This window comes from Lepus europaeus, chromosome 3 (assembly GCF_033115175.1).
Source record: "Lepus europaeus isolate LE1 chromosome 3, mLepTim1.pri, whole genome shotgun sequence".
Classification (NCBI taxonomy): domain Eukaryota; kingdom Metazoa; phylum Chordata; class Mammalia; order Lagomorpha; family Leporidae; genus Lepus; species Lepus europaeus.
Genome location: NC_084829.1, coordinates 21,579,693 through 22,733,125, shown reverse-complemented (window position 1 = coordinate 22,733,125; position 1,153,433 = coordinate 21,579,693). Strand labels below are relative to the sequence as shown.

At 43.0% G+C, this 1,153,433-nt stretch overlaps 3 protein-coding genes and 1 pseudogene across 5 annotated transcripts; 3 read left to right on the top strand and 1 right to left on the bottom strand.

Annotated features, from left to right (window-relative positions):
- Positions 1 to 95,937: 95,937 nt before the first annotated feature.
- LOC133755014 (uncharacterized) lies at positions 95,938 to 97,563 on the bottom strand. The gene is made up of 2 exons (XM_062185339.1): positions 97,499 to 97,563; positions 95,938 to 97,318 (listed from the first exon to the last, which is right to left on the bottom strand). The coding sequence occupies exon 2, from the start codon at positions 97,224 to 97,226 to the stop codon at positions 96,759 to 96,761; it is 468 nt and encodes a 155-aa protein (XP_062041323.1). The 5' UTR covers positions 97,227 to 97,318; positions 97,499 to 97,563; the 3' UTR covers positions 95,938 to 96,758.
- Positions 97,564 to 98,925: 1,362 nt separating this feature from the next.
- E2F3 (E2F transcription factor 3) lies at positions 98,926 to 180,703 on the top strand. Of its 3 annotated transcripts, none has more exons than XM_062185333.1 (7): positions 98,926 to 99,026; positions 170,269 to 170,380; positions 171,413 to 171,614; positions 172,863 to 173,021; positions 176,441 to 176,555; positions 178,362 to 178,497; positions 179,595 to 180,703. In XM_062185333.1, the coding sequence occupies exons 1-7, from the start codon at positions 99,009 to 99,011 to the stop codon at positions 179,855 to 179,857; spliced, it is 1,005 nt and encodes a 334-aa protein (XP_062041317.1). In that variant the 5' UTR covers positions 98,926 to 99,008; the 3' UTR covers positions 179,858 to 180,703. The 3 variants fall into 3 exon arrangements, with proteins under 3 accessions (XP_062041317.1, XP_062041305.1, XP_062041310.1); XM_062185321.1 differs by having other exon boundaries at positions 171,395 to 171,614; XM_062185326.1 differs by lacking the exon at positions 98,926 to 99,026 and adding an exon at positions 169,334 to 169,357 and having other exon boundaries at positions 171,395 to 171,614.
- Positions 180,704 to 229,632: 48,929 nt separating this feature from the next.
- On the top strand, positions 229,633 to 966,757 carry CDKAL1 (CDK5 regulatory subunit associated protein 1 like 1). Its single transcript, XM_062185315.1, has 15 exons — positions 229,633 to 229,742; positions 248,325 to 248,494; positions 249,937 to 250,049; positions 336,186 to 336,270; positions 435,466 to 435,562; positions 455,981 to 456,029; positions 476,564 to 476,684; positions 559,310 to 559,413; positions 670,360 to 670,526; positions 709,854 to 709,999; positions 770,779 to 770,959; positions 812,358 to 812,420; positions 915,609 to 915,692; positions 918,743 to 918,907; positions 961,268 to 966,757. Exons 2-15 carry the CDS (start codon positions 248,325 to 248,327, stop codon positions 961,436 to 961,438), a joined length of 1,716 nt encoding a protein of 571 aa, XP_062041299.1. The 5' UTR covers positions 229,633 to 229,742; the 3' UTR covers positions 961,439 to 966,757.
- Positions 965,823 to 980,923, top strand: LOC133756436 (histone H1.0-like; annotated as a pseudogene).
- The last annotated feature ends 172,510 nt before the right edge of the window (positions 980,924 to 1,153,433 follow it).

Genomic DNA, 1,153,433 nt, shown 5'->3' with positions numbered 1-1,153,433 from the left:
GTTAGCATCGCCGCGATCCCAATGGAGCCCTGGAGCCAAACTGCACCAAGGAGTGGACTTCTCTTTAGACAACAGGCAGCCTTTTTAAAATTTATTTTTTTAGAAAGCTTTTATTTAATGAATACAAATTTCATAGGTACAGCTTTAGGAATATAGCGGTTCTTCCCCCCATACCCACACTTCCCCCAACTCCCATCCCACCTCCTACTCCCTCTCTCATCCATTCTTTCATTAAGATTCATTTTTTTTTTTGACAGGCAGAGTGGACAGTGAGAGAGAGAGACAGAGAGAAAGGTCTTCCTTTTTGCCGTTGGGTCACCCTCCAATGGCCGCTGCGGCCGGCGCATCTCGCTGATCCAAAGCCAGGAGCCAGGTGCTTCTCCTGGTCTCCCATGCAGGTGTAGGGCCCAAACACTTGGGCCATCCTCCACTGCACTCCTGGGCCATAGCAGAGAGCTGGCCTGGAAGAGGGGCAACCGGGATAGAATCCGGCGCCCCAACCGGGACTAGAACCCAGTGTGCTGGCGCCACAAGGCGGATGATTAGCCTGTTAAGCCACAGTGCCAGTATAAGATTCATTTTCAATTATCTTTATATACAAAGACCAACTCTATACTAAGATTTTAATAATTTTCACCCACAAAGACACACAAAGTATAAAGTACTGTTTGAGGACAAGTTTTACTGTTAATTGTGATAGTACAACTCATCAAGGACAGATGTCCTACATGGGGAGTAGGTGCACAGTGACCCCTGTTGTTGATTTAACAATTGACACTCTTATTTATGATGTCAGTGATCACCCGAGACTCTTGTCATGAGCTGCCAAGGCCATGGAAGCCTCTTGAGTCCACAAACTCAAGTATTTAGACAGGGCCATAAGCAAAGTGGAAGGTCTCTCCTCCCTTCAGGGAAAAGTATATCCTTCTCTTTTTTTGACAGGCAGATTTAGACAGTGAGAGAGAGAGAGACAGTCAGAGAGAAAGGTCTTCCTTTCCATTGGTTCACCCCCCAAATGGCCACTATGGCTGGAGCTACGCCAATCCAAAGCCAGGAGCCAGGTGCTTCCTCCTGGTCTCCCATGCAGGTGCAGGGCCCAAGCATTTGGGCCATCCTTCACTGCCTTCCCAGGCCACAGCAGAGAGCTGGACTGGAAGAGGAGCAACTGGGACAAGAACCTGGGGTCCTGGCACCGCAGGCGGAGGATTAGCCAAGTGAGCCACAGCACCGGCTAAGTACATCCTTCTTTGATGACCACTTCTTTCTGCTGGAGTATCACCTACCAAGGTCCTTCATGTAGGACATTTTTTGCCACAGTATCTTGGCTTTCCATCCTGAAATGCTCTCATGAGCATTTTTCTGGGCAAGGGAGAGCTGTGGCTCACAACTACTAGGGGTGGGCACACCAGGCTTGGTAAAGGGAACCTGGACAGGGAAGCAATGCTTTCTTCAAACAACACACACACACACACACACACTACACAGAAGTACACACACAGCAGATGCTCCTGACTATGCTCCTGAATCTGCTCCAAAGAAAAAGTTTTGACTCCTTACCACTCCAGTAGGGGAGAAAGTTCACCACTTTAAATGAGAAACCCATATAAGCAAATAGTAGACACTATGTTCAAACAGTTAACATTTCAAAATGTTAGAAAAGTTAAGCTGATTAGATAAAAAGCATCATCATCCAGATGGAAATCAAGAATTTAAAGCACACTGATAAATCTCTATGAATAAAGAAAGAGTTGCAAAACTGAACTTGCATTTTATAAGTACATGCAAAAAAATAGTGGTACTAGCTCATTATCAGACCCAATATACCCTGGGAGCTTAATAAAAGTCTGTTTGAACGAAACTAAAGTTAATATCTCCCATCCAAACATCATACACCAGATGTTAACATTTTAAGTTTTTATAAAAATACTTTAAAAGTCCAACAAAATAAGCAAATCAAGTGTGGGAGTAACGGTTTTCACAGATCAACCACCAGCCCCCTACCACTCCCAATCAAATTCTCCCCCCAAGGATTCCATAAGGATCTCTTCACAGTCACATAGCACTCCAGCTTAGAGGATCTAAGTCATGAAGATAAAAACCACCTGACTATCCTGAAATTGATGCTTCCCAAACATATGATACCAGCTCCTTTAAGTGAACTATCAACATGCTCTTATGGGATGAATTGTAATGTCCACACTTTCATATATTGAAGTCCTCATCCCCAGTGACTCAGAATTTTTTTAATTTTATTTAAGTTATATGAGTTTTATATATTTCATATAAACAAATTTAAGAACATAGTGGGACTTCCCCCGCAACTCTCTCTCCCACCCACACTCCAACCCTTTCTCCTCCTCCCTCTCAGATTCCCATTTGTAATTTTTACATATGCTTAATGATTATATAGTTAACCCTACTCTAAGTAAAGGAGTTCAACAAATAGTATGAAGAGAAAAGAATAAAACATTGTTCCTCAATGGAAGAGACTAGAGCTATAAACAATCATCTATTCCCAAAATGTCTATTTCACTCCAATACATTGACCTTACTTGGAAATAGGGTCTTCAGAGAGGTAATCACGTTAAAATGAGGTCACTAGGCTAGGCCCTTGTCCAGTATGACCAGTGACGTCATAATTAGGGGAGGAAACAGGCCTTTGGTTAAGACACCACATCCCACAGGGCAGCGTCTAGGTGTCACTCCCACATCCAGCTCTCAACCTCTGACTGCAACTTCCTACCACTGCCACTCGGAGAGATGATGTGATTGGGTCCCTGCCACCCATGTGGGAGACCTAGATTCTGTTCCTCGCTCCCGACCTTTCCCCAATCCAATCCCAGCCACTCAGGCAACTGGGGAGTCAACAAGCAGATGGTGAGCTCCCTGTCTGTCTCTCAAATAAGTACTTTTTAAAAAGGTGGGGGGCGGGTGGGATTTGGATACAGAGACGTACAAAGGACAATGTGAAGACAGTGGGAGCAGGGTGTCATCTACAAACACAGGACAGGGTCCTAAACAGACCTTTCTATTGCAACCCTCTGCAAGAACCAATCCTGCCTACAGGTTGAGTTTGGACCTCCAGCCCACAGAATTGTGAGACAATGAATCTCTGTTCTTTAAGCCACACAGCCCATGGCACTCGGCTGTGGCAGAGCCAGAAAATGAGTGCCAAGTTCCATGCTTGGAGGAACACTCAGGGAGGCCAGCCTATCTGACAAAGTAAGACTTGCTGTCTCCCTATTTGATTTCAAAGTGCAATAAGTGGTCATTATTTAACAATAAATCGTTTATGAACAAGAGCCTGAGATCACCAGAACACTATGGAAAGAAAAATGGTAGGTAGAAACAGAATTATAATTTGAAATATCAGTGCTCTATGTGAAAACTCAGAAGGATCCAGACTTAATGAAGAAAAGTATGGAGCTGTTTAGTATAATGGATTAGGCAAAAATAACAGACATGTGGGATCTCAGAAGGAATATATTTTTCCAGTGAATAGGGGTCATCGAAAATATCAATCAAATAAGACACAAAAAGTTTCTTTATATGAAGACAAAGAGAAAAGAGATTCTGCTACCATAGTTCCAAAGTATAAAATGAATGCAACTTAAAACAAATATCGGGGACAGTGCTATGGCATAAGAGACAAGCCACTGCTTGCAGTGCCGGCATCCCTTACAGGTACCGGTTCAAGTCCCAGCTGCTCCACTTCCAATCCATCTCCCTGTTAATGGTCTAGGAAAGTAGTGGAAGATGACCCAAGTGCTTGGAATCCTTCACCCACGTGAGAGACCTGGAAGAAGCTCCTGGCTTCAGATCGGCCCAACTCCGGCCATTGCGACCATTTGGGGAATGAATCAGTGGATGGGAGATCTCACTCTCTGTCTCTTTCTCTCTCTGTAACTCTGCCTTTCATATAAATAAATAAATATTTAGGAAAACAAAAAATAATATCAGAATCTATTAAATTCTTAGACTAATCTGTTCAAGAGTAACCTATATCAGAGGGGAACTCTACACCTAATCTCAATATATTATTTGTAAAAATTATTTATTTGAAAGAGACAGAACCACTAAATTCTTAAAACTATATTTATACTATATAATACACAAGTATGATCAATATATACAGTTGTAAACAAAGCTTACACATAATTATGTAAGCAAATGCATCAAGATAATTGTGCTTGTCTTTGAGCTGTGGAATTTAACCATGATTTTTTCTTATTTTGTGAATTTTCTTTAGTAAAAGGCAAAAGATTTATATGATCTGAAGAGAAACCAGAATATTATTTTGTGAATTTTCTAAAGAATCTGCTTTTTAAAAAGAAAGACTGGCACTGTGAGGAATTGGGAAAAAGGAGAACTAATAAGACAAACAAATAAACAAAGCAGGAAAAAAAACTGTGAAGTAAATAACAGGAAGTTTTTCTGACCTTTAATAATTTAACTGACACTTGGTAGTTGTTCATATTCATGGGTGCAGTGTGACATGTTAATACATGCATAAAGTGTACTCGTCAGATCAGCATGATTAGTATACCCAGCTCCTCAGTTATTTCATGTACTGGGACTAGTTAAAACTCTATTACCTATTTTGAAATATGGAATTACTTGTTACCAACCACAGTTATCAACTGTGCTATAGAGCATTAGATATTATGCCTCCTGGGGCCAGCTTCATGGCTCAGCAGGTTAACCCACTGCCTGCAAAGCCAGCACCTCTTAAGGGCACTGGTTCAAGTCCCAACTGCCCCATTTCCAATGCAACTCTCAGCTAATGCACCTGGGAAGGCAATGGAATATGGCCCAAGTGTTTGGGGCCCTGCACCCACATGGGAGACCTGGAAAAATCTCCTGGCTCTGGCCTGGCCCAGCCCTAGCCATTGTGATCATTTGGGGAGTGAACCACCAGATGAAAGATTTCTCTCTCTCTCTAACTTTGTCTTTCAAATAAAATCTCTTAAATGAAAAAGCTATTCTTCCCACCTGACTGCAGCCCTGTATGCATTAACCACCCTGCTGTATTTCCCCTCCCCTGCACACTCCCCAGGTCTGGTAACTGCTGTTTGATTCTCTACTTTGAGATCACCATTCTAGTTTTCATATGTAAATGAGGACACACAGTATTTGCCCTCCTGTCCAAAATTAAATGGATGAATTTGTGAAAATATAAAACCTGAGGTCAGCGCTATGCTGCAGTGGGTTAAGCCACTGCCTGCAGCTCTGGCATCCCATATGGGCAATGTTTCAAGTCCCTGTTGCTCCACTTCTAATCCAGCTCCCTGCTAATGCACCTGGAAAAGCAGTGGAGGATGGCAGAAGTACTTGGCCCCTGCACCCATACAGAAGACTCAGAAGAAACTGGGCTCCTGGCTTCAGCATGACCCAGACCTAGAAATTGTGGCCATTTGGGGAGTGAACCAGTGGAAGGAAGATCTCTCTCCTTCTCCCTCTCCCTCTCCCTCCCCCTCCCCCTTTCCCTCTCCCTCTGCTTCTCTGTAATCTGCCTTTCATGTAAATAAATAAATCTTCAAAAAATAAATAAAAACAGAAATTTATCAAATTACCATTTGTCATTAAATCTGCTTAATATTCTGCAGAAAACTCAATCATTTAAAATAAAATCAGACAGGCCAGCCGTGGCTCACTAGGCTAATCCTCCGCCTGTGGCGCCAGCACACCGGGTTCTAGTCCCGGTCGGGGCGCCAGATTCTGTCCCGGTTGCCCCTCTTCCAGGCCAGCTCTCTGCTGTGGCCCGGGAAGGCAGTGGAGGATGGCCCAAGTGCTTGGGCCCTGCACCCGCATGGGAGACCAGGAGAAGCACCTGGCTCCTGGCTTCAGATCAGCATGGTGCGCCAGCCACAGCGGCCATTGGGGGATGAACCAACAGAAAAAGAAGACCTTTCTTTCTGTCTTTCTCTCTCACTGTCTACTCTGCCTGTCAAAAAAATAAATAAATAAATAAATAAAATCAGACAAATACAGAAGGAAAAATAAAAATTATATTTTACAAAACATTATAAATTCATTTCATTAAAGAAGCAGGTGATAGAGAAGATTCATTGAATTGTCACATAAAGTGACAGACTGTAAAAACAGCCAGTGAAGCCGGCGCCATGGCTCAACAGGCTAATCCTCCGCCTAGCGGCACCAGCACACCAGGTTCTAGTCCCAGTCAGGGCACTGGATTCTATCCCGGTTGCCCCTCTTCCAGGCCAGCTCTCTGCTACGGCCCGGGAGTGCAGTGGAGGATGACCCAAGTCCTTGGGCCCTGCACCCCATGGGAGACCAGAATAGGTACCTGGCTCCTGCCTTCGGATCAGTGCGGTGCGCTGGCCATAACGCACCGGCCACGGCGGCCTTGGAGGGTGAACCAACGGCAAAGGAAGACCTTTCTCTCCGTCTCTCTCTCTCTCACTGTCCACTCTGCCTGTCAAAAATAAAAACAAAAACAAAAAACAACAACAACAACAAAGAAAAACAGCCAATGGGGGCCAGCACTGTGGTGGAGCAGGTAAAGCCACCGCCTATAGTGCTGGCATCCCATATGGGCACCGGTTCATGTCCTGGCTGCTCCACTCCCAATCCAGCTCTCTGCTATGGCCTGGGAAAGCAGCACAAGATGGCGCATGCTCTGTGCACCTGCATGGGAGACCCAGCAGAGGCTCCTGGCTCCTCGCTTTGTATCGGCACAGCTCCAGCCATTGTGGCCAATTGGGGAGTGAACCAGAGGATGGAAGACTGATCTCTCTTTCTCTCTCTCTCTCTCTCTCTCTCTCTCTCTCTGCCTCTCCTTCTCTCTCTGTGTAACTCTTTCAAATAAATAAATAAATCTTAAAAAAAAAAAAAACAAATGAAATGAAGTCAGTACTTGTTCTAGAAACCAGCAAACTATAACCAAAAGGAATACAAATAAGGAAAGGAGCCACTATTTAATTAATATTATTAGGATCAGTATATGTCAATATCAAGAATTATGTAAATTACTACCTTATATCATAAAATGAAATCTACCTTAAGAGCTAGAAGCTATCAAAGATTATTACAGCCATGGTGGATTGATAATCACAGTTGGTAATCAAAGATAAGATATAAAAAGAGACAAATAAGGAGCATAAGAAAATACAGTCAGACAATACACAGGTTTACTATTAAGGGAACTCAAAATGTAAATAAGCCTGGAATTCACCTTTTAAATTAGCTTGTCAACATCAATTAAAATGAAGACTAGACCCAAAAAATCCTTGCACAGACGGAGCCAGTTCAGCCTTATCAGTCACATTAACCTTGCTTGACTTGCTAACAGAAGCCAAACTTAATTGGATACTTGTATCAAAGAAAAGCAGAATTCAAGATCAGCCAATCAGATACAGCCAATAAAACTGTATAACTGTGGCCCGGAAGTGCAGTGGAGGATGGCCCAAGTCCTTGGGCCCTTCACCCTCATGGGAGACCAGGAGAAGCACCTGGCTCCTGGCTTCGGATCAGCGTGGTACGCCGGCCACAGTGCGCCGGCCCAGTGGCCATTGAGGGGTGAACCAACAGAAAAGGAAGACCTTTCTCTCTCTCTCTCTCTCACTGTCCATTCTGCCTGTCAAAAAAAAAAAAAAACTGTATAACTAGGGACATTGCAGCAGGATAGATGAAATAAGACAACTTTATAACTGTAACCGACCAAGTCCTTTCCTTGCACAACTTCTGAAATTCCAGGAACGTGTGTCCTTGTGTTTCTTCAAGGGAGCCTGATGCCTTTCATTGGTTGCTCCCATTATGTGAACTACTATTTGCTCAAATAAACATTATGATATGAACAGGATTTGCCTCCTCAAACATTTGTAGACATTTCCACCCCCAAAGTCTTAAATTAACAGGAAATGGATAATTGTTAGTGATTGATGGATTAAAGGTGGAGGCTTGATCCAATTGTGGCATCTGATGGTGAGGGCCTTTAGGAAGTGATTGGATTGGGTAGGATAGAGCTCATGATCTCACCATGGTATGTTCTCCCTGTCTGTACTTCCTGGGTTGCCATGGGATCCTATCTCCACATGTGCTCTGCCATGGCCAGCCATGGTCAGACGTCAGAGGTTGCCCAATCTTTTTTTTTTTTTTTAATATTTTTAAAAATTTATTTGACAGAGTTATAGACAGTGAAGGAGAGAGAGACAGAGAGAAAGGTCTTCCTTCCATTGGTTCACCCTCCTAATGGCCAATCCGAAGCCAGGAGCCAGGTGTTTCTCCTGGTCTCCCATGCGGGTGCAGGGACCAAGCACTTGGGCCATCCTCCACTGCCTTCCCGGGCCACAGCAGAGAGCTGGACTGGAAGAGGAGCAACTGGAACTAGAACCCGGTGCCCATATGGGATGCTGGTGCCGCAGGCGGAGGATTAACCAAGTGAGCCATGGTGCCAGCCTCCAGGTTGCCCAATCTTAGACTATAAACCTACAAAACTATGAGCCAAACTAAATCTGCTTTCTTCCCCAGCAGTTCTTCTGAGGTATTTCCATTTTTCAGTTAAAGAAATGAAAGGCTGACTAGTACATAAGCCCTTTACAATTCTATTATGTTTCAATTTACCTTTTAACAAACTAAAATCAATTTATGCTATAAAGATTCAGTATATTGGGACTGTACACCGATAAGTGTGCTAACAATAGCTGGTAAGCTTTGAAGTGGTTATGCCTTCCCAGAAAGCAATCTGACAACATCTGAAAGCATTGCAAAATGCTTTTTCGTGTTGTCATGTTGTTAGTTTCATTTCCCCAAAACTCTAAATTTTTCAAAAAATGTATGCAAAAATGTTCATGGCAGCACTTAAACAGCGAGAGATCAGAAGCAGCCCAAACGCTCAAGAGTGAGTGCTTAAGCGCCACACCAGGTGGAGCGCTCACCCACCCCTCCCTGCCCTGTCCAAGGACTGACAACACTGCTCACCCCTTAACCCACTAGAGAAAACTATGACTTCTTCCTTTACCCTATTCCAGCCCTTGCCCATCTATTAGTTTCCCAACCAGTCTCTGCCTCCAATGCCATTCTCCTCCAACTCATTGTCCATGATGCTGCCAGAGTGCTAACTCTGAAACCTGAATCTACTCAAAATCCTACAATGCCCAAAGCTTTCCAGAGTTACTCAGAAAAATAAAATCCAAACAGGAAGGCATCCAAAACTCTCCAAGATAAGACCTTACCCACCAGCTGTCTTGAACCACCTGGCCTGTTTTCAGTTGAGAGTCTACCATGCTGAACACAGCCCCAATGCCTTCCTCCCGGGCCCTCCCTCATCCTCCTGACAAATGCTCATCATCTAACCTGAACTCAGACGTCACATTCTCATGAATCCTTCCTAATATAACAGGGTAGGAAGGCAGGCACTCAGGTATGCAAACATACAGGATTTTATTTATATTCTCTCTATTATATTATTCCTGCTAATGAGAGGGACAGTGACGTGGGACATTCAGGTGTGCCAATTAAAAGTAATTGAGTCTCTTGAGGCTTAAACCTGTTCCTTTCAGGAAGATAGGGAAGGTTCTTACTCCGTGTAAGACTGAGTTCCATTGCTTCAGAAGACAATTTCTTCCCCTACAAAGGACTCTAGTGCACCCTTGGGGCTTTCCAGGATGCAAAGAAATCTGTGATTGTGGTAAGGTGATGTGCTTCCTCTTGGTCTCGGCCCCTTTAACAGCCCTGCACTGGCATTTCTGGGGCTTCGGGATGCTGTCTCTGCCCTGTGCTAGCTGTGGGCACCTCTTGCACTCTCTCAGACCTGTATGTTTGGACCCATCTTCTGCTGATGCTGTTCTTACTCCACCCATGTCATATTGGATGTGATGATTTGCTCTCCAAATAATGCCCAGAGAACCGTGAAACTTGCCCCGATTCATGTCTGCTGTAAAACCACTTGGACCTTCCCACACAGTTCCCCAGCCCTGGAGAGGGCCCCCCAAACGCTGATGTGAATCAAGATCACCCGGGGATCCAGTTCAACTGCACACATGACCTGACAGTCTGCTTCGCAATGAAGCTGCACTGGGCAACCTCAGCCAGGTGGGTCAATGACCATTTGTTGAGAAGCAAAGCCGATCCATCCTCCTCTCGCACTAGGTTGTATGCGTGTTCTCTCCTGCACCTCCACTCACTTTCCTGGGACGGTAACAGCAGCCAAGGTGCAGAGGAAGAAACATGAACAGGGGGTTGGGGGGTGCAACAGAAATGCTTCGCCCATATTATCTCAATTACACAGACCACCGCCACCTTTTCCTCTCCTGCTAGAACCACCACTGCCCCTTTGGGACCCCTTAAAGATCATACAAATTGTATTCATTGCCCCTGTATTTGATTATATGTGTTTCTCCTAACTATACTATAATTTTCTGGAAAGCATTGAGCGGAATTCCTAAACTGGTGGCGACAGGCCGCATATGGCCCCACAGATGTTTTGTTTTACCCTCACAGTGTTTTTTAAATATATGAATTGCTTGCCAAATGTAAAGCGCTGATTCTCAGCTCCAACCACACATTAGAACCACCTGGAAGACATTCCAAACAATGTCAGCGTCTGAGCCCCACCCCCTGAGCGATTCGGCTTTAATCTGTCCCGGAAGGGCCCTAGACATCAGTATTTGTTTTCAATAAACTGTGTTTTAAAACAGCGATCTACAGAACTCCTGCAAAGACACTGCACAGTGCTCCTACCCACCCCACACCCAGGTTCCCCTCCCACTAACATCTAACATTACTCTGGTACATACATCGCAACTAATGAGCCAGTGTGGATATGGCATTACTAACAACAGTCTTGCTTTATTCAGACTTCTTAAGGTTTTTCTGTGTGTTTTTTTCTGTCCCAGGACCCCATGTGACCTGGTCTCCTGCGGCTCCTCCTGGCTATCAGTTTCTCTGGCTTACCTGGGTTTGGGGAAGCTTGGTCCTAAGGAGTCCTGCTCAGGGATTTGTTTGCTGTTTCGCTTGGAATTCGACGGGCACAGGCATCCATTGTTTGCGTGAGGGGATGTTGTTGTGGTTTCTTTGTTGTTTTTTCTTTAAGATCCCTTGGTTTGGGACCCGCATTGTGACATAGTAGGGAAAGCGGCCAGCTGCCTAGGGCCCTGGAATCCCAAAGGGGTACAGGTTCCTCTCCAGCTGCCACACTTCGGATCCAGCTCCCTGCTGATGCCCCGTGAAAGCAGCGGAAGATGGAAGTCATTGGGCCCCTGCCAACCACGTGGGAGACCTGGAAGAAGCTCCTGGCTTTGGATAGGTCCAACTCTGGCCTATCCAAAGGGACAGAAACAGAAAGATTGTCCATCCACTTGTTCACTCTCCAAATGGCTCCAACAGACCGGGCTGTGCTTGTCCAAAGCCAGGAGCCAGGAGTTTCTTCTGAGTCTCCCACGTGGATACAGAGGCCCAAGCACTTGGGCCATCCTCCACTACTTTCCCTGGGCATTAGCAAGGAGCTGGATCAGAAGTGGAGCAGCTAGGACTTGAACCAGTGACCACATGGGATGCCGGCACTGCAGGTGGCAGCTTTGCCCATTATGCCACATAATATAGCTGCATAGCATTTTGCATAGCATCTTGGATAGTACTTGAAACAAAGAAAGCACTTGATAAATATTTATTAAGCAAATATACAAATGAATGGGTTTATTTATTTGAAAGGCAAAGTTACAAAGAGAGGGAGAGACAGAAAGAGATAGAGCTTCTATTTGATGGTTCACTCCCCAGATGGTGGCTACAACCAGGGCTGGGTCAGGCTAAAGCCAGGAGCCAGGCACTCAATCTGAGTCTCCAACGTGGGTGGGAAGGCCCAAGCACTTGGGCCATTTTTCACTGTTTTCCCAGGCACATTAGCAAGGAGCTGAATTGGAAGTGGAGCAGCCAGTCTTTGAATAATACCCACTAGGGTGCCAGTGTCACAGGCTTAACCAGCTGTGCCACAATGAATGTCCCAGAATGAATGGGTTTATAAAGGAATGAATATGTAGTTACTGAAAATGCCAGATTTGTGGGCTATATGATCAGGCTAAAATATTGGGACAAATACCATAGAGTGACTTAATAGACATCCATTCTAACTCACTTTTTGTATAATAGAGGGCTGCAAGCTTGGAACTACATTTCCCAGGCTCCCATGCAGCTGGGCTTCCTCACCCAGGGAACTCCGAGGGAGGTGAGAAACCACACCAGGAGGAAGCCCTGTGTGGTGAAAAGGGTTTTTGCAACAAGCACAGTGATGGAGCCTTTTCGTTATTCTAAGACCAGCAATGTCTTGCCTGCTGTAGAGGCAGTGGCTGGGTTCTGGGGCCCAGGGACAGCCCTGCACTGAGCAGACCATTCCTGCTGCACGGTTCTGGGAAGTCGTCCCTTGAAGCATTGACTCGCCTAGTCTGTTCTTTCAACCTTCCCAGCAGTTTTTCTGTAGATTGACAAGATGGATTCTAATACTTCCCTGTACTTGCGGTGAGCAATGTAATAACTGGGCAGAAGCTGTTAGTTGCCTGCCTAATATCAACTCAGTTCTGCAGTTCTATACCTGGGAAGAGTCAATATCTCATGCTTTTAAAACACAGGCTCTAGTTCCATAGTTCCTTGGGGCAAACAGTGGCCAAGGAGAGGAAATGCAAGATTTTGGACAGAGCTACTGGGAAACCTCCTTTAAGAACTCAGCTCAAGGGGCCAATGCTATGGTGTAGCAGGTTAAGCCACCATATGCAGCACCAGCATCCCATATGGACCCTGGTTCGAGTCCTGGCTGCTCCACTTCCTATTCTGCTCTCTGCTATGGCCCAGGAAAGCAGCAGAGATGGCCCAAGTGTTTGGGTCCTGCACTCACATGGAAGACTGGGATGAGTCTCCTGGCTCCTGGATTCAGCCTGGCCCAATCCTGGCCATTGAGGCCATTTGAGAGTGAACCAGCAGATGGATGATCTCTCTCTCTCTCTCTCTCTCTCTCTCTCTCTAATTCTGACTTTCAAATAAGTAAATAAATAAATCTTTAAAGGGGGGGGTCTGCTCAGCCAGCAAATGCTCATTCCACCTCCTCTTCCAGCTCAGATGTGATGTTTGTGGCTTTAAAGATGTCTTGTAAAGATGGACGGTCTTGTAAAGATGTCTGGTAAAGATGGCAGAGAAGAAAAACCAGGAGACCAGCCACTGATGTCCTGGTGGCACCATTTTACTAGTCCTTGGTACCTTTGTACTTCTGGCCACGTGAGAAAAAGAATAAGATTATTTTGTTTTACCTACTATCATTTAGTGTGTGGGGGGAGGTCAGTTCTTAAGAATTTAAAGCAGTCCTTTTGTATAAAAATGATTTATTTATTATTTATTTGAAAGGCAGAGTTAGAGACAAAGACAGAGACACAGAGAGAAGGAGACAGAGAGAGAAATACAGAGACAGAGAGAGATCTTCCATCTGCTGGTTCATTCCCCAAATGGCCACAACAGCCACAGCTGGGCCAGGCTGAAGCCAGGAGCCCAGAACTCCATCCTAGTCTTCTATGTGGGTGATAGGGGCCCACTTGGACCATCTTCTGCTGCTTTCTCAGGTGCTGGGAGCCAAATCAGAAGTGGAGCATCTGGGACTCAAAGCAGCTCTCTGATATGGGATACTGGCATCTCAGGTGGTGGTTTAACCCACTACACCACAACACCAGCCCCATAAAGCAGTCTTTTAATAACATACATATATATGTAGCAGCTCCAGCAAAAAGGGGCACCAGCAATGCTGGCTGGCTTTTTCCCTGCCCAGTATCAGCTCCTCTGAGCCATCAGAAGTATCTTCCTGCACCTTCATAGCTGATTGAAGGTCTCTGGCCTGCCCAGGCTAGGAAAGTGAGTGGTATCCCTACTATCAGACAAAGAGAGTTTAAATCAGCCCCTTTGTGTCCTCACCAATCCAGATAGTGCCCTTGGGACAGACTGGGGAAGGGAAATTGATCAAGATTCTGATTCCTGGCACATGAAAGAGTTATCTGTACCCCCATGTTCATTGCAGCACAATTCACAATAACTAAATATGGAATCAACCCAGATGTCCATCAACTGCTGACTGGATGAAGAAATTATGGCATATATACATGATGGAGTACTACTCAGCTGTACAAAAAAACGAAATCCTGTCTTTTGCAACAAAATGGATACAACTGGAAATTATCATACTTAGTGAAATAAGCCAGTCCCAAAAAGACAGATATCATATGTTCTCCCTGATCTGAGGTAACTAATAGAGTTCCTGAAATGTAATATATTGGAGTCAAATGGGCATTTTGAAATTTGATGATTGTTTACAGCCTTTCTCTCTTCTGTTAAGGAACAGTGGTTTTTTTTCTTTGTACTATTTGTTGAACAGTTTTCCTTAGAGTAGGGTTAACTTTATGATAATTAAGTAAACTGAAAGTAGATCTTTGTAAAAATTAAGAGTGGGAATGTGAGAGGGAGGAGGAAGAAGGGTTGGAGCATGTGTGGGCAGGAGGGAGAGGTTGGTGGAAAGTATCACTACACTCTTAAATCTGTATATATGAAATACATGAAACTTGTATAACTTAAATTTTAAAAAATAAAATAAATTCTTTATGTAGTTAAAAATTCTGACTTCCAAATGTTAGTGAAAATGGAATTAAAGCACAGGTTTGTTTTTGTGCAAAAAAAAGTTGCAGTTTTTGATAATGTATGTTTTCCATCAATGTTCAAGACCTCCTGTACATTGCATCCTAAATATTTATTGAGTGTCTACTGTAGGCCATGCATTGTCTAGGTACTAGGGGCAGCAGTGAGTGAAAGAACAGATGCCTGCCTTTATAGGGCTGGCACAGAGCCTCTCATTGTAAATTACGAGTTGCATTCAGAATCAGCAAAGTGGAAGTGATTTCAGAGGGAAATGGGGATGGAATCTGCCCCCGAGCTCAGCGAGTGAAGGTACAGCTACCTAAACAGAGCTCTGTACCGTTCGTGGTGTGGGTTCACTCCCAGGCCCTGCTAATCTGCATTCCTCACTGGGGTCCCAGCTGCACCCAGGGCTCACCCCTCACCCTGTCCCTTGTTACTCTGTACATACAGCTAGGAGCTTTACCCTCACACTCAGGATAGAAAAGAGGGAGCTGAGGGGGCACTGAGCTCAGAGAAGGGGAGTTTAGTCAAATATGAGGGTACTTCTGAAAGTTCATGAAAAATGGAATTGAAAGATAAGGGGTTTGGGGTGCACACAAAATTTGAAATCTATACATTGAAATCTAAGGTCTTTTAAAAGTTCATGAAAAATACGTGTTGTGAAACAACTATGCATTGTTTTAAAAAGTTTTTGCCACAAAATTCACCTATCTTTTAGGTCCATTTTCCATGAACTTTTTGAAGCCCATATTTATAAAATCTTGATTTTTCTTTTTTAGGGATAGAAGTCTGGCAGACTGTGTACACTGATAACAACAACTCTTTGTGCATTCATTCATTTTATATGAATATGAACTATAGCAACATGCTAGGCACTTGATCTTACTCGGTTTATAAAGAAACCCTAGGAGAGAGGTACTATGATCTTCACACTACAAATGACGATACTGGTGTTTGGAGAAGGGAACTATCCTGATTGGTTGCCATAAGAAATCAAACTAGGCTCAAATAATGCTATAACTACATTCTTTCTACTTCGTTAAAGACATCCTGTCCTAGATAACACTGCTAGTCTTTCCCCTACCAACCTTGCACATTCAAAACCCATCCATAGCAGTCACCCACAAACACTGTTGCTAAAGGAACCCATCCAGCTTGGAGGAGGGCCTGGAAGCTGCATAAATATAGGAATTCTGCACTTTTCAGTAAATCTCCCTAAAGAGCATATTCAGCCAAAAGAAATACTTGATGGTACAATAAGAATATTTGCCTTCAGGGCTGGCATTGGGGCATGCTGGCATCGTGGCATGCTGGCATCCCATATGGACCACAGTTCGAGTCCCAGCTGCTCCACTTCCAATCCAGCTCTCTGCTAGTGGCCTGGGAAAGCAGCAGAGGATGGCCCAAGTGTTTGGGCCTCTGTACCCACGTGGGAGATGCAGAAGAAGCTCCTGGCTTCTGGTTTCAAATAGACTCAGCTCCAGCCATTGCAGCCATTTGGAGAATGAACCAGCAGATGGAAGGTCTCTCTCTCTCTCTCTCTCTCTCTCACTCTTCCTTTCAAATAAATAAAATAACTCTTTTTAAAAAAAAAAAGAATATTTGCCTTCACATATTCTGTCATTTTCATGGCCTATTCTTTCTGTAGAGTGGGGCTTGGTGCCAATTACTTACTTTCCTAAAGAGAGAAAGACCTCTTGCCATGTTCACCTGCTCAGTCCGATGTCTCAGTGATCTTCAGCAATACCCACCAGTTCATGAAGATGCATAGGTGAGGGGAAATTGGAGAACAGCATTGGTCAGATTGGTTTTTTTCCAGACCACCAGGTTCTCTTAGAACTAGCGTGAGGAGGAAGAGTTGTGCGTCATGTGGTCAGAAGGGGTGTAGACTGGTCAGCAACTGTTCACCTCCCCAGGCTGAGGCAACAGACTCCCCTGGAGACACAACACTTCACACCCACACTTGCCACACTGGTGGTGCGTCTTTGGTGTGTACGTTTGCTTCCTTAGTATGAAGAAGGCTGACTTTTCATCTATGTCTCTGTGTCAAAACTCTTTGAGTGTGGGTGGCAAAAGACATGAAAACTAATTCAAACCGGCTTATGCCAAGAGGGGGAAAAAAAGAAATCTATTGGCTTATATAATTGAAAAAGTTCAGGGCTAGTGACAGATTGATCCAGCCTGGATTTGGCAGCATTAATACTTTCAGAATTCCGTTTTTCTCCATATTAGCTCTGCCACTGACAGTATGGGCTTTATTTTTGGCACTGTGGTCTGGCATCTGGCTTATCCCATCCTTTGTGTGAGTAATCTGGAACTTCCCACTTACATCCTGGGTTCATTCTGATTGGAGGAAACTGAGTAACTGGTTACCTGTCAATCACTGGTTAAATTCAGAGTGGTGATTGGGTCCCTTAGATCTTTCCTGGAGCTGGGGGTGGAGTGAATGGTCAACAATCAAAACTGCACATGGTCCTACAGTATCCCCACTCCCTAATCCTGTGCCTGGCACATAGTAGGAGCTCTTCTTGAGGAACCGCTGCCTGGTGCAGGCCTGGGTTTGGAGCAGTGCTCTGCATGAGTGATGCCCATCCTGGCTTTCTCCTCCCTGGGGCTCCTCCCCTCTGTGTTTCTGACACAGCCTGGTAACCTGTACTTGATTTGGGGTGACATCCTCTGTTTCATACATGTCTTCTATTTTCCAGTCACGCTTTGTCTATCTGCCTTCAACAAGGTCAGTCGCTTGGGAAGACAAGTCCACGGTTTCCTTCCTCCCTGGTCTGCAGGCTCAACTGGACCTGCACTGTGGTGGTACGATTCGAGAAGGTCTGGGAGCATTGTACCCTAGGATGAAAGACAGGAAGTCAAGGAATGCCACTTCTGAAATCTTATCCATCAGATCCCCCATCCCCTGGCCTCTTTCCAAGCAGTCCATGACCTCTTTTCCACAGTTTATCTGCCTGGTATCTGGGAATAAATCTAGTGGCCATTCAGCATGGCAGCAGTGAGTGTCTAAACAGTTACAGCTGCCCTGGGAAATTTTCCATCTCACAGGATTTTACCAATTGACCCAGGGAGCAGTGTGCCCTTGAAACAATAAATCAATAGCTGAACCCTGTAGCACATCAATGAGAAGATGCACTAACTTCCAGACTGCTATGATCCCAAAAGAGCTTGGCATTGGCCGAACCTTTTATTATAAAATTTATATACCAAGTTAGCATAAGAAAATACTAGCAACCCTGTTTTCCAACAATAATAATACATTTCTCTTATCCTGATTAAATCAATGTCCTCATTTCTTTACTGTTTTTAAAATTTTACTGAAGTTAAACAAGTTTAATGTATTCCATATATATAGATTTAGGAACATAGCGATACTTCCCACCCAACCTTCCCTCCTGCCCACGCTCCAACCCTTCTTCCTCCTCCCTCTCACATTCCCACTCAAGTTTTACAAAGATCTATTTTCAGTTTACATAATGATCATATAGTTAATGCCACACTAAGTAAAAAATTTCAACAAATAGTATTTAAAAAAAAAAGAAACACAGTTCCTCAACAGAAAAGACAAGAGCTGTAGACAATCATCAAATCTGAAAATATCTATTTCACTCCAATGCATTGCCTTTCAGGTACTCTGTTAGTTACGTCGCACTAGCAATGCCCTCATTTTTTAAAAATTGCATTTTAGATAAAAGGAACTGAACTTGATAAGAAAAAGTGTGCTCCGCAAGATTAAGTATACAATTTCCTATTCACATAATCCATATGCTTTTTGAAAAACATTGAAATTTAAGCCATTAAATTTAGATGTGTATTCGAGTTCAGGCTTCATAGATAAACCTTGGGGTAGCTAATAAACCTTTGATTTCCTATGCATTCCAAATACGGACTGTAAAAAGAGAATGGGAAAGTATTCGCTCCAAAGAGGGGACTTGGGCTCCTGAGACTTTGTCTTGGGATACTGCTTCATTATACTGCAGTTTGAGGAAAGTGAAAGTGAAACTCAGCATGGCTTACCATCAGAGGGGTAGCCCAGCTCGTGCACTGCATTTCTTCACGGCATTTGGTAATCCTCATCTTCATGATCTGTATAACAACAAGGAGAGTTGAGTAGGCGACTCAATGACTCCATTTTACAGATAAAGAAATTGAGGCACAAAATAATTGCATTTCTCAAAGTCACGTATGTCGGAGATAAAGCTGGGAATGCAATCCAATCCCTTAATTATCAGTTAGTCCAGACCTTCACCAACTCATATTTTCAGAAGCTAAGACACACCCAGCTTGCTTATTAATCTTTATTCTCCATGTTGTTATCCTCTCTGTCTTCCTTAAAATCTTGTTCTTGTTTTCTTCCCACATGTCAATTCTCCTCCTGACATCTGAGGTTTTTTTTTTTTCCAATCTTACTTACCTCTCAGTATAAATCGATTTCCTGTTTGCACTCCTGAAGCTCATGAATTCATTCATTTCACCAGCGAAAAGACATGAGCCCCCATCCTTGAAGCATAGATTATAATGCAGTCAAGTTGTTAAATGGAGCACAAAATGTTACACAATCAAAATGCAAAGCATACAGGTACCCAGGTTTTATGCTCTCTACCATTGATTTCCAGGAAGCATGTGTCTGCCTGTCCCTGATGTTACTCTAAATTTGACAAATTTATCTTTGTTCAACCAGTGTTAAATAACTATCCATTTCCCAGGAGAATAACTTGCCTTAGTTGGTATAGGAAAATGTCTTTCCATGCTTCATCATGGATAGGTGGCGGAAAAGTGGAAGCCCTGGTTTTTAAAGACGCTTATGACAAGCACCAAGTGACATGTTTAGAATGCTTCCTATGGCTGGCACTCGTTTTCATGTTCTTTCTTGGTCATTCCTTTTGTTCTTTAACACAGTGTAGCTTCCAAAATTGGAATCTTTTATTTAGCGGTGATTGCCTTGTACAATGCTGAGTCTTCTACGTACTCTCTCTGTGATCAAAAGTGTATTGTTGAAAATTAAATAGAGACAATAAGGAATTAATATTTGATGAGGCCTTTGATAGGCGGGGGAGACGTGTTAGGTGACAGCATGAGCTTCAGAAAGATGAGGAATCAGAATTCAGTTCTTGCACCCTGGGCAAGTTACATGGTACCTGGCCTGTCCCCTTATCTATAAAACAGTGCTAATGATACCCTCTTCCCAACGTACCTATGAAGCGGAAATGAGAAGCTGTATGCAAAGTGCTTCTTGTACTCAAGAATAGCAACTGTTTGGTGGTATATTTACAAAAATAAACACATCACATGAAGATGGAGTAAGACTCCACTCACTGAAATTGGGGTAGAAGAGCAAGCACAGCACTAAACTTTGCAAAGCATGGAAATAGAAATACATGATGACCTTACAAAGAGGGAACTAGGCACACAGCCTCTGCTGTTCTGAACCATGAGGGCCTTCACTTGCTGTGAAAAGGGTATGCAGGAGCCCAGGGCAGTCCTCATTGATACCACAGACCTGAGACTTTACCACTGGACATCCCTGGGGTCCATGCAGGCCCTGGGCCCAGCTTGGGAGATTTTGGGTTGCCACACACCACTGCATTGCCCTGGAGACCGAGCCCAGCTGGTGCTGCACTCTTGCCCACCCAGGATCTTGCAACCTGGAGCCATCTTGAGACTATGAAGCAGCTGCTCCCAGCCACTGAACAGACCCAGCCCTGGGAGCCAGCCAGGAGGCTCTGTCCATCCTCCCATGGCCCCAGGAACAACCTGGCAGCACAGCCTGAGTGGCTCAGCCTACAGAGAGCCCCAGGGAACCCCCGAGTAGCTCTGCCCATCCTCCTGCTGCCCTGAAAGCATTTGGGTAGCCCCACTCACATACCCTCAGCCCCAGGAAACAGCTGGGCAGAGCTTCCAGCGCACATCAGCCCCCAGAGACCCCAGGAAGTTACCCACACAACTTTCAGACACCGACAGGCACCCCACCCTGCTTCTGGAACACTGTACCATGTCCACCTGGGCCCACAAGGGTGACTCCACACTCACAGAACCAGCAGAAGCTGATAGGAGCCCCAACCTGCAGCCAGACACACACCACACACAGAACTGCCAGTGAGTCTGCTCTCTAAGGGAACTGTATCCCAACTGACAATGCAACCCCCAACTCCTGCAGCCTAAGTCCCTGAGACACCAGCAGACCTTGCCAACACTGATTATAGCTGAAAACGCTACTTTCATTAAAGTGCCCAGCAGCAGTCAGAGCTCATGTGCATATCCAACACTCTAGGACACATCACCAGCACAAAGTCTTTGACTGTGAAAGCCACCTCTATTTGTCAGTTTTTCATCACTGTAGCAAAATACTTGAGAAAGATAACTTTATAAAGAGAAAAGGTTTAGTGAGCTCATGGTGGGCAGTGGATGACAAGTAGGAGTATAAAAAGAAGGATCACGTTGTGAACCAGGGAGCAGAGAGAGGGAATGGATCCAACCAAGGCTTTTATAACTAAACCTCTAATAAAAATCACCTTCCAATTGCATATCCCCAGTGATCTAAGGACTTCTCACTTAGTCTACCCTCTAAATGCCACAGTTGGATTCAGTTTCCATTCTCTTAGTACCATTAATTCATAACCTTGGGAGCATGAGCTGGGGAGCCACCTCCTATTCTAACGGTAGTCCCATGCTATCAAGTTGACAGAAGTAACTGATCTTCCAGATGCATAAAAGCCAAGGGAGGAGCACAGGAAGAAAAAACAAGCGAACAGGATTCCTCCAAAGGAACAGAATCACTCTCTAGTGACAGAACACAAAGAAATAGAAATCAATGCATTGCCTGTGGGATAATTAAAAATAATGACTTTGAAGGAACTTAAAGAAGCATTAGAGATTATAGACAGACAATTCAACATCAAGGGCGGGGAGAAATCCATGATATGAATGAGAAAGGAAGATAGAGGTCTTAAAGATAAACTAATCAGAGGGAATGGAGTTGTGGTGTAGCAGGTTAAGCCACCACCTGCAGCACTGGCATCCCATATGAGCACCAGCTCGAGTCCCAGCTGCTCTACTTCAGATCCAGCTCCCTGCTAATGTGCCTGGGAAAGCAGCAGAAGATGGCCCAAATGTTTGGGCTCTTATACTCATGTGGGGGACCTGGAAGAGTCACCTGGCTTCAGCCTAGCCCAGTCCCAGCCGTTGCAGCTACTAGGGGAGTGAATCAGTGGACGGAAGACCTCCCCCTGCCCGCCCCGTCTCTCCCCCTCTCTCTGTAACTCTGTCTTTCAAATAAATAAAGTAAATCTTTAAAAAAAGAACTAGTCAGAAATGTTGAAACTAAAGAAGCTATAAATTAAATTCAAAATACTATTGAGGGTGAGCGTTGTGGCACAGTGGGTTAAGTCACCATTTGGGACATCCACATTCCATATCAGAATGCCAGGTTGAATCCTGACTGCTCCACTTTCTTCTTCTTTTTTTTAAAGATTTATTTTATTTATTTGAAAGACAGAGTTACAGAGAGAGGTAGAGGCAGAGAGAGTCTTCCATCCACTGGTTCACTCCCCAGATGGCCACAATGGCTGGAGCTGTACCGATCCAAAGCCAGGAACCAGGAATTTCTTCTGGGTCTCCCACACAGGTGCAGGGGCCCAAGGACTTGGGCCATCTTCCACTGCTTTCCCAGGCCATATCAGAGAGCTGGATCAGAAGTGGAGCAGCCAGATCTCAAACCAGCACCCATATGAGATGCCGGCACTGCCACAGTGAAGAAAGAATTTAAAGAATGCTTTCAAGACTTACAGGAAGTCCTTAAACAAGCAAACATTTGCATTATGGGTGTTCTTGAAGGAGACAAAACCAAATATGCATTAAAAAAAAATAATTACTGAAAGCTTTAAATCTTGAGAAAGATGCAGACCTCCAGCACCTGGAAACCCAAAGAAGCCTTAATAGATTTTACCAAAAAATATCCTCTCTGTGGCATATTATACTCAAGCTGTTAAAAATACAGGAAAAGAGGGAATTCTAAAAACAGCAAGATAAAAGCATCAAATCACTTATAAGATTTCTCAGCTGAAACCTTATGGGCCAGGAGAGAATGAAACATTCCAAATTCTGGAAAAAAAAAAAAAAGCCTGCCAAGAATACGATAACCAGCAAAACTACCTGTCATAAGTGAAGGAGAATTAAAGACTTTCCACAACAAGCAGAAATAGAAAGAATTCATTATCACCAGACGGACACCACAAGAAATGCTTAAGGAAGTCCCTACGTTGAAGACAAAGGATAACTACTATCATGAAAATGCATGAAAGTACAAATCTCAATGCTAGGGAAGATACAAAAAAGAGGAGAAGAAAAATATGGTTATCATTTTATTTTTTTACTTTTTTCTGGATTGATTTGCTACATACTTAGTTAAAGGTTTTTCACCTGTGTTAATCAGAACTATTCAGAGATATCTTCCACCCACTGGTTCACTCTCCAGATGGCTGCAAAGCTGGGGCTGCACCAGACAGAAGCCAGGAGCTTCTTCTGAGTCTCCCACATGAGTACAGGGGCCTAAGTACTTGGGCCATCCTCCAGTGCTTTCTCAGGCACATTAGTAGGGAGCTGGAGCAGAAGTAGAACAGCCAGGACTCGAACTGGTGCCTGAATGGGATGCCAGAGTCACAGACAGTGACTTAACCCACTATACCACAACTCTGGCCCCATTCACTGAGTTTTGACATGGTGATGATGGCCTCATAAAATGAATTTGAAAGCATTTGATCATTCCCTATTTTCTGAAAGAACATTATTGTGTTACTATTTCTTCTTTAAATGTTTAATAGAATTCACCAGTGAAACTAAGCATTTAGTTATCTCTGGGAGAAAATTTTAAAAATAAATTTAATTTCTTACACATGTATGAGGACATTCAAAACTTTTTATTCTTTTCATGTTAATTTTTTGAATTTGTGGTTTTGGAGAAATATGTACATTTAACATGAATTGACAAAACATGGGACATATTTTTAAAAGATTTTTTGTTTATTTGAGAGGTAGAGTTACAGACAGAAAGAGGGAGAGACAGAGAAAAAGTTCTTCCATCCATTCATTCACTCTCCACATGGCCGCAACAGCTGGAGCTAGACTGATCTGAAGCCAGGAGCCAGGAGCCAGGAGCTCCTTCTGGGTCTCCCATGTGGGTACCAGGTCCCAAGCACTTAGGTCATCTTCCACTGCTTTCCCAGGCCATTAGCAGAGAGCTGGATCAGAAGTGGAGCAGCCAGAACACCAACCAGCACCCATATGGGATGACAGCACCACAGGTAGAGGCTTAGCCTACTACAGGCCCTGGGGCATAATATTTTTTAACATCCTTTGACACAAATGAAAATAGAGTCACTTTGTGATCCAGCAATCTCACTATTTGTGTACGTAGCTGAAGGAAATGAAACAATCTGTCAAATAGACACTGCATCTCCTGGTTATTGCAGCATTATATAAAATAACAGATATAGAGCCAACTTACCTGTCCATCAGCAGATGAATGGATAAAGGAAATATAGCATAGATACAGAATGGAATACTCCCCAACCTTAAGAACGTTGAAATCTTGTCAGGTGCAGCAACCTGGATGAACCTAAAGGATGTTGTGTCCAGTGAAATAAGCCAGGCACAGAAAGACAAATACTGCATGATCTCACTCCTATTTGCAGTCTAAAGAAGTTCATCTCCTAGAAGCTGAGGCTACAATAATGGTCACCAGAAGGGAGGGGAGGCAGAGGGTTCAATGTCACAGTTAGATAGGAGGAAAAAGCTCCGATGATCCCCTGCACACCAGGATGACTACAGGAAACAAAAACATTTTGCATACTTCACAGTAGCTAGAAGGGGTGATATTTTTTATAAATATGTATTTATTAATTTGAAAGGCAGAGGCAGAGAGAGAGAAAGAAAAAAGTTTTCCATCCAATGCTTCACTCCCCAAATGGCTGCAATGGCCAGAGCTGTGCCAATCTGGAGCCAGGAGCCAGGAGCTTCTCCCAGGTCTCCCACATGGGTGCAGGGGCCCATCTTCTACTGCTTTCCCAGGCCACAGCAGAGAGCTGGATCGGAAGTGGAGCAGCCGGGACTTGAACCTCGCCCATATGGGATGCCAACATTGCAGGGGGCTGCTTTACCCACTACACCACAGCACCAGCCCCAACGGGAGGATTTTTAAGGTTCTCACACAAATAAACGATAAAATAAATATTAGAGGTGGTAGATATGCTTACTACTCTAATTTGATCACCACACGATGCATACATGTACCCAAGCGTCATACATATATCCAAGTGTCATATTATACTCCATATATATGTATAATTATATCAATCACAAAATAATTATAAAACCATTATATGTGTGCCATAAATATGTACAATTTTTGTCATTTAAAAATATATAAATAAGTGTTTATGGAAGATGGAAGCACTGAAAGCAACTTATCCTTAATGATTGTGGATAACCTAAACTCTGCACCCTGTTCTGTATGTTTCACGCACATATTGGTTTCTATCAAGCATAAGGCGGTGAGATATTATAATTTGAATGAGTACAGACAGTCCAGCTCTCTGACCTACTTGCCGTGGAGCTTTATGCATCCATAAGTAATGAGAGAATTGATTTTCCATCTTCACAAAGATGAAGTAGAGTTCTTTCTACTTCCTCTAAAGGCAGGGGTACCCCTTGAAGGCTAGACAGCCATGCTTCTTACCTTTTCTGTTTTTTAGTTTTTAAATTTTTATTTATTTATTTATTTATTTCAAGAGACAGAGGGAGGGAGATTTCCTGTCCAGTGGTTCACCCCCAAAATGCCCTCAAGAGCCAGGCTGGGCCAAGCCAAAGCAGGGAGCTGAGAACTTAGTCTGGGGCTCCCCTTGGGGTGGCAAAGAATCAAACACTTGAGCTGTCTGTCACCTGCCGCTTCTAAGAGTGCACATTAGCAAGAAGCTGGAATCAACAGTGGAGCTGGGACTCGAACTCAGACACTCTGATATGTGTTAAAGGAATCCCAAGTGGCATCTTAATCGCTGCCTCAAATGCCCACCCCATCTTACCTTACAAATTAAAACAGGAAATCTCTGTAGATGTGATGGAATTAAATTGAGCTATTTGTACAAATAGTCTAATTTGAAACTCCAGGCAAGTTAAAGCCAAAAAAAATCCCTTACTAAAATTTCAACTATCACTGGAGCTTATTACACATCCTTTGACACCACTGTAGCCATAAAATGGCTGAGTCACAAGGGCTTGGATGTAACCCAAACAGTTTCTCTTCCACCTCCTTTTCTGTCTGGTACACTCTACAAGCAAGCAGGAAAACCCCGTGTCCCATCTGTACTTCTTTACAGCTAACAAGGCAGCTGGAAGTACCATGAATGTGGCTTTATTCATGAGCCCCTGAATACTTCCCTCTGGCTCACTCAGCTACAGGTGTAGAGAGCTCCGCAGATCCCGTGTGTGTTGGATCACTGGTGTTCAAAATGTAGATGCATTCATCAGCATTTGCACTTCCTGTGTGTATGGGGCCAAAGCCATGGTGTTTTATCAAGTGGGGATCAGTTAGCTGCAGTCAGACCAATAACTACCTATGGGCCACTTATCCCCCTCACCACCAACTGGCCTACCTGTGGACAGAGTACCATCACAGCACCAGCACCAGCACTGAAAGTCAGCCAACTGGATTCCTTAATGTTGGGGGAAGTGGTCAATCCTACTAAAGGAAGACCCTCACACAATGATTATTGGGAAAAAAATAATGCTCACTGTGTTTGGGGAAGAAGGTAGGAAGGGTGAGCGTCTAGCTTGAAGCAGGAATCAGAGAAATGAGCATGAAGCAATGCTGGTTGGCTGTTAGTGGAATAGCTTTATTTTTAATCACACAATGTACTTTATGTGCACGAGGGCCAAAACAGTCAACTAGTACCTATTAAATGATAATTCTGATGGCCATATGGAGTTGGATGTGGTTGGAAGTACATTCACCGTGTCTCTAGTGCACCCTCTTTGGAGGCCCAACTTAAGTGCCACAGGTTCTGAAAGCCCACCAATGCAAGAAGATTCTCTCTCTCTCCTCTGTACCAGGGTTCTACATACTGTCTACCACCGTGGTGTTGACCTGTGTAAAGCCAGAAGTCTCTTTATTGAGGACAAAAAGTCCTGTGGAGTCTAATACAGAAATTGGACATCAGAAGAAGGGTTGTGCTAGACAGAATGAATGGCAGCCCGAAGAACCCTATGGGGCACCACAGAACAGTTTGGAAATGGTTTGTCTGTATCATTTATTTGGTAATCAATTATATATTGTCTTGTATTTCCTCCAGGTTCTTATAGATTTGCTAACTAGATTACAAATTTCTGAAGGGCAAAGATCCAAATGGAACACAACAGAAACAGCAAGAGCTGGGATTCAGGAGTTGGAGAGGCTAGGTAGGCCTGGCACTGTCACCAACCAGACATTAGATTGATATCTGCCACTCGGTGTGCTGAGCTTGTGAAGGCTAAACTAGACAGGAGGAAAGAAATGTACCAGACTTGGCACCAATGCTGTGGCATAGCAGGTAAAGCCACTCCCTGTAGTACAGGATCCCACATGCAGGCCGGTTCAAATCCCAGCTGCTCCTCTTCTGATCCAGCTCTCTGCTATGGCCTGGGAAAGTGGTAGAAGATGGCCCTAGTGCTTGGGCCCTTGCAGTCGCATAGGAGATCTGAAGAAGCTCCTGGCTCCTGGCTTTGGATCGGCCCAGATCCAGCCATTGTTGGCCATTCCAAGAGATTGAAGAACTCTCTTTCTCTTCGGCTCTCTCTAACTATCCTTTCAAATAAATAAATAATTTTCTTTAAAAGAAAAGAAATGTACCAGGCTTTCCCATTTCCCATGGCAGTCCTGGTTTACACTGCCACAGAGCCACATTCTCAAAAGTCCCCCAAGCTGGCTGCTCTGTTGTAGGATCATATATATATATATATATATATATATATATATATACATACATATATACATATATATACATATACATATATGGCCCTGTTTGATTCATGATGTTCTGAGTGTATGCATCCCAACCACTCACTCCACCCTAGGATCTAGCACAGACAAAAGGACATAACAAGAACTTAGTGTATGAGGATATTTGAAAAAGCTCATGGACAAATAGAGTTAGAAAATAAGTTTAGGGACCAGTGTTTTGATGCAACAAGATTAAAACACTTGTGACACTGGCCTCCCATATCAGAGCACCAGTCCGAGTCTCGGCTGCCCCTGTGAGATGCAGCTCCTGTTAATGTGCCTGATAAGGCATCAGAAGATGACAGAAGTGCTTGGGCCACTGCCACCCACAGAAGAGACCCAGGTGGAGCTCCAGGCTCCAGGTTTCAGCTTGGCCCAGACCTGACTGCTGTGGCTATTTACAGATGGATGATCTCTCTCTCTCCCCCTTTCTCTCTCTCTCTCTCTCTCTCTCTCTCTCTCTGTGTGTGTGTGTGTGTGTGTGTGTCTCTGTCTCTCTCTTCTCTCACTCTTTCTCCCTCCATCTCCCTCCCTCCCTCCCTCTCTCTCTCTTCCCCTCTTTCCCTCTCTGTGTCTCTGTCTCTCACTCTGCCTTTAAAATAAATATTTTTTTAAAAGTTAATTTGGTACAAAAATTTTGAAATCTATGTGTAGCTTATATTTGATCAAGGATCTAAAACCAATTCCTGGAGCAAGGACAGTCTATTCAATAAATGGTGCTGGGAAAACTGGATTTCCACGTGCAGAAGCATGAAGCAAGACCCCTACCTTACACCTTACACAAAAATCCACTCAGCATGGATTAAAGACCTAAATCTACGACCTGACACCATAAAATTAGAGAACATTGGAGAAACCCTGCAAGGTATTGGCACCGGCAAAGACTTCCTGGAAAAGACCCTAGAGGCGCAGGCAGTCAAAGCCAAAATTAACTATTGGGATTGCATCAAATTGAGAAGTTTCTGTACTGCAAAAGAAACAGTCAGGAGAGTGAAGAGGCAACCAACAGAATGGGAAAAAATAGTTGCAAACTATGCTACAGATAAAGGATTAATAACCATAATCTACAAAGAGATCAAGAAACTCCACAACAACAAAACAAACAACCCATTTAAGAGATGGGCCAAGGACCTCAATAGACATTTTTCAAAAGAAGAAATCCAAATGGCCAACAGGCACATGAAAAGATCACTAGTAATCAGGGAAATGCAAATCAAAACCACAATGAGGTTTCACCTCACCCCGGTTAGAATGGCTCACATTCAGAAATCTACCAACAACAGATGCTGGCAAGGATGTAGGAAAAAAGGGACCCTAATGCACTGTTGGTGGGAATGTAAACTGGTAAAGCCACTATGGAAGTCTGTATGGAGATTCCTCAGAAACCTGAATATAACCCTACCATACAACCCAGCCATCCCACTCCTAGGAATTTACCCAAAGGAAATTAAATTGGCAAACAAAAAAGCAGTCTGCACCTTAATGTTTGTTGCAGCTCAATTCACAATAGCTAAGACCTGGAATCAACCTAAATGCCCATCAACAGTAGACTGGATAAAGAAATTATGGGATATGTACTCTACAGAATACTATGCAGCAGTGAACAACAATGAAATCCGGTCATTTGCAACAAAATGGAGGAACCTGAAAAACATTATGCTGAGTGAAATAAGGCAGTCCCAAAGGGACAAATATCATATGTTCTCCATGATCGGTGACAACTAACCAAACACCAAAAAGGAAATCTGTTGAAGTGAAATGGACACTATGAGAAACGGTGACTTGATCAGCCCTTGCCCTGACTGTTGATGAACAACTTAATACTTTATCCCTCCTAGTATTTTTTTTGTTTGTTCTACTTAATACTATCGGTTGAATTCTGTAATTGATACACAGTTATTCTTAAGTGTTGAAACTTAACTGAAAAGTGATCCCTGATAAATATGAGAGGGAATAAGAGAGGGAAGAGATGTACAATTTGGGGCATGCTCAAGCTGACTTGCCCCAAATGGTAGAGTTAGAAACATACCAGGGGATTTCAATTCAATCCCATCAAGGTGGCATGTACCAACGCCATCTTACTAGTCCAAGTGATCAACTTCTGTTCAAAATTGATCATAATGATAGGACTAAGAGTCAAAGGGATCACACAAACAAGACTAGTGTCTGCTAATACTAACTGATAGAATCAAAAATGGAGAGAAGGATCCAACATGGGAAGTGGGATACACAGCAGACTCATAGAATGGCAGATGTCCTAAACAGCACTCTGGCCTCAGAATCAGCCCTTAGGCATTCGGATCCGGCTGAAAAGCCCATGAGAGTATTTCAGGCATGGAAAGCCAAGACACTCTGGAAAAAAAAAATGACCTAAATGAAAGATCTCCATGAGTGAGATCCCAGTGGAAAGAACAGGTCATCAAAGAAGGAGGTACCTTTCTCTGAAGGGAGGAGAGAACTTCCACTTTGACTATGACCTTGTCTAAATAGGATCAGAGTCAGTGAACTCAAAAGGCTTCCATAGCCTTGGCAACTCATGACAAGAGCCTAAGGTGATTACTGATGCCATAAACAAGAGTGTCAATTTGTTAAGTCAACAACAGGAGTCACTGAGCACTTACTCCTCATGTAGGATCTCTGTCCTTAATGTGCTGTACATTATGATTTAATGCTATAACTAGTACTCAAACAGTATTTTTCACTTTGTGTTGCTATGTGGGTGCAAACTGTTGAAATCTTTACTTAATATATACTAAACTGATCTTCTGTATATAAAGAGAATTGAAAATGAATCTTGATGTGAATGGATGGGGAGAGGGAGCGGGAAAGGGGAGGGTTGCAGGTGGGAGGGAAGTTATGGGGGGGGGGAGCCATTGTAATCCATAAGCTGTACTTTGGAAATTTATATTCATTAAATAAAAGTTAAAAAAATTTTTTTTAAAAAAGTTAATTTGGTACAAAAATTTTGAAATCTATGTGTAGCTTTTCCATAATATGCATCCTCCACGAACTTTCTGAAGAGCCCCCGTATATTAAGTTAATTCAGGAGAAAACAGTGATTACTCTAAAGGAGCCAAAGCTCAGCAGGAGAGACAATGCGCACAGATGAAGCCTGTTGAAAATGATTGCCCAAAAGAGTATGGTGGGGCTGGAAGGGTAAATTGCAAGACACATGAGAAGGGCCACAGGAAGAACCCATCCATGCTCACTGAACCACAGGCGTTTTTCCTTCTCATCAGAGCACATTTCAGAGCCAAAGAATGAGGCTGGATGAGGAAGCGTCAGACACTTGGCAGAACCGCCTCGTGGATCACATGATTGGTGCCATGGAGTTGTAAGGAGGTGAGCATCAGCAGCAGAGTTGAATGTCTGGCTGGTTGGCAGCACCCTATCGAATGAGGCAGTCGGCAACGATCCAGGTAGGCAGTCAGTGTCAGCAAGGTCCGTACGTGAATGAACCAAAGGCGGGTGGGTACTACAGAGGGAAAGGCAGGCAATGAGGCCTAGGGACTCCAGGCAGCCTCCAGGCAGCCTCCATCCCTTAAGAGAAGGGGTCCTGAGCCCAAAACAGGGCACAGGGTTTAGGCAGGGATGCTCTGAAAGCAGGGAGAATGTGGATGCTAAAATTTGGCCTCATTTGACTACAGGGAGTGCTGGGATCTCAGTGGTGGGTGAGCACCAAAAGAATGAGCTGAAAATTGGCAATGACCAAGCAAGGGGGATTAATTTGGTGTTTGGCCCAGCCCGGAGGAGAGGAGCCAGCTGTCCAAACCACCCTGCTGTGGGCTGGTGCCAATGTCCAGATCTGCCAGCAGGAGCCCAATCCGTGTCTCCTGTCAAGCAGAAGCCACATACAACTGCCAGGGTGAATCCCAGGCGCTACAGTGGGTCACTGGGCCTGGCAACTCCAACACTGAGGCTGACAACAGGGGCTGAGAGTCAGGTCACATCTTTGAGAGCAAAGCCGAATTTGAGTCATGAATCAGAGTTTGACTGAGAATGGTTTCTGAGTTAAAGAGCCCAACAGGGAGAAACTAGGAGAAAAAAAGTGAAACATGGAGGATCAGGACACACAAGATACCTCTCAGAGGGGGCTGGCGCTGTCAGCCTCTGCCTGCAGAGCCCGCATCCATCTGGGCACTGCTCCACCTCCGATCCAGCTCTCCGCTGTGGCCTGGGAAAGCAGTGGAGGACTGCTCAAGTACTTGGGCCACTGCACCCACATGGGAGACCTGGAAGAAGCTCCTGGTTCCTGGCTTTGGCTTGGCCCAGCCCTGGCCATTGAGACCATTTGGGGAGTGAACCAGCAGATGGAAGATTCTCTCTCTCTCTCTCTCTCCCCTTCTCTCTCTGCATTTTTGTCTTTCAAATAAATAAATAAATCTTTTTTAAACTTTCTAGAGCAATTTCATAGCCAAGGGTAACTTCATATAGAGTTGGTGGCTATGTATGTAGCCCCATCATGGGGCAACACACACATGCTTGAGCCATGTAAAGGGGGGGCTGACAGGGTGCATGGTAATAACACACAGCCATTTCCAAGTAGGGGTCATGCATGCAGCCACACAGGAGGAGAGGTTCATGATTCTGGAAGAGGCTGGTCAGCTGAACACAAGACCCCCATCTGGGAACTGGAGTGAACAGGTCCAGGCCCTGGAAGGAGGAAGTACACAAGACCCCAGGCTGGGTGTAAATGGAGTCAGGTGTTGCAGATCTTCAGTTCCAAGGGCAAAAACCAGGAGCCAGGTAAACAGGATGCACACATGTGAGGGTGAGATGGGGAGCTGGGGGCTTGTTGAACCTGCCCCAGATATACCTGACTCCAGCCAGGGGCAGCAGGACTTTGCAACAGTGTCATTTCCTCCCCACTGTGGACTAATGGGGATTTTCATCTCCTACTGGTACAACTGGTTTCCTGGGAGTGACACTAGTGAGCTAATGTCTCTGAGCTGTGGGCTGAGGATAACATGGACTTGGCAAGGTTGTTGTAAAGAGTAGATGATGTAATGTGTAGGAAGTACCCAGCCCAGTGCCTGGCACCTCATGGGTGCTGCATAAACAGAGCTATTACTATCATTAAGGCAAAATCCAAAACACACAGACAGGGAGCGGGGGCAGGGCTCGAGGCCATGATACAGCTAGGCTGGCCCAGTCACCACAGGAAGGGAATGGCACAGAGCCTGGTGTTTCAAGCTGGGTGGTGCTGAGATTGTCGTGGACTTGGTCTGATGGAAAAAGATCAAGTTCAGAGAGGGATCAGAAGTGAGGTACTGACTTTCTGGTCTGTTTCCAGGAGCACTGAGCATACAGGCGGGGCCCACGTGGTATTCAGGGAACCCACTAGCCATTACACTGACAACAATGGACCCTGTCATTGAAAAAAAAAACCCGCAAATCCTACCATTATATGTTCATTAATTTGAATTAATATCATCAGCTCTCTGTATTGGGGCGAGGGGGAGGTGAGATTCGAGGTGTGTAAATTCAACCAACTATGCACTGAATATATTAAAAGAAAAAATGCACCTGTATTGAACATGCACAGAGTTTTTCCTTGTTATTATTCTCTAAACAGTAGAGTATAACCACTACTTGCAAGGGATTTCCATTACATTGGGTATTATAAGTAATCCAGTGATGGTTATAGTATGCAGAAGGATACGAAAATATCACACTATTTTATAGAAGAGACTTGGGCATCTGTATTTGTGAGAACTCTTGAAACCAACCCACTGTGTACCGAGGATGACTTTTATTCCTCTCCCCAAGGACTGCAGGATGTGGAACACGTTGAGCAGTTCCTGTGCTCAGGCTCTGATGCACTGAGCTGCCTGCAACTTGCTGGGAGGACTCAGGGAGCACGGATCTTCTCCGACACAGGGCAGTCAGCACAAGAGGTGAGGAAGCATCTGTAGGACTATGAAGACGTGGAAAGGAATTGGGGAGAGAAGGATGCTCACATATGTTCCTGCTCCTCTTCCTGCTGATGTTGAGGTTTTAGGGGGCCTAGTTTACACACCAGCTCTCTGTGGTCAGAAAGCGCTGAGCAGCACAGGCACTGGGTGGCTGGGTATAGGGATGATGGCCTAGAGAAGCAGGAGAGGGATACGGTCCATAGTTTCCTGTCTTTGGGGCCCAAACTTCCAATGGAAACTCCTTCCTCCAGCTCCAGACTTCTCCTGTAAGTTCTGGTAATAGAACTGCACGAGGCAGCTTTCAATCAAGGTGCCAATGTGACACTGGAAACCTGTGTGTGTTGGCTCACAAAGGTAGGTTTTTGATTTGTGTTGGCCAATGGGATAGCCATAGTCATGGGTGGCTCCTGAGCCCTTGGACTGAGGCTAGTCCAGGCTGAGATGTGCCACAAATGTAAAATACACGTTGGCTTTCTTTTTTTTTAAATAATTATTTTATTTATTTGAAAGACAGAGTTACAGAGAGAGGTAGAGCCAGAGAGAGAGGTCTTCCATTCTACTGGCTCACTCCCCCGATGGCTGCAGTGGCCAGAGCTGAGGTGATCCAAACCCCGGAGCCAGAAGCTTCCTCCAGGTCTCCCACGTGAGTGCAGGGGCCCAAGCACTTGGGCCATCTTCCACAGCTTTCCCAGGCCATAGCAGAGAGCTGGATTGAAAGAAGAGCAGCCAGGACTTGAACCGGCACCCATATGGGATGGCAGCACTGTAGGTCGGGCTTTAATAAACCACTATGCCACAGAGCCAGCCCCGCACATTGGCTTTCAAAGACTCATTCCAGAAAGAAAAAAATAAGAATGTCAAATGTCCCTTTAATAATACTGTATATTAACTACAGGTTGAATAACCATATGTGGGATATGTTGGGCTAAATAAAATCTGGAAGTACTTCAAAAATTTGTGGAAAGTGGAATTAAAACATTAGTCGAGTTCCATATTTACTTTTTTCATAACATGCATTTTTACATTTCAAATTTTTCAAAGATTAGATTTAAAAATATTTTGCACGAAATAAACATCATTTAAGTCCATCTTCCATGAACTTTTTGAAGTACCCTTGTATGTTATTGAAATTTTTTTCTTGTTTAATGTAACTACTAAATTTTTTTTTTAGTTCCATATGTGACTCACTTACATTTCGATTTGATGGCACTGCTTTAGACAAATTGATGCATTCCTTTTGCCCAAGGAGCTCGGCTCCTGAAAGTCTGGCCACTCCCACTGTAATCTATCAACCCAGTGGGTACCTGACCTTTGGCCAGTCACAAAAGAGCTCATCTGATGGTTCCAGGCAGCCAAAGATAGCTGGGCAGTCCCTTTATCCCTGGTGCTGGGAGCCTTCGGGGGAAGTGCTGACTCCTCTTATTAGACACGTAGGCAGCTGATACTCTCTCCTAGTTCCTCTCTTCTCACTACATGAGAAAATTCTGGGAAACAGAATCATCCTCATTTCTTTATCTTTTTAACAAATCATCATGCATCATCTACTGTGCACCGGCATGGAAGAGAAGCGCGAACAAGGCAGCCATCTTGTTCTGCCGGCTAATAGCAGCTGGGGAGGCCGCTGCTCCTTGTCTCTCGAGCAACTTATCAGCCTGGAGCGCTCTCCTCTCTCAGTTCTCCCATGTCCCTGGCCTCTCCTCCAACTCCTTAGCTGGTAACCAACTACCCTGTCTTTAAATATGGGAGGGCCCACAGTCTCCAGTCCTCATCGTCTTTTCATCGTCATGCATTCCTGGAGGTATCTTCTCATTCCAAAAGCTGCAAGGACAACCAAAGGCCTCACCCCAATCTCCCTTAAGACCCCAGACTCCAGCTCCCTCTTCATTTCCACTCAGCTGTCTAGTAGGCACAGCCAACAGAAGAAATTTAGTCCAAAGCTACCTCTTAGGTTTTCCTTCAAAACCTGCTCCAAATTGGTATACTGAAGCACCATGCTTCTAGTTGTTTAAGTAGAAAAAAATCTTGGAATCATCCCTGTTTCTTCTCTCTCTCACATCCCACTGCCAATCTGACAGCAAATTCTACAGCTCCACTGCAAAATGCTTCCAGCCTCTGATCATTTCCCACCTCCACTCTTACCTTGGCTCTAGCCACTGCGCCTCATGGAGCAGACTATTGCAATAGTTGCCTACATGTCTCCCTGCCCCATCCTCGCCTTCCTGCATGGTCTATTCCAAGATAACAGGCAGGGGTGAACCCAGAAACAGGTACGTTAGAGCATATCACTCCTTTGCCTGGAACACTCCAACACTTTCACCTCTCTAAGTGAAGTCTAGAGTAGTTACTGAGTCCACCAGACCAACCTCACTATTGCCAGGCCCAGTACGGCCACGCTGGCCTCCCTCACCTCCTCAGACACGCCAGCTATGCTGCTCCCCACTCAGAGCCTTTGAGCTTCCTGTTCAAACTACCTAGAAAAATTCTCCCTCCAGGTTTCTGTGTGATTTGCTTCCGTACTTCTTGCAGGCCTCCCCTGACCACCTCTTACAAGGCAGCACCATGCACCATGCCCTTTTATCCCCTCGTCCTGCCTGGTTTTTCCTCCTGGGGCTCATCTCCACCTGACATGTTGTGTAATCACTTGTGGGTTGATTGTCACCTCCTATTAGAACGTGAGTTCCATGACAATAGGGATTACATCTTTTTGTTTATTGCTGACTACTAACATTTGGTAAAGTGCCTGGCATGTTCTAAGTGATTAATAAATGTTTGTTGATGGGTTGGCGTTATGACACAGTGGGTTAAGCTACCGCCTGCAGCACCAGCATCCCATATGGGCACCGGGTTGAGTCTTGGCTGCTTCACTTCTGACCCAGCTCCTTGCTAGTGGCCTGGGAAAGCAGCAGAGGATGGCTCAAGTGCTTGGGTCCCTGTATCCACGTGGCAGATCAGGAGGAAGCTCCTGGCTCCTGGCTTTAGTCTGATCCAAGCCCAGTCACTGTGGTCATTTGGGGAGTGAACCACAGGACGAAAGGTCTCTCTGACTCTGTCTCTCCCTTTCTCTATGCAATTCTGCCTTTCAAATAAATAAACAAATCTTTAAAAATAAATAAATAGACAAAATAAATACTTGTTGAATGCATGGAAGCAAAAAAAAAAAATAGCCTTCCTTCTTGAAGACGGGAGGCAGATAGTAAATAAGTAAAAGAAGAAACATGTAATTGTGAATTGTGACAAATGCCTTAAGGAAGCTATCAGGCACAGTAATGGGGATCTACTTCAAGTAAGTTTTCCAGGTGTGGCCGGCACTGTGGCACAGCAGGTTAAAGCCCTGGCCTGAAGCACTGGGAAAGCAGTAGAAGATGGCCCAAGTCCCTGAGCCCCTGCACCCGCATGGGAGACCCAGAAGAACCTCCTGGCTCCTGGCTTCGGATCGGTACAGCTCTGGCCGTTGTGGCCATCCGGGAATAAACCAGCAGATGGAAGACCTCTCTCTGACTCTACCTCTCTCTGTAACTCTGTCTTTCAAATAAATAAAATAAAATAAATGTTTTTTTGACAGGCAGAGTGGACAGTGAGAGAGAGACAGAGAGAAAGGTCTTCCTTTTTGCCGTTGGTTCACCCTCCATTGGCCGCCGCGGTAGCGCACTGCGGCCGGCGCACCGTGCTGATCCGATGGCAGGAGCCAGGTGCTTCTCCTGGTCTCCCATGGGGTGCAGGGCCCAAGCACTTGGGCCATCCTCCACTGCACTCCCTGGCCACAGCAGAGAGCTGGCCTGGAAGAGGGGCAACCGGGACAGGATCGGTGCCCCGACCGGGACTAGAACCCGGTGTGCCGGCGCTGCAAGGCAGAGGATTAGCCTAGTGAGCCACGGCGCCGGCCAAAATAAATCTTAAAAAAAAATTTCCAGGTGTTCAAAGAGGACCTTCTAAAAGAAAAGACTAGTTTGAGATATTTTTAAAATTTTCTACAGTTTTGCTGTCTTTTCACTTTCCTGATATGTCCTTTGAAGCACAAAGGTTTTCTTTTTGTTTTTTAGTTTATTTATTTGACAGGTAGAGTTATAGACAGTGAGAGAGAGAGAGACAGAGAGAAAGGTCTTCCTTCCATTTGGTTCATCCCCCAAATGGCCGCTACAGCTGGAACTGCACCGATCCAAAGCCAGGAGCCAGGTGCTTCCTCCTGGTCTCCCATGCTGGTGCAGGGCCCAAGCACTTGGGCCATCCTCCACTGCCTTCCTGGGCCACAGCAGAGAGCTGGACTGGAAGAGGAGCAACTGAGACTAGAACCCGGTGCCCATGTGGGATGCCGGCGCCGCAGGCGGAGGATTAAGCAAGCGAGCCACGGCGCCGGCCCTAGTTTGAGATTTTAAGATAGGGGCAGCCCTGCAAATTGTGGGCTAGCATGATTCTGGGAGGGAAAAAGAGCACATTGCAAAATCCTGAAGCAGAGATGAGTTTGACATCTTCAAAGACTTGAAAGAAGACCCACAGAAAGTGTGCAAAATGACACATGGTGTTGAAGAGCTCTTCAGAGGCCACATTGCAAAGGGCTGGGCATGGGGGAAGTGAGTGGATTCCAGATTTGACCCACAATTTTGACCAAGGCATGATCTGTTAGTAGTAGTGGTGTCCAGAGGTAGAGCTAGGATGTCTGGACCATTTGTTTACATTTCTGCATAGTTCCTGAGGAGTGGAAGGGCCTTCATAAGCGCCGTACAAACGGATCCTCTGCAGGAGGGCTTGCACGATGCCATTGCCCATGCAAAACACAGCAGCATTTCAGCTCTTCTGGCGCAAGCCCTCAGCTGCTCAAGTTCCTGTGTGCATGGGTCCCTCTTTCACGAGCCAGCCTGATGGCTCACCACCACAAAATATCACATATGGCATTTCTAGTCCAGCAACGTGGTCTCTATCCTCTATCCTCATTGCTGCCCCTGGGCCTTTGCCTATGCTGTTTCCCTGCAAACACACACTTGCCCTGCATTTCACTCACCTCCAAAACCCAACCCGAATTCTAAGGAAGCTGTGAGATCAGTTTATTCTCCTGGGCCATTACTTACAATTTACTTTATTATGTGGTAGATTAAGTAATGGTGGACCCCCCCCCCCAAAAAAAAAAAAAAGATTTCCACATCCTCATCTCTGGAATTTATAAAAGTGACTTTATATGGCAAAAAATGGCTTTGTATATGTGACTAAATTAAGTATTTTGTGAGGGGAGATTATACTGGATTATCTGGGTGGATCCTGGATGCAATTATTTGCATCCATATAAGAGGCAGGCAGAGAGGGAGAAGGCAGTGTGGCCACTGAGGCAGAGGTCAGCTCAACGTGGCCACAGCCAAAGATACCACCAACCAGCAGATGCTGGAAGTGGTGAGGAACGGATTCTTCCCCAAAGCCCCCAGAGAGGATGAGTGTGGCCCAGTCAGCTCCTGCATTTTGGCCCAGCGATAATGATTTTGAATTTCCAACTCCCAGAACTGGGAGAGAATAAATTGCTGTGGCTTTAAGCTTGCAGGTTCGTGGTAATTTGTGGCAACAGCCGAGGACGCTAATCTAGTTACCTTGCTCTGCCCCTCAGTGCCTTGTCACCACGCAAAATCCACATTCCCTCTTGGTTGGTTTCCTGGGTATTTCCCATTCTCTTACTGTTCGTAATGTTACACCACTCACACTGACCACATACTGGCTTCACTGGCTTGTGGTGGCATTTCAGTCCTCCTGTTCTCCTTATCTTGAAGGCACGTGATCAAGCCTGCTAGAGTCCAGGCAAACAAGCTCTTGGCAGCAATATCCAGGATACAGCAGCATGGGCTGGTCCAGGAGCCCTGGAGACCAGCTGGGAGGCTGGCTCACAGGTCCTGAAGCAGCGAGGTGATGGGGGCGTGGTTTCAGCTGGTTAGGTTGTGTTGTTGCGTGAACTTTGACACTCCTGGGCAGCTGAAATTGCCATAATTAAAGGCAGACAAGAGTCTCCAGGCATTGTTGCCCCAGGGCTGTAGGGATCTGAAAGGTAAGGAAAGAACAGACAAGGCTTCACGGGTGAATGGTCCTGGAAAATGGGAAAAATAGAAACATCACGTTCTTAGCAAGTCACTGGAGAAAGAAAACAGGTGTCCTATTTACAGGGGAAAAATTAGAAAGCAGTGCTAGTTTTAGAAATAAAATTTTGAGGGTTGGCGCTGTGGCACAGTGGGTTAAGCTACCACCTGCGATGCCGGCATCCCATATGAAGGCTATGGTTCAAGTCCCAGCTGCTCCACTTCTGATCCAGCTCCTTACTAATGCACCTGGGAAAGCAGCAGAAAATGTCTCAAGTGCTACAGCCCCTGCCACACACACAGGAGACCCAGATGGATGTCCAGGTTCCTGGCTTCAGCCTGGCCCAGCCCCAGTCATTGCAGCCACTTGGGGAGTGAATCAGTGGATGGAAGTCTCTTTCTCTCTCTGTCTCTCCATCTCTCTCTGCCTTTTACATAAATAAGCAAACCCTTAAAAAGAAGAGAAATAAAATTATGAATTATTTATTTATATATTTAATTATATATATTTAATTACATATTCTACTCACATGTTCAGTGAGTAGAAGCAGCCACCAGAAGCTCACCTCCTCCTAGTGAAGCTCCCTCCAGCCCCACTCCTATGTCTGGTGCTTCCAGAATCCCCTGGTCACGCCTTTATCAGAGAAGTGCTCACTCCATATCATGAGTACACAAGTCTGCTGTTCTGTCTTCCCTGACAGGCTGTGAGCTCCTAAGAGATGACGTCATGCTGCATGGCACTACCGAGCACTTGGTAGATGGTCATTAATAAATTTTAAGTGGGGCCGGCGCTGTGGCTTAACAGGCTAATCCTCTGCCTTGTGGCGCCGGCACACCAGGTTCTAGTCCCGGTTGGGGTGCCGGATTCTGTCCCGGTTGCCCCTCTTCCAGGCCAGCTCTCTGCTGTGGCCCGGGAAGGCAGTGGAGGATGGCCCAAGTCCTTGGGCCCTGCACCCGCATGGGAGACCAGGAGAAGCACCTGGCTCCTGGCTTCGGATCAGCGAGATGTGCCGGCCACAGCGGCCATTGGAGGGTGACCCAACAGCAAAAAGGAAGACCTTTCTCTGTGTCTCTCTCACTGTCCACTCTGCCTGTCAAAAAAAAAAAAAAAAAATTAAGTGAACTAATGAATGGGGTTGAGCTCACACAAGGCTGAAGATGATGATCTTGGAGTTCACTTTCATTGGTAAGAGTTGAAGCCATGACAAATAGCACAACTGAAAGGGATGACAGCTTGATCTGTCATCAAGCAAGTCGCACAGTAATTGGATAAAGTTCTCGCTAAGTACATTTTTAAACTTTGACCTAATACTCAGGTGTCAGGGATCCTGATAACTGAATAAGGAAGACAAGAAGTCTGGGATTGTCATTTACCCAGGGCTGTCATGAAACGAAAAGTGATTTTTCATTTGCCAGTCAGTTCAAGGTTCACTCACCCTTATCAATGTTGTCACGCAACATTCTAGCAAGCATCAGTCAGAGACATAAAGGTATTCTGCATGTGACAAGGCTGACTTTGGGGGGCTTGTAACTATGTTTTGGATCTCTGTAAAGAAATCTGGTTATGTGGGAAACTCTAAAGGGAATATATTTTTCTTGTGGATATCGTTACTACCAGAGTGGGCATTTGGCACATCAGTTAAGACACCTCTTGGGACATCCGCATCCCATACTGGAGTGCCTGGATTCAAGTCTCAGCTCTGGGGCTGGCACTGTGGCAGAGTGGGTAAAGCAGCCACCTGCAGTGCCGGCACCCCATATGGGCGCCAGTTTGAATCCTGGCTGCTCTACTTCCAATCCAGCTCTCTGCTATGGCCTGGGAAAGCAGTAGAAGATGGCCCAACCCTTGGGCCCCAGCACCCACATGGGAGACCCAGAAGTAGCTCCTGGCTCCTGGCTTCAGATCAGCGCAGCTCTGGCCTTTGTGGCCAGTTGGGGAGTGAACCAACGCATGGAAAACCTTTCTCTCTCTTTACCTCTCCTTCTCTCTCTGTGTAACTCTGACTTTCAAATAAAATAAATAAATCTTTAAAAAAAAAAAAAGTCCTTGATCTGCTTGTGATTCCAGCTTCCTGCTAGTGCACACCATGGAAGGCAGCAGGTATTGTTCTATTTACAGGGAAGAAAATTAGGAAGCAATGATGGCTTTAGAAATAAAATTATGAATTCTTTATTTGGTGTGTTGATGGCACAAGTCCTTGGGTCCTTGCTACCCATGTGTGAGATCTGGACTGAGATCTGGTCCGCTAGCCCAACTCCAGCTATCTTGGGTATTTGGAGGGTAAACCAACAAATCTCTTTCTCTCTCTCTCTCTCTCTCCCTCTCTCTCTCTCTGTGTGTGTGTGTGTTTCTTTCTCTGCCTTTCAAATAAAATTAAATAATAAAAATTTTCTAAAGCTTCCAAAGGTCCAGTGCATTGCAAGCACTGCATTAGCGTTTGCACACTTATGTTCCCAGCTGGGGCAGTTTTATATCTCCTATGGGCCTCATGGTAGGAGGGTCAAATTCTCCTGAATGCAAAAAGAGATAGATACTAATCCTGGCTGTTTTAGACACTGCTCTTAGCCTCATAGCCTTGACCTTAATTGAATTTCCCTGGGAATTTTATGATATATTGATTGAACCTAATTGAGTCAAGGACCTCTGTTATCTGTCTTAGCAGTTTCTACACAGAGCTAGCTATTCAATTCAAACAACATTTACTAAGCTACTAATAAGTACAAAGCCCTGTGCTGGGCCTGTGTTAAACACAAAGATAAATAAGACCTGGTCCTTTGTTCTGCAGCAGTCCACGGTCTGGAACAGTGTGCATTCATAAATATGCTCTAACACAGGAAAAGCAAGATTAAAAACTCTGGAAAAAATGTGAAGAGCCACCAATTTTCACACAAAGTCACCCACTAATGACTGCATTACAATGGTTGAGCTCTTGATTACTGTTTTAAAGTAGTAATGACTCAATCCAAAGGTTTTAGAGGACTTGTTCTTTAAGCAGAGTGTAGGGAATATTGGCTCACCTGGCGTGATGCACCTCAGTCATTTCCTCCATATCTAATACAGACACATTCTTGTGCCAACCATCACTTGTTCCTACACTTCTGGAGTCTCTGTGTGTACACAGAAGATTAGGGATCATCTTCTAGGGAAATGCAGAAATATTTTTAGGATGATCCTGGGGGACTTTTGTTTCTTTAGTTGCATTCTCACATTCTCATTACTTGATTTCAAATTCCAACAGTACAGTTCCATGTTGCCCTGAGTGCTAGTTAGCTTTTCATGACTTTGTAAGAACTGAGAGCAGCTACTGAGGCAGCAAGCAGATTTATTTAGGTTTATGATTTTGGAGGTTCACAGTCCGGGAGAGGGTGGCCTTATTGGTTTAGGCATCTGGTGATGCTGAAGGATGCCAAAGAGAGGAAATACTCGTGGAGAAAGGATGAGATGGCGAGCCAGGAAGCAGAGAGACACAGCAACCATGCTCAGTTACACAGCCAACCCTTCCCTGAGACATCCCTCCAGGAGCAAGCCCCCAGGAACCTGAAACTTCTCCAAGCACACCTCCCAGATACCATAATTTGATCAAGCCCACCCCTTAATCCACCACCCACTAACATCAATCCATTGCCCACTAACACTGAGACTCTGGAGTTTAAAGAGCTGCATGAGTCTGGGGAGGCAAATCCTGTCCAATCCGTAACACTCCGACTTTCGGCCGCTAAGTTTCAGCACTCCTCTCCATAGGATTCTCCTAGCACTTCAACAGACACAGTGTGGTGCTGAGTTAACATTCTTCCTGGTCTTTCCCACGACTTCACGGAGAGGAATGTTCTTATGTGTCTCTGCTATTGCCAAGGCTCTAAACCAGACAATTAAGAGATGGATGATACCAAATTTTCAAAAAGATATCTCTCTACCCTATCTTTTAAGAAACTCAGACTCAAGGAAAATCACAACTATTTCTTTGTATCATTTTACATAATCCTATCATACAACTTCAATGTAGATGGTGCTAGATTTAAATGTGTGCATGTGTAAATATGTATCTGTGGAGGATTAGGTTCCTGAACCAATAACAGATACCAAAATCTGTGGATGTTCAAATCCTTTATATAAAATAGCAACTTTTTTAAAAGTTGTATTTATTTATTTGAAAGAGTTAGAGAGAGAGGAAGGGACAGAGAGATCTTCCATCCACTAGTTCACCCCTGAGATGGCCAAAGTAGTCAGGACTGGGCCAGGCCAAAGCCAAGGGCCAGGAGCTTCTTCCAGATCTCCCACATGGGTAGCAGGAGCCCAGGCACTTGGGCCAATCTCGGCTGCTTTTTGCAGGCCATTAGCAGAGAGCTGGTTTGGAAGTTGAACAGTCAGGACACCCATATGGGATGCAGCATAGCAGGCAGTAGCTTTACCCACTGAGCCACTACGCCATCCCCAGTGGCATCATTTTTGCATAAAACCTACAGAATCCTCCCATAGACTTTAAACCCTTGAGATCACTTATAATACCTAATACAATGCCAATGTAAACAGCTGATATACTTTATTGCTTAAGGAATAAGGATAAGAAAAGAAATCTATACGTATTCAAGACAAATGCCACTTTTTTCCCAAATAATTTTTATCTGCAGCCAGTTGAATCCATGGAGGAAAAACCCACAGAAGGGAAGACTATGTGTGCATGTGTGTGTGTGCGTGTATGTGTATCCTAATGCCTATGTACACAATGTATGTGTGTGTGAAACTGTAATCTAAGTGCACGTGGGTGTGGGTGTGTCCTAATGCCTATGTACGCAACATATGTGTGTGAATTTATATTTTCAGTATATGTGTGTCCTAATGCCTATGTACACAAGTGTGTGTGAACTTGTAATTTTAGTGTGTGTGCATGTGTGTGTGTCCCAGTGCCCACGTATACAATGTATGTGTGCGTGAACTTGTAATTCCAGTGTGTGTGTGCATGTGTGTGTGTCCCAATGCCTTTGTACACAGTGTATGTGTGCGTGAACTTGTAATTCCAGTGTGTGTGTGTCCCAATGTCTATGTACACAGTGTATGTGTGCGTGAACTTGTAATTCCAGTGTGTGTGTGTCCCAGTGCCCATGTATACAATGTATGTGTACGTGAACTTGTAATTCCAGTGTGTGTGTGTGCATGTGTCTATGTCCCAATGCCTTTGTACACAGTGTATGTGTGCGTGAACTTGTAATTTCAGACTATTGGTATTTTCAGAAACAGCACCTGCAATGACAGAAGACTCCACACAGGCAGTGCTTTGACTGTATCACACGGACTTCGAGACTCCACCTGTACACGTGACTGATTTAGGAGATAATCATCATGCTTTTCCCCATGTACCAGCTTGCAGACATGACCCGACCTAAATCTTTATTGCTTTTATGGGATGAATGACCACATCCGCCCTTCTGAACTGTCAAGGTCGTCCTGCAGAACAACTAGAATGATGCTGGTAGGAAAGGGAATATTACTGTCGTACCTGCAAATTCTCTTCCAGATCTCTGGGCCCTTTGCTGTCTACAGACCACCAGGCAATGCAGCCACTGAGCATATTGAAGGTAGAATTCTTTATATGTTTCCATCAAAATTACTTATTCTCTTAGGCTCTAAAAACATCTAAAACCAGAGCTATCTCATTCAACAAATTCCAGAGCACCACCTGCCACTTATTTATTCAATACGTGTTTTATTAAATATCCCTGTGCACTAAGCACAAGAATAGACCTTGGAAATGCCAAGACGAATAACTCACAGGCCCTGCCTATAAAAGGCTTGGAATCAAACAGGAAAAAAAAAAAAACAATATGAGGGACCTTCAAAAAGTTCATGAAAAAATGTGTATTACAAAGAAAAGCTATGCATGGATTTCAGAAGTTTTTGTGCCAAAATGAACTTATCTTTTAATCTGATTTTTTTCCGAGAACTTTTTGAAGCACCCTCATAAATAAGTTGCAATGAAAGTTTATAGAAGTTACATATGGCCATATATGGAGAACAAACAAGCAAGAGGAGGGAGTGGAAGGATTTAGTAGTGGGCAAGGAGTGCGGTAGTCTTTGCTGATTGCCTCCTTAACGATCATTCTTTCCCTTCCCCACACACTGCCTCCCACCGATAGACTTGATAGTCAAATACTCCCTTTCTCGCCCTTGCTAGGAAGTAAGCATCTATATGTCATGGTTGTGTTCAGTGAGACTTAAATTTGCTGAGAGGCTAATGGAAATACTAAAACTGAGTTTAAAAGTGCTTACGGTAAATGTAATTTTCTTTTTTTTTTTTTAAGATTTATTTTATTTATCTGAAAGAGTTACAGAGAGAGGTAGAGCAAGAGAGAGAGAGAGGTCTTCCATCTGCTGGTTCACTCCCAGATGACCACAATGCCCAGAGATGAGCTGATCCGAAGCCAGGAGCCAGGAGCTTCTACCGGCTTCTGGGTCTCCCATGTGGTTGCAGGGGCCCAAGGATATGGGCTATCTTATTTTTATTTTTTTTAAGATTTATTTATGTATTTGAAAGTAAGAGTTACACAGAGAAAAAAGGAGAGAGGAGAGACAGAGAGAGAGAGGTCTTCCATCTGCTGGTTCACTCCCCAATTGGCCACAATGGCCAGAGCTGCGCCGATCCAAAATCAGGAGCCAGGAGTGTCTTCCAAGTCTCCCATGTGGGTGCAGGAGCCCAAGGACTTGGGCTATCTTCTTCTGCTTTCCCAGGCCATAGCAGAGAACTGGATCAGAAGTGGAGCAGCCGGGACTCGAACCAGTGCCCATAAGGGATGCCGGCACTGTAGATTGGGACTTTAAACCACTGTGCCACAGCTCTGAACCCAATGTAATTTTCAAAGGTGTCCACTGCAGTGTCTTCCACCCTACTTGGTCTTCTTACAGTGCTATCTAAAACTCTATCAAGTTATGTATTCAATGTTCTCTTTCCACTTTCCTTGATCCTGGAGTGAGCTTTACAATCGTCTTATCCTGCCGAGTACAGGGTGACACTCGGTGACATTTAAGACTAGATGCTAAAAATACAACACATTTCCACCTTGTTCTCTCAGGACACTTGCTTCTGGAAGCCAGCAGCCATACTGTGAGGAAGCCCAGACTGGCCCATGCCGAGAGACCACATGGAGAGGATATTTCAGACAGCAACAGTCAGCATTAACCACCAACATCTGAGCGAGGACGTCTCTCAGTGACTGCAGCCCTCAGCCTTCAGAGCTTCCGAGCTAAGACCCCAGAGCAGGAACAATCTCTCCCCACTAAGCACTGCACCAGTTCCTGGGCCGCTGCCCCAATTCCTGGGCATAATCACCATGAGCTTTGGGATGATCGCTTCACGGCTGCAGAAACTAGAATATGGATACGGCTGGCGTTGCCTTTTCTCTCTTCTTGAGCCTGGATTCCAGAAGTGGGGTAGGCTAGAAGGGGGGAACATTTTACAACTGCAAAGTGAAAGCGTGATGTTGGCTTTGACATTGTGGAGTTACTGAACCAGCACCCTCAATTGCCAATCTCCAGACGTCTTGGAATGTGGAAAGAATAAACCAGCTGCTGTTTGTTTCAGCCACAGTGCCCAGACGATCTGTTACTTCCAGTTAGAAGCACCCAACCCACACAAGTGACCCCTATAGGGAAGATTTGGTGGATTGTGAGAAATAGCATTTGATTTAAAAAGGTTAATAACTGTGCATCAGAATAACAGCTGTGGCCTAGTCCCCTAAGAAGTCTGGCCATACGATCACAAGAAGAATGAAATTGTAGCCAGAGGAATCCTAAAGGCAAACCTTACAGACTGTGAGGAAATACCTAGTAGAGCCAGAAAGAGTAAAAACTGGAGAGAGTAACCTCAGCTGTCATTATTGCAGCTCAATCCTCCCATGGCTCTTTCTGTCTTCAACAAGTCTCAAGAGTTTGCTTCAAAATGTTAAAAGTCGGTATTTTTATATTTATTTATTTTTCATGGGCACACAACCTGCGCAATTGTGTATGGCCCCATGTTCAGGGGGATGCCAGCATTGATTTAATCCTCTGCCATTGCTGACTTGAAACTAATAATTTTTTAACAAAAGGTCACATGTTTTCATCTTGCACTGAGTCTCTCAAACAATGTCATCAGTGTGACCTATAAATCAGTTCCCACTCATGTGTGGTGCTTAGAACAACTTAGGTTTTGATAATCACTGAATCTTTGTCTTAAGGGTACTATATTTTGGGACCGGTGCTGTGGTGTAGCAGGTAAAGCCGCCACCTGCAGTGCCAGCATCCCATATGGGCGTCAGGTTCAGTCCCGGCTGCTCCACTTCCAATCCAGCTCTCTGCTATGGCCTGGGAAAGCAGTAGAGGATGGCCCAAGTCCTTGGGCTCCTGAACCCATGTGGGAGACCCAGAAGTAGCTCCTGGCTCCTGGCTTCGGATCGGCGTAGCTCCAGCTGTTATAGCCATCTGGAGAGTGAACCAGCAGGTGGAATACCTCTCTCTCTCTCTCTCTCTCTGTCTCTCTCTCTCTCTCTATGCCTCTCCTTCTCTCTGTGTGTAACTCTGACTTTCAAATAAATAAATAAATCTTAAAAGTGGGGGTACTATATTTTTTCTGATTTTTAAAACTAATTCACATAGCTCTTAGGCGCCTTGAATTTATTCAGGGTTTTTATGCCAACCAGCATGACCATTGTTGTTGGAGGCCCACGTTCTTCTGGTTTAAGTAACTAAGCCCACATGTCACATACATGTATTCTCAGCTGGCTATTGAGACCCTGGTCTCTTCTAGCTGGGAAATTCTCCAGCCCTATGTAATCCTGAACTGGATTATTGTAAACCCGCTTAGACTCCTCCAGATCATTACTAAAACCCTGCCACTCGGCCGGCGCTGCGGCTCACTAGGCTAATCCTCCGCCTTGTGGCGCCGGCACACCGGGTTCTAGTCCCGGTCGGGGCACCGATCCTGTCCCGGTTGCCCCTCTTCCAGGCCAGCTCTCTGCTGTGGTCAGGGAGTGCAGTGGAGGATGGCCCAAGTACTTGGGCCCTGCACCCCATGGGAGACCAGGATAAGTACCTGGCTCCTGCCATCGGATCAGCGCTGTGCGCCGGCCGCAGCGCGCTACCGCGGCAGCCATTGGAGGGTGAACCAACGGCAAAAGGAAGACCTTTCTCTCTGTCTCTCTCTCACTGTCCACTCTGCCTGTCAAAAAAAAAAAAAAAAAACCTGCCACTCAAGCCCTTGTATCCCCTGCACTTGGCATCACCATGGTCAAATGCATTAGACAACCTGGGAATCTGTTCCAAAGAACTATGCACCCTATCACCATGATGACTTGCCAGCTTACCAGCTCATCTTGGTTATCAGCTGAAAGATTACTTCCACAATAGTTGTGGCTTCTCTCACCCATCTAAGAACTACAATCACATCTAGAGGATAAGCTTTAGGTTAATCTGTGGACCCCCGTCCTGGGGCAAAGTGTGGCTGTGAGGTCTCCTTTTAAAATGCAGCTGACCGTGGGACTCCAAATCCCACTAAGTTGGCAGGTACTAATACCATCTTACTAGTTTAAGTTCATAACTGATCATAAAGATAGGATTAAGTGTCAAAGGGATCACATAAATAAGACCAAGTGTCTGCTATAAAAAAAGAATTAAAAAGGAGAGAACATCCAACATGGAAAGCAGGCCACACAGTAGACTCATAGAATGAAAAATGCCCTAAACAGCACTCTGGCCTCAGAATCAGCCCTTAAGGCTTCCTGGTGTGGCTGAAAAGCCCATGAGAGCATTTCAAGCATGGAAAGCCAAGACACTGTGGCAAAAAATGTCCTACATGAAATACCTTGGTGGGTGATACCCCAGCAGAAAGAAGTGGTCATCAAAGAAGGAAGTACTTTTCACTGAAGGGAGGAGAGAACTTCCACTTTGATTACGGCTTTGTCTAAATAAAGTCGGAGTTTGTGAACTCAAGAGGCTTCCATAGCCTTGGCAGCTCATGACAAGAGCATTGGGTGATCACTGACGACATCAATAAGGGTGTCAATTGTTAAATCAACAACAGGTGTCACTGTGCACTTGCTCCCCATGTTGGACATCTGTCCTTAATGTGTTGTACTATGAAAACTAATGGTAAAACTAGTCTTCAAACAGTACTTTATACTTTATGTGTCTGTGTGGGTGCAAACTGTTAAAATCTTTACTTAGTATAGAATTGATCTATATCTATATATATATAAAGATAATTAAAAATTAAACTTAATGAAGAATGGGATGGGAGATGTAGTAGGAAGTAGGATGGTTTAGGGGTGGGAGGGCTGGTATCGGGGGAAGAACCTCCATAATCCAAAAGTTGTACTTACGAAATTTATACTTATTAAATAAAAACTTTCTATAAAAAATGCATCTGACTAGGGCTGGTCTGTGGCATAGTAGGTAAAGACACTTCCTGCAGTGTGGGCATCCCACATGGGCACCAGTTCAAGTCGTGGCTACTCCACTTCCAATCCAGCTTTCTGCTATGGCCTGGAAATCAGTAGAAGATGGGCCAAGTGCTTGGCTCCCTGCACTCATGTAGGAGACCAGGAAGAAGCTCCTGGCTCCTGGGTCCTGGCTTCAGATTGGCCCAGCTCAGGCCATTGTGGCTATTTGGGGAATGAGCCAGCAAATGGAAGCTTGTGCTCGCTCTCTCTCTCTCTCTCTCTCTCTCTGCACCTCTACCTTTCAAATAAATAAATAAATCTTTTTTAAAAATGCAACTGACTAAAGGGGATCCTTTATAGACAAAATAATCTTGGCTGCAAACTCCTGACAGCTCATCTCTGGTTGTCCAGAAGACTTTAGCATGTCTCTTTGAGCACATGGGTAGCTAAAACAGTCAAGCAAATGAAAGTTCATCAGTTACCACTGATATGGATGAACAACACAGCCTTTCTATCTCCCTTCTGCATTCCACTTAACCAGAACCTAGAACTTCACCCATTGCTCCCCGTAAATACTACCTGATTGGCTGCAGAAAGACTCTAGTAATTTACACTTCTGCCAATCCAAATAACTTGCCAAATTAAGTGGGGAAAAATGATCCCCATGCTACTTCCTTAATTTCTGGCGATTTTTGCAACTTTTTAAAAATTGAAATATATCTCAGAAGTGCCTATACAATTGATTCTGAATACAGGGTGAAGTGGGAAGCCCAGACTTCAAGACCACAGACTCTCAGGAGGCCAAGCCAGCATATCCAGCATCCCCCAGGGCTGTTTTTCACAGATAATGTCAATCCTGGTTCTCAGTGGTAGTCTCTTGCCTTGCATGACGCATGAACTTGTTGGTGAGTAGATCTGTCCACAGTTACACAGACTTTCATGGCATGGTATGATAGCTTCCTTGAGGCTAGGGAAAATTACCCAGAACTTGAAAGGACTATTGCTTCTAATTCCAGCAAGACCAAATTCAGCGCCGTCATTGTTCCTTTCCTGTTGCAGGTCACCCAGGACAACCCGTCCTAGGTCAGACTGGATAGCATGATGCAGGTCTACTAGAGTCTGTGCCAGGTCTGGAAGATGCCCCTTGTAACTGTCAGGAAAGGCCAGGCACTGTTGATGTAACAAACACTCCCAAGTGTCGACAAAGTTTTTCATGCTTATATTATTGTCCATCCTGGTTTGTGGGATGGAACTCCAGATAATAGAGTCTCATCCTCAGGAAGAGGGCCATTCACTAACGTGCCAAACCATGCACTTGCTAATGAAGACCATAATGTGAAAGTGCCCTATGTTACCTCACTCATATTCTTCTGGCCAAACCATCCTATGACTGCCCCTAACTTCAAAGGGAAGGACATGGCATTCTACACATATCTGAAGGAGCAGACCAAGCCACCACATGGAAGGGTCCAGAAGTAACAAGTATGAACAGCATAAGCAGAAGGTGGGGTGAACTGGTGGGTAGGGTGCTAGAATGGAGGATATTGATGAGTACTCCCATCTTACACACCCACCATGATGCAACCTTTATTCACACACAAATGCACACACACACACTCACAGTGTGCCAGACACATGTGTCAGCTTGAGTTTCAATTACTGCATAATGTTTTGTGTACACAAAAACATGCACACACATAGAGCCGGCACCGAGTTGAAATCTTTTGTTGATTCTCAAAAAGAACTTGGTAATAATCACTTTCATCTTGAAAAATCCAGAATAAGGGGCCTAAAAAGTTTCACAGTTAAACTCGTCATAGGCAAGAGGATAAAATGAATTAATGGTATATGTATATCTTGTTATTCTTTTAAACTAAACAAACTATGTGTTTTTATCTATAAAGACATTTCTGTTGTAAGCCCCCAAAATCAATGTAAGCTAATTAAAACCAGATAAAACAAATAGGAACCTAGTAACTCAAGTTACCCCTAAATAGTACCCTAATAATCCAGTAACCCCTAAAGCCTCAAGAAAGGCAGACGCCAGGGAAATTCTAAGGATCCCTTTTGGCCCTGACAATGGAAGATGCTACTCCAAGCGCTATACACCAGTAAATGTCTGCATCAAGGTTCTGGTTCCAGGAGAGTTTCTGATCTCCCAGGATCAATTAGATGTGTATGCCAGCTTTATATTGCTTAGGCATGAGGAGGTAGAGGAGAGGGGGGTGGGATTCTCCTATTCACAGACATCCAAAAATCACAAGGACTGAAGACGGCATAGTGATCCAAAAGAATGGACTTATCAGAACAAAATTGGTAGTTTATGATATGCACTAATGTTTTGCTCTTGTTTTTGTTTTTGTTTTTGACAGGCAGAGTTAGACAGTGAGAGAGAGAGAGAGAGAGAGAAAAAGGTCTTCTTTCCATTGGTTCACCTCCCAAAGGAGCCAGGCACGTTCCTCCTGGTCTCCCATGTGGATGCAGGGCCCAAGCACTTGGGCCATCCTCCACTGCCTTCCTGGGCCACAGCAGAGAGCTGGACTGGAAGAGGAGCAACCGGGACAGAACCGGCGCCCCAACTGTGACTAGAACCCAGGGTACCGGCGCCTCAGGCAGAGGATTAGCCCAGTGAGCCACAGCTCCGGCCTCCACTAATGTTTTTAAAATAGAAAAAATAAGTATAAATATACAGAAAGAAAATTTAAAAAATATATTTATACCACAGTTTATATTTTGGTATATACCGTTCCAGATATTTCTCTAATCATATCTAATTTTTTTTCCTTGCCAATGAATTATGTTGCATGTCCTACATTATAATTTTCCTTTTATCACTAAGAAATAGTTTGCAAAAGTTCTATATAAAGAGGAGTAGGATCAGGAAGTAATTCACAATCAGAAACACAAATACAGCCAAAAATAGTGACCAGTAGCATAGTCAATGGTAGTGTTAGAATTTTGCATTCATTATCTCTAAGTTTGTTTCCCTGCCTATGAGCAACTACTACCAGTATTTCTGAATTTTCATCTCTCTGTCCTTGTATCTTCCCACCTACACACACACCTACCCATCATCTAGCTGATTACCTCCTTTACCAGTGATGAGATGCTCGGTGTTGTGCAGTTAACAAACAATCCTGATGAATCAGTAGCTCAATAAGTGTATTCCTCCAACCTAGTTCACATTGATGCAGGTAGGGAAGATTCTGCACCTCCACATAGTTGGGATCCAGGATAAAGTGGACACTATGTCAACCCACCAGAGGGACAGCACAGGGCAAAGTGCACCCTGGCCTTAAAGTCTCACCCAGAAGTGATACACCATTTTACTCCCTCTCACAACTGATTGGCCAAAGCAAGTCTCATGCCCAACCTAGCTGCAAACCAGCATTCCTGCCAGTCAATCCTTTCATGTCCCTAGAAGAAATAATACATTTGCAAATGGTCTGCATGATACTTTGTTTGATGTTTGAATTTATAAACAATTTAGTAGTAGAAATTGGGTTGGAATGGAGAGTAAATTCTTTCCCGATTGAAAAATCTTTTAAGAGGATCAAATGATTTAACCATAGTAGAGTTTGCATCATAAACCATTTCCACTTGTACCTCAAACTCTATTTCATTCCTCTCCCTAATCCTCTGTTCGTGATGTCAAACAAACCAGAAGGAGATGGACAGCTGGTGCTGTAACATAAAGAGAGGACAATGTTGTGATATGTTAGTCCAGTGGTAATCATTCTACGTGATCTCAAACAAAACCTGAAGAGCTCATTTAATATCAGTTAAATAACTTTTTTTAACTTTTATTTAATGAAAATAAATTTCCAAAGTACAGCTTATGGATTACAATGGCTTCCCCTCATAACTTCCCTCCCACCCGCAACCCTCCCCTTTCCCGCTCCCTCTCCCCTTCCATTCACATCAAGATTCATTTTCAATTCTCTTTTATACAGAAGGTCAGTTTAGCACATATCAAGCAAAGATTTCAACAGTTTGCCCCCACATAGCAACACAAAGTGAAAAAATACTGTTGGAGTACTAGTTATAGCATTAAATAACAGTGTACAGCACATTAAAGACAGAGATCCTACATGATATTTTTTAAAAATTGATTAATTTTCTATGCAATTTCCAATTTAACACCAGGTGTTTTTTTTTTTCATTTTCAATTATCTTTATATACTGAAGATCGACTCAATATATACTAAGATTTCATCAGTTTGCACCCACACAGAAACACAAAGTATAAAAATACTGTTTTAGTACTAGTTACAGCATCACTTCACATTAGACAACACATTAAGGACAGATCCCACATGAGATGTAAGTACACAGTGACTCCTGTTGTTGACTTAACAATTTGACACTCTTGTTTATGGCGTTGGTAATCTCCCTAGGCTCTAGTCATGAGTTGCCAAGGCTATGGAAGCCTTTAGGGTTCGCCGACTTTGATCTTATTCTGATAGGGTCATAGTCAAAGTGGAAGTTCTCTCCTCCCTTCACTTTTAAAAGTGTCTTGGAGGATCAAATATTAGCATTGGAGCACTAGGAAATGTCAAGAAAGTAACACCATTAAGATGTCACTCTGGCAATATTTTATTTCAAATGTTGCCTAATGAATATGACTGATAAAATGTTTCCAGTCTCTTTGAAAAAGTTATATATTATATAGATCGTGGGGAAAGTGCATCCATAGGCGCTCTCTGGCATGTTCAAGGTATGTTGATCCGTTAAGTTTGTTGATAGGTTCTGAGGGACCTTGGTCTTGGGGCGAGAACAATGGGAAAAGTCATCAGAAGGCACCTGACCAAAGGACAAGTTGTGTATTTTGCAGAGGCAAAGTCTGCACCCATACATTCTGGGTCTCCTGGAGGCTGAGAAGAAGGCAACAGCAGCCTGCTGAGTCCTATTGGAAGATTGGGCAGAGTTTCCAGGGGTGACCTCTGGTGAGAATAGAAATGAAGGCGCATTTAAAACCAACCCCATCAATTCACTGGTAAACAAACAGCAAGGTGCAGGAAGAGTATGTGGTAGAGAGGGCAGGACTCCAGGGATGAGTTTGCAACCCTCCAAATGGGAAGCTGGGGCAGCAGTGGGCATAGCAGAGAACTCCCCAAGACCAGGAAACAGCACTGGGATATGGGCTGGGAAGGAGTTTTGCATGTGGGATACCAAAGGAGGACACTTCTGAGAAAACAGCCATACAGGGTCCAGTGCTGTGGCACAGCAGGTTAAGCCATGGGCTGTAGTACCAGCATCCTATATGGGCACCGGTTCAACTCCCGGCTGCTCCACTTCTGATCCAGCTCCCTGCTAATGTGCCTGGGAAAACAGCCATACAGACCTACTGAGAAACAACAGCTTATAGCAGAGACTCTTCGTTGGGAGCTGCAGAAGGGGGTTCAGATTTGTTTTTTGTTCGCTGAACACATTACAGCAAAACTGGGATATGGCAAGCACACACTCTCTTGGCAGTTGCAGACTACCTGAGCTGAGAGAAGTTTCCTAAGATTCAGGGGAAGGGCTAAGAAATGGAACACAGAAAGGGAAATAAGCCATTCCTAGAAAGACTGCAAATTCTGCTGCTGTCCATCCCTTCTTCTGTAGTCCAGAGACTATACTTTTTTTTTTTTGACAGATAGAGTTAGACAGACAGAGAAAGAGATAGATAGAGAGAGAGAGAGAGGTCTTCCTTCTGTTGGTTCACTCCCCAAATGGCCACTATGGCCAGTGCTGTGCCCATCCAAAGCCAGGAGCAAGGTGCTTTCTCCTGGTCTCCTATGTGGGTGCAGGGCCCCATGCACTTGAGCCATCCTCCACTGCCTTCCCGGGCCACAGCAGAGAGCTGGACTGGAAGAGGAGCAACCGGGACTAGAACCCGGTACCCATATGGGATGCCGGTGCTACAGGCGGAGGATTAACCAAGTGAGCCACGGCGCCATCCCAGAGACTATACTTTTGGTGACACTGCTATGATCTGAATGTTTGTGTTGCTCTTGACAACTTCATATATGGAAATACTAACCCCCAACTTCACACTTTTAGGAGGTGCAGCCTTTGTGGTCATTAGGTTTTTGAGGACACAGTCTCATGAATCAGATTAGTTCCTATATAACAGAGGACTAAGAGAGAACCCTCATTTCTTCTACCACATTGGGGCATGGCTAGAAGGTGCCATATATGGGGGCTGGCATTGTGGATGCCTGCAATGTTGGTATCTCATATGGGTACTGATTTGGGTCCAGCTGCTCCACTTCCAATCCAGCTCCCTGATAATGCACCTGGGAAAGAAGCAGAGGATGGCCAAGTGCTTAGGCCCCTGCCACCTACATGGGAGACTCAGAAGAAGCGCTACTCCTGGTTTAGTTCTTGTCCAGCCCTGGACGTTGCAGCTATTTGGAGAGTGAAGCAGCAGATGGAAGATTCTCTCTCTCTCTCTCTCTCTTTCTGTCCTTCCTTCTCTAATTCTACTGTTCAAATATATAAATTTTTTTTAATTTCCATATATGAACCAGAAAATTCTCACCAGACACCAAATCTGTCAGCGTTTTGATTCTGGACTGCCCAGCCCCCATAAATGCAAGAAATAAATTTCTAATATTTCTAATTCACCTACTTCATGGTACTTTGTTATAGAAATTGGCATCAGCTACATATAAATATTTTCCTATTTAAAAAAATAAGTGGTGAGCATTTGGCTTAGTGGTTAACGTGGCGCTTGGGGCACACGTATCCTGTAGGACAGTGCTTGGTACAAGTCCCCTGGTTCAAGCTCCGCTTCTCAGCTTCCTGCTAATGTGCATCCTGGGAGGCAGCAGGTGATGGCTTAAGTACTTGGGCCCCTGTCACTCATGAAGGAGAGCTGGACTGGATTCTGAGCTCCTGGCTTTGACCTGGCCCTGCTCTGGCTATTGCAGGCATTTGGGGAATGAACCAGTGGATGGAAGTCTTTCTTTCTGTCTGTCCTTCTGCCTTGCAAGTAAAGTAAAAACAGATAATTTTCTAAACATTTTTAAAAAGTAATATATGCAAATTGTAGAAATCTGAGGAAAAGCAGGAAAATATAAACAAAAAGTGTTTTTAAAATTCATTCATTTATTTGAAACGCAGAGCGACAGGGTGAGAGAGGAAGAGGCAGGGGGGGAAAGAGAGAGAGAGAGAGATCCTCCATCTGCTGTTCCCTCCACAAATGTCTGCCAACAGCCAGGTCTGTGCCTGGCTGAAGCCAAGAGCCAGGAACTCCATTGTGGTCTCTTACCTGTAGCACAGACCCAAGTACTGGGACCATCTTCTGTTGCTTTCCCAGGTACATTAGCAGGAAGCTGGATCAGCAGTAGAGCAGTTGGTATCCAAATAGGTGCTCTAATACAGAATGCTGGTATTACAAGTGATGGCTTAATCCAGTACCACAATGCCAGCCCCCCTGGCATTATCCATAATTTCATTGTCTGGTGATAGTAACTGTTAATATTTGATATATTTCATTATTGTTCTTGTCTATACAAGCTTGAATAATTTTGACTTTTTAAACATTTGTAGATTGTATTATATACAATGTGGACATACATTTACCATCTTAAGTTAAAATATGAACATTTTTATATGTATTAAAAATTTTAACCCCATTTTAATGGTTTTATATCATCTTAGTAGAATGTCAACATTAATGTATTCATTTTACTATTGTTACTCATTATTTATTTATAATATTTCCTTATTATAAATTATAATGAAATATATTTTATTATAAAGCTGCCCAAATTTTGAATTATTTGATTAAGATAAACTCCTAGAAGGATAAAAAGACATAAATGTTGTCACCTGAAACATGACCTAAATGTTTTTCACATTCCTCTCATGGACAACTTCAGTTTATTGTGTCCCCTGGGCATTGTGGTTCAGCTGGTTAAGCCATTGTCTGCGATGCCAGAATCCCAATGATACACTCACCAGTTCAATCCCAGCTGCTCCACTTCTGATCCAACTTCTTGCTAATGTGCCTGGGAAGGCAGTAGAAGATGGCCCATGTGCTTGGGCCCCTGCCACTCACATGGGAGATCTGGATGGAGTTCCAGGCTCCTAGCTTTGGACTGGCCCAGTTGTGGCCTTTGTGGCCTTTGGGGAGTGAACCAATATGGTTCCGTGTCTCTCCCTCTCTCTCTGAAATTTTGCTGCTCCAAGCCACGATATAAACACTCTGACCATCCCAACGCTACAATGCAGTAAGGAGTCCAAATCACAGGGAAGCCACATGAGGCATTCCAGAGGGCAAACCTAGTCTACATGTCACCCAGTCCGTGTGTAAAACTTGTGAGTGAACAAGTCTCCAAAAAGTTCCTGCCCCAACCATGGAGTCACCTGATGATCCGAGGCTTATCTCCCGAGGTACTGCTGTGATGAGCGGAGCTGAGCCATCCTCACTACACTCTGTCCAAGTTATGTGCAGAATAATATGGTTTCTGTAAGCCCCATTTCAGAGCAATTTTTCTTGCAGCAACAGGGACTGGAACAAATAATTTAAGGTTCTTAATATAACTTGTCAAATTGTTGTCCAAGCAGCTTATAGCCATTTGGCCTCCCACCTACAGGATAGGAGAGCTCCCATTTCATTGTACTTGATAGTCACTGACTCATTATTTCAGAGTGCATGTTTTAATGTTTATAAATTTTATTATGGAAAAGGAATATTCAACAAAATGAAAGAACAGTAGACGTATACCCAACACCCAGCCCCAATATTTCCTGCTTTTTGTTTTTTAGTATTTTTACTTATTTTATTTGAAAAGCAGAGTGACAGAGAAGGAGGGAGAGTTGGAGAAAGAGAGAGAGAGAGTGATTGATCTTCCATCCGCTGGTTCACTCCCCAAATGGCTGCAACAGTGAGGGCCAACAGAACCCATACACCAAGAATTTCATCTAGTCTCCCACATGGGTGGCAGGAACCCAAGCACTTGTGTCATCTCCACTGCCTTCCCAGCAGGAAGCTGGATGGAAAATGCAGCCAGGACTTGAATCAGTGCTCCGATATGATATGCAGGCATCTCCAGCAAAGGCTCAAACCACTGAGCCACAACATCCCTTCTACTTCTTACTCCCATCTTTCCTATCAGAAGAACAAACAAACAAGCATTAATAAACAACAACAGTGGAGTAGAGAGATAATTACTACATATTAAATTGCTACAACGAGCCTGGCGCTATTCTAAGCACATCACACAAGTAACTCCTTTAGGCTTCAGAGGGACCTGAGAGGTGAATAAAATCCAGTCTCAACATCCCATTTTACAGATGAGGAAACGGAGGTATAAGAAACTAAGTATCTTGCCCAATTACACACAAGTAGCTAGTAAGTGAAAGGGATGCAAACTGAACTCAGCAGACTGGCTCCTGAGCCTGCGTTGACAGTCATTCTTCCCCATCACCATGCAGGGAGACCTGTGTCTGTGGCTGTGTTGTGTCCAAGCAAATCAGTTTGTGTGGTGCATTGAACTGATTCCCTGGTTTAACGTTGCCCAACTTTGGGGGAGATATTTGAAAGCTGGAGATAAAATATCACACTGTTTGATCAAGTGGCTCATGAAGAAGTGTTGCTGGTAGACAGGCAGAGCCTTGTGAAGAAAAAGCCAGCCCAGGGGCCAGTGATGTGGCCCAACAGGTTAAGCCACCACTTGCAACATCAGCATCCCATATCAGAGCACTAGGTTAAGTCCTGGCTGCTCTGCTTCCAATCTAGGTCTCTGCTAATGCACCTGGGAAGGCGCAGAAGATGGTTCAAGTCCCTGGGCCCCTACCCTCCATGTGGGAGACTGAGATGGAGTTCCAGGCTCCTGGTTTTGACCTGGCTCAGACCTGGCAGTTGAGTGAAACAGAAGACGCAAGATCTCTCTCTCTCTCGCCCTGTGTGTGTGTGTGTGTGTGTGACTCTTTCAAATAAATAAATAAATCTTATAAAGAAAAAACATCTTTTTAAAAAGCATCCTTCAGGGGCCAGCACTGTGGTGTAGTAGGCTAAGCCTCTGCCTGCAGTACCAGCATCCCATATGGGTGCTTGTTCTCGTCCAGACTGCTCCACTTCTGATCCAGTTCTCTGCTTTGGCCTGGAAAGGCACTGGAAGATGGCCACTGCAGGCTTGTGCCCCTGCAGCCACGTAGGAGACCCAGAAGAAGCTCCTGGTTCCTGGCTTCAGATCGGCACAGCTCCGGCCATTGTGGTCATTTGAGGAGTGACCAGTGGATGGAAGACCTTTCACTCTGTCTCTTCCTCTCTCTCTCTCTCTCTCTCTCTCTCTCTGTAACTCTACCTCTCAAATAAACAAATAAAATATTTTTTAAAAGCCATGCTAGAAAAGAACTATAACCCAATAAGATCAACATTTCTGTTTGATAAGGGATAAGATCTCGGCCGGCGCCGCGGCTCACTTGGCTAATCCTCCACCTGTGGCGCTGGCACACCAGGTTCTAGTCCCGGTTGGGTGTCAGGTTCTGTCCCGATTGCTCCTCTTCCAGTCCAGCTCTGCTGTGTCCTGGGAAGGCAGTGGAGGATGGCCCAAGTCCTTGGGCCCTGCACCCCATGGGAGACCAGGAGGAAGCACCTGGTTCCTGGCTTCAGATCGGCGCAAGCGCTAGCCATAGTGGCCATTTGGGGGGTGAACCAATGGAAAGGAAGACCTTTCTCTCTCTCACTGTCTAGCTCTGCCTGTCAAAAAAGAAAGAAAGAAAAAAAAAAAGGGGGATAAGATCTCATTCACATTAAAAGCAAGAAATACAACATCTGGGAGCTGGCGCTGTGGCGTAGTGGGCAAAGCCACCACCTGCAGTGCCGCCATCCCATATGGGTGCCAGTTCGAGTCCCGGCTGCTCCACTTCCGACCTAGCTCTTTGCTATGGCCTGGGAAAGCAGCAGAAGATGGCCCAAGTCCTTGGGCTCCTGCACCCATGTGGAAGACCTGGAGGAAGCTCCTGGCTCCTGGCTTCAGATTGGTGCAGCTCCAGCTATTGCAACCATCTGGGGAGTGAACCAGCAGATAAAAGATCTCTCTCGATCTCTCTCTCTCTCTCCCTCCCTCTCTCTCTCCTTCTCTCTCTGAGTAACTCTGACTTTCAAGTAAAATAAATAAATCTTTTTTAAATAAAAGAAAAAGAAATAACAACATCTGGATTAGTGTGGAGGAAGGAAACTTCCTCATAGTTAATTCCCGAGGAAATTAAAAAAAAAAAAAAAAAAGGCAAAGCCAGCCCTCCAAATACTTCACCAGCAGCAAGCAGACAGGATGGGAACATGCTCCAACTCTAGCAACCTCAACGAGGTGGTCTGGGAAGAAAGCAGAATCCCAAAGCCAGCAGGGCAATCTCTCATCAGGGCTGCCCAACCCCATCTCCTCCTGAGAGCCATGAAATCCTACACACTCTCATCAGCGCTCCAAATCTGCAAAGAGCATCTGTGTGGTTATCCTTATCTTTTCTGCTCTCTGATTGCAATGAAGAGAAGTGGCTGCTGGGGAGAAACAGTCAACTGGAATAACAGGGCTACCCTCTTAATTGGAGAAGGGAGGCAAAGCCTGCAGAAAGGGGCCCAGCAGGGGGACAGAGCTCTGAGGTTTCTAACACAGAGGCCTTAGTTCCAGCAGAGCCCCCTACCATGTCCACTGGGTGCAAAACAACAGGAAATCCCGTGCCCACACATGACAAGTCGGCCTCAGAGAAGGTGGGATGGCAGTCACGAAGTCACCCACACTCCATCAGAGCCAACGGGGGGTTCACAGAGCTGCCCGAACTTGAGCAAGATGAAAAGAATCAGCCCTGGCAAGAAGAAGGCAATGGTGCCTGCAGGGCTGGAGGGGTGGAGTGGAGGTGGAAGGAATGAAACCTAACAAAAGACAAACACACCGCAGCCCACAGGACAATTTAACTCAAAGCAAAGGAGGAATCGCCCTTACCAGCATCCCAAGGACCAGGCAGAGCCAGCCAGGTGATCGGGGCTTTCAGAACAGGCCTGCCCTGGGGAGGAGGCTTTGAAGAAGATAGAGAACAAGAGAAGATCCACAGGAGATTTCTTGCCATTCCTTTGTGTTTCCAGGGAGTGAGTCAGCTCCAGTACTTGGACCCTTGGTGAGCCCTTAGCTTTGTGAGCACCACGATGTGTAAGTCTCTAGGTTCTTTCATGTATTAACTCACTTAATCCTATTAGAAGGTACAATTATCTTCCCATTTACAGATAAGAAGCCTTGCCCAAGAGCCCACAACTCTTGCTCCAGGTCTATCCTCTAATTCGTTACACTGCCTAGCTCTCCTTTGCTCAAAAACAGAGATAATCGGTCCCTGGAGCCAGGGGACCCCATTTGACTTACCCAGTGGTTGGGAGAGCTGACACAGATTCCCCAGCCAGAAGCTAAGAGTTCTTGATTTTCCCCACTCCTAACCCCAGAGAGTAGCTGAGGAGGAGGAAGGCAGCTACCACCCAGTTAGACTTTCTTTTGCTAACAAACATTACTTTACACATAAATAACACATTGAAATTAATCTGATCTCTCTTAAGTGTTAAGATCTTTCTCTTAGGTAAATGAAAATCCCTTCACCAACAGGTTTAGCTTCCCAGGCTGTAGACTACACCCATACATAAAACACCCACACAGGCACACACAGCTCACAGCAGTGTTTTAACACAGACATAATTATGACTCACAAATAGGCATGGCTGGAGCATAAAGCAGTCGACTTGGAGTTACATAAGCACAGATGACATCCATTTTCTGCTGGGGCAGTAGGAACGTGAGGCCCTGTGCACTGGAGATTAAATTAACAGACGGCAGAAGAAGCCATTTATTGTAATGAATTCCTGGAGGTGGAGATCTGTCTTAGAATCATTAGGCCACTGTGGAAAGTATATTAACCCCAATTAACAAGAAACCCAGTGTTGCTTCCAGAAAGGAGCTTGGCCGGCAAACCTATGTCTCTAGAAGCTTTCTCCCTAAACTTCACATCTGCTGTTCTAGAGTTGATTGCCCTTCAAGAATCCCATTGCACCCGGACCTAATGATGGGTTTTGGTAACTCTAAGACCTCAATTATACCCAATTCCTCAAATCAAAACTAAGAAAGACAGAAGTCAGGCCCTTCACCCCCAAAGTGTAGGGGAGACATGAAAAGCCTATGGGCAGCAAAAATGGCCCAAACGCTATATCCTCATCACAATGGATCCCTGTCTGTCTTACTAGATGCTTGATCATCCTATAACATTGTCTATGTGTAAGTAAGTGTGTGGCAATGCCTAAAAATAGAAGAGATAGTTGATTCGGATCCTATCTCAAATGAGCTATTTATAAATATTTTATTATCTATTATTGTCATCATCACCATCACTGTTTTCTCTCTGGCACATCCACCTGTTGGTATATAGAAGGTGTTAATTAGGCCAGCACTGTGGTGTAGTAGGTTAAGCCACCACCTGCAGTGCAGGCATCCCATATGGGCGCCAGTTCAAGACCCGGCTGCTCTACTTCCTGTCCAGCTCTCTGCTGTGGCCTGAGAAATCAGTAGAAGATGCCCCAAGTGTTTAGGCCCCTGCACCCATGTGGGAGACCTGGAAGAAGCTCCTATCTACTGGCTTCAGATCGGCACAGCTCCAGCCGTTGTGGCCAATTGGGGAGTGAACCAGAGGATGATGGGAGACTTTCTCTCTCTCTCTCTCTCTCTCCCTGTCTCTGCCTCTCCTTCTCTTTGTATGTAAATCTGACTTTCAAATAAATCTTAAAAAAAAAAAGAAAGGTATTAATTTTACCGGTAAGAAGTTCCAACGGCCTCAAATGGAGAACAATGACCAAAAGAGAAAGCCATACTGGCAGAGATGCAGGAATGCAGGCTGGATGATCTCATGTCTCAAAAGACTCTGGAGGGGGGCTGGCATTGTGGCGTAGTAAGCTAAGCTTTGTGGCGCCAACATCCCATATGGGCATTGGTTCTAGTCCCGGCTGCTCCTCTTCTGATCCAGCTCTCTGCTATGGCCTGGGAAAGCAGTAGAAGATGGCCCAAGTACTTGGGCCCCTGCACCCACGTGGGAGACCATGAAGAAGCTCCTGGTGCTTCTCACTGATCACCAGGAGCTTCTTCTCGGTGAATGAGATCCCAGCAGAAAGAATGGGCCATCAAAGAAGGAGGCACCTTTCTCTGAAGGGAGGAAGGAACCTCCACTGTGATATGGCCTTGTCTAAATAAGATCAGAGTTGGTGAACTCAGGAGGCCTCCATAGCCTTGACAGCTCATGGCAAGAGCCTCAGGTAATTACTAACGTCATAAATAAGAATGTCAATTATTAAGTCAACAATGGGAGTCACTGTGCACCTGCTCCTCACGTAGGATCTCTGTCCTTAATGTGTTGTACTATGAGAATTAATGGTAAAACTACTAGTCGAACAGTACTCTATATCTTGTGCAGTTGTGTGGGTGCAGTCTGTTGAAATCTTTACTTAGTATATACTAAGTTGATCATCTGTATATAAAGATAATTGAAAATTAATCTTGATGAAGAGTGGGATGGGAGAGGGAGTGGGAGATGGGATGGTTGCAGGTGGGAGGGAGGTTATGGGGGGGAAAAGCCTCTATAATCCAAAAGTTGTACTTTGTAAATTTATATTTATTAAATAAAAAAATTAAAAATTAAAAAAAAAAGAAGCTCCTGGCTACTGTCTTCAGATCAGCACAGCTCTGACCATTGCAGCCATTTAGGGAGTGAACCAGTGGATGGAAGACCTCCCTGTCTATCTGTAACTCTACCTCTCAAATAAATAAATAAAAATCTTAAAAAAAAAAAGACTCTGGGGGCCATTCCTGAGGTACTCCTGGGTGTTAAGATTCAATTTAGAGCAAGTTAGTAAGGACTACTACTCTTAAGAAAACTCAGAAAGGGGCCAGCACTGTGGCTCACTTGGTTAATCCTCCACCTGTGGCACTGGCATCCCTAATGGGCACTGGGTTCTGGTCCCAGTTGCTCCTCTTCCAGTCCAGCTCCCTGCTGTGGCCCGGGAAGGCGGTGGAGGATGGCCCAAGTGCTTGGGTTCCTGCACCTGCATGGGAGACCGGGAGGAAGCACCTGGCTCCTGGCTTCGGATCAGTGTAGCGCCAGACATAGTGGTCGTTTTGGGGGTGAACCAACAGAAGGAAGACCTTTCTCTCTGTCTCTCCCTCTCACTGTCTAACTCTACCTGTCAAATAAATAAATAAAAATAAAAATACTCAGGCAGTGCATCATAGGTTCCAGCTCTGTCTTCTAAGTGCTTTTGTATACTCTCTTTGGAAAAAAAAAAAATCAGAAAAACAGTTCTCACAGTTCTCCAACTAGATCTCTCTCTTCCTTTAGTCTAGGCTTATGTTTTTTGATTACTTGTGAAATAATTTCACCTCAATGTTCCAGCATCCCAGGTGAACTTTTCCTGCTTTTCTTTATTCTGCAAATCCCTCCCCCCAACTGGATACAACATTATTTAGGAATCACCCAAATTGGAAACCGGTGAGTTGCTTTTGGTAACTCCTTCACACCCAATCTCTGAGACTTCATACTTTCAGCTCCTGAACATTTCCAAGTCCATCATCACCTTGTCTGCAGCGCAAGGTCCAACCATGTCCTCTCTTTCCTCTACCATAACTGTGGACTCCGATTGTTGTCTTCCCATCTTCCTACCTCACTGAAATCCATCCTTCACACCTCGTCAGTGTCATCTGTATGCACAGCTCACCACCCAGGCTCTTGCCTACTTTATCTCTGTTAGATGTTGAACTCCTTGAGGACCTGCTGGGACGTCTTCCATTTGCTGATCCACTCATGCAAGAGATTGATGTATGAACTGCATCAGTGGCTTCCTCATCCATTAGCTCCAGTCGGGTTGAAGGAGCACTAGCGGGACAGAGAGAATCAGGTCAGTGTATTTATTCCCCAGGTCCCTCCTGGCTATGCTGCCGTCCACTGGTTATGATCTCTTCAGCCATGTGCTGTCAGGAAGCATCTCCACACAGCTCACTTGGTGCTGCTAAATCTCCTTCCATGTTCTAGTAGCTGTGTCCCCTGCCATGCTTTGAATGTCTCCCCCATCCCTGAAACTCATGCTGAAATCTCCAAATTCATATGTCATTGGTATTTGCAGGTGGAGCCTTTGGGATTAGACAAGGTCATCAAGGGTGGATGGGGGCCCATAATAGAGCTGGTAGCTGGCTACGAAAAGGAAACACCACTTCTCGGCCTTTTGGCTAAGATCAAGTGAAGAAAAGGAAGACAGACCTGAGCTAACTCACACTTGCTCTGTTCTCATAATGTGGTACCTTCTGCCGTGCACAATGCAGCAGGAAGATTCTCACTAGATGCCTGCCCCTCTGTCTTGGACTTCTCAGTCCCCAGAACTGTGAGCTAAGTGATACTTCATTCTTTATAAGTTACCCAGTCTGTGGTATTCAGTTGTAGCAGCAGAAAATGGACAAAGACATCTCCATCTAATTCAGGCTTAGAGTTGATGATAGATTCTCACTATTATTAGCCTTAGGAGTCTGTCTGTCCCATATGATTGCCCTAAACTCTCTACATTCTCTTCAAATTTCCCAGTTTGAAGTGTCTTCTGTTTTCTGTGGGGATTCCAACTGATATTGGGACAGAGATGTCTTCTTATTTATCTCGATAGCCTCACAAGCCCCATAGTGCTTGGCATAGAATAGGTGCTCAATAATAGCTGTGTCACTGTACCAAAATTTGCTGAATCGTATCCAACTCTGCTGGGATACCAGAAAGTAATGGGAATTACTGACCTAATTGAACTTGCGTTTAAGAGGAGATAGAAGGAAATGCTTCCAAAAGCAAAGATGAGAGATTAATTTCAGTGAGGGAGGGGTGCTTGTAATCAATTAAGGTTATAGAAAAGAAGGAATAGTCTGAAACTTCCTGGTGCATTAAAGAGGAAAGGAAGTTGGCCTTTGGAAGATGAAGTTGGTCTGTGGAATGTGAGAAGGGTTGGAACAGTCTGTATGAGAGATGAGATACAGAAGATACAGAAAAAAAAGAACTGTCAATGACCACAGTAAGCTGAGGGATGACAGGATTTGTTTGATTTGTGCAAGGTTCTAGTGTACCAAGGCAGCAATCCTCCGACTTGGACATGGGAACAGAATTCCAACAGACATTGGGTAGGCACTCCTGAGTGCCATGCAATGCTCTAGGACAGTAAAGAATGACATACAATTTCTAGCCTCAAAAAGCTGACAGTAGAGAGGAAGTGCATAAACTGATTTCAAAGCCACTTAGCAATGTACTATGAGAACAGTATGTGGGGAGCACTGACAAACGTAAGAAGAATGGTCCGACTCAGCCCAGAGGAGAAAATGAAAGGCTTCCTGAGTAGCTGAGCTCTCAAGGGTGTCCCAGAAGAGTCAGCCAGATGGAGGAGGTCAGCCTCGAGTTGGGATAAACTCTAATGAGCAGTGGAGAAGGTGAAGGCGTGAAAAGCACAGGACACATCTATCTAACACCACACCTGAGATACAAACACTGCAGTCAGCTTGGAAAATTCTGCTATGGCCGTTGTGAGGTTTTAATTATAAAATATAACATTAACATATGCTTAAAAATGATTTATAGTAACATACAAAGAAGGTGTTCTCAAAATAAAAATAAAAAGTCTACTCCACCCCACTACCTACCTCCCTCTTTTCCTTAGAAGTAAACCCCACTAATTGACAGGCAGTTTTCCAGATTTTCTTCTATGCGTGATGGGAGAATATTTGTGTATATTAATCACTATGATTTTTATCTCCAATATTTCTCATTTGTATTTTTGGTGGTTTTTACAAAATAATTATTGTGTACATTCTAACTCTACTAGTCATACTCTCACCACTGCACACTCATACCATTAAGACAGTAGGTGTTGGGCAGAGCCATTGGAAGGATCAAGGTGACACATAACCAAAGCTTTTGGTTCTGAAAACCTATGCTTTGGGGAAAACAAAAGTATTCTCAGTTTCAAAATCTTGATATTATGCACCAAAATCAAAGTTCTGTCATGAACAGAAGTTTGGAAATAGAATGGATGAAGAACCCAACCTCCTTGCCTCAGAGACTAGATAGAAAGTGGAATGGTGGACAGGATGTGACAGGACATGGGAGGGAGGACCATAGGACTCAGGATGAGGGTCAGAACTGGCTGGAATAGGGCAGAAGATTGCCATCGTCCTCCCTCCAAGCATCAGAGATCCACTGGGGGACCAAGGCAAGGTCCACAGAAGGACCAGCAGCCATTTGAATGAGCAGAACTAAGGAACGTCTTCGCTGTTCTTCTGGTTGCCCTCTGATGAGGGTTTCAGATGAGAGCCATTGGTTACCTAGCACAGCTGGTGCTTGTTTATTATTCCTGGGTAATTTAACAGGCCTCTAAGATGGAAAAGGGGTCCAGGATATAGGAAAGGGGGTGTAGGAAAGCAAGCCCCAGAATCCACTTTAGGTAGACTTCAGAAGCCCAGCTTGAAACCTGCCCACAGCCTGGACAGAGGAGACCACAGCCTAAAACACATTTGTACACAGGTGCGGGTGGTTAACACTCATTGGATCATAGTATCTAGACTATTCTGTAATGTTATATTTTTTAACTTCCAGCACCAGCAACAATGAGGCTGAAGTAAGCTCCCCCAAAATATTTGTTAAATGAATAAACAATGTACTTCAGATGGGTGACTATTCATTCTAGAACTTACAGACTTCCATTTTTTTGTTGGTTGCACAGTATCCCATCACATGATATAATCTATTTAACGTATTTTTTTTTTTAATTTTTGACAGGCAGAGTGGACAGTAGAGGGAGACAGAGAGAAAGGTCTTCCTTTTTGCCGTTGGTTCACCCTCCAATGGCCGCCGCAGCTGGCGCGCTGCGGCCGGCGCACCGCGCTGATCCGAAGCCAGGAGCCAGGTGCTTCTCCTGGTCTCCCATGGGGTGCAGGGCCCAAGGACTTGGGCCATCCTCCACTGCACTCCCTGGCCACAGCAGAGAGCTGGCCTGGAAGAGGGGCAACCAGGACAGGATCAGTGCCCCGACCGGGACTAGAACCCGGTGTGCCGGCGCCACAAGGTGGAGGATTAGCCTACTGAGCCACGGCGCCAGCCGATATAATCTATTTATTTCTCTACTAGTGGACACCTCAGAAAGGATATTTCTTTCTAATTATTTTGTAATTTGAAAGAGAGAGGGGCAGGTACATAGACAAAGAGAGGTATCCCATCCACTTGTTCACTCTCCAAATACCTACAACATCCAGGGCTGGGCCAAGTCAAAGCTGAGACCAAGGAACTTAGTCACTTACACTTAGTGTGTGCATTAGCAGGATGGTGGAATTTGGAGTGGAGCCAGGACTCAAATCAAGCACTTTGATATGGAATGTGGGTGCCCCAAGTGGTGTTGTAACCTCTACACTGAATGCTTGCCACAAGCAAGTACATTTCTGAAAATTAAATATAAAGTCCAATAACTGAACCAAAGCAAATGGACACTTTGATAGATACAGGCAAATTGCAGTGCATAGAGAACATACCGGTTTATGTTACCGGCCAAGGTAAATGATAATGATAGCTAACATTGAGGGAGAGTTCATTGTACCCAAGGCACCTTCCCAAGTGCTCTGCAGGTTTATTCATTTCTGAGAACAGTCCTTTAAAATAGGTATTTTTGTCTCCATTTTACATATTTAGAAAAGAAAACCTAGAAAAGTCAATCAACTTGACCAAAATCATGGATTAGTAAATTAGACTCTTGAGCCTGTCCTTAATTTGGTGGCTCTCTAAGGGGGCGGTACCTTCTCCCCAACACCTTCACCAATAATAAGGGGGTTGTGTACCTTTGTCTATCTCTCAGGAGATATTGTGGATGAGCACATTGTATGAGCTCTACAGTGGATGTCAAGGATAAAAGATTAGAAAGTTGACTCCATGTGGCTGATCCCAGTTTCCATATTATTATTACTAAGTGAAAAATTCCGATGCTCTTACTGATAAGAGTATTAGGGATATGAGTTGCAGACAACAGAATCCACTCATGCTACTTTCAACAGCAAATGATGTATTGTTGATATCTAAGCTTATAGAACTTCCAAGAAGGCTTAAGCAATTTGCATGACCATATAGCCAACATCAACACCATCAGGAGAAACACAGCTACACTAGGACCCTAATGTCAAAACACCTTTCAGTTGCTACTGAGAACAATGGGCTCCAGTTATGTCATCATCATAGCTGCCCTGGGAAAATGACAGTCTCCCCCACAGTTCTCTTTCCCCCCAGGGGCTGCCAATCATACTGTTCATTCCACCTTCCAAGTTTCTGGTGGGAGCTACTTGCAAATGAGTCAGCAAAATGTAGTTTGAATTTTCTCATCTCTCAAATACAATCCTGTAGGGTTTACAGTGAGTTACACACAATTAGCAGATTCTACTATAAGCAAATGCATCCTTTTTTGTTCCCTAAGAACTAAAAAAAAAATATATACAAAAAAAAACATACTGCCTTCTATGAATGCAAAAAAAAAAAATGTGGTATATACAAACTTTTATTGTTTCTGAATTGGCTGTCTTGCAATCTGTCCTAAAGTTTAGGAAGGGCTCAGCTATAAGTGAGAATTAAGTGGCTCTAGCTGTGAGGAAAATGAAGATCAGAACTGGAAACCAGGAAAGATTTAACATTCCCAAGCCACCATCCCATTGATAGTTGGCCACTTGTCAATTCAGATGTAGCAGTGGAGGACATCAGTGGCATGGTCCACCCAGCCTTGACCTTCCCAAGAAATGCATCCCCCCAACTACTCCCATCCACATACACCTGTAGAAGTGACCTTATTCACTTATGCTCTTTAGCATGATTTTTTGTAACATTTTAAAATTTTTATCTGAAAGAAAGAGTGACTGAGAGAGAGAGAGAGACAGAGAGAGAGAGTTCATTCACTGGTTCACTCCTCAAATGGCCACAACATCCTGGGCTGGGCCAGGCTAAAGTCAGAAGTCTAGAGCTCCATCTGGATCTCCCACATGGATGGTGGGCCATCTCTGGCTGTCTTCACAGGCAGCTTAGCAGGGAGCTGGATCAGAAGTGCAGTATCCAGAACGCAAACAAGTCTTCGCATGCGATGCCAGTATGGTAGGCGCCAACTTAATCCATTGTTCAACAATGTGGGCCCCACTCCTTCTAATTCTGACATGAGTGCACATCCTGGCCAAATGTGACCACACTGACCTGGGGGTCAGCAGCTGATCCAAGCTAAGCCAAGTGCTCTCACTGGTAGTTTTAAAAGTTTCACTAGGTAGTGGAACTCATCAGTGGCCCTGTCATTTGCCATCAGGAGGAAGCCAGTCTGCAGCAAAAGAGAAATAAAACCATTGAATGAAGGAAGCCAAGGTTATGGAGTCATCACTGAGGCCCAGCTGCATTGCATCCCATCTAATTAAGGTTAAGACACCATCAATTAAAAGGTGCATCAGGGCTCTGGGTGTGGCATAGTAGGTTAATCCTCTACCTGAGGCACCAGAATCCCATATGGGTGTCGGTTCTAGTTCCAGCTGCTCCTCTTCTGATCCAACTCTTTGCTATAGCCTGGGAAAGCAGTAAAAGATGACCCAAGTGCTTGGGCCCCTGCACTCGTGTGGGAGGTCCAGAAGAAGTGCCTGGCTCCTGCCTCCTGGCTTCGAATCAGAGCTCCTGGCTTTAGATCGGCTCAGCTCTGGCTGTTGCGGCCATTTGGGGAGTGAACCAGCAGTTGGAAGACCTTTCTCTCTGTCTCTTCCTCTCACTGTCTGTAACTGTACTTCTCAAATAAATAAATAAATATTTTTAAAAGGTGTATCATTAGTCTGTGTATATCTTTTGTGTATAATATACTTGCAATAAAACTATAAAATGCCATCAATTCTATTTCATACACACTGAAAAGTAATTTAATGCAAATTTTAAAATCAATGAAATAAAGCAGTTGTTCAACTTCTCCTTGCAGTCTAAGCAAATTCAAGTTGGCTTACTGTGACTTACAATTACAAGAATAACTAATATATTATGGACTTACATATGTGACTATGATGCAGAGAAAAGTTCCAACCTGGGAATAGTAAAAAGTGAAAAAGACAGTAAGTGCTTCTCAAGGGAAAAAAATATTTCATGAAAGAATTATAAAGGGTATAAATCACCCTGAATGTAATTATGACTACCAGTGACCTCATTTTGCTCCAGTATTACTTAGGAGCACTCTAGTGACACATTCCTAGGTAAAGAACGAATGACAGTAGAGATAGTTTCAAGCAAGTCAAGATAGTTTTCCATGAGCTGGTGTTGTGGCATATCGAGAATAGCTGCCACTGCGGGTTGCCGGTTTGACTCCCCACTGCTCCATTTCTAATCCAGCTTCCTGCTAATGCACCTGGGAAAGAAACAGAGGATGGCCCAAGTACTTGGGCTCCTGCACCCATGTGGGAGACCATAAAGAAGCTCCTGGCTCCTGCTTCTGCCTGGCCCAGCCCTGGCCATTGTGGCCATTTGGGGAGTGAACCAGCGGATGGAAGATATCTCCTTCTCTCTCTTTCTCTCTAACTCTGAACTTCAAATAAATAAATAAATATTTTTCTTTAAAAAGAAATTTTCCTGACATTATCAACGATACAAAATATTGAGTTTTGGCTACTATACATGGGCATCTTCTCAAGAATAGTAAAGTCCTTAGGATCCATAGTCCTAATATAATTAAACTATAACAATTAGTAGCAATGAAAGGGTGATCCAAGCCAAAGTGAGCTTTGAAACTCTACAGATAAACTAAATTTTCTTTTGTTTTTTGGGTTTTTTTGTTTGTTTGTTTTTTGTTTTGTTTTGTTTTGTTTTGCCAGGCAGAGTTAGACAGTGAGAGTTATAGACAGTGAGAGAGAGACAGAGAGAGAGGTCTTCCTTCCATTGGTTCACTCCCCTAATGGCCGCTACAGCCAGCACTGCACCAATCCGAAGCCAAGAGCCAGGTGCTTCCTCCTCGTCTCCCATGCGGGTGCAGGGAACCAAGCACTTGGGCCATCCTCCACTGCCCTCCTGGACCACAGCAGAGAGCTGGACTGGAAGAGGAATGGCCGGACTAGACCTTGGGGTGCCAGCGCCGCAGGCAGAGGATTATTAGTCAAGTGAGCCTCGGCACTGGCCCTAACTTTTCTTTGGTAGCAAAATGTTTGGAAAACCAAGATTCACCTTTATCAGAGAAAGTATGAGAGGGATCACTCTGAAATGCCACAGACGTTTAGCAAGCGTCAAAGATGTTAGTCCCACCAGCACAGAGTGTAGGGAGCTGAATGAGAATTCGTTCTGCAGGTACCACTGTCCCCCAGTCACTTTTGCTTTAAATTTGGCTTGTGGTCTTGCTTCACAGTAACATGAGCTGTGAACTCACACAGTCTGCCAGATGGCAGTGGGAAGCCCGTTAGTTATGCACCACACATCCTGATCAAAACTGCAAAGAAATTATGCTCAGATTGAGGAGAGATGCTCAAGAGTAAAGCACTGATTAGAATGTTCTGCATTTCCACAGAAAATCTCACATAATCATTGTCCATAAATAAACTCATTCTTATGATCTGGGGACCCAAATCTGGGAACTGTTCCAGAGGGAGTCCTCTCACAGCGTGGGTCACAGCCTGCGCGTTCCCAGGGTATTTATTAAGGGACGTCATGGAGCTGATGCTCTTTCAAGGTTATCTAGAAAAGTCTGCAAACCAGAGTGTAAGCTAATACAATAAATGCTGTGCCTTTCACAGGGAGTCTGTTCTTTAACAGAAACTGGGGAGGAAGTGGAAGAACTCAGTTACAAGAGAAGCTCATTAGAGTCTTTTCTGGAGATTCAGCTTGATGAAAATAAATGGGAAATGCAGAAAATAGATACCACCGATGAGGGGGTTCCTAAGTCGTACTTTGAGGGGGTGGAAGGGCCCCAAGTATATAAAATATAAAATGAACTGCTTGTGGAGTTTACAATCTTGCAAATAAAGTGTAAGATTGTGTTTGTTGCCCAACGGAACCATGAACTTGTATTGAAATCCTGCATTACCACTTTTCTGCTAAAAAGAAGACATTGCTATAAGCACTTGTTCCAATGAATTCTCCGGAGAAAAGATCTTTGTTTTGGTTGCTGTCAGGGAGCCAACCACTGTGAACATGTCCATGGAGGCAGGTCCCAGCTGCGTTTCAAATTGTCTTTTTGACAAGAAGCAAATGAATGAATATTTCTAGTCCTCGGTTTCCCCATCTATAAAATGAGACTGAAAATGTCTGTCCTTTCCCACCCACTGCGATGCCGCAAAGAAAAATGAGTCAGATGGAGACACTTCAAAGGGAAAAACTCTGTCTCTGATGAAGAGAAGAAAAAATTCTTTCTGCCCTACCCGCAAATTTCCCGAGAAAGCTAGACTAACTCAACAGACATTCGCTGAGTGTCTATTATAACTCTAACAACTCTTAGAATCCTACAGCAGCTCCAAGGGACATTCAGAAGATCACAAGCATGCAACTGCAGCGACAGAGGTAGAGAAAATAGTTCTGGGGTCTAAGGGGAACCTCGCCCTCTGGGTGTGAGGGATGCCTGTGGACCACTCCCTGCCCTCCTGCAACATCCAGTCCAGCACCAGGCACAGCCCTACTGTGGACACTTCCAAGGCTAGCTCTGCACCAGAATCTGCCAGAGATCGTACCAAGGACACCAGACGCACAGTGCCTCTCCCCAGCTCCCGTGCATTGGAGTTTCTGGCAAGGGGCATGGCTGGTATACATCACTCAGTGAGGTTCCAGTGCGTCCCCTGGGGCCTTGCAGCTTCTCCTCTGCCCTTGCCTTTGTTGAGCAAGATTTTGTTTGAGCAGAGAATTTAACATCTAAACAAAACAAAACAAAAACAAAAACAAGATCTTTGATTTTGAAAAGCCATAGGTCTGATGGGTCTCCTCACAGACAAGAAATTAGAAATTCGTTCATTTTTTTTGTACGTTCATTCAGCCAATATTTACTGTATGCCTTCTGTGGTCCTCAGGTCTCAGCAGTGAAAAGATCAAAGTCTCATCTCTTAGGAAGTGATCACCTAGAAAAACTGGACATCCAGCCCCCCTTCCCCCACTTTCTTTTTGTAAAGGTTTCACTCTTCAATGGAACCAGATGTGTTTGTGATAATTGCACGCATTCCTTCTTCCCTCCTCCAACCCCTTTCTGCCACCTTTTTCCCCCCAGAAAGCCATTCCTATTTATTCACAGATTCTAACGCTCGTTCATCTGAAGCATATTAGTCCATGCATATTTCTGCCCTGGGTTCCGAAACCCAGCACGTCTGTGTAACACGTGCTTGCCCCCCTTGCTTCGCGGTCTTCTGTTTTATATTCAGGATGACATGTCGGAAATCTGTCTTGGAGCAGGATGTTTACACGTGCATCCCTTGGGCAGATAGGCTCCAATGGGCAACACAGACATAATCAATCAATCAGCAAATATTTATGGAGACATTCCTGAAAGTAGGGAAAAATACCTCCATTCTCAAGAGGCAAACCTCTGGTGGGGAATATACTCCTTTTAGCAATCTGAGTAGTAGAGAAAGAAGAAAGGATTTGTAAATGTGATGGGTGAATTATCTCCCAAACAGAGACTCTCAGAGCTGTCAGCTCTCACATTAGGTTCTTGCTTTGTTTTGGTTTGGTTTTGGTGCCATCCGTGAACAGGACTAGGAGGCCCCTGGAGGGGCACACTCTTCACTGCTCTCGTGGCTACCTTGACGCTGCTGGAAGGCTGAAAATAAGGTCAACTGTCAACTCTAGGTAAAGTGGATAAAGGGGAAGCGGACCCTCTGAGCATCCTTCTCTCCTACTCCCTCCACTCCTTTCTCAGCTGTGCTTTCACATCCTCAGCGCCTCTTCAGGGTCCACTGTCACCTTTCCGCCCCCAGAGTGAGGATGTAGTGTTCATACCCGTCCCCCACCTCCTCCCATTAACAGGGTAGATACAGTTGCTCTTGGGTTGGTGAGACTTCCTTGCTCCCTGCTCCAGGTCAGAAGGAAAGATGATTCTCCTAGACACAGAAGGCCCATTGTCCAGGTCTACAGACCTCCATCAACCCTCCAAGTTCCTATAGCTATGCTTTCTTTGCCACCAATGTAGCCTCTCCGATCTAGACTCTCCAATATTGCTGTTAAATTTTAGCAAACCAAGCAAATCAATTGGCCAATGGGCAAAGAGTCATAAAGAACTTAAGCATCTCTCTAACTCTCTGGAATCATCTAGGAATTACTTCAACTTCTACAGAGAAGGTCCTGACATTTATTCTCTAGCCTAAAGAAATGATTCCAAGGCAAAGGGTTTTAGGCCAGGTTAGGAAGGGTGGGAGATATAGTAGAACCACAGGGAGCTTCAGCTCACACAACCAGATATTCTCAACACCAGAAAACACGATCTTCTTGCAAACCCTCTTATACTTGCTCTTATATATTCTTTCAGTAGCATTCATGCTTTATACATTTTCTGCCATAGTTCAAGTTGAAAGATTTTTCTACAACTATAATCCAGGAGTGTGTCTATATTTTTCCAATAAGATGACCTCAGAATTTATAATTAAATGTTGGAGGAAATAACGATAGAGAATAAGTATTGACTATTTGTTACAAAACTTTTTAAACTTTTATTTCAGAGGGAAAAGAAGAGAGAAAGACACACAGAGAGACACACAGAGAGAAAGAAGAGCTCCCAACTGCTGGTTCACTCCCCAAATGCCCACAATGGCCAGAGTTGGGCTGGCCAAAGCTGGGAGCTGGAAACTCAATCCGGGTCTCCCACATGTGGGTGGCAGGGACTAAACCACTTGAGCCATCACCACTGCTTCCCAGGGTCCACAGTGGCAGGAAACTGGAGACAGGAGCTGGAGCCAAGAATTAAGCACAAGGTAGTCCAACATGGGATACAGGCATCTTACTTCTAGGTTGGTACCTGCTCCACCTTTAAACTCTTACATCATCATCAAGTAACTGAAAGACAAAAAATATATTTCTGGATTGTGATAGGAACTCTTTGTTTTTGATTAATTATGTTATAAACCTATAACATTATCCTGAACCAAAAAGATATGGTATTTAAAAACTAAGTTATTAGCAGAGGCAATTATCTTTGTAGACTGTGTTGTGTAGGAATTTACCTGGTGTATCAGTATCCTACAAAGTATCAGAAACTGGATGGCTTAATACAGTGGATACTTATTGTCTCACAGTTCTGGAGATGTCTGAACCCAACTGTTGGAAGGGCTACACTTCCCACAAATGAGGTCACATAGTGAGGTCCTAGGATTTATGATTTCAAAATGCATTTTTTGGAGGGGACAAAATTCAACCCATAACATCTGGGATCTGCAGTTTTATTTGAAAATGACTTGGGAACAAAACTTATCTCTGGAGAAGCTGGGTACTCAGTCTAACCAGTGTTCCATTTTCAGAGCTGTGTCACCTGTAGGTCACAGGGCCCCAGTTAGGGAATAGGAGCTATGAAAGGAGCATTGAGTCAAGAGTCTGCACACTGGAGGCAGAGATTCAGCTCTGGCAACTGTGACTTTGGGCTGGGCATTGAATGTCATTACACTTCTGTATTAGAGGATAAAAATGCTTTATAATCTATAAAGCATTCACAAAATAAGCTATCACATTTAGTAAACCAAACCCAGTACTTTTAAAGCATTAACACAGGTGGAAATGCTTAGGAGTTGAAGTGTTCTGGATTTCACATTTGTTTTCAGATTTGGGAACACTTGCACGTACAAAGGATTTTCAAATGGTTCGCAGAAATGCACATTATCTTTTAATTCAATTTCCTTGAACTTTTTGTAGGTAAGGTGTGAAATTTTCCACTTACAGCTTCAGGTCAGTGCACAAGATGTTTTGGACTTTGGTGCGTTTCTGACTTCAGCTGTTCAGACTCCTCCATCTGTGTCCCTCCCGGAACACTTGTCATTTCTCTCAGGCTTCCGGGTGCCGGGAACGGCAGGGAGGCGATGTTAGCAGCACTTCTGCATCCCCTTATCCCACCTCTTTCATTTCCTTCCTCTGGCTTTGCACTATTCCCATTTGCTCCTCTTCTACTTCTCTTCTTGTCGCTCTTATAGCTTCTTCTTTCCCTACCCCCAGCCCCCAGTAGGTTCCTAGGAGGCTGCTGACCACAAACAGAGAGTAGCTCACAGCTGCCGCAGTGCCCCACGGCTCCCTGTGTGGTCCTCACCCCAGACCCACCTGTGATTTCCAAGAGTGGTGACAGATGGTTCCGTGTCTCCTGATGGGGTGAGCTCAGGTGTGTGTTCGGCATCTCAACAGCCTGCTGCATTAGGTTTTCCCCAAAGATGAGGGAACCTGCTCAGCAGATCGTACCAGCAACGCAAAATTTTCAATGAACAACCCCAGGGTTACTCTGATTCAGAGGAACCGGAGTAGGAATCAGAGTAGCTCGATGAACGCTGTGTCCCTTCCTTGGAGACACTATTCAGAGACCCTCTACCACAGGGTCCCAGCAGAACTGAGCCACAGTTGCAAACTGCTTTTTGGGTGTTTCCTCCTCTCTGTTTTCTCACCTCTGCTTTCTGATGTCATCTCCCTCAAAGCCACCTGCACCAAGGACCTATCTCAGGCTCTGGAACCGAAACTAAGACAACATCTAACGAGATTTAGCTCCAGAAAACTTTAGCTATGAATCATTTTGTTTGAAATAACAGAAACCTCACTCATACTAGCTTAAGTAAAAAGAGGGTACTTACTGACTCTTCTCGGTGAAAAGCACAAAATGGCTCATTTCAAATACACCTGGACCTGGGGCTCTAATTATATTACTAAGACTTGGGTTGTCTTCCTTCTCTCACTTCCCATTTTCCTGTGTTGACTTTGGTCTCAGGACCTTCGGTCTCCAAATGGTACCCTCTAGGTGATTTAGTTCTGAATATAATATAACAAATTCCTCTTTCCCTGTAGGCAAAGAAAAAAGTCCTGGATTGAATTTCACTGACTTGGGTTAGTCCACATGCCCACACTTGGCATTAGGCTCTACCACCATATTTGTATGCACACGTGTGTGTGTGTGCACACGTGTGCTGTGGCACAATAGGAATAGTGAGTTCTTGGAGGGTTAAATTTTTTCACTTTTCCTCCTGAATGTCTCATCAGCTTCAGGCAGAATGAAACTAAGGTCAGCTCTAGGCAAACTCAGAATAAAGAGGAAGACAGTCCTTCAAGTTTTCAAGCGTCAAAGCCAAGGGCCTAGAAAAATCTGGCCAGTCTGGATCACAGACTGAGGCTAGAAGAGTGGACAGAGGGGTTCAGTCTCAACAAAAGCATTGAGATAGGGTTCATTCCTGGCAGTGGAGAACAGAGGTCAAGCTAGGAAAAGCAGCAGGTTCTGTCTGTCTCTCTATCTTCCTATTGTCTTCAAAAAATGTGGGAAAATGGAATGAAAAGATAATGAAGTCCCTGTGTGTGTGTGTGTATGTATGTGTGTGTGGAGGGTGGGTTGGGGTTGCACACACACACACACTTCTAAAAGTTCATCAAAAATTGAATTAAAAAATAAGTTGATTTTTGTGCAAAAATTCTGAGATTCATACACACAAAAATCTTCAAAAATTATGAAAAATGTGTATTATGAACAAACTGCATGGATTTCAAAATTTTTTTCATCAAAATGAACCTAACATTTTTTTTTTTTTTTTGACAGGCAGAGTGGATCGTGAGAGAGAGACAGAGAGAAAAGTCTTCCTTTTTGCCGTTGGTTCACCCTCCAATGGCTGCTGCGGCCGGCGTATCGCGCTGATCTGAAGCCAGGAGCCAGGTGCTTCTCCTGGTCTCCCATGCGGGTGCAGGGCCCAAGCACTTGGGCCATCCTCCACTGCACTCCTGGGCCATAGCAGAGAGCTGGCCTGGATGAGGGGCAACTGGGATAGAATCCGGCGCCCCAACTGGGACTAGAACCCTGTGTGCCGGTGCCGCAAGGCAGAGGATTAGCCTGTTAAGCCACGGCGCCGGCCATGAACCTAACTTTTAATTTAATTTTTCCATGAACATTTTCAAGTCCCCTAGTATACTAATACTAGTATAATCTAGTATCCACAGCAATTTATTTATCCAACATTTACTATGTGCTAAGCACCAAAAAACCAAGTTACTTACTGAATACAAATCTACTTTCAAGATGTTTGCAGTTTAGTGAATGTGAGAGAGAAATAAAAAATAGTAAGAAGTCAATAAAGTATTATGTAAATTTGCATGCTGTGAAGGAGAGAAGGACATGCTTTTGGTGGCCTGGACAATCTGGCCTAATTCACTAGCCTGAAGATGGTCATGGGCAACATGAAAAAAATGTGCATGGCTGTGTTCCAGTAAAACTTTATTAATGAAGGGGCCAGTACTGTGGTGCAGCAGGTTAATGCCCTGGCCTGAAGCGCCAGCATCCCATATGGGTGCTGGTTCGATACCCAGCTACTCCACTTCCAATCCAGCTCTCTGCTATGGCCTGGGAAAGCAGTAGAAGATGGCCCAGATCCTTGGGTTCCTGCACCCATGTGGCAGACCTGGAGGAGGCTCCTGGCTCCTGGCTTCGGATCAGCGCAGCTCTGACCATTGTGGCCATCTGGGGAGTGAACCAGCGATGGAAGACCTCTCTCTCTCTCTCTCTCTCTCTCTCTGCCTCTCCTCTCTCTGTGTAACTCTGACTTTCAAATAAATAAATCTTTAAAAAAAAAACTTTATTAATGGAAACCAAACTTTGAATCTTATTTAATTTTTTACCTGTTTTGGGATGTGATATTCTCCTTTTCATTTTTTTTTAATTATTCAAACAATGGAAAAAGTACAAGAATCATTCTTTTTTTTTATTTTATTTTATTTTTTTATTTTTTGACAGGCAGAGTGGATAGTGAGAGAGAGAGACAGAGAGAAAGGTCTTCCTTTTTGCTGTTGGTTCACCCTCCAATGGCCGCTGTGGCCGGCGCATCTCGCTGATCCAAAGCCAGGAGCCAGGTGCTTCTCCTGGTCTCCCATGCGGGTGCAGGGCCCAAGCACTTGGGCCATCCTCCACTGCCTTCCCAGGCCATAGCAGAGAGCTGGCCTGGAAGAGGGGCAACTGGGATAGAATCCGGCACCCCAACCGGGACTAGAACCCGGTGTGCTGGCGCCGCAAGGCGGAGGATTAGCCTATTAAGCCACGGCGCTGGCCAAGAATCATTCTTAGATTGTAAGCTGTACACACACACATACACACACACACAAAAACCAGTAAGCCAGATTTTGCCCAGTTTGCTCCTTCCTGACCTAGGTTTGAGCCAAAGTTCCTACTCCTCCTCCATATTCTCCACATTGTAGCCCAAAATATCCTTGTGAGACCAAATCATATGGTGCTACCCATCTGTGTAGAACTTCTCATCGCCCTCAGGACAAGATCTAAAAGTTTCCGTAGTGTTTAGGAACTTCTTTGGGATCCCCTGCTAATCATCATCATTTCCTTCATGGCCTTGCAGTGCAAGTTCCCTGCTCTCGTCTCATATTCCTGCTAATAATTCCTATTCATCCTTCCATCATTTCTTCTTCCAAGAAGCCTTCCTAGACTTCCCCTGAAGCCTGGAGGTAGGTATCCTACAGTGCTTTGATACCACCATGTGTCACAGCACTTATACACACCACATACCATAATATATAATTATATCCCTATAATCCCTTGTTTGCTAGCCTATATTTTTCAACTTGATGAAGGCATGCTTCCGTCATCAACTTTTCACTTACATCTACTGTTTCTGGGTTGAAGTCTGGCATAAAGTAGATGATCAATCAATATTTATTGAATAAATGAATAATGGGGGGGTAGCTTGAGGAGGTGTCAGAGAGGAGTGTTCCCACAGCTGAATCCTTAAATTTGTCACTGTAACAGGGGAGTGGTGGCCTTTACGGGTGGAAGGACAGCTGTGCCAGGCATGACAGTGGGAAGAACTCCAAGCACTTTGGTATGGCTGGAGTCATGGTGCCTGTTGGAAAATGATGTGAAATGTGGCTAGAGAGATAATTCCCCAGGTAACAAGGAGCTCCATTCAGAAAGATAAAGTTCATTGGATTTACATTTTAGAAAGCGTCTTGGGGCCACTGTTGTGGCATACCATGTTAAGTCACCAGTTACGCTGGCAGTCCCATATGAGTGCTGGTTCAAGTCTCTGATGCTCCATTTCTGATCCAGCTCCCTGCTAATACCCTTGGAAAGCAGTGAAAGACGACCCCTGCTACCATGTGGGAGACTTGGACAGAGTTCCAGGGTCCTGGTCTCAGCCTGGCCCAGCCACAGGTATTGTGGCCATTTGGGGAGTGAACCAGGAGATGGAAGATCTCTCTCTAATCTTGTCTTTCTGCCTTTTAAATAAATAAATACATATGTTTTGGTAAAACAAACCAAAAAAAGATGGATCTCATTGTCTTTGTGGATAATATATATCCAATTAAAATTTCTTGAATAAAGTAGAAAGGATCATTTTAGCTGTGTAGTTAATTGGACTTTGATGCCAACTTCACATTAGGAGATAAAATTGGAGTCTTTGGCATTGGTCCATATAAGAAATAAGGGAATATTAGTGGATGGTGCTGGTCATAATCCTGAAAGACACAATCCCAAATGCCACAATTTCAAATATTGAAATCCCAAAAGATCAAAATCTCTAAATTTTCAAAGACTTGAAAATCAAAATCCTGAAAGATTTCCAAATGGGAAAACCCTGAAGCTGAAATCCTCAAAACCACAATTCTTATTGGAAAACAAAAAAGTGCTATATAGGATGGACAGAAGGCAAATTCTGGGGCAGGAATTGTGCAATTTTGGTTATTATTGGTGTTGCAAAAATAGAAAACTTCTAACTGCAATGCTTGACAAAGCACCAGACTTTCAAACAGATAGTAAATATGCACAAAATCTGTAGACAACAACCACTCCCCAAATACAAGGGAACCAAATGCTTTGAAGATCATAGAATTGAAAACATAAATGAAAAATACAAGAAATCTCCCCTGCCAAATTATTCAATCCTGTGTTACTTTTCCCCTTCACACGTAGCACCATACTTGCTTTCAAAAAGTGCCTTTCATCAGAGAATACAAAGAATTTGGCAAGCTCAGTGAGCTTCGGAACCAAAGACACTTGCTGATACAGAGGTGCCTCCAGGGTTCCAAAACACATTAAATAGTCAACCATTCTTGGTTAGGGATTTGTCTGTCAAAGAATACAGACTTCTTATACTTACCACTAAATGTAACATAGAAAAACCAACACATGCATCACTTGGCTAAGGAATGGCACTTTCAAAACTGTTATCAACTACAAATCATGCCCCTGTTGGATCTTAAGCTTCTAGAATTTACTTAATCATTTGTGTATAAGTGATTGGAAAAAGCAAAGCACTTTATAAATGCTTATTTGAATATTTGATGGACCGGGAGCAAAAACATGGATCTCAGGCCGGCACAGCGGCTCAATAGGCTAATCCTCCGCCTGCAGCGTTGACACCCCAGGTTTTAGTCCCGGTCAAGGTGCCAGATTCTGTCTTGGCTGTTCCTCTTCCAGTCCAGCTCTCTGCTGTGGCTCGGGAGTGCAGTGGAGGATGGCCCAAGTGCTGGGCCCTGCACCTGCATGGGAGACCAGGAGGAAGCACCTGGCTCCTGGCTTCAGATCAGCGCGGTGCGCCGCCGCAGTGGCCATTGGGGGGTGAACCAATAGAAAAAGGACCTTTCTCTCTGTCTCTCTCTCTCACTGTCCACTCTGCCTGTAAAAAAAGAAAGAAAGAAAGAAAGAAAGAAAGAAAGAAAGAAAGAAAGAAAGAAAGAAAGAAAGAAAGAAAGAAAGAGAAAAAAAAAAAAAAACCATGGATCTCAATTGACTCCCCAAACCGTAATAACAGATTGGGAAAGAAGTGTGATCAAAGCTTCTAAAAGTGAATTTCAAGGTGTTACCAATAAAGTTGGTTTTTTCCATTCAGCTCAATGCTTTGGTGGAAAATTCAGATGAGTGAATTGGCCATGTGATAGAGCCATAACCGAAAATTTCAGTTTAGAAATGCGTCATTTGTCTGCATTGGCGTTTCTTCAGCTGATGAAATTCCAGGAGCTTTTAATGAATTAAAGCATTTTCCTGAAGAAGTCAGTGAAGTTACTGACCGGTTCAAAAATACTTAAGTGCATAGTAGGAAAATAAGACACAATGATGTTGCTGTTCCATCACCAGTATTGTTTCCTCCATAGTTATGGTCTATATATATACATATATATATGGTCTATATATATACATATATAGGTGTTTCTGCACCTAAAACAACAAAGTATCATGCCTTAGAAGATTCAAAAATTTATTAGGGAACTCTCATAGAAGAATTTCCTTTTTTTAAAAAAGAAAAAGAGGATTTATTTATTTATATGAAAGGTAGAGTTACAGAGAGAGAGGTCTTCCATCTGCTAGTCCACTCCCCAAATACCCACAACACCAAGGCTGGGCCAGGACAAAGCCAGGAGCCAGGAATTCCATCTGAGCCTCCCACATGAGTGTCAGGGGCCCAAGTACTTGGACCATTCTCCCCTCTTTCCCAGGTGCATTAGCACGGAGCTGGATTAGAAGCAGAGCTACCAAGACTCTTTAGCTTTTTCCGCCATTATGAATATTTTAAATTGTCAGCACACTGTGCTATGTATTTCATCTTTGCATCATTTCATCTCCAATGCTGGAGGAACAAGTTGTATAAAGGCTTTTAGAGAGTTCTAAACCATTTCATGCATTTTTCGTAAATTAGTTTCTAGGGGCCGGCGCTGTTGCAGAGTGGGTAAAGGCGTCACCTGCAGTGCCGGCATCCCATATGGGTGCCGGGTTCAAAACCTAGCTGCTCCACTTCCAGTCCAACTTTCTGCTATGGCCTGGAAAAGCAGTAGAAGATGGCCCAGGTCCTTGGAACCCTGAACCCGCATAGGAGACCTGGAAGAGGCTCCTGGCTCCTGGCTTCAGATTGGCGCAGTTCCAGCCATTGCGGCCAATTGGGGAGTGAACCAGCGGATGGAAGGCCTCTCTCCCTCTCTCTCTCTCTCTGCCTCTCCTTCTCTCTCTGAGTAACTCTGACTTTAAAATAAACAAATAAATCTTTAAGAAAAAATTAGTTTCTGTGACAGCGTATTACCAAAATGCTGACCATGTGTCAGTATTGTGGATGTTCACTGAAACAGTGAAATTTTCTCAGTAGATGAAGAGATGTCCTTTGGTGACAGGTAAAATTTCCCAAGATGTCAGGTCTTTGGTGACTCACGGCACTGTTTGATGGATGTGGTTAGTAAATGTGGTCTGAACTTCATAGTAGTTCAGATGACAGTAGTTTTAATGATGTGTTCACACAATCACCGACCCTAGGGATATACACTTGTACACATTTCACTTTGACCTACTTCCTTATAAATATAGTTCATCTGGCCATAACTGTTATACTCAAGTGACTGTTGTTAGAATGCCTGAGTATTTATGTCGCAAAACTATAGGGGCCAGCGCTGTGGCACAGCAGGTTAAAACTCCGGCCTGTAGTGCCCAAACCCCATATGGGTGCCAGTTTGAGTCCTTGCTGCTCTACTTCCGATCCAGTTCTCTGCTATGGCCTGGGAAAGCAGTAGAAGATGGCCCAAGTCCTTGAGCCCCTACACCTGCGTTGTGGGAAAATTAGGCACATGTGGCAATTCAAAGATGGTGCCCAAAGGAAGTAAGATGGGCAGTACCCAAAGTCATTTACCACCAAAGCTGATTGGCCACACAGCATCAGGGGAGGTGACGACAACTGATGAGTGTACAGACATATGGCTGGTCCTGTAAAAAGTCACCCTGTAAAATGACCTTTTAAGTAATTGGTTGGTCCTTAAGCCCTGCCCCAGTAATCATGTGGTCTTGCGCTTTAAAAGGCTTTGCTATGCACACAATAAACCGAGTTCTTGCTTGCTTGACTTGACTCCCCACTGCGTCTGACTGTCTCCCGGATCGGGAGGCTGGGGAACGGGAGAGCGGCGCACTTACCTTTCTTCAGACCCAGTCCATCCTCGTTCGGGTGGACTAAGACCCTGCACTGCGTGGAAGATCTGGACAAATCTCCTGGCTTCTGGCTTCAGATCAACTCAGCTCTGACGATTGTGGTCACTTGGGGAGTGAACCAGGGGGTGGAAGACCTTTCTCTCTCTCTGGCTCTACCTCTCTCTATAATTCTGCCCTTCAAATAAATAAAATAAATCCTTAAAAAAAAAAAAACTATATATGTTGGGGGCCTGCACTGTGGCATAGTAGAGTAGGCTAAGCTTCAATGTGCGGTGCCAGCATCCCATTTGGGTACCAGTTTGTGTCCCAGCTGCTCCTCTTCTGATCCAGCTCTCTGTTTATGGCCTGGGAAGGCAGTGCAAAATGGCCCAAGTCCTTGGGCCCCTGAACCCGTATGGGAGACCCGGAAGAAGCTCCTGGCTCCTGACTGGACCAGCTCCAGCCATTGCAGCCATTTGTGGGAATGAACAAGCGAACGGAAGACTTTCTCTCTGTCTCTCCGTCTCTCTGTAACTCTGCCTCTCAAATAAATTAGATAGATAGGGGGAGAGAGAGAGAGAGAGAGAGAGAGAGAGAGAGAGAGAGAGAGAGAGAGAACTGTTCAGCCTAGGGATTAAGACAACTGTGTCCCGCATCCAAGGACCTGGATTCAATGCCTGGCTCCAGCTTCTTCCTGTCTAGATCCTGGGAGGCAGCAGTGGTGGCTCAGATGATCGGATTCCTGCCAGCCATGTGGGAAATCTGAATTGAGTTCAGGCTTCTGGCTTCAGGCCTCACCGAGCTCTGGCAGCTTCAGGGATTTAGGGAGTGAACCAGTAGATGCAAGCACTCTTTCTCTCTCTCTCTCCTTCTCTCTTTCTCAAATAAATAAATAAATAAATAATTTTGAAATGTATGCTATTATTGTCTACTTTATTATATAAAGTGGCCTATGAAGTAGCCTATTTTTATATTTCTGAAATAAATCTCCTTTAAAAAGTGTAAATAAAAATTATTTTCCACAACTTTGCAACTATATTTTCAAGATTTTGATCATTTGCAAATTCAGACTTTAAGGATTTCAACATTTAGGATTATGACCCAAATCTGGTAGAAGAAACATAGTGGAAGTGAGGATTTGAAATTAAGAAGAAAGAAAGAAAGAAAGAAAGAAAGAAAGAAAGAAAGAAAGAAAGAAAGATCATCTCAGATAAGAAACAGAATTAGAAGCAGCCACAGCCTGTTAATAAATGCTACACAGTATACTAGCCCATAAACAAAAATTTAAATTTAAATTAACTAAAATTAAATTGAACTTTAAAATTCAGTTTGTTGGTCACACTAGCTATAATTAATGTGTTCATTCGAACATATACCCAATGGCTGCCATATTGAATGCTCTAGGATCAGAAAACACTTCTTTTTTTTTTTTTTTCCTTGACAGGCAGAGTTAGAGAGAGACAGAGAGAAAGGTCTTCCTTTTCTGTTGGTTCACCCCCCAAATAGCTGCTACAGCTGGCACGTTGTGCCTATCCGAAGCCAGGAGCCAGGTGCTTCTCCTGGTCTCCCATGCAGGTGCAGGGCCCAGCACTTGGGCCATCCTCCACTGTACTCCCGGGCCACAGCAGAGAGCTGGACCAGAGGATGAGCAACCGGGACAGAATCCGGCGCCCCAACTGGGACTAAAACCCGGGGTGCTGGTGCTGCAGGCGGAGGATTAGCCTAGTGAGCCGTGGTGCCGGCCAAGAAACTATTAAGAAGCTATTAAGAATTTCTGTTAAGGACAATGAAAAACTGGATTAGATAGTGGTGATAGGTTACATAATACTGTGAGTGTATTTCATGGTACACTTAACAAAGATTAAAATGACACATGTGATGTGTATTTTACTACAGTAAAAAAGTTCCAGGAAAAAATGTATAGAACTGAAAGAAGACAAGTTTGAAATGAGATGCTAAAGGTGATGCAGAAGAAATGAAGCCATCAAGGAGATCCAGAAAGTCAGAGGTAGAAGGGGAACCAAGAGGCAGTGCTGTCAAGGAAACCAAGGTGGAAAAGAAAAGGCAATTTTCTACCCACAGGCCTGTTTTATGACATGCTTCCAGCAATGTTCCCTACATAAAACGTACGAGAAAGAGGTACAAGGAGATTATCACATATGAAAAGCTAGTGTCTGTTCCTCTGCTCCCTCCTATCCCAAATCCCTTTCTAATCATTTAATAATTGCCAACGCAAATAGGGACCTTGACTGCCCTTCTCTTCTTCAGCTCCCTTTTGCAAGCTCTCTGTGAGAAGCTGGAAAGAAAACAGCTCCTAACTTTCCTTTCCCTAAATGCTTGAGGAATGTCTGCCTCTGTGACACTGTTTCAATGGCAGTCACAAATCGCAGGTGCAAAACAGATATTTAATAGGAGGGGGCAGGTTAAGTTGAAGATGGCCTGAAGCAGAGCTGTTCTTCCATCTCTTCTTAACCCATGTGAAGATAGAAGGGCACCTGGATAGCAAAACTCAAACCCCATGCATCATGTTTACAAGAGAACAGAGTAATGCCATGAGTCCCAAAGTTCAAGTGAATGGGGGACTAAGCACCAACTTCCCTGAGAGCCGTGTGTTATCAGCAATGAATAAGAAAGGAAGAGGCAGGTTACGCCTGTTTTAGCTATGAACATGGAACCCCAACAACCATCAGATCATCCCTGGGACACCAAGGGGCTGGCATGAACTTGCCTCTAATATTGAACAAGATTTGTTCTCAGTAGCTATGAGAACTGGGGACCATGATAGGAAGGTCTGAAGAGCTGAGCAGTTTAGCCCTACTCCATCGCAAAAGGGATCCCTAGTCCTCCCTGGAAGACAGGGTCCCGGGGCAGACATTTGGCTCAGTGGTTAAGACACTTGGGACATCTGCATCCATATCATCTGAGGGCTGGGACCAGCTCCACTCTCTGTTCCAGATTTCTGGTAATGCAGACCCCAGGAGGCAGTGGTGATGGCTCAAGTAGTTGAGTCTCTGCTACTCACATGGCAAACCCAAGCTGAGTTCCCATCTCCATGTTTGTACTGGTCCAGCCCTGGGTGTTGCAGGCATTTGGGGAGTGAACTAGTAGATGGAAGATCTTTATCTCTCTGATTTTCAGGAACAAAGCAAAAGGGAAAGACCAGCTCCCTCACTGAGGAGAAACTGCTGGGAATGGAATAAAAATGGATCAGGACCAAGATAAAAGAGAAAAAAAGAGGAAGGAATCATGTAGGGGGTGGCAGAAGCTCAATGAGAAGTCTCAAATCAAGTCTCTGGATTCCTGGGGGGGAAAAAATAGAAGCTGGAGCTCTGCGAAGTTACACAAGGTTTTCTGAAGACCTGCTCTAAAAGTGCAAAAAAACTAACTTCACAGAAGCAAGCAACAGATAAGTGTTGAGGACAACGACTGTACAAGAGCATTGGAAGGCTGAAGTCACAGAAGGAAGGACAGGCAGGCATGAGCTGCCTCAGATTTGCCAGAGAACTCAAATCTGAGAGTGACACAGGCTATGGACCCAGCAGCAAATGGGCACATACAGAAAGAGCCATGTGGAACTGTACCATGGGTGTGCAACCTACCAGGGACAGATGGTTGGGCTCCATGTTGGTTTGAATGAGTATCCTGGGGCTATTTAACACATGACCACAAACTCAGTGGTTTCAAACGGAGATGTTCTGCAGGACAGAAGTCCCAGATCAAGAAGCCTGCAGAGTTGGTTGATTCTGGGGGTGGGGGCTCTAAGGCGGGCTTTGTCGCAGGCTCCTCTCCTACTTCCTGGTGGCCGCCAGCAGTTGTTGGTGTTCCTCAGTGCCTAGATGCATCACATTGATCTGTACCTCCACCCTCACATGGTCTTTTCCTGTATCCCCTCTTCTAAAAGCACTTGCCAGTGGATTTAGGGCCCACCCTAATCCAGAATGATACCTTCTTGAGATCTGGACCCAATTATTTTGCAAAGACCCTTTTTCTTTTTTCTTTTTTTTCTTTTATTTATTTATTTATTTATTTTATTTTTGACAGGCAGAGTGGACAGTGAGAGAGAGACAGAGAGAAAGGTCTTCCTTTTTGCCGTTGGTTCACCCTCCAATGGCCGCCGCGGTAGCGCGCTGCGGCCGGCGCACCACGCTGATCCGATGGCAGGAGCCGGGTGCTTCTCCTGGTCTCCCATGGGGTGCAGGGCCCAAGCACTTGGGCCATCCTCCACTGCACTCCCTGGCCACAGCAGAGAGCTGGCCTGGAAGAGGGGCAACCGGGACAGGATCGGTGCCCCGACCGGGACTAGAACCCGGTGTGCCGGCGCCGCAAGGCGGAGGATTAGCCTAGTGAGCCGCGGCGCCGGCCACAAAGACCCTTTTTCTAAATAAGAGCCAATTCATGGGTTTTGGTGAACGCATCTGCAGGGGAAGCACCTCTCGGCCCACTACATTCTTCAAGATAAACTGACTGGGGTGAATGAGCAACCATAGATTAAAAAGGACCTCCTTGTAACAGACATATCAATTTTTTTTTTCCCCATGGGCCAGACTAAACTATAGTCCCTAGACAAGTGTACTTGGATGACGAAACTTTAAAGAAACACAAGGAAGTGAAAGCTATAAAAACGCCAGACTAATGGTAACTTTTGGTGGGAGGCGTGGGGCTTGTGACAAGCTTTTCAGGGGCACAGGCAAGAGTCTATGCTTGTAAGCATGTTTGCCTTATAGTTCATTACATCCTCCATTTTTTGGTTTTATCTGTATTTTATGTTACAATAAAAATGCATTTCAAAAAGGCAAGGAAACACATACCTTTGAGATCCCTTTCTTTTTTCTATCCAGTGCTTTTTGTCTGAATCACAGAGAAAGAACTTTAGTGAGATAGGCAATCTGCAATCACAGAAGAGTGGCAGCTCTGCTAAGAATGATAATGTTGGCTGCTTAAAAGTTACCACATACGAGGGGTTTTCTAGGCCATAGTTCCCAAGGAAGCCAACATAAACGCAGAGATGACCAGGTCAGGGATGCCTGGGTGGCAGCGTTTCTTAGAGTGTGTGCTCTGATCACCTGCATGAGTGCTAGCCTGCTTGTCCTGCCAGTTTCTGGATCCCAATCAGAGACTTGAATCCAGAGATGTATTTGGCAACAATGCCCCATGCCAGATGTTTATCCTAGACTTATTTAAAAATACATACCCTCTATCCAAATAGTACCTTCCTGGTCAAAGAGCTGAAGACAAGAAACTCTACACTGGGATCTACACCACTATCTATAATAACCGTAATGGTCAGTTTTCTAGAATAAGCACTTAGAAATTTCGTTATTAGTGTTTGATGTGGTAATGGCTTAAGGACATGCTCTTCTTTCTTCCAGAGTGGGAAGATAAAAAACAGAGAATGTTTGTGGTCGACTAACAAAAGTACAATATAAAAGCCTTAACACTAAACTAGTCTTCTCTACACCCTAAATTTTTTTTTTTTTTGACAGGCAGAGTGGATAGTGAGAGAGAGATAGAGAGAAAGGTCTTCCTTTTTGCCATTGATTCACCCTCCAATGACCACTGTGGCCAGCGCATCGTGCTGATCCGAAGCCAGGAGCCAGGTGCTTCTCCTGGTCTCCCATGCAGGTGCAGGGTCCAAGGACTTGGGCCATCCTCCACTGCCTTCCCGGGCCATAGCAGAGAGCTGGCCTGGAAGAGGAGCAACTGGGATAGAATCCGGCGCTCCAACCGGGACTAGAACCCGGTGTGCTGGCGCCGCAAGGTGGAGGATTAGCCTGTTAAGCCACGGCGCCGGCCTCTACACCCTAAAATTTAAAACTATATATTCTGATATGGCAATCAGGTTTGGCTGAACTAAATGTGAAAGGCACAATTTAGACTCCTGATATTGCAAAGACTTTTTTTTTTAATATTTATTTATTTGAAAGTCGGAGTTACACACAGAGAGAAGGAGAGGCAGAGAGAGGTCTTCCATCTACTGGTTCACTCCCCAACTGGCCGCAACGAATGGAGCTGCGTGGAGCAGAAACCAGGAGCCAGGAGCTTCTTCTGGGTCTCCCTTGCGGGTGCAAGGGCCCAAGGACTTGGACCATTTTCTACTGCTTTCCCAGGCCACAGCAGAGAGCTGGGTCAGAAGTGGAGCATCTGGGACTTGAACCGGCGCCCGCTAAGCCACAGCGCCGGCCCCAACAAAGACTTCCTTAATGACCTAAATTGATCATTCTTCCATCTAAAGATTTAATAGAGAATTCCCAGTTTTATGGGATAATATTTTTTCTTGGGAATAATTTACGTACAACCTATGGATGCTGGCAAAATTGTATTTTTAGATTAAATGACTTTTATATACTTATTTTTAAGATTTATTTTATTTATTTGAAATGCAGAGTTACAGAGAGATAAAGGGAAGATAGAGAACTTCCATCTGCTGGTTTACTTGCCAGTTGGCTGCAATAGCCGGGGCTAGACCTGGCTGAAGCAAGGGGCCAGGAGCTTCTTCCAGGTCTCCAATGTGGGTGTATGGACTTAGGCCATCTTCTACTGCTTTGCTAGATGCATAAGCAGGGAGCTGGATTGGAAACAGAACAGCTGGGACACCATCCAGCCCCCATACAGGATGCCGGCGTCACAGGTAGCAGCTTAGTTAGTTATGCCACAACCAGAAAGTGAAGACTTTTTTTAAAAATTTTTTAAATTTTTTATTTTTTTGACAGGCAGAGTTAGACAGTGAGAGAGAGAGACAGAGAGAAAGGTCTTCCTTTTTCCATTGGTTCACCCCCCAAGTGGCCGCTACAGCCAGCATGTTGCAGCCAGCACGCTGCATGGATCCGAAGCCAGGAGCCAGGTGCTTCTCCTGGTCTCCCACGTGGGTGCAGAGCCCAAGCACTTGGGCCATCCTCCACTGCCCTCCCGGGCCACAGTAGAGAACTGGCCTGGAAGAGGAGCAACTGGGACAGAATCCGGCACCCCAACCAGGACTAGAACCCGGTGTGCCAGCGCCTGAGGTGGAGGATTAGCCTATTAAGTAAAGACTATTAAAGAGGATTGTAATGTCACACTGTATATATGCTCAGTACTCGCATGTACACACATGTATACATGTGTATGCCTGTGTATAGCACCCGTGTGCATGAACAGGAGCAGGCAGGACGAGAAGAGACTGGAGGATTAGAAAGCACCCACCAAGGCATTTAGGTACGGGGCGGAGTCTCGCTGCAACAAAGAGTAGTAACCGAAAGAAGTCCAAAGGCATCCAGCTGACTTCAGCCCCAGTCTCTAGAGCTCAAAGGCATTACCTGGAAGGACTTGTGGAATGCAGAACCTCGGACCCCACTTCAAAGGATCCCAAGCCCTTGAGTGGAGGCAGAGCTCCGGGATCTGCACTTTCAAAAGCTCCTTGGGTGAATCTGCATCTTCTGGCCAGCAAGCCACGCTTTGGGACATCACCCACAGGACTTGAGAGGCCAGGTGACAGTATTGCTGTCCAGTGGAGTACGTGTGTATGTGCACGAATGGTGAGTTACAAGGCGTGAAGGCTCAGGAAAACAAGCAGTTTCCTAGGCTGTCATATAAGTTATCATAAACTGGGTGGCTTAAGACAATAAAAATTTATTCTTTCCAGTTTTGGAGGCCAGAAGTCCAAAACCAAGGTGTGGGCCGGACCATGCTCCCTCCCAGAGGCTCTGGAAAGGTTCTGTTTCTTGTCCCCTCCAGATTCTAGTGGCATTCCTGGCTTGTGGCTGGTCACTCCAATCTCTGTCTCCATCTTCTCTGGGTGACCCTTATAAAGAAGATCCTGGACACTAGATTTAGGGCCCATTCCCCAATAATCCAGAATGGCCTTATCTCAAAAGCCTTAGTTTAGTTACACTTGTAATGACCCCATTTCTCTCCGCCCCTCCCCCCCAACAAGCTCACAATGACAGGTTACAGAGGCTAGGGTATAAACCTATCTTTTGGGGCCACCATTCAAACAACCACACAGGCCACTTCCAGGACAAGTGGCTGCCTTGGGCTACTGTCAGAGCAAGGGAAGGTAGGGGTGGGAACTGGTGGAACGAGGAGTCTGTGAGTCTAGTGCTAGATGGACACATCTTCAAGGCAAGCTGAGGAGGGCTCTGCCTTAGGAACCAGCCAGAAGCTGACATGAGAGAGGAGCAGGTTGGAGCAGGGTGAGCAGCATCTGACTTTATGTCGGTATTCTGATTTTGAGACAGATTAGATACTCCCTACTAACCAGGACGCCATTGCAGTCCTAGTTTGGGACAAAACCAAGCTGCCCCAGCAAGTAGGCATCCAGAGGCTCTAGGAAGATTAAAGGCTGGGAGTCAGACTGGACTCCAAGGGCCTGCAAAACATGATCACACAAATAGAATAGAATCATCAATCGTTGCTCTGTATTAAGCACCCTTGTACTTTATCTGTTACTGCCTCTTTTTTTTTTTTTTTTTTTTTTTTGGCAGCCAGAGTAGACAGTGAGAGGGAGAGACAGAAAAAAGGTCTTCCTTCCATTGGTTCACCCCCCAAACGGCCACTATGTCCAGCGCTACACCGATCCGAAGCCAGGAACCAGGTGCTTCCTCCTGGTCTCCCATGGAGGTGCAGGGCCCAAGCACTTGGGCCATCCTCCACTGTACTCCCAGGCCACAGCAGAGAGCTAGACTGGAAGAGGAGCAACTGGGACAGAATCCAGCACCCCAACCAGGACTAGAACCCAGTGTGCTGGCGCTGCAGGCGGAGGATTAGCCTATTGAGCCACAGTGCCGGCCTTATCTGTTACTGCCTCTTTTCATCACAGCCTTGCAGTATAGATGGATTCCTTTTTAACATATGAGGAAGCTGTTTAATGATTAAAACTATAAAGCTAGTCAGAGGTAGAACAGAATTTGAACCCAGCTCCCGCTGACTCCAAAACTCATTTTCTTTTTACTAAAACATGCTGCCTCTCCACAAATGAATAGACTACCTCGGGTTTTAGCCTCTTCTTTCCAATACCTCTTCTCCCTGAACGCTCCCTCCACTTCCTGATCCTAGGGTTCAACAGACATAAACATGTCAAAACATCTGTTTCTTTACGTGAAAAAAATATAACTTGCTAAGGTGAATGATAAATATCTCAAAGCTTTCTGAGCGAGGGTCACAGGTGTGGATCTGGGTGATGAACGTTTGCTTTCCCGTGGCTGCATTTATCCTGCTACAATCACTTCCTGGGAGCCCAAGCCCAGACTCTGTGCCCAGTCCCAGTCCCAGGCTTCTCTCATGGTTAAATGCAGGCCCATAATGACTGTGCACGTGGTACCAGCCCTCCCCCACAACCCCACGATGTAGGCTCCCAGTGCAAATCTGCAGAGGGTGACATCCAAGAAACCACAGTGCTAGTTTCCTCCATGGTGACCCACAGTGGGAAACAACACTGACGGAGTAAGATCAAAGAAGTTGCTACTACACTATCTCCGGCTCACCCAGGAATTGATGGGCTTTAAATACCACCTAACATGCCCCCCAAAGACAGTATCAGCCTATCAGCATCAAGCAATGTTTGGGTTCTGGGCCACAGAACCTCAACAAGCTTGAATGAAAGACAAAAATATTTCTGAGACTGGTGCAAGGTTTACCAGTACTTCTAACTCATGCGGTTTCAGAAAAGGCAACAGATCTGAGGTATTTAAGGAATCCTGTTGGGTGCTTCGGGGGGCTCTGAGCACATGAATTTTGGGGAAAAATTAATTTATGAAAGTCTGGTGAATGGGCTCAAGGTATTGCCATCCTCATCACCTAGCAGTGACAGGAATGTAGATAAGGACACAGACACCTTTCCCTACATTCCTGTAGGGGGTCTCTTTTCTGCAAAAAAAAAAAAAAAAAAAAAAAGTCTCACGGAGCAGTTTTTAATTTTAAGGCCTGTGAAGAGCTGCACCAATCCAGAAGTCCACTCGACAACAATATGTCATAATATTTTTTGACGACAATTTCGAGTTTACTCGAAATTAAAAAAAAAAAAAAGGGTCTTCTGAAATCTTCCGGCGTCGGTCTGGGCGGCCCGGAGTTTGCTTTCCCGGGGCGAACTTGCCAGCAAACCCGGGCTGCGCGGGCCGGCGCGGGCGCAGCTCGCGAGATCACCACGTCATCCTGGAAGCGAGCGCCTTCCTGGGATTACTGCCCGCGGATTGCACAGTTCTAGGCTAGCCCTGACGAACTGCCCTGCGTGCTTCTGGGCCGCACAGTGTCGGCTGGCCTCCATCCAGTAACTCCGCGGTACTTGATGTCCCTTGCCCAAGAGTGCGTTTCCACCGAAACCCACCCCGGGCCGATAATGCAGCTAGCAGGAAAGCTCTGGAGCGGGAACGAAGTGGAGCCCGCCACGGCCGTGAGCCGAACCTCCTGCCCCCACGATCCGTGTGCCGGTCAGCCTCGGCTGTCGGGGCCGCGTGGGCTGGATCTCAGGACGCGAGAGCGCCCCGAGTTAAAGGGCTCAGCTTCCACCTGCCAGGCGCACATCTGGGGAGGATCTCCTGTACGCAGTTGCTCATCCGCTGCCCGGACCAGCCAAAGAGCTGTTCCCCAAAGTGTCCCCGTGGTCACCTTGACAGTTTGCAAAAGCGAAACCTGCGCTCTCGGCTAGATTGACACCCAGCGCGCAGAGATCTGAGTGCCTGCCCGGGTCAGGGGAGCCAACCCCGCGGGCGGCCGGGGCCGGGGCGGGGCCCGAGGCAGGCGTGGTCAGCCGTGGGAGAGCAGCGAAGGTGTTGCTCCACCCTCCAAGAAAAAAAAAAAACCTGCCCTGACCCAAACCAATCAAACAGGCTTATGCAAATAGGACCCCTGTCGCCCCGGTAACCACGATGCCCGACAGCCAATGGAAAGCAGTCCATCGCGGCCCTGCTCCGCGATTGGGACTGAAGGGAGGCGACGGAGGCCCAATGGGCTGTGGGAACGGTCCTCGGCGGGTTGAGGGGCGGGGATATGCAAATATGGTTTGAAAAGCCGGCGGGAAATCCGAGTTTCGCGGGAGGACCTTGGCGCGTAAACCGTATCCCTTCATTCATTGTCAGCGGCAGCTTCCTGGAGCCATTTTTCAGCTGCCGGCCGCAGCACCCGGGCTGCCGCCGCCGCCTCGCAATCCGTTGCATCGGCCGCCCCCGACGCCTCCATCCGTCCTCGGGGCCTGATATCCGTGCGGCCGGGACCCTCCTCTCTCCAGAGCCCCGATTATTTTTGGCCCCTGGGGCCCGTGCGGTGCGGAAAAATAAAAAAGAAAAAAGAGAGAGAGGAGAGAGACTTGGAAACTCCGGCTGCAAATAATAAAGACATTGAAAGCAATACATTCATATAGCGTAACACTCAAAAAAGAGAGCAGGAGCGAGAGATGAGAAAGGGGATCCAGCCCGCCCTGGAGCAGTACCTGGTGACCGCCGGGGGTGGGGAGGGGGCGGCTGTCGTCGCCGCCGCCGCCGCCGCCGCCATGGACAAAAGGGCACTGCTAGCCAGCCCGGGCTTCGCCGCCGCCGCCGCCGCCGCCGCCCCGGGCGCGTACATCCAGATCCTCACCACGAACACTTCCACCTCCTCCTGCTCCTCCTCCCTGCAGAGCGGCGCCGTGGCCGCCGGCCCCCTCCTCCCCAGCGCCCCCGGCGCGGAGCCGACGGCCGGCAGCCTCCTCTACACCACGCCGCACGGACCCTCCAGCAGAGCCGGGCTGCTGCAGCAGGCGCCAGCGCCGGGACGCGGCGGCAGCGGCGGCGGCGGCGGCCCTCCGGTAACTGCCCCCCCCCCGGCCCGGCCCCGGCGGGAGGGCGCGCGCGCTGGGTGGGTCGGTGGGTGCGTGCGTGCGGGCGGGTGGGCGAGAGCGCCGGGCCGGGCCGCGTGGGCCTGCGGGGCTGCCCTTGTCCGGGGGCTCATTGTTGGGACTTGCGCGTCCCGCCTCGAGCGCCGGGGGGCCGCCTCCGTGCGACCCGCGGCGAACACTCGCAAACTTTTCACGCCCCCCCACACCCTGCTTCCCCTGCACTTTTCCCTGGCCCCCCCACCCCACGCACTCTCCCCTCCCCTCCAACTCTAAGCTTCCTCTTTCTCGGGCGTAGGAAGGGGTCACGCCCCGGATGGAGAAGGGGGTGTGGGGGAGGGAGCAGGGGGGGACCCCGGGGGTGCAGACCGGGCGGCCGTGGTGGTGGGTGCTCGCGCCCCCTCGCCGGCGTGGGCGGCCGGGGGGTTCCCGCGGCGCGATCGCGCAGCGCAGGGGGGGCCCGGCCGAGCTGCGCTTGACACATTTTGGGATCTGTAACTCCGGGCAACAAAGGGGCTGGGGGAAGACAGAGGGGGGCTGGGGCCCGGGCTGGGGGTGGGGGGCGCAAAGCCGCTGCGGGCTGGGGCGTGGGCTGCCCGGGCCGGGGGCTCGCCGGCTGGTGCACGGCCTGGGCGCGTCCTGGCGGCGCCCGCGTGGCCCGAGCGCCCGGGCCTTCCTCGCCGGGCCCCGGGCCTGCCCTTGACCCGCCTCTCCCCTGGCCCCTGCCGCCTCCGCCCTGGCCCCCTCCCCGCCCCCCGGCAGCGGCGGCGGCGGCGGAGGGCGGGGGCAGCCGGGTGCCGTCCCGCCGCCCGGGTCTGTCCCCCTCTCCCCGGGACCCGCCGGTGACGTTTCGCACACGTGCGCGGAGGACGCGCCTGTGACTGGGGAGGCGGCGGCGGCGGGAGGGGGCGCTGGAGGGGCAGAGGGGGCACCCACTTCCTCCTGCTCGCCGGCTCCCTGGCCTGGGACGGTCCCGGCGCCCTCGCACCCGCCCCCGGCACCGCCGCCTCCCGCCGCTCTCCCCACCCCCGCCGGCGCCCGCCCTCGCCCGGCGCCGCCGGTCTGCTCGGCCCTCCGGGCCCCCTCTGCAGCCGGCCCCCGCCTCCCCGGAGCCAGGCTGGTTTCGGAAATGCCCTTACAGCAGCAGGTTAGTGACCGGGACGGTCGGGGCCGCCGCCGCGGGCACCGGGCACCGGGCACCGGGCGGGGCTGGGCCGAGGCCGCGCGGGGTTTTGGAGTGGGAACGGGGGGTTGGGTGCTGGAGGGAAATGAGTAAGCAAGAAAAATCTAACTAAGTCAGTGCCCCGGCCTCGGGCTCCGCGAGCCCCGGGGCGGCAGGGTGCGCCCCGGGGTGGGGGTGGGGGGTGGGCACGGTGCGGGCGGGCTGCTCCGCGGTGGGGGCGGCTGGATGGGGTCCTCGCCCCGGGGGGCCGAGCGGAGCCCTGCCTCGCGTCCGCCGTCCCCGGTGCTGGAGGGGGAGGGGGCGGGTCAGAGGGTAGGGTGTCTGCGGGGTGCTCGGGCCACCCGCCACCCCCTCCCTTTGTCCCCGTCATTTATAAAGCGCCTTTGAGGGATGATTTAGGTCAGTATGCGGCTTCTCTTTTTGTTGGTACCAGAAAGAAGCGTGGCCCGGAGGTCTCCCCCTTCTCTCCCTTTTCTCTCTCCCTCCCCTGCCTCCATGCCTGCTGCTGGCGTTCACCCTCGTGGCGAGGCTAGAACCGGACCCGACTCCGCTGGATAAAGGCTTGCCCGCTGATAGCCGGCGTGGAGCTCCTCTTGTCTCAGCCCCCAGTGGGCTCGTTTTCTGGAGGATCAAGATTTTGCAGGGCTCTTCCACAGAGTCTGCCTCTAGGCAGCACCTTGGGACGTGGCACGCGTTCGGGAATGATCAAGGTTTTTCTTTGCCTGCTGTTCCGATGTCTCCTCTGGTTGGATCTTAACTGCTTTTCCAGCCCTGGAGATACTCGCTGGGGATGGGAGATGCGGTCTGTCAAAGGAGCTCATCGCTTTTTTTTTTTTTTTTTTTTTAGTGACTAGGGTCTGCCAGCAGGGGGGAAAGAGAGTCTACAAGGCTAGCTTTCCACGTCCTGGTGTGCTGGGTTCTCATCGTCGCTAGAATATTGCATGCTTTTATGAGCACTAAATAACTCCTACTGACTTGACCTAAACGTGCTTGGACGTATTTACGCATATTTCCCCCCTACACAGCCTTGTTACGGTATCAGTAAACCCAACCTGAAACAACCAGCCATTGACATACTTTTGGAGTAGATTCACGTTTATGGGCTGGGGTAATTTTGATCAAGGGAGACCACCAAATGGCTGGGTTTTTGTTTTTGTTTTTAAAATCTTACAGTGCCTGTTGGACCGGGTCTCCGAGGCTTGTCTAGCCAAATTTATATGTAGTTCATTGTATTTTTGTATTTAAAGTATCAAAGATTGCCTTCACCACCTTCCAAGTTATTCTAAAACTTTATCTTCCTTGCCATGAGATTATTCCAGGAATATATATCCTTTCGAATGTGTGCACTCCCAAAATTGTTTCCATCAGAGGAATATAAATGTTGCTTGTGTACATATTCAGAAGCATTTTCATAGAGGATTGCCATGTGTGCTGAATCACTGGTTAGTCTGTGCTTTTAAGAGCTGATTCTTGGGGAAGGGGTAGGATATGTATCTAGTCAATGCACACGAAGTTCTAAGCACCGAATGTGAAGTTTGACTTTTTTCCTTGTCAAAATTGTGTAACTTCCCAAGTCTTGGCATATCGATGGTAGTGTTTCCCTAAGCAGGAACGATGGGATGGGCGTAGCTGATAGTGGTTGGCTCAGCAAAGATAAGGTCGCTTGGAACCCAAGAAGTTGAGAATTCTTCAGGTGGCCAGAGTTGCAGACCCAACTAGTGCTGATTCCAAATTCTGTCTCCAGAACATCTAAGAACGTAACTAGCAGCAAATTCTTCACCTTTTCCTTATCGGAGAGAAAGACATGAGTGCTGCTCTACTACTAGCTCTGTTGCCTCCGTCACCGACAACACGTGTGATCTTTGCCAAATACTTAATCTCTCAAAACTGCTTCCTCTGCCGTGTATTAGTGACGGTACCAGGCCTGTCCTTGAGGTTCTAAAGGCGCACGCATGAGAATGCATGTGAACTCCAGCACAGGGCCTGGCAAGTGGTAGATGTAAATTAGAGAAATGGTGGAAGACCACTTGTACACGGCCTCTGTACTCACATACGTAAAGCAGAATGGTTGCAAGTTTGCAAAGGTGCTACTGTTTAAGTCGTTATTTACATCTAAGTCATTTGGCTTTCTACATATATAAAACTTGGCCATCATAGCAATGGATAAAATAGACTTTCTAGTAAGACGTGTGCTCGAGTTGTTACGAGTTGAGACCCGTGCATCCTCACCCTGTGGCCTCAGTTCCACGCTTCCCGTGATTCCAGGGACCTGACAGCTCTTGGGTACAGTTCGTGCTCAAACTCAACCTTCGCCGTGTCAGAGACATCCACGGGGAGGAACTCAGTTTTAGATGTGAGCTGTTGGAAATGAAAAGATTCCCAAGAAACCATGGTCACAGTGCTATTCACTGGAGCAGGCAGGACTTCGTCATTTTTCCGCCTCTTCCTTCTCTAGAAAGGAGGTGAAATTATTTCATTCTTCGAGAAGAATTTGGGATCTATTCGTGCCAGAGGCAATGGCCTGTCACATCTCATTCAATGTACTCCAGTCGGAGCAGCCTGCTGGTTACGCTTTGGGAAAGAGCTCTTGCTGCCTAAGATTGTCATCGAAGAATGGCCGAGCCGTAGGTGCTGCTACAGCGGGGTCTCTCTTCCTGTGCAAGCAAAGAGGAAGAAAAGCGCTGGGTTGCCGTGCCTCTGTGCTCAGTCATCTTGCTTCTGCTGAGATACATGCTTGATGCCAAGTTTAAGCTAAGAGGGAATTTTTAGTGACTATATGCCCCAAAATGGAAGCTTTCATATACTGCGGTGCCCAGGCCTGGGTGTTAAAATAGCGCCACCACGCCAATCATCCTCTGAAACAAAGCACCCTCAACGAAGCACCAGGAGCTAAAACACCCGAGCTGGAGAACAGGGAAGGGTTTTGTTTTGTTTTGTTTTGTTTTGTTTTGTTTTCCTATAAATTGCCACCTTGTATAATCCTTGGAAGAGCAGTTTCTGAGATTAATGTGCTGGTGAAGCTAATTTGAAAACAGAAAATAATACTCTCAGCTTAGAGCTGAATAAATAACACCTGCAGATTGAAAGGCTGGGGTGGGGGAGCTTCTGTTGTCAGAGATGAGAGGAAGTTTTTCTTTCAACTCTTGTGGCGTCATCACCACCCCCCACCCCCCAAGACAGACCATCGCACCTATACCCTCTTTCCCAGAGACCTGTATTCATTTGGCAAATAGCTTCAGACAGTTGTTAGTTTTAGAGCTGGTTTTCTAACCTGGCTTGCCTTACAAATATTCCATTTGTATGACCAGTCAATATCCACTTTCACGCTGGTCATTTCCCATTCCCTTTTAAGTAGCTGCTAACATTTTTAACTAGGAAGAGGGAGCTTTGGCTGCCTGGGCTCAGGGTATCCCGTCTTCCATAGATCCCCCTGAAAGCATTCCAGATAGTACCAGGTGAGGAAGGTAAGAGTCCAAGTCTTAGCAGATTTCTCTGTTTTGTTTTATAAAGAGGGGGACCTCCCTGAATTCTTTGAGGTACTAGCTGTGTAGCTTAGTGCATACTTCCATGCTTGTTAACAGTTTAAAAATAGTGTCTCAGGGAATGTATTTACAATTGCTAAAAAGCATTTTTTTTTTTTCTGCTAATCATTTTGCATGGGACTAAGAAGAGAAGATAACTGGAAAGCAGCAAATATAGGAAACCACTAATGGTATCTCCTTCCTCCTACTCTGATCCTCTCCTTGGCTTCAAAGTGACTCAGAAAATGTATCTCACACAAAGAAAGTGACACGACAGAAGGCACAAAAAAGCAACAGCTGAGACATGGGGGACCCGAGCCTTGCAGAGTGGGGACAGGGACCAGTAGAGAGGAGAACCCAGGTAGCCTTTGCTTCAGGGAGGGGGGTACTGGTTTCTGTTCTTACGTTGGCTTCAAACACTGTGCCTTAAAAGCCATGTGTTTTTAGAACTCAGAAGAACAGGAAAGTTAGAAGAATGCATTCTGTCTCCCTCTGACCTTCACTGGGAATCAGTTTTGTGACCAGCCCAATTATCTACAGGATAACTTTGAAGAGTAACAAACCCCACTGGGTGCCAGGTGTACCCTAAGCCCCCTTGTAGCTTGCCTTGCTGGAGAACCTGAGCAATGCAGGCCTGGCGTTGCTTTGTAAACTAAGTTAGGGTTTATGTCAGCGAGACTTGATGGCTGGTGGAACAGGGAGAAGATAAAAGCAATAAAAGAATAGTTGACTCTTAGCTGCTTCTTCCTGGCGATGTAGCCAGACTGGGACCATATGTAGTATAGTGTCCAGGCCACATCCTTACAACCTGGCAGTTGCCAAAAACTAAATTTGAGCTTAGCATTGGTAGTGACTGTTGGGATCCTAACGTTTGAGGGCTGTAAAGCGGGGTCCTCATCTACCCGATCCCCTTCATTTTGCAGGTGAGGAAATAAAGCACAGTGCAGTTAAACTGCTTGGGCAAGGTCACAAGCTCGCTGGGCAAAGCCAGAATTGAAACTGGAAACTCTGGAATTCTTAGAAGAAGCCTCATTCGCCAAAAGAAGGTTACCTGTGTCTCCTGTGCCCCGGATGGAGAAACTGGGACATGTAGAAGACATAAGTGGAAGAAATGACTGAAAGTTTCGATGTTTGCCAATTTGAGTGTTTTCTGTGGCTGTGACATTTCTCATGCCCAAGAAATGTATACTTTACAGGTCTAGAACCTAAAAGCATTTTTTTGAACAACTTTCTTGGGGAGAGGGGTGTGGTGCAACTCTGGTGTTTGAGTTTGGTGCTTTGTCCTGGGCCACCCACATCCTGAGACCCTCCCCACCCCCACCCTTGTTTCCAGCAGTCCCGGAGCCCCTGCACAGAACAAGGTGCTCTTCTTCCTCTGTGGTTAGCTCCAGGAGGATGTCAGGTTTAACACAGCAGTGGGCCAGTTACCTCTTCCAGGGAAAGTCATCCTGAAGCCACCATCAATTTCCTTAAAATGCCTTCTTTTACTTGTGGAATTGAGAAAGCTTAAAAATAGAATCGCTGCAAGGCCCGAAGCCTGAAAGTGAAACACAATCCAGCATGGCTGCAGTTCCCCGACTCGGTAGCAGCGGGAACACATGGCCTGTCTGTGCCCCACAGACCATAAAGGGCCCCGTCTACATGCTGTGAGCACTGAGCGCTGGCTGGCGGGGACACGTGGCCTGTCTGTGGTCCACAGACCATAAAGGGCCCCGTCTACATGCTAACTGTGAGCACTGAGCGCTGGCTGGCGGGGACACGTGGCCTGTCTGTGGTCCACAGACCATAAAGGGCGCCGTCTACATGCTAACTGTGAGCACTGAGCCCTGGCTGGCGGGGACACGTGGCCTGTCTGTGGTCCACAGACCATAAAGGGCCCCGTCTACATGCTAACTGTGAGCACTGAGCGCTGGTTGGCGGGGACACGTGGCCTGTCTGTGGTCCACAGACCATAAAGGGCCCCGTCTACATGCTAACTGTGAGCACTGAGCCCTGGCTGGCGGGGACACGTGGCCTGTCTGTGGTCCACAGACCATAAAGGGCCCCGTCTACATGCTAACTGTGAGCACTGAGCGCTGGCTGGCGGGGACACGTGGCCTGTCTGTGGTCCACAGACCATAAAGGGCCCCGTCTACATGCTAACTGTGAGCACTGAGCCCTGGCTGGCGGGGACACGTGGCCTGTCTGTGGTCCACAGACCATAAAGGGCACCGTCTACATGCTGTGTGAGCATTGAGCGCTGGCTGGCGGGGACACGTGGCCTGTCTGTGGTCCACAGACCATAAAGGGCCCCGTCTACATGCTAACTGTGAGCACTGAGCGCTGGCTGGCGGGGACACGTGGCCTGTCTGTGGTCCACAGACCATAAAGGGCCCCGTCTACATGCTAACTGTGAGCACTGAGCGCTGGCTGGCGGGGACACGTGGCCTGTCTGTGGTCCACAGACCATAAAGGGCACCGTCTACATGCTGTGCGAGCATTGAGCGCTGGCTGGAGAGAGCATAGCCACCACTGGAGGAGTTTTGGTGGGTGAGGACCATCTTAGGAGTGGAGACCTGCCCTTGGCCTTCCCAGCCAGCTCTTGCCAGGCTGCCTTGGAGAGCGTTTTGTTGCTTCCAGCATGCTCTTGACTGTTGAGAAGTACTTCTCTGCGCTTCAGTTTCCTGATCCTAAAATGTGATGGTCTGGACTCAGGGCCTTGGGTAGTGAACTTGGGGCCTATAGATTCTCTCTTCCTCTGCCTGCCCACCATTCTGGATGCTTTGGGGCTCCAGGTCTATTTGAGGGCACGTCCCAAAATTTGTTGAAAAATGGAATTAAAGGATGTTTCTTTTTGGTGCCAAAAATCTTGAAATCCATGCATAGTTTCCTTTTTTAAATGTTTTTTAGATTTATCTTATTTATTTCAAAGGCAGAATTACAGAGAGGGAGAGAGATCTTCCACCCGCTGGTTCACTCCCTAAATGGCCACAATGGTAGGGCTGGGCCAGGCTGAAGCCAGGAGCCTGGAGCTTCTTTTGGGTCTCCTACATGGGAGCAGGGGTCCAAGCACTAGGGCCATCTTCTCCTGCTTTCCCAGGTGCATTAGCAGGGAGCTGAATCAGAAAGTGGGGCAGCTGGGACTTGAACTGGTGCCCATATGGAATGCCAGTGCTACAGGCAGTGTCTTAACACATTATACCGTGGTGCCAACCCCACACAGTTTATTCTTATATAAATTTTCCATGAATTTGTTGATGACCCTCCCCTCCTTGTCTAATGAGAACAGAGTCCCTGAGGCCCACCCTGCCTCTCTGAGTCCTCCTGTGACGGGCAGCCCCCTAGAGAGGCTCCTGTGTACATAACTGGCACTGGCCACTGCAGGGCAAAGTCACACATCACGCAGTGAGAGGCCGAGTGGCAAAGCCTGCAGCCAGAGGGCCTTGGTTCTTATTTTACCTGCACTTAACTGGCTCTGTGACTTTTTTTCCCCCAATTATCTTTATTTGAAAGGCAGAGAGAGAGAGAGAGAGAGAGAGAGAGATCGGTCTTCCATCTGCTGGTTCCCTCCCCAAATGCCCATAACAGTCAAGACTGAGTCAGACTGAAACTAGGAGCCTAGAACTCAATCTGGGTCACCCATGTGGGTGGCGGGGACCCACGTGCTGGAGTTGTATTCTGTTGACTCCCAAGGTGTGCCTCAGCAGGACGCTGGGTCGGAAGTGAGCTGGGACTGCCAACGAGGCGGTCTGCTGTGGGGTTTGGGCGTTGCAAGCAGCAGCATCAGTGCTTCAGCAACACCTGCCCCGCCGTGTGCCCTGTGTGTCTTCATCTTCTTGTCTGAGAGATTGGGAAGTAGTAGTTGCAGGTCGCGGGTGCTCATGGAGGCCCAAGGTTCAATGAGTTCCTGGCTGTCAAGCTGGCCCAGTGCCTGGCACACGGGGAGGTTTGTGTGAGGGTTCAGTAGGTGCCCCCCTAGGCTTGCTTGCCTTTCTCCTCCCTGACTGTCCTTTTGTGATGTGTCTTTTTAACCGGGTCTTAGTGTGCATTTCAGCCCCGTTGTGTGTCTTCAAAATGCTGGGGTCAGGGAGGAGTGAACCACGGGCAGCGTTCGCCTGATGCAGTCCTTGGGGTCTAGGGTCTTTGTAGCCCTTTATAAGCAGTCCATTGAATTGAGAGGAAGAGCAGAATAAGTGAATGAAACCTTTATTTCTGTCATTAAATCTGTTAGTAGATGGCACTATGAACATGAATTGCACTATTAACATAATTTCACTTCCGCTGGATGGCAAAAATCAGGGTGTCAAAGCTCCTGGACCCTGGCAGACTTGGGGGCTCGCCAGCGTGTGCATATGGGGTGGGAGCTGGGAGCCTGGGGGTCTTGTTCTGCAGAGGAGGCCGAACCTGCCTCGGGCCCCTCTCTCCCCTTTTCTCAGTCTCAGCCCGCTCATTTCACGTTAGATTTGTTCCTGCCTTCACCCCTCGCCCTTAGAAGGACCTGGACTTGCAGCCTTCGGGGGCTGCTTCCAGGACTTAGCCAATCAGTTACAGCCTTGTCCCCAGCATGCAAGGTCGGATGAAATCGTGCCTTTCCCGCTCGCACGTGCCACAGCGGTGTTTCCGGTGGCTGTAGGTCTCCCTCGACGGCATGTGCTTGTGGGATTTCTGCCAATATCTTGACTCTGGCTGCTGCCCTTCTCACCGGCCCTCGAGGCCTGCATCAAGGGTAGCCCTCCTGCGCAGAGCCCCGTGATGTCCCTGGGGGGCTCGCGTCCCCTAGTGCTCCACCCTCCCTTGAGCTTCCCACCCTAGCGCAGCGTGGGCGACCTTATGTCCTCGACTTCTCCACTCATGCTCTCTGAGAATGCAGTCTGGCCTCCATGTGGGCCCAGTGATGCCTTTGACATCGCAGATTCTCAACTATTTGGACTGCGGTGTTTCATTAGACACCGCCCCCCAGTGTCCTTGGCGCCCCAGTAGGGGCACTGGGATGCAAGAAAACGGGAGGTGGAGCCACCTACAAGCAAGACCACACAGGAGTCAGGAAACAAGACTCATGTGGTCCTCAGGTGCACGGGGTCAGCCAGAAGGCCTAGAGGAGCAGGTGAGTCACTGGACCCCACTTGTGCATCTCCCTGGGTGCTTTTAGGAAAACTGATGGCTGACACATACACACACCCGTAAACCAGTTAGACTCAGGGGTTTGTCCTTAACATGTCCCACGTGAGTTTGGTGTGTGCTTTCCGTTGGAACTCCCAGGCTAGATGGAGAGGGAAGAACGGACGCTGTTTCTGACACAGAAGCCAAAGGTAGGGGGAGAAAGGACATAAGCTAGCACAGGGAGAGGCTGGTTGGACTGGAGTCAGTCTTGGGGAATGATGGGGCCCCACACTGGGCATATTAGCAAAATTGGTCTAGAGGAGGGGTTGCCTTCCTAGGAGGGCTGGGGGTGGGCACTGTGCTTGCACCATGAATCTAGCAGTCAGGAGCGGGCCTCGGAACCTGCCCCAGGCGGCGGCGGCCAGAGGGGACGGCAGGCCCTGTGTGTTACCAGGCCTGCAACCTTCTCAAAACGCCAGAGATCTACCAGTTTAAAAATGTTGGCTCAATTAAAAAGGAAAATGTGCAGGCCAAACAAAATAGGTCTCTAGGCCAGATTTGGCTTAAGGGCTGCCACTCAGCAGTCTCTGGTCTATGGGATAATAATAGCTAATGTTTATCGAGTGCCCGCATGTATCGAGGGCACTAAACTAAGTGCTTTACTCACATTAGCACATTATCCACAGAACAACCTATGAAGTGGTTATTATCATCCTCGTTCTGCACCGGAGAAAACAGAAAGCCAGGGGTTAAGGGACTGGCCCAGGGCCCCGCTAATAACTGGGGCAACCGAAATTAAACCCAAGGAGCTTGGCTCCACAGTCTCAGCTTATTTCCAGTTTTTATCCTCTGTGTCTCTGGTGCTGTGTGAAGTACGTTGTAGGAACCCAAGATACTGTCAGTCAGAAATAATCCGGTGTTTCCCACGTTCATCTGATGATAAGAATTACCTGTTGGAGATGTAACTTGCCGGGCTGCGTTCTTCCCCTCCTTAATCAGAGAAGCCCCCAGACCTTGGGATTTTCTGAAATGTCTGGGAGGCCCTGTTGCGGGCACCTGAGCACAGGTGAAGGCAGGAGTGCTCTGTAGACTCCACGTGCGTGCACTGTGTGCAGCTCGGCTCTCTCCTGGTTGACAAGAACAGGCATAGGAACCCCAGGGACAGGGCCTTAGCGTGAGGATTCCCAGGTCATTAGCAGGGCGAGCCATCCAAAGCTGGGTTACCCAAAACCCAAAAGGTTGAAACAAGAAGGGACTTCCAAGTGGCTAACAATCTATACTCGGGAGCCGGGGAGTGCACCCGTGCCCTGCCTTGGAAGAGGAAGGCTGTCCATTCTGCTGGGTTTGAGCCTGCCTGGAGCAGGCAGCCAAGGGGACATAGGGCCAGGCCTGTGAATGGGAGGTGAACGAGGGCACAGCTTCGGGAGTGTGGATGTTACAGAGCAGGTGTGGCTGGAAGCAGGGCAGTGGCAGTGGTGGTGAGAGGAGGCAGGATTGACGTGAAAGGCGGGTCAAGGCCTTTGACTCCTGGGGCTGGAAGAATGCTTCACTCAGGTGTGCGCTGTCAGGTAGCATGGGTGGCGTGGTCGTGAGTGACCCCCCCACCCCGCCCTCCAGATCCAGAGGGGCTACGACTGAGCCCTGGAAATGGGACTCCGCTTAGAGGTTTCCATCTAGAGGAACCATAGCAGGCCAAGAGCTAGTCACCCTGGCTTAGAGGAGGAAAAAAAATATGGTGGTGCCACAGAAACCCTTCATCATTTTCACTTCTGCCTCTGTAATATGAAAACGAGACGAATTCATCAGTTGATTTTGGGGGATCGATACTGTCAGGGCTCCCAGAGACGAGCCATCAGAGGTTATTTATTACCCGCTTTCCTGGGGCTGTGCCTGTCCCCTGGCTGCTGTGAGACAGCATGGGGTTTGCAGCCTCTCAAAGCAGAGCTGGCTGGACAGAGCTGTACATAAAGAAAAGTCGCCTCATGGTGTCCCAGACCAGGATGGTTCCCTTTATCATTATTTCCTATGCTCTCTCTGATTTTAACAATTAAAATAGGCTGGCGCCACGGCTCAATAGGCTAATCCTCTGCCTGCGGCGCCGGCACACTGGGTTCTAGTCCCGGTCAGGGTGCCGGATTCTGTCCCAGTTGCTCCTCTTCCAGTCCAGCTCTCTGCTGTGGCCTGGGAAGGCAGTGGAGGATGGCCCAAGTGCTTGGGCCCTGCACCCGCATGGGAGACCAGGAGAAGCATCTGGCTCCTGGCTTCGGATCAGCACAGTGCACCAGCCACAGCGTGCTGGCCACAGTGGCCATTGAGGGGGTGAACCAACGGAAAAACGAAGACCTTTCTGTCTCACTGTCCACTCTGCCTTTCAAAAAAATAAAAATAAAAAAGAATTTCTTTTCTTAAGCACTATCTCTGGTGTTAAACTTTAAAAAGGAGAGTCAGCCTCTGGAGGGAAGAGCTATGTGAATTGTGAGTTCCTTTCTCGTTGATCCTTAAAGATGCGCTTTGTGTTCCAGCCTGCTGACTGGGTTGCTGTGTTGGGTAGCAGGACTCAGGAGTGTCACACTAACAGTGTGGTGGTCTCCAGCCTTCTGTGGTGCTGTTTTCCTTGTCACGGTCTCAGACGCCTGGAATTCTGGGAGTAGTCTCTAGATGGCAAGCTGTGCAGCCCTGGAGCCCCGGCACACGGTGGTGGGCTACAGAGAGGGTCTGGGACTTGGTGATCTGGCTCCAGGAACAGGCACTGCGGTTCACCAGCCTGTGACCTTTTACCAATGTCTTCTGTGAGCTGTGGTTCCCTAAAATAGTGATCCTGAGTCCCTCACTGGTTGGAAGGATTAAATGAGATTGTGTGTCGTCCCCTCCGCACACCCCCCCCCCCCCCGCCCCAAGCTGCACCTCACAGTAGGAAGTGTTGATCTCTCAGTACTTTTTAACCCCCTTTGGGGAAGACAAAGAGTTCATGGAAGAATGAAATTAAAAAGTAAGTTTGTTTTGGTGCAAACATTTCTGAAATCCATACATAGTTTTTTTTTCATGATACACATGCTAACATTTCAGTGAACTTTCCAAAGACTCTTGGTCTGCATGGGTTTCACAAAGTTTTTGCACCAAAATTACCTTTTAATTCTATTTTCCACAAACGTTGCAAGTCCCCTCCTATTGGACACTTACTGAACATTCGCTGTTTGCAGAGTGCAGTTCCTGTATGCTGGCGATTTCACAGATGACCATGATGTCTTTCTGGCCTTCCGGGAGTTCATCAGGAGACAGGGAGATGAAACTGTTCTTCAATAAGATAGAAACCAGGGTCGGGCATTGTGACACAACAGGTTATGCTGTGCGTGGGCCCCCTACCCTGGGTTTGAGGCCCACCTCTCCCAATCCAGCTTCCTCCTAGTGCATACCCTGGGAGGCAGCAGGGTGGCGACAGTAGTTACACCCTTGCCACCCATGTGGGAGATGCAGATGGCATTCCGGACTCCTGGCTTTGTTCTGGGACAGTCCTTGCTCTTGCTGGCACATGGGGAGTGGACCAGCAGATGGAAGATAACTCACTTTCTCTCTCTCTTGCTCTAAAAAATACATTTTTTTAAAAAAAAGAAGTTAATGAAGACTGAGAATATAGCAATGATCCAAGCCTGTGGGGAAGATGGTGGAGGCTGTGGGAAGTTTATTTTTTTTGGAGTGAGGGCACCCACTTAGATGGCAGTGCTGCCCCCCAGTTACAATAACCAAAATTGCCTCCAGACACTGCCAGGTGTCATCTAGGGACAAAAAAATCACCCATTTCCCACATTGAGAACCACTGAACAAGGCTGTGAAGACAGGAAAGAAATAGGGAATCATACATGCATCTTCTATACATAGCATATACAGAAATTGTAATAGGCTAAAAATTTTAGAAGCAAATGGTTTCCCATGACTGGATTTTAGCTTTGGAGTGCCTAGCTGTCCTGTTTAGGAGCTGTGATTCACTGCTGGGTAGATGGTGCGGGACACACGTGCTCTGAGCCGCCCACAGAGGCCGCGCCTGTTGTATGAGCAGCCTCTGTGACTTGGAGAAGAAAGGATCAAAGTCTGCAGTTCAGGAATTTGTGCATGTATCATTGACTCAGCTGGGTCATTAAGAGAGCCCTTCTGCTCAGAATCAACTTCTCAGCTTGGTTTTAGTTCTTTTGAAACCTTACTTATGACAGAGAGGGAAAGCGAGCCTCTGCACTCCGTTCTGCCGCTCCACGCCCCAGTTGCCCTCCATGGCCAGGGCTGGGTGGAGCCGAGACTGATGCCTGGGTCCAGGAACACAATCCAGGTCTCCCCTGTGGGTGACAGGCACTCTGCCTCTCCGTGTCTGCCTGAACAGGAAGTGGAAAGTCAGGAGCTGGAAACTGGACCCAGGGACGCCAGTATGGGCTGCAGACCCTTAACCGCTAGCTTTGGCCGTATACTCTGGCCTCAGTTTGTGGTAATCTCAGTTCGCCGCTTCACAGTTCAATGATTCGGGCACATCACCTGCCCTTTCAGTGAGTAAACTACCTCTGAGCAGAGATATCCCTGAAGAGTACGGCTTCAGCCTTGGCCACGTGCTGCCTGATGTGGACTGAACAGGACTTGGGTCCCCCAATTCATGCGGAGGTTTAAACCCCACAGTCTTATGTTGTCACTGAATGGATAAATGCCGTTGGCTGATGGATTGCTGCGAGGCTTGATCCAGTTACGGCGTCTGAAGGCGACACCTTTGGGAAGTGATTGGTTTGATTAAGTTGGGGTAGAGCCCCCATGATAGAATCACGATGGCTTCATAAAGGGAGGCCACCTAGAGGGTAGAGGAAGAGTGTGTAGAGGAACACTCACAAAAATTTTTGATGTAATTAAATAAACTTTAAAGCCTAATCAAGAAATAGATGATATCCGATGTCATTGTTTTCATGATGATGTGCTGAACAAAAGCCCAAAGCGGTTTGCCTTGCTAACCTCCACCAGACACCAGACTAGTGGAGCCCCTTGATCTTGAACTGTGAACCTCCAAACCGTAAGCTAAACCTTTCCTTCCCAAGCAGTTGCAGGTAAAGTGATGAAAAGCTGACCAGCACACTGCCCTGTCATTGCCCCTTCAGGGTGGTTCAGCAGCAGTCTTCCTTTGCTTGCTCCTGCATCTCCCTACTGGCCATGGGTCCAGCCATGGGGTGCATTGATTCATTTGACTTATTTAACATATGTGTACTGAGCATCTCGTACATGCCAGCCACCATCCTCAGGGCTAGCCTGTTAGGTAAAATTCCCTGCCTTGTGTCCTAATAGGTGATGATTTTGCCAGGTAATAAATAGCCTTTTCTTTTCTTGGATGGATTCTGATCTGCCTTTATTTATTTATTTATTTTTTTAAGAACACTTTTTTTTTTTTTTTTTTTTTTTTGACATGCAGAGTGGATAGTGAGGGAGAGAGAGACAGAGAGAAAGGTCTTCCTTTTTGCCATTGGTTCACCCTCCAATGACCGCTGTGGCCAGCGCATCTCGCTGATCCAAAGCCAGGAGCCAGGTACTTCCCCTGGTCTCCCATGCGGGTTCAGGGCCCAAGCACTTGGGCCATCCTCCACTGCCTTCCCGGGCCACAGCAGAGAGCTGGCCTGGAAGAGGGGCAACCGGGATAGAATCCGGCGCCCCAACCGGGACTAGAACCCGGTGTGCCTGCGCCGCAAGGCGGAGGATTAGCCTGTTAAGCCACGGCACCAGCCAGAACACTTTTTTTTTAAGTACTTAAATGTGTGGCCTTGGACCGGCAGCATCACTTGGGAACATGTTAGAAGTGCAGGTTTGGGGTTGAACTCCAGACGGACTGAATGGAAACTCTGCAGGTGTGTGGCCAGCGGTGTGTGGCTTAGCAAGCCCCCGGACCATTGCACTGCGCACATTTTGAGACCTGGCATTTGGGAAAAGAAAGGCCTTATTTGGGCTCTGGTGTTGCTCACATCGTGTAATTCTCACATCACCAGAGTTCGCAGGAGACAGGTGTATCAAGACAGGCTAGACTTGCTGCACCCTCAGCTTTGGCCCCAGGGCCTGGTCATGCCTCCCTTACTGGGGGATGGGGCGTGAGAGGGTAGCAGGGGTCTCAGTGAATGAACTTTGTGGCCGGCGCCACGGCTCAATAGGCTAATCCTCCGCCTGTGGCGCCAGCACATTGGGTTCTAGTCCCTGTCGGGGCGCCGGATTCTGTCCCGGTTGCCCCTCTTCCAGGCCAGCTCTCTGCTGTGGTCCAGGAGTGCAGTGGAGGATGGTCCAAGTGCTTGGGCCCTGCACTCCATGGGAGACCAGGATAAGCACCTGGCTCCTGCCATCAGATCAGCGCGGCGCGCCGGCTGCGACAGCCATTGGAGGGTGAACCAACGGCAAAAGGAAGACATTTCTCTCTGTCTCTCTCTCTCTCACTATCCACTCTGCCTGTCAAAAAAAAAAGAATGAACTTTGTGAGCCTGCCTTGGGCTTTTCATCACCCGGTGAGCCAACAAGCTGTTCCCCAGCTCTTTTATCCAAAGACCTCTGACTTGTTCATTTGACAGTTTATTTTCTCCTTTTAATCTTTTCTCTTCATCGTCCTCTTACCTAGCACCACTAAAAATCTCCATAATCAAATTGCCAGCCAGTCACTCAAGGCTTGTCTGGAAATGAAATGATGGTTCTCCTCCTGTGCCTGCTGTTTGGATGTTGAAAGATGTTCTGAGGAGGAAACAGAAAGACAGCATGGGAGAGCACCCAGCCCAGCCAGAGTGGCCACTTGATGGACATTGGTGCATTCTCCCCCTCCCCACATCCTGTTCATCCTGAAAACCAGCAGGGCCATGAACTAGTCCCCACAGGTGTTGGTGTCGAAAACCTCAGGTTCTGCACCATTTGAATGAGTAGGAATATTCACTATATACATTACAACAAAAATCATAAAACTGGAAGTCTTGATTACAGTTTTTCAATTTTTAAAATGTAATTAAAGACTTTTAAAAATATTTTTACCTGATTTTTTTTCTTGATGATGAGTTAATTTAAAAAAAAAAAATCAAGTCAGATTGGCACAAATACTTGACTAGCTCCAAACTGGGTCTGCTGATAAGTAATGTGTCTGACAGCAATCATTTAATTTGCAAACACTAATTAATTATTGCCATGTTAATAGGCATGTTTGGTAATTCCTTTAGAAAAAAAAAAAGACAGCCTTGAAAATGCATGCAGAACATATAAAAGGCTCTATTATGCTATTGTGGGCCAGGTTTGTCTTGGTGGCTAGATTCTAAAAACGGCTGTGGCCATTGGTGGGCATTTTCTGGCCCTTTCTGTCCACCTTTGGCCCAGATGCCGTCTGGTGTCAGTGACAGTTTTAGGTTCACCATTTGTGGTTGATTATAATGCAGAGGTTGGGAAAGCCACGCTGCTTTCTTGCTTTACAGTGGAAGGATCAGCTTCTCCCGGTCCTTGACTTTTTTTTTTTTTTTAAGATTTATTTGCAGAGTTACAGAGAGGCAGAGGCGGACAGAGAAATCTTCCATCCGCGGGTTCACTCCCCAAATGGCTGCAACAGCCAGAGCTGAGCCAAACTGAAGCCAGGATTTTCTGGGTCTCCCTTGCAGGTGCAGGGGCCCAAGGACTTGGGCCATCTTCCACTGCTTTCCCAGGCCATAGCAGAAAGCTGGATCAGACGTGGAGCAGCTGGGACTCAAACCATTGCTCATATGGGATGCTGGTGCTGCAGATGGCAGCTTAACCCGCTACACCACAGCACCGGCCTCAGCCTTGATTTTTTTTTTTTTTTAAGATTTTATTTATTTATTAAAGAGATAGAGTTGCAGACTCTATCTCTGAGAAAGGGAGAGAGAGAAAGGTCTTCCATCTGCTGGTTCACTCCCCACATGGCCACAATGGCCAGAACTGGGCTGATCCAAAGCCTGGAGCCAGGAGCTGCTTCTGGGTCTCCCATGTGGGTGCAGGAGCCTGGTTTCCCAGGCCAGAGCAGAGAGCTGCATGAGAAGCAGCCGAACACAAGCCAGTGCCCATAAGTGCTCGCCTCCTCCGGGGGTCTGGCATGACCCAGCTATGGCCCTCCTTTCCAAAGCCAGCTCTGGCAGCTGAGCTGGGCACATCCTGCCCTGACTTGTGCAGTAAAAGAAATTGAAGAGGCAGTGCTGTCTCTGTGGGTGAGTTTCATGACTGTTTGTCAGCAGCACCTAGAGAGACACATGCGACAGTAACAGGCGTCCAGTGGCTGCACTCTTCCGAGTCTTGCTTTTTGTTTTCTGCTTAATAGAAGGATCTACTGTGAAAATGGCCAGCCGCTGGCCGCTCAGGGGAGTCAGGTAGAGTCTGCAGCCATTTCTGCAGCTTAGAGAGGTCTGTGTAGGAATTAAGGTAGCCCTGACTTTGCGGGATCAGGCCTGCAGAGGTAGTGCTCTGGAGGACTGCCTCGTGTTGTTCATCTGAGATCCGGAGGCTGATAAACTGTGGGCTGAGAAATGCAAGTGCCAAGTGGACAGCTTTAGGGCTTAGGATCGCCTGTGTTCCCGGTCAGATTCTTTGCTGAGACAGAATGTAGGAGTTGAGTGACATTATTAGTGACTTCCAGCTGTGAGCTCTCTGGCTGCCTAAGGAGCACAGGGCACCAGTGCCCAGTTCCATGATGCTGGTGGAAACACTGACTTTGTGGCCTCCTTTTTTTTTTTTTTTTTAAGAAAACACTTTTTAGTCCATACTTATGAATGTATATATAAGTGGAGCAAACCTTAAAATACCCTCTCCGTTCCCTCCTAGTCCTGCTTCCTTCCCGAAGCAAACCACAATAACAGCTTGGCCTCTCCCGTTTATATCCATTCGCAAGCATGTATTTTATATAAAAGTACAAATGATTTAAAAATACAGGGGAAGTACGGATTGTGGCTTGCAGGTTTTGCTGAGCTAGGTGCAGACGAATGTCCATCTCAGTAAGTACTGATGTTCATTATTTGCAGGAGCTGTGATGACCCTGGTACATACTCCAGAGTGTGAGTGGTTATCCCCACTTGGTGGCCATGGCCATCCCTGTTCTTTCTAATGATAACTCTTGAATTATAAGCAGTGCTACACTGAATATCTGCATATTTTTTGTGCATGTATTTTTTTTGCATCCTAATACACATAACCAAAATACTGATAGATGGGGCCCCGCATAGTGAATAAAAGCCAGCATCCCATGTGGGTGCTGGTCCGAGTTCCAGCTGTTCCACTTCCAATCCAGCTCCCTGCTAATGGCCTGGGAAATGCATCGGAACATGGCCCAAGGGCTTGGGCCCCTGCACCCATGTGGGAGACCCAGATGAAGCTTTTGGCGTCTGCCTGGCCCAGCCCTGGCCATCTGGGGAGTTATGCAGTGGACGGAAAAATCTCTCTCCTTTTCCCTCTCCCTCTTCCTCCTTCCACCCCATGCTAGATGCTCTCTCCTTATTTTTATTTTGTAGTTCCTTAGTTACTACTCCTGCTACCGCTACCACTACTATTACTGCTACTGGCTAACATTGATAAAATTTACTAATCTAAACTTTAACATCTAACTTTAACAAGTGGTTGTGATTATTACCCAGTTTTATAGACAATGAGGGAGAAAGATTAGTAAATCTAAGTGTCTGCCTGATTTGCATTTCTCTGAATTGCCTCCATATATATATGATATATATATATATATATATGATTGCTTTTGTTTATAAGGGTATTTATGGTTTTCTTGTTGGATTATCAGAATTTTGAATGGATTAGTGCTGTTGGGGTTTCTCCAGTGTATGCGTTGGTGTTGTAAATATTTTTTTCCAGTCTGTCATTCTTCTACTTTTATCTAGGATCTATTTCTCTCTACAGAAGATTTATCCATTTTACATACATATAAATACACATATGTAAATATATGTCTGGATATAAAATCAGAGTCTTGTCAGTTTACAGATTTAGTGGCTTGCTTTGGGAAGGCCTTTCCAAATTATAAGTGTTCTCCCATATTTTCTTCTTTTGGCTTCATAATTTTATTGTTTTGATCTTTAACCTTTTTGGAAGGGAATGTGTGTATATGTTAAAGGTCAGCTTTTATGTCTTTCCCCAAATGGACAGCTGGATATACTAGTGCCATTTATTGAATGGCTTAGACTTTCCTTGTGAATTGACAGTGCCTCTTTTATCATATCAAAGAGTGTGTGTGTGTATGTGTTTGTGTGTGTGTGTATACAAGCACGCATGCCTGTGCTGGTCTGTATCTGGACCTTTTGCTCTGCTCCATTGACCTTGCTCTCTTTCTAAGGAAATCGTATACGGCTGCAATGCAACAGCTTTATGGTGTATTTTGCTATAAACAGGAAATCTGCCCCTTCTCATCCGATACTTGTGTTTTTAGACTGAGGCTCCTCTCCATCCCTACTGAGAGTGTAGACTAATAAGAAGGATAGCAGCTGTCTGCACTGAGGAGTTTTCTGCACTGGGAATGGCAGTAGGAATTTTACATTCATTATTTTGTCCAGTACAGTGGCCCTGGAGGAGAGGTGCCAGTATTCTCTCTGTCAATGATGAAAAAGACCCTCCGTGCTTAGGCAGTTTGTCCAAGGTGTCACGTCTGGACTCTGGAGGAACCCGAATTCCAGAGCAAGTCCAGGTGATGGTTGAAGCTGCCCTTAACCTTGACACTATTCACACACATGGAGCCTCCCCACCTGTTTCTCCGTGCGCGGCAGGTAGTCAGTGGCATCTACAGAGTGCAGTGTTTGCTCTGTGAAGGCCAAGGTCTCTCCTAAGCGTTTACCCAGCAGGACAGCGAGAGTTGGAAAATGTGGCTTTGCAAAGGCTGTCTGTTCAGAGCAAGGACATGAGTCCAGATGAGGCTCCAGTGTACAGTGTGAGAGGGATGAGAAATTGTTCATCAGGTGCCCTGTGTGATGCCAGCCACTGTCTCCTTCCCCAGCTCTGCCTGAGGGGGTTGGAGTAGGAAGGGACAGGGCAGAATAGTGGGAGAAGCATACCCGCAGCCCTGGGAGTAGTTGCCTTTCGGAGGGAAGTGCAGCAGGTGCGAGCTCACTAGCCGAGAAGCTGCAGGAGACTGGCAGTTTAAGCCGGGTGCTGCTGTGTGTCGGAGGCCGTCCCTCCCGCTCAGGTGGGTGCCTCTGCAGGCTCTCAGGGGTGAACGTGAGGAACTTGACTTTCTTCGGAGTACATCGAAGCTGCCTCCCCAGCCGAAGTCCCGCTGAGCCCTCACTGGGAACCCAGGGAAAGGAATACCATTTATTAGTAATCACGTATTGATTTTATGAGCCTGTGACACTGGGTCCTTTTGAAATTATAATTCAAAATATCTTAACAGAATTGCCATGCAAAAATGCTGCCCTAGAATAGAAATGATTAGATCATGAGCTTAATTAGTTGGCTGTTGGAGAGAATTCAAGTTTGCATTCCTGGTGCAAGTGCAGGGGATCTACATAGGCCTTCATAGAAATGTCATTTTTTCTGTGTCTGTTGGTCCTCATTACTGGATCTCACAGGGCACAAAGAAGGCACCTCATCAGAGACTTTCCATTTTGACTGTGGGACTATGCCTAGCTTCCCGTCCAGGTGGAAAGGTAAATGAATAATAGCTGTGCTGTTTATTTAACATCCACTGCCCCAGCCTTGTTCGTCTGTGTTGTGGTTGAAACACACCCTCCATTGCCCCTCCCTCCCCAGCCGCTCCTTGGTGCTGCCCTTCTCACCACCCACTAGCCGCCCCCAGGACTCAGCCACCAGCAGGCCCTCCGGGGCCGCACTGGTGGTGACCACTGGTGCCTGCAGCCCAGAGGTCTCGACATGGCCTAATCTGGCCTGGTTTTCCCTCGTGCTCAGGGCTTAGACCTGAACTTTTCCCTCCTCTGTTAGCAGTTTTCTCTACATTTCCTTTAAAACAGGCTTCCACTCCTTCCTTCCGAACCCCTCCAACACAGCTGCCCTGGCATCCTGGCTTTTTCCATTCTTGACAAATGATCTGTGCACTGTAACTGTAGCTCCGCGGTGCTGATATCTGGTGAAATTAGACCTAGAATCTAAATGTGGCTTCATGAAACTATGGGTAAGACATTTTTCTTGTTGTGTAGTCTGGTCTGTCGGCCCCCAGAACCACCCAGCAGTAGCTTCTCCACCGTGATGTTGGGTTATGTGTGTGTAAAGTGGTTTAGTTTATCATAAACGGTTCTGTACAAGGCACAGCATTGGCTGACACTTGCATCTCTATGAGACCCGTTCACCACTGCGCCTGTGTGCCTTCCTTACGCATATAGAGCTGGCTTCCACCTAATTGCATTTCTTAATCGTGCGATGGGACTCCCGAACCCTCCCTGTGTCTGCTCCTGCACCTGCCTTCTCCCCTCCTGCGGCTTTGTAACCCGAAGGGGAAGCGTCCCATTTGTGCTGTGTTGACCGGAGTTACCCAGACGCTTTGTGTGTTTGGCCCTTTTTCTCTTAGAAGTTCCAAACAATAATTTGGTCCCAAAACAACGACTGCAAAATATAGGGCCCCGACAGATGTGAGTGCCGGAGGCGGCCCGGACTGCGCAAGGATTGCTTGGGTCATGTACTGAGGGACCCGTGGGGGAAATGGCAGGGTTTGCTGTGTGGTCTGGATGGTGAGATCACTCCTTTCACATCCGGGCTCCACTCATTAAGTTCCCCTCCCACTGGGACCTTCCGAGACTCCCTGTGGCCACTGAATTGTTGGGGACTCCAGGGGACTTTTTGCCACATTGGATGGCACTAACCTTGCTGCCATGCATTCGGCAATTGAGAAATTGCTGAACATTGCTGCTCGCTGGGTGCCAGGACTTTGGTCCCTGCCGTCTGTCCGTCCGCCCGCTCGCTGTTTGAGATGCTGAAATGTGGCATCTAAGTTACAGGCGAGGAAGTGGAATGAAGGTCAGAACATTGGGTTATGTTTCCCCCAAGGTGAGGAAAGTGGTTAAGGGTTTGGACTTTGGAGTTATTTGGCTTTTAAAAATCTCACAAGCTGTGGGAGCTCAGACAAGTTATTTCACTTTTGTAGACCCAAGTTTCTTCATCCCTGACAGGGGCACTGAGTGACCTAGCTGTCGGGATTGACAGGGGGCCTGGATGAGACATTTGTCCGGACCACAGAGTGGGTCAGAAAGGTCAGCCGGTCCTCTCTGTGGTGAGCAAGCTGGGCAGGTGGGGCAGGTGGGGCTGGTAGCAGGCCTCTGCACTGAATCTCATCAGCACACAACTTCTGAAAGTGAGTCAGAGGCATCTTGATGTAGGTAGACCCCATTTGTTCTATTTTAATTACACTGTAAGTATATTCAGGACAGTGTTGATGGGTATGGATCCTGTACAATTTTTTTTTCTTTTTGTTATTCTTAGCTACCATGCAATGATTTTTTTTTTAATTTTATTTTAATTTCTGGATCTCTGCCAGCGTTGATCCAGTTTCTCCTAGACCAGTGGTTCTCAGCAGGGGCAGTTCTGCCTCCCAGGTGACATGTGGCAATGTCCGCAGACATTGTGGGCTTGTTTACTGGGGGTGGGAGGTGCGCCGGCATCCAGTGGGTAGAAGCCAGGAGTGTTGCGGAACGCCCTGTAATACACAGGACAGCCCCAGGTGTTGGTGCTGCCAAGGCTGAGCAGCCCCACTGCTGGGCGACCCTGCCTGTGTTGCAGGTGGCTTGTCTCCCCTCATTGCAGTGTCGTACACTCGTAAGTCTTCTCCAAGCGTATTTGCCTTCGGACGTGTCTTAGTTTCCATGTGAGCCGTCACCAAAGTTCTGAAAATCTAGGACCATTTCTCAGATTGTAAGGGAAGATGGGGAAGAAGCAATTTCCGTTTTCCTGAAGTTTGAGGTATTTAAAGTTTGGAGATTCAATCAGAAGATTTTCTCAACAGTTTCTTCATTTTTGTGGTTTTTTTTTTTTTCTCAGTATCATAACCTGCAGTCACGTTTTAGTTTCTGTAAGCACTAATACAAATGAAGTGTGCTCTTACTATATTTTTAGCTGGTATTCTTAAAATTAAAAAAAAAAAAGCATGACTTTTTGTGTGTGTGTACATATTGATTCCTCAAGGAATTTTAATATTTGTTTTTAAACTGTTTTGCTTCTTTTGAATTGAACTGCCTCATTGTTAGAATGAACCATCAATTCTAACATGAATCCTCCCAGTTAAAATAGTTACCTGTTGTAACCAGTCATGCTCTGAGCATTCTGATGTGGTTAACTAATGTTAAACCAGGATGGTTTATTTTGAATGGAAGTTCTACTTTAAAATTCTAATTTTGCTAACTTTTCCTTTCTGAAATATTAAGATGGGTAGGGTTGCCAGATAAAATAGAGAATGCCAGCTTAATTTGAATTTCAGATAAACAACAAACACTTTTTTAGTATAAATAAGTACCATGTAATATTTGAGATACACTTTTTTAATTAATTTATTTATTTGTAAAGCAGAGTCAGAGAGAGGCAGAGAGAGAGAGAGATCTTCCATCCACTGATTGACTCCCCAAATGGCTGCAATGACTAGAACTAGGCCAGGCCAAACCTGGGAGCCTGGAACTCCATCCAGGTCTCCCACTTGTGTGAAAGGGGTCCATGTACTTTTTTTTTTTTTTTTTTTTAAGATTTATTTATTTATTTGAAAGTCAGAGTTACACAGAGAGAGGAGAGGCAGGGAGAGAGAGAGAGAGGTCTTCCATCTGATGGTTCATTTCCCAATTGGCCTCAACGGCCAGAGCTACGCCAATCCAAAGCTAGGAGCCAGGAGCTTCTTCCAGGTCTCCCACAGGTGCAGGGGCCCAAAGACTTTGGCCATCTTCCCCTGCTTTCTCAGGCCATAGCAGAGAGCTGGATGGGCAGTGGAGCAGCCAGATCTCGAACCGGAGCCCATATAGAATGCCAGCGCATTAACCTGCTAAGCCACAGCGCCAGCCCCAAGGGGTCTATGTACTTGAAGGGCCATCCTCTGCTGCCTTCCTGGGTGTACCAACAGGGAACTGGATCAGAAGTAGAACATCCAGGCTTGGAAATGCTGCTCCTGTGGGATGCTGCCAGCAACACATGCAGCTGCTGAACCCACTATACCACAACACCAGCCCTGAGATATATTTATTGTTTGAAAAAACTGTCTGGGGCCACTGTTGGGCACAGTCGGTTAATCCTCTGCCTACAGTGCCGATATCCCATATGGGCACCGGTTCCCATCCCAGCTGCTCCTCTTCCAATCCAGCTCTCTGCTATGGCCTGGGAAAGCAGTAGAAGATGGCCCAAGTCCTTGGGCCCCTGCACCCTCGTGGAAGACCCAGAAGAAGCTCCTGGCTCCTGGCTTCAGATCGGCACAGCTCTGGCCATTGCAGCCATTTGGGGAGTGAACCAGCAGAAGCAAGACCTTTCTCTCTGTCTCTCCCTCTCACTGTCTGTAACTCTGCCTCTCAAATAAATAAATAAAACTTTTTTTTTTTTATTTGACAGGTAGAGATATAGACAGAGAGAGAGACAGAGAGAAAGGTCTTTCTTCCTTCCGCTGGCTCACTCCCCAAATGGCCGCTATGGCTTTTTGCACTGCACCAATCTGAAGGCAGGAGCCAGGTGCTTCCTCCTGGTCTCCCATGTGGGTGCAGGAGCCCAAACACTTGGGCCATCCTCCACTGCCTTCCCGGGCCACAGCAGAGAGCTGGCCTGGAAGAGGAGCAACCAGGATAGAATCCGGTGCCCATATGGGATGCCGATGCGCAGGTGGAGGATTAACCAAGTGAGCCACGACGCCGGCCCTAAACCCTTTTTAAAAAAGAAAAAATTGCCTTAAATTTTAACTGTTCTTTATTTTTGTCTTTTTAAATTATTTGTTTATTTATATGGAGGGGAGAGAGAGACAGAGAAAGAGATCACCCATATACTGGTTTACTTTCCAAATGTCTGCAAGAGACAGAACTGGGCCAGGACAAAGCCAGGTGCCAGGAACTCAATCCAAGATTCCCACTTGGGTGATAGGGACCCAACTACTTGAGCTGTCACCTGCCACCTCTCAGAGTGCACATTAGCAGGAAGCTGGCGTCAGGAACTGGAGCTGAGCATCACGCCTAGGCTCCTGGTAAGGGATGTGGGCGTCCCATGAGTGTCTTAACTATTAGGCCAGGTGGCTGCCCCTTGTTTGTTGTATCTACCGACCTTAAAGAATAGGACTCAGGGTAATTGGAAAATACCAAGAAATACCACTCAGGTCTGACATCTCCCTAGGTAACTTTATTTTGATGGTGTTGCTTTTCAAAACTGTTTAAGTAAAAAAAAAAAATCTGAGATAAGCATTCGCCATGAAGAATGATGTAAATTTCTGAGTTTGTGTGGTTTTTTTTTTTTTTTTAAGATTTATTTTATTTATTTGAAAGTCAGAGTTACGGAGAGAGGGGCAGGGGGAGGACTTCCATCCGATGGTTCACTGCCCAGTTGGTTGCAATGGCTGGAGCTGCGCCAATCCGAATGCTGGAGCCAGGAGCTTCTTCCAGGTCTCCCACGCGGGTACAGGGGCCGAAGGACTTGGGCTGTCTTCTACTGCTTTCTCAGGCCACAGCAGTGAGCGGATTGGAAGAGGAGCAGCCAGGTCTCGAACAGGCGCCCATATGGGATGCTGGCATTTCAGGCTGGGGCTTTAACCCGCTGCGCCACAGCACTGGCCCCTGAGTGTGGTTTTTAAGACCTGCTCTGTAATCACATCTGGTTCTCACAGTATAGCTTGAGTTGTAACCCATGTGACGTCCAGGAGGGACACTTGGGTGAGAGAGCCTCCTTTGGGGCTGCCTCGAGGGGTTCCCTAGAACTTAAATATTGGAGGTAAGTACAGTCTCTAGCCACTCTGTGCCATTTGCAAATGGTAGAATTGCTTGAGCTCTGAGGACCACTTAAGATACGTTGAACAGGTTGGCTATGAAAGAATTATGTGCACTTGGGAAAGCAGCAAAAAAGCACCACCCAATTTCTCACGCCACACACAGTTCCCAAGAAATGGTCTTTCCCAAGATTGCCTGATGACACCTGTGTGTCCCTTTTGGAGGGAAAGGAACTGTCGCAGGATGCCAACATCTTTGTATTTTTGTGGTGTCAAGATGGGCCCAAGGCCTGGCATTTGGCACAGTGGTTAAGAGCTGCTGGGGATGCCCCGCATCCCATATCAGGTGCCTGTGTTCAAGTCCCAGCTCCACTCCTGATTCCAGCTTTCTCTGAATATGCACCCTTGGGAGGCAGCAATTGATGGCTCAACTACTCAAGTCCCTGCCGCCCATGTGGGAAACCTGGCTGGAGTTCCAGGCTCCTGGCTTTAGCCTGCCCAGCCCTGGCTGTTGCAGGCCTTTGAGAAGTGAACAAGCAGATAGAAGATCTTTCTCTGCCTTTCAAATAAATAATTTTTTAAAAGTCTGAAAAAACAGATGGGTACATTGCAGCATCTCACTGCCCCGGGTGACCCTAAAGATGTTTTTGCCCCAGAGGAGGAGCCAGCTGTATCAGGGCTGCTTACTGTGCTTGCCCCTGGCTGCACATCAGATCCCCAGGCCCACCTCCATTTTCAGCCTGTGCCCCCTGAGCTCCCGGATCTTGCCTCAGGTCCATACAGCACTACTATTTGCTTTCCCCCTTGGACCTTCTCTGGTGTGACCACCATATGTACTACATCCTGCAAGGCAAGGCAGTCACCCCCTCGACCAAGTGCGAGCAGAAACCAGTGGGTGAGTGATCCCACCACAGCGCTGGGCAGCCTCTCTAGATGCTCCTTGGGAGGCTTAAGCAGAATTAAGCCCCTGCCTCCTACAGCCATGACCTTGTACACACATTGAAGACTACATCTGCTTCCTGGAACACTTCCAAATAAACCACCTGCACCCGGGCCACGCCTTTGGAAATATCTACTTAGATGCCTGTTGTATTAGTTTGACAGAGCTACCATAAGAACCACAGACTGGGATGCTTAAGCATCCTCAGTTCTGGAAACCGAAGTCCAAGATCAAGGTATGGACAGGGTTGCTTTGCTCTGAGGCGTCTCCTTGGCTTTCAGATGGCTGTCGCTCTGTGCACACCAGCCCTGGTGTGTCTTCCTTTTCTTAAAAGGACACTGGTCAGATTGGTCTCATTTCAACATAATCTCTGGTCTCTTCTCTCTCTCTCTCTCTCTCTCTGTTAAAGGCTTATTTATTTATTTATTTATTTGACAGGCAAAGTGATAGGGAAAGACAGAGAGAGAGAGAGAGGTCTTCCATCCGCTGGTTCACTCCCCAGATGGCCGCAACGGCCAGAGCTGGACCTTAATCACTTCTTTAAGAGCCCTCTGAATTACGCCACACTCTGAGGTACTGGGGCTTAGGGCTTCAGCATAGGAGGGGTGAGGGTAGGGGTCCAGTTCAGCCCACAGACTTCCTGTGAAGAAGGACACTTCTCTGTTCAGTCGAAAATTCACCTACTTGAGGGCCTTGGGGAGGCTGGTCTGGGAAGCTGGAGCAGGAAGTCACACCCGTTATCCATCTTCAAGTCTGTTGGGCGGCCTCTGTGTGTTCACTCCCACCCAGTGCTTTCTGGAGAAGACACAGGGAGAGGGAGCTTCGTCTGGGCGGGACATGACCACTGGACCGTGTTGGCACAGAGCCGGTGGGTCGCTTGGAGATGAGCCGTGTGGCACAGACTCTTGGGAGTTTAGGGGAGGCATGCTACTTCTGGCAGGGCTGAGTTTCTTATCGGGAGAGGCGTGGTTGGATTAGATGATGGATGGAAATTTTCGCCCTGGAATTCTCTGATTGACAGATCCGTGTGGTCTGGAGCGTGTGAAAACGTGGATGACAGAGGGAAGTGGGGAGGTTGCAGGAGAAAGGATCGGGGCCACTGCTGAGGACTGGAAGAGGCCTGAGGGTGCGGGTGAGAGAATGCTGAACAAGTGTGTAAGGAACAGAAAAGTGAACACGTTCCAGCAAGGAGCCCGTGGTACAACAGTGTGTGAGGGAGACTGTTGGGCAGGGACAAGGCAGGGGGGAGAGCAGCACTTATGGTACCAGGTAAGAAAGGTCTGTGCCGAGCTTCTTCCTCTCAGGACCTTTGCACCTGCTGTCCCCACTGCCGGGCGCACCCTGATCCCACCTCTTCCTGAGTGTCCCTGGTACTGCAACTCAGCTGTCATTTTAGAGAAGCTCCTGCTACATCCTGTCTACCAGTCACTGTATTTCCTCGGTGCTCATCATCTGCTGCCTGGAATGTTGCCTGGCACTCACTACCTCTGGGTATTTGCTGAATGAATGAAGAATCTGATGGTAGCAAATTAAGCCTCCGCCTGCTGTGCCGGCATCCCATATGGTTGCCAGTTGGAGTCCTGGCTGCTCCACTTCTGATCCAGCTCCCTCCTAATGGCCTCGAAAGCAGCCAAAAATGGCCCAAGTGCTTGGGTCCATGCCCTCACTTGGAAGACCCAGAGGAAGCTCCTGGTTCCTGACTTTGGTCTGGCCCTGCCTTGACCATTGCAGCCATCAGTGGATGGAAGATCTCTCTGTCTTTCCCTCACTCTTTCTGTACCTCTGCCTTTCAAATAAATAAATCTTAAGAAGAAGAAGAACTTGAAGTAGGCTGGCAGCAGGTTGCCTAGCTGAGTTTTGAGAGTTCAGAGGGCCACTTGAGGCTGCCTTGGCCTCTTTCTAATGGTTTTGTAAAAATTCAGACTCTTGTCTTTTGATTCAATTCAGTTCACACATTTGCTAAGCACCTATTTGTACCATGCATTGTGCTAATTAGATCTCAGGAATCAAAATAAATCATTTTTTCTTTTTTTTTTTTTTTTTTTTGAGATTTATTTATTTGAAAGGCAGCCACGGCTGGGCCAGGCCAAAGCCAGGAGCCAGGAACTCCATCCTGGTCTCCCATGTGGGTGCAAGTGCCCAAGCACTTGGACCATCTTCCATTGCCTTCCCAGGCACATTAGCAGGAGGGAGCCGAATCGGAAGCAGAGCAACTTGGATTGAAACCAGCGCTCCAGTGTGGGATGGCAACATTCCCAGCTGTGGCTTAATATGTCCAAAAATATTTTGGGTTTTAAAATTTTTTATTGTCATCAGATGTGTTTTAATGGAAGTGTTTCCCTTGTAATCCTGTATTTTTTGTTTTTTTTGGTTTTTTTTTAGGTATATAAAAAACATCAAGGGGCAGGCGTGGTGGCATAGTGTGTAAGACATTGCTTGGCACTTCTGTATCCCATATCAGAGTGCCTGCTTTGAGTCCTCGTTCTGCTTCTGATTCAGCTTTCTACTGTTGCACACCCTGGAGGCAGCGGGTGATGGCTCAGGTAGTTGGACCCCTGCCACCCACTTGGGAGACCCAAATGGGAGTTCCAGGCTCCTGGCTTTGGGCTGGCCCTGCCCTGGCTGTTGTGGGCAATTGGGGAGTGAACCAGCAGATGGGAGATCCCTGTGTCTTTGTCTCTCTCTGTGTGTCTCTCTGTCTCTTAGTCTCTGATTCTGACTCTGCCTTTCAAATAAATAAATCAATAAAACTTTCAAAAAATCCATCCAAGAAGAGGTTCATAAGCCTTTACCAGCAGACCATGGAGTCTGTGTCACAACACATAAAAAAACATAGGTTAAGAGCTCTGATGGAATTATTTCAAAAGAGAAGTCCCATTGCTTCATCTTAAGTTGTGTTGCTGAAGCCCTCTGTCAGAAGTGTTCCCATCCAGGGCTCATTGGACCCATTGTGAGAGGCTGTGTTTTCACCGTGTGGTTGGAAGAGGTAGGTGTTCCCCGTAAGAGGATATTGTGAGCGTTGATGATGGAGCAGAAAAATCTTAGGACAGCTGGTCAAAACAAGCCTGCCCCTGCCTTGTGGGAGGGACCGCTCTCCAAACGATTGCTGGCTTAAGACCTTAATTAAAAACAGCCTAAATTGACTTGTGGCAAGAATTTATTAAAGGAAAATAACCGTGAGCAAATGCACGCTGTGGTCTGGGGCAAGCAGCACCCCCCGTGAGGGTCAGAGCTTGCATTCTGAAGAACGTTGGTGCGGAGGAGTGGGGAGACCTCGGGCTGGTTCCTCGGCAGTCCGCGACCTCTACACTCAGGAGGCGGTTTGATCTCTGCAATCCAAGACCCTCTGCAGTCAGACACACTGATTGGTGGTGTAATTGGATGAAAGCCGTGATACCGAGGTGTCGGAAAAATGTGCAGACCCTCCAGTCACTTCTCTCCTTGGCCACTGGCATCTCAGACCCACTGCCCTCGGCCGAAGGCATCGGTGGATTTCTCATTGCTGCCGAAGCGCTCTGCTTCCCTCTTTCAGGAAACCATACAGGGAAGCATCGGTTTCCCCCGGAGCGCCCGGATGACGTGTGATGGTTGTACAGCAGAGCTGTGCTTCTTTGTTTCATTTAGGACCGGGTAGTCCACTACCTCCCTGCAGCTTTATAATGCCGGTGTCATCCGGCTATGCAGGAGCCCTAGGGGGACTGCACCAGCCAAGCTGCTGCTCTGGAAATAAGCAAAGGCGCAAGCGTAGGGGAGCCTGGCAGATGGAGAGGGGGTGGGGAGCTCAGGGAGTGAGCGGCCGGGCACTGGGGAGGAGGGCACAGGAACACTTGGCTCCAGCCCTGGGTGCTCTGCACGGTGCCCAATTGCAGATGGGTGCGGCTGGCGCTGGACAAGTGAGGTCCTGCTGGGTTGTTTCGGAATATTTCATAGTGACTTTGATCGCTTCTTCCCGGCAGCAACAGCTCTTTGAAGCAGCTTGGTGGTGTCTCCATTTTACAGAGTAAGAGCTTGAGGCCTTAGGTTGCTTATAACATGCCCAGACTTGTGGGAAACATGTGTATTGCTTGGTCTCTACATTTGATAGAGATAGCACAAGGAAAGTCAGTTAAAGACAGAGAGAGAGGGAACAATAACCCTTACTAAAATTCGTTGACTGGCCGAGCACCATAATTAAAGGGAGATAGGAAAGAGGAATGGGCTCCTTTCATTCTTTTTTTTTATTATTTATTTATTTTTTTTTTTTTTTGACAGGCAGAGTGGACAGTGAGAGAGAGAGACAGAGAGAAAGGTCTTCCTTTGCCGTTGGTTCACCCTCCAATGGCCACCGCAGCTGGTGCGCTGCAGCCGGCGCACCGCGCTGATCCGATGGCAGGAGCCAGGTGCCTATCCTGGTCTCCCATGGGGTGCAGGGCCCAAGCACCTGAGCCATCCTCCACTGCACTCCCTAGCCACAGCAGAGAGCTGGGCTGGAAGAGGGGCAACCGGGACAGAATCCGGTGCCCCGACCGGGACTAGGACCCGGTGTGCCGGCGCCGCAAGGCGGAGGATTAGCCTAGTGAGCCGCGGCGCCGGCCCCTCCTTTCGTTCTTAACAATAATAACCGTTATTATGATTATTTTTGTGACTACTCATTCTTTCCATCCCAATTGCTTACTTCCTTTTTTTTTTTCCCCCAATTGCTTTTTTGTCCATCCCACTCTCCCCTAGGGAAAGAGAACTTTTCCAAGCTAAGATCTAAATAATCATCTTTATGAGAGAAGAGTGTTCAGTCTTCCTCTTAGTACCTGTGTCGTGGAATGGAGGCTAGATTCTCTTCCTGTGTCTCCTTCTAGTAGATGCATTCCCATGGGAGTTCTCTTTTCCCCTCCTCCCTTAAAATGAGCGGCAGGAGTAGGAAGCAGAGAGAGGGAACACGGCACCTCCGTGTGACCGAAGCCCTTGGACTCCAGTAAGGTTGTGCTACAGGCTTTTAGGGAAGCATGGTGACCATTCAGTCCACTTAGGGAGTGGGAAGGACTCTCATTCCTTTTAACATATCAAAGTCAGTTTTCCCAGGTAGGATAGAGGAGGCTCCCAGACCTACCCCACGTGGAATGTTCGAATATCAGTCATTCGCAACAGCAGGTGATGGGTAATTTGAACAAAATGTGATAGCTTTTGAAATGGCATCCATTTAACAGTCATTTTTTGTGTCTTGATCCAGGGCAAGTTGTTTTTATTCTGGCTTCTAATACTCTTGGTCTGTCTGGAAAGCATAAAAATGGGCTGATGCAAACCAAGTTTGGAAAGGGAACGAAGCAACCTACAGAAACATGAGCTCGTTCTTTTTAAAAAACGCTGGTCCTGTAGTGTTCACGGTCTGCTTTCTGGCCTCAGCTGGGCAGAAGTTGGCCACCTGCGTTTGAAAACGCTGTTTTCATTTAGTTAAAAAGAGTAGGGAAGGCTTTGACTCACAGAAGCTTCTAAGACCCGGAGGAGGAAGAAAAGCAAAGCGACACTTTCCACCCCGAGTCCACGTGAACCGGAAAAACTCAGCCGCTGTGTTTCATAATCAGCCTGATATTGAAGGGACCCGAGAGATTCTGTTCTCTCCCTTTGCTGGTCGGGAAACCGGGTCCTGGAGCCATGCCTTGCCCCAGGCCAGGGCGAGCCCGCGCGGAGCAGCCCTGGTGACAGCCACCTTACCTCCCACGCAGTCTGCGAGCCGCACTCAGTTGTAAGATTTATTTAACGACATGTGTGACTCTAGGACTATTTGCGATGGTGAATACCACAGATTTGACTGGGTAACGTGATATTTTTTATTTGCTTTAAGTTAACTTTAGCCTGTAGCATGGTGCCTTGGAAAGGGCAGTAAACTTGGATCTGGAAGACTTGGGTTCAAGTTTCAGTTTCGACATTAGCTTTGCTCCAGCGAACCTGAGGGCCCCCTTTTCTTAATCCATGAGACGGGATTGATAACGCTCACCCAATTTACACACCAGTGAGGAGTGATTGTGAGTGATGCATGATAAAGTGCTGTGCTTGGGTAAGGGTGTTGGTGTCCTGTCTTTGTCCTTGTGTTTTGGATACTCTGATTTGCATAATCTTTCACATTCGCTCGCTCCCTAACAAACTCTGTTTTTCTCCCTTTGGAACTTCTTCATGTTAGGAATTATAGTTCTGTTTATCTGGGCTTTGTCTCAAGCTGCATAGACTTAAACATTCCCTCCAGTGCCATTTGTCCCTTGCCATATTCGACATGTGTGATACTTTATTCAGTATTCAGTAAAAGCTGCGTCCTCTGAGACCATAGCACCCTTCAGCAAATGCTCAAATGTTTATTGTGAGGATCCTAGCACATCTCTGCTGGACCTGTAGGATTGAGGGTGGTTTATGATACAGTCACCATGGTCAGACAGCCCAACCAGGCTCAGCGTGGGTGGCACAGGTTGGAAGGGAATTTGGTAATTACACTTTCGTTCTTCTATGAAAATAACCAATCTGGGCGATTTGGGCACCAGAGTGACTTTTTAGGCATGAATTATCTGGTTAAGTTAGCCAGATAATTGCCAGCTGTCTCCTTTGCTCTCTGCACCGTAGACCCCGGCCTGAATAATTGTCTTCTGTTTACTCATGCAAGCAAGTTGCTGGTTTTCATTTTCAAACAAAAACTGACTGCAGAGTAGAACGGTATTTTAATTGAGCTATTTCTGTTACTGGTTCAGAGATCCCCCACCCCTTGCCAAAGGAGTTACCCAGATCCGAACCCTGTGATGGGGTTGACCTGGGGGACCCCCATACTGATGGGGGGAAGACTTTAAATATGTTGAGAGGGATCTGGAAGTAGATGTGAGGTTTTGTGAAACCTCAGAAAACTTACTTCAAATTCTGACCAAACGTTTTCTTTACTAATTTTCCTGCTAAATGGAAACTCCAGCTGTATAAATAATGATTTTTGTTTGAAAATATTTCTTCCCTTGTTTTTAGAATCATTGGGGGAATTAAGTTACAAATAAGTAACTGAATCTCAGGATGCAGAATCCACCCTTTAGCACAGGTTGATGAAGGGGAGGGGGGGAGAGAGACACTCAGATATTTGTTTTTTTCTGAGCGTTTATTAATTTATTTGCCTATTCATCTTAGGTCTTATTTTAATACTGCGGTTCTTTCTTAAAGTATTCTGATTACAAGTGCAGTGTTATGTGCCCCCCTATAACTGTCTTTCCCCCATCATTTTACCTGTAAGAAAGAGAAAAAGAGGAGGCTGGCATTGTGGTGCAGTGGGTTAAGCCGCTGCTTGCAACACCGGCATCCCGTTTCCGCCTGCTGTTTCGAAGTCCTGCTGCTCTTTTCCAACCCAACTCTGTGCTAATGCACCTGGGAAAGCTGTGAAAGATGACTCAAGACCCGGATGGAGTTCTTGGCCCCAGGCTTTGGCCTGGTCCAGCCCTAGTTGTTGCAGCCATTTGGGGAGTGAACCAACAAATGCATTGCTCTCTCCCTCTCTCTCCTCCTCCTCCTCCTCTCCCCTCTCCCCACCCCTTTGTTGGCCTGCCTTTCAAATCAGTTAACCTCACAGACCTATGTTATTTAAGCATATATGGTGGAAATGCTTAAACTTAACAACCAGTATTAGTCCTTGCTTTCTGCAGATTTAGGTGTGTAACTCTAGCAGGGAAGGCGGTGGCTCATCAGCCAGCCAGGCACTGTCCCCTGCACTGTCCTGCGGTGGAAACTCTGTATCAGTGAAGAAATCGCCCACGGTGGTGAACAATTGTTTCATTGCATATTTTGAATTCATTTTTTTTAAGGGAGTTTTTTTAATGTATATTTTTCACTCCACAAATACTTAATGTGTGCATATTTTCTGATAAGTGCCAGCCATACTACTGAAGAAATCATGCTTATTTAACTCTGTTACTCAGAAAAAATTTTAATAATTTAGGGTACCGGGATGAACATCATCATTCTTTGAGCATTTTTCCAGAATGTTCCAAAGGAAACAAATGGCTATGGTGAATTTTTACTTTAGCTCCATTCCTACTTCCATTCAAGGCAGTTGTTGCTACAGAAATCCATCCATCAGTCCAAACAGGGAAGAAGGAAATTCATCCCTGAGTGAGGGAGAGTGAGGGAGTGAGGCTGGGTCCCTTCTCCAGGCTTCTTGGTGCGAGGCCAGTAATACCAGTAGAAAAAGGTCATTTTTCTTACTTAGGGTTTGGTCCGCTCCCTGCAACCAGGAGAGAAACTGAAGTTTTCTCTCCATGATGACCCTGAGTGTTGCTGGTTACCGTCTCTGTGAAAACCCACTAGGAATGACCGGTTCTCCCTTGGAAGGGGAGGTCTCGTGCTGGCGCTGGCCGTGCAGTGTTCGCCTCCTGCCGAGACGCTGCCTTTCAGACTGAACTGAAGCTGCTTGTGCCAGGAGTTCCCTTCAGTGCTGTGTTGGGTGGGGAGAGCGCAGATGGTCAGGGGCGTGGAGGGGAGTGGTCAGAGGGAGGGGTGGGAAGACCCCTCGTCAGCCCCGGAAGGACGATGGTGGATCTGCAGGGGTGGGGGAGTCCTGGAGAAACCCCTGTTTGCTTTGTCTTATTGAGGTGAAACAGACGGAAAGATACAATTTGCCGTTTTCATCATTTTTAGGTGCAGAACGCAGTAGCACTGGGCGCACTTACAGCGTTGTCCACCCTCCATGCTCCATGTCCAGTGCTGCTTCACCACCTCCAGCAGAAGCACTGGACCCATACATACTGCCCACCCCCCTCCCCACTCACCTCTGCTCTCGGTCCTGCCTGCCTCTGAACTTGACTGCTCCAGGCGGTCATGTAAGTAGACTCAGAAACCATTTGTCCTTCTGGGTCTGGCTCGTCACACACAGCCCAGCATCTCCTAGTTCCATCCATGGTAGCATGTATCAGAATCCCATTTTTTTTTTAACTGCATACTATTTTTTTTTTAAGATTTATTTATTTATTTGAAAGAGTTACACAGAGAGAGAAGGAGAGGCAGAGAGAGAGATTTTCCACCACTGGTTCACTCCTCAATTGGTTCATTCCCCAGATGGCTGCAACGGCAGGAGCTGAGCCCATCCGGAGCCAGGAGCTTCTTCTGGGTCTCCCACACAGGTGCAGGGGCCCAAGGACTTGGGTCATCCTCCACTGCTCTCCCAGGCCATAGCAGAGAGCTGGATCAGAAGAGGAGCAGCCAGGACTGGAACCGGCGCCCATATGGGATGCCAGCACAGCAGGCTGCAGCTTTAGCCGCTACGCCATAGAGCCAGCCCTACTATTCTGTTGTGTGTATCGTCCATACCCGTTTTGTGTTTCATGCCTTGCTGGTGGACACTTGGGTTGTCCCTTCGGATCGGCTGTTGTGAATGATGCTACAGTGCATGTCGGTGTATGTGCGTCATTTGAGTTCTGCTTCAGCTCCTGTGTGTCCTTGAAGTGGTGTTGCCTGGTAAGTGGTAATTCTCTGGTAGCCTGTTGAGGCACCGCCAAACTGTTTCCCTCGGTTGCAGCACCATTTTATGCTCCCAGCAGCGATCCGCAGCAGGGCGGGAGCGCCCTAGTTTTGACCCCTTCAGAATTTGCTAACGAGGCCTCATCCCCACTCCTCCCTGGCTGTCCTGTAACGGCTCCTGCCCTCTGGCAAGTCGCCCTGCCCTCCGTACTGGGGTAGGCTGGAGAAAGGAGCGGATCTGTTCTGCCGCTGACCTGGTTGGCTGTGCCAGAGTGTGGATGAGGTGCCGGAGGGCTCCCTCTGCCAGGGCTGGGGGACTGGACTGCTCTGGGTCCGGGAGCCCCAGGGTGGAGCGCGCTCACCCTGCCTCCTCCACAAAGCAGCCTGTCATGGTGGAGTCTTTTCATTCCCTCAGTAACCATCGTCTTAATAGCTGCGGCTTCGTCTAAATGAAAAATTCATCTTGTGCTGCTCACCCAAAGGAGAGGCGCCTCACGTGTCAGATATGATTTCACCAATTATCTTGGCAAGTTCGAGCACTTTTGATTCCTTACTGTGGTATAGAATAACGTGTGACTTTCTGTATGTTACATTCAGCATGCAATACCTTTTTATCAGTATGTAGCAAGAAGAAAGGAAGCGAAGTTAGAACGACTGGAAACACTTTTAATCCCTTCCATTGGCTATGGAGTTGTGTGTGTATTTATATCTGCAGGCAGGTCTTCACATTGACCAACAGAGGCCGTGGACATTTCTGTCTCTAAGAGTCATTTGTATAAAGGTATCTCAAGTCCATTCTGCTTGTTTAACCTTTGAGCCATTTGTGTTCAGCAGGTGGCTCCTGGGTACCATTATCTTCTCTTGGCAGATAAGGAGACTAAAGCTGAGCCTGCCCAGGATTGGCTGTCAGGGAGCAGTGGGAGGAGCCCTGGGGACCACGGCTTCTCTCTGCAGGGCTGCCCTTCCTGGCTCCTCATTCTTTTTCTCCACATGGAATGACTGTGTTGGGTCCGTCCATAATTATTCTCCTTGCCAACTTGTAACTTCCCCTTAGCTCTCTCTTTACAAAATATACCCTTTCATGATCTGAAATCCCCCAGTTCGGGATTCTGAATAACATTTTTTGAAAGCTGTAGTTCTTCAGATACTATCTCAGCCTGTGTGAATTCTGGTAGCCTGATTGCTTTTAGGAACTGTTGGACAGTCAGTTGTGTGTGCTATATTGTGTGTCTTCCATCAAATTAAACGTTAATTATCTTGTTTTATTTCTTTTACTTAAATGCCCTATCAAGTATTTTATCACTGGTTAGCTTTTCAAGTACTACAACATTCTTCCCAGCTAGATAGTAAGCATTTTAGAGGCAAAGAAAAGTTATCCATCCACATCCCTGCACTGTAGATACACCACATATATTTATGATAAGATATGGTGTTTTTAAGCAAGGAGTTTTGTTTGGTTGGTTGGTTGGTTTTTTTTAGATGTATGTGTTTATTTGAAAAAGTTACGAAGAGAGGGATCTGGTTCACTCCCCAGATGGCCGCAACAGCTAGCGCTGGGCCATGGGGAGCCAGGAGCTTCATCCAGGTCTCCCATGTGGGTAGCAGAGGGTCAAACACTTTGGCCATCTTCAGCTGCTTTTCCTAGGCCATTAGCAGGAAGCTGGATTGAAAGTACAGCAGGTGGGACACGAACTGGCACCGGTATCACAGGTGGCAGCGGCTTTATCCACTGCACCACAACTCCAGCCCCAAGGAGCTTTTTAATATTCACTCCTTGTGATTCATAAAACTCAGTCGGTGGGATAAACTTCATTCATGCCCTTGACAGTTGCATTTTTCAATGTAGCCCCATAGTTGACACCTTAGGCAAAAATCTGTCTGCCTTTTAATTCATTCCTTAAGAAAACAAGAACACCTAGGAACTAGCGTGATCCGTAGTGGGCCCTCAAGCAAGTGTTGGTTGCCATCTCCACCCAGAATCGGGTGGTGGATCCGTTTCTCTCTCTCCCATGGTGTGTGTGTGTGTATGTACGCATGTGCGTGTCGTCACAGCTGTATCCCAACTGGAAGGAAATGCAGGACCAGAGTGTGCCTCCTGCCTTTGCAGTTTGGTACAACTTGCTCAAGTCTTCACCTGGAAGCAGAATCCTTGGAAATGGAATGTCAGGTCAAAAACAAACATAGCAAATCAGAGAAAACACATTTCTGTCTTCGTTCTAGTTAAGATTTTCATTATGAAGTCTAGGAAATTGAGGAGGCCTTGGGGAGGGGGCAGGTGGGTGTGGTGGGGCTGGGGTGTGGACCTGTGCGCAGTGGTCACATCGGGAACAGCCACTGTGCCTGTTTATGCTGTGGCCTGGCATAGCTCCTGGCACAACGGCGAATGCTCGGTGCCTGCCTTTAGAACCGAGCTGCCCTGGACTTGCCTTTCGTCACACCCTGGGACACATTGTGTATCTGCTGGGTCTCTTGGCGCCTCCTTGCTCAGGGAGGAGCAGGGAGCAAGGTTGCTCCTTTGGTCTAAGAATATCCGGAAGTGCATCACCCTTCTTTCCCAGAATTGCAAAGCTTTAGGAAAATTAGAATGAGAATTGAGGACCCCCTGCTGATACCCAAACCCATAGATGCTCAGGTCCCTTAGGTAAAGTCCAGTGGTGTCTGCATAGGCCCTCGGGCATCCTCTCTGGGTGACGTGTAATACCTAATACAACCTAAATGCGCTGGAACTAGTTACACTGTGGTGCTTAGGAATAACGTACATGCTCAGAACAGATGCACTTCTTTTCCTCCTAATATTTTCCATCTGTGCTTGGTTTGGACCCAGGGATGCAAGGGTATGGAGCCTGATTGTATTTCCTCCATTTCCTAAGCTGTGCGGGTTTGTTTGTTTGTTTGTTTTTATGTGATTTGCACAGATGCATCTTAGCATCAGCCTCCCTCTACATTTGTTCAGAGAATGGTTGTACGTCTTGCTATCAATAGAACCTTCGAGCCAAGGAGTATATTTTCAACAACAGTTGTTATAAAATGGATTTCAGAAGGAATTGGGTTCAGATCTCCACTTTGCCACTTTCCAGCTAGCAGTGTTTCTGGTCTGTGAGTTAGAAGTTGAGGGAAGAGGGGCCACTGCTGTGGCTCAGAGGGTTAAGGCCATAGCCTGCAGCACTGACATCCCACCTGGGCACCAGTTCGAGTCCCAGTGCTCCACTTCCGATCCAGCTCTCTGCTAATGTTCCTGAAAAACAGCAGAGGATGGCCCAAGTGCTTGAGCCCCTGCACCCATGTGGGAGATCTAGATGAAGCTCCTGGCCCCTGACTTCAGATCAGCCCAGCTCTGGCCATTGTGGCTATTTGGGGAGTGAACCAGCAGAGAGAAGACCTCTCTACCTCTCTATAACTCTTTCAAATAAATAGAATAAACCATCGTCTGACCTTCAGCGGAGGGCCTGTACGTTGTAGCTGCAGTTGACTTCACGGAAGGCGTGACGCGTGCCTGCTTGGCACCCAGGGACGTTGTGTATGACGCTGGCAGGTGGCACATATGGTTCTGGACTGGGAAATGGGATGTGAGATTTGTAACCCACCCTGTGTGTTACTCTTGATGGACAGCTCAACATTTACAGGAAGTGTAAAAGTTAAAAAGTAAAATCAAGCCTTAATTTAAAAAAAGAAAAAAGAGGGAGCTGCCTGAAATGTCACTCTTTCACTGCATCTTTTTGAAGGACTCCAGCCACCTGCATGATGGTTATTTTCACTCTTTCTGGGGTAACATCAGGATACGGTGGAGTAAGGTGAATACATTCGCTTGCATGTTTCAGGGATAGGTCCTCAGAGCACGGAGGAGGGCGGGGCCTCCGCACTGTGCTGTCCAGTGTTGTGCCAGAAAGGGGAATGGCTGGCTGGGGCTGCTGGAGGAGGTAGAAGAGGGACACTGCCTCTCTGCTGAGGGTTCCTGCCCAACAGGCTCAGCTAGGCAGTGCTGCATTGTCGGTGGTACAGGGGAGACACACACACACACACACACCAGTGCTGCCGCTCTGTTACTGTGTTACCAGACTCCCAGCCCCCACGCCCCAGTGCAGTCTGCTGAGGCCTGTGTGTCTGAGACTGTACCAGGTCCAGACCCACAGCCATCAGCTGAGACTCTTTTTTTTTCCCACTTTGTCCTGCATGGCAGTGATTGGCACTGATCTAGCCTCCAAGGGTTAGGACTAGGAACTACTTTTTAAATTATATTATCTTTTGTAGAGACTGGTGTATAACCAAAAGTTTAAAATCTAATGGATTCATTTAAAGTTATTTTTTTTATTCATGGTGAACAGTCACCCAGGGTCATTGCCATAATTTATTGTTGCCAATAAACTGGGTTTTCAACTGACAGAATAAGTCATCAGAAGTAAGCAACTTGGAGCTCCAGTTTGTGAGCGCTGGAAAAGGCTTTTGTGGAGAGGTTTGGAGATAGAGGCCCAGAGAGGGCAAGGGATTTGCCCAAGGTCACACAGTGAGTTGTGGCCACAATAGAGCCGCGGACACTCGTGATTCTGTCACCCCGTGCTTTGAGTTTTTCCGTGACACAATGGGTAGGATTTTACTCCCATTCATGAGAAGTTTTCACTTATCCAGCCCTGTTGTCTTTCTCCAGGTAGAAACTGAACAAGGGCTGTTGGAAAGCTAATTTGTGGTAGGCTCTTTTTGGTTCGGTTGTCATGAGTACTGTCAATGCACAGCCTAGAAACCTCTCCAGAGAAAGGCTAATCACCTCTCCAAGGAGGGCCGGCGGGGTCTGGCACGCTGCCTGGCTTACAGTGTCCTCCAACTCCTGGACACTCCCCGGATCCACGCCAGGAGATCCCAGCTGCCTTGTTTCCTGGCCGTGTTAGGTGGTAGACAGGCCTGCAAATGTTAACACTGAACCTCGTCCCGTGCCTGGAGTACGTGAAGTGTGTTGGTCTGTTTTACATAAATTTTCTCAAGCAAAAGATGCGTTTATGATGGGCTATCTTAGAGACAGTGCGAAAACTGGCATCGTTGCATACAGTCTAGAGGCACTGGAAATCCCGGGTGACTCTACTTACTGGAATAATCCATATGGTGGATTTCTACAGAATCCAAATAGATGGAAGAGCTGGAGGTGTGGAGGAGGGGCGGGTTGTCTTCCTGGTCCGATCTGGGGAATTCTGTATCCCTGAAGTCTATAATTAGGTGCTTGTGTTGATTGTTTATTTATTAAGACAAAGCTGGAGCGGGGGAGGTACCACACAGTAAAGAAACATTCTATGGCGAACATCTGAGCTTCCCTTAAAAGCATGGGCTGCAAAGAAATACAAATTCATTGGCTTAATTGGAAGAGCTTATTTATAGAAATGGAGTGATCAGTAAAACGACAAGCCTGGCTTCTCTCATCTTCAGAGGCCCGCTTTAGTCAGTGCTGTTCGCAGGAGCCCTTGCCTGTGGAGTGGACTTTGCCGTCCGATCTCTGGTCCACTGGAGGTCAGTTCCTTTGGCATAGCCATGTCACTCTACTCATGTTTATTAAGTTCGTTTGTTCATTTGTCCGTCTGTTCTTCCTTTTATTCTTTGGCTTTTGGATTATTCCGAAGACATAAAGAAAAAAACTGCACACTGAAGTATTGTTCTTCCTAGGTATAGTCCCATAATTTAAGTTCAGTAACGTCCGTAAGAAAATACAGTTCAAAAGACTGTGCTGCCCCCATCCTCCCTGACCTCCTTTGCCAGTTATAGGTCACCATTTCCGTGAGATTATTGGAAATTTCTTCTGTGGTTTACACAAATTCAAAATATTAAAAATATTTTCGTCTTTTCTCAGAAGCAATAACTAGAGGTCTGGTTGTTTTTATCTTGAGTGATAACACTGCTGTGAGCTTCTCATGTCCGTGCACACAGAGCTGCCTTGTCCTTTTCAGAGCTGTGTAGTACTCCATACACTGCATGTCTCACCACTGTGCGTCCTTTTTAACATTACATTTATTTACTTGAAAGGTAGAGTTACAGACACTTGAGAGGGAGAGACAGAGAGAAAGGTCTTCCATCCACTGGTTCACTCCCCAAGGCCACAACGACAAGAGCTGCTCCGATCTGGAGCCAGGAGCCAGGAGCTTCTTCCAGGTCTCGCATGCAGATACAGGGGCCCAAGCACTTGGGCCATCCTCCACTGCTTTCCCTGGCCATAGAGGAGCAGCCGGGACTTGAACCAGCACCCATATGGGATGCACCACAGGCAGAGGCCTGGCCACAGCGCTGGCCCGCAGTTGTGAGTCTTAAACTTGCCTTGTGAGTAGAGTCTTTGATTCTTTCACTGCTGTGTTGTTACAGAGTTGTGGGGACTAACCTTGTTTGAGTATTGCTCTGACTGTGAGCGGATGTGTCTGTTGAGTAGTTTCCTATAAGGAGGATGGAGGTTTTGGCCAGCAGATACGTGCATATGTGCTTGTGATAGAGTCCATTACCTTTCCTATGAATTCCTTCATTTTGCGTGCTTACCAAACAACTCCTGAGAGCTTCCGCAACAGAGTGGGTTATCAAACGTGGATGTTGCCAGCTTCATATGCAGCGTATACTATTACATCAGTGTGGTCCAGCTTTGCATACCTGTTAAAACATTTAGCCAGTCAATTTATTTGAGAGACAGAAAGACACCAAGCTCTCACCCACTGGGTCACTACAAATAATGCCCAACAGCCAGGGCTAGACCGGGCTGGAGCGGGAACCCAGGTACGCTCTGCAGTTCACTCCAGGTGACTCACGTGGGTGACAGGGACTCCGCTACTTGAGACATAACTTTCTGCCTTCTAGGGTATATATTACAGGAAGCTGGAGTTGGGAATGGGGCTGGCACTTGAACCCAGATACTTCAATACGGGATGTCAGCATCTCAAGCGGCAAAGTAACTAGTAGGCCAAATACAGACCCCTGTTTACTTTTTCTGAAAGCATGGAGTTGGGCATGTTTTCATATGTGTAACAGGCATTTGTTTTTCTTCTCCTCCTCTCCCTGCTCTCTTTTTTCTTGCAAATTATGTGTTCCTGTAGTTTATTTACTCTTCTACTATGTTGGTCTTTTTCTTGTTGATTTGTAACCGCTCTTTATGTAATAGGGAGATTAGCTGTAACTCTGTGATCTGATCTCCAATAGTTTTCTGTTGCATTTTCTTTAGTCTTTGCTTGAGGTTTTTGTTTGCCTCATGCAGAGTGAATATTAATGTATAATTTTAATGTTTTCTACATTCCATAAAAGTTTTACACATTTTTAAATTAACATGTATAAGGGTACTTTAGAAAGTTTGTGGCAAATAGAACTAAAAGTTTATTTTGTTCAAAATTTTGAAATCCATGTATACAGGGATTTTCAAAAAGCTAATGTAAAATATATATTATTAAAAAACTATGCATGGATTTAAAAAATTGCATGAAAATAAACTTTCATTTAAGATTTATGTATTTGAAAGACAGAGTGACAAAGAGTAAGAGATAGAGAAAAAGATTTTCCATCTACTAGTTCACTCCCCAAATGGCTGTGACAGTGATGGCTGGACCACGCCAAAGCCAGGAGCCAGCAACTCCTTCTGAGTCTCTCTTGTTGATGACCAAGCTCCAAGCACTTGGGCCATCTTCCCCTGCTTCCCTAGGCACATTGGCAGTGGATTGGGGGTGGAGCAGTCAGGACCTGAACCAGAACTCCAGTGTGGGATGCTGGCATTGCAGCCTGGGACTTAACCTGCTGCACCACAACAGTGTACCCTAAGCTTATCTTTTCATTCCATGTTCTAAGAATTTTTTGAAGTACCCTTCTAATAATTGTGCGTATTGATGGGTTACAGTGTGATATTTCTATAGCGTGTGATGATCAAATCACAGTGGTTTCCATTTCCACTCTAGATTCAGAGCTTTTGACTCTTCTACTTCTTCATAAAATATATGATGGGGAGGGTGTTCGGAGCGAGGTTTTTTTTTTTTAAGATTTTATTTATTTATTTATTTATTGAGACAGTTACAGACAGAGAGAGAGACAGAAAGATCCTCCATCCCTGGTTCACTCCCCAGATGGCCACAACAGCCAGAGCTGGGCCGATCGAAGTCAGGAGCTTCTTCTGGGTCCCAAGCATTTGGGCCGTCTTCCACTGCTTTTCCAGGCCACAAGCAGACAGCTGGATTAGTGGAGGAGCAGCCAGGACACAGACTGGCACCCATATGGGATACTGGCGCTGCAGGCGGAGGCTTAGCCTACCACGCCATGGCGCCGGCCCCTGGTGTGACTTTGAAGAGCTGCCTTGGACCCTTGCATCCCATATCAGAGTGCCCGGGTTTAAGTAAGTCCCAGCCCTGCTTCCAGTTCCAGCTTCCTGCTCAAGCGGATCCTGGAAGGCAGCAGGTGATGGCCAAAGCAGTTGGGTTCCTGCTGCCCATATAGAAGATACAGATGGCTATCCAGTCTCCTGGCTTTGGCCTGGCCCAGTCCCAGCTGTTGTAGGCATTTGTGTAGTGAACCAGCAGATAGGTATCTAGCTGACACTCTCTCTCTCTCTCCCCCTCCCTCCTTCCTTCCCTCCCTCTCTCTTATTGTAACCCATAGTCACCCTACTGTGCTGTGGAACACTAGAACTTGTTCCTTCATCTGCTTTGGTATCCTTTATCAACCTTGCTTTACCTCCCTCCCCTAGCCTCCTCAAATAATAAGTATTCCACATTCAGGCCAACCTTATCATCTCCTTTGATAGAAATGTAATGAATGAGCTCATGTTAATTTTTAAAAGTATGTATCTTATTTTATTTGAAAGGCAGAGAGACAGAGATGTCCCATCTATTGGTTCATTTCCCAAATAACCACAACAGCCAGGGTTGGGCCAGATGGAAGCCCGGAGCCAAGGTCTCAATCTGGGTCTCTCATGTGGGTGACAGGCACCCAACTACTTGAACCATCACCTGATGCCTCTCAAGGTACACATTAGCAGGAAGTGGATTAGAATTGGAGCTGGGACTTGAACCTAGGCACTCTGATATGGGAAGCTGGTGCCCAAAGCTCTGCCTTAACCACTGAGTAAAACTCCCACTCCAATCATTTTTTATTATTGTTGTTTTTAGCTTCCACCATGAAAGAGAACATACGTGGTATTTGTCTTTCTGTGCCTAGCTTATTTCACTTAACATAATGCCTTCCAGTCCCATGCATTTTGTTGGGAATAGCAGGATTTCTTTTGCTTCATGGTGATTAATATTTTATTGTGTGAGTAGGTACCACATTTGCTTGACCCATTCACCTCAAGGGCTGCCTCAGTTGATTCAAGATCTTGGCCATTGTGAAAATAGTGCTGTGATCAGCATGGGAATGCAGCATCTCTTTGATAGGCTGATTTCATTTCCTTTGGATATATACCCAGAAGTAGACTAGCGGAATCATATGATAGGTCTGTTTTTAGTGTTTTTTTCTTTTTCAGATTTATTTATTTGAAAGGCAAAACTACAGAGAGACAGATACACATAGAAGAGAGATCTGTCTTCTGCTAATTAAATGGCCACAACAGCCAGAGCGAGGAGCCAAGCACTCCATCCGGTTTCCCATATGGGTGTCAGGGGTCCAAGTACTTAAGCAGTCTTCTGCTACCTTCCCAGGTGCATTGGCAGGGAGCTGGATTGGAAGTGGAGCAGCCAGGATTCATACAGGCACTCCAGTATAAGATGCTGTTGCAAGCCATGGCTTATCCCACTGTGTCACAACACTGGCCTCCTATTTTTAGTTTTTTTCTAAGGAACCTCTGTTTTCTCTCTGATAGCTGTGTTAATTGACATTCCCTACAACAGTGTGTAAGACTTTATTTTTTTTCCGCATCTTCATGAGAATTCTTTGTTTTGTTTTAGTTTGTTTTGTCTGCTAATGACCATTCTAATTGGTATGAGATGATACCTCATTGTGGCTTTTTTTGCATTTCCCCAATGGCTAATACCATTAAGCATTTTCTTCTATGTATTTGTTAGCCATTTATATTGCTTTTTTTTTTTGACAAATGTCTATTCAGATACGTGTTCATTTTTGAGTTGTGTTGTGTGTTTTTTTGTTAAGATTTTAGTTTCTTATATATTCTTATATATTTCTTATATATCTTTATAGATTTCTTATATATTCTTACATATTTTGTCAGATTAATAGTTTGTAAATGCTTTCTGCTATTAGTTGATTATCTCATCACTCTTGTTTCTGTTGCTGTACAAAGCCTCCTGAGTTGTGTAATCCTGTTCGTCTATTTTTGGTTTTGATGCCAGTGCTCTTGGGGTCTTCCATAAAAGCATTGCGTGTACTGATGTCATCATGTGTTTCCCCAAAGGCTGATTTTTAGGTAGCATATTTTCTCCATTCTTTTTTTTTAAAAAAAGATTTATTTATTTATTTGAAAGAGTTAGAGCAAAAGAGAGGGAGACAGAGAGAAAGAAAGATCCTCCATCCACTGGTTCATTCACCAGATGGCTACAACAGTGCTGGGTCAGGTGGAAACCAAGAGCCAGGGGCTTCTTCCAGGTCTCCCACATGGATGCAGGGGTCCAGGCATTTAGGTCATCCTCCACTGCTTTCCCAGTAGCATTAACAGGGAGCTAGATCGGAAGTGGCACAGCCGGAACTCAAACCGGTGCCCATATGGGATGCTGGCATCACAGTAGCTTTACCTGACATGCCATAACATTGGCCCCTCCATTCTTTCTTTTGTAGTTTCTGGATTTTGAGAAAGTATCTTCCAGGGCCAGCATTGTGGTGTGGTGTATAAAGCCACTGCCTGTGGTGCCAGCATCCCAAATGGGTGCCAATTTGGGTCCCAGTTTTGTACCACTTCTGACCCAGCTCCCTGCTAATGCACCTGGGAAACCAGCAGAGGATAGCCCTAGTGTCTTGTTTCACTCAGGGTATTTGTCTTTTTATCACAAATCCTGAAGCTGCATGGAATCTTTTTTTTTTTTTGAAAGGGCGGAAGGCAGGGGAGTCTTCCATCTGCTGGTTCTCTCCCCAAATGGCTGTAACACTGGGACTGGGCCAGGCCAAAATGAGGAACCCAGGAGCTGGATATGAAGTGGAGCAGTCAGTAACCAAACAGGCACTTGTATTAGATACTGGTGTTGCAGGCAGTGGCTTAACCCTCTTTACCGCAATGCTGGCCTATAGAAACATTTCTTAATACCCAGGATCATTCTTTTGTGTGCCCTTAGAGCAGGGATTCACAGATTTATTTTTATTTATTTATTTGTTTATTTTTGAGAGGCAGAAAGAGAGGGAGAGAGGTCGTCCATCTGCTGGTTCACTACCCAAATGGCCACAACAGTTGGATCTGGGCCAGTCAAAGCCAGGAGCTTCTTCCAGGTCTCCCCTGTGGGTGCAGGGACCCAAGCACTTGGGCCATGTTCTGCTGCTTTCCCAGATACATTAGCAGGGAGCTGGATGGGAAGTGGAGCAGCCAAGACTTAAACCGTTGTCCATATGGGATGCTGGCAACACAGGTGGAGGCCCAACCACAGCACTGGCCCCAGGTTGTGTTTTTTTTTTAAGGCAGAGTTACAGGGCAGTCAGCCAGGGCTGGGCCAGGCTGAAGCCAGGAGCCAGGAGTTTCTTCTGGGTCTCCCAGGTAATGTGTAGGGGCCCAAGCATTTGGGTCATCCTCCGCTGCTTTCCCAGGAGCATTAGCAGGGAACTGGATTGGAAGTGGAACAGCCGGGACAGGAACTGGCACCCACAGGGGATGCTGGCACTGCAGGTGGCACCTTTACCCAGCCTTGGTTCACAGATTCTTATCCTCACATTAGCAGGAACAGCAGAACCCCAGGGCACCTGTTGGAAATGCGAAGGCACCCATCGTATATATAGAACCACACCCCATGTGGTGGGACCCAACAGCCTGAATTGAACAAACTTTCCAGGTGGTTCTGAGTATGCTCAAGCTTGAGAGCCATGACCTTAGAAAGAAAGTACTCGTGTATTTAATTTCCTAATGGCAAATTGGAACCTATGGCACTGTCTTGCGGGTGGATGGGTTTGGTCCTTATTTCTTGACGTGTGAAACGGTGAAAAGAAGCAGGCAACGACACTGTCAGCTCTTTGACAGTGGTATTCTTAGAGTAGGAAGCCTCTCTGGGTTTTTTCCCAGAAGTCACAGAGATAATCTCACCAGTGCTTTGGGCAGGTGCATCTTACATCCAAAATTCCACCGACTGGATCAGTACTTCTCTTTGTCATATAACTAAAAACCAGCAAAACTGGTTTGTATAAAATGCTAGGAAGTTTGGAGCACGAACACTTGTCTTCCCCCTACAAAAGCATCATTGTTCCTCGTCTTCCCCTGCTCCTCTGCCTTTAAAAACCATTTGATACCAAAGCAGAATATGCATTTACCGTAGTGACAGTTAGATACAGCATACTGGTCTACATTTGGCACTTCAAGGCAGAGCTCCCATTAACAGCGGTAACCTCTGAACCTAATTGCCAACTGGGATTCAGCTTATAGCAGTGGTTTAAAAAACTTTTTGGGACATTGGAATGCTCTGGATAGCATTGAAAAAATCCTGCTCCCCACGCCACCCGTGTAACTAAGTCCCTATCTCAGGTGGCATCCAAGGATGTGGATTATTTTTTGCAAGTTTCCCAGTAGAGTCCAATGCGTATCCAGCGTTGAGAATCAGGACATGTGCACTTGTTTCAGGGCAATCTTGGTTGTTGGAGCCGGGACCTGGCATGACCCATAAGGAAGTGGTCCCGAATGCCAGTACAATCAGAACACGACGGGGGTAGTTTAAATTGCACATTGCCTGAGACTGAAATCAGCTCCTTTTGGGATGAGTTGTTTGTTCTTTGAAGAACCGAGCTGTAGAATGTGTCCCCCGTTCCATCCTCTGCATTTCATTGTAATAATCTCGCTGATTGATTTTATTGGCTGCCAGCAAAGTGGCGTCCCGAGCCAGGACATCACAACTGGACTGTCCTGTTTGGCTCTGTCTTGATGCAATTAGTGGATTGATCTGAACCCTCTTTGGAGACTGCAACTTGTCTTCAAGCTCTGGGCCTTTTGGTCCCTCGGAGACCGCTCTGCCCACAGCAGCAGTGAATGCTGTTTCCTTGTAGGGGTCTCTGCTTTTACTGATTGGCTCTGCCGCACCATTTTCTGCATGGCGAGTCGTAGTTGGCGGGAGACGAGGATTGAGCACGAAGCTTTCCAAGCATCCTAAAGAGTCAGGGCACCACTCATCCTCAAGGGAACGTGTTTTCCCGCAGCCCTGGGGTGAGGGCATCCCAAACGCCCTGCCAAGTGTGGCGATCCGGTAGGGACAGAAGGAAACTCTCATCCTTTTACAACCCCAGGCAATCCAGAACCAAACCCTCGAGAACGCAGGGAACAGCCTGGTGGAGTGAGGCCGAGGCCAAGTGCGAGCCCTGAAGGCGCCAGGGAAAGAGTGGTGGGGTGGCAGCATCACCCCACGTCACACAGCAAGGGATTCCCGGCATTCTTCAGTTTTGCTCGGGATTCAGCATTCTTCAGTTTTGCTCGGGATTCCGTCATGGTTTGCAAGGTTTTTCTTCCTTCCTTCGTGTGCTTCGTTACAATCTAGGGAAAGTCACTGTTGAAGTTCATGTTGGCCAGGTCCCGGTGCATCTGGGCTGGAGGCAGTTGGTATACGTCGGCTACACCGAGCATCGCAGGAACTCTCCTCTGTTGGTGTGGGAGGGTCAGACACCCACAGGTGGGCCCTCACCTGGTACCATTGAGGGAACTGAGGCCCAGGGAACATCTATAACTTGACCAAGGTTTCTTGCCGTTCCGCCAGTCTCTCTCTAAAAAGGTTTTCTTTTTTTTTTTTTTTTTACATTATATCTTGCAAACTGACCAGAAGGGTTACACACCCATAGACTGGAAATAGACTGATTTTAATATCTGTTCTTGTCATTTCTTACTTCATTCACCTTTATAGATCACTCTGAGATCATCATCATAAAAGAGCATTCTCCTAAATTGGAGTATGATTCAAAATACTCCCATCTTTCTTCCTTTTTATGAAATGACTGCCCCCACACACACATTCATATTTTAGTGAGCGATGCAATGTGCAATACAAATAGATTAAATAAAAAAAAAAATTGTGAGTCTACTAGTTGAGAAAAGTACCAAAATAATTAACTATATGTTTAGTGAAACTAAATTACTAAACTAAATCTCTTTCACTGATTTGTAGATTGTGAAGTACGTTTATCACCCAGATGGGTCCAAGGGGTCTTGAAGTTTGCAGTAGCATGCACGATGTAAAAACTGCATGGCGTTCCAAACTCCACACCAAAATAACCTTAATCTTTTAATTCCATTTTCCCATGAGCTCTTTGAAGTCCCCTTGTCCTTGTTGTCCTTTTTGGATGTCCAGGGAGTTCTTTTGCATTTGTGATCGTTAACGGCAAGCAGTTAACACTGACCACAGTAGGAATGCCTAGATGAGTCCAAGCGTCAGATTCTGTGTGGAAGTCTCTGAAGTCCGCCTGGGGTCACTCATGGAGAGAGCAGAGCATCTCGGGTTTGTGATCCTCACTCACTCTCCCCACAGGTGAGACTTCCAGGATGCAGCCCAGGGACGGACCTCAGTGGCAGGCTCTGACACAGACGGGCTTCGAGATGAAGGGTTTTCCTGTGCAGCCCCCTGGCCAACACTGGCAAATGCTGCTGTCCAGGGAGAAACTGTTTTCCACGTGTCAGGTTCAACCAGAATTCTTTGTGAGATGTTTGGTTCTATCTTTAGTCTCCCAGTTAGTAGATTTCTGTTCAAGTACGGTCTTGTACCCAGAATTGCTGTGAGATATATATGGGCTAGAAGTAGTGCGGAGATAACCAAGCTGGAAAGTATACTCTTGTAAAAAGGAGACAAATTGACAGTGGCCACTTACTACACCTGCCGCTATTACCTCTGCTCATGTTCACTCCTCAGGAGCTCAATTTCTGTTCAAATAAATTGTTGTTTTTCCTGTAAGCATTGATCTGCTGAGTAGAGCCAGGGTCCTTGATAAACATTCTAGGGTGTTATTGATTTTATCATTAGTAAAGGTTAGCATTAGCATCATCTCTTCCTATATAATGCATTAGCATTTTTTTCAAAACTCACTTAAACCACATTTTTCTTTGTGTACATACTCATTGGCTTTATTATTATCATCAAATTTGTATATTTCCAAAGCTATCTGATCACCACTATTCCAGCCTGCATTTTCATAATACTTTCTCTTAGTATGTTTCAAGGTGTTTTTTTTTTAAGTGCATTTGCAAAATGAACATGATTGTCTATGTACTCATTAGCAATCACTGCCAGAGGTAGCTCATTATAAAGTAGGGATAAAAGTGGAGATCTTCCGAACCAAATCCTCTATCAAGATTTGCCCACATTAGTGTGGGAGTTCAAGTCCACGTCAGAACCTGGGGAGTCATAAAATCCCAGAATGTGAGCGGAGGAATGGGACCCCTCCCAAGAGTTGTGCCTTCTCTGCTTTCGTGGTTGTATGGTTTGGCCCAGTGGATCTCAAAAGGTTCGATCCATGCTGTGTGTTCCCCACAAGGGAGCTTCAAGTCCTCGGTCAGGTGGTACCTACAGCCTAAGTAAGGGGCCCTTGCCTGCTCTACCTCTCACCCAGCCGGCTCCTCGCTCCCTGTGCCCATACCACGTCTGTCTTTCCTCTGCCTCAGAAAAAACAGCTTGCTAGTGGGTCTCACTGTGAGTGGCGCTCGATCGGTTTCTAGTCTTTGTTGTTGCTGTTAAAAAAGTTGAATTTTCACCTTCGAGCCAATGCATATCCCTTCTGTGTCACTGTACTCAATTTCCCAGGATTCTGTTCTATCCTTTATGAGTGAGGCCCACTGGTAAAACTCCATCAAGACAAAGGGGCTGCAATTCTGCGGACGGGGCACTTTTAGTCATCCGTTTCCTGGAAATGGTTGCAAGGATGCTCCTCTGGAAGTTACTGGGGAAAATAGGATAAGGGAGGCTTGTCCGTCACCTACCCCAGCCAGGTGTTCTAGGATGATGCTGCCTCCCCACACGCACAGCAGTTGTATAATCCTGCATTTACCTACCTCGCTGGGGATCATGGGAGACGAGCTTTGTCTGAGATCTTCCGCGATGCTTTGCCCTTAAGTGATATGGCCAGGGAGCACTTCACTGAGAAGAAGAGCAGGAGGAAGGAAATCTCAGGGATTATCAGAAGAGACTCCTTCTTCCCGGAACAGTGTTGCCAGCTCTGCAAGTACTTCTGCCGTGAGATGGAGACTATTCTGAAATTCCCGTTACCAGTTAATTACGTTAAATCTCACGTTCGCCAGTGCCCAGCAAACGTGGGAGTTAATGTTACTGTGTCTACATTGATTTTTTTTTTTTTTTTAAGAAATTTTCATCCTAACAAGAAATTCTTACTGGATCCTGTGTTCCTTACTAATCACTATGAAACTACAAGGAAGACATTGGATATATTTCCGTTTTCTTTCTGGAAATTTGCAGGCTACCCAACTGTAGGGAAGCAGAGAGCTGATATGTAGAAAATGTTTGGTTCCCCTGAAGTCTGGAGGCTCCCCCTTCTCCCTTCTTCCCTGCCAGCTGCACACCACATCCATCATGTCACCGAGCTCTGTTCTTTGTTGGTCTTCACGGGAGCTTCCCAGCCCCTGTCTGCTGGAAGCCCCTGTCGTCTCATGGCCTGGTTTGCAGCCCTCTTCTGCACACCTTGATTTCTGGGTCTTCCACTTTGTTATCATCTCTCTGGTCCCTAGGCTTTTGCTCCTATGTATTTCCTTTCTTCTTCTTTTTTTTTTTTTTTTCAGATTTATTATTTATTTGAAAGGCAGAGTTACAGAGGCAGCAAGAAAGAGAGAGAGAGAGAGAGAGAGAGAGAGAGAGAGAGAGAGAGAGATGTCATCCCTATACTGGTTCACTCCCCAGATGGCTGCAATGGCCGGAGCTGAGCTGATCCGAAGCCAGGAGCCAGGAGCTTCTTCCAGGTCTCTCATACAGGTGCAGGGGCCCAAAGATTTGGGCCATCTTCTACTGCTTTCCCAGGCCATAGCAGGGAGCTAGATGGGAAGTGGAGCAGCCGGGACTCAAACCAGCGCCCATAGGGGATGCTGGCACTGCGTGCAGCGGCTTTACCCACTACGCCACACACCAGCCCCCCCCCCATGTATTTTCAACAGTGGCTGCTTTGCTTTGACACGAGGCCACACTGTACATCCAGTTCTGGGTTGCTTATTTTTCTCGCCAGGTGCAGCCAAGCTGTACCTCAGCCCCAGTATTCTGCAGCCACAGGGTGCTCTATAGTATGAATGCATAACACAGGATGCTCTGTGTAACCATTCTCTTATTAATAGACAATAGTCACTTAGGTTGTTTTCAGCTTCTCCCTATGAAATATAATACTGTAATAAACATCCTGCACGTGCCTCTTTGTGCACTTTTTAAAAAGTATTTTTGTAGGATAAACTGATTCCCAGAAGTACAGTTCTAGAGTCAGAATGTCCTTCATGTCCAGTTGTTGGTAGCCTGCCAGATAACCCTCCTGAGCAGTTACACTGGGTCAGGTGCCGACTTAGAATTCCAGCTCGCTTTTTATTTTGTTCTAATATTTCAGATAACAAAGAGGGGAAAGAACAGCACCCTTGTGGCTTCAGCAACGTCACTGAAGCTGTCTTGTTTCCCTCCCCAGTTACACCCCTCTCCCCCTGCAGTTCCCTGCCCTGCTCGTACTCCTCTCTACATAAGCTTCATATGTACTCGTCCAATGCATACTTATTACCTTAATGCTATATAAAGTTTTTGCTGTCTTAAAGTTTTACCAAAGGATGCTGTATACATTGTGTGGTTTTCTTTGATACTCTGAGTGGTTCATCTGTGTTGCTGATTGTAGCCTGGTGCTCATACCTATTGTGAATTCAGCTACAATAAACATGGGGGTCTGCATTAATTTTTTTTAAAGATTTTTTTATTTGACAGGTAGAGTTACAGACAATGAGAGAGAGAGAGAGACAGAGAAAAAGGTCTTCCTTCTGTTGGTTCACTCCCCAAATGGCCACTACAGCCGGAGCTGTGCTGATCCAAAGCCAGGAGTCAGGTGCTTTCTCCTGGTCTCCCATGAGGGTGCAATGGCCCAAGCACTTGGGCCATCCTCCACTGCCTTCCCGGGCCACAGCAGAGAGCTGGACTGGAAGAGGAGCATCCGGGACTAGAACCTAGCACCCATATGGGATGCTGGCGCCGCAGGCAAAGGATTAACCTAGTGTGCCACCGCGCCAGCCCCCAGCATTAATTTTAACAGTTTTTCCGCTGTTATAATCACTGTATGAGCTGCACATTTCATCTTTTATTATAAAGATTTATTTATTTGAAAGTGAAAGTTACAGAGAGAAGAGAGGCAGAGAGAGAGAGGTCCTCCATCCAATGGTTCACTCCCCAGTTGGCCACAACGGCCGGAGCTGCACTGATCCAAAGCCAGGAGCCAGGAGCTTCTTCCAGGTCTCCCTCGTGGGTGCAGGGGCCCAAGTTCCATCTTCTACTGCTTTCCCAGGCCATAGCAGAGCGCTGGATTGGAAGTGGAGCAGCCAGGTCTAACCGGCGCCCATATGGGATGCCGGTGCTTCAGGCCAGGGCTTTAACCCATTGCCCCACAGCGCCAGCCCTTGCACATTTCTTTTTTTTTTTTTTTAATGGGCAGAGTTAGACAGCGAGAGAGAGAGACAGAGAAAAGGTCTTCCTTCTGTTGGTTCTGTTGCTTCACCCCCCAAATGGCTACTACGGTCGGCGCGCTGCGCCGATCCGAAGCCAGGAGCCAGGCACTTCCTCCTGGTCTCCCATGCGGGTGCAGGGCCCAAGCACTTGGGCCATCCTTTTTTTTCCACTGCCTTCCTGGGCCACAGCAGAGAGCTGGACTGGAAGAAAAGCAACTGGGACAGAACCGGTGCCCCAACCGGGACCAGAACCCGCAGTGCCGTCACCACAGGCAGAGGATTAGCCTAGTGAGCTGCGGCGCCGGCCATCCACATTTCATTTTAATCAAGCAGTCTTTCTCATGCAGTCAGGCATTTTCTTTGTCTTTTGCTCCCTTCATAAAGTCTGGAGTTGAATTTTCTATGTAGTGTGAGGGAGGGATCCAATTTTATTTTCTCAGTTAACAGTTTATCAAATAATTCATCCTTTGCATTGATTGTCAGTGCCCCATTTGCAGTCTATGACATTTCCATAAATGTGCAGATTATTTCTGGTATTTATTATAGTTTTATAATTAAAGATTGATGCAGCAAGTCTCTCTACCTTGTTTTTTGTTTTTTGTTTTTTTTTAGGATTTATTTATTTATTTGAAAGGTAGAGTTACAGAGAGGCAGAGGCAGAGAGAGAGAGAGAGAGGTCTTCCATTACTGGTTCACTCCCCAGATACCTGCAGTGGCTGGAGCTTTGCCGATCCGAAGCCAAGAGCCAGGAGCTTCTTCCAGGTCTCCCACGCGGGAGCAGGGGCCCAAGGAATTGGGCCATCTTCTACTGCTTTCCCAGGCCATAGCAGAGAGCTGGATCGGAAGAGGAGCAGCCAGGACTCGAACCAGAGCACATTGGGAATGCCGATGCTGCAGGCCAGGGTTTTAACCTACTGCGCCACAGAACCAGCCCCTATACAGCTTTACAGTTACAAACTTCCTCCTCCCTCTCTTATTCCCACTTTTATTTTTACTGAGATCTATTTTCAATTGACTTGATATACATATGATTAACTGTATGTTGAGTAAAGAGTTCAACAAATAGCATGAAGAAAAAAAAAAAAGAGAAAAACAAACAAAAAAAAACCTGTTCCTAGACAGTCAAGACAAGGGCAGCTCAAGTCATCCCTTCTCAAATCGTCAACTTCACTTCTACAGATTTCGCTTTAGGTGCTGTGTTAGTTCTCACAGATCAGGGAGAACCCATGGTATTTGTCCCTTTGGCTTATTTCACTATGTATGATGTTTTCCAGATTCATTCATTTTGTTGCAAATGACCAGATTTCAATTTTTTTTTAACTGCTGTGTAATATTCCATAGTGAACATACCCATAATTTCTTTATCCAGTCTTTGGTTGATGAGCATTTAGGTTGATTCCATATCTTAGCTGTTGAGAACTGAGATGCATAGTTACCAGTTCTGATGCTCTTTAACTCCTTTGTGTAGATCCATGTTTCCGTCTGGCATCTTTTCTTTCTGTTCAAACGACTTCCTTTCATATTTATTCTAGAGCAGGTGTGGTGGTTAAAAATTCCTTCAGCTTTTCTATCTCTTGAGAACCTTTCCATTTTGCCTTTGGAATTTGAAAGATATTTTTGCTGGGTATGGAATTCAAGTTCGTCAGGTTTGGCCTTTTCTTTCAATACTTGTAAAGATGTTGCTTCTCTGTCTCCTGGCTACATTGTTACACATTATTAATCTATCATTATTTTTGTTTCCTTGTTCATAGCATATCTATTTTTTCCCTTTTTAAGAAAAGATTTATTTATTTGAAAGTCAGAGTTACAGAGAGAAAGGTCTTCCATCCACTGGTTTACTCCCCCAAGTGACTGCAATGGCCAGGATAAAGCTAGGCTGAAGCTAGGAGCCAGGAGCTTCTTCTGAGTCTCCCACAAGGATGCTGAGGCCCAAGCACCTGGGCCATCTTTCACTGCTTTTCCTGGCCATTAACAGAGAGTTATGCCTTGGTATAGATTTCTTTATATTTGTAATTTTGGAGATTCTTCTTATGTTCTTATTCGCTTCTAACATTTCTTGTGTTGTTTCTTTGTTGGCTTCAAAGGACTGATATTCCTCCTCACGATGGGTTGTACTTTCATGAATCCTTAGAAGCTTAGTGGTCTTTGGCCAGCTGCTATTCTTTGTTGGGTACACTTTTGTATTTGTGTAACTATTCTTGGGCTTTGTTCAAAGATGCAGTGCAGTTTCTTAGAGAGTTTTGTCTTTTAGGTCTTGCTTTGTTAGGTGAAATGAGAGTGGTATTTATTCCAGGGCTAGTTTTACCTCACCAACGAGACAACACCTTTCTGAGTACACTGTGGCTTGTGAATTAAGCGGTTTTTTGCAATTGGGCTGGTAGGAAGGAACAGGCATCATTCCTGGCCTTGGTTAGTTTCCTCACACACTCAGTACTTGGTATTCTACCGCATGTTCTAGAATGACCTGCAGATTTCTGGGATTCTCCAAATAGTTCTCTCCTTTCTGGTTCTCTGTCTTCTTGACTCAAGGTGTTTGCCAGGCTCCTACAGGGTTCCTCCTTACAGCGCTGCAACCTGGAAACTCCCGGCTCCCAAAGACAGGAGTGGTGTTAGCCATTAAAAAAAAAAAAAAAAAAAAAAAAAAAAAAGTTGAATGAGCAAGAAAACAGCACTTGATGGCCTTCCAGTCATTTGTATGAATTGAATATCCCTGATATGGTTTCAAACTAGCCGATGTCCACTTCCTATCTTTTGAATTTTTTTTTATTTATTTTTTTGTTTTTTTGACAGGCAGAGTGGACAGTGAGAGAGAGAGAGAGAGAGAAAGGTCTTCCTTTGCCGTTGGTTCACCCTCCAATGGCCGCCGTGGCCAGCGCGCTGCAACCGGCGCACCGCACTGATGCGATGGCAGGAGCCAGGTGCTTCTCCTGGTCTCCCATGGGGTGCAGGGCCCAAGCACTTGGGCCATCCTCCACTGCACTCCCTGGCCATAGCAGAGAGCTGGCCTGGAAGAGGGGCAACCGGGACAGAATCCGGTGCCCCGACGGGGACTAGAACCCGGTGTGCCGGCGCCGCAGGCGGAGGATTAGCCTAGTGAGCCACAGCACCGGCTATCTTTTGAAATTTTTTAAAGCAACATTTTACCTACTTTAAGAGGAAATGCATCAATTAGTTCTTAGGTTCATTAGTTTTCCAAAAATATTCTTCGTGGAACCCATTTATCATGCTTCTGCACCAGGGGCTCATTTGTGAAACTGCACCTGGACCAAGTGCCCTGCCTTTGGAGCCGGAATGGTATTTAAGCTGCTGCTCTTTGGTTGAGAGTGAGGGTGCTAGTGGTGTGCTGCCAGCTGTTACAGTGAGAACATCCTGAAGTACGCCTCTGTGAACTGGCTGCTATAGATTCATAAGTAATCCTGATGTGTCCATGGTAACTCGGGGAAAAGTTTGCTAGGGGAAGGTATTTTGGTACTAGTAATAAAACACTTGAATAGCTGCTCTCTGGAACAGACCTGTCAAACCCACAGTGAGAAATGGTTTATAGCTGTTCATTGCACCTGTAAACTCTCCTTTTAGCTATGAGTGGTTAAGGACATGAAAAGGAGTATCATCATTGTTTTCTGTGGACGGGATGAGTTCCAGCTATTCAGATTTTATTTTAGTGCATGTTTCTGTTCCTCAAATAAAGGACATAGCCTGACAGACTTGAAGTTCTATTACCCAAAAACATGATTGGCTTTCTTCATAAAATTCTAGTAGTTGGTATAAGCAATATATATGTCCTTTAATAAAAAATACAAGTCGATTGCAGGAGACTAATAGTTTATCCCAAGAGTTCACAGACTGGCCTAAAGGCCAACTCTGACCCGCTGCCTATTTTGCAAATAAAGTTTTGTGGAAACACAGCCAAGCCCGTTCATGTGTGTCTTCTCTGGGCTGCTCTCTCGCTGTGCTGGCAGACTTGCATAGCCGTGTTAGCTGTGTCTCACAAGGATCCAACAGTCACCACCTGATTTTTAACAGAAAGTGGTGATCGACCCCTAGTTCCTCCCATTGGTACCAAAGCAAGATTTTTTTTTTTTTTTTTTTTTTTTTGACAAGCAGAGTGGACAGTGAGAGAGAGAGACAAAGAGAAAGGTCTTCCTTTTCCGTTGGTTTACCCCCCAATGGCTGCTGCAGCCAGCACACCTCGCTGATCCGAAGCCAGGAGCCAGGTGCTTCTCCTGGTCTCCCATGCGGGTGCAGGGCCCAAGTACTTGGGCCATCCTCCACTGCCTTCCCGGGCCGCAGCAGAGAGCTGGACCGGAAGAGGAGCAACCGGGACTAGAACCTGGTATGCCGGCGCCGCAGGTGGAGGATTAGCCTATTGAGCTGCGGCACCGGCCAAGATAAAAATATTAAGACCAAAAAATTGGGGCTAAGCACGGAAAGTAGAGATAAACTCAGTGATACTCCCTTGGAGACTGGAATACAGTATTGCCAGGAGCTATCTGAGTAATGGTTATGGCTCAGCTTTATAACTGCCCATCACTGGACATACTCTGAATACTTTTGCCAGCACCAAACTGGAAACTCAGACATCCTAAAAGGAGAATGCTTAACATTCCATTTTATGGACACTATCTACATACTCAAGGTCAGCAATAGTTTTACAGAAACAATACATTATACATTTGATAACGATGAATACATTTGAAATCCTCTTCTAAGTTAGCAGTTTAATTGCACTGTTTTCCCTGCAAGGTCTGTGAAAGCATATAAAATGCTGACTTCACAGGGAATAATAAAGCTTCAGTATTGTATGGGGCACTGGGACTCTGGACCGCTCTGATGTAGAATGACTCACAGACACAAAGAGTCATTATAGCGTTTCCTAGTGGTAACAGTATTACTCATTTGCTGCTTTTCCGTTTGAGTAATATTAGGTCAATTTAATGTATTGATCAGGTCCTTCTCTTAAGCTTCTTATCCCTTGATTCTTAATTTGATATAGAATTGATGAGTAACAGTTTTCAGAGATATTTGCTTTTTAAAATGGAGTGTAGACTTAGGGAAGCCCTTATTCCTTGCAAAAGAAACCACCACCTCTTAGGTGAGTTCATTTACTAATAGAAGATTCCTGGCACAGAGCTTTACACAGAGTGGGAAGGCAGCTGGACTGATAAATGAGAATTAAATATGCAGGGACATTAACTTAGAAAAAAAATAATAAAGGAGAGGACAGGTGCTTAGCACAGCCATCAAGTGGCTACATGGGGTGCTCACATCCTTGGGTTAAAATGCCAGCTCTGCTCCTGATTCCAGCTTCCTGCTAATGTGCCCCCCGGGAGGCAGCAGGTGGTGGCTTAAATAGTCAAGTCCCTGTCACCTGTGTAGGAGACCTGGACTGAGCTCCCTGCTCGCTGCTGTAGCCTGGCCCTGGCTGCTTCAGGCATATGAGGAGTGAATCAGCAGATGAGATACTCATATTCATTCATTCATCCTCTCTCTCTCTCTATCTCTTTCTCCTTGTGCATTCCAAATAAATGAAATTAATTAGAAAGAGAAAGACGGAAATGGTTCTGTTTGGAAAGGCAGGTTAACATACATACCTACCCTTGAGACTCCATGAAAATAATAGTGAGCCTTTTTTTTCTTAATCATAGAAAAGGAGACTTGGTATTCTGTATAGTTGGCTTTTCATTACTATAATCAAATACCCGACTCAGGCTGCTTGTGAAGGGAAGAGAAGGTTATAAAGTGTGGTACCTGCCTTGGCTCAGTCCTGGTAAGGACCTCATGGTCCCCCCATCTCGCAGTTTCTGTCTTACTGTTTCTCTGCCTTTAAGATAAAGAAGCTTTTTAAAAAATCACGCAGCATCAAAAGAATGAGAATCAGATCGGCTGTGGGTTTCTCAGCATCAATGCTAGATATAAAAACCGATCACGCAGATGCCTGCGGAATTCTCAGAACAGCTGGTTTCAGCCTTGGGTTCTGTGCTTAGCCACACTATCAAGTGTGAAGGGGAAATGCATGTTTCCAGATATCTAAGAACTCTTCATCTTGCTTCCTACTGTTGGGATATGTTCCAGCAAGGCAATTGTGAACATGGATTGAGGAAACTGACTCTGCCAGCGAGAGGAGCCACTTCTGACTAATTCAAACAGAAAGGGACAGTATTGAAAGGATCTCAGATAACTCACAGAATTGTCAGGAAAACGAGAGAAGCAGGCCTGGGGAACAGGCAGGAACAAGGAAGCATCAGCAGCTAGAACCACAGTGGGAGCCAGCAACGCCGGTCCCTGCTGCAGCTGCCGCCCCGGGCTCTACGGCCATCACCAGGGTCTAGCACCGCCTGTCACCGCAGGCACCAAGGCCACGTTGCTTTCTAAAAGCTGCTTCACTGCTCCGTGTCTCTGTGGGAGCAATTCTGGATTCAGGGTCCACGCTGCCTGTGCGCTTGTCCCAGTCTAGGTTCCTGGAAAGCTGAACAAGACAATTGTGTGTCTTTAGCTTCTGGAGGAGATGGGGTTGCCTACCACAAAGCCTGGTAAACTGGGGAACTTTCTGAGCACAAGAAGGTTCAGCCGCTGGGCAGGCAGACAGTGGCAGGCGTCCTCCTCGGATCAGCGCTGCACACCACACGTGCAGCAGGACGAGGGCACAGTTGGCTGAGGGTCTGGGAGGCTGGAGGAGCTGAAGGTCTCTGGGGAAAATGGGCACTGGAGAGAATGTGCGATAGGGTGGAGGAAGACGGACAGGCCAACGAGCCTGCAGGACGGTTGGAAACCCGGAGAACAAGCTTTACAAGAAGCCAGTGTGGTCTCGGGGTGTTGTTCAGCTCTGTAAGGTCATGATATGCAGCGCTGGTTTTTGTTTAGCCAAATACAATGATGTAACTGTTGGGGCGAGCTAGATACGGTACCACGGAAAGACGTCAGTGTGTAATAAAGAAATAGCTGAGTAAGCATGTTACTTAGAGATACAAGAGTGACACCACGGGACATAGTGAAATTGCTTTCTCCAGGAAGGTAGGCAATAGAAGTTCTCCTTGAGCATTTCATTTTTTATTATTATTTATTTCAGTGGCAGAGAGAAAGACAGAGTTCCTGTCTGCTGGTGAATTCCCCAAGTGCCTGCCATGGCTGGGGCTAAGCAAGGGTCAAGGCCAGGAAATTGTCCTGGTCTTCCACGTGGGTGGTGGAGACCCACGTGCTCGAGTCATCACCTGGATCTGCGTTAGCAAGAAGGTGGACTCAGGAGCCTGGGCTGGGATTTGAACCCAGGTACTCTAGTTCTGGGTATGGGCGTCTTAACTGCTAGGCTTAAAGGCTGATCCTCTAGTGGATTTTTAAAAACTATAGCTTTTAGTTGTTTTTAAACTCTCAAATTCTTAAAATAAGTGTGTGCAAGTCTAGAAACACAGGTTGTGTTCCAAAGGTTGTGAATCAGTCAATTTGAAAAACATTGATGTATTCATTTTTTTTATAAAAGATTTATTTATTTACTTGAAAGAGTTACACGAGAGAGAAGGAGAGGCAGAGAGAGAGAGAGAGAGATGTCTTCCATCCACTGGTTCACTCCCCAGTTGGCCACAATGGCTGATCCAAAGCCAGGAGCCAGGAGCCCCCTCAGGGTCTCCCATGCGGGAGCAGGGGCCCAAGGACTTGGGCCATCTCCTGCTGCTTTCCCAGGCCACAGCAGAGAGCTGGATTGGAAGTGGAGCAGCCGGGACTCAAACCAGCGCCCATATGGGATGCTGGCATTGCAGGCAGCGGCTTTACCCGCTACTCCACCATGCTGGCCCCTATTCATTGATAGATTCCCAGATTATTCTACAAATATGAGTTATTATCAAAATATTCTACATGATTTGAAGAATCAAAAGGGCAAAGAGCTGTGTTTGGGTTCCATTGCAGTAATCTGAGGAAAGAGCTGGCGGGGATTTTTTTAAATTGGACTTTTTGCATGCCCACTCTGCTCACCTGTTAATCTTCCCAGACAGTTGGGTTTCTCATGACTTCTGCCCTATGAGCTCACGGGATGCCCCGGTCTCCTTAGATTCTCACCTCTTGCTTTAAAAAAAAAAAAGGCTGAAAGAGTACTTCCCTTTAGGAAGCCACCTCCAGTGTGTGGTCGTCAGCGTGACACAGCAGTTGGAGGAGCCGGCCCCTTCTTCACCCTCAGCCCTTGAACTTCTGTTCCTGCTTGGACAGCCCTCCCTCCCAGATCCCTCCACCCTCTGCAGGACAAAGGCATTCTCCCACTCCAGATCTCTGCCCTCCTCTCCATCCCCTCCTTCCTGGGGCCCTCTGTGCCCTGCCATGGTCCCACGGCAAGCTGTGTGTGTATAACGCACACTCTGCACACTGTGTTGCCGTTATAGTTACATGCCTGTGCAGGGCTTGGTACACAGCAAGCGCTTAATAAATACTTGAGTGGATTAAAAGGTGATCAGCCAGACTGAGCTACTATGTAGTCACAGCTGGAAACTTGGTGTTCCTCCCTTAAAATCCTGATGCCCCAATTCACGGACCCAAAGCGATGTTCAGCTGTGGTCTGGCCTCCTTTGGGTGATTCCAGTGCTGTTCTCAACCTGGTTCTCATTCTTTTCATTTTATTATTTTCCTTCTTCTTCTGTGTCATCTTTGGCTTTGATATAAAAAAAATAATAATGGCAATAGACCTTTCCCTGGCTCTCCCAATCTCCCATTACCCAGAGGAGAGTGGGTGTTAGCGTTCAGTGTGGTAGCATGCAGCTGGCCATGGGACGTGAGGGCGTCACTTCCCTTCCCACCATGACTGGGATGCCCTTTCTGTTAGCGTATCCCATTTCCATAACGGCACACACAAGACTGAAAAATAAACCACCAGATTTCTTTTGTTTAACCCCACATGGAAATGAATTTTGCTTTTCTTGTTATGCAAGTAACCCACGCTCACTTTAAAATGGTTTTGGAATATAAAAAGGAAAGAAGAGGAGAGTAAAACCCCATAAGCCTACCACCAAAGCTGAATGCATTTAAACTTTGATGTGTGGTACGTATCCTTAGATACTTGCTTTCTGTGCATGTGATTTCCCCACAAGAATGCAGTTTTACTATTCACACCTGCTTTTTTTAAACCTACATATGTAGATATACACCATTAGTAATTGTATAACATTCTATTACATAAATGTACAATATCTTTCTGAAATTTTTTTGTGGGAGGAGGTAGGGACCCAAGTACTTGGGCCATCATCTGCTGCTTTTGTTTTGTTTTGTTTTGTTTTCCAAAAGATTTATTTATTTGAAAGTCAGAGTTACAGAGAAAGAGAGAGAGACAGAAACAGAGAACTTCCATCTGCTGGTTCACCCCTCAGATAGCCACAACAGCCAGGGCTAGGCCAGGCCTAAGCCAGGAGCCAGGAGCTATGAGCTTCTTCCAGGTTTCCTATGTGAGTAGCAGGAGCCCAGGCATGTGAGCCATCTGCTTTTCCCAAGCTTAGTAGGGAGATGGATTGGAAGTAGAAAAGCCAGGACACAAACTAGTACCCATATGGGATGCCAGCATTGTAGGTGGCAGCTTTACCCACTATGCCATAATGCCAGCCCCTGAATTTTCTTTTTGAGGTTGGTCATTTATGTTGGAGAAAATACAAATATTCGAGGAACTGGCTGTACTATTTTTAATAGACAAACCCTAGACTAGACAACATAAATGTTCAGATGTTCTCCAGAATTGCTAGTTTGAGTGGTATAAATTTATATGTAGACATAACACTTTAAAAAAAAAAAAAGATTTACTTATTTGTTTGAAAGGCAGAGTGAAAGAGAGAGATCTTCCATCCACTGGTTCACTCCCCGAGTGGCTGCTCAGTCAGGACCTGGAGCTACATCCAGGTCTACATGATTGGATGTGGAGGAGCTGGGACTTGAACTTGGCACTTCAGTATGGGATGTGGGCATTTCAGGCAGAGGCTTGATCCACTGTACTCCAATACCACCTGCTTCGCATTTAATTTTACTTCCCAGAGATAACCACTGTTAACTTTTAGTAGAGAGCTTTCCAACTTCTTCCCTCTGTGGATATATGGAAAAACTCTAGTGAAGTCTATAGTTTTAGCTTCTTACTCCTTTGAAATCACATTATTCCTATCTTTCTGCAACTTCTATTTTATCCCTTAAATTTGCTGAAAAGCTTGTAGAGATTAAACTCAGCACAGATGAGTATATGGGGGAGAGTGTGCGTGTGCTCGTATGCACATTCCGTGCACGTAGGCAATGTGAGAGCTTGGTGATTTACCTCCCGAGGGACTTAGAGAATTTATTCCTTGGTTCATTCAAAACAAATAAGTCTATCTGAGTAAGTGCATGCCATGTGCAAGGCTCCAGGGAACCTAAGCTGCTTAAGGCCTGAGCTTATGGTCCAGGGAGGGAACCTGGAGCTTGTATTTGTTATGATGATAAAATCAGGCAACAGCAGCCCAGAGGTTGCTTCGGAGGCAAAGAAAGATCATCTCAGGAAGTCCAGGAAGTCGTGGCCACTGACAGATGATTTGACCAGACCCGGGTTTGAAGCCTGGTATCTGTCACTTGTGGGCTGAGACCTCAGTAGGTCCTTGACTTCCCTGCCTCAGTTTACACCGGTGAAGTAGTCCCTCCCCCACACTGTTGTTATGGATGTTTGTTGAGAAAATTATTACAGTAGAGTGGTGACTGTCCCTTAGTAGGTATGTGGGGGAAGTAAATAAATCATGGCATATGTATTACTACAGTATTATACAGCTGTTAAAATAAGGTCATTCTATATATACTGATAGGGAGGGATCACATGTTGTTTGCTACTATTTGTATAAAAACTTTTTTAAAAGATTTATTTATTTGAAACAGTTACACAGAGAGAGGAGAGGCAGAGAGAGAGAGACAGAGGTCCTCCATCCGCTGATTGACTCCCCAGTTGGCTGCAACGGCCAGAGCTGCACTGATCCAAAGCCAGGAGCCAGGAGCTTCCTCAGGGTCTCCCATGCAGGTGCAGGGGCCCAAGGACTTGGGCCATCTTCTGCTGCTTCCCCAGGCCATAGCAAAGAGCTGGATCAAAGTAGAGCAACCGAGTCTCCAACTGGCGCCCATATGGGATACCGGTGCTTCAGGCTAGGACATTAAGCCGCTGCGCCACAGCGCTGGCCCCTGTATAAACAATTTTTTAAAAAGTATAGCAATGGATATCTCTGAGGGGTCTTATAATCATCCATGGAAAATGCACATTAAGGAAAAACTGTTCAGGGGACAGCATTGTGGCATAGCACCTACCATGCCAGCATCCCATATTGTTGCCAGTTCAATACTCAGCTGCTGCACCCCGACCCAGATCTTTGCTATGGCCTGGGAAAAGCAGCAGAAGATGGGCCAAGTGCTTGGGTCCCTGCTACCCAAGTGGGAGACCTGGATGAAGCTCCTGGTTCCTGGCTTCACCCTGGTGCATCCCTGGCCATTGCAGCACTCTGGGGTGTGAACTAGCTGATGAAAGATCTCCCTCTCTGTCTCTCCCCATCTCTGTAACTCTGACTTTCAAACAAATTAAAAAAAAAAAAATCACACATGGATTTCAAAAATGTTTACATCAAAATAAACATCGGGGCAGGCGTTGTGGCAAGCCAGTCAATTATGAATTGTATTTTTCCATGAATTTTTTGAAGAACCCTTGTGTCTGTGCACCTGTATTTTAATAGACTATCTGGGAGGCTATCCAAGTAACTAGAAATAGGGTGTAAGTTCTCAAAGGGGCTAGGGATCAAAAGTGGGAGAAAGGTTCTTTCTTTCCATGCCTTTCAATGTGTGTTGAAATTATACCATGTGCATTTGTTATCTAAAGAGTTTTTTAAAGTTATGAATAAAAATCTTGAGCTTATCACAAAGAAAGGCAGTATCAGTGTAATGTAGTTTTTCAAATATTTGTATGTGCAGTTTCTGTGAAATGGGATAGGCAAGCACTTACCGGCTCTGGGGCCTTGGGAGAGTTACTTAAGAGCTTTAGCTCTGTCTCCTCCTGCAGCGTAGGAGGTAACCATAACAGCTACCTGCAGAGTTGTGAACTGACATGATATGTGGTCAGGTGGGGAGCAGTTAACATGGCACACATGGTACAGGGCGCTTCATAAAGTTCATGGAAGAATGGGGCTAAAAGACAGGTTTATTTTGATGCAAGAGAAGTTGGGAAGTCCATGCATGTAAGGGGTCTGAAGAAGTTCAAGGAAAATGCACCACATCTTCCATGGGGCTCAGGTTCTACAGTCAGCATAGCCTTGTTGATGCTAAAATTGCCCTTGAAAAGTCCTGCAGGTAGCAGTGCGCTCTACTTGCTGTGTCCATGTGTCCACGTGTCCAGCCTTTCCTCTGCTGGGACCCAGTGGCCAGCCCCTCTGTTGAGTACCAAATAGACTGGTTGTTTCTCAAGTAGAGACCATGAAACAGGAAGGTCTGCCTACAAACCTTCCATGAATATTGAAGGAAAAACCAACTCCGCTTCTCCTCAGCTCAGCGCTGTGACCCAAGGTTGCAGGAAGTGCGCTGGCAGTCAGCTCGGACATTGTCTACCTGGAAATAGCCTCGGTCCCCCAGGCCAAGGGCTCAGTCTGCTCTGACAGAGGTTGCAAATGTAGAGGTGCTTATGGCGAGGGGACGTGGAGCTACTGTGCCCTTCTGTCACCTCCTGGAACCCAGTCTTTGTTTTTTGGGGGGAGGTTCATTACGCAGACACAACTGATTGAATCAGCTTGGCCTCCAGTCCCCCTCCTTCTTCCCAGAGGTTAGGGGGCGGGGTGAAAGTCTTAACCTTCTCCTATGACCAGCCTCTTCCTGATGCTACCTGCATGCGGCCAGGGCCAGCTGTCAGACTGCTCATTAACATATAAAAGAAGATGCTTGTCAGGGTGGATAGTAAGCTCTTGGGCGCTGACATCCCACATCAGAGTACCTAGGTTTGAGTGGTCTGAGTCCCAGCACTGTCTGATTCCGCTTTGTGCTAATGAGCACCCTGGGAGGCAGCAGGAGATGGCTCAAGTACTTGGGTCCCAGCTGCCTACATGGGAGACCCGGATTGGGTTCCTGACTCCTGGCTTCAGCCTGGCCATGGTTGAAGTCCTTTGAGGAATGAGCCAGAGCATGAGATATCTGTGTCTGTCTTAGTCTGTCTACCTTTCAAATAAATGAAATTTCTTAAAAGGCATTTATCACTTTGAAGATTCCAAGAATGTTAGAAATTAGCTGTGTGCCAGGAAAGCGGACCAACCAAATAGATACTTCACAGTATCATGGCTTCTATCCAGCAAGATGCTCACACTATGAGCAAACAAAAACAGATTTTCATCTGCCCTGGTGCCCAGCCAGGGTAGGACAGAGCAGGCAGAGGTCACCTACACTATTTAAACTCTGCCATCCAGTTTTTTGTTCTGCCAAGTGCATGTGCTTGGATTTGCTGAGTTAAGCATCACCATAGAGCTGCTCCATCATATCTCTCTGTATTCTTAGCCCTTCCCCCTAAGAGATGCCAGTGACTGTACTCGTGTTCAGATCTGAGGGCTACAGGTGCCATGCCCTGAGCAGTGGAGGAGACCACCAGAGGCATCCACTGGAAAGGGGAAATGGGCCATCTCCCCCAGTCCCTTGCCCCCTCTTCCACTGCAGCAGGTGGCTGGTGACCTGGTGCGTGTGTGCTCTGTTAGTGCAGCCAATGAGAAGTCTGTGTTCTGCCCTCTGGGAAGAGCTTCTGGGGTACCCTTCTCACACAGCTTGTTTGTTCCCAGTGTAGTTGAGGGGCCTAGTGCTGAACTCCCTGAGAGGCTGAAACCACAGAGGCCTTTGCTTTCTAGACTTGACGGTGCTGTGGCAGTAAAGATACCTTTGAGATGTAGTTGTCTGTCCAGTGTTTAGACTTGATCACCTTAACGTCTGGTGCTTAGCATCCAGAGTCACACGTGGAGACTTGATCCTGAATACTTAGATCTCCATCTGTTAGCAACAGAACTCGGTCCAGCTTCAGCACCCATAAGATTTGCCTGGAAGTAGCCAAGAGCAGCATCCAGACTACTGCCCTGCAGATAATTCCTGACTCAGAGTCCATCCTCAGCTGGCCAGGAGTTCTGGGTCTCAAACTCTTTTCCAATATCACCTTCTGTTCACTTTAGGTTGGGCAGAGAGTGCGAGGGGTCTTCAGACAGTTCGTGGGAAACACATGTTATGATAAGACCATGCATGAATTTCAATGTTGGTACCAAAATAAACTTGTCTTTTAATTCCATTTTTCCATGAATTTTTGAACTGCCTGTGCACAGCTCTATGTCCTGGGTTGCTTTCCACAAACAGAACACAGGCCTCTGTAGCAAAGCTGTTGGCTTCTAGGTAGACCAGCCTCAAATGAAGCTTGTCTCAGTAGTAGCACCCTGGCGGCCCCAAGAAGTGACTGAGGCACGTGTCAGCAGGCCTGCCAGCCTCCTGTTGCACCACAGCCCACCTCGGCTCAGCTGCTGTGTGTCACAGTGCAAGCCATGGATTAAAAATGTAAGGAAAAAGAAACAGGGAGCATGCATTTAGCTAGCAGGTAGGATACCGACATCTGGCTACCTGGTGAGATTCCCAGTTCCAGCTCCTGACTCTGGCTTTCTACTGATGCAGACCCTGGGAGGCAGTGGGAGGGCTTCAAGTAATTGCTTTCTTGGCACTCACGTAGAGGACCTGGATTGACCTTGGGGACCCCATCCCTGCCCCCAGCCATTGAGGGCATTTGGGAAGTGAACCAGTGGATAGGAGCACTCTCTTGCTCGCTCTGCCTCTCACATAAGTTTTTGAAAAGTAATAGGTGGGGGGGAGGCCAGCGCTGTGGCGCAGTGGGTTAACGCCCTGGCCTGGGGTGCCGGCATCCCATATGAGCACCAGTTCAAGACCCAGCTGCTCCACTTCCTATCTAGCTCTCTGCTATGGCCTAGGAAAACAGTAGAGGATGGCCCAAGTCCTTGGGCCCCTGCACCCGCGTGGGAGACCCGGAAGAAGCTCCTGGCTCCTGGCTCCGGATTAGCACTGCTCTGGCCATTGTAGCCAATTGAGGAGTGAACCAGTGGATGGAAGACTCTCTCTGCCTCTCCTTTCTCTGTGTAACTCTGACTTTCAAATAAATAAATAAAATCTTAAAAAAAAAAAAGTAATAGGTGGGGTATCATTGTAATACTATTATATTTATTTATTCATATTTTATAAAGCTTAAATACTATACCCAATTTGGGTACCACATCTTTGAAATCCAGTGTGTAGTTTACACGTATAGCACATGTCCATTCATATGAGCTGGTGACCAGTGGCTGCTGAAGTAGACAGTATGGGTTTAGTTGCTAACTTTCAGAGTGGCTGATGTCTGTCATCCTCTGATAAGTTATGACATGTGTTTCTGCATCACGGGGGAGGTGTTCTGAGATGGCAGATCTCATTAGAACAGTCTGCCCCCAAATGAGCCTAAATACACAGCGCCATGCTGAGCGTCTGGTTGGAACCACTTCTGTCTAAACACTCATCATATCCACGTACTCAACAAGTATTTAAACATCTGTCTCCAGTGTGAGACTCCAAGCCCATGGATGGTAGGGACCCTTGCCCATCTTCTGCCTTCTGTTCCCTAAGAGCAGTGCTCCGTACATGGAAGACATTACATGGATATGTTTAATGTGAAATGAGATTCCACTAAACGCTTTGGTGAGGACTTCTCCTTCACCAAGTTTGATGACACAGGTGAGCGTTGTGACGCAGTGAGTTAGGCTGCCACTGGGGACATCTGCATCCCATGTTGGAGCGCCAGTTCAAGTCCCCGCTACTCTGCTTCCAATACAGCTTCCTACAAATACACCTGGGAAGGCAGTGGATGATGGCCCTAGTGCTTATATCCCTGCCACCTTTGTGGGCGACCAGGATGGAGTTCCTGGCTTACACATGACCCAGCCCTGGCTGTTAGGGGCATTTGAAGAGTGAACCAGCATATGGAAGGTTTCTCTCTGTGTGTTAATCTCTCTTTCAGAGTACATAAGTCTTTAAAAAAAAAAAAAAAAAAAGGTTGAAGCCTAAGATTGTACATTTGCAACATTTGTTATTCTGATAGAAGATCATTAGTGGTCCACAGCTAGTTGTTGCTACTCAATGCCTCTTTCTTTCGTTGACTTTGAGAGAGATTGAATACCTACAGAAATTCAGCCCTGTACTAAGTGCTGGGTGTACAAAGATAAATGGGAAACAGTCCCCATTTGCAGCAGATAGGTATAAAATAACTCCTGCAATAATACCCAGCAGGTGTATGATTTCCCCAACATGGAAGGGGGTCCAGCCCAGGGCAGAATCGATGGACAGGAAGGTTTGCCGGGGAGAATGGGTTAAAGTTCCCCAGTGCCTGTGATTTGTCTTAGCGCCTAGCCTCGTGCCCAGCTCATACATAGAATACAGGGTGGCTGGACTTGTCTGTGCGTGTGACAGCACAGCCAACAGAGCCAGCCTGTGGGCTGGGGGCGTGTGAGGGTGACGAGAAGCCAAACGGGGTGGAGCAGAGCGCAGGCTTGAGCCCGTGGCTTTCAGCCGGACATAGCTCAGCAGCCTCGTCTCCCGGTGCCTGAACGTGTGGGCAGTGACAAACCCCATGCCCTCTGTTGTTACAGGCCAAGCGAAGGCTGGAGCTCGGAGAAAGTGGGCATCAGTACCTCTCCGATGGTTTAAAAACCCCCAAGGGCAAAGGAAGAGCTGCACTACGAAGTCCAGATAGCCCAAAAAGTAAGGATTCTTCCTCCTCTTTCCTTATTCCTGGTGTGGGGCTCCTGACTCTCAAAGCTTGTGGCTGGAAGTGTGCCGCAGTGTGAATAATTTTGGCATGTCTGTTTCGTTTTCATTTCTTGCTGTGCCTGTCCGAAAGCTAAAGTCTGCAGACAGTCGGCAAAAGGCCACATAGACTCACCCCACACCTCAATACAGACCTAGAGAACCTGCTTGAACTGAGCAAGGTTTTGTTTTTTCATCTCAGAATACGAACCTGGGGCATCACTCTCTAATCAGATTTAATTTGAACTTCCCTTAGTGGACAGGACCGCAGGGCCTGAGGCTAACTGGTATAGACGGGCTATGCCAGAGTCACTAATGTCAGGGCTGCCCCCACTCTCCAGCCCAGCACATGCTGGCGGAAGAACGGATTGAGCCCTTGCCACCGAATGCTGCTGTCTTTTCTATTAGGAGAGAGGAAAAGTCAGTTAGAAATAGCCAAGTGGCCCCTTTGTGGATTTGCATTGAATGCAAAGCCTACAGGACACTGATCCCCTCCCCACAGTCTATGAAGCAGATAGTCCATTCGTTACACGTAACGCTCAGTTGAAAGATTGACCCGTGCACCTGTAACACAGAGCAAGTACAGCCTTCGTGAAGGAAGCTTCCCTTAGAACATGGAGAGGATTGCTGGAAAGCTTTCTCCAGGCATTCTGCATCCAAAGGCAGTTGTACTTGACAAACGTGTGAGCTGCTCCAGGAGGCCCAGAAAGCTGCAGGGGGAACTCTGCACAGGTGCAAAGGAAGGTGCCTTCAGCCGACCCCGGAGTTTTGGTGGCTCCTTCCTGCTCTGGTGGAGCGAGTGCTCATGGCTTTCTCCAGCTTGGTGAAAAGTGGCGGCGGCGGCAGCTTTGCTTCCGATACTAATGCTCGGGCTGCGGGGGCAGAGGGGCTGGCTGCGCTGCAAAGCAACCCTTCATTTCTTTACCTTCCCCCTGTCCCCCACCCGCTCGGTTTTTGTTTTTCTTTAAGCTCCAAAATCTCCCTCAGAAAAAACGCGGTATGACACGTCCCTTGGTCTGCTCACCAAGAAGTTCATTCAGCTGCTGAGCCAGTCGCCCGACGGGGTCTTGGACTTGAACAAGGCGGCCGAGGTGCTCAAGGTGCAGAAGAGAAGGATCTATGACATCACCAACGTCCTGGAAGGCATCCACCTCATCAAGAAAAAGTCCAAAAACAACGTGCAATGGATGTGAGTAGAGCCTGTGCCCTGGCCTGGGTCCTGACCACCTCGATTTCTCCCCGTGCCACCTGTCACGTTCTCGCCTGCACGCCATTTCTTGACCTGTCTCTCTCTCTCTCTCTGCTGTTTCTGTTTGCACTCCTCCCTCGTAACCGGATGTCCCATGTTGTTTCACAAAGAGACTTCCTGTTTATATGCTGTCAGAGAGAAGGGGATTTATAGGTGATGAGCATTAAGCAAGGGGATGTGTGGATTAAACCGGCCCCCAGGGCTGTGAACTGGAGGGCTGTTCATCTGTTCCATTGATGTTCCGAGTGGGCTCACCTGGTGATATGACAGATGCTCATGTGTGTGTCCTTGGCTTGTCTCTAATAGGAATTTAGAAAAATTAACCGCATGTGTCCAGGCACAATCACATAGCAACTTTGTGCACCATTCTGATAGCAGATTAACTACTTTCTATGTCAATTAAGGCAAGACTTAAATGCCTCGGTTTCCGTACTGCAGGGGTGATGGCACTCGTTACCTGTGTTCCCACCAGCGTGATTAAATGTCTCATAATGTCATTTGTGAATGACGAACCTGAAGCGCTGGTATTTGATGAGGGCAGTATTGAAGCAGGTTAGAAGGAATGGCTCTGGTAGGGGGTGGCTTTGAAACAACACTGACTCTTACATGATAAGATGGGTGGGTAGCCTTTTTTGTACCTTTTGGAATTTGGTGACAGTTCGGACACCCGCTGTGGGATATGGTTTAGAAAAACCTGTAGGGTACTGTTCTTTGTTCTTGCATTTGTCACACGCATCTGTTTGCTTTGCTTCCTCTTCTTTGCAGTTGTTGGTATACAACCCTCAGACATCACCGCGTCTCATGCTTTTTGGATGCTGTTGTTTGCATTTTGAGCCATTCCATCTTTTCTATCTCTGTCTTTTCGTCATCCCCCTCCCCCCAGGAGGCACGTGGTAGAGTGTGGTGGGGGGTGGCTGCCTTCTTTTGCCCTGTGTCTTCAAGCCTTCTGAACACTCAAATAGTCCTCTATGGCAGGAAGGAACCCTGAAAACAGCAGTACTTTTTCACCTGTTTCCTATAGTGTGAAAAGTACAGGACTGTGTTTATGGCAGGATAAATATCTAATTTTAACACTGGGCTAACAAGCGGTGTGACCTCCTGTGTCACAAGAGAGGACATTGATCTAGAGGACCCACCCTCCCTCCCCAACCCTCCCACGAGTAGACGTGTCTGTGTTTGGGTTTCCAGGGGCTGCAGTCTGTCTGAGGACGGGGGCATGCTGGCCCAGTGCCAAGGCCTGTCCAAAGAAGTGACCGAGCTCAGTCAGGAAGAGAAGAAATTAGATGAACTGATCCAAAGCTGCACCTTGGACCTCAAACTGTTAACCGAGGATTCAGAGAATCAAAGATATCCTTTGTGCCACCGGTTCACTGGGGTTGGTGCCTTGTAGACCATCTCCGGAGTTGACAGCCTGGTTGATCCATGAGCTAGATGTTTATGCTGGTTTTCCTGCAATGGTGCACGCACGTGTGTGTGTGTGTATGTGTGTGTGTAAACCCACATAGCTTTCCCATTTAGCTTTGCCTGAGTATTTGTGGTAAGACAATGAATGGAGTGGATCCTGTCATCATCTGTTTTGATGGCCAGTTGATTGTGTGTGATTCCGACATCCAGCTAAGCCACAGTATGAGGTCACTATTAAAAGACAGGGAAGGTGTCAGTATTAATATTAATGATAACACTAAGCAGATTCCTCTTTGGCTTCCCAGATTTTGGGTGGGTGTTAGCTGTCACTGTTGGGGTTCTCACATTCTATTTTCATCAGACATTGTAGCAATTGGAACTGGTTAAATATATCTGATTGGGCTACCATTGAAGTGTTTGAACAAGTATAGACAAACTATGCTATTCAAGTACGTTATGCTGATTCCCAAAACTCCAAAGCCTGATTTCAGAGGCACCCCAAGACCTGAGAAGCCTCAACTCATCCGTTCATCTACAAACATTAGACCTCAGGAATAAAACACAGGGAAATCAACCCTTATTCTCAACTTGCTGATAGCCTGTTGGCCTTCTCAGGAGAAGTTTCTCATCTCACTGCAGACAAAACTAGAGGACAATTGCGTCATTATGTCAGCAAGAAGATTGGCCAATATCCTCAGTTACCAGCAGAAGACACAAACATTTCAAGTTGTCCCCTCTCTAATTTCCGCTCTAAACTTCTGATGATTGCACACTTACCTTGGTGGAAAAAATAGAATGCATCCTCCCCAGACTCGTCTCCTGCTTCATCTCTAGCAACCCTCCCCTGAAGAGTACAGGGACATTCATCTCCCACTGCAGGTAGTTTTTTAAACCTGCAACTGTTCATTTCCTGTTGACCAAAGGTTTGACCTTGTCAGCTGGTAATTAGTGGGATGAGAAGAGGTGTGATGACTTGGCTCCCTGGTGGCCACCAGAGTGAATTTTCAGGGGGAAGAAACCAACCTGTCAGCCGTGTTCATTCATTGTTGAGTTGGGAACCCCATTGTGGAGGAGATGTGTGCTTGCTTACACACGATTGGCAGCTCCCCAAACATGGGGCTCACGGCTCTGTCACCTATATTAGCTTGTTCTGAGGCCTTTGTTGCAGAAAATGAAAGGTACTTTGCAGGGGACTGCTAACCCAAGAAGCAAATTCGGGAGGGAGCCACCAAAGAAGCACTTTTAAGTTTGCTAAATTAGAAAATATGTTTGCACCATTTCTTTCAATTTCCCATTCAGTTCCCAATTGGGTACAGCTTGTTCACAAACGTGTTGAAATTTCCCTTCCTGCAGCATGTTGAGTAATTGTACATGAGTTTTTATTTTAATATGTCCTTGTCACATAGCTTTATGACAATGGGCTATCGCATAAGTACCTGGTTATCAGTCTTCCAAAGTGTTCTCAGTAAAACTTCGGTCCAGTCTTCCATAAAGGCACCAGCTGGCTTTTTTGATGGGGGGAGTGGTGACCCAAATCACAGAATCCAGCAAGAGTAATTGCTGTCAAGGCCAACACTGTTCTCTGAACTTTTGCGATTTGAAGAACATGGTCTGGATACCCCCTGGGTGTACATGCAGATTTTTTTGTGGATGTGTTTTTTTTTGTTTTTTTTTTTTCCTGGGAAGCAGATTCATAGCTTCTGTCAGTCTCTGTTAAGAAGCCACTGTTCTCAGGGACATCTTACCTCTAGGTTCTCCAAGCTTTTTTTCTGTATTAAACTTGTTAGACCACAGATATTACTAACTATTTTCTATTACCTGAAGAAATGCCTTCATTGATTTATTTTTATGAAAGTCAGAGGAGAGAGAGAGAGAGAGAGATCTTCCATTTGCTGATTTATTCCTTCTAATGGCTGCATTGGCCAGGTCAAAGCAAGGAGCCTGGAATTCCATCTAGGTCTCCCATGCTGTAGCAGGAGCCCAAGCACTTGGGCCATCTGCTGCTACTTTCCCAGGCACTTTAGCAGGGAGTTGAATTGGAAGCAGAATAACCAAGACTTGAACTGACACTCCCATATGGGATGCCAGTGTGACTTAACCCGCTGTGCCACAATGCCTGCTCCTCTTCCAATTGTTTTTTTTTTTTTTTTCCGGGGAGGGGGGAGTCTGATGTATGTTTTAGCTTTATTGCCTTTTTAATTTTTTTTTTTTACTTTTTTTAGTTTTTAACAGATTCAATCTAGTTCATAGATACAATTCTAAGAATATAATGATATTCCCTCTTGCCCTCCTTCATTGATTTTTCATTTGCTGTTTTATCCTCCACATTTTTGTGCCTTCATATTTTAAAAACAACTGGCTAAAGACTTTGTACATTAATTCTTGTTACTCCATGTTCCTTATATAAGAAAATTTTGTGACCAGTTTTCTCTTGGTACCAGCTAAGAGTTTTGTCTCCCTAGGCAAACTCACATGAATACCTTTGTCATAGAATGAATACCATATTCTTTCATGATTATCTTTTTAGGTTTGGCTGCCAGGCCACTTAATTGTTCTGTGCTCAAAATGACTACCAGATGTATTGAAATAGTATTCCGTTCTCTGTTCCTAACTCAGTGTTGCCCAGATTCATTCAGGTTGCAGAACACCTGGACACTGCTTTCTTCCCTGTGAACACGGAAATGCTGGCTGAGTTACTAATGTCGCACAGAGTTTAATTTTTCTAACAGAAGTCATGACACTCTTATCTGTAGGCAATATGTAATCAAAACCAGCCCAGGTGCACTTAAGACTGCACGCTGCCTGCCTGAGCTGCGTTCTGAGTTCTTCCACTAATATATTTGCTACTTATTCATTCATCTGGTGGCTGCTAACACTTGCTAATAACAGATAAAAGTAACTGGAGGCTTAGAAAAATTATGATGAGTAGAGCTTAAGTTTTTTTTTTTTTCCCTAAATCGGAATCTGCCATCATTCAATTTGAGTGACAGAATACATCATTAAGAGACCATGCCGTACCTGTGTTGCAAAGGCACCTGCTTCCAAGTTCCCTGGCCCGAATGGATTTCGCTTTGCATCTGATAGTTTATCATAACTCCAGTGTACTGGTGTTTATTTTAATGTTGCAAATAGCCATAAATTCCATAGAAATGTACAGAACAAAGAGGTGCCCTCTTTTGGTTGTTTAGAATATCACTCAGAAAAGAGGCTCCTTGGGGAACCCTCGTATATTGGGAGATCCAGAAGGGAGGACATACAGAAGCCGCGACATACCTGGAGTGTTTCCTCTGCCTCTCTCTTGCTCTTTTCCTGATGGGTACATCTGAGGCAATCAGGTGGAAGATTTCCTTAACGCGCAACACGTTAGCTTACGTTACATATCAAGATATTCGAAAAATTAGTGGCCTTAAAGACCAAACTGTTATAGTCGTGAAAGCCCCTCCAGAAACAAGACTTGAAGTGCCTGACTCCATGGAGGTAAGGACACAGCGCCGTCGTGCCTCTGAGAGCGCTCTCTGGAATGCCTGACGTTGGGAAATAATAATCGACTCCGGTTAATTTCAGAGCCCGTCCCCATTTGTTTTACTTATCCCTAAAGGTAAAAACATTTCAACCATTTGATGCCTTCTGAGTGTGCAAGAAGTCCAATTTTAGCCTAGCAGGGTATTCGGATCTAGGTGTAAGGATACCCTCTCTTGTATTTGCTTTTTCCTAAGTGCTTCTTACACATTTGGACCCCTTCAGGAAATTTTATGTTGATGACCCTGTGTCTATGGTCCCCAGCAGGACTAGAGATACAAAGGCATCTCCCAAGTTACGTTGACACATTTTAGAAATTATTTTTTTTTATCACTGCTAATGTTTACTTACATCAGACTTTGGTTTCATGGTTAGCCTAGGATATCATAAGAAAAGAAGATTGTTTTTGTGATTGCTTTCAGATATTGCTTGATGATGTAGGTCTAGTAGACTGTGACTCTTAAGAGAAACAACTATAGTAAAAAGAAAATGGTGAAGACTTGCTTTTTTTTTAAAGATTTTATTTATTTATTTGAGAGGTAGAGTTACAGAGAGTGAGAGGGAGAGACAGAGAATGGTCTTCCTTCCATTGGTTCACTCCCCAAATGGCCACAACAGCTGGAGCTGGGCTGATCAGGAGCCAAGAGCAAGCTGCTTCTTCCTGGTCTCCCATGTGGGTGCAGGGGCCCAAGCACCTGGGTCATCTTCCACTGCTTTCCCAGGCCATAGCAGAGAGCTGGATTAGAAGTGGAGCAGCTGGGACTAGAACCGGTGTCCATATGGGAAGCAGGCACCACAGGCAGAGGATTACCTCCATGGTGCTGTCCCCGAAGACTTGCTTTAAAAGGATGAAATGTGGCCAGCGCCGCGGCTCACTAGGCTAATCCTCCACCTACGGCGCCAGCACACCAGGTTCTGGTCCCGGTTGGGGCGCCGGATTCTGTCCCGGTTGCCCCTCTTCCAGGCCAGCTCTCTGCTGTGGCCCAGGAGTGCAGTGGAGGATGGCCCAAGTGCTTGGGCCCTGCACCCCATGGGAGACCAGGATAAACACCTGGCTCCTGCCATTGGATCAGCGCGGTGTGCCGGCCGCATCACGCTGGCCATCGCGGCCATTGGAGGGTGAACCAACGGCAAAGGAAGACCTTTCTCTCTCTCTCTCTCTCTCTCTCTCTCTCTCACTGTCCACTCTGCCTGTCAAAAAAAAAAAAAAATTAAGAATCCGTGCCATAAAGTTGCACTGTGCATCTGCAACACTCAGGGCCTTTTTAGTAATTTGCAGAAAAAGTGTATCTGATGAGCACAGTAGGCCTCTCTCACAGTGTTGTGTTCACAGACTGCTCTCCCCTCCTCCAAACAAAACTGTCTCGCTGGGGCAAACTTTTTTTTTTTAACTACCAGATAGTAAATATTTTTGGCTTTATGCACCGTATAGTCTGTGTGGACTATTCTAGGACACATTGAATTCTGTCCTTGTAATATGAAAACAGCCCAGGGCAACACATGAACCCCAGGCAGGGGTGAGGCTCGATTCCAATAGAACTCTATTTACAAAGCTGGTGGTAGACTGGGTTTGGCCCTCAGGCTGTATTGTCTCTGGCTGCCCTCCACCCCAAACCCCCACCCCTCAACATGTGCCTGGAGGATGATAGGCATTGATGGAAGTAGACTACTGAAGAAGCAGCCAAGTGAACTTGACCTATTTTTAGGTGAAAAGTATTAGGGCAATGCACTTTTGGGTTGAAATTCTCCCGCTTCTGTTCCTAGAGCCTACAGATACACTTGGCAAGTACCCAAGGACCCATTGAGGTTTACTTGTGTTCAGAAGAGACTGAAACACACAGTCCCGTGAAAACGAACAACCAAGACCACAATGGGAATATCCCCAAACCCACTTCCAAAGGTAAAAATCCCACCTTTGTCTTCTGGAAACTGTGGAAAACAAAGGACACAAGAGGGGTCTTGTATTAGGGCACAAGTCTAGGCAAGACAGCACTCACTGTTACGAAGGTAACATTTTTTTTAGAAGGCACTTGGACTGGTTGACAGAGTAAAAGTATGATCTTGGACAGATGGCTCCCCCACAGCTCCTGGAGCCCCTTCTGGCTTTTGCTTTCAGTAGAAGTCATTTGCTCCCTCCCAGCATTCAGAATCCCAGCCGAAGAGCGAGGGAAGCTGCGAACCCTCTTGGAGGTACCTCGGCCCCCCGTGGGCCCACACACGTTCGAGTGACACCACAGAGATCCTGAGAGATGGAAAGGAGAAGCCATCTGGGGAGAATTTTTGTTTTTTCTCCCAATGTGAGCAGGAGAGGGATGGCGGGAAACCCCCCAGAAAATCAAATCCATCTCTGCTTCCCCCTGCCCCGGCGCAAATGCAGCTCTGTGCAGTGGGTTATCTTTTTTTGTTTGATTTTGGTTTTTTCAGTTTCCATTTGGGGATATGTGTTAAAATGTTTCCCTATTCTCTCCCAAGACAGCAGCAAAAATAGGAATGATTTAAGTGAATAGTTCTGATTTAATATCGAACCGAAATACAGCGCCTGAACTGATGAAAACGAAAGGCCATCTTTGCTCACCACAGAAATTCAAAGTAGATCCTCTGTGTATTTTTAGAGTTATCTTTAATAACCTGGTGCTTAAGAAGGATAAAATTAAAACTGGTGCCTTTCTCCTAGGCCACCTCTTCTACATGTTCAAATACACGTAGACATCCGTATTGTAACACAGAGCCACATAGTGAGGACTGCTCTGCACACCTGCTAGCCACTCCTCTCTGGAGACACCTGACAGCAGGTGTTTTTTAAGAGAGAAATGGATTGAGAAAGGGGACTGGTCACTGTTGAGTGCCCGTTGGCATCACCGTGACCTGTAGTGATGCTGCCTCCCTGTTCTTGCCGGAAGGCTTTTACAACGGCCTCGCGGACATCCTTCCAGAAAAATCCGTCTGCTTGTCTCCTAACTTGCTTTCTTTTGTTTCCACCGATGTTTTTCCTTTCAGACTTGGCTTCAACCAACTCAGGACATAGCGACTGCTCCATTTCTATGGCGAACCTTTCTCCTCTGGCCTCCCCAGCCAACCTCTTACAGCAGACTGAGGACCAAATCCCTTCCAACCTGGAAGGGCCCTTCGTGAACTTGCTGCCGCCCCTGCTGCAGGAGGACTACCTGCTGAGCCTCGGGGAGGACGAGGGCATCAGCGACCTCTTCGACGCTTACGATTTGGAGAAGCTCCCGCTGGTGGAGGATTTTATGTGTAGTTGATTGTGTTCCGTGTGGATTCTCCTTACAAACCGCTATTTTTTTATCACGGACCCAGAACATCTGTCATGCAGTGTTGTCCCCTCCTACCTTTCTCCTCCAAGAGAGTATCATGAAGTAAACTACAAACTTCAGAACAAAGCTGACGTTTTGATGAAAAAAAAAAATTTTTTTTTTTTAAATTGTCTAAACGCACAGTTGCAGGCTCCCCTGGGAAAGCTCTGCCTTGCCCCAGGCTCCAAAAATCTCCTGGATGAGTCAGCAAGTGAGAAAATGTGCAATCAGGTGTCTCTCACCCGTCCCCTCCCTCCCGCCTCCGTGCCCTCGCCCGCGGACTGGCTTGCTGTGCCTGACGGATGGGCTGTGGGGTGGGCTCTGGCCACCCGGCCCACTCCAACACAGCCATCTCCCTTAACAGCATTTCAAGCCGTGCCTTCTCCGCGGAATGCATGTCTTTGGGGGCTGCTAATACAGAACGGAACTACAGCAAAGGCAAACTTGAAGTCATGCAAAAGTCTGAAATGGATTTCTTAAGCTCTTCTTAGGAATATTTAAATTACTGTCGTAATTCAGATTAAGCTATGGACCGCGTGTCCCGCTCGGAGGTCGAGGGAACCTCCACAGCCTCTCAGATGAAGAACCTGTTTCCCAGGACTCGTACAGAAGACTGGTAGAGTTCTGCCACTCGCAGCTGTTGTGGATTTTCCTGTCTCCATTATCCACTCCCATCCCAGCGGTGTTTGTGAGTTTCCCTTGATTTGTAGCAATTACTTACTTAGGAGTTCTTTGTGAATTGTTTTAGACGTTCTATTTTTTTTTTTTTTTTTTTTTTTTTGGTGGTGTTTGGTTTTTTTTTTTTTTTTTTTTTTGGTTTTTTTGTTTGTTTGTTTTTTTCTTTCTAATTTTTTTAGTGGCCATTTAAGCATTCCTGTGGCGCCCATCACCATTTGAATTGTTTACTTTGAAGCGGTTTTTTGCAAATTCCTATTAGTGAGCAGGGCATGTAAACCCCTGGGAGGGGAGCTTGAGCCTGCTGGCACGGCTGGTTCCTGGGGAGGGAAGACAAGGGCAGATGGGCAGGCAGTCCCCAGGAGCAGCAAGGCCTGAACCCCCTCCATCCTCGGGCTGCCCGGGCCCCGGTGGCCGGGGAAAGGGCTCTCTTAACGCCACACTCAGGGAGACACTTCTCAGGTTGGGGTCAGATGGAGAGGCCTCCAGGGAGAAACTGTCCCCATGTGTACGTGGCATTCTACCAGCGGCACCTCCATACGTAGCCAGTAAGGACAGGGAGCTCCCTCCACGCCGTGTCCGGCCGGAACCCATTACCCTTCCCCCTCTCCAAAGGGGTGAGGCTGGCACCGGGGCCGTCCAGGGAGGTAGAAGGAGAAGGGACAGGATGCCAGGGCATTTCCCACCTTACTCTTCAGGGATGGTGTCCCAAGCCGAGGCCTCGTGTCAGCTGTACGTCCTACCAGTCACGCCCAAGAATGGCACGCCCATTGGCAGGTGGCGATGGCCATCTCCCCCTGGGAATGTGGCACAGTTACCTCAAACCCATTCCTTGGATGCTAAGGGCTGCGGGATGGGGGAGTTGAATGGAGATGCCGTGTGCCTGGCCCAGGGCTGGGGCGGCAACACGGCACCCAATAGCACTTGACTCAGCTGTGTTTGATCGATTGCAGATAGCCCTTAGGGAAACCAGAAAACCAAGAAAGCCACAAGAGCCCCCGGCCAGTTTACTCTGGGTAGATTTCCACAATATGCAAAGTGGTGGTGGCGTCGGGACAGATGACACCAGCACTTTAAACTCTGTGTGTGGGTGTGCGTGGGTGTGTGTTTGGGAAGAAAATAATAAAGGTGCAGACGATCTTCCTGTGTCTCTTCCTCAGCCTCCGTCCCCAGCCTCCTCCCCTCACACACCCTGGACTTGGTACAGAATATCCGTGTGGTCCGAGATGAAGCATGGGGTGGAGGAGGGAGGGGGAGCTTTGTGTTAAGTGCCTACTGGAAATGCACTGTGGGGTTTTTTCCTGTATGGGAAACCATTTCTGCCAAGCTTTTCCCCATGTCCCATATTTATCTCATCTGGTTAGCTGCCTCGGCTTCCAGCTTTGTGTGATTTCTCTTTGCCAGCTGCACAAAGCGGATTTTATTTTATTTTTTTCCCAAAGTCTAAAGACTGAGCTCACCTGGCAAGGTTGTCGTGTGTTTGGTTGAATTTCTCGTTGAGCCTTTGCGTGATGTTAACGCCGTATTTATTGTTTCAAAGATGAAAGGAATACTAATAATAAGTCTTAAAAGTTCCTCCATGCATAACATTTTTCCAGTTAATGGGCTTAACTGGTAGATATTAATTAGCTACCCATACTGTATTCAGTTTTCCATTAGTCATGTTCTTTTTGACATAGTATCTGGCACACAAAGTGGGTTAGTACTACAGTATTTGTGTTACTTTAAGTACTAAGTATGCAGGTTTCCTGGTACCATTGAGTTGCTGCTATTAAAGCTCACACATGAAATGGCTATAAGTTACAAGTGTGCGAATTATGACTGCGTGAGCCTTAGTAAAGAAAACGTCTCCAGGGCGACACGTGAGCTGTCAAACAGTGTTAGGTGTGTGTTTATCTGTACAGAGTTGTGCATAGCTCTTGTCTTATTTAAGTTGATATGTAGTCTACTCACGCGTTCTTTCTTTACCGATTTTGTACAAAAATAGCAATTGATTTGTAAACACTGCCAGAATATTTTCTAGCTGGTTTGTAATTTTTTAAGAGTGTTACTTTGTTATTGTTTTGTTGTTGTTATTATTGTTGTTGTGGTTCTCGTTTTTGTTTTTGTTGTACTTGTAGATCTGTAAATAAAAATTGCAGTATTTAAAGCTTTAGCTTTCAGGAAAAAGAAAGTAAGAACTCAGTGTGTGCATGACAACGTGTGGGTATGAGAAGAGGGATTTGAGGACAGACGGCTTGTGGAGTACGTCGGGTGGCAACTGTCAGGGTGTTGGAATTGCTTTTCCTGTGGGGTACATGATTTTGTAAAAAGGAAGTAATTCTCCCAAAACTGGGAGTAGGCAAACTACTAATCAGTTTAGCTTTGTGTTGTATGCTAGTTTAAAAAATAAAAAAAAAGGAAGTATGTAATATAATGTAAAAAAACAAACAAAAAAAAGCTTTTATGATGGATTTTGTAAATAGTTTGTTACAGGATGACCTGTTCTCCAGCTGTGATCTTACCACTTCAAATGGTTGTAATTTGAATAAATTTTGTATGGTAAAGGATCAATAAATGATTTTTTTAAGAGTTCAGACTTGTGGATGGATTTTCTTAGTATTATCCTCATGTTCCTCCCTTCCTTTCATTTTTGAACATGTTCCCTAGCAAGTTAAGGAGGGAACCGTGGAACAGAAGCTCAGCGTTTGGGCCTCTGGGAGTGTTGGACTGGTGTTTGTTGAGCACCCAGGTGCAGTCTGCACCCGGGGAAGCAGAACTTGTCTCCTGCTGAGGCCACTCTCAGGCATCCATAGAGGGTTTCACGCTGAGACAGGGACCTCAAGTCAAGTTTTCCTCCTTCTGAGGAATATAAAACCAATAAATTTTAGTCCTCAATTCTGGTAGTGCTCTCTCATGGTCTAGAGTCTATTTCTCATAACACCACCTGTGAGCAGATTATGAATTTTTGCCTGCCATGTGACACTTAATTCTGAGCTTATCATCCAAAACTCCCAAAGTACCATATACGGTACACACACAAAAGCAACACAGAAGGCTGCGAAATACGCGTAAATTCAGGAAGCATTCTTTGGCACCCCTGTCCTGCTCACTCGGGAGAGAGCTCACTGCCCATTTTTCTTGTTACCCTGGCAGTCTAATTGTTTTCTAGCATGTGTAACTGTAAAACCACATGCGGCATGGGCACGCGTCTTTTGACATGAATCGTACCGTATATGCTGACCTGCAGCTTTTTCATTTTACTAAGTGTACTTCTGATGTCTTTCCACTCTAAGACTTGCAGATCATCATCACACTTCCAGAGCTGCATAGCACTCCAGGGATTAAACATTTACTTAATCCTTTACTTACTCCCAATAATTTCCTGTTTGGGAGATATTTGTGTTTGCCTTCCCATAAAAGCTAACACAGGAGGTTTACAGAATGCTTAATAATAAGCCACGTACTTTTTTTTATTGATGTAATACAGTGAATGAATGACGTGTGGTACATTCACAGTATTGTGCAGACAGCACTTGGGGTTCCACATTTTTACCCAGCACTGAAGGAAAACTTGTGCCCATGAGGCAGTCACTCCCTTTTCCCCCTGACTTGTGCCCCTGCTTTCTGTCCCCATGAATTTGCCTGTTCTGGATATTTATAGATGTGGAATCATACTATATGTGGTCTGTTGTGTTTGGCTTCTTTCACATCACATATTTTTAAGGTGCATCTGTGTTGCGGCGTGCGTCACTACATCAATCCTTTGTATGTCCCACTAGTATGCCATTGTATGAATGTGTACCATGTTTTGTTCATCCATTTGTCAGCTGATGAATGTTCGGGCTCCCGGCTATTGGAATTTCAGGCACTACTTTAAGTGTTTGACATGAGTGCTCTGTGTTTTTTTCCATGCTTGCTTTATGACCTCATGTATCTATTATCTCTCTCCCCCTCTAGAGTGTATGTTCAGTGAGGAGAGGCGCTTTGTAGTGTTCACTGTTGTGCCCTCGGTTTCTAGAATAAATAGTATCTGGCACATAAATAGGCACCAAGTAAATATTTGAGTGAAATATTCCTTATTTTGCAGGTGAGTAGTCTGAGGTTTAAAAAATATATATTTAGAAATAAAGAATGCCCAAAAGCAATACCCTGTGATGTGGTGAGCTGGGGTTTTCCTTATCTTGTACTTGACTTTGTTTATTTGATTGATTGATTGTTTTACATGTTTGCATTGCCTCTTTAGTTCTGTGTCAATTTCCTGTTCACCCAGGGTTTGAGAGCCTGATTATCATCATCTCTCATAGCTGCTCTCCTAGCCAGGGGCATGCATATTTGGCCAGCAGATGGTCAAGCTTATAATCAAGCCAGTGATGAAAGCTGAACAAAACAGCACAGACATGTGCCTTCTTGCAGGCAAGTCTACTGATGGGGGTTTGGGAGGGGATGGAGAGGGTTGGCAGTTGAGAAATGCACGCAAGATGAATTTGAATCAATTACATAGGACTGTATCCTTTAAAAGGTGACCTATGGATCAAGTTGAGTAAATATTTCATAATGCAGAACCTTACTGAAGTATTTCGGAATGGGCTGTACACTGAGAAATGTTTAGAAATTGATCTCAGAAATACTAGATAGAGAGAAAATAAAATTATTGCAGAAAAGGTCATGGTATTCGCTCATTGAGTAGCCATGAAGTTAAACAGTGGTTCATTTAGTCAGTTGTTCAGTCATTCTTTGAATGAACATAAAGTGATTACTGCAAGAGGACTTCAAAAGTTCATGGAAAATGGTTAATTTTTATGCATTTCATAAAATCTTATTAGAAAGGCAGAGTGATGGATCTTCCTTCTGCTGGTTCACTCCACAAATGCCCTCAACAGCCAGGGCAGGACCAGGGTGAAGCCAGGAGCTTGGAACTCCATCCAGGTCTCCCATGTGGGTGACAGGGACCCAAGTACTTGAGCCATCTGCTGCTTTCCCAGGATGCGCAGCATTAGGAAGCTACATCAGAAGTAAAATATCCAAGGCTTGAATCAGGCACTCTGAAGTAGGATGTGGGGGGTTCCAAGCCATGAGAACCACTGGGTATTCAAATGCCTATCCCAGTGGAAAAATCTTGCAACAATATATACAAGAAGTCTTCAGAACATTCATAGAAAATGAACATTCTGGAAAAACTGCATTGATTTCAATTTTTTGCACCAAAATAGATTTAACTTTTCCTTCCATTTTCCCATGAACTATTTGCAGTCTCCTCAAATATGGCAGACACTGTTCTAGATGATGATTTTCACAGTTTAAAAAAGCACACTTTCCATCAACGAGAGGAGATGTACAGTCTCATGAAGGAGAAACATGGTTTAGCCAGGGGAATCAAATATGGAGGGCAGATCTTGAATAAGCCATTTTTCTTTTTGAAGCTGTTTTTGGAAGACATGGAAGACAGATGGTTCTAGGCCAAGAGGGGAGGGAGGGGGAGAGAAGATGTGGCCTTGCTTTGGAGAGCTTCACAAAGCAGCAGAGATTCTGTTCTAGGGTGATTTGGGGTGGTGCCCAGGCCTCCTGAATGCAAGAATGCTTGAAGACAAGACTACCTGGGCAAGCACGACTCAGATACACCAGTGAGTCCATTTCTGCAGAGTTCCCCTTTAGATCTAGACTACAACCCTGATGTGAAGAGACATGACAAGATAGAACTGTTAGAACAGGACATTTGATGCAGCAATCATGATGCCAATTGGGATGCCCACAGCCCAAATCAGTGCCTGCTTTGAGTCTTGGCTTCTGCAATTTCAATTCCAGTTTCTTCCCAATGTGCATTCTGGGGAGACAGCAGATGACGGCTCAATGAGTCCGGTCCCTGCCACCTGCATGGGAAACCCGGATTGAGTTCCAGGCTCCAGATTTTGGCCTGGCTCCATCCTGACCTTAGCAGGCAAATGAGGAGTGAACCAGGGGATTGAAGATCTTTGTCTCTCTGCCTTTCAAGTGAAAAATTTTAAACTACAGGTCATACATCAGAATATGAAAGGGGATTCCTGCATTGATGTAGAATTAGCCTGCAGTCAATCAGAAATTAAAGAAGTAAGATAACAGCAGGAAGCTGCAGTGTTCCATGGAATACAAAGAGCAAGTCTTTCATCATGCCCTTCCATCTGGACCTGGAAGATGGAAAGACAATTAAAAGAACTGGTTAAAGTAGTCAACTTCCTACAACAGTAGATGTTACTATTATGCTTTCTGTGCATATGAAGAACACTCTCAAATAGTTCTGAAGGTGCTGGGGTGTCTAGGGAGTGCTTTGGGAAACAGAAGAGACAGAGTTGTCCTGTGTTAGCAGGCACTCGGCAACGTGAGAAATTGCAGCTTTGTTTCTACTAGGATGTTTGAGGGCTTGGGCATGTTCCATGTCAACAGCGTAGATAGAGCTAGTGCCTAGGTGAATGTCGGGATGTAGCTTCCTACCGGAACTTCAGGGGCTGACTTCACACAAAAGAGGAACACAGAAACACAGGAATTAAAGCCCTGGGAATTGAGATAAGCCAACAAAACAAGAACATGAATCAAGGTCAAGTTTTTCAACCCAGACAAAATCACTCAACTGATAATGATCATGGAACTATCTGAGTTGGAAGGCACTGTGCATTCAACAAGGAGCAAGCTGTTTTCATCGTGTGACAATTCAGTTATCTATCCTTTTCTTACAAGGAAATGGTTTTCAGCTCCTACTCCAATGTTGTTTCTACTGTTTCTAAAGCCTCTTGGTTCCCTACTCAGATATGCATGCCAGAAGGCTGCCTCTGCCTAGTCTTAGCCCCGGAAGCATAGCCTGGCTGTCATGGCTAATTCATCATTTGGAAGGGACATGAGTCTCTGGACCATCCCTGTCCATAATACACCAGCACTGTCATTCCTGCCACTCTTACACACCGTGTTTCATAGCTGCATGGTGGCCGTTATTCTCAGCCTACGTGCACAACAATGAATCAGTGAGATGGAAACTGTTAGGAAGCCTAAGTTTGGAGGATTTCTCAGTGTTTCTTTGTCCTTAATATAGTATTTGATGAAAATGGGTTTGCTTTATTTAAATACAGGAAGAATGGAATTGGCAGCAGTTTCTAAAAAGGATGTTCCATTTCCTCCAAGAAGGAGTGCTCTTCCTGTGTAGACCATTTTCAGCTCAGAAAGTTCCTAAGCCAGTTTCTCTGTGTAATCAAAGTCGGGGCATTTGCCTTGGCTGAAGCCTGAATGATACTCTATATCTCATCCCTGAATAGTTCATAGTGTCGGAGCATGCTCTAGAGTTTGCAACCTATTTCCATATGCCTGTCTCTTCATCTAAAGCCATTCATAACTGATGACAACAGCTGCAGAATAACTAATCAATCTGAAAATGACAGAACAGTGTGTAGGCAGCACTGTAAATGGAGGACGAAAAGCATTTAGAGTTGAGCCATACCCTAGAGACCCAATGAGCAAAACAGAGCACTGCTGTGACAAGAGACCTGAAATAATGACTTCAGTGAATCAAAACCATGCAAATAAAGTGAGAAAAGTGAAATGAGCAGGAATGGGGAGAGAGAAATGCTGGGGGGTGAAATGAGAGAGAGGGAGAAGTGACCCAACATTTCAAACGCAAGATGAGCTAAATCCTGACCTCGGTAAGAAACCAAAGAGTGTTCCTTTAGGAGAGACCATTGACTTGGAGCTTGGAGGTTTGTTAAGGGAGTAGAGGGGCTAAGGAAAAAGGCAGGCATAGTGATATAATGAAGGAAAACGGAAGGTAGGAAATTACAGAAGCAATTCTACAGCTGTTCCCAGAAAGAAAGCAAGGCAGCAAGTAGTTGCCAAAATTACTTCTGGTGCAGGAAAAAAAAAGTTGAATGGGTCTTCTGCCTCCAGCAGTATGGCAGATTATACAGCCAGGAAATCCTCCTGTCACAAAGCATCAAGGTTCAACAGAAAACATAATTTTATTTTGTTGCTGAGATTGCAGAAATTCCTAAAGGGCCAAAAGAACAATGAACATTGAGCTAAAAGGAAAGATTGAGATGCACAGACATGGGGAAGACAGGTACACCTAAGGATGGCCACCAGATTCACCGCCAGTATTGCTGCTGGAACTGAGAAATAGCTTGAGGGTAACAGAGTTTTGCAGAATGGATTCTAAGGCACCCAGATTAAGCCAGAGAAATTGGAAGACTCCAGTGCTCCCAAGTCATCCTCCTTCAGGCCTTCCACAAAAACAAACACAAACACTGTCCAGATAAGGTATCTCCAATGTAGCATCAGACTGGATCAACACATTCGAGCTTACAATCAAAGATCATCAAATACACAAGGAAAAAAATCGTTAGAGCAGAAGCAGCAAATATCAGACTTAGGCTTCAAAGAACTCAAGCAATGGAAATACGAGATGCAGAATTTCAAGTGGGTATGTATTAAATGATTAAATAAAAAAATAATAACAGTTATAATTTGTTTGATGGCTTAGAAAAAATGAATTAAAGCCACAATTATTAAAAAAATAGAACTGATGACTAAATCAGATTATATGTGGGTAAAGAACTAATACCGTGGAAGATAGTAAATCTGACAAATTCATCAAGAATATAGCAGAGAGAAAAAAGATGAAAAATCCATAAAGAGATGTTAAAAGATATAGAACAAGGATTTGAATTCTTTTTCCTGTAAAAAGTCATGTAATAAATATTTTAGGCATTGTGGACCATAAGTTTCTCAACTCTGCCTCTGAAAGAGATTACAGATCTTGTGTAAATAAATGATCATGGCTGTATTTCAATAAACATTTATTGATGAATGCTAAAATTTCATTTTCATGTAATTTTTACTTGTCATGAAGTAATATTCTTGAAATTTTGTTCAACAATTGAAAAGTACATAAATTATTTTTCAGCTCATGGGTCATCCAAAAGCAGAGAGAAGGTAGTTTGTAGTCCCATCTGTAAAGAGGGCAGAAGTTATCACTCCCATCCCCAGTCTGACAATCAACAGCTCTACTTGGAGCATCAAAGAAGAGAGGCCCAGGATGAACCACTGGCTGACCACCGGAGAGACAAGTGAGCACAAAGAATCACAGCGTATCCAGAGCAGAAATTGCCACTGGAACCAGAAACCGGCAGGACAGTCTAAAAGTGATCGACACCTTGGGAGAAAATCTGGGGACCCAGTCTTTGGGGGAACCCTCACATTTTTCTGAGTCTTCCCTTCAGGAGCCCCAGTGGGTTCTCATAGTGAAGATTTGAGAGAAATTCTCTCATGATCCTGACAGGGGCAGGGAAGAGGAACAGCATTTTTTTCTCCTTAACAAAAGCTTGTCCTCCAGGAAAATTATTTTACCAAAGCCTAACCAATATAGATTTTGCCTAACTTAACTGATATAGGGGAAAGGAAATACCCAAATTCAGCCCCTTCTAACCCTCCCTCCTATCCCATCTAAGGGATGGTGTTAAAAAAAAAAAAAAAAAAGATTGGAAGTTTGTGAAAGTCGCAGTAAAATACTGAGATCTAATCAAAGGGTTGGACAATGCTTCTTCCTCCTCCCCATACCTTAACACCACATCAGTAGGGCTGTGGATAACAACAGGGGGTTAACTAAAAGACTGCAAGCCTCAGATCCAATTTTAAAAAGGAGTCTCTAGGAAATTCAAAGACAACAGAGGAGACAAAAACAAGTACACCAGAGGAAATAAGGAAATTCTAGCCTTTGACACCATAGTCAGATAAGCAGTAAATACAGCGTAACTGTTAGCTAGATAAACGTAAAACCTCCCACTAGAAGCCCATCTTTCTCAGTTCTTTTTAGCCAATAAATATCTGGTTTCAAACCAAAACTGTTAAGGCACGCTGGAAGATAAAAGCAACAACAAAATTTGAAGAGAAAGCAGGCATCAAAAACCAGATTCGGGGGCTGGCTTTGTGGCCACCGTAAGAGTTCTGATGGGAGCCCCAGCTTTTCCACACTTTCAAACCAGCTTCCTGCTAATGCTCCTGGGAGGCAGCAGATGATGACCCAAATGCTTAGGTTCCTGCCTCCCTCATGGGAAACCTGAATGGAGTTTCTGGCTGCTGGCTTTGACCTGGCCCAGCCTTGGCTGTTGGAAGCACTGGGGGAGTGAACTAGCAGATGGAATATTGTGTGTGTGTGTGTCTGTCACTGTACCTTTCAAACAAACAAACAAACAAACAAACCAGACTTGGACACAGTACAGGTTTCACAATTATGAGACTGAGAATGTAAACTAACTGCTTGATATGCTAAGGGACTTAATGGAAAAAAGCAAATTTTATGCAAGAACAGATGGGCAATGTAAGAAGACAGATTAAAAACTTCAAGAAAAAATCTAAAGGAAATGCTGGAAATTGAAAGCATAGTAATCAAAATGAAAGAGATCTTTCATGGGCTTATCAATAGACAGAGCATGTCTGAGTCATTACATTTATCAATGGCGTTGAAGATATACCAATACATAGAAACTTACCAAACTGAAAAGCCACAGAGAAAAGCGAATCAATAAAAGGAACAGAATATCCTGTAATAGCAGGCCTGTGACAAAAGCTCTAACAGACTCTTCATGGGAATACCAGAAGGACAGGAAAGAAATAATGGGACAAAAGTAACCTTTGAAGAAAACTGGCTGCAACTTTCCTAAAGGTAGTGAAACAAACCAAACTATGAAACACCGAGGATGGGAAATATCAAAGGACCTACACCCAGGCTTATTATTTCCAAACTGCAGAAATTCAGAGAGAAAAACCTTAGAAGTGAGGGAGGTGAGAATGCCTTAATTATGGAGAATCAAGGATAAGGAAACCTTGCAAGCAATAAGAGAATTGAGTGCAATATTTGAAGTTTGGAAGGAAAAAAAAATACCAAGTGAGAATTCTATATGTAGGAAAAATTATCATTAAAAAATGAAAGCAAAATAAAGACTTTCTCAAAAAAATTAACACTGAAGGAATTTGTTGCCAGTATATCTGCCTTGCCAGAAATTTTAAGTTCTTAAAGTAGAAGGAAAACGATTTAGGTCAGGAACTTAGTAGAAAGAAAGGAAGAACGTTTGAGAAAGAATAAATCAAGGCTAATTAATATATTGTTCTAGTCACAATTGATTGGATGGATTACACTTTGTACAAAATAATGATGGTAAAGTATGTTGGATGATTACAGCTTATAACTAAGTACAAGGAATGAAGCAATGCTATACGATATGTGATCAAGGATTTAGGATATTCTATTACCACTTGTGAAATACAACAGTGTTATTTAAAAGTGAACTTAGATTAGTTGTAAATGTACCAAATTCTATGGCAATCACCAAAACTATTTTTTAAAAAAGAAATATAATTGACATGCCATGACAAGAGGAAAACAAAGTGATACAAAACGCCCATTTAAAATCAGAGAAGAGAGATGAAAAGTGGAAAAGAAAAAAAAAAAAGAGCAAGGACAACAATTACAAATATTGTTAATCCAGCTATATCAACAATCTTTTTAAATGTCAGTGTTCTAAATACACCAATTAAAATAAACCATCAGAGTGGATTGAAAATCAGGAACCAACTATATGCTGTTTATAAGAAATCCTCCTTAGATGTGTAAAAAGACTATGGGTAACATCACGATAGTGAAAAACTAAAAGCTTTTCACTCTAATATCAGAAAACAATAGGTTGTCCACACTTGCCACTTCTATTGGGTACAATACTAGTAGTTCTAGCCAGAGTAACTAGATAAGAAAAAGAAATAGAAGACATCCAAGTCAGAAGGGAAGAAGTAAAATTATCTCTGTACAACAAAAGCAGGCAAGATCTCATATGTAGAAAACTCTTAAGACTCCAAACACACAGAAAAAATTTACCTAAGAATCATTTGTCATTCTGTACTCTATCGATTAATTATCTGAAAATGAAATTGAGAAAATCCCATTTACAATAGTATGAAAAGGAATGAAATATTTAGTAATAAACTTAACTAAGGATATGAAAGACTTGTTAACTAAAAAAAAAAAGTCTTGGACAAAGCATTGATGAAGGAATGAAGATACAAATAAATGAAAACACATCCTATGTTTATAGATTGGAAGATTTAATATTTTTTTAAAGATTTATTTATTTATTTGAAAGAGTTACACAGAGAGGGAGAGAGAGAGAGAGAGAGAGAGAGGTATCTTCCATCCGCTGGTTCACTCCCCAATTGGCCACAATGGCCGGAGCTGAGCCAATCCAAATCAAGGAGCCAGGAACTTCTTCCAGGTTTGCCACACAGGTGCAGGGGCCCAAACATTTGGGCCCTCTTCCACCACTTTCCTGGGCCACAGCAGAGAGCTGGATTGGAAGTGGAGCAACCGGGACTCAAACCAGGGCCCATCCCATATGGGATGCTGGCACTGCAGGCGGCAGCTACCCACCATGCCACAGCACCGGCTTTGGTAGATTTAATATTGTTAAAATCTCCAAAACAGCCTACAGATTCAATGCAATTCTTACTTTAAAAAAAATTCCCAATGGCCTTTTTTGACAAAAACAAAAAAAGCAACCCTAAAGTTCATTTGGAACACAAAGGGCTCCCAGTAATCAAAACACTCTTGAGAAAGAAGAATAAATTAGAGTCATCACACTTGCTGAATTCGATATATATTACAAAGCTACAGTAATTAAAACATTGCTGGAATAAGACAGATACATAGGCCAATGGAAGAGAATAGAGAGCCTGGAAATAAACCCATACAGATACAGTCACCTAATCTTTGATAAGAATGCCAAAAATACATGATGGGAAAAGGATTGTTTTTCAGTAGATTGTGCTGGCTGGGAAAATTGTGTATCCACATACAAAACAATGAAATCAGACCCTCATCTTATACCACACACAAAAATCAACTCAGGATGGATTATAGTCTTAAGGATAAGACCTGAAACTAAAACTCTTAGAAGAAAACAGAGGAAAAGCTTAACTTGTTTTAGCAATAATTTCTTGGATGTGATACCGAAAGCACCAGCAACAAAAGCCAAAATATACAAGTGGGAACTACATCAAACTAAAAAGATTCTTCAGAGCAAAGAAAACAACGGACAGGATGAAAGGACAGCCTACAAAATGTGAGAAAATATTTGCAAATCACATGTCTGATGGGTTCATTTCCTTCAACTCAACAGCAAATACATAAAGTGTGGGTGTGTGCAAGCACATACACACACACATGAAAAACAAAAACTACCAAATACTTGAACAGATTTTTTTTTTAAACTTTTGACAGGCAGAGTGGACAGTAGAGAGAGAGACAGAAAGAAAGGTCTTCCTTTTGCCATTGGTTCACCTTCCAATGGCCGCCGCGGTAGGCGCGCTGCAGCCGGCGCACCGCGCTGATCCGATGGCAGGAGCCAGGTGCTTCTCCTGGTCTCCCATGGGGTGCAGGGCCCAAGCACTTGGGCCATCCTCCACTGCACTCCCTGGCCACAGCAGAGAGCTGGCCTGGAAGAGGGGCAACCGGGACAGGATCGGTGCCCCGACCGGGACTAGAACCCGGTGTGCCGGTGCCGCAAGGCGGAGGATTAGCCTAGTGAGCCGCGGTGCCGGCCTTGAACAGATTTTTTACAAAGATTTATTTATTCAAAAGGCAGAGTGACAGAGAGAGAGGAAGGGACAGAAAGGGACTCTTCCATCGATTGGTTCACTCCCCAAGTGCCAGGACTGGACCAGGCCAAAACCAGGAGCCAGGAACTCCATCCAGGTCTCTCATTTGGGGGACAGAAACCCAATCACTTGGGCCATCATTTGTCGCTTTCCCAGGTGTGTTTCAGGGAGCTGGACTGGAAGCAGAACCAGCACTCCTATATGGGATGCCTACTTCACAAGCATTTCTTTAAAGAAGACATACAAACGTACAACAGAAATATGAAAAGATGCTCAACATCACTAATCATCAGGAAAACACAAATTGAAAGTGAAGGGCCGGAGTAACTATGTTTCGAAAAAGTGCCTCCATTCCGGGAGGCAGGCGGGACTTCCCATAAAAGCAGGCTCACACTGGGGAAACGGAAAGTTACAATGGAACAGCTTGCTAGCGTTCACCATACAAGGAAACCCCCGTGGTTTGACCCAATCAGGAACAACCACGTTGGATCAGGAAGTACTAGAGGTGACCCCAGCCAATCCACTGTTACCCCACACCCCTCGATGACGTAACCCGGCTTTAAAAGAGGCCCCCAAGCACGGCTCGGAGCCTTCCTGTGCCCTCCGCTGCGCGGTTGAGTAGACGGGGTCCCTGCTGCAGCTTGTACTTCCGGTGTGTTCAAGTCCCTGGCGGCGTTTGGGGATCCGACGATCTGGGCACAACAAAAGTACTATTAAACATCCCTGCATTCCTGCTAGGATAACTTTCTTTTTTTGTTTTTTTAAAGATAGCAATTGTTGACAAGGATATGAAAAACTGAAACATTTGAATACTATTGATGGAGATGTAAAATAGTACATTGCTATGGAAAACAGTATGGCGCTTCCTCAAAAACTTAAAAAATAGAACTACCAACAATCCCTTTTCTAGACGTTTATCTAAAAGAATTGAAAACAGGAACCCAAAGAGATGTTTATATTCCTGTGTTCATTGGAGCTTTTTTCAAAATATCTAAGATGCAGAACAACCTAAATCCCATCAATGAATGAATAAATGAAGAAAATGTGGTATATTCTACAAGGAATATTATTCAGTCTTTGAAAAGAAGGAAATCCTGCCAAACATGACAACATAGATGAGCCTTGGAAACATGATACTAATGAAATAAGCTAGTAACAGAAGAAAAAAAATGCATGATTCTACTTATATGTTTATCTACAATCATCAAACACATAGAAGCAAGATATACAATAGTGGTTGCCAAAAAGTTAGAGAAGCTGTATTAATTTCAGACAAAGCTTACTACAGGGCAAGTGACATCCTTAGGGATAAGGATTGACATTGTGTAATGATAAAGGATCAGTTCTTCAAAAGAATCTAATATAATCATTGATGTGTATGCTCCTATCAACACAGAAGCAAAAATGTATAGAATGTTAAGAAGAAATAGATGAATCCACTATCATAGTTGAAGACTTCAATACCCTTTTATTAATAATGATCAGCTCCATTGGGCAGAAAATTGGTAAGGACATAGTTGATATGACCAGCACCACCAATCTACTAGATCTGATTGATGTCTCTAGAATACATCATACAGAAGCAACAGAATATACTTTCTTCTTAAGCTGAAGGGAACATTCAGCAAGATACATCACTTTTTAAATTTTGTCTGTTTGAGAGGCAGATAGACAAATGAACAGAGAGAGAGTCAGAGAAAGTTCCCATGCACTGGATCACTCCTCAAATGCCCACAATGGCCAGGCCTAGGCTGAAGCCAGAGCCAGGAGTCAGGAGCCAGGAGCCAGGAGCCAGTCTTACAAACTAGGTCTCCCACCTGAGTAGCAGGAACCCAATTACTTTATTCTTTATTTTTTTAAAGGATTTATTTATTTATTTGAAAGTCAGAGTTACACAGAGAGAAGAGAGGCAGAGAGAGAGAAAGAGAGAGGTTTTCCATCCACTTGTTCACTCCCCAGTTGGCCGCAATGGGTGGAGCTTGGATGATTCATAGCCAGGAGGAGGTTCTTCCAGGTCTCCCATGTGAGTACAGGGGCCCAAGGACTTGGGCCATCTTCTACTGCTTTCCCAGGCCATAGCAGAGTGCTGGATCGAAAGTGGAGCAGCTGGGACTTGAACCGGCACACATATTGGATGCCGGCACCACAGGCAGCGGCTTTACCCGCTACGCCACAGTGCTGGGCCCCCTAATTACTTTAACCATCATCACCTTTGCTTCCCAGGTTTTACATTGGCAGGAAGGTGGAGTCAGGAGCTAGAGCCAGGTACTGAGATGTGTGACATGGGAATCTTAAATGCTAGGCTAAACACCTGCTCTTAAAGCTCTTTCTTTCTTCCTCCCTCCCTCCCTCCTTTTCTTTCTTTCTTTTTAAGATGCATTTATTTATTTGAAAGTCAGAGCTACAGACAGAGAGGGAGAGAGATCTTCCATCTGTTGGTACACTCAACAGAGGCTGCAAAACCCCGGGCTGGGCCAGGCCAAAGCAAGGAGCTTCTCACAGGTCTCCCACATGGGTGGCAGCGGCCCAGATATTTGGCCATTAAAGGGAGCTGAATCAGAAGTAGAACAATCTGGGCCGGCGCCGCGGCTCAATAGGCTAATCCTCCGCCTTGCGGCGCCGGCACACCGGGTTCTAGTCCCGGTCGGGGCACCGATCCTGTCCCGGTTGCCCCTCTTCCAGGCCAGCTCTCTGCTGTGGCCCGGGAAGGCAGTGGAGGATGGCCCAAGTGCTTGGGCCCTGCACCCCATGGGAGACCAGGAGAAGCACCTGGCTCCTGCCATCGGATCAGCGCGGTGCGCCGGCCGCAGCGCGCTACCGCGGCGGCCATTGGAGGGTGAACCAACGGCAAAAGGAAGACCTTTCTCTCTGTCTCTCTCTCACTGTCCACTCTGCCTGTCAAAAAAAAAAAAAAAAAAAGAAGTAGAACAATCTGGACTCGAACTCGCACCCATATGGAATGCTGGAACTGCAGGTGCTAGCTTTACCTGCTACCTAACAACACCAACCCTAGACCACTTTCTTGACCACACAACACTCATTAATGGGTTTCAAATAATAGAAATTACAAAATGTATGCTTTTGGACCACAAGTGAGTTAAACCAGAAATCAATGACAGAAAAAATACTTGAAAAATCAACAAATATTTGGAGATTAAGTAATATACTTTCAAATAAATAAATAAATCTTAAAAAAAAAAAAAACTGAGAGAATACTTCAAACTCATTCTATGAGGCCAGAATTACACTATTACCAAAACTAAACAGAGATATTACAAGAATGAAAAAGTACAGACAAATATCTTTCATGAATATACATTCAAAAATTCTCAACAAAATCTCAGCAAATCAAATGCAAAAATCTATAAAAATCATTATACCGAATGGTCAAATGGCATTTATTCCAGGTATTACAAAGCTGGTGCCATATTCAAAAATTAATTATTCTAATCCATCACATCAAGTCTAAAGAAAAACCACATGTTCATTTCAATAGATGCAGAAAGAACATTCACAAACTCTAACTCTTATTCATTATGAAAACCCCAGCATATTAGAAATAGGAGAGAACTTCCTCAACCTGATAAAGAATGTTGACAGAAACCTGAGAGCTAGCATCATAGTTCATGAGAAACTAGATGCTTGCCCCTTCAAGTCAAGAACAAGCTAAGGATATTTTCTTTCACCAATCCTTTTCAACAGAATACTTAAAATCCAAATGCAATAGGACAAAAAAAGTAAATAAAAGGTCTACTGATCAAAAAGGAAGAATTAAAAACTATGTAGATGACATGATTTTCTATATTTAAAAAAAATCCCAAGGAATCAACAACCAGAAACTCCAAACACTGATAAGTGATTACAACAAAGTTGCAAGAAATCCTCCACCTTGCGGCTCCGGCACCCCGGGGTTCTAGTCCCGGTTCGGGCGCCGGATTCTGTCCCGGTTTCCCCTCTTCCAGGCCAGCTCTCTGCTGTGGCCTGGGAGTGCAGTGGAGGATGGCCCAAGTGCTTGGGCCCTGCACCCCATGGGAGACCAGGAGAAGCACCTGGCTCCCGCCTTCGGATCAGCGCGGTGCGCCGGCCGCGGCAGCCATTGGAGGGTGAACCAACGGCAAAGGAAAACCTTTCTCTCTGTCTCTCTCTCACTACCCACTCTGCCTGTCAAAACAAACAAACAAACAAACAAACAAAAAAAAACCCAACAAAGTTGCAAGATACAAAGTTAGTATAGGACACCTGTTGTTTTCCCATATCCTAGCAATGAACAATTAGAATCTGAAATGAAAAGCATAATACCATTAATGTTGATACAAAAAGAGGGAAATACTTGCATATAAACTTAGCAAATCATGAGGATTAGTATAAATCTGATGAGGAAATCCAAGATCTATATAGAGGGGAATTATTCCGTGTTCACCTGCATGGGAGACCAGGAGAAGCACCTGGCTCCTGGCTTCGGATCAGCACAATGCGCTGGCTGCAGCGGCCATTGGAGGGTGAACCAATGGCAAAAAGGAAGACCTTTCTCTCTGTCTCTCTCTCACTATCCACTCTGCCTGTCAAAAAAAAAAAAAAAAAAAAACAAAGTTGAAGTCCTGATTTGAAGACTTAAGCTACAACGATCAAGAGAAAACGGCATCCGTGGGAAAATAGATCTATGGAACAGAGTCCAGAAATAGACCAATGTAACTACTGAAAACTGATCCATGATAAAGGAGAAAGTGCAATTCAATGGAGAAGGGGTATTTTCAAAACCCCCCTGGGGGGCTGGTATTCTGACGTAGCTGCAATGCCGATGTCCCATCTGGGTACTCATTTGTGTCCCAGCCGCTCCACTTCTGATTCACCTCCCTGCTAATGGCCTGGGAAAGCAGCAGAACATGGCCCAAGTGCTTGAGGCCCTGCCACCCATGTGGGAGACCTGGAAGAAGCTCCTGGCTCCTGGCTCCTGGCTTCAGCCTGGCTCATCACTGGCCATTGCAGTCACCTGCCAATGGAAGCATCCTCTCTCTCTCTCTTCCTCTCTGTAACTCTGACTTTCAAATAAGTAAATACTTTTTTTAAATTTGCTAGAATGACTAGATAATCCACACAAAAAAAAAGGAAAAGAAATTTAGACAGTTTTACATTTTTCACAAAAAAAGGACCACAATTGTAAATATAAAATGCAAATTTATAGGCCAGCGCCGTGGCTCAACAGGCTAATCCTCCGCCTAGCGGCGCCGGCACAACAGGTTCTAGTCCCGGTTGCCCCTCTTCCAGGCCAGCTCTCTGCTGTGGCCAGGGAGTGCAGTGGAGGATGGCCCAAGTGCTTGGGCCCTGCACCCCATGGGAGACTAGGATAAGCACCTGGCTCCTGCCATCAGATCAGTGCAGTGCACCGGCCACAGCGTGCCGGCCGCAGCAGCCATTGGAGGGTGAACCAACGGCAAAAGGAAGACCTTTCTCTCTGTCTCTCTCTCTCGTTGTCCACTCTGCCTGTCAAAAATTTTTTAAAAAAATGCAAATTTATAAAATTTTCAGAAAACACATGGAAGAAAATCTAGGACCCCTCAAGTCTAGTAATAACTTATGAAAATATAAAATCAAAATACTGTTTTATGAAAAAAGTTGCTAAGTTGGATATAGTTTAATACAAGAGTATTGGTGCCTTGAGTTCATATCATACCATTTATTAAGCACCACAGTTTACATTTATGTTCCATCTAATCTATTTACATGTAAAATTATTACATAATTAAATTTTTTTCTTAACACTAGGCCCCCAAATGCCAGAAAGATGCAAGCAAAGGGTTGACAATTGCTTTGACAATCAACGGGTCTTTAGAGGACCAAACATGATGTTTCCTTACTCAAAGCAACCCTAAAATAATTATGGAGGAGACCTAAATTCCCTTATAGAAGAATAACACATTATAGGTTGCAGTAATCTCTTTTTTGCTGTGCACTACAATAAAGGCTTCTGATCAAGAACTCTAGAGAATGAGTTCAATTAAGAGAAAGAAAAAGCTTTAAGAGCCCCTCTTTAAAAGCCAGAAATTAGGTCAGCGCCGCGGCTCACTGGGCTAATCCTCCGCCTTGCGGCGCCGGCACACAGGGTTCTAGTCCTGGTTCGGGCGCCGGATTCTGTCCCGGTTGCCCCTCTTCCAGGCCAGCTCTCTGCTGTGGCCAGGGAGTGCAGTGGAGGATGGCCCAAGTCCTTGGGCCCTGCACCCCATGGGAGACCAGGAGAAGCACCTGGCTCCTGCCATCAGATCAGCGCAGTGCGCCAGCCGCGGCAGCCATTGGAGGGTGAACGAACAGCAAAGGAAGACCTTTCTCTCTGTCTCTCTCTCTCTCACTGTCCACTCTACCTGTCAAAAAAATTAAAAAAAAAAAAAAAAAGCCAGAAATTAATCCAGAAGCTGAAAACTTAGAAGAGAAGCAAGGGAATAGACTTTTTTGTTGTTGTTGTTTTGCACCAGCACCACTGAGTGCGTTGCTTAGTTCTTTGAGAGGCTGATGTGTGCAGATGTGTCGGGAACTGCCCTTGCTAACACCTGCAGTCGCTGGTCCAGCTGTGTTCTGTTACCTTCTCCCAAGAGAGAGAAGTTCGTACAGGTGTTAGCGGGGCAGACTGGGAAGAGAAGGGGGAGGAGAAATAGCAAAAGGAGCAAACACTGCTGGTACTGTGCTGTGTGTCCTGCTCCGTCCTTGTTAATTCAAGAAAATATTAGGGCTAAATTCTAGAGTAGGAAAGTCCTTTCTAGGCCATTTTGTTGACTGGTTACTTCTCAGCTCTCCAAATTTCACTGTCTACTTTGCGTCATCTTTGCTCCTGGCTCTGCCAGGTGCTACGAGCTTCACTTGGATGCACATGGCCTGCACTGACACCACGCCTGCAAACCCATATTTCTTCCTGCCATCAAGTGCCAGCATTTGGCCTCCTAGACATTACTCTTTCAATTCTAGCTCTCATAGCATGTGTTTAATGGAAGAGCAGAGACAATATAATAATATTCTTATTAAATCTTCTGTTGAAATAGCTGTTCAACTTTGTTTAAGACCTTTATGCCTCTGCTGTTTTTTCCTGTTTGTTTTACTTTGGGGGGAAATGTCATGTAATCGGTATATACTTTTGACACTTTAATTTTTTAACTCCTTAAAAATTACAAAGGTTTTCTCTTTGGTGAAATTGCAATATTTTTCCTCTCCGATTTCTTGGCATTACTGAAATAGATAGCATTAACCTTTTAATGAAATTCTATGTCACTGGTGGAGACTTCTGTTCTAGGACTACTGTGTTGTTTTGTTTGTTTGTTTGTTTGTTTGTTTTTTTGAACCAGGGCAAGGAGGTGATGTGATAATAAAAAAGAAAATGGAGATTGGGCTCTGGCCTCTTCCTATTTTGTCACATGACCAGGCAAAGTCACCACACTCGAGGACTGGCTGCAGGACACTATATGAAGACTGAACTCTTAGAGGTGAGCCTCAGGGAGAAGTCCTTATTGCTTCAATGACCAAAAATATAGTGGTTGTAGTGTACCCTCCCACACTTAATTATATAGAGGTATCATTAAGGAGGTTTTCCAGATTGTTCAGAAAATTTCCAATGCCAGCTACGTTTGTTTAACAGACTCATTGTGCAGACCCCTTCTCTCGGTTTTGTGTTTGCTCTCAGCTCCTTTTCTTAATTTTGCCTCACTGTTACGCTCCACCAACCACCAGAACAAAGGCCACTTTTAGAAGTCAACATTTTTGAAGATCTGAGAGAAAGAGCGTATGTTTTAAAATGGTAAAAGAAGAGCAATTTACACTGGTAAAAAAAAAATAAATGGCTAGAGGTGTTTTGACAACATATTGCAGCATTGAGCACTTGACTCATTATGCTTTGAATGGTAGGAGATTGATGCTATGTGCTGAGTTTCTCTTAAAACTATAAACAGGAACACAGGAATGGAAGGGATGTGGGAATTATATGATGACTTTCAAAAAATATAAATTACTCATTTCAGAATCATTAAAAAATGTTAGTTTTAGCTCTATGAAAAGTTGGTTAAGAATTTTGACAAATGCTTTCTCATTAACTCACACTGTTCCCATAAATGGATGTTAAATAAAACTTAAATCAAGTTAGTGAGGGCAATTAAGAAATAAAAACTGAAGGACTGGTGCTGTGGAGCAGTGAGTTAAGCGGACACTTGCAACACTGGCATCCCATCTGGAAGTGCTGGTTCGAGCCCTGTCAACTCCACTTCCCATCTAGCTTCCTATTGATGTACCTGGGAAGGCAGTGGATGATGGCCCAAGTGCTTGGACCTCTGCCACCCACATGGGAGACCCAAATGGAGTTCCTTGCTACTAGCTTCAGTCTAGCCCAGCCCCAGCTGTTATGGCCATTTGGGAAATAAACCAGTGGATGGAAGATTCTTTCTCTGTCTCTCCCTCTCTGTTGCTCTGCCATTCCAATAAACAAATAAATCTTTTAAAATATTTGTTTTAAAGATAATATGTAGATAGGAATGAGATTGGTATACAAAATGCATCTGTAAGTTACTGCTCACTTGCTAGAAAAGAAGCCCTAATTAGATTTCAACATTTCTGGAATTCATATGATGAGAGAAACATGAACCATGATGTGATTCAGGGTTCATGGGCTAAAACAAACAGAGCTCAGGCCAAGGCCTGATATTCTTGTTTCTGAAATCTCCAAATCACAATTTCTCTAAAGATCTCTATAGAGAGAACACTGTTTAAAGGCAATGTCCAATTCCACAGATGTTTATTGAGTATCTGGGAAACTTAATTTTATGTGTTAACTTCACTGGTTCATGGTGGTCAGATATGCGGTTGAACATTATTATGGATGTTTCTATAAGGATCCTTTTGGATGAGATTAACACTTAAATCTGTAGATTTTGAATAAAGCAGATTGCTCTGCAATATGTGAATGAGACTCACAATCAGATGAAGGCCCAAGTTAAAGCAAAGACTGACTTTGGAGCAGGAGGGAATTCTGCAAGCGGTGACATCAGCTCTTCCTTAGGTCTCCAGTCTGCCAGCTCACCCTGAAGATTGTGTACTTGCTGCCCCCATAATCACATGCATCAGTTCCTTAAGTGAATCTCTTTATAGAACACACACACACACACACACTTACACTGATTAATACATCTAAATACCAGAAACCTACTCAGTGTCTGTGGTTCCTCCATTATCAGACCATAGGGTCACAGGGGAGTCCCTACCTGCCCCTCATTTTCCAGACTCAGCTGGCTGCACACAGTCCCATCCCCAGAAACTGGAACTGAGCTAAGAGAAACTCGTGTCTGTCTTGAATATCAGGAGCGTTGTTTAGCCATCATCTTCCAAGCAAACTGATGAGCAGGGAAAGCCATGGCAGTTAGAAAAGAAGGAAGCCAGGAGCTGAGAGAAACAGATGAGAGAGAGAGGATCAGTGTATTCTCTTGCTTCCCAAGGCAGCCGCATGCTGGCCCTGGAATTCTCCTCACAACAAGTCCTTCACTATTTAATTGGGCTTGAGTTTGTTTCCATTACCTGCAACCAACAGATCCTAACTAATGAAATGGAGTGTGTCAATCTGCCAGCCACCAGGGAGTCAGCGATAAAAAAAAAGAGCTGCATTTCCCATCCTGCCACCCTCTCAGCCTCCATCCATGAAAACAGGGTCCCTTTCTAAAAGGAGCTTCAGCACCCAAGGGAGGGGTGGGGGCTCACTTGTGAGCAGATGAAGCCCATACAGTAGAGCAAGTGGGAAAATTAGTTTACCAGATTTGGAAACAAAAACCAGGATGCCCAGTTAAGTTTGAATTTCAGGTAAACGGTGAATGATATTTGGAGCATAAATGTGTCCCAAATATTGAGATATACTGTATACAGGTGTTAGAGAAGTGGACTTCAAACAAACTCTGGCATCTGATAAGTCTTATTTAGTTATTTTTTCTTAGTTAATCATTTTCTGGAGAAAGCAAAGCATGAGTTTTTTTTAAGATATATTTTTATTTAATGTTTTTAAAGGCAGAGTTACCAAGAAAGAGAGAAGAAGAAAGAGACCTTCCATCTTCTGGTTCACTCCCCAATGGCTGGAGCTGGGCTGATCTGAAGCCAGGAACCAGGAGCTTCTTCCAGGCCTCCCATGCGGGTGCAGGGCCCCAAGTACTTGGACCATCCTTTACTGCTTTCACAGATGCATTAGAAGGGAGCTGGATTGGAAGTGGAGCAGCTGGGTCTGGAACCAGCACCCATATGGGATACTGGAGTTGCAGGGGGTGGCTTTACCCACCATGCCACAATGCTGGCCCCAGAGCTTGAGTTTTAAAGGATATGTATGAGTTTGGCAGGAAGAATATTTGAGTGAGAAATAGAAAGTGATGGCGAAAGCACAAAAGCCCAACACGGTAGTGTGTGTGTGTGTGTGTGTGTGTGTGTGTTGAGAACTCCGGCATTTTTGTGTCACTAACATTCACAAGTGCCAGGCAATTAAGTTTAAAAGTATCAGTAACTGTTTTGGGAGTGAGATGGCATGGCAATCACAAACAATGCTTTCTTTTTCTATGCATACACCTGTTGGAATGTCAAAAAAAGATATCTTAAATGTGATCATTCATAACGATACTAGAAAGCTAGAAGGCTTACAAAGCAAATAAAAGATTTGAAGAATCCCTGGAAATAGAACATTTATAGGATCAGATTCTCAGAGAAACAAGATAAATTGTAGCCAGAACACAAATGGGAGAAATTTGCTTGAGTGCCATTTCAAGAATAGATTTTTTTTCTAAGGAAGCCTCCAGTTCATTGACAACAAATACAGAGAGAGAGAGAGAGAGAGAGAGAGCCTGAATAAATCATTTAGGCAGGTATCAAAACCTCTGATAAGGGAATGGGTATTTTGCCATTTTGCCTAGTGGTTAAAATCCTTGCTTCTTACGTTGGAGTATCTGGGTTTGATTCCTTTTTTTTTTTTTGACAGGCAAAGTTAGACAGTGAGAGAGAGAGAGAGAGACAGAGAGAAAAAGGTTTTCCTTTTTCTGTTGGTTCACCCCCCACCAAAATGGCTGCTACAGCTGGCATGCTGTGGCCAGCACACCACGCTGATCAAAAGCCAGGAGCCAGGTGCTTCCTCCTGATCTCCCATGTGGGTGCAGGGCCCAAGCACTTGGGCCATCCTCCACTGCACTCCCGGGCCACAGCAAAGAGCTGGACTGGAAGAGGGACAACTGGGACAGAATCCGGCGCCCCAACCAGGACTAGAACCTGGGGTGCCGGAGCTGTGGGTGGAGGATTAGCCTAGTGAGCCGCGGCGCCGCTGATTCCTGACTCTGGCTACTAATGCACACACGCAGGCAGCAGTGCTGGCTTAAGTAATTGGGCTTCTGCCACCCATGTGGGAGACCTGGATTGAGTTCCTTGCTTCTGGCTTTGGCCTGGCCCAGCCCCAGCTGTTGTGGGCATTTGGGTAGTGAACTAGTGGCTGAGAGGTCTCTCTCTGTCTCTCAAGAAAAAATACCTGACATGGAAGTTCAGGATCTCTTGGATGCCCCTCCCTTCCCCTTCCCCACATGCCAGACCAGAGTTTGCTCCCAGGATAAAATCCTGATGATATTTGGTTTTCTAAACATGGCAAAGGAAGGTTAGGCTTAGATTTAGAATTATCATAAATATTTCTGTCAGAGACTAAATCAAGGAAGAACTGGAGGTAACTCTAGGCTTTGGCCAAGACTGTAGAATGTAAAATATTCCAAGCTAAAGTCGTGAGGCCGGCTCTCTGATTAGAGCTGTGTTTCACAAGAAAACTGGAGGGCCCCAGGTGAGAGTAAAACACCTTCACAACTCTAACAAGCATGTCTCTCTGCTTATATATGAGGGTCCTTCAACAAGCCCAGGTAAGGGAATAAAAATAATATATTTTGCTGCAAAATATTTTAAAATCCATGCATAATTTTTTCATTGTTTGCTTTTTTCATGAAATTTTTAAGGAATTCTCATATGCATAGATTTTGATTATTTTGCATCAAAATATTTTTATTTTATTATTTGAAATATTGAATAAAATATTGAAATATTTTATTATTTGAAAATTATTAGTGTATATATATATTATTTATTTGAAAGGCAAAGTTACAGAGATAGGAAAAACAGAGAGACAGAGAGACAGAGAGAGAGAGACAGAGAGAGAGAGAGACCAGACAGATCTTCCATCAATTTGTTCACTCCCCGAATGGCTGCAATGGTCAGGGCTGGGCCAGGCTGAAGCTAAGAGCCTGGAACTCTATCTGGGTCTCCCCAGGGTAGGGGCCCAAGTACTTGGGCCATCTTCCACTGCTTTCTCAGGCACATTAGTAGGGAGCCAGATCATAAGTGGAGCAGCCAGAGCTCAAACTGGCACTCCTACGGGATGCTGGTATCATAGGTGACAGCTTAACCTGCTACACAACACCAGGCTCTAAACTTATCTTTTAATTCCATTTTCCACCAACCTTTTTTTTTAAGATTTTATTTATTTATTTAAATGACAGACTTACAGAGAGAGAGTGAGAGAGATCTTCCATCCACTGGTTCAATCCCCAGATGGCTGCAAGGGCCAGGGCTGGGTCAAGCCGAACTGGGAGCCAGCAGTTTTGTTCCTGGTCTCCCAGTATCAGAAGTAGAGCAGCTGGACATGAACTGGCACCTTATGGGGTGCCAGCATCACAGGTGGCAGGTTGCCTACTACACCACCACGCCGGCCCCAATTTTCCAGATTTTGAAGTACCCTTTTATGTGTGTGTATGCGTATATTAGATGGATATATATATATATATACACACACACATATACAACAAATCTTCAAAAAGTTCATGGAAAATACCATACCATGGGGGGAAAAACACCATGCATGAATTCAAAAAGTTGTTTGTACCATAATAAACTTATCTTTGAATTCTCTTTTTCTACGAACTTTTCGAGCTAACTGTGTGTGGTCATTCTCCGTTGATACATATTCCTTTATAAAAACAAAAGTTTTTAAAGAAGACAAAGCTGAGGTTTTGCAAAATAAGAAAGAGGTCTGATTTTCATTAGTGTCTCAGTCCATTTTCTGTTTTGTAATCAAATACCGGAGACTGAGTCATTTAAAAAGAAACGTTGGTTCAGCTCAGAGTTCTGGAAGCTGGGAGGGGCAAGGTCAAGGTGCTGCATCTGGTGAGCCTTCTCGCTGACAGGAACTCTCTAGAGTCTCAAGGCAGCACAGGGCATCGCATGCTGAGAGTAGTGCTTGCAAGAGACAGAGCCAACATCCAAGGGCCCTCGTGACCTAATCACCTCACTGGGTCCCACCTGTTCCTAACACTTAGCATTTCACAAGGGGATTAACTTTCAACTTGAGGGTTTTTTTTTTTTCCTAAAGCTATATTTATTTTATTTTTAACTTTTATTTAATAAATATAAATTTCCAAAGTACAACTTTTGAATTATAGCAGCTTTTCCCCCCATAACCTCGCTCCCACTCACAACCATCCCATCTCCCACTCCCTCTCCCATCCCATTCACATCAAGATTCATTTTCAATTATCTTTATATACAGAAGATCAATTTAGTATATACTAAGTAAAGATTTCAATAGTTTGCACCCACACAGAAACACAAAGTATAAAGTACTGTTTGAGTACTAGTTATACCGTTAATTCACATAGTACAACACACGAAGGACAGAGATCCTACATGGGGAGTAAGTGCACAGTGACTCCTGTTGTTGATTTAACAATTGACACTCTTATTTATGATGTCAGTAATCACCCGAGGCTCTTGTCATGAGCTGCCAAGGCTATGGAAGCTTCTTGAGTTCACCAACTCCGATCTTATTTCGACAAGGCCATAGTCAAAGTGGAAGTTTCAGAGAAAGGTACCTCCTTCTTTGATGGCCCGTTCTTTCTGCTGGGATCTCACTCACAGAGATCTTTCATTTAGATTTTTTTTTTTTCTTTTTGCCAGAGTGTCTTGGCTTTCCATACCTGAAATACTCTCATGGGCTTTTTAGCCAGATCCGAATGCCTTAAGGGCTGATTCTGAGGCCAGAGTGCTGTTTAGGACATCTGCCATTCTATGAGTCTGCTGTGTATGCCCTAAAGCTTTATTTATTTATTTAAGAGGCTGAGTCACAGACAGAGAAAGGGAGAGATAGAAAGGTCTTGCATCCGCTGGTTCACTCCCCAGTCGGCCACAATGGCCAATCCACAGCCAGGAGCAAGGAGCATCTTCCAGGTCTCACATGCCGGTGCAGGGGCCCAAGTACTTGGGTCGTGTTATACTGCTTTACCAGGCCATAGTAGAGAGCTGGATTGGAAGAGAAGCATCCAGGACTCCAACCAGCACCCATATGGGATGCTGGCACCACAGGTGGCGACTTTTCCCACTACACCACAGTGCCAGCCCCTAAAGTGATTTAAATTTAAAAAAAGATTTTCCATATAATTCATTTTCTCCTGTCAGTGATAATCTGAGAAATTAAAAATAAAATGTGATTATATTTAAAGTATACACAACTTAAATTGTCTGTCTTAAAATATGTAAAGTAGATGAAAAATTAGAAAGTAAGATCATTTTTCATATTAGCTTTTGAAAAACTTCACTTCTAAAATATGTGAAGTTATTTATTAATGTTAAATGACAATTTACGATTAAAAGTGAAAGAATATTGGCCGGCGCCGTGGCTCAACAGGCTAATCCTCCGCCTTGCGGCGCCGGCACACCGGGTTCTAGTCCCGGTCGGGGCACCGATCCTGTCCCGGTTGCCCCTCTTCCAGGCCAGCTCTCTGCCGTGGCCAGGGAGTGCAGTGGAGGATGGCCCAAGTCCTTGGGCCCTGCACCCCACGGGAGACCAGGATAAGCACCTGGCTCCTGCCATCGGATCAGCGCGGTGCGCCGGCCGCAGCGCGCCTACCGCGGCGGCCATTGGAGGGTGAACCAACGGCAAAAGGAAGACCTTTCTCTCTGTCTCTCTCTCTCACTGTCCACTCTGCCTGTCAAAAAAAAAAAAAAGTGAAAGAATATTGATTTTTTTCAAGTTATCTTTAAAAGTTGAAATTTAAATTTCATACCTTAATTGGTGGTTAGTACTTTTTAAATAAAATAGTACTGAACACTATTCACAAATTTACTTTTTGTTGCTCTTATTCTTGCCCCTGGAAGAGTTAGCATCATGCTATATGCCTACGATGTTTAGATTCACATGTCAAATTTAAGAGTAATATGAATTATTGAAAATTGCAAGATTCCATTCAGCTCTCATATACAATAGTTTCCAATACCGAGCTCATTTAAAAGTACCTCCAGATCCAGAAAGACAAACAAGAAAATGGGTGTTTAACCCTCTTCAGGAATAATGCTTCATTATGCAAGAATCTAATGCATTCATCTTGAGAGGAAGAATTTGTCAGGATAATTAATTTGTATTTTCTCTTTCCTCAGTGTTTCTGCCTCTCAAGTCCTCCCTGCTGAAGCAATATTCATTTCTGACATTGATGGGCACAAACCTTGATGGTGTTCGGACAGAATTGTCTCCTTTTGTTTCAAGGTCATGGTCGTGAGACAAGGAAACGTGTTTCCCTGGGACTTTCACAGTGTTAGTCTGAGAGTAGATGTTCAGGGATGTCAACTCTGCTGTTGCCGGACTGACTGCTACATCCCGAGTGAAAAGGCGCCTATGTGTTCTTTGATCATTTATTTTTATGCAGCATCCTAAGAGTGTGGCTGCCCCTGTATTTCTCTTCCGCCCATGATGCAGCTCTCACCTGCAATCATCAGAAACAGTTCCCTGTGATCAAAACTTGAACCCAGTGACAGGTGACCAGAGAATCTCATTTCGATGGAAGAAGATGCTGTTTCATCTAAACACACAAATATGAACAAGGAAGAGAAACAACCAACAAAGCAATAGCCACTCAACGTCTGATGAGAACCAACCCTATAAAAGGAAGGCGCCAAGTGCAAGCAATTAGAGAACTGATGTGAATACACAGTGTTAATGAGAAGAGAGGCAGGCAGCAGGCAGATCCACAGACACTGCCAGCCAAGGTAAGGGCCCCAGGGAGGTTTTCAACAGGGGAGTGTCTTTAGCACATGTGTGTTGTAGAGAGGTCACTGACTACAGTGTGAACACAGTTTTGGGGAGAATAAGATTAGAGGCAGGAAACCATTTAGGAATCTTTTTAACAATCAAGATAGAAACTGATGGAGACCTGAACCAAGACAATGAGCATAGGAATAAAGAAAACCATCTGGGGTTGGCACTGTGGTGTAGCTGGTTAAGCCACCATCTGTGGCGCCAGCATGCCTTATGGGCACTGGCTCAAGTCCTGGCTGCTCCATTTCTGATCCAGCTCCCTGTTAATGCACCTGAAAAAAGAGGTGGAAGATGGCCTGGATGCTTGGGCTGCTGCACCCACATGGAAGACCTGGAAGAAGTTCCTGGCTCCTGGCTTTGGCCTGGTGCAGTCCCAGCCATTGCAGCCTTTTGGGGAGAGAATCAGCAGATGGAAAATCTTTCTTTGTCTGCCTCTCCTTCTCTTTGTGTAACTCTGCTTTTCAAATAAAATACATAAATCCTTTTTAAAAAGTAAAATCATCTGAAAGTATTTAGTAAATATAGCATTTAGAGTGTAATGATGAGTTGCCTAGCATGTAGATGCAAGTTAGGATGGCAGCACCCCATAGCAAAGTTCCTGGGTTCAATTCCAGGCCATGGCTCCTGACTCCAGCTCCCTGCTACTGTGGACCCTGGGAGGCAGTGGTGATGCCTCAAATAATTAGGTTCCTGCCACCCATGTGGGAGACTTGGATTGAGTCCTGACTCCTGGCTTCAACCCCAGTCCAGCCTTGGCTATTGTGGACTTTTGGGAAGTGATCCAGTAGATGGGAACTAACTTGCTCTCTCCCTGTCTTATATCTTTGACTCTGAAATAAAGACAAATAAATTAAAAAAAATTTAGAAAACAATGTAATGATGGGGGCTGGCACTGTGGCACAGCGGGTTAAAGCCATGGCCTAAAGTGCAGGCATCCCATATGGGTGCTGGTTCTAGTCCTGGCAGTTCCACTTCCGATCTGGCTCTTTGCTGTGGCCTGGGAAAACAGTGGAAGGTGGCCCAAGTCCTTGGGCCCCTGCACCCACATGGGAGAACCAGAAGAAGCTCCTGGCTCTTGGCTTCAGATCGGCACAGTTCCGGCCATTGCAGACATCTGGGGAGTGAACCAGCGGATGGAAGACCTCTCTCTCTGTCTCTACCTCTCTCTGTAACTCTGTCTTTCAAATAAATAAAATAAATTTTTGAAAAAAAAAAAAAGAAAGCAAGGAAATGATGGACTAGATGGGAAGAGTGAAGAATAAAATCAATCCAGGATAGTGCCTAGGTTTCTGCTATTTGGATCATCCGGATTGTTGTCTTAGTAAGTGATTTTTTAAACCAGGAAGAGAAGTAGATTTCATTAATATTAAAATAAAAGATAATGTAATAATCTCCCCCCTGCCTCTCCTCTCTCTGTGTAACTCTTTCAAATAAATAGATAAATCTTAAAAAAACAAACAAACAAAAAACAATGTTTACTGCCATGGTGGCATGGTGGCATGGCTGGCATGGTGACATAGTAGATTGAGCTGCCACCTGCAATGCTGGTACCCTGTATGGACACTAGTTTGAGTCCTGGCTTCTCCACTTCCGATCCAGCTTCCTGCTAATGTGCCTGGGAAATCAGTGGAAGATGGTCCAAGTGCTTGGACTCCTGCACCCACACGGGAGACCCAGAAGAAGCTCTGATTCCTGGCTTTGTCCTGGCCCAGCCTCAGCCATTGTGGTCATCTAAGGAGTGATATTCTCTCTGTAACTCTGTCTTCAAGTAAATTAAAACAAAGACATAAAAGACTTTGGAAAAAATTTAAAAATGAAAATAACATCAACTAACCATAATAATGGGTGACTGTTATTTATTTATTTATTTTTTATAAATGCAAGCACAGTGGCAGGAAACATTGTTTCCTTTTTTTTTTTTTAAGATTTATTTATTTAAAAGAGTTACACAGAAAGAGGAGAGGCAGAGAGAGAGAGAGAAGTCTTCCATCTGCTGGTTCACTTCCCAATTGGCCGCAACAGCCAGAGCTGTGCCAATCCGAAGCCAGGAGCTTCTTCCGGGTCTCCCACGCGGGTACAGGGCCCCAAGGAACTGGGCCATCCTCTACGCTTTCCCAGGCCATAGGAGAGAGCTAGATAGGAAGTGGAGCAGCTGGGTCTCGAAACAGTGCCCAAATGGGATGCCAGCGCCTCAGGCCATGGCGTTAACCCACTGCACCACAGCGCTGGCCCCTCTTTTTTTTTTTTTTTTTTTTAAAGATTTATTTATTTATTTGAAGGTCAGAGTTACACAGAGAGAGAAGGAGCGGCAGAGAGAAGTCTTCCATCCGCTGGTTCACTCTCCAGTTGGCTGCAACTGCTGGAGCTGCTCTGATCCGAAGCCAGGAGCCAGGAGCTTCTTCCAGGTCTCCCATCTGGGTGCAGGGACCCAAGGACTTGAGCCATCTTCTACTGCTTTCTCAGGCCATAGCAGAGAGCTGGATCGGAAGTGGAGCAGGCAGGACCCAAACCAGCACCCATGTGGGATGCCTACCTGCTAGGCCACAGCGCCGGCCCCAATAATGGATGCCTCTTACGGAGTTTCTATGTTGTGCTATCTCTGATTGCATTTTATGCTTTAGAAGATCTATTTCTAGGACTCCACTTAATGCTATAAGCATTCTGAGAAACAGACACTAATGTTAGTTCTTTTCGACAGATGAGGCAAGTAGGATGTAGTAAGGTGGAGTAATTTCCCCAAACTCACATACAACACCCTGAATAAATAATGTGATCATCATAGCAAATAGTTTTATTAGAATTATTCCTTATAGTGTGTGCTTCAATCTATTGCTGCATTAGCAACATACCCCACAACCTACTGTCTAAAAACAACAGTAAGCTTTTACCCTCTCCTACAGTGCCTGTGGATCACAACTTTGGGAGCAGCTTAGGTAGGTGCTTCTGGCTTGAGAGTCTCAGGAAGTGGCAGCGAAGGTGTCAGCCAGAGGGGACTTCTCTGGAGGCTTGTCTGGGGCTGTGGGTTCATGACAATCTGACTCACTCTCATGTTGGCCAAGTCGGTGCTGCATGCTAGCAGGGGACTTCAGTTCCTCTCCATGTGGACTTCTTCAGAGGATCATTGGATGCTCTCATGACATGGACGGGGATTTTCCAGGAGCAAGTGATCTAAGAGAGAGAAAGGTAGAAGCCACATGTGTTTATGACCTAGCCTCAGAAGTCACACCTTGTCCCTTCCTTGGTATCCTGCTGGTGACACAGGTTAGCTGCATTCGACACGGGAGGGGAATACGCAAAGATGAGGGTCATTGGGGTTATCTTGGATACTGGCTGCCATAAGTCCTTTCATCTGGCTACGTGGCATCAAGCCACAGTTCCTTTCAACAGTCCAGCTCTCAGCTCTGCTGACTTAACCTACAGTTAGATTTTCAGAGACAGCCATGCACTCCACATGCTTTAGGCAATTCTCTATAAATATTGTAACTGTCAACCAAGCTTTAGTCAGTGCTGAGCATCAGGACATTTGACACTGTAATTCCTGACAAGCTCCCAAAGGACAACACATATCACTTGTAGATTATGGGTAGAGAAGGGGCTGACGTTGTGGCATAGCAGAACAAGCTGCTGCCTGCTGTGCTGGCATCCTGTGTGGGCACTGGTTTGAGCCCTGGCTGCTCTGCTTTCAATCCAGCTTCCTACTGATGGCCTGAGACAGCAGTGGAGGATGGCCCAAGTGCTTGGGCCCTTGCCCTAATGTGGGAGACCTGGAACAAACTCCTGGCTCCTGGCTTTTGAGGCCTTTTGGCTATTGAGGCCTTTTGGGAAGTGACCCAGCAGACAGAAGATCTTTCTGTCTCTGCCTTTCAAATACATAAATGTGTTTTTCTGCTTTTTTTTTTTTTAATAAAGATAGAGAAGACCCAGCATAGCGGATCTCTGCCATCTACTAAACCTCATCTCGGGCTACTCTCTCCTCATTTATATATTCCTGTCTCCCTGGCTCTTTTTCCTACCTCTGAGATTTGAAATATGCAGTGTTCCCTGCCTGGAATGGCTTCCCTGGCTTCCATACACTCTTCCTCTGCTTTTGCGTCTTCTTATTCTAGACTTCTGCTTTGCCGTCACCACCTTAGAGAGACTCTCCCTGCCCTCTTGGGACTCATGTGTAGCAATGACCTCTCATAATTGGGGGCCTCAAGCAATGTCGTGTTGAGCGACACATGAAGAATAGGTTCCAATCAGGACCCTCCTGGGGAAGAAAAGGCACCATTTGTCATTTTTGTTACAAATAATACTAACACAATTATTGCTATCATTTATCAGTTCTCCGATACAGTTGTAACTTTGTCTTCATCTCCGTCAAGAATTTGCTTGCATCAAAACCTTAGTGAATAAAAGGGACTGTCAAAGGAAGAAAATAATCTGACCATCCTGTTGCCCAAAGCACTTTCCTGACGTGGGGACAGTTTATGCAGTGTTGTGCTGGTCAGTGTTTTCCAATTAGGTCTTTGTGTTAAGGCAGCTAGGTAGATATTAGCCTATGTGTGTAAGAGGGACCGGAGAAAACGAGAAGTTGTAAAGAGAATAAATTTATGTGCAATGGAACGAAGAAACCAGTCCAGAGAGCAGGACCAGCCTCTTGTCTGTCTCCTCCGGCCCGAGGTGTCCTTGCCTGTCCGTTATCAAAAGGAATTCACTGAATTGGGGGAGTGATACAGCTGGTCGTCCTGCACCGAAGGAGTCATCCGCTTCTCCAATAGATAAGAGCCCTGATGCTCAGTATTGTCCAGAGGAGTTTGCTTAGGGGAATTCCACATCCAAAAATCCCCCACCCAGACTTTCCCAGAAGAGGGAGGAGGGAAGAAGAAACAGGGGACCCATACTCATGTCCGTAAAAACCCCAGTCTGGATGCAGACTGGGCTCTCAGTCCTTTCCTGAGACATTTGCCTCCATTTCTTTTCTTTTTTCTTTTTTTTTTAAAGATTGAATTATTTATTTGAAAGTCAGAGTTACACAGAGAGATTGAGAGAGAGAGAGACGTCTTCCATCCATTGGTTCACTCCCCAATAGGCTGCAATGGCCGGAGCTGCATTGATCTGAAGTCAGAAGCCAGGAGCTTCCTCTGGGTCTTCCCATGTGGGTGCAGGGGCCCAAGGACTTGGGCTGTCCTCCACTGCTTTTCCAGGCCACAGCAGAGAGCTGGATCGGAAGTGGAGCAGCTGGGACTCCAATTGGCACACATACGGGATGCCGGCACCCCAGGTGGTGGCTTTACCCGCTACAACACAGTGCCGGCCCCTCCAACCATTTCTTTCTTTCTTTTTTTTTTTTCTTTCTTTTTTTTGACAGAGTGAGAGAGAGAGAGAGAGAGAAAGGTCTTCCTTTTACCGTTGATTTACCCTCCAATGGCCACTGCAGCCGGCGCACTGCACTGATCCAAAGCCAGGAGCCAGGTGCTTCTCCTGGTCTCCCATGGGGTGCAGGGCCCAAGGACTTGGGCCATCCTCCACCGCCTTCCCAGGCCACAGCAGAGAGCTGGCCTGGAAGAGGGGCAACCGGGATAGAATCCAGTGCCCCGACCAGGACTAGAACCCCGTGTGCCGGTGCCGCAGGCGGAGGATTAGCCTAGTGAGCCGCGGCGCCGTCCTCCAACCATTTCTATTTCTTCACTTTTTCCAATAAACTATGCTAAACTCTCCTTCTCGTCTGCTCATTCATTGGCTACATTCTCCTCGATGGAACAAGTTCCTGGGGTTCGAATGAGTGTTAACATTTGGGGGGTGATGGAGCTGATTTGTGGAGCTATCAACTTCTGTGGTGGAAATGCTCCATCCTACCATCACTAATTTTGCCCTACCACCATGATGTCTCTGAACACGGAGCTGGGAAGAGATGTCAACAATAGGACCATCAGCAGTGCATACCCTGATCTGCCTTCAGCACCAACTCCATCTGTTCTTTCCTTTGTTCTCACAGATGTACCCATCTTCCAGCTCTTACCAGTTAAGATTTGCATATCCAAACCTTACTCAGCTCTCAGAAAAGTGAAGAGCTTTCATGGGGCCAGCGTTGTGGCACAGTTGGGTCAAACCTACCTGTGACACCAGCGTTCCGTATCAGAGCACTTGTTCCAGTTCTAGCTGCTCCACTTCAGATCCAGCTCCCTGCTATTCTGCCTAGGAAAACAGCAAAACATAGGTCAGGCACTTGGTCCCCTGCCACCCGTGGGAGAGACTCGGATGGAGATCTTGGCTCCTGGGTTTGACCTAGCTTCTGGGTTTGGTCTGGCTTAGCTCCAGCCATTTTGACCATTTGAGGAGATATCGCTTTCTCTCTCTTTACCTTCAAATAAATAAAATAAATCTTTTTTAAGAGAAAAAGAAAAGCAGCCTTCTGTTAGCAAGATTCACTCTCCCTTGAAGATATTTTGATAGCAGAATGAACTTGATTTTGCACATCAAAGTATTTTGTCAAAACTCATGTATTAGGTCACAAGAGGAATTAAAGAAAATGTCATTTTCCATCTCCTTACAGATTCAGTGTTTCATTTATAGTCCTTGCAACTGTCACTTGCAATATTATTATCCCATTTTTCTCATCAAGAAACCAAAGTCCAGGGAGTTTAAGTGATTTCTCCAAATTAATTGAATTAGGAAGTGGTGTAAATAGGATTAGAAGATAGGGCCATTGGTTCCAAATTTGGGCTTTTAAGCTTCATCCTGCAATTTTTGAGCCTGTGAACCCATGTTATGGCATAGAGACCTGAAGGGGAAGCACTGATACAGGTGTTTCTCAATCAACCACACAGCCTTCGCAGGATGTGGCTGGAGAATTGCAAAATTAACACTATAATGGAATAAAGGGAGCAGGTTGTAAATATAGAAATTCAGAAAACTTCTCTTTGTTTCTACTGCACACTAAACACAGAGCCAGGTAGAGAGGTGGATACAAATCTAAGGACTTAAGGCTTTTTCACCTTTTGTGGAAAAGCAATGGATAAGTCATTTTAAAGTTAGTCTCCAGGGAGCCAACCCAAGGAGTAACCGCTAAACTCTTCAAAAATTAGATGGTCCCCTCAGGTGGTATCTCTAGAAGATCAGCCAGTTTCAGGGACCAGCATCCATTTACCCTTTTTTTAGAAACAATATCATTTTGCTCTGGGAAACTGTGCCTCCCTAGCTTTTAGTCTGGAAGCTTTAGATTGTGTCATTTTATGTCCTTCTGCAAAGATTTCATATTGGGTAGATTTTACAGTATGTGACTCATATCTCAACTAAGATTTTGTTTTGAAAAAAAAATGAAGAGTTCATGTGACCTAGTATGGCTAATTAGAATGTTCCATTCTCCTGACTACATAAATGCATTGTGTAACCCAATAAAGCAAATAAAAAGAAATTAGGCTGCTGGGATTGTTGGAAGGCACACTTTAAAACTCCTTTTATTGAGTTGAATTTGGGAAGATGATGCCTCAAGCAGTCATCTTGCTACCCCATGGAGCTGGAGAATAACACCCATCTTCCCAAGGCAAGAAATTGAGATGCAATTTCCTGATGACCTCTTGCTTGACCTTTCTCGCACTACAGCTTTGACTGCAGCAAGCTTTTCAGTTGCATAAGCCAACAACTCATCATATTTGTATGTATGTGTGCACACCAATTTGGATTATGTTTGCTGTTATTTGCAGCAAAAAGAAATTCTAAATAATGGAGAAATTCATACCAGAATTAGGGTGGAAGACACTGAATTACAGAATCAAATAAGTTAAGGATAATGTCGAGGAGACTTGGGACTTGTAGAAACTGCCATGCCTGCCTCTCACGTCAGAGTGCTGGTTTGAGTCCTGGCTGCTCCACTTCCAATCCAGCTCCTTGCTGATGTGTCTGGGAAGGCAGCTGAAGATGGCCCAAGTGCTTGAGCCCCTACCACCCATGTGGAAGACCAGGATGGAGTTCTGAGCTCCTGGCTTCATCCTGATCCAGACCCAGATGTTGTGGCCATCTAGGTATGGACCAGTAGTTGAAAGCTCTCTCTCTCTCTTTTTCTCTCTCTCTCTCTCTGACTCACCTTCTCTCCTGTTGTTCTGCCTTTCAAATACATGATTTTTTTTTTTTTTAAGAAGTAAGACTCCTCTGCCTCAGGCTGCAAGTTGTTAACTCTTAACCCTTTCTTTCTTTTTTATTTTTTTTAAGATTTTTAAAATGTATTTATTTGAGAGGTAGAGTCACAGACAGCGAGAGGGAGAGACAGAGAGAAAGGTCTTCCATCTGCTGGTTCACTCCCCATATGACCACAATGGCCAGAGCTGGGCCGATCCAAAGCCAGGAGCCAGGAGCTTCTTCTGCGTCTTGCATGCAGACAGAGGATTAACCTACTGCATCATAGCACCAGCCCCAACTCTTAACCCTTTCTATGACTACCTTGTGTTTCATTGTAGGACTTAGATCATGTGTTGACAAAGGATGGAATGACAGAGAGCTGTCAGAATTCTAGAGTGACTGTTTCTTGTGGCCTATGTTATAGCACCCCAAAAGGAGGGCTTGAGTCGAAAGTGACTCATCTGAATCTCATAGGTAGCACCAGTATTTTAAAAACACAATCCCAGAGTCCCCATACAAACCACCTTCTTCAATACACTTTTTTAAAAAAGATGTATTTATTTGAGAGGTAGAGTTATAGACAGAGAGAGGGAGAGACAGAGAAAGGTCTTTCATCCACTGGTTCACTCCCCAAATGGCTGCAACAGCCGGAGCTGAGCTGGAAGCTTCTTCCAGGTCTCCCAGGCAGGTGCAGGGGTCCAAGGAAGGACCTGGGCCATCTTCTACTGCTTTTCCATGCCAAAAGCAGAGAGATGAATTGGAAGAGGAGCAGCCGGGACACGAACCGTCACCCATATGGGATGCCAGCGCTGTATTTGGAGGCTTAGCATACTACTCCATAATGCTGGCTGCTCAATGCACGTCTAATGGACAAAGTGGGCAATCTCCATTTGCAAAAAAATGTGACTGGAATGCGAGCCTGAGCGGATGAGCCTCACCCACCTGTCTGGGAGCGTCATTTTGAGTCATCTCAAGACGGATGGGGAGATGAAGGCCAGAAAGCAAAAGATGAGGAAAGAATGGCTGAGCAGTGGAGTCTGCTGCTAGGAACAGCAGCCCTCAGGGCCAGTTCTAGACTCAACTAGTTGTCTGGCTTCGGTTATTAGCCCAGAGATTGCATGCGAGAAAGATTTCACTAACACTCATTTGGCAAAAGAAGGCTGGTGGTTATTTCACCTCTAATGCTCTTGTCTCACCATTGGTGCTAAGGAGGTGTAGCCAGGAGGGAAAAACTTCCTCCCTGATTTCCACCTTAAATGTGCCCATCGGCAGAAAAGGGACCATTTTAGCTGATTAAGACGCTGATTAACCTTGCTCAGGCAAGGTTGGAAACCTTGTAACTCCTGTCAGCTGTGTAATATGTGTATTCCATACAGAGGATCACTCTATGTTTTTTCTATTCTCCCCTCTGCAAAGAAGGGCTGATGGCTGCCAGATAACAAAACCAGAAGATGTGATGCATGCCTGTATCATTGTTATTCCTGATTTTGTTCTCCTGGTACTTTGACACAGAGTAGACAGTGTTGTGTCTATTTGGGATATGCTACTTATAAAAATGGATTTTTTGTATGTGTGTGGGGGAGAGAGGAGGGCTGCCTATAAAAGAGAGAAAGGGAGCAAATGCTATTAAGCAGAGAAAGCATCATTTGGCAATGCAGATCATACAAAATCTAGGTCAGTGTAATGAGAGCTCTGTGGCGAAATTGTGTTAGAGTCGTCTGCACTCTACAGAAACGGTCAGCTATGACTAAGCCTGTTGAGCTGCTGAACCCCAGCCACTGCCTGGGGTTTGCCCAGGAAGAGAATGGCTTCGGCTGGAAAGCTGGGGTGGATCTGGAATGTACTGTCTGTGGAGGCTGTTTGCTAAATGCACTGCTGACAGTGGGGAGCAAGGTCTCTCTGTAGAGTAGATCTGACGGTTGCACTTCCATTGCTGCCACAAGTGTGACGACCAGTAGGTTTGACTATGACTATATGGGCAATTTATTTCCATCTTGACCACTATCTTTTGGGTGTATTGGTGTGTGTGTGTGTGTGTTTATTGAGTTAGGCTTTGCTGGATGACTTGGAGTCATTTAGAGAACATAGACATGTGTTTCCATGGAGTAACTAGACAGAATCAAAATATACACATCGTTTCAACCCTTTCAAGTGTTCACTTGTGTCCTTTTATTTATCAAACCTTTCCTTATCTCTAATTGCTGTCAATTGCTGATCCATTTTCTGTCCCAATTGTTACATCTTTTCCAGAATGTAATGTAAATGGAATCCACACACAGTAAGGAGCCATTTCATGCTGTAGAATACATTTGAGATTCACCCATGTTGTGTGTAAGTTCATTTGTTTTTTGTGCTGAGTGTATTTCATGTATGTGTGTGCCAAAGTTTATCTGTTTAATAGCTAAAGGACACTGTACAGATCTGTTTTTATTCTGATATTTAAAGTGAATTTTATTAACATTTTTTGATTTCTACAAAAATTCTTCTATAATATTAATTTTCCTACAATTTTGCATTTCTTTTGATTTGCTTGCCTCATCTACCTTGTTTTTCTTTCTTTTCTTTTTTTTATTTGAAAGTCAGAGTTACACAGAGAGAGAAGGAGAGGCAGAGAGAGAGAGAGAGAGAGAGGTCTTCCATTCCGCTGGTTCACAATACGAAACAAATTAGAGCTAACCTCAAAAAAGGAAATGAATATGAATATTCAAATTTGTACCTTCAGAGAACCAAGAATCAAGAAAGTAGCCTGACCTTTAAAGGATCAGGATCAGCATTTCTGCTCATTTTCTTCTCTGCTTCTTTCTGACCACTTCTTTCTTCTCTCAGTTTCTCTCACTTGAACTGCTCTTTCTTCTTCCAGAGTCTCCCGGAATCTCCTTCATATACAGTTCTTTTATTAAACAACATACTGGGTATTGAATATACAATGTAATGATACTGGAATCTCTTAGTCTCAAGTTCCAACTCATGGGGAAAGAGCTCTGATTGGCCCAATTTGGTGAGGCGTATACTCTAGACTGATAACCATGGTCAGAAGGACATGGCCACATTTTAAAAAATGGCATTTGGGCACTGACAGCTCTTACCACGTGCTCAGCCAGAATCCTATCACTAAGAGGGATTGGATATGCTGAGGGGGCTGGCCAGGTTGGATGGACTCATGAAATTCACTACAGTGAACAGGAGAGTACCAGGTTCTGGTTAACTGCTCGTAGTCACATCCTGCCAGCTGAGGCTGAGGTAGCCTGTGCCCACCTGAACCACGTGGAACTAGAGTAGGTTGTTTCGGAAAAAGAAAAACAATGACTGTCAGACATAGTTGTTAAATGACAGATAAGGAATCAGCAACTTCCTGGTAATTAATTAGAATGTATTTATTCTAAGTTTAATATGTGTAGGGCCAGGCAATGTGCTGAACTCATCTTTACTCAGTGGGTTTTCATTGCCTGATTTGAAGTTTTTTGTTTTTTTTAAAGAACATAGAATATTAAAAATGTCCACATTCATTGACAAATAGCCAACTTTTTTTCAAAATAAAATATAAATGACTTTAGATGATCTGGATTAACCACACCATTGTTTCCCACCAATTAGCCGAGAAAGTCAATAATCAATTAAATACACTTACATGCCATTTATTTAATAATACATCATAATTCTGTAAAAACAAATCAACTTTTGCTCGAGGCAAGTTCATTTAGGATATGAATTCTGCCCATGTTTATACATAACACAATTAAATACATGCTTTGAAATAAATGCCGTGACAATTCACTGGGTACCTTTTCACTCAACTTTTTTCTGCTTTTTTTTTTTTTTAACCAATCATTTGTTGAGAAAATATGAGAACATACACACACAATAAAACACAAAGTCTTGTTTCCTTTATTTTGTCTTGGCTTGCTTTTGCTTTTTCATCTCTGCATTTACTCTCCTATAGAATGGACAAATCCAAAGAGGGTCTTCAAGAGCTTTAGAATAAACAAACAAACAAAGAAACCCAAAGGGAATACTTCCCTCTGTGCTAATTCTCACCACCTACTCTCAAAGAGATTTGCTCTTGGTGAAGTAAATCTGAATGCCTCCTACAGATTTACCACTGGTAAAAAAATATTTGGAAAGAAGCCAGTGAGAAATGTAGCTAATAGAGAGCACGGAGTGAGTGCATTTTTTTCTCCCAAACAAAAACCGCGATTGCCCCATGGTTAAAAGGAAAGATGAAAAAAGAAGATAAAAGACTTTTCTTTCCACATCTTCCTCACAGTGACCACATTCTGATATTTGCTAGTGAAATATATTCTCTGTATAAAATTTAACTGACTATTGACAGTCACTGCTCAAGTCTTATAGAAAGCACTGGTTTTTTTATTTTATATTAAAAATTTTGGGCCAGCGCCATGGCTCACTTGGCTAATCCTCTGCCTGCGGCACCGGCACCCTGGGTTCTATTCCCGGTTGGGGCGCCGGGTACTAGTCCTGATTGCTCCTTTTCCAGTCCAGCTCTCTGTTGTGGCCCTGGAGGGCAGAGGAGGATGGCCCAAGTGCTTGGGTCCCTGCACCCGCATGGGAGACCGGGAGGAAGTACCCGGCTCCTGGCTTCGGATTGGTGCAGTGCCGGCCGTGGCGGGCATTAGGGGAGTGAACCAACGGAAGGAAGACCTTTCTCTTTGTCTCTCTCTCACTGTCTATAACTCTCTGTCTCTCTCTAACTGGCAAAAAAAAAAAAAATTGTGTTTATTTTCATTTTATTTGTAAGGCAGAGAGAGAAGTATCTTTCATCCACTGGTTCACTCCCCAAAGGCCTGCTACAACTGGGCCTGGGCCAAATTGAAACCAGGAGCCTAGAACTCAGTCTGGATCTCCCAGGTGGGTGACAAGAACCCACATACTTGAGACATCACCTGTTGCCTCCCAGGAAGCTGGAATTGGAAGCAGAGTGGGAGTTGAACCTAAGTACTCCAACATGGGATATGGGTGTCCCAAGCTGTAACTTAACTGCTGTGTCACACGCCCAATCCCCAGTTTTGAATTGAATTTTTAAAAATGTATTTATTTGTCTGATGGGGAAGTGGCGAGAGGGTGAGAAGGGAGGGAGGGAGTGAGGCACACAGACACACACACACAGGGAGAGAGAAAGAGAGAGGGAGGGATCCCATTTGCTGTTTCACTCCCCTGAAATAGCCTTCTGGGATGGAAGCCCGGAACTCAGGCCATATGACCAACATGGATGGCAGACACTCAATTACTTGAGCCTTCGCTGGTGTCTCTAACGGTCTCTATTAGCAGCAAGCTGGGATCAGGTGCCAAAACTGGGATTCAAACCCAGATACTCTGATTTAGCATGTGGGTATCTTAACTGCTAAGCTAAATACATATGTTTGATGCCATCTCCCTCATCTCAATATTGTAGAGTGCCACAAGTCTCACTCTTTGATACTCTAAACTGTTTATTCTCACTCCATAGGTAATCTTATCTAGTCTCTTGGCTTTATATATTATCTACATGCCAATGACTTCCAAATTTATATCTTTTGCCCAAATTGCTCACCTAAACTTCATAATCATAAACCTGAGTGCCTGGTTAATGATCCAGCTGAATAACTAATAGATAATTTGACCCGCTTAAAATTGAGCTCCTAAAGCAATAATACACAGTAGCAATGAGCATGCCTGGTGCCCATATTGTTTCTAAATATCATTTTGTACTAATAGGAACCGGGAGTCCCTGGAGAATGCCAAGGATGGGGCAGACAAAATGCAAAATGAGCCTGAAACTTCTTGTGGTTCTAGAAAACAAGGAAGTTTTAAAAAATATTTTATGTAATATAATGTTAAAAGAATTCAGAAGCTAACCTAAAAGCCAATGGTCAAATCTGGAATAATTTGAACAAAAAATAATGCTAGTAATGGATTATAAACCATACAGTAAATGAACATCCACGGCTGCATACTAATATAAATAATTGAATAGATAATTGAGAACGGAAAATTCATTCAACAAAATAAGGAGGAGTGATGTAAATGGAAAACTACCATTTGGCAAACACCACAGTAATAATTGTTGCGTAAAAGTATCATTAAGAGATGCTAAAATTAGTGGGCAATGATGTGCTATGAAACAAGATACTTATATATTCTCAAAGTATTTTCCCACAAGACACTTACTAATAACAAAAGCAAAGCAGTCATTTCACAGTGGAGAAACCAGGTGTTGCAGAGGCATCATCACTAATGAGCTGTTTCTGTCTCTCCTGATACAATGGGCTGATACAGGCCCAGCATCCCTTTTGTAGTATTCTTGCCCAAAACATTTAACTTGAATTTAGCTGTGCTGGAACATTAGACAAACTCAAAGACTCAAATAGAAGCCTGCTTTACAAAATAACTGACTGTTACTCTTCAAAAATGTCAAGTTCATGGTCGACAAAGAATGAAAACTGTCCTAGTTTGGGACTGTTTGATAATCTCATGTCAATGTTCATTTCATGGTGTTGATCATTGTACTCCAGTTACACAAGATGTTAGCATCTGGGGATACTACGTGAAGGTGATTCATGAATTAAATGTTTTTGCAACTTGTGAAAAGTCCAAAAGTATTTCAAAGCGGCAAATTAAAGGAGCTGGCGCTGTGACGCCGGGTTAAAGCCCCAGGCTGCAGTGCTGACATCCCATATGGGCATTAGTTCGAATCCAGGCTGCTCCACTTCAAATCCAGCTCTCTGCTATGGCTTGGGAAAGCAGTAGAAGATGGCCCAATTCCTTGGGCTCCTGCACCCACATGGGAGACCCAGAGGAAGCTCTTGGCTCCTGGCTTCAAATCAGCGCAGCTCCGGCTGCTGCAGCCAATTGGGGAATGAACCATTGGATGGAAGACCTCTCTCTCTCTCTCTGTCTCTCTCTCTGTTTCTCTCCTAACCTCTCCTCTCTCTGTGTAACTCTGACTTTCAAATAAATAGATAGATCTTTAAAAAAAGAAGACTATATCTTAAAAAAGAGAAAACTTAAAAAAAAAAAAAAACCCTAAACCCCGCAAATTCATGATCTTTCTCATTCCTTTCTTGTTCCTCAGCTGCTCATCTTTTTCATTTCCATTGATGACGATTTCATTCTTGTACAGGCCCAGAACTTTAAAGTCCTCATTTATTTACTTACTTATTTTTCTCTTATGCCCCCAATCCAACAGACAGGAAGTTCTATCAGCTGTATCTTCAAATATGGCCGTACTCAAACTACTTCTCTTCGCCTCTCCATCTCTGCCCTGGCTTGGATCACTGTCAGTAGTGGCTTGGAAAATTGCAGTGCTTTCCAACTGACCTCCTTGGCCCATTCCTCTTCTTAGATCGCTCTGGTGGCCCTCATTTTTTTTCAGAGTAAAAGCCAAAGTTCCAATTGTGGCCTGCTGGACTTTGGATTTGAACTCCTCTCTTATCTGAACAATCCAATTTTCCTGCTGTTTCTCAGACATGCAGGTCATGCTTCTCCCTTAGGGCTTTACCTGCTATGCCACACAACACCTGCCCCAAGCCCTGACTCTTTGTACTATTTAACCTGCTGTGGGTTTTTTTGGCCGTCAGTATCAGCTTTGAACATACTGTATAAGCTTTATATCATATTCAGTATGTTTTGTCTGGCTCTACCTGCTAACATATAAACTCTTAAAAGGGTAGCAATCTTGGTCTATCTTGTTTCCTGAGCATTTAGAACAATCCTTGGTATAATGTACATATGTCATAAATATATTAAGATACAACTCTGTAGCTTTGTAATTTATTTATTTAAATATTTATTTATTTATTGAATGTCAGAGTTACACAGAGAGAAGGAGAGGCAGAGAGAGAGAGAGAGAGAGAGAGAGAGAGAGAGGTCTTCCATCTGATGGTTCACTCCCCAATTGGCTGCAACAGCCAGAGCTGCGCCGATCTGAAGCCAGCAGCTGCTTCTGGGTCTCCCAGGTGGGTGCAGGGGCCCAAGAACTTGGGCCATTTTCTACTTCTTTCCTAGGCCACAGCAGAGAGCTGGATTGGAAGTGGAGCAGCCAGGTCTTGAACCGGCACCCATATGGGATGGCGGCACTTCAGACCAGGGCGTTAACCCGCTGCGCCACAGTGCCGGCCCCATCGCAGCTTTGTAATTTATAGAGTCATATATTACTGAAGGACAGAGAAAACATCATGTGTCTGTTTCCCACAGATACTTACAAGCAATCAAGGAGTTAGATAGCACATGCAAATTATTATTTTTTAATCATCAAGAGAATACGTGGGGGCCAGTGTTGTGGCATAGTGGGTAAAGCCACTGTCTGTGACACGGAGATCACATATGGGCACCAGAATGAGTCTCAGCTGCTTCACTTCCAATCCAGCTCCTTGCTCATCACATGGGAAAGCATCGTGCTTGGGCCCTTGCCACCCATGTAGGAGACGGGGAAGGTCCTGGCTCCTGGCTTCAGACCAGATGAGCACTGGCTATTGTGGCCATCTGGGGATTGAACTTGTAATGAAGGTCTCCATGTTTCTGTTTCTGTCTCTCTACCCCCACCATAACTCTTTCAAATAAATGAAGTAAATTTTTTTAAGAAGAGAGAATATGTAGGGGCAGGTGTTTGGTCTAATGGCTAAGACATTGGTTAGGATACTATGTCCCATATTGGAGTTCTTGGGTTTGATACCTGGCTCTGCTCCTGACTCTAGCTTCTTGCTAATGTGCATCCTAGGAGCCAGCAGGTCATGGCTCAAGTAATTGGGTCCCTGGCACCCATATGCAAGGACTGAATAAGCTCTTAGATCCTGGCTCCCACTCAGGCTGCTGAGGGCATTTGGAGAGAACTAGTAGATGGGAACTCTCTGTCAGGAAAAAAATTTTAATTTTAATTTTAATTTTAATTAATTAATTAATTAATTAATTTTTTGACAGGCAGAGTTAGAGAGAGAGAGAGAAAAAGGTCCTCCCTTTCTGTTGGTTCACCCCCTAAATGGCCGCCACGGCTGGCGTGCTGCGCCGATCCAAAGCCAGGAGCCAGGTGCGTCTTCCTGGTCTCCCATGCAGGTGCAGGGCCGAAACACTTGGGCCATCCTCCATTGATTTTATTTATCTCTTTGAGAGATAGAGTTACAGACAGAGAGAAGGAGAGGCACAGAGAAAGTTCTTTCATCTGCTGGTTCACACCCCAAATGGCCGCAATGGCTAGAGCTACGCTGATCTGAAGCCTGGAGCCAGGAGCCAGGAGCTTCTTCCTGGTCTCCCAAGTGGGTACAGGAACCCAAGTACTTGGGCCATATTCTGCTTTCTGGATGGGAAGAGAAGCAGGTAGGACTCGAACTAGCACCCATGTGGGATGCCGTGCTTAGCTCCACAGTGCCAGCCCCTCCCCCCCTTTTTTTAAAGAAGAGAATATGTAGCAATAAGAAATTTGGGATTTTTTTTCATTTGGAGGTGACATAAATCCATTTTAATTATCTTAAGAAAAAAGGGAGGACTTCTTCATAAAACTGCTCAGAATAAAGCTGGCTCCACACATGCTGAAAGTAAGAGCTTCAGTTGTGTTTAGAGCTCACTGACTACCCCTTTCGTTGCTCAACTGTGCTTTCCTCTGAAATCGTTCTGGTCTCAGGCAGGTTCTGCACATGGTAGCCTGGAAGCTTCAGCCCCACATTCTGGCAGTTGATGGAGAGCCCAGAATTCATGCTGGCCTTGTTTGAGTTACATGCCCTGCAACAGGGGGCTGTGGTGTTCCCATTGCTCTGGCCTGGGCCAGGGGCCCTTGTATAGCTCCCAGACACTTGTCCTGAGAGTGTAAGCATGAAAAGATAAAATTCATTATAGAATTGACTCAAACCTATTGGTGTAAATTGATGGAATAGGAGAGCTGATGTTACAAGTATAGCACTCTGACCCCTAGTGGTTAGATTACATGGAGAAAAGTCAGTATCAGTCCCAAGACAACCGGAGGCTAATTTACAGGAGCTCCCCCTTATCTACAGGGGACACCTTTTCAGACTCCCACTGGATGCCTGAACCATCAATAGCATTGACCCCTATACAGTTATATACTATTTTTCTAAACATATATAATTATTATAGTATTTAATTTATAAATCAGGCAAGAAACAAATTAACAATAACATAACAAAATATAATAATGATAGCAATGGACTCTAACAAAAGCTGTCTAAAACTTATAGATTATTTACTTTTGGAGTTTCCCATTTAATATTTTTGGACTGTGGTTGATTGTGGATAACTGAAACCTCGGAAAACAGAATTGGGATTAGGAGGGACTACTGCATTTTACTTCATGTTTTTCATTCCATATGTTTACCAAGACACTATCATATGCAAGGTTATGAGCCAGGCAGTAGGATCACAAGCGAGAAGACAGCTCAGGGACAACACAGTTTTATTGAGCTGGAGGAGGACAGCAGGAGGCCGTTAGGATTCTTATGGGTATGAGCAAGCAGAGAAAAGGAGGATATTTTAATTAGAAGAAATTGTGCTAGGAAAGGTATTTGCAAAATATAAAGTTCTTGACCCAAATCACTGTGAAACCCAAAGTTGGGCATAAAGTCGCGATTTCTGAGTCCTGTTGGTGGCCTATTGTCTCCACATTTTTTTTTTTTTTAAGTGGAAATGTTCTTCCTGCAAGCAGAATACCAAATACCAGTGTCTTGAGTCAAGAATAATAAAGTGAAGCAATAGGTAAAACAACCAATTTAGGATCGGTATACTCCATAAACGCTGTTTTCCTCCACGCTGCCTCAGCATTCCAAAATTACGTAAAAACAAAAACCTCAAATTACTTGCTTGATGTCGCATGATCTATGTTACATTTAATCTACTAAATGTTCTTTCCTATTAAAGAGCCACTTTCCCCAAAGGTTAAGGAAGCTACTAGGTTCTTTGGGAATCAGAAAGAACGGGATGCAAGCGCAACTTCGCCTAAGTATTTAAAACTCCCTGTTCCCTCTTTTGTAAACGCTTAGTAATAGTAATAATAAATAAATTGTGAGGTAATGTTTATGTAAAGCGATTAGCAGAGTGACTGACAATAAGAGTTACGTAAAAGAACTATGAAGAGATTCTAGAATCCAAACACCTATGAATGTATTTTGTCTGCAATCCAAGAAACTTATTAATCGAGTTAAACCGGAACTCGGCGCGTTCAGCAATGACGCAATTTGACCTCTCCGGGACACCGTCGCCGAGCATGCGTAAATAAACGTGGCGGGACGTGTGTGTCATGGCGCGCTCCATGTAAAGTCCGTAGTTTCCGCAGAGTGTTGATTTGCTTCTCGTTTGGGGTGCTTGTTAATTCCTGACTGCAAGGTAAGACTGCCGGGTACATCCGAGTAGGGCAGAGTGGAGTCTGAGGCCCTTTAATGGCGAACCTTTATTTCTGTATTTTCCTTCTTGGGCGATTTGCTTATTTGTTTCGCAGTTAGAAGGGAACTCGCCAGCTGGGATGGGGGACTGGGAGGCAGATTGCGCTGCCGGCAGTGAGGAAGAGGTCTTTGACCTCAGATGTTAGGAGATCTCTTCTTAGTGGTTAGATTTAACTTCATTGTGCTCCCACTTTCTACGCTAGTGACTCTGTGGGAAGGGATAAGGGCTTCAGTCATCCAACTTTCACAGAGATATCTTATTAAGAATTTAAACCGAGGTTGGCCAGAGAAGCAGCTGTTCTGCTCTTTCACTTTTTGTTCTCCTGTACTTCGGGACTCTTTCGGATTCTCGGGGTAACACGTGTCTTTGGGTGGACGGTGATCCGGGTGCCTGTCCCGGTGCCTGTTACTGTTTTGTAGGAGCTGGTTACATGCATTGCGCTGACGCGTTGTAGTGTTGGGTAGCACCTATTACTAGGGTCAGAGGCTGGATCACCGCTTGGCAGATCGCGGCACACCTGTCTGTTAGCAGTCAGCAGCGGTGGTGTGGAACTTCGTTAACCCTACCCTATAAAGCCGTCTCTGAAGTCTGATTCCTTTTAGGTAGTTTTAAGTCCCTGGTTTTGTAAACTTGCTGGGTGCTTGTTTTTTATAATCAGTTTTTATTTTCTAGACTCATCTTTCAAGAGGACGTGAGACTAATTGCTGATAATCAAGGCACTGATTTTAAACCTTTTGAGTGGCATATACAAATTAGAATGTGAAGAAAGATAGCTTAATTTCTTGGCAAATTTACCAACATCATTTCATGGAGACACTATGATTTTCATACCACTAAATCTAAGACATATTTTCTTTTTTTTAAAGATTTATTTATTTATTTGAAAGAGTTACACAGAGCGAGGAGAGGCTGAGAGAGGTCTTCCACCCGCTGGTTCACTCCCCAGTTGGCCACAACGGCCGGAGCTGTGCTGATCTGAAGCCAGGAGCTTCCCCTGGGTCTCCCACGTGGGTGCAGGGGCCCAAGGACTTGGGCCATCTTCTGCTTTCCCAGGCCATAGCAGAGCTAGATGGGAAATGGAGCAGGTGGGACTCAAATCGGCGCACATATGGGATGACGGCACCGCAGGCGGTGGCTTTACTCGCTATGCCACAGTGCTGCCCCTTACATATTTTCATTTATATTGCTTAACCTTTCATTTTCATTTAGCAGCACTGATTGTGTCTACTTTCTGAATATGCACCCCCCACCTTTTTTGGGGAGACTTCTGTGACCCCGATTTTCTCTGCTGGCTGCTTCTTAGTTTCCATTATAGGTTGTTCTCCTGGGCAGTTAAATTTGGAGTTCTTTATGCCTTATTTTGTATTTTGTCTTCTTTTTTTTTTTTTCTTGAAATGCCTCCTTTTGATTACAGTATATTGAGAACAGTATGTTCTGCTTATTCAAACTTATGCCTTCCCCCTTCATTTTGTTTCCAGTTAGAAGTGGGGTATTCTGTCTTCTAACTGGTCTCATTCTCCCTGGGTAATGGTGATGTAAATCACATGCTATTAATTTTTTTTAAATTTATTTTTAGTTTTTATTTTTTTAACAGGCAGAGTGGACAGTGAGAGAGAGAGACAGAGAGAAAGGTCTTCCTTTTCCATTGGTTCACCCTCCAATGGCCTCTGTGGCCAGCGCGCTGTGGCCGGCGCACCGCGCTGATCCAAAGCCAGGAGCCAGGTGCTTCTCCTGGTCTCCCATGCGGGTGCAGGGCCCAAGGACCTAGGTCATTCTCCACTGCCCTCCTGGGCCATAGCAAAGAGCTGGCCTCGAAGAGGGGCAACCGGGACAGAATCCGGCACCCCCACCGGGACTAGAACCCGGTGTGCCAGTGCCGCAAGGCAGAGGATTAGCCTATTGAGCTACGGCGGCACCGGCGCTATTAATTTTTTTAAAGATAAATATTTTATTTGAGAGGTAGAGTTATAGACAGTGAACAGGACAAACAGAGAGAGGTCTTCCATTGGCTGGTTCACTCCCCAGATGGCTGCAACGGCAGGAGCTGCGCTGATCCGAAGCCAGGAGCCAGGAGCTTCTTCCAGGTCTCCCATGTGGGTGCAGGGGCCCAAGGACTTGGGCCATCTTTACTGCTTTCCCAAGCCATGGCAGAGGATTGGAAGTGGAACACTTAGGACTAGAACTGGTGCCCACATAGGATGCCGGTGCCGCAGGCAGAGAATAACTGGCCCCAACCACATGCTATTAATAATGTCATTATCTTTCTTTTTATACCATTCACATGGGTGTGAAGTAATATACCAGGTATGGTTTGGATGTCCTTGCTGGATTTTCCTGTGCTTGTCAGCCATTTGCATATCTTCCTTGGAGATTTGTCTATTCAAGTCCTTTGCACATATTTAAAGTTTTAACTTATTTGAAAGGGAGACCCCTCTATCTTTACTCCCACTTACTGGTTGATTCCTCAATTGATGGCAACACCTAGGGCTGAGCCAGACGGAAGCCAGGAGCTGGGAACTCTATCTGGGTCTTCCATGTGGGTATCAGGGTCCCAAGTACTTGAGCTGTCATCTGTTGCTTGCCAGGGCATTCATTAGCAGGAAGCTGGAGTTTGGAGTGGAGGTGAGGTGTTCTGATAAGGGATGAGGGTGTCCCAAGTGGTGTCTTCACTGCTGCACCAAATACTTACCCTGCCCATATTTTAAATGGCATTACTTGTCTTTATTTTTGAATTGTGTTCTTTATATATTCTGATATTCAACAATAGCCAGATGCATGATTTACCAGTGTTTTCTTCTTCTTTTAAAGATTTATTTATTTACTTATTTGAAAGGCAGAGTTACAGAGATGAGGAGAAAGAGAGAGAGAGATCTTCCATCTGTTGGCTCACTCTCCAAATGACCGCAATGAATGGGCCTGGGCCTGGCTGAAGGATCCAGGAACTCCATCCAGGTCTCCCAAATGGATGGCAGGGGTCCAAGCACTGGACCATCTTCCGCTGCCTTCTCAGGCACAATAGCAGGAACTGGATCAGCAGTGGAACAGCCAGGCCTTGAACCAGAGCACTTATGAAATGGTGGCGTTGCAGGCAAGCAGCTTAACCCATTGCACTGGCCTCCTATACCGGCCTATGCTGGCCTCCACTATTTTTTTTTTCTGTTGTATGGCTTTTCATTTCTTTTTTTTTTCCTTTTTTTTGACAGGCAGAGTTAGACATTGAGAGAGAGACAGAGAGAAAGGTCTTCCTTCCATTGATTCACCCCCCAAATGGTCATCACGGCCGGCGCGCTGTGCCAATCAGGAGCCAGGTATCAGGTGCTTCCTCCTGGTCTCCCATGCGGGTACAGGGACCCAAGCACTTGGGCCATCCTCCACTGCCTTCCCAGGCCACAGCAGAGAGCTGGACTGGAAGAGGAGCAACCAGGACAGAATCCAGTGCCCCAACTGGGACTAGAACCCGGGGTGCCGGCGCCGCAGGTGGAGGATTAGCTGAGTGAGCTGCAGTGCAGGCCTTTTCATTTTTTAGATGGTGTCCTTGAGATATAAAGTTTTATTGTGTTGTATTTTGTTTGAAAGGCAGAGTTACAGAAAGGTAGAAGCAGAAAGACAGAAGTCTTCCATCTGCTGGTTCACCCCCTAAATGGCCGCAACAGCCAGAGTTGGGCCAATCCGAAGCCAGGAGCTTCCTCTGGGTCTCCAATGTGGGTTCAGGGGCTCAAGGACCTGGGCCATCTTCCTCTGCTTTCCCAGGCCATAGCTGAGAGCTAGATCAGAAGTGGAGCAGCAGGGACTCCAACCTGTGCCCATCTGGGATGCTGGCACTGCAGGCAGCAGCTTTACCAGCTATGCCATAGCGTCAGCCCCTGAGGTATAACTTTTAATTTTGATAAAGTCTCGTGTATTTTTTGTTTGTTGCTTTGGCTCTTGGTGTCATCACTAAGAAACTAGTGCTTATTCTAATGTTGTGAAGATTTATGGCCATAATTTCTTCTGAGTTTCATAATGTTCTTGAATTTAGGTCTTGTGGTGTGTGAGTGAGTTTCAACTTCATTCTTTGCAAGTGGCTGTCCTGTTGTACTGGATCACTTGTTAAAGAGACCAGTGTTTCCCCCATTGATTATCTTGGTATTTTGATAAAGATCAGCTGACCAGGTAATTTTTTTTGACATGCATTCTAGATGATTTTTTTGTAAGACTAACTTTAGGACGATGATCCTTAAGCTTTAATGCAAAACAGTCTTGTTAAAGATTGTGGACTTTACTCAGATACCTGATTCAGTACATCTGGAGTGGAGGCCCAAGAATTTTCCTAAGAAGTTCCTATGATGCTGCATCTATTGTTCTAGGAACCACACCGTGGAAACCACTAATCCAGAACATTGGTTTGCAGCTGTAGCCACATGCATGAAAATTACTGCAAAGGACTCCATTCCCAGAGATTGATTTAGCTGGCCTGGTGCTCAGTTGTTCTTAATTTTCAAAAGCTCCTCAGGTGAACAGAGTGAACACACAAGACTGAGAGCCTGTGCTGTGGTTCTTAGTTAGGGATGTTCAGTGAAATTATCTGGGTGGTTTTTAAATTAATCCCTGAGTTCTACTCTTTGAGGTTCTGATTCAGAATTGAACCTGAGTATGTGATATTATAAAGCCTCCCTAATTCAGCTTGGTAACTGCTTCTCTAGGGTTTTGCATCTTCTATTCTTCGATCATTTCCTGTATTTCCTCTTTCATTGGCTGTTTTTATTTCCACTACTCTACCTTTGAGAAAAAAAACTTTAAAAAATTTATTGAGACACACAGAGAGATCTCCTGTTCTCTGACTCATTCCTCAGATGCTCACAATGATTGGGGCATGGGGGAGGGGGGGAATTCGATCCAGTTTCTCAGGTGGGAGGTAGGAATGCACTTGCCTCCCAAGGTGTGCATTAGCAGGAATCAGGAGATGGAGTTGGGAGTGTGCCCCAGGAACTCCAATGTGTAACACAGATGTGTGTCTTAACCTGCATCTTAACTGCTAAGTCAAATGTCTGTCCTGGGAAAACGATTTTTTATCTAATCCTGTTGTTCTCTTTAGCTGGTTTTCCTTTTATTCTCAAATTATCATTTCCATATTAGTTATTTTAAGATCTTTGCAGGGTTAACAGTTGCTTTCACTAGTTTGTTCAAAGTGAAAACTTATTAACAGTGATGAGTGAGGTTGTTTAGGTGCTTATGATATACATCTAGGTTTAGGAACCTCTTATCTCCTCTGTCTCCCTAGAGTGGATTTCTGGAAATGAAGCTATTGGGTCAAAGAATGTACATGTTTTAAAATTTGATATGCCTAGGTTGCCCTACAGAGTGGGTACACAGTTTTACCATGCTTTCAGCCAACAGTACAGTTTTGGCTAGCCTTTTTTATCAGTGAGATAGATGAGAAACAACTCACTGTTTCAATACTTGTTGTGAGTGTAGTTGACCATTTGTTCATATCTTCATTGGCTATTTGTCTTTCTTAAGTGAATTAATTTCCTATTTTTTCTTTGCCTATTGTTTCCTGGGATGTGTTTCCTTCATGTCACAGTGGATGCTTGCACTGTTTGTGCTTTGTTAGTGAGGCACAGCCATAGTGGAAAGAGTATTCTTGGTATTGACAGGAGGCCTAGGTCCTAGTTCTAGTTCTAGAAATGTTAAGATCCAGTGCTGGTGCTGTGGCACAGCAGGTTAAATCCCCAGCCTATAGCACTGGCATCCCATGTGGGCGCCTGTTTGAGTCCTGGCTGCTCTACTTCCATCCAGCTCCCTGCTAATGCATCTGGGAAAGCACTGGAAGATGGCTGAAGTCCTTGGGTCCCTGCACCCATGTGGGAGAACTGGAAGAAGCTCCTGCTTTGGATTAGCCCAGTTCTGGCCGTTCTGGCCATTTGGGGGAGTGAACCAGTGGATAGAAGGCCTCTCCCTCTCTGTTTCTACCTCTCTCTGTAACTCTATTTCAAATGAATAAAATCAATCTTTTTAAAAAAATGTTCAAATCCTTTAGCTTCTCTGGTCTTAAGTTTTGCAACATGAGCTTGGCAGTATTCCCTACTTGCCCAACCCAGTGATGATATAATTTGTGGAGTGGGCCTAATTCCTCTTCTTCCATTTTGTTTCCCTACAGTGGGTCCATGCACAGTTGTATATGGGATATAAAAATTTAAAAAATGCAGCTTTCGATATGTCATTCAATTAGTCATAATCCTTTTTTAGTAACACTAGTTACTAATTTCTTTAGTAACATTCAGAGGCAGGGCCTTGTCTTAGCCTTTCTCACTTACCTTAATTATTTTATAGGATGATAGTGATGGAAGAAACTCTGTGGAGTTTCTTAGGCATCAGCTAAAACTGGCCAACCAATATAAGAGTTTCTTTGTTGGAGCAAGCATTGTGGCGTAGCAGGTAAAGCTACCACCTCCAATACCTGCATCCTATATGGGTGCTGGTTCATGTCCTGGCTGCTCCACTTCTGATCCAGATCCCTGCTAATGGCCTGGGGAAAGCAGTAGAAGATGGCCCAAGTTATTGGGCTTCTGGTGTCCACATGGGAGATCTGAAAGAAGCTCCTGGTTTTGGTCTGGCCTAGCCCTGACTGTTATGGCCATCTGGGAGTGAACCAGTAGAAGAATCTATCTCTCTCTGTCTCTCCCTCTATCTCTGTAACTCTCTTTAAAATAGATAAATAAACCTTTAAAAAAATTTCTCTATGTTACAGAAACCTTAGCTAAATTCAACTTAAATATGCATTGTATTCATTCATTTAGTCAATAAATACTGTATGCCTGCTCTATGTGCTAGGCATTGATAGGGGTATTAGGCACTGATGAAAAGAGAAGCTATCCTTGTGCTTATAAAGCTTATGTTGTAATGAGAATCTCACACACATATAATGTGTGTATACCGTGTAAGGTAGGTAAATGCTATGACAATGAAGTATAATGCAGGGTTGTGGGTGGCTTAGTGAAAGCATGTGAGGAGGCTTGGGCAGTGTGGTTAGGAAAGGCCCTTCTGAAGAGGTATCGTTGGTGTAGCTAGGTGGACAGCAAGCCCTGTAAATATCTTGGTGGATAATATGCCACTTGGGAATAGCAAGTGTAAGAATCCCTAAAGGAGAAGCTAGTATGGCAACCTCAGACATCTGAAATCGGAGTTGATTTGGGACAGCTGGGACAGAGTAGGACGTGGCAGAGGGATTAGCTGGGTCTGTATCTTGTTGGACTGTGCAGTCCATAGTAAAGTAATAATAATAAAAAAGTGATTTGAGAACCTGTAGTGTGCTAAGCATAGCTCCAGGCACCTGGGCTAAAGCAGTGAACGAAGCACACGGGAACCTTAACCCTTACAGAATGTATATTCTAGTAGAAAGAGTAAAAACAAAAGGAAAGAATACATAGGCAAGTGTTTAAGCAGGGATGGGGGACAGGAAATGAAATGACACTGCTGGATCAAAGGATGTGTGTGTGGGAGGGGGGAGGTTGAGGTGGCTTCACTGGTGACATTTGAGCAAAATCCTGAAGGGCACGGGTGAGTGAGTCATTCAGGGCTCTTGAGAAGAGCGTTCCAGTCAAGACTATGGCCATGAAGTGGGTGTGTGCGAGGTGAACAAGCGAGGAAGCCTGTGTGACTGAGTGCGGAGAAGAGGATGCTGGGAAATGGGGTCAGAGAGGCAACAGAAGGCTGATCGTGAACATCCTTGCGGATCTTTGTAGTGTATTGGCTTTTTTTTTTTTTTTTTTTAAGGTTTTATTTAATTATTTGAAAGGTAGAGTTACAGAGAGGGAGAGACCAAGATCTTCCATCTGCTGATTCACTCCCCAAATGGCCACCTAGAGCTGGGTTGATCTGAAACCAGGAGTTTCTTCTGGGCCTCCCATGTGGGTGCAGGGGCCCAAGCACTTGGGCCATCTCCCACTGCTTTCCCAGGCCATAAGCAGAGAGCTGGATGGGAAGAGGAGAAGCTGGAACGCAAACTGGCGCCCATATGGGATGCTGACACTACAGGCAGAGGCTTAGCCTACTGCTCCACAGTGCTGCCCTCAGTGTAGTGGCTTTTACTCTAGGATGGAATACCACTGAAAAGGGCTGACCGGAAGCTTCTGATGAGCTTGGGTTTTTAAGGGTCCCTGGTTTCTGTGCTGAAAATGTTCTTGGGGAATTGAAGAAGTAGGGAAAGTAGGCACTGCAGTCATCCAGGGAAAAGTAGCAACAATACAGACAAGGCACTGGCACTTGTGAGTAGTGGGCTAAACCTCTGCCTGCAGCTCCGGCATCCCTTATGGATGCTGGTTTGTGTTCCAGCTGCTCCTCTTCTGATCCAGCTCTCTGCTATGGCCTGGGAAAGAGTGGAGGATGACCCAAGTGCTTGGGCCTCTGCATCCACGTGGGAGACCTGGAAGAAGCTCCTGGCTTCGGATCGGCACAGCTCCTTCCTTCCAGCTGGTGGAAGACCTTTTTCTCTGTCTCTCCCTTTCTCTCTCTGTAACTCTATCAAATAAATAAATAAATCTTAAAAAATTATGGATAAGATGTTGATTTGGAGCAAGAATGTAATAGTGATTGTAGGTGCAAATAGATTCTGGAAGGGAAATCCAACAGGATTTTGTTGCTGGATTGGATTTAGGTTGAAGGAAGGAGAAGTCGGGAATGATTCTAGGATTTTTGGTGTGAGCAGGTAGAAGATTGGAACTGATTTTAAATGAAATTGGGGAAAGTTGTGAGAGGCTTTGATGAAGTGGGGAAAGCATTAGTGGTTCTGTTTCTGACTTTTAAAGTTGAGACTAATTATTAGATATTCTAGCAGGGGCGTCCTCCGGGCAGTTGGACTTCTGAGACTGAAGTTCAAGGGAGGAGGGTGGCTGGTTATATGAGCACAGTGTTGATATTTCAAGGTTCTGGGACTGGATGAGATCACATAAGGAGTGCCTGTAACTGGAGAGGAGGAAAGTCCCTGTAACAGAGCCAGGGGGACATCTCAGTGCAGAGAGTCTGGGTGAGGAGGCAGGACATAGGAGACGAGAGCACTGGCTCCTATAGAAGGAGGAGAGCTAAGAGTGTATGGTGTCCTAGAAGCTGGGGAAGAACATGCCTCAAGGAGGGCATGGTCTATAGTTTTCCAACTCAACAGTGACTCAACAGTGACTGAGAACTGAAGGTATATAGCGTTGGAAGTCACTGAAATCAGGACAATTTTGGTGGAGTAATGGGGGTGAAAGCCTGGTTCAGAAGAGAAAGGGAGTGGGAAATTGGAGACATTAAGTACAGACAGCTTTTGCAGGGAGTTTCTCTTTAAAGAAGAGAAATGTGGTAGAGATAAGAGGAGGAAGGGGGATCAAAAGAGATTTTTGCTTTTGTGTTATTATGTTTTTAATGGGTACGTACGGTGTGTATGAGGTACAGTGGGGATGTTTCTGTACAGTGTGTAATGATTAAAGTGGCCATTAACATTTCTATCACCTCAAATATTTGTCATTTCTTTGTGTTGATAACTTTCAGAATCCTCTCTTCTGGTTATTTAAACAATGTACCATAAATTGTTAACCAGTCACCCTGCTGTGCTATAAAACACTAGAACTTACTCCTCCCATATAACTGGATTTCAATATCCATCCTCTTGCTATCCTCCTTCCTAGCCTCTGGTGACTTTTGTTCCACTATATACGTCTATGAGAGCAACCTTTTAAGTTTCCAAATATGAGTGAGGAAATGTGATATTGTCTTTTTTTCACCCTGCTTATTTCACTTCACAACCCGCAGTTCCATCCATGTCACTGCAGATGACAGGATTTCATTCTTCTTTATGTCTGAATAATAATCCACTGTACATAGCACATTTTCTTTTCTTTTTTTTTTTTTGACAGGCAGAGTGGACAGTGAGAGAGAGAGACAGAGAGAAAGGTCTTCCTTTTGCCGTTGGTTCACCCTCCAATGGCCGCCGCGGTAGGCGCGCTGCAGCCAGCGCACTGCGTTGATCCGATGGCAGGAGCCAGGTGCTTCTCCTGGTCTCCCATGGGGTGCAGGGCCCAAGGACTTGGGCCATCCTCCACTGCACTCCCTGGCCACAGCAGAGAGCTGGCCTGGAAGAGGGGCAACCGGGACAGGATCGGTGCCCCGACCGGGACTAGAACCCGGTGTGCCGGCGCCGCAAGGCGGAGGATTAGCCTATTGAGCCGCGGCGCCGGCCTACATAGCACATTTTCTATATCCCTCATCAGTTCATGGCTACCTAGGTTGAGTCCATATCTTGTCAGTTGTGAATTGTGCTCTGATAAACATGGAGGTACAGATGTCTCTTCAACAGACTGATTTCATTTTTTTGGATATACACCCAGTAGTGTGATTGCTGGTTCATATGGGAATTCTATTTCTGCTTTATTGAGGAACCTCTATTCTGTGCTCTACAATGGCTGTACTAATTTACATCTCCATCAACAAGGTGTGAGATTTCTTCTTCCTCTGTGTCCTGCAGAATTTGTTGTTTTTTGTCTTTTTGTCAATAGCCATCTTAACAAGGGTAAGGTGATTGATTTTGATTTGCATTTCTCTGATGGTTAATGATGTTTGAGCAAGTTTTCATATGCTTGTCAGTCATTTCTATGTTTTCTTGTTGATCATTTGTATGTTAAAAGTGATTCCAGGCTGGCGCTGTGGCTCAATAGGCTAATCTTCTGCCTGCGGCGCTGGCACACTGGGTTCTAGTCCCAGTCGCTCCTCTTCCTGTCCAGCTCTCTGCTATGGCCCGGGAGTGCAGTGGAGAATAGCCCACGTGCTTGGGCCCTGCACCCGCTTGGGAGACCAGGAAGAAGCATCTGGCTCCTGGCTTCGGATCAGCGTGGTGCGCCGGCTGCAGCGCGCCGGCCGCAGCGGCCATTAGGGTGTGAACCAATGGAAAAGGAAGACCTTTCTCTCTGTCTCTCTCTCTCACTGTCCACTCTGCCTGCCAAAAAAAGAAAAAAAAGAAAAAAAAAAAAAGTGATTCCAGATCACTTTTTAAAAATATTTATTTGAAAGGCAGAATGATGGGGGTGGTGGTGGGGGGTGGGGTTGAGACAGAGAAAGAAAGAGATCTGCCACCTGCTGGTTTACTCCCTAATTGTTGGGCCTGGGTCAGGAGCTGGGAACTTCATCCAGGTCTCCCATGAGGGTGGCAGGGGTCAAGCACTTGGGCCGTCCTCTGCTGCTTTTCCAGGCACATCAGCTGTGGGAGCTGGACTGGAAACAAGCAGTCAAGACTCCAGCCGCCACTCTGACATGAGATGCCAATGTCATAGGCAGTGGCTTAACCTTCCGCTTCCCAATCTCAGCCCCTATTGAGGTCATTTTAAAAATATTCTTGTGCTGTTATTTGAATTCCGAGTATATTCACTCTATCAGTCTCTTGTTGGATGAATAATTTGCAGGTATTTTCTCCCTTTTGTCAGTTGTCTTCATTATGTTGAATGTGTTTTATCCTTTTTTTGTGCATCTGTGTGTAAAATTTATTTATTTGAATGGCAGAGTGACAGGGAGAGACAGAGAAAGTTCTTCTGTACACTGGTTCACTCCCCCAGGGCCAGGCTAGAGCCACGAGCCTGGAACTCTTATCTGGGTCTCCCATATGGATGGCAAGGGCCCAACTATCCATCATCCACAGCCTTCCCAAGCACAGTAGGAGGAAGCTGGAATGGAAGTGGAGTAGCTGGGATTGGAACCGGTACTCTGCTATAGGATGTGATTATCACAAGCGGTGGCTTAACCCACTGCTCCACAACAGCAATCCTGTTTTTGCCTTTTCAATGGAAGATACAGTGTATTTATTTCCAGACGGTAATGATTCAGCAGAGAGGCAGGCAGTTAGTGATGATGAAGGAAAAAGGATTGTTGCTAGAATTTTGTGCTTGGTTGGTCAGGAGAAGGGCTGCTGCTGGTGAGGTGGACGGTTCATTCATTAGTAACTGATTGGAAGGCAAAGCATGTGGGCAAAGAACCATTTCCTAGAGGAAAAAGGAATTTATCTGTGCAGAATGTGGGAGGGTATTTGGAGGTCTGCATCATTCAGGCCTTTTGTTTTAAGTCCTATCATTGCTCAGGAGGGGAAGATCTATGAGAAGTGGATTTCCAGAAAATTCCCAAGATAAATGAGTTTCAAATTTTAATCCATTTCTTTGTAGTCTTTAATAATGCGCACTGTGAATCTCTGAGGAGGCAGGATTTCCCAGGTTTTTCTTTGACTAAAGAAGGATTTTTAAAAAATTGATAGCTAATATTTTAAATAAAACAATCGATTTGGGAGAAACTAACCTGGTTCATTTCAGCTTCCTTAGATTGTCGAGTTGGCTGGGGCTCTTGTATGTTAGAGCTGCCCTAATCAGCTCTTACTAATTGAGCTACAGAGGGAATTTACTGGCTCAATGACTGGACAGAACAGGGCTTCAGGTGTTGGTTGGACCCAGATGCTCAAAAAATGTCAGTCTGGTGCTTTATCTTTCCAGCTCTTACTGGGCTTCATTCCTTAAGTAGGCAGGCAAGGTAGTTGCTAGTGTCCCCAACTTGGCAGTCGTTTAATTTAGCCACTTCAGAGAAAAGAGAAGCCATCTCTTCCATTAGCTCGGGCATAGAAGTCCTCCCAGTGATTCTGATGGGCGGGCTTGTCACAACTGACCCTGAATGTACCTGTGGCCAAGAGCATGGGTTATTGTGTTAGACTTGGGTTCTCTGTCTCATTCCTTTTTTTTTTTCCCCCTCTTAAAAAAGATTTATTTATTTATTTGAAAGGCAGAGATGGAGAGAGAGAGAGCGAGCGAGCGAGGGGGATGGGGAAAGAGAGAGGCAGGCAGACAGATACATTTTATCTGTTGGCTTACTCTCCAAATGGTGGCGAAGGCCCGGCTGGGGCAGGCTGAAGCCAGGAGCTTCTTCCAGGTTTTCCATATGGATGCAGGGGCTCAAGCACTTGGACCATCCTCTGCTGCATTCCCAGGTGCATTAGCAGGGAGCTGGATCAGAAGTAGAGCAGCCAGGACTCAACCTGGTGCCACAGGCGGCGACTTTACCTGCTACGCCACAGCATTGGCCCATCTGTGTCCCATTGCTGTGACTAGCAAAGGGGAGGCCTGAGATTAACAAGCCCAACATGATTACCTGGTATACATACTATTGACAATTTGGGCATTTATTGATTGACATTTGGAGATCTCCCATCCTCTGTTTCAATCCCCAAATGGCAGCAGTGGCTGGGGCTGGGCCAGGCTGAAGCCAGGAGCCAGGAACTTCTTTCTGGTCTCCCACATAGGTAAAGGGGTCTAAGCACTGGGCCATCCTCTTCTGCTTGCTCGGGCACATTAGCAGCGTATTTCTAACCTTTTATTAGCACAATATAAAGCTAGCTGAGATGTGAATACAGATTTGTCTGATTCACAGTGTGTAGTTTGTCATAGTTGTAAAGAATATACTACATGATAAAAATAAGCCTGGTTGGAAGTCACGGTGTTAATTGAATGATGTAAATGGAAAGATTCAGCAAATGAAGAGGAGGAAAATTCATCAGAAAAGTGTGTGGTTGCCTGAAAGAATACAAGGTCTTAATATTGTGGTTCAGGTGATTCAGATGAGAAAGAGTGGTCATGAAGAAGGCAGTAGAGTATGGCACAGGGTGTGCGCTTGGACTCATCAGCATTGCATCCTTGTTTTCCTTTTTGGGCAAATTCCCTTCTCTGTGTTTCTGTTAGCTCATCTTTACAGAGAGGATGATAATACCGCCTACCTCATACCATTGTTGTGAGTGGTTGGTGAGATGACCCTGTAGAGGGCAGGCTTCATTTCTGGAGATTCTGTTAGTAGTAGTACATCTCCAAGTGTATGAGATTCATTTTCCTTTTCCAGGTAGTGTTTTCTGTAATATTTTGTTTTAACATGATTATAGATTCACTTGCCTCCGTGAAAATTATTATTAAGTTGTACACTTTACCTAGGTTTCCTCGTGGTAGCATCTTGCAGAACTGTACATCAGAGAATCACAGGCAGGATGCTGACATTGATGTAGCCATGATACTGAAGATTTCAAAGGATCCTAGATGTTGTCCTTTTACAGTCACACCCACTCTCCTTCCACTTCATCCTCACTCCCTGCCAACCACTCTCCCGTTCTTCCTTTCCTTAACTTTGTTTTCTCAGGTATATTGTATAAATGGGACCACATTGTATGTGACCTCTTGGGGTTGAGTTTATTCACCCAGCATCATTCTCTGGAGATTGTTCCAGGTTATGGCATTCATTTTTATGGCCAAGCAATATTGTAGGGTATGACTGTACCATGTTGTGTTTAACCTTTTACCCTTTTAAGGCCATCTGGGTTGTTTACAGATTTTGGCTACAAAGAAAGCTGCTCTAAACATGTTTTTGTGCAGGTTTTCATGTGAATGTAAGCCTTTATTTCTCTTGAATGACACTCAGGAGTATACTTGCTGGATTCCATGAGTAGCTTTTTAAAGGAAATTCCAAGTTCTCTTCCCAGGTGCCTGTACCATTTTATTTTCCTACCTGGACTGCAGGAATGATTCAGTTTCTTTGCCTCTTTGCCAGCGTTTGGTGTTTCACTAATATTTTTTATTTTGTCCTTTTACGAAAATGAGTTGGGCCCATTGTGTGGGTCTGTTTCTGGATTCTGTGATCTGTGTTTCCATTTCCCGACATTACCACAGTCTGGATTACTATAGTTGTCTAATAAGTCTTAAAATCAGGCAGACCAGGGACTGGTGTTGAGTAGTGGGTTAAGCTGTTTACTTCCTACTCAGCTCCCTGCTAATGCTCCTGGGAAAACAGCAGAGTATAGCCTAAGTACCTGGGTCCCTGCCACCCACTTGGGAGATCTGGATAGTTTCTGGCTCCTGGCTTCAGCCTGGCTTAGCCCCAGCTGTTGCGGCCATTTGGGGAGTTAACGAATGAATAGAGGATCTCTTTCCTGATACTCTCTCTCTCTACCTTTCAAATAAACAGATTTTTTTTTTTTTTAAGATTTGTTTATTTATTTGAAAGGCAGAGTTAGAGGGAGAGATACAGAGAGATGTCTTCCATCTGCTTGTTTACTCTCTACAATGGCCACAATGGCTGGAGTCTGGACAATCTAAAGCCAAGAGTCAGGAGCTTCATCTGAGTCTCCCATGTGGGTGCAGGGGCCCAAGCACTTGGGCTGTCTCCCACTGCTTTCCCAGTCGAGAGCTGGATCACAAGAGGAGCAGCTTGTAGCTTGTACATGAACCAGTGCTGACGCCGCAGGTGGAGTCTTAACCTACTATGCCACAGTGCCAGCCCCCAAGGATAAATATTTTAAAAAAATTGGGCAGGCCAATTCCAATTCCTCCTACTCAATTCTTTTTCTTTTCAAAAAAATTCATGGAAAATGGAGTAAAAACATAAGTGTAAGGATTGGCCTTTGACATGGTGATTAAGTTGCTGATTGGGATGCCTTCATCCCTATTGGATTGTCTGGATTTGAGTCCCAGCTTTGCTACTGATTTCAGCTCCCTACTAATGCACACCATGGGAGGCAGAAGGTCATGGCTCAAGTACTTGGTTCCTTGCTACATGTGGGAAACCATTATTGAGTTCCTGGATCCTGGGTTATTCTGTTTAGTCCAGCCCCCACCATAACGGGCATTTGGGGAGTGAACCAGTGGATGGGAGCTCAATCTATGCATCTTACTGCCTCTCAAATGATTAAATAAGCAGAATTTTTAAAGTTTATTGTGGGGCAGATTTTCTTTGAAATACATGCATAGTACTTTCATAGTATACATTTCGATGAACAGATTTTTTAAAAAAGATTTTTTTGAAAGATGTAATGAGAGTGAGAGAACTTCTATCCACTGGTTCACTCCTGAAATTGCCTCAGTGGTTGAGGTTGCCCAGGTGAAAGCCAGGAGCTAGGAACTCTATTTGGGTTTCTCACATGGGTGGCGGGAACTCAAGTAACCGGGCCATCTTCCTCTGTTTTCTCAGACACATCAGCAGGGAGCTGGATCAGAAGCAGAGTAGCTGGCACTCCAGTGAGGACTCCAGTGGGCACTCCAGTGTGGGATGTGGGTATCCCAAGTGACCACTTAACCCTGTGTGCAACAGTGCCTGCCCCATCCGTGAGCTTTTTGAAGGCCCTCACGTGAATGAATTTCAAACTATGTTGCACTCTAGGTGAGCTTTTGGCACAGTGGTTAAGATGCTGCTTGGGATACCTGCATCCCATATCAGAGTGCTTGATTTGAGTCCCATCTCTGCTTCTAGTTCCAGCTTTCTGTTAATGTACACTCCAGAAGGCAGCAGGTGATGGCTCAAGTATCTGTGTCAGTGCTACCAGCATCAGAGACCCAGATTGAGGACTGGGCTCCTGGATTCAGTCTGGCCTGCCCCTGGCTGTTGCAGGGAGTAATCCAGTGGAAGATGTCTCTTTGTCTCTGTCCACATTTCAAATAAAATAAAAATAGAAATTTTTTTTGAACTGAAAATGAACTCATTTTTAAATTCCATGTTCTCATAAACTTTTTGAAATACTCATATTACCAATCTTTTTTACCTTTCCATGTAAGTTTTAGAACAGTCTTGTTTATATCTATAAAAAGAAATCTCACTAGGATTTTAATGGGAATTGTTTTAGACTTGTGTATAGGATTGGTCTCCACTGAACACAGCAAGACAAGTTGGTTAGTGAGTTGGTTTGAATGTTTAGGGTCCCTTCTTGCCTTGGCTGTGTTGGGGTACCTCATTATGGAGGAGGGGCCAAAGCTCCCTACTTGGCTTTTGTGGCTTGCTTGGGGTGACACTGCAGTTTTCGGTCTGTTTGTGTGTGGCTGGAATAGAATGGTTACTCTCTATAAGTTTTCTGTCATGCTAGGCAGCCTCTTTTTTTTTTTTTTTCTTCTAATTTTTGATGAGAAAGCAAACTTGCTGGAAGCTTTTCTTGTCTGTATCTGTTGGCATTTCTGGATTGCTGGCTTCTTCATCTATGAGTTTGGGATGTGAGTCCCAAGGATCCTAGCCAGTCTGCCGTCTTCTCTCCAGTTTTCAAGATGGTCTTATCTTTGCTTTATGTATAATGCCCCAAGTTTTAGTTGAGCTTTACAGGAGGGATATAGAAGAGTGCGTCTACTTCCCTGAAAGCTATGTTTGAATTAAAAAATTTTTTTTAAATAATTTTGAATATTCAGGAGAGTTGAATAGGATAATGATTACCAATGTATGTATTTTCTATGTTTGAGTTGTAAATGTTTTCCCATATGTGTTAATACATTTTTCTGAAGTGTTTTAATGTATGTTATAGACATAATCACTTTTCATCTGTAAATATTCAACATGTATCTTTAAAAATAAAAGTAAAATTTTTCAGGGCCAATGTCATGGCATAGTGTATTAAGCTGCTGCCCATAATGCTGGCATCCCATACGAGCGCCTGTTCAAGTCCCAGCTGCTGCACTCTGTTCAGCTCTCTGCACATGGAAAAGCAGCAGAAGATGGCTCAGGTGCTTGGGCCTCGGCCACCCTAATGGGAGACCCAGATGGAGTTCTACGTTCCTGACTTCAGCCTGGCACAACCCTGGTCATTGCAGCCATTTGGGGAGTGACCAGTGGATTAAAGATCTCTTTCTCTCTCTGTCTCCTTCCCTCTCTCTCTGTGACTCTGCCTTTCAAATAAACAAATGAATTTTTAAATATAAAATTTGCAAACATAGGGCAATAGTTTGTATTTAGTAATTTATATAAAATCCTCATATTATCTAATAGCCAGTTCGTATTCTGATTTTCCTAATTGTTTACAAAGTGTCTTATAGTTGGCTGGACAGATAAGATCCCAAAAGAACATTAATTGTTAGGCTTTATTTTTGTTAATTGTGTATTTGTCAGGAGAAAGTATTCCTTACTCTACATATTCATGTTGCATAGTTCAGGAACTCAGGTTTGTGACAAACTTCTGAGGATTGCAATCCACGGAAACCTTTATATTCCAATGTCACTTCGAACCCTGAGAGATACCATCTCCTCAAAATCTTTCGTGGGTCCTAATTTCTGTAGAAATATGTGTGTGACTTCTTTCTTGGATCAGCAGACTTAGGGCTGTAGCCTCCAGGGAGCTAGTGAGTGCTCTGACAATATGAAATTGCAGGCCCTGGCCAAGAGGCCCCGCATCTGAGGTTTCATCAAAGCCCTGGAAGGCATGAAAGCTGCTGCCCTCACCACCAAAGTCCTTCCCAGCTTGGAGATGTGTTAGGCTTTTAAGTTTCCTTTAGTCATGAACAATTCTTCTCCTGCTTTTTGCCCCAATGATACTGATCTGTAGAAGGAACAGTTCCAGTAGAATCTTGGAATGTCTCCCTTCAGTAGGGTTTGTCTGTTTTCTTGTATTTCTTTGTCTCCTGCATTTTCTCTAAACTTCAAGTTAGATTTAAAGGCTTAATTAGGTTCAGGTTTGGCAAGAATATTTCATAGGTGATGGTAAGTTAAGCAGATTTCCACAAGCTTATGTATTTATAACTTTTCTCTGTGATAAAGATGCCATCTGCATCCTGTGATGCTCTGCTGGATGACATAGAAGACATTGTGTCACAGGAGGATTCAAAGCCAAAAGACAGGCATTTTTCAAGAAAGCACGTTGTTCCAAAGGTACGAAGGCGAAATGCCCAACAATACTTGGAAGAGGAAAATAGTCCACCAAGTGATAGGTAAGCTTGTTTTCCTGAAATAATATTCAGTTTCATTTCTTAGGAGGGGTTGATACTGCTGACTGTGTTAAACACATTTTTGAAGCCTGTGAGCTTTCATAGCTTTTTCATTTGAATGGTTTTAAATTTGCCAAGGTAATTGCCTACAAAAGAAAAACATGTCAAATTAGATGTTCCTTATAGGCTGGGCTAGGAAAATAGGAGTTTCTTTGATATTATTGTAGTTGGTAGGTAATTCTGTGTTACTTCCAAAGTAAACATTTTACTGGAATTTGTGATTCTTATGAGCCATAGGTGTTTTGGATGTTTGATTTTTCTTAGCAGCCTTTATAAATACTTACAGATCAGCTAAATGCATTGGGCACAAAAAAATTATTGTCCTATTTGTATTACTACAGTAGGCCTCTAGTCACTGAAATTCTAATAAAACATAGGCAGAAAGGATTATGTTTAGTTTTAATAAGCCTATATTTATTTCTCTAGTAAATCATTGGAAGTTTTAATATACTTGATTATTTTGTTTGGAGCATTAAGCTTTTAAAATTCACGAATTTAAAATGTGCTAATGTTTTAATGACTCAAGTCTATCACATTTTTATCCTGAACATGCCTATAATTCCTGTTTATGAATTATTAGGCAATCCAAATTGAAAGGCCTTTTTTTCTCCCTGAAAATAACACATTTTTAGAATTCTTTTTTTATAAGTGTATACTTTTTAGTAATACTGTAGGATAATATAGGTACATGTGTTTTTAATTTGAGAGGCAGAGAATCCAACAGACAGAAGGAGGCAGGGAAGAAAGGAAGCCCCTGTTTGTTGGTTCACTCCTCACGTGTCCACAGTGGCCGTGACTGGGTATGTCTGTATCTGGGAGCTTGGAACTCAGTCTGAATCTCCCACTTGAGTGGCAGGAACCGAGTTATTTGAGCTGTCACTGCTGCCTCCCAGGGTCTATACTGACAGGCAACTGGATTAGGAGCCATTGCCAGGTATCAAATCCAGGTATTTTGACATGGAATGTAGACCTCTTAACTGGTGTCTTAACTACTAGGCTAAATGCCCAGCCCTTAATTTTGTTTAAGTTATTACATCTATATCTGTGAGTTTTAAAGTAGATAAAAATTTCAGCTAATACAGTCTGTGAAGAGATAGGTACCTTTCTAGGAGTTGAACTCAGTGGTAGTATGTAGGTAGCATACATTTAAAATACAATTCAGAGATAAAAGAATTTTTTATGTGGAGTATAATATTTTTTCTTGAATTTAGACTTTGAATTTCTTGAATTTAGACTTTGATGTAAGTTGGTGAATTAATGAATAGCTTGTGGATTGGCTGCAATAAATTTATTTTATGTATAATGTGCTCTGAAATTATTTTTCTGGTTTTTATTTTTAAAATTACTTAGGAAAATTTACTTTTTAAAAATTGATTGTTTAACAGCACTATTCCAGGCATACAGAAAATTTGGATACGGACTTGGGGATGTTCTCACAATAATTCAGATGGGGAATATATGGCTGGACAGCTAGCTGCTTATGGCTATAAAATTACAGGTATGAGATTATCATTTTATTGATTAAATTTCTCAGTTATGTTCTTGGCAATGCACATTATAACTTTGTTGATTAAAGGAAATTTTAGCAAGACATAATGAATTTAAGGCAAAATAATGATAGCTGTTGTTACTGCCTAGATAACCATGGATATCATATTTTTAAAAATTTTAAAAAGCTTTTTAGAAAGATTTACTTATTTATTTCAAAGAGAGAGAAGAAGAGACAGAGATCTTCCATCCTCTGGTTCACTCCTCAGATGGCTACAATGGCCAAGGCTGGGCCAGGCCAAGGCCAGTTACCAAAACCTTTTTCCAGGTCTCTCACATGGATAGCAGAGGCCTGAATACTTGGAACAACTTCTGCTTTTCCCAGGCCATTAGCAGGGGCAGCTGGGTCGGAAGTGGAGCAGCTGGTGGCTTAACCTTCTACACCACAATACCAACCCTTAAATGTTTTTTTTATTTTGAAATAAGTCTGGACTTTAAGAGAAGTAGTAAAATTACAATTTATGTTTCCTTTGCCAAGCTTCTCCTAATATTAACATCTTATGTCATTTTGATATAATTAATAAAGAAATTAATGTTAGTGTGATACTGTTACTTATAGATTTTAGGTAGTTTTACCAGTTTTCTCGTGACCTTTTTTCTGTAGCAGAATCCTGCAGAGGGTCTCAGCTAGGAGTGAGTGTCCTGTCTCTCTGGTCTCTCCCAGTCTGTGACAGTTCTTCAGTTTTTCCTCCTGTCTTCTCTGACCTTGATGCTTCAGGAGAGAACTGGTTCATTGTGTGTGGGATGTCCTGCAACTTCGGCTGTCTGCTTATTTTTCATGATTAGAATGAAATTATGTATTTTTGCCAAGAAGAGCCCAGAAATAATATTAAATTGAAAATCTGAAATTCAGAATGCTTCAAAATCTAGAACTTTGAATAGCTGACTTGGCACTATGAGTGGAAAATTTTACACCATAAACCTTTATTTCATGCACAAAAGTATTTTTAAAATTGTGTGAAATTACCTTCAGTTTATATTATAAGTGAATTTCATGTTTAGACTTAGGTCTCATCCGCAAGATATCTTATTATATGAATGCAAATAATCCCCAAATCCCAACTTGGAAGCATTTTAATCGGGGATACTTAATCTGTAAATGCTTTTCAACTCATCATACCAGGGGGTTGTGATGTCCTTGTGTCCTATTATTGGCATACTAACTGTGGCTGCTGGATTTCTCACCAGGAGTGCTACTGTTTCTCTCATTATGGTTAAGAAGTACCTTGTTTCTCCTCTACCTTCAGCCTACTAATTATGGTATTCTGTGGAATAGTTATAACTATATATAAATATAGTGTTTGCTTAATGTTGATTTTCTGTTTTCTTCATTTTATTTTTCAAATACTTATTGGAGAGGGAGGGGAGGAAGAAGAAGGAGGGGAGAAAGTGAGTGAGTTCCTGTCCATTGGTTCATTAATGCCACAATGGCCTGGTTGGGCCCGGGAAGCTGGGAACTAGGAACTCAACCCAGTTCTCCCATGCAAGTGGCAGGAACCGAATTACTTTAGCTATCACCATTGCCTCCGAGGGTCTGCATTGACAAGAAATTGAAATCAGGGGCTGGAGCTGGGAATTGAACCTAGGTAGTCCAATGTGGGATGTAGGTGTTGACTGGTATTTTAACCACTAGGTTAAACACTGACCCCTCCTCTTTCATTTGTATTTATTAATTGGAGTTCTGTAAAGTAGAGCTATCCTTTCATGCCCTTTTTAATTGTTTATATCAGTCAAGACTCATGGGATATAATTTGTTTTCTCTACTAACTTTCTGAATTACCCTCCTATAGGCCCAAGAAATACTAACAATAATAGAAAGAAATCTCTGTAGATTTATATTTAGATTACATGTATGATTTCTAAATGACCTATGCCTTTATTATAGAGTAAGGATTTATAAAACTGTTTTGCTTAATAATTTGTCATGATTTTGTTAATCAAATATAGACCTAAATATTGAATATATGATTTAGATAAAATGAGTGTATAGATTATATATAATGTATACAAAGATTATTGAAATCTGTATACAGAGACATTAAAACTAGTTCCCAAATATCAGTTGTGATTATTTTTTACTGTTTGGGGAAGAAAGATTATGTAGGTATATAATTGAAATTGCTGCTTTTAACCATGTGAATCCAGGATATAATTATTTGGTAGTGTAAAACGTCAGCAAGGCTTAGAACAGCTACCTGTTGTTCATGGCTTCTTTTCAAGCCCTTTTTATTTTGGGGAAAAAGTTCATAACTTAAACTATTATAAAATAGTGGCTTCTTGCCTCTCATTCCAAAGAACAAAGCCTACTGAGGAAAATGATGTCAGCCTCTGAAACTCAGAACAGTTGTATCATGGACGCCTGGCTGCGTGATATAGTTAAATTAGTGTCATGGGAAGCAATTCAAATTCTCTGTGGGTCTTTGTGTTTTTGAACAAATATGACTTGAGTGCATTTTTTTAAAAAAGATTTATTTATTTATTTGAAAGTGAGAGTTACACAGAGGAGAGGTAGAGGTAGAGGTAGAGGTAGAGGTAGAGGTAGAGGTAGAGGTAGAGGTAGAGGTAGAGGTAGAGAGAGAGAGAGAGAGAGAGAGAGAGGAGCGTCTTCCATCCGATGGTGCACTCTCCAGTTGGCCGCAATGGCCAGAGCTGTGCTGATCCAAAGCCAGGAGCCAGGAGCTTCTTCCTGGTCTCCCATGCGGGTGCAGGGGGCCAAGGACTTGGGGGCCATATTCTACTGGTTTCCCAGCACACAGCTGGATGGGAAGAGGAGCAGCCGGGACTAGAACTGGTGCCCGTATGGGATGCCGGCACTTCAAGCCAGGGCATTAACCCGCTGTGCCACAGTGCCGGCCCCATTGAGTGCATTCTTTAAGCAATTTCTGGTGTCTAATTTTTTTTTCCTCTGTAATGTTTAGATTATTGTTTCTAGATTATTTCCTTTGGACAGGCTGGTAAATTATTATTTTAAAAGATGTATTCATTTTATTTGAAAGAGAATGAGACAGACATCTTCCATCCTCTGGTTCACTCCCCAGATGGCCACGATAGTTGGGGCTGGGCCAGGCTGAAGCCAGGAGCTTCATCTGGGTCTCCCATGTGGGTACAGGGGCCCAGGAACTTGGACCATCTTCTACTGCTTTCTCAGAGGCATTAGCAGGAAGCTGGTTTGGAGATGGAGCAGCTGGGACGTGAACTGGCACCTATATGGAAGGCTGGTTTTGCAGGCAGAGGCTTTACCCACTACACCACAGTATCAGGCCCTGGTAAATTTTTTTTTTGTGTCCACACTTGTGACCAATATTCCTGTCTTAGGAATATATTCAGTGTTAGAAATGGCCATAGGTCATTTGAAGCCAAATCTGGTGAATAAGGCATGTGACACCAGATTAACTGATGCTGTTTTAGTTAAGGCATTTTTGTTGATCTCAGTTGATTCTGAAAATGGTATTAAAAGAGCAGCAGTGATTCTTACAGTTTTGGGTCTCTTTAGAATCTCACCCATTACACAGTTTGATCAAAGAATTGGTGACTACTACCTAGGCCAGTAGTGGAATAAAGATTTGTTTTCCAGGGTGACCACTCCAAGATGACCACTTTAGGGACAGTCCTTCTATAGGTAGGGCTATAATGTGTTTACTTTGTTGTAGCACCTGCTGTGAATAAGTGTGTGCTTTTTTATTAGTGGAAGAAAGACCAACTTGGCAATTGATTGTGAGCTCTAGTTCATAAACATAGGAGAATAGTGTGTGTTATGGATATGAAAGATTTGTGGACAAGTTATGTAAGTCAAATTGGTGAGTTTGTTTGACCACAGTTTTAGAGAAATCATTTAAAAATTGCAAGGCTGTGGAAGTTCCTTGATAGTTTCTTTGGGCATCTGTATATAATTTATTCAGCAAACATTCTTTGAACATGCTGTGTGTTACAGGATAGGTGGTGTGAAGATAAGAAAATGAGCTAGCCATGGACTCCAGCAGATAAGAAATTAATTTTTTTTGGCAAAGGCAAAGTCTTTAATTTCTGTGTTAAATCTTAGACATTTTGGTAAATACTCAAGCTTGTAATGTGTTCTTTCATTAGGTGGGACCTGCTTTGTATAAAGAACTTCTACAATTTGTATTTTAGAAATTCTCTGTGGTAATGTCAAGTCAGAACATAGCATTGTATGTTTGAGTTAAGGAAATGAACACATCTTTCCAGAAAGAAACACTGATTTGTTTGATGTCAGGAGTAGTATTACAGTTGAATGGCTGAAGTGTATGGCATACTCAGTCTTCAAAAAGTTCATGGAAAATGTGTATTATGAAAAAACTGCATGAAATCCACATTTTTTCACTAAAATAAACTTTTAAAAATTGTTTTTCTATAAATATTTTGAAGTATCCTTTATTTTTCCTAGTCCAGACATTTAATCTTCAGTGGCTTTAAATTTCTATGACGGAAATTGCTGGGCTGTATTAGATTTTTATATGGGACTTTTGCATAATGAATACATCCAAGAAACACATTGGTCAGCAGAATTTGAAGGATACTGAAGCTACGCTTTTGTGTTTGGACTTGGATTTAGGAAAATTCATGTTTGTTGCACATGACTCAAGTATGAATATGCATAAAGTTTCTTTAAAAAAAACCTTTGCTTTCAAATTTGTTTTCTTAAGCTGATGGTTATAACATTTCACATTAGTACATTGAGTTTGCCTACATAATAAAATACACGAGATCTAGAGTAGATTAATTCCCTGAAAAACTGAAAAGGCAGTAGATCTCAACTTCTGTAATTTACAGCTAAGTGGAAAGTGTATCTTATGCTCCCCTTAAGGGACACAACACTTTGGGCAGACTAGTTCTAAGTGAAATCAGGATTTTTGTACTCGTGTTTAAGAAGAGCTGAATTGGTTAAAAGCCTACTGTATTTTAGCATTTAATGTGTGTTCTTGCAAGGATCAAATGAAGTAACTGCGGTATGAGGTTACTGCATTTTTTAAACTGAGATTGTGACTGGGAGAAGGGAGAAGAATGACCTACACAACTTATGCTGGTTAACGTGTGCTGGAGCTGACGTCAGCACAGCCTCACCTCTGCGCTGTGCTATCTGGTCACTCAAAGGTAATGTTTTATTTATTTATTTAAAATTTGTCTGTTCATTTTGTTTGAAAGGCAAAGGGAGATCTTCTATGCACTGTTTGCTCCACAAATGCTCACAGCAGCCAGGGCTGATCCAAGCCAAAGCCAGGATCTCAGAACTCCATCTAAGTCTCCTGTGCGGTGGCCGGCGCCGTGGCTCAACAGGCTAATCCTCCGCCTTGCGGCGCCGGCACACCGGGTTCTAGTCCCGGTCGGGGCACCGATCCTGTCCTGGTTACCCCTCTTCCAGGCCAGCTCTCTGCTGTGGCCAGGGAGTGCAGTGGAGGATGGCCCAAGTGCTTGGGCTCTGCACCCCATGGGAGACCAGGAGAAGCACCTGGCTCCTGCCATCGGAACAGCGCGGGGCGCCGGCCGCAGCGCGCTACCGCGGCGGCCATTGGAGGGTGAACCAACGGCAAAAGGAAGACCTTTCTCTCTATCTCTCTCTCACTGTCCACTCTGCCTGTCAAAAAAAAAAAAAAAAAAAAAAGTCTCCTGTGCGGATGTCAGGGATACAAATGCTTGAGCCGTCACCTCTTGCCTCCCAGGGTGCACACTGGCAGAAGCTGGAATTGGAAGCAGAGTAATGAGGACTTGAGTCAGACTCTTTGATATGGGATGCAGGTGTCCCAAGGGGCAACTTGAACTGCTGCACCAAACACCTACCCCTCTTTTTAAAAAACAAAACTTTTTATTTATTTGTAAATCTCACACACACACACACACACAGTGAAAGAACTTCTGGTTCTGCCGATTTACTCTCCAGATGTCTACAATAGTCAAGATTGGGTCAGGCAAAAGGAACTCAAACTGGGTTTTCCACATGCGTGGCACTGACCCGAGTCATTGAGCCATCACAAGCTGCCTACCCGGGTGCCCATTAGCAGGAAGCTGGAGTCAGAGCCGAGCTGGCACTTGAACACAGGCTGTCCAGTGAGGGATGTGGGGATTCCGGGTGGCGTCTCAACTGCACTGCCAAACACCTGCCCCAAAGTTTTAAAGGTAGTTCAGTAAGCCCATTTATTGATACTAATAATGCTAATAGCTTTAGGTAGAGTAGTTGTTGCTGTCTGACATTGCACGTGTGACTCCTCTTGGAAGCCACCCCTTTTTTTGACGAGAGGAAGACAACTTCATACCACTGCAAGCAAGCAAAAACTGGGTAATGATAAGAAAAATAATCACTCAACACAACTAAACATCTCATTATAAATACTTAGTATGAACACAGTTTAAGTCAGAAAGCTAAATGTCAAGGTATTTTAAAAGTCTCTTAATAGTCTTTTTTTTTTTTTAAGATTTATTTTATTTATTTGAAAAATAGTGTTACAGAGAGAGGTAGAGCCAGAGAGTGAGAGAGGTCTCTCTGCTAGTTCACTCCCCAAATGACCGCAATAGCCAGAGCTGAGCTGTCCGGAGCCAGGAGCTTCCTCTGGGTCTCCCACGTGGGTGCAGGGGCCCAAGGACTTGGGCCATCTTCTACTGCTTTCCCAGGCCATAGTAGAGAGCTGGATCAGAAGAGGAGCAGCTGGGACATGAACTGGCGCCCATATGGGATGCTGGCGCTGCAGGCCAGGGCTTTACCCCTCTGTGCCACAGCGCCAGCCCCTAAATAATGTCTTTGTTCTGCCTTTATCTTCAGGTACAAGCTAATTTTATGAATTTTTTTAGAATCTGTATACCCTACGTGTTGGGAAACTAGTTGCCTCAAGCTCATTATGTAGAAGTACTTCCTTAACCTGCCAGTAATTCATTCTCATGTTTCCTTCCTTCCACAGAAGTGGAAAATTTGTTGCAATTAGGTTATTTGTATGAGTTAAAGTTATTATTCATGAGTCTTAATGTTTTTGTAATCATTTTGCCAGTGCCACAAATATTTCATACAGAGTAGAGAATTTGATCCAAAGTTGGTTTTGCATGGGAGTAGAAGAATTATTTCTCAGGGAGTGTCTCGCAACGAACTACAAGTGAGGTTCCAGTGGTGGCAGGGATGGCAGTGGTGATCGGTCCCTGAGCTGTGTCCTTTCTCCGCATTCTCTCCACGGGGCCTGATTTTCAAGGAGGGAGAAGTCTCAGAGGGGTAACTTCTCTACTTTTTATGTGCCCAGACTCAAAATAATTGACAATGTAGAGATCTGGGGGGAGAACATAATTTGGAGATCCCTAAATGCAAAATGAGAACTCTAGGCATGTAGCATCACGGGGTGCAAACAGCAGCCAGATGGCCTCTTTTTTTTTTTCCCCATCAAACTTTTGATTAGTGTGTAATACTTGTACAACAAGACAAGCATCCAGGACTTGAGCTGGCTCCTGGCTATGGGATACTGGCATCACAAACAGGGTTTCAACCTGCTGTGCCACAGTGCCAGCCCCAGCCTCCATTTATTTGGGGAAGCCTAGGGATGATGATGTTGCAGAGCTTATTGGCATATTGCTACCAGTGTTTTTCCTAAAAATTTTGCATGTGTAACCGTTTTAGGTATAAGATCTTGCAAGGAAGTGATCTTTAGACTAGTCCAAGATGACTGAGAAATGGGGGGAAAATGGCATTTCATAGCATAAGGAATCATGTTATGCCTTCCATTATACAAAGTGAATGGAATTCTGTATTCAAGTTCCTATAATTGCAGCTCTCTGTTGAAAAATGGTTTCAGGTTTTACAGTGTTTTAGTGGAATGCAACATTTCATAAAGCATTTCGATACACTTTAAAAGGGTGTTTAAGGCTCCTCGTTACTGTGCTATAAAACAGGATGCATGATGGTGTAATGAGTTTTCTGATTTCTGCCTTCTAGTTTTACTTTCTTCTTTAAATTGAGCACAGAAATATTTAGTTTCTGTTGTTTGTCACCTATGGGCCCAGAAATTTCCTCCTTTTTTTTTTTTTGCCATTTTGTGAAACTACTAAGTGGCATTGGTTTAAATCCTGTGCCACATTATGTGCTATCTAAACCAATTAGTGTCAGCCTTTTTTTTTTTTTTTCAAACCTAAGCAGGACTTGCATTTTCTTGATGTTCGAGGGTAGACTTGTGCGGTTGATTAAAATTCTTCCTGTTTTTAAGGGATGAAGAGAAACTATAGTTTACCCTTGTGAATTCTAAAATGCTTTAGGGCTTCAGGTCCTAATTTCTCTTAGCTTGTTGCGTCCAGAGTGCAAGCCCATAGTTAACAGCTCTTGATTTAATTACATTATTTTGATAAAGTTTTCTCAGTTTTCACACTAACCAAGATGTGGGAAGAATTCATCTGTTTTCAGGTCTGCTTTTGTGAACTGGGTCATTTTTCATCCCGTTCCACTTCTGGCTTGGCCTTTTTCGGGTCACCTAAGCTTCTTGTTGGCATGTTTTCTACCTTATATTAAATTTTTGTGATTAAACCATGGGGGAATCCTAGACTGTTAAGATGGGTAATCTTTTCAGAACCGCTGGCATTCTGGTGTTGAGCTTGAAAGTATTTTTCACTTTTAGTCTTTTAGAGTTTTAAGGAAATAAATCAACATATATCCAGAGGTTTTTCAGTAATCTGACATTTGCTTTATTGGTTAATAATCAAATTTACCCTTGGAGATTTTGTAAAACATTTCCCCCCACTTTATTAATTAAAAATATAAATTCATTTGTTTTATAATCCATTGTACAAAAATTGCACTTATCTTTGGGGTATGTTTATATAAACATTATGTAGGGTATGACATTTCTATACTTGTATTTACTGTGTACTGTCCAATCAGGTTAAACACATCTATCTCCATGGTGGGAACATTTGAAATCCTTTCTTAATTTTTTAAAAAGAAATAGATATGTCACGCTAGTATACAGTAGAATACCAGAGATTTTTTAAATAAAACATTTTGTGTGATCATTCATTTAGAAATAGCCTGTGTTTAAATTTTTTCTTTTTTAAGAAAATGAGCACATGATGAATTACCATGAAAGCTTTATTTAAAAATCTATATTTGGTATTATCGTCTTTAGGTTTTTTGGGAAAAAACCCTCGTGAGATGTTAACAATTGAACACGTAAAATACCGTTGGCTCATTTTGGCCTTCAATTTAAAAATGTAAATGGGTTTGAAGACATGGTGTAGTTTTAGCTCTTGGACAACAGATGGCAGTATTGCATCACATGATCCCAGCAGCTACATAGACTGTTATGTATGAAAAGTGAATTGCGTGTCACAAATGTTCTCATAAAATTATTAGGAGTCTTTAAATTAGTTAACACTTTATTTTTTCTGGTTCATTGATTTTTTTCCCTGAACTTTTAAGCAGTATTTATGTAAGAATCGGGCAAAATTGACCTTTTAGAGACAGTGCGATTCTGTGCCGACAGCTGTTGGCCTGGGGTGTACATGCTGGTGACCAGCTGTGGGATTCCGTCACTGGCTTACTGCCCTATTTCCCTGACTCCGCTGGTCCTGGGACCCTTTGTCCATAGAAGCACAGTAAGGTGGGAGCTCTTTAAACTGAGGACGAATGTTTCTTACCTTCCCTACTGCACTGCCTTCACACTTAGTAAAAACTAACCCCCGCCCAGGATGCAACTCAAGCCGCTTATGAATGCTCAGATCTGTGAATACAGAGTAAGGCTAATGAGGCTTTATATTTAAACAGAATGGAGCAATGGGTGCCTTTTAAAATGTCTCTCCTGTTTCCTGGTAGCGACTCTGGTCTGCCGGCTCGGTTATGGGGGAAAGGATTTCAGATGTCTGGGCGTGTGCGTGCACTTTCCTTCGCCTCTTCCTTTGTTGTGAATTGGTGGCCTTCAAATTGGTGACGAGTTTGGGAGGGCTTTTGTATCATGGTGCCTGTGCAGATCCAGAAGTATCATATTTACGGTGATTTAAGGCTGCCTTGTGTGGTAATTGCGAATCCTTACTCCTCGTGTGAGCTGAAGCCCCCTTTGCCCTCAGCCCGCCGACTTCCGCAGGCAGGAGGACTGAGAATGACCACACAGCTAATTCCTGTCCTAGTGTAGTTAATCTGTTTTACGTTGTCGTTCCTATGGTGGGTGAGGTCCTTGTCTTCTCTTTACCTCTCACGTCTCAGAGGCAGGATGGCTTGGTGATGAAGAGAGGCGGTAGCCGGCTATTGAATTAGGTCAGACTGAAGCCAGCCACTGCTGTCTAGGAACTAGCTGGCAATGTCTCCGTGTCCTCAGTCACTGCAGATGACGACAGTGGTTCTTTCTGAGGACTAAGTGAGCCAGTGCGTGTAGAATGTTCCAAACGTGTTTGGTGCTGTCGTCATCAAGTATAGTACATGGCCTAAAAGAAGAATTCAAGTGTGTGTTGTGTATATTATTGAGCAAGTAAAAACAATGTTTTTGAAATAATGATATAGAAGTAATTTTATTCTTTGTATTTTTCAGGCAGAACAAAAAATATTAAGTAAATTCTAAAGGTTCAGTAAATGTATGTGTGTGGGGAGGGGGGCTTGTGGGGTTTCCAGTAGAATCCTCTTGAGCTGGGTGTTGGGCTCAGTCTGCATGGTCTTGTCATGTCTTGGCAAAGATCCTTATACTATCACTTTCCTGACATGGACACGGCAAATTATATTGAATCAGAAATCTAATTTAATCCCTTTTTATTAGATTGGAAGCAGTAATTGCTTTCAATTTAATGGGATTGAATTCAGAATTAGAAATTTTGATGTTCCTTCAAACTTAATAAAATATGGTTATATATATTTCCATTTATTTGTGCCTGTTCTTGTGTACTTGCAGAGAGAGAGAGAGAGAGAGAGAGAGAGAGAGGAGAATAGAAATGTTCTTGGAGCCTGGCATATATTCAGAAGCAGAGTTCTTTTTTTAATTTTCGCAGGTGTATTTATGTAGTAATGAATTAGCCTGAAAAGGAAGAATGGAGAGAGAGAAGAGCAGTTGAGTGAGAGAGCCAGCCTCCATCTGTGGGTTTGCTCCCCCAAAATGGCTGTAGTGGCTGGGGCTGGTCCAGACGAAGCCAGCTGGGAGCCCTGAACTCCATTCTGGTCTCCCCACTTGGGTGTCAAGGGCCCAAGCACTTGGACCTTCATACGCTGTCTTCCCAGTCACATCAGCTGGAAGCAGGATTGGAAGTGGAGCAGCTGGGACTCGAACCAGCACACTTGCAATATCAGATGTTGTCGCAAGCGGCGGCTTAACCCACTGCACCACAGCACCTGCTCCAACAGTTGGTAAAGGGGCACCATGTAATGGCAGGGACCAGTGAGAATGGCACTGATTACATTTTTTTCTTTTTGCCCAGAGACTAATATAGACAGAAATAAAACTAAGGCCTTCCAAATGGGTTTTCCTCCCATTTTTGGATCCCCATTAGGGGAAGTTAGTTCAGAGTCTCTGGAGAAGCTGAGGAATGCTGTATTCTTATTTCTCTGAAAGGCAGCCTCTTCCACCTGTTGGCTCACTCCCCAAATGCTTGCAACAATCAGAACTGGGCCAAGTGGAAAACAGGAACCTGGATCTCCATCCTGGTTTCCCATGTGCGTGGTGAGGACGCAAGCACTAGAACCTTCATCTGCTACCCCCAGGGTGGGCATGAGCAGGAAGCTGGATGAAAAGGGAGCCAGGAGTCATTCCCTGGCACTCTGATACGGGGTGCCTGCTGCACCACAGCACCCACCCCTGAGGTTCACTTGTGAGGGTGAGCATCCAGCCCTCTTAAAGATGGAACAGGAACGTGGGGGTGAAAAGAGATCCTTCGGAGCTGTCTCAGAAACACAGCGGGTTAAAGCCCTGGCCTGCATCCCATACAGGCTCGGTTCGAATCTCAGCTGCTCTGCTTCTGATCCAGGTCCCTGCTAATGCGCCTGGACCCTGCACCCAAGTGGGAGACCCGGAAGAACCTCCTGGCTTCAGCTCGGCTCAGCTCCAGCCATTCCGACTATTTGGGGAGTGAACCAGTGGATGCAAGACCTCTCTCTCTCTCCCTCCCTCTCTCTCTGTCTCTACCTCTCTTTTCTTAACTCTGTCTTTCAAATAAATAAAATCTTTCAAATAAAATCCTTCAAACCTTCATTTTTAGCATGTTATTTAGTCCCCCCCCCCCACTAAGTCATTCAGAGATAGCTAAGTTTATCAATTTTCTTATCTTACAGTAGGTAAGTATACTGTGAGCAGCAGATAAGGGTGGTCTGAACTGAAGGCACTTCTGATAGTGTCTGATTACTGTAGTGATCGTGGTACTTACAGCTCATGCCACTGGCTCTGAGCTTTTACTCTGCAGCGTAGCGTCTTCAGAACCCATTTTGACTGTCTTCTTCTCATCAGCTATTTTATTTGTTATTTTTAGTTGAGTTGTTGTGTAATTTAAGATGAAATCATGATTTTAGAATCTGGGGTGTAGAGAACTTATTCGATGACTACCATTTCAACAAAATTCAGAGTAGCAGAGGTAAGGCCTGCTCAGTGAGAATATTATCTCCTCTCCATGTGAGGACCAAATTGCTGGCTGGCTCACAAAAATGAATGAACTGTGAGGTATTCTAGAATAAATAAAACTTTTCAGGAAATCACTGCGAAACATAAACGTGGCAGACCTTGAACATGGTATACAGATGCCTACCATGAGATCAAATTAAGCCAAGAAGCTTTAGGGAGAGTATTTGAAGCTTCTCTTCTCCATCTCATTTGTAGCAGCTTTTTATCTTTGACTTCATAAGGTGTAAATCATAAACAAAAGGTTTTTTAAAAAACCCCTCCAGTTCTCAGTGAAGGTCTTTCTTTCTCATTTGTGCACTATATTGGATTAAAAGTTTGTGCATTAGTGAAATGTAAACAGCTCTGTGAGTATAATCAGTGTTTGTGTAGTCATGTAGTAGTTTGAACATAACGATCTTTTTCCTTGCTAATTGTATACAGAAATCGTAAAACAAAAAAGCTGTTTTTCAGAACCTTATGCAATATAGAAATGTGTGCTGATATGATTTGGTTCATATTTAATTAATTAATGTTGGAACTTAGAAACTAGCAATTTGGAGCCAGCGAAAGCTCTGTCATTTGTAACTGGGGGAGCTTTTGATCGATAACAATTTTCTTAGTTTCTCAGTTTCTTTAAAATTTGGAATGTTGTTTCAGTCCAGCTCATGAAATTGAAATGAAAACATGAAGTAAGATTTTAGTTCTTAACAACGTTTATAAGCTTAAAAGTAGTGAACATACTTATTAAGCTTAAGTATTATAGAATTATAAACTGATAGCTTTTGAACTTATGCTGTATTACATTTTTGTACAACTTACTGCAATTCCTCAGTAAGCCAAAAGGTGGCACTGTTTACCTGTGTTTAATATTTTCATTTGCTTCCATGAAAAAATGTTGAATGCTTTATCTGCAAACATATTAAATTGAGGTTATATTTTTTTACATTTAATCTTCTGTTTTGTAAATGGAGCTTTAATTCATGTAAGGTTTACCAGGACCAGGTTTCATTTTTATTTTGAAATGGTTTGGAAATTCAGATATTTAACAGTCATTTTGTAGACAGAAACTCCTGTATAATCCAGTATAATTAAATATAAAACCTTGTTTTAATGTGACAGCTAATGTTTCATTGAAACGTTTTTGTGTAGAAAACCATTTTTTTTTTTTTAGCCTCTGAGAACAGTCCAGTGATTAAAATGTAACAGCCGCAAATAAATGATTTCTGTGGCTATTAGATCTCACTGCCTAGGTTTATCCATTTTGGAAAATTATTGTATGTTAAAAGGACCTTTGGAAATTTAGCAAAACCTTTCATTGCTTGAAATTGCTACTGGCAGGAGTGTGATAAAAGGAGAATTTAGGTTCTGTGAATAACTTTTCTAGGTGAGAAATGCAAAAATGAGATAGCCTGAATCTGACTTGAAGTGAGGATTATTTATGTAGTAGATGTGGTAAATACACTTCCCAGACAGGTGAAAACCCAATTGTTCATTCATAGAGCATTTTCCATTTAGTATAGTTTATGACCTGAGCAAGATAATATGAGCAGGATATTTTTATGTCCAATCAAAGCTATCTATAGTTGTTTTTCAGCATAAATAGTATTTGCTAATCATTTTTTTTTTTTTTTTTTACTGAAAGTCAGAAAGCAAACAATGCTCCTGTTACGATAAAATACTTCTTTAGGGGACAGGTTAGAAACTTGAGATTATTTCAGATGTGATTCCACTGCTGCCTTTTTTTAAAAGTGGTGTTTTTGAGTCCATGCAAATTGCACATTTCATTTTTTTAAAGTTTTTCTCTAAAAATCACTTGTTAGGATACAGTGCTTTAGAAATACATTAAGAGCCCATCCTCGTAACTCTGAAGCGACTGTTTACCAAATGGATATTGTTTGGGGGAGTGGGGACACTTGGCAGTGAGACGCTGGTTTTGTGTGCAAGGGGGGAGTATGTGTGCTTGTGTTGAAGTTGTTGATGTTAGTAACATGATATGTGTGTGATTTGTCGGAATTGTTTAAAAATGCACAATTGAAGGAGAATTCGATTATTCAGCAGGAATTCCAGTAGCTAAAGACTGTCATTTAGAAATTTCCTTCCAGGATTTGACAACGGCTCAGTGTGCTACGAAAAGCATAAGGAGTGCACTGTGACACTTCAAGTCTTCAGAGGCTGTTCTCATGATATTCTTATCATAGAGATGAAAAAGCAGCATTGTAATTATTTAATAAGGGGCTGATCTTCATCTTCACCTCTTTTGAAAAATTTGAGGTTCAGAGAGACAGGGAGCATCCATTCTCTCTCTCTGTCTCCCTCTCTCTCTGTCTCTCTCTCTCTCTCAATGCTGCATTGGCTGGCTGGCCTGGGTAGGCTAGGCCAGAGCTGGCAGTGCAAAGCTGTTCTCCTGCGCACATGGGGGGAGCCGTCACCGCCACCTCTCAGGGTCTGCACTGGCAGGAAGCTGGAGTCCGGAGCTGAGATGGGCAGTCCAACCCAGGCACTCTGATGTGAGCCCACCTTTCCTTTTGCAGATGTAAACATTCTATGGATTTGGTAAATAACAAAGTCATTTATTCTCCTAAATGACTTCATATTTTCACTTTTTGGAGGGGAAATTGGGAAAGGCAAAATGTACTCGGTGACTTTTTAAAAAAACTTGTTTCTGGACAAATGGACAAAGATGGCTGTCCCCAAAAATGCTTTCAACAACTCCGTGCCCTGCTCCTTCAGTTCTCAGTAATTTCAAATTTGCATCCTAGGGTAGGATTTGAAGTGGTAAAATGCTACATTAGACTAGCAATATTTTTTTTCCCAATTAATACTTAACGATGAAAAGTCCATTCAAACAGACTATATATTCGTTATGACAAAAAGATCTAACATGCTGATTTTGTCTAGCTCCTTTAGATGCCTTGTAGCAGTGTGTTAATTTATGCTGCTGGTCTCACCTCGTGACCCTTCTGTGCAGCCTGGGTATGTTAATATGCTATAGCTTTTTCATTTCAGTCATCTGTGGTGGTTGAATACGCTTGCTAGTCTGTAGTGCCACTCACCAGCCTGTGTCAAGGACAGGAAAAGGACAAGAAAAATGTATCTTAGAATCAGTTTCTTTAAGCATGCATTAGTAATGAGGAAATTATAAAACAGGCATAATTTTAATAAGACTGTTAAGTCTGAACATTCATTGAAAATAGTAAGTACTCCAAGTACTGACAGCTTTTAATTAGGAAAGACAGTTGGGTCATTGGTTTTTATTTAAGCAAGCGCTTATTAACATCTTTTGGTTTTTTTTCCCTTGATTTTGTTTAACGTCAGTGAGAAAATATCCCAAGACTGGGAACTGGATGTCATAAGCAGTTTTAAGGAAGTAAACCAATTGATTGCACCCACTTTTCTGTTCATTGATCACTGAGGGTTATGATTCTAAAAATCTCCATGGTAGGAAAATACTGTGTGTGTTTAGAAATTCAGGGCCTTCTGGTGAACAAGGCCTACAACAGGTAAAGGGACTCTAAGATTCTAGAAGAATCACCATAGTTCCGTAGAAGGAAAATAATGCTTGAATACTTCAAATATAATTAATTCTCTTACTAGGTCCCCTCATCTATGCAAACTCTGTATAAATTATGTTTGTCCTTTCTGTAGAAACCATTGGTACTAGAAGGATGCCTTTCTTTATGTTTGGCCCTCCATTTGAAAGTGCAGTGCCCCTGAGCTCTGTCTCGTAGTTTTTGTCTCACTGTCTTTTGGTCTTGATCTGAAACATACTAATTAAGCAAAATATCCAGAAACCTTGGGAATTTTTAAATTGGAATTCTTGGCATAACTGGATAAGTATTTCTAACCTCTCTGAGCCTGTGAGGCCTTGTCTCTAAAGTGGGTTTTAGGGTCATTGTGATGATTAATAGATGGTTGAAAAAATTAGCTATTATTATGCTAAGAATTAGTACAGAAAAGTCAGTATTATATGTAAGTATTTTAAATCTGAGTCTTGAAAACTGGTAAGTTAACGAAATATGATTTAAAGATTTATTTAATCCATTTAGATCTGTTGCAACGTATTCTAGTTTTATGTGTTTCTTTCTCACACATCTTTTTCTCATCCTATTAATCAGGAAATGAGCCATAGTAGGATATAATTGGTGACTTCTTTGGGAGGCTAGTGAGGCAGAATGGAGTGATATCAAGAAGGGATATGGGATTAGGAGTTAGGGTCTTGTTCCAAAGATGACTCTGGTTACTGGTTACTCTCCTCAGTCTGTTAATTCTCGTCTACAAGGCATTTTGACTCTTCCAGATGTGTGAAGGACTGGTCTTTTTTTTTTTTTTTTTACTTTTTTGTTTTACATGTGTTGTCTTGCTTTGAAAGAGGGAAAACACTTTTCTTAAACTAAAAATCAGGAGCAACACCCTTCTAACTTCACCCCTTCTCTCTCCCTGTCAATGAAGTCAGGCTCTTCCTTAACACACTTCTGTGACCTAGATTTGTCTCTGTTTTGTAGTTGAGATTGTTTCTTTATGTATTTGTCTCTGAGAAGACCAGCCTTGAGTACAGAGGTCTTTTTCCTTGTATTCCTAGTCCGTAACCACACATTTGGCCTATAATAAGCACTCAATTAGTGTTGGTGAATAAATTCAGGTAACTATTCACAGCCTTCATGAGAAATAGAGTACAGAGGTGGTTCCTCATTTGTGTTGCTCTTGCCTTTATTGTTGGGTATAAGACATTGACAATTTGTTACCACCTGAAAGAATTAAATTGAGCATTTTTCTAGTTGAAGTCATTCTTTTCTACGTTTCTGAAAGCCCTCTGAGCCTGACCATAGCAAACAACCTTCTTGGTGCTTTGCAAATGTTGTGATTCATGGGCACTGTAAGTATAGATTTCATGCTTGAAGTAACCGAATAAAATAGGCACATTGTTCTTTGTTAGTTTCCTCAATTGGTTCTTTTAATTTTCCTGTTCTTACTGGTGATTCCTTGAGGCACCTGGCCAGTGTTGAATATTTCTTCCTGCCTCATCATTCCTTCTGCCACCTGCCAAAGAAGTGCTTTTACTTCGGTCAAGACTACCAGGAGTGAGTTAGGTTTCATTACTGTTGCAGGTCATGGACCATCTGATAAAGTCTCAGTATGTCATACTAACTAGCATCGACTGCCAGCACCAGAAGGTTTGATTCTGGGGGCTCGCTCTTTAAATCCTAAAGTTATGGTCAGGTATTGAGAAATCATTTATCTGAATATGAAGCTAGTGATGATATTTGAGGATTCCCCTACCCTCTACCCAGTGCCATTCCTGTTCGTGTCAAATTCAAATGGGTTGTATTAAATTGCTTTTATATAGTCTTTCAGAATCATTAGAGCTTTTCCTTAAATATATCTAAATCAATCCTTTTTGAATTCACTTATAAAAGAGCCAGTTGAGGATTGGGAATTAGGGAAGAAGCCAGCTAGTAGGTTACAGGTGGAGGTTTTAACTTGTCAGGCCTGGACAGTGATACTTGGGGGCCCTGGGCCTTATCCTCTGGGATCTGAAAGTTGAAGTGAAGCTGGGTGGGCCTGGTGGGACGCCCCAAGTCAGAATCTGTCGTGCAGCAAGAAAGGAAGTGACTTACTTAAACTTGTTGGAATGAAAGCTTCTTGGAATGCACTTTATCTTCTACAAGCCTGTAGACATTTACTCTCATTTGAATGAGACTATAAACAGGAAATCCTGAATATTTTAGAAATCGAGGTATGGCCAGAGAACCTTAGTAGTGTGTGCTAACCACCATTATAAACTGGAAAGGTAAAATGTCACCTAATAGTCCTTTTATTTAGTGCAACGTCTTTATCATGATACGTTTTAAAATCCTGATAGGAGTTTCCAGAGGATCCTTTTCTGCTGTCAGTTTCCTTATCCTGTCCTATAGGGAAGATCTTAAAATTAGGACTTAGCCAGCGCCATGGCTCACTAGGCTCATCCTCTGCCTGCAGTGCTGGCACCCCGGGTTCCAGTCCCGGTTGGGGTGCCGGGTACTAGTCCCGGTTGCCCCTCTTCCAGTCCAGCTCTCTGCTGTGGCCTGGGAAGGCAGCAGAGGATGGCCCAAGTGCTTGGGGCCTGCACCCGCATGGGAGACCTGGCTCCTGGCTTTGGATCAGCGCAGCGCGCAGGTCGTAGCAGCCATTGGGGGAGTGAACCAAAGGAAGGAAGACCTTTTTCTCTGTCTCTCTCTCTCACTGTCTATAACTCTCTCTGTCTCTCTCTCTCACTAACTCTGCCTGTCAAAAAAAAAAAAAATTTAGATCTTAAAATTCTCCCCAACTATGTTCTGCTATAGGGACTTTCAGAAGTGATAGCCCCCTTATTGGGGAGGGCCTATGTAAATCTCTAGAAAGAGAGTTAGCTTGAACTTAAAGTAGTAGTACTGTACTGTACGTGAGAGAGAGGTTGCACCCATTGAGTCCCACTGTGCAAGGCTGCCCCGGCCTTTGACCTTAGCCAGGCCATGTCATATTTGGAATGAACGAGTTGAACTCCAGTGTTCTCTGGTTCTTTGTAAATGCATTTATTCATTAGTTATCCATCGTACCCTCCCGTGTTGTGCGTTCAGCGGGCAGCAGACCAGCTATGGCTCCAGCCTTGAGAGGGCGTGCAGTTCCCGCTTCTCTGCTGAGCTGTCCTTCTCCCTCTTCTTAGCTACTAACTGGTGGATAACAAGGAAATGAAGCGAACTGAAGGGATTAATTACAAATCTGGGGCTCCTACCTGCTTTTATGTATAAAATGAGTCAACATTTTTTTGGGAAAACAAATCCCTGTGATGGAGGTATAGTTTATATATATGTTTATATATATGTTAAGAATGTTTCTAACAATGAAGAAGTGAATTATGTTAGTGGCAAGTTGATTAGGTTAACTTGTGACCGAGAAGAGTGAAAGACTGAGCTGGGGATACTCTCATTTAAGTTTTGGGGTAGCAGGTGTAAGATATAAAGTATTTGTGTCTCTTGGGAGTAGGTACTCGAACTTGTACGTGTTGAAAGTCAAATGTGACTTTTTAAAAGTTTTATTTGAAAGCAAATTTACAAAGAGAGGAGGAGGAGGAGAAGGAGAAGGAGAAGGAGAAGGAGAGAGAGACTTCCATTCACTGATTCAATCCTCAAATGGCCACAATGGCCTGGGCTGGGCTAGGTTGGAACTAGGAGCCCAGAGCTGCTTCCAGGTCTCCCGTGTGTTTGCCAGGGCTCAAGCACTTAGGCCATCTTCCACTGCTTTCCCAGGTGCATTAGCAGGGAGCTGGATTGGAAGTGGAGCAGCTGAGTCTTGAACTGGTGCCCATTTATGATGCCGGCATCACAGGTGGAGGTTTAACCTGTATGCCACATCACCAGCCCCTGTGATTTTTTTTTTTCCTTCTTGTAATTAAAAAAAAATTCTTGTATAAGACAGGCCTAACATCTTGTACTTTGTGCCTTTATTCTGGAGAATTAGAATATATTATATTGCAAAAAGGGAAAATAACTTAGGCTTAATAAACTGGAAATGAATAGCATTGCCTTAATTGAGAAAAACACTGACACCTTCAGAATGAACGAGAATCCCTTATTTGGCCTTACGTCTAAAATGATACTCTCTAGTCTGTGGAGGTTGGCTCAAGAGCATTGAAGTCTGTTGGAGGCAGCCAGGTTTGCTGCCTAGAATTTAAATCTCTGACTTCTCCCAAGATACTGATGAAAGCAGCTAAATTTATTGGTTATTAGGTAGCAAGAGTAAGTTCAATTTTTCCAGACTTGTGACAATTAGAGGTTGGTTCTAGCATATCTAATGCTTAAGTTTCAAGGCTCCCTCTATTTGAGGGCTGCTTGGGTGAGATAACCTTGTAACACACATTTTAATGAGTACATTGCTTCTCCTACCTGCTAAAGTCGACTTGGAGTGGCTACTGACCTGAAGGCAATGCCTGTGTTCAGTATTAATGCGGCATGTCTGGATCCAGACAGCAATCTTTCATTTTGACATGCACATAGTCAAAGTAAATTAATGTTTAAAACCTGAACACTTTAAGTTCAGCCGGTGTGTGCATTCCGTAATAATCCTTGAGAAACAGTTTACATAGAAATGCCGAGTGCTTTCTTATGCTTTATTTATCATACATATGGGTCCACCTTGCAGCATTTGTAACAAGATTCAGCCAGTGCTGTTTTCATGACTCACTTGTTTTGTGGTGGTTATAGCACTTAATTTATTTTAGGTTTAGTCTCTGCATATTTAAGTACAAATCATACTTTTATATATTTATATGCCTGGAAGATGGTAGCCTAATTTCAATGATTTCCTATATTTTTGTTGCCTGTCAAGTGAGTTGCTTTATTTCTGCTCAAATGATCACACATTTTTGGAAGAAGAGTGGTGATTAAACAGTGGTTTTCAAGCTAGGCCTGGAAGTAGTGTGCATTTGACACTATCTGTGTAAGAAGCAGTTTTGCTGAGAAATTTTCTTTTTCTTCCTTACATACCATTTTCTAAAGTAGCTTTTATTGGTTAAAAACATCCATGGCAGATGTAGCAATGGGGAAATTGTATTAACATTTAAGTATTAAATTAGCCTGTAGCCAGAGTCTCCTAATATGATGACATTGACTATGTTCAGGATTTTAAGGTCCACGTTGCACAAGTCATTGTTACACATTTCCTGTTTGCGTTTTTTTTTAAGTTATGTTAGATCTGCTTTTTCAGATTGGAAATTTCCATTGTGGATTTCGGTGCTGTTCTCATTTTACCTGGCTTGTCAGTGTTTGTTATTTACATATTAAGAGTATGAGCATAGTGACCGTAATGAGAAGAATATGTGATTGGAGCCATATGCAAATGACAGTTTTCATAACGCTTTTGCAGTTTAAAGAAAAATCTCGAGTTATATTTATTAGCAAACATATTTCAGCTAGGGAGTTTATCATGCTCCAAAAAGGCGGCAGATGGAAGCGAACCTAGGATGGTGTTCAAAAAAATATGTTGCAGTGAGTTTCTGTTAAATCCCTCGCATCAGCATGATGCTTTGTATGTTGTCTCGGAGTTCAAATCAATGCTGTACTTTGGCTGTAAAAATCAAAGGTGGCTTTCTTCTGTGTTTGACAGAATTTATTTGCTGTTCAGAAATAACTATATTGTTTGGTTTAGGATACAGAACATCAAATAACAACCCTTAGATTATACTTAATACAGTTACCGTTTTCTGAATCTTGGATATCCCTAACATCAGAGAAATGTGTGCTTTACCCGTGGTACGGTGGCTTTAGATTGGATTTGGAAACACTGTACAGGGAACACCTATTGTTTCCATTGAATGATGTATGCCCTACAGAGTTGAACTTTCTGACCCACTGCTCTTCAGCAGTAATGGATTTGCACTGATTGGAGCGCAGTCTCCCACTTGGTCCTGTTTTCAGTTCTCCTGTGTGATGGCTGCCTAGCAGAATCAAACATCTGCTTTGTGGCTGTGGTGGAAGGCAGTACAACTCTCTGGCTCATGCTGGTTCAAATTTGCGCTGCTGGTTAGCTTAGCATTATGCTGTCGCTGTCCGAATTACCTAGCTGTGGATAAATTGTCTGTACCACATGGGCATATTCAATTTTTGTTCTGCATAGAGAATTTTTGTCCTCATGTAACGTTTCATAGAATGTTATACTAGCCTGGACTTATTGAAAAGTGAGCATTTTAATGGCATCTCTCTTTCAGACTTTGTCATTGATTTCTATGAAAACAGAATGTATAAGAGCTGATGTGATTGGGCTGTTATTCCTAGTCTGATTTGACTTTGCCTATTTATATTATTTTCCCATGGGAAAACAGAGCCATAGTACACCTCTCAGGAAGCAAGAAGATGTCCTCCTACCCCAGATAATATGGAGTCCTCTGAGGTCTTGGGCTACTTTGGTGGAAGCTACCACTGTACCCCCTATTGTTAGGGATATGACATGACAGACATTTTCTTTGGTGGAAAGCTGTTCATGGCCAACTGTGGTAGCTACTTCTTGCAGCCGTGTGGACCTACTTCAGAGGACTGGTTACTGAGAGCAGACTGTGTGCATGATTACATATAATCACGGTTAATTTTTATCAAGGGTCACCATGTTTTTGCTATGGTCTGACAATCATGACCGACATTAAAGAGCCCTGTGGGTCTGTCTGGTGTATTTTTGCTTGCTGCCCGGGTAGTTTATTTCAGATGCTTGTCACTTTCATTCTGTTTGATTGTATGGGGCCCTTCCTGGGTTTTCAGGTGCACCATTAAAACAGTGCTCTTTGCAATTAGATTGTCATGGGGGAGCTTCTGTTTCCTGGTGTGTAAAACACTTTAATCTCGAAGGGTGAGTAACTGGGGGTACATTTTCCATTTGGTGTTGTGTGAGATTCAATTGGTGGATTACTTTGAAATAGGATAGACTTCAGCTCCACGACCAAGATTTGCATTCAGTTCACTTAATTAATTGTTTAGTGATTGATTCTTAGGAAAGTATTTTGGAATTTCCAATTCAAACACATTTTTCTTAAGAAAAATTCAGATGAGTAGTTTATTTCACAATCTAACAGCGGAATGAGATTTATAGAGACCAATTTGTAAATATAAATATTGGGTACTGTTTTTTAAAAATGTGACTTAGAACATTTTGGGAACTTAAAGACAAAACTTAATGGCTCTTAAACTGGGTATTTGGTTTTGCAATCATTTAATTTTGGCCATATCAGTCTTATTTAGTAGTTTAAAGGATAAACATTTCAAACAGTAAGAAAAAAGCAGTTTCTGTTTTGTCACTTTTCAACTTTAGATATCAGTAAATCATTGCTGTAGCCTTCTTTATCTTTTGTTTGCACAAAAAACCTGTTAGAATTATGTCTGGGGGGACCATCTGCTGTGGTTCCCAGTCTTGTCAGTGTGATAAGGGATAAGCTGTATAAACAGGGGCACTACGAAGGCAAAAAAAAAAAAAAAAAAAAAAAAAAAAAGGCTGCTTTTAGGGGAGGAAAAGTATGAAGTGTGATGTGGATTTAATTTTATAACATAACCATAGAAAGTCATAGGATTTTTCTTATAATTTATCAGGACTGAGGTTATAATTATTTATTCAGCAGCCACGGATCCAAGTCTTTTGTAGGGTTTATCTTCACATTAATATTTTATCTTTCTTTTTGATTATAAGGTCCCTATTTTGGAGGTCAAACCTTTTGAAAGTTCTTTTGAGAGTATCTCCCTGTAGCACTTGCCATTGCATTATTGTCCAGATTGTTTTGTGTCCTTTTCCCTCACTATTACTTTTTCTCTCAGTTGAATCCTCAGAAACCATCCTTTTTTTTTTCATTTGCAATGAGGTCATGGTGCTTCAGAAGGAACAAACCAGTCATTCCCATGGCAACATGCTCTATCAAAATATCAAAAATTTGTCCTGCCCCTTACCTTTAAACTCTCAAGTGCCAGAAAGAGGTTAGGAGTGCATTGTTTCTCCAGCATGTGACTGTGGATCAGAGAGGAAGGGGAGGAAAGTCAGTTAAAAACAGATCAACCCCCAAAATGCCTTACCTTCACTTAGCTATAGACATGTGCAAGTAAGATATTTATTTTATATTGGGTTGCGCAGATTTTATTTTTTTTAATGACAGAAAAAGAAGATTCTAAACAGTTGATGTAATGGTCATTATTTGGTGTCTGTGAGAACGGTGGAAGAGGGAACTGTGGCTGGCGGTATGATGTGTGTTCCATGTGCTTTTGCTCAGAGCTTCTGGCACGTGCTGGGCAGTCGTCTTGGCAAGAGCAAGTCTAATTTTAGCATGCTGCGGGCACCTTGAACTCTTCAAGGAGTTCCAGACTTTTGACAGTTTTTCCCTCCCACTAAGAGGAGACACTAGCAAGATGGTATGATCACCTGTTTATCCAGTAGGAGAATAACTGGTGTTTCATTATTACTGGAGATTTCATATCCATTGATGTCAGGTATTTTGAAGTATAATAAAATTAAGCAGTGCGATGAGATTTTACGGTAACCTGGTTATTTTGCTCAAACCTTCAGTATTTGTTGGCATTTCTTTTTGTTGGTTCTACCATTAGCATTTCATTTCTGTGTATTGCATTTATTGGTGTGACCTGGGACGACCGTAGACGCTGCGAGGTGTGGCACTGGCTATCCCTCAGTGTCCCTTTTGCATGCCTGACAGTGCGCTCTGTGCCTGTCCTTGCGGTAGAGTCTGCCCATTCCTCTGCAAAGGAGGAGCCCGGCTGACGCCTCCCACTCCACTGCAGCCCCTCAGGGGCAGGAGCTCGCTCTTCTCCACACGTGGGCGGTGTGGAGCATGTGTCTGATAAATGCTTGTGCAGAGAATAACAGAATGAGTGCAGGTACTTGTTAGTGAGAAACTCTTATTGCCATGGCAAAGGTATATATTTTCAGTTTTTGGTATGTGTGTAAAAAATGAAGCCCAGCTGTGTCCTGTGTACCCTCTTCCAGTGCATTTGGAGGGGCTGACCCCTCCCCCCCCCGTGTCTTCCAAGGGCTCCCACACTGCCATTCCACGAGGACATCTACGTCTTCCCCATGTGGCCTGTTTGCCCTCATCTGTGGCGAGCCCACCCAGCAACCCTAGGCTGCCTTTCGTGGGAGAAGGAGCTGGTGGTAGTCAAGAGCATCAGGGTCTACAGACACTATTTGGTGGACCGATATCAATTTTTTTGTTTTGAAATATTTGGGAAAAGGATTAGAAGAATAAGATAAGAGACCATTCCATTCCACCTCTCCAGCTTTAGAAAGAAAACACTGTCAGTGTCGCCGAAGCCCCCCATTTTTGGGGTGAGGGGCTAGCTGGGAGTATATGTTTCATTCTCCCTCTCTTCCTTTTTGCTCCAGAAAAGCTTCAGCCTTCAAAGGAAATCTTCCCCTGCTTTGTGCTTTCATAGTGGCACCCCCGGCCAGTGTGTGTTGTTGAACCTGCCGGTGTATTGTAGCCATCTGTTCAGATGTCTGTCACCTCCACCAGGCCGCACTTCAGCTGTTTGTTCTCAGCGCCATACATAATAGCGGCAGTGGCTGTAGGTGCTCAGTGAGTGCGCGTTGTGTGAAAGAGTGAACCAATGAATAGGCACAATTCTTGTCTAACGGGCACCATTTTAATGTAGGATTCTGTTCAGCAAAACTATTTCCTTGTCTAGCTCCTAGTGGTAGGCCCGTGCTGCTCTGATTTGAACAAATTGAATTAAACATAAAATCCTGTAGAACAGATGCATTTACAAGTCTCTGCTCACACAGCTGTTGGGCTATTTAATAAAAACATTGCTGTTTTGATTGGGTATTCATAGGCTTTCTGTTAACTCTGTTAGTACTGTCGTGTTAGCAGGGACCACAGACTAGAGAAGAGTGGAAGAATGAGCCAGCAGTCAGAATCCAGAGACAAGAGGGGAGGGAGGTAAACAGGGTGGGAGGAGAAGGGTTTTACTCCTGGGTGTAGTGCTGAGGAAATGCACAAACACTGGATTTGTCTTCCCTCTGCTTTATCTCCTTAAGCCTTTGACTCCACGATTCTCAGGTAGTCATTCTAATCTCCCTTCCCCTAAGTCCAATTTTGAGTTGGTGTTATTTTTTTAAAGATTTATTTATTTACTCGAAAGGCATTCATCTGCTGGTTCAGTGGCCAGATGGCCGCAACAGACTAAAACCATGAACCTAGAACTCCACCTGGGTCTCCCACGTGGGTGGCGGGGGCCGGGGTATGTGGGCCGTCTTCCGCTGCTTTCCCAGGGGTGTTAGCAGGGAGCTGGGTTGGTAGTGGAGCAGCCCTTACTTGAACTGGCACTTGTGTGGGGTGCTGGCAGCTTAACTTGCTTTGCCACAATGCCGGCCCCCCAGTTTTGAGTTTTTACCGGTACCTTTTGTTTGGTTAGCACTTTTATGATTTGTACTGTGTCATTCACCATCATGCTTTATATATATTAATTCTCACAACTCTGGAAAATGGGGATTTTTTTCTTTTTCTTTTTCTTCTCTTTCATTTTAATCCCTGGTTTCCACCTCAGGCTATGGAATTGGGAGATTAAAGGACTGGAACAAAGTTGCATTGGTAGAACTGGTGGACCTGGGACCTGAACCATGGCAGACTGGGTCAAAACCTCTGCTTTGAATCACTGTGGCATGTTCTAGCCTCCTTTGGGTCCTACATGCTCTGTGCTGCTTGATTCTAATGATGATGCTGGTTGATTATTTTGAGGGTTGACAATACCAAAACAGACATCGTGATTGAACTTCACTCTCATTTTTGTGGCATTTCCAAAACAAGTTTTAATGTTGCATAGTTCTTCAGGGGAGGAGGGGAAGATACTTAGGAAGGGGCAATCTAACAATTTGAAATCCGCAGCAACAGCAAGCTATTATTTAACTTCAACAAAGCTAATCGCATAACCGAGTTATTCCAGCCTATTCTTGTGGATTGGTGCTTTGGGACCAGCCTGCAGCAGGCCGTGGGGGTGAGAGACTGGGCAGAAGGTCTCGTGAGTGTTTGTGCCCTGAATTTATCAACGACAGTTGAAAGTATTCTGGTGCTACATTCTAGGCCCTGGTACCCAGCAAGATTGGGCACACCTGCAGCAGGTGTGTCCTTGACATTTGCGCATTTAACTTGATGGAGTTCACCCAGAAAGTCCATGACATTTAGTCATTTGTTGTGAGAATAGGATCAGTTTCACAGAGGTGTGGGGTTATGAGAATTAAGGTAATGTGTGAAGGAATGAACTGCTGGAAGTCTGGCATGCAGATTCTGGCTACTTGGTTTGTGAGTGAACCCAACCGAGGTTCCCACACATCTCCTCCACTTGTGACGCACCCAGATTTGGGCCGTCTCTGAATGTAGAGCTCATCAGCTCTGCCTCTTATCTTCCCCCAGTCTCCAGGGTGACCTCTGCCACTTTGTCCTTCAAGGAATTTGATCCTTAAAGATTACGTCTCTTTGTTTTGTATTATCAAACTCCTCTCTCCCTGGTAAGGGGAGGCTGTTTGGGGCTGTCACCTTTCCTAGCTTTGGGTTAAAGCACTCTGGATCGCGTTTACTCCTTCGCATCACTGTACCGTGACTACATGTGCCTCCCCTCAGCTCATGGTTAGTTTGTGTTTGTTGGCATATGTTGTTATAACTTTTTTCAACTTAAAACACATTATTTTCTCCAAGAGAAGCCTGGATGTAGCTTGGCTCTTGATCTTTTACCCTCTTCCTGCTAGCCTGGAGCACTGGGTGCTGGAACACCTCAATGGGGTTGTGATAATGCACACTTACTTTCCAAAATAAGACTTCCATTGTGCTGCACTATAATCTGAAAATGGATTAGTTATCTCACACTTACATTTTGATCAGGATACCACAGGCCATCTCTGAGGAGAAGGTTGCTGTGAAAATACACTTGTTTTGTAAAGCAGTTAATTTTCTATTTATTAACTCATAAAATATGCTGCCTATATTTGTTTTGTGAGAAGCCTCACAATTCTTTGAATTGCACGTGGAGTCATTTTCATAGTGCTCGTTCAGTAGATGTTGTGTACGAGGTACTAGCTGAATGCTATGAGGGCTACAGTGAGATGAACTCTGTTCTTGGTTCTCAGGATGCATTCATTCTTTTTTTTTTTTTTTAAGATTTATTTTGTTTATTTGAAAGGCAGAGTTACATAGAGGCAGAGAGAGAGAGAAAGGCCTTCAATCCTCTGGTTTATTCCCCATATGGCTGCAACGGTTGGAGCTATACCAATCCAAAGCCAGGAGCCAGGAGATTCCTCTGGGTCTCCCCTGTGGAGAGGACTTGGGCCATCTTCTGCTTTCCCAGGCCATAGCAGAGAGTGGCATCGGTACTTCCGATGAGATGATCGGTACTTCGGTAGAGCAGCCAGGACTCGAACCGGCGCCTATATAGGATGCTGGTGCTGCAGACCAGGGCTTTAACCCGCTATGCCACAGTGCTGGCCCCACATTCATTCTTTAAACCTTTGTTAAGCTTGTGTTTTGGACAATCCAGATGTAATTCCTTTTGTTAAACTTGAGAAAAATATCTGAAAAAAAATATATATACTCTTTTTTTTTTTTTTTTTGACAGGCAGAGTGGATAGTAAGAGAGAGAGAGACAGAGAGAAAGGTCTTCCTTTTTGCCGTTGGTTCACCCTCCAATGGCCGCTGTGGCCGGCGCACCGCGCTGATCCGAAGCCAGGAGCCAGGTGTTTCTCCATGGTCTCCCATGGGGTGCAGGGCCCAAGGACTTGGGCCATCCTCCACTGCCTTCCCGGGCCATAGCAGAGAGCTGGCCTGGAAGAGGGGCAACCGGGATAGAATCCAGAGCCCCAACCGGGACTAGAACCCGGTGTGCTGGTGCCACAAGGCCTGTTAAGCCACGGCGCTGGCTGATATATACTCTTAAATTATTAACTTACCATATTTGTCATGTTTCATTAATGTACACCTAAAAACAAGAGAGAATGACAGCTTCTATCTGCTAGTCCATTCCCCAGGTGCCTGTAATGACTGGAGTTGGGCCAGGCTGAAAGTGAGAGTTGTAAACCTACTCTCGGTCCCCCGAGTAGATGACAGGAACCCAAGTTCTTGAGCCATCGTCTGATGCCTCCTAGAGTCTGCATTCGCAGGAAGCTGGAATTAGGAATGAAACTGGGACTTCAGTCCATGTACCCTGATATGGTGTGTGGACACCCCAACCGTCAGCTTCGTCACTAGGCCGTAGGCCCACCCTTGACGTTCACTGTTAATGTTCACGTTCCTCAGGGAATGCCAATGTGAAAAGTGATTCCAGTGCTGTGACAGCCAATGGGGTCGTAATGACAGCTCTAGCACGGAGAGGTGGGAGATTTATAGCTAATACCAGCTGCCTGCTGTAATTGTTGGAGCATGGTGCCTTGTTTTGATATATATTTTTAACTTATCTGTAATTCATAACAAGTATGTTGAAATTGTAGGTCTTGCTTTGTGCAGTAAAATGCAAGGCAGTGAGTAAGGTCACAATGTTTAACACTTGAGTTTTTGCTTTAGCCATTCATGCTATATCTAAAGACTTCGCTTTTGCTGTGCACCAGGCTTTATTCCGAGTGCTGCACATACGTTAACCTAACACTAAGGATTAAGCAGGGATGGAAAAATAGAACAAAGCTGTCTTTCAGAAGCCAGGTTTGGGCAGCCCCCTCCTTTAAAAACAAGCACATGAAGGTGCTTCAAGAAGGTCATGGAAAAATGGAATTTAAAGGTAAATTTATTTTGGTACAAAAATTTTGAAATCCATTTATAGTGTTTTCATGATAAATATTTTTCATGAACTTTTATATTCAAAAATAAATAGTTCATAATTGATTTTTGTGGGGAAAGTGTTTTCTCATGTGTCTAAATCATAAAATGTTCTGATTTTTTCACTAGATAATTTTAGAGACTAGTTATATGAAATTTAATATTGTTTAGATTCCTAAATCTGAGTATCTGTGACAAATGATAGTATGTGTTTAGGGATATGATAATAATAAAACAAGAGTTTCTCTGTTAGTTTATTTAATTACCCCAGGTGGAAATTACAGGTGATTCTAATACAAGGTGATTTATCTCCTTTTTCCAATGAGAAGATGCAAATGTTTTGGCTACTTTGAATAGATAGACTTTAGGAATAAAGATAAAATTACCAGATATCTGTATATCTAGGAAGTTTGTACATATACTTAAAATTATATAAAAATTTTAAAATTAAAAAATGTTAAATTTCTTGTTTCGTTTTTCATGAAGCAGTTTTAGGTAAACTCTTCAAGTACGTCTTCAGCATAGGGACATTTCTTCTCCAGAACCCCTGTTGGAGTTATCTGACTTCAGTTTTCTAGACCTCATTTCCATTTGACTTGTATAAAATCCAACACACTTTTTTTTTTTTAAAGATTTATTTATTTATTTGAAAGAGTTACACAGAGAGGAGGAGAGGCAGAGAGAGAGGTTTTCCATCTGCTGGTTTACTCCTCAGTTGTCCACTATGGCTGGAGCTGTGCCGATCCAAAACCAGGAGCCAGGAGCATCATCCAGGTCTCCCACGCAGGTGGAGGGGCCCAAGGACCTTGGCCATCTTCTACTGCTTTCCCAGGCCATAGCTGGATGGGAAGCAGAGCAGCCAGGACTTGAACTGGCACCCATGTGGGATGCTGGCCCTGCAGGCGACAGCTTTACCCGCCATACCACAGCGCTGGCCCCAGTCCAACACACTTTGGATCCATTTATGATGTGGTCACTGGAAGTTTTCTTCCAGGTGCCCATTCTCATCATTAAAGAATGATCTCTATGGTATAGCCACTTCGTATAGTGCTTATGAAGGTAGTCATCTTTGCAAGCCTTGTTTGCAATGAAATCCAGTATGTGCCTTCTGAATTTATCCCTATGGAGATAAATTGGAGTGATATCTCCTTGCTGGTTTTGTTTTTTTATTTTGCTGCAATTGTTCCCAAGTCGCATGAAAGGGACTGGGGACAGGCTTCCAAGGATCCTGTTGTTCAGGGTACTGTCTTCTCCAAATGATGTTCTGTTATTCAGAATAAGGAAATGGAGGGAGAAACAGTTCCTGGTAATAAAAACTTTATGTGGACTTTATTACAAATAGGAAATGCCATCTTCTCCGAGGGATGACTTTTTGGGGAGGAATAAAGTTTGCTTTATGTTAGCTTATTAGCCTGCTAACACCTTCAGAAGGTAGAAAGGTAGTATTTTAACCCAGTTTTATTTATTTAGTTAAATTGAAAGGCAGACTGACAGAGAAAGACAAAGATAGAGATCTGAGCCCTTCCATGTACTGGTTCACTTCTCCAAGTGGCAGAAACAGCCAGATTTGTGCCAGGTCAAAGCCAGGAGCCAGGAACTCCATCCTGGTCTGCCATGTGGATAGCAGGGGCCCCAGTACGTGGACCTTCTGTTACCTTCCCAGGCACATTAGCAGGAAGCTGCATCAGAAGTGGAGCAGCTGAGACTCAGATTGTTACTCCGGTGTGTGGGAGGCCAGCGCTGCAAGTGGGGACCTAACCTGCTGCACCACAGTGCCCCGAGCTCCTATTTTTATTTTATCTCAGTTGGTTCCCCCATTGCAACTGCTTTTCCTTGGCATGAAATGAGCACTTTTTACCTGACTCTTCATTTTCACATTTCTGTTTCATGTTATCTTGTCAGATATTTTTCCTTCCTTGCATCAGCTGAAGAACCTTTGTCAGTATTTGTGTCTTCAGTATCATAAATATCTTTATAAATATCTCACACCCTTATTTGGGGTGTGAGAGTAATGTTCTGATGTCCTGCTAAGCGTCTCCCCAGCTGATTTCCAGTTTGTATTGGTGAATGTTCCTGTGATCCTTGCATGCAGATCGAAACTGTGATATTTGACTCAGACCCATGCTCTGTTGAAAGACAAAATATACCCTCACAGTATTTGTGTGATAATTTACAGAGCAAAACTGTTTAGTGGGAGTGGTAGGTAGAGACTTTCCAGGATCAACACAGGAGTGCTTTGGGAGAATGTTCTTATAGATGGCAGGTGGCAGAGTTGAAAAAGAGGTTTTTATAATGGAAATGCTAAGAGTCTTAGTTAGACTAGTGATGTGAATGGTGTTGCTACAATAGATATAATAGATGTATTGCATGATCTTGTCTAATCAGACACTTTTGTTAGTCCAAGCTCCCATCCCCCATTTGTTTCAGCATGCCGTTGAATGCTTAGTGTTGAATGACTCTGCTCAACAAGTTTTTGCCCCTCCCACAGTTTTTGAGATTAGAGATTTTTGAAATCTTTGTCAAGTTGTAGCAACGTTAATGAACACATTTATTTTACTGAAAATATTGTAAGTCCGAAAAGTAGGTTTAGGAAGCAGATCAGAGGTACCCTAAAGGATCTAGATTTACCCCTGTAATGAACAACAGTTAAGTTGGCAGTGTTCTGCTGCTTTCCTTTCTTTTTGAAAATGTTACTGCTCATATTTCACATTTGATTTGGTTTCAATATCCTTACTCTTTGAAAAGGGCTCAGGAAATTGAATTATATATTATGTATTTAGTGCCTAATCTCATTCTTATTTTAAAAACCTGTACAAATTCTACAGTGGTTTTGTGAATAGAAGTTTGTGGTGTTGTCTGGTCTTCTGGGTTAGGAGGGAACCATGCAGCAGTCAGGGTTGGTCACAGTGAGTAGGGCCCTGAGAGACAGGGGGCTCAATTGTACGCTAAGAAAGAGGCAAAAGCCAGCTCACTCTCTTAGCAAACGGCATTGTCTTAGAGCTCAGGTGAAATAGGAGCGGTAGTCACCATTTTGGAATTTTAGTCAAGCAGGCAGGAAGTACTTCCTGCACATGCAGGGTGAAAATGTGTGTGTGTTGGGGAGAGGAGCAAGGGAGCTGGATGTGGTGGGTGATGGTCTTCTTGTGTCTAATGCCTGAGTACTCACAGCTCACAACGCACTGGGAAGGCCTGGGAGAGTTAAGGCTTAAGCTGTGGTCCCTGGGTAGTTAGGTAGTTCTAAGGGTGTATTTGTTCAATAGAACTCTTGAATAATTTAACATGTGCCAGCTTGTTAGTGCTAGGAACACAATGATGATGAGACCAGCCCATTCCTTTGAACAGCTGTCAATCCAGTGAGGCACACAGCTATTTAGAACTGTCAAAAGAGAATATCCACACTTCTGCACACCCAACCCACTTGCCTCTGAATTTGCTTCCCACGAAGACTCTGAGCTCCCTCTACTGTGCTTAATAATTGGTTCTTTGTGCTCCCAGCTTCATGGCTTGTACCCCTAGCCCCTCTCACCTGCTCTAGGTCCTTGCTCCTGCAGTGGTCTCCTTTCTCTGTTGGGTCACCTTCCGTCTTCACCCAATGTTTCCTGTCCTCAAACATGCTTTGATATATCCTACATTAAATTAATATCCTTTCCTAACACCACATTCCCCTCCAACTATTCCATTTCTTCCTCCCTTTTAATAGCAAAACTCCTCGAAAGAAGTTCTTTACACTTACTGCTTCCTCTCTGTCAGGCCTCTTCACTAAAAGTGCTCTTGATTAGTTGACCAGCGACCTCAAGATGGCCCAATACCTCTGTCACTTCCCCATCCACATTGTGGTCCTTCTCTGTAGTGTTTGCCGTAACTGATCATGCTTGCCTTCCAGAACTACCGTCTTCACTGGGCCTCCTGCATACTACTCCCTCGTGGTTATTGGTTCTTTTCCTGTTTCTCTGGCTGCTCCTTCAATCATCTTTTTTTCATTTTGTGATATCTAAATGTTGGCGTGCCCTCAAGGTACCTCTTTAATTTTTTACTTGTACTACTGTTTGGGGGATTTTTATAGAATACCCTAGCTTTTGAGTACTTTCTCTGTGCTAATGCTTTCCAAGTTTGAAGGGGCTTCCAAATGTTCAAGCAAAATCCACATTATCTTTTAATTCCATTTGATCACAAACCTCCCAAAGCCCCCTTGTGCATACTTCCTTACATATTACCTGACTTTAGACCTGTCAGTGGTGTGTCTAAGACTCATGATCTCCCCCCCCCCCCCCAAATTGTTCCTTATCGTCTTCCTGTCTCTGGAGAAGGAACCTGTGGCCTTGCAGCTGCTTGGGACAACACCTTTGGAAAAAAAAATAACCTACTCTTGTTTTCATATATGCAGATGAGCAGCAGATCAGCAATTCTCCTGCCTTAATATAAATTCAGAAACCTGTTTTTTAGCATGTCCGTTTAGGCCACCACCGTGGTCCAAGCCAGCTCATCATCATCATCTTGCCTAGATGATAGTTAGCTCGTTTATCTCCCTGCATCTCTCTGTAATCTGTTTTCCTCACAGCAATGAGAAATCTTTGAAAACTAAATACAATTATTTCACTCTTCTCATCAGCCACTGTGCTGTCTAAGAGAACTTAATGCAACCTTGGAAATATTCTATTCTGTGCTAATATGGTAGCCACTGACCAAATGTGGCTGGTAAGTGGTTGAAATCTGGCCAGTGCCACTATGGAACAGAATTTTGAATTTTATTTAATTAATGATCACATGAATGAAAATTTTGATCGTGTCCTGCAGTGTTAAGTGGTGCAAACCCTCTTCTGCTTCTTTTGACTTCATCTCCTGCCACCATCACCCTAAGTATCTGGCTGTTCTTTGAACATGCTCTGTGTACCTGTACTTGCTGCTCCCTCACGCATGAAATGTTCTTTCCCAGATAGCTTTTGTGTTGTTTCCTCATTCCAGGTCTTATCTTATCAGAGAGACCTTCTCTGACCACCCTATATAGAATAGCACCCCCCCCCCCCCCAATCTCCAGCCTTCTTTACTGCTTTTAAGTAATGATCAGTACTCGATGTGTTCTGTATTTATTTGTTCATGATCTGCTTTTTCCCCACGAACATATACGTTCATGAGATCAGGGGCCTTGTCTGGTGCCACTGTTGCAGCTGAGCCTGGAAAGGCTGCCAACATGTAGCAGGCACTCAGTACATACTTAGTTAATGAGTAGTAATTAGAGTCAAGGTGATCTGCTCCTGTTGGCCTTTGAACAAAGACTTCTTATGGAATTATAGAGGAATTAGTAATGACTTCTGCTTCAGGAGTTGCTTCATAGAGACGTTGATCCTTGACTTAAGCTTTAAAGAATGGCTAGAAATTTCTCTGATTTCAGTAGAGAGATTAAAATTACCTGGCTTAATTGGAATTTTAGTTTTACCTTGTTTTTAATAATGCTAGCATTTAGGCAGCAAAAATGAGTGTGTATGTGTGTATGTGTATATCCTATTATATGGTGGGTACTCTGCTGGACCCTGGTGGTACCAAGATGAATAAAGTTGTTTCGGGAAGATCAGCATATCTGAAGTTTATAGTGACACCCACTGATTAGAAATAAAGTTATGAAAAGTTCAAGGTCAACTCTTTTTTATTATTATAGATTTATTCAAGTCAGACTTACAGGGAGAGGCAGAGGCAGAGAGAGAGAGACAGAGAGAGATAGAGCTATGTCTTCCACTAGCTGGTTCACTCCCCAAATGGCCATAACAGCCAGGGCTGGGCTAGACTGAAGCCAGGAGGGTGCAGCAACCCAAACATTTGGGCCATTTCCCGCTGCTTTCCTAGGCACATTAACAGGGAGCTAGATTGGAAGTGGGGCAACTGGGACATGTACTGGTGCCCACATGGGATGCTGGCACTGCACGCAGTGGCTTTACCCACTATGCCACAGCGCCGGCCCCTCAAGGTCAAATTTATTTCTATTAGCATTTCAGATGATGTGTTAATCATTTAGTTTAATTACTCTAATTGTTTGTTAATTAATGTATCTACTTTATCCCATCAGCACCTAAACCACCATCCCTCCTAGTTCCTTGTTTGCTGCAAGCTGTTGTTGATGAGGATCCATTGTTTCCCTCTTTATTGCCTCTGTTTCTCATTATGGGTTAAGAATTATATAGAAAGCTAATTGGGATAATAAAAGTCATCAATCTCAGTGGTCTACAAACTTTCAAAAATTAAAAATGTGAACTGTTGAGATTTTTCATTGTAAAAGAGAAGACCTAACTTGGTTTATATGATAATCTTGGACAGCTGTAGTGTGTGTGTGTGTGTGTGTGTGTGTGTCTGTGTGTGTATTTATATATGATAACTGTGTAAAGATTTGATGACTTTAATGCCCATTACAATCCAGTAGAAATAAATTATGGCTGTGCCTTCATTCCCTTTTCCTAGCTTGTTCTTGTAGGTCATTTAGGTGTCTGAGTGATGAGTGAACTTTTCAAAAATATGTATTTTTTCATAACCCCAAAAATGTATTCTTTAAAGCTACCTTCTATCTCCCTTTCTCACCCAAGAATCTTTCTTTCCTCCTAGCTGCCTTCTGTTACTCTTATTTCTTTGAGCCCACCTTTGAATTTAGGACTTGTGAAATTATAAACATTTATAAATGTTTGATCTCTATGTCCATGGAAGAGCTTTAAAAATCTTCTTTAATCTCTGAGATGAGGCAGTCAAGAATAAGGCATCTTCGATTACAGAATCTCTTTGAAGTTTTCTTTCTATTTCAGTTTTCCCCTCTAGCACTCCTACTTTCTGTGACTCTAAGGTGGATTTTTTATTAACATTTTCCCCCCTTTTTCTTAGGACTCTTTGGCAGTCTTTCAAAAGTTTAGAGGCAAAATTGGTAAAATTATACTTTGATTGAACTCTGTTTTTTGTTTTCTAACTCTGCTTCTCTACTGAATGGGAATAGAAAGAGACTTCGATTTAAAATGTTTTAATCTATTTTACATTTTTTTTTTTTTTTGCTGCTTCTGATGTAAATATCATTGTCCTAAAAATGAGCTCTTATTTCTCTTGACTTGACAGTTAAGGTGTCCAGAATTCAGTTGAGCTATTTTCCACTTTGGTTCTATAGGATTGTATACTTACACTTTATTTTATGAAATGAAAAATTTAAAATTTTGTAGTACAGCATTTTATTTTGTGCTTTTACATAAATCAAACAGTCTTGCTCTAGATGATATAAAAATCTCACTACAAAATGAGGTGGTTCTTTTTTTTGTTCAGATAGCCCTATGTGAAATTATTAGTGGTCTTTTGTTTCTGTGAATATCTAAAATCACATTGAGAAATTTTCTTTGCCTTTTGTTATCACATTCACATATTATAAATGTTTAGATTGATATATTTATCACAATATCTTGCATATTAATGTTATTTTACTCCTATGGTAGGTTCACTTCTGTTTTCTTTAACCTTGTTATACACACATATTCATACAGAAACACACACATTTTCTGAGTAGGAAAGTTTCAGATTGCTTCCTTTTTGATTTTTAGTGTAATCAGAAATTTTTCTGAAAGCCATTGAGATTGAAAGGCTTACTTTTGTAAGCACAGGTTTTGTTTCTATAATTCTGCAATTGATAATATCATTTCTCCAGTTTGCTTTGGCGGATATTAGTATAGAACATTCCAGGATCTTATGCTACCTCTTGCTTGTTTAGACTGTTTTTTGTCATGTGACTCTTGTTCTTTAGGAAAGTGGATTGCCTTCCCCCTGCCCTCCTGAACATTTATTTATCTCTTTGAAAGAGCCAGTGAGCAATCGATCTTTGATTTGCTGGTTCATTCCCCAAGTGGCTGCAATGGCTAGGGGTGGGTCAGACCACAGCCAGGAGCTTTATCTGGGTCTCCCATTTATGTGCAGGGGACGAAAGTTTGGGCTACCTTCCACTGCTTTTCCCAGGTCATTAGAAGGGAATGGATGGGAAGTGGAACAGCCAAGACTCAACCAGCATCCGTCCTTGCAGGTGGTGGTTTTACCTGCTCTACCACGATCCCAACCTCTGCAGGGCCTTTGAATTCACAGCAGGGAGACTGAATTCCCCTGTACACTGCTGCTAGAGTAGTATTTAGGGGGATTCAGAAGCTTTGAATTTCAGTGTACACTCCCTTTAGAAATACCTTAATTATTTTTTTTTTTTAGGTAGTTTTTCTTATATTTAGATGAAGCATAAAGAATGAACTCCACATTTAGGTTTGAAGTTTTATACAGTTATTCACTGACTAAAATTTTGTGGCTTTATTTTATGGACTAGAAAGGTGGGATAGCATTGCAGCTAACAGTGTGGTTGGGGGCCGGCACTGTGATGTAGCGGGTTAAGCTACTGCCTGCAGTTCTGGTGTCCCATATGGGTGCAGGTTTGAGTCCCAGCTGCTCTGCTTCTGATCCAGCTCTCCGCTGTTGTGCCTGGGAAAAAAGTGGAGGATCACCAAGTGCTTGGGCCCCTGCACCCACATGGGGCAACCAGGGGAAGCTCCTGGCTCCTGGCTTTAGATCAGCCTAGCTGATCATTCTGTTTGGGAAGTGAACCAGCATATGGAAGATCTCTGCCCGCCCCCCCTCCCCAATAACTCTGCTTTTCAAATAAAATAAATAATAATAATAATAAAAAGAATCAATTGTTAAACATTAAAAAAAAAAAAAAACAGGCTGGTGCCGTGGCTCACTAGGCTAATCCTCCGCCTGCGACACCGGCACCCTGGGTTCTAGTCCCGGTTGGGGTGCCGGATTCTGACCCGGTTGCTCCTCTTCCAGTCCAGCTCTCTGCTGTGGCCCAGGAAGGCAGTGGAGGATGGCCCAAGTGCTTGGGCCCTGCACCTGCCTGGGAGACCAGGAGGAAGCACCTGGCTCCTGGTTTCGGATTGGTACTGCGCCGGCCGTGGCAGCCATTTGGGGGGTGAACCATCGGAAGGAAGACCTTTCTCTCTGTCTCTCTCTCTCTCTAACTCTGCCTGTCAATAAATAAATAAATAAATAAATAACCAAAACTGTGTGTGATGGCAGCAGGCTACCAAGTCCAAGAGCTACTTGACTTGCTGTGTAACCTGGAGCAAGTTGTTGAACATCTCTGAACTGAGTTCTGTCAGCTGTAAGATGAGGATAATAGTGCCTATTCCACATGATTGTTATGGGCAGGAAATGAATTTAAATTAAAATATTTAAGACACTTAGACATATTTAGAAATATATTGAGGGGGCCAGCGTTGTGGTGTAGCAGGTAAAGCCGCCTCCTGCGATGTTGGCTTCCCATCTAGGCAGCAGTTCAAGTCCCAGCCACTCTACTTCTGATCCAGGACTCTGCTGTGGCCTGGGAAAGCAGTGGAAGATGGCCCAAGTCCTTGGGCCCCTGTACCCGCATGGGAGACCTGGAAGAAGCTCCTGGCTCCTGGCTTCAGCTGGGCTCAGCTCCAGCTGTTGTGGGCATTTGGGAGTGAACCAGTGGATGGAAGACCTCTCCCTCTCTCTCTGCCTCTGCTCCTCTGTAACTCTCACTTTCAAATAAATAAATAAATCTTTTAAAAAAAGAGAGGCATCTTGGGAGGAAATATTCAATATAAAAGTAGTAGGCCACTGCTGCTTCTGTGATTGTATCATATTGGTGGCATTGTGGTTCTTGTTGGCGTTAACCTGCCACTGTGTGTGAATTCTTGCTCTGTCATTTTACAGTCTTGTAATTGTCTCAGTTTTCTTTGGGTCTGATTTTTCATATTTAAGACAGAGAATATATTATGTTGTACCTGTGAAAGCCATCTGGATGATGAGAGACTGCATCTCTACATGACCTCCGGGCAGAGGGAGGGGGCCCTGATGTTATTAACAGTAGTTGGAGGTGTAGTTTTACCTAGTTTTTCTCCTGAAAATCCTGCCTGATCTCCTGTTTCCTTCTTCCTTAATCTACTGTAGTGTCGTCTGCTGCTAAATGGGTATCTCCAGAGTTTCTCAAAAGAGGAACTGTTTTGGGATTGAGGGCTTTGGACGTGGTTGAAATAAATGTCTCTTTTAATTGCAAGCTGTAAGAGAACTGTGGTGTGGGTCGGCGAGGTTCCACTGGTGAATGTTAGGGCTGTGAGTGCTGACTGTGACTCTCCTGTGACTCTCTCTGTCACTTCCTACTGTGAGGGTGCCGGGGCTGCCTGAGGTCTCTGCAGATGCGGGGCGACTCGCTGTCCTATTTGAGAGTGATGGCCTCGGGCCCCCATAGTTAGGCCCTTGAAGATGAGAAGAGTTCAGAAGCACTGTTAGAAAGATGAAGTGGTACTTCCTTTAATTCTCATATTTGAGATGGGCATAGTTGAAATCAATTTTGAGATGGACGTATTGAAATCAATTTGGAATCTTGGAAAAGTCGTGGTATGGGCCAGTTTTATATAAGAATGTTGCCCCTTGTTAACGTCACATTATAATTCTTTTTCCCCAGAAGGCAAACTTGTCTCTAAACTGAAATCTCAGCTTACTTGGCTTACTATTGATTTTGAGGACTATAAATAGGTTATGGCCGTTTCTGAAGGGAGAATATATTTGGACATTTACATGAACTGTAGCATGTGGTGTGTGTCCGACACAGCTTGTGAAAGCAAGTCCTTAATGACGTGACCTCCTGTCATGAGCTTAGTCACCAGCTTTAAATTCAGAAATGTGGGCCCACTGAGAAATGTCTATTGTGTCTAATGAAATATACATATGAAACTGGAATCACATTCAACATTTCAAATAGTTAATTTTATCAACTCTTAATAATTAATTAGCTTTTAGCACTGAGAGTGAACGTAATTAAAATAGATTTACTGCATGCTATGAGATTTCTGCCTCAGGAAGATGAAGGAGAGCATTTATTTTTCATACATTTAAACCCTAGCATTTCTACTTTTGTTCTCTAGGGGTTTTGTTTTTAACAAAAGGACTCAGAGTTTTTTTTTTAATTATAAAACTACAGTTATAAAAAATCTTTAATGCATTATAGTCTCTCTAAATAGCTGCCTATTGGAATGGTGAAGTCCCATTTTTAACTTCTACAGTTAATAAAAATCTTCTCTGCTACTAGTGATGTATTATCACATTTTATTTGTAATTTTATTTAATATTTAAAGCAGGTTATATCTTCCCATGGGTTAAAATACCCAAAATATATCAAGATGGACAGGCCAGAGTTCCTGTTTTGATTCATTGTTTACATATTTCTCATATCCTGTCTAGGTAATAACATTAGTTTCTTGTGTATTCTTTCATAGTTCATACAAATGTAAGCAAGTACAAATATATATTTTAATCTTCCACTTTATTACTTTTTTGAAAGTATAAATCCAGAGGTATTAGGCAACAGATAATAAACACTAGGTAATAACTTACAAAGAACAAAGTCATGATGTTTTTATACCTGGAAATAAATTCAACCAATTATGTGTCCTGCCCCTACCCCAACAATTGTTTCAGGTTAAATGCTTGTTTGCTTCATCTTCAGAATAGAAAGTTCCTGGAGAAAACCTACTCTTTCTGGAACTGTTTCTGTTTGACCCATCCTATGCAAACTTACTCACTCATGCAAACACTGGAAGCTTTATACAAATATTACCACCTGTATTTTTTATTTGGGTTTCTCAAAGGAGTTTTGGTAAAATTTGCATAATGACTTGGTTCATTTAGCGTGGTATATTGTTAAGAGTTCAAATGCTGTGGATATGAAAGATTACTGTGTGTACCCAATAAAAAGGTGCTGTGACAGGTAGTGTTCTCAGGATAACTCCGTCTCAGGTGTTTAAGTCTAATTTGCATATGGAATCTAGACCTATGATTATTAACCCAGCTCCATTTACAGTTGATGAAAATTTGCATAAAATTGGTCGTCTTGCTAGCTTATGGTATAGTGAGCAACATGTTAACTCCTTAGGTAGCATGTGGGACTGTGTGATTGACTGACATTATGAAAAGCTAATCCAGCACATTTGTTTCACTGAGATCTCTTCTAGAAATTAGCTGCACTGTTGTCAGGACGTCAGAAACATCTATGACAAGCACCTTTTTATACTGGAGATGACAGGCAGGTTTCAAAACCCAGCAGCTGTGCTGCATTGAGTGCTCTCTGCATGAAATCTCATTCGTGGTAGTTACGTCATTTTAGAGGGGTCCTGTGACCTCTGGCTTCTTTGACAATTTTGAATGAAATCACACTAACTTGATGCACTTTGGAGTTGGCCCTTGCTTTATTGCAGGCTTTGTCTGGTGGTGTTCCGTGACTTCCCAGTCATTTGGGTTTTCTCTGAGGTGAGGGCTGCTTGGAGAGGGTGATTCCTATTACTAAATATGGTTTGAGTGTCCATGTGTGTTTGCCGATGCACGGAGCTGATGTAAATCTCTTTTTCAGATGAAGTTTCTGGCTACTGATGACAAAGAGCGATTCTTCTAAGAACAGTGAGGGCTTTCGATTTGCAAAGGCAGAGGAAAAATCACACCCTCCCCTCCCCCTCTTCCATCTCTGGTTAAGCCTATTGTAAATATATTGCTAAGGATTTTAGGCCATTGAGGAGACCTCGGAATTTGAACAGTTTGATCCTTATCAATTTCATTGAAGTCATTTTTATTTGTAGGACCTCAGGATATGTACCACTTTGAAAGTAGTGACTGAAAAAATCAGTTCTTAAATAGTTTCTATTAAAATGTTTCGCCATTTATCATATGGGTTGTCTATATGCATTTTAAAATAATTTTTTAAAGATTTATTTATTTGAAAAGCAGAGAGAGAAAGAGAGACTGATCGATTTCCATCTGCTGGTTCACTTCCCAAATGCCCTCAAAGGTCAGGGCTGGGCCAGGCCGAAGCCAGGAGCCCAGGATTCCATTCGGGTCTCCTTGCATGGGTAGCAGGAACCCAAGCTTTTGGGGTATTATCTGCTGCTTTCTCAGGTGCATTAGCAGGGAGCTGGATTGGATGTAGAGCAGCCAGGACTTGAACTTAGGCTCATATGGGATGCTGGCATTGCAGCCATGCTGTGGCCCAACCCACTGTGCCACAATGTAGGTTCCTTAAAATTTTTAAATAGCATGGTAATTAAATAATACCCAGGATTTGATATTTGCTTTTAATTACAAGGTTTTCCTTGCCCTGAACAAAACTAATATAGTCAAAATAAACATGGATGGAATGTGAATATGAACACATACACACACACACACGTGTTTTCTGGCCAGCAACTACCCTTAGTGTACTCAAAGTATAGGAGTTGGAAAATTGACTTCATGTGCAATGTTAGATTGGGATGGCCATTGTGTAGGGTGAAGCATGCCTCTATAAAACCTGGTGTGTTTTCATTTTCAGATTCAGATTGCTCCTACATAGCCTGGGGGAGCTGACAGTTTCCCTTGGATGGAATTGCTAAGTCTTTAGTTGTCTTGCTCTCCCTGCAGCCCACATTTAGGTCAGATTCCTGAGAAAATCAGTGTTATTGATGAAAGTCTTGTATACAGTTGCAAAAGTCTTAGTAACTCTGAGATTGAGCAAGGACAGATAATTAAATGTAAATGATGGCAACTTGTTTAATTTTGTGTTCTTGTAGCTAAATTCAGTGTCATTGATCACTTGGGAGTTGTTCTACTTGGAGTCCATCTAAAGATCATGATGATTCTTTTTTTTTCTTAGATAAATTAGTGATTGAGGCTAGCAAAATTTGTAAGTAGTGCTGTTTTGTTTTTGTTTAATTTTTGACAACTTTTAGTGAAGGCTTTTTTGGAGGGGAGAGAATAGTAAATGATGATTAAAGTTTTGAATTTAATGATTGGAAGGAAAGAAAAAATTAAGAATTGATTTAAATTTGTCCTTGGAGAAAAGGGGATTCAGCATCCTTTATAGCTTGTTCTTTGGCTGTGAGCTACTAATTGGTGAGGATGAAGAAGATGATGATGATGTCAGCCAAAATCAAGGAGGACCAAGTATAGAGATATTAATAACACAAAGTTTAAAAGTCTAATTTGTGGAGGCCAGCATTGTGATGTGGCAGGTTAAGCCACCACATGTGATGCCAGCATCCCATATAGCTGCCAGTTTGAGCCTGATTGCTCCATTTATGATCTGGCTCCCTGTTGATGTGCCTGGGGTGGTGGCTGAAGATGGTTCAGGTGCTTTTGCCTCAATACTCATGTGAGAGACCATGGTGGGGCTCCTGGCTCTTGGCTTCAGCTTAGCCCAGCCCTGTTTGTTGCAGCCATTTGGGGAATGAACTAGCAGATGGAGGATCTCTCTCTCTCTCTCTCTCTCTCTCTCTCTGTCTCTTCCTCTGTCTCTGTAACTCTGCCTTTCAAATAAATAAATAAATAAATAGATCTTTAAAAATAAATAAATTTTATTTCTGGTTCTTGCCTTGTAGAATTGTGAAGGAAAAAAGAACTCTTGATAGCATTTAACTCAAGCTTCTCTTAAAGGTAAAAAAGCTGAGGCCTACAGACATTGGGAGACTTGTGCCAAGTCATTGAGTGAGTTACTGGCAGCTTGGCATCCAAGGTCTTATTTGTTCAACTCAATTATCTTTTTTTTTTTTTTTTTGCCCTATATTCCTTCCAGGTTTATTGGTTACACATTATTGGGTTGCCAGATGGTTAGGTATGATTGAGAAAGAAGATAGGGAGACCTAATGGAAAATTTATTTCACAATTCTGCTGAAGACCCTGGCTGGTGACAGTTAATAATAGTAGCTAATGTAACACTGGGGACTTGCTGTGCGAGAGGTTCTCTGCAAAGGGCTAGACATGTGCTAACACGTCATCCTTAAGAGAAATCTGTGAGGTAGATGGCTTTGTGATACTACTTTGTAGATGCAAAGGCAAGTCTTACAAAAGAGCTGAAGGAATTAGGTGAAGATACATCCTACTGAGTATGAGCACAAATTTGGACCCCCCCATCATATCTCTTTCTGCTGCTTGTTGTACATCACTCAACATAGAAGGGAAGGTTGTTGAACAGATCCAGAGCCCTTTTCAGTGCTCATGTCCAATGACAGCTGGATTTTAATATTTCTTTTATAATATGAAAGTCAGCTAGTTGGATCTCCTTCCAGCTTCCAATAGACTCCTTCATGTGGTAAAGTTTGTTTGGAAAGATCTTACAGCCCTTAGGAAGGGAGAAAGGGAGTAACTTGCTGTTATTTGGTCTGTAGGATCCCAGGCTTTCCTGCACTGGTTAGTGATTTATTTCTGAAGCGATTATAAACCATCTTTTAAAATGATATAATTAATCATCTGAGGGTTGATAGCAAATGGACAAGTTGCTGAATTTATCTTAGCTTGGAGAGTTGAAATCCTTGCTTGCCTCTTGTCTTTATGTATGTTCTTCTTTCCTGTGATTGTTAGGGGTTACTGACGGGTAGATTCAGCAGTTTGATCTGCTTGTTCTTTCATTACACTTTGGTATCAGTTACCCAGGCTCTTAGATCACTTCTTTTTTACCCATCTTGGCCCCTACTTCCTTTTAACCACACTCATTGGGTTCTTTTTTAATCTGACAAATATTGTCACATCCTATTTCTCCTTGCAAGGCTGAAAAGCTTTGCTTTGGGTCTTCTCATTGATTGGCACTATAATCCTGTTACTGATTAAATCTCAGAGGGATATAGATGTGGGGTGCGGCCTCCACTTGTTCCTTCTGAGTTTGGTAACTAGGTGAATAGTATGAGCAGAGGTCCTAGTCAATGATTATTTCCTCCCACCTTTTCCTGTTTCTTCCTGTTACTTGCCTCTGGCAAGACTGGTAAGAGAACCACAGTGGAAACCCTGAAGCAAATCTATGCCTTCTGCAGATAGCCATTCTCCTGAGAAACAGCATCTGGGTTGTTATTGGTCCTTGCTTGAGACTGAACATCTCCTGGTCATCAGATATCGGTGACCGTGTGGCCTGTGATTCCCGTCCTGAATTGGTGGTTGTCTGACTCATTTAGCCATACCCTGGGCATGGACAGCAGCAATCTGTTATCAAATGGAAATGAGATTTGAGAGACCAGGCTTGGGCAGGCCCAGAAGGTGTTCTTTGAGCAGGTGGCTCAGAGTGATGCCAGCTTCTGTTTTATTGTTTCCTTTTCTCCAATCTGTGCTGGTGGCTTCCTGCGATGTTCCTTATGACTGGCTGAGAGTAAAACACCACACAAGACTGCCCATGAAGGACAATGGTGTAGGAAAATTCTCTCCAGTGGGCAGAACTTAGAGTATGTTTTTTTTTTTTTTTCTTACTGTGTCTGGAGTTAGGAGATGAACAAAGATAAAGATCTACATTGGATTAGTTGGCAGTTGCTCATGTTTTGTCTGGATGGTCAAAGACTTGGAACATACAGATTCTGAAGCCTGGTGACAAGGAAGTCTCAGAGGATTGTGGATGGACCTCTCTGTCCCCGGATTGTGAAGATTGTGTCCCATGGGAATGCCCACCAAGGGGCATCTATTGCGAAGGGGACTCTTACTAATGAGTGCGCAGAACAAATGGCTCTGTGGCTGTCAGTCAGCTTCTTTTTCCAGTCACCTTAGAGCTTGCTCAATGGACCCATGAAAAAGTGGCCATGTTGGCAGGGTTGAAGGGTATTCATTGTTTCAACAATAAGGACCATTGTTGCTACTGTAACAAGACTGACTGGCTAATGTTACTGCTGAATGCCTAATCTGCCAAATGCGGAGTCCAACATGTAATCCCTGATATGGTACCATTCTCTGAGGGAACCAGCCAGCCATCTGCTGGTGGTTAATTATATTGGACCTCTTCCATCATGGAGAAGGCAAGGATGTTTCCTCACTGGAATAGCCCCATTTTCTGCATATGGATTTACTTTATCCACCTAGAACGCTTTTGTTAGCATCACCATATGTTGACTCACAGCAAACCTAGCCAATGTCAGGATATTCTGCAGTGTATTGCTTCTGATCAAGAAGCTCATTCCATAGAAAAGAGGATAGAGCTTGGAGTTAACTGGTTTTGTTACACATTCCATTACATGAAAGTGTCTGGTCTACTTGAAAGGTGGCATAGTTCACCAAATACTCCAAAATAGTGCCAGTTGGGAGGCAATACTATGAAAGAGTGGAGTTCTGTTTTAGAGTCTGTATGCGGTATACACTTTAGATCAGAGACCATTGCATTTGCCATCTTTCTAGTAGCCATAATTCATGGCTTTGGGAATCAAGGGGTGGGAGTAAGAAGGTTGGGAGTGCTTTTTATTATACCCAACAACACACTTGCGGGGCTTTTCTTTCCTGTCCTGGGAACACTGACCTCTGCTGTTCTGAGATTTTAGTTCTCAAAGGGAGATTTCTACTAGTGGACACAGCAATGATGTCATGGAATTGGGAGATATGGCAGCCACTTGGCCATTTGAGGGTCCTTATATCATTGAACCAGTTGTCAAAAAAAGGACACATTTACTTGCAGGATTGATAGAGTACCAAGGAGAAGTTGGATTCCTGCGACACAGTGGAGTTAAGGAGATGATATCTGGCGTCCAGGGGATTCTCTGGGCACCTCTTAGAACTTCTGACCTGACAGGAAGGTTAATAGAGAACTACATTAATCAAAAAAGGGCAGGGTGATTAATGATTCAGGTTTTTTAGATAAAGTGTTGGGTCACTCTGCCAGGTGAGGAACCCACAGCAACTAGGATATTTTATCTGTAGCTTTCAATTTGGGTCTTAGAAAAATCTTCCAGGTCTCTGCTGAAATTTTGAACATACATAGTGTAGTTATAATAACACATTGATGTGTGTCCACTAATTATAACATTTTTGTCAATTCTGGGTCAGTTTTGAATTCCTGAGAATTCTTTCTGTTTGCATGTTTGGTAATTTTAAAAAGCATTGTAAATTTCCATTTTATTTGAAAGGTGTGTTGGGGAAGGGTAGGTAGGGAGCAAGATAGAGACAGATGGACAGAGAGAGGGATATGTGACATCCTCAAAATCACTCCTCAGATGCTTGTAACAGTCAGGGCTGGGTCAGCCTAAAGCCAGGAGCCTGGAACACAATCTGGGTCTCCTAGGTGGGTGGCAGGGCCCTAAGCACCTGGCTATCACTCATGCCTGCCAAAGTGTGCACTAGCAGGGAACTGGAATCAAAAGTAGAACTGGGACTTCCACTGTGATGCGGGTGTCTGAAGCAGTGACTTAGCCACTGTACCAGATATCTGCCCCAGCATGCCTGGTCATTTTTGATCGGCTGCAAGGCATAAATTTTACCTTGTTGGATGCTGAATATTTTTGTTATTCTTGTAAATATTCTTGAGCCTTGTTCTGGGATGCAGTTAAATTACTTGGAAACAGTTTGATCCTTTTGAGCATGACCAAAGCAGTGCTCGGCCAACAGCTAAATGATTCCCCAGGACTGAGGTCAGATCCTTGCAGTCTGCCCAGTGCTCCATGAATCAAAGTTTTCCCATGTTGCCGGGAAGAACAGGCATTTTCCCCAGCCTGAGTGAGCTCTGATCACTATTACCTGGATTCTTCTGAGGTCGTTCTTTCTCCAGCATTGCGTGGTGTATTCACATGTGTGCCCCGAGAGTCCTCTATTCCTTTGTGGTACCCTGACCTGCAAACTACAGCAGACCTTAGCTTCCTCAGACTCTTAACTCTGTCTTCTTAGTTCAGAGTCCTCTGGCTCGCCTTGCTGAAATCAGTGTGGAGACCATGGAGGGAGTCATCTGGGGTGTTGTGGAGCCCCCCTCATTTATTTCCCATCTCTCAGGAGCCACTGCCTTTAATTGTATTGTGGTCAGTGTCTTGAAAACCACTGTTGCATATGTGGTGTTTGCTTTTTGGTTGTTTCAGATGGGAGCATTTAATATGATATTTGAAACCACATATTCATGTAATCTTTTATAGGCTAAGACGAAACTGGAAGAAACATTGATTACTGTGGAAATCTAAAAGAAAACCTTTGTGCAGAAAGGGTCTCTCTTTTAAACTGGTTAGAACCACTTCTTCATGATGGTGAGATTGTTTTTATTGAAGATTTGTGTCTCCCTAGATATTCTCCTTATAAATAGTAGAACAGAGAAGAGGGAAAGCAGGTAAGATCGACCTGATTGCCTCTGCTGGTTTGTGTACACAGAAAAGCTGAATGTGTAGAATTTCAAGAAGGTAATAGAGAAGTCTGGGAGTAGAGTTTATCTGAGCACGGAGGAACTGTCTGTAAATAGATGCAGCATGAGGAAGGTGAAGAATCAAAAGGAGCTTTGGAAGCACAATACTCCTAAGGTCTTGTCTTAAGGATGTATTTCTGTGTTTGTTACTTATTGATTCATGATCTTTTTTAGTGCATGTTAGAAAATATATCAGGCTGAAAGAGTTGATCTTAAAATGCTACAGAGAAAGTGGCTGTGAAATAGGAAAGAAAACTAACATTCATGAAACGCTTCATAAAATCTATTTCAATTCAGGTAGAAATTGCAAAACTGTGTGTCTGCCAGCACGGTTTTGATGGATATTCTGGTTGTTTTTGTGTCTTGTGAATTGAAGTTTTATTTGTTAGACTTCTTTTTGCCTGGCTGCATGCCAGGTGCTTTACATACATGATCTCATGTTGTCCTGCTGCCCAATGCTGTAAGGTATGTGGTGTTAATCTCATTGTAAGCATGGGGATTCTGAGGCGGATAGGGCTTTACTCGTTGACTTAAGGTCACCGATGGTAAGCAGCGATTGGACCCAGAATTTTGGCTCCTGGGCAGGTATTCTGTAGGCCTCATCACACGCATGAGTTGCTTTTCCTTAGGGTACTAGATGGAGATTGATTTGCTTGAGTATAGGAGCAAAAACAGAAGAACTGAAAGTAGTTCTGAGGTTATCAAATTCTTCTGATCATCAGATGAACAGAAAAGGGGAATTATGGACTGAATAGCCCGTTTAACCAAGGTTTCATGTTTTCTCTATTATTCTAACCTCTACTGAAATGTGTACACTTACTTTGTTGAAATGGTCAGATGTGTTTATAGTAAAATTCTTGTATACTCTTTCTTAAGTGCATGTTTCGATCAGTTAATTATGTGCTCTTGTTACATGATCCATTGACTAGTTTTTTATATCAGTTGGTCATAATGTTAGTATTAGAGAAAAGATTTAAGAGAACCCTTTTTCAGAATAAACTCATGTGACCTTGAAGCACATTTTAAATAACACCACGAAAGCAGAATTATTAGGAAGAAAGTGACTACATATATTTTGCCTATTTTTCTTGGCAGAGGTTTGTAAGAATATGGTAGAGCTGAACACATTCAAAGACTGTATTTTGTTTAAGTTTGTTGCATTAAGAATATTAAATAGTTGGCCGGCGCTGTGGCTTACTTGGCTAGTCCTCTGCCTGCGGCGCCAGCACCCCAGGTTCTAGTTCCGGTTGGGGTGCCGGGTACTAGTCCTGGTTGCTCCTCTTCCAGTCCAGCTCTCTGTTGTGGCCCGGGAGGGCAGTAGAGGATGGTCCAAGTGCTTGGGTCCCAACACCAGCATGGGAGACCAGCAGGAAGCACCTGGCTCCTGGCTTCGGATCGGCGCAGCACCGGCTATAGCAGCCATTTGGGGAGTGAACCAACGGAAGGAAGACCTTTCTCTCTGTCTCTCTCTCTGTCTATAACTCTCTCTGTTTCTCTCTTTCATTGTTTAACTCTGCTTGGCAAAAAATAAAAATAAAATAAAAAAATATTAAATAGTAGTCCACTCAGATAGCTCTCAAGAAATACAGAGATAACTCAGGGTACTGTGGGTATATTAATGCATTTAGTAAGCACTAACATTACCATCACTTAGATTAGTGTCTATCAAATAAACCTGATCATTACAAGTAATTTCTGAAGCTTGTTGCCAAGTTGAGAAAGTTTCTGAGCTAATAAAATTGAAAGTCTATTGATTGGAAGAGTGAAATTGGCATTTTGTGTAAGACACACACATCCACTCACACACAGGTGGGTTCTTCAAAAAGTTCATGGAAAAATGGAATTGAGAACCAAGTTTTTTTTGGTGCAAAATTTTTCTTGAAATCCATGCATAGTTTCTTTGTAGTAAATATTTCATGTGAACTTGTTGATGGCCTCATGTTTAGGTAGTGTACTTTGGGAAACTGAAAATGAATTGGATATCTACTTTTTTGTAAGTTCCTGGTTCCAAGTTAGTATCAGTTTCTGTAACTGCATTGTACTATATTCTCTATCCAAAAATAAACAAGTAAATAAAATCCAGTGTGTTATACCCTTGACAAGAACATTGTTTTGTTGCTGACATATGGTGAGTCATTAGTTGTATTTAGTACCATACCTTCCTTCTTTAAAGACACCATCTGTTAAAACTATGGCTGATACCAGTAAGAGAGGAAGCCAGTTACTTTTAGTTTGTGAGCCTGGGATAAAGGAGACTCAATGTGAAGCTGTGTGCAGTGCAGTACTGTGTAGCTGGCTTGGTCAGCAGTTGGGCTAGTGCTACCTTGGGAAACAAGATCAGGAAAGAACATGACGATGCTTGCTTAGTTTCCTTACCTACTCTCAGTGAGGTGAATGTTTTATTTTTAAGAAGCCCACGTAATTGAGTTATTCAGAAAGATTATTAGTGTTTGGTTTGTGATCACTGGCATGGGGAGAGTTTGAAAAGATCTTTTCATAATGAGGCAAAACCTTTGCAAGAGTGGTTTTTCATTGGTGCGTTTGGAGTCGCACGATATTTTACTACTAAAGTAAATCTTAAAAGTTCTTAGGCATTTCAAATTGAATTCTTTTCATGCCAGTGCCTTCCTCTATGTTGTGAAATAAAGTTTGTACTGCATTTACGGGATAATAGCAGAATTACTGGCCTTGGAGGAATCCTTTATTTTTTTCATCACAGACATTAACAAAAAATAAGAATTAAATATGGCAACCTAACCAACTTTATGTAGCCTAGAATCTTATTCTTGAATAATTGCTTCACATAGTTTTCTGTACTTGTATGTGACTGAAAATGTTTCGTATTTGTCGGAATTTGTCTATATTTTTTAGTCTAAAATAATTTTATCTTAAGAGTTTTCAGGTATTCTTTCCTTTTTATGTTATTCTAATAGGTAAGTTATCTGATGACAGCCTGGCTGTTTTCTCTAAGTATATTTTTTTTCTTTCTTCAATGACTTTTGTGACCCCGTGTTTAGCTTTTGCCATCTAACATATCAGAAGGGTTTTCCTTTTTCTGATGCAGACGATTCTCGGTTACTGTGCATGCTTCGGGCTTTGTAGATCCTGTAAATCTGGAGGTTAGTGCCTTAGCTCTGGAAAGTTTTCCTGTAATCCCAGACCTTTGTGTCTTTTGTATTTTCTGTTTCTGGTTTTCCTGTTATATATGCTAGCCTTTGTGAACTGGTTCTCTACACCTTTTAACTTTTCTATTATATTTTCTCTTTACCTTTTTGCTTTGCTTTCTGTAATTTCCTTGACTATAATATAAATAGTAGCAATTAATTTTATTGTGTTTTAAGCAATCTGTATGTGTACTAACCGTGCGTGTTCAGCACTTCATGTTTTGTGCAGACTATTCACATATCCTTAACTGCATGGGATAATAATTCTGTATGCTTGGACGACCGCCCCTTTACTTTACCATCAGTAACTTCTGGCCTTGTCTTTATTGCCCCTGTGAAACTTCTCTACATCTTTTTGCTGTCGGTAGCTTTCTTTTAACTGCCTTTTGCTTTCTTTGCCTTCCTTTTGGCCAGAGAAAGGGCTTTGGTTCATATCTACCCGTCCCAGAATAATTTCCCTCCAGTTGTGACTCTCTCTTCATCTGTGTTTAGTGCAGAGAAAGAGTTAGACAAACTGTGTTTATTATACTGTAAATACAACTGATTGTGTCAGAAGCCACCTATATGCCGGATATAGTCTAGTAGTCTTGGGGAGACCAAATTAGAGACTAAAGATCATTTTAAAGTGAATGGCTTTTTTTTTTTTTTTCTAGGAGGCTAACTCTGTTAATGGTATAACTTGGATAGGGAAGGTATCCTTGTGACCCAGGACCAACACATTTGTTATGTATTTCATTTTAAAATTAATAATGTGATTATGACAATTCATACTTTTGAATCAGCAATATTAACATATTTTTGAATGGATGATTTTTTTCACATGAACAAAATTAGGAAACAGTCCAAAGACCGTACAGTAATAATGCCATTCTTTTGTCTCAGCTAGTCTTTCTGAAGTAACCCAGGGTTGCAGTTTCTGTATATGCATAAAAAAATGTGGGTTAATATAAACAAATGCAAGCATCCATTTACCCATGGGTCCATATCTTTTTGTCTCTTCTTTTATGTAAAAAGTGACATACGATATACATAGTTCTACACTATGTTTTTTCATGTCATGGCTTGATTCAGTCATCATTTTTTATGTAATGATATGGTTTGGTGATCATTTTCTATTTATTTCATATAAATTCCTTCATTCTATTTTAAAGTGGTATTGTATTCCATTGTGTGGATGTAGAATAGTTTATATAACCAGTTCCTTCATTCTAGATATTTTTATTGTTTCTTTACTTGTCTCTCACTATTACAATACTACAGTGATACCCATGTCTGTGAATGTATTATTTTGCACTGTTACACAGACAGCTCTTTAGAATAAATACCTCAAAGTGTAACCACTGGATGAAAAGATGTGTTAATCTATAATTTTGGTAGCTGTTGTCAAATTGCTTCTGTAGGGATTGTAATAATAATGTCTACCACATCAGCAGTGTTTCCCCAGAGCCTTGGCAACATCATGGATGATGAGAATTTCTGATCTTTGCTAATCTGATGAATGAAAAATGGTGGCTCCATGTCTTTTAATTTACGTTCCTCCTAAGAGCTACATTTACTCTCTCTTCTGTGTCCTGTTCATAAGTCTTTATCATTTTTCTATTACGTGATACTTACTATAAATATGTCTGTGCTCTCTGTTAGGGAAACTAACCCTTTGTTATGTGATTGCCAGATTGTCCCCACTGTGTGGTATTTGTTGTTTATGATTGCTTCTGCCAGGAAGAAAGAAATTATTTTCACACAGCTGATTTTATCCGTGTTTTCTTTCCTCTCCAAGAGGATGATGGCAATTCTTTCGCTGCTAACTGCTGTGACTTTAATGGTGTCATTTTCCTACATAGAGATCTTTGAGTTACGTGGAATTTATTTTCTGTGTGACGGATGGATTCAGCTCTCCTTACCCCCAGGTGACTAACCATTTCTCCTGATACCACGTATTGCGTATTTATCTTTCCTATTCTAATTTGAAATGACAGCTTTATCACACACTAAACTCCTAAATATATTTGTATTCTTTCTTACATATTTACGGCATGTTTATTTATTATGAAAAAGTTCAAATGTACACACAAGTAGAGGACATCATTCAACAAAGTCCTACCTGTTTGAAAAGATTCAGTAATTAAGATTAATTTTTTGCCCCCTTTTAGTTGTTTTTTTGCTGAAGAATTTTAAAGCAATTTCAGGTACCATGTTTTTTACTTATGTATAATTTTGCATGTACCTCAAAAAATTATGGACATTTTAAGGGGAGCTTTAAGTATTTGACTTTTTGTTCCAAATTAAAAAAGAATGATAGCCTGGGCTGACATTTAGTGTGTCTGTACTTTATTGGTGATGACTTGATTCAGAAGGCCATATCCTGTTAGCCCTTTCATTGTGTCTCATGAAGCTGTCTCCATGCACTTGGTTTTAGGTGAGACCAGCCTCTCTATTCCGTGGTCCACAGGGATGTTTTGTTGGTGTAGAGGTGTTCAGGTGATCTACCAGTCGGCCACATCGTGAGCAGTGTGTAGGCTGCGGGAATGACCACATTGTGAGCAGTGGTTAAGGGATAGCCAATGCATGGAAGCAAAGCTGGGGAATCATACGGAAACATCTCAAATGCTGTTTAATCTTGTTAGACATGTATACAAAGTGTAGTACTGGAAGTCAGTAACATCTTAAATAGATTTCTACATTCTTGAAAGTATGGGTCAGGGTACAAGTCGTGTTTGATTCTAGAATTATGGTAGTTTGATTAGTTTCACATGAGAAAGCATAACTTCCACGATCTTCATGGGTACAAATGCTTGTGTAACCATAAATTTCGGTTTAGATTATATTTGTCAAAAAGATTCCACGGATGGAATTTTCTTTTCAGCATAATCTGTTTAACATTGAACTACTTTCATAGTGCTTGCTATCGATAGTTCAGATAAACTCAGATTTGTAATTCAAAGGCAAGCTTCATAAACTTAAAATGTGATTTGTGTTCTTGGATAGTTGTACAAATTTTTTTTTTTTTGAAAATGAGATACTGAAGGATACAAAGTTTCAGTTATGTGGTAGGGGTAGGTATGGGAGTTCTGTTGTACAACATGGTGATGTAGTCACCATCATACTACATTCTTGACAAATGCTAAGAGAGTGGATGGGAAGTATTCTCACCAGAAGAATGTTAACTTCGGGAGGTAAGGCATACATCAGTCAGCTGTATTTACTCATCCCATAAGGCATGTATATTTTACTTCAAAACATCATGTTGTACATGCTGTTTTATACGTTAATTTAAAATAAAGTGAGAAACCCTGGTACTCAGAAGGTAGATAATCACAGAATGCCTTGTGGCAATATAAACCAAGTACAGATTGCAGCTGCTTGCATGATTTATAGATCATGTTTGATTGAGACTTATTCCTTTTTTGAACAAATCTACAGCCCCTTGAATTTCCCCAACTTCTGTTTGCTCGTAGGCCTCGATGTAGTCTGTTACAGTGTGGTGAGTCCTTTAGGTATTTGATTGGGCCTTCCAGTGCCCTGCAATTCTTACCAAAAAAAAAAAAAAAAAAAAAAAAAAAAAAAAAAAAAAGATGGGAGGAAGTACTGACTTGAGTAAACTTTTGGAATCTTTTTTCCACCCTTTTGTTCAATGCAACAAATTATCTGTGTAAGTGAATTTAGTTTCTCCAGGTTTACACCCTTTTATTTAAACAAGTTGGCTAACGAGGTAAAACAACGTCTGGGCTCAAGGTTCGTCCATGGATGAAATTTGTCATGTCTCCCTAGGCTCCTTTGCTGTGACCGGTTCTCAGAATGCCTTTGTTCTTGGTTACATTGACATTTTAAAGAAGTACTGGTTACATACAATGGGGTTTAGGTTGTAAAAAATACTGGTTATGTGTTGTAGGATGGCCCTCTCTTGGAATTTGTCTCATGTTTCTCTCATAAGACTGGGATTGGGATTATTGGGAGGAAGCCCTCTCAAGTCAAGTGCCATTTTCATCCCATCACACCATGGGATATACTGTTATGATGTATGACTGTTGATGTTGGCCTTAATCCTGGCGGAGTAGCATCTGTGAGGCTCCTGCACTGCATAATTCCTTTCCGTGCTTCTTTTCCATGCTGTACTCCTTGGAAGTCACTATGTGTGCCTACCCTGAACTAGTGAGCAACTACGCTCCCTTGTTGTAAGGTGGAGGATCTGTATAACTTACTTGGAATTCTTCTACACAGGCAGTTTTGCTCTTTGCCTGCATTTGTTAGTTCATTTAGTTATTTGTGTCACAATGGATACATGGGTGTTTATACCCTTGGCTGTAATCTAATGCAAGGGTACTTCAACAAATTTGTGGAAGAATGGAATTCAAAGGTAAGTTTATTTTGGTGCAAAAACTTTTGAAATCCATGCATAGCTTTATTCATAATACACATTTTCTATAAACTTTTTGAAGACCTCCTAGTACTGGCTAAGTTCTAGATCTGGCCATTGAGAGATCTTCTTTCAGTTGCTTCTGTGTTCCTTTGATCGTCATCGTTTTTTTTTTCTTCTGGCACTACAAGGTGCTCTAGATTCACCTGTGCATTTCCTGCTGCAGCCCTCGAATCCCATTTCTCCAGGAAGCCCTGATGCCTTTTATTGGATAGTGGTGTTAAAAACCAAGATCTGGGTACTGAGTGTGCTTGCTTGATACTGGGGTATCATTTCTTCTAGACCTCAGTTGCAGAAAAAAGGAAATACTTGTGTATTTGCTAATCTCTGTTTATATACACATATGTACAAATGTTTCTGTGTATATCTATATGAAATTAAACACGAGTTTGTACTGACAACTCCAAGTCAAATATATGATAACTCCTACTATTTAAATGATACTTTAAAAATTTGAAAGTTTATGGGAATTTATCCTGTCCCCCAACAAACACCTTTTTCTGTTGTTTAGTCTTGGTTTTATATTTAAATGGACTTAGTGTTTACTCTCAGTTATGCCATAAATGGACTTCTCTATTCTTGAATCCTTTGATGCTTTCCTGGGTTATCTAGTTTTTTATAGGCAAATCTCTATCCAAAACTGTTCATAGGTACATAATTCCTCACATTTTACTCAGATGTTTAAAATTGTATTTTTTTTAAAATAAGAATGTCAGTGAGACATTTGATAATTTTTAAAGATTCATCCTTTTATTCTCACAGTGAGACTTTCTGATTTTTGATGGATAACATGAACAAAGAGGGTGGAAAGGTGCATTGGGTTGATTACTGAAATAACTTATGCTTAGTTTTGTTTACTTCTAGAGGACATGTTGAGGGCTGTGCATGTGGTAACGTGGTTAAGATGTCACTTGGGATGCCCACATCTTATCATGGTGCCCGGGTTTGAGTTCTGGGCATACTTCCTATTCGAGCTTCTTGCTAATGTACACCCTAGGAGGTAGCAGATGATGGTTTGAGTACTTGAATCCCTGACAACCATGTGGGAGACTCTAGCTCCTGACTTTGGCCAGCCCTTCCCTGCTCCCTGCTTTGCACGGTTGTGGAGTAAGCCAGCTGATAGAAGATCTCTGTCTCTGTTTTTGTCTTTCTGCCTTACAAATTAAAAAGTAAATAAAGTCTGTAGAATTTAGTTTCCTTCCCTAATGAGAACACTTTGGGTGTTTTCTTTGCTAACTTGATTCTTTTGTTTAGCTCATTGAGTTTTCAGAATGATGGGGTCAGCTGTTTGTATAATTCTGCTTGACCACATTTTCCCCCCAGTAAAGCCCTTTCCACTCCATCACTGCCACTCCAAATATGCTATTTCCTTCCAAGCACATTGTGATATCTAATTATTATCCTAGCAGTCATCTAGTACAACTCTGTCATTTTATGATGAAGGCACTTAATTGGCTATCATTTGCATTAGAGAATGATTTTTTTGCTTTTACTAGCAGTTTCAAACAAGAAACTAGCTTTTTTCCCCCAATAAAATGTTTTTGTGCCTAAGCATATTTGTGGTAACTAATTATATTCTTTTTGTATGGATTTTTAGGGCAAGAAAATGTATAATAAAGGACTTTCTTGGCTAGTAAGGTAGTGAACTATAAATCTTTGCATTTCCTGGGCAAAGCAGCATGACTTCTCTGCAAATAGATTGCTCTAGTCAAATTTAGTTGTTACAGAAAGCCTGTTCATTTTTTAATAGCAGAAAAAAAAGAATGAGGTTTTGGTGAAATTTATACCCTTTATTTGGAAGAATACCTTTAAAAAAATTTTTAAATATATATATATATATATATATATATATATTTGACAGGCAGAGTGGACAGTGAGAGAGACAGAGAGAAAGGTCTTCCTTCCGTTGGTTCACTCCCCAAATGGCCGCTACGGCCAGCGCGCTGCGCCAATCCAAAGCCAGGAGCCAGGTGCTTCTCCTGATCTCCCATGGGGTGCAGGGCCCAAGCACTTGGGCCATCCTCCACTGCACTCCCAGGCCACAGCAGAGAGCTGGACTGGAAGAGGAGCAACTAGGACTAGAACCCAGCGACCATATGGGATGTGAAGGATTAACCAAGTGAGCCACGGCGCTGGAACACTTTCTTTGAATATGGTATTAAGTGCATGTACTATTTTATAGGAGCAAACTTCATATAGTCTCCCATAGCTGTGCTCATTATTCCTGGGACATTCCCTCTACGTACTGACAGAGTTCTAAGTTGGTGCAGTTAGAAGACTAGGTTTCAGTCCTGTGCTTGTCGTGGGATGATAGGTAAATGTCTTGTGTTGTTATGGTATACAGATCCAAATAAGAATAAAAGACACGTTATCAGCCGGCGCCGTGGCTTAACAGGCTAATCCTCCACCTTGCGGCGCCGGAACACCGGGTTCTAGTCCCTGTTGGGGCGCCGGATTCTATCCCGGTGGCCCCTCTTCCAGGCCAGCTCTCTGCTATGGCCCGGAAGTGCAGTGGAGGATGGCCCAAGTCCTTGGGCCCTGCACCCGCATGGGAGACCGGGAAAAGCACCTGGCTCCTGGCTTCGGATCAGTGAGATGCGCCGGCCACAGCGGCCATTTGAGGGTGAAGCCGCAGTGGTCATTGGAGGGTGAACCAACGGCAAAAAAAAAGGAAGACCTTTCTCTCTGTCTCTCTCTCTCTCTCACTATCCACTCTGCCTGTCCAAATAAATAAATAAATAAAAATTAAAATTATTAAAGATAATGTGGATGTAAGCTAACTTTGTAAGCAAAGAGAGCCACCTAATAAGTTTGTGTGCTGGTCCATTTGGGAAATGAGGTATAGGATGTGATATGCTATTATAATGTAGTCTGCAGGTTTAGACTTGTTTTGTAGCACTTAAGCTATTAAAGGGTTTAAAAAATTTTTTTTTTATTTGACAGAGTTATAGACAGTGAGAGAGAGACAGAGAGAAAGGTCTTCCTTCATTGGTTCACTCCCCAATGGCTGCCATGGCCGGCGCTGCGCCTATCTGAAGCCAGGAGCCAGTCGCTTCCTCCTGGTCTCCCATGCAGGTGCAGGGGCCCAAGCACTTGGGCCATCCTCCACTGCCCTCCTGGGCCACAGCAGAGAGCTGGACTGGAAGAGGAGCAACTGGGACTAGAACCCAGTGCCCATATGGGATGCCAGCGCTGCAGGTGGAGGATTAACCAAGTGAGCCATGGTGCCGGCCCAAGCTATTAAAGTTTTAAAAGTGTGGTACTTGACAGTGTAAGTTCTGAAGGAATCGAAAGTTCAGTAAGGAAGGGAGATTGCTGTGATGTGTTCAAACCTTGTTAGAATGTATCTTATTGCTAGTTTACTAAGGGATATATCAATTTTAAAAATATTTATGCAGTGTTTATACTTGCTGTATGTGTTTTATAAAGTAAATCAAGGTGGGGGTGATATTTAGTAGAGGAAGATTTTTTGGTTCCTAAACGAGTGCTCGACATGAGGGAAAACAGCTCTCTCTGTGATGGCTCTTTATTTTATTACTGCTCTGTTTTCTGTGTTGTAAATGCATATAACGGCAGTGGTGATTGTGTTTGCAGAGTCTAGAGCCAGCTTGCTCAGTTCAGATCTCTGTTCCACCATTTGCTAATGTGTGACCTTGGCCAAGTGGCTGAAATGCTGATTCCTAGCCAGTAAAGTGGGGGTTATCGTGTGTCTGCCTTGTGGAGCTGTTGTATGGATCCAGTGAATGTCTGGGTGTCAAGCTCTGACACTCGCACAAACAACACGCTCAGTACGGTAACTGCAGTTACATTGTTTGTTGGTTTGAGAATATTGGCTTAGCAGTTTCTTGTTTTCTGTGAAAGACTGGAGAACCTTTGACATTGATCTTATTGGGAAGTTCTTTTCCTGATATTAGATCCTATGTAATTTGGGAGAGTTGACCACATAATTCAAAGGGTTTGCTTTCAAAGGTAATGTTATCAAGGGAATAACTGGTCAGCTCCTGATTGAAACTTTTTTCTTTTTTGTACAGTGGAATAGTATCATTTAGAATCTGAGATGTGTGGAGACAGCAACCACCCTACCATACTTTCCTAATCATAATATTCCCCATCATCAGTTGGTTAGGGAAACACATTAGATTTTGTAAGTTCCCACCCCTTATTCACTAAATCTTTTTTTCTCTTTTTCACTCCAGAAGGTTCATCTAATAATCTTTGCTTCTGACTCAGGGGCAGGCCAGCCAGTAGCAGATGTACAGCTGCTGCTCCATCTTATGTGTGTACAGTGGGAAAGTCCTGCCTTTGCTATAACTGGGTTCCTGCTTCATTTCACCTTACTGATTTCTTCACAAGCCCCACAAACTCCTGACACTGGGCTGTGGCCTCAGAGAATAGAGCTGAGCATTATCGTTAATGTATGACCATCTGTTTCTACAAATGAAAGGAGTAGTGGGGAGAAGAACTAAGACAAGAACATTTGAAAAGCATTTCAAATTACATTAAGATTGCATAGTACTCGGATTATTTACCTAAGCTTCTGTATTTAATTCTGTACTGCACAGAATTTCTAGAGTCTACAAAAGCCAATTTTTGGTTCATTTGAGTTCATTACATTCACATCAACAATTCCTATTATGATAGGCTGTGGAATAGAATTAGCTTATTTGTAATAACGATTTTGTTGAAAAAAAGATTCTGTCTAATGCTTTTAGGCTTTTTGGCCTAGATCAGATGATTATGGTTTATAAAATAGTTTTACCACCCCTCCTCATCTGCCCTGATTTCTCAGAATTCATAGCATACCTAATTCAAAAAGACAATATTTATCTTCCCTCTGGTTGCAGTAAGAGAAAAATCTGAGGCAGTCTGGATAAACATGTTGCAGGGAGTGAATTCCTAGGAAAAATTGCTATTTTTTTTGAGATGGTGTAATATTTTATAAGAATATACCATAGATGAGACTCTATCTCTTTATTTTAAATAATATTAAAAATTTTTTGTTTATATAAAGGGAACAAATTTCATGTATTTCATATGTACAGTTTTAAGAGCAGAATATACTTGCCACCCTACTGTCCCTCCCTCCCTTGCTCCTTACCCTCCTACCTTTCTTAATTTTCTTTTACTTTTTGCAATGACATACATTCAATTTACTTTATAATCCAAGCTTAACCCTCCACTAAATAAAGAATTCAACAAGTAATAAGTAGAAAAACCGCTGTTCCTCTGGTGTATGGACAAGGGTTATAAACACTAATCAGATCTCAGAATGTCAATTTCACTTATATACGTTACATTTTTTGGTACTCTATATATTAGTTACCACAGATCAGAGAAAACCTAATATTTGTTATTTTCGGACTGGCTTGTTTCACTAAACCTAACATTCTGAAGTTGCATGCATTTTGTTGCAAAAGATAGAATTACATATTTTATGACTGAGTAATGTTCCTTTGTGTATATATAGTTCAATTTCTTTATCTGGTCATTGGTTGATGGGCATCTTGGTTGATTCTGTATCTTAGCTATTGTGAGTTGAGCTGCTGTAAACAGAACTGTAATGTTACATGCAATTTTCTTACTTTAGCAAACTTCTTTTGAACATATTGTAAAGTTCCCAAGTTATTTACCTGGTTTCTTTTGTCTATCAAATATAAACTATTAGAGAAAAATTAATCGGTGAATTAAATTAAAATATTGAGTCATGATGTATTCATTTTACCTGTTTTGCATTTTTAACAAGAATCCCGAGGGTGTGTGTGAGTCCAGTATGGCCCTCACAATTCCCACCAGGGAAATATATGGAATTTCCTAAGTTAATTGAAAAGTTTTGAAGGTATTTTGTAACTTATGACAAACTTTTGAGTCATGTTATAAAGTGTATAGAAAACTCAATGTATTGAGCCTGGTTTGGAAGCAGAGTCAGGACTTGACCCCAGGGACTCTGATATGCGACGCAGACATCCCTAACAGTGGATTAATCTGCAGTGCATCAGTGCTGTCCCTGAAGGTTCAGTTTAATAACTGTTTAGAGTATTTGGCGCAAATACATTATGTGTCTTGTAGCCCTCTTTAGTGATTGAAATATTTCAATCTGTTTTTCTCTAGGTGGAAGTCAGGCATTTACAAATGATAAATTGCTTCTGGGTAGAGTGCCACATAAATGGTTTTTAGTGTAGTGAAGACTATAAAAATAATCTTAGAGTAAATAATAATAAATAAGAATAAATAAAAATAGTAATCTATTAAAATGTAGACTGTTATGCAAAAAAAAAAAAAAACAGTGAAACCACTCAATCAGATTCTATAAAATTGTAACTCAGAGGCTCTATACCTCTGGCCAGTTTTAGCTCCTCTGTACTGGCATAGGCTTGAAACGATAGCACTATCTCAGCACTGTGCTTGGATTGTGCCCCTTTTCCTGCCTTATCTGTCAAAGTCGGACTTAGCTTCTGTGTTTGCCTGGCTGCACTGACTTTGGGTGGGTGTGGTGGGATCTCAGGGAAGTGAATGAGTTCATTTTTTCCCTACTTCTTTCAGTTTGTAATTCTACTTTGTAATTTTTGTAGTTCTACTTCCAACTTCACCCTTGTAACTTTTTTTCTTCCCCTTGTTTCTGTAATGCCTAGGGTTACAGATCCAGTAAACAAAAGTACACGTTGAATGAGAAAAAAAGAAATGGGGTCTAGAGTGGCAAAGTGGAATAACAGGCGAGACTGTATAACCTGGAACAGCAAATGGATATAGGTTATGAGAGTTGTCTTAAAGGCTCGAGAAATATTTAGTGGCTAGTGGAAGTAGTAGTGCAGTATTGATCATTATTAGTGATATTTTAAAGTTTTCTTTTTAAATGACCTAGTTAGGGATGCTTTTCATTGTATGTAGCAGAACCTGGAATTAACAGTGGCTTAAGCTGATGAAGTTTTATTTTTCATATGTATGAAGAACTTTGGCAGTAGGTATCTGCTCTCATTGACTGGGCCACTCAACAATGTCAGGGCTGTTGTTCTGTAATGTTCTTGGCGTTTTCTTGATAGCCACAGGTGGCTGCTTCTGCTCCCCTCGCTGTTTTGGGGCACCATGAAGGGGAGTGGATTAACAGCAGCATCTCTGTTGTACCAGGAAACAAAAGCTTTCTTGGAAGCCTTGTGCCACAGCAGACTTACCCTTAAGTCTCATGGCCAAAACTGTTTCACATGGCCTCCTCAGCTGGAAGAAAAGCTTGTGAAAGTGTAAATTAGGGCTTCCAGCCTCTGGTAGTGTGGGGGAAGGGAGAGTCGTTTGGAAATACTTGTAAGTATTGAGTTTGCTAACCTGCAAACTTCTACTCCAAGGCTAACCAAAATCCAAACACCTCCTCCTCCTGATGAATGCTTTTTACAGGGAATTCAGTCCCCGCACTGCCTCTCTGTGGGAGATGGTACCTCTTTCCATCGCTAACTACATCTACCTCCAAGTCCGGGATGTCTACTTGAGGTGTAGTTTTCTCTCTCCGGTCTCCTTGTGGCTGATTGTTCTCTGATGACCGAAAGCTAAGAGAGAGCAGAGGTGTGTAATAAGCCTTTCGGTTGGGTACAATGAGTTCCTCCCACTGTATTCTTTTCAGAGTGTTCTGGCTACTTTAGAGACTTATCCTCCCCATGTAAATTTTGGAATGAGTTTGTCTGTGTCTACCAGTAGTCTTGGACATTGGATGGGAATTGTATTAAACTTATAGATCAGTTTGGGAGAGAACTGGCATCTTTACTGTATTGAGTCCTGCAGTTCATGAACATGTTAACTCCCTCTAGTACTTTGAAGAGACTTCATTTTTTTTTCCAAGATAATTTTGTAATTTTCAACATGCAGATTCTATACCTATTTTAGGAGATATATATAGCTAAGTATTTCATTTTCTTTGGAGCAAAGAAATGTACTTACAAGTGGTGCTACTTTTTTAATTTCAGCTTTATTAGTTGTTAGTATATACTAATTGATTTTTTGTTTATTGATCTTGTATTTTGTGACTTTGCAACTCACTCTAGGAGTTTGTTGGTAAAGTACTTGGCATTTACTACATAGGCAATCACATGATCTGCAAATAGAGACAGTTTGTTTCTTTGCTTGTGTGTGTGTGTGTGTGTGTGTGTTATTTCTTTCCTTCCTTCATTTTGCTGGCTGGATTTCCTGACTATGTTGAAGTTAAGAGGTGAGATTGAACATTCTTGCCTTGTTCTTGATCTTATGGGAAAGACTTGAATTTTTTTTTTTACCAGCTAAGTAGGTCATTAGCTGCAGGATTGTTTTGTTGTTAGGTGTTCTTTATGTGTTTCGGGTAAATCTTATCTATTCCTATTTTCTGAGTGTTTCTATCTTGGAAGAGTATTCTATGTGTGAAGGGAAACAATTATTCCTTCTTAGTTGAAAATAGAGTAGTATGTGAATAGTATAATGATAAAGTCTGAATGTTGTCTAAAGACATAAAATACTTAGGACACCAACGATATTACTTGACTGTGCATCAACTTCATGTGTCTATTTATAGAGGAATCCATATAAATAAAATTATGTGAATATTCACTTTTGAGAAACATTCTGTTTTTTTTTTTCCTATGAATTTAAAAATAAATGTTCCTTTTATTTATTTGAGAAGCAAAGTTACAGAGACAGAGAGAGAGAGAGAGAGAGAGAGACCTTTACTCTCCAGATGACTATAACAGCTGGGTCTGGGCCAGGCTGAAGCCAGGATCTTCATCTGGGTCTCCTACATGCGTGCTTGGGACCAAGCCCTTGGGCCATCCTGTGCTGCTTTTCCAGGTGCATTAGCAAGGAGCGGGATCAGAACTGGAGCAGCTGGGACAGGAACTACCACCTATTTGGGATGCTGTCATCGCAGGCAACAGCTTAACCTACTATGCCACAGCACTAGCTCCCAAAATAAATGTTCCTTTAATTTAGACATTAAAAAAAAAGAACAAATTTTGTCAGTATCTTTGTTGGTCCTGCCACTGATCTTGTTTCCATAAAACTGACCCCTGTGTTACTCTCAGGGAAAAAGTACTTCCCAGTGGTCCAAGAATCATCTGTGTTTTATAGTGCCTTTCATTCTCTCATAATGTTTTTTTTTTTTTTGGCAGCTCTATTTTCTTATGTTGAGGAGTAGGCTGTCTCTGTAATCTATTCTTTGTTTCAAAAATAGAACTTAAATAAGAAAGATATTTGTAGAAAAGTTACAAGAATAATACAGAAGTCCTTTTTCAGAGCAATTTCAAAATAAGCTGTTCACTCAGTGCCCCATTATTTCCGTATACTTTAGTGTGTATTCACTATAGAGTTATTCTCCTTCAAAACCACAACACAGCCATCAAAATCAGAAAATTAACATTTAGGAATTGACATTGCCTATGCCCCATCCTCCTTCAGGTTCTTCCCATAATGTCCTTTATAGCAAAGGATCCACTGTGAAATTACATTTTGCATTGAGTTGTCACTTCTCTTTTAAGCTTGCTTTAATCTGGGCCACTTTCTCTCTTTCCTTGCCTTTATGTCTGTGACATTTTTGAAGAGCACGGGCCAGTAGCTGGCGTGATTGTCCCCTGATTTGGGTTTGTCTGATGTTCTGCGTGTGTAGGTTCTCGCTGCCCCGCCTTGGCAGGAGCATCTCAGAAGTGATGGCTTCTTCCCCTCAGTTCTTCCTGTCAGTGGGCCCTGACTTTGATTTGTTCCCTTTATTGGTGATGTTGACTTTGATCACTTGATTACGATGGGGTCTGCTGGGTTCTGTATTGGGAGGTTATATTTTTCCCTTTGTAGTTAATGTGTCTTGTGAAGAGGTTCTTTGAAGCTCTTGAAATTTCCTGTTCTTGGTGAACTTTCACCCTTCTTGAATTCCTATGCCTGTGTCTTGGGGCCTTCTCCAGAGATGCCCCCTGCCCCAATCCTTCTTAGGTTCAGTTGTGGTTTGGGTAAGAGAGTGTCCTCCAAAGGCCCATGTGCATGTGTTGCAGGCTAAGGGCTTATGTTAATGATTAATGGACTAATGTAAATGGTTAATGGATTCAGGGTGGAGTCTTGATCTAGTGATGGTGTCTGGGAGGTGGGCCCAGTGAGAGGTCCTTAAGTCATGGGGGGGGGGGGAGGTGTCAGTGAGGTGAGGGTAGCGTGATCCTCCCTCCACATCAGACACCAGATATGGTGGGGCCACCTGATCTTGAACCATAGCCCTCTAAAACTAAGCTGAAGAAACCTTTTGCTTTATAAGTTAGCTTCTCTTGTGTATTTTAGTTAAAGTAATATATATCTGACTAACACAAGTGACAACCACCAGGAGGGAGGAGCTCATGAAACTGGGCTGGGCCAGTCTCCTGCACAGGTGCTCCACTCCCCTATTTCAGCTCTTGCTGCAAACGTCAGCTGTCTGATAGGGTTGTCTTCTCCTCCCCTGGGCTTTGGCAGCCCAGGCCAGGGTGTCCTTCCATCAGATGTGCATCCAACTGTGCACCATCCCTGACATCCTGTGCTGGCTGTCCTGCTGCAGGGATGCTGTCTCCCTCCTCTTGGACTCTGAGTCCCTGTGCCGGGCTGCTGTACCCTACACAGATTCTGATGCCTCGTGTCAGACTGCTCTTCTTTGTGGCTACCCCAGCCTGGGCATTGATGCCCACGCTGAGTCACCCTCCCATAAAGATGCCTTCCTCATCCTGCTTGTGCCTTTGACAGGCCGAGATACATTTCCAGTGCTGCCTCCCACCTTCTGTCAGCACAGCTGTCTGCCTTGTTCGGCCTCACCTACTGGTTTTGCTGTGAATTGGCATGGTGGGGTGGGGGTGGGGGGCTCTAGTCTCCTTTTGGTTGCTATGTTCTAATCAGCTCCCTGGTGTCTGCTTTCTCACCTCTTCTTTCTACCTCGGCATGTATAGGAGGCAGGTGGAAATAATTTATTACATTCTAGATGTCAGATTTTTTTTTTCCTTAGGGAAAAAAGGATGGTTGTAGTCCATTGAATCTATGTGCAAAGCTTGATTGTTTGGGGCATTATAAAAGAAGTAGGCTGTGGACATGGGAGTGAGGCTATCCCACACCACAGTGCCTAACCTTGGCCAGGGAATAGTCTGGACTCAGCACACTCCTATTCAACCTGTAGAGCTGGACTTCCACCTTGGCTCTGCCTCCTGGTTTCCAGCTGATGATGCCACCTTGCACATCACAGCTTCCTTACCTGTAAGATGGGGATTCAAGGGACTGTTTGGGAGCTCACATGAGATGATCTGTTTGAAAATGCTTTGCAAGTGGGAAAATGCTATGCAAATGTGGTTACTTCATTCTAATTTATTACACAGTCAAAATTGAGCTGCATGGGAAATTAAGTCAAGCGTTTTAATTGCACTTGTGACTGCTAGGCAAATTCCCCGTGACTCACAAGGCAGAGAGGAGGTCAGCATAGTTGTTTTTTTTTTTTCCACTTAAAGTCCATTATTCCATCACCATTACTCAACCCAGCAAACACTCCTCTTTTTGAAGTCCTGCCCTCCCATTATGGCTTTGCGACATATTTTTACTTTCTGCAGGATTTTCACCCCTTTTGTGTAATAGTCCTCAACCCCACAGTGCCTGCTATCTGTCATCCGTGGTGACATTTCATCATTGGCCGTCCATGTGTTCTTTCATGCATCAACAGTTGCTCGAGGCTCTGTTCTCTGGCATGTATCACGGGATGGTGATATAGCACCGGGTGGGATCTCATAGCGAACCCTCGCATGCTGTGCTCAGGTGTTTCTCCTCTGGCCTGTTCCCCCTGGAGTGTTGTCCATTTATGTTGCTGGAGCTATTCTTGGGATTAGCCTCCTAGGTTGGAAACCAGTAACTCTTCTCTCTGTTGTCGCCAGGATACAGGCAAAGACTAAGTATTTGCAAAAATCGCTTTCTCACCTGAGCCTCCACTTTCTCATAATTCACAATATATCTCTTGCCCTTATATTCAAGGCAAACATTAGAACCTCAGCTTGCCAGGTTCCAATCTGGACCTGGATAACAATAATTGGATGAAAAAGACCCTTTGGGCCTATGTCAGCACTCTGAGGAGCCAGCCTTTCAGAGAAGCCAGTCAGATAACACACCATGTAAAATCTTCCTGAGGGTAGGGTATAGGCTTGGGGAAGGAGACTTGCCCTTTCAGGCCCAGATTTATGTCTGGAAGCATTTCAAATCTAGGAAAACCTGATGTCTGGAATGCAAATTTCATTATCTGAATGTGTCTTCTGTTAACAGTTTGATGCATTTTCTCCTAATCTGTCTTTAATATATAGTTCCATCTTTTCCTCTGGATTTTTCTATAATTATGCCTTTTTTTTAAAGATTTATTTATTTATTTGAAAGGAAGAGTGACAGAGATTTTCCATCTGCTAGTTCATTCCCCAAATGGCCATAACAGCCAGGATTGGGCCAGGTCAAAACCAGGAGCTAGGAGTTCCGTGTAGGTCTTCCATGTGGGTTGCAAGGACTCAAGTACTTTAGCCATCATCTCTTGCATCCCAGCACATTATGGGGAGCTGGATTGGAAGTAGAGTAGCTGGGACTTAGACCAGCACTCCTATATGGACTGTGGGCATCCCAAGTGGTGGGTTACGATGCACGCCATATCACCCAACCCATATCTTGTTTAACGACAACAGAAACATTTTTCCATGGTAGGTTGTGCAATATTCCATAGGCTGAAAGTTGCTCTCTGTGTTCTTTTTAGAATAAGACACACTGTAGGGAAAATGTCAGAGCTTGACCCAGCTTCTACTTCTGTAGTGCTAACTTTTGACTGCTGACAACTACTCTGTTCTTCTCCCAACTTAGTCTAAAAGCTTACTTGTTAGCGTACCTTCCAGCCTCCTTGGTCTTTGCTTGTTTATTTGTTTATTCATTCATTCATTGTCCTCTCTGTCCTGAGCTCTGCTCTGGGGATTTAAAGATGAATAACCCATCCAGGAATTATTTATGAATCGTTGCCACAGTGTGTCACTGGCTCAAACGCACTCCAATATGGGATGTGGGTGTCCCACATGGAGGCTTGACTCATGTCCTACAACACCTGCCCCTTTGTTTCTTTTCATTGCTGGATAATAGTCCATTGTATGAATATACAACAGTTTACCCTTTCATCCTGTGGGTAGACTTTTGGGGTGTTTCCACTTTTTGGCTATTGGGAGTGGTGCTACTATGATCATTAAGTACAACTTTTTGAGTGAACATGTTTTCATTTCTAGGATAGATATGCTGCCAGATCACATGTTAATTTATATTTAACAATTTGAGGGCCTGCAGATTATATCCCAAAGCAGTTCTGCCACTTTACTATTTGTTAACTGGTGTATGAGGTTTCTCGTTTCTCCACATTCTTGCCAGCACACTGTCTTTTAGTTTTTCAAAGTGTAGCCATTTTAGTAGAAATAACATGGGATCTCATTCTGATTATTTTTAGTTTTTAAAAATTTTTTAATAGATTTAATGTAGTCCACAGAAGAAATTATAAGAATAATGATATTCTTCTTTCTTCTTCCCTATACATAAATGCATAAGCATATTTTTTTTGATTTTTTTAAAAATATTTTTTAATTTTAGCACCTACATTAAGGAGATAATTGTGATTTTGATTTGCATTTCCCTGATGGCTAAAGATATCAAATATCTTTTCATGTGCTTGTTGCCTAATTGTTTGTCTTTTGGAGAAATGTTGATTATATTATTTGTCTATGTATCATTGAATTATAAAAAGTTCTTTATATTGCCTGCAGTCTTTGTCTCTAAGCAGATTGTCACTAGAACACTTTATATTTGATGTTGTAATTAGAAAATGTATTGAAGCAAGTAATAAAAGTAAATTCTCAAGCATCTACAATAAAATTTAAAACTGAACAGTAGATTTAGAGTGAGAGGATATTAGCATTGATTTAGAAAGGTGGTATCATTAATGCTGTCCACAGATAAAATTCTAGTTAAGTGGTCTCAGCTGTTTTACTAAGATGGTTCTTCCTGTGTATGGCAATATTAGTGGTAATAAGTACTTCTCTGAGAAGTCCCCAGCATTTGTGACAGATGAGTTGGAATTTTTAATAGTTTTTCTTTTCCAAATAGTCTTGTCAGGCTTCATTCTACTTTCTCTTTATGGCTTCTTAGTCTTTGTGTCACACTGATAAAACATACATATAATTTTGGACAGCATAACACTGTCATTTGGTGATACTACATATCTGTCAACTGATTCAACATAAGTAAGTATATGGCTGGCTGATTTTATTTCTGGTGATTTTCAAAATATCTAACATAGGTATGGCATGAGCTCTATCAAATCAGAATGGAGATTGGACTTAAATTTTTTTTACCTTCAGTAGATCTTTGATACTAAATTTTTTTACAGTGTGAAATCTATCAAGCCTATGACTACTAGTCCAGTGCTTTATTTTTGATCTGAATCGTTCCAGTCTTGGCAATTTCCTATTGGTTTTCTTTCTAATTACCAATTTGGTAATAGTTTTGAGACAGAGTGTTTGCTAGGTCAAACTCCAGAATGGCACTTGTTATACAGAAAATTTAAGGGTCCTTTCAAGGAGATGCTCCTGGTATTCCAGAATTGTTGCTGATCCTGGAAATGTACATTCTGAGCTGATGACTCAAGTTTTTGATTTTTGCTGAACAACTGCAGGTTGTTTATAATCTGAATGGAAACCAGATGTTTTGGCAGTGATCTAGTCAGTGGTTTTCTCTTGTTTGTTAAGATTTGCTCCTTGGCTAAATAGAAATCTTTTCAGTGTATCACTTCTAAAATATTTGAATAAGGAAGGAAACTTTCGATGGAATATAATATTTAAGGGTACAATTGTATTTTTTTAAAAAACAATTCTTTATTTTTCTGTGTGGTAATTTCTCAGCAATGAATGACTTATTTTCTCTCTCATCAAAACATATGAGCACTTCGCTGCCAGTTGTATGTATCCTGTTCATCCAGATTTAAATTATGCAGATGAGTAGATTACCCATGAGCACTAAGACAGCGCTGGCTTGCCTTTGGTTTGCTGGTCATATTCTGAGTTGCCTCAGTGGGAACAGCAGGGAGCCTGAAGATGATTGCAGTGGTCTAGATGTCACGTGATGCCTTGTGCGATGGTGGTGGCAGGTGAAGATGTACTCACATCCTTGTGTGTGTAGAACCCACTGGGAGTTGTGGGCTTTGCTGTGGTAGGTTGTGAGGGAAAGGAACGATGAAAAATGCCTCCAGGTTTCTGTTTTCACCATTTGGGTAGATGGGCCATTTATGGAGCTGGGGAAGACTGGAGGAGGTGAGGGTTAGTTGTCTGCCTGTCAGGTCTCACATCTAATTCATTGACCTTGTCCATCATATTCTGAGGGACGTGGAAGTGCATTTCCCTTTTGACTTCTGTGAATACATCTGGGCGATAGCAGATACTGATGGAAGACAGGAGGTAGGCACTGGGAGAGGTGGGGTATTTTCTTCATTCTCTTTTTTGCTCTGGCTGGTATCTGGGAAGTGACAGCTTGCTTCCGTGGCTTCCGCTCCTGTCAGACAGCTCCTCCCTTTGTTGTCAAGCCCTCCGTGGGCAGCCCCCACCACAGATCCCAGCCTCTGGGTTCTTAGAATAGCATGTCTGATAGTAGGGTCTCTCCCACCTGTGGGCTGCTGTTGGCTTCCTCCTGGGAAAGCAGAAGAAAGGTTCTTAATCCTCCCAGAGCTTCTGACTGACTCTGAAATCAAACTGACAAAGACAAAGAAGAAAATATACAGATTTTTTAATGTAAGACCCAAAATTGGGGAAGACTCAAACAGTTAAGCCTTTTCTGTAATAGTTTTGAGGAAGAGTGAAAGGGTTGTGGACAAATAGGATAGGGTGGGAAGAGAGTATGCTCTAAGGGGGAATCTAGCAAGGCCTGTGTGTTTGTGTCCTTCTCTGTTCTCCTTTCCTGCAAGTATAGGGAGAGTGCATCACACATGGGTATCTCAAGATCTGCTTCAGGGGAAGATCAGAAAATTCCTTCCAGAGTTCATGACTGGCTACAGGGGAGAATGTAGGGGATCAGAGAGACTTCTGTGACTCTCAGATTCCTTCAGCTTGAAATTCTCAGTATGCCAAGGGGCTGTACTTCGGGGTAGTGTGTTCTGAACCCCGTCACTATTGTTATACGTCTTGGACTTGCTTCACTAGTCCCCATTTCAGATCTTGCCTCTTTCATCACCCATGCCAAATGCATTTCTGTATTAATGGTTCTCTGTTTAGGACTCAGAATGGTTTCTGTTTTTCTAACTAGAACCTGATGAATACGTGGCTGAAAACTTGAGAGTTCAATTTTGGGAATGATTTGTGTGAAGTTTAATATTTATGTGATGGTTTTGATGTAGATGTTTTATTAGTGGAGTTGGATAGCGAGCTCAGGTGCGTGTCTGAACTGGATGGGAATATAAATTTGAATATCATCTCAGCCTAAGGGTGATATTTAAAACCATGGGAGGAATGGATGTGATCATCTAGTGAATAAAAGAGAGGAAACCCAAATCTAGGTCCTAAGGAACTCCAATTTTGGGGGGAGTGAGGTGGGAAGACAGCACCTCCCACAGTAGAAAGGTCAAGGAGGTAAGAGGTAAATGAGAAAGTGACACTGTTGATTTCATAAAGAAAGGGTTGTTCACATGCATTGTGCATTTTGCCAAATGTTTGTGTCGTTTCGTATCAGTTACATTGGGTAGCATCAGGGAAATGGTGAATGGTTGGAGGTTGTTGCCATAATGAAGCAGTAGAAGATAATACAGTATAGCTGTACATAGAGACAGTTTTTTACAGAGTTAGAGACCGAGAGAAAGGTCTTCCTTCTGTTAACTCACCCCCCAAATGGATGCTATGGGTGGGACTACGCCAATCTGAAGCCAGGAGCTAGGTGCTTCCTCCTGGTCTCCCGTGCAGGTGCAGGAGCCCAAGCACTTAAGGGGCCATCCTGCGCTGCCTTCCCAGGCCACAGCAGAGAGCTGGACTGGAAGAGGAGCAACCAGGACTAGAACCCGGTACCCATATGGGATGCTGGCCCCCAGTTGTTGTTTTTTTGTTTTTTTTTTGACAGGCAGAGTGGACAGTGAGAGAGACAGAGAGAAAGGTCTTCCTTTTTGCCGTTGGTTCACCCTCCAATGGCCACCGTGGTAAGCGTGCTACGGCCGGCGCACTGCGCTGTTCTGATGGCAGGAGCCAGGTGCTTCTCCTGGTCTCCCATGGGGTGCAGGGCCCAAGCACTTGGGCCATCCTCCACTGCACTACCTGGCCACAGCAGAGAGCTGTCCTGGAAGAGGGGCAACCGGGACAGGATCGGTGCCCCGACCGGGACTAGAACCCGGTGTGCCGGCGCCGCAAGGCGGAGGATTAGCCTACTGAGCCTTGGCGCTGGCCTAGTTTTTTTTTTTTTAAGATGTTTCACAATGGAGGGGGGAACAAAATGGAGAGATACCAGGAAGGCATATTAAACAAGTGACAGTTTTATAATTGTTTTTACCTTTAAATATTTAATTTTTTTGAGTAGGCTCAAAATGAAAATAAAAGTTATACAAATGAAAGTCTTTGTCCTATCTGCCAATAGTCTTATCCCATTTCTTTCCCCCAGTTCCAGCATTTAGCCACAACTGTTGGTTTCTGGACTAGGCCATCCCATTTGTTAAAAAAAAAAAAAAAATTATTAGAGAGTGAGCTCCTATTTGTTCTCAGTGGTTGCATGGCCTGGAGCTCAATCCTGGTCTCCCACATGAGTGAGAGGTATTCTACTACCTGAGCCATCACTACAGCCTTCCAGGGTCCTCATTAGCTAGAATCAGGATTCGAACTCAGGTAGTCCAGGATGGGATGAGAGTGTCTTAACCGCTAGGCCAAATGCCTGCTCATCCCATTTTTTTTAATGCAAGTACAGGGAAATGTAATTTGGTCTTCTAGATTTCCCCCTTTCAGTACCCTCAAGGTAGCTTTGTATGTATAATTTTTAGTGTCTTATTCTTGGAACAGTGTGTCGTGGAGGTCTTTCTCAATAGGGAGATGTTGTTTTACTCTTCTTTTGTGGGGAGTTTTATAGGTGAATCCATTTTGAAGGTACTGAAATGTCTTTAACCACTCACCTTTTACCAACAGTGCTGTCATAAATAACCTTGCACACGTGCGAATATGTTTGTAGTAGTAGGCTTTGTTTTTAGAAGCAGGTCTGCCAGGTCAGAAGACATGCATTTCCCGTTTCGTTGGATGTTTTAAAATTGCCTCTGTGGTTGGTGGTCTACTTTCTGATCCCACCAGCAGCGTGTGAGAATACCTGTTTGCTCCCAACTACATCATTATAGCATGCAATCAAACCTCTGGAGTCTTGACAATCTTCAAAGTGTGAAAAAAAATGGTGCATTTGATTCCTTTAAATTTATTGCAGTCTTATTTTTCACTTACTTTGCTAAGAATGAGGCGGAACATCTTTTTGCATGTTTAAGAGGTATATTTGTGTATCCATTTTGTGAACTCTGATTTTGTAAGTGTTGCAATTTTTTTTTTTTTTTTTTTTTTGCTTGTTAGATTTGGTTATCTTGTTTTGTGTTGTCCATATTAGGCCCGAGGACCTCAAGGCTCAGCATGGCAGGAGCGTGGCATGGTGGGCAGTGACTTTGAACAGGGGGTGGTGGCCTGGTTGTGAAGAGCCCTGTGCAGCCTCTCTGGGTGTGTGTATCGGCTCTTGGTTTATACAACTTATTTCCCATGTAGAAGTAGATATCCTACTTGGGATTCCTCAGCTGTAGTAATTTCTGAAATAATTGTGTGTCAGGATCAGCAGAGCAATTTGATTTGGAATGAGGACAGGGAATATGAGCAATTTTCTTTTTTTTGCACAGTGAGTAAAAGGTCTGCCTTGCACTCTGAATTTGATTACGACCAGGCCTTCTTAGCTATGTAATTAATTTTCAATAGCCATTGGTAGAGCTTTGCCAGCTATTATTTTCCATTTAAAAGAAAAAAAAATGTTCTTTTTCCTTCCTACAGTAAACAGAGTTCAAGCTGACCTTGGGTTACTTCATCCTATTTTGTGAAGTGCTCACCAGGACTATTTTAAAAGAACAAACTCATTATACAAGTAATGGCCAAGAATAAGTGCTCCTCTCAGGAGCTGCAATGTTCCCTGTCCCTCGGAAGCTTGCCATATCGTCACCAACACGGGACGGCCTATGCCAGTTCTCACCAAGTCTTTCAGGCCCCAGTCAGTAGCTTGTCTGTCTGTCTTTCCTCCTCTTCTTCTTCTCTCCTCCTCCTTTCCACTCCCTGCCTCTCTTCTTCCCCCTCTTCCTCTCACTGATCAACCCTCCTTAGCTAAAGGTGAATATTTTGTCATCAATCACTTTCCTTACTTTCAGAAAGCCGATGTGTGGATGCTGTACAGTATCCACTTCTTGTAAACCATAATAAATGGAGAAGAAAAAACTAAATCCATTATCTCAAATTTTTATTTCGTCTTACTGGTTTTTAAAAGTTATTTTTCCAGGTGCATCTTGAGGTTCTTTTATATTCTCTTACTAAAGCATCCTCTAGTCTCTTAAGTGTTTAGTAGGCACTCAGTGATTTGTGTTAATAAATAAACTCCCTGAGTATGACTAAGTATAATGGACTTGTCTTCCAGAGTTCTGTATTAAACTCTCAGAAGATATGTTTGGTCCAAAACAATCACCACTACCACCACCCCCCATCCCCCTTCTGTTCTTAGTGATCTTTCATTTGTGTCAACCCACTTACCCTTCTTAACTTCAGCCTATGAATAGGCCTTTATTGTTGTATGACACTCCCCTGGTTGAATTTCAAATGGAACGGTTGTGTAAGATAAATGTTCTGTTCTCCTGTGTTGATGGGAGCCTGCAGGGGGAAGGGGAGACTGGCTGTGGTAAGAATGTGCCTGTGCTTAGGGGTAATAGTGCTGCATTCACTGTTAATTCTCCCTTGACTTCTCTGGCTCCTATTGATGACAGAAGGCCAAGAGCTGACATGCTCAATCAAGATCTTGGAAATTTTGGGAATAGCAAAACAGCCATTTGTGAAGCTTGATTAGTTGTCTTTTTGAAAATGAGGTGATGCACCCTGAAGGCGTGTAATACCTTTTGATTTTGTTTTTAGATATTGTATTGTCTGTGTTATTTCTGATCAAGAGGCAAAGCGTCATTAACAGGCATGCTGATTCCCTAAATTCAGTCTCTGGAGTCAGTTTGTCTGGATTTCTAATCCTGGTCTACCCTCTTACTGTGTGGTTATAGGCAAGTGACTCTTCCTTTCTAAGCTTTAGATTCCTCTTCTGTAAAACTGGAATAAAAAGGAACCCACCTCAAATTGGGAGGATTACTTGAAAAAAAATGCATCTGACATGCCTGGCTCATTGCTGGAAACATAATATGCACTCCGTGATGCTGGCCATTACCTTTAATACCAGTTAGATTGTTATGACCTTAGATTTAAAAATAATGTCTTGTGTATGTAGAGGAATAGTTTGGTGAGTAAGTGTGTCTGTATTAAAACAAATAATAGTTTGTCCTCTTGTCGTGGGTGCCTTGTTAATGACCATCATTTTCTTGGTTCCTTGAGCACAGAAGCTGTTAATGAGATGAAAAGCATCCCTCAGAAAATGTGCATCAGGGTCACTGTTGTCAGATGGATCCCAGCAGCAAAACAGTGTGTTATGTCTTCACCTTAAAGTGAAAGGAAGCTGCTGGTTCTACATCTATGAGAAAGGAAACATATACATGTATATATATAAGTTTTTCTATATTACATATCATATATTTAATTAGTTTAAGGACAAAAAGGTGATGTATGCTTTCAGAAATTCAAACAATACAGATGGGTAAAAATAAAAAATTCATCTGTCACATTTTAGGATCAAGTTGTAAAGAAATACAGCTTTAGTGCTGTATTTATTTATTTATTTGAGGGACAGAATATCAGAGAAAGGGAGAAGGAGAGGAAAAGAAAGAGATCTCTCAGTCTCTGTTTACTCCTTAAATGCTTGCAAAGGCCAGGACTGGGCTGGCAAAAGCCAGGGCCAGGAACTCAATTGAAGTGTCCTGTGTGAGAGCAGGAACCAAACTACTTGAGCCCTCCTGGTGCCTCTCAGGATTTTCATTAATAGGAACCTGGAATTGGGAGCTAGAGGTGGGTGTGGAACCTATACCTTCCAATATAAGGCACTGGTGCCTTGACATGCCTGATCCCATGAACTTTTGAAATATCCTCATATATTCTCTACCTTGCTTTGTTTCATCTGATGACCTAATAGAAATTATCACTTAAGGTTTTATCTTGCCTTTCAAGTACTTCCATCACATTTCAACTGCAGTATCATAATTTATCTAACCAAACTTCCCTATAAATAGGGATAAATAGGCTTTCCAGGTTTGGATGCCTTGTCAATAATCTTCAGTGAGAACTTTCTGTTTATGTGTCTGTATATGGATGTGTGTGTGTGTGTGTATTCATATATATTGAGTGTGTTGCAAGTATCTTAAAAGCATGTTCAGGAGATGTTCCTGAACATGTTAACATTAGATAGCCATTTTTTTTTTTTTTAAGATTTATTTGAGAGAGAGAGAGAGAGAGGGGTCTTCTATCTGCTGGTTCACTCTCCAAATGGCCACAATGGCCAGAGCTGGGCTGGCCTGAAGCCAGGAGCTAGAGCTTCTTCTGGGTCCCCCACATGGGTGCACTTGGGTCATCCTTCACTGCCTTCCCAGGCATACTAGCAGGGAGCTGGATCAGAAGTAGAGCAGCTGAGACTCAAAATGGTGCACAATATGGAATGGAGGGGCTACAGGTGGTGGCTTTACCCACTATGCCACAGTGCTGGCTCTATAAATAGCCATTCTTTCCTTGCCTTCATAGATCTGTATCAGTATGGGTGGTTACCAGCAGAGTAAAAGATGCCAGTTTTCCCATTCCTTTGCTTGTACTAGGTAGCATCACACTTATTACTGTTTTGCTAATTTAGTGTGAGAATACATTATTTTATTTACATTTTGTAAAAAGATTTATTTATTTATTCAAAAGGCAGAGTTACAAAGAGAGAGGGACAGACAGATCTTCCACATGTTGGTTCACTTCCCAAATGGCCTCAACAGCTGGGGCTGGGCCAGGCCAATGCCAGGAGCCAGAAGTTTCATCTGGGTCTCCCATGTGGGTGACAGAGGCTCAAGCACTTGGTCCATCTTGTGCTGCTATCCCAGGTGTGATAGTGGGGATCTGGATTGGAAGTGGAACATCTAGTACTTGACCCATTCCCACAGAGAACTCCAGCATTGCAGGTGGTGGCTTAATCCACTGCACCACAATGCCAGCTCCTCATTTTGCATTTTAAAAATTGAGATCAATGTATATTGAGATATATTCCTAACAGATCACAGATCTAAGTGCGAAACCATATGCATATTAGAAGAAAATGGGGTGAATTCCCTAATAATCTGGGAGTAGAGAAAGTATTCCAATTAGGACTGAAAACCCAAAGGCAATAAAAGATTAATTTGTATTTTAAAAATAAAGTATGAAGAAACTTATAAAAAAGAAAACAACAGACACAGAAAAATATTGCAACTTCTCTGATAGATACACAGTTAATATCCTCTGTTGTCTGTATGTATAAATCAATTAAACTTGAGCTGAGGGACAGATACTGTGGTGCAGCAGGTGTGGCTGCCACTTACAATGCCTGTATCCCTTATTGGAGTGCCAGTTTGAGTCCAAGCTACTGTGTCTCTGCTTTTGCATCCTGGGAGGCAGCAGATGATGGCTGAAGTACTTGGGCCACTGCCAACTCTTGTGGGAGACTCAGATGGAGTTCTGGGTTCTTTGTTTTGGCCTAACCCAGCCTTTGCTATTGTGGACATTTTGCGGGTGAAGCAGTGGATGAAAGATTTCTTTCTCTGCCTTTATTTTAATGTTTATTTAATGAGAAAAATAGGAAAACATCCTATGCAGAAAGCCCTTAAACATGAACGTTGCTCAGCTCACTCATAATAAGAGAGACATGCATTAAACCCTAAGATCCTGTTTCTCAGTAGACTGGCAGAAGCCCAAAGATTTGATAGCACACTCTGTGGGCAAGGCTATGGATAAATGGCACTCACAGGCCTTGTTCCTGGGAGTGCAAAGTGGCACACCCCTTAAGGAGGGGAATTTGACATAGAAATTTATCCTTTGACTCAACAATCTCACCTTCTTGGACTTGATTTCAAGGCTAGTCTGAGAAATAAAATGATATATACACAGTGCCACTCATTGCAGCACTGTTGGTAATAGCTGAAGACTGTGAATAATCATCTTGAAGTCGAAACTGCATCTGGCTAGCTCGAGGTTTGTAGGATTCCAGACCAGACCTGATATATTGGCTCTGGTATTGTCAACATATGGTTTATATGCAGATGATATTTATTTTTTTTATTTTTAAAACGATTTATGTATTTATTTGAAAGGCAGAGTTGCAAAGAGTGAGAGGAAGAGACTGAGTTCTTCCATCCACTGGTTCACTCCCCAAATGATTGTAACAGCCAGGCCTTCTTTGGGGCCTCCCACATGGGTGGCAGGGGCCCAAGTACTTGCGCTGTCTTCTGCTGCTTTCACAGGCACATCAGCAGAGAGCTGGATCAGAAGTGGAGCAGCTGGGACTTGGACCAGTGCCCAAAGGGGTGCCGGCATTGCAGGCAGTGGCTTAACTCAATACATCACAACCCTGGGCCCCTGCAGATGATTTGTCAATGTGTACAGACATTCTCAGTGCCCTAGGCTACATATCAAAGTGGTAGAATTCATCCTGGGTCCTCTCCATGTCCGTGGCTGCAAGTGTGGTGCCTTCTTACTGCTTCTCCTTGCCTTAGTCCATTCTTGCCCACCTACCTGGTCCTTATTTCCCCACATACTCTTCAATATTGTCTGTCCTTCCAAGGTACTAGAGAACCTGCTGTGAGTGCCCTAAGTAAGACAACACTGAAGGCTTTAACTTTCTCCTAGCTGATACTTTCTCCAAAAACCAGAATCATTTGTAGGCGTTAGTACGTTCAGACATCTATTTCGTTTTGGGCGTGAGATTCTGGAAGGAAGAATTCTCATATTCTTTGGTTATTCTAGATGTTTGTATTCCAAGGCAGATATGCCAAACTGGCTGATTCCCCCCCCACCCCGCCCCTTCAGGTACATTTTTTCCATACACCTGCTATATGTCTAAAGTTGGTGAGAACGTGACAGGTGCCACTCCTTTACAGGGGTTGATGACATCTTAGAATCCAGGAATTATGTTCATAAGGGGCTAATCCACGTGCAATCACTCAGCATGCCTTCTTGGCCAATGGCCGTATATTCAGTTTTCCTTCTTTCTCTTTGTCATGAATTTGTTTTTGCTAGATGATTCTGGACTGACACAGAGCAAGCAAATACTTTGAATTGAGAAAGGAAAATAAAGTATGAAATCATCTTATTTTGTTAGCAGTATTGACATCAGTACAGATATATTTCCTCAACTCAGTATTCAGTATAATTGATTGTTCTCTTTCTTTTTCCTTTTAAATACTTTATTCTTGAGACTCCTACTATACTATGCTCCCTAGTCTTTTTTTCTTACTGCTTTTCAATTTCTTTTTCTCATTTTAATTTCTCTACCAGACCTTGGAGTGTCCCAAGTATTTTGTCTTCTACCTCTTGCCTCTCGTGCCTCCCTCTCCTCCTTCCTCTCCCTCCTCTCCCTTTTCCATTCTTTCTTCCCTCTATACCCAATTCTTCACTCCTTTCCTCCCTCCATGAAGTTTTTAAGGGCTGTTTTATACATTGATTTCAGGTTTTTTTTTTTTTTTTGGCAGCCAAAGAAGCCTGTCTTTTAATTTCATTTTTCCACATACTTTTTGAAGTATGTTTTTATGTCCAAATGACTGATCACTATTTCCACTTGGCTATTTAGTAGGAATCTCAAATGTAACATGACCAAAACAAAACTACTATCCCCTAAATCTGTTTCTTTTCAAACAGATTCCAACCTCAGTAGTTAGTGCCACAAACAACTGACGCTCAGGCCCAAATCCTTTCCATGGGCTTAGGAATCCTATTTGATTCCTTCTCACATGATTCATCCCTATTGTACGTAATGTACATACCTGATGATTCATACCTAATGTAGTAGGGCACTCCCCAGAGCCTACCTCTGAAGTAGAACCCCAGTTCCCTTCACTCTCGCATTGCTCTGATCTCAGTCCATGTTTCCATGGTTTTTGCTTGACTCACTTGTAGACGAGTATATCACCTTCCAGCTGGTTTTCTTGTCTTTTTTTTCTCCCCCACTGCATTTACTTTTGCCTCATTTTCAGGATTCTTCATGGCACTACCTGAATGGCATTCTTAAATAGAAAGGAGCTCCTGCTTGAAATACAGAGCTGACTTCCTGTTCCACTTGGAATGAAATCCAAAGCTTTTTAATTTGCTTGCATCACCTGGCTCTTGCCCATCTCCCTGCTCTGCTGATGCCCACCCATGCTAGTCATGATTCCCAGCTTTTTGGGGTCCTCCTCTTACCAGAATGCTCTTCCTTCTGATCTTGGCATTGCAGATTTCTTCCCGTTGTTTGAGACTCAAATCAGATTTTCACTTGAAAGCGAGGCTTGTTTTAATTGGCAGTCCTCCAGTTATTCTTGGTCCATTGCCTTTTTTTTTTTTTTTTAAATCATCTTCATGTCTTTGATTGGTGTTGCTTTCTTGCTTCCTCACTTTTTTTTAAAAGTAGATTTATTTTTAACTTTTAAGTCAGACGATGTCTTCAAGACTTCAGACTCCTTGAGGGTAGAGACTCATTTCACAGCCGTATGTCCTGTGCCTGGAATACAGCTGGGCATGTAGTCAGTCCTCATCGTGGGTTTGTTATTGATCGATTCATACCTTTTATGGTGAACTATATTTTTGGCAGTACTAAATAAGATGTCCTAACAGAGCTGACTGAATTCAGAAATAATGAAGCATCTGTTTTCACTGGAGAAGGTCATTCTCTTTCAGAGTACAGAGGTTTCCTAAGAGGCTGTGTGATTTCGTAGGCATTTTGGTATAGCCACAGGAGTCCTGTCAATTGCAATTACTAGGTCACCAAGGGTAATACAAAGACTTTCAAAATGTTCATGGAAAATGAAATGAGAGCCTCAGCATTTTGGTGCTGCAGGAAGTCTTGGAATCCATGCAAATGGAGGGTCTCCATAAAGATTGTGGGAGTGTGTGTTATGAATAAGCTGCATAGAACAATTTTTTGGTACCCAAATTGACTTTTTTTTTAAAAGATTTATTTATTTATTTGAAAGTCAGGGTTATACAGAGAGAGGAGAGGCAGAGAGAGAGAGAGAGGTCTTCCATCCTATGGTTCACTCCCCAATCGGCCACAACAGCCAGAGCTGTGCTGATCCGAAGCCAATAGCCAGGAGCTTCTTCTGGGTCTCCCACATGGGTGCAGGGGCCCAAGGACTTGGGCCATCTTTCATTGCTTTCCTAGGCCAAAGTAGAGATCCGGAACGGGAGTGGAGCAGCTGGGTCTTGAACATATGGGATGCCAGCACCTCAGGCCAGAGCGTTAGTTAACCCACTGTGCCACAACGCCAGCCCCCCCAAATTTACTTTTAATTCCGTTTTCCCCTAACCTTTTGAAATACCCTCATGTTTGCTTTATTTTGAAGGCCAGCATTGGCAGAATTCCAGACAAAGTAGAATGATTTGCTTTATTAATTGCTTTTCTTGAGGAGGACCTAGGATTAGAGGTGTCTGACAGCTTCACGCTGATGAAGTAGATGTAAAGCTGGAATCTGGCCCAGGTAGTTCTGCCTTTAGGATGGCTTACTTGTTGGCTTGTTTTTTGTTTATTAAAATAAATTATAATTGCTGTGTATTTTTTATCGTTAGCTAACAGACATCCATGACTTTTTCTTACTTGCACAATACATTGCTTGTAGTATTGCTTTGTCTTTCAGAATTAAACTTTCATTCAGTAAATATTTTATACGCATCCACCATAGACCAGGCATTGTAATAAGGGCTGGGAATATAGCCATGAATAAAGAAAAAGTCTTGAATTCCTAAGTATCTGAAAAAGACGCCTGTGGCTTCCCTGGAGCCTATTTCTGAAGGTGAGTCTGGCCTTTGGAGCTTTGGGAGCTGGTGGCCGTGCCACACACAGGTCGACGCACACGTTGTCCCCATGCAGCCCTCCTCTCCTCCCTCACCTCCTCACCCACCATTTGTCCCATGGCCATCTGAATGTCCACTCTGTGCCGATCATGGTGTTAGGATTTGGACATTGAGAGTGCTAAGAACAGGCAGAAAATGAATGATTTAATACAGAATTGTAAAGTGCAAAAACATCTTGTGCTCGGTCCATTGTGGGAGGGCCTCGGAGAAGTGGCACTGAGCAAGCCCTAAGCAGAAACTGAAGTTGAGTAGGAGTTAGCCTGGCTGCAGGGGCAGGTGGCTAGGGAGAGATGAATATTGAAGGTGGAAGTTAAGTGGCTACATTTAGACAAATTTTTTTTGTTTGTTTGTTTTTAAAGATTTTATTATTTATTTGAGAGGTAGAGTTAGACAGTGAGAGGGAGAGACAGATCTTTCATCTGCCCCAAATGGCTGCAATGGCTGGAGCTGGACCGATCTGAAGCCTGGAGTCTAGATCTTCTTCTGGGTCTCCCACATGGGTGCAGGAACCCAAACACTTGGGCCATCTTCCACTGCCTTCGCAGGCCATTAGCAGGGGGCTGGATAGGAAGTGGAGCAGCTGGCACACGAACAGGTGTCCATATGGGATGCTGGTGCCACAGATGGAGACTTAGCCTACTGTACCACACCACCAGCCTCTAGACAGGTTTTTATTTTACTTTATTTATTTATTTGGAAGACCAAGTTACAGAGAGAGGTGGAGACACAGAGTGAGTTCTTCCATCTGCTGGTTCACTCCCCAAATGGTGCAACAGCCAGAGCTGATCTTATCTGGAGTCAGGAGCCAGGAGTTTGTTCTGGGTCTCCAATGTGGGTGCAGGGGCCCAAAGACTTGGGCCATCTTCTACTGCTTTCCGAGGCCATAGCAGAGAGTTGGATTGGAAGTGGAGCAGCTGGGACTTGAATCAGTGCCCATATGGAATGCTGGTATTGCAGGCCGGGGCTTTAATCCACTGTGCCACAGTGCTGGCCCCTAGACAGGTTTTTTAATATCTTAAGAAGCCATGGAAAGATTGAGTGTGTGTTAGGAGCAGTTTGATATTAGAGGTCTGTCTTGGCAGGTGGAATGTGGGAAAGAGTTTGGAGGGAACTAAGAGCAGGTAGATGAATTCTCATCTCTTCTGAGTTTGAGCAAGGAAGTGATGTTATCAGATTTACATTTCATAGAAGGCCTCTGGCTGCTGGGGGGAGGGTAAGACAGTGGAATGGGGGTTTGGTAAAGAATTGGAAGGCATATGGGGCAGTAATGATCATTTGACTGTCATCTCTGTTCTTATTGAAGTATGGTTGAAGGTGCTGCAGTTTTCATTTTTTTAATTATTTATTTGAAAGGCAGAGTTAGAGAGAGAGAGATTGATTGATTAATTGATTGATTTTCCATCTACTGGTTCATTCCCCAAATGGCTGCAGTGGCTGGAGCTGGGGTGACCTGAAGCCAGGAGCTTCTTCTTGGTCTCCCATGTGGGTGTAGGGCCCAAGCATTGGGCCATCCTCCACTGCTTTTCCTAGCCATCACAGAGAGCCAGATTGGAAGTGGGGCAGTCAAGACTTGAACTGGCGCCCATATGGGATGCCGGCACCTCAGGTGGAGGCCCCACCCACTGTGCCACAGTGTAGGTCCCAGTTTTCAATTTTAATTTTCCTTTTTTTTTTAATGGTAATTTTATCAGTGTATAAGATTCTTTTAGGCAAATAAGGTATCTAAAAGGCAGGTAGAATGGTTTCACATTAGATTTTTAAAAATTAATTTTCATACATATAGATGTGGCTTATGTGTTGCATTGGCAGTGAATTATAGTGTAACTGTGATAAAATTGTTGATAGGAATAGAAGGCTGACTTTGAGGTAAGTCATTAATTTTCAATACAAATAAATACAAATTTCTCATGGTGAAGAATATTCTGTGTGTGCTGATACCTGTGCCTGAAAAATAAACACACATAGTTCCAAAAGGGGCAATTAATTTTGTATTCAGAGGTTAGATTAGGCCAGTTTCACTTTAGTTTTTGTTATTAAACAGTACTTTCAGGCACTGAAAAGAAAGAAAGAATGTTGTTATTCTCATTACATTTCTAATGACCAAAAAAATAATCTGTATTTGTTGCTCCTGAGTATTTCTATATGATGGCCATTGCCTACTCTTTGTCTTTGGTGATGTCCTTGACTGTGCACTGACCTTCTGTCCCTTGCCCTGGCATTTCTAGTGCCTTCTAGGTACCCATGGGAATATTTTTGATGACTTGATCTGATACTGACTTTTCTTTCTCCTGTTCATTTTATTTTTTTCTAGAAAATGCTTTGGATGCAGATCTATGGCTCCTGAACAGTTGTACTGTAAAAAACCCAGCTGAAGACCATTTTAGAAATTCAATTAAGTAAGTGGAAGTTGATTTTTCCCCTATTTCTGTTATCAAGGTGATAGTCAGAAAAATTTACCTTTTAAAGTCTCCTAATGTCCATTCAAATATTTAGTGTGTTTCAAAAATTGCGAGTTGGACTTCTGAGGTTATACTGTATTGAATTTATTTAATAAGGAGAGAGGTTTTAATGAGAACTTTTCTAACCGGCAGTTTCTTAGGATTCATTTCCTAACTTTACTCTTGTTGGTTTTATTGTGAAGCGTATTATATAAACTTGTGCACTTTCAGTGTAATAAACTTAACAGCTTAATAATCACAACCCAGCACAAAAAATACAAATGCCATTGTCAAGACAATAACAGTGCCAAGTATCCCTCTTTGAATCGTGCTCCCCAAGAAGTAGGCTTTACTTTTGTGAGTCATTTGTTACTATTTAAATATGTTTATATATATGTAAAGGGAAAAAAACTCATGTATTTCATATGTGCAGTTTAAGAGCGTAATGGTACTTTGCACCCTACCCTCCCTCCCTCCTTCCTTTCCTATTTTCTTTTTCTTTTTCTTTTCTTTTTTTTTTTTGCAGTGACTCACTTTCAGTTTAATTTATGGTCACGAGCTTAATCCTGCACTAAATAAAGAATTCAACAAGTCATAAGTCGAAAACCAACTGTTCCTCTGGAATATAGACAAGGAGTCATTCTGTTACTATTTTTAGAGGATTTATCTTTATTAAGTGCATCTCTAAACCATGTTGTTTAGTTTAGCCCTGTTTGGACTTCACGTGTTGGGAATATACTGTGTGTTCTTCTGAGATTTGCTCTTTTCCTCAGCATCTATCCATTCCTAGTATTTCATTCAATGTGCCCAATTTATTTATCCAGTTTAATATTGATAGAGTCTTCCTCAGTGTTTTCTTTCATGGACTCTGCTGCTATGCATATTTTTAATTTATTTTCTAAAGAACTTAAGAATTATTCTAGGATATGTAATTAAGAGCTGAATACTGGGTCACAGGTATGTGTATGCTCAGACTTAAGCAGGCAATAACAACTTGTTTTCATAAATGCACCCACTAGTGTTTGTTGCCACCAGTCATGGATGTGTGTATGTTGTTCTGTGTTCTTGTCAACACTTGATGTGGTCAGACTTAATAATTTTTGCAAATTTTTTGGTGATGATATTATGGTTTTAATTGCACTTCTGTGATCACTAATGAGATGGAACATCTTTTTATATGTCTCTTGGTCATTTGGATTTTCCTTTTCTGTAGTTGGCTTTTCAGGCCTTTTGTCTACTTTTCTTTTGAGTTTTTTCCTTTTATTATCTATTTGTGACAATACGGTGTATTCTTTTATCTGAAGACTTAAAAAATTTTCCTATTTATTTGAAAGGAAGAGAGATTTCCCACCTGCTTGTTCACCTCTCAAATGGCTACAAGAGCTGGGGCTGGGTCAAGTGGAAGCTGGGAACTGGGGACTGGATCCGATTCTCCCATGGGGTTAGCATAGACCTAGCTACTTGAGCCCATCACCTGTGGCCACCCAGGGTGTGCACCAGCAGGAAGCTGGAATTGGGTGCAAAGGCAGGACTCAACCCCAGGCATTCTGACCTGGGATGCAGGTGTTCAAACTGGCATCTTATTCACTGTGCTTAACACCTGCCCCTATATGTAGTTTTCACACTGATCCTTAGATATTACACAGGATGCAAACATCTCCTCTCTGTTGTAGTTTAGCTTTCTGCTTTCTTTAATGATATCTTTTAGGGGAAAATTTATGTTTTAAAATGCATCCTTTGCTTTTGGTTTATGTATTTATTGTTTAAGAAGTTTTTCCTTATTTTGAAGTTATTAAAGTATTTTCCTATGTTTTCTTCTAAAAAGGTCCATGATATTACCTCTTAGATTTAGGTAAATAATCCATCTGGCATTATTATTATTACTATTTTGGTATTGTACCATGGAGTAGCTCAATTTCATTTTTTACCATGTAGATAACCATTTATTCCTGTAACTTTTTTTTTTTTTTTTTAAGAAGTCTATCCTAGGGGCCGCCACCGTGGGTCACTTGGTTAATCCTCCACCTACAGTGCTGGCATCTCATATGGGCGCCAGGTTCTAGTGCCAGCTGCTCCTCTTCCAGTCCAGCTCTCTGCTGTGGCCCGGGAGGGCAGTGGAGGATGGCCCAAGTGCTTGGGCCCCTGCACCCGCGTGGGAGACTGGGAAGAGGCTCCTGGCTTCGGCTTGGCATAGCTCTGACTGTAGTGGCCATTTGGGGGGGTGAACCAATGGAAGGAAGACCTTTGTCTCTGTCTCTTTCTCACTGTCTAACTCTGTCAAAAAAAAAAAAAAAAAAAGTCTATCCTTTCTCTTTTTATCTGGGTATTGAATATCCATACATGTTTGGGTCAGTCCTTGAGTCCTCTGATTTGTTCCATTGATCCATTTCTTTATTCTTCGCTGTGGCGTAGTGTTCTGTTGGACATAGTCATTTGTAGTATATATGTTCATATCGTCTGGGTATTTAAATCCTTCTCTCTCTTTCTTTAAGAGCGTCTTGGGTCTTCTTTGCTCATTGCATTTCCATATGAATTTAACATTAGTTTGTCAGCTCAACAAGAGATAACATAGTAGTTTTGATTGTGGTTACATTGGATTTTTAAATGACTTGGAGAAAATTGAATGTTTATAATTTTGAGTTTTCTAATCCGTGAATAAGATGTTGTAGTCTACTCTGATATTTAAGAGTTTATAATTTTCTTCATTTAGCACTTGAGAATCTTTCAGCTGATTTTCCTAATATTTCCTAATAATTCAGCTGATTTTCCCAATAATAATAATAATATTATATCCTTTCTCCATGCAATTAAAGTTTTTATTTTTAAGCCAGTTAACATGGTAACCTTGAAGTTTTCGTTTTCTCTGTTTTCCTGGTCTCAGAGGGTTAATCTCGTGGCTGTGTGGAGGATGGTCGTGTGTCAGGAAGGGTGCAGATCAGGAGTCCCGCCAGACTCCGGGTACAGATGATGTCATCTAAATGGAGCATTCAAAGTAGGAAGGGAGTGGCTGGCTTGAGAGGGAAACCGTCTTCACTCTTCCAAGTCTGTTGCAGATGACTCTGAGGTCTCTGGCTTTGCGAGTGAAACAAGGAATTCCAGAAAGAGCTCGGTTTGAGGGAAGACATGTTTTGGTTTGGGGTATGTTGTATTCAGTCACAGCTAGCTCTTTTCAATCAGGTGATGAGTCTGCTTGACCTGTATTAATGTCTCCCATGTAGCAGTCACTGTTCTAAGTGCTGCATGTGATCTGGATGCTATCTGGCTTACTTCTCACGACCTCATTGAGTTGCAGATTCCATTTTTATTCCAGTTTCGTGGGGGAAGCAGCATGTGATTTACAGATGAAATACTCTGAGGCTGTTCAGTGTATTAGTGGTAGAGTTGTCCCTGTTCTGTTTGACTGACAGATTATTTAAATAGAATGTCATGTATGATTAAGGAGATCTTAATGGCTTTGAAAATTTTTAATCATCACAAATTGTTCTTGTTAAGACTGTACTTAAACTAACACTGAAAAAAAAAAAAAAAAAAAAAAAACCCCAAAAAAAGGAAAGAGAAAAAAAAGTAGAAAAAGGGCCTGCACAGCATGTTAAGCTTCTACTTGTGACTATGGCATCATCTATTAGAGTGCTGTTGGAGTCCTGGCTGCCTTGCTTCCCATCTGAATCAATGCTAATGGGCCTGGGAAAGCAGCGAAAGATGGCCCAAGTATTGGGCCCTTGATACTTCCACTAAAGACCAGCACGGAGTTCTGGGCTCCTGGCTTCCGCCAGGATCAGACCCTACTGTTGTGGCCATTTAGAGAGTGAACTAGCTGCTAGAAGATCTCCCTCTTTCTCTGAATTTCCCTATCAAACAAATGTATCCTTAAATCAGAACAAAATGAGGGACTGGCGCTGTGGTGTAGTGGGTAAAGCCGCCACCTGCAGTGCTGGCATCCCTTATGGGTGCCAATTCAAGACCTGGCTGCCCCACTTCTGATCCAGCTCTCTGCTATGGCTTGGGAAAGCAGTAGCAGATGGCCCAAGTCCTTGGGCTCCTGCACCCGCATGGGAGACCTGGAAGAAGCTCCTGGCTCCTGGCTTCGGATTATTGCAGCTTTGACCGTTGCAGCCAACTGGGGAGTGAACCAGCGGATGGAAGACCTCTCTTTCTCTCTCTGCCTCTCCTCTCTCTGTGTAACTCTGACTTTCAAGTAAATAAATGTTAAAAAAATAAAAGAACAAAATGAAAAAGCTAGCACTTGGTTGTTTCCAGTATAAACCCTGTAAAAGACACCATAACCGTGCACACCGAGCAGACATCCGATTCCAGTGATACACGTGCCTTTGGAGACTTGTGGTGATCGGTGAATGACCTGCTTTTGTCGAGCCTTTTGCTGTCTAGATGCCTTCTCTCTTGGCACCATCTCCTATCACAGCAAAGCGAAGCAGCGTAGTTCATAAACTGTGTGGTCTGCCAGGTTAAGCTGCACATTCATCTCCCCTCATCCTCTGGCTCTATGCTTTCCCTTCAGACTCTTGCATGCGCTTTGTTTTCGTTTTTCTGCCTTGGTGTGGGGTAAAATCTACATTCAGGAAGAGACTGATGAGCTGTCGCTGTTTCTTCTTTATCGGGCCCCAGCCCTCATGCTCAAATTCAGACATCTCCAACAGTGGAGTGGGGCCTGTTTTTTCTCCCCTGGGCTCCTCTCCATGGCAATTGGTTCACGGTGCTGCTCAGGAGTGGCTGTTACCATCTCCGATCATTTGTTCTTCTTTCCCTTCTGATGGACTCGGGTACTTGAAAAAATTGGTGGAAAATGGAATTAAAAGTTTTATTTTGCTAAAAAAATAATTTGAAATGCATGCACACAAGTGTTCTTGGTACTTAATATTTGTCTTTAATTACTTGTCACATCACTTTGTGTCTCTTGAGCCACTAGGCAGAGCACCTCATTTTAACAAAAATAATGAAAAATAACTCAGGGGTTGCTGTCCTTCCTGTGATCAATACAGTCTCATTGATTAAGATACAGCAATTGTGAATTTCTGACAGGACAGTCATAGACTGAATTCTTGTTTGTTTGTTTCTCGTTTAACTTTGTTTCGGTATTATTCCTAAGGCTTTACTGTGTTTGTATTACTCATGTTCAGATTGATAAAAGAGTAAGAGTTTTAAGTAGCAAAATACAGAGGTAAGAGTGAGTTTTTTAGCTGTCCTTTGAACTTTGAAATCTGAAATGCTGTTGCCTTTACCAATTTAGAAAAAAATCACTAATGAGCCCCACATTTTATGAGGGCAGCCCATTGGACGGCTTCTCTTTCGTCTTGAGCATTTGTCAGCTGCCCTGTCCTTGTTTTATCCATTACACCAATTTAATTTATACAGCATGGCCTTTAACTTGAAGGGTTCTTGAGTAAATGAAAAAAAGATCAAAAGTTTCAAAAAAAATGAAATTCTCTTAATGAGAGTATCAAATAAGAAAACTCCTTTAGTTAATGCTTTATAGAAATGTGGGATCTTTTCCATGCCACCTAAAGGAGGTCATTCAGAGGCTGGTGAAAATAAACACATCTTGTGTGTTCTATATAAATGACAGAAAGACTAGCCAGCTGACTTTGATCATGGTCAACCTCTGTGTGACCTTGTGCGTATTAACCCAAATGGGCACTGTGGTTTAGCCTTGGTGATAGTGGATCCACAAGAGTCACTCGTTCTGTGAACGGCCGTTGCCTGTAGAAATGATGGTAATGTTCAAGGAATGGCTTAGGTTCTGAGTGAAAGTACATGCAAGAACAATTGAAAGCAGAGGGAGAATTGGATACAGAAGTGTGGATGACATAGAGGATACCTGCTCTGTCTACCGTCTTCTCTCTGAGAAAATTCCTCATAGAACATTGTCAAGCAAATGTATAAATTATTTGTCATTCCTATTGTGAAAATATTCTTTGGTTTATGTAGATTCATCTCTTTTTCTCAAAACTTGAAGTTGGGGAAGACTGTTACTCAATTTGAATTTGTAAAATAAACTGCTTTCAGTAAAGCTGACTTAGGAACAGAGAAGTGTTTTGCTCTCTCAGTTAGTGATTGGCTTAAAAGAAAATTAACCCCCGAACTGGTTCTGTTGTTCACGGGGTTCACTAGCAGTCAGGTTACTATTTTTTTTTTTTGAATTTTTTTTTTTTTTTTTTATTTTTGACAGGCAGAGTGGACAGTGAGAGAGAGACAGAGAGAAAGGTCCTCCTTTTGCCGTTGGTTCACCCTCCAATGGCCGCCGCGGTAGTGTGCTGCGGCCGGCACACCGCGCTGATCCGATGACAGGAGCCAGGTGCTTCTCCTGGTCTCCCATGGGGTGCAGAGCCCAAACACTTGGGCCATCCTCCACTGCACTCCCTGGCCACAGCAGAGAGCTGGCCTGGAAGAGGGGCAACCGGGACAGGATCGGTGCCCCGACCGGGACTAGAACCCGGTGTGCCGGTGCCGCAAGGCGGAGGATTAGCCTGTTGAGCCACGGCGCCGGCCGGTTACTATTTTTTTTAACTAAAACTTTTTTTTCTTAGTTAATTCTTGATTAAAGTTTTTGGCATTAGAAGATAAAAATCACGCTGGGTTTTATTGTGACCTTTTGCAAGAATCAAATTTGATAACACATGTTAATTTGAGTTACACTTACATGTTAGTATTTGGTTTACTTTTCAGTAAGATACTTTGAGTTTTCTACTTGTGTGAAATAGCTTGTGTTCAGTATCAGATTTATGTTGCTGTTTAAGATATTAGTAGCAGATACATTAAATGATGGCGTGCTTTTACTAGTGACCATATCAGTTTCACCCACCTTTGCCCTCCAAAAGGTTTCCTGCTGTGTGGAAAGTTAGTTCACAGTATTGGTTGCTTCGACTTAGTATGTGTTTTGTCCATCATTTATTGTCCATTAAGATTTTCCCCCCAAACCAGTAATATGCTTAATGTGAATTTACAGGTTCCTATCTTTTCACATCTGTTTCCATTGTTTCGTTGTTGCCTCTTAGACTGGTTACTCCCACATTTGTTTCTGACCCTTATCTTGCCTTCCAAGGTCTAGATTTGTGTATCCCGCTGCTTCCTGGACTATTCCATTTGGACGACCATGGACATTTCCAATCCTCAGGCCCAGCCTCTTCCTCATGCACCCTACCTTTTCTCCAGCCGCTGTTTCCATTAGCATTGCTCATCTTGTTTGGTTACAGTCAGCTGGGAGTGTTCTGTGACTGCCTGTTTTCCTCCTCCTCTTTCTCCACTCTGGAGGGTTGATTCTGCTTCCAAAATTATCTGCTCCCCCTCTAACTCTTTGCTCCCTTTTCCTTTTGCCTACATTATTAGGGTTTTATCACTAACTGTGGTGCTTGGTGTTCTTCTTTGAACCTGTAGTGAACACGTGTGTTCTCATCAGACTGTCAGGAACTAGACATGCATCTTTCGGGTTTTATCCTTTCCCCCGTTCTTATTGCTGCTGGCTCAGTTATGGTTCTCATTATCTTTGTCTCAAGATACTGCAGTAGATTGTTCTGTTTTAAGTTTATTCTCAGCTTCTGTTCTGTTCCAGTTCATGCTTTCTCCTCCTTCAGACCCCTGTAGCGGTTCCTTCTCAGCTTCAGGATGAAGATGCAGTTTCTTAGTGTAATAAAATATTTTTCAGCTTGCTCCTGGCCTACCTCTTTTCTCATCATTCTTCCCTAAAATTTTATTCCTCAACCCCCCTCCCAATTATAAAATTTCCAAGCACATAATATGTTTGAGTTTATTTTTCCTGGAGTACCCTCCCCCTCCTGCCCCTGGCCCTCACTTGTGTGTGTATGTGTTCATGTGTGTGTGTTCACGCATTTCCTCGCTTCTTCCCCTGCCATGTTAATCCTGCTTGGCCAGATAGTTAAGGCAGGATCATCTGTGAGGTCATCTCCTAGCCTCCCTTGCTTCCCTCCAAGGTCCATTCCTTGAAAGGATTTTGCATTTTATTATTCATTTACATATGTGGCTCTCAACCAGATTGGGAAGTCAGAGGTCATGGTATTGCCCTCAGGGAGATATTTTTCATGGGATCTTTGACCCTTTGACCCTATTCTGTAAGGGTTTTCCTTTTCCTGGGAAATGGGAACCACGAGTTGTCATGGGGATGCCCCCCCCCCCATGTGACTGTGACTCCTGTGTCGGACAGAGGGTGAATCCTTGCAAAAAGGGGTTCCTTTCTAAGAAGTTATGCCATTTTGCTTTTTATGTTGTGTCTGTAGATCAGGAAGAAACCTCTCTTGTCCTAAATGAGGTGTTAGGCTTGTGCTTGTCATTGGTTCACAGTTTCTTTTCTAAGGGAAGTAGTACCAGGTAAGAATACTTCTCTTCTCTTGGACTAGTTGCCTGATTACGCTAGCAGAGGCTCCACTGTGAATAGCAGCATCCTCTTCTCCCCACCAAACCAAATGAGCTGGCCAGCTACAGGCTTCAGTTAGTTAATTGAAGCATCTCATCACGAGTGAGAAAGTTGGGAAGGCAGATAGAAACCTGATAGTACTGGGCCTTGAGTCCGGCGCCCAATTACAGTTACTCAGTTGCTCTTTGGACAATTAGACTGAAGTGATTTTTTTTTTTCCTTTTTTTTTTTTAAAGGTACTTAATTATTTATTTGAGAGGTAGAGTTACAGACAATGAGAGGGAGAGAGAGAGAAAGGTCTTCCATCTGCTGGTTCACTCCCTAAATGACCGAAATGGCTGGAGCTGGGCCGATCCAAAGCCTGGAGCCAGGAACTTCTTCTGGGTCTCCTACTCAGATTCAGGGGCCCAAGCATTTGGGCCATCCTCTACTGCTTTCCCAGGCCACAGCAGAGAGCTGGATCGGAAGAGGAGCAACTGGGACTAGAACCCAGTGTTCATAAGGGATGTTGGTGCCTTAAGCTTGGAAAGCCGAGAGGATGAAGGTTATCATGTGATATAACCCTGTGAGATATTCTATTGGAAATAAAGGAGAAAGTATATTTTAGGCTTGACTTTTCAAAAAATAAAATGAAGGCAGAATTTAACTTCAGTTAAAAGATTAGTACGGAATTTGCAAAGCAGGAACTGAAAAGGCAGTTTACAGGCAGTAAATCATTTTGAAATGCAAAACCAAGTTTTATAGTTATCTAAAATCTTTGTGGAGAATAGTATTTTGCATATTTCATGATTACTGTTACATCAACAGTTGCTTTGTTTCTGCCATTTTATGCAAGAGGGTGCGTGAAAGAGGTCAGTGTATTATGTACTGGCAACAGCTGGCTGATAGCATTGAATACTTAGGTGATTAAATATATGTATTGGCTGCTGTCCTAACAGCTCTGTAGGTGGAGGCTGCAGAGAGCATGCGGAAGCGTGCTGTAGCAGGATTAAAGAAGAAATCAACATGATCCAAGCCTGTGCTTTCAGCCAAGAGCGATTTCCTATTGTTTGGGTTTGAAAGACATCTACTTATTCTTGGTGTGTGTGTTTATACAACAGCAGAGAAAAGAAAGTCCGGTGGGTTTTTTTTTTTTTTTTTTTCTCTTCCGTTATTGAATGCTCTGTGTGACAAATACAATCTTTCTTAATTTTTAGTCACTTAGTAGTGTTGCTTAATAATTGATATAGAAATAAAGGAAAAATACATTTCCTTTAAGCCCGTAGGACTTGCTGCTGAAGTGTTAAATATTAACGGGTTTTGTTCCTTTCGCAGGGTTGCGCCTAGGCTTAGGTGTTTTCTGGGACACGTTAACACAGTTGCTGAGATTTCAGGCTGCGTTAAGACCTGACTTTCTATGATCCTGGAAAATGGATAGGTCTGGAAGTGAAAGGGAAAGAAAATCCACAGGCTCTGTGGAATGCTGCTTATTGTTGAAAGCTAATAGTTGTGGATGCAAATCTAACACAGCTATATCTATATGTTTTTCTATTTTTATGTCTCTAAGTCTGATGCCTCTCTACCTCGTCTTTGGTGACAGTATGACACTTGTTGGATATGAGAACAACTGTGTAGACCACAGTCCAGCACAGCTGTGTGAGGCTGCCCCTTAAAAATAGCTCTGTTTTGGGGCCAGCGCTGTGTCATAGCGGGTAATACCACCTGCAGTGCCAGCATCCCACATGGGCACCGGTTCGACACCCTGCTGCTCCACTTCCGATCCACCTCTCTGCTGTGGCCTGGGAAAGCAGTAGAAGATGGCCCAAGTCCTTGGGCCCCTGCATCCGCATCGGAGACCGGGAAGAAGCTCCTGGCTCCTGGCTTCAGCTCTGGCCATTGCGGCCAACTGGGGAGTGAACCAGCAGATAGAAGACCTCTCTTTCTCTCTGCCTCTCTCCTTCTCTCTCTGTGTAATTCTTTCAAATAAATCAATAAATCTTTTAAAAAATAGCTCTGTTTAATAAAGTCTTTATCTGTCCCTTTTCTCACAGTTCCTTAGGGGCAGCTAATGTGTCTTTTATCCGTGTCCCAGCACCTAGTACAGTGGCTGACAATGTTAGTTGAACAAATGCATGTGTCAACTCCCATGTTTGCCTTCCCGATGTGTATCCTCTCATTCACCTCCATCCCCTGCATTTGTCTGCCATCCTCTGTGGGTTTTGGTAGAACTTTTTTCTGGGTATTTTTCTTGTTCGATTGCGTGACTGTGGATTTAGCTTTAGCTGCACGACATAGAAAACCTAAAGAAGCAGAGGCTTAGGTGAGGTAGAGGTTGACTTTTGTTACCCTCCAGCCTTCACATGCAATTTCCCAAAACGAGGCAGTAGGAGGGGTAGCCGGCTGAGCCTGCCTCTTGACCGAGGAGCTTCATGGGAAGTCCCACTCAGAACCCTGCGCTTGTGTCGCGTCCGCAGTGACATCACAGAACTACCTCCGGGTGTAAGGGAGCCTGGAAAATGCAGTGTTTCTCATTTGTTCTACCCTGTGAGCACTGTTGCTCCCGACAGAATTGGGGTTCTGTTAGTAGGGAAGAAAGGGAGAGTGTTTATTGGCGGCTAACCAGATTCTACCGCTGGGTGTATCCTTTGGGGCAGATAGGCATTTTATGGAAATTGGTGTCATTTATCAGGACATTGGAGATGGCCACCACCATACTTGTAAAACAACGGAGCTGACATTGAGAACTTTCTCTCTTTTTGTTTATCCTCAGCAATCTCTGATGAAGTAATAACAACAAAATACACAAGAGATGTTCATGGCTCAGATGTTGCATACACAAATAAAAAGAAAGAATTGCGACTCATGCATATTTTCCATTCTTAAGACCTGCTCTGACCATATTTAAAATGAAATCTGGGGCCGTTATTGTGGCATAGTGGGTTAAGCTACCACTTGTGATACCAGCATGCCATATCGGAATGTTGGTTGGCCTGGCTGGCTCCTCTGCTTCCCCCCAGTTTCCTGCTAATGCACCTGGGAAGGCAGCTGAACATGGCCTAACTGCTTGGGCCCCTGGCACCTGTGTGGGAGCCCAGAATCGCATTGCTGGCTCCGGGTTTAGGCCTAACCTAACCCTGGCTGTTGCCATCATTTGGGGAGTGAACCAGTAGATGTAAGATTGTGTCCTCTCCTCCTTTCTCATTCTATCTTTCAAGTAAATAAATAAATAAATAAATACATGATCTTAAAAAATGAAAATGGAATCTATAAGGAAAGTATTTTTTCATTGCTTCAGTTCTATGATATATTTATGTCTGGTTTAGAAATTAAACATTTTAGAAGAATTCAGGCAGAATTAAAGTAGAATTTATAAGGATTATCATAGAGTTTTCAATTAGTTGAAAACAGGTTGAGGCCTGGTACTGTGGCATAGCAGGTAGAGCCACTGCCTGCAGTGTTGGCATCCCATATGGGTGCTGGATTAAGTCCTGGCTGCTCCACTTCTGATCTAGCTCCCTGTTAATGCACCTGGGAAAACAGTGGAGGATGACCCAAGTCTTCAGGCCACTGCACCCATGAAGGAGACCTGGAGGAAGCTTCTGGCTCCTGGCTTCGGACTGTCCCGGCTCTGGCTGTTATGGCCATTTGGGAAGTGAACCAGTGGATGGAAAATCCCTCTCTCTATTTCTCTCTCTCTTTCAAATAAATAAATAAATAAATAATTTAAACCAGGTTGAATGACAGTTAAATTTATTTTATAATTAAAATGTTAGTAAACAGTATTTTGTAAATTCTAGATAAGTTATGGATGAAAATGCTTCCTTTTACTAAGATGGAAGTTTAATGTTCTAGGTATGGATGGAAGAGAGTAGAGAATTAGATGTAACCAGTGAAAATTTAACCAATGGGAAGAGTCCTGTAAAACTGATTGCCTGGTGCCATTGGGTAATATCAGAGGCTATCAGATTTTCATCTTAGAATGCAACTTGCACAGTCACACGGTCTACATCATTGTCTTCCTCAGGTTCCCATAAAGAACTGAATCATTCATCAAAGTTACTGAATCATTGTCATGAACTATTGAGCATAATTGTGTTTCATGGTTCATATTAGAGTTTTTCATCGTATGGTGGGTGTTTATGTGTACTCCTGTTTGCTTTTCTCAACGTAGATGCATTAAGAAGGAAACTGACAGAATCCTATGATAGAAACTGTTTTTGGAAAAATACAAATTAAGGTGGATGTCAAGGATCTCTTTAATAGTGTGTTTTAGAAGTCAGCAACTCATCCTTTGTGCCAACCAATGATGTGCTTTCAGGCTCATAAATTTCTCTGTTGCAAGACAGATCAGATAAACAAATCTATGGCAAAACTGAGAAGTTTAATTTGGTGCTTTCCTTAAATGCCTGTCAATGTTTTATGGTATTGGAGAAAAGTACTTGTTTTCTTTAAATGGGATAATAGCTTGAGTCAACTTTTTATAGTATTTTTGTCATCTATAGTTGATGAATTGGCTAATTTGCTGTTTTGATATTTTTGCCATGTTAATAACAAAGAATTTTCTTGTAATTGTAAAGCTGTATAGTTCTGCATACATTCCTATGGAATTCAAAGGGTACAGTTTAAAAACTTGCTGAGGGACCCCAAACCCCCTTAAACTGAGTGGTAAAGATACCATCTTAAGTGTTAAAGTTATCATATGGATAGGATTAAGTGTCTGGTGGTAATATTAGAATTAAAAAGGAGTGACTGCTCCAACATAGGAAGCAGTCCACACAACAGAATCCTAGAATGACAATTGCTTTAAGTGGCACTCTGACCTCAGAATCAGCCTTAAGGCATTTTGGTCTGTCTGAAAAGCCCACAAGAGCTTTGCCAAGACACTTTGGCAGGTGGCATTACCCGCTATGCCACAGCGCCGGCCCCCAAACAGAGCTATTTTTAAGGGGCGGCCTCACACAGCTGTGCTGGACTGTGGTCTACACAGTCAGAATTCACATGGGGCAAGTAGGATTCTTTGTGCAGGACAGACCTGTACCATGGGAGGCATCTCGTGGCTCTACCTTGTCTCCACTCTGTACATCCTCCAATCATTGTCACAACTAAAAATTTTTGATTTAATCATGTAATGATTAAAATTTTTTTTTTGGTCTGAAACACCCAAAATAGGAGAAAGGCATACAACATGAGGGTATGTCTATGAGTACACTCATTCATATATAGAAAAATAAGAATACCCAAATGGTATGAGAAAGCAGTTTATGGGAAGAGGACAGTGTCAAATAAAAATGGAAAGACTTTGTTCCTTACCAGCAGTCGGGGAAATACAAATTAAATACTGATTTTTGCCCACTAGATTGCTTTTTTCTTAACAGGGTCGTTGCTCCTGAGAGTGTCAGAAATGTGTCCTCTGTTTCATTGTTGGTGAGAATTTGCATTGCTGTAATGCTCTGAAAAAGTGGCTTTTTCATAAGTACAAAAATTAAAAATATGTATGATCCTTGACTTAGCAATCCTGTGTTGTATTGGCCCTCTGCTGCAGATATGAAAACACCAGTGTGTGCAAGGATGGAAACATTAAGGTCATTTATCACGTCATTGTTTAGAACTCAAAAAGTGTTATAACAAATCTTCCTTGTACCATCTTAGGTGGTCTTCTCCTCTCTGGGCACAAAGCTGTATGTTTTTACTGAGCACATCCTGGAATCTGCTTCAGTAGAGTTGCCCAGAGGAGAAGCAACCTGAGGACCTGTGTACCTTTGTATTTCAAAGCATCTTCTTCCTGACTCATTAGTGATCGTGATGACATTATCCTTCATGGAACCCTTTCAGAATACACGGCAGTGTGCCCTGATACCATTTTTTAGGTGTTTGGATTCTGTTAGTTGCTGTTAAAAAATGAACTGGTTCTGTCAATGAAGATTGAACTAGTATAGCCTCATTTACCACTGGGATAACATTTGACTCATCCTTCTATTTCAGGCTTGGTCATAAGAGACAAAATTCAGACATTAGCTGAGCAAAGATGTGGAACTTTTTTCTGAAACAAATGCTTATTTTCTCTAGCCACTGTGTTAGCTATATATGGTATGTCTCTCCTGTTTGGTAGTCAAACTGTTGCCTGTGATTTTGGTTTCTACTGCCTTGGAAAACAAAATTCAAGATGAGGGTCTTCAAAAAGCTCATGGACAATTCATATTATGAAAAAACTATGTATGAATTTCAAATGTTTTTACATAAAAATAAACTGACATTTTAATCCCTCTTACTTGCCCTGAATGGCATTCTTAGGAGTTTTCCAAAGTCACTGATGTTTGTACTGTATCTGGCCAGCCATGTTTATGTGATAAGTTAGAGTCAGTATTCCTTTAGTTTCACAGATGTTTGCTGACTGCCCACCATGTGTTGTGGGCTTTGATAACTGAAAGATTAGTGAGACAGTCACTGCTCTTGAGAGATGGTAGGTGAACCAGAAGGGCAGAATCTCGGCCTGATGGAAGTTGTAGCAGAACAGGTAAGGTAATCCCTCTTTATGGGAGAGGTACCTGAATGGGTATGAATGTACTACATTTGTTGAAGTCTGAGGTCTTACTCAAGCCTATACTCACAATGTCTCTGTGTATCTTATTTTATGCCTCTAGTCCCTAAACAAAGTTTATCATTTTAAGTATCAGGAAGTCTTGAGGAAGGGCAGCTCCAGGTTTGTTTAATTTAATGAAGCAAAGATGTTATCAAAGGCCCTGCTCATTTTTTCCTTATTTTTTTCTCTTTCGGTGTGTTCAGTGTGACAGGTGGTCTTTAGTAAGGTGATTGCCTCAGATTCAGATACCACTTGTGGAGGAGTAGTTTCTTCCCTATGCATCATGTTTTTGGTAAATTTTAAATTTTTATATAATTTCAGGCTAATAGAGAACTTACAAGATTAGTATGCCGTGTTGTTATATACACATTATCCAGATTCCCCAAATGCTAATATTTTGCCACATTTATTTTGCTTTTTTTTTTTTTTTTTGTATAGATGATATATTTTTATGGTTAAAAAATACAGAATGTTGTGCAGTAGAAACTTCTTCAGGGCTCTTAAGAATTATCACCATTTTTCAGTGTGTATTTCAGTAGTGTGGAGTCCATCCATGCTGTTATGGGACACTCCTGTGTCTGTTTGTCATTCGTGGTACTCTGCATGGCACCAGAAGGTAGTCCTGGTACATCTTACACTTTCCTTGTTTCAAATTCTGGATTGAGCTATTTCTCTGAAGAGTCCTGTTCCTCTCATTGGTGAATGATAGAAAGAAGTAAAGATCCGGGTGCTGTTAGGATGCCATTGCTTCTGGGCACTGTTAGTGGACAGAGCTGGGACATGTCTGTATGTGCACAGACATCTGTCTGTTTTTGCTTTATCTTTACATAACAAAACTTTTAACTTTTGTTAAAAAACAAGAGGTCATTCCATTCTCTTGTATTTTAGCCCTTTCCCCTTTCTTGTATGTAACTCCACTATAAAACAGTGAAAAACACAAATCTCATATTCTATGACATATTTACATTATTTGTTCAGTCCTATTAATGATTGAGTATTTAGGAATCACTAAATACCATCTCCTTGTAAAAAAAGAAATTTCACTAAATGGAATATATTTTTCTGTATTTTTTTTGTCAAGTTATTTAGGTTCTTTTTCTACTCATCTCTGTGGTTCTGTTAGTCATTTGTAATACAATGAAGTTAATTTGTTACCACTTGTGTTCTGTTGTGGGTTCTGCCCACATTCTGGTTGATTTAAATTTTCTGAGCATGTGAAGAATTAACATTACTCAAAAAATCAGAACTGTATTAAATGGTCTACTCAAGGAAGCATCACTGCCTTCTTGGGCTTTTTATTATCCCCATTATTCTTTCCATCCTGAGCCTGCCTATCTCCCATTCACTTCTGGCTTTTCTTTCCTGTTCTGTTTTTCTTTTTGTACAAATAAACACAAATACAATGATAATTTTTCATTTCAATCATGCCCTTATTTTTTTTTTATTATTTTTTTTTTATTTTTGACAGGCAGAGTGGACAGTGAGAGACAGACAGAAAGGTCTTCCTTTTGCCGTTGGTTCACCCTCCAATGGCCGCCGCGGTAGGCGCGCTGTGGCTGGTGCACCGCGCTGATCTGATGGCAGGAGCCAGGTGCTTCTCCTGGTCTCCCATGGGGTGCAGGGCCCAAGGACTTGGGCCATCCTCCACTGCACTCCCTGGCCACATCAGAGAGCTGGCCTGGAAGAGGGGCAACCGGGACAGGATCGGTGCCCCGACCGGGACTAGAACCCGGTGTGCCGGCGCCACAAGGCGGAGGATTAGCCTAGTGAGCCGCGGCGCCGGCCATCAATCATGCCCTTCTATATTTATTAATCGTAATTTTACTATAAGGAAGAGCTATCTCCTAGTCCCATTTTTAATGCTATCATTTGTATCAGTATAGGGGCTAAAATCTCACACAATAAATAGAGTTCTGTGTATGGAACTCTGTTTACTCATGTAAATTTTAAAAATTTCCCTTTGATTTTTACGTACATGGTAGCAAGCATAGACATTCTTTTGTTCTTTGCAATATTGCCTGGCAACTCTGCATCAGATACTTGTAGATATCTTCTTTATTTTTTCTCATGGTTGTGTAGTACTTAATTGAGTGGGTTCATTCAGCTGTTCTGTGTGTGGACATTTTGGATGTTTCCAGTATTTTTCAGTTCCGTAAGGTAGTGCAACGAATGAGGTTTTGCATGTGTATTTTTGAGTTGTTGGACGTGTACCTTTAGGCTAGGTTTCTAGAGCAGAGGTTGCTAGATGGGAAGGTGAGTGCCTTATATGGGTCCTTAAAAACTTCATGGAGAATGGGTATGATGGAAAAAAATGTGCATTGATTGCGCATTTTTTTGTGCCAAAATAAACTTAAAGTTTTTAAAATACCTTTGTATTACCCAGTTTCTCTCTGAAAAGGTCACAACAATTTGTATTATTACCAGTGATGTTTCAAAGTCCCTGTAGCCTCTGAAATGGGATATTATTATTTTTTTATTTATTTGAAAGGTAGAGTTACAGACAGTGAGAGGGAGAGACAGAAAGGTCTTCCTACAGTTGGTTCGCCCCCCAAATGGCCACAATGACCAGAGCTGTGCTGATCCGGAGCCAGGAGCTTTTTCCTGGTCTACCACATCAGTGCAGGGGCCCAAGGACTTGGGTCATCCTCCCCTGCTTTCCCAGACCACAGCAGAGAGCTGGATCGGAAGGGGAGCAGCCGGAACTAGAACTGGTACTCATATGGGGTGCTGCCGTAGCAGGCAGAGGATTAACCTGCGCCACAGCACTGGTCCCAATATTATTGTTGTTGTCCTTTACATTCAGTAGTGGACAAATAGTACCTTAGGGTTTTAATTTTCATTTCTCTAACTGTGGTTGAGTTTAAACACCCTTTTTGTTTGGCTATTAATATATGTCAATCATGTCTTTTTTTAATCTGTTTCTCAGTTTTAACGAGGTTTTATATTTGTGAAACAAGTCATGTGGCTATTTTCCACCAATTCTTTGACTTGGTTTATGAATTTTTTTGTTGGGGGGAGCATGTAAAATGTTTTGTTTTATTGTTTTACATTAACTTTATGCATCTGGGGTGGGGAGTAAACTAATGGTTATGACAGTGGTTAGGACACCCATAAACCCTGTTGGGTACTTGGACTTGGTTCTGGACGCTAGATCCTGACTCCAGGTTCTCCCTAATGCAGATCCTGGGAGGGAGCAGGGATGGCTCAAGTGCTTGGGTTCCTGTAATCTCTATCGGAGACCTGGAGTAAGTTCGATCTCTTAGTCTTGGTCTGGCCCAGTCCCAGCTGTAATTGGCATTTGGGCAGTGAACCAGCAGATGGGAATCTTGTCTCTTTGTCTCTCTGCCTCTGAAAATATTAAAATGAATTTTAAAAATTACAAATTTTTCTAGTTCACCTGGATTTTGAGTCATGACTAAGAGAAGTACCTTCTTGCTTTCTTCTACTACTTATAGTACTTGTCTGCTTCATATTTATACTTTTTATACACATACACACACACACACACACCTTTCTGATACATTTGGAGTTTATTTGTATATATGGTGTGACTTAGATCCACTCTTTTTTCATTTTTAACATTTTATTAAAATACAATATACATACCACGAAATACACGTAAGTGTACAGATCAGTGAGGCTTTTTTTTGTCATCTGGTCTCACTTATGACCAATAGTCTATTAAGAAGGAGGTATTACCAGTCCCCAAGAGTCCTCACTCTTCTCCCCACCATTTTTTCTTTGTTGAAGTAGCTTCTCAGTTGTACCAGCACTTTTTATTACACGTTTTATTTTATTTTTAAAAAGTGTTTGTTTATTTATTTATTTGAAAGTTAGAATTAGATCTTCCATCTGCTGGTTCACTCCCCAGATGGCTGCAATGGCCAGGGCTGGACCGGTCCAAAGCCAGGAGCTTCATCTGAGTCTCTCATGTGGGTGCAGGGGCCCACACACTTGGGGCATGTTCTGCTGCCTTTCCCAGGCCATTAGCAGGGAGTTGGATCAGAAGTGGAGCAATTGGGATACAAACTGGCACCCATAGGGTGCCGGTTGTCGGTATCATAGACAGTGGCTTTATCCACTATGTCATAATGCTGGCCCCATGAGTTATATCTTTATACTAGTGTTTTGAGAAGCCATCTTTATCATATCAAATTTCTGAATCTTCTTAGGTCTGTTTTGAGCTTCCTGTTGTACTTCACAGATATATTTGTGTGCCACTTACACTGTTTTGATGAAGTTTAAAAAATATTTATTTGAAATGCAGTTAGAGAGAGAGATCTTCCATCTGCTTGTTCACTCCCCAAATAGCCCCAACAACCAGCTCTGTGCCAGGTTGAAGCCAGGAAGTCCATGACTCCCACATGGGTGTCAGGGTCCCAAGTACTTGGGCCACACTCTGCTGCATTCCCTGACGCATTAGCAGGATGTTGGACTGGAGTTGGAACAGCCGGGACTAGAACTGGAACTCCAGTATGGGATATTGTCATTGCAAGTGGCTGTTTAACCTGCTATCCTATGATGATAGCCCCTGAAATTTTTTATATTATTTTAAATCTTACATTAATCCTTCCTTATAATTTTTCTTTTTTAAGTTTTTTAAATGGATTTTCATATCCTTTAGTCTAACTCCATGAAAAATCTAGTTGGTAATTATATTCATAAATTAGGAATTTATTTACAATAAAAATTTATAGAGAAGTGATGTTTTAATGATGTTGAGTCAACTAAGGATAGGAGATAGCTTTTTGTTTATTTAGTGTCTATTTTGGGTCTCTCAGCAGTGTTTTCCAATATCTGTATTTCAGATATATCTTGTGACGGCTATTCCTACATGTTTTATGTTCTCTGTTACTGTTGTAAATGTCTTCTCTACATAGAAGTTTTCTCTATCATTTTGACCTATAATTTGTTATTGATTGTATATATGGAGGTTATTCCTGTGTATGCTTTTTAGTTTATCTTACCTTACAGAATTTTCTAATCATTTGAATTAATTTTTATTATTTATTTTTTCTGGAATTTTCAAGTCTACTGTCTCACTTGAAACTACAATTTCAATTCTTCTTTACCAATTCTTCTTCCTCTAATATATTTTTCTTGTCTAATTACATTGGCAAATACCTATAGAATTGTGTCAAATAGTAGTGGAGAAAGTAGGTCATCTTTTGTTGTTCATTAGTTTATTAGAAATGACTTGAATGTGTTCCCCACTAAGACATTGGATTTTGGACCGTGCATATTTGCTCATGTTAGGAAGCTGTCCATACATTCTTGTTTCCTTAGAGTCTTTGTAAAGTATGGTGATTTTTGCCAAAAATGTTACAGAAGATGAAGAAGTGCTTTTTCCCCTTGAATCTAACAATTTGATCTATAATACTAGTGGATTGCCTCATATTGTGTGAACCTAGCGTTTCTGGAGGGAATTCCACCTGATGTGTGTTTCTCATGGGTAGATTGGATTCTCCCTGCAAAAATATTCAGTATATTGTAAGCATTGATATCCATGCGTGATATTGTTCTGTAGTTGTTGTCTTTTTGAGGTGTCTTTATCTAGTTTGGTATCATCAATATACTTCATAGAAAAAAATTACAGCATTTTCCCACATTTTTAATATTCTGAAATAATTTATAGCCTTTGTCTATAAGTCATTAAAAACTTCATGTAAGGTCCCCTGATAACTCGTCCTTTGCCTTTATGTGAGATGCTTCCTAAATAAATTCTTGTATATTTGATTTCTGATTAAGCTTTCTGTCTAATGGAGACAGTTTTGGTAATTTGTACTTCTAGAAGAAACTACCCATATCATTTTGATTTTTATCATTTATTTGTGACAAGTCTACAAAAGTGATCTTTTATGATTTAGAAAACAATTTCTTCAATTTTTATGATTATTTGGTTTATTTTGGGTTTTTTTATATTCAATTCATTTTTTTTAAATTTTTGCTGATTAAGTTTTTCTTTTTAAAATAATTATTTCTTTATTTAAATGGCAGAGTTACAGAGAGGCAGAGACAGAGAGAGGACTTTCATCCACTGGGTCACTCCCCAAATGGCTGCAATGGTTGGAACTGGGCCTATCTGAAGCCAGGAGCCAGGAGCTTCTTCCAGGTCTCTCACATGGGTGCAGGGGCCCAAGGGCTTGGGCCATATTCCACTGCTTTCCCAGACCATAGCAGAGAGCTGGGTTGGAAGTGGAGCAGTTGGGACTGAAACTGGTGCCCAAATGGGATGCTGACCCTGCAGGCTGAGGCTTCACCCCACTAATGCCACAGCACCGGTCCCTGATTAACTTTTCAGTAGTATGGATTCCCTCTGCTTGCTCACTCTTTTTAAAGATTTATTTATTGATTTATTTTAAAGTCAGAATTAGAGAAAGATCTTCCATCTAATTCACTCCTTAGATGGCCACAACAGCCAGGGCTGGACCAGGCTGAATCCAGGAGCTTCTTCTGAGTCTCCCGCATGAGTGGCAGGGGCCCAGATATTTTGGCTAACAGCCACTGCTCTTCCCAGGCCCATAAGCACACAGCTGAATTGGAAGTGGAGCAACCAGAATGTGAACTGGTGCCCATATGGGATGCTGGTGTCACAGGTGACAGCTTTACCTGCTCTGCCACGATGCTGACCTGTTCTCTGTTGTAAGTTTTGGAGACTCTGATACATATTGCGCTCAATATCACTAAGATTTAAAGTAATTTTCAAATTTGTATTTTCCTCTGGAAAATCGTTTTTATTACTGATTTTATCGCATCGTGATTAGACAGTGTTTTACATTTTTCTCCTTTAAGAGCTATTTATTGGTTTATTATGTTGCTTGTTTTGTGTATGTTCACTGGGTATTTGAGAAGAATGTGTATTTTCCATTAAGTCATGGCATTCAATATAGATTGATAAGATCTATCTAATTAATTCTGTTTAAGTTTTCTATTTATTTTTTATTTTTTATTTTTTTGCTTGACTTGTTTTATGTGGAGAGTGTATTCAAGTATTACTGATAGTGCATTTCTTGCAGCTTTAGCTTTGTTTTATGTGGTTGACTCCAGTGTTATTCGGTATCTGGATATTTATGAGTGCTATAATTTTTTGTCACAGGTGCCTTTAAAGTGCTCTTTTGTTCATGTGTAATCCATTCTGATCTGGATTCCACTTTGGTATCTTGCCTGTGGTGCTTTTTTCTCTCTCTCTAATTTTAGCTATTCTGAATTACTAAGCTTTGTTTGACTTTTGTATATAGAAGAGAGATCTGTCTTGCTTTATGAGTTAACTTAAAAATCTTTTTCTTTTAATAAGTAAGTTATGTTTCTGTACATATACTGATCTAGCTGCACTGTTTTGATTCTGTAGTGACATTTTAGAATTATGAATACTACTATGTTTTTCTCTGTCACGTATTTTCTTTTAAACAAAATGTTAATCACAGTATATTTCTTCTAGTAGTTACCTTTTATTTTTAAATAACTATGTGCCCTTTACTTATTTAACTACTTACTATTTGCAGTGTTAGTGTTTGTGATAACCTTTAATTCCTTTAATACTTTTAATACCCAACTTTTGCCACTTTTAAACATATTGTACTTTTTTGTTTCTCCTTTTTCTCCACATTTCTTTGCATTTTTTCTATTTTGCTACAACTTAAAACATTTGTATATTAACCTCCTATTTTATCCTCACTTGTTTTGTACATTGTTAAAATATACAATGTCCGAAGAGAGACAGGGAGAGAGTGATACAAACACACAGAAAGTACACTATCATCTGATAGTTTGCTCCATAAATGCCCGCAGCAGCCAAGCCAGGAACTGGGAACTCAGATCTGGATTTCCCATGTAGGTGGCAGGGACCCAACTACTGGAGCCATTACCGCCTCCTGCCAGTGAAAGCTGGAATCTGAGTTGAATGCAGGTCGAACGTCTGGCCAAACATCCTTAACACTCTGCTCACTCCCCTCCCCTTCTCAAACCTCTATTTTAGTTTTAGATTTACAGTTAGGCATATGAATGAGCTTATCATTTTTTTTTCCTGAAAATTCTCCTCTCATCTGTCAATTGTAGGAAGCTCATCCTGTAGCAGATTCTTCAAAAAAGGGATCATGGATTCTTGTACGTTTTAAACTCTTTATGTAGCTGATACTTGGAGGACAGCTTGGTTGGATATAAAATTCATTATCTATGCTTTGTTTCATGGATTTTCTGGAAAATGCTTCTCAGTTGTTGCTTTGCATCATATTTTGTTTTAGACAACTCTGATGCTTGAACTCTTACTTGCCTCCGTAAGAGTGTCTTGGGGCTGGCGCCGTGGCTCAATAGGCTAATCCTCCGCCTTGCGGCTCTGGCACATGGGGTTCTAGTCCCAGTCGGGGCACCGGATTCTGTCCCGGTTGCCCCTCTTCCAGGCCAGCTCTCTGCTGTGGCCCGGGAGTGCAGTGGAGGATGGCCCAAGTGCTTGGGCCCTGCACCTGCATGGGAGACCAGGAGAAGCACCTGGCTCCTGCCTTCGGATCAGCGCGGTGCGCTGGCTCTTTCAGTATGTGGATTAAGATTGCCTTTTATTTCTGCAGAGTTTTCTTGGATTACAGTTTTAAAGACTGGCTATACTCCTTTTATTGAGTTCTTTTGAAAAACAATTTCTGCTGAAACTCCGATTTTATGAATTTTATTCCTTCTTTTCTGTTTTACAATTATACTGTTTTCTCTGTTTTTTAAATTTTTTTTAAATCTCATTTTTATTATCTTGACTGTTTGCCTGCCATTGTTCAATACTCCCTGTTAAATTTTATTAAATATTTACATTGAAACTTTAGATGGGATTATTTTTGGGTAGATATGTTTGGGAAGGTTTTTTGAAAGCATGACTGCAACTTGAGATTGCACGTGAATTCTGGGGTATTTCTTCGTAGACAATAAGAGAAAAATCATTCCAGACAGAACAGAAAACACTTGAAAAAGCATTACTCCTGTTTTCTTCGGTATTCCCACTGCTATCATTTTTATCTCCACCCTCTTCAGATGCAGCATCATTACTACTGGGAATGGAAGTGCCATGTGGGTAGTTTTATTTTATTGGAAATTGGGTGACAAAAGACTCATTATAGGAGCTGACATCGTGATGTAATGGGTTAAGCCACCGCCTGCGATGCTGGCATCCCATATGGGCGCCAATTTGAGTCCTGGTTGCTCCACTTCTGGATCCAGCTCCCTGCTAATGCTCCTGGGAAAGCAGCAGTAGATGGCCCAAATGTGTGGGCCCCTGCACGCATATGGGAGACCCGGAGGTCTCTAATTCTAACTCTGCCTTTCTTTTCTTTCTTTTCTTCCTTTTTTTAAAAATTTTTTATTTATTCAAAAGGTAGTTAGAGAGAAGAGGTTCTTCCATCCTCTGGTTCATTCCCCAAATGATCACAATCACCAGAGCTGAGCCAATCCAAAGCCAGGAGCCAGGAGCTTTATCTGGGTCTCCCACGTGGGTGCAGGGGCCATCTTCCATTGCTTTCTCAGGCCATTAGCAGGGAGCTATATTGGAAGTGGAGCAGCCAGGGCTCGAACCAGTGTCCATGTGGATACTTGCACTGCAGGCTGGGCCTTTAACCCATTGTGCCATAGCGCCAGCACCTAAATCTACCTTTCAAATAAATAAACTAAATCCCTTAAAAAAAGATTCAGTATAGTTGGATAGAGTAAACTAAAAAATAATAAACAGTGGATAGAATAAGCCAAAAAAATTATTTTCCTATTAGTCATTTGGCTTTGTGGATATCAAATAAAATGAGCAAAGTTGTTATCTGTATCCTGAGACACCTTTAAGTTTAGACTGCCCTGTGAGGAGATGCTTGGCCATTTGTTCTGCAAATAGCAATCATCTCTTATGTGTTGGGCACTATAGTAGGCCCTGGGAATGTACTCCCTGTCCTTAAATGTAGGTAAAGACATTTATGAACTTCTTTAACAAAGAGCTTGAAATCTAGTTTTAGTGGGAAATTACTTGGTATAGCTCCTGAAAGATTAACGAACATTGCTTTTCTGGACGTGTGTGTTTTTGAGACAGCAATGATATTGTGAAGTTTGTTAATTTTTAAAAACTTATTTTGTAGCAGTTATAGACTCTCCACATTGGTGGCTTTTCAAGATGTGACATTCTTGAAGTTCGTTTTCTTACAGTTATGCACCAAAGTAAGGAACACTGAGGGATAGTTTCCCGACAGCAGAGGACTGCTAATGATATTTTACATTTGTTGCCCAGCTCACTACTGTTCTAGCATGGTCAAAAGTGGGAGAGGTTGGGGCTTGTGTGGAGTTGCACTTTCTGTGAGCAAGGCTTTCCATGAGTACTGAAAGTTGTCTCCCTGTGCATGTGTCTGTGATTTTCTTGAAAACCTTTATTGAGAGTAAAATAGAATCTTTACTTTCTACAGATAATTTTATATGCCAGCTCAGCATGGTAGGCACTTTGGGGTCAAATCTTGAGCCTTAAAACACATTGAAAAATAGAATCCAGCAGTGCTGACTGTGTTCAAGAAGGCAAGCCTGTGTATAACAGGGCGTATTTTAAACCTGTGTTTCTTGTTTGCTAGCCCACAAGCAGGCATCTTGTTTGATGATCAAAGCTTTCTGACATCAGGATGTGATTCCAAGAGGAGAAAAAAAAAAAAAATAAGATTCTTTGACTCCAACGATACCATGCTATTTAATGCCTTCAGAGAACAAGCAGTAATCTGTGAACAATGAAAAAACAGGTCAGGAAGGGGGCATGGTTTCGGTCTTGTTTGTTGTGTCACATTCCTTTGAGATACTGAGATTGAGTCTCTTCCCTGTTGGCTGCCTTCACCTCAGTTGTTTCGGAGTTTCCTGTGAATGTATTTATAGTTCTTTAGAAGATGGCCCCTCTTCCTGGATGAGTTTCTGTAAGGAACATTCTAGACAGTTGTAATGATGCCTAAGCATGATCTGGCATCTAAAATGCTACTAGGGAGCAGCAGTACCTGCACGCTCCACCCCTGGGAAATTCATTTCTTTCCTGTTCCTTATTGATGGCTGAAGCTCCCACCTGCTTTGTGCCTGGGCTGGCTCAGTCCACTGTCTGCTCCAGTCTAAATTTTGTGTTCTTTCATTGTACTGTGCTTTACACATTTATGGACAGGCTGACTTCTGCCAGGTGTTATGTTTGGGGCCAAGGATGAAAACGATGAATAAGCCACAGTCCTGTCTATGAGTTAATAGGAGGAAGAGCATGCCTGTTGCTCAGCTCCCAGTTCAGCTCCTTTGCCTTACTTCTGGTGTTGGGGCCGCCTGTAATAGTTGTCCTTTGTTAGCGGGTATAATGATGGCCTTTGTTAGGAGAGGGTGCTGAAGGGAAACGGCAAGGCGATACCAGCAGGAGAGCCTCGATTCCTGTCTTCCTGCATTTTTCATGCAGTGCGGGGACCAGGGATGCACGAGAAGGCCTGGGAGAGCTCACGTGATCCTACCTTCTTTCCCGTGACATTGCGGGCTGTCTTAGTGTGCTTGGGTTTCTGTACCAGGATAGCATGGAGTGGGTGGCTTATAAACAAGAGAAATGTATCACTCACAGTTTTGGGAGCTGGGAAGTCTGTGATGAAGCAGACGATAGATTAGATATGGGGTGGGGGGTGTGTGCTTCCTGGTGTAGAAGGGGCAAGGCAGTTCTGTGAGGCCTCCTTTGTAAGGACACGAATCCCCTCAAGGTCTTAACCCCCTAAAACCAGAGATTTCACCATATGGATTTCAGAGGAATGCAAATATGCAGACCACAGGACCGACCATGGCTCACCAGAAAGTGTGGTTCTAGCTGCGGCTGCACCTGTGCTTGGCCCGTCTTCACCATTCCTGCTCTGACAGGGTAACACTCTGCATTATTCGGCTCTAATGAAACTTCCTTTAACTCCCAGCCCTAGAGGGTTTCCACCTCGCAGTTGTTTACAACATCCTGCACTGTAGCTGTGTTATCCCCTTAGACTGTATTTTTCACAGTCGTAGCCCTTTTTTAATTTCAGCATCTCTAGTACCCAACAGAGCCTATCTAATGCTGACTGAATTGATTCAGATCTTCTGTACCTCTTTACTCCTCCATTCCACTTAGAGAAGCATTGTTCAAGGGAAAATAATAGCTGTCTTTTATTGAGTAGTGTGCACTTTTATACATGATGTCTTATTTAATCTCATTTAAACTTCAGGAAACAAGTTTAGAGAAGTTTCTCGCTCTCAAGTTTACATGGCCAAGAAGGAATGGAGTTGATTTCCAAACCTGGGCCTTTCCCCCTCCAAAGTTTTAAGTGTTCAGAGATGTTAAGTTGTTTTTTGTGCAGATAGTTGAACTTTTTACTAGGTATAAGGTTGGTCTTCCATGTATGAAGTTAACTGAAAATGGATGCTAGTGGAGAATGGGACTGGGAATATGAGAGGGAGGAGGAGGAGGGTGAGAGAGTGGGTGGGAGGGTGGTTATGGTAGGAAGAATTACTATATTCCTGCAGTTGTACTTAGGAAATGCAAAAAAAAATTATTAAAAAAGAGATAAAGATGTTGAGTTAAACAAGTCTTTGCAATATAACCCTTTCGTGTGTTTCTAATGTTTATTTTCATTATCATTAACACAGATCCATTAGAGTATCATAGTAAGCTGGTATTTGGTGAAGAAGTCCTAGATTTATTTATATAGTCAGCTCGCCAATCTATGAGTTCCACATCCATGAATTCAACGAATCATATTTGTTTTTTTTTTTATTTTTATTTATTTATTTATTTTTATTTTTTGACAGGCAGAGTGGACAGTGAGAGAGAGAGAGACAGAGAGAAAGGTCTTCCTTTTTGCCGTTGGTTCACCCTCCGATAGCCGCCGCGGCCGGTGCGCTGTGGCCAGCGCACCGCGCTGATCCGAAGGCAGGAGCCAGGTGCTTCTCCTGGTCTCCCATGGGGTGCAGGGCCCAAGCACTTGGGCCATCCTCCACTGCACTCCCGGGCCACAGCAGAGAGCTGGCCTGGAAGAGGGGCAACCGGGACAGAATCCGGCTCCCCGAGCGGGACTAGAACCTGGTGTGCCGGCGCCGCTAGGCGGAGGATTAGCCTATTGAGCTGCGGCGCCGGCCCCAACCAATCATATTTGTAAAAAAAGTTGTGTCCATACTGAACATGTCCTGATTTTTTTTTTTCTCTTGTTGTCATTCCCTAAATACAGTAGAACAGCTTTTTATTGTACATTGTAGCATGTACTTTGAATTAGGTATAACAAGCATGTACATTGTATTAGGTATAACAAGTCATCAGGAGTGATTTAAGGTATACAGAAGGGTATGTGTAGGTTGTATGCAAGTAACATGGCATTTATTTGAAGGATTTAAGCATCCTTGGATTTAGGTGTTCAAGGGGTCTTGAAAATAGTCCCCTGTAGATACTGACGGGCAACTGCATTGGGAGATTTATTGTATTAGTGAAAGATTACTTGTTGATAGTGTCATATCCTTTTCAAAATAGAAATTAGTAAAAAATTTTTTTCACTTTTCCAGAAGTGATTTTTTTCAAATAGATTTTTTAGAGCAATTTTTGGTTCACAACAAAATTGAGAGGAAAGTGTAGAGGTTTCTTGTACATCCTCTGCTCCCATCCATGCATGGCTCCCTAATTATCAGTAAATCCCCACTGGAGTTCCACAGTTGTAACAACTCATGAACCTACATTGACACATCTTTATCAACCAAGGGGTTTAATTTATGTTAAGGTATGTTCCTGGTGTTGTATATTCTATGGGTTTTGACAAATGTATAATAACCTGTATTTACAATTATGATGTCATGCAGAGAAATTTCACTGCCCTGAAAGTCCTCTCTGCTCTATCTCTTCATCGAACCCTTGCAGCCACTGGCATTTTTACTGTCTCCCTGGTTTTGTCCTTTCCAAGATATCATATAGTTGCCTTTAGATATTATATAACCGCTTTAGATTGGTTCTTTTGCTTGTGGTAGGCATTTAGGTTTCCTTCATGTTGTTTCATGGCTTAATAACTCACTTTTTAGTACTGAATAGTATTCCATTATTTGGATGTACACAGTTTGTTCACTGACCTACTGAAGGGCGTCTTGTTTGCTCTCAGGTTTTGCCAATTATGATTAAACCTACTATAAACATTATATACAGATTTCTGTATAAACATAAATATTTCAACTCATTGGGGAAAATATTGAAGAGAGCAATTGCTAGATGTTTTCATACATCTGTGTTTAGGAACTGCCAAGCTGTGTTCCAAGTGACTGTCTTATTTTGCCTTTCCACTAGGGATGAAAGAGAATTCCTGTTGATTCACATCCTTGCCAACATTTGATGTTGTCGGTGTGAAGTAGGTATCTAGTGTTATCTCATCATTTTAATTTGCATTTCCCTGTTGACATATGATGTGGAGCATTTTTTGGCATGCTTATTTGCCATTTGCGTGTTTCCTTGATGAAATGTCTTTTAAGGCTTTTGGCCATTTCTTAATTTGGTGGTTTTGTTATTGCTGAATTTAAGAAGTTGTTTGTATATTTTGGATTCTTTTTTTGAAAAGATATTTCTTTTGTCAACATTTTCTCATAATCTTTAGCTTGTTTTTAATTTTCCTGACAGAATCTTTTGCAGAGCAGCATTTTAAAATTTTGATGAAGTTCAGCTTTCATGGATTGTACCTTTAGTGTTGTATCTGAAGTCATTGCCAGCCGGCGCCGTGGCTTAACAGGCTAATCCTCCGCCTTGCGGCGCCGGAACACCGGGTTCTAGTCCCGGTTGGGGAGCCGGATTCTATCCCGGTTGCCCCTCTTCCAGGCCAGCTCTCTGCTATGGCCCGGGAGTGCAGTGGAGGATGGCCCAAGTGCTTGGGCCCTGAACCCGCATGGGAGACCAGGAGAAGCACCTGGCTCCTGGCTTCGGATCAGCGAGATGCGCTGGCCGCAGCAGCCATTGGAGGGTGAACCAACAGCAAAAAGGAAGACCTTTCTCTCTGTCTCTCTCTCTCTCACTATCCACTCTGTCTGTTAAAAAAAAAAATAAAAATAAATCTTTTTAAAAAAAAAAAGAAATCCAAGTCCAAGCCACAGTGAGATATCACCGCACACCTGTTAGCACAACTGTTATCAAAAAAGACAAAAGATAAGTTTTGAGGAGGATGTAGAGAAATGGGAGTCATTGCCAAACTCGAGGGCATCTAGATTTTCCCCTGTGTTTTCTGCTAGGAGTTTTATAGTTTGATCCATTTTGAGTTCATTTTTGTGAAGAGTATAGACCAGTTTCCAGATTTATTCTTTTAGCTTGCGGATGTCTAATTGTTCCACTGTCATTTTTTGTGAAGATAATCTTTGTGCCATTGTATTACTTCTGTTCCTTTGCCAAAGATCAGTTGATTCTGTGTATGTGGATCTGTTTCTGATCTCTCCATTGTGTTCTGTTGATCTGTCTATTCTTTTGCCAGTGGTGCAGTGTCTTGGTTACCATGTCTTTGTAGTAGTTCTTCATGTTGGGTAGTGTCATTCTTTTTTGATTTTTGTTCTTCTTCAATACTGTGTTGGCTATTCCAATTTTTTTTTTTTTCAAAAGATTGATTTATTTGAAAGGAAGAGTTACAGAGAGGCAGAGGTAAAGGTTGATAGAGAGGTTTTCCATTCGCTGGTTCACTCCCTAGATGGCCATAAAGGCCAGAGCTGCACCAATCTTAAGCCAAAAGTCAGGAGCTTCTTCCTGGTCTCTCACGTGGATGCAGGGGCCCGAGGACCTGGAACATCTGCTGCTTTCCCAGGCCATAGCAAAGAGCTGGATCAGAAGTGGAGCAGCCGAGGCTCAGACTGGTGCCCATGTGGAATGCTGGCACTACAAGCAGAGGCTTTACCTGCTACGCCACAGCGCCGGCCCCTATTACAAATTTTTTGCAACTCCATATAAACTTTCACATCTGTTTGTTTATATCTGCAAAATTACTTGCTGGGATTTTGATAGGGCTTGCATTGAATCTATATATCAAGGTTATATCTGACATCTTGACAATATTGAGCCTTCCTATACTTAAGTATGAATTTATTGTTATTTGGTTTTTAAAAGTTTAATTTGTTAAAATATTGTAGTTTTCCTCATATAGGTCATACACACACAAAGATATACACATACATATATGTAGTTGGGTCTATACTTATTTCATTTTTGGGGGTGCTACTCTAAGTGGTATTTTTTTAAAAGATTTATTTATTTAAAAGTAAGATTACAAGGAGAGAGAGAGGAGAGAGAGGAGGAAGTGGGGAGAGAGAGAGAAAGAGAGAGAGAGAGAGAGACAGGGGTCTTCCAATCATTGGTTATACTTCCCAGGTAACTGCAACGGGAGGATTAGGCCAGGCTGAAACCAGCAGCGAGGAGCTTCCTTCCGGTCTCCTACATGGGTGGCAGATGCCCTAGCACTCGGGCCATCTTCCATTGTATTTCTCAGGCCATTAGCAGGGAGCTGGATTAGAAGCAGAGCAGCCAGAACACGAACTGGTACCCATATGGGATGCTGCTGTCGTGGGTGATGGCTTTACCCGGTACTCCACTATGCCGGCCTCAAATGGTATGGTGTTTTAACTTCAAATTCGACTTCTTCATTGCTGATATATAGGAAAGCAATTGACTTTTGTATATTAATCTGGCATTTGTTAACTTGCTGAAATAGACTATTAGTTGAGTCTATTTGTCAGTTATTTTTAATTTTCTGTATAATCATTTCATTTCTGAACAAAGATCATTTTATTTATTCCTTCCCAATCAGTACACCTATTCCTCCCCCCCCCCCTTTTTTTTTTTTTTTGGTCTTATTGCATTAGCCAGGACTTGCAGTATGATTTTGAAAAGGAGTAGTGTGAGACTGGTGCTGTAGTGTAGTGGGTTAAGCCGCCGTCTGCAATACTGGCATCCCATGTCAGTACTGGTTGGAGGCCTGGCTGTTCCAGTTCTGGTCCAGCTCACTGCTTGGGAAAGCTGTGGAAGGTGGTCCAAGTCCTTGGGCCTTTGCACTCACCTTTTGGGAGACCTGGAAGAAGCTAATGGCTTTGACCTGGCCCAATCCCAGCTGTTGCGGCCGTTTGGGAAATGAACCAGCGGATGGAAGATTGCTCTCTCTCTGCCTCCGCCCTCCCCCAGTAACTCTGACTTTCAAATAAATAAATAAATATTTAAAGAAAAAAAATGGTGAAAGGGAACATTCTTGCCTTGATTGTGATTTTAGTGGAAAAGTTTCAAGTTTCTTATCACTATTAGGCTTTTTATAGTTTTAGAAAACCCTGTGAGGGTTCTATTCTTAGTTTACTGTGATTTTGCTGGATATTAGCTTTGGTCAAGTGTTTTTGCTGCATCTTTATATGATAAAGCAGTTTTTTCTTCTTTTATATGATAGATTAGTTTTTTCTTTGGTCTGTTGGTGTGGTCAATTTACATTGATTGGTTTGCAACTGCTGAATCACTTTTGCATGCGTTGAGATACATAGCAGTTGATCATACTGTATAATTACTTTGATACGTTGTTGGATTTGATTTACTATTTTTTTTTCATTTTCAGGATTTTGCATCTGGTTACGAGAAATATTGATCTGTAGTTTTCTTGTATTGACTTTGATTTTGTACTGGGCTAGCCTTGGTATGAGCTAGGAGGTATTCTCTCTGATACTTTATTCTGAAAGATATTATAGAGAATAAGGAAAAGTGAATGTGTGGTAGAATTCACTAGTGAACCCATTTAACCCCTCTGTCTGGTACATTCTGTTTAAGAATGTTATTGATTGTTGATTTGATATCTTTAATAGCTATAAGCCTATTCAGACTGTCTCATGTACATTTTACAAATTGCTGTTCAAGGCACTGGTTATTTTAATGTAGGGTAGTGAAATTTGTGGCCATAGGATTATTCATAATGTGTTATTATCCTTTTTATATCCATGGGATCTTTAGTGATATCCTCTCTTCCTTTCTAATATAGTCATGTGTCACTTAATGATGTAGATACATTCTGAGCAATGCATCCCTAAGTGATTTTGTTGTTGTACAAACATCACAGAATGTACTTGTAGCAAACTAGATGGTGTATATGACACACCTTGACTATATCATAGATAGGCAGGGGCACACCCTATGACAGGCAGAAACAACATAAGATTGAGTCATGCACAAGAGAAATGATGCAATCTGTGATGAACACAAAATGTAGCAGGTCTCTGTAGTATGGCGTATTATTTTATGCTGACCTTCTTTCTTACATTTTTTTTTTAAAGATTTATTTATTTTACTTGAGAAGCAGAGTTACAGAGAGGGAGAGGCAGAGGTAGAGAGAGAGAGATCTTCCATCCACTGGTTCACTCCCCAAATGGCCATGAGAGCTGGAGCTGGGCCAGTGCGAAGCTGGGAGCCAGGAGCCTCTTCCTTGTCTCCCATGTGGGTACAGGGGCCCAAGCACTTGGGCCATCTTCCACTGCTCTCCCAGGCCATAGCAGGGAGCTGGATCGGAAGCGGAGCAGCGGGAACTCAACAGTGCCCATATGGGATGCCAGTGCTTAGTCCGGGACTTAGCCTGCTGTGCCACAGCACCGGCCCCATGCTAACCTTCTTTGTATAAGTAGAGGAGGACACTTTAAAGCAACAATGAAGAGTATGTTATAGTGAATACATAAACTAGTGGCAGTCGTTTATTATCATTATGAAATATTCTGCACTGTACATAATTGTCTCTGTTCTGCTTTTATATAATTCTCAGCACAGTAGGTTTCTTTACACCAGCATCATCAAACACACAAGTAGTGCATTGCTTAAGCCTTTATGACAGCTACAATGTTACCAGGGAGGAGAAGACTTCCAAATCTTATTGGACCATTGTTGTACTTGAAGTCCATTGTTGACTCAAATGCCGTTACGTGGTTCAGGACCTTATTTATTTATTTATTTTTTATAGGCAGAGTGGACAGTGAGAGAGAGACAGAGAGAAAGGTCTTCCTTTTTGCCGTTGGTTCACCCTCCAATGGCCGCTGCGGTAGGTGCGCTGCGGCCGGCGCACCGCGCTGTTCCGATGGCAGGAGCCAGGTGCTTCTCCTGGTCTCCCATGGGGTGCAGGGCCCAAGGACTTGGGCCATCCTCCACTGCACTCCCTGGCCACAGCAGAGGGCTGGCCTGGAAGAGGGGCAACCGGGACAGGATCGGTGCCCCAACCGGGACTAGAACCCGGTGTGCGGGCGCCGCAAGGCAGAGGATTAGCCTAGTGAGCCGCGGTGCCGGTCAGGACCTTATTTTTTATTTTTAAAAGAGATTATGCTGTTTAACTTTTTTTTTTTTTACAAAGATTTAATTCACTTATTTGAAAGAGTTACAGAGAAAGGTAGAGACAGAGAGGTCTTCCATCCACTGGTTCACTTCTCAGATGGCCGCAATGGCTGGAGCTGTGCTGATCCAAAGCCAGGAGCCAGGAGCTTCTTCTGGGTCTCCCACGTGGTTGCAGGGGCCCAAGGACTTGGGCTATCTTCCACTGCTTTTCCAGGCTGTAGAGAGAGCTGGATGGGAAGAGGAGCAGCCGGGATTCAAACTGGCACCCATATGGGATGCCGGCGCTTCAGGCCAGGGCTTTAACCCACTGCGCCACAGTGCCGGCCCCAGGATGTATCTTATAATAACACTTTTTTTTTTTTTTTAAGATTTTATTTGAGAGGTAGAGTTACAGACATAAACAGGGAGAGACTGAGAGAAAGATCTTCCATCTGCTGGTTCACTCCCCAAATGGCCTCAACAAGCGGAGCTGAGCTGATTTGAAACCAGGAGCTTCTGGCTGGTCTCCCATGTGTGTGGGGAGGCAGGCAAGCACTTGAGCCATGTTCTGCTTCTTTCCCCAGGCCATTAGCAGGGAGCTGAATCAGAAGTGGAGCAGCCAGGATACGAACTAGTGCCCATATGGGATGTAGGTGCCACAGGTGGAGGCCTAGCCTACAGTGCCAGAGCGCTGGCCTCTAATAACACTTGTTGTATTGCTGCCATGTATTTAACTTCAGACATAATCATGAATATGCACACACAGACAAGCATATGCAAGTGAAAATGTTGTTGCTTTTATTATTTTGAACATACTTACCTGTTGGATCAGTTAAGAATAATTAAAAATTTCTATTCTAACCAAACTTACTCCTTCATTGGCACCTTTTCTTTCTTTATATAGTTCTAAGTTTTTTTCACATCACTTTCCTCTTCTGTGATGGTTGTTGCCAGGAAGATAAACTGGTGAAAAATTCTCCAAATTTTTGTTTGAGAAAGTTTTTATTTTTCCTTCATTAAAAAAAAAATTTATTTATTTATTTGAAAGGCAGAGATACAGAGGGAGAAAGGGAGCGAGACAGAGAGAGATCAGTCTTCCATCTGTTGGTATATTTCCTAAATGGCTACAATGGCCAGGGCTGGGCCAGGCCAAAGCCAAGAGCCAGGAGCTGCTTCCTGGCTTTTCATGTGGGTACAGAGGCCCAAGCACTTGGGCCATCTGCTGCTGCTTTCCCAGGTGCATTAGCAGGCAGCTGGATCAGAACAGTCGGGACTCGAACTGGCATTCATATGGGATGCTGACATGGCAGACAGAGGCTTAACCTATGTCACAGTGCTGGCCCCTGTCCTTCGTTTTTGAGGAATCACTTCATATAACAGAATTTTATATTTTGTTTTTCTCCCGACACTTTAAATTCTTCATTTCACTTTGTTTTTATGGTTTCTGTGGAGAAATCAATTTTAATTCTTATCTTTGCTACTTGATAGGTAAAGGGTGTGCTTTGTTTTTGTGTTATTGTTTGCCCTTCTGGCTTCTTTCAGAACATTAACTTTGATTTTCTCTAGTTTAAATGTGCTCTTTTTAAGGCATACTCTTTTTGGCATTACCCTGGTTGGTGTTCTCTGAGCTTCTTTGTAGTTGGTATTCATGTAATGTTAGGGAAATCCTCAATAGTTAGTGCTCCATGCATTTCTTCCATTCTTTAATCTTTTGCTTCTCTTTCAGTATTCCTGTTATGTGTAGGTTATGCATTTTGTAATTGTCACACAATTCATAGATATTGTTTTTTTTTTTTTTTTAATCTTTCACTTTGCTTTTCAGTTTTGGGAGGTTTCTTTTGATATCCTCAAACTCAGAGTCTGGTTTACTAATGAGCCCATCAAAGGCACTCTTCAGTTCTGTCCCAGTGGTCTTGGTCTCTAGCATACCTTCTTGGTTCTTTTTTAGAATTTGCATCTCTCTACTTATATTGCCCATTTGTTCTTGTATGTTGCCTCTTTTCTCTGTTGGAATCTTTTTTTTAAATCACTGGTCTGATAATTCCACCATCTCTGCCAGTTATAGTCTAGTTCTAATACTTGCTGTCTCTTCAAAACTTCGTGTTTTTTGCCTTTTAATGTTTGATACCTGACCATAATGTACTAGGGGAAAGGAACTGCCCTAACCCCACATTTAGTGATGTGGAAAGGTGTGAGGAGGGAGTACCCTGTAATCCTCGGTCTCCTGTTGAGCCTGTATCCCTGCACTGTGACCTTCAGAAGTGTACCTCAGTCCTCTCCTCTGACAGGGGACAGGACGCCTGGAGGTGGCTGTTTCTTTTCACCCTAGTCAATTAAGAACAGAATAGTGTTTTATTTCCGTATGGTTTCTTTGGATCTTTCTCTGCTGGGCGCACTGATGAATTTTTCCCAGTATTCACTGTTAGAACCATGTCAAGCTCCAGGAGGTAAACTTTGGAGAATTGTAGGACCCTACTGTCTGAGTCAGGCTGGCTTTTTCAGATTCGTCTACACTGAGCCTCCAACAATTCTTTGCCACGGTTCAGGTTTTCCTGTCCTGGCACAGGTTCCTATGTAGGTTTCTGTTTGTCAATTTGATGCTGTGGTGAATGGTTATTCTCTGAATCTGCCTGTTGCTCTTTCCAATATCAACAGCAGCAGAGTTTTGCTGTGTGTCCTCACTTATGTATCTAAGAGTTGTTGATTTTTCAGTTTGCCTAGTTTTTTTCCTTTACAGTAATATGAAATAGCAACTTCAAAGTTTGTTAACTGCTGAACTGGAAACTTATTTTTAGGGGTAGGAGAATGAGGGGGAAAAAAACCCACAGCCTCCATTTCATCAGAGTTGTATAACTCCACCTGTGGGTAAATGGTGTTTGCATTATTAGCTGCTGCTGTTTGTTGAAGGTTTATGTTGTGGCATTGATTTTAAAGAGAATTTCAGAATCATTCAGAATTGAATGATAAGAATTCTGCTTTTATTGACAGTCTCAATGTTACAAAATAGCCAATTCTCTGAAAATTCTTTGATTTCTGATCAGTGGACTTTTAAAATGATTTTTCTACCCAGTTATTAAAAAAAAAAAAAAAAAGCTTGTAGATTGTAGAACAGTTGGAGACTACGATTTAAAAGTCTCCTGTGTCCTTGGATGTAGTGGTTACCATGGGTAACGGGCGGGCATATGACTTTCAGTCTTCTTTCTGTATAGCTTTCTTTATTTCATAGATGAAACTGTTTTGTACATATTTTTGCATACCACTTTTTAAAAAGAACACTGAAGCTCATTTAATGATATGTTAATTTTAAATGGCTGTAAAATATTTCATTTATGGAGATACCATAATTTTTGCATATATGTATATATATATATATCTTTTGACTCACTCTTTAGGTTTTTATCATATGATATTATAAATGTAACATAACCTGCAATTAAGTGAATAGTTTTGGACATAAGTCTTGGTTTTCCTTTCTGGTTATTTCATTTCTAAAATAGATTTATTTATTTATTTATTTGAAAGTCAGAGTTACACCCACACACAAACACACACACATAGAATCTTTGATCCTCTGGTTCATTTCCCAGATGGCTACAACAGCCACAGCTGTGTCTGGCAGAAGACAGAAGATAGGAGCTTCCTCTGGATCTCTCATTTAGGTAGCAGGGACTCAAGCACTTGGGCCATATTTGCTGCTTTCTCTAGGCCATTTGCAGGGAGCTGGATGGGAAGTGGAGCAGCCAGGAGATGAACTGGTACCCCTAGGTGGCAGTTTCATTCACCTGCATTGCCACAGTGCCAGTCCTGGTTTTATTACATTTTTAAATGTAGATTAGATTTCTGAAGGTAGAAGTTTGAGACAAAAACATGTGCTTTGTGAAATCTGTTTTTATCCTACTGTTTAACATACCAGCATCTGACATCATAGCACCTGTGTTTGATTACTAGTCCAGTTCCTGACTCCAGCTTCATGCCAGTGCAGACCCTTTGAGGCAGCAGGGATGCCCCAAGTAGTTGAGCTTCTACCACCTACAAGGGGTACCTACCTGCATTGAGTTCCTGCTTCCTGGTTTCAGCCCAACCACATCCTGGCCATGGTGGGCATTTCAGGAGCGAGCCAGTCGATGAAAGTTGTCTGTTTCTTTCTTTCTCTCTCTCTCCTTCTCTTTCTGTCTCTCACATATAGAGAGTGAGCATTTTAAGTTATTTTTTGCCACTTTGTTCTTTAGAAAAGTGTATCATTTGGGTCTCCTACCAGCAGTGTGTGAGAATGGCAGACACGTCTCTTTCTCATATACTTTTAGTATTACCAGTTTCATTTTTGCCAATTTTTTAAAAAAAGATTTTATTTGTTTATTTGAGAGGTAGAGTTACAGATAGTGAGAGGGAGAAAACAGAGAGAAATATCTTCCTTCTGTTGGTTCACTCCCCAAATAGTCTCAATGGCTGGATCTACACCGATCTGAATCCAGGAGACAGGTGCTTCTCCCTGGTCTCCAATGTGTGTGCAGGGACCCAAGGACCTGGGCCATCTTCTGTTTTCCCAGGCCACAGCAGAGAGTCGGATTGGAAGAAGAGTAGTCAGGACTAGAACCGGCGCCCATGTGGGATGCCAGCACTGCAGGCGGAGGATTAACCTGCTGCGCCGCGGCGCTGGCCCCTCATTTTTGCTAATTTAATGGGGATTGTGGCTGGTGTTGTGGCGCAGCAGGTTAAGCCACAGCCTGCGATACCAGCATCCCATATGAGCACTGGTTTGAGTCTTGGCTGCTCTGCTTTCAATCTAGCTCCCTGTTAATGCACCTTGGAAAGCAATGGAGGATAGACCAAATACTTGGGCTCTTGCCAACCCTGCGGGAGACCCAGATGCAGCTTCAGCCTCCTGTCTTCATCTTGGCCGAGCCTGGGCTCTTGTGGCAATTTGGGGAGTGAACAAGCAGATGGAAGATCTCTCTCTCTCTCTCTCTCTCTCTCGCTCTCTCTCTTTCCTTCTCGCTCTCTGAAACCTTGCCTTTCAATAAATAAATAAATCTTTAAAAATAATTGAATGGAGGGGCCGATGTTGTGGTGCAGTGGGTTAATACCCTGGCTTGAAGCGCCGGCATCCCATATGGGCACCGGTTTGAGACCCGGCTGCTTCACTTCCGATCCAGCTCTCTGCTATGGCTTGGGAAAGCAGTAGAAGACGGCCCATGTCCTTGGGCCCCTGCACCCATGTGGGAGACCCAGAAGAAGCTCCTGGCTCCTGGTTTCAGATCGGCACAGCTCTGGCCATTGCGGCCAATTGGGGAGTGAACCATTGGACGGAAGACCTCTCTCTCTCTCTGCCTCTCCTCTCTCTTTAAAAAATCTTTAAAAAAATAATGCAGGGGAGACTACGATGAAAGTTCATTCTTTTAATACATGTTCTTAGATTAAAAATGAAATTGAATGCTTTTGCATTTATTTTGATTATTTGCCGTTTATATTACCTTTATAATAGACTTCATGTTTTCCAGGTATTTCCATGTGAGCTTCTTGGGTATTGAGAATTACCTGAAAGAGAAGTTTTAATGTTAGCACTGTTTTACCATGCTCATATAATTATAAAGAATGTATTTAACACTCAAAGTTTAAGAAATGGTTTTTTAGGTGTATTGTGAATTCATTGAGTAATATTTTTGTATATCTACCAGGGGCTATTTGAGTAGTTTCATTACTATAAAATAAAAAAAACTGAAATTAAGATTCTGATACATACGCTAATTATTTTGATCATATATAATGATAGACATACATTGAAAAAGCATAGAATGTGTATTGTTTAAAATACTATTTCAGTGGATTTTTAGAAAAGCAGAAATTATAAGAGGCAATAGACAGTAACTACTTTGAAGTACGTTAGTGTATGTGATTCGGCAAAATGCTCTGTAATACCGCCTCCTCCCAGTTCCCCGGAGACCACGTGGCTCGCATTTGTCAAACTGCCATTCATTGTCCTCTCTCTTGTATATTTGAGTCTTTCCAGTTTTTCTTCCCAAATCTTTGGACTAGTTCCTGGGGGAAAAAAAAAAAAAAAAAAAAGATGCCCTCTGGGTCCAGGCATCTTTGGGCCAGCAGCAGAGCCTGAGCAGCCACTGCTGCTGGAGCAGGTGCACGTGCAGATGGCCTGGTGGGGCCAGTCTGCCTTCTGCTTGGTGATGCTGGAGAGGGTGATTGATAACAGAGCTTACCCTGAGTAATGGTCTGAAGCAAGGTGGCATGAATACCTGGCTAGGTGAAAGACATAGCTGGCATGATGAAGAGAGGTAGTTAATTTGGTCTGTGGTTTTATTCAGCTCTCTTATTAGTGTGCTTAACTAGTGGCCTTGTACTTTCTCTTTCCTTTCTTCACTTCCTCCCTTGCCGTATGTCTTTCCGGTGGGAGGGAGGGAGTGATAGCAATAGATGCGGACAGAAGGAAAGCAGCTCTCCCAAGGGGGAGGTTTCCAGTCCTCGGTGCTGACCTGATTTATTGTGGCCTCCAAAGCATGGTGAAAGGCAGCTCGTTTTCTGTCTCAGTCTGAATTTCACCTTTTCTTGTAGTTTTCTCCAAAGTGGGGTGGACATACTTCTAAGTCTGATAAAACAGCATTGGTGGCGGGGGATGGGGAGGGAGATTGCATTAAACACTTTGTTATTACCTCATTCTTTTTTATTTTCCACTTTGTGTATGTTTTATAACATAAATATCAATTGATAAAATAGTACAAGTATGTAATTTACAAGTAAACACTAAGGTACTTCAGAAAGATTCTGCAAAAATGGAATTGAAAGACAAGTTAGCCTCGCGGCTCATGAGGCTAATCCTCCGCCTGCGGCGCCGGCACTCCGGATTCTAGTCCCGGTTGGGGCGCTGGTTCTGTCCCGGTTGCTCCTCTTCCAGTCCAGTTCTCTGCTGTGGCCCGGGAGTGCAGTGGAGGATGGCCCAAGTGCTTGGGCCCTGTACCCGCATTGGAGACTAGGAGGAAGTACCTGGCTCCTGGCTTCGGATCGGCGCAGTGGGCCAGCCATAGCGGCCATTTGAGGGGTGAACCAACGGGAGGAAGACCTTTCTCCTCTGTGTGTCTCTCTCTCTCACTAACTCTGCCTGTCAAAAATAAAAAAAAGTTTATTAGGGTATAGAAAGTTTTGAAATCCATGCATCCATATGCATTCTCATGAACATTTTGAAGACCCCTATATGTATGGATTTCAAAAGTTTTCTATACCAAAATAGACTCATGTTTTAATTCTATTTTCTACAAACTTTTAAAGTACCCTCTTATACATAAATTAGGAAGGTATGCTCAGAAATTTTTCATTTTTGGCTGGTGCTGTGGTGTAGTGTGTAAAGCCGCCGCCTGCATCCCCTATGTGTGCCGGTTCTAGTCCGGCTGCTCCACTTCTGATCCAGCTCTCTGCTATGGCCTGGGAAAGCAGTAGTAGATGGTCCAAGCTCTTGGGCCCCTGCACCCACTTGGGAGACCTGGAATAAGCTCCAGGCTCCTGGCTTTGGTTTGGCACAGCTCTGGCCATTGTGGCCAATTGGGGAGTGAACAAGCAAATGGAAGACCTCTCTCTCTCTCTCTGTCTCTCCTTCTCTCTCTGTGTAACTCTGATTTTCAAATAAATACGTAAATCTTAAAAAGGTTTTCATTTTGGGGCTGGCATTGTGGCACAGTGAGTTAAGTCACTGCTTGTGATGTCAGCATTACTTATGGATGCCAGTTTGTGTCCCAGTTGCTCTGCTTCCAATCCCGCTTCTTTCTAATTGTCTGGGAAAAGCAGCAGAAGATAGCCCAAGAAGTACTTGGATCCCTGCCACCCATGTGGGAGACCTGAGTAGAATTTATGGCTCCTGTTTTTGGCCCATTCTTGGCTGTTTTGGAAGATATTCTCTCTCGCTCTCGCTCTCTACCTTTCAAATAAATATTTTTAATGGGTATGTACTTTAAAGATGTTTTTAATTTTTAACTTTCTAAAAAAGATTTATTTATTATTTATTTGAAAGAGTTTCACAGAGAGGGAGGGAGGGAGGGAGGTACTCCATCCGATGGTTCACTTCCCAATTGGCCACAATGGCCGGAGCTGTGCTGATCCAAAGCCAGGAGCCAGGAGCTTCTTCTGGGTCTCCCATGTGGGTGCAGGGGCCCAAGGACTTGGGCCATCTTCCACTGCTTTCCCAGGCCATAGCACAGAGCTGAACGGGAAGAGAAGCAGCCGGGGCTCGAACCGGCACCCATATGGGATGCCGGCGCTTCAGGCTAGGGCGTTAGCTCACTGCAATACAGAATCAGCCCTGCAATTTTTAACTTTTAAAAAAAGATTTACTTATTTATTTTGAAAGTCAGAGAGAGAGAGAGAGAGAGAGAGAGAGATTGATTGATTCTCCATCTGCTGATTCACTCCTCGGATGGCTGCAATGGCTAGTATTGGACCAGACCGAAGTCAGGAGCCAGGAGTTTCTTCCCATATGGGTTTGGGCCATCTTTCGATGCTTTTCCCAGACCATTAGCAAGAAACTGGATTGGAAGTGGAGCAACTGGGACACAAACTGGCACCCATATGGGATGCTGGCATCACAGGTGGCAGCTTTACCCATCGTGCCACAACTCTGGCCCCCAAGTTTTATGAAACTTTGATTTGTGGGATTTTTTTTTCTTTTTTTTTTTTTTGTATGAGTGAGTCAGCGTTTTCTTTTTCTGGACATTTGGACATTTACTTAGGATTACTGTCTAGCTGTAGGGGATTTTTGCGCCCCCCCCCACCCCAAGTAAATCAGACTTTAATCCAGTGCAAATGAAGAGCCTGATGTTGAGGACAGTTTTCATTACGTTTAGGGTTTTTGGACGGATTTTAAACTGGAGTTGTTAAAATGTCAAAATGACTACAGTTTTAGAGGTGAGTGGTGTAGTGGTCTGAGTTTGTCATTGGTAGTAAGTTATCGCTGTTTTTTTCCCATTTATTTTGTCTGTTAGTATTTAAACCTCTTCTGGTGTTCTACAGAGGGGTTAATTCTTCTTAGAACACTGAAATTTCATTACTCTTGAGACTGAAAAAATGAAATTGGAAGTGCAACCATGATAGGAAGCTTGTTGGTGGGGAAAATCAGCTATGAAGATTTATAGTAATTGCCATTTAAAATTCTTTTCTTGGGATAAATTATTTTAAATTTTATTGTTTATTTACTTGAAAGACACAGAGAGGGAAAGGTTGATGGTGAGGGAGAGAGATATTTTCCCCATCTGTAGGTTCACTGGGGCTGGGCCGTCTGAAGCCAGGAGTCAGGGACTCAGTCTTGGTCTCCCATGCAGGTGTCAGGGAGTCTAAAACATGGGGCCTCACTTCCTGCCTCCCAGGGTGTGCATTAGCAGGAACTGGATCAGAAGCAGAGCCAAGGTTTGCATCTAGACACTAAGATATGGGAATGGGCTGTACCCTCACCACCACCAGATGCCTGCCCCAGGATAAATTTTTTAGAAGCTTCATTTTTACTTTTTCTTTCTCAACCCAGAACATAAGAACAAAAATCTAACCTTTTGGATGGATTTGTAAAACTAGTATTTTGAGAGGCCATAATGCGGAGAATTTTTTTTAAAGATTTATTTATTTATTTGAAAGAGTTACACAGAGAGAAGGAGAGGCAGAGAGAGAGAGAGAGAGAGAGAGAGAGAGATCTTCATCTGCTGGTTCACACCCCAATTGGCTACAACAGCTTGGAGCTGCGCCGATGTGAAGCCAGGAGCTTCTTTCAGGTCTCCAACAGGGGTTGCAGGGGCCCAAGGACTTGGGCCATCTTCTGCTGCTTTCCCATGCTATAGCAGAAAGCTGGATTGGAAGTGGAACAGCCAGGTCTCGAACTGACACCCATATGGGATGCCGGCACTGCAGGCAGTGGCTTCACCTGCTACAGCACAGCACCAGCCCCAATGCAGAGAATTTGAGAGCTGCACAGTGTTAAAAAGTTAAAGAGAATCAGAACTTGCCTCTGAGAAAGGGTTCAGATCTCAGCTGCTACCCTAGCACTGGTCATTTAGAGCCTCTAACTTTTCTTCTTCTGTCCTCTTTTGCTTTTCAGTTATGTTTTTAGCAAAGTTTTTTTTAAAGAGTTAGAAATCTTTCATTTGCTGGTTCCCTCCACAGATGGCCACAATGCCCAGTGCTGGGCCAGGCCAAAGCCAGGAGCCATGAGCTTCATCCAGGTCTTGCTCGTAGGTGGCAAGGGACCAAGGATTTGGGCCGTCCATTTTCTGCTGTTTTTCCCAGGTCATTAGCAGGGAGCTGTATTGGAAGTAGAGCAGCCGGTACTCAAACCTGTGCCCATATAGGATACCAGCATTGCAAGCGGTAGCTTCACCCACTACACCGCAATGCTGGCCCCTTTTTTTGGTTATTTAAGTGTGAAAATACTTTTCTTTTCTAGTGAGTCAAAAATACTAAGTATGAGTCATACAATTAGCCATTCCTGGTAACTTAGGCAGTTGAGATCAGAAACTTTGTTATTCCATTTTGGATCCCTGAAATCTCTCTGAGACTGAGATTTTAGAGGCATCAGCCATTTGAATTGCATGTGTGTATTTTATCAAGAGGAAGAACCATGACTTCCCTGTTCCCACAAGCAGGATAAAGAACAGGAGAAATGACAGAACTATCTTTCTAGAATGTTATGTTTCTCCCAGGGACAGATGTCCTGGGTTCAGCTCTTGTTAGTGAACCTGCTTCATGTAAATGTGTACCCAGGGCTGCACACAACAGCAGCCTTGCTTTCATGCCAGGTCCAGATCACAGAGAAATTTCTGCCTCCTCTTGTCCTTTTGTCTCCCTTTAACAAAGGCCATTAAAGTCCAAGACTAAAACTCCTTTCCCCAGACCTGCTATCCTTGACCTTGGAATTGCCCAACTCAGAAAAGTTCTCAGTCTGTGAACAAGTAAACCTGTTCCCTGCTACGAGTCGTCCTTGGCAAGGGTTTGCGTGTGTCGAGAACCCGCGAGCTCCTCTCAGAGTCCCAGGCTGGGACTCTGGGTCCGTAGGAGGGGGAGCACGGTCATCTCTGCTGTGGGTCGGATGTCAGTCTTGGACTGGCAGAGAAGTTGTACTCCTGCAGCTGCTGCCTGTTCTTCACGGCAGTGTTAATCGTGTTAAGAAGCATGCACTCCACAGAGGGACGGGATCCATAGCCATGGTTTTTTTTTTTTTTTTTTTTCCCTCCAAGTTTCATGTATTTTATATATACAGATTTAGGAATACAGTGCCATTTATAGCTGTGTTAATACCAGGGCTGAAGAAGTTATTTCCTCCAACCCCTGTCTTTTCTCCAAATAGCCCACGAAGGTCAGGGGATGCCCATGACTCCGTGGCTGACCCAGATACAGAAGTATCAGAATGAAGGCCTTTGTCACTGCTGTTCACCTCAGTGGAGTATATTGTAAAGTTCTCATATAATGTGACTGTGAAAGATGTAAACATATGTGTGTTTTTTTTTTTAAAGATTTATTTGAAAGTCATAGTTACGTGGAGAGAGGGAGAGAAAGAAAGAGAGTTCTTACATCCACTGATTCACTTCCAAGATGGTAGCAACTGCCCAGGCAGAGCCAGCCTGAAGCCAGGAGCCAGGAGCCAGGAGCTTGGAGCTTCATCTTGGCGTCCCACATGGGTGGCAGGGGCCTAAGTGCTTGGGCCATCTTCAGCTGCTTTCCCCAGACTGTGACAGGGAGTGGAGCAGCTGGGACACAAACCAGCGCCCATATGGGATGCTGGCATCACAGGTGATAGCTTAACCCACTATGCCATCACACCAGCCCCAGACATTCATTGTTTTTAAGGGCAGTAGCTTTTTGGGGCAAAAATAAGTTGTGCATGGCATCAGAGCAGGATTTCTGTGTTTGTAGATAATATTTTTCAGTGACCGGAATATCTAGAATTGTTCCCAAAAAGTGGGCATTTGGCTCACCAGTCTCTGACGCTTTCTCCTCCCCTGTTGTGGCACCTGGTGAAGGTCATGCTGTCGGAACCGTCCTTAAGGACTGCTCAGGTTCAGGGTCCCTCGGCTGTTCCCGAGTACACCATGCAGTCTCATCCAGAGCTGAGCTGTGAGGGAGGCATGTGATGTTTGTAGAGCAATCCAGAGTCTCTCTTTGTGTCCGCAAATTTGGGTGCACTGGTAGTTGCTTGATGTCTGTTCCTGCGACTCCCTTCCTCATTCTTTTGTGTTTTTTCTTCTGGCCTGCAAGATATATTCTGGCTTGCCATCCACTTTTGTAAAGGACTGAGAGCAGCCCTCCTGGTTTTTCTATGTAGATATAGATAGATAAGATACACCTAACATGAAGTTTTCAATTGTAATCATTGTTAAATGTACAGAACTGTGGCATTAAGAATGCTCAGGTTGGGGCCGGCACCGTGGCGCACTAGGTTAATCCTCCGCCTGTGGCGCCAGCATCCCATACGGGTGCTGGGTTCTAGTCCCAGTTGCTCCTCTTCCAGGCCAGCTCTCTGCTGTGGCCCGGGAGGGCAGTGGAGGATGGCCCAAGTGCTTGGGCCCCTGCACCCGCATGGGAGACCAGGAGGAAGCACTAGGCTCCTGGCTTCGGATCGGTGTAGCTCCGGCCGTAGCGGCCATTAGGGGAGTGAGCCAACGGCAGAAGATCTTTCTATCTCTCTCTCTCACTGTCTATAACTCTACCTGTCAAATAAATAAATAAATGAATGGATGAATGAATGAATGAATGGTCAGGCTGCTGCACAACCATCACTGTTACTCAACTCTCGAACTTTTTCATTATCCCAAACTGAAATCATATTCCCAGCGAATTATAACTGCCTTCCCTGCTTTCACCAGTCGTGGGGACTGCTGTTTTGTTTGCTCTCTGAATTTGTTTCAGATATCTTATATAAATGGATTCGTTGCTATTTTAATTATAGATTTGTACAATCATAGGTCACATTTCCAGTTGAGTTTGCATTTTTCTTCTCCTTGCTGTCGCCCCATTGGCCAGTGGGGAGTGGGAGAGCAACACGTGGGGAGATCCCAAAAGTGGTTGGGCTTCCTCCTTAAAATAAAGACTGACTTTGAGAAGACATCTACAAACAAAACAAATTTCTTCTTCGTCTTTTTAAAAATTTTTAAAAAATATTTATTTATTTGAAAGAGTTACAGAAAGGCAGAGAGATAGAGTGGTCTGCCATCCACTGGTTCACTTCCCAGATGGCCGGCAAAGGCCAGAGCTGTGCTGATCTGAGCCAAGAGCCACGAGCTTCTCTTGGGTGTCCCACGTGGGTGCAGGGGCCTAAGCACTTGGGCTGTTGTTTGTTGCTTCCTCAAGCCATTATCAGAGAGCTGGATGGGAAGAGGCATAGCCAGGACAGGAACCAGCACCCATATGGGATGCGTGCGCCACAGGAGGAGGCTTTAGCCTACTACACAGCAGTGCTGGCCCCCATGTATTTCCAAAATTAGTTTTACTTCAAGACATGTTAAGTTGACAGGTGTCATCATGGAATAAAAATCACAACTTGCGAGGTGTTTTAGTCAGTTCCCAGTAACTCTGATTGACTTCTGCAAGTAGTCGGTGACCCAGTCGCTGCTCATTTCTTTGCAGCTGTCCTCACTTAGGACTTGATATGAGCGGTATGTGTTGAAGAACATTTTGTATGATGTGGATACTGTGCAGTCATTTTCCATAGCCTTCACTTTACTAAATTTTAGCCTTTTCCCTGCTTGCTCACAAGGATTTAAAATACACATTACTGTATCAGATAGTTGAATACTGAGATGATAATCTCACTTTTGATACCATTGCTGGTGACTATATGTAGTGTTAGTTCCTTGCACCAGTTCTTTCAAGATAAAAAAAGTCTTTACAGTGAGATGCAAATGGAAGGAAGTTTGCTGTTTGCTGGCATTGGATGAATTGCAAGCAAGATGTTCAGAAATCACCATGAAGATCCGGTGAAACATGACTGAAATAAGTTTGCTTTGTTTATAAACTTTGAGAGGTGCAAACCAGACATGGGTCACACAGCATCATTAAAATATAATAAAGTATACTAAATAAAGTATAATAAATCTCTGCTACACAGAGATATTTATTAGGGATTGCTGTTTTCTGATCTGGGATTCTGCATAGAAGGCCCTGAACTTGGCTTTCTTGCCTGTGGCAACAGAATGCCCATGGAATTGAAGTTGGAGCTATGCAAACATATCTCACTCTTTAAGCTGAAGTATTTTTAAAGTGACTTATTGTAACCAGATATGCCAGTATCAACGAGACACTTGGCTTCATGCCCTCCTCCTTTTAGTATTTTCCTCAGTATGGATTTTATCTTGGTTTTGTGATGTTCCAGTGGTTGTGGTTGCGTGACATCTTTGCTTGGCTGCAACATAGCAGCTGTTCAAGGAATTTTTGTTGAATAGACATTTACGATTGCATTGGCTTTTGGGCAATGTTTAAACTTTTAATAATTTCAGATTTACAGAAAAGTTGCAGAAATAACCTAGGAAGTTCCTATATAAAGCTGTCTCTGTGTGACCATTACACTCAGGATGTTTCTCAGCATCAAGACACGAGCATTGAGACATTACTGTTCACTCAGCCCCATGCTTTGTTCTGGTGTTACTCGTTTTCCCCTCATGCTCCCTCTGTGTTCTAGGACCTCACCCAGAATTCCACTTTGCACTTGCTTGTCAAGGCTCCTCTGGCCTTGACAGTTTCTCAGATGATCCATGTTATTTGATCTTGGACACTTTGTGGGGCTGGTAGCCCTTTTGTCCAGTGCCTGTCAAGTTGCTTTGGTCTGCTGTTTTTTCTCATGTTTGGAGTACACTTTGAGTCAGAAGACCACAAAAGTGAAGTGGCTGTCTCATCATTTTCTATTAGGGGAATGTCCTAAGCAATTTCATTTTTAATGTTTCAATCTTGGGGAGATGAGAAGAACAAGAATGTGAAATTTAAATCAGTGTTGCCATGGTAAAAATTGTGGTAAAGAGAAGGTGAGGGAACTGGATCCCAAAGAAAGTGTATATTTCCATGAGAGAATTCAGTTCTGGGTATTCTTGTTCTGCATCACTTTGGATGTTTGAGTTGCTAACAGTGGGTCTGGTGTTGTGACATAGCTGTCACCTGTAAGGCCAGGGGCGTCCCATATGGGCACTGGTTCTATTCCCAGCTACTCTAGTTCTAATCCAGCTCCCTGCTGATGTGCCTGGGAAGGCAGCTGAAGATGGGCTCAAGTCCCCGAGTGAACCAACAGACGAAATGATCTCTCTCTTTCTCTCTTGTGCACCCCCAACTCTGCATTTTAAATAAACATTTAAAAAAGAGTTAGTAATCTTTATTTAAGTGATATAAGTCAGACCAGTGGTTTATAGATACATGTGAACATAACAGATTTTTGAAAGGTCTCTCAAATAACTCATTTTTTGAAATCAGAAAACTTCTGAATTGAATTTTCCCCTTTTTTCTGTGTGTGTATGTGTGTGTATGTGTATTCTTTCCCTGTGTCCTTTTTCATGATGGCTTGTGTTTTCCAAGTGGAATTAATGATATTGAGAAATACTTCAAAGCATTTGTCGGCAGAGTGGTTTATTCCTTAATTAATGGTGAGGCCGTCTTGCAGACAGGTGACACATTTTAATTTATTACAGAGACTAGTCTTGTTAGTTATTGATTAGTGATGAATAAATTACTGCCATTTTTAATTATAAGAAATTTTCTTTTGGGGATAATTAATCAGATTCATGTACTTCTTAAGCGCTGTGGTGTTATCGTCCTTTTGAGTTACAAGAAGGAGCCTGTCTGCCTGTGCCCTGGGTATATTCAGGGCAGAGGCAGACAGGTTTCCAGCTCTGTATTTTGATCTTTTCTTTTATTAAGCAGATGATAAGTGTACTTGCTTAAAAATTACTTCAAACTGCCTTTCCTGTTGAGTAGGTTTTGAACTACCTGCTTGACAGATGGTGTTGGAAGTAATTACTGAGATCATGTGTTTACCTGCTCATGGACATGTGTTCACCAGATGCACCCTGTTTACCCAGGGCTGCTTACTTCTTAAAGAAATATGCGCCTTCTGGATAGAGTTGCATAACTGAGGAGAATCAGAGCTCCTGGCCAGAGCTCTCACTCCCCGTCCTGTCATGGGAGATTCTCTCTCCTCTTCTTCTCCCTTTCCCTCTCCCTCTCCCTCCCCCTTTCCCTCTCCCTCTCCCTCTCCCTCCCCCTTTCCCTCTCCCTCTCCCTCCCTTTCTTCTTCCTTCTCTCCCTCCAAGATTTGTTTATTTTAAAGGCAGAGTGACAGAGGCAGGGAGAGAGAGAGATCCATCTTTCATTCACTGGTTCCCTCCCCAAATGCCCACAACATCCAAGAGAATCCATCCTGGTCTCCCATGTGGGTGGCAGGGACTCAAAGACTGGGGCCATCTTCTGTTGCCTCCTGGGCACATCAGCAGGGAGCTGACTCAGAAGTGGAAGCATCACTCAATCCCAGGCACTCTGATGAGGGATTGTGGCTGACCCAAAGGGCAGCTTAACCCGCTGGACCACAGTGCCCACCCCTACATTTTTTCATGAGTGGTGAGATTAGACCACAGTGCTTTTGGCATTCTTTGCATTTCTCCCTCTTGATTTACTTAGAACTTTAATTTATCTGTTCCATGAATTAATCAACAAATAGCTACCCCCCAGTTGTTGATTCAGCTCTAGGAGTAGTAACTAACGAGTCTTTCAAGATGATGGTTTTGGTTTGTTATATTGTTGTATTACTTAAAAAAAATACTCTCTATACCGTATGTTAAAATTGAATCCGTTCCCCCATTCCTAAATTCTTGGTTTGGAGATCTAGCTTTTTGCTCAAGCATTTGTATATTTTAAATGTTCTTAAAAACCAAGAATAACTGCTTTCTTATTTACTAACCATCAAAACCTAACTTATTCTTTCTACTCATTTCTCTTGTAATTCTGTTAAAAAACTATTTTAAAAACTGGACTGTGGTGATCCCCTTAACCTGTGTGCCTCAAGTGTTCAGTTTTGAAAGGGAGTGCCTTTAGGTCTCTGAACCCCGAGGAACAAGGAAAGTCATTGTTTCAGGATCCTGACAGGTGCAAAACTGTAAATAATTACAGGCCTGGGCAGGAACTAGAACAGAAGTTGCGTAGCAGCTGGCAGGCCTGACCTGTGACAGGTCTGACCTGAGTTAAGTAGCCTAGATTTCACGGCAAGCCCAGATTTGTTTTATTTACAGTTAGAAATTTACCTTCTGCCACAGGAAGATTCTACTGATTGGAACAAGACAGCAGCTGAAAAGGGAGTAACACAGAATAGTGGGGCAGGAAAGTGCCCATGGAGCCACTTTTTGTGTGGCTTCAGGCCCAGATGGAACTTGTGAAAATGCATTTCAAAATTAATTGGCATTTTGACCAAATCAACCACTCAACACCAAGTGGTTACCCTAGAGGGTGGTCTGGAGATTTTAACTTTTTATGTTATCTGTTTCTAAAAACATTTTAATTTTTAGACTTGGTATAGCTGACTTTTGTGAGAGTTTTAATTACCAAACATCTTGGAGATACCTGACTTTACTTTTCTAGGTATTTATAGAGTAACGCAAATTTTAAAAAATGTAATTATTATTTGAGAGACAGAGACACAGTGACAGAGAGCAGAGAGAGCACGCGCGCACACTCCCACCTAAGGTTCGTTACCCAGATGGCTGCAGTGGCTGGGCCTGGGATTTCAAACTCTGAGCCATCACTGCTGCCTCCCAGGGTCTGCATTAGCAGGAATCCGGAGTCAGGAGTTAGGACCCAGACTTGAACCCAGGTACTTCAGTGTGGGACGCGGGTATCTTAACTGCAAATCGACATACCCCTCCCTGAGTAAGGCAAATTTCTAATGTCATTTTATCCCCTTCAGGTTGTACTAGGAAGCTGTGCAGTACACAAGTCAGGTTGCTAACCCGTAAAGAAGCCTGGGCACCGGCAGCACCGCCCCCTGCCCCACTGTGGTGTCAGATTGGAGAATTGAGGTTTCTACCCAAGCAGGGGAAACCTGCTGACACGGGGGCTCAGTCTGTCCTATAGATGGAGTTTCTTTGGCCTCTTCAATGTTTAAAAAAAATTGGGCAATTTCACTGAAAAATTCATGTTTCTGGCTTTCTTGGAAACATTGATGATGCGGCAGCGCTGCACCTGCACCCCAACTCTCGGCTGGAGCTGAGTAGCAGTTGCCCCTTTGTTGCTCTCGAATTTGCTCTGGTCCTTGTCATTCTCTGTGGTACATTTCCATCTGTCGCCTTGCTGTAGACATCTGCATTTATGACCCCGCACTCAGAATGCAGGTGCTTCGAGGTAGACAGATGTGCAGAGGGAAGACAAGCTGTAGGAGCAGTTCTCCACCAGGTGGGATTGGTTTGCCTGTAAGTCACGTCCCCTCCCTCCCTGTCCCCGCCCTGCCCCTTCCCTTTTCTTCTATGTAATACCTGCATTTCCCCCTTCACTGTTAGGAAAAGTGTACCCACCAGAATGTTGAGTTGTTTTGCTTCCCTTTGCCACCCTTAATAAAGTAAGTAAGTGTCTTAAGTACCCGAGGTAGAGGTTTTCTATATGTTTAAATGTACATTTATTTTAATCAGCTATTTTTCTTCCTTGTTTGTGGTACTACTAATGTTTTGTTCTTAATTTGGGTGTTGGTTATGAGTGTGCTTAAGGACAAAAAACTCTTCTTTATCTGTACACTATTTGCACCTCGTGGTATGTATACTGTGTTTTAATGAAATGTTAGGGAAAAAAATCAGCTTACTAAAGACCAAGAGCCTTATTAAGAGAGGAGTACAGATGTTTTTAAAGCTCTGGGCAGAAGAAGAGTTAGGGCATACTAAGGTGTGATGATGCCTCAGAGGGTGACTTCCAGGAGAGTGGCAACAGTGGGGTCCTTTACAGGGTGGACAGAACAAGTAGAAAGATGCCAGCAGTTAGTTTTTCCAGAAAAGAGAGAAGACCTTCTGGTCTAGCAAAGTGGAGAAGAGTTGAGTTTCCTGTCTGAGAATCTCACAGCTAATTGTAACATGACTTCTGTTGAAAGGTGTGTTGCAAAGATTTTAAAAGTTGAAAACACAAACTCCAGTGTGAGTTGGCTTTTGGCACAAAGCTAACTTATAAATTGGGTTGGTTTGAAGCTTTATTAAATAGTTATTTTAGAAGGAGTGATGTAAATCAGGATTTGGCAAATTATGGCCTTAAAGACAAGCCTAGTTTGCTTGTTTTTGTAAATAAAGGTTTTTTTTTTTTTTTTTAATTAATTAATTTGACAGGTAGAGTTACAGACAGTGAGAGAAAGAGAGAGAAAGGTCTTCCTTCTGTTGGTTCACTCCCCAAACGGCCGGAGCTCCACTGATCCGAAGCCAGGAGCCAGGAGCCTCCTCCTTGTCTCCCATGTGGGTGCAGGGCCCAAGCACTTGGGCCATCCTCCACTGCCTTCCCAGGCCACAGCAGAGAGCTGGACTGGAAGAGGAGCAACCGGGACAGAATCTGGCACCCATATGGGATGCTGGTGCCGCAGGTGGAGGATTAACCTAGTGCGCCACAGTGCCAGCCCTATAGATAAAGTTTTATTGGCACAGAGTTACTCCCATTAGTTAACTTAGTATCTGTGGCTTTCACACTGCTAGGATAGAGTTAAAGAGTTTTTATATGACATTTTATAGGAAAAAAATTTGCTGGTCTTTAGTGTAGATAATTCTGTCCAAAAAGGAAAAAAAAATTCCAAAAGCCACATAGTCAGCCTCTTAAAGTGCTCTAAAGTATTTTTGTTGGAAATAAAGAGAATTAGCCTTGTGATTCATTTTCTTTCTCACTTATGTCTCTCTTTCTCTTCTCCTCTTCCTTTTGCTTCTCCTTCAGATTTATTTGAAAGTCAGATTTACAGAGAGAGGTCTTGCATCTATTGCTTCACTCCCCACGTGGCCACAATGGCCAGGGCTGGGCCAGGCTAAAGGCACCAGCTTCGTCTGGTCTCCCATGTTGCTGGCAAGGGCCGGAGCACCTGGGCCACCTTCTGCTGCTTTTCCTAGGCCCTGAGTGGGGAGCTGGATTGGAAGTGGAGCAGCTGGGATACCACCCAGTGCCCATATGGAATGTATGCATCTCAGGTGGCAGCTTAACCCTCTGCACCACAATGCTGGCCTCATGTGACTCATTTTCAAGAACATATGTTTGATGATTCTGAAAATATTTTATAGAGCATTATCCTGCTTAGGAGAAAATAAAAATTTTATAATGTCTTCAACTATCATTAGGTTATAATTTTATTATCCCATGGACTACAGCCATTTCTGGGGAAGATTATAAAAGTTAACAGGGTAATATGAAGTTATATAAATATTAAAAATATGATATTACTAAAAATATTTTTAAAATGTTAATCATTTTTGTTTTTGGGTTGCAGCTTTTTAGAGGGAATAATATAATGATCATAAGTCCAAACACATAACACTACCTAATTAGTTTTACATATTATATTTTTAAGACTATTTACTTAAGAATTTATAAAATCTACTTTCATTTTCTTGGAAAGAGAGACAGACAGATGGAGAGAGATCTTCTGTCTGCTGGTTTTCTGCCCAATGCCCACAAAAACCAGGGCTGAGCTAAGTCAAACTCAGGGGCCTGGAACTCAATCTGGGTCTCCCACGTGGGTGGCGGGGACACAGGTACTCAATCTGGGTCTCCCACGTGGGTGGCGGGGACACAGGTACTCAATCTGGGTCTCCCACGTGGGTGGCGGGGACACAGGTACTCAATCTGGGTCTCCCACGTGGGTGGCGGGGACACAGGTACTTGAGCCATCGCTTGCTGCCTCCCGGGGTGCAGGTTAACACGAAGCTGACTCAGAAGTGGAGTAGCCAGGACTGGAACCAGACGCTCAGATGTGGGATGTGGGCATCCCAAGCGGTAACTAAACTGCTGCAACAGATGCCTACCCCCAGGGGTATTTTTAATGCACAAATAGGTTCATCCAGAGCCCTTTATGGTGTTATTTTAAACTTTGAAAAAAAAAGTTTTAGTTATTTGGGCAATAGTGAACTTCCATTTAGTGAACAAATTAAACATGAATAAGATGTCTTTATTGTTGTTTTCATTTTGAGAGTGTTTGAAAATGGCAGGCCTGTGTTGTAGAATTTATTCGCATTGATAACTGAGTGTTTCAAATACTGTTTTAGGCACTTGTATTTTAGCACTGCATCAAATAAGATACCTAATCTCCTTATATGAGTAAGGGGAGAAACAGACATGCATTGAGTCAGTTATTTATTTATTTATTTATTTATTTTTTTAACTTTTATTTAATGAATATAAATTTCCAGTGTACAGCTTATGGATTACAATGGCTTCCCCCCCCCCCATAACTTCCCTCCCACCCGCAACCCTCCCCTCTCCCGCTCCCTCTCCCCTTCCATTTGCATCAAGATTCATTTTCAATTCTCTTTATATACAGAAGATCAATTTAGTATAAAGATTTCAACAGTTTGCACCCACATAGAAACACAAAGTGAAACATACTGTTTGAGTACTAGTTATAGCATTAAATCACAATGTACAGCATATTAAGGACAGAGATCCCACATGAGGAGCAAGTGCACAGTGGCTCCTGTTGTTGACCCAACAAATTGACACTCTAGTTTATGGCGCCAGTAACCATCCTAGGCTGTCGTCATGAGTTGCCAAGGCTATGGAAGCCTTCCAAGTTTGCCAACTCTGATCATATTTAGACAAGGTCATAAAAGACAGAGTGAGGATAGTAACCAATGATCCTAAGAGTGGCATTTACCAGGTTTGAACAATTATACAGCATTAAGTGGGGAAGAGGACCATCAGTACACACAGGTTGGGAGTAGAGCCATTGGTGGTAGAGTAGAGGTTATGATTACAAAGGAATGAGGCCCAAGTGCACTAGACAGGGCCTAGAACAAAGGACAGAGTCATTATTAGAGGAGCTAAGAAAGGTGCTGTCTAAGCTACAATTAAGTTTTCTGATTGAGAGGCAAATAGAACCTGATAGAAGGGGCTTGATAATAATCTGTTGGGCTTTAGGCCTTGTAAATTCAGAGGCCCAGACCTATCTATCTCTTCACATGGGGTATATCCTAAGGGAGGTGTGAACCTCCTAGGGGAAGGCACTCTGTTGACTTTCATTACTTGGCTGGCCTGGGAGGAGAGCTAGCCAGGTAAAGGCAGGTGGCATCTCTAACAAGAAATTTACAGTTCTGCCTGCAATGTTGCTGACCCTACTTGACCATCCCCTCAGCTGCAGTGGTCACTTTGGAAGTTGGGCTGAGTGAAGGGCTTTTCAGCTTAGAGCCAATAAGATCTGTGGCTCTGACCTGGGCATCCTTCGACTCCAGGGCAGGTCCATTTCCAGTGATCCAACTCTTGGCAGAGCTGCCAGGGCTCTTCACAAGCTGACTTCTGCTGAAGCCCAGGCTTACCACATTGAAAGCCACTGCAGTGGACTGGCCTGTTGGGTCTCCTTGAGGGCAGATCACTGTACAGATCAGCCATTAATAGGCCTGCCACCCATTGCTTCTGATGCCGAGCTTTCTTTTCCTCCTGGTTTGTGTTAAAGTAGACCAGAGGATGCAAGTCAAGGGAGTGCCCGTGTCCCATCTCTAATCTTCGGTGGCCTGAACTACAAGTCTATAGTCACAGGCATGTTCTGTAGTAGTTTTTCTAAGGTAGACAATGCCCATGAGGAAAATTATATTCTCACTTTAAAACTTTCTTTCCCTTTGGTCTGAAAGGGAGGTTTTTTCTACTTACTGTATACTTCGCTGATGGCGAAGTGAATCTAGCTATGAGATTATTATTTAAGTTCTTATTTTGGCTATGCTATTGCAGAAAAATGTTAGCCATCTCTTTTATAAGGTCTAAAGATTAAATTGTGCATCCTACAGATTCCTTCATAATAGAATTAGTTTCCTACCTTGAAGAGAATAGAGAAATGAAAGAACAAGTTGGGCTTAGAATAGAGAAATGAGGGAGCAAGTCCTAGATCGCTTGCTGACAATAGCAATATCACATGAATACTTAGCAAACCGTTTCAACCATTAGATAACAACTTAAGAAAACATTTACCAGAAGGTCCAATGCCTTCTATAAATTTTAAGAATCATGTATTTGAAAACACCTCTTAAATATCTAACATGGTGTAGTTTGTTTAGCCAGTAAACTTAAGCACAACCATCTAAAATGTTTTTAGTTTCTTTCTACCAACAAGTCTAAAACATATGATACACAGATTCAGGTCCCACAAATTAAAATGTATCTTTGATTGATTTTAGCAGCTTAAATTTATTTTTAAAGATTTACTTACAAGGCAGAGTGACAGAGGAGGGAGAAGGTGGGGGGGGGGAGAGATCTATCATAAGCTGGTTCGCTCTCCAGATGGCCAATTCGATTGGGGCTGGTTCAGGCTGAAACCAGGAGCAGGAACTCCATCTGGGTCTCCCATGAGGTTGACAGGGCCTATTGTACTTGGGCAGTCTTGGATGCCTTCCCAGGAGGGTTAGTAGGAAGCTGGAGTGGAAGTGCAGCAACCTGGACTGTAATTGGTACTCCTGTATGGGATGCAGGCATTGTAAGCAGTCTTACAGTTAACCCAGCACTACAGAATGCTGGCCTCTGATTCAATTATTTATTGATCCATAGCTGGTACTTTCTTAAGCCCTGAGATATAGCAGTGAACAAAACAAATTGTTGCTCTCAGATATATGAGAGTTGAAAAGAAAGATAGCATGGATGTTGGGTAGCAAATGTTATAAATGAAAACAAAAACCTAGTCTTGAGAGAAATGGGGGTTGGTATCTTGACTTTGTCAAGGAGTTCCCTGACAAAAGGACATTTGAGCAAAGACCTCAATGATATAACTAATAGTCATAGCCATATTTGAGAAATGGACATTCCAGGAAGAGGGAACAGCAATGGAGGAGCCCTAGGAGGAGTGGTGTGCTTGCTCATTGCAAGAGATGGCAAGGATTAGCCAGTGTGGCTGGAGATGAAGGAGCCAGAGGAAAAACAGTAGGGGGTGGGTTTATTTCCTACCAAGTGAATGACTCTGAATATGTATCAGAGGTAAAGTCACCTGGGAGCAGGCCAAGCTCTGTGTAGAGTGACAGTGGTATTAAACCAGGAAATAAGGATCTATGGAATAGGTCCCTAGACCAAAAGTCAGGAAATAAAAGAGTCAATTTGCTTATTGTGGCTCAAATTAAATCTCACTTCTGTGAATCTCTTTGCGATTCACTCTTTGAAAATGGAATTCTAGATGGTATAACCCAGAGCCCTGAGGCCTGTATAAATTGTTGAATTTATAGTGTGCCAATGCCCATTATAGGGTGGTCATCTGCTTAATTTGCAGCAGAAAATATGAGGTTTGGAATAAATGGGTCAGAAAGCCTGACTAAAATGAGAATAACAATTCACATTCAATTAAAATGTGCATAGCCTGCAATAATTTTTCATTGTACTAGGGTAAAGGGGAGATTAGACATAGGATGATAATTAATAGCTGTAAATTTAAAAGTCAGCTTTGTTCCAAGTGTTAATTTTTTCCAGGAAATGTTGTACAAAACGGTCAAGTTCCTGAAATTGTCGATACACTGGTCATGATATTTGTAATTGCAAGGCATGCTAGGTAGCTGACTTCAAGTGTGAACTAATTAACCTAGGGCTTGTGTAATATACTTTCACAGAAGTAGTTATTTAAAAATAACAGACCTTAAAAATTTATAAATGACAGTATTTATGGCATTTTAATTTTAATATAACTGAGCATGGATTGTTTTGTGGGAGAGTCTTTCAGGTTTAGAGCAAGTACAGATTGAACATCGCCAGTCTGAAACTTTTTGAAATAAGAATATGTGTGTTGCTTTGACTTCATATATATATATATATACACACTATACACACACACACACATGTATGTATATATATAGAGAGAGAGGGAGAGAGAGAGGCAGAGAAAGGGGGAAGGAGAGAGCTCCCATACATTGGTTCACTCCCCGTTCACCTGCATGTCAGGAACTCAATCCAGATTTCCCAAGTGAGTAACAGGGACCCAGCCATTGGGTCATCACTGCTGCCTGTCAGGTGCACATCAGTAGAAAGCTGGAATTGGGAGCAGAGCCGGGACTTGAAGCCAGGCACTCTGATATGGGACACGGGCTCCCAAGCAGCATCTTAATTGTTGCATCAGATGCTTGCCCCCGGAATCTGAGACGTTTTCAGGTTTGTGCCTGTGCTCAGTTTCAGATTTCAGATTTCAGAACACTCTGGATTTAGGATTTTCAGGTTGGGAATACTTAAAGTCTGGGCAAATATTCCCAAACTGAAAAACCCCACAGTTGAAAACACTCTGGGCCCAAGCATTTCAGATAAGGGATGCTCAATTTGTATCAGTGAATGGAGTTTGATTTTTGGCATAATAAAATTATTACTGATTCCCAAAAGGTATGCTTTGTTAGTAGCAGCATCAGACCCACCTGTAGAGCTACTATTTTTGAATCAGTACAGGTTTTTGACACTAAGCTTTTATAAAAAGAGAGAGATCAAATGTATACCATTCATTCATTCAGGGAAGTATTTTTACTTGGAAGGCCACCACATCTAAATAGATTTGGTTTAAAAAGCTCTTTGGCAGGCCAGCGCCTTGGCTCACTATGTTAATCCTCTGCCTGCAGTGCCGGTACCCCAGGTTCTAGTCCCGGTTGGGGTGCCGGGTTCTGTCCCGGTTGCTCTTCTTCCAGTCCAGCTCTCTGCTGTGGCCCGGGAGGACAGTGGAGGATGGCCCAAGTGCTGCGGCCCTGCACCCGCATGGGAGACCAGGAAGAAGCGCTTGGATCGGCACAGTGCGCCAGCCATAGCGGCCATTTGGGGGGTGAACCAACGGGAGGAAGACCTTTCTCACTGTCTAACTCTGCCTGTCCAAAAAAAAAAAAAAAAAACTCTTTGGCAAATATTTGTTGTGATTCAGGACAGGTTTTTACTTGGGAGTAATAATATGTATGTGTTAGGGACCTGTGTACATTGCGTGGACTTCAGAGGCAGATCTAATTTCACGTCAACACCTGTAGCTCTGCTTTGCGTTGGCGTGTGTGTTTCAGGGCACGAATCACTCTGTCCTGTATGGTGGGTCAGCGCATGTTCTTGGAGGAGCTGCTTTATGAATGAGGTCCCTGGGGAGGCACTCCTTGTCATCACCCAACATTTAAGCCAGGTGCCACTGGTCTCCTTAGTGGGTGTCCATGCCCTTGGGGTGCTGGTGAGGATGCATTGATGACCACTCTTCTGCTCCATGCTTTAAAGGGCTGTACAGGTGCGGAAGGCCCAGCACAGCAAGGGGGCACAGGCAGGACCCCTCACATGACAGGCCCTAGGTACTATGGGAACATCCCTGGGACTTCGGTTCTGTACTGTGTTAGGGATACCACATGTCCCTCACTAAGTCCTGCATGGTAGGAATGCAAAGCTGTTTGGAACTTAACCTGTGCTGTTGAGTTGGGGTGGGGGCACATTGAAAACAGGAGAAAAATCACTCAGTTCAACTTCTTTCCCTGTACTTTAAGCTCCCACTCCCCTTCTTTCTTTTTGGTGAGTTGCAAATATTGGTTAGACGCCTTGAAGCCAACCCAGGCTAACTTTCTAGTAAAAATATCCTAAACTCAAACAATAAAGGTACTGGACACGCCTTTCTCTTCACTCCTGTCTTTTTCCCAGATACTCTGCCTTTATTTACTGAAACCAAAGTGCTCATTTAATTGAACCCCCTGACTTTACAGCCAGGGAGATGGAATATTGTGAAATGTGTAAGTACACTTACATATATCTGTGTATCCCTGGGCTTATGTATATCCTGTATGTGTCTCCTACCCAGAGCCATAAATAATCCAGGAGTGCAGCATCTGCCTACCGGCTGTCTCTGGTGGCCGGGATGACTCACATGAGTAATTGTGGTCCCTGTGCAAAGTACTTGGAAGACAGTCTCACTTGCCTGAGTCCTGTGCTGTATGTCATAAAGATGAAAAGTTTGAGCCATCTGTTACTTTAAAAAAAAAATGGCCCTAGTATACCACCTGGTGTTTAACGAGGCCTTGGGATTTGTTCCAGATGCAGCACTGCTTCATTGAGCAAATACTGGGGTGAGGATGGGTGGGGTTTGGTGGTTACCTCTGGGGCTGCGGAGAGGCCCTTTTCACCATGTCCCAAGCCGCATTTCTGCGATCATCGTTATTTCCTACTGTGGTTTGTTTGTCATTGAAAACAGTTTTGTCTTAATTTTGAAAATTGAATATGAGGAGTTGCGTTACACACAAACAGCATTAGAGGATGATAGAGATAATGTTCTGTGCCCTGTGATCTAATTTGGAGCAGGGGATGGCCACCTGCTAGGCCTTTGTTCTTGTGGCAGTCTGGCAAGAGGCCCCAGTGTTTTGGTTCCCTCGCTGTTGAGATCTGCTTGGGTTAGTTGTGAACCATTAATCTGGTAGCATGGAATGATGGAGTATTTGACTACTGGGTGTTTGAATTAAGAAAACAAATCCCTTTTAAAGTTATTATTGAGCAACCACAGAATGCTTTTATTGTGTTGATAGAACATTGGAGTCTTTACATCTTATCTGGAGGTAGCTTATTCTTATCTACAACATAAAAAAGAAATCTAGGTACTATTTGGCGTTATCGTAACCAGCTACCATAAAGCACCTGTCTGCTTACCCACTGCCATAGGGTAACCATAGAATTCAGTGACCAAGCTGGGACAGATTTGGGAGTGACAAAGACTGAATAATAATTATGCTGGAATAAGAGGATAGACAAGGACGTTTGGCCATTCTGTTCATAAGGTATGACCATTTTTTACCATCCTCTGTGATCAGGATGGATCAAACATTCCTCATGTGTTTCAGGATGTTCCTGTTTTAAAAACATGTTAATTTTTTTTTTTTTAATTTTTATAAAAGGGAACAGAGAGAGAGAGACACACACACAGAGATTACCTTCTGTTTGCTGGTTTACTCCCTTAAGTGCCCACAAGAGTCACAGCTCTGCTAGGCTGTAGCCAGGAGTCCACAACACCATCCAGGTCTCTGATGTTAGAGGCAGGGACCCGAGTAGTTGAGCCATCATCTGCTGCCTCCCAGAATGCATTAGCAAGAAGCTGGATCAGAAGTAGAGGAGCTGGACTTGAACCAACACTCTGATATAGGATCTGGGCATCCCAAGGGGCAATCTTATTGTGTGACAATGCCTACCGCAATTCCTGTCTTTAAATTGTATGAATTGTGGCAGGGCGTGGTAACTCATACAAAGTAGGCACTCGCTAAATATGTGCATACTTAATGCTCATTTATGCTTTTAAAACTTTCTGCCATGTATCTTTAAAAATATACATTTTAGAAGAGCTTCGGTTCTGTAGATTTTTGTGATGGTAAGGCCCAGTCTCAGACATCCTTGAACCTACTGATCCAAGATTCAAACTCAGAAACCATGTTAATACGTAGTATAGAGGTAGGAAAAAATGAGGAAGTGCAATTACCTCCTGTTCTAAAATAATGTAAGCTGCATGTTAGAAGTGTGAGCCATGCAGTCGAGTGCTATCGCTTACCCTGCAACTTACTTACTTCACTTCTTTGCTTGAAGTTGTTAAACAAGTCGGTGGCTACTTGGTAACTCCTTAAATATCTTCTGAGAAAATGAAAAACCCGAGTCACTCAGTGTGCTTCCCTGATGGTACCATAGCAGAGACTTTTGTAGTACAGAAAAACTGAAATTTTGAATAATCTTTTCTAACAGTTTTAGAAATTTTCTTTCTTTTAAACAAATTTCCACCTTCCTATAAGCCCTGATTTTTAGAAAAGATTTATTTGAAAGGTAGAGTTAGAGAGAGAGAGAGAAACAAAGAAAGAGATCTTCCATCTGCTGGTGCACTCCCCAAATGGTTGTAATAGCCAGGAGTGGGCCAGACCGAAGCCGGGAGCCAGGAGCTTCTTCCAGGTCTCCCACATGGGTGCAGGGGCCCAAGGACATGGGCCATCCTCTGCTGCTTTCCTAGGTGCATTAGCAGGTAACTGGATGGGAAGTGGAGCAGCCAGAACTTGAACCAGTACCCACATGGGATACCAGTATTGCAGGCCACAGCTTTAACCCACTGAGCCACAGCACTGGCCCCTATAAGCCTTAATTTATGGTATAGACAAGAGTGCAGGAATTTCTGTCCTTTTCCATATGAGGTAGCAGAATGGTGTTTCTTTGCCTGTCGGGCCTTCTCATGAGACAAATTGGACTCATCTCAACCCTGAGGCGGGTTGCAGTGTTGTGGGTTTTGGAAGGTCATTCCTGGTTTAGAGGACTCTGCCCTGGGAACTTTGGCCTTTTCCTCTGGTCTGCGATAGATGTTTTTATCTTTTTTTTTTTTTTTTTTTTTTTTGACAGGCAGAGTGGATAGTGAGAGAGAGACAGAGAGAGAAAGGTCTTCCTTTGCCATTGGTTCACCCTCCAATGGCTGCCGTAGCCGGTGCGCTGCAGGCGGCGCACCGCGCTGATCCGAAGCCAGGAGCCAGCTGTTTCTCCTGGTCTCCCATGGGGTGCAGGGCCCAAGGACCTGGGCCATCCTCCACTGCACTCCCGGGCCATAGCAGAGAGCTGGCCTGGAAGGGGGGCAACCGGGACAGAATCCAGTGCCCCGACCAGGACTAGAACCCGGTGTGCCGGCGCTGCAGGGTGGAGGATTAGCCTGTTGAGCCACGGCGCCGGCCTGCGATAGATGTTTTTAAAAAGGTGTTGGAAGTGTTTGAGTTCAAGACCTTGTTAATTGATTTAACATCCCCATCTGTCCTAGTCTCCCTGTTTCTAATAGGACTGAATTGAAACAGATGCTATTTAAATCTTTAAATCTCCTCTTCTTTATTTCTTAATCGTGTGTGTGTGTGTGTGTGTGTGAAAGAGAGAGAGAGAGGGAGGGAGATGCAGGGAGAAAGAGAGAGAGATTATTTTGTAGTTCTTTCTGCATCCCCTTTAACTTTTCTATAATTCTGGTCGGAATTCTTTCAGTTTTTTCCTTTTTGTTCTCTTTTCTCTTTAACTTTTTTTCATTAAGTCAAAGAGTTCTTAACCAGTTCTTTTTGTTTCTGTCTGTCCTAATTGATCATTTGTCATGACAGAACTTGCTTGAGTACTTCATGATTTTTTTTTTTAAAGATTTATTGATTTGAAAGGCAGAGTTACAGAGAGAGGGAGAAATACATAGAGATCTTCTTTCTTTTGGTTCACTGCCCAAAATGGCTGCAATGGCTGGGGCTGGGCTGATCCGAAGCCAGGAGCTTCTTCCAGGTCTCCCACGTGGGTGCAGGGGCCTGAGGAGTTGGGTCATCTGCTGCTTTCCCAGGTGCATTAACAGGGAGCTGGCTGGATTGGAAATGGAGCAGCTGGGATTCCAGACAGCACCCGTATGAGTCGCTGAGGTTGCAGGCACACTTAGGCCACAGTGCCGGCCCCTGAGAATGATACTTGCTTACTTATCAATTATCTTCCTATCTCAATGTGTGCTCTGAAGGCTCTGTCTTGTTTATAGCTGTATCCCCAGAGCCTGGAAGTGTGCTGGGTGTCTAGTAACTATTTACAAAGAAGAATAGAAATGTTTTGGTTTCCTGGTAGCTCTGGAAATATGGCCTTTTGGTATTATTTCTGGAACTCCCTTGCTTCCACATTGCCCAATGGTTGAGCTGTCTAGTGAAGGAGAAGGTGCTGGTGAGAAATTCTTTCTGTAATACTGAAGACTTATAGTCCCTTTCCTTTCTTGCATTCGTTGGCCCTAGACATGAATCTCAGTTAGGATTCTTTTTGATCAGTAGTAGAAACCTGAACTGAAACTCAACTTCGATATAAGGAAGTAGATTATGTTGCACTAGAGAAATTCTAAGAAAGCTTCAGAGTGGGTTGATTGAACTCGGTGTAGTTAAGAGACATAGGCCTCCTTCCTTCCCTCTCCCTTTTGCTTCCTTAACTTCATGCTTCAAGCTGTTCTTTCTGTGGTTGTGAGCACAAGAACAACAGCTAGATCTGTATTTTCCTTGTTTTCCTCTAGTTGGAAAGAGACTGGTCTTTATATCCTTGAAGACTTGAGCAAGATTTCCTTCATGGCTCATTGGCCCACGATGGGTTCAGACTACTCTCCCCTAAAAATTGGCAGGAGAGATGGAATTATAGGAATTGGTTTAGACTTATCATCTTGAGTGAAATGGATGTTAGAATCAACCACAACATTCACTAAGACATATACACATTGACCTTTATAAATAGATTTTTAAAGACCGTTGATTTCCTGAGTTCCAAGTTAAGATTTCACAAAATAATTAGGCTCATAACCAAGAGGATGCTGGGTGAAATCAACATTACTGTGATAATTACTTCATTAGGGAAATTACAGCACTTGAAGTACAAAAATGTGACAAGTTCTGTCTTTTTAAATGTTGTAAATATGGAATGCAGTATTGTTTTTATGAAATAAAAAGTAGAAATGCAAAGGTCAGTTAGAACGGTGTCTCTTCCCTTAAGTGTTTGAACTGATAACAATTGGTGTATTTATTTAAATAAAACAGAATCTTGTTTAGAAAAGCTTAAAAATAATTAATAATTGGTGTGCACCTGTCAACCTATTAAAAGGTTTTTTATTTAGTTGAGTGTATAATAATTGATCATTTTTATTTGGCCAGATATTCTTAGTAACTTAATAGGCAACCTGGAAGCATTCTGTTTTTGTGGAGAGAGCACTGAAGTAGGAATGGAATCCAAATTTCTTATTCTGGTTCTAACTGTGTATGATTTGAGTAAAACATTCTGTGAGCCCTCATTTCTGTATCTGTATAAGAGTTGCCTTTCAGTTGACTAGAAACCAATCCTGTCCTGGAAATTGAGCAGTGTGTTGCTTTCCTCTCAAGCAGTGGCTTTATAATGGAATTAGGTGTTTTATGTTTATTTGAGCAAAAGAGGTAAACAGTGAATGAATCTTGTGAGGTAGCTGTGTGTTCTGTTCTCATTGCATATAGGGATGATAGAAAATAGCATTTTTGTTATGAAAAAATGTGTGTTAATTCGTTAAGTATTTTGTAGGTATAAGCACCTTACATTTTCCCAATACTTCTAGTACCTCATTGGCCAAATGAGGTAACGATGTCGGGCATCTGGAATGCTATCAGAGAAATGGGTTTGTAAGGAAGACAAAGATACATTCCCTAGATCACCTATGATATAATAAAGAGAGGTTTGGGTTGGGATCCCAGCTCAGCTCATTTTGAGGAAGGCCTCATAGCATCATGGAATGCTAACGTGGACATGGGAATCAATTAGGTGGGAATGGGTTTGGTTTCACCACTTGGATTGTTGCATTTGCATTAAAAGAAACTAATTTATTGGAATCCCCTGGCACGTTTCTAACTCCACCATTTGGGGCAAGTCCCATTGAGCATGTTCCGAATTGTACATCTCCTCCCTCTCCAGTCAGCAGGGGATGGACATCTGGATTGATTCCATATTTTAGTTACTTTGAATCGAGTTGCAGTGAACATGGGGGTACAGATAACTGTTTCAAATGCTGATTTCATTTTGGGTAAATTCCCTGGAGTGGGATGGCTGGGTTATATGGTAGGTCTATATTCAGATTTCTTAGGTATCTCTATACTTAGTATATACTGAATCGATCTTCTGTATATAAAGATAATTGGAAATGAAAAAAAAAAAAAAAACCTTGGTTTTAAATTGTAAATTGCATAGAAAATTAATCAATTTTTAAAAAATATCATGTAGGATCTCTGTCCTTAATGTGCTATACATTGTGATTTAATGCTATAACTAGTACTCCAACAGTATTTTTCACTTTGTGTTACTATGTGGAGGCAAACTGTTGAAATCTTTACTTAGTATATACTAAACTGATCTTCTGTATATAAAGAGAATTGAAAATGAATCTTGATGTGAATGGAAGGGGAGAGGGAGCAGGAAAGGGGAGGGTTGTGGGTGGGAGGGAAGTTTGGGGGGGGGAAGCCATTGTAATCCATAAGCTATACTTTGGAAATTTATATTCATTAAATAAAAGTTTGAAAAAAAAGAAAAAAAAAAGAAACTAATTTAGTATGGATAGCTTTGACTGCAGCTAACAGAGGACTCGATGGGAAGTCACCTGAACCTTAGAGATTTTGTCATCTCATGTAACAAGCGTCTGGAGATTGGTAGTTCTAGGTTGATAATTCCATGGCTTAATGATATCTTCTCTGAAAACTTTCAGTGTTTGATTCTGTCATTTTTAATTTGTTCGTGAGACCTTCCTCCATGATGGTGATACTGCTATAATAGCAGTAGTTTCAGATTTATATATCAGCTGGAAGACAGTGAGTGAACAGAAGCCTTCCTTTCATCATCTCAAAAACTCTACTGCACACCACTGGCTCAAACTGAGTCCTGAATTCAGACCTAAAAGCTGTTTGCTAGCGAGGAGAATGAGGACATCATAATTGACTTAGACTATTTCTTTACTACTTTTGGATTTTGAAGTAGGGGCAACTCTTTCCTGAACACTGTGCCCCCAAGGTAAGGGGATGCACAAAATCAGATGTCTGGCAGGAAGAGAACAGGTGCGATGAGAGGAGAATCAGAAAAGGCCAGTGGAAGTGAGCAACATTGCTTAGAGTCCAGAAGCAGATGGCACAAACCAAAAGAAAGTGATGATAGAACATTGTGTGGCCTACAAAGGAGGAATGGTGAGGATACCAGGAGAACGTGAGAAGAAAACCCAGGTCCAAAGCTGTGATGGTCAGAAAACACTTTCCTGGAGGAGATGACACCTGAGTTCTACTTGAGGAGAATTGGGTTCATGCAGGAATTAGCTGGGGAGCCGCTCAGCCTTCTTCCACATTTATGAGGTACAGAACCTAGACATCATGGTGTGTTGGGACTACTTTATGAAACATTTGAAGCAAGTGATGGATTCTGTATTCAATCAGACTTAAGCATCATAATTCATAGCCACAACCACTGATGTTCAAAATTATCCTTCCAATTCAAGAAAAGTTGTATAAACTTAAAGGTACCATATATTTTCCGTATGAAATGTTCTTGTATCTTTGTTAGAGACAAGAATCGGGGGCCTGCATTGTGGCACCAGTTTGTGTCCTGGCTGTTCCATTTCTAATTCAGCTGTGTACTAACTGGAAAAGCTGTAGAAGATGGTTCTGCCATCCATGTGGGAGATTTTGATGAAGCTCCTCGCTCCTGGCTTTGGCTGGGCCCAGCACTAGCAACTGCAGCCATTTGGGGGGCTAAACCAGTGGATGGCAGATTCTTTCTCTCTCTCGCCCTCTGTAGCCCTAGCTTTCAAATAAATATTAAACAAACCAACCAATGAAACATGAATCAGAAGACTTGTGATGGCAGAGTTAGAGAGAGGGAGAGACACAAAGAGATCTTCCATCCACTGGGTCACTCCCTGAATGGCTGCAACGGCCAAGGCTGGGGCAGGCTGAAGCCAGGAGCTTCATCCAGGTCTCCCACATGGGTGCAGGGACCCAAGCATTTGGGCCATCTTCTGCTGCACTCCCAGTCATATTAGCAGGGAACTGGGTCAAAAGTGGAACAGCCAGGACTCAAACCCAGCTGCTTCACTCATTGTGGCCCCAGGTTTGTGATTCTTATCAGTTGCATACAAAACAGCCATTACTAAGTTCTATCCCAGAGTAAGAAGAATATTTATTAGGAAGAAAAGGAGATTGGTGTTAGTTTGTTGAAGAAGCACAGGGAAGCACAGAATACCTGGGGTCAAGCACTTTGCTATGTTGTTTTATCTTTACCTGCATCCTTTAAAGCTATTTCTTCTTGAGTTTGGATTGAAATAATTAGTTTAGGAGGAGCTTAGGCTGACAAGAGTTTTCTTCATCTGAACATTCAGAAGCAAGTTCCTATTTTCTAACCTCCACCTGCAATTTTACTTGTTTTTGTTTCTATTTAAATAAGTTTTTAAAAATAATACCCCAATTGCTGAACATTATATGATGCACTAATTGTTATTCTCCATGGGTGCAGGCGCTATGTTAGGAGATTGGTAATTTTTTTTTTTCTTTTTGCTTGGATAATGTTATTGCCCAGTATAGTCATGAAGAATGTTTGGGAGGGTAACCAACAGATTTTCCAGTAACCCAGAAAAAAAGAGTGTGATAAGCAGTTTTACAAATAAATACTGATGAACCGGGATTCGTACAAGTACGGTGGCAATTAAGATTTTTATGATAATTTTGACTCGTGTTAATTTTCCATTTTCTCTTGTGTCTAAAAACAAAGCAGAAATAGACTTAAGGACTGTAATAACTGCAATGGAAATAGAAAATTCAGACATGTTCTTTATGTAAAGTGGTTTTTAGATGCCTCTTCACTAACTACCACAAGATGAATGTGTGGGAGAAATGAGAAGATCCTACTCAATGTGGTTTGTGTAAAACGCAGATTTGGGAACTATGGCTAGATGGTTAGCCAAGTAGCTAAGGACTGGGGTAAAGATGATTGCCTCTTTTATTGGAGTATCTGGCTTTGATACCCAGCTCTGGTTCTGGATTACAGTTTTCTGCTAATAGGGACCCTGGGAAGCAGCAGTGATGGCTCACTTAATTGGGTTTCTGCCACCCACATGGGAGACCTGTATTGAGTTTCTGGCTTCTGTTTCTGCCCTGGCCCAGCCATTTGGAGAGTGAGCCAGTGGTTGAGGACAATCTCTGTATGTCTCTCTCTATTTCTATCTGTCTTTCAGTTAAAAAAATAAAAACAAGAACCATGAAGAGTAACTCCTAGCTTTGTTTTGTTTTCGTGGGGGAAAGCATTGAATGTTGAGTATTTGAGATGAGAAATTTCAGAGGAGGAGTTTTTTGTGTTTGTTTTGTGTGGAGTGGGTTGGAATGGAAAACCAGGAGTTCTGTTTGGAGCATCTTAATTTGAGGTGCTTTGTTTGCTAGATGCTCAAGTTGACATGTTGTATATATGAGGTTGGAGTTTGCGATACAAATTTGGGGGTCACCACCCCATCAGTGATATACTCCTGGGGTGTGAGGGTAGACAGAGCAAAGACCCCGAAGTAAGAGGCTAAGGGGTACTGATCAGCAGAGGCAGAGGAAGCCAGGAGAGGGTTTTAGTGACGGATGTGTTTCTAGGAGAGGGAGCGATCAGCTGTGTAAGTGCTGCTGAGAGATTGAGTGAGATGAAGACTCAGAATCGATCTATTGGATTTGTCAAGTGGTTCCCGATGAGTGGTTTCAGTGGAGAGGTGGGAATTCAGGACTGATTGAGTGGGTTTAAAACAGAATGAGAGGCAAGGAAGTGAGACCCAGGACAGATTGCATTTAGAGGTGTTTTGCTATAAAGAGAGGCAGAATGAAGCTAGAGCCGGGAAGGGAGGTGCTTTTATTTTGTATTTTTAAGGTGACTTGTGATTGCACATTTGTGTGTTATTGGGTATGATCTTTGATAGAGCAGAAATTTGCTTAGTAGAAGGAAAGGGGGTATTTGTGAGAGCAGAGTGCAAGAGTGGCTGGGTACAGCATACAACAGAATCATCTGATTTAGGGAGCCCGAAGGAGAACTGACCTATTTTAGCAGAAGGGAAAACGTGATTGTTGATGCTGAGTGGGTATTTTGATGGATAGGATGGTCTGAAGGAGCACCAGTTACCTTCTGATGGTTTCTGTTTTCTCCGTGAAATAAGAAGCCAAGTCATCTGCTGAGATCCCTGATAGGGGGAGGCCATCCGTGTTATAGCAGTATACAGTGTTTTATCTAGTCAGTTATTTCTCTGATTTTTCATGTATTTTCATTTTATTTCATTGGCAGGGAGAAACAGAGATAGAGACACACATACAGGAAGAGGGAGCAAGCCAGATAGAGATACAGAGATATGGAGATAGACAGACAGACAGACATCCATTGGTCTTCATCTGTTGGTTCATTCCCTAGATACCCACAACAGTCAGGGTGGGGCCAATCCAAAGCTAGGAGCCTGTAACTCAATCCAGATCTCCCATGTGGGTGGCAGTGACCCAAAAACTTGAGCCATCACCACTGCCTCTCAAGATATGGATTAGCAGGAAGCTAGATTGGAAATGCAGCAGCCAAGTCTTCAGCCAGGCACTCCAGTATGGGATGCAGGCATCCCAAGTGGCAAACTCACTGTCGAATCAAATGCCCATCCCTGATTATTTTATTTTCAAAACAATATTTTAGGAATGTATTCTTCAGTTGGCTATTGCTTCATTTTTCTTGTCATTATGATGGCTAGCAATATGCCCAAAACTATTTTATTTAAACGGGCAGAGTTGAGTTTCACTGGGCCATATATGGCATACATCAAAAGCTGCTCCCTCAGCCCCTGTTTTTCTTGAATATGGGAAATTTGAAATCCAGAAACCTTGTATTTTTGTGCCTTCTCCTTGTTGCAGTTCTTTAATCTTCCAACAGACTCAGGAGCGAAGCCAGAAGATGCTTTCCTTTGGGCCCAAGGGCTCTTGCAAACTGCTCTGCAGTACTAGCCGCTCCCAGGACTTGAGAGCTGTGTATCTTCATCTTTGTGAAACCAAGGGCTGCCCTGCTAATGCAGGTGGTCCCACCTGAGACGGCTTTTTGTTTAGGCCTTTTTCCTTGTTGTTGTTGTAATTTTTATTTATTTTTTTTTACTTGAGATAGAGAAAGAATGAGAGTGTGAGACACAGAGAGACAGACCGACCTACAGGCAGAGAGAGACCTTCCATCGTCTGGTTCACTCCTTAAGTGCCTAGGAGCCAGGAAGTCAATTTGTGTTTCCCATGTGGGTGGCAGGGACCCAACTACTCCCTTGGTCTGTGTTAGCAAGAAGCTGGAATTGGGAGCAGAACCAGGATTCAGACCCAGGACCTGCAATCTGGAGAACAGGCCTCCTGGGCAGGGTGCCACAGGCCCGTCCCCTTGAGGTTTTAAAGTGAAGTCCCGTCTTCTCTGACAGCGAGTACAGGTGCCCTGCAAACGTTCTGTTTTCTTCCAGTAGCTTAAGGGTCCACTTTTGCTGGCAGTGGTAGAGACCAAAGTTAACTCGTCTATGTTTAGTTTTTGAATTCACTTATCTGAGCCCCATTTCCCTCATTTGGTAAGTAAGACATCACCACGTTAACTCATGGAAGCGTCACAAGGCTCTCATGAGGTAGCATGTGACAGGGGTGGAAATAGCCTGGAAAAGCCCAAAGCAGTGTTGAAGCAAAACCCTATCTTCACAATGGTCACTTTTCTTATTTTCTAGAACTCATGGCCAGCTGTACAGGTCCACCCCTGAAACTCTTGTCTTCCCTCTTAGGCAAACGTGTATTCCGCAGTTTATTTTTTCTGGGGTGGCTTAAAATAGTGATTTGAATATTCTTTGGGGTTTTGAGATAAGATTTTGTGAAAAAGTGAACTGCGTGTATAGACTATTTTCTTTTTTTTTAAAGATTCATTCATTTATTTGAAAGTCCAAAGTTACAGAGAAGGAAATCCAGAGGCAGAGAGAAAAGTCTTCCATCCACTGTTCAGTCTCCTAATTGCTGCAATGGCAGGAGCTGCACCAGGCCTAAGCTAAGAGCCAGAAGCTTCTTCCGGGTCTCGTATGTGGGTGCAGTAGCCCAAGGGCCACCCTCTGTTGTCTTCCCACGGAGCTAAATTGAAAGTGTAGCAGCTGGGACTCGAACTGGTGCACATGTGGGATGCCAACATTGCAGGTGGAGGCTTACCCCGCTATGCCACAGCGCTGGCCTTGATTTTTTTAAGTTCATTACTTTTCAAGCTTTTTAAAACCATAAGCCCTCCTTCTGAGTTTCCTAGGTGGATATATGAAAGTTGATAGAATAAACCAGAATTTAAGATGTTAAAATGAACTTTGTTTTCATTTGCTGACTTTTGAACCCACTAAAGTTAGTTTCCTGTTACATCAGTTGGGTATACAAAAATTGAACATAGATCTCTGCTTTGGAGGAGGGGATTCCAGGAAATTTTCTTTTTTTAATGAAAAGAAAAAACCTTGCTATTTGGAAAAGAAAAAATCAGTGATGTCATTTGCAACTAGGGTATTTCTTCTTAATGTTGTTGGGTTTTGGTGCCAGTTGCTACCTCTGGGGGCAAGTTTTTTTTTTAATTTGTTTTTACAATCAGATTTTTGGTGCTGGAGTAAGCCACAAGGCTCACCTTGTTTAACTGTGTTCATTTAGTTGGTGAGAAAATTAGGATCCTTCTGGATCCTTTCCGTGTGTTCATGATGGAGTCAGGCTCTGAACTGAGGTTGCTGGTCAGTGAGTGTAGGTTTTGCTACTTGAGCCACTTGCCTCTTAGCACTTAGCATGGTGATCTCAGAAAGAACCGTGAACTTGACCAGATAGGGTACAGAATGAGAGCAGACAGGTGTGTTCCTTGTACCCATCTTGTTTTAAATTTTCTTGTGAGTCTCCTCAGAGAAATAGGATTTAGTTAATTATCACAAAATATAGAAAATAACAGGTTCTTTTGTGCTGCGGTCTTTGACATTTCTTTAATTATAGTTGTCAATTTTTTTTATCTTTTCTGGGTCATCTTAGTTCCCTGTGATAAGGATAATCAGAAACCCAAGTGCAGCTTTGTTTCTGCAAATCTCTGTCAAGTTCATTCAGCTAACTGTGACTTCCTGTTTATATGCCAGGGGTTAAAACCGCTTTCATGCGGGCTGAGATACATAGGAAAAAGACTCTAGAGATGGCTGAGACTCTAGAGATGGAAGAGATATTTCCCTTCCTCTTTTTATTTGTTGGGAAGTTTCTGGGCATATAGTGTCATTTCACAAATATATGAAAACATCTCATTTTAAAAATGTTTTTTATTTTAATTTTTAATTACCTTTTAACAGATTCAATATAGTTTGAAGATATAATTCTAGGAATAATATTCCCTTTCTTCCTCTTTCCCACCCAGTCTGTCCCTTCCACCCTCCCTTTCTCTCTTTTTTTTTTTTGTTTTTGAGATAACTTATTTTAAATTTACATTAAAGTAAAACATATTAATGCGTCACCAACTAAGAAACTTAACAAGTGAAAAGCCAAAAAAAATCCTAGGTTACTGGGTATGTAGACAATGGCTATAAACATTAATTGAATGCAATAATGACCATTTCACCCACATATAATACCTTTTAAAGTAATTATAGATTATTAGAACTATAATAGAATAACATTTTTTTGTATGTGATCTTTATAAAATTAATTAATGTTTTAAGGAATGCAAATTTCATATGTACAACTTTAGGAATATAGTTATTCTTTCCACCATACCGACCCTCCCACCCACACTCCTACCTCTCCTCTTCCTCCCTCTCTCCTTCCCAGTACCATTCTCCGTTAAAATTCATTTTCAATTAACTTTGTACACAGAAGACCAGCTCTATACTAAGTAAAGATTTCAACAATTTGCACACACACACACACATACACACAAACTGAGAACAAGTATCACAGTTAACTCTCATAATACAACTCATTGAGGACAGAGGTCATGCAAGGGGAGTAAGTGCACTGTGACTCCTGTTGTTAATTTTTTAACAATTAATACTCTTATGTATGATGTCAGTGATCACCCAAGGCACTTGACATAAGCTGCCTAGGCTATGGAAGCCTTTTGAATCCACAGACTGCAGTAGTATTTAGTCAAAGCCATAAGCAAAGTGGAAGTTCTCTCCTCTCTTTAGAGAAAATTACATCCTTCTTTGATGGCCACTTCTTTCCATTGGGATCTCACTCACAGAGATCCTTCATGTAGAATATTTTTTGTAACAGTGTCTTGGCTTTCCATGCCTGAAATGCTCTCATGGGCTTTTCAGCCAGACCAGGAAGCCTCAAGGGCTGATTCTGAGGTCAGAATGTTACTTAAAGCAGTTGTCATTCTATGAGTCTGCTATGTGGACTGCTTCCCTTGAGAATAACATTCTTAATCATTGGTTTGACAAAGTTATAAAACAGAGTTTTACAAAACTATATTTGCTGCAATTCTGATACACACACTTCTTTTTATGTTTCTGGGGCTTTAAAAATTTTTTTTAAAATCTCAGGTCCCATATAAAAGGGAGAACATGCAATATTTGTTTTTCTGTGTTTGGCTTATTTCACCCAACACAGTGTCCTATAGTTGTATCTATTTTGCTGGATATTGTAGAATTTCATATATATATATATATATATATATATATATATATATATTTTATAGCTGAGTGCTATTCCATTGTATATGCAGCACATTTTTCTTTATCCATTCATCTGATAATGGGCACCTTGGTTGATTCCAAATTTTGGCTATTGTGAACATTGCTGCTATATACATGGTGGTGCACCTAACTGTATGATACAATATGTTCATGTGTTTTGGGTATATATTAGTGATGGGATTGCTGGATCACATGGCAAGTCTATTTCTAGTTTTTGAAGAAATCTCCGTACTGTTTTCCATAGTAGCTGTACTAATTTATATATCCACCAACAATGTGTAAGTGTTCCTCTCTATCTACATCCTTACTAGCATTTGTTCTCTGTGTATTAGATTTTAGCCATTCTGACAGGGGTGAGGTTATATCTCATTATGGTTTTGATTTTCATTTCCCTGATGGCTAGTGATGTTGAACATTTTTTAATATGTTTGTTGCCCATTTATATTTCTTTTTAGAACTGTCTTTTGAAGTCTTTTGCCCATTTCTTAACTGGATTGGTTATTTTTGTTGTTGAGTTTTTTAAGTTGCTCAGATATTCTGGATATTAATCCTTTTTTGGATAGGTAGTTTGCAGATTTTTTTTCATTCTTTTGGATATCTCTTTATTCTGTAGATCATTTCCTTGTTGGATGTCTCTTCATTCTGTTGGTCATTTCCTTTGCTGTGTAAACATTTCTGAATTTAATATAGTCTCATTTATTTAGTTTTGCTTTTGTTGCCTATGCATTGGGGGCCTTGTCCCAGAAGTTGTACCCTATACCAGTGTCTTGAAGTGTTTCTCTATATTTTTTTCCAGCAACTTCATAGTCTCAGGTTTTAGATTTAGATCTCTGATCCATTTTGAGTTGATTTTTGTATATCGTGAGAGGTATGGATCTAATTTAATTCATATGTATGTATATACATATATAAGTATCTGTATATTATATATATATACACACACATATATATATCTATACATATATCTCTCTATATAAATAGTTTTGCCAGCACATTTGTTGAACAGATTATCTTTATTCCACTGTATAGTCTGAGAACTTTTGTTAAAAATCAGTTGGCTATATGTATTAATTTCTGGGCTCTCTATTCTGTTCCATTGATTTGTGTATCAGTTTTTATGCCAGTACCATGCGATTTTAACTAACATAGCTTTGTCGTGTGCTTTGAAGTCAGGTATTGTGATGCCTCCAGCTTGATTTTTCTTGCTCAGGATCCCTATTGGTATTCTGTGTCTTTTGTGATTTCATATAAATTTTAGGATTTTTTTTCTAATACTGTAAAGAACGTCATTGGCATTTTGATAGAAATTGTATCTGTAGATTGATGTTGGGTCTTCCAATCTGTGAGCAAAGACTATCTTTCTACTTTTTTGTGTCCTTGATGATTTCTTTCACTAATGTTTGATAATTTACATTATAGATATATTTCACTTGTTTGGTTAACTTCATGCCTAAATATTTGATATTGTGTTTGTGGCTATTGTGAATGGGATTTCTTTCTTGACTTCTCTTTGATTGAGTTAAATATTAGCATATAGAAAAGCTACTTTTATTTTTGGTATGTTTATTTTGTAACCTGAAACTTTATTAAGTTGGTTTATCAATTCTAAAACATTTTTGGTGGAGTGTTTAAGTTTTTCCATGTATATATAACATCATGTCATCTGCAAACATGAATAATTTGACTTCTTCTTTTCCGATTTTGATGCCCTTAATTTCTTTGTCCTCCTTTTTTTTTTTTTTTTTTTTTTTGCTAAAACTTCCAGTAGTATATTGGTTAAGAGTGGCAAAAGTGGACATCCTTGTGTTGTTCATATCTGAGGGTCATTGCTTTCAGCTTTTCCCTATTCAATGTGATATTGGCTGTTGGTTTGTCACATATATACTTAATAATTTTGATTTATGTTCTTTCTATACGTAATTTGTAGATGGTTTTTACTTGAAAGGGTGTTGAATCTTATCAAATGCTTTTTCTGCATCTGTTGAGATGACATTTAATTTTTGTTCCTCATTCTATTGATATGATTCATGACATTGATTTGGGAATGTTGAACCACTCTTGCATTTCTGGGATAAATCCCACTTGATCTTGAGGTATGGTCTTTTTGATGTGGTTTTGTATTTGATTTGCTAGCATTTTGCTTAGAATCTTTGCAAAGAAAAATAAACCTATGTTTCTTAAGGATATAGGTCTTGTGTATCCCTATATTGATATCTGTGCATCTTGTGTAATTATTACTTCTTTGTTATAGAATAGGTTTTATTGGAATGGTTTATGGTTTAGATGGTATTCAGGGTATCACTTGGCTTGTTGCTTTGGCTTTGGTTCTAGGTGACCCCAAGAGTGTAGTCTCTGAGTGGTTTCTTTCATCTTAATCAATGTCAGCTGTATGTATAAGTGACACAGTGGTCTAGTTTGCAGTTTGTGGCTTTGGGATGAATAGCAGTTTTCTAGGGTGTGTATCTTCCGTCCACAGGGAGTTTGAGGTCAGTCTCCTTGGTGATTGTGATAACCAGGGCCTTGTTCTTCATTCTGAGGGAGACGATGGTGGCTAACCCCTTGTTTGACTGGGAGGCCTGAATGAGGTTGGGTCTTGTGGCACCAATTGCTGTGACTCTATGACTATGTGATTTGGATGGATCCTTGCTCAGGTTCTGCTAGCAGAATCCAACTAATGCTGTGGCTTATAATACCAACAGCACTGGTCCTAGGACTAGAGAATGTGAACTGAATCCTGTTGCAGTCCTACAGGGTGACTGCAAGGCATACAGGAGAATTTGCTCTGGAAGGTATGAGTTCAGAAAGTTAGAATTCAGGTAGGTTCTTCCCAAAGTCCATTGGGTAGATTCCAGTGGCATTGAGAAATTTAGAACTGATTGCTATAGTCTGGTGTTGCAGGGTACAATAGGGTCATTACCTAGATCTCCCAGAGGGTGTGAGCCCCCAGAAGCTAAGGTGAATCCCTCTGAGCATAGCTGTTGGGTTGATGCCCTAAAAGTCCCACAGTTGCAGGATGCAGGGAGTCTGTCCTTTGCCCCATGTGTTACCTAGACTCTGATTCTGATTCAGTGTGACTTTTTGCTGGATGGAGCGCTGTGGGAGAGGGGGAGGGGAGGGAAGACCTGTGGCTTTTCTGCCCCAAGCCTGGCAGTTGTTCAGACTGGTCAGCTCCCCAAGCTGAAGTACAAGTCAGTGGGTGACTGCAGAATCCCCTCTCAGCTGAAACTGTGAGTGGTGGGGCACACAGCAATTTCTTCCTCCCTTGACATGATAGGATGGTGGCTCATAGCCGGTCGCAGGCCGTGCTTTGTGGCTGGCGGCAGTGGTGTTCTCGGTCTTCTCGCCTCTTGTCTAATGGAGTCTTCGTGGTTTTTTTCACTTCTCTGCCAAAATGTTCTGTTGGTCAGACCTCTTTTATTTTTGTATTCCAGAACAGCTCAGGTTAGCATGCATATACCCTAATTTGGCCATCTTAGATCTCTACTTATGTCATTTTTACTCCTTTTATTATAAGATTCAATAAAAAATTAAAAAATCACACCAGAATGTTTATCAAATTTTTTAAAGGATTTATTTATTTATGTGAAAGGCAGAGGCAGAGAGAGCGAGTGAGCGAGCGAGATCTTCCATCCGCTGGTTCACTCCCCAAGTTGCCGCAACAGCCAGAGCTGTGCCCATCCGAAGCCAGGAGCCACAGCTTCTTCCAGTTCTCCTAGTTGGGTGCAGGGGCCCAAGGACTTTCCCAGGCCATTGCAGAGAGCTGGATCGAAGTGGAGCAGCCAGGACTCGAACTGGCATCCATATGAGATGCCGGCACTCAGGCAGCAGCTTTACCTGCTATGCCACAGCACCACCCCCTATCCAATTATTTTAATTCACTTTCTTACCTGCGATTCAGGTTAAGAAATGAAATATTGCCAGGTACTCTAGAAACCACTTTATGTTCCCCCTGAAAACCACAGGATTCTAACCCCATCTTTGTAAGTAACCACTGCCCTGACTTTATAACCGTCACTTCCTGATGTTCTCTTAGGTTTTTGGTTTCCCTCTAAATGTTTGACTCTAGACAGTGGAGTTGTGTTGCTAATTTTAAAAAGCCTATTAAGTATTTTATTAATGATTTAAAGCATTTGAGTTATTCGAGAGGCAGAGAGACCAAATGAGCAAGCTCCCATCCTCTGGTTCACAACTCCAAATGCCCTTAATGATGGGAGCTGAACCAAACAGCAGCTCAATCTGTATCTTTTTTATGGGTAACAGGAACCCAATTATTTGAGCCATCACTACTGCCTCCCAGAGTCTGCACCGGTGGATAGCTGGAATTGGGAGGGAGCCGAACCTTGGCACGATATGGGATGTGATGTCTTAACTGCTAGGCCAAATGCCCACCTCTGGGATGCATTTTAAATTTATATGGGCTTTTCATAGCCTGGGTTTTCCTGAGTCTGCAAAGGTGACAAGATCATGGTTTGCTTGAGAATTGGCTTCTTTATGGAAGAGAGAAGTTGCTGGTCTTTCAGGTGTGGTTTGAGGTCCTGTGGCAGCTTTAGCATTATTTGGTGGCACTGTTCTGATTGCTTGATTGTAACGCTAATACCTACAGGTCCAGGTATCAGAAATGTTTTTATATGGAGAGCTGTTCTTGTGGTCCCAACTTGTGGTTGACTATGCAAGCTACCTGCTGTGGGGGCAGATGCCCCAAATCATCATCTGTCCATCTTTAGCTTTCTCAGCCCCTTTCATCTTTGATTCATGGCTTGTCTTTGGAAAATCATTTTTTTTTTTAACAGCTTTATCCCAATTGGAGTTTTCCATGGGTCAGGGATTTACTGTCATTTATGTGTGTATTTTTGTCATTCCTGTGTTATTTTGGTAAAATAGGTATGTGTTTCTGTCCATTTGATCATCTCGATCTTCTCTGGAATCAAACTATATAATTGGGCTTATCATTTAGAAAGTAGTGAATTCACACACCTTTTTGTGTGTGTGTATTTTAAATAAGCTGTTGTTGGCAATAGCAACTGTGGTTCCAGTTGCAGCTTGCTTCTCTCCAGCCATTTTTCTGTAGTAATTCTGGGTGTAATTCTCTTGTTTCTTTCAGATCTCATTCTTCTTGTTTCTAGCCTCAAATTAAGAATTTTTATGTTATTTATGTGGCTGTAATAGTCTCATTTGATTTGTGTGAGAACATACCAATAATATATAGTTCCTTGCTTGTTAGTTCTGAGGTGAGAATGAAGCCGTGGCTAAGTGGAGTGTTGTTGGTATCCCACCTTCCCCCCATACATATCTGGGGTATTTGTAGGTATGTCTGTGTTTACTCATTTCTGCCCATTAGCCAAATACAGTTACTTAAAGGACCAATCAAGTGATTAATCTCAGTAGAATTGAGAGAAAATTCTGCAGATAGAAAATGGAACTTTTAAATTAAGCACAGATGTCAGCAAGGCCGAATAATTATAAAACCAGCTGAAGAATGGCATGCTTTGTTAGTACAAAGTCAAATGCATGCTTAATGGGGTGGTATAGTTAAATCTTTTATCTTCATCCTTGGCCTATATAATTTTTGTCCCCAAATGTTTCACACCTTCTACATGGTGGTTGTCAGTAACCATTATTTGAGGGGATATAAATCTCCCACTTGCCACTGTCCTGTGTATAATTTTTCATGTGTATGTACAGCCTTTCTATTGTAGCTATTCCTCAGGGAGACAATGACATTGACTTTAGAAGAGAGAGGCCATGTGAGCATGTTCTTTCCCAGAGCCAGTGTGGTGCAACTCAGAGTCCCATCTGTGATTCTGCTGAACTTTCTGCATAGTGGATGGTGGCAAAAGTGAAAATCTGGTTTTTTCTGTATATGCAGTACATCAGAAAGTTGGTGGAAATTATTTTGGTGCAAAAATGTTTTGAAATTCAAGCATAGTTTTTTTCATAATATGCATTTCCATTAACTTTTGAAGACATCTTTCCCCATATGCATGCAGTATAAATTTTTTTAAAGATTTATTCATTTATTTGAAAGCAAGAGTTACAAAGAGAGAGGGTGATACAGAGAAACAGAGAGCTTCCATCTGCTGGTTCACTCTCCAAATGGCCACAACGGCCAGAGCTAAGCCAGGCCTAAGCCAGAAGCCAGGAACTCCATCCTGGTCTTCCACTTAGGTGGCAGGTACCCAAGGACTTGGGCCATCTTCTTCTGCTTTCCCAGGTGCATTAGCAACAAGCTAGATCAAAAGTGGAGTAGCTAGGACTCCAACCAGCACTCATTTGGGATATTGGCATCTCAGGCGGTGGCTTAACCTAACATTATGCTACAATAGCAACTCCTCGAAAAATTTTTTGTGGCAAAATAAACTTACCTTATTTATTTATTTGAAAGTCAGAGTTACACACAGAAAGAGAGGCAGAGAGGCAGAAAGGGGGGGGTGGGGTGGTGGTGGTCCTCCATCCACTGGTTCACTCTGGCCACAACCGCCAGAGCTAATCCAAAGCCAGGAGCCATGAACTTCTTCCGGGTCTCCCACAAGTGTACAGGGGCCCAAGCACTTGGGCCATCCTCTACTACCTTACCAGGCCACAGAGAGAGCTGGATCAGAAGTGGAGCAGCTGCGACTCAAACTGGCACCCAAATGGGATGCTGGCACTGCAGGTGATGGCCTTACCCACTAAGCCACAACGCCAGCCCTAAACTTATTTTAAATTTTAAATTCCATTTTCTCATGCAGTTAAAATTTTTGATTTTATTTTGAAAGGCCGAGAGACAGAAAGAGAGAGAGAGCGCACGCGAACAAGCAGCATTTTTAACTGCTGCACTAAATGTTAAATGTTTAAGTCACATTGCTAAATGGTGAGTATAATTATTTCAGGTGATAATTTGGATTGATGGTTGTATGAGTTAGTTCTTTGGTTTTAAAAACTTGACAGATTTTTTTCTTTCAAAAATGAATTGTGTTTTGTGAGTTTGTGTTGATGTGAGAGTGTTTTCACCCAGCACAGTGGGCACTGGCTGTCTCTGCAAATTGCTGTACCCCTGGAGCTTGAAGTGGACAGTGACTCCAGAGTTTGTGTCTGTCCAGCAATGATAAATAAATCTCCCCATTAAACTTAAAAAAATTACATTAAGGTATATAGTTTTGTGATGAATGCCATTGTTATCTCAGGTCAGATTTACTATAGCCAATATGTGTATTTTGTTTCTGAAGACGTGGAAAAAGAGGGATATTTTTGGTTTTCTTTTGGTTGGATGTTTCTTTTTAAAGAAGGAGAGATGGAGGGGACAAGAGAGAAAAAGACTAATGGAATAGTAGTGCCGTTTATGGAGTAATAAAGTAATTCTTAAGACTATCATGGTAATTCTTAATTCTGATGTTTGAAAGTACAAGCAAGTCGACCATATTGCAAATGTGTATTTACCATAATGTAAATAGATTTACCGTGAAATTCAAAAGTAGATAATTGATGTTGGTGCCAATCAGATCTCTTTCATTTGGGTTATCTGTTTCATGTGGTGGGAAAAATAGATTTTCTTTAATTTTGACTTTATTCAATTTTAGAGACAAAGCATGACTGTTACAACTTAATGATTAGTTGTGTTATTTATTGGCATTGGGTATCTTTCATTCATTAAACTGCAGGAGAAACATTTTTTAAAATATTTATTTATTTATTTGAAAGGCATAGTAACTGAAAGGGAGGGAGAGGGAGAGAGAGAGAGAGAGAGGTCTTCCTTCTACTGGTTCACTCCCCAGGTGGCCACAATGGTCAGAGCTGCGCCGATCTGAAGCCAGGAGCTAAGAGCTTCTTCCAGGTCTCCCATGTGGGTGCAGGTGGCCAAAGGACTTGGGCCATCTTCTGCTTTCCCAGGCCACAGCAGAGAGCTGGATTGGAAGAGGAGCAGCTGGGACTCGAACTGGTTCCCTGTATGGAATGCAGCACTGCAGGTGGCAGCTTTACCCACTATGCCACAGCACTGGCCCTCCAAAAAATAATTCTTAAAAATATACTCTAGTTGAATAAAGTGAATGTTGTCTTGGCATTACCTTCAACTTTCTTATTACCTAATGTGGAAAATTGTCTTAGAAAATAATTGGTGTACAAGTGGATTTCAAAGTTTATGTCATTAAAATAAATTTCTTTTGTTGTAAAAGTTTTTGAAATTCTTGGTTGGTTTTCTCATAATGTTCATTTTCTGTGTGCCTCTCTTGTACCGAGAGAGCTCATACTTTTAATCTCATTTCCCAGGAGCCTTTTGAAGTCCCCACTTACTGACCAATGCAGAACATTTGAAATCATCTGCCATAAGAACAGTACGGATGATTTGGGACGAGAACACATTCTGACTTACCTAGTTCAACATGTCCACGTCCAAAATGAACTCTTTAGTGTCCTGAAATGCCAGTGTTGTCATTTCTTGCTTCTGAAAAAAAGAAACCCCTTGATCATTCAGGAGTTAGAACTCGCCAAATCCCAGCTGAGGAGGCTTTGAAGGAAGTTCATCTCTTTTTTTGCCTCTGTCCCAGAAGGTGTGGGATTTCCTGACTGTATAAATTATCCAAGGAGACAACCCTGTCAGATTGGGTTCCAATCTTTCCTAGGGCTTAAGTTTTTACCACTTTTTATTATTATTTTCAGTAACAAAAGTTCTTTCTCGTATTCCCTCCAAGGAAGGGATCAGCTGTATTAATGAATTAGTTGATAGCTCCTTTGAAAAGTGACTCCAAAAAGGAGTTAAAAAATTATAATTTTAAAACAACTTTTTATTCAAATTATAAACACTCCCTAAGATGGCTCAACTTAACCATCTTGGGACATTACAATGCTTCAAAAATGTTATGTATTCCGTAAAAAGCATACTGTAAGTTCATAAGTGTGTTGAATGCATTTTCAGTTTAATATATTCAAATTTGCAGTGGGTTTCTTGGGATGTGAAGCCATTGTGCATCGAGGGCCATCTATGTATAGTGTTTGGCTGGATCTTCCTTCAGAAGCCAGTTTGGGATCTAGTCAAACTCCTCGTGTTCAGGTAGTGGGGATGGTAACAATAAGCCCAAGTGTGCATCTTTCAGGACTCTGTAACACTGAGTTAGAAAAAAGCATTGAACTATCTTATAAGCCATATTCTTTTAATTCTTAATTGGAATCAGAACTGTAAATTCTCTTCTCTCCTACCCCAAAATATAATATAGATTCATGTCCTCATTTAATTTTAGTCATTGTTGATGAATGTGTTAATTAAAGTACTATCAGATGTGCAAATTAGATGGCAAATTCAGTAAATGTCACAGCTGATCAGTGTCACTGGATTGAAGGCTTCTGGTACATTGATACCCTCTTGAGTTTTCATATAAAATTTGTTCTTCCCTGTCTTCTTTCCTCTTTTGAAGGGTATTACTTTTTACAGTGTTGTTTGAGTAGAGTATTGATATTGATCTAGGGAGGGTGAACTACTATACTACAGATTTGTTCATTTTATTGGGATCTTCTCCATAATAGGAATATACCTTGGTCCTTCAAAAAATTTCTGGAAAATGGAATTCAAAGATAAATTTCTTTTGTTGAAAAAGTGTTTTGAATGAAATCTTCAGTTTTTTTTAAGTAATATGCATTTTCCATGAATGTTCATGAGCATTTTTGAAGATCTGTCAATGCATGAGTTTCAGAACTTTTCCCACCAAAATAAACTTATCTTTTAATTTCGTTTTCCATGAACATTTGAAGTACCCTAGTTTGTGTCATATACTTTACATTATTTGCTTCTGTTAATTCTTTTAAGAAAGGAGTGCCACTTAATAGGAAGACTAAGTTGATTTAATTGCTAAGTGCTAAGATGATTTTGAATACAGCAAGGCATCTTATATGCCTGGCCTGACTTCTCAGGAGCCACCCTCATCTGTCTTTACCTTGGTTATGGAAGCTGTGCTTTAAATTTTACAATCCTGGGGAAGAAAGAAAAACTCCTTTTCTCAGGTTGAGTAACTGGGACCTACAAAATACTTAATCAAAATGAAAAAGCATAGTGTAATGAAGCAAAAAATAGATCTAGTTACATGTGTATGTACAAGAGTTCACGAAGAAATGTGACCCACAGAGGTGTTTATAATTTGGGGTTTGTATACCATCTTTTTTTTTTCTTTTTAAAGATTTATTTATTTATTTAAAAGTCAGAGTTACACAGAGAGAGGAGATGTAGAGAGAGGAGAGAGAGAGAAAGAGAGGTCTTCCATTGGATACTTCACTCCCCAATTGGCCACAATGGCCGGAGCTGTGCCACCAATCTGAAGCCAGGAACCAGGAGCCTCCTCTGGGTCTCTCATGGGTGTAGGGGCCCAAGGACTTGGGCCATCTTCAACTGCTATCCCAGGCCATAGCAGAGAGCTGGATCGGAAGTGGAGCAGCCGGGTCTCGAACCAGCGCTCATATGGAATGCTGGCGCTTCAGGCCAAGACATTAACCCACTGCACTACAGCGCCGGCCGCTGTATACCATCTTAACAGAGATGGCAAAATAGAACAGATTAAACAAAGGAAAAGGAGGCTTCTTGGGGGAGGGGTGAGTTGTGGAAAAATGACTAAAATGTATATGCTAAGTCAGGATCATTGTAAAATGATTTATAAAATCAGATTAGACTGTTTTCAGGTGATAGGAGTTGTCTGTGGAGTCAGTTTGTATTGTGCTTTAACCCAGAGGGGGAAGGCAGAAAGCCTTTGTACCTATGTCTACTATTTGGTGCAAATGCCTTTGGTGCAAAATGATACTCCATAGTGGTGGGTTTCTGGTTGGTATATTCTGGTCCTCTTCCCTGAAGAACAAGTAGTTTCTCGTGAACTAATAACATTACACCCGATGTTATGAGGGTGGTTAATCTTTGATTTGGTCCTGCATTGACTTCTCCCCTGTTCGGACTCAGCTAATTTTCTTTTGTAATATTCGTTTTAAAATATACAAATCTTAAGGTATATTTTATAATGTATAGAATATATTAATCCTAGGGCCCGTATTAAGCCACTGATTTTGATGCTGGCATCTCATATTGGAGTGCATACAGGCATATTGTTCTGTTTCCAATCCAGCTTCTTGCTATTCTACCTGGGAAAGCAGTGGAAGATACCCCAAGTGCTTGGGCCCCTGCCACCCACATGGGAGACTGGGATGGTTTTAGTACAACATATATCTGATTTATATACAATTGAATGTATTTGGGCCACTTGAAGGTATTTATTCTTCCTTTGAAAATTTTTAATAAGTGTTTATTTCTGTATAATTCTAATATTTCACTTTTTTTTTTTTCCTTTGGGAAGGAGGGATCTGAACTTCATTTGTGTCCCTTGGAGCACAAATTCCTCTTGGTATCTGCTAGACCTGTTAGTATATAATAGGCATAAATTAAAAATATTTCCTTAAAGAATTTGCAAAATTAATATACAAAATAATTTCTATCATTTTCTCTAGGAATTTTCAGATTCATTGCCTTGCAGGTAGAAATGGTGACAATAGGCTGAGTAGACAAGTTAAAATAGATATGTTGGGAAGTAATAGCTGACATCTACAAAACACAGAGAAGAATCAATATATATGGCCTACTGAAATTATTTATTATGGGGCCACAGAACCTTATGGGTTTTGGTGACCCCTGGCTTGGGGCACTGTTATATTAAAGCAAAGGGCAGTGATGGATGGCTTCCAGTTCTGAGTCTGTCTTTACTTTGACCTCTGGCAAGCTGTTTGATCTTTCTGATCCTTGGTTTCCTCTTTTGTAAAATGACGTGACATGTTGGAAAGGATGTCTGTTACAGAGGTGAAATTTTATATCCACAGTGATTATCTAAGGCAATCAACCACCAGTTCAATATAGACCCACTCTATTTTCTGTAATAAGAAATGTAAAAATGTCATGTATTTTAGAAACATTTCCTTTAGGATAGGTAAATGATTTGAGATCTAGCTCTGGGCTTTTTTTTTTTTTTTTAAGATTTTTTATTTATTTCAAAGGCAGAGTGAGAACAAGAGAGAGAGAAAAGAAGAAAAATATCTCATATCTGCTGGTTCACTCTGGAAATGGCTACAACAGTCAGGAAGCCAGGTCTGGACCAGGCTGACGACAGGAGCCAGGATGGGTGGCAGGGGCCTGTGTACTTGGGGCCATCTTCTACTGCCTTCTCAGGCACATTAGCAGGAAACTACATCAGAAATGGAGTAGCTAGGAACCAAACTGGCACTTTGATATGGGATGCCAGCTTCCCTAGTGGACACTACTGTGCCACAACGCTGGCCCCATGGATACGTTTTTGAGGTTAAAGAAGGCAGATTCAGATAAATAAATGGGAGCTGCTTGGAGGTTTTGTGTAGTATAAGAATGTAGGTTGTAAAGTGATTAAGCAAAAAAGTTTGAAGCAATGAACTCCTTGCATGTGAGGTAGTAAAGCAGGAAGCAGATGACCACTCATTATGGATATTGTAGAAAATAGTGAGTATGTGGGTAAAACCTGTTCCACTGGGCAAACCTCCTGTCTGATTTGAGGTACCCTGAAGCAGGTTGGGAAGGCTGGTAGGGAGTGGGTGTGACTCAGCTATCCTTGGCTGGTCTGAATCTTGGGGTGATGCCGTCTAGGGGGGTGTTGGAGTGCTTCACCACAGCTGGTGGGAGCTCCCTTCCCCTTTCCTTGTTTCGTTGTCACACTTTGAGGAGCAGCGTTGGAGTGTGGCCTTTATTTTTTTAATTCCTTATCCAAAAAAAGGCAGTTGTTATTCACAACTTGAAATGTTTCCTTTCACAGTTTATTGCATGCATCTACTTTCTTGATTCCTTCTTTATAAAAATGACACATAAAAATCCCGTTTGATAACTTGTATTTTTTATACCCTTGCATTACAGCCATCTTCCCATTTCAGCACTTGTAGATCTCCATAATTCTCTTAAGTGAAAGTGAGTGTTTTATAAAGTACTTAATGTATACAGCCATTTCAAAAGTGCTTTTCATATACATTTAGCCCTTACAAGAAAGGCAGAGTTAGAGAGAAGAAGAAGACACAGCGAGTGAGAGAGAGAGAGAGACAGACAGACATATCTTCCATCCTCTGGTTCACTACTTAGATGCACACAACAGTTGGGGCTGGTCCAGGCCGAAGCCCGGATCCAGGAGCTTCTTCTGAGTCTACCGTGTAGTTGACAGGGTCCTACGTACTTGGGCCGTATTCTGTTGTATTCCCAGTTGTATTTGCAGGGAGCTGGGTCAGAAGTGGAGCAGCTTGAACCAGTATCCATAGGGACTGCCAGTGTTATAGGCAATGGCTTAACCTGCTGTGCCACAGCACCAGCCCCAAGAACTTTTATTGCAGGTGAAGAAACTGAAGCACGAAGTGGTGACTAATTCCCATAGTGCTGCACAGTCAGCGAATCCCAGAGCCAGCCTTGGAACCTCAGCAGTGGTGCCAGTCTCTACTCTGCTTCTCAGGTCACTGTGGTGTTCCTTTGTACGTCCAGGCCTTGATCCCTTTAGCCCTCCCCACCCCACCATTTGGCTACTGTGGTGTGTTGTGCATCTGCCAAGTCTGGTAAAACCACTGCAAACCAAAAGATAAAATAAAATCTGTCTTTATGAAATTTGCCCTTGAGGGGAGGGCTAGAGACAGATTATTAAAACATTAAAGAGCAGCTTTTGGCTTAATGATTAAGATGCCAGTTAAGACACCTGCATCCCATATTGGATGCTTCAGGTCCTAGCTCTGTCTGGCTGCTGACTTCGCTCTCTGCTAATGCAGACGCTGGGAGGCAGCAGTGATAGCTTGGAAACTGGGTTCCTGCCACTTGTGTGGAGACCTGGCTTGAGTTCTTGGTTTGGCTGCTTTGGCATTGCAGGCATTTGAGGTGTGACCAGAGAATGGCAACTCTGTATATAGTTAGGGGGCAGGAGAAAGGTGATAAGGGGAAGTCAAGCAGGGAAACATTTGCTGGTGCTGCCCTGAAGTGTTGCAGATTCAAACAGTGTGGGACAGGGCATCTGAGCAGAGTCCTGGGGGCAGGAAGGAAGTGAGCTCTGGAGACAACGTCTGGGGCAGGAGCCTTGCGGAGGCTCAGGTTTGGCACTCTCAGATAGCCTGAGTGTCTGGACCAGAGTGGGTGGGGAAGGAGGAACAGGAGTTTCGGGAGAGGAGGGAAGGGGAGTAGTGGAGGAAGTCCAGGTAGTAAAGCCTCATAGGCCACTCTTGATTTTTCGTCTTGGTGAGATGCTGGTCCCTGAGAAGATGAGGGCGGATGTGGTGTTCTGGCTTCCATTGTTGTGTTGAGACTCAAGGCTGAAGAAATGTCAGTGGCTTTGACCAAGAGGCAGCAGTGGAGGCTGGGAGAGCTTGGAACCTGCACTCCCTTCCAAGGTACAGTCTGGGGTTTGCTGATCGACTGGGTGTGAAGAACAGGCTGCATCAGGGACAAGTCTAAGAAATTGGGGAAGAAGAGCTCCAAGGACAGACTCGGTGTTGACTGGTGGTGCCTTCCACTTCATAGGTGCCTTGAGGCTGGAATTTTGAATCAAAGAATAAACCCGTGGCCTTCACTGCTTCAGAGACAGTTTTGAAACCAGTCACCTGAGAAACCAGAGTTGGCAGGATTAGGGTTTAGAGAAATGGAAGGTTGTCCTGCAGAGAAAGGGGCTAGCTAGGTGGGACCGCTGGGTGTCATTAGTGTTTTCCCTGGTGTGCGCCTTCGATTGGCAGGTTCAGAAACTCAATTTCATAGGTTTACTGGAACTAAGTAAGCCTAGGGGCCAAACACATACTAACCGGTGTCACCCATTCGGTTTGTCATGGAGGACCACCCGGCCACAGCAGGAGCAGCCAGCCCCACCAGGATGACAAGTTTTCTCCGTGGGCGTCTGTGGAGCGCTCCCATTTCCTCACTTGCAGGGACAGTGGCTTGTGGCAGGCAGCCTGGCAGGACTCAGGGGCAGCTTCCCTTAAGCCCAAGGAATCTTCCCCATTGTCTGTGCTTGGTTTCCTCTGGAGCCAGGAAGCTAGTGAAGCCCCCCGGTGAGTGTCTATCTGTCTTTCTTGCATCTTTTCCTTCCTTTCTTCCTTCTTTTCCATATTTCTCCTTCTTTAATCAGTGCACAAGCACCATGGTCACCATTTTCTGGTTTGTACAGCTACTTCCCTCTACTTCTTTCCTCCCTCCTGCCTGTGTTCTGTTCTCTTTCCCCCTTACCTTTTCCACTGTGGCTGCTTTATTTTTAAATTTTTTTTTATTATTAGAGCAGGAGGTTGGGAGGGACAGACAGACAGACATACACAGACATACACACAAGAATAATATCAGAGAGATAGAGCCCCATCCACTGGTTCAACCCCAAATGCCACAGTGGTCAGGCTGGGCCAGGCAGGGCCAGGCAGAAGCCGGGAGCAGGGAACTCAGTCTGGGTCTCCCATATGGCTGGCAGGGACCCATCTCCCCGAGCCATCACCTGCTGCCTCCCAGGGTCTGCGGTTGGCAGGAAGCTGGAATCAGAAGCTAGAGGCAGGAATAGAACCCTGGCACTGTGATGTGGAACTCTGGTGTCCTGACTGATAAACCACATTTCCATCTCTGTAGCTGTTTTCTTTTTTTTTTTTTAAAAAAAAGCTTTTTATAGGCTCATTGAAATTCTCCTTCTATAGTGACCTGTCTTCTTTTAACCTCTTTCTAGAAGTCTGTATCCTTATTCATGCTTTTCCCCTTTAAAATAAAGACACACAATCCCCCCCCCCTTTTTTTTTTTGACCCTTATTCCCCAAAGTACTGCAAAGTCAGTCACTGTAAGCCCTGTGGGTAGGGGCAGACAGGGACTCTGATCACAGATGCTTAGCCTGTCCCTGGCCCAGGAGTCAGAGTGACACAGCCCTGCTTTCAGGGAGAGCCACCTCTTCTTCATGACCCTGGTGTCCTTGGGCCTCTGGACAGAGGTGTGTGCTGCTACTCACAAAGGCTGCTCACAGCTCTTCCGGCCACCTGCACCTCTCTGTTCTTTGTTTTCTCTCCAGACTGATCTTGAGGTTGGTGACTGCCTTTTACCTGTATTTCCCTGTGTATGCCATGTGGTGATGCATGAGCAAGTGGCAGAATAAAAACATGAATTGGTAAATTACTGGCAACAGTTCTTGGAGGTTTTGGCAATCGGTACAATAAAGGAAACCACTTGAACTTGGAATCAGGTTCCAGGAAGCTTCTTTTTTGTTTGTTTTTGTTTTTAAAGTTTTACTTATTTATTTGAGAGAGAGAGAGAGAGAGAGAGAGAGAGAGGTCTTCCATCCACTGGTTCACTCCCCAATTGGCTACCATAGCTGGAGCTGCTTCCAGGTCTCCCACGTGGGTGCAGGGGCCTAAGCACTTGGGCCATCTTCTGCTGCTTTTCCAGGCCACGGCAGAGAGCTGGATTGGAAGTGGAGCAGCCAGATTTTGAACCAGTGCCCTTGTGGGATGCTGGCACTGCAGGCGGCAGCTTAACTCATTACGCCACGACGCCGGCCCCCAGGAAGTTTTTGACTGGTTTTGCCTGGCCACTTCGTCAGGGCGTTCCAGTTTGTTATATGCAGAGGCACTCTAAAGAAATGAGAGCTGTGTGCTGGAGGATGGGTTACCTTGGCCATCTGCCTACGGTGCCCACAGTGCTTGGTACTGTCACTGGCATTCAGAAGCTTTTACCCTTCGAACTCCTCTTTGCAAAGCGCACTGACAATTCCTCTCTTTCTGCTCATTGGGCATAAGCGATGGCAATGATGTTTAAATTTTGTTAGTTAGATGACATCCAGTCTTGGGAGCCTGAGATTATGCCCCAGTAACTTTGGCTTTGAACGTCTCTGCACCTTCCCCAGCCATGTATATGAACACATCCTGATTGATTATTTTTTCAGGCCGACAAACCTGTTGTATCTTAGAGTAACTTTACTTTCAACTATTTCAGCGGATCATGTACATACAGAGTGGCACTGATGTAAAGTGGTTCCGTCTTGGCTGGTTCCGGAAGTTTGGAAAGACATCATGGTTAATGAATTACACCAACAGTACAGTCATTAGTTGTTTTCTCTGCGGTTACTCAGATTCATTTGGGTGTTTTTATGCATTTCCTGCCACTGTGTGCCTGTGCATCAGTATACAAATCAGTGTCCTCTCACTGGAACATTTGGGTGCAGAGAGCACTCAGAGAGCGTGGTGGACAATGCTGTGCTTGATCTGTACACGGACCGGTCAGTTTGTCCCTGCTCTGGGTGCTGTTAGGAGGAAAGGTTTTTATGAGTATGTTAGTATGCATTTAAAAATTTAAAAATCAGATATATGCTTAAAAACATTTTTTTTTCTGTAAGAAAAAATTAGGTTAGAGAAGTAGACATTCTTATGAGTATTTTAATATAAACATCACTTTGCAGGAAAGGAATGGGAATGAAAGAAATGAATGCGGAGAAAGGCAGCATTAACCCGCCACCTGCTGCTTCTCAAGCACTGTTTTTCTTGACATGTGCATGGAATTGTTTTCTCTTAGACTCAAGCCTTAGGACAACCAGAAGTCTGGTCAACTATTAAATTGAATAATGTTAAATAGTAAATGTCTACTTTGCAGACTTTCAGTATGTTGTAGCTCTGTAAATTTCTGTGCTGTTCTAATCAAGAGATGCTTATCCCAGTGTTTGTCCCATAATCAAAACCCAAATTTGATTTGTGCTGTGAAGGTGATGTTCGGAGACCTGGGCGATCTTGGGTGCTCCTCCCAGCTCCAGCACTGGCACCTTTTAGAATCTTAATTTTCTCATCAATGTAAGAAAGGAATGATCTTAGGTCATCTTTGTATGTTTTATGATGTAAATTTTGGGATTCTGTACAAATTATTTCCGCATTTGGTGTTTGGAAGAAAAGAGTGAAAGACTTCTTTGTGTTTTTTGTATTACTAAAGTTAATGCTTCAGACAAGGATTATCACTATTTCTGTTTAGAAATATGTTCCAAGAAATATGAACCGTTATATTGAATTACCTTTACATTCAATTTTAATTTTAATTAGCATTTCAAGGCTATTTGAAATGAAGACATGGGAATTCATGCTATTTTAAACTTTTCAAGATGTTGTTTTTGTTTTGCATTTCATTTTTTTGTTTTGTTTTGTTTTTGACAGAGAGACAGAGAGAAAGGTCTTCCTTTTTCCGTTGGTTCACCCCCAAAATGGCCCCTCTGGCTGGTGTGCTGCTGCCGGCACGCTGCGCCGATCTGAAGCCAGGAGCCAGGTGCTTCCTCCTGGTCTTCCATGTGGGTGCAGGGACCAAGCACTTGGGCCATCCTCCACTGCCTTCCCGGGCCACAGCAGAGAGCTGGACTGGAAGAGGAGTGACTGGGACAGAATCTGGAGCCCTAACCAGGACTAGAACCCAGGGTGCCAGCGCTGCAGGCAGAGGATTAGCCTAGTGAGCCGTGGCGCCGACCTGCATTTCATTATTTATAATGTTTAAGCTTTTACACTAAGTTTTTACAAGCTGGTGAACACTGACAAGTTATCTCTCCCACAGAACTGTACCCACACATTCCCAGACAATATAAATATATGGTTGAACTAACATTAATACACATCTTAATGTGTTATTCTTACTGACATTCATATTTTGAAGGATAAAAGCCTTTTAAAATATGTTTGTGCTGGGAATATTTCTAAAGAAAAAAAATTCTTAAGCTTTTTTTTAAAACTTCAACAAAGCTAACTAAATAAAAAGAACAAAATGGCAGAAGAGAATGTTTAGAACAAGAATACCCTGAGAATTTATATCAAAACTTACGCTACTTGATTTGGTCACCTATAAAATGCAGCATCAATATTCTAAAACTGGGCTCATTTTCTTCTCCCCCCTCCTCCCCTCTCCTCTCTCCCATCTCCTCTCTCTTTTCTCTTCTCTCCCCTCTCTCCTCCCTCCTCTCTCTCTTTTCTCCCCTCTCCCCTCTCCCCTCTCACCTCCCTCCTCTTCTCTTTTCTCCTCTCTCCGCTCTCCCCTTTCCCCTCTCCCCTCTCTCCCCTCTCCTCTCTCCCCTCTCCCCTCTCTCCTGCCTCTCCTCCCCTTTCCTCCCTCCTCTCTCCCCTCCCCTTCTTCCCTTTTCTTTTTCTTTCCCTTTTCCCTTTCCTTTCTGATCTTCCATTAAATTTTCACACCAAACTCAGTAAAAGCATGAAATAATATATATATATTTTTAAGATTTATTTACTTTTTTGAAAGGCGGAGTTACAGAGAGGCGGAGAGAGGTCAATCTTCCATCTGCTGATTCACTCCCCAGATGCCCACAACAGCCGGAGCTGTGCCAATCCGAAGCCAGAAGCCAGGAGCTTCTTCTAGGTCTCCCACATTGGTGCAGGGGCCCAAGGACTTGGGCCATCTTCTACTGGTTTCCCAGGCCATAGCAGAGAGCTGTATAGGAAGTAGAGCAGCCGGGAATCAAACCAGTGCCCATGTGGGATACTGGCACTGCAGGTGGTGGCTTTACTCACTATACTGCAGCACCAGCCCTGAAATAATAGCTTAAAGAACTTACATGCATCTCTGTTTTGAAATTTTCCTCATAATTTTCTGATGATCTTACTCCCTTACAATCAGTCTTGGGCGGTCTCATAACCTAATTTAGTGGTTATCATGTCAGCACAACGTTTCCCTCAGTTGTTACATATTGGTTCTACTGTTTTTATATTTAATTTTATTAAAATTTTCTTGTTTTTAAATCTGAGAGGTGGAGAGACAAAGGGCAGGGTCGGGGTAGAGCTCGCGTCCACTGATTCACTCCTCAAATGCCCACGACAGCTGGGGCTGGACCAGGCTGGAGCTGGGAACTTAGTCCAGTTCTTCCACCTGATGGCAGAAATCAAACTCCTTGAGCCATCATTGCTGCCCACCAGGGTGGACATTAGCAGGAAGCTGGAGTCAGGGATTGAGTCCAGGTGTCTGATATGGAATGTGGGTCCCCTAACTGGCAGCTTAACTACTAGGCCAAACACCCATCATAATTTTCAGGTACTTCGTATAACTAACCACATAATAGTTATTACCATATATGTGCTGGTGGGCATGCTGATTGTTACAATTTTGCTGTTGTTTGTGTGTGTTTTTGTTTTCCGCACTTTTTTTTTTTTTATCCTGTGTAAATATTTCTACATCTCTAAAGACCCAGAAGGTTGCGTTTTCAGTTGGATTTTCTGCGCACCGTCAGGGACTGCTGCATGCACTGTTTTTGTGTGTTACATTGCAATACATTGCCAACGTCTACCTCAGATTTCGTGTCCTGTGTGAGTTGATTATCTTCTGGCCCAGCACTCAACCAGCCTCTGACAGCTGGTGGCACCACGACTCTTTATTTTCTTAGCCTAGGGATCAGCAAACTGTGGTCTGTCGGCCCCGTTTGGTCCACTGCCTGTTTCAGTGAAGTTTCCTTGGAACACAGAATATATTCATCCATTTAAGTGTTGTCTGTAGCTTAGTTTGCACTAAAATGACAGAATTAAGTAGTTGCAACAGAGATCTGTGACCAGCCAAGTATGAACTATATGCTTTTTTAAAAAAAAAAAAAATTTATTTGCTTAAAGGCAAAATTAGAAATGAGGGGCAGGTGTTGATCTTCCATCTGTTGGTTCACTCCCCAGATGGCTGCAAACAACTGGGCTTGGAACAGACCGAAGCCAGGAACCAGGATCTCCATCCAGATCTGCCATGTTGGTGACGGGCTCAGGTAGCTAAGCCGTCTTCCATGGTGTTCCTAGGCTCACTAGCAGGGAGCTGGATCAAAGTGGAGCAGCCAGGACTTGAACCAGTGCTCGTATGGGATGCTGCTGTTGCAGGCAGCGCTTAACGCACTGCACCACAGCGCTGGCCCCAACTGTATGCAGTTTATAGACAAAGACTCAAAGCCTTAGACTCAAAACCTTGCCGTGTCACCTTTGGGATTTCCCTTGTGTATTCTAGCAAGAGAACGAATCTCCTCTTTAATCTTCTTTTTTCCACATTTTATACGTTCTGAGTCTCACAGCCTTGTGCCTGTGGTATTATATTAAACTCCTTCTGTGGTTTCTTTTCCCTGCGTGGTTTGTTTTACACTGTGCCGCCGATTGCTGCTTCTTAGAGTTTAGCTGCAGTCCCCTTGTCCCCTAAGTTGAAGACTCCCCGCCTCTTCCTTCAGGCTCTTTGCAGCACACAAACCCTATCATCTCTGCCCTGCAGAAGCTCCTGTGTAACTCAGCGCTCGCCCTTTCACATCCCTGTCAGTGCAGTGCCGTCTGCTAGGCGCGCTCTCTGCCTCCATGTCCATGCTTGCTTTCTGCCCATGCAAGTCCTCACCAACTTCTTCATGAAGCTTTCTTCTTATCTTTTCCTGTCTGCACGTTCTCTTTCCCTTCCTGTTTCATTACCTGTGCCTCTCTCTGTCACTGAAATGCCATCATTCCAGCTGATGCAGTGTTAGGTTCTTGTGCATCTCCTCCACTAAAAACCATAAGCTGGGCAAGTGCAAGGTGCTTCTCTTCTATGTCAGTACGTGCCCTTCCTCACTCACTGTAATGTCTCAGGTGTGCTTGATCATTAAGCGGTTGAATTGCACTCTAAGAAGCAGGCTTTTTAAATCGGATTGAATTACTAGAGTCTGTCTTAGATGTTTGACAGTGACTTTAGGTGTTAGATCTAAAGTTCTTGAAGGAGCCAGATGACAACTGCCTTGTAGAGATTGCTAATGGAAATGGGAGAGATGCCTTCATTTGACAAGGCATTTCACATTTCCTGCAGGAAAATTAATCGTGTGCAGTGATGTGCTTGGTGCTGATAACAAAGGAGAAACAGCTCACAGAGCCAGTCAGCAATTTACTGGAATATGTTATACAGCCTACCAAAAGTCAGACTTTTTTTTAATTGTTAACAAAGTTTTCCAGGATTCTAACTGGAAAAATTTTATAAAAATATTGTTAAGAACCTAATGAAATACCTACAAATAATGTTAAAATAATATTGTGGGGGCCGGCGCTATTGTGTAGCAGGTAAAGCCACTGCCTGCAGTGCCAGCATCCCATATGGGTGCTGATTCAAGACCCAGCTGCTCCACTTCCGATCCAGCTCTCTGCTATGGCCTGGGAAAACGGTAGAAGACGGCTTAAGTCTTTGGGCTCCTGCACGCATGTGGGAGACCCAGAAGCAGCTCCTGGTACTGGCTTCAGATGGGTCTAGCTCCAGCTATTGTGGCCATCTGGGGAGTGAACCAGTGAATGGCAGATCTCTCTCTTTCCCTCTGCCTATGTCTCTCTGTAACTCTGCCTTTCAAATAAAAAAGTAAATCTTTAAAAAATAATAATATTGTGTTCTCTGCCTGTTAGTTCATTTAATCCTTCTTAGTATAGCTCTTGGAAGATTTTAATGTGGTGTGTGCCACAGTTAGTCCTGTTAATCCCATATTTTCATTGACTTCCAGTTCTGAGTTTGTACTTTCTAAAAGCTGACAAGGACAAAGAGACGCGTGCCATGTGTGGATACTTTTCAATTCTATAGTAGTGCAGTCTGAAGTCACGTGTCTGCTGGGCTGCTGACGCTCTCGGTTGGTTTCAGAAGCCTAGAGAGCCAGGGTGGCAGGAATCAATGTGAAACATAAAACACGACATTCAGGGATTCAGCAAGCAGAGTAAAGGGAGCATCAAAGCACTGTCAAGCCCTAGGACTTGAAAAGGAATTGAAGACTTGAAAATGTAATCTTAAAGTAGGCAAAGGATATGGCTCGTTTCTGTGAAAAGATGGAAGCTCTGCTTTGTTGGTTACTGCCTTCAAACTCAGAATCTGTGTTTGTTGTACAACATGCACGCTCAACCCAGTGAGTGATGTCCACCTAAGATGTAGTCCAGCTCCCTCTTGAGTAAAGAAAGGCTTAATGAAATACCAGATATTGATCCCTTACTAGCATTTCTACTTCCTAGGATGTATGCTAGCTAGGGAAATAATGATGCCACTGAACGTAGATTTCACATCTGGGTTTGTATAATAAAGACATACTAGATTGGATGTATACTTATTCATAGAACACAAATGTATGTATGTTGCTTATATATGTGAAGGATGATCTCTGCAAGCCACGCATAAGCAACCTATAACTGATGGTCTCCGGGAAACAGGGCTTGGTAGATGTGGGGATTTCCAGAATATGGAGTTCTTTACTATTTACTCCTCTCTCCATTTGAACTTTTTTTTTTTTTTTTTAGTGTATTTTATTTTGGACAAGAGACTGGGGAAGAGTATATTCAAATTTAGTTTTTTCCATTAATATTTAATATAAATGGCTTATTTGAAGGGTTACCTGTCTGGAAAATGTGGTTTTTTGAGAAAGATTCAGACTCTTGAGAATTCTGTACTAGAGGGGTTTTTGTGTTTTGGTTTTATTTTGTACTGAGATGATCATGAAGGACATTATCAGAGTGGCCTGCTATTTGTTCTTTACTGGTATGGTAAGTAGACATGTAGTTCAGGTGTCTTATTTTTACTATGTTTTCTTGAAGCAGTTGTAAGAAAATTCAGTCTCATGCCACATGAGCCTGTTGTTGGGAGAACTTCTCTGCACTACTAATAGTTGACCAAGGTATGCTCGTGAGCAAAACCATTCACCTGTTTCTCTCGCATTTTTAGGAAGGCTCAGGAGGAGAACAAGAAGGTGGTGCTGGCTGGCTGCGTTCCGCAAGCCCAGCCCCGCCAGGACTACCTGAAAGGACTGAGCGTCATTGGGGTAAGCCTCCCCCTGAGGAGAAGAAACAGAGTTTATGTTGGCAGCACACAGTAGGGCCACATTTAATTTCCTTTTCTGGGCTGCTTATGGCTGTCCTAACATACTTTCTGTTGTCCATGCAACGTGGGTATGTCTGTGTAACTAAACTTTAGAGCATACACGTGTTCAAGTTTCTCTGAGAAAGAGGAACGCAATAAAAAGCTGTGTTCTGGAAGTTGGGCTCCTTTAATGACTGGATCTGTGCCCATCACCATCCATTTCCATTTCGCTGCCATCCCTCCTCCCCCACATCAGTGCACTGTTGGTGTGACACTCCCTAAAAGGCAGGAGCCCGTTTGGGGATGCCCACCTCCCTCACCTTCACTCCCCAGGGCAGATCCAGCGTGGCACAGGTATGAAGGCTTCTTGGACCCCGTGGAGGGCTCCTCCCTGGTCCCATCTCTGGATTCCCCTTTGCTTGCTCAGCATGGAGTTGTGACTTTACATTGAGTGGTGTGATTCCTTGAGTGAACTCCACTTCTCTCTTTAAGGTGTTAGCTTCATTGAAGGCAGCTTTTCAGTCTTTTCAAAAACTGTCACCATGTTTCTCCAGTCTTTTCATGGCGCTCGGCTCTGTGTGCACTCAGTATTTGTTGACTGACTATTGTGGTTCTGTCGCTGGCGTGCTTTTCCCTACTACACAGTGAGGTCTGTGACATGGAGGGACTCTGCTCCCTCACTTTGTTTCTCTGGCCATCACCGTTTGCAAGACACCCTGTGCAACTGGCATTTATACAGCATTTCTTGACCAAGTGCTGGTACTTCCTACATTCTGGCTGTCTCCTGAAGCTATATCCAGTAGTTCATCAATGCTTGCCTTATGTGTAAACAATCATTCTATATCACGGTTGTATGCACATAGGAAAGGTTGATTTGAATAATTGGTGGCTGATTCGAGCTTTATAATGGATTTTTCCATACTTTGTACAGTATTCACAAGTTCTTATATTGTGTTCTCAGCGTAATGAACTTTCTGCTGTGAAAATCTGACCTCACTAGTAAATTTAAGAATCTTTGAATAAACATTCTCACTTTCAACAAACAGAACCTGAATGTTTGGTAACTTTCGTTTGTTTTCACCATTTGTTTACATTTTGATTTCTCTTGGTTTAAGGAATGAACTGAATATGGGACTCCTGAGTTATCTTTTCATGTCAGACTAACTTTCTCTGTAAACATAATCCTGCTGTGTTGGGGAAATAAGAAACCAGTTAGAACTCTGTTTGAGAGATGGAATGTGGCAGATGCCTGGAGTTCATCTTAGATTTCATCCCAAGGAAGTAAGATTTTCTTTAGTGTGAAAAGCCTCTGTTCTGCATACGTTATGATAGCATTGCTGAACTCCAGGGTGTGCAGGAAAGAGCTTACACACGTCAGGATATAGGAAAATTCCCGGAATTTAGCAAAGAAGGCTGGCAGTTTTTAAGGCCAACACAAGCTGTGACATTAGCACAGGAACTTTTTTTTTTCATGTTCAATCCATTTTTCGTTCTGTCACATAGTTTGATTTATTACCGTTAACCTTCTTTAGAATTATTTCATAGCATATTTTGAAATGTGGACACTAAAATCATACTATCACCCGAGTACAATTACAGTGTTGCATATCTCCTTCAGATTTTTAATCTTTGCATTTTCTTTTTTTAGTAGTAATCTCAAAACTATTTTATATCTTTAGTTTTCTATGCTATCTCATGAATTTGTTAACTACTTAAAACCCTTTGTTAATGTCCTGTAAAAGGATATATCATAATTTACTTAACTATTTTTAAATTATGGATATGTGTTTTCCAGTTTTTAGTAAATATATATGTATTTATAGTATGTATATGCCCTGGGAAGGCAGCACGTGGTGGCCCAAGTACTTGGGCCTCTGTCACTCCCATGGAAGACCAAGACGGAGTTCCTGGCTCCTGGCTTCAGCCTGGCCTGGCCCTAAAGGCTGCAGAGAGGAAGCGCTTGTTCATTCTCCCTTCCTCCCTTCCTCTCCCCCCCCCCACCTCCTTTCTCTTTATTGCTCTGCCTTTTAAATTAATACATCAATCTTAAAAACAGAAGCCAGGACCTAGAAGCTCAATCCAGGTCTCCCACATAAGTGCCAGGGACTGTATTACTTGAACCATCACATCTTCCTCCCGGTGTCTGCATTAGCTGGAAGCTAGAATTGTGACTGTAACTGGAACCTAATCCAAGTCACTCTAACATGGGATACAGTATCATAGCTGGTATTTTCACTGCCAAGTCAGATGCCCACACCTGATTTTTATATGTAAAAATTATGTCCACAGAATGGAATATTTTGAAAAAAAATTTAGATTAGGCAGTAAAAATTATAACTTGATCTTTAGAGAGAAAGAGGCTAATTTCTAAATAGATTTTTTGAAATTGTTGCCAAATCATAAACCTTCTGAAATATAGTTAGTTAAAAATAAATAAATGGAGGGGCCAGTGCTGTGACGCAGTGGGTTAATGCCCTGGCCTGGAGCCCTGGCATCCCATAAGGGCGCTGGTTCTAGTCCCGGCTGCTCCCCTTCTGATCTGCTATGGCCTGGGATAGCAGTGGAGGATGGCCCAAGTCCTTGGGTCCCTGCACCTGCGTAGAAGACCCAGAAGAAGCTCCTGGCTCCTGGCTTCAGATGGGCACAGCTCTGGCCATTGCAGCCATCTGAGGAGTGAACCAGCGGATGGAAGACCTCTCTCTGTCTCTACCTCTCTCTGTAACTCCGTCTTTCAAATAAATAAAATAAAAATCTTTAAAAAATAAATAAATGGATGGATAAATAAATGTTGTTTTATGGCAGGAAGCACCAATTTTGAGGTATGGAAAAGTAGGAGGATGTTTCAATTCAAATGGCTTAGCAGGACATGTGGAAGTTTACTGAGTAGTTGAGTTACAGACTGAGTAAAGAATGTTGCTCCCTTGCAGCATTTCTATGACAGAGGAGGATTTTAATAGAGGTGGAAGGTAGAGCAGCTGTCACTGCCTTCTGTCCTTTCCAGAACTTCCGCTAGAATTTATCCATGTCATCCATCTACACAGGGAGGATGTGAGAATTCTGTTGACCAAGGTGCTGGGAGAGAAAGCTGCCATTAGGTGTGTGTCAGTGGGTGAGCAAACTATTTACGGCACACTGGACTTAATGTATGAATGAGCTTATTAAGTGAGCATTGAAGAAGCTATTTCATAGATAAACAGAGCTGTTACTTCCTTCATCATGTATTAATTTCCATCAATATCAGCCTTTAAAAATAGGGCATCTAATTTGTTTCGGTAATCAGGGATAGCATTGTGGTGAGAGCACAGTGGTAGCAATGATGTGACCCAGGGCCCTTTATTGTCATCCTGTGTCCCTCTGTCTACTTGTGCTTCATAGGATTTGTGTGATGTGCATGGCCAGAAAACACGGATTATCCATACCAGAAGTGAAGCCTGTCAACTTCCGAGTCCAAAAGAACTTGCTTTGGAGGCTGTAGTCTCTGTGCTTCTCTCATCCTGGAGCAACTGAGCTGTACACAAACCTGTCCAACTTCTTTACATTCAGAAGAGAAAGAACAGATTCGAGGGGCTGGAGCTGTGACACAGCAGGTTAGCTGCTGTCTGCAATGCCAGCATCCCACGTGAGCATCGGTTCAAGTCCCAGTTGCTCCACTTTGGATCCGCTCCCTGGCAATGTATTTAGGAAAGCAGCAAAAGATGGCCTGAGTGCTTGGAAGACCCAGATAGAGTTCCAGGCTCCTGGATTCAGCTTGGCCCATCCCTGGTTGTTGCATACACTTGGGGAATGTACCAGTGGGTGGAAGATCTCTCCCTTTGTCTCCATCTCTCTCTCTATATATATATGTATATAACCCTGCCTTTCAAATAACTAAACCCTAAAAAAAAAAAAATCTCAAAAATCAATGCCTTAGATAAGATTTTTTTCCTAACCCAAACACTTTTTCTTGGCATAAAATTAAGTTTATATGTTTCATCTAGAGCATATGTAGTTATAGAGAACTAGTACAGAATCAAGATTTTTTTTAACCTTACATGTAAATTTTCATTTCTTTTTGAGTAAATAATTGTTCTGGTTAGCCATCCACCTTGGAGTTTGCACGCACTGCCATTCTTTTGTTATGACTGTTTGCATCACTTGCCCTGTGTCTAGCTGTAGGTAGTGCTTTGATACTGAGATTACAGCTTTTGAATGCTACTTTCCTTCTCTTGGGTTCATTTGCTGGCAGGAAGTTTCCTTTAGATGAGGCAACCAGAGACCAGGATGTTCTTCGCTAAAGTTCGGAGAAAAAAGGTGTTGTAGACAGCGAGAGTGGGGAAGACTGGCTTCAAATCCTGTTCCTGCCACATGGTTATTTTTTATCCCCAGCGAGTCCTTCCTGTGCACCTGCTGTGCGAGGAAAGCACTGTCCTAGATATTGCAAATGCAGCAGTGTGTAAAATCCTCAGAGATCCTCGTACTCACTGAGCCTCCATTGTGGGTCTTGGGGAGAGAGGTCTGGGTTGAATTCAGAAGCTCCTCCAGCCTCCTGCAGTATCTGATGGGAGGGTCCCTAGACCTTTGTAAAAATAGACTACTTGGGCATTTCTCTGTAAGGCTCAGATGGAAGTGCGCTTAGCGTCTGTTAGTTGGTTGTGTTAGGGATAGATGGGCCAAACAGTACTTACTTGCTGCGTTCTTCCTAAGCTAGTGCTCTTTCTCAATTCGGTCAGTACCCATCATGAGAGGATGCTGTTCATCAGGAAGGCTGGTTCTTATTCTGTCACAGGAATGCTTATTTACAAAAGTGTGCTTTTCGAGTAGACCTTCTGTGCGAATAACAAGGACTACCTTTAGACTTGGTCTTGGTGTTGATTTACTAGACTTTCTGTCTGTATTGTATCTCTAGAAATCCTAAGTATCTTGCAAATTAATAAAATAGTTGTAATCTTTTAAAACATGTGGTTTGGAGCAGAATGGATAATTTAGTATTCAAAATCTGTGGGAGACAAAACTTCCTCTTGTACCAGCTATGAGCCCTCTGGCAAGTGGACATTCCCTTTGGGGCATTGAACAGAAATGTGGTCTAGTGCGGGTGTTTCCTTATCTCAGTGGCTGTTACCAGGGTGGTTTGCAATGATTTAAACATCTTTTCAGGCAGACTGCTCTAATGCTGAGAAGTCAGACAGCACAGTGACAATTCCAAATGTGAACACTTGAATCTTGAAAATGTGTGCAGAAAGAAAGCAACACTGGGAAGAGGCCAGATCTGAGGATATTTAGAAGATGTATCATGTTGCAAAAGGTAAACCAATTCATAAAGTGGACAGTGTCACAAACAATGGCATGGATAGATGTGGAGAGCACAGCTCGAGAAACTTTGTCCCGTTTGTCTCTACCTCATGTCTTCTATTTCTTCGTGTCATATTTCCTTTTTGACCTGTCATGATCCAAAAGGCAGTAAAATAATAAAATGACAGGTAGATTTAAATCCCCTTCATACTTATCCCTTCCTTGTCTCATTGCTTTCATTTGTTCATGGCCTCTTTTTTTTTTTTTTTTTTGACAGGCAGAGTGGACAATGGGAGAGGTAGAGACAGAGAGAAAGGTCTTCCTTTACTGTTGTTACCTTCCAATGTTACTGTTGTTACCTTCCAGTGGCTGCCGCGGCTGGCGTGCTGTGCCAGTGCACCACACTGATCCGAAGCCGGGAGCCAGGTGCTTCTCCTGGTCTCCCATGCGGGTGCAGGGCCCAAGGACTTGGGCCATCCTCCACTGCACTCCCGGGCCACAGCAGAGAGGAGCGGCCGGGACAGAATCCGGCACCCCAACTGGGACTAGAACCCGGTGTGCTGGCCCCGCAGATGGAGGATTAGCCTAGTGAGCCATGGCGCCGGCCTGTTCATGGCCTCTTCTGTCTAATCTGCATGCACGTTTTTCCCCCATTGACTTCCTACAGTGCAAGGACATCGTAGTGATTAAGACTCAGAGGCTGGATTATGCAGGTTTATACCCTGCTTCACCAGTTCATGGCTGTGGCACGTTGAAAGTTACTCAGCCTCTCTGTACCTTTGTTTTTCCATCTATTAAATGGTGATAATACTAGAACCTGACCAGGTTTAGGGAAGGTGAAATCAGTTAATATACGCAGTGTACTTAGCATGGTGCCTGCTGGCACCTAGTGCTGCATATTGGCTATTGGGTTTTTATTCATGAATTCACTTACTGGGAGAGTCGACATTGAGTGTAACTGTGTGCCTGGAATTAAACTGTCTACTCGAGATACAGAGCTGATCAAAACTGGTCTTCCCTCTAATGACAATGAAATCTGAGGAGAGGCACAAATCGTCACAGATGGGCGTAGGAAATGATGGCTGTGGGGACGGAGAGCCATTCCCTCCTTGACTGGGGTCTCAAAGGCTGAGCGATGCATGAGGAGTGGGCAAAGGGGAAAGGGTTCCATGCAAAGGAGTCTGTTTAAGGAAGAGCATGTGTGCTTCTGGGCTCCTGGAAGGGAGAAGGAATAGCCAGAAGGAGTGGAAGGGGGCACTGGGAAGTGTGGTCTGCAGGGTGCGGATGAGAAACGCCGTGGTGGTGAGGATGGGGGGAAGAGGTTCTCACTCAAGGCAAGCTTGGCAGGATGGGTGAAAGGCTGTGACTGGGGAACAGCTGCATGGAAGGGGGAGGGTAAGAACAGGATAATGTAGTGGTGGTCACTTTACACCCTCTACGTGTTGTCTTCTATTTATTACTGATACTAATGTTTTGCAAGTTTTATTTATTTATTGCAAGATTTTTAAAAATTTATTTGAAAGGTTGGATTACAGAGAAAGAGGAAGGGACACACACACACACACACACGCGGCAGGAGTAGGAGTGGGGAAGGGGAGAGAGAGAGAATGAATGAATGAATCTCTTCCATCTACTGGTTCACTCCCCAAATGGCTGGAATGGCTGGAGCTGAGCCAGACTGAAGCCTGGAGCTTCATTCGGGTCTCCCACGTGTGTGGCAGGGACCCAAGTGCTTGGACCATCACAGTGAGCCTCTCACAGTGAGCATTAGAGGAATCAGGAATTGGGAGCTGTGTTGGAACTTGAACCCCAGGCATGGATGCACGTGTCTCAAGTAGTGTCTTAACAGCCATGCCAAATGCCTACCCTTAGATTTTTTTGTACTAAAAATAAAATTCACTGTATATATTCGAGGTTTGCAGCATGATGTTTAGGGATACAAAAAGATAGTAAAGTGGTTATTGTAGTGAAGCGTATTGATGTGTGTGTCATCTCACATAGTGACTTTGGGTGACAAGAGCAGCTAAATCCAAGTATTAACAAGTATTCGGAACACATTACAGTGTTACTAACCCTAGCCCCCTTATGTTGTACATCACATCTCTTGACATGTTCTTCTAATTTTTTTATCACATATTTGCTGCTTTTTTCCTTTGGCCCACATCTCCCCCTGCCCAACACTATTTTAGTTTATCTCAGTATATTTGACCTTAACAAAATATGACTGACCACTTAAAGTGAGATCATGGAATATTTTTCCTTATGTAGTTTGGCTTTTATCCTGTAGCATAATGTCCTCCAGGTTCATTTGTGCCATGACAAATGGCAGGGTCTCCTTTCTAAAGGCTAAATGATATTTCCCTGTGTATATAAACCATGTTTTTGTCATCAGTTCATCCCTTGATGGACACTTAACATTGTGTCTTAGCTGCTGTAAGAATGGTGTAATGAACATGGGAGTGCGGATATCTTTATGTGGTGTGATTTCATCTCCTTTGAGTATATACCCCAAAGGGAAATTGCTGGTTCATATTTTTTAATCATTATTTTTATTGCCTTTTAATATGGTAGTTTTTTGTGGAGGGCTGTGTGGGTAATTTCTTCTATGGTTTCAAAACTTAAAAGTTACTTTCCTTAGATTCTAATAAAGTATTTTTTTTTTAAGTATGAAAAATATTTTTTCAGCTTGTCAGTCTATTTGAAGTTTATTTTGAAAGATACTGGCAGACTCCCTAAAAGCAAAGGACTTTGATTTTATTGTACATTTTTGTATTTTTTACGTTTACGCTTTGTCCTTAGCATAGTGTTGAGCTCTATGAGTACTGTTTAGTGGATATTTGCTAGGTGTCAGGTATGACTTTCACTTGATTTTATCCATACTGCTCCTAGGTATTCCAGTGGTGTTTATTTTGTATTTTTCTTTTTTCTCTTTTAGGATACTAACTCTCATCATGTGTCCATTTCTTAATTAACGTGCTAGTTCTCTATGCTGTGATTGTACAGTACAGTCATCCCTCGGTGTCCACGGGGGACTGGTTGCTGAGCCCTTTGGAGGCAGAGGTACCAAAATCATCAGATGCTCAAGTCCCTCGTAAGAAAGGGCAGAGTATTGGCTTATAACCCACACACAGCCTTCTATATACTTCGAGTCATTTCTCAACTACTTAGAAAATCTAATACAATGTAAATGCTATGTAGATCGTTGTTAAATGGTGTTATTTAAGAGATAAGAAAAAATCTACATGTTCAGTACACGTAGTTATTTCCCTCTCTCTCTCTTCAAATATTTTGGATTTACTATTGAATAAACCCATGGAATTGTAGCCCACACACCTGGAGGGTCAACAGTATCACAGTCATCGTAGTTTAAAGTAACACACTTGTCCTACAGTTTGGATGTCAGAAGTTACACCTTGGCTTTGCTGGACTGAAATCAAGGTGTTGGCAGGGTTATGTCCTGCTGTAGCCCCTGGCGAGTATTTTTTTTCTTGGCCTTGTCCAGTTCCTAGATGTTCCCCACATTCTTATTTTTGTTGTTTTTTTAATTTATTTAATAGGCAGAGAGACAGGAAAAGATAGACTCTCTTGTATGCTGGTTCACTCTTCAAATGTCTGCAACAGCCAGGGCTGGATCAGGGAGCTGGAACTCAATCCAAGTCTCCCAGCCCGGGTAGGGACCCCAAGTACTTGAGCCATCATCACTGCCTTGTAGGGGCTACACTGCTGGGGAGCTGGAATCAGGAACCAGAGCCAGGACTGGAGCCCTGGCAGTATGATGTGGCATGTGGGCATCTTAACCACTGGGCTGAAAACTTGCTCCTTCTTTTGCATTTTTTTTTAAGACTTTATTTATTTATTTGAGAGGTAGAGTTACAGACAGTGAGAGGGAGAGACAAAGGTCTTCCTTCTGTTGGTTCACTCCCCAATTGGCCTCAATGGCTTGAGCTGTGCTGATCCGAAGCCAGGAGTTTTTTCTGGGTCTCCCATGCGGGTGTAGGGGCCCAAGGACTTGAGCCATTTTCCACTGCTTTCCCAGGCCATAGCAGGGAGCTGGATTGGAAGTGGAGCAGCTGGGACTTGATCTGGTGCCCATGTGGGATGCCAGCATTGCAGGCAGTGGCTTTACCTTCTATGCCACAGCACCAGCCCCACCCTATTATTTAATATGAGTTTAAGATTCTAATAACCCCAATAATGTTTCTTTCTTTCTTTCTTTTTTTTTTTTTTTTGACAGGCAGAGTGGATAGTGAGAGAGAGAGAAAGAAAGAAAGGTCTTCCTTTTTGCCGTTGGTTCACCCTCCAATGGCCGCTGCGGCCGGCGCATCACGCTGATCCGAAGCCAGGAGCCAGGTGCTTTTTCCTGGTCTCCCATGTGGGTGCAGGGCCCAAGGACTTGGGCCATCCTCCACTGCCAACGCGGGCCATAGCAGAGAGCTGGCCTGGAAGAGGAGCAACCGGGATAGAATCCGGCGCTCCAACCGGGACTGGAACCCGGTGTGCCAGTGCCGCAAGGTGGAGGATTAGCCTGTTAAGGCACGGCGCTGGCCCCCAATAATGTTTCTTTATATTATGGAGCCTAGCCTATTGAATTTTGTCAGTGTTGCTGAAAGGATTTTTGTCACAAGCCCCTGCCCAACCTACAGAATGTTTGTAGTTAATTTAGTAGAATTTTTATAGGAATAGAAGTTCCTGGTACTCATATGTATTTTTCTGGCATTATCTAGTCTGGCCTCATTCTTCAGTTAGTAATTTTTATCTCTAACTCAGCGTTAGTCACTCCCTGCTACAATGCAGGTGAGAAAATATGCTATCAGTGGTGTGAGGAGTGTGCTGTCATTTAACCTTTGTTGGAAAGGCTATTTCTATCACTGGGGAAGAAAATTCAAGGAAGAGAAGACAGATGATGACAGTCTACTGGGAGATGAGAAAGTTTTGTTAAAATTAAGCCATAAGCTCATTTCAAATGCTCTTTTGTTAGCACATTAGCAAACTTGTCTACAGGTTTTAAATTTGAGAACTCTCTCTTCTGTTGGAATTGAAGCACATTGTTAGCTTATTGACTGCTATGGACTTCTCCAAATGTAAGATACTTGCAAATTGATTGCTCGCCAATACAAATTAGGGCAGGAACTCTCCTGAACTGCTTGTAACAAAATATTTAGAGAAAAATGTTTTTTAAAGAGATTGACATTGAACTTTGCCTTGTTAGATGGTGATTATTGGATCATACTCTCATTATGGTAAATGTGAAGAGTTTGAATATTTTTTGATGAAAAATAAATTTTATAATATTTAAAAAATATTGATTTATTTGAATGGCAGAATTAGAGACAGAGAAAGAGAGAGAGATCTTCCATGTGTTGGTTCACTCCTCAAATGGCTGCAACGGCTGAGGTAAGGCCAGGCTGAAGCCAGGAGTCTGGAACTCCATCTGGGTTCCCATGTGAATTGGAAATGGAGCAGCCAGAACTCAAACTGGAGCTCATATCATCAGAGCTGCCTGCATTGCAGGCAGCAGCTTATCCTACTGTGCCAACCGTACAAGTGTGGCGTAATTCATACATTCACTGCATTTCCTATCAAACCTGCCTTGCCATGTTTTTCATAGAAAGAGAAAAAACAATTCTAACACTTGTATGGAACTACAGAAGACCCCACTGAGCCAAATGACTATTGAGCGTTCTTTCTGATTACAAATTACATTATGAGAACTGTGCGGTGTAGTACACAAACAGATAAGTAGGCCGGTGGAGCACATCAGATAGCCTAAAATAAACCCAAGCATTAGACAGCCTAAAATAAACTCAAGCATAGACTGTCAAATAATTTTCTACAAGGCTTCCAAGAAGACACAATGGGGAGAGAACTCTTTCTTCAGTTATTGGCAGTGGAAGCAGGGGTGGGTGGGCACTATGGCTCAGCAGGTTAAGTTGCCACTTGGGGTACTTACTTCCCATATCAGAGTGCTGATTTCAGTCCTTGCTACTCCACTTCTAATCAAGCTTCCTGCTGATACACATGGGAGGCGGTGAATAGTGGTCCCAGTACTTGGATTACTGCCACTCACACAGGAGACACAGATGGAGTTCTGGGCTCCTGGCTTTTCCTGGCACAACCCTGTCTTTTGCAAGCAAAACTATTGGCAGAGTCATGCACGTATAGAAAGAGTCACACCTCGTAATATAAAAATGTCAATAAAAAAGCAAATTTGGCTCCACAAATTTTTGGTGATATTAGGCTGAGCAGTGTTAAATGATTTTTAAATTAATCTTTCAACGTCTTCCTTTTGCATGTAGAATGAAATCCGAAGCACACAGTGTGATCTTATAATAAGAAATCACACTGTCTTCCCTAATCATCTGGCCTCATGTCCTACCACTTAGTCCTTCTTTCACTAGCTTTATTTTTGGCCTTGAAACCCCATTTACATAATTTCTATGTCTCTGCCCTTGTTCTCGCTTTCCACTCAGGGGTGTTCATGTATGGTTAAAGCCCCTGGATTAATGTCACCTGTTAAGAGGTTTATCTAGGCCACTGTATCAAAATTGTCCTTTGTCCCTTTTCCACTTGCAGATTTTATTTTCTTCATAGCATCTGATGGGGAGTGGAGATTTGCAATTATTTGCACATCTGTCTCCCCCAGTGAGAGTGTAAGGTACATCAAGAAGGGACTTTGTATTTTTCACCATTATATCCCCAGTGCCTAGAATGGTATGTAGTGCATAAGTGGTGCTTAATCAGTATTTGTCAAGTGAATGCATTCATGCCGGCGGTGATTTGGCAAGAGTAGGTATTGCTGAGTCTCTAGAAAGTCCAGGTGCATTTGGATAGCGTTCTGTGATTGTTCAGTAATGACTTCCACATGCACAGGAAAAGGAAATTCATTCAGTGGACCACCTCTGTGCCATTGCTGGCCATGATCTACTAAGAATAGTTGGCAAACATCCAAGTGGGTGTCCTTGGACCTCAGTTCTGTCAGCCTTGGAAATAACAGTACTGTCTCCTGCTTTCGGGACTTTTTGAAGATGAAATGTGATCATGCCCGTGAAGCGTCAGCTTAGATCGTGAAACAAAGGAATTGCTCTCGAGATGTCAGCTGGCACCGTGTTATTCCTAGCCATCGACTTCCCTGGCGCTGGTGCACGTGACGTGCAACCACCGGCAGACCCTCGGTAGGGTGTAGGCTGCTTCTTGGGCAGCCTCCCAAGAGGGCACCTTTTCTTGAGTCTTGTTGGTAGGTTTGGGTGTGAGATATTTGTGAGCTTCCTGGGGCTGCCATAACAAATGCCTGCATCCAGGGTGGCTGTCCCTTACACTGTGCTTGCTGGTAGCCACATGTGACCAAATTCAAACTTCATGAAGATTCCAGTTGATTGGTCAGACTAGCCACAGTTCTGGTGTGTAGTGACCGCACGAGGCTGGGGAGTCCTATGCTGGACAGCACTGCTCCCAGCAGTTAGCACATCTTAGAGGAGCACTTTGTATTTGCTTTAGATGCCATTGTGTAGGCTTGTTTCTTCAACACTTGTTTAGTTATAAATTTGGAGGAGCTCATAATAGCTGAGTAAAATATTTTTATGGACTTCTTTTAAAAGTTCTGTAGCAGAGTGACTCATTAATGTTATTTATGAATTGTTTATTCACCAACTCCTTTCTTCATTGTCAGGAACATATGGAGTCAGTAATAGAACATGCTGCCTGCCTTTTTTTTTTTCTTCTGGATATTTATAACTAGGTGCCTGAAGGACACAAGATACTGTTGTATTTGTTTTATTTGAATTATATGCCAGAGAATAAGCTCTTTTGTATTCAGGGCTACAATTTATAGTATTAATTAAGAATGGCTTTCCTTTTTTTTCCCCAGCGTGAATTCAATATATTCTTCATTACAGTATTTGAATTTTGAGTGTTCTCTTGATTATTTTTCTTCTCTCCCAGCCTCCTATTCTATACTATTTTTTTTATTATTACCTTGTTTCTCTTTTATTTAACCCTTCTCTCTCACTCTTTTCTTCTTTTCTTAAGATATTTATTTATTTATCTATTTAAAAGGTAGACAGAGATAAACAAAGATACGCCATCCAGTGTTTTACTCTCTAAAGGCCCCCTGTGGCCAGGCTGGGCCAGGCCAAGGCAGGGTCCTGAAACTCAGTTTGAGTCTCCCATGTGGGTGGCAGGGACCCAGGTACTTAAGCTGTCATCTGCTGTCTCCCAGCGTGTGTATTAGCAGGAAGCTGTGATTGGAAGCAGAGTCGATACTTGAACCCAGGCACTCCAATTTGGGGTCGGAACTACGGTGCCAAATGCCCACCCCTCTTGTTTTTTTGGGGGGTCTCCTTTCTTTATTTTCTTCCCACTGCATTTTCTCCATTATCCTCTTTAAGGAAGTGGGCAGGGTATTTGCTTTACATCATTTCATGGACATCTGCCCTACTTGTTTATAGTTAAATAACTTTTTAAAAGTTTGGACAGACCTTTTTATTTTTAAAATTTTATTTTAAAATCCTACTTAATCATTTTTGTGAGATTTCCCAAATATTAATATTTTCCCAAGTGTACTAATTATACACACACATATACACATGTATACTTTTTTTCTGATTTTTTTGAAAATAAATTTCAAGCAGGATACTCCTTTATGTCTAAAAACCTGTATATTTGAAAAACAAGGACATTTGCTTTGATCATTATGGTATAACCATTAAAATCTGGAAGACAACACAAGTATAACCGTATAAGCCAGTATACAGACTGTATTCAGATTTTCATATGTCCCAGTAATACTTTTTTTTTTTATAAGATTTTATTTACTTGAAAGTCACAGTTACACAGAGAGAGAAGAAGAGGCGGAGAGAGAGGTCTTCCATCTGCTGGTTCACTCTCCAGTTGGCCGCAATGGCTGGAGCTGGGCCAATCCGAAGGTAGGAGCCAGGAGTTTCTTCCGGGTCCCCCACGCGGGTGCAGGGGCCAAAGGACTTGGGCCATTTTCTGCTGCTTCCCCAGGCCATTGCAGAGAGCTGGATAAGAAGTGGAGCCACTGAGACTTGATCCAGTGCCCATATGGGATGCCAGCACTACAGGTGGTGGCCCCACCCACTATGACACAGCGCCAGCCCCCAGTAATACTCTTGATAGGGAAAGAAGGGCTCCACATCTGTAGTCACCTTCAGTAGCCAGACCTCTTCAGTCTGTTTTTTTTTTAAAGATTTATTTACTTGAAAGGCAGAGTTACAGTTAGAGAGAGAGAGAGAGAGAGAGAGGTCTCCCATCTGCTGGTTCACTGAGAGAGAGAGCGAGAGAGAGAGAGAGAGGTAGGTAGGTAGGTAGGTAGGTTGGTCTCCCTTCTGCTAGTTCACTCCCTAAATGGCTGCAACAGCCACAGCTGGGCTGATCTGAAGGCAGGAGCCAGGAGCTTCTTCCGGGTCTCCCAAGCGAGTGCAGGGGCCCAAGTACTTGAGCTATCTGCCACTGCTTTCCCAGGCCATCAGCAGGGAGATGGATTGGAAGTGGATCAGTCGGGAACCAAACCAGTGCCCTTATGGGATGCCAGCACCACAGGCGAATACTAACCTACTAAGCCACAGCGCCGGCCTCTTCAGTCTGTTTTAATCTGCAAAATTTTCTCTGCCTCGCACGACCTTGACATTCAGCATTTTTTTTCTCAGTAATAACAGGCTTCCTGAGAAGGAGGCGTTCAGTCATTGGTTTTTGGTATATAAGAATTCTGTGGGAGCCAGTGCTGTGGCACAGCAGGTTAATGCCCTGGCCTGAAGCGCTGTCATTCCATATGGGTACCGGTTCAAGACCCGGCTGCTCCAATTCCAATCCAGCTCTCTGCTATGGCCTGGGAAAGCAGTAGAAGATGGCCCAAGACCTTGGGCCCTTGCACCCATGTGGGGGACCCAGAGGAAGCTCCTGGATCCTGGCTTGGTGCCACTCTGGCCATTGCAGCAAGTTGGGGAGTGAACCAGGGGATGGACGACCTTTCTCTCTCTCTCTCTCTCTCCTCTCTCTGTGTAACTCTGACTTTCAAATAAAATAAAATAAATCTTTTTTTTTTAAGAGTTCTGTGACTGTTGTCACAATGATTTTCAGAGAATTTTTATCATTCCACAAGAAAATCCAGTGTCCCCTGTCTTCTCTCCCCACCCCGCCCCTATTTCTTCCATTGCCTGTTCATAGGCACCCACTAACCTATGTTGCCTCTATAGATTTTCCTCTGAGGACATAAGAATTTTCTGTCTGCTTTCACTTAGCGTAATGTTGTGGCATACTTGATCCCTTTTTGGCTTAGTATTTCATTGGATGGATACAGCATATTATGTTTATCTGTTTATCAGCTAATAGATAACTCGGTTTTCACTATTGGACCTTTATGAATACCGTGAATGTTTGCATACAAGTTTTTGTGTGAACCAATGTCTTCATTTCTGTTGGGTAATCTAGAGTTAGAGTTGCTGTTTCATATGGTAAGTATATGTTTAAACATTGGAGGAGCTGCCAGATTATTTTCCAAAGTGACCGCATTTTACTGCATTCCTACTAGCTATATGTGAGGATTCCAGTTTCTCCACATTCTCACCTACAGTTATGTCTTTTGGACAACAGCTTTTGTAATGGGTATAAAATGGTAAATATCACTGTGACTTTTTAAAATGCTAAAATATGCATAATATAAAATTTACAATTTTAACTATTTTAAAGTATAAAGGTCAGTGATATTAAGTACATTCACATTTTTGTACAACCATCACCACTATCTGTCTCCAAACTATTTTCATTATCCCCAAATGAAACTCTATTCCCATTAAATAATAATTCCCACTCCTCCATTGTGGTTTCAATTTGCATTTTCTGGTGGGCTAGTGATTTGAGCACACTGTTATGTGCTTATTGGTCATTTGCATCAGGGTACTGTAAAATGTTCATGGAAATAGAATTAAAGGGAACCGGTGATAAGCCAGTCCCAAAGGGACAAATACCATATGTTCTCCCTAATGGAGCACCTAAAAGACAGTCTGTAGAAATGAAATTGACACTTTGAGAAGCAATGACTTGAACAGCCCTTGTCTTGACTGTTGAGGAACAGTTTTTTGTTTGTTTGTTTTTTTGTTTTTCCCTTGATGGAGAATGGGACTGGGAATGGCTGGCTGGCGCCAGCCCCTGTTTTGTGGGTTAATGTAGCAGAGAGCAGATCTCTTTCTCTTTCTGTGTTAGATAAAGTATTTTTGAAATGGAATTTTTAAATATTTATTTTGGTACAAAATTGATTGAGGTCCATACATATGAGAGCTTTTCAAAAACTTCATGAAGATTGAGTATTAAGAAAAGGCTTTGCGTGGGTTTAAGAAATTATTTTGCATGGAAAAGTTTTAATTGTAATTTTCTATGAACTTTTTGAAGTGTCCACATAAAACTTTCTTGGGGAAATGTCTCTTTCAGATGAGTTGACTACCTTTAATTGGTTTATTTACTTTTTAATTCTTGAGTCATGACAAGTCCTTGTCAGATCATGATTTATAAAAATTTTCTCCCCTTTTTTGGTGTTGTCTTTTCACTTTCTTAATGGCGTCTGCTGAAGACCTGTAGTTTTGATCTTTGATGTTCAGTTTATCTATTTTAACTTTTATGGCTCATACTTCGGTGTTATATTTAAGAAATCATTGTCTAATCCCAGGTGGCTGTTTCATCTCAGAAGTTTCATAGTTGTAGCCTACTCCCCAACTGGAAAAAGAAGGGGCCCGAACATTCAGGCCATCCTCTCCTGTCTCCCAGGATGTATTAGCAGGAAGCTGGTATAGAAGCAGAGATGCTGGAACTCAAATTGGACATCCGATATTGCAGTAATGTGGGCATCCAAAGTGAAGGCAGCCTGTACTACTGGTGCAGGATGCTCACTTCATACCAGCTATGGAGTGGACTGCTTTCTCCACATGGTGTTCTGACTCTGCTCTAGGAATACAGCCTCTTTTTTTTTTTTTTTTTTTGACAGGCAGAGAGAGACAGAGAGAAAGGTCTTCCTTCTGTTGGTTCACCCACAAATGGCCGCTGCGGCCGGCGTGCCGTGGCCGGCGCACCGCACTGATCTGAAGCCAGGAGCCAGGTGCTTCTCCTGGTCTCCCATGTGGGTGCAGGGACATTCTCCACTGCCTTCCCGGCGCCCCGACCGGGAGTAGAACCCGGGGTGCTGGCGCCGCAGGTGGAGGATTAGCCTAGTGAGCCGCGGCGCTGGCCTAGAATACAGCCTCTTAATGGGTTCATGTGCTACAAGATTGGGTGCTGTGCTCCCTTTAAGGTATTTTATTTCTAGCTGCATAGGTAAGCAGTTGGTTTTCTGGCTCCATCATTGAATTGTCTCACATTTTGCTGCCTTCATCCTTTGTATTCTATTCTCAAATAACATCCTGGTTTTTCTTAACTCCAGTGGTCATTACTTTCATCCCATTTCAGCAACTTGTTCTAAGACCTTGCTGTTTTCCAAATGGACTAAATGCCTGCATCTGTACTGATTATAAACTCTTGCCCTCTTTTTCCCACCCCTCAATTCTTCTCTCCCTCCCTCCTTTCTTTTCTTCCTCCTCCTCTCCTAGACACTTCATTTCTGCTTTCTGGACCTACTTATTTCCCTATTCTTCGAGTTTCATTGTTTCCAAGAGAAGCCCACTTGCTTTTGTTCCTATCCTTTCTAGTTTGTGCCGTAAATCTCTCAGTACTATTTGAATCATCCTGGTAGCATTAGACACTCAATAAATGATGAATGAGGAAATTAACAAACCTTGGATCAATCTGTTTGGCTTCCACACCAGAACTGCTGGTCCTTGAGAGAAATTACACCTACACGTGGATGAAATCAAATGGTGTCTCAATGCTGTCTGACAATTTTACATGTTCCTAGCCATCATGCTGTCTCATTGACTCTGTTCTTATTTCACAGTATGCTCCCTCCCTCTTAGCAGATGGACTTCTTACTTCAATGAAATAAATTGAAGCCAGCAGTAGGAATTTGCTTAGCATTCTTCTTGACATTTTTTAAAAATATTTATTTATTTGTAAGGCAGAGTGACAGAGAGAAAGAGGGAGGGAGAGAGGGACAGAGAGAGAGAAAGAGAGAAGTCTTCCATCCTCTGGTTCACTCCCCAGATGGCCGCAGCGGCTGGAGCTGCACTGATCCGAAGTCAGGAGCCCGGAGCCTCTCTTGGGTCTCCCACATGGGTGTAGGGGCCCAAGGACTTGAGCCATCTTCTACTGCTTTCCCAGGCCATAGCAGAGAGCTGGATCGGAAGTGGAGCAGCCAGGTCTCGAACCAGCGCCTATATGGGATGCTGGCACTGCAGGTGGTAGCTTTACTTTCTCCGCCACAGCACCAGCCCCTCTCCTTGATGTTTACAAGACAAATAGCATCTGGGCCAATGCTGTCCTCCTAACATTTCTCGTTCTGGACACTTTGTCCTTCCATTCTGGGCTTCTTTTTCTACCTGTGTTTTGGATGTTACTCTGTCCACCCTTTCAGGGACCTTGTTGTATCATTTATTCTTTGGATCATCAACTCTTCTTTCTCTACTGTCTTTCTTCTCTCAGCATGTAAACTATTAAAAACATGTTTTTGGAAAAATTAAAGAAAAGGAAGAAAGGAAGAGGGTTGAGGGAGGGAGTGGGGGATGAAAGAGAGGGGAAGTATGATTATCTTCTTACCTACGAAATACATGAAATCTGTTCTTTTTATATTAATAAAATATTTTTAAAATGTTAGTTAAATCCACTAGCCTAAATCAAAATACTTGTGTACCCACCAGGTGTCCTTTTTCTCTTTTACCCAGCTTTTTGTAAGAGTGGTCTATTTTAGGTGTCTAGATTTTCTTATTTGTGATTCATTCCTATACAGTTCGCTACTTCACCTATATTTATTGACCTCTTTATTGTTAAATCAAGCATGCTGTTGCAGTTTGTATGTGACTTATTATCTACCATTTCTACAAGGCTATCTACTCTCTTCTCTCTTAATTCGCTTTTGGCGGTTTCTTAATAATTGCTGCTGCTACTACCATCAAGCTGGGCAGAATGGTCAGAGGTAGAGTGGAATTCCATTGTGTTCTTGTCTTCGCTTTTCTCCTGTAAGACCTTGAGGCCATAGGAACATTTTTAAGAGACTTGCCATTGTATTTCTGAAAAATTATTTATTCGAGAAGGAGAAGGTAGACCTATGTATTAATAAATATTTAACACAGAAAGCATCTTGGTATCTGCTTTTCAAAATGAGTGATTTATTTATGGACTAGAAATGAGGTATGATAGGTGTTCTGGGTTACTTCATTTCTTTTTCTGTTTGCACTTTATTTTTTTCCCAATGAATGTGTATTTCTTCTGTAGTAGAATAATGATATTTGAGGATACTAAGAGAATCAACTTTGAGCTATTGTTACTTGACTTCATTCCCTTAGCTTCTTTGATCATAATATTAGCTTTATTCATTTTTCCTTTTCTACGGTAGCTGTGCCTACTGACTCTCACCGAGCGGCTTCTGTCATCACTCAGTGTCTCTCCGGGTTGCCTAGAAAGCAATCCTGTATCATCTGGTCTGCTTTTATGATCTCTGCTCTGTGTTCCCAGAGCACCCTTGGAAATCTTCCTCGGTCACTATGTCATTTGCCTTTACATTCTCTGAGCCTAAATCCACTACTCAGCACATGGTAGAAATTCATTGATAGGGTTTTGAATTTTGGAATAATAAAACATAGAATTTGGGATGGATCTCATTAATACCAGCATGCCCTTTTGTGGTTCTCATGTGTGAAGAAATATGTATTAATTAATGTTAAGTTTATACTTCAGAATATGTTGCATTGATAGGCCATCCTAACCCAGCTCCAGGTACTTTATTTAAATGCAATATGTTTTCTTCATTTATCATTGGAGGGCAGGGGGGTGGTAATTCCATTCTTCATTGTAACACAGAGCCTTGATATAAAGTTTTTAAATAATGTCTCCAAGTGCATGAGTTAGAGCAAACCTGCAGTGATGTGCTTAGAACATGTCACACTGACTAGTACAGAAAGGTAAACACACGAACTCTCCTCTGTGTAACTGCTTATCTCACAGTTGTTTTCTTTTCTAGGTTCAACAGATAGATCGCGTGGTGGAAGTTGTGGAGGAAACCATCAAAGGTAACTGTTGAAAATGAGATAAGCAGATGTATATATTTTCTGAGCTACATCATAAAAATACCACTCAGTTAACAGTGACCAAGCATCTTTATAAAGAGTTTTACCTTACAGATAAAGTTAAAAAATTTGTTCTTGGCCTCTTGCATTGCCCAATCTAGTGTAGGAGGAAGAAATTATAGATTTGTTTGGCTTATGAATGAATCAATGAATCATATGATTCATTTTCTCTTAAAAGTTTTATATCAAATGGTTTCAGTTTGAATCTCAGATCAGAAGAAAGAATTTGATCAATTTTAAAGTAAAGAAATATTGTCACTTGCATACTTAACACATAATTAGCTGTGGTTTTCTTCTTTTGAAAGTTACTTTTAAAAATATTATTTTGATTCTTCAAATTGTAGTTTTTGTAGTTATGCCAGTAAATGGGATTGCACTTAATTTTGTTAAACAGTGCTCACTGTAACAAATTCTCATTGAAAACATTGAGAAATAAATAATTCTCAATTCTGTGGTTTAATTTTATATATTTGTAGACTATTTTCCATGTTTTTTTTTTTTACACCAAAGGAGAATCATTATTCTAGCACTGAAATAGTAAATGAATTGATACTCTCACTTAAAATTTAACTATTTTGTTATAAATGAGAAATTTATAAATGTTAACTCTGTACTTTTCCTTTTTTTTAATTGTTTAATTGTTTTTTTATTATTATTATTTTTTTTATTTTTTATTTTTGACAGGCAGAATGGACAGTGAGAGACAGACAGAGAGAAAGGTCTTCCTTTTGCCGTTGGTTCACCCTCCAATGGCCGCCGCGGTAGGCGCGCTGCGGCCGGCACACCGCGCTGATCCGATGGCAGGAGCCAGGTGCTTCTCCTGGTCTCCCATGGGGTGCAGGGCCCAAGGACTTGGGCCATCCTCCACTGCACTCCCTGGCCACAGCAGAGAGCTGGCCTGGAAGAGGGGCAACCGGGACAGGATCGGTGCCCCGACCGGGACTAGAACCCGGTGTGCCGGCGCCGCAAGGCGGAGGATTAGCCTAGTGAGCCGCGGCGCCGGCCCTTTTTTTTTTTTTTTAAGATTTATTTTACTTATCTATAAGACATAATGAGAGAGAGAGAGATATCTTCTATCTGCTGGTTCACTCTCTAAAATGGCAGCAGTGGCCTGGGGTTGGGCCAGGCCAAAGCCAGGAGCTTCATCTGGGTCTCCCATGTAAGTGCAGGGGCCCATGCATTTGGGCCATTTTCCACTGCTATCCCAGGCACATAAGCAGGGAGCCAGGACATGAACCAGCACCCATCTGTAGTGCCGGCACTGCAGACAGAGGCTTACCTTTCTGTGCCACAGTGTCAGCCCTTGTACTTTTCCTATTGACTTGTATTTACTGTCTCCAGCAGACTTTGATTTATTAATTTTGAAAATCTTTGATTTATTAGATCCGATGATGGCTGAATATGGAATGATGGGACTTTACCTTAATCTTTTTTGTGAAAGTCCAAAATAAAAAGTCAGTGTAAAAATTTTTGATAATAAATGTTTTTGCAAACTACAACCTCATTGTGGAGAATCTACAAGTATGAGCATTTAGCACTGTGCTAACACTTCACATGGCTTGAGCAGTTTAATCTTCATGCTAGTGCTTTGAAGTGAAGGTTATCTTGCAGATGAGACACAGGATAGTCAGCTAGTGTGGGAAAGAACTGGGATTTGAGTCTAAGGAATCTGGCCTCGTACTTTGTTTCGTGGTTCACACTGTCCAGGTGTTTCTTTGCTTTATCTCAGTTGAGAGCCACTGTCTTAAAGATTTTCTGTTTGTGTTATGTAAGCAGTATTTTGAGATATTTGAGGGTATCGTTGCTTTATTCATCTTGTGTCTTGGGCACTAGACAAGTACTGGCCACACAGTAATTTAAAAAAAAAAAAAATAGTGGTGGTGAAGATAGCATAGGAGAAAATCTAGGTGCCCTTCAGTATGACAGTGACATTTTAGATGCAACATAAAAGGTAAAATCCGTGAAAGAACTAATTGATAAGTTGTATGTCATTAAAAATGAAAGCTTTTCACCTACAAAAGACACTATCAAGAGAATTAGAAAAGCACGCCACAGTGTGGGAGAAAATACGTGCAGAAGATAATATGATAAAGGGATATTTTACAAAGCGCACAAAGAAGTCTTAAAACTCAACAGTAAGAAAATCAGCAGTCTGGTTAAAAAAGAATGGGCCAAGAAACCTACCAGACACTTAACCAAAGAAGATACACAGATGACTCATGGGCATGTACAAAGTGGCTCACCATCAGATGTCACCAGTGAATTATAAGTTAATCAGCAGAGATGTGCCACTACACACCCAGTACAATAGCTGGAACCTGGCACACTGACAACACCACATTCTGGCAAGAATTTCCTGGAAAAACAAGAACTCTCATTCATTGCTGGTGATAGCGCAACTTGTTGCTGCTACTTTGGAAGACAGCTCTTGGCAGTTTGGTAACAAAACCAGGCATAGTCTTAGTGTGTAATCCAGCCGTTGTGCTCCTCACCATGGATCAGTGAGATGAAAACTCATAAGCACTGGCACGTGATGTCTGTAGTAGCTTCATTCATAACTGGCAAAACTTCGGCACGACAAAAGTGTCCTTCTGTAAGTGGATGAATCAATAAACTGGGACAAAGTAGGAAAATGTATTCAGCACTGAACAGAAAGGATCCATCAACCCCCTGAAAAAAACATAGAGGGCTTCTAAATGCATATTACCAAGAGAGGCTAATGTGAAAATTCTACATTCTGTGTGCCATTCTGCAAAGGGTGAGGCATTAGTCTGTGTTTCATTACTGTAACAAATATCTAAGGGAAGCTACTTAGGAAAAAGGAAGTTTATTTCTCCTTGTAGTTTTTCAGGTTCATAGTCCAAGGTCAGTGGACCCTGTTGGTGGGGCGTCAGAAGCTGGCGGGGATGGCAGAACATACGCAGAACAAGCGTCACATGATGAGCCGTAGCAGGACTCTGGAGATTCTAAAAGGATCCGTGGTTGTTAGTGGTTAAAGGATAGGAAGCGATGAATATACCAAGCCCAGAAATACTTATGGCAGTGCAGAGGAGATCCCAGGGAAGTAGAGGTACTGGCAGCATGAACTTACCGTCAGAGAAAGCTGCAAGCAGTGTGCCCATGCAAGCCTTGGAAAACTGCAGGTGTCGGCATACAAAGCCAGCCTCAGGGAAGAGCCTTGTGGGCAGAGACCCACAGAGCCTCCAGATCAGGACTGGGAACCTCCAAAATCATGAGCCACAATAACCACCATCTTTTTTATTTTAAATTTTTGTTTATGTATTTATTTGACAGGTAGAGTTACAGACAGTGAGAGAGAGAGAAAGATCTTCCTTCCTTTGGTTCACTCCCCAAATGGCCAGAGCTGCGCCGATCTGAAGCCAGGAGCCAGGTGCTTCCTCCCAGTCTCCCATGTGGGTGCAGGGGCCCAAGCACTTGGGCCATCCTCCACTGCCTTCCCGGGCCACAGCAGAGAGCTGGACTGGAAGAGGAGCAGCCGGAACTAGAACCGGCACCCATATGGGATACCGGTGCCACAGGCCGAGGATTAACTTAGTGCACCACGGCGCCGGCCCCTAACCCCCATCTTTTATAAATAGAGTCCCTCAGATACTTGCTATAGTGATGAAATCTGGCTATTATGGTTCTGTGTGATACCGTACTGGCAATATACATTTGATGAAGCCGTAGAATGGACAACACCAAGAGTGTGCTCTCCTGTAAGCTGTGAGCTGTGGGTGTAGACTCATTGAGTAGTAGTAGACTCATTGAGTATAACAGGTATGACATTTGCGGAAAGGATATTAATAGTAGGGGAGGCAGTGATACATGGAAATTCTGTACTTCTGTTCAATTTTGTTGCCTATCAGCTCTAAAAAATAAAATCTTTCAATAAAATTAATGATAATTAGCAATTAGCAGTGTACTTAAGAGTTTGTCGAATGACTTGTAGAGATACAGTTTCTACAAGAAATGACAGAAGTCCTGTCACACAACACTGCCTTCCCTCAGCTTGAGTTGCTTATGGATGGCTTCTCACTGTTGGGTTTGGACTTGAATGGTCAGCGAGAGCCGAGATGAAGATACGGTTGATGGAGATCGTCACGGATGGGCTTGATTCAGGCATGGGAACATTGATGAATTAGTGTTCGTAATGTGACCATAGGGTTTTGGAGACACGGGGGATGATGGTGATAGCTATGCTTTGTTTGCATATTAGGAATTCAAAGATTTGAAGGAGTTAAAAGGCTTGTTTGGGACCTCTTTGTTAGTGGAGAGCTGCGACCATCAGTGCAGTTTTGTTCATTGCTTTCTGTTTTTACTGCCCATACTTCTTTTGGACAGTCAATATCAGTGAGGTAATGTTGTGTTTGTAGAATGTTTGTTGATTATCTTTCAGCAAGCTGTTTTTCTGAGACCCAGTTTTCTCAGATTAAAGTGGAGAAGATTAAATGGATAATACTTTTGAGTTACCCAGAACATAAGAGGGACTCAGCTCATGTTAGTGTTTCCCACTTACCACCTGCTCAACACCTGGCCTGCTGGAATAATCCAGCTGCTCCCAGCCATCAGGACCCTGCTTTCAGTCTGAGTCTGTATGTAGCTGCCATGAACCTGGGATTACCTACTTGCCTGCATGTGCTCCTTCACGGTGCCAGTCACCCATCAAATTAACTGGAAGCTTCTTAGTATGATCTTAATTGTCTTCTACTGAATTCCACCATTTGTGCTTTTCCTCCCATCACCTCCATACAGATACCCTGTGTTGCAGTCAGCCTCTTGTGTATTATTTTCAGGTTGCCTTACATGCATCTTTGGGTCCTCTACAAAAGTGCAATTTGTGCCTTTAGATCTACTCTCTGCCTTGACCTGCACCCCTGGTGACCCACCTGTGTGGATTATAGCAGTAAGACCATTGCCATGTGGCGTCCAGTTGGATTTAGCCTATTGGAGTTTGGAGGTGATGAGACTATAAGCAAAGGAAAAAATGATAGCAGCTTCATTACCTTTTGCAAATAGAGTGTGGATATAGATTAATTGTGATATTTTCTATTTTGGCTTGACTGTTCTTAACACAGTAGTAAATTGATATTTCTTCAGTGCTTTATATCTGAATTCTCTAAAGACTGAAACACAAAGTGGAAGCCAGATCATGTTAGAGAACTAAGATCTAAATCTTTGATAGGAAAATAAATGCACATAAAAATTAGAATCATCTTAAAAAAAAACCCTATATTGTCAGGGAGGTAAGTTATAACACAACTAAGTGGAAATATTGGTGACATTGAGCAATTTGACAGCTCAGTTGTGGGTAGATCAGAAATTTAAATTTTATTTTCTCTTGAATAATTTAAGAATTTTACTTCATTGGTTTTAGTATGTCCTTTCTTTAGTGACATGGTGGACACTAATGTTGATATTAGTAGGGATATGGTAAAAATATTCAGTTCTTTTTAACATTCTACATTGCATGATCTCTCTGTGTGTGTGTGTGTTTTACTTTCTGCATTTTTTTCTTTAATTCTGTAACACTGCATAGCAGAAATGTAGCAGTTACTTCTGAGACAGGGAGACTAAATACTAGTTTCATTTACTTGTTAATTTGAGGGGAAAAAGCTCATTTGTAGAGTCTGTGGTTAGGGTATCAACTGTGGGTAGATTTTAGGTGGAAGTTTATGGATTTTAAGCAAAAACATTTCTACTTATGTCAGCTCTACCACTCAATAACACAGTGCACTTTTATAGAGTAATAAAGAAATGGTAAATGAAATATCCTTATAAAAGATGGTTTCCAGCACATGTATTGTCATTCTGCAAATGCAAGTGCACAGTTGCTTTAAGTTGCACTGAAAAGTCAGCTGCTGATGCGCTGTGTTCAGTACTGGTTTCTGCTATTGACAGTGTCATCTTTTTAAAAATATTTTTTATTAATATAAAGGAACAGATTTCATGTATTCCATAGATACAGTTCTGAAAAGATAGCCCTACTTGCATCCCTTCCTCCCTCCTGGAAACCCTCCTCCTTTTTTCCTTTGCTTTTATTCCTTTAATTTTTGAAATAATTTTTTTAATTTCACATATACAGTTTTAAAAGCCAAATGATGCTTTCTGCCATATCCTCCCTAACTCCCACCCTCCTTCCTCCGCTTCTTATTTTTCTTTTAATTTTTACAATGACCTACTTTGGATTTATAATTTAAAAGCTTAACCCTCCACTCAATAAAGAATTCAACAGGTAATAAATAGAAAAACCACTGTTTGTCAGGAGTATAGATAAGAGCTATGGACAACAACCAAATCTCAAAATGTCAGTATTGTTCACATACATTACTTTTTTGTATTCTGTATATTAGTTACCACAAATGAGGGAAAACATACGATAATGTTTGTCTTTTTGGGACTGACTTATCTTTAACAACCCACACAGTCTCCTTGGTTCTCAGTTTCCTGATTGTGCTTCGTCTTAACTTGGAAGATGCCTTCCATCCTCAAATTCTTGGAGTATACGCGTTTGTGATCTAAAATTGAATTTCGAAGGCTGCCGTTCAAATGAGGTGTTGATGTTTTAGATGGTGATGTCTGGCAAAGGTTACTCACATGTGACTGGCCTCCTTCTTGTGGCTCAGTCTCTCTGTGCCAGGTTTACAAAGTGAAGTAGAAGACATTAGACGCAGACGCTCCCGTACCCTCTAGAGAAGAGGGCCTCGACGCTCTTCAGTTGTGATGCGGTTCTGGGCAGTGATGAGCCTTGCTCAAGTTTTGTGCGTCTTGGAAGTAACCTTCCTTTCTACCCAGAGACAAGCTTCTTTCTAGAACCCTGAGAAAGGTAGTTTTAGCTTTGATCACTGAAGTCCATAAGAGGAAGGTAGTTTGAGAGAGTTTTGTATCAGGTAGAACCATCCCCTGGAGCAGGGATCCTCCAGGGTGTTTGCAGAGAGAGAGAGAGGGGTGGTGGCTGAGGGGGTCCCTAACAGAAGAGATTATCGGCCAGTTCATCAGAGGCCTGGGGATGCTGTAGGTTGCAGTTTCTGCCCTGTGATCCCTCACCAAACCCCTGGCTATCTTGAGCCGCTGGTGGAACTGGGCAGATTCCTGTGGTCCCTCTCCTAGATCCATGGTCATTGTGAACCACTGCCAGAGATGGATGAGGATCATATCACTTCAGACGTTCCCTGGGCACAAGTGCGAAGACTTACCGAGAATTCAGATGTTCCCTAGGCACACGTGCTAAGATTTATCCAGACTCATATGAGATTCCCACTGTGTTACCTCTGCTTTCTTCCCCTTCTGTCATATTCAGGAAAACATTTCATAGTACAAGTGAGTGACTTCATAGGGATGACCTTGAATCTGCTTTAATTTACGTATTTAACAAATCATTCAGTGACTTGATTATCATTATCAATGCAACCGTGTGTGACCTATTTCCTGTCTCTCTTTCACTTCTAGCGTTTGACATTTTTGAAAACCTCCTTGCCTTGCTTTTGAGAAGCGTTGTTAGCGCTGCAGGTCTTGATAGAAGTACAGTTGCGTTAATGGTAGCAGCGAGGGTTGTGAACTTCAGTCTCGCTCGTTGTAGCTTCCACCTCTTCATACATGGGAATTCATTTATGCTCCATAGGAACCCTGGCATTACTGATTGTGTGCTTAAGAAGTGCTTACATGTCCAGAGACCTTGCCCTCTGGTTCCAAATCCCACGTTCTTTCTGTTGAGTGAGCTGCTTACATTGAACTTGGGGAAGTGAGCAAGAAATACCCATTGGTTATCATTTCTTTGGCTTGTAGTGTTGTGTAAGATCATTTGCTACCTCTTTCTAGTTTCCTTCAGATTCTGTCATCAAGTTGGTCCTTTCCATGTCTTATTTCCTCTTTTGTTTTTTTTTTTTTCCTTTTCCATTTTCTTAGTTTTACTTGCCATTTTATTTTAAGCCAACATAAAAAAATGTCTTGGTTATGGTAAAATACCATTTTTTTAGTAGGCATTAGCATAGATTTGTTAAAAAATATAGATTTAATATTTTGGTCACAATTTACTGTAAAAGTGCTTAAATTAGGAAATGTTTGTAACCACAAACAACCAATAAAAAGCTAACCTAATCAATACAAACCTCGTGAGAAGAGATGCTACAGAGACAGTTCCTGTGTGTGTGCGTGGGGGGGGGGGGGTTGAGTGTGGGAGTGTGTGTACATTTGGATAATTTTTGAAGGTTTTAGTATGAAACACACTTTATATAGTTTTTAGCTTTTCAGTGATCAGGTCAGGAATGTCTTCCCTTTTTTTTTTTTTTTTTTTGTTTTGTTTTGTTTTTTTGTTTTTTAAGGATGTGGATCACGTTCTAAGTCTTAAGTATCTAATCCAGGCAAGTATTGCAGCTCTAACACAAAGTATTTTTATGTAGATTTAATATTTCATAACCACCATTAATTGCCATTTCTTAGAATTTAGTTTGTATTAGTTTTTTGGCTAGAACTAAGAATTTCAAGCCCACATGATTTCTATTTCATAAATTATATTTTAGGAACATTTTCACTTTTGGAGGTGTGTTTTTTCACCCTGGGGCTCCTTCATGAATAAATTTTTTCAGTGAAATCTGGTTTTAGTGATAGGCTTTTAACTAGATTGGTTTTAAGATGTGGAAAATCAGCAACAAGCGAGAATTGTAGCAAATGCTGTGAAATGTGTTATCGTAGATGTGAACACATTCTCCCTGCTGAGCCTCCCAGAGCACATTTCCCTCTCCTGGGCGCCTCTCCTGATCTGCCCTGGGTGTTGGCCACTCCTCACCGGGTCCACCTTCCACCATCTACCATCCCTGGGAACACTGAGCGGGCTGTTTCTGATGCTTCACACCAGTGGCTGGTTTGCAGATCTGTTTTCCTTTAGGGCAGAAATGCAGGTCTTGGCTCCAGAGAGAATAGCGTTGGGAAGGGAGATAGGGTCTATTTTGAAAGTCTTGATGTTATTTAATAAGTGATAAAATACTTCATACATACTTCCCTTTCAAGGTCATCTATAGTGTTGTGGGTCTTCTGTTTCACTTATACACAAGCGCTAATGTGTTATGTTGCAATAGATTAATGTAAAGTATCAATTCTCTTTGTTTTTCTTACCTTCCTAAGCTTAAGGCACTGCTGACATTTCTACAGGGCAATGAAACCCTTTATCAGGGACTGAGAGGATATGAGTTGAAAGGCAAGCAAACCCCTGATCCTAACCTCCTATATGTAATGCGCTTATATTGATTGCAGTACAAGTATATTTAGCTCTTTTAAAAAATTATTTATGAATGAGAGATGGACAGATAGGTAAATCTCACCCACTGGTTTACTCTTCAAATGCTTGCAACAGCTTGGGCTGGGCCAGGCTGAAAGCAGGAGCCTAGAACTCAGTCCATGTCAGGTGTCCCATTTGGAGACTGAGCCTTCACCTGCTGTTTCTAGGGTGCGCATTTGCAGGGAGCTGAGAGGTAGGGTGGAGCCGAGACTCAAGCCCAGGTACTCGGATCTGGGATATGAGTGTCCAACGCTGCAGTTTACACTGCTGCACCAAACGCCCACCCCGAACTGGAGGCGAAATGAAGGGCTCCAAGGATGGACAGGCATTCTTAAAGAGACAAGGACGGGCCAACTCTCTAGCTTCCTCTGCTTCCCATCTCTCCTGTCATCCTTTATAGTGGCTTAAGTTGAATAATAGCAGGAGAGTTGAAATTGTAATTTCTGATAGAAATTGGGAATCTGAGATTTAGTTTTAAAAGTTAAGTATGTCTTGTAGGAGTAGGGTTTGGTCTAGCAGTTAAGATACCTACTTCCTGCTTCAGAGTATACTTTTTTTTTTTTTTTGCCTTAAGATTTATTTATTTATTTGAAAATCAGAGTTACACAGCAAGAGAGGGAGAGAGAGAGAGAGAAAGAGAGGTCTTCCATCCCCTGGTTCACTCCCCAATTAGCCACAATGGCCGGAGCTGTGCCAATCTGAAGCAAGAGCCAGGAACTTCTTCCAGGTTTCCCACGCAGGTGTAGGGGCCCCAGGACTTGGGCCATCTTCTACTGCTTTCCCAGGCCACAGCAGAGAGCTGTGATTGGAAGTGGAGCAGGTGGCAGCTTTACCTGCTACACCACAGAGTATACCATTTTGATTATCTCTCTGGTTCTTGACTTCAGCTTCCTGCCAAGGCAGACCCTGGGCAACAACAGATGATAGCTCAAAAGTTGGGTTCTTGCTACCTACTTGAGAAACCTGAATTGAATTTCCAGCTCAGACTTAAGCCCAGCCCTAGCCATCATGGGCATTTATGGAGTGAACCAGTAGGTAGGAGCTATCTCTGAATTAAAAAAAAAAAAAAAAAAATGCAAGCGAGTCTTTTGTAGCAAGAGAATGATCTGAGGAGTTCTCTTAAGGATCAGAACTAGTTTTGAGGTATTGATGTGTGACTGCTTTGACTTTTTACAGTGTATTTATTTGAAAGACTAACAGAGGGAAAAGGGGAGGTGGGGGGGAGGGGAAGAAATCTTCTACAATAGCTGGCACTGGGTCAGACTGAAGCCGGGAAGTTGATCTGGGTCTCCTACATGGGTGGCACTACCCAGGTACTTGGACCAGCATCTGCTGCCTCTTAGGTACATTAGCAGGAAGCTGGAATGGAAGTGGAGGCAGAACTCCATCCCAGGCACCCCACAACTGGGATGCAGGCATAAAAAATAGCAGCTTAACCCACTCCACAGCAGTACCTGCCCCTGCTTTGACTTTTGGTTGTTTTGATGTACATTTGATTTAGACTGTGAAAAATAAACTGGTATCACCGTCATCTCCTACTGTCATAAAAGGCATGTCTACTTGCAAAAGATATAATGAACCCACAGAACGAGCTGCCTGTTGTAATTTGTCCCAGAAGATATCTCTCTTAGAGTTTGGAGGACATTTTGCTTACATGGATTATTTGCTAAATGCATCTTTTGTTTAAAGATAAAATAGTTGTTTTTATTTATAGTAACAGCAATGTGCAAATGGAAGAAAAATTGCTCAAGAACCTTCCTTATGATAGATGTGTTCATTTTCCTCTGGTCTCTTCCACATTTCCCGTTTATACATAAGTCTTACCTTACTATCATAGTTTAGATAGTGTGCAACAGAAGTTTTGGTATTAAATAATCCACAGACTTCTAAAGATTTCATCTTCTTACTGGAATCTTAACCTTAGTCGTTCTCCCCGACCCCCACACCCTCCTAGCTGCCTTCTAAGGAAGGCGTTAACCTCAGGAAGCTCATTGTACTTAGACCCTGATTTAGACCTTGAATGGATTCTGAAGGGTCTTGCCTCATTTCAGTGTCTTTTTCTAGGTGTCATTGTTCTAGTTAAGAGTGAAGCTGTTTAAACTCTCTGAAAGACAGGAAATTGTCTAATCATAGTAACTAAAAATTGGAGCTTGATTTTTCAAGAACTGGTGTTCTTGTCAATTCTAGAATTACCTGTTAAGTTTTCCAACTGGGAATTGCGACAAGACTGTTTTTTCCACTGAACCCAACTTCTTATTTTGTTTTTCTTTTTTTTTCTTTTAAGATGAAAATATTTCAAGGGGGAGTCACACTTTAGTGTGACTATCAGAAGGTGCCTGCACAGGAGGAATGATACAGCAGACAATCTTTTGACTGTACATCTCCACCTCTTTTCTTTGTGTTTGAATAGTTACAAACACCTTAGTGATGTGTGAAGTGACAACTGTAGTTTTTCCGAAGAACAGATTAAATTGAGCACTGTTGTCAAGTATTCTTAAATACTATTCAAATGAACATGACCAAATTTACGTAAGGGAGAATTGAAGGCTGTATTCCATTACTCATTTTTTTTTTCTTTGCACTTGAATTTTCTGCCAGTCTTCTGCTTTCTACCCTGGCATTGTGTTTGTTGGATTGCTTTACTAGGAAGTTTTCCAGAAGGTCAGCCCAGAGCTGAGGGTTCAGACAAGTCTTCTCAGTGTGTTTTTTTTAATAGGGCTGAATTTGTAGGAAGTGAGAGCAGCCAGCAAGAGATCAAGAAATCCTGGCATGAGCCCTCCCTGGTGGTGGTAGAGGTGGGTGGTCACATATTAAGGAAACAAATGCATGGCCTTTACAGTTAGGTGGGTTAAATAAAGTATTGAAGCAAAGTCTTGCTGTTCATAGAGCCCTTAGAAGAAAAAGAAATTAAAGGGGGAAAAACTAAACAATAGGATTCCAAGTTTCCAGATCATTGCTGTTTCTGTAATAGGTGATGCTAAACTATTGCTCATACGTAAGATGCACTATAGCTTTGAGAACTAAAAGGGGAAAGATCAGTTTGTGTGTTAAGAACCTGTCTCAGCTAAGAAGTATGATTTGTAGGTACTCATGTTTATATCACTCAGCTAGTACCTGTGCTTATGTTTCAAACGTGTGTTCTTTTCTTTTTGTGAATGACCATTATAATGGACTTCCTGATACATTGGCAGGCTGAATTTTCTAGTATTTATAGATGGGATGGATTCCCTCCAATCTAATAGTGTTCTAATGCATTTGGCACTGTGGGAATTAGAAAAGATGTCTATTCTTCAAGATCCACAGACAACGTTGAACATTGATTCATCTACGATAGCAATTGTTCAGATCTAGTACAGTGCTTTGGTTTTACTTCTTAGAGGTTTCCCAATGTCATGAATTCAGAGCTGTGCACACAATTGTGAGTTATATAAAGGCTAGCTTTTTGGTTAGAAAGTTTTGACATATAAGAATTGTACCTGTGATAAAATGGTTTAGCAACATTATTCAGTGGATTAGATCGAATGTAAAAACCAGCATGGAATCAGGATTTTGTAGCTGTTTTATAAATAACTGCTGACAGCCTTAAGGCTTAAAATTGAATTTGATTTTAACAGGGTTGAATTTTATGTGACACTTGTAAGTAACAACTTAGCTGTTTATTAAAGATAGTTAATAAACCCACTGAGACATGTTTGGCCATTATTCATAGAGGTTGAAACGTGAATTTACATTTAAAGTGGAAAAGATAAAAGATCTAAGAAACCTAGCATTTGCGTATATCCCACTCTGTATGGAAGGCTGTCTTGTTGTTCATCCTTGTGTTGCAGGTGCATCTCTCTATGTCAGTCACTTCACGTCTTTAGCATCATCTGCCGGGTGGTCTCTTCATCAGCTGATCTTGTCACACTGTGCATGGTTCTTCCCATCTCTTCATATTAATATTTCCTCCTTTAACTTACTCTGTGGGATTGAAATGACGTAAACACCGAGGTTGTCCACTCCCCCCTTTCCACCCTTGTTTTGATTTCTTTCTTTTCTCTCCACGTCCCCTTCACTCCCAGAAGAAAGGTGATGAAATTTGCGGGAATCATGGAATCAATCCATGTTTTCTGAGCAGCCCCCTTTCCTCCCTCAAATGTCAGCTAAGAAGAAGGACCGAACAGAGGAGGAAGGTGATAGTGTGTAGTTGTGGTCTGTGCTTCAAATCCCTTCGAAAGTTTGCTTCAAACATTTCCCTTTTACTTCCCACACCTTGACTCCCTCGGCATGTGTCTCTGGTTCTGCCCCCTTGTTTCCTCTCATTTTCTCTGCAAAGACACGTGTTTTTTAGGACATCTCCTTCAGTTTTGTTCCTTATTCTATCAAATTTCAGGTTGATTTAGAAGCCTGTTATACTGATAATTGCATATCAGACAGGTAATGATTCACAATATTTGTTTTAAGGCCATGGCCTATGGATTTAAGAAATTCATTTGAAGCAGCCATTCTGTTTGAAATAAAATTTTTAAAAGAGGTGATATATCATAAATACAAGACTTATTTTGCTACTTTTTTAAAGATATAATTGTTCTGTGGCTGAATTTCCTTTCATCTTGGGCCAGATATAACAAATGACTTTTAAGTTATTTCCTTTGTCTTTAGTATATTTTTCAATTAAAAAGTACTAGACTATTGTTAGGTCTGCTGCTCTTTAATGAATCATTGGATTGGAAAATAACTCATTATATTATCATGCAGAGATATATTCCTTTATTTGCATGTAGATAGTGAGGATGAATAATTTATCAAATGTTATTAGTGCAGGCTGCATATTACTGGAGTCTCAGCAGGATCTAATGAAATTTGTCTCATGCTAGTATGAAAATAGCATGCCTTTGTGTACTCATTATTGAACTTTTTGGCATCTCTTAGAGCACTATTATGTTATCATGCCAATCTTGCTCACCTCTTCATTAACTGGACTTTTGATTGAAGAGTTGAGCTTATCTTGAAAATCTGAGGAATTTGGTTTGCCAGATGCTTCCTTGACTCAAGTTATATTTCCATGTCAGAGCAAAAAATTCCCGAATGAATGAAGTACTTAGTGTTTCTTATTGAGGTGATTAGTGCCAAAAAGCTGTGACTGATACTTTTATTACTGCTGGTCATGAAAATCTGTCTGTACAGCAGATGTTTAAGCAATATACATTTCCAGAATGAGGGGTGATGAAACATATATAATTGCTTAGAATCTTATTTCTGTAGTCATTCTGTATTTTCCTGTTATTTTTAATAATTGCTTTTAAAGGGTTGCATTTGGTTTGCTTCTGGCATGAATTCATGAGCAGGTCAATAGATCTTTCTCCCAAAAACAACAATAAAGCTGGACAAATGGTCAAAAGCAAATCGTGCCATTACTCTGTTAATCCACTAAAAACTCTCAACACACTGACAACTGTTTACTCATGAGAACAACTGAACTTTGAGTAGGAACAATGTGAGTCATTGTGTTTTGTCCTGGGGATACTGCCTCCTGCCCTCCTCAACTCTGGGCAAAGGTGTCCAACCAGAGCAAAACGGGCTGTGAAATCATAGCTGCCTTGGCGCTCCCAAGATGGCTCAGCTGATTCAGAGAAGTGTTGGTCACAGTAGATATTTGATGGCAAGAGACAGGAGGGCTCTGCAGCTCTTTTCAGTTAAAGCTGCTTACTTGACTGATGCAGGCAGTGGACAGGCAGACTAGTTGAGGACTGATGGGGAATTCTGGGAAATGACACAGTGATAGGAGCTCGAGAAGCTCTTCTCATCTCTTTGAGTTAAATGGAGGTTGGGGATATTGCACAGCAGAACTGGAGTGGGTTCAGATTACACTTCATCTGCCTAGTAGAACCTGTGTGCGTACCCAGAGGAAATTGGAGAATACCCAGGGGAGCCCAGCAAAAAGTAAAAGGTTGGGCAGATGTGAAAATGGCCCAATTTTGAATGCTTCCACTAGGCCATACACAGATCCATCTGCAGATAGCAAGACCCTACTGGCTCAAGGCACTTGAACAAATGCCCCACTAGTCTTTGTCTCAACTGAAAGCTTACGCCCATACAGAGTTGACACGTGGGAAACTATGCTTGGAAAAACAGAAACAACTTAGCAGGAACAAAAATAAGCATTCGTTGTGGAGAAGACAGGCTTCACAGATTTAGTCTAGATAAGTAACTATACCAAAATGACAACACTATTTGAGAGGGAAATCTAAATTGAGAGTTGTTACAATATATTACCTAAAATTTCCAGTATTCAGCAAAATATTCTGGTACATGAAAAGCAACCCAGTGTAACCATATTCATGGGAGAAAAAGCAGGGACTGAGACTATCCTTGAGTGACCAAAATATTAGATTTAGCAGACAAAGATTTTAAACAGTGAAGTAAAAGTGTTCATGAGATTTAAGGAAAGAATTGTGATAGTGACTTGAATACAGATTCATGAGAAGATAGAAATTATTAAAAAATGAACCTGGAGTTGAAAAGTATGATGATTGAGTGAAACTCATTAGAGAGACGGAGTTAGAGACTTTGAGATGGCAGAGGGAGAAATACCAGTAATTTTGAAGATATATTAAGAGAAATCATCCAATCTGCAGTAAAGAAATATGAACAGATCTTTGATAGTGAATTTTGATTGTTTACGAGGCTGGAAGGAAGGATACTCAGCCTGGGAGCGTTCTTTGCTCTCAGTACATCTGCAAGCACCGAGTCATCCCTCTCCAGCTCAGAGAACTTGGGCGGCTTTCTTTTGATTAGACGTGTGAATTCCTACCCTCTCTGCTGGAGCTGCAAGAAAGCTGTTCTGCTGCTGCTTTTGGGCATCAGAAGTAGGGTTCCCCGGCCATGAACTCTGGGACCTCACACCGGTGGCCTCCCAGACTCTTGGACTTTTTAGCTTTAGGCTCCGATTTACACCATTGGTTCCCTTGATTCTGAGACTTTGGACTTGGAATAAGCACAGGATTCCCTGGTTCTCTAGCTTGTAGCTTGTGGCCCTTCTGGCACTGTTTAGCCTCTGTAATCGTGTGAACCAATTCTCCTGATAAATCCCTTTTTATATGTCTCTGTGGATATATGTATCCTATTCTGTCTCTTTGGAGAACTCTAACTAAAACAGCCTCAAAGACTTAGGGGATATCTAGCCTACCAATAAACATGTCATGGCAATCATGGAAGACTGTAGTTAAAAAAGGTGACTGGTGAAAACTTAACACAGATTGAGTGAAAAACATCACGTTATTAATCCACAAAGTTAGATAAATCCAACAGAGGATAGTCACAGAGATCCAGAGCTAGACACATCATAAACTGTTGAAAGGCAAAAAGGGTCTTGAAATCACAGGAGAGGGGCCGGCGCTGTGGCGCAGTGCATTAAAGCTCTGGCCTGAAGCGCCGGCATCCCATATGGGCACTGGTTCTAGTCCCAGCTGCTCCTCTTCCCATCCAGCTCTCTAGTATGGCCTGGGAAAGCAGTAGAAGATGGCCCAAGTGCTTGGGCCCCTGCACCCGCATGGGAAACCCAGAAGAAGCTCCTGGATCCTGGCTTTGGATCAGTGCAACTCCAGCCTTTGTGGAGTTGGAATAAGCACAGGATTGGGGAGTGAACCAGCAGATGGGAGACCTCTCTCTGTCTCTACCTCTTCTGTAACTCTGTCTTTCAAAGAAATAAAATAAATCTTTAAAAAAAATGACTTATAATATACAGTGGCACAACAGTAAGATGAATAGTTGATAACTTATGAGAAACCATAAAGATCGAAGGTGCTAGATTGTTTTATATTCAAAGCTTAATGAAAAAATTGCCAACTAACTGTTTTGTATTTGATAAAACTATCCTTAACGAATAATGGAAAATGAAATAGTCCTTATATAAACAAAGAATTGTAGGATTTGTTTTTTGCTAACTTGCTTTATAAGAAATTGTAAAGCAAGTCCTTCGGGCAGAAAGGAAGCGATATCAAATGATAAATTCCAAGGAGCAATGAAAAGTGCTAGAAATAACACTTATTTGGGTAAATATAAACACAAAGATTTCTTTGTTAATTAAAGTGTATAAATATATATTATATACAAATAAACATATTTTATAGTACCATGTTTTTATCTTTATAGATCTGGGTATGTTAACAGGCATCACAAAAGCACAAAAGAGGAAGAAGGAAAGGAAATCGGTCTAAGACAATTGAATTTGTAGGAACTCATGCTCTTACTATACACAAAAAGTAACAAAATGGATTCTAGGCTTAAATATAAGAGCTAAAACAGTAAAACATCTGTAAGAAAATATAAGAAATATCTTTGCCCTAAGGATAGGCCAAGAGTTCTGAGATGTGACACTAAGAGCATGAGCCCTCAAAGAAATAAAATGATAAATTGAACTTAATTAAATTGAACATTGTCTTTTCAGATGATGTTATCATGAAAATGAAAATATAAGTCACAGACTGAGAAAATATTTACAGATAATATATCTGAGAGACTGCTTGTAACCAGATTATGTATATAATTGTTCCTCAGTGTCTGCAGGGGATTGGCTCCAGGAAGCCCCTGGGATAGCACATTCTGCAGATGCTCAAGTCCTTGATAGAAATCTCGTGGTATTGGCATGGAACCTCTGGACATCGTCCTGTATACTTTGTCATCTCTAGATTACTTAAACCTACTGCAGTATAAATGCTTTGTAAATAGTTGTTATGCTATATTGTTTAGGCAATAATGACAAGCAAATAATCTGTACATGTTTAGTATCACACATGTTGTTAAAGTATTTTTGATCCATGGTTGGTTGAATATACAGGTGTGGAACTTTTGGATATGAATGGCTCTCTGTATAAAGAATTCTTACCACTCAGTAAGAGAAGTGTTCCATTTAAAATATTGGCAAACTGTTGGAGTAGACATTTGTATAAGGACTAGTTGGATATATAAATGTGAAGAGGTACATTACAAGAAATTGACTTTTGCAGTTATGGAGGCTCAGCAGCCCCTGAAGCTGTGTTTAGGAGGTGGAGATCCAAGAGAACCAATGTATAGTTTCAGTCTAAGTGAAAAGCCTGTGTGCCAGGAGAGCCATTGGTGGAGGTACTATTCCACAGGCAACAGGCTTGTGACTCAAGAAGAACCAGTGTTTCCTTGGGAGTGTGAAAGCTGGGAAGGTCCAGTATTCTGCTTTAGCAGTCAGGAAGGAGGAACTGACTCTTGCCCCACCTCTTTGTTCTATTCAGGCCTTCATTTGATTGGATGAGCCCACCTGTGTTAGAGAGGGCCATCTGCTTTGCTCAGTCTACCAAGTCAAATGTTAATCTCATCCAGAAATACCTTTATAGACCCAGAATAATGTTTGGTCAAAGTGTCTGGGCACCCTGTAGGCCAGTCAAGTTAACACATTAGAATTAACCATTCCAACATTTACTGAACAAGGAGTACATTTGGCTAATAATCAGATGGAAAGGCACTCAATATCATTAGTCAATATTGAAATGTATATTCAAACCACAATAATATACCATTACCATTAGAATGGCTTGTTACAAAAAAATTTATAGTATGAGGTGTTTGCAAGGATATAGACAAACTCAAAACCTCATTCATTGCTGGTTTGGAGGTATTAAAAGGTACCACCCATAACACTAGGAAAACAACTGCTTCTTAAAACATTAAATATAAGTTCACAACATGACCCAAAAATTCCACTCCTGGATCTGTCCAAGTCAAATGAAAACATGTCTGTACGAAGACTGATATGTAAATGCTCATTGAAGCATATTACAGTAGCAATTAATTGGAAATATCCCAGTGTCAGCTGGTCAAGGGCTTAACAAAATGTGCTATACTTGTGTGTGATATGCAAATAGAAACGGACTGTATAAGCTTGAGGGAATTTTGGGGTTTTGAAAATGTTCCCAACCTGGGTTATTGTAATGATTAAAAAACTGTAAAAGAAAGTCATTGAATTGTGTACTCACTGTGAATTGAATTTTCTAGGATATGGACTAGTAGTGTCATAAAAATAATATATAAATATAATATATATGGCTTTTATAGCCTTGGCAGCTCATGATAAGAGCCTCGGGTGATTACTGACGTCATAAATAAGAGTGTCAATTGTTAAATCAACAACGGGAGTCACTGTGCACCTGCTCCCCATGTAGGATCTCTGCCCTTAATGTGTTGTACTATGAGAATCAATGGTAAAACTACTACTCAAACAGTACTCTATACTTTGTGTGTCTGTGTGGGTGCAGTCTGTTGAAATCTTAACTCATTATATACTAAGTTGATCTTCTGTATATAAAGATAATTGAGAATGAATCTTGATGAAGAATGGGATTGGAGTGGGAGATGGGATGGTTGCAGGTGGGAGGGTGGTTATGGGGGGGAAAGCTGTTCTTTGGAAATTTATATTTATTAAATAAAATTTGAAAAGAAAATAAATAATATATCTAGAGAGAGCAAGTTGCAAATAGGATAAATTAATGAGAATCTGAAAAGGTATAGGAATTTTTGTATTGTTCCATCTTTTCTAGAAGTCTGATATTTCAGAATTTCAAAATGATAAAAATTTTAATGGCTCTTAGAAGTGGGCTGATTTCCCTTTGTTACATTGTATAAAAATAAATCCTAAAAATTTATCTGTTTTAAACACTCAAACCCTTATGTACAATTTTATCTTATCCTTTTGATTCTTTACTTCCTTGGTTAGTAGATACTCTGTTTTTGCTTTTTAAAGAAATTAATTTAGGGGGCTGGTGCTGTGGCATTGCGGGTAAAGCCGCTGCCTGCAGTGCCGGCATCCCATGTGGATGCCGATTCAAGTCCCAGCTGCTCCACTTCTGATCGGCTCTCTGCTCTGGCCTGGGAAAACAGTAGAAGACGGCTTAAGTCTTTGGGCTCCTGCACGCATGTGGGAGACCCAGAAGCAGCTCCTGGTACTGGCTTCAGATGGGTCCAGCTCCAGCTATTGTGGCCATCTGGGGAGTGAACCAGTGAATGGCAGATCTCTCTCTTTCCCTCTGCCTATGTCTCTCTGTAACTCTGCCTCTCCAGATTATCTGTGCCCCACCCCCCACCCCCACACGCATAAAATTCAAAGTTAAATGCAAGCACACATTTGTTGACAGCAGTAAACTAAAATGAGGTTGTATAATTCATGCTAGTGTATATCTCTGTGTTTGATTTCAAGGTCACTCCGTGCGACTGCTGGGTCAGAAAAAGGAAAATGGAAGGCGGCTGGGGGGAGCACGACTGGATTTGCCGAAGATTAGGAAGAATCCACTGATAGAAATCATTTCCATCAATACTGGGTAGGCTTCTCTCACTCTCATTCATGAAATATTCAACATACTCCATGAATCCAATTTTCTTCCTGGACATGTGACGTAAAAAATTAGGTGAACATTTCCTTGGGAAAAAAAAAAAAATCACAAGCATTTCTGAAGCTGTAGACACAGTTCTGAAACGTTCCCTGTCAGTTATACTTAGATCTGCAGCAGAGTTTTATGTCTTTGATTAATATTCTTCTTCTCATTTTTGGTAATAAACACGGATTTCATTTTCCAGCTATGTGTGCCCTTGGTTAAATCTATTTAAAAGATCGTATTTTATTCCGTGGAATGTTTAACACACTCATCATGTTTGACTGTTTTTTAAATTGGGCTATAGCAACTGTTTCCCAGATTACTAGCCATGTTTTGATTACTATCTGAAATGCGTATTTTAAATGATAGTCTTATGAGCTTTAAGCTGAAAAGGAGCATCCTGACTGGGTAAGTGGTCGTTTTAATTTCCATACTCTGGTCTGAAGTCTTTCCTGATTACACTTCTGGTGTGTTCATTCATACGTTGTTTTGTTGGCATTTATTAAACTTGGGTCCTTTAAATAAAGTCAGACTCTATCTGATAAAAGTGCTTTTTCTGTAAATTTGGTGAGACCAGGACTTGTGTTCTGTAGAGCACAGGGTTACCTGCTCACTCATGGACTTGCTGCTCATTGCCCGTGAATTGAAGCTTCCTGTTCCTTTTTGACTTCCTCTTCCTTCCCTCCGTTTCGAAATGGTTCTCCTGTCTGCCCACTTAGAACAAGAAAAGGAGCTTGGCGATCTGTCTCTCTCTGAGCCATGCCTTCCTTTCTCCCCTGCACCATTGTAGCTACGTTGTTGCTGATCATCTTTCTGGTGTATTAGATGCTGTTCACCCCTCACACTGATACCAAGGACTGCTAAAGGGGGGCTTGGCATTGCGGTGCAGCAGGTTAAGCTGCTGCTGCAATGCTAGTATCCCATGTAGAGTGCTGGTTTGCTCTGCTTCTGATTCAGTTCCCTGCTAATGTGCTTGGAAGGCAGTAGATGATGGTCCAGGTACTTGGGCCCCTGCCACCCACATGTGAGACCAGGATGGAGTTCCAGGCTTCTGGCTTTATCCTGGACCAGATTTGGCTGTCATGGCCACTTGGGGAGTGAGCCAGCAGATGGAAGACCTCTCTCCCTTGTTTCCCTTCTCTGTCTTTCACTCTGTCTAACAAATAAGTAAATAAATAAATACTATTTTTAAAAAATCATTAAAAATTTTAAAAAGAGACTGCGAAAGGTTCAACGTGTCCCTGAATTTCCACGGAGTAGCGTTTGGTTGACCTGTGAATTTGTGGCCTAGTCTACTCCTCAATCTCAGAAACTGTTGATTAAACCAGAATTTGACTGTGAGAAGTGCAGCTGTTGCTTGACTTTGGTGGGACTTTTGTCTTTGAAGTCTGTCTAGCCAGAGCTGTGTTTTTGACACTGGCTGTCAGCCGTTGCCTCTTACTCATTTCCTTCCCACATTGCAGTATTGTTTATCCCTTCCTGGTGATGCACTTTGTGTTGCAGTGTTCCTGGGTTCTGCCTTTCCCCATTTACCTCTGTAGCATTCATCAGAGTTGACATTGTATACATTGTGATGGCTTCTCCTCACTGGCATGCCTGCTCCATGATGGTGGTGATTTTGGATTGCTAGGGATGTAATAAATATTTCTTTCTTATATGAATGACGTAGTGTGGTCTGAGCATTTAACAGGCTTATACTAAACTCTCTTCACAGTACAGGTTATTGGTCCCTTGGGCAGTAGGACTTGCATATGGCTGACTTCACCCACTTTGTCCTGAACAGTGCCTGTGGCGGGGCAAAGTGAGATGTTTCTGAGAATCACATGGATTTTTGGTATGTGCAGGACTGATCAACCCCTTGCCTAGACACACTCCTTTCAGCATTTCAGAACCTGTCAAACCCTGTTAGGTGAAGATTGTTCTGTCTCTTGCAGGTAACTTTGTGGCTTGGATCTGTGGGGCGTCTGCTTCAAGTGTATGTGGTCTCGGTGCACCTATTCGTTTCCCGCTCCCCACTCTGCACTCCAGCGTTCAGTCATTCTGAGCTACTTGAAACCCTCCAAGTCCAGGCTCTTCACTGTGTTGATTCCAGGGCCTTCTGCTGGCTGCAGAGCCTTGGTGGCTTGTCTGTCCTTCCCTGTTCTTTGGGGAGGGAGCCATCTCTACTAAGTTGTATGCCTTTTCTCCACTATGGGCTGACTCCATCCTTTGTCTTTGTGCATCTACCACAGCTCCCATGTACCCCAATCATGTCTCTTCTCCCACTGTGTCATTTACATATGGCACTTTAGAAAGTCTATGTAAAGGGGAATGGAAAGATAAGCTCATTTTGGTGCCAAAAACCTTGTAACCTAATTATTAATTTTATATATCTTTCAATATTTTTTGGCACCAAAATAAACATGCCTTTTAATTCCTTCTTTTTTAAAAAAAAAGATTTATTTATTTGAAAGACAGTATTATAGAGAGATCGTCTATCCACTGGTTCACTCCCCAAATGGCTGCAACAGCTGGAGCTGGGCTAAGCTGAACCTAGGAACCTGGAACTCCCACTTGGTGTCCCATGTGGGTGCAGGGGCCCAAGCACTGGGGCCATCATCCTCCATTTTCCTAGGTGCATTAGCAGGGAGGTGGATTGGAAGTGGAGCAGCTAGGACTTGAACCGGCACCAGTATGGGATGCTGGTGTTGCTGGTGATGGCTTAACCTTCTATACCACAACAAACTTTTTGTCATTCTTCTGTATCTTCCAATAAATTGTAAAGTATATTTAAATTTTTAAAACATTTGCTTGAGGTAACCATTTTAAATAGCAATGTTGAAATTGTTCATGTATATTATTTGAATTTCCCCTTTCATGGTTTTAGAGTATCCTCAAATGAGACCATGCTATCATCTGCTGAAAGCCCACTGGATATTTGCTATCAGGCTCTCATCCTCTTGTAGCCTTCGTAGGTAAGTTAGGAAATAGCCTTTGGAGATAATCCAGTCTGTGTTTCTGAAGTGAGATAGGAGTTTCAACCCTTCTCTTACTGCTCTGCATTTTCGGAGTCAGCTGCTGCCTTATCACCCGCTCTCAGGTGGAGATATCCCCAAGTGTTTGTCCACAGTGTCATTCTACAGCGTTGCGGCTCTGATTTCACTTTTATATCTACTAGAGGAGCTGATTGCCTTCTCATTTACTTTTAAATGTTTCCAAATGGTTATACCCACAATTCTTTTGTCAGTAGAAGATTATCCCTCTCTGATCTGGCTCTTTGCTAATGTGCCTGGGAGAGCAGCAGATGGCCCAAAGTCTTTGGACCCCTGCACCATGTGGGAGATCCAGAAGCTCCCAGCCATCGTGGCCATTTGGGGAGTGAACCAGGGGATTGAAGGTATCCTTTTTTTTCTCTCTCTCTCTACTTCAAATTATTTAATAAAACTTTTTTTAAAAAAATTATCCTTCTTATCAAAATCTCAGTGCTTTTCAAAGTTTTATTATTTCCCAGTTGATTATAGAGGTAGAAGTTTCATGTAAATTTTCCATTTTTCCTTAAGGAAAAGGATTCCATTTCCAGCAAGTTTTATTACACATATTGGTAAATTATGCAAGTTACCATTAGACTCTGCACAATTCTTATGCTACATTATATTTTTAACTTAAAGTATAAAAGAAGTATATATTACTTGCTTTGAGTAAAGCAGGTGAAAATTTCAGATAATGCTAAATTTTTTATCAGCTGGGAAGATTACTTGTTTGATCACACTGTATATAATGGCTCTATTAGTTGTTTCTTATTATTACTGTATTTTTTATAATTATTATTATATTATTACTATTATTACTATAGAACATAGAGGGACAGGAATTTGGCAGAGTGATTAAGATGTTTTTTGGTTAGGCAAATCTCATATTAATCAGAGTGCCTAAGCTCAAGTCCTGGCCCTGCTTCTATTTCAGCTTCCTACTGATATTCACCCTAGGAGGCATCAGCTCAAGTAATTGGGTCCCAGCTAACATGTGGGAGACAGGGATCGAGTTACAGGCTCCCACCATTGGCCTGGTCCAGTCCTGGTTGTTGTAGGCATCTGGAGAGAACCAGCAAATGGAAGATCTCTTTCCGTTTGTCTGTCTCTGCCTATCACATAAATTTTTAAAAACCTTTAAAGTGATATAGAAAACAATTGTTATATCGGTATCTTTTATTTCTTTAATAACACTCATCTTCTCTCTCTTTTTCTTTCAAAGATTATTTATTTGAAGGGCAGGGTTACAGAGAGAGGGGGAAACAGGGAGTTCTTCATCCATTGGTTCACTGCACCAACCCAAAGCCAGGAGCTTCTTCTGGGTCTCCCATGTGGGTGCAGGGACCCAAGCACTTGGGCCATCTTCCACTGCTTTTCTAGGTGCCTTAGCAGGGAGCTGGACCAGAAGTGGAGCTGCTCGGCCTCAAACTGGCGCCCATATGGGATGCCAGTGCCACAGGTTTGCTTGCTTTGCCACAGCACCAGCCCCTTATCTTTTCTCTTTATACCCTCTCTTAACCTTATAGTCAATGATTTACCTCCCTTTCTGCCTATTATATTGAATATATCAATTTTAATCTACGTGGCTCATTGGTCCAGTGTGCAGGGCTCTTCTTGTTTTTTTGAGGTGAGCAGTCACTTTTCTAGCACAACTGTTATTTCTCGACCTTCCCCCATATGAGAAAGTTACGGAAAGTAAATGTGAATGAGCACATGTTTGGCAGGGTGATAAGACAGCTAAATGGACATGTGTGAAAAATAGGTAATGGTTGCTAATGTACAGGAAGTGCTTAGGTGTGCCAGACACAATTCTGTGAAGTACGTACAGTTTCCTCACAACAGCCGTAAGGGATTTTTTTAATAAATGGGAATACTCACATACAGAGAGGCTAAGTGAGTTCACAGAGCCATGCAGCTGGGACACGGTTAAGAGGGGAATCCTGTTACGTCCTGCCGGGTACATTGCGGAGCAAGGACTCCCATCTGCCGCAGTCGGCTCGGAGGGCACTTGTGAGAACAGAGTACTCTCCTTATGTGACATTTGCAAGAAGAATAAAATTTTGATAATTATGCATAGCAGTATATTCAGCTTCTATTGCTGCAAGGAACAAATGAGCAGAAGCCTGGTGTCGTAAAATGACACTTTATTGTCTTATAGCCCTGGAGTTCAGAAGTCTACCATAGGTGTTACTGTGCTGAATCCATCTGTGAGGTCAGCGGTTATTTCTTCCTTAGTTACAACCTCATTTGACTTCCTGACTTTCTCTTCCACCTGGACAATCCCAGATCATCTCCCCATGTTAATGCCAGCTGATTAGTATCCTCAATTTCTTTTTTTTTTTTTTAAACTTATTTGACAGGTAGTGTTACAGACAGTGAGAGAGAGAGAGAAAAGTCTTCCTTCTGTTGGTTCACCCCCCAAATGGCTGCCACTGCTGGTGCTGTGCCGATCTGAAGCCAGGAGCCAGGTGCTTCCTCCTGGTCTGCCACACGGGTACAGGGGCCCAAGCACTTGAGCCATCCCCCACTGCCCTCCCGGGCCACAGCAGAGAGCTGGACTGGAAGAGGAGCAACCGGGACTAGAACCCGGTACCCATATGGGATGCCGGTGCCTTAGGCGGAGGACTAGCCTAGTGAGCCATGATGCCGGGCCCAGTATCCTCAATTTCATCTGCAGCTTTAATTCCTCTTTGCCATGCAAGGCTGCAGACGTTAATATGTTGACATCTTTAGAAGATAATTATTTCATAAGAAATAAGAAGCAGAAGTTGTAGGAAAAGAGGAAAGAAAGAACAAAGTGTAGACAAGGAGCAGGTGAGTCGTCTGGGAAGAGTATGATTTTGCCCACTTATCTAGTGTTTCCAGCATACTTATGAAAAGTGAGGCCAATAATCTATTAAATGAAGCATGGCATTGTCCCATGCTTAAGATGTTATGCTTAATTAGATGATACAGGGAAAGCAGAGTGAGGGATGGTCCCAGAATGAATGAGGGAGATTATTGAGTGTGGGTTGGCCTGGGGAAGGGAGACAGAGACAGGGAGAATACTTTAGGAGGCCATATGAGGAACTCACCAGGAGGAGAGGGCCGGAGGGTAGCCTGGGGAATAGGGAGCAAAGGTGACAGAACTGCTAGTTAAGAATATGGGCATTGGTATATTGCAGGACAGTATTTTATAACAGTGGGTTTGGCAGTTCCACAGACAGGTTGGAAGGAGGAATAGAGGCCCTCCAGGTGGATGGCTGAGAGCGGACGGGGATGCAGAAAAAGGGGATGAGGACACTGATGGTGATGGCGAGGTGAGTAGCAGAAGAAGAGCAGTGCTCTATGACAGAGATAGTCCAAGAGGGTTTAAGAGCATGGAGTGTCAAATAGCACGCGCTTCCTGCCCCATGAGGACGAATAGTAGTGGAAGTAGTTGAACCGTTTCGATGGATTGGAAGAATGAGAGAGACTTGGGTTAGAAGTCAGTCAGCTTTGGTACAGCAGATTACTCTTTGGAGAAATGAAGCCATAAAGTGAGAGCGGTGTTCTTTAAAGGATAGAAAGATCTTCCTTTCTGAGCTTGTTTAGAACCAGAGGGAAGGATTAGAAATATGTTTCTAGGAGAAGCTGTTAAGTGGGAAGAGGAAGACTGGAAAGCAAGGCTGGGTGAGGAAAGCAGACATTTGGGGATTCCTTAGAGACCCAGTGAAGAACAGAGTGAGCCTGAGAACTCGTTAGTTAAATCTTCCTGGGACCCTCCATCAGTTTAGTTTAAAGAGAGCAGTGCAGTTTCTTCATGTCATCAGGCAAAATGTAGGCAGGGCACTTCAGTCGTGTCTTAGTTAATGTAGCCATGGTAGGCGGGGCACTGCAGTCGTGTCTTAGTTAATGTAGCCATGGTAGGCGGGGCACTTCAGTCCTGTCTTAGTTAATGTAGCCATGGTAGGCGGGGCACTTCAGTCCTGTCTTAGTTAATGTAGCCATGGTAGGCGGGGCACTTCAGTCGTGTCTTAGTTAATGTAGCCATGGTAGGCGGGGCACTTCAGTCCTGTCTTAGTTAATGTAGCCATGGTAGGCGGGGCACTTCAGTCATGTCTTAGTTAATGTAGCCATGGTAGGCGGGGCACTTCAGTCATGTCTTAGTTAATGTAGCCATGGTAGGTGGGGCACTTCAATTATGTCTTCATTATGTAGCCGTGGTCTTTGTTTTTGCTGATCTTGACCTGAGGTGGGGCCGTTCTCCATCACAGTATCCCTACCTGGCCTTGTCAAGTTTCTTTTTTCTCTAGACCTTTTCCTCTCTTTCCCTTTCTCCCTGCTTTGATGGTTCCAACTGGAAACTGTATCTAAACACATTAGATTCTAATTAAATATTTGGCCAGAAATATTGTAGTTTCTGAAGTAAAGAAAGGAAATTTGAGGATTCAGGCCAGAGTGTTTGATTCTTCGCATTGAATGAGCAAAGGGAGATAATAGTTGGGCAGTGTACAAATCTAGGTGGAGTTGAGAAAAGGTGTCCAGCAGGTGCTGTGGTCACTAAAACAGGGCGGACATGTGCGTCAACGAAAAGAAAGGGCCAAGGCTGAAAAGCTCTGCTTTTCTCAGAGGCCCTATCTGAGTGAATATTTTATTTTTTCTAGCAGTGGTTATAGAGTGTGAGGACAAACAGATGGGAACTGAATAGTGTAGAGGACCAAAGTTAAAAAAAAAATTGGAAATTGGGGCATAAAGACAATCTGTGTTTTATTTTTGCCTTTTCTGTCACCATTAAAGTCATCATTTCTGATAATCTCTTGGCAGTTTTTATCTTCCAAAGCCAAGAGTTGGATGCTGCTTAGTGGTTCAGATTTAAGTTATATCATTTTGTAGATACGCCTATCAGATTATCCCTAGATTGAAGATTTGAAATCTTCTCCCCAGGCTAAACACATCTTAGAAATACTGCCTCACCCTGTCATATTTCACTGATACTTTCTTTTTAAAACCTGATCTTGTCTTGTTACTTGCCATTAGTCAGACCTAAAATGAGGGTATATAGGGACCTTTAAGGGGAATGTAATTTTCTTTGAGATTAATTACATACTTGAATTATTATCACTTTAAAAAATATCTGTTTCCCTCTTCCTTCTCCCGAACCCATAGCATCTTAACTATGGGAAAACAAAGTAATTGGGCTGTTTTCACTTTTCTTTCTGTAACTTCCAGAATTTATTATTCTCTCTTCCAGTCCTGGACACATCATCTCTCTCTAATTATTTGAATGAGTGAGGAAAAGAATAAGAAGGCAGATTTACCCCACATAAGTAAAGTTGTTTTTGGAGGAATGTATGCAGCTCATAGCATTTTCTTAGCTTTCCAGTTCTAATGATTAAAACACAAAAACGTTTTTAAGCAAATAAGGTCACAATACATCTGGAAATATAATTATTATTTGCTTTCCACATCCCCAAGTATTGTGTCAGGCACTAGGCTACATTGAAAGGTAAACAAACCTTTCCCAAGTCAACAGGCAATGAGCGTGGAGAACGTAATCAAAGTATGCAGCTCCGAATGTGGAGTGGAGTTCATGCTGATCCTTTGTGGGCAGATTTATGTCTCGTTTTGTTTTGTACTGTGGTGAAGACTTCTGTGTCTGTCCAGGGATGGAAGTGTTCAGACCCCTGGTTTAAGAGCTGTCAGGGACACCCAGGTGACATCCTGCTGCCCTACCACGAGATGGTGGCAGCATCTCAGTGAGGGGCCGCTTCTTCCTGGCCTCAGCATCAAACAGGACAGCTGCCCCTACACACGTGGAAAGCCTATCCTTCAGTGCTGCCTGTATATGTTGGTCTTAAATTAGGGCTGTCTGATAATTACAAAATCATTTATTTTAATATTATAATATTCCTAATTAAATCCAATATTTAATTAGGAATATTCTTTTTTTAAAAAAAATTATTTTGTGTATTTGAAAGGCAGTTACACACAGAGAGCTCTTTCATCTGCTGTTTCACTCCCCAAATGGCCGAAACAGCCAGGGCTGGGCCAGGTTGAAGCCAGGAGCTTCATCTGTGACTCCCACTGGTTACAAGGGCCCAAGCAGTTGGGCCATTCTCTGCTGCTTTTCCTGGAGCTGGATCAGAAGAGGATGAAACCAGCACCCATATTGGACTCAAACTTGTGGCTTTACTTGCTAGTCCACAAATCCAGCCTGGGAATATTCTTTAAAAAACTTGAATTGAGATTCCACAGCAATCCTGGTGGAAGTTTGAATATAAGGGGCCAGAACTGTGGCATAGTGGACTAAACCTCTGCCTGCGGTGCCTGCATCCCTTATGGGCACCAGTTAGTATCCCAGTTGCTCCTTTTCCAATCTGGCTTCCTGCTTGTGGCCTAGGTAAGCAGTAGAAGATGGCTCAAGTGCCCCATCTGGGAGACCTGGAAGAAGCTCCTGACTCCTGGCTTTGGATTGGCCCAGCTCTGGCCGTTGAGGCCATTTGAGGAATGAATCAGCAGATAGAAGACATTTCTATGTGTCTCTCCCTCTTTCTGTCTGTAACTCTGCCTTTGAAATAAAGAAATAAATCTTTAAAAGAAACAATAGTACATTTACAAAAAAACATACGTAGGATCACACTTGTAGTTATACTAGCATAACTCTTATGTTTTGAGACGTCTTACAATGCCTTTGAAAGGACTGTTCATTTTAGTATATTCAATACTAATTTATTGAGTGCTAACTTTATACCAAGGAGTTTAAATTTTTCAGTTTCTCCTAGACTGATGTTGAAGCATTCTGGTTATGGTTATGTAAGCTGTGGCCCTATTCTGAATCTGCTCACTTGAGGGTAGCTCATGCAGCCTTGGTGCTGTCTTCAGGGACAATTGCTACATCATGATCCCTTTGTCTAACAGGCAGTTTCTCAAGGTAAAAGATTTTTTTTTTTTTTTTTTTTTGGTTTGACAGGCAGAGTTAGACAGTGAGAGAGAGAGAGAGAGAAAGGTCTTCCTTCCGTTGGTTCACCCCTCAAGTGGCCACTACAGCCAGCGCATTTTGGCCGGTGTGCTGCACCGATCTGAAGCCAGGAGCCAGGTACTTCCTCCTGGTCTCCCATGCGGGTGCAGGGCCCAAGGACCTGGGCCATCCTCCACTGCCCTCCCGGGCCACAGCAGAGAGCTGGACTGGAAGAGGAGCAGCCAGGACAGAATCCGGCACCCCAACCAGGACTAGAACCCAGTGTGCCGGTGCCTCAGGCCGAGGATTAGCCTAGTGAGCCGCGGTGCTGGCCCTTAAGGTAAAATATTTTCCAGAAAGAATTCAGGTAGTGTAGCCTTGTGGAGCAGTGCATTAAGCCACTGCTGGTGACACTGGTATCCCATACAGGATTGTTGGTTCCAATCCTGGCTGCCCCCCTTCCAACCCGGCTCCCAGCTAATGTGCCTGGAAAGGTAGTGGATGCTGGCCCAAGAGCTTGGGCTCTGCCATCCGAGCAGGAGACCCACATCATGTTTGTTGCTCCTGGCTTTGTCCTGGCCCAGCCCAGCCATCATGGCCATTTGGGGAGTGGACCAAAGACAAAAGATTCTCTTGCTCCCCGCTGCCCCATTTCTTTTTCTCTTTTTCCCTCGTCATCTCTGTGTGTGGTATGTCTCCCCCTCTCTCTGTCAATCTGCCTTCTTAACACATAAATAGATCTTTTTAAAAATTTCAGGAGACCTTCACTAATTTAAAAACTATGAGTCAATATCACTATAATATATAGAACAGTGATGGTTGGGAGGTAGCCTAAGTCAGTTTTGCTGTATACAGCTCTTCGTGTGGGTGGGGTTTCTTTGTAGACAGCAGTAGCTCCCAGGGAGGATTAGTGGCTTCCTCTGACAACTCAGCTGTCAGGTTACAGGGAAAGTGAGTCCCAGCGCAGAATCTGCAATAAGAATTTATTAAGCAAACTGGCATAGCCCAGCTGGTCTTGCAGGCTTGGTGAAGTCCTCGCTTTGTTTCCTTGTTACTGATTAAGTCGGGCCTTGCATGGCAGGTTCACTTGAGCCACATGAGACAGTCAGTTTCTCAGTATGGGCAAGCAGAATTCCCTGCCTGCCCCCAACCCCTGTGTCCCGAGTGAGGGAACCAGGCCAGGATCACAGTGTTACTGATCAGGGACAGTGCTGCCCAGAGTGTGTGTTGTGGACCCCTGGCTGCTCTGTGACCAATATAGAAGTGGAGAGTGAGCAGTTAGAAACATTTAAGGCAGCTTAATGTTGCTGTAATGTCTTATTGTTCACTTGCTTTGTGTTTTACAGAAAAACTGACCTATTAAAGATTGGACACAAAGATCCTGGTCTGGTAGTGTAGAAACACTGGTCTCAGCTGGTGTGTTGCAGACTTCTTCACCCCATTCTGGAGCCAGTTTTAGCCGGTCTGCTCAGAGTGCTGCTGCCCATGGCGTTGTAGCTTACATCACCTCATGCAGTTCATGTCACGCTCTCTGCGTACGTTCTAAAATAAATCTATAGATATGCTAACATGGCCTTTGTGAAACATAAAATATAGGAGTTATGACTGTTCTATTGGCATGTCCCTGAGGACAGTGCAGGGTTGTCAGCGTTCATGGTCTTCTCTTAGCTGCTGAAGGGCAGGCTCCTTACCTTTTCATGGGAGCCCGGAAGGTGACATGTTGTGACACATTTGGAGAAAGTGATGGACTCATTCCGTGGCCTGTTGGCAAAAGCTGGGAGTTGAGTATCATACATGCTGTTTTAACTTCTTGGCCCAAATGAGATGACTTCTTACAGCTGATCTCTTTTCTGACCCGGACACAGTGCTACCTAGCGTATCTATAGCCTGAAATATCCGTAAGTGTTTTCTTTTGAAGTTTGCTGCTGCTGTATCCTACACGGTGTACCCACATTCTTCAACATCCTTTCTCTCCTTCATTTCTCTTTCTACCATTTGGGCAAGAAAGTTGCTGGGCCTAGAATGTAAGATGGGGACTTTATCCTGTTCATCATCAGTTCTACAATCTACTTCATCTTCATTTGATGAGTGGATGCTTAATAGAGCTTCAAAAATAAAAAATTCATCCTTGCTTCTCCCCTAACTTCCAGTGGTGTGTCCCTCTCACAGTGTTCACTTCATAAATATTTGCTAAGTATTTCAGTGACCCCAGTGTGACTTAAATGCTGAAAACATTTTCTGACTGAGCTAGAATATTGTTTGAATTGCTTCTCTTGTTACAGATGATTGTTTTGTAGGAGAAAAAAAAGAGTATGGTAATTCGTACCCTAAATGAAATGAAGCTTCTCTTTAACAATTAAATGTGTGAAATTGAACTATTTGTGGCAATTTTGGACTTGTTACAATAGTTCACTCTTATCTGTAAAAACTAGTTGTGCTGAAAATTGCAGATTTTTTGATGCCTTCAATGGAATCCCAAAATATCTCCTTTTCAGTTAAACATTGCACAACTTATTTTAAAGAAATGTTTATTTTCAGTGCATTATAAAAGTGTACTTGGAAAGATAATTTATGGGAACAGTGGATGGCACTATTGGTTCATACCTGCGAAGTGATTATCCTTGACTTGCAGAACTTTCAAATGCCTTTTAAGCCCAATTGCAAAGTGTAGACAGCATGAGGATGGGAACTTAATGTTAAATTCTAAAGAATCTTTATGTAATTTCTACTTTAAATAAACTTTGATGTGTTTATATAATTTCCTTAGTTGCCATCATAGCAAAATCTTAGAATGAGTTTTTAAAAATCATTTCAAATTCTAGCGTGTTACAGGATTCTGTTGCCCTAACTAAAAAGTACATCTTGCTTGTGGTTTTTTTTTTTTTCTTCTGATAATCACAACTATTTAGTTTGAAGAAGGGAAAATAACTTTAAACTTGGATAAAAAGAAAACATTTAAAGATGCTCAAGTTTAGGTATACTATTCAGGAAACCTTAGTTTAAAGTTAACTGAGTGGGATGCCTAATATTTTGTTCAGGTTAGTTCATAGACTCTCTTTTTTTAAAGATTTATTTATTTTGTTTGAAAGGCAGAGTTAGTAGTGACAGACAAGGAGACACACACACACACACAGAGAGAGAGAGAGAGAGAGAGAGAGAGAGAGAGAGAGATTGATTTTCCATTTGCTGGTTCACTCCCTAAATGGCTATAACGTCTGGGGCTGGGCCAGGCTGAAGCTAGGAGCCTGAAGCACCTTCCAGGTCTCTCAGGCAGGTGGGCCCAAGGACTTGGGCCATCTTCTGATGCTTTTCCAGAGAGTTGGATCAGGAGTGGAGCAGCTGGGACTCTAACCGGTGCTCATATGGGATGTGGCACTGTGGATGGTGGCTTAACCTGCTACATCATAGTGCTGGCCCCAGTTCATAGACTTTAGATGTTGTATATATTAATCTAACAGCTTAGAGTTGCTTTTACATTTTTGTAAGTTTGTTCTATTTTAATATTCAAAAATCAACATATTTTGTGTATATTAAGTTTACTGTTTAAGCAAACCCAAGAGCCTTCATTTAACCAACAAGTACAGTTAAGAAGCCTTTACTGAGTGCTTAGGGTAGAAAGATAAGTTCATTGGATGCTTTCCTTTTAGAACCTCACAGAACTGGGAATGTAACACACACAAAGCACTGAAATTGTAATACAACCTTGTACAATAATAATTCAGGAGTGAGCAGAGAGATCTTAGGGCCATGATGGTTGCTTGGCTGAATTAGAGTGAGCTTCCACGCATTGAAATGTTTAAGCAGTGTCTTAAAATTTTTCCTCACAGGTGGGTTTAAGACAATTTATGCAGAGTAGAAAAAAAAAAAAACAAACAAAACCCATGAACCGTGGTACCGAATTATGAAGGCCGTATCTTCCACAGAGAATGAGGACTGGTTTGATGACAGGAGTGGCAGGAGAAAGCTTTATAAGACAGCTTTGGATCTGTTCAGCATTTGCTGTGTGATGATGTGAAAATTGTTCAACCCATCTATAGGTTTCAATTTCCTCATCTACAAATGGAGGATAATAATAGTGTTAACAGAATAAAAAGAGATCCTGTGTTTAATGTAATGCTGGGTGCATAGTATGTGTTCTGTATATTTTTGCTAAGTTTATTACTATGGCAACTATATGAAGGTAGACCTCCGGCTTAATTAGATTATGGTCTGCTTAAGACTCGTGCTGCTAAGTGGTATTGTTTTGACTTGAACCATATTATCTACCCAGTCCTTTTCCAATGAAGCACAAGGTCAGTAGCTTTTAGCTCCATTTTCTGTCTTTGGATTTTGTGCTGTTGTTGTTCAGTTGGTTGAAAGGAAAGCCAGTTAGATTTAAAGTGTGAGCCTCATCTAGAGGATGGCCTATTAAATCTGAGGAAAATGTTGTATGCACCACTTTTTTATGAAAATAACGGAGAACCTGGGCTAATGTAATGAGTCAGTCAAGTGGAGGTAGGCTAGGAGAGCTTTTCTGTTGTGGATTCACATTGTATTGTGTCAGATGCCTCTTCAGAGTTTATCCAATGGAATGGAATTTAAGTTTCCTGTTGGGATTATTGTTAAAGGATGGGACTGCTAAATCTTACAGTCACGGAGGTGGATGAGTATTTTACTCTCATTTCTTCTTGTCTTCATCTATTTTTTTTAAGCCTTTACTGGAGTTAAGGTGCATGGCATGAGTCACACTTGCAAGGGCTCTGTAGGAGTGGGAGATTGGATGTACCCAAAGAACTGCATTTCTTACTTTTCCTGTTACCTCAAGAAAGCTTGTTTTCTAGCCCTATCAGGAGGGAAAAAAACCTCAAAATTTGTGTAGCCTAACTTTAATTGAGTATAATTGGATACACATGTGGGCTGGTGGCTGCCTGCCTGCCCATTTTCTCCAATACAAGAATAATATATATCCCATATTTATTTTTGAAACCGCTTGGCTTTTATTTTACTACATCTCAGCATGGTAGCAGTAGTTGTTTTATTTTTTCTAACCCTGACAAAGCAGAATGTTTTGTTTGGCTTTTTCAAAAGGCAACAGCACATGTAGTTAAGACCTCATTGACTTTATCTGATGAGGTCCTCTCTTAGGAATGTCTGTTCTATAAATCCACCAAGGGAACTGGGTTTAAGGCAAGGTCATTTCATAAAATCCCAGTTTCAGCTTTTAGATCATGTATGGACCATTGTGACTTTTAATATATATTTTTGTCATTCTTTTTAGTTTGACCGTAGAATGAGTATAAATTGTGATATAATATGGCTTAGGAAGACCTTTCTAACTTGTAAAATACCTTATCTGCATTTTTCTGTTATGGTTCTTGAGAAAAACATCAGTTTTGTGAAATGAGATTTTTAGTCTTTTCTCTTCCCCAATTTCTGTTTTCCTTCTCTAATATCTGCTCCACTCATAAATCGTTATAAGTTTTTGAGAACAAGGTATGCACTGGTGGTAGCTCATTGTAACTGGAAAATTGTGCCAATCTAGATTGGTGGTTTGTTTTATTCATGGACTTGAATTTGTGTATTCTTACATATTCAGTGTTTGCTGAACATCTGTATGTGTTTGTAACAGCTGCTGTACTAAGTGCAATAAAACAAGTAGAACCTACCTAGTGTATCATTGTTCCTAAAAGTCTGACAGTTCTGTTGTAGTCAACTGATATTTTTGTTTTAGTTTTTGTGGAATATTTAGTTCTCCTCATGTGTGGAGTCATGGACTTAGAGATTACCACACACATTGAGAATATATAAAATAGAAGTGGTATAATATATGATACCTAAAAATGGTCTTGATACTTATAGTGTAGAGCACGTGTATGATGTTAGCTAGTAACACCCTCTTGGACAGTTGACTGCTATCGAGGGTTCAGTCACCATCATCACATGCTGTTCTCCCTCTGCAATTCAGGCAGCCCATGTTCCCTCAAATGTTGATTCTGTGCTTACTTTGTCAAAATAAATGCCTCTGATGTCATTTTCAAAGAATGGAACTTGTGGGGCCCTTTGCTGCATGCTCCATTCTTTCTCATTCTTCTTTTTACCATTTTTTTTCTCCACTTCTTACCTTAATTCTCAATTACTTGCAAAAGTAGAGGCAAAAAAAACAATAAAAATAAAGATTAGGTGCCAATAACAGCACAACTGTGGACGCATTGAACCCATCTTGGAAAAAGAAATATCTGTCCATATGAAATGCCCATGAGGACAGGGTGGGACTGAGCTGCTGCTACTGACAACACAGCATTTCTGATTTCTTCCAAGATTTCTTTGTTTATTTGAAAGCAGAGTGACAGAGAGAGGGGAGAGAGAGAGAGAGAGACAGACAGATAGAATGAGATTTCCATTTGTTGGTTTACTCCCCAAATGACCATAACAGTCAGAGCTGGGACAGGCTGAAGCCAGGAGCCAGGAACTCCATCCTGGTCTCCCACCTGGGATGCAGGGACTCAAGTACTTGATGCATCATTTACTGCCTTCCTTGGCACATTAGCAGGAAGCAGGGTTGGAAACAGAGAAGCTAGGACTCGAACCTCTGATATGGGACACAGGCATTGCAAGTAACGTTACAACAGCCACCCCTGAGGGCAGAGTTTGTGGCTGTTTCTCTCATGCCTGTTAGTGGCTTGCATAGTGATTGCCTACTGAGGGTCTTCTGTGCAGTTTTGATTAGCACTTTAGTTTTGTCGTTTACAGTTTTCCATCAAATGATTAGTTTTGTTAATTTTATAAGAGCTTTGTTGCCCAGATATTCTATTTGGAATATAACTGAGGCACTTTAATACTTCAAGAACTTTAAATTCTTATGATAGATTTTCCAGAATCAGTGATAGAAGAGAGTATAATGTAGATGTTTCAGTGTTTTTTTTTTTTAATTTTTGATTTGATTATTTTTACATGCACTAATTCAGAATCAAATGTGACCAGGACTCATGCATAGAATATTTTCTTGATATCCTCCACAAATGCTTATTTGAAGCAGCATTATTGTGAGTTACCTAAATTTCTTAGTTTTTTTTTGTTTTTGTTTTTGTTTTTTTTTTAAATCCCAGTACTGCTTTATTTGCATCTCAAATTGTCTTGAGCATAGAAACCTCTAGATCCTGGACAATTTATAGTTGGTTGATCTTTTAAGATATTTCCTGTTCTCTTATGCTGGAGTTTCTGTCTCATCTTTAAATCATTGCTTTGTTCCCTTGCCATTTACCATCTTTATTTCATGTGTTGTTCTTTTGAATCCACACTTTTCACTTTTATGTAATAATGTTTTATTAAATGCCTCCTTGTTTTGGTGTGGTAAATGAGAGAGAACTAGTTGAATTTGAATATATCTAGTGTAAGTACATAGATTTGTTCCAAGTAACATTTCATTGTCAAGTGTTTGGATGTATAGCAGTTGAGTAGCATGGTTGTTCACATAGGGAGCAATAGTTTGACTTAAGCTGTTTATTAATGAATTATGGTGCTTAGATCTTTTGCCAACTAATGAGAATGGTCTGAGCCCCCCCCCCCTTTTTTTTTACAAGGGATGGAAAAAAACTCCTTTTAATTAGTGATTGGCTTTAAAAAATATTTAATAAATTCCTCTATTATTTGTAGCCCCATGGCCAAATACCAACTGCCCACACAGCTTCTTAATAACAATCTACTCTTGGATAATTAAAAATCATTTTGGCAGATTCATATACTCATAGACTATTAGATATGGAAGGAATTTAGAGGTTTAAAATCTCCTTTTCATGGGAGATAAACTTGAGGGCCCAACATCACAAAGTTTGGTGGCCTACATATTGCACTCACTTTTAGGAGAAAAAGATTGACATAAAATAAATTTTGTGTTAGCTTATTTTGAAAAAGGTATAGGTCAGAAATACCAGAAAATGGTGTCTGTAGTCAGTAATGTTTGTTGAGTAAGCAGAGGAAAACAGTGGTACCGCTTTTCTACTAAGTGACTTGGATGACAAGAAATGAAGAGCTGCTGTTGAGATTTCTTTTGGCAGTGAGCATCCAGGATCCCAGACTTCTTATCACTTTGCGTCCATCCTCTTTTCAGTCCTCATCACCTTTCTCCTCTATCATTTACTGGTTTATCATTTCCTTTTATTCCTATGGGTTTGCGTGATTAGATCCCTTGCATCTAATAGTATTGAGAATATGGAAGCTCTCAAGAAAAAGAATTTTATGACTCAATTTCCAAATGCTGGTGGAATAGTGGTGTTCCAAAGTCTCTCAGAGTTTCCTGAGTCTTGACCTGAATGACTGTCCTAAGGCATTCATTGTTTATAGTGAACAAGCTCCTTTCTTCAGCGTCTAAAATGATAATAGCTGTGTACTGTCCTTGAGAGAACTGAAAATAGTCACTCAGATTATGTTTCTGTAGTACAGAATTTTTGGCATGCTGAGAATGGCTGATTTATTCAGTTCTCCTAATAACCATCCTAAGCTTATTTTTCTAAGAAATATTGCCATTCATTGACTTGGTTTTAATGCTTTTACATTTAGTTAAGTTGCATAGCTTTGTTTTTACTAAGTCGATGTTATGATGAATAGCTTACAGTAAGTTTGTTTTCTTTTTGGAAAGAAACATAAGCCATAGTGTGCAATAGGTTTTTCACGTTGCTATATTTTTCTCAAAGCATATATGGCCTAAATGTTGAACTGGTCATTGCTTGTGTGGGCTTGCATATGAAACTTACTAGGACTGTGATAACACAAGCTTCAAGGGCAAAGGGTAGACTGGCAACTAGTAGATTGCATATGGGTAACATGAACTTGGCCACTGCAGCTGGCAGTTGAAAGTCAACCCTGTGTTTAGGCATCGCATTGAAGGCTGATCACAGCCTGTGTTCTTATTTCCCAAGGGGTCAATATGAGATGTACAAAGTTCTGTTTATATGGAAATTTAAAAAGAAAACTATACCTTTTCACAGGTGACATGATTGCCTACATAGGAAATTGCCTGGGGTCCAAAATAGGAACTGTTAAATCTCTTAAGTGAGTTTAATAAGAATAAAACATAAACCCACAAAAGTCAGTCATATTTCCTTAAACTGGGTTCTGAGACAAAATTATTTTACACAGTTCTAAAACCTAAATATGTACATATAAATCTTAAAAATCATGTATCATGTATAGATATGTGTGTGTGTATATATATGTGTATATATGTCAAAACCTACAAAACAGAAGTAATCAAAAAAGACCTAAATAAACAGAGACGTACAGTGTTCATGAATTGAAAGACTCAATGTAGTGAAGGGGTCACTTCCCCCCAAGATTTATATAAAGATTTGAAGTAATACAGATTCCAGTAGGATTTTTCTTATAAAAATGAACAAGCTAATTCTGAATTTATGGAAAGCTAAGGGAAGTAGTTATCTAGAACAGTTCTGAAGATTTATTTATTTGGGAGGCAGGGAGAGAGAGGGGAGAAAGAGCTCTTTCATCTGCTGGTTGACTTCCCCAAATGGTCACAATGGCCATAGCTGAGCTGAGCTGAAGCCAGGAGATCTGAAACCACTCCCATGTGAGTTCAGAGACCTAAGAACTTGGGCCATCTTCTGCTGCTTTCCCAGGTGCATTAGCAGGGAGCTGGATCAGAAGTGGAACAGCTGGGATTTGAACTGGCACCCATATGGGGTGCTGGTGCTGCGGGCAGGGGCTTAGCTTACTATGCCACAGGGCTGGCCCCTATTCCACCCTATTTTAGGACAATATAAAGTAGCAGAAACCTAGGCATTGTGATGGTGGTGAAGGGACAAGAACACAAGTCTCTGTAAACAGAGGAGTGGGTCCAGAAATAGACCTACTGAAATATGGCCAGTTGATTTTTGACAAAGATGCAAATGTACATTCAGGGGAAAAAGCAATGTTTTCATTAAATTGTGGTAGAATAGTTTGATATCCATATGGAGAAAAGGAAAAAAAAAAAACTTTGACCCAAAATTTTATATGTATTAAAAAAAGTTACCCAGAAGGGATTAGTTATCAAAATGTGAAAGCATAAAAACTATAAAAAATATAATATATAAAGATAAAACATGAGGCAATGTTTTTGTGACCTGTGGTTAGGCAAATTGTTTTTAGACACGACACACAAATTGTGAACTATGTAAGGAGAAAAGATGGAATTTATCAAAATTATAATTTTTCCTCTCTGAATGATACCATTTAGAGAATAAAGCGAATTACAGGTTGGGAAGATGTATTTGGAAATAAGATACCTAGCATAGGACTTGTATTTCAAATATATAGTGAACGCTCAGTAGGGAAACAAATGACTCCACTAAAAAAGGAGTGGAAGATTTGAGGTCATACTAATGGCACATGTGTGAAGTTATTCAGTACTGAAATTCACCTGCTAGACTAACTCAGATAAAACAGTACCCCGAGTAGCACATGCTGACGAGGTGTACGGCAAATAGGACTAAACCTACGGATCAGTGTTCATAGCAGTTTCTGACGGTTCCAAACTGAAAGCAGCTCATATCCTTTAGGATGTAGAAGGAAAGATAAAGTTCTGTGAGCAACAGAAAAGGAAGGAACCACTGATGCTCTCGCCGTCTTGGATAAGTCTCAAAAGCCTTATGCTGAGTGACAGAAGACGATCATAAAAGGTTATAGATACTAGGTGATTTACTTAAATGTCATTCTTTAAAAAGACAAAGCTAGTGATGGAGAAGAGATCAATGGTTAGGGTGGGGGAAGGCAGCGTGTGCCTCCAGAGGGCTCGGTAGCATGAGAGAATGTTAATGGAACTTTTCCATATGTTCTTTTTGGTGCTGGTTGTATATATACCTATACATGCACTAATTGCACAGAAACCCTATACTCTCTCCAAACCACTTTTACCTTATGACAGTTTTTAAAGAAAATTAATTGATCCTGCAAAGGAAAAAAAAAGTGTATTAAGAAATGCTTGTGTAGAGAACCAGAGCAGATTGAAATTTATCTCAGAAAGTTTGTCCATCATCTAAACAAGAAGCAAAGTCATCTAGACAGAGAGGGAGACAGGTTTGAGCGTGTATAGTCGAGAAGAGCTGAGCTTTGGAACCATTGCTGGGAGTAAATGAAGCGTTACTGGATTTGTCCTCAGTAGTGAGTAGAATATTGTCACCTCTAACTAAGAGGAGAAGAATAATAAGACAGTTAAATGGCAGGATTGTGTTCTGATTTAATTTACTAAATAAAATTTTTAATTACTTGGTGTCATTTCCCATTAAAGAAAACTCTCTTTCATTTTGGTAATTCCTGCCAGTCCGCATTTGTTGATTGGAAGACAACTTTCCGGAGTATTCTGGTACTGTCGGGGATGGGAGTGGGCAGGGATGGAATTTTGTTTAGAACAAAAATGTCACAGTCACAGAAGAAAGGCTTTGACTTAGGGCTGACAAGTGAGCTGATGTGGATATATTTACCCTACCTTTCTGCACATATGACACCAACCTGGCATTTTTTCTTGCTACTTTTTGCCATATTAAAAAAAAAAAAAGTGTGTTTTATGTGTGTATGTGTGTGTGTTTGGGTAAAAGACACAGGGCTCCTAAACCACATGTGTACACCTGTAGCAATCCAGGGACCTATATTAAAATCTGTAGCTTAGGAGGTGGTATGTATGTTATCCTTCCTCTTCAATCCATTCCCTATTCTCCTAGGATGTCCAGAATCCTAAACCCAGGGATTATATTCCTTTACTTCTAAGGAGTCTGTTCAGTTGGTGGATTCACCCGGAAGGGTTACAATTTCCCGTTAATTTTCATTAGGCATAGTAATACAGTAAAGTGCAGAGGAGAATCGCCAACCTCTCAGCACCCAGAGTAACTGTGTTCTTCTGAAGGGAAGACTCAGTCTCAATCAACTGTAGTCTGCTTTCAGCCTAGCGGAAACATGAGCAAGATCTCTAGAGGAGTAATCTGCTATTGATTCTTAACTCTGCCAAACGAATTCATCATCACAGGGAGTTTACTAGCACAAACTAGGTCATCTCTAGTTGTAATAATGAGAAGCACTACCTTGCTGATAGGTTTGGGTTTGTAGATCTTTAGTTAAGACAATGAGTATATCCCACGTGCTGCATGATAGGCCTAAAGGCTTACTGAAGAGGATCTAAAGACATGTGGCAGGCTCAGTTACATGTTTTCCAAAATTTTGAAATGAAAAAATCTAAACAGTAGAGTTAAAATGATTTTACAGTGAACACCTGCACACTCACCATGAAGTCTGTTATTAACATTTTATCATCTTTATTATATCATGTGTATGCTCATCCATTTCTGTCCTGCTGTATTTTTAAATACATTTAAAATTAAATTGCAGAAGTCAAATACTTCCCTCTAAATACCTCACTAGATATGATATCAGTAACTACAGTCAATATTTCTTTATAAGTTTTTATGTAAAATTTAGAAACAGCGAAATATATACATCCTAAAGGTATGTTGCAAAGTTCTTATAAATGATATACTTGCGAACTCATCTCTCTATTTAAAAAAAAATAAATCTGTGACCTAGACAGCACTTTCATTGTACTCACAATGGGAATATAGTAACCCCTCTGATTTATAAGGAAGCTGGTAAATATTGTATGCTTGGGACATTAAAAAAAAAAAAGTGTTTCCTTTCTGTCTTTCTATCCTCACATGGAATGATAGAAATAATAAATGGTCTTAGCCACTTTGGGCGTATACTTCTTACATGTGTTCAGGATTTTCACTTGCCAAAATGTTTTCTTTAAAGATAATGTCCTTATCACTTACGGTATTTGCAGTTAGCCCTTAAAAAGTCTTAATTAGTTCTTTTTCTTAAGCAAATAATTTTCTTCATGTTGCTTTCTAAAACACGGAAAGCATACACACGTCCTCCCCCTATCCTCTCACAAAAGAAAGGAAAATGAAAATCTCTTGATGTATTTTCAGCCTTTGTCCATCATGTTTGATTAAGGAAATAAAAAAATCATTACAGTCTATTTGATATGCATATATGTCCTGAAAAATAACTGTTCTTTACAGTTGAGTGATTGCAAAGAGGTACTACAAAGTAGGACTTAGAGTTTATTTAAAAATACTTTGCACCACAGAGATTTACAAATAGCTCAGTAGAATTTTTGATGTTTATTGTTAGGTTTCTCCAAGCATGGGAAGGTTGTTGTAACCATACCTGACTGAAGGTCAATGGGTAGAAATCTTTGATATCTTAGACTACTCTGTGTCTATGGAAAGGTTTTAATTGGGTAGCAGGAGGAAGGACGCTCTGAAAGCACCTGGACAGAACATGCCTCTCTGAAACATGGGGCAGGCATGAATCCTGAAGTGCTGTGTTGTCAGAGGCCAGGGGGAGGGGGAGGCAGTAATGGACTTGACCTACAAGGGGCTGATGGCATGTGTAAACTTAACCTGAAGTTAGAGTCAATTATTTGAAGCCACACTTGCTGCCATTTCTCAAGGAGATGATTAGAATCTTCCTCACATAGAATTGTCTATTAAAGATGGAAATTTTGTGTTTATGGTGGAATTCATAGAATTTCCAAGGACGTTAGAGGAGAAATGTTAGCAACACTATGACGCCTTAGGGTGCTATAAAAACAGACTGGCTTCTTCCAGCTTCTTCTCTTCTTTCCGTCTTAGACTTAATGCTCCCTGATACTGGGCTGCTGATCTCAACACATTTTCTGTAGCAAGGAAATTTCTGCTTGGCCTGCTGTTATCTACCTGGCCAACTCTCCTCATCATTCACAACTTGCTCAAATGTTACATTTTCTGGGGATTCTTCCCTTCTTCTCCAGGCAGACATGTTTGTCTCTCTCCTTTGTGCTATTTTTATGTCCTCGTCAATTCTCGAAAGATACAGATATGAGGATAAAAGAAACCACTCCCATTGATAGGAAAGAGTTCACTGATAATCTTTGTATGGCAACTCCAGAGGGTTGATTTAGAATAATGCAGGTGACAGGAGGTAGAACAGTGCTCAGGAGATGCAGCGTGGAGACAGGAAGCTGCCTTTCAAGTGGTTGAGTGGCATTGGGAAGAGCACAGATGGGGTTCTAGTTGGGGATGTTCAAGGGGGCTGATGTTCTTGTGATTTCAAGAATGAAGGAGATGGGAGCTAATTTTATAGTTTGGAGGAAAAGCTACTGGGAAATGAGAATCCAGGGTATTTGGTAGAGTTTGTTCTTGGTGCATACAGGATTGATAATGCAGGTGGAAGTTCCTAGCATAGTGTAGCGCTTCTATCTGGAAGGCAAGAGGATATCAGAGAAGGATAGATGGGTTTTAATTTTTTAGTCCTGCTTAGAGGGGGAACAGAAAAAGAAATGTGCAACTTAGATAATTTGTCTAAAAGAGTCAGATTTTTAAAAATTTACTTTGTATTCTGTTGACTTCTTATATTCTGTAAAATCTTTGGCTATACCTACATGATGCCATTTTACAGTGACTTTCTCTGGATTCCAAGAATAACTTTAAAGGTTTAAGAATCAGGGCTGGTGCTGTGACATAACTGGTAAGGCCGCCACCTCCAGCGCCAGTTTGAGTCCTGGCTGCTCCATTTCTGATCCGGCTCTCTGCTATGGCCTGGGAAAGCAGTGGAGGATGGCCCAAGTCCTTGGGCCCCTGTACCCGAGTGGGAGACCCAGAGGAAGCTCCTGGCTCCTGGCTTCAAATCGGCGCAGCTCTGGCCGTTGTGCCAGCTGGGGAGTGAGCCAGCGGATGGAAGACCTCTCTCTCTCTCTCTGCCTCTCCTTCTCTCTCTGTGTAACTCTGACTTTCAAATAAATAAATACATTTAAAATATATATATATGTATATATTGAGTATATACTATTGCACCAGCTATAATGGTTGGTGTAAGGACATAATGCAGAAAAGAAAAAGTTGTGAGTGAGCTTAAAAGTTGAGAAAATAAACAATGATAATGTGAACTTGGAGAGAGCCAAGCATGACTGAGATTAAGAACACAGGTGACGGTTAGTTCAGGGGTTGGCAGAGAACAGCCGTGGCCCAAATCCAACTACTGGTTTTGTTAGTACAGCTCGTGATCTAAGAGTGGTTTTTACATTTTTAAACAGCTGGTGGGAAAGTCAAAAGAAGAAGAATTTGAGGCGTATGAAAATTATATGAAATTCAGATTTCCATATCCATGAGTAGAATTTCATTATAAATCAACCACCCTCGATTTGTCGCTGTCATTCGTGTGACAGTGGCCGTCAGGCAGTTATGACAGGTGAGGGATGTGTTAATGGTGCAGGCCTCTTCAGAAGGACCTGCTTACGTCATAGCCTTGGATAGCACCTAGGACCCTGCCTTTCAGAGTTTTCTCCAAATTGACAAAATCCAGGGACCTTCTTAGGGGGCTGAACATCAGCCTTCCATGTGTGTGTGCCGTTTTGGTAGTTGTGAGTAGTCATTGTGCCTCTGTGACCAGCGCCAGTATAAAATCCCTGCACTCTGAGTCACACGTGGGCTGTGCTGGGCAGAAGCATCACATCAACCTGTTACTGCCTTTCTTGACTGGAGGAAAAAGTGTGTTCTGTTCCCCTCCAGAGAGGGAAAGCACAGGAAGTCTGTGCCTGGGTTGTAGCTGTGAATGCAGGTGTCTCGAGTACCAGGAGTCCTTTGGGTGAATTAGCAAACATGTGTGATCTCAGGAACCCGAAAATAGGAATGTTCAGTGTTTGCATTGCTGCTCAGCACATCACAGATGAAATTACAGCTAACTCAACAGTGGTTTTTGAAAATTTCTGATTAACGTGTACTACCGGTACATTTTTGCCGAGAACTATATGATATCAGTCAATACACATGTGCAGTGTACACTGATCAGATCAGACAAGTAGCATTTCTATTTCCTTATCTCTTCCAGTTCTTCATACAGGATGTACTACGTTACTGTGACCCTGCTGTGCTGTGAAACACTACAATCCATTGCTTCTCTCTGTGTTCTGGTGTCTGTAGCCAACCTTTCTGTAATCACTGTGCTATGTCAAGATTGACCCTCCCCTCTCCCCCACCCCCAGGAACAGAGAACTCGTATTACTGGTCTTTCTATGTCTGGCTTATTTCATTTAGCATAATGACCTTCACTTCCATCCATTTAGCTTAACAGTATTTTGAGGGAGTGTGTATCACTGTTTTTTATTTTATTTTATTTTATTTTATTTTATTTTATTTTATTTTATTGGGAGAACATACCGAGAGAGAGGGAGAGGGAGAGGGAGAGAGAGAGAGATGAGAATATGAAGGAGAAAGGGAGGGAGGGAGGGAGAAGGGGAGAGAAGACTATGTTTTGGAGGTCCCACATTGAATGGCATAGTAGACTAGATAGCTTTGTTATCAAATCAGATGACAAACATTATGTTTAAGGTAATACAGTATGCTTAAACTGGCAGACTAAGCACTCATCACAATATTCCCAGGTCTCAGAGAAGCAACTGGCAGGGGTGGGCATTGTAGCATAGCTGGTTAACCTGTGCTTTGGGACAGCCACATCCCGTAGTATCAGAGTGCCAGTTCAAGTCCCGGCTACTCTGCTTCTGATCCAGTTCCCTGCTAATGTGCCTGGGAAGCAGCAGCTCCTGGCTCAAGTACTTGAGTCCCTGCTACCCGCCTGGGAGGTTGGATGGAGTTCCTGGCTCCTGGTTCAGTGTGGCCCAGCCCCAGCTGTCGTGGCCATTTGTGGAGTGAACCAGCAGATGGAAGATGACTTTCGCTCTGTCTCTCTCTCTCTCTGTTTCTCTGCTTTACAAATACATAAATAAATCTTTTTTTCTGTTTTAAAGAAAGGAAAAATAAGAGGCACAAATATTAGACAATTTAAGATGGAAAAATATTCATAGCAGAATTTCTTCACAACAGTGAAAATGAGCCTGCAGAGTAAATGTCTGATCACCACATTTGTTAAGTAAAGCAAGGAAAACCTTTTATCAACAGCGTTTTGATTAAATCAGATTTGATTACAGCAGCTGAAGAAGCATGTCCAGCGTAAATAAACTTAAGACTATTAGCTGTTAGGTGATATGGGGAGCTGTATCAATAATTTAAAAATAAGTCAAATGATTTCACATAGTTTGTTTTGTGGTTCTAATTTTGCTCAGTTGTTTATTAGAAGAGTCAGTGATGAGTTTGAAGTGACTGGGGAATTAGCTTCTGTAATAGCTTGTGTGGAACAGCTACAGGTGAAAATATTTACAAAATAGCTAAACTATGAATTCAGTACATGCCAAAGTGGAATCTGCTGCAATGTGTCACAACGGATGATGGGAAAAACCTAGAGTAGAAAAGGGCTTAGTTTTAGACATCTGTAAAAATGTAGAGTGTTTATTTAATTATCCATTATATTTGTGTTTGCCTTGTATTGTGCAGTAATTCATTTTTGCAGTTAATTGTTTGCATGTACTATCATTCAGCAGATGAAAGTACTTGAATCTGTGTTATGTGTTGGTGAACCGGTAGTGTCCCTGGTAAGCTGTTGAAGACACAGCCATTGTCATTCTATGCATTTTTCTCAGAAACCAAAACTGAACATCTTGACTTGCCTTCTTTCCCTTACGAGTTTGGCGACTGAGAAATAGAAAAATTTTACTGTTATTTTTTGGAGGCCAGAGTCAAAATCGAAATTTTTCTGAACAAAAAGATCTGCCCTCGGTTTCTGCTTTTGAACGTTACTTGGCATGGGAATTAGGTTTTGCTGAAGAATATTTCTTAATGAATCAATCTATGATTAAAAGGCAGACAGGCACTTGTATGGAAAACTTACAGCAGAGTCATCTTGATAGCAGGTGACCTTTGTGCCAGTAATGTCAGGCTGCTCCTTACGTTTGACATGCTGTCAAAATTAAACCAGGAGCGAGGTCTGCATTCCTACCAAGTTGGAGTAGATACAGCTCACACTATAGTTCTAGCAGCATTTTTCTCTTTTTTTTTTTTTTTTTTTTGGACCTTCATAGTAGAGCAAAGGAAATTTCCATACTTCAAAATCCATTTAAGTGTGCAGTGAGAAGTTCCTACCTAACCTTCATTGGAAGTCATTAATCTACATTGTAAATGACATGCTAAAAAGCAAATATCAAGAATAGAATTCTATAAATGCCTTCTCAGTGATGAATTTGCTCAATTAACATCACATGCTTGTGGATTGCTGTCAGTATTTGCCGTTACCTACCTGTGTGAAGAGACATTTTAAAGAGGAAATATGTAAAATCTAACAGATGGGCATTTATAATCTGTTTGATGATAGGAGATACAACTTTTGAATTCCAATTACCTAAAATATTGTTCTTCCAACAAATAAGAAATTCCTTCTTCCTCCTCCTTAAGATGTATTTGTTTATTTGAAAGGCAGAGCTATAGAGAAGCAGAGAGAGAGAGAGAGAGAGAGAGAGAAATATCTTCCATCCACTGGTTCACTCCTCAAATGGCCACAATGGCTGGAGCTGGGCCAATCTGAAGCCAGGAGCCAGGAGCTTCTTCCACGTCTCTCACATGGGTGCAGGGGCCCAAGGACTTGGGCCATTTTCTACTGCTTTCCCAGGCCATAGTAGAGAGCTGGATTGGAAATGGAGCCTCCAGTACTCTAACCGGCGCCCATATGTGATGCCGGCGCTGCAGGCTTTATCCCCTACACCACAAGGCTGAGCCTCCATTCTTCTTAATATTCTTCTTTAATTTTTAAAAAACACACACAAAACAAACAAACAAACCTTGTTTTATTAAATTTTTTAAACTTTAATTTAATAAATATTAACTTCCAAAGTACAACTTTTGGATTATAGCGGCTTTTCCCCCCATAACCACCCTCCCACCCGCAACCGTCCCATCTCCCACTCCCTCTCCCATCCAATTCTTCATCAAGATTCATTTTCAATTATCTTTATATACAAAAGATCAATTTAGTATATACTAAGTAAAGATTTCAACAGTTTGTACCCACACAGAAACACAAAATATAAAGTACTGTTTGAGTACTAGTTATAGCATTAATTCACATTGTACAACACATTAAGGACAGAGATCCTACATGGGGGAGTAAGTGCACAGTGACTCCTGTTGATTTAACAATTGGCAGTCTTATTTGTGACGTCAGTAATCACCAAGGCTCTTGTCATGAGCTGCCAAGGCTATGGAAGCCTCTTGAGTTCTCCAACTCTGATCTTATTTAGACAAGGCCATAGTCAAAGTGGAAGTTCTCTCCTCCCTTCAGAGAAAGGTACCTCCTTCTTTGATGGCCCGTTCTTTCCACTGGGATCTCACTCACAGAGATCTTTCATTTAGGTTTTTTTTTTTCCCCCCAGAGTGTCTTGGCTTTCCATGCCTGAAATACTCTCATGGGCTTTTTAGCCAGATCTGAATGCCTTAAGGGCTGATTCTGAGGACAGAGTGCTGTTTAGGACATCTGCCATCATCTGCCATTCTAGGAGTCTGCTGTATATCCCGCTTCCCATGTTGGGTGGTTCTCTCCTTTTTAATTCTATCAGTTAGTATTAGCAGACACTAGTCTTGTTTATGTGCTCCCTTTGACTCTTAATCCTATCATTATGATCAATTATAATCTGAAACTGGTCACTTTGACTAGTGAGATGGCATTGGTACATGCCACCTTGATGGGATTGAATTGGAATCCCCTGGCACGTTTCTAACTCTACCATTAGGGGTAAGTCCGATTGAGCATGTGCTGAACTGTACATCTCCTCCCTCTCTTATTAAATTAAAAATCTAATGGAAAATCTAATGGAAATTTGTTTTCTTTTTATATATATATATCTACATCATACCTTTAATATAGTCTTTTGTCCTAGAAAACATGGGTAGGAAAAATACTTACTATGTGAAAAAAGAAACTTGACAGGAAAAAAAAAAAAAAACACAACACTTGCCACCCCTTTGTAGATTGGGTGTGGAAAGCAACTTGATGGAAACAGGGAGGAATGGTAGCCACCGTGGCTGGCTGGGACATTATGCTGCTGTTCTTGCAGTCAGAGTTCAGAGCGAAGGGGAGGTTTGGTGGTGGTGGGACAACTGATGAGCCAACGGAATTTTGACCTGTGTTTGAGATGCCTGTGGGAGATTTTCAGCCATCCGTTGAAAACTTGGGTCTGGGTTTCAGGAGAGAAACCAGGACTGGATAGGTTGTCACTAGGATAAGATGGTGATGGAGACCATGAGTGTGGCTTTTAAGATATTCTGTGTTCCTTTCGAAAATTAATACATTTTTCTAATGCAGCTTCTTTTATGAAACAGTCTGTGCTCTAGAATAAGTAACCACTGCCTTTTGGTTTTTATACCGAGGAGATGTGTGACATTGTCCTCTTGCCTACATGATTTTATTCTCTTTCACTATATATAACTTTAATTCTCAGCTAAAAGTAGACTCCAGCAGCTCTTGTTTGAAGGCAGAGAACAGACATGCATTTTTGGCTCCATTAATGCTGCTTGGAGAAACCACAGTGTTTTTATCAGAGGGAAAGCAAAAACTTGTATACAGTGGGAAGCATAACAAAATCTGTGATCTTTTTGCCTGAGGACTCTTTCCAAAACAACTTACTGTAACAGACATCTAAGGTCAGAATTTCCTAATGAAGAATATTCCACTGGAGCTCCCAGCCCCAGCCGTCACTCACAGGCCATTCCTTCCTTCTAAACAGTGTGCTTCAAGTTATTGCTCAGCATCCAGAAGCCAGACTTTTTCAGTTTAATATGATGAAGAATTGTGTTTTACTTCATATCACTAAGGATTTTTAATTTTGAGGGGGGGCCTTTTTCTTGAAGCCACACTTAGAAATGGAATATGCCGTATAGGTATCTCTCTGTGAACTAGCTGTGAGCAGGAAATGTAATACACTGATATTTCAAGGTGTTCTGAATGATTATTGAATCTGAAGTAGGTGAGGATGAAGTACTTTATTTCTGGCACCCTTCTCTTTCTCTCTCTCTCTTTTTTTTTTTTTTTCCCCTCTCTGTTTTCACTTGTTTTCTTCAGAATGCTTAATTCTAGGGAATACTCAGTAAATATTAGTTCAGTTGGATTAAATTAAATCAGCAAAAATAGAGGGATAACCATTGAAAAAGAAACAAACTCAGGAAGAAAACAGACATCGTGAGTTGCTCTAGTTCTTGAAGAGTTTATCAAGTGACAGAACATCAGCTACGAAGTGGTGGCCATTTGGTACAGCAGAGATGCACTATTGGGGTACCTGGTTTGAGTCCCAGGTCTACTTCGGATTCCGTCTTCCTGCTAAGGCACTCTCTGGGAGGTGATGGTGATGGCTCAAGTGGTTGGGTCCCTGCCACCTTCGTGAGAGATCTGGATTGACTCCGTGACTTCTGACCTTCAGCTTGGCGCAGCTCTGGCTGTCATGGGCATCTGGAGAGTGAGCCAGAAGATGGGAGCTCTCTGTCTCTGCCTCCTTCTCCTTCTTGCTTTGTCTCTCTGATTTGCAAATAACAATAAAATAAAATAAAATTTAAAAACAGTGATTGATTTGGTTCATACTTTTTGTTATTAGGTGATTTTTATCTCTTAAGCTATATAACTAAAAAAATTGAGGGTCTTAGTTATAAGAAATATTCAGAAGCATTAACTATATTTGGTGTTCAGGTTTTATAACATAAAAAAAAAAATGGAGATGGAAGCAGCAAGTTGGGTTAAAGATAAAATGCAAAGATTTCTAAGGGTGATTAAAATACATCTAAACTTTTAGATGGACACCCCTGGAGACAGTCTCCTTTCTTTGGTTCTACATTTTTTTATCTTTAATTTTTTTTTAATTATGGGAAGCTACAGACATATAGGAAATGATGGTAGTAGCTAGAACTCTCAGGTGTTTACCAAGCTGCAACAACTCTCAGGTCGCAGGCAATCCCTAATATTGTCAGACACCTTCCACCACCCCATTCTCCTCTGTCCCACTCTTCGGGAATGTTCTGAAACAAATTTCAAACATACATCATTTAATTGGTATTTGCTATAGGAAAATTCTTGTTCATTCTTCATATCTCCTCTTTCTGGAAACCAAAGGAAGACAGAGTAACATAACTGAATACCACAGTCATACCTAAAATGCTTAATGTCATCAAATACCTGGCCACTCTCTAGACTTACCTTTTTTTATTTTTTTAAAGGTTATTTATTTGAGAGGCAGAGTTATAGACAAACAGCAAGAGAGAGAGAGAGGTCTTCCATCTATGGGGTAACTCCCCAACAGGCTGCAGTGGCCAGAGACGGGCTAATCCAAAGCCAGGAGCCAGGAGCTTTTTCCAGGTCTCCCACATGGGTGCAAGGACCCAAGCACTTGGGCCATCTTCTACTGCTTTTCAGGCCATTAGCAAGAACTTGGGATATGGTTTTGGAATGGGAACAGCTGGGACTTGAACTGGCACACATATGGGATGCTGGTGCTGCAGGCAGAGGCTTAACCCACTACAGCACAGTGCCAGCCACCCTCTCTCAGCTTTCATGATTGGTGCTCTTCTCCATTCTTCTTCTCTTTCACTCTCTACCCTCAGTCTTCATAACTAGTGATGGGATTTTGTTGATTTGTTAACTTAGAAGAGGGGTAATATCTTCCATCTAGCTAGTTCACTCCCCAGATGCCTGCCGGAAGCTGGGCACTCAATCCAGGTCTCCTAATAGGTAGCAGGAACTCACACACTTGTCATCACCTGCCGCCTTGCATTAGCAGGAAGCTGGAATGGGGAGCAGAGTTGGGTCTTCAACCCAGGCTCTCTGATATAGAATGTCAGTATACCAAGGGGTGTCTTAACTGCTGGACCAAATGTCCATTCCCATGACTGGTCATTGAACAAGAAACAAATAAGCTATGTGTACAACCTGACTCACAAAACTCAAATGGCTTTGATCTAACACTACTGTTATTGAAATTCATATGAGGACTCCAGGCAGGAGACAGAGCAGGTAAAGCCCGCTCATGTCTTCAGGAAGTCAGCAGTTACCATGACAGACATCTTGTGTCAGCCCCTCAGCTGAAGCTGGATAAGCCTAGGAGTGTGGGTACCAGCTTGACACGGTGAAGACACAGCCTTGATTTTTCACTAATTTCCTAGCCCATTCTGGTGAAGCAGTGCCAAGGCGTGCCCAGTGTGGGGGCGGTTCCATGCAGCAGACATAACATTCTGTATTTATCTTAACCCTGTTGATTCCAAGAAAACAAGTGTGAGAAGAGCAGCTCTGAGGCCATTCCCAGGAAGGCCTGCATCAACCCTTGCTAGTGTTAACCCTTTGCCCTTGTGGTCTCCTTTAGTATTTTTTAATCTATTTCATATTTTTTTCCTTTCTTTTGTAATCTAAGGAAAACATCTTATTTGTCCCATGGAGTTCCCTTTTTCTGCATTTTGCTGAGTTCATCTTCATGGTGTTATTTAATGTTTCTTTATCCCTGGTTTCTGCTGTAAACTGTCAATTAGATTTGGCCACTTGATCTTAGTTCATAATTTTGGCAAGAAAGCTACGACAGCTGATGCTGTTTACCACCTGTAGCATCGTACCAGGAAGCTCATCATGTATTCTATTCCTACTTCTGTTAAACTGTGAGCTATGTGTTGCTAACTTGTTCTAGTCTTTACAAAGTTAGTTTTTTTTGCATAATGGTAAAAGAAGGGTGGGTTGTTTGCTGGATCAGGGCTAGAATAAGCATATTCTCTAACGGACCAGGCAATAAATATTTTAGACTCTCTGAGCCACATAGATGTCTGTCAAACAATTTTGTTAGACGATGCTTTATGTAGATGAAAGTCCTACTGAGCTCCCTGCTCATACATTGCTCCCTGCTCATACCAGACGTTGACCAGGTGTGGCCATTTGGCTGTAGTTTGCTAACCTCTGGATTAGGGTTAGGGTTAGTTTTAGGCTATCCATTATTTTACTAAGGTTTGCAAATTGGTTATATTTTAATTCTACTGTTTCTTCATCTTTTAGTTGGAGTTCATCTGAAATATGTGATTTTTTTTCCTCCAATTATTTTGTGGTCCTGTTGTACAGTTCCCATAGAGAAGGCTGCGTGTAGGCCTGATTTTCTCCATTTCATTAAAAGCATGGACTGGTTCTCTAAGATTATCCAAATGTAACTCTTAGTTATTTTGGTTTGTTTTGGTTTTGGTCTTTACACAAGAATCAGAATGCTCCCGAGGATGTTCCTTGAAGAAGACATACTTGATGTGTTTCTAACAATTGCATCTTGGCGAGTGGGGTTTCCTTCAGGCTGACTCCTGGATCTTTCTGACATGATCTCAGTAGAGATCTCAGACTTTTCCTGAGTACCATCTGAAGAATTTGACTTGCGTGGGCACCGTGAAACCATCCCCACAAAATCATGAGCAAGAATGTCTCCATCACTCCAGAAGTCTCCACGTGCTCCGTTCCTCCCACTATCCCTTCTGCACAGCATCTGCTTTCTGTCACTGTGGACATTGGCATTTGTAGAGTTTAAAAAGTAAAACTTTGCAGTATGTTCTTTTTTATTTTTTCTGGTTTCTTTAGTACAACCTATGTTGTGAGATTCCCTTATTATAAATGTGGTAGTTTATTTTTATTCCTGAGTAGTATTTCTTGGTATGGGTAAATATAAGTATGTGTGGGTATGTTTCTGGAGTCTGTTCTGTACTATTTTATATGAGTTCCACACTGTGTTGCTAGGCATTGCTTGAAAGCACATAGAAGCATTGCAGCTTGCAGTCTTCTTTTGAAAAGTCATTTATACTATTAGAGATCATTTACTTTTAATTTTAGAAACACTCAGTGTTTAACAAAATGCCTCTTATTTTCATTTAAATTACATTGAATTTACAGATCATTTTGAGAACTGACATCTTTAAAATATGGAGTTTTCTTATCAACGAGCGTGGTATGTCTCTCCATTTATTTATGTCTTTTCAAAATTCAACAATGTCTTGCAGTTTTCTTCAGCAGATCTTTTTTTGTTTCATGTTTTTATAAATGGTATTTTTAGGGGCCAGCACTATGGTGTGGTGGACTTAACCTGCCATCTGTGTGGGAGACCTGACTGAAGCTCCTGGCTCCTGGCTTTGGCCTGGCCCAGCCCTGGTTATTGCAGCCACTTGTAGAGTGAACAAGCAGATGGGATGGAAGATCCTCTCTTGCTCTCTCTCTCTCTCTCTCTTTATGTCTCTCTTCCTCTCTCCCTCTCTCTCCTCTTCTCCCCATTTGACCCCCTCCCCTTTCTCACTTCCTCTCTCTCTCCCCGCTTCTCTCTGTAGCTCTTTCTAATAAATCTTTTAAAAAACTTAAAATTTAAAAAATAAAAGTTTATGGAAAATAAAATTAAAAGATTATTATTTTGGTGCAAAGATACTATTTTTTAAAAGATTCATTTATTTATTTGAAAGTCAGAGTTACAGAGAGAGAGAGAGAAAGAGGTCTTCCATCCACTGGTTCACTCCCCAATCAGCCGCAACAGCCGAAGCTGCACCAATCTGAAGCCAGGAGCCCGGAGCTTCTTCCAGGTCTCCCATGTGGGTGCAGGGGCCCAAGGACTTGGACCATCTTCTGCTGCTTTCCCAGGCCATAGCAGAGAGCTGGATGGGAAGAGGAGAAGCCAGGACTCAAACCAGTGCCCATATGGGATGCAGGCACTGCAGGCAGCAGCTTTACCCGCTATGCCACAGCGCCAGCCCCAAAAATCCTATTTTTATAAAATGCAGTTTCCAAATATTCATTACTATTATATGGAAATGTGGATGATTTTGGTATGTTGGCATTATATTGTACCACCTTGTTAAACTTGCTTATCAAGTCTAACAGATTTTTGTAGAATTCCTGGAACCTTCCCCATAATTCATCACACTGTGAATGATGTCTATGTTTTAGTTATGCCTTCATGATTTCTGTACCTTGTGATTTCTTCTCACCTTCTGTGCTGCCCAGGGCTTCCAGCTTAGCATGGCACCGGAGGATGAGAGCCGATGTCTTAGTCTTTGTCCTCTTCATCACAGGTAGAAAGTGCCGGTTTCGGATCATTTAGTGTGGCTCTCAACTGAGCTGTATGTCGTTGAGGGAGTTTGCTTCTATTCCTCAGGTGTTAAAAACGCCGGTCAGGAGGGCAAGGCATTTGGCCTAGCCTGTAAAACTCCCATGTGCCAGATCAGGGGGCCTGGGTTCCAACCTAGCTCCACTCCTGATTTCCGCTTCTGCTGCTGTAGACCCTGGGAGGCAGCAGATGGCGGCTGAAGTACTTGGGTCCCTGCCACCTTTTGGGACCCGCACTGAGTTCTCCGTTCCCACCTTTCCCCTGGCCCAGCCCTGGCTGTTGCAGACATTTGGGGGAGTGAATGAATATATGGGAACTCTCTTTCTATTCCTTTGTGTCTTTGTCTCTCAAATAAATAATTTTTAAAAATGAATTTCCATCATGAATAGATGCTTAATTTTGTGAAATACTTTTTCTGTACTTTTTGAGATGATCATTAGCATTTTGGATGTGTCTGTTGATGGAGTGACTTACATTGATAGATATTTGGATGTTAAGCCAACTTTGCTTTACTCTTAAAAACCCCACTTCATCATGATGTATTATTATTTTATACACTTTTAGATTTAATGTACTAAAATTTTACGAAGAATTTTAAGCCTGTTTTCTTCAGGGATGTTGGTTTGTTGTGTTCTTGAAGTCTAGTTTCAACAGCAAGGAAATGCTGACCGTACAGAATGGATTTGGAAATGTTCTCTCTTCTATTTTCTGCAAGAGTTTGTTTAAAAATTGTTCTTTTTTTTTCTTCAGTCCAACAGCAGTTTGCCATCAGTGTCCTTTAATTACAGATGCAATTTAATTAATAGGACATATTTGGATCATCTGTATCTTGTTTGGTAGTTTGTTTCTTTTCAGGAATTTAATTCAAATTCAATGGCAGAAAGTTACTTGCAGTATTCTTTTATTAGCTGCTATAAGATTTGTGGATAGGTAGCTGCTCCCAGGAATGATACTGGTCATTTATGTCTTCTGTCTGTTTTACCTGGCTGATCTGCCCACAGGTTTATTAGTTTACTGATATCTGTAAGAAGCAGCTTTTAGTTTTTATAGATTCTTCCCCTTCATTCTTCTATGGCACTGATTTTAGTTCTTATTTGAAAGTTATTTATTTATTTACTTATTATTTATTTAAGTGAGGGTGAGAGAGAGAGAGGGGAAGGGAGTGCAGAAGGGGAAGTGGGGGAGGAGAGAGAGAGAGAGAGAAAGAGAGAGCGAGCTTCTGCTTGTTCATTCTTCAAATGCTGGTAACAACTGGGGCTGGGACACGCCAAAGCCATGAGCCAGAAACTCCATTCAGGTATCCTCCATGGGTGGCAAGGACTCAATTCCGTGCCTACCTTCTGTTACCATAGAAGTGCCTTAAAATCAAACTGCATTGGAAGTGGAGTCAGGACCTGACCTTAAGAACTCTGATAGGGGATGTGGGCGTCCTGAGCAACTTGACTGCCGTGCCACAGCACCCACCCCACCGTTCTCCCCTATTTTCTCTTTTTCTTACTTTTCGGTCTACTTTTTCTACTTTCTTATAAGGTTAAGGCTTAGGTTACTCATTTGAGACTCGTTTTCAATATAAGCATTTAAATTAATTTTCTTCTAAGCACTGATTTGAGCATCCCATGAATTTGGATTGTGTTCATTTTTATGCCATTTAAAATTTATGTAGTTCCATTCCTGATTTCATATTTAAATTGCACATTCTTGAAGAGTATGACTCTTAGTCTCAAACTTTTGGAAATTTGTCCAAATATCTTCTTGTTATTGATTTTTTTCTGCTTTAATCATTTTGTGTTCAAAAAAAACATCTGTCCATATTTCTTTTTTTTTTTTTTTTTTGGCCAGGCAGAGTTAGACAGTGAGAGAGACAGAGAGAGAGTTATAGACAGTGAGAGAAAGAGAGAAAGGTCTTCCTTCCATTGGTTCACTCCCCTAATGGCCGCCACGGCCAGCACTGCGCCGATCTGAAGCCAGGAACCGGGTACCTCCTCCCAGTCTCCCACGCGGGTGCAGGGACCCAAGCACTTGGGCCATCCTCCACTGCCCTCTTGGGCCACAGCAGAGAGCTGGACCAGAAGAGGAGCAACCGGGATTAGTACTCGGCGCCCCAACTGGGACTAGAACACAGGGTGCCGGCACTGCAGGCAGAGGATTAGCCAAGTGAGCCACAGCGCCAGCCCTGTCCATATTTCAATATATTTAAATTTATTAAGATTTTTTTTCTCAGAATGTAATTTGTTTTGGCAAATGTTTTGTGGCTATAGAACAATTTTATATTTTGTTGTATTGGCAGGAGTAGTATATATATGTCAATCAGATCAAATTGTTTAATATTGTTCAGGTTCTCTTGGTCCTTGCTTATTTTCTTCTACTCCTGTTTTTTATTTTTATTTTTATCTTTATTTTTATTTTTGACAGGCAGAGTTAGACAGTGAGAGAGAGAGAGAGACACAGAGAGAAAGGTCTTCCTTCCGTTGGTTCACCCCCCAAATGGCCGCTACAGCAGGCACACTGAGCCGATCTGAAGCCAGGAGCCAGGTGCTTCCTCCTGGTCTCCCATGCGGGTGCAGGGCCCAAGGACCCGGGCCATCCTCCACTGCCTTCCCAAGCCACAGCAGAGAGCTGGACTGAAAGAAGAGCAACCAGGACAGAATCCGGTGCCCCAACCGGGTCTAGAACCCGGGGTGCCACCACCGCAGGTGGAGGATTAGCCAAGTGAGCCTCAGTGCCGGCCCTTCTACTCCTGTTATTGGAGATGGTGTTGAAATTCCCAAATATAATTTTTTCTATATTTCTTTTACCTGTATTAGTTTCTGTTTTATATATATATTTTTTTAAAGATTTATTTATTTGAGAGGCAGAGTTACATAGAGAGAAAAGGAGAGGGAGAGGGAGAGAAAAAGAGAGAGAGAGAGAGAGAAAGAAAGAGAAGTCTTCCATCCTCTGGTTCACTCCCCAGTTGGCCGGAGCTGTGCCAATTTGAAGCCAGAAGCCAGGAGCTTCCTCTGGGTCTCCCACACAGGTGCAGGGGCCCAAGCACTTGGGCCGTCCTCAATTGCTTTCCCAGGCCACAGCAGAGAGCTGGATCGGAAGTGGAGCAGCCAAGACTTGAACCAGCGTCCATATGGGATGTGGGCACTGAAGGCAGCAGCTTTACCTGCTACGCCACAGTGCTGGCCCTTGTTTTATATATTTTAAGTTTGTAATTTTAGGTAATGTACATTTAGGATTGTTATTTCCTCTTGATAAATTTGCCATTTTACTGTTCTCTAATAATTTTTCCCAAATCTACTTTGTTATTAATGTAAATGATCCAGATTTCTTTTTATTAGTGTAACTTTGATATAATTTTCATATCCTTTTATATTTAATTACCTATGTCTTTATAGTAGATTTTTTTAGAGAAAATATATACTTTCTACTTGCTTTTCTTTTAATCTGACAATGCTTTTTAAAATTTTTTTAACCAATTATACTTAATATGGTTATAGATGTGTTAGATTTAATTCTCCCGTTTTGTTGTTTTCCATTTATGTTGTGTCGTCTTGTTTTTTTTTCTTCCTTGCTGCCTTTCGCTTTAAATGTGAATTTTTATTATTCTATTTTCTTTATGTTGGTTCCATTTTCTTAGAAGTTGGTCTACAGTGTATTTATATTTAAATCACTACAGCGTGCTTGAAAATTATACTTAAATACCATGTTACATCTGCTTAAAGAATTAAAAATATATACAACTATATACATACACACATACACACACACATATATAAAAGGGGCCAGTGCTCTGGCACAGTGGGTATAGCCACTGCTTGCGGTGTCAGCATCCCATAGGGGCGCTGGTTCGAGTCCTGGCTGTTCCACTTCCAATTCAGCTCCCTGCTAATGTGCCTGGGGAAGCAATGAACATGGCCAAATTACTTGGGCCTCTGCATCCACGTGGGAGACACAGAGGAAGCTCCTGACTCCTCCCTTTAGATCCTTCCAGCTCTGGCTGTTGTGGCCATTTGGGGTGTGAAGCAGCAGATGGAGAATCTCTCTCTCTCTCTTTCCCTCCCTCCCTCCCTCCCTCCCTCTGAAATAAATAAATAAATCAGATTTATTTATTTACTTGAGAGGCAGTTACAGACAGAGAGAGAAGTCTTCCATCCACTGGTTCACTCCTCAATCGGCTGGAGCTGAACTGATCTGAAGCTAGGAGTCAGGAGCCTCCTCTGGGTCTCCCACATGGGTGAAGGGGCCCAAGCACTTAGGTCATCTTCTACTGCTTTCCCAGGTGATCAGCAAGGAGCTGGATTGGAACAGGAGCAGCCAGGACTTGAACCAGTGTCCTTATGAGATGCCAGCACCACAGGCAGATGCTTATCTACTATGCCACAGTGCTGGTCCCTAAAAAAAATTTTTATAGCTATCTAGTAATACACCTCCTCTCCTCATTGATTCAGTTTGTTATCCTGCTTTTCACTTATTTTCTATATTATAAGCCACACAAAAAATACAAATTTTGTTCTCAAAAAGTAAATATTTATTAAAGATATTTTAAATAAGAATAAAAATCACTTGTATGAGCTCAAATTTTTTTATAATTTCACATACTTTTCATTGTGTTCTGTATATCTGGTTTTCCATTTGGTATCTTTTTCTTCTGTTGGTTCAGACATTTCTTGCAGTGCTGGTCTGCTGGTGATGACTCCTCTTAGCTTTTGTAGATCTGAAAAAGTCTTTGTGTTACCTTTCATTTTTCAGAGTTATTTTCACTGAGCTTAGAATTTTCACTTGACAGCCTTTTCCCCCCCGATGTTAAACAATCGTGTGCCACTTCTTATTGCCTTACATTGTTTCTGGCCAGGTGTCAGCTGTCATTTTAAATTTTGTTCCTGTATTTTAACTGTCTTCTAGTTTTTGAAACATTTCATCTGTGGTTTTGAGCAATTTAATTATGATGTGTTTTGTGTTTGTCAGGTTGCTTCTCCTTGATGTTTATTGAGATTCTTGGATATTTCTAGGCTTAATGTTTTCATCAGATTTCAAAAAATTTGGACAATATTTCTTCAAATATCACTGTGTCCTCTTTCATGGACTGCAATGGTGTGCTGTTTACTTGTCTGCTTGGTGGTGCACAGCTCCGTAGCGCACTGGTAACCACTTCTCAGCCTTCTTTTCTCTCTGTATTTTGGGTTTGCTTCCACTGCTGCCTTCATGCTTCCTGTTGCTTGTGCAGTGTTTTATATGCTGTCCATCCTGTCTATGTATTTTTTTCTTTTCTACTGCTGTGTTTTGCATCTCTAGAAGTTTGATTGTGGACCATCTTAGCATCTCTTCAGTAACTATTGCTCTCCTCATGTTCAATTTACCTTTTTGGACACATGGAATATATTTGGAATAGCTCTTTAAACTTGTGCCTGCTGATCTTGTTATCTGTATCATTTCTCATTCTGTTTCTATTAACTGATTTTTTCCCCTCATTGTGGGTCATCGTTTCCTATGTCTTTGCATGCCTGACAATTTTTTATTAAGATCCAGACTTTGTAGTTCTCATGTTGTTGAGTGGCGGCATATTTTTTTCCTCTAAGTATTTTTGGACTATGTTCTTAGGCACAGTTAAGTTACTTGGAAACAGCTTGGCCTTTTCCCAATTTGCTAGTAATCTTTGTCATGCAGGTACAGAGCAGCTTTTAATCTAGGGCTAATTTTCCTGCATTGGTAATACAATACCCATTTGATGACTACTTAGGGCCTGTGTGTTAGCAAATCTTTTTCTACTAGCTGGTAAGAATTATCTTACCTGTGTCCTTCCAGAACTTTGTCCCCTGACCTCACACGCATGGCTGGTCAGTTCTAAAGGGAGACCTGCCTCTAGTTCCCTAGGGGAATTCTTTAAGGCTCTCCCATCATCATACCCTGCCCTGCAAATTCTCGCTGACATAGTGTTGTTGGTAGCTGAATTCTTCTCTTGATGTTACTCCAGGCCTCTCACCTGCGCAGTGAGCTGTGGCAACTCCTTTCAGTGGGATGTGGACAATCGAAAGGCTTGTCTCATTCATCCCTTCTCTCAGTTTTCACTCTGCGCTGTCGTCTGTGCGGTGTCTGCTTATGGTTTTGGGGTCCCTCCCCATATATGTTGTTTCACTTTTTTAGCTGTTTAATGTAGAAGGGTAAATCTAGTCCCTGTCCCTCCATCTTGGCCAGAGCAGAAGTCTTTTGCCAATGTTTTGTTTATTACCATTTTGCATTGGTGTTTCTGAGAATGATTGCAGTTTTCCTTTTTGCTTTCTTTGTCAGTTTTCAAAATTGTTGTTTGTTTCATAAGAAAAGTAGTGGACATTTTCCTTATCCTTCTGAATTTAGGAATAGCTTATGTAGCACTTGTATCATCTATGGTGTAAGGGTTGACTAGATGAGACAATGCTGCAGATTTTGTACTTCTGCTAAGGTCATTCAGTTATTAGACTTCTGCCTCTTCTGGGATCAATCTCAGTATATTACGTTTGTCTACAGAATTATCCATTTTATCTGGCTTTTCAGATTGATTTATGTAAGTTTGTGTGAAGTAGTCTTCTATTTTAGAATCTTTCTCTTTTTTGTTGGTGATTTATTCCTTGCCCTTTCAAATGTTGCATGTTTTTTTCTTACTGCATGGCTTCCTGATTAGTTTAGCTTTGTACATTTTTTTTTTTGTAGTATCATTATTGACTTTTGTTCTGATTATAAAAATAAACATGTTTATTGAAAAAAGGTTTGAAGAATTTGGAAAAAGAACATGAATAGCAGGATAAAAATCAGCTAGTCCACCACCAAAAGATAACCATTGTTAAAAGTTTGGTAACGGGCCGGCGCTGTGGCTCACTTGGTTAATTCTCCACCTGCGGTGCTGGCACCCTATATGAGCGTCAGGTTCTAGTCCCGGTTGCTCCTCTTCTAGTTCAGCTCTCTGCTGTGGCCCGGGAGGGCAGTGGAGGATGGCCCAAGTGCTTGGGCCCCTGCACCCACATGGGAATCCTGGAAGAAGCACCTGGCTCCTGGCTTCGGATCGGCGCAGCGCCGGCCATGGCAGCCATTTGGGGAGTGAACCAACGGAAGGAAGACCTTTCTCTCTGTCTCTCTCTCTCACTGTCTATAACTCTACCTGTCAAATTAAATAAAAAAAAAAGTTTGGTAACTTCCTGAATGTTGGCGTGTATATAATTGCATGTTAATGTTAACACAGCTGAGTTCACTTTTTTGTGCACCTGCTTGTATTAGTTTCTGCAAGCTGTCGTAACAAAATATTACAAACAGGTGTCTTCTCGAATCTGACCTTTATTTTCTCACAGTGCCAGAAGCCAGAGACCTGGAATCAGGGTGTAGGTTGTGCCGTGTTCCCTCCAAAGGTCTAGGGAAACTCTTCCTCACCTTTTGTAGTTCTCTGCTGGTTGTTGGCAAACCGTAGTGATCTTTGGCATTTGTCAGCCTAACTCCAGTCTCTGCATACATCTTCATATATCCTTTTTTTCCTGTGTGTCTGTATGCAAAATTCCTATCACTGTAAGGATGCTGGCCATTGGATTAGGGCCTGTCCTTTTTCAGTTTGATCTCATCTTAATTTGATTATCTCTACAAGGACCTTATTTCCAAATAATGCCGTGTTCCAGGTAGGTTTCAGCTTTGAGAGGAGTCTACTCAGCCCACTACAGCCTGCCAATGTAATTTTCTCCTTTTCTGATTTCAGAGCTTTCTTTGTGCTTTAAAATATTTAAAAATTGGGGGCCCGTGTTGTAGCGTACCAGGTAAAGCCACCATCTCTGACAATGACATTCCATATGAGCACCTGTTTGTGTCCCAGCTATTCCACTTCTAATCCACCTCCCTCCTATCGGCCTTGAAAAAGCAATGGAAGATGGCCCAAGTGCTTGGACCCTTGCCACTCACTGTAGGAGACCCAGAGGAAGCTCCTGGCTCCTGGCCTTGGCCTGAGCCATCCCTGGCTGTTGCAGCCGTTTAGGGAGTGAACCAGCAGATGGAAGATCTCTGTTTCACGCAGTCTCACTCTCTCTAGCTCTGACTTTCAAATAAATAATTTTTTAAAAGTTTTTATTTATTTGAAAGACAGATACAGAAAGACAGAGATCTCCAGGATATATAGTAACAGGAAGCTGAAATCAGTAATGGAGCTGGGATTTGAACCCAGGCACCGTGATAAGGGATGCTGATATCTGAGGTAGTGTCAAAGCCATTGCACCAAATGCCCACACCTTTAATTTTTTAAGTAATTTTTAAGTAATTTGTTTAAATTACAGGAAATGGAAAATTAAAATTACCTCAGTTTTCATTAAAAGAACCTTGTCACTTTTGTTCAATACAGTGCCCTCAGACGTAAAAGATCAAAGGATAATTGATGCTGCATCACTGCATATAATATAAATGATCTAGTAACGTTTAAACAAATTGAGTTTATTGCTCCATTAAATGTGTATGATGAAAAGTAAAAATGGGAGACACATGACATTGCTATCACTAAAGAGTTAATAGAATTCAGTGCATGGTCGTACCTCAGGTGACGAAATTGCTCAGTCCAGTTTGAGACACATTATCAAAGGACTTCAGATCAAGCAAGAGCTTGAGAAAGCACTCAAACAGTCCATTATCATAGAAGTTACTCCCCAGTTTGAGGAGAGCAACTTTGGGTTTAGCTGATACCGCACTGTAACTCCAGCGCAAATTAGGATTGGCAAAGAGGACCGAAGTGGTGGCAAGAGGGAGGGGCAGGGCTCGGGCAAGTCTTCTGGCACAGGGGGCTTCTTGAAGAGCTTGGGGCATCCGTGTAGGATCATGTTCGTGCTGCTGCCACCATTATCATTAAGTATTCCTAAGACCAAGCAAATTTTCTCACACAAATCCCAGGATGAAACTTCCTCATTGATGTGAACCGTACATAACGCACCATAACAGTGCTATCTTGGTTCAGACCAGGCTGTTGAGGACAGTGGTGCGTGTGTGCTCTTGCTGCAGGTGGAGGGAAGCTTTACATCACTATTATTATTCAAGCATCACTGACCAGCCATCTTTTTGTGTTGTAAAACATTGAAAATCCCCCACATCATATGTAGTGCTCTAACAAAAAAAAGTGACATGAAAAACACATCTACTTTCCCTGACCTTTGACCTGTAATTTACAGTGATGAGATAGTGCATGAATGATAATTTAAATAATTAAAAGAAAAAAAAAAACTAAGCAAAATTCCCCATCAGGTTTTTAGAAATGGTTGCCCTGTAGGATACTTTAAAGAGGATGCTTACATGAACCTTCTGTGTATGCTGGGGACTGCATGTGCTTATATAACAAAAGTAACTAGTACTAGCAAAACCTTGGTCTGAGATGTAGTCCAAAATATACTGGTAACAAGTGACATGATTTTATCTTAATTCTTCCAACATTTAAAAGAGCTATAATGTTTAGCTATCATACAATTTTGAGGATTAAAGAAAAATAACACATGGAGTATAGCATAGTGTATAACACAGGGTATCCTCAAAGAATGTTGGGCCCTCCCCCACATCCACAGTCCTCTATCTAGACTAATTAAAATGCAGTGTGTTAAACACAGCTGCAACAATACCTAATTCATTATAATACAGAATAGCTGTTGACTGGCCAGATAACAAACATAGTCATGGAGGTGCTAGATAAATATTTGAATAAGAAATGAGGAAGATGACTAAGGAGTGTTGTGTGTTATGTAAGGACCAGAATGAATATCATGAAATGGGCCTGGAATAACTTGTTAAACCAAACCAAGTAACAGACAAAAACACTCAAGTCACCATTATACTTTTGAGTTTTCTGATGCAATTTGATTAGCTCTGTTTGCTTTTTTAGGATTGTTAATTTTGATTTGAACAACAAAAAAAAAAACCCACATTCTTTCATTCTATTTACTTAAAGATCAAATGCAATTAAAGTGTTTTCAAGAACCATGTAAGAACATTGTCATCTTCTAAAATTAACTGGGATATAAAGTCTAAAAGAATTCAGTGACCCCTGGTTCATTTTTCTATGCTAATGCTCTGTAGGTAGTGATGTGAATCCATGGGGACAATGTTGGCTGTAGCTGTCTGCCAGCTCATCATGGTGCTCAGTGATATTCGCTAGTATGGGCTTTGCTTAGCAGTGAATCTAAACTTCACTTAAAAAGTACAAAGAAACTTGAGCAGTTGTTTGGTGTAGTAGGTTAGACACCAACTGGGATACCCACGTTTTGTGTCAGAGTGCCTGAGTTCCAGTCCTGACGCCCCTCCTAATTCCAGCTTCCTGCTAGTTCACACCCTTGGAGACAACAGGTGAGGACTCAAGTACCTGGGTCCCTGCCATCCCTGTGGGAGACCTGGAAGGATTTCCTGATTCCTGACTTTGGCCTGGCCCAGCCTTGGCTGTTGTGGGCATTTGGGGGAGCGAACCAGTGTGTGGGAGAGTTCGATCTGTATCTGTCTTTCAAATAATAAATAAAAATGAAAATGCTTCTGTGTTGTGCCCAGTAAAAGCAAAATAGCACGATCATATCATTGACCATTCATGGCTCGATGTTTGTAAGGCATCATGCAGAATGAGAAAGCAGACTTTGTTAGAGCAGATACTTTAGGTAAACATTTAGAAATTCAAGGTAAAATCCTGGAAAGTGTGTTTTGCCATACCAGTCTGGTATTTTTTTAAGCACCTCTTGCTGGGAAGTCATAGTGATATGAGATGAGAACTTTGGGAGCAGTGAGGGGCTCTTTGTTCACCCTCTTGTGACACATTTTGACTATTGCATGTGGTTAGCATTTAGGTTGTAGAGAGTGTTTTGAAAATCTCTCATCCTGTCTGTGTTATTAACTGGTAACAGGAGTACGTGTTCCTTTAGTTTATGGATGATTCAAGTACTTGGTTGATTTATTATTTGAACTAAAACAATCATTTGGTGGAACTAGAGTTATTTGTGTTTCGCGTGGTGCTCACTTGATCTTCTTTGTTCAGAACAATTTCGGAGAGTACTATTTTCAAATCGTATTTTCTATTTTTCCCCATCCACATAAATATCATACACTATTGTAAAATGTTGACTCAGTATCCGCTGTTTTATTTTTCCACGCTTGTCTACAGCACATTTTTTTGACCTGTATTTGTGCATAGTCTTTGCCAGGAAGACAATCTTCTGGGCTGGATGTTATGCAAACCTCTCTTACTTTGATGAATGAAATAATATGAGCATATTTATAGAAAATTTCCGATAGGTGTTTCTTGTAGATTTCTTCTGACTCCTGTGTTATGAATTTCAGCTTGCAAAGAAGTGGTAGTGTATTAATTGTTATTACTATGCTGTGGTTTTGTTATTTTAGGCTGTCTTCTCAGTAGTCCTGTTGTTCAAACTTTGCTTCACAAACCTTCAGTATTGATGAAAACCAAACAGATGTTATCCTCAGTGACCAAGTATTGAGGCATGAAATGATCTAAAAATTATGATGCATATTTATCTTGTGATGCATTGAAAACTTTGATCAGTAAACAAGTGAGGCTATTTTCTCTCCTTGAAAATAAATGCAAACTCAGTGTGAAGATTTTTACTTATTTAAGAGACAGAGGGAAGGATATACATAGGCAGACAGAGAGCTCCTATCTGCTGGTTCATTCCCCGGATGTCCACAGTGGGTGGGGCTAAGTCCATAACTGGGGATACAGTCCATATCTCCTAACGTGGGTGTCAGGAACCCAACTACTTGAGATATCAATGCTTCCTTCCAGGTTCTGCATTGGCAGGAAGCTGGATTCAGGAGCTGGAGCCATGAATGGAACCCAGGTGCTTCCATGGAGATGTGGGCGTCTTAACTGCTGGGCTGCATGCCTGCGCCAACATTTTTTAGATGTGTATGAGTTGCTGCTTTACAAATCAGTATGTGTTATACACGTAGGAAGATAGCAGTGAATGCAGTGTCAACAAAGTTTAATTATTTTTTATTAATAGTTAGAGGAAGATATTTTGTGGCCCACCCCCTCACCTGGAAGCCTTGTATGGCAGTGCCCGCCCCTGTCTGCAGTGCCCTGCTCGGGAACTAGGTTACAACCTAGCAACTCCAGTTATTCAACCTGGAAGAAGCTTCCCCTGCCTGAAGCCTTCTAGGGTTAGGACTCTCTGCTTTATATGGCCAGAGACTGGTTTATGATTGCCACAGGGGCCAGTGACTTCCGGCCAGGAGTTTGCTCTCCAGAAATCACTAACAAAACTGGAGTGTCATGGTATTAAAAATGTGTCAAATAAAAAAATAAAAAATAAAAAATAATTTAAAAAAATAAAATAAAATAAAACACACACACACACACACAAAATGTGTCAGCAGTATTGCTGCCTCCCACACAAGGGAGAAGAGGGCGTCGGCTTCAGACGGTGACCATGCCCCCATCGGCTGTGTGGTGCATTCTGTCTCACTGGAGTCAAGTCTTCAGGCTCAGAAGCCGTTCCATTCTAATAATGATGACGACCAGGATAATAAATACTTAATGACCACCTGGAATGTTCCAGGCCTTCTTAAAATAATTTATAAACGTTAACTTGTTTATTCTCCCCCTGAGTCCTGGGAAGTTAGACTTACATTATTCTGAATTTATAAATACAGTGAATGACCATGAAGGTTTTTGTTTGCTGAAGGTCACACAGCCAGTGAAACATCAGGCTAACTTGCTTTGTCTCTCTGTGTCAATTTTCTAATGACTTCTGTCTTCCCAGGGTCACGAGGAGGACCTGGTGAGGATTGGTATGGCCTTTGTGACCAACAGTTATTGGCACAAGCCCTGGCTTGGCCACTCCTTCACTCTGTGACCTTGTGAAGTCTTGGGTTCCTCTTTTATAAAGTAGAACCGCTTTGTCTCATTCATTCAAAAATGTTCGTTGGAGGCCTCCCATGTGTCAGGACTGTGTGAAGTGTTAGGGATGTAGTACTGGGGATGGGATCCAGTGTCCTTGGAGTCTGGGTTCTAGTCGGGGGCACAGACAGGAACACGAACGACTGTTAAAAATGTCAGCACAGAGTGTAGGGATGACAAAGCAAGGCAGGCTGAGGTCAACAGAGGGGCTGTTTTGGATGAAACAGAGGGATGTTTCAGGGGCAGCCTTGGCGGGCATGATGTTTGATCCGAGATGGCAAAGAATTAAAGGAGAAGGCCAAGCAGGTGATTGAGGTGAGTGTCCCAGGCCACCGCAGAGTGCCTGGCACACAAGGATAAGGAAGCCACTTGCAGCAGCGTGTGGTGGGGGAACATGGTAGGAAGTGAGCCGGGAGGTACTCAGGAGCCAGGCCACACTGTGGACGTTTGCACCACGTACTAGGGCTGGATGTGACGTGGGGGAGAGCTCACCATTGCTGTTGGGCTTCTGCGTGGACAGTCTCTATAGTGGGGTCTCTATCAGTGGGCAGATGCTGCCACCGTAGGCCACTCGAGGGCTGGCAGAGCAGCCTCCTTCTGTGAATCTCCGCCTGAGGACTGTACCCAGGGAGCTCTTCTCCCAGACAGCGCAGGCCCAGCCTGACTGCACTGAGTCAGCGTGGTCCTGCCTGCTTGCTTTTCCCTGTTTCTCTCCCCGCTTGTGTTTAATGCTGTCTGCTGGTCTGTACCATTTCTTAGGTTCTGTGCTTCTTGCCATTTATGACTCATGAGAATGCAAGCTCACCGAGGGCAGGGATTGTGCTGTTTGGCTCAAACTGTGAGTGAGACAGGTACTTGCTGAGTGGGCGTCTCAGGTGCAGAGGGAAGAGGAGGTATCAAGAGTTTGGATTTGGGGTGGTATGTGTGTCGTAAAGACAAAGCTGGTAGGATTTTCATTTGTATGCTGTCATCCATTTCTGGAAGAGTAGATTATAGATAATTACTTGATAGCTTAGTAGCTGGCATGGGATTCAACCTCAAACACTGCTACAAATATAAGGCAAATGTGCAGAAGAAGGTTACTTTTTACTCTTTTATGTGAAGATAAATTAATGTAAGATAATATAGGTTAGAGGTCACCCAGCAGTGGTGCTTGGACCTAGCTTGGGCCGTGGCCTGTTTTGCAAATAAAATTTAATTTCAGAACAGCTGGGTTCATTGATCTATGCACTGTCTGTGGCTTCTTCTGCAGCAACAGAATTGGGAAATGGTAACTGAGCCCTTGTGGCCTTTAAAAGCTGAAATATTTACTGGCTGGCTCATGAGGGGAAAAGTGCCCCAGGCCCTAATACTCAGCATTATACTGTGTTTATGGTGTTATATATTCTACATTACAGATCTTAATGCCATCTGGAAAGTTGTTATTATGAAGTAATGTTGATGAGAGCAAATATTGAACAGCAAGAATGTATTTGATCGTGAAACAAAACAGGCTTATCTCTACCAAATCAATTTATTTACAAAATATCAAAGGCAAAATTGAAAAAGGAATTCTGCAAGTGATTAACCACTGGATATTGTAGGCCCTCATACCGTTCCACTGTCCATTGTCACAGCAGGCCACAAGATAAGCCCAGCCCTAGCGACACTTCTCATGCAACAGTTTTGAATTTCATGACACCAGGCCATCATTTTCTCTGACCCAGGATGTTTAAAATCTTGCTGTGAGCCTCTAGTAAATTAAATGCAGACCTCGCCTTTCCAGTCTGAATCTACCTTGACAACTTCCGCTGTTTTATATGCACACACTCTCATAATCATTGTCGCTCTCTCTCTCCATTCCCCTTATATATGAACCCCTGTCACACACAATAATTTGCTTGTGCCTCATTCTGGAGAGAGGCATGTTCCTTTCCACACCCTGGTGTCCATTTGTGAATTTCTACCTGGTTACTGTTCTGCTTCAAGTTGCCATTGGTTCTTTCCTTGATTTGTCCCTTCCTGTGCTGTCCGATGTTAATTCCTTATATGTCATCCCCTTGTACTTGTCTTCTTTCTACCCAGTAGACTCTACTAGTTGATGACATAGGTTTTGGTACAGAGTGGTCCTCAACAGTTACAGATTTGAATTGGTACAACCAGCTTGCATGTGATGTGTTGCAATGTGGTACAGTCTATTGTATTGATTTCAACTCAGAATCTTCAAAACTGTGCTATGAGGCATTTTTGTTGTTGGCCAAGGTGGGTGGACATTGGTGTATGTTTGAGAGCATCTGTGGATCTATCCTCATGTGGACTCAAGCATGAGATAGATCTACCAGAGGGATCTGTTTCTACTTCTGCTGCTCTTGCAAATGTTTTAGGTTCTGTCACCTATGATAGCTAGAGGTATGTGGATTCTTCAACCTGTTGGAAGAACATAAAGTATCATGTAAGTAGAATGGTTTAGCATTTCTAAAGGCTTGGTGTTAGTTGTGTGCTGCTCTGTCTATAATGGTATCACCCCAGACCTAGCCACCTTGATCATTGCACTGTGTCTTTGAATCAGGGGTCTGGCACAGCTTAGGGTCTTCTAAAAGGGCTAGGGTCTCACCTGAAGGCTTGGCTAGGGAGGGAGCTGGTTCACATGATCATTGGGAGCAGGCTGTTAGATTGAGGGCCTCAGTTTCTTGCTAACTATCAGTCAGAGGTCACTCTTGACTCCTTGCCACATGGCCTGCTCCATAGGGCAGCTTACAAAATGACAGCTTCTTCAAAGCCAGCATTGGAGAGAGGTTCCTTGCTAGATTGATGTTACAATCTTATGTAACGCAGTCATGTGAGTACCATCTTGCCATGCCAACTTTATCCTATTTTATTCTTTGGAAGCAAGTTACAGATGCTGTCCACAGCTAAATGGAAGGGCGTGGACCCCAGCAGGCAGGAGTATGTGGGCCATCCTACAGTCTGTTACCAAGAGGCCCATACACGTGGACATGTAGTGGTTAGGAGAGCCATCGGCCTGAAGAAGGGGCACAGTTCACTTGTTTGTGTGTAAAACACTCTTGACTTTTGAAATGGTATGTTTGTGTGTGAATAGATAGCAGTAAGGGGCTAGGTTGTAGTTAATAAGTAATTCTAGTTAATTTGCATTGATATTTCACCTGTTTCTTATCAATTCTTTTAATCAGCCAGCTGGAGAGGACATACTGGGACTGGATGTGACCTCTGCATAGGACATGTTGATTATTTATTACATCTTTAACTCTTTCCTTTATATGCAGGGAGCTCTTCTTCTGGTTCCCCTTCTTTGCTCCTTTCATTCTCCTCTCCTCTTCTTTTTTATTATTAGAGGTAAATTACACACTCCATAAGCTCAGTACGTGTGTGTTGGATGTATACCTTAAGTGACAAGAAGACTTTTGAACTTGATTTTGTAAGCCCAGGGTTTCAGCTGGGTCCCGTTGACTGCCGCATGCCTAGGGGTTGTAAATGAGAAGCCAGAGAGAGCGGCACATGAGTGACACACAGAAGGTGGTGGGCTGCTGGCATGGCAGGGAGTGTTCACTGGTCTGTGACAAGACTTGTGCAGAAATTGAGATTGTTTACAAACAACTTTTGTAGGACTGTGTGTGTGTATGCATGTGTGTGTCTCAACTTGTGCCTAGTAGCATTGTATTCCAATCTATGCCTTTATATCAGTTCTCATGAACTTCTATGGAATGCTTGATTTCTCCTGGCAATGCTTGTGACTTGAAAGCATAGCCCCTAGTGACAAGCTATCTTTACTGTAAATGTTTTAAAAACTGTTATGGCAATGTAAGTGTAATAAATGCATTTTAAATGGTTCAAGTTTACCAGTACTCACCCAAGTTGATTATCAGTTATGACTTAATAAAATGTTGCCAAATTCCAAATAGGAGCAGGCTGCACAGAGATGTCCACCAGCCCCCGAAGATCTTATTTCTGTGGCGTTTCCTTGGTGGATGAGTATCTCCTCTCCATTCTATTTTTTTTTTTTTAAGATTTATTTATTTATTTGAAAGTCATAGTTACACAGAAAGAGAAAGAGAGAATGGGAGATAGGTCTTCCATCTACTGGTTCACTCCCCAACTGGCCGCAACGGCCAGAGCTGCGCCGATCCAAAATCAGAAGCCAGAAGCTTCTTTCTGGTCTCCAATACGGGTGCAGGGGCCCAACTACTCGGGCCATCTTCTACTGCTTTCCCAGGCCATAGCAGAGAGCTGGATCGGAAGAGGAGCAGCTGGGACTCGGACTAGCACCCATATGGGATGCCGGCACTGCAGGCGGTGGCTTTACTTGCTGCACCGCAGCACCAGCCCCTCCATTCTACTTTTTATTAGGTCACATTTGGGTGATAACTGTGTTATATTACTCTTTGGGGGAGATTAACTACCTTGTCTTTACAGCTAGGACTGAACTGGGTCCTAGAAGGGGTTTTCTTGCAAATGTATTTTGTCCTTCTCAAATAGAATCTTTGTCTACCTAGATGTGGCAACCTTCAGTCTACCTTCCAACTTTTTTCACTTGAGGTAGAAACCAAAGTTGTTTTTTTTCTTTAAGTTGTATTTGTTGATTTCAAAGGCAGAGTTAACAGAGGGAGAGGAGAGGCAGAAACAGAGACGGGGGTCTTCCATCTGCTGGTTCACTTCCCAAATGGCAGCAATAGCTGAGGATGGGCCAGGCCAAAGCCAGGAGCTAGGAACTGCTTCCTAGTCTCCCATGTAGGTGGCAGGGACCCACACACTTGGGCCATTAGCAAGGAGCTGGATCGGAAGTGGAGCACCTGGGGCTTGAACTGGTACTTGGATGGGTACCGGATGCTGGCTTCTCAGGTGGTGGCTGAACCTCCTGTGCCTTCCCCAGGCTGCACTTTTGCTGAACAGTTGCTCTAGGTGGAAGTCAGTTCTGCATACCAGTGGACTTGGGCCGGTTGACTGAAGGAGAGGACGGCTGGTCTCAGAGAGTTCATGTTAATATAAGGAAGGGGCAACCCGCTTAGTGAACGTAGTCAGTGTGGCAAAAATCGTGTTAGCTTTCTCTCCCTAAATATAGTAATTTCTTCCTGTAATGTGATTTTTCCTCAGATTTTTATAAAGGATCTTTGTAGTTTTCCTGGCTTGCTTGTCAAACCTGGTGTTTTCAGGTGTTTGGTTTTTTTTTTGTTGTTGTTGTTTGTTTTTTGCTTTTTCTTTTTAGAAGCTATAAATGGATGGTTGGGTTTAGATGTCATCGCTCGTCATGTGCCTATCTCCCCGTTTTATTTTTAAACAGCACACGAGCGTCTGACTTGCACATGGTGTTTCGTGCTTTGCAGGCTGGTGCCAGACTCAGTGTCTTTTGTTTTTAAAGATAAACGTCTGGTGCTTTTTGTTTTGCTGAGAGCTGCATGTGAGTCATACTTGTCGTGAACTCTGTCCTCCTTCCAAGCCTCTGATTATTTTGGACAGTTCACCTATACCCCAGCATTCTGACGCTAGTATGTTGAAAATTTCAGCTTTACATGTCAGTTTAAAAAAGGTCTGATTGGCTGCCTATGCTTTTTAGTCCCTTATAGACTGACACATTTATGTCTCTGTTGTGCAGTATACTATTCCTATTGCTTTTGTTTCTGTATTTGTACACTGATTGAAGAATTCACAAAAAAATTTCTTTTTAATTAGCTGTGAATTTCTGGGACTTATTTTCTTCTTGGTAATGGAAGAACCCAAAGTCTAGATTCCATCAGTGTTGAATCCTGTGCATTTTACTCTTTTAGTACAGAGGCTCAGAGTTAGAAACAAAACAAACAGCAACAGCAACAACAACAACAAATCTACAAAACAACAAGAAAACAAGGAATACAACAATACAATGGTCTAAGAGACAACCAAAATAGTGTCCATTACATTTTTAAAGAGCTTTATCAAGATAATCTGTACTTTGCAATATATTGTGAGAGGTGGAATGTACAGCGATTCAGAGCATGATAATCAGAGCCACACTATCCGGATTCCACCAGTAGCTGACTGTGTGATGTTTGTGATATCTTTCAACTCACTTCACTGCTCCATGTGTCAACTTCACCCCTGTGAAAATAGGGAACACTAGTAGTGTCTATCTTTTCGGTTGGTGTTCAGGAGTAACTTGATTAATATGTGTAAAGTGCCTATAGCAGTTCCTGCCACTGCCCTGTATGAGCTGTATGGATCCTAGCTGTCATTGTTCATTATTCGTTTTGGTGATTGTCTATTTTCACAGATGGTGTTATGTTGAACAACAGCAGCCAACCTTTATGAGCTGTGTAGCGCATGTATTAGGATTTAAGTTTTTTTAAGTTGATATTTTTCAATAGGTGCCAATTTTCTATACCTCGTTAAAATTTCATTTATCTTTTTAATTTATCTGAGAGTCAGACAGAAAGAGACAAGAAGTCCCCATCTTGTGGTTCCCTCCCCAAAGGCCTGTGAAGGCTGGTATTGGGCTGGAGCCAAAGCCAGGAGCCAGGAACTCAATCCAGGTCTTCCACATGGCTGGCAGGAACCAAATTACTTGAACCATCCCTAGTGTTTTGCAAGGCCTGCTTTATTGGCAGGAACTTGTAATCAGGAGTAGGGTCCTCCCGTACAGAATGGGGATGGCTTTACTGGCATCTTAAGCAGTGGTCTAAACACCTGCTTCCACTTCTGTAACCATTATGAAAGGAACAGTTGAAGCTAAAAACTTTATCATCAAGGACTTTTTCAAAGTAGTGTTTGAAACATTAAAAGAAAAAAAGTTGTCCATGGAATTGCATAGTTGGCTGGATAAGTATTCCTCCCCAACTCCTCTCCCCCTTTTTAAGCATTCTAGTGTTCTGTGTTCTTCACACATTTGCTTTGTTCCTAGTTGAAGACAAAGATAGTTCCTAGTTGAAGACAAAGAGTGATTTTTTTCAAGAACATAGCTACAAAATCTTCATGTCTTGTACCTGGAACTCAAGTTTTCGGTGCATTTCCACTTAGATTTTCCTTAGACTGTTGATACACATCCACGTTGTTTTAAATAGTCTTTTTATTGGGAACGTTTCCTTGAACGTTCACTTAGACTATCAAAAGAAGTTTTTGTTTGTGGTTGGAAAAAATGCCTTTAACCTGCCAACAGAACTTAAAATTGCATAAGAAAATGGGTGTTGATGCTGAGAAATGGTGTGTAGGCAGCAGATCTCTGGTTCTGTCTGAAAACAGTGATGAAATACAAACAACAAATGTGGAATTGCTGTTGCTCTATTTTAGTGTGGGAAAGAAGCTTCAGAGCTGAGAGAACAATTTCGGCTGCTTTAATAAACTTTTATTATATTTAGGTATGGGATTTAATTGGCAATCATTCTGGGGGTAATACAAAGCTAATTTCTATAAAAAGCACTGTGGTGTCTGTTTCATGATATTTATATTGAAATTTAACAGGCCTTTGTAACTTGGGGCTCCTTGATGATCATTAAGTGATTGGTGAACTCTGGAAGTTGTCTTTAGAATTTTATTTTCCTTTTGAGCTTTTTTGATGCAGTGTTACCATTAACCTGTCTTATATTCTGTGTGTGTGTGTGGTAAAATGCACATTTTATAAAGTTACGATCTTAATGATTTTCAAGGGTACAGTTAGGTGACATTGAGTACATTCATCTTGTTCACCATCATCCATCTCTAGAAACTTTTCCTCTTCCCAACGTGGCACTCTCTACTCATTAAATAACAACTGCCATTCCCTGGTTCCATTTTTAAAGGCTGAATAATATTCCATCCCATGTCTATACTACATATTGTTTACATGCATCTGTTGGTCAACATGTAGATTGCTTCCACCTTTTGATTTTTGTGCATAACGTTTTCTATGAGCACTGATACACAAATATCTGCTTTCAGTTTTTTGGTCTGTGCCCAGAAAAGGAATTGCTGAATCATATGGTGATTGTATTTTTGATTTTTTTGAAGAACTGTTTTACTGTTTTCCACAATAGTTCTGCTGTTATACATTCCCACTTTCTGTTGGATTTCATGTTATGTCCTTTTTCTTTTTGAGACCCCATCATTAGGTTTCATCAAAGCCTACAGTGATCCACTGTGACAATATTTAGTCCTTAACAAATTCATTTCGATTCCTGCATTTGTAATACAACGAATATTACAGACTGTAGTTATATCAGGTTTGCCTGCTTATTTCCTCATTTCACTAAAACTTAATTGGGCAGATGCAATGCAAGGCCTTACCCTTCAGTGTTAGTCATACAGGTTAACATTAAAATTGGGTAAACCTTGAATTAGATACGATCTTCTTCTATGCAGGAATCTTGAAAAACAGTATTATTTTTCCAAGCTCTCCTAAAGACTGAGATGACCACTCATCCTCTCCCCCCAAAAAAGAAAAAAAATAGACAGTACTATCAAACATTTTATCTAAGGTCATTCTATACTAAGCATAAGGAAGTGGTCTGGCCTTAATACTGTTGATTTCTCAGACTCATAGACGTTATAAAGGTCTGGAAGCTTCACTGTGTGACTTTAGGTACCTGATGAACTCTTCTGTGTGAATATGACAGTGAATTCATGTAATTTATTTTCATACTAGGTTTGTTGTTCACTTTAAAATAAACGATTATCTACCAGTAACATCATAGTTGAACTGTTTTCAACCTAAACTTTAAAATAATAACATCAACAAAAAAATAGATAGTAGAGAAATGACTCCCTTTTCTCTCTCTCCAAACAAATAAAAGTAACCCAATTATAAAGAAAATTACAATGGTATCTTTTGTCCTATATCTCTGTAGCACTTTAAAATGTTTGTTAACTTGAGAGCAGTAATCAGAGGTATTATTTAAGAGTCCAGTCATTATATTGTTTCCTAAAGTTAAGCATTTTGTACAATAGGTTTCACAAAGTTTATTTTTTCAATAATTGAGTTTTAGAGTCATGTGTTTTGGTACTAAATTTAAAATCTAATGTGAGCTAAGAGAAGATTGCACATAACATCTGAAGTGCTAAGGCCACCATAAAGCAGGTTTTCTCCCTCAATGCATTATTAATGTTCTTCCAGACCCTGCCTTCTCTCTCCCCTCTCCCTTCTGCCTCTCCTGTGTGCCCCCCCTCTGTTCCCCTTTTCTCCTTCCCAGCTCTCTTCTGCACTCCTCCACCTCTTCCCTCTTGCTCTTGAGGTTACTGTCATTGGTGGGACTGGGGTGTATTGTCTTTGGCCAAGAAAAAGGGTCAAGAACCACTGATGTAGAAGTATTAAACTGCACTCCAGAAAACTTGGGTTTTTCTTCTTCAAATTAATTAGCTGAGTCACTTGGACTCCATTTCTTATTTGAAAAATGAGATGGTTTATTTAGATGACTGGTTTGAGGTTCTTTCTAATTCTGATTTTTTTTTAAAAAAAAATTCTTGAGTCTTTGCAGAGCTTCAAATTCAAAACCTAACAGGTTCCCTGTATGATCTGTTTTATAGAGTCTCTGTAATACGCTTATCCTATAATAATACTTTTCTAGTTTGAAGGCAGTGACTATGTATTTGTCTTCTAATAAATCTCATGTGACTCAGTACAAGGGATTTTTCAAAGTTGGCATCTAGAAGGACTGTAAGTGGAAAGAAAAATGTTCAGGTTAATATATAAGTATTGTGGCAAACACCGGTTAGTTGGTTCTTTGAAGCCCTTAGTGGGTTTTTGTAGATGTACTGTTTATTGAGATGCATGTTTCAACTGCAGATCATGGATAACCTAATGGTAATGAAATACAACGACTTGCATAGTTTCAAATTCAAAGCTATACCGTGATCCAGCGGCGTGACAGCCTCTGTCTGGGATTTCCTTGACTGTACCTCCCCTGGCTGTTAGTCTGAGTGTCGGATGGTCCTGAGTACAAACTCGTCACAGTCTCTAAAACAAAAGGGCTCTGTGTTGAGAGCAAAACAGTGTTTTCCTTCGAATTCCTTGACATTTCACTGATATGAATTGGTCCCATGCACACTACTGAACTAACTCTGGTTTCCACAAGAATGCTATGTGCCAGTTGGCTTGTGCCTGAGTTCCTGAACTGAACATTTATTGAAAAAAGGAAAGGGATTTCCCGTTGCTGAGCCACGCTGTCCTCTAGAGCTGGCGTTAGGGTTAGCTTTCCTGGAGGTTCCTGGGCTGTGTGGGAGAAGAGTGGATTCGCCAATATAATCTTAATGTTTTAGGAAAGAGAATAGGGCTAAGTAGGAGTCTAACAACACTCACTATAGCTTGCTTACCTCTTTGCCTCCCAAACGTCCATCCATACCCTTGCACCTATACATATGCTTAATTAAAACTTGCTCTTAAAGGAAATATCCTCACTGCCTCCCAAAATGTGAACAGTGAGTCTCATCAGGTTCCAAGACCAGGATCTCTGGGGTTATGTAATCCTCTCTCAGGTCTGATGGAGCACTTCCTGGTCTTGTAGCCCGTGCCTGAAGAGCAACTCAAGTGTGTCTGCTCATGGTGGCAGCGCAGGAGCAGGGTGACTGCAAAGCAATTCCCACTTTCAAAGGAGATTGATAGAAGATGGCGCATACTGGGCATTTCTTTCATGATCCAGGAGTGCTCGGACCGGCAGAAAATTTACGTTTACATTTCTTAATGTGTTTAATAGCATCTGATTTTTTTGTCTCTGAGTTAGCCTTTTGGAAGAACCTTTCTGGAAACTATAACATTCAGTTTTTCAGTAACCTGTAATTGATGCAAGGTTGGCCAGGGGGCATCACAGGTTGCCTTAGGACAGTGGTTCTCAGTGTGCGGTCCTGGGCCCAGCAGTGTTAGTACCACCTGGATGACAAGGGATCCAGCCATCTGTGCTTTGCAAGACCTCTCAGAGCATCTGATGTAAGAACCATGGACTTGGATGTTCAGCAAGTTTTTGTTGTTTCTTCAGCCAATCAAGTGCCTTGAAAACTAAGTGGATGGCTAAGCTATTTGCTTATGGTCAGTTCCACATCCAGTAACCACAGCCATAGACTATGCTGGGTCACCATTTCCCTGCCTGGGACTTTGTTAGAGCCAAGAAACCTCAACCAGTACCTTAGGACTTTAGTTTGAAGGCCCACCCTGTCTTGGCCTCTGCTTGCCCCTTACCGTTAGGCTACATCTCAGCTGTGTGTTCACAGTGAACTGCATTGTCTTCTTTGTTAGGTAAGGGCTTGCTTAGCTGGAGGTGCTTGGGGAAAGGACAGCTGTGGGGGTGGGGGTTAGATGTCTTCCTGGGCTCAATCTCATCTATGGAATCTGTAACTTTTCCAGTCTCTGTTTTCACAAACCCAAGCTTGGCTTCTATAGTTTGCCTTTTTTGTTTATTTAGTTGGCTTTTATTTTAACCCTACTGGAGTCCAAATTACCACTCTTATAGCTTTTGGGGGTTACAGAAGAAGAACTCGTGTACCAACAATATGTTTTCTCCCTTTTCTACTCTCAGCCTAAGTGTATTTTTATCTAGATTAGAAGAAGTAGGCAGCACATTTCCAGAATCTTAATATCGCTACCACTTACGTTTCTTTAAGTTGAAGCAGCTGTTAAAAAAAAAAATAGTTGGAATAATCATGGAATTCAAGGCATTAGCTCATTGGTTAAGAGATCTGATGTTAAACTCTTAGAATCCAGTGCTGCTAATGAGGACAGGAAGCAAATTTTAAAAAAAAAACACATCCCTTCTCTTTTGTCCATCCTTTCCGTCTGCTTCTGTTACCATCTGCTACTGTGTCCTCACACAGGGCAGCTAGCAAAGCATGGAACCCATGGAATGGTACTCAGAACTCACAAGGAACTGACTAATGGTATAGTCTGTGGTATGGATCAAAGAAGCCAGCCAAAATAAGAGCACGTATTTTATTGTTCTACTTACATAAAATTCTCAGAAACTAATTTGTCATGAACACTAGCTTATAGAGGAAGAAAGAACAGAACAGCAGGTTCCTGGGTCTTGAGTTGAGAGGTACCTGGAGGGAGGGTTGACAGAGATGCAAACCTTTAGGGGTGATGGAAATGCTCCTTATCTTGATTGTGGCAGTGTTTGCACAGATATGTTTGTACGTCAACGCTTATCCAGTTGGACACTTTAAATGTGAACAGCTGGTGGTGTGTCAGTTTCACCTTAGTAAATCTGTTGTAAATATAATTATTCATTAAATCATACATACATGTGTATATATATATATATATATATATATATATATATATATATGGCAATAAGCAAGGCAAGCCCCTGTCAGCAGACTAGTAGAAGGTCAGGGCAAACACTAAATCTGGCACTTAGTCTGTCTCCTCTAACTCCTTTTCAACTTCTCTTTTCTTCCTTGACACTAGAGCTTCCCCTGCCTGCACCCAGGATACTTCTCAGGGAGGCTGTGCCCATCACTACCCATCAAAGTGAGATGTGACGGTTGAGACCGCTGCTCTGTATACTTGGAGTTAACACCTGCTCTGTTTTCTCTTTTCCTACTGAAGAGATACCCATGGGTTTCCCCTCTGTCATGCCTCCTTTTTACTCCCTCCCATGTAGACACAAAAAGAAACTGATGGGGTATGCCCTGTATAGCCCATACCTGCATGTTATGACAGTGTACTTGTAGAGTAACATTAACGTAGAGCTGCAGAGTTAGCAGTGAGCAAATGAAGGCCTTGATGGAAATCAAACAGATGACGGTGTTACAAAGGCTATTTGATTTGCTGACCTGCAGCCATCATGTCACTAAAGGTTTAACATTTGAATCTTTTTTTTAATTTTTTCCTTTCTTGCCTTGAGTACGTGTGGGCTCTTTTTTTTTTTTTTTTCTCAGATTTATTTGAAAGAGTTACACAGAGGAGAGGGAGGGAGGGAGGGAGGGAAGGAGAGAGAGAGAGAGAGAGACTGTTTTCCTTCTGATGGTTCACTCCCCAGTTGGCCACAACGGCCGGAGGTACGCCGATCTGAAGCCAGGAGCCAGGAGCTTCTTCTGGGTCTCCCATGCGGGTGACGGGCCCAAGGACTTGGGCCATCTTCTGCTGCTTTCCCAGGCCATAGCAGAGAGCTGGGTCGCAAGTGGAGCAGTTGGGTATCGAACCGGCGCCCATATGGGATGCTGGTACTTCAGGCCAGGGCGTTAACCCACTGAGCTACAGCCCTGGCCCCAATGTTTAAATATTTTAAAAACTGTTTTCTTGGGCTGGCGCTGTGGCTCAATAGGCTAATCCTCTGCCTGCTGTGCCAGCACACTGGGTTCTAGTCCTGGTAAGGGCACCAGATTCTGTCCTGGTTGCCCCTCTTCCAGTCCAGCTCTCTGCTATGGCCCGGGAGTGCAGTGGAGGATGGCCCAAGTCGTTGGGCCCTGCCACCCGCATGGGAGACCAGGAGAAGCACCTGGCTCCTGGCTTTGGATCAGGACAGTGTGCCGGCCGCAGCGGCCATTGAGGGGTGAACCAACGGAAAAGGAAGACCTTTCTCTCTGTCTCTCTCTCTCTCTCTGTCTCTCTCTGACTGTCCACTCTGCCTGTCCAAAAAAAAAAAAAAAAAAAAAAAAGAAAGAAAAACTGTTTTCTTTTTAATATTTACTGATATATTTTTATTCACCTGAAAGAGAAATCGATCTTCCATCTACTGATTCACCTGCCAGATGTCTGCAACAGCCAGCACTGAACTGAAACCAGAAGCCCAGAACCCAGTATGGGTTTCCTACTAGGGTGACAGGGACCCTGGTACTTGACCCCATCACTGCTGGCTCCCAGGATGTACATTAGCAAATCCAGGAAGAAAACCTAGGCACTCCAGTATTAGATGCAGATGTCCCAAGCAACATTTCAACTGCTCCAAACCTCCATCTCCAAACTGTTGTAAAGAAGGCAGAAGGATGGGCGTTTAGCCCAGTGAGACAGTGCTTAGGATGCCCATGTCTCGTATTGGTTGCCTGGGTTCCAGCTGTGGCTGTGCTTCAATTCCATCTTCCTGCTGATGCACACCTGGGGGGTAGCACGTAATGGCTTGGGTAGTTGCCACCTATCTGAAAGATTCAGGCTAAGTTCTTAGTTCCTGGCTTTGACTTGACCCAGCTCCAGCTGTTGCAGGCATTTGGGGAGTGGGCAGATGGGAGCTTTATCTTTGTCTCACTGTCTCTTTCTCTCTCTGTCTCTGAAATAACTTTTTTTTTTTTTTTTGGTGGTGGGGTATGGAGGAAGTAACAATACCATGGTAATCATGTATAGAAACTCAGTTTAAACTTCAGCTCTTCTGTGCCAGATTCAATGTTCTAGCCAATTGTTGAAAAGGAATAGATGCTTAAGAAGCCAGAGTTGGAGACTGTGTGTCTCGGTGAGTTAAGCCTCAGCTTGTGATGCCAGTATCCCATTTGGAGCACTGGTTAAAGTCCCAGCTGCTCTTGTTCCAATCCATCTCCCTGCTAATGCACTTTGGAAAGCAGTGGATGATGGCCCAAGTACTTGGACCCCTGCCACCCACGTTGGGGATCCAGATGGAGTTCCTGGCTCCTGGCTTCAACTGACCCTGCCCCAGCCATTGCAGCCATTTTGGGAGTGAACCAGCAGATGGAAGAGCTCTCTCCCTCTCCTGCCCCATCAATCTGCCTTACAAAGAAATAACATAAATCTTTTTTAACAGAACCTGTGGCTTTCTTATTACTCCCTTTGCCTGTCATAGGACAGCTATTTTAGGAACATGGATATCAGCATCTCTTGGAAGGAAGTCCTCAACTGCATATTTTTTATCTCTAAAATATGAGAAGATTTCCAGAAGTTTGTGGGAAAGTGAAATAAAGAAATAAAAGTGAAAAATACAAATTTTGTTTCTCTACGTATATGCGCTCCATCAAGTTTAAGACATTTTTGTGGGGCACGTGTTTTGTGTAGCAGATTAAGCCACTGCCTGTGATGCTGGCATCCCACATGAATGCCGATTCTAATCCCAGCTGCTCCTTTTCTTTTCTTTTCTTTCCTTTTCTTTTCTATTCTTTTCTTTTTAAGATTTATTTATTTATTTGAAAGAGTTACACAGAGAGAGAGGTCTTCCGTCTGCTGGTTCATCCTCAGTTGGCCACAGTAGCTGGAGCTGTATTGATCCAAAGTCAGGAGCTTCCTCCAAGATTCTCACGTGGATACAGGGGCCCAAGGACTTGGGCCGTCATTCACTGCTTTCCCAGGACACAGCAGAGAGCTGGATTGGAAGTGGAGCAGTGGGGACTCAATCCAGCACCCATATGGGATGCCAGCACTGCAGGTGGCAGCTTTACCTGCTATGCCACAGCGCTGGCCCCTGCTCCATTTCGTAGCCAACTCCCTTCTTGTGTGCCTGGGAAGTGGAAGATGGCCCAAATGCTTGGGCCCCTGCACCCACATGACAGACCCAAATGAAGCTCCTGGTCCTTAGCCTCAACCTGGCCCAGCCCCAGCCATTTGGAGAGTGAAGCAGCAGATGCAAGATTCTCTCTCTCTCTCACCCCCGCCCCTTCTCTGTAACTCTGCATTCCAAATAAACAAACAAACCTTAAAAAAAAATAAAAATCGGGCCAGCACCATGGCTCACGAGGCTAATCCTCTGCCTGCGGCACTGGCACCCGGGTTCTAGTCCCCGTCGGGGCGCCGGATTCTTGTCCCAATTGCCCCTCTTCCAGTCCAGCTCTCTGCTGTGGCCCGGGAGTGCAGTAGAGGATGGCCCAAGTGCTTGGGCCCTGCACCCACATGGGAGACCAGGAGAAGCACCTGGCTCCTGGCTTCGGATCAGCGAGGTGTGCTGGCTGCAGCGCACTAGCCACAATGGCCATTGAGGGGTGAACCAACGGTAAAGGAAGACCTTTCTCTCTGTGTGTCTGTCTCTCACTGTCCACTCTGCCTGTCAAAATAAATAAATAAAAATTTTAAAAAGTCATTTCTGCAAAGGATGAGACCAGCTGTATAGTCCTTCCCTAAAGAACTGAAAGTTTTGGGCCGGCACTGTGGCATAGTAGGTAAAACTGCCGCCTACAGTGCCGGCATCCCATATGGGCACCAGTTCAAGTCCCACTTGCTTCACTTCTGATCCAGCTCTCTGCTATGGCCTGTGAAAGCAGAAGAAGATGACCCAAGTGCTTGGGCCCCTGCACCCACGTTGGGAGACCTGAAAGAAGCTCCTGGCTTCAGATTGGTGCAGCTCTGGCTGTTGCAGCCATCTGGGGAGTGAACCAGCTGATGGAAGGCCCCCCTTCTCTCTTTCTCTCTCTCTGCCTCTGCCTCTCTGTAGCTCTGCCTTTCAAATAAATAAATCTTTTTTTTTTTTTTTTTGACAGGCAGAGTGGACAGTGAGAGAGAGAGACAGAGAGAAAGCTCTTCCTTTTTGCCGTTGGTTCACCCTCCAATGGCCGCTGCGGCCGGCTCAATCGCGCTGATCCGAAGCCAGGAGCCAGGTGCTTCTCCTGGTCTCCCATGCGGGGGCAGGGCCCAAGCACTTGGGCCATCCTCCACTGCCTTCCCGGGCCATAGCAGAGAGCTGGCCTGGAAGAGGGGCAACCAGGACAGAATCCGGCTCCCCAACCGGGACTAGAACCCAGTGTGCCGGCGCCGCAAGGCAGAGGATTAGCCTGTTAAGCCACGGCGCCGGCCCTAAAATAAATAAATCTTAAAAATTAAAAAAAAGAAAGGAACTTGAGATTGGGGGAATTTCACCATGTCAGTGCAGTTGTTTACAGCATTAACGGAACAGAAATGGGTGCCCTTCAAAACTTTTTAAGACTAGGGAACAAACAGAAGTCAGATCCAAATCAGGACTGCAGGTGTATGCCTCGTGATTTCTGTCAAAGCTCTCACATAGCTGTTCCTTGTTTGATGAGAGGGATGAGCGGGAGCATTGACATGGTGGGAACGGACTCTCTGTTAAAGCCTTTTTGGACATTGCTCTGGTAAAGCTTTGACAGACATTAAAAAAAAAAAAAACAACCTCATCGTAAGTTGGTGTTATCTTTGGTGCTTCAGATGCTCAACAAGCAAAAGGCCTTGAGTATCGAAAAGTTCTTGGCCATGACCTTTGCTCTTGACCAGTCCGCGTTTGCCCTGACTGCATCCCGTCCACCTCTCCTGGTAGCTATCACTTTGACTGTGCTTTGCCTTCAGGATCATATAGGTAAAGCCAGGTTGCATCTTCGGTTATAATCCTTAAGTGCTTCAGGATCTTGATGACACTTGCTGAAAATTCATTCAAAACTCGATTCCTTTCTGCAGCTGATGTGGGCATAACACTTGTGGTACACATTGATCAGAAAGTTTGCTCCACTTTGATTTTTGGTCAGGGTTGTGTAAGCTGCACAACTTGAGATATCTCTGGTATTGACTGTTGTCTCTGCATTTATTTTTAGTTCTTTTCAGTTAGTACACACAAAAAATTATTTTTTTCCTAGCAAATTGTCACAGATAGTCTGCCTATGTGGGCTTCATCTTCTGCACCCTCTCATCCCTTCTTAAAATGAGTTATCTGTTTGTAAACTGTTGGTTTCTTTGGGGGGTATTGTCTCTGTAAACTTTTTGTAAAACATCAGTGATTTCACCATTCTTCCAAACAAGTGTCAGCAGAAACTGAACGTTTGTTCTTGCCTCAGTTTTAGTGGAATTCATGTTCTGATAAGGCTCTTTTCAAAGCTGACCTCTTAACCTTCTTCCTGTCTCGGACTAGATCCTGTTCAGACATGCTACAACAAGTAGGTATGAGTATTTTGGTGCAAAAAATTCTTGAAATCCATCCATAAGTTTTCATTGTACACGTTTCCTAGGAACACATTGAAGACTCCCTCATATTCTTTAGTGTCCCATTTGAGTTCTTAAATTGGCAGATTTCCTCCAGTCGAAGTGTCTTTTTCCAAACTTTTCCATCTCTTAATGTTTTTGACAAACAGCATGGTTCTTTATGAACAATTGAATTGTATATTTAATATAGGTAGTTTTTTAAAAGATTTATTTATTTGTTTGAAAGGCAGAGTTATAGCGAGAGAGTGAGAGACAGAGAGGTTGTCCATCTGCTGGTTCACTCTCCAAATGGCTACAATGGCTGGAGCCAGGAGCTGCTTCTTGTTCTCCCATGTGGGTTCCAGGGCCCAGACACATGGGCCATCTTCTATTGCTTTCTCAGGCTATAGCAGAGCTGGGTAGGAAGTGAAGGAGCAGGGTCCAGTCGGCACCCATATGGGATGCTGGCACTGCAGGCAGCAGCTTTACCCACTACACCACAGCACTGGCCCCAGTAGGGGTAGTTTTTATCACTCCTTCTGCAAATCACAATAAAGAAAGAAAGATTGTTATTGAATCAATAGGGATTCTTGAAATCAGTCAAAGGAATAAGGTGTGATGTGTATGAGGAAGAAAATAAACTGAACTATTTTGCACCTGAGACCACAGTGGGCAAAGCTTTCTTCCACAGAAGTTGGGCTGGCCACCTTGAACATCGGTTTATTCTAGAGAAGGGCTTAGTACTTCCCTCATTTCATCTCTCTCTCTGTCTCTCTCATGAGTGATGTTTTGTCCTGGCCCTGCTTTAGGGAGTAATCTCTGAAAGGCAGAGACAGGCAGTTGAATTTTACTTAAATTATTATAATGTGAATTAAAATTGCAGTCCTCCAATTCAGAGAATTTGTTGAAATTAAAATGATGGGTAATTGCATAAATGCCCAGGAGTTACTTTTCCAATTCAATTTAAATACCTCATGTCTCTTTGTTATTTAATTACTCACACAATATTTGACCCAAACAATTTATTTTCCCACACAGGTTAGAAATTTGTCTGAATTTAATTTTCTAGCTTTAGCATCGTTGGGATATAAGATTTTTTCCCACTTTTCCCAGGATGTTTTGACCAGTGTTAGAACAATACCTTTTATCCCAGGCGCCAAAATATGGTACCTGTTAGACATTATGGAACTAGCTTCAACCAGTGTTTCCTGTGAGATTTCACCTCGGTAGACGTCAGCTTCTAGAGCCCCTAAGGAAACAAAAACAATAGCTCCCCTAGCTGATAACTCCTTTACTTTTAGACTCATTCTTCAAACTTTTTGGTTGGTATATTTAGTGTGTGGCTTAGTCAGATCTTCAGGTTAACTCCTAGCTAAGTCTTTGAAGAGATCACTTCTCCCATGTTAACCTTTAGAGTATTTTCAAGTGTAGCTTTAGTTGTGCTTAGTTTAATAGCAGATGAATGTAGACTGTTAACTCACAAGAAATAAATATTCTTTCTAGTATTACCATCAAATAAATTTGACTTTAACACAAAAGAATTCAATGATGTTCCCTTCCTCTCTCCCTCTCTTTCCCTTTCTCCTTTCTTTTCCTTTTTCTTTTCTTTTTTATATCTAAAATTGCTTTATTTTTTCTTTTTTTCTTTTTTTTTTTTTTACCAGAAACCTTTTATTTAAGGTATACAAATTTCATGCATTTCAGAAATACAACCTTAGGAACATAGTGATTCTTCTCATCATACCCACCCTCCCTCCTCCACACCTACCCTTCTTCCTCCTCCCTCTCCTATTTCCATTCTTATTTTTTTACTAAGATCTATTATCAATTAACGCTATACAGAAAAAATTAACTCTGTACTATGTAAAGAGTTCAACAAATAGTATGAAAAAAAAAATGTTCCTCAATAGTTTTTTGATTTCTCGTTTGATCTCTTCTATGACTCACTGTTCATTCAGGAGAATGTTGTTCAGTCTCCATGTGTTTACATATGTTCTAGAGATTCCTGAGTTGTTGATTTTCAGCTTCATTCCATTTTGGTCAGAGAAGATGCATGGTGTATTTTGATTTTTTATTTTTAAATTGCTGAGACTCGCTTTATGGTCTTGCCTGTTGTTCTATCCTAGAGAAAGTTCCATACGCTGGTGAGAAGAATGTGTATTCTGCAAACGTGGGATGGAAGGTTCTGTAGATATGCACTAGGTCTATTTCTGATTGATCTGTCATTGCTGAAAGTAGAGCATTGAAGTTCCTTGTTACTATTGTATTTGAGTCTGTGTCTCACTTTAGATCCACTAACATTTATTTTAAATAGCCAGGTGCCCTGTAATTAGGTGTGTATACATTTATTATAGTTACATCTTCCTGTTGAATTGATCCCTTAATCATTGCATAGTGTCCTTCTGTGGCTTTTTTTTTTTTAACAGTTTTTATGTTAAAGTTTATGTTGTCTATTACTAGGATGCCTATACCAGCTCTATTTTGATTACTGTTGGCATAGAATGTCTTTTTCCTTTCTTTCACTTTCTGTCTGTATGTACCTTTGTTGGTGATATGTGTTTCTTGTAGGTAGCAACTAGATGAGTTTTGTTGGTTTTGTATTTGCAATCAGCTAGTCTGTGTCTTTTAACTGGAGTGTTGAGGCCATTTACAATCAAGGTGACTGTTGATAAGTAACAACTTGGCCCTGCCATTTTTCCATAAATATTCCTATTGTTTACTTTAGAGTTTTGTATTTTTCTAGGAGATTTTCTGCCTTTTCCTTCCTTTATAGTGATGACCGTGTTTCTATGTCTCTGTGTGTTGATCCTTAAAGATCATTTGTTAGGCTGGACGGGTGCTGACAAATTCTTTCAATTTCTTTTATGGAAGGTCTTTATTTCACCTTCATAAATGAGAACTTTGCAGGGTGCAGAGTTCTTGGTTTACAGTTTTTTTTTTCTCTTAACACATGGGATATATCTCGCTATTCTCTCCTTGCCTGTAGGGTTTCTGATAAGTCATCTGTGAGTCTAATTGGAGATCCTCTGAGTGTAATCTGGCATGTTTCTGGCACATATTTTAGAATCTTTTCTTTTGGTTTTATTATGGAGAGTTTGAATACAATGTGTGCTGGTGAAGATCTGTTCTGGTCATGTCTATTAGGAGTTCTGTGTGCTTCCCATACTTGGACGTCCCCTTCTTTTTACCATTTAAGGAAGTTTTTTATAATTATTTCACTAAAAAGTAGGCCTTCGAATCCATTATCTCTTTCCATGCCTCCAGGAACTCCTAATACTTGTATGTTGGGTTGTTCGGTAGTGTCTCATAGATATCCAACACTGTTTTTTAGTTTTCTGAGGTTTTTTTTTTTTTTTTCCCTAAAGTCTGACTGTACAATTTCCAGAGATTTGTCTTCTCACTCGGACATTCTTTCTTCTGCCTCACTAATTCTGTTGTTAAGGCTTTAGACTGCATTTTTTTATTTGTTTTATTGAATTCCTCATTTCCAATATTTTGTTTTGATTTCTCTTTAAAATTTCAATTTCATGAGTAGAATTTTCTTTCATGTTATTTACTGCTTTCATTAGTTTGTGGATTTGCTTCTGATTACTTCTAAGTAACACTACGATCAATTTTTTGTATTCATTTCTGGCATTTAATAAATCTTCATTTTCACATTCTAGTACTGAAGGTTGTTGTGTTCCTTTGGGGGCATCTTGTAGCTTATTCTTATTTCTTGAATTGCTGCATTTATTTTTAGTCATTTTTGGAGACACTTATTGATTTATATTTTTTCCCTGTGATGGCTTTTATGTTGTACTTTGCCTCTGTGGATAGTGGAGTGTCTGCTTTTCCAGTGAATACCCTGAGGCATGAGCTGGGTGTGGCTGGGGAGCTCTGTTCACTGCTGCAGGGTGACAGGCGTGTCCAAGATCACTCCCAAATTGGGTGTGGTAAATCAATTTTTTTTTTTTTCCAGTCAGAGGGGAGGTTTGTTCAGCTCTGTTGGCATAGTCTCATGCTTACCTCCTCGCCTCAAAGGAGACCAGTGCCTGGAGACTAACCCCAGTTGGTAAAGTATTTGTCCACTCTGCCACAAGAACCACACAAAGGATCCGTGCAGTCCTCTGCACAGATCGTGCAGCAATGACTCTCACCAGGGAATCAGGGAGCCCTGAGTGTGTGGAGCCACCCACAGTGACTGCCCAAAGACCCAACCACACCCAATGCCCTCACACACACAGTGTTTTCACAGTCCCAGCACACAAGGCCCCCACAGTCGTGAGCACCCAGGCCCCTGTCAATTCTCCCAGCCAGACTCAAGCATCTTCTCTTGGCTGGTTGCTGGGTGCGTGGACATGAGCTGGCATAGCTGTTGTATATGTCCAGAATGGCGCATGCTTGCTTTTGACTGGATACAGGACATGGGTGAAAGGAAAGGCCACCACAAAATGCACCAAACACCAGAATAAGGGAAAAGGTTTATTGTCGGGTGGGGGAACCCAACAGGCTGCCTCCCCGTGCACAAGAGAACAGCAGCCTGTACTGGGAGAATAGGTCTTAGATAGCTTTGCAGAGGTAAGAAGTGGGAGCTGCAAATCTGGTTGCGGGGTGTGGAGCTGACGCTTGTGATTGGGCTATTTGGTCACCTGACTTCTAGTAAGCCCGGCTGGGCTTAGGAAGACAGCATAATTTTACTGACAGTCCCCCCTTTTGTTTTTTATAAAGCAAGTGTTATATGGGATTACATTGGCCCAAAAGTCCAGGAAGGTGGAATGACGATGATCTATCTACTATAGCTGCTTCCTGCTGACATGAGGCAATGTCTAAAGTAGTGATGTCCTGGGTGGGGAGCCGAGTACATCCCAGTAGTATCATTTGGTTGACTGCCTGATTGGTGAAGGCTTTGGTTTGTTCCATTATCACCTCCTGTTAAACATTGCTAGTGATTTGGCTTTGGAGACCTTAGATGAGATCAGCTGGGGTCTCAATGGACCTAGTGACCTCTTGTAACTGTTGGAGTTGTTTTGAGTTGGTTGGTCTAGAAAACGTTGTGGCCCACAGCTGTTTCTGAGATCACTACTAAGGAGAGGGAGGCTGTAAAGCTGATCCCAACCAAGACTGGAAGAAGGGCTGCTCATTCTTGTGACTAGAGGGGTTTGTAGAAAAACTCTCACAATTTGGAAGTCCGGTGTGTGGGTGGAGATCGCAGAACCTTTGGTGGTGAAGAAGGAGGTCTGGGGTTGAGTTTTGTGGTTGGCAGAAATCCAGGATCCCAACACTGCTCAGGTAGAGCAAAGTTGATGGGAAAACCTGGACCCGAGTCACGGCACCAATGAAAGGAAAGGCCACCACAAAACACACCAAACACTGGAGTAAGGGAAAAGGTTTATTGTTGGGTGGGAGAAACCTGACAGGCTGCCTTCCTGTGCACAGAGAACAATAGCCTGTACTGGGAGAATAGGTCTTATATAGCTTAGCAGAGGTAAGGAAGTGGGAGTGGCAAATCCCATTAGGGTAGGGGTGGAGCTAACACTTGGGATTGGGCTATTTGGTTACCTGACTTCTAGTAAGCTAGGCTGGACTTAGGAAGATGGCACCATTTTAGTAACAATGGGTGGTGGGTGGTTGGGGAGAGAGAAGTGTGCCCCCACTTATGTTTTTTCCCCTCAGTTGTTAGGTACACTGTCCCCCACAGGGTTCTAACCCGGACTCACGCCAGGCTCTTCCCGCAGCTTTATCGCCAGTGACTTGGGCTGCTGCAGTCTGGTCTCACCTCACTCTGCAAAGCTGATGCTGCGGTCCTTGGCTGCTGGGATCCAGAGTTGGACGTGTCCACAGGCTCCTCATAGATCCACAGTGCCCCTCTAATTAGTGTGGAGTTTCCTCTGCTGTGTTTTCCCTAACTGTTCCCTGAGATTGCAGTCTCTCCACTGTTTTCAAGCTATCTTTCCTTAGGCTAGAGCAGTAAGCACCCTCCCTATTCCACCATCTCTCTCTCTCTCTTTCTTCCTCTTTTCATTTTTGAGATAACTTTTTAAATTACATTAAAAGTCAAAGACTTAATGCTTAACCTAATAAGAAGTTTTACAAGTAGAAAGCAAAAAGACCTTAGTTTAGTGAGACTATAAGCAAGAGCTGTAAACAATAATCAGTTGGAAATTCGACCATTTCACCCATATACAGTAAATTTTTAAGTAATCACAGACCATTAAAACTATGGTTCTATAACATTCTTTTTTTTATTTTTTTTATTTTTATTTTTTAATTTTTGACAGGCGGAGTGGACAGTGAGAGAGAGAGATAGAGAGAAAGGTCTTCCTTTTTGCCGTTGGTTCACCCTCCAATGGCTGCCGCGGTAGGCGCGCTGCGGCTGGCACACCGCGCTGATCTGATGGCAGGAGCCAGGTGCCTATCCTGGTCTCCCATGGGGTGCAGGGCCCAAGCACTTGGGCCATCCTCCACTGCACTCCCTGGCCACAGCAGAGAGCTGGCCTGGAAGAGGGGCAACCGGGACAGGATCGGTACCCCGACCGGGACTAGAACCCGGTGTGCCGGCGCCGCAAGGCAGAGGATTAGCCTATTGAGCCGCGGCGCCGGCCTCTATAACATTCTTAACCATTGGTTTGATAAAGACATAAAAGATTGACAAAACTATGTTTGCAACAGTATACACAGGAATTTTTTTTTTTTTTTCAATTTAAATTTTGGCACCCACATATCAGGGAGAACGTGTAGTATTTGTCTTTCTGTACCTGGCTTATATATTATTTTTAAAAGCTTACTTGCTAGTGCTCTTTTAGCTTTCCAATCTGCAGTATAGATGTCCTCACTTTACAGTGATGTGAGTGCAGTTCTTCACTTTATTATCATGGCGGGAAAGCGACATTCATTTAGTAGAAGTAGAAATTGCACTTGGAACTTGAAATCTGCATCTTTTCCTGGATTATTTCCAGGTGTTGCTGTTATATGTGTGGGACTCCCAGGGAGCAGACTTCTAGCTACAAATAGGACGCTGAAAATCCTGCTTATGTCTCCATCATTTGATACATTAACTGATCCTGGTTCACATTCTGTTAGAGAAAACCACTGTCTTGATGTTTTTTCTGTACCCCTTCAATTATGAAGATTGTAAAGAAATGTAAAAAAGAAGTAAAAGATCATCTGTAGCAATTGTTTCTTTGATGGATTTTTGCTGGTCTCTGGTGAAATAAGATAAATAAGGATGGTATGGTGAGTTTTTCATGAATATATGTTTATGTTGAGCCTTCCTGATGATGACAGTCCTCATATTTTGATGTGAAAGTAAACTACTTATTAAAAGTAATGCTGACACCAGGTAGGTTTTTTTTTTAATATCCCCAGTTAGCAAAATAAGAAATTGGTACTGAATGTTGTGCCTATTTTTGTGTGTGTGTGTTTTAAATATCTTGGTCTTTGACATACCAAGGCCTGCAAACTACTGATGACAGTTTTAAAAATAATTAACATTGAAAATAGATGGCATTTGACGGCTACTCGTCCCCTTTGGTTTCTGTTGTTGGCTGTCTCTCTGGCATGGTGTACAGTTGTCATGTGTTTATATCCTGTCTCGGGCTCCTGATCGTGCAGTTGTGGTCTCTAAGCGTTAGTTTCCTGTTGCCAGCTTCCTGAATTCTAAGACAAGAGTCTTAGTGCTTTTGTCTGGCAAGATCCCTGTTCCGGCTGCAAGCCTTCTACATTCCTGGCTCCCTTTCCCTGCCTTGTATTTTACTGAATACCTTTCTACTTAACAGACCTTCTAGTTGTGAAGCCAAAACGTCTGGTCCATCGTGGAATCACTAATAGCTTTGGATATTCTGATAGCATACAGGGTGCTGTGTTAAATGCTACAGCAGGTAGCAAAATGAGTAAGACATACACCTGTTCCCTAAGTAAATTATATAGCAAGAGTATCAAGCACATGATCGTGTATTCTTTGATCAGGAAAGTGTTTCTTAGTGTATAATCAGTGATAAAGAAATTTCAGATAATATTGGTTGTGTCTTTGGCTTTGCTGTTAGTGTAACTTTGGGCAAGTTACACTAATCTTTTTAAGCCCCAATTTTCTCCATGAAAGGAGGGATAATAATATTTATATCAAGCTTCTTATGAGGATAGCTGAAACAGTTAATGTAAAAATGCATAATTGATTGTTTGGCAAGTATCTTTTGCTATTATTAGCCACTCCTCCCCCTCACTGTGATTTTAAAGTTTGTGATGATTTTTAGGATTCTTGGTTGATTGTGATAAAGATCAGCTTGCAGGTAAAAGGAATGAGAAACAAATATAGGGAGTTAAAATGTACTGGAACAACTTTTTGAAACAGCACGTAGCTAATGGTGAGAAAAGACGAGAAAATATAGATGCAATTGTTTTAATTTAGGACGAATGGTACAATGCAAAAGGAGAGAGACTCCGGAGTGGGCACAGTGGTGCTAATTACTAGTAAGAAGTTGGAGTTAGGACAGAAGATTGGGTCTGTAATTAAGGGAAGGGATTCCTTTTAGGTAGGAGAAGTTCTGTCCACAGAAAACTTTAAAAATTTAGGGTCTTGGGACTGTATCCTGCAAATTTTCCTAGTATGCCATTATTCTTTGTCCACGATTTTAACCTTAGCAAACAGATATTATATTATCACTTGAACTTCTAGTCAGATTCTGATGATACGAATATCTTCTGTAATGTTTTGAAAGATCAGAAGGTTCGTACTTTTCTAGAAAAACTTTTAAAACCAAGGTGAAGACTCACAGGAGGCTATATTTAGCAGTCAAGTCTGAAATAGCCTACCTTGTGTTAACTTTTTGTTTCATGGGATTTTATTTTTTCTTTGCTTGGCTAGGCTTCAATATAGAAGTGGCTTGATCACAATAGGGTTTTCCCAAGGTTCAGCTGCTCTTAGGGGCATGTTATTTTGTAATATTTGAAGTTTTGAGATACTCTATCAGTTGATTGAAAATAAATAAGAATTGGGGCAGGCAGCTGGTATAGAAATTGCCACTTGGGATGCCCATATCCCATAGGCAAGAGCCTGGTTTGAGTCCTGGTTCCTCCACTTCCAGTCCTGTTCCCTGCCAAAGTGTACTCTGGAAAGCAGAGGGTGGTGTCTCAAATACGTGGCTGCCTGCCATCCGTGTGAGACCTGAGCTGAGTTCCAGGCTCCTGGCTTTGACCTGGCTCAGCCCTGGCTATTTGTGGGCATTTGGGGATGGGAGATACCTCTCCCTCTGTCTCTTTTCACTCTGCCTTTCAAATAACACTTAAATAAATAAAAATTTAAAAACTGATATTCTACCGTAGTTGCCTTTTAAGCCTCCCAGGGTGTTACTGTGCAATGAAGTCCTTAACCTCCCTGTGCTCCGGAGGTTTGCAGGTCTTTCTTGGCCTGTGGCCAGGTTACTGAGATCAGGAGGTGTGGTGTGCAGGCTTTATCCCTGCATCACAGCAGCCTGGGTCCTTCAGGAGTTTCTGTCTCCCTTCCGTTTCAGCAGGCATCCCATTTTGGTTTTGGCTTTCACCAGTCAGCCTTCAAAGATCTTTTGTTCCGGGATGGTTTAAGAATCTAGCACAGTGCTCTTACTCGTAGACAATTACTTACTTGTTTACAGAAAAATTGAAACTATTTACTCAAGATTTCTATTTTGAATTCCTTTATTTAATGGGAAGCATGTCATGTTGAAATGATTGGTCAACATAATTCCTAATGATTGAAACAATTGTTTCAAACCAAATAGCATCAAAAATCTCATTCTTTCTTTTCTGATTTTTTTTAAAAAAAGATTTGTTTATTTACTTGAAAGGCAGAGTGACAGAGAAAGTGGGAGAGACAGAGAGGCTGCTGGCTCACTCCCCAAATGGCTATGACAATCGGTCGGGGCTGGGCCAGGCTGAAGTCAGGAGCCAGGAACTCCATCTGGGTCTCCGATGTGGGCGACAGGCTCAGGTACTTGTGCCATTTTCCACTGTTTTCCCAGGCACATTAGCAGGGGTCTAGATTGGAAGCAGGGCAGCCAGGACTTGAACCACAGCTCATATGGGATGCCAGCATTGCAAGGCAGCAGCTTAACCCGCTCTGTCACATGCTGGTCCTCTTTTCTGATTTTGCACTGCGCATTTTTCCTATGTATTAGAACACATCTTTTTTCTTTTTTAAAAAAAGATTTATTGGTGGATTTGAAGGTCAGAGTTACACAGAGAGAGAAGGAGAGGCAGAGGCAGAGGCAGAGGCAGAGAGAGAGAGAGAGAGAGAGAGAGAGAGAGAGGTGTCTTCCATCTGCTGGTTCACTCCCCAGATGGCCTCAATGGCCAGAACTGCGCTGATCTGAAGCCAGGAGCTTCTTCCGGGACTCCCAGGCGGGTGCAGGAGCCCACAGACTTGGGCTATCTCCTGCTGCTTTCCCAGGCCAATAGCAGGGAGCTGGATTGGAAGTGGAGCAGCCGGGACTCAAACCAGTGTCCTTTTGGGATGCCAGCACTTCAGGCGGCGGCTTTGGTGGTGGCTTTACCTGCTACTCCACAGCACCAGCCCCAAGCATATCTTCTTAAAGAACACATGTTCTCAAACAAAAGAAAGTTTAGACATAGCAGATTTAACATTTGAGTTAATGCTGTTATATAGCATATTTTTAAAAATTTTATGAGTTTCCTTGAATGATCCTCCATCCTGGGTGCATTTCCATATTTCTTAAATGAGATAGTCGGAAAATATGATTTGGCTTCAACAATTTTAAAAATTTTTTGGAAAAGATTTATTTATTTACTTGAAAAGCAGAGTCACAGGGAGAGAGAGAGCTAGAGATCATCCATCTGCTGGCTCACTTCTCAAAGGCAGCAACGGCCAGGGCTGAAGGCAGGAGCCAGGAGCTTCGTCCAGGTATCTCACATGCGTGGCAGCAGCCCAAATACTTGGGCCATCCTCCACTGCTTTCCCTGGCAAGGGAAGTAGAGCAACTGGGACTTGAACTGGCGCTCATGTGGGGTGCTTGTGTCAGAGGCAGTGGCTTAACCCGCTGTGCTGGCTAGCGCATCAGCAACACATCTGTTCTATAATGTTGGGTGCCCTGGAACATGATAATGAATAATTATGTCCTTAGACGATTTTTTAAAGACAGTCACATTAGCCAGCTAGTGGCCTACACTTATTAGTCACTAGAGCAGAGACTATTTCAAGTGTTTTATATGTATTAATTTGTTTATGGTATAAATGTTGAAAATGTTTCCCTCCTCTTCTTTCTGTTTTCCTTCCCCTTAAGGGGTCTCTTAAAAATATGTGCTTTGAGACAGTGCCATGGCTCACTAGGCTAATCCTCTGCCTGCGGCGCTGGCACACCGGGTTCTAGTCCCAGTTGGGGCACCAGATTCTGTCCCGGTTGCTCCTCTTCCAGACCAGCTCTCTGCTATGGCCCGGGAGGGCAGTGGAGGATGGCCCAAGTGCTTGGGCCCTGCACCCGCATGGTTGACCAGGAGGAAGCACCTGGCTCCTAGCTTCGGATCAGTGCAGGGAGCCAGCCCTAGCTGCCATTGGAGGGTGAACCAACGGCAAAAAGGAAGACCTTTCTCTCTGTCTCTCTCTCTCTCTCACTGTCTAACTCTGCCTGTCCAAAAAAAGAAAAAAAAAAAAAAGTGCTTTGAAGAAACAGCCCAAGTCAGACATTGGGAGCTTCTGTTAAGGTCATCCGCTTGATTACCATGCAGTCCCTTGACAGTAGGGTGAGGCAGAGAAAACACTGGGTGACCTGTGTCGTGCCAGCAGGCAGAGATGGCAGATCCATGGAAGTGTGCTGACGTAACGTGTGTGAGTGCCAGTTGCCTAGGAAAAAACGCCAGCGTTTTCTCCCTCTGCGCGCCTACCACAATCCACACGGAAAATTCCGTGGCCTCAGAAGGAGTGGGCATTTCTCGCAGTCGTTTCTGCAGCAGCGGACAGTAGCCGACGCCCCGATTCAGTTCTGTTCTGAGGATGTCTTCCTGGAGATAGTGTCACATCCCCCAGCTCGTGGCCTCAGCCCCGGACTGTTCCCCGCCAGCCCCGCTTTAGTTGCCAGTCACAAGCCCCAGGTGGTTTTACCTTTGCGTCTGATCAGCCAGCCACACATCGGGATTCTCAAAAGTGCCTCCTGGGGCTGGGTTAATTTCTTTGAGGGCTCATGGAACTCCGGGAAACACTTGAGGTTTGCTAGACACCACGGAGGGTACGGATGAGAGATGAGCAGTGCAAGGCTTGGGAGAAGCGGGTAGAGCTTCCGTCTCCACTCCGGGGGCCTCCACATAGTCAGCTGTAGGGAAGCTCTTCAAATCCTGATCTTTGGGGTTTTTATGGGAACTTCGCTGCATAACTAGTGGGAGAACCCCAGCAAGGCATGTCCCCTCAGGTTCTTCCACGTTCCTTACTCCAGGGTGTGGGGCAGGCTCCCAGTGGAATCAGAAAGTTCCTGTGACCCACTGTCTGCATCTCTATGGCCTGCCTTCAGGAGGGACTTCCCAGTCAGGAACTATGGGTATTTCAAAAGGTATATGGAAAATGAAATTAAAAGGTAAGTTGACTGTGGTACAGAAAATTGGCTTGAATCCGTGCCTAGCTTTTTTTCCCATGAGCTTTTTGAATACCGCTTGTGTATGTTGTAGAATCCCAGCAGTTGTAAGGAGACAGCAAGGTAAATGGCAGGGCTTCTTACACTGACTGAATCATGGAAACTGTAGGGGAGAGAGCAGAGGGAACACCGGTCTTCCAGGGGACCCAGCAAACAGCTTAGAGAACCCGAGCTGTAGAATTTAGAACCTGACAAAGTCCAGTGAGGGACACATTTTGTCCCAGACCCAGTAGCAGGATGGAAAACAGAACTTGGATGACAGCAAGACGAATGAAAGTGACAGGTTTGAGCCAGTATGCGCCGAAAGGCTGATCTTAGACTTCCAAAGAATGAAAGAGAGAAAAGCACAGTTTACATACGTAGCTTCATGCACAGGACAAGTACCGGCCACATCGTGGAATGTGTACCGTCTGTAGTTTTGTATCTTGTGCTGAGTGATTTCCTGTCTTCTTATTTGCTTTGATATACAGCTAGGAAGTCTGACACACATTTACCCTGGGAGGTGGTTCGGAATGGAAACACCATGGAGTTTGAAATTTTGACAAGCCTGGATTTAAATCTCAGCTATTACGTGGCCTTGAGCAGTTTTTAGAGGTAGATTGTTGTCTGTAAGATGCAGACAGTAGTGGGGAATGTTAGTAAAATGGTGCAGTCTTATCTATGGCACAATGTACACCCTGGACACCATCCTCTGCTCTAGCTTCCACTGCCATTGGAAGAAGCAAGGTGACCAAATGACCTACCACAGGCTACAGGCTTCAGCCCCAACTCCACCCCAGTGGGATGCCTTGGTCCCACTTCCCTACCCCCGGCAAAGATACAACAGGACCTGTTTCCCCAACATGTGCTCTCTCTCTTTTTTTTTAAAGATTTTATTTTATTTGAAAGGCAGAGCTACAGAGAGGCAGAGAGAGAGAGAGAGAGAGAGAGAGAGAGAGAGAGAGAGAGAATATTTTCCATCTGCTGGTTAACTCCCCAGATGGCCACAATGGCCAGAACTGCACCGATCCGAAGCCAGGAGCCAGGAGTTTCTTCCAGGTCTCCCCTATGGGTACAGGGGCCCAAGGACTTGCGCCATCTTCTGCTGCTTTCCCAGGCCATAAGAGAGCTGGATTGGAAGTGGAGCAGCCATACTTGAACCAGTGCCCATATGGGATGCCGGCACTGCAGGCGGTGGCTCTACCCGCTATGCCACAGTGCACGCCCCCCCCCCCCCCGTTTTTTTTTTTTTTTTAATTTATTTATTTGGAAGTTAGAGTTACACAGAGAGAGAAGGAGAGTCAGAGAGAGAAATAGGTTTTCCATCCATTGGTTCACTCCCCAGTTGACCACAACAGCCGGAGCTGTGCTGGTCCAAAGCCAGGAGCCTGGAGTTTCTGCTGGGTCTCCCACATGGATGCAGTGGCCTAAGGACTTGGGCCATCTTCTACTGCTTTCCCAGGCCTTAGCAGAGAGCTGGATCAGAAGTGGAGCAGTTGGGACTCGAACCAGCACCCATATGGGATGCTGGCACTGCAGGCAGCAGCTTTACCTGCTACACCACAGCGCTGGCTCCAACGTGCTCTCTCTCTTCATCTTTCTCTCGACCCCCCACATTCTCTCTTCTTTGCCCCTTTCCTCCCGCCTGTCAGATTTCCCCTGTCAATAAGCCCTTTCCCTTAAAAATAAAATAAAATAAAATAAAAAGATGTAAGTAGTAACCTAACTCTGGAAGGGTCAATTGAGATCATTAATGTAGATAAAACATGTGTCACAGAGTATGATATTCAGTCTGGTCTGAATAAAAGTGAGTTCCCCTCCTAAGGACAGAACAACTGAAGAGTTTTTTCTGTCCCCTTGTTGCACACAGGATGGGACTATAAAGAAAAAGCTTAAGAACTCTATTCATGTGACCAGGGCCGCAGTTTATTTTTTTTTAAACAATATAAATTGCTCAGGAGGGAGAGTTAGCAATTTAAGATCATGTTGTTGGTTAAAACAGTGACACACGATTTCACAATGTATGTATTACTTGACTTGCGGGTTCCATGAGAAAATGATCAGAAACTAAGCATTGCACATTTGACTGCTGTGTACGCTGATTATATGTATTTTAAAGTCATGTATTAACAAAATCTCATGTTGGTCAGGTTCAGTAATTGAAGGTTCACTTTTTCTTGGTGTGAAATTTTCAAACACTCATTTGAATATTGAATTGTATTTTAAAAACCTTCCTACCCAGTATAGCAATTGAATCACTGTTGAGATCTTCCTATTTGTTGTGTTCAGTGTTGTTGTGACTTATATTTTGGGCATAGGACTCTTATTTTATTGTATGAAATTTATTTAAATTATATTTAAAATTATAATATAATTATTATAATAGTAGACTCTAGCACATTTCAGTTTTGAAAAGATAATTCTTATTGTGTCTAAAACCTATTGGGAAAGAACTCTTTTTTTTAATTTTTTAAAGCTAATGCTGTCATTCTACTTCTTTAATTTGATGAATAAAATCTCAGAACACGCTCACTGAATGTGCTTAATACTTCTTTTTTTGGCGGTGCCGCGGCTCAATAGGCTAATCCTCTGCCTGTGGTGCCGGCACCCCGGGTTCTAGTCCCGGTCAGGGTGCCGGATTCTGTCCCGGTTGCTCCTCTTCCAGTCCAGCTCTCTGCTGTGGCCCAGGAGTGCAGTGAAGGATGACCCAAGTCCTTGGGCCCTGCGCCTGCATGGGAGACCAGGAGGAAGCACCTGGCTCCTGGCTTCAGATCAGCACAGTGCGCCGGCCTCAGCAACCATGGAAGTGTGAACCAACAGCAAAGGAAGACTTTTCTTTCTCTCTCTCTCTCTCTCTCTCTCTCTCTCTCTCTCACTCTCACTGTCCACTCTGCCTGTCAAAACAAAACAAAACAAAACAAACAAACAAACAAACAAAAAAACTACTTTTTTTTAGATCTGAAAGAGTGAAAAATCGTTTCAGAAAATTTCTAAGGGTGTGTTTTCCTGTGAGAATGCCATGTGGTCTGTTTATTCTCACATCATTAGTTACAAGTTAAATGAGTGTGTTTCATCATGTCTGAGTTTGATATACAGAAAATGGTACTGCAATTTTCTAGCTTTAGGGGGCCAAAGAAATGTCAGTGGTTTACAAAAAAAAAAAAAATCAAAAAACAATAATGTGAAGTTTGAGTTTCTTCAGATTAATCATTAGAAGCCTTTATAAACTTGGCTCCTTTTGGACATGTGCCCTGAAGATACCATGTGACTTGTACAACCTGAATAGTGGAAGCTTGGAACAACAATAGATTTCTGGGGTTAGTGGAAATAAAGTAAATATGAGACATGGTAGATATTTATTTTTTGTATGTATCATACAAATTAAGCAAATGTTACTAATAGCACTACCAAGTATGTTTGAGGATCTCCCTTTATTAAATATACACGCTCTGGAATCCTGATCCTTATTTATTGCTCTCACTTCAACAGGTGTCTCAACGCTTGTACCTACTGCAAAACTAAACATGCCAGAGGAAATTTGGCCAGTTATCCGATTGATGAACTTGTAGATAGAGCCAAACAGTCTTTTCAAGGTAAGAATTCCTCAAATTATGTGTGAAATTGATCTTTTTAATAAATTATAAGTAATAATTCTCTTTAGATACCTTTAGAGTTCTGAAGAATTTACAGATATTTCAGCTTGCCTACAAGACGGTGTTATTGATTTAACCACTCAAATTTTATTTATCAATTGTCCTTCGTTTACTGCTCTTGCATTTTCTTATCTCATAAGTGACACATTTCAGACTTTACTGCCCATCTCTAGACTCCATGGAAAAGGAAAAAATATGTAAAAGAAAACCTACGAGCCTGTGATAATTGTTACCATTTCTGTGAGCTGAGTCGATACTCAGATCGCTCTTTGTCCTTCGGCAGTTTTTGACCACTAGGAAATGAAGCAGATAGGGGTTTCCAGGGATCGTGATGGAGAAGGTAGATATTTCTTCAGCAACAAGGGAGGCCACCTCTGAAGGAGGAACAGAGTGGTCCTGGTGGGAGTGCTGATGAGAATGGCGCTCTGCGTGGGGTGGCCAGCTCCCGAGTCATCACTTGCTGGACACTGATTGTCTGAGTGTCTCTTACACTGCGAGAGTTATCTTAAATGCATTTGAGTCACACTTGTGTTGACGTGGACTTCCTCTTTTCTCTGTTTATCATCTGTGCATATAACAGTGGTGTGTTTTTACACCCAACGTGAGATAATCTGTTGTGTCATCATCTTTTGGTTCATAGCTCTTGGCAGTGCACTTTTCCTCTCAGCGGGGCTCTTGGAGTGCTATTTTTAGTAGGTCAGACCCTGAATCTCAGAGAGTATAAATTCCAAACACATTTAGCCTGCCTAAAGCTTTTATCAATATGGATTTGGAATATTCCTTTTAATAGAAAGAAGCATACCTTCCGTTGATTTATGGATGCCTCTCAACAATATTTTTCTTTTATATTCTTAGTTCAGTTCTGTCTTCCATTTACGTTCTACTAGGGTTGAAAGAGAAGCAAAGGAAACTCACTGCCTCTTGTCATCGTTTTCTTTTTAGAGCAAGGCTTCTGTTTCATCTGAGGAAAAGCCAGGATGGCTGTCTTTCCTACAAGATAATTACGTTAAGTGTTTTCCAAAGGGGCACAAATTTGCACAGCAACATACTGTTTTTGAAAACCTGCTGTCTTTGCTGCTATTCTTTTTTTTTTATAGAGTTAGACAATGAGAGAGAGAGAGACAGAGAGAAAGGTCTTCCTTCTTTTGGTTCACCCCCTAAATGGCTGCCAGGCTGGCACTGCGCTGAACCGAAGCCAGAAGCCAGGTGCTTCCTCCTGGTCTCCCATGCGGGTGCAGGGCCCAAGGTCTTGGGCCATCCTCCACTGCACTCCCAGGCCACAGCAGAGAGCTGGACTGGAAGAGGAGCAACTAGGACTAGAACCCAGCACCTATATGGGATGCGAAGGATTAACCAAGTGAGCCATGGCGCTGGCCCTTACTGCCATTCTTAATTGGTGCTTGACTTCTCATCTATCTGTTGGATAGCGGGGATATAAAATATGTGCGTGTGTGTATACTATGTGCAACAAATTAGAAGACACGCAAATTATTTTTTCAATTACGCATTTTCAATTTTTTTTTTTATTTTCATTTTATTTGAAAGGTAGAGAAACAGAGAGTGATCTTCCATCTCTTGATTTTACTCCTCAATTGCCCGCAGCAGGTAGGGCTAGACCTGGCCAAAGCCAGAACCCTGAACCCAATCTGCGTGTCCCAAGGAGATGGCAGGGATCCAGATACTTGAACCATTGCCACTGCCTCCCAGGGTGTGCATTAGCAAGAAGCTAGAATATAAGCGGAGGAGCACAGACTCAAAACAGACACTTTAATATAGGATATGGGATTCGGTTGTCCTAAATGGAATCTTTTTTTTCCCCCCCTAAGATTTATTTATTTATTTAATTTCTTTGAAAGCCAGAGTTACAGAGAGAGAGAGAGAGGCAGAGACAGAGACACAGAGAGAATCTTCCATGCACTGGTTCACTCCCTAGATGGCTGCAATGACCGGGGCTGGGTGAGGCCAAAGCCAGTAGCCTGGTGCTTCCTCCAGGTCTCCCATGTGGGTGGCAGGGGCCCTAGCACTTGGACCGTCTTTTGATGCTTTCCCAACATATTTGCAGGAACCTGGATTTGAAGTGGAACAGGCAGGACTCGAATTGGTGTCCATATGGGGTGCCAGCATTGCAGGCTGCAGCTTTAACCGCTACACCACAATGCTACCCCCGTTCCCCACATGGAGTCTTAATTGCAAAGACCTGCCTCTTAACTATGCCTTTCTAAGTAAAACTTCACTTCATTTTAAAATATCTCCTGTTTAATTTTACTTGAAAATTTATTTGAAAAATAAAGCTATAAATCACCAAGCAGGCAGTAGAAGTGTTTTCTTCACACCTTCATGTCTGAACTTACCTGATGATGCTAACATTTGGATGTTGTTGCTTCATGGCTTTATATGGGAGAGAAGACAGAAACATGGTTTTTTTAAACCGATTACAGGATTTTCCCAAAGACAGCCAATGTAACTCACGTTTCTCTAGAAATGCCCTCTGAGCAAGAGGTGCAGAGTGTGGCTTCTGTAGATCTTTTGTCATTAGTTAATGTTGTCATAGCCAAATGCGTTGGGCTGAGTGACTTGAGCTGAGTGACTCAAAGAACAATCAGCAGAAATGGAGCGGCTGTCTATGGAAGAAGTGTTAGAGGGGGACTAGCAGCAGCAGCATATATATATTTGTGTTTTTGTTCCCCATCAGAAGTGTCTGTGGTGTGTAGTGTTTCTGGAGGCTTTGTTGTCTGTATATCAGAGTTGAAACTGAATCCCAGTTTTGGGACTGGTGAGCTCACTTGATTGATTCGTGGTTCTGTTACTGAAGGATTGAGGTCACAGCTTGCTCGTTGAGCCAGTGTGCTCAGGAAAACGTTAAGTGGTTAAGTATTTGGTGTTCTTTGCTATAGGTGGCATTTGGATCAGAAGCAGTGCTCTGTTGCCTACCGGCTGCATGATCTGAACAAGGTGTCTCGTCTCTGCAAGCCTGGGTTTTCTCACCACTGTGACATCTTCTGTTGTTTGTTGTATGAATTTGAGATAACCTGTGACATGTTTGGCCATGTCAGTATTGTGAAGAACACATGTTACTTAAACTGAAAGAATTTAAATTAAATCCAGGCGTCTCACTTTGGGTAACAATATTAGAACATGCTTAATGATGATAGTCAAGGATAGGTTTTGTTTGCTTCTAAAATAAAAATAAAATACATGTTTTATGTATGTGATAGAAACCTTTTAGTAGGACAGCTACCTTTTATTTTGTAAATTTGAGAAATGCAGATTCATGCTAAAGATGACCTTACAACCTGCTTCCACCATAGGGAATATCAACCTGGAAGCTCATATTTTAAATACATTGAATTCATAGAATTCTTTTTTTTAAAAAAAAGATTTATTTATTTATTTGAAAGGCAAAGCTACAGAGAGGCAGAGGCAGAGAGAGAGAAGGAGAGAGGTCTTCCATCCTCTGGTTCACTCCCCAGATTGCTGCAATGGCCGGAGCTGCGCCGATCCCGAGCCAGGAGTCAGGAGCTTCTTTGGGGTCTCCCACATGAGTGTAGGGGACCAAGGGCTTGGGCCCAGGCCATAGCACAGAGCTGGATTGGAAGTAGAGTAGCTGGGACTTGAACCAGCACCCATAAGGGATGCCAGCACTTTGCCAGCTACACCACAGTGCTGGCAGCTTTACCAGCTACACCACAGATCCAGCCTCAGTAGTATTTTTTTGTCTATAAAAGACTTTGGAGGGGCCGACGCTGTGGCTCACTTGGTTAATCCTCCGCCTGCGGCACTGGCATCCCACATGGGCGCCGAGTTCTAGTCCCAGTTACTCCTCTTCCAGCCCAGCTCTCTGCTGTGGCATGGGAAGGCAGTGGAGGATGGCCCAAGTGCTTGGACCCTACACCCGCATTGGAGACCAAGAAGAAGCACCTGGCTCCTAGCTTCGGATTGGCGCAGTGCCAGCCGTAGCGGCCATTTAGGGGGTGAACCAACAGAAGAAAGACCTTTCTCTCTGTCTGTCTGTCTCTCTTTCTGTAACTCTACCTGTCAAATAAAAAAACTTTGGAATTTTAGTGATCATGTAGATTGCCTCAGTTTGAGCTTTAAAATTGTGAACGATGATTATAAAGGTTAATACAACAGAAAAACCTGTTTTCATATTTCTGTGACTTGCATATTTAGTTTTTTTTTTTTTTTTAAGATTTATTTTATTTATTTGGAAGACAGAAAGGTAGAGCCAGAGAGAGAGGGAGAGAGGTCCTTCATCCGCTGGTTTACTCCCCAAATTGCCATAACAGCCAGAGCTGAGTTGATTTGAAGCCAAGAGCTTCTTCTGGGTCTCCCGCGTGGATGCAGCGGCCCAATGACTTGGGCCATCTTCCACTGCTTTCTCTGGCCACAGCAGGGAGCTGGATCAGAATTGGAGCAGCTGGGACTCGAACCGGTGCCCATATGGGATGCCTGCACTCAAGGCCAGGGCTTGAACCCACTGTGCCACAGCGCCAGCCCTGCATATTTAGTTGTTTGGTTGTTTTTTTTTTTTTTGGACAGGCTGAATGGACAGTGAGAGAGAGACACAGAGAAAGGTCTTCCTTTTCCGTTGGTTCACCCTCCAATGGCTGCTGCGTCTGGCGCACCGCGCTGATCCGAAGCCAGGAGTCAGGTGCTTCTCCTGGTCTCCCATGTGGGTACAGTTCCCAAGCACTTGGGCCATTCTCCACTGCCCTCCCGGGCCACAGCAGAGAGCTGGCCTGGAAGAGGGGCAACCAAGACAGAATCCGGTGCCCCGACCAGGACTAGAACCCGGTGTGCCGGCGCCGCAGGCGGAGGATTAGCCTATTGAGCCGCGGCACCGGCCTTGCATATTTAGTTTTTAATAATTGGGATGTTAGGAATATGTTTTGGTCCAGAAACCCTTAATTTCTGTATTGTACCATAATTAGATTGGCTGTTCTGTAATGAAAAACAAACATAGTTCTATGAAAAGTTACTTTATTTTATTTATTTTTTATTTTTTTGACAGGCAGAGTGGACAGTGAGAGAGAGACAGAGAGAAAGGTCTTCCTTTTGCCGTTGGTTCACCCTCCAATGACCGCCGCGGTAGCGCGCTGCGGCCGGCGCACCACGCTGTTCCGATGGCAGGAGCCAGGTGCTTCTCCTGGTCTTCCATGGGGTGCAGAGCCCAAGCACTTGGGCCATCCTCCACTGCACTCCCTGGCCACAGCAGAGAGCTGGCCTGGAAGAGAGGCAACCGGGACAGGATCGGTGCCCTGACCGGGACTAGAACCCGGTGTGCCGGCGCCGCAAGGCGGAGGATTAGCCTGTTGAGCCACGGCGCCGGCCTGAAAAGTTACTTTAAAACGGCAAGTTTATGCACTGCCACTAAATTTTAGTTCTATGGTCAAAGCCACTCTGCTGGTAGAAGTTAGCTTTCTCATAGTTCAAGTGACATTTCCTTTCTTTCCTCAATTTAAGAAAACAAGAACATTTTAATGTATTTGAGAGGCAGAGAGAGAGAAAGAGAGAGAATGAGAGCACTATTTGCTGGCTCACTCTTTAGCTGACCACAGAGCTGGGACTGGATTGGGTCTGGAGATAGGAAGTGGGAGCTCATCTAGGTTCTCCTATGTGGGTTTCAGGATCCAACTATTCCAGACATCACCTGCTACCTCCCAGGGTCTGTGTTAGTGCGAGGCCAGAATTAGGAGCCAAAGCCACATATTGAGTCCATGTACTCTGATAAGTGATGGGGTATGGGTGTCTTAATCAGTTTTTTAACTGTTAGGCCAAACACTTGTCCACTTATCATCATCATTGTCGTCGTCTTCATCATTTTTTTGGAAGGGGTTCTTTTGGTTTATTTTTATTTTTTAAATTTTATTTAAGTTATACAAGTTTCATGTATTTCATATAATACAGATTTAGGAACCTAGTGTTACTCTCCCCCACCCTCCCTCATGCTTATGTTCCAAACCTTCCTCCTCCTCCCTCTTCCATTGCCATTGTTAATTTTTACAAAGATATATTTTTAGTTTACTTAGTGATTATATAGTTAACCCTACACTAAGTAAAAGAGTACAAGAAATAGTAGGAAGAAAAAAAAAATCACTGTTCTTCAGTGGAAGAGACCAAGACTGTAAACAATCTTCAAATGTCAAAATGTCCATTTCACTCCAATACATCAAATTTTAGGTACTCGGTTACCTCAGATCAGGGAAAACCTATGGCAACTCGAAAACCGATCGTAGAATGGAGATTGACACCAGACTGTGTAGCATGTGATAGAATATACAATAGGGCCACAATTTTTTTGTGAATAGCATGCTTATCAAACATTTTCTGTTTATAAAATTTTTGTTTTTTGTCTAATAAATGAAGTGAGACTTAGGGCTAACCCAAAGGTAAAGATGTAGTGGGAAGAGATTTAAAAGTAATGGAGAAACATTCTGAATGCGGAAGTTTTCCCTAACTGCTAAAACTGAGTTGCCTGTGCTTTCAGTTTTCAAAAACAGACAGAAATCTTGCTTTTTTTTTTTAAAGATTTATTTATGTACTTGAAAGTCAGAGTTACACAGAGAGAGAAGGAGAGGCAGAGAGAGAAAGAGGTCTTGCATCTGTTGGTTCACTCCTCTATTGCCCCCAATGGCCAGAGCTGCACTGATCTGAAGCCAGGAGCCAGGCGCTTCCTCCAGGTCTCCCATGGGGGTGCAGAGGTCCAAGCACTTGGGCCATCTTCTACTGCTTTCCCAGGCCATTAGCGGGGAGCTGGATCGGAGCAGCCGGGACTCCAACTGGCACCCATATGAGATGCTGGCACTGCAGGCGGTGGCTTTACTCGCTATGCCACAGCACCAGCCCCATTAACTTTTGATGAATAACATTAGAATAAAATTTTAAAATATTTTTAAATAGAAACTTTAGTTTGTCTTAAATGATGTGCACTCACACATATGAGAGTACCTCAAAATCTTTGTGAGAAAATTGAATTAAAAGTTTATTTAGTCACCATCACATTTTTAAATCCATGCATAGTTTTTCATGATACCCAAGTTCCATGAGCTTTTTGAAGGCCCCTCTTGTGAATGGATTTCAGAATTGTTTTGTACAAATAAACTTATTTTGTAATTTCCTTTCTCCATGAATTTTTCAAAGCATCTTTGTGTGTGTGTGTGAGAGAGAGAGAGAGAGAATGTGGAGAATGTGTTTAATTGATTTCCTAGCTTTTTTTTCCCTCACTTGACCTAGTCCTCTCTGGATGTTTTCATCGACTATTTTTACCTTCCCCATGTGCCTTTTATTTTTATGGCTAGTTCTGCCTGCTGAGTGTAGGATATACCAGGCACTTCTGTTTGTCATGCCGTTGTTCCTAGGAACTGCTGAGAAACCTTCTTACTTCCTCACCTCTGCTGAGATACAGGTTTTAAAAATTCCTGGCATTAACTGTGTGTGGGTGTTGGGGTTGTTGGCTTTGACATGGTTGCATTTTAGATATCTAGAAAAACATGTCAAGCGGTGACCAGGACTTTGTTGGGGCCAGAATGAATTTACAAGCTAGTGTTTTGCAGGATATTTGTATTGATTTTTCTCTAGCAGCTAATCAATCAGTTTCAGTTGTGCAAGTGATGGAGCAGCCCTTTTTAAGTGTGCTGGGTGAGTGGTGTGGAAATGCCTTCCACTGCTGTCTCTGGAGTCAAAATGTAGAGATGATGGATGAGCTGTTTTCATAGCCATTGCAGGCTTTTCTAGATCTCATTTGTGTGTTGCTACTTTTTTTTTTTCTCCCTCATAAATCTGAAAAGCTCCCGCAAGATAAGCGGCATAAACCGGTTATGGAAAGGTAAAATGAATTAAAATGAGCCAGGAGAAAATTTCTTGATGCCTAGTGATTTCAGTATTAGTGTTGGAATTTTTGTTTTAAAACGTATTCTTCATTTCAAGACTCGCAGTGGTACTGCCCATTGTGTATAAGATTAATCATGAAGTGAACCTGAAAAGCAGTGCTTTCTACCCGCCTTGGCTTGGAATGAATATGAGCGATATTTGATTTTCTTATGTATAAGCTTCAGATTGCTCACTTGTGCTGTGTGCATTATTTGATCACCTCTCATGTTGATTGCTATATAATGATTCTGATCCAAGATCAAAAAGAGGCCAGTAATTGCATTCTATTAATTTATTTGGCAGTTAAATTAAATGTCTCTTTAATTCCTTATCTTTTCATTTGTGCTATGTTCGAATAAAATTGAGAAATCCATTTTTTCTATAGGATTAATGATGCTAATTTACATGTTTGTTATACGTTGTCAACTTCCAAAAGGGATTTGAGGCAGTTTACATAAAATGATTGTATGTAATAGACCATGAAAGTAGAAGCTGTGTAAAATGCTGTCCTGTGTTTTGAAAGAGGAGATAATTCTACCAACTGGTGAGTCCTGGCTCTCCAAGAGAATAGGGCAATATGATGATTTGCATAACTTGATATGAGTGCATGAAGGGGAGTAGATGGTTTGCCGTAACAGCTCCATGTGTTTCTAGATTCTAAATACTAGGGAAAATCCTTTTCATATGTCATTTCCTAAGAAGCATCAAGTAATATGTTAGAAAGAAGTTTATATATGGAATTCAAGTTAGATCTCTACATGGCTGTTACTTCTGGAAATAGCCCCAAATATAATAGCAAAATGTGATTTTAAAAATGAATTTTATATGCGAGCTAGATGAAGGTAAAGTACATGATACATAGCCCTTGCTGGTTATGGATCTGTTTAGCTTGAAGAGGCTGAGATTAACCATTTTCATTTCGGAGATTGTTAGTCCTTCGCTTTCCCCTGCAAAGCAGTGTGACTGACCTGGCCTTCGCCCATTCAGATGTCTGAGTTTCTGGAAGCGCCGTTCAGATTGTCTTAGCATCAGAGGGAAGCCTTTCTTCAAGTGGAACTCAAGCATAGAGGCAGAACTGCAGGGTTCAAGTAGAGGTGGTGCTTGTCTAATGAGGCCCTTCCCAGAACCTGTCAGATCCAGCTAGAATCTGCTGGTATAAGTTAGTTTTTCTCTCCTACCTTTCTTTCTGTCTTTTCTTTTTTCACTGTTTAACATGTGTGCTGTTTTTTTGAAAGACAGAGACAGAGAACTTTCATCCGCGGATTTATTCCCCAAATGTGTGCACAGTCGGGGCTGGGCCAGGCCAGGCCAAAGCTGGGAGTTCAGAACTCAGTCTGATTCTTCTACAAGGGTGGCTGGTACCCAAGTACTTGAGCCATCACCTGCTACTTCCCAGGGTGCATATTATCAGGGAACTGGAGTTGGGGTCAGAGCCAGGACTCACACACAGGCATCTCAAGTGATGTCTTCATCTCTGGGCTGAACACTTGTCCAAAACCATCATTGCGTGTCTAGGGCAATGACAGCTAATTGACAACACATTGTTGCCCCTCTGCCTTCCCTAACTGAGCACATTCTCTGTCAGACTCCCTGTCAGCACAGAGTTCTTGTTGTCCTCTTCCACTGGACTGTATGTAGTATTGGAGATGAACTCTGCATGCCATTCTGAGTCCTGTAGTTCTTGTGACACTAGAGACTTACGCCAGGAACTGAAGAGTGGCTTTTTACCCAAAGTAACCATGAGAACTACGCAGATATTTAGCCATTCATTTAGCAAATATTTATTGTGCATGTATTAGAAGCAGTTCATGTTTCTGCTAGTAGAACCATGCTTTAGAAAAACTGTGATGACAGACAATCGGTTATCACAATCAGTCGTGGATTACTTCTGCCTGTAGCAGGTGTGGTGGGGGGAACAGGTGAAGTTTGCTGATAACTGAGCAAACAGCTCATCCTTGCTGTGGAAACAGCAAGGCTGTTTTACAGATGAGTTTTATTTGTGTCTTCACTGTGTTGTGTTGTACAAAACAACTTATGAATATACGATGAAACATAAAATAATGTATAAAATAATAAGACTCTGGGCCGGCGCCACGGCTCACTAGGCTAATCCTCCGCCTGCAGGACTGGCACCCCGGGTTCTAGTCCCAGTTGGGGCTGGATTCTGTCCCGGTTGCTCCTCTTCCAGTCCAGCTCTCTGCTGTGGCCCGGGAGTGCAGTGGAGGATGGCCCAAGTGCTTGGGCCCTGCACCCGCATGGGAGACCAGGAGAAGCACCTGGCTCCTGGCTTCTCATCAGTGCAGGGCGCCAGCCGTAGCGGCCATTTAGGGGGTGAACCAAAGGAAGGAAGACCTTTCTCTCTGTCTCTCTCTCTCTCATTGTCTATCTCTGCCTGTCAAAATAAATAAATAAATAAATAAATAATAAGACTCTGGGAAAACAGATAAGAAAGAAAAGTCACACCCTGGTGGGAAATGGGAACATAGGAAAGTGAACCATGATCACGAATGTGCTTTCTGAAATCAAGCTGCTCTGTTGCTGTAAACTTCTCGAAGGCTCTCTGTCTTTTAGAAGAAGGAGGAGAACCCAGTTGGCACTAGATGAGGAAGAGTGTCCACGTGGGAGCTCATGTCATGAGAGCTGAGGGATGCAGTAGGCTCCCAGCAGCAGCCCTGTAACACTCCAACTCCCCATGCTTCTCAAGGCTGTCTGTCTTGGCATTTCTTGTTAGAGCTTACAGACAGGCCTTGAAAAGCGTAACACACCAAAAGGATTTCTTGGGAGGCCGAGATGATACGGTTGATAGGGCCACCCACTGGTGATCTAGGCCACTTGCGTAGCCATTGGGCACTGTTGCTGGAGCCTAATGGCTTAGGCATTTGCACACCCTCAGTTGCTTTGTGAGGCAATACATCTGAGTTTAGGAAACAAACACTAGAATTTGTGTGTGTTTGTATTTTCTTTTTCTTTAACTGTTCCTTCGTGTTATAAATAATAGTATATATAGCACATGGATGTAATTGATGGACATATCTCTCCAGGGATGCATTTTAAAACTTTTAACAGAATCAGGAAAGTAATATTCAAAGATGTGGAGCCTGCCCGTTTTCCACTGTAAGCCTCATTCTCTGGGCCAGGCATTTGGTTTGAATGGACAGCGGAGTTCTGGGTTCTCTTTCCAGGTTCTAAGGTGTCCCTGTTCTGTTTTGATTGAGTGCAAATCCATCTGCTTTTGAAATCAAACGAGCCAGTAATGAAGCTTATGCCGTTTGCAGCACTGCATTTGTAGGCAGCGCTACGTCTCTGCCCAGAGGCTGAGAAAGACGCTTCATCCTCAAGAATACACATTTCCTCCTTTCTTGCAACCCGTACTTTCAGAGGCTGGGATACTAAGTGGAGAATAGTTCGGGGTCAGGCAGATACGGCAGTGTGGATAAGAGTTTAGTATGTGCTCAGTAAATGGTGAGTGGCTAATCTAGATCTGATTGTGCCTGCTGAGATGCCATATTTGACCTGGAGCCAATAATGAGAATACAGAATTTTCCCAACGTGCACGCGAGGCACATAGTTTCCTCCGCTCCTCCACACCGTTGAGTACTGTGTTTCGTAACACAGGCTTGATTATGTGATGCCAACTGTTTAGTCACGGTGGCCTTCCTGGATTTGCAACCAGGAGAGAATTTGCTTTGGGACACCGTTTTCTGATAATGGGAGCATACCTAACATTTAACTAAAATGGTTTATCTACTTCGGCCCTTATTTATGGTTATCAATAAATGAGTATTTGATTTTGTTTTTTTTTTTTTTACTTTAAAAAGAAGGATTTATGTTTTTATTTGAAAGTCAGTGTTACAGAGAGGCAGAGGCAGAGACAGAGAGAGAGGTCTTGTATCTGCTGGTTCACTCCCCAGCTGGCTGCAATGGCCCAAGCTGGATCAGTCCAAAACCAGGAGCCAGGACCTTCTTCCAGGTCTCCCACGTGGCTATAGGGCCCCAAGGACTTGGGCCATTCTTTACTGCTTTCCCAGGCCATAGCAGAGAGCTGGATTGGAATTGGAGCAGCCAGGACTCAAGCCAGTGCCCATATGGGATGCCAGCACTGCAGGCAGTGGCTTTACCCACTATGCCACAGCGCCGGTCCCGTTTTTTTTCTTTCTTTACCTAAACAGAATTCTGCAAACGATTTTGGGTGACAAGGGGACAAAAGTTAACCAAGGGTTTGTTTTCTGAGTTCAAACTGAGGTTGATCTGTCCCTGGGATGGTTTGGGTGCACTTTACAGACTGCTAGTTAGTTTTGGAAGGTTGTTTAATGGAATTTTAATAGCCCTGGAAAGATGTGAAAGTGATACAGCTACCTGGTGGTTTGTAAACCTGACCTTTGTGAGATGTTTTCTGGGCAGAAGTACTACCTTGTGATGCCAGCAGCTTTTATTGATTCTGCGGAGTCTGCAGTTTTCCTAACACTGGCTGTCAATTCATTTCAGCTGAAGAATTACTAAATTTCTTCTCCTGCTTGTGTGGATATTAAATTGCAGTAAACATACTTGCGCAGTGTCAGGTATGGTGAGCACAATTTTCTGCATGAAAAAAGAATGTTTTTAGTGGGACCTTGGCAGTCCTGAGGGAGTTATAAATTTCTGTGTTTATTTGTTGCTCTCACTTATGCTTTTTATTTCTCTTGGTGAGTTGCAACACGTCTCTTGCTTACTTACACTGTAAGACAAAAACATATTCTGATTTCTGCCATTTCAAAGTGTGCTTTTAGAGCACTGTTTTTGGTAGTGACAAAAAACTGAAAATTAGGGGGTAAAAGGATTTAAACAGTAACAATATAATTGGGAGTGAGAAAGACTTGATGACTAAATGCAACAGTAAAGAAAGGAATGAATGATTAAAATGGTCCTAAGTTGCCCATAGATTGCAGGAAGGTGAATCCTGAGATCCTTATTGTAGAAGTACTTTAAACTTCGCTGCTTCTGAGAATTACCTCTGGAGCTCTGGGGTATGTATTTGAAATGCAAATAGCTGACCAGATTCCTAATTCTGTAGCCTTGCCCTGGACTGAGGACTTTGTGTTTCCCATGTGAATCATTGCAGGTGATTGGGATGGGTCCAGATGGTGCAAAGACCACCTCGAGAAACTTGCTCCCAGAGAGCATTCTCAGCCGAGTACCCTGAGTCATCTGCTCCAGGTCCGCTGTAGCGATGGGAAAGCAGTGTGCTGCCTCTGTGAGGCCTTGCCCGCCAGGGCTCCCTGCTCCCGTGTGATCCAGCTATGGACCAGCTCCATGCTTCCCATGCCAACCCTTTTATCTTAGTCCATTTGCTTTGCTGAAGCAAAACACTTCAGACTGGGCAGCTTTTACAGATCAGAAATCAGTTTCTCACAGCTCTGAGAGCTGGAAGCCCAGGGCCCTGGCAGGCGCCCTGTCCCGTAAGGGGTTGCTGTCTGCCTCCAAGGTGGTGCCTTGTTACTCAGTTCTGCAGAGGGGTGGAGTGCTGTGTCCTTACCCCACATACCAGAGGGGATGGAAGATGATAGAAAGAGCCCTTCTATCAGGGCCTGAATCCCATCTGTGGCAGCAGAATCCTCAGGCCTAATCACCTTCTGAGGACCCACCTCTTAAGGTTGGGGCGTTAGGTTTCAGCATGAATTTTGAGGATACACAAAGCAGTCAAACCCTAGCACCTTTCGTCAGACTCAGTTGGGAAATTCAAAGTGCAGATTCCCAGACTTCCCCTGAGCAGCTTCTGATGCTCATTGAAGTCTCTGTTGTGATCTGCATGTTTGTGCTCCTGCAAAATTCACGTTGAAAGTGGCAAGGTGAAGCCTTTGGGAGGCTTGGCGCTCATCAAGGAGATTAGTGCCCTTGTAAAAGGACTGGGATGTGATGCAGTTTGTGGCTGTATAATACTCCATCGTGCAAATGTCTCAAAATCAAGTGCTTTCCAAATCAGTGGAGATGTAGATTGCTAGTACAGTATAGATTTAGCATATCCTAAATGTATTCTCTGAGGAATACACAAGGCATACTTTTTTTTTTTTTTTTTTTGACAGGCAGAGTTAGACAGTGAGAGAGAGACAGAGAGAAAGGTCTTCCTTCCGTTGGTTCACCCCCTACAGCCGGTGCACTGTGCTGATCTGAAGCCAGGAGCCAGGTGCTTCCTCCTGGTCTCCCATGCGGGTGCAGGACCCAAGGACTTGGGCCATCCTCCACTGCACTCCTGGGCCATAGCAGAGAGCTGGACTGGAAGAGGAGCAACCAGGACCAAATCTGGCATCCCAACTGGGACTAGAACCCGGGGTGCTGGTGCTACAGGCGGGGGATTAGCCAAGTGAGCCGCGCACTGGCCCACAAAGACATACTTTATGTCAAGGAAATATGTCCCCAAACTACACAAATTTAAATATTATTCCTATACCTATAAAACAAAGGAGCTAATGCTTCTTTCATGTTGATAGACAATACGGAGTTATTTCCATAATATGGGCATTTTTGTTTTATAAAACGTGTTCCAGGGAGTTAAAGGGCCCTTTATTCTTTCCATTATGACAGTGTGATGTTCTGTTTTGAAAGGCCTAGCGCAAACTGTAGCACAAAAGGGATGCAGAAGGAAAAAAATCATACAGATTCAAAAGAGCTACAGGGCAGAAAGGATCCAGGCTAGCGATTCTTAATCTTGAGAAGCTTTGGGAATAAACACTTTCAGGCTTGTAACTTTCTTAGCCCATTGAGCTGCTATAACAGGATGCCTTGGACTAGGAAATTTATAAAAAGTGTAGATGTGGTGCTCATAGTGCAGAGGCCTGAGGCCACCAAGACCAAGGCACCAGCAGGCAGAGTGCAGTGCTGGTGAGTTTCCCTGGATAGGGTTTTCTAAGTTTATAGGAGCCTAGCTAATGCTGTTTTTAAGGCTGGTTTAAAAACGTATTGTAAATTCATATGTACTATGCCATCACAATTATTTTTAAAAAGAAGTAAACAGAAAATTAATTAAGAACAGAAAAAAAAAGTAATGAGGCCCAAATGCTACTTTTATTGGAGGGCAAAGAGTATATTAAGTTTTTTGTCTATTGTTAACATTTTCTAAGTTTTCTGAAGCTACATTTTACTTTAGGCAAACTACAGAAGCAAAGTAAATTTTATTTTTAAGTAATCCCATAGAACTAGAGTTTTTCTGTATGGAAAATTAAGTCGCAAAGGTTTGAAATAAGAGTCACTTTTTATTACTTGCTTAAGACATGGAAACAGAAATGTGGCTATTGGAAACATTTGTTGAACTGAAAGTTATTTGTCTATAGCTTTGGAATGGGTGGATTCTCTTTGATCACAGGATAGTCTGATACGCTGAGAATTTTCTTTTAACAAATAATAGGCCGTATTAGGAAGATCTGCTTCTGGGGAAATCTGGAAGCCACCTGACTTTCCCTTTGCTGTTTCCTGCCTTGCTGTGCAGTCTTACGTACAGTTCTGTGAATCAGTCAGAAGTTAAAGCACTCCGGGAAGACTCTGCAGTCCTTAGCCCTTGGCTTCCAGGCGTGGACAATGAAGCCGCCACTTCAAAGGGTAGTTGGCTCCTTCCAGCTCCTGTCACTCAAGCCAGTGCTCTTGCCACTATACTGTGGCTTCTTCTGCTCCAATATTAGTGTTCTTTTGGAAAGGTAATACAAGGAATATGGGAAGGGGAAAAAGAAGAATAGTAGGAGAAGTTCAGAGACAGTTGTGGACTGGAATATGCAGTAGCTTCTTAGAAAGACTTGAGTAGAGTCAAGTAGGCTATTCTGCATTTGGAGGAGAATAAATATAGTTGAGTTCTGATCAAAGCCCGGAGGCCCTCTGTGATCCGGCTGTACTCTCATTACAAACTCCGCTTGTCCCGTGCCTCTCCAGCCCATTAGCATTCAACTGTGCTTCCTCAGTTCCTTGAACATCACAGTTGCTTTGCTTGCCTGCTTGTTGCTTTGCTTGCTTGCTTGCTTTTTCTTCTGTCTCTTACAGGCTTTCGCTGTGGTCTTTGAAGTCCCTTTTATTAAGGTGATAGTGTGACTATCACCTCCTCAGAAGGCCCTTCCTCAACAAACCTTTGAAGGGGCCATTTTCCCTTTTATTCTCTATCATATCCCTCTGTGTTTCCTCCAAAGCACTTACTATAATTTGTATTCATTCACCTGTTTATTCACTTATTGTCAGAAGTTAGAATGCCTGTTGTATTCGTCTTTGGTTCCTTAGAGTTTGGCATGGTACAGAGCATTTAGGAAGCCCATAATACATACTTGCTGAATGAATGCAGGAATGAAAAGCATAACTTAGAAACTTATGGAATCTTTAGAATTTAGATCTCTTTAAAATATTCTTCTTAGTATAATGTGCTGTTTTCTTGGATCATTTTTCCATTCACTGATTTTTTTTGTTGTTAGAAAGGCAGAGAGAAAATGAGTTCCCACCTACTTGTTCATTCCCAAATGTCTACAGCACCTGTGGCTGGGCCAGGCCAAAGCCTGGAGCCTGGAACTCAGTCTAGATCTCCCATGTGGGTTGCATGAACCCAGTACTTGATCCATCACTTACTTTCTCTCAGGGTGTGCATTAGAAGGAAGCTAGAATCAGAAGTAGAAACAGAACTGGAACCCAAGCACTCCAATATGGGATGTAAGTGTCCCAGGTGGTGTCTTAACCCTTGTAGGCCCAACACCTGTCCCTTCTCTGTTTCTCTCTCTCTCTCTCTTTCTGAATACATAGCATATCATTTTTTTAAGAATTTATTTTTAGTTATTTGAAAGTTATATAGTTACAGAGGGGGTGGGGTGGGGGAATATCTTCCATCTACTGATTTACTCACCAAATGGCCAAAATGGCCAGGACTGGGCCATGCAGAAACCACGAGCTGGGAGCTTCATCCTGGTCTTCCCCGTGGGTGGCGGGGACCCAAGCACCTGGGCCGTCTTCTGCTGCTTTCCCAGGTGCATTAGCAGGAAGCTGGATAGGAAATGGAGCAGTCGGGGCTCAAACTGGTGCCCATGTGAGAAGCTGGCGTAGCAGGCAGTGGCTTAACACCCGTTAAGCCACAACACTGGCCCCTTGACTCAGGGTTTAAATGTTGTGTGTACGATAGGCAAAGCTCAGTTTTGACATTAAAAAGCAATTGAAATGTTGAAGCTTAGCTGATTTTATGTATTTATAGTTATTTACATTTATCTTTAATTAAATTTAACAAATCTGGAGAATCCATAATTCCTAGGATTTTTTTTTTCTCTCTTTAAAACACAAATGGTTGAAAACTAGTGTGGTGTTTGGTGGGCTTTTATTTTATTTATTTTTTCTCTCTTTTTAAAACGCAAATGGTTGAAAACTACTTTGGTGTTTGGTAGGCTTTTATTTTAATTTTATTTTATTTTGGTGTTTGGTGGGGACTTGCTAGCCTCCAGTGACTCCCGTGGCCCAGTCTTGACGCTTTATATAGACAGAGTCTCCACACTGACTTTCAGCTTGGTCCTGTGTTGCATTTTTGTGTGGGGAATATTCAAAGTTGTAGTACAAGCAGAGCTTTGCTGAGCCCTTGTGCACTGGCACCTGTTCTTGAGGAATGTGACCTGCAGCCCCAAGCTCCCTTGGGTGGAGGTGTGACTACCCTCCTGCCAGTATTATAGGGACAGTGAGGCATAGCCACCCACAGGTACGCTTGTTTTCCAGCTGACACTCTAGACATGTGACTGAAGAAGCCATATTGACTGTTCTAGCCACCACATTGATCAGAGGCCCTGTGTACTTGAGCCCAGCCCAGAGAGTAGAATCATGAACAATAATTACTATTTTAAATCACTGAGTTTTTGTGCAGTATGTGTTGTGCAGCAATAGATACATTGTCCTTGATGTTTGAAAAGCCTGTAATAGTAAAACATCATTATGCCTTTGTTACATTTATCATACTTTTTTAAGATTAGTCTGATGGGGCTGGTGTTGCGGCATAGTGGGCTAAGCTGCTACCTGCGATGCTGGCATCTCATAGGAGTGCCAGTTCAACCCCGGGGTGCTCCACTTCTGATCCAGCTCCCTGCTAATGCATATGGAAAAGCAGCAGAAAATGGCCCAAGTCTGTAGGCTCCTGATTGCATGTGAGAAACCCATATGAAGCAGCTGGCTCCTTGCTTCAACCTGGCCTAGCTCCAGCCATTGGGCCATTTGGAGAGTAAACCAGCAGGTAGAAGATCGATCTCTTGCTCTCTGTAACTCTGCCTTTCAAATAAAATAAATGAGTCATCTTTAAAAAAGGAAAAGATTAGATAAATCTAGGTATGTTTTCCATTAAACTAATAAGTAAATGATAACAGTGGGATTATGGTTTAACAATTACTGGCATATCACTGAGAACTGTTAGGCAGAGAGGGAACTGAAAATCACAGAGCCAATGGTAAAGTTGCATCTGGTCTACAACCGAGTGATGGGAGGCTGCAGACAAGCGCATGATCCTATGGCATTTTGATGAAGAACATAATAGGCTTGGTTCTGCTTCTATACTTTGTTAGCTTTGTGACCTCAAGAAAGCCATTTGTTCCCTCTCTAGCCTAGTTTTCCCATCTGAAAAAGAGATTAAAGCATGTTCATTAGATCAGCTGCGTTAAAGGCAAATAAAATAATCTAATGCTAAGTCTAATATGAGGAGTTTTCAGAAAGCTCATGGAAATTGCATCTAATGAAAAAACTACATGGGGTTCATAATTTTTGGTACCACACTAAACCTACTGTTTCTATTTTCCTTGAACTTTTTAAAGTGCTCTTGTACTTGCCAAATGCTTAATGAATAGTTTCTTATTATTATTCTTAGCTATATAATGCAAGGTGAGAAGGAGGGGAATAACAGGAGAAAATAACTCACAACTTCACAAAATGCTGTTGATGTTTTACCCCGTGTTTTTTCTAACTTTTCTTTTTTGAGTGTCTATGTGCATTTGCTCACACTTAGGCCTTGTCAGCTTTTTTTTTTTTTTTTTTAAGATTTATTTATTTATTTGAAAGTCAGGGCAACAGGGAGAAAGGATGTGCTTTCATCTTTGCATCTCCTGGCTCACTTCCCGAATGGCCGTAACAGCCAGGGATGGCCAGGCTAGAAAGCCAGGAACCAGGAATTGCATCGCAGTCTCCCACATGGGTGGCAGGGGCCCAAGCACTTAGGCCATCATCTGTGCTTTCCCAGGTACGTAAGCAGGGAGCTGGATTGGAGGAAGCAGTCAGGACTCAGACTAACACTCCGACATGGAAGTCTCGTGTCACAAGCCATGGCTTAACCAGCTACACCACAATGGCTACTTTTAAGAACAAATTCTCAGGCCGGCACCGTGGCTCACTTGGTTAATCCTCCGCCTGTGGCACCGGCATCCCATATGGACGCTGGGTTCTAGTCCCGGTTGCGCCTCTTCCAGTCCAGCTCTCTGCTGTGGCCCAGGAGGGCAGTGGAGGATGGCCCAGGTGCTTGGGCCCCTGCACCTACATGGGAGACCAGGAGGAAGCACCTGGCTCCTGGCTTCAGTTCAGTGCAGAGCGCTGGCCATAGCGACCATTTGGGGGTGAACCAGCGGAGGGAAGACATTTCTCTCGTCTCTCTCTCTCACTGTCTAACTCTGCCTGTCAAAAAAAAAAAAGAACAAATCCTGGGGCCGGTGCTGTGGCATCCCATGTGGGTGCTGGTTCAAGTCCTGGCTGCTCCACTTCTGATCCAGCTCTCTGCTATGACCTGGGAAAGCAAGAAGATGGCCCGAGTCCTTTGGCCCCTGCACCTACATGGGGTACCTGGAGGAGGCTCCTGGCTTCAGATTGGCGTAGCTTCAGCCTATGCGTCTAGTTGGGGAATGAACCAGCAGATGGAAGATCTCGCTCTCTCTCTCTCTCTCTCTCTCTCTCTGCCTCTCCTTCTCTCTCAGTGTTACTCTGACTTTCAAATAAATAAATAGATCTTTTAAAAAAAAGAAAAAAAAAATGCTAAGAAGCACAGTGCTATGTCACAGTAGGTTAAACAGCCACATGTAGCTTCCCATATGGGCACAAGTTCGAGCCCCGGCTGTTCCACTTCTGATCTAGCTCCCTGGTAGTGTACCTGGTAAAGCTGCAGAAGGTGGTCCAAGTGCTTGGGCCCCTTCCACACATGTGGGGACTTGGATGAAGTTCCTGCCATTGACCTGGCCCAGCCCCTGTATTGCAGCCATTTGGGGAGTGAACTAGTGTATGGAAGATTCTCTCTCTCCTTTTCTATATCTGTAACTCTGCTTTGAGAAATAATCTTTAAAACAAAACAAATGCTGGACTATAGACATGGTTCTTATATTTCTAAGGTATATACAGATCAAATTAGAATTTTGTTAATGCATATATTATCTGGGTAGTGCCTGAGATTCTGTATTATTTTAAAAATTCATTTATTTATTTGAAAGCGTTCCAAAGAGACAGAGAGTGAGATCTTCCTTCCATTGGTTCACTCTCCAAGTAGCTGCAATGGCCAGGGCTGAGCAGGCCTAGGCCATGAGCCAGGAGCTTCATCCAGGTCTTCCACATGGGTGGCAGGGGCCAAGCACTTGGGCCATTTTCCATTGCTTTTCCCAGGGAGCTGGATCAGAAATGGAAGAGCTGGGGCTTGAACTAGTACCCATATGTGATGCTGGCATCACAGGCTGTGAGTTTACCTACTGTGCCTTAATGCTGGTCCCCAAGAGTCTGCGTTCTTCAGCTCTCTGCTAGGTGATGCCGACACCATTGGTCCTTGGACCACGTGGCCCTTCATATTTTGGTAGAGATCTCCTCAGCCATCATTTCATGTCGTTCTGTACCATGTGCTCTGCTCTCCAGTCACACAGAACTTTTTTTCTGAATACGTCTCTGACAGTGCTCACCAGTTTTAAAGTGATCTGCGTACTTGTTTATATCCACCACTTTCCTCCTTGGTGATCTTGATAGCATAATTAATGTTTAAGAAATGTTTTTGGAGGGGCCATGCATTGTGGCGCACTAGGTTAATCCTCCGCCTGTGGCGCTGGCATCCCATATGGGCTCCGGTTCTAGTCCCAGTTGCTCCTCTTCCAGTCCAGCTCTCTGCTGTGGCCTGGGAGGGCAGTGGAGGATGGTGGGCCCCTGCACCCGCTTGGGAGACCAGGAAGAAGCACCTGGCTCCTGGCTTTGGATTGGCGGTGCTCCGGCAGTTGCGGCCATTTGGAGAGTGAACCAACATAAGGAAGACCTTTCTCTCTATCTCTCCCTCTCACTGTCTGAAATTCTTCCTGTCAAATAAATAAATAAAAATCTTAAAAAAAGAGAGAAATGCTTTTGGAATGAATGCATCCCTTTGTGAGTTTCATAACTGTAGAATGGAAACTCCATCTTTTGCCTTCCCAAAGAGATTTAGTGAACACTTTCAGATGAGCATTGTCTACCTGTGTATTCTAGAGTTTGACAGAAAGACCTGCCAGTACCCTAGACTGGTAATGAGAGGAAATAGATTATTCACAAATTCAAGATAACTTCAGGAGTGCAGTATGGATTTGGCAAAGTTAAGACTTTATTTTTCTGAATATTTTGATGTACTACGTCATATAAGCAAAAAACGGCCACTAGATAATATTTGAAATAAAACAAACCCTCTGCAGAGGAAATGTTGAAGAAAACAAGAATTAAAAGAAAGTTTGCCTTTGAAAAATTGGGTTGCTTCCTATTATGTACAAGTGAATTCATTTCTGTTTTTCTGTCTTTATTTGTGGACTGTGGTAGCATCTGTGTTTTGTTTTATGACATGAAATAACTTATATGCAATGATCTGACCTTTTACTTAGAGTTGTCTTGGGCTGTAAGATACAATGCACTGTGTAGTTAGTGTAAGTAAAAACAATGTTTGTTTGGGGGGAGATGGATAGGAGAAATTTGGCACTGTGTTAAGTAGAGAGTGAATTGAGTAAATATTTTCAAATAACTTTTCTAGTGGTATTAGCCCAACATTTGAACATTCCGGCAAGAGTATTTCTGAAACTAAATTTTCAAGTATTGCATGCTTTTTTTATAAATTCATAAATATTGCAATCACATGAAAAGTATACTTGTCCTCATGAATTTTGAAAATCTGTTAATGTTTTTGCTCAGATGGACTAACATTTTCTCATTGTATTTATATGAACTTAAAATGATAGCATTTAAAACAGCTTACTTTGAGTAAATACAAGAGAATGATTAAGTTTTTCTGCCCTAGCTCTTTAGCTGAGGTTAATGTGCAAGCTAATCTTCATTATTATTTATTTGCTTATTCATCAAAATTTGTCAATACTATTAACTATAGAACTTGTAACAGGTATGGCAGTTGTTTGTTTCAGCAACTACTTGGGATGCTTGCATGCTGTGTTTCAGTGCTGGTTCCACTTCTGATTCCAGCTTCCTGCTAATGTGCACACGGGGAGGCAGCAGGTGGTGGCTTAAGTACTTTAGTCCCTGTCACCCACAGAGGAGACCCAGATAGATAGAGTTCGGAGCTCCTTGCCTCAGCCTCTCCAAGCCACAGCTATTGTAAGGCATTCACAGGCAGTGCACCAGTGAAAGGGAGATCCATCTCTCCCTGTCTCTGTTTCACTCTCTTTCTGCCCGTCAAATAAATAGCATTAAAAGAAAAGAGAAGGACTTTGGTAAAATGTTGTTTACCTTTTACATTTCTGACAGGAATGCTAGATCATTAGCTGAAGCAATTTGCAATTTATAAATATGACTTGATAACAAGTTATGACATTTTGTTTTCCTAAAAGGTAAGGCTTCTAAAATATAAGATTCCACTTAATGTTGGCTGTCTTGTTCAGAATAATTTTAAGTAAAAGAAAGACTAAATGAAAACTTGGTACCAACATATTTTGGGTAAAACAAGATATTTTTTTCAAGTTGGAGAGCTACTTCTTGACATCAAATAGTTAGCTACTAGATTGCTAATTCTTCTTAAACATGGACTCCAGGAATCAAAATTCCCACCATTAAATAAATAAAAACGTGTGTGCTACAAACATATTTGATGTATTATATCACCAGTCAACATAAGAGAGAGTCTTTGCTTATCACTGGTGTTACTCTTTGTTTTATTTTTACTCTTGTTTTTGATGACAGCAGTCATGATGATAAATATGATCTGGACGATATGCTCTTCAATAGGGACTTATATTAATCAAATGGCCTAAGAGGTAGATATTAAATAATTTTCTTTGCACTTTCACATCTAGCTTTTTATTTCACTGAATTTTTGCTGCTGGTGCTGTGATCCCGGTCTTACCAGGGCTCACAGAGGTGACACGTGGAGAGTGAGGAAGCATATTAAAATAGAGGGTTACTGACTGATGGGCCAGTGCACTTTACACCAAAGCTCGCTGCCCCTTTGGGAAGATGTTGTCCACAAATACTTGATATTGTAAACGTGTTGGTTGCTGTCACACAGTTTAGTTGATTATGATAACTGAGGTCATTTCATCAGTTGGGATCATTTTGAGGGAAGCCCTTAGTGGAATTGCAATCATAATATTCTTGAATGGTAGCCCTAACACATTTCTGAGGTCTTTGGTTTCATTGTCTTAAGCTGTATCAAAAGATTAGGTATCTCTTACAACTGAATGTTGAAATCAGATCCAGGCAATAATTTTAGTCTCTGCGAACCTTGATATACTAAGGAAAAAGTTTTAATCTATGTATTGGTAATAAGACTGCATTTAAGTACATTCGCCAAGTAGTTTGTTGAGGTGCATTTAAAACTAACACTCCTGAATCGTAAACATCCTTGTCAAGTTTGGGCATTGAAAATGTTGAAAAGAAACCTCAATTTCGTAGTTTAGCGATGTGCATAAAATGGACATGGTAAGGATGTTAATGATGTGGAAAGATTAGTTCTGCTGCACATGCCTATTAATCTGCAGCTTGGGATCCGTGAAGATGCTTACAGGGTGCAACATTCCCATCAGAGTGGCGCGACTGCCTACAATCTCTGCTCTCCTCACGCCACAGACTTGCATTAAATGAACTGTGAATTTTAATTTGAAATGTATTTGCAAACCAGTTCCTGTAAAAAATGGATTTATAGCTGGAAAACCAAGGCTTCAGAAATGCCGAGTAAAGCCACTGCATCTTCAGCCTCTGCTTATGCCTGTTTTTGAGTTGAGGCAATTGCATTCGTGACCTGCTCTTCTGTTGCTTTACTTTCTTGGGAACCAGTGCTCCAAAGGAAGAAAAAATAAACCCACTTTTGTTCCCAGTTTATTTGCAAACCAGGTCAGGCGCCCTTGATTAGCTCTCAGTTGGAGGATAATTTGAACCTTGACAGATTGAACCCAAACAGCAGGATTTCTCTAGTCTGGCCAACAGATAGGAAAAATAAAATAAAAGTTAATTCCAGTCCACAAGCTGTACAACAGGATTGAATAAATGTGCAACTGTTAATGAATAGTTATTTCAAATATTTACCAAAAGTCCAAGAAAAAAGAAGAGATTAACATCTTAGGCAGCTGTTCTAAGGGAAACCTATTAAACATCAACATGATAAATGGTGCTCAAGAGCTAATATATCTGTCAAATATCAAATACACTTAAACAACTATTTCAGAATAAAATAGTATTAAGACCCCTTTGGGCACAAAAGCTATGGTGCTTTGTGCAAGAAATTTTGTTCTCATTTTTTTTAAAAACTTGTCTTTTCTAACTCCTCAAATATTTATCCAGATATTATTTTCTAGATTGGAAAGACATGGGTCAGTGGATAGGGGCACTCAGGCTGCGGCCATAGTGATTACATCAGCTTGGGATAGTTTATTTTTAAGAATTCACCCACATATCATTTGGATGAAGACAAAATGTTAATTGCTATTTTATGGAACTGAATATTATAGAAAGGCACATAGATGACCATAGCACCATCTTAGCATCATGACGATGCCACTACAAAGTTCCATGTAAAAACAGAAATTATTACTGAAGCAGTGTGTGTGTGTGTTGGTGGCGGGAACAGAGGGACTGGTTCCTAATACTGATGACAGGTGCAGTTGACATTGTCAAAATGTTCTTGACAGTGTTTCTACAAACCTATCCTACTTTCTTTGTGTAAAATGCCCTTTTTTGCACTTATCTAAAATTAAAACAAACTGTACTTGACATGGACTTGTGTTAGTGGCTGATATATAAACACCCTTGGCATTCAAAACTTTCTTGAATGCCATTCTCATTTTTTTAAAAAAAACTATTTCCTGTTACTTTGAAAGTCTGTGGAAAGAATTGATTTGAATTTTCTGAGGGTTGAATTTGTGTTTGAATAGCTTCTTCTCTGATGCCCAAAGTGCAGATCAAGTCATCATTTAGAGAGCCCTTAGGATGTCTCAGTGCAGTATAGAGAAGGTCTCCTGTGCTGTTTTACTTGTAAATGGCAAAATCTTTATTTCCTGTGTGGAAGATGCCATCTAGGTGCTGTAGCCTGTTTGAATTTAGATATTTGTGGATAGTATTTCACTGTAAGGGTGCTTCCATTCTTGCTGAATGAAATTGAAAGATTATTCGGGCACAAAAGATTTTGAATTCACACATAGGTTAGTATACATTTTCCATGAGGTTTTTGAAGTCACCTTGTATTTGAAAATTTGTCAATACCTAGTTATCCCGATTTGAGGTTGTTTCTAGTATGTGTAAGAGTAATTCTCTACTAGCAGTGTGGGTTATCAAGCGACAGTTCAGAATCCTGTTCATATTTGACCAGCACCGGTGAGGGAGTGATGTCCGAGGTGCAAACACAAAGCAGATCGATGAAGACGAGCTTGATGAAGGGCATTTGTATCACTGGGAGCACTGTGTTTCCAGGCCGAGTTCCCAAGCAATGCAGCAGTGTGGTCTCCCTCAGAGTCCTCCAGAGAGGTCAAGTGTCACTCAGGGCCACAGTGCAGGCCAACAGAGAACCACAGGCCCCAGCCTGCTGCTCTCACTCCGGGTTCCCTCCTCCTCTAGCTGTGTCTTTGACAATCCATTTCTCCTGTCCCCACTCAGCTTACCCAAGCAAAAGCACCATAATTAGCGTCACCAGTATTGCATTTCCTCTCACTGAGGCGGAAGTTAGAAAATGGAGGGGGTAATGACCGAAGTATATAAACTAGCATATAAAGAGTTCATGAATAGCTGGAAAGGGGCTAGAGAAGAAAGCTAGCCAATCTGTCCTGTCTCTTGGGCCATATGTTGCTTCTTGTAATAAACAATGCTGCTCTTAAATTGCTGTTTAATTCATTAACTGAAACCCACATCCATGTGCACATACATACAGGAGGGGGACTGAATTGTGATGTAGACACATGAGAAGGGCAGTATCCACACTGATGATACTTCTGATGGCGACTTTCCTGTTTCTGCTGTGTTGACATGTACTAAACAGCACCCTTGCATTCTGAAAGTAGTTTTGGTCAAATCGGAGGGAATCTGCTCCTTATTTATTTGAGCCAGACTCCACGGGTAACACTAAATTTTCATGCTGTTCTGCAGTTCTATTAGACCCTTAAACTTAGACTCTCTTTGTACTTCATCATTGTAATTTACACACTGGGTTGGTACATTCTCTTCAAGACAGTTTGTCTTGCGCCTCCAGCTGCTCCCCAATAGCCATTGTGCTGAATAAGCACTTATTCCAGTATGTCCTTGATACAATTAATGCAGGCATCTGCAGAAGCGGCCACGGCGGCAGCAGCTGCAGTGCTTATGGAAGCCAACTTCTGCTTAGCATTGTGATAAAAGAAATAGTTTTGAGCTGGAAGCTCATGTTGGCTTATTTTTAGCATAAAAAGAGTTGCACCTGCCAGGGCTAGCAGAGGACTGAGGTTTGTTGATTACACGTTCTTGTTAGTGCCATTGTTATTGGTAAAATGGGCATGATGTCATCCTTATCAAACTGAATTGGCACCCTGTAGAGTGACAGATAATTTACCCTCTGCGGTTTTATCAGCATGGGCCATGTGTTAGAAGGGACTGGAGTGCTGAGTTTTCACAGTTGAATGCTATGGAACCGCAGAGGTGTATGGAAATGAAAGGGATTGATACTTGTAATCAGTGCGCACAGTAATGGCCAAGGTGTAATGAAACATAAGTGCACATTTAGGGTAATTATGCCGCTACCAGGTGGGGGCCCTGGGGCTGCGCATGTATAGAAGCTGCTTGAGGAGGTGGATGTGCAGCGAGGGATACTGCAGCACCATCTGGTAGATTCTCATTTTCTCATTAATTCTTCTGTCCCCTAAGTCTGGGCTGCATTGACTTTGAACAGCACTTCATCTGTTCAGAATCCCGTCTCATTTTAGGTGGGAGTTGCTCTCCACAGTGGCATTGATATGAATTAATTCACAACCTGGACTAGTGAAATATATTAGAACAAATCATCTAGTTGATTTTCTTTCTGACTAATGCAGATTTATCCTTAGTAACATTCACGTGACCATGTGATTCTAAACGGTTGGTAGATTTTTTTTGTAATAAAATAGAATATTTAAATTAACCAAATGAACTTTGTTCTTTAAAATAATTTATAAAGTATAATATATCTAAAAGAGTAAAGAGTTACTGTAGTGTGGCCATTTTCTCCACTGTGGTTCTTATTTTTTTATTTATATTGATATTTTTATTTATTTATTTTGGGGGGCAGAGAGAGCGAGAGAGGGGTCTTCCATACACTAATTTACTCCTCAATGTCCGTAGCAGCAAGGGCTGAGTTAAGTCAAAGCCAGGAGCGTGGAACTCAATCCAGGGCTCCTGTGTGGGTGGCAGGGATCTCAGTGTTTGAGCCGTTACCTGCTGCATTAGCAGGAAGCCGGAATTGGAAGCAAAGCTGGGACTCAAACCCAGGTGTTCTGATGGAGGATGCTGGTGTTTCCAAGCTGTGGTTTAACTGCTGAACCAGACATCCAGTCCAGTGTGTCGTATGTCTACAGCCTGATGGGATTTTTGCCTCAGAGGTAATAACACTTATTTTTTAGTCATTTCAAAATAAGAAAGTATGGTAATGATTGCTCAACAGTATGAATATAAACTGAATGATATTGAACCTGTACACTTAAGAATGGTTAAAAAGGAAAAAGAAAAAGGAAATAATAGTGTTCAGGTATATTGTGTAGGGAAGTTACAATAATGGTACTTAGCGAAGGTACTTAGTGTAGGGTTAGAAAATTATTCATATATGGCTTCTTTCTTTATCAATGTGAATATTAATATTATGAAAATTCCAAAAGGGATTAGTAGCATGTATTCATGTAGCATAAATAGTAAAGTCAAATCTGATGGCTCACGTTTCTATAATGTATATTTTATAACAGTGCTTGTGCTGGAATAATTTGGGCAGGCCTAGTGTTTGCTATTCCGTTTAACTGACATTCATGATTTCTCCATCTCGTTTCATAACTTACAAATCCGATGTTTGTAGCCTGAGAGGGTCTTTCAGAGCTTTCTGTCAGTAATGAAGTGCTTGCGTTACAATTTTCACTAAGAGAATCCCCGGGCATTTTGTTGTTTATTTCCTTGAGTGCTCCTAAAATGGGGTTAGCCGCTGCTTGTCATGCAGGCACCACATTTGAGTGCTGGTTCAAGTCCCAGCTGCTGCACTTCCAATCCAGCTCCCTGCTGATGGCCCTGGAGGAAGGCAGCAGATGATGGCCCGAGTGCTCCCACATGGCAGATCCAGAGGAAGTTCCTGCCTCCTGTCTTCAGCTTGGCCCAGCCCCGACCATTGCCGCCATTTGGCGAGTAAGCCAGTGGATGGAAGATCCTCTCTCTCTTGCTCTGTCACTTTCAAATAAATAAATAAGTAAATAGATCTTTAAAAAAAAATATGTGAGAGGAAGAGCACAGCAGTTTGTTCACAGCTGCATGAATGCTCCCAGCGCTGTGGCTCCTCCCTGTGCTCAGTGGCCCCCGTGGTGGTGTCAGGGCCATGTGGGGCTTTCCTGTCCCTGGCAGCGCTGCAATTTGCGTGTCTCACCCCTGATTCCAAGCCGGTGTCCAGAGGCCTTGCGTTCTGGGAAAGCAGACAGTTATCAGCTATTTTAATACTTTGATGCCCAACTACAATGTCTTCCGTGTTTGCATTGAATAAGTATATTAAACAGTCAATAAAATGGGCCTCCTTCTTCTCTCCTCTGCCTGTCCATTTTCTTTTACAAATTCACTTAGGGCAGTGATAAGAAGGGTTTGAGAATTCCTCTTCAGTTATCTCTTGGGAATATACAGTGTGGCAGTATACACAAAGTATGTCCACAGTACCTTATTTGTCTCCTACAGTTTACTCATTTGTGTTCAAAGCATGTAAATGGGAGCACGTCCCCCCGCCCACCACCACCATGCATTCAACAGTCATTTGGTGATCCTCTGGTGTAGCAGGCTGCAAGTGACCTGAGAGGTGGCCAGGAGATCACATTACTGGAATCCTGGCTGGCCCACTAGCTGGCTGCGTGTCTTTGAGGAAGCACTTGAACCTGTCTAAGCCTCAGCTGTAATGTGAACATGATAATGCTGTATCCTGCATACATCTTGAGAGATTGCAGTCCTATATCCACAGCACAGAGCCTGCACGTGGCCCCTGGAAGGTTGTTGCTGCAGTTCCTGTTTACCAACAAAAGATCCACAGCACAAATATGGTTAAGACCTCATGCTGTAATACTTAGACTGTCTCCCCAGGCCAAACAGAAGAGTAAGAATTAACTTATGTTTGCTAGGACTGCCCATTCCTAAAAGGCAAGGGTGGTCTTTTTTATTTTTATGATTATTTATTTGAAAGAGTGACATGCAGAGTGGGGAGAAGGAGAGGGACAGATGGCTTCTAGTCACTGGTTCTCTCCCCAAAATGGCCACAATGGCCAGGGTTGAGCCAAACTGAGTCCAGGAACCCCATCCTGGTCTCCTAAGCAGTGAGATTGCTTAGTGGTCTCCTAAGAGTGAGCCCAAGCACTTGTGCCATCATCTACTGCTTTTCCAGGTGCATTAGCAGTGAGCTGAATCGAGAGTGGAGCAGCCAGTACTCAAACCAGTGCTCTGATATGGCATACCCACATTGCCATAACACTGCCCCCTAGGTTGATCTTATACCCACAGTTTGAAGGTCATGAACAAAAAATGCCAACTGACTAAATGACAGTAATCAATTTGAAATATGAAGATGTTTCAAAAAGTTTATGTGTTTTGGTACAAAAAATATTGAAATATGGACATATGAAGGTGTCTTCCAAATATTTATAAGAAATATGCATTATGAGAAAACTGTATGATTATAGTTTTTTGTAATAGAATAAACTATTCCATTTTTATGAACTTTCTGAAATTCTCTCATACCTATGTATCCCTTTGCATGATAATTTCAAACACTTAAAATAGCATTTATAGGTTAAAAGAACACAAAGTAAATTGAAATATCAGCATATACTCTTATATTCTAATAATGAATGAGCTTTTTTTTATAAAAAGATTTTATTTGAGAGACAGATGTGCAGAGAGAGAGAGGGAAAGACAGAGAAAGGCCTTCCATCCATTAGTTCACTTCTCAAAGGGTCACAATAGCCGGAGCTGAGCCAATCCAGGAACCAGCATTTCTTCCGGGTCTTCCACGTGGATGTAGGGGCCCAAGGACTTGGACTATCTTCTACTGCTTTCCCAAGCCATAGTTGAGAGCTGGATTGGAAGAGGAGCAGCCAGGACTAGAAGTGGCACCCATATGGGATGCCGGTGCCACAGGCAGAGGATTAACCTACTGTGCCACAGCACCGGCCCCCAATGTGCCTCTATATTAATGCATTAAATCACAGGATACATCTGTGTGCCTAATATATACCATAATTTCATAGTGGCTATTTCAATATATCTGAAATGGACTGTAATATGTTATAAAAACATTTGTGATTTCTTGTGGACAAAACCACAGATACTGCAAATACCTGTAAGTTGTTGCCTACATTCAAATTGTAGAAATAGAAAATTTTAGCAAGAACTAGGAGAAAGGAAAGTTGTGGGTTTGTTGTTACTCTTGAGGCTTCTCTTCTGTCCCCAGATCTGCCCGTGAATACCTTCAGGGCTTCTGGACCTCAGATAAGATACCTCTTGGTAGAGTGTAGGCAACTCATAGCTAGCTTATTTAATGAAGAAGACATAACATCAGTGACAAATACTAATAAGCCCACTTGTTAACATCAAAAAATAGTCCAAAAACAGATTAGCAAGGTCACACCAGCAGGTTTATGTTATCCTGGCAATGACCAAGACCCCTGGTTGAGGAGCCCTCATATGCTACCTCTGTTAATCTCTCCTGGAAGATTAGTTGTGTCCTAGAAGTCCATACATGATATCTCTTTGTTACTTGATTATGGTCTCAAATGTTCCTTACTATTTCATTTGAACTAGAACCCAAATGTTTCTTGACATTGGTATCTTTCTCTATTGAATCTGTGTATCACTGCTCTCTAACAGGCAATTAGTTACAGTGAAAGTAGCTGTCTCTTTCTTTTTGAACGTAGAATGCTGAAGAACACAATAAGCTTGGATTTTACAAATGATTTGGTCTGAGCTTAAGGAGATGTGTAGACAAAAATCTTAAAATTATGTTGTCCAAACATGGAACAATAACAGAAAAGATTCAATCATTTTTCTTGGATGTTGTAGTTGTATAGTTTCAGATATTTTTAGTATAAAAGGGAATAGGCATGAAAATATCTTATACTTACAAATATATTAAACAACTTGATTTTTTTTTTTGACAGGCAGAGTTAGAGAGAGACAGAGAGAAAGGTCTTCCTTCCTTTGGTTCACCCTCCAAATGGCCACTATGGCCGGCACGCTGTGCCGATCCGAAGCCAGGAGCCAGGTGCTTCCTCCTGGTCTCCCATGCGGGTGCAGGGCCCAAGGACGTGGGCCATCCTCCACTGCCTTCCCGGGCCACAGCAGAGAGCTGGACTGGAAGAGGAGCAACCGGGACAGAACCAGCACCCCAACCGGGACTAGAACCTGGAATGCCGGCGCCGCAGGTGGAGGATTAGCCTAGTGAGCTGTGGTGCCAGCCTAAACAACATATTTGAAAAAAATATTTTCTTTCATAATGTTTTTCTAAAGATTTATTTATTTGGAAGGCAGGATTAGAGAAGAAAGACAAAGATAGGAGAGAGATCTTCCTTCTGCTGGTTCACTCCCCAAATTGCTGCAACAACTGGGGTGGACTAGGCCGAAGTCAGAGTCAGGAGCTTCTTCCAGGTCTCCCACATGGGTGCAGGGACCGTAGGACTTGGGCCATATTCTACTGCTTTCCCAGGTGCGTTATCAGGGAGCTGATCAGAAGTGGAGCCCGTGAGACTTGAACCAGTGCCCATATGAGATGCCAGCACTGCAGGGCGTGGCTTTAGCCCACTGTGCCACAGCACTGGCCCTATAGAATATATTTTAAGAACAGCAAAATTTTCTTTGTTGCTCTGTAAAAAGATCCCTCCACCTCCAAATGTACACTTTCTTGCCTATCTCTTCAACAGATTCATCCATTAGTATGGTTTTGATTATCACAGTTGTACTCAGGAATGAGTAAAAATAAGCATTTAGTGAGGGTCATCAGAGGGTAGTGAAAGATTGACTTTGGCTTTTAGGATGGTACAAGATTATAGAGGAAGTGACCTTTAAGTTGGTTTCAAAGGACACTTGGGATGCTGTGGATGATAATATGGGGAGGGAGATTGCCATTTGTGGCTGGAGAAATTGTAGGGGCCAGTACTGAGAGAGAGAGAGAGGCATGCATGTGGTAGTCAGAAGCCCTGTGCAGTCCGAGAAGATGGGTGCACGGCCGTGTGCAGTGGGATTTTGTAGGAGCCAAACATCTTATCCTACTAGGCTTAACCAGTGAAGAAATCAGTGTTTCCATTTTCGCTTTTAATCAGAATACATGAACAGATTGGCATTTTCGGAAAATAATTCAGGTTATGGTATGGAAAATTATTTGAAACAGGAAGACCCTGGAAACAGAGACACTCATTAAGGGCTGCTGAAAGGTGCTTGGTGAGAGACGTGCACCTTATCAGTGGTTTTTGGGAAGGATGGCTTAGAAGCAGATTTTGAAACGTTGGAGGAAAAGAACACAAGCATAGAAGACTGTGGTCGGCAGCCTGAGGAACAGGAAAACGGGTGTCAGTGAGGGAAGGAGAAATCAAATAGGAGCAGCATGTTTTGGAGGAAAGGGGCATTTCAGCCTTTGGCCCAATATAGTTTATGTTCCTCCAAAACTCATGTGTTTGGCCGGCACCGTGGCTCTCTAGGCTAATCCTCTGCCTGAGGTGCCAGCACACCAGGTTCTAGTCCTAGTGGGGGCGCCAGATTCTGTCCCGGTTGCTCCTCTTCCAGTCCAACTCTCTGCTGTGGCCTAGGAAGGCAGTGGAGGATGGCCCACGTCCTTGGGCCCTGCACCCGCATGGGAGACCAGGAGAAGCACCTGGCTCCTGGCTTCGGATCAGCGTGGTGTGCTGGCCGCGGTACACTGGCCGCAGCGGCCATTGGAGGGTGAACCAACGGCAAAGGAAGACCTTTCTTTCTGTCTCTTTCTCTCATTGTCCACTCTGCCTGTCAAAAAAAGAAAAAAAAAAAAAACCTCATGTGTTGATACCTAATCCCCAATGTAATCCCCAATGTGTTCTTACTAAGAGTTGGGACCAGGACCAGCACCTTGGTATACCAGGTTATGCTGCCCCCTGTGGTGCCAACTTCCCTTATGGGTGTTCTGGCTGCTCCACTTCCTATCCAGCCCCCTTCTAATAGCCAGGGAAGGTGGTGGAAGATGACCCAAGTGCTTGGACTCCTGCGCTTGTGTGGGAGACCCAGAAGAAGCTTCTGGTTCCTGGCTTCAGATCGACCCAGCTCTGGCTATTGCGGCCATTTGGAGAGTGAACCAGCAGAAGGAAGACTTCTTTCTTTGTCCCCTCTGACTGTAACTCTGCCTCTCAAATAAATAAATCTTGTTGACTGCCGCTGTGGCACAATGGATTAAAGCCCTGGCCTGCAGTGCCAGCATCCCATATGGGCACTGGTTTGAGTCCCAGCTGTACTACTTCCAGTCCAGCTCTCTGCTAATGCACCTGGGAAGGTAGCGGAGGGTGACCCAAGTCCTTGGGCCCCTGCCCCCGCTTAGTAGACCCAGAAGAAGCTCCTGGCTCCTGGCTCCAGATTGGCTCATCTTCTAAACCATCCAGTGGTTCACTCCCCAAATGGCCACAATAGCCAGGCTTGGGCCAGGCCAAAGCCAAGAGCCAGGTACCCCAATACTTGGGCCATCTTTCGCTGCTTTCCCAGGTACATTAGCAGGAAGCTGGATAGGAAGTGGAGCAGCCAGGACTTGAACCGGCACCCATATGGAATGCTGGCACTGCAGGCAGCTGCTTAACCTGCTGTGCCAGAATGCCAGGCTCTTGTTTCCATCTTTTCCCTCCTGCCATGTGAGGACACACAGGAGGTGCCACCTGTGAGGAACAGACTCTTACCAGACATTAGATAGGCCACTGCCTTCCTTGGTCTTGAACTTCCCAGCCTGCAAAACTAAGAGCAATAAATTCCTATTCATAAACCACCCAGTGCAAGGTGTTTTGTTATAGCACCCTGAGCAGACGAAGACATGAAGACATGTTCTAAGTGTTTCTCTGTGGAAAAATACACAGCAGTGTAGTCTAAACTCTTGGAGGCTCCATGATGTAGTTTATGTTCACATGAAGTTTTGGGAATCAAATATTGGAGTTGGAAGGCTGAAGGAGTGCCAGCTCTTTTGCAGAGGCTGAACAGGATAAACTTTAAGAAGTCACTTGATGTGCCAACTAAAAAGTCATTGGTTATCTGAAGACAACTTTCATTAGACTGTTCATTCTGAAATGTGGGTACACAAGATTTGGAGAGACTGTCACAGGCCTCCAGGATGAAGGCAGAACTTGAAAGTCTGCATTCATAAGCACTCAGTTGATGATGATGAAGATGACGATAATGATATGATAGCTGATAAATGTTGTGGATTTATTATATGCCCGGTATGTTCTAGGTTGGTTATATTTGTAATCACAGTCTGTTAAGAACACTGAAGTATTTACTACAGTTTCTCTATTTTGTAAATTTGAAGCAGAACCACCAAGAGGTTTAAGAAAATTTATATAGTCAGGGGTTGCAGTGGGTTAAGCCCCAGCCTGCATCTTAGGGCACCCTCTTGGCAATCTCCCTTGAGTCTGAACTGCTCTACTTCCTATCCAGCTTCCTGCTAATGTGCCTGGGAAGATAGCAGAAGATGGTCTAAGTATTTGAGAACCTGGACAGAGTTCCATGCTGCTAGCTTCAGCCTGGCCCAATCCTGATACCCATGTGGGAGAACAGGATGGTATTTCTGGTTCCTGGCTTTAGCCTGGCCTGGCCCCAGCTATTGCAACCATTTTGGGAGTGATCTAGTCAGATGGAAGATTCTCCCCTCCCCCCACCCTCTCTCTCTCTCTTCTACTCTGTCTCTCTCCCTCTCTCTCTCTTCCTTTCAAATAAATGAATAAATGTTTTTAAAAATTACATAGCTAGGAAATGGTTCTGCCACCCAGGATCTTGATCACTCTGTTGGTCCCAGTGAGGGCTGGTAGTTAGTGTCCTAGAGCAGAGCCCATCAGAGCAGTTGCAGAAGGGCCATTGGTTCAGTCTCAGATCCCCAAAGGCTCTCTCCCATTGTGTTTATTTCTGTGGGTGTTTGCAAAGGTATTGCTTTGCTTCATTTTACAGTTCATGTAACACTATTTTGATTGCTTAATTTTTGGTATTCTTTGAGTCTTAAAATAGGTAAATGACCAGGTTTCTTTTAACATCCAAGAGACTCTAGCAAGTAATTGGAGACAGATTTGGATTGCAGGGAATTGAGCTGAGAAGAGGAGGTGAGGAAATCAAGGCAAGATTTTGGAGGTTAAAGAGTAGGGGCAGATCAAGAACTCTGTGAAGAGGCTTAAGTCCCTGTAGGAGCTATGGTTGTAAAGAAAGCACACTGGTATTTTTGTAGAGTCATGTCTGTTTTACTAGCTTGAATAGCACTGGGCCTGGGATACAGAAGCAAATAGTTGGGGCTGGAGTCAAGGGGAGATTGCTAAAGCCCCATAAAAAGCTGCCTTTTGGTGGCCTCAACCAAGGCAAGAGTGGAAATGTTGGGTAGAGAATACAATTGTGTGGCAGAATTGGTTTTTGTACATTTATGCCTGGTTCTAGATGGCAAAGAACAAGAAAGGAGAAAACGTACTGGAGAGAAGTGTCTTCCTTAGTGGGAGAATCATTTCAAAGGAAATGTGAAATGATGGGAAGGTCAGACAGGCAAATGCCTTGGGACGTTTCCTGTTCTGACACAACAAGAAACGAGGAGAGTTCATACCCAAAAAAAAAAAAAAAAATTTGAACTGATGGGAGGAAAATTAAAGACTTTTGAAAGGAATGATCTTGGACTGTTTTAATAAGGAGGTAGTAAGGTGATCAGGGTATCTGATCCCCCTGAGCACTGGGAATGTGAGGAGAAGGGTGGTGTATAACCTGACGATTATATATCTTTGTAGAACATTGAAGTAAGAAAAGAAAAAAACAATGAAGTTGTGGGAGTCTTTATGCAATGTTTCACTCCTCGGAATTAAAGTATTTCAGGTTCACTATTGTTTCTGAGCTCTGCAGAGGGGGTTGGAAGAGTGACTCCAGGAGGGGGCAGCAGCGCTGTAAGCATTTTATTTGGGTGCTTCCTTTTTCTGTTCAGTTGGCTTTTTAAGATTAAGTAATAATGCATTTTCTGTCCTTATTACCTTAACTAGTGGGGAAAAAACAATTTATAGAGCTGTTTAATAATCTTGTAATTTATTAATTTATTAGCCCCACAGTACTAAACATGGCAATTTTGGAAAATACAAAGGTACTAAAAATTATCTTCACATATAATAGTTCTATGGGAAACATTTTGGTATGATTTAGGACTGATTTTGTCCTGACTCCGTGTGTGATTTGCCTAATAACATACTCAAAAAAGACTCACCAGCTTTGCAAATATAAACTGTGGGAAAATAGGACTGATGGGGCTTGTTAAAAGAATTTTTAACATACAAACTCATTTTTTATTGAGCCACGGACTCAATCAAAAAAGGCTAACCTTATATGTGACAATAATTTGGCAATCTCAACCGCATATTCAGAATTTCTGAAAATGTAAATGAATTCAAATGTAAGCAGTATTTTACCATCTGTAATGAATTAGCATTCCGCTTTTAACCAGCTAAGCACACTAGGTCTAAACCCACTGGTGTGCCACTGCTGATAAATATAAGAATGTGTAGTTTTAAAACTGGCTAAGCTGGACTAGTGACCAGAAAAGTCACTGTGATTTTAAGTTGGATCCCACTGGGAACAGGAAATAAGGGTCCCCTTTCTGCACAAATGTTGCCAATTTAGCAAGGAAGTCGGGCTGCTGCACTTGCTGCTGATATGTGGGAACATCAGCGATGCTACTAGGACCTTTGAGTGTGGGTTGTGCTTGGAGGGAGAAAAGAACTTGCTTTAGCAATAGTCTCTTATATACCAAATATATTTTAAGCAAAATGACAATATTTATACATTGATATATAGTCTGCTTTAAGTTCATTAAATTTTTTCTTTAATTTTTTCATTTCCAAAGCTTTGATTTTGAGCCCATAAGAGACAGTGATTTCTTGGAGAGAATATGAATTTTGAAATCCGGTATCACCAGATACGAATTCAGGTTCTGTGACTTCTTTGCCATGTGATCTTGCCAATTTTCTGAAAGCCTCTGAACCTCAGGTTCCTCATCCTGGAAAGAGCAGTAATAGTATCTACTAAGTGGGGTTGCTAAGACAGTTCATACTCCTTGGAAAGCTACCTCCTCTACATGGTTTCTATGGGCCTGCAAATATGTAAATAAAGGGAGAGAGCAAGGTGGCCTGTTTTATCACTGTGTTCTCTCAGGGGCTCTGTGCAAGGCACAAACTGTGTTTCATGGATAAGAAGTTAACTTTTGTGGTTGTTGGGTTTTTATTTTTAATGTGTCTTGGTGTAGACTTACTAAAAGAACAAATTTTTAATATAAGCTTTTTGTCTGCTTCAATATTGAAACATTTTGGTGGGCTAAATGCTTATGTTGTCCGTGTCTTAAGAACCCCATATATTGTGATTCTATAAGCAGCAACAGATGGAAAGGCCTAGAATTCAAGATATGATTGTTAATCATTAGGTTTTCTTTGCTCATATGGATAGAGACAGTTTTTTTTTGAGTATTTGTTTTAGCACTTTTTAAAAAAAGATTTATTTATTTGAAAGACAGAGTTACAGAGAGAGGTGAGACAGAGAGAGGTCTTCCATTCTCTGGTTCACTCCCCAAATGGCCACAAAGGTCAGAGCTGGGTCAGATCAAAGCCAGGAGCCAGGAGCTTCTTCTGGGTCTCCTATGTGGGTACAGAGGCCCAAAGACTTGGGCCATTTTCCACTGCTTTCCCAGGTGCATTTGCAAGGCCCTGGATTGGAAGTGGAGCAGCTGGCACTTGAATCGGTGTCCATATGGGATGCTGGCACTGCAGGCCAGGGCTTTAACCTGCTGTGCCACAGCGCTGGCCCCTTAACACTTTTAATTAAGACAGTGAAAAGATGACACATGTGATAGACACATGTGATGATGCATCCACACACAGATCTGTCATCCATCCATCCATTTCCTCTCTAACCTCTTTGTTATCCATTTTATTATAGATTGGACTTGTACATATTGTACATTTATATGTAGTCAGAGCTAGCTGAAAACTCAGTACACTTACTCAGTCAACACACTGACTTTAGTATACTTTATGTGCTGTGTATTGCAAGACAATGGCAACAGTTACAGTCCTGGCCTCACAGAGCCTCCATTCTGGGTGGGGGTGGGGGTGGGGGTTGGGAGTGTAAACATCAGAAAATCAGTGAACAGGTGTGTGGTAACCTGACCAGTCCTGTGGTCAGGGAAGCTTTCCTGCAGGAAGTGGTGAAAAACATGGACCACTGCACCAAAAGTACATTTCCAACTGCAGTTGGGACTGGGCCATGGAAGCATCTCCACAGATTTGTGAATGTCATAGATACACCTCCCGCACCGAGAACCTGGTGAGATCCAAGGTGTCCTTGGAGTTTTCAGATCCTGCCTTTGTCCACAATTGCTGTCCCGTCCCCATGGTCACCAGCTCTTTGGGTGTCCTCACAGACAGAACTGCCTATCTGGATGTCATACAAGGGCACCTGAGCTCACTGCCCTGGTGCCAAGACCTGTGTCATTGATTTACTAGTGACTCAGCCTCTGTCAGGCTGCCTGGGCCTGATCCTGCTTCCTTAGCTAACATTGAGTATGAGCTCAAGAGTCTGGGACTCTAAATGAGTTTGTGCACATTTCTCACTCTGGCTCGTGTGACTCAAGCCTCAGTCCTTGTTCTACACTTGTGAGTTAGCTTGTAAGACCCCCGACAGGTGTCTCACACTTTTACCGACCCCAGAAACACGATTCCAATCCAATCGCTGCAAGTGCATGAGGAAGTTTATTACATCTGCGCAGATGGGCCATCTCTGTGCAAGAAGAGAGGCCCCAACCATCAACTGCTCAAGGTATTTAAGACTAAAAACCACAACATTAGCATATCTCCATAGCATAACACAAAGGATCACAAGATAAACCGCAGCATGACAAATTCTCATAAGATGCATAACAAATTTCCAGGGTGAGGGGACAGAAAACCTTAAGTAAGCATAAACACGGGGTCATCATGACCAAAAACTTGTCATATGCTCAGTTATCTCATAAACGCATTAGCACAATCATCACATGCTACAAGTTTAACTAAAGTTCAATTAGCTCATGAAAGCATTTTGCAAGCCCAGCTATTTTGTACAAAAGCAGAACAATATGCAGTTAGCCAAGCGACTCCATTTTAAACCCAGGCTGCCTAATTTCTTTCTTTAAACCTGTCTAATTTCCTTCATTCCCCCCTTTTCTTCTGGTCAAATTTTAATCTTAAAATTTTAGGAATTACTTTTTAAATTTTGTCCCATATTGGTAACAATTCCTTTGTTTCATAGGGGAGTCTGATCAGAAAACAGGTGCAAGGAGGGCCACCATATCCCAGAAGGGGCCACGCGGGCCACACAACCTCAGCGGTACCAGATATTACCTCCCACGTGATCTTCATTGGGATATGTGGGCTGCCCATCACCGGGGTAAAACAATACAGCCAATCTTATAAGCACAGAAGCAAGTCTGCAGGGTAGGGGAAGTAGGCCCCGCAGAATACAAAGTTACAAAAAGGCATCAAAATTCAAAAACAGAAAATACAACAGAAACAACAAAAAAAAAACAGAAAACACATTCCTAAAGAAGTCATACAAATTTGGATTAATACCTGGTGCCTGTTCAGCTGAATTGACCCAAATACTTTCTGTGACTTTCACACACCCTCTTCGACTTACTTTAAACATTTTACCATTTCCATTTCAGTCTAGAGTAAACTAGCCATCCGGATAAAGTCATTCTGACAAACCATGTCCTTTTCTTATATAAAAAGCTCTCTCTCTTTTAAACCCTTTTTACCAACAATACTCTTTTCTTTTATGTCCTTCATTTTTAAACTTTGGCACTGCTGGGTCAGGACCAAGGTATGGGTGATAAACACTTCTACTTTTAATAAACTAAAGAAGTCTATTCAATCTATTCATTATGCAGGGTCAGCAATACTTCTTCTTTAGCAATAACAGTATCACACAGATCTATTTGGTAACTTCCAGAAAAATCTCTTAACCAGAATTATATATAAAGTAGAGCCTCTTCCACTTCTTGCTGGATGGAAAAGGTGACGTTCTGCAGCACTCTGGACGTCTTGCTCAATCCCTGTCCAGGTTGCGGCGTCTTCAGGATATACAGCAAATAGGCAAACTCGCAGTCACTCATCTTCCGCTGCTCGGAGAGCAGAGCCAAGGACTGCTTCCTCAGGAAGCCTTTAAAGAAAGCCCTAAAAGGCAGACATTTAAGCAAAGCCTGGCAAAATAGGAAAGTTGCAAAAGAGTAGCAGCATATAAAGGACATGTAGCATTATAAAAATGTGTAGCAGCAATTTGACCCAGTCTCTAGTGCCAGTCTCCACCATTAATTATACGTTTTACCTAACTATATCCCCAGTACCTTGGCTACCACTACCACCATCTGACTTACCCTATAAACACAATGTAGCTTTCTATTTCCAACACCTGTGCCACCGTCTGACTTACCCTGGAGACGAAGGCCGGCCCGGTGTCTGACCCCAGTACCTTTGGTAGTCCAAATCAGGGAAACATTGGCACAATTCTTCTTCCTGGTCGATAAAGCCTCTGTCCATTTTGAGTTCCCCGTAGGTAGTGGCGAGAGCGTACCTGCTGTTCTTGTGCATTGCCACCCGCTCCTTTTTCTTAGCTGCACGGAGTGCATGGTCCATAGCGATCAGCCCTGCCTGCCGAGCAGAGTCCTCGGGGGGTTGAAGATGGAAACCCAGACGTGTCCCAATGAGGGAGGGGACGAGGGGCCGCTGTCGCCCAGTCTCACCACTCCGCTGCTGTCGTCTTTCCTCTCGCTGGCTTGCAGAGGCCGTTTTCGGTCAGTTCAGTCTCGTGTGGCAGTCGTACACCACTTGACTCTCGTTGTTAGTCGGACCTTAGGCAGACTTGTCCTTTTGGGCACTTTTCTGTGCTTTTGCCAGTCTCCGGGGGTCCCTGCTTACCCTGATTCTCCCTTACTCTGCTTCCTGTTAACTGTGGTGGTCAGGATCCTAGTTAGTTCCTCTTTCTTAGCCCATTTTAAACTTCCCCTTTTTTAACTAAAAAAACTTTAACCCCTTCAGCTAAACTCCTCAGGGGAGTCTGGAAGTAGAGACTGAATCTTTTACAAAATTCCATTTAAGTATAGTAAAATTAATGTTAATAAAACAGGCCCTGCAAGTCCTGTCAGGGCTTGTCTTCCCAGTTATATGGAGGAGGAGGACGGCCAGTTAGAACGGGCCGGGGGTCCTCCCTCCTCTGCTTCATTCTAACTGTTACATTTTTGTAGGTTTGTACAATCTTAACTATTTATTTCCCTTTTGGCTAGACCTCCCGTTTGATTTGAACTAGCAACGCCTGGTTGTTTAGCGTTAGCTGGACGGAGACTTCATCGGTCCCTTTTAAAGGATCTGGCTTCTGAGCCAGAGACTGGAGCAGCTAGAAAGAAACATGTTTATAGCTGAAATTTAGCATCATTTTACATCTTGGCACCACTTTTAATTTAAACAGCCGATCAGGATGAGAGATCTCTTTTTGACATCTCCAGGGGCCCTCTGGGGGTGTCAAAAGTTCGGATAATTTAGAACTTGGATTTTTAGAAAGTCTGTTAAAGGTGCCAAGAGAACTTAGAGTATCTGGTCAAAATAGAATTCCTTAACATCCTGAAATAGTAGCCATTTATTAGTCAGGGTGATTTTTACACTTTTAAACCAGATTTGATCATAATACTTAACAATGCTTCTTATTAATTTAAACTTAACAGAAACAGTAGAGTACACAATAGATCACTTTGATAAAACATGAATTTTATGTCTGTTGTTAAGTAAACCAGAAATAAAAACCTTGAACATAAGGGTTTACATAATTTAGAACTACCCAACAGAGTCAAAAAGAGCTTATAGGACCTAACTCTAAAAATGGCAGAATAACTGATTCAGTAGACACTGTTAAAATAGACATTACAATTTTTGCAAAAACAGATTTTAAAACTTAAACCATTTTTAGGTATTTTGTTGTAACAGAAGATCAGACTTTAACTTTAGGTCAATGTAATTTTGGCATTAGCACTTAACCCAAAGAAAACTCTGTAAACAATTCCAAAGTTGCAAACCCTTTAAAACTTTTTATGACTTGCTTACATTTTCTGAAACTTTATACCTGTAGTTACTTTTACATAGTCTTAAATTGTTATGTATAGACAATCTATGAAAATACATGTTAACAAACTCAAACAGTCTCTCCTATCGAATTTAAGATGTGAAAAGTACAATACATTTTTTTTTTTTTTTTTTACATTTTGCTTAGCATTGATGCCTAGATGGCTTAAGACACTGAGTTCTGAATTAAAAGTCAAAATTACATTTCCATGCTTTTAAGTAACATAAGAATAACTCCTCCTGAACAGCAAACATGGGCACAACTTTGAAAAGACAGCATAGGTCTGACACCATTTATAACATTTTAATATATTTTACATAATCTAAATTGACTCAAGCAGCGGTTACTTTAACAAATTTTAGAGTCTCATCCTTTGAGAGTTCCAGGGATCCGACTGGAAGCCCAAAGTTGGAAGACTCAGTTTAGAATTTAAGCTGTCAGAGTCAAGCAGTTTGGCCAACAATTAGTACACTTCTAATCAATTGGGTAATCACTCAAACACTGGAAACAGATAAACAACATAAACAACTTCGCGTTGCAGTTTTCCCAATCAAGACTCATAAAGTAAGACTCAAAGGTGTAATTAATTCCTGTCCCATATTGAAGGGGAAAGGCAAATAAGGGAAGTATATTAAAACACAGAAAACAACCACAAGACTCACAAATCACAAGACTTCACAAAGACACTGCGCACAACACTGGAACGAGACCTGCGCGCCCTAATGAGACAAGACCTGCGCGCAACAAAACTGAAACCAAAACGGGAGTGGCTGCTGCCACCAGCTCTTCTCCCGGGGAAAAAACCCTACTGAATCCTAACCAGAGCTTCCGATGAGAGCGAAGCGGCTGCCACCCGCCACGCTCCCCTGGTAAGCTTAATAATGGGAGCGAAGCGGCTGCCACCCGCCAGGCCCCCCCCAGAATACCGCCAATGGAGCGTCCTCCAAGGGCCTGAGCCAGGGGTCTTGACACGTCTGTCCTTCCTACTACTGGCTCAATACAGATACAGGTCCTGCAGGCACAATTTCAGTAAAACATAAACCTCCGGTACGTCAAGCGCCCCGGGAAAAAAATAAAAAATCAACAAAATCAACAGAACACAAAAAAACACTTAAAACAGCAAAAACTTACCTCCGATTGGAAAATGGAGCGTGGGTCTGGGGTCTCGAATCTCGGTGGGACCTCCAAGAATGTAAGACCCCCGACAGGTGTCTCACACTTTTACCGACCCCAGAAACACGATTCCAATCCAATCGCTGCAAGTGCATGAGGAAGTTTATTACATCTGCGCAGATGGGCCATCTCTGTGCAAGAAGAGAGGCCCCAACCATCAACTGCTCAAGGTATTTAAGACTAAAAACCACAACATTAGCATATCTCCATAGCATAACACAAAGGATCACAAGATAAACCGCAGCATGACAAATTCTCATAAGATGCATAACAAATTTCCAGGGTGAGGGGACAGAAAACCTTAAGTAAGCATAAACACGGGGTCATCATGACCAAAAACTTGTCATATGCTCAGTTATCTCATAAACGCATTAGCACAATCATCACATGCTACAAGTTTAACTAAAGTTCAATTAGCTCATGAAAGCATTTTGCAAGCCCAGCTATTTTGTACAAAAGCAGAACAATATGCAGTTAGCCAAGCGACTCCATTTTAAACCCAGGCTGCCTAATTTCTTTCTTTAAACCTGTCTAATTTCCTTCAAGCTGAGCCTGCCTTCTGCTACAAACAGAATCTGCTACAATCCTGCCTTGACTTGGCCCTCGGACATGTCGATGTCTGTAGCTGACTTTGTGTGGTCACTATCCTAGCTCCAAATGTGGGGAATTGGACCATATGTAGTCTATTTCCAGCCTTCTCCCTAACCTCCCCACTTCCTGCTCCTCCTTACATCTTTGCACAGGCATCCCAAGCTTCTCCCGCTGAGAAGGTGGGGCTGACCCTATGCCCTCCTTTCAGGGAGAGTTCAAGACTGCCCCCACCTGATTGGGAACTCGCCCTGATTTTCCCACCAGAAATGAGTTCTCTTTTCTCGGCCCTGTGTGTATTGAATGCATTTTACTGTTCCCACTTTACATTGTAGCTATTTGTGTCCCGACTTATGACCCCTGCTAGGTTGTAAAGTGACTTTTGCTTGTGGAGCAGAGTGCAGACCTAGATTTGAGGGAATAACTGAGACCAGGGAGATTGAATGCCCTTTTTATCTGCTCTTATCTAATGAGCTGTTCCCTCTTGCCTGCAGCTTTGATCCACACCAGCCCTTCCTGTGCTCGCACACCCCAGAGCCTGCCCTGCCCTTGTTCTACACGGAACACTTCTGTCCTGGACCCCCTTAAGTGCTGCTAAATCAGTGAATCTCTAATGCTGTCACAACTATCAGATTCTAAGTAAATCTCCCCCACTAGTAATGATCTCAGTACTGACAGGACAGGGACGTGTTTGTGAGGTAATAGTTAGGCATCTGTTAGGTATTTTAAAATTCCACCAAAGAAATTAAATTCTTTAAGCTTTTATAATCTTAAATATGTCATTAAAATGCTATAATATATCATAATACTAACCTTTTCTGTTTATAAATTTTCTATATCCTATGTTATAAATAATATATATATATATATTCAAATCCTCTTAAATTTGTATGCTATTTGAGGCTGCAAACATTTTTGAAAGTTAGTTATCTAAAAGCCAATTAAATGACTTGTATGCTATAAGGATTTTAATGAGGAGGTTTGCTAAGGAAGTTCCCATAAGACTAAGAGAGAAAGAATTACAGAGATTTTTATTACTGGCTCATATACACCTACCAGCAGGTAGAGGGAATTTGCAGAAGGTTTGTTGCTGGACTGGAGGGAAGGGGTGGGGGGAGGGTTCCTTGGCAACAGATCTTCAGCTCCCTGAGGATTGAGGGAGTCAGCCAGTCACCTGCCCCCTACCAGCCCATTTACACTGAACTCTTATTCAAGTGGAACTTATTTCAGGATGGAAATACCTATAAATGGGCAAACTTTTGAAATACACATGTACACACAGACACACATACATACACACGGGCACTTCCAAAATGTCTTTGGAAAATGGAGTTAGAAGATGATTTTTTTGGTGCAAAATTTTGTAATTTGTTTATTCTAGAGGGTCTTCAAAACCTTTATGGAAAATAATCGTTATGAAAAAACTGTGGGGGCTGGCGCTGTGGCATAGTAGGTTAAGCATCTGCCTGCAGTGCTGACATCCCACATGGGTGCCGCTTTTAGTCCCCGCTGCTCCCCTTCTGATCCAGCTCTCTGCTATGGCCTGGGAGGGCAGTAGAAGATGGCCCCAACTCCTTGGGCTCCTACTTCCATGTGGGAGACGTGGAAGAAGCTCCTGGCTCCTGGCTATTGCGGCCATTTGGGGACTGAACCAGCAGATGGAAGACCTTTATATTTCTCTCTCCCCTCTGTCAGTAACTCTGCCTCTCAAATAAATAAATAGACCTTTAAAAAAGAAAAAACTATGTAGCATTTTTAATTACACCAAAATAAGCTTATATTTTATTTACAGTTTTCCATAAACTGTAAAAAATGTATGAGTGTCTATATCTAAATTATACTGAGAGTGCAGATCTGATATATTTATAAAGAGGATTAGAGGGCCAGTGCTATGGCATAGTAGGTTAGGATTCCACCTATGGGGCCAGCATCCCATGTGGGCCCTGGTTCTTATCCTTGCTGCTCCTCTTCCAATCCAACTCCCTGCTAGTGCACCTGGGAAAGCATTGGAAGATGACCCAAGTCTTTGGGCCCCTGCACTCACGTGGGAGACCCGGAAGAAGCTCCTGGCTTTGGCCCGGCCCAGCTCTGACCTTTGTGGCCATTTGGGGAGTGAACCAACGGATGGAAGATCACTCTCTCCCTCTCTCTGTCTTTAACTCTGCTTTGCAAGTAATTAAATAAATCTTTAAAAAAAAAAAAAAGATTGATTTGCTATTTGTCCACATAGCTAAGCCTCTCCCTGTCACTGTTCATTACTTATACTAGTGCTTGTCCAAGTGTGATTCTAAACAACAGGTTCCTGGTGGGCTTGTTAAAATAAAGTTCACTGAATCTCATCCCCAAAGTTTGTGATTCAGTCATTCTGGAGTGGACCTTAAGAATTTATGTTTCTTTCATGTTCCAAGATAATTTTGACACTGCTGGTCCATTTCTACACTTCTAGAAACCCTGAAAATAGAGCTTCCTTCCACTGTTGGTTGATAATTCCATCTTTTCCTTATATATTCATGAGCATTTTTTTCTGAATATATGTTATATAACTGGATCAGCTTTCATTTTATTGTTTTGAATCCTATACCCTTTTACTGAGCTTCTTTTCCCCCTCTTGTGAATGAACTCTTTCCCTTATAGCAATTCTTTTACCCAATCCTTGTAGATAGGCAACCTAAGAATTTTGCCTTTTTTAGACATTTGATTAAATTTGATCATTAATCATTCATCTTGGAGCTTTGTTGATTCTTTCGGAGCTTTTTGATAAGCAACAATATTGTTTTTTTTTTTTTTTTTCTCTTCGGTCCCTACTTGTTCCTAAAATGACTGTCAAATGTCCTTTCTATCTCTGAGCATGTTGCTTTTACTTTGCTGCTGCTGCTGTTGTGGTTGTTGTTTTTTAAAGATGTATTTATTTACTTGAGAGCCAAAGTTACAGACACAGCAAGGGAGAGACAGAAAGAGAGGTCTTCCATCTGCTGTTTCACTCCTCAGATGGCCTCAGTGGCCGGAGCTGGGCTGATCCGAAGCCAGGAGCTTCTTCTGGGTCTCCCATGTGGGCAAGAACCAAAGGACTTGGGACATCTTCTGCTTTCCCAGGCCATAGCAGAGAGCTGAACCAGAAATGGAGCAGCCAAAACCCGAACTGGCACCCATATGGGATGTCGGCACTGCAGGCAGATGGGTAACCTACTGTGCCACAGCGCCAGCCCTCGGATCGCTTTTTTTTTTTTTTTTTTTTTTGACAGGCAGAGTGGACAGTGAGAGAGAGAGACAGAGAGGAAGGTCTTCCTTTGCCATTGGTTCACCCTCCAATGGCCCCTGTGCTGATCCGAAGCCAGGAGCCAGGTGCTTCTCCTGGTCTCCCATGCGGGTGCAGGGCCCAAGGACTTGGGCCATCCTCCACTGCACTCCTGGGCCACAGCAGAGAGCTGGCCTGGAAGAGGGGCAACCGGGACAGAATCCGGTGCCCTGACCGGGAATAGAACCCAGTGTGCTGGTGCCGCAGGCTGAGGATTAGCCTATTGAGCCACAGTGCCGGCCTCGGATCGCTTATTAAAAGCTTACATAGAAGCCTTCATTCATCCAGAAAAGACAAATGAAAAACAATCAATATGGAATCATATTAAAAATAAACACATGCTTTAAACATCCTATTTAACCTTCAGACATATAAAATGTTCATTCACTAGACTTCAGTGGAAGGCTAAGATTTATCTGAAAGTGGATTTGCCAAATGGATTTCCAAGTCTTCCTGCTTGAATAAAGACATTCGGATTTCCTGGATATGATTTTTTTGTGTGAAATGGAATAAGAATATATATGCAATTGTTAAATAAGTGAAAAATTTATCTAGATTTCAGTGGCATCCTCTAATCTTTTACTGTTGCTTATAGATTTTATTTATTTTCGTTTTTTGCTTTTTGGTTTTGGCGGGTTTTTTTTTTTTTTTTTTTTTTTGGCAACTTGTTATGTGTGAAATGGTGGCAGAGAAAATATTATCGTCATCTCGGTTCTTTGTCTCACATGGAAGAAGAATTTCCAAGCGGACAAGGCAAAGAGCAAAGCAAGATTTAAAGATTTACAAGCAAGATTTGTTGGAGTCAGAGTCCCCCAGCCAGAGTGGCATGGAGGGTGCTCCAAGAGAGGAAAAAAACCCGCAGGGTCCTGTGGTACTGGGGTTTTTAAGCACAATTCTGGGGAAGAAAAAAAGTTGATATTTCAGTTACAGGGCAGGGACAAAACTCATCAAAAGACCTGATTTGCAACCTTTTATCCTGTCTGGCTTGCCTATGATAAAACAGAGCCATCTGTTTTATCTGTTTAGGGTGGGATACCTAATTTGATTTGCAGTAAACTGGGAGCTCAAAAGAAATCCCCACTCCCTTGCTATTCTCATGATGATTGGAAGCTTCAAGGAGTGGGCAGACAGGCACTTCTTTTCTTTTTCTTTTTATTATTTAAGATTTTATTTATTTATTTAAGAGGTAGAGTTACAGACAGTGAGAGGGGAGAGACTGAGACAAAGGTCTTCCATCCACTAGTTCACTCCCCAAATGGCTACAATGGCTGGAGCTGTGCTGATTTGAAGCCAGGAGCCAGGAGATTCTTCTTGGTCCTCCATGTGGTGCAGGGGCCCAAGTACTTGGGCGATCTCCTGCTGCCTTTGCAGGCCATAGCAGAGAGCTAGATTGGAAGGGGATTAGTGGAGACTAGAACTAGCACCCATATGGGATGCTGGCGCCGCAGGCGGAGGATTAACCTACTAAGCCACAGCGCCAGCCTCAGGCAGGCACTTTTGACCTTGCTAAAAATATTGCACTCTCAATTTGCACAGGGACCACCCTGACTGCCTGTTAACCCATCTGACTTCCTCAAATTGCTCACCACCACCCCCTCAGAATAATGGACCCTAACTTCTGTTAGGGGAACTGAGTGATGACCACTCTGGCTGTTTCATGCAGAAAAGGTATATCATTGGGAATAGCAGTCAAGACAGGGTTCCAGCAGGAGGTGGCTTCTCGAGCGGACCCAGTGCCAGGTTGCAGAAACTACTTCCATCTGAGGTTTCATGTGCATGGCCATCTAGAATTTCACTGTTTCCAGTCTGGAGAAAATCAGTCAAACAAGCTGAAACTCACAGGGTCTAAAACTAAGGACAGAGTCATTCTTAGAGGACCTAAGAAAGGTGCTGTCTAAGCCATCAGCAAGTTTTCCTACTTAGAGGCAAATAGAAACTGACAGAAGGGGCCTGCCAGTTGGGCTTTAAGGGCTGGCCAAGTATGAGATGCAGACCTATCTATCTCTTCACATGGGGTTCCAGAAGAGACATCATAAGAGAGGTGTGAACCTCCTTAGGGAAGGCACCCTGTTGACTTTTGTTACCTGGCTGGCCTAGGAGAAGAGCTGGCCTGAATAGAAGGCAGGCAGCATCTCTGAAATGAAATGAACAGTTCAGCCTGCAATGTTACTGATCCTCCTTGGCCGTCCCCTCAACAGTGGTGGTTACTTTGGAAGCTGGGCCAAGTGAAGGGCTTTTTTCAGCTTAGTGCCAACAGGGTCTGTGTTGTTGTTGTTGTTGTTATTGTTATTGCTATATTTCTCAAGCCTATCCTATTTTTTTTATGCAATCTCAAATCCCCTGTTTCTGCCTCCAAAGTAGTTTTTAAACATTTGATTTTATTCATATACTTTAAAATGTAGTCTCTTTGGAAACTGTAGCCACCACTACAATCACTATACAGCATAGTTATACCGCTCATTAAAATTTCCTTCTAGTCACATCGTAGTCAACTGAAAACATTCAGGTTTAACCACTTCGTTCCATCTTTATAACACTTACACTAAGTACATTGGTTTGCTTTGTCTTTGTAATCCATCCAGCCAGAGAATCTAGAAAAGTGCACTTGTTTGGATGGGATAGGGGGCTGTTTTTTCCTTGCTCCGCAAGTTCTCCCAGTCTGGCAAACATCACTTGGCATTATGTGTTTCAGGTTCATTCCATTTTGTTGCATACTTGTTCCTTTTTATTGCCAAGTGGTATTCCCTTGTGGGGATGTGTGGTTTGTTTCTGTGCATCAGTTGAAAGACCCTAAGTTATTATCGATTTTGGCAATTATGAATAAAGCCACTGTAAATATATACAGATTTTTGTGAGAATGTACCCAATGTAAGTTCTGGTTTTCCATTTTCACGTAGACTTACTGTAATGTATTCTTTTCTCATAATGTTTTCCTCTCATTCCCACAGTGTTCTTTTAAAAATATTTTAATAGACATAATAATCGTACATATTTGTGGGGTATATTGTGTTTGGATACATATAGACAGTGTGTAACGATCACATTTGAGTATCATCGTTCTTTTGTGTGTTAAGAACAAGATTCAAAACGGAAAGGTAGTGTCTTTTTATTATTTATATTCCATATTGATGGGTATTCATTTCTTTGTCACTTTGATTTCTTTCTCTTTTGTGTGGAAATTTTTCTGTGTGATCATTTTTCTCTCCTCATCCTTTGTAGGTTAGGTGCCTGCAGTCATCTGTGAGCTGTACACTGAGCTTGATATGCGAAGTATTACAAGGGGTCTGGTAATAGGTTGCTGTGTGCTCCCACCTGCACTGCTTTCAAAAGGACTAAAAGTGTACTGGAGGAAATAGCAAAACTTAAGTCTCAGGAGGTGTCTGCATGTGGACTGAAGCAGCAGTGAGTTGGATTTGAACTGCAGAGGCTTGAGTCTCTCTTCCCCTTGTCTGGGTGCATCGTCTTCCCAGTTGCATTTTAGTCCCGACAAATGTGACTCATTCCTGGCAGATACCCCTTTCCCACATGTGTAAGGCAAAATTTGAGAACGAAGATTCTCACCCTTTGCTAAATATACTTTAATTCCCACCCCTTGAATGTGGCTGGAACCCATAAATATGAAGCTCTATCCCTCCGATGAATGGGTAGCCGCCAGTTATGAGTAACTGGGAAACTTGAGTTTTATGTGGCTAGTGAGGTAGTGCGTAGTGTGACTGAGCAACTGTATGTTTTGTTTAATTTTAATTAATTTAAATACAGCCACAAATAGCTAGTGGCAGCTCATAGTTAATAATGTGCCTGCTGAACTATTTGGGGTGAAGTGTATTGATGTCTGCACCTTACTTAGAAATGCTTATTAGAAGATTTTATTTTTTATTTATTTGAAAGAGAGGTTTAGAGAGGAGGAGTAGGAGGAGGGGGAGAGAGAGAGAGAGAGAAAGTCTTCCATCTGCTGGGTCACTCCCCAAATGTCCACAACAGCCAGGGTGGGAGAGAGAGAGAAAGTTAATACTCCTTTTATTTTTCAAATTCATTGAAAAAAGAAAAGAGAAGGAAATACTCTCAGACTTATCTGAGCCCAGCTATACCCTGATCCTATGGCTAGAAACAGACATCAGAATAAAACTATACACTGATATGCCTTATACATACAGATGCAAAACACTCAGCAGAAATATTGACAAATCACATCTATCCACATATTTAAAGCATTATAACCCTCACCAGATGGGATTTATTCCAGGAATGCAAGGGTAGTTCAACACAAGAAATGTCATGGTTGTAGCCCACCACATTAACATAACAAAAGGGAACCCATTCGTCTTAATTGATGCAGAAAAGACATTTGTTACAATATCTCATCATGGTAAAAACACAGCACATGCTATAAATAGAAGACCGAAGCAGCACGGTTGAAGGCATTTCTGAGAAGCGCACAATTGCCATCATACTCACTGGTGAAAGATTGAGTGAAAGTTCCCCGGCTCAGATCAGGTGCCTGCTGTCACCACTGTTTTCAGCAGTGTCCTGGAATTTCCCATCAGAACAGTTATGACAGGATGAAGAAGTAAAATGTATCCAAGTTAGAAAGGAAGAGTGAAACTGTGTTCACAGATGACATATAGAACAATTTCTAAAAACTTTAATAAACCTACCAGAGCAAGGAAATGAATTTAGCAAAGTTGTATAACATCAGCACACAAAAATCAGTTGAACAGTCTAAAAGGGAGATTAAGAAGGCAATTCTGTTTATAATATCTAAAAGAATAAAATGCTTAAGACTAAATTTAACCACAAAGAATTGTACACTGATAATTGCAAAGCATTAATGAAATAAATTTTAGAGGACTTTTCATCCTCAGGGGTAGGAAGATTTAATGCTACTAAAAGATCATTACTGGGGCCAGGGAAGTAGTGTAGTACGTAAAGCTGCCACCTGCAACACTGACATCTCATATGGGCCCTAGTTCCTGTCCTAGCTTCTCCACTTCTGATCCAGCTCCCTGCTAATGCACCTGGGAAAGTAGCAGAAGATGGCTCAAGTCCTTGGGCCCCTGCACCCACATAGGAGACCTAGGAGAAGCTCCTGGATTCTCCATTGTGGTCATTTGGGGCATAAACCAGTGTGAAAGATCGGTCTGTCTATCTGCCTCTCTCTTAATTTTGCCTTTTAAATAAATAAAATAAACCTTAAAAAAATCATCATTATCCAGAGTGTTCAACAAGTTGACCATAATCTCTATCAAAATTCTCATAGCTTCTCCTCTCCCTCCACCTTTTATAGAAATAGCAAAGCTGATCTGCAAGTTCGTGGACACTTGCAGGGTCCTGAGTAGCTATAAACAGTCTTTAAAAAGATCAAAATTGGAGGATTCCTACTTCTCAATTTTCTTTTTAAAGATTTTGATTTATTTATTTGAGCCAAAAAGGGGAAAGATAAATTTTAATTTTATCCAAATTTAAAGTTATGCACCAATGAACATGATCATGAAACTGAAAGCCAGTCTACAGAATGGGAGAAAAAATTTGCAACTCATAAATTTGCTGAGTATGATATCCAGAATATATAAAGAAATCCTAGAGATCAACAACAACATAAATAATCTGATTAGGAAATGGGAAAGAAATCTAAATAAGTAGTTCTAGAAAAAAGCACATGATAAGGTTCTCAAAACATCATTAGTTATTAGCAAGGTGCAAAGTTTATTTGGGATGACAAAAGTTTTAGAAATGGTGATGGTTGTACAACGTTGTGAGTATAGTAAATGTTGCTGAAATATAAAATTAAAATTGAAGACACTTAAAAATGAATCATCAAGCCACAAACTGGGGCAAAACACTCACCATAGGTTTGTTTGCAAAGGATTGAAGTCCATGACATAAAGAATTTGTATACTTCAATCATAAAGACAAACAACTGTATTTTTAAATGGGCAAAATATTTTGTATTTCACAACAGAATATAAAAATGACCATGAGAATATTAAAACTGTTCAACATTACCAGTCATGAAATAAATGCAAATTCAGATTACAATAAGATACTACCGTACATTGAGAGTTAAAAGTTGGCAGCATGAACTGTTGGCAATAATGTAGAACAATTGGAATCCTTGAACATTGTTGCTGGGAACTCGAAGTTTCCCAACATTTTGGAGGAAGGTCTGATAGCTTCTTACAAAAGTAAACATCTACTTGTTCTGTGATCCAGTAATTCTACTTATTTACTAAAGAGAAATGGAAAAATATTTTTTATAAAACAACATGTACAAGAATGTTTATAGCCATTTTATTTGTAATATCCAATGAAGTTTGTAATGTCCAATGAAAGAACGGATAAACAACCGGGAACTTATTGACAAGTTGGAATAATATTTGGGAATCAAAAAGAACTAGTGATTCAAGCAATAACAGGGATTTATCACAGCAGTATTATTCTGAATGACAGAAGCATTATAAATAAAAGTCAGCAAAGTATGATCCCAATTTATGTGAATTTCTAGAAGAGACAAAAATAATTGATGTGGGGGAAAAATAGTCAATATACTTCTTACCTGCAGGCATGGGAGTGGGGAGAGTTAGTCTGAGACGAGACGGCTCATGGGGTCATTTTTCAGAGGAACTGTAGTGTTGTGTATCTACAGAGTACTTGGCATTGTGCAGGTATATGTATCTTCCAGAATGATCTTAGGATCTGTGTGTTTCACTTTATGTAAATTTTGAATCAAATAAGAAAACTAGTGATAGGAAAAAGCAAAAAAAAAAAAAAAAAAGTTGTCGCCTGAACTGCATGGGGACAAAAATAACTGCGTGTTTATGGATCCGTTAGTGCTTGCCTGGGGCAGTTAGAGTCTGCTGCTTTACAGTGTGCTCCCCATAAATGTTACTAGCTAGTCCTGCAAGCTCCGTCTCCACGTCTCTTTCTGCTTCATTATCAGCTGTAGGCACAAGCAACATGCAGGTTGCTGTTGGAGGTTTTCCTTGTGAAGAACTTCCTCTCCAGCAATAAAATCTTTGGTGCCCAGATTGGAATGCTGTAAGCAGTGTTGCAGGAAAAAAAAAAAAAAAAAAAAAGGACTCAGCAGTGTGGAAGAACCAGGGTGCAGCAGACAGTTTGATGTATTTTTATTATTATTATTTTTTGACAGAGTGGACAGTGAGAGAGAGAGAGAGAGAAAGGTATTCCTTTGCCGCTGGTTCACCCTCCAATGGCCGCCACGGTCGGCGCACCACGCTGATCTGAAGGCAGGAGCCAGGTGCTTCTCCTGGTCTCCCATGGGGTGCAGGGCCCAAGCACTTGGGCCAACCTCCACTGCACTCCTGGGCCACAGCAGAGAGCTGGCCTGGAAGAGGGGCAACCGGGACAGAATCCAGTTCCCTGACCAGGACTAGAACCAGGTGTGCCGGCGCCGCAAGGCAGAGGATTAGCCTGTTGAGCCATGGTGCCGGCCCAGTTTGATGTATTTTCAAAGAAGAGAGAGCACTGGTAAAATCACATTTTTCTGTTAATGGCAATTGTAATTTTATGCAGCTTGATGGGAAATAAATGTAGTGGCTATCAGAACCTTCTGGTGACATTCAGAATTTTCTCTCCTGAGATCTCAAGTGTTTCTTCAGTATTTCTTTGAATTAGAGTGGATGGGGTAAGGGCAAACATTTGTCACAGCAACGCTGATGCTGTTGAGACACTGGTATTTCTGATTGCACCGTGTGCCTGGTTCCAGTCCCTGCTCTGCCTCCCATTCCAGATTCCTGCTAATGCCATGGAAAGCAGCAGGTGACGGCTCAAGTACGTGGGTTCCTGCCACCCGTGTGCCAGACAAGGATTACGGTACTGGCTCCTGCCTTCGTCCAGGTCCAGTTCCAGCTGTTGTGGGTATTTAGGGAGTAAACCAGGGGATGTAAGATCTCTCTGAGTCCCTGTCTATCTGTATGTGTTTCTCTCTTTCAAATAAAATTAAAACAACTAAATAATTAAAAAAAAAATTACCTCCTGTTGAATCAAAGTGTTTCCTACACTCACCCCCTGGAGATTCTGCCTTGGAATTTGAGAGGGTATCATGGCATTAGTCTGTTTCAACAGGAAAGAGGGCCACCAGGTAATTCATAGCAATTTGTTTGGAAAGCATTACATTGAACTTGAAGTGAAGACATCAGGTAAGATTGTTTACTTCTTACTGGTGACCAAAAATAGGTTAGTAATTCAGTATAATAACAACAAAAGCAATGATGAAATAGTACTACTGAGTATTTATTAATCAGTGACTGTTATCCAGTGAATCTCTTGAATGCTTTGTTTTCCTTAGGTTGTTTCATTCTCCTAAAAGTGGGAAGTGTTGTTATTGTCTCTTAGTACTGAAGAGGACACAGGCAAGGAGGATAAATAATTTGTCCCCAGGTTCAAAGATAGTGGGTGCCTGGCTCAGACCTGAAGCCCTGACATTTTAGCTACAGAGCTCATGGCTTAACTTGTGCAGTAGGTGGCTGCAATAGAAGGTGAGGGAAGAAGAGAGTGTTTTGTGGGCAGGTTGGAAGGATTTTCTCTCCAGGAGAGTAAAGGGGCATAACTCCTTCCTCTTCTCAGCTCCTCTCCAGAGCCTTTGATCTTGGACTGAATGGGAGTTGGAAGCCTTCGCCTGAGCTCTGGCATGGTCACTTGTCAGCAGCAGGGAGGTGGGTGTGCACAGCCTGCCCAGTGCCAGCCCAGTGCCGAGTGGTCCAGTCGTCCTCCGCTCCTTATGCATCCACTCTGTTGCCCCTCCTGCTTGTTTCTTGTGGCATATGGGCCTCTTCTGCTTTCTTGATGGTTATCTGTGCTCCTTTTTAAAGTTTAATCTTGTCTGCAGGCTTTTTTTTTTTTCTTTCCAACTCTACTTTTAGTCATTGCCACATCCTTGGAGATACTGTTATTTTTGTTTCTTGCCTCATCTTTAGCACTTGGCGTGACTTGTGATTGTTACGTATGTATCTCTATTAAAAAAAGTTTCTGCACCTTCTCACACGCAGCCTCTTATTAAAGGCACCTTACCAGAAGTTGAATGTGATTAAAGGCAGTGCAAAAGACATGGGGACATGCTAAGCTGTACCTCAGGGATTCAGTCAGCAAAGTCCAGCCTGGAAGAAACTGCTGGACCACAAAAACAGTTTCTTCCACAAAGAAAGAGGTAGTGAGCAGTAGGTGGTGAGGAGATGGAGATGGAAGTGAGGACCCTACTAAGTAAACAGTTTAAAAGAACTTGCAATGGGTGGACATTTTATGGATTGTTATTCAAGCAAACTCTAAAATGTATCACTGTAAGACAGTTACAAAATTGAATGTTGTTGCTTTTAAAAAATATTTTTAAAATGTCTAATGTATAATAATAAAAATATTTATGGGTAGGACAATGTATGTGAGATTTGTCCCAAAATCCGTAGGGGAATGATGTGGCCCTTTTGGCCATGGGTTGATATTTATTGAAACTGATTAGTAAGGACATGAGGATTCATTACACTACGCTGTCAGCTTGAATGGGGGATCTTCAACAAGTTTATGGAAAGTGCATGTCATGAATAAATTATGCATGAATTTTAAAAAAATTGCACCAAAATCAGCTTATCTTTTGATTCCATTTCTGTGTTCTTTTGGATGCAGCTTCAAATATATATATATATATATTTTTTTTTTTTTAATAGTCCACTCCAGGAAGTCAACAATTAAATCATGTGAACAGGACCTCTTGAAAATTTATTTGAAAGACCTACAGAGAGAGGTAGAGACAGAAAGAGGGAGAGAGCTCTTCCCACCCACCGGTTCACCTCCCAAATGGCTGGAGCTGAGCCATTCCAAAGCCAGGAGCTTCTTCCTGGTCTCCCACGTGGATGCAGGGACCCAAAGACTTGGGCTATCTTTCCCAGGCACATTAGTAGGGAGCTGGATCAGAAGTGGAACAGCCGTGACTTGTACCGGCTCCCATATGGGTTGCCAGTGCTGAAGGCCAGGACTTTAACCCACTGCACCACAGCACCGACCCTGTATGCTTTAATAAAAATTTAGGCCACGTTCTCATAACCATTCTTCATCTACACAAAGCTTCAGAATTAATAAGGCAATTCTCACATTAAAACTGATTTTTTTAAAAAGATTTATTTATTTATTTGAAAGAGTTACACAGAGAGAGAAGAGGCAGAAAGAGAAAGGTCTTCCATTCGCTGGTTCACTCCCCAATTAGCTGTAACAGCCGGAGCTGCACCGATCTGAAGCCAGGAGCCATGAATTTCCTCTGGGTCTCCCACATGGGTGCAGGGGCCCATGGACTTGGGCCATCCTCCACTGCTTTCCCAGGCCATAGCAGAGAGCTGGATCGAAAGTGAAGCAGCCGGGTCTTGAACCGGTGCCCATATGGGATGCCGGCATTTCAGGCCAGAATGTTAACCCTCTGCGCCACAGTGCTGGCCCCAAAACTGATTCTTTCTGAGAAGTCTTCATTTACCTCTTACTGACTACCCACTTTCACCTTGGCCTGGTAAGATTTTTTTTTTTCCATTATTTCCTTGACAGGGTTTTTCTAACTAAGCCAGATTTTTTTGGAAGCAGTTGCCTTAAGCATCTGTCAATAGAATCTGATCAGATTGGTTCAATTGAATGAATTAAACTGAGGCAAAGTCAAGTGGATGAAAACCTCCTGGTTCTCCACTGAACATCTGCTGCTTGTGACAGGCTCACAAAGGTCACTTTAACTGATTTACCTGAGTTGAATTTGAGGGAGCAGGTGCAGAGTCGTTTGCTTCTTTTGTCCTGCACCTGCCTCACCTCAGGTAAGTAGAAACAGCTGTTGAAAGCAGACCAGCATTACCCTGTAGGTGGGTCTGGAAGGATCCCAAATATGCAGCTCTTTGTGCTGCCTCATTTTTAATAGCTGATGTTTTTGACTTGGCATCACAAAAGGAGCACGTTAGGACATCTTAAAAACATGCTTGATTCTTTGGGATTTTGACTGGAGTCAGTAAGATAATCATGATTTATTCAAGTTGCCATTCTGAATGCGGTCGATAGGCAGCCTGCTGCCATGAGTATTCACTGGCCTTTTGCTTGCCTCAGAGCAAAAGAACAATAGTGTTCCTTGTGCCTGGTTTCCCCCCATATAACTAAATGGTTCTTGGCATATTCAATTTCTATCTCACGCCTACAGCAACTGCTTTTCAACAGTCACAATAAAGAACAGGGGATATATGTTAAGGGGTACATGGCTGGATTTTTTGAGTAAGGAAGCCCTCACTATAGGGAAAAAGTAATATAAATGTTAAAGTTATATTTGCCTCATTGCATAATAGTGTGTCCATAATATGGCTACACATATATCATTTATAAGTTTTTTTTAAGCTGGTGGTTTTTAGGGTAATGGTTAAATGCTTGACTTCTATAACCAAGTAAAATATGTAATGATTAAATATTGGAATTTTGTGGTCTGATGAATCCCTGTTCTTATATTTGCTAAATTTTTGTGACTTAGGGTAAGATATTTAACATTTCTGTCATTAGTTGTGTATTTTACAAGGTGATGATAATGAAAGTTGGGGGATCAAACGAAGAAATACGTAGGGCTAGACACAGAGTAGGTGCTCACGAACTTAAGATTATTTTAAGTGGTAGGGGTAGTACAGTAGTACATGAGTGTAGCGGTTTTTTAATGGTTACTTATTTTCCTCACTTGAAAGTCAGAGTGACAGAGAGCAGGAGAGAAGGAGAGTTACCATCCATCCAGTGAGTCTTGCTCTGAGTACCCACAATAACCTGGGCTGGTCCAGGTTGAAGCCAGGTGCCTAGGACTGCATCTAGATCTCTCCTGTGGGTGGCAGGACCTAAGCACTTGAGCTGGATCCTTGTTACCCAGCTCCCCTGCCTTCCAGGATGTATTAGCTGGAACAGGATGTGGAGTAACAAGAAGAACTAGCACCCAGATACAGGTTGCAGACGTCCCAGGTGGCAGCATAGGCAGCTTAACCTGCTGTGCCACAACACCTGCTCCCAGTGTTTCTTACTGGAAGAAAAGTTAACATTATTTCATACCAATAATACAGTCCTTGTCAAAGCATTCAAAGGGTGTGAAGAGATTTGAAATTACAAATACACTTAAGAGAAATGTGAGTTCAGCCTAGAGCTGGTTAACCTCTGTCCCACATCAGAGTGTTTGTTCAGTTCAAGGCAGTAGCTCCTGACTCGAGCTTCCTACAGATGCAAACCCTAGGAGACAGCAGTGATGGCTCAAAAAAATAGATTCCTGCCAACCACGTGAGAAACCTAGATTGCATTCCCAGCTCCAATCCTTGGATGGGCCCAGGCCTGGTCATTGCAGACATTTTCAAAGTGAACAAGAAGCTGGGAGTTCACTTGCTCTCTCCCCATCCCTGTCTACCTCCACCCCCAACTCTCACCCCTCTCTGTTTCTCTGTCTCCTAAATAAACTTTTCAGAAATTAACATTTCAACTTTTGGACATGTGCTTGTGTGCCAAGTTCATTCTAATCCAAAGGGGAATGGAATTGCTATCAAGATGTTGGTAGTTCATTTGTTTGGTACCTGCATACTAATAAATATCTAAAATGCTGTGCTGGAGTCAGAACAATACAGTCATTTCTAGTTCAGCCTGTTAGTATTTTTTATTTATTTGAGAGGCAGAGTTACAGATAGAGGGAGGGAGGGAGAGAGAGAGAGATGTCTTCCATCTGCTGGCTCATTCACCAAATGGCCATAATGGCCAGAGCTAGGCCAATCGGAAGCTGGGAGCCAGGAGCTTCTTCATGTGTGCAGGGGCCCAAGGACTTGGAGCATCTTCCACTGCTTTCCCAGGTGCATTAGCAGGGAGCTGTGTTGGAAATGGATCAGCTGGGACACAAACCAGCGCCCATATGGGATACCAGCACCTCAGGCGGCAGCTTTACCTGCTATACCACAGTTCCGGCCCCTTAGGCTATTATTGATCTCACTGTCTGACTCTGAAGAGTGGGCATTGTGGCACAGCAGTTAAGCCACCACTTGGGATTCCTGCATCCCACATTGGAGTGCCTAGAATCAAGTGCCACCTCCACTTCCCATCTAGCTTCCTGCTGCTGTGCACCCTGGAAGGCAGCAGATGATGGCTCAAGGACTTGTGTCCCTGCCACCTACTTGGGAGACCATATGGAATTTCTGGCTCCTGGCCTCAGTTTAGACCAGCCCTGGCTGCCGTTGGGCATTTGGGGAGTGATCCAGCAGATGGGAGATGTCTCTCTTTCACTCTTTGTTCCCCTTTCAAATAAATAAACTTTAAAAAAATAGCTTGGGGTGTAGTTGGTTAAGCCACCACCTGTGATTCCAGCATATCATATAGGCACTGGTCTGAGTCCCAGCTGCTCTACTTCTGATCCAGTTCCCTGCTAATGTGCCTGGGAAAGCAGTGGAGGATGGCCCAAGTACTTAGGCTTCTGCACCCATGTAGGAGACCTGGATGAAGATCCTGGCTCCTTACTTTGGTCTGGCCCAGCTCTGTTGGGGGAGTAACCAGTGGATGGAAGGTCTCTTTCTTTCTCTCTCTCCCTTTCTCTTCCCCTTTCTCTCTGTAACTCTGCCTTTCAAATAAATAAATAAATCTGCTAAAAAATTAGCTTAACTGTTTTTAGTTAGGCATGTTTTATAAATTAGTATATATAATTTTTATTAGTGCGAGCATAACAGATATTCATGTATTTCATAGATACAATTCTACGAAATCAGTGTGTATATATATATATATACATACATATATTGACAGGTAGAGTTATAGACAGAGAGAGAGAGAGACAGAGAAAGGTCTTCCTTCCGTTGGTTCACCCCCCAAATGGCTGCCATGGCCGGTGCTGCGCCGATCCGAAGCAAGGAGCCAGGTGCTTCTGCCTGGTCTCCCATGCGGGTGCAGGGGCCCAAGCACTTGGGCCATCATCTGCTGCCCTCCCAGGCCACAGCAGAGAGCTGGACTGGAAGAGGAGCCACCTGGACTAGAACCTGGTGCCCATATGGGATGCTGGCACCGCAGGCGGAGGATTAACCAAGTGAGCCACAGTGCCAGCCCCAGTACATATTTTTTTTTTAAAGCAATGAATGTTCTTTTTTTTTTTTGACAGAGTGGATAGTGAGAGAGAGAGACAGAGAGAAAGGTCTTCCTTTTTGCCGTTGGTTCACCCTCCAATGGCCGCTGCGGACGGCGCATCTCGCTGATCTGAAGCCAGGAGCCAGGTGATTCTCCTGATCTCCCATGGGGTGCAGGCCCCAAGCACTTGGGCCATCCTCCACTGCCTTCCCGGGCCATAGCAGAGAGCTGGCCTGGAAGAGGGGCTACCGGGATAGAATCCAGCGCCCCAACCGGGACTAGAACCCGGTGTGCCGGCGCCGCAAGGCAGAGGATTAGCCTGTTAAGCCACGGCGCCGGCCTAACATATGTTTTTAACAATTACTTTATTCTTACCATCCTCTTCAGATGATCTTATTAATAGTGATAAGTATACAAATATTAGAACTTGGAAGAATTAACCTCTTAGTCTATACCCTACACTCTTATTTTGGTGTGCTTCAAAACATAAAGTAGTTAACTCCTCATATAGCCTCAAGAAAAAACATATTAACTCATATTTTTTGAAAGATTTTATTTATTCAAAAGTCAGAGTTACACAGAGAGAGAGAGAGGTCTTCCATCTGCTGGTTCACTCCCCAATTGGCTGTAATAGCCGGAGCTGCGCTAATCTGAAGCCAGGAGCCAGGAGCTTCCTCTGGGTCTCCCACGTGGGTGCAGGGGCCCAAGGACTTGGGCCACCTTCTACTGCTTTCCCAGGCCATAGCAGAGAGCTGGATCGGAAGAGGAGCAACCGTGACTAGAACCAGCGCCCATATGGGATGCCGGCGCTTCAGTCCAGGGCTTTAACCCACTGAGCCACAGTGCCGGCCTCAACTCTCGTATTTTAAAAATGTCTTAGATTTTAAGCTGCTTTGTTTGTCTAAAGCATTTTGGTCAATACTCCTCTTTACAAAGGCTCCATTTTTGGATCAGAGATTTTCCTTATGGGAAAGTTAGAAGAAGTATTTCAGGTATAGTAACCACCTCCACATTTATAGCAATAACCATTGTTTTAATTTTACACTGTTAGGTACTTTTTATATTTAGCTTTTGACAAAAGTAACACAAAATATGAAACATAATGTAGCCAACACTGGTAAGTTTCTCACAGAGAATGAACAAATATTAGTTTTGTCACATGCTATTTGGGTTCTTTTTGTGTTTTTAGGAAATAAATTGTTACAGGTAAAGTTGAAGTTTCCTGGTTCTGTTCACCTGCTTCTCTACCAGATGTAACTCTTACCATGAATTTGTTGTGTCTTCTGTATGACTGTATGTTTCGTTAGTTTATGATATTGGAATATGGCTTCGTAATCTCACATTTTTCAACTTTGCCCTTTTGACCTACCATATCATTTTATAGAGCTATACATTTTATACTACACATATATACACTCATTTTTTACATTTTTATTTTCAATTATTTCAAATAATACAGAAAGATATAAGTTCAATGAATATTAATAGATTTATTAATTTTTAATAATTCGACATATTCATTTCATATGTAAACATTGTACAAATATACACACAAACATACTATTTTTTATAAAACAAGGATAGATATATTGATATCATTGGGATTCTTGACAAAGATCATAAAAGTGTTTCACTCATTTTAATAGCTCCATTTTTAGTACCTCATTACGTGAATTTATAGTGTGTTCATTCATATGGTGATGGGTATTTGAGTTATTTCAATTACGGACAATGTAATTAGAGTGAACATCCTTGAATGTGTTACCTTTTGTATACATATAAGAGTTACTTTAAGTAACATTGTCTGTAAGTGGAATTCTGGGTTAATGAATGTGCTTATTTTCAACTTTGCTGAATTTTACCTAAATGCTCCCATAGGCTCCTTCCCAGTGGAATGTAATGCTTCCCTTACTCCATATCTTTACCCAACTGTTCCATTTTAGAATTCCGAATTTAATGTAGCTATCAACAGGATGAACTTACTTCCCTGTGTGTAAGCTGGCAGTTCATCAGGATAGATGCATCCGTGCAGTGGGTGCTCAGCACCACTGTTTAGATCATTTCTGTTTCGCGATTTCAGAATTGATAAGCATTGGCAGGTGTGAGAATCTGTTCTGTCACCATCTCTTTAGCGTTGTTAAACTTCCATTATTCATCATCATTCCTGGAAAGAAGTGGAGTGGGCTTCCCATATTGATCCATCGGGTGCACGATTCCCTTATGAAAATACGCCAGTTTTAGCAGTCATTCCTTGTAGTCTTTTCATCAGCTTTGTATACCCAGCGGTCCTTTTGGTAAAACTGCAAATGTTTTTTTTCCTTTCTGCACTGCAGCTCCTGATCCGCTGCCAGTTGCAGCTGGACTCCAGCATCATTGGAGCTATGTCGGAAAAAGAAAATATCAGTGTTCTGGGCAGTGACCAAAAGGGAACACTGACAGATAAAAATGAAGAGACTGGGATTGGAAGTGGCTTTTTTTTTCTTTTTGAAATCATTTTATGCAATTTGAAAATGGGGTGGGAGAGAATTTATAAGGAAGTCTTGGCCAAAACAAATTAGTAAGTACACTTGAGTGTGTCCATTTGATGTAAAATTCATGTATTTGCAATTGCCTTAAATGACTGTTTTCCACCACTAAACAAAATAACAAGTAAAGAAAATTTTGAATCCCTAATGAAAGGCATGGTTTGAGTTTTGTGGTTTTAGAAATAAATAAAATATAGTTGGGTTTGATTTGTGAACTCTTCAAATTAAGTGGTTCTTTCGTTTTCCAGTTAGCATTGCAATTTAGGTTTCTGTTCCCCTTGTTGAACACTGAGACTACCAGTTTTGCCATGGTTGCAATGAAGGCTGGCAGGGACCACCAACATTTAACCTCCTCCCTTCTCTCTGTCCACACTCCTCACAGACCTTTCTTCTCAGAGAGAGCTGTGGCCTTGGAACTCTGGTGTGTACAACTCAGTCAGGTTAAAGTATTCTTAGATTCAGAAATGATTCAGTCTGTTTGGACTGTCTTAGCAAAATGCCTTAGCCTGGGGTAATTTACAAACAACATGAGTTTATTGCTCACAGTTCTGGAGACTGGAAGTCCAAGATCAAGGTGCTGGCAGATTCAGGGTCTGGTGAGAGCCACTGTCTGCTTCACTCATGGAAACTTCTTAGGTGTCCTCAGAGTGCGGAGGGGTTGACCAGCTCCTCCTGGGCTCTTTCTGAAGGGCACAGAGTCCGTGTTTCAGGGTATAGTTCTGATGATTTATGAGCCCTGTAAGATCGCACTTCCTCATATCAAGAAGATCCCAATCCATACCCTGTTATGAAAGATGATTCCATTGTGAAGATTTGTTCAAAAAGGCATAGTCAGATGGGACTCCACATGAAGAGAAGCTTGCTTCCTGAACTGCAGTAGGAATGCAAAGCACAGGCCCCAGGATGGGGAGGTGCAGGCTACGGTGGAGGATTTGTTAGCCCAACAAACCCCTGGCAGAGGAGGCTGCCCCTTCTGTTCCGAGCCAGATGGAGAGTGAAGCCACATGTCATGGCCTCCACGACGTCAGGAGCCAAGTGCTTCGGACAGCATCTGTAATTCAGAAAACACAGCTGAGTATTAGGAAGATCTGTCCAGGAATAGCTCCAATTGTGTGTCTCCCATAAAGTCTTCAGTTTTATGTTCAGATAATGTCTTTTTTGTTGTTTAGGAAGGAACCACAATATCATCCCACTTATAGGGAAGATAATGTGTTAGCATATGCACAGAAGGAAGGCTAGATTAAAATAAAATGTCTAAATGATTGTCTTTCAACATTTGTATTAACTTATTTTAATTTTCACTCCATGGAATTTTTATAGTGTCCATTATCTTTAGTTCTTACAACAAACATGAATTAGCTCTCTTTTCCTAATTATAAAGTAATTAAATATGTTTAATTAATTTAAGATATATTTTAAGAGTAATTAAAAACACATTAAAATCTATTTAATATTGGATTATATGAATGACTCAGTCAGAAGTGTAATGAATTGATAAATCAAGTTTCTCAAGCTGTATTGAAGACCATGAAAATGTGACTACTTTTTAGGATATGATCCTGTTAATCAACAGTTCTTTTCTCCTTTACTTCTGAGTGGGGAATGATAACCCGGATCCTCCTGGATATGTAGTGGTTAGTGACAACTGCAAGCTAAAGCAGGCTGCTTAGGTTCTTTGTAGTTTTTCCTTGAACTAAGTTTGGCTTCGCTTGCCTATACTTATTTCTCTCCTCGACGCTTGTTGATTTGTAGATGTCTGCCAGTCCTGCTTGCCTTCCTCGACGCAGTCTCTTGATCCCTGTTCATGCAGTATGTGTCATTCTCCTCTGTTCATCTCTGCTCTCTTGTGCTTGCTCGTTCTCGTGCTCGCTCGCTCTCTCTCTCTCTGCCTCCTATGATGTTTGGAATGTCTTTTTGTTCCTGATGATTTTGTAGCCTCTGCACTTAGGATGTTCTGAATGGAATTTGTAGGCAGATTAGATAAGGACTGGCAGAGGTCCCTAGATGCAATTGTCATTCTGAGAATGACCTCTTAGGCTTCCCTTTGGTCCTCCTCAAAGGCGAGCTGGTTTTTATGGGCTACTGTCATTCTACAGTGGCTTCCTCTGCACTGTTGACTAATGTATGTATTTATTTATTTTTTACATCTAAAGTCAGAGAAATGAAAACCATTTTCCTCTTTCTAAATCTTATGGGTTCAATAGAATTAGGAACATTTGTTGAACTAGACTGCTAAGCCAAACATTACTTAAGTGATATCACCCGGAAAATTATTGAATCAGATCAAGTTTTAGGAAATAAATCATATACAATATTTTGTTATGTTCACATATGATATAATTCCATATTTAGGATCTTATAATGAAATTTATTGTAAACATTTTCTTCCTAGTTTATGTTTGCTCAAAATAGCTTACACTAAAATTAGAAGGTGCCCAGCATTGCCCCCGTACAGAGTTAGTGCCAAGAGGGATGCTGGAGATCATCTTACTAAATTCCACATTTATCTGAATAGTCACTGAGAAGCAGGAGGCTACATGACTCGCGCATGTTATAAAACTAATTCTAGTAAGTGTAACCAAGACAGTTTCTGGGGCCCTGTCTGTTTTAGTTCCTGAGCTACTGTGTGCGCACTGTCTCGTTAATGGGGTATTATGGTTAGGGCACAGTTGTCTTGTTTTTGCTGCAGTGTATATTGTGAACAGAGCGATGCCACTTTTTTAAAATAATCTATTGGGAATGCAGTGCTTAATAGATTTGGTGCCAAGCAATTTTTGCATCATTAAGTTCCTTTTTATTTCCACAATAATCCTAGAAAGTTGTTACTGCTATCCCCATTTTACTGATAAGCAAACTGAAGGAAGGTGGCCCTGAGATCTCCGACCAAGATAACACGAATATTTACTTGTCAGGACCGTGCCCTGTGTTACACAGGGATAAAACGCCAGTGCCTAGAACTGTGCCTGGCCCATCTGCCCTTACTGCCCCGGAGTGCAGTTCACGATTACACTTTCTCCGTATTCTGATCTTCTCACCTTTCACCTGCAATAACTGTTCTGAGAACTCTGAAATTAAATAGCCTCTCCCCCTTCACACTGCACTCACATAGAATTCAACACATATTCAGTTCCTCAAGTAGTGAGTGTTTTATTTGGCTCAGTCGTCCTGAAGAGTGTTGAGAAATGTACACCTCGAATCCCACTAAACCCAGTATCCAGCGCCAGTAGGTGACAGACTGAAAACCATCTTTTTGTTGGCTCCGACCATGTAAAAGGTAGGCTCCCGGCTGCTGTGGTGAGAGACTCCAGTGGCAACAAAAGCTGTGAGACACTCAAGGCTGCTGTCCTCCTCAGCACTATCACATGACCTCCCCCGCCCCGGCTTTGAATATCACATGCTCTGATGCAGGCTGCCAGTGAAGCGCCCCTCCTGAAGTGGCTGCTGCTAGTGGCAGATCAGGGCTCCCCGAGTGAACGGCCACGGTGACATCTCATGATGAGGCTGAGTGTCATTAGCTGTGTGCCTGTTCAAAGAGACTCCCCCTTCGCACCTGCTCCTTTGTCAGAAATGTCGCTTTTAAACAACACCTTAAGGGTAGAGGCATTTCCATCTTCCCCTTTTTGGAATCACCATGTCTTTTTGCTAATGGATTTCTGGGTAAAGGAGGAAAACACAAACTCTCTTCTCCAAACTCTTACTGTAGTGTTTCTGCTGAGGTAATGGAAGAAAATTGTCCACATTCCTTTAAGGAAATCTTTTGTGAACATGTGATAGAATATTTTATCATCTGTGTAAACTGTTTCCTGGAAGTCAAATGCTAACATTAAGTGAAAAATCATTGTCGAAGGGTTTGTGTAATTTACAGTGGTTTCTGGAGCAATCATGTAGTGAAAAATCAATGGGAAATGTCCCCTGATGTCAGGAAATGTTCCTGATGAGGTGATGTCCACTGGAGCTTGCGTATTAAAATCCGAGCCTCTGTGTATCCTTTGAAATGCAGCGATGACAGTGTGGTGCCTGCTCCGTGTGGAGGGAGGGGCGAGCAGCATGAGCAGAGACTGGTCTCAGAGACACCTACGTGACGCATGCTACGTGGCCCTTCTGGTGATTCGCATCGATGGGGATGGCATTTTTGTGACTGGTGCTTCTTTCCTAGTGGTTTTTTTTTTTTCCCTCTTAGACTTCTGTTTAATATTTTTATCAAACATAGCAGAGCACTTCACAACACTCATGGGAAATACAATTTAGAAAGTTTGGTTATTGCTGCCAGAATTGTTGAAATCGACACATAAACTCGGTCTTCAGCAAGTTCATGGAAAATGTGTATTATGAAAAAACTATCCATGGATTTCAAAACTTTTTGCACCAATACCTTTATCTTTTAATTTTATTTTCCATGGACTTTTGAAATACCCTCATATATACAAGGAAAAAGTATGCAGATATTAAGGGTACAGGTTTCACAAACTGGATACAGCACGCAGTTTGGAAAGGCGAGCATCCCAGCTACTCAGAAAGCAATTCTTACCTTTGAGCCAGTGAGCGCCCTGGGGCAGCTCCTCTCCAGACCCCCAGCACTTCCAACCTTTCTACCTTTTTACAGGGCCAGATTAGGTATTTTGAACTGTGTCCCACGAACAGTAGGAAATTATCAGAAAACCTTAGGCAGTGAGATGACATCATCTGACTTTTTCAAAGATCAGTAACTGCAGTGTGGAGTACAAATTAGCGATATCCAAAGAGCAGAGAGTGCAGATGAAGGTGGCTTGACCTGGCACCACAGCAGCACCGATGGAGAGAAATGAACATATTCAACACACACACACACACACACATGCACACAATCTATTAGGTCACATAAACTGAGTTTTGGGATAGCAGATGAGCAAGAGGGAGGCATTGACTGTTCACAGATTTGTAGGTAAGGTATAATGTACTGAATGTGGAAGACCAGCAGAGGCACATACCTGAGGAAGAAGTTCTAGAGTTCCAGTTTCAATTTGTTTTTTGAAATTCCTGTAAATATCAAAGGGGAATTTTCAGGGAGGTGGTTTAAATACAATGGGTCATCCAAAATTTCATGGAAAATGTGTTTATGAAAAAAACATGGGTGGATTTCAAAAGCATTTTGCACCAAAATAAACATCTTTTAATTCTATTTCGTCCATGAACATTTTGAAGCCCCTTTATGTATTCTGAATCTGAAGACTGAAAACCGAATCTGTGCTGTAGATTCAAATTTGAGAAGTATTGAGATACAGATCGTATTTTAAAATCATTCTGTAGTGTGGAGTAAAATGATAATAGTTAAACAGTTATAGCACAGAAACCAGGAGACATGGAAAGAGGAAGCTTTCAAAAAAGCAGTAACAGAGGTCATGATCAGAAAAGAGAGGGTGATCACTGGGTTCAGTCTAAACAGCTGATGCATGAAGAAGGGTTGAGGCAAGACTCACCTAGGAGGGCAGTGACACGGTCAGTTTACCCTAGCACTTTTACTCACAAGTACTAAGTCATCACTTTGTCTCTTATTTTTTTTAGCTGTCACTCTGTTCTGTAGACAGGATGGCATTCAGCTGAAGCATAAAGTTCCTAATTTTTTTTTTTTAAGGAAAATGGGCACATTTCAATTTGTTTCTTCTGAATGGAGAAAAGCAAAGTTTTAAAAGATTTATTTATTCGTTTATTTATCTATCTATTTGAGAGAGAGAGAGAGAGAGAGAGAGAGAGAGAGAGAGAGAGGAAGGGAGGGAGGGAGGGGGAATCATCTATCCCCTGGTTCACTCTGTAAATGGCCACAATGATTGGGGCTGAGCCTGGCCAAAGCTAGTATCCAGGAACTGTATCCAGGTCTCCCATATGGATGGCAGGAACCTAAGTACTTGGACCATCTTCCACTGCTCTCCCTTGGATTAGAAGTAGAGCACCCAGGACTCAGGTGTTACAAGTGATGACTTAACACCCTGCCCCACAATGCCAACCCCAAGGAATTTTTTTTTTTTTTTTTTTTTGGTGAGTCTTGTTCACCAAAATTCTAAACCTAACTTTTATATGCCTAATAATTGACTGGTGTCCTCTCTCTCTCTCTCTCTCTCTCTCTCTCTCTCTCTCTCTCACACACACACACACACACACACACACACAAGGCTTTAATGCTGAATATCTTAATTTTAATTTCAAAGCTTTTCTGAGGATGTTAAGCTTTGAAACACTATCTCCTTTAATCTTCCCAAGCATCATTATTTGGAGATGTGTTCTCGAATAAAGTGCTGCTGGAATTGGTAAATGCATGTTCATTACTTTACTCAGCCTTAGTTCCTTTGAGATTTTATAATTGAACATTAGTAATATGCATCATTTTAGAAGTCTTCAGAGATCGATCTTGATGTTCCCTCTTTTAGCTTTGCTGCTTTTACAGTGCTCCTTATGTACTTATTGAAGAAGATGAGATGATTTTCTGCTACTACATGCTTCAGTTTGATTGCTCAATCATGACTGCATTTTCCATAGACTTGAACGTAGTAACAGAGAAGAGAGAGTTATGGTAACAAAGGTACCACTTCTAAATAGAAAATGTTTTACTTGAAAGTACTTATAATCACCTTCAAGAAACAAGAAACTCTGAAAGCCAAGTGTATTTATATCACAAGGTGCAACTGGACTTGGTTAATTTTGTTACGATAAACATGAATTATAGTCTGAAAAGTGACTGTAGTAGAAAAGAATTCCGAGAAGATGGCAGAGTAGGAAGCGCCAGGGATCTGACTGCCTACTGAGACAACAAATACATTGGCAAAACCTATTTGATGTAACTTTTTTGGAACTCTGGAATCTGTTGAAGGCTTACAACTTCTAGAAGGTTTGGATCATAAATTGTGGTTCATTTTGGTTCGTTTTAGTTCTTAGCATAGAAGCAACTTCTCACCTCCCACCCCTCAACGTCATGGCAGGCAGCCATGTACTTATTCCAAGAGCAGCTTGTGGGATCAGGGGCAAATAATAAGGACCTTGTCCTCCAGAACTGGGGCTCTATGCTCTGATTGCTATTTGCTTCTGATCACAGGACTTCAGACACAGAAATGGGCAGCCATCATTGTTGAGCTTCCCTCCCCCTCCCAGTGAGTTTCAGGGAATTGAAAGGGCTAGTTCCCCCTTTTCTCTTTATTTTTATCTTTTCCCCTTTTAGGGCCAGATAGTGGTGAGTAGGATATTCAAAAGCAGTCATGTAGATGCAGAAATTAGAAATTCATGGCGCATGGCCAGGGAATGGTACAGGTTCAGAAAATATCTGAGAAGACCTTGAGTTTATACCTAAGGCTGATCCTTGGCATAGAGAGACAACCTCTAGCAATCAAAACATAAAAACCCCAGTGAACTCTCCGGAAGGGAAAATAATTTGATTTCCACAATTACTACATTTTTAAATCAAATGTACTTTTTAACAAAACGACCCAGCATATGTAATAAATCAAGTAAGTGTAGCCCATTCAAAGGAAAAAATAAAATCAACAAACTGTCTAGCTCATGGCCCATCTGGTAGACAAAGACTAAGACATTTGTCATAAAATGTTCAAAGAAATAAAGGAAGCTGTGTGTGACATCAAGAAAACATATGAACAAATGGAAATATCATTAAAGAGATGAAAGACCTAGGAGGAAACCCGAAACAAATTCTAGAGCTGAGAAATATCATGACTGAAATGAAGAATTTACTAAAGAGAATTAAATGGAGATCTGAGAAGGTGAAAGGAAGAATCAGTGAACTTGAAAATAGGACAATGGAAATTATTGAGTCTGAGAAAAAAAACATTTGAGGAAAAGTAAATAGAATGTAAGAAACACATTGGACACCATCAAGGGTACCCATATATGCACTGTGAAAACTGTAGCAGAAGAAACGAGTAAGGAGATGTGAGAGAATTTGGATAGTGACTGAATACTTAGCAAATCTGAGAAAGACATGAATGTAAACATCCAAAAAAGCTCAATGAACTCCAAGTAGAATGAACTCAGAGGCTGTCAAAAGACAGACAATATCTTGAAAGCAGAGAAAGAGAGAAGTGATTTGTCACTTATAAGGGAGCCTCAATAAGACTATCCACAGATTGCTCACCAGAAAGTTTGGAACTCAGAAGCTAGTGAGCAAAGAAAAATATTAAGTCTCCCCTTAATCATTTGTGTTCTGACATGTGGTACAACATGAAAGAAAAAAAACCTGGTATGTGCTACCCCATAGATGAACCTTGAGAACTAAGTGAAATAAGCCAACTACAAAAGTTAAAATACTGTATGACCACATGTATGTGAGTATTTAGTCAAAATCTTAGAGATAGAAAGTAGAATTATGGTTGCCAGGAACTGGAGGGAGTGGGAAATGGAGAGCTATTGTGTAATAGCAGTAGACTTTCTTTGGCAAGCAGAAGAAAGTGCTGGAGGTAAATGGGTGATGATGGTTACACAACAGTATGAATCTACTCAGTAATACTGAACTGTACACTTAAAAATGGTCAAGATGGTAATTTTTATGTTCTGTGTATTTTGCCACAAAACAAATGGAAAAAAATGATGAAAAGATTGTTAACAAGAACAACCCTAGGTTCTTCCTCTCACAGTTGTGATCTAGAAGGTATGTGTCTCTCTGAAGTGTCAATCAGGGTGAGTCAAACCACCAAATCATGGGACAAGGGAGTTATTACAGGAATTGGACCTTTCACTGGTGGGAGGAGCTGGGGTGGGGTAGGCCCACGTGGAGGTGAGAGGATCACAGTACAGTTGGCCGCCAAAGTGGATCCTGAAGGGGAATGTCGTGAGTCCTGCTTCAGGGGTTCTGCTCCAGCCACTGGGCAGTGGGCCTCAGGCTCTTGTTGGTCAACAGCTGAGATGGCAGACCTGAATGCTGCGTGGAGGAGAATGTAGAAGGCTGGAACCTGCTGGCATCTCTGTGTCTGTCACCACTGGTAACCATGACAACCTTCATGGAGAGAGTATGACTGCTACTTCATTCTGCTTCTGAGTCTCCTGCCAGTTCCTGCCAGGCCGTTGGTACCCCCAGAACCATGCAGAATGGTGTCCTCTGGTGATCTCAGCATAGCCGTTTGACACAGAACGAACTGCCACAGGTGGAGTCTGAGTAACGTGTCTCCTGAAAGTTGGTACTTCTCACTACCACTTCAGATACCAGGATTATTAAATGGAGACAAAGGAAAGCTTATTGTATTTTTCATGACAGTCTTGAATATGCATGACCAATGTCATAAGATTTGAATACTGTCTGTTTTTATCACATTTGGATGGGACTGCATGCAATTATTTGGAAATATTTAGTATTAATTTAAAATGTCATTTTGTTTTAACTTTACAGAAATTATAAATGCAAAAACTTAATTGAAGAATTATAAGGAATTTCTTCCTGAAGTTTTTGAATGATAGGCCAAAACAAAATGGCACCTTGAACTGGGCATCATTTGGTGGCACCTTGAACTAGGCATGATTTGGTTTAGATATTAATGATGGCTGTATCCAGGCCAGCTCTCTGCTGTGGTCCGGGAGTGCTGTGGAGGATGGCCCAAGTGCTTGGGCCCTGCACCCTCATGGGAGACCAGGAGAAGCACCTGGCTCCTGCCTTCGGATCAGTGCGGTGCGCCGGCCACAGCGGCCATTGGAGGGTGAACCAACGGCAAAGGAAGACCTTTCTCTGTCTCTCTCTCTCACTGTCCACTCTGCCTGTAAAAAAAAAAAAAAGAAAAGAAAAGAAAAAAATATATAGATAAGCCTATGAAGCTTTATATAAACTTCAGACATTATCATGCCTGTAGGAGAAAAGAAGTTTCCTCAAATTGACAATAGTTGACTTACATAATAAACATTTCTATCCTAAATAACAGGCTGATGAGTAGACTCATTTCACAGTGAGTGATTGCATTGTTGTCTCTCCCAAAGTGATTATACTTATAATGTGATGATACATTTTTATTAAAACTTAATCTTCTTGGTTATTTTTCTAAGAAGAATTTCAGTTTATATTTTCAGTGAAAGTACTGTTTTTGGTTCCTTCATTTTTTCATAGAATTCTCAACCTTGAGCTGCTGCAAAGAATCTGAATGAGTACTGGGCATCAGATGTGTTCTAATTAATTCTCCAGCGTTCTGATTGTTTGCCTTTGTTCTGCATCCTTTTCTAATAATTAAACCTATGAAACAAAATGCAAACATCTGATTAAATTCTAAAGCTAAATCAGCTGTAATATGATAAAAGTGTGTGTATGAGAAAGAGAGAGATTTGTGTATATGAAATGATCTATCCATTTAATCTCAAATGATCTTGTTGAATTTAAACCTTGATGGGACAAAGTTCCAGTTACACAGAGCACAGAAATCTGTCCAAGCATCTAGTACAAGAAGGTAATTGGGATTAGGTAATCAGAATCACTGAAGGGACCAAACTATGGGTCAGACTGTTCCAAGAATATATCGTGGATCATCAGCATCTTTTAGAATTAATCCCCTGAGTCTTTACTTTCTCAGTATAATTTCGTTTTATAAACCAGTGATACTTTGCTTAAAATGGCTGGTAGTCATATCTAAGCTGTTACTGCACATGCAATCAGTGAGTTATTGAAATACTTTAGATGATTTGTTTAAAATCAACTTAAAATACAGATTTTATTTTAATGTGGTACTTTCCCTAGTTTTGCTTGCTGTTTTGTTTTTTCAGTGTTAGAAACATTTCTGTGCTGTGAGCTGCAGTGCGACCACCCACAAAGAAGGCACAGTTCTACCCTCAGAGTCTCCACTTCCCGGGAGAGTGATTGTCTTTCTGTGCCCAGGAGGTTGAGCGGTCCAAGGCAGTGGCAGTGCCCTCCTAGGCAGGAACCAGGTGGCATCCAAGGTGTCCTGCAGGAGGGGCTGAGCAGCAGGCCCCAAAGGTGGCCACAGTGCCAACCTGAGGTTAGCAGGTTGACACAGCTGGAATGGCCCTGAGGAAGTCAGTCTTATTAGCGTAGTGAGCATCCCACGCACTCTGGAGAAGCTAAATAGTGGAACTGTCATTTTCCTATTCCCTATCTTCTTGTGTTTTAAATTAGAAAAGCATTCATTATTAACAACATTTGCTTTCTTGACTTTTGTCTTCACTTTATCATTCTTGTCGCACCAACAACTCTCCACTGTTCTTTGACCTAAGTCAAACCCACTGTTTCCCAGATGTCTTTGGTGATAATTCCTGGGCTACAGGTTAATGGCTTTCCAGACCCTATGGAGCAGATGTGTCTGGGAATTTTTTTTGTGGATGTATTTATTTGAACAGCAGAGTGACAGAGATGGAAAGAGAGAGAGATGGAGAGATGGAGATAGAGAGATATCTTCCATCCATTGGTTCATTCCCATTTGAGTGGTTTTTTTGTTTGTTTGTTTACACTGTGAAGTTTCCAGCCCAGCATTTTAACAGTTAATGTCTACCTAGTTCATTGGAATGGAGGATTTCTCACCAGAGGTGATTCCTGGCCTGCAAAGTGTGTGGCTTCTGAGATTTATTATTTTTATGGGGTGGAGAAGTTTCTGCAGGCTATTGCTATGAATGAGAGATCAAAGTCAGACGGATCTGACAACTTTCTTCATAGAAGGACCACCCAATAGTTTGATAGTTCTTGTGTTTTTCTGTCACTTAATGATTGATGTGCCTATGAACCACTGCCTTTATAAATATAGACATATTTATATATATATATATATAGAGAGAGAGAGAGAGAGAATATGAAAGAATGAAGCAGCACCCCCCCCCCATTCTGCTATTGATTTTTGCCAGGCATTCTTATTATTGTTACCGTTTCACTCAAATTCATAAAAATATCCTGTGTCCTTCCCTCTCTGAGCCCCCAGCTTTCTGTTTAGCTAGTACTGTTTCTTCTTCCTTCATCTGAAGTGCGATTCGGTCTAGCCCGCTAGACTTTCCCTGCCTGGGTGAGGAAGTGGCCGGCTTTCTTGTGCCGGTCCCCAAGATGAACTTGGTCTCCTTATTTCTGCAGATGAAGAGTTCCATGGAGTAGGCAGCATGTTGGTTAGGCCTTCGGTCCCTAAGTCAAAGCAAGGTGAGCGCAGTGGAAGTGAGGTCCTGATTCAGGAACATGTGAGTGAGATGGGAATCAAGAATGAAATCGGAGACACATTATGAAAGCCTGGTGGCCCAGTGAGCAGCAGGCTGGAGCCGGAGGCCTGGGTGGTCAGGTAGTGACTCCGAGGTTCAGCCTTTCCAAGGAGAAATCTTTGAAGACTCTGCTTCTGTCCTTTGTAGGAGGTCGCCGTTGGCTCCCTTCTCAGGAGGCCTCCCTGTGCCCCTCTACACTGGTACCCATCGCTGCCCCACAGGCAGCTTTTCGTCTCTGACCCAACTGCACTTCAGAAGAATCTACCACATCCTGGCTCAATGTGGATTCCATGAGAATTGGGGCTGATTTTTTTTTTTTTTTCCAACACTCTGTCCTGAGATCCTAGTTCAACACTATGCACAGATAGTCAGTGGAACACTGTTGCAATTTGAATTATGGTCAACCTGGCTATTACTCGTTGCTTTCTAAAACACTGCTGTTGAAAGCAGATTTTTAAAAAGCTCTACTGGTACCGTGTAGAATATAAGAGGTTTCTGCTGTGGGCATTTGGTACACAGTTAAGTAGTTTGGGAACGTGGTAGGCAGGAGGCAGTGTTACTTTGATAATGACCCGAACTACCAAGTGCCCATCGAATTTAAGATTGATCTCCTTAGTTAAAGCCTTTTCCTAAATATGTAGCTGAAAGTTTCCTCTTACATTTTCTTCTCAATAAAGAAAGTGATATAATAATAATAATAATAATAATAATAATAATAATAGCAGCTTCCACTCATCAGTGGCCAGCTAGGTGCACCAATGGTCTTAGATGCTTTACATAAATGATCCTTGAGCCTTGCTAAACTCAGGAAAAGAGATTGCTCACTCTATCTTGTGAAGAAAGCTAAGCTTCAGGGAGCTTAAATAACTCCCTGTCCATGTCTGCTGTTAGTTGATGTGTCAGTGTAATTTTTAAAGCAAGAGGAATCTAGATACCTTTCTTAAGCATCTCCATTTTTTTCCTTGTTCTCCACCCAATGTGGGAACCTGGTAGAATGCCCTGTGGCCACCCCAGCTTCTGTCCTCAGGTAATGGTTGGCCTTCACCTCTGTACCAGCTCAGCGGCTTCAATTCACAGTCTATTTATCTCTTAGCATCTGGCCGTGACTACTAAGAGTGATTGCATTTCACCGCCCCTTGCTGAAGTCACTTCTCAGCATTGAACTTTAGTCGTTTTACTAGTTTCCATTCTTCCCCCATGGCCACAACAGAAAGTGAATGAGAGCAAGCTCTTGTGGAAAACTGGACTCCTCGCTGACTGGTTTCTGCATGATCTCCGACTCTTGTTTCTACTGCTCTTGTCTTCTTTGAGGAAGGAGGAGGGCGAGATCCAGGCCTAGACACGCAGTAACTTTCGAGGCCTGTTTGCATTTGTAGTCGTAGCTGCCAGTGGAGTTTGCTGATTTTCCAGAGCTGTGCTCTGAAAGGCAAGAACATTTTCAAAAAAATAAAAAAGGATAACGGGGTATTTGAATAAAATTCAAGCTGATTTGGTGACAAAGGCTTACATTTTGAGCCAGTGCCACAGAAAAGAAAGAAATCAACCTTGTTTTAACCCTGTGGTACTATTTGAGGAACACATCTTACATTTGAATAAATCATTGCCCCACTCACATTCAAAGGGTCCCCTGCACTTCTGTAATGACTTACACTTTCAAAACCAGACATAAAAAGGATCTCCGTAGAAGGTTTTTTGACATATGGGGCTAGAAAGAAATCCTGATTCCGAAGCTTTTCTTTCTACACTCGCTTACAGTGTTCCTGATCGCTGAGAAGTTTGATTAGGTATGTGGGGTGAGGGGCTGATGAGACCAAACAGTGAGCTCAACCAGAATAAGGTAGGAGCCTTAAAGAGGGACTTGTCTCATTGACAATTTTGAGACACTGTACAGCTGGTAGCATGTATCCGTGTGTACTTGCGTGCTGTGCTGTTTAGTGAAGAAAGACAGGCTACTTCAGCCAAGGCATGGTGTGTGTCAGCCGATGTTAAAGATTTTGAAATCCATGCACAGTTTTTTAATGATACACAATTCCCATGAAACTTTTTGAAGACACTTTGCCTAGTGAAAAAAGGTTGAATTTCATAGCTTTTGTAACTGTTCAAGCAATAACTCATCACTTGGGAAGTTTCTGTCCGTTCGATTAATAAGTTGATTCAGAGAGTCTAGATAATGTATAGAACTTTCCTTTGTTTACCAAATGGTTTATACGTGAAACCGCATCTATCTGTTCTTTGTGATGTTCTAGTGAGAGGAATGAAGATCATAATTCATGTTTAAGGCATATCTCTTCACTTAAACAATAGGTATAAGAATGTTTATTGTGAAGAATGGGATTTGACTAAAAAATATATTAAGACAAACTAGAAGTTAACAGAACAAAGACAGGTATTTAGAGGGGGTAGCATCTCCATGTAAACTCAGGTATTTAAGATGTTTAAGATGTTCATAATTTTCATAGAGAATATTGACTTAATATTAGTGACATGTCATGTTAATAACTATACTATGAATACTATATTAGTGATATTTAGGGATGTGCTTAGAATATACTGTCACAACAGAAAATCAGTCTTTTGTTTAATAAATTTTAGTGTGTACTTATTTCTACATCTAAATGAGGATACATCTTACAATAATTGGAATTTTATAATTATGTGGACAAATTTTTTTTCACAATAGTACATGTTTAAGCATATTTAAGATTATTAGAGTCTTAGATAAAATACAATAATCTTCTTTTAAATAGATTTACCTATAAATGCTGCTATTGATAACAAATGGGAAGGTACTAGAACCTCTAGTGATAGTTGAACAATAGTCAAAGATATTGGTTAGGAAACACGGTGACATTTTGAAGAATATTTTTAATCAGTTTTGTTTCTCTTTTATGATGAAGTAATGGCCTATGTAAAAATGTGGGGCGGGGCGGGGTGGCTCAAGGTCAACTATCCAGACATAAATGTCTATCTTGAGGACAAGTTCCAAGTTATTTTTCTGGTAAGAATTTTAGAGAAATGAATCTGCATGTGTTGCAGGATTCTGAACAGATCTCCCTTAGCTGCCAGGGGATGGTTATCCACGGATGATGTTATTAGCCTGGAACAACATTGCATTTTATTTAGTAAATGGGATGAAAAACATACAAAGGTTATTGATGCATGGCATCAATATAGAAAAAAAATTGGTGGCATCAAGAGAATAAAAGAATCTGAATTAACTGTGGAAGGTTTGGTCAAAACATCAATAACTCTGTGGTGTATTGAATGTAGAGTTGTTCATGTAAAGAATTGGGGCTTGGCACTAACCCAGCTGAAAAAAAAAATCTTAGATTCTGTCAAAGATGTGTTATTCTTGTAAAAGTTAGCATTACTTCAGGGTATGCTGTATAAATATTGAGAAAAAATTCTTCTACTACACTCTGGAGAAAATCAGTAAAAATGAGCCAGGAAAAGAGTCCTCTGGGAACATTGAAAGTTGTGGAAATGGTTTGATTTGGACAGAAGAACCAAAGGATCTAGAATTGTTTCTGTGTAGATACAGAATAAATGGATCTACATGGGAATCCAAAACATGCAGGTTGATTGTTGGAGTAGTACTAGAAAGAGAAAGAAGCATCTTTCCTTAGAAACCTGGAACGCAATCAATTATTGCATCCGATAGTAACCTTACGAACTCATTTGATGAATATCTGTTAAATGTCTTTCATAGTAATGTCCAATGTCAGGTGGTGACTCCAGGATGAGTACAAGAAACTATAACAGGGACTCAGTCTTAACGGCATCCCTATTAGTCGTGTGACTTTTGTAAAAGTGGTTAACAAGCTTAAGTGAGACGTCTTGAGAAATGGAAAACATACTGTATCCTTTCAGTGGGGTAATATACCAGGATGTTTATAAATATGGTCAACAACGAACAGTATAGAGTTCGTTACCCTTTGATGTCCATTAAGACCTTCATATCTAAGTATCATTTGAATATTCCTTAAGAAATGTCAAGAGAAATAAGAGAAGGTTAGTAATGCTTCTCATATTTTCCTTGTCATTATTTACAGTGTATTATGTATACAATGTAATCCACCAGCCAACTTTAATTTCATAAGCTATTCATTTTGTTTAAATAGTGCCTTTCTTATATTAAATATTTATGGCGGTCTTTGGGCAGAATACATTAAAATGGCAGATGGGGATCGTTTTAAATATTTCCTTGATGGAAGGCAAGGGACCCCCTTGCGAATTTATAGTCTGCTTTCAAAGAAAGTTCACAATGTCTGATAATAACCTAAGGAGGCAAGAATTCTACTAATTCCCTGCACTGTGATTTCAGAAAGCAATGGCTGCAAACACTCTTCATGCTTCAGCACCTCCCATTTTGAAACTGTTTGCAAGGGCAGTGAAGAATGGTAAACAAAAACATTTACAGTTGTATTACCTATTAATAATTCAAAAGGAGTGTACCTCCTTTGCATTCTTACTATTTTTTGATTTGGTTTTTAAATATAGTTGCAAAAAGCAGAAAGATTTTTGACCAGTGTTGGTCAGCAAAATATTCTAGACTATAGAATTCTAGAACTTGGAAGCTATTTTGGGACTCATGGCTCAGGTTTCCTATAAGAGGGATGTTTTCTTTTGTACTTTTCTATTTGCCTTGGTGTTTTATAATCCCTAATAATGATTATTTTCTCCTCCAGAATGGTTTCTTCTCCTAATTTAAACGTAGAACTACTTTAATTTCATTGTTTTTCCTGTAACAGTCAAATCAACTTTTAACATCTTCTTTCTATGTAAAAAATAAATTTGTCCATTTTTAATTATATTTTCACACTGTTTATATTAACTATACCGTGTTACTGTTGGTTTTCAGAATACTCCTTTCCTATCCGTTCCTATTCTCATCTCCTAAGCAAACAGCTTCATTCAATGCAACAACCAGCCTGCATGTTTTCGATGGTCTCAAATTTTTCTTTAGCTTTAACTGATGTTTCTCTAATGTTGGGTGAGAATTTTGAATGTCTCAGGGCAGAGGAGTTAGAACTCCTGTAGTATCCTTCACACAGAGTGGAAGGGCATGTGTGGCTGTCATGTCAGCATTGTTCTAAGACTAGGTTTTGCAAGTAGTTGTTCGATGGTTATTTGGTGGGGAAGTAGAAAAACTGATTTTCCAGTTCTAAAAAATTCCATAAAATAAGCCCTTCTCGTTAAAAATGTTATGTGTGTGTACCGGCCGTAACATCACATTTTAATATATAGTCCAGGAGTGTTTCACAGATGTGCTTCCAAGGATCTATGAATCATCTGACATACGCAGTCAGTTGCTGCAGTGGCTTGTTTTTGAAAAGGGTTCCATAACTTCTTTCATTGTCAAAGAGAATTTCTAATCCAGAAATGTGAGCTACGTGCCTGGTCCAGGCTCCTTATTTTCCAGATGAAGAAAATGGATCAGACAAAATCAAGGGATTTATTTAAAGTGAGGCAGCATCAGGGGAGCTACAGTTGACATGATTTCTCCTGCTATAGACTGTCCGTGAGGTCTCCAGGATTCTTTTATAAGTTGATGTTCAGAACCTGGAATTGAAAAAACGGAACTTTTTTTCATATAGAAGTTTATTCAACTCAAAACACATTTGAATTAAAGTACTGGATTTATATCATCCTGGGATATTTGTTTCGAGTTTTTCTCTAAGCTTGAGGATATCTGAAGCCAGCCAGTAGTCACTACACCGTCCAACAGCAGATAGCTCCTTCCAACCTGTAGAGTGGGAATGTGGTGGGATAAATCCCAGAAGCTCCATGCAGAGTGGCAGGTTCGTAGTGGACATGGAAGCGATTTCCAGCCTGGTGGTCCCAGCTCAGTAAAATCACTTTCCTGGGCAGATGGAGGCAACAGATGACCCTCGTGTGTGTAGCCATTCGTCAGCCGGGCTTTCCTTGAGAAAGCTGCAGGACTTCCTGGCAGAGTACACATAATGGTAGTGTTCCATTCTTCCCGGTCTCATGAAGGTTATTCTGAGGGAGAGGGGTTGGCAAGGATAACAGGTTCCCAAAGGAACAAAGGTTGGTGCTCCAGAGAGCAGTAGTAAAATCAAGGAGTATGTAGGAGTGGGTATGTAGACTAGTGATTAAGATCCCAGCATCCCCATCAATGTCTGTGTTTAGTTTCCTGCTCTGGCTCCTGACTCTAACTTCCCCCCAGCGCAAACCCTCATAGGCAGCATGGATAGCTCAAGTAGTTGGATTCCTGCCTCCACATGGGAGACCTGGATTGAGATCCAGGTCCTGGCCCAGAGCTGTGGCAGGCATCTCAGGAGTGAGCCAGAGGCTCAGACCTTTGTCAGTCTGTCTTCCTCTCATGTAAGTAAAAAGTTAAGTAAGATAGTGAGTGATTGTGGCCAGCGTTGTGGCACAGCCAGTTAAGCCGATGCCTGCAACACTGACATCCTATATGAGTACCAGTTCAAGTCCTGGCTGCTCCCCTTCTGACACAGCTCCCAGCTAAGATGGCCCAAGTGCTTGGACCCCTGGCACTCATGTGAAGACCCTGATAAAGTCCTGGTTCCTGCCTTTGATCAGGCCCATCCTAGGGCTGTTGCAGCCATCTGGGGAGTGAACAAGTGGATGGAAAATCTGTCTCTCCCTGTGTCTCTGTAATTCTGCCTTTCAAATAAGTAAATTTATATATATAAAGCAGTGACAAGCATTCTCTCATTCTCATAAATCAAGGTAGGAATGATAGAAAATTTGATGTTTGCTATTTAATCTCTGCCTTCTGTAGCTTGCTATTCCTAGCAGTGACTATTCCTTTATATTCGACTTTTTTTAAAATCTTCCTAATTGTCAAAACAGGTTTGAGATCGTTGTTTTACAGCAGGCAGGACATGGGATTATTTGTTCTGAGTCTTTGCTGGCTGACAGCTGACTGCCACCACTCAAGGGTCGGTGGCAGGTGTGTTCATCCCCACTCAGCCCAGGGCTGACTTGGATCCACATCTCCTCATCCCAAAAGATACGAGCGAAAAAAGGCTCAGGGACTTGGCACATTACTTTTTTAAAGGACGTTTTCTCCTGATTTATGATTGAGCACTTGTTTAGGTAATTGGAGACCGTGTTTTCTTTATTCCTTTTCAATTCATCCTCTTAAAGTTGTTTTATAAGACTGTTTCTTGATGAGTTGATTTGGATTTTCTGGATCAAAAGCATAAGTGATTTCTGGACTCCTGTCTGGACACAAAAAAATACCAAGAAAAGCTGCATGAAAAGAACAAATCTAATCTTAAAAATACTTAATGAGTTAAAATGCCAACTCACATCACACTAATGAAAGCTATTTAAGAGAAGTCAGTGGAAATGTTTTTATGCATTTCTTTCATTGCGTTTTTAACTCTGACTATTAGCACCATAAATGTGAATTTGACCAAGAAAAAACTTGTTTTTGAACTCTAAAAAAGTATTTTTTTTTAATTAACTTTACTGTTTTTTAAAGCTCTGCGTCAAGCTCTATTTCTGTGCTTGGGTAGTTCCCATTTGCAAATGGAGCAATTTCTGCATATAGGTCTGAATAGGCTATGCCATAATTATCCTTTTAATTGTAACTTTACTGTCAAAGAAGTAGTTTTCTTCTCCATATGCAAATTCCAGAGTAACTCAGTTGTGTTACTAAACGTACCGTGATTTCCAGTCTCCAAAGGCAGGGTCCCTGGTCTAGTAAGCAGAACCCACATTGAGATCTGGAGTGAATCTGTGTCCTCATTGCTCGGGTATCTTCCGTAATAGAAAAAGTCTGTAGTAGTATTCCTCACAGCACACAAGGCAGAGTGGGAACTGCTTCGCATCAATTACCACATTCAATCTTTATTTCAAACTTACAAGGTATGTGTTAGGATTCTTGTAGCTCAGAAACCGAAACTCAGAGGTGAGTAGTTAAAACTACCCAGGCTGTCTAGTTAGTGGGAGAGCCAGAACTCTAACCCAGGCTGCTCTAAAGCTTAGACAAACATGAGTCACTATTCTGTAGTGATCCATAGGAGTGGGCTTTTACTGGTATCTCTGCAATGTTTTTCCAGTTACAGTTCATCTTTGAAGTCACTTCAGCCTGCATATACTGTATTTCATACTTGGTCTTGTGCCAACCCACAGGCCCTGTGCCGTGTCTTTTACTGGCATATCTGCTGTCAGTGAATTGCAATAACCCAACGTCACTCTACCCATTTTACAAGCAAGTCAAAGGAGGTATGAATGGACTCATGCTCAAAGTCTTAAGAGTCAGATCCAGGGGATGGGCTCTCCCAACCAAACTGTTCTTCTTTTGCTAAGTGAGAACAAGCTACACAAAGGGATTGAAGTGCAATTAAGTTCTTTGCTCAAAAGTGTGTTGCTTAATTGTCTCTGTGGTTTTTGATTATCTGTAGAACACTTTGTTAAAAAAAATGATTTCCTATCCACAGTCATAGTGGGAAAAGAAATGTTTTGAAAAAAATCCGCCCCTGTCTAGAAGGGGCTACTTTGGAGGCCTTTCCTCCTTCGCACCATTGGACGTCAGCTGGGTCCTTACATGTGCTGTAGTCACTGTGTTAGCAGCAGGGCATACCTATGTGAATAAAGCACAGGCATTCATGAAAGATCCTCAATATTTTTTGGACAACTAGTGCCTACTTGCTTGCTTTGAATTTTACAAAGGAGCAAAAACATCCATAAAATTTTCATTGGATTGATTTTTACAGTATAGATTATTTCCCTGTATTTAACACACCTCTCAAACATCACATTCTTTCTCTGTGCTTAATAACTACACAGGACCATAAAATCTTGCCTTGTATTGTAGACTTCTTTTGCCCTATTCTTTATTTCTTTCAACTGTAGTGGAGAACTTGCACATCATGGTGGTACATGAACCTTTTCCAAGCCATTTTTAAGAATCTAGGGCCTACATTCCTTTGGGAGATCAATAAATGAGAAGAATAAAGTCATAGAGCATTAACAAATTCACGGAGAAAATATTAAGAGACTTTTAAAGGTCTACAAATACTTCTGCATTCCTAGGGCTCTGGTAACTGAGTATATTTAAGTTGTTGTTGCTGGTTCTGGTGTGTTGCTTGCCTGTTGTTTCTCAAAGTGTAGTTATCGGGATCACCAGGGCACACAGTCTCGACTTCCCACGTGAAATGTTCAAGTGCGTGCTGGGTGACTCTTCGGTGTCTCTTCGGCGTAGCCGCCATGGAGCGCCATTCTCCTGTCGATTCTGTTGTATTAAAGCAGAGCAGAAGAAACTTTGGGATATGAAAAGGGTTGCAGAGGGATACTGAGGACGGTGTTTGAGCCCTGATGGAAGCCACCTTAGATTTCTGTAAATGCCGTTGACACAGTGGCATCTCACCTGGCCACAGACCTCCCTGTCTTATCAGTAGTTTGAAGCCAGATTGCTCAGCACCATGTCCCACAGTCCTGAAAGCTCCCATTTTTTAGAGAATCTAATTGCCCAACCTACCCCCACGAAAATATCAAGAAAGATGGAGGGAGGGTATTTTCTAATTAGTTACTTCCCTTTTTAAACATAATCATGTAATCCTCAAAGGCCTTTCCTAGGGAACCCAGGAAACATTAACTTCTATTGTATCCTTGCTAGGAGCCAGGCCCTCTACTAGCTATTTTTTATTTAATGGTGTTATTGAATTTAACAGGCAAATGAGATTGTTATCATTTATCCTCAGATCAGTTAAGCAGCATGTCTAAAGAAGAGCTAAGAACCAAAATCCAGTCGGCTGGATTTTGCAACCATACACTTGTCTTCCCTAGGAGATGTACATGGAGAAGTACATGGAAGATAGCACTTTGTGCCCTGAACCACAGAACAACCCATCCCAGGAAGCCACCTCTTTTCAAACCTATAATCAGCTGAGTAGCATGGAGCGGGACAGGACTTTCTTCCTCATCCTGAAGAAAGTGGGGTCATCTCTTTCTGAAGTCTGTGTTCACTGTACCCATGAGAACGTTGTACCCTTCCTTCAGGGCAATAAGATGATTGTTTTGGTTTCAAAGATCTTTCCTACTGTCTCTTATGGGCTTAGAATAAACAGAAGGGATGTTTATGTCAACAATGGTACTTGGCCAAATAGGTGACGCTGTCATTTTGAAAGCTACATAGGAGTTGACTCTTACGGAAGAGAGGAGATGGTTCTGAACTAAAACCAGAGACCCAAAATGAAGAATGCCTTTGCAACTGTAACTTAGCACATTTGCCTGAATGTTATAATGAATTCACTGTAAAGTCTAGAAACCTTATAAATATATGACTGGCAGTTGCCTCAGGCAGAAATCTTTTACTGATGCAATGAGATAAAAGTAATTAAGCTACATGTAGACTGATGGGTAATTAAATCCATGTGAAGCATTTTGTGACTAATTGCTATGTTCTAATCACAGATTGCTTTCTGTTTGTCAAGGTAGGTGTATATAATTACACAGCCCTTATTTTCTTTAATCTGAAATCATCCCAGTTGGGTGAATATTTTTAAGCACTCTGAATCTTAGAATATTTGGTACAGTTCTTAGATTAAGATAATTTGCATATTTTGTAATTTGGAGGCCTTTTATACTAAAATAGCTTTAATGTCATAGCAATTCTGTGGTCAGTAGAGATTTCTACCCTCAATTGTTCATTGTTTAATCTTTTTTTTTTTAAGTAAATGAGAATTTGTTATTTACTGAATGTCAGTAATGTTCAGAACGTGGTATATGGATTGTGATACTGATCACAGTGGTTAAAAAAAGATTAGTTAGTGGATTAAAAATAGATTTTGATTGACACAGAAAGTGAAACAGCCAGCTTTGATGGTTGCAGGGTCTAGTAGGAGAAAGCCATGTGATTCAAGACATGGCCTTAAGCTGGCAGATTGTAGCTGCTGTGACGGGAGTTCTGGAGAAAGGGAGCTCCAGTGGATGTCATCTCTTGGGAGGGTGGAATTGTGAATGTGGGTACCCATTCATGCCAGGATATCCAGTACAAGTCGCCTCTGCTGCCAGCTGACACCAGACAGTGGGCTTCTTGGACATGGGACATATGTCATATTCACACTTGTGTTCGTAGCATGGTACATGACACATGCACCTCAGCCAGTTAATATTTATGGAATCATTGAGTAATATGCTGGCCAGTAGGAGATCAAAGATCATTTTCTACAGATTATCTTCATTTGTATACTTCTTTCTCGTTTTCTTAGTTGGATCAACAGCCTATTGTCTGACTTGCTTAGCATATTCTAAACTAATTGTATTAAAGAATTGTATGTAAAGAATAAGGGGCAGGCACTGGGTACAGCAGTTGGGACACTGCTTGGGATGCCTGCATCCCATATTGGAGTGCCTGATTCAAGTCCCAGCTCCACTTCAGATCCAACTCCCTGCTAATGCACATCCCTAGAAGGCAGCAGATGATGGCTCAGGTACTTGGGCCCCTGCCACCCATGCCGGACACCTGGGTGCAGTTCCTGGCTCCTGGCTTCAGCCTGGCCTACCTCTAGCTATTGTGGGCATTTGGGCAGTAAAGCAGGGGATGGAAGAGTTCTGTCTGTCCCTGTCTCTCCTGTCAGTCTCTCTGCCTTTCAAATGAAATGATCATAAATAAATAAAAAATAAATCCAATGCTTACTTTATTCATACTTTTAATTAACTCAAGTGTTTCGTGTGATTTTTATTGCTTTTTTTTTTTAAAAAAACAGCCAAGTAATTTACAGTGAGTGTTCTTTAAGTTTGGTCCTCTGTAAATGGTTTTCTAAGGCTGAGTTGTGACGTATTTGTTAGGGAGCTGTTGCTACTTTCCTTGTCATGCTTCCCTTTCTTCCCCTCTGGTAAAATTGGCCGGAGTGGTGTCAGCCTTGGACTTGCCCTCTGCTGCGGCCGCCCCCAGACTCTCTGCCCCGCCCTCTGGCTGGCCGCCTGTGTTGCCACCTGCCTGCGATTGGATTCTCGTGCTTTCAGACATAAAGATTAGGTGACTCCTTCACACACTGCACCTGTTCCCATAGCTTCTCCTTTCCATTAATATAGATTGATAGCAACATCCGTGAAGACTTAATATGTAGGATGGAATACATTCTATCTGCCCTGTATCGAAGTGTAAATCTTCAGAAAGGCAGAGGCTTCCAGTGCCTATTGACATTATCATTTTCACACCTGCCTGGCCTGTGGCTGTGTTTATACTTAAGTTGTAAACATTTTAACTTACAAGTTTTCTCTGCATCTGCTTTGTTTACTTCTGTGCCATAGCTAGGTTATCCATTTTGCTTATAAGTGCCTTGGGAAATTTCACATGGGGCTTGCAGGCAACTACTTAATAAATGATATTTGGTGATGATAATGTCAGTTCTAGGACATGTTTCAGAAGGCAATCTTATTTTTTTAAATTTCTAATTGTAAACACAGAATGGAAAAATTCCCCTTTTTATGTAGTAGTTGAGACTTCTTATTTGAAGCATGTGTTCCTCTGATTTTTTTAAATAAGGTGATGATTTTTAGAATAATTCTAATAACAGCTATTTTAAATTAGGAAGCTTTGAGGCAGTGTTGGGGGAAATTGGTTCTTGGTTTGCATTAGGGAAAGACTATATTAGGCCTGCCCTATTTAAACCTCACTTGGAACTTCTGGAGTGGAAGTTGGTAAGCAAAGTTTTCACATACATGTGGTGCTTTGCTCTAATGACCAATGCTCAACCTCGATCTTCTTCCTTGTTCACTGTTATCATGTAAAAAGCACAGACTTTGGAGAGTGTTACATAAATAGTACAGAGAGTTCATCCAACTTCATCTGGTGTTAATACGTGACCATCGAGCAGGGACAACATTTTGGTGAAATAGTCTGTGTAATCTAAGCCACAGACCCTCTGGGGATGTCACTCACTGGCCTACTCAATTTGTTTCTCTGGTCCCAGATCCAGTCCAGGGTCCAGGTTGCATTTAGTTGTTGTGTTTCCTTGGTCTCTTCACCTGCAGCATAGGTCAGGACTTCTGCCTTTCTTGCTCTTTTATAACCTTCACATTTTAAAAATGCACTGAGCAGGTATTTGATAGAAGTTCTCTCAAAATGGGTTTTTATCAGGTGTGCACTTGATTCAGTCCATGTTAGGCATTTGGGCCGGACACCACTGAAATGACATATGCTTTGTAGGATTTTAAGGACAATGTCAAAGAGAGGTGTCATTACTGGTGGGCTTCGTTTTTACCACTTTAAGTGGTAGCAGCTTTCTCCATTGTGTAGTTACTGTTTTTCCCCTTTTAATTAATGAGTGTCTTATAGGGAAATACTTCAAGAGGATGCAAATAAGCTCCTTTCCAAGTTTTGCTCAGTAACTTCAACATTCATTGTGGTAGACATTTGGCTGAATGCTTGAGAAACTGCTCGTAACTTGAAGATTTATAACCATATATAAATATATATATATATCCATATATATATATATATGTAATATTTAGAACTCCCATATTGGGCGTTCCTGGGTCCAAGTCCTGACTCTACTTCTAATTCCAGCTCCCTGCTCATGTGCACCCTGTGAGGCAGCAGGTGAAGGCTCAAGTATTTAGGTCCCTTCCACTACATGGGGGACCTGGATTGAATTCCACGTTCCTGGCTTCCATCTCACCTAGTCTTGGATGTTGCGGCATTTGGGGAGTGAACCGTTAAATGGAAGATCTCTCTCTGTTTTTGCCTCTCTCTCTCTCTCTCCCTTTCAAATGAATAAGAATAGTTAATTCAAAAAAATTTATTTAAACTGGGTATTGTGGTGCAGCAGCTTAAGCTGCCACCTGCAACACCAGCGTCCCATATTGGAATGCCCATTCAGGTCCCAGCTGCTCTGCTTCTGATCCAGCTCCTGGCTAATGGACTTGGGAAGGCAGCGGATGATGGATCAAGTGGGGCCCCTGCCACCCATATAGGAGACTCCATAGATGGAGTTCCAGGCTCCTGAGTTAGGCCTGGCCCAGACCTGGCTATTATAGGCTTTTGGGGGAGGGAACTAGCAGATGGAAGATCTCTCTGTCTTTTCCTCTCTCTCTAGCTCTGCTTTTCAAATAAATAAATTTTCAAATTAAAAAAAAATCCTTTGATTATTCTTGCCTCTGACAGTTAATTACTGTGGGATATGCCAGATGGTGATTTTTCTATCTTTCACCTGTATCAGTGGAGATTTTAATGTACCAAAGAACTGGGTTTTTTCCCCATTTATTTTATTCTTTCAATTTTTTATTTCTGTATGTATGAACTAATGGATATTCATCATTCTATACTTTATGTTCCATTGTTGTTGTTATTTTATTGCTCGAACATTCCCAGATTGGCCATTGAGAGCTTCCTCAAACTGACTCCTCTGTTCTTTTGAGATACCTTCATTGTTTGTGAATTCGTTTTTACTTTCCAGTGTCAAAAGTTGTTCCAGGCATAGCTTCTCTAACTGTAGTCCTAGAATCGCTCATTTTTCTAAACAACCTTTATTCTGTTATTGACGAATGGTATTTAGAAACCAAAATCTAGTCATTACTTGTGTTCATTGCTCCTGGAAGGACTCTGTCTTCTGCCTTCAGTGTCACGTTGTGGAGTTCTACTGGAACTAAAAGATGACCAAGGGCTTCAGTGCACACCACTCTGCTGTTTTCCTTTAAAAATAAAATATGCTGTTTCTCTCATTTAAAAGGGAGAATGGATTAAGTCAATGAACATGACATCATCTCAGTTTCTGTTTTTCTCAGAAAATTTTCTGATTGTTCAGGTGGCCGCTCCTCATTTGTCTGAGTATAAAAAATATAGGAAATCATGGAAAGTAGAAAAAAGGATTAAGAAGCTCGAACATTTTTTATAATTATCACAGCCTGTTTTGTGTTTCTTTTACTACTAAATACATGTATATGTATAAATATATTTAGAATGGTACATATATACACATACATGTACATCCATTTGTATTCTAAATAAATTAATACATATATTTTAAGATTTATTTTTTATTTATTTGAAAGGCAAAGTTACAGAGAGGGAGATACAGAAAGAGAAATCTTGCATCTGCTGGTTGACTCCCCGAATGGTAGCAACAGCTAGGGCTAGGCCAGGCTGAAGCCAGGAGCCAGGAATTTTCATCCAGGTCTCCTATGTGGGTGCAGGAGCATTAAGACTTATGCCAGGCTGGCACCGCAGCTCACTTGGCTAATCCTCTGCCTGCGTCACTGGTACCTCGGGTTCTAGACCTGGTTGGGGCACCGGATTCTGTCCCAGTTGCTCCTCTTCCAGTCCAGCTCTCTGCTGTGGCCCGGGAAGGCAGTGGCGAATGGCCCAAGTGCTTGGGCCCTGCACCCGCATGGGAGACCAGGAGGAAGCATCTGGCTCCTGGCTTTGGATTGGCACGGCATGCCAGCCATGGTGGCCATTTGGGGGGTAAACCAAAGGAAGGAAGAACTTTCTCTCTGTCTCTTTCTCTCACTGTCCAACTCTGCCTGTTGAAAAAAAAAAAGACTTATGCCATCCTCGTTTGCTTTCCCAGGCACGCTAGCAGGACACTGAATAGGAAGTGGAGCAGCCAGGACTTGAACCTGTTCCCTATATAGTATACCAACATTGCAGGTTGTGGCTTAACCCATTACACCACAATGTCGGCTCATATATATATATTTTTCTAGACATTTTCTGGTTGTGTACTTTCTACTGTAATGGGAACAAGCATTTTTACTTTGTGTTTCATTTGCAAACTGTTACTCCTGTGTTCCTGCCACGTAAAGAAATCTGGTAACTGCCGCTGTTGGCTCCTCTTTGAGCTCCCTGCTCTCATCCTGATTTCTTCTCTACCCCTTTATCCTCTCCCTTCTTCCCATCCTCTTGTTAATGAGATCATTCGATCACAGATGTACTCTGGATTCCTCCCAAATTTCAGGCACCGTTCTAATGCACATTTATCAGTGAGAAAACCTGATGAAAATGGCAGTTTTTCTGTACTTCAGTGTAAGGTGTGGTGGGTTAGAGACAGTACACAATAAACATAATCAGAAGTAAATCATACAGTAAGTTACAAAAGCTGCCCCTCTCAGTGTTTCTTCTGTGTTTTCCTCCCTTGGACAACATCTACTGAGTAATTTCTCTCCGTAGGGCACCACTGGAGATCTTTAAAATGAGTGAGAAATGAAAGAGACCTCCAGGAGCTCAGCTTTGTCTGTAACCAGCTAAGCCCACATGAACTAACACAAAAGAAGTGGGAAGTTTCAGAATTCGGAGTGGAATTTTTCTCAGAAGGGTTTTGTAGAATATTTAAGTGAACTCAAGTTTGAAGTGTTAAAATGGGTTTTTCTAGAAGAAATTTGGCAGAATTAATACAGACAAGTAAAGCATTTAAAAAACATAACCAGCACACTTACAGAAGATAACAAAATAGTTTTTCTGTAATTGCCCAAGTTTGGGCCAGCGCAATTACAAGTACTGTGTTTTCTTGTTATATCATGGTTGGAAAAGGCCACAGTAATATATTGGCTGTAGAAAGGGGGGAGGGGTAGTTCCCTTGTGAAGGTTTTCTGCAAGGGGGGACTGAGCTGAGGAGGGCGAGTGTTGATTTTTGTTAAGTTAATATGAGTGCTTGGGTAATACCTCATTTTTACCCAATTATATGACTTAAAGATAATAAGATGGTTATTTCTAAGGTTTATTAATGGCCATTTGTTACTTTAGTAATATAAATTTGATGAATTTTATTGATGTGTCAACACAAATAAAAGCAAAATATAAGGGAGTACAAAATGAATAGGGTATAACATCTTTTTCTTTAATGATTTATTTTTATTTGAAAGAGTTACAGAGAGTGAGATGGGTGGGGGGAGAGAGAGAATCGATCTGCCATCCCCTGGTTCACTTCCCAGATGGCTGCAATGGCCAGAACTGGACCAGGTTGAAGCCAGGAGCTTCATCCAGGTTTTCCATGTGGTTGGCAGGGGTCCAAGCCCTTGGGCCATCTTCTGCTGCTATTCCCAAGCTAGATCAGAAGTGGCAGCCAGGACACACAAATCAGCACCCAGATGAGATGTGGACATCATAGACAGCTTTACCTGAGGTATTAGCATCTTAAATCTATCAATCATATTATTATTTAACTGAGAAGAACTTTCAGTTTCTGTTGATTTAAGTATTTAGGAAGAAGTGTAATGTATTTATATTCTATCATATGAGATAAAATATCATGTTAATTCTTCTAGTTCTTCATTGAAATCAGGTCTGTATAGTCTTTAACAGTGCTGACAAGTAGCAGTATTTGTGTGTCATTTGTGTATTAAAAATTCTCTAGTAGCCACATTAAGAAAAAAAACCCTGCAGATTAAATTTATTTTAAATATATTTAAAAGGATTTATTTAAAGGCAAGGTGACGGAGAGGTGGGGGAGGGAGGGAAGAAGAGAAGTGGGGTGGGGAGAGAAAGGGAGATCTTCCATCCCTGATTAACTCCCCAAATGGCCCTGTTAGCCGAGTCTGGGCCAGACTGAAGCCAGGATCTGGGAACTCCATCCTGGTCTCCCACGTAGCTAGCAAGCACCAACTTCTGTTTCCTTCCCAGGCACATTAGCAGCAAACTGGATTGGAAGCAGAGCTGCTGGCACCTGCACTGGCACTCTGATGTGGGGTACCAGTGTTGAAAACTGCAGCTTACCCCACTGCACCCCAATGCTATCTCCCAGTTTAAACTTCTTTTTATCAGATATTTTAATGAGTCAACAATATCCAAAATACGATTGTGTCGGTTGTAATCAACATGAAAAATCTTAGTGAAATCTCTTGCATTGTTTTCTTCATACTAAGTCATTGCCATCTCAGCTCAGCCTAGCTGCATGCCCTGGGCTGGGTAGTCACATGTGGCTGGGGGGTGATGATGGCGGATATCAGTTGATTACCTTCACTGCATCTCTCATTGTTTCTCATTGGTTTCCTTCTTTCACTTCGTATTTCTAATGCTCCTAAAGCTTTCTTTGAAGGTTTAGATGGTACTTTTTTTTTTTTTTTTTGACAGGCAGAGTTAGACAGTGAGAGAGAGAGATGGAGAAAGGTCTTCCTTCCGTTGGTTCACCCCACAAATGGCCGCTGTGGCCAGTGCGCTGTGCCAATCCAAAGCCAGGAGCCAGGTGCTTCCTCCTGGTCTCCCATGTGGGTGCAGGGCCCAAGGACTTGGGCCATCCTCCACTGCCTTCCTGGGCCACAGCAGAGAGCTGCACTGGAAGAAGAGCAACTGGGACAGAATCCAGCGCCCCAACCAGGACTAGAACCGGGGTGCCAGCGCCGCAGGTGGAGGATTAGCCTAGTGAGCCATGGCGCTGGCCTAGGTGGTACTTCTGATGTTGCCATAATTATTGCCAGTATTTTAAAGGTGTTCTCTTTGAGTCACTAAATTGGCATAAAAAGAATGAAGTTGGAGTTCCTTCCTGGAGATTGAGAGATTAACTCTAATCCCTGCTCTACTGCTGGCTCTCCTGTAGCTTTGGAAAAGTCTCTCAATCCCTCTAATCTTCAGAGTCTGTTTGTAGAGTGAAGTAGAGTAAGGGGGTTGGCATTTTCTCACTAACTTAACTCTTAGCTTCTAAAAGTTATTCGTGTTTTTTATTCATATACATTGATTAATTTCTCTAATATGTTTAGGCAGGGTATTGGAAAAAGCCTAATGGATTCCTTTTTTAGTGAACTATAGTGATTGTGCATGAAGAGAGAATAAGTAAGTAGGCTTAGTTCAATCTTAAGCATGAAATTTTAAAATCTTGCATCATATCTAGATAAATATTGGGGAGCCCTAAATAGTCGAATTGGGACAAGGATAAGGTAGGGTAAGCAAAGTTGTTGACTTATTGTTTTCTGCATTATCCCCAGTCAATTTTATTTTTTCTTTCTTTGAAAAATTGAATTTTTAATAGTGAGAAATTACCATTTTAAAATGGTATTCTGTTTTCCCCCTTTGGCCAGTAGAGAGTTAACATTCTGTTTTTAAATCCTAAATACTAGCTCTGTAAATTAGCATCCCAAGCAGAATTCAATAAATATCATTACACTTCATTATGCTTATAGGAACACTTATTCCAAAGCACACTGACTTCATTTTTTGTTGACTTGGCTTGTTTCTAAGTGTTTTATAATAATAGAATAAAGATGGACATCACCAAAACTTGTTTAATCACATTGATTATTATTATTATTAAAACTTCAGAAATATTTCCAACATATAAAAAATAACTCTGGAAACTAACACCTTAAAAAAAAAAAACTTCCATTTGTGTCACATCATAGCATTTTATATTCAAATATTTTTTTCAAGAAAGAATCAAAGATCACAGCAAAGCCTACGGTTTGGTCTACCATGACTGCACCCTCCTCCTGGCTCCTCTGGAGTTAATAATGTGTTATAATTCCTGCCATTTCTTTTTTTCCTACTTTCAGCTCTCCTCCCTCCTTTTGGATTGAGTCTTGTAATTCTATTTGATTTCCATGTTGTCTTGGTACCTTTTTGATTTATCCATTGATTTGGAGTTGCTTTAGAATTTAAATATACCTTTAGCTTTTCTTCACAATTTACCTTTTTTTAAAAGATTTATTTTATTTATCTGAAAGACAGTTACAGAGAGAGGTAGAGACTAGAGAGAGGTCTTCCATCCGCTGTTTCACTCCCCAGATGGCCACAACAGTCAGAGCTGCACCGATCCAAAGCCAGGAGCTAGGAGGCTCTTCCAGGTCTCCCATATGGGTCCTGGGGCCCAAGGACTTGGGCCATTTTCTACTGCTATCCCAGGCCATAGAAGAGAGCTGGATCGGAAGAGGAGCAGCTGGGACTAGAACTGGTGCCTATATGGGATGCCGGCGCTTCAGGCCAGGGTTTTAACCCACTGTGCCACAGCGCCGGCCCCCACAATTTACTTTTAAGTCATCTTTTACTGCTTCAGTTACACTGTAAGAACCTTGTAATTATATATTTAAATTCTTTCCTTCCTCTTGCTCCACTGTACTACTATCATATTTTTAAAGTACATAGACCCCATGATATATTGCTGCTATTTTTGCTTTAAGCAATTATATTTTTAAAGAAATAAAAAATGAGAAATTATCTTTACACAAGGTTATTTCCAAAGGTTTGTGGAAAAATGGAAATAAAAAATAAGTTATTGGGGCTGGCGTTGTGACGCAGAGGGCTAAGCTGCACCTATGACACCAACATCTCATATGAGCACTGCTTTGAGTTCTGGCTGCTCCACTTCTGATCCAGCTCCCTACTAATGTGCCTGGGAAACTGGTGGAAGATGGCTTAAGTACTTGGCCCCTGCTCCCATGTTGGAGACCTGGATAAGGCTCCTGTCTTCAGCTTGACTTAGCCCTGGCCATGGCAACCCTTTGGGGAATAAAACAGTGGGTAGAAGATCTGTCTGTCTTCTGTCTCTGTAACTCTCTCTCTTTAAAATAAATAAGTAAATCCTTTCAAAATAAGTTATTTTTGTGGGAAAATATTGCAGTCCACAAATAGTTGCATATACCCACATACCTGCCATTTCTGGTGCAGCTCTTTTTTGTGGGGGGAGGGTGGGATGTCATGCGTTGTCCTTTCCATCTGGTGTCATTACTCTTCTGCTTAAAAATGTTATTCTATAGAGTAGAGGTCTGCTGACATTGAATTCTTTTGTTTGTCTGCAAAGTAATTTGCCTTCGTATTTGATAGGTATTTTGCTGTTTTCAAAGAATACAGAATTCTAGGTTGACTTTTTTATTTTCAGTCTTTTAGGGGATGTCTCTCCATTATACTTTGGCTTTCATACTGTCATTCACATGTTTATGCCCTTATAAATCTCCCTAAAATCCCTAGCTGCCTTTTTTTTTTTTTTTTTTTTTTTTTGGCAGGCAGAGTAGATAATAGAGAGAGAGAGAGAAAGGTCTTCCTTTTTGCTGTTGGTTCACCCTCCAATGGCTGCCACGGCTGGCACGCCATGGCCAGTGCATCGCATCGCGCTGATCCAAAGCCAGGAGCCAGGTGCTTCTTCTGGTCTCCCATGCGGGTGCAGGGCCCAAGGACTTGGGCCATCCTCCACTGCACTCCCGGGCCATAGCAGAGAGCTGGCCTGGAAGAGGGGCAACCAGGACAGAATCCGGTGCCCCAACTGGGACTAGAACCCGGTATGCCGGCGTCGCAGGCAGAGGATTAGCCTATTGAGCCACGGCGCCATCCCCTAGCTGCTTTTTACAATTTTCTCTTAACCAGTTGTTTAAAAGCAATTTACTTATATGTGCCTTGATTTACTTTTCTTCATATTTATTTTGCAAAGTGTTGATTGAGTTTCTTCAATCTGTGATTTGCCGTTTTCAACAAATTCTGGAAATATTTAACCAGTATTTTAGGAAATCTATTTATTTATTTGTTAGTCTTGATAGTCTGTTCTGTTCATTGTCTTTTCCTAAAGGTTTATTTTGTTTATTTGAAAGCAGAATGACAGAGAAAAAAGAGATCTTCCATCTGCTGGTTCACTCCCAAAATCATCAGAATTGCCAGAGCTTGTCTAGGCCAAAGCCAGTTACTCAGAACTCCACCCAGATCTCCCACACAGCTTTCGTAGGCACATTAGCAGGGTGCTAGAATTGAAGCTGGGATGCTAGCATTGCAAGAGGTATCTTAACCTGCTACACCACTACATGCTGTTCCACAATGCCGGCCCCTGTTGTGTTCATTTTTGTTCTCAGTCTTCTTTTTTTTTTAGGGAGTGGATTCATTTAGAATAGTTTCTGTTAATAGTCTTCAGGTTCATCCCCAAAGGTCAAATCGGGTCTTCTAATATTTTCTTTTTCTTTTTCATCATATTCACATTTTTTGAACCTACATATTTTCTCTGTTAATTCCATTATCTCTGCCATTTTTTTCTCTTTTTATAATTTCCCATTTGTTAAAAATCTTATGAACATGTAGTATTTGTAAATTTTGTGACATGCATTGCAATATTCTGCCACATACTCACATTATGACCCAATCACATGGCCAGCTTGTCTTTGTATTTCCCATCTCTGTCAGTTCTGGCTCTGTTCCTATTAATAGATACTTCTATTTCTAATAGATATTTCTCATCATGACCAGAACCAGCATTTTCCCTATCTATAGGCCTGTTAATTTTCCTTGGGTTTCAGCCATTTTGAAATTTACGTTGTTGAGCCGGCACCGCGCCTCACTAGTCTAATCCTCCAACTGCAGCGCTGGCACCCCAGGTTCTAGTCCCACTTGGGGCGCCGATTCTGTCCCGGTTGCTCCTCTTCCAGTCCAGCTCTCTGCTGTGGCCAGGGAGTGCAGTGGAGGATGGCCCAAGTGCTTGGGCCCTGCACCTGCATGGGAGACCAGGAGGAAGTACCTGGCTCCTGGCTTCGGGTTGGCAGAGCGCGCCGGCCGTAGCAGCCATTTGTGGGGTGAACCAATGGAAGGAAGACCTTTCTCTCTATCTCTCTCTCTCACTGTCTAACTCTGCCTGTAAAAAAAAAAAGAAAGAAAGAAAGAAAGAAATTTACATTGTTGAATATTGGCTTTTGTTGTGTTGCTTTAAAGAGTTTGCAACCTCCTTCTGTCATAGAGTTAAGTTACTTGAAATTAGTTAAATTCTTTAGAGACTTCCTTGTAAGGTCTACTAGTAGAGGTCCACAACAGCTTTTATTTAAAACAAAATTTTCTCTACCCCTAAGGCAATACCCTTCATATGACTGTATCCAGTGACCCACACAATTCCAATATCTGTCTTTTTGCTTGTAGGAACGTGAACTGTTCTCTGTCCCAGTAAACTTCTGGGAGTTGTTTATCCTACTGCTTTCTTTTATTATTCCCCAAGCCATGGGATTTATTTTTCTCTCATGCATGCCCAGCACAGAAGTCGGCTGAACCTTGAAGGGAACCTTCTGCTGACCCCTGGAGCTCCGTCTCTGTGCAGCTTTCCCCTCTGCAACTATCATACACGTATTTAATCCTGTGACTTGTTATCTTAGAACTCCACCATCGTTGCCTTCAACTTGGCAAAACCTCTGAGGTCTGTTTGATTTCTCCCTGTGTGTGCTGTGGCCTAGACGATGCCTCCTCCTGAGAGTAAGCCAGGAAATCCTGGGGCTTGCCTCATTTGTCTCTCTTGAGAATCCCAATCCTGCACTGTCTGCTGTTCCCGTCTGGTGATTGTTGAGTCATATATTTCACTAATTTTCTAGTTGTTTACAGCATTAAGGTAATTCTGGTAACAGTTACTCCTTTGTGTGTAGAAGTCGAAGTCCTCAATATTTCCTTTTAATTACATTTTTGGGTTGTCTGTAGTGTGGCCAGAGCCAACAGTCTGTCCTGGGTGTTACATGTTCCTCTGCAGTAGCAGATATGGTGATAGATGTATTTTAAATTAGTATGGCTTTCATCAAGTTATGGAACATATGTATTCTGTTGTAATTGATATTAAAATCACCTTCTGTTAATACTGCCTGCAAATATTTTTAGTGCATTGTTCTCAGAAATTTTTGAATGGATGAAATAGCTGCTTATTGAATCCTTGATGTCTGGGGTATCTACCAGACTTTCCTATCCTAATTGTTTTTCATTTCCCTCAAGGAAGAGCTACTTGCTCCTTTATAACTTTTCAAACTTTAAAATACGTCTTTGTCCCAGAGTCGCACTTACCCTTTCATTATATCGGAACGGTGCACACACACACTTTTCCTTCTCCAGAAAGCATAGACTTCGGAGCTCCGCTGCCTCCAACCTGAAAAAAGCCACATATGACTGTTTTAACTATGCCACTTGTTGATCAGTTGCCTGTTCTGTTCAAAAGAAAAGGACCGATTCTAATATATTGATCATATCAGTGACTTGGGTGTGGGTAGTAGGTTGTGAGTGAGCTTCTCTTCCCATTCCTCTTCCTGTTTAGAAGGTTTTCTGTTACATGCTCCTTTCGCTTGTCCTTTCCTCTGAAGTCTTTGCAGTGGTTCAGACTCTGAGACACTAGCGTGTGTGGCAAGCAGTGGCTTATTTTTGGGTATCAAATTAAAGGATGCTGAGAGGGAAGCTGGGACCCAATAATAAGTAGTACTTAGGCTCTATTGGGTGAAAGAAGGAAAAAGAAAAAGGGGAAGAGATAAAAGACAGGCACCACTTCTTTTCCTTAGAGATGATGCTGGCTGATGAATGCATCTCTTACTCATGTGGGGTTCCTTTTACTCATGTCTGCTTACATTTGTTAGTCTTGTTTCATGTATTTTTGTCAGTAATAATAAATTTCCTGTCCAGACAAAAGAAGGGAAAGGAATTGATTTTGGTTAGACAGACTGGATAGCAGCATTGTGTGTTCTTTTTCCTGCTGTTGTTGTATACCAGATGTGGTGACTTCAGGGCTCTGAAACTTCATTCTTTATTGATCGGCGTAAGTTTGAGTGCATTGTGAAACATGGGGTTACTGGAAGCTTTCACTGGCAAGGGCACTAGAGCTATTGCATGTTTGTTGCCTATGATGGTACATAGTTTGTTCATATGTCACTTTGCTCTTTTAGCCCTGCCCTGTGAATGTGACCCTTTTGCAACAACTGGTTCCCATCTTACAATTCTTTCTCATCACATTGCCTCATTTACTTTGCTGCAACCACACAGGCCTCTGGGGGTTCTGTGGGAAATGCAGGCACACTCATGCTGAGTCTTTGGACTTACGTCCCCTCTGCCTGCAATGCCCTTCCTCTAGAGGACAGATTTAGGTAGCTTACTGCTTTGGTTCATTCAGGTTTAGCGTCATCATGAGTCTTCCTCATCTGTTCCATGCTGAAAATAACAACTGAGCATCCTTCCTTTCCCAATCACTTCATCACTTGTACCTCTCAGCTTGCTTAAAGAAATCTTACTACTTGACAATATGGCACTCAACTCAGGATAGTGTCCCTCCCATCCGGGTAAGTTTCACAAAGGCAGAAATCTTACTAAGATTCAGAGCAGTGTCTAGCCATATAATAGGTACTCAACAATAACTTGGTAGGAGTAAATGAGTGAATAATGTTTTATTTGTGTTAGGACACTTATATACATTCAATCTGAACATATAAGAATATAGCTACAAAATAGAAAACTGTATTTGTAGTTAATATACATGTAGAAATTAAATTACAAGTTTTGTATTCAAGGTTAAAGTTCCCATCACTTCTCAGCCTTTTGGCTAAAATCAGTTGCAAAGTTAAATTTCCCTAATTGCATCTACAGAATTTCAGGTTCTATTGAATTTTGGCAGACGTCACTTTTCCAAAAGATCTTTGGGACCAAAAAGACCTTGGTCATAAAAATACTCTGTCCTGTTAATTGTTACAGGAACAACAGTAGTCACTGTGCTCTTGCTCCCCATGTAGGACCTCTGTCCCTATTGAATTTTAATATGAGAATCGACTTCAAATTCTCTCCCCAAACTGTACTCTATATGTTGTGTGTGTGCATGCGTGCAAATTGTTGAAGTCTATGATTAGCATGGAGTTGGTCCTCTGTCTATAAAGTCATACTAAAAATGAACTGTAATGAAGAAGGAGATGGGAGAAGGAGAGGGAGGTGGGATGGGAGCTGATGGAGGGGAATGGGGGAAAGAACCACTGTATTCCTAAAGTTGTATCTATGTTAAAATGCATTCATTAAATGAAAATTTAAAAAATAATAAAAATTTTTTTAAAAATTAAAAAAAATACCCTGTCCTTGGGGTTGGTCTTGTGGTGCATTGGTTTAAGCAACCACTGTGATTCCAACCTAAATATCAGGATTTCAGTGGGAGTCCTGACTGCTCTGCTTCCAATCTGGCTTCTTGCTAATAACCTGGGAAGGCAAAAGATTATGGCCCAAGTGCTTGTACCTCTTCTTCCTGTGTGGGAGACAAGGATGGATTTCTAAGATCCTGGCTTCCATCTGGCCCAAACCTGGTTGTTACAGGCATTTGGGGGGTGAGCCAGTGGATGGGAAAATCTCTGTCTCTCTCTTTATTGCTCTGCCTCCCAAGTAAGTAAGTAAGTAAATAAATAAATAATCTGTCTTTACAGAATATACTCTGTCCTTAAAAAGTTTTAACTTTATTTGTTCCTCATTTTTTTTTAAAGGGTAATTTATTTATTTGAAAGGACAGAGAGAGGGGGAGAGAGAGATCTTCCATCTTCTGGTCCACTCCCCAAATGGCTCCCAAATACTGGAAGTGGGCCAGTCTGAAACCGGGAGTTTTTCTGGGTCTCCCACATGTGTGCAGGAACACAAGGACTTTGACCATCCTCTGCTGCTTTCCCAGGCGCATCAGCAGAAAGCTGGATTAGAAGTGGAGCAGCCAGGGCCTGCACCGCGGCTCACTAGGCTAATCCTCTGCCTGCGGTGCCAGCATACCAGGTTCTAGTCCCGGTCGGGGCGCCAGATTCTGTCCTGGTTGTCCTTCTTCCAGGCCAGCTCTCTGCTATGCCCGGGAGTGCAGTGGAGGATGGCCAAAGTGCTTGGGCCCTACACCCGGATGGGAGACCAGGGGAAGCACCTGGCTCCTGGCTTTGGATCAGTGCGATGTGCCGGCTGTAGTGCGCCAGCCACGGTGGCCATTGGAGGGTGAACCAATGGCAAAGGAAGACAGCAGCTTTACCCACTATGCCACAGCGCTAGCCGCTGTTCCTCGTTTTTTAACATATTTTTAATACTATCTATCATCGACCTTAAAGGAAGAGCCTTCACCACTGCCTCCCAGGGCCTGCATTAGGAACTAAGGCCAGAAAAGAAACCCAGGCATTCTCATGTGGGACACAGGCATCTTAACCTCCTAGGCTATGTGCCTGTTCCACTTGGTTAACTCTTGTTATTAAGATAATAAAGAATAGTTTCAAAGTTTAATTATTTCATGAATAATTGATCTATCTGTACTTACCTCTAAATAAAACATATTAGTTCTAAGTAAAAAAGATGGCTTGTATTCTGTTACTGTGCTGTCCAGCTGTGATTGTAGGGCGTTAGGGAACCTCATGCAGTTCCTAATCTTGTGTGGAAGGTAAGAGACTTGCAACAAAATTACAACATTTAAGCTACATCCATATTTTCCAAGAAGTGTTCGTTTCAGTATTTCCTTGTTGTCTGATACAGAACCTCCTCCACTCCTTTGCACACTCTTTCTCTCGCTCCCCCACCCCTCCATGTGTGTGTATGTGCATACCACATGTGCTGTGTGCATACGTTTCTAGATTACATATGTGTGTAGGATTAGGTGTCTTCAGATATTATTGGTGCACATCTTCTGTGCTGCAAACCTTCTCATTAAATACCCTGGATGGAATCAAAGTGTCCTAAGTGCTCGCTGCCTACTAGGTACTACAATTGTTGTTGGCCTTGTCATATGGGCTTTAGTTAAGATTTTTACACCTCTGCCCAGGAGATGCTTATATTCTATCAAGAGAGACAAATGAATAATTCCAACACTCTGGGTCACGGAATTGTGTACCTGGTGACTGGGAGCACAGGAATGAGAATGTAATTAGTCTCAGTTGCCATGAAAGTTTACGGGAGGAGACAGCGGTTATGCAGAGAAGAGTAGAAGAGGAAACAGTATATGCTTAAAGCATAGAGACCTGAACTGCAGTGACTTGCCCAGTGAGCCAAAGAGAATTTATCTGGGTTGGAGTCCAAGTGTTTTGGCAGTGCTATGTTTGTCAAGAGCCTAATGATGTTGTGAGTATAAGGGAGAATGTTCTTGATCCCAGAAGCTATGTGCTGATAGATTTAAAGTGAAGTGCTCTAATGTCTGCAAGTCGTCCGCAAACGATTCAGGAAAAAAATGATTATGTAAATGTATTTGTGGCTATGGAGAGAGAATGCTCACAAATATTACAGTCTGTTACTATGAGTCTAGATGAAGGAGATACAGGTGTTCATTGTAGTATGTTTTCAACATAGAAAAAAAAATCTCTCAAGTCACTATGACTTTTTTTTTTTTAAATTCTGAAGAAGTACTACAAACAGAAAATTGGATTGGAGGGGGCCAGCATTGTGGTGCAGTGGGTTAAGCCAGCATCTGCAATCCCATCATCTCGTAACAGGACCAACCAGGTCTGTCTTTTACATAGATATTATACCACGTACAAAACCCCAACTTGCAAGCCAGCATATAGCACCATTATTAATTAAACATTCCAATTTTGTATCTTTTTAAAAAAATACTATTTATTTGATAGGACCAATGCTGTGACGTAGTTGATTAAGCCTCTGCCTGTGACACCGACCTCCCAGTTGGCGCCAGTTCGAGTCCTAGATGCTCCACTTCCAATCCAGCTCCCTAGTAATGGCCTGGGCCCCTATACCCACGTGGGAGACCTGGAAGAAGCTCCTGGCTTTGGATAGGCCCCACTCGGATAGGCCCTGCTCCTGGCATTGCAGCCATTTGTGGAGTCACCCAGTGGATGGAAGACCTCTATCTCTCCCTCTGTAACTCTGCCTCTCAAATAAATTAATAAATCTTTAAAAAATATAATATTTATTTGAGAGAGTAACAGAGGGAGAAGGAGAGGCAGAGAGAGAGAGCGAGCGAGCGAGCGCTTCCATTTATTGGTTTACTCTCCAAATGTCAACAACAGCTAGGATTGGCCCAGGCTGAAGCCAGGATCTTCATCTGGGTCTCCCATGTGGGTGGCAGGGGCCCAAGCACTTGGACTATCTTCTGCTGCTTTCCCAGGTCATTAGCAGGAAGCTGGATCAGAAATGGAGCAGCTGTAACTCAAACAGTCGCCCAAATGGCATGCCGGTACTGAAGGCAGCGGCTTAACCCACTGTGCCACAGGGCCAACCCCTCCATGAACTTTCAAATGCTTGAACAGAAGATCATTTTTTTTTTGAATTTTTTTATTTATTAGACAGGTAGGATCATTTATTTATTTTGGCAGGCAGAGTGGATAGTGAGAGAGAGACAGAGAGAAAGGTCTTCCTTTTTGCCGTTGGTTCACCCTCCAATGGCCACTGCAGCCAGCTCATCGCGCTGATCCAAAGCCAGGAGCCAGGTGCTTCTCCTGGTCTCCCATGTGGGTGCAGGGCCCAAGGACTTGGGCCATCCTCCACTGCCTTCCCGGGCCATAGCAGAGAGCTGGCCTGGAAGAGGGGCAACCGGGATAGAATCCGGCGCCCCAACCGGGACTAGAACCTGGTGTGCCGGCGCCGCAAGGCGGAGGATTAGCCTGTTAAGCCACAGCGCCACCCATATTTATTTTTAACTTTCTAAGATTATTTTTGAGAAGAAAGAGTCCATAAAAATCTAAATAATATGTACCCTAACACTTCGAATAAAGCAACAGGAAGTAAAAGCAGATTATTTAATCACATTAAATAAATAAATAAACTAATATACATTTCATTTGTATTCCTTAATTGGGAGAATGAAGGCTGGAATGGGATGGTGGGGAAAGAATCAGGGATGGAGAGGTGTGCATCAGGGAGATGGAGATGGGTAGCCGAGTTGGAGGTGATTTTCAAATTTTGTTTAGTTGATGCAAATTTCTGTTCCATCTAGGGTCCTTTAATTGTGGGTCCCCTTAATCACTGTTTGTAGCTGTATATTTTTCTAGTTCTTATTTTTAGAGATTCTACTCATCATGGAATAGTTGAAACAAATTATTATGGTGGAAACTTTCCCCAGTGATAAAGCCAGAGCTACTAGAGAAATACCACTTCTCTGACCAGATGGAATCCATCTTCACCCAAATTTTAATTTATTACAAAGCTCATACCTAGGGAAAGTTAGAGTGAGTCATCATGTTTTGAAATTGAGTTTTGGCAAAGTTCAGTTTTTCAAACAGGATTTTCTTTGTTGGGAGACTGTTTTATTGAGGGCATTATCTTTATTTTATTATTGACCTTTTATGTCTCCTACTTTTTCCATCGTCTGTCATCTCACATTACTGTGGAGCCGAGATCACAGTCCAGCTGTTGAGGTTGCTTTCTGTTCAGGGGAACACAGCTTTGTGGTTCAGCTACAGGCTGATCTGTAATTGCTTGGCTGAGATGGTAACAGGTTCTAATAACTCAACTGTTTTCTAAGGATTTTCTCCTGTACAATGCCTATCTTTCCTTGCTAGCACTGGCTTTGCCTTTCCAAAATGAATTCACCCAAAAGGTAGTGGGTGATATGATGAACCTGGCGTTCATTATATCAGGGAGACTGAACAATTTTAGGAAAATCAGTGTCAGATAGATGAACAATTTTAGGAAAAAGTAAAATTTCCTTTTTTGGGCTGCTTGCAAGAAAAACTCGTCTCTGTCTCCAATTTTCCTACTTACCACTTTCATTTTTTTTTTTTTGCATGTGTTTATTTTTATAGGCCTGGGACTGTTTAGTGCACCATCACTTCTCTTAGTTCTTCCTGTTTTTCTTTTGCATTTTCATGTGTTTCTTTTTCTGACATGTCTTAATCGAAGTCCAAGTTAGAGTACATACTGGGACTATCTTGTTGGAGTGATGTCCTATCTACTTCAGTCTAGCTCATCCCAGCCACTCCTCCATTTGGTTTCTGAGGCTGGGTTCCCCAAAACCATTCCCCTCCAGCACCACTGCTAGGGATGTACATGAAGTTCCCCTCTGTCTGTTTTTGTTACCGTGTCAGCTCCTGATAGTCAATCTTTGGTCATAGGAGTTTTTAAAAATATTTACTTATTTTTGGCCGGCGCCGTGGCTCAACAGGCTAATCCTCCGCCTTGCGGCGCCGGCACACCGGGTTCTAGTCCCGGTCGGGGCACCGATCCTGTCCCGGTTGCCCCTCTTCCAGGCCAGCTCTCTGCTGTGGCCAGGGAGTGCAGTGGAGGATGGCCCAAGTGTTTGGGCTCTGCACCCCATGGGAGAGCAGGATAAGCACCTGGCTCCTGCCATCGGAACAGTGCGGTGCGCCGGCCGCAGCGCGCTACCGCGGCGGCCATTAGAGGGTGAACCAACGGCAAAGGAAGACCTTTCTCTCTGTCTCTCTCTCTCTCACTGTCCACTCTGCCTGTCAAAAAATTTAAAAAAAAAAAAAATATTTACTTATTTGAAAGGCAGAGCATGAAAGACAGAGGTAGAGAGAGAGAGGTAGAGAGAGAGAGGTAGAAAGAGAGAGAGGGAGAGAGAGGTCTTCCATCTGCTGGTTCACTCCCCAAATGGCTGCAACAGCCAGAGCTGGGCCAGATGGAAACCAGAAGTCATTCACTCCATCTGAGTGTCCCCCTTGGGTGACAGGGGCCCAAATACTTGAACCATCTTCTACTGCCTTCCCAGACACATTAGCAGGGAGTTGGGTTGGAAGTTGAGCAGGCAGGACTAGACTTAGCACTCTTAGGGGATGCCAGCTCAACCCACTGCTGCAATGTCAGCACCTATGTTTGCAGGAATTTAATGATGAAGCTGTGCCTTGAACTAAAACAGGTGCAGGGGATGTAGTAGGTAAGGCCTATTAACTATTAGGTGGGTGAGTAAAGAAAGTAATATGCAAAGGAATAGAGCTTGTAACTGCAGTGCTTAAGGAATGAAGCTGTCTAGGCAATTTTCTCTCTAAGTACAGCCAGTTATATGTGCAGACATAAGCATTGCAACCCAGTGTGTGTCTGTTAGTGGTTACTGCTGCCCTTGGGTTCCCTGGTGATTTCCCAAGGAAGCCTGATCTGATGGGAGCTGCCTACAATATGAGAATTCCCAGAGCAAGAGATGTCTGGGATGGGGCTTCCACCCTTACCGTCCCTTTCGTATGAAATGACTTCAGTCACCTATCTGAAGGATCAAGTGTCATTAGCATTAATGCTGAAACATAACCTTATAAACTCTGCACTTGCACATGTTGATTAAGAACAAGATCATCTTTGGCACTGTTTTGACTTTAACTGGCAAGACAAAATCCTCCTTGCGTCCAGGAGTTGCACGTTTTGCACATGTGCTCTCCTGCGCCAGGTTGCTGTTACGTGGTGTATTTCAGCAGCCTTCATCGTGGAGATACCTGGACTGTTACTTGTGATTTTGCCCATGTAGGGTTACAGCTGCTTTCACTTTTCTGTGATTTAATTTGAAGATTCAGCCCACCAGGGGGCTATTGGTCTCCACCTATGCAGCTTGAAGAGCTGACTGCTGTTCTCTGCATGGTCGTTATTTCCATTGCTATTCATGGTGATTTTCCTCTTCTGTATTCATCGAGCAACCAAGGCACCGTTCCAAGAGCTCATTCCCTCTACATACGGCATAACATGGAACCATTTGGATGGAAAAATTATAAATTAAAATTATTCTGTTCATTTTAAAATATTCATATTGTGTTGCTCAAATGCCAGTAACTGGAAAATCATGGATAATGTCCTGTTTTTATAACCCCTTTCAGAATGTTTTGAAATCTGTTTATGTTGTTACTTAGCCATCTTTTCCTAGAGTGGGTTTTGTGATTAAAAAAAAACAATTTTTTTTGAAAAGAAAGACTATATTAGTTCAATGTCTGATGGCATATATGATATAATGATGATACAGATAATTGCAGTCCACTTCTAAATAGAAAAATATTCCATGAACAGAGAAATTTTATAAAATAATAAGACTACAAAGATAGACTGTGGACATGCCAGATTATTTCTTTGGAGGAGAAAGCATTTTTATTATGATTAAAACTAAGCAAAGATTTATTTCTGGAACTAGATATTTAAACTAGGAAAATTCATAATTTCATAACACTGCTGATTTTCAGATGCTAAAAACATTTACATCATTTTAAATGGAGCTACTATTTGTTGTCTTCTGTTGTCATTGCTAAGTCATTGATTTTTTAATTTTGGAAAGCTAAAGTTTTATCTTGCTCTTTGTATTTTCCATGATGTATGTGTGTATGGGAGAGGATATGCATGTCTCAAAGAGATAGACATGAGGGGAAATGTGAAAATGTTTTTATGCATATTGGGTAGTTTTTTATTAAAGTAAATATCTCTCTTAAGGGCAGAATCATGGTTAGAGATCTTAACTTTGTGCTATATGTTTTTCCACCTCTGTGGACCATTTTAAAGATTAAGTACAAATCTTTATTTTCTGCTTTTTTAGTCTTAAATTTGAAGTCTACACTCACAGCGAAACCTGTGTGGGTTTTTTGTTGTTGGCCCTCTTGATGAGGAATATTCAAATGTATTTTTGAAATTCTTCTGTTCTGTCAACTAAAGACAATTTACAATTATAATTTTAGGACACTTTCTAGAAACTTCTACCTCGGTTCAAGCTAAAGTCTTGGTTTAGTGGCCTGTTTGTGTGCATTGGATTCTTCAGAGCAGCAAATCACTTGAGCGGGGACCGATTTCACAGGCTCAGTTCACTGTGTGTTTTAGCCCTGTCAATCATTCGGCTTTATAAAATAGGCTCATCCTTGACTGCATATGGGTTCTGAAAGGTTGTGTGTGTGGACCATGAAAACCTGGATGGCTCTTGCTAACTCTCTTTTACCATTTTAAGTAACACCCAGTGATCCAAAAGCATTTCCTCTTGATTTTCAGGAAGATGTTTTTACAAGCTGTCATAGTTGAAGTCAGGATTCTTTATAAGAACAATAACATATATATACACCAATGCATACACATAGACACACATACACATTTATGGTACCCAGATTACCTACAGAATGTACGTGTGTGTGTGTGTGTGTACACCCCTTTTCCTAGTCTGATTGATGGGAAGTAAGATGCAAGCTATCTATGAACAGATTTCCCAACACAGACAGCTTACCCAGCAACCAGCTTTTCTGAATGTAGCAATAAAATGAACACTAATTTTAATGGAATGATGAAGACAGATTTGAGTAGCTACTACGGGAGAAATCCTGTGAGTTAAACCTTCACCACACTTGACATTGTTTCGTGGTCTGGTGACAGACAGATGAGTGAGCTAGCTGCTGATGGTACCTGTTCTGTGGAGTGCCTTCTTCAGTTCCGGGGCTTATGACGTTCAATAAAATAGGTATTCTCCTAGGTGACATGAAGCTTTAGTCTTGATCAAAGTGCTTCAGGGGAGCACAGCTGAACTGATTGGCTGTGAATGTTAGTCACCTCACAAGATGCACTGATAATTTATGGCATTGTTGTAACTCTTTGGCGTTCATAAAATGGACTTAATAACCTACTGCCACCGTGGGATAAGCTGCTTTTTCTCTGCAGTTGAATACCCAGCCTGCCTGCATAATGGTGTAGAGAAATACCGCATTAGAGAGAGTGAGCAGCTGTCCCACAGGGAGCAGCTCCCTAACAGATTTGTTCATTATCTCTTTGATTCCTAGAGGGCGTCTGTGAGATATGGCTGACCAGCGAGGACACAGGGGCCTACGGCAGAGATATTGGCACTGATCTCCCCACGCTGCTGTGGAAGCTTGTTGACGTGATTCCTGAGGGAGCAATGCTGAGGCTTGGCATGACAAACCCGCCCTATATTTTAGAGCATCTGCAGGTAAGGATAAACACCCATTGACCTAAGATACAGGTACTAAGCAAGCCCGACCACATGGCAGCCTCAGTGTCTTCTCAGGAGAGCCATTGCAAACCTGTGGTTCTACCTGTGGTTGTCGTCCTACCTGCAACAGCTGGGGTTGGAGCAGGCTGAAGCTGGGAACCAGGAACTCAATCTGGGTCTTCCACATGTGTTAGAGGGACCCCACCAGTTACGTCATCACTGTTGCCTCCCAGGATACACATTCATTCAAGAATGAATCGAGACTTTCAGATCTGCTTCTTAGCCTACATGTTTTGTCTCCTTCTTCATCATTAATTAATGTTACCTGCATTTTTCGATACTTGCTACCTTGTCTCAGTGCTTTGTTTTATCTTTGTAGTCATTCATTTTTCCATCACATAAATTTGTCTCAGTGTCTCTGTTTTGAACCCTTGCCTAGTTCAGAACTGCTGATATATTGCATTAATTTTCTGCAGCTTACAGTCACTGATGGGTTATCTGAACTGTTTTTAGCTATCTCAGTAAGGATACCTTGCCTTAAGTTGGCGAAAGGGTTTGTCTGTGTTATCCCTTCCTCTGGAGACGCTTAGTTTTGAGTGGAATCTAGGGAACCCAGAGCCTGATACCCTTCCACTTGATTCATCTGGGCTCACTGTGAACCAAGAAGAAGGTGATCCGACCCCTGGTCTCCTTTTTAACCATCCATAGATCAGCATGCTCAATGTCAAACTAGATAAATGGATATATGTCCAAGTAACTATGGAATGCGATAACAAATGCCACTTAAATAGGACCAAAGAGAGGCAAGGCAGGATTTGACTTTGCTGTTAAGATATTGCTTAGGACAACCATATCCCATGTTAGGGTGCTTGGGTTTGAGTAATGGTTCCGCTCCCAATTCCAGCTTCCTGCTCATGTGTATCCTGGGAGGCAACAGTGATGACGTAACTGGTGGGGTCCCTCTAACACATGTGGAAGACCCAGACTGAGTTCCTGGTTCCCAGCTTCAGCCTGCTCCAACCCCAGCTGTTGCAGGCATTTGGGGAGTAAGCCAGTGGAGGGGAGATCTGTTTCTTCCCTTATCTGACTCTTTCTTTCTCTGCCTTCTACATCAATTAATTAATTAATTATTTTTAAATTAAGAGTAAAGCCTATGGACAAGGGAGCAACTGTTTAAATGAGAAAATATACACTGCCCCTGGACTATTGCTTGAGAAATAAAATAATAATTTCTTCAGGTCTTTAGTTACAGACATAAAATCTGTTAAATGCTAATGGAAAGTCATATGTAAGTTATGGAAACAAGCCACTTATCTTTAATAAATGTGTTTTTTGCAGTTTGTACAGCACATAACATTTCAAAGAGCTAAAATTTTATGCAGTTTCAAAAATACATAAATGTAAGTGAATCTCTTAGCATTTCAAAAAGGATTTCTGTTGACTTTAGGTCTACACTGGGTTAAGTTTTTGTTGAACAGCCTCGGCAATATCAACAGCCTACTTTAGCCATTCTGGAGTTAACAACAATCTGACTGTTAATTATAAATGTATAATGAAGAGACTTAGCAATTTCAATGTTGTTGTTCATATTTTCTTAGCTAGATCTTTTTAGTGACTGTAGCTGATTTATATGTCGAATTTATTGAGTACTTCAGTGCAGGATGATTGTGACTTGCTATTCACAACTAAGTCACAGGCATGTCGACTTTTACTTAACATTTTCTTCAACACTTGTAAAAGCAAGTGAATCTCTGTAAAAATAAAATATACTAAGAGCTGGGGCAGTCTTGCTGTGTTTCCAATAAATGTGAGACACAGATCATGAAGACCAGTGCACCCGGTGGATGTGTAGTAGGTAGGAAGGAAAACAGTATGCATAAAAATGCATTTTATAATAACATTGAAAGATATTTATGATCAGGGAGAGATGGACCCTTAGTAGCTAAGTTCAGGTAAGGAAGCAACACAAGGAAAGATTTCATGTATCAACTCTGAATGCAGTAATGTATAGCAAATCCTAGAGCTCACCACCTAAAGCAACGCCAGGGCTGCCAACTTCACATGGATGCTCCAAGGGAGCTTCTAAAGATGAATGGAACATGCTAAGCGTAACGTTCTAGTGCACCGAGGAGATACCAGATGTCAAGTTCATGGACAGCCATTAAAGGGATAACCAGTTCTGATGGTCGCTACGTTACATTTGTGAAGTTGGTGCTTCAAAGTGTGTGTAATGTTGGTCTGCCTCCCACATTGCCAGCTTGTGGCAGAACTTCGTCGTATCTGTCTCCAGAGTTACCCCACCCAGTAGTGGTTCCGTAAATGAATGAAGGGAAGCAGGGATAAAAGAAGAGCCTTCTTCATAAAAGGACTTGGAGAAACCACAGTGCTGCCATAAACCTTGACGCCTAAGCACTCTGGCCAGAAGAGGCTGCAGAAGCTGGCGATGGAGCCAATGAGCTTCCAGGGTGGAAACCACGCCATAGACAGCTTCCCACTCCTGTGTGCTTTCCAAGCAGAGTGGCCCAGGCCATTGTGCACCTCAAGGGAGGAGAACCCCCCAGAGCTCCTGGGACAGAAGGAAAGACACAAAGGAATGCGAGAGGAACAGCCACACAGTCTGGAATAAGAGCTTTTCACGTCTTTTCTTTGTCACTTTGACATGACCTTTACCCCTCCTCATCTGGATGACCAAGCCCAGAGCTTGCCACCCACAGACAAAACCTGCGTGGCAGAAGAGGAAACTGAGCTGCAGAGGGCTCATGTGGCTGCCAGGGTCTTGATGGGAAAACAACGGGAAGGAGCCCTACAGGGTGGTCCTTGGCCCACGCCCGCACCTGCACTTACACCCAGCCGTCCATGGGCTTTTCCACTTTCCTCTCAGGCGCAGAGGCTGCTCTGCAGAAATTACCTGGCTTATCTAAAGAGCGCCAAAGAGCGCCCACCCATTAAAAAAGAAGAGGAACAGGGAAAAAAATGGCAGAGCAAAGTGGTTTTTTTTTTTTTTTTTTTAAACTAAGGGGACAGAAGGACCCTGCTCTTGCAATAACTGTTTGGCTGCTTTATTGCCCTCAGAGTGAGGTTGCATGAGAGTTTTCTTGGTAGGACTTAGCTTTCCCGTGTTTCTGGAAGAGGCATCCCAGGGCAGACTAATTATAGAGCACCTCACCAGGCCCTTCTCCTCCGCCTTCGTTCTCTTCATTTCACATTCACCTGCCTCTTGAGATTTTTTTTTCTTTAAACCCTTTTACCAGCTTTAAAAAGAAATTATCGAACAATTTAAAGGGAAAATTATTTAAAGGAAAACACCAAGGTTTGTATCCTATTATTTTAACAGTATGGTGTGGAAAAATAAATGGGCTGAGAATGCATTCGATTAAATCTCCACGGGGATAGAAGACGCGCATTACACTCGACATGAGATGCACTGCTAAGATTTTATCAAGCATCCAACATCGTGTGTGGCACAGTGTATGGTAGGCATTGAGTAAGTGCATAGTGAGTGAAAGGAAGGGAGGGAGAACACCTTACTAACAGCAGGTAGACAAGTAGTAAAGTATCTTCCTTTGGAGGCATCTAGCATTCCTATTTCTAACTTACCATTGCCTTAAAACAATATAGGATTCATTTTCATAATGATACAGTTGACAAAATGTTGTCAATTGCATTTATCATAGGAACACCCTGTCATGAAAGAAACATAAGAATGAACTTATATAATGCTGTATTCAGTTTGCATACAACAATGGAAATGGGCTGAGAAACGTTTTGCCTCACCTGCTGGTGCCTCTGCATTGCCTGTTAGGCTAAAGACAAGGTCGCTAGCATGACACCTACAGTCTCACAGAGACTTTCTGATTCCATTCCATCCCTGGTCTCTTTTCCCTTTAGTACCCTTGTGATGCCTCCTGGGTGGCCTGTATTATAATCATTCTTTTAACAGTTTGATATTCTTGAAATTTCTACTTTACATTTTTCTTATTCCATATTTACTGTATATTGGCAGATGGTAGTAATAGTAGCATGTTAAGCAGCTATAGTAACATTGGCTACTATATGTTTTGACTGTCCCTATAGTTTTAAACAAGTATTTTTCCAATAGCTACTGCCAGTGAGGCATCAGAAATGACTGGTAGCTTTTTTTCAGGGTGGACCAGTGATAATAATAATGGTAAAAACTGCTATAATTTATCAAGTGCTTATTATTTTCAAGAAACCATCCTGATAACTCTATGTATGTGATATCTCTTCTTACAGCAAGCTAGCTGTATGGCTATTGTTGCCCTCACTCTGTTGATTGGGAAGCCATGTAATAGGTTAAATAACTGGCTCAGTTATATAACTAGTTAGTTGCTGAACTGGTTCTAGTCTAATCTGAGTCTGAGGTGCTTTCCCAGGCTCCTCTCGCCTACCTTCTGTGCTATGTTGCACCTGGCCAGCAGGTCTCTGTCAGTACTCGTGGTGCTCGGCAATGGTTTGGTCACGTGCATGTCCACAACTACCAGCATCTGGAGGGAGAAGCTGTCATACTGTCCTTGCATAGCAGGGCCTGTGATAACACACATTTAATGAATGCATATTGAATGATGTGATAGCTCTAATTTTAGCTTTTTCAGCTGCTCCTTGTCTGTGTGTCTCATAAATTGGATGCCTGCATTTCTGTGCAGAGCACCTAGTTTTGGAAGAGTTAGGAATGGTTTGACAGGCAATGACAGGGAGAGGGGGATGGGGAGAAGGAGAGAGAGAGAGAGGGATGGATGGATGGATGATATCTTTTTCTGTCTGCTGGTTCACTCCCGAGATGGTCACAATGTCCAGAGCTGGGCCAGGCTGAAGCCAGGAGCCTGGAACTCCATCTGGGTCACCTTCCTGGGTGGTAGGGATGCAAGCACTTGGGCCATCTTTCATTGTTTTCCCAGGCACGTTAGCAGGGAGCTGAATCAGAAGTGGAGCAGCCAAGACTCAAACTGGCACTCTGATATAGGATGCCAGCATTGAAGGCAGCGGCTTAACCCCCTGTACCACAGTCCCGGTGCCTAATTTCTCAGATATATCAGTCACAGAAAACTCACTTAGGGATGCATTTTTCTTTATTTGCCCTGCTAAAATGCCGTTGAGGGAGACAGTATCTTTAGATCTACCTAGAGCAAATGAGCTCAGTGTACAGTTACTGAATGTGTAGCTTATCTAGGCTCTTCCTTCTCCTCTTACTGTTTTTACAAAAGCGCTTCTTACAATCTTCATTATGGAAATCAGCAGTGGATAGTTAAGGAGAAATTAAACTCAGTTTGTTATTATTTTAGTTTTGAGGATTGCCTGGTAGGGAAAAAATATGAAATCTGTTGTAGTAAGGAAAGCTGGAAGTTTGTATGTATTATAATTTATCTAAGCTCTCCTGGTTCTTCTCGAGTTGTGAATAATTTAACCTAGCAGTTGCCTTCCTTTAAGAGCCCTGTATATCTCAAAATGATATCGGAGTTTCAGTGATCACTTACAGCCTGCTCCAGAGAGAGTGGGTCGATTCATTTCGAGTGCAAGTGCTTGTTAAGGACATTCGTAAATGCAATTTGTGAATGAAGCAAATTATATATATTTGTTAATGGATGCTACTGAAAAATCAGATGTTAATATTCATGTTGGTATTCCTCTACATTTTATTTAGCTTGAATTAAAATGTATTATTCAACATTTATATTTAGGATGTTTATGTTGTATGTCATCATAAAGCTAATCACAAATAGTGATGTTTCAGTGTCCCATCTGTTTTTGGTTTGGAAGTATTTTAATCGATACAACAAACTGGCTTCCTGCTACTCTTAATTTTTATATGTTTATTTCTGGTTAAATAGCCTTATATCCTAATCCAGTTGTAAATTTAACAAAATAATTGGTTCTGGTGAAAGACAGTTGGTATCTGTGAAGGACTTCTGTTTGTTGTGTAGAGATTTATGAACCTTAATAATATGTTGGGCTTGGCAGACTTTTAAAAACACCCCCTAGATTGAAAATAATAGCACACTCAATACCTGCTTATGCTTATGTCTTATCATAGGAGACAAAATTTCCAAACTGAACACGGCACATCAAGAAGGGCCCTTATGATTTGCCCCTGACCCCTGTTAGGATTTATACCTTTCCAAATAATAGGTACATATGTATATAGCGCCTGCTGTTGTACAAAAATATTTCTCTCCTTTTCTGACAAATAAGAGAGGATGCTAGATGATTTATTTTTGAACAGAGAAATGGAAAATCCATCCTTTCTGCCATCCGCAGATAGCCTTGGAGACAGGACCTGTGGGGTTTGATCACACTGTTGGCACCCAGTTTCTTGCTGTTTATAATCACCAGAGGTCTATTTCGTTCTTTGCATTAATGAATAAATTTTCAGAGGTCAGTGAAACCCCTGAGAGTGAGAGCAAAATTTGTGCCTCTGGTGAGGAAACTTGGATCAAATGTTAAAAGGGTTCATGCCCACTAAGGCTTTCCAGGGCACTGAATTCCTGGAGCTCGGGGCAGCCCCTCTGGAAGGGAAGCTGTGGGTGGAAGAGATGGCCCGGCTCTCCTGCTGGATGACTGGACTTCTTCTGAGAATGGGAACTTGGCGCTGCACCCTTCACCATCCCGGTCGGACCTGGGCCTGAGCACCAGCGCAGCGTCGGCTGGGCTCTTCCACCCACAGCCTCGCCTGTCTGTGCATCCCTGCCTGTCGGCCTCTTGTTTCCCAGGACACCCACTACCTCCCTTGTCCAGGCTCCAGCCTCTGATTCCAGCCTGGCCTAAGAAGCCTAAGCTTTTCTTAAACTCAGCAATGCCTCAGAAAAAAGTGTACATAACTCGATTACTTCCTGTTACTGCACCTCCATCTGTAATACGAAGTCTGGCTGATTAAGCCTCAGTGACTACATGCAAGGCAAAGGACCTGGGAAAGAAATGAGCTCTTGGACAGGCTTGATCTCAGGACACGTTACTCTTTGGTGTTATTTATATTTATAATCCCATTATGTTTTCAGGGGAAAATAAACTAGTGTGTGGATGAATGAGAACGAATGTGTATTTCCTTGTGTCAAAAATATTGGGTGCCTCTGACTTCCTAGAAAGCACAACGGAGAAATACTTTACTTAAAAATCCTGCTTGTGTGGCCATTGATAGTTTATCAAGGGACCCACCCTGTGCACGCACTGTGACTGTCAGTTCCAACTTTTCGATTACGAGATGCGCAGGGGGCTCTTGACCCAGTGTGGGGCTGCACGTGGCCAAATCGTGTTTCCTTGTCCTCAAATACTCTCATCCGCATTGTGGTAGAAACTTCAGAACTTCTCCACCGCCAATATCATTTTCCCCTTTTCACTGGCCTAAGTTATTAAATACTGCTCATGGAATGTAGTGACTACAGGTGCTCATTTGCGAAAGCTGATAATTTTCCTGAGAAGAAAAGAAGAGCATAGGGATAAGATGTGTGTCAAGGTGATGAGTGAAAAGGCTGTAGCAAATTCTTTATAAAGGAACTGGCAGCGTAGTCAGATACCTGGAGCCGTGCCTTTCTGTACAGGTATCTGTTAACAAAACAGAGTACTTCTAAAAATACATAGCTAGATCTCTTTCATTTGAGCATACTGAAGAGGGGGGAATTTACATACATCCATTATGGCGTTCAAATATTCCTCTTCCAACTTTTAGTGTTCTAGTGTATATTTCAGTTTTTATAGGAGGGCTTTAGATATGGATATTATTTAATTTGCATCTTAAAGGGGTTTTACTTTGCCATTCCCCTGATTGTGTAATTTCACTGGAGTACTTAAGAAGGCTTTTAAGTCACCTGTCAGAATTGGTATAGTTCAGCCCTTGCAGTAGGCCATCTGCAGACTTTCTCTTCCTTATTAATTTAGGAAGTCAGTTACGCTCAAACCACTGGGGGAAGCTGCCTTTGCCTTTTCCTTCACAAGCACATGGCGTGGCTAACACATAAGGCAATCAACATAGTGTCCCTTATAATTTTCCTTTGATTCTGAGGTCCTTTATTGATTTCTTTGCTCTGATGAGCAAATGCAAGACTACCTTGGGCACTTGCTAATTTAGCACTCAGTGAAATGAAATCCTCATATTTTGTATCAGGTGGGTAATAGAATTTTCAGGAGATTCATGGTGTAGAACAGCACGACTGGTAATGAAGTTAATGGTTCATAGAATAGTTGATAGTTGAGGGACATTCTGCCTGTTTGTCAGAAAACAAAGTTCGTTGCTGTAGTCTCCTTGTGTTTATTTTGACTCTACTAAATTCATTTTTGTTTTAGATCTGATATGTTTCTGGGTCGCCCCCCACCACACACATGCTTACCCATCTTCCTTTCCCTACCACAAGAATAATCCATAGGAAAATGTTAAGATTTCAAAATTTAAGTCCAAAAATGCTTTAATGGCATTTAACAGTAAATCATGAAATGTTCTAAATGGAAAGGCTGAAGTTTTATTACTATTATTGCTCCTACCACTGCTAAGAACTCCTTTGCTTTCACTAATGGTCACAGGACAACCAGATAGATTATAATGGGCACAAATAGTCTATGTGTATTAAATTGTTTTTAGCATCAGAAAACGCTGTGTGTGAGCAGAGAAAATCAAGCTGATTGTTCAGAGTAATGCTGACAGTTTTCCAATTGTTCATTAGTTTGAGGGGGTAAAAAAAATCTGTTCTATTTCTTTTTATAGCATGTATGAGTGGTCTTCAGAAAGGTTGTGTGAAATGAATATTATGAAAAAAACTATACATGAATTTCATAAATGTTTTTCACTATAAATAAACCTAGCATTTAATTTTCTTTTTCATGGATTTTTTGAAGTGCCCCCATATAAAGTGTGTGTGTGTGTGTTTGTTTTTTTAATTGCTATGGAAAGTTTGCTGCATACAAAGGGTTGTTTGAATAGGGAAAATTCTGTGTATGAGTCTGTATCTAATACTTGGTAGTAAAGAAGTAATTGTTGGGAATGATATTGTGGCACGACAGATTACACCGCCACGTGCACCTCTGGCATCCATATGAGTGCTGGTTCATGTCCAAGCTCCCTGCTAATGCGCCTGGAAAGCAGTGGATGGTGGCTCTGCAACTCCTGTGGGATACCCAGATGGAGTTCCAGGCTCCTGGCTTCAGCCTGGCTCATTCCTACCCACTGTCACCATTTGGGGAGTGAATCAGTAGATGGAAAATCCCTCTCTCTCTCTTTCTCTCTCTCTCTCTCGGTGTGTGCATCTACCTCTGTCTCTATAACTTTGCCTTTGAAATAAATAAATAAATAAATAAAAAGAAATCATAAAGGAGTAATCATCATAGTTTACAAATTGGCTGCTACATTTTCAGCTTTCTTTTTTCCCCCTCAATAGATACTTGTTAATCTTATTATTGTCCTTCCTCTATTCCTGTGTTATTGTCTTTGTGATACTTTATTCTCTGTACCAAAGTCCCACAGTCTAGGTAACTTGAATTTGCAGCAGAGATTAATTCTCTCACAGTTCAGGAGGCTCATAGTCCAAAATCAAGGTATGGACAGGATCATTCTTTCGGGAGCTGTGAGCAGAATTCTGTTCACTTCCACTGCCAGCTTCTGCAGGCTCCTGGCGGGCCATGGTGTTTCTAGGGCTGCAGACATTTCACTCTGATCCCTGTCTCCCCGTTCACATGGCATTCTCTCTGTCTCTGTGTTGAAAAGTCCTCTTCTTATGCATCAGTCACTGGAGCAGGGCCCACCCTAATGCAGTCGGCCTTGTTTCAACTAGATTACATCTGCAGACACCCTGTCAGCCGATGAGGTCACATTCACAGCACCAGGAATTAGGTCTTTGACACATATTTTTAGGGGACATAGTTTAATCTATAGCGAATTCCTTTTATGGTATATATAGTCTTCAGTGTGCCATTCTAGCTCATTTATTCCTTATTTTGCTATGTAAATAAATATACACTTAATTAGTGCTTGCCTTAGGAATTATAACATCTTAATTTTTAACAATCCAATTTGAATTAATGTGACTTAATTATAACAGAATATAAAAACTTTGTTCCTAGGGACCTTCCCTTCTTCACTCCCTCTTTATACTGTTATTGTCATCAGCATTACGTCTTTATACCATGTCTGACCATCAACACAGATAAGATAAAACAGGAGTTATGAGAAGACACATACATACTGTTATTCATGTTATTAATGCTGCCTTTACTAGTGCTGTATATTTCTTCGAGTCGATTGGAGTTTCTTTCTAATATCCTTTCATTCCAGCCTGAAGAACTTTACTCAATACTACTAGGAAGAAAGATCTTCCAGCAGTGAATTATCTTGGTTTTTGTTTATCTGGGAATGTCTTGGTTTCTTCTTCGTTTTTGAGCAATAGCCTCTCTGCCTATTGAAATCTTGATTGACAAGTCTTTTCCACCTGGTGCTTTAAGTCCTCCCACTGCCTTCTGGCTCCTGTGGTTTCTTTTGAGAAATCAGCCGTTAATCATACTGAGGATCCTTTATCTATGATGTTGCTTCTCTCTTCGTGCTGTCAGGATTCTCTTTTTGCTTTGACTTTGAGCATTTGGGTTGTGATTTGTTTAGGTTTAGACCTTCTTTGGTTCTAATTTAAATTTGTAGAGCTTCTAGGATGTATAGACTAATGTCTTTCTTCAAATTCGAGAGGATTCAACCATTGTTTGTTCAGATGTTCTTTCTACTCCCTTCTTTGCTGTCCGTCTCAAATCTCCATTATGTGTATGTTGGTATGTTTGATGGTATCCCACAGATTTCTAAGACTCTGTCAATTTGTATTCATTCATTTCTCCCTGTGTTCCTCAGACCAAGTAGCCTGTTGAATTGTCTTCAGGTTTGCTGATTGTTTCTTCTGCCTGTTCAAATCTAGTGAGCCCTTCTAGTGAATTTTGTGTTTCAGTTTTTGAATGTTTCACACCAGAGTTTTTGGGTCTTTTTTTATATATATAATTTCTTTGTCATTATTGATACTATTTATTTGTTGAGACATCACTCTGACTTTCTTTTACTCCTTTTTTTTTTTAACTTTTATTTAATGAATATAAATTTCCAGTGTACAGCTTATGGATTACAATGCCTTCCCCCTCCCATAACTTCCCTCCCACCCACAACCCTCCCCTCTCCCGCTCCCTCTCCCCTTCCATTTGCATCAAGATTCATTTTCAATTCTCTTTATATACAGAAGATCAATTTAGTATAAAGGTTTCAACAGTTTGCACCCACATAGACACACAAAGTGAAACATACTGTTTGAGTACTAGTTATAGCATCAAATCAAAATGTACAGCACATTAAGGACAGAGATCCCACATGAGGAGCAAGTGCACAATGGCTCCTGTTGTTGACCCAACAAATTGACACTCTAGTTTATGGCGCCAGTAACCACCCTAGGCTGTCGTCATGAGTTGCCAAGGCTATGGAAGCCTTCCAAGTTTGCCGACTCTGATCATATTTAGACAAGGTCATAAAAGACAGAGTGAGGATAGTAACCAATGATCCTAAGAGTGGCATTTACCAGGTCTGAACAATTATACAGCATTAAGTGGGGAAGAGGATCATCAGTACACACAGGTTAGGAGTAGAGCCATTGGTGGTAGAGGTTATGATTCCAAAGGAATGAGGCCCAAGTACGCTAGACAGGGTCTAGAACAAAGGACAGAGTCATTATTAGAGGAGCTAAGAAAGGTGCTGTCTAAGCTACAAGTAATTTTTCTGATTGAGAGGCAAATAGAACCTGATAGAAGGGGCTTGATAATAATCTGTTGGGCTTTAGGCCTTGTAAATTAAGAGGCCCAGACCTATCTATCTCTTCACATTGGGTATATCCTAAGGGAGGTGTGAACCTCCTAGGGGAAGGCACTCTGTTGACTTTCATTACTTGGCTGGCCTGGGAGGAGAGCTGGCCAGGTAAAGGCAGGGGGCATCTCTAACAAGAAATTTACAGTTCTGCCTGCAATGTTGCTGACCCTACTTGACCATCCCCTCAGCTGCAGTGGTCACTTTGGAAGTTGGGCTGAGTGAAGGGCTTTTCAGCTTAGAGCCAATAAGATCTGTGGCTCTGACCTAGGCATCCTTCGACTCCAGGGCAGGTCCATTTCCAGTGATCCAACTCTTGGCAGAGCTGCCAGGGCTCTTCCCAAGCTGACTTCTGCTGAAGCCCAGGCTTACCACTTTGAAAGCCACTGCAGTGGACTGGTCTGTTGGGTCTCCTTGAGGGCAGATCACTGTACAGATCAGCCATTAATAGGCCTGCCACCCATTGCTTCTGATGCCTAGCTTTCTTTTCCTCCTGGTTTGTGTTAAAGCAGACCAGAGGATGCAAGTCAAGGGAGTGCCCGTGTCCCATCTCTAATCTTCGGTGGCCTGAACTACAAGTCTATAGTCACAGGCATGTTCTGTAGTAGTTTTTCTAAGGTAGACAATGCCCATGAGGAAAATTATATTCTCACTTGAAAACTTTCTTTCCCTTTGTTCTGAAAGGGAGGTTTTTTTCTACTTACTGTATACTTGGCTGATGGCGAAGTGAATCTAGCTATGAGATTATTATTTAAGTTCTTATTTTGGCTATGCTATTACAGAAAAATGTTAGCCATCTCTTTGATAAGGTCTAAAGATTAAATTGTGCGTCCTACAGATTCCTTCATAATAGAATTAGTTTCCTACCTTGAAGAGAATAGAGAAATGAAAGAACAAGTTGGGCTTAGAATAGAGAAATGAGGGAGCAAGTCCTGGATCGCTTGCTGACAATAGCAATATCACATGAATACTTAGCAAACAGTTTCAACCATTAGATAACAACTTAAGAAAACATTTACCAGAAGGTCCAATGCCTTCTATAAATTTTAAGAATCATGTATTTGAAGACACCTCTTAAATATCTAACATGGTGTAGTTTGTTTAACCAGTAAACTTAAGCACAACCATATAAAATGTTTTTAGTTTCTTTCTACCAACAAGTTTAAAACATATGATACACAGATTCAGGTCACACAAATTAAAATGTATCTTTGATTGATTTTAGCAGCTTAAATTTATGAACAATCTTATCTATAAGCCATTTAAAATAAAACTCTTAATAAAATTTCCCCATGTGGACATACAATATGTACACACATATAACATAGCATAATAGACCAATATAGCAATTTTAATAATAGCTTTTAAAATCTTTAACTCTTTTTGTAGATTGCCAATTGATTTGAATTGCTTTTTTAGTAACCTCAGTTAACCATACTTTCTCTCAGTTGGTACTGTTAATACATTATTGGCTTCATCTGTTTACAGAGCCATCCCAAAGTACTGAATACAATAGAAGTGGCTGAAAAAAGTCCATAGGAACCTATAGGAGGACAGCTAAACACAGAACCAACAACACTTTAGTTTTATGAGCAGCAAATCATATATAACTGTGGATGACAAAAGACTTTAAGTCGCCATGTTTAAAATTATAAACTCATCAGCCAACAAGAGGCACTTGCTTACTTCACAGTATTTTTGAAAGCACCTGTAGGATTTTACAAGTATTTAACCCTTTAGGCCTCTGGGGCTTTCTCATTAAGATAACTCATGTCTAGTATCACAAGATCATTAGACTTTTTAATTCTCAAACATTTGTATTAATAGCATTTTCCATTATAGAAACTAAAGTTTGGTACCACATCACATCTTGACAGTACTTCTAATATAATCCAAATAGCCTGATTAGTTGGTGTCTCTATAAGATGAGAGACATAGGTCCTTCGATTTTTTCAGTTGGGCCCAAACTGGAAAAACCAAAGTCCAGGATTTACTGGAAATTTTAGAGACCAGATTGTTTGAAACTTTGATTTTTTGAATGCCTGTCAAGAATGCCAAGAAGGCTCAAAATCCAAAATATCTGGTTGAAATAAGATTCCTTAAAATCATGACATAACATAGACCAAATTTGATCTTGTTACAAGGTGATTATTCAAATCTTTGAAAATAAGCACATATTTACATAACCCATAGCTCTTAATAAAAATTCAGCTGTTTTTGAACAATTAGAATTTAACAGACATCAAGAGAACATAATAGATTACTTTAACACATTGCTTTAACAGAGCATCAGAGTTTAATTCTATGTCAGAGAGAAATTGAGCTTCCTGTGATCTTTTGCTGTGAGGTTTCCTTCCTTTACCTTCTTTCATATTGGTGACCATGTTGGTGTGTTTCTGTGTGTAACACATCTTTAAGCATCTTTTGCAGGGCAGGATGAGTGGCAACAAATTCTTTCAGTTTCTGTTTGCTATGAAAAGTCTTAATTTCACCTTCATTCACAAATGAGAGCTTTGCAGGATATAGTATTCTGGGCTGGCAGTTTTTCTCTCTTAGTACCTGGGCTATGTCTCGCCATTCCCTTCTAGCTTGTAGGGTTTCTGATGAGAAGTCTGCTGTGAGTCTAGTTGGAGATCCTCTAAGAGTAATCTGACGTTTCTCTCTTGCACATTTTAGGATCTTTTCTTTATGCTTCACTGTGTTGAGTTTGATTACAACATGTCGTGGTGAGGATCTCTTTTGGTCATGTTTATTAGGGGTTCTATAAGCTTCCTGTACTAAGATGCCTCTGTCCTTCTCCAAACCTGGGAAATTTTCTGCTAGTATCTCACTGAAAATGCCTTCTAATCCTTTCTCCCTCTCCATGCCTTCAGGAACTCCTAGAACCCGAATGTTGGCTTTTTTAATAGTATCCTGTAGATTCCCGACAATATTTTTTAGATTTCTAATTTCTTCTTCTTTTCTTTGGTTTGCCTGTTTCCTTTCCTGTTCTCTGTCTTCTAAGTCCAATATTCTCTCTTCTGCTTCGCCCATTCTGTTTTTAAGGCTCTCTAATGTGTTTGTCATTTGATCTATTGAGTTCTTCATTTCATTATGATTTCTCATCACTATCTCAGTTTCTTGTTCCACTAGTTGTTTCATTTCATTTTGATTCCTCCTTAATATTTCATTTTCACGAGAGAGATTTTCTATCTTGTCCATTAAGGATTTCTGTAGTTCAAGAATTTGTTTTTGAGAACTTCTTAATGTTCTTATCAATTTTTTGAGATCCACTTCTTGCATTTCTTCGATCTCATCATCTTCATAATCTTGACTTGGGGTGTCTTTTTCATTTGGGGGCGTCATAGTGTCTTCCTTGTTCTTGTTACCTCGATTTTTGCATTTGTTGTTTGGCATGTTGGAGATATTTGGTTTCTTCACTGTGGTGTTTTTTCTTGTTACACTATGGCTCTATATTAAGTGGACTGTCTGCTTTCAGTGGAGCCTTAGAGGCTTGAGATGAGTGTGGACTGAGAGCTGTGTTTGGTTCCTCAGGGCTGAGGGTGTGTCAAAGATGACACTCCCAGGTTAGGTGTGGTAAATCTCTCTTTCTTTTTTTGATTTAAAAGGGAAGTAATTCCGCACAGCTGAACGTAATTGGAGGTAGTTAGCAGGCAAATGATATACCCACAGGAGCCAGAGATTGGAAGCTCTTTGCCAAGGACCACACAGGGAATCTGTGCTGCCCTCAATGTGGGCTCCAATTCTCCTGCAGTCTCCCACTGGGTTGCCAAGTTAGATGCTAATCTCCTGTTATTTCACCCCTCCCCCCAGAGTCAGGTTTTTCTGCTAGGCTCAGGGCTGGTACAGACCTGAAGTCGCCCTGCTTATGACGTATCTCCAAAATGGCGCCTGCTCTTTGTCTTGCTCGCCTTTGAGAGGTGAGCGGAGAGAGAGAAACTCGTGTCCGTATCGGTCACTTTTTTTTTTTTTTCCTCTCTCTCTTCTAGTTATCCTGGTGAACTTTTCCCCACGGAGTTTCAAGCCTCGTTCCCTCTAGTCTCCTCTTTCCGCTTGCCCGCTGGTGTCTCGGGCTATTGAGGTTTGGCTCACCTCGCGTTCCCGCGCTGGTGCGTTGAGTCTGCCGCTGGTGTCCCGAACTTGGGCTCCCATGCTCTCCACGCAGGTCCACTGTGAATCACTAGTTCCGGAAGAGTTTCCTCTGCTGTTTCTTCCCCTACTCTTCCTTGACCCTGCAGTATCTCCACTTTTATTAACGTGTGTCTTGACGAACTATCAATGTGTTCCCTTCCTATTCCGCCATCTTGCCGCTCCGGTTCTTTTACTCCTTTAAACGTGGATGCCTTTAGTTCTCTGAACATTTTGAAGATGCTAATTTAAAGTCTTAAGTCTTATATCTGGACTTTTTCAGGGACAGTTTTTGTGGACTATAGTTTTTCCCCAGTGTATTTTCTTGTTTGAAGAAAATATATTTTTTTCTTTTTTTCTTTTCTTTCACTTTTCCTTTTCCTTTTTCTTTTCTTTCACTTTTCCTTTTTCTTTTTTCTTTCTCTTTATTTCTTTCTTTTTCTTTCTTTTTTTTTTTTTGCATGTTTTATAACTTTGTTGAATTTTGACACATGTAATAATATGACTATTGCAGGTCTGGAAATCAGACCCTCCTGCCCAGGGTTGGTTGTGGTGGTGGTTGTTTGTTTAGTGACTTTTCTGACTCAGTTCTTTAAAGTCTGTACTTTTTGTCACATGTGGACAGTTAGGTTAGTGGTCAGCTAATAGTGAAACTAAGAGTTCCTTAAATGCCTGGAACCACTAAATCTCTTAGTTTTTGCAGAGGGGTTCTGTGCACATGTGGGCATGCCTTCTTCAGTGCTCAGCCAGGTAGCTTAAAAGGCCACCTTTGCTTTCACTGCCTCCTTGTGCAAAGTCTCAGATTTAGCTAGAGGTGAGATCTTAGCAACCTATCAGTGGTTTTGCTGAACATATGCAAAACCTGAACAGACTCACAGCCCTGTACATGCATTTGGCCTTGTAGATTCCCAAGGACATGCAGTGTTTGTCAAAGGCCCCTGTGAATATCGCATTCCTTAGCTTTTCCTTATAAGCTTTCTGGTTTGCTTAGTGTTAGTGATTGTTATTCACAGCCTCAGGCAGCTGTGATGTTAAACAATCACAGCTGATTATTTTTGACAAACACCCTTGGGCAGAAGGCTATTCTCATTGGGTGTGTGCCAGGTCATATGAAATAAGCAAGTTGTGGAATACTCCATGGAGCTCCCAGACAGTCAAATAATGACAGTTTTCTGGGAATGGGGCTTTGAAGGATCTCAAACCCTGTTTGGCTGCCATTACTGAAGGCTTCAAGGAAACTGTGAAACTAGGGAGTACAAGGTGAGCATGGGGCGCTTTGAAAACATTATATAGTTTACATTCTTAATATGGTCTGTTTTTCATAAATAAAGACTGCCCCAGATTGCTGCAAGCCTTTAGTTAATTTCCAGAGTTCTGAAAAAGTTTATTTTATTTTTGTCAGTACCCTAATTGTTTTTGTAGAAGAAAGCATTTTCAAAGATCTTTTGTCCACCACTCTTGCTGATATCAATAGATATTATGTATGCCTAGAAATAAGATACCTTTTTATCCATTGTGCCATTGGTGTGCAAGAGTGAACCAATATTCCTAATTTTTAAGTTTCTCTGTCAAAGGCATCATCAATCACTTATGGTGCCTGCTGCTCCTCAAGTTTTTGAGGAGGAACTCAGGTCATTAGTAGGTTATTGACAGCCAAAAATCACTACTCATTGAGTCACCATCACAGGAAGCACAGAGATATATAGATTAAAATGTATATACTTCAGGGGCATAGCGAGTGGAGCCACCTCCTTTAATGCCGGCATCCCATATGGGCACCGGTTCAAGTCCTGGCTGCTCTACTTCCAATCTAGCTCTCTGCTAATGTAACTGGGAAAGCGCTGAAGAGTAGCCTAGAAGTTTTAAATCTGGAAGAAGCCTCTGGCTTTGGTCTGGCCCAGCTCCAGCCATTGTGGCCATTTGGGAAGTGAACCAGCAGATGGAAGATCTATTTCTCTGTCTCTGTCTCTATCTGTAACTCTGCCTTTTAAATAAAAAAATAAAAAAATATATACTTTGTTAGATACTTAACAGCTCTGGATGCCATACCAGCGATGATGTGACACACATAGACTGACTCTTGCCTATGACCATTAGTTGCTTCTTTCCCTCTTTTAATTGATAGTTTTATGAAAAAAACAGAGCATACATTATTTTATTTCTATTCGGATAGGTAGTTCAAGCTCCAAAGTCACATGCTTGTTGTTGTTGGGGCTGCCTATTGATCTGGATTCATAGAGAACCTTTGTCTTAAGAGATGATGTCTCTCTATGCCATGTTGCATCAACTGCATAGTGTCTCAGAAAGCTGAGACTCTCCTAGGAGGAGGGCTAAGGCCATTTCCGCCAGTGGCACCCTCAGCCCCTAGGAGGGCACATCCTGTGTTCCTGCACGGGCATGAGTAAGTTCTGGGTGCAGATCCTGGGCAGCCTCTTTCCAGGGAAACTCACAAGAGGAAGAAGAGTAAAACAACCCGGAGCCTCTGCTGCTGCCACCAGCCTCAGAGCCCAGAGGATACTCAAAGTCACCCTCTCACCCTCACCCTCAGCCGGGTCATTCAGTTAGGAATCTTGTAATTGAAAAGATGCTTCTTTCAGTGTTGTTTCACCAAATAAAAAGATACCAAACTTGAAATTAATAGTTATAAACTGTAGAATTTGCAGTGCACTACTGCTGATATTTTGGGGGTATTCAATTTGGGGCATGTCATTTTGAAATCTGCAGTACATTGTTTTACTACCATAGATGTAAACATAGATTTTAACGTGCCTCAATTTTACTACCAACATTTTTGTTATTCCTTTATGACACTTTAATTTTATCTTTCCAACAGAATGAATTATTATCACATGGAGTATTGATGTAAATAGAGATTTAAATAGGAGTTGGGCATTGTGGTGCAGTGGGTTAAGCCACAACTTGGGATGTTTGCATCCCACATCGGAATACATGTTCAATTCCCAGATATTTTGCTTCCCATCAAGTTTCTGTTAATGCACCTGGGAAGACATCAGATGATGACCAAAGTGCTTGGGCCTCTGCACCCATGTGGGAGATCTAGATGGAGTTCCTAATTCCTAGCTTCAACCTGGTCCAGTTCCAACTGTGTAGGTGCTTGGGGAGTGAACCAGGGAATGGACGATATCGCTCGCTCTCTCTCTCTGTTACTCTGCCTTTTAAATAAGTAAATAAAACTTGTTTTTTCTTTTAAGATTTGAATTGGAATCAGTTTTGACACCAGTCTGGCAAACTAGTTGAATTTCTATCACTCTACTCACGTCTGAGTCATTCAGAAAGGGATAACAATGTTGAAGGGATTGAACAGAATGAGGTAGATTTTAATTTTCTACTTAATCTCTAATTTCCAGCCTGCTAAAAATCCCTTCAAACTCATTTTACTTGATGTGATTGGAATTTAAAAGAAAAAGCATATCAAAGAATGGCCTAATCATTTTGTAACTTGGCATTTGGTGTGAAGTAATCATCCCAACCTTGACATTGACTGTTGTGAGTCATATTTGTGTAACCCTGTGTCAGAGAGCTCAGGAACACAAGGGTTTCTGTTGCTGTGGGGGGCACAAAGAATCACTCACTTGACTTCCACTGGCACCCAAGAAATAAGCATTTCTTGCAGATAGCATGACCCTCCTTCCTCACAAGTACTTTTCATTCTACAAGTAATATAGTATAAAAATGAAATAGACATAAAACCAACTCATGGCAAAATCTCTGATGCTCAATGCAAAATGAAGAGTTGATTTTTTGAAAAAATAAAATTGATACACCGTTGACCCAACTAGCCAAAACCAGGATAGAGAAGACCCAAATCAATAAAATTAGAGATGAAAAAGGAAATGTAACAACAGACACCACAGAAATAAAAAGAATCATCAGAAATTACTACAAAGAGCTATATACCAACAAACTGGGAAATCTGGAAGATATGTATAGATTTCTGGACACATACAACCTACCAAAATTGAGCCATGAAGACACAGAAAACCTAAACAGATCCAGAGAGACCAAGAGAGAAATCGAATCAGTAATAAAGACCCTCCCAACAAAGAAAAGCCCTGGACCAGATGGCTTCACTGCTGAATTCTATCAGACATTTAAAGAAGAACTAACTCCAATTCTTCTCAAGTTATTCAAAACAATTTAAAGGGAGGGAATCCTCCCAAATTCTGTCTATGAAGCCAGCATCACCTTAATTCCTAAACCTGGAAAAGATGCAACAGAGAAAGAGAACTACAAACCAATTTCCCTGATGAACACACAAAAATCCTCAACAAAATTCTAGCCAATCAAATCCAACAACACATCAGAAAGCTCATCCAACCAGACCAAGTGGGATTTATCCCTGGCATGCAGGGGCGGTTAAGCATTTGCAAATCAATAATTGTGATACATCACAATAACAAAGTGCTGAACAAAAACCATATGATTATCTCAATAGATGCAGAGAAAGCATTTGATAAAATACAACACCCTTGTATGACAAAAACTAAGCAAATTGGGTATAGAAGGAACATTCCTCAACAAAATCAAGGCAATTTATGACAAACCCATGGCCAGCATTCTATTGAATGGGCTAAAGTTGGAAGAGTTCTCGCCTAAATCTTTTACCAAAGATGCTCACTCTCACCATTGCTATTCATTATAGTACTGGAAGTTTTAGCTGGAGCCATTAGGCAAGGAAAGAAATCAAAGGGATATAAATTGGGAAGGAGGAAGTCAAATGATTGGTATTTGTGATGACATGATTCTATATATAGGGGATCCAAAAGACTCTACCAAGAGACTATATTGGAACTCACAGAAGAGTTTGGTAAAGTATCAGGATATAAAATCAATACACAAAAATTAACTGCTTTTGTATACACTGACAATGCAAAGGCTGAGAATGAACTTCTAAGATCAGTCTCATAAATAAATATCATATGTTCTCCCTGATCTGTAATAACTAAGAGAACACTTAAAAGATAATCTGTAGAAGTGAAATTGACACTTTGAGAAGCAATGACTTGAACAGCCCTTTTCTTGACAGTTGAGGAACATTTTTTTCTCTTCATAATATTTGTTGGACATTTTACTTAACATAGTTAATCATGTGTATATAAAGTCAGTGGAAAATAGATATCAGTAAAAAATAAAAGTAGGAATAAGAGAGGGAGAAGGAAGTTTGTAACGATAAAGCTGTATAGTTCTGCATATATTCCTGTGGACTTACTTCTAAGGGTACAGGTTAAAACTTGCCCTGGGACTCCAAATCCCATTAAGCTGGGCGGTAAAAATGTCATCCTGTTAAGGCGATTGAATTAAGTGTTAAAGTGAACATGTAAATAAGATCAAGTGTCTGGAAATAATAATAGAAAGAATTATAAAGGAGAGATTGTTCCAACATGGGAAATACTTCATACAGCAGACTCATAGAATGGCAATCACTTTAAGTAGCACTCTGAGCTCAGAATCAGCCCTTCAGGCATTCTGGCCTGGCTGAAGAGCCCATGAGAGCATTTCAGGCATGGAAAGCCAAGATACTGTGGCAAAAGATGTTCTGCATGAAGAATCTCTGTGAGTGAGACCCCAGCAGAAAGAAGTGGCCATTAAAGAAGGATGTTCTTTTCTCTGAAGGGGGAAGAGAACTTCCACTTTTCTTATGCCCTTGTCTAAATACTGACGGAGTTTGTGGATTCAAAAGGCTTCCCTAGCCTTGGCAGCTCATGTCAAGAACCTTGGTTAGTCACTGATGTCATACATTAGCAGTGTTAATTGTTAAATGAACAACAGAAGTCACTGTGCAATTATTTCCCATGCAGGACTTCTGTCCTTCATGAGTTATATTATGAGAAGTAAATGTAAAACTTGTTCTCAAACTCTGTGTGTGTGAGTGTGTGTGTGTGTGTGTGCAAGTTGTTGGAATCTTTACTTAGTATAGAGTTGGTCTTCTGTGTATAAAGTTAATTAAAAATAAATCTTAATGGATAATGAGACTGGGAATGGGAGAGGGAAAAGAAGAGGTGTGAGTGTATGTGGGAGGGTGGGTATCGTGGGAAGAATCATTATATTCCTAAAGTTGTACTTATGAAATTTGTGTTTCTTAAATAAAAGATTTCTTTGGGAAAAAACAAAAGAAATTAAATTTGTTCCATTGTTTAAAAAAAAAAAATTCTGGGGCTGGCGCTGTGGTGTAGTGGGTAAAAGCTGCCTTCTGCAGTGCCGGTCTCCTCTATGGGCACTGGTTCAAGTCCTGGCTGCTCCACTTCAGGTCCAGCTCTGTGCTATGGCCTGGGAAAGAAGCAGAGGATGGCCCCAGTCATGTCCCATAAAGCTCCAGGCTCTTGGCTTTGGACCAGTTCAGCTCCAGCTGCTTAGGTCCTTTGGGAAGTGAACCAGCAGATGAAAGACGTCTCTCTCTCCCTCTCTCTCTCTCTCTCCTTCTGTCTTTCTGTAACTTTGCCTTTCAAATGAATAAATAAATCTTTTTTAAAAAATGATCCTGTATTTTATTTCCTCTAACGAGAGGGGATGTTCAGGATTGTTTGTGGATTGTTTGTCCTGCTATTCCACACCCCACACTAAGGCATAGTAAATTTAAATATCTATTCACAGTGAAAAAATTCAGAATGTGTAGGTTTTATTCATGTTAAATATGTGTTGATGGATTGGGAGCTACATGTTATTCTATTAAAATATACTTTTGCAGGATTTAGGTAGATCTGTAATTTTTAAAAAAATTCAGGTTACAGTTAAGAGACTACTATTCTAAAACTCTAACTCTTAACACCTTGTGGCTGCTGCATGACCTTAGGGCAAGTCATTGAACCCCTTTAGATATCCACATCTTTGAAAGTAGGGATGATGGGAGGGGAGTTTGGTCTTTATGATCTCTTTTTTTTTTTTTCTATTTTTTTCCTTTTTTTTTTTTTTTTTTTTTTTTTTTTGACAGGCAGAGTGGATAGTGAGCGAGAGAGAGAGACAGAGAAAGGTCTTCCTTTTTGCCATTGGTTCACCCTCCAATGGCTGCTGCGGCCGGCGCATCTTGCTGATCCGAACCCAGGAGCCAGGTGCTTCTCCTGGTCTCCCATGCGGGTGCAGGGCCCAAGTACTTGGGCCATCCTCCTCTGCACTCCCTGGCCACAGCAGAGAGCTGGCCTGGAAGAGGGGCAACCAGGATAGAATCCGGCGCCCCGACCGGGACTAGAACCTGGTGTGCCGGCTCCGCAAGGCGGAAGATTAGCCTGTTAAACCATGGCGCCGGCCTCTTTATGATCTCTTGAGTTCTTGTCAACTTATTTATTCTGTGATTTTTTAAATAAATCACTTAAAGTTGGTTAACATGTTTTATTTCTTTGTGTATTTAACTCATAATCTAATTAATCAAATTTCACTGACGCAGGAAGAGAAAAATGCATAGTTACAGACTCAAAGTCATGGAAGTGAATCTAAAATTGTAGACTACTGAGATGATATAAGGTTTTCTTAACCAAAATTGTATGTTTTTAAAAATAAAATACTAAAAACTTTACCGGTAACTGCTTTGATTTTGTAATGTATCACAGATGTGGCTAGTCAGCTACTACATAGTCAGACTCCCGAAGGACATTTCACACGGACTGTCGCAGAGGTTCAACATTGGACTGAGTTTTGTAAAGTCAGCTTGACACAGATTCAACCCGTGTGTGGCTCTTCAGATCTTACACTGACTCAGAGCTTCACTTGTGGCCAGTGTGTTTCTTAAGGTTATTAGAAGGTGCCACAGTGTGGGGAAAACGGCAGTCAGCTGTTTCTGTTAAGATTAAAGGTAGATGTGTCCTTTCACAGTCTTGCTGCTTCAGAATTGGACTCCTTTATTGTGTCCAGATGAGACTAAAGAGGCTTGATATTACACTTACTGCAGAAATATATGATTGTATCTAGCAATACAAAATAACTGTCAAAATATAAACAGGAGGATAAGGAGGAAGGGAATTGTGTTCTTAGAATGATGTCTACAAATCACATTGACTCTGTTAAACACTAATTAAAAATTAACAATTTTTAAAATTTTAAAAAGAAAACATAAGCAGGAAACAGACTTACAGATACTACCTGGCTGAGCTGAGTTAGACTGCCAGGTATCCTTACTCTTTTTGGGAACAAGCTACTAGTTTTATGACTGAGTGATGGGTATATTTTCTTTGATGTGAACTGTGAAAATTTTTCATACTTGTACAAATTGTTCAATGAAAAAAATGAATTTAATTTCCATTTTATAGTTACTGTTTTTAGGACATGAATAATGAAATGGTTAGTGAGTGTGAAATTTGTTTTTATTCTTTTTAGGAAGGTAGAGTTTTTGCTTTATTTACAAAATCTTCTATGTTCAACAGGAAATATAAGTTTGTATACTAGCATACTATTTGAGTAGTATCTTCTACTCACTAACTCTTTGGCCTTGTCTTTCACCTCTTTGCATGTTGTTTATCTTAAAAATGTTCTAAATTTCAGGACCCTATAATTTAATAATAATCATACTAGCCTTATATTTACAAATGATGACAAGTAATTTTTGGCTAACCATTCATTAAAAATTCTCTTTTATATGAAGTGGGCATTTAGCCCAGCAGTCAAGATGCCCACATTCCACATCAGAGCGCCCGAGTCCAATTCCCAGCTCTGGCTCCTGACTCCAGCTTCCTGCTCATGCAGACAGGGTCGGGGACACAGCAGTCATGGCTCAAGTCATTGGGTCCCTGCTACCCACACTGGATAACTTGGCTGTGTTCTTGACTCCTGTCTTTGGCTCTGCCTATAGTGAGAATTTGGAGAATGAACCAGTAGATAAGAGTTTTCTCTCTCTCTGTCTCTGTTGCTGTCTCTGACTTTTTCTTTTTTTTTTTTTTTTATATTTTATTTATTTATTTGACAGAGTTACAGACAGTGAGAGAGAGAGAGAGAGAGAGAGAGAGAAAGTCTTCCCTCTGTTGATTCACTCCCCAAATGGCTGCAACGACCGGAGCTGCGCCGATCTGAAGCCAGGAGCCAGGAGTTTCTTCATGGTCTCCCACATGGGTGCAGGGGCCCAAATACTTGGGCCATCTTCTACTGCTATCCCAGGCCACAGCAGAGAGCTGAATCGAAAAAGGAGCAACTGGGACTAGAACCGGCACCCAAATGTGATGCTGACGCCACAGGCAGAGGATTAACCTACTGTGCCACTGTGCTGGCCCCCAACTTTTTCTCTTGCAGTCTCTACCTGATGAATACATAATTTTTAAAATTCCTTTGTATCAAAATTAGGATTATAATCTTCAATTTATAGTACAAAAATTTAAGTATACTCTGTCTGAATTGAGGTCTACTTAACAGTACATGCCAGGTCATTCAAAGAGTCAGAATGAAAGTCATGGGTCTGAGGGTTGAATCTGTAGGCTGTTTAACTTTAAACATGTTGACTTTTGGTAGAACTTGCTGTTGTTCAATTGAACTTAACAAAAGAAGATACCAAGTGGCTGTTATACTCATTTATGAGCTGGTAGGGCGATTATGTGGGAAGCAGGGATAACAATAATGTAGAATATGATGTTGCCTAGTACAGACGCAGAGTATGCCAAACAGGAGCAGAAAAGAAACGATTATTCACCCAAGTGCATTGGGAATCCCATAGGAATTGATAATAGATATTTGGATGGGATTTTAGGAAAAGGTAGTTTGGAGGTAGACAGTGGCTTTCTAGGCTGAGGTTAAGGTATGGTCAAGGGTGCAAAGTCTAGAACCTATTCTGGGAGGAGGAGGCCTGCTTGCCTGGGGGCTGGTGTGTGTCAGAGGGTAGGAGGGGCAGGGAGACACAAAGCCAGCAATGGGAGATGGGAGTGAGAAGATCCGACTCCTGGTGTAGAAAGTACCAGTCAGCTAATGGTATTACCACTTTGATAGCACCCCAAAATAATTAAGATTATTTTGACCCCAATATATTGTTAGATTAACCTTTTTATCATAACTTTAAATAGTTGCAGAAGCTGGAATTTCTAACATAATTTAAAATATAATTGTTGTATCATTCTCTTAAATGTATTCAAGAAAACACAAAATATAGAAAAATTTACACCATTCCTTTTTCCCCCTGGAAATCTAATTTTCATTCTAATTCCACCATAGAATTCTACACAATGTAACATATTTTGAAGCTTAAAAGTCGTCTTTGGATCATTTTATCATTCTTTCCTGTATCAAAATATGTATAAATTAAAATGGAAATATTGTGACCTAAAGGCTCCAAGTATTTAAAAATTAGACACTTCTTTTAGATTGAATTTTTATTAAGTTATTACTTGTACACAGTTCATCAAAACAGCATAAATACTTATCAGACATGTGGTGTAGTGGGTAAAACTGCCTCCTGCAGTGCTGGCATCCGACATGGGTGCTGGTTTGAGTTCCAGCTGCTCCACCTCTTAATCAGCTCTCTGCTATGGCCTGGGAAGGCAGTGGAAGATGGTCCAGGTGCTTGGGCCCTTATACCCGCGTAGGAGACCAGGAAGAAGCTCCTGGCTCCTGGCTTCAGATTGGCACAGCTCTGGCCATTGTAACTATCTGAGAAGTGAGCCAGTGAATGGATGATCTCTCTTTCTCGGCCTCTGCCTCTCTGTAACTCTGCCTTTCAAATAAATAAATCTTTAGGGAAAAAAAAAACTATTGATGGTTCCCATCACTCTCCATCCAGCTTCACGTTAACATATTACATTATGTTTGGCTCATCTTTGAAATAATCTTTTTGTTTCTGTCTTCTATATTTTAAGTCTCTAGTTAATGTTTGAAATATTAAGAAATCAGAGTATGTGATGTGGAAATCACTTTTTCTCACTTAAGATACAGGAAATTCTTGGCATGTGAAACACTCCATTGTGTCTCCTTAATCATCATTGTCTAGACCCATGCTCATCCAGTTCTTTAGCCAAGTAAACAGAATCATATATATCTTATATAACATACTTGAAAATAGGAAATATTTGCTCAAGAAAACATAAGGCCTACTGTATCCTTATCCTTTAAAAAATAAATAAACTCTTTAATCCTCCAAAAAAGATTTCAGTCTCAAAATAACTTCAGTATCCAATGAGTGCTTCAGTTATCACTAGATAGAACCTCACAAAATAGATGCACCAGGTTATTATATTTAGAGGCCACAGACTTTGATGGAAGAGAAGAAAATAAAAATATTTTTCTCCTTCTAATACGAAGAATTCATTTTTAATCGCAAAAAAATTTAATTTCCATTTCATTATAAAATAACAGAATTCTTAAAAAATTTCAAATCTCAGGATAGTACAGTGTCAAGCAGGTAAGGATGCTAACCATTGTTGTCACTTCCTTTACCCTCTCACCAGAGGGGCCAAGGAATTTCTCTTCCCCTCTGAATATTCATGTCTAGTGATAAAAATACCCAAGGATTTTTGTCTAGTGGGTACACCAGTGCGAACACAGAGACAGTGAACCAATTTCAGCTATAAGCAGAAAGGAAAACCTTTGAGTTTGCCGAATTATGGTGCCAATGTGATTTCATGAGCAAAAACCAGGCTTCCTGGACAGCCAGGAGTTAGAAATTTTATAAGGGCTTACATTTAGGGAAGTTGTATATATTCATCTAGTTTCCAGGAAGTTCCAGGAAGGGTTATGCATATTTAAAAGGGGAGCTTTAACATTATAATGAGGTAGGGTTGGTTTTCTACCAGGTCACTGCTGCTTATGTGCAGAATCCTGAACCTCACTTTAGCTGTCTGGGGGCTCCTAGTTTCTTATCAAGGGGAGTCCCCCACGGGGATGTGTCATCATCCAAACAGCAGTGACATGTCCACTTGCTAGGACATTTGGTTTTAGCTAGGTTGAAAACAAGATTGGGTCGTTTTCTCTCAGATAGAAGATGCCAGATTAACAAGAGAAAAAGGCATAACAAGTTTATTACACACACGGGGGAAATCATAGGAGTGATTACCTAGTAACTCAGCATACTAGTCATTTTTTCATTATGGTAACAAGTATCTGAGGCTTCTAACTTTATAAACTGTTAAGGTGCATTTAACTCCCAGTATTGGAAGTTCTGGTCCATGCTTGTGTATCCCAGTTGGCTGAGCCTTTGCGAGAGTGGCAGATGGCAGCAGTGGAGTAGTTGTGCGGGAAGGATCACATGGTGAGCTAGGAAGCAGAGAGGCTGGACTTCTGTAAGAACCTTCTCGTGCATGCTACCTGCCAAGCATAGACCCTCAGTGACTAAGGACCTCCTGCAAGTCCCCACCTCCTAAACACCATAATCAGATTTTTTTCTACCTTGTTAGTACCATTGACCTATGACTTTGGGACTTAAACATCTGTATGAGTCTGGGGGCCAAATCATATTCAAGCCATAGATCCTAATGTGATTCAGGAGAGAAGAAAAGGGCAATTGTAGGCTGTTTAGGAGGTGTGGTCACTGATTTGGGGGAGAAACGAATGGATCTGGAAGACAGACGATGGGCTGAGACCAGGTTCTTCTGAGCTTTCTGGGAGGTGGCAACATTATGTTATGGGAAGTTATGGGAAGGTGAAAGTGTACTGTGCACAGAAGTTGTCTTCCTGTGTAGATGAAGCCTCTCAGGCAGCCCCAAGAACAGGTGCAAAGTCTTTCTGAGCCCGGTGACTCCTGGTTGTCCTTGCCAGGGATTAGTTTTTCCTGGTGTTGGTATTTGAAGGAGTGTTAGAAAAATGGCGCAGTTATTTACGGCGCGATCTATACCCTGATTTACATCCTAGGCCCTAGCCCCCACCACCATTGCTGAAAGCCAGGTAGCCATGTGGCCCAACCACTGTTGTCAAGCTCCACCCCCATCCTAATGGGATCCACTGCTCCTGCTTCCCTGCCCGCCCTCCAGCAAAGGTTAAAAAAGGGCCTGTTCCTGAACACGTGACCGCTAGCCTCCTCTTCTCTCTCCCCTCTTTCCTCTCCTCTCTCCTCTTTCTCTCTTACTCCCCTTTTCCCTCTTTGCCGCTTCCGTCCAGTCTGCTGGGTTTTCCCCAATAAACCCTTTCCCTTACTCCGGTGTTTGGTGTGTTTTGTGACAAGGAGGATGTCCAAAACAATTATGTTTCTTCTGGAAAAATTCCCTTCCTCCCTATAAGGAGACCTTCAGAGAAAACCCCTTCCTGCGCGTGGAGAGAAGAAACAAAGGGCGGTCAGAGAGACCCTGGTTCCGAGGCACCTTACGAAGCTACATATTTGGGAGGCATTTCTGGGTCCCCACGTCACTAATCCTGTTGTAACTTGGGAAGGGCCAGAGAGCTCTCTTTGTTCCTCTGTATTATCAGTCCTATTAATTCATTTCTTAAGGTCATTGTTTTTAAGACCCAAGATCTTGAAAAAACTTCCGCAGCTTCCATTATATTATAATAAATTTAGGAGGGGGAGAGAATTGGCTGTTGCTCTTTTCTCCTTTTACTTCCATTCTTATTTTTATGTTCTTTCGAACAAAGACATTTCTTTCCTTTCATGTCTATTTATTTTTTCCACTCTCTCATCATAGCTCCAGGGACAACAGTGCTCTAACAGTAATAACTTCTTCAGGAATGATTCTAGGTTGTTTTGCTGATTCTTATATCTGATTCTCCTTTGTTTGTTGTTTTCATATTCAGATTTTTCTCTCCTGTTATGCTAATGTGCAACCATTATGGTCCCCTGGAGTGTAAGTGCCTGGGTGATTTGGACCTTGCTTACAAGAAAGGTTTTCTTCCTTTATTTTTGAAGAAATTGAGCTTGCCCTAATGATGTCAAAAAATACTGCTAGCTTAATATTTTGACCTTTGAAAATAATTTCACTTTTCCCAAGCCCAGGAGATAATATCAGATATAATTTTATTATTTAGTTGTTCCAAAGATGGATTCTTTTAATAATGATTGGTTTGGGCAGTGATGAATTTTCTTATTAAAAAATGTTTTAAATATGTAACACTTGCATAATAGAGAAAAACATTGATTTTTTTTTTACAGAACAATGTTTATTTTATATGTACTAATTATTTGAAGCATCTTTTTTCTAAAGGAATGTAAAAGGTTCAACCTCATATATAGGCCCAATCTTTAAATAAAGAATTCTCTCCAGTATTATTTAACAAAACTTCAAGTTATTGGTGTATTTATTGCAATTGTAAATGTGCAGGGTCCTGGGGCACTGCAAAAATCCCAAAGCTAATGATATTACAAGCTTCCCAGTTCCACCTACAGATGCAAATCGCCTACCTGGGAAAACCTCTTGGATCATGGGAAAACCTCACCCTAACTAAGATGGTACTATCATTATACTTCATGGACTGTAGTCCATGTTGCAGCTGTAGTCAGCTTCTAGCCATCCTGCCTGCCCATTGCTGTCATGCAGCATGTTCGATAAATCTCTGCTCACTATCTGACTACTCTGCTAAGTTTCTTCATGGCCCATGACACTGGCCTCAGTCAGTTGTTTCCACAACAGCAGATAGATAGAAAATCAAGTGATTCTCAAGTACATTGATTTTTTTTCCCCCAAATGTACTGTTTAAGATATGAGGGATATCAGACTGCAATATTGCTGAACTGACATGGCATGTTGCTGGGTGTTTTTGTAAAATATACAACCTTGTATTTTAAGATACTGGGGTATGTATATCCAAGATAAAATGAGTTCAGGTTAAAACTGTTAAGAGTTTTTTGTGCATACAAAAAGAGTAGCGAGTAAACTAGGAGTCCTCAAACTAGGAAATTACAGGAAGTTTCAGTATTGCAGCTCATTATAGCACAGTCCATGGAGCAAGGAGGAAGTATTTGGACCTTTTTTGTGACTGATTAGCATATATTCTCTCCCTTTTGTATTTTCTATTAAACTTTTATTTATTTTCATTTAAGAGTCAGAGAGATGAGAGGCAGTCTCCAAATGTCTGCCACAGCCAGGGCTGGGCCAGACTGAAACAGGAGCTCTGATCTCAAGCTGGGTCTTCCACATGGGTGACAGGGACCCACGTGTTTGAGCCATCACCTGCTGCCTCCCAGAGTGCGTATTAGGAGGAAGCTGAAACTGAAACAGAGTAGGCAGGACTTCAGCAGCCACTGCAATATGCAATATGCTGTCCCAAGTGGCATCTCACCCCCACTGAGCCAAATGCCCAACCCTCCCGTATTCTTTGTTAAAGCAACCAGAGCAGTCTAGGCTGCTTTGTCTATAGCTTGGTTTAATTTCATCTGAATCTTGTTGGTAAGAAAAGCAAGCATACTTGCATTCTGTTTATATTTAGGGTTAGCATTTTGGAGAAGTGAGAATGACATGTTTTAAGCACCTATAAGCCGCTGATACTGTGCTATCAACTCTGTAGTAGCCATTTTTATTTTTATTTTTTTAAATGTGTTACCTGTTGTATTCTGAGTGGAAGATTTTTTTATTTATCTTTCTAAATTGTTCTCTCCCCATGGTAAAATCTATGTTTCCTGTTTAACAGAGCTATTTTTCCCTCCTTTCTTCTATCTTGTTAATTGATGTGCACTTCTATTCCAATATTGATTGAAAATTAGTTGAGAAAAAGGGACTCTGAAAACTTCAGCTTCTGAGTCCAGTTATTGCACATACTGCTCTCGATTATAGGCGTATGATTTTAAATGTCTCTAAACACTGGATTTTTTTTAAGCCATAGCATGAGAATGCATAATTGTATCCATAGAATAGATTAGTTAGAGTTCTCCAGAGAAGCACACATTCCCTTGAGGGGATCTGTAGTGGGAACTGACCATCCTGGCTATGCAGGCCTAGATGTCCCACCCTCTACTGTGTGCAAGTTGGGGAACCTAGAAAGCCCTGACCCTGAGAGGAGCCTTCGTCCCAGTCTGAGAGCAAGGTCCTGAGAACCAGGAGGGTCCCCCTTACACGTTCAGGGGGCCAAAATCCCAAACACCAAAAGCCCTTAATGTCTAAGGTCAGGAAAGAGAGGTTGGCCTAGCTCAAGAAGAAAAAGAAAATTCCTCCTGTTCTCTGCCTTTTTGTTCTCTTTGGCTCCTTAGTGGATTCAGTGGTGCCTGCTCATGTAGACAAAGGTGTCTCTTACTGTCTGATGCTTCGAGTGCTGCTCTCTTCTGGAAGCATCATCACAGACACACCCAGAAATAACATTTTACTAGTTATCTGGACATCCCTTAGCCCTGTCAACCATACAGTCAGTAAACATTACTTGGGTTATGTAGTGCAGCAAATGACTGCAAAAATCTCAGTGGCTTGTAACAGCAAAAAATTTCTTTTTTTCCCCACACTACACATCCATCATGGACTGGCTGAATGTCTGTTCCTATTGTTGCCACTTAAGAATTAGACCATGAAACAAAGGGGAGGGAAGGCAGGGAGACATAGAGAACCATGGGTTTTAAACCTTCTCTGTTAGTGGCAAAGGTCATTTTTGTCCCTTTTGTCATTGTTTGTAGCAAGTCACACAACTACTCCTGAGTATGGGCAAGGGTTATACTACTTTCATAGGTGGGGACACCAGAATAATTGGCAAATAGTAATACTATTTTTAGTGGCATTACATTTAGTGGTAATAGATTTTTAGTGGTATTCCTGTGCAGTGAGGAGCTGAATGAGATGCTCTTTTTTTTTTTTTAAGATTTATTTTTACTTGAAGGTCATTTACACAGAGAAGGGGAGAGAGAGAGAGAGAAGGGGGGGCCTGAAACACTTCAATTATAGCTGAATGTATAAAAAATCGAATTGAGTGATTACCAACTGATCAACATGACCCCATCAACTATCAACACGGTTCCTTTTGGAGCAAGACCTAACACATAGTCCAAGATCTGATGCCGGTGCTCCAGCGTGTCCTATTTCTGCAGTCCCCTTCAGTATCCACAAAGTCAGATAAGTTGAGTGGAGTAAGAATAGTAACATTCCACCTATTACTTCATTGATGACCTTATAACTGCTATTAAGTGAATTACCAGCACCTACATTTATGCTCAGCAATTTGATAATAAATTATCGTTAACAGCATCGGAAAGTTAATCAGGAGCATAGGAAGGGAAAACTCCCAGGTCCTCACGTCCCAGATGGAAAGGGCTAGATACTGTGAGCAGATTCCAATTTACATTTGACCTATAACTTAATTATAGCAGGAAATTCACCTTTAACCTGCAAAGAGTTAAGGTTTTCAGCATTTGTGCTAAAACAGGTTGACACAAAGTGTCTGGCCTAAGTAGCTCTCCAGACATGTAACAGGACTTCAGGCTCCTTCACCATCACCACTTCATCTCAGCATCAGAGTCAATAATCAAACTCTGAACTAAGAAGATAAAAATATACATCTTGATACTCATGTCAAATGCTAAGAGCTTAATTACACACACATACACACATTTACTTGCAACTGGTATTATCAGCATTTTATTTTCAAATTACCACTCTGCTCTATTAAGGCTAAGAGTTCTTGTATACTGGTTTCATTAATCTACACATATATTTAAACCTCATGAAAGTGAATATATATCACAAAGTCAACTCTACTCAATTAATTTATTTTAAAACATTTATTTATTATTTATTTGAAAGGCAGAGAGACAGAAAAAATTTCTATCTGCTGGTTCATTCCCCAAATGTCCACAAGAGGAGGGGCTAGGTCAGGATTCAGCCAGGAGCCAGGAACTCTGTCAGGGTCTCCCATGTGGGTAGCAGGTATTCAAGTATTTGACCACCATCTGCTGCTTCCCAGGAGCATTAGCAGTGAGCTGGATCGGAAGCAGAGCAGCCAGGACTTGAGCTGAAGCTCCAATATGGGAATTGGGTGCTCCCAAGCACCAGCCTAGCCTGCTGCACCACAAGGCTGGGCCCTACTGTATTAATTTTTATTTAAGATTTATTTATTTATTTGAAAGGCAGAGTTACAGAGAGGTAGAGGCAGAGACAGAGAGAGAGAGAGACAGAGAAAGAGGTCTTCCATCCGCTGGTTCAATCCCTAGACGGTTGCAATGGCCAGAGCTGTGAAAATCCGAAGCCAGCAGCCAGGAGCTTCTTCCAGGACTTGCATGCAGGGTCAAGGGTCCAAGCACTCTTGCCATCTTCTACTGCTTTCCCAGGCCATAGCAGAGAGCTGGATTGGAAGAGGAGCAGCCGGGACTAGAATTGGTGCCCAAAAGGGATGCTGGCCCTTCAGCCCAGGGCTTTAACCCGGTGCACCACAGTGCCGGCCCCTCTAATAAAATCTTACATGGAACAGATGATCTCTAGCCCAGTTATGCCATTAGAAGTCCCTATGTAAGCAAGTAACAATTTACTACACCTAGAATAGTTTTGCAGGGAATCAATCTATATAATAAACTCCAAAACCCTATGTTTTATTATTTAATTGAAATAAATGCTACTGCATCCTGCAACTTTTAACTTGGCTATTAAAAACACTGTAAGTGAAAGAAGCCAATCACAAAAGAGCACATATTGTATGATGCTATTTATATGAAATGTCCAAAAGATACATATATGTGTGTATGTATATATATATATGTATGTGTATGTATATATATGTATGTATATATATATATATCCAAATATAAATATAGAAAATAGACTAGTGGTTGTTTAGGACTGGGGTAAGGTAGGGAATGGGAGGGGAAGGCAAGAGACTTCTAATGAATGGAGTTTGTATTAAGAATGGTGAAATTATTCTGAAATCAGATCATAGAGGTGGCTGTACAACCCTGTGAATATACTTAAAAAATTTAATTGCATGCTTTGAGTAAGTCAGCTTGGTGGTATATGAATTATATCTCACTCAAGCTATTTTTTAAATGTTGAAAGGGAGTACTATAATTTCTCTTTTTTCTTTTTTAAGCTTTTTTTTTTTGTGTGCATTATAAGTTAGACTAGCTGAAAGCAACAAAGCACCATATAGTTTAGCATTGTAAACATGCATACTACTTCATAACAAAGCTCTAATCTGAGAGGGCTTTCTGATTGATAAGTATCAATGTGAATACTGGGGCAGGTGTTAACTCAGTGCACATGCTCACACAGCGGTTTCATGAAGCTGGTAGTGTGTATATTCAGAACCAGGTGATTAGCTTGGCACCTGTGGGCCAATAAAAATGGAACTTAGTTCTTTCAAAATTGTACCCATGCATAGCATTACTTTTTTAAAATTAAGCCTGATTTCATTCAGTTCATTCTGGGCTTATCTTCCTGTTTGAGTTTTGGGAAAGAAAATTAGAAACATGGATCTGATTTTCAGTTTTTGAGAAGGGAGCCCCGTGTAAGTCAGCATCAGGTAGAAAGCCTCTTGTTAATCTGCTTAGCTGTTCTTGGGTCCCTGCATATGAAATAGTCACACCATGCCACACCAATCCTTCGGTAACAAATGGCCTTTTATTGGAACAGATCCCACGTGCACGCGAGGTACCTCTGGAACTCCTGAGAGTACCTGCGCAGGCCTTGACACCCACATCCTGCCCTCTGCTCTGGCTCTCACCCAGCTCTGGGCACCCTTTGCTCATGGCTGCCATTTTTTTCTCTGCTTCCTTTTGAACTAAGTGCTCCTTTTTGCCTTCAGTGAACCTAAGCTTTAAACATCATTTATAAATTAGATCCACGAGAAAATATAATCATGAATCCAATCCAGAGCTCCAGCAGAGCTTTTTAGAAATTTAACTCATGATGGGCCTAGTTTTAAAGTCTCTGGATTTTCACCTGTGTATATATTTACTGACATATTCATATTTAAGTTTTCATTTATTCCAAAAATTAAGGCAGACTGATTATATGCTTGTTTGCCATCCTAAATAGATGTTTGCCTGCTTTAAGCAAACTGAACTAGTCCTAGTTTGATATTTTACTATCAAAAGTAAATATATTTGGCTTTGATTAGATTGTTGCACTATATATTTCTATATAATACATGTATTGTATAGAATGCATGTAATATATATCAGGAACTCACACCACCCTATGCCCCATAAATATGTACAATTATTTAACAGTTAAAAACAAAATGTTAAGGGTGGGCCTTTGATGACAGTAGTTAATATACTTCTTGGGACACCACAATCCTTATCTGAGTGCCCTGAGTTCAATGTGAAAATAGGGATAAAAGAAAAAACAGAAGTAAAAAAATACACATCTTGTGACTTTGGGGTGCATCAATCTGTGTTAAGTCACAGATCTTTTTTTTTCATTCCCATTGGCAGAAACAGACTTCCAGAAGCAAGTTTTATTTTGTGTTCTAGTGCCTACCATGTTTAAAGTTCTCAAGTCCATAGTATGAAGCTGAAAGTAATTACCAGTGGGAAGTTATTTTGAGAACCAAAGGGGGGAAAAAACCCACCACATTTATCCTAATTATTTACCATTAACATTTTAATTTGCAAATTGTCATCCTGTAACAGGGCAAAGTTTCACTTAGCGTGGAAAAAGACGAAGGCCACCCAGAGCGCTTCCAAGAGAAATTGCACTGCCCTTTCCGGCCCGAGGTCCTATGCACTGGTGAACTGCTTTCACAACTATGTTATACAAATCAGCAGAAGTTAAACCTCCTTTGCTTGCTTGTTAGGAATAATTCTACTGGTTGAATGTGTATGAAATTGTTTTACCAGGAGCCTTAACTACTTTCCAAGGAAGAAGAAGAATGTTAGATAATTTTGCTATATAAGCACACATCGAGTTATCTCAATACATTTTCACAGTAAGGGTGGAGCTTTCACTATCTCCATTTTACAGATGAGAAAATTAAGGCACAGAGTCTTAAAACGGAGAGTCTTTTCACGTCATTCTATGTGTTAAGATACCATTTCTTGGGATCAGTGTTGTCGTATAGTGAGTTAATAGCCTACAAAGCCAGCTCAAGACTTGGCTTTTCCACTTCAGATCCAGCTCCCTGCTAATTTGCCTGGAAAAGCAGTGGAAGATGACCCAAGGGCTTGAGCCTCTGCACCCACTCCACGTGAGAGACCTGGAAGAAGCTCCGGGCTCCTGGCTTTGGCCTGGCCATTGTGGCCATTTGGGAAGTGAACCAGCAGCTGGAAGATCAACCTCTCTCTGTAACTCTGCCTTACAAATAAATAAAAAAATAAATTAAAAAAAAAGAGAGATACCATTTCTTGCCACAGTGAATATGTTGTGAGCCATCTAAAACTGAGAAATTATTTTTCTGAAACTTTTTGTGGATCTTGATGTTCGGGGGTGAAAAGCTGAGAAGCAGGGCGTCAAGGCAGAAGGCCAGTGTTTTACCATGGGGCATGTACACGAGTGTTACTCTGCCTCACACAGCCTCCTCCATACATAGTGGTGAGGAAGGGTATGAGGAGCCTGTTGACTCCATGCCCAACCCAGAAGTTTAATGTTGTTTTGAAAGATTTATTTATTGATTTGAAAGGAGGAGTTACAGAGGCAGAGGCATAGAGAGAGGGGTCTTCCAACTACTGGTTCACTCCTCAAATGTCCACAACAGCCAGAGCTGGGCCAATCTGAAGCCAGGAGCCAGAAGCTCCTTCAGGGTCTCCCATGTGGGTGCAGGGGCCCAAGGACTTGGGCCGTGTTCTGCTGCTTTCCCAGGCCATAGCAGAGAGCTGGATTAGAAGTAGAATAGTGGGGACTTGAACAGGCGTCCATATGGGATGCCAGCATTGCAGATGGTGGTTTTACCCACTACGCCATAGCACCGGCTCCAAAATTTAACATTTTTGCCAAGATGTAAGCAGTTGTTTTCCTACTAACTTCTTCAACTCCATATGAATTTAGTAGTCTTATCTATGGCAAGTATTATTTCCCAATAGAGAAGATGTAGGTAAAGGATATCAATAATTTTCTTTGGCAATCTGAATTTCCTAGTAAAAAGGAATTTTTTTAACCAACCAACATGCCATAGGAGGTTAAACTGCTGCTTGAGATTGCAGCATCCCACAATGGATCACTGCTTCATGTCCCGGCTGCTCCATTTCCCAACCCAGCTCCCTGCTAAAGCACTTGAGAACACAGTGGAAGATGACCCAAGTACTTGGGCTCCTGCCATCCACGTGGAAGACCAGGATGGAGTTCCAGAATCCTGTCTTCTGCCTGGCCCAGCACCAGCTGTTGCAGCCATTTGGGGAATGAACCAGCACATGGAAGATATGTTTCTCTGTCTCTCCCTCTCTCTGTCACTCTGCCTTTCAAATAAATAAAATAAATCTTAAAAAAAATAAAAGGAAGAAACTGAATGATTTAAATGATCTGTGTTCCACTTTGGTCAAAATGCTAATGTGCACAGTAGAAAGTGGAGAAGCAAAGGGTGTAGTTGATCCATATGTAGCACTGGCCCTTGAATTACCAAGAAGTTACCCCGTGGATCCAGATTCTTCAGCTCTTGGGGAGCCTCCAAAATCCTGTTCTAAGATGAAATAAGATCACAGACCTGAAAGTATGGTTCTCTGAAAGTGGAAAATCAGAAGACACATGCAAGTTATTCAAAAGCAGCTGCTTTTTTTTTTTTTTTACACGTTTTAACACTATTGGAATCCATGCCATACACTTTCCAGCCCCCACCCACCTCGAACTGAAGTTCTGATAGCAGGCAGCAGCGGAAGGCTGAAGCAGTCCATTTTCTTTTTGCTTACATCAATGGCTAAGTTAGAGCACAGCTTCACCTCTGACCCACCCACCCCCTCTTTTGTAACTGCTCTGTATCTTCAGAAGAATTATAAAATACTCTGAATTTCCTCATTTGTTTCCCTCAGATTTGCTCCTTTTCACTTTATGGGATAGGTTCCTCTCGCTCTTCTCTCCTTGTCTTTCAAAGTCTGCATTGTGAACATTGGAGCCCACTGGTCAGCTAGCTGGCCTCGTGCCTTTTGCATAGTAGATACTAACAAAACAAAACAAACAAACAAACAAAGCGTTCTTTAACTAACTGCAATAAGAAACAAGCAGCAGATGTGTTGCAGGTCTCTGTTCCTTAAAAGAATGTGCTGACTCCGCCTACATCTGGCGCCTCTCTGCTCAGGTGCACGGGATTGTGGGGCACCAGCTGCTGAGATACCTGCAGTGCCTCCTGCTGCCTTGACAAAGCAGGATGTAAAACGTCCTTGAGGCGAAGGAGAAGTGGTGTTGATTTTCACGTCCTTAAGAGTCTTGTCACTCTGTAGGCGTTGTGTGACTTTCTATGCACTTTGTCACCCTGAGAGAGACACAGCACAAGGAAACAATTCCGTGGAATCTTCTGGAAGTGACCTTCCGTTACCCCATGTCATCCCAGGTATCGCCAGCTGATGCGCACTTGCAGAGCCTTGAGGATGGCTCTACTCTGAGCTGTGTTTATCTGCGTGCCTGTGTGAGCGTGCATCGGAGGGAAACCATTCCCCGATTGGTGAAGCGACTAATGTTTTCTCCTTTCCTGTCTTTAAGGAGATGGCAAAAATCCTCAATCACCCCAGAGTCTATGCTTTCCTGCACATCCCGGTCCAGTCGGCCTCCGACAGCGTGCTCATGGCCATGAAGAGAGAGTACTGCGTGGCCGATTTCAAAAGCGTCGTGGATTTTCTGAAAGAGAAGTAAGTCTGTTAGTACTTAAGAAAATCACCCTTTCTTTGTTCTTTCAATCGCATGTGGCAGAAATACACTTCTTGCAGCCTCACAATTAAAGGAACAAGGCAGAAGGCGAGACTCTGGGCGCTCGCAAAGGCTCTCTGTTTCCTGAGGCCTCCTTGATGTGGTTTCTTGCCTCCCTGCAGTGTATATCCACCTCCCGTCTGTGCGTGACACACCATTAATTTGTGTAAGATTGCTGGTCTTCCTAAGGTATCGTGAGTTGTGATTATTTTTGTACCTGGCCTGGGAGATGAAAACTGCTTGAGCTTTGCTCTGCTAAACACCGTCCCCACCTCCCCACCCCCCTTTAATGTGGCTTTTTGAAGTTGTGAGCTGGTTTTGGCATGGAGGGAGGCCAAATTGCGTCGCTAAAAACTGGATCATTTTCTACAAAATAGCCTTTTCTTCAAGAGTACCTGGACTGTCTTGGCTGTTAAACACTAAGCCCTATAGTTGGCTTGAAGAATTGTGATTTATAAGGAGGTCTGAGGGTTCTGTTTTTTAAAAGTTCAAATCACTGTTGACCAAAATTAAGGCATATTTACACAGTCTCAGACATGAATGATAATTTTGTTTCCACAGAAAACACTTGCAGCCCTTAATTATGTTCTTCAAAATCCTCCTCCTCATCATCACCAAACACTGAACGCCTTCTGTGATTACACAAGACAGGAAATAGAAGTGCCGGCCAAGGTCACACACAACTTTCCCAAGAGGGGGACAGGCTAGATCATTTATCTTGGCATATTTGTGGTGTGGATCTTCCCACTTGCCATCATTTTCCCCTCTTTTATTTCTTTTAATTAAGACACATCTTTGTTGTTTCCGTCTTCTTTTTGATAATTATGCACCTTTGTACCACGGCAAAGTACTACACAGTTATGATTACTTTAGACAAATTGCAAGCAGTTTTTCTACCTTTAATTAGTCATTTATCCCGACTGCATACATTTGTCTTCAAATCTTTTTCTTCATCTGTTTACTTTTTCTCTCCTTCCCTGTCTTCCTTTCGTATGTTTTTCTAATTCTTTTTTTTTCACCTCTAGGCATTCCTTGATTATTGTAACCACTAAGAATAAAGACAGTGTACATTCAAACAAATACAGTTAATTGTTTGAATATTCAAATCACTGAGTAGAAGGTATATTTATTCCAAGATTTCATAATTATAATCATTAAGTATATAGAATCTTCAAAGTAGAAAATAGAATAAGCAATCTTTACCATCCTAAGTCTTTGGGATCTTGAGCATAGGGCAAAGCTAAAGAATAAAGATGTCTATGTTCAGTGTCTGTTGTTGGCCTATTTCACTCCCTTGCGTGTATTCTAGTTTATTCTAGGTAAACTGGTATCATGTAAGAGACTCTCTCTGGACATGCTGGCACTAGTGAATGGACTATTTTCAAAATTGCAAAGAAATTGTTGCACCTGTAAAACATCTTGCCTCCTGCTTATTGAAGCAGCAGCATATAATGTGCACTCTTTGTACATGTTATGCAACATTTTCCCAAGTGTGGACATGCATCCTGTTGTGCAGAATAGACCGGAACACTTTCCAAATAGTTTGTTGCGTTAATGTGATCAAATAAATTTTAATGAGATCAACACCTCTGGTTTACTGCATTTGGGTGACTGCTGACTCAGTTGTTTGGAGAGTTACTGTGGCTACCTAACTGGCCAATAGTTTCGCAATAAGTATCCAGCCTTTTATGTTTCTCTGAAGATGAACCTGTTAAGTCCGCTGCCTCTTGAGCAGTTTCAACATCTTTTGTGAGCTACATAAAGGTCAAAAGAGGATCACATCCAGGTATTAGGAAATAGTGTCTTGTCTTTATTCATGGGCCAAACCCAGGTTCTTTCCTTTGGATTCTGAGTTACTTTGAGGCAACTGTGTAGCTTTCTTAGCGGTATCAGAATAGCTGGAGGAGCCTAGAACCAAATACTGTACCCAGAGATTTCTCATATCTTCACTGCTACAAATACCACAGATCCCTGGAAGAGGATGTTGGGGACACCATGGAAGACACCCGAGCCCACACCCATCTGTCCTGAATCTCAGTTTCAAGTGCTGTGAGTCCCTGGAATTATAGAGTATGAGTCTGGGCATTTAGCGTCTCCAGGAGATTTTTAAATTAACTCTGCGTTCTGTATATGCAGCAAGGACAAAAGCAAGCATGGTGTGTAATTTCACATTTAGATTATAACAGAGACATCTTGGAAAAGTGTAGCACACAGGCAGTATGAGCTACTTGGTACATATAGTAGATAACAGTAAATTTCAGGGACTCTGGCTTTTGTTTTTTTTAAGTAATTAGATTTTCACTGCACATGAAGTGAGCAATCCATGAAATTCTCTATTTCTGCAGTCCAACCTGTTGCTGATGGAGAGTAGTTATACTATCCTTAGTTACCTAAGGATAGTATAATCCAGCTTTGCTGTTTGGTGAAAAAAAAAAAAAAAAAGAAAGAAAGAAAGAATTTTCCTATTCTCCCTGGGAAAGTCCATCCTTCCAGGGAATAATTCCTAACTGCTATAGAGATTTAGAAACACATGAATTTTTTTTTTTTTAATATTTATTTGAAAGACAGAGTTACAGAGAAAGGCTGAGACAGAGAGAGAGAGGTCTTCCATCCACTGGTTCACTCCACAGATGGCTGCAAGGGCCAGAGCTGTGCCGATCTGAAGCCAGGAGCCAGGAGCTTCTTCCGGGTCACCCACGTGGGTGCAGGGGCCCAAGGACTTGGGCCATCTTCTATGCTATCCCAGGCCATAGCAGAGAGCTGGATTGGAAGAGGAGCAGCTGGGATTAGAACTGGCACCCATTTGGGATGGGCTTCAGGCCAGGGCTTTAATCCACCACACCACAGTGCCAGCCAGACTTCTGCTCTTTATCTTGCTTCTTTTCTTTTCTTTCTTTTTTTTTTTTTTTTTTTGACAGATAGAGTGGACAGTGAGAGATAGAGACAGACAGAAAGGTCTTCCTTTTGCCGTTGGTTTACCCTCCAATGGCGCACCGCACTGATCTGAAGGCAGGAGCCAGGAGCTTCTCCTGGTCTCCCATGGGGTGCAGGGCCCAAGCACTTGGGCCATTCTCCACTGCACTCCCGGGCCATAGCAGAGAGCTGGCCTGGAAGAGGGGCAACCGGGACAGAATCCGGCACCCCGACTGGGACCAGAACCCGGTGTGCCGGCACCGCAAGGCAGAGGATTAGCCTAGTGAGCCGCGGCACTGGCCTGTCTTGCTTATTTTCTGTGTAAAGACTAGCATAGCTTTTTTTTTTTTAATTAATTAATTTATTTATTTATTTTATTTTTGACAGGCAGAGTGGACAATGAGAGAGAGACAGAGAGAAAGGTCTTCCTTTGCTGTTGGTTCACCCTCCAATGGCCGCCGCGGCTGGCACGCTGCGGCCGGTGCACCGCGCTTATCCGATGGCAGGAGCCAGGTGCTTCTCCTGGTCTCCCATGGGGTGCAGGGCCCAAGCATTTGAGCCATCCTCTACTGCACTCCCTGGCCACAGCAGAGAGCTGGCCTGGAAGGGGGGCAACCGGAACAGAATCCAGTGCCCCAACCAGGACTAGAACCCGGTGTGCCGGCGCCGCAAGGCGGAGAATTAGCCTAGTGAGCTGCGGCGCCGGCCGAGACTAGCATAGCTTTGTACTGAATAGGTCAGTGCTTATTTTGGAAACACCAAAGTTGCACGGCTTTCTACAGAACTACTAATCTACATAACTGATCCAATACAAAGTAGTTTTATCCAGAATTTATTAAAATTCAATACAATAGATCCACTCTTCAAAGGCCTGATGCTATTACCCTGCCCTGGTGTGTACCATTCATAAATGAATCATGACTTATAATGATATGTGTGCTTTCTTCGTTTATTTGCTTTTTAAGTCCTTTTAGAATTTTGACCCTTTTCGTTTGCATATCCTGTTTTTGAATCCTTTTTTTTTTTTTTTAATGAGTTGTTAATAAATCAAAGACTATTTTTTTCTCCAATAGTGTGAAACTTCTCAAATGCTCACGTTACAGATTATGGAGAGGGCATTTCCTAATCTGTTTCCTCAAACCAATCCAATCTTTTTAACAATCTACACCACTTAAGACTAACATCTAGACTACAGAGAGTTTACCTGAAACTGCAGGCTTGGAAGCCACTAAGTCAGTGGCATTTGTGGAGCCATGTTTCCCAAACAGTAGAGATGACATCTCTTTAACTTTCTTTACAGTTGAAAATGGCCTGTGTTTTAGCTGGGAGCAATAGAAGCTTACAGAGGAGCCAACTTGCAGCGAATTCATTATTCTTCTCTGTTGTTTGAAAGTTGGTAGCTGTGATCGTAGCAGCAGCTGGACTGGAGACGATCTAGCAGTGTTGGCACATGTGGAGGCATCGGAGAATTTATTAAATCATGCAACTTGTGCAGAAAAGGGTGCCTGAATCACTTAATTTACTAATTTGCAACAGCTGGCTCTAAACAGACAATCATATGTCTGAAATTATCCTATTCTGCTTTATTAATCCAGTTGAACATTATTAAGTAATTTGATGTTTCTATTTAAATGGGTATTATGCCTTCTTGAAATATATAATGGGATTTTTAGGAATATGGATATAAACTACATAGAACAAAGGTACAATTCTAGATTTAGAAAGAATGTATGTCTTTCTGTTTTTAAAATAAACACCTCATAAATTTTATTACTTTTGTTAATCATTGCTTAACTGGTTTCTCTTATTACTGGCATGAAAAAAATGAAATGATTTAACTTTTTGTCATATAATTTTGAGAGTGAGAATTCCCAGTTCAAGGATTTCTTTTTTTCTTTTTTTTTTTTTTTTAACTTTTTTTGTGCTTTTTTATGCTGGAGATGATATAATTAGTGTTCCCAAGGCCTTGGGACCTTGAACATGAACTTTGATTGGACTTCCCAATTTGAGCAACAATAAGTTTATACACTAACTCTCTCACACAAACCATATATTAACCTATATTCAAAATACTACAACATGCATAATCCTTCTGACAAACAAACATATATTCTAATGGTAAGTCACGGAATTTGAGTTTCCAGATTCACACATTAAAGTGTGAAGGGAATATGTAAGGATGTACTATCAATAGATATATTTTAAGAAATGGAACAATTTATACCTTAAAAGACCTGCTTAGACACAATTAATGAATTGATTATTTTTCTGCAAAGTGGAGTGGCACATGGTGGAGCTGAGAAAGACGGTCTTCTATCTGCTGGTTCACTCTCAAATAACTGCAGCATCTGGAGCTGGGCCAGACCAACGCAGAAGCCCAGAACCCTATCCTGGTCTCCTGCATGAATGACAGGGACCCAAGTACATGGGCCATCATCATCACCTTCCCAGACTCATTAGCAGGAAGCTGGATCAGAAGCTGAGCAGCTGGTGGAAGCAGCGCTTTGATATGGGACACAGGTGTCCCAAGATTTTCAGTGGTAGCTTAACATGCTGCACCACAAAGCACTCCCCCTAGATAAATTATTTTGCTGGGAGTCCATTGACTTTTTGGATTATTTTAACTAGACTTTAGCTAACATCTCCCTCTTCCACATTCAGTAATTATATTTGAATGAATTAATGAACACTTAGAATTTACATAAATCTAAAGTAAGTTGCATCTTACAGTAGCATCTTTGCATCTTAGGACATTATCCTTCTCAGAATTTGCTGTTATCCTTTGTCAATATATTGTATATTACTGGGTTGATTTTTCTTCTTGTTTATAAGGTATTAAACTTTTAGCACTATGAAATCCAATTCTTAGCCCTCAACTTTTAGCATACCTGGAACCTGCCCCATGAAACACCCCAACTAGTAACTAATGTGTAATTGGGCAAGGGGGAACTTTTTGAGTGCTGGGGATAGCAAACCAGAGTAGAAATGGCAGCCTTCTAGAAAGAGTTTTATCCTTGGCTGTCTTCACTGTGTTCGCATTCAGTGACAGCCACTAGGGCACAAAGCCAGCATTACTTTGGTGGGGTGATATCTGTGAGTCACAGCTGAGTAAAATTGTCCAGCCTACCCATGACCTACGTTTTCAGTCTCTCTGCAGAATTTCATGCCAATTCATTAACATGCTGAGTTTTTTGTTTTGTTTTGTTTTTGCTTTTTTCTTTTTCTTTTTTCCTATCACTGGTCCTCATTGGTGTTACTGGAACACATCTGCTGAAAGGCATCTTGGTAAATTGTACTTTATTCTGCCTTATTCATTTAGTTTTATTTCTAATGGTTTGAAACATAAGTAGCTCTATTTGTCAGAATAGAAGAAGAGGAATTACAGAAAAATAACAATTCAGCAAGGATTAGGTAATTAAGTTTCCTTCTAGATTCATTCCCAGTTGTGTTTCTATTCAATGAAAAACTATCTCCAAGATAATTTAAGCAGAGTAATTTCCCCAAAAATGTTTTTTGGCTTTATTTCCTCATTTCTACTATCTTTAACTAGGTTGTTATTTTGGTCATTCCTGAAATCTTGTTGGCAATTTTATCTTTTGTCAGATTTCTTTCTGAGATGGTCAAGTTCTTTTCCCTTCTCTCCATTGCTTCTTTTAGAATTTTCCAAGACACTAAATAAATGTCATTGGAGCAGTTATCAGAAGAAAAATACACTTTTTTTCAACATGATATTAAATTTACATTCAGAAAATTGTATGCTAAGTAGAGTGTGACACCATGTGCAAAATACCCAGTAATTGGGGGACCACTCCCAGTTCTGTTTTCTATTGATTGAGTTTGCAAATTTCAACATTCTGAACCTCCTTCCTCTTTGTTTCCTTATTGAATAATTTGATGGTATAATTCCTACAGAAACCAAAATGCCATCTTCCCCTCATCTTCTGCACATTTTTCCCATCTCAATGTTTTGTTGCAAACACCAAAATCATGTGCCAGGAAGTAGTATATGAAGAGTAAGCATCTTTCCTTTCACTAAGAGTGCTTTTCATGTTCCTCGGAGCTTGAGTATCACCTTGTGATGTTGTTACAAAAACTTAACCAGTGGGAGGGATACATACCCTTTTTATCTATCTTTTATAAAGTGAATGTCAGGATCCAGAATGGTTAAAAAAAAACTTTACTGGAAGCCCATAATGAATTAACACGTGATAGGACCAGATCCTCTCCTGCTAGGATTCTTACCTGTTCCATTAACACGTGTAACTTAAATGATTATTTTTTTGTTTATAGGTTGCTTGCATAGAAATGAAATAAATGCAATAAAATATCAAAAATAGTTTTAATTAAAATTAATAGACTCCTATCTAGTGTTTTTGCTTGTTCACTTCTGTGCCAACTGTTGAATATGTTAGCCCATGTAGTTCTCAGGGGCCAAGATTTTAAGTCATTTGCCTACAGTCCTGCTGTTAGTGATGGAACCTTAAAGGAAACCCAGGTCTCGCAGTTATCCAGGCAGCAAAGAACTCTTAATTGTGTTGTCCTGTTGACATGGTCTAAGGCATGCCATGCTTACGCTTACACTGGTGTGGAGGAGCTCTACCATCCAGGACGTAGCTTTCCACTCAGTGCCTCTCTCGCTCTAGACTGAAAACTAAATCCATCATTATAAATGTCTTCCTCTGCCATCTCCACTTCAAGGTGCCAAGTACGTTGGAATTGGCCTGCTGCCAAAATTACTAACTGGTCCTAAATTAAGAGATAGGAGAAAATCAGATTTTCTTACAGTAATTTGTCTGTAGAAGTTTGTTTTCTAGTCCACCGTTTCCCCTCACATGTGAGGGTTACTTGCATGATCTACTTTTGCTTTTATTTATCTTAAAATCTGAAGGGAATTTTCTCCTTGGAAATCTTTCAATTGCTTTTTTTTTAAAATTATTTTTATTTGAAAGAATTACAGAGAAAGATAGAGCCAGAGAGAGAGAGAGAGAGAGAGAGAGAGAGAGAGAGATCTTCCATTCCACAGGTTCACTCCCCAAATGACCACAATGGCCAGAGCTGAGCTGATCAGAAGCCAGGAGCTTCCTCCAGGTCTGCCACATGGATTCAGGGGCCCAACGACTTGAACCATCTTCCAGTGCTTTCCCAGGCCATAGCAGAGCTGGATTGGAAGAGGAGCAGCTGGGACTAGAACCAGCGCCCATATGGGATGCCAGTGCTGCAGTATGGGCTTTAACTCACTGCACCACAGCACCAGCCCCTCAATTTTTTTTTAAGGTTAATTTATTTATTTATTTGAAAGTCAGCGTTACACACAGAGAGAAGGAGAGGCAAAGAGACAGAGAAGTCTTCCATCCACCCAGGACTTGGGCCATCTTCTACTGCTTCTCCAGGCCATAGCAGAGAGCTGAATCGGAAGTGGAACAGCTGGGACTCAAACCAGCGCCCATCTGGGATACTGGCGCTGCAAGCAATGGCTTTACCAGCGCCAGCCCCTCCGTTGGTTTTTGATCAATGAAATCAGTGATTTCTTGTTAGTAGCCTTTAAAAAAGTTAACAGATATCCTTTCCCTTAATGATTATTTAGAACAATGTGGTTTGGGTTAAGCTGTGTGGGTAAACTCAACATCAACTTCCTTTGATAATACTGTTTTAGTTCAACTGTCCAGTAGTGAATCTTCATCATAAGCTTTTTTTTTTTCTAATTTATTATGACTCAGTCTCTTGATTGTATCACTGGTAAAATATGCTTGTATTATTTTTTTTTCTTGAAAAATATTACTGACTCTTAACGCAGTGTCACTAATTGGCTTTTTTTTTTTTTTCTGACTTTCTGTCTTTGCTTGTGAATTGTGCTGTCAAGGACTGGCAATCTAATTCCATTTTTTAGTTGATGACTGCACCATCACCTAAGTATAGCAGGTTTGGAAAAAGGACAGAGGTGACTGTCTCTAGGGTTTTGTTCAGTACATATAGCCTAATACTACCAGCCTCACACCTAATTGCCCATATTTTAAGGCAAAATAATTGTGTCTTAGAGAAAATAGATTTGGAAGTCAGTTGCCTTCGTAACTCTGTTTTGCCTAAATTTTCACGCAAAGAGAGTGATTTCATTGTTGCTACTGGAAGATGGTGTGTGTGTTTTTTTTTTTAAGCCTATTTATATTTCTTAAATGATCAGCTTTTACACAGCATTGGGCTCTCATGTTTAGTAGCAAACTCTGTTCTTATGCCCTTTTCTTGAGCACTTAACTTAAAATATATAAAATTTAATTTAATTCCTCCATTTCTGAGATGCTTTAAAGGGTGTAAACCGAGGTCACCAGCACTTTTAGGTCAGATTAGCAATAAGAATGTGACATTTATATGAATAAGAATAATATCAAGTGTTACAAAACCTAATCTGGAATTGCAGTGGCTACCAGGCTGTGTGCTGGAGGCCATAAGTTGATTGCCAGCCGGGGTCAAACAGGAGGCTGTGCCCTCCCATACAGTCTCCCCTGGGGAAGCTACTGCTGGTCACCAGCAGACAGCACAGTATGAATTTACACCTTCCTCGAAACAAATTGCTGGCAGATATACCTCCTAAGAGAGGTGTAGATTAATAGCACTTCCTATTAAGATAGCTAAACACAGGGCCTGAGATTATTTTTCTAGAAAGAATGTCAAGCCAAGGGAAATAAGCCTAATAATTGAGTCAAGTGTATGTAGCCTGGCTCCATTCTGTTGCAGACAGGGTCATATTTCTGAGTTTTGGCTATACAAGCTGCTGAGAAAAATGAAGTTGATTCCAAAGGAACTAATTGGGTGCTAAGTTACCTAAAACAAAGTGTCAATACCAAAGTTTATTCTTAAAGTGCAAATAAGCATAGGTAGTAGCACTTTTTGATGATATCTTATTATTTCATGTCACCTTAATGGAAAGAATTCTTATGACAATGAAATTCCCTTATGTTATTCAGTGTCGAGGTAAGCTTTTGCCTAGGTGTTAGAGGTTGTACTTAGATACAGAATGGAAGAATTACCTGATCTCTTGCAAGTACTATCACATTAGATGCTTTTGGTAAAATGAAATCTTTTGGAACAGAACAAGTCTTCATTGGCCTAAAATGTAATAGTACAAGTTTGTATGTTACTATTTTGTTTGTAGTAGTTACTTTGTTTTAGTTGATATAGCCGAGTTCCGAGTTTTTTGGGTGACTCACTCTTCTACTATTTCCTGACAGGATTATTGACGTGGAGTTAAATCCTCTTCAAGAGCAGATTGCTCCATCATCCTTCAGCTCCATCGTCTGGCATGCTCCTTATTTGTATTTTAAAAAATGAATTGGTTTTGGTTTCCCCTCCCCACCAAGCCATTGAGTTACTCGTCTTTCTCTTTTTCTATCTCTGATTTTTAAAGGAAATTATTTTTACTGGTGCAAAAAATTGCATTTTTTCCTAACTAAGATCCCTGTGGTGTTCTTTGTACTACTGGGTCTGTTGCTATGCATAGAATTGTAGTTCGGAAAGCACTTTTGTTTTTCATTGAAAAAAAAATAGACTGAGGCGGGGGAGGGGGGGGCGGCACAGTGGCACAGTGGGTAAAGCTGCCACCTGCAGTGCCAGCATCCCATATGGGTGCCACTGTTGGGGTTCGAGTCCCTGCTGCACCACTTCCAATCCAGCTCTCTGCTATGGCCTGGGAAAGCAGTACAAGTGATTGAGGGCACAGGCATAGGGTGAAGTAAACCAGATATAAGTCTTGTCTTTGTAGTGTCGACCAAGTTACCTTCCCTCACTTGGTTTTCTTGTCTTTAAGGTTTTTGTTGAGAATTCAGTGAGATAATATCTATGAAGTTGGGCTTAGCTCTGTTGCAGGAAACGCTCATTAAAGTAATACCAACAGAAAAACAACCAACGACATGCAGAACAGGGACAACAAATGATACCTGAAAGATAGACAAGTGCTTGATGGTAGTTAGGTGGAAGCCCACACTCATGGCCCCTTTAATCTAAAGAGCACACAAATTAGTACAAAACAAGAAAAAACACATTGAATGCATTTTTGTTTTATTTTCTGTCTACTAGGTTTTGTAAAATGTTCCCTTACCAAAAGGATAGTGTAGTGGGCAGAACTCACCCAAAAACATTGAGAGAGTGGGGTGACTACGTAGCAGTGACACATGAATTGATGGCCACCAATGCCTCCAAGAATGATGTAATCAACTGGGGTTGTCAGGGTTGAAATTCTACTTCTTTTGTGTCAGGGCCAGGGCTTTCGTCACCATTTCTATACCTTTTTTTTGCCTTTACTGCTGCAGCTAACATACTCCCCCACCGTGTCCGGTATTTCCAGCTGTTGAGACACTTCAGTCCTTCCTCTTATCAACACATGCTTTCCTGGGCCCCTCCAGAGTCCTGTCGCGGCTGGTTAATGATTGCCTGCAAACTTACCTAATGTTTAAAGTTTTAAGAGTAAATGAAGAAGCTAGGTTAAGAACCCCAAAGGGACAGAGTGGGATTGCTGTGGTTTGGCTGTGGCCTGAGTGGAGGTGTTGAGATGGCGGGACCTATAAGAGGGAGCGCCTAGTGGGAGATAATGCAGTCATTGGGACCATCACTCTCACAGAGACTGGTGTGGTTCTTGTAGGTGCAGTGGGTTGTACAGAAAGTGAACCCGGCCCCTGAGTCTCGTTGGCTCCCTTCCTGCCTCACCCTTCTGCGTGTGGCCAGTTTTCCTTTTCACTTCTCTGCCAGGTCCCCAGGAATGCAGTGCAGTTACAGTTAAAAGAATTAACTCTCCAATCTCCACAGTGTCAAACATGATCTCACCCTACCATGTGTTTAAAAATAAACAAATAAAAACAAAGAATGTTTGTCCCGAGTTGTCCTGCAGGTTTGTGCCTGGCTACGGAGTTGATTTGGAGCGTCATTGGCAGGAGTAGATGATCTTCAAGGCTCTCATGGGTTGGCTGCTGCCCAAGTCCCGAGAGTTGGAAGCAGCTCGGTTAACTCCAAACAATATGCTGTGGCGGGAACTCGGCTAAGTGGCGGGTTGACTGCACCCAAACCTGTTGATTTCAGCTGTCAAGAGAGCTTGACTCATACTTGGGCCCGACCCTGGTTCGGGTCAGCTGGCTTAGCTTGTAAACCATTGCTGGTAGAGTACTGCTGCGTTCTGGCCGTGTTCCCCTGCCTAACTGGCAGGTCTTTTGTGACTTCTCCTGTGCCAGGCTTCAGAACTTCTTTATGCCATCACCCTGCCCATCCCTGGCCATCTAGCCACACACACGCTGAGCACAACTGCCAGAACAGGGTGTGCTTTATGTGACTTCCAGTCACGTCTGGCTTCTGCCAGGGATGTTTCATAAGCAATGCATCGCCATGTGCTGCTTCATCATCCATATCTTCATACCATGCAGCACTCCATGATTTTCATGAGGACCTCATTTCTCTCTAATGCGTGTTAGGCTAGGGCAGGGCAGGCATTACATTGCCTCAGCATGAATCATCTTCATTACCTTTTGATTAGCTCATTCAGGTTAAATGCTGGTTGCAAGAGTGATCTAAGGTTGAAAGCATGAGGCTAAATATAGGGAAAACATTAACAGTTTAATGTGAGTTGTGTTTTTTTTTTTTTTTGTAAGTTTGAAAATGGATGCTTCTCAATTTAAAATTTAATCTGTCTTTTTCCTACCATTAGTCTTTGATTAGTCATGATTTATTTTTATTTAAAAATGTGGACACACATATACATGGAAGTTCCTTATGTCCTGGATGCCAGCTTAAATGTATTTACTCTGCAGTGACTTAAAGGCCTTTATAGGTGTGTGTGTGTGTGTGTGTTTCACTGGGTTGGATGAAAGAATCCCCTAATTTAAGGATGAAGAGCTGTGAGGAACTGAACCCCAGCAGGTGATTCAAGGTGACTGTAACCTTACACTTTCCTGTTAGAACCTGGCTCTGAATCTCAGGAAACCTTGAGGGCAGTGTTTTGATATGAATTGCCTTTGTGTTCTTTCTGTAAGTCAGGTTTTGGTATGGAAAGCCAGAAAGCCCCAAGCCCTGTTTCAGTACATAGGTCAAGTGATATTCTTTTTCCATACCTCTATCAAACTTGATACCCTTATCACCTTCCTCTTACAAGTTTTGCAAGTCTCTCGGATTGTTTATGGGTTTGCTTCTCAGTTATAGAGGGTTCTGTGTTCTAATGACAAGAACTTTGTCTTTTTAGCAAATATGTTCTAAAACTTTTCCTGGTTTTTATTTTGCTTTCCAGTTTTGTTTCCATTTATCTTGGAATACTGCAAATTTTCACTGAGAATAGGACAATAAGCAGAATGGCACAATATTTTTTTATTTACCATAGGTCAGATCCATTTCACTTTTCCATGGCAAAATGGGAACAAATCTATCGCGATTCTTTTGTCACTTGATCTTGTTGTTCATGTTAATGGGTGACGTCTGTCACTCACATGGTGTGACATGAGAATGGAGAGGTACGACTTTTTTTTTTTTTTTAATAGAATGTCATCAAATGAAGTGAAACTGTCCTCAACTAGAGAAAGTTTTTGTGAATTTTAATGTATGCCATTTCTTCTTTTAATAATTTATAAATAAATATACACTAGAGATAGTCAAATTACAAATGATTGGGCAGTTATACATCAGCTAACAAAAAATAATGCATATTTTCTTATGTTTATATCTGCTAGGTGATACTTCTCTGTTGTGAGATAAGGTTTAACATTTACAAATGAGTCAGTCAAAAATGTAGACATTGGCCGGCGCCGTGGCTCAACAGGCTAATCCTCCGCCTTGCGGCACCGGCACACCGGGTTCTAGTCCCGGTCGGGGCACCGATCCTGTCCCGGTTGCCCCTCTTCCAGGCCAGCTCTCTGCTGTGGCCAGGGAGTGCAGTGGAGGATGGCCCAAGTGTTTGGGCCCTGCACCCCATGGGAGACCAGGATAAGCACCTGGCTCCTGCCATCGGAACAGCGCGGTGCGCTGGCCGCAGCGCGCTACCGCGGCGGCCATTAGAGGGTGAACCAACGGCAAAGGAAGACCTTTCTCTCTGTCTCTCTCTCTCTCTCACTGTCCACTCTGCCTGTCAAAAATTAAAAAAATAAAAAATAAATAAAAAAAATGTAGACATTAGAAGCAGTATTCTTTCCTGGGACAAAATATAGAACAGATTGATGGGTGGTGTGAACCTATGCAGTTTTGACACTAACAATTTATTGAAGCTCACTCTCAGAATCACATCTTCCATTCTCATATGCTGTATTAGGTCAGGACTGCATGTTTGACTTCAAACTTTCTAGCAGCCGGTGCAAAGAGGGAAACATTGTCACTTCCATGATTTATATAGTCTGTAAGATTAAAGGTGTCTGAGTTCAGGAGCACAACTATTTCTAGGACTGAGCCAGGAGCAGAAGTGACCCTTCTTGTAACACAGTGTCCTCACCGTTGGCCACAAAGGAGCTGTTTTCCTTTCTTCCTCACTGGAGAGGAGACACTGCCAAATCACAGTTCAGAGAGAGTCCAAGTACAAAGTCCTTTTGCATCCTGCCTTAATTCTACTATAAATGTAGACCATCTACAGGGATTGATGGGTCCCACGTCCTTTGGCCAGTTGTCTGTTGTTTCTCAGAATTACTGTATATGTTTGCTAAAATATACAGGAGTAGAAAATTTGACATTGTATTATCTTAACAGTATCTGGGATAGAGTTGTATATTGATGCCAATTAAGGAAAGATCCTCAGGGTTTTAAAAAATCCACTTGTCTGGTATAACTTTAATCAGTTCTTACACAATTGATATGAAATAAATCATTTGAAAATTGGTTCTGGTTAACTGTGGCTTGTACAATCAATCACCTCTTACTAAACCTATCCCCTCCCCAGAATTCTCCTTGCTTTTGGACTGTAAAAATGAGCTAAGACAGTATCTTTTATCAGTGTAATTAATAGTCAAGCACACCGGGGTGTTTCTTTTTTCTTTTTTCATTAAATATCCTCATCTCTTTTCCTTTCTATGTATTCAGTTCAGTTTTTTGTAAAAGCTTCCATGTCTGCCATAGTTTTTTTGGTTTGGTTGGCTGGTTTGGTTTTGCTTGTTATATATTTAAGCAAGCTTTAAACAAGTGCAGAAGTGGGTGAATTTTTTTTTTCTTCTAGAGTTTCAGGCCATCCCTTATCACCTTTCCCTTTGGAAACACATAGGGACAGGTTGGTTAGTTTGGGGACAAGAAAGTCACAAACAATGAAATGAAGGTGAACAAAGAGACAGTTCAAACTAGCATTTTCTCTAGGTCCTGGAAACTAAAGTTTTTAGGGTATTCTTTGAGTATTTAGGTATTCTTTGAAATAAACAAAGAGTAGAGTGGAGTTATAAAACTCTTTGTTCCTATTTCTATGTTTTTAAAAGATTTATTTATTTATTTGAAAGTCAGAGTTACACAAAGAGAGAGAGAGAGAGAGAGAGAGAGAGGGAAAAGTCTTCCATCCGCTGGTTCACAACCCCATTTGGCCACAATGACCAGAGAGAGAGAGAGAGAGAGAGAGAGAGAGAGAGAGGGAAAAGTCTTCCATCCGCTGGTTCACAACCCCATTTGGCCACAATGACCAGAACTGTGCCGATCTGAAGCCAGGAGCCAGGAGCTTTTTCCAAGTCTACCACATTGGGGCAGGGGCCCAAGGACTTCGGTTATCTTCTACTGCTATTCCAGGCCAAAGCAGAGAGCTGGATCGAAAGTGGGGCAGCCAGGAATTGAACTGGCACCCATATGGGATGCCAGCACTGCAGGCGGCAGCTTTACCCACTACACCACACTCTGACCCCTTGTTCCTATTTCTAGCTGTAAAGAAAACTTTCCTGACAGTTTATTCATTCATCTGCTTGTTTTATGTTGGTTTCTTTATATAACGAACATGGAATAACTTTATAGGAAAAAAGAACTCAAGGAATAAAATTTCAAGTATCTTGCTCTCTGAATTCACAGCTTAATGAATTGTTTTTCCCTTTTCTCAAGGTGGAGACCACAGAAGCAAGTTAAAATTAAGTACGTGCAAACACACACACATTCATATTTCATTGCTGTAAAAATGTTAGGTAATATAAAGCTGTGACAGTACATTTGCATTTTTCAGTTCTATAGGCCTACTCTGTGTGTGTATATTAATGGAAAGACTTCAAAAACTTCATGGAAAAATGGAATTTAAAGATAAGTTTATTTTGATGCCCAAAATTTTGAAATCATACATTGTTTTTTCATAGCATGAATTTTCTATGAATTTTTAAAAAGATTTATTTTAGTTATTTTGAAAGAGTTCCAGAGAGAGAGGGAGAGACAGAGAAAGGGAGGGAGATCTTCCATCTGCTTGTTCACTCCCCAGATGGCTGCAATGGCCAGTGCTGGGCAAGGGTGAAGTCAGGAGCCAGGAGCTTCATCCGGGTCTCCCATGAGGGTGGCAGGGATTCAAACACCTGGGCCATCTTCTGCTGATTCAACCAGGCCATTAGAGCTGGATTGGAAGTGGAGCTATGCCACAATGCTGCCTTCTTGATGAACTTTTTGAAGACTTCTTATATGCATGGATTTCAATTTTTTTTCACCAAAATACACTTCATTCATTCATTTTTAAAAAGCTTATTTATTTTTCATTTTATTTGAGAGGGGGGACAAGAGGAAGAAAAGGGAAGGGGAAGGATGTGGGGGAGTGAGATCTTTATTTGATTAGACACTACCCAAATACCCACAATATCTGAGGCTGGGCCAGCCTGAATCCAGGAGCCCAGAACTCAAGCCAGGTCTCCCACGCTGGTGGCAAGGACCCAAGTATTTAAGTTATAACCTACTGCCTCCTAGGGTGCACATTGGCAGGAAGCTGGAATCAGCAGGTCTTGCAGGACTCAAACCCTGGCACTCTGATATAGGATTCGGGTATCCCAGTTAGGAGCTTAACTACTGCACCAAATGCTCATTCCTACAATAAACTTACCTGGAGATGGTGTTTTGACTTAGTGAACTAAGCTGCCAGCTGCAGTGTCTGCTTCTCCTATCAGAGTCCCAATTCAAGTCCTGGCTCCTCCACTTCTGATCCCACTTTCTGCTAACATGCCTGTGGAAGCAGCAGAAGACGGCCCAAGTGCTTGCGTCCCTGCCAGCCACGTGGGAGATCCTGATGGATGTCCAGGCTCCTGGCTTTGGCCTGGACCAGCCCTGGACATTGCAGCCATTTGGGAGTGAACCAGTATATGGAAGATCTCTTTCTATCTCTGTCTCTTCCTCCTTCCTCTCTCTCTCTTGCATGCACACTCTTTCTCTCTCTCTCTGCGTTTCAGACAAATCTTTAACAAAATTAAAAGTAAACTTAACTTTCAGTTGCGTTTTCTGTGACCTAAATTTTTGAAGTACCCTTGTATATAGAAGTATCCTGTATATCCTCCTATATCCAGAATACACTGTATACTTTTACTTATTTTGTGAGACGCAATTGAAATGAGCTGTGAAGGCATTTGATTGAAAAGGAAGAAAGAAGTTTGTTGTGGTGGCTGTTGAGTTGGAAAAAACTGACTTAATCTCTCTTGCTTCACTTTGAGTCTCATGTCTTCAGTGAGGTCGCGTTAAACAAACTCGGTTTCACTTTTGCTCTGAAAGTCCATCATTGGAATTACTGGGACTACAATTTCACTGTTGTAAGTTCCTGTATAGGTTCATTATTACATCTTTGCTTTTCTGATTTATCCTTGGTCTTATCCAGGAGAGCAGCAATCAGTGCTTTTGTTATTTCTGTGAGCAAAGACAGACTTTTAGGATGCATTTTCTAGGAATTCCATGTAGACTGCCTGTATACAAAACCAGACATCACTGTCCTCTTAACTAAGATGTTATCTGAGAAGGTCGTTTCTTTTCCAGGCACGGGAGGTTGTTTGCTTGTGTTTCTCTGCCACTGGAAATGACTCTTGAGTTGTTTTGTCCCTGTACGACTGCAGTAGGTGCTCAGAGACGTCCCGGTGTGATTCAGCCTCCTTGTTCTTGTTCTCCTCTCCCGTTCTGTATCCTAGTCCTGGGCTCCTGTCTCCTTCCCTCTCCTAATTCTTCAGTCTTTGGGCTTCTGCCTGGCCTGGCCCTGGGTCCTCTGTTGAAGCGATGCCTTTGCCAATGGTTTTGGCATTGCTTAAACTCTACAGCAGTGAGCCTTCCTTGATGACATCAGCCTATTCCTCCTTGTTGGTGTTAACCATGTTGATCTTTTTCGTCTACTCCTGTTTTACTTAGGCCTGTTCTCAGCAGTAGATGCTCACCATCCTTATCATTCTCAAAACACAGTGCATGAAGATTGGTTTCTCCATCCTTTTGAGAAGTGACCACTCCCCTCTTCAGTAGACAAAAGTGGATCTTAAAGGGCAGGGGTGAGAGAGGGTAGCAGGGACAGATCTGGTGTCACTCGTCGGCCATGTTCCGGAAAACACATTTAGTTGGCGGCAGAGCCTGCGCAGTCAGTCAAAGGGTTTGGCCCAGGAGTCTGAGGTGGACCTCAGAGGCCCAAGGTGCTAAGATCAGCCAGAGAGGAAGAAATAAGGGTGGGCTGAGCACAGGAACCAGGAAAGTGGCGGGGAACCAGCGACTGAAGCAGCTGGACCCAGCTGCTAGTGAACCTGAAGGAGCTCATGAGCTAAAGCCCTCTGGGCAGAAGGGAGTCCCTGTGATGCACGCAGTCCCAGAGGGTAAGGATGGGATGCTAATTCAATAGCACCGGCATCCTTATAGGAAGAGCAAGAGAACCAAAGCTCTCTGCCCCAGCCCACACAGGAGCAGGGCCAATGGATAGGTCCTCTGGGCAGAATGGTGTCACGATGCATACCGGAAGCCCAGGGCTCTGTGGGTCGGATATCCCATCTGGACTCCTCAGAGAGCCTTCTAACTTCCTCATTGCATGCAACAATTTTTTTTTCTAGTTCTGACTCCCCTCCTGTACCTCCAGCAGTGATGTCACTTAGTTCAGGAACTGCTGTGTGCCTGGCAGGGTCTTAGACCTGTACAGATATTTGATCCTCACTGCTCTCTGCAAGTGTGTGTGTGTTAGTCTGCTCAGGCCGCCGGAGAATAGTCCCACACACCAGTGGCTCAAACAGCAGACTGATTTTCCCACAATTCCAGAGGCTAAAAGTCCCACATGAAGGTGCTGGTGGATCCAGTCTCAGTGAGGGCTCTTTTCCTGGCGTGCCAGGCTTTAGCTTTCCCACTGAGTCCTCACTGGACTTTTCTTCTGCGTGTGGGTGGGGAGACAGAGCCCCACGTCTCCTTCTTACCAGGACATCAATCCTGTCAGGTTAGGACCATACCCTTTTAACCTCCATGAACCTGAAATATCTCAAGGCTGTGCCTTTTTTTTTTTCTTTTTTTTTTTTTTAATTTATTTTATTTGAAAGGCAGAGTTACAGAGAGGTAAAGGCAGGGAGGGGCGTCTTCCACCTGGAGCTGTGCCTATCTGAAGCCAGGAGGCTGGATCTTCTTCCGGGTCTCCCACGCGGGTGCAGGGGCCCAATGACTTGGGCCATCTTCTACTGCTTTCCCAGGCCACAGCAGAGAGCTGGATCAGAAGAAGAGTACCTGAGACTTGAACCGGTACCCATATGGGATGCCAGCACTGCAGGTGGCGGCTTTACCCGCTAGACCACAGCGCTGGCCCCGAGGCTGTGTCTTAACCGTACCATTGCATAGAGGTGTTTTGAGGAGGTGCAGTTCAGCCTGTAACAGCCAAATAGGTATTACCCTCAATTTATGGATTAAAGAATAGAGACTTAAAGTGACACAAGTCATATAGCCACTTGGAAAGTGCCTACTGGACTCTTTTTTTTTTTTTTTTTAAATAACGGATTATTTGAAAGCAGAGTGACAGGAGAGAGTGAGTGAGTGAGCGAGCTTCCATCTGCTGGTTTACTCCCCAGATGCCTGCAACAGCTGGAGTCTGGGCCATACTGAAGCTTGAAGCCAGAAGCCAGAAGCCAGGAACTAAGAGTCTCCCATATGGATCACACGCATGCAAGGCTTGGATTGAGTACTCTGTCACGCTCATCTGGAACCCCCCCCCCAACACACACACACACACACACACTGGGGTGCTCATTTGCAGTAAGCTGGATTAAGAAGCGGAGGTGGAACTCAATCCCAGGCTCTCCAAAATGGGATATGGATGTCTCAAGTGGCATCGTAACAGCTCTGACAAATGCCCAGCTCTCCATGAACTCTTCCAAGTGCCCTCTGATCTCTCACCCCAGCCACTCTCTTTAGGGAATTGAAAAAGGGAGAAGAGTTGATTCATTCACTTGTCTGTCCATTCTCTTTTCCTTTAAACTGAGGATGCTGGTGGATGTCTAGTGTCTCCCTCGTTTGGTATTCTTGGCATTCGTTTTCTGTTACTGTGTGACACATGACCACAAACTCAGTGGCTTAAAAGAACCCAAACTGTTTTATCTCACAGCTTCAGGAGCTGGGACTTTGGCACAGTGTAGCTGGCTTCTCTTCTCAGGGTCTCTTCAGACTGGAATCAACGTGTTTCTTGGACCATGGATCCAGGGCTCAGGGCCCTCCAGGAAGCTCCCTGGTTGTTGATAGTGATGGTTTCCTGTTTTATGACTGAAGTCCTGGGGTTCTTGCTAACTGTTGTTGGCTGGCAGCATTCTCAGCTCGCACAGGATGCCTGTAGCCCCTGGGCACATGGTGCCCACTGGTCATCTACAACACAGATGTGTGGTTTCTTATAAGCCAGCCAGAACTCCTCTTTTCTGACTTCCCCTCCTGCCAACAGCGAGAGAAAGCATTTGCTTTTATTGACCTGCTCACCTGATTAGGTCAGGCCCATCAGGATAGTGTCCTTCTCTTAAAGTCCATTGATTTTGGGACCTGGGTTCCATCTGCAGTGTCCCTTCCCAGCCACACCGTAGATTAGTGATTAGTTGACTCACTGGGACAAGGAACCTACGCAACGGGGACCGAAGGCTGAGGACAGTCTTAGAATTCTGCCTGGCATTTGACCACAGCTGGATTAGCTACCCAGTCTGGCTCCTGATTCCAGCCTCCTGCTAATGCAGACCCAGGGAGGTTGGGTGCTGGCCCAAGTAGTGCTGCCACACTCATGTGAGTCGTGGATTGAGAGCTCACTCACACGGGCGTGCTCTCAATCCATTTTACTCACTTTGTATCTCAAATAAATAAACAAATTTTTGAAAGCAAAGGCAAAAAGCAAAAACAAACTTGGATGGGCCCTGGGTGCAGTAGTTAAGATACCACTTCAAAAAAGGAGACATTAGGATTGCTGTCGTTCCGTGTCAGAGCGCCTGCTTTGAGTTCTGACTCTGCTTGCAATCCAGCTTCTGACTAATGCGTACCTTGGGATGTCAGCAGCTGATGGTTCAGTTACTTTTTTTAATTTTTAATTTTTTTTTATTATTTAATAAATGTGAATTTACAAAGTGCAACTTTCGTATTATTGTGGCTCCCCACCAACCTCCCTCTCTCCCACGGCCCTGCCCTCTCCCACTCCCTCTCCCATCCTGCCCCCTTCATCGAGTTTCATTTTCAATTACCTTCATATACAGAAGATCAACTTAGTATATACTAAACAAGGATTTCAACAGGCTGCCCTCACACAACCACACAAGGTATAGGGTATTGTTTGACTAGTAGTGTTGTTTTTAAGTTTCATAGTAAAACACATTAAGGACAGAGATCCTACATGGGGAGCATGTACCCAGTGACTCCTGTTGTTGATTTAACAGTTGGCACTCTTATTTATGGCGTCAGCAATCACCCAAGGCTCTTACCATGAGCTGTCTAGGCTATAGAAGCCCCTTGAGTTTACCAACTCTGGACTTGTTTAGTCAAGGCCATATACAGTGGAGGTTCCTTCCTCCCTTCAGAGAAAGGCGCCTCCCTCCTTGATGGCCTATTCCTTCCGCTGGGGTCTTGTTCACCAGGATCTTTCATTTAGATTGTTTTTGCCACCGTGTCATGGCTTCTGATGATTCAATTACTTGGGTCCTTGCTACCCATATGGGAGACCTAGATGGAGTTTCTGGCTCCTGGCTTTGGTCTAATTCAGCCCTTGCTGTTGCGGCCTTTCAGTGAGTGAACTAGGAGTAGCAAGACTTCTCTGTGTTTCTCTGCCTTTCAAATGAAATAAAAGTAATAATAAAAAATAATGGGAAATATTCAAAAGTTTAAACGTAAATTAAAATCTTTGTTAAAGGGGCCGGTGCTGTGGTGTAGCAGGTAGAGCCGCTGCCTGCAGTGCTGGCATCCCATAGGGGCGCAGGTTTGAGTCTCAGCTGCTCCACTTCCAATGCAGCTGTCTGCTATGGCCTGGGAAAGCAGTGAAAGATGGCCCAAGTCCTGGGCTCTTGCACCCATGTGAGAGACCTAGAAGAAGCTCCTGGCTTCAGATAGGTGCAGCCCTGGCCGTTGTGGCCATCTGCAGAGTGAACCAATGGATGGAGGATTTCTCTCTCTCTCTCTCTCTCTCTCTGCCTCTACCTCTCTGTAACTTTGCCTTCCCATAAATAAATAAATCTTAAAAAAAAAAAAACTATTAAAGAAGAAAAATTCTTTCTGCCACTCTTGGCCGTAGGTTTTTTCCTGGGTTTATGGGGGCCATGCCTGGCTCCTACATAGGGTGGGGAACAGCATCTTAGAGTAGAAATTGGCACTGGGGGTGGGTGGAACGCAGTGGAGTTGATTATTTCCATTGTGTAACTGATTGTGTAAGTCCTCTCCTCCTTAGCAGTCACGCAACCTCATTTTCTCCGTTTCTTTCATCTTCATACCAATTCCAATCTCAGTGCGTTGTTTGTATAACTCTTTAACATTTCTTGGTACATACTTCAAAGCTCCAAAGCTTCCCAAAGGTGTGCAGTTGTCCAATGCTTTATTCTCCCATTACCTGTGGTTTTGTCTTGGTTTGCTGAGGACCATCCTGGCTTATGCCTGTTTTGTGACATATCTATTAACACGAGGGTGCCCCAAAAAGTGTGTGGAAAATTAGAATGAAATAATAAGCTTATTTTGAAAACTTTGAAATACATGCATACAACGGGTCTTTAAAAAGTTCAGGAAAAAAACTGTGCATGGATTTCAAAGGTTTTTATGCTAAACAACTTTTAATTCCATCTTTCCACAATCTCCTTAAGGTATCCTGATGATATCCCACTTTGCTCAACAGTACCTGCATTAAAAATAAGTTGAGAGGCGCAGCAGCAGCCATGCCAGGTAGGCTAGAGCTGCGCAGATCCAAAGCCAGGAGCCAGGAGCTTCTTCCAGGTGGCCCATGTGGGTGTAGGGGCTGAAGCACTTGGCCATCTTTCCCTGCCTTCCCAAGCACATGTTCAGGGAGCTGGATCGGAAGAGGAGCAGCCAGGACTTGAACCGATAATGCCCATATGGGATATGGGTGTCACAGGCAGCAGTTTCACCCTTTATGCCACAACATGGGCCCCACAAATTGGTTTAAAGAGTACAGCTGGGAAGTCCTGAGAGATCAGACAGAGATTTGGGTGGATGCAGAGTTTTGAGAGACTTAAAAGTTACTCCTGTGTGTTTGGACTTGGGAAAGCAAATAAATAAGCATTTACGGTGTTTTTCCAGTAGGTGAGGAGGCGGTGCGATAGCGGCCGCCGAGGGGATCAAGGCAAGCAATGGAAGGAGCGAGCAAGGACAAGCATACGGAGTCTGGTTTATGGATTTCTTTAACTAGTTCTTGGCTATTTCTAAAGGATGCAACAGATGACTGGAAACGGACTTAGTGTTGTCTGACCTGGGCGACTGAAAAACATTGATATTATTGGGAAAATGATATCAGAAGCCCTGGAAGGGAGATAAAAGGGATGAGTGGACAGGGAGGGCTGTACGGATACCCTCAGGTATCTCAAGAGACTCCAGAAAGGAATCCTATGGAGCAGTTTCCAAATGTGTGCAAACCCCAAGCTAAGGGGAAAATGTTGCAAGAGGCGGCCCCAGCACACTGTCGTTTTCTTGGAATGCCCTCTGCCTGTGGAGCTTGGTCGGGCCCCTGCTTTTGTCACTTCTCTCAAGCCAAGCTCTGAGAAGGTCATGACCACAGCCACAGAACCTGGCTGGTCTTGGGCACAGAGTATGTATCTGTCAAGTGAACAGTTAAGACAACGATAGCTAAGACAGTTAAGACAACGATAGCTAATAGTGTCAGATAGAGTGAAAAAGTGAACTGGAATTAGCACAAGGATTTGCCAGTGATGAGATCATCATTTCATCAGTGTGTTGGGGCGGGAGCCAGACGCCAGAGGGTTTCCCGGGACGGGAATAGTGAAGAAACAGAAGCAATAGCTCAAGTCGGTTCTTCAGGAAGTCTGCAAAGGGTGACATTTGGAACCACTTAGGAAGAGGGGAGTGGAGAGTTAGGTGAGGCAAAGCTGGGTTCATTTGTTCTTTAATTGCATTGGCAGAGTGGTGGGAAGTGCAAGGGAAATTGCACAAGTGCCTAATTGCCAGGGAAGGGAGCCTGAGTGCGGGGGAGGAGTGTGGCGGTGCGGGAGGCAGGAGCCGTCTCAGCAGCAGAGCCCAGGACGGGACCCAGAGCACCGCGGTACAGAAGACAGCGAGTGTGCTCCTCGGAGTCTAGGAGGAAGATAACGGAAATTAAGCCACACTGCCCTGAGAAATGCGGATGAAGCCACAGCGCTGGCGCTGCCAGGTGTTCTCGTCTTCTCAGTTCCCGGGTCATCGTCACTTCCGTCACGCTTGGCTGGCTTTGAACCTGTGATCTTGGGAGTTCCAGTTTTACCTTGCTTCACTCCTAAGGATTTTTAAAATAATAATAATAATTTAAAAAAAAACTTAGCAAACTAATAAAGCCATGCTTGGAACTACACCTGTGTAGTTTCAAATAAGTGGACCATTTTGCAAAGCACACGTGTGTAGCTTGATACCAGGAATGGTCTTGTACCTAATGAAGCAGCCAAAGCACTCAGGAAAACATCTGTTTTGTTATCAGGCCAACACAAACTGCCTGCAAGTTCAACACATACAAGACTTGTTCTTGGGAACATAGGGTGAGTTTAGTACAGCTGTGTATTCATCCAAGCAAAAAATGGATAATCTAATCTCAGCAAATTCTTTCCATTGTTATTTTTTTTTTTCAAATAACCCATCTTGGTTTGACCTGATACATTAAAAAAAAATCAAATGCAAACAATTCACGTATGACATTTTCCCTATCTAAACAAGAGGCACAAGGGCACACGGATTCATTTTAGGAATCTTATTTGTGAATTATAAACTCAATTGCTTTTTACATCTTTTAATCTATAAAGTTTACAGTAATGGTGGGTTATCCACACATCACACATGATGAGATAATGTCTCACTTTAATGAAATAGAACAAAAATGAAATGGCATATTAAGGACTTTCATATTGAAGCATTTATTCTATTACTGTTTGTGTGTGTTGATGTTTGTGCTTGTGATTCAGTGTGGATTTTAACATCTTTCTCTCTTTAGCAACAGCAATCTTAGGCAATCACAGGAACATATAATTAAATATTGCTTCAAGAGTTAATTTCTCAATAAGCAAGATTTTTGAGATCCATGATGGGAAACGGAGCCTGTTTAAAACCCACTCAGATTCTCCTTATGGCAGTGTTTCACGAGTAAAGCCTGGGCAGTTCCTGAGAGAAGGAACATGGAGCTTAGTACCCTGCTGAGTCTCTCCTGCACACTGATGCCTTCCGTCGCTGCTCTAAAAATTATTTAGCAGTCGTAGCTTTTGTTTCAAGCATAATTCAGTTTGGGAGGAAAATTTTACAAGTATTTTAAGCTATTCAACATCATTAGAGCAGCATTTAGGACTTAGCAAGCTTTTTTGGTAAAGAGCCAGGTATAGAATTAAAAATATAATTAAAATATGTAAAATATAAATTAAAATATAATTCAAAATGTACTATTAATGTGGTACTTTTTTTAAAAAAAGGAGAAGTCTACTAGTAAAAAAAAGAACTTTATCTGGATTGTAGTTTAAAGTTTATTTTTTCCCTATTAAATAAATTATTGATTTGTCAATGCTGGTATGTATTGGGATTTAAGACATTTGAACATGTGTTTTCACACAGATACCAACTGCCAGAGAATCGTGTCAATTCATATCAGGATATCATGGTTTTCATTTGGCATATTTATCACTTGGAAGACACTTATAGAATTCTAATATATTCTTCTCTGTGTGTCTGTTATCACATCAGCCACTTCCTGCTGAAGGTGAGTGAGGTAGAAGCTCCTCCCAGCCATACAATAGGGTAAATTTTTAAATATGGACATCTTCTTTACACTTAAGCTGAAAAGTGTTGTTGGAAGTATGGTTTGAGCATATAAAATATATGTGCTGCAAATTTGAGAATAGAGAACACAGTGCTCTACCTTTGACGTCATGGTGAATATATAAAGTAGTTTGACATTTTTAATGAAATAAATGTCATGTCAAAAGTGACTTTATTGGGGCCAGTGCTGTGGCAGAGTAAGTTAAGCCTCTGCCTGCAGTGCCAGCATCCCATATGAGCACTGGTTCATGTTCCAGCTTCCCCTCTTCTGATCCAGCTCCCTGTTAACTGCCTGGGGAAGCAGTGGAAGAATGGCCTAAGTGCTTGGGCTCCTGCACTCACGCAGGAGATCTGAAAGAAGCTCCTGGCTACTGGCTTCAGACTGTCCCAGCTGCAGCCTTTCCGGCCATTTGGGAAGTGAACCAGCAGATGGAAGACCTCTCTCTCTGTCTCTACCTCTCTCTAATTTTGCCTCTCAAGTAAGTAAATCTTTAAAAAAAAGATTTCTTCAGGGGCCGGCACTGTGGCACAGCTGCCGCCTGCGGTGCTGACATCCCATATGGGTGCTGATTCGATTCCTGGCTGCTCCACTTCCAATCCAGCTCTCTGCTATGGCCTAGGAGGGCAATGGAAGATGGCCCAAATGTTTGGGCCTCTGCAGCTGCATGGGAGACCCAGAGGAAGCTCCTGGCTTCAGATCGGTGCAGCTCCGGCCATTGTGGCCATCTGGGGAGTGAACCAGAGGATGGAAGACCTCTCTCTCTGCCTCTCTGTAAAAAAAAAAAAAAAAAAAAAAAAAAAAAGATGACTTTATTGTGGAATATATTTTGCAAAAAAGCAAATTTTTTCCTTGTAATTATAGGTTGAAATAATTAGGAAACATTATCAAATCTATAACAAAAACTAATTTATTCATGTTTGACAATAGTGGTTGAAAGTGGGTCTTTGAAGAAAAATTTTAGTCTTAGATAACAGCTCAAGGGGCCGGCACTGTGGCACAGCAGGATAAAGCCCTGGCCTGAAGTGCCGGCATCCCATGTGGGTGCCGGTTCTAGTCCCGGCTGCCCCTCTTCCAGTCCAGCTCTCTGCTGTGGCCTGGGAGGGTAGTGGAGGATGACCCAGTTCCTTGGGCCCCTGCACCCACGTGGAGGACCTGGAAGAAGCTCCTGGCTTCGGATCGGCGCAACTCTGGCCTTTGCAGCCATCTGGGGAGTGAACCAGCGGATGGAAGACTGTATCTCTGTCTCTACCTCTCTCTCTAACTCTGTCTTTAAAGTAAAAAAAGAAAGAAAGAAAGAAAGAGAGAGAAAGAAAAAAAACAGCTCAGAAATCACAAAACTTTACCATTACTGACCCAGCTGTGTGGAAAGCCAAGTTAACACACTCTGTGACAGAATTCATGAAACTGATGAAAATTGCCTGTGAATGAAATCACTGCTGATACAACTGGCTTAGTAAGATCCACATATTTTCCAAAGTACCTGCAAATGAATAATACCACAAGCTTTCTAAGATTATCCACCTAAATCCTTTTTTGAAAAAAAAAAAAAAAGATTTATTTATTTATTTGAAAGGCAGAGCCACAGAGAGGCAGAGGCAGAGAGAGAGAGGTCTTCCATTTGCTGGCTCACTCCCCAAATGGCCACTCCCTACAAATGGCCGGGGCTGGGCAAGGCCAAAGTCAGGAGCCATGAGTTTCTTCTGGGTCTCCCACATGAGTGCAGGGTTCCAAGTACTTGTTCCAAGTACATCTTTCTCTGTTTTCCCAGGCACATCAGCAAAGAGTTGGATAGAAAATGAAGCAGCCGTGAATCGAACTTGTGCCATATGGGATGTGGGCTCTGCAGGCATTGGCCTAACCTACTGCTGCACAGCACCAGCCCCCACCTAAGCCTTTCTGGGCTTCACACGTATTTTTAGCCACCGTCAGTTTTAACACATCATAGCAGATTCCACTTCAGGTCGTAATGAGTATTTTTGTAATTTCCTCGAAAATATTCTTGCCTATAGTTGTTCTTTGAAGCTTATTCATAAAGGCTAGTTTTTATTCACTTCCATTTTGGCATCAAATGAACAACTTAGCAATATTGGTAACATCTGTCTGTTCATCAAAGCCATTGGCAGCCATTCAGAGTCATTTTCTTTGTCTTCTAGTTGACTATTAGTCTCAAAATCTTCAACTTGGTGTATGTAGAACATAGAGAAGAGGGAGATAGAAGAGATGAGACTGGATGATTCAGATGACTATGGGCCTGATTCACTTGGTGTTCATAAATGGAGTTGTGTTGTGCAGGAGTCATGTCTTTAGGACTTCGGCTTTTTAGGCTTTGGTTTGTTGGTTTTCTTGGCCTCATTCATGGTCCTTTAATGGACAAAATGTGAGAGAGGGGAGTAGGGTATGTAATAAATCTGAAGCCATTTCTGTTGGAATCAGAAAGTGGGAGGCCTAGACCGCACTCCCCCCTACCCTGCCCTGCCATAATCCTGAAGTGCCATCCGATCTCTCCCTTCCCTGAAGGATGGTTTGAAAAACATTGTTCTTAGTACTGAGTAGGAAAAATATAGCAGTTTTTCACCAAGGGATAGGATTTGCAATCTACCTTGAACATAGTACGTTTGCATTGTAGAAGGAAGGGAAAAGACCCTGGTGTGATCACTTGTTATGTATTAGACACAGAACTATCATTTTATTTAATGTTCATTGCAGTGTTATCCATGGGTATTACTGCCATTTGGTAAAATGAGGAAATGAGAGTTCACGTTTATTGTTAGAGATTTGTTTGCTCTGTAAGTTCTGTCACTTATAAGATTTCAACTCTTTAGAACAATTCTGTCCAATAGGACTTTGTGCAGGGATGCAAAATTCTATACCTGTGCTTTTGACTGTGGTTGCAACTGGTCACATGTGGTTGTCAAACACCAGAAAGGTGACTAGTTCACCAAGCAGCTGAATATTTAGTTTTATTTGCTTTTAATTCACTTTTATTTCAATGTCTGTGTGTGTGTGGTTAGCATCTACAATATTGGTCAGTTCAGCTGTGGGTGGGTAATAGTTTCATTCAAATTTGTTCCATTTTCTAGTGATTCTGCCTTACATTACTACTTGCTTAAAAGATTGCTTATTTTTGTTAAATGTGTCACTTTAGTATTTACTATTGATTTAATTTTACCTATTCCAGATACAAAGGTGAGAATCAGTTCTCAAATATTATTTATGGGGGGGAGGGCCGGCGCCGTGGCTCACTTGGTTAATCCTCCGTCTGCGGCACCAGCATCCCATATGGGCACCAGGTTCTAGTCCCGGTTGCTACTCTTCCAGTCCAGCTTTCTGCTGTGGCCTGGGAGGGCAGTGGAGGATGGCCCAAGTGCTTGTGCCCCTGTACCCACGTGGGAGACCAGGGAGAAACACCTGGCTCCTGGCTTCAGATCGGCGCAGCACCGGCTGTAGCGGCCATTTGGGGAGTGAACCAACGGAAGGAAGACCTTTCTCTCTGTCTCTCTCTCTCTCTTACTGTCTATAACTCTACCTGTCAAATAAAAAAATGTTTTAAAAATGAAAAAAAATATTATTTATGGGATTTCATTTTTCTCTGTAGAAAAGGAACTAAGAAGTCTTCCACTGACTCATTAACTTGTATTAAGCACTTTCTTTATGCTGGCACTGAACTCAAGGAACTTAACGGTCCTGGGAAAAATGACTAAGAAATAACAAGCAATTATAGTAGAACCTTAGAACATAAAGAGAATTCGACAGCTTCGAGAAGGCACCAAATATATTCTAATTTCAAGGTTTTCCTAAAGGAAACATTTTTTCAGAACAGACCTTAACGGAGTGGAAGTGACCTCTCTTGGAGTTAGGGGAGCGTCAGGGGGGGATTTTGTGTGTATGGAGGCAAGGCAGCACAGGATTGGAAGAAGGTGATGAAATGGCACTGGGGCTGGGCTGTCACATGGAACCCGAGCCTTCTAGGGCACACAGCAGGATGAGAAAGTGGCGATGGCAAGGGCTTGGGGCTGGAGAGGACAGAGTAATTAGCCCAATCATAAACCTTGAAAATATTTAGGATTTTAATGAATAGCTTCTGTGGGTTTTTAAACATTTTTATTTATTATTATTATTATTTTTTACAATGGAGGTCCCATACTTAATCTCATTGCTGTTCTTTGGTTAATTATTTCAAGCTTCAGAGGATTTTCTAACTCTACCACCAAGAATTGTGAATTGACAGCTTGGGAGACTAGATAAACTCCCCCAAAGCTGGCATTCTTCTTGAATTTCAGAGGTAACATTTTGAAAAAATCTGAAATCCCTTTTGACATGGCCATTCTGTTTTTTCTTAAACTGCCCTTAGCATATCATACATAGTACCACAGAGGTTAATTTGAAAGACGGCTAAGTGTATTAAGCTTTTCCTTGGTTTTGCATTTAATCTTTACTTTTCTCATCTATGAATAAAGAAAATATTAATTGTCCAAACTAACTAGCAATGGTTTAGGTAATAGCCTTCCCTAAGAATGAGTAATATGAGGGGGTCTCATATTTATTCTCATGTTCAGCTTCTGCACTGAGAGCTGAGAAGCCACATGTACATGTAGCATGTAAGAAGCATGAACTTAGTATGTGTTGATTACATTGATACTTGGACTTTTACTGGGTGATTAGCATTCTTATTTTTTTGTACTGTTATCCTAATAGAGGATGGGCAACACTGGCTCACCAGTAAGCTTTATTGATAGTGAAAAGCCAGCAAAGAAATGCTCACCTTGTGGAATACAGCGTACTTTTAAAGGTCTGGACCTTTGTACCTATATTTTTTCTTGTTAAGATTCTTGCTAAATATTGATGGACTCCATGGTTTCAAAGGGATTTGATTATTTTAACTTCTGGAAGCATAGCTATAAAATATAAAATTAGGACAGTATTATGCTGACCGAAATCACTAGAAAATGTTAGAGGGATGCAAAGCATGCTTGTAACATGGGTGACTGAACCATAAGAGCCAATGTCAGTCATCATTTTCTCTATTTTGATGTCTGCTTTTCCATCTTTTCTGCTCATGCATGACAGTTTTAATGTTTTACATGGAGGAGTTGTAAAAAATTAGTATAGTTTCAGTGACTGATTTTGTGCTGCAAACATTAAGTCAGATCCCGTGAACAGCCCCCTGGTGCAACCTTAATAAATGCAAACTTTATTTTTAGTAATGACCTTTCGTAATGTGAGCCTTGATCCGTTGAGATGCTGTTCACTTCTGATGCATCTCCAAATCCCTTTTTTTATGCATTTTAAATCAACACACGCTTGCTCTGAATTTATGCATGTGGATAGACGGAGATGTAATTTAAACACATCTGTTCAAATATGCATTTCAGATCAACTTGGTGCCGGTTCTCATAAGACGATGGAGTTTTTGACGGGTATTAGATCCCTGAAGTACACAGCAGATGGTATTTATTAGAGAATGAATAGAAATGAAGTTTAAGGATGTTGAGCTTTTTGTCTTAAGTCACTCATTTCTTAGTCATAAAGCAATGATTGTCTGAAGTCCTGCCATCCATATGATAAAGTCTTGTGTGAGGCTGTTCTCTTTTAAAACGGGTGCCTCTCAGTCAGATTGAGATTAATTGTATATTTTTGTTGCGTAGTCATCACCACCAAAAAACTCAATTAGAGAAGGGTAGAGATAAGCTATTACCAATTAGATATTAGCTACAATTACTACTCGATAGGTCATGTCAATTATGGTTTTAAGTAGATTGAATAGCTTTACTGAAAATCCTCAGTTTCTTCAGATATATGTCAATGAATTCAGATTTGTTAAAAATATTGTTACACATTGGGATTATTATTTCAGTGCCTGAACTCTGGTTTCTGTATTAATCTTCAAAGCTGACCTGTGTTCACTTCAGATGCTTGTACTGAGAATAAATGACATGATATGTCAACCTAAGACCAGTGTTCAGAAATTCAGATTCATCTTTTTCAGTTGCAGCCTGCACCTAAGTGACTTCCATTTCAATAATATAGGAGAATATGACAAACGCATGTTTCACTCTGTGCTTGTTCTTGCTCCCCCTCTTTCTAAGCGCCTGGCCCCCGTGGATGGTTGTGCCCACACCTGCAGATGCGAAGCCAGCGGGACTGCAGGTAGCCATGTGATGATAAGCCCTCCGTGGGAGACTAGGGACTGTTGCTGGGTTTTTGGAGCTGTAATAACTAGCTTTTTCACACTTATTTCCCTCTCCAGAATTTATAACATTGGAAACCAATTCCAAAGAGCTGGATCAGGGAAAAGAAACAAAATCTATGTCTGCATGTCTTTTTCTTGCATTTGGTGGGAAGCTATGTTCTCATGCCTGTAATCAGATGCAAGTAAACCAGACTGAGATTACTTGTAAGCTGTTATTGACTTCTCTGCACAACACTCCAGATAAGTCTTTTTCTCATAGATTAGACAGAGAGAGTGCAGAAGGAAGGTGATGATTTGTGAGGTAACCTGCAGTTATGTGAGGCAGCAACAGAAAACATTTTAAAATATTTGAAATAATATAATTGCTTTGCACTGGGAACACGTACATGAATAAAAGATGTTAGCAGGTGTCCTGCTAGTATGGAATCTCATGCTGTTGTATTTATTGGAAATATGCACACCATCAGCAGATTTAAATTTGTAAGAAGTAATCGAAACAGAAGGTTTGAATAAAAAAACTCAGGCTTAAAAATCATGTAACTCCTTTAAGCTGGATTTCCAATTTAATGCAATACAGTTTTCATATCAAATTACCTCTCTATCTTAAATTTTCTCACTGTTCACCTCAAAGATCATTTATTTTATTTAAGATATTTTCCTTTAAATATTGTATTATATGATGGACAATACTTGCCTATCATGTTTCATACTGGAAAATTTGATAAAAGTCTTTTGCATTATTTTTAATTTTTGTGGAATATAGTCAGGTTTAATGTTTCTCTGGGCTATAATTTTTGTGGTTAGTCTGGCAAAATCACATTACTATAGTCAGATGCAAAGAAACACTTCCTTAATGTTTCATGTTCATCAGTGAAATTAATTTTGATGAAATAAATTCTGTGGGTAGCAGTTTACCCGTTGGAGGTATTTTCCTCCAAATGTTTGATGTTATGTTACTGTTATAGATGTATTCTTGAGGCTAGCCTTGTGGCATATTTAGCAGGTTAAGCCTCTACCTGCGACACCAACATCCCATATGAATGCCAGTTCCAGACCAAGCTGCTCCACTTTCAATCCAGCTCCTTGCTAATTTGCCCAGAAAAATGGTGGAAGATCTAGGTGCTTGAGCCCTTGCACCCACGTAGAGACCTAGCAGTAGCTCCTGGCTCCTGGCTCCTGGCTTTGGCCTGGCCCAGCCCTGGCCATCGCAACCATCTGGGGAGTGAAGCAGCTGACGGAGGATCTCACTCTGTCTCATCTCTCTCTGTAAATCTGCCTTTCAAATAAATCTTTTTTTTAAAAGTGTATTTATAAATTTTTAAAAAAGATTTATATATTTACTTGAAAGAGTTACACAGAGAGAGAAGGAGAGGCAGAGAGAAAGAGAGAGATCTTCCATCCACTGGTTCATTCCCCAGTTGGCCGCAACTGTTGGAGCTGCGCCAGTCAGGAGCCAGGAGTTCCTTCTGGGTCTCCCTTGAGAGTACATGGGCCCAAGGACTTAGGCCATCTTCTACTGCTTTCCCAGGCCATAGTAGAGAGCTGGATTGGAAGTAGAGCAGCCAGGACTCAAACTGGTGCCCATATGGGATGCCGGTGCTTCAGGCCAGGGCTTTGCCTTATACACCACATCGCTGGCCCCAGGTGTATTGTTTTAAAGATTTATTTATTTGAAAGGCAGAGTTACAGAGGGAGAGAGAGAGAGGGAGAGATAGATATCCTCCATCCACTGGTTCACTCCCCAGATGGCCACAATGACCAGGCTGAGCCAGGCTGAAACTGAGAGCCAGGAGCTTTGTCCAGGTCTCCCACATGTGCTCTTGGGCCCAAGTACTTGCGCCATCCTCCATTGCTCTCCCAGGTGCATTAGCAGAGAGCTGGACTGGAAGTACACACATGGGACATGAACTGGTGCCCATAAGGGATGCTGGCATCGTAGGCAGCACCTTTATCCACTGTGCCACAATGCTGGCCCCAGGTTTTCAGAAATTTGCTGTGCGTTTTGCATCTGATAGATAAAGAGATAGTCATCTAGAATGCAATTTGCTTTCTGGTTAAGTGTTTTTCTTCTTTTGTCTTCTGTACTATTTTTACCCCTTTTCATTTTTTGACTACCGGGGGAAATCTGAGTTGAGATGCTCAAGTTGTAATCCATTTTAAGTCAGCTTCTTTCCCAGGATTTCTTATAAACTAAGTAAGCAAATTCCATTTATTGGCCCTTGACTTTGTCAGCTACCTTCACACTCATTTCCCCCTCCCCTATCCCATTTATCCCTTCCCTGCTGCTTCCATAGCACCTACGTCCTAGATCCTCTTTGTGCATGGAGCCCTGGGACGATAACAATCCATGCGACCTGGTCCCACCCACGTGGCCCTCAGCAGTTCATAACTTACACAACAAACAGCTCTTGTGTGCACTGGGGACTCTGGTAGGAGTGTGGGTTTTAGCCCTCTTCTCCTTCCTGGCATTTCCAACCCTAAAACTCTGCAGCCAGTGACTCCCTTTTCCACTCTGACTACTCCCTGCCACCACCCCAGCCAGCTACCACTAGCTCTTTGCCTGCCCCGTTGTTGCTGTTCTAGTTGAGACATCGTAGTTTTGTGTTCTTTCACCCAAGACAGACTTATTGTCTTGCCAGAGTCATCTCACAGATGCTTTGCATTCCATGAGTCCCTTTGGTCTTGCTTTTCTGCCAAGCTCTTCAACTTGCTGGTCCTATCCTTCTTTGTAGCGGCAGGTTCCGTAACTCCTGTTCATGCACATTGCATCCTGTATTGTCTGGAGTGTGTTTCTTGTTACCAAATGCCTTTGCTCTCACTTTCGTTGAGAGTGTTGGTTCACCCTCTCACCTTCTCTCTGTACCCATGTTATTCAGCACCATAGTCACATGATCTAGTGAGCATCTGGAATGTGACTGGCTGTATGTCTTAGTCTTAGTAAGTCAAACTAAGTCAAAGTCTTAGTACAGAAAAAAGGATGTAATATGTATTGTTAGTTTTTATATTGACTACATGTTTAATGGATAATTCACATACATTGGGTTTAGAAAGTCACAAAACTCAAGGTGTAGTGAGTTAAGCCACCACTTGGGTTGTCCACTTCCCATATTAGAGTGCTGATTCCTGTCCCAACTCCTTCCTTCAACTGAGCTTCCTACTGATGCACCAGGGATAGCAGTAGAAGATAGCCCAGGGACTTCGGTTCTTGCCACCTATCTGGGAAACCTGGATGGAGTCTGAGGCTTCTGGCTTCAGCCCAGCCTAGCCCACCCCTGGCTGTTGTGAGCATTTGGGGAGTAAACCAAACAGATGGAAGACCCTTCTCTACTTTGCTTCTCTATCACTCTGCCTTTCAAATAAATAAATTTTTAAAAGGTATTAATTTCACCTGTTACTTTAATGGGACTATTAGAAACATATCACTACATATGTCATTCACTCTGTTTCTGTTGGCTTGGGCCATTCTGTAACTCTGACTTCTGGTTAAATGGGCACCTGTGCCATTTCATGATGGCTTCTTGTATCTCTCTTCTTTTTTTTTTTAATATTTTTAAATTTATTTTATTTGAGAGGTAGAATTACAGAAAGTGAGAGGGAGAGTCAGAGAGAGGTCTTCCTTCTGTTGATTCACTCCCCAAATGGCTGCAACAGTCAGAGCTGTGCCGATCTGAAGCCAGGAGCCAGAAGCTTCTTTGAAGTCTCTGACGTAGGTGCAGGGGCCCAAGTCCTTGGGCCATCTTCTACTGCTTTCTCAGGCCATAGCAGAGAGCTGGATTGGAAGTAGAGCAGCTGGGACTAGAACTAGTGCCCCTGTGGGATGCCGGCGCTTCAGGCAGAGAATTAACCTACTGTGCCACGGCACCGGACCCTCTTCCTTTTCTGTACTGAGTACTACAGGACTTACTTTATAATTCCCATGTAGCATTTTTTCTTTGTGCCTCAAATTGTATTGTATTTGTGAAGAGCTCAAAAAATAGGGATGATAATGGTACTTGCCATGTAGGATTGCTGGGAGGATTAAATGAGTTAATACTTAAGAGAAAATACTTATAACAGAAGTTGTTACAAAGCACTATATAAATCTTTTCCAGAACTACCAATATTACTAGTACTACTACAGCTACTATAGGTTAAGCACCCAATCCAAGAATCTGAAACCCAAAATGCACCAAAATCCAGAATTTTGTGAACTCTCACATGATTCTGTAAGTGAAAATTCTCACACCTGACTTCATGTGATGGCGCCATGGTCAAAATGAAGACACATTAACGTCAGGCTGTGAGTATAAAGTGTATACTAAACAAGTGAATATCATATTTAGATTTGCATCCAATCCCCATTGTCTCATAATTTAGTCAAACATTCCCATATCTGAAAAAAAAATTCCCAAATTCATGTGGTCCTCACATTTCTGAAAAAGGATAGTCAATCTGTACATTTCTGGTTTTTTTTTTTTTTTAAGGTAAAGGATTTATTTAAAATAACAAGGAACAAATTAAACCTAATCAAAATGGGCAAAGAACACACAACAGTTCTTGATTAATACAATGGCTTCTACTTCTACTGCTCTATGCCTCATTGCTTTCTGAATGAGGCCTAAGGTATAGCATCCTGTTGTCTTTTACATGTTCCACAGTGTTAGAGCCTGGGAGATCCTCCTATGACATTGATTTGATTAACAACTTGATGGAGATGTTGGTTACATTGAATGTGCCTTGAAAAGTTATCAAAGCCCAAATAAACTGTTTTGGCCACATTAGAGGCAAAGAAGAAAATATTCTAGCATGGGGAAAACTACATGAAGACTTAATTTTCTTTCAGACTTTCCAAATCTGTGTAACACTGGTTCAGCCTTGTTTCATTTCGGCTTTCCCAAGGGGTATTTCCTGGACGATACTCACAAGGATAATAATTCTCAGACTGTCCTCTCCTTTCAGAAGAAGGATTTAAAACTCACAAGCGTGTTGGATCTTCACCACGTGTCTCGTACTTTCATGCCGCTGCAAGTTCTTCCATGTATCCTCCCCATTTTAGTGGCAGTATACGTCTGCACCTGGCTATCTCAGGGCTGTCCTTACGCTGTTGGTAGGTTCAGTTTTCGTATGTTCACATTTTATAAAAGGATCCTCACCCAGTTAAAACAGCTCTTCACAGCCGCCTGGAGAATGTGACTCTCTCCTACGAGGAGGTGACATTGAAGGAAGCAAGTTGTTGCTGTCCACAGGTCGGCTCTTGCTTGGGACCTTCAGCTGTGATGAGATACAGTCACTAGCTGTGTTCCACCACCTGGGGTTTCTTCATTTAATTCATTTTTTTTATCAGAAAATGATTTTGTTGAAAATGTTTGCTGTAATTGGAGCTACACGCGTAAAGGTTGACATGAAATATAAATTCTAATGGTGTCACACCTCATTTAAACATATTCTATATTAGGAGGTGGCAATCAGGTGTACCTCAAAACCTCTGCTGTGTTTCCTTGTGTCTTCTCTCTCTTCCCGAGTTATTCCCAATGTTTCCTGATCCCATCCTTGCCCTTTGGGTTGAGTCTGGCCCTGATGCTGTCATCAGGTTACACGCCAGTGGCTGGAAATGCCGCACAACCTGTCACTACCCTCTAATCCTGTTTCTTGCTCCTCGCTTGTAGATATTCAATTCACATTGGTTGGATTGAATCAAACCATCACCAAGTCAAGACACCAGGCTAGTACGCCTTACCACCTGTTACCTGGTTGATAGCAACACATACCTCCATCACATGCTCTTTCCACCACTGACCACAGACACAATTTCCTTCTTTACTGCCTTCTGTAACAGCATAGCCCCAAAACACTGTGCACATGCAAAAGTTATTACTAAGAAAAATATTAATTATAAAGCAAATAAAGCTAGTAAAATGACTAACTCTCCTAAAGGATCCCTGAGGAGTGTTCCCTTTAGCAGGTTTGGGAGGCAGTGGTGTTTAGATCCCGATTGTTAAATGCAAAGTGAAGACATGGCCCCTTCCTTCTCAGAAGACTGTTGTAGTGTCCCCATGGGCTAGTCCACCTGGGCTGCTGTAGTAGAGTACCTGAGACTGAGCAATCTGTAAGCAGAAGTGTGCCTCTCACCACGCTCGAGACTGGCATGTCCACGGTCAAGGCACAGGGAGGCTTAGTGCTTGGTGCAGGCCTGCCCTTCAGAGATGGCACACCAGGGGAAGAAGGGCAAGACACAGCTCTCCCTGCAACCTCAAGCCCTTGTGGAAGGGTGCTGGTCCTAGTTGTGAGAGTGGAGCCCTCATGGCTTAACCATAGCCCAGAGACCCCACCTCTTAATACTGTAGCTTTGGGAATTAAGCTTGAACATGTGTTTTGCAGGAAACGACATGGTTGAAGCCATGGCACTCCGAGATAATGAGAGGGGTATTCTCATGTGGTCCTTACGGGTGCATAAAGGCATTCATCTGGCCTGAAGTGTCCATAGACAGAGATACTTTGATTTGTGTGCTGGGGTAGGAACTGTCCAGAACTTGCTATCAAGTGCTGCTGTGTAGTGATCTAAATATTCCTCCGATTACTGTGCCAAAATATGATGTAAGCAGTGCTACTTTCTAGACCTTGCATGATTTGTGGCATGATGGGAAGTGTTAAAATTGACAGGATTTTTTTGTTTTCTCACTGACTCTCTGAGCCAGGGGCTAGCTGTATCTATTAATGTTTCTAGTCTCACGGGGTCCTGTCTCTGTTTCTTTCATCCTGGCACCACTGAGAGTGTGTGTGATGAAACGTGAGCTTCTGTGAATATCTTTGTTGGCAACTGGCACAGATACATTATCTGGTGAGCATTTCTCACTGTACTTCCTTTCCCTGGCTAAAATGACAAACGCGTAAGTAGAGCACGGGGAGTCGGAAATGCAGATCCCAGGCCTTCTCTGCTGTCCGCTGGCTGTGTGACCTTGGGCAAGTGACCTGACCCCAGGGCCCTTGGTTTTTTTTTTTTTTTTTTTTTTTTTTTTTTTTTTTTTTTTTTTTTTTTATACAGGAGAGTAGTGGTCTAATAATAGAGGAGCGATTGAGAAGATGACATTATGCAGGGTTTCTTAGTAGTGATGGGGTCATCGGATGGAATTGCTGCTTCTACCCAGCAGCCTCCAGCCCTCATGTGATGATACCTGCGAAGAGGGGGCCCTTTGGGACAAGTGTATCTGGCACACTTCGATACTCACAGCCCTCCTTCAATGGGAGGCAGTTTACCACTTAAGGTCACAGACTCTGAGAACAGGTGCTGGGTTCAGATCCCGACTCTACTGCTTGCTGCTGTGTGATGTTGAACAGGTGACATCACTTCCCTAACTTCCGTTGCCACTTGCATGAACTGGGGAGACTATTGCCTGTCTCCTGGCCTGCTCTGAGGATTCAGTGAGTCAGTATAGGAGAAGGCCTTGAAAGAGTGCCTGGTGCAGAGAAAGTCCTGAGTGTCAGCAGCGGCTCTTATTGCTCTAGGCTCAGAGAGGCTGGCTGTGCCACCATCTCAGCCCTGTATTGAGCTAGCTCGTGTGTAACTGATGCTGTTTCCTTCCCTAAATGGCGATTCCGGGGATGGTTGTAGTGTTCTGATGTTCCCCAGTGTAGAGGTTTTACTCTTGAGTTTTGCAGTGTTTCTTGGTTTAGGGGGCTGCTACCACCAGCATTAAAGTGACTCCAGCATCTGGCACTGCTGAGCTGGGTGTGGCAGAAGCCTCTGGAACAGCTGCTATGGCCCAAAAGGAATCGGGTTGCTCAGAATCAGGACGGCCCTGGAGCATCCTGCAGGCCAGTGAAGCACATCCGAGGCCGGCCACTTGGCCATGGGAGCTGGGCAGCAGCCAGGCACGGCTTCACGACAGCCAGGCACACCACTGCCTTTCCCAGGTAGACGTGCACCCGGTGGGGATCCCAGAAGCCCTGTTGTAAAAGTGACAAGTCCTTGACATCCAAGCTGTGGGGTCTCTTGAAGAGTCAGATTTTCAGGCGTGTCTGGTGTGGACAGGCCCTGGGCCACCTGCTGTCCCTCAGCCACAACAGCCCTCATAGACAGTGACCACTGAGGACTTCGCTGAGGACAGCTAATTCACAACTGGTTTTGGAATGACAGGATTCCTCCCTTTCTTTCTATTTTTTTAAACTTTTATTTAATAAATATAAATTTCCAAAGTACAACTTTTGGATTATAGCTGCTTTTTCCCCCCATAACCTTCTTCTACCCGCAACCATCCCATCTCCCACTCCCTCTCCCATCCCATTCTTCATCATGATTCATTTTCAATTATCTTTATGTACAGAAGATCAACTTAGTATATACTAAGTAAAGATTTCAACAGTTTGCACCCACACAGAAACACAAAATGTAAAGTATTGTTTGAGTACTAGTTTTACCGTTAATTCACATAGTACAACACATGAAGGACAGAGATCCTACATGGGGAGTAGGTGCACCGTGACTCCTGTTGTTGATTTAACAATTGACACTCTTATTTATGACATCAGTAATCACTGAGGCTCTTGTCATGAGCTGCCAAGGCTATGGAAGCCTCTTGAGTTCGCCAGCTCTGATCGTATTTAGACAAGGCCATAGTCAAAGTGGAAGTTCTCTCCTCCCTTCAGAGAAAGGTACCTCCTTTTTTTTTTTTTTTTTTTTTTTTTTTTTTTTTTTTTTTTTTTGACAGGCAGAGTGGACAGTGAGAGAGAGAGAAAGAGAGAAAGGTCTTCCTTTGCCATTGGTTCACCCTCCAATGGCCGCGGCCAGCGCACCGTGCTGATCCAAAGGCAGGAGCCAGGTGCTTCTCCTGGTCTCCCATGGGGTGCAGGGCCCAAGGACTTGGGCCATCCTCCACTGCACTCCCGGGCCATAGCAGAGAGCTGGCCTGGAAGAGGGGCAACCAGGACAGAATACAGTGCCCCAACCAGAACTAGAACCTGGTGTGCTGGTGCCGCAAGGCGGAGGATTAGCCTATTGAACTGCGGCGCCAGCCAGGTACCTCCTTCTTTGATGGCTCGTTCTTTCCATTGGGATCTCACTCACAGAGATCTTTTATTTAGATTTTCTTTTTTTTTTTTTTTTGCCAGAGTGTCTTGGCTTTCCATGCCTGAAATACTCTCATGGGCTCTTCAGCCAGATCCGAATGCCTTAAGGGCTGATTCTGAGGTCAGAGTGCTGTTTAGCACATCTGCCATTCTATGAGTCTGCTGTATATCCTGCTTCTCATGTTGGATCATTCTCTCCTTTTTAATTCTATCAGTTAGTATTAGCAGACACTAGTCTTGTTTATGTGATCCCTTTGAGACTTAATCCTATCATTATGATCAATTATGAACTGAAACTGATCACTTTGACTAGTGAGATGGCATTGGTACATGCCACCTTGATGGGATTGAATTGGAATCCCCTGGCACGTTTCTAACTCTACCATTAGGGGTAAGTCCAAGTGAGCATAGGACTCCTCCCTTTCTAAAATAGATGTGAGCAACCATGACCCAGAATTAAAGTGAAACTCATTTCAACACCCCTGGCTCCATCCTGTACCCCTTTCCCCCCAAATTTTCACAGAGCCTTGCAGATAAACTCAAGTTATTGAACACACAGGTACTGCAGACAGCTTGTATAAAGTGGAATTAAAAAATGAGTTTATTTCAGTTCAAAAGATTTTTGAAGCCCATGTATATAAATAGTCTTCAAAAAAGTCACAGCAAGTATGTATTGTGGGGTGGGGGGTAGGGGAGAAAACTAGGCAGGGATCTCAACGTGTTTTAGAACCAAATAAACATCTTTTAATTCTGTTTTCCCACCAGCTATTTAAAGTTCCTTCTTGGGCCGGCGCCGTGGCTCAACAGGCTAATCCTCCACCTAGCGGCACCGGCACACCGGGTTCTAGTCCCGGTCGGGGCACCAGATTCTGTCCCAGTTGCCCCTCTTCCAAGCCAGCTCTCTGCTATGGCCCGGGAGTGCAGTGGAGGATGGCCCAAGTCCTTGGGCCCTGCACCCCATGGGAGACCAGGAGAAGCACCTGGCTCCTGCCTTCGGATCAGCGCGGTGCGCTGGCCGCAGCGTGCCGCCCACGGCGGCCATTGGAGGGTGAACCAACAGCAAAGGAAAACCTTTCTCTCTCTCTCTCACTGTCCACTCTGCCTGTCAAAAATAAATAAATAAATAAATAAATAAAGTTCCTTCTTGGATAAGGATTGACCCAGTCTGAACATCCCAATTATTCATAGAAATAGACATTTGAAGTGAAATTTCAAAAATATAACATGTCTTTTTTTTTTTAAAGATATTTATTTACTTGAGAGGTAGAGTTACAGACAGTGAGAGGGAGAGAAAAGAGAGAAAGGTCTTCTATCTGCGGGTTCACTCCTGAAATGGCTGCAACGGCCGGAGCTGAGCTCCGATCTGAAGCCAGGAGCCAGGAGCTTCTTCTGGGTCTCTCATGTGGGTGCAGGGGGCCAAGGACTTGGGTCATTTTCTACTGCTTTCCCAGGCCATAGCAGAGAACTGGATTAGAAGAGGCACAGCCTGGACTCGAACCGGAAGCCATTTGGGATGCCAGTGCTGCCAGTGGAGGATTAACTTACTGGGCTATAACATATTTTTAAACTGAGTGTTTGCTTGAGAACCCATATGGTCGCCATAAGCAGTGCAGGTCAGCTTCAGCGCCCCCTTTCTCAGCAGCGGCGGCCCCTGACCTGTCCTCCAAGTTCACGTTTGGAGCCCTGTGCGTCTCCACTTTCCCTTCCTCTGCTCCAGTTAACGTCTAGGACTCTGCAGTGAAGCATTGGCATGGATTCTGGTCAAAACAAGGATTCATCCTGAACAGGTGAATAAAACCTGTTGGTTTATGGAATTCATTTGTTGACCTCATTGGATTTTCTTCCCCCCAGTTCTCCCTAGCACTTACCTTTAATTCAGCCATCTGTGAGGCCCCTGCCTTGCGGCTCCAGAGTGTCAGAACAGGAGTCCCGTCCTACCCTGGTCCACCAGCTACTTGGGGTGGCACAGGAGGCATGAGACAAGGAAGCAGATGTGAGAAGCACCCAGCAGTTCCTAACAAGGAACTCGCCTCAGAGACACGGGCCACCGCGATGAACAGTGGGTACAGACACTGTGGGGTTGCTCAGGGAGGAAGTCATCCCATTTGAATTGGATCAACGAGAAATGGGTGCTGATGAAAGGACGCTTTGGGACTATGTTTTGGAGAGTGTCCTGTGCTCACTGTCCCTCCAGCTTACCCTGGAGTGTCCTGGGAAGTTCTTATCAAAAATCAGTCATGGGCCTGGTGGGTGTTTGGTATTGTTAGCTTTAGGGGCTATGTGATCTCTGTTGCAGCTGTGTCAACTACTCAAGTCTCCTCTGTAGCAAAAGCAGCCATAGATAATATGCAAATGAATGGGTGTGGCTGTGATCCAAAAAAACTTTATTTACAAAAACAGGCAAAGGCTGGACTTGAAACTTGGGATATAGTTTGCCAACCCATGACCAGATCAAGGTGGACTGAATTTTGGGTCAAGACAACAGAAAGTGATTTCAATGAATAAGGAATAAATAAAGTAATATGAATAATTGTGCTGTTTTGATTGAGCAGATTGAATGGTTTCTGTTACATAGCTGTAGCTTCTAGTTTCTGTTGGTCCTCTCTTCTCCACCCACCCCACCCTTCTCCCTGTCTTTCTGTCTCTGGAATTTAATTTGTATCATCCCTCTTCAGAATTATTTATGATGATGCTGTACTGATTTCACTTTAGGATGACATATGACTTGAAATGCAGTGTCTCTGAGTACCATTTCTTGCTGACACCATTTCCATTAAAGGTAATAATTTGGCTAATTTCTTATTAATAATGGACTGGATATTAGAGACAACTGCATTATGACTGTGTGATTTTATGAATTATTCTTCCTGAGGCCTGATGGTGAATCGCCTTCCAATTATGCCTTTCTATTAAAGAATACTGTGATCTGAGTTTGAGTCTCTAAAATTTCAAAAAGTAGGGTTTTTTCTCCAAAGTTTAATTTTAAAAGATTTAAGACACTTGCCCAACTTTGTAGGTTTCGTCCTGTCCTGATATTCGTTTAATTGGTTCTGCTAATGTGAATGCCCTTTCAAATATGAAAAAATAAAGCAAGAGGGAAAAGTTGATTATTTCTGTAATTGGATTTTCTCTTGAATAAAATGATTTCACCCACTTTATCTTTCTGACTTGAGGGATGGGGATGGGGGTGGGGGTCCAGTTTCCTTTCATACTGTAGTCAGGAGCAAACAGAGGAAGGTGTAGTGTGTTCTGAGGTATTGGAACGGTGGACTGGGTTGGGTGGTAATTAATTACTGATGCTGAATGTACTCTGGCCCCTGCTTTCATTCCCAAATCTAAATCTCCACTGTGTGCAAAATAATTCCATCCAGGAAGAATTCTAATTACTTTAGTAATTATCGTCTTATCTCCAAATGGAATTCAGACATTTGCTGCAGTTTATGAATGTTAGAAATGTTTCATTTCCTTTTCACCTTGAATAACAGAAAAATACACATTACTGAATCCGGCTTCATTGAACCTTATAATTCATGTTACCATAGAAACAGAAAAACTCATATAAGAATTGTGTTAACAGTACCATAGATAGTAAATACCTTCACTCCAGCCAGCGGGATCCTAAAATGATTTTAATAACAGATGTGTAAGGATTCTTTGAAATTTAATATGGTCCCTTTTAAATATTGTAACAATCTTATCCAGTGTGCTTACTTTTAATTTTTGAAGCAATATCTTTGCTCTTATATATGGCTTTGTGCTGATTCCAAAATATTTGCTGTGGAATGCAAGCATAATGTTGCAGGATGAAAAACTTACTTAACATCCTTATTTATTTAATTTTCGGTTATCACTGATGATTCACTTGATTTTTTTGCTTGAAGCTAAACTGTATATTTTGGATTCATACCAGGTTTAGAGATGTAATGGATGGCAATAAATTCTTTGGTGTCATCTCAGCAGGTTCCCCACACCCTTTTTTCTTTCTTTCTTTCTTTTTTTTTTAAGCTTATTTGACAGCCAGTTTGCTTTCTGAGTTTCAGAAACAATTTTCCCATACACTTGATCAATTATATTTAATAGAGTTTTTTTTTTTGCCACTTCATCCATATATTTCTTCCTTGTGCCATACAGATTGCTTTTTCTACTTCATAAAACTGTAGCAAATTTAAACAAAATGACCCATACAGATTTTTTTAGCCTATGAAAGTAGTTTTATTGCTTTCAAAGACAGGGAATAATTTAAAGACTAATTGCTACTAAATGTTTTTCAGAAAGAAGCCTTGAGAGACTGCCTTTAATTATAAATATCATGTATGATGAGTAAGTTAATTGTATGCTATCCTCTAGATTTTGCCCAACATTTGAGAACAGTTTCTTCTAACAAGTACATTTAAATTTCTCTGGATGAGACAGAAGCTTTATAGGTGTTCTTCTGTGGAAAAATGACACCTATTCTTATCTAGAAATATATTTATATTCTCATTCTGTTCAGTTTCCAATTGAGGCTTTTTTTGTTTTTTAAAAAAGTAAACCTACCTTTTCATTATCAATGTCCAATTTATTACTTTACCCTAACAGAATGTATGGGTGTGTAAATGTAGTCTCATTAAATCTGAACACTGGTGAATTTGATGATCTTGATTATGGTCCTGTCAGGAAGAAAAATTATATTTCTCTCTCTCTCTCTCTCTCTCCCTCCCTCCCTCCCTCCCCCCCCCCCCCCCCCAAGATTGATTGATTTATTTGTGAAAGAGTGAGACAGAGAGAGATCAACCTTCCCTCCACTGGTTTACTTCTCTCCAACTGGGCTGGGCCAAAGTAAAGCCAGGGCCAAGAACTCCATCTGGGCCTGCTGTGTGGGTGGAAGATACCCAGTACTTGGGCCACTGTCCACTGCCTTCCCAGGTGCCTTAGGAGCTGGGTTTGCAGCAGAGTAGCCAGGACTGCACATGGCACCCTGGTGTGGGATACAGGTGTCAAGCAGTGGCTTCACTAGCTCTGCCACAACGCCCACCCCATGCTAGTATTTCTAACAGAAGATGTTTCAAATAGGGAACTGGTTGCATAGATGTTAGAAGACTGTTGAACTGAAGGAGCAAACTGGAAGAGGGTAACTTACCAGACACGTGGTGCCTGGACTGCAGAGTCTCAACTTCAGAATCTAGAAGGAAGCTGTACCTTTTGGACTCCTAGCTCCAGTATTACAGTGCAGAATGTTTGAGTTGTGAGACTCCCAGGCAAGGGATAACACCAGTTTTCATTACCTCCAAATACTATAATAGTTGACAAAATGGAGACATTTTTATTAGTGACTTCTATTAAGGTAAGTCATATGAAATTGATAACTATCCTTTTTTTTTTTTTATTTACTCCGCTGCCCAAAACAGTACCATATGCCTCAACTTACAGATTCAACAAAATAGTACTGCAAAGATGATTATTTCAACTTAGATGTACCTTTCTTTCTCTGTTAAAATGTGTATATATATATATATGATATATATATGTATGTGTGCACACTCATAAACAGGCTGTGTTAGTTCAAATGTTACCTGTAATCTAATTTTCTTAATATTTTTATTAAAATAGTATCCAAAATATCCACAGAAATATATATTAATATTATTTTATTAATCTTATTTGGGTCACAGAAGCCATTAAGAAGCAGGAAGTCACAATCGCCACTTCCCTCAGGAAAAATTCAAATACAGTTTTGCGTGCACCATCAGGGGCCTCAGACACCAGGTGGATAAACCTTCGAGTGACATAAAAATGGTGGGGGAGGCAGTGTTGGCAAGGGATTTGATTTACTTGCCATTCCTTTCATCTTTATTCATCGTGAGCTTGCCTGTCTGAAATGTCAGTGTACATCCACACCACCTGCTCATGAGTTTGCAGTAGGAGTGGGGTCCTAGGCAGTTAGGCAGTGATTGCAACAGTTAGAGGGCAGATGAGTGGATGGAGGGACAGACGGATGGACAATTACTCATTTGAACACACACACTTTACCCAAGACAAAGTTGTGTACAAAATTGCCGCTTAAGCCAATTTCTTTCCTTTTTTTTTTTATGATTTATTGATTGATCTATGTATCTGAAAGAACTACAGAGAGAGAGGGAGAGAGACCCTCCATCCATCCACTGGTTCACTCCCCAGATGGCTGCAACAGCTGGCACTAGGCCAGACTGGAGGAGCCAGGAGCTTCATCTACATCTCCCACTTGGGTGACAAGGACCCAAACACTTGGGCCATCCTACGCTGCTTTTCCCAGAAGTTTTCCCAGAAGTGGAGCAGCCAGGACTCAAACCAGTGCCTACATGGGATGCCAACATTGCAGGTGTCAGTTTAACCCACTACACCACAGTACTGGCCTCTGGCCAATTACTTTATAAGAAAAAACTTGTCTGAGCTTAGATCATTTTTAGTTTTCAGCTGGCATTGACTGGCTTTTATTTGTGCACTGGCTTTTAACATAATAAACTTCCAGAAACAAACTTAAGGCTGACATGAGATTTTAAGACTTTTTTTTTTTTTCAGGTTATACCACAGCCAGAATATTTTCCAGGTCTAAAAAATTTTACAATTTCATAATCTTTAGACATAAACCAGCTTGCCAAATGTCAGTGTCTTCCAATCTCAGTTAATATGGTTTGTGATAAAGACAAGCATGCTGGTCACGTTGGAGAAAATGTCTTTATTTAAGGGTGTTTTATATGCTGCTTACACTCCTCCCGTGGTTTTCTGAGACTTACCTGTAGCACCAGAGAGCAGAGAAGAGGTGAGCAGAAGGAGCCCTGGATGTGGTGGAACGATGAGTCCCAGGTTCAGGGCGGCCGGTGCAGGTTTGGTCCTCACTTCTGTCAGTCTCTGAAAGAATGCAAAAGCAAACTGGCACCTGCTGGACCCCTGCTGTGTGCCAGCTGCTGGTCCAAATGCTTTTCCTTCACCTCTCCACTTGTTTTTCACAACGATGCAGGCAGAGATGTGCCCTTAGCCCCATTTTGGAGAAGGGCCTAAGGTCCTGCTGAGTAAGAAAACTTGAAAGGAGGAGGCTCATAACTGTGGGCCCAGAGCTGTCTGCCCTTCGACTGTGATTCCTTTCTGCCGACACTCCTGCTGCTGCTTCCCCTGAACTATCTGCAAAGAGGAATAATTAGGGGCTGGCGTAATGTCACAGAAGGTTACGCTGCCACTTGCGATGCCAGCATCCCATAGTGGAGTGTGGCCAACAGAAAATGGCCCAAGTAGTTGAACTCTTGCCGCCCTCGTGGGAGATCTGGATGGAGTTCTGGGGCTCCTGGCTTCAGCCTAGGCCAGTCCTGACTGTTGCAGGCATCTGAGGAGTGAACCAGCAGAAGGAAGATCTCTTTCTTCTTCTGTGTCATTCTGCCTTTCAAATAAATTAATTCATCTTTAAAAAAAAAAAAGAGGAATAATTACATCTACTCATTTCTTGATGAGTGATGATATCACAAAAACCAAAAGTAAAATGGGGCTGGTGTTGGGGCATAGTGTATTAAGCCACTGCCTGTGCCAGTAACCCATATGGTCATCGGTTTGAGTCCCAGCTGCTTCACTTCTGATCTAGCCTCCTGCTGATGCACCTGGGAAAGCAGCAAAAGACAGCACAAGTGCTTGGGCCCCTGCAACGATGTGGGAGACCCCGATGGAGGTCCTGGTTCCTGGTTTTGGCCTGGTCTCTCTATACAGAGCAAGCTGCAGAAAGAGCATGGGTAGGGTTGGAAGGTTTGAGTTCATGCTATCAGCCAGAGCTTGGTGACCTTTCATCACTCTCTTAACCTCAACAGACCACAGTTCATTCTCTGTAAAATTCAACTTCAAAAATATTGTAGTAAACTGTAGCTATACAGATACTGAAAATAAGATTTGTTTTCTCTGTGCTCCTGAGCAGCCAGGACTCCCAGAGCACCAAGGCTAGCAGCCCAGCAGCAACCTGAGTCACAGATAAGGCTGTGGTGGGTGGCTAGGAAGAGGTCAGATCCTTCCTTTATCATGCACTGGCTCTGCGGCTAAGAGTGTTCACTCTCCCACTCTTTCTCCATTCTGCAGAGACTGAAATAGAAGCTACCTTACAGACCGGTTTATACAAGGGGATTAAACAAGGTATACATTGTTAACATACTGCTTGGCACTTAGTGTTACATAATCAGTGGCAGTTATTATCATCCCTCTGGCAAGGATACAATAGTAGTAGCTAATACATATGGAGCGCTGTGTGGCAGGCTCTATTCTGAACAACTGGTACACCTGTGAACTCATCACTCTTACCTGTGAGTACTCTGACCATTCTCATTTTACGTAAAAGGACAGAAAGCATCCTCTGACTTGCCCCAAGAGCGTGCAGCTGGTTAGTAGAGGAAACTCTTGGTTATGTAAGGACAGGTTCTTCTGCGGAATACTCCCTGTTGACAGATGGGGGAGGAACTCCCAGAGCTCATTCGTCCTTCTTTGTCTCAGAGGCTCATGCTGGCTCGGCCACCCTTATCTAAACGTTCCCCTGCTGTTTCTGTTTTCAGCCTAGGTCATTTAGGAACTTTTTTTCATCTGATCATGAGAATAAATTGTAAACTGCTGAAAAATTTCTCAAGTTTCCTTGAAAAGGTTGAGTTATTTCTCCTTGATCTTCCTCTTTCAGTTTACGTAGAACGATTCCTTGTTGGCATGGATGATTCTTGGAGCAGAGGTCCAAGTTTTGCTTTTTCAGGTCTTTCATGATTTCATGCTCTGAATGTAATTCTTTTCAACCTTGGGCTTGCCTTTTGCCCCTCTTTGCCCCATTTGGTTTTTTGACTCCACCCTGTCAAAAGTGCAGCTATTAAGACTTTCCAGGGGCCAGCATTGTGGCACAAGGTGCTGGTTCATGTCCCAGCTGTTCTACTTCCCATTTAGCTCCTTGCTGATGTGCCTGGGAAGGCAGCAGAGGATGGCCTGAGTGCTTGGACCCTTGTCACCCATGTGGGAGACATGGCCAAAGCTCTAGGCTTCAGCCTGGTTGGGCCAGACCAGTGCCAGCCATTTGGGAAGTGAACCAGCAGATGGAAGATCTCTCTTTCTCTCTCTGTCTATACTTTTTTCTCTCTAACTCTGCCTTTCAAATAAAATAAAGAAATCTTAAAAAAAAAAAAAAAGACTCCCTAAAAGAATATGTTATGGAGGATTCTTACTGTCTTCAGAAAGTTTTTTTTCTTCACTCCTGGCAAATTTATTATTTATTATGGGTATAATTTTAAGTAGCATGCCAGGTATAAGCTTTTTGGTAAATGTTTAGAGCCATGCCATCACAGCTCAGGTTTAGAATGCCTTTATCACCTCAGAAAGCTTCTTTATGTCTGTCTGCAGTCAATCCCTGCTCCCAGCCCCAACCCTAGCCCCAGCCCACCCTGATCCTCTTTTTGAATCTTCTAGAAGGTTTTGCTTCTTGAAATTTCATGTAAATTGAAGCATACAATAAGTAATTCTGTGTGTCTTCTTCTTTGAAGCATGTTTTGAGATTTGCTGTGTTGGTTTCTGTGTCAGTGGTTGGTTCTTTCTCATTTGTAAGTAAATTTCCATCATAGGGATGCACCCTGTGTTATTTATCCTTCTGTAGTTAGTTGGTAGACACTTGGACTCTTCCAGCGTGGGGCTGTTAAGAAGAGTGCTATGTGAACATCCAGGTACAGGTCTTTGTGTGAATTTCTGTTTTCATTTTCCTTGTATAGATAGTGAGGAGTAGAATTGCTGGGTCACTGCAGGCATATGCTGGACTGATTTTAAGAAACTGTACCCAACTGTTTTCCAAAGTGACTGCGCCATGGTTTCAGTTTCTCTGCAGGTATCCCAACATTTGCTTGTCATCTTTCCAGGAACATCCATTCTACTGGATATGTGGCATCTTCTGTGGTTTTAACTTGGATTTGCCAAGCTACTAGTGGTGTTGAACAGTTTTTTAATATTCTTATAGCTAACCATGTATCTTCTTTAGATAAAGTGTTAGTTAAAATCTTTTAGCCATTGTGTATTCTGTTGTTGTTGTTGTTTTAATTAGTAAATCGAAAGAGTTTTTTTATATGGGATGGGTGTTACAGTGCATAGGTTAAACTGCCATGTGGGATGCCTGCATCCCATATCAGAGTACCTGGGATGGAGTTCCTCCTCTCCTTCCCATCCAACTTCCTGCTAATGGAAGACAGCAGAAGATGATTCAAGTTCTTGGGTCTCTCTCACTGAAATGTGGGAGATCCAACTGGAGTTTTGACTCCTGGCTTCCACTTCTCCGAGCCCTGGCTCTGTTTGTGAGCCTTTGGGGACTGAACCAGCTGATGAAAGATCTCTCTGTCTCTGTGTCATTCTGTGATTCTGCCTTTCAAAAAAGTAAAAATAAACAAGCACTTAAGAAAGGATTAAAAGGAAAAAAAGAATTCTTGATATGTTTTGGAAATTTTTTTATCAGGTAATGGTTTGCAAATTTTTTCCCCCAATCTATGATTTTTTAAAATGTTGTTAATAGTATCTTTTAACTAAGTTTAGTTTATTAATTTATCTAGTTTTTCCTGTTCTGAATTGTGGTTTTAATGTTGCTGTTATAGCTAAGAAATCTTTGCCTAAGCTGAAGCTACACAGATTTTCTTCCGTATTCTTTTCTAGATGTTTAATAATTCTAGCTTTTACAGTTAGGTCTGTGGTGCATATTGATTTTTTTTTTTTTTGGTATAATGTAAGGTAAAGGCCAAATGAGTTTTTTTGTATATGGTATCCAGTTGTTATGGCAACATGTATTAAAAACACTTTGTCTCCTGCCCTCACTCAATTGGCTTGACAATTTTGTTGAAAACTAATTAACCATAAATGTATGAATTTATTTTTGGACTATCTATGTTATTTGATTCATCTGCCCTTATCCTGATATCACACTATATTATTATACCTTTTTTACTGTCTTTATTTTTTTTAATTCATTTATTTTTTTGAAAGAGTGACAGAGATAGAACAAAGAATCTTCTGTCTGCTGGATTACCTCCCAAATGGTTGTAAAAGCCAAGTCTGGGCCAGGCTGAAGCCAAGTGCCAGGAACTCCATTCTGGTCTCTCTTATGGTGGGCAGGGGCCCAAGCATTTGGGCCATCTTCTGCCTTCCCAGGCACAACAGCAAGAAGCTGGATCAGAAGTGGAGCAGACAGGACTTGAACTGGTGCTCCAGTGTGGAATGCTGGTGTGATGAGCAATGGCTTAACCTGCAGCACCACAGCATAACCACATACCAATTTTGTAAATCAGGTTTTCCATTCCACCAAATTTTTTCTTGTTTGAAATTGCTTTTGCTATTCTAAATCCATACAGATTTTAGGGTCACTTTGTCAATTTCTGCAGGAAAACATGCTGACATTTTGGTAGCAGCTACATTAACCTCATATATCAGTTTGGAGAGGCTTTCCATCTTAATAATGTTAAATCTTCTAATACATGAATATGATGTATTTTTCCATTTATTTTTTCATTTATTTTTATGTAGGTTTTAATATTTTTTCTTTATTTTTTCTTGGTAAGTTTTAGGAAATTTTCCCTAATTTCTTTCAGTTTTTAATATTTAATTTTTTTCTTTCTCAAATTCATTCCTAAGTATTTTATGCTATTATGAATGACACCATACTCTTGATTTCATTTTCAGAGTGTTCCTTATTAATATATAAATATAGAGATGGTTTTTATGTGTTGGATCCTGTACCTCGTAGCTTTGTTTAACTTATTTATTCTACTAGGTTCGTTGAACTTTCTTAAATTTTCTATATATGAGATCATGTCACCTGCAGGGGGAAAAAAAGTTTACCTTTTCCTTTGCAACATATATGCCTTTAATTTCAATCCCTTATTCTTCTAACCTGGCTAGAACCTACAGTTATATGTTGAATTGAAGAACTAAGAGCAGAAATTCTTGCTTTATTACCAACCTTAGTGGAAAAGCATTCAATCTTTCACCTTTAATTATATTAGGTGTTCCTCATTTTCTAAGAGTTGTCTGATGGGTCAACTGAGTTTTTTGCATCTATCAAGATTACCAGGAGGTTTTTGCTTTCTTCTTTTAGCATGGTATGTTATAGTAATTGGTATTTGCATGTCAAACCAACGCTACATTCTTAGGATTAAAAACATGGTCTTGAAATGTAATCCATTTTATTGCATGGTTTGCTGGGTTCAGTTCACCAATATTTTGTTAAGAATTTTTGTCTGCTCATGTCTGGCTACTTCTAATCTCTTCCTCTGGTTTTCATAACAGAATAATGCTGGGCTTGTAAAATGAGTTTCTTTTTCATTTATCCTTGAAATAGTTTCTGTACAATTGATTTTATTCTTTCCTAAGTGTTCACTGTGAACCCATCTAGACCTAGTGGTTTGGTTTGGGTGGCAAGCTTTTAAATTACAAACACAGTTTGTTTTTTCTTTTAAAAGGTGTGACAATATTAAGATTTTCTGTTTTATCTTAGTTGCATTTTCATAATTCAGATTTTTCAAAGAATTTTCCCATTTCACATAAGTGATGAACTTAAATTGGCATAGAATTGTTCCTGATATACTCTAGTGTCCTTTTACTATCAGTTGCATCTGTAGTGTTGTCCCCTCCTTCATTCCTAAAGTTGGCCATTTGTGTATTTGTTTTTTTTAAAAAAAGATTTTATTTAATTCTTTAAGAGGTAAAGTTACAGAGAGAGGGAGAGACAGAAGAGTCTTCCAATCACTGTTTCACTTTCCAAATGGCCACAATGACCAGAGCTGGGCTGATCCAAAGCCAAGAGCCAAGAAGCCAGGAGCTTCTTCTGGGTCTCCCTTGTGGGTGCAAGGGCCCAAGCACTTGGGCCATCTTCCTCAGCTTTCCCAGGCCATAAACAGAGAGCTGGATCAGAAGAGGAGCAGCTGGGTCTCAAACCGGTGCCTATATAGGATGCCAGCGCCTCAGGCAGAGGCTTAACCCACTGCACCACAGCGCCAGCCTCTGTGCATTCTTTTTTCTTCTCAGCCCATCTAGTACTTCAGTATTTGTAGTAATGTTTTTCAAAGATAACTCTTTCGTTGATTTTTCCTTATTGTGTTCCATATCATTCATTCTTCTCTTTTATTATTTCTTTTGTCTTATTTTGGATTTGATTTGCTCTTCTTTGTTAGCCTATTGATGTGGAAGCTTGCCTTATTGGCTTTATGTCTAACATAGGCATTTAAATCTGTTTTCTCTCTAAGCATTGCTTTAGCTGAGTCTTCTGTATTGTAGATGTGTTATGCTCACATTCTCATTTAATTCAGGACACCTTTCTCCCCTGTCTACCTCCTGTTTTTACTTTTATTGTCCTGGAATAACTCCCCATAGGACTAAAAAATCGCTTTTATTTATTTATTTTTTTAAAATGTATTTTGAAAGAGTTAATAGACAGAGAGGGAGAGATGGAGGAGGGAGGAGATCCACTCCCAAATGGTAACAATGGCCAGGGCTGGGCCAGACTGAAGCCAGGAACCAGGAGCTTCTTCCAGTATTTGGGCCATCCTCCTCTGCTTTTCCCAGGCACATTAGTGGGGAGCTGTATCAGAAGTGGAGCAGTGGGGACTTGAACTGGTGCCCAAATGTGATACTGATGTCACAGGTGGTGGCTTAACCTACTATGCCACAGCACTGGCCCCAAAAAATGTTCCTTTTAATAATGTGTTTTGTTTATGCTGCCCAATAATTTGGATGGCCCCACTCCTTCACTGAACACTCCTGTGTTTTTTCTCTTGATTTAAATAAAATTTGTATTAGTTTTACTTTGTTCACAGGTGGAATTTGAAGCTCATAATTTATTGATCTGAGTGTTGAAGCAGAATCACTCTTTTTGTGTGTATGTAGTTTTGCCTGTGAAACACCAAATTTTAAGTGAAAATTTTAAAATGAATTAAAGTATAACATCAAGTAGTATTTCAAATGTCCAAAGTGTGGTGTGTGTGTATTTTTATTCAAGAAAAAGTAATTAAATCTTAAAATACTTGGATGTCTTTGAAATATTAGCTGAGAGAGAGTGCTCTTCCATTCCACCAGTTCACTCCCCAAATGGCCCCAATAGCTGAGGCTGAGCGAGCCGTGAACTCCATCCAGGTCTTCCATGTGGGTGGCAGGGGCTCAAGAACTTGTGTCCTGGTCCACTGCTTTCCCACGCGCAGTAGCAGGAAGCTGGATCTGAAGGGAAGCAGCCCAGATTCCAACCTGTACCCATACAGGATGCCAGTGTGGCAGGCGGCGGCTTAACCTGCTGCATCAAATGCCAGTTCCTCCCCCCACCCTGCTCCAATAGCTTTCTGTAAATTATCATTGGAATCTTTCTTATTCTAATTCCAAGTTAGGTAATAATCCCATTTTCCTGGTAAATAGAGGGTGGAAACCTAATGGGTCAAAGGTTCCCTTTTATTTAAGCTGATTGAATCTTTTCATTTCCATAATTCAGAATTTTCTTTAAAGCTATGAAAACATAAATATGGAAAGATTTTAAAATTTAAGAATATACACCACTTAGAAATTACATATATTACACTCTCTAAGAGATTTGTGGAAATTACCATTTTTTAAAAATACGGTATTTTGAAAATTCATTGCATCTCAAAGACAGCATTTACCTACAGTTAGCATCTTAAATATTTGGATTAATATTCTATGTTATACCCCTTATAATTTCCTCTTAGCCACTTAAATTGTTTGCTATTAATTTAGAATTTGTTCCACTTCAAACTTCTTTGATTTTTCCCATATACTGAGGAGAATTATTTACTAGGCAAATTAACAGTGTAAATGAGATTTTCTTTGGCTCACCTAAGGGGCCAAATTGCTTTCAAGAATGCAAGTGGTACCGTTTGCATACATAAAATTAATGTATAGATGACACTCGTTTAACATGCAAGTACAGTCTCTACTTTAAAAACTAAGTAATCAGATTCTTCTGTGCTTTGAAACCAGACAAACTGCTTTCACTTTGAAATACTGACTTGTGCAAGTCACTAATTCATGATAACCTGACCTCTAACCTATTATCCATCGACCTGTGATCAAATGTTTCCATGCACTGAGCATCCTTTTCTTTAACTTTTATTATGACTTCTTTAAATGCTTGTCTCTTCTTTCTCTCTGTTGACCCTAAGGCCAAAGTAAGCAGGTGTTACACAATACTGAGCTGCACTAGGATGGGGGAAATCAGTAAGGTACTTTCCACTGGGAATACCCCATGATCTGGTGCCAGTGTGTTCCAATTCATAACTTAAGACAATAACCAATTGTCTGTTTCTGCTATATTCCACAGGCAGTTTTCTTTTTCTTTCTTTTTTTTTTTTTTTTTTTTTTTGGACAGGCAGAGTGGATAGTGAGAGAGAGAAAGGTCTTCCTTTTTGCCGTTGGTTCACCCTCCAATGGCCGCGCTGATCCGAAGCCAGGAGCCAGGTGCTTCTCCTGGTCTCCCATGCGGGTGCAGGGCCCAAGCACTTGGGCCATCTTCCACTGCACTCCCGGGCCATAGCAGAGAGCTGGCCTGGAAGAGGGGCAACCGGGATAGAATCCGGCGCCCCAACTGAGACTAGAACCCGGTGTGCCGGCGCCGCAAGGCGGAGGATTAGCCTGTTAAGCCATGGCGCCGGCCCACAGGCAGTTTTCTAAGGTTGATTTTTTTTTTTAAGTTTCCTAGGGTTTGATGGGCTCCTCTTTGTCATCTGTTGTAATCTTTTTCATTTATTTTTAGTTAGGATTTGTTTTGATCGGGAGTACTTCAAGGACAAATGAAAAACTATCTAATTGAAAATTACATAATTTTTCTATTTCCACATGCTTTGTAGTTAGTCTAAAAGTCTTTTTATCTATATCTTACAGTAGCAAGATATGAATTTTATGATTTTTCAAATGGAATTTTAATAATTACCAATAAAGTAGAAATGTGATTATATCAAAATAAAATTATTTTTAAAATTTAAAATATGCTGTTTCATATTTTTCTATATGGATATTGTCATTTTTCATTACAGATTTTTGTTCAAGTTCTTGGAATTTATTATGCCAAAATTAAAATTCAAGCAAATTAGTAGCTAGGAGAGACCAGGAAGAAATGAGAAATTAAGTAGTTTTTTGAAATATTTGGTGTGTTTTTTACATAGACATTAAAGTAGTGTGCAAACAATATGAAAAGCTTTTATGGAGCTGTTTTATTAGGAACTCAGTAATTTGCCTCTTGCCATTGGTACTACTTTGTCTCTGTTATGCTTCAGGTTATCTTACGTGTCTTAATTAGATAAACTTTTATTCATCTGCCTACAACCACATTGAGGTGAAAGGGAAACTGATAGATGTACTTATTATATGAGTTGAAATATTTGAGACTGTTTTTCCTGTTATTCATAGATTCAGAATAATACTGGGTTTTTGAGTACTAGTAATGTCATTCTGTTATTGTTGTACAGTTGCAATACAATGAGGCATTGTCGCAAACTCATGGAGAAACTGAATGACCACAGAGAAATGACTTGCAAGATCTAACACGGGACCTATCCAAAACAAGGGGGCTTATTACCCAATCTCTCTGTGACACAAAGCCCTTAGTGATTTGCTCTTAAATAGAAAAGGGCAGCCAGAATTACTCTTTGTGGGTGGAAACTCTCAACCATGAATTAGTGGTATGAGAGTACAGGAACCTGGGGGAGGTAGACATAATGCAGGGAGCAGCAGAAAAATTGCAGCAAATTTCAATTAGTAAAAGATGTGGCATCTCGAAAACAAGAAGAGAATAGTGTAAAAAGGAAAACTGGAGCATGAGCACTGAGAAATTTAAACTGTAATACTGAATTAAAGTTCTTTAGATAGAAGAGTTGGAAGATTCATGGGTCTTCAAAATGTTCAAGGAAAATGTATATCATGAAATAATTACGGATGGATTTCAAATATTTTTTGCAACAGAATAAATTTATCTTTTAAATCCTTTCTCGGCCGGCGCCATGGCTCACTAGGCTAATCCTCCGCCTGCGGCGCCAGCACTCCAGATTCTAGTCCCGGTTGGGGCACCGGTTCTGTTCTGGTTGCCCCTCTTCCAGTCCAGCTCTCTGCTATGGCGCAGGAGTGCAGTGGAGGATGGCCCAAGTCCTTGGGCCCTGCACCCGCATGGGAGACCAGGAGAAGCACCTGGCTCCTGGCTTTGGATTGGCGGAACACGCTGGCCGTAGCGGCCATTTGGGGAGTGAACCAACGGAAGGAAGACCTTTCTCTCTGTCTCTCTCTCTCACTGTCTAACTCTGCCTGTCAAAAAAAAAAAAAAAATCCTTTCTCTGTGATTTTTTTTTAAATGCCCTCATATACTCTAGTAAATTTTCTAAGAAATAGAACAAAAGGGCAAATTTGGAAAATAAGAGAGAAAATGCTTAGAAGATCAATCCAGTAGTTTTAATATTTAGAGGAAAAGAGTCTCCAAAAGAGAAAAATTGTTAAAGAAGCAATGTGGCGGGTAAAGTCACTGCCTGTAGTGCTGGCGCTGGGTGCCGGTTCGAGGCCTGGCTTCTCTACTTCCAATCCAGCTCTCTGCTATAGTCTGGGAAAGCGGCAGAAGATGGCCCAACTCCTTGGGCCCCTGCACCCATGTAGACCCAGAAGAAACTTCTGGCTCCTGGCTTCAGATCTGTACATCTCCGGCCTTTGTGACCAGATGGAAGATATCTTTCTCTCTCTCTCTCTCTCTCTCTCTCTCTCCCTCTTTCTTTATCTCTCTCTCTCTTTGCCTGTGTTTACCTCTCTGTAACTCTGCCTTTCAAATAGATAAGTAAATCTTAAAAAAAAAAAAAAAAGCAGCAGCAATACAAGAAAAGTCCCTGGATTATACCTTATACAAAAATTTAATTTTTAAAAAATTTTTTTCCTTATACAAAAATTTAAAGATCCAATCCAAGTTATTTATAATATATTTTATTTATCATTTATAATAGTAAATTTTATTTATTATTTATAAGTAATAAATTTTATTTATTAAATATAATATTCATGAATTTTAAAAGCATCAAGAGTAAAATTTTTAAAATTTTATTTATTTGTTTATTTAATTTCATTTACGTTATTATGAGTTTCATTTATTCCATATATACAGACTTAGGAACATAGTGGTACATCCCAGCCTGCCCTAATCTCAAGAGTGCTGGGGGCAAATCTAATAAAGCATGCTACATTGCCAGCTTTTAAAAAAATGCAAAATTCTAATAATATTTTTCCACTTGGAATGTACTGTGTAACTGTACTATCAACAGTTTGGGTAGATTCAGACACTTGCAGATTTGCTAAGAGTAGTAGCAACATATCCCTGGCTTAATCAAGAACTCACAAGAAGGGATTGAAAGAAAGAACACCAAGACAGCAACATCCAAGGATAACAGCCAGTTAATAATAAAAGCAACACATACTCAAAGTAGAAATGTCATTTCCAGGGAAAACAAAGAATTGATGAATTATATAGTACATTTGGGTTTAAAAATTAGTGCTTCTTCAAAGATTGCTTGTTTGAAAGACAGTGACAGAGAGAGCCAGAGAGATCTGTCAGCTGATTCACTCCCCAAATGGCCACAACTCAGTGGCAGGAACTCAGTGCCTAACCCAACATCTGCAGCTTCCCTAACGGCAGCCCAGCTGGCTGCATCACAGTGCTGGCCCCTAGTTTTGGTTTTGGTTTTTTGATAGGTCTGATAGGAACTTCTGAAAAACACTAACATAGGTACATAGAGTATGGAGCAAATATTTTTAAGAAGGGCAATTGTTAACTCTAGGAAAAATTATACATTATGGGAAAATGTAACTTGATGGTATACCAGTTGGCGCTGCAACAAACCATGTCTATAGTAATACCAATGGAAATGTTAATTAAACTGGCAAGTGTGCAGTGAACATGTTGAGTATTGAGGAAGGACAGATTAGTTTAAGAGCTATATCTTCATTTCACATAATAGATATTGCCTAAAAATCAGTAAATCCATAAATAGCAAAATAACCATCTACTTTAAAATATAGAGGAAAGAACAAAGAAACATATAAAACAGTTTAAAAAGTATGTTACTGAGGATGACATGAGGTCACTGTATTTCATTATAAGCTTTTAGTATTTAGGGCTTTTAAGGACAATCTGCAAGAGTCTTTCTTTAAAAATGGTATTGAATATGCCAGGGAAATAGCATAATTATGACTTGTATTCACCTTTTTACATTTTTGTCTTGTTATTTTTCTAGAGTTCCTGGAATAACTATTGCCACAGATATTATCTGTGGTTTTCCTGGAGAAACAGATCAGGATTTTCAAGAAACAGTGAAACTTGTTGAAGAGTACAAATTTCCAAGCCTCTTTATTAACCAGTTTTACCCAAGACCAGGAACCCCTGCTGCAAAAATGGAGCAGGTTCCAGCACACATGGTAAGATATTTTCTTGTAAGGTATTATTTTTTGCCAATAGCTCTAAAATTGCATTTGTATTGCTCACATTAGCACAGCTTTCTCATGGCATAACCCTTAACTTACAAAGTACAGGGAGATTTCCAAGTGGTGTCAAGAGCTAGGGTGACCTTGGAGAAGTTAAATGACCTTAAGCTACTAAAATACTACCTTTTTCTTCTTTTGAAGGGTGAGGCTCAGATGGCATTGGGGAAAAAGGTTAAATACTATCTAGTATTTACCTGTGTGTATGCGGACACTTCAAAAAGTTCTTGGAAAGTGGAATTAAAGGATAAGTTTGTTTTGGTGCAAAAAAAAAATTAAATCCATGCATATGTATTAGAATAAAATGACTCAAAATAAATGTGAGAAGCTGGTGTGGCACAGCAGGTTAAACCACTGCTTCTGATGCCAGCATCCCATGTCAAGGTGCTGGTTCGAACCCCAGCTGCTCTGCTTCCAATCCAGCTTCCTGCTAATGGGCCTGGGAGGGTATCAGATGATGACTCAAGTACTTGGGACCCTGTTACCCTTGTGGAAGAACCAGATGGAGTTCCTGGCTCCTGACTGACCTGACCTGACCTAGACACGGCCATTGTGTCATTTGGGAAGTGGACCAATGAATGGAAGGTTCTCTCTGTCTTGGTCTCTGTCTTTGTCTCTCTATCTCTCTGCCTTTCAGATAAATGAGTACAAATCTTTTTAAAAAAAAAAAAAAGGCAGGAAGTAGGAGACGGAGGGAGCGTTAACAGTGCCACAAAGTCCCTGTGATACCATTAATGGATTTCTGCCCTCTCCTATTCCCCAAAGGGAATAGCTATCCCTGCTGCTGACACTAAGTATCCATTTTCCCTGTTTTAAACTTTGACAGAATTGGAAGAATTTACCCGTGTTTGTTGTTATTGTTGTTTTCCTCAGTGCTATGTTAGTGAAACTAGCCTGTATTTTTCATGGTATCGCATTTGCTATTTTCATTGGTATGTAGGATTGTATATGTGCATGTATCACAGTTTCGTCCATTCTGCCATTTAAAAGGAATTGGGTATTTTCAGCGTCCCAATATTAGTATCGCAACTAATCAGCTTTTTGTCTTCTGTGCTGCTCACGTGTAGACATTTCTGCCAGGAGGTTAATTGCTGGGTCATAGAAATTTGTATTGAACTGCTTCACTAGATACTGCCAAATAGTTTTTTCAAATAGTTGAATAAATTTGCAGTTGCAGTGTATCAACATACTAGTCACTCCATATCCTCACCAACACTTACCAGTATCGTGTCTTTAATGGTAGCTCTTCTGATGGATAGGCAATGTATCTTAACTGTGATTTTTTTATTTCCCTGCCAACTAATGACGCTGAGTACAACAGTATGTGTGTATTGGCCATTTGAATATCCTTTTTCAGGAAGTGCCTGTTCAGATCACTCACCCATTTACCTATTGGCTTGCCAGTTTGACTTATTCTCCACTCCCCTGATGATTAGGGGTTACTTAAGTATTTTGGGTACAAACCTTTTTTGTAGGTCATAGTAATTCTCACATTCTGTAACCTATCTCCTCATTCTTATCATGGTACCTTTTGAAGAATATGCTTAATTTTAATATGATAGAACTTACTAGTACTTTCCTTGTGGTTAGTGGTTTCTGTGTCCTGTTTAACTTTCCCACACCAGCATGAAGATGCCCCTCAATGTACTGTTATAGAAATCTTATCGTTTTCCCTTTTACCTCTAGAGCTATGGTAATGCTGCAGTTTATTTAAGGTATGGGGTGTGTTTGGATTGGGTTGGAGGGAGATTAAGATTGGTTAATTGGTTTTCCATGAAGATATCCATTTAAGTCAATTCCATTTATTCAAACTCTCATTCTTGGGGCCCATCTGCACTGTGGCACAGTGGATTAAACCACTGTTTGTAACTTCAGCAACCCATATCAGATGCTGGTTCAGGTCCTGACTACTCCATTTCCAATCCAGCTCTCTGCTAATGAGCCTGGGAAGTGATAGGAGATGGCCCTAGTGCTTGGGCCCTGCCACCCTTGTGGGAGACCCTTATGGAGCTCCTAACTTTAACCTGGCCCAGGACAAAGTTGGGCCCACTGTGGCCATTTTGAGAGTCAACCAGTGGATGGGAAATCTTTCTCTGTCTGTCCCTCTCTTTCTGTCACTTTGCCTTTTAAATACATATGTACATACGTACATACATACATACGTACATACATACATTCGTACATACATGCATCTTTTTAAAAACTTGTTCTTTGCTTACTGCTCTGCCTGGTCATCCTATTCAAATCCTATAGAGATCAAGTGTAAAATAGATGTGCACTTAGCTGTTGATACTGGCAGCATAAACATTTCAACTTTTTTTCTTGAAAATCTTGCTAACTATTCTTGTTCTTGTGCTCTTGCAAATATGTAGTTTTAGCAAAAATCTCGCTGGAATTTTCATTAAAGTGTGATAGTGACTTAATTGATCATTTGGATGGAAGCTGACATCATGACAGTATCAAGTTTTCTGTCCTTGAATGAAATAGCATTTGTTTATTTTGATTTTCTCTGACTTCTGTCAGTAATGCTTTGTAGTTTTCTCTATGCGCGCCTTACACATCATTTATTAGATTTATTCCTACATGTGTGTTCTCTTTGATACTGTTGAAATTTTTGGTTTTCATTTTTAGTTGCTCTTTAGATTTAAATATATTGAATATTTACTTCTTTTATTTATAATGCTAATAGTTTTTTTTTTTTTCAGATTTCCTATGTATACAGATTTTTTTTGTTTTGTTTTGTTTTGAGGCAGAGTTAGACAGAGAGAGAGAGAGAGACAGAGAGAAAGGACTTCCTTTTTTCCATTGGTTCACCCCTAAATGGCCGCTATGGCTGGCACACCGCGCCGATCCGAAGCCAGGAGCCAGCTACTTCCTCCTGGTCTCCCATGTGGGTACAGGGCCCAAGGACCTGGGCCATCCTCCACTACCTTCCTGGGACACAGCAGAGAGCTGGACTGGAAGAGGAGCAACCAGGATGGAATCCGGCGCCCCAACTGGGACTAGAACCCGAGGTGCTGGTGCTGCAGGCGGAGGATTAGCCTAGTGAGCCGCGGTGCCAGCCAACATACACAGTTTTGTCATCTAATAGTTACAGTTTTATTTTCTCCTTCCCAATCCTTGTAACTGTTATTTCTTTTTTCTTTCTTTCTTTCTTTCTTTCTTTCTTTTTTTTTTTTTTTTTTTTTTGTCTGGCTTGAATGCTCAGAGCACCACTGAATAGAATTGGGCATCTTTGCCTCCCCACCTTTGACCTTCCATTTATTCTTATTCTGTGAAATCCGTCTTTGGAATTTCTCATTTTTGTTCATTGTTTTTTTACTTCTAGAATTATGATTTGATTCTTTTTCATAGATTCCATTATTCTAGTTAAAATTCTCCATATTCTCCTTTCTATTTTTGAGCATATTACTCTGTTCTCTTAACATTCTAATTTCTCCAGTATCTGAATCTAGTTCCTAATTGGCTTCTTTCATTGTGGTTTGTTTGTTCTTTGTTTTTTGTTTTTGTGTCTGGTCTATTGTTATCTCTCTCCATGTCCCTGGTAATTTTTCACTGAGTGATGACCATTGCTTATCAGGTAAAACAAAGTAACCCTGTAGATTCCACAGCACAGGGAGGGCCCTAAGGTAAGTACTGACTATTTTACCCTGTCTTGGGTTGAGTTCTGAAATGGTTTCTCCGTCTTTCTGACATTGGTTTATTTCTCCGTTGGCCATATTCTGTGTGTTGGCAAGTGGTGAACAACTGCCTCTCTGAGGAAAGGGTCCTGACGTGTAGCGTTGCCAGTTCCCTTGATGCAAACACGTGCACTGTTGCCAGTTTCAAACCCCCAGTGCCACACCCCTGGACATAGAATTGGCTTGAGCTGCTCCGAGCTGTGTCTAACATGCCACCAGGTGTAGTTCTTCTGGGTCCCAACTGGCACTGTGAGGTGTTTCCATGGCCTTTTCTTCATGGCAGGTCTTCAGCCCCTTCCTGCTCATCCGCCCTGGCTCTGGACAATGCAGAGGGGTTCGGCATAGGCTTTCCATTCCTCTCTCTCTCTCATGCTTCTAAACTAAGAAATATCTATTTATATATACATACATTATGTTTAGAATATCCTGTACATGTATGTACATGCATACAAATATGTATTTTTTAAAAATATAAAACATCACACATATTGCTCTGCAAGTCACTCTTTTCCATTACATAAAATATGATAGACATCCCTCCCAGTCAGTACATAAATAGGCCCAACCCAGACTTTTCAATAGCTACATAATATTCCATGGTAAGGCTTAATATGTTTACTTACCTATTCCCGTAGTCCAGCTTTTTCCTGTCACTTGAACTAGTGTCACAGTAAAAAGTTTTCTGTGTGTCTCCTAATTTGTTGGTGCCTTTATTGCTCTACATAAGGTAAATTGGGATTTCTGGATAAAAGATATGTATTTTTATGTGTTTGTTTTTGCTTTATTTGAAAATCAAAAAGAAATATCTTTCCTCTGCTGATTCGTTCCCCATTTGCTTGTTACAGCAGAGACTGGAACTCAGTGGGGTCTCCCAAGTGATGACAGGGACCAAAGTACTTAACCCATCACCCGCTGTGTCCCGCATTAGCAGGAAGCTAGGATCAGAAGTGGAGCTGAAACTTAAACCCAGGCACTCTGATATGGAATATGGGCATCGAAGTGGTGTCTTAACACTGTGCCAAAGACCCAGCCCAAAGATGTATTCTAATGTTAATTCATCTGTCTGCCTGGCAACTTTCCCCAAAACTTACTGTGATTTCTATGCTCTGATTCCCGTTTGTTATCAGGTTAGATGGTGTTGTCACCTTTTTTAAAAAAATTTATTTGTTTGTTGGAAAGTTAGAGTTGCAGAGAGAAGTGAGAGAGGGAGGTCTTCCATCCACTGGTTCCCTCCCCAGACAGCCGCAATGGCTGGGGCTGGATCAGGTTGAGGCCGGAGCCAGGAGCTTCTTCCAGGTCTCCTGGATGAGTAGCAGGGACCCAGGTACTTGGGCCATCCTTGGCTGCTTTTCCCAGATGGTGAGCAGGGAGTTAGATCAGAAGTGGAGCAGCTGGGACTTGAGCCGGAGCCCGTATGGGTTGCTGGCATTGCAGGCAGCTTTACCCACTATGCCACAATTCCAGCCCTTGTCATCCTTTTTAATTTTTGCCAATCTGGTGGGTGAACAATGCCATTTTGCTACCTAATCTATTTGTATGTTCGTTGTTTCCAGCTATTCATTTTAAAATAAAATTTCCTCTTTAGTGAGTGTCCTAACCATATTGTTTACTCATTTAATCAAGTTATTCACTTTTTTTTCCTACCAGTTTATATGAGTTCTTTAACAAAGAAAGGAACCGTTGTGAGTTGAAAAAACCTTTTTTAAAAAATCACACTGGGGCCGCTGCTGTGGCTTGGTAGGTAGAGCCTCTGGCTGCAGTGCCGGTATCCCATATGGGGCTGAGCTCTCTTCCATGGGCTTCTCTTCTCTCTGATCTTGGTCCCTCAGGTCCTCACTGCGTTAGTGGCTTTCAGAGATTCCTTTAGTGCATATTACACATTTTACTCAGCTGTTCTAACTGTTGGTGGCAGAGCACTGGTCTGCTGCAAGCTGGAGTCCCGTCACCAGAGCAGAACTCACTGCATAACATCAGCTCCCAGGTATTTTCCTGTCTGGTCTGTTCTCATGCAGCCTCTCAGATCTTTCTCACATTTGTAGACCACAGCCGTCCATTCCTCATATAGCAGCATCTATTTTTAACATAAGACTTTTTTTTTTTAGAAAAAGCAGTTTAGGTTCATAGCAAAACTGAGCAGGAAGTTTGTAGAGTTGGGCTAAATACCCTGCCCCCACCATGCACAGCCTCCCTCATCGTCAGTGTCCCCCACCAGTGTATGCGGTTCCCAGGGTACAGTCAACAAACCTACACTGACATCATTTTTGCCCACAGTCCATTGTTAACATTTAGAGTTCACTCTTGGTGTTATAAATTCTATGAGCTTTGAGAAATGTGTAATGACATATTTATATATATATGTCATTATAATATGGTGAGAATACTGTTATATATATATATATATGTTATAAATTCTATGAGCTTTGAGAAATGTGTAATGATATATTTATATGTATCATTATAATATTGTGAGAATACTTTGATTGCTCTCAAAGTTGTCTTCTGCCAGCTCATGCCTTCCTTCCCCCAACCCTGGCAGCCGCTGATCTTATCACTGTCTCCATAGTTTCGCCTTTTCTTCAATGTCATGTGTTCAGATCCGTACAGTATGTGGCCTTTGCAGATTGGCTTCCTTCACTTAGGGATATGCATTTAAGATTCCTCCATGTCTTTTCACAGCTTCATAGCTCATTTCATTTTCACACTGAATATTATTCAGTGATGAATAATATCTAGACATGCCACAGTTTATTCACCTACTAAAGGACATCGCGGTGCCTCCAAGTTTTGGCAGTTATGAACGTAACTACTATAAACATCCGGGCAGAGTTTTTTGGGTGGACATAAGTTTTCAGCTCATTTGGGCATCCATCAAGGAGTGTAATTACTGGGTTGTATGTAAGGTTGTATGTAGTTTTGTAAGAAACTACCCACTGTCTTCCAAAGTGGCTGTCCCGCTTCATGTACAGGGATTGTACACATTTGCTGCCCAGCAGCAACAAGCAAGAGTTCTTGTTGCTACACTTGTTCATCAGCATTTGGTGTTGTCACTTGGATTTCAGCTGCTGTCATAGGAGGGTGGTGGCATCTCATTGTAGTTTAAATTTGCAAACCACTGATGATAGGTGACACTGAGCATCTTTTCACATGCTTATTGGCCCCTGTATGATTCCTTTGGTGGAATGCCTGTTCAACTCTTTCACCCATTTTTACATCATGCTGTTCATTTTCTTTCTGTTGAGTTTTGAGAGTTCTTTGTATATTTTGGATAACAGTATTTTATCATATTTATATTTTGCACATGTTTTCTCCCATTCTCTGGCTTGTTTTCTTATTCTCTTAAAGTGGAGTTGTTTTGTAATGTCTCAGTTGTAGAAGTTACTAACTTTCCATGGTACATTAATATGAAATAGTAAACTTAAGATCAGGGTTGTTCTAGGCTGGCCTGTGAAGTTGTTTTATTTCATCATTCTCAGTTCTACTGTTCTGTTCTCCAAAGCCAGTATTTGGGGATTTCTCCATCAATATTCTCCCCTCATTCAGATTTCTCTCCACTCAGCCTCTTCATGTTAGTTTGCTGGGGCTGCTGTAATAAAGTACCACAAACTGGGAGTTTGTGAAGAACAGACCCGAACTTTCTCCCAGTACTGGAGGTTAAAACTACAAAGGCAGACCCCTGCCCCCATTTGAACCACAGAAGGGAATCCTTCCTTGCCTTTCCTCGCTTCTAGTGTTTTCCTGGCAACCTTTGGTGTTCCTTGACTTGCAATCTATGTAATCCAGTCTCTCCTGTCCTTGTCACAAGGTGGCCCATGTATCCCTCTCTTCATGTGACTGTCCTTCTCTAAGGACCACCAGTCATACCTGGATTAGGGGTGCAGCCTACAACCTTGTCTCCAAGTGAGGTTGCATTCTGAGGTACTGGCAATTACATAACTTTTTTGAACAGATACAATTCAATCCAAAACACTCCTTTACATTTCTGCAGTTATGCTGTAAATAAAATTGTCACTTGAAAGTTTCCTCTTTGTACAATTCCAAAGTTTAAATAAAAAGAATTAAGAATTAATGATGGGTGGGCATTTGGCACTGCAGTTAAGATGTTGCTTGGGACACTCTCCTCCACATATAAGAGAGCCTGGGTTCAAGTCAAAGCTCTTCATCCAACCCAGTGATCCACTAATGAACCTGGAAGGCAAGTGGTGATAGTCTAGTATGGGGCCTTTGCCACCTACATGGAAGAGCCAGATGGAGTTCCTGCACCCACATGGGAGACATGGAAGAAGCTCCTGGCTCCTGGCTGTTGAGGCCATTTGGGGAGTGAACCAGAGGATGGAAGACCTCTCTCTCTCTCTGCTTCTCTGCAGCTTTGCCATTCAAATAAATAAATAAATCTTTTTTTTTAAAAAAAGACACTGCTTACATACCAAGTATTCACTTAAATATAATATAATCACAAAATAGATATCAATTCTTTTTTGTTTTCTATTTCTTTGCAAAAAATAACAATAAAAGTAGAATCTAACTTACTGGATGAAGAGCACAATACTATCTGCTTTCAAATAAAGACCTTTATTCTGGCTTTAAAATGCCTCTTAATGAAGATAAAGTTTTCTTATATATATTTTAATTCTGATCAAAACAAGTTTCAAAGTATGCCCTTCACTCATACATAACAGAAATAATTTCAGTATATGTTTTTCTCTTCATAACTACTTTTATACATTAGTAGAAATAAAGTTCAATGTGTATATAGTGTAACTCTGATGAATTAACTAAGTTATATGTACTTTTTAAAAAGATTTATTTATTTATTTGAAGGAGTTATACAGAGAGAGAAGGAGATGCAGAGAGAGAGAGAGAGAGAGAGAGAGAGCGAGTGAGCTTCTGTCTGCTGGTTTACTCCCCAATTGGCTGCAACAGCCAGAGCTGTGCCGATCCAAAACCAGGAGCCAGGAGCTTCCTACAGGAGCTTCCCACACAGGTGCGGGGGCTCAAGGACTTGGGCCATCTTCCACTGCTTTCCTAGGTCATAGCAGAGAGCTGGATTGGAAGTAGAGCAGCCGAGACTTGAACCGGCACCCATATGGGATACCAGCACTGCAGTGGCGGCTTTACCTTCTACACCACAGCACCAGCCCCAATGTGTACTTTTTAATCATTTAAAACACCTGCATAGGCCGGCGCCGTGGCTCAACAGGCTAATCCTCTGCCTTGCGGCGCCGGCACACCGGGTTCTAGTCCCAGTTGGGGTGCCAGATTCTGTCCCGGTTGCCCCTCTTCCAGGCCAGCTCTCTGCTATGGCCCAGGAAGGCAGTGGAGGATGGCCCAAGTCCTTGGGCCCTGCACCCCATGGGAGACCAGGAGAAGCACCTGGCTCCTGGATTCGGATCAGCGCGGTGCACCGGCCGCAGCGGCCATTGGAGGGTAGGGTGGTGAATCAACGGCAAAAGGAAGACCTTTCTCTCTGTCTCTCTCTCTCACTGTCCACTCTGCCTGTCAAAAAGTAAAAAAAAAAAAAAAAAAGAAAAAAAAAGACCTACATGGATAGACTACTGTTCAGTTGAAATTTTACATTTGTTCAGGGACAGAAAATGAATTCCTTGTGAATCCTTTATTGCCTGCTGAAAAAAGAATTCACCCTCTTAAACATATGAAAATAAATCAAGCAGTATTTTTTTAGGAACAGGATAAACTTAAAAATTTTTTTCTTGGTTTTTGAAGACGAATAACGTGTAAGAAATTTAATAGTGAAATCACCTAAGCCAAATGAAAGTGAGTTTAGACTTTCACATGAAAGGTCAAATTTGCGTGTTTATATTGTTATCCCATTAAGTCTTCTTTAATTACCCTTCATTCCTCTTAAGTGATTATAATAGTATTTTAACAATGTGGCTGAGATTCTTAGTCCACCTAGAAAAGGTCACTTAAGTTTCAAATGTCTTTGATCCTCAGCTATCGATTCCAGACTTTGCTTTTAAGAAAATCTCCATGAAGCATAATGAAGTCACGATGAAATATTTGTTTTTAGAGGCTGTAACGCGGGGAAACATCTGCAGGTGACAGCGATGGCTGTGGGGTTGTTCGTTTTCAGTGTGCAGAATTAACTGTTGATAGTAAATCTACCTGCTCACTCATCTTAACTTTTTTTTTTTTTTAAGATTTTTATTTGAGAAATAGAGTTACAGACAGAGAGAGGAGCTACAGAGAGAAAGATCTTCCATCTGATGGTTCACTCCCCAAATGGCTGCAATGGCCGGAGCTGGGCCTGTCCGAAGCCAGAAGCCAGGAGCTTCTTCCTGGTCTCCTACACGGGTGCAGGGGCCCAAGCACTTGGCCCATCTTCTACTGCTTTCCCAGGCCATAGCAGAGAGCTGGATCAGAAGAGGAGGGGCTGGGACTCCAACTGGTACCCATATTGGATGCCAGTGTCACAGGCAGAGGCTTAGCCTACTATGCCACAGCACCAGCCCCTGGATCTTAACATCTTGGAACAAGGTAGTAAAGACAGTGTCTTCAGCTGTGTGTCAGCATAAGGCAGTCATTGTTCAGTTCCCTGCCGCTTCTGGAATGTCTGCCCTTAGGACAGCAGGGTCACAGGGGACGCTTCCTGCCACCAGGCTGAGCAGTATGAGTGTTCCTGTGATGGCTGGAATACATTGTTGGGGTCCCTAGAGACAGCTTTGCCACAGTTGGCCATGGTAGATTTTCCTGTGAAGGAGTAACGTTTTCCTGTGATTGTTCAAAGCGAGAGGTAAAGGTGACCACTTGGAATAGCTGTCAATAAGGAATGTTCTTAAATCATATGTGTAAACCTATTCAGTGACGTATAATGCCTCATCCAAACTAGCTACTTAGAAGTCCAGGATATTTCTTTGATTTGAAAATAAAGCAGAGGCCATCATTATGGAGTAATGGGTTAAGCTACCACTTGCAGTGCCAGCATCCCATATGGGTGCTGGTTTGATCCCAGCTGCTCCACTTCCAATCCAGCTTCCTGCTAATGCACCTAGGAAATCAGCAGAGGATGGCTCCAGTGCTTGGGTCCCTGCACCTACTTGGGAGATCCTGATGAAGCTCCTGGCCCCTGGCCTCAGCCTGGTCCAGCCCTAGCTATTGAGATTGTTTTGGGCAGTAAACTAGTGGATGGAAGATCTCTCTCTCTCTCCCTGTCTCTCTGTCTCTCTGTAACTCTGCCTTTTAAATAAGTAACATAAATCTTTTTTTAAATGAAAGAAGAAAAGCTAGCATATGAAAGAGCAATGTCACTTCTCTAAATTTTTTTCTGAATATGATCTTACAGTTTAACAATTAAGTATTTTAGAGAAATCAAGTTGCTTTAATGTGAGCAATCCTGATGCTTTTAGCTTTCTTGATAATATATAATTATTTAAAGTCTTAGATCGCCAAATTAAATTTTTTCTTTGAGAAACAGGTAAAAAAAAATTTCAAAGATTTATTTTATGTATTTGAACGTAAGAGAGTGAGAGAGAGAGAAAGAGAGAGAGAGACGAAGAGATCTTTCGTCCTCTGGTTGACTCTCTGAATGGCTGTAACAGCCAGGGCTGGGCCAGGCTGAAACCAGAAGACTGAAATTCCATCTGTGTCTCCCACATGGGTGCAGGGGCCCAAGCACTTGGGCCAGGTGCATAAGCAGGGAGCTGTATTGGAAGCAGGACATCTGGGACTCCAACCAGCACTCCTCTGAGATGCTGGCTTGCAGGTGGTGGCTTAACCTGCTGTGCCATGGTGCCAGCTCCAGTGAAAAAACATTTTTAAGAGTTTTTTATGTTGTAGATTCTTACATGCATTTTATTCTTTTTTTTAAAGATTTATTTATTTATTTGAAAGTCAGAGTTACACAGAGAAAAGCGGGCGGGGGGGGGGGGAGGCTCCTCCATCTGATGGTTCACTCCCCTGTCGGCAGCAACGGCCGGAGCTGTGCCAATCTGAAGCCAGGAGCTTCCTCCCGGTCTCCCACACAGGTGCCAATCCGAAGCCAGCACCCAGGAGCTTCTTCCAAGACTTGCATGCAGGTTCAGGGGTCCAAGGACTTGGGCCATCTTCTACTACTTTCCCAGGCCATACCAGAGAGCTGGGTTGAAAGTGGAGCAGCTGGGACTCAAACCAGCACCCATATGGAATGCTGGTACTGCAAGCAGCTGCTTTACCCACTATACCACAGCGCCGGCCCTAGCGCAAGTTTTCTAAATCCTCATCTTCTGCCTCCCGGACACTTTAGCAGGAAGCTGGATCAGAAACAGAGTAGCCAAGACTCAAAACTGCACTTAATATGGGATGGCAGCTTCACAGATGGCAGCTTAACCCACTGCTGAACAACACCAGTCCTTGTGGGGTGTTTTGATATAGGAGCGTTGTCTGACTTTCTGTGACAGCTTCATTAACTGCCCTTTCTGCTGGTTATGCTACCCAGACTCAGATCAGATATTGGTAGCCAGCATGTTTTCCAAGGACCCTTGGATATTGTCTAAAATTTGGGGCAATACAGGTTGTTTCTGGCTTTTGCTCCAGCTGGTACTATTGAGGCTCTGGGTCCTAAGGGTCACAAGATTGCTCCCTGGTGGAGGCCTGTGCCTCTTCCAGTCTGAAGAAGAAATGCCAGCCCACGTAGATTGCTTCCCAGTCTACTCTCCATCCCTTCCCCAACGTGATCCTGTCTCTTCTGGAGCCTGTGTACAAGCTTGGCTTTTCCTTTGTAGCCTCTTTATCTTTCTTTGTGTCTTTGTTGTTGTAAGCACCAGATGATAAACTTATCAATTGTGTGGAAATGTGTGTGTGAGAGCACACAGATGTGGGAACATTTGAGGAAGCTGCAGGTCTCATTGGATCATTCTTTTTTAAAATCCTTTCTAAATGGAGCACTTTCCCTTTATCCATTTATCTACTCTCACACTGAAAACAAACAAACAAACGGAAAACCACAGGAGGCAAGGAAGGCGCAGATGCTTGGAACTTTGAGAAACCTGTCAATAGCAAAGATTGTTACGCTCACTGTGTAGAGGGAAGTTCGCCAGTGATGATCACACACCTTGTCTTAGCCTTGCCAGTATCACCACGCCCTTTGGTTGTCTTCTGTCTTGAACATGAAATGTCAGAAAATGCGGCAAATGCGATTAATCTGGAGTAAATTGAAGCAGGTGTCGGGTCAGTGTCTTATGAAAGGAAGGAGGTACCGTTTCCAAGAAGGAAGTGCCCGGAGGGCATTCACCCTGGGGTGCTTGGCTATGGGCTGGTGTCGCACCTCGCCTCCGGTTCATGTCTGCCGCCACAGTTGTGAATCCTCCCTGTGGGAACCATCCTTACCTAACCTCACTCCCCCCCGCCCCCGTGTACCCTTGTTGCACCCCCAAACTTTCCGCCTTCTGAACCTGAGCTCTTGCCGACCTGCCTCAGGGCAGCACCCAACTCTGTCCAACTCTGACCTCCCCATGAGGAACGGAATCTCATTGTCATGGCCTTGATGACAGCCCCACGACAGGTGTAGGCTATCTTCAGGAAGGACCAGGTTTCTGTGGGGGATTGGTTTTTGTTCAGGATGGTAAAGTAAGAAAAGTCACACAAACTGTTGTTGCTATTAGAAGCCCTTTCTGTGTGGACTCTTCGGTTAATTGTAAGCCACTGCAGGAAGAAATCAGGAATGTCTGAACTTGGGTATTTGTGATTGGTTTGGGGAAAGTCAGTATTCCAAGTTCCCTAAAATAACTCGACCCTAGGATAGTGAAGAATCAGATCTACTCTGAGAGCCTTGACTCAAATGATCTCAGTCTGTAGTGAGCTGATAGAGAATTATTTTAAATGCCAGTGGAAAAAAAATAACTGTAGAAGAAATACACTCAGTTTGCTTAATTTTTTGCTTTCCTTTTGGCATTTATTTTTTTTCTCCTTCTTTTGAAAACTTGTAGTTACCCAAGGAATAAGAAAATATGTGATTCTAACTTTGGCTCTCAGATGCTGAGTTGCGGTAGATATCAGGGTACAGAAAGACTGGGCGAATTTATATTAAGTAAAGAGAATATAAATTCTATCATTTGAAAAGTCATCTTTATTATATTTCAGTCCAACTTTTTTACATGCCTTGTTTCATACAAGTTTCAGAAAAATTGCAAGGATCTATGTAATTCTTTTATGCCTTTGATATGAACTTGATTTATTAAAATTGTAATATTTGACTTGAACTCATTTTTATTACCCTAATAACAACTTTAGAAGTGAGTAGAAGCTTTGGAGTAACTTCTAAAGAGAAAGAACCTGATACTGACATATCTTATTTTTTATCTCCTTTTCTTTTCTGTAATAACTGTGCCTCATTAATAACTCCATATTTAAAACCTCCTGGCGACTTAAACATAGTTCTCCGTGCTAGAGCTAACGTTAAGTGTGTGTTCGGGTCAACTGGGTATATTTGGTGATCTAACATGAAACCCCTTTCTAACACTTACCCCTTGTTACCATGGTTCTTTCATCACTAAGAAAAACTAATCTACTATGAGCAGGTAAGCTTTCAAATGGATGAAAGTGTACTCACTAATTGTATTCTTTCTGAGATCTAATGATCTGAGATGAATATTCTGATCCTTTATTTTGGCTACTCACAATTAGTCTGGCCTCAGACAGGTGCTGTGCAAGATAAGAAGTGACAAGACCAGGGGAAAAAGCTTCCATTGGGTGAATGTTACCATATTCAAACGTGGTCTTGCTTTTCACGGTTTTTGTCTCTTGCTCTTCTTTCAACAATGCTTTCAGAAAAGTTAAGTAAACTTTCCCCAGAGTCCAGAACCAAGTGAAAAGCTCGGGACATAGGCTCCTTTCTGTCTTACTGTTCCTTGCTCTTAAACACAGTAAAGCAAACATTCACCCCTGAAATTCAGAATAATAATTTTAGACTTAGAGAACAGTTACAGAATAGTACAAAAACCTCAGACATATCCTTATACTGCGATTTGTCATTTTTTAACATTTTGCTACATTTGATTTTCTCCCCAGCTCGACTTCTTCTCTGGAGAGGGAAAGAGGCAGACACACAGACCTAATCCCCAGTATTCTTCCAATAGCAACTTCAGGATAGTTTGAAGACCTCATGCCCCTTTGCCCTTTCATATTTAGTTTACATTTCCAAAGAATGGGTCTCTTGTGTAGCCATGATATTATTATCAAATCCAGGAAATTTAACATCGATACAGTGTTTTAATCTGCAGTTCATCTTCCAATTATGTCATGAGTCTCAACATTGTCCATAGCATTTTCTTCCATAGGACTAAGTCCAGATCATGTCTAGTATTCAGTTATAAAATTGTTAGAGTGCAGTTGCCTTTAATCTAGACTGCTCCTACACTTTTCCTTATGTTTCATGATATTGACATTTTAAGAATACTGGCTCATAATTTTATAGAATGTTGTAGAATTTGGGTTTAGTTTTCCCCACAACTTAGATTCCTCCCAATTGTATGTTTTTGCCCACATAACTGAATTAAAATGACGTTATGGCCTTCTCAGGACAGCACAGCTGGAGGTATTTGATGACCTTTTGCTCCCTGTTGGTAATGTGAAACGTGATCACTTGGTTAAGTTATCACCTAGTTTCTCTACTGCATAGTTAACAATTTGGGGTCAGAAGAATTTAAATAGGATCTTAGAAGAAGATAAAAAAAAGGAAGACTTTGAACACTCAAAAATCTCAGTGCTTGAGTTCATGTTTTCAATTATTATTATTATTTTTTTAAGATTTACTACAGAGAGAGAGAAAATGAGGGGGAAGGGAGAGACAGGGGGAAAAAGAGGAGATAGAGAGAGCTTCCTTCTGCTGGTTCACTCCCCAAGGGGCCCCAACAGCTAAGGGTGAGTCAGACAGAGGCCAGGAGCTTGAATTCCGTTCTGGCCTCTCATCTGCTGCCGCTTTCTCAGGCACATTAACAGGGACCTGGATCAGAAAAGGAGCAGCCAAGACTTGAACCAGCCCTCCAGTATGTGATGTCAGCATCACAGGTGGCAGCCTAACCCGCAGTGTCACAACATCTGCCCCCATGTTTTTCTTTTTTAAGTTTTTTTATTTACTTGAAAGAGTTACATAGAGAGAAGGAGGGGCAGAGAGAAAGAGAGAGAGAGGTCTTCCATCTGCTGGTTCACTCCACGATTGGCCACAATGCCTGGAACTGTGCCATTCAGAAGCCAGGAGCTTCTTCTGGGTCTCTTATGTGGGTGCAGGGCCCCAAGGACTTGGGCCATCTTTTATTGCTTTCCCAGGCCATAGCAGAGAGCTGGATCGGAAGTGGAGCAGCCAGGTCTCAAACCAGTACACATATGGCTGGAACTGCAGGTGGCGGCTTTACACTCTACACCACAGCGCTGGCCCCACCCCATGTTTTTCATTTTATGGTGATTTGAACTGCCATATTTTATAGCCTAAAAGGTTTTTTATTTCTAAATTTTTAATCTATTCTAAATCTTAGCATTTTTTCATTCTTAGACTGTGTATGTATGGTTTTTTTTTTTTTTTTGGAAGATTTATTTATTTGAAAGGCAGAGTTACAGAGAGGTGGGGGTGGGTAGAGTGAGAGGTCTTCCATCTGCTGGTTCACTCCCCAATTGGCCGCAACAGACAGAGCTGCACTGACCCAAAGCCAGGAGCTTCCTCTGGGTCTCCCACATGGGGCCCAGAGGGGCCACAGGGGCCCAAGGACTTGGACTTTTTTCTGCTGCTTTCCCAGGCCATAGCAGAGGGCTGGATTGGAAGTAGAGCAGCTGGGTCTCGAACCAGCACCCATTTGGGATGCCAGCACTGCAGGCAGCGGCTTTATCCAAAATGCCACAGCACTGGCCCCATGTGTGTATTTCTTAAACACAATAGTATACGTTGGCTACACAGTGACTGAGAGGGAAACTAAAGTTGGAAAGGCAAGAGTTATTTTCAATGAAGTGCTCATTTATTTCCTAGGCAGGTGATGCATGTACGTATACCTCCATCTTCAAAAATTGCATTTCAAAGACATGTGTGAGTTAAGAGAAAAAGAGGTAAATTCGTGAATGCTAGATCTTTGTTTTTAATTTTATTTAAGGTATACAAACTTCATGTATTTCGTGTGTACAGGTTTAGATGAATTCTAAATCTTTAACTTCTGGAGGGAATTCCCGAGTCGTGAGCGAACTGTTCCTCCTTTGATGGTGACTCACTGATTCCATGTGGATGTGACTTAGTGTTAGAGGCAAACCACTGGAGTCAAAAATACTCCCCATGTATCTTACATCTCTTTATTCAACCTGTGTTAGCCGATGAATCGCAAATTCTCCTCTCAAGCTACTCTCTGGCTGCTTTGCATTTGTGACTTAAGGACAAACAGGTATGAAGAGGAGGAGGAACAATGCCCTAGTCACCTCAGTCGCTTCTGGAATCAAGCACAAACATGTATGGTTCCGATCTCCTGATGCCCTTTGCTGATGCAGACTGGTCTGATGGGTCATGGGTGACTGACTCGTGTACAGCCTCAAAGGCTGCTGTAAGAGCATCCATGAGGGGCAGGCACAGTGGTACAGCAGCTGGAGCTGCCACACTTGCATCCCTTATTAAGTGCCTGGTTTGCTTTTTTTTTTTTTTAATTTTTTTTTTTTTTTTGACAGGCAGAGTGGACAGTGAGAGAGAGACAGAGAGAAAGGTCTTCCTTTTGCCGTTGGTTCACCCTCCAATGGCCGCCGCGGTCGCGGCCGGCGCACCGCGCTGATCCGATGGCAGGAGCCAGGTGCTTATCCTGCTCTCTCATGGGGTGCAGGGCCCAAGGACTTGGGCCATCCTCCACTGCACTCCCTGGCCACAGCAGAGAGCTGGCCTAGAAGAGGGGCAACCAGGACAGGATCGGTGCCCCGACCGGGACTAGAACCCGGTGTGCCGGCGCCACAAGGCAGAGGATTAGCCTAGTGAGCCGCGGCGCCGGCCAAAGTGCTTGGTTTGAATCCCAGCTATTCAGAGGCAACAGGTGATGACTCAAGTACTTGGGTCCTTGCCACCCACATGAGTAAGGTGGATGGAAGGAACTCCAGGCTCCTGGCTTTGCCCTGGTTCAGCCCTGGCTGTTTTGGGCATTTGGGAATGAACCAACAGACATAACAACTTTCTCTATTTCTCTCTCTCTCTCTCTCTCTCTCTGCCATTGGAATAAAAGAACATTAAAAAGAAAGGTAGGGGACCGGCATTGTGGCATAGCATTTATTAAGCTGCTGCTTGGGATGTCTGTGTTCCATGTGGGAGTGTCAGGTTTGAGTTCTGGCTACTCCGTGCTTCTGATCCAGCTTCCTTCTAATGTGCCTGGGAGGCACTAGATGGTGGCCCAAGTATTTGAGTTCCTACTACCCATGTGAGAAGCCTGGATGTAGTTCCTGGCTTCTGTCTTCTGCCTGGCCTATCTCCAGCTGTTTGGGGCATTTGGGGGAATGAACCAGCAAATGGAAAATCAACTAATCTCTCTTTCTCTCCGTGTGTGTGTGTGTGTGTGTATGACTTTGCCTTTCAAATAAAGTAAATCTTTTTTAAAAAGTATACCTGGGACAATTTCTAGCCTTATCCCAAATTCAGTTTCATTTGTCTATGGGCTCCTTGTGTTATATTATCACTCACTTTGTTCTTTATATTAAGTATTTTGAGAAGATACCCATGGATTCCATTTGTGTTTGTATAAAATAGGTTACTATCTTTTTTGTTAAGTGTACTCCCGATGCTTCCAAGAGTAACTTTGTTTTCTGGTTTGAAGGAAAGATGAAGACAGATCTAATTTCATTCTCTCCCAAATCCTGGCAAAGCTACAGCGTAGAGTTTTTTTATGACAGGCATAATTAACCTTCATGGATAAAGACAATAGGAAGGGAAGCAACAACAATAACTTTGTGATAGCTGGAAAGCCTACAAACAATTGGCAACTAACACTACCAACCTTGAAAATCCAGATACCAACCTGATGTTGATTCATGGGCACTGCTTCCATGGATTCAACCAGTTGCAGATCAAAAATATTTGTCTCAGCTGAACATGTACACATGTTTTTCTTTGTTATTCTTCCCGTAATAAGTACAAAACTATTTACATGACATTTAGATTTTATTATTAATAGTGTAGAGATGATTTAATGTATACAGGAGGATCATGTGGGTTATATGCAAATACTGTACCATGCTGGATAAGGACTTGAACATCCACAGAGTTTGGGGATCCACACGGTTCTGGAACCAATCAACCTTGAATAATGAGGGACAGCTGTGTACCAGAGACTCCTCAAATGGTGGAAGAATTGGCTGGCACTTCTGAAAGAAAACAAGACAGGAAGAGAGGTACTAAAACAAGAAAGACTGTTTGGAAGCTATTTAAGAAGCAGTCAGATTCTTTCAGTCTGTCCCCAACCCAGGCTTCCAGGTGGCATCCCCTACTCACCCCCACAGAATACTGGACACTTGTTCTTTGCAGAAAAAATAGAATATAGACCGGAAGACCCTGGGTGCAGCTGAGGGCCGGGGAAGTTGGGTCAGCATATATGGATATCAAATGCCCATTTTGTTCATTTAGCAGGTAGGATACTAGTGGTCATACATGCCTGATAAGAGTTTAGAAAAGTGTCTTTGGGAAACCTGGTGAGTCCAGTACCTAAAGATGTGGACTATCAGAGTTTCCAGATTAAACAGTCCAGCCAAGTCATGCTTTAACCTCATGGTGACAGGTACAGCTGTAGGCTCAGAACTTGCAGCTGGCCCTGTAGTCCCTTACTCTTACCCATCAGCAGCAGTCAGGAATTACCAGGTGCTAGAGAAAAGGCACTAGCTGACATGACTCATAGGACCAACGCAAGCAGCTAAGAGGGGCTGAGAAAGAGGGCTAAGCAGGTAGAAGAAAACAAACAAAAGCTATCATTGATATTCTCAGATAAATGGGACCAGGTATTGTATTCATTAAACAGTATTGAAGCACCATGAAAAAAAATAAAAAGAATGATTTAGATTACAAAACAAAATTCTTAGAAATGAAAAAACATGGTAAGCAAAAAAGAAAAATGGAATAGCACTGGGAGATAGAGTAGGTCTCTGGAACGTAGAGGAGCTCTCTGGGTAGAAAATAGTAGAAACAGTAGGAAATTAAAGACTAATCATGAGGGAGTTCAACATGTAAATAACTGGAATTCCAGAAATCAGTGAAGAGAAAGGAAAAAGTACCAGTGAAATAATGCAAGGGCATTGCCAAGGATGCAAGGTCATGAATTGAATGGATGAAGAATAGATCTAACATCAAGATAGGCAAGAACCAGGGCACATTCAAGGATCAGGAAACAGAACAGCTTCATACTTCTTAACAGCACCCAGAGAGCAAATGAGTGATGTTTTCTCTATTTGAAATTTTATACCACACCAAAGCAGCCATCAGTTTGCAGGGTGCCCCTTCCCAGGAAGTTTTCAGAGAACGCTGGGGCATCATCAACACGAGAGTACGGTGAGAAAGAAGATGTGGTATAAAAGGATGAGAAGAGTCAGCACAGGTAGGTGGCGGGCAGAATCTGCAGGGTGATGGTGGAGGAGGCAGCCGTGCGGCAGAGCTGGAGAGCAGCCAGACCCCATCAGAGCAGTCCAGAAGCCTCTTCAACAAGATGAAAAAATAGATGATGCTCCATCTTAGCCAAAAGGCTGGGAAATGGTATTTTATGAGGCTAGCACCACCTTCATATAGATGCTACAAGATAAAGGAAACTGCAGGCCACTTAAAAAAACAAACACTGAATTTAGCAATACATCTGAAGATATATTGACCAAGTAGATCGTATCCTTGATATGCAAGCCTGGTTTAATGTATGCAAACTGATCAATGTTCTCTGTTGCATTAGCAGAATGAAAGATAAAAACCATGAGTTCAACATCTTTGCTGATTAAAACTTTCAACAGCTTAAGAATAGCAGAGAAGTTTCTCAACATAGTAAAGTTTATGTATTGAAAAATGCTTCCCTAACATCACAATCAATGGGGAGAAATTGAAAGCTTTTCTCCTAATATCTAGTACAAAGTAAGAATACCTACTCTTGTTGGTATAGCATTAGACATCCTAACAATAGTAGTCAGACAATAAAAAATAAATAAAAAGCATCCAAATAAGAGAGGAAGAAGAACGTTACCTTTATTTGCACGTAACATTATCCTGTATGTTAGAAACCCCTAAGATGCCACCAAAAATTATTAGAATAATTAACTTTAGTAAACTTGCAAGGTACACAATCGACATACAAAAATCAGTTGCATTTTTAAAAAAGATTTTTATTTATTTATTTGACAGGTAGAGTTACAGACAGTGAGAGAGAGAGAGACAGAGAGAAAGGTCTTCCTTCCATTGGTTCACTCCCCTAATGGCTGCCACGGCCAGAGCTATGCTGATCCGAAGCTAGGAGCCAGGTGCTTCCTCCTGATCTCCCACGCGGGTGCAGGGGACCAAGCACCTGAGCCATCCTCCATTGCCTTCCTGGGCCACAGCAGAGAGCTGGACTGGAAGAGGAGCAACCAGGACTAGAACCCAGTGCCCATATATGGGATGCTGGTGCCACAGGCTGAGGATTAACCTAGTGGGCCACTGCGCTGGCCCCTCAGTTGCATTTTTATACAGAAATAACGACCTAGCCAAAAAGGAAATCAAGAAACTAACCCTATTCATGATAGTGTATAGGTGTTTGAGTAAATTTAAACAAGGAGGTAAAAGACCTGTACAATGGAAATCACAAAGCATTGTTGAAAGACACAAATAAATGGAAAAATATCCCATGTTCCTGGAGTAGAAGAACTAAAATTGTTAAAATTTCCATACTACCCAAAGCAATATGTATATTCGGCACAATCGCTATCAAAATCTCAGTAACAGTCTTCACAGAAGCAGACACAGGGGCTGGCACTGTGGCGTAGCAGGTTAGGATGCTGCCTGTGTCGCAAGCATCCATCTGGGTGCCAGTTCAAATCCCAGATGCTTCACTTCCCATCCAGCTCCCTGCTGATGGCCTAGGAGAAGCAATAGAGGAAAGCCCAAGTGTTTGGGCCATTGCTATCCATGTCAGAGACCCTGATGAAACTCCTAGCTCTTGGTTTCTGCCTGGCTCGGCCCTGGCCGTTGTGGCCATTTAGGGAGTGAACCAGTAGATGGAAGATATCTCCCTGTCTCTCTCTGTAACTCTGCCTTTCAAATAAATAAATCTTGAAAGAAAGAAAGAAATAGAAACAAGCAATCCTAAAATATGTGTGTAGCCTAGAAATGAATGACTACAGCAATTCTGAGAAAGAAAAACAAAGTTGGAAGCATCACACTTCCTGATTTAAAATAATATTACAAAGATATGGTAATCAAAACAGTATGGAACTGACATAAAAACAGACACATAGGGCAGTGGGCTAGAATAGAGAGCCCAGAAATAAACACATATGGCCAGCTAATTTTCAACAAGGGCACCAGCATAGATGGAACTGGAAGAAATTGTGTTGAGTGAAATTAGTCAAACACAGAAGAAAAAAACATTGCATGATCTCAGTTATAGGTGGAATCTTAACAACAAAAAGATGAACACAACAAGATAGGGAATGAAACAGTGGTTACCAGAGTTGGGGGGCAGTGGGAGGCGTAGGCCAAAGGATAACCAGTAGCAGCCATGTAGGATGAACAAGCCTAGAGATATAATGGAGCACATTAGTTAATGTAATTGTATTGAATTCAGGATCTTTGCCAAGTAAGTGGATTTTAGCTGCCCTTGCCACATATACAGGCAGAAAAATGGGTGAGATGATGAATACATTAATTTGCTTCACTATACCCACTTTGCTATCTATAAGATATTTCATAATATCATATTTATCATAGTTTTACATATAATGAAATCTATGTTTAAAAATAATTTTAAAGAGATAAATGAATGTTGAGATGAGTGATCTTCTGGAGAGGTGATTTAGATAAATGGAAGAGAATTAGGGATTAAATTCACCATAAATACAGAGAAAATCTCGCAAATGTAAAAAAAAATTTAGCTACCGGGAAACAAAATATACAGGAGGGAAAATGTAATACGACATAGGTGGTGGACATATGAATGGCCTGACTAGCATATCCATTGGAAGTAGAAGTGCAAAACATGCAAGCAAATAGAACAGGCAGAGCAAGGAGTGAAAGCTCTTCTTTCATAGTGGAAAAGAAATAGACAGTATTGGTACCAAAAAATTAAGAATAGCAATGAAGACATGCAGAAGACATTCCGTCTGCATCTTCCAACAAAGACATGAACTCAAGTATCAGAAATGATGAACTAACAAAGTTGAAGGTAGTTGTTTCTAAGGCAGCTGGTGAACTGTTGAGCTGGTTGATTGTTTTAGATCACAGGGATGTGGTGAACGCCCCCAGTCTCCGATGGCATCACTGATGTCAAACCCCAGCAAATGGAGCCAAGAAAGAGGAACTCTGATCACGCATACCTGTGATCTGATCATGTATACCTAGGTTCTCCAGAACCACAGTACTGCAGATAAGCCGCTTGCACAAGGACTTGAGCCTACCCACACCTGCCCTCCAGCAGTGCACTAATGCCAACTCCTGCAGTAAGCCCCTAGAATCTTGTTCAGGTACAAGTGGACATAAAGAACTAGCAAGATGCTGAGGCTGAATAAGAAAAAAAAAAATGTTAAAAGAGCATATAGCTTCCCTGTACAATAGAATGATAAGGAGCTTTTAATATTGTATAGAAATGTAAAAAAAAAAGACAATTAAAGAAGTTGATGGTCCTGGAAGCCAGGAAATCCAGACACTGGAAAAAAGAAAAAGGGAACAAGATGCATGGAGCAGGTGCCAGCGCTGTGGTGCAGCAGGTTAAAGCCCTCCTGTAGTCCCAGCATCCCATATGGGTGCCGGTTAAAGTCCTGGCTGCTCCACTTCTGATCCAGCTCCCTGCTGATGTGCCTGGGAAAGCAGCAAAGGATGGCCCAAGTGTTTGTGCCCTCGCACCCACGTGGAAGACCCAGAAGAGGCTCCTGGCTTTGGATTGGCTCAGCTCCAGCCATTGCAGCCATTTGGGAGTGAACCAGCAGATAGAAGACCTCTCTCTCTTTTTCTCTTCCTTTGGCTCTCTGTAACTCTGCTTTTCAAATAAATAAAACTTTTAAGAAAATGCATGAAACATATACTCAATAAATCTTTGGTTTTCTTTTTTTTAAAGATGTATTTATTTATTTATGTAGTAGAGTTACAGACAGAGAGTAGGAGAGACAGAAAGTAAGGTCTTCCACCTGCTGGTTCACTCCCCAAATGGTTGCAACAGCAGGAGCTGGGAGGATCCAAAGCCAGGAACCAGGAGCTTTTTCTGGGTCTCCCATGTGGGTGCAGGGGCCCAAGCACTTGGGCCATCTTCCTCTGCTTTCCCAGGCCATAAGCAGAGAGCTGGATTGGAAGAGGAGCAGTGGGGACTTGAAACAGCACCCATATGGAATGGCGACTCTGTAGCACCGCCCCTCAATAAATCTTTGAATGAGTGAATGTTTAATATTGATATAGCTGTGAACACTGAAAATATATAGCACTATATAAATATCAAAATGTTTAAACTTTGACATGGATTATACTCATTTTAAGCATAACTCCTTTATAATCATCATAGGTGGTTCACTGAGCTTTTCTAAGATACACTTGTCATTTTGTATCCTAAACGTGTATATGCAAGGGTTCTTCAAAAATTCATGGGAAATGGATTTTAAAAATGTGTATTTTGGTGCAAGAGAATTTTGATTTCCATGCATAGTTTCTTTCAGAGCACACATTCTCCAGGAACTCTTTAAAGACCCCTTGTGTGTATGGGATTCAAAATAACCTCGCACCAAAAATAAACTTCCCTTTTCATTCTGTTTTCCACGAACATTTTGAAGTACTGTTGTGTGTTAAACTTCCTGTTTTAACACCTTCAGATCCTTTCCAAGTGAAAAAGTAGGAAACCTATAGCATACACACTCAGTAGATGCTTAGGTCCTCTCACTGAGCTCTTGTCTTTAAAGAGTTAAGCGAAGCAAAGAGAGGCAGGTGATGAGAGACCGGCCAGGGGTGTGAGGGCAGGTCCCCAAGCTGAGCACGAAGCCTCAGCTAAGACCCTGGGAATGTGTCAGGGGTGGGCCCAGGGCTCCTGAGGATGAAGAGGGTGAATGACAGCATAGCGAAGCGTGAGCCCCTGCAGAGGTCCCTGGTAGTGGAGCCAGTGGCAGCATCGGGCTCTGCTGGCATTTCTGCAGAAGCCTACATTATGTGGACATCTTGTCTCCTGTTGCTGTGAATGTGAGTAACGATTTCTTAGCAAGAGCTCTGTGAGGCCGGTGCCGTGGCTCACTAGGCTAATCCTCCACCTGCGGCACCAGCACCCCGGGTTCTAGTCCCAGCTGGGGCGCCGGATACTAGTCCCGGTTGCTCCTCTTCTAGTCCAGCTCTCTGCTGTGGCCCGGGAGGGCAGTGGAGGATGGCCCAAGTACTTGGGCCCTGCACCCGCATGGGAGACCAGGCAGAAGCATCTGGCTGGATCGGCACAGCACCGGCCGCAGCGGCCATTAGGGGGATGAACCAACGGAAGGAAGACCTTTCTCTCGATCTCTCTCACTGTATAACTCTCTCTCTCACTGTCTAACTCTGCCTGGCAAAAAAAAAAAAAAATTCTGTGAAACTAGAGTTGTGGGAGGTATTCAGGGGAAGGCTCCACAATTCGCCTTTCCCCTCCCTTGCCCCTTCTCCAGTTTCCTGTCTCCTTGACCACGTTCCCCACCGTCCTCCCCACGCACATGCCCCCTCCTGCCAGTGACTGGAAGTAGGTGTTGGCCAAGAGCCAACCTTAAACATTGTGATTGCCTGGCTATCTCTGCAGTAACCTGGCTCCACAACCTACTGATTTCTGAAGTGACATGAAGACGGAGAACAGAGAAGATGGAGTTGTATATTAAATTGTCAACTGGTTATAAAATACTCTTTTGTCATAAAGGCCAAAGATAAAAAAAGAAGAAATTGTGTCTGTTTAATATATGGAACAAAAATAAGACTATTTTTGACATAGTACTTGTGGAGAAGGTAGGTCAAAAAGTCCAGCCACCCCTGAAATGAATTTTAGACTCGTATTATTGGTGTGATGCAGCAGGGAGAGATATCAGCGATGGTTGCATTGCTGATAGAAATGATTTTTTTTTTTTTTTACAGTAGGTGCTGAATTAGATGTAGAAAGTATGGGAGTTATCAAGCTTACCTTGTCATGTCTGACCTCCCAGGTCCCAGCTGAGAAATCATAATACAAACGAGATGTGGGCTTATCTAGAGATGCAGTAATAACTGGCACAGGGCGGTTTTTGAGCTTCTCCTCCAGTGGGGTGATACTCGGGGTTATTCAGGGTCGAGCGGGAGATGCATTAGTTTTGATCAGTTTTTAGAACTGTATAGCAGCTTATCTTTGGGTCAAAGAAATTTAGTTTTATCCATTCTTTTTTCATCATTTTCCCCCTTGGGGGCTGTGAGGATTAGCCCCTGGAAGCTGGTATAAGGCTCTGAGCACTGATAGAGTTTGTGCAGAGCCAGAATCCCTTTGCACTTCATGGGGCTCCCACGCTCGTCCTCACTGTTCAACTCATCTCTCTGTAAATGAAGGGAAAGAAATGGTTAATGACCATTGAGAAAAACTCCTACACAGAACTCTAGGGTACTAATTAGTAAAAACCCACCCTGCATTTATTTTGTCCGGTTGGGAAATCTTACTCCCTTATAGTTACATCTTTAATATAACTTCATATTTGTTTAATTGTATTATTTATCCTTACCAAAGTACTTGGCAGGTATCTCACATTATTAAGCATGCAGAAATAAGTTAAGTAAAACCCCACTCTTGCTAATTTCCAAAAAAATTGATGACACTTAGAACCTTGAAGGCAGAAATGAAGACAATATAGTATGGAGGTAATAGCAGACTTGGGGTCCCATAGTCTCTACCAGACTGTAAGGACCAGGCCAACTTTTAACACTGTAATTGCTAATCCTTCAAAATTATCACTATGGTGATAGTTACCTTGTTATATGTTTTTAGAAATAACCATGAAATCTTCACGCATGGGTAACACATCTATGTGTTGATCTAGAAGTACCAAAATGGGTGAAAAGAAAAGTCAACAGGGATTAGATGAAACCCTAGTTTCTTTGCTTTTGTCAGAGTTTATTTTCAGAGTGACAGAAAGGACAGGGAAGACCTTGGTGGGGACATGGTATTCGTTCTTGTGCTCTCGGGTCTTTGGGTGTGTTGTAAAATCTAGCGTCTAAAATAGAGCTGGCAAATCAGTTATCTGGCTACATTTAAAACTGTTATTTGCTTAGTTTTATGGTGTGTGTGTGTGTGTGTGTGGCTGTTCATTTTGCCCTTTCCTGGTATTTTTCTACCCAACAGAAGATACCAAATGGTGTCATTCCCCTGTCCTACATATAATTTGTCTTCAGAGAAACGAGCAAGCTTTCCACAAGAGTGTGAACACGCTAAAAAAGAAATCCGTGCCTAGACTGTAAATTGGCTCAAAGCTAAAATCCAGTAAAAAACAAGTTTCAAATTTGAGAATATTTACAATTATCATCGTTAAGTACCATATATAGTTAGAAAAGTAATAATCTTGTCCAGCCTACAAATTTGCATTTGATTTAGTAACCTGCTTAGGAGCTGTGTGCAGGTCATTCATTCGCATGGCCACTTGGAGAGCAATGTTAATAATCATTTTGGAATCATTCAGCCAGCACGTGAGCACTTACCGTGGGCCTGGCTGCTGGTTAAGTAGAGTGCTTCTTATTTTTCTACATTCATCTTTAAGCTCCGTTGAGCCCAGTGGCCTTGCGGCCTTGCTTTCTGTCTCACTGCTATGAGGCCTGCGGCACGATGGGCACGCAGTGGTTGTGTTGACTAAACGCGTCATTTGGTTAATCAAAGTCCGCTTTAGAGTTTAGAGAATGGATTGTAGACATAGAGGGTGAGAGCACACACAGGCAAACTGATTGGGAGGTGTTAACGGGCATAGAGACAGCCGCTGCGTGTCTACCCAGAGCGGTGGTCTCAGTGGACGGCCGCTGAGGGCGCTGGTGTTCAGGTTAATAGAAGAGGGGAGTGGGAGACTGCAGGGAGGGAGAAGGACAGAGGTGGAGGAGCTGAGGTTACTGACAAGAAACAGGTTGAAGTGCTGTGTCATGAACTGAGAGCCTGGAGGGAAAAGATGACCTGGGTGGACAACTGGAGGAACTAGAAAGCTCTTCAAAGGGAAACCCAAAAGGTTGTAGGCATACAGGGGTGGGAAATGTTTATTGAACATCGCCCTATGTCAGGGACTTTCTTTTTTTTAAGATTCATTCATTCATTCATTTATTTGAAAGGCAGAGTTACAGAGAAAGGGAGACAGAGAGAGATTGTGATCCGCTGGTTCACTTCCCAAATGGCTGCAGTGGCCGGGGCTGGGCCAGGCCAAAGCCAGGAGCCAGAAACTCCATGCAAGTTTTCCACGTGAGTGGTAGGGACCCAAGTACTCAGGCCACCTTCTGCTGCCTTCCCAGGCGCATTAGCTGGGAGCTGTATCAGAAGTACAGCAGCCAGGACTGGAACCTGCGCTCACAGGGGATGCCGGAGTTAACAGGCGGTGGCTTAAGCCACGCCAGGCCCTTTAATGCAGTGTTGCAGAAGGAAGGGGTCCTGCCCACATGGCTGAGACCAAGTTTCTTTCCTCAAGGAGGAGTTAACAAGCCGCGAATGTGGTGGGTAGACTTGTCTGATGGATCCAGGAAGAGGCACTCACTCAACTGGTATTTTTGAATGAATGTAGTACGGGGTGGTGGTAACGGGGGCCTTCCAGGCAGAGAAAGGAGCATTGGGCAAGATGTGGAGGCAGGAGAATACAGGTGTCTCAGGAACGAGACATTGGTGTTAGCGAGAAGAGTGGGACAATACTTAGTGAGGTCTTGAAATTAGATTATTTGAAGGGGCCGGCGCCATGGCTCACTTGCTTAATCCTCCGCCTGCGGCACCAACATCCCTTATGAACACCGGGTTCTAGTCCCAGTTGCTCCTCTTCCAGTCCAGCTCTCTGCTGTGGCCTGGGGGGACAGTGGAGGATGGCCCAAATGCTTGGGCCCCTGCACCTGCATGGGAGACCAGAAGGAAGCACCTGGCTCCTGGCTTCGGATCGGCACAGCGCACCGGCCGTAGTGGCCATTTCGGGGGTGAACCAACAGAAACAAAGACCTTTCTCTCTGTCTCTCTCTCTCTCACTGTCTATAACTCTACCTGTCAAATTTAAAACAAAAAAAAGAAATTGGATTCTTTGAGTCACTGGAAGCCCTTGGAAGTTTCTGATTAGAAGAGTGATCTTAGATGACCTTAGAAAACTTGCTGTGTTCTCAGTCCAGGGGTAGATTGAGCAATGGTTCCAAACTCTGGTTTTATATTAGCATCACCTGGAGAGATTTTTTTGACTGCCAGTTTTCAGACTATACCTCAGCATAATTGAATCACTATCTGTGGTGCTGGGAACCAGACGTCAGTACTATTGAAATCCCCAGTGATTCCAGGGTGCAGCCAGATTTGCAAATTGGTGATTTAGAGCAGGGGTTGGCAAACTCTCAAAACGAGCCAGTTAGTTAAATCTTTTCAGCTCTATGGGCCATACATAGGCTGTGCTGCGGCCATTCAGGTCTGCTGTGGTAGCCCAGCCTCAGCCAGAGACGCATGCGTGGCCGTGTTCCCACAAGCCCAGATGTATGGGACTTGAATGGCATGAGATTTGCACATATCACAAGTGCTCTTGTTCTTTTCCAGCCATCTAAAAACGTAAAAACAGACAGTACAAAAGTAGGTGGCCAGCAGTGTGTGGGCCACACACCGTCCTTCACCAATCTTCGATAAAGAGGGACAAGAGCCGACGCCTCGGCTCACTAGGCTAATCCTCCGCCTGCAGCGCCGGCACCCCAGGTTCTAGTCCCAGTTGGGGCACCGGATACTAGTCCCAGTTGCTCCTCTTCCAGTCCAGCTCTCTGCTGTGGCCCGAGAGGGCAGTGGAGGATGGCCCAAGTACTTGGGCCCTGCACCTGCATGGGAGACCAGGAGAAGCACCTGGCTCCTGGCTTCGGATCGGCACAGCGCGCCAGCCGTAGTGGCCATTTCGGGGGTGAACCAACGGAAACGAAGACCTTTCTCTCTGTCTCTCTCTCTCACTGTCTAACTCTGCCTGTCAAAAAAAAAAAAAAAGACAAGATTGGATCCAGTGAAGCAAACAGGGCTATATCATCCGACTAGAGGCAAAAGTCAGTGCTCTGCTGAGGTCGGTGAGAAGGGATTTGCATTTGAATTAAAGCTTAGAGCACCTCCTGCTGTGTGTGTGCCACACTTGGGCATCCATTGTGTGCCCCGTGGTGCTCAGCACCCTTGGACTTTGACCTGCACCGAGGTTTGCTGTAGCTCAAAGGCTGTTTCTGTCCCGCCTGTAATGACGGCTGCTGACTTGTTTGGGCCACATGTGTCACTACAAATTAACTAAGTCTCCTTCCTTCCTTGTGTGCTGGCCACACCCTAGTTGCCAAAGAATAACCTTTCCTTGCAAACAGTCGTTCCCGCTACTAAATAAAATGAGCTTGCTAGGAGACTGTATGGCTACTTACATTTTATTGAATCTCATATCGCTGAATGAATGCAAAATTCCCTGTCTGTGTTTCCTGCCAGCCTTTGTTGCCTTGTTAATGACCTGCCAGGCTAAATGGGCTAAATGGTGTCTGTTCCTCCACCGCCCCCCTCCCTGGCCCCAGTGAAAATGAGAGACTGACTCATGCACCCCCCTTCACTAAGATTTCTTTAGAAACCATAAGGCTGAAAAAGTGTTGCACACTGATTTCTCCTGTGCTCTAAAATCAGCTGTGTGTTTTCCACCTTCGCCTACTGATTGTATTTGGATGCCACTGCAAGTGGGTGAACAAATTCACTTGTCTGTTTTCTTTATTTCTTTTTTCTATTTGAAAGTCAGAGAGAGACACACAGACACAGAGAGATCTCCCATCCCCTGATTCACTTCCCAAACTCCTGTAACAGTCAGGACTGGGCCAGGCCAAAGCCAGGGGCTCCGAACTCCATCTGGGTCTCCCACGTAAGTGACAGGGACTCCCACTGGCTCCCAGAGTGTGCATTAGCAGGAAGCTGAAATTGAGAGGACTGCTACTCAAACCCAGGCGCTCTGATCGGATGCAGGAGTTCCAAGCGGCATCTTGACCACTGCTTCTAACACCCACTCCCCACTGAGCTGTCTTCTGACCTCCGCTCTTGCAAGTGTGCTGTTTTAGCTCCTCTAAGAAATGTCTGCCCTGAGCTCTCTACAGTGAAGGCGCAAGAAACTGAAGAAGCTGATTGTAACTGGATGGAGGAAGGAAGTTTAGGTCTGCAGTCAGCAACCTTTATGGTCATCTCAGCTGTTTTGCAGACCTTAGTAGAGAATAAGGGGTAAAAAATATATTGGGTAGGCTCCAGCACTGTGGCATAGCAGGTAAAGCCACCATCTGCAGTGCTGGCATCCCATATGGGTGCTGATTCGAGTCCCAGCTACTCCACTTCCAGTCCAGCTCTCTACTATGGCCTGGTAAAGCAGTAGAAGATGGCCCAAGTACTTGTATCCCTGCACCTGCATGGGAGACCGGAAAAAGCTCCTGGCTCCTACCTTCGGATTGGCACAGCTCCAGCTGTTGCGGCCAACTAGGGAGTGAACCAGCAGATGGAAGACCTCTTTCTCTCTCTCTCTCTGTGCCTCTCCTTCTCTCTCTCTAACTCTCACTTTCAAATAAATTAATAAATCTTTAAAAATATATATTGGATAGAGCAGCTGTATTTTCCTTTTATGAGGACATTGGGGAAACTTTTTTTTCTCATAGAAGAACAGGAAAGTATTGTACATATGTGCCTTATAAAAGAATAGTAGATTAGATATTGATCAGGTTATCTGTTCCCCTGTGTGTTTTGGGGTATTTTTTGATTGCCAACCATATTTCGCATCATTAATTTTCCACTTGATTTCTAAATTTTGAGGTTCACTGTCTAAATTCGCAGGACCTCTTTCCCATCATCTCACTTGGATGAGTGTTTGCTACTGTCTTTGGGATGCTACTGAAATATGCACAGTATAAAAGTGAGGTTGTGGCCGGCGCCGTGGCTCAACAGGCTAATCCTCCGCCTTGCGGCTCCGGCACACCGGGTTCTAGTCCCGGTCGGGGTGCCGATCCTGTCCCGGTTGCCCCTCTTCCAGGCCAGCTCTCTGCTGTGGCCAGGGAGTGCAGTGGAGGATGGCCCAAGTGCTTGGGCCCTGCACCCCATGGGAGATCAGGATAAACACCTGGCTCCTGGCTTCGGATCAGCATGGTGCGCCAGCCGCAGCGGCCATTGGAGGGTGAACCAACGGCAAAGGAAGACCTTTCTCTCTGTCTCTCTCTCTCACTGTCCACTCTGCCTGTCAAAAAAAAAAAAAAAAAGTGAGATTGTGGCTGAGCACTAATGTTGTCAGGTGCTTTAATGAAGCTTCTGACATTTTGGACACTGATAACAACTATGGTTGGGTTATCAAAGTAGCTTCCCATTTGTTTTTCAGAAGCACTCACAAGTAGGGAACACAGGTACACAGCAGCAACCTGTTCTGTAGCCAAAACTTCAATGGAATTCTTGCCTGTGGAGTCCATTTTTAAGTAAAAAGAAGGATCATTAAATAAGGCAAAGATACAGACATAATACAGAGTTTAAGGCTGAAAAATCTGGGTTTGGCGCCGTGGCATAGTGGACTAAGCCTCTGCCTGCAGTGCCAGCATCCCATAACGGCACCTGTTTTGTCCTGGCTGCCCCTCTTCTGATCCAGCTCTCTGCTTATGGCCTGGGAAAGCACTAGAAGATGGTCCAAGTGCTTGGGCCCCTGTACCCATGTGGGAGACCTGGAAGAAGCTCTGGGCTCCTGGCTTTGGATCAGCCCAGCTCTGGCCGTTGTGGCCATTTAGGGAGTAAACCAGTGGATGGAACACCTCTCTCTGTGCCTTTCCCTCTGTGTAACTTTGCCTCTCAAATAACTTAATATTTTTTTAAAGACTTATTTATTTTAAAGGCAGAGTTACAGAGAGGCAGAAGCAGAGAGAGAGAGAGATCTTCCATCCGCTGGTTCACTCCCCAAATGGCCACAACAGCCAGAGCTGGGCCGATCTGAAGCCAGGAGTCAGGAGCTTATTCCAGGTCTCCCACACAGGTACAAGGGCCCAAGCACTTGGACCATCTTCCACTGCCCTCCCAGGCCATAGCAGAGAGCTGTTTGGGAAGTGGAGCAGCTGGGACTTGAACCAGCGCCCATGTGGGATGCTGGCACTGCAGGCGGCAGCTTTCCATGCTACGTCACTATGCTGGCCCCAATGAATAATCTTAAAAAAAAGGAATGAAAAACGTGATAGAATTCAGAGCACAGAGTGCAAGTCACTGGAAGTTGCACCACAGTCCACAGTGAGAACAGGCCTCACGGATCACCTCTGCTAAGGAATCCCAACTTTGGCCACAGGTTGGTAATACCCAAGAGCTTTTAAATAGTACATGTGTCCAGGTCCTGGAAGGCCAATGAAATCAGAGTTACTGGGGATTAGGTTTGCAACATTGGTGTATTTAAAAGGTCCCCAGTAATGCTAACCTCCAGCCAGGATTTAGAACCTAATCCAACTCCCTCATTTAACCTAGGAAGTACTAAGTAGATACCTGATCCAGGGTCAGAGAGCTATGGTTTGCCAGGATTTCAACCTCCATCTTCTCTCTTCTTCTCCCCTCTCCCTGTCTGTATGCTCCCTATGGGATCTCATCTCTGTCTCATTGTAAGTTAGATCAGTGCGTATGCTGCTGACTCGCAGAGCTACAGGTCATCTCTCTCTTCTGAGGACTATACTCTTCTGTCGAACTTGATCCTCATTGTCTCTCCAAGTGTCTCTCACTCACCTCAAACTCGGAACTTTGAAAATTGGATTCCCCTCCCCTCCACTAAGTTTCCAAAATGCTTCTCAATCTGGACACCTGTGTTGTTGAAGAGGACTTCTCTCCCTGGAGTTGGCTGAGCCAGAAATGTCGGGTCCCACTCTGCCCTTCCCTCTTGTACGCCAGTCTAATCAGTCATCACCTGCTGTCAGTCCTGCCTCCAGGCTGTTACTCCATTCTGTTCCACCCTCTCCCACTGCCTCTACTTTCATTGGGGATGTTATTTTTTTTTCTGGCAAGTTGTAACAGCCACTCACACTGTCTTCTGCCTCTAGCCTTCTTCCACCTGGTCTCCATCTTTAACACCATTGGGATGCTGTCTCTGAAACACTAATTTGATCATTTGTCAAGTTTCTTGCATCATATGTTCTCAACATTAGCCAAAACTATTCAACAAAGCCCCTGCCTTTTCTCCACGTCTCCACATGGCCGTGCTCTGCCTGCTTCCTTATGGGCTGTGCAGGGCTATCACTTATCTATCGACTGGGTGCTTTAGTTCCTGCTTTTATCAAAAACTTAACTCTCCAGTAAGCATTCTTTGCCTTCTTCAACCAAATGTTGTCACCTTGCAAACCGAATTGAATGGGCCCAGCATGGCCCACTCCCTGACCTTGGCACCTGCCCTGCGGTACAAAATAGATGATCCCAATGTAAACGGCACATCTGCCTTCACGTCAGGCCACATCCTTGATGGTTAATACCTGCACTCACCTCATAAGGTTGCCTGACTACTTCATTTCTTATCCCTGACGTCAACATCCCTTTCTGCTTCTTGCTAATCCCTTGTTCTCATTGCCGCTCTCCCAATTCCTGACTGGTTCTTCTCCCGGGACTCCTTGACTCTCAAGTCACTTGTTTTTATCTTGTACCTTTTGGCTGTTTCAGCCCTTTGGCCTTAGGATGTGGTTCTCTGCCTTCTGTACAAAATGTTTCTCCCTGGCATGTAGTAACCAAGTCCTTGATCTCTAACCTTTATCACCTGGAATTGGACTCCAGCCCCATTGGGGATTTTTTTTGAGAGAATGGCTCTCTCTGTCCCTGCCAGACTGCATTGTCCAGTTGCCACAGGTGCCCCTGCATGACACAACATTGAGCTATTCAGAGCCTGACTGGCCAGTTTGTGGGCTGTCTTGGCCTCCTATCTTTCCTCACCTTTTCCAACCAGGCTGTCGACCAGGAAGGAAGCAGGAAAAAAATAAGTTTGTTGAAACTCAAACCTGCCCATTTGGCTTCTTTCCACAAAAAGATGATGAAGACTTGCTGAATGTTTTACATTTTATTACAGTATACCTTAGACTTTTCAAACTCTCAGAAAACTTGTAGGCTCTGTCACTTTTTTATGAATCCACATGTGGAAATTAATTCCATCTTATTTCAGCTTTGCCTGATGAGAGTGTGATTTTGTTTGAGAAACTTTAGTTTCCAAACTTGAGAAAGGGCACACAAAGCATCAAATTAGTTTGGAGAACCAAAAAGTTGTTAAATGGGTGGATGTTGCTTCAAATTCCGTTGATTGCATAGCCTCACGGTCAGAGTGCAGGTTCTCATGACACAAGAATCCTTTTTCACATCAGAGCTGTGTTGCATACCTTGGAGAAATTTGAAATGAGTTACTGTCTGGCAACCTGTGCTGTGAAAAAGACTTCCTTGAGGTCATTAGTTTTGTCTGAAAGGAAGCGTTAAAAACACAAGTGTAGGGAAAAGGGGGTCGTCAGTGTTTTCTGTCTATGGAGAGTCAAACGCGATAGCAATTTATGAAGTGTCCATGAGGTGGAAATTACAGATATTTAGCTTCTCGGGAGTTTAGAAGGTATACAGAACTCTCACAACTGCCTTACTTTTCCAGCTCCCCTGCAGCCCACATATACTGCAGGACTCAGCGTGTAGTTGTAAATGCCCTCTGCTTTTCATGGCCTGTACGTCGGGATCAGCGATGAAGGTGACTTTGAGAGTACCACACACAATTGTGGGAGAGGTGTTTGCCGTACTCGCTGTACTTTGGCCACCCTCGTTACAAGTTCATCACACAACTTGTTTAACATGTTTACTTTTTAAACATTTGGAGCATTAGCAGGTGGTTGCATGACCGAGATGTTTGTTTTAACAGGCTAAAAAGTGGGAGGTAATTTAGACATACACTATGATGCAATAGGAAAATACCTAATTATTCCATTTTTGGCTCAGCTTTGAGTTTCAGTTAAAAGTGCTGATAGCAAGGCTCAACAAGTTTGCAGAGTAGTACTCTTAGCATTACCTACATCAGAGAAGCTGGCTCACTGGTAACAATGGTGACATTTTAGTTACTTGTCCATGGAATCTGGTACTTGGCTGTAGTGCTAGAACTTAAAGGTCTTTTTCTCAGAGCTCCCAAGATCAGCCATCACAATGTGAAAGACTCAAGTCTATTTCAGCACGCTCTAGAAACAAATCTATAATATTTTCTGCCCGTACCTAGAGTGCAGTCAAGGTAACATCCTACAGCAAGACAACCAAGTGCTGTTAAGCCTGGTGTGTTCATCCCGATGTGTTGGGGTATGGATTATGATTGGTTCTTGGACCATCTTCGTTGTACAAAGAGGAAGAAGAGACTTTGGCCAGATAGTTACTTGCTCACTTGATCTGGGTTAAGGGACTACTGTCAGAAGTAGACATGGCTAGATATAGGAATTCTAGAACAGTACGAGGACATGGTTAACTTGTCTGTAAAGGGCCTGGAAATAAATAGTTTAGGATTTGTGGACCATGCATTCTCTGTTGTAACTACTTTGCTGTTATAATATGAGAGCAGTTATAGGTAATAGAAATGAGTGGAAGTGGCCGTGTGTCAGTAAAATTTGGCTTACAGAAACAGGCTATGGGCCGGCACCGTGGCTCAACAGGCTAATCCTCCACCTAGCGGCGCCGGCACACCGGGTTCTAGTCCTGGCTGGGGCACCGGATTCTTTGTTCTACTTTCTTTTTTTTTTTTTTTTTTTTTTTTTTTTTTACAGGCAGAGTGGACAGTGAGAGAGAGACAGAGAGAAAGGTCTTCCTTTTGCCGTTGGTTCACCCTCCAATGGCCGCCGCGGTTGGCGTGCTGCGGCCGGCGCACCGCGCTGTTCCGATGGCAGGAGCCAGGTGCTTCTCCTGGTCTCCCATGGGGTGCAGGACCCAAGCACTTGGGCCATCCTCCACTGCACTCCCTGGCCACAGCAGAGAGCTGGCCTGGAAGAGGGGCAACCGGGACAGGATCGGTGCCCCGACCGGGACTAGAACCCGGTGTGCCGGCGCTGCAAGGCGGAGGATTAGCCTAGTGAGCCACAGCGCCGGCTTGGGGCACCGGATTCTGTCCCAGTTACCCCTCTTCCAGGCCAGCTCTCTGCTGTGGCCAGGGAGTGCAGTGGAGGATGGCCCAAGTGGTTGGGTCCTGCACCCCATGGGAGACCAGGATAAGCAACTGGCTCCTGGCTTCGGAACAGCGCGGTGCGCCGGCCGCAGCACGCCAGCCGCGGTGGCCATTGGAGGGTGAACCAACAGCAAAAGGAAGACCTTTCTCTCTGTCTCTCTCTCTCACTGTCCACTCTGCCTGTCAAAAAGTAAAAAAAAAGAAAGAAAGAAACAGGCTATGGTTTGGACTGCCCCGTGGGCCATCGTTTGCCAACCTTTGTTCTGGATTCCAGAAGATATATCCCTGGGCTAAGTGATTGACCTCAGGGAAGGAACAGTAATGGGTTTTAGGTAACACGAACTAATTCATATAACCTCCAGTATTCATGGCCAAGACTTCATTGTACTTGAATGTAGTAAGTTTGTTGTCAGAAAAAAAGATGGCTTCTTTTTGAGGGTAATCCCGATAGTGTTATTTATTTACTTATACCCCACTTCCCTCCCAAAATTCTTTGAAGTTGCCTATGATAAAAGGCATATGTAGGTTTTAGAGATCAAAATGGGAAGATAAAATCAAAACCCACATAAAAAGGTCACACGAAATGACTTCTGAGTGTTGCTTATACACCTGCCAACTCAGACTGGTAGCTCAGGCATTTCTGAGACCCGTTAGTCTTCGGGACCCCTCCTAAGTGGAATATTGATATGGTGCCTATTTTATCTTCTGTAGCATAATTTCCTGTCTGAAAAAAAAATTTCCCTAATGTTTTCTATCAAGTCTCCTTCCAAAGGAAGTGTCAGTTTCCATCATTTTTCTTCTGATTGAAGTATAAGCCAAGAACTGTTACACCAGCTAAGTGGGTGTATGGAAAGGAAAGAGAAAATTATAAGCTAATGAAAACTTTGATGGGCAAGTGACCTGTTCAAAGCAGATTCCAAGGCTCTCAGAGCTGACATTTCATTAGCCAAGGGAACTGTTTCCAATCATCCTAGAGACGCAGTTCTGCTCTCTGGGAAGGAGGATTGTTAAGTCACTCTCAAGTGAATTGCCGGAGACACTGCTCAGGTGGCCAGAGGAGGTGGGAATTGCAGCTGAGCTGCCGGGAAGGATGACTTCAGACAGGCAACAAGGCGAAGTGCCCTGCAGGACTCTGCTGACATTGTAACTCTCAACAGTCCTGGAGTAGGGAAATGGGTCTGTGGGAAGACTTTGAGCATGTGGGAATGACCTTAAGACAAGCTCCTAACTAACAGCAGACCCAGCAGCTCAGCCACAAGGCTGCAGAAGATCATGCAGAACCTCAGTAGGGGATCTGATTAGATCTCTGGCATTCAGGAAGTGTGATAGACATGTGATTGAGAAGACACTGAAGTAAAAAAGGACACACTTCCCTAGGACACAGGAGTACCAAGCCAGGAAGCAGCCGGGTCACCTGGCAGTTGGAATAACAACATGCGGGTAGAATCAGAAGCAAGCCAGGGGCAGGGTTAAGAGCAAGCAGGCCATTGGCATCTCAATTTTAAGATGCCGATGGACAAGAAATAAATTCTATAATCAGAAGCTGGGGAAATGTTCAATATCTGTTTTTTTTTAATTTTTAAATTTTTAAAAATTTTTAAATTTCTTATTTATTTGAAAGGCAGAGTTACAGAGAGGCAGGGAGAGAGAGAGGTCCTTTTTGAAAAAAAAAAAGATTTATTTACTTATTTATTTGGAAGAATTACACAGAGAGGAGAGGCAGAGAGAGAGAGAGAGAAAGAGAGAGAGAATGAATCTTCCATCCATTGGTTCACTTTCCAATTGACTGCAAGGGCTAGAGCTTTGTCGATCTGAAGCCAGGAGCCAGGAGCTTCTTCCAGGTCTCCCAAATGGGTACAGGGGCCCAAGGACTTGTGTCATCTTCCACTGCTTTCCCAGGCCATAGCAGAGTGCTAGACTGGAAGTGAAGCAACCGGGACTTGAACCTGTGTTCATATGGGATGCCAGCACTGTAGGCAGCGGCTTTACCCGCTACGCTACAACGCCATTCCCTCAGTGTCTGTTCTAAATATGTTTGATCTATTCTAAATTTTGAAATGTTATACCTTTAAATTGAAGAGGAAAAATTCTTAAGAATGTCCAACTTAAGCTGCAATCTCTTCTCTTAACAGAGGGCAAATTAGCACAGTGTTGAGGGGTAGGTAGAGACAATTTGTATTTCCCAAGGAAATGAACATGTATACTATTTAACCCTCAAACTGCATTTCCATGATTTATTTAAAAAATTATACATTCAGGCTGGCAAAGATGTTTGTTCAGAGACTACTATGGTATTAAAAACAATTCAGATGAGGCTGATGCTATGACCCAGTGAGTTAAGCCACTGTCTGTAGCACCAGCATCCCATATGGGTGCCAGTTCAAGTCCCGGCTGTTCCACTTCTGATCCAGCCCCCTGCTGATGTGCCTGAGAAAGCAGTGGAAGATGGCCCAAGTACTTGGGCCCCTCTACCCACTTGGGAGACCTGGAGGAGGCTCCTGGTTTCTGGCCCAGTCCTTGTCATTGTGGCCATTTGGGAGTGAACCAGCAGATGAAAGACCTCTCTTTGTCTCTCCCTCTCTCTGTAACTCTTTCTAATAAATAAATAAATAAATCATTAAATGAAATGAATTACAGGAAAAAGTAATTTCAAAAGGTTTTAGATTTTGAAATTCCCCCATGAGGGATTGCAGATCTTTATGCATAAGCATGAAAATTTAGCAAGGATAGGGGCAGTGCTGTGGCACAGTAGGTTAATCCTTCACCTGCAGTGCCAGCATCCCATGTGAGTGCCGGTTCTAGTCCCAGCTGCTCCTCTTCTGATCCAGCTCTCTGCTATGGCCTGGGAAAGCAGTAGAGGGCGGCCCAAGTGTTTGGGCCCCTGCACCACATGGGAGACCCAGAAGAAGCTCCTGGCTTCAGGCTTCGGATCGACTCAGCTCTGGCCATTGTGACCATTTGGGGAGTGAACCAGTGGATGGGAGACCTTTATCTCTGTCCTTCCCTCTCACTGTCTGTAACTCTACCTTTCAGATAAATAAATAAAAATATTTCATTAAAAAAACAGAATGTTTAGTGAACTGGAAAAAAGTAAATTACAGAACAATGTATTGGCATGATCTCCTTTTTATTCAAACTTATAATTACTGTGTGTATATACACTAAGGTACTTTAAAACGCTTATGGAAAATATGATTAAAAGATAAATGTAATTTGTTGCAAAAAATTCTGAAATCCATGCAAAAAACTCATGGCAAATATGTATCATGAGACAACTATGCATGGATTTCAAAAGAAAAAAAATTTGCACCAAAAGAAACTTATGTTTTAATTCCATTTTCCATTTAATCCCATTTTCCGTGTTGAAGTAGCCTCATATATACAAAGAAGATTTGAAGCCATACACGAAATTGTTCACAGTGGTTGTGGGGGAATAGACAGATTGCAGCGGTTGAGTTGGTTGTAGTACTTGGCTGTAATGAGAGAGCACCACACTTCTTGCCTGTCACAGATACTGGGGAGTGGGGAGAGAAAAGAAATTTGAGGAGTGCCTGCATGAACTTGAGAGGAATACATCATTAAAAGTGAAGAGCCTTCTCTTTTCATAACTATCTACGAGGCGATGCAGATACCAGTTACGTTGCCTGTCTTACTGTTTGTTGATTCGTTAATTTATCCCATACTCATCGGGCACCTATGGTGTGTGCATACCGTGCAAGGCATATGAGCTGCCTAGAGTGATGGGACAAAGATGTGTTCAGGGCAGCAGGTGCAAGCAGACCCCAGCCGTGATGGGGAAGCCCACAGCAGCTCGCTCTTATAAGTGGATGTGTGCCAGTGCCCAGTGCTGAAGGAGAGCAGTTGTTGTTAGAAGGAACTTGAAAGTGCCCTCAATCTCTATCGAGTTTTATTTCTTTTCATTGTTTTTTTCTCCATTTTAGTCTCTGAGTTTTGCACTTTACAACAGTTTTTGTTGGTAATTAATGTTTTAATTATGAAACCTTTTAGGGAGAGGTTGCCTGGCTGCTCTATGCCAATGCTCCACAATGCCTTGGGTTCCTAATTGCATCCATGTGTCCCCTCAGCTCTCACAAAGGAAAACTCTTCAGAACAAACAATATATTAGATCTGTTTATAGACAGATACATAGAAATAGGTATGTCCGCACATGTGTATTTTTTTGCCAGCTGCCAACCCTCAAATGTTTGTGTTTTCTTTCACAGAAAAAGCAAAGAACAAAAGATCTTTCTCAGGTATTTCATTCCTACAATCCATATGATCACAAGGTAAGAGAAACATTTCATCACTGTATTAGATAGTGGAGTTCTGATGATGATTAGTGTTTGAATTATAAAACCTCCTAGGACTAGTGTTTAATTAGGAAACTGGCAAGACTTCTGTCTTTCAGAATGAATAGCACAGTTTTAATCAATAGATGATGATCTTGAAGTATGCTAACCAGTTACATTTATATTTCAATCTTAATTTTTCAAACTTTTTAAAGAAAATAAAAAAATTGTATTTCTGAACTAAAATTATTATGTTTCCTCCACATTAAAATCTAGCTGCATATTGTCACTGAAGTTGCAAAGACTGTGAAAAGACAGGTATTTGGGTGTTGTTTGCTGGGTTCATCATTGCTTCCTCTTTCCAAGTACTGCAGTGGGTGAACTTGGCTTTCAGAATGGGATAGTTGAAAAATTGGCTGCCGAATCTTGGTTCTCCATTCTTCCTGATAGAGAATTCTTTTTTTGAATAAAGTCTTTAACAAACAGCAGGACATGGCATTACATCTGAAATGCCCACTTGCCAAAAGTTGTGCCGCACAGAACACCAAATGGTGTAAGCTTTGACCTTGTCTCCCTATCCCCTTACTCTGTAGATTCCTAGTTGGTCTTGCATTTGCACTCCATATTCTCTGTCCCCAGATTTGAAGAATTCCCAGATACCTTTTCACTTAGAAGTATTTTATCATATATTTTAAAGGACAGTGACTCCTTTGCAAAAAAAAATTTAAAGAAAATGTTTATCACCACATCTTCATGGGGAAATATATTACAGGATTCCTGGGACTTGTGTGAAACGTCTATGCCATGTAGGGTTCCAATAAATCTGTTAATTCGAGGTGATTTCAGAAGCAAACAAAAAATCTGCCCAGTTGAAATGCTAATATAAACTTAAATCTTTATCTGTGGATTTACAGGGAGACATGTGCTGGGGATTTTTTAACTAGCCAAAATAAGTGGTGTGAAAACTACTTTTTTCAGTTGAAAATCCAGAGATGTCTGGATTCAGAAGGGAAAACGTGTGCCCAGTTGTTCATAGAAGTTGAAAGAATCTGAATAGCTCCTAGCGTTTCTAAAGTGATCAATGGACTTAAGCACCAAACGGTTTGTAAAGGAGGTGTTTATGTTCTCTGTGACCGTGGTGATGTACAGGATTACAAATTCTATTATTCTGAGTTAGAGTTTTCAAGCTAGATCAGTTGCTTTGCCGACACAGGAAGCTGAAAGATTAAGAGAACCAATAGAGTCTGACAATGCAGACAGAGGTGTGGGCTGGTAAATAATACAAGAGCGAAAGGAATGAGGTTGGTCAGATTGCTAATGAGAATGGTGCATTTTTTTCAGATGAAGCCATTTAATGAGTGTAAGTACAACAGTGGCTAAAGTTAAAATTTAACCAGAGAAAGAGAGAGAGAGAGTGAGTGAGAGAGAGAGAGAGAGAGAGAAGTAATAAAAGGCTATGACAAGTCAAAGGTTTGTCTGACTTATCTGAATTTTGCCCACTTCTAACAGTTTTTAATTCACAGCTAAGGGAAATTCCATTATTCTTTTATTAGAACTCTTAATGGAACCTAGCCATGTGCAGCTTCTAGCAGCTTCCTCCTCATATCCTTTGTAGCATTGTATCAAAGTCACCTAAGATTATTTTGGCTTCCCTTGTGAAGACTTCATTCCTCCACAAATTAGTCATCAGGCAATGAGGAGTATAAATGCTAGATGGAGTTCCTTTTGATCTTTGTTTTAAGATGTAAATTACTGTAAGTCACTGGTCTGCTCCATGGAGTGGTTTCTGAGGCTCCTAGGTTTGGCCTGGTGGATTCTGTTCTCTTCTGTGAGTGTGTGATGAAGGAAGAGGGAGAAAGTTTTTGCTCCAGGCATCTCCTGGCCCTCTTAGTAGCCTTTTCCCATTTTTCCAAGCTACATCCAGGCAAATCAAATCATGCTGCTTTTGACTTTGTCTCTTGTTGACTGGAATGTCCACAAAAGCTAGAAACCGTAGGAACGGGGTAGCATGCACTATTTTCTCAGCCTCAGAATGTTGCTTTTCCCCCTTTAAGTAAAAGAATAGCGGCTTGTATTTCAAGTTATGTTGTCATTTTAATTACCCAATTATGTTCAAGCAGATTCGTTTTCTAGGCAGATAGGTTTTAGTGTAAAATGTTTTACAAGATGTGGTTCATGTTGTTTTCAACGTCTCAGGCTCACCGAGATTTCTGGACTAATCTTAAGGAAAATACACACTTGTGTTGTAAGTGAAAGCCGAAATAAAATCAAATATCAGCTGTCTGGGATTTGCTTAAAAAAATCCAAAGTGAAGTGGACAAGGTCAAATAAGTAAAATAAGATTGGCCATGTGTTGGTGCTTCTGGACACTGGGTCATGGGGTTGTGAGGGCTTATTATTCTATCTATTCTGTATATTTTTCCATGTGATTGAAATTTTCCATAATAAAATGGATGCAAAAAGTAAAGGGAACTATGGTGTGCTCCTAGGAGTGAATGTTGTGGTTTTCTTTCCTCTCTAGCTCAATTCCTTTTAGTGTTAACTTTTCCCTTGACGTCAATTTATGCCAAAGAAGGAATTCTCAGCATTTCAGTGGCTTCATTATGCTGAGTAAACTCAGAAACACAACTCCTGTTCTGAAGTTGGCATAATTTCCTGGGGTTTTATCCCAAATTATAGAGGGTCACTTAAATGATAGCCTTGCCTACTAGAAACTGTTAAAACAGTTGTAATTACAAAGGGCAGTTAGCACGGCCGTTCTGTTCTGTCCTCAGTGAGTCAGGTCGTATTTGCTCTTCTGTCCTCACCAACCAAGATTGCTCCTGCCCTGACCCCAGACACAGGAAAGTCACCAGGTTAAACAAACGGGTTGTTTGAGAGACCAGGTGCATTTCTTGGTCAAGCCCTAAGCCATTGTTTAGGTTGTACATGGTCAGTTGGTTTTCTCTTCGGCGCTATTGCAAAAAGCAAATACAGCTCACAGCAAAATGTGTGCCCAAAATAAGTCACAGGAAACACTCTTCATTTCTTACATGAAGAAATGTTGCTTGACTCTGGAAGAACTCCTGGGTTTGGACTGTAGTCCCTGGTTCCACGTCCATGTTTGAAAAATTGTTTTCAGGATTTCGTAGAATTAAAGAAAAGAGAGAGACCTATATCAAAGGCTCAGTGAAAGTGGATTCCTATTGATCTGCCCTAATAAAAGGGAACATTAATCAAGGTAATGCAAAATAGCAGGTAACCTGATTACATTTTATGCGTCAGATTCTTTCCTGTTATTTTAGTAAACAGGTAATAAGCATAGCTTGTAGTTTCTGAAAACATACCTTACTAACTTCCAGGAAAGGTTATAGGGCCAGAGGCCTCCCAGGCTGTAGAAGGTCAGCCCGGAGTTGAATTTTTCCTTTGGATGATTTCACAGGTCAGTTAGGACAGGCTATAATTAGAACACTTTTATTAAAGTAATGCAAATTAGCATGTGCCCTGTGTCCTTGGCCCGAACAAAATACTGTCATCCACATAAAAGATGTCTCTCTCTTTTTTCTCTGTGTTAGACTTCATCAGGATTTTGTATTCAGGGGGACATCTAGGTTTACTAACTAAATACAGATGTTTATAATCTGCTAATGTAGAAAATGATTATAATGTATGAAAATACTAGGAAGGAAAAAGGAAACTCTCTTTAGGTTTAAAGCAGTTTTGGACATCTGCAGAGTTGCATCAGTTCCTAAACACAGTAAATCTGTATGAATCAATGCATGCTCCACCATTAAAACGGAGTCTTTAACAGATTGTCACTGTTATACTTTATGTGTTTTGTCAAGTGGGCTTCTCATTTTCCTTTAGTGACTTGTTAAATTAATAATTTTGTCTGTATGTGTATATATATATAAATCAATAGACATGTTGAGAAGAAACGTTCCATTATGTAGCCCCTGTGTTGATGCAGTGGGCTTCTCTTTTTCCTTTTGTTACCTTCCATGATTTTAATAATTTTTCTGCATCTGCAGACATCTACAGCTGAACTATGAACAAATTCATATGTGTCAAAACCAGCTGCGGATGAATGCCCTTGATAAGTTAGTGCCTTTGATAAGTTAGCGCATGAGTAGAAAGAAGAGGAACACGCGGGCTCTACTCCACCAGAGGTCCTAGCTCTGCGATCCAGGCCATTTCAGCCCAGCTCAGAGCCTGCAGCAAGCCAGCGGGGCCAGACGGTACACATTCCTGTCTAGCTCTCCGCCCTCACCTCATTACGTCTTCAGTGCCCGGTACACACACGGACCACTCTGTTACAAAGCAGTTCTAACAAACATGCTTCTCCCAAATCACAGTCAACCCAAACAGCAGTTAGAAAGAGGGTGGTTATTGCTTCAGGAAGTCAGAGCTCAGATTGGCAATGACAGCACGCGAAATGAAAGCAAGGACAGGCTGAAAGCCATAGGTCATTAACAGAAGGACTCTCAAAGTGCAGCTGCCTGAGACCCAGTGCCCAGGGAGCCCCCGTCCACTCAGCAGTCCCAGGATGAAGTATTGGGATTAATTTATATCAAGAAATGGACGTTTCATTTAAAAATAATAGAGATACAAATATAATATTTTTAGAAACACTGATATTTTAGGAGTAAACCTGATCTTGAAAACTCTCTCAAGAATATGGTTCTTTTTTTTTTTTTTAAGATTTATTTGAAAGTCAGAGTTACACACACACACACAGAAAGAGAAAGAGAGAGAGGGAGGTCTTCCATCCAATGGTTCACTCCTCAATTGGCCACAATGGTCACCAATCTGAAGCCAGGAGGCAGGAGCTTCTTCTGGGTCTCCCACATGGGTGTAGGGGCCCAAGCACATGGGCCATCTTCTACTACTTTCCCAGGCTATAGCAGAGAGCTGGATCAGAAGTGGAGCAGCCAGGTCTCAAGCCGATGCCCATATGGGATGCCAACACTTTAGGCCAGGGTGTTAACCCGCTGCACCACAGCACTGGCCCCAAAAATATGATTCTTAATAAATTTAGCCCAATGAAATAGGATTATTGAGAGTAGTTAGATCAAAAAAGGAATCACGAATGATTGATTGATTGTGTGTTGGTAGATGGGTGAGGAACAACAGATATTTGTGAACATGAAAGATGAGGAAAGTAGAAATCAATATTACCCAGAATTGTTTATTTATGTAATTAGATACCATAAAATATCAGTCTGAGAATTATTTTATTTGAAAGACTGTTCTAGCTATAACTTGAGTGAAATAATTTTAAATAATGTATCAGTACACAGGATTTTTAGTTGGAGTATTAAATATGCTAAAATGTTGCCATATGTTTCAATAATCCACACTTCCTAAGACTACCTTAAGAACTATTATTAGTACACACATGTCTGGGATTCGGATCTACTGTTGTACAGTGAAATATTATAAATACATAAATAATATTTTTTTCAGCTTTGGACAAAAATATGCAGTGAAAGTCTGTGTCTGAAGTGTAGCGTTAGGATGGGCATTGTGACACAGCAGGTTAAGCCCCTGTGTGGGACAAGTACCTCCCATATTGCAGTGCCAGTTCTAGTCCCTGCTGCTCTGCTTCCAATCCAGCTTCCTGCTAATGCATCCTGAGAGGTAGCAGAAGATAACTCAAGTGCTTGGTCCCCTGCTGCCCACCTGAGAAAACTGGGCAGAGTTGCAAGCCCCTGACTTTGGCCTGGTCCAGCCCTGGCTGTTGCAGGCATTTTAGGAGTGAATGTATGGTTGTAAAAAGCTCTCTTTCACTCTGCCTTTGAAGTAGATGAAAATAAATAAACATTTTTTTTTTAAGTGTAAAGAGATACTACCATCCCTTCTCTCCGAGAATCAGTCTCTAGGACGTGGAGTTTCATAGATACAGCCTCTAAAGCACAAGGGGCAGTGTCAACTCAGAGGTCATTTATTGGTGTACATCCTGTGTTGATCAGATTTGTCTAGAGATGTCAGATCCCAAAAGTCCCTTCCCCCAGCTCTTCGTGTTTGAAGCATCGTGACCACTTGACGCCTTCCTGAGCCGTCGCGGTGTTGTCAAGCCTTCGTTTTCCCCCTGTTCTTTGAGTAACATAACGTAGCAACAGAGTGCTTTGAGTTGTTCTTCTACAGAAGGAGATGTGAATTTGGACGACTGCCTGCTGGCCCTGTTGAGCTTTGAGCTATCTGCTGTCTGGAAATAGCAAATTCAGTTTTTAATGGATCCGGCAGTCGATGATAGCCAGATTTTCATGGCACGTGCAGATGAAGAAACAAGTTATTGATCTGGCGTGTTTATGCCATGCTTAAAACAGTTCTCTGCAGCAGATTGCACAAAGCCATGCGTGTACTTAACTCCAATTCCCATCTTTGGCAAGATAAAAAAAATGTTTTAAAAGTAAATTTAGGGATGTTGCTAAATATCAGGAACAATGGAATGCATAGCTAATGGTGGAGTTTCCTTATTGTTTGGCGTGCTGACACACGTTCCTCCCTAAGCCGTGCTCTGGGCATGGCCTTGAGACACAGGGTACGTGGGGAAACGTTAAGAACGTGGCATCAACTCCGTTCCAAGGCCGAGTGAATGAAAGGGCGCAGTGAAGAGCTCTTTTGGTTTGAGACCTGTGCCTTCCTTCATTGAGACACCTTCCCTCTCAGGGTGGTCTTCCCCTAATTGTCACCCTCGGCAGAGGCCCCCTACCCGCTCTGATTGCCTCATCCGCACCCACGTAATCCAGAGTACTTCCCTCATTGTTAACCCTTGGGCACTTGTGACTTAAATGGAATCACACAGCCTGCCTTTGATATTGTTCCTACGAGCTTTCCTTTTTCATGTGGGGTTGTTCTAAAAATTAAATGCTATGTGCACATGTTGGTTTAAGTAACTTTGTGACTGTAACCAGACAGATGGGTAGTAGGAAGCTAAGTAAGGAGATTTTGCTGCTGTTGAAATGATATATCCTGATACATATGTATATATAGCATGCTAGGATCCTGTAGGTGCCACAGTTCTGCTCTGCCAGTCGCTCTGAGGACTGACGGAGGGGAAAATCAGAGTTGACCTTGATGATGGTGATGATGGTGATGGTGATGATGGTGATGGTGATACAGCAGTCATCTAAAGCTCACCACACAGCTGACACTATTCTGAAAGATTTACAGAAAAGAGGACTTCAAAATGTGCGTGGAGGATACACATTACAAAAAAAAAAAAACTATGCATGGATTTCAAAAAATTTTTTTGCGAAATAAATTTTCTTTGAATCCCACCTTTCTGTAAACTTTTTGAAGTGTTCTCAGGCACACGTAACTCCTGTAGTCATTATACCAGCCTACAACAGGAGCACGCTTGTTATACCTGTTGAGGGGCACGAGGAGGTTGAAGAAATTCCCCCAACTCTGCAGCTAGGAAATTGCAGAGCAGGCCAGCTCCCTCCCAAGTCCACGCTAATCGTTCATGTGCCGCAGAGTTGGAAATCTGCAGGGCCAGATGCGCTCCTGAAAGGTGCACCGACAAACACAGCTCAAGGTCACAGAGGGCCTTCTTCTCTCTTTCCCCAACCCCACATCTAAATCTTAAATCAGTAAACTCCACATCCAAACAGAGGTGTGAAGAAGAAGGAGAGACAAGAGGACAAGAAACAGACAAGTTCTCCAAACTGATTGGTTCACCATCAACCTGGGGAGAAGGAAACAGGATTTAAGCTGGGTGTTAGGGCTGGTGTTGCACCGAGACTAGCAGATGACTTTTATGTGTTGTTTCTAGTGGAACTCCATCCACTTACTTTCCTCCCAGGATCCCCTGCCATGGGGTAAGGGACACGGTGGTAGCACAGTGGTCCTGCCAAAGGATTGGACTTTTTATTTTATTTTATTTTATTTTTATTTTTGCCAGGCAGAGTTAGATAGAGAGAGAGAGACAGAGAGAGAGAGAGAGAGTTGTAGACAGTGAGAGAGAGACAGAGAGAAAGGTCTTCCTTCCGTTGGTTCACCCCCCTAATGGCTGCTATGGCCGGCGCTGCACTGATCCAAAGTCAGGAGCCAGGTGCTTCCTCCTGGTCTCCCATGCGAGTGCAGGAGCCCAAGCACTTGGGCCATCCTCCACTGCCCTCCCGGGCCACAGCAGAGAGCTGGACTGGAAGAGGAGCATCTGGGACTAGGCACCCGGTGCCCCAACCGGGACTAGAACCCGGGGTGCTGGCGCCACAGGCGGAGGATTAGCCAAGTAAGCCACGGCGCTGGCCAGGATTGGAATTCTTTAGGGCCAAGACCCAGGCGGTTGTCCAAGCCAGAGAAGTCAACTGAACCAGAGCCTAAGCCATATACCACTGCGTGAATATAAAGAGAAAATCACCTAAGTCACGCTACACTGTGGTGGGAACATGACAGCAGGCTGGGTCAAAGATAGGCAAAGCTTCCCTGATCAGCTGACCAGGACTCCAGCTAGGTTTATTGCCAGCCTTCAATGGGGATTCTTTTTTTTTTTTTTTTTAAATTACTTATTTGAAAGGTAGAGTTAGAGAAAGGGAGGGAGGGAGAGAGAGAGAGAGAGAGAGAGAAATCTTCCATCTGTTAGTTCACTCCCCAAATGGCTAAAATGACCAGGACTGGGCCAGGCTGAAGCCAGGAGCCAAGAACTTCTTCTGGGTCTCGCATGTGGGTAACAACAGGGACTCAAGCACTTGGGCCATCATCCATTGCTTTCCCAGGCACATTAGTGGGGAATTGGGTCAGAAGTGGAGCAGCTGGGACTTGAACTAGCAATCATATGGGATGCTGGCATTGCAGGCAGCAGTTTAACCCACTGCACTACCCCTCAATACAGATCCTGAACTGCACAGAGCAATCTCCAGAGTTCTGTTTACAAAGAATAGTGAAACGAAAGTATTTTCATGAGCCAGTAATTCATTCTTTCCAGAGTTTTGTGCACGATTAAAAATATGTGATTATGGTTAGCATTTTATGTCACTTTTTTCCCCAAAGATTTATTTATTTATTTGAAAGAGCTACAGAGAGGTAGAAGACAGAGAGATCTTTTATCCCCAAATGGCCAGCACTGGGCCAGCCTGAAACCAGGAGCCTGGAATTCCAGCTGAGTCTCCTATGTCCAGGGGCCCACGCACTTGGGCCGTCCTCCGCTGCTTTTCCAGACACATTAGCAAGGAGTCGAACATGAAGTGAAGCAGCCAGGACTTGAACCGGCCTCTGCATAGGATGCCATTGTCACAGGCGGCAGCTTAATCTGCTGCACCACAATGCCAGCCTGAATGTCACTTTTTACACGTATAGATTAACAAACTCTCTCCCTCCTGAAATTAGGAAACTAGAGACTTTTAGCATTTGGAGAGAAAAAAAATTAACTTTGTGATTTCCTTTTTATGGGCAGGTGAGCTCATGATGCAGAAAAGTAGAAAGTTTCTGGGCCCTTGTCTTAGAATGCTCTACTTAGTAGCATATTCTGTTCTCTCTGGCTCCCTACCGAAGCTTCCCAGGAATGTCAGTAGTAGGGAACAAGCACAGCTCATGGTCATATCCTTGGCTAACATTCAATATAAAAGTGTCAATCAAAAATTAATTGAAAGATTTACATAGATAGGACGTAGGAGTGTTGCTGTATTTTCAAAGTACTTGCTAAGCCTAAAGGTGTGTTTCCACTGCCATTGGTTATGTACGTGAAATTCACTAGCCAGGAAAGCAACTAGCAAAGGGGAAAGGAGGATTTGCATTGTCCCAAGAACCAGAGTGGGGATGGTCCATCCCTGGCCACTCACCCTGCCACTCGGTTGCCAGGCACCCCGGCTTGTCTTCCGCCATCGAGCCTGCACCTGTCACTAGGTACCACCTTTCTTGACGATGTCAAGATACCTACACTGTTCCATCAACCTTTTTTTCCTGTGTCTCCCTACCAGTGTTTCCTGTCCATCCAGCCTTCTCATCCACATTCGGATGACGCACTAGGCTAGCACACTCTCCTCTCACTGTGTTAAGCTAGGTACACGTGGGGCTTAGCTGGTAAGAATGTGAGAAACCCAGTTACATTTGAATTTCAGGTAAACAATGAATTATATTTTTAGTATAAGTATGATGTATGCAATATATGGGACATCTTTTGCTAAAAATGTATCCATTGTTTATCTGAAATTCTTTTTTATTTGTGTGTCCTGTTTGTGTCTGGCAGCTCTAAATTGCCTGTGCGTTACTCATTTGGACAAAATAAGGAGGGACTGACAAAACGGAAAGCATCGTCCACAATAGGGTGAATTGAAAAATGATTAAAAAAAAAAAAGCCCTTTGTTTAATCTGAAGAACCTTCCTTTTCCTAACCCAATCCTTCTGTAATATCCCCAGCCTCCTCATCAGAGGCTAACACCTCTGTCGGCTACAGTTGATCAAACATTTCCTGGCTTATTTGAGAAGAGATAACAACTTACTCACTTGACTTTTGAGTCTCAGATCTCACAACAGAAACCTGTTTGGAAAATTGCTTGGAAGGCACAGAGAGACATGAAAGTAAAAAGCACCCATACGGTATTTTCAAGGAAGAATAATTCTCAAATCACTCCCTCTGCCCCAAAAACAGGTACACTTCGTTTCTCAGCGATACATTTTATCATAAAATATTTTTAATGACTTCTCTGTGGCTCAAGTTATTTTTATTGAGAGGTACTGAGAAGCATTAACGCTAATGATGCTTAAAACAAGTTATATAGGCATCCACCAGAGAAAGGAGGAAGCAATTACTGCCTCTTTCCTGCTTGGCTCTACTGCTCCAGTTTTAAGGCTGTCGAGAGCCTGGTGATGGGTGGAGTGTGGGCTGATGCCCTTTGCAGAATGCACTCCCCAGGCCTGGCCTTTGTCTTCTCGGTGCATCATTAACTGAAAGGCCCTGATCCCAGTACCGCTCTCAGATGGTTACCAACCCCCAGGACACATTCTGAGTTGCGCAAAACCATTTCCAGAATTCTGTTTACAAAGACTAGTGCATCAAAAGTGTCTCCATGGCCAATAATTCATTCTCTCCAGAGTTTTTCTGCAAGATTAAGAAGATGTGATTATAGTTTGCATTTATGGCACTATTAAAATGTATGCATTAACACTCTTGGAATTGGGGAACTAGAGAGATGCAGCATCTAGGAAGAAAACAAGTGAACTTGCTTCCTTGAATGATTGCTAATATTTCCCATTAGTCAACACTCTACCTTTGGGTGTTTTCAGGATTCTAGGAGTATAAGTGCACATGTGTCAAATAAAAATGAAGGCATTTTAAATACTTAAGTCCTTTTGGATTTAATAGTCATTATATGGTAGACACATAGGTACTAAAGGAATCTTTTCCAATTTTATTTACTGGGGAAGCATAAAAATATCCCAACTATGGCAAGTTCTCTCTAATTCACTGTAGGAGGACATGGGGTCATTTTAAAGCCATGGTTTGGTTGGTTGGTTTTGTCTTGATGATTTACTTTTTATTTCTTATGAGCACTGTTCTAGCTTCAACTTTAAGGCTTTAAGTTGATGTAGTTAGATGTGGGGTTTGCATCTCTCTCTCCTTTGCCCTCTCCTGCCCTACAGCTGTTAATAGCTGCCATTGCCCATTGTCTTCCGGTTCTCTGTTCCTGCAGGCTGAGTTTCCTTTCATGATACATTTTTTTGTACTCAGACTTCCTAGTATTCCCTCTGCTTTTGCATTTCTCCACATAATTTCTTAGATGTCCCTGCTTTTCACCCTCCATCATGTCCCTCCTGGGCAGTGTGATTTGGGGATCTTCAATGGGATGCCTTGGGGTACTTCTTTTCCTTCCACTGCAGATGGCAACAGGAAAACTCAATGCCAGCTTTGTCCATTCTTGCTGGTGAGAATCTTCACTAGAGACAGCTCACGGGATGACATCTCTGCTATTTATGGCCAGAAAAGACTCCCGTGTCCTATTGAATGCTTAATCATCCTTCAAGAAATTCAAGTTGAATTTCTTACCCTCCTTTGCATGCTTTCCAGTGTACAGCATTGTCCTCTTATCATGCCGCCCCATGATTTGTATCAAAATACCATGTAAAAATCTCTAAGGAAAATGTGATAATAAAAAATGTCACAGAGATTTCAGAAAATTTGGCACTGAAATAAACTTAACTTTGAATTCATTCTCCATGAACTTTTCGTGTAGCTTCACGTAAATGTTTGTTATGTGACTTGCTGTGCTCTGAGAATTCAACAAAGAGTTGCATTTTTTTCTTGAGAGACAGGCAAAATAACCGGGGGCAGGGGGAGGTGAAGACACTTACCATCCCAAAGTGGGGCAAGATGATGGTAAATTATATTGTAATTATTTTGTTCTTTTGTAGGTTTATTTTTTTTTTTATTAAACTTTTATTTAATGAATATAAATTTCCAAAGTATAGCTTGTGGGTTACAATGGCTTCCCCCCTCCCATAACTTCCCTCCCGCCCGCAACCCTCCCCCCTCCCGCTCCCTTTCCCCTTCCATTCATGTAAAGATTCATTTTCAATTCTCTTTGTATACAGAAGATCAATTTAGTATATATTAGGTAAAGGTTTCAACATTTTGCCCATATAGCAACATCGAGTGAAAAAACTACCATTGGATTACTAATTATAGTATTAAATAGCAATGTACAGCACATTAAAGACAGAGATCCTACATAATTTTTTTTTCAAAATAATTAATTTTCTATGCCATTTCCATTTTAACACCAGGTTGTTTTTTTTTTTTTCATTTCCAATTCTCTTTATATACAGAAGATCACTTCAGTATATAATTAGCAAAGACCTCATCAGTCTGCGCCCACACAGAAACGCAAAGTATAAAAATACTGTTTCAGTACCAGTCATAGCATCACTTGGCTTTAGACGACACATTAGGGACAGATCCCGCATGGGGTGTAAGTACACAGTGACTTCTGTTGCTGACTTAACAATTTGACACTCCTGTTCATGGCGTCAGTAATCTCCCTAGGCTCTAGTCATGAGTTGCCAGGGCTATGGAAGCCTTTAGAGTTCGCTGACTTTGGTCTTATTCAGATAGGGTCATAGTCAAAGTGGAGGTTCTCTCCTCCCTTCAGAGAAGGGTATCTCCTTCTTTGATGGCCCCGTTCTTTCCACTGGGATCTCACTCACAGAGATCATTCATTTAGGTCTTTTTTTTTTTTTTCCCATGATATCTTGGCTTTCCATGCCTGCTATACTCTCATGGGCTCTTCAGCCAGATCTGAATGCCTTGAGGGCTGATTCTGAGGCCGGAGTGTTGTTTAGGACATCTGCCATCCTATGAGTCTGCTGTGTATCCCACTTCCCATGTTGGATCTTTCTCTCCCTTTTTGATTCTATCAGTTAGTATTAGCAGATACTTGTCTTGTTTGTGTGATCTCTTTGACTCTTAGACCTATCAGAGCTATCAATTGTGAGCTGAAATTGATCACTTGGACTAGTGCGATGGCATTGGTACATGCCATCTTGATGGAATTGTGTTGGAATCCCCTGCACATTTCTAACTCCACCATTTGCGGCCAGTCCGATTGAGCATGTTCCAAATTGTTCATCTCCTCCCTCTCTTTTTCCACTCTTAGATTTAACAGGGATCACTTTTCAGTTAAAATTTAAACACCTGAGAATAATTGTGTGTTAATTACTGAGTTCAACCAATAGTACTAGAACAACAACAACAACAACAAATACTAAAAAGGATAAAGTATTACATTGTACATCTAAAGTCAGGACAGGAGCTGATCAGTTCATTGTTGCTTATAGTGTCCATTTCACTTAACAGGTTTCCTCTTTGGCGCTCAGTTGTCATCGATCAGGGAAAACAAATGATATTTTTCTCTTTGGGACTGGCTTAATTCACTCAGCATGGTGTTTTCCAGATTGCTCCATCTTGTTGCAAATGACTGGGTTTCGTTGTTTCTTACTGCTGTATAGTATTCTATGGAGTACATGTCCCATAATTTCTTTATCCAGTCTACTGTTGATGGGCATTTGGGTTGGTTCCAGGTCTTAGCTATTGTGAATTGAGCTGCAATAAACATTAATGTGCAGATGGCTTTTTTATTTGTCAAATTAAATTCCTTTGGGTAAATTCCAAGGAGTGGGATGGCTGGGTTGTATGGTAGGGTTATGTTCAGGTTTCTGAGGAATCTCCAGACAGACTTCCATAGTGGCTTAACCAGTTTGCATTCCCACCAACAGTGGGTTAGTGTCCCTTTTTCCCCACATCCTCTCCAGCAGCTGTTGTTGGTAGATTTCTGAATGTGAGCTATTCTCACCGGGGTGAGATGGAACCTCATTGTGGTTTTGATTTGCATTTCTCTGATTGCTAGTGATCTTGAACATTTTTTCATGTGTCTGTTGGCCATTTGGGTTTCCTCTTTCGAAAAATGTCTATTGAGGTCCTTGGCCCATTTCTTAAGTGGGTTGTTTGTTTTGTTGTTGTGGATTTTCTTGATTTCTTTGTAGATTCTGGTTATCAATCCTTTATCGGTAGTATAGTTTGCGAATATTTTTTCCCATTCTGTTGGTTGCCTCTTCACTTTCCTGACTGTTTCTTTTGAAGTACAGAAACTTCTCAATTTGATGCAATCCCAAATGTTAATTTTGGTTTTGACTGCCTTTGCTGTTGGAGTATTTTCCAGGAAGTCTTTGCCTGTGCCTATATCTTGCAGGGTTTCTCCAATGCTCTCTAATAATTTGATGGTTTCGGGTCGTAGATTTAAGTCTTTAATCCATGTTGAGTGAATTTTTGTGTAAGGTGATAGGTATGGGTCTTGCTTCAAGCTTCTGCATGTGGAAATCCAATTTTCCCAGCACCATTTATTGAATAGACTGTCTTTATTCCAGGGATTAGATTTGGATCTTTGGTCAAATATAAGTTGGCTGTAGGTGTTTGGATTGATTTCTGGTGTTTCTATTCTGTTCCATTGGTCTATCCATCTGTTTCTGTACCAGTACCATGCTGTTTTGATAACAACTGCCCTGTAGTATGTCCTAAAATCAGGTATTGCGATTCCTCCGGCTTTGTTTTTGTTGTACAGGATTGCTTTGGCTATTCGAGGTCTTCTGTGTCTCCATATGAATTTCAGCATCATTTTTTCTATATCTGAGAAGAAGGTCTTCGGGATCTTGATGGGTATTGCATTGAATGTATAAATTGCTTTTGGGAGGATAGACATTTTGATGATATTGATTCTTCCAATCCATGAGCATGGAAGATTTCTCCATTTTTTGGTATCCTCTTCTATTTCTTTCTTTAAGGTTTTGTAGTTTTCATCGTAGAGATCTTTAACGTCTTTGGTTAAGTTTATTCCAAGGTATTTGATTGTTTTTGTAGCTATTGTGAATGGGATTGATTTTAGAAGTTCTTCCTCAGCCGTGGCATTGCCTGTGTATACAAAGGCTGTTGATTTTTGTGGATTGATTTTATATCCTGCTACTTTGCCAAACTCTTCGATGAGTTCCAGCAGTCTCTTAGTAGAGTTCTTTGGGTCCCCTAAATAAAGAATCATATCATCTGCAAAGAGGGATAGTTTGAGTTCTTCCTTCCCGATTTGTATCCCTTTAATTTCTTTTTCTTGCCTAATAGCTCTGGCCAAAACTTCCAGAACTATATTGAATAGCAGTGGTGAGAGAGGGCATCCCTGTCTGGTACCAGATTTCAGTGGAAATGCTTCCAACTTTTCCCCATTCAATAGGATGTTGGCCGTGGGTTTTTCATATATTGCTTTGATTGTATTAAGGAATGTTCCTTCCATACCCAGTTTGCTTAGAGTTTTCATCATGAAAGGGTGTTGTATTTTATCAAATGCTTTCTCTGCGTCTATTGAGAGAATCATATGGTTTTTCTTCTGCAGCCTGTTAATGTAGTGTATTACGTTGATTGTTTTGCGAATGTTGAACCATCCCTGCATACCGGGGATGAATCCCACTTGGTCTGGGTGGATGATCTTTCTGATGTGTTGTTGCATTCTATTGGCCAGAATTTTATTGAGTATTTTTGCATCTATGTTCATCAGGGATATTGGTCTGTAATTCTCTTTCAATGTTGCGTCTCTTTCTGGCTTAGGAATTAAGGTGATGGTGGCTTCATAGAAGGAATTTGGGAGGACTCCCTCTTTTTCGATTGCTCTGAATAGTTTGAGAAGAATTGGAGTTAGTTCTTCTCTAAATGTCTGGTAGAACTCAGCAGTGAATCCATCTGGCCCTGGGCTTTTCTTTGTTGGGAGGGCCTTCATTACTGTTTCAATTTCTGTGTCAGTTATGGGTCTGTTTAGGTTTTCTATGTCTTCCTGGCTCAATTTAGGGAGGTTGTATGTGTCCAAGAATCTGTCCATTTCTGATAGATTTCCCTGTTTGCTGGCATACAAGTCCTTGTAGTAATTTCTGATGATTCTTTTTATTTCTGTGGCGTCTGTTGTTACGTTTCCCTTTTCATCTCTGATCCTATTGATTTGGGTCTTTTCTCTTCTTTTTTTAGTTAGTTGGGCCAATGGGGTGTCAATTTTGTTTATTTTTTCAAAAAACCAGCTCCTCGTTTGGCTGATTTTTTGTAATGTTTTTTTGGATTCAATCCTGTTGATTTCTTCTCTGATTTTAATTATTTCTCTTCTCCTACTGGGTTTGGGTTTGGTTTGCTGCAGATTTTCTAGATCCTTGAGATGACTTGAAAGCTCATCTATTTGGTGCCTTTCCAATTTCTTGATGTAGGCACCTATTGATATAAACTTTCCTCTTAACACTGCTTTTGTTGTATCCCATAGGTTTTGGTATGTTGTGCTGTTATCCTCATTTACTTCCAGAAAATTTTTGATTTCTCTTTTAATTTCTTCTATGACCCGTTGTTCATTCAGGAGCATATTGTTCAATCTCCATGTGTTTACACGTGCTCTAGGGATTCCTGAGTTGCCAATTTCCAATTTCATTCCTTTGTGGTCTGAGAAGCTGCATGGTATGATTCTAATTCTTTTGAATTTGCTGAGACTTGCTTTATGGCCTAGTATGTGGTCAATCCTAGAGAGGGTTCCATGTACTGCTGAGAAGAATGTAAAGTCCTTAGATGTAGGATGAAATGTTCTGTAGATGTCTGTTAGATCCATTTGGGCTATAGTGTCATTTAAATCTACTGTCTCCTTATTAATCTTCTGTCCTGTTGATCTGTCTATCTCTGAGAGTGGAGTATTGAAGTCCCCCAGTACTATTGTATTGGGGTCTAAGTCTCCCTTTAAGTCCCTTAACAAGTCTTTTAAATAAGCTGGTGCCCTGTAATTAGGTGCATATACGTTGATAATCGTTATATCTTCTCGTTGAATGGATCCCTTAATCATTATATAGTGCCCCTCTTTGTCTCTCCTAACAGTTTTTGTAGTAAAGTTTATGTTGTCCGATATTAAGATGGCTACGCCCGCTCTCTTTTCATTTCTGTTGGCGTGGTATATCTTTTTCCAGCCTTTCACTCTCAGCTTGTATGGATCATTGTTGGATAGATGGGTTTCTTGTAAGCAGCAAAAGGATGGGTTTTGTTCCTTAATCCAATCAGCCAATCGGTGTCTTTTAACTGGACAATTCAAGCCATTAACATTCAATGTGACTATTGAGAAGGAGTAACTTTGCCCTGCCATTTGCCAAAGATATTTTCTAATATCTGGTTTGAGATTCCTGTGATCTTTTGCTCTGAGGTTTCCTTCCTTTACCTTCTTTCATATTGGTGACCGTGTTTCTGTGTTTCTGTATGTAACACGTCTTTAAGCATCTTTTGCAGGGCTGGACGAGTGGCGACAAATTCTTTCAATTTCTGTTTGCTGTGAAAGGTCTTAATTTCACCTTCATTCACAAATGAGAGCTTTGCAGGATATAATATTCTGGGCTGGCAGTTTTTCTCTCTTAGTACCTGGGCTATATCTCGCCATTCTCTCCTGGCTTGTAGGGTTTCTGATGAGAAATCAGCTGTAAGTCTAATTGGAGATCCTCTGAGAGTAATCTGTCGTTTCTCTCTTGCACATTTTAGGATCTTTTCTTTGTGTTTCACTGTGGTGAGTTTGATTACGACGTGTCGTGGTGAGGATCTCTTTTGATCATGTTTATTAGGGGTTCTCTGAGCTTCCTGTACTAGGATGTCTCTGTCCTTCTCCAAACTTGGGAAATTTTCTGCTAGTATCTCACTAAAAAGGCCTTCTAATCCTTTCTCCCTTTCCATGCCTTCAGGAACTCCTAGAACCCGAATGTTGGGTTTTTTAATAGTATCCTGTAGATTCCTGACAGTATTTTTTAGATTTCTGATTTCTTCTTCTTTTCTTTGATTTGACTGTTTCCTTTCCTGTTCTCTGTCTTCTAATTCCGATATTCTCTCCTCTGCTTCATCCATTCTGTTTTTAAGGCTCTCTAATGTGTTTGCCATTTGATCTATTGAGTTCTTCATTTCATTGAGGTTTTTTTTCACTATCGCAATTTCCTGTTCCACTAGTTGTTTCATTTCATTTTGATTCCTCCTTAATATTTCATTTTCACGGGAGAGATTTTCTATCTTGTCCATTAAGGATTTCTGTAGTTCAAGAATTTGTTTTTGAGAACTTCTTAATGTTCTTGTGAATTTTTTGAAATCTGCTTCTTGCATTTGCTCTATCTCTTCATCTTCATAATCTTGCATTGTCATGTCTTGTTCACTTGGGGGCGTCATAGTGCCTTCCTTGTTCTTGGTAGCTCCGCTTCTATGTTTCTTGCTTGGCATGTTAGAGATAATTTGTGGTGTTTTTGTTTTTGTTTTTTTTTCTCTCGTTATACTATGCCTCTAAGTGAGCTGTCTGTTTTGTTGGAGCCTTAGGGGCTGTGATGGGTGTGGTCAGAGGGCTATGCTTGTTTCTTGAGGTTTAAGGCTGTGTAAAGAGCGACTCTCCCAGATTATTTGCTCCTTGCTGGGACGCTCTCTCTCTCTCTCTTTTTTTTTTTTTTTTTGTTTTGACTTAGTTGGGAGTGGGGTTGAGGGTAGTTGAAATCTAGCCTCTGTGGGTATTCGTTTGATCTACCCCTGGGACCATACACAGCGTTTATGCAGCCCTCAATGTGTTCTCCAGTTTCGCTAAAGATACTGAGTTTGGCTGAGCTTTACATATGTAAAATCGCGGTGCTCTTTGTTTTGCTTGGTGAGTGAAGGGAGAGGCCTCTGTTCCCCCTCCCCCCAATGTCTTGGACTTCTCAGGTCTTTTGTCTTTCTTACCCTCCTCCGTTCCCGCGCTGGCGAGATTCTGTGGCTCTGCCTCCTCTCCCGCCGCTGCCGCTCGGCTTGTCTCGGTTGGTTTTCCACACGGTGGGTTCCCTGTAAGTCCTCTGTGTTTCCTCCACAAGATCCGGAAGCGATTCCTCTGCAGTTTTTTTCTTGAGTTTTTTCCTGATGCTACAGTAATTCCGCTTTTATGAAAGTTTATTTTCCCAAACTAAGGCACACGTCCTCACTATCCGCCATCTTGGCTCCGCCTCCCCGTCGTCGCCTGGAGCTGCGGGCAGCGCAGCGATGGGTCCGGGGGCGCGAGGCTGGGCTGCTCGGTGCTCTAGCCGAGCCGGTGCGCTGCCATCCGCCCAACTTCAGCACCCAGCGGGCGAGGAGAGCTTGTAGGTTTATTTTTGGCTTCACTGCTTGTCCTACCGTATTACCAATGTGTTAAGGATGGGACCATATCGTACTGTCCTCTCTGCCCTACCAGGAGAGGGTATTTAGTTATAAGCTAGACTTTAATTACATATATATATATATTTACTTATTGATATAAATACACATACATATATATATATGCACACATATACAATGTGTATTTTATTCTTTTTTTTTTGACAGGCAGAGTGGATAGTGAGAGAGAGAGACAGAGAGAAAGGTCTTCCTTTTTTTTTGCCGTTGGTTCACCCTCCAATGGCCGCTGCGGCCGGCGCATCGTGCTGATCCGAATCCAGGAGCCAAGTGCCTCTCCTGGTCTCCCATGGGGTGCAGGACCCAACCACTTGGGCCATCCTCCACTGCCTTCCCGGGCCACAGCAGAGAGCTGGCCTGGAAGAGGGGCAACCAGGATAGAATCCGGCGCCCCAACCGGGACTAGAACCCGGTGTGCCGGCGCCGCAAGGCAGAGGATTAGCCTGTTAAGCCACGGCGCCGGCCGATAACGTGTATTTTATTCTTATTTGGATCTGTATACCATAACAACACAAGACATTTACCTATCATCCCTCGACAAGCACAGGACTGAAACCTAGTCTTCTAACTGCACCAACTTAGAACTCTGTCAGTACGTAGAGGGAATGTCCCAGGAATAATGAGCACAGCTATGGGAGACTATGAAGTTTGCTCCTATAAAATAGTACATGCACTTAATACCATATTCAAAGAAAGTGTTCCTCATGGCCCTGCCCTACAGACCACTAGTCCCCTGCTCAGAGGCAACCCCCGTTTCTGGTTTGTGTGTGCTTAGGTTCATGTTATGCATATAAATATTTGCCTTTTTAAAGGTGCATTTATTTATTTGAAAGGCAGAATGACAGAGAGGTAGAGGTGGAGAGTGAGAGAGATCTTTGGCTGCAAATGAGCCATGCCACAGCCAAGAGCCAGGAACTCTATCCAGGTCTCCCACATGGGTGGCAGGGACCCAAGCACTTGGGCCATTTTTTGCCACTTTAAGCTAGGCATGTTAGCTAGGATCTGGATTGGAAGCAGAGCAGTGTGGACTTGAACCAGCACTCACATTGGATGCCAGCATTTCAAGAGACAGCTTAACTTGCAGTACCACACACTGGCCCCTAAATATATACCTTTTAAAATTCAAACAATAACACACTACAAATTCTTTTTCCACTTTGCAGTGTATCTGGGACATCATTTCAATCATCCCATAGAGAGCTGCTTATTCTTTTATCAAAAAGCAGCTGTAAATATATTGTGTAGCCAGATGTTTACCATATTTATTTAACCAAACTTGTTGGGTCTTTGAGTGGCTTCTGATCCTTTGCTCTTGCAAACAGTGCTGCAGTGAATAAACTAACAAACATGCCATTTCATGCATTTGTGACTGTTAGCTGTGGGGAGAATTTCTAGAAGTGTCATGTGTGGGTGTTTTATGTGTGCATTGTTACCCACAGTGGATATCGCCAGATATCCAGTCCACAAGGGACTCCAGTAAGGACTGCAGCAACAGTGTGGGAGAATGCTTGCTTCCTCACACCCGCCCTTGTACACTACGCCAGGTCACTTAAAATTTTTTCCTGTTAAGGGGAAAAAAAGCATTCGCATTTAGTTTTAATTTGTATTTTCCTTATGAGTGTAGTCATTCAGTTATCGCAAGAGCAGAATAATTTGGTCTGAGTTTTGAAATTATTTATTTATTTATTTAAAAGAGTTACACAGAAGAGCAGGAGAGACAGAGAAAGAGAAAGAAATCTATCTACTGGTTCACTCCCCAGATGGCCTCAATGGTCTGGGGCTGGGCCAGGCCGAAACCATGAGCTTGGAGCTTCCTCCAGGTCTCCCATGTGGTTGGCAGTGGCCCACGCACTTAGGTCATCCTCCGCTGCTTTCCCCAGGCCATTAGCTGAGAGCTGGATCAGAAGTGGAGCAGCCGGGGCTCAAACCCATGCCCATATGGGATGCCAGTGTTGCAGGCAGCAGCTTTACCTGCTGTGCCACAGTGCTGGCCCCTGGTCTTTGATCTTTATGTTGCTACTTCCATATTTAAAACTCCTGACCCTGGCCGGTGCCGCGGCTCACTAGGCTAATCCTCCACCTTGCGGCGCCGGCACACCGGGTTCTAGTCCCGGTTGGGGCACCGATCCTGTCCCGGTTGCCCCTCTTCCAGGCCAGCTCTCTGCTGTGGCCAGGGAGTGCAGTGGAGGATGGCCCAAGTGCTTGGGCCCTGCACCCCATGGGAGACCAGGATAAGTACCTGGCTCCTGCCATTGGATCAGCGCGGTGCGCCGGCCGCAGCGCACCTACCGCGGCGGCCATTGGAGGGTGAACCAACGGCAAAAGGAAGACCTTTCTCTCTGTCTCTCTCTCTCTCTCACTGTCCACTCTGCCTGTCAAAAAAAAACAAAAACAAAAACTCCTGACCCTTCCACATGCCAGTTACATGATGATGGCCAGATACTGAAGTTTGCTTTACCGCAGTTTCCTACTGTAAAGTGAGAATTGTAATTTACTGCATAGAATCTAACACAGTATGAATTGTAAGAGTCACCATTAATGTATATTACACCACCAAAGCAAAAAGACACTGCTCATTGCGATGGTGCATCTCAAACTGAGAGATTCTAAGTGTAAGGAGAAATGTGCACCTTAGCAGCAATGAAGTTTGTTAGTACCTGCGTTATAGTTGTCATAGGATTAAAAAGTACCTAGAATACTCCCCACTGCACAAAAGTACTCAGTAAGTGACTGTTATTTCTAAAGTTAAAATTACTAGGATGTCAGTTGTACTGCCGTTACTAACCACACAGTGCTTTTCTAACAAATAACTTATTACTATTATTAATGTAAAATTATAGTTATTAGAATCTATGGAGGGATTTTATCTGTTCAATTCTGGGTCCCCAAAAGCCTGAAACAGTGCTTGACATATAAGAGATGCTCTCTGAGTATTTTTTTTTTTTATTTGACAGCTAGAGTTAGACAGTGAGAGAGAAAGAGAGAAAGGTCTTCCTTCCTTTGGTTCACCCCCACAAATGGCCGCTACGGGCGGAGCTATGCCGATCTGTAGCCAGGAGCCAGGTGCTTCCTCCTGGTCTCCCATGCGAGTGCAGGAGCCCAAGCACTTGGGCCATCCTCCACTGCACTCCCGGGCCACAGCAGAGAGCTGGACTGGAAGAGGAGCAACCAGGACTAGAACCCGGTGCCCATATGGGATGCCAGCACCTCAGGCGAGGATTAACCAAGTGAGCCACGGTGCCAGCCCATCTCTGAGTATTTGTTGATGGGAGAAATTAATGTCTTCTCTAAAACTTCCCTGGAGAATGTATAGAAATCTTCATTCTTCCTGAGGAGCAGGTGCAGTGCTCATACATCTCCGGGTTCTATGGGTTACCCTCTCCTCACACTCAAACACATCAAGCCTTCCAGATCTTATTTTAAAACCATATGAAATCATTTTAAAAACAACTGGACCCTTGGGGCAGGCATTTGGCACAGTGCTTAATATACCACCTGGGATACCTGCATCCCATAGCAGAATGCTTGTGTTCAAGTCCTGGCTCTATAGTTGATCCTAGCTTCCTGCTAATGTACACCCTGAGAGGTAGCAGATAATAGCTCAAGTATTCGGGTCTTTGCCACCCATGGGGAAATGAGTTCCAGGCTCCTGGTTTTAGCCAGACCCAGCCTTGGCTGTTGTGGGCACTAGGGGAGTGAGCCAGTGGATGAAGATCTCTTTCTGTCTTTGTCTCTTTTCTTTGTGACTCTGTCTCTCTCTCTCTCTCTCTCTCTCTCTCTCTCTGTCTCTGTCTCTGTCTCTCCTCCCCTGCCTAACTTTCAAATAAATAAGTAAATAAATATTTTTTTAGAAAAAATGCAGAAATCAGTTGCATGAAACAATATGTATTTAAAAAATATAGTTGGGCCATATGGAGCTTTTAAAACCTGTATTTGTAAATCCAAAATCTTTGAATCAATAGAATTCTTCAAAATATTATTTTTTTTTAAATTTTATAAGAAGTTTACATGATTCATGTAAATTTTACATTTTGAATTTGCATTTTAAAAATATAACATATTGCATTTACAACTAGTGTGGCCTTACACTATTGTTATGCAATGTATCCACTACAAGAAGAAGAAAGAAATAAAATCCTTTAATTTGAAGTATAGTGGTGTACTCATCAATGATGAGGAGATATACTTTGTGTTGAGTGATTTTGTCATTGTATGAACATCATAGGACATCTAAGGGTACTTTGAAAGGCTCAGGGAAAAATGAATTAAAAATAACTCCATGTTAAATATTAAAAATAACTCCATTTTGTGTTGAAAAATTTATGCATGATAGTTGTTTCATAATATGCGTTTTCAGTGATGTTTTGAAGTATGTTTGTATTTACACAAACCTAGATAGTGTAGCCAATCAAGAGTCATGCTCTTGGGATGCAAGACTCGATAAGCATGAGATGTATGTGGTCAATGCATATGATTTTACAGTCGCATCATTTTTTTAAAAAAATATTTTTGTTTATTTGAAATGTAGAAAGAGTGACAGTATGAGACAGAGAAAGAGATCTTCCATCCATGGGTTTACTCCCCCAAATGCTTGCACAGCCGGGGCTGGGCCAGGCGCAAGCTAGAAGCCAGGGACTGAATCTGGGTCTCTTGAGTGGATCAAGGAACCAAGTAGTTGGGCCATTACCTGCTGCCTTCCCCTCAAACCCAAACACTGAATATGAGATGTAGGTATCCCAAGTGGTATCTGAACCACTGTACCAAGTACTGTGCAGTCAGCTCTGATTATAAACAGAAAATGTGTACTCTAAAATAATGATAAAAAATATGGGAAATACTAAGCTAGTAACATGGTCATTTAATATCATTGTTAGAAATCATGCTTTTTAGGGGCTGGCGCCATGGCTCACTTGGTTAATCCTCCGCCTACAGCACCGGCATCCCATATGGAAGCCGGGTTCTAGCCCCGGTTGCTCCTCTTCCAGTCCTGCTCTCTGCTGTGGCCCGGGAAGGCAGTGGAGGATGGCCCAAGTGCTTGGGCCCTGCACCTGCATGGGAGACCAGGAGGAAGCACCTGGCTCCTGGCTTTGGACCTGCGTAGTTCCAGCCATAGCGGCCATTTGGGGGTGAACCAACAGAAGGAAGACCTTTCTTTGTCTCTCTCTCTCATTGTCTAACTCTGTCAAATAAAAAAAAAATATTAAAGTTTAAAAAAGAAATCATGCTCTTTATATAACTGTACTTGCTGCTATACTTCTGTATGACTGACCAGCAGTAAAGGCAGTAGAATTGTGGGGAAGGGGCTCCATTATAAGATTATAGGTCTACTGTTGTATATGTGGTTAGCTGTTGACAGAAATATCACCATGTTTTTACCAAACTTTAGCTCCCTGGCTATATGAGTGTGGGCTTCAGGAAAATCTTCCTTATTCCATGGGGTCTATAGGCCTTTTTGTTCTTCTTTTTGAATCGTAGAACCTTCTCACTTTAGACTGCCTGTCAAACGTGCAGGCCTCCAGAGACTTCCGTTAGCTTGATGGTAGGTGTTTGAATAACCCTGTGGCATAGGTCCCTCCATTTTGAATCTTTGAGAACTTAAAATGTAATACTGATTTTTTTACTTTCAATAGAGGAGATATGATATTAAAATTTTAAATTTTAAAAGTATACTTTTATATTTTATAATATAAATATAATGTATTTAAATATATTTTATATAAAATGTGTTTTATTACATTATAATGTTTTATAAATAGTTCTATAAAATTCAGTAGATGGATAAAGAGGAAGGGAGACAGAGATACATGCCTTGACTGACAATGAACTCTGGCTGATATCAAGATTAGTTGGGACGATTTAATTCTGCACAAATAGGCCATGTTTTCTGGCTAATATTATTTTTCCCGTCTTACAAGTGACCTTAACACTCGAAGCTGCTTTGAGTGCACTCAGAACTGAACGTAGATATTGCTGCCTCACGTGTAGTAGCTAGGGCTCAAGTCGGGTTTTGTTGGAAACTCAGCCTGTCCGTCACAGTCCAGCCTGTCCCTGCTCTTGTGCCTTCTCCAGGAACACTCAGGCCCTTGTCCTTGTGTGCGCATCCGCTCTGGTTGAAGTTCAGGCCACACATCAGAAACACCCCCTTGTCTCGCAGACTCCCTCGTGGGTGTGTGTATCTGACTTTACAGTCCCCCACCTTTCAGTTACTTGAGGAAGGTAAGGGCAGTGCCCAAGAGTCTGCGCTGAACAATGAAGCAAACCTAGCTTCTCCTGTGGAAATACTGCCACAGTATGCGACGAAGCTGAGAACGACTGGCTTCAATTGATGCCAAGCCATCACTGAACTGGGGTCTCCCAAAGGTCAGCAGCTGCTGGCACTTGAGCTCTCTCAGGGCCCCGTCTCAAGGCCTGGTCAGTGACTCGACACTCCCCTTTTTTGTACTCGATAGGTTTAAACATACACCAGTCATAAGATGCAGATGTACTCATTTTTAAATAAAGAAGCATGGTTTGTAACCCATGGGTGAAACATTTCTTTTCACGTTGAGTGTTCATAAAAATAAAATCTGAATGTGTAGTAGAGTACTTAGAACTTCCCTCTATGATTGCACAGCACTTATCTAGGTGGGTGTAGTCTGTTATATCTGAGTATTAATCATTACCATGGTTTCTTCTCCCCTCTCTGATCTCTCCCTCTCCCTCCCTCCCCTCCTCCTTCTCCAGGCTTTGTCTCAGTTTTGTCTCTGATACTGCTGTTGCCGGTCTTCAGGAGCCCCTGGCTGTTCCCCTGACAACAAACTTGGAGATGTTTCCCTCTGTATCTAGAACTGAGCCTATCACCTCCCCTCAACCTGTGCCCAACACACATCCGTATGCACTGTGTTTACTACCTTGATGAATATTCACACATCTTTCCAGAAACTAAGGCACAAACCAGGATATCATCTTGGATTCTCTTTCTCCTTTTACCTACTACTCTTTTTGTAATGTATTTTCCATGAAACTTTTTTTTTTTTGGGGGGGAAGGGGGAGAAGGTAGGGCAGGGAAGGGCAGAAAACAAGAGCTGTCATCCGCTGGTTCACTTCCCAGATGTCTGCAAGCTATCAACTGCTACCTCCCTGGTTGCACGCTAGTAAGAAGCTAGAATTGAGAGCCGAGGCTGGGCCTGAATCCAGGTACTCTGATATGAGTGTCTTAACCATTGGGCCAAATGCCCACCCCCCCACCCAATACTTCTAGTTGATCACATTTCCCTGTGTCTGCTCCTGTCATCTATGTAGATTTGACTTCATCCACTTTCTGGCCCTTATCTTTGTGCAGAACAATGGCTGTGTTCTCCTGGATTTCTTCATCTCTGTCAAACTGATGCTCTCTCTTTTCCAGAGAGTCTCAAACTGGATGACCCAGGGGCGTCACCTGGGGTGCTTTCAAATACACTGATGCTGTAGCCCTGTGTATCTACCTACACAACGAGGTCTGTGTTGTGTTCTTCCAAAGTATAAATAAACCATTGCTATAGCAGCCAAGCACCCAACCTTGATCCTTTACTGATCTACAGTCAGCTTCTTTTCCCATTTCTCCTGGTGCTTGTCCTAAACTTCTTCACTTTCCTTCATCCTCCTACCTCCCCTGGCTCATGCTGTCCCTCCCCACCCGTCATGAATTCATTCCTATTTCTATTGCTCACACAGAAGAGAAGCTACCATGTTCAGTTTCCATTTTCATATTGTACTTTATCTGATAGTCTAACACTTCCTTAAGGATTTTAATTGGCTTTTGGATATTTTATTTAGGGCCATCTTGTGAATAACCCAACTCATGCTGTTTTAAACAAAGAGGTAATTTATATTTATAATTTATTGGCTTCCTTAATTGAACTGTCAAGGTAGTTTCAGCATTAAGCAAGGCTTGACTCATGAGTCAAATAGCATGCGCTGGTGTAGCCCTCACTTGGCACCCTTTGATGTGTCAGCTGTTCTCAAGCTCACCTTCTGGGAACCAGCAAAGTGGCTGCCACCGTTCCACATCTCATATCACCAAGCACAAAGGAGAGAGGCCTGGAAAAGCCAATCAGAGTTCCAGTGAGTGAGCTGGGTTAGGTGTACATCCCTGAATTGGACCAGTGAGATGAGCACATCAGGATTGGCATCACTGAAGCTGGGTGTACAGCACCCTCAGAACACAGTGTGAGAGAGGAAAGCATCATGAATTGTCCAGGGTGTAAAGAATGGATGCACAAAGGGCAAACAACACATGGTCACACTACTGCAAATTATCTCAATATCATCTATCCGTAAAGGCCATTTAAAAATTCTACTGAAGTGAATGCAAAAAAATAAAAGAAAAACAGCTGTATATAATCCTTGTGTCATTGAGTTGAGTTCAATTTTTTGTGCATATTAAAAATTACTCTAGTAAATAGTAAATAGTAGAAGAAAAGTGTAATAGAGTCAAAAGAACTGACTTCAAATGGATGCTTTGTCATTTAACTATCTGGATGACCTTGGATAAGTTTTTTATCTTCTCTGATCATTGGTTCTGTTATCCGCTAGGTACAGATGTAACTAATGCATCTCACAGACTTTGTGTGAGTATCAAATGAGATGATAAATGTTAAGGCATATAATGAAAAGTCAGAGTTAATTGTTAGTTTTAATTTTGCTACCTCATCAGGATGACTTTACCTGACCAAATAAAATATCATCATTAAAATGTAATTTTACTAATACATGGCCTTTATTATTTAAAACCTGTTTTGTTGTTGTCTTTGCTTTTGTCTAAAGGAGCTTCAGAGCAGCTTACATAAAAAGTACATAATAAGATATTTAGGATAGGGGCCAGCATTGTGGCACAGCCTCTGTATGTCTCCAGCATTCCATATCAAAATTCCAATTCCAGTCTAGTTCCCTGTTAATGCAAGGGAAAGCGGCAGATAATGTCCCAAATACTTGTATCCCTGCTACCCACATGTGAGACCTGGACAGAGTTCTGGAGGTGCTGGCTCCTGGCTTCTGCCTGGCCCAGCCCTAGCTGGTGCAGCCATTTGAAGAGTGAACCAGCAGATGGAAGACTGATTCTCTCTCTGCTTTCTCCCCCTCCCCACCCCATTTCTCACTCTCTGTGTCACTCTGCCTTCAGATAAATAAATGAATAAATTTTTAAAGAAAAAGATGTTTAGGATAAAATAAAGTGTGCTGTTGTTCTCTCAAAGTCTGAGTCATTGCTGCAGCTCAGATCAAAGGCTGGGTTTCAGGGTAGAAAGGCAAAAAAGACAAACACAGCTAAATGCACAGCTCTCATTTTGTAATAGAAAGTATATCATTTAAGAGGAGTGACAACCTTTTCTTAGGGCAAATCTCTAATGGAATGTATCCCATCAATCTTCCTGTGAAGGGGTGTTGAACAGCATAATGGACCATTGTACCATAAAATTTATAAGACCCAAGAAGTTTGAAACCATGTTGGACAGTTTTCAGTAGAGATACCGTCTGCCCTAGCTTGGGATCTTCTGTTTACTCACTGTGTGATATAAGTAATTGTTTAACTTACCCAAGGCTCAGCCTTCTCATCTCTAAACTGGGAATAACCTCGAGAGGTTATCAAAAAGATTAAACACGAGAATATGTGTTGAAGACATTAGCACAGGCCACTGAATGTAGTAAGAGCTTAATAAACATTAGTTGTTATAGTAATTATTACACATGCTACCAGTAAACATTTATTTCTATAATTAAATGCCCATAAAAGTTATTAGCAGTGAGATTTTTATTGTGCTAAAAGAAAGCATGTGATTGAACACTGAAAAAATATCACCAGAGCCTTTCAGCTGCATAAGCAATCTAGCAAGCTGGGAATCTAAAGGAGAAGATGAAAGTATTGTCTCGGTTCTCTTTCTTCTTTTTATTTTTTAGACAAGTCATGTTATTAAAACACTGAAAGTCTCCAAGATAACATAATGGTGAAAAGCATGTGGTGGGAAAGGTAGGAAAGCTAACTAACATGAGTGACCCCGGAGCAAGTCTCATAATTCACCATTTCCTGAGAGTCCCTCTGCCTTCGAATTGCACTTAGATGTGTGTAGAGCCATTAGCATATGGTTGCTGAGTTGACAAGGTCTAGTTGTCTCCTTCTACAAACACTGTTGTATTACGGGACAACAGTGTATTCTGACTGTAGTTTACTGGAAAAAGGGGGTGGGGAAAAATTGAATCATTGTGCTGGTAGCTCTCCATATAACCCAAAATAAGATCACCTAGAGTAAGTTACATGCTAAAACAGTGGAGGCAGTTTGCCTTTTTATGTTCGCCCCTTAAATAATCAGAGTAATAAGGTGCATAGTTAGACCCAATAAATGTAAGTACAGAGAGGAATCAGGAATTTTTTAGGATCCACTTAACACAGTCCTTCCTTCCTTCCTTTTTTTTTTTTTTTAATTTAGATATGGAAACCAAGGCCCATAGGCAGTTGGATAATCAATAATAAAACTCTATCTTCAAGTCAGATTTGCTGCCTCATAGAGAAATAACCTTCTCTCACCACAGGGAATTTGTTTTTTGCTGTTGTTTGTGGGTATCTTTGTTTTGAAAGTGGGGGAGGGTTTCTTACTGCTGTTGATGTCTGTCCAGTGTTTGTAATCCGCAGGACAAGAATACCCTTTATTTTTGGTCATTCTGGAAATCAAAAGTCCAGTACACTCTTACCTTTTACAAAAGCATTTGAGTAAGCCCCTGAGGTTGATTTGCCCAACTAAATTGTGAATTTCCAGGTTACTTGGCTTTGATCAGGGACAGGAGACATGAGGGCGGGCTGGTCTAACCCAGCTACTGCTCTTGGTCCTGTTGACCTGCGTGAGTCTGTGTATAACACAGTATCTGTGCTTGCCCCTGGTACATTTCTCTGAATGGGCCAAGCTGGTACAGTTCTTGTCTCCCCCACAGACCTCACTGTAGCCTCCACCCAAGGAATAAAGCATCTAGGGCTTGGGAAAGTAACCTGCCGAGAGGCAGGTAGGGCAGAAATTGCCAGTGCCAAGACAAAAGGGGCCTGTCAGTTAGTGCTGACCTGGAATTCCTCTCTGACCAGCAATGCTGTAAGTACTCTCATCCCCTGGTGTTTTCTCCGCGCCAGCCACCATGTTGAGACTAGAAGTGTGTCCCCAGAGACTGCTTAATGCCACAGAGCAGTGCTTACCATCCTCCAACGTTCAAAGAGCAGATACACAACGGTATATTCAGTCCAAATGCCAATACCATGTGTGTATCTGTGATTCTGAATGATCTACCGTTGATATAACATTTTTTTATGATGAGGAATTAAAGGAATAAGTATTATTTTCTTTTAAAGAGGCTGTGACTGGGCCAGAGAAAATTTGGATGGTTCTGGATTATTCAAAATCTGATTGGCTCTGATTTTACACACACACACACACACACACACATATATATATACATTTATTTATATTTATATATTAATGTAATTTTTTCACTGTCTCTTACTTGTGGTTTAAATATAAATACCACTGACTTTTGGAAATCCCAGTTATTCGTGATAGGTACTACTTTTTATGAGGGTTTGTCTTAATTATGTCTACTCCTAAAAACATATATAGATACTATATCCATTTAATTTCCATTTTTCTTGTTGGGTAATTTAAATGGCCTTATATGGTTTAATCACGACTACTATTAATTCTTTCATATCATATCACACATCTTCATTACTTTGATATGATCTATGTTATATATTAGGGGAGTCACCATAACGAGCCAAAAGCAATTTGATGCTAGCCATCCAATATATACATTTTTGGTTGCAGAAAAACAGTTATATAGCATGGACTACTAAGAAAGCTATAATTGAACATTCCTAACATTGGGAGAAAAAAAGCACCCATAAAAAAGATGAGTACAATTCAGAGCATTTAGTTACTTGTGTTAAATTTTTACTGATTAGAAATAATTTCATGAGAAAGCTGCCTAAATTAATGAAGTCTTTAAATATTTCAAATAATCAGACAAATTCTATATTCCAAAGAGGAATACTTTGTGCTTTTTTTTTTTTTTTTGATGACTAGACAAGAATGATGCGTTTCCTAAGATAGCAATAATACTTTAAAAAGGAAATGGAATTCTTTAACTCCTGAAAAATGTGTAGCCCCTCTGGTAGTTAAGCAGCACAAGGATAAATTGCTGGGAAGTATTGCTTTTCCCAACAAAATTCCTAAAGATTTTTGAGTTGAGACTACTGAGTCTTGTGTGAAAATGTAAATTTCAGAAACAGCCTTTAAGTCAGTGTCCTTTAGCTCAGCAATTCAGCTTCTGGAAAGACATTCTAAGATAGAAATACCTCTTCCCACAAGAAGTGTTCACTGCGTTATTATGAATAATAGGAGGGAGGGAAGAACCCCATAAACGTTGACCATTAAGGAAACGAATTATGTAAGTAAACTGCAGTGTGTGTGTGCAGTGGAACAATACCCAGCTGATAAACATTTGTGCACAAATTTTCCAAGGTTGAAACTGTTCATATCATTAGGGGGAAAGATGGTTAACAAGATCTTATATAAGGAAGTCAGTCCTATTTTAGAACTACATCATATGAAGATAGAAGAAAATTCCAAAAATTTTTAAATGTCTTAAGCATGATAATTTTATTTATTAGGTTACATTTACACATTTATATTGCATTTACCTTATTTATAAGTATTATCACCCCTTTTTTCACTGTTGCTGCAAATGTAAAAGTGGATTCTTCTCTTTTCAAATTATATTTAGATAACACATTTACGCCTTCCAAATACTGTCAGTTGTACCATCCTTTTATATTTCTGTTTTTTCGTGTATTAAATTTGTCACTCAGCATTTTACTGAAAAGCTCCTGGAAGAAGTTGTATTTCATGGAACTGTTCTCCTTTATTTCATATCTATCTACTCCTAAAAAATACACAAAACAAAATTCTGAACTCAGTGGCTCTTGGGAAATGGCACTTGTATATTTGTTTTAGGTTTTTTTTTTTTTTTTTTTTTTTGAGGTCGTCCAGTGCACAGGGATTATTTAACATTTTCTAAGCACACAAGATCCATTTACAAAGACAAAGCACCTTATGTTTCTATAGTTATTTTTATGTATAGCTGTTAAAGGAACAGGAAGTGTCGGTCAGCCTCCTTTCTCTGTACAACTGCCCTAGAAATAGCCATTAGTATTAACCATAACAGAGACCAAAATCGTTTCCCATAGATCCTTGGAGAAAGGCTGCAAAATAGCACTAAAGCATTTGGGGTTATTTATAATAAAGCCTGTGCGAAAGAAGCAAGATGCCAATTCATGTGTCAGGCAGACAGTGGCAGCTGCTTTGTTACTACATGGCACTGTCCCATCCAAAATCAAATGGGAAATGGGGCCTGTTTGACAGAGACTGTCATCAGCGCAAACATTATTAAAATAATTTAAAAGCTGCTGCTGCTGCTTTCTTTCTTTCTTTTTTTTTTTTTTTTTTTTTTTTTTTTTCCTAATCTGAAGGACAGGCTGTTGGTTTGCTCCGGGCTTTCCCAACTGTGATACCCTGGACTCCGGAATGAATATTCCTACGCCAGATTTTTTATGTAGCCAAGCCTGAGCCACGACTTTTCATCCCAGTGGGACGTGCAGCTCTGTTCTTGGCGTTTTCTGCCTATTACCAGCGAGGGTCTGTGAACAGAATCTCCATTTGTGAGAACCTCATTGTGGATAGCACGCCGTGGTCTTTTCATTTTGATTGATGGTTGTGGTTCTGCACCATCTGGCTTCTGATAGGCTGCATTAATCATATCCTGAACTAAGAAAGTGTAGACATGTCTGCTTAATATGTACCCATACATAATGTAACATTAGTTATTCATTCGGCTTGCAGAACAGAGTCATAATGTATGCGAGGTCTTTATATAGTAAAGCATAAATATTAATACGCGACCCATTAATGCTGTTTTTACTCGGCCTAACCTCCCACTAGTACATTTGTTTATGAAGATTGAGGAATTAAGAGAGAGAAGACCATGTGCACATTTCCATGAACACATACAGTCCTGCTGGCGTCTCCCATGAACCCGGAGTGATGTGTGTCTGTCACTCTCATTTACCCGTGTTTACTTTTCTGTATCTCTCTACTTGCCTCTCGGAATCCAGGTGAAACACAGTCTGTGACCCAAATTCACTTTTTCTCGCTTGGACTCCCGGCACCCCATATAGGTCAGCATTTCACCAGGGGTCGCTAGGGGCGAACGTGGCTCTGTTCCTCTGTACTGCCTCTGCCTGGGCCCACTCTAGACACTCGGGCCCCTGCTGAGTGATAACGTCAAGACCGAGAGAAGCCAGGAGGGACAAGGTAGGAGTTCACAAGCCGAGCAAAGTTGTGCTCCAGATTCAGACTGTCGTACCGATCAGCTGCTCAAGTGGGGACTTAGAAATGTGCTAGGACCTTTTCCAGCAAGGAGAGATTTCGTGTGCAGTAGTCACTGTCCTTCCAGGACCCAGAGCAGGGAGGGTGAGGGGATTGAAATGCTCCTGGGAAGTTACCTTGAACCAAATTGCTCCAGCGTAATTCTTGAGGTAGCAAATTGAAACCGTAACTTCATAAAACACATTTTATGTTTTATTAATTGTGTTTGGCCGTAAGAGCACTGTATTCCTCTGTGGTTACATCTTCTGAATGTGTGCCCCACATTCAAAGTATGTGTTTTAATGAATTACACTATTGGAGAACGAGTGAAGATTAATGCTTGCGTGCTGCAGAATGCAAAGTGCAGCCGGCACTGTAACAGTAATCAATCATGGGCTAAAGCATGGGAAGCAGGACACATGCTCATAGTTTGTGTTGAGAAATGAGTAAACTGCAGCTTCTGTTTGAAATGTAATTACAAAGAGGTTTAATTAGTCACAGAAGCACTGTGGGCAATACCAATGGAAAGTGGAGAGAGTGTAATACGTGGATACAAACTGACGTCACTGGAGTTGAAGACACAAAGATAACCTTGCATGGGAAAGCTGGGGAAAAAATTACTTTCAGGGGTAAAAATTGATAATTTCATACTCAGCTTCACTTATTTTAAAATGGCTTTTAGCGCTTTCTTCCAATAATTTACATTCTGCCATTGTTTAATTCATTCTCTTAATTGGATTTAAAAACAGACCCTCAGTGCCAGGAATACTGCACTGACAAACTAGAAGAGGAGCAAATCTCACAGAAGCAGCCTTCTGACCGTGAGATACAGGTGAACATGGATGTAGCTCTGGGCATCTGTGAGCAGGACTGAGCTGGCTGTGAGAGGGTAGGGCTTGAATCGTGGCACTGTCGACTGGCTGGATGGTCTCAAAAATTAGGTTTAGACAGAGGCTGGCCAATTTCCAGGTTAGCTCTCATTTTAAGACATAATAGTCTTAGCGAGCTTCTTATCTAAAAGAAGCAGTATCTTTAATGACTGCAGGCCTGGTTTCTTATCTTAAAAATGGAGATCATGACTGGTCTACGTACCATTCGTTGTCGGTGAGGGTCATGTGGGATAATGACTGTGTGTTACAGGACTATAGAAATATATGTGCAGTCATTTTTGTTGAATAACATTTTCTGAGTTTCATTTGATGTTTATAAGCCTCTGCACAGTGATGCATTCTTCTCTTCCTGGGTCACAGTAGATTTTAGGAACAAATGAGGTGGTGACTTCACGTGTCTCTTGGCGCCTGAATTCCCCTCCTAGAGTTTACAGCAGAGGTTAAGACTCGTTTTCAGGACTGTACGCCACTGAAATATGGCATAATTTAATTTCGTCTTCAAGCACCATATAAACTATTTGGACTGTGACTCTAGATTAAGGATATTCATGCTGAAGCTCAGACGGGACTGAAAGGGGAAGGCCTTGTGAACCAAAGCACTTCATTCGCTCAGGAAGACTGCTTTCAGGAAGCCAGGGCCCGTCTTCTCCCTGGGACCACGGGAGGGCAGGGACAGCTGGACAAGTGAGGGGACCTGACACCGCTCCTCTTCCTGCACAAGTCATCAGCACACTTTGAGCTTGCAACGCAGACATCCCATGTGGATGCTGGTTTGAGTCCTGGCTGGCCCACTTCCAACCCATCTCTCTATGGCTCAAACTTCCAGAATGCCAAATAAACCCCTTTCAAGTATTTTAAGATTTATTTATGTATTTGAAAGTCAGAGTTACAGAGCAAGAGGGAGGGAGAGAGTGAGAGAGAGCGGGTGAGATCAGTCATCTGTCTGCTGGTTCATTCCCCAAATGACCATAATACACAGGACTGGGCCAGACCGAAGCCAGGAGCCAGGATCTTCTTCCAGCTCTCCCATGGGGGTGCAGGAGCCCAAACAGTTGGACACTTTCTGCTGTTTTCCCAGGTGCATTAACAGAGAGATGGATTGGAAATGGGGCAGCTGGGACTCAAACCGGCATCCATATGGGATGTCTGTGTTGCAGGTAGCTATTAATCTGCTGTGCCACAATGCTGGCCTCCACAAAGGATATTTTATTTGTAACTTTTTACTTATGTATTTATTTGAAAGATTGATTATTAGAGGGGGACAAACAGAGAGATTTTCTATCTGCTGGTTCACTCCCCAAGTGGCTTCAACAGCCAGGAGCCAGTAACTCAGGGTCTCCCACACTGGTAACAGGGGCCCACACAGTTCGGCCGTCCTCTGCTGCCTTTCCAGGTACGTTAGCAGGAAGCTGGATCAGAAACGGAGCAGCCAGGGCCTGAATCAGCACTCTAGTATGGGATGCCAGAGTTGCCATTGGTGATTCAACCCACTGTACAATGCTGGACCCCTCTTTGTAACTTTTTAATGAATCTACCTTGGCTTTTTTTTTTCTTGCATTGTCATAAATATAGGAGCACTTACACAGTATGTATTTTCAGATTTTTAAGTGCTTCTTAATGTTGCCAGCCTGTCCAAAGACTTAAGAATGGTTCTCCAAATCCTGCAAAAATAACTTTGATTCTAGGTTACATTTGGTGTTTAGACTTTAGGTGAGGTCAGATTCCTTTGTATACTTGGACCTACTGCCATAGGGCAGATTTGTGTGTGTATAAACAATAGATCCTTGTGATAGAACTCAATAGACATTATATAAAGTTCTATGAATCTCACATTCATTTATTCAATCTCTGTGCATAAGGCCCTGGAAATACAAACAGTAAGACAGTGTTTAATCCCATGTCTAACCCACTCTTAGTCTGCGGAGGGGAGGGAGGTGGATAGCACATTGTATTTATTCATTTGAAGAGGCAGAGAAACAGACTGATGTGTTCTGGGGCAGGGGACAGTGAGTGAGGCAGAGAGAGAGAGAGACCAAGAGACAGGGAGATGTCTCCCATCCACTTGTTCATTCCCCAGATGCCTGCAGTGGTTGGGCCTGGGCCAAGCCAAAGTCAGGAACTGGGAACTCAGTTCAGGTTTCCCACATGGAATGCAAGAACCCAGTTACTTCAGCCATCAACACTGCATCCCAGGTGCTGGAACCAGAGCAGAGCTGGAACTGCAACCCAGATGCCCCACTGCAGGAATGGTCATCTAATCAGTGTCTGGATATTGAGCTAAAGGCCTACTCTAGTGAACAGCCATATTTTTTTTTAAATGTGTATTTGTCTTTTTCATCTACTTGAAAAGCAGAGTGACAGAGAGATCGAGAGATCGAGAGAGAGAGAGAGAGAGAGAGAGATCTTACATCTGCTGGTTCACTCCTCCAGATACCTGCAACAGATATGCCTGGACCAGGCAGAAGCCAGGAGCTCCTTCCAGGTGTCCCACATGGTTGGCAGGGACCCAAGGACTAAGTCATCATCCGCTGCCTCCCAGGATGTATTAACAGGAAGCTGGCTCAGAGACAGAGTTGCCAGAACTCAAACCAGCAGGATATGGGAGTCCCAAGCAGTGGATTAACCCATTGCCACACAATACCTGCCCCAAGCCAATTTTAATTCCGCATTTATACATGATGCCAGTGACATCACTATTATTAATTACTATACTATCAGTGGCAGCAGTAATAGCAAAGCATACATACATTTTAAAAGAGCTACAATTAACTGTGAGTCATTTGAAACTTTGAAAGCATAAAGTGTTCAGTAAGAACAGGGTGGTGGGGAAAGACCATGGTTCATTAATTATTTGATTCAAAAAAGTTTATTCCTACATCCTCTAAGACATAAAAGTAGCCACTTTTTCTCCCCCTAAAACCCTTTTTTGGCCATCTGTCTACATTGTTGTGGTCCCTGTGCCAACTCCACCAGGAGCATGGTTATCCCCGGTACCTGAGTTTCCCATCTGGCTTAAGTTGTCACAAAATGCAGGGAGCATAAGCCACATGCCCAGCCGATAACACGGAACTCACATGTGGCTGCTTTTGACGCTGGCTCAAGTCACGACGATAACACTGAGGACTTCTTTCCCAGCCATCTCTCCTTTATTGCAATAAATTATTTGCCCTTTGCTCTTCCCAAAGGCATCTAAGGTTATCGAGAGCCCAGCCCACTGTCTACCATTTCCGTTGCCTCACCCCTGCCTCATCCTAATAACGTGTCCCCCCAAACCAGGGGGCGTAGATGAGCATAGGAACCAGGAAAGCACTGGAGGGGGAGGGGCAGGCCGGGCAGTCATGTATGATTCAGCGTTTGTCGGTGTCCCTGCAAACAGAAGGTCACCCACCCATCAGATCTATCACAGGGAGAGAACATCGTTCTTTGCTTTTGAAAATGCCTCATTTCAGTTAAACCAGTGTCCTGCAACTATTTAGTTTTGAGGTGAAGCTGCTGCAGTTGGGGACCCAGCTGTGTATTTTTCACCGTAGCTGATCCACCTGTGCATCGCGAGTTGCGAGTTCTTTCTAGTACTGACAGTGTGGACTTCAGCCTCGCTGCTGTGGGCAGGCATCATGTGAAGACAGGCCTGTCCTTCCTCTCCCAGTTTTCCCAAGGTGAAGCCCAGCCCAGAGACTGTAGAGCAACACCATTTTCTAAATACAGGGCGAGTTTGCCTTTTGAGAGAACTTTTGTGATTAGTCGTTTTAAAAATCAAACACATACAGAATTGAATTTTTTTTCCTAGAGTTAATTTCATTAGGATTCTTCATTAAAGAGCCTATTCACAGGGGGCAGTAACAGCAGGGTTCCTGCCTAAACCCATTGTTTTCAGATGGCCAACCCAGAATAAAACAAAGACTATTAGAATGTTAGGTGGCTCCTGTGAGTGAGTGAGAAGTGGGGGAGACGCTCAGAATCCAATCACCTAGAAGCCACGCCATCCGTCTTTCCCCCAAGAGTGAGAAGCCTTACCACCACAGCTTGCCGTGCCACGAACATGTATTGTCCATAAGGATTTCTAGAACAGCTCTCTGCGTGATGCACATATGGGCCTTGTGCTGGGGGGGCAGCACCCCCCCACACACACCCCCTCCCCGTTCCCTTTGGCCTCGTTCCAGTTTCTTTCTTGCTGTTTCATTCCTTTTCCCCTTCATTTTTGTGTTGGCCACGCAGTTCACTTTCATACATATCACTGGAGTCATGTTTTCATTTCAGACGATGCTTGATGCTTGCAGCCCTCATCGCCCAGAAGCCTGGGGAGGTAGTTTTTTTGCCACAGCAGTTTTGTCATGTAAAAGAAGATGCTTCCCTCAAATAAATTCAGCGACTCAGCCATAATAACCAACAGTCTGTGTATACGTTGGGTGGAGGGGTCATCGTCTTATCATTTCAACCACAGATACCCACAACCAGATGCTTCTTAAATGCTCATCTTGCAGAAAAGTGTCATTTTCTATCTAATATTTATGTAATCCAGAGTGGTTGAAACAGCAGCAGCTTTGCAGCCACATGAACCTGGCTTGGAATGTACATTCTCTCAATGAGTAGATGTGAAACTCAAGGCATGGTCTCTTACCTTTTTTTTTTTTTTTTCCAAGTATTTATTTATATGAAAGGCAGAGAGAGAACGAGAGAGATCTTCCGTCCACTGGTTTACTCCTCAAATGCCCGCCACAGCCAGGCCTTGGCAGAGCTGAAGTCAGCAGCGAGGAATTCCATCTGGGTCTCCCGTGTGGGTGGCAGGGACCCAGGGTGTGCCGCAGCAGGAAGCCGGGTGGGAAGCTGAGGCCGGACTCCATCCCAGGCACTCTGATGACGGGATCTGGGCATCATGGGCAGCTACTTACCCCCTGCTCCACACACCCACTCCAGACCTTCTCATCTTTCTGACCTTCGTGTTTGTCATCTGAGAAATGGGGAAAATAGTTTCCACTCAGAAAACACCAGATGGATAGGAAGTACTCGTAAAGTGCTGCCCGTTTCCTTCCACTTCTTTTTATTACAAGGGATCTTCAGAAAGTTAATGGGAAGTGCACATAGGAAAGAACTGTGCAAGGGCTGAGCGTTATGGCAGTGTGGCGCAGTGGGCTAAGCTGCTTGGGATGCCTGCCTCCCATATCTGAGTTCAGGTTCAGGTCCTGGCTTCTCCATCTTTCTGATCCAGAGCACTTTAAGGCAACGGATGATGGCCCAACTGCTTGGTCCCTGCCATTCACATGGGAGACCCAAGTGAAGGTCCAGGCTTCTGCCTGTGGCCTGGCTCAGCCCTGGCTGTTGTGGGCATTTGGGGAGTGAACCAAAAAATGGAAGATCTCTCTTTCTCTCCCCCCACCCCTCCCTCTCTGTCTTGGTCTTTTTTTCTCACTGTGCCTTTCAAATAAATAAATCTTTAAAAAAAAAAAAACCTCACTTGCAGAAAATATATGAAAGTGAGTGGAAATCCATCAACTATTAAGTTATATATCACAGGCAAGAATATCTTTGCATCCCCCCAGCCCCCCACCTTGAGTAAATTGCAGTGATATTTTCCTCCACCACCCCTAAAGGAAAGACTGGAAGGCTCCTCAGTAATTGTTGGTGATGTTAGTTTTCTGCTGACTTACTGTTTCTTTTTTTGTTTTACTCTTCTGATAGGGAATTTGGACCAGTAGGAAAGAACAAAGAGAAGGAATAAAAAAGAATCCATTTAATTGCTAAATGTTCCCATGGAACATATGAATAATACTCTGTCAAACCCTGGAATATATATTACCTGGTGCATTTGCTTCATAATATCTTAGCAACTAGATTGTAAATTTCTCCAGAGTAGAGACTATGTCTTATGTTTTCAAATGTCCTTAAAGGGACCTAGGCTAGTGGTTGACATTTAATAAGTTCTAAGTAAATGCTTGCTGAGTGAAACTGAATTTATGGTGAAGTTACTTACAAATCACTTGCATTGAGACCAGGTGCAAACACCAGAAGAGGCTGACCTGGTTTTCCTTGGACACACCGTAGACTTGCCGGCGTGGATTCTTCCCCCTTGGCCATATCTTTGGGACAACACTTTATACTTCAGGCAAACTGATACCCCTGCAGAGACTTCTCTTTTTCCTGACCAAATCTTCAATTACCCAAGATTCTCAAGGAGGGTCAATGTCACTCTCTCATGGGAAAAGGCAGGTGCTGGTTGTTGGGGGCAGTGCTCCTGGCATTTAGTCTCAGCAAGAAACGGTGTCGCTCCCAATACCGCTGGCTCCCATCATTAATCAACTCTGGGCTCCCTGAAAGTTCTGTCTGGCGTCCTGCTCAGGTCTCCTATTTCGTCACTCCCCACTGCACACTGTGTTTAAAGCCTGACTGAGCCACTTCATTCTTGGCCAGGCCACGCCCTGTGTCTATTTCTGAGTCCTTGCAGACTGTCTTTCCTGTTCCTGTCCTGCTTTGTCCCCTCGTGGCTGTCTTGACCCTTCAGCACCCGGCTCTGGCGCTACCTCTCCCACAAAGCCTTTGCTCATTGTAAACCCAGGGTGAGCATAAGTGACACCTTCCCATGCTTCCCTCCGACAGGACCTTGATCGCAGTGAATTGGGGTGACTTGCTCACTTTCTGTCTCTCAGACGCGGCTGAAAGCTACATCAGAATGTGCTGCACATCCCAGCGGTTCGCCCAGAGCCTGACACACAGTGGGTGCTTAACTAATCCTTCTGTGAATGAGTGAATCCTTCAGTGACATTGTCAGGCAAGAATCAGTTCACTCCACAAACACACATTGTATTGTGTGCCCTTCATAAACAGGAAGACCCCAGTCTGGGGTCCGGGTGAGAATCAGCAACACTGGTCTCTTGGATGGAGGAACCGTTCCTTGTGCAGGAGCCAGGGAGGGGTAGCAAGAAGGGATCGAGAAACTGTCCTTACACGGGGGGCTTGCCCAGGCTTGATTTACCACATAGCCACTGCAACTGGGAGAACGATATGGTGGCTGGCGGTCCACAGTCAGTCCACAGCGTATTGTTCAAAAATTGGGTTAATAGCAAAGTTGAGATGAACATTGAGGAATCTGACTGGATTTTATGTCTCTTAAATCTCCTACTTTTTAAAAGCATCAGAATTTGTCTCTGATGCCATTTTCCTAGTGACAATGTTTTATTACATAAATAAATTGGTTCCTGACGGATCTGATCTTTTATCTGGAAAAGAAAGAATTCTCTTTAAACAGCCAGTCCTGTCCACAGGTAGTGTGAGCAGTATTGGTCCAGGCGCTCCCAGCAGAATCCAGGCTGTTTCATATCAAACCCCAAGCTGGATGCTGACGAAGCAGGAACTGCTGAGTTCTTCCTCCCTTCTCCCATCCAGACCGAGGGTGGCCAGGTTCAGACAGAGGCTAGTGGGTAGGGTTACAGTCCTTTCTGAGTCCCTAGAGTTCTAGGTAACCCTTGGCCGCAGCTGGATGCCAGCCAGAAAACCAGAACAATTACTCCCGTGCACCAGGCTGGCTGGGCAGTGGGACTCTGCAGAAGTTAGGATGCCCAGGCTCACTCCAGCAGCAGAGTGTGTGCCAGTGCCACCAGCTCCAGCACCCGCCTCCTGGTGACCCGGTGGCTGCCGGCGTACTCTCTACCCTGGCAATCATCTACTCCAGAGCCACTTCACGCAAGGGGCATCATTTTTACAGAATCACTGGAAGCTGGAGATGGTAATAGCAACAATACCTTCAGAGACTGTTTCAATAAGCAGCCGTGGGACCCTCAGAAAGACTGTTCAAGTATATACAGTCGGACTGCAGAGTGACATGGCAAGACTCCCAAGCCTCACTTACAGGAATCCTGACTGGTGTAGAAAAAACCCACTGCCAGACAGTGTGTCTGCGCTGTTTGCAGTGGCCGCATAAATATGTAATTTGCCTTGTTACAGAGAAGAATGCATGATCTATGCAGCATGTAGCCGAATAGTCATTCCATCAAGCTGAAAATGTAGGGAACATAATTAATTTGCTGGTTTGCCCTAATCCTTATTCTCAGATGGTAAAACAGAAACCTCTACTTTCATATTTCATTTAGTCATATTTCATTTCTTAGAAGTTAAAAAAAAAGCACCGTTTTGCCCGAAGATCAAAAATAAAAACCAGCTAATAGGATAAGTCCATATACCCTAAATTAGGAGAGCTCAAACACACCCAGTAATAAATTTCTGAAAGTTTGTTTTTCCCTCAGCGTTTCTGTAACCTATAGGGTTTTTTTTTTTTTTTTCTCATCTCTGCTTAAGTGTTGTATCATCAAGGTCAGCGCATCTGTGGTGATAAATGTGTCTCCTGAGAGCAGGGTAGGGCCAGGTCAACTGTGCATATTAGCATTGCATCACAAAAGTTCCCCTGTTCATTCTCCTCTTGAAGAAAAAACAAGAGTAAGGAGCAGCCTCCAACAAAAGTCCAATTTTTGTCTTTAAACGAAATTGACTTGATGTTATTTACATTAGAGCCTGATGTGTTCTTTGTCAAATCTGCCCGCCTTCCATTTCTGAGCTGGTGTTTCTTTGCCGGCCAGCTGCCATTCTGTGTTAGACGCTTCAGTTTCCTGGTGCATTCGTAATAAACAAAAGCAAGTACATTTTTATGAAACCATAAAGATGATCAAGTGTGCACTCCTCTCTAGCATGCTTGTGTGCAGCATGATTGTTTAATACTGTTTTCTCTCCACATTAAGTCAACTTGAGAGACTATTGATTGTACCAAGCACCGTTTCTTAATGCTGTAATTTTCCAGGCCTGGGTCTCCAGGGACCCTCGTCAGGTGCATAATTGTGTGTGTTGCTGCTGTCTGCTGTGTGCCCGGTGACTGACTGTAGCGACTCGGTGAGAGAATAGTGCTTTTCATGGTGCCGAAGGGCCTGCTGCCCTGGCCCAAAGGCCAAGCACCTCTCTCTTTATGGCTAAGAACAGAGGGCATCTGAAGGTGTAGAATTTTTAGAGGCCATATTCAGAAAAGGCCAAAATGCTATTCCATATGAGATTGTAATTTTTGCCTTCATTGATAGACATGTGCCACAATCATATTAGGTGCTTTCATTTGTATGGTACTTTATACAAAACACTTCACACATGTGACGTCTCCCCTCCAAGCCCTGTTCTCTCAAACGTGCTGTTTAGCTTCTTTGAGCCTCTGTATTCTGATCTGTGAAAATGAGTTCAAGTTGCAAATTATCCTGTTGACCTCTGAGAGCCAAGAGGGTGGAATGATAGAGCACAGTCATGGTAGGAATTTTTCTTTCACCAGAGTAAAGTCATCTCAACTAATTAGCTAATTTTAAAGACACTACAGTGGGGGCTGGCATTGTGGCATAGCGAGTAAAGCCACTGTCTGCAACGCCAGCATCCTATATGGGTGCCAGTTTGTCTCCCGGCTGCTCCACTTCCCATCCAGCTTCCTGCTAATGCACCTGGGAAAGGAGCAGAAGATGGCCCGAGTGCTTGGGCCCCTGCATCCATGTGGGAGACCTGGAAGAAGCTCCTGGCTTTGACCTAGCTGAGCCCTGGTCATTGGGGCCATCTGGGGATTGAACCAACACTTTCTCTCTGTGTCTCTGCCACTCCCTAACTCTTCCTTTAAAATAAATAAATCTTCAGGACAAAAATAAAGAGACTGCTGTGGTAGGTACTATGCCTGAGAGGGGAGTCCAGTTTCGTGTGAGGGATGGATTCTGGCATCCAGGATTGCAGTTCCTGCTGAAAACCCAGTGGAAATGAGACTGGAAGACTTGGGTGCTGTGAGGAGGGAGACGAGGAGACGGCCCTAACTTCACCAATTTTCTAATAGGTTCTGATTGAAGTATTCTTGGTTGCTTTAAATCTAAAATTGACACAAAATGGTTTCAACCTGACCAAGTGTCTGAAATGGGTTCTGTTTTGCTAGACTAGGGCCTGAGGTGCTCATGTGCCCTTAGGTGGCCTGGAGTCTCCCAGATTTTAATGTTTTGCACAGGTTTCTCCCATGGCTGTGGAGCTGGGTGGCTGGAAGGTCAATTTTTTTTGCACTTGTTCCTTTCTTTATTTTTTTAATTAATTTATTTTGTGAAAGTCAGAATTACACAGAGAGAGAAGGAGAGGCAGAGAGAGAGGTCTTCCATCCACTGGTTCACTCCCCCAATTGGCTGCAATGGCTGGAGCTGGGCTGATACGGATCCGAAGCCAGGAGCCAGGAGCTTCTTCCAGGTCTCCCATGTGGGTGCAGGGGCCCAAGGACTTGGGCCATCTTCTACTGCCTTCCCAAGCCAAAGCAGAAGCTGGATCAGAAGTGGAACAGCCGGGACTCGAACGGTGCCCATATGGGATGCCGGCACTGGAGGCGGTGGATTTACTCACTACGCCACAGTGCCAGCCCTGCTTGCACTTGTTTCACAGTTTCTTCTCATAGGACAACATCCTAACTACTGAAAGCATGCAGGTGGGAGCCGGTCTTGTCACGCAGCAGGTTAAGCCGCATCTTATGATGCTGGGATTCCCGCGTTGTCTTACCAGAGTGCTGGTTCCAATTCCACTCCTCAGTTTGCGATCTGGTCCCTGCTAAAGCGCCTGGGAAAGCAGCAGATAATGGCTCAAGTGTCCGGCCACTGCCACTCATGTGGGAGGCCAGGACGCAGTTCCTGGCTCCTGACTGCAGCCTGGCCCAGATGTGGCTGTTGCAGCCATATGGGAGTGAACCAGCAGATGGAAGACCTCTGTGGATCTCTCCCTGTTTCTCTCCCACTCTGTCTTTCAAATAAACTAAATAAACCTTTAAAAAGGCAGAAGAAACTGTACAGATCTTCAAGTTTGTCCTCCGTGATAAAGAACGAAGTCCCTACAGATTTCCGGTGATGGCAATATGAAAAATGTCCTTGTTTACTGAGCTCATCTTTTCACAGAGTAAACATCTCCTTTGTAGTAATTGCTTTTTTAAAAATTCCAAAAGTTTTATAACATTTTTATCAGAAGAGACTTTTTTTTTTCCTCCTGTGAAGCTGTGTTCTCAATATTCCAGAAAACTAGGATTCTCTCTTAAAACCAAGGCCAAGCATCTGTGTTGACACACAGCTCTTTCATTTCACCTCATTTATAAAGGAGCAGTTTATTCTTCACTTAATTCCTGGCCTCTTTTTGGAGAACAAGGTTAACCTCAACAAAGTACAGTACATCAGATTCACGATCTGTGATGTTAGAGAAGAGAGTGAAATCAGGTGCTTTTTGCATTAGAAAAATCATAAAGATCCTCTTATCTAACCACTTCGCAGTGCAGAACAGCTAAGTTTCTGACTGAAATATGATGATTGGTTTGTGCCAGATCCCCTAGTTTGGTACAATGTGGTACCATCACCAGATGAATGGGGATATTTCCTAAAGGTGTTGGTGGACTAGCACATAGCAGTCTTTATTGAAATAAATGCATGAAAAAAACTGGATTGGGGTTTGTACACTTCTGAACTGCTCATATCCAGTGTTACATCTTTGTCCTGTTCTTAGTGGGTGAGGACCGTGTGTAAGACAGCTGCTTTGTGAGAGAAGACATCATTAGGTCATTACGGGGACCAAGCACCATCTGATGACCAACATATACTCTCTGGGTCCTAGGGTCTCCCCCTGGGTTCTGACATTAGAATAACACATCTACTTTGTCCCATTAACATTTCCATAAAGTATCATTCTTCCATAAAATTACTTTAAAAATTGGGCTTCATGTTCTTGAGCCCAGCAGGAAGAGGTGTTTACGAGTTCTGGCCCTAACTTTTTTAATTGCTCCTACAAACGCCAGGTATATGTACAAATATAAATAAATGCGCAGATATCCAGCTGGGTCCAGTTGCCTTCATGCTTGATGTTACACATTCTGGAGTGAGGAGGAAAATACATAGAATTGTTACTAGACCCTCTAGTGTTATTCGTGAGATGGATGCATCCCACTCTAAGATATTGTTGAACTTGCCTTCTATCTATGCTTCCTTCAGGCCTGCAACCCAAGTACACCTTCTGTACTCCCTGCATTTTCCGTCATCTGATCCAGGCCCCATTCTGCACTTTTGGAAGCCTGCAGGTGTCTATGGTCCATCAACAGCAGTGTGTGGATGCCATGAGCAAAGGCAAGCACAGCAGGGGATTCATTGGGGGAACATCCATACACTAGAACTCCGTCCAGCACGTAGTTTTCTGCTGTGACAGTATCATGAGGTCCAGGTGACAACCAACTCGAATTTTTAATTACATGAGGTTGTTTGATTCTGATGTTTGATGACATAGAGAAAAACTGACTGCACGTGGTACAGAGAAGGCTCCACAAGGTGGAAGCTTGGAGAGCTTGGGTCCTCAGCTTTATAATGCAGTCATGTGTCACTTAACAATGGGGATATGTTCTGAGCAGTGCATCATTAGGTGGTTTCAATATTGTGCAAACATCATAGAATAAATTTACACAACCTAAGGTGACTATTATATTATTAGGTGATATAATCCTAGGGGATCACCGCCATACATGCATAAACTCTTAGAAATGATTTTAACCTAGGGGCATGTGATAAGTTGCACTATATAAGTCATTTAACTTTCTTACCATATTGACAGAGAGACTGTGATGGGGGTTCGTGGGAGCTGTGAAGTTAGGAGTTGAGCTGGACTCCTTGGAAGATCTGATCTTCACAGGGAGGCTTAGAGGTGAAAATAATAAGAAAAGGGCCCAGCATTGTGATACAGGGTGTTAAGCTACTGCCTACAAAACAGGCATTCCAAATGGGAGCCAGTATGTGTCCCAGCTGCTCCACTTCTGATCCAGCTCCCTGCTAATGCACCTGGGGAAGCAGAGAAGATGACCCAAGTGCTTGGGTCCCTGACAGCCAACCACATGGGAGACCTGGATGGAGTTCCTGGCTTTGGCCTGGCCCAGCCTTGGCCGTTGCAGCCATCTGCATAATGAACCAGTAGATGGAAGGCGTCTCTGTCTCTCCCTCTCTCTCTGTAACTCCGCCTTTCAAATTAACTGATTAATTTAAAAGAGAGAGAGAATGAAACAGCAAGAGAGGGGAAGAAAATAAGGAGAATAACAAAGGTGGCTTATGGTTGTTTTTCGTTGTCAGTGATCTTGGCCTTGAGATCCTGGAGAGTGGTCCCCCCCAAGCTGCCTAGCTGGAGCCCTGCCACCAAGACCACCCTCTCTCCTTTGGTCATGGGGGACTCCAGCTCTGCTTTGTCTTGAGAAGGAGCTAACCTTGGGTTGGTTTGTGGAAAGAATGATTGATAAACCCTTCCATTTGATGTAAAATATTCTGTGGAGGCAAAATTAATGTTTTTACTACTTTATGAGCCAACATGAGGAAGAAGGTAGAAAAGAAAAGCCTGTATAATCTTTTGCAACAAGCTATAAAATGATGTATTTAGTCTTTAATAATTTTTATTCATATGATGTTACAATCATACTGTTTATACAGCTTAATGCTTACTTTTAACTAATTCGTTTTCTCATTTGTGCCAATCTAGAAAGGTTTATTAAATCTAATGACTGTTTTAGGCTTAAGTAGGGGGAAAGCATGTTCTAATTACAGGGATGGATAAAAGCAAACCAATTAACCAAAAACGTGTATTTCCTTCCTCATCGATGTCTGGTCAGCCATGTCCGAGGTGAACCTGGGTTACCTAGCTCCTGAGTTTTTAATCATGTTTTTTTGATTGCGTTTTTTGCACCATCTGTACCATTAACATGACTGTAATTTCTGTCACAGTTGGAAGCTTCAGTTAATAAATGTTTTGTTTGGGGGGGGAGGGGGTTAGGAGGACAGACAAGAAGGTGGGCATGTTTCAGAGTGAACCAGAGTAGCCATGTCTTACCTAGGAGGCCACAGAGGGAAAGCCCTGGACTTGCATGGCTGTGGCGCCTTCCCTGCTCAGCTGCATCTACATGGTCAGCTCCATTTCCCTCAAAAAATAATCTGAATTCATCCTTTTTAAGAAAAAAAAATCCAACCTAGCAGAAAATATTAAGAACACTATTTAAAAATCTAAATAAACTCGTTCGAACGCAACAGAGTATACAGAGAAGAATTTATGATTATTTTGCAAAAATTCAGAAACATTTGTTTTTGAATGTGCCTGAACAAAGCACAGAGTTATAATTTGGTAGTTTAGAGTTCCAAATAAATTGCTGTTTCATCCTGTTTTTTTAAAACTTGTTACAGGTTTTCTGAGTATGTTTTTCTTTTCTTTTTACCAGTACAATTGCTGTGGGCTTTTTAGAAGCTTGCTGATTATGTTTTCAAAATTGAAGAAAATGATTGGTGTTTGAAAGCATCTGATTGTACTGTCAGAGAGTGGCAGTGCATTGACTGAAATGCCCACAGGAATAGATCAGGAAAATCTATTGGAGGAAAATCATGGAGGAAGGAGAGGACGCAAGACAATGGAAGCTGCAGACTTATCCCCCAGAAATCTCTTCCATTTGGAAAGATCACTGTTGAGATGGGAGTTTGGCGTATGGTTAAAACCCTACTGGGGACTCCTGCATCCTAGCTGGGAACGCCTGGATTTAGTCAGCTCCACCCCTGACTCCAGCTGCCTACTGATACATACCGTGGGAGGTAGCAGAAACAGCTCAGATATCTGCCACCCATGCGAGAGACCTGGTCTGGGTTCCCAGCTCCTGGCTTTGGTGAACTTTCGGGGGTTGGGGAAGATGAACTGGCAGATTAGAGATCTTGCTCTTTCTTTCTCTCAAAGTGTGTCTCTCTCTGAGCCTTTCAAATAAACAGAATTAGAGGTAGGCGTTTGGTGCAGCAGTTATAAACCGTTTAGGTTGCCTGCATTCTGTTTTTGGAGCCCGAGTTCAAGTCCCGGCCCTGCTTCCAGTTCCAGCTTCCTGGTAATGTATACCCTGGGAGGCAGCAGGTGATGGTCAAGTACCTGTGTCCCACATGGGAGACCTAGAATGAGTACACGTTCCTAACTTCAGCCTGGCCTAGTCCCAGCTGATGCCCGATCTCTTTCCATCTCTGTCCCTCTACCTTTCAAGTAAATAAAGATATTGAAGAACAATTAAGAGATTGGGGATGGCACTGTGGCTAGTGGGCTAAGCCTCCACCTGCAGCGCTGGCATCCCATATGGGTGCCGGTTCTAGTCCCGGCTACTCTTCCTCGTATCCAGCTCTCTGCAGTTGCATGGGAAAGCAGTAGAAGATGGCCCAAGTCCTTGGGCCCCTGCTCCCATGTGGGAAACACGGAAGAAGCACCTGGCTCCTGGCTTTAGATTGGTGCAGCTCCAGCCATTGCAGCCATCTGGGGAGTGAACCAGCGGGTAGAAGACCTTTCTCTCTCTCTCTGTAACTCTGCCTCTCAAATAAATAATATATTTTTAAAAATTTTTTTAAAATAAGAGATCGATAATATGTGTTAAAAAGATTACCATTCATGATTAAAACATTAGAATGCTATGAAGTATGGGCCTGGCATTGTGGCATAGTGGGTAAAACTGTCCCCTGAAATGCCAGCATCCCATATGGGAGCCAGTTTGAGAGTTGGCTGCTCCACTTCTGATCCAGTTCCCTTCTAATGGCCTGGGAAAATCAGGGGAAAATGGCCTGAGTGCTTGGGACCCTGCTACTCACCTAGGAGACCTGGAAGAATTTCCTGGCTCCTGGCCTCAGCCTGACCCAGCCCTGGCCATTGTGGCCATCTGCGGAATGAACCAGCAGATGGAAGATCTCCTTCTCTTTCACTCTCTCTCTGTAACTCTGACTTTATAAATCTTAAAAAAAAAAAAAAGGAAAGGAACTCTATGAAATAAAGACAATGTTTACCTAAGCACTAGAATACCAGGATGAAGTTTTATATCTTGAAGTGTAAGAGACTTTGACTTTAGTTTGGTGGAGGACATATCAGATGCCTGCTAGGTGCCTAGGGATACAAATGCTTATAAGATAGCAGCCTCCTTCAGAGAGCTTACAGTGTCGGGGACTCGGAGTTACAGCAACACAGGAAATGTAGCATTTACTCAGAAAAGCTTTTTTTTTTTTGTTTAATTGAGAACTTATACAATACAATTATTTTGATAGTAGATGATCCAAAAATCTTATAGAAAATGCTTATTATGAACAAAACTGCATGGATTTCAAAATTTCTTGGTACCAGAATAAAATTATGTGTTAACTTCATTTTTCCACATAGTTTTTATTTTTTTTTGAACTGTGAATTCTTGGACTTGCCTGACAGCAGTAATGTGTACAGTAGCATGTTGACATGTACTAGGGATACATCCTAAATCCTTTCCACAGTCAGCCTTGTAACTTAGAGTTGCACCTAGAAAGTACACAGGTAATTGAAGGATGGACATTTAGCCTGATGGTTTGGATGCCAGTTAGGATTCTCACCTCCCATTTCGGAGTGCCTGGGTTTGATGCCTGGCTCCAGCTCACGATTCCAGCCTCCTGCTGATGTTGACCCTGGGAGGCAGTAGGAGATAGTTCAAGTATTTGATTGCCTGCTACTCACTTGGGAGACCTGGATGGAATTCCCAATCTTCCAGCTTTGACACCTGCCTACCCCCAACCTGGCCCTATACCTTGTGGGCATCTGGGGAGTAAACCAGCACTTGGGAGCTCTCTATCTTTCTCTCAAATAAATTTTTGGACATAATAAAATGTGGTGTGATACCTTCACACATTTCTGAAGTCACCATGAGCACTGGCCATAAGCCCTGTGCAGGTGCATACACTGAGAGGTTGGCTGAGTTCGCTCATGAAGTGAGTCCATCTCATCTGTCAATCTTGATGTAGTCTTGGACTTCCAAATATAGCGCACAACAAAATAAATCAATGTTTATGTCCTGCATATCCCCTGTTCAAAGTAGCAGTTGGATTTAAGCATTTCTCACATAAACTGCATGGTCACCAAACAGCATAGCCTTACAGGAGCCAGAGACAAATGGGTATCAAGTATTTATCAGCAAGGTGCACAGGCCTTGTTAAAATAAAAACTCCCGATGACTTCTTGTAGACTATCTTAGCTTGCTTTCATGCCAGGTCCTGAGTCCACAACTTTGGTTTTAGCGATATGTTCTCCTCAACACAATCCCACTACAGAGGAGAACAGTTTGGATACAAAGTTTGTTGTTATGCAATTTTCCCTGGATAACTAAATCTTCACCCTCAAATCAAAACACAGTTGAGATAACGAAGGCAAGTAGATAGCCAGAGCTTCCTGAAAGCCTGCTTGAAACTGGCTCCCAGTTTGTCACTTGACCAAGCACACATATCAATAAAAGCCAGTGACCTTGACATTGATCAGATTAAGCCTTCAGGTCACCTTACTATTTAAAATGCTTTCTGATAATTGCCACAAAGCCTTATTCAATACAACAGCCCCGCTTCAAGGATGTCCTGTCAACTCCATGCCGACAGTCTTTCTCCGTGTTCCGTTGCTGGCTTTCTAACTGACTCTCCACCAGACTGCAATCAGAGTAATGAAAACAGTCAAACTGCTCATAAAATGTCACATTACTATGAGAGCACACATTATTTCTACAGATATTTTCTGTCAGTCACTAGATCACTACTTGAATGACAGCCAGGCCTGCCTGGAACACGCTTTCAAAATGACAGTGCCATCCCATAAAGACTACCCCAGCAGTAAAATTTACTGATTTGTGTCTTTGATCTCAGCCCACAAAAGATACCAAATGTTACTCAGGAATAAATAAAACATTTATAGAAAAGGGGAGAAAAGGTTATGTGCTTCATTTTGCTTATCAATGTCATTTCCAAGCCAACAATTTTATTAGGGGTAGGGGTATGGTGACATGCTATTTTTAGCTTGTGGGGGAGAAATGTGACATTTAGAACAAATGTCATAGCATTTCTTCAATAAAAATCCATGCTGTCAGCTGCGTGGCTCTAGAGAATTACAGAAAAGCTGTAGTGAACCAAAGGGGAAGCCACATCACTTGGTTTTTAGTTTAACCCCGTCAGCTCTAGTCTCAAGTGTGGGTGGGCAGTAGAACAGTTTTTGTGTGTTGTGTGGCTCTGGGAGGCAGCCCCACATTTATACTCTGTGTGTCTTTGAAAAAGAACCTTTCCCGTCTACCAAGGAAATGACCCTGTATGCAGCCAGAAGCCCTGTGACCTGTTTTAGTCATTGAACCTTGAGGAGAAGCAATTTTTTCACAAACAAAAGAAGAACTCAAATATCTACTAAAATAAACATTCCACTATGAAATTACTGCCCATAGACCATACAATAGACAGCAAAAATAGTAGGGGAAGCAATTCTTAGGCTTTAATACAAAAAAAGAACATGTACTGAATATAGTTCTTGGTTTGAAACATTTTGCCCTTATCTATTTTTTTTTTTTTTTGGCAAATATACACATTCTACCATGAAATATCTCTGGGCTGTTATCTAATTTTTCAGGGACAAGAGTCATATCTTAGATTTCTCCAAAGCCCCCACACTGCCCAGCACAGTTCTTGATAAAAGCTATTGAACAATTGGAACATTGGTTTGAAAAACCAGGGCTCGTATCTAAAGCTTTTTTGTTAACTCTCTGGCTTTCCCTAGCTTGCCCTCCCTCCCCCGTGTGCAACACCACGGTTCTTCTCCGCCTTTGCCAGTTCAGGGCTCAGATCCTCCTTGCTCCACTCTTGGGCTGCCCTGTAACCAACAACGACACTCTTTAAGAATGCATTCTCATCATCTTTAGGAACATGGAGCCTGTGCCTTTTCTGCTGTTCTGTCCTTGGCCCCCGCACACAGTTCTGGGCTTTGCTTGTGACCTTTGCTTTCCCTCCTGTCTCAGAAGTGAATCCGCTCTTCCTTCACCAAGCTCAGTCAGGTCTCTTGGAACTTGGCTGGAATTCTGTGCCATTGTGCCCACTAGTCCTGTGTCTTTGTCTTCCTGGGACTCCCTCCCCGCAGTAAAAGTCTCCCCTTTAACCTGCTGTCCTCTCTAATCACCACGGATTTGTAGAAAATGAGTCTCCTGCTCCATTGTTATGGGAGGTAAGCCAAGTAGTAAGTGTATACCTTGTATATGCAGTTCTTTCTCTTAGATAGTTCCCAACTGCCAAGCCTAGCCAACAGGCAACCTACTCTATATGTCACCTGCACAGACATTCAAGTAGCAAACGTAGTGGGTCGAGATCAGATGACACATGACTGCTAAGAACCAACCTTGCTCTCAAGAGGTCCAAGCAGTGCTCTTCCTAGAGCTCATAGTAGTCGAATCTCTCATTTTGAGCTTCTGCTTCTTTACTGGCCCAAATTATGAAGTTTGTTTGTTTTTTAAAAGATTGAAAGGCAGAGTTAGAGAGAGGCAGAAGCAGAGAGAGAGAGAGGTCTTCCATCTGGTGGTTCACTCCCCAAATGGCCACAATGGCCAGAGCTGGGCCGATCCAAAGCCAAAAGCCTGGAGTTTCTTCTGGGTCTCCCGTGCAGGTGCAGGGGCCCAAGGAATTGGGCCATCCTCTACTGCTTTCCCAGGCCATAACAGGGATCTAGACAGGAAGTGGAGCAGCTGGGACTCGAACCAGCACCCATATGGGATGCTAGCACTGCATCCATTTTACCCACTATGCCATAGCATCAGCCCCTGAAGTATGTTTAGAAGAGTTCTTCAAATGTTCGTGGAAAACGGAATTAAAAGATAAGTGTATTTTGGTGCAAAAAATTTTGAAATCAGGAGCCAGCATTGTAGTGCAACAGGTTAAGCCACTACCTACAAGGCTCCCAGCTGCTCTGCTTCCAATTCAGCTCCCTGCTACTGCACCTGAGAAGGCAGCAGATGATGGCCCAAGTGCTTGCGTACCTGCCTCCCATGTGGGAGACCAGCATAGAGTTCCAGCTCCTGGCTTCAGTTTGGCTCAACCCAGCCATTGTGGTCATTTGGGAAATAAGCCAGCAGTGGAAGATTCATATTCTCTCATTCTCTCTCACTCTCATTCTCCCTCTCCCTCTCCCTCTGCCTCTCCCTTTGCCTCTCCTTCTCTCTCCCTCTATAACTGCCTTTCAAATAAATAAAGTAAATCTTAAAAACCTTTTTGAAATCCATGTATATTTTTTGTACTGCATATTTTTCATGAACTTTTTGAAAATACTTTGTGTATAATATGCTTAATGCAGTGTTTCCTCAATTACCATAACACATTTTGAAGGCAATTTTCAAAAACAGAATTTCCTTTTCTGTGACAGAATACACTACACACACGGCCGCTTGGTCACTCACCCACTCTGCTGTGCAGCTCTGAGGGACACGAGGCCCATCCTAGTGTAGGTGGCCTTGCACACTGGGGATCCGGAAATATTTTCCTTTGACTCAGAATTCCAGCAATTTCTGAAACAATAATCCATCTTCCAAAATTTATTTTGAGTCTTTTCTCTCTCCTACTCATGTGAATCCCTCTACTTTATGAAGCCACGTGAATAATTCATTTTCACCAGTTCAGAAGTAGGTGATATTTTGGAAGCTAATTTTTATGTGAATTAGATATATATGATTTAGAAATTTGTATGTGCTTCCAATTATATTCTTAATCTGTTTTCTCTAATCGTGTTTTGACATGACTTTTTAACACTTGTCATTTGTATTGACAACCTAATTGGCAGGGTGAAGGTATGTGATTTCTCTTCTTAAAAAAATCATTAAGTGTTGTCATTTCTAATCGTGAATTTCCAAATACAAAGAAAAAGAGTGGCTTCCATATGGATTTGTTTAAGACTTTAAAGAATTAAGCTAATTTCCTTTGAAATTGCATCACTTCTGCCTCTATGCTGAAAAGTAACTGAACATATGTTACATCTGTTCTGTTATGGCAGCTGTTTAATTATCAATCGTAATATTTTATATTAATCGTAATATAGGACATCTCATCTTCATATTTGTATGTACATATGGGGAGAAAGGGTCCTTCTCTTAGCAAGCGACAGAGTTTCTCTTGTCGTAGGAGAAGCCTGGTTTTGTCTAGGAAACTCCCTTCATAAAAAGTTCAGAGCAGGGGTAGGCGTTGTGGTGCAGCGTGTTGAACCACTGCTTGGGATGCCCATGTCCCGCATATTGGAGTGCCAGTGTGAGTCCTGCCTATCTACTCTGATCCAGCTCCCTGCTAATGTTACTCGGAGGCAGCAGGTGATGGTCCAAGTACTTGAGTCCCAGCTACCCCACCTAGGGGACTCAGGGAGTTCTGGGTACCTGATTTCAGCCCAGCTCACCCCTGGGTGTTGCAGGCATTTGAGGAATAAACCAATGAATGGCAAATCTCCCTTTGTGTCTCTCCCGGCCTGTCACTCTGCCTTTCAAATGAATAAACAGATCTTTTTAAAAGCCTTTAAAGAACTGAAGTTCAGTTGCTGAAGTAAGAAACCTGAGAGCATGAGTTAGAGAAACATGGCTGTGGAGGAAAGGTGGAAAACTGGAATATTCTCTCAGCATCGAGAAAGAGCACTGAAAGGGAGAAACTGAAACAGTTTGGGTTGTTTGCCTCTTCCTGTGTACACTTGATCACAGAACTAAGAAGACCAAAGCAGGGAGCCAGCTAGGACATGAGAATGCAAGTCCCTGGATGTTTAAAGTCATTTGGAGAAGGGCAGTGAGGGAGGTTGGAGCTGCTCTCTCTGGGCCTAGGGGACAGGGAGACCCCGGGTGACATCTGGATCTCTCGAGAGGCGTGCCTGACTTTGAGTCCCACCTCTGCTGTTACTAGTCATGCATCCTAAAGAAAGACAGTTCATCACTCCGTGCCTGTTCCCTCAGCCAGAGAAATGGGAAGGATAAATGTTACTTTTCTCAATGAGCTGTCTTGGTGATTAAATTAACACGCAGGAAGCAATTGGAGAAATGTTTGCTCTGGATACACGCCATACAGATCACCCATATTCATGGAAACGTACATGATGGAAGATGCGAGTTTGCTTTTTATGTGTTTACTTTAAACTTAATTACAAAGAAGTCATACATCTAGAACCCATTCCACTAATTCAAAAGTGGCTTGGTATCCTTTCCTTCTAGTAAGTTAACTCTCCTTTAAGTGTGAAGTATTTTATACCCCAAATGAGTAAGTCAATCAGTGAGTAATCTATTATCTGTATACCAAAACTTCATTGAACTCCTTATAGCATGATGTCTTTACAAAAGCCAAAATTTTAATCAAAGTCTTGATATATTTTTCAGTCCTTATACATTTGCTCTTTGGAGGGAAGAATGTATTGTTTCTAAAGCAAGTTGGAACTAGGACTCATTAGACATGTTAAAAGTTTTAGTCATTTGACTCCTGTCTACACGAAATGGAAAAGTAAATTACTTTGTAAAAGTTGTTAAGCTTCAGTGGTGGCTAAATGCAATACTGCATCAAATATTAAAACACATGGATGATGACATGATTTTAAGGCTGTAATTACTGCATGTTTTGATTGCTTCCATTCGAAACCCTTAGGCCATTTACCGCTGACCAATTTTGGTTATGTTCATTAGAATTGTTTACCATATTGATTACAATATTTCTAGAAACTCATTTTGATAAATACTGTGATTCAGATCCTCATGATCGCTTAGAAAACATGTGGATTTAGATCTTTAAATATTGAGGACACTTTTTTCCCCTGAACAGTTGTTTGAATCTAGCCTTTCTCCAGAGTGACTCCACTTATAATTAGTGTGGAGGTGGTAGATAACCTCTAGATGCTGTTGTATTTAGTGGTGACTCCTGTTGTAGTTGGGAGTGGACTTTTGAAATGAAATACTCTGTTTCACTCCAACCAAAGCTAGAAATGGAAGCAGTAAGTAAAGGGGAAAGGAAGGAGGGGGCCGCTCTAGGTGGCAGGACGGAGAGGGCTTGACTTCGAAGAGTGGATGGAGAAGCCTGGGCCCCCACACAACATCCCCTCCCATCACCACGCCTCTCATTTTCCATCTCAAGACAGAGGAAGCCACGTAAGAACAGGAACCATGTCTGGCTTGCTGTGTCCTCAGTATCTCAATGTATATAGAGGGTTAATGAGTACTGAATGAGTGACTTAACTCACTTAGAAGTCGCTGTGTGATTTGGCGATCATCCGTTACATTCAAGAGCTCCGTTTCCCATGCATTAGGAGTTACTACTGCTAGGAGCAGAAGCTGATTAAATCTGTGAGCAAGGCGGCCGGACAGTGCGTACCGAGTCCTTCCAGGTGTGCTGAGAATGTGTTGTGAAGAAAATCATAGATCAGAGAAAAACATATATTAGTGAGGATGTTCCTTGCAGAACTGTTTAATAAAGTCTTAAAGAACAACCTCGGTGTCCAGTAATGGATGACAATATGCTTTATTCATATGCTATAATGCCAGGCAGTCAATAAAACCACGTTATATAAGAATATTTAATAATGGGTGATATTCATTTATATGGCAAAAATATGCTATTTCAAAATGGCATATATATAGTATCAGTTTTATGAAAATAGCTATAACCCATTTGCTTAGAAAAATAGGCCTGATAAAATATGAGAGTACTTAAAAAAGTATATGGAAAATGGAATTAAAAGATAAATTACCTTGATAAAAATAATTTTTTAAAATATTTATTTATTTATTTATTTATTTGAAAGGCTGAGAAACAGAGGCAGAAGCAGAGAGAGAGAAATCTTCCAGCCGCTGGTTCACTCTCCAGATGGCCACAATGGCCAGAGCTGGGCCAGTCCAAAGCCAGGAGCTTCTTCCAGGTCTCCCACTTGGGTGCAGGGACCCAAGGACTTGAACCATCTTCCACTGCTTTCCCAGGCACATTGGCAGGGAGCTAGACAGGAAGTGGAGCAGACGGGACTTGAACTGGTACCCATATGGGATGCAGGTACTGCAGGCGATGGCTTTATCTGCTGTGGCACAGTGCTGGCCCAGGTGAAAAAAATTTTTGAAGTCCATGTATATGAGTGTTGTTCAAAAAGTTTAGCAAAATGCACATTTTGAAGAATCTATGCATGAGTTCAAAATATTTTGTCCAAAGTAAACTTACTTTCATTTTTGCATGAACTTTTTTTTTTTAAATGAATTATTTATTTGAAGGGCAGAGTCACAGAAAGAGAAGAATAAACAGAGGAACACTAGATCTCCTGCCTACTGGTTCACTTCCCAAATGGCTGCAATAAGCCACGAGCCAAAGGCTTCTTCCAGGTCTCCCACGTGGGTACATGGGCCCAAGCACAGGGGCCATCCTCTGCTGCTTTCCCAGGCACATTATTAGCAAGAGAAAGGAAAGGAATTGGAGCAGTGGGACTCAAACCAGCACCCATATGGGGTGCCAGGTTGCAGGCAGCAGCTTCATCTGCTACACCACAACTCCAACCCCTCTAGGACCGTCATATAACCTGTAAAATTATCAGGAGTTACCTGTAAGTCACAGAATATCAGGTGATTATATTTTCCTCTTTGTGCTTTTCTGTATTTTTGAAAAAATATCAAATAGGCTTTTATTTGTTTTGTGAAGAAGGGAAGGAGGGGAGCAAGGGAGAAAGGAGAGTTTCCCAGTACCATTTGTAGACTGATGGGTCAAGCCCGACTGTGAGGAATTGAAGCGTGCACGGGAGGGAGGGAGACCGAGGTAAACAAGGGAGAGAGAAAGAGATAGTCAACCCTTCGGAGTAGCCTCTAGGAAAGAATCTTCATGGTGGCATTGACAGAATGCAAGCAGAGAGGTTCTGGGAGATGCCTCAAACCTGGGAGCAAGATTGGCAGGCACACTGTTGTCATTGCATTCACATGGAATCCTCCTAGGAGTATGGAGCCATGGCAGGGGGGATCAGTGGAACCCCGGGAAACTTTGGCAGGGAGAAGGGTCTTCCTTGGCTGGATTTTTTTAATTTTTATTATGTATTTGTTTTTGTTTGCTTAGCATAGAATTTAAGCACATTTTAGCAACACATTCCTTTGTCTTTCATGTGTGTTTATGGATTTATTATTTTGCACCATATTATTTGTTTCTGCCATGATATTTCTAGAGAGTAAAGCTATGAACTTTGGAGCTTATCAGAATTCATTGGACACAGGTTTGACCCCTGCTCGGTCACCTATAAGCTCCTTGGCCTTGGACAAAGTTGGTTCCATGCTCTGAGTGAGTAGTGTTAAAATGAAGCCAACAGCAATCCCCTTGCAGGGTTTTAAACAAGATAGATGTATGTAAAGTTGCCAGCTCAATGCCTTTCACAGTAATAGACAGTCCCAATAAATTGTCCCTGAGCTAGTCTTTTCTCATCATTCTTGATCACACCACCCCAGTGTCTCTTATTCCAAAACCATACACTTGTGTTGACATCTCATCATTGGTTTTTTTTTTTTTTTTTTTTTGCTACTTTTTACTTAGTAATATCAAGAAAATAGCTAGGGTAAAATCCACCAGTGCACACAAACTGCTTTGTTGGTTCAGAGTCATCCTCACCAGTCAGCTGTTTGGTAGTGTTCCTGTTTCCTTGTGACATCCGCCGTCACCCACACTGGCCTTACCGAAACCAAACCGTCTCCAAGAATCGCAAGCACATCGCTCAGCCTCCTTATGGGAGACTGGCGGAGCACCTGGATGTGCCCAGGGGAGCTGTGATTTCACTTCTCACTCCATAAGCAACATCCTTCTGTTGTGAATTAAATCTTCACAGCCAAAACCTGGGTCTGCGTGTGCTTGTTTATTTGGAAACGAAATGGGATTCAGAGGCATTTTTTTGTAATGTTGTGGAGCAATGTGATATTCAGTGAGCTTAAAATCGCTAGAGTGCTCTTTCCATTTGAAAGATTCTTCACAAGTATTTGGTTTTTTTTCCTGGCTTTCCAACCATCTATTCTTAGGCCAACAGGCGAATGCTTTGGATACATACGTGTTAGTATGATGTTTTACGTATGTTTATAGCATGTGATTGTACATATTCTATGCGGGAACCCGTGAGGATGGGTGTGGTAGGGCACTGGTTTCAGCCTACGTAAGGGAGCTTCTTTTTGCTGCCCTCACCCAGCCCTGCTTTCCTCAGAAAGGTAAATGCTGTCTCCTTATCTCCCACCCTAAGCTCAGCTGAGCATCCAGAGAAGCTTAAGGCCCCAGTACATCAAATTATCCTGCTCATACTGTTGCTTGTTGCAGGCCGTCGTGTCCTGTCATTGCACTGACAGTGTCAAAGCCCCACTCTCCGTTGCCTTCAGCTCTTAGTCTCGGCAGAGATCTGGTAGGCTGCTTTACTTACGGGGAAAATATACCCTCGCATGATGGGGGCTGCAAGCCAGGTAACTGCGGGACTGCCAACTCCCCTGCGAAAGAAAACCCGGGCTGGGCTCGTGCCGCACCACCTCCGCGGGAAACAGGCGCTCCATCAGTCAGCTCCTTACCATTTGCCTTTCTCCTCTTTAGAGATCTGCTACCCACGAGCAAGGCATGTCCAGTGGCAGTCATTTAAGTCTAGAAACGTAGTCTGAATTCTGTCAGTTACCACAGGTGGGATGTCCCTTACCTGAAATTCTTGGAGCCAGAAACGTTCCAGATTTGAGATTTTTTTTTTTCTTTTTCAAATTTTAGAATATTTACACATACATAATGGGATGTGTTAGGGATGGACTCAAATCTAAACAAAAAATTCATTTCTGTGTCTTTGTATACATTACACACAGCATGAAGGTAATTTCATACAAAAATTTCAGTGTGCTTGTGTTGTGACTGAAACTCATCACTCAGGTGTGGGATTTTCTGCTTTTTTCTATTAATTTACCTCCATCTAAATCAGTGCTCAAGGAGTTTCAGATTTGGGCACATTTTGAATTTTGAAGCATTTTGGATATTTCAATTAGGGATGCTTTGTCTTTACAAGTGTGTGTTCTATAATACGAGTGATTTAATTCGGATAAATCAAAGTATTTCATCCTTTGAAACTCAGACCAGAGTAACTAAACATTCTCATGCATTTCTCATTCAAGATTTTTAAGTCTTCAGCTTCTCTTATCAGTTACATATGTTCCCATATGTAATTCTATGTAATTAAAGGCATTTATAAACTTACATATGATTTGCCTTTCTAGAATGAAGTTTTGCTGTGAGAAGATGCTTTCTAACCATTGTTGTTTTGATTGTTGTCAGCATTGATGATAAGTTTTAGATGTTTGCCTAATGCCTTTCTCTGGGGTCTCTTGGCCCTTGTTTCCTGAAACTTTTTTTTCCTAAATTTTCAATGACCTCTGTAATGACAGCTCAACCCCCCCCCCCAAAAAAAAAAGTAATTTCTGTTTTTTTTTTTAATTGAGTAAAGTTTTATTTTTCCAAAAGTACAATTAATTGGACCTGTTTGTACATCCTCCTCAGCAGTTGGGGCAGCGCCACCTTTGGCATTTCTGGCCTACACCATCTGAGCTCATGCTTTGAAGCCATTTTGCTGAGTCCTGGCCAGGCAGCCACCAGTCTTCAGTCTCTCAGAGACCACAGCTGGAGCTCTAAGCTTCGAATGGGGAGCTTCCTTCTGAGAGAGAGAGCCTTGTCCAACAAGACTGGGTTATTGAGCTTGTTCTCGAACTTTACCTTTGGACAACTTCTTTTTGGCCTGGCCTCCAGATCTGTCCACACAGTCTATGTTTCTGGCATCTTACCATCCTTGGGCAGCACAATGAAGTTCAGAGAGCAACCACCACCACCGTACCACCGTACCACCGTAGCCTTGCCAGGATGGCAGCCCCAGAATTAACTTTTCTAGTATCATTGAAAAACAAGTAGAACTAAGACTATAGACTCACTTCCAGTGTAGAATACAGCTTCTGTTATTCAGATATAAGAGACACTGCCAGTAGTGAAAAACTCCATGTTGGTGACAGGCTAGACACCAATAGTGGTCTTCAAAATACATAATGTGGAAAAGAAACTGTGCGTGGCTTTCAAAAATGTTTTACACCAACATAAATTTATCTTTTAATTGCATTGTGCACAAGCTTTCTTTTATACTTTTATATATTTATATATATACACTTTATTTGTATATTTCTGTTGCCTGGAGTACAGCAGCCGTCCCTGGTCCCACGTCAAATCCATCTTCCAGAAGGAAACTAGAGTGGTCTTTTATAGGAATAAGTGCAAGTGTGTTGCTGTACTTCTCTGTGTAAACTCTCCAGTGGCTTTCCATTCCTTCTGGTGAAGAGGCAGGACCTTTATGTGGCTGCGAAGCGCCATCTCCTCCCAGGCTCCCCGGGCCCTCTCTGCCCTTGCTGGCCTCACACGCACATGCGCACATGCCATTCCCAGCCCTCTTCCCCTTCCTCCCTCATTAGTTCCCCCTGCTGAGCTCCTCCTCAGAGCCTCCTCTGACCTCTGCCTGGCCTTCCTACCTTGGGTCACATGGCCATAGCCACCTGTGACTCCTCCCGACACACACGCCATCTTCCATCCGTGTGATTGGTGTGATCGCCATTCCTACCCCTTACTAGATAGTAAATTCCAGAAGGACATGGCATGGCTGGGGGACGCTCAGAGATCGTGTCTGTAGTATCCTCTGTTCTGAGAAAGCATGTCCTTGGTGGCCGCGGTGTACAGCACTCATGGGTACCCCCAGTAGCTCACTGAGTCCCCACCTCACTGAAGGTTCGCCACCAGTTCTGTAGCTGCCCAGCAGACCAGCCCTTTACTATGCAGACACCTGCTTTGGGGTTCCCACCCAGCTCAGATCGGACTGAGCTCAGGAATGTGTGTGTGGCACAAACAGGCAGGGTGCATTGTTGATTTTCTGGCTACTCTTTTTTTTATTTTTTTTGACAGGCAGAGTGGATAGTGAGAGAGAGAGACAGAGAGAAAGGTCTTCCTTTTTGCCGTTGGTTCACCCTCCAATGGCCGCTGCGGCCGGCGCATCTTGCTGATCCAAAGCCAGGAGCCAGGTGCTTCTCCTGGTCTCCCATGGGGTGCAGGGCCCAAGCACTTGGGCCATCCTCCACTGCCTTCCCGGGGCATAGCAGAGAGCTGGCCTGGAAGCGGGGCAACTGGGATAGAATCCAGCGCCCCGACCAGGACTAGAACCTGGTGTGCCTGTGCCGCAAGGTGGAGGATTAGCCTGTTAAGCCACAGCGCCGGCAGCTACTCTTTAAAAAAAAAAAAAAAAAATTATCTATTTGAATGGCAGAGTTACAGAGAGGTAGAGACAGAGAGAAAGAGAGAGAGGGATGCCAGTCGGTCTTCCATCCACTGTTTCACTCCCCAAATGGCTGCAATGGCCAGAGCTGTACAGATCCGAAACCAGGAGCTAGGAGCTTCTTCCGGGTTTCCTATGTGGGTTCAGGGGCCCAAGGATTTGGGCCATCTCCCACTGTTTTCCCAGGCCATAGCAGAGAGCTGGATCAGAAGTGGGGCAGCCAGGTCGCAAACCAGTGTCCCTGTGAGATGCCAGCACCACAAGCTGCGGCTTTACCTACTGTGCCACAGTGCCAGCTCCCTGGCTACTCTTGAAAAAGTCTTGTGGGCCGGCGCCGTGGCTCACTAGGCTAATCCTCCGCCTTGCGGCGCCGGCACACCGGGTTCTAGTCCCGGTCGGGGCACCGATCCTGTCCCGGTTGCCCCTCTTCCAGGCCAGCTCTCTGCTGTGGCCAGGGAGTGCAGTGGAGGATGGCCCAAGTGCTTGGGCCCTGCACCCCATGGGAGACCAGGAGAAGCACCTGGCTCCTGCCATCGATCAGCGCGGTGCGCCGGCCGCAGCGCGCCAACCGCGGCGGCCATTGGAGGGTGAACCAACGGCAAAGGAAGACCTTTCTCTCTATCTCTCTCCCTCACTGTCCACTCTGCCTGTCAAAAAAAAAAAAAGAAAGAAAGAAAGAAAAAGTCTTGTGCAATGAGCCCCAATTATTTTCATATAATTTCTGGAACAAGAGATGTACAAAAAACCACAGTGACAGCCAATATGTAGGATTTGTTCTTGTGGCTTGGGACCACCTGCTTCTTCTCTCTGTTTCTGAATCTTCCCTGAGGAGGCATCTTGCTTATTTACGTGTGCATTGTCTGTAGATATACTGGCAGATTTACTTTAAGTCATTGTACCCAGGTCTTCTGACAGTTTCACTGAGGGGACTGCACTGTGGTGCATCAGGTTAAGCCTGCACCTGCAGTGCCAGCATCCCATATGGGCACCGTTTTAGGTCCCAGCTGCTCCACTTCCAATCCAACTCCCTGCTGATTGCCTGGGGAAGAAGTGGAAGATGGTCCAAGTGTTTGTACCCACAAGGGAGACCTGGAAGAGGCTCCTGGCTCCTGGCTTCAGATCTGCCCAGAGCTGGCCATTGCAGCCGTATGGGGAGTGGATGGCGACCTCTCTCTCTGACTCTCCCTCTCTCTGTCTGTAACTCTGCCTCTCAAATAAATAAATAAATCTTTAAAAAAAAATTTCAGCGAAGGAATAAGTCCTTTGTGCCTTTGAAATAGTACCTGATTAGCCTTCCTTTTTGCTTTCATTCTTTTTGTTTTAAAAAGTAGGCCGGTGCCGCAGCTCAACAGGCTAATCCGCTGCCTGCAGCACTGGCACACTGGGTTCTAGTCCCGGTCGGGGCGCCGGATTCTGTCCTGGTTGCCCCTCTTCCTGTCCAGCTCTCTGCTATGGCCCGGGAGTGCAGTGGAGGATGGCCCGAGTGCTTGGGCCCTGCACCCCGTGGGAGACCAGGAGAGGCACCTGGCTCCTGGCTTCGGATCAGCGCGGTACGCAGGCTGCATGCGCCGGCCATAGCGGCCATTGGGAGGTGAACCAATAGAAAAGGAAGGCCTTTCTCTCTATCTCTCTCTCTCTCACTGTCCACTCTGCCTGTCCAATAAATAAATAAATAAATAAATAAATAAATAAAAGTAGTGAAATGATTTTGTATTCACTACAGTTTTTTGAAGATTTATTTATTTGGGGTGGCATTGTGGCACAGAAGGAGCCCCAGCCTGTAGCATCAGCATCCCATTTGGGCACCAGCACCGGTTCAAGTCCTGGCTGCCCCACTTCTGATCCAGCTCTCTGCTAAGGCCTGGGAAAGCAGTAGAAAATGGTCCAAGTTCTTGGGCCCCTGTATCCACAAGAGAGACCCAGAAGAAGCTTCTGGCTTCTGGCTTCAGATCAGTTCAGCTCTGGCCGTTGAGGTCACTTGCGTAGTGAACCAGTGGACAGAAGACCTCTCTCTGTCTCTACCCCTCTCTGTAACTCTGTCTTTCAAATAAACAAAATAAATCTTTTTTAAAAAATTATTTATTTTAAAAGACTTACACAGAGAGAGGCAGACAGACAGACATCTTCCATTTCCTCTCAAGATGGGCACAACAGCCAGCACCGGGCCAGGCCAAAGCCAGGAGTCAGGAGCTGCATCCATGTCTCACCCACCTGGGTGCAGGCGCCCAACCACTTGAGCCGTCTTCTGCTGCTTCTCCCAGGCCATAGCAGGGAACTGGTTTGGAGGTGGAGCAGCCAGGACATGAGCCGGTGCCCATATGGGATGCTGACATTACAGACGGTGGCTTTATCTGCTCTACCACCATTTTGGTCTCTTCACTACAACTTTTAGACACACATTTTTACCTAAGCCGAGTCTATTCCAGTTAAGAAAATAGGCCCTGGACAACAATAAAATTCAAATTAAGGGGAACAAATGAGAGTTGATTATAACACAGGAAGCCCTTTTCGTTGGCTGGAAGGTGCAGTGAAGGTAGGGGCAAGAGGACCTGCTGGACATCTAGCCTGATCGTTGTTGTCAGTGTGCAGTAATCGTGCCACCCCTCTGAATTAAAGACATTCTGCGGGCCTGTCTCCCTATGGACTTGACAGGGCTGCATTCCCCCGTCACCAGAGATCACGTCACGTAAGATTGGCATTATCAGAGGAAAGATAACATGGCTTGCTATATTTTCCTAAACAGCAGCAGATAAACAAAGACCATTTTTCCACGTTAACAGTGACTACCTGCTTCATTAAAAAGTTATTTATGTCCTATAGAAAACCCACATTGCACTGGTAGCTGAGGCAGTCATGTTGTCTCTCTCTCTCTCTCCAGCCCATGAAAGAGATAAGCTCTGAGCAGTAATGTAGAGGTGCCTACTGACCTGACCATATGCTGGTTTTGAGATAAAGAATTCTGTCATGATTTCAATCAGTTTTTGCCTTTCAAAAGAATGTATCCACTTAGTATATTTATCAGAATGATCTATGTTTCAGATTTATAATGCCTCTGAATAAACTTGCTTAAATGTACACCTAAGAATTAAAATTAGAGAAAAACGTCTCCAAATTCATTCTGTAAAGTGAATATATCAATTCCACTTCTACATTGCTTCCTTTATGGGCTCAGGGTAATTAGGCAGACATAATGTGATACATAAAGGAATTTATTAGGCTTTTATTAAGGCTTGATAACTTGAGTTTCAGATTTTAAGTCCCAAAGGGCTCATAATTGTTGTCATTTTCTTTGAAAAGCTACATTTAGAAAGAAGTGAAACTGTGGTGCAAAGGAAAGCACATTTGTATGGGAAATATAAAGTGCCGCTTTTATTAATTCAGCACTTGAATGCAAGGGACTATTGTGCCTAGCATAGAACTTTGGCTAAGCAATACAGACGCTGCTTCCATGAGTTAATTTATGCTGCTGTTTTCTTCAAATGGTGTTAATGGCAGGAAATAAAGGTTTGGCATTGAGATATACCTGAGCAAAGAGGGAAAAGAACTGTTTCAAACTCCAAAAATGGACATCTCATGTTCCCTGACACTTTAGGTAAAGGTACGATTTTGGAGTCTGATTATTGGCTGAGGTCTCTACCGAGTGGATTCTGCAGTGGTTTGTCATGCTGGACTGCTGTCTTTTGGTTAAGCAGAGCATCCTCACACTTGTAACCTGTGTTTTAAAATTCTGTCTAAAATGTATTCGTGAGCATGGTGTCCTTGGGAGCTTTGTCCTGAACATTGACTTGTGAGCTGCTGGAGCTCTGTCTATAAATATTATAAAATATTGAACTCTCTTGACCCCCCCCACAAAAGCCTTTGAAATCTTGCCTTGGAAACATCCTTGTCTGTCAAACTAAATTTACTACTTTTCCCCAAAAGTCTGGGGAACCTCCCAAAGCATTTTTAATGGTGTGGTTGTCAGGAGAACAGACGGGGTACAGCTGCTGTCCTATCTCCCTGATGGCTCCTAAATCCCCATCAAATCTTCTATTTGAGGTCATAAAGATGAACATTTCCCCAACCCTCAGAAAGTTAGGAGACCCTAGTACTGAAAACCGTGCCTTTGAGGGACACATGGTCAATGGGCAAGGACTTTGGGCTTGTTCCACGGTTGCTGTCTTGTCTAGAATCAGCTCAGGCCCTGGGATTTGAGGTAGCAGGATTCTGGTTAATCGAGGTTTTACTCCATCATAGAAGATAAAAACAAAAGGCCACCCAGCTCATTCAGGCTCAACACTGCATTTGTAATGGCCTTGCCTCTTGTCTGCTCTGAAAGACCTAGAGAAAGCCTGGCTTCATTGGCTTCCTTAGGGCCATGTCTCAGCCCTTCCTTGATTACTCACCGAGAGGACTGTCCCACACAGCCAGCGGGGCCACTGAACTCTGCCCCCAGCTTGCAGTATTTGACCTCAGATTCATGCCTGACATGTGAAGCTAGCAAATGCCCCTCCCGCCTTCTCCCACCCCAGCCCAGCTCTGCCCTGAGGAAGTCACTCTGCCAAGAAGGCTGGCTATGAGGTGGTTGTTCCCTCCTTGTGCCATCAGACCCTCCTGCCAGGGTTGACCTGCTCCTCTCCACATGAGGCCTGAGCACCTGGGCATCACTAGCTGCTTTGGTCTGGATCCAAATCTGCACAGGCACCAGTGTAGGGCCACAGGCAGCACCTTCTGCAGCTGGGGATGGAGTAGCCTGCAGAGTCCAGGTTAAGTCACCATCTTCTCCGCCTGCCCCACGTGTTTCTCTCCACTCAGGTTGCTTCCACTCTCCTCGGAGACTCTAAATATCCAAAATCCCCATTCTGTGCAGGCTCCTAAACCACTGATAGGTGTTAGATGCAAAAATCAGGAAAAGGCATCTTTGAGGCATTGCTTTGAGTCCTAAAGCAAATTGTATCTTAAACTTTGTGTTCTTAAAATAACGCCATCATGGCCGGCGCCGCGGCTCACTAGGCTAATCCTCCGCCTTGCGGCGCCGGCACACCGGGTTCTAGTCCCGGTCGGGGCACCGATCCTGTCCCGGTTGCCCCTCTTCCAGGCCAGCTCTCTGCTGTGGCTAGGGAGTGCAGTGGAGGATGGCCCAAGTCCTTGGGTCCTGCACCCCATGGGAGACCAGGAGAAGCACCTGGCTCCTGCCATCGGAACAGCGCGGTGCGCCGGCCGCAACGCGCTACCGCGGTGGCCATTGGAGGGTGAACCAACGGCAAAAGGAAGACCTTTCTCTCTGTCTCTCTCTCTCACTGTCCACTCTGCCTGTCAAAAAAAAAAAAAAAAGAAAAAAAAATAACGCCATCATTTAAATTATTAACTGGGCTCCCTGTCGTCAGCATTGACCCTCCAGCTCTGTCTTCATTAAGGCCCCAGAATGTTCTGTCCCAGCGCTCCTCATTGTTCCACTGAAAGCTGCCCCGGGTGGCCTTTTCTCCAACCTGCATATATAAGAAAATGAAGGATATAATATAATATAGTTAGTCTAAATTCACTGTCTAAAAGACTCTTTTTTAAAATCCCCTCCTATTATGAAATGATTGTGATCATAGGTACCAATTAAATTTGTGTGTGTGTGAGTGTGTGATCACCATGTCTAATACCCTACAACAGCCACCATCATCTACAAAATGTAACCTCACAGAGTACCCCCTAAATATGCACATTCTTTATATGCACATTCTTTATATGTAGGTTAAATTATTTTTTAAAGCAAGTCCAAGTGCTTCAGTGGAACACACAAATCCGTGCGCTGGCCCCTTTCTCTTTCGCATCACCATTTTCCATCATGCCCTATCCTGAACCTACAGTGACTTATGGCAGTTCATGCTTTTAATTGCTAACCAGGTAAAAAGCCATCGGGGATGGTACAAGGTAAACGTAGAAGCCTGTATTCGTCAACACGGAGTGCAGAAATCCCCGGCATTTAAGGTGAGGTCAGAACGCCCTCTCCTGCCCCCTGATGCCTACCTACGTGAGGCAGCCTTCCGCCTTTATGAGCCTCCTGGACTCCTGCTCATCTTTGGAACAAGACACCATCAGCTCCCCCATCAGGGTGCCAACCTCTGAGCTACCACCCACACCCTGTGCTTGCCTCAGCAGCACAGCACTTACGAGATGATTAAAGTATGTAAAATAAGGAGTGAGTGCAGTGGTACAGGTGTATGAGAGAGCATACCATGTTCAGTGTTCACATCATCTTTCAGTAGTGCCCCCAAATTATTCATTCCACCCAAGACTACAGAGACGTGCGGAGTGCAAGCAGATGAGGCATGGAGTTTATTCTGTAGCTTATGGGGACATGAAAAGGTTTCAGCGGACTAGATTCTGACTTGTAGAGACAGTGCTCCTGCCAGTTTTAAGACTGGGAAAAAAGGGGCTGGCACTGTGGTGTAGCAGGTGAGGCCACTGCCTGCAGTGCTGATGTCCCATATGGGCACTGATTCGAGTCCCTGCTGCTCTACTTCTGATCCAGCTCTCTGCTGTGGCCTGGGAAAGCAGTGGAAGACGGCCCAAGTCCTTGGCCCCTGCACTTGCATGGGAAGACCCAGAGGAAGCTCATGGCTCCTAGCTTCAGATTGGCACAGGTCTTGCCTTTGCAGCCAATTGGGAAGTGAACCATCGTATGGAAGACCTCTCTGTCTCTCTGCCTGTCTTTCTCTCTCTGTGTAACTCTGACTTTCAAATAAATAAATTTTTGAAGAAAATAAAAAGACTGGGAAAAGGCAAAGGTAGGAAAAAGTCGGGGATAGCATGAAATAGATCATATGTAACATGCCAGACAAGGAATGCTGTAGATGACAGCCTTCAGGAGTGCAGTGAAAAAGACACCACACCTCCCACCTAACAGTTTTATGACAAGCCAATGACTTCCATACCTGCTTGGTAATTCAGATTCTTGGTATACTTAGTCACCAACCAAATCAAACACTGTCATCTGGAATTTAACTGTTGGGTGGGTAAAGGCTTAATTCTCAACCTACTGATCAACAGGGCATAGTAGAAACCTTTATTGGAAGGGAAAATGTTAAACCTACCATGAACTAATTGGAACATGAATTTTTTTAAAGATTTGTTTATTTTGAAAGTGAGAGAGAAAGGCTGGCGCCACGGCTCACTAGGCTAATCCTCCGCCTTGCGGCGCCGGCACACCGGGTTCTAGTCCCAGTCGGGGCACCGATCCTGTCCCGGTTGCCCCTCTTCCAGGCCAGCTCTCTGCTGTGGCCAGGGAGTGCAGTGGAGGATGGCCCAAGTGCTTGGGCCCTGCACCCCATGGGAGACCAGGAGAAGTACCCGGCTCCTGCCATCGGATCAGCGCGGTGCGCCGGCTGCAGCGCGCTACCGTGGCGGCCATTGGAGGGTGAACCAACGGCAAAAGGAAGACCTTTCTCTCTGTCTCTCTCTCACTGTCCACTCTGCCTGTTAAAAAAAAAAAAAAAGAAAGAAAGAGAGAGAGAAGACACACAGAGAGAGAGAGAGAGACAGAGAGATCTTCCATCTATTGGTTCACTCCCTATGTAGCCACAATGGCCATGGCTGAGCCAGGTCAAAGCCAAGAGCTGAGAACTTCATCTGGGTCTGCAGGGACCTAAGCACTCGGGCCATCTCTCCTGCTTCTGTCAGGCCATTGGTAGGGAGCTGGGTTAGAAGTGGAGCAGCCGGGACTGAAACCAGTACCCATAATGGGGTGCCAGCATCACAAGTAGTGTCTTTACTACACCACAGCACTGACCCCATGTTTTTTTTTTTTTTTTTTAAGAGGAATAATCAACTGACTGATGAAGGAAAAGCTACTAAATACATCATACTCTACCCTGTCTAATGTGTTGCTCATATTCATGTCTGTATCAGGACTGGCCTGTTGGGAGGGCCAGGTGTCAAAGTGGAAGGAAAAGAACCCTGGAAACAGAATACCCAGGTTGACATCTGGTTCTACCACTCACCCAGCTGGGTGACCTTCTGCATGTGCCTGACTCTCTGGGAGCCTCAGTGTGCTCCTTTGTGTCCTGGAGACAAGAATGCTTTACATAGTTGTCATGGGGAGCAAAGGAGATAATAAAGGTGAAAGTAGTATGAAACCAGGAAAGCAGGAGAGGCCCTGGCTAGCTGAGCTGATCGTCAGATATAGGCCACTTTGAGTTTTCTGTTGGTCCTCTGGTTCTGTTGAATTTCAGCTTACTTTCAGTGTAGGTGTTGAGCCAGGTGAGAATTCTCATTACTAATGTTTTCAGGTGGTGATTTTAGAGTTGCTTTTCCAAAATGTTTCTGCCAAATGTACATCAAGGCTTCTGGTTGATTGACTTAATCGCTTGTAATGAATGTCTACCAAAAGTCAATGTGACCAATTCATATGAACCACAGAATGACTACTGTATAAATACCAGAGAATGTGTAATTAGCTTAGAACAAAGACGACTTGTTTTTAATAGACATGAGGACCTTAACCAACAGTAGCTACTGAGCTCTATCCTTTAGCCTATGTCATCACAATCACTTAATAATTTCAGGCCTCACTCTGGTCAGCAATACACACATCAAATTTATGGAAAGGGCAAGGGTGTCTGTTTTTATTTTTTGAACTTCCTTTGATGGAAAGAGATGTCATCTGTCGAATGACCAACGTAAAGCTTGTGAAATGAAATTCTAAGTGCCCAGAATTCTAGGTGTGTTATTAATGTGTTAGACAAGGCAGGTTGTCCACCACATTCTTCATCACCAGTGCAGGAAAGCAGGATCACCATGGATTCCATTTTATTTAATTTAATACAATTTACTTACCAAATGGCTTCATGAGCCTTACTCAAGGAGACCAAGGACCAGCCAAGCTGTCAGAATGTCAATCAGAGCTTCTGAGGCCCTCTGTCATCTTTCTGCTGATGCCTCCGCAAGCCCCGGAAGCTGTTGTGCTGATCCGCAGAGACTAGAGATGGCACTGAAGAAGGTGCACTAGATTGTGAAGAGCTTCACTCAGTGGGCAGAGGGTCTTCATTGGACGATAACCCTACAGAAGGACAGGGTTATGTTTCACTGCTGCACCTGGGACATCAGCTGGCTATGGGGTGCACCTCACCAGAGACTTGAGCACAAAAGTCAAAAAATGCAGTCAGTAGGCAGATATAGCTGAGCCGAAGTCACTGCAGCTGGGCTGAGCCTTCCTCAAGAGGGGGCTTCCAGCACCCGTGCACCCAGCTGCCTCCCAGTGAGACCCAGGTCCATCGCCCATGACAGGCGCTGCTCCAGTCTTTCCTCAGCAGCGCTCATGAAGAGCTTTTGAGATGAAATCAAGATGGCATCGTTGCCAGGCCCTACAGTGTCAAGCAGCCTAGAAAGACAACTCATTTGGGCAGACGCGCTACAGGTAACACGTGGAAGCTCAGAGTGATTAATTCTGATTCCCTAGAGGGAAGAACCACAGCTACACATGAGGACAATTGTGTGTGTGTGCGCGCGTGTGTGTGTGTGAAATGTGATTGCATATTTCCTTGGACTCAAAGCTATTGCCTTACAAATCACAAAGTAATACGCCACAATTGGGAGAAGTTGGAAGGGGTAATTTCAAAATAAAAAGCACGCCATCTGTTTCTAAGGGCTAAAGGGAATTTTTTAAAAAATGAGTGTCATTTCAAAGAGCTATAAAAGCAATTTCTAACGTACTGTTGTCCCCATAGCCCATGTAAATAGCAGGTTTTTTAGCAGTTTTCTTTTTGATAATTCATTACCCCAAACCAATAGAGCTTCAGTTTTCTCTCCTCTTTCTTCTCACTTTCTCTCTCTCTCTCTCTCTCTCTCTCTCTCTCTCTCTCTCTCTCATACTCTCCTTTCTCCCCCTTTATTATTTTATTCCCAAGACAGGAATCAATTTCACATGCATACAACCTTTCGGACCACAGGACAAAGTCAAAGTCCCCGGTTAGTGAAAACTTGCGGGGGATTCAGGTGGGAAGCAAGGGAAACATGACTGACTTAGAGAAAGCAGGAACCCACACAAGAAGATTTTTTTTGTCTAGACAAAAGGAGTACCAGCAGATGTGAAATAACATGCACTACAAGTTGGGCATAAAAAAAAAAAAAAAGCTGTGAGGGTATTTTTCAAAGTCCACCATCTGATGATAATAGAGATGAGCAGCAATTCCAGATGCTGTACACCTGTGTCCCACGGAAAACCTGTATAATTTAAAAAGTGATGTTTACCAGACTAGCATAGCCCTCGGTGGGTCTGTCAGTTTTCTGACAGAATGAAGAAAAAAGTGATAGAAAAGCCATCAGATGCCTGATGAATGTAGATGAATTCAGACCTACCAGTGAGAGAAACAGGGTAACGGTGAAGACAGGCAATGATCTGTGGCACACACAGGGAAGTTTAGTGCACCTGTTTTCAGCTCTGATGAAATCCCAGAAGCAAGCCACCCAGAGTAACCATTAGGCTGGTGTTTTGTCCACCAAGGACACACTGATGGAAACATCACCTCCAGTAATACTGGAGTTTAGAGAGAAGACAGTAAAATAATTGTATTAGTTATTTTATTTCATGTAGGAGCTTACCTCAAACGGCTTGTGAAAAGTAGAAATAAAAGTGTGAGTGTAGGCCATCATTCTGGTACAGCAGGTTAAGCTGCTGCTTGTGACATGGGCTGAGTGCTGGTTTGAGTCCCAGGTGCTCCACTTCTGATGCAGCTCCCTGCTAACATAGCAAGGAAGGCAGAGGATGATGGCCCAAGGATGTGGACCTCTGCCACACATATGGGAGACCTGGCTGGAGTTCTTGGCTCCTGGCTTCAGAATGGTCCAACCCCAGCTATTGTGGCCATTTGGGGAGTGAACCAGGGAATGGAAAGTTTCTCTCCCTCCCTCCCTCCCTCTCCCTCTCCCTCTCCCTCTCCCTCTCCCTCTCCCTCTCCCTCTCTTCTCCCCTTCTCTCTCTGTTGTTGTGCTTTTCAAATAATCTTTTCTGAGTGAGTTTATTTTCATGCAAAAACAATTTTGAGGTCTCTAGTTTTTTTATAATATACATTTTCCATATATTAACAAAATTCATGCCAAAATAATTTCTTACACCAAAGTAAACACACTATAAGTTCCATTTTCCATGAATTTTCAGAGTACCTTTGTGCATAATGCCTTAAAGACTGTTTGCGGTTTCCCTTCTTCCTTATAAAGCTAAAAATTGATGTTACTGTTTCTCAAATGTTGTGTATGCAATGAATGTTTCTCGCTGATGTTTTCGTGTGGACATAAGGAAAACCTGCAATCTACAGAGACTGAGGAAGGCACTACCCTGACCTTCCTTTGAACCCTTGCTATTAGGCAATTCAGAGGACTTGTAAAACAATAATATATCTGCAGCTTTGTCATTGTTCAGCAGAATTTTTAAAAATAATCTTAATGCTGAATAAAACGTGGGAGTAATTTTATTAGCATCACAACATGGTGAACAGTAGTGCTGATGGCCTGCTTTATTAAGACATTTTTAATGGCTTTTGCTTGTGCAAAAATAAAATACTTATCATAGAAAATCTGAAAAGTGGAGGGAAAGTATTAATTATCTCAATCCTAGCACCAGAGTTAACCATTGTGACCATGTACCATTGTGCGGTAAATTTCCTTTCCTTAAGACCATTTATCTGACCAAGAGGTCACTGTTCCGCCTGCACTGGTTTGTGTCACTGGAGTTCTCAGCAACCTCATTTTTAATGGTGCTGTAGTACCACATCATTGAACGGATGCATCAGCCTATTAACTGTCCCTTTATCAATGACCTTTCAGATCGGATCCAGTGTTTGGTTAGTATAGCAGATACTAAGTATCTTGTCTAATATATATATATTATATATATATTACATATATATATATAATATATATATATATAGTCTCAATGGCCATTTTCTTCCCAGAAGCTCCATTATCAAGTTAAAGGGTACGGATATGGTAAGATCACAGAGTTCTCAACAGATGCTGCCCAACTGCTTTCTAGAATAGCTGTGCTGTGTACATCTACCCAGGATGGCCTCTGACCCCGAGGATTGACCGCTTTTGTTACTGGGGAACTGTTCTTTCCATGAGCCGCTCTATGTCTTCAGCTGACGCTGCATCTCCAGTGAGGAGGGAGAGTTGCCTGTGGCAATGGCTTAGATCCTTCTGGGGACCATGACTCATTTAGGAATCTCCTCCGTACAAGGAAGCTTCCTCCCAAAAAAATGAACGTCCTGACAGATACGCAGGTTTTTATATGACAGTCCTTTCCCGAAAGCCATCCATAATGTAGGTGGTCACGTGATTCTAAGTGTTTTAAATGGGGATTGTTTCATTTTATCCTCACAAATGAGAGCAACAGAGAAGAAAGTAACTTGCTCCATGTGTCTTTGCTGTTTCAGCTACCCCCCCCCTTACCCTGGGGGACATTCTGAGACCTCACTGGACGCCTGAACCACAAGTCCTCCTGAGCCCTTACATATGCTACATTTTTCCCATACATGTATACCTATGATTAAGTTTCTCTTATATATTATGCATAGTATGTGATTCATAACAGCAATAATGAAATAGAATGATTCTAGCAATATACTATAATAAAAGTTATTTAAACATTACAGATTGTTTATTTCTGGAACTTTCTATGAATGTTCTCTGACTGTGGTTGACCATGAGTCACTGGAACCAAGGGAAGCAGGACCTCTGTACACAGCCAAGCTAGCTTCGCCCCAGAGCCGACCGGCTCATCCCTGCTTTCACAGCCTTGAAGAATGAGAAGCCTTTCTTCAGGCTAACTTGGTCGACTTTTTCCTGCCTTAGTTACATTGCCTTCCTAAAATTAAATGGGACGGATTTCTATACTATTTTCTATGCCCTGGGTCTGTTTCTATACACTTATGATGGTGTTTCTTGAAAGTCTTGCCTGGAGTCCTTTAAAAGGAAGTTATTTGATAAGAATAACTTTTGGCATGGATGTTGTAGCACAAGGGGTTTACCCACTGGGTTTAGTTGGATTAGTTAGAAGTTGGGTTTAGTCCCAACTTCTCTAGTTCAAATCCAGCTTCCTGCTAAAGTGCCTAGAAAGGTGACCGAGGATGGCCCAAGTACTTGGGTCTTTAACACAGGTGTGAGAGACCTGGATAAAGTTCTAGGCTTCCGGCTTTGGCCTGACCCAGCCCCAGCCTGAGCTATTACAGACATCTGGGGAGTGAATCAGCAGATGGAGGATCTTGTTCTGTCTCTCTCTCACACACCCTCTCTGTACCACTCTGCCTTTTCAATAAATTAGTAAATATTTTTTTGAAAAAATGAGTAGCCTTTATTTTCTAAATGTTAAAGTTAAGTATTTTACTCTTTTATTCCTCCATGTCTTAAATTGACTGATCTGGAGTTTTTTCCTCTGAGGCAGTGCTTATTTAGCGAGTACTTTCAATTTCTGTGTGTGTTACCTCCCCACGACTCACCCCATTTTTAGATAGGAGAATCCTTAGTCCAGTGCTGTAGGGAGTTTGCAGTGAGGAGTGAGCGTGCACGCACACCCATTCACAAGAAGAGGATCCTGATTCCGCGCTGCCATGTCCATTCATTCAGAAAGTGCTTAGTCCTTACCTGCTCAGGAGCAGTGGCTGCAGTGGGAACATGTAGGTGTGGTCTCCTCTGCCTTCAAATTCTAGGCTAGTAGAGAATATAGACAGATGCACAAGCAACTAGCTGGACAAGCTAATCAAACAGTGGAGTATGAACTAGCTAAAAAATCTCATCGAATTACACTAACAGAAAAGGACAATTTAAATACGTGCAATAGAAAAAGATCTTATTCACAAAGGAAACTAAGCGAATACTTAGTTCTGGAAATAAAGTAACAAAGGAAGTCAAAGTTTAAGACCTTTATAATGGAAACTAATGCTTTCAGAAGAATAAAAAAGGCATCCTCAAATTATAAAATAAAACATATTCCTGGATAGGACAATGTAACAGATGACATCAACTACTCCCATATTATTTTTTTTATTATTTATTTTCATCTACTTGAAAGAATGACAGAGAGAAGAGGAGAGAAGAGAAGAGACTGGTTAACTCCCCAAATGCCTCCAACAGCCAGGACTAAACCAGGCCAAAGCCTGGAGCCCAGAACTCCATACCGGTCCCCAACATGGTGGCAGTGGCCCTAGTACATGAACAGTCATCATCCACTGTCACCAGGAATTATTGGCAGGAAGCTGGAGCAGCCAGGATTCGAACCAGGACTTGAACCAGCACTTCAATAAGGGATGCAGATGTCACAAGTGATGGTACAACCTGCTGAGCCACAGCACATATTATTCTACAGAATCAATGTAATCGTAATCAAAAGCCAAACAAGGGGGCAGTCATTGTGGCCCAGCAGTTAAGCCATGGTTATGACACCTGCATCCTGTATCTGTTTCTATGACATCATAGGTATAAATAGTCATCCTTCAACCTGATAATTCCACTTGTAGAGAAATTCTCAGCCAGCTATCCAAAGAGACATGCAGTATTAATGGTAACAGCCAATAATTAGAAACAAGGCAAATGTCTATTAATAGGAAAGCAACAAATTTCAAAATCTATGGGACTTTGTGTGGCAACATGAGGTAGTGGACTTTTTCCTAGGGCAGTAGGGGACCAGTGGAGGGTTTTAAGTGGAGACATGACATGACCAGACTTGAGTCTTTAAAGTATCTTTCTGGACGGATTATGGGAAATGGATCATAGAGACATAAAATAGAGTCAAGAAGCCCATTAGGAGGCCATTAATTCAGCTGAGAGCTAGTGGTGGCTCTGTGACGTTGCAGAGCCGAGAAGCTGCTGTCACACAGCCAAAATGTACTTAGACGTGGCAGTGCATTCTGGTGTAACTCATGCATGCAAATCTCTCACCTAGGCAAGGATGACCAAATTTAGGCTTCCTGACTGTAAAATCTATTTATTAAACAGGTTAGAATAACTAATTTATTCGTTGCATTCAATTTGCTTTACAAGTAGAGCCTCCCACCACCTCCTGATCGAAACAATGGAGCTCATCTTGGTGACCATTCCTAGAAGCTCAGAGAAAATCCGTGGTCCAACTCCAGAGAGTGACCTAAACTTAGCTTTCTTTTTACTTAGATTTAGAGTAAAATTAGCTTGCAATTTTTCATTCTCTGGTTTCCTATTTTATCTGCATTTTCTTTTTTAAAAAAGATTTATTTTATTTATTTGAAAGACAGAGTTACAGAGTGAGGTAGAGAGAGAGAGAGGTCTTCCATCTACTGGTTCACTCCCCAATTGGCCACAACGGCTGGAGCTGCGCCGATCCGAAGCCAGGAGCTTCTTCTGGGCCTGCATGTGGGTGCAGGGGCCCAAGGAGTTGGGCCATCTTCTACTGCTTTCCCAGGCAATAGCAGAAAGCTGGATTGGAAGTGGAGCAGCCGGGACTAGAACTGGCACCCATATGAGATGCCGGCGCTGCAGGCCAGGGCTTTAACCCACTGTGCCACAGAGCCAGCCCCAATTATATGCGTTTTCAAGGACTGTGTTTCTTATTTATTGTACACAGATTTATTCATTTCTAAAAACTAGCAGATTTAAATTACTAATAAATAAATGAGCTTTCAAGTTACCGTCTTAGCCACATAGTCTCTTTGATCTCGTGGTGCCATTTGACTTTGATCTAAAGTTGTGAATATTTCATATTGCTTTAGCGAAGATCTTCAAATAAGAAAGAACCATTTTTACTTCCATAGCAGACTACATGTAGTAATCAACTGCCCAGGTTTAATGAAATGAGTGTCACGTTGTTTTATAACTGTGACCTGGCTTTAAAAGGGAAGAGGTAGCGTAACATAGTAGTTTAGACTCAGTGAAAGTGCAGGCTGTGCCTGTCACCCACCAGCTGTGGTATTGAGGACAAGGGACTGAGGAAGATCCCTTGAGCATTGACAGGATGTACATGTACAGCACAGCTATGGTTGTGTGTTCAGTGAAGACATGCAGTGGAGATTCTTTCCTAGTGGGCATCCTTAGAACACACGTCATTTACTGCTATGAGAAGGGGAGCATTACAGGTTTGAGCTTGGGTTCTGGTTTTTTGTGCATGCAAGTATAGCATGTAAGCAAAGAGCATTTTTCTGTAAGTCAATCCACTTTAAACCATACGTTGTTTATGAGTATTCTTGTTGCTTAATTTGCTGCTGCTGGCAGGAGGCCAAATAGCACAACCTAAAGCATAGGGCAGACTGGCGCTTACAGTGATACACAGGTAAGGAAAGTCCAAATCTGGACATTGTAACACGCAGTTCATCTCCTCACCGGTGAAGGCTTTCATCTGTTTGGGCCATGTTGTCAATTAGAATCTAAATAAAGGAGACGAAAATAAGGCTTTGCATTTATTTGTACAGATAGCCACCTGCCCACCAAGAGTGATAGGCATGCATTGGAATGTGAAATCTTAAAAATCAGAAGGCAGCTGAAGCAAAGGATCTTGCTGTCCCTGTAGTCTTAAAATGACTTCACCTGATGGAAGTTGGTTTGTAAGAAGCAATCCTCACAGCTCCCCTTGATTATTAGAGGAAAAATTATGATTAGAAACCACCACAACTTTGCTGATTGAATTATTTACATAAGCAGGGCTTCTCAAATTAAAATCATCCTGAACTATGAGTATTTAGACTTTTGGGTATTCTCAGTTAATTTAAGTAGACTTGAACAGAATAAAAATCTAACATACTACATTATTTTTAAAGTTATATCTCCCCCCTCAGCTTCAGAGTATTTTCCCTCCACTTTAACACATTGCTTTATTTCCATTTTATGATATGTGTTTCTTAAATAGCATGATTAGTATTGTCTTGATAAATTGAACATCAGCTCCCCCTCCCTCACCACAGGCACACTTTATTTTGTAGAGACTGTGTCTTTTATCACATACGGGAAGAACTAGCTCAGGTTTGTAATGATTATGAATTTTGCATAGATTTGATTTAACTGCCTAATTCTGTTTAGAAACTTCAATTTTTGAGATGTTTTTCTTCTCTCTTTTCATTAGCTACTAAAAACGCATATAGGAGAAAAGTGGATGTTGTACCCAAAACTAGACCGCTTGATTGGCTAAATTAAAGGCTTGATGTAAAGAGTGCATTATGATGCTGTGGTCTGGCTGAGTGTTTGTTAAAAGTTTCCTGTGATCTTTTTTTATTTTTCAGTAACCAAGAGAACATTATCTCACAAGCGATTACTAAATTTGCCTAAACATTGGTTCCACTAAGGAAACTGAGGAAACATCATTTAATGATATACTTTGTGATTTTCCAAAATTTTCTCTTAGCCTTGCAGCCCACTCAGAATGTTGGAGAAACCATTGTGAGAAGCGAAATTTTTAAATGGATGCTATAGTATTTTAGTGGATCTTTTTATATATGGTTCTTTGTTGTGAGCTTTTCTCGTTTTTATAGAAGGCAAAACTGAACAGCTTGTCCAAACAAAAAGTCAGAATCTCGCTTGAACTCAAACTGTTTTATCTCCCGATCCTGCTTTTTGTAGTCTATGAACTAAATAAAGAAATGCAATTTATGAGATAATCTTAGCCAATGTTGTAAGCTTAGGGCAGAGGACAAGAGAGGTGGAAATTTAAGGGGCAATCATAAAGTATCCAAGGAAAGGGGATTAAGATGATCGCACATTTCTTATCATCATTCTAAACTATATGATGGGGCAAGATATTGCAGAATCTTTTGTAGTATAAGATCATTGCACAAAGCCAGTGCCTATAGCTTCTTTGTAAATCCCTCATCATCTATGTTGTAAGTCCACTGTTAGTGGAGAAAACCCAAATGTGCGATTGTATGATGTGCTGTGTGTAATTCTGAACTCAAGTAATGAAGAAGACATATTTACTTAAAATATGAAAACAGACAGTTATCTAATATTTGCTTTTAATGTTAATTTTGTCTTGTCTATAAGGCTTTTTTATTGGGTAGGAGAAAAGAGAGATCGTGTCATGAAAGGTGGTCTTGGTAGCCATCCTTGCAACAGGAATTCCTCTGATTGACAATAACAGTATAACAGGAGTTCCCAGACAAAAACAGACTCACTCGTGCTGTACTGGACCTCCCTGTTTACAGTGGCAGTACCGGTATTCCAACAGCCTGCTTCCACGTACTCCTTGGGGAGTACATCTGCTCCCCCTTGCTCAGTGTACTGGCTGGGCGCACATCTCACTGCCGATTCAGGCGGACTCACCCAAGCACACGCAGACTCAAAGCTGACCTCCTGCCCTTGCGGGTTCCATGTGCTCTGTAGCTGAGGGAACAGTTCCAGCCTGCCGCAGTGTTTCTTAATTTCTTTTTTTTTTTAATTTTATTTATTTATTTATTTATTTTTATTTTTTGACAGGCAGAGTGGACAGTGAGAGAGAGAGATAGAGAGAAAGGTCTTCCTTTTTGTCGTTGGTTCACCCTCCAATGGCCGCTTAATCAGACAACAACTTCAGCCCTACAATTTGGCAGGATTGGGAGGTGCTGGAGAAGTTTAGAAACCCTCGCTTACTGGTGCCGCCGATATCTTGTCACCTGGGGCGCAGCATGAGATGTTCTCATGCCAAGGGAAGTGATTTTCCCACTGCTCCTGTGACTGCTCATCTTCCCTCACCCGAGGAGAACCCATAGCAGCTCTGCAATAAACATCCCAGATTTTCCACGAGGAGAGAGGGTATAGGATGCTGACATGGGTGGCAAGAGGTGGCAGGCAGAGAAGAAGGAGAAAATGAGGTCATAAGAGAAGCATCGCCCAACATAGGCTTATGAAACAAATTACCCTGAAACAGCCATTCAGTGTGGACAAGGGTTGCCTGTCCACAGGTGCTTCCTTCCTTACATAACCGTCAGACTCAGCTCAACAAGGTCATACACTTATCATGAAGGTGCCCAGTGAGGGGCAAGGAGTAGTTCCTGGGAGGCATTTCCTCCGTATTTTATAGGAAATGCTAAGGCCAAAGAGGCAAAGGATGTTTAATAATTAGAATTAAGCTCCTCCCTCCACCCGCACCCCCCTTTGCCTAGTAGTTGACAGGCAAACTAAAGGATTTGGAAATGATGGTTTATTCATTATAATATATATTAGTATTTTTTTCAATATATATTTTTATTTATTTTCATCTACTTGAAAGAGCAAGAGAGAGAGAGAGGGAGGGAGAAAGTGGGTAGGAGGGAGGGAGAGAGAAAAAGACAGGGTGAGCCAGAGGTCTTCCATTCACTGGTTCACTCCCCAGATGGCCTACAATAGCCAGAGCTGGGCCTAGCTGAAGCCAGGAGCCAGAAACTCCAAATGTTTCCCACGTGGGTGACAGACCCCATGCCCTTGAACCATCATCTGCTGCCTCCCAGGATGTAGTAACAAGAAGCTGTATCAGAAGCAGAGTAGCCAGGACTCAAAAGCAACGCTCCAATATTTGATGCAGCAGCCTAACCCACTGCATCGCAGTGCCTGCCCCCTTTGTTTGTTTTCAGAATCAGAAAAGTCTTTAGAACTGAATATTTCAAGCCCTTAACCATCACCTTCATAAAACGGCATTTTCATTTGCTGCACGAGTCTGTCCATACTCCACACAAGAAAATGCTATGGTTTTGAATTTTAGAATGTTAAGGAAGTAGAAAGGAAACCATCCAGCTTTACCACAGTGAACTGTGCAACTTTGGCAAAGACCAGCTCAGTGGGGCTTGGTCTCCTCCTCTGTACAGTGGGAATGATGGCAGTGCTTACGCCATAGGGAGCTTGGGGATGGAATAGGGTAAACCACTGTAACCCCAGACAGAGCTAGTGGTGGAGGCAATGGCTGTGGTTGCAGTCGGGGTGGTTAGTAGACACAGTAGAATCATGTTGTCCCATCTGATGCTTGAACTTGCTCATGAATCCTCCCAACTCTCTACCTACCACCACCTTGAATGGGAAACAACCTCAGACCTCTGAATTCCATAGCATGTGTTGGTCCTCGTGATGTGACTCGAGCATCCCTAATCCAGAAACCCAGAACAGTTTTCTTTTATCCCAGAATTTTTGCCACCATAAGAATGCCACAAATGAAAAATTGCACACCTGACTGCATGTGGTATAAAATCACCTTCAGCCTGTGTATGTAAGATGTATATGAAATATAAATAAATTTCCTTTTTAGACTTGGATCCCATCTTGAATTTAAAAAAAAAAAATCCCAGATTGTAAACATTTCTAGTCCTGTGCATTCCAGATGAGGAATATTCAACCTGGACCAAGAAATACATCAAACTAAGTACACCAGTGGGTTTGGTGAAGTTGGCTGTGTGAAGCTGCTACTGTTTTCACAAGGAAACAGTGTCTGAGAGATTCTCTCTCTCTCTCTCTCTCTCTCTCGTGGGTATCTGATCCCAGTTGTAATTTTTTTTTTTCATTTTTCACTAATTTTTAGAAAAACCCCAAAGGGAAACTATCTAAACCAGTCATACATAACCATTAAGGAAACTGGGTTAACATTTTCAGTTTTAAAACTCTCCAGTCTTTTCTTGACCAGGGATGGATAGCCCTTTGGCCCACCAACTTTGCTGTGTTCGTTCCTATCCACCTTGTATGTACCTCCTCCACACACACACACACACACACACACACCCCTGCTTCCCCCTCCCCCCTTCTTTTTTTGGACCAATTAAATCCTTTGAAGAACCTTTTGTGGCTTCATCTTCTGATTGTGATCTGGTCAGCAGTGACCTGTCCCTATCTGATCTTCATTTTCTCCAATCCTCCTTATCTCTGAGCAGAAGTTGATTGGGAGACGGCTGTGGTCTGACCGTGTCCTCCCAAGTTCATGTGTGGAAAACGTGATCCCCTGCGGCTGTGCTGGGAAGGAGGACCTTTCAGGAGCCAGTAGGCCATGAGCGCTCTGCCCTCCTAGACGGATTAACGCTGTGATCTCAGCAGTGGGTTCTTTATGGAAGGAACAGTTCTCCCACCCCCTCGCCCTTTATTTACCCTTGTGCCTCCTGCGATGGAATGATACAGCAAGAAGGCTCTCGTGAAATGCTGCCTCTGGGGTCTTGAACTTTTTAGCCTCTTAGAACTGTGAGAAGTGAATTTATTATTACTTTTATATAAAATCACCCAGTCTCAGGTATTCTGTTACAGCAGCACAAAACAGATGGAGACATCTAGTTGCAAATCTTATATGTTGATTTTAAAGACGGTGTTTGTGGTCTGCCTTGTGATATTAACATTTCTGTATGTTTTATGGTGTAACCTAATATGAAGTAGCAGAGAACGCGTCATGGCTATGTTGAGAAAATATTTTTAATACTTTCCGTGTTCCCCTACTGATGAGTGAACTGTAATAATGAAAATTCTTGGTTTCCCATCTTTTTCTACTTAATAGTATGGTTAGGATATCTGTTACTAATGGTTACTAGCGAACCCCTTACTTTCAAAGAGCCATCAAAATGCTCCCTGCCAGCCACAGGAAGTAGCAGAGAAGATGGGCAGCATTGTATCCCCACAGAAAACATCAGGGTAGGAAACTTGACACTTAGGAGCTCTATCCAGCTCACAGAGTCACCCTTAAGTCCTCTCTGCTTCACGGATGGGTAGGAAGCAACAAAAGCACGCGTGAGCCTGAAAACCAAGGCACGACATGAAATAAGATCATGGTAGCTGCCCTTTGTTATGGAGGCAGGAACACAAAGGCACACTTCTTCTAAGGCCCTGAGAATGCATGTCAGGATTGCATCCTTTGAGAAAAACACCACTTCTGTATGATTTGATTCCAATTTAAAAATTTTCAAAAGGTATCAGTGCTTGACAGTTTAACTGCAAAATATGTAGCTAACATACTTATTAAAAGAGTTGGTTCACTACTCATTCGTGTAACTAATATTTTTTGAGAAGCTGTATGACCAAAGCATTATCTTAGGCACTGGTGATACAGCTCCAAATAAAATCTCCACTCATGGAATTTAGGATCTCGTGAGCTTTCACTGAGATTATTAACTACCCTTAACAAATTTTTAAGGTAATCACTTTGCTCAAAATAAGAGATTTTTGTACTGCTGCAATGCCATACATATGTACTGTTTCTTAATAAGCTGCACACTGTCCTGTATTCTGTTCAGTAAGAGAATGGTTTATTATTATGGTTCTGGGATGTTAATGAAGAGGTACTCATTTGCAAATAACTGTTTAATCTGTAATTAAAATCTGGCAGCTCTCTTAAAAATACAGACCGTTAAAATGCATAGTCACTAGCCCGCTGTATTGAATATGCAATTGCGAAACATTCAGAAAGGCACATCCCATTTATCACTTTTAATGAATCTTTTACCCTGGTCCCAGTGTAAGCCCTTGATGGTATTCCTGTCATCCCATCCATATGCTTCCAAAAGCATTAACTGTTCTTGGATCTGTGCATGCCTGAGTATAAAATCACAGACTCTAGGTTTTGATCACATATAAGCAAGCTTTTAAAAAAAAAAGGCATTATCATTACCATATCCTCATTAAGATGATGGCTCCCTGACCATATCCTGATGTTTGCTTAGCAATCTGAAATTCATGTATGCAGGGGAAGATTTTTCTTTATTCTTTTGAAAGAAGCCTGATAAATATTTATACAGCATACAACCTTAACTCTTTCAGGCAGCCAGAGAATCATGTATTAGCAATGACAAGAAGCTGCTGGGAGATTTTTTTTTTTTTTTCCAGCATCATCCATCTTGCCAATAGCTACTGAAAAGTGAATTTGCAGGTTCATCGATATTGGGAGATTTTCCTACTTTCTCCCTATTAAAAGTGTTTTACCTTCTCTACAGTCCTCTGGAGTCATGTCTTAGAAAGAAAACAAAAGGGTTCCCTCTGCTTCTTGCAGGATGCTAACCTGTGCCCCTCCAAGTCCCAGCTCCCGATAGCTCCTGCTTTGTTAAGCATGGTCAACAACAATCCAGACTCCAGATAATTAGTCGTGCGTCCATACGGTGTTCCTGTCTACAAGTTGCTTCTATTCTGAAACTGCAGTTGGACAGAGCCTCAAGGCAGGTTTCTGCTTAAAATCACACCTTCAATGAAGATCCTCAGTGGTGATGTTGAAGTCATGAGTGTTTCAGCTCGGGGAGCTATCGTCTTAGGGTTAGTGGAGGATACATGAAGAGTTCAGCTGATAGGAACCCCCCTGGAGGTAGCAAAAGTGCTCTAAGCTGTACCAGGCATGCTCCCGATAATCATCTGACTTCTCTGTACTGTTACTCCCACCACTATCTCCCCAAAGCCAGGCTGCTCATCTGAAGACAACTCAAGACTTCAGCTACATCATTCCTAATTTTAATGCCTCCTTGCAGAAAGATAACTGAATCACGAAAACAGTGCTTTTTTGATGCTGTCTGTCGATTCCACACCATGCGCCAGCTCTGGAAGCTGCAAAGGGACAGTGGTGGTGATGGCCTGAATGCCGGTCTGTCGGGCCAGAGGCAGCCCCTGGCCGTGTCCACGGGAAGGGCCTCCACATGCACCTCAGCCACAGAGAGCAGAGACACCGGGCACTTTCTGGTTCTCTACCTTTACAGATGCTGCAGGATACGCCAAACCCGCGCCCACTCACCCAGGACCCCGCAAACCAGTCACTGATGTTGGAGTGGCGGGGGGGAGAGGGGGGCATGGGTGTTCATTGCAAACTGCAGGACAAGAAGTCGGGCAGCTATTGCTTAATTTGGGGCCCCTCCAGAGTTTTAGGGTAAGGAGCCCTACAGACTGAAGTTGGGGGTCAGCTCCTGTGCAGGTCCCTGGTTGGTCTGTAGTGCTCGTGGTCCTCCTTTGGGAATTGTGATGATGGCAGACTGGGCTCCAGTCAATCAGATAAGGGTTACTTGCTGCTCAGTGCCTGGGGGTCCTAGGAAATCCCCTCAAGACAGAGCAGACATCAGTGTGTTATCCACAGGGAAGATAAATGACCTCACGAGTGTTGTGAGCAGAGACCCCATGGGGCACTGGACCATTCCCTCAGTCAGGTGAGTTTTCATAAGATGTTGATTTTCAAAGATCCTTGAAGCTGAGGGAGGACACTGAGAGACCAGGGCCTGACAGTGTCTCCGCCTCCAGGGACTGGTTAGGCGCTGAGTCTGAGACAGGAGCCCGAGCTGGCTTTCCAGCCTGCTCGATTTCAGATGTAGAAATGGAGGCCCCAGAGCAGGTGATTTGCTTGGAGTCAATGGCGGAGGGGAACTTGAGCCTCTAACGGGTCTCTTCAAGCCCTTATCCCCACGGTTCATTCCTACTTACGACCAACTCTGGATCACACGACGAAATCAATGCGAATGAACTTGAGAACCTAAAGCAATTGAACTAACTTCACAATAATATACTCCACTTGCATACATTTTCATTTTTGACAAAACTGAAGTGAAAGTAGATGGGGAATACAAAATATGGATGTCTAACAATAACAGAAGAAATTCAGTGGGAGAGAAGATACAGCAATCCACTCACCCCTCTTGAATGCTAGCAGTTCACCACATAGGGATGGGCATTTTAGGATTTAAGTGGTGTCCCCAGGTTTATTTTAACTAGATGCTGCCACGTGCAGAGTATTATAGCATTAAATTGTCTCATCCCAGGTCTCCAGCCTATCATTTTAATGACTTGAATAGGCTCTGCAATGCAGAAATTTTGCATCAGTTTAGAAAACCCAGACATACTAAATAGGTTCAGTGGGTTTTCCAAGCCACTCCTGTGAGTGGGCCAGGATTCTGCCACGCAGTAGCAGGCAGGATTGCATGGTTCCTGTCTGCATCTGTGATGAGCAGCTTTCCTTACAGCTACGCACAGACATCACAGTATTCAGGCTTAAGCAGACCATGTAATATTGTATTTGGCAGAGAGGCCATTAAAAAAAAAAATCAAAGCAGTCTTCCTACCAAATGCCCTTCTGAAAGGTGTTACCGAGCAACAACAGCAAAAATACAGCTCCTGATTAAAAATGGCTGGGATTCGACCACTGTGTCCCTTTCTCTCCCTTCCCCACTCACTCCTTCCTCCAAACCAGCGTGATATGAAAATGTCCAGAGGTTATTGGGAGCATTTTGGTTTTCTTATTAATCACCCTGGAACAGGTGTTTTGTTTTGTTTTGTTTTTTTCTTCTTGTTTTAAGTGAAATCTTTGTCTTTGCTTTAAATGTATACAAAAACCAGAGGGAAGGAGGAAATGAAGGAGTATTATTATATCCTTAGAATTGTATCCAAGGACTACATTGAATCTGTTCTCTTTGTATGATTTTTCCCGGAAACCTTTCGTTTAAGGAATACAAACTTCATGGTTTTCATAAATACAACTTTAGGAACGTAGTGATTCTTCTCACCATACCTGCCTCCCACACACACTCCTACCCTTCTTCCTCCTCCCTCTCCTATTCTCATTCTTATTTTTTACTAAGATCTATTTTCAATTAACTTTATACACATACGATTAACTCTATACCGAGTCCAACAAATTGTATGAAAAAAATAATAGAGCACCTAAAAGGTAATCTATAGAAGTGAACACTTCAAGATGCAATGACTTTGAACAGCCTTTGTCTCTACTGTTGTTCTCTTCATATTAATATCACATTAACTTGTAAAAAATAAAGAAAAAATGAAAAAAAAGAAATAGAATTTTAACATTTTCTTGAACAAAAAAAGTATGAAAAAAATACCCACTGTGTGCCCATCTGAAATCTCCATTTCCTTGTGTTGGATACCATATTTCCTCACTAGACTGTCAGCAAGAGGAATTAGGGGAGAGGACCGGTCTGGACCAAACTACTTCCATTTAAATTGCAGAATGTGTGCATGTGTCCATGTTGTGTGTGTGCCCATGAGCGCATGCACACAGCTAATTACTGGTTGCAGTAAAATTTGGTAGAATTTCAATTTGGATTAAGTCCTAGGCAGTGAAGTAATATTAAATGGGAAAAAAACAGAATAGGCAAAGAGAACCAAATAGCTAAATTTTCTTTATAAATAAAGACATTTGAGAGGAAGCTAGTATATTTTTTTCCCTATCATCATTGACATTTCTCAATGTTTTATTCCTACAAACTGCATAGCAGGTCTTGTATGTGCCTGAAGAAGCTACATTTTCACAGCAGGAGAGGATGAAGCATTGAGATGCAGGTGCACCAGTAATACAAGTGGGCCCTTTCCCCTGCAGCCTGAATGGCCAATAAGGCAGAAGCTCTCGAGCTGAGCTCTCAGGGTCTCCCAGAGCTCAGCCAAGAAGTATGGGGTGGGGGAAGTGGGAGCAGGAGAGAATAATTGTTATTCAGTCTCCTGTAATGAGATGTATTGCCCGCCGCTGAAAGATTGTGGCCAAGTCTTTTGTTATGCTAATTAGACACCATTAGAGCTCGGCTGTCTTTGATTTCTGCTTAAGCCTTTCTGCTTCCTCAGCGTCAATCCTGACTGGCAAATGGTTGAAAGATGGTGGGGTGTTTTGCACGTGTTATTTATTGCTCACATCTACACCGAGGTCTTTGGTAATAGGGTGAGTAATGAAAGATTTATCTTACCAAAGGCAGATTGTGTTTTGGACACTCGGTTTTGGCTTTAAAAAAAAAAAATGAATTTGAGAATGACCAACTCCTGCCTTTTAAATCCAAATGCCATTGTTTCCCGTATGGTTGCCTTTGCAGGCACACAAAGTGGGAAATGACAGATTGGAAATTTTAGATGGCCTCTTCTTGGTTCCTTGGATGTCCCTAAAAATACCCTCAGGTGTTAGAGAGGCTGTGGCCAACCAGGACAATTGAGGTCAAAAAGAGAAATTCAGAATTTTGGCCTTTACAATGTACAGCTATGTATACATTCTTTCCTAAAATTAAAACATGACATCTACTTGATTATTGTAATTAAGATTATCTGTGATGAATTAAATTTTTTTTTAAAAAATTGGCCAGTATGTTTCTGAGATAGTTGAAATGGAGGATTTCTACTGAAATCTTACCAACATGATCACTATGTGTTAGAGCAACCCTGTCCAATAGAAATATAGATGAACTACAATTGTTGTTTTAAATTTTCTGGTAGCAGTATTAAAAATGTAAAAGGAAACAGGTAAAATTAGTTTTCATAATAGATTGTACTTAATTCAGTGTATCAAAGGCATTATCTTAACGTGTAATCAACAGGAAAGCAAATGAGATGTTTTGCATGCTGTCTTTTATGTCAGGTTTTGTGCACCCAGTGTACCTCACCCTGGTGTGCACCTTTCAGCACATCTCAGTTTAGGCCAGGTCAGGTGCCACTGCAGTTTTGGAGTAACTGAGTCATTCACCACTTGCCTAAGATGTCTGTCAGGAGATAAAAATCCAGTTTTCACTTGATGGACTGAATATCACCGGCTGTAGGAACTTGCCTCGCTCTCTCTCTCTCTCTCTCTCTCTAAGTGACCTTAGTTTTCTCATCTATAGGTTCTGGACTGGAATGATCAGTGAGTTCTCACCTTTCGTCCACTCCAGCTCGAATCATGATTTTTACAAATTCTCAGTAAATTCTCAGTAGGCATGAGCTTGTGGGTCCTCTCTCACAGTTCTGTTTGAGGAGCAGCTTGCCTTGGGCCACAGTGAAGACTGCAAGGTGTCTCACACCTGTACACGCGCACCTTCCTTCCTCCAGATGTCTGGGTCTTTTGTAAGTTTTTGTGAACCCCATGGCAGATGGTATGGGCAGCTGAGGTGCCTGGGCTCCTGCTTTTGGAGGATTTTGAACAAAGAATGTGTCAGGGGAATTGGCAAGTGGATTACAGCAGCACTCGGCTCAGACTCAGCTTTGGCTTTGTTCTCTTGAACGTTTTTCAAAAATTTGGCTGATTCATTATATGGCTGATCATCAATGGGACAAACCTTCCCCCCAAACCCTTCGAAGATGATGCTCTGAGCACTAACTGTGGTGACTGTGTGTGTGTGTGTGTGGTGGGGTGGGTGTGGGCTGGGGTTGTACGAGAAATTTTTTTTTCCCAAAAATAAAGCCAAGTATTTACATATTTTGGCCCATTTGTGGAATAAGGATAGTTTTTTTTTTTTTAAAGATTTATTTTATTTATTTGAAGGGTAGTTATAGAGGGATGTAGAGCCAGAGAAAAAGAGGTCTTCCATCCACTGGTTCACTCCCCAGTTGGCCACAATAGCCAGAGCTGAGCTGATCCAAAGCCAGGAGCCAGGAGCCTCATTCTGGTGTCCCATGCTTTCCCAGACCATAGCAGAGAGATGGATCAGAAGTGGAGCAGCTGGGACTCGAACCGGCACCCATATGGAATGCCAGTACTGCAGGCCAGGGCTTTAACCCTCTGTGCCACAGCACCAACCCCAAGGGATATTTTCTTATTGAGTATTTGTTTCTTTGAGAGTGAAGTGGAAGTTTTTCATGTATGTATATAAAATGTAGATTTTTTTTTGTTTGCTTTTACAGCAGTCTATTTTAAAGTTTTTATTGGCTCACTTGGTTAATCCTCTGCCTGCAGTGCCAGCATCCCATATGAGCACCAGGTTCTAGTCCTGGTTGCTCCTCTTCCAGTCCAGCTCTCTGCTGTGGCCCAGGAGGGCAGTGGAGGATGGCCCAAGTGCTTGGGCCCTGCACCCACATGGGAGACCAGGAGGAAGCACCTGGCTCCTGGCTCCTGGCTTCAGATTGGTGCAGCGCGCCGGCTGTAGCGGCCATTTAGGGGGTGAACCAGCGGAAGGAAGACCCTTCTCTCTATCTCTCTTTCTCACTGTCTATAACTCTGCCTGTCAAATAAATAAAAATTTTTTTAAAAATCTTTAAAAAAAGTTTTTATTTATTTGTTTGAGAGGCCAAGAGACAAAGAGAGTGACAGTCAGAGAGCTTCTGTCTGCTGGCTCCGTCCCTAGATACCCTTTGCAGCCAGGGCTGGGCAAGGCCTAGGCAGGGAGCCAGGAACTTAATCCAGGTCTCCAGTGTGGATGGCAGGTACTCAATTACTTGAGCCGTCACCTCTACCTCCTGTGTTATCGGGAACCTGGAATCATGACCCAGAGCCACAAATCAAACCTAGGCACTGGCACTCCCCAGTGGGACACAGGCATCTTAATCAGCATGGGAACCAGTAGCCTGAATGTGTGCTCCCCACCCCCACTCTGCCATAAGCAACATATATTTTTTTTAAACTGAGAGCATTCATTGCTTTCTTACTGTTTTGTAAAGATTCTCTGTGTATATGAGGGTACTTAAAAAATTTGTGAAAACCTGGAATTAAGAATAACTTTATTTTGGAACAAAAATTTTTTGTACTCTTTGAAATACTCTCAATATATGTAATAGATAGTATTTAAGTAATTAATATATATGTAATATATATCATTATTTACAATTTACAAGTCATACATTACACTATGCCCTTTTTTCTGTTGCTTTTTAACTTTTTTTATTGGTAATGCTTGATAAAGTCGTAGTCCTCCTTATCCCCAGAGGATATGTTTGGAGACTCCCAGGGCATGCCAGAAACCTTATATAAACTGTTTTTTCCTATACATACATATGTATGAGAATGTTTAATTGTAAATTAGGCAAAGTAAGATATTAACAATAACAATAATAATCATGTAGACAAATTATAACATTAGACTATAATAAAAGTTGTATGAACATAGCCTCTTTCTCTGAAAATACCTTATTATACCATTAATAGCAATGAGCAGGTGTTATATACAGTGTAGGTATGCTGGACAAAAGGATGAGCCATATCATGGGTGGTGCAAGTGAGATGTTGTGAGATTTCATCGCCCCACTCAGAAGGACATGCAATTTAAAATTTACACACTGCTTTATTTCTGGAATTTTCCAGGGCATATTTCTGGACCATGGTTGACCAAGAGTACCTGAAGTTAAAGAAAGTGGAAATTTGGTTAAGGGCAGACTACTGTAAATTATCCTTTTAAAAACCACAATTTAAAAATTTCTCATTTATGGCAACGTGGCATTATGTTAAAAAATTTCTTTGGAACATTATGTGAATAATTTATATTTTTGCAAAGTATTTTGTAGTTTCTTCTTCATCTTTTTGAGATTTAATTAACAAATAAAATTGTATATATTTAAGGCGTATAATGCACTTTCATGCCTTTAAGAGAGGCTTCTCAAAAAAGATTGACACAAGCATGCCAAATAATGGCTGATAGAGACCAACAGGAAAAGATCAGAGGGTAGAAGTGAATGTAGAGTGTGTTCAATTTTTAGGATTGAGCTTTTAGGGATTGAGCTTTTAGGAAGAATGGGTTCTACACCTGTGTCTCATGTAGGTCCCATATAGTATCAGTAATAAGATCTCATGGATAAATATTACTGGTGCTATCTGGCCATAGGACTTTAGGTACTTTTAAATGTTGAGCACTTTCCCGTACTGCCTGGGTATTGTACAGTTCACCTGTTATGTGAAAACATTAGATGTGACTTACTTGTGCCATTGGCGTCTATGGGTTTGTTGAGACAGTATATCTCACTGTGTGTTCTTACCACAATTTATAAGACAAGAAATTCCAGGAATGCCTTGTAGGTGTCACAAATGCAAGGCAAGTAGTTAAAACTCAGCTGTTGTTTGGACCGGAAGTTCAGTCTACACTGGGTATAGATCTTGGATGCTGGAAAGGGATTGAGTCATCATATGCCATTGCTGTTGGTTCTCCCTCAGCAGATGAAAACAGCTTCATTATTGAGAATGAGATTGTGCTTCCAGCCAGAAAGTCTGCCTCGAGTTGTCCTTCTCTTACTCGGGAGGCCTATGGCTTGAAGACAAACAGCCAACGATGGAAGAAAAAAGCAAAGAATTCCTGTGAGAATAAACTTCGTAGTCTGATTTGATTCAGTTGAGTTCTGGTCTTTGTACCTTGCATCATTGTTTTGGGAGGAGGAACTTTTGAAAAAACCCAGTAATTTTACAGTTTTTCTTTGGGCTTATTCTTTCTTTGAAAGAAAGAATAGGGCCAGGAAGAGACTCATGACAATTAATATGTAGATAAGCATATATTAAAGACTTAAAAGTGTGGATATTTCACCTGAAAGGAACATTTTTTTTTCCTTTTAAGTAAACCTAATCCTATTGATAAGTAGAGTTAAAGAGTATTTTGTCCACCACCCCCCTCCACATACACACACAGAGGGTAATGACTTTACACATCTGATAGAATGTATTTTTTGTCATTAAGAGTTAGGTACAAGTACAACTGCTGTGAAAGTAAACCATCCACCCTCTTCTCTGGAGAATCCTCAAGTAGCCCAAGGAGCTGCTGGCTGATGTTTTGAAAACCATGGCTTGTTTTCTCTACTACCGTCGTTTTTGACACACATCCCCCCTCCATGCCCTATTTCATTATAGAATGGTGTTGTGGAAATAAGGATGACATTAACCTTTAATGGTATTGCTATTATTACTGTTGACTGTTTTTAGCATTAAGTGTGCCTGGTTCTTTAATTCCAGCTGCTGCAGGGCCAGAAAGCAGAAGTGTTCCTAAACAGTCAGGAAAATGACTGTATACCCTGGAGACCCGGCATCGCAGCCTGTGCCTGTTGTGAATGATGAATCAAAATGGAAAGGTTATCATTTTCATTAGCTAGCAAAGAACAAGACGGTACTTTTCTCCCAGTGTAATTACAGCAGTTCACTGGCAACATTACACTGCAGTAATTAGTCTAAAGGTGTATGTTAGGGCAGCCTTTGCCCAGACACTGGAAATATTATTTCAGAGTTTAAGGTCACAGCCTTGTGTTTAACATGTTCCAGGCAGCTTAGGGAAAAAAAAATAATAATAATTTGGAGCTAAAGAAAGACATTTGATATTTCCCAGAGTCATGCGTTCAGAAACCAGTCAGATAGAAAAATTGTGTTGTATTATTATCTACAATAAAAAAAGGGAAAGGCTTAGTTGCAGAAGTAGCATGTCAGAACATTTCATGGGATAAACAGAGATAAAAATCAAGTTTATGAGAACCATGATGTAAACAATCATAGGAACTTTCATTTGTGTTTTAATCTCCATTCTTTTCCTAAGGCAAAAAGGGACAGAAGAAATAATTATTAGAAACTTGTGAGAGGAAGCAAAGTAATGCTTTTTATTGTCATAACTCTTTTCAAGAAATAAATGTTTATCTTAGATCCTCAAATATGTGTGTATTTATATATATATACATAAAATATATATATATATAAAATCCTTTGTGAAATTTTTTGAAACTCTCAACAATTACATTGAAATATTAAACTTCGAACTCAACCTTTCAGAATATAAACTGCACTGGCATTATGTTCCAAAGGCCCATCTTAGATTTTCTGTTTAAGTAAAGCAAAAGCGAGAAGAAGGAAAAAAATAGTAAAAAGAAAAGTAAACTTTACATAGAGTGTATGCTTAAAGCCATATATAAGTTTAAGAGAAATCGTTTGCTTTTTCTACCCCAAAGAGTACTTTTGCAAGTAACATTTCTTACCGACTTCATGGGATTAGCCCAAATACCCTGATGTCTTTGTTTAATTTGGGTAATGTCTGCTTCTCTTCAAACAGTTCTTTTTAGTTTGTCTTTAAATCCCTAGATAGGGCTGTGGAATAGTGTTTGTTTCAGGACAAATGGGGGACTAGAGTGTTGAACAAGCATTCATTTAACAACAATATTCTCTTGGAAAACCGCTGCTTTTTCAAATGTATGCTTATGTTTGATGTATGTTCTCTGGCCATATGGTTAAAACTGATGTTTTTCACAACTTCGAGCACTTGGGAAATTTAAAGCATAGATGTGACACAAACGACATAGCTGGTTGATTATGTAACATACTGAAAAATCTACCCCTAAACTGACTCATAAAAACATTGCTTTTTGTTTATCTCAGTATTTCTCTACTCAGGGAAAAGTCATACACTGCAGAATTAAATCGTTGCTTTGTACGTTTTCTACAGCTAGGAGTTAAACAGGAGGCCTTTACTAGTGGGAAGAGTGCAAAGACCTGCTCTTCCCTCTGCCACTGCCACGGAGCACATCACGCCGTCACACTGGGCGTTTAGTCCCCCCTGTGCAATGAGAGAGGTTGCTAAGTCCGCTCTGAGTTCTTACATTGTGTATCCATCTGGGGAAATACTGTCTTTATTTTCTGCCTTTGAGGATTAAAAAACATACAAGGGAACTTCAAAAAGTTTGTGTGAAAAAGAATTTAAAATAAGTTGGGGTGGGCATTTGGTCTAAAGGGTAAGAGGCCTGTGTCCCGTGTCAGAGTGCCTGGGGTTCAAGTCCTGGCTCCAGTCCCAATTCCAGCATCCTGCTGATGTACACCCAGGGAGGCAGCAGTGATGGCTCAAGCCTTTCTTTTTTTTTTTTAACTTTTATTTAATGAATATAAATTTCCAAAGTACAGCTTATGGATTACAATGGCTTTTAACCCCCCATAACTTCCCTCCCACCCGCAACCCTCCCCTCTCCCTCTCCTTCTCCCATTCCATTCACATCAAGATTCGTTTTCAATTATCTTTATATACAGAAGATCAATTTAGCATATATTAAGTAAATAGTTCAACAGTTTGCACCCACACAGAAACACAAAGTGAAAGCCTTTGAATCCCTATCAGCCACACAAGAGACCTGGATTGAGTTCTCAACTCCCAACTTCAGTCTATTCTAGCCTTCGCCATTGTAGCCATTTGGGGAGTGAACCAGCAAATGGGAGTGCTCTCTATCTCTGCCAGTCTCCCAAATAATAATAATAATAATAATAATAGCAGTAATAATAACAATAAAGTTAAGTTTAATGCAAAAAGTTTTGAAATCTATGCATACAGGGGTCTTCAGAAATTCATGAAAAATACATATTATGAAAAACTATGCATGGCTTTCAAAATTTTTGTACCAAGATATATTTATCTTTCAATTCTATTTTCTACAAGGTTTTTTAAGTCCCCTCTTGCATTTTTTTTTAAAGAATTATTTATTTATTTATTTGAAAGTCAGAATTGCAGAGAGAGAAGGAAAGACCAGAGAGAGATCTTCCATCTCCTAGTTCACCGCCCAAAATGGCTGCAATGGCTAAGGCTGGGCCAGGCCAAAGCCAGGAACCAGAAGCTTCCTCCACGTGGATGCAGGGGCCTAAACACTCATGTCATTTTCCACTGCCTTGCCAGGCACATTAGCAGGAAGCTGGATCAGAAGTGGAGCAGCCAGGACTTGAACCAGCATCCACTGCAGCGCCAGCCCCTCCAGTCCCCTCGTCTATGGAAGAGCTTTCCTCGTAGTCTCTCCCCACTCCTTCCCACACAGCCCGCTCCCTCACATCCAGGGTCTGCTCCAGACCACCTGTGAACCAGGGTCTTGTGGGGCCTTTGTCTGCACTTCTCCTCACTTCAGTGAACCAATTTGAGAAATGGAGGGGTGGTTTTCCAAGACTATTTTTGCTAGTCCATTTTTCATAAAATAAGTTTACAGTGAACTAAATGAAGGTCCGGGTGTCTTAGGAAACATTACATTTGATGAATACATTTTAGATTTGATGAATACATTACAAAGCACAGGGATTCCCAGTTTGTTAAAGTTGGTACCAAGACTGACAATCATTTTCAAAAGTCCATAGAACTGAGTTCAGTAAGGGAACAAGGTTTAATGGTCAGAATTGCCCATTTTGTTCAGATCATCAGAATCAAGTTATCTTCCTAAAGATCCAAGCATTGTAAAGGAAAACTGAATCTCCCATAGAAATGCTGTCACAAGGAGTTGTATTCCCAAGCCTGGCTCTTAAGTTCTAACATATACCAGAAATTTAATAGACATCTTATTTAATCACCTATAAATTATACACCTGTGAAGCAAATCAGAAGGAAAAGGTCTTCGTGGAAACTTTGACAGGCTGCTTTCAGCCAACAGCAGGTCTTGCAATAGCCTTTTGAGAGATTTTGCCTTCTGGTGGGTACTAAGGATCAAGCTCTGGGGCATGTGTCATGCTGCAGTGGGTTAGGCCACCACGTGGGACGCTGGCATCCCATAGCAGAGTGCCTGTGTCAGTCCAGCTACTCTGCAGTTCCAATACAGCTTCCTGCAAATGTGCCATGGAGTTACCAGATGATGACCCCAGTACTTGGGTTCCTGCTACCCACATGGGAGACCCTGATGAAGTTCCTGGCTCCTGGCATCAGCCTGGCGCAGTCCTGGCTAACAGACATTTGGTGAGTGAACCAGTGGATGGAAGGTCTCTGTCTCTCAATCACTTTCTCTGTCTCTTTCCTACAACATCTGTCACTCTGTTTCAAGTAAATCTTAAAAAAAAAAAAATAATAAAGATGAAATTGTTAAAACGCAGCAAGGAAATGTCTGTAATTTGCAGAGGGCACTAAGCGTGCATTTACTATAAAAATGATCTGGAGCACATAATTTCCTTCATGTGGTTCCTTTGAGGGCACGTCCGTCCTTGACCTATGGATCTCCCATGAATGACTGAGTATATGGAGTGGAAACTCTGTGTAGGTATTAGCATCCACCTGCTCACCAGCCCTGCTCCCCATCCACTTCTGCCCGCCTCCCAGTTTGTAGATGAGGAAACTGCAACCCCAAAATATAGTCACATCTCTTTCAGTTTAAAAATTATCTGTCAGGCCCTCTGTCCTCCTCCCCTACAGGCCTGTCTGAACATCGGGTGTGTTTGAATAACTTGTCCACTCTTCTCCCTCGGCTCCCGCTACATCCATGTGCTCCTTCCCTTCTGTGTCCTTGACACGTTGCCTACACTGACCTCTGGAACATTCTGCATGTGCCATTCCAGCAGCATCTTAATCATCTCTGCACAACAGCGCCATCGTGTTGTGAGTCAAAAGTCTTTTGCCAACCATGGTTTTCAACCTCTTACATATTTCCAGGATTTTGGCTGTCTTTCAGAGTGATGTTAGCTGGCAAATTACCTGTGGGTGGTCTCTACTGTTGGGTGAGGTTTCTCTCTCTCTCTCTCTCTCTCTCTATCTCTATCTCTATCTCTATCTCTCTCTCTTTTAAACAAAAATTTTATTTGGAAGTCAGAGTTACAGAGAGAGAGAGAGAGATCTTCCATCTGCTGGTTCACTCCCCAGATGAGATGCTGGCATCATGATTGGCAGCTTAACACTCTGCACCAGAACACTAGTCCTGTGTAAGGGTCTTTAATCCCAATGGCTTATTATGTTGGGTAGAGATAACAACAGTTGGAAAGTATAGAGAGACTTGAGGCTTATGCATATTTGTTTAGCCTATGTATTTCCTTTACCGTCACCCAGCCGAAGTTGCTTCTTCAAGAGTTCCATCTGAACTCCTTCCTTACCTTACTGCTTTTAAAAAGTATCTGAGAGGTCAGTGCTGGACTGTAGCAGGTAAAGCTGCCACCTGCAGTACTGACATCCCATATGGTCACCGGTTCAAGTCTTGGCTGCTGCACTTCTGATCCAGCTCTCTGCTATGGCCTGGGAAAGCAGAAGATGGCCCAAGTCCTTGGGCCCCTGTACCTGCTTCTGGGAGACCCAGAAGAAGCTCCTGGCTTCAGATTGGCACAGCTCTGGCCATTGCAGCCAATTGGGGAGTAAACCAGCAGATGGAAGGCCTCACTCTCCTTCTCTCTCTCTCTCTCTCTCCCCCCCTTTCCCACTCCTTCTATCTCTGTGTAACTCTGACTTTCAAATAAATAAATAAATCTTAAGGTATCTGAAATAGTTGATTCTCTTAAAGGTTATATTTGAAATTTACTTCAACACAACTTCAAAAAAATACGGGAGCTTCTATAATTTGTTTTATCTCTTTAGGGGGTGGAGTTGATTTGCAGCAGCTTTGATCAAAGCCAGCGCCTTCTCATGCTCGTTCCGACTGTGTGATTCCTCTGCAGAATTTGTAGGGCCTCATCAGTGAGTCCAGGCCCCTGGCCTGAGGCCACAAACCCATTGACTAAAGAGGTGCTTGCCCTTGTAAACCACTGTAGTTGGCAATTCTCCCAAATCCCTTTGACAAATAATATTTAAATACTCACCCACAAACGGTTCTCTGATGGTTGATGGAGAGCCCAACCCCACACTGTATAAACAGAACAAGTCTTTCTAACAACTCGATGTGTATATGTTACTGTCATCGGGGTCGTCTCCAGATGAAATAGGATAGCCCCCAAATGATGGCTACACCTGTCCACATTAATCCTAGTGAGAGGCAAGTGACAGCATCCATTTTCAACGACTCTGCAGTTTCATAGAATTGTTGTTAGGCTGATTTCCTGAAAACTTAACGTTAGATGAAGTGTAATTGCAGATTTCCTGAAGAACCATTGACAGATACTTATCCTGAGTCATGAGCAACTCATACTGTGAAATGTGTGCAAACATTCTAAAGTTTTCTTCCAGAATATATTTCAGTGAAACCCAATATTTACCAGTCTTTTTTGAGATACAGCCCTTGAAGCTCAAAGTGGACATTAGAGAAACTTTTATTTTTTGGCTACCTGATTTTTTCTTTAGGGTTTATTTATTTATTTATTTGAAAGGCAGAGTAACAGTCAGGAAGAGAGAGAGAGAGAGATCGATCTTACATCTGTTGGTTCACTCCCCAAATGGTTACAGTAGCCAGGGTTGGGCCAGGCTGAAGCCAGGAGCCAGGAACTTCCTCCAAGTCTGCCACACAGGTGGCAGGGACTCAAGTACTTAGGCCATGTTTTTCTGCCTTCCCAGGCACAGTAGTAGGGAACTGGATGGGACGCAGAGAATCTGGGACTAGAACTGGGGTTGAATATGGGATGCTGCCATTGTAAGAGGTGGCTTAACCTGTTGTTACCACAACGTTGGTCTCTGCTACTTGGTTTTTGTATAACAAATTAATGTTCCAGGAACTTTCATTGTTTTTCAGGGAGTGGTATGAGTCTTGCTTAGTGTCAACTCATAGCAGAGACAGTACAACCTTTGACTACAAGTGCTGCGTTTTGAATGAGTTAGCAAAATAGATAGTAAATCATGGTGTATTTAGGTGTTGGCAGTGTCTGATGGAGAGGCGAATTCGATTTTTTTTGTTGTTTTTAATTGTTAGGTGGTCTATTTAGTGCAGCTGTGTTTACGTTTCCTAAATGGAAACTCTCTGAACTTGGTGACAAGACCCGCAGATGAGGATAGGAATTTCTTTTAGAAAATCGTCTTGCCAATGTGCTTCAGTCCGAGGATTGTATTTATCAAGTAGCAGTGGCAAAAATAATTCTGGGCGCAGTCATTCAATACAGCTGGTTTGCTATATCAGACATTTTGACAACATTGTAAAAAAAAAAAGTCATTGATACTTTAAATGCTGCATTTCACAGTGGAATCAACTGGGAAATGGCAGGTATGTGTGTGTGTGTGTGTGTGTTAGAATAACCCCATTTCTTTAACCATTGTTTTGACTTATTTCACTTCTTGGTTATTAAAAAATGTGTACTTAGACTGTAAGTATAGATCTAATAACCCTATATTTTTTCTCTTTCTTTTCAAAAATGGACATAAGGTCACGGCTATAGCAAAGAGACAGTTGCATGTGACAGAAAAAGTATATAATAATAGCTGTGTGCATTAGTCTCTTCTGAATGAAATGCAACATTTGAAACATTGAGATACAAGGGTCTAATGACTAGCTTTTGGAGGCATTTTCTTTAGAGTTATATCCCTCATAGCTCAAATTAATGTTTATTACTATTCTTTCATATTGCCAAAATATTTTCATGAATTTGGATTAGAAGCAGCTTGTTCTGGCTTGTTTTGCAACTTTGTTTCAAGAAACAGTGATATTTAGAAGATTTTGGTATGTCTTAGAAGCTTTAATTATCCCACTTATGTTTAAAGGAAAAAAATAAGATCAAATTCTGTTTCATCGTCATGTAAGAAAATAAGAGTTCCTACTATGCTCACTTTATATTACTGTACAGTTGCTGTGTGTCAAGACATTTGAATGAATGATTTGAACAGTGTTTAGCTGTTAAATGACTTGCAATATCAAGTCCACTTTAAATCCGGGAGGACACTCCTCGGTGCAGATCTGTCTGGGTTGGAATATTTAATATTTGTACATTCTCGGGTGTTTGTCCTTATCTGTCCTTTTCTGCCCCTCTCCACAGATCGGCGAGAGACAACAAGTGTTAGTAACAGAAGAATCGTTTGACTCCAAGTTTTATGTTGCACACAATCGATTCTATGAGCAGGTAAGAAGCACGTTAGTGTTCTCGGGTTTCCCCCAAAATGAGGAGGGATTCTGAACGTTTAAGCAAAGGAGATTTAAAAGAGGGGAGAGAGTTGAATCTTGTCACCACAAAGCTATGTTATAGCACGAAGCCAGTAGGCTATCCCAGGGCTTAGCTTTGTGACTTCTTCCATAATACCCTCTATACAAAGGAGTGAGTATAGTTAGGGCGTGTTTTGGTCGGCATTAATCTTTGACAGGACCAGCCTTAGGCCTTTGGGAGTTTAAACCCAAGCATGCAGCACTGCCAGAATTCCCACAGCCTGGCCACGCTGGGGGAAGTCCCGCCAAGGCGGCAGGAAGGATGTCTACCTGGGCGACACCAGTATCAAGGGCAGGGATTTCCGCTGCTGTCACATCACAGGTTCTTTGTCTGGTTGGGCGGCTGGTTTTCCAGTTGTGTTTAGTTTTAACATTAAAAAAAAAAAAAAAAAACAATTACATTGATAACTGTGCTGGGAGCAAACGTGCAGGACTCAGCTCAAGTTGTGTGAACAACTGTGGACACCAGTGTGAGGCTCAACCCGACGACTTCCTGTGGAGCCCGTGCCCAGGCCTCCCCACTTCCCGGCCTCCCTTCCCCGCCCCGCCCGGAGCCTGACTTCTCAGCAGCACCTGAGATTCCACTTCGCCCATGGGAAAGCAACTCAGAAACAACTGCAAACAGGGCGCCTCCCTCCGTGACTGGCGGGGACCGGGGAGGAACTGCTCCTCCCCCGGGGGGCCTCTCCCAGGGCTGTAGGATTTATCATGGCTCATTGTGCACTGTGTGAGCTTCGCTTCAAGTCAGAAGGGGTTCCCTACTTTTGTGTTCCTTTCTGTACTAGGTGAGAATTGCTTTTTTTTTCCTTAAGGGTCATGGAGCTAGAGCATGAAAATACTTTTTAAAAGATTTATTTATTTATGAGAAGCAAAGACATACACAGAGAGAGAGAGAGAGAGAGAGAGACAGAAAGGAAGAGATCTTCTATCCATTGGCTCACTCCCAAATGGCCACAGCAGCCAGCTGGGCCAGGCTGAAGCCAGGAGCTTCATCTGTGTCTCCCACATGGGTTCAGGGGCCCAGACACTTAGGCCATCTTCTGCTGCTTTCCCAGGCATATTAGCAGGGAGCAGGATCAGAAGTGGAACAGCTGGGACTCCTATGGAATGCTGGCGTCCCGGGCAATGGCTTAACCCCGCTGTGCCGCAGCGCCAGCTTTGGAAAGCCCTGCCCTCGGGAAATGCGAATGGAGCTTTTCAGAGCCTAGGCGACACGTGCTCTGCTCAGCACCCAGGAGAGACTGCTGCTGAGCAAGGGTTTCCAGTGCCCCGTGTGTGCACTGAGCCTCTGCCCGCTCCCCATGCCATCAACATACTCCAGAGAGCCATTGTCCTGTGCAGACCCACCTGCTGGGCGCCCCTGGGGGAGCAGCTCCACTGTGGTTTGGTTGCCTCTTTCCTCTCCTTTCCCCTGCCATCTGGGTTGGTGCCTCAGCAGGGAGCTTTTTTCCCTTCATTTTAAAGGCAGTGGCATGCCTCATTAGCCATTTCCTCCCATTTAAAGCAGTCGGGCTTTTTCCAATTATTAAAACCGGAGGAGGAAAACATACGGGTCCTGCATGCAGATCCAGGAGGGATAGTTTGCCCCAGAACAGCACCAGATCTCCTGGGGACACTTTGCTCGGGAGGTTTCCTTAGTTTCTAAAACCTGATATAAAAGGGCTTCCGTAGCCTGGGCCCGGAGGTCTCCAGTGCATTTGCTTGCTGTGAGTCATTCACCACCCAGGTGACCTGTTTTCTGCACTCTGATGAAACAGTGTACTTGGTGGTCATAAAAATCAAACTCACAAAAGACCAAGAACTGATTTTGCTTCTCCAAGAGACTGGCTATGGCTCTCATCCTTTTTTTTTTTTTTTTGGTTTCTGTTGGTTTCTACAATGAAGCATATCAAAGCTATCATAGGAATTGTATTTCTCAATAAGATGAGTTCCAGAGGTGAAGATTGTATCTAAATAGCAAAGTATCGCTGGATTAGAACCAGTCTGTTTGTTTTGGATCCTCACTTGAAAAGGTTGGCAAGTAGCTGCAGTACTAAAATAGAAGTGTGAGGGAGACAGAATGCACACAACCACCTATAAGCTGCGAGGGAGGGAAAACATTTGCTCCAGGTCAACAAGTGCTTTTATCTAGTGGAACGAGACCGTCTGACAGTTTCCTGTGAACTGGCCAAAGTCCCCATAGAGGAGCGGCTTCTATGTGGAGGTGGGCTCCCAGGGCCGACAAGCACACACCGACAGAACAGAAGAAATGAAGGGCAGCCATCAGAGGAGTCGTGTAGCGCCAACACCAATATCTGGGCTTATTGAAAAGGCTGCTTTTAAATGGTCTTCCTCCTCCCCGGAAACCCACACATGTGTATGACCGACCATACACCACACACACACGCACACACGCACACACACACGCACATGCACACAGGCCTTTATTTGAAGTAGGTATTCAAATCATTACTCTGACAGCTAACTTGGAAGGTATTAAAAGTATAAGGCTTTCATTAATTCTGTCTCACTTTTCTGCATTGCATGGGCCAGCTAAGAGCAGAATATCAAAGGCCTGTCCCAGGGGTGCTGGCTGCCTCCTGGGGGTGTTTCCCAGATCTGCCCTGCACATGGCTCCAGACAGGAGGCCTGGGAGTGAGAGCACTGCCTGGAGCTGGGACTCCTCCCAGCAGTGCCTCCTGGAGCAACTGGAAGGGCAAAGCCCACTGTAGAATAGAAAAAGGGCATCAGAGGACAGCTGAGGAAGTCTGATTGAGGCACGAATCATGGTTAATAGGAATCTATCAGTTTGGGTTCATTAATTGTGACAAACGTATCATAGCGACCTAAGATGTGAATAGTCGAGGGGACTGGATGTGAGTGAGCAGGGAACTCTGTGTACTATCTTTGTGATGCTTCTGCAAATCTAAAACTGTCCTGAAAATCAAATTTTATTTTTAAAAGACTAAGCCTTCTGAATTTTTTTTAAAGGTTTTAGTGCCAAAGAACCCCGCATTCATGGGGAAAATGGTTGAAGTGGACATTTATGAATCAGGGAAACATTTTATGAAAGGACAACCAGTGTCAGACGCCAAAGTGTACACGCCGTCCATCAGCAAACCGTTAGCAAAGGGGGAAGTCTCGGGCTTGACAGAGGTGAGTAAAAGATGCTCTCCTGCCCCTGGCCCCGGGCCCTGCGAGCGAAGGGGAGGCCCAGTGACTCCGCGATCTTAGACAGTTCCCCTTTTATGTATGCATGAGGCTCTAATCCTTTCTGACAGATTGAAATCTGAATGAGAAAAATGTGGTTTTGCTGCTGCCTATGGCTTTGCTTGTCTGCTGTAAAGGGAATAAGCTACTTTCTGCTCGCAGGCCAGAAGCTGAGGGTGAAAGCATTCTGTGCAGGTGAGAGATTCAACACCGAGGAGGATCTGATGCAGCTCGCCTCGGTATCAGCAGATCCGCAGTAGAGGGGATGAGGAGGAAAGGAAGGTTTTCTTTCTTCCCTTACAGAGCTGTTTCTGATTTAGCAGAAACCTACCTCCATTAGCACGGGCAGCAAACCATGTTGCGTATGTGGTATGGAGCCTTTCTCTGTGGCGTGAGCTGGATATCCCCTTTGGTCATGTGGAGTGAAAATTAAACATTTTTTTTTCCTTTCTATAAAAAAAAGGTAACTGCCCTCTATTTTCTACCTTGGTAAATATGGCTGTTTGCCAAGCTCTCTCCTACACTGCATTGAGTTACAGTTGTAAAAGCTGATGGAGTGTGAAATGGAAATGTGTATCACATTTCTAAGCATCATTTGAGGTCCTTTCTCCAACACAATTGTTAAGCGCTCAAAGAAAAAAAAAAGTATATGGCAATGACTTAACATACAGCAAAAAGATGACTGATATTTATCTGACCATGTAATTCCAAGATGGTTTTAATCTATGTGTTATCTTTTCTTTCAAAATAAATTGAAAGGGCATGTTAATGAAAATAAAGGAAGTATAGCTCTCCTTTGGGAATAGTGACAAAGAAGGCACTTTGTATTCCCACGGGCGGTGGTGCTGGACTCTCGGGGCCAACCAGAGTGACAATTGCTAAACTCAGTATGTGCATAGAAAGGGTCTGTGAGCAGGGCCTCTGATCTTGCACACGATGGAAAGCTTTTGCTGAACCCCATGCTCAGTGCGTCCTCCTGCTCACCCAGGGCAGTTGTAATGCCATTCATTTTTGCTAGTTTTTAATTTTTTTTTAATCTCAGAGAGACAGAGACACAGACAGAAAGCTAGTGAAAGCAAGAGACTCCCCAAATGCCTGGGAGGTAAAAATTCAATCCAGGTCCTCCACCTGAGTGGGAGCCATCAGCTCCTGACTCCTCGGGTTACACATCAGCAGGAAGCTGGAATCAGAAGAGGATCCAGGGCTCAAACCCAGGCTTTCTGATGTGGGATACAGGTGTCCCAAGCAGCATCCTACCTGCCGCACCTACTGCCTGCTCTGCTAGTGTTTTTTCCTCTTAAAAAGTCCCATTTCAAGGTTGGAATGGACAGCTAGCAAAGAGCAATGTGATCTGGCATTTAACTTGTATTGCTAGGGGTTTGGCTTTTGAAATATTAGCTAATACTTTAGAAAGTATTGGCTTAGTTTTTGTGTTTTTACATAGTGTGTTTTACACAATTGATTTTAAAGTGCCACAGAGAATTTCACAACAGATTCCTTCCATATAAGGGTCCTTCCAAAAGTTCATGGAAAAATAAAGTTAAAAGATAAGTTTATTTTGGTACAAAAATTTCTTTTTCTTTTTTTTTTTTTCTTCTGACAGGCAGAGTGGATAGTGAGAGAGAGAGACAGAGAGAAAGGTCTTCCTTTTTGCCGTTAGTTCACCCTCCAATGGCCGCTGTGGCCGGCGCATCTCGCCTATCCGAAGCCAGGAGCCAGGTGCTTCTCCTGGTCTTACATGAAGGTGCAGGGCCCAAGCACTTGGGCCATCCTCCACTGCCTTCCCAGGCCACACAGAGAGCTGGACTGGAAGAGGGGCAACCGGGACAGAATCCGGCTCCCCAGCCGGGACTAGAACCCGGTGTGCCGGTGCCACAAGGCGGAGGATTAGCCTGTTAAGCCACAGCGCCAGCCGGTACAAAAATTTCTGAAATCCGTGCATAACCTTTTCATAACACATTTTCCGTGAACTTTTGTTAGTTGGTTAGTTATTTGTGAGAAAGTGCACACACATACACCCACACGTAACCACTACCATCTGCTAGTTTCCTCCTCACGTGCCTGCCAAGGGCTTCGCCGAAGTCAAAGCCGAGAGCCGGGAACGCAATCCAGATCTCTCATATGAATGGCAGAAACCCAGCTACGCGTGCCGTCACCACTGCCTCCCAGAGTGGGCTTCAGCGGGAAGCTGGAGTTGGGAGCAGAGCCGGAAACTGAGCCCAGCCACACTCCCATCTGGGATGCGGGCATCTTAGTCATCTTCACCACCAGGCGAAACACCCACTCTGCCATGAACTTCCTGAAGCCTCCTCGTACATGCCTGTGTGAAAGGCTAGTGTTCTCAAACATCATCATTAATACACAGATAAGGAAAAGTCATGTCCCCTTACTAGTTCCTTAACTAATTTCCAGTTACCTTCTAAAAAGGCACCCCCATTTAATGTGGGTCAGCCTTTCTATTCTGCTGTCTCTTCTTCCAGCCTAGAAGACAGTACCATTAGTTCTACCCACAGCCCTGCTCCATACCAGGGGGCCCAAAAGTAAGAGGAGGGAAAAGGTCAGTCAGTTGGCTGCTGGCCCTCCTGGGCCTCTGGAAACAGCTGTGTGGCGTGTGTGAGGCCACAGCATTAGGAAGACTGATTTGGGTACTTACATTTTAGGAAACAGCACGTAAGTCTTTGTTCGCCATCTGTAACTTGCTATAAATTAATGGACATTGTTTTTGGTCTCCATTATTGTTTGTCAATTTTTCAAGATACACCGAACTTTTAAGGGTCAAAAGGCCGTATTTTTTTTTTAATTTCTTGTACTATTACGTGCGTTTTTTGCTGACACTCCAAACCAAAACAGATTCATCAGAAAGAACAAATTCCATGCTGTAGGGCTTTTAAAAAGATGATAGAGGTTGTAATCATGCCTCGGGCATTTCAACCTCTGACAGCTGACGATGGCTGTGGAACTCCTAAGTGAAGAAGTTGTGGGCAATATGCCCACCTGAGTCCACCCACCCACTGCGGGATGGACTCAGACCCATGGAGGTAGCAAGAAGCAAGGCTTTATTCATGACCTTGCAAGGCACACCCAACACAGGAACCAAGCGCCCTTTTATCTCCTGCTGAGTAGGTCCCTCCCCCCAGTACTGAGTACTTTGGGAGTGACAGTCTTCCAGGACATCACCTAAGATGGGGCAGGCGATTGGATGCCTGGACCAGTTGCTGGGCTAATAGGAGGGGGAAGGGGATTGGATGGGATTAGGAGATGGGGAGACACAGGAGGCAGAGGCCTTGCATGGGAAGACTTGTTAGAGTTGCTTGTTCAGAACTATATCAAGAACAGGAGTCTTGCAGTTACAGATTGCATTACAGATTAGGCAAATAGCAAAGAGTGCAAAACATATTTTAGCAAGTTTAGCAGTTGAGGTTTTTTCCCACTCTGATTTAAAACTCCAGTGTGTGCATCTGGAAGTCTGTTATGGCTGGACTGAGGCTGCTCGTGCTCTTTGAAAGTACACCATAAAGCACTTTCTTACAGAAGTCAGCTTAACCTGATATGGATGAAGGTTGGCCGTGCAGTTGCATAGACCTGGGTTTGTGTTTGGACTTGCCAGTTTACCCTGGGCTCAGGACTCCTTGGAGCTTCAGTTCGGTCTGTTAAATGGGAGTAGTGATGCTGATCTCACAGTGTTGATGAAAGGGGTACATTCAACAGTGCGTGTGAACTAACAAGTGCTATTCCTGGTAAGCATTGGTGTTTGCCAAGTTATTATTTTTCCCTTCTTCCCGATCCAGTTGCATCTAGAAAGACCAGGCGGTGGAAGACTTTGCCACTAATAATTCTGTTGTTTTGTTCATTGTTTGAGCTGTGCTTATGCACTACACTTTATTTTGGGGGATCTGGGCAGTGGTGTGTTCCTGTGTCCTCTATTGGAGCAATACTCAGTGTCAGAGAACCAGTCCGATCAGAATTTCTATCTTTCTAAGTCTTGGCTATTCCTCAGTTTTTCTGGAACAGCATTCCCATGCTTCAGATTACTCTGTCTCACTTCAGGCGCTGTTGGCCTCCTTTAATGAAACAAGAGGTCCGACAGAGCAGGGAGGAAGCCTGGGCTGGGAGTCAGGAGACTGAATCACAGGATCTGCAGTACCAGCTGTGACGGCCGCTTGTACACCACCGGGTTCCCTGAGCCTCAGTCGTCCAAGTGTGACGTGGTAGTGAGTAGTGATCATTAGAGACCTCCAGCACTCTAAGAAGAGTCTGTGACTGAATTAGGGGCCCACGATGTGATCTGGCAGGCAAAGCCACCGCCTGCAACACTGGCATCCCATAAGGTTGCAGGTTTGTGTCCTGGCTGCTCTTCTTCCAGTCCAGCTCCCTACTAATGCACCTGGGAAAGCAACGGAAGATGGCCCAAGTACCTGGGCTCCTGCCACCCCGTGGGAGACCCAGAAGAAACTGCTGGCTCCTGACTTCAGCCTGGCCCAGCCTAGGCCTTGGGTAGTAAACAGTTGGAAGATCTCTCTCTCTCTCTCTTGATCTCTCTCTCTCTCCCCCGCCATAACTCCGACTTCCAAATAAATTTAAAAATCTTCAAAAAAAAAAAAAAAGAATAAATGAACCAAATGCCTGGCTGGACTTTGAATTCTACAAATATTAGTTGATATCAAGCCTTGTTATTTTCAAATAATAATAGATGGATGCCCATAACATATTAGAAAAAGAAAGTTATAACAAATGAAGAGGTTACTGTCCTCTAAGAAATCATATTCTAATGGAAAAGCCACATAACAACATATTTTTATGATTATTACTCTTCCTCTTTTCAGTTTGATCAATGGAATGGACAAAGAGAAGAATGGGAAAATAGGAAAGAGAGACAGAATTAGTCTGATTATGTTTAGGGAAGATGGGATGCCAAAATGCACCTCCAACCTAATAAGGAATATTTTTGAATAAATGTAATTAACTTCAGAAAAAGTTTGCGTAATAATTATTCAATGGAAGGCATCCCAAAGCTCAAAGGGATAAATATAAATCAAAGGAAGGCTGGATCATGAGCTTTTCTGTGGAATATGTCAGGGGACCTTTTTCTTAGGATGGAAATGGCATGGAGGGAGCAGAAACACATACGAGTTTTCATAGATGTTCCAGAGCAGCGAGTCTCAAAGCGTGGCCCCCAGACTCACAGCATCAGCGTTGTCTGGGAACTTGTGAAAATGCAGATTCTTGGCTCTGCCCTAAGCCTCTTGAATCAGAAAATCCAGGAGTGGGAGTGAGTAATCTGTGTTTTAACAGGCCCTCCAGATGATACCAGTATGTGGTATAACCTGAAGTTCGCAAGCCACTGTCTAGGGAAAGGATTCCCAAGTCGGGGAGCAGTATTGGATTTTTATAAGGACAGTTCTGGTGTAACACTGGAGTAAAATCAAGCTTTCCCAATACCAGCTTCAGAAACGAGGGCAAACGTCTCCTTGCATGCTAGAGATACTCTCCCGTGTAGGTACTCATCACTCTTCAGAGAGTGGTTATCAAAATCAAGGTGGAAATGTGCAAAACCTGTGTGTGTGTATGTTTGTGCATGTGTGTGCACAGTGCAAAGAGCCTGAAGAATAGGAAACTTAAGAAAAACACAATTTGAGATGTTAAAAGCTTTGATAGTTTTGCTATGCTCTCACGTGTAACCTTATTTTGTGGTGATCTATTTATTGGAATCATCTTATTATATGATTGAGATTCCTTTGGAAAACTGCTGCTCAATCATTACACTAAAGAAAACCTCTAGTAGACAGGACCTGATGTCCTCTATACCAACTCTTTGACCGTTCAGTGGTATGAAAAATTTCCATAGTGTCATTCTCCAAGATAGGCATTGGTGATTTTTTTGTTTTAACTGTATTACAGAAATGTATGTAGGAAAATTTCAAGCACATACAAAAATAGAATAGGATACTAACCCCACATACCTACTGCCCATCTGTGACGGCTGCCAAGTCCTAGGCAGTGTTATGGTCCCCATGTTCTCATCTGCTCCCATTCCCTCCTCCCTGGTTAGTTTTTGAGAGATACCCATTTATCATTTTATTTCCTCTAGAAATTTATCAGTAAATATCTCTAAAAGATAAACATTCCTTTTAAAAAAAAAAAAGACCACAATCACAATGTATTATTGAATCTTAAATTAACTGCCCCATCATTGCCATTGGTTAAAATCTTCACACCTGCTGCAGTGACCAAAGCCGGCAAATAGAAAGTGCTTGTTTTGGTTGAGTGCTGTGCTAATTGTCTTAGATGCATTCACTCCTAGCGTGGGGAAGGAACTGTTACTATCCCCATTTCACAGATACAGAATCAGAGCATCAATAACTCAAGAACTTACCCAGAGTCACAAAATTAGAAGATGAGAGAGGCAAGCTAGGATTGATAATCTAGGTCTTACTGACTTGTGTTTTTGTTGTTTGTGGTAAAATCTATGTGGAACATACAGTTTTCAACCATGTTTATGTTAATAGTTCAGTAGTATTCATCTCATTCACGCTGTTGTTTGACCAATCTCCAGAATTCTTTTAATCTTTGAAAACTGACACATTAAGCAATTATGTACATGTTAAGCAATAATTCCCTATTTTCTCTTTCCACCAACCTCTGCTAACTTTAGTCAACTTTGATCCTACAAACCTGATCAAACAGCACAGCAGTTTTCCAATTAGAGTCATACAGCATTTGTCTTCTTTTTGTGCCTTGCTAATTTCACCTTATAGAATGTCCATGTTGTAGCACGTGTCAGAAATTCCCCCCTTTTAGAAGCTGAGTAATATTCTATTGCACATGTATCCTGCGTCATGTTTATCCATCCATCCATGGATAGACATTTGGGTTGCTTCTGCTTTCTGGCTATTAGTGAACAATACTGCTGTGTACAAGGGTGCACAAGTATCTCCTCAAATCTCGGCTTTCAACTCTTTTGGGTATTTACCCAGAAGTGAGACTGCTGGATCACATAGTAATTCTGATTTTAATTTTTTAAAAATTGTTTACGTTATATGAAAAGCAGAGACACAGAAAGAGTGTGAGACATCTTCCATCTGCTGGTTCACTCCCCAAATGTCCACAACAGCCAGGGCAGGGCCAGGCCAAAGCCAGGAACCCAGAGCTCAATCTGGGTCTCCCATGTGGGTGACAGGGACCTTAGTCCTTTAGCTATCATGTGATCCCTCCCAAGGGTGCACATTAGCAGGAAGCTGGGTTTGGAAGCAAAAGAGCCAGGACTCAAACCAGGCATTCAGTGTGGGATGTGGCATCCCAACCAGTGTCTTTACCACTGCACCGAATGCCCAGCCCTGATTGTAATTTCCTTAGGGAATCCATTCTGTTTTCCACAGCAGCTGTCCCATTTTACATTTCTACCAACAATGCACAGGGTTCCAGTTTCTCTCACCAACACTTACCAACAATTATTTTTGTTTGTTTCCTTGAAGTAGTCATCCTGACACATGAGGAACAAGCCTATTTTATTTTTTAAGATTTATTTCATTTCTTTGAAAGGCAGGGTTAGAGAGGGAGAGAGAGAGGGAGATCTTCATCTGTCAGTTCACTCCCCAAATGGTCACCACAGCCAAGGCTGGGCCAGGCTGAAGCCAGGAGCCTCAAACTCCATCAGGGTCTCCCACCTGGATAGCTGGGGCCCAAGCATGTGGGCCATCATCCACTTGCTTTCCCAAGCACATTAGCAGAGAACTGGATCAGAAGTGAGGCAGCCAGGACTTGAACCTCCATTCTGACATGGTGTGCTGGTGTCACAGGCAGCAACTTAACCCCTCTGTGCCACAATGGCAGCCCCAAGCCTATGTTTGTAAACTGAGGTCAGTCCATACTGCCTTTCCCTTTTCAATGGCAGGAGACTTGTCTGATAGCTTGTATACTGGAGTAAGCTTACAGTGAACGAGTGGCAAAATGATGAGAAAATATGTGGTATTAATCATGTTCGGTGTGTATTGAGTTAAACATGGTATCAGAGTTATAAGTCTGCCTTCAGACAAGAGACTATGAATGCTGCTACTGTCTATCTTATTAAAGGCTAATTAGTTTTATCACTGATGGTCCTTCTTGTATGGGCCATGCTATAGCAAATCACTTGACTCTTACCATACTTAAAGAAATCAAAGGTATTCTGTGCCTAGTGGAAGATGAAAAGAAGAACATTTTTCTCTTGCACATTTCTACTTAAAGTCAGTTGTATTGCAAAGGCTCTCTTCTCCTTTTGAGTTCATTCCTAGTAGGAAAGGATCACTTTAAAGAAACAAGAGGTAGGGTGGCCTTGTGAAAAGAGCTTGAGGACTTGGTGTCCGTCAGGGTTGGGTTGAGATTACAACAGTGATTCCTGTAATCTTGTACAACTCATTTTCTTGAATCATAGCACCTTGTAAAATGCAGATAACAACCAATTCACAGAGGATTAAATTAGATAATATGGACAAAATGCATAAAAATCATGTTATATATCTGATGTAAGGATTCAGTAAGTATAGCTTTAAAATCAGTGATTTTCTGGCTTTTATTTTAACTTTTGGGGGGGTGTTTAATTTTGTTTAAGAAATTCTTTGCTTCCATTGGATTTTATTGTACAGTATGGTATAGCAGTTACATGGATTCTGGATTCTGATTCCTTGGATTCCAATCCTTGTTCCACATTAACAAAAGATATGATCTGGGGCCAGTTACTCTTAATCTCTCTCCCCCTCAGTTCCCTCCTCTATAGATTAGGGTAATAGAAGTGCCTGCTTATAGGATATTCATGGAAATGGTGTAACAGTTCATAAATGTTGAATAGCACAACTATTGTTGTCATTACTTGTGATCCATACTAAGACATTATTTTACTGTAGTCAATGAAGATAAAAGTTGCACAGTATTCTGTCTTTTCAAATTTTGTGCTGACTAGCCATGAGATTCTTACAAAATGGCATATGAACCCGTGTCAATTTAGGAGGTTTCCCTATATAATGGGAATGACAAATTGACAGAAATTCAGTGACCATCCTAAGGCGTTGTCTGTTCCTGAAGACAGACATTTCTTCCTCTTATTCTTCAGTCCCATTTTCAAGGAGAATATTCTGGAACAGAGACCTGGCCTCGCCATTCTGTTTCTCACAAGTCAAGGGAAGCCTGCCCCAGGGTGCCTGGCTGCCACCTGTTTCCCATCTATTGGGACTTTGATCCTAATAATGGATTCACTTGAGCAGCTGGGTAGCTCAGCACCCACACAGCCGACTGCTCTTGGAAAGGAAGCAGAAGTTTTTAAAGGGTGGCATGGTTTGCCTCATTAGTAGACAAAGGGCCAGCAGGATATTCAGGTGTACTGAGTTTTATATACAGCCTATACTGTATTTTCAGAGCTTTGACCCTTAGAAAAACTCCGTTAAAATGCTTTCCTCTCCATCTAACATTCATTTCCAAAACCACTGAAGTGAGAGGGTCTATTAGTTCAGGGCCAGATTTGAAAGCACATGAAAACTGCATTCATGAGGTTAAGAAATGGCTTAATAATTAAGTTAAAACAGTTGAAAGTGGATCTAATTTCAAACAGATCAGCTAACCGTGTTAGAAGCAAATGAGGGTGTGTTCCTTCCTATTTTCCTTCCACCCCCAAGACATTGGCTCCAATCCCAAGCAGTTTTTCCAGTTCCCTTTTTTTTCTTTCTAAACTTTATACAAGATTGAATTCTTTATTACCCATATGTTACATTGGTGTCACAATTAAAACCAGAGTACACTTCATATTTTGTGCATTTTTTTTCATATTTGAATTTGACCGTTTGCATACAGAGCTTTTATTCTTTGCTGCTGAGCTGTGTTTTATTGGGCATTGCAGCTGCACTTGCATGATTATCCCAGCCCAGACTGTGCTTAGTGTGTTCATAGTACCTTCCGTGTACCAATTTGAGTACTATCCAAAGTACCATCACAGCCAAGTGATGCTCAACAATTAGCTTTCGTCTCACTTGCATCACTAATTGTGCAGTCACTGATGAAAATCTTCCTCCTCCTGAGGGTTGTAGCTGGGGTATAGCGAGGGGGATTAAATGCATCAAGGAACTAACTGTGCCTCGATAATGATAATAATAATAATAAATAATAATAATAGCCGTGTTTCCATGAGCCTCTACTACGTGCTCAGGATTGAGGCTTTTTACTTGTACTACTCCAGGATGTTATTGTAGCCCAACCAGAATACAGTGAAGTGTTGTGTACAGTCCTGTGCTCACTCACAAAGGTGGGATGGGACAGGCATTTTCTCTGCCTCTACATCCTTTGCACACAATTTGGATGGGGCAGAAAGAGCAGTGACCTTGAGACAGACTTCCAGGGCAAGGAAGACTGAGGGCAAGAGAAAAGAATCAATCATTCAAGCCTGAATTAACCCACGTGTACAACATACTGGTAACACCTAGCTTCTTATGTGTTGTAACATTTATCAAACATAACATTATCTGTGCCCTGGGCTGCACGAGGAGATAAAAATAATGGATGTGGCCTTGGCCTTAGAGGAGATATTGTGTGGCTGCTTTCCTGCTAGTACTGCTATTTTGTGTGACCTTGGTGGAGAAGGGTCTCACATAGGTACACAAGTGGCCCTGCACAGTGTAATTTCTCTTGTTAAAACTTTAGGATTTTTTTTTCTTTTACCAAATCTAAAAGGCATCACTTGAAAGCCAGAGGTATTCTTCATCGTGAAAGATGCACTGAGTGGAAAAAGCTGCTTTCTGAGACGCAAAGCCATGTTTCAGCTGCAGCCAATCCTGAAAGGGCCTCTGAGCCCAACCTCCCTGGTGTAGGCGACCTCAGGACAGCCCGATCTCCAGAGCTGATCTGAACACAACCCTACGTCTGGAGCTGCTCTTCAGGGCCCTCATCTCTAGTGTATTACCTCTCCTGCAAACGTCTTTACCTTTTTCCTCAGTCATTGTCAGCGCCAGGTGAACCCGTGTCTCACTTTGTCTGGGAAGGTCCTGCTTTCGCCTTGTTGTCCTGGGATAATTACTTGTGATGCCTTTTTTCTGCTCCCCAAAATGCCCTGGTTTGGATGATAAACCATGGAATCATCCTATGAGGTTTGTTTGTTTGTTTGTTTTGGTTTTTTTTTTAAGATTTATTTATATGAGTTCTTTTTTTGTTCTTCTTTAAGATTTATTTTATTGGAAAGGCAGAGTTACAGAGAGAGAGAGAGAAAGAGAAAGAGAGATCTTCCATCTACTGGTTCTCTCCCCAAATGGCCACAATGGCCGGAGCTGGGCCAGACCAAAGTTAGGACCCAGGAGCTTCTTCCAGGTCTCCCACATCCGTGTAGGGGCCCGAGCACTTGGGCCATCTTCCACTGCCTTCCCAGGCGCATTAGCAGGGACCTTGATTGGAAGTGGATCAGCGGGGAATTGGACAGGTGCCCATATGGGATGCTGGTGCTGCAGGCAGAAGCCTAACCCATTATGCCATAGCACCAGCACCACCAGGAGTTCTTAAAGAATGTCCAGTCCAAGCACTGGTGGGGATACAGGCATTTAACATGTGACCCTGCCCTCAAGGCGGCTCAGTGCTAGTGGGAAGAGAAGATAACGTGCTGTGGCCTGAGTGTTGATGTCCACCTCAGATTCATACATTGATCCCTAACCACCAGTGTTTGGTAGGGCATTGGGAAGTGATCAGTTCCTAATCGCCCTGATGGATGGAATGAGTGCCCTTGTAGAAAAGGCCCAGAGAGCTGCCTTGGTCCTTTCACCATGCAAGGATAGAGCAAAAAGGTGCCTGCCATTTGTGAACCAGAAAACCTTCACCGGACATTGAATCCGCCAGGGCCTTGATCTTGGACTTGGACTTGCCAGCCTCCAGATCTGTGAGAAATAAGTCCCCGTTGTTGTGTATAGCACTGAGTAGACTGAGAACAATATGTGCATGGGAATGAAAATCTATAATATATCCAGTGCTAAACTGGATGGCTTCAGATCTAAATGGGCTGGAAGATGGAAGACCTTTAAAGACTTGAACAGGGAATATATGGGGCAATGGGGCAGAGGGTTTTTTTTTTTTTTTCCAGACAAAGGGAAAGCAGTTCAGTAGTTTAAACAGGAAGGCATTTATAAAGGGACACCAGATAGCTGACAGAATTGTTGGAAGGGCTGGGCAGAGTTTTCCAGAAACAGTACCAAGATCCACACAGAACTGCTGGTGAGGAGGTGGGGCTGTGTCTGCCCTCCCCTGTCTGCCTCCCTCATGAAGGAATGCGAGCAGTCAGTGTCTCACACGTGTTGCACCTGTCTGTGGAACCTGGATCTCATGTTTGTACCCTAGGAACAAAGGAGGCTGGGAAATGTTTTTTTTTTTTTGAAGTTTATGTCAGTTAGGTAGAATGTACAACGTGGGGAACTGTCAGTGTGTGGAGGATATTCAAACAGTCCCCACCACAGAAGGCCTCATGGATGTGGTAGGATTAGAACTGCACTTTGAAGATGAGAAGGAACATAATGAAACAGATGTAGAAGGGAGATTTTCTCAGTGTGTAAGGGAAGTCGAGTGGCAGGATCCACAGGAATGAGTCTGGTTTTATTTGGGCATCCGTGAGCTGTTGAGGGCGGTTGGGAGGCAGAGGGGAAAAAAAATGTTCAGTAAGGGGAATTAGGACCTCTGGGTTTTGAAGTCAAAAATGTTCAGTAAGGGGAATTAGGACCTCTGGGTTTTGAAGTCAAATCCATTTATACCTAACAGGCTTGACAGTACACATACTGCTCCAGATTAAGCTAGAATGCACTCCAGTGACAAATTAACCCTGAAATCTTGGGCTTTTCATAACCACAAAGGTTTATTTGTTGCCCACACTGATTGTTTAGTACCATTTCGTAGACTCTTTGAAATCGAGAACTGTCTGCTCCACGCAGTCGCTCAGGGCCCCAGGTTGACTCCGTGTGTCCGTGGCAAGGAAAGAGCCTTGCTGGCAGCCAGGTTTCCCCTGCTTCAACAGCCGAGAGCCATGTGGTATTTCTGTCCAAGTCCATTGGCCAGAACTACTCACATGGCCCCAGCTGACTTCAGGAGTCTGGGAAATGCATACTTCTGTGTACATAACAAGACGATATGGATGAATGCTAGAAGTTTCTACCCTGCGTATGGGAACGTTTTCTGAGCATGAATATAATGAGAGTTCTTGAGTGTGGGGGACCCCCTGTCTGCTTTGCTCACCACCAGCAGAGGCCCTAGCATGGTGCCTGCCTCAGAGCTGGCACTCAGCACGTATCTAAGGAGTGACCGTGACTTTCAGTGACAAGCACAGGGGAATGGATGGGTTCTCCACCAGAAACGAGGAGCTGAGAGTACATAATAGGTTGAAATCTTCTGTCACTTCTACTTAGGACGTTCATGTATTCTTTGAGTGCTAAAAAAAAAAAAAAAAAAATCACAGTCAAGCCACCCAACTTGCTCTTTAAAGTTATTTGACATCTTGATAAGCAGATTGCAAAAGCTCTTTTTAAAACTGATAATAATCTTGTACATTTAAATTCTTTTCAGGGGAACTATAAGAATGTGTACTTTAGAGCAGGGCTTGCTTCTAACCCTAAGTTGTAGTTTTCTCTCCTCCCTTCAATGATGAAAGTGACAGTCTATTTCTCCTATCACATCCAGCGTGCTGACTTGGTGCCCAAAATAATAGAACCTTAATTTTAAATAAATAAAAATCGTGAATATGTTCAAATCAACGAAGTGGAACGCACTTGTTTTCCACACAGGCTGCTGTGTTTTAAATGTAAAAGGCTCCAGAGAAGCAGAATTTCCCCATTCCTCTCAGTCCCAAATACAGCACTGTGAGAGGACTTCGAAATGAACTTTAAAGATACGTTTATTTTGATGCAAAAACATTCTGAAATCCACTCACTTTCATAATACGCACTCCTATGAATTTTTTGAAGGACCTTCATATAAAATTACTGAGAGACATAAATATTCAAGCCATATGTCAAGTCAGTCGTCCAGTGGGACGTCAATCCATAAAATTAGGATGCAGTGCTTTTCAGATTTACCATCTCTCGAGAGGTCCCGAGGACAGTAAAAGCGAAGAATCGTCGCAGCCTTCATCGATCACCACATCCTTTCCACAGGTCCCTGGCTCCCAGGCCTTCTTTGTCGCAAACTTCCATTTAAACAGAACAGAGGAGCCCTTACCTACGTGAGCCTTGGGATCAGGCTGCAGCTTTGGGACGGTGACACTCCTGCTTGCTGTGGGATCATCACCCGGGAACATCTCCTCATCTGTCAATTGGGGACCCTCGAATCTATTTGATCACTGTGGTTTTGACAGTGGAGTGAGGTAAAGCATGGGTCGCACTCAGAACGGTTCGTGGCACGTGGTTAAGGGATCGGTGAGCACGTGGTGCGGAATTGGTGGCATGGTGATTGTCACTAAAGAGTCTGGTTAACCAGATACCAGGGATACGTGTAGGGCACACTGGTTAAGTTGCCATTTGGGGAGCCCACATTTCATACTAGAGTGAGGCTACTCCATCTCCAATTCAGGTTTCCATTAATATGCACCCTGAGAGGCAACAGGTGATGGCTCGAGTGCTTGGGCCCCTGCCATCCATATGATGGAGTTCATAAACAGCAGTAACATCTATAATGGATAGTTGCCTAAAATATTCTGTGTTAGTGTTTTTAAGTTTCCTCTTTTTGTTTACTTTGAGTGCCTTTTTTTTTTTTTTTTTTTTTTTTTTTTTTTTTTTTTTATCTTTCCTATAAGGTCAGTTTCTCTGAATAGTCACAAGGTATCAATGGGATGGGATAGTGTCATTCCCCATGGGTTTTTCTCTCCTAAATATTCTTGTCCCTGACCTGTCCTGTATCATCTAAAAATCACATGAATAATCTGCATAATTGGTCCTCCTTTTTCTATCCTGTATATAAATCAGATTGTCTCGCCTATGCTGAAAACTATGTAGAGCTCCATATGACCTAGCAATTCCACTCCCATGTATATTCCCAAAGGACTGAAAAGCAGGAATTCTAACAGAGAGCTGTACTCTCATGTTCATATCCACATAATTCACAGTAACCAAAAGGTAGAAATAACCCAGATATCCATCAGCAGATGAATGACCAACAAAACGTGATATGTGGTACAATTCAGCTGGAAAAAAAAAAAAAAAAACACGGTTCTGACATAGGATGGATAAGCCCTGAAAACATTATTATGTGCAGTGAAATAAGCCAGACAAAAATAGGAGAAATATTGTATGATTCCATCTATATGAGTTTTCTAGAGTAGGCAGGTTCAGAGACATAAAGTAGGTTAGAGTTTATGAGGACCTGGTGCTGGGGTTGGGGAGTTATTTCTTAATGATTACAGAGTTTCTGTTTGGGGAAAAAGTTTGGAAATAGATGATGGTGACCACACAACATGGTAAACATGATCAAGGTGTTTAATGTGGTTGATATGATAAATGAACCTGAACTGTTTGCTTTAAAGTTGCTAATGTTATTTGTTTTTATCTCAGTAAAACATTCACTTTTTTTTCCCCTAAAAAAAACCACCATGAAGGGTATCCTGGTGTGTTCAGATTGAAAGCTAAAGACTGCCCATGTTTTCATGGCCTGCAAGGTGTTGTCTTGGCTTTTCTCCTGTTGGGCACACTGGATGCCACACTGGCTCCATGATGCTCCCTGAACATGAACACACCAGGTGCACCCCTCGGGAGGTGTGTGCTTTCCCAGTGCTGATCCCTCTGCTTAGACTGCATTTACCTTAGATGCCCTTACGACTTCTCTGTCATCTACTTGATTCACGTCTGTGCTGAAGCACAGCCTTGTCAGTGAGATCATCCTGGGTAACCTTCAATAACATCACACCTTCCACCATCCTGCACAGCTCCTCTCACTCTGTTTGAGAGGAGAGAGATCGAGAGATCTTCCATCTGCTGGTTCACTCCCCAGATGGCCACAACAGCCAGGGCTGGGCCAAGTCAAAGCCAGGAGCCCAGAACTTCCTCTGAGTCAGCATGTGGATGGCAGGAGCCCAAGCACTGGAGACATTCAGTAGCAGGAGGCTGGTTTGGAAGCAGAGCAGCCGAGAGTTTAACTGGCACTCCAGCATGAGATGTGCGCATCCCAAGTGGTGGTTTAACCTGCCGTGCCACAACACCCTCTCCATTCATGTGTTTGTCTACAGTTACTAAATGGAAACCCCATAAGTGGTAGGACTTTGATTCTGTGTCCTTAATGACGAGAACAGTACCAGGCATGGAGCAAATGTTCAGCAAGGTCTGGTGAATGAATGAATTTGTTCTGGAGACATAGACATATCTGTTCACTAAAAGGATTACTGGAGCACATATCTGGCCATCCTGTGTATCAGTAATCCACTGCCACCATACATGCCCCATGACAAACAGCCACAAAACCCCAGTAGGACTCCACTGATCTCAGCTCATCTCACTCACTAATTTGTAGTCAACTCTAGGGTAGCTGAACAGCCTGTCCAGCCTCGGTGGGGCTCACTGACATGTCTGGGGTTCGGCTGGCAGTTGGTGCATCTCAATGGCTTCAGGTGAGGTGAACTGAGTGAACTGGCTCTGCTCCACTTGTCTCATCCTGTAACAGGCCAACTGGAACATATTCTCCTGCTAAAAGGCAGAGGGAGAATTGCAAGTAGGTTTGCACAAGTGCGTTTCAAGACGTTGCATGCATCATGTTTGATAACATCCCAATGACCAAATAAGTCACAAGGCTAAGCCCAGGGGAACACTACAAGGAAGTGAGAAGAGTTAGAACCACTGATGTATTCAGTCTGCCTGCCTGTCATGTGCACATCTTTCCACCCTGTTTATATATCCCCACAAGGAATCACACCCAGCTTTAACTGTCGATCTCACCCGTGCAGCTCTGTAACTCACTGTCTTACTTTTACATACTGAGTTGTAGAACTGGAAGGGCTCAATCTAGTAAAAAGAATCTAGACATCAGTAGAACCAAAAATGAAAATTTCTAGTTCACTCAGCTTAAAAATTTGAAAAAGTCTAAGGTTTTTCAAATTGCTTCAGTTGAGAGCTTGGCTAGAATAGTCTCTTCTGTGAAGGGTTGCCAAGTACTGGGGAGCTCTGGGTTCTTTTTCTGAGGTATTGTCGTACCCAGCAACCCATCATTTTCACTGTAGTGGCTGTGATAGTAGTGTAACAGCCGCTCAGTGATGTCCACATCCTAGCCCTTGGAACGGGTGACTATGTCAGGTGGCCGTACAGAGATGGCCCTGGATTGCTCGGGTAGGCCCAATGTCACCACAGAACTCTTGAAAAAGTGAGTGCGGATGGCAGGGGGATCTGGGCTCAGAGTAATGGGAAAGCTGGCTTCGAAGGAGCCATGAGCCGAGGGATCCAAGCTGGAATGGCATGGGAACGGACTCTCCCCTGGAGCTTCCAGGAGGCTGACAGTGCACTTGGTTTTACCCCAGTGAGACCTACCTATGGCTTCTGAGCTCCAGAGTGTAAAATCATCGATCTGTGTTGCTCTCAACCAGTCAGTTGATGGCAGTTTGTTAGAGCAACCCTAGGAAACGGACACAGGCCCTGATTTTAGCCCATAAAAGCCAAGTGTAAACCAGAAGACGTGCGATATGGCTGTTCGTGTCCCAACTGCCTTCCATACTGACCATCCTTTAAACAAGGTGGGGTGTGACGTGGGCAGGGGACACTTAGGAACGGAGGGGTGGTGAAGGAAAAGGTAGTGGGGGTACTGGGGCCCATCAGGAAAAACAAAGAGGCTGATCCACAGCGTGGAGAGTTCAGCTTTTAGGAAGCCAGCCCAGCAGGTCTTGAGCACCACATCCCGGGGCCACTTTTTCTCTCTTTGTTCAATTTCTTTTCCACCGCCATCTCCAGTCCACACTCTGCCAGGTGATGGGGACTCGAGGCTGTCACTTGTCTGTAGCATTTTCTCGAGTCTGGCTGATGGACCTAGGAGCGCCATCGCTGGGCTGTCTGCTGTGCACAGCTTCCGTTTTCCTGGGTGCCACTGGTCCTACTTCCCTGCTTGACTGGACACCCGCTGGTGCCCAGGGGGCTGTGTGAATGGCCCTGTCACCAGCAGCAGTATCCAACTGCTCCGGCTTCCCACTGACTCCACCTACACTTGATGCCATTAAACTGTTTAGTTTTTAACCTGATGTCTGTGAATTGCTATCTCGTGTTTTTAACTGGTGTTTCTCTAATTGCAGATGAGGTTGAATATATATTTCCTTTATTAATTTGTTCAGGTTTCCTCTTCAGTGAGGAGTCTGTATAAGTCTTTTGTCCATTTTCTTCTGCTGGTTTGGTGTCTTTTTATTGATGGTGATCATTTCTTTATATAGTCTGAAGTCAGCTGTATATGAAACCAGTGCCTTTTCCCAGTTTGCAGCTTGTTTTAACCTCTCTTTGGTATCCTTTAGAACTTTTGAATTAAGGAGCAAGTCCCTGTTTTGTAGTTAGATTTTCCTCCCATTTTGTCTGCTAAAATTTTTCCAGTTTGCCTTTGCTGAGTATTTAATCTACCTAAAATGGATTTCTAAACATGGTAGGTAGGGATTAAGTTCCATGTGTGTATAACCAATTGTTTTAAGACATTTTAATTGAAAAATCCATCTTTCCTGCTGATCTGAAATAGATCTGTTATAAATCGAGTTTTCATGTGTGCAGGGATTGATTTCTAACCCTCTGCTTGGTAACTTTTGGTGTTAGTTACCTATTGCTGTGTAACGAATTAACCTAAAACCCAGCGGCTTGAAACTACACTTACTGCCTCACCATTTCCACGCATTAGAATCTGGGTGCAGCTTAGCTGAGCGCTTCTAGAAGCACTGCCTCTCACTGGACTCCATCGGGGAGGCAGCCAGGGCTGTAGCCTCATCTGAATGCCCGACTGGTGAGGCCCCATCGTGTGGTAATAGTAGGATTCAGTTCCTGGTGGGTTCTTACGCTGAGGGCTCAGCCCTTTGCAGGCTGTTGCTCAGAGGCCTCCCTCAATTCCTTCTCATGTGGGTTTCTGCTTCACGTAGCAAGCTCACAGCATGGCCAGCAGAGAACGTGAGAAACATGGAAGCCACAGCTTTTTGTAACCTAACTTCAGAAGTGACAGCTCCTCCCTGATGTCAAGTGTCATTAATTAAATGCAAGCCAGTGAGTTCAGCCTAAAGTCAGGAGGGAGGCTTTACACAAGGGTGTGAATATCAGGAGGCAAAGATTGTTGGGGGCCGTGGCCACAGCTGCCTACCATGCTTCATAACTGTAGTTGATAAATCATTCAATCTTTTGATATGAATTTCTTTCCAGTTATTTAAAGTGACTTTCATTGGGGCCGGCACCACGGCTCACTAGGCTAATCCTCTGCCTGCAGCGCTGGCACCCCAGGTTCTAGTCCTGGTTGGGGTGCCAGATTCTGTCCCGGTTGCTCCTCTTCCAGGCCAGCTCTCTGCTGTGACCTGGGAAGACAGTGGAAGATGGCCCAAGTGCTTGGGCCCTGCACCCCATGGGAGACCAGGAGAAGCACCTGGCTCCTGGCTTCGGATCGGCGCAGCATGCCGGCCGCAACATGCTGGCCATAGCGGCTACTGGGGGATGAACCAACAGAAAAAAAAAGGAAGATCTTTCTCTCTGTCTCTCTCTCTCTCTCACTAACTCTGCCTGTCCAAAAAAAAAAAAAAAAAAAAAAAAAAAGTGACTTTCATTGGAACCATGATTTTTTTTTTCCTTTTTTAAAAATAATCTCCATTCAACATAGAAATCGCATGGGTGAACCTTGGTCTGGATTTTTTGGTAGAATGCACATGGGAACTTTGGAAATGATAGGAAAATCGGTAGAGATGTGAAGTTTCTTCAGATGTTTGAGTTTAATGTAATCATACTGAATAATTTTCTTAACTAGTTTATCTGCACTTTTCAAGCTGAGTAACCATGATGGTGACCTTTGCATGTTAGCTCCTCATTTATGAAACTCTGTGACAAAGCAGTGCCATCTCCTGTATGCAGTGCATGGAAACATGCAAAAATCATGTTTCCAGTGTCATTGAAAATTATCCTTAGAATGGGATGGGAAAGTCGCGTTACAACACTTAACATCAGATATGTCTTTTTTTTTTTTTCATTTAAAACACAAACCAAACATCTGCCGACACATTCTCATGGTTCCCTGGTTGGTAGGAAACCCTGACGAGTATTTATTTTGAGTTGGATTGAGAACTTAAAGATGAACTTGAATATACCCGGTTGTTAGGGTCATCGGCATCCTTGTTCAGCGCTTCCATGTGCACTCCATGGTTGTGGTCTAGGAGATTATTGAAGGGCATTCACCGCCAGTGAAGCATCTTGACTCAGTTCACTTTTTCTTTCTTCAGCTTTGCCACACCCGGGGAGCAGCTTTGGTCGGTGCTAATGCTTGTCTCCAGCCATAAATTTGGAATTAAGGGCTTCAGATTTCTGCCACTGTTTTGAACACTGTAGTGGCAGGCTTCGTAGTTCTGGGTGTGTGTCCCCTGGATTCCTTTTATGGCAAGACTCACTCTGTGTGTTTGTGAGTGCGTGTGCGTGTGTGTGCACATTTGTGCATATATACAGGCACACATATGTTTTTGGCTGTTATTCATTCATTCATTCATTCATAAATACTCCAAATGGGATGATTTTAAATATTAATCCAAGGCATTTTAAAAACAGATTTTATTATTTTACTTGTCTTAATTTTTAAAAATTTTTTTACTTTTTTGTAGCTGAAACACATTCATTTTTACATCCTTCTTATTGTTCATTTTGTTTCTTCAAAGAGAAAGATATTTATTTGAAAGGCAGAGTTAGAGAGAGAGAGAGAGAGAGAGAGAAAGTCAAGAGAGAGATCTTCCATCCATCGGATCACTCTCCAAATGGCTACAATAGCTGGAACTGTGCTGATCCAAAGCCAAGAGCCAGGAGTCTCCTCCAGGTTTCCAATGCATCTGGGCCATCCTCCACTGCTTTCCCAGGCCATAGCAGAGAGCTGGATCGGAAGAGGAGCAGCCGGGACTTGAACCGGTGCCCATATGGGATGCTGACACTGCAGGCAGTGGCTTTACCCGCTAAGCCACAGCACCGGCCCCTGTAATGTGTTATTAATTCTAGATCTGCTGCTTCTATTCTAACACCCTCCCTTATTTTGGTAAATGTATCAGGCCAACACTGTGAGAGTGCAAGTTCATTTGAATGGATGTTTGGTTTTAAATTAAAGAAAAGTCAAGAATACCAAAGATGGAGGTACTCAGAGAGAAGCCCACAGCTGGAGTATTGTGAAGGCATTAAGGAGACTGAGGGGCCTGCTCCCTTGGCTCCTTGTCATCGAGGACTGAGACCACAGCTCATGTTGTGGGTGCCCATAGAGGATACTCAGTTTATACTCTGGGGATTCAGATGCACTGTGACAGAGCTAGCTCTCTGATAAGGAGACAGTTTTGTATTCAAAGCAAACTTTTCAAAATTAAGAGATTTTGAGGTTCTCTCCTGAGGATGTAACTGCACTGCATAATGCGTGGGTTCTTTTTAAAAAAATATTTATTTATTTATTTGAAAGGCAGAGTCACAGAAAGAGAGAGAGAGTCAGAGAGAGAGAAAGAGATCTTCCACCCACTGGTTCACTCCACAAATGGCCTCAACAGCCAGAGCTGGGCCAATCCAAAGCTAGGAACCAGGAGCTTCTTCTGTGTCTCCGGTGTCAGTGCAGGGGCCCAAGGACTTGGGCCATATTCTGCTGCTTTCACAGGCGCATTAGCAGGGAGCTGGATTGGAAGTGGAGCAGCCGGGATTTGAACCGGTGCCCATGTGGGATGCCGGCACTGCAGATGGCGGTACACCCTGCTACACCACAGCACCAGCCCCAATAATGCATGTTTTAAGATCTCGTGGCATCAATCAGTCACATAAATGGTTTCAGTAGGTTTCCTGCATACCCTCCATGTTCAGGTTCAATCAAGGGGGAAAAAATTGCCTGTTCTAAAACTTAATTTATCTGGAGATATGAGCTATCAAACAGTTTTCTCTTCATCCCTGTTAGCTTGCAATTCAGGCTTTAACAGTGCCTCTGAGAGACCCGTGAGAAAAATTTACACATAAGAAAATGTTTTGAATCCATTAAAGGAAGCTCAGAGCTGAAGAGTTGTTTTCATATCTCTTGAGTCAGATGAAACGTGGTCTTACAGAAAGTTAATAATTAGGTGATGGGCAGATGCCACACTTGGGTTTTGATTTGATTATCTCTTTCTTTCATTTGGCACAGTTCAAGTCTGAGGGCTGGGCATTCTCAAAGAGAGGGGTCACCGGGACCATGAGGGGCACGTCTGATCTATTCCTTTGGTAGCCGTCAAGGCAAGATTATTCAGAAATGCATTTGATCACACGGTAGATAGTTTAATAATGTATGTTCTGCCTTATTAGCAGAGCCCTCTGTTTGTTTTCGCTATCACCGAACTAAGATAAAAACCCATCCATAATATTAAGATTAGTGGTTTCTTATGTGCGTATCGTCAAGTTTAATGTTTTTTCTTCACAATTTTAATGACTTGATAGCGATTGCACACGTGAGGTTCCTGGAGATGAGGGAAGACTTTGATGTGGCTTACGTCTGATGCAGAATTGCTCATGCCCCAAAATGATAACAGAAAGGCTGACAGCATTGCGCTCCCATCATGGGACTGTGTGACAGAGGTCTTAAAACGTAAATGCTCTCCCGAAATAAATGAAAAGGCGTAATTAATTCCAACTTGGATTTGTTGATCCTGTTACATTCCAGTGTGCCTGAAACGCTGATGGGCTCTGCATATAACACCTTTCTGACACAGACTTCCAGAATGAGAAAAGACTAGCTAACATCTTTGGTCGGGAGGTAATTGGGCACTGCTACTCACATGACACTAGGATGCTCCCAGTCTGGGGAATATCTGGAAGAATAATGGGGAAAAGCAGCTGAGCACCCGCAGTCTCATCTATGCCTTGGTGTCTGGTAACGATGGGCGGCACAGGGATGTGGTCCTCTGTCAATCCCGGGAAGGGAGCTGGCAACACCTGCTGGTGCCAGGGATGGGAGAACTCATTTAGAAGCTGCGCTGCAAGATGGGAAGACAGGTGGCAACTCTCTTATAGGGATATCTTTTATTTGAACAGAACCAGACCAACTGTTCCTCATCAAGACACATCTTGCCATGTGTTCTAATATGGGGCGTATCAAGTGTGTGTGTGTGTGTGTGCACACGCGCACACATGCACGTGCGCATGCGTCTGAGACAACTCAGCCATGTGCCATGCACAGGTCACACGGACAAAGTGTCCACGCGGCTCAGAAGTGCAGGCAGGCATTGAAATGTCTCTGCATGTCCCGAGGCTGGCTTTCCTGGAATGCCCCTTCTGTAGGCAAACATGAGATCACGTGATTGCCTCTGAGACGAGACTCGGTGGCATGGAAAGTGTGTAAACACTACTAGGCGGAAACAGCGAGCCTGATGGTCATTTGAACAGTCATGCAGCATTTTTTTCTTATTTATTTGTATTACTGTAGGGCCATACTTAGTTTGACTAAAGCCAAGGCTCGTGTCCACTTCACCACTGACACCTCTTGAGTTGGGTGAGCGACTCAAAAGACAGGGCGAGCTCTCATGCACAGAACAGAGGAGACAGAATATGAACTTGCAGCCAGACCAAGTTTATTCAAAGAAACTCACAGAGGTCAAACAACTGCCAATGTGCATGCAGACCACACACATGGCAGAGGGCCCAGACCCCCAGGGGCTGGGCTTTTTCATATCTCAAGTAGGCTGGGGTGGGGGTGGGGGGCAGTCGGTGGAGGTGAATTCTCCATACAGTTCTTCAAGTTTGGCTTCCAAACCTGGGGAAGAACACAGGGGGTGAAGTGGGAACTATAGTGTGTGGGACTGAATTGGGATCTTGAAAGAAGGCAGGGGTCACAAGAACTTAAAATGGCTGAGGCTTATGTCCTTGTTCCATCACTTCCTACCTCCAGAATTAAGAGAGCAAGCTTATATTGCTAAAAAGGTTTGTGGTAATTTGATAAAGTAGCAATAGAGAACGAATATAGCATGCTGTTTCTATATTGGCACATTTCCCCCAGTAGCCCCTTTTTTGTTCATATCATGTAATACTGGTGATGTGTGACTCTGTGTCCCTCTTACTTGACAATCTAAGAAGAAATACATGTCTTAGTGAACACTTCATTAGTATAACACCTGATCAGGTTTCTTTATAAAGAAATAGGTTTGAGGCTGGTGCTGTGGCATAGTAGGCTAAGCCTCCACCTGCGGCACAGGGATGCCGGCACATGTCCCAGCTGCTCCTCTTCCAATCCAGCTCTCTGCTAATGTGCCAGGAAATCAGTAGAGGATGGCCCAAGCGTTTGGGCCCCTGCACCCAGTGGGAGACCCAGAGGAAAGTCCTGGACCCTGACTTCGAATTGGCCCAGCTCTGGCTGTTGTGGCCATTTGAGGAGTGAACCAGCGATGGAAGACCTCTCTCTCTTTCTGAAACTCCACCTTTCAAATAAATAAATAAATAAATAGAAGGGGTTTATTTAGCTGTGGTTCTAAAGGCTGACAGTCCATCTTTGAGCAGCCTCCGGTGGTGGCATTCATGGTGGCCAAGTCCCCAAGGGGCAGGGAGTGCATGTGTCTATCTCTAGCTCTCTTATGAAGCCACTGGGATTCACCATGGCAGCTCGAACCCAACAACCTAATCCAGTCTACTCACTTCCCAGAAGCACCACCCCCAAATGCCATCATCGTATCCGGTTTCCACTTTCTTGGTACCATTAACATAAAACTTTGGAGACTAAACTCCTGCGTTTGAGGGGGCAAATATTCAAAGCATAGAAATACAGTAAGTAAATAGCCACTCATTAGGAAAAGAATATTTGCGTCTACACAAATGTTAATACATAGTATTAAGGAACAGATAGAAATGCTGTTATCCATCTGCCCTATCCCAGACCCAGGGCATCCAGTGGAGGGTAAGGCCAGGTCTGCTTGGGAGGAGCAGGCACAGGGTTGTGCAGGATGCTGGTAAGCAGGACATCCACCACTGTTGCTGTGTTCCAGGTCGGGGACCAGTAGACAGGGTATGCAGGCCAACACAAGGTGCCAGTGGGTGAGAGGATTTCCTATTGCAGGTCCTGTCGGAGTTTAGGTCCAAGAAAGCAGTAACAGGAGGAGGCTGGGAGTAAGAGCCAGCAAGTGAGAGGTGCCAACTGCATAGTGGCCGGCACTTCTTTCCTATGGTTAGTGCTTGGTGGGGGGAGGGGAGGGGACACCATGCTCAGGACAGGACATCATCAACTCTGTCCTGGGGTGAGTGATGTGCAGACCCTGGCCTTCAAGCTGCATTCCTTTAGCAGCCTTTGTAGTCAACCTCCTGTCCCCCACGCCCTCTGCCTGGATTCTGAGCACATTATCTGCTGTGTTGGTATATGCAGGCCTGAGATCTCACGGCTGTCTGAAGTTTGATTCAGTGTCAGGTCTGGCAGAACTCAAAACCCACGTCCACTGCTCGTACCGTGTGCCTCCTGATGACGCTTGTTCTTCTCGTTTAACTAACACTCTGCCCATTGAAGGACTACTCCCTATTACCCATGCCCTTTTCCCATTACCACCTTCTGATAACCCGTGTTCTACTCTCAACTGATGCAGCCGTTCTTAGATTCCACATATGAGAAAGATCATGTGGTGTTAGTCTGTCGTGCCTGATTTATCTCACCTAACATAATGTCCTCTAGGTTTATTCGTGTTGTTGCCAGTGATAGCATTTCAGTCTTTTTGATGGCTGAATAGTATTACCTTTTCTAAATTCATTCACTTAGGCTGATTCCACATCTTTATGATTGTGAATAGTGCTACAATAAACATGAGACTACAGATGTTTCTTTGAGAGATTGATTTCATTTCCCAGTGGTGGGATTACTACATCATAGGGTAGCTCAACTCTTATTTTGCTTAAGGATTTTGGCAACTGTCTGAAATGCACACATTTCTTCAAAACACAAATTCAGAAAAATGACATGGAAAGAAAACCTTTTGAGTAGCACTATATGTGTTTAAGAAAAGTAATTAAATTCAGGGCCAGTCAAGCCACCACCTGCAATGCCAGTGTCTCATATGGATACTGGTTCATGACCCAGCTGCTCCTCTTCCTGTCCAGCTCTCTGCTAATGTGCCCAGGAAAGCAAGAGAAGATAGCCCAAGTGCTTGGGCCCCTGCATTCACATGGGAAAACTGGAAAAAGCTTCTAGCTTTGGCCTGGTTTAGCCCTGGCTGTTGTGCCCATATGGGGAGTGAGCCAGTGAATGGAAACTCTGTTTCTCCCTTTCTCTCTGTAACTCAGCCTTTCAAATAAATAAACCTAAGAAAAGAAAGAAATTAAATTCACTTTAAAAATCTTCCCCCCAGAGATAGCTAAATGCCTAAATGGTTTCACTGGTGAATTCTACAAAACATTTAAAGACTTTTAGTAGCACAATGTGTTCTTTCAGAAAATAGGGAAGGATAAAATGCTTTGCAACCCATTTTAAGAGACCAGTGTAACCCTGATGTCAAAACCGAATGAATAAAAAAAAAAAATAGAGAGCCATAAGTTAATGTAAGAAATGTCTTTTTTTAAAAGAATTATTTTATTTATTTGAAAGACCGAGTAGTTACAGAGAGAAATAGAGCCAGAGAGAGAGACGTCTTCCATTCCACTGGCTCACTCCCCAAATGACTGCAATAGCCAGAGCTGAGCTGATTTGAAGCCAGGAACCAGGGGCTTCTTCCAGGTCTCCCACGTGGGTGCAGGGATCCGAGGACTTGAGCCATCTTCTACTGCTTTCCCAGGCCATAGCAGAGAGCTGGGTTGGAAGAGGAGCAGCCAGGACTCAAACCGGCACCCATATGGGATGCTGACACTGTAGTCTGGGGTTTTAACCCGCTGCACCACAGCGCTGGCCCCAATACTAGAAATATCTTTAACTAGATACATAGCAAATGAAATCCATCACAAAAGTAGAAGTATGTATTAGTTTTTTTTCTCCCTTTCTCTGTATCTGCTCTACCAGTGAGATGGGTACTTTCATGGTTTTCATGGTAGTGGTGGTTGTCTTTCGCTTCCATTGTGGGACTGCATTAAGCACTTCTTGTAGGCCAGTCTCGAAGTGATGAATTCCTTCAGGTTTTGCTGCTTCCATGGAATTTTTTTTTTTTTTTTTAAGATTTATCTATTTATTTGAAAGGGAGACTTACAGAGAGGCAGAGGCATAGAGAGGTCTTCCATCCCGACTCACTCCCCAATTAGCCACAATGGCCTGAGCTGCACTGACCCAAAGGCAGGAGTCAGGAGCTTCCTCCCAGTCTCCTGTGTGGGTGCAAGGGCCCCAAGGACTTGGGCCATCCTCCACTGCTTTCCCAGACCATAGCGGAGAGCTGGATCAGAAGCAGAGCAGCCGGACTCGAACCAGCACCCATATAGGATGTTGGCACTGCAGGCAGTGGCTTTACCCACTACGCCACAATGCTGGCCCCTCCTTAGAGTTTTTATGTCTCCATTTCTGATGGATAACCTTGCTGGGTATAGTGTTCTTGGCTGGCAGATTTTTATGCTGTTCCACCACTCTTCCCCCCACCCCTTCAGGACTTGGTCTGTGTCATCCTGTTTTCTCCTGGCCTGTAAGATTTCCACTGAGAAGTCTGCTGTTAGTTTCATGGGGCTTCCTTTATAAATGACTGGACACACTTGACGCTTTCTCTCTTGATTATCTTGATATTTTTAGAATTTTTTTATACATAGCAGTTTGATTATAATATGCCTCAGAATGGGTCCTTTTTGATCCAATCTACTAGTAGTTCTTTGGGTTTCCTAGACTTGGATTTCTATATTCTTCCTAAGATTTGGAAAGTGTTTGGAAATTATTGCACATTCAATAAGTTTTCTATGTATTTTTCTTTCTCTTCTTCTGGAATACCTATAATGAAAATTGCTAAATGGTGCCCTATGAGTTGCCTTCTTCCTAATTTCATTGAATACATTATATTTTCTTGTGTCTCATTTAGTTTCCTTAATGACATCGTGTTAAATTCTCTGTCAGCCAGTTAGTTAATTTCCATTTCCTTGTAGTCTGTTACTAGAGAATTATTGTGTTCTCCTGGCGACTTCACATTACCTTGCTTTTTCATGCTTCTTGGGTCCTTATGTGGGTTTTTGTGCCATCTCCTGAATCAGTTGCTTCTACCAATACTGCAGGGTATCTCTTTGCTAGTAAATGTGCTGGAGGTGGCCTGGGATGTTGATTGGATATACTGTGTTGACTTTGGTTCCAGGTAGGCACTTCAGCATAGTGTCTACACAGCTTCTTCAGCTGTATGCAGCACTGGTGGTGTCTAGCATAGCTCGGTGTCCCAGGCTGCAGGGGTTGTGGGATACATTGCCTGTTGGGATGCAACTTCCTTATGTGGAGAGAGTTCACTGGCAGCTCTGTGCGTGGTGCGCCGGGATGTGGTCCTGTAAATGCAGTACAATGTGCACAGTAGCAACGTGGGCTGCCTGTCAGTATTGGAGGGCTGCAGAAGGGCTGGACCACAGCAGCGTGCCCAAGTGGGACACACAGCAGCGTGCCCATGTGGGACACCTGGCAGTGTTTAAAGGCTGCACAGGTAACTTCACAGGCCCTCTGGGGGCCAACCTGCCCAGGGAGGTCTCTGCCCAGCTGCTTCCTGGGGTGCAGGATGGATGTCAGGGCCACGTGTCTGCTTCTCAGAGTCTCAGTAGGTTAAGCTTCTGACACAGGCTGCCAGCTGGTTCTTAGGAACAACGGAGGGTAGGCAGAGCCACCCAGTTGCTTCCAAGGGCCACTCAGCAAAGACTACTCAGTCACTTCCTGGAGACATAGGTGGGGCCACTCATCCGTGTGCTGAGCCTGTCAGGGTTGTTCCCCGGTTGCTTCCGTCCCTGGATGAGGGTTTGGCCAGCCAGCTGCTTCTGCAACAGCAACGGGGTGGGAGATGGCCATGCAACTTTTTTCTGAGGGCCTGTGCAGACTGCTCAGTGTGTGCCACCCACGTTCTCCCTGGGGCCACAGGCGGGTGGGCAAGACCTCCCGGCTGGCTTACAGAGCTCAGTCTGTGGAGCAGCTGCTTCACAGGGCCACAGGGCGGGTGGGGTCTCACCATGGCTCGGTGCAAAGGATACACAGCATGGGCTGGGCTCTTCCTCCTGGGCCCTGCAGTGGCAGCAGCTCCCCAAGCTTAGGGCTGCAGGGGCCCCAGGGTTCTCCAGGGGTGGACACCTCAGGTGTCTGACATGAGGTGACTGCCAGGGCCCTCCTGCTTACCCCCTCCCTGCCAAGCGAAGCCCGCCTGGCTCAGGGCCGATCTCGGCAGGCAGACGGCAGAGGCTATGTGCATAGTTCCCTTCTGTATAAGGCTGTTGTGTATCTCTGTGCTCTGAGACATCCAGCCCCGTGCTCGCTTTCCTGCCCCACCCAGCAGTGAGTGGGGGTCTTCCTCTATTCCGAGGTTGGGGAGGGGTGCCGGAGGCAGTGTCTTGGCTAACTCAGGTCCAGAGGCTCAGTCCACAGGTCCTGGCTTTGGGGCATGGGGTTGTGGGGCTCTGCTCAGCACAAGGTGTTACCATGGCAAGCCTGGTACTAGGCCTGGACTTAACCCCCTCTCCATGCCCAAGGCAGGAGGTGTCTCTCTCCACACTCTGCTGCTTGGGGATGGGGAGAGGTGGGGCAGCCAGCACGTTGCTTCCTGCCTTCTTCAGTGCCCCAAGACCAGGCATCATGGCCTCTTCCCTGGCTTCCCCGGCTCTCCTGAAGGTGGATTGACTCGAGAAAAGCTGTTCAAATTGGTATTTGTGGGGAGCCGACTGGTGGAGGATCTTAGCCTCTAGCTTGCTCTGCCTTCCTCTTAACTATTGAAATCTGATCCTTGAAGTTTCTGAACACCAAAGTTTTCTTATTGTATACACTGGGTTCTGCTGTAACACATTGCTTACTTACACAGGATTGGAAAAGGTCTATTTTTGAAAATTAGAATATATTTAAGAGTTAGCAAGTAAGCGGATTTAGAAATTACTTAAGGGAGCAGTGAAATTTACAAGAGGGGAAAGCCTGTGGTCATAAAAGCTAACAAGAGTACCTGACTCTTGCTAGGGTGTCTGTCCGTCTACCATAACTCAACTGCTGCCTCCCAGGGTGCACGTAAGCCGGAAGCTAGATCAGAAACACAGTAGCCCGGACTCAAACTGGTACTCTGATAGGGGATGTGTGCATCCTGAGGGATGACTCAACCCCTGCGCTGCATGCCAGCCCCAGTTTCTAGCTCTTAAAAATGATGTCTCAAAGCGGACGTTTGGTTTGCCCACTAGCAACAGGAGGGCGGCTCCAGAACCCCTTCTGTGGATCAGTTATGTTCAAATTATTCAGAGCCAGAAAGAAAACTTCGCCTACTTCGAAAGCAACTACTGGTAATCCACTCCCATAGTTTAATAGGTAACTTTGATGTTTTGAGCAAAATTTTATGGCAAATGAGTTGGCAGAGAAGAAGGTATCTTATGAAGTTGTCATCAAATGTCAGAGGGATTTTGGAGGGATTTTTGTTTTCAGGCTGACAGCACAGACACATTCTCTGAACCATAGCTTGGTGGAGCAACATGTATATAAACCCAAAGCTAGTGCTTAATGCTTTAAGACTCCCCTACCCCTGCCTGGGTCAACCTGACCACTAATCAAAGCAGCAGCTTCTCAAATTGCAGGCACTCTGCACAGGTGCCAAGGGCAGGGTAGAATTTTCCCTAGTGGAGCTGGGGTTTCAGCACCTCTTGCTTTGTGCGACGCCTTCTAAGACCCTGTACCTAATTCTGTATTCATGGTTACACACATAAGTGAAGGCCTCAGGTGTGGGTATTTGGTGTGGCTGTTAAGAGAGCATGCTGGATACCTGCATCCCATATCAGAGTGCCTTGGGTTTGAGTCCTGGTTCTACGGTGGATTACAGCTTCCTTGTGATGTGAGCCTTGGGAGGCAGAAGGTGATGGGTCAGTACTTGGATCCCTGCCACAGACATGGGGGATCTGGATTGAGTTTCTGTCTCCCAGGTACTTAGGAAGTGAACCAGGAGGTAGATTCTCTTCTCTACCTTTTAAATAAAATTTCTTTAAAAATGATTAGAAAAAGACTTCTGAAGGTAGGTTGACTCATGAAAAGCTGTTTAAATTGGTATCTTTGGGGAGACATAGTCTAGATCCACTGCTGATTGAAGCTACCTCTGACTCTGCTGCAGTACTATACAGACTGAATGTGGTTGTGCGTGTGTGTGCACGGGCACCTGTACACATCCCTGGGAAAGAGTCTGTGGTCTTCATTGACTTTTCAGAGCCATCTGTGAGTGGCAAAGGTTAAAAGACTCAAGTCTAGGAGACGAATCAGCCTCTTAGTTCTGGTCTTGCAGAACCAATCCTAGAAAGTGATGGTTTAATTAATTACTAGAGACAACAGTTCATGACTCATGTACACTAGTGCCCTGCAAACACCACATGACCCATGGATCACCAAAGTCTTAGGCATGTTCTTGATGGTGACACACCTCCCTGGAACACACACCTCTGTATACATTCATTCTATTTGTATGTACCTCATAAATACAACATTAGGAACATATTCCCTCCCCCTCCTGTTTAATCTGAGAAAGAAAAAGAATGGAATTAAAAAAAAACTAAGAGAACTGTTCCTCAACAGTCTAGACAAGAGCTGTTCTATGTTACTGCTTCCTGAAGATGGTTTCGCCATTTTCCCCCTTCCTCTTTTCCCTTCCTTGCTCCTCCTCCTTTCTTTTTTTTTTTTTTTTTTTTAATTTTTTGACAGGCAGAGTGGACAGTGAGAGAGAGAGAGAGAGAGAAAGGTCTTCCTTTGCCGTTGGTTCACCCTCCAATGGCCGCCGCGGTAGGCGCGCTGCGGCCGGCACACCGCGCTGATCCGATGGCAGGAGCCAGGTGCTTCTCCTGGTCTCCCATGGGGTGCAGGGCCCAAGCACTTGGGCCATCCTCCACCACACTCCCTGGCCACAGCAGAGAGCTGGCCTGGAAGAGGGGCAACCGGGACAGGATCGGTGCCCCGACCGGGACTAGAACCCGGTGTGCCAGCGCCGCAAGGCGGAGGATTAGCCTAGTGAGCCGCGGCGCCGGCTTCCTCCTCCTTTCTTTTTAGAAACTTGATTGTCCTTTAAGAACTGAAGGATGATACATCTTTTGTGAGTTCTTAGACATAACTATAACTTATGAGATATAATAATATCCTCCATTTAATACGCTAAAAGGAAGTGATTTTTGAAAACAAGCTTTATAATTAAGTCTCATGATACACAACTCTTTGGGAACAGAGGTCCTACATGGGTAATGCACAGTGACTCTTGTTTATTTAACAATTAACACTCTTGTGTATGATGTCAATAATCTCCCAAGGCTCTTAACAGGAGCTGCCTTGGCTATGGAAGCCTTTTGAGTCCACAAACTCCATCAGTATTTTAGACAAGGCCATAAACAAAGTGGAAGTTATCTCCTCCCTTCAGAGAAAATTACATCCTCCTTTGGTGGCCGCTTCTTTCCACTGGGGTCTCACCCACAGGGGTCCTTTATGTAGGACATTTTTTACCAGAGTGTCTTGGCTTTCCATACCTGAAATGCTACCCCTGGGCTTTTCGGCCAGATCAGAATGCCTTAAGGGCTGATTCTGAGGTTGGATTGCTACTTAAAGCAATTGTCATTCTATGAGTCTGCTGTACATTCATTCATTCTTAAACACTTACTTGTATCTGCAGCCATGCTACTTTCCAAGAACCCAAAGAAGAGTCAGACAGCCTTGCTGCTTCTGAGGGATTCAAATACCTTCCATAATTTCAGATACAGAAGGACTCTGTGTTTTGTTTTTGTTTTTTTGTTTTTTTTGAAATTTTAATGTCATACTTGAACATTTTTACGGGGTGCCATTTGCTATTTTAACACATGTATACCATAAACAAACCACTTCAGGTAATCAGCATTCCTTTTTCTTTGGGTTTAGAGCCCACCTGCTCCTCATGCAATATATACTACATTGTTAACAACAGTAGCCCCACTATGCTGTGAAACACTGGAACCTATTACTTGTATCTCACTGTGTTTAGTACATGTTACCCAACATCCCTCTACCTCCCCCACTCACAACCTCTAGTAATCACCATTCTACCTTTTACATAAGGGAGACAACATATGATATTTGTGTCTGGATTATTTAGCTTAACATAATGATCTCCAGTTTCACCCATTTTGCTTCATATGGCAGGATTTCATTCTTTTTATAGCTGAACAATATTCCATTCATCCATCAGTGGATGCAAGATTTGATTCCATATCTTGGACACTGAATATTGATGCAGTGAACTTTGGAGTGCTAATATATCTTTGGTGTGCTAATTTCCATTAATTTGGAATACACACACATATGTTATATACATATATTATATACATATATATATATTCAGGAATGGAATGGCTGGGCTATATGGTAGATTTGTTCCTAGTTTTCTGATGAACCTGTTTTGCACCATAGCTGTACTATTTTGTACTCCTACCAACAGTTTATTAAGATTCCCTTTTTTCCCCATCTTTGCCAGAATTCCTTATTTGTCTTTCTGATAATAGAGTGAGGAGTTCTTCTCCCTGATGACTCAGGATATTGAGCATCTGCTCATATGCTTGTTAGCCATTTGCATTTTTTGGGAAATGTCTATTTAGATCCTTTGTCCACTTCTTAAATTGATAGTTTTTTGGTTAAGGAACTTTAAAAACTCCATATGGATTAATTTGGTGTCAGATCAATAGTTTCAAATATTCCCCCCTTCTGTTGCTTGTCTTTTCACTCTATTGTTTCCTTTGCTGTGTAGTCTTAGTTTGATACAGTGCTGTTTGTCTAGTTTTACATTTGTTGGAAGTGCTTTTAGGGGCTTTTCCAAAAATATCACTGCCTACAATGATATTTTGAAGGATTTCCCCTGTGTTTTTTTCTAGTAGTTTGCTAGCTGCCTGTGTTACATTTAGGTTTTTTGATCTGGAGTTGATTTTTTTATATAGAGTGAGAGTTGGGAGTGGGAGGAGTAGCAAGATTAAATCTTTGACACATGGAGATACAGTTTCATCGGCACCATTTATTAAAGAGACTGTCAGTTTCCTGGTGTGTGTCTTGGCCCCTTGGTCAAGAAACAGCTGGCTGTAGATGGGTTGATTCATTGCTGGGGTTTTTATGCTATTTATGTGTCTGTTTACGTGTTTAATATATGGTTACAGTAACTCATAGTATGTCTTTAAATCAGGTATTGTGCTACCTCATGCTTTGGCTATTGGGGATCCTTTCTGCTCCATGTGAATGTTAAGATTGTTTTATTATACTCTGGTTTCTCTTCAGATTGTATAAATCTTTCACCTTTTACTAAAGATTGTTTTATCTAGTTCTATAAAGAATATCATTGGCATTTTGATGGGGATTGCATTGAACCTGTAAATGGACATTTTATTAAGAATTATTCTGATCCATGGACATAGGAAATCTTTTCATTTTTTGTGCGTCTCCAGTTTCTTTCATCAGTGTTTTATAAATTTCATTGGAGAAAAATTTTTACATCCTTGGTTAAATTTATTCCAAGGTATTTTTCGTATTTATTGTGAATGGCATTGCTCTTATAATTTCTTTCTTAGTGAGTTTCTCATTGGTGTTTATTTTGTATCCTGCAACTTAATTCATCAGTCAGTTCTAGGTATTTTCATGGAGTCCTTAGGTTTTTCTACATATAAAATATCTACACAGGTAATTTGACTTCCTCTTTTCTAAATAGCCATGGCTAGAACCTCCTGTGTTGTATTCACTAAGAACAATGAGAGTGGACATCCATGTCTGGTTTCTCATCATAGAGGAAATGTTTTCAGCTTCTCCCCATTCAATATGATGTTGGCTGTGCATATGTCATATATAAGTGTTGTACAATCCCTCTCCCTTTTAATTAGTCTAGGCTTTTATCATGAGTGAATGTTGAATTCTACTGAATGCTTTTCTCTGCATCTATTGAGATAATCATTTGACTTTTATCCTTCATTTGATTGATGTGGTGTACAATGTTTGATTTACATATATTGAACCATTGCAGCAGCCCCTGGTCATGGTGAATCTTTTTGAGGTGTTCTTGGATTCAGTTTATAGTATTTTGTTGAGAATTTTTATGTCTGTGTATTCATTAGGGATATTGGTTCATTGTTATTTTTTGTTGGGTCCTTCTCTGGTTTTGTTTTTGTTTTTGTCTTTGTTTTTAATTTTTGACAGGCAGAGTGGACAGAGAGAGAGAGAGAGAGAGAGAAAGGTCTTCCTTTTTGCCGTTGGTTCACCCTCCAATGGCCACCGCGGTAGGCGCGCTGCGGCCGGCGCACCGTGCTGATCCGATGGCAGGAGCCAGGTGCTTATCCTGGTCTCCCATGGTGTGCAGGGCCCAAGAACTTGGGCCATCCTCCACCACACTCCCTGGCCACAGCAGAGAGCTGGCCTGGAAGAGGGGCAACCGTCTTCTCTGGTTTTGAAACCAGGGTGATACTGACCTTGTAACATGAGTTTGGGAAGGTTTTCTCCCTTTCAAGTTTGAGAGGAACTATTGTTAGTTCTTCCTTGCAAGTTTGGTAGAAGTGAAGCCATCACAGCCTGGTTTTATTTTGTTGGGAAACTTTTTATTACTAATTCAGTCTTTCTATTCATTATTAGTCTTTTCAGGTTTTCTTTCTGGTTTGGAAGTCGAGTCCAGAAATGAATCCATTTCTTCTCGGCTTCCCATGTATTGATATATTGTTCATGATAGTCCCTAATGATCCTTTATATTTCTGTGAGATTAATATACTTCCTTTTCCGTCTGATTCTGATTCTTTTTCTCAGTCTAACTACAGCTTTATTAATTTTGTTGACCTTTTTAAAAAATAACTTCAACTTTTTAAAAATTCTTATACTGTTGGGTTTAGTTTATTCATGTTTTTCTAGGTCCTTGAGATCTGTAAAATATTTTTTTGAGGTAAAGCCTTATTGCTATAAGCTTCCCTGTATCCTGTAAGTTTCAGTATGCATTTTTTTTTAAAGACTTATTTGAAAGTCAGAATTTGAGTGACAGAAATAAATCTTTCATCCACTGGTTCACTCCTGAAATGGCTTTAATGGCCAGAGCTGCACCAGTGCAGAGGCAGGAGTTATTTCTGGGTTTCCTTCATGGGAGCGAGGGCCCAAGGACTTGGGCCATATTCTGCTGCTTTCCCAGACACATTAGCAGGGAGCTGGATTGGAAATAGAGCAGCTGGGACTTAAACTGGTGCGCATACTGGAGGCTGGCACCACAGGCAGTGGCTTTATCCGCTATGCCACAGCACTGGCCCCATATATGTTTTGAGGAATTTAAAAATTTTCCTTGCTATTGATTTATAATTTTACTCTGTTGTGATTAAAACTGCATCATTTGTTTTTTCCAATGTTTCTGAATTTGTTGAGACTTTGTGACATAAGGTATGGCCTATCCTACAGAATGTTCCGTGTGCTGGTGAAAAGAATATGTATTCTGCAGCTATTGGGTCCAATTTTCTGTAAATGTTAGGTCCATTTGGTCTATAGTACCATTTAATGCTTGTGTTGAAGTCCCCCCCAGTTATGGTATTGGAGCCTTTTTGTCCTTTTAGATCTGATAATTGGGTGCTTTTGGCATAAAGTAATATACATTTATAATAATTATATCTTTCAGAATTGATTTCTTGGTCATTATATAGTAGCCTTCTTTGTCTAATTTTTGTTTCAGGGTCTCTGATGATAAGCATAGCTACTTGTTTTTGTGCATGAATATCTTTCAGCACTTCTACTCTGAATTGAGATTCTTATAGGCAGCTTATCATTGAGTATTTTAATCTGTACAATCTATATCTTTTGAGGATATAGTCCATTTACAAAGTTATTGATAAGTAATGATTTAGTCTTGTCATTTAAAAAATCTTTATAATTTAAAAATTTATTTAAAGAGAACAAGTGGTACTCCATAAATCTCAAACACTTTTTGGTCTAATTTTTTCCTTCTTTTTGCTTTGTGTGTATGTGACTGATATATTTCCAGATATCTGATTTCTAACTCAGACACTTTTTCTTCTGACTCAGCAAGTCTGTTAAGGATTTCCACTGTATTTTTTTTGACATATTGACTTCTTCATTTCTAATATTTTAGTTTGATTATTCTTCAATATCTGTCTCCCAGTAGAATTTCTCATTCATGTCCTGTTTGGTTTTCTTTAACTCATGTATTTGCTTCTCTGCGTTTTTGAGTAATCATGATGACTCTTTTGAAATCCTTTTCAGGCATTTCATCCATCTCCTGTCTTCACATTCTACTATTGAAGTGTTGTGTCTTCCTCATCCGTGTTTCTTATATTTCTACATTTATTTATAGGCATCTGTGGAAACACTTGCAGTTTTCTCCTCTGAGGGCTTTATTCTTAGAAATATGCCTCTGTGGCTTAGTAGAGTGTGTGCTCCTTCAGTGACGGACCAGGGAGCTCTCTGCCAAGGTGAACCAGCCCACAGAGCCTGTGCACCCTACCCACTCAGGCTCATGACCACACACAGGATCTATGCATACCTTGGTGTGATCCAGAACCCCCTGCCGTCACCTACCCCAGTACTCAGGGAACAGTGGAGCCACGCTCAGCCCCAAGTCAGCTGCCTGACCATCAGGGGTCAGTTGCTGCTCCACTTGGGCAAGTTGAGTCTGGTGCCTCGATAGAGTGAAGGGAGGGGAGCAGGGTACCCTTGCTTATCAGACCTAAGTGGGCACCCCACCCCCTACCAACCCTCCAGGCCAGGCTCAAAGTCAATGGGGACTACAAAAGTGGCCCACAGGCAGTATCACCAGTGGCACAGGTTCCTCTCCCCTGGTTCCGAGAAGATGACATCCCTACCAGCCACTGGCTGCGGGAGCCACTGGCGTTGTCCCGCCCTCTGCTGCATGGCTGTGCCCTATCTGCCACTCCAAGAGTCATTCTGTAGACTTCCCATTGCAGACTTCTCTTTCACTGTCCCCTGGGAATGCAGTCCCTCCTCCGTTCTTGTCTTTTTCCTATTCAGACATCTTGGATCCTCTCCTCTTTCCAGAAGGTTTTATAGTTTCACATGTTTTCATGACGGTGGGTATCTTTCTTTTGCTTCTGTATGGATGACCCCCTTATGCGTCTTTCGGAAGGCTGATCGGGTGGTGATCAGCTCTTCCATTCTTTGCTTGTCTGGGGATGTCTTCATTTCTCCTTAAGGATAGTTTCTCTGGATATGGTGTCCTTGGGCAGCAGTTTGGTTTCTTTCAGAACTTGGAATATACCATTCTATTCGCTCCTGTCCTGTAAGGAAAGAAAATCCGTTAGTTAAAGGGTGCCCCCTTAAGTATAACTTGGCAATTTTATCTTGCAGATTGTAGAATTCTATTTGTTTTAATTTTGAGAGTTTGACTTTGATGCGTTGCAGTGAGGATCTTTTCTGATCATGTCTATTTGGGGTCTTAGGGGCCTTCTATACTCGAATGTCCATATCTTTCTCAACTTTGGGGTATTTTTAAGCTATTAGTTAGTGGAATAGGTTTTCTATGTTTATTTAATGGGCTCCCATAGGTGTCTCTTCGTTATATGTTATAGTCTGACAGCTAACTTCAAAAAGACCGTCGTCAAGTTCAGACATTCTTTCTTCCACTTGATCTTATCTGTTGCTGAGACTTTCAATTGTAATTTTTTTTTAATTTGGCTTATTAATATCTTTGTTTCCAAGGTTTCTGTTTGGTTCATTTTTCCAAGTCTTGCTCTCTTTGCTGACTTTCTCAGTCATTTCATGCATTGTTTTCCTAAATTCATTCAAGTGCGTGTGCATATTCTCCTGTATCTGTTTGACAATTCTTACAGTCATCCCTTTGCATTCTTTATCAGGCATTTCCTCAATCTCCTTTTCTCTGGAGATGTCACACTGCCTTACTTTTTCATACTTCCTCTGTCCATATGTTGATATTTGCACATCTGCTGATCAGTTGTTTCTATAAATTTTAATGAGTGTCCTTTGTGGCAAATGGCTTTTTCCTGAAGACGTGTGTTCAGGTGTTGGTTTGGTAGACTATTTTAGCTTTAGTTCCAGTTGGAGGCTATAGTATAGTCTCCCCGTATTATCCCCCACAGTAATCAGTGGCAGGGGCATGGGGCACACGTCTCAGTCCTAGCAGGGGTGAATGGCTCTCAGCAGTGGCCCGTGGTGTCACTTACATCCCCACATCGGCAGGAGCAGGGCTGCAGTCACAGTAGCACCAGCCTGGAGTCCAGCAGAGCTGTACAGGTCCCCATGTTTCTATGGGATGTCTTGGCACCATTTACCTTTTCATCCCTGAAACAAATAATTAACCTCTCTCTGGATTCGTTTTCCTGGGACTGGGGGGAGAAACAGAGTGAGAATGCCTGCAACCATCGATATACATTGCACGGCTATGTCAGACATGATGCCCATAGCCCATCTAGACAGACCAGGGTAGGGCCAAGGCACACATCATTTAGATAGAATTGCAATCCAGGCTCACTGAAACCACAGGTGATACTGACCGGGATATCAGCCAGTGGCACCCCGAGGCTCCCCGAGGCTCCCCCCACAAGCACTGGTATGGTTGAGATCTGCCTGTTGTTGTGAGAATGCCTGCAACCACCTTGCCAGCATTGAGTTCCAAGATGTACACCAGGCTGCGTGGCGACATGCCCTGGCCTACCTTGACTGGCATTAAGGCGAGTTGCAGCTCTATCTTGTAGCCACAGCCTTTCGGATCTGTACCAGCCCAGTGCAAGACTCAACAGTGGTGCAAGCCGAAACACTCTTCCATCCTAGCAAGGCACAGGTCTTCATCTTGTACTCAGGTCTAGGTGCTCTGTCTTCAAGCACTGGCACGGGGCTGGGGCCTCTCGGCTCAGTCTGGTACTGGATCTCGTTGCTGCAGGAGTGGCAGTGAGCTGCCAGGCCAAAGCGCTGAGCTCACTTCCCTGCCCTTCTCCCTTGTAAGTCAAGTCTTACTCATTGTCTGCCTGAGGTTTGGGGAATGATGGTAGAGGCAGGCCCTGAGCCACCCAGGCTAGCACCTGGGCTTTTCCTGAGTCTGAGTCACCAGGCCCTGTGTGGTCTCAGGAGTGCAAACCCAGTCCTTGTGAAACTGGCAGTGACGTGGTCCAAAATAAGATTTTCCCACCAAGGTGCAGGTCTCCACCATCTGCCTGGCCGATGTATAGGCTCTGGGAACTCTGGCCTGGGGGATAGATGCCTTTTGGGCTTTACCTGGTGCTGGGTCTCACCCCGGGAAGCCCAGCACTCAGCTGTAACACAGAGGCCTAAGCTCACTTTCCCTTCCAACTCCCCTCTGGCTGTGTTTTACTCTACTATCAGAGTCTAGGAAAGCAGCGGTGGAGGTGGTCCTTTGGTCATCTGGCTAAGGAGAGCCCAGAGACTCAGTCCACAGGCACGGCCTGACACAGGGGGTAGTAGGGCCCTGTCTAGCTCCAGGTTTCATGTGAACTGGCCTGGTACTGGGTTTCAAGTCTAAAGTCTGGGCTTAATTCCCTTAACTTACCCCAAGTGGGAGGCAAGCATCTTTCTCCAGGCTGTGCTACTTCAGCTAGGGGAGGAAAAATGCGGCAACTCTTTCCTTCCTGCTGTCTTGAGTCTTTTATTATTGCATTGAAAGCTGGCACTCTGGGCTCTCACCTGGCTTCCTTAGGTCTTGTGAGCCTGTGAATCACTGTTTTTACATCCAGACCTCTGTTGAAAGAGGATCGCCTTGTTCAACCACCATTTTTCTCTGCCTCCTGTGTTCTTTCCTGAGGCCAAGATTGCGATATCGGTATGAATGCTGCCCTTGCAGCCTTGGAGCTATTTCTCATGAAAATAGAAGGTCAGCAACATGTTTCCAACTCCAAAATATCATGCAGAAAGCCAGTCTCATAAGAGAGCTGTCTCACGGGGGCCAGGGCAGCTTTGGGTGCACCACTGAGCTCCACGCTTAACTCCTCCTGCTGTGGGGAAGTCAGTTTAAGGATCTAGAGTGCAGGGAGACCCCCAGGTTATCGGCCCAGTTCCCCGAGGAGTGGAGAAGTGAGTGATGGTTTGACTGTCATTAGCTTTATCCTGGTAGCCAGCAGCTTTATTAATTTTGCAATTAGTCTTCTGCAGTCAAAGCCAGAATTCTTCCACAGCCATCATGTGTAAATATTAGCCTGTGGAAATTGGACTGTAGAAGTTATTTTCATTTCCCCATTCCTGTTCTTTGTACCTCTCATTATCCACTCATCTAATTTCACATCCTGTTGCTTCTGTATCAAAAACAATTGTTTCCTTTCCATCCCTTCCGCCATAATCCTAACATAGGCCCTCGTGATCTCCCACTTCATCCGTGGCCAAGACCTACCACCTGATTCCCTCGCCTGCCTGTGGAAGAATCATTGCAGTGCTTCCGCAAAATGTGATGACTTACGGTTCTCTGCACAGAAGTTCAAGTGCACCAGGGGCACTTGAGAGAGCTTGGTGGGAAAAAAAAAAAAAAAAGATCAGCTAAGCAAAGTGGTTGTGCACGACGCTTTGTGACCTGCTTCCAGGTTGCCCCTCCTCCCTCTGTATTGTTCCTTCCATGTGGTATTTCTCACCTGCCTCTTTCCCAACACCACCTCTCAAAGTGTCAGGGTTATGTGGGGAGGCACTGCTTCTAAAGCAGGTACATACGGGAAAAATCTGCAACACAGGACACCCAAGTGGCCACATGCTCCAGCTGAGAATCCCTGTCCCAAGAAAGGTGTCTGCTGAATACCATGGCTTCCTTGTCTTTTCCGGCTCTCATTCTCCTGTGGCTAAGTCTGGTTGTAGCCCTAGACCATTCCGATGCAACTCTACTGGCCACAAATCCTGCCTTCCATGAATTTGGCCTTGATTCCCTGTAGAAATGGTTTGTCTGTCTCCTATAGCTATGTATTAAGAACATCAAGTTGGTTTGGGCATTCTTGGAAAGGAATTGTGACTTGTTCCTCCCTACCTTGGCTGGGGTTCCAATCAGCCCATGGTGAAGGGGACGTCAACGACAGGGCCCTTGAGGAACCCACTATTTGCTGGACTTCACACCAGGGCTGTCTCTGCATCTTAGTCATTTCCCCTCTGTTTTTGTCTCTTTATTAGGAACTCAGAAACAAGCTTGGGCACCACCTGAGTCCAACATCCCGTGGCTCGGCGAGTTCCAGGACAACGCGGCCCACGCCAAGCCTGCATCAGGACTGCGCCCTGAGGGTTGCTGTGGGCCTCGCTCTGCTGGCATTTCTTGCTGCTTTTTTAGTGAGAGTCTGTAATTAGAAAACAACCGAAGGAAGTGTCCGTGAAGAAGAATAAATCCCTAATTAAATCTGCAACGACCAGGAAGGCATCCACATCACTTCTCCAGGGGCAATCATTTGTGCTGTCCCCGCTGCCTCCTCTCCAGCCTACAACTTAATGAGGCTCACCCTGGCTCACATTGAGGAGAGCCCATTGGTTATTTGACCTGAAACCTAATCGCAGCTGCCATAGCATATTTTTCAAATTAAACTCCTTTTGGTTTGTTTTTAGCAAGAAATATGAGTGGTGGCATTTTAAAAAAGAAATCTAAGTCGCAGCCTAATTGTACAAGGACTCTGGTCATCTTTTCCTTATGTGGGAGAATTTTTAACCTCTCACCAACATTTGTAAGTGCATCTTGCCCATGCATTGTCTGGAGTCCTAATGCTGCAAACATCTTATTTTTTCACAGCAGATGTATTCCCAAAAATTTTTATAGACAACCTATTTTTGGAACTCAAATCCTTTTTGGAATGCACCAAGAAAAAGCTGCCAATTAAAGGAGTCTTGGCAACACTTTGTGACACGTGAGCCATCACCCACCTCCATAGCATCTACAAACTCCAAAAAACTGGATCTGTCGAAAACAAACCGTGCGCCTTTTGTGACTTTTCTTTCCGCCCGACCCCGCTGGACTTTACTAAGTGGAGCGAGTTCCCGCGCAATAAAAGGCATCCGTGTAATAAGCAAAGGCAGTCTTCATCCGAATTTCAGTTATCCGGTGTTCATCTTTAAACTCATACCCCACTTACTTGCCTTTTATGGAATCCATATATTAAAATTTAAATAAGTCAGCTGGTGAATTTAAATACACACACACACACTTATGTATATTTAGCCCTTGCTACATTTCTCCTGAGCCCAGTTTGTGCTGGGAGGGGAACTCACATTGATAATGAAAAGATCAAGTCCAACATCCACTCCAGAGCCCCCTCACTTCTCTGTGGGAGTCAGGGCAGGGGTGGCACAAGATGCTTCCATTCTTGAGCCGTATGTGGATCATTTCTTTGCGGATAACGGAGCGAGTACCAAGGTGGCTCATTTAACAAAAACCTTGTGGAGGGAAAAATATCATGCAAAGCCTGGAGTCAAACTGTATGGGACACAAGAAACTTTCCACACCAGTAACCGAAAGAGCAAATTCTCCACCATTTCCCTCTCATCCCCTCCAGTCCTGTGCTCTCCACCTCTCCCCTCCCCCATCTGACAGCTACTGCCATGCTCTTGCCTGGGTGTGGGCCTTCAAGTATTGTTCCAGCTGTGCAGGCTCCACCCCCCATCAGCACCTGCCCCTGTGAGGGGGCAACTCCCCTTTGGCTCTGTGGTCCAGACAGGGAGCAGAGCCGCTGCCTTGCAGCCGGGACTGGGTCACACATGATCCCAGTCACCATTCCAGTGACCCTGGGGTGGCAGTAAGGGTCTGGAAACCCAGCTGTTGCTTTTCTGTGCCCTTCAGCTACAGAGGAAGAGGGGAGCGTGGGGGTAGGTGTAAGATACACAGTTTTTCTGCACACAGGACTCTGAACCAGATCAAGCCTGGGGCTGATCCCGCAGCTGCATTCCCAACCCTTTGAAGTCAGGCACACACCCATGTGGCTTGCGTAAGCCAGTGCAGTGTGAAATGGAAGGGGTATGTCTTCCCGTGAGACAGGCAGAGTCTGCATTACAGCCCACCATGTGCTTGTCTCACTGGTGTGGTCACGGACCCACGTGTTGGAGTGAAGCCTCCCTCAGCATGCACCAGTGAGCAGGCAATGTGCTGTTCTTGTGTGGAACCACTGGACCTGGGCGTTGTGCCATGGCATGGCTCAGCTCACAACCTGCAGGTCAAGTGTCCTGCCATCGGTGTAAATGCACCTGTACCTCCTGTTTGCTTTCCACGTTTTCCCCTAGAAACAACATCGGTTTTTATCCTGTGCCCCTCTGTCCCTGCTAAGAGGGAAAACCATGAAGAGATCTCTCTGTGCTTTGGCCAATTTGTTGCCTAACATCCTTATGAAAATCTACAGAAATCACAGGGATTCTTCCAAAAGTGAACACACATTGGAGCCAGCCCCGGGAGGCTCCTCACACCTGCTTCCAGCTACTCAGCCTGCCCCCTCAAAGCTAACCACCACCTTGTCTCTGACACTGTAAGATTCGATTGCCTGTGTATGAACTTGATATAAATGGAGTCACACAGTATCACTATTTTGTGTCTACCTCCTTTTGTTCAATGCTGATTGTGAGGTATATCTAAGTGGCTGTGTGCAGCATTGACTCCTTCAAGTTCATTGCTGAGTAGTATCCCATTGTATGCATATGAGTGTATCACATTGTATCCTTTCTACGTTTGTTTCCAGTTTGCTTGCTATTATGAAACATAGCTATAAGCATGTTTTGGTACACATATGGAAGTGTTCATGAAGTGGCTATAAGCTTAGGGCTGGAATTGCTGGGTCATTGTATTTGCAGATTTCAGCTCCAGTGGACACAGCTGAACAGTTTTCTGTAGTGGTTGTACCAACTTGCATGCCCACCAGCAAGTTAACTTGAACTCTGAAGATCTTCCCTACTATTTTTTTTCCTTTGTATCTTTCATACTTTTCTACAGACCTCTCTCTCCCACTTCCATGGGGCAATCCCATTTTTATAACAATAATATTGATAACCATGAGCTGCGTAGCCTTTAAATGTGCTAGATGATATGATATGCACTAATTAACAGCTGTTAATTAGTCCCAAAGACACATTGTGATAGGCATTATTGATAATGAAGAACTGCTAACCCTCAAAAGATGAAGTAATTTATGCAAGCAACACAGACCCACTAAGTTATAGAGGCGGGACTTAAGACACAGCCCAATTCCAAACCTTGTAATCATCTACTAAAAAATCTTCCTGCTCCCTTGTCCTGTGTTTGACCTAAACTTGCCCTGCGCCAGTAGATACAAGGGTACTTCATAAACTTTATGGAGAAAAAATGGCATTAAATAACAGTTGTAGTGGTGGAGTAAGGAGTCTGAGTGAGATATTCCAGTGATTATCACCCCACACAAACAGTAGTTTGAACAGCTATTAATGCACCAAGCCACCTTCACAAGAGCTAAGGACGCCACGTGAGAGACCAGAATGCCTGGTTTCCGTATAAGAAAAGATACATTGACAAGGGCAGGAAGGAGAGAGATGCCTGCCTCAGCCCTCCTCCAGCTCCAAGTGCAGCTCAGAGACACCTCGTTTCTCACTAGGGGAAAGGAGATGGAATGAGGTCCAGGCCTTAACCTGGAAACTCAGTGCTGGACAGGACCCCATGGTCTCTGCTCCCAAATCAGTGCCTACAGACAGCCTTGTGGACCCTGCACAGTCAGGTGGCTACATGAATGAGTGCACCACGCCTACCCCAGTCTAAGGGGCAAGACTCCAGCCAATACTTGGGCTCAGGGCTTTCCCTTGAAACTCAATGCCGGCCGGCACCACGGCTCAATAGGCTAATCCTCCGCCTGCGGCGCTGGCACCCTGGGTTCTAGTTCCAGTCGGGGCACTGGATTCTGTCCCGGTTGCTCCTCTTCCAGTCCAGCTCTCTGCTGTGGCCCGGGAGTGCAATGGAGGATGGCCCAGGTCCTTGGGCCCTGCACCCACATGGGAGACCAGGAGGAAGCACTTGGCTCCTGGCTTTGGATCGGTGCAACGCCGGCCACAGCGGCCACTTGGGGGGTGAACCAACGGCAAAGGAAGACCTTTCTGTCTTTCTCTCTCTCACTGTCCACTCTGCCTGCCAAAAAAAAAAAAAAAAAAAGAAAAAGAAAAGAAAAGAAACTCTATGCCAGTCCCACAGTGTTGAGACACAGCACCAGATAGAGCTCAGCGGTGCTTCTTCCCCTTACTCACAGCCAGCCTATAGACCCATCCCAGGATCAGGTGCAGACCTGTGCTCAAGTTTTGACATTCTGTGGGCTACAGGTACAATGTAGCATTGCAGCGTTGGACACCACAAGACTGGGCAATGCAGTCTTCCCCAAGCCTCAGGCAGCACAACACACAGAGAATTCTTGGTCAAGGAAAAGGCAGAGAAAGAAAGCATTGTATGAAATCCTAAGACTTGTGCTGTGGTGATCCATGCAGGACGTGCAATCCACGTCACATCCCTCCACCAGGGGACATGTACAACTGCCCTGGAACTATGGATCTGTGCTCTTATGAACTCAGTAACCACCAACTAAGGGCCAGCACCCCCACAGCTCTGGCCCCACCCCACTGAGTGCTGCCGAGACCCGTGCGGGACTGAGAGGAGTATCCCATAACCCCCTGTGGCTGCCTTCAATTTTAGTGGAGGAAGTTAAGGGAGATTGCAACACGGCATCCAACTGGAACTAAAATATAGAACATGAAACAGACATCCAAAGACACCTTGCAGGAAAAAGCCTCCCTCCACGAATGCCACTCTGTAAAAGGGACAGAAACAACCGCTCTGCCAGATGCACCCATGTCAGCATTTGAACACAGGAGTAAGAAAAAGCAAGGTGGCATGATGCCTCCCAAGGAACACAATGTTTTACCAATGGACTCCAACGAAATGGAGATTGACAAGATGCCCGATAAAGAATTCAGAAGAATGGCTGTAAGAATGCTCAAGAGATACACGAGTATTCAGACAGACAACTGAATGACAGGAAAACTGTGTGATGTAAATGAGAAACTCAAAGAGACAGAGACCTAGAAAAAGAATGAAAAAACACCGTGAGACAAATTTAACCAAGGATGTGAAAGACTTGTACAATGGAAATTACAAAACACTAATGAAAGAAATTGATGATAAAAAAATGGAAAGACATTCCATGTGCATTGTTTAGAAAACATTAAAATGTCCATAATTCCCAAAGAATATACAGATTAAATAATCCCATCAAAATTAGACATTATTCACAGAAACAAAACAATCCTAAAATTCATTGAGAAACCCCAAATAACCAATGTAATCATGAACAAAAAGAACAAAGATTGGGGCTGGCACTGTGGCCTGGCCAGTAAAGCTGCCACTTGCAATGCCAGCGTCCCATTTGGGCACTCATTTAAGTCCCAGCTACTCCATTTCTGATCCAGCTCCCTGCTAATATGCCTGGTAAAGCAGCAGAACATGGCCTAAGTCCTTTGGCCACTTGGGGGACCTGGAAGGAGCTCCCGGTTTTAATCTGGCCCAGTCCTAGTTATTGTGGCCATTTGGGGAATGAACCAGCAGATAGAAGATAGCTTGCTCTATCTCTCCCTACCTCCTCTCTAATGCTGCCTTTCAAATAAATAAAATAAATCTTAAAAAATAAATGATATAATCTTAATATATAATGTATAAATTAATAAAATATAATCTTAAATAATAATCTTTAAAATAAAATAAATCTTTAAAAAAAGCTGGAGGTATCTGACCTCATCACATTCTATAGAGATGTTGTAAACAAACCAGCATGGTACAGGCATAAAAACAGATACACAGACCAATGGAACGGAATAGATCCCAGAAATGAATTCTGACATCTGTTGTCTACTGATTCTCAATAAAGGTGGCAAAAATATATATTAGAGACAAGATGGTCTCCTTGATAGATTTTGTTGGGAAAACTGGATATTGATATGTAGAAGATTTAAACTTCACCTCTACCTCTCATCCTATATAAAAGTCAACCCAAAATGGATAGAAAACCTAGATGTAAGAAGATCTAAATCCATAGAACAACTAGAAGATAATAAATGGGACTTCAAGGCATCAGTGTAGATGATTTTTTTTGTAAGACCCCAAAAACATATATAACAAATCAAAACTAGACAAATAGGGTCATATTAAACTAAGAAGTTACTGTACACACAGCAGAGAACAATCAACAGATAGAATGGGGGAAAATACTTACAAGCTGTGCATCTGACAAAGGATTAATATCCAGAATACACAGGAACTCAAAAACCCAAGGACAGCAACCACCAAAAACCCTCCAGTTAAGAAATAGGCATGAACCAAAAAATCCAATTAAGAAATGGGCAAAGAATCTGAATAGGCATTTCTCAAAAGCAGAGATACACATGGCCAACAAATGTATGAAGAAATGCTCAGCATCATAAGCCATCAGGGAAGTGAAAATCAAAATCACAGTGAGATATCATCTCACTTCATTTAGAATGCCTATTACCAAAGTGACAAAAAATAATACATACAGGCAAGGATGTGGACAAAGGGAAGTCCATATACACTACTGGTGGGAATGCGAATTAATATAACCATTATGAGAAGAGTATAGAGGTTTTCCAAAAAAAGTACAAATAGCAGCCAGTGTTGTGGCATAGTGATAAAGCTGCTGCCTGCAACACCAGCATCCCATGGGGCACCAGTTTGAGTCATGGCAGCTTCACTTCTGATCCAGCTCCTGCTAATGGTCTGGAAAAGCAGATGTTGGCCCAAGTGTTTGGGACCCTGCACCCATGTAGGTAACCTGGAAGAAGCTCCTGGCTCCAGGCATTGGCCTGTCCCAGCCTTTGCTGTTGCTGCCATCTGGGGAGTGAACCAGTGGATCAAAGATCCTTCCCTCTGTGTCTCTCCAACTTTCAAATAAAAATAAATCTTTTTAAAAATAAACATAGATCTACTATAATGACCCTATTATTTTGGGGGGTATATATATCCCAAGGAAATGAAAACAGCCTGTAAAATAGATACCTGCATTTCCAGTCCTCTCCACAACAACCACGATACGGCATCGAACTAGGTGTCTATCAATAGATGAATAAAGAGTATGTCATTTAAATGTCCATTTCAACCGTAAAAAATGAAATCCTGACGTTTGCAGGGAAATGGATGAACTACATGTTATTATGTTAACCGAAATAAGCCAGAGACAGAAAGACAAAAGAGCCACATGTTCCATTTCATAAATGGGAGTTTTAAAAAGTCAATCTGAACTTAGAACAGTGATTACTAGAGAATCGGGATGGAGGAGGGGAATTATAGAGGGATGTGTGGTAATAGGTCCCACAACAGAGATCAAAGCCGAGTGGGGCAACCACAGTTCACAAGAATGTGTTGTCTGCTTTATGACCAACTAAAACAGAGGAGCTGGCAGGCTCCAAATATAAAGAAAAGGAAATGGAAATGCTAATTTCTCCCCACTTGATCAATTTGCCATATACATGTTTTGAGATATGTTGTATCCCATAAAAATGTACAAGTATTATATGTTAATTCAACAAATTTTTAAAATTTATTTCATGCTAAGATTTATTTATTTGGTGCTAAAAACTTTTGAAATCCATGTATATTTTTCTCATAGTACACATTTTCCATGAACTTTATGAAGACCCCTCTGGCATCCACAGTTGACCGTGTGGAAGCCTGGGTTCGAGGAGTCCAGGCCTTCACTCTATTGTTGGCCTCTTCCAAAAATGTGCAAGGCACCTGATACTCTTTTTAAATAAAGATTTATTAGTCAATCTTTTTGTCTCCTCTTGCTTCCTTTGATCTCTCTCCCCTTTCCTACCTTCCCTGCTCTGATGGTGAGATAATCCATGTGAGAACGTAAGGAATCCTTCAGTATCAGCTTTTTTGTTGTTGCTGGGAACACGTGTCTGGACATTAGATTTCCACTTGTCACCTCAGTCAGTGACAATTTCCGTGTCTATTCTAAGATATCATGGAGAATTGAAGTGATGATAGAAGCTTCGAGATGCTTTGGTGTCATCAAGCAAATATAGAAAACAAATGAGGCATGAGGGAGGGAAGAGAACAAAAAGGAGAGAGAAGGAAGGGAAAATAAAGGGAGAGGAGATGTTCTTAAGGATTTCAACAACCAAATTGCTGGGTATGTTAATTTGCTTGCCAGTAGTGACTCTCATTGTATACCCATGTCAGAACATGCTGTACACCTTAAATATGACAAAAATTAATATGTACATAAAGAGAAGGCTCACCTGGTCCCCCAAGTCACCCTTAGTGAACCCACAGCAATGCCCTGGGATATTTTAAATTGGTCAGGGAAACACAGCTGCAGCCATCAGATCCAGCAGAATACTAGCTCTAAATATGTCAGTGTTCAGCATCAGACTGCACAACTTTGTGTTTTTATGACACCATATCTTTGTTAAGACTAGATTTTTGGGGCCAGTGTTGTGGTGCAGTGGGTTCAGCTACCACCTGGAATGCCAGCATTTAGTGTCAGCTAAAGTCCTGGCTGCTCCACTTCCGATCCAACTTCATGCTAATGTGCCCAAAAAGTCAGAAAGATGGCCCACATATCTGAACCCAGGCCACCATGCGGGAGACCAGGATAGAATTTCTGGCTCCTGCCTTAGCCTGACTGAGACCCAGCTATTGTGGCCATTTGGGGAGTACACTATTTGATGGAAGATCGATTAATCTTTCCACACTCCCTTAATTCCCCTCATCTCTCCTTCTCTCTGTCACTCTGCCTGTCAGATAAACATTTATTTTTTTTTTTTTAACAAAGATGGACTAGATTTTTGGCAATGGCTATAGAAAAATGCAAATATCAAGTGAAAAGCTCCATGGAACAAGATATGAAGGGGGGCCGGCATGGTGGTGCAGAGGGTTAATCTGTCACTTGCAGGGCCAGCATCCCTTATGGGCACTGGTTTGAATCCCATCTGTCCCACTTCCCAGCCAGCTCCCTGCTAATGTACCTGGGAAAGCAGTGGAGATGGCCAAGTGCTTGGGCCCCTGTACCAGTATGTGAGACTGGGATAAAACTCTTGGCTCCTAGGTTCAGTCTGGCCCAGCCCTGGCCATTGAGGCCATTTAGGGAGTGAACAGGTGGATGGAAGACTCTCTCTCTCTCTCTCTCTCTCTCTCTCTCTCTCTGCCTCTCTTTTTCTCTGTAACTCTGCCTTTCAAAAAATAAAAAAAAAAAATCTTTAGTGATAAACATTTAAGAAGTGCAGGGTGGGAAGTGGGGTTGGGGCCACGGTGTGGCTTCTGCATTACAAAATAAAGCCCTGGATATCCTCAAAAAAAAAAAATCTTAAAAAAAATCAAGAGGATGATTATATTTCATAGTTGAGACATTGCCCAACAGATGGTTACCTGCCATTAATAAATAATTATGGTAATTTTCATGTGAAATAAAAATACAGTTCAGGTTACATGGATTATTTTTTCAAACAGTTCTTAGAAAAGTTGAGGACATAAATACTTAGCAAGTTGCTTGGACCTAGTTACTTAGTAAACAGAATGGTTTTCTGTTTCTTTTGCCCTAGAGTTTCTATGACTCAAGAAAGTCTGAGAACCTCTCCTCCATGGTACAACCTAATTTACATGGTTCAGGCCGAACTTATATTTACTCTGGGGTACTAATCACGTCTCACAATATTTTCCTCTTATTTTAAAGTTAGCTTATCAGTAGCACATGTTTGGTAAATTTATACTCGACTTACCATTGATTTTGATTTTTTTATGATGTTGAAACTATAAAGCAGTTAAGGATCTGAATCAACTGGATTCAGGTCTCACTTGTTTCCAATACAAATCTGAAGCAGATAATCTAAGGAAAGAGCATGAGATTTCTGACATCAGTAAACCCTTGCCTTAAATTCCAGCCAAGCCACTTTGTTTGTTTTTCCTTTTTCTTTTTTTTTTTTAGCTTCATCTATAAAATAGGGATCAGATTCCATTGGAGGGTCATTGGACAATGAAGTGAGATCATGTCTATAAAATACTACATCCTTGACACACATCATTTCCCCTCTCTCCATGATTACATTAGCCATTTAAAGATGAAATTCAATATTCTAAATGACATAGGCATTTTAAATTCTGACAAGAACACATGACCACCCAACAGAATTATGTATAGAATACATAGACTTCTGCCTCAGGGGACTTAGAGTCTGATTCTAACAAGTGAAGCAAAAGAAGAAAAATTAAAAGAAAATGGATTGTGGCTGCGTTTGAGGAAATGAGCAGAAGGGAGCACAGATCTGAGTGACCCTAAGGTCGAAAAGGAGACTTTCCACAGTACAGGTTGGAAGGGGCCCCCAACTCGTCTTGGGGGTAAAAGGAAATAGGGACACCATTATTCTTGATTAGTTTTCTATCAGTTTTATTTCTTTCCACTGCTGTTTCCTGGAGTCCTACAACCAAATATAATCTCATAAGTGTGTAGAAGGTAAAGCAAAGGGTCCACCTGATTTCTTGAGATCTTCCTACTTTCTGGACCAGTAGAACAAAAGACGACGAAGTAGGGACTACCTTAGGTCACGATTATAGCTCAAAAATTCCAGTTCTTCAGAATTTTCTAACTCCTTAGTTGATCTAATCTGTGTTCAATATGCCTAATTCATCTGATTTTATCTCAGATTGTCTGATATCAAGGCCCAAGGTTTTAACTTCTGTTTCTACCCCAACATCTACAGAGAGGAATAAAACATGAGGTTTTTAAACAAAAAATTTTTCAAGTAGATATCAAGTGTGCTATTTACTTGTGACTTTTTATACTTGAGTCCAACCCCTGTAAGTGATACCATGTCATCCATGTGGTAGGTACGTAAGAAGCAAACCTAATTATGAACCACAGCTTACTTTTAAATGGAGTGTTATCTCCCTCAGGCTATCACTGTGAAATGACTCCAGGACACACTCAATCCTGAAAGTATTTCTCCATGCTGTCTTGTGAACAGCAAGAAGTCTTCCCTTGTAGGAGGGTATTATGTGCTATATTTACCCTTGCAGAGTAGTTTGTTTTGAAATAACCAGGAGTAATTTAAGCATACCTGCCAAGTGAAGCATAAGATTGAATTCCGTGTAATGATAGGAGTCCTTGGGAAAATTCCCTTTGTGGGACCTTGCTTGGCTCTCTCAAGGAAATTCCTTAGAATAAGACTTTTGTTCCCTCAAAACCAGACTATCCTCTGAACAGCATGAAAAAGGCACTATATTCCCAATGAAGAAAAGCCTAGACCCCAGATGGCTATAGAGATAAAAACTACCAAACATTTAAAGACTTAACACCATCCTTCTTAAGCCCTTTTTTAAAATTGATGAGAGAACACTGACTAACCTGTTCTTTGAGGTCAACATCACTCTGATACCAGAACCAAAGAAATCACAAGAAAGGAAAGTTACAAACCAATAACCCTTAAGAATATATACATAGGCAGGCGCCACGGCTCACTTGGCTAATCTTCCACCTGTGGCGCCAGCACCCCAGGTTCCAGTCCTGGTTGGGGCACCAGATTCTGTCCCAGTTGCTCCTCTTCCAGTCCAGCTTTGCTGTGGCCCGGGAGGGCAGTGGAGGATGGCCCAAGTGGTTGGGCCCTGCACCCGCATGGGAGACCAGGAGGAAACACCTGGCTCCTGGCTCCAGATCGGCACAGCGCACTGGCTGTAGTGGCCATTTGGGGGGTGAACCAACGGAAGGCAGACATTTCTCTCTGTCTCTCTCACTGTCTAACTCTGCCTGTCAAAAATATATATATATATACATAGATGCAGTATCAACAAAATATTAGAAAACTGAATTCAGCAGTATATTAAAAGAATTGTTTACATTTATGAGGACCAAGTGGGATTTATCCTAGGAATGTACAGGTTACTCAGCATAAGACCAGCAGTCAATGAGTATCAAGTGAACAGAACAAAGAAAGAAAACACACGGCCATCTCAACTGACACAGAAAAAGCATTTGATAAAGTCCAACGTTCATTTCTAATGAAAAACATCAGAAAAGTAGGAATAGAAGAGAATTTCTTTAAAATGATAAAGAATATTTATGATAAACTCAGATAACACCACACTGAGTGCTGAAAGGCTCAGTTTTCCCTCATGTAAACAGCTATCCTTGTGTTGTTCTGATAGCACTTCTAACAAAATCCCAGTAACTTTTTTAGAAATGGAACAAGTCATACTTCTAATTCATTTGGAATCACAGGTGATTCCAAACAGCTATGCCAATCTTGAGAAAGAAGAATAAATGGGGCCAGTGCTGTGGTGTAGTAGGCTAAGCCTCCACCTGTGGCACCAGACATCTCACATGGGTGTTGATTCATGTCCCAGCTGCTCCTCCTCCAATCCACGTCTCTGATGGTGGCCTAGGAAAGTACTGGAGGATGGCCCAAGTGCTTGGGCCCCTGCACCTGCATGGGAGAGCAGGAGGAGGCACCTGGCTCCTGGCTTTGGCTCAGCTCAGCTCTGGTGTTGCAGCCATATGGGAAGTGAACTAGTGGATGGAAGACCTTTCTGTCTCTCCCTCTGTCTGTAACTGTAACTCTCAAATAAATAAATAAAGTCTTTTTAAAAAAGAAAGAAAAAGAAAGATGGAATAACCACATGTCTCAACTCCAGAACTTATAATAAAGCTACAATGATTAAAACAGCATAATACAGGCTTAAGTTCATACATACAGACCAATGGAATAGGATGGAAGAGAGCCTAGAAATAAAATCTCACATATAGCATCAACTGATTTTAAAAAAATATTTATGTATTTAAGTCAGAGCCACAGAGACAGAAAGAAAGGTCTCCCATCTGTTGGTTCACTCTCCAGATGGCCAAAACACCCAGGGTTGGGACAGACTGAATCTAGGAGCTTCTTCCAGGTCTCCCACGTGGGTGCAGGGACCCAAGCACCTGGACCATCTTCTTCTGCTTTCCCAGGCCACAGCAGAGAGCTGGATTGGAAGTGAAGCAGCTTAGGACATGAACTGGCTCCCATATGGGATTCTGGAATCACAGTGGCAGCTTTACCCATTACACAACAATGCCGGCTCCCTCATCAACTGATTTTTGATATTGTGCCAAGATTATTAAAAGCGATGGCACCTTTTAATAACTGTGGTAGTAAAATCTGAATAACCACATGCAAACGAATACAGTTGCACCTTTACCTTAAATCACACATGAAAAATTAACCAAGAGGAAGTCAAATACCTAAACCTAACAGCTAAAATTATAAAACTCTAAGAAAATAAGGAAAATGTTCATGGCATTGAATTTGACAATGATCTCATAGGTATGATGTCAGAAGTACAGATAACAAAAGAAAATTGATAAATTGGACTTCATCAAAATAAGAGTGTTCATGCATCAAAGGATATCACTAAGAATACAAACAGACAACATGCAGGAGAGAATATTTGCAAATCACACATCTGACAAGGGATAAACATCCAGAGTATTTAAAGAAATCCTACAATTCAAAACCAAAAAACGCAATGCAAAATGAGTCAAGGATTGAATAGACATTCCTTGGAAGAATACATACAAATGCCACTAAGCACATGAAAAGATGTTCAACATTGTTGGTCTTTAGAGAAATGCAGATCAAAATCACAGTGAGGTATTATCTTACATCCATTAGGATGGCAGCTATCCAGAAATAAAATTAGATAAACCGAAAAAGCCCAACAGAAACCAATCAGTGAGGACTGCAGAAATTGGAACCCTAATACATTTTTGGTGAAAATATAAAATTGATACAGCCACTATCGAGAATGACTTGGTAATTCCTCAAAAATTTTATTTATTTTTATTATTTGAAAGGCAGAGTGACAGAGAGAGAGAGAGAGAGAGAATATCTTCCACCTGCTTCCACCTGCCGGATCACTCCCCAAATGCCCACAACAGCCAGCACTAGACAAGAAGCCCAGAACGCCATCTGTGTCTCCCACGTGGGTGGCAGGGACTAATGTACTTGTGTCATCATCTGCTACCTCCCAGTATATGCATTAGCAGGAAGCTGGAAAGGAAGTGGGGTAGCTAGGACTTGAACCCACACTCCGATATTGGATACAGGCCACAACACTTGCACCATACAAAATATAAGCCAAAACCTAAGACCTAGCAATTCTATCCCTAAATATAGATCCAAAAGAATTGAAAGCAAGGACTCAAACAGATGTCTGTACACCAATACTCATACAGTAGCTAAAAGGTGGAAATATCCCAAAATGTCCATTGACAGATGAATGCATAAAAGAACATACAAAATTTTCAGCCTTAACAAAGGAGGGAAATTCTGTTATATGCTACCCTATGGATGAACCCTGAAAATATTACACTTTGTGAAGTCAGACACAGAAAGACAACTATTATGAAGCTCCACTTACATGAGGCACCTAAAATAGTCAAATTCATAGAGACAGAACAGCGGATGTCCAAGGCTGAACAGAGAGGGAAAAGAGTTACTGTTGAGTAATGATGACAAAGTTTGTGGTACAAATAACATACTTCAAATGGTCGTGGAAAATGGAATTAAAAGTAGATTATGGTACAAAAGAATCTTTGGAATCCATGTATGCAAGGAGTCTTCAAAAAGTTTGTGGAAAATGTATATTATGAGAAAACTATGCATGGATTTAAAAAATGTTTTGCATTAAAAACATTTTCATTCCATTTTCCATGAACTTTTGGAAGTGTCTTCATATAAGGGAAATGACTGGAAATTAGGCTAAGAAACTCAGGCCACATTGTGAGGACTTCGCGGCCACGCTCAGGACTCAATGAGGCAGTCAGGGAAGAGCCGTGCCTGCTTCTAACACTGCAGGCTGTGAAGAGAGTCCACTAACAAAGCAGAGGACAGCTGGCTCTCTGGTCGATGGCCCAGGCCACTAGGCACCTCACCCTACACTGACACTTTTGGAAAGAGACAGCGTAGTAATCACTTTCTTAAGCAAGACTTAGGAAGAGATTTAACTCTTCCTCGGTTTCAGTGTTTTATCTGCTGCCAAGTTTACAAGTGTGTTCCTTCCAGGAGACTTGTCCACAAGCCTCAGCTTACGCAGGTGGTGGTGCTTCTTGGTCTCACCATTACCGTTGCTGACGCCAATACTGCAGATGCCGGTGTTTTGATTTTTAGGCAGTTGCTGTTGTAACACATAGCTGCAACTGGTTGTGTGGATCCCATCCTTATTTCAATTAAGAAAGTGCATCAGTAAGAGGCAAACTCCTGTCTTTGCAGTTCAGCATTGTTGATCCTCACTTAAGCTTTGCTGTGGCACTTCCACCCTGAATAGCTTCTGGGGACCTAGCAACCCTCTATCCCTCCAGCACCTGCTACCTTCTCTGCTTATCTACTGCGGTGGAAGCAATGGACTGTAGCTTGTGTTGCTCTTCCATTTCTCAAGTTCTGTTACTACACCTGCTCAGTTAAGAATTCATACACTTATATTCTTAATAAATGGATGTGTGTGCTTAACCCAAAAGGCCTCAAGAATTATCTCAGAGTATAATCTTAGGGGGCAGATGTTCCTGGTTTTTTGTTCTTGTTTTTTGGGTTTTCAGCCTGTGTGATTTTTGCGAACTTACTTGGTGCTATTTGAATAACAAAGGGAAAACTTCTGCTACCATAGACACCACTCTTTGGTCTGCTACCCTCAGCTCCAAACTTCCCAAGAAAACTGAATTCCTGATTCTTGCTAAACTGTTGCCTAAGACAGGAAAAAATAACATTTGGTCTCAACTCCATGTTTTGGACCCAAGTAAGGAAACATAATACAGCTCACTATTCCCAAGAATCAATGGCGAGTAGTCAGTATCATGTCTCATTTGGTCTCATATCTGAGAGTAAAATCAGAAGTCAAAGAGATGGAGCTTAGAGAGTCTGGGTCCCCTTGAGAGGAAGTAAATGACCTCTATTTTTCCCCAAAAGATTTCATATGTTTATCACTAAACCAACATAATCGTGCAGATCTTTGAAACAAGAAAAAAACCATGGTCCCAATAAAATATGTCCATCTGCCTGTCCAGGCAGTGGTGACTTTTCTAGCTTTCTCTGATGGTGACCTTGACACAGCACAAATACGTGCACCATCTCACACAAGGCACCTCCTAGACCCAGCCTGGTTCTTCCCAGTGTCTCCTCTCGGAGCTGTGCCCAATTGTATTAGAGTTCTCACCCAAATTCATTAGGGAATGGGATAATGTTCATGTGATGGTTGGCCAGGAATCTCTTGATCTAAATTCTAGTGAAGTCATGGTGAAGAGGGGAGACAGGCATGCTCACCACGATGGTAGAGAAAAGGAGACGGGATCTTTCATGTTCTGCCTTTAAATGTTTGACATGAGAAACATCCAAGACGGGCTGCACATGGTGTTTTAACAGAATGATCTGTAAGCCCCCCAAAGAAGGTCTCCTGTGGCTGTTTTCCTTGACAACTTCCATCTCTTCCCCAATTTCATACCTTTTCATTTCTGAGCCTCCAGAAGTTTTTTCCCTCATACATTCTTCCCAAGTATCAGATCTCTAACCCCATGCATTCAACGCAAGATTCTTAAGCCTTCAATTAGGGTCACTCTTCTCTTTTTTTCCTTTTAACCCGACATCCTCCAAGATTTGCAAAAGCAGAGAGGCTGAAAGTTCCAAAGCAATCTTACGAAAAAATCGGTTGGACACCAGTCTAAAAAAATGTAATCTTATCAAGCCAGATTGCCTTGGGCCAAAAGAAGTATAAAAAGCTACAAAAAAAAAAAATTCGGCAGCTAAAAATGTTGTAGTTCAGGTTGAGGAATATTTTTAACGCCTTTAGACATAGAAATCAAAAGGAGAGTGGAGGGGAAAAAAACGCAGGCAATTTAACACCAGCTTCCCTCACGCTACGTGGCACGGTCACGCTGTCTATCTGAGGTGTGGCAGTCACTCCAATTAATATTAAAAGCAAAACCTGTGGCAACCCAACATCCAAGTCACAAATTTAAGGCCCCAAAAAGTCACCACTGGCTGCCTTCTGGTAATCAATCCTAAACAGGCCGCTTCTTTGTAACAAATCAGGGAATTTAGACGTCTTCACAGTACTATCTGAAATGTGAGTTGAGATCTGAGTAGGTGTTACAGAAAGACTGCTCTTTCTCAGCGCCCAATGAAAAGCAATTGGTATGTGGGGGCCATGGTCTTGAAAATACAGAGGACACGGCCAGTGCCGCGGCTCACTAGGCTAATCCTCTGCCTAGCGGCGCCGGCACACCGGGTTCTAGTCCCGGTTGGGGCACTGGATTCTGTCCCGGTTGCCCCTCTTCCAGTCCAGCTCTCTGCTGTGGCCAGGGAGTGCAGTGGAGGATGGCCCAAGTCCTTGGGCCCTGCACCCGCCTGGGAGACCAGGGAAGCGCCTGGCTCCTGGCTTCGGATCAGCGCGGTGCACCGGCCACAGCGGCCATTGGGGAGTGAACCAACAGTAAAGGAAGACCTTTCTCTCTGTCTCTCTCACTGTGCACCCTGCCTGTGAAAGAAAGAAAAGAAAGAAAGAAAAGAAAGAAAAGAAAGGGAAAGGAAAGAAAAGAAAGGGAAAGGAAAGAAAAGAAAGGGAAAGGAAAGGAAAGAAAAGAAAGGGAAAGGAAAGGAAAGAAAAGAAAGGGAAAGGAAAGGAAAGAAAAGAAAGGGAAAGGAAAGGAAAGAAAAGAAAGGGAAAGGAAAGGAAAGGAAAGGAAAGGAAAGGAAAGGAAAGGAAAGGAAAGGAAAGGAAAGGAAAGGAAAGGAAAGGAAAGGAAAGAATAGAAAAGGAAGGAAGGAAGGAAGGAAGGAAGGAAGGAAGGAAGGAAGGAAGGAAGGAAGGAAGGAAGGAAGGAAGGAAGGAAGGAAGGAAGGAAGGAAGGAAGGAAGGAAGGAAGGAAGGAAGGAAGGAAGGAAGGAAGGAAGGAAGGAAGGAAGGAAGGAAGGAAGGAAGGAAAGAAAGAAAGAAAGAAAGAAAGAAAGAAAGAAAGAAAGAAAGAAAGAAAGAAAGAAAGAAAGAAAGAAAGAAAGAAAGAAAGAAAAATACAGGGGGCACAAACCCGCAGCTCAGCCTAGAGGAAGAGCGAGGGGCTCCAAGAGACCACATATGTGGACACCCCCTCCCACCTTGTTCTACAGATGGAACAATTACGTGACTTGCCCAAGGTCACCCCTCTCATTTGGGCGCATTTCTGAACAAGTCTCCCAAGAATTCTCTTTGGTGTTTAGATGTTTGGGGGTTAAATGCCAGGCTTAACTATGCAGTTGTTTTTAGCATATGCACCATCGTGTGATGCGATTATTCTATGTCAGAGTGGAGGCTTAGTTCTGAATGAGGAAGTGAATGAGTAAATGGGAATGAGACCTCAGTATGTCCACTGGATTTCCACAAAGTAATAGCAGAATTTGGGGGTTTTCAAAGGTTTGCTAGGAAATGGGCTTGGCATGGGCCTGGAGACTAATTGGATGCCTCTTCTTCACACCAAATATCCACCAGTTGAACTTTGAGGTTTAGGTTATAGCCTCTCCAGGCACATATTATGCAAATGCACCACTTGGTCTTTCACTCTGAGCCAAAGCCCACTGACCTCAGGCGATTTATCAAGTGTCACCATTTTTTCATGTATTCCAGAGCCCATTTTTAAAAAGATCTCTATCTACCTACCTACCTACCTGAAAGGTAGAACCATAGAGAGAGAGACAGAGAAAGATTTTCCATCATTCCTCAAATGGCCACAACAGCCAGGGTTGGGCCAGGCCAAAGCCAGGAGCCAAAAATTCCATCCATGTCTCCCATATAAGTGGCAAGTGTCCAAGCACTTTGGCCATCACCTGCTGCCTCCCAGGCACATTAGCAGGAAGATGGATCTGAAGCAAAATAGCCAGGACTCAAAGCAGGCACCCTTACCATCGTTGCAGGCAGCACCTTAACCCACTGTGCCACAAGTGCTACCCCCTGTCCCATCTAATCCCCCCAAGGAGGCCTCTCCCTGTCTCTCTGATTTACCATGAACAAACTGGTGGGAATCAGATGCAGAGGCAGGTACCAAGACTGAGCAACAGATTGGAAGGGCTGGGCCACCTAGAGGCGGCCCAGTAAGTCCTCCTGTGCCTCATGCCAGGGTCAAGAGGCAGGGACTCCTTGCTGGTACCCCCGAGAGGCAGACTTGGGACCGATGTGATAGACAGTGACCTGGGATCAGGTCTGAGTCAGGCTTTGCTCAGACTCCATTGAGGGCTGGCCCTTTTGGAAGGCACCTTAAACAGCGCCTACAAAGGCAGGTTATCAAGCCTGAGAACTGTATGTCCACTCTGCAGCCAAACCCAATCAGGCCAAGGCCTCCAAGAAGCCCACAGACCACCCCAGGTATTCAGACAGGATTGTGCCTGGCATCCAGGAGGAGAGAAACCATGCCGATTCCTTACACCTGTCTATCCATTAGCATATCAACACCAACTACAAGTGAGAACAGCAACTTGCAGATTGATTTGTCAACCAAGCCCTGCATCACCACTGGTGTCCCCAAGCAGACCAAAGGGGTAAGTGCCTTTGGGTCATTCCACCTGGGCAACACCAAGAGTTCAGTGGCCTTCAAAAAGGTGGCCATGCCAAAGAAGGCCACCAAGCCCAAGAAGGCTGCCTTCAAAGCCCCATGCAAGGAACTCAAGGCCAAGACGACACTGGCTGTCACACCCATGAAAGCAAAAACTCCAAGACTGTCAACTCTCCAAAAGGCCAAACCAGTAAAGCTCAAAGCCAAGTCCAGTGCCAGGAGGACTGGCCAGAAGACATGACAACTGAGGCTTTTCTTCTAGACATTCCTTCCTGGCCCCTGTTTTCTGTAAATAGGTTTCTTCTTTCTTCTCTCTTGGTCCTTTTCTATGATCCCCTGCCACTTTCTGATTGTATAAAAGACAGAATTTGGATTCTTCAGAAATCAGGGAATAATTCTGTTTTCCTTAAATGGTTGTACAAGCACAACACATCTCTGTAATGATGAGAATCCACTTCTATTTTGTTTTGTTGATTATCAGTAAATCTTAATGATTTAAGGGTTTGTGTGGATTTGTGTGTTTTGTTAGTTTTTTTTCTTTTGCTGTGAAGGTAAATGGGAGGGGGGAGAGAACAGGAAAAGCACTTTGTTCTGGTCAGATGAGAGGGGATTATAAGGTTTGTAGGACTCTTTGGGATGAGCAGAATTTTCTTCAAGTTGGGCACCCCTTGTGAGGGTTTTGGAACCTTTGGCTTGGAGGACAGGCAGTGGTGCATGGCCAAGAAAAGAGGTAGAAAAAAATGAATCTTTTGTGGGCTGACTTCCAAATCCCAGAGGTGGGAAGAGGTGGGGAGATAGAGGAGGGATGTGCCACAGGGTCCAAACACAGCTTCCGTCTCCGGTCTTAGTCTGTCCTTGTGGCCTCCCCTTTGTCTTAAGGCTGGGGATGGAGGTTCAAGGACAGCTGGAACTAGCATCGGAGGTCTTCATGGCTTCAGCAAAGTCTCTCTTTTTTTTTTTAAATTGTATTTACTTGAAAGGAGAGACTTATGGAGAGGGAGAGAGAGACAGATATCCTCTGGTTCACTCCCCAAATAGCACATTAGTAGGAAATGGAGCAGCCAGGACAAGAACTGGTCCCTCTATGGGATGCCAGTATCCCAGGCAGCAGCTTAATCCACTGTACCACAAAGCCAGCCATGAGGGGAGACGAGCAAAGTCTCATCTTTAGCAGGAGTGGAAAGTTTGGGTGAAAGGTCGGGAGTCAGTTTTACATACCTAAGACTAGTACTTAGATGTTTCACAATGGGATCTAGGAGACTAAAAATCCTATACACTGATGCTTCTTTATGTTTGAATAAAATAGGAAAATTGGGCAGTTGTGTCACTGCCCAACTTTTAGAAGAAGTATTACTTGTGCAGGGAAAGTTTTGCTGTGTCTTTGTAATCTTAAAACTTTTAAACAGGGGCTAGCACCATAGCATAGCAGGTTAAGCTGCTGCCTGCAGTGCTGGCATCCCATATGAGTACTGGTTCGAGTCCTGGCTGCTCTACTTCTGATCTAGCTCTCAGCTAAATGTGACCTGGAAGGCAGTGGGAGATGACCCAAATCCCTGGGCTCCTACATGGGAGACCAAGGAGAAGTTCCCAGTTCCTGGCTTCAGACTGGCACAGTTCCAGCCATCCTAGCCATTCTGGGGAGTGAACCAGCAGATAGAAGATTCTCTCCCTATCCCTCCCCCCATCTTCTTCCCTGTAATTCCACCTTTCATGTAAAATAAATTTTTAAAAAGAATAATTTTAGAGAAACTTACTGAGATGCAACAGAATAGACAGGCAATTCAAAGACACCAGAAAGACTGCTCAATTCATGATATGAATGAGAAATCCAGCAATGACACAGATGATAAGAACCAATCAGAAACCTTAGAGCTAAAGAACTCAATAAATGAAATTTAAAATGCAGTTGGAAGGCCTGAAAGCAGAATGGAGCAGGCAAAAGGAAGAATTGGTAAGCTTGAATCCAGTCAAAGGGCAAGTTACATTTAAAGAAAGAAACCAAGACTTCAAGGCTTATAGGGCACTGTCAAGTGAGCAAACCTCTACACTAGGGAGTTCCAGGAGGCGACAAGGGAAAAGGCATATAAATAATCACCGTAAGGTCCAGAAGTCCAGAGGACCCCTAACAGAGACAACCAAGAATGATCAAACACTGTCAAACAACTACACCACCAGACAAAGGAATTCTAGAAGCAGCCAGAGAAAAGCATCCAGTCTTTTACAAGGCCATCTCCATCAGAGTAACAATAGACTACTTCCTTGTTGGAACTCTGCAGGCTGGGAGAGAATGGGATGAAGCGTGCGAAGTCCAAAACGAAACACACCACCAGCCAGGAATATTGAGTCATCCAGCAGAAATTACGGAGAAATAAAGACTTTCCATGGCAAGCAAACCTGAAGGAGTTCACCACCAGATCAGTCCTACAGGAAACACTTAAGGGAGTCCCGCATTAGAAGCGAAATAGCGGGGCGCCATGGCTCAACAGGCTAATCCTCCGCCTGCAGCGCCGGCACACTGGGTTCTAGTCCCAGTCGGGGTGCTGGATTCTGTCCCAGTTGCCCCTCTTCCAGGCCAGCTCTCTGCTATGGCCCGGGAGTGCAGTGGAGGATGGCCCAAGTGCTTGGGCCCTGCACCCCATGGGAGACCAGGAGAAGCACCTGGCTCCTGGCTTCGGATCAGCGAGATGCGCCAGCTGCAGCGGCCATTGGAGGGTGAACCAATGGCAAAAAGGAAGACCTTTCTCTCTGTCTCTCTCTCTCTCACTGTCCACTCTGCCTGTCAAAAAAAAAAAAAAAAAAGGCGAAATAACCATCATCATAAAAGCATGTCTCAACAGCACAGCAGATATACAAAAGAAAAATCTAATGACTCATTCAAATTTTTTTACCCTCTTGAAGGACTTGATTTGCTATCTATTAATTAAGGGTATTTTAAACCACTATCAATTGGGACTATATTTCTACAAATTCCTTTCTCATGCTCATTAAGATATTTAAGGTTTATTTTTATTTATTTGAAAGGTAGAGTGGCAGAAAGGGAGAGACAAAGAGAAAGATCTTCGATTTGCTGGTTTACTTCCTAAATGTAACGTAACAACCAGGGCTTGGCCAGGCCAAAACCAGGAGCCTGGAACTCCATTTGGGTCTCCCCCATGGGTGTTGGGGGCCCAAGCACTTGGGCCATCATCTGCCGCTTCTCAGGCACATTAGCAGGCTTTTACTTAAACGATAGTTAAAGGAAGTTTCTGTTCATTTGGAGAAAAAGCAAAACAAACTCTGGCACCCAGAGGAATTTGGAGGAGCATAAAATTTTACTGATACTGGAAGATGTCAGCGTCAGGCTTTAAATAAATTAGTCAACTCAACAGTAATGAGAGAAGACAACACTCAAAACAGCAAAAACAAACCCACACCCTTACCACTCCCTTTTATTGAAAGGGCAGAAAAGTCTGGGCACCAATTCCCTGTATAGGAAAGTTCCCTTTAACCGGAAAAGTGACCTCCGACATGCACATAAAATTTGCCCTAAAGATCATCAAGTGAGGAAAAGCCGAGTCCGTATCTGAATTTTCTCTCATTTCTAAAATAAAAAGGCAGTGCCACAGCTTATTAATGTTGGTTCTTAAATATCCTCCTTGGCCCCTTCTCTTTCCTTTCTAGCCTTCAGCAGAAGAAATAAACGTGGACTTCAGTACTGCGTAATCCTGGCCAAGTCTTCTCTACAGATAATTTCCTCCATCTCTCAATGCGCTGCCCTCAAATGTAGTAATTCCAGATTCTCTCTATTCCAAACGGAGCCAGGGAAGAACTTCTCAGACAGTCTAACTCAGAGAGCAGGTCATTTTAATCCTCTACAGACGTGCACCTGACAGGGACTTGTTATCTTCATTATTTCAATTACTCTTTAGGCTTTTTTTTTTTTTTTTTTAGTCTTTCCAGAAAGGAAGGAATGAATAGAAATTGGCAGCTTTAATCTTATCATGTCATAGACCAGATAATTTTTTGCCTAATAATGACATCGTTTAGTGGCATACCTTAAGTAATGAAATTTGTTTGTGAAACTCTTTATCTTAACCCAAAAAAGAGAGGAAAAGTTACCTTTTCTGATGGGAAGTCACCCACCTCTGTCACACTGCTGTCTGCGCGTTCCTTGCAGCTGACAGTTTCTGTTAATTTAGTTTTACTCCCCAGCTCAGCTTCCCATATGGAAAGCTGGAGTGATTTTTGAATAACAGCAAGTAATATCTGATGTGGCAGCAACGGGCAGCTCTGACACCGAGCCTGACTACAGCCATCACCCAGGATTCCTCACCTCTCCTTGAGAAGCAATTACAATTTCACAGGCTGGAATTAAAATTCCCTGTGGTATGCAATAGAGCAACTGACACTGTCAAAGTGATTTCAAGCCGCTAATCTCTTGCTGGGGTATGAGTGAAAATAGAGTTTCCTCCTCGTGGAAACGGAGGTCTGACAACTCTCCAGCTCGGAATCACTGATGTGTTTTCATTCTCATGAAGGTCAGACGGCTCTGCCTCCTCCCAAGAAAACTTCTTAGACCACTGGCTGGTGGAAGACGGGGGTGCTTCCATAATGATGGAGGGGAAGGGCAAGAAGAAGTGGACAGACTAGAGATGAAACAACAACAACAACACGGGCTCAGGTTCTTTTCTGAACTCAGTGAAGAGAAGGAAATACAGAACAAGTTCTTCAAGCTGATCTGGACAAGGGCACAGAGGATAAATGCCCCGGATAACAGGTTCTCCTACAGTTCTTCATGGAGATCCGTGTCACACAAATCTGAGCACGCAGCCTCCCTTTGCAAGGGTTCAAACCCAAGTACACCACCATGGGACGCAGGCATCCCAATTAGCAGCTTAACACAAGGCTTAGTGCCCACCCCTAGACCAGCGGTTTTGATGAATGCAAGGGAGGACACCTATTTTTAGCATCCCCCTCCCCCTTATTAGCTCATTTTCTGTCCAGACAGCTTCTACACATTGCACTTTGCAGAAGGTTTATTTGTAACAGGGAAGGCATGGATGCTGACAGTTTTCACCACCCCTTTCCCACCATCTGACAGCCATCATTGTTAAGTGGAATAATGGTGTCAGAGATAATCTATAATGCATTAAAATTCACTCTGATTCTGTGGATTTAATTGAATCAAACTTCAACACAAGTTTTTCCTGAGTAAGGACTCCAGACCTGAGCTGGTATCATCACATTAAGAAAAAAAATTCTGACTCCAAGGAATACAAGATGTTAATGTGGGGAAAACGGATGGGAGCTTACAGAGTTTACTGTTCTATAAACATGAGTGTTCACGTGTTGTGTTTCTCTATTCACACATTTCCATCGGCCAGGGAGACAGGAGCTAAGGTTGGAGATGCCATTCACTGATGCTTGGAGGGGTAAGGTGGGAAACCTGCTGCCTTCACATTCTTCTTCCTAATGGCTAGAAGTCCTCCTTTTATTGTAAATTGAGGTGACGGGGCTGGCACTGTGGCGTAGTGGGTAGAGCCGCCACCTGCAGTGCCAGCATCCCGTGTGGGTGCTGGTTCGGGTCCCAGCTGCTCCACTTCCTATCCAGCTCTCTGCTATGGCCTGGGAAAGCAGTGGAAGATGGCCCAAGTCCTTGGGCCCCTGCACCCACAAGGGGGACCCAGAGGAATCTCCTGGCTCCTGGCTTCGGATCGGCGGCCAAGTGGGGAGTGAACCAATGGGTGGAAGACCTTTCTCTGCCTCTCCTTCTCTCTCGGTGTAACTTGGACTTTCAAATAAATAAATCTTTTAAAAAATGGAGGTGAAATTCCCATAAGATAAACATTTTTCAGTGAATAGTCCAGTGGCATTCAGTATATCCACAATCCAACACTTCTATCCATTGCCAAAATTTTATTAGGTGCAGAAAGAAACTCTGTACCTCCTAAGCAGTAATTCTTTATTCCCCTGCCCTCAGCCCTTGGTAACCTTTGCTTGTTTTCTGTCTGTATGAATTGGGCCATTCTTGATACCTCATATTAGTGGAATCATGTAACATGGGAGTATGTCCTTTTGTGTCTGGCTTATGTCACTTGGTCTATTTTCCAGGTTCATCCACATGGCAAAATAACAAAGTTCTAATAGTTTAAAACCTTGAGAATTAGAGAGAGAGAGAGCACGCACGCAAGAGAGCGCACGCGCGCGAGCACACTCCCATCTGTTGGTAAATGCCTGCAATGCCCTCACCAGAACCAGGAGCCAGGAACTCAACCCAGGTCTCTCACGTGGGTGGCAGGAACTATTGGAACCATCATTACTGCCTCCCAGGGAAAGTGGAGTCAGGAGTCAAAGCCAGGCAACAAACCCAAGCACTCCACTGTGAGATATGGGCATCTTAACTTCCAGGTTAAATGTCTGTTCCAGAACTTTAGGATATCTATGCCTGAATAATATTCAATTAGATGTGTATACCAGATTTGCGGATCCATTTCCCCTGGTGATGGAGCTCTGGACTGTTTCCATCTTTAGGTTATCAGAAACAGTACTGCAAAAACATGCATGTACATGGATTTGTTTGATCAACGATTTGCATTTCTTTGATACATAGGTAGGAATGGAACTGCAAGGTGATATGGTGAGTCTATGTTTAACTTTTTGAGGGACCACCAAACCACTTTCCTAGAAGTCTGCCTTGGGTAACTCATTCCTGCTGGATTATGCATTCCCCTTCCTTGTATCCCCAACAATGGCTACACAACTTTTCAAATATATCCAAGAGTTCTTAGTACAACAAACCCTATGCACCCACCGATCACCTTCAATAGCCATCACCTCTGTCATGCTTGCTTCTTCTATCCCCCCATGCACTATCTCGTTTTTCAATTCGTGATGGGTATTTTAAAGCACAATCAGATGTTATGTGATTGCCCATCAAATGACTCAAGCCACACTAACATGGGGAACAGCATCTTCTAAAGAGGCCTGTAAGTGGGTTTTAATCTCGTTCCCTTTCATCTATGCTACTCACTTGTGGAAGACACCAGATTAGGCATTTTGTAGAATGAAGAAACTAACTTCCTCCTTGTGGCATGTTTATACATTCTTTAAACATTTTATTTTTACAGTCATAACTTAGGAAGGTCTATAGCCATCACTCTCATGCTTTCACATAAAATGACGTGAGATATTTTTTAAATAAATGCAGATTCTTGGCCCTTGTGCTCCTTGTTATCTCAAACCCCCGAAGTCTGCAGTGATCCAGGCTGCAACACAGGCATCTGCGTCTTTGGAGGTAGATGGTTCCCAACTACAAGGTGCAGACAGCACCTTTGGGGAGATGGGGTTTTATCAGCTCACCTTTGTTCCATGACTAGAAAAACAGTTCTGTTCTGCTGGAAAAAAAAAAAAAAACCCAAAGGCATCAGAGCAGCCCTGTAGAGAACAGATTTCACCCTCTTCACAAATCGCCCAGTTGTCGCCACCTCAGCCAGGGACCTTTCTGATGATGCATTAAGCAACCAGGGTCTTACTGACTGTAGAATGAAGACCCCCTCTGGAAGGAAGTCGTTACATGTAGCTCACACTTAAGGAGAAAGGATTCACGTGCCACTTGTCTTGAGAGTGGAACATCCACACACATTATTTGGAAGTCCTTGGCAGGAGAGATCTGTCCTTCCTCCCTTATTCATTTATTCAATCATTTGTTAACATTGTGGCTGGTGTTGTAGCTTAGCTGGTTAAACTGCCAACCCTGATGGCAGTATCCCATATGGGTGTTGGTTTGAGTCCTGGCTACTCCATTTCTGATCCAGCTCTCTGCTAATGTACCTGGCTAAGGCAGTGGAAGATGGCCCAAGTGCTTGGGCCCCTGCTGCCACGTGGGAGGCCTGGATGGGATTCCAGACTCCTGGCTTTGGCCTGACCTAGCCATTGCCGCCACTTGGGGAGTGAACCAGCAGATATAAGCCGGATGTCTCCCTTTCTAACTCTGCCTTTCAAATAAATAAATAATCTTTAAAAAGATCTTTTATTTATATCAGTACAGACTCACAGATACTTATTTTATACTTGGGTTTATAATCCAATGCTACTTTATTTTTTTGTTGCTCAAATTGTTCCAGCTTTGGGCACTAGGAGATTTTTCAATTTCCCCACCAACATGGTGATTTACTTTATTTTGCTCACTTTACTTCCTGGCACAACACCCTCCAGCTCATCCTGTCTATTTCCTGCCCCTGGTCTAGAATCAGCCATTTCTCCAAGGAGCCCTGGTTCCTGTTACTAGACAATGGTATTAGATCTGGGTGCTGCGTATAGTTGTTGCTCACCTGTTATTTTAAACTGTCAGCTGATGAGCAAGAAAATGTATGTGTGTATACTGAGTGTATATGCACATTTTCATCAATATTCCCATATGTAACATATCTATATTAAGCTAGCCTAAGTTCACAATAAGATCTCCAATTCTAAACTAGTACCTCTATATACTTCTAACCCCCTGCTTTTGTTTATATGTAAATCCCTACTCCAACTATGAGAAACTTGATTGCAACCATCTGCTATCCATTTTCTAAATTGTTCAGTGCTGGTCCATATGGATAACAATACACATTATTAGCATGTACCACTGTGGGAAACAAATTATACCTGAAATATTTTTTATTCATATGAAAGGCAGAGTTACAAAGAGAAAGAGAGAGCGAGCTTCTATCTGCTAGTTCAATCCTCCAACAGCTACAACAGCTAGGGAATGCCAAAACCAGGAGCTTCCTCTGGTTCTCCCATGTGGATGCATGGGCCCAAGCACCTGGGACATCCTCTGCTGCCTTCCCAGGTGCAACAGCAGGGAGCTGGATCAGAAATTGAAGAGCCAGGCCGGCGCCGCGGCTCACTAGGGGCCAGCACCCCAGGTTCTAGTCCTGGTTGGGGTCCCAGAATCTGTTCTGGTTGCTCCTCTTCCAGTCCAGCTCTCTGCTGTGGCCCGGGAAGGCAGTGGAGGATGGCCCAAGTGCTTGGGCCCTCCACCCACATGGGAGACCAGGAGGAAGCACCTGGCTCCTGGCTTTGGATTGGCGCAGCATGCTGGCTGTAGCGGCCATTTGGGGGGTGAACCAATGGAAGGAAGACCTTTCTCTCTGTCTCTGTCTAACTCTGCCTGTCAAGAAAAAAAAAAAAAATTGAAGAGCCAGAACTTGAATCTGTGCTCATATGGAATGTCAATGTCACAGGCAGTAGCTTAATTCTCTGCACCACAATGCCACCCAACAGTTATTTTGTACAGTTCCTTTTGCCTTTAGTCTTACAGATTTTACTCATTTCCAAAGTATATTAGGTCAGCACCTTGCCACCACTTTCAATGAAGGGAAGTTATTTCATTTTTGAGATACTCCTGAGGTTAGGATCTAGATGTAAGTTTTTAAATTTTCAATTGTTAAAGTTTATTCTTTATGCTCTATGGGTTTTAACAAATGCTAAATGCCTTATTTTTATCATTGCAACATCATACACAGTATTTATACTGCCTTAAGAAGTCTCTATGCTTTACCTCTCTCCCATATACTGAGTCCCTGGAAATCTGTTTATCCTCTCTATGGCTTCTTTTCTAGAATATTGTATAGCTGGAATAATACAGTTTGTGGCCTTTTCAGATTGACTTTTCTCATTTAGTCAAATGCATTTAAAATTCATCCTTGTGTTTTTGTATCTTGATAGCTCATTTCTTTCCACCACTGAATAATATTCAATTGCATGGATATACCACAGTTAACTTGCCCATTCTCCTATTAAGAACATTGTGGTTGCTTTCAGATTGTGGCAACCATATCTAAAGCTGCTATAAGCATGTGTGCAAATTTTGGGGTACATTGAAGTTTTCACCTCATTTGGGTGAATAAAAGGAGCACAATTGCTGGATTGTATGGCAAGAATATGTTTAATTTCATGAGAAACTGCCAGACTTCCAAAATGACTATTATTTTGTGTTCCCACAAATAATGAAAGAAAGTTACTGCTATTCTATATCCCCACCAGCAGTTTTTATTATCAATTTTTTGGATTTTAGCCATCACAGTAGTTGTAAAGGGGCATTTCATTGCTGTTTTAGTGCATTTTCTTTTAAAGAGAAATAATACAGAATCTTTTCATGTGTTATAAAGCATATATTGACTTTCGAGCTCTGGGAATGGAATCAGTATCATTACATAACACCCACATTCCTTATGTAGCACCTCATTCCCTCACATCTCATAACACAAAAGAGGGGGTTCTCATAGCTAAGGAACACTTAATGCAAGGATTAGAAAATGGAACACAGTTGATGCAAAAATGTCTAAAGGCATCTTCTTAGCAAAAATGAGAGTCACCCACAGTGGAGAACAATCCAGTCTCAAAGACCCCCAGTGTCCCCTTCAACTTGACTAGATAGCAATTCGCATTTTAAATGTCTTACACTGTGACAACAAACAGATCACAAAGAGAAATATTGGGAAACATTGAACCACTCTGCAGACATCCTGTGTTCTCTCAGCCCTGTACAGCTCTCCAAGGGTGCATCCTTTGAACAATTATAGGACAAATCATTCTACCTTCTGCACACTGACTGAAAAACGTAAAAGTCACAAAAAAGAAGGAAACACATAAAAGACAAAGTCCCCAAACAATAAATACTATCTATCAGAATGCACGTTTCCAAATAAGAAAGCTCATCAGGAGTTCTGGTAGCAAGTCACCCCATAACTGACAACCCTGGCCAGCTCTTCTGCCTCTGTGAGCCATACACAGAAGGAAGCCCTGGAAATAGTTTTGGAAGCTGCTCTGCACCATGCATGCATTTCTGCTGCCCAAAGGGGTTCAGCTGCTTGTCCATCAAATGCTATTTTATTTATCATAACTATGGAATTCATCTAAATTGCATATGGAAGGAAAAATGTAAGTTTGAAAATGAGGAGTCTTGTTATATGATTTCAGGGAACACTAAGTTGAATGCCTTGCAAAGATGTGATCCAGGTGAGCTGCTATACAAAACAGTGAGCAAGATATCTGAAAACAAAGAAGAAGCTGTGCAAGTATGGAAAGATCATGCACCCAATTTTTTCACAAGCGACCACTTTCTCATGCCATTTTAGAAAAAACAAGGAACTGAAGGTGTCATTTATGGATGTGGTTTGTCCAAGAGAACTCAATTCCAAGTAGTAGACCTATACTCAAAGAAAGTCAGTGGCAGGCAGAGTAGGGAGGGAGCCTAGTGCTCTAGTCTAGGAGACTGTAGTTTAAAAGAGTGGAGGACACATTTCTCTCTCCCTGATCACCCTGCAACAGCATCCTATAACAAGCTGATAGAGGGCGGGAGCCATTTTGGACATATATAACAGCTGTGCCAGCTGGTGTCTGGCAACCAGCCCAGCAGAGACTCAAGTCTGGCGGGGAGAACTCACAGCGGAGATAGGTGCTTGTGACTATGGGAGGCTTGTGTGCAAAACACTGAGACCGCATGGGAGGGCTCAGGGTGTGGCTGGGACTTTGGGTAGTCACTGTGGGAGGTTCCACAGGCTCAGGGGCCCTTGGTTTCCTGGTGAGGACATTGTTAGGGAATCTGCTTACACCGAGGACTGGATAGTTTGTGTGGTCCTTCTGGAAGGGCACACAAATATTATACACATTGGGGCTAGTACCCAGGCACTGCTGTCCTTTGAGGAGAGGAGGGGAGCTGAGTCTAAGCCAATAGAGCAGAACAAACCTCTCCTCTGATTAAAAAAAAAGAAAAAAAGGAGATTTACCAGGCCCAACCTGGGTGTCACTTTAGACACTCCCTTCACCCTGGAGCACTGAACAGAGCTCACTGGCCACACACATACCACAAGCCTCTAGATATTCACTGAAAAAATAGACACTCCACTAATCCACAGAGGAATGATCAAAAGATAAAAGCAGTCACAGTGAAAAGACAAAGAGGAAACCAATAACTATCTTCACAAATGCTGAATAATAAATGCAACAACTCAAGAAACAAGAATAACAAGAATAAGGAACACAATGTGACACTTCCAAAAGAATACAACACTTCAATACTAGATTATAAAGATGAGAATGAAGAAATGCCAGAAGTGAACTTCAAATCCCCTAAGCTGGGTGGTAAAAATATCAACTTAAGTATTAAAGTGATCACATGGATAGGATTAAGTGTCTGGCTATAACAATAGATAGAATTAAAAAGGAATGAATGCTACAACATGGGAAGCAGTCCACATATACGCACAAAAAAAGAGAAAGTACTCTGGGAAAATAGGAAGATTGTCAGGTAAATGGACATTTAAATATTTTAAAGTCATTGTTTTTAAAAGATTTATTTGAAAGGCAGAGTTCCAGAGAGAAAGAGAGAAAGAGAAAGAAAGAGAAAAGAGAAAGAAAAGAGAAAGAGAGAAAGAGAAAGAGAAAGAGAAAGAAAGAGAAAGAGAGAGAGAGAGAGAGAGAGAGAGAAAGAGAGAGAGAGAGAAAGAGAGAAAGAGAGAAAGAGAGAAAGAGAGAAAGAAAGAGAGAAAGAGAGAAAGAGAGAAAGAGAGAAAGAGAGAAAGAGAGAGAGAAAGAAAGAGAGAGAGAGAAAGAGAGAAAGAGAGGAAGAGAAGAGAGAAAGAGAGAAAGAGAGAAAGAGAGAAAGAGAGAAAGAGAGAAAGAGAGAAAGAGAGAAAGAGAGAAAGAGAGAAAGAGATCGATCTTCTGTCTATTGGTTCACTCCCCAAATGCTTCCATAGCCAGAACTGGGCCAAACTGAAGCCAGGATCTTCTTACAGTTCTCCCACGTGGATGCAGGGGCCTAAACACTTGGGCCAACCTCTTACGCTTTCCCAGATGCATTAGCATGGAGCTGGATCAGAAGTGGAGCAGCCAGGACTGGAACCAGCACCCATATGAGATGCTGGTGTTGCAGGGAAGCTTAACCCTTGTGCATTAATGTTGGCTCCTAAAGTCATTTTTTAATTCCAACTGTAAACATCTATTTTAAAGAACCAGCCAACTTGGCCAAGCCATAGAAAAGAGCATCACCAGTATAATACTCTACATGCTTCAGCCACACAGCTCGACTTTACTCGGGTTCTCTCTTGGGCCTGCCAAATCATTCATTTCCTCTGCCTTAGGAAACATAAGGAGGCTTGGGATAGCTGACCTAGCTTCTCAGAACAACGCTTTTCCTTCATTTGTGGGGGAAGACATCCCAACACCCACTGTGGCTGCCTGAAACTGCAGGTATTACCAAACCCTATGTTTCTTCCTATATACACTCACACATACCTCTGCTAAAGATTGATTTGCAAGTTAGACACAGTAAGAGATTAACAATAACTAATGATAAGCTGGAACAATTGTAACAATAACCTGTGATAGAATTGCCAGCATCCCTACTCTTGTGCTTTGGGGCCATTATTAAGTAAAATAAGGATTATTTGAACCTAAGCACTGTGCTATCTCCCTGGGAGATCTGATGACTAAGGCAGCCACTAAGTCACTGACAGGTAGGTAAGATATACAGTGTGGATATGCTGGATAAAGGGATGACTCATGAACCAGGCAAGTCAGACCGAGATGTTGTCATGCTACTCAGAATGGTGTGCAGTTTAAAACTTAGAAGTTGTTTATTTCTGGAATTTTAATTTAATGTTTTTGGACTGGGGAAGGCATGTAGCACAGCAGTTAAGACACTGGTTGGGATGCCCATGTCCCATATCAGACTGTCAAGGTTTGAGACCTGGATTCCACTTCTGGCTCCAGCTTCCTGCTAATGGGAGGCAGCTGGTGATAGCTCAGGCCATCCAAGTAGGAAAACTGGATCGTGTTCTTCCCCTCCTGGGTGTGTGGGGAGTGAACCCACACATGGGAATTCTCTCTCAAATAAAATAGGTAAGTGAAAAGGAGTATTTTCAGACCACAGCTCGCTGTGGGCAACTGATAGCTCAGAAATGAAACCATATATATCTATGGGGAGGGGCCTACTGTATACCCCAGTATGCTGTACTCAGTGTCACTTTATCTGTCATTTTTGTACACTTTGGTTGGGAGATTCACAAAGTATTGGAGAAGATGCTGATGAAGCTAGCTAATTTTCACTCTTTTTCTGTTTTAAAATAAATAGGTATGAGATAAATTACGTCAATCAAGACAGACATCCAATGTCTTGTTTTGGACACTGTTACATAGTTGATCTTTTCTGGGTGTTTTTCACTAGCAACTATAAATGTTCAATGGTTTGGGTAAACTTTAGAATATACGGAGAAAAGTAGAAGAGTGAAAATGCTTCATTGTTGTGTAACATTCTTTGGAATATCTTAACAAAGCCATATTTATTATTTTAAAGCTGTAGTATTTGTTAACTAGCAATTATTCCTTTCCTAAACTGTTAAATCAGTGTCCTATCCAAAATTACTGAAATAATTTTACTTAATACACACTAATCTTGTCATCTACTTTCTTGCAATATTTGAGTTTTAAATAGCCTCTGGGGGTGGGTATTTGGCACAGGGTCAAGACACAGCTTGGTATTGCATTCCATATCCGAGTATCTGAGTATAGATCCCAGCTCTGCATCCTAGATTCAGCTTTCTGCTAATGTGTACCCCGGGAGGCAGCAGATGATGGTGCAAGTACTGGGGTGCCTGCCGCCCATGTGGGAGATGTGGACCGACTTCCAGGCTTTTGGCTTTGCTTGGCTCAGCCCTGGCTGCTGCAGGAATTTGAGGGGAATGTGTGTGTCTCTGCTTCTCTGCTTTCCAAATAAAGTAAAAATAAATTTTAAAATTAAAAAAAAACAGAATAGCTTTGGAAAGAACTTTCAATTTACCAATGGAAATTTGCTTTAAATTGTATGATTCACTTTTCTGGGCAAAACATTTATTTTGATATATTCTTAGTTAGGGTTTTTCTAAAAAACAAGTTTCTTTAAACATCAATATTTGTATTTTATAGTTATCAAAAAGTAATACCATGTTGGCATTTGCCATTATTCATCCAACTATGGATTTTTGAGAGAATAACCTGTAAGGTCATTTAATTCATTTAAGATCAATTCTCTCACCTACTTCTAAAAAGAACAGAGTTTCTGGAATTTGAGATGGTTGAATAGAGGTACCTGACATTTGCCCCCTCAACAGAGAAGAACCCAAACAAGTAACAAAAATAAGTAGCTACACTTATGTGCCTGGGCGGGAGGGGGGGGGGGGACACTGGAATTCAGTAGGGGAGGACATGGGAACTCCTTATGACATGGAGACCTGGGATGACAGAATCAAGAGGGGAACAAAGCAAACCAACAACAGTGACCTTGGCCCGGTGGCTGAGAGGAATCCCATCGCAGGGGAAAAGGTGAACAGGAGGGCCCCAGCAGAGCCCATCTATATGGATGCCTTACTGTGGGAGTCCTAGCTCCAGGAGGGACCCACAGCTATCACAGGCTTGGAGCCCAGAAAGGGGAGCCACCTGAGGACACAGCACAGCCCAGCTCTGAGGAACACCCCACACTGTCTCTCTCCCAGCACCCGGAGCACAGGCGGTAGCAAGGTGAGGCCTTCTGTGAAAGCACTAACTGTGGGGATTCATACTGCCTTAGGGGACAGACATCCCCCCACTGATCCATTCCTGAGGCCTCACAGGCATCCCATCATACTAGCAGAAAAGACTGTAGCCCTGCAGCCTCACAACTCCAAGTAGACCCAGCAGAGTAACTGGTACTCTAGCAGTACCCTAGTCCATACCCATGCTCTGCGCTGCAAAGGACAAGGCTACAGAACACAAAGATCACTTCCCCAAGGAATGATAATTATGGATGCTTGGGCTCCATCCCTCTGTATTCCCTCCCCTCCTCCTGCCATCTGGGGCATTACCTATTGCCACTGGGATCTCTGCAGACCGAGACTGCCAGCCAGGACACCCACGACCACAGCTCCAGGCTCCTGGCTTACTCCTGTCCTCTGAGACCCTGCCTAGACTTCCAACAGTGACACTCCTGTGATTCTCGCCCCTTGGACTGCTGCCAGGGTCCCTCCCTCCTGATTTCCAACACTTCCACAACACCCTGGGCCACCTTTGGGACTATGTTCCCCACCCATTCTGTTCATCAGCAGCATTCCTGTGACTTTAGCCATGCCTACATGGGCCACTGCTGGCCCCAAAGCCCCACTAGTACCGTGGGCAAGTGCTCCTGTACCTCCACTGCAGGACCTGTGCAGCCCAGGTGGGATTGAGAATCACCCTAGACCACCGCTGTCGCCAACAATGATCCCAAAGGAAGCAGACTCCAATACAGCACCTAGCTGGAACTAAAGCCAAAGTAGTCTACCAAACAAGGATACATCTTCAGGAAAAAGGCCTTTGCCACAAAAATAACCACCCTTTATAAACAACAGAGGCAGCAGATCTTTGGGATGCACCAATATCAACATAGGTATACAAGAAGTACAAAAAGCAAGGCTATGTAAGACAGTAACACAGTGCTTTAGTAGCAGACTCCAAAGAATGGGGGATTTGTGAGATGCCTGATAAAGAATCCAAAAGAATGACTATACGGATGCTTAAAGAGAACACAGACAGCTTCACATACTTAGGAAAACAATTAGAATATGAATGGGAAATTCTACAAAGAGATACAAATATTGAGTAAGAACAAAACAAACATCTTGACATCTTGGAAATGAGGAACTCGGTGGATCCAATAAATAGTAGAGTTGAAAACTTCAAACCAAGTTTAATCAAGTAAAACAGGCTTTATGAAATACCTTCGACAAAAATGAATGAGGATAAAATAATCTCCAGGATACCATTATGCAAACAAACATACAAATTTGGGGGATACTTGAAGGAGAAGAAAGGATTAAAGGCAAAGAAAACTCTGCAATTAAATAATAGCTAAAATGTCCAATCTTGAGAAAAATATGGACAACCCTGTACAGGAGGCCCACAGGGCCCCAGATAGAGATGAACAGAAAATGTGTCACCTTGACACATCAGGGTCAAAAGTAAGAATTCTAAAATCCGCAAGAGAAAAACCAAGTCACATTTAAGGACTCCTCTCATTAGACTAACAGTTGATGTTTCAACAAATTTAACAGGCCAGAAACCTTGGACTAGAATGATATAAGTTTTGATAAAAAAAAAAATACCCCATCAAAAATACTATTTCAAGCAGTTTGTCCTTTGTAAATGAAGGAGAAATAGACTCTTCAAGTCAAGCAGAAACAATGAATTCATAACCAGCAGTGTGGCTTACAAAAGATGTATAAGGGGATGCTACACACAGAAGTCAAAGATAACCGCCACCATGATACAAACATGCAAACATATAAAACCCACTAGCCAGCAGATACACAAAAAGGAAATAGAAAAGAATCAAACTTCATCAATACAGCAAGCTGCAGAATGATAAAGATGAATAGAAGAGAAAAAAACTAAGGATATTTAAATAAAATGATATTTAAAATAAAAAGAAATTAAATAAGATTAAGTCATTACTTACCAATAATTACTTTAAATGGAAAGGGACTGCATTTCTCAATAGAAAGATAAAGATTGATTGGATTAAAACATAGAACAAAGCAAAATAAAAAAAAAATCCATGATAAGAACCCTACAAGAAACTGATCTCACCAGTAAAGGCACACATAGATGGAAAGAAAAAGGATGAAACAAGGTACTTCATGCAAACGGAAAATAAGAATGAGCAGGAATAGCTATGCTTACATCAACAAAATAGAATCTAAGATAAAAACTGTAAAAAGAGACAAAGGATGTTGTCAATGATCAAGGAATCTATTCAACAAGATAAGCAACTGAAAATGTATATGCATCTAAAGTAAAGTAGCACTCAATTTTATGAACCAAACATTACTAGATCTAAATGGAGAGACAGACTCCAACACTGGGGACTTCAACTACCTAACGCTCGGATGGACCTAAGACTTTCACGGAACGTCTCATGTTACAGCCTCACAGTATGCATTCTTTTCCTCAGCACATGAAGTGTTCTCTAGAATGGACCATATATTAGGGCACAACACCAATCTCGAGGAGTTCAAAAAAACTGAAATGGTACTGTGTATCTTTTCTGACTACAATGGAATAAATCTAGAAATCAGCAACCAAATAAACTTTAGGAATTACACAAACACATGCAAACTGAACAACATGCTTCTAACTGAACAATGGATTTTAAGAAATCCAAAGAAATTTAAAAATCTTTAAAAAATCAAAATGGAAAAATGATGTACTAACATTTCATAGGATACAGCAAAAACAGTTCTAAGAGTGAAGTTTATCAAAATAACTTCCTATATGAAAAGATTTCTAATAACCAATCTCACAATGCACTTCAAGGACCCAGAAAAGGAAGAACAAATCAAATGCAAAATTAGTAAATGGAAAAAAAATAGCCAAAAAAAAAAAAAAAAATCAAACCAGAATTAGAGACCAAGAAAACGATACATGAGCAAATGTTGTGGTGTAGCAGTTTAAGCCACTGCCCAAGATGCTAGCATCACATAATAGAACACTGGTTCAAGTCTCAGCTACCCTGCTTCTGATCCAACTCCCTGCTAATGCAGCTGCGAAGGTAGTGGAGGAGGACCCAAGTACATGGGCCCCTGCCATCCTCCTGGGAGACCTGGATGGTGTTCTTGGCTCCGGACTTTGGGTTTGCCCAGCTCAGCCATTAAGACCATCAGGGCTTTGATCACCTTCCTTCAAATTTGAGCAGACAGCAAGGGACTGTGTCTTGGAAATCAGTGCTGGGCTAGTAAAGTCCAATGAGAGGCGGGTCCTAATGGTTTCCATCCCTAGGGCAGAGTCTCTGGACTCAAAGTATCAGGCAGAGACCCGTGCCCCGGTGAGACAGACTTGTGTTGTGTGTATCACCACCAGCCTCTTGCAGGCCTCGTGTGTACCCCCAAGATTGCTCAGGGCCTGGTGACTGTGAGACCCAGGTATGACCTGCCTAGGGTCTCCTGAGTAGCTGAGAAGCTACCCTTTTCACCATCCCTACAACCTCGGGGAAACAGCAAGGCATCCCAGGTCTGCTTTGGAAATCCGTGTCAGGCTAATAAAACCCAGCATTGAGCAGCTATGAGCAGTCCCTGTTCCCAGGCCACTGTCTGGACAGAGCCTCTGAGCCTGCCTCAGAGTCTCACAGTCCTGGTTGAGCAGTCTTATACATCAGGCAGCATCACCAGTGTGGGTGACCCCTTGAGACTTCCTGCCTAGCCCCTGCAGATAGCCTGACTGCTGGCAGGTGGTGGGAGGCCCGGGCACATTTCCCCCCAACCCCACCAATCAGGTAAACTGCTCCTGGGTGTGCCCCAGGCCCATCAGGAAAGCTACCATACCCTATGTGACCTTCAAGCTAATTGGAGAAGCATAGTGGTGCCAATATCAGCTCTATCCTACAGAATTAGTGTTGCCCTGAATTAGCTACGCCCCCTCTGCCTGCCCTTTAAAAGCTTATGTTTGATCGTTAATAAATGCACATGTTCACCGAAACTTGTCTCCGGTGCTTCTTGCCAAAGAGCGCCGTCGTCCCCCCCATGCCAACAGCACGCAGGCCTCGTGGGATGAGCCTGCACCAGTAGCTGACAGGCGCAGCATTTTGCAGTGAGCCCATCTCAGCAGCAGGCAGACCGGAGCCCATCTCGGCAGCAGAATAGACTTAGAATTCCCATAAGGACGTCCACAAAGGAAACCAGATTACAAAAATCAGTCCTACAAGGAGCAGATGACACCCTACTGCAACAAGTATCAGGGACTTCCAGGGAACCATGCCCTCACTTAAAGGGTAAAGGGTAATGGGGATGATGGCATTGCGGCATAGTGGGTAAGGCCACCACCTGGGATGCCGGCATCCCATATGGGAGCTGGTTTGTGTCGTGGCTGCTCCGCTTCCATGCCAGCTCTCTGATAATGACAAACAGCTGAAGATGGCCCACGTGTGTGGGCCATTGCCACCTACATGGTAGACCCAGATGTAGCTCCTGGCTTTGGCCTGGCCCAGCCCTGGCCATTGTGATCACTCAGGGAATGAACCAGCAAATGGAACATCTCTCTGTCTCCCCCAGATAAATAAATCTTTATAAAAAAGAGAAAAACAAGGTGTCTGAGACCAACCATCCAGGAACTGAAATGTTCAAATGCTTGGATGAAGATTTCAAAATAACTGTTTTAAGCGAACTCAATGAAATTCAAGAGAACGGAGAGAAATGATTCAATATTCTAACAGATTTGACAATGAGATAGAGTTAAAATCATGTAGAAATCACTCAACTGAAAAACACACAAAGTAAAATTAGAAATAAGATAGAAGGCATCGATAGCAGAATAGATCAAACAAAAGAAGGAATCAGTGAACTCAAAGACGGGCTATTTGAAAATACATAGCTGCAGGAGAAAAGGATGAAATAGATTTTAAATCAAAGGCAATAAAGAGACCAGGAAGATCATCACATAATGGTAAATGGCTCAATCCAGCAAGAAAAAATAACACTTCTAAATATATATGCACCCACCAGTGAAGAACCCAAATATGAATAGACCCAAAGGGAGACAGGGAAGCTCCAATACAATAACAGTATGGGACTTTAACACCCCAGTTTCTGAAATGGACAGATCAACTAGACAGAAAATCAACCAAGAGACAACAAAGTTAGATTGCACTCTTAATTAATTGGACCTAACTGACATCTACAGCATTTTTTTTTTTTTTTTTTTTTTTGGACAGGCAGAGTTAGAGAGAGAAAGGTCTTCCTTTTTAACAGCTGGTTCACCCCCCAAATGGCTGCTACGGCCGGCGCACTGCAGCTGGCGCACTGAGGCAGGTGCGCTGTGCCAATCCGAAGCCAGGAGCCAGGTGTTTCCTCCTGGTATCCCATGCGGGTGCAGGGCGCAAGCACTTGGGCCATCCTCCACTGCCTTCCCGGGCCACAGCAGAGAGCTGACTGGAAGAGGAGCAGCCGGGACAGAATCTAGCCCCGACCCGGACTAGAACCCAGAGTGCAGGTGCTGCAGGCGGAGGATTAGCCTAGTGAGCCGCGGCACCAGCCTACAGCACTTTTTTTAACCAACAGCTGAAGAATGCACATTCTTCAACAGCAAATGGAATATTTTAGTTTTCAGGATAGATCATGAAATGAGTCTCAAAAAATTGAAAAGAACAGAAATTATACTGAAAATCCTTTCTAACCATGATGTAATAAAATATACATCAGTAAGAAAAATGTTGTAAAGTACAGAAATACATGGAATTTAAACAACTTATTCCTGATAGCTCAAGGAAGAAATTTAAAAAATTTTTGAATAAAAATGGGAATACAACATACCAAAACCTATGGAATACAGCAAAAGCAGTACTAGGAAGCAAACTTAGAGCACTCAATGCCTCCATCAACAAACAAAAAAAACAAAAAAACTAGAAAGATCAAGTCAACAACTTATCACTACACCTGAAGGAATTAGAAAAACAAAAACAAATCAAACCCAAAATTGGTAGAAGCAAAGAAAGGATAAAACTTGAAGCTGTAGCATAAATAAATGACACAGAGACTAAAAAACAATAAAGCCCCCAAAAAGCAACAATAAAAACACAATGAAATGAAGAGCTAGTTCTTTGAAAAGATAAACAAAATTGAGAAGCCCTAAGTTAGGATTAACCAAGGAGAGAGAACTTTCAAATACATAGAATTGGAGATGAAAATGGAGACACTACCACTGATACCACAGAAGTACAAGGGATTGTGAGATTACTATGAACAACTATATGGCAACAAAGTTGACAACCTAGAAGAAAATGGACAAAACCTTGGGCATGTACACATTACCCAGATTGAATCACAAGAGAATAGAATACCTAAACAGACCAATAATGAGTGACTAGATTGAATCACTAGCCAAAAAAAATCTACCAGGAAAGAAAAGCCCAGGACCAGATATATAACTTCACTGCTGACTTCCATCATTTAAAGAAAATTAACAATAATCCTTATTAAATTAAAAAAAAAAAAAGAGGTGGGAATTCTTCCAAATTAATTTTGGGGCCAGTATTACTTTGATAGCAAAAACCAGAGAAAGACACAATAAAAATTTTAAGAAGCTACAATTCAATATTCTTGATGAACTGAAATGCAAAAATTCTCAAAGTATTATCAAATTGAATCCAACAGCACATTAAAAAGATCATATACCATAATGAAATGGGATTTGCCATGGGGTGCAAGGATGGCTCAAAATACACAAATCAATAAATGTGATACATTGCATCAACAGAATGAAGGACAAAAATCATGATTTCCACAGATGCAGAAAGATATCTGACAAAGTCCAACATCTCTTCATGATTAAAAACCCTAACCAAACTAGGTATAAAAGGAATATACCGCAACATAATATAGACCGTATGTACAAGCCAAAAGCTAACACCATATTGAGTGGCAAAAAGCTGAAGGCTTTCTCTCAAAATCCAGAATAAGACAAGGGTCTACTTTCACCACTTTTATTCAACATAGTACTGGATGTCCTATCTAGAGCAATTAGGCAAGACAAAGAACAAAAAAAAAAAAAAAAAAAAAAAGACAATCCAAATTCAGAAGAAGGAAGATAAATTGTCACTCTGTAAATGACTTGATTTTGTATATAGAAAACCCAAGGACTCATTGCAAAGCTGTTATTATAAAAAAATTCAAAGCTGTGGGATACAAAGTCAGTGCACAAAAATCAATAGCATAATTATAATACCAATAGTGAACAACCCAAAAAAGAAATCAAGAAAGCAATCTAATTTCCAATAGTTTCATAAAGATATCAGCTGGTAACAAATTTAACCAAAACTGTAGAAGATCTTTAGAATGAAAACTCTCAAGAGCTGATGAAAAAAAATTGAAGAGGACACAAAGAAATGGGAAGACATCCCATGTTCAAGGATTAGAAGAAGGAATATCATTAAAATGTGCCTATCATTCAAAGCAATGTGCAGCTTCAACACAAGCTCTATTAAAATCCCACAGTCCTTTTTCACAGATCTAGAAAAAAACACTACTAAAGTTTGTGTGGAACTATAAAAGACCCTGAATAAAAGCAGTCCTGAGCAAAATGAACAAAGTAGGAGGCAATTCACTACCTGACTTGACAAAGCTATTGCAATTAAATAGCATACTATCAGTATAAAATCAGAGCCATAGGCCAGGGAAACAGAATAAAGATCCTAGAAGTAAACCCATGTATCAGCAGCCAACTGATCTTGACAAAGGTGCTAAGAACATGCATTGGAAAAAGGAGAGACTTTTCAATAAATGATGCTAGGAAAATTGGGTACACAGATGAAGAATGAATGTATACCCTTATCTCTCAACATTTACAAAAATCAGCTCAAAATGGATTGAAGACCTAAGTGTGAGAACTGAAACTTTGAAACTATTGTAAGAAAACCTAGGGAAAACCCTCAAGGGCATTGGGATGGGCAAGGATTCTCTGGATCAGATCCAAAAAGCACAAGAAATAAAAGCTAAAATAGACAAATGGTATTTCACCAGATTAAACAGCTTTTGTACAGCACGGGAAACAATCAGCAAAGAGAACAACCCACAGCAGGGGAGAAAATGTGTGCAAACTATACCTCTGACAGGGGCCATTATCCAGAATATATAAAGAACTCAAACAACAGAAAAAATTCAATTAAAAATGTGCAATGGGTCTGAACAGACCTCTCTCAAAGGAAGACATACAAGTGACAAACAGATAGGTGGAAAAAATGTTCCACATCACTAATTATAGGGAAATGCAAATTCAAAACCACAATGAGATATCAGCTCACTCCAATAAAATTGGTTATTATCAAAAGCACACACACACACAAAACCACACCCAACTATTGGCAAGGATGATCCCTTGCACACTGTTGAAGAGAATGTGAATTTATACAGTTGTAGAAAACACTATGGAGGTTCTTTGAGAAGTGAAAAATAGAACTACCACATGATTCAGCAATCATACTTCTGGATACTTATATCCAAGGGAAATGAAATCCATCCAAGAGATATTTGTACTCCCATGTTTATTGCCACACTATTCACAATAGCCAGGAAATTCAAACTGACAAGTCCATTAATTGATGAATGGATAAACTATGGTACACAGATACAATGAAATATTACTCAGCCATAAAAAGAGTGAGGTCTTGTCATTTGCAACAACATGGATGGAACTGGAGGTTATTATGTTAAATAAGATAAACCAAGCACAGAAAGCCAAATATCAGATGATATCATTTATATATGAAATTGGGAAAGGTTGATTGGTGAGTACGAGGGTATAGCTAGAAAGTAGCAGTTCTGGGGCTGGCGCTGTGGTGCAGCGGGTTAACACCTTGGCCTGAAGTGCCGGCATCCCATATGGGCGCCAGTTTGAGTCCTGGCAGCTCCACTTCTGATCCAGCTCTCTGCTATGGCCTGGGAAAGCAATAGAAGATGGCCCAGGTTCTTGGGCCCCTGCACTCATGTAGGAGACCTGGAGGAAGCTCCTGGCTTCGGATTGGTGCAGCTCCAGCCGTTGTGGCCAATTGGGGAATGAACCATCGGCTGGAAGACCTCTCTCTCTCTCTCTTGCTCTCTTGCTCTCTTTCTCTCTCTGCCTCTCCTCTCTCTGTAACTCTGACTTTCAAATACATAAATAAATCTTAAAAAAAAGAAAGTAGTAGTTCTGGGATTCTACTGCAAAATAATGCAAAAAGATAATGTTAACTAATTTCTCTATTTAAAAAACCCTAGAAGATGGGGGAGGGGGCTGGCATTGTGGTGTAGTGGGTTAAGCCACTGTCTGCAGCACTGGCATCCTATATAGCACCAGTTCAAGTCCCAGCTGCCCCACTTTCGATCCAGCTCCCTGTTAACAGCCTGGGAAAGCGGCGGAGGATGGCCCAAGTGCTTGAGACCATGCAGCTATGTGGACGACCCAGAAGAGGATACTGGCTCCTGGCTTCAGCCCAGCACCGGCTGTTATAGGCATTTGAAGGGTGAACCAGTGGTTAGAAGACCTCCCTCTCTCTCTCTTCCTCTCTTTCAGCCTTTCCCTCCCTCTCTGTAACTCTGCTTTTCAACTAAATAAAAATCTTAAAAAAATAACTAGAAGATGTTTCACTATTAAGAAATATTAAATACTTGCAAGAATAAATATATTTACCCTGGCTGGACATTATATGATGTATTAATGTATGAAACATCATATAGTACTACATAAATAGGTACAATTACATCTGTTAATTTAATAGAAACATTTTACCACAGAAATGTAATAGGACTATTATGAATGAATATATGCCCAAAATAGGAAAACCTAGAATAGATGCACATAACCTACTAAAATTGAACTGTGAAAGCACAGAAAACCTTGACAGACCAGTAATGAGGCTAAATCAGTAATTTTAAAATCCCCAATAACAAAAAGCTCAGGCCAAAATGCCTTCGTTACTAAAATGTATCAAACTTCTAAAGTATACAGATGAATTCTGCTCAAACTATTCCAAAAAAATTGAACCTTTCCCAACTCATTCTATGAGGCCAGCATTACTCCAATATCAAAACCAGACAAGGAAAGACACAATGAGAAAATAAAACTATAGAACAATCTACATGATGTACATAGATTCAAAAATACTCAACAAAATACCAGCAAACTGGGTCCAACTACATGTCAAAAAGATCATTCACCATTATCAAGTGAGATTCATCCCAGGGATGCAGAGTTGGTTCAACACATGTAAATCAATAAATGTGATAATCACATCAATAAAATGACAAAAATTACATGATCATTTCAATAGCTACAGAGGAAGTATTCAATAAAACAACTGTCATAAATTATTTTTTAAAGATTATTTGAAAGGTGGAGTTAGAGAGAGAGAGAGGTCTTTTATCCGCTGGTTCACTCCCCTAATGGCTGCAATGGCCAGAGCTGGGAGCCAGGAGCTTCTTCCAGGTCTCCCACACTGGTGCAGGGGCCCATGGACCTGGGCCTTTCTCCGCTGCTTTCCCAAGTCATAACAGAGAGCTGAATCAGGAGTGGAGCAGCTGGGACTCGAATCACAACCCATATGAGACGCTGGCACTGCAGGCAGCGGCTTTACCAGCGACACCACAGTGCTAGCCCCATCATTAATTACTTAAATCCTAAATTAATTAGGTATAGAATTGTTCCTCAACCAAGAAAGGCAATCTATGATAAACTCACTTATCAAGCTGAATAAGGCAAATCTGAGAGCATTTTCTCAAAGATCTAGGACCAAAGATGTCCACTCTCACTACCACTCTTATTATTCAATTTTGTATTTGAAATCTTAGCCAGAGCAATTAGGCAGGAGAATTAAAATATTTACCAATAGGAAAGGAGAAAGTCTAATTATTTCTGTTTGCAGAAAAGATGATCCTTTATATAGAAAAACTTAAATACTCTACCAAAAGACTATTGGATTGTATGATTTCTGTAAATTTGCAGGATACAAAAATCAACATTCAAAACAGTGACATTTTTAGGGGCCGGCTCTTTGGCATATCAGGTAAAGCCACTGCCTGCAGTGCCAGTATCCCATATGGGAGCCAGTTCGAGTCCCAGCTGCTCCACTTCTGATCCAACTCTCTGCTATGGCTTGAGAAGGCAGTAGAAGGTGGCTCAAGTCCTTGGGCCCCTGTACCCACATGGTAGACCAGGAAGAAGTTCCTGGCTCTTGGCTTCAGATTGGCCCAGCTCCAGCTGTTGCAGCCATTTGGGGAGTGAACCAGTGGATGGAAGACCTCTCTCTCTCTGCCTCTGTCTCTCTGTAACTCTGCCTTTCAAATAAATAAATCTTTTTAAAATATGACATTTTTATATCTCAATAATGGACTCATGGAAAAATAAATTAAAAACAGTATCATTCACAATAGCAACAAAAAGCAAAATGCCTAGAAATAAACTTAATCAGGGATGTGAAAATGATTACATATTAATGAAAGAAATTGAGGAAGACCCAGTAGAAGGATGAACTCCACGTTCATGGATTGAAAAAATTAGTATTACAAATGTCTACACTATCCAAAGTGACTTAGATTCAATGAAACCCCATGAAAAAAGTCCAGTGACTTTTTTCTACATAACTAGAAAAAAATCCTAAAATTCATATGCAAAGACAAATAGAAAATGCAATTGAACACAAAAAAAACAAAGTGAGAAGCATCACAATACCCTATTTTAAGGCAATACTACAAAGCTATAATAACCCAAACAGCATGGGATTGGCATAAAACCAGACACCTAGATCAGTGGAATGGAATACACACACCAGAAATCAGTCCACACACCTATAGCCACCTAATTCTTGACAAAGTTACCAAATACACACACTGGAGAAAGGACAGTCTCTGCAGTAAGTGGTGGGGGGAACTTGGTACCATTGGCAGAAGACTGAACCTTGACCCCTACCTCTCACCTATGCAGAAATCAACCCCAAATGGTAAAATGATCTGAATATAAGATCTGAAACTACAAAACTGTTAGAGGAAAATGCAGAGGAAACTTCAAAACATCGGTATAGGCTTTTTTTTTTTAAAGGTAAGAATCCAAAAGCATAAGCAACAAAACCAAACTAGTCAACTGGGATTATATTCAACTATGAAACTTCTGCACAGCAATGGAAATAATCAATAGAGCAAAGAGACAACATATAGAATGGAGGAAAATCTCTGCAACCTATTCATCTGACAAAGGATTAATATCCAGAATCTGTAAGGAACTCAACAACAAATAATCAAAATTTAAAATGGGCAGATTATATGAACAGAATTTTATCCAATGAAGAAATTTCAATGACCAATAAATTTATGAAAAATTTCTCAACATGATTTGCTATGAGCGAAATTTAAGTCAAAACCACAATGGCTATTACAAAAAAAGACAAAAAACAGCAAATTCTGGCAAGGTTTTAGAGGAAAGAGAACCAAATACACTGCTGGTATGAATGCCAATTAGGAAAACTCTTATGTGGAACAGTTTTCAGGTTTTTCAAAGCTTAAAAATAGATCTACAATATGATCCAACTATCTTCTTGGTATATTTCCAAAGGAAATGAAATCATATCAGAGATATCTGCACGCTTACATTTATTGTTGCATTATTCACAATAGCTAAGATATGGAATCAACCTAGATGCCCGTCAACAGATGAGTGGACAAAGAAAGTGTAATGGCAGAGTATTCAGTCATATAAAGCATGCTGTCCTATTATTTGCAGAAAAATGATTGGAACTGGACACCATGTTAAGTGAAATAAATCAGACTCACAGACCAGTGTTGCTTGTTCTTCCCCACTTGTGGAAACTAAAGAGAGATCTGAATGTAGACTAGTGACTGTGAGAGGTTAGGAAAGGTGAGGGCAGGGGAGGGAGGCTGGGTACTGGGTACCAACACTGGGTTAGACACAGTAGTAAGCTTAAGTGTTCTACAGGACAGTAGAGCTAATAGAGTTCCTGACAATCTTTATGAATAAATAGATAAGCACTCAAAGGCTCCAATGTATTAAGGACTGGAGAGATGGAGGTGTTGATTTCTTTCATTCTATCAGTAACATTGTATACATTGGTTAAAATGTCATGTTGTGCCCCACAGATATGTACACTTATTAATTGTGAATCAAACATTTTTTTAAGATGAAAATGCTAACTACTAGCCTGATTGGAGCATTACCCATGGAATACCTGTATCAAATTATCACCCATTACAGTGTAAACATGTGCAATTAACACAATAAAAAAGGAAATAAGATTCAATGAATTTGCTTTTTCTACTTTCTTTAGCTTCTTCCAAACATTAAGAAAAATAGAGGCTGTGAGTTTCCTGCCCATTCACATGAGGACAGCACCAGGGATTGGGTCTGAGGCTCACCATCATTTACGGAGACACAGTAGGACTGTCAACCTCACAGCTGTCAGCCACTTCCCATCACCTGGTGCTGTCACTTAAATCAGGCATCTTATATTCAGAAAGGATTAGCAATAAAGAAGCAGCAAAAGCAAAGGCAAGAGAACTGAAAATATTCCAATTTACCAATTTCAACAATTCCTTTTAGTAATTTATCAAAGAATATGAAGTAGCACTTGGAGGAACTAGAAGGATTATCTCAAAAAGTCCAAATCCCCATCACTAAGTAGAAGCAACGCTAATAAATCCAATCCCAGAATGTGATGTTCTTAATCAAAAGAACAGCAACAGAAACCAACATGTGCTCTTAAGTTTGGCTAGCACAATAATGGCACTTTACAGGCCTCATCCCATTGAGCACATTTAATCATCTTCTCAGCTTTCAAAATTTGGAAATGGTTCATTAATCCATACAAGTGTTGAGAGAGCTCTTGCTAATAATGAGACAAAGACAAATTAGAAGCAGGTGTATTTTCTTTTAAGGCAATCCCTAGGTATTGATTGACAAAGCTCAGAGAAGAAACCCAGACCTGGGGTGGAAGTCAATTCCGGGAAGAGACAATACTATTTAAGAACTTTGAAAATGTCCCATAGAGCAGCACACTTCAAGAGTCCATGGAAAACACATGTTATGAAAAAAATATGCAAAGAAGGACTTCAAAATATTTTGTACAATAAACTAAATTGTATTTCAAGAATTTTTTTGTAGCACATAGAATCACTGCACATGAACACAAAACTGTCTCAAGCCAGCTTCACCACCTAGTGGCAACTCAGGAAGTTACTCAAAAATATTTTTCTACATTAAAATTTCCCTTACCCTGAGGAAGTGTTTTTGCCGCCCTTCCTACATAGCCAACCTTCTCCTCTTTTTGTACAAACATTTAGTGTTATCTATGCTGTGTTAAGCTCTGTGAAGTACAAGGAGATGTCTTTGACAGGAAAGAAATTTGTGTAAGCAATACATTTTTTTTTCTTGGTTAAAGAAAATCTGCCGGCGCCGCGGCTCACTAGGCTAATCCTCTGCCTTGTGGCGCTGGCACACCAGGTTCTAGTCCTGGTCGGGGCGCCGGATTCTATCCCGGTTGCCCCTCTTCCAGTCCAGCTCTCTGCTGTGGCCCGGGAGTGCAGTGGAGGATGGCCCAAGTCCTTGGGCCCTGCACCCGCATGGGAGACCAGGAAAGGCGCCTGGCTCCTGGCTTTGGATCAGCATGATGCGCCGGCAGCAGCGGCCATTGGAGGGTGAACCAACGGCAAAAAGGAAGACCTTTCTCTCTCTCTCTCTCTCTCTCTCTCTCACTATCCACTCTGCCTGTCAAAAAAAAGAGAAAATCTTCTGTGCTAGAAAATTAAAAAAAAAAAAAAAAACCACAATGGCTTCCCTTGTTTTGCATGATTATTATTTGCATATGTAAAAGAACTTCCAAACTGAATTCAAAGATACATTTACACTGGGCAAAAGCAGTTTTAAAATCCATGCAGAGGCGGGGCCTTCAGAAAGACCACCAAAGGGGCAGGCATGACTCAGCAGACAAAACACAGCCTGCCTCCCTCCCGTATCAGAGTGTCTGGTTTGGGTCCCAGCTCTGGCCTGCTTCCTGCTAATCTGCACTTGGAGGCAACAGGTGAGGGCTCAGTGTACTTGGGTCTCTGAGATCCACCTGGAAGGCTTGGATTGAGTTCTGGCTCTTGGCTTCAGCCTGGCCTGGCTGTTGCGGGTATTTGAGGAAGTGAAACAGTGGATGGCAGATTTCTCTTGCTTTAACTGTCTGTCTTCTGTCTGTGTGTCTCTCTGCCTTTTCAATGAACACGTACATACAGAGTTTAAAAGTCAACAGAAAAGTGTGTTGTGAAAAGTATGCATGGATTTCAACATTGTACTTACACCACAATAAGCTTTTAACTCCATGTGCCAGAAACTTTTTGAAGTGCTCTCTTGTATGTTTGAAATAAATGGCTTGGCTCTTAACTTGAGTTGTGAAGGTGGAGAAGGACCCAAAATCCAGAAAGCTTCAGAAGGAATCATGAAACTAAGAGATGACAAACCAAGAGGAAAAAAATAATAACATGATGCAAACAGGTTATCCCTAATATACAAATGTTCTCCGCACAGTGTTTCTGTCCCTCTCCACATTTTTTTTTTTGTCTTTTTTTTTTTTTTTTTTTTTGACAGGCAGAGTGGACAGTGAGAGAGAGACAGAGAGAAAGGTCTTCCTTTTGCCATTGGTTCACCCTCCAGTAGCCGCCGTGGTAGGCGCGCTGCGGCCGGCGCACCGCGCTGATCCGATGGCAGGAGCCAGGTGCTTCTCCTGGTCTCCCATGGGGTGCAGGGCCCAAGCACTTGGGCCATCCTCCACTGCACTCCCTGGCCACAGCAGAGAGCTGGCCTGGAAGAGGGGCAACCGGGACAGGATCGGTGCCCCGACCGGGACTAGAACCCGGTGTGCCGGCGCCGCAAGGCGGAGGATTAGCCTAGTGAGCCGCGGCGTCGGCCCACATTTTTTTTTTAACTCACACTTTGTGCCTTGATTTCCCTGCGACTTTCCTGCGGATACTTTCCTTCTCTTACTTGCTTCATCGTTCCCTTCCTTCTTTGGAGGGTGTAACACCCAGAACAGAAGTATAACGCAAACACAAAGAAAACCTTAAACAGAGAGGGGACCATTTCCTCACTTGCCATCTGCGGACAGCGGTTTGGTGGCTCCCTGGTGGCTTCCGAATCTCCCAGTCTTCCAAGTTTTCTGAGCCGCCACTCTTGGTGTGTGGTGACTGTGTCCTTGTCAGGGTTCTAAGCTCCAGCCTCGCGTTTTTGTTCCCGGCAAGCGTAAGGGAGTAGGACAAACTCTTCCAGCTGAGTTGGCGCTTTGCAAACAGCTTTTCCAGATTCTCTGCTCTATAACTTCCACCTGCTGGAGACACGGCACGTATCTGCTCATCACTGTGAGCCAGGCTGGGAAACGGAGTGCTTTTAAGGGGCATGTCGCTGGCAGAACAAAATCGGTGCTCTGTTAGCAAAGAATAAAAGGAAACTTGGACGTTGTACAGGCAACAGTGAATGCCAAGGCTGTGTCCAACACAGGGCACTCCGCCCCCTCCCCTGGGCAGCTCTGTTTTTCCTACCATTTTCCTTAATGTGGATGTGTCCTTGTTGATTTGCACCTCCTCTTCTGTGTTTTATTCCACTGCTTGGGCTGCTAGTAGCCCAGGAGCCAGTTCCAGGGAGCTCCCAAGCTACCACTGACATCAAAATTTCCAGCACCGTCATTCTCAAGTTTTAAAGAGTGACTGATGGTGGGGTGCCACCTCTGGAGACAATAAAATGGGTCTGGGGCAATGCCTGGGTATGGAGAGGTTACAAAGTTCCCCCAGGTGATTCTAATATGCCGCAGTTTGCGAGCCCTGTGCTAGGAGTGGGATCCAACCATTAATTTCATTCTTTTTAATTCTCCCCAGGTGCAACCAAGGCACAGGAAGCCGTCCTCCACTTAGCAGAATGCTGACTGCTGCTGGGCTGAGAATGGCTGGGGGCTGCCATGCCTGTTCATTAACAGCTGCGATTTGGGGGTGCATAGCACTTGGACCTGTCCACAGAGCACAGAGAAGCAGCTAGTCAAAGACAAAGATTAAGGAAAGGGAATCATTTAAGCTTTGCAGTCTTGTAAGACATTAGCAATCGATGTATAGATTCGGAAAGGTCTTTGTAAGGATTTGTCATCCTTTGGCATTTAGACCATCTTGCACCCTTGCTGTGTGAGGGGCCCTCAGCAGCTGGGTCACATGGCACCTCATGACTGTGGGGAGTGCAGGGTGAAAGTGCAGGAGCAGCCCGTGTTTAATGGTCTTCCTCCCTGGAGATGGCCTGTGAATCGCTCAGGCTCTCACTGGGGATTCTGTGTTCGGTGACTCTGCATCTGTGGCTGTGGCTACATTGGATGTGTGAGAGGGCATTCTCTCCGCAACCCGCCTGCTTTGAATTTGAAAAGAGGTCAGAAGAAACCTGAGCTTAGTTTTTCCACTCATTTATAATTAATAGCTATTAATAATTCACTATTATTGCTTCCCTTCCTTTGGTACTGGATGATTTCACCGATGGCAGAATATAGGCATTTCAGAGAACTTGTTAGTGATTTTAAAACCTTCGGCCCCAAAGCTCTCTGTAGGACTAGGCTAAGCTAAGGTCACTTTGGGCAGGCAGAATCAGTTCTAGAAAGTGGAAAGACATAAACCTGGAGACTCACTGAGAATTACCATGAAGGGAAGTTTTGAAATTGACCAAATAGATCTGGCTTCCAAGGTCAAGTGTACGTACATATAAACAGGGAATTTCTGAGATAAGTCACCAAAACGTCATCCCAACAGACTTTATGGGTAGGTTGGTCCTTCTTGGAATTAATTCATTCAAAGGTTGTAGACACTTTAGGGGTATCTAACGGAGTCTGTTAAAGCAGTAGATGCCATGGATTAGGCACTGGCTTTGGGGCGGAGGTGGGGATCGGTGTTCTGACACAACAGCTTAACCCTCTGCTTGCAGCACTGGCTCCCAAGTCGCAGTGCCTGTTTGAGTCCTGACTGCTCTGTTTCTGACACAACTTCCTGCTGATGCACTTGGGAAGGCAGCAGATGGTGGCCCTGCACCTGCTTGGGAGACCAGGAAGAGGCACCTGTCTCCTGGCTTTGGATTAGCGTAGCTCTGGCTGTAGTGGCCGTTTGGGGGGTGAACCAACAGAAGGAAGACCTTTCTCTCTCTGTCTCTCTCACTGTCTAGCTCTATCTGTCAAATAAATAAATAAATAAAAAAAAGAAGTCTGAGATGGTGTTCCAGAAATGTTTAATCACCTGTACTTATATTGTAAAATACTGAAATCTGATGACTCCACCTTTGCATTTATTTCTGGATATAAGATAATCATTTCCTTGGCCATGCTAAGATAGGGACCAGTGACGACAAGCCATTACTAAGTATGAAGTAAATGAATGAATGTGGTTTGTGCTCACTTCCCTTAGCTATGAAGTGAGGGTGAGGTGGACCAGAGCCTCCGTGCTCAACCCTGGATAGCAGTACTGACCTGCACAGCCAAGCACTGTGCACACAGTTCCCAGGTAGTGACTAAGGCCTTGGCCACAACTGCATGTACCGTTGTTCTTTCTCAGAAAACACAATTTTGTCATCGTGCAGCTGCCTATCTATCTATCTTTCGCGGGATGAGTAATCGTAGCTAAGGTTTGAGAGAGTGATTACTCCCTTTTGTGGGTCCTGCTTGGTCATCCAGCCTTCTTAGCTGTGTGGTTAACTCCTATTTCCCCATCACACATTCCCCATTATGTAAAGGCTCACCAACAAGAAGGGTTTCTTTTACTTTAGAAAAAGATTTACTTATTTATGAGAGAGAGAGAGAGAGAGAGAGAGAATCTTCCATCTGCTGGTTCAGATGGCTGCAATGGCCAGGGCTGGGTCAGGCCAAAACCAGGAGCCTAGAATTCCATCTGGGTGGTAGGGCCCAAGTACATAGGTCATCTTCTGCTCTTTCCCAAGTACATGAGCAGGGACCCAGATTGGATGTGGAGCAGCTGGGAATCGAACTAACAGTTACATGGGATGCTGGCATCACAGATAGGGAGTTTGCAGAGAAAGCAGGACCTTTCAGAAGGCTGGAATGAGTGAGTCATCACAGATCCGTGTTCCCTCACTGAATGCGTCCCAGGCAAAGCAAGTACTCTTCTGTTTTCCCAGCTTTGTTCACTTTTCTATGACAACATTTTTGTCAGAACTTCTCCCCCATGGTGTTTGAAATCCTCAAGAATGGTGAGTGTGTGTTCTTGTCTTTCTCATGCCTGCCTGTTGTGTTTAACAGAGGTTTTGCTGAACACATGAATACAATTGCACAAACTCAAAAATATGTAACTTAACGTAGGGTATGAGGCTACCAGATACAAGGAACAGGGCAGATGTTGGAAAAACAGCATTTACAATCATAAGAGATGGTAAACATGAAGAAAATAACCAGGGTACTTCGACATTTTGAAATGAATATGTTGCATGTCATTTATGTAGAATAAAATTCATGGTAGAGGGGTGCTGTCTGTTGAAAAGATTTCTGGAGGTTTCTATGGAAGAAGTAAACTTGGAAAAACCTGTGCTTGAGATATGTGAAGGAAAGATCTCTTTAGTTCATGGGAAAATGGGCCAGAAAAGCCACTTCCGGTGAGGACAAAGAGTGGGAACCTAAAAGCGTGGATAAGCTGAGAGCCTGGCTCCCATTCGATGTTGCTGGCATGTGTGGGGTACCCACCAGCTTCTGTGAGCCACTGCAGTGTTCCACTAGCTGAGAACAAAGATACCAAACAAGGACTAGAGTAGAGCCCCACTGTGCAAAGCGCACTTCTCCTGGGTGAGGTGGCCTACACCGCCGAAACCAGTGCTCAGCCTGCCCCAACAGATGTGCTGCTCCTTGCGTCTCAAGGATGGAGGCCGGTTCTGCCTCTTGGGGAGCTGGGCCTATAGGAAAGTGCCCAAACAGTATAGAAAGTTGCAGTTGGCAAAGGGTCCAGTAAATGGCCCACCAGAGAAAGAGTGTGTGGGTAGAGAACTATGGGCTCCTACAGCTGCTTCTGGAAGACAGGTCAGCACCTTGCACCAAGGGGAGAACCACAGGAGCTTGAGGAGAGAAAGAGGGGGGTGACTTCCTGTTCAGGCTGTGGCTAAAATGGTGCCACCCAATGAGTGCCTCAGTCTTCCCTGTCAGATAAATGGCTTTTTTTTCTGTTATGCAGGGTGACCAAAGAGGGACCATGAGTTCATCTCATACTACCATTGCCCTGACATGAGGGTTAATTCCCTTCTCATCTGCAGAATAGTGAACAGGAGGTGGGTTGGGAATACAATGGGTTCCGCATAGCCCGAGTTTGACTTTCCAAGGCTTCAGTTACCTATAGTCAGCCACAACCTGAAAATACTAGAAATAAACACTTCATAAGTTTTGAATTGCATGGCAGTCTGAGAACCATGATGAAATCTTGTGGTGACCTGCTCCATCCCATCCAGATGTGACTCACCCCTTTGTCCACCGTATCCACACTGTATACGCTACCCACGCTGTCAGTCACGCAGTAACTGTCCTGGTTATCAGCTCCATGATCATAGGATTGCAGTGCTTGAATCCAAGTAACCCTTATTTAACTTCCTCATGACCCTAAAGTGCAAGAGCGGCAATGCAAGTCAGTTGTGCCAAGAGAAGGCGTAGAGTGCTTCTCTTGGGTGAAAGTCCTCAACTCAAGAAAGAAATCATATGCTGAGGTTGCTCTACAGTCCAAAAAGATATTTGTGATAAACCATATCGCATAACTTTTATTGCAGCATATTGTTATAACTGTTCTATTTCTTATTAGTTATTGTGACTAATCTCTTACTGTGCTTAATTTATACATTAAAATTCACCATGGGCATATATAGGAAAAAAACACAGGCAGTTCTAAAAGTTTATGAAAATGAAGTGAAAAGAGCAATGTGTTTCAATGTAACAAACTTTTAAAATCCATGCATAGAGCATTTTCAACCAGTTCATGGAAAAATGCATATTATGAAAACATTATGCATGCATTTCAAAAAATTCTTGCACCAAAATAATGTTTTCATGCCATTTTTCCATTTTGAAGGTCCCTTTTCAATAGGGTTGGTGCTATCCATGGACTCAGGGACCCACTGTGGGTCTTAGAATATTATCCTACAAGGATGGTTTTTTTTTTTATTATTTTTAAATTATTTTTGCAAAAGCTGTGTTCAGCAGAGGGTGTGCTGGAGAGTCTGACACAGATACCTAGGAGTGGTGGAAGCTGGTACAGAAAGGTGAAGAGACCGGGGCTGTATGTGGGTTGTGGGAGCTGAGGGTGGCATGAGCGGGACTCAGATGACTTTCGGGACTCTGGTTACCAGCTGGAAGAAGAGGGTCGACCTGCAGCTGTGTTTGAAGGGCAGTGCTGTTCAGATGTGCTTAGGAGGGGAGTTTGCAGAGAAAGCAGGACCCATCAGGAGGTTGGAGGGAGTGAGTCATCTGCGAAGGGCAGCCACACACATCATGTCTAAAAGTAGCTGGTGAGTGTTTGGGCCAGCTCCCCGCCATGTCTGAATTTGTGATGGATTTTGTAACCCCATGTAATCGGGCCACAATCTCTCCAATATTAGCAGAGTGATAGTATGTACAAACCAAAAGGGACTCGGAGATCAACTCCAACCCTCTGATTTTACAGATAAAAAACACAGAGACCAAGAGGGATTTGATGTCAGGCTTACAGTTTGAGGACACACTCCAAAACCATCGTAAACTTCACGGTTGTTCTGCGGTGACACTCAAAAGCCTGCCCTTGTCATGTCTTGAAGGTGTCTGGTTTCCTATCTGGGACACGAGACTTTCATTTATAAGCACGCCTCTTCTCCGTGCAGCCTTGTTGGCTTCATTCTCGATTCATCGTTGGCTACTGAGAATTTAAGATACCCGCAGTGTGAAGAAGTGTTAAACTACACTGTTAATGGAAGTCGGTTGTGCTACATTGGATATGTGCGAGCAGCTTTATGAGCCATAAAAGTCAACATCTTTCTTTCATTACTTTGAAAGGCTGTTTACGTAAAAGATAAGGGCAGGCTGCAGCCGCTCAGGATACGCACTGAGAATTCGGAGACTTAGTGGGAGGGTCTGGCAGGAAGGAATGGAGTTGAGCAAATGACCAGGCTGTTTTGACAAGTGGCCCCATGCACACAGAGACTGGCACTGCATTTATTTCCTCTACAGCCCATTCGTCGCACTAACCTGGACCAGGCTTTAGGATGGAGGACACAGTAGGGAGAGGCCATTGAGGTTGGCACTCTCTTTTTCTTTAACTCTGTGTGGTTTCCAAAATGGCCTTCAAAGCCTCCTCCATGGGGGCTGGCACTGTGGCATGGTGGGTTAAGCCACCATCTGCAATGTTGGCAACCTTATATGGGTGCCAGTTCAAGTCCCAGGATCCAGCTCCCTGCTAATGTGCTTGGAAAAGCAGTGGAGGATGGCCCAAGTGTTTGGGCCCCTGCACCCATGTGGGAGAGCTGGAAGCTCCTGGCTCCTAGCTTTGGCCTGGCTTAGCCTCTGCTGTTGCAGCCATTTGGTGGAGTGAAGTAGTGGTTGGGTTATCTTTCTCTCTCTCTCTCTCAAATAAATAAATAAATCTTTTTTTTTTTTTAAAAAAAAAAAACCTCCTCCATGTTGCCATCATCCCACTGATTGGCACAATCAACACTCAGAACAAATTCTAAAAACTGACCTGTTCTTATGCCATTCATTCAGATAGTCCCTGACTTATAAGTGGTTTGACTTAACACTGGTTCAAAAATGATGTCCATTCAGTGGGCACCTTGCTTAGGATTGTGAGTTTAATCTTCCAAGGTTAGTGCAGTGGGGTCTGATTCTCTCTGGTGGTGCCAGAGAATGGCAGTGAGCACAGCTCCCAGACAGCCCCAAGGTCATGAGGGGAAACCCTGATGCTGTGCAGTGTGCTGTGCTGCAAGTGTTTTTTGGGTACAGATATTCGATTAATTACATGAGGCCGCCATTGCTTTATTATAAAATAGGCCTTGTTTAGATGACTTTGCCTGAGTTGTAGGTTAATGTAAGTGTTCTGAGCTGGTTAAAGCTACATGAGGGTTAGCCAGGACATTCAGCGGATCAGGTGCAGTCGGTGGATTTCTGACTCCAGGCATTTTCAGCTTAGCATGGGTTTATCAGGATGTAAGCTCATCACAGTTGAGGAGCATCTGTATTTTCAAGGTCCTTGGTGTCATCAGCCTTGTTCCTACTTCTTGTCTACGGGAACTTGTGACCAGTCAAGGTGGGACATGGGTCGCAGAGTCACTTGCAGAGAGAATGCTGATTCTCTACCTGTTCCTGTCAAGTGACTTGCTCTCCCTTAGAAGCCTTCCTCCTCCATGGCTAACTGGGCATAAGGGAAGTGAGGATGAAAAATGGCTCTGATCCAGTCCAAACTAGTAATCTGGCCATGCTGATGTGATATTGAGAGCTACATGTGTGCGAGGCTCTCATCTAAGCATTTACAAATGTTGATTCATTTAATAACCATAACAAAGTGACATGGGCACCATTCTTAACCCCTTATTACTGATGAGTAAACTGAGGCATAGAGAGGGTATGTGACAGACAAGGTCACGTACCAGGTACTTGGCCAAGAAGGAGCCTCTTTGATGACACAGATGAGTGATCAGCTTTCAACAGTTCTTCTATTACTAATTCTATTAATATTAATAGTTCTAATAGTTCTTCTATTACTAATCCTAGTACTTCCTCTTGCTGTTTTTGAATGTAAAATCAAAGAACATTTAGGATAGGGCTATGGAGACCAAGAATATCCAGATTAGACTTGATAGCCACGTGACAGCCTCAGCATCCTTCCTGCTCCCTGCAGTGGAGTGGCTGCATGCCTCCTGGCCTCGACCACATGCCTAAAAGTGCGCCTTAGACTGCCAGCGGAACTGGACTGTGTTAGAAAGCAACACCAATCCACAGGCCATGTTTGGGGGGAATGTGAACCTGCAAATCTTTATTTCAGGATAGGCTGGGATGGCAAAGGAGTTCACTAGGAATGCAAGGATGAAGGCTATGGCCTTCCTCTGATTGAATGTCAATCAAATTCTATTAGGATGATCAGTGTCAGAAGTTCTAGGGAATAATGTCTTAGAATACGGTAGTATTTGCTACAGGATTATAAACATTTATAAGTAGAAGATGAAAATCAATTCCAGTTCTGCTATGTGAATAATGACACACTTTAGCAAAGAGGCAAAGGCCACTCATAGAATTCTTCATGACAAAACAGGATGGAAACTGCTAGAAATGGTTTATCAATGTGCTATAGGTTTCCTGGGGAGCTTTGGCTGAAAGTGGGTGACAGGGGAATCGCATGAGAAATGCCTTACACTCCTAGAATCTCTTCAAGATCATTCATAATAACAATTACATGGTATATGTTAGTTCTGAATGAGATATGAAAATATGCAAAGAAAAGTACAGGGACAATTTATCCCACAAAAGAATGAAACATTTCATTCATAACTTGCACAACTATGTCAGAGCAGCATGTTCACAATGGCCAAAGGGTAGAAGCAACCCAAGTGTCCAATCAGTAAATAAATAAGAAAATGTGGCCCAAACAGAAGATCCAAGGTGGCTGAAGAGGGTACAGTCACACTAACTTCAGCTGATCTGGGATATGAAAAGAAAAAGTAAGAACTATGTTTCCAGGGTCTGACTGATGGAAAATTTTGGTGAAGAAGTGAAAAAAAATGAAGACTCTCTGGGACAAGTGGAGAGAAGACAGACACTGCTGCCAGCAGCCGCGTGGTACCTCCAGCTGCCAGCTGTGCACCGCCATCTTACCCTGTCAAGGCAGAAAGAAAATTCTCACTGTTTTGCCTGAGAGGGAATTCCACAGTCACCCACTGCCTTCTACTTCAGCCTGGAGAGCTGACTGGGGACTAAGCAACTGTTTGGCTTGGAGCAGGGAAGTCATGTTTCTTCCTTCCTTCCCCTCCCCAACTCCTGCAGAGCATTGTACTTGGCAGTGAAAAGTCACACAGCACGCATCTGTTCTACCAGCATCATAATAAGAGTCAGGGCAACGCATTGGGCAAAGGACAGATCCCTCTGCGTCTTGCAACTGTAGGTGTTTTGGGGCATTAGCCTCAGAGCTATGCCCATGTACTCTACATGAACCAGGGTGATGCACTTCAGCTTCTAGGGACTAACACTAGAAGCAGCCCATAAAAAAAAAATCTGCTCCCAACCTGGGAGATTTGGGTAATAAATCCACTGTACCCTGTGACACCAGGAGCCAAATTTCTCAGTACCACTAAAATCTACCTGGTGGATATAGGGAGGAACCTACTTTCTACTTTCCAGAACAAAATCTCCTGTATACCTTGTAGTCATCCTGTAGTTCTCTTAGAGGGTTAAGTTCACATCACATAGTCCTAGGACTAGGGCTGTTAGTATTATAAGGCACATCACCAGTTGGACTCTCCTAGTAGGACCTGAGAAAGGGTCCATCCGCATCTCCCAGTTCTAGAGCCACAGCAATTGGTGCCACAAGTGCCGGCATCACTTAGGCTTGCCAGTAGGACAAAGGGGCAGCCACCCTTGTCTCCCTTAGCATCAAGAACAAGGTCCTAACTATCACATTCACCAGGGAGACTGACATGAGGAAAGCAATGGGTGACATGGATGAAAATATTACTGAGATAGAACTCATTAAGATGAACCAAACAGAAATTTTAGAGATGAAATCCTCAATCAGTGAAAAAATAATCCAGTTGTGAGATTTAACAGCAGAACAGACAAATGGAGGAAAGAATAACTTACCTTGAGGATAAGAATTTTGAAATAACTAAATCTGACAAAAATAAAGAGGAAAATAATTTTTAAAAAATAAAGAAAGTCTACACAAAATATGAGGATTGACCAAATATTTGTATTATAGGCATCCCTGAAGGAGAAGGAAAGGAAAAATGCATTGAGAACCTGCCAAATGAAATAACAGTTGAAAATTTCCCAGATCTTGGAAACGATGTGGACATCCAGATATAAGAAGCTCAAAGAACACCAAGCAGACAGCCAAATAAGGTTTTCTCCAAGGCATATTGTCATTAAACTGTCAAAAATTAAAGAAAAGGTGAGAATCTTTAGATTCTCAGTAAAAGTATCAAGATATATATAAAGGAAAACCAATTAGATTAACATCAGACTTCTAAGCAGAAACCCTACAGGCCAGAGGAGGGTGGGAAGATATATTTAAAGTCTAAAAAAAAAATTACAACCAAGAATAATATATCCAGCAAAGCTACCCTTTAAAAGTGAAGGAGAAATAAAATATTTTCCAGATAAGTAAAAACAGAGAATTCACCACCAATGGACAAACCTTACAAGAAATTCTGACAAACCAAGTCTCAGCAAATTTAAAAGATTGAAATCATATCATATATCTTCTCAGGCCATAAAGGAATAAAACTACAAATCAATAACAAGAAGAAAAGAACACTCATAAATACTTGGAAATGAAACAGCATGCTACTGAATGATCAAAGGGTCATTGAAGAAAGTAAAAAGCAAACCAAAAACTTTCCTGAAATAAATGAAAATGAAAACACAACATAACAAAACCTGTGGAGTACAGCAAAAGCAGCATTGAGTGGGAAGTTTATAGCATTAGTTGCTTATATTTAAAAACAGTAATGTCTCAAAGATCTAATAATACACGTTGAAGACTTAGGGGAAAAAAAAAAGCAAACCAAACCCCAAATCAGCAGGAGGAGAGAAATAATAAGGGTCACAGCAGATATAAGTGAAATTCAAACTAAAAAATACACAAAAGATGAATCAAAAGTTGTTTTTTTTTTTTAATTTATTTGACAGACAGAGTTAGACAGTGAGGGAGAGAGACAGAGAGAAAGGTCTTCCTTCTGTTGGTTCACCCCCCAAATGGCCGGAGCTATGCTGATCCAAAGCCAGAAGTCAGGTGCTTCTCCTGGTCTCCCATGCGGGTGCAGGGCCCAAGGACCTAGGCCATCCTCCACTGCCCTCCTGGGCCACAGCAGAGAGCTGGACTGGAAGAGGGGCAACCGGGACTAGAACTTGGTGCCCATATGGGATGCTGGCACTACAGGCAGAAGATTAACCAAGTGAGCCACGGTGCTGGCCCCAAAAGTTGGTTTTTTGAAAAGACAAGCAAAATAGATAAACCTGTAGCCAGACTAACAAATAAAAAAAGAGAAAAAATGCAAATAAAATTAGAGATGAAAAAGGAGAAACTACAACTGATACCACTGAAATACAAAGGATCATAAGAAACTACTATGAAGAACTACATGCTGAACTGGAAAACCTTGAAGAAATAGAGAAATTCCTGGATTCATATAACCTACCAGGAAGAAATCAAGAAGATAGTGACAACTTACATGAACCCACAATAGGCAATGAGATTGAAGCAGTCTTCCATCAAGGAAAAGTCCAGGGTCTGATGACTTTACCACTGAAGTCTACAAAACATTCAAGGAGGAAGTAACTCCAAAACTCTTAAAACTATTTCAAAATATTGAATAGGGTGGAACCGTGCCAAACTCTTTTTATGAGGCCAGCATTACTTTGATATCACAACCAACAAAGACACAAAAACAAAACTACAGACCTATACCCTTAATGAACATGGATGAGAAGAATCTCAAGAAAATGCTAGCCAATCAAATCCAAAACCACATCAAAAAGATCACACATCACGATGAAGTGGGATTTAGCCCAGAAATGCAAGTGTGGTTCAACATTTGAAAATCAATAAACATCATAAATCACATCAATAGAATGAAGAACAAAAACCATATGGTCATCTTAATAGATGCAGAGAAAGCATTTAATAAGATTCAACATCCTTTCATGATAAAAAAACGCTCCACAAATTAGGTATAGAAGGAACATTCATCAAAATCATAAAGGCTATGTATGACAAATCAACAGCTAATATCATGCGAAATGGGGAAACACTGACAGCACCTCCCCTCAGATCTGGACAAGACAAGGATGTCCACTTTTGCCAGTCTCATTCAATATAGTACTGGAAGTTTTAGCAGTAGCAATTGGGAGGGGAAAGAAATAAAGAGCATCACAAATTGGCAAGGAGGAAGTCAAATCATCCATGTTTGTGATGACATGATGCTGTACATGGAAAAACCTAAACATACCACCAAAAAGCTATTAGAATTGATAAACCAGTCCAGTATAATGGCAGTGGCAGGTTACAAAATAAACATGCAAAAAACAGTAGCTTTTTTTGTATATGAATGATTAACTCACAGAAAAACATCAAGGAAGAAATCCCATTCATAAAGCTACCAAAAAAAAAAATCAAATATTTAGGAATAAATTTAACCAAAGAGGTGAAAGATATCTACAATGAAAATTATCAAACACTGATGAAAGAAGTCATCAAGGACACAAAAAACAGAAAGATATTCATTGATCATGGATCTGAAAAATCAATATCATTAAAATATCTATACCACCAAAAGCAGTATGACACTCTTTATAAAATTAGAAAAAGCAATCCTAAAATTCATAGGGAATCACAAAAGACTCAGAATAACCAAAGAGATCCTGAGTGAGAAAAATCAAGATGGAGGCAACACAATACCTGACTTCAAAGCATACTACAAAGCTATAGTCATTAAAAAGCATGGTACTGGCATAAAAAATGCTACACAGATCAGTGGAACAGAATAGATAATCCAGAAATTAATCCACATACATACAGCCAACTAATTTTTTTTTTTGACAGGCAGAGTTAGACAGTGAGAGAGACAGGGAGACAGGTCTTCCTTCCATTGGTTCACCCCCCAAGTGGCCGCTATGGCCAGTGCTGCGCCGATCTGAAGCCAGGAGCCAGGTGCTTCTTCCTGGTCTCCCATGTGGGTACAGGGCCCAAGCACTTGGGCCATCCTCCACTGCCTTCCCGGACCACAGCAGAGAGCTGGAATGGAAGAGGAGCAGCCGGGACAAAACCAGCACCCCAACTGGACTAGAACCCGGGGTGCCAGCACTGCAGGCAGAGGATTAGCCAAGTGAGCCGCGGCACCAGCCATGCCAACTAATTTTTAACAAAAGTACTCAGACCATATAGTGGAGTAAGGATAATCTCTTCAACAAATGGTACTTGCAAAACTGGATATATATATACAGAACAATAAAATTAGATCCATACCTCATCATATACAAAAACCAACTCAAGATGGACCAAAGACTTAAACTTAAGACCTGAGATTATGAAGTAGTTGGGAGAAAATGTAGGGGAAACACTTCAAGACATTGCTGTAGGGGATGACTGCTAAGACAAGATCCTCAAAGCAAAGGCAACAAAATCAAAACTAAACAGATGGGACTATGTTAAACTCAGAAGCTTTTGCACAGCATAGGAAATGATCAATAGAGTGAAGAGACATCCAACAGAATGGGAAAGTATTTGCAAAACACCAATATGACAAAGGATTAATAGCCCGAATATATCAGCAAATTAAACTCAACAACAAAAACAACCCATCAGGTTGATAAATGGGCAAAGGAATTTAATCGACAGTTCTCAAATGAAGAAATACAAATGGTCAAAAAATATTTTAAAAATGCTCAACATCACTAGCCTTCAGGGATGAGATGTCACCTCATCTTTGTCAGAATGGTTAAAATCCAAAACACAAGGAGTAACAAATGCTGGTGAGGATGTGGACAATGGGGAACATTTATCACTGTTGGTTGGAATGTACATTAGTACATCCACAGTGGAAACAGTGTGGAGATTTCTTGAAAAACTAGAAACAGACTTGCCATATTATCTAGCAATCCCACTACTGGGTGTATACATGCAAAAGACTCTAACAGTGTATCAAAGAGATATCTGTACTACCATGCTATACTGTTCACAATAGCCAAAAGTTGGAATCAACCAAGTCAGCTGAAGTGTCCATTCTCAGATGAATGGATCAAGGAAATGTGATAAATATATTATTTAGCTATAAAGAATGAAATTCTATCATTTGCAGCAAAATGGACACAACAGGAGGACATCATGTTGTGTGAAATAAGCCAGTCCCAGAAAAACAATTACCACATGTTCTCCCTTATATGTGTAGTTTAAATTAAAAAAAAAAAAGCAAGAAATGTCTGTGTGTATCAGTATCATTGCAAATAGTTTTGTAACTTTTATACCTTTGTCAAACCAATGATTTAAAATATCATACTATTATAGTTTTAATGATCTGTGATTCAGCAGACTCATAGAATGGCGGATGTCCTAAACAGCACTCTAGCCTCAGAATCAGCCCTTAAGGCATTTGGATCTGGCTGAAAAACCCATGAGAGTATTTCAAGCATGGAAAGCCAAGACACTCTGGCAAAAAAAAAAAAAAAAAAAACAAACCTAAATGAAAGATCTCTGTGAGTGAGATCCCAGTAGAAAGAACAGGTCATCAAAGAAGGAGGTACCTTTCTCTGAAGGGAGAGAACTTCCACTTTGACTATGACCTTGTCTAAATATGATAAGAGTCAGTGAACTCAAAAGGCTTCATAGCTTTGGCAACTCATGACAAGAGCCTAGGGTGATTACTGATGACATAAACAAGAGTGTCAATTTGTTAAGTCAACAACAGGAGTCACTGTGCACTTACTCCTCATGTAGGATCTCTGTCCTTAATGTGCTGTACATTGTGATTTAATGCTATAACTAGTACTGCAACAGTATTTTTCACTTTGTGTCGCTATGTGGATGCAAACTGTTGAAATCTTTACTTAATATATACTAAACTGATCTTCTGTATATAAAGAGAATTGAAAATGAATCTTGATGTGAATGGAAGGGGAGAGAGAGCGGGAAAGGGGAAGGTTGCGGGTGGGAGGAAAGTTATGGGGGGGGGGGGAGCCATTGTAATCCATAAGCTGTACTTTGGAAATTTATATTTATTAAATGAAAGTTAAAAAAAAATGATCTGTCATTAATTTAAAATTTACTCTGTATGGGTGAAATGGTCATTTTTCCATTCAATTATTATCTATAGCTGTTGTCTACATTCCCACTAAACTGGGGTCTTTTTGCTTTTTACTTGTTAAACTTATTATTCAGTGAAGTATTAAGCCTTTTTACTGTAATATAAAGTATGTTATCTCAAAAACTAAAAAAAAAGAAAGAAAGGGAGAAGTTAAAAGGATAGGAGGGAGGGAGAGCGAGGGAAGAAGGGAATATCATTATGTTGTTAGAATTGTATCTATAAATCACATTAAATCTGCTGAAAACTAATTACAAATAGAAATTTAAAAATTTTTAAATATTTTTAAAATGTGATGCAAACAAAAATGGAATATTATTTAGTTGAGAAGGAATTATTCAATAAGTTCAATATTGAAAAATATTATTCAGTAAAGAGTGAAGGAATAATAAATGATAAGGAAGAGAATGTTGATGCAGGCTACAGCATGGACAAAACTTGAAAATGTTATATTCAATGAAATAAGCCAGTTATGCAAAATACTGTATCATACAAATACTGTATGATTCCACTTGTATGAAATATACAGAATGGTCAAATTCACTGAGATAGAGATTATGACGGTAGTTGCCCAGGGCGGGGGGGAGGGGAGTAGGGAGTTACTTAAACAGAAACAGTCTCAGTTTTGCATATGAGAAGATTCAGGAGGTTGGTGTTGTTCAGATACAGGAGTACATTGAACACTCCTGAACCACTTGGAAAAGGTAAATTATGCTATGTGTATTTCACCACAATTAAAAACAGTAAAAGATAGGCGCTGGCGCGAGGCACAGTGGGTTAATCCTCCTATCAGAGCAGTGCACTGTGAAGCATCATTGGTTCTTCTCAGTGACCTTCCCCACGACCTTAAAGAGAGCTGTTCCGCCTGAATGAAGGCCTACACAGAGGTTCTCCTGGTCCAGGCAAAATGAGGCAGGTGAATTCAGTAATGAAAGCCCAGGGGTAGGTAAAATAAATCCGTGATCAACTGAGCTCCCTTGGAAAATGAAAGCGTCTTCTTTGTGTATTGCAGGGCTCTCCTTGACTTGTTGGCCAACCAGTGAACTAGAAGGTATACCAGGGCCACAACCACCACACACTTGCCCTTGTTTGTGTTAACCACATTGTGGGTCACAGGACAACTGGGTCTAAGTGTAGAGTGGTGAGCACCAATCAAACAGGGCCAGCCACTGGGGCCCAGAAGCTGTTATTATGGGATGCAGGAAATGAATGAGGCCTAAGGATGTATCAAAGACCTACATGAAGGACAGGTAGTATCAGCAGCCTGGATCGGGTCTACAGCATGGTTATGGTGAACTCGTGGAATTGCATTCGGGTGACAGAGTGTAGGGGCCTGTGCCAACGGAGAGCCATATTCTCAATGAAGTGCCCACTCCAAGAATGACCCTTAGCCAGCGACTTGGTACCAGCTGTTCCTCTCTTGTCAGCGTATCTCTCATGTTCCCTCAGGAAGTGCTTATGGGAAAACTGTCTCCTCCCAGCACCGTCACCCCACAGCTTCTCACAGTCTGATCGTTTGGCTGTTCTGTTTGGGGAATGGGAGGCAGAAGTAGGCCGTGGGAGATTGGGGAGAGGGGATGGGTTGGGATGAGACTTGCTTCTGGGTTTCTGGGTGTAGGTTGGACAAATGCAGCAAGCCTTCCTCTTCCTGGAAATAGCACAGTGTCTTAAAGGGTTAGGGAGAGACGCTCCCGCCTCCTGTTTCATTGGAGAGTGAAGTTGGTTTAAGTGAAACCCAAGGGAGGAATCAAGTTTCTCGCCAACCCCCAAGAGATCCTAGGCTATTTGGTAATAGTTCCCTAGGGCTGCTGCAACAAATTACCCCAAACTGCAGGTTTAAAATAGAACCTCTCATTCTCTCAAAGTTTTGGAAGCCAGAGTATGAAATCAAGGTGCTGGCAGAGCCGCCCTCCTTCTAGCGTCTCCAGGGAGAATCCTTTGATGCTTCTTGCAGCTCCTGGCGGATCCAGGCATCTTTGACTTGGGGTTAGGAATGCCAGTGCTGGCTTCTGTCTTCATGTGACCTTCTTCCTTGTGTGTCGAGTCTCTCCAACCTCCCTCTGCTTTCTTTTAGAAGGAGACCTATCACTGGATTGAGGGCCCACCCCAAATCCAGAATGATCTCAAGGTCCTTAACTTCTATGCATCATCAAAAGTTCTTTATCAAAATAAGATCGTGTTCACAGGTTCTGGTGGTGAGGACGTGGACATATGTTTTGGGGGGCAGCTAGTCAACCTACTGTCTCAGACAAGATGCTGGGCAATAAACCAAAACCTCTCTGGATCCAGTTATGGCTGAGCCCTGTTCTGAGCGTCTCTGAGCTCTGGCTTTGAGCCCGTCCAACCCAGACCCAGAACCAGGTTTCATCCCAATCCAGTCCCCTCCCCAATCACCCATGGCCTCCTCTTTCCCCTTCCCCAAATTGAAAAAACCGGTAATTTTGGCATACAAACCTGTCAAAATTAAGCATTTTGTACAGTGTTACACAGTGAGATATCAGGAGGTAGGATGGAGCTCCACGTTCCCGATCCCTAATGCAATGTTCTTTCTTAAGGAGTCATTTTAAATCATATAGCTAAGTAAAGAGTTCGACAAATAGAATGAGGAAAAAATAAATAAATCAGATCAATTCATACTGCCGTGGTTCTAAAGCATGGGAAGTATAGTTTTTGAATCAGAACACGAGGCTCCTCGCATTCCTGGCAGCCTTTGCAGGCTGTCTCCAAAGAAACTTATCAGCCTGTCAACATTCTCACCAGCCCCTCCTACCTTTCCAGTGTCATGGGCACGCCAACGTGCAGCCAAACGTGCCTCTCACAACCTCCTCAGCCCATAGCTCTCGAGGCAATTTTTTTCATGTCTCGTGTCCAAAGCGTTATGATGGTAGCAACTTCCAGGCAGCTCTGCCACGACACTAGCTCTGTGAACTATGCTGTCAATTTTGATTTTAATCTTCCTTTCTTCACAGTTTGATTTCGTTTAGGCTTGGCCTTACTTCCCGTTCAAATGCCAGGCCCGTGGCCCCACACTAACTGGCAGAACTACCTAGTCATCACTACAAAGAGAGAACCAAGAGAGAACTCTGCCGCTGGACTCTTGTAGATGAGTGTGGCTTCTGTGTTAACTCCGTCTTCCCGGGCAGCTCCCAGGCCTAAAGCTGCAGTCAAGAGAGAGCACCAGGAATTTCATCTTTTGAAAAAAAATATGTATTTTAAAATTTTTTGTGCCATGTGATGATTGGACCTCTTTCTGGGGTACAGTGTGACATTTCAGCACATGCCCAGAACGTGTGATGGTCAGAGAATCCCATCTTTTACTTTCTGTGCCTCGAAGCTAACTGGCTTAGAAATCACTCATTTTTTTTTTTTTCCTCCTTCATATCCAGTTTGCTTTCTTATTTTCTTAAGGAGTAGGAATAAAGAAATCTCTGAAAATGAAAGCCCCTTTGGGATTTTCAAAAGGAGTTTGCTCAAGTCTTCTGAATTTGGGTTCTGGGTGCTTATCAAGTCAGAAAACGCGTTCTTTGGTAAAGGATTCATCTAGGGTTGGACGTGAAGGCTCAAAGCTGATCTTTTCAGCAAACACTAACTGGAAATGTCCTGTAGAAAACAAGAGAAGCCAGAACAGTCCATCGCCTTTCATTTGCAGGCGGCATCCCAGGGGGACCAGCAGGAGGTCAGCCACAGCAGGGAAGGGGCAGAGAGCAGCTTTCTGGCTGCTTGACTTCAGGGAACACTCCCGAAGGTTGTGACTGGTGTCTTGCCTATAAATCTCTGGTTTATGGGATGTAAACCCACCTAATTGTCCATCTCTTTGAAAAGTTCAGTTCCGTTGTTTTGTTGTTGTTGTTATTTGGTTTTCTGCTTTAAATCTCTACGAAAAGCAGATGCAAACCTGAGGTCAAATTTGAGTTGGCTTGGAAGATCAGGGTTTAGGAACGGCTGGGAGACAAAGCGAGCTGAATACATGCTCTGTGGGCCAGAGCAGAGGCTGGACGGAGGTTAAAACTAAGCAAGTCGGAAATGTCGTCGGGACAAGGGACAAAAGCAAAGATGGTCCTCAGAGTATCTCAGCTTTCCAACAGGGGCCAGAAGTCGTGGCATGTTCTATATCAGCATATACTCAGATCAGGACCTGTGAAAGGATGGCCTGTAGCTTCTGGAAGTTCCTACCCTCTTCAACTCAAATACTATCTTTCCCTTTCATCTTTCCAGCTTTTCCCTCCCTGTTTACTCTAAAGCAGCAGTTCACAAGAATAAGACTTTGTATCTGTTTTGAGGCACATGGAAATGATGAAATAGAGGCAAATTAAGAAAAAATTCACACAGCTAGTAGGATTCAAAGCCAGTGCTCAAAATGAATAATTCTGACTCCATGGCAGTGTCTTCTATTTTGGGGGAAGATAACTAAATATTTTAGGTACACTTTTTTTGTTTTTAAAGCTGTACTTATTTGCAAGTCGTAGTTACAGAGAGAGTGAGAGTGCGCGCGCGCGAGAGAGAGAGAGAGAGAGAGAGGCAGCGACAGAGACAGAGAGAGATTGATCTTCCATCTGATGTTTCACTCCCCAGAGGGCTGCAACAGCCTCTGCTGAGTCAGGCCAAAGCCAGGAGCCAGGAGCTTCATCTAGGTCTTTCCTGTGGGTGGCAGGGGTCCAAGGACTTGGAGCACTTTTCACTGCTTTTCCCAGGCCATTAGCAGGGAGTTGGATCAGAAGTGGAGCAGCTGTGACACGAACAAGTGCACATATGGGATGCCAGCATCACAGGTAGCGGCTTTACCTACTATGCCACAACGCCAGCCCCAGACACAGATTTTGAGTTGCCCACATGGTACCCACTTGGGGATCTGCAGCAGAGAAACCAAACAATAAGATGTGATCTAGAGAAAACAATGAGATGTGATCTGAGCTAGAACGTCAATTTGGGAGTTGTTTAGTTGAAAGTTAATGAGGTTGGGCCGGCGTCACGGCTCAATAGACTAATCCTCCGCCTGCGGCGCCGGCACACTGGGTTCTAGTCCCAGTTGGGGCGCCGGATTCTGTCCCGGTTGCTCCTCTTCCAGGCCAGCTCTCTGCTGTGGCCCGGGAAGGCAGTGGAGGATGGCCCAAGTGCTTGGGCCCTGCACCCCATGGGAGACCAGGAGAAGCACCTGGCTCCTGCCTTCGGATCAGCGTGGTGCACCGGCTGCAGTGTGCCAGCTGCGGCAGCCATTGAAGGGTGAACCAACGGCAAAGGAAGACCTTTCTCTCTGTCTCTCTCTCTCATTGTCCACTCTGCCTGTCAAAAAAAAAAAAAAAAAAAAAAAAAAGAAAGAAAGTTAATGAGGTTGATGAGAAGGTGCCAAGAACACATCAAGGGCAGCTCTGAAGCCCAAGACTAAACCTGAAGGAAGCCCCCCATCTAGGGGTGGGAGGATGAGATAGGGGCAGGCAGAGAGAAAGAAGAGGCAGGCAGAGAGGTGGCTGGAAGACCAGCAATGGCTAATGACATAGAGACTGGGTGAAAATAAAATAAAAAAGAGGGATTGACTGGACTTCACAGTTTGCATAGCATGAGATCCAAGAGTCTATTTGAGTCAAACAGGCAATTGGCCTTTGAGAGCTTTGGGCTAAGCCTCTTTGCTGAGTTCTGTGTTTGAATATTGAAGTATTTATTTGACTTCCCAAAGGAACTTCAAATCGTATTTTCTGATGTCTCGCCTTTACATTCCTCCCTTCACTCCCCTGACATGATGCTCTTCCACAGCTTCTAGGTCAATGATTCTACCATCTTCTATTCTGTTATCTAAAAGTAGCCCTTGGCAAAGTCCCCTTCCTCCGCTACATCTTCCTAGTTGCAAGAGAGGCTGGGAAATGGGCTGGCATTAGCTTGGACCAGGGATTGGCAGATATTTTCTGTAAAGGGCCAGACAGTACATAGTTTGGACTTTGTAGGTCGTCTGGTTCCGGTTGCAGCTACTCAGATCTGACCTGAGACTGCAAAAGCAGCCACAGAGAAGAATTAGCACATGAACAGGTGTGTCTGTTTCCAACAAAACTTTGTTTACAAAACCAAGTGATGGGCTGGATTTGCCAGCACAACAAGGCCTATTCCTAGGAGTTGGGCATATAGTATCTCTAAACAAAGTTATGGTCTATGGGCCAGAAGTCAGAGGGGGAATGGCTATTGCTGGCCCATCAACAGTGTCTCCCAGGCCTAGTCAGCAGGGCTCACTTATTTGGGATGCGAACTACCTCTGCAAGTAGCAAACAACTTAATGCAGTTGGCGGTCTTTGAATTATGGTAAATATAAGTTTGTTTTTTAAAAAAGATTTATTTATTTATTTGAAAGAGTCACAGAGAGAGAGAGAGAGAGAGAGAGAGAGAGAGATCTTCCATCCGATGGTTCACTCCCCAGTTGGCAGCAATGGCCAGAGCTATGCTTATCCGAAGCCAGGAGCCAGGAGCTTCTTCTGGGTCTCCCATGCAGGTGCAGGGACCCGAGGACTTGGGCCATCTTCTACTGTCCTCCTAGGCCATAGCAGAGAGCTGGATCAGAAGTGGAGCAGCCGGGTCTCTAACTGGCACCCATGTGGGATGCTGGCACTTCAGGCCAGGGTGTTAACCCACTGTGCCACAGCGCCGCCCCAATTTTGTTTTTTAATAGAGTGTAGCTGAATGTTTTTCCCCCTGACTATTGCTGGTTAAAGAATTAGTCACTCATAGAATGGGCACTGTGGTACAGCAGATTAACCCACAGCCTGGGACACACACATCCCATATTGCAGTACCTGGTTCAAGTCCTTGCCACTCTACATCCAATTTAACTTCCTGCTAATGCACCTGCGAAGGCAGCAGATGATGGCTCAAGCACATGGATCCCTGCAACCCACATGGGAGTTTCAGATACAGTTCCTGGCTTCAGCCTGGCCCAGCCTTGGCTGCTGCAGGCAGTTGGGGAGTGAGCCAACAGATGGAAAAATCTCTCTGTCTCTGACTCTCTGTGTCACTCTGCCTTTTAGATAAATAAATAAACTTAAAAAAATAAAGGCAGTCACTCTAACCAGTAACTTCAGTGACTTTGTCAAAGGGCTCTTTACTTCTATAAATTACCAAATTATATCATTTCTAAGCTGATGCTCTGGCTCTTGAAACTTGATGGAAGGAAAAGCTGGAGTAACTGGAGGGAGCTGTGAGGCCAGAGCACCTGCACTGCGGTGTATGTTAATTTGTTTGGAAATATTTATCTATGCATACATAGATGGTGCACTTGATGAGTGACTATATTTGTGCTGCACTTACATGCTTTTTCTCCGCCTTTAATGCAATCAGTGCACATTATAGAGGCATGAATATGCAAATGTTGAATAAAGCTTGAATTTTTTAATTAAAAAAGCTAAATCAAGGGAATTACAAGCACCCAATTTAACATTTTAAATATGAGATGGAATGTTCTCCTTCATTCTCATTCACTGCCATGGAATTTGTTGATGTTTAGCATGGAACATGGTTATTTCATCCTGATCTGTTTTTAAAAGGAGTTGGCTTGGGTTTTGGTGAGATGTGAGATGAAGAGAACTGGGGGATGGGAGGGAGAAGTAGGGTGGAGAGGAAAATATATAAAAAATGATGTTTTTCCTGTCCTGGTGGAGGCCATTGGTGCACAAAGCAGCTTACTACTATGTACTCGTGAAGGGTATTGGCATACAAATACTCAGTTGGGAATTAGATTTCCAAAAGGAAGCATTTTCCCCACTCAATTTTCTCTTAATGCAGAAAAATTACTTGTAAATTGATGGAACACAGCAGCTTATAACATTTACAGTCTTCTCCCCCAGGAATAATCGCAGGCTTCTCTCTGCTCCCTTTGCAGACTGATGAACAAATACTCTTCAGACTGGGCTGTTGCTGAAGAGGAAACCGATCCTCTCCTCTGGTTTGGGATTAAAGAGTCCACACTGCAATTGGTTGATTATTTATTAAATACTTCCTCATGTGGGATTCAATTCTGTCCATAATTAAATTACAAGGACTTATGCCAGGCTCTTTGGAGTTCAGATCTATGGTTTAAGCAGCTGGGTGATCTTGGCCCAGTGGCTGACCATGGTATCAATAGTAATTATACCTTATAATGATGCGGCACTTTAGTCAAAGTACTTCTGCCTGTGTGCACACATTTATTTTGAAACTTACCTCTCAGCCTTGGGAGGAGAATGGGTTAAGCCATGTCTAAGTCTCTTATGGAGCCACAGATAGGAGTTCTTTAAGGTGAGGGCTAGACTAATGATAATTGCTACAAACATAACCCTAATTTATCTGCTGGTGTGAGCAAGCAGTAGGAAATCCAGCACACAGTAACAAAACAATGCTTGGTCGGTTTCCCAATCAGCTCCCAGTATTCACAAAGCTTTGCATTGGTTTTCCAGGACTGGACAATTTCTAGAAGACATTCCTCCTGAAGTTGATCTAATCCCAGTATTTTACACCTGTTACTACCCTCATAGCTGAAGGCATGCAATCTGGAGTTGATATCAGAAATGACCTCCTAAAATATATATGAAAATGTGGCCCCTTAAAGTTCCCAGAAGTGCCACCTGGGGTGCCACATATGTTACCGGAATTCGGGGTGCCATATGATATCACCATATGTTTATTAATAAATCCCCAATATTAATTAGCCTAAGAATGTTCTTGCCTAATATTTAGAGAAGAATTTTAAAAACCAGCACAGATAAACGAGGCAGCATGGTACATTTTAAGCTTTTATTTAGTGAGAAAGATGCATAGGAGAGTGAGAGCTTTATCTAAGAGAGGGGTAAATCTGGGTTCATAGCGAGCACCGGGAACAAGCTATGTGGAAGAGCATCTAGGCCAGGAAGCCTAGGGTGGGTAGCCCAAAGGCCATGTGCCCTGGAGGCACAGGGCTACAGCAAGGCCCCCTCCTGGCAAGAGGCCAGGGCAAAGAAGAGAAGGGCTGGACACACCGGGTCCCAGGCTTTTAACCCACTTCCAAAGGGGAGTGGTTAATTAACCTGATTGGCTGGTGGGCCCTCAGGTGTGGCCAGGTAGGGACATGAGGTCACACAGGGTCGTGGCGAAGGTATCAGATAGGGCGTGAGGTCACACAGGAGTGTGGTGAAGGCGTGGTCTTCCAGCTCACAAACCTAATCAATTTTAACCTGTATGCCTACCTACTTCAGAATTTTTCTCCAAAGAATATAAAATCCTTGAAAGGTCGAGGCCCTTCCCACCTCAATGGGGTAAATTAAAGTGCTCAAGAAATGATTAAATGATCTAAATTAGCATTAAAGTCATGACTACAGAAGAATTTCAATCCATGACTGCCTATTCCCTTGTCTTTTCTGAGATCAGAGGACTGGAGAGTTTTTTTAATACCACCAAGTTTAAAGTTTAAACTAAGTGCTACTTCTATTTACATCCAAGTGAGGAAGTGAGGGAAAAATGTATATCTATATGTTTAATTTTGAAAATGTTTTATTTTGAAATAATTTTAGATTTGCCAAAAAAAATTGCAAATATAATACAGAGTTCCCTTAAACCCCTCACCCAAAGATGTTAACATCTTATATTATCATGAACGTCTATCAGATCAAAGAAATCTCCAGTGGTACCTTACTAGCTAGCAAAGTCCACCAGTTTTCACTAGTTTTAAGCAAATATTTTGAAGTCCCAAATATCTGAGTTTGTGCCAAGGGGTCAGCTCAGCTCTTTCAAATTCTATGAGCTGCGCTTATGGAATCAGTGCTATTGAATCACACAATGGCACCTTAATCAAGAATTGTAGGATCCGTATAGTGCCACTTTTTTTTTTCTGTAAGTCATCATTTTTATAACCAAAGTGGATTTGCTTCTTGAATTCACACAGAACCAACACATCCCGGTTGCAAGCATGCTCTGGCTACACAGCTCTGATGTGTGGTGGCTTGGGTCTTGCCTGCTCTTTTCTTCGCATGCACAAATGACACGCTCACTGCTGCATTGAAATGTAAAGTCCCTATGCTGTCCCGTGCAGAAGATTCCCAATTCTCATGGTCCTCTTGGTCTATGAAAGGAGGAATTTGGTGGTATCAGCTGCTGTGTAAGATAGGTAGCATCTGTGAACAGGGTGTGACAGAGGTCTGTTTCCAACTTTAATCACTACAACAGGGAAACGAGTCATCCTGAAACTGTGTGCTTCCTGGGAGCAGACATTTCATTTGGGCTGTCTGCGAGGCTGTAGGTTATGCCTGGGTCTGTGTAAGGTGGTGTGATTGTGCATGTCAACACAGCAAGGAGTGCAAGAGACACTCTGTCAGCACGCATCGCCATTAGTCTATCTACAGCTGATGACTTTGAGTCATCTTACTGAGAATCAGGGCAACCCGAACGCATTTCTCCCTCGCGGTACAGATGGATACCAGGAAACCCAGCAGATGCATTGAAGCTAATCAGGCAGAGGCACAGCAGGGGAACTAAAAGCCAGGATTCACATGCCTTCATGAACCTTAATTAAAGAGCTCAGTGCCTCCTTTTGTTTTATCTGTTGCCAGTGTTTGGTCTCCTATTGTGACTGTCTTTTTCTTTCTTCTTCTTCTTCTTCTTCTTTTTTTTTTTTTTAAGTAACCATCAATTTGCTGTGATAATCTAATGGGAGACAGCACAGTCCTGTGTGTCTGTGAAAAGGCAGTAATGGCTGTGGCTATCCAAGAGAGCAGGGGCCTCTGCTTCTGCAGCTGTAAACCTATGCTGATGAGAGCCAGCCAGCCACAAGGGAGGCGGGAGAGGGGATGGAGTATCCAGGACACCCTAAAACTCACCCCACACTGTCTCAGCAATAGCCAACAAAACCCAAACGTCTGTAAGGGAGAAAGAGCTAAGTTACTGAGCAGGCTCCTAACAGCAGGCAAGTGGAAAAGGCATCTGCAGCTTTGTGCTTCACACCCCAGTAATAAATACAGTGTTGAGAGAAGAAATCTGTCCTAGCAAACTCATGGGGATGGAGACAGACACTGCTATCAGTCTCTCCTGAAGAGCAGAGATTAGAGGAAAAGGTTGCTGGCTGGGCCCAATGCCCTTCCCCGGATGGACGGGAGGCGAGGTGGGGGTGAGAAGATACCAACGCTCATAAATAACTAGGTTTCCAGTAGTCAAGGTTAACCCCATAGCAGCTCACGAGAAGCCAACAAAAAACGGATCCTTATGGAGGATATTTTAAAGCCCTATCTCCATGCAGAATTTCAGATCGGCGAGATGAAAAGAGCTTGGTGGACAGATGATGAGGAAGATCGCACAACAACACGAATATACTTAATGCTACTGAACTGTGAGCTAGAAAATAATTGAGGTGGTAAATTCTATGTTCCGTATATTTTGCCACAATCAAAAAACCCGAGTGTCTCCACACAGGATCCATGTTAAGGGGGTAAAAGTGTGCCCCAAACCCCCACCTCCCACCCCCACCACCCAGAGCAAGCTCCTTGGGACAGGAATAATCTTTTCATGGTGTTTCTCTCTCTAGTCTTTGACACATCGTTGGGGCATAGTGTTCTATGCCATAAATGCTTCTTGGGCTCAGTTTTGTAGATTATTCTGTATGGCACAATCTTGCACATGTGGTCAGAAGGCAAGGCAAAGAGGCCTTTCATCTTAACAACTTGAGTGTAAAGATAGTTGAGTAGCCATGGACAAAACATTAAATTAGGGCTCAGAAGCCCCAAGTCCTGGTTGTAGTCTGTGCTTTAAACTTAGAATGTCATTGGCCAAGACATTAACCCTTCTCAGGCCCAGTTTCACTGGATATGAGGATGACAAAGAGTGTTCATGGGCTGGTGTAACTGCTGCAGGTTATAGTCCCTCTTATTATTTTCATCATTCCTAAATCAAGGCAAATTAGTATTTCTAGGCAACAGTTATATGCCCATCCTTCCATCATTCCCCAAAGGAACAAACTCAAATTATGGGGGTTAGAGCGATCAGACGTGTCCAAAATGGAAGCTATTTAGTCTGGGCTGTGGGCTTATCTCCATGTGAGATGTTTCAAAATCTGTTTCAAAATCTCCTAACCCAGGGCCCTAACTGTGGCTCTTTAGAAGAACTGTGCTCACTCACACATCATCAAGAGTGTGCAATCATGGTAGCCCAGGACTGGGGACCTTGGTCATTCTTCCTGCAGAGCCAGTTTGACTTGTAGCTCCCTACTCCTGTCCCCGGCTCTCAGGCCATCTGGCTTCATAGTCTGGATTGTGTCCACCTTGTGTCCACCATGTTGTGGTGACCTATTGGACTCCTCACTGCATGCCTCTCTGTAGAACACAATAGGTCCACAATGGTGACAGAAATGAGTCTTGACAAGTGTGAGTTGATGCCTAGTGTTTGGTCAATTACAATTAGTAAGTTATTAAGTCAGGCCGGAAACAGAAGCATGGAATGGTCTTACTGTAATCTCAAATCTTGGAAGAGACTAGCCAACAAACCAGGAGGAGGATTTATGCAACCCACTGTGCATTTTCTTCTAAGGGACAAAGCCTGGGGGAGAAACCATTCCCCGGCCCCTTTCTCCTCATTTGCTAGTAGTTATTTCTTTAAAGTACAATCAGTCCTCCACTTCTGTGGGTTCTGCATCCATGGAGTCAATCAACTGTGGATGAAAAATATTTGGGGGAAAAATGTGTTTGTACTGAACATGGATTTTTGGTAGTTATTTCTTAAACAATACAGTTTATTAGACATTACAAGTAATCTAGAAGTGATTTAATGTATTTGGGAAGATGTGTAGACATTACATGTTAAATACTGCACCATTTCATATAAGGGACTGGCCCATCAGTGGATTTTGGTATCCATGGGTGCTCCTGGAGCCAATGCCCTGAAGCTGTGGAGGGACAACTGTGTAATCCTTCAGATGTACAAAACCCTTTATTATCATCCGCTTAGTTGTGAATCAGAATACAGGACTCTGAAATAAATTTTGATAGGCAAATGGATTAAGATTGATTCTATCTCAAATTAGACTGCTTGAAGTCACCTTAATTAAATTTTGAAACATAATTTTCTGACCTTTATTTAGTGTAGGTCAGTTGGCTGGCCTAGAGAATCTTTGTATTCTGGAAGCCTTCATTCTCTGGTTTGTGTGTGAATTTAGGTTTATTGTACAAATGCATTTGTACTCCCAAATGACTGTAGATTTACTAAAACGTGCTTTGGGCATCTGAGAGCAGGTTTGGGTTCATGTTTGCAATAGTCCTGTATACACTATCACTGATATATCTCTAAAGGGCCAATGGTTGCTCCTGGGTTCTCAGTAGAACATCTTGGAGAAATACACCTGTCTTAGTCCATTTAATACTGTGATAACAGAATACCTGAGACTGGGTAATTTATAAAGACAAGATTTTTATTTTGGCCTATGGTTCGGGAAAACCATGGGAAGTCCAAGATTAGGAGGCTGGTGAGGGCCATGTGCTGTGTGAAATCGGTATGGAAAACCAAAAATCAAATGGGAAGGTATGGAAGAGTAGGAAAGAAAAAGGGATCAATCTCCTATGCTAGTTAATATATTTCCATGAGAAAAGCATGAATCTAATAATGAGGGCTCCATTCCCATGATTCAAACACCTTCCACTAGGCCCCAACAATACAGAATTCTAACACATGAATTCTGTGTAAACTGTGGCAACAGTTAGCTGTATTCCCATTAATCCTCCACTGGTATTTCTTTTACTGCCTGATACTGTTGCTCCTCATCTGCTGGTGACTCAGCATTTGAGGCTAGGTGAGCATGCTGAATTTACTCCACAGCATGTAGGAAAAGTGCCAAAGTCAGGTAGTTGATGGAGCCTACACAGTCTCTGTTTCTCATTCTTATGTTGAGCCAAAGACAAAAATTGAATTCCCACAGGGTGGGTGCTGACCCTCACCCTAGAAGCTGGGGGAAAGTATACAGAGTGGGGAGGTCACAGTTCATTTCTGAGAATGCAAATATGAGTGACAGAGAAGGAGACTAAAAAGTGAAAGTAACAGAAACCAATAAACACGCTCTCAACCAACGATGACACGCTCAACCACTGGCTGGCCCGGAAGTCCCTGTTCCAGCAGATGGATGCAGCCAGCACTTTGTGTGCTTCTAGGACACACTTGCTGCCATTTCCCACTTTGGAACTTGCCTCTATCTCAAACACCCGTCTAATGTATGAGATGACTTTTTCAAAGTTGATTAGCCCAATTTTAGCTATATACACTCTAGTCTAATGAACAATGTTAATGGCTTCAGAACTCAGGCCACAGAATTTTAAACAACACAGAGCTGATAGGATGAGAAACAAGCTCATAACATGTTTCCCTGTAGTCCTCCCTCTCCTGGCTGCTCCCTACTCCCATCTCCTGTATGCACTCTTCAATTTACCTGTGGATGGGGTGACAAGAATACTAATATGCCCTATGGAGAGGCTCAAATGGCAAAGAACAGAGAGAGGGGCCCCTGGCTAACCACTTAGGAGAACCAAAGTTGCCCATCTAACAGCCCAGGAGCAACTGACTGCAGCCAACAAGTTCTTGAGTGGCCTAGGGAGCAGATCTTTCCTGAATCGAGCCTTCAGATAACCGGAGCCCTTGCAATCTTTCTAGGATGGCAGCCTGGGTAGACTCTGCAGCAGAAGACCCAGGTAAGCACACCTGGATTCCTGACACCTGCAGAAATGGTGACCTAATAAATGGTGCTCATTCAAAGCGTTGTGTTTTGGAATATTCTGGAATATATCAGTAGATAACTAATCCAGCACCTTGAACCGTCAACCTCTGATATCCCTCCCAGATTCAGGATTGCATGAGCTTTCAGTGGTTAAAAAGACTTGTAGATATTGACTATATTGATGTCTAAGCCATTCTTTCTTTTTCTTTCTTCTTTTAAGCCCAATAAATAAGTGCGCTTATATGTTGGGATTCATTTTTCTTTGTATTCAGCTTGTCAGCAAGCTGAAACCTTATTAAGCCGCCTGGAGAAAGTGAACTAATTCAAGCAAGGGTCTTTGGAAACCCTAGGACGTCCAGCAAGGAAAAAGAAGATACCATCTGCTTGCTATTTCAGTGTGCCTTGCATGTGAAATAAGAGTGATCACAGCTCCAATAAGCAATTCTGAGGTGTCATTGATTGCTCTGGGTCTGAGCAGTTCTTTCTAATCTACCCTGTTATTTTCACCTTTAGCACCAGGGCCCATCAGAGCTGCTCCTGAATGGTCCCTTCTGTCATCTACTCGAGGAACTGCCACAGCTGCTTTCTGCGTAGATATATTTGTGACTTAAATGCTCCTGGCTCAATAGAAGAATTATAGTGCCCAGGCAGGTTTTGCCACTGTAGTTTCAAAGATCTATTACACTGCCAGATCAAGCCCCTGAGTTAATGTTTTGTATTAAGATTTCTGGTCTTCGTTCCTAGAAACAGAGGGGCAAGTGACATGCTAATGCTTAATGTTGTTGAAAGAAATAAAAGATGGACTTTGAAATTTAAACGATTTAAATAAAAGAAAAATCTCAGCACGGTGAACCAAATTACCCTTCTTCCTCCCTCCAGGCACCAGGCAGACTTCACAATGCTTGAACAACGGTGTATTTGAAACCAATGAAATGGTCTAGAAGACAGACCCTAAGGAGTTCAGCCGTGTGAAAAAATGGCCTTGTGCTCTCCGCATATCAAGTGCCTAGAATACATTAGCAACAAGCACAGCGGCCTGCTTCTGTTTCTGAATCGTATTCCTGCTGGAAGTTGTGACTGGCAATTTATCTCAGGAGCTGCTGTGGGGGTGGGGGTGGAGAGGTACGAGAAGATCGGGCAGTGGGGAGAGAGGCTGTGTTGTGAGCCACCGAGGAGTGCAGCTGCCTCCTTTAACCTCCTGGCCCAGTGGCTTGGGGTCCAGGACAGTTTCAGCCATCGAGTGTGTACTCAGCAGGGTGCCTCCTATTGTCTACTTACACACACATTTCCACTTGAAGTCGCTTATTATTTCTTGCACTGCATTAGAAAAGATGGACCCAAGTATATTTATACGAGTACAGTTGAAGCAATGAAACACAGAGGTTAAATCCTTTATTTAAAAAAAGTTGTAGCAAAATACACACAACATAGAATTGACCATTTTAACCCTCTTAAGGTGGGCAATTTAGGGACAGCCAGTATATTCTCATTATTGTGCAACCATTACCACTATCTCATTCTGGAACATACTCCATATCCATTACGTAATCACCTCCCATCATCTCTTAGCCCTACCCCTCACCTCTGGGCAATACTAATCTCTTCTCTGTCTCTTTGGTTTTGACTATTTTTAATATTTTATATAAGCTGAATCAAATGTGCTTCTTACTATAATATGTACCCATCATCCAAATGAGTACCATATCCACGTATCAGCACCTCATTCCTTTATGTGGCTGAATCATATTCCATTATATGGATATATTACAGTTTATTCATCCACTCATCAATTGATGGGGTGATAAATGCTGCTTAAATGATTTTAACATTGCTTAATAGCCATATTAATTCAACACCTGAAATACCTACAACCATCAATAGATGACTTCATCAGTAACAACAATCATTTAGGACTACGTTTCAAACATGGAATCTTTCTGCAAGCCCTCTGATCACAGGAATGAACTCTTTTTGCGGAAAGCAAAATTCACGACACATCTTTCTCCTCTGGAATCTTGAGACAGAGAGAAAAGTTTCTGAAAGCTGTCATTCCCCTGAGAAAGTGGCTCTTGTTACTGGTCTGGCATTGGCAGGCTGGAGCTACCATGAGGAAAAGTGGGTCCAATAGCAGAGGAGCCCACACGTGCACTCTGAGGTTCTGTGCCTGTGGAGGTGCAGTTCCTTTGATATTCCAGCTGGAGTCTGGATGTTCATGGATGATTCTACTTCGGTCATTCAATGATCATGCCCCATAGGAGACAGCCCATGGGGCTGGGGTCTCTATTACTCCAATGTTTGACCATTTCTCCCAGAACCATGACAGCATGTGACCTGTGCAGCTTGAAAGAGGGGAGGGAATGTGGGATGGGGACCAGAGAGCCTGGCTAGGTCTGAGATGGGGAGGCTGGGTTGGTGTGGACAGAAGCATTTTTTTTTTTTTTTGACAGGCAGAGTTAGTGAGAGAGAGAGAGGCAGAGAGAAAGGTCTTCCTTTTTCCGTTGGTTCACCCCCTAAGTGGCCGCTATGGCCGGCCAGCGCATTGCGGCTGGCGTGCTGCGCTGATCCGAAGCCAGGAGCCAGGTGCTTCCTCCTGATCTCCCATGCAGGTGCAAGGCCCAAGGACCTGGGCCATTCTCCACTGCACTCCCGGGCCACAGCAGAGAGCTGGACTGGAAGAGGGGCAACCGGGACAGAACCGGCGCCCCAACCGGGACTAGAACCCGATGTGCCGGTGCTGCAGGCAGAGGATTAGCCAAGTGAGCCGCGGCGCCGGCAGAAGCATTCCTAAGTCATACACACACGAGGACAATGAGGGCTATGCCAGTGCAGTCAGAAATCTGTGGTTTCAAACTGAGCTGATTTGGGAACTTGCGAAGCAGGTAGGAACAGGACATCTCCGATGCCTTTTGTGCTGTGGCTTACATATGTCTTGACCAGTTTTAATCAATTCCTCTGTGTATCTGGAGACATTTACATGAACATCTTTCAAGATACTTCTCAGAATGTGGTGGTTATATCAGAGTAGAACAAAAATAAATAAATAAAAAGAAAAAGAAAGAAAAACCTGCCAGCTTCTTCTTAAACCAGGGAGCTGGGGACATAGGTGCTAGCTATGGTACGATTCTTTCTATGTTCAATACATTTTATTTAAAAATCATATGGATTGTGATTTTGTAATAAATTTTTACACAAGCCAAGCAGTTACAATTAAAATGGAGAATAATTGCTTCTCCTTTTAGAAAACTAGTCCTGCCCTTAATTAGGTTGTCGTGCGTGCGGTACAGCATCTGTTGGTGGGGCGCTTGCCGGCAAGCCTAAATGAGCCATACAGAATACTAATGCCCTGCGTCCTACGCCACTGCAGGTCCCAGATGTGCTCTGCCACTTCCACTCTGATTTCTGGGGTTGCAAATTCTCCCTGACCTACTTCTGCAGAAAGCAGGACAAGACCCAGATCAGCTCATGTCTGCCACCGAGCATCACATGGGTGCAAATGAGTCGTAAGCCAGGAGTGTGATTTATCTACCTGGGAGGGTGGTTTCCATAGGGAAGCCACATTCTTTTTCTAGAGAGTTGTTCTAATATATCTGAGTCATGATCATGCAGCACAGACTGGGTAAAGGCCCATGTTTAAATATATTTTCGGCCGGCGCCGTGGCTCACTAGGCTAATCCTCCACCTGCGGCACTGGCACTCCGGGTTCTAGCCCCGTTGGGGTGCCGGTTCTGTCCTGGTTGCTCCTCTTCCAGTCCAGCTCTCTGCTGTGGCCCGGAAAGGTAGTGGAGGATAGCCCAAGTGCTTGGGCCCCTGCACCAGCATGGGAGACCAGGAGGAAGCACCTGGCTCCTGGCTTCGGATCAACGCAGCGCGCCAGCCGTGGCAGCCATTTAGGTGAATGGAAGGAAGACCTTTCTCTCTGTCTCTCTCTCTGTCTAAATCTGCCTGTCTATATATATATATATATATATATATTTTTTTTTTTTTCAATGTAAGAGAAAACTAACATACCATCTGGAATACAGGAAGGGGTTGATAGATCATCTTCAGTTTTGAAAGCATTGACAAAAGTCCATATCAGTAGACCTAGACTATTTTCCAGGTGGAAAGCATGTTAACGAGTATGGCATATGCCAGAGTTTTGCACACAAGTTGCCAAACACTGTTTTTCTTTAAGACCTGACCAGGGAGGCTCATCTGAATGTGTGTGGATTCTGCACACCTCTCAGAATGGAGGCGTAGACTTGGGTGAGACAACTCTGGGTGTTCCTAGAGCCCAGCTCTTCATCTGGAAACCTTAAAATCATTTCCCACAACTCTGCTGAGTGGGCAGCCTGTGTTTGGACATCTTCCTCAACAAGGATCTCACTCTGCTTGTGTCTGAAAATGAAGTATTGGCCTCACTTGTATTGGACCCAGGGAGCTCATCAGCTGCCATTAGACCTCATGATTCTCAACCAGATGGAGTGCATGATGGATCCACTGCGTGAGCTGCACACTGTTGGGGGAGAACTGCCCACTTGTATTAGTTGGTCAGGGATGCCATAACAAAGGAGCACAAACAGTGCGGCTGCAAACAGCAGAAATGTATTCTTGCACAGTTCTGGAGTCCAGAAGTCTTGAATTCAGAGGTCAGCACCATGCTTTCCCTGACAGCTCCAGAGATAGGATCCTTCCTGGGCTCTGATAGGCTCTGGTGCTCCCAGGCACCAGGAACCTCCTCCAGTGTCACACAGCATTCTCCCCTGGCCAGTCTGCATCTTCTCCTCTTCAGTCATATTGGATAAGGGTTCGTGTTACTCCAGTATGATCTCATTCTGACCCAAATAATTAATTATGTCTGCAACCACTGTACTGCCAAGTGAGGTCACATTCTGAGGTACTGAGGGTTAAGACTTTAGCTTGAGGCCAGCGCCGTGGCTCACTTGGTTAATCCTCTGCCTACAGTGCCAGCATCCCACATGGGCACCGGGTCCTAGTCCCAGTTTCTTCTCTTCCAGTCCAGCTCTCTGCTGTGACCCAGGAGAGCAGTGGAGGATGGCCCAGGTGCTTGGGCCCCTGTCCCTGCATGGGAGACCAGGAGGAAGCACCTGGCTCCTGGCTTTGGATCAGCGCAGCACTGGCTGTAACGGCCATTTGGGGAGTGAACCGATGGGAGGAAGACCTTTCTCTCTGTCTCTCTCTAAAACTCTACCTATCAAATAAAAAAAAGACTTCAGCCTATCTTTTTGGGAGAGGGCATAGTTCAATCCACGAAGCCACTTGATCTATTTTCCCATATTCAGAAACTGAATCCCTAGAGGGGAGGTGTCTCAAGAACTAAAAACAAATAGGGAGCTATGAGGCTGTCACCCCATGTTGTTATACACAGTGGCATTTCAGGAGTTTTTGCAGACATACAGCCTTGTGGATTAAATGATGGCTTGCAAGTGGGGAACAATGATGTTCAACGCTATGATTTATTTCCTATAGGTTCTTATTAGAGTTTCTTTGGTTCATGTCAAGCTGCAGTGCTGCTGTGTTTCTCAAATTTTCCTTTTTTTTTTCTTATGATTTATTTATGTATTTGAAAGGCAGAGTTTCCGAGAAAGGGAGACAGACAGATAGACATCTTTCATCTATTGGTTCACTCCCCAAATGGCCCCAATGGCTGGGGCTAGGACTGGGCTAAAGCCAGGAGTCTGAAATCTGAGTCTCCCCCATGGGAAGCAGGGGCCCAGGTACTTGGGTCATCTCCCATTGCTTTCTCAGGCACATCAGCAGGGAGTTGGGTGGGAAGTAGAGCACCTGGGACTGGAACTGGAGCTCATATGAGACACTGGTATCACAGGCAGTGGCTTAACCCTTCATGCCACAATGCTGGCACCTCAACTATTCCAAACCCATATGAGCCACACTTTCTTTCCCAAACCTCTGTGTATCCTCTGCCAGATATGCCAATTGTATCGAACTTTATTTTTTGGTAGTTTTTGTTAAACAAACTACACATCTGGTCTCTGGGTTCATCAGCCTTCTACTGAGAAGGGCATGCTCTCCTCCTCTCCCAGGAAGTTGCTGCAGAACTGCATGCTGCTGGAATTACTGAGGCCCGAGCTCAGGGAGCTTGTCAAAGACCCACTTCCATCCTCTTTCCTGCACTCCACCCAATATCCTCCCCCGCCCCCACCTCAAGGACACACAGTCCTTTACAAGTAAGCTTTAGTTCTGCCTTGGAAGAGCTGGTTGGGGTTGGCGGGGGGTGGGGGTTGGGGGTGGGGGGTGGGTGGGAGGGTGGAGAAAGAAATAGTTGGGGAAGAATTGGGAGTGTGAAGAGGAGAAGAGTATTGCAGACATCAGCATTACCCAAATGACTACTGGCGGCACCCGAAGTGAATGCCATTGATGATTTCCACATCTTCGATTGCCTGAATCATTGGCCAAGCAGTCCCATGGGAGGATTCCTGGTCTTGGGTGGAATGGAAAGAGATATGGCCCCAGATGGGTGTGAAAAGGGGCTACCGGTAAGTAAAAAGGTCCAGTAAGATACATCATTCATTTGGAGGTTGACAGAAACGATTCTGGGTAATCCTGAGCCTATCTTCACCTTTCATATATGTGAGTTATGGATATGCCAGTTCCAGCTGACTGCAGGCTTATTCATTTTAGTCTCCAGTTGTAAATGCTTTTCTTGCTTAATGAAGCTACATGGTTAATTTTTATAGTAATTTTGTGAATTAATGAGTCAAATCTGTGGTTTTTGGTGTAGGTTCAGATACCACTGGTGAGAGAAAACTTAAAAATAAATCTGTTTTTACTGCTATAGTTCCACAGCTCTGCCAACTCCTGGGTCCATCTGCTTCCTTGAAGAGGGCTCTGCCCACACAAGTCTTAGCTCTATCCAGAGAGATAGCTTACCTGCTGCTTAGAGAGTGGGGCAGGCATTTCCTGTGTCAGTGAAGTGAGTCCTTAGCTAGAAGGAAAAGGAAAGAGAAGGGGAGAGTGAGACTGAAATACTAGGAAAGTTTGGGTGGCATGATCCTAACATTTCATATCCTTTGGGAATTCCACTTATAGTCAGGGGAGAAAGCATTAGCCATACCTTAAATTCCCTGGAAGAGCAGAGGAAGTTTTCTAGTCTTGAAAACACCACACCCACTACTGCTATTATGGGGTGAAGTTTAGGGGCCCTCGCAAGAGGCTACATCATGCTCTTTGGACCCGTTACTTCTGAAACATGAGCCCAAACGTCTTTCCTTTAAAAGTAGCCTGCCTCCAGTGTTACAGTACACAGAATCTGACTTATACACCTCCCAAAGGATTCTTACAAGACTTCCCATTGCATTGCTTGTGACCACAACTCCTGTTGCTTTTGTGAACAGCATGGAGCCATGACATCTTTTATCCAGAATGTGCTAGCTAGAACTATGAAATCAGGATTCATCTGCTGTGCTACAAAAGAGAAAAAAAACCTCATCTAATCCCCTGAGCATTAATAAAACCAAATAATTATAATATGATTTCCAAATAAAAAGGTATACAGGGGCCAGTGCTGTGGTGCAGTGGGTTAAAGCCCTGGCCTGAAGCGCTAGCATCCTATATGGGCACTGGCTAGAGTCCCGGCTGCTTCTCTTCCAATCCAGCTCTCTATGGCCTGGGAAAGAAGTGGAGGATGGCCCAAGTGCTTGGGCCCTGCACCTGCATGGGAGATCTGGAAGAAGCTCCTGGCTCCTGGCTTCAGATGGGCACAGCTCCAGCAGTTGCAGCCATCTGGGGAGTGAACCAGAGGATGGAAGACCTCTCTCTGTCTCTACCTCTCTCTGTAACTTTTTCAAATAAATAAAATAAATCTGTAAAAAAAGAGTTTATTTAAAAAATAACTTCCTAAAAAAAGGTACATACACATATTTAAAAACTATGAAATGTTTATTGTAGAATATTTAAAAGGTGGAGAAAAACCCTAAAAAGAAAATAAAACCACTTTTGGTTCTATCATCCAGTGATAATCACTGGCATTTTGACATAGTTCCTTCAGAAACGCAGGCACTTTCAATTTGGATCACGTCCCTGAAACTGCTTTGTCACGTCTTCCCCTTCACAATCTTGTTATGGTTTCCTAAGTTGTTAATTATTCTTCTAAAATGGATTTTTAAATAACCACATACTGTTCCACTGTAGGACTAGGATAGAATTCATCTAACTAACCTTCTAATTATTGGACTTTTAGCTTGTCTCTAGTTTTTCACTAACATAAATAATGCTCTAATAGCCATCCTGATACGAGATACTAGCATACAACTTTATCAGGTAATTGCTTTGTTGTATTCTTTTCCCTTTCCCAATTTTTCTTTTTCTTGGTACCTAAACAATTGCACCGACTTAGCAATAGCAATTTTGGGTCTGCTTCCATCCATGGAGCAAGTATTTTTTTTTTAAATGTTCAATCTGGAAATTTATTCAACATAAATAATTCTTTGTACAAATATTCAGATACATCAATATTTATTGCAACAAGATACCTGGTAACAAAAATTTTTAAAGGATAACTGATGAAATAACTGATAAAATGAACTATTTTGTCTTTTTTAATTCTTTTTATTATTTAATAAATGTGAATTTACAAAGTGCAACTTTTGTATTGTTGTGGCTTCCCCCCCAACCTCCCTCCCTCCCATGGCCCTCCCCTCTCCCACTCTCTCTCCCATCCCGCCCTTCATTGAGTTTCATTTTCAATTACCTTCATATACAGAAGATCAACTTAGTATATACTAAGCAAGGATTTCAACAGGCTGCCCTCACACAACCACACAAGGTATAGGGTATTGTTTGACTAGTAGTGTTGTTTTTAAGTTTCATAGTAAAACACATTAAGGACAGAGATCCTACGTGGGGAGCCTGTACCCAGTGACTCCCGTTGTAGATTTAACAATTGGCACTCTTATTTATGGCGTCAGCAATCACCCGAGATTCTTGCCATGAGCTGTCTAGGCTATGGAAGCCCCTTGAGTTCACCAACTCTGAACTTGTTTAGTCAAGGCCGTATCACAGTGGAGGTTTCTTCCTCCCTTCGGAGAAAGGTGCCTCCCTCCTTGATGGCCTGTTCCTTCCGCTGGGGTCTTGTTCACCAGGATCTTTCATTTAGATTGTTTTTTGCCACCGTGTCGTGGCTTTCCATGCCTGTGAGACTCTCATGGACCTTTTAGCCAGATCCGAATGCCCCAAGGGTTGATTCTGAGGCCGGAGTGCTGTTTTGGGCGTTTGCCATTCTATGAGTCTGCTGTGTGTCCTGCTTCCCCCGCAGGATCATTCTCTCCCTTTTAATTCTATCCTTCATTATTTGTAAAATCTCTTCGACACTTACCCTATCTTTTTTGATCGGTTGTGTACTTATACTTATCACTTTACCAAGTGCGCTGACATTGGTACATGTCTCCTTGATAAGATTGAGTTGAAATCCCCTGGCTCATTTCTAGCTACACCATTGGAGGATAAAATGAACTATTTTGTTCCATATATTTCAGCCACTAAAATGATGACAGAAAAGACATTCAATAATATTAGCCGAAGTTCACCATATACTACAAAATGAGAGAAAAAGCAGAAAATATAATGGTATGCATAACATCAACTGATAGGAGATGGAGAAATGAGAATGGCCTAAAACAAAATGTAAATAATAGCATTAAAGGTGATTCTCCTTTTTCTCTGTGCTTGCCTATAATTTCAAGTTTTTCTACAAGAAAAAGACAGTTATTTTTATAATAAATAATAAATTATTTGGAACCATTTAGTGAAATAAAATACAGTAAGAGTTGTATCAAAATAATTCAACATATTAAAGACTATCAACATATTATACAATGATACTTGATATTTATTTTTCTTTTTTATTCTAATTTTAATGTTTTTAACAGATTCAATGTGACTTGGAGATAAAATTCTAAGAACATGATATTCCCTTCCTCTCTCCCACCCTCTTTCCCTCTCCCTCTTATTTTTCCCTCTCCCTCATATTTTTTTCTATTTTAAAAGTATTCCTTAAATATAAATGATCAGAATGAACTTAAACACTTGTTATGTTCAGCTACAAGACACACGGGAGCATTGCTCTGTGCATGTGTCAGCTCAAGCTGCCATAACACAGGATCACAGACTGGAGGGTAGGCGGGTGTTAAACAGCAATTTGTTTCCTTGTAGCTCTGGAGGCTGCAAGTTCAAGATCAAGATTCTGACTCATGGCTGGCGCCGTGGCTCACTAGGCTAATCCTCCGCCTGCGGCGCTGGCACACCGGGTTCTAGTCCCGGTCGGGGCGCCAGATTCTGTCCCGGTTGCTCCTCTTCCTGTCCAGCTCTCTGCTGTGGCCCAGGAGTGCAGTGGAGGATGGCCTAGGTCCTTGGGCCCTGCACCCCATGGGAGACCAGGAGAAGCACCTGGCTCCTGGCTTTGAATCAGTGCGGTGCACCAACCGCAGCAGCCATTGGGGGGTGAACCAACAGAAAAAGGAAGACCTCTCTCCCTCTCTCTCTCACTGTCCACTCTGCCTGTCCAAAAAAAAAAAAAAAAATTCTGACTCATGAGGTTTCTGGTGAGGGCTCTCTTCCTGGTTTGTAGATAGTGCCTTCCCATATGCACCCATGGGCCTTTGCTTGGTGGGTGTGCTTGGAGGGGGGAGAGTGAGCGAGCCAGAGCACAGTCTCTCTGGTGTCTCTCATGAGGACACTGACTCTATCAGAGTGGGGCCCCAGCCTTGTGCCCTGATTTAACAATAACTACATCCTTAGGGGTCCCATCCTCACAGATGGTCACACTGGGGCTTAGGGCTTCAACAGATGAATTTGAGAGGGGACACAAATAAGCATTCCATCCATAATAGAAGGAGACTTTGAAACTTAATTACAAAGCCCTATCTTTGTATAGTACTTTGTCATGCACTTTTATTTATATATATATACATATATATAATTGTTTATCTACAACATGTCTGATAACCTTTAGATCTCCTTCAAGTTATCTTTTGTAAAAATGAATTTTCTTCAAAAGAATAGTTTTCAGAGTAAGATCATAATAAAAGCTCTGGGGAGGGCATTGCTGTGCAGTGAGCTAAGCTGCCATCTAATATCCCACCTGCATCCCATATCAGAGTGCCTGGTTCAAGTCCTGGCTACCCTATACTTCCTGCCCAGCTTCCTACTAATGGGCTTCAGAGACAGAGATGATGGCCATGTACTTGGATTCCTGCCACCTGCAAGGGAGATCTGGGTGGAGTTCCTGGTTCCTGGCTTCAGCCTGGTCCAGCCCAGCCCCAGTGGCTGAGGGTATCTGGGGAGAGAACCAGCCAAGGAACGATCTCTCTCTGTGTCTTCCTCCTCTCTGTCACTCTTTCAAATAACTAACTAAATACTTAAAAAAATAGTAAAAGCCCTATGGCAGCACCACCTAGGATGATCCTAAGGTCTCTGCTGTTGTGGCTGTGGGTTTTGGATTGCTTTCAGCACCTCAAGGGTACCTAATACTTAATGCTCCTTGCTGTCTTGCTTCCTCAAATGGATTTCTTCAAGACCAGCTCCCTCAAAGCCAAAAAACAAAAACTCATGCAAGGCTTTCACATGATTAAGCCAGGACTAGAAATAATAATTTCCTTTTTGTTCATCTCAAAATCAACACGTTTGGGATCTTGATTACATCAGGAAACTCCTTTCCCTTTGCTGTCAGCTGGGAGCAAGCAAGTCACAAGCTCAAGCTTCTTTTATTGTATTTTTTATTTTTTATTTTTTTTTGACAGGCAGAGTGGACAGTGAGAGAGAGACAGAGAGGAAGGTCTTCCTTTTTGCCATTGGTTCACCCTCCAATGGCTGCTGCGGCCGGCGCATCTTGCTGATCCGAAGCCAGGAGCCAGGTGCTTCTCCTGGTCTCCCATGCGGGTGCAGGGCCCAAGGACTTGAGCCATCCTCCACTGCCTTCCTGGGCCATAGCAGAGAGCTGGCCTGCAAGAGGGGCAACTGGGACAGAATCTGGCGCTCCAACCGGGACTAGAACCCGGTGTGCCGGCACCGCTAGATGGAGGATTAGCCTGTTGAGCCGTGGCGCCGGCCTCAAGCTGCTTTTAAGGTGCGGGGAGTAGATGAGGGCACAGCAGGTTGGAGTCCCCTTAAGAGTGTGTCTGCTGGGCCAGTGCCGTGGCTCACTTGGCTAATCCTCCGCCTGTGGTGCTGGCACCCCGGGTTCTAGTCCCGGTCGGGGCACCGGATTCTGTCCCGGTTGCTCCTCTTCCAGGCCAGCTCTCTGCTGTGGCCCGGGAGGGCAGTGGAGGATGGCCCAAGTGCTTGGGCCCTGCACCCGCATGGGAGACCAGGAGGAAGCACCTGGCTCCTGGCTTCGGATCGGTGCAGCGCTGGCCGTAGCGGCCATTTGGGGGGTGAACCAACAGAAGGAAGACCTTTCTCTCTGTCTTTCTCACTGTCTAACTCTGTCAAATTAAAAAAATAAAAAGAGTGTGGCTACCTTCACCTATGAAGCTCTATCAGGGCTACTATTCAGTTTTTGATATTACTGAATTACTATTTTTCTACATGAGCATTTTAACTGTTGCATTTTCTTTCTTCTCTCTCTTGCCCTCTAAAGTCCATGAATTATTTCACAATCTATTTTATGTTGTTATATATATATATATATATATATATATATATATATGTGGTGAATTGTCATCATGTTTTGTAGCTGCACAATCTCCCTGAAACACTATTACTGTGTTTACAGGATCAATTACCTAATGATCCTTACTCATCTTTCTTCACTGTCTTCTCACTTCTCAAGAGTGCTGTTCTGATCCCAGCTGCTTTGCGTGTAGCCTGGAGAAGTCTTTAGGATATGTCCTTTGTATCTACTGTTCTGAGCCAAGATTAAGTGTTTCATGCGTTTTGTTCACTCAATGCATATTTTCAATTAGAAGCTTCAGGTTCATTTTCAGTTCTGGAATTTTAGCCTTTATCATTGTTATTATTATATAGAGTTCTCTCTAATGTTTTTCTGGAACTCCTATTATTTATATGTTGGATATTCTTGTCATTTTTCTTCTACTGTCTTCTCTCTATATATGTGTGTATGTGTATATATATGTGTATGTGTATGTATTCTGTTATATATATATACATTATATATAAAATTCTGCTTTGTCTTCTACTTTATTAAATTTGAAAGTTTCCCATAGTTGTGACTTTCAGGAGCTCTGAAGTGCGATAACTATTACTATTATTTTAAAATCACATCTAATTCTTATTTTATGAATGTAATACCTTGAAGTTTTCTTCTGTTCCTCACATTTTTATCCTCCCCCCCCCTTTTTTTTAAAGCCAGGATGGGGGACTTTATTTGTTTATCAGTTTTTCTACTTCGGGTAGAGAAGGAGGCCAGGGCCAACTCGTTTCCACACAGAATTCAAAAAGTTTTCCCTGTGCTCATCTCCTGTCACGTATACTTTTTTTGTGCTGAAAAGGATGTCTTCATCCTGTACTTTTCTAGATTTCTCAGGAGGAATGACTTATTTCTCAGCATGCCCATCCCTAAAGTTCCAATTTGAATCCCAGCCCCTACAAAGTAGCTACCATTCCCCCATTTGCTTCCTATCTTCATCCATTGTTGTTTCAGTTACACCTATCTATTGTTTCATTAAAGACGGAACTGCTTTTCCCTAACTTTGCTGTTTTGGGATGGTTTCAGAGGTTATTTTCAATAGAAGCAAGCATACAAACTTACACATTTTAACCGCCAAAACTCAAGATCACTTTCAAATGATTTCCTACTTCCCAGATGCTAGGGCTTGGCACATTAATTCCCTTGTCAAGAAAACAGAATTTAAAATCAGGAGAGGGACTTGGCATGTCGCATGGTGGATCAATGGATGCAGAAGAAAACTGGAAAAATTCAAATGCCAATGAGGATTCAGAAAATGGATAAACGGTCGATTTGAATTATGGAATTTCCTGTTTGACAATGCCCATTGCTTGTAACTCGTTGGTCAAAATTAGATTTCTCAGAAACATTAGATTTTGATTACAATAGTAGAATTCTACAGCAAGATACCCAATATGATTTGAGATCCTCAAACTCGCTCACTGTCAGACTGAATTTTTAGAAGTCGTACTTGTTCTGCTAGAAACACAGAGCTTGGCAGAGCTCTTCTGGCTGCCCTGAAACAGAGGGCACATAACCAGAGCAAATGTAAATTGAGGATAGTGAAATAACTACCGCTTTTTCCAAAACAGTCAAGGTGATGGCGAGCGTTCATGATCAAGGAGAAGCACTTGGGGCTGGGATTCAAAGTGATTTTCTGATTCCTGCTCTCCAGGTGGAAGGAATAATATTTTTAAAGTAGACTTACTCATTCTGTGTTTGCCATTTACTGAACTCCAAACAGTATGGTTTGCATTAACAGGATTTCTGCAAATTGGGTGGAAGGGATTTAAAACAATTCTCTGGCTTGTATGAAAAATGAACCCATGCTTCCTGGCTCCTTGGAACTCCTTGTGGGGCTCCTGGGTAAAGTGATCTTTTACATGCCGGGTTGGAACCATGAGCCAAGCAACATCTGCATTTTTTTCATGTAATAAACACTTTGCATGTAGAAATGGAAGCTTTCTTCTTTGGTTATCTTTTAGTGCTAAGTAGATTGTCAGATAAACACACTAGGACTTAAAGAACTGTCAACAAATTTGAAATACACATTTGGAGAGATTCAGTGGGAATTACTGTATAACCATTTTGGAGTTGGGGCTGTCTGCTTTCCTTTCTCTACTGTCTTGGTAGACATGATTTTGTGTTGACAGAGACTCCAAGGGCCCCTGGAAAGAAAAGAACGGGAGAAAAACACACAACACAACTGTCCAGAAGCCCTGAGTGAGGAGGAGAAGCATGTACAATGGAATCTTCAGATGTTGAATCCACCTAACTGACCTGATTGAGTACTCCCCACACTTTGGTGAAAAACAGGCCACTCTAATGTCAGCACCCTGATTGGCTCATATACCATGTCTCATTAGCATACACACTGCCCAATCTGGGAGAACTTTTTGCTTTAGAAATTCATAAAAATCAGAGCCAGGCAGTTTTGGAAAGCAGCTTCAGGCAGGCGCCCTCTGGGGCAGGCAACCCTTTTGGGCAGGCCCTCCTGGCTGCCAGAGATCTTCACTCACTCCTTCCTTCTCTATGCACCTCATATTTTGTGGCTATGAGATAAAGAATCTGGCAGAGAAGAGAAACTGTAACCCAGAAGGCGGCAGCACTAGACAGATCCAGCAGAGAGCAAAAAGCTGTAATATAGAACTGGAACACAGAGAGCTGTGACATGAAGAGATGTAACACAAGGAGATGTATCACAAAAAGCTGTAACATGAGAGCTGTGCTGCTCCCAAGAAATCCAGCAAAAAGGATCTGCCACATCTCTCCAACACAAGACACAGACCCAAGTGACGAGAGTCACAAACTCCTTCTGCCACCAACTACTTCTGCAACACCAACACTAGAACTCCCACAACATATTTGGGGGCTCATCCAGGATCACTGGAGAGGTGCTTGAAAGCAGGCTAAGATATGGTTACTAATCCGTGCCTCCTGATTGGTTGTTATTATGGCCTCTTGATTGGTTGTTATTCTGCCTCACTGATTGGTTAAATCTGTACTGCTGGCTGGCGCTGCAGCTCAATAGGCTAATCCTTTGCCTGCGGCGCTGGCACCCCGGGTTCTAGTCCCAGTCGGGGCACCGGATTCTGTCCCGGTTGCTCCTCTCCAGGCCAGCTCTCTGCTGTGGCCCGGGAAGGCAGTGGAGGATGGCCCAAGTGCTTGGGCCCTGCACCCGCATGGGAGACCAGGAGAAGCACCTGGCTCCTGGCTTCGGATCAGCACAGTGCGCCAGCCATGGTGCGCTGGCCGCAGCGGCCATTGGAGGGTGAACCAACAGAAAAGAAAGATATTTCTCTCTGTCTCTCTCTCTCATTGTCTGCTCTGCCTGTCAAAAAAAAAAAAAAAATCCATACTGCTCAGAAAGACAATCAAAGAGGGCCACTTTTATAAAAGAGTCAACACTTGCTAGTTTCCCTGGCAACCCCTCCCTTGGTGTCCCTCTCCTGAATAGCTGTTGCAGGAAGTTTCCTGCTTTCAGTAAGCTTCCCTTTATTCACTGTCCCTGTCCACCTGGAATTTCTTCTCTGGTGTGAGACAAGAACTGACGTCACCCCCACGATCCTGCACCATGGTGGTGCTGTGACTGGGATTTGACTCAGATTAGCATCAGGTTGCCTCATTGGACAGCTAAGTAAACTGACTACTTCTGCCTCTGTTTTTCCAGGAACCTCACTCTCCTACGTAGCCACTCTCAAGAACACTGTGTCCCTGTCAGCCTGTTAAAAGTGGTTAGTTTATGTGGCTGCCAGTTTTAAGACAAAGTTCAGACTTGCTAACTAGGACTAGATCAGTCACCTGTGGCCAAGACTGTTCCCATTCCTCCATCTTGCATGGATCTACCCATTGTGAGGGGCTGGGAGAAGGCCTTGAGATAATGATGGATTCTGGCTGGAGCTACACCCTGGTATTTCTCAAAAGTCTCCTGGCTGGACCCTGGACCTCAATAGCCTCACCAGGGTATCGACTGAGAAGTGCAGTTTCTGTAGGGAGTGGCACTGTTGAGACTGGGCTCCGTCTGGAATGAGGCCATAGGCTTCGTGCCCCAATACCCCAGTGACTCCTTGCTTCACCCCGGACCCTGACATGGTCTTCGCCTCCATCCCTGCTTGCTTCAGCACACTCTGGCCCCCCAGATACTATCTCTGTCCCACCACTCTCCTCTTTCTTATAAACTCAAATGTCTAATTCCCGTTGTCATTTTCTCCTAACACATTTAGTTGATTTGGGGTCAGCATGTAGGTATCACCTTTGCACTCAGATGGCCTTTTCATCTAGTCACTTCTTTAGGCATAGATCCCCTCATGACCTGGACTTGTGGAAAGAGGCCCTCCAGCGTGTTCTTTGATGTCCTCCTCCTTCCTTTTCTGGTCTTTCCCTCTTTTGGGTCCACCTCTGTCAGGTCCTTTTTATAGCCCATATCTCAGAGGTAGCTCACTGGGGGAAATTTTACCTACCTACCATGTTCCTTTATGCCTTCACTGGCTTAGTCACAAACCTGAGCACTGACCAGGGCTGGTGCCCTCCCTCCAAACTCCAGCACAAAACACTAGTCAGGTCTCTTGTCATGGAGGCTCATTTTCAAATTTGGGTCTATAAGATGTGGCTCGAGGTTAGGAGCCCCAGATTGTCACTTTTCATGTAAGGGGGCAGAACAACAGTATACTATTTGTGCAGGCAGAGGCCCAGGGTAGGATGGGGAACTGATCACTCCCAGTGTGTGCTGTTCTTGAAAATCTAAATCCCAGGTCACAGGTGAGGAAGGGTTAAGTATGGGCAATACATGCTAGTCCCACCCACAACTTCCTCCCTCCCTGTGGGCTTCAGTGCATGTCTGGTTGCCACAGGCCGTAATAGCATGAGAGATAAAAGCTGAGGGACACTTCTGCTTTTATCTCCTCTTTACAGATGGGAATCAAACCGTCTACAGCAGGCATTCCCTTGGGGTGCATCTTCAGACATTGTGATTCCTTTGGCCCTCAGAGCTTAAAGAAAAATGCCTGATCTGCCTGGCCTCATTGCAAGCTACAGGATAGAGAAAGTTGGCCTCTGAAGGGTGGTATTATAATGTCCTTCAACTAGATCTTTTCTGTCATAAAACAGGGAAGTGGATTGAGGTCCCCATGCCCAGGCTTTCTAGGCACTATGAGACAATCCAGCCATCTATAAAGCTTGTCAGATTGACCTAATTATCGTAGTGGTCCTGTCTCTACCAGGGCCACATCAACCTACATGTAATCGCTTAACTTCCCCTGCTTGTTCTCCATATCCCGAATGCTTCGTCTGTCACAGTTCCCATTTAATCAGTTAACTCTCGGTGATTTTTCTATTCAGCCCCTTTCTCTCCCCTGGTTCTGACTTTAAAATCACCCAGTAACTTTGATGGCTTCATATGCTTTTAACTTCTCATTGTTTAGGAGAGATTTTGTCTTAATAGTATTATAACAGTGATTAAATGTGGACTATGACTGGCTGACTAAATGGGTGGATACTATTTCATGGTGATAAAGGATTCTATTTTGATCAGATATTTTAAGCCCTCTTTGGCCCCTTTGACAGTTTTCATTTTATGAAATCAATGTTCAAAATTCTTTGATACTTTGATATTTCCAGAAGGCCCCCTGGAAATGTCAAAGGTTGTTTCTCTCTTCTTCTAGAGATAATAATGGGCCAGGCTATTTGGATTATATTAAAAGTATTGTCAACATGCAAAATGAGGCTAAACTTTAAGTAATGTTCTAGAAAACAACTACAAAAAGGTTGATGATCCTGTTGCAACCATGGCTATTTAAAATCTTTTGCCATTCGTCATTTTGCACTCTTCCCCAAAGACACTCACAATCTGGTTTACAGACTCTAACGACGGCTCCTGCATACCAGTTTTCTGATTGCTTTTTTGACTATTCGTGCACACTTCATTGTGTTGAGATTGGGAATGGTCTGACAATGAGAGGGCTGCTTGTGGAATGCTGTGGTGCTGGATTTTGCTGATAGGATGTGGCCTTCTTGGAGCTAGGGTTTTCCCCAGAGAGGGAGGGAGGGAGGCATTAATTGCTTCTTAGACTTGATAGCACTGCTTCTAGGTTAGTTATCTATACAAATGCAACACTTAAAAGAAAAAGAGGAGAATCTTGGGAACACAACAACTTGCTCTGATTTTAATGTGCACCCACAGCTCAGCATTGGTGGTCCTGGGCAGAGGGTGCAGACTATATAATGAGCTGGGAGCGAGCCCACCAAACTAATTCTTTCTTGGTCCCTGAGATGGTTATGAGAGGCAGCAGTGTCAACGCCAAGGTGTGCATTTTGAGGGTTCTTTTTGTTCCAGTCGTCAAGTTTCAAACTGAACCCAGTAGCTTGCTGAGGTGACCAGCTCAGAGCCCTGTGGAAAACTTCTTCACTGTTTAAAGGCAAAAGCATTGCAGGAGTGAGAGCAATTCAGAGGAATCATGTGTGCTTGCAGGTACATCCACGTGGCTTTTCCCCAGACCACTGGGGACTTGGGGTGCTGGTGGGTCTGGGTGACCCTAGTCTTGGCTCTTTTCACCCTGTCAGGACACGGATTGAAGGAGCATATTGGTGGGTGAGGGGAGGGGCCTGTGGTTTTCCTTCTGTGTTGGTTGCTGTGACACAGTCCTCCAGGTGGCTAGGAGAGTTTCATATTTTCTTTTCTTTTTTTTTTTTTAAAGATGTATTATTTTACTTGAAAGGCAGAGTTACAAACAGAGAGGGAGAGACCATCTGCTGGTTCACTCCCCAAATGGCCACAATGGCTGGAGCTGAGCCAATCCGAAGCCAGGAGATAGGATCTTCTTCCAGGTCTCCCACATGGGTTCAGGGGCCAGAGCACTTGGGCCATCTTCTGCTGCCTTCCCAAGCATATTAGCATGGAGCTGGATTGGAAGTGGAGCAGCTGGGACTCGAACTGGGGCCCATATGGGAAGCCAGTGCTGCAGGCAGAGGCTTAACCTACTACACCACAGTGCTGGCCCCTCATATTTTCCTTAGACATCATTTAGCCCTATGGATCCTGTAGGACAACTCTGATGCCATATGAATTCTGCCATCTTACTAGCACCGGTATGTCTCTTGAGTCCACCACTCCATCCAAACTACTGATGCCATTCATATTGGTTTTTGTTTCACATCATCCAAAGAGGGGTGTTTCTGGGTATTTGGGCCCACATTCTGTTCTGGGGCTGTATATTTGGGGTTTTCATAAATTGTCTAAGCCTCTGGTGCCTGCCATTTTGTCACTGGTACTCTTCTGATAGCTTTAAGATCAATGGACTGGATGGTGCTTTAGATTATGCTCTGTAAGGGAGAGGAGAAAGGGACCAATGAAAGAGCCAAGGGAAATCACCTGGCAGACCTTTCAGCTGAATCGGCTCAGGGAGCTCCCCTCCACGGGACAGAACAAGTTCCTTCAGTCTGGGAGGACTCCTGATGAGGAGTAGGGCCCCAGTATTCCCCTAGTAAGATGAAGTGGGCACTCCCCAAGGAATACACTCTTCCACAATGCATTTTAAGGGATTTTCCTGGTTCTAACAAGTTAATCTGAAGCTAAGGCTCAATTCTCTGTCACTTTTGCATCAGTGAACAATTCCAACAAATTTTGGTGGCGGGAGGGTACAGAAAATGATGATGAACTAAAGAAATTGCAGCTCCCACAGGAAATTTGGCTTTAGGAAAGTTAAAGCGATATTGCTTTGTACTACAAATTTGTTAACTGGCTTGCCTCCTATACATGATAGCCAAATCAGGCTAAAATACTTCTGATAAGGCTGACATGATCATTCTGACATCACATGTCCACAGGAACCTGCTGCTTGTGAGCAGCAGGCAAGCTGAGCTGAGAGAAAGATGATCTACATTGCTCTCGGAACAATCAACTGCAAAATGCACCCAAGCTCAGTAGTTCTGAGTGCAGACGCCTTTGAATAGGAAGAACAACAAGTGGGGAGGACAGGTGGAATGGATGTGTGGCTAGGACCACTGGTTGAGGGCAAGGTTCCTTTCCTTAGAACTGTGTGTGTGTGGCTGTTGCAATGTGCATGGGAGCGTTTGGGAGTAGGGAACCTGCAGGGAGTAGGAAGCCCCTGGGCAGTTTCCTGGGGCTGGAGTGGTGCCTCAAGATCTCAGAGAATGAGGAGGCCTCCTGCTCTCCTTGTCCCTTGAAGTGGAAGAACAGGGGGAAAGATGAGTCTATATAAGAGGCAAGTTCCCACCTCCCTAAAGGAGTGGTGGAGGAAAGGACACTAAGTCACACAGCTGCTTTGTGTTTTCCCCCATAGCATCAGCACATCACCCTGCAATGGTAGCAGGCTCCAGGGGACAGACAGCAGCACATACAGGGGACCAAAAAAGACACAGCAATAAAAGCCATCCACCAGAGGTAAAACTTCTCATCACTAGTATCACACAAGCAGGGTTCTGCACAGTCCACCTCCGGGCCCGACATACAATAATGGCATGCTGTCAGCACAGCTTCATATTCTGCCTTCTATTTGCCTGGCCCTCTTACTCTCCTGTTTCCCTGACCGAACCCTGTGGTGCCACCTCTAACATAGGGCAGGTGGTCATGTGCCTGGATAGGACTGAAGACATCTTCACCCAGGTAAGCGACCTCCGTGAATGCTGGCACTTAATAAAAGGCCACGTCAGTTGGTTGTGGCCATTAGTGGGCTCTGTTATTCATGGTAGCCCTGAGTCTTGGTCCTTACCTATTGAATCTTCTAACCTGATTCATTTCCTCTCGTTTAGAGTCAATCAAGCTTCAGATGGTCACACAGATGGAACCCAGCTTGGAAACCTCTTTTTACTGTGGATCCCTGGATAAGGCTCTGGGGGAAGTCCCTTATTGCCGTACCTAAATGATGTCCCCTTTCAGCATGAAGCAGCCAAGGTGGTCTTTGTGCCTTTCCCTTATGGCTATTAGGGGTACCTCTTGAGAGAGGGGGGATGATAGGGATTCCAGGGGCTCCTGGAAAGGGAACAAACAAAAAGCACAGGAAAGAAAAAAAAAACAAACTCATGTGACAACTCTCCAGGAGTCCTGAGGGAGGGAAGACAGGTGATGGGAGAAACATAGTATAATTTCAGATGTTTAGTCTGCTGAACAGTCCTGATTGAACATCCTGCACACTTCTGTGCAAAACAGACTACTCCAATGTCAATTGGTTCATGCAGCAAGTCTCCTTAGTGTACATTTTCAGTTCCCTGATTGGTTCATATAGCATATCTTATTAGCATACACATTGACCAATCTGGAAGGACTTGCTGCTTTAGAATTGCTTACAGGCAACGTAGAGAAGGAGTTTGCAGCAGGCAGCCCTCCAGGACAGGCAACCCCTCAAGGAAGGCCCCTCCTGGCTGCCGGAGAGCTTCACTTACTACTTCTTTGTCTGTGTACCTCACTTGGCAAAGAAGGGAAGCTATAACCCAGAAGGTAGCAGCACCTGATGACCCCTGCAGGGAGGAGAGAGCTGTGACACAAAACTAAAACATGAGCTATAACACAAGAGCTGTGCTGCTCCAGAAGAATCCAGAAAAAAAAATCTTCCACATCTCTCTAAGACAAGACATAGACAAGCAACTAGAGCCACAATCCTCTTGCCACTACTTCTGTAACACCAACACCAGAACTCCCACAAAATATCTGGGGCTTGTCTGGGATCACTGGATGGATGAATGAAAGCAAGCTAAGACTTAGTAATCCTAGGCCGGCGCCGTGGCTTAACAGGCTAATCCTCTGCCTTGCAGCGCCGGCACACTGGGTTCTAGTCCCGGTCGGAGCACCGATCCTGTCCCGGTTGCCCCTCTTCCAGGCCAGCTCTCTGCTGTGGCCAGGGAGTGCAGTGGAGGATGGCCCAAGTTCTTGGGCCCTGCACCCCATGGGAGACCAGGAGAAGCACCTGGCTCCTGCCATCGGAACAGCGCGGTGCGCCGGCCGCAGCGCGCCTACTGCGGCGGCCATTGGAGGGTGAACCAACGGCAAAGGAAGACCTTTCTCTCTGTCTCCCACTACTGTCCACTCTGCCTGTCCAAAAAAAAAAAAAAAAGACTTAGTAATCCTACCTCCTGATCAGGTATTATTCTGCCCTCCTGATTGGTTAAATTTGTACTTACTTTTTAGAAAGAAGCCAATCAAAGAGAGACATTTTGTGTATGAAAGAGCCAGCACTTGCATACTTCCCTGGAAACTCCTCCCTTGGAGTCCTCCTCCTGACTGCTGGGGCAGGGGGTTCTTGCTTTCAATAAACTTTACTGTTCTTGCTCATTGTCCCTATCCTGTGGAAATTCTTTGATGTAAAACAAGAACTGATATTGCCCTCATCGTCCCACATGCAGTGTTACAGGGAAATTCCCAATAATGCAGTCTGCATATGCATATGGACCAAGCATACTCTGATGTGGAAAGAACTGAAGTTTTGTGACTTAACTAGTTTTCTAACTCTTAATGAGTTGAATTTTTGGAGAAAATGTCATTTAGTTCTCTTGAGAACCAGGTTCCTTATCTGTGTAACTAAGGACAGTGAACTGATCTCTCTGATTGCTCTCAGGTCTACATTTCCAGACTGTGATTCCAGGCCAGCACCACTTCATGGGGTCAGGAGGACAGGAGGGGCATGCAGTCCTACCTGTAAGAACCACTTGTGAGGTTACATATCTCCCCTGTAGAGGACTCAGAGCAGTATCAGACCATTCCTACTTTGTTCAGAGGCAGGTACCAAGTGTATCTGAGGCCCTGTTCTCAGTACAGGATAGTGTCTGCCCCAAGTCAGTATTTTCCTCCAAGTCTCCCATTTTCTGGTTCCTTTCTCTGATTTCTGAGTTCTTGGCAGGAGAGTTCTCACTCACCAGTGTGTACAGTGTTTTTTTAGTTCCTGCTGCATTTGAGGCCTCTGAGAAGATTTCCAGCCTCTGACTTCTCTCTCTACCTGGCCCTTCCCATCATTAGGTGAGCTTCTTAGAAAGGCTGTCTGACTGCCCAACTTGTGTCCCCTCTGCCTCCTAGCTGCTGGCTCCTGTGGCCACCCGCATTTCCCTGTGACCTGTGAATGAGGACCACCATCCTTCCTAAGGGTAGCCACTTCTCTTGAGTATGGGTGGAAAGAAGATAAAAATGAGCTCCCTAGCGGCAAGATGGCGGAATAGGAAGGGAGCACATTGCTAGTTCAGCAAGACACACAGGTTAATATAAGTGGAGATACTGCAGGGTCAAGGAAGAGTAGGGGAAGAAACAGCAGCGGAAACTCTTCCGGAACTAGTGATTCACAGTGGACCTGCGTGGAGAGCGTGGGAGCCCAAGTTTGGGACACCAGCGGCAGACTCAACACACCAGCGCTGGAACGCGAGGTGAGCCGAACCTCAATAGCCCGAGACACCAGCGGGCAAGCGGAAAGAGGAGACTAGAGGGAACGAGGCTTGAAACTCCGTGGGGAAAAGTTCACCAGGCTAACTAGAAGAGAGAGAGGAAAAAAAAAAAAAAAAGTAACCGATACGGACACGAGTTTCTCTCTCTCCACTCACCTCTCAAACGCGAGCAAGATAAAGAGCAGGCGCCATTTTGGAGATACGTCATAAGCAGGGCGACCTCAGGTCTGCACTGGCCCTGAGCCTAGCAGAAAAACCTGACTCTGGGGGGAGGGGTGAAATAACAGGAGATTAGCATCTAACTTGGCAACCCAGTGGGAGACTGCAGGAGAATTGGAGCCCACACTGAGGGCAGCACAGATTCCCTGTGTGGTCCTTGGGATAGAGCTTCCGATCTCTGGCTACTGTGGGTATGTCATTCGCCTGCTAACTGCCTCCAATTACATTCAGCTGTGCGGAATTACTTCCCTTTTGAATCAAAAAAAAAAAAAAAAAAAAGAAAGAGAGATTTACCACGCCTAACCTGGGAGTGTCATCTTTGACACACCCTCAGCCCTGAGGAACCAAACACAGCTCTCAGTCCACACTCATCTCAAGCCTCTAAGGCTCCACCGAAAGCAGACAGTCCACTTAATATAGAGCCATAGTGTAACAAGAAAAAACACCACAGTGAAGAAACCAAATATCTCCAACATGCCATACAACAAACGCAAAAACCGAGGTAACAAGAACAAGGAAGACACTATGATGCCCCCAAATGAAAAAGACACCCCAATTCAAGATTATGAAGATGATGAGATCGAAGAAATGCAAGAAGCAGATCTCAAAAAATTGATAAGAACATTAAGAAGTTCTCAAAAACAAATTCTTGAACTACAGAAATCCTTCATGGACAAGATAGAAAATCTCTCTTGTGAAAATGAAATATTAAGGAGGAATCAAAATGAAATGAAACAACTAGTAGAACATGAAACTATGATAGTGACAAAAAACCACAATGAAATGAACTCAATAGATCAAATGACAAACACATTAGAGAGCCTTAAAAACAGAATGGGTGAAGCAGAAGACAGAATATCAACTTAGAAGGCAGAGAACAGGAAAGGAAACAGGCAAACCAAAGAAAAGAAGAAGAAATTAGAAATCTAAAAAATATTGTCGGGAATCTACAGGATACTATTAAAAAACCTAATATTCGGGTTCTAGGAGTTCCTGAAGGCATGGAGAGGAAGAAAGGATTAGAAGGCATTTTCAGTGAGATACTAGCAGAAAATTTCCCAGGTTTGGAGAAGGACAGAGGCATCTTAGTACAGGAAGCTTATAGAACCCCTAATAAACATGACCAAAAGAGATCCTCACCACGACATGTTGTAATCAAACTCACCAGAGTGAAACTTAAAGAAAAGATTCTAAAAGGTGCAAGAGAGAAATGTCAGATTACTCTCAGAGGATCTCCAATTAGACTCACAGCAGACTTCTCATCAGAAACCCTACAAGCTAGAAGGGAATGGCGAGACATAGCCCAGGTACTAAGAGAGAAAAACTGCCAGCCCAGAATATTATATCCTGCAAAGCTCTCATTTGGGAATGAAGGTGAAATTAAGACTTTTCATAGCAAACAGAAACTGAAAGAATTTGTTGCCACTCATCCTGCCCTGCAAAAGATGCTTAAAGATGTGTTACACACAGAAACACAGAAACATGGTCACCAATATGAAAGAAGGTAAAGGAAGGAAACCTCACAGCAAAAGATCACAGGAAGCTCAATTTCTCTTTGACATAGAATTAAACTCTGATGCTCTGTTAAAGCAATGTGTTAAAGTAATCTAAAAACAAAAAGCAATTCAAATCAATTGGCAATCTACAAAAAGAGTTAAAGATTTTAAAAGCTATTATTAAAATTGCTATATTGGTCTATTATGCTATGTTATATGTGTGTACATATTGTATGTCCACATAGGAAATTTTATTAAGAGTTTTATTTTAAATGGCTTATACATAAGATTGTCCATAAATTTAAGCTGCTAAAATCAATCAAAGATACATTTTAATTTGTGTGACCTGAATCTGTGTATCATGTTTTAAACTTGTTGGTAGAAAGAAACTAAAAACATTTTATATGGTTGTGCTTAAGTTAACTGGTTAAACAAACTACACCATGTTAGATATTTAAGAGGTGTTTTCAAATACATCATTCTTAAAATTTATAGAAGGCATTGGACCTTCTGGTAAATGTTTTCTTAAGTTGTTATCTAATGGTTGAAACGGTTTGCTAAGTATTCATGTGATATTGCTATTGTCAGCAAGCGATCTAGGACTTGCTCCCTCATTTCTCTATTCTAAGCCCAACTTGTTCTTTCATTTCTCTATTCTCTTCAAGGTAGGAAACTAATTTTATTATGAAGGAATCTGTAGGACATACAATTTAATCTTTAGACCTTATAAAAGGGATGGCTAACATTTTTCTGCAATAGCATAGCCAAAATAAGAACTTAAATAATAATCTCATAGCTAGATTCACTTGTCCATCAGCGAAGTATACAGTAAGTAGAAAAAACCTCCCTTTCAGACCAAAGGGAAAGAAAGTTTTTAAGTGAGAATATAATTTTCCTCCTGGGCATTGTCTACCTTAGAAAAACTACTACAGAACATGCCTGTGACTATAGACTTGTAGTTCAGGCCACAGAAGATTAGAGATGGGACATGGGCACTCCCTTGACTTGCATCCTCTGGTCTGCTTTAAGACAAACCAGAAGGAAAAGAAAGCTAGGCATCAGAAGCAATGGGTGGCAGGCCTGTTAATGGCTGATCTGTACAGTGATCTTCCCTCAAGGAGACCCAACAGGCCAGTCCACTGCAGTGGCTTTCAATGTGGTAAGCCTGGGCTTCAGCAGAAGTCAGCCTGTGAAGAGCCCTGGCAGCTCTGCCAAGAGTTGGATCACTGGAAATGGACCTGCCCTGGAGTCGAAGGATGCCCAGGTCAGAGCCACAGATCTTATTGGCTCTAAGCTGAAAAGCCCTTCACTCAGCCCAACTTCCAAAGTGACCACTGCAGCTGAGGGGATGGCCAAGTAGGGTCAGCAACATTGCAGGCAGAACTGTAAATTTCTTGTTAGAATGCCCCCTGCCTTTACCTGGCCAGCTCTCCTCCCAGCCCAGCCAAGTAATGAGTCAACAGAGTGCCTTCCCCTAGGAGGTTCACACCTCCCTTAGGATGTACCCCATGTGAAGAGATAGATAGGTCTGGGCCTCTTAACTTAGAGAGCCTCTCTTGACTCTCACGCAGGCACCTGATGAACATATAACTTTCATAGCAGACCCATCTTTTAGGTTGAACAGGAATGTTTTCTAAGATGTTGGACCTCATTTAGGAACAAATGGAGTAGAAAATGGCAAGAGTAATTGAACCAGCAATTCTTAAATTACCTCATGAGATTCTATACATATTTCTTTTTCCTGGAAGGATCACAATTCCATGCATCCTCTGGTATAGACAACAAGAATGTGATCTCTAGATAATTCCATCCTGGGCATTTCCAGAGCAGATTGCTTCCCTGTATCATCTTTCTGATGATAACCAAAAAGAACAGAGACCACCAAGCACATTTTAAGAAGGCTATTAGGTTTCATGATACCCAGAAGCTCAGAAGTGAGGTATTAGAATTTTGTTGGGAGGGGGTGGAGCAAGATAGTGGTATAGCAGTGGGATGTTCCAAGTTGCACAGGGAAAAACGCATAATCAATGAGTAGAGGGGATAGAAGCAGGTGGCGGAATCATAAAAAGTTCACGTGGAGTGGCCCAGAAATTGCTCAGGTCCACGCTGGGGGAAGCAGATAGGAGTCTGAAGTACAGAGAAAGAATGGCATGGAGACCCAGAAAGGAAACAGGCACCACTCCCTCAACATACCAGGTCAGAGGTTGCAAGCCCATGGAGACACAGACACTGATGGGTGGGGAAATTTGGTGAATAGTGCTTGGTACTCTAAGTGGGAAGAAGGAGAGATTCTGGGGGATGGGCAGAGAGGTTGAATATGCCATGATCCCTTGGTGTCTTCCCTGTCCCCTCAACTGGAGCTATAGCCTGTGGGGAGAGGCCATACTGACTGTTTACATTTTCGAGTGTAGGCAGTGGGCTGTCACTTTTGCCTCCCACACACAAACCTATCAATTGCAGGGGCCATCTCACAACACAACCCACCTTGGAACAAGGATCACAACAATTCAGAGTGACGTCTACCTCCCATCAAGCAAGTTGTATAACAACAAATAAAACTAAACAATGAAAACCCAAGCTCATATTACGAACAAAGGGGCAGGGAGCCCAGCCCAAGTTGATGGGGCTTAGTACACTGAAGCCCTTTTACCTGCCTCCATAAGGAACAGAAATAAAAAAGTTCCAGGAGGTGGAGCTGCTTGTTTCCACTGGCAATAGGCACAGACACATAGCAGCTCATAGCAGAGGGAAATCAACTGAAAAATAAAACCAACCAGAAACCAAACAGAAATGCCAAAAAACAAACAAACAAAAAAAAATCCTGAATGAGAATAAGGAAGAATCTATGAACTCACTGGTGGAGCAATCTAAATCTTCAATCATGGAGGCTGAAGAAGAAATTGAAACCATGCCAGAAAAAGAATACAGAAAATTAATAATCAGATTACTCAGAGGCAATCAAAAACAGATTCAAGATCTGAATGAAAAGCACTCCCAAGAAGATTGAGATTCTAAGGAGAAGCCAAAATGAAATACTGGAAATGAAAAATTCAATTGGCCAGATAAAAAAATGCTGTGGAATCTCTCAGAAATAGAATAGATGAAATAGAAGAGAGAATATCGGAACCAGAAGACAAATTTCTGGAAATAATACAGTCAGACCAAACACAAGAAGAAGAAATTAGAAAATTAAAAAACACTGTTGGAGATTTACAAGATTCTATCAAATGATCCAACGTATGGATCATAAGAGTTCCAGAAGGTATGGAAAGAGAGAACAGACTAGAAGGTCTTCTTAATGAAATTATATCAGGAAACTTCCACAATAGGCAGATTGAAAGAGATATCCAAGTACGAGAAATAACACAGAACTCACAACAGACACAACCAGAAAAGGAATTCATCACAACACATTGTGGCAACACTCAGCTCAGTGAAACACAAAGAGCAGCTCTTAAAATGTGCTCTGAGAGAAATGACAAATCATATTCAGAGGTAATCCAATTAGATTCACCCCAGATTTCTCATCACAAACTCTACAGGCAAGGAGACAATGGTGAAATATATTCTAAGTCCTAAGAGGAAAAAAAAAAACTGTCAACCCAGAATACTGTACATTGCAAACTCTCATTTATGAATGAAGGATAAAGAAGAATTTTCCATAACAAACAGAAATTGAAAGAATTTGTATCTTCATGCCCAGCCGTACAACTCGAGGATATGCTACACCCAGAAACACAGAAACAGAAACTTCACTGCAAAAGAAGATGAATGTAGAAAATGACCCATAAAAGTACAAATGAAATCCAAAATACATAAACAGGTGTACTTAAGGAAACATGGCAGGGAAAAGACAGTTAGCAATAGTCACACTGAATGTAAACAGTCTCAACTCCCCAATTAAAAGACACAGACTAGCTGAATATATTAAGAAAACCTATCTATCTGCTGCCTACAAGAAATACACCTTACCAACAAAGACACATGAAGACTGAGAGTGAAAGGATGGAAAAAGATATCCCATGCTAACAGAAACCAAAAAAGAGCTGGTGTACCCATCCTAATATCAGACAAAAAAGACTTTAACACAACTATAAAAGGGACAATGAATGACACTATATAATGATTAAAGGATCAATTCAACAGGAAGATGTGACTATTATAAATGTATATGCACCTAATTACAGGGTGTCTGGCTATTTGAAATAATTATTAAGGAATTTAAAGGGAGATATAGACTCAAATACAATAGTAACAGGAGACTTCAATACCCCACTTTCACCAATGAACAGATCAACCAGACAGAAAATCAACAAGGAAACAACAGAGCTAATTGACACTATAGACAAAATAGACCAAGCAGATGTCTACAGAGCCTTACACCCTACAGCCACAGAGTACACATATTTCTCCCTGGTGCACAGAACTTTCTCTAGGATTTACCATATGCTAGGCCATAAAGGGAGTCTCAGCAAATTCAAAAAAATCAAAATCATACCATGCATCTTCTCAGATCACAATGTGATGAAGCTGGAAATCAACAACTCAAGAATCTCTACATCATATACAAACACATGGAGAATGAACAACATGTTTCTGAATGAGCAGTGGGTCATAGAAGAAATCAAAAGAGAAATCAAAAAATTTCTGGAAACAAATGAAAATGACAATACAACTTACTAAAATTTGTGAGATATGGCAAAAGCAGTGCTAAGAGGAAAGTTTATAATAATTGGTGCCTAATTCAAGAAACTGGAAAGCCACCAAATAAATGAACTCTCTATGCACCTCAAGATCTAGAAAAACAGCAGCAAACCAAACCCAAAATGAGTAGAAGAAAAGATATAAGTAAAATTATAGAATAAATCAGCAAAATTGAAATAAAAAACAATACAAAAGACCAACAAAATGAAGAGCTGGTTTTCTGAAAAAATAAACAAAATTTACACACCATTACCCCAACTAATCAAAAAAAGGAGAGAGAAGACTTAAATCAATAAAATTAGAGATGGTAAGGAAATGTAACAACAGACATCACAGAAATAAAAAGAATCATCAAAAACCACTACAAAGAGTTGTGTGCCAATAAACTGGGAAACCTAGAAGAAATGGATAGATTTCTGGACACATACAACTTACCTAAATTGAGCTATGAAGACAAAGAAAATTTAAACAGACCCACAACCCAGACAGAATTGAATCAGTAATAAAAGTACTCCCAATAAGAAAGAGCCCAGGACTGGTCGACTTCACTGCTGAATTCTACCAGACATTTAAAGAACTAACCCAGTTCTACTCAATTTATTCAAAACAATTAAAGGGAGGGATCCTCCCAAATTCTTTCTATGAAACCAATATTACCTTAATTCCTAAACCTGGAAAAGATGCAACAGAAAAAGAAAACTATAGACTAATCTCCCTGATGAACATAGACACAAAAATCCTCAACAAAATCCTGGCCAATTGAATCCAATCAGAAAGATCATTCACCTGAACCAAGCGGGATTTATCCCTGGTATGCAGGGATGGTTCAACATTCGAAAATCAATGTGATATGTCAGATTAGCAAATTGAGGAACAAAAACCATATGATTATCTCAATAGATGCAGAGAAAGCATTTGACAAAATACAACACCCTTTCAGGATGATAACTCTAAGCAAATTGGGTATAGAAGGAACATTCCTCAAAATAATCAAGGCAATTTATGAAAAACCCATGGCCAGCATCATACTGAATGGGGAAAAGTTGGAGGCATTTCCACTGAAATCCACTACCAGACAGGGATGCCCACTCTCACCATTGCTATTCAATATAGTCCTAGAAGTTTTAGCCAGAGCCATTAGGCAAGAAAAAGAAATCAAAGGGATACAAATTGTTGAGGAGGAAGTCAAACTATCCATATTTGCAGATGACATGATTCTATATATAGGAGATCCAAGACTCCACTAAGAGACAATTGGAACTCATAGAAAAGTTTGGTAAATAGCAGGATACAAAGTCAATACATAGAAATCAACAGCCTTTGTATACACAGACAATGCCATGGCTGAGAAAGAACTTCTAAGATCAATCCCATTCACAATAACCATAAAAACAATCAAGTACCTTGGAATAAATTTAACCAAGGATTTCAAAGATCTCTATGATGAGAATTATAAAACATTAAAGAAAGAAATAGGAGAGGATACCAAAACATGGAAAAATCTTCCATGCTCATGGATTAGAAGAGTCAATATCATCAAAATGTCCATTATTCGTAAAGCCATTTACAGATTCAATGCTATACCAATAAAATACCGAAGACATTCTCACATATAGAAAAAATGATGCTGAAATTCATATGGAGGAACAGGAGACCTCAAATAGCTAAATCAATCTTATATGACAAGAACTAAGCCAGAGGCATCACACACCAGACTTCAAGTCATACTACAGGGCACTTATAATCAAAACATCTTGGTATTGGTAAAAAAAATTAGATGGATAGACCAATGGAACAGAATAGAAACCCCAGAAATTAATCCAAACATCTAAAACCAACTTATATTTGACAAAGTTTCTAAAACCAAACCCTGGAGCAGGCTCAGTCTCTTCAACAAATGGTGCTGGGAAAACTGGACGTCCACATGTAGAGTATGAAGCAAGACCCCTACCTTACATCCTACACAAAAGTCCACTCAACTTGGATTAAAGATCTAAATCTATGCTACGACACCATAAAATTAATTGAGAACATTAAGGAAACCCTGAAAGACATTGGCACAGGCAAAGCATTCCTGGAAAAGACCCCAGAGGCACAGGTAATCAAAGCCAAAATGAACCAATAGGATTACCTCAAATTGAGAAGCTTCTATACAGCAAAATAAATAGTCAGGAAAGTGAAGAGGCAACTGACGGAATGGGAGAAATTATTTGCAAACTACATAACCGATAAAGGATTAATAACCAGAATCTACAAAGAGATCAAGAAACTCCACAATAACGAAACAAACAACCCACTTAAGATTTGGGCCAAGGACTTTAACAGGCATCTTTCAAAAGAGGAAATCCAAATGGCCAATGACACATGAAAAAAATGTTTGGGATCTCTAGCTGTCACGAAATGCAAATCAAAACCACAATGAGGTTTCACCTTACCCCAGTTAGAGTGGCCCTCATACAGAAATCAACAAAAAACAAATGCTGGAGAGGATGTGGGGAAAAGGACACCCTAACCCACTGTTGATAGGGATGTAAACTGGTAAAGCCATTATGGAAAACAGTATGGAGATGCCTCAAAAATCTGAATATAGCCCTACCATATGACCCAGCCATCCCACTCCTGGGAATTCACACCAGGGAAATGACATCAGTAAATAAAAGAGCTACCTACACCTCCATGCTTATTGCAGCTCAATTCACAATAGCTAAGACATGGAATCAACATAAATGCCCATCAACTGAAGACTGGATGGGACTAAGAGTCAAAGGGATCACATAAACAAGACTAGTGTCTGCAAATACTAACTGATAGAATTAAAAAGGGAGAGAACGATCCAACATGGGAAGTGGGATACACAGCAGACTCATAAAATGGCAGATGTCCTAAACAGCACTCTGGCCTCAGAATCAGCCCTCAAGGCTTTCAGATCTGGCTGAAGAGCCCATGAGAGTATTTTAGGCATGGAAAGCCAAGACACTCTGGCAAAAAGAAAAAAAAAGACCTAAATGAAAGATCTCTGTGAGTGAGATCCCAGTGGAAAGAACGGGGCCATCAAAGAAGGAAGTACCTTTCTCTGAAGGGAGAGAACTTCCACTTTGAATATGACCTTGTCTAAATAAGATCAAAGTTGGTGAACTCAAAAGACTTCCACAGCCTTGGCAACTCATGACAAGAGTCTAGGGTGATTACTGATGCCATAAACAAGAGTGTCAACTTGTTAAGTCAACAACAGGAGTCACTGTGCACTTACTCCTCATGTAGGATTTCTGTCCTTAATGTGTTGTACATTGTGAATTAATGCTATAACTTGTACTCAAACAGTATTTTACACTTTGTGTTTCTGTGTGGGTGCAAACTGTTGAAATCTTTATTTAATATATGCTAAACTGATCTTCAGTATAAAAAGATAATTAAAAATGAATCTTGATGTGAATGGAATGGGAGAGGGAGTGGGAGATGGGAGGGTTGTGGGTGGAAGGGAAGTTATAGGGGGAAAAAGCCATTGTAATCCATAAGCTGTACTTTGGAAATTTATATTTATTAAATAAGAGTAAAAAAAAAAAACAAACCAACCAACCAAAGGCATTGTGGGATATGTACACTATTGAATACTACACAGCAGTAAAAAAGGATGAAATCTGGTCATTTGCAACAAAATGGAGCAAGCTGGAAAATCTCATACTTAGTGAAATAACCCAGTCCCAAAGAGTCAAATATCATATGTTCTCCCTGATTTGTGAGAATTAATAGTGCTCCTAAAATGAAAGCTATAGAAATGAAATTGACACTTTAAGAATCAATGACTTGCATAGTCCTTGTCCTGACTGTCGAGTGACAGTTTATTATTGTTACTTTTTATTTTGTATTTCCTTTTTATCTTTGTTTTCTTTCTTTTTCTTTTCTCTTCTTTATACTATATGTAACATAGAGTTAATCATATTAAGTCAATTGGAAAAAGATCCCAGTAAAAAATAAGAGGGGGAATAAGAGAGGGAGGAGGTAGTCTATAACGTTAGAGCAGTATAGTTCTGCATACAGTCCTACAGACTTACTTCTAAGGGTACAGCCTAAAAACTTGTCATGGGACTCCAAACCCATAAAAATCGGTGGTATAAACGCCATCTGAACTGTTAAAATGATCATATTAAATATTAACGTCAACATATAGATGGCTGTAAGTGTAAAAGTGATCATATAAATAACATCAAGTAACTGGTAATAATAGTAGAATTAAAAAGTAAGGAAAGTCCAGTATCAGAAACAGTCCACACAGCAGAATCCTAAAATGACATTCACTGTAAATAACACTCTAACCTCAGAATCAACCTTTAAGGCTTCCTGGTCTGGCTGAAAGGCCTGTGAGAGCATTTCAGGCATGGAAAGCCAAGACACTGTGGCAAAAAAATATCCTACATGAAGGATCTCTGTGAGACCTCAGTGGAAAGAAAGGGCCATCAAAGAAGGATGTACTTTTGTCTGAAGGGAAGGAGAGCATCCACTTGGCTTATGGCCATGTCCAAATACTGATGAAGTCTATGATCACAAAAGGCTTCCATAGCCTTGATAGCTCATGGCAAGAGCCGCAGGTGATCACTGACGTCATAAATAAGAGTGTTAATTGGTAAACAAACAACAGAAGTCACTGTGCACTTATTCCCCATGTAGGACCTCCATCCTTAATGAGTTGTATTAGGAGAATTAATTGCAAATCTTGTTCTCAAAACTGTACTCTATATGTTGTGTTTGTGTGTAGGTGCAAACTGTTGAAATATGTGCTTAACATGGAGTTGGTCCTCTGTATATAAAATCAAACTAAAAATGAATCATAATAAAGAAGGGGAGGGTCAGTGGCAAGATGGCGGAACTAGTGATTCACAGTGGACCTGCGTGGAGGGCATGGGAGCCCATGGCTCAGGACACCAGCTGCAGAATCTATGCACCAGCACTGTAATGTGAGGTGAGCCGAACCTCAGTAGCCCAAGACACTGGTGGGAAAGCAGAAGGAGGAGCCTAAAGGGAACAAGGCTTGAAGCCCCATGGGGGAAAGTTCACCAGGCTAACTAGAGGAGAGAGAGAGAAAAAAAGGGACCGTTACAGACACGAGTTTCTCTCTCTCCGCTCACCTCTCAAAGGCGAGCAAGACAAAGAGCAGGCACCATTTTGGACATACGTAAAAGCTGTGTGACCTCAGGGCTGTGCCCGCCCTCAACCAAACAGAAAAACCTGACTCTGGGGCGGCGGGGGGGGGGTGGTGGTGAAATAACAGGAGACTAGGACCTAGCAAATGTGTGGAGCTAATGAACTGAGACTGTGAAAAAAGAGACAGTGGGTGGGAGAACTCACAGAGTTCACATGAGTACTCTCCAGAGATGCTACAATTCGTTAACCTTGGCAACCCAGTGGGAGACTGCAGGAGAATTTGAGCCCACACTGAGGGCAGCACAGATTCCCTGTGTGGTCCTTGGGAAAGAGCAGGCGAATGTTATACCCACAGGAGCCAGAGATCGGAAACTGATTACCTTCAATTCCACTCAGCTGTGCAGAATAACTTCCCTTCTGAATAAAAAAAAAAAAGAAAAGAAAAAGAAAAAGAAAAAAGAAAGAAAGAGATTTACCACGCCTAACATGCGAGTGTCACCTTTGGCACATCCTTAACCCTGAGGAACCAAACAGAGCTCTCTGGCCACACCCATCTCAAGCCTCTAAGACTCCATCAAAAGCAGACAGTCCACTTAATACAGTCATAGTATAACAAGAAAAAAACACCACAGCGAGGGAAGAAGAGTCCAAAGAATATCTCCACAATGCCAAGTAACAAATGCAGAAAATGAGGAAACAAGAACAAGGAAGACATTATGACGCCCCCAAATGAACAAGACACCCAAGGCAAGATTATGAAGATGATTAGATGGAAGAAATGCAAGATACAGATTTCAAAAATTTATGATAAAAACATTTAGAAGTTTTCAAAAAAAAATGCTTGAGCTACAGAAATCCTTACTGGACAGGATAGAAAATCTCTCTCGTGAAAATGAAATCTTAAGGAGGAATCAAAATGAAACGCAGAAACTAGTAGAACAGGAAAGTGTGATAGTGAAGAGAAATCAAAATGAGATGAAGAACTCAATAGATCAAATGGCAAACACATTAGAGAGCCTTACAAACAGAGTCAGTGAAGCATAAGAGAGAATACCGGACTTAGAAGACAGAGCACAGGAAAGAAGGGGATGGGAGAGGGAGAAGGAGGTGGGATACGAATTGGGGTGGGAGGATGGATATGGGGGAAAGAACCACTATATTCCTAAAGTTATACCTATGAAAAATGCATTCATTAAATAAAAACCTAAAAAAACTAATTTTGTTGACTATGCGTTTTGGCTATATCCTTAATTAGGTGGAACTGATAATCTTGATAAATTTTAAATTATTGCTTTCTATTTGCCAATAATAAAATATTAACTTTTTGCAATAAGAAGCTATTTAGGAAGATGGGACTTGAAACACTTTTGAAGAAGTTTCTTCCTTTTAGGATTTGTATCAGGGACATGATTTGTAGATTGCTTTTGGTTTTAGGATATTTTTGATGGTCATCACCATGTTTTCCTCTGGCTGTGCCACCTGAAGGGGTACAAGAGAAGGTTGAGGTATAGAATACATGGGGAGAAAATTAATCTAAGCATAACAGTTGGCAAATATGTGGGAAAATATAAAAGATAGTACAAATTTATTTTTCTCATTTTCCCACTAGTTCTTTTTTTTTTAAACTTTTATTTAATGAATATAAATTTCCAATGTACAGCTTATGGATTACAATGGCTTCCCCCTCCCATAACTTCCCTCCCACCCGCAACCCTCCCCTCTCCCGCTCCCTCTCCCCTTCCATATACATCAAGATTCATTTTCAATTCTCTTTATATACAGAAGATCAATTTAGTATATATTAAGTAAAGATTTCAGCAGTTTGCACCCACATAGAAACACAAAGTGAAACATACTGTTTGAGTACTAGTTATAGCATTAAATCACAATGTACAGCACATTAAGGACAGAGATCCCACATGAGGAGCAAGTGCACAGTGGCTCCTGTTGTTGACCCAACAAATTGACACTCTAGTTTATGGCGCCAGTAACCACCCTAGGCTGTCGTCATGAGTTGCCAAGGCTATGGAAGCCTTCCAAGTTTGCCGACTCTGATCATATTTAGACAGGTGAGGATAGTAACCAATGATCCTAAGAGTGGCATTTACCAGGTCTGAACAATTATACAGCATTAAGTGGGGAAGAGGACCATCAGTACACACAGGTTGGGAGTAGAGCCATTGGTGGTAGAGTAGAGGTTATGATTACGAAGGAATGAGGCCCAAGTACGCTAGACAGGGTCTAGAACAAAGGACAGAGTCATTATTAGAGGAGCTAAGAAAGGTGCTGTCTAAGCTACAAGTAATTTTTCTGATTGAGAGGCAAATAGAACCAGATAGAAGGGGCTTGATAATCTGGTGGGCTTTAGGCCTTGTAAGTTAAGAGGCCCAGACCTATCTATCTCTTCACATGGGGTATATCCTAAGGGAGGTGTGAACCTCCTAGGGGAAGGCACTCTGTTGACTTTCATTACTTGGCTGGGCTGGGAGGAGAGCTGGCCAGGTAAAGGCAGGGGGCATCTCTAACAAGAAATTTACAGTTCTGCCTGCAATGTTGCTGACCCTACTTGGCCATCCCCTCAGCTGCAGTGGTCACTTTGGAAGTTGGGCTGAGTGAAGGGCTTTTCAGCTTAGAGCCAATAAGATCTGTGGCTCTGACCTGGGCATCCTTCGACTCCAGGGCAGGTCCATTTCCAGTGATCCAACTCTTGGCAGAGCTGCCAGGGCTCTTCACAGGCTGACTTCTGCTGAAGCCCAGGCTTACCACATTGAAAGCCACTGCAGTGGACTGGCCTGTTGGGTCTCCTTGAGGGAAGATCACTGTACAGATCAGCCATTAACAGGCCTGCCACCCATTGCTTCTGATGCCGAGCTTTCTTTTCCTCCTGGTTTGTCTTAAAGCAGACCAGAGGATGCAAGTCAAGGGAGTGCCCAAGTCCCATCTCTAAGCTTCAGTGGCCTGAACTACAAGTCTATAGTCACAGGCATGTTCTGTAGTAGTTTTCCTAAGGTAGACAATGCCCAGGAGGAAAATTATATTCTCACTTAAAAACTTTCTTTCCCTTTGGTCTGAAAGGGAGGTTTTTTCTACTTACTGTATACTTCGCTGATGGACAAGTGAATCTAGCTATGAGATTATTATTTAAGTTCTTATTTTGGCTATGCTATTACAGAAAAATGTTAGCCATCCCTTTTATAAGGTCTAAAGATTAAATTGTGCATCCTACAGATTACTTTATAATAGAATTAGTTTCCTACCTTGAGGAGAATAGAGAAATGAAAGAACAAGTCGGGCTTAGAATAGAGAAATGAGAGAGCAAGTCCTAGATCGCTTGCTGACAATAGCAATATCACATGAATACTTAGCAAACCGTTTCAACCATTAGATAACAACTTAAGAAAACATTTACCAGAAGGTCCAATGCCTTCTATAAATTTTAAGAATGATGTATTTGAAAACACCTCTTAAATATCTAACATGGTGTAGTTCGTTTAACCAGTAAACTTAAGCACAACCATATAAAATGTTTTTAGTTTCTTTCTACCAACAAGTATAAAACATATGATGCAGAGATTCAGGTCACACAAATTAAAATGTATCTTTGATTAATTTTAGCAGCTTAAATTTTTGGACAATCTTATCTATAAGCCAATTAAAATAAAACTCTTAATAATATTTTCCCATGTGGACATACAATATGTATACACATATAACATAATGGACCAATATAGCAATTTTAATAATAGCTTTTAAAATCTTTAACTCTTTTTGTAGATTGCCAATTGATTTGAATTGCTTTTTGTTTTTAGTATCCTCAGTTAACCATACTTTCTCTCAGTTGGTACTATTAATACATTATTGGCTTCATCTGTTTACAGAGCCATCCCAAAGTACTGAATACAATAAAAGTGGCTGGAAAAAGTCCATAGGAACCTATAGGAGGACAGCTAAACCCAGAACCAACAATGCTTTAGTTTTATGAGCAGCAAATCATATATAACTGTGGATGACAAAAGAACTTAAGTTGCCATGTTTAAAATTATAAACTCATCAACCAACAAGAGGCACTTGCTTACTTCACAGTATTTTTGAAAGCACCTGTAGGATTTTACAAGTATTTAACCCTTTAGGCCTCTGAGGCTTTCTCATTAAGATAACTATCATGTCTAGTAACACAAGATCATTGGACTTTTTAATTCTCAAACATTTGTATTAATAGCATTTTCCATTATAGAAACTTAAAATTTAGTAACATATCACATCTTGACAGTACTTCTAATATAATCCAAATAGCCTGATTAGTTGGTGTCTCTATAAGATGAGAGGCATAGGTCCTTCGATTTTTTCAGTTGGGCCCAAACTGGAAAAACCAAAGTCCAAGATTTACTGGAAATTTTAGAGTCCAGATTGTTTGGAACTTTGATTTTTTGAATGCCTGTCAAGAACACCAAGAAGGCTCAACATCCAAAATATCTGGTTGAAATAAGATTCCTTAAAATCATGACATAACACAGACCAAATTTGATCATTGTTACAAGGTGATTATTCAAATCTTTGAAAATAAGCACATATTTAAATAACCCATAGCTCTTAATAAAAATTCAGCTGTTTTTGAACAATTAGAATTAAACAGACATCAAGAGAGCATAGTAGATTACTTTAACACATTGCTTTAACAGAGCATCAGATTTTAATTCTATGTCAAAGAGAAATTGAGCTTCCTGTGATCTTTTGCTGTGAGGTTTCCTTCCTTTACCTTCTTTCATATTGATGACCATGTTTCTGTATTTCTGTGTGTAACACATCTTTAAGCATCTTTTGCAGGGCTGGACGAGTGGCGACAAATTCTTTCAATTTCTGTTTGCTGTGAAAGGTCTTTATTTCACCTTCATTCCCAAATGAGAGCTTTGCAGGATATAATATTCTGGGCTGGCAGTTTTTCTCTCTTAGTACCTGGGCTATGTCTCGCCATTCCCTTCTAGCTTGTAGGGTTTCTGATGAGAAGTCAGCTATGATTCTAATTGGAGATCCTCTGAGAGTAATCTGGCATTTCTCTCTTGCACCTTTTAGAATCTTTTCTTTATGTTTCACTGTGGTGAGTTTGATTACAACATGTCGTGGTGAGGATCTCTTTTGGTCATGTTTATTAGGGGTTCTATGAGCTTCCTGTACTAAGATGCCTCTGTCCTTCTCCAAACCTGGGAAATTTTCTGCTAGTATCTCACTAAAAAAGGCCTTCTAATCCTTTCTCCCTCTCCATGCCTTCAGGAACTCCTAGAACCCGAATGTTGGGGTTTTTAATAGTATCCTGTATATTCCTGACAGTATTTTTTAGATTTCTGATTTCCTCTTCTTTTCTTTGGTTTGCCTGTTTCCTTTCCTGTTCTCTGTCTTCTAAGTCTGATATTCTCTCTTCTGCTTCACCCATTCTGTTTTTAAGGCTCTCTAATGTGTTTGTCATTTGATCTATTGAATTCTTCATTTCATTATGATTTTTCGTCACTATCACAGTTTCTTGTTCTACTAGTTGTTTCATTTCATTTTGATTCCTCCTTAATATTTCATTTTCACAAGAGAGATTTTCTATCTTGTCCATGAAGGATTTCTGTAGTTCAAGAATTTGTTTTTGAGAACTTCTTAATGTTCTTATCAATTTTTTGAGATCTGCTTCTTGCATTTCTTCGATCTCATCATCTTTATAATCTTGAATTGGGGTGTCTTTTTCATTTGGGGGCGTCATAGTGTCTTCCTTGTTCTTGTTACCTCGGTTTTTGCGTTTGTTGTATGGCATGTTGGAGATATTTGGTTTCTTCACTGTGGTGTTTTTTCTTGTTACACTATGGCTCTATATTAAGTGGACTGTCTGCTTTTGGTGGAGCCTTAGAGGCTTGAAATGAGTGTGGCCTGAGAGCTGTGTTTGGTTCCTCAGGGTTGAGGGTGTGTCAAAGATGACACTCCCAGGTTAGGCGTGGTAAATCTCTCTCTCTCTCTCTTTTTTTTTTTTTTTGATTCAAAAGGGAAGCAATTCCGCACAGCTGAACGTAATTGGAGGCAGTTAGCAGGTGAATGACATACCCACAGTAGCCAGAGATCGGAAGCTCTATCCCAAGGACCACACAGGGAATCTCTGCTGCCCTCAGTGTGGGCTCCAATTCTCCTGCAGTCTCCCAGTGGGTTGTCAAGTTATTTCACCCCCCCCCCCAGAGTCAGGTTTTTCTGCTAGGCTCAGGGCCAGTGTAGACCTGAGATTGCCCTGCTTATGACGTATGTCAAAATGGCACCTGCTCTTTGTCTTGCTCGCCTTTGAGGGGTGAGTGGAGAGAGAGAAACTCGTGTCCGTATCGGTCACTTTTTTTTTTCCTCTCTCTCTTCTAGTTAGCCTGGTGAACTTTTCCCCACGGAGTTTCAAGCCTCGTTCCCTCTAGTCTTCTCTTTCCGCTTGCCCGCTGGTGTCTCGGGCTATTGAGGTTTGGCTCACCTTGCGTTCCAGCGCTGGTGTGTTGAGTCTGCCGCTGGTGTCCCGAACTTGGGCTCCCACGCTCTCCATGAAGGACCCAAAGCTGGCGGGGTCCTTGGTAGCACCCTGGGGACCCAGAAATTCAGACTCCCCACTAGTTCTTTAAAAGACATTTATGATTGTATGCTGTAATAATTATAACAGTGTTATTGTGTTTATGATATACAATGGTATATTATACCATTTATGATATAAAGTTTATATATCATTTATATCATATATCATTTATGGAATAAATTATATAAAGCTTATATTAATATAAACTTTAAAAATTTGGCATAAAATGAAATTAAAAATAAGCTTATTTTGGTACAAGAAAATTGAATTCTTTGTTTTGAGGGGTCTTCAAAAGGTTCATGGGAAATGTGTATTATGAAAAAACAATGTATGGATTTCAAAAAATTTAATTGAATTTTTCCACTAACTTTTTGAGGTACCTGTGTGTGTGTGTATGTGTGTGTGTATGATATGTGTGACAATAACCGCACACAGGAGAAGGAAAGAAATGGAGACAAGCAGAAGCAAACCTGCTAGATTTGAACAGAATCAATTCAAATAAAACTGAATTAGATTGTTATAAGATACTTATAGTAATATCAAGAGCAGCCATTAAGAAAATAACTTTTGAAGAGGATTCCTATATGATGGACTAGGGAGGCAGTTTACTGCTCTAGTCTAGGGGAAGATAGTCAAAAAACAGAGGAGAGAGTGCAATCTCCAGGAAGTGTTAGGGAGAAACTGGCAGAAGAAAGTCCACCCAAAGTATAGGGAAACTGTGGATCTACAAGGAGGATGTGGACATGCACAACTCAGGACCCCAGCAGCCAAGAGCCTCAGCACCGGAGAGAGAGGTGAGACGAGACTGCAGCAGCCCAAGCCACTGGCGATAAAATGGTGGGAAGAGCCTGGTGTGAGTCTGGCTTAGAGCCCTGTTGGGGACAGTGTTCTTGCCAACCTAGAAGGGAAAAAGGGGGCACATTTCTCTCTCCCTGACCACCTGACACCAGCATCCTGTAACTAGCTGAGAGAGGGTGGGCACCATTTTGGACATACTTAACAGCTGCACCAGCTTGTGTCTGCATGCCCAGCAACCAGCTAAAATGAGACACCTGAGTCTGGCTGGGAGACTTGACAGGGGACTGGGTGCTCATGACTGTGGGAGCCTAGTATGCTGGGACTGTGAAAACACTGTGACTGTGTGGGAGGGCATAGGATGTGACTGGGTCTCTGGGCAGCCATTGTGCACAGCTCCACATGCCCAAGGTCCCTGATGCCTGATGAAGGTCTTTGCTGTGGGATCCATGCTCACACTGAAGACTGCACAGATCCTTTGTATGGTTCTTGTGGCAGTGCAGATAAATATTGCACCCACTGGGGCTAGAGCCTGGATATTTGTCTCCTTGGAAGAGAGGAGGGGAGCATGAGACTGCCAACGGAGCTGATCCCCTCTGATTTTTTTTTAAAAGGAGATTTATCCAAAATTTGTACTTTGGAAATTTATATTTATTAAATAAAATTTAAAAAAAAAAAAGGAGATTTACCATGCCCAACTTGGGTGTCTCCCCTCACCCTGGAGCACTGAATAACTGAACAGAGCTCCCTGGCCACACCCACAACACACCTCTGGATATCCACTGAAAGAGCACACACTCCACTAAGCCACAAAAGCATACATACAAAGATAAAAGCCATCACAGGAAATAACAAAACCAGCAGATATCTCCACAAATGCCTAAAAATAAACATAAATTGAAGAAACAAGGAAAAAGAAGACAACATGATGCACCTAAAAGAACACAACAAGACACCAATATTTAGAATGCGAAGATGAAGAGAATAAAGAAATATCAGAAATGCAATTCAAAAAATTGATCATAAAATTACATAGTAGTAATCAGAAGCAAATCCAAGAATTAAAGAAATCCATACATAACATATATGAAAATCTTTCCTATGAAATTGAGATTTTAAAGAGAAATCAAAATGAAATATTAGAAATAAAAACTTCAATAGATCAAGTAAAAAAATGCAGTGGAAAGCCTTGGTAAGGCATAGAAAGAATACCCAAGTTAGAAGACAAATCTTTGGAAATTTTACAGTCAGACAAAAAAAAAAAAAAGAAGAAGAAGAAGAAGATGAAGAAGAAATTAGAAAATAAAAAAGTGTTGGAGATTTATGTAATTACTATTGAACAACCCAGCATACAGGTCTTAGGAGTTCCTGAAGGTACAGAAAGAGAGAATGGATTAGAAGGCCTATTTAGGGGCCAGCGCCATGGCTCACTTGGTTAATCCTCCTGTGGTGCTGGCATCCCATATGGGTGCTGGGTTCCAGTCCCGGTTGCTCCTCTTCCAGTCCAGCTCTCTGCTGTGGCCAGGGAAGGCAGTGGAAGATGGCCCAAGTGCTTGGGCCCCTGCACCCGCATGGGAGATCAGGAGGAAGCACCTGGCTCCTGGCTTCGGATCTGCACAGCGCTCTGGCCATAGCAGCCATTTGGGGGGTGAACCAACGGAAGGAAGAGTTTTCTCTCTGTCTCTCTCTCTCTCTCTTTCTCACTGTCTAACTCTGCCTGTCAAATAAAAAAAAAAAGAAGGCCTATTTAGTGAAGTAATTACAGAAAACTTCTCTAATTTGGGGAAAGAAAGAGACATCGAAGTATAGGAAGCACATAGAACTCCTAATAGACATGACCAGAAATGGTCTTCACCACAACAACACTGTAGTCAAACTCTGCACAGTAAAACATAAAGAAAAGATTCTACAATGTGTATGAGAGAAATGCTAGATTACTTTCATAGGATCTCCAATAAGACTCACAGCTGACTTCTCATCAGGAACTGTATGTCAACAAATTAGGAAACCTAGAAAAAAATGGATAGATTCCTGGACACATACAACCTATCTACATTGACCCATGAAGACATAGAAAACCTAAACAGACCCATAACCAGGATGGAAATTGAATCATTAATAAGGACCCTCCCAGCAAAGAAAAGCCCAGGACTGGAAGGCTTCACTGCAGAATTCTACTAGACATTTAAAGAAGATCTATCTCTAACTCTTCTAAAGCTATTCAAAACAACTGATAAGGAGGGAGTCGCCCCAAACTCCTTGTATGAAGCCAGTATTACCTTAATTCCTAATCCTGAAAAAGATGCAACAGAGAAAGAGAACTACAGACCAATTTCCATGATGAACTTAGATGCAAAAATTCTCAACAAAATTCTAGCCAATGGAATCCAACAACACATCAGAAAGATCCACCCAGACCAAGTGGGATTTATCTCTGGTATGCAGGGATGGTTCAATGCTTGCAAATCAATCAATGTGATATATTACATTAACAAACTGAATAACAAAAATCACATAATTATCTCAATAGATGCAGAGAGAGTATTTGACAAAAATACAACACCCTTTCATGATGAAAATTCTAAGCAAACTGGGTTTAGAAGGAACATTCCTCAACACAATCAAGGCAATTTATGATACACCCATGACCAGCATGCTATTGACTCAGGAAAAGTTGGAAGCATTCCCACTAAGAACCAGACAAGGATGCCCACTCTCACCATCGTTATTCAATATAGTCTTGGAAGGTTTAGTCAGAGCCCTTAGGCAAGAAAAAGAAATCAAAGGGATACAAATTGGTGAGGAGGAAGTCAAACTATCTGTATTTGCAGATGACATGATTCTGCATATTGGGGATCCAAAAGACTTCGCTCAGAGAATACTGGTACTCATAAAAAAGTTTGGCAAAGTGGCAGGATATAAAAACAAAACAAAAAAAAATCAATAGCTTTTGTATACACAGATAATGTCATGGCTGAGAATGAACTCTTAAAAACATTCACAATAGCTACAAAAAAACCTGAATATCTTGGAATAAATTTAACCAAGTACATCAAAGATCTCTGCAATGAATATTCCAAAACATTAAAGAAAGAAATAGAAGAAGACATAAAAAATGAAAAGCTTCCATGTTCATGGATTGGAAGACTTAACATCATAAAAATGTTCATATTACTGAAAGCAATTGATAGATTCAATGGGATCCCAATGAAAATACCAAGGGCATTCTTCTCAGATATACAAAAAATGATGCTTAAATTCATATGGAAACACAGGAGACCCCAAATAGCTAAAGCAATCTTATACAACAAAAACAAAACCAGATTTCAAGACATACTACAGGGCAGTTATAATTCACAATAGCTAAGACATGGAGTCAACCCAAATTCCCATCAACTGAAGACTGGATAAAGAAATTATGGCATATGTACACAATAGAATACTACACAGAGCAGTAAAATAAATGAAATCTGGTCATTTACAACAACATGGATGAATCTAGAAAACATCATACTTAGTGAAATAAGCCAGTCCCAAAGGGACAAACACTATATGTCCTCCCTGACCTGTGATAGCTAACAGAGCACCTAAAAGGCAATCTTTAGAAGTGAAATTGACACTGGAGAAGCAATGACTAGAACAGCCCTTATCTTGACTGCTGAGGAACAGATTTCTTTTTAAATATATATACTATTTTTTGAACTTTTAACATAAACATATGTATAAAACCAATTGAAAATAGATCTCAGTAAAAATAAGAGTGGGAATAAGAGGGAAGAGGAAGAGGGGTGGGAGTATGGGTGGGAGGACAGGTACAGTGAGAATAACCATGTTCCTAAAGTTGTAATTATGAAGTGTATGTAGTTTGTAACTATAAAGCTATATAGTTCTGCATATATTCCTATGGACTTACTTCTAAGGCTACAGTTTAAAAACTTACCATGAGACCCCAAATCCCCTTCGACTGGGTGATAAAAATATCATCTTAAGTGTTAAAGTGATCATATGGATAGGACTGAGTATCTGGTAATGATAACAGAATTAAAAAGGTGAGAATGCTCCAACATGGGAAGCAGTCCACACAGCAGACCCATAGGATTACAATCACTTTAAATAGCACTCTGATCTCAGAATTAGACCTTAAGTCATTCTAGTCTGTTGAAAAACCCACAAGACCATTTCAAGCCTGGAAAGCCAAGACACTGTGGCAAAAAATGTCCTACATGAAGGACCTTGGTGGGTGGGACCTCAGTGGAACGAAGTAGTCATCAAAGAAGAAGGTATTTTTCTCTGAAGGGAAAAGAGAACTTCCACTTCACTTATGGCCTTGTCTAAATACTGATGGATTTTGTGGATTCAAAAGGCTTCCACAGCCTAGGCAGCTCATGTCGAGTGCCTTGGGTGATCACTGACGTCATACATAAGAGTGTAAATTGTCAAATTAACAACAAGAGTCACTGTGCACTAAATTCCCATGCAGGACCTCTGTCCTCAAAGAGTTGTATTATAATCATGTCTAAGTGTTTGCAAAAGATCTATCATTCTTGGGTGCTTCTTTTAAGTTAATTAATTTTCTAAAAAAAGAAGAAGAAGAAATGAAATCAACTTCAAGATGTAATGACCTTGAACAGCCCTTGTCTGGACTGTTGTGGAAGTTTTTTTTCTTCCTGTGCAAGCTGTTGAACACTTTACTTAGTATAGAGTTGGTCTTCTATGAATAAAGTTATTCTAAAATGGATCTTAGTGGATAATGGGACTGGGGATAGGAAAAGCAGGAGGAGGAAAGGTAGAAGAGTGGGTGGGAGGATGAGTATGTTGGGAAGAATCACTATATTCCTAAAGTTGCACTTATGAAACGCATGAAGTTTGTACTCCTTAAATAAAAGGTTTCTTCAGAGGGGAAAAAATATAAGAAAACAAAATAGTGAATTAGATGCTTTTGCCACTCCTATTATCAGACCATAGCTTCTGGCTAGTGAAATAAAGAAGGGAAAAAATTAAAAACATCTAGATGTGAAAGTCATAAATAAAACTGAATTTGTTTACAGACATGATCCTATGAGTATATGTAGGAAATCATAAAGAGCATACAAACAACCAAATAGAACTATTATGAGTTTACAAAAGTTCCAGGATAAAAGATTGCTACATAGACATCAATTATACACAAGTCAGTTCTTTTTCTATAACAACAAACCAAAATTGAAATTAGGAAACCTTCCCATTCACAGTAGCTTCCAAAATAATAAATTCCTTGGGAAAAAATTAATAATAGGAGAACAAGTTTTTACACTGAAAATTAAAAAAATTGATGACATAAATGTAAGAAGTTCTAAATAAATGGAGAAATAGTTCATGTTTATGAACTACTTGTGTTTACTCTACTTTGTCAAGATGATACTTCTCTCTAAATTGATCTGTAGAGCTGCCACTACCCCTGTCAAACTCTAACTTATACACGAAAATGCAAAGAACCTAAAATAGCCAAAACAATTTTTAAAAAGAAGAACAAAATTGAATGACTTTACTACCCAATTTAAATATTCACTCTAAAGATATAACAATTAAGGCTTTAGGATTGGCATGGGATAAACACTAGATCAAGGGAACAAAACTTAAAATATAGAAATAAATTCGCACATTTATGGTCTAGTGATTTTGGATCATAGTGCAGAGATAGTTCACTGGAAAAAGAACAATCTTTTCAATAAACAGTACTAGGAGAATTGGCAATTTTGCCCACAGGAATAAAACCTCCATCTAAACCTTGCATGATACACATAAATAAACTCAAAGTGGATCATAGACTTACATGCAAGTGGTAATGCTCTAAAACTTATAGAAGAAAATCAAGAAGAAAATCTTTGTGACCTTTTGTTAGCCAGTAGTTTCCTAAATAAACACCAAAGTCACAATCCATCTTTAAAAAAATATGGATACACATTTTTTTGGTAACTTGAAAAATGAACTGTTGATAGACATTACAACATGTATGAACCTTAAAAACATACTAAGTTCAAAAGGGAAGACCAGAAAGATCCCATGAGTCAAAGTATGCAGTATGTCCAGAAAAGGCAGTTCTATGGAGAAAGAAAGCGGGTCAGCAGTTGCTTGCATGTAATGTTACAGACTGACTACAACTAGGCACAAGCAAACTTCATAGACATGTTCCATAACTGAATCATGATGGTGTTGATCATTTCACAACTAGATAATATTTTCCAAAATCATTGCATTTTACACAGAGTGGGCGAATTTTATGTAAATTATGTCAATGAAGCTATTTTTTTTTTTTCAAAAAATCATAAGGTCAGATAGAGAAGGTTGCTTGGCAAAACTGTTAAGAAATTTTCTAATCTCTATTGTCTCTTAATTGGTTTCTTAAACTCTGGACATAGCTGAAGTTTGTTCTGGCATCAACCCTTAAGGCAGCAGTTAGTGATGCAACTGGCCAACGATGTTTCAAAATATTCTGTGTAATTGGGTAATTGGTACTGATGAAATCTAGCAATAAACTTTTTAACAGAATACTTATCACCTACTCCCAATATTTTTGAATTGTATTGCTGATTTTTATAAATGACCTTTTCCGTTTGTAGCAGAATATCTTTAATGGACTGTAGAAGATTCAGCCCTTTATACCGTAACTATTGTCCTTCTCTGATATGGTTGATGCTATTGCGAGCCAGCCGTGAAAAGATGTGTTGTCAGAAATGAGAGTTACTGATCTTTCTCTATGCCTTTTTAATGGGATCTTGCATTAATGGGTATCCACGTATCCAAATTGGTGTCATTTTCAAGCAGTAGAAATTTAGAAATGGAACTGAAGGGAATACCTTCCTTTATGCCTTGTAGAAGTGAAACTAAACAGAGTGGTTGATTATCATGTGGCTGGTTTGCATGTCCTGTAATTACATTTTCTTTGGCCCATAACCTCAAGAATAATGAGATTCTAGGAGCACTCCATTTGTATCTTGACACTCTCTAGTGTATGATATATTCATGTATCATCCAATGCAACAAACATAACATAGAAATCCATGCTTGACTTTTAAAAGAAATGCACATGCTAGAAATTACATCCCAGTGACCTCTCCTTGAGACTGTTTTGACTTTAGCCTTTGAAAACAAATGCTGTCAGAATTTGTCTCCGATTTTTTAAAAATAGTAAAACTGACACATCTGTGCTTTAAAGGGTTGATTTGATGTTTGGAAATGACTGAGAGTCATTTCAGGGCCAAATCTGATGATCAGGCTGGAGAATATAATTTTTAATTGAAAACAGAATATTTCTGTTTAAGTACTGAGATTTTTACTTATGTGGTTCACCTATTGTTCCAAAGAATGGTAGAAACTCTAGATACTACAGCATGGATTTTTTTTTTCTTCTTCTTCCTTTTTAACAGTGGAGATGCGTTTTCTAGTGACGCTGAGTGGAAGAAATCCTAGTCTAGCAACACATCACCACATGAGTGTCGGGAACCATGAAATCACATGGTCCAACTGAGCTAGAATTCAAACAGTGGGGAAGGTTTTTCATAGCTCCTCATCCACATGGAGGGGAAGCTACTGTTTTCCACTCTGGCCCATCTTCTATTTGGCCCTAAGAGTGATTATATTAAAATGACAATTCAGTGTCATTTCATTTGGCAAACTTCAGTGTCTTCCCAGCAGGTTGGCCCTATTAATTTGAGTCTTAGGGTAGGGTCATTTTGATACTGGCATGAACATCTTAATCTTTTCTCCAGGTTCTCACCTCACACAGAGATAAGAATTCTAAGTGGAGACTAGTACCTTCACAAACAGGAACAGGGTTTATTGGAAAGAGAGGGAATAAACACATTCACACCTGAGTGTGGGACACGCCACACAGAGAAGCATGAAACACAAGAGGACCAGACGGTTGCTCGTAAGAGAGAGACAATGAAAACAGTACCTCTAAGGGAGGTCCATGCGAAATGAGAAACTTCTCCCCCGTTCCCAGCTTCTTTTAGTCGGATATACAAATTGGGTGGGATCTGAGCAGGCGCCTTGGTCCCCGGATGAGACAGGTGCACCCCGGGAAGGTGGGCCTATCAAGCCAACAGTTAAAGGCACCAACATCACTTTGCAGGGTTGTAAGAATTCCAGCTCTCCCAAGCTTGTACCAGCTACCACGTCATTTTGTACAAGGGCCGGCAGGCTTCCCTTCCCCAGGCTCCTGTAAGGCCCCTAGCAGGGAGCAGAGTGGGCCACTTCCTGCACGCGCAGCACGGGTCTCTGCCCTGATCTCCGTCCTCCCCTGGTCTCCTCCCTGATCTCCATCCTCCCCTGGTAGCTCAGGGCTCTGACTGAGGCTGCCTTTCCTCTCCTGTTGCTGAGGAATCTGCCCCCACCCCCCCAATAAACACCACCTGCTCCATCTCTATGGCTCATTCTTTGTCCAGGTGGAAATGGCTACCTCTCCCGAGGCCAAGGGGCTCCCTGCCTATTTCCGGGAGCCACCTCCTCTTCCAAGGCACGGAGGTGCCCCGCGATGTGTGAGCTGGGGATGCAGATCTGAACTCACTTCGAATCCAACTTTCCTCACCCTTCTGACACTCAGGTGCAGGCACCCCGTGTCGCACGCTCGGCTGGTCATGCCTCACTTGGTGGTTTTCTTTGTAAAAATCTTTATTTAAATACTATTTATTTATTTGAAAGGCAGAGAGAGAGAGAGAGAGAGAGAGATATCTTCCCTCTGCTGGTTCACTCCCCAGATGGCCACAATGGTCGGGGCTGAGCCAGGCTGAAGCCAGGAACTCTATCAAGAGTGACTCCTAGGTCTTGCCTGGAGCCACAGGGTGGGCAACAGTGCCATTTATTAACTTTCAACAACTGTTGTTTTGCACAGCATGTTGTTCTGGTGTGTGTGGGGGGCTTCCCATTCGTGTGCATGCCCACCCCAACCCACTCTCACCCATACACCCTTCCTCCTCTTCTTGGCGGATTCCTCCACTTTCTCTAAAATTTCAGCCCAAGGGCTACCTCCTCAGACATGCCTTGTGGCCCATTCCTCTGTCCACACACATGCTGGGCGACTGTCCCTGTCCATGTTTCCTTAGTACCCCCTCTGGGTGCCCATGCACCCACAACACTGCCTTTCCATTACTGGATTGCTCGCCTACCTCCTCCATGGTACCGTGAGGGGAGCAAACACTAGGGCTTATTCATCACCACATCCTAGGACCTAGAGCAGTGTCTGCTCATGAGTCACAGCACATGGTTGTTGAAATGAAAAGAAGGGGCCAGCCCTGTGGTGTAGAGGGTAAAACCGTCGTCTGAAGCTCTGGCATCCCATATGGGCGCTGGTTCGTATCCTGGCTTCTCCACTTCCAAGCCAGCTCTCTGCTATGGCCTGGGAATTTTGTAGAAGATGGCCCAAGTCCTTGGGCCTCTGCACCCGTGTGGGAGACCTGGAAGAAGCTCCTGGCTCCTGGCTTCAGATTGGCACAGCTCCAGCCGTTGCGGCCAACTGGGAAGTGAACCAGTGGATGGAAGACACCTCTCACTCTGTTTCTCCTCTCTCTGTGTAACTATGACTCTCAAGTAAATAAATAAATCTTAAAAAAAAAAAAGAAAAAGAAATGAAAAGAATTGATTTGTTGAGGTCTTAATAGACAACATCAGCCCCTCCGCTGTCACTGTGTAATGGAGCTTTTGGACCTTAAGAGATTTCCCATTTATGTCTTCTCAATAACACTGGTTGGCCACAGCTTTGCCTTTTAAGGTTCTGGTGACGCCACTTGAGGGGTGTGTTTATCTAAGACAGCAGAGCCCAGGGATTGGAATAAGTAGAACAAACTGAGATTATTGCCTTATCTGTGATCCCAGATACTTTGAAGCCTCTTAGTTCCTTGGATTGGCTGTATTGATTGAGCAAGAATTTGAATAAAATTTCCTCAACCTTATTGGGATTTTGCAAGTGTATCACCTGCATTTGTTTTCCCAAGCACCTTCAGTACAATATGCCACGTGAAAATGCTCATCTAAAAAATTCCTTTTCAAATAATGCTTCTCTCAACTTCCTCTGAATTACTATTATTAATTATTATTTACTGTGATGCTAAATGTGTCCCATGGGAGAGCAAGCCTTCTCTGGGCCTCTGCAGATTACCCAGGGAAAGTACTGATGTGTGCACGAACACACCAAGCCACTGGCAGTACTACTGTGCTGCCAGCACTGTGAGGGTGAGATTTCAATCTCTCCACTCCCAGAGAGCTAGTCCACAACTCTCAGACACACCTCGGATGTACGCCAGGATGCGACAAACACCCCTGCCTGCGCTCTGTCTTCCTTGTGTTTCTCTGGCTTCACTCCTCATTCCTTGCTCCTTCAAACTCCTTCCTTGCCTTTTCTTACTCCTCTTTCTCTTCTCCTTTGTCATCTCTGTTGGGGAACAACATTGACCTAATTACTATACATGTCATGTATCAGATAGCATGTAAATGTTGTCTCCACATGTATCTGAATTATAGCCATTGCTTGATTGTGTGGCATAAAGCTGACTTCCACTTCTTAATTTTAAAATGTGAGTGGCATGTTTTGCGTTTCCTATCCCCCTCTCTCAAAAGCCTCTTTGCTTTGTTTCTAATTTGTACGTGAGTCTTACCACGTTTTCCTTTCTAAGAATCGGTGTGCCTGCCCGCCATCCTCTGCATTTCTGCTTTAGGCAGAACAAGAGGAGAGGAGGGGAGGACACGGAGATGAATTTGCTGAGGGGGGACAGGCGAGCAGGGAAACCGAGTCACAAAGCACAGGTCCCTGTGGCCCCCTGCACTTTTCTCGGCCAGCTCTTCGCCCTGCAAGTCGTCACTGACATGGGAGCTGGGTTTCCTCCCCGGATCTCCAAAGCCATCCTTCTTCTCGCAGAGGTGCTTTGCTCTCAGCCACGGCCTCATTTTTCAACAGCAGCTTGAGTTGCCAGCTCAGGGCGCAGCGCCGGGGGAGCCTTCCCCGAGCCGTGCTCAGTCTCTCTTGTCATTGCAAATGAACCAGAAAATTCTCTGAAGCGATGGGACCCGGCAGAGGGGCCTTGATTTCTTTTGTGTGCACATCGTGTGTGTGGTGCGTGAGAAATCATTATCCTTCCCCGGACTGGGGTCATTTTCTTCCCTCTTTTACTACAGCGCTATAAATTTAATTATTTGGTCACTGCTGCTTTAATTAAAAAGTCTTACTTATCGTTAGAGGTTTCCTTTTTAAATTTCTAGAGATTAGGATTATCCACAGCATGTCTATATACTATATGGTTTCTATAATAATACAAAAATGAATTACTGAGTTACTAGAAGCTAATCATATTCTGCATTCTCTCCTAATAATCCCAGATTACATTAATCATAAATGTCAGCTGTGTCTCCAGATGACTTCTTGACTTTTGACAAAAAGCCTTCATTTTGGCCCTTTAAATTCCAAGGTCAAGGAGAATGTAACATCCAGAATAATTATTAGCATTATTTTACCTTGACATTTCCTCCCTGCTTCCATGTTAACATTCCACCCAGGCAATGAAGACGAATGTCATCTTTCGATTCACTGGAGGGAATTGCCCCAATTAAACCTGACTTAAAGGCTATTGGAAATGCTGTATTAATTTGCTGTTCTTCTTTAAAATAGAAAATATTTCATGAAGGAGAAGAATTTTCATTAAAAGCATTAAGGATTTACCATGACATGAACAAGCAATTTTTGAATTGACTTTTCCTCCCCAGGCTAGAATAATAATCACAGCGAGCCCCAGCCGGACCAGGGTCTCTGGGCTGCCAGGCGTTGCATCGGGAGGAGGATCCTTTCCTTTTTCCTCCTAAAGGTCATCGTTACAGTCTTATCACATCAAAGAGGAGCACAAGTGTCTTTTAGGGACCCTGGTCTTTCCATGCAGCAGGGCCTCCTGTCGATGGAACCTCTGGACTGTATCCCCTCCCCTTAGTCTCCCCTTATACACACACACACACACACACTTTAAAAAGTGTCAGGCTGCTTACTGGGGCATGTTCTTAAAAGCCTTTAATCCTACATTTTCTATTTAAGATGGGAGTGCTGAGTTGCCTTCTAGAACATTTTGCCATGAAGACAGACACCCCATCTGATTTCAAGGCTGTATCTCCAGGATCTGAAATAGAGTCAGGTTGTCACAGAAATATTTTTTTCTGTGAGGCCATGAACACATGGACTGAGATTGTGAGCCCTGGAAACAAAGGCTGGGATTTGATCTCAGTGTTGCCACTTACCAGCCTTGTGCTACTGGCAAGCTTTCGAAGCCTCAGTTTCTTCATCTGTAAAGTGGGAACGATTGTATCAACATCATTGGGCTGTTACAAGTGTTAAATGAGATGACGCAGGAAAGCAAAGTGCTGTGTTCCAGCCCGGACAACATTAAGTTAGGCAGAGACGGGTCAGGCTAATTCCCTCCTCTCCCTTTTGTTCCGTCTTTCTGGCAGATGTCCCATGCTGCCGGGAAAGCTGTGAACATCCGGGTCCTAGCTGGCTTTGGACCCCTGCCGGATTGTAGTCAGGTGTTTTCCAAGTATCAGTTGTGAAGTTGTAGGAACCCAGCCCCCTCCCTGCATTTCCATGGTAAAATCCCCAACCCAGTCCTGCTCAGCTGAACAGAATTCCTATTTCAGCAACTGACCTTGATTTACAGCCTGAAGCAAGTTAGACCTTTGATGCCTGTCTATTTGGACTGTACTTCTGGACCTGGCGCACCTGGGTCTCACCTACTCCTGTGCCAAGCCTCCTCTTTACTGCTGACATCGGCAGTGCCCCTCGATTCGTGCCATTGCTGTCCTCTTGGGACAGTGTAGCCTGCCTGACCCCCAAGCGCCTGTCAGAGGCACACCTATCCTTCTGTAGTCTGGCCTGCCTCTTGCTTTCAATTCTTTACGATTGTCCCTTTATACTTCCCTGTACCTCTTGGTGCTCTGAGACATCTTTACCCAAGCAAAATTAACACTGCCTCATATTGGGGTTGTCCTAGCATCTAGTTTTCATTTTTACAAAGAACATGTAACTGCTAGCACTGTTTTCTCAAGTAAACAAGTAGAACACTCTGAAATAGTTCAGGCACACACACGCGTACACGCACACACATAACAGAGAATGAAATAAAACCCACCATGAACACTGCCATGGTTTGAATGTGTTCTCCTCAAATGCAGGCGCCGGAAACTTCATCCCTAGATTCACAGGTAGGTGGTGTCCAAAGGTGGAGCATTTGCAGGTGATTGAGATTAAATTAGGTGATAAATGCAGAGTCCCCAGGATGGTCTCAGTGGCTTTATAAGAAGAGGAAGAGGGTTCTGAGCTCGCAGTCCACTCTGTCTTGCCGTGGAATGCCTTGTCTGTGTTTTCCCTGTGTTCGGCTGCAGCACAAGGCTCTCAACAGGTGCCAAGCCAATACTGGTGCCAAGACATGGTGTTTCTTAAAAATATGAATTCATTTTCAGCAAGTATATGTCCTGGGTTGTAAAATTTCTCTCTGTGCTCACTCTACTGGCTTTGATTTCACTTGTTTCTTTCACCTGGGAGTTTCTTCTCTTATTTTCCTGGAGCTCTCCATCCATTCTTCTAGGTGTGTAGTGCATCCTCTGTGTGGGTGGCTGTAACTGGTAAGGTCCAGCCAGCTTAGGCTCATTTACTGTATTGCTGGAAGTCCAGTACAGTGAGCTTGCTTCTCTGTGAAATCAACCAACTGGAGAGCAAAAAATTCAGAATATATACACACATTTTTCTTTATCATTATTCCCTAAACAATATGGTGTAACAACTACTTCCATAATATTAACATTGCATTGGGCAGTATAAGTAACTAGAGATGAGTTAAAGTCTACAGGAGGATAGGTGTAGATGACATGAAAATACTCTGCCATTTCATACAGGAGACTTGAGCATCTTCCAGCTTGGGTATTTGTAGGGAGTCCTGGAACCAACCTCTTAAGGATACCAAGGGAGGACTATATTACATTTTAAAATTCATTTCACACTCTTGCATCCAACAGACCCACCTCTTCCTGATGCTTTTTAAATATCTATTTATTTGTTTGAGATGTCGGGGTGGGGGGTAGAGAGGGAAAGCGCCCATTCAGATTCATTCCCCAAGTGCCTTCAAAGGATAAAGCTGGACTGGGCTACAGTCAAGAGCTGGATACCCAATCCAGGTCTCCCATCTGAGTGGTAAGAAGGCACCTACTTGAACCATCACTGCTGTCTCCCAGGCTGTGCATTAGCAGGAAATTTGAGTTGATAGCAGAGCTGGGACTTGAACCCAGGTACTTTGATATGGGACTTGGATGTCATCTTAACTGGTAGGTCAGATGCTTTGCCCCTGATGGTTTTTGTGAGATGCTTTTACTATCCTTATGATGCAGGTGGAAGATGAAAGTGTTGAGTGTTGGCCGGTGCTGTGGCTCAATAGGCTAATCTTCCACCTTGCGGCGCTGGCACACTGGGTTCTAGTCCCGGTTGGGGTGCTGGATTCTGTCCCGGTTGCCCCCTTCCAGGCCCAAGTGCTTGGGCCCTGCACCCCATGGGAGACCAGGAGAAGCACCTGACCCCTGCCTTTGGATCAGTGCGGTATGCTGGCCACAACGCGCCGGCCGCAGCGGCCATTGGAGGGTGAACCAACGGCAAAAGGAAGACCTTTCTCTCTGTCTCTCTCTCTCACTGTTCACTCTGCCTGTCAAAAAAAGAAAAGAAAGTGTTGAGTGTTTGATTTGCCCAGTATCACATAGCTGTTAAGTAATAGAATTTGTCAAGAACTTGATACCACCAGTGTGCCCTCCACTTTACCATGGCACCTGCTCCAGCCCAAGTGCAATGGTAACATTTCTATGTGGTTTAAGAGTAACACTCCAATGCTGTAGCATATAGCACTATATAAATGCCATACATTATGCTTGAAAACTCTCCAAATTTCAGAAAACACTGCTAACATTCTTCCAACTAAAGCTGTGAGACACTGTCAGGAACATCCAAATTTGACTATTTCTCTTCTCTGTGGGTCTAAAAGCATTTTTTGAGAACCTAAGAAAAATTTCTCTTCCATACCATCCATGCCATCAATCCAGAGATGGATTTTTTTTCATCTGTTTTGCCTGAAATTTAGCAGACATTTTCTGTATTTTCTCCTAAAAGATTCCAGTGCCAGCAGCCAAAGGATTTTTCTTGTTAGGATATAATCTTGGAACCCTTGCAAGTGCAATGTGTATTACAGAATGTAGGCTATGGAAATATAACTTACACACTTGGGTGCAGATTTCAGGTGCTAAGCTTAGAAGCAGAACTGAAGGTGAGTTTTTCTCATCTCACTCACTGGCTTGGGTATAAGAAAGGTTCTTCCTGGAGAGGCACTTTCCCTCATTGATGCAGCAATGCCCTGGGACCTACTCTAAGTTAGAGCTCAGGACCTTTGGGTTGGTCTTTGTCCCTCAGTACAGGGCTAGGTCAAGTAAACTGTACTCAGATCCTTCCATTCATACACTCTACAAGGATCCTTAGGCTCCTGCCCTGGATCCAGCCCATTTCCATTCACCTGCCTCCTTTTTGTCTTTGTGATATGCACATTTCTGGTCAACTCCATTCCTGAATCTCATTTTCTGGTAGGTCTGAAGAAGGCTGCAGCCAATTAGCTTTGATTGTCCATGTCTGCTTGTTGTTCACTCTCACACTGGTGCTGAGAGCCTCCAGCAAAATTTATGGGCCAACACATGCAACAGACTGACTTTAGCACATACATGGGGTACACCAAAGTTACAGGCTGCATTCTATTCTTGCCTACTCTCATACCATTCTGTTCTGTCTGATTCCTTTGTTGGCTTTTTATTCTGTCCCAGAACATCATCACTTTGGCAGTGAAAAGCTTTCTTGAATAGCAAAGGTTATCATGTTTTGCTTAATTTTAAAAGTATTTTAGTTTTCATTAAGTAGTACATAGCTTCTTATTTATTTTATTTTTTATTTATTTGACAGGTAGAGTTATAGACAGTGAGAGAAAGAGACAGAGAAAGGTGTCTTCTTTCCATTGGTTCACCCCCCAAATGGCTGCTATGGCCAGAGCTGTGCTGATCCAAAGCCAGGAGCCAGGTGCTTCCTCCTGGTCTCCCACGCAGGTGCAGGAGCCCAAGCACTTGGGCCATCCTCCACTGCCCTTCCGGGCCACAGCAGAGAGCTGGATTGGAAGAGGAGCAGCCGGGACTAGAACCTGGCGCCCGTATGGGATGGCAGCGCTGCAGGTGGAGGATTAACCAAGTGAGCCATGGCGCCAGCCTCATAGCTTCTTATTTAAAAACAACTTGTCAATAGGGAGTTTTTTCCATGGGTAGAGACTTTCAATTTAGTGAGATGAAAACCTTCTAGAGTCTAAACACAATGTAGCCATACTTCACCTATAGAACTATATACACTTGAAAATGGTTAAGAGGGTACATTTTACGTTACTTGTATTTTAGCAGAATTTTTTTTTTTAAAAAAAGAGGGGAGGCCGGCGCCGCAGCTCACTAGGCTAATCCTCCACCTGGGTCTAGTCCCATTTGGGGCGCTGGTTCTGTCCCTGTTGCTCCTCTTCCAGTCCAGCTCTCTGCTGTGGTCCACGAAAGCAGTGGAGGATGGCCCAAGTGCTTGGGCCCTGCACCCGCATGGGAGACCAGGAGGAAGCACCTGGCTCCTGGCTTCGGATCAGTGCAGCGCGCCGGCCTTAGTAGCCATTTGGAGGGTAAACCAAGGGAAGGAAGACCTTTCTCTCTGTCTCTCTCACTGTCTAACTCTGCCTGTCAAAGAGAGAGAGAGAGAGAGAGAGAGAGAGAGAGAAGTGCATTGTGCGGTGCAGTGAGTTAAGCCGCCACTTGGAACACCCATATCCCAGTTAGAATGTTTGTTCCTGTCTCAATCCAGCCTTCTGCTAATGTGCCTAGGAGAGCCACAGATAATGACCAGTTGCCTGGGTCCCTGTCATTCACATGGCAGACCCAGATGGAATTCTGGGCTCCTAGTTTCAGACTGGCTCAGCCCTAGCTTTTGCATGCATTAGGGGAGCAAACCAGTGGATGGGGTATCTCTCACTGTCTCTCCCTCTACTTCTCTCTCATTTAAATAAGTTAAGTAAATCAAACTTTTAAAAAATCTTGCTTGAAATTCTGTATATCCTTGTGAGCTACCCAAATCTATCCTGGAATCAGACTACTTAGAAAGAATATGTAAGGTGTCTGCATTTCCATGATTTCATTGTGTCCATCTGATATTGGCATCCAAAACCCATCATTGCATTTAGATGAACAAGAAGTTTTCATGGACACAGAGACACAAGTGTAACATAATTTTTTAAAAAATGATTTATTTTATTTGAAAGGCAGAATGAAAGAGAGACAGGGACAGAGAGAGAGAGAGATCTTCCATTCACTGGATCACTCTCCAAATGGCCTCAACAGCCAGGGCTGAGCCAGGCCAAAGCCAGGAGCATAGAACTCCATCCAGATCTCCTATTTGGGTGGTTGAGGACCAAGTAGTTGGGCCATCTTCCACTGCCTCCCCAGGCACATTAGCAGGAACTGGATAGGAAGTGGAGCTGCTGGGACTGGAAGCGGCTCTCTCACATGAGATGCTGGTGTCCTAACCAGAAGCCTCACCTGCTGCACCACCATGTTTGCCCCTGTGATATGTTTTTAAGGCAGAAGAGTTCTTCCTACCCTCACACATTTTTTTTAATTATTATTATTTTTGACAGGCAGAGTGGACAGTGAGAGAGAGAGACAGAGAGAACGGTCTTCCTTTTCCGTTGGTTCACCCCACAATGGCCCCTGCGGCCAGCGTGATGCAGCTGGCGCACCGCGCTGATCTGAAGGCAGGAGCCAGGTGCTTCTCCTGGTCTCCCATGGGGTGCAGGGCCCAAGCACTTGGGCCATCCTCCACTGCACTCCCTGGCCACAGCAGAGAGCTGGACTGGAAGAGGAGCAACCAGGACAGAATCCGGCGCCCCGATCAGGACTAGAACCCGGTGTGCCGGCGCCACAGGTGGAGGATTAGCCTAGTGAGCTGCGGCGCCGGCCGTCCCTCACACATTTTGATACTTCTTCTTTGTTAACCTTACAGTGCTCTGAAGTCACCGTCCAGACAGACTACTGTGCTCAGAGTCCATCGGCTCCTTATGCTCCCAGCTCCCAGGACTGTAACATTGCTGTCCTGCCTGCATCTGTGTTTTCAGGAACATGTTGTGCTACAGGTAAAGAAACTTTATGTCTTTGGAGTAATGTCCTCTAGCTCTTCTAATTTATCAAATGTGAGAAAACAAGGTTGGCATCCAAGCCCATGTGATCTTGTCAATACAAGAGGTATTTTGCAACAAAACTGCGCTGGAAGTGTCACGTTGACAAGAAGTCATGGGGATTTTATCAAAGCAACTTTGAGATGTGGACTGTGCTAGGGGGGAAAAGACACCGCTTACACCTGCCGAGTGCCCTCCAATTACTACCTCCAGCTCCACTGTGCTGCTACAGGCTCCCTCGGCACACAGATGGCCGTGATGATGCCAGGAATCCGCTTAATTGTCTAACACGATTTAAAGCTTCTCAGGAGATTCAGGTGATTATTTCGAGCAGCAGGAATTTCTTTTAACATGGTTGAGGGGGATAAAAAAAATCAGAAACATAACAACATTTGGATCATTTTTGAAGTGCATCTATTTTGTTTTCCATGGAGACCAAAATGCTCTGGGCAAAGTCTGTCCTTGAAATGGTAACTATCTTAAGTTACGGAGTCCGAAAGGAGGCAGGGGGTCCCATGCAGTAAGAATAAAGAGGGAACTGGAAATACACATTAGAATATTTGTCTGGGCCGGCACCGAGGCTCACTAGGCTAATCCTCCACCTGCGGCGCCGGCACCCCGGGTTCTAGTCCTGATTGGGGCGCCGGGTTCTGTCCCGGTTGCTCCTCTTCCAGTCCAGTTCTCTGCTGTGGCCTGGGAGTGCAGTGGAGGATGGCCCAGGTGCTCGGGCCCTGCACCCGCATGGGAGACCAGGAGGAAGCACCTGGCTCCTGGCTTCGGATCGGCACAGCAGCCACTTGGAGGGTGAACCAACGGAAAAGGAAGACCTTTCTCTCTGTCTCTCTCTCACTGTCTAACTCTGCTTGTTAAAAAAAAAAAAAAAAAAAAAGAATATTTGTCTGGACTAATTCTGTCAGTGAAACTTTGGAAAAAAGAGAATGTTCTCCAGGCAGGGAAAATCCTGGGTGTTTACTGGGATTCTTTTGTGACAGCAATGTTCAGCACTGATAATGGCTTTGTTAGAAGAGTGGATACCTACCCAGATGCCTGCATTTGCAAATTAAAAGATCCTGGAGCTCTTTCCACCAACAGCAAAAGCCATCATCTGGATATTTGCTAAGAAGGAATTCAGTTTTCTCTGATGGATTTTAAAAGTCAGCCATTGGGGCTGGCGTTTTAAGTTAAGCCTCCACCTGTGATGCCAGCATCCCATATGGGCACTGGTTAGAGTCCCAGCCACTTCACTTCTAATCCAGCTCCCCGCTAATGGCCTGAGAAAGCAGTGAAAGATGGCCCAAGTGCTTGGGTCCCTGCACCCACGTGGGAGACCCTGAAAAAGCTCCTGGCTCCTGGTTTTGGATTGGCTCAGCTCTGGCTGCTGCAGCCATTTGGGGAGTGAACCAGCAGATGGAAGATCTCTCTGTCTCTCCCTCTGTCTGTAACTCTGCCTCTCAAATAAATAAAGCTTTAAAAATAAAATGTTGGCCATTGTGCTAAACTGTCTGTGTACTGGAAGGAGTGAGGAGGGGTGGAGAGGCTCTGTCTTTATTCCTTTCCTGTGGCTGTACCAGAACACCTGAGAGTGGGTGATTCATAAAGGAAAGAGGTTTGTGCCAGGTCATGGTCCCGGAAGCTGGAAAGTTGGGCAGCTGCCTCCGGTGAGGGCTTCCTGCTTAGGAAAGGAAGTCACAGGGCAAGCAGGCATGTAAGAAAGAAACCAAAGGGGACAGAGCTACTGTGATGGCCAGTCGTCCTTGTGAGAAAGGCACGGATCCATTCACGAGGTCTCTGCCTCTGTGACCCAGACACTCCTCACCTGGCCCTGGTCACACGGAGGCACCAGCCGCCATGGGCCGGCCACTCAAACCAGTGAGGGGGAAACCAGCACACGAAACCATTGGACTCAAGATGCATTTGCACACTTAGGTCTTCTCCCAGCCTGATTTCTTTTATACCTATTTGGTGAATCCAGATTTAGTGTTTCTGCTCATTCTCTTGGCTCATTTTGAAGAGTTCTACCATGTAGATGTCTTAGGTTAGCTGTATCTGAACCCTTTGTTCAGATATGCTTTCAGAGTTGAGGGTATCTTTTGGTTTTGGCTTTTAAAAAATATCCTTTCTGCACTCCAGGCTATTATAAGCAGATAATGGGGGCTACCACCTGCAGTGCCAGCATCCCATATGGGCGCCGGTTCGAGTCCCAGCTGCTCCTCATCCGATCCAGTTCTCTGCTAGGGCCTGGGAAAGCAGGCCCTTGGGTCCCTGAACCCTCATGGGAGACCTGGAAGAAGCTCCTGGCTCCTGGCTTCGAATCTGCTCGGCTCCAGCCACTGTGGCCAATTGGGGAGTGAATCAGCAGATGGAAGACCTCTCTCTCTCTCTTGGCCTCTCCTCTCTGTGTTTAACTCTGACTTTCAAATAAATAAATAAGTATTTTAAAAAAAGCAGATAGTGATGGGAAGCACAATGTGCTTTTCTTGAGATTTTGAATATATGAATTCATTCAGTCTCCCAGTGGGTAAACTCATCCTACAGAGAAGAATAGACACAGGGAGGGGAAGGGACTTGGCCAGCTTTCACAGCTATTAGGTGGAAGGCGAGGAGGGAAACCCAGACCTCAATCTTCTTAACTCTATTTGCCTACATTTGGGGTCTCTTTAGTGCTAGGCTCTCAAACCCAGAACCCTAATTTGTAGCAAGGCTGGCTGATTCTGTGGTTCAATATGCCCTGTACAGCTGACTTCAAGACCCCAGGGGACTGCACCTGGATCCTACACTTCCTGAAGACGAATCATCTGCTTTCAGGAATTGACCCCTACGAGGCACCCCAGCATCTCATCTCTGTATTTTCAGCAACAAGTGCACCAGAGAATGTGTGTTGAATTCAGGCACCATGACAGATGCTCCTGCTGCTGGGGCTGTTCCAGGGGGAGCAGGCTGCTCCTGCACCTGTCTCCTGCCTCTAGGGCTCACAATGACCCTGTGGTGCATCCCTGGGTGACAGCAGTAGATCCTTCATGCCTCAACAGCTGCGATTCTCCTTAGGTGGAGAATGACAAGGGACAGTAATGGGGTTCAGACATGTTACCCCCAAACACGGCACCCTGGCAGTTCAGAAGAGAGAAGCAGGATGTTCCCCCTCCTTTGTGTTTTTTTAAAGATTTATTTATTTATTTGAAAGTCAGTATTACACAGAGAGAGGAGAGGCAGAGAAACAGAGAGACAGAGACAGAGAGAGAGAGATCTTCCATCCAATGGTTCACTCCCCAGATGGCCACAAAGGCTGGAGCTGCACCGATCCGAAGCCAGGAGCTTCCTCTGGGTCCCCCACATGGGTGCTGGGGCCCAAGGACTTAGGCCATCTTCTACTGCTTTCTCAGTCCATAGCAGAGAGCTGGATCGGAAGTGGAACAACTGGGTCTCAAACTGGTGCCCATATGGGATGCCAGCGCTTCAGGCCAGGGTGTTAACCCGCTGCGCCACAGCGCCGGCTCCGATGTTCCCTCTCTGACCTCCTCCTGCCTTCTTGGAAGCAGGCCACAGACAGAGTCTGCAGCCTGCCCTAACGCAGATCCTAAGACATGTATGAGAGCTGCCCTCCCCATACTCAGAGGAAAGGAAACTCTGAAAACAGAGATGCTGAGAGAGGAGCAGGACACACAGCCTTGTGAAGCCATGAGATCACACCCCTCTATCCAGTCACCCTTCCACACGACAGCCCCTCTGCACCACGCCCCAGCATAAAGTTACAGAGGCTTCCTGGGCCCTAGGTCTTTATTGCCGAAGGCTCTTGTGTCACATAAGGCTTACACTAAGTAACATGGATGCTTTCCTCTTGTTAGTTTTTTGTAGGGGCCTCAGCCATGAACCTAACAGTGGGTGGGGCCAATCTTTCCTGATCTGCCCCTTAGAGCAGCTTTCTTAGGCAAGGAGACACACAAATAACAAATGGGGATAACAAATGGGGTTTTTGGAGGAAGCGTAAGTAGCAAATGACAAAAGTTCCACACAGAGGAGATGCCTGCAGGCCCAGAGCTGCTGGGGACCTGGCTCCCTGCAGAGTTCCTGCTCTCTTCCCACGGAGCACCTGGACTCCTTTGTGCCAGGACACGGGCAGGTCTTTGTGACAGACCTGGTGCCCACAGCCAGGTCTCTTGAGAAAAGGAATTCACCTAGGAACATTAAGAGGGGAGCCTGTGCAGACCCCACCCCAGGCTGATTTTCATGACTCCCTGACATCCATGCACAGTGGTGTGCTGGTCCTGAGCTCCCAGAAGGGTGCAAAGCCCAGGCTGCCTTGTGAGGCCCGGCTGCTCCACTTCCCACCCAGCTCCCTGCTAATGCACCTGGGAAAGCAGCAGAAGATGGCCCAAGTCCTTGGCTCCCTGCCACCCACATGGGAGACCCGGATGGAGTTCCAGGCTCCTCGCTTTAGCCTGCGCAGCCCTGGCTATTGCGACCCTTTAGGGGAGTGAAGCAGCTGATAGAAGTTCTCTGCCTTTCACATAAACAAATAAATCTCAGGAAGAGGAGGAGGAGGAGGAAGAAGAGAAGGGCGCACAGCAGGAAGGCGGTGGATGTCCTTGGTGGAGGGCCCACTCGACTCAGCCAGTGTCGCTGCTCAAGGGAAGATGTTTCTGATATTCTTCGGATATCAATCTTGCGGCATTTGCACTGTGCATCTTCACAGCTTTCCCTGAGTCCCGAGACTGGCCGGAGGCTTTGCCTGGTGCCCACGAGCTCCCTGGAAAGGACTTACATCCACACAAGTCAGCCCAGGAGTTTCTGTGGGGGGCCAGGGTGATGGGAGACTTACTCACAGCAGCCTCTGTCACTGTGGATGCTGCACAGAAGGGAACTTCCAGAGAATCACAGGGAGGTTATTTTTCTTTCAATATTTCTTTTAAGATTTATTTGAAAAGCAGAATTACAGACAGCGGGAGAGAGAGAGAGAATCTTCCATCGACTGGTTCACTCCCCAAATGACCACGATGGCCAAGGTTGGGCCAATCTGAAGCTAAAAGCCAGGAACTCCATCCTAGTTGCCCACATGGGCCCAAGGCCTTGGCCTGTCTTCCAGGGCTACCACAGGTTTATCAACAGAGAACTGGATGAAAAATAAAGCAACTGGGACTTGAATAGTGCTCATATGAAATGCTGGAGTCGCCGGCTGCGGCTTACCTGCCTACACAAAGCCGGCCCCTAATTCTTTTTTCCTAGTTTGTTTGGAGGTTTTATTTTATTTTTATTTATTTATTTATTTTTGGTTCTGGCAGTCGGGAGAGGAAACCTCTCCCTATCCTATTGTCAACTTCTCTTTTGTTTTCTCCTGGTCTCGTTTACTCTCCCGCACTTCAGGCCCGCTCTCCAGAACACTGCTTTGCCAGTTTTGATCTCCACCACCTCACTCCGTGCCACCTGACAGTAGAGGCAGGACTGCTCTGCGCCTGCGCGGGGGCGCCTCACCTGCAGGCCGGCCAGGCAGGAAGCGAGCCTGTTCCTCCGGACACGTGCCGCGCCCAGCTCCAGCCCGGTGGACAGCCATCTCCATCATCTCCTAGGCGGCCGACTGGCTCGCCGCACCTCGGCCTGTTTCCACAGGGTTCTCTTTGGGCTCTAGACAGGATGATTAATGGCCCTTTGGGCCAACCCTGAAAGACAGAGGAGACAAATATGCCTCATTCGAGGAGAAACAAGCCCCAGGACATACATTATCTGGGAAAAATGAGGCAGCCAATGAGGTATTTCATTGGGTATTTATCAGCCTTATAGCACGACTTCATTTGGTTAAAAAACTCAAGTGTGTATCTACCCCTATCGTCCCTTGTACAGTCTCTGAATATTAGCATATATACATGTATTCTTGAATATATATACATATATGTATATAGACGCTTTTAGAAGCAATAAGAAATCACTGGAGGGCAGAATATGAAGACATAGTTTTTCTTAACATTCTTCTTCTTATGAATGTTGGAGAAGACTTAGGTACAAGTAGCCATAAGCAAAAAAGAAAATACAGTTACTTTGTACTTTCTTCTTCACACAAATATGCCATTGTTGAGAATGTGGGGCATATCTTTCCAGTTTTTTTTATCTATGCTCAGAGAAGTCTTTCTTTACACAGGATTGTATTGTGCAGACAATGTTATAATTGCTTTCTTAAAACTTAATACATTGGGAGGATTTAATAAGAAAATGTATTAAAAATGTTAACCCACTACTTGAAATTATCCACTAAATGAATCTGGCTGTGATAGTCATTGTTATGCGTTTCTTTCTGGATCATAGATCATTATCTGTTTTACTTTATAACTCCATTATTGGAACTTTGAGATTGTTTCCAGTTATAAACAAGGCTATAATTCATGCTTGTCCAGGTGGTCCTCACATACAACCATTACTACTTCTTTAGTATTGCTCCTTGGAGGACAACCGCTGGGCAGAAGACCATTCATGCTTCCGTTCAGCAACTTTTTACTGAGCACTTACTAGTTTCCAGCAGATTTCTCAGGAGCCAGAAACACTCATAGCAACAGGATAAACTTGGCACCTGCCTTGGCTGGTGTACTCCACGGAGACAGACAACTCAGCGCTTGCAGGGCATTTAAAGGAGGGCAAATTCAAATGGTCAAGAACATATTGAGAAGATGTTGAATTATCCCAGTAGCGAGGGGAGTGCAGATTAAAATAATGAAGTGCCACTTTACACCTCTTCCATCGACAAAACAAGAAATAGCAAACACTGACTGCCAGCCAGCATGTAGAAGAGACTGGAGCTCATGTATTCTTGTTGCAGCTAAAATGTAAATTATTGTTATAATTTTTAGGAAAGTAATCCAGTCACATCTATAACATATAAAATGCACATTTATGGAGCCAGCACTGTGGCGTAGCAGGTAAAGCCGCTGCCTACAGTGCCGGCATCCCATATGGGTATCAGTTCAAGTCCTGGCTGCTCCACTTCTGGCCCAGCTCTCTGCTATGGCCTAGGAAAGCAGTAGAAGATGGCCCAAGTCCTTGGGCCCCTGCACCCACATGGGAGACCTGGAGGAAACTCCTGGCTCCTGGCTTCAGATCAGCACAGCTCCGGCCGTTGCAGCCATGTGGGGAGTGAACCAGCGGATGGAAGATACCTCTCTCTCTGCCTTTCAAGTAAAATAAAATAAAATGCACACTTACTTGAACGCAGCACTCCAGGGAATTTATCCTGTAGAAACACTATTTAAAGAAATGTGTTCGACAGTGTTTATTGCAGCTTTGTTGATAGTGGCAAAAATCTGGAAACAAAGAGAGCAGAAGAGCTAGGCCTTGAGAATCTTTATACATTCTTAATTCCTTGAATGATACTACATTAAATGCATGATATTATATTTTACATGTACATAAAGAAATTAGAGGAGAAAACAGAGTTAGGGATATCCTAATGATGGAGTGAGGAAAATGCTACCCCAGAATATGGTACCTTGTCACCTGGGAAGACACTAGAATCATGCAGGTTTCTTTGACCTTTCCTGGCCCTTGTCCTCTGAAGAGCCTCATTGGCAGGTGTCCTGCCCTGTGCTCAGGGGAGAGGATTGAAGACACAGAGAAACAGAGAAGCTGAACAAGCAGAGCTTACTAAGTTCCCTGGTTTGCGGCTACTAGACCGTGCCCCGTTGTCCAGTCACATTCTGCACCACCGTCCATTCCTCATCACCACCAAACGTAAAAACACAGTTTTCTCTTGGCTCTTTGCTTCTTCACTTTTGAAGGTTCCCAAAAACTTGTATAAATCGGTTTGTAATGCCCTTCTCTGTTAACCTGTGTTGTTGTTTGTTACACAGGGCCACGTCATGAACCTTGCAGTGCAAGAGATATTTCTTCTCTCCACTCTCAATAAGCTAATAATATGACATATATTTTTAAAGATTTATTTATTTATTTGAGAGGCAGAGTTAGAAAGAAAGAGAGAGAGAGGTCTTCCATCTGCTGATTCACTCCCCAAATGGCTGCAACAGCCAGAGCTGGGCCAATCTGGAGCTAGGAGCTTCTTCTGGGTCTCCCACATGGGTGCAGGAACCCAAGGACTTGGGCAGTTCTCCACTGTTTTCTCAGGTACATTAGGAGGAAGCTGGATCAGAAGTGGAGCAGCCAAGATTTGACCCAGCACCTAGAGGCTTAACCTACTTCACCATAGCACCAATCTCTGTGATGTATATTATTACACAAAAAAGAAAGTTACAGAGTTACAAAGCAAGTATAATTCTCTTTCAGTGAAAAAGAAGCCTACAAACTGATTAAATGCATGAAAGGCCTGTATATTTTTACGTGTCCAAGGAGAAATGCGGGTACACATACCCAGCACAGTGTTAATATTGGTTACTTTAGGGAGATGGCATAGGGTAGGTGATTGGCTTTTCCTCCTACACTTTGTACTGCAATGCCTCTGTAAGGCATCAAATGAAAACAATTTTTTAAAATATTCATTTATTTATTTGAAAGGCAGAGTTACAAAGGAAAAGAGAGGGAGAGACAGAGAGTGAGATCTTCTATCCACTGGTTCACTCCCCAGATGGCTTCAGTAGACAGAGCTGGGCCTATCTGAAGCCAGGACCAGGAGCTTCTTTTGGGTCTCCCACATGGGTACAGGGGCCCAAGCACTTGGGCCATCCTCTGCTGCTTTGCCGGGCACATTAATAGAGAGCTGGATCATAAGTGAAGCATCCAGGACTTGATCCAGTGCCCATATGGAATATTGGCATCGCAGATGGAGGCTTTGCCCACTATGCCCCAATGCCAGCCCCATATGAAGATAATTCTAATCAGCAGTTTTAATAGAGCCTGAGTAAGGCTACAGGGAAGAGGAGGAGGGAGTGTGTTCCAGGAGCTCCAAGCACAAACACCTGCCATCCTTCCTCCGACGTCAATAGGTCCTCCCCTTCTGAAGGGCTAGACACAGGCCAGACCCTTGTCCAGAAATAGACAGGCTCTAAATGGGCATAGGTGATGTTACGGCCAAAGTTACTGGGCATTGTTTTTAGACTGAGAGTCATTTGCCCAGCTGTCATCTCTTGGACTCACTGTATTTAATGAAGGAATTTTAACTGGGGCACAGAATTTAAAATAGCTTATCGTGTAGTCCAGAAAAAGGACCAGCTTTCAGCTTTGGAATATTCTACTCCCTGATCTTCATGTTTTTCATCTGTAGGGTGCAGACCTTCACCAAACAGCCAGTAGAACCAAAGGAGATAAAAATCCAGGAAAACATCTCACACAAAACCTGGAGGAAGGTAAGCACTCCAAACACGACTCTGGGTAGAAGTCATTGCACTCAGTCTTCCAGAGCCGTCATCAGGACCACAGGGGCAAGGAGGGGCGGGCATGGTAGAGAGTGGTAGGAAGGTGCAACAGACAAGTGAGGCTGTGGGAAGGGCAGCAACAGTGCCCACGTTAGAACCCCTGACCCTTGGCATCCTCATCTGTCCTCAGATATGTTTTTTGCCTGCTGCAAAAGTTCAAGCAAGTTCAAGATACGGGTTACTTTGCCAGTGGCCGGGAGAACGTGGGGCTGAGTGAAGTGAAGTGGCAGAGCGGGGTTTGGCACACAGCTCTTCCTCCCAGAACTTTCCAGCACCAGCAGGTGTGAGATTGTGCAGTCACCAAGGGCCCTGCCAAGGAGAGTCGGTGCGAACGGATAAACACGAAGGGGAAAGTCCCTCGGTGGGCTGTGTGTGCTGTTAAAGGCAACTTACAGCAGAGGGTATGAAAAATATCAGTTCCAAAAATGGCTTGTGGGCATTGAGACTTGACCAGTGCCAGCACTGGAGTTTTTTGGCCAGCTGTAAGGTGTGGAGAGGAAGTGCTGAGACAAAGCTTGTCTCCCAGCATTCTCTTTATAATTCTCTGTGTGTACCAAGTGTCTCAGAGCACAAGGTGAAAATATTTGAAAAGAAAAAAAAAGGAACTCACTTATAATTACGGACTGAAGCCTTTGAATATCCTCTTTTCCCCACTGTATCCGCCACAGCCAGGCTTCCAACCTGCTTTCAAATCCAGCTTTAATTATGCTGCACACTTTGTTTTGTTTTGTGCTGTGACCTTGAGTTGGAAATGTGCTTCCAAACAATTTCCTGTCTCCATTCTTCCCGGTGAAGAAAGGAAGCAGCTACTGTGCAGGCTGGATGTGCCCACACGCTCCTGTAGGAGAAGGGGCACCCTGGGGTGTGCAGGTAGGAGAGGCAAAGCAGGTGACGGTGGCCACATAGAATACATTTCTGTTCTGAGTTCTCAGGTGAAAATCTTGCCCTCGCCAGCTGCCTTTCTCACCCGTCTTGATCTGCCCCTTGCTTGATGATGTAATCATATCAAGTTAGGGAATGGTGATCAGAAGAGCTTCGCCCAAGTCCCCTCCTGTTCTTCCATTCAGGGACCGTCCAGCGCTGGCTCTTCCTGCAGGCCACAAAGGCAGCCGCTCCTCACAGCTCCGTGGTTCCTGGATTCCAGAAGAACTGACAGTACTGTGTGGTCCCTGGATTTAGAACCAGTCACACCATCACTACAGGTAGAAAAATTGGCCTTGGGCCGGGTTCGAGGCCTGGTTTCCTGTGGTGCCACTGTCCTGACCTCCTTTAACTCACGCAGAAAACCAGGAGGCTGAACTCCGTATCAGTGGTTTCTGTTCTTCAAAAAAGAGAACAAAATTCTACGATTCCATGATTCTTCTGCCTTGGGCAACAGTTTAGGTAGGGTGACTAGATTTAGCAATACTTAGGACATATTTTTTGTTTTTGTAAAAGATTTGTTTGAAAGGGGGAGAGAGGAGAGGGGAAGGGAGGGGGAGGAAGGGGTAAGGAGGGAAGAGGAGGAGAGGAGAGTGGAGAGGAGAGAAGAGGCAGAGAGAGTTATCAATCTTCCACTTACTGGTTCACTCCCCCAAATGGCCACAACAGCCAGGTCTGGGCCAAGCTGAAGCCAGAAGCCAGGAACTCCATTTGGGTCTCCCATGTGGGTGGCAGGGACCCAGCTACTCAGGTTATCGTCTACTGCTTTCTCAGGTGCATTAGCAAGGAGCCAGTTTGGGAAGTAGAGCAGCTGGGACTTAAACGGGCACTCTGACATGGGACGTGGGCATCGCAAGTGGTGGCTGAACCCCCTGTGCCACAACACTGACCCTTAGGATATAGTTATTCATACTGTATCTGAAATTCTGTCTTCATTGGGCCTTCTGGGTTGTACTGGGCTGCACTACAACTGTTAGATGATGCTGGGAACAAAGTAGCTGCCACTGACTCTGTCCCTTAGCTGGGCATCAATGAGAAGGTGACTTTGAGAACAGGGCCCCCCACACCCCCTCAGCTACAGAGCAGGAAGACACTCCACCATCCTTGCTCCCCTGCAAAGGAGGAATACCATGAACCATGTTCTCTCCAGTTCTTTTTAGACCCATAAACTCAGCTGTCCCTCAGCATGAATGAGGCAGGGAGGGAGAGGGGAGAGGAGGAAGAATCCACACAGATACCAACATTGGCAGGTGCTCAAGTTCTTTGCATTAAATGGTAGTATCTGGATATAACCTACACAATCGTCCCATATACTTTAAATCATTACTTACAACACGTCACACAGTTTACGTGCTGTGCAAGCATCTGCTGTACTGTAAACTTTAGGAACTGACAACAAGCAAAAATAAGACTGAACATGTTTAGTACAGACACAATTTTTTTTCCTGAATATTTGTGATCTGTGGCTGGTTCATCCCTTGGATGCTGTATCTGTGGATACAGAGGGCCAGCTGTATCTGATTTGGCCTCATTTTCAATGAGAATTTTAAAAACATCTTCTTTCAGTATAAAAAAAATTTTTTTTCTTTCCCTGTGGACTTGAGTTCTCACACATTAGCAAGGAGGTAGATCAAACAGGAAGTCCTGGGTGTTATACTCACCACAATAAAATGAGCTTTGTGAGGGTGGCATAGTCAGCATCCCAGTGAGAACGAGTGTTCTGAACGGGGAAGGAGGATTTTCTTTAAAAAAAGAAGGGGGTGGTGGAAAAATTACATCTTTGTAGCACTTGTTAGTGTATACCATCTTTCAAAAAATTTTTTCTTTGTTGGTTTGGTTCAATTTTTACAAATAACCCAATGGAAGAGTTATTGTATTAGTTCCATTTTACAGGCAAGGAACCTGACTTAGAAAATGTTGAGTGACTTTCCCAACTCTCCCAGCTAGGAAATTGTGACTCAACCAATGCAAAAAGCTGTGGCTTACACAACTCACCCAGCTAGTGATGGTGGCTTGCCCAACTTAGCCAGCTGCTTGGTGGAGGAATCAAGGCTCAAATCCAGGCCCTTGACTATGGCTGTCTTGCTGCTTCCCCTCTGTGACCCAGCTATTTAAGAGCTCTTCTAGGAGGTGTTCACGCCACGCGTTGAGAGGGTCCCTCTGGGCCTCAGAAAGAAGGTTCCAGGGGCCAATGTCATGGTGTAATAGGTTGTGTGCCGCCTGTAACAGCAGCATCCCAAATGGACACAGGTTCATGTTCTCGCTGCTTCATTTCTGATCCAGCTCCCCGCTAATGGGCCTGGGAAAGCAGCAGAAGGTAGCCCAAGTCCCTGGGCTCTGACACCCACGTGGAGGACCCAGACAAAGCTTCTGGCTTTGGCCTGGCCCAGCCCCAGTCATTGTGGCCTCTTAGGGAGTGAATCTAGGGATGGAAGATCAATTGATCGATCGATCGATCTCTCTCTCTTCCCCCCCTCCCCTTCTCTCTAATTCTGCCAAGAAAAGAGGAGATGAGAGGAGAGAAGAGGGGAGGGGTGAGGAGGGGAGGGGAGAAAAAAGAAAACATTCTCGCACCGTTGATGCTGTTGGCCGAATGGTCACATGCATCTCTCCTCGGGCCCCTTATTGCTTCCTTCTTCTTCCAGGCCTCTCCAGCAACATTTAGAGTGGGCTGGTAAAAACCAACCAGGCTGAGAGTGGAGCCTTGACACTCAGGCAATCTACTGCTTGCTCCCTCTCCCACTAGTGATTAGGCTGTGCTCAGGCAACTTGGGAAACATTCTGAGAAAAGCTTGAGTGCAGAATAGGTCATCAAGGGCAAACATATCCCTACTCAGGCTGCAGGAAAACAGCACACACACTTCTCTCTGTCCTGCTGCTGAGATGAGTGTGTGTGATCAGTGATGGCCTTGGGTCAGCTTCCCTCTGTGGTCCCTACTTGGGTAGCCTAGGCTGGGTAACAGGTGGTGTTTGCATCAAGAACTAGAAAATTGACCAGGACTCTTATTAAACAAAGGGTATTAAAAAATTCATGGCAAGTGTACATTATGGGACAACTATGCATTGACTTCAAAAGATTTTGCACTAAAATAAACTTGCTTTTTAATTCCATCTTCCATAAACTTTTTTTAGGCACTTGAGTGTGTGTTTGACTAAGTTGCTCTGGAAATAATCAACAGATATTAGGGTTTTGAATATGAAATAGCATTGCTATTACCTTGTCCTTGGATAGCCCAAAATGTTTTGCATTTGCATTTGAAAGTATGTGATACTGACTCTGTATCTTAACTTTTATGTATTTGCTTAGCTGCTGCAAAATAAATTACTCTCATCTTCTGGATCCTCAGATCCTTTGAGTGTCAAATATTTGTATTTATTCAATTATGCTGACAAATATTTGGATCACTTGTGGGGATGAAAAAGTAAAAACTATCAAATCCACATTGAACAAATGATTTTAAGAAAATACATACTTGCTGGGATGATGGGTGGTTTTTAGTTCCTTTCACTCATTAAGACAAATCCATTTTTTAAAGTGTGCTCTTTTAAAGAAAAATCATGAAAGAAAGATAATCTTCATTGCCCAAGCCCACATCTGAAAACCAACCTCCCAGCAGCCTCTTCCTGGCTGTTGACAAACAACACACATTAACATAATCGGGATAATTAAGGGCAGTGCCAGGTACTGCTCTCCTACAGGCTTCTCCAGACAGGCACTGCCAATTTCTGCTCCTTCGAACAGCCTGAAGGCGTGGAGATTAACACCTACAAAGTGTGGTGGCTTGAATCTAGATGAGGGGAGAGAGACAGGCGGCTTCCTTTGAGTAAAACATTAGAAGAATAATTATTACAATAGTGAAATGGCTTAAGCCTTCTGCTAGTTCTCTCTCTCTCTCTCTCTCTCTCTCTCTCTCTCTCTCTCTCCCAGTTTACTATGTATCTCTGAAACTTTCTTTCCCTTCCTCCATATGGCAAATGACTGTCATTGAAAACCTTGTACTTCAAGTTGAGAACATTTTGTATGGATTGAGTGAGTGGCCCCCGAGACGGGGTAATTTTCATTGTTGCCCAGAAGAGGAGAATATTACTTCTAGAGACCCAGCAGGCACTTTATGAAACAATTGTACCAGCTGGAAACAAAGTATTGCCTGTATTTGAAACTACCACTTAGGAGTCGAATGCTTTCATTTCAGTGGGAAGTTAAATGTTGGGACCAGCTAGGATTCTGCTGTTGGGGAATTTCTTAGCAGGTCAACCAGACCCAAATCATGACCAATTTCAAGGCCATCGGCTGCCGTTTTGACATCAAGGCTGTGGTTACTTTTAACTTAGGAGCGGATTTCCCTGTCACTTGTTCCTCTGTGTAAGACTCTGGAATATTTATGAAGGCTCAGAGGGAGAGAGACACACATATTGGACAAAATTCAAATGCAATATTAATGCACTCCTCCTTTAGTTGTCATTTCTACAAAACTATTACAGGGAGACTATCGAGGCAGCCTCTGGGGCCATCTAGCCACTGGTTCTAAAAGTCCGGTGATCCAGAACTTGGTTCTGTTCTTGGAAAAAAACACAAGCCTCTGGCAAAAGTGTCACAGGCCATGTTATCAGCTAATATCTCCATTCTATATATGTAGTGGGAACATAAAGTCTATCAGGACAGTGTAATTTAGAAGGGTGGAGAGAAACACATAATTTCCAGGGCAGGAAAGGGAGTTCTGTTTGGTGCATTTTGGGTGAACTGATCTGTTTTAGCAGTAACTTCCAACTTCCTTTTTTTTTTCCCCCAATGGAAAAATACAACACAGGACCATGAAAGTTGAGAAGCGACTACTGGGAACACTGCTTTCTTATTAGATTTGCTTACTTTTAGCTTTTTGCTGACTACCTGTTTACTAGAAAAATTAGGTGTCTTCCGGTTGGAAACTTAATTCAAACCCCGTGGGGACAATGCCTTGTGGTTATTTCGCTCCTTCAAAATCTGCTGGGCCTTTTGACCTAATTGACTAAAACAAAAAAGTCCTCCATGTACTCGTGTGAGTTGGGAACTCAGATAATTTTCTCAACCAAATCTTTTTTCAATTCTCTCCAGGGATTCATCCTGGCCCTTGTAGTTTCTTGGGGGAGATAGAAATCAACGTTGGGTAAAAGCCAGCAGCTTTTTCTAAGATGTTGCAACTGAGACAAAATTAAAATATTGTACTAGATTAGACAGGGAGGAGGCTAGGTGGGGCAGTTATGACACAGAACCCCAAGTTAATACGTAAAACTGTATCTCAGTCACTCCAACCTGAATCTCAGCACAGGTACTCGCACGGCTTTGACCCTGGCGAGTGGAGGGAGCTGAGTTTGATGGCATTACCATACTTCTTTGTGAAGCCCAAGTCTGGTGCCTGGGAAAAGTCTGTGACTGCCTCCTCCTCCTCTTAATTTGACTGCTTGGTTGAATTTTCTTTTCCATCTGCAGATCCCCATCCCCACCCAAACAAAGCCCTCCCATGAAACCAGGAGCGAAGTTCCTTGTCACTTCCCAAATCAGGACACAAGCTGACATTTTGTGGCAGGCCTGGAAAGAGGTCTTGGTACTTGGAGGTGCAGAATTACAGAGCATCTTTTGGTTTGTGTGTGACATTTGAAATTTAATTTAAAAAGTAGATCAAAAACTGAGTATCTATATTTGTCTCCTGTGTCTGCTATGATAGATTATCACCGATTGGTGGTTTAAAACAACAGAAGTCCATTCTCTGACAGCTCTGGAGGACAGAAATTCAAAACAAAGGCAGCAGCAGGGTGGCATTACCTTTGAAGCAGAATCTCTTCCTCACTTCTTCCAGCTTCTGGTGACCATTGATATCGATGTAATCTCTGCCTCCATCTTCATATTCCCTTTTCCTTGGTGTATTTTTATTAAGGATACCTGTCATTGTGTTTAGGCTAACTTCAATCATCCGAATGACCCCCTCCACTCAATATACTTACTCCAGGGGCCAGCACTGGGGTACAAGAGTGCGGTTTGAATTCTGACTACCCAGCTCTACTTCCTACCCAGCTCCCTGCTAATGCACCTGGCAAGGCAGTGGTTGATGGCCCCCATCATCAATGTGGGAGACCTGGACAGAGTTCCTGGTTCCTCGTTTCGGCCTGTCCCAGGCCCGTTTGTTGCAGCCATTTAGGGAGGGAACCAATGATGGAAGATCTGTCACTCTGCCTTTCAAATAAATAACAAATATCTCAGGTTTATTTATTTTTGTTTGAAAGGCAGAATTATACACATAGAGAGATGGAGAGAGGGATCTTCCATCTGCTGGTTCACTCCCCAAATGACTGCCACAGCCGAAACTGGGCCAATCTGAAGCCAGGAGCCAGGAGCTTCTTCCAGGTCTCCCAGGTAGATGCAGGGGCCCAAGAACTTGGGTCATCTTTTGCTGGTTTCCCAGGCCATAGCAGAGAGCTGGATCAGAAGTGGTGCTGCCAGGACTTGAACTGGCACCCACACAGGATGCCAGCATCATAGACATCAGCTTCAGCTGCTACACCACAACGCCAGCCCCAGTAAATAAATGTTTTTTTTTTTTTTTACAAATGCCTTAACTTCATTGAGTCTGCGAAGACCTTTTCCTAAGTAAGGTCACATTCACAGGTTCTGGGAATTAGGACATGCACATATCTTTATTAGGTGCTACCATTTACCCCACTCTAGCACCCAAAACTGATGTTTGCTCATATAGAGAAATGTTTGGAGGCAAGTGCACTACCACGGTGCAGGCATTTAGTGTGGAAGTCATGATGCCCAAGTCACAAGAGAGTACCTGGGGATCAATACCTGGCACCAGCCCCAGCATCCTGCTACTGCAGACCCTGGGAGGCAGCAGTGTTGGCTCAACTTATTGGTCCATCACCCACAATGAGTTCTGAATTAACTTGTGGCTCCTGGCATCAGCCTCAGGCCAGTCTGGGCTGTGGTGGGCATTTGGGGAACAAACCTGTAAGAAGGAACTTGCTCTTTCTCCTCTGTCCTCTCTCTCTCTCTCCTTCTCAAATAAATAAAGTGCACTATTACAAATCAGCTGATTGATTTGTATTATTTAAATGTCTTATTTTGTACTTCAAGAAGGTTTTAGGAAAAGTACACACAAGACCATATATTGTTTATAGCCATTCCTCCCCTTTCCAGTCATAAGATCTTCAAAATACCAACAAAAGATCTTCAAAATACCAACAAAAGATCTTCAAAATATCATCCAAACCACTCTCGGGGACACTCACTTCTTTGATTGGCTCAGATAGTCTGCTATTGTGATTGGCATCTGGCCACAAGGAGTGCTTCTTCAGGAATGATGAACTCTAACCAGAGCACATGCTGTGTCCTGGCCAGGGCCTGTCATCCCTACAGAAGAGACCGCAGGGAAAAGAACCCAACCTTGACTTGAACTTCAACCAAGCAGATAGGAATTCCTCCTGGGGAGGCCAAAACTCAGTGTGAGAAGAGCAAAATAGATTTCCCTCCTAATTTCTGGGACTGAACTTGTATTGTGGAGTCTGTTGGTCCCATCTCATTCAGTTGTCATTCTTTTGGACCAGGATGCAACACAAACTTGTGGTCTGTCTTCGGTGGTCTGCTACTGGGGCTTTAACCTGTCTGCAATCTCAGTCTAATCTTTCTTCTCTGAAGAGCCATCTATGTCTCTTGTGTCCTCAGACCCAATCCAAAAAGGCCAAGTGCAAGAAGCTCTGAAGGGCCAGGTACCCAATGGAAAACTCAGAATACTATCATCTGTTATTTTTTATTAAAGATTTATTTATTTATTTGAAAGGCAGAGCTACAGAGATGAGGGGGAGAGAGAGAGAGAGAGAGAATCTTCCATCCACTGTTTCACTCCCCAGATGGCTGCAACAGTGGGAGCTGAGCTGATCTGAAGCCAGGAGCCAGGAGCTTCTTCTGGGCCTCCCAGACAGGTGCAGGGGCCCAAGGATCTGGGCCATCTTCTACTGCTTTCCCAGGCTATAGCAGAGAGCTGGATTGGAAGTGGAGCAGCTGGGACTAGAACCGGTGCCCATATGGGATACCAGCACTACTCGCTACGCCACAGTGCCAGCCCCCATCATCTCTTTTTGGAATTTCAGAGTAAACATGAAAAGCCCCCTTAACCTTGATTATTGTGGAGTCTCCCAAACTTATTTGACCCCAGAGCTCCTTTTTCTCATAACACCTATTGATAGGGAGAGACACAGGCTGGAAATTACTGGTGTGATGGAAGGTGCATTGAGGAATTGGGCACATGGTACAGCAGTTAAGATGCCTCCATCCAGGGGGCTGGCACAGTGGCGCAGTAGGTTAATCCTCCCTCCTCTTCCAATACAGCTCTCTGCTATGGTCTGGGAAAACAGTGGAGGATGGCCCAAGTGCTTAGGCCCCTGCACCCTGGGAGACCAGGAGGAAGCTCTTGGCTCCTGGCTTCAGATCGGTGCAGCTCCGGCTGTTGCGCCCATTTGGGGAGTGAACCAACGGAAGGAAGACCTTTATCTCTGTCTCTTCCTCTCACTGTCTGTAACTCTGCCTCTCAAATAAATACAAAATCTTAAAAAAAAAAAAAAAAAAAAAAAGATGCCTCCATCTGGAATCAGAGTGCCTGGGATCAATCCTTGCTTCCAACTCCTGATTCCAGTTTCCTGCCAATACAGAATCTAGGAGGCAGCAGTGACAGCCCAAGTGACTGGGTTCCTGCTACCCACATGGGAGACCTCTCTTGAGTTCTTGGCTGCTGGAACAGGCTGGTCCAGCCCTGACTGTTGTATGCATTTAGGGGAGAACTATCAAATGAGAGCTCTGGCTCTCAAAAATTAAAAAAAAAAATAGGAAGAAAGGAAAGAATGAAGAAAGGAAGGAAGAATAGAGGGACATACAAATTAAAAAAACAAGTTGTGTGGGGTCACTGCTGTGGCATAGTGGGTAAAGCTGTCTGTGGCACCAGCATCCCATAGGGGCACCAGTTTGAGTCCTGGCTGCTCCATTTCCAGTCCAGTTCCCTGCTAATGTGCCCAGGAATGCAGTGGAAGATGGCAGAAGTGTTTGGACCCCTGCACCCACGTGGGAGACATGGAAGAAGCCCCTGGCTCCTGTCTTCAGACCAGCCCATCTCCAGCTGTTGTGGCCATTTGGGGAGTGAACCAGAGGATGGAAGATTCATTCTCTCTCTCTCTCTCTCTCTCCCTCCCTCCCCCCTCCCTCCCTCCCTCTTTCTCTATAACTCTGCCTTTCAAATAAATAAATAAATCTTTAAATTAAAAAAAAAAGGTTCATTGAGCTTTTAAATCAAAAGCTTGGATCTGAGTCTCCACTCCGATTTTCTGTTTACTTCAGATAAGTTATTACCAAGTCTTAGTTTTCTTATATATAAAATGAGTGTACACAATGCTGACCCTAGATGTCTGTGGTTCTTAGAAACAAATATGTTTGGCCGGCGCCGTGGCTCACTTGGCTAATCCTCCGCCTTGCGGCGCCGGCACACCAGGTTCTAGTCCCGATTGGGGCGCCGGATTCTGTCCTGGTTGCCCCTCTTCCAGGCCAGCTCTTTGCTATGGCCCGGGAAGGCAGTGGAGGATGGCCCAAGTCCTTGGGCCCTGCACCCCATGGGAGACCAGGAGAAGCCCCTGGCTCCTGCCTTCAGATCAGCGCGGTGTGCTGGCCACAGCGCGCCAGCTGCAGCGGCCATTGGAGGGTGAACCAACGGCTAAGGAAGACCTTTCTCTCTGTCTCTCTCTCTCACTGTCTACTCTGCCTGTAAAAAAAAAAAAAGAAAGAAAAAAAAGAAACAAATATGTCTGTGAAAACATTTTTAAAATAATAACAGGCTATTCAAAAACATTATAACGTATATGTGCACCTATGAAAAAAGCCAGCGAACTGTGGCCTTTAGATGAAATCTGGCCTATTGCTTGATTTTGTAGTTTTACTGGAGGACTGGTGCTGTGGTGTAGCAGGTAAAGCCGTCACCTGCAGTGCAGGCATCCCATAAGAGTGCCAGTTCAAGTCCTGGCTGCTCCACTTCCGATCCAGCTCTCTGCTATGGCCTGGGAAAGCAGTAGAAGATGGCCCAAGTCCTTGGGCCCTGCACCCGTGTGGGAGACCCAGAAGAAGCTCCTGGCTCCTGGCTTCAGGTCGGCCCAGCTTTGGCCATTGCAGCCAAGTGGGGAGTAAACCAGCAGATGGAAGACCTCTCTCTCTACTTCTCCTCTCTGTGTAGCTCTTTCAAATAAATAAATAAATCTTTAAAAAAATATAAGTTTTATTGGAACAGTCATGCTCAGTGATTTATGCATAATCTATGGTTGATGATACACAATAGTGACAGAACCAGACCATAAGGCACACAAAGCCATTTGTTCCTTTACAGGAAAATTGCTTACCACTGATCTATAATAAGCAATAATTTATATTCCGGGGCACATTGTGCCTGTGGGAGTTGAGATAACACAGGTACAGCTCTGCCAATGTGTGGGGAAGCCAGGACATGGTAATAGGCACAGCTCTGGCTTGCATTCTTGTCTCAGGTGTTCAGGTGGCTCTGTCTCCCTCATCAGGTAGAGCAGGTGGCGAGTTCTCCAGGCCTAGCAGGAAGGTGATGAGACAGCTGCACACAGCCTTTCTCCAGATAAGAACCTGGGTGATGAACACACCCGGATGCATTGCACAAAGCCTGGCAGGCTGCCAGCAACACTGAGCAGGAGGAGGAGCCACACAGCACACAGGTCCAAGCCTGTGGAACGGGGAAGACCACAGATTGTCACAAATCCATGACTGCAATTGTAGCCAAGAGCATAACGTGTGTATGACGTGTCTCAGGGACCACGGACAGGCACTCATTGGCAACAGCGAGTTTCAGAAGATGAACAGAACACAGGGCACAGCAGTGGCACACGCACACCCACACCTGTCTCCCTGAGGTTCCTCCCATGTGTGGGTTAGTGTTTCGGGTCCCCAGGTCCACACCTTGAGAATGGCCCACATGTTCAGGAAGATGGGCATTGTGAAAATACATCCCAGGCCGGCGCCGCGGCTCACTAGGCTAATCCTCCGCCTTGCGGCACCAGCACACCGGGTTCTAGTCCCGGTCGGGGCGCCGGATTCTGTCCCGGTTGCCCCTCTTCCAGTCCAGCTCTCTGCTGTGGCCAGGGAGTGCAGTGGAGGATGGCCCAAGTGCTTGGGCCCTGCACCCCATGGGAGACCAGGAGAAGCACCTGGCTCCTGCCATCGGATCAGCGCGGTGCGCCGGCCGCAGCGCACCTACCGCGGCGGCCATTGGAGGGTGAACCAACAGCAAAAGGAAGACCTTTCTCTCTGTCTCTCTCTCACTGTCCACTCTGCCTGTCAAAAAAAAAAAAAAAAAAAAAAAAAAAAAAAAAAAGAAAGAAAGAAAGAAAAAAAAAAGAAGAACAAAATACAAAATTTAAAAAAAGAAAATACATCCCAGCTTTCCTGTGCTCAGGACCCTACACTCAGTGTTTCCATCCCACAGGCTGGGAATGCAGACAGCAAAGCCCAGATCGGGGGACCATTCCTGGGAGGGAAAATGTTCCTGGCTTCACAGGTGGGTGAGCGGCACAGGACGTGTCTCAGTGCAAGAAGCCAGATTACGGCATCGGGGTCCCTGTTTCTGGCTGCCCCAGTCCCAAGGTGCTAACCACACCTGACATCCACTCCAGCAGCCTAGCAAGTGCGTGCACACCTGAGGGTGCGCTGACATACCTCAAGTGTACCCACCCCTCCTGACACGCTCACATGCTCCAGCTTCCTCCCTCCCAACGTGAGGCTGAAGGTCGTGACTATGGTGGGGACGGGAGGGATGAGACGTCTCAGAGAGTCACCTGGCATCTCAGTGCTCTGCCCATCTTTTTACAGGTGTCCTGGCAAAAGGACACTTATCTCTGGTCCCTGAGGACTTCAGAAACACACAAAAACAGAGGAAAAAAAATCGAAGTTTGGGATCCCATTTCACCCTGCGGGGCAGTCAACTTCTCTTAGCAAGTCAGAGGCAAATACCCATTTCTCCTGCTTGGCTTTTTAGCTTCCTCTACAGTCTGAGAGCATCCTGCTTCCCGGACACTTTCCTGCTGTACACCGCAAGCAGCTACGTGCGCTACTGCTGCCTATGCAATGGCCAGACCTCAGGCCTTTGTCCTCACCTTACCTAAGTTCTTCCTTTTATTTCTCCCCAAGCCCCATCTTCACGGATCTTTCCCCAACTCTCTAAGCGCTTTTCTCTGAACTCCCTCAGAGCCCAAGCTTTATTCTGTGTTTCAGCATTGGATACCGTCCAATTATTTGGACTCTATTACTGACAGTCCACTTTTTTTTTTTTTAAGATTTATTTGAAAGGCAGAGTTACAGAGGCAGAGTCAGAGAGAGAGAGACAGAGAGAGACAGAGAGAGGTCTTCTATCCACTGGTTCACTCCCCAGATGGCCACAACAGCTGGAGCTGTGCCGATCTGAAGCCAGGAGTTTTTTCCAGGTCTCCCATGTGGGTGCAGGGGCCCAAGGACTTAGGCCATCCTCTGATGCTTTCCCAGGCCATAGCAGAGAGCTGGATCGAAAGTGGAGAAGCCAGGACTCAAACCAGCATCCATACAAGATGCCGGCACTGCAGGCAGCGGCTTTACCCGCTGTGCCACAGAACCGGCCTCTGACAGTCCACTTTTTTTTTTTTTTTTTTGACAGGCAGAGTGGATAGTGAGAGAGAGAGAGAGACAGAGAGAAAGGTCTTCCTTTTTGCCGTTGGTTCACCCTCCAATGGCCGCTGCGGCCGGCACATCTCGCTGATCCAAAGCCAGGAGCCAGGTACTTCTCCTGGTCTCCCATGCAGGTGCAGGGCCCAAGCACTTGGGCCATCCTCCACTGCCTTCCCGGGCCATAGCAGAGAGCTGGCCTGGAAGAGGGGCAACTAGGATAGAATCCAGCGCCCCAACCGGGACTAGGACCCGGTGTGCCAGCGCCGCAAGGCGGAGGATTAGCCTGTTAAGTCATGGCGCCGGCCTTGACAGTCCACTTAAAAAAAAAAAAATCTACATTTCATTTATTTCCTCCAGCAAGAACATCAACTCCTTGAAGGCAGAAACCATCTTCCTCATCTGAACCCCGACACCAGTCTAAAACAGTGGCTAGTATGGAGCAGTTTGTTGATAAATGCTGTTGAAAACAGGAATTTTTTAGTATTTACGGTTTTTAGGTGTTCAGGGGGCCGCTCACTGCCTACACCACCTGTTTCAGATTGCACATTTCAGAGAGTTACCGTGGAAGTTCAGCTGGAGCGTGTCAGCCGGGTCCATTCTAGGGCTCAGACACACCTGGAGGGCCAGGGTAGACTTTCCAAGATCCAGGGGTCTTTGCAGGGACGGAACTGGTCCTCAGACGAGAGCAAGAGCAGAGGGTGTGATGTGAGGCAAGGCCCGTGGGCCTTTGAGGGACAGGTGTGCCTCCCAGGCTGCCTCCACAAAGCTCAGCCGACCACGTGGCTTAAAACAAGACATCAAGGCATTTGTTCTCCCTCAGTTTTGGAGACCAAAAATCCAAAATGAAGGCACTGGCGGAGCGTTGCCCCCTCAGCATCCTCTGGGGAAGAATCCTGCCCTGCCGTCTCAGTGTCTGGTAGCCCCAGGCCTTCCCCGGCTCGCAGCGGCATCATTCATTCTGCTCGCTGCCTCAGCGTACTTGGGCTGGCTCCCCCCTGCAAGTGCGTGTCTTCACCCAGCATTCTCTCGCTCAGGACCCCAGCCATGGTGGATTAACGACCTCATTTCATTTTACTTTGATTAACTCTGCAAAGACCCTATCTCCAAATCCGGTCACATCCCCAGGTGCTGGGGATTAAGACTTTGACATATCTAATTCAACCGGTAACGGGAGGCATCTTCAACCGAGGGTGGTACTTGATTCTGTAACACCATTCAGAGTCAAATTTCAAGGGCAGAGCCGAAACTCTGGGGAAGTCGGTACAAATGGATCTCTGGGAAGCAGTGACTTTGCAAACTTTTCCTATATGGGGCGGGGCTTACCCCACTAACCGGGGACCGTGAGTGAAGGACAAGTGCATTTCCCCAAAGACAGGAGCCTGACGGGGACCTGAGGAGGCAGCGCGCTCTGAGCAGCACGAAGCCCCCATCCCAGACAACTCAGAGGACAAAGAGGCCGAGTGAATGTCCCCAAGCACGTGGCCAAGCCAAAGACTGTGGGCAACGTTCCCTCTGCACCTGCTGCCAGGGCCCCTCCCACCTGCACAGCCCTCCTTACTTCTGATGGATGGCTGTCTTTCTCCCTCACCTCCCATAGTCCCATACTCTCTAAAGTGTCACTTCTCTCCTTCCACCCCATCCCAATATTTGAGCTCAGCATTTTGAGAAAGAAGCAACTTTGTCTTTGAGAGAAAGCCAGTTAAAAATACATTTGTATTTATATTTTATGTGTACAATAGATACACTGGGGGCTGGCACTGTGGCGTAGTGGGTAAAGCCACCACCTGCAGTGCCGGCATCCCATACATGGGCACCAGTTCCAGTCCTGGCTGCTCTACTTCCAATCCAGCTCTCTGCTATAGCCTGGGAAAGCAGTGGAAGATGGCCCAAGTGCTTGGGTCCTTGCACCTGCATGGGAGACCAGGAAGAAGCGCCTGGCTTCTGACTTTGGATTGGTGCAGCTCCGGCCATTGTGGCCAGTTGGGGAGTGAACCAGCAGTTGGAAGCTCACTCTCTCTCTCTTGCTTGCTCGCTCTCTCTCTGACTCTCCTTTCTCTGTGCAACTCTGACTTTCAAGTAAATACATAAATCTTTTTAAAAAAAATAGATACACTGACTCTTTCATCTGTGTTTCTCTAGTTCTGTGAGTAGCCATCCTCACACCTGAACAGAAGCAGCCATGGCTCTGGCTTAGGAAGGGAGTCCCTCTGTATTCCGAGCTTCAACTAACCTGCTGTCCAGGGCTGTTGGCAGTACCCTCCCTGATGTGGCTTTAGGCCGAGAGAGCCACTTCTAGAATAGGCATGGACCCCTTCCCTGCCTGCCCTTGCCCCCTTGCTGAGCAGGGTTGCACACCCTCAGATGCCTCCAGGGGCCACGAGTACCCTCTGGCTACAAGAGCGCTGAAACCCTGCTCAGGGCCATATGGCTTGGAGCTCACAGACATGCTGGCAGCAGAGTGGAGTTTCACGGATCGCCAGTGAACTCCCCTGTCACACCTTTTGTTTGGTGACAGACATCATCTTATCTGACGTCACAGAAATTAGACAACACTGTGCTTCTCCATTTCAGTCTCATCATGTGGCATCCTAGGAGTGCCCTGGGGTGGAGGACCAATCGCTGGTGTGTGCCGGGCCCAGGGGTGGGGGCTTGGAGGACGAGGGTCCTCCTGAGGACGGCTGCAAGGGCAAGTTGGCCACAGCCTGGTGGGAGTGGCAGCGGGCGGCCTCTGGGGACCTCCAGCTCCTGCTGGGCCCCACAGGCCTTCCCTGAGGGGGCCGAGGGAAGGCCTGAGCTCATCCTTCCTCCCGGCGGTCTGGGCTCTGGGAGGTGCCCTTGCTCCACTGCAGCCTTGGGAGGCTGGAGCTGAAGGGGCAGGGGGACACTCCGGGCACAGCCAGACCCTGCTGGACGCAGGTGCACTGTGGGTGGCCAGGGCCATCGAGGGACTAAGCAACCTGAAAGAACAAAGAAATCCCTGAGATTTGGACCAATCTGGGAGAATCGAAAACACTTTGTGAACAGGAGGGTGTCTCTGGATGACGCCTGTGTGTGTGCTTACCCATTTCCTTCCAGAGGCTCAGTCACCAAGCCCCATTATCCCCTGAAGGTGTCCCCAGCAGCAAAAACTCTCTGGGCATGAGACAGGCCGTGTACTTGCGACAGGCAGCATGCTGCTGGGATGTGTAAAACACATCTTAAAAGCTGGGTTAAAACAGCAGGAGGGATTACAGTGTAGCAGAAATAGAAATGGCAGTGTTGGAAATGGTCAAATCTAGATCTTTTTCTTCCTCTATAACCAAAACGCTATTTTGAGCTACTGTGTAAAAATGTGGTGTGAACGCCTCGCCCAGAGCTTCCTCATGTCCCTCAGATCGGGAATCAATACAACATGAAGAAGAAAAAAAAGAGATCATTAATTGATGGATTGATTCAACAAAGTGAGGTAAGAATAAACGATCAGGCTGGAGATCAGGAAGAGAGAAACTTCAGGGAGCTGAAGAACACTTTCATGGTCTTACAAAATTGCTTGAAATAGGTTGTGATTATTTTTAGCCTGATAGCTGCCCGTCAAGATGAGCCATAGCACAGAAAATTTGAATGACCGTAATATACACAGCAGCGGGGTGGAGTCTCGGCCTCATTAACTGCACAATAACACCACCTCCCTGAGGATGGCATATCACTTCCTGGTTTTCTAAAGAAGCAATTATTTAATTAGTGCTATTTGAAAGGTAAAGGGAATGAGACAGACACAAAGAGATTTTCTATCCACTGGCTTATTCCCCAAATGCCACAAGAGCCAGAGACTAGCCAGGCCAAAGCCAGGAGTATGGGACTCTCTCCAGGTTTTCCATGTGGAAAACCCAAGCACTTGATCCATCATCTGCAGCCTCCCTGGGTGCACATTAGCAAGAAGCTAAAATTGGAAGTGGAGTGAGGATTCTAGGGGTTGGACTCCACTATGGGATGTGGGCAAACCAAATGGCAACTTAACAGCTATGCCAAACGCCTGCCCCAACATTCGTTTATAGGTGAAGAAATGGAGACTCAAAGACTAGATAACTTGTCCAGTCCCCATGACAAGTGGATATTGGAGATCGGCCATTCCAGGACACGCATTGGTGGAAATGTCAGGTGTCTCCCAAGTTGATACTCCAGCCCAGGTATTTGGTGGACAGCTCAGCTAGCCTCTATCATCTTCACCCTCAACTTCCCCCTAACAAACCTGCCCTATATGCTTTCTGTACTTCCAAATCCTTAGCTACTCACCCAGTCTCATTGGAATAGATTGAGAATCAATATACAAGACTGGTACACTTGCTCTATAGGGAAACCTGGGTGTGCATATGTAACAGGTAATTATGCGAATCTCAAGTCTGCATTCAGTGACATCATGTGTTAGGCTGAAATCCTTTAGGAAAATGAGAAAATGCACAAATCAGAGTCCATGATGGTGCTCCAGATAAGTTTTGATTTGTGTTATAAGAACCCAAGGGTTTTTCAACAGATATGTATTTGCAAACAAGGTTTTAAAAATGATAAAAGCAACAGAGAGACTTTTTTTTTTAAAAAATTATTTATTTATTTGAGAGACAGAGTTATAGACATTGAGAGGGAGAGCCAGAGAGAAAGGTCTTCCATCCACTGGTTTACCCTCCAAATGGTTGCAATGGCCGGAGCTGAGCTGATCCAAAGCCTGGAATCCTCCATGTCTCCCAGATGGGTGCAGGGGCCCAAGCACTTGGACCATCTTCCACTGCCTTCCCGGGCCACAGCAGAGAGTTGGATTGCAATAGGAGCAGCTAGGACCAGAACCAGAGCCCCTTTGGGATTCTGGCACCGTAGGCGAAGGATTAACCTACTGCACCACAGCGCAGGCCCCAACACAAAGACTATTACAAACTATTAAGACAACACAACAAAGTAAAAGAAGCTGAAAAATACCACCCTTATTTCTACCAGCCAAAGATAATTTTTAAAACCGAGTTTTACAAAGTTAAGCTGTTTGACTAAACTTTATTTTTAAGAAAGCAAAGCTAGGAAAAGACCTTCTTTAATGGGGTTTAAATAAGTTTTATGCACTGTTGGAGAATAATTGGAGGAATAATAGTCATCATTCATGATCATTTCAGTTAACCATGATTTCAGAAAGAAAACCTATTTTCCACAAACTTAAAAATAAATAGCAAGTCTAGGCACTGTGGTGTAGCAGGTTGGGCTGCAACTTGGGAAATCCACATCCCATAACAGAGCACCTGGATAAGCCCTGGTTACTACATGCGTCTGATCCAGCTTCACTTCCTGCTAATGCACCTGGGAGGCAGCAGATAATGGCCCAAGACCTTGAGTTTCTGTCACCCACATGGGAGATCTGGATGGAGTTCAGGACTCCAGGCTTCAGCCTGGCCCAGCCCTAGCTGTTGCAGGCATTTGGGTAGTGAACCAGTAGATAGAAGAGCTCTCTGTCTCCCCTTCTCTCTGTGTACTTCTGCCTTTCAAGTAAATCAATAAATTTCATATATGTATATGAATTTATATGTGTGTATATGTGTGCATACATATGTGTATATATGTGTGTGTGTATATATATATATCCTAGTTTTCCCCTCTTGTCTTTCATTCCAATATCCAAAAAGTTTATATTTTCTGATTTCAGCTTGTTAGTAGGAATTTCAGTGTATATGAAACAATAACCTAGACTATCTTCAAAATTCTCACAATTTGCTATATGTGGACTCTCTAAGAAACCGCTGAGTTCTGCCTTTGGAATCATTTAGAAATGAAGGCTTCTTCCAGCTGCACAATGAGAAAGCCAGCAGCAACTGCTACATTCAAGTGTTTACCAAGTGTAGTTGTCAGGGCCTGGTCGGTTAAGAAGTGCACATCAGGGCACATTAACTGAGATGTGTTTGCTTTGGAACTAAGACTATTTTAGAAACAAGTGGAGCATCCAAATGTAATAAAAGAAGCAGGGACAAGATTCTCGTGTCTTTAAACAACACTCATAACTTTGTTACCCTACACTTTGATGCTATCACAATGCAGTTTGTGTTGAACACCCTGCATCTGGCCCTGCTTAACTAATAATATCAAAAAGATCTCCCTGGCCAGCCTCACAGGCCATGACAATCCCTCTCCTGAAAGCTCACCCACGTGATGTCATGAAAACAGCCTTTGATGACTTGTATAAAGTCATTTGTAGGGGAGAAACTTTACATTCCAGAACTTTAAGATAAGTCCATAGCAATACTATGGCGGGCTACTGAAGGCTGTTGGAATAAGAAACTCAGAATTGAGGTCCTTTATCTCATGTCCACCGATGGGGGGAAGTAGGGGTAAGCAACAATTCATTGGCTAGAACAGAGCCCAAATCACAGAGCAAGTGCCAGAAAACCCATTGTTAATAATGTTCCCATTCACCAAGAGTGAGCCCTAATGTAGACTATGGAGTTTGGCTGACAGTGATGTGCCAATGCAACTTCATTGATTGTAACCTACTCAGGTGGCTTTGCTGATAACAGTAAGAGGCTATGCATGTGTCAGGGTACCCAGGATGTATTTAGCAAATTTCTGAACCTTCCTCTCAGTTTTGCTGTGAATCTAAGACTGCTCTACAACCAAAAAATCTGTCTTAAAAACCTAAAAGCTTCCATTTTCTTTAGAAATAATTCCCAATGGCCACACTGATGGCACTCTTGGCTGACATGAAAGTCAGGGTCCGAGTAGATCTTTGGGGCTGGTCTGGACCTTGAGACACTAGAAACTGGAGGTTTGAAAAAGGTGGTAAGGAGAGGAAAAAAGAAACAGGGTGGACATTCAGCACAGTGTTAACACTCTGCTTAGGATGCCTGCATCCCATATCAGAGTGTGTGGGATAAAGTCCTGCCACTACTCCCATGCAACTTCCTGCTAATGCACACACCGGGAGGCAGCAGGGCTAAAGGACTTGGTTCTCTGCCACCTTACGTGGGAGACCTGAACTGAGCTCCAGGCTTCTAGTTTCAGCCTGACCCAGCTCCTGGCTATCAGGGCCATGAGAAGTCAAACAGTGGAAGGAAGGTCTCTATCTCCTGCCTTTTCCAATTTTAAAAAAGAGTCAAAGTCTTTCTTTCCCCCAAAGCATGGTAGCCATTGATTTGTAAAGGTTCTTAGTTAAAGGTGATGTGAGAGAGATGCTGCATTTTCCTGATGGTTCTTTTGTGAACACGGGCTTCTGGAGGTATACCGTGTTCTTTTCAATGTGACATACACATGCAGGAGATCAAAGTGGAGCAAGGGAGAGTGTCACAGGCCATGTGATCTGTCATGGGCCCCCTACTGGCAACCCACAAATCTTCAGTAAAATCACAAGGGGAAAAAAATCACCAAATGCCCTCTCTGAATGGTTTTATTAAAGAAATCAGAGAAGGGGCTAAGTTTGTGTTCTGGGTGTCTTTGGGCATAACAGGGACAACTCTAAGGGTTTATGAGAGTGAAGGCAGAAGCATGAAAGAGAATATGACTGTCAAAGGAAAAATAATTCTGTGAGTGCTGGCTTTCTGGATCGCAGTGGTCAATTCTGGGAATATTGTTGCAGCCAGAAAGATCTCTCTGGTGGATATGTTATACCCCTAACCTAGAAACTGCTGACATCAACACTCCAAAAACAGATGGAGGTTTTTAAAACCGGTTTAATAATAAAATCCAGAGTTATCACAGAAGAACTTCAACTACCAGGCCAGTTTAATCCAAAACAGTGCTCAGAAGGTGGAACAGTAGCAGGAGGACAGCTCCTATCACGTGGGAAAGTACTCCCAATCTCTTAATCCTGCGAGATTCTGATAAAAACAGAGACGTTCCCTTGGGTGGGAATTGACTGTGCTGTTAGAAGACAGACTAAGCCGTGCTTTGGAGGAAGTCAAAGCAGTTAAGTTCTTTGATCTTGACCAGAGAGTCTTGTGTCTCAGTAACTTCCTTCTCCAGGAGGCCTTTGATAGGGCTTCTTTCTAACGTATTCATGATCAGACAAAGGAGAAAGTGGGAACCATGTGGGCAATGAACATATCAGCTTTTTAATCCAGGTTCTTGCCTCCCACAGACTATGGTGTGCAAATAGGAACAACAATAAACACACGTTCACACACAAGCAAGGGCCACTTGAGAAATACCCAATGTGAGTGGGCCAAGGAACTGCCTGTGAATGAAAAAGAGAAAAAAAAAATCCCAAAACAGTACCTGTGAGAGAGAGTGGGCGAGGTCTCTCCAGTCTGCAGCGGGAAAGCGAGAGCAGTACTTCCAAGCAAAGTCCCGGCGGGGAAAGAGTTCTCCCCTGCCTTCCACCTCTTTTTATAAGGAAGGGGATGGTCCCCCAATTGAATATGCAAACGAAGTGGGGTCTGAGCATGCACCCTGGTCCCAGATGTGACAGGTGCATCCTGGGGAAATGGGCACAAAGAGGCAGCATCATTATGTGGGGATACATGAGTTCCAGCTCACCTACGCTTCAACTTAGTTATATCAGCAAGATTTTGGAAGCTCACGGACGGTTTGGGGAGAAAGAGAGTGCACCACATCTCTCTTCTGCTCCCTACGGGACAGATCTGAAGAGCCATATTGTGTTGGATGCATGGAGACCGGGGAGTTTAGAATGGCAGGGAGTTTAGAATTGGGACCTCCAAGATGGCAGGGCCTCGAGCAGGAGCTGGTGGGCGGTCAGAGTGCCACAATCCCCGTGAATAAGCTTGGCTCTGAGGAAATACAGCCAACAATGGGGCCACCTGGCTTTGAGAGGCTTGTGTAGACCCTAGGGAATACTAGCAGCCCAACACAGACCGACGCAGGCTCTCTTCTGTTTTCCGGAACCCAGGCTGAGTCCAACTGCAGAAGCTTCAGATTCTACCTTCCTCTGCTTCCTTCCAGGCCGCTCTCATCCAGGGGTCAGCCATTCCCTGCCCTTCGCCAGGGCCAAGTTCCTGCTGTCCAGGACAGACCACTACCTACATGCCCCAGCTGAGAATGTGTAAGAAAATCGTTAGCTCAGTGCTTCTCAGGTCTTACTTCAAATTAGAGTCCCTTGGGGAGAATTTTAGACAATGATTCCCGTAGCCACCCACACCTCCAATTGGTACAGAGAGAGACAGGGTATTGGATTTGGATTGAAGCACAGCCCAGGTGATTCCAATGTACAGCTACGGCTAAGAACCATAACTTAACTGAATTTGCATCTGTGCTCCGTGCAAGGTTAATCTTATGTGTCTATTGTATTCAGTTAACTTAATCTGTATTGACTCTCTTATTTGTTTGGGCTCTGACCTTTGAAAATTGTCTTGTCTACAGGGATTCTCACATCTATTGCTTTCTTGGCCTCTGATGTGTGTCTTTGCCTAGATTTCTTGAATATGACTTTTCTTGGAGAAAATTATAGTCATATCCAAAGGCATTTTAGTGGAAAACTCGCTTCTAGTCTCCAAGATGGTGATTTTCTGGTTTCTTCTTCACTCTCTGGTGGTCAGACATTAATCAATGAGGATATGTGGCTGTGGGAGCCCCTGAGATCACAACCCCAGCACTGTATCCACAGATCTTCAGGGTTCATGCCTTTACCGCCATAAGCTTGAATTCAAAACCCAACAGTGAGCTGGAAGGTGGGTGTGGCTTCAAAAGCTCCAGCTTTGAGCCAGAGCTCTGATTAGAGCACTTGTACTCCCCACACAGGAGGACAGACATGGCAATCAAAGTTCACATTGTGTCTTGGTGAAAAGCACTGCCAAATTCTGACCCTAAAATGCCTGGGCTCTACTGTGGGGCCTTGTCTTTTTTTTAAATTAATTTATTTATTTGAAAGGCAGAGTTATAGAGAGAGAAAGAGAGGCAGAGAGAGAGAGAGGTCTTCCATTCGCTGGTTCACTTCCCAGATGGCCACAATCGCTGGAGCTGCACAGAGCCAGGAGCTTCTTCTGGGTCTCCCATGAGGATACAGGGACCCAAGGACTTGGCCCATCTTCCACTGCTTCCCCAGGCCATAGCAGAGAGCTGGATTGGAAGAGGAGCAGCCAGGACTCGAACTGGCACCCATAAGAGATGCAGGCACTGCAGGTGGCAGCTTTACCCACTATGCCACAGCACCGGCCCCGGGACTCTGTCTTGTCCAAACTTCATCATTTCACGATGAGGGAACAGGAATCTACAGGCAAGGTGGAATGCCCGTAAACCTTTACTGGGACTCATAAACACCTTCCCTACCTCATGTCTGTCACCCTGAAGCCTGGACTCTTCAGTGCTGCAGACAAAAAACAAACCAAAAAAAAATCTCAAAATACCCACAGTGAGAGCTTTCCACTTCTCAGTAGCTTTAGTGAAAACTCCTGGGAGCCCAGGTCTCTCAAAAGCAAGAGGTTAAAAATAAAGTTTAAAAGTTGAATTTTCCCTTCAAAATTCTTATTTGCCTTTAAATACATGTTTTTGCCTTAAAGAGGAAAGCCAACTTGGCCCAGCATTGTGGTGAACAGGTTAAGCCACCAGCCTACAATGCTGACATCCTATATAAGTTCCAGAAGCCCCTCTTCTGATCCAGCCCCCCGCGAATGTGCCTGGGAAGGCAGCAGAAGGTGGCCCAAGCACTTGGGCCCCTTTCATCCACATGGGAGACCTGGATGGCGTTTCTGGCTCCTGGCTTCAGCCTAGCCCAGACATTGTGGCCATTTGGGAAGTGAAACAGAGGATGGAAGATCCCTCCCCTGTCCTGCCCCCTCTCTCTGTAACTCTGCCATTCAAATAAGTAAAATAAAAAGAGAAGAAGAAGAGGAAGAAGAGGAGGAGGAGGAGGAGGAGGAGGAGGAGGAGAAGGAGAGGAAGAAGAAGAGGGAAAGGGAAAGGGAGAGGGAGAGGGAGAAGGAGGAGAAGAAGGAGAAGGAGAAGAAGAAGAAGAGGAGGAAGAGGAAGAAGAAGAAGAATGTCATCTATAGCATCTATAGCCAGGGCTTTTCACTCTTTCTCTCGGATTTCAGTTCTATAAAGTGCATTTGGCATTTTCAGAGGACAATTTTCCTTCTCTTTTGTGAGTGTTCATGCGATACAGTGATGATCCTCCAGAGCTCAGGTTCTGATCTGATGTACCAGCCTTGGGTTATCAGCCTGAAATATAAGGGTACTTCAAAAAGTTTATAGAAAAGTGGAATTAAACTATGTTTATTTTGGTGCAAAAAAAAAAATGACATCCACACACAAACTCTTCAAACAGCTCCTGGATCGTGTGTATTATGAAAAAATCCTTCATGGCTTTCCAAAACTATTTTGTATCAAAATAAACTTATGATTTTGGAAAAAAATTATTTTTATTTATTTGAAAGGCAGAGAGAGATACAGAGAGATCTTCCATCCACTGCTTCATGCCTCAAAAACTTGCAACTACCTGGGCTGGGCCAGGTTGAAGCCAGGAGCCAGGTACTCCATCCGGGTCTTCTTTGTGGAGCAGGGAGCTACATATCTGTGCCGTGACCTGCTGGCTTGCACAGTGTGCATTAGCAGGAAGCTGGGTTGGACGTGGAGACAAGACTGCACCCAAATATTCAAGTGAAATGCCACTGTCCCAAGCACTGTGCCACAATGCCTGCCCAAACTTACCTTTTAACTCCATTTTTCATGAACTTTCTAAAGTATCCTCTTACAGCTTGAACAACCCAGACAGATATATAGCAGTATTTGAAAAACAAAAATCAAAACAATACAAAATAAAACACTGACTTCCAAGTCAACTTATGAGTGAAGTTGTCCTGAAAAGTAATTGACTCAAGTATGTGCTAAATTAGAACTCTTGTTCAAAACAGTTTTACTCATTAAAATGACTATTCATTATGTGATGGACCCATAGAATGTAGCAAAATTTCTCCAGCCTTTCTCCCCTTTGTGGTTACTGGTTGTGGTGCTCATTTTTCAAGGAACTGGAATGGGGATTGAAAATAGAACATGGGACTAGGCTGCCTAGTGAAACCCAATGAAATCAATAGGAAGCTCCTCTATTTGCATTCTTCACATTAGAACGAAGGAGGTGTCAAGGCACATACATTTCCCAGTAATGAAACTTGAAGATGTGCTTCTTAATGGAAGATAATCAACTGCGATGCAAATTTAATGAACTCTGCTGTTGAAATGCAAACCAAATCCAATATCCCTAGGAAAATTAACCTAATCAATAACCTCATTTGAAGCTTTAAGCTGTGCAAACAGTCCACTGCACTGACCAAGTCTGCATCTGCAGACATCACCTAGGGAGGCGGCCAACCCCTCTCAGGTTTATGCCTGTCACCGCATATCACAGTATTGGCTAAATGCTCCCTCTGTTCTCCTTAACGAGGATGCTATTGAGTGTTTAGTAACCACCCATAAAATGTAAGGCTCCACATTATGTTCAGTAATAAGTAAGCCAGGCACAGAAAGACAAATACTGCATGCTCTCTCTCCTATGAGGAAGCTAAAAATAATTGGTCTGCATGTAGAATAGTGATGGCTAGAGCTAAGAAAGGGATGTGGGACAATGGGTACCAAACAGAGGTAGATGGAAGGGGTCCTAGTGTTTCACATAGCAGTAAGGGACTGTAGTTCACCATAACCTATATTTTTTATTATTTTATATTTGACAGATATAGTTAGACAGTGAAAGAGAGAGAGAGAGAGAGAAGAGAAAGGTCTTCCTTCCGTTGGTTCACTCCCCAAATGGCCACTATGGCCGGAACTATGCCGATCTGAAGCCAGGAGCCAGGTGCTTCCTCCTGGTCTTCCATGCGGGTGCAGGAGCCCAAGCGCTTGGGCCATCCTCCACTGCCCTCCCAGGCCACAGCAGAGAGCTGGACTGGAAGAGGAGCAATCGGGACTAGAACCTGGCACCCATATGGGATGCCGGCGCCGCAGGCAGAGGATTAACCAAGTGAGCCACGGCGCCGGCCCCTCACCATAACCTATTATATATTTTATGAAGAACTAGAAGGGAGGAGCTCAAAGCCTCTGAACACAAAGAAATGACAAGCAAGTGGAAATGCTAACTACCTTGGTTTGATCATTATGAACTGTCTACATGTATTGAGATATGACATCATACCCCATCAATATGTACAATTATTACATGTTAATGAATCAGAAATCTTAGCTTCTATAAGACAATTTTGTTGGGAAGAAGAAAACCCACAAAACAGGACCAAAAACTCATGAGAGTTCACGAGAAAGAACATGAGGGGAAAGCCCTTCCTGGCTGAGCTCAGCTCCAGCTCCAGCTCAGCTTCCCTCAGCATCTGGCCCTGCACACATGGGTGGCCTACTTCTCTCTGATCCTCAAGCATGAGTCATTCTGATTCTCCTTGCTACAGACAGCCTCTCCATTGGCCCCTTTGGCTCAGAAAGTGGAGCTATTTGCCCTGCAGCTGTCCTTCAAGGTGGGCCTGAAGCTCCCTTCCATGGTTCCGTGGCCTTTTCTGTTCCCTCCAGAGGTCCCCGGTGATGGGCAGTCACCTCGGTGCTCTTCTCCATCCAGATGGATCTCCTTCCCAGCATTGCAGGGCACTTCCCCTCCGCCCTCACCTGCTCGGGAGGGTTCTGCACTTAGATCCATGATGCTTTCCTGACTCTTGGAGATGCTGCCTGGTGCCCAGGTGACTTTCAATTGAGTCAGTGGGTCTGGGACGCAGGAGAGAGAGCATAGCTGGAGGTTTCGATCGACCCCATGGAACTAGTGGGTGACATTGTAGCAGAGGGAATGGTTGTCAGCTAAGCGGTAGAAAAGAAGCAAATTTTCACAGTGCCCCAAATCTTCTGAAAGGTGTGGACAAAGTCCAGGAAGCCATATCTCAAGAGAAGGAGAGAGAAAGGGAGAGAGGAAACGTGCAACTGGGAACTCATACTATGCAGAGAATACCTGGAGAAGCACAGAAAAAGGTCAGTTGATGAGGAATACGGGTTATTCAGCCTTTTGAAAAGTATTCTGAAGTCAAACAAAGCCTTCTGAAGTAGTTAATTTACAAAGATGTATAGAATTTGCCTGACCAACTGTACATAAAGTAAATGCGTCAGAGAGACAAAGAGTTGGCAAGAATGGCCTGGAAACAATAAGGGGCTGTCCTAGCACTGTTGGTGTGGTTTGTGGTTCATAAACCACATATGGTCTGCATGGTGAGATCCAGACTCGAGATGTAGACAGACCGTTTCCCAAACCACAGCAGTTAAAGGTTAAACCTCCCCACCTCTCAGTTACTCAGAGAAAAAGAACTGGGGGCATCGAATCTGCTCTGTAGACTGTAGATAACTTTATGTAAGTAAACTGAATCTGCAGTGCAAGAATTACCTGTTAAATTTGGAATTTCTGATCATCAATAATTTTTTTAAAAAAAATTATTTATTTTCATTTTATTTGACAGGCAGAGAGACAGAGATCCTCTATCTATTGATTCACTCCCCAAATGCCCACCCAGTCAGGGCTAATTTAGGCTGAAGCCAGGAGCCAGGAATTCCACCCAAGTCTCAATGTGGGTGGCAGGGACCAACACATATGAGTCATCAGCTGCTGCCTCCCAGGGTGTGTATTAGCAGGAAGCTCTATCACAAGCAGAGTAGCCAGCACCTGAACCAGACACTGTGCTGGTGGAGCGAGAATGCAGACTTCCCAAACAGCAATGCAACTGCCGTGTCTAATGGGTCGCCACAGATAATTCTTTCAGTGTAAGTGTATCTCACACGATATCCACCCCGGATTTTATCTCACAAGCCAAACTGAATCTAGTTTTCATTAGAGTTGCAATCAACCTTCTCAGTGAAACCTATTGTTACTCTCAAAAGAGCCCAAGTGAGAGGCCCTATATGTGTTTTTCAATTTCTTTATAAAAAAAAAAAAAGTCACCTTTCTTTGTATACCAGATTCTCCACTTCCAAATCTGCTCAGTGCTGCAGTGTGTTTTTCTACGGTTGGCCCTTTCCACTCATTTTTTTCTCTTCCCTCCACCCAGTCTCCCAGTATTTGACTTTTCAGATACTTCCTTGTTTCCCAAGGTGATTCTCTCTCTTTGGTAGATTTCCTCTGGGACATACCCCACAGCTGGGAGCCAGCCTTGCTGACTTCCCTAGTATAGCTGATTTCAAGGATCATCAGCCGAGATAGTGCCCTAAATGACAGTTAGGCAGTTAGCCTGAAAGCTCTGGTGGATCCTCCCTAACGGTTCAAATCAACAGTCTCATGCCCACAGAAGTGAAGACGGGGAGAGATGTTCTCCCAGAGCTCTGCCTGGCTGAGCTTGGGTTCTGCAGAGTTTCTCACTGTGGTAGAGGTGTGGACATGGTCTTGTGAGGAAGGAGTCAGTTCTTGGCTTAAGGCAGAGCTGTGCACAGCTTGCTGGGACTATTTTTTACATTATTTTATTTTATAAATACCAGAACAGTGGTGCTGGTGAGGAGATCCCAGGTTCTCATCTCAAGCTGCAAGCCTAATTCCAAAGACCCCTTTCACATTTATTCACCCCAAAATAAAAGGATTTTAATTTGAGCTGACAATTTTATCATTGCATTACAATTAAAATCAGGTAAAATCAATTCATGTTACCGGGAATGTTTGCTTCAGACAAGGAATTAAAAAATACAACCTAACATAGCAGCTCTAACCCAGCGGTTAGGTAGAGAAGACAGCTTTCTTTGCTGGCATTGTACCTGATCACTCCAGATCTCTCAGAAACCCTTCTCTCTCAGGGGCATCTCTGCAGGGTTACCACAGCTATTCTTTTCAGCTGCAGCTCTCTGAGTTCTGTTCTTAGTTGTCAGAGGGCTTTTCATCTTGCCCAGGCTAGCAGTGATACGTGCCATGCCTTTTCCAAGTGGAGTTTATATTGTACCAGGGTTCTGCTAAACTATTTCTACCAGTATGGTACCTGGGTAGGGTTTCTACAGTGGCCCAGGGTGGGTTAGATCTGGGTAGAATCAGGGTGAGCTCCAGGAACCACTCCCAACTAGTTAAAACATTATTTCCATATGAGCTAATGCCATTCCTACAACTTTTCATGGAAACAGCTCAGCATTATCTAGCAACATCTGGACTGGCTCTCTTTCTCTCTTTCCCCCCACAAACCATGACACTGTGGGAGATTTCTACTCCACGTGACTCTGCCCTGCAAATGTGACTATCACCATGGCTGCATTTATCCGTGTGGACAAATGAGCTTGTCCATGAAGCAGTCTTTGAGGCTGAAGCCAAACAAGGCCCCTTTCAGAAACACAGACTTTTCCCACCCCCCGTTCCTTGTAGCTCGACAGCTATTTTTACAGCAGCAGTAGAGTCTGGAGTTTTGGGGACAAGCCAAATGTTTTGGGTGTGTCTGTACAGACTCAAAGATCTTTGGAAAAAAACAGCAGAAGAAAACAACTTTCCTTTCCCTGGCTTCTATGCATTTCTGTCCGTCTGTATCATGAATGTGAGTCTTAGGCTACATTGTTTTACATTTTACAGAGCAGACCATATTTTAATATTCGCTGTAATCTGCTTTTCCATCCCTCTTAAGTCCTTTGTTCTACTGCCAAATTATTGCCCTGTCTAACCTTTGCTGCAGGGATAAACTCTGACCTTCATGGAAATTCCACCAACACAGTAAGGGAAAACGTTAGCCTTAGCCAGGCCTAGGTCCCAGCAATGAAAGGCAGCTTGAAATGAGATCTTCATTGGAATAACACACTCAAATGGTTTACTCAAAATGGACATTGAAAATGATGTCTTTTGTTAAAAAATTGCCCCTAACATTATTATTTTGAAACATGTGGCTTAGATGGTGCCTATATTCAACCATAAAAAATAGTACAATGATAAATTCAATGTTTTGTCATAGTGACAGATCCTAACTTCTAATCCTACAATTTATAATGATTCTTGCTCCTAATGTCACTAGTATGAAAAAAAAAAATATATATATATATATATATATTGCAGAGGAGACAATGTCCACTCTTAGGATTATACTTACTTGGCAAAGTATTATTTGGTTTCCAGAGAAGAATTTACTTATCATTTTGAAGTCAAAGAGTCTTTAGCCAATATCAAAGGTGACACAGAAATTAAATTCAGATTCTGGATCAAGTTGTCTGCTACTGATCCAGGGATGGTGCTGGTGTTGTAGCCTAATGGGTAAAGCCACTACCTGTGATGCCGGCATCCCATCTGGGTGCTGGTTCAAGTCCCATCTGCTCCACTTTTGATCAGGCTCCCTGGTAATGGCCTGGGAAAAACAACGGAAGATAGTGCAAGCGTTTGGCCCCTGCAACCCATGTGGAAGACCCAGATGAAGCTCCTATCTACTGGCTTCAGCTGGTCCACACCAGCCATTGGGCCATCTGGGGCGTGAACATTTAAAATAATTTCTTTTGTTAAGAAAATTGTCTCTAACATTATTATTGTGAAACATGTGGTCTAGTTGATGTCTGGAATTCAACCATAAAAATAGTAAAATGATAAACTCAATATTTTGTCAGCGGAGGGAAGATCTCTGCCACTGTTTCTTCCTCTCTATAACTCTGACTTTCAAATAAATAAATAAATCCTTTTAAAAGAAAGAAGCCACTAGTAACTGGATGATAAAATAAAATGAGGGTCAATAGGCAAAAAGCTATGAGCACAACACCCTTCACCTGCACAGTGGCCTACTGACATTTCATGTCCCATCTTCTCTCCATAAAAGGTAAAAAGAACCAAACAAATGACTGTATTGAACACCTATTATGTATGTGGTGGGATGTTTCAAAAAAAGGGAAGACTGTGTCCTTGCCTTGCTGACAAGCTCACTGGAGTGCTAAGTCACTTTCCCAGGAACCCAGAGTCTGGTCAGAGCACAACTACCTTTGGGTTGATATGTCTGCTCCAGGACAAGACACTGCAGTGGTCACAGTCTCTGGGGGATCTGGTTCCAAATGCAGACGACTTGCATGTCCCTGTTGGAGACTCTGATTTAGTGTGATACAAACCCAGGAGTCTCCATGTCCATGAGTACCCATCATTTATGGATACAACCCATCAAAGTTGTCCTTTGTTAATTAAGAAAATCTTAGGCAGGCGAGATTGCCCTATGCTCATGCAATTTGCTCAGAGTCTATGCACTGGAAAATGATCTTGGGGATTAATGGGATATATATTTATAGCCACCAATTGCAGTTTGGAAATATTAAGTCTCCTTGGTAAATGTACCATATGAGAATTATTTTTGGAAAGCCCCCTTGCTGCACTTACATAGGAGGATGTCTGCGTAAAAGAACGTACGTCAGATGTCCATCGCAGGACATGGAGAAGAAGGAGCTGAGCTGGGACAGGCTTTATTTGGCCACTTGCTCCTCCTCCTCCTTGTACATAAAGTACAGTGTCACAGCTGAGTGTGGGAGGGAGACCAAGGCCCTGAAGGGGACTCCACATTCTTGACACCAACAGCTCGGATCATTACAGATTCAATCTTGTTACTTGGTACTGGTCTGTCTCTATTTTCTGTCCCCAAGGCTCAGTTTTGGTAGATTACGTGTGTCCAGGAATTTATTCATTTCTTCTAAGTTTTCCAGTTTGTTACTGTGTAGTTGTTCAAAATAGTCACTACTGATCCCTTGTATTTCTGTGGTATCAGTTGGAATATTTGTTTTTCATCTCTGATTTTATTTGAATCTCCTGTCGGTTTTTTATTAGTCTAGGTAAAAGATCACTGATTTTGTTTATATTTCCAAAAAAAACACAACTCTGGTTTTTTTTTTTTTTTTTTTTTTTTGGACAGGAAGATTTAGACAGTGAGAGAGAGACAGGTTTTTCTTTTCCGTTGGTTCACCCCCCCAAATGCCTTCCTGGGCCACAGCAGAGAGCTGGACTGGAAGAGGAGCAACTAGGACAGAATCTGGCAACCCAACCAGGACTAGAACCCCAGGGTGCCAGTGCTGCAGGCAGAGGATTAGCCAAATGAGCCACAGCGCCGGCCAACAACTCTTTGTTTAATTGGTCTTCTTGAAGGTAGGATATCATTAAACCTTGTGTTTTTATCCATTTAGCCAGTCTATATATTTTTTTAAAAGATTTATTTATTTACTTGAAAGTCAGTTACAGCCAGTGCCGCGGCTCACTAGGCTAATCCTCCGCCTGTGGCGCCGGCACACCGGGTTCTAGTCCCAGGCTGGGCGCCAGATTCTGTCCCAGTGGCCCCTCTTCCAGGCCAGCTCTCTGCTATGGCCCGGGAGTGCAGAGGAGGATGGCCCAAGTCCTTGGGCCCTGCACCCTCATGGGAGACCAGGAGAAGCACCTGGCTCCTGGCTTCGGATCAGTGCGATATGCGGGCCGCAGCGCGCCGGCCACAGCAGCTATTGGAGGGTGAACCAACGGCAAAAGAAAAACCTTTGTCTCTCTCTCTCTCTCTCTCTCTCTCTCACTGTCCACTCTGCCTGTCAAAAAAAAAAAAATGTCAGTTACAGTGAGAGAAGGAGAGGCAGAGAGACAGAGAGAGAGAAAGGTCTTCCATCTGCTGGTTCACTCCCCAGGTTAACCTCCAGGTCAAACACCATGCTACTGCCTTTGTATTTAAATAAGATCAAGCCAGAAGAGCTTTTGGCTGGAGATCTTCCTAATCCTTCAGGAAAAATAGATAAGTGTGCTTTCTCCACAGATCGGAGGGCTTCGAGAAAGGGATTTAACCTAACTTTTTTTTTGTTTGTTTTTTTAAAGATTTATTTTATTATTATTTGAAAGTCAGAGTTACACAGAGAGAGAAGGAGAGGAAGAGAGAGAGATCTTCCATCTGCTGGTTCACTCCTCAATTGGCAGCAACGGCCAGAGCTGCGCCGATCCAAAGCCAGGAGCCAAGAGCTTCTTCTAGGCCTCCCGTGGGGGTGTAGAGGCCCAAGCACTTGGGCCATCCTCCACTGCTTTTCCAGGCCATAGCAGAGAGCTGGATTGGAAGTGGAGTAGCCGGAACTCGAACCGGTGCCCATAAGGGATACTGGCACTGCAGGCAGCGGCCTTACTAACTACGCCACAGTGCTGGCTCCCAGTCTATAATTTTTAATTGGGGAATTTAGCCCATTTGTGTTCAAGTTTATTGAGAAGTATTACTTAGTCCTGTCATTTTAAAAAAGATCCTTTGTTTATTGTAAATATTCTTTGTTCTTTCTCCAGTGGGTTTTTTACTTTCGCCTGTTTTCATCATGGTAGTAACGTTTCTTTCTTTGTATGTATAGGGCTTCCTTAAACATCTTTGGTAAGGCCAGTGATGAATTCCTTCAGTTTTTACTTGTCTTGGAAAGTCTGTTTATCCTTTGTTTATGAAAGAAAGTTTTACTGGCTAAAGTATTCTTGGTTAGGGGCCAGCGCTGTGGTGCAGTGGGTTAAAGCCCTGGCCTGCAGCACTGGCATCCCATATGGGCACCAGTCTGAGTCCAGGCTGCTCCACTTCCAAACCAGCTCTCTGCTATGGCCTGGGAAAGTAGCAGAAGGTGGCCCAAGTCCTTGGACCCCTGCACCCATATGGGAGACTCAGAAGAAGCTCTTGGCTCCTGACTTTGGATCAGCTCAGCTCTAGCTATTGGCGTCATCTGGGGAGTGAACCAGCAGATGGAAGACCTCTCTCACTCTCTCTCTGGCTCTTCCTCTCTCTGTAACTCTGTTTTTCAAATAAAAAAAGTAAATCTTTGAAAAAAAAATCCACCTGCATTGACATTTCTAAATTTAAAACAAAAACAAAAAAGTATTCTTGGTCATCAGTTTTATTATTTTCTTTCATAACTTGGAATATATCATTCCTTGGTCTGTAAGGTTACTGTTAAAAAATCTGCCATTAGTCTACTGGAGTTTCCCTTAAAAAGGACCTGGGAACCTCCTCTTACACATTTTAGAATTCTCTCTTTGCATTGTACTTTTGAGAGTGTGAATATAATGTGTTGCAGTGAGGATCTTTTATAGTCATGTCTACTTGGAGTCCTTGGCGTGTCCTATATTTGGATATCCACATGCGTCTCCAGATTGGGGAAGTTCCTAGCTATTATTTCATTGGATAGTTTTATATATATATATATATACCTTTACTACTCTTGTCTCCCTGAGAGATACTTCAGATTTGAAAATTTGCTCATGGAGTATGTTCCAAAGTTCTCAGAGACTGTTTTCATTCCATTTTTTGCCCCCATCTAGGATATTTCAAAAGACCTGTCTTCAGGTCAGAATTTCTCTGCTTGATCTAGTCTGTTGTTAAGGCTTTCAACTGTGTTTTTTGTTTTTTTGTTTTTGTTGTTGTTTGTCTAGATGTTCATCTCTATATTTATATTTGGTTCTTTTTCAAAATCTCTATTTCTTTGCTGAATTTATCATTCATGTCATGTATTGATTTCTTAACTTCATTTAACTGCCTATTTGTGTTCTCTTATGTTTTTTAGTAGCCTTGTAATCATTTTTTTGGATCCTTTATCAGCAATTTCATCAATCTCCTTTTCTTTGAATCTAACATGATAGCACTATTTGTTCCTTTCAGAGTGTCACATTGCCTTGCTTTTTTACACTTCTTGTCTCTTTACGTTGATAGCTGTGCATCTGGTAGACTGTCACTTTTAAAGACTTTTTTTTTGACAGGCAGAGTGGACAGTGAGAGAGAGAGACAGAGAGAAAGGTCTTCCTTTTTGCCGTTGGTTCACCCTCCAATGGCCGCTGCTGCCGGCGCATTGCGCTGATCCAAAGCCAGGAGCCAGGTGCTTCTCCTGGTCTCCCATGCGGGTGCAGGGCCCAAGGACTTGGGCCATCCTCCACTGCCTTCCCGGGCCACAGCAGAGAGCTGGACTGGAAGAGGGGCAACCAGGATAGAATCCGGCGTCCCAACCAGGGCTAGAACCCGGTGTGCCGGCGCTGCAAGGTGGAGGATTAGCCTGTTAAGCCACCGCGCCGGCCCACTTTTAAAGACTTTTAAAGAGTGGCTTTTATTGACTAAAGGCATTTTCCCAAAGCCGTACCTGCAAGTGCCAGTTCAGTAGGCTACTTTGGCTTTAGTTCCAATCTTACGCTGTAGTACAGTCTCCCTACATCTTCTTCCACTGTAGTCAATGGCAGAAGGAGGGGAGGCAGGGGGGCCTCCTGTTAGGCCCAGTAGGGGTGTGAGGGTTCTGGTTGTGGTGGCTGGAGTCACAATAGTGCCAGGTCCAAGTTCATGATGAGTGTGCATGGCTGTCTGTGCCAACAAACGCCGGGAAGGCTTGGGAAGGGCTTGGCTCAGCACGGGGTGATGCTCACTGCCCTGGGGAAAAGAAGGGAGAGGGTAGGAACAGCCCCAATCTGGAGAGCAAAGACTAGTTCTTCTAAAGGTCCTGGGAGCAAATTCCATGCTGCTGTGCCGAACCACCTGTCCTGTTGTAATCTAGGCACTGCTTGAACTAAGATGATGGGGTCACAGTTGCTGTAGGGTCTAGCTGAATTCATGAACCTACAGTCTTTTTTACTGGTGAGATGGAATAACTATGGGGTCTCAGGGATGGGAATCTGCAGGGGTTTCTCTCCCCTAGGGCAACATGGATCCTGATAGTGACCCCTTTCTCATGATGGTGTCACCCTGCCTGGCAGCCTGTGCCTAGGGGTTTGGGACGGCTCCAGTGTGAGTTCCTTCTCTGGAGCAAAGCTCCAAGTAGCTCCCCTTGCTTGGCTCCAAGCCTGTGATGGCTGTGGATCACTACAGGAGCTATGATTGCCAATGCCCTGTGTCCCCGGAGACGGTGTCTGCTGGCGCACTCTCATTTACTCTTTCCACACAACAGAGTCCCTCCAGCCACTATGCTGGTTTTTCAGTCACCAGGCTCTTTGTTCTGCCACGCCAGCTCTCCATGTCTTACAGGATTTCTGTGTCTCCTTTGCTGAGTGTAAGTGTTCTCCCTCAGGCACTCCTTTCAAAATGTACTTTTATACTTGTTATTTTGATTCTTCTCTATGGAGAAGACAACCACTTCTATTTGAGTGTCGGTTCTCTTAGGCAGAGAAATACAGCCATCTCAGTATCTGCATGGGGTTGGTTCCAGGATTTCCCAGATACAAAAATCTGCAGATGCTGAAGTCCCTTATATAACATGGTGTAGTGTTTGCATGTAACCTATCTATATCCTCCTGTATATAAAGCAAATGCCATTCAAATAGTTGATATACTATATTGTTTAGGGGAAAATGACAAGAATAAAAAGTCTATGTTTTCAGTACAGATGCAATTTTTAAAAATATATTTTTTGTTTGTTCATTCAAAAGAGTTACAGAGAGGGAAAGAGGAAGAGAGAGAGAGAGAGAGAGAGGGAGGTCTTCCATCCTCTGCTTCACTCCCCAAATGGCCCCAATGGCCCCAATGGCCTGGGCTGTGCCAGGAACCAGGAGCTTCTTTGAGTCTCACACGTGGGTACAGGGACTCAAGCAGTTGGGCCATCCTCTGTTGCTTTCCCAGGGAAAAGCAGCAGGGAGCTAGATCAGAAGTGCAGCAGCCAGGACTTGAACTGGTGCCTAAATATAGGGCACTGGTGCTGCAGGTGGAGCCTTACCTGCTACACCACAAAGTCGGTTCCTAAAATATATATTTTTTTAATTAAAAAAATTTTTTTTTGACAGGCAGAGTGGACAGTGAGAGAGAGAGAGACAGAGAGAAAGGTCTTCCTTTGCCGTTGGTTCACCTTCCAATGGCCGGCGCGGCCGGCGTGCTGCAGCCGGCGCATCGCACTGATCCGAAACCAGAAGCCAGGTGCTTCTCCTGGTTTCCCATGGGGTGCAGGGCCCAAGCACTTGGGCCATCCTCCACTGCACTCCTGGGCCATAGCAGAGAGCTGGACTGGGAGAGGGGCAACCAGAACAGAATCCGGCGCCCTGACTGGGACTGGAACCCGGTGTGCCGGCGCTGCTAGGTGGAGGATTAGCCTGTTGAGCCATGGCACCGGCTAAAATATATTTTCTATCCATGATTGGTTCAATCTTCGGATATGGAACCCACAAATACAGAAGGCCAACGTATAGAAATAAATGACAAAGAATAGAAAAAAACATCTCTCTCTTAAGCTCAGGATGTATAAGAGAACATGATGGGATTGCTTGCTACTGGAGGACAGGATTCAGAGCCTTTCGGCAGTGGTTGATCGGGAGGCTGGAACCCAAGCCAGGAACAAGCCCTCACCACAGCTGGTCATGCATCCTTCCTCATCCCCTCCTCATCAGGAGTAGGCACACAGGGAATTCTGAGGGCACAGGCATTTCACCGTGAGGAAGACAGACTGCAGCTTGTGACCGAGAGTTTGGGATGTCCACCTGGGCAAGGGCTTCTCAGGATCATCCTTTTCAGGAGACATGAGAGCCTCAGATAGGCAGAGATGGAAATGGGCTGGCCCTGGATCAGAAGAAAAAGGCCTTGATAGTCAAGACGGAGGTGCCCAGGAAGAGCTGGGAGCTGAATGATCTGGAGAGAGGGACAAGCTGGGCCAAGACGTCGGGGTCTTCTCTGAAGTGCCCAGAGGGCCTGAGCCAGGAGGGAAGTGGGAGTGGCGCTCACACAGATGGGCCCTGGCCCCAGGGCGGCTTCTCTGCCTCTCTTCAGTGTCTGTGTGGGACAGGGGCATGCTCATGTGTTCTTAGCTGCCTGCTAAGTGCTCCTGTAGAGCAGGATGGGATACTGCCAGACATGTGCACTCCTCACGCTTTATGCCAGTGTTTCTATGACACACAGGGTATATCTGTGCAGATCCTCCTAGAATAACTTAGTTCGCCTGGGGAAAAATCTCTTTTTGTGCACATAACTTATTTTAAAGTATACAGATGCTTTTATATTTAAAATCAGAGTTGAGGGCCAATTATGAACAAGTGGTAAAAAAAGAAACTTTTCCTTATAATAAAGACTAACATATCCTAGACCTATACTTTTTTTGGTTTAAGAAATAAACATAATGATAAGTTAAAACAGTTAACTTGTTCTGAAAACAGCAGGCATTATCTTAGGTATTGGGACAAACAGAAATTCAAAGTTTGTTAATTTTAACAACTGAAGGTTTGAGAGATCTTCCTAACCTAAGTCACTAGTTTTATAGAGGAAGAAGTGAAGTTCCAATGTGATCAAGTGATTTGTTCAAGTAGAACAGCTCGTGGAACCCATGGCCTTAGATTCTGGTCTCTTGTTCTCACTAACACACCAGGCCTCACCCTGCCAAAGCCACAGGCTCAGAAATGGTGGGTAGGGAAAGCATAGGTGAGGTCAGCAAGGCCTATGGTGCTACTCTTAGACATGAGGCCAGGTGGTTTGGAAGGAAGACTGGCATCAAGCCGAGTGACCAAGAACAGGAATTAGTGTCCCCAGGGAAGCTGTAGCCAAGTGCTGCAGGGAGGAACCACGCAGTTAGATGGAACTGGGGCAGGTCTCTGTAACATCAGCTTGAAAGGATCTTGAAGAATGAAAGGGATGGATGTAAAGTCAGATGGGGAAGCAAGGGGAGGGATGGAGCCCAGGGTGCTGGGAAAACACTTGAGATATTTGTGGTTCAGCTTATTGTCACAGATAAGGCTGGAAGACTAGCTGGGGCCAGAGCCCAGGGCTGCTGTATGTCAGGCTAAAGGTATGTCCGTGTGTTGTAGACATGTTTGAATGGGTGAGTATAGTGTGCTCCCGTGTCTGCAGTTTTCACATTCCGCAGTTTCTGTGAGGTCAGTCACAGTCCAGAAATGTCAAATGCTAAATTCCAAAAATAAATAATGCTTACGTTTTTATTGAGTACTGTTCTGAGTATCCTCACGATGCTCAGATCCCATGGAGCAGAAAATGGCCTAGTGACCGAGACATGAGTTAGGTTGCCCAGGTCACAGAGCAGAGTGCCTCACATTACCCCCAGCTCCGGCTCCTGACTCCAGCTTCCTGCTAATGCAGACCCCGAGAGGCAGCAGTGATGGCTCAGGTAACTGCATCCCTGCCACCACCATGGGAGACCTGGATTGAGATCCTGACTCCCGGTCTCCCAGTTTTTGTCCCTGGCCTAGAGCCATTGCAGGTATTGGGGAATTCTCTCTCTCTCTCTCTCTCTCTCTCTCTCTCTCTCTCCCTCTCTCTCTCTCTTTGTCTATCCATCTGTCTCTCTGCCTCTCAAATACAAAAATAATTTTAGAAAATCACCCAGTCCTGCTCCATCCTGCTTGAGATATGAGTCATCTCTTTGTCTGGTGTATCAACACTGTATCTGCTACCCCCCAATTAGTCACTCAGTAGCTGTCTCCATGACCTCATTGGTTATTAGGGTGCCATAGTGCTCTTCAAGTAACCCTTCTTTTGCTTAATAATGGCCCCAAAGTGCAAGAGTAGTGACACTGGCAATGTTTCTATGGCATATTATTATAATTACTCTATTTTGTTATTAGTTACTATTGTTAATCTCTCCTTGTGCCCAATTTAAAAATTCAATTTTACTGTAGATATGCGTGTACAGGGAAAAGAGCCAGAGTATTTACAGGGTTGGATTCTATCTATGGTTTCAGGAGTCCATTGGAGATCGTGGAATGTATTCTCTGTGGGTGGGTGATGGGGGGCGCTTCTGTACTGCGATCAAGTCCACATCTTAGGAGGATTATTCCAGAAGGACTCAAGCAGGGCAAGAATAAAGTCAGAGACATAAAAGAGATTCTTGCAACAATAGGAGAAGTGTTAACAGTCTGAAAGTGAGGGCACTGGCAGCCTTTGGGGCTGAGCCTGGTCAGGGACCTGGTGAGTTTGGTCTGGGACCAGCTGCATTGGAGCTGAGGACAGGTGGGCCCCATGGGGATGTCTAGCTGACAACTGGAAAAATGAGCCCGATGGGACAAGCCCAGGGTTGGAACAGAAGCTAGGGAGCTGCTTGCGTTTAAGGGCAGGGCAGGAGGCAGAAAAGTAGGCATTCCTTGTGGAATGCACGGGAGTCCACTGCGATGCATCATGACTGAAACCAAAGAAGCAGAGAATGTCAAGGAGGAAGGGGAGGTGGCAGGAAACAGCGTCTCCTGTGGCAGTGAGGCCAGGGAGAGAGATCCCCGGGGCTGGGGACAGAGCTGCTGGAGCAGACTGAATGATGCCAGGCCAAAGAGTCCATGAGATCCCCACTCCACATTTGCTCTGTGCCCAGTACAGCCTGAAACACAAACAGTAAAAGCAACAACTGCGCACCTGCTCTGAATCAGTGCTCGCATTTCTCCGAAAGCTCGTTTAATCCTCACAAAGACCCTGTGGTGAGTAATTTCCTGAAGATCAGACAGCGAGCAAGGTGACAGAGCCCTCCTGACTACCCAGGCCTCTCGGTCCACAGACCCTGTGCTTTTCCCATTCTGCCAGGTCATTACCAAGTGCCTGCGGCT

What these genes read in the sequence shown, in the direction of transcription:
- LOC133755014 (XM_062185339.1), bottom strand. Translation starts at nt 97,226, where the DNA reads ATGCAACGGATTGCGAGGCGGCGGCGGCAGCCCGGGTGCTGCGGCCGG.
- E2F3 (XM_062185321.1), top strand. An exon ending in AAAAACAACGTGCAATGGAT is followed by an intron (nt 171,615 to 172,862) that starts GTGAGTAGAGCC and finishes TTGGGTTTCCAG; the next exon opens with GGGCTGCAGTCTGTCTGAGG. An exon ending in AAGTGCCTGACTCCATGGAG is followed by an intron (nt 176,556 to 178,361) that starts GTAAGGACACAG and finishes TTCTGTTCCTAG; the next exon opens with AGCCTACAGATACACTTGGC.
- CDKAL1 (XM_062185315.1), top strand. Translation starts at nt 248,325, where the DNA reads ATGCCATCTGCATCCTGTGATGCTCTGCTGGATGACATAGAAGACATT. An exon ending in AGCCAAACAGTCTTTTCAAG is followed by an intron (nt 559,414 to 670,359) that starts GTAAGAATTCCT and finishes TTTGATTCCTAG; the next exon opens with AGGGCGTCTGTGAGATATGG. An exon ending in AAGTCTCGGGCTTGACAGAG is followed by an intron (nt 918,908 to 961,267) that starts GTGAGTAAAAGA and finishes TCTCTTTATTAG; the next exon opens with GAACTCAGAAACAAGCTTGG.